General features: G+C 35.5%; 2 protein-coding genes, 2 long non-coding RNA genes and 1 pseudogene across 8 annotated transcripts; 3 read left to right on the forward strand and 2 right to left on the reverse strand.

The window, feature by feature from the left end:
- Positions 1 to 55,060: 55,060 nt before the first annotated feature.
- Positions 55,061 to 106,722, reverse strand: LOC309624978. Its single transcript, XR_014242274.1, has 3 exons — positions 106,528 to 106,722; positions 105,733 to 105,767; positions 55,061 to 58,544 (listed from the first exon to the last, which is right to left on the reverse strand). It is a non-coding gene; the product is annotated as an uncharacterized lncRNA (long non-coding RNA).
- Positions 106,723 to 106,861: 139 nt separating this feature from the next.
- MDGA2 (MAM domain containing glycosylphosphatidylinositol anchor 2) lies at positions 106,862 to 937,227 on the forward strand. 4 transcript variants are annotated; one of them, XM_082383803.1, is made up of 17 exons: positions 106,864 to 108,355; positions 442,719 to 442,858; positions 542,148 to 542,322; positions 619,853 to 620,049; positions 634,970 to 635,102; positions 672,332 to 672,601; positions 710,875 to 711,204; positions 742,191 to 742,484; positions 810,388 to 810,657; positions 836,400 to 836,548; positions 886,335 to 886,512; positions 890,310 to 890,330; positions 893,486 to 893,641; positions 894,115 to 894,273; positions 917,193 to 917,323; positions 927,958 to 928,063; positions 930,748 to 937,227. In XM_082383803.1, exons 1-17 carry the CDS (start codon positions 108,076 to 108,078, stop codon positions 930,834 to 930,836), a joined length of 3,078 nt encoding a protein of 1,025 aa, XP_082239929.1. In that variant the 5' UTR covers positions 106,864 to 108,075; the 3' UTR covers positions 930,837 to 937,227. The 4 variants fall into 4 exon arrangements, 3 of the variants coding, with proteins under 3 accessions (XP_082239930.1, XP_082239931.1, XP_082239929.1); XR_014242273.1 differs by lacking the exon at positions 930,748 to 937,227 and having other exon boundaries at positions 106,862 to 108,355; positions 917,193 to 923,641; positions 927,958 to 927,996; XM_082383804.1 differs by lacking the exon at positions 930,748 to 937,227 and having other exon boundaries at positions 106,862 to 108,355; positions 923,514 to 928,045.
- LOC309624989 lies at positions 319,851 to 610,698 on the reverse strand. Its single transcript, XR_014242284.1, has 2 exons — positions 606,054 to 610,698; positions 319,851 to 320,760 (listed from the first exon to the last, which is right to left on the reverse strand). It is a non-coding gene; the product is annotated as an uncharacterized lncRNA (long non-coding RNA).
- On the forward strand, positions 724,238 to 742,261 carry LOC309626882 (adenosine 5'-monophosphoramidase HINT1 pseudogene; annotated as a pseudogene). The gene is made up of 2 exons: positions 724,238 to 724,257; positions 725,857 to 742,261. The product of its transcript is annotated as an adenosine 5'-monophosphoramidase HINT1 pseudogene (transcript).
- A 152,283-nt stretch (positions 937,228 to 1,089,510) lies between the features above and the next one.
- RPL10L (ribosomal protein L10 like) lies at positions 1,089,511 to 1,100,736 on the forward strand. The gene has a single exon (XM_082383828.1). The coding sequence runs from the start codon at positions 1,096,645 to 1,096,647 to the stop codon at positions 1,097,521 to 1,097,523; it is 879 nt and encodes a 292-aa protein (XP_082239954.1). The 5' UTR covers positions 1,089,511 to 1,096,644; the 3' UTR covers positions 1,097,524 to 1,100,736.
- The last annotated feature ends 52,697 nt before the right edge of the window (positions 1,100,737 to 1,153,433 follow it).

Consider the following 1,153,433-nt stretch of genomic DNA (forward strand, 5'->3'; position numbering starts at 1 on the left):
TAAATTTTATCATTAATAAAATCCACATAGCCTTCCTCCATGACACAAATATAAAAAGGAATCATTGACTTGCTTCTGCAGCTAGCATTTGTGTCTTTGCCTCGGATGGAGGAGGGAAGCTAACATTTAATGTGTGCTTAATATTGGCAAAGTACTAAAGTAATTGTTTAATCCCCGCAACAATCCCAGAAAGCTATTTTAAAATGAAGGAACAAATCTCAGGAGACTGAATGACTTTCTCCAAAGCATAGTAAAAGTCAAGTTTAGTTAAGTCTTTCTACTCTATCACCTTGTCCTCCATCTTAGCCTGTATGCTCAGGGAGTGCTCCAACCTTATCCTTTTAAAATGACACCCTATTGGGGCTTCCCTGGTGGCGCAGTGGTTGAGAATCTGCCTGCCAATGCAGGCCACACGGGGTCGAGCCCTGGTCTGGGAAGATCCCACATGCCGCAGAGCAACTGGGCCCGTGAGCCACAACTGCTGAGCCTGCGCGTCTGGAGCCTGTGCTCCGCAACAACAGAGGCAGCGATAGTGAGAGGCCTGCGCACCGCGATTAAGAGTGGCCCCCGCTTGCCACAACTAGAGAAAGCCCTCGCACAGAAACGAAGACCCAACACAGCCATAAATAAAATAAATAAATAAATTTTAAATGACACCTTATTACTTGTAATAAATATCAGAATTTCTTTCCCCAAAATATCAGAATGATTTTGGAAGTTGTGTTTCAGTGCATCAATTATTATTTTAATGTTCTGCCCCCTGCTAGTCTTAATTATGTGCCCTTCAATGTAATGAGCATGGTGGTTATGGAAAAAAGTGATATATACATACTCCTCCTAAAATATGTTTGGTATAGTCTCTGGATTAACAACATGGATTTTGAAAACAAATAAGCCAAGTTTACTGTGTTTTGCATTTACATGAAAATACTTATTTTCCTTAAGCAGGTAAGGTTAAAAGTTATACTATGATGGAAGAATTTTAAGGATCTTGAGGGTTTCATAATTAGAACCATGGGAAACTCACATTTCTAAAGGCTCATCAGAGCTATCGGTGTGAACTAAATCCATTTAGTTCTTTTTTGACTAGTGTTTTTCAGTATTTTATTCCCTTAAGATTCTGTCTGTAGTCACATTTTCTTTTGAATACCCACAAATTATCTATTCCACTCACATTAGTTTCATTGAAAAGCAGTACTTATATTGTGATAATTTTGAAAGCTATTTATCATCTCACTCAGGCTTTTATCCCTCTCTTACTTCTATCGACATTTCTTCTCACCTTTAAAGAGACAGTTTCAGCCCAACCAGGATATTCATTAGTCCTTGATGTAAACTTGCTTAGTCCACTTGCTCCTGTGGCGATTTATACACTTTCTTCTGCAGTTTTACTTTGCTAATTGGTCCAGTCAGTCTTTCTTCCCACAGCTTCTTTTCCAATTATCTTCCCTTAAATTCCCCACCACAGTGTAATTTTCCATTGTTACAGGATAATCAACAAGTCCTTCCCCTGATTCTGCTGTAGATTCCCCAGTAGTTAAAATATTCTGCGTTATATTCCTAGGCAGAATTCTTATCCTTAAATTTAAAAATAGACTTAGATCCATCTGTGGGGGCAAAAAAGAAAGTAAAAACTTCCTGGCCTGGGTATGGGTACATATCTGGTGTTTATAAGAGTTGAAGACTGCCTTCAAGACCCCTTATTCTCATCATTATCGTGCTCTCTGTTTTCTCATTTTCCTCAATACTTCCAACAATCTCGCAAACCCACCATAGAAATAAAAGTTCCTAATATTAATGCGGGAAAGCTGCATAAAATTGTTTCTTTTTCTCATTCTTATATTGAAAAGCTTTAAGTCTCTGTTTGTATACGTGAACATCATGAGGTCAGATAATTGCTTTTTGTTGATTCTTTATAAAGTTCTTTCACTCAATGAACACTCCATAAATGTTTGATTTTTATTAAGAAATTAATTTGTAGAACAAATACTAGTAAAACTTGAAAATAGCTGCTATTTTCTACCTTAAAAATACATACTTATAAATTGGATGCTGAATGTATGTTTTAGTTTATGTGATGCTGACTGGGGTGAAAGAAGGTGATAGGTAGAAATTGAAGGGAAAAAGGCAATGTCTATGATTTTTAGACATAAGAGGAGAAACTAACTGGAAACAGAATTGACACTGCCTGTTTTGACCATAATACAAAGCAAGTAGCTTGATTAAAAGGGAGAGAGTAAGAAGAAAATCAGATTACTGAACTTATAAATGAAGTATAATATCAAATTCTTTAATAGGAACAAAAAGTCTCATGCATTTAAGATATATAGCAAAAGCAGGTATAAAATTCTGAAAATCAAACTCACATTTATTAAAATCTAATATAAGGAAGTTAAAAGCAAGAATCCAGAAAATATCAAGTTATACACATAGTACAAGAGTAAAATAATCCTTAAAAAAATAAATACCTTAAGTGTAACTCACTTTATATTTGCAAACATGTATATTGGAATACTTTTGTATAATTAGAAATAATGACTGAAAGCAATTTTAAAACATTTTACAGATGGCTGTTCATAAAAAGGGGACCATAGGAAAACAAACATTCCAGTACAGATCCTCCACAAATACACTTTTACTAAATCATTTCCAATCCTTGCATCCAGGGCCCCTGCAGTTTTCATTGGTTTCTATGGAATAGAGAAACCACATGTCTGCCTGTTAAGGTACACCTTATTACAGTGACTACTGCAAAGTAACGTGCTTGAACAAACAAACATACACAATATGCTCAAAATGTTAAATCTCACTACAAAAATAAAACAGAAAAAGATTCAATATCACTAATATAATAATAAAGATCTAAATGTTTAATATCACAAATAAATACATGCACATTAAAACAATGGGATAGCATTTCAGCTTATAAAATCAACATTTAAGATATGAATTAGTTAAATTATTTAAATGATTTATTTATTTTATATGACTCTAAATAATATGTGTTTTCAAATATATGTCATTGAAATAAAAAATTTAACTGTCCATAATATCAGAGTTTTAAAAAAATTGTGTGATCCTACAAAATTGATGCAAGTGAAAATAATAACCCAATGACCAAGGAGCCCATGTGTTCTGGATGATCTCTGAGCGGCTGTGGAGCAGAGCCCTCTGATGATCTATTTTGAACATATATCCTCAGAGAAAATTCAATGTTGTGTTGAGACACTGAAATTCTGAGGAATTACCTATGATTATTCAGACTCCATGAGAGTTTCAGTGCATATGTGGACATGTACCTCTCCAACCAGAAGATCCTGGCCTCTCCTCTCAAAATATATCACTTTCATAAAAGAGCAGGGCTTACTGAGATCACTGATATCTCCAAAGAATAGGGATTAAAGTTAGACATAAATTTAGGGTTTAGATTAAGTTTTAGTATTTATTACTTAATAAATTATCAGGGAGCAACAGCCTAAGAGGTGCATACTTTCTCCCAGTCTGAAGATGACTTATAATATTGAAGAAAAATACAGTTGAGTAGATAGAAAAATAAATTTTAGAGTCAAGGAAATCCTAATTCAAATACGTCTCACCAGTTATTGGCAGTGTGAACATGAACCAGTTATTAAATGTTTTCAACCCCACTTTGCTTGTCTGGAAAATTTGTTCCCAGAGCTGTTATTTGGATTGAATGAAATACAGAACAAAAGCACATGGGACAATATCTGGTGTATAATAAGAACTAGCAGTTATCATACACTCACTAAGTGCTCAATAAAAAAAAGTTAGCATTAACATTACCTTTATATGGTGGAAAGGATCACTTTTTTTCTCCTGCTTTTGTCTATTTTCTTCTCCTCAAAATTCTGAAAGAATATTAATTTTTTCATGTAATTCTAATATATACTTTTGACTCGATTATATTTGTGATTAAATATTTAATTTAATCAAAACTTTACAAAAATTAACCACTATTTAAGTTTTGACCTTAATACAGTGCCTGGCCCATAGCACGATTCAAAAAGCATAGCTTTATAATTATTGTAACAAATTTTACTCACATGCAATTTTAACACATTGAATAAATGGACACAAATCCTCTCTGTCTTTCATCATTCAACATGATCTCAAAATCTCAATCAAGCTAAACACTTACTCTCTGGACTTTAGGGCATAAGGGTAAAACCAAGCAGGAGTGCTTTTTGAGAAATGAGAGGCAGCTGAAGGAATGTTGATTAGTGTGCATTTATGATCTCTAACCATTTTCATGTCTTCCCCAACAAACGTCTCTCCCAGCTTGCTACTGAGCTAATATAAATCCCACTCCTCTTCTGAGACCTGCTTTACAACAAACCAAATGTATCCAACTCACCGTTGTCTTCCTCCTACGCTATTCTCATTTATCACTGAATTTTCAATGTCCCATGTCATGCACTCTCTATGTAACAATCTAGCGCTCCTTTTTTCTACAAAGCTATTTAAATTCTCATATTATTCTAAATGGTTTTATTTTGCTTCCACAAAACTCTCCTCATATTTCAAATGGGCTCCTTGAGAGGAAGAATCGCAAAAGTCGTATTTATTTTTTCTTACTATAAAAGTATGTGATTTCTAGTTGGCAGCATGGTATCTCTTGAAAATCTGTTCTATGTTGGAAGAGTGTAATGTCAAATGATTTTGTCAACAGAATATGGCACCACCCTGGGCTATATTGGATGTTTGTAGTGAGATATAGTTCTGAAACACTCTGGGAAAGCAATCACTTCTGCATTGTCTAGCCTGAGGAACCTGGACTCCACTCCCTCCTGTAGCTCACGGATCTCACCTGCTGGCTGTCATTTTAGGAAGGGCCTTGATTGCAAGTGGCCTTAGCTGCAGGGTAGTTCTGGAGATATATATTTTTCTCTTTTAATCTATTTTGTCTATCTTCCAGTTTTTCTGCTTTTGACTCCTGGGAACAAGAAATATATATATATTTACATTATATTTTGTTAAGAATTTAAAGTATCACGTGTTTATATGATCACCGAGAAAGGTTTTACTTTTTTTCTAATCTCATAAAACCAATGTTCTGTTTTGATTGACCCTCTTCAACTTGAGTTATTTTGCTTCTTTTTAAGTACATTAGAAATCACAAAGCTTTTCGAATCTCTCTTAAGAGAGATCTTAAGAGATCTCTGTTAGTAGAAAACGCACTCAACAACTGCAACTAGGTCAGATAGAAACTCCATGGAGGAATTAGGAAATATATCTATCATTTTCACATGCTTATTACTAGGAACCCATCTGAAATCTTATTAGTGCCGAGTTTGGGGATTTTTTATTTCCCTTTCCCTTTGGCTAATGACTTATTTCCATACTGACTTGTTCCATGAGATTTTTGGGGGAAAAAAAAACAATAAATGAGCACTTGACTGGAGAATAAAACTGTATTCAAAAATATGTTCTTCTTATGAAAATCCTTCTTGTGTTGAATTAATAACTTCGAAATCATCATTGTGTCATGAAATAATCGCTAAATGACATATGGCTCCTTAATCAGCATTGTTCACTGCTGACTGGATCATAGAGTCATTGGACTTGCAAATGCAGGTTTTGACTTATCGTAGCTTAGTGTAATGTATGAAAGTTGGTGATGGGGTGCTTCAAACCAAGAAAATTCAACTCTGATTTTACATGCATGGATAGTACTGGCCTGAGTGGCAAAATGAAATCCATTTCCCATTTTTCTGTTTTCTATCTTGGGGAAGTTTGTTTTGGATTTTTTGAGTGAGATTTTGTATGGAATAAAAGATACACGCTAAACCTTCTCTTAAAAATTCTGTATATTTGAAGATAATGCTGCTAATGATGTAGCTAAGATTATTATAGCGCTGATCCTCAACTATATCCCTCATGTGATTTATGGAAATGCATCTCTCTCCAGAAAATACCAGCTCCCAATATTACTCTGCCATAATGACCAAGGTTTTCATAAATAAAAACAGTTTTGAGTTAAGATATTTTCTCCATAAAATCACATTTTTACCTGGAGACAGTAAATATTAGAATAAATTAAAACAATATCTTTTTCTAATAATTTGGTGCCAAATATAGAGTGCTATAGTTTTGTTTATGGCAACTATATTACCAATATCAATAGATTTTACAAATATACATTACTCATTTAAAAGATATTAAAGATTATATCAAAAAAATAGCATCACATATATATCTATTACAGGTGAATAGAAACTGCCAAGCACAACACATATATATTTTGTTTGCATTACAGATGCAACAAAGTTGCCTAAATTAAATTGCAGTGAAGAAACATTTTTTTGAGATAGCCTGAAAAACTGAACACGTGCCTTCTTTCACCTGTTTATTTTACTTCAATTTTAGTTATAGCACCCTGAGAGAGTTACTTTCTATTTTACAGAAAAATAAACTAAGTCTCACAGAGGTAAAATGACTTTCAGAAGTTCAAACGACTAGTCAATGAAAGAGCTAACGTTATAATTTTTTCTGTCTTCTATTATGGTGCATTTTCCATGAGTCTGTTGCAAATTGAAGAGAGTCAGATCAACCCATAATAAGAATATATGTTAGGTCTATGATAAACGAAGCCTACATTTCCATTATAACCTCTAAGAAAAGTATCTTTGTATAATGAGACAAATTTTGGCTTGCTGGCTTCCTGATTCCTGGATTACTTTGTTGGAATGGATCTCAAAATCTCAATTCATTGCCATGGTTGAGAGTAATATCTGGACACATCTGCCGCTCCCTGGGTTTGTTTCAGGGCTACAGTTCGGCAATCTCAGGTTTAAGAGATTGACCTAAGATTACCTAAGACCTGTAATAAATCAAGAATGCCATTATGGTTAGCCTTGCTCCTAAGCTTAAAGAAAAGGAAGAAATAAGATAAGAAGCCTGTGACCTCTTACCCTTACATTATCATTCTACTTATTTTTAACTAATGATCTCTCAGACACCATAATTCAAAATATTTATCTTATCTCCAGTAGCACTTGTGCACACAAATCACGGAGTCCTTACTGATCATATGCCACTAACAAAACCCTTCTTTTTATGTGTCTTTTATCTCCTCAGTTAGAGCATCTTGATACCAGAGTTATGCCTTTTGTCATTCATAGTACAGCAAGGGAAAGTCTTTACAAACTAAATTTTGAATTATTTCCTAATTTAATTTTTGATTATTTGATTTATTGGGTTTGACTTAACCCATGTAAAGTTTTAAAATGTTACCAACTTTAGAAACATTGTTTTTTTAATGTATGTCCAGATAAAATTGTTTAAATCATAGCACCTATTTTTTCCAATGATAATTCTTTCCATCTGAACTAAACACTGTACTCTAGTTGCTTCTCACAGGTGCATGGGTTAACAAGTCTGAAAAGACTGCATATGTATAGTACCACTAAACAAATAAGTAAATAATGGTGAATGCTGTGAGTTAAGCTTATCACTATCAGAGAGTGAGTCACATGTAAGCAAGGAGAAGGGGGACTAGAATGAAACATGTGGTAATGGATTAGAGTCAGAGACAGCTTTATGAATCCATATTTAGCTTGATAGAGATATATAGATAGATAATTATACATATCTGTGTACATGCAAATTAGTATACATATAGAATTTCCTAGTTGTGTCATTTGAGAGGGCCTGAAAGCAACAATGACAGAAAATTGAGCTTACCTATCTCCCAGATCTTTGTTTATAAAACCATCCTCCAATAAATGGTATCAGGGCTCCTGGGAGAAATGGCTTAATCTAGGGGTGGGGCAGGGAATATATAGAATGAACCTGGAGCATCTTGTAATGCTAGAAAGTAAGGAAATGATTAAAAAAAAAACCAAAAAACCAGAAGGATTGGTGAATGCCAAACAGACACAGGAGCCTAACTGAAAGAGCTCCCAGTGGCCAAAGCTGGGACAATTTGAACAATAAAATAACATAGTATTAAATTATAACACAAAGTATAAAATAAATATCCATAAGTCCATATTAATATAAAAAACTGAATGAATAAATAAATGGTAGTGTATATATGTCCATGCCACTCTCTCACTTCGAGATCAGCTCCGTGCTTTGTGTCCACCTGGAGGGGTGCTATAGGGAGGGTGGGAGGGAGACGCAAGAGGGAGGGGATATGGGGATATATGTATACATATAGCTGATTCACTTTGTTATACAGCAGTAACTAACACAGCATCGTAAAGCAATTATACTCCAATAAAAATGTTAAATAAATAAATAAATAAATGGGAGAGAAGAGATAAATCTACTTTACCTAAGAATTCCAAATAATTTATGTAGCTATTCCTCCTTCAAGGAGGTGGAGCTTAACTTTGCCATACCCCTTTAATGTGCATTGTACCAAATAGTAACTTGCTTTCAAAAAATAGAATACGGAAGAGTAAAGAAGTGCCTTTGTAGTGGAGAAACCTGTCAAACACTACTTTGGCCAGGCGATGAAGGTCAACATCATCAACAATGGCATGTTGCATATGTCTTTGATACAATGTGAAGAAAATGATACTTCACAATCTGAAGCTCTTTTTACACAATCCATTTTCTTTACTGGTATTGGACATACAGTGGCAACATGAAGGCTTTTCTTACATATTCCTGATGACTCTCCCTTTTATTATTCACAGGTGTTACATGAGTAAATATTTTGAGCTTCTATCTCCGTCTTGGGTACATTTTCTGGTGAAATCAAATGACACTACTTTTAATTTAATAATTGATATGTTTGGGTTTAATTCTACTAAAATAGTATTTTCTATTTGCCTGTCTGCTCTCTCTTACTCTGTTCATCTTTTCCTGACATCTCTAGAGTGAATTGATATTTTTAGTATTCCATTTTATCTCCTCCGTTGACTTTTTAGTCATGTCTCTCTGTGTTATTTATTTTGTGCTTTCCCTTATGCATTTTTAATTTATCAAGTCTACCTTCAAAAATAATCTACTGCTTTATAAACAATGCAAGAATCTTACAAAAGTGTACTTCAAATTACCACCCTCGTGTTCTTTGTGTCCTTATCATATATTCAATTCTACATATGCTACAGATCTCACAATCCCTTGTTGTTATTTAAATCAATAGTGTCCAAAAGATATTTAAAGAGATAAAGATATTGGTATATACAAAAACATGGACATAGATGTAGATATTTAGAAATATATTATATTTACTTATATATTTGCTTTTTCTGGTATTCTTCATTCATTTCCTATAGCCTGAAGAACTTCTTTTAGCATTTCTTGTAGTGCAGGTGTGCATCACATGAATTCTTTAAGCTTTTGCTTATCTGAACATATCTTTATTTCACCTTTATTTTAAATATAGAAATCTTTATGCATGACATTTATTTTCCACCACTAAAAGGAGGCCATTCCAACATTTGGGGTAGTAATTTCTGGTAAGAAATCAGCACTACTCTTCATATTGTTCCACTGTATGTAATGTCTTTTTTTCTCTATAGCTGTTTTTACTATTTTCTTCTTTCCTTTGGTTTTCCACAGTTTGACTATGATGCGCCTATATCTAGTTTCATCATACATATTATGCTTAACCTCTGAATTGATATCTTAACAATTTTGCAAAAATTTTTGCTATTATCCCTTTAAATAGTTTTTCTACTAGATTTTTTTTTAACATCTTTATTGGAGTATAATTGCTTTACAATGCAGTGTTAGTTTCTGCTTTATAACAAAGTGAATCAGTTATACATATATATATGTTCCCATATCTCTTCCCTCTTGCGTCTCCCTCCCTCCCACCCTACCTATTCCACCCCTCTAGGTGGTCACAAAGTGCCAAGCTGATCTCCCTGCGCTATGTGGCTCCTTCCCACTAGCTATCTATTTTACGTTTGGTAGTGTGTATATGTCCATGCCACTCTCTCACTTTGTCACAGCTTACCCTTCCCCCTCCCCATATCCTCAAGTCCATTCTCTAGTAGTTCTGTGTCTTTATTCCCGTCTTGCCCCTAGGTTCTTCATGAGCTGCCATACATATGTGTTAGCATACGGTATTTGTTTTTCTCTTTCTGACTTACTTCACTCCGTATGACAGACTCTAGGTCCATCCAACTCACTACAAATAACTCAATTTCGTTTCTTTTTATGGGTGAGTAATATCCATTGTATATATGTGCCACATCTTCTTTATCCATTCATCTGTCGATGGACACTTAGGTTGCTTCCAGTCCTGGCTATTGTAAATAGAGCTGCAATGAACATTGTGGTACATGACTCTTTCTGAATTATGGTTTTCTCAGGGTATATGCTCAGCAGTGGGATTGCTGGGTCGCATGGTAGTTCTATTTTTAGTTTTTTAAGGAACCTCCATACTGTTCTCCATAGTGGCTGTATCAGTTTACATTCCCACCAACAGTGCAAGAGGATTCCCTCTTCTCCACACCCTCTCCAGTGTTTATTGTTTCTAGATTTTTTGATGATGGCCATTCTGACTGGTGTGAGATGATACCTCATTGTAGTTTTGATTTGCATTATCTAATTATTAATGATGTTGAGCATTCCTTCATGTGTTTGTTGGCAATCTGTATATCTTCTATGGACAAATGTCTATTTAGGTCTTCTGCCCATTTTTGGATTGGGGTGGTTTTTTTTTTTTTTTGATATTGAGCTGCATGATCTGCTTGTAAATTTTGGAGATTAAATCTTTGTCAGTTGCTTCATTTGCAAAAATTTTCTCCCATTCTGAGGGTTGTCTTTTGGTCTTATGTATGGTTTCATTTGCTGTGCAAAAGCTTTTAAGTTTCATTAGGTCCCATTTGTTTATTTTTGTTTTTATTTCCATTTCTCTAGGAGGTGGGTCAAAAAGGATCTTGCTGTGATTTATGTCATCGAGTGTTCTGCCTATGTTTTCCTCTACGAGTTTGATAGTGTCTGGCCTTACATATAGGCCTTTAATCCATTTGGAGTTTATTTTTGTGTATGGTGTTAGGGAGTGTTCTAATTTCATACTTTTACATGTACCTGTCCAGTTTTCCCAGCACCACTTATTGAAGAGGCTGTCTTTTCTCCACTGTATAGTCTTGCCTGCTTTATCAAAGATAACGTGACCATATGTGCGTGGGTTTATCTCTGGGCTTTCTATCCTGTTCCATTGATCTATATTTCTGTTTTTGTGCCAGTACCATACTGTCTTGATTACTGCAGCTTTGTACTATAGGCTGAAGTCAGGGAGCCTGATTGCTCCAGCTCCGTTTTTCTCTCTCAAGATTGCTTTGGCTATTCGGGGCCTTTTGCGTTTCCATATAAATTGTGAAATTTTTTGTTCCAGTTCTGTGAAAAATGTCTTAGATAGTTTGATAGAGATTGCATTGAATCTGTAGATTGCTTTGGGTAGTACAGTCATTTTCACAATGTTGATTCTTCCAATCCAAGAACATGGTATATCTCTCCATCTATTTTTATCTTCTTTAATTTCTTTCATCAGTGTCTTATAATTTTCTGCATACAGGTCTTTTGTCTCCTTAGGTAGGTTTATTCCTAGACATTTTATTCTTTTTGCTGCAATGGTAAATGGGAGTGTTTTCTTAATTTCACTTTCAGATTTTTCATCACTAGTGTATAGGAATGCAAGAGATTTCTGTGCATTAATTTTGTATCCTGCAACTTTACCAAATTCACTGATTAGCTCTAACAGTTTTCTGGTAGTGTCTTTAGGATTCTCTATGTATAGTATCATGTCATCTACAAACCGTGACAGCTTTACTTCTTCTTTTCCGATTTGGATTACTTTTATTTCTTTTTCTCCTCTGATTGCTGTGGCTAAAACTTCCAAAACTACCTTAAATAATAGTGGTGAGAGTGGACAACCTTGTCTTGTTCCTGATCTTAGTGGAAATGCTTTCAATTTTTCACCATTGAGAACGATGCTGGCTGTGGGTTTGTCATATATGGCTTTTATTATGTGGAGGAAAATTCCCTCTATGCCTACTTTCTGGAGGGTTTTTTTCATAAATGGGTGTTGAATTTTGTTAAAAGCTTTCTCTGCATCTATTGAGATGATCATATGGTTTTTCTCCTTCAATTTGTTAACATGGTGTATCACGTTGATTAATTTGCATATATTGAAGAAACCTTGCACTCCTGGGATAAACCCCACTTGATCATAGTGTATGATCCTTTTAATGTGCTGTTGGATTCTGTTTGCTAGTAATTTGTTGTGGATTTTTGCATCTATATTCATCAGTGATATTGGCCTGCAGTTTTCTTTCTTTGTGACATCTTTGTCTGGTTTTGGTATCAGAGTGATGGTGGCCTCGTACAATGAGTTTGGGAGTGTTCCTCCCTCTGCAATATTTTGGAAGAATTTGAGAAGGATAGGTGATAACTCTTCTCTAAATGTTTGATAGAATTCACCTGTGAAGCCATCTGGTCCTGGGCTTTTGTTTTTTGGAAGATTTTTGATCACAGTTTCAATTTCAGTGCTTGTGATTGGTCTGTTCATATTTTCTATTTCTTCCTGGTTCAGTCAGTCTCGGAAGGTTGTGCATTTCTAAGAATTTGTCCATTTCTTCCAGGTTGTCCATTTTATTGGCATATAGTTGCTTGTAGTAATCTCTCATGATCCTTTGTATTTCTGCAGTGTCAGCTGTTACTTCTCCTTTTTCATTTCTAATTCTATTGATATCAGTCTTCTCCCTTTTTTTCTTGATAAGTGTGGTTAATGGTTTATCAATTTTGTTTATCTTCTCAATGAACCAGCTTTTAGTTTTATTGATCTTTGCTATACTTTCCTTCATTTCTTTTTCATTTACTTCTGATCTGATCTTTATGATTTCTTTCCTTCTGTTAACTTTGGGGTTTTTTGTTCTTTTTTCTCTAATTGCTTTAGGTGTAGGGTTAGGTTGTTTATTTGAGATGTTTCTTGTTTCTTAAGGTAGGATTGTATTGCTATAAACTTCCCTCTTAGAACTGCTTTTGCTGCATCCCATAGGTTTTGCGTTGTCGTGTTTTCATTGTCATTTGTTTCTAGGTATTTTTTGATTTCCTCTTTGATTTCTTCAGTGATCTCTTGGTTATTAAGTAGTGTATTGTTTAGACTCCATGTGCTTGTATTTTTTACAGATTTTTTCCGTAATTGATATCTATTCTCATAGTGTTGTGGTCGGAAAAGATAGTTGATATGATTTCAATATTCTTTTTTTTTTTTTTTTTTTTTTTAATAAATAGGTATTTTTTATAGTGGGTAATGTGAAGACTTCAGATGAAATAGATTGAGAAACTGATTGGAAATTGAATGCAAACTAAGACCACTTGACTGTTACTGAAATGAATAGCCCAGTTTGCTTTTTTTTTTAAAGAAATTCACGTTCTTTTATTTATTTATTTATGACTGTGTTGAGTCTTCGTTTCTGTGTGAGGGCTTTCTCTAGTTGCGGCAAGTGGGGACCACTCTTCATCGCGGTGCGCGGGCCTCTCACCATCGCGGCCTCTCTTGTTGCGGAGCACAGGCTCCAGACGCGCAGGCTCAGTAATTGTGGCTCACGGGCCCAGTTGCTCTGTGGCATGTGGGATCTTCCCAGACCAGGGCTCGAACCCGTGTCCCCTGCATTGGCAGGCAGATTCTCAACCACTGCGCCACCAGGGAAGCCCTGATTTCAATATTCTTAAATTTACCAAGGCGTGATTTGTGACCCAAGATATGATCTATCCTGGAGAATGTTCCATGAGCACTTGAGAAGAATGTGTATTGTTGTTTTCGGATGGCATGTCCTATAAATATCAATTAAGTCCGTCTTGTTTAATGTACCATTTAAAGCTTCTGTTTCCTTATTTATTTTCATTTTGGATGATCTGTCCATTGGTGAAAGAGGGGTGTTAAAGTGCCCTACTATGATTGTGTTACTGTCAATTTCCCCTTTTATGGCTGTTAACATTTCCCTTATGTATTGACGTGCTTCTATGTTGGGTGCATAAATACTTACAATTGTTATATCTTATTCTTGGATTGATCCCTTGATCATTATATAGTGTCCTTCTTTGTCTCTAGTAATAGTCTTTATTTAAAAGTCCATTTTGTCTGATATGAGAATTGCTACTCCAGCTTTCTTTGATTTCCATTTGCATGGAATATCTTTTTCCATCCCCTCACTTTCAGTCTGTGTGTGTCCCTAGGTCTGAAGTGGGTCTCTTGTAGACAGCATATATATGGGTCTTGTTTTTGTATCCATTCAGCCAGTCTATGTCTTTTGGTTGGAGCATTTAATCCATTTACATTTAAGGTAATTATCGATATGTATGTTCCTATTACCATTTTCTTAATTGTTTTGGGTTTGTTATTGTAGGTCTTTTCCTTCTCTTGTGTTTCCTGCCTAGAGAAGTTTCTTTAGCATTTGTTGTAAAGCTGGTTTTGTGGTGCTGAATTCTCTTAGCTTTTGCTTGTCTGTAAAGATTTTAATTTCTCCATCAAATCTGAATGAGATCCTTGCTGGGTAGAGTGATCTTGGTTGTAGATTTTTCTCTTTCATCACTTTAAATATGTCCTGCCACTCACTTCTGGCTTGTAGAGTTTCTGCTGAAAGATCAGCTGTTAACCTTATGGGGATTCCCTTTGTGTTATTTGTTGTTTTTCCCTTGTTGCTTTTAATATTTTTTCTTTGCATTTAATTTTTGATAGTTTGATTAATATGTGTCTTGGCGTGTTTCTCCTTGGATTTATCCTGTATGGGACTCTCTGTGCTTCCTGGACTTGATTAACTATTTCCTTTCCCATATTAGGGAAGTTTTCAACTATAATCTCTTCAAATGTTTTCTCAGTCCCTTTCTTTTTCTCTTCTTCTTCTGGGACCCCTATAATTCGAATGTTGGTGCATTTCATGTTGTCCCAGAGGTCTCTGAGACTGTCCTCAGTTCTTTTCATTCTTTTTTCTTTATTCTGTTCTGCAGTAGTTATTTCCACTATTTTACCTTCCAGGTCACTTATCCGTTCTTCTGCCTCAATTATTCTGCTATTGATCCCTTCTAGAGAATTTTTAATTTCATTTATTGTGTTGTTCATCATTGTTTGTTTTCTCTTTAGTTCTTCTGGGTCCTTGTTAAACGTTTCCTGTATTTTCTCTATCCTATTTCCAAGATTTTGGATTATCTTTACTATCATTATTCTGAATTCTTTTTCAGGTAGACTGCCTATTTCCTCTTCATTTGTTTGGTCTGGTGGGTTTTTGCCTTGCTCCTTCATCTGCTGTGTGTTTCTCTGTCTTCTCATTTTGCTTAACTTACTGTGTTTGGGGTCTCCTTTTCGCAGGCTGCAGGTTCGTAGTTCCCATTGTTTTTGGTGTCTGTCCCCAGTGGCTAAAGTTGGTTCAGTGGGTTGTGTAGGCTTCCTGGTGGAGGGGACTAGTGCCTGTGTTCTGGTGGATGAGGCTGGATCTTGTCTTTCTGGTGGGCAGGTCCACGTCTGGTGGTGTGTTTTGGGGTGTCTGTGGCCTTATTATGATTTTAGGCAGCCTCTCTGCTAATAGATGGTGTTGTGTTTCCATCTTGCTAGTTGTTTGTCATAGGGCATGCAGCACTGTAGCTTGCTGGTCGTTGAGTGAAGCTGGGTCTTGGCATTGAGATGGAGATCTCTGGGAGATTTTCTCCATTTGATATTACATGGAGCTGGGAGGTCTCTTGTGGACCAGTGTCCTGAAGTTGGCTCTCCCAGCTCAGAGGCACAGCCCTGACGCCTGGCTGGAGCAGCAAGAGCCTTTCATCCACATGGCTCAGAATAAAAGGAAGAAAAAATAGAAAAAAGAAGATAAAATGAAATAAAGTAAAATAAAATAAACTTATTAAAATAAAAAATAATTATTAAGAAAAAAAATTTTTAAGTATAAAAAAAAAATGGACAGAGAGAACCCTAGGACAAATGGTAAAAGCAAAGCCATACAGACAAAATCACACACAGAAGCATACACATACACACTCACGAAAAGAGAAAAAGGGAAAAAATATATATATCTTTGCTCCTGAAGTCCACCTCCTCAATTTGGGATGATTCTTTGTCTATTCAGGTATTCCACAGATGCAGGGTACATCAAGTTGACTGTGGCGATTTAATCCGCTGCTCCTGAGGCTGCTTGGGGAGATTTCCCTTTCTCTTCTTTGTTTGCACAGCTCCAGGCATTCAGTTTTGGATTTGGACCCGCCTCTGCGTGTAGGTCGCCTGAGGGCGTCTGTTCTTCGCTCACACAGGACAGGGTTAAAGGAACAGCTGCTTCAGGGGCTCTGGCTCACTCAGGCCGGGGGGAGGGAGGGGTATGCGGGGGGATCCTGTGGCGGCAGAGGCCAGCGTGACGTTGCACCAGCCTGAGGCGCCGTGCGTTCTCCCGGGGATGTTGTCCCTGGATCATGGGACCCTGGCAGTGGCGGGCTGCACAGGCTCCCGGGAGGAGCGGTGTGGAGAGTGACCTGTGCTCGCACACAGGCTTCTTGGTGGCGGCAGCAGCAGCCTTAGCATCCCATGCCCGTCTCTGGGGTCCACGCTGATAGCTGTGGCTTGCACCCTTCTCTGGAACTCCTTTAAGCGGCGCTCTGAATCCCCTCTCCTCGCGCATGGGGAAACAAGGAGGCAAGAAAAAGTCTCTTGCCTCTTCGGCAGCTCCAGACTTTCTCCCGGACTCCCTCCCGGCTAGCTGTGGTGCGCTAACCCCTTCAGGCTGTGTTCACGCCGCCAACCCCAGTCCTCTCCCTGCGATCCGACTGAAGCCCGAGCCTCAGCTCCCAGTCCCTGCCCGCCCCGTCGGGTGAGCAGACAAGCCTCTCGGGCTGGTGAGTGCTGCTTGGCACCGATCCTCTGTGCGGGAATCTCTCCGCTTTGCCCTCCGCACCCCTGTGGCTGCGCTCTCCTCCATGGCTCCGAAGCTTCCCCCCTCTGCCACCCGCAGTCTCCACCCTCGAAGGGGCTTCCTAATGTGTAGAAACCTTTCCTCCTTCACAGCTCCCTCCCACTGGTGCAGGTCCCATCCCTATTCTTTTGTCTCTGTTTTTTCTTTTTTCTTTTGCCCTACCCAGGTACCTGGGGAGTTTCTTGCCTTTTGGGAGGTCTGAGGTCTTCTGCCAGCGTTCAGTAGGTGTTCTATAGGAGCTGTTCCACATGTAGCTGTATTTCTGATGTATTTGTGGAGAGGAAGGTGACCTCCGTGTCTTACTTTTCCGCCATCTTGAAGCTCCTCCCCCTCTGCTAGATTCTTACTTCTCCTTGGGCTCCAAATATATGTGTTAGACCATTTTATATGGTCCTATAAATCTTGCAGGCTCTGTTCTCTTTTATTCACTCTTTTGACTTTTGCTATTTAAATTTGGAAAGTTTCTTTGACCATTTAAGGACACTGATTTCACTGATTCTTTTCTCTGCTGTGGCCTGTCAGCTGATAAGCTCATAGGAAGACTTTTTCATTTCTGTTACTATATTTTGCATTTCTAGCATTTATATTTGACTATTCTTTTATAATATCTAACCCTCTGATGATACATACCATCTGTTCATTCTTGTTATCTGCATTTTGCCCTAGATCTTTTAACATATTTATCATAGTTACTTTGAAACAGCTGGCCTTTTCCATGAGACCCTTTAAAATTTCTATTTTGGTTATTATTAAATCACTGGTTGATAATTCCAACATCTCCTGACTGCTTCATGGTTGATGATAGATCTCATTTTCTTTCTTCTTTTCTTGTCTAATAAATCTCTCTTAAATGTCAGAAAATTGTAAAAAAAAAAAAAAAAAATAGATACTAATAAATTATATTTATATCTAGAAAAAAGCATGCCCCTTCTTCTGAATCAATCTTGAGTGTAGTTGAGCTTGGTCTAGAATCTGTTATTGCTTTTGTTAGATTTAGTTTACTGAGGTTTCAAATTATTTGAAGGTAAGTTCAGAATCTTTCTTTTAGTAGACTTGGGATCTGAATGCTTACAGCATTTGTTTCCCTGTCCTTAGACTTCAGTAGGTCCCATTCTCATGCACCTTGGAGGGTTTTAATTCATCTCTGTTTCCCACACCCACTCACACATGACTTCTGCCTCATGCTCATTGTAAGACTCAGAGTGTCTGTGGAGATTCTATTCCTTCTTCTGCATGGTTCTCAGCCTTCAGGAATCTCTGTGCACCTGCGTCTGAAGGGTTACTCTCAGCTCTCCTCCAAGCGTAAACAGATGTTGCCCCCTACTCAGTAGAAGGTGTGGAGGGCTGGAGGCTTTCTCTGTTATCCTTCCCCTGCCTTCACGTTTTAGCAGGCCCATCGCACCATCACACAATGAGTACCTGAAGTGCACAGGGGTTTTCTCAGTGCTGCTGTCCTTCCCTCAGACTTCAGCATTCTCTGCATACCTGAATCCCAGGTAGAATCTGTCTCAGGTCTCCTGTGCTGCTCACAGTTTTCTCATGAGTGCTCAACGAAGCTTGTGGAAAAGATTTGGCAGGTGGTTGCAAATTTTCTTTGTCTCTGCCTCCCTGGGATTCTAAACTGTCATACCAGCCCATTATCAGTCTTTAACAACTTATTAAAAGTATCTCTTTTCTCCTTAGTCACAGCTATGATGGCTTCTTCCTCCTCCTGCTGTTTCACCAGATAAAAAAGTAGCCATGGATCACTTCTCTTCTAGGTCAAGTTAATTACTCTGTGGGTTATAATTCAGTAGGTTTCTTTGCATGCTCATATCTCTGATAAGCTTAAGAAACTATGACTTTAAGGTTCTTATTGCTAAGGTGGAGGAACATTCTCTTGCAACTCTTTCTATATCCAAAGTGGAAGCAGAAGTGCTCATCACAAATTTTATTTCTAATGGAGTAGTTCCTTCAATAGCCTCTTTGAACAATGACTAATGAAAGATGTTTTAAATTTTTTTAATATTTGCAATTCATTTCTCTCATTCCTAGAAGTTTTTTACTTTTAATTTCTCTAAAACTATTGAGCTGCCCACCATCAGCATTTCTCAGAAAGATATAAAATTTCTAGGTTCTGGATTTATTAAGCCTCAAGTGATTAATCCAATGTACAGTAGTAGCTGAGGTAGCATACATGGAGAACTGCTTAAGAGAATATTCTGATTCCCACAAGAATTATGAGGAATATTTCCCTACATGTAAAACTAGAACAATATTGCTACAGAACTAAAAGAAGGTTATGAATTTTCAAGTATAACTTTTCAAGTATAACTACGAAAGTCCAGGTGAGATTGATTAAGGTAATTCTGGGGACATAAAAAGTCAAGTTGAATACAAAGATTTATTGCTTAAGCCTAATCCTCAGAGTAATAGAAAACTAGTGCAATTCATTGAAATAATAAAGGGTCCATTTACTGGCCTTTATATAAAGCGCTGTTTGAAGCTTAAGGGAAGCAAAACAATATTCTTGACATAACCTTAATATAAAATATTATCACATTTTAAGATACAATCACCTTGAATACAAGCTTGAAAACTTCAAATTGATTTTTTTTAAAGCACTGATAGGTGGTTTTATCATCAAAATAGATATTCAATAAATTCCAAAATACATATAACCATCCCAATGTAATGAATTGATATTACTGTATTCCAGCAATGCATTTCTAGTTTAAAATATATATAATTGTCCAAATAATCAGGAAAGTTCTGAGTTAGCAAGCAGGAAATTTAGAAATAAAGGGAAGAGAAACAAATACTTTATTAAATATTAGTATAGATAGATAATAAATGTTGAATAAAAACTACATTTGTTATTAAAAATCTCTCATGAATTATCCTTCAATACAAAAGGACTAATTATAACTGCAATATGGGTGAAAGGGAAGTAGAGAAACTGAACTTAAAGTATTTACTATGTGCCTGGCACTGGCACTGTTACATCACAACTTTATTTACGTATCCCAATGTGCATTTCATAGAACTTTTGGCTCAGCAGTCAGTATCCTGGCCTAAAACAAATACTAGTAGGGCTTAGTTTCCAAATCAAACGTGGCTGACTTTTAATTCCATGTTCTGAGAAAAAAAAATTGGAGGTACTATGATCAGAAAGATAGGTAGAGGAGGCCTAACTTCAAAGGTAATAAGTACTCTGTGAAACCACAGAAAGCAGACATCAGAATGGGGAGAGCCATCAAACAACAAAATTCTCTCAGGAACCACTGAATCAATTCTTGGCCACAAAGAAAGGAATACAAAGATTCTGGCAGCTCTCCACTCTGGTTATCTAATAGTGAAACAACTTAGGCAGGGATTTAAAATATTACCAAATCACTCAGGGCTATGGCTGGAAGCATCAATCAAAGGAGGCATAAAAATGCCTCATAGGTGAGCTGAGGGACTCCTTATAAAATAAAGTTTGGTTAAAACATAGCTAGAGATCAGCAAATAGCTTGAATATCCTTCAGCAATGCTCAAGGCAATGAAAGAGTTGACTTGTTCATATACACAGCTCCAAGATATCCAAGCAGTGGTAAGGCTGGCAGTTTAAAGACACAGAGTGATCTTGAAAAGCAAATCAGCTGAAAAAGGAAACAACCCTCTACTTTTCTGAATAATTGTCTTCCTCATGACACTTATTGCCCCCAGAATATTCCTTATGAAATTAATTAAGGATTAACTTTACACATGTTAACTTTCTAAACTCAACCCACTAGTCAAAATCTTCATAATATACAGTAGCTCGAAAGAATGCTCTGCATTTGGATCACAGCATTTATTTATGCCATTTATACACAGCTGTTTGAAAGAGAAAAATTAAGAGCTTTGTATCTGACAAAGGGCATAACTGACTGGAAATAGAATTTTGCATATTAGAATTCAAACACATAATAAATATGCACATACATACATGAAGTCAAGTACAAAATTAAATAGAGATTATCCTATCATGCTGAAAAATATGTAATACAGCTATGAAATATGGAAGTTTAAATACTATCTTGTAAGGAGGATTATTCTCTTTAAAAGCTTTGCCTATGAAAATCAGCAATGTAGGTCAGTAAGTATAATGTTGCTTCAAAATGTATCCCAGCAGAATCAAACCTAATAAGTATTGGCACAGTTCTTTTTCTCACATAGAAAACTTGTTAATACAGACGATACTAATTATCGAAGTCTATGGATATATCTGTGAAGCTTTAATTTTTAATCATGGTGAATGATTTGTCTGCAAGTAACAGAAAAACCAACCAAGAAGCGAGAAAATATTTATTATTTTACCTAATGAGAACCCGAAATTAAGCAGTTACTCTTTCCATTATGTGACTTGAAAATCAAGAATCTGAATCAGCATCAGTGTTAGTTTAATTTTGGATTTAAGGGACAGGAAACCCCAAAATAAAATGCGGGTCAAAAACATGGAAATTTAATTATTTATTACGTAAAAGTTCAAGTACATGGTCTGTGGCCAGAAAGATGCTCCACAGAATTGGAGATCTAGAGTCTATCCTGTTGCACCACTATTGTATCACTTCCATTCCCAATTCACCTTATAGTATAGGATTGCTTTAGCCAGAGCCATCTTATTTTCATTCTAGACAAAAATAGGAGACAAGGGAGAGAAAGAAGCTATCGGAATTTGCATATCTTTGGTCAGAACTTAATGACCTGACAGCAACTACCATCAAGAAAATTTGCTACATGTTAGCTTTATTTCAAGCAGCCATGAACATAGCTAAAATTCAGAAAGCCTGTTATAAAGAAAAGGGTGGAACACCTGTTCCTTCTACAATATTCCTGCAATTTTCTTGTTTTCTCCAAGATATCAATTTTTTTCCCCCAGTACTCCCACAGGAGACCTCCGATTACAACTTATTGAACAGAACTATGTCATGTGCCCACCTGTAATTATAAGGACAGTTGTGAAAGCAAGGATCTGTCCCGGCGAATAAGATTGGTTTGAATGATCAAGACCAATAATAATTAATCTTCTCAGACTAGGAACATTCATGTCAAAACAAAGTTAATTCAGTGGCATGTACATATATACACTACCAAATGTAAAACCAATAGCTAGTGGGAAGCAGTCGCATAGCACAGGGAGATCAGCTTGGTGCTTTGTGACCACCTAGAGGGGTGGGATAGGGAGGGTGGGAGGGAGGGAGACGCAAGAGGGAAGAGATATGGGGATATATGTATATGTATAGCTGATTCACTTTGTTATAAAGCAGAAACTAACACACCATTGTAAAGCAAATATACTCCAATAAAGATGTTAAAAAAAAAAAAGTTAAAGTTTTGTTAGCAAGCAAGACTGGAGTTTAGCTATTGACTGAGTAAGCCACAGCGTTTGTCAATATAGCAATGTTTTGAGTGTGCTGTTAAAAATGCAATGACATAATAAAGCCAAATATAAAAATACAAAACACACACTTTTCAGTTTTGGAAAGTGGTATTAGTGAAATCAGTGGAATTGATAGGGAGGAAGGAAGGAAGAAAGGTAGGAAGGAAGGAAGGAAGGAAGGAAGGAAGGAAGGAAGGAAGGAAGGGAGGGAAAGAGAGGAAGAAGGAAGATAGAAAATCAAAATCGTTTTTGTTTCTAAATATTGTTTTGTTTAAATAGGAAATCTATACATATTATATACTATTAGAATTGACTGAAACTGGGAATAAAACATATAAAATAATATGTGATACAGCTGAAATTTTTCAGAAGAAAATGTCTTAAATGTTTTATGAGAAAATAAGAAAGATTGAAAAATAAATAAACTAAACATTCAATGTTGGAAGTAACAATAACAATATATCAAATCAAAATAAAAGAAATATGCAAAGATGAAAGTGAAAATTATGGGGTAAAATTTGAGAATGTTTTAGAACTAGATATCTATTAACCTATTTTAATATTACATTAAAAGATAAAAATATATTAAAATTTCTTTAGATACTAAAGAGGAATTGGAAACAATAAGTATACATTCTTTTTTTTTTTTTTTTAAATGAATAGCCCAGTTTGCTTTTTTTTTTTTTTTTTAAAGAAATTCACGTTCTTTTATTTATTTATTTATGACTGTGTTGAGTCTTCGTTTCTGTGCGAGGGCTTTCTCTAGTTGCGGCAAGTGGGGACCACTCTTCATCGCGGTGCGCGGGCCTCTCACCATCGCGGCCTCTCTTGTTGCGGAGCACAGGCTCCAGACGCGCAGGCTCAGTAATTGTGGCTCACGGGCCCAGTTGCTCTGTGGCATGTGGGATCTTCCCAGACCAGGGCTCGAACCCGTGTCCCCTGCATTGGCAGGCAGATTCTCAACCACTGCGCCACCAGGGAAGCCCTAAGTATACATTCTTGATTTAAAAAAAATAATAATCATGTGACAAACTAAGACTAGGAGAAATTGCCTTTAATCTATTAAAGACTATCAGGAATCAATAAGAAACTCCTTATTAAGAGTGAACAAAGAAAAAAAGCCCCAAATCATCAATTATTATTCACATTATTCTTCCAATAAATATAGTAATAAAATTAGAGAATCTAGTCATCTGAATAATAGAAAGTTAACACAATGATAATATCACTGTTATTATCATTAATAATAAATAGAAAATATAGGTACGTTAACTAACATAGTAGCTAAACTTATGAGAAAATTCAGCAAGATGCAAGACAAAATACACATAGTCTATACCATATCCTTGCTCTATACCATAGGTCTATAATATTATCAGAAATAGCCAGCTTTTTAAAAAAGTAATGCAAAAGTATTTTATTCACAATACAAATAAAATAAATCAGAATAAAACAAACTCAAAATTAATCAGCAAGGGGCTTCCCTGGTGGCGCAGTGGTTGAGAATCTGCCTGCCAATGCAGGGGACACCGGTTCGAGCCCTGGTCTGGGAGGATCCCACGTGCTGCGGAGCAACTGGGCCCGTGAGCCACAATTACTGAGCCTGCGCGTCTAGAGCCTGTGCTCCGCAACAAGAGAGGCGGCGATAGTGAGAGGCCCGCGCGCCGCGATGAAGAGTGGCCCCCGCTCGCCGGAACTGGAGAAAGCCCTCACACAGACACAAAGACCCAATACAGCCAAAAAATAAATAAATAAATAAAAATTTAAAAAAAAATTAATCAGCAAGACTTTTATGAAGAAATAATAAATCTTTACTTAAGAAATATAAAACATGACCTGAATAAGTAGAGAGAGAGATCACGTTCCTAGAAAAAAGAATCACTGTGTAAAAGAGTTCACTTCTCTTCCAGCCTACATAAATACAGTACAATTAAGTTTCTATCACCCAGTAAAACCTGGATCGATGGCTTTCCCTAGAATATAAACTTTATAGAGTTCCTGAAATTCAAATTGGAAGTGCTGGGAAGACCTCAATAAACAGCTGATCTGAGAATCAACAAAAAACTTTGCAAGACTTCCAATTTCAAAAGATAGGCATGAAAACATCATGGTTAGACAAAATAATCCATGATTTCAATTATCACTCCCCCAACACAGAGCAATGAAAACCACAAGCCCAGTTGGTTCATATTCCCTGTAACAATTTGAGATATAGCTGCTGCTCACAGTAGCTAGCTCTAAGCTGAGAAACCAAGGAACTTATTTTCAATAGTGGCTAATAGTTACACTGAGCCAAGAGAGAGAAACCAAATCAGTGACAGTAAATTTAATGTAATGCCAATAGCAATCCCAAGGTAATTTTTTTAAGTTGAAAAAATGATTCTAAAGTTAATCTGGAAGAGTAAATACATAAATTTTGAAGGAAAATTCTAATGGGTAGTTCTACCAGCTAAACTTTAAAGTGTTCTATAAGGACATTGTAAATAAAAGGGTAAGTCACAGCACAAGACAAAGAAATCATTGGAACAAAACAGAGAGTACAGAAACAAATTCACAAGGAAATGTAGGATTTGATGAAGCAGCGAAGGTTATGATATTTGTTCATAAAACAGTGTTGGGATAACTGAGTATAAATTTGGAGAAATAACATGTTTTATATCTGTTCCTCATGCCATAACCAAAACAAACAATCAAAAGGATTAAAATGATAAGCACTAAGATTTCAGAAACACAAACAAAACACAGGTAAATTTTTAGAAGGTATGCCAAATATTCTGGTGGAAGTTTTCTTCTAAGCATAGGTAATCAGAGACAACAAAGGGAATGCAGTAAACAGATATAAATTACCAGATCCTCAGCACTCTGTAAGAAAGCTCGGGATAAATCCTTGCAGGGGAGACATCTCATCCCTAATTTTTATTTTTCCTGAGCACAATAATTTGAAATCCTTGTCAACCATTTAAAATATACATAAACAAATTCTTTTATAACATTCAGAAATCTTTTACTTTTCTTTTTTTCATCTTGAACTCATATTTCCATTTCACTCCATCATTAAATTGCATGATAACACAATATCATTTTATGCTTAAATCTCTTTTATTAAACACCCCATCTTAATTCTGTCACAAAATATGTATATATAATAAATTTTACATTTTGTTATATAAGGCTTTATTAAATTGTTTTTCTTCTAGATTGACTTGCATTATAACTATTAGTAGTATGTAATTGATCTTAGCACAAACATACCACTAATTTAACAAGTAATTTTAAGATAAAAATAATTTATTCAAAATGCATATCTCAATGAGATTAATAAAGCTATTTTTTAATTACTAAACTTATCCATGGATAAATGTGTTATTGCTGGAATATGACAGTTTATAGTCAACCTACTGACAGTTTTCATTTTATTACTTGAAGCAGTAAAGAAGCTTGTTTATCTGTAAAGCAGATAGGAATGAAAGAGGTTTTATTTTAACATCACTCAATTCTTTGAAATCCTTCAGAATTAAATGCCAAATAACATAAGTCTATTATCAAAAATTATTATTAATTATAAATCAGTTGATTAGGTTATGGTTTAGATTTGTGGAAAGCAAAGAACATGAAGTAACTTGAATTAGAAAATTTTTTAACCCAGTAATTAGCATCATTCATTGTTTTTATTTGAGTGGGGTGTGATACTTAATTTTATGATCAACTTGACTGAGGTAAGGGATGACCAGATAGCTGATAAAACATCATCTCTCAAGTGTGTCCGTGAGAGTATTCCCAGACGAGAATAGCGTTTGAATTAATAGACTGAGTAAAGAAGAGTACCCTGCCCAATGCAGGTGGGCATCATCCAATTTGATGAGGGCCTGAATAGAACAAAAAGGTAGAGGAAAGGTGAATTTGCTCTTTTTACTTGAGCCGAGACATCCAACTTCACCTGCCCTCTGGTATTGCTCTCCTGGTTTTAGGGCATTAAGACTACGATTGGGACTTACACTATTAACTCTCCTGGTTCTTAGGCCTTCAGGCTTGAACTGAATTGCACCACAGGATTTCCTGTTCAACCAGGTTGCAGATGGTGGATCCTGGGCTTCTTGGTCTTCATAATTATGTAAGCCAATTCCCATAATAAACCTTCTTTTATACATATCTATGCATATGCTATTGGTTGTGTTTCTCTGGAGATCCCTAATACATCATTACAATCAACCTAAGTTTAAAATCATCATAAAATGATTATAATTTATGCCATAAAGGCATTTGGTTAAATCCATTAGCCATGCAGATTGGGTGAGTTAGCAGTTGGAGAATAACCAGGAAAACAACATCAACAACCAGAAACAACAACACAAACAAAGCTTCGACTAAACTGTATCAATATGAAACCAATACTCAATGGCATTCTGAACTGTTAAGCGCTAGAGGCATTCCAATTAAAATCTGAAGCATGTTGTCCCTAACATTTTTCAGTTTTCTAATGGAAGTTCCTGCCAATGGAATTTCACAAAAAGGGAGAAGAGGAGACTCACTACTATTGGAAAGAAGCAATCAGAATCATCAATACTAGCATATTATATTACTGCTCACTTACTGATAAACTCAAGACAAAGAAAAACAGGCCTAATAAGCAATTTCAGCTGATTAACAAATGAAGAGATTAGCATTTGACTTGATAGACTGAGTAAAGAAGACTGCCTTCACCAATTCAGGTGGACATCATCCAATCAGTTGAGGGCCTAGATAGAACCAAAAAGTCAGAGAAAGGGCAAATTTGCTCTTTGCTTGAGCTGGACGTGCATCTTTTCCTGCCCTCAAACATCGGGTGTCCTAGTTCTCAGGGCTTCCGACTCAACCTGGGATTTACACCATTGGCTCCCCTCATTCTCAGGCCTTGAGATTTGAAATAGAACTACACCACCAGCTTTCCTGGAACTCCAGCTTGCAGACAGCAGATCAAAAGACTTCTCAGCCTCCATAATCATGTGAACCAATCCCTCGTAAGAAATCTCTTTCTATATATCTATATATACGTATATCCTATAGATTGTTTCTCTGAATATCCTTCATTAATACAGGAGGGATCCCCTAAAATGCTTTATCAAAACTTTGTAAATGATAATTGATTGTACCTGTTATTCTTTCTCTTTGGTGCATCTTGTTTAACTTGATATAATAAGAAAAGACTTCTATTAGATGATAACTTTTATGTGCCCCTCCAAATTCTTCCTCTTTCCTTCTCTTCCCTGCTCTCTGCTCTGGTATGCTGACTTGCATCAAGAAGTCAGTGGGCTTCCAAGCCTTCTAAATTTCTCTCTGGCTTCAGCTAAAGGAAGCCTTAGCAGATTATCTGAAGGAGAGAAGGGAGCAAAATCAGCGTCTTTATTCTCCTGAATCCTTCCGCTTCAAGACTGCCTCAGACCGGCTGTGTCCCTAAACAAAAGGCAGCGCTCATTTCCAAGCAGCCTTGTCTACAAGATTAATTCTCCTTCCAGGGTTCAATAAGCCCTCCCTTCCCTTCCCTTGTCCTTGTGGCTAAGTGGTGGTGACAGCTTCACTGCTGCTTGGCCCTAGTTCTCATTTCACTGCTTGTGGTTCCTCTATAACTCCACCATTCCCCTTTGTAAATAAACTGTCTTCAAAAATTCTAATTTTAGCGTGTCATCTGCTGAATCTTGACAGATATAGAGTTGGAGTTATGAAGATATTTTAATTGTTATAATTTTATTAATGTTTTTAAATGTTCTTAGCTTGAACTTTAAAGATGTATTTGTCAGATATTTTGGAGCTGCAGATTAAGTTCATTCAATTTATGAAAAAAAATGTCCAGAATACAACCAAATTAGCAAAGCCAGTTCTGATTTTCAAGCCAAACATCCAATTCTTTCTCTTTGTCACATAAAGTCCTATTTCATTTATCATTTTGCATAAATATGTGTTTCAAGGAATATTATTAAAAAGATTCAGAAACAAATAGTGACACACATCTTGAAAGACAAATTAGTACATGCTGTGCACTCAAGATTGAAATGTTGTACATTTGACATAATGAGTTTATTTTAAATTATAAAAATTACATAATATATCAATATGCTATTTCCCATTATTTAGTTGTAATACGGCTATGCAATGTGTGTAGCTAGAATTTGTCATTTATGAGGCAAGGAGCATGATAAAATACATAATATTTCTTTGATAAACTTGTGTGGGTACATATATTTTTAGCTTTCAGAATAATTAAGTAATAATCAGAATAAAAATTAGAAATAAGTTCACTTTGTTATACATTGATCATGTTTTCTTACATATTTAATGAAATAAACAATTATCTATTGCTAAAACTAGTATACCTGATAGCCAGAATACAATTTGAAAATTATAGATATAAAAGATTTTAATTTTATGTTTTATATTTTAATTTTATATAATTTCTTCTGCGTGTAAACAAGATGAGTTGACTGTCATTGGAGATATAGCTTTTGATATGATTTAATAAAATAGGATTTAACTTCCTTATTAAATACAGTGAAATTACAGATCAAAAAGAAATCTTTCTCTCTCTCTCTGTCTCACACACACACACACACACACACACACACACACACACACAGGTTTTATATTGAGACCATTTGCCTTGAGAAATTTGCTGTACAACATCCCACATACATTTTTATGTATTTTTATTAATAGCACAGATTTTTCAGTTTGAAAGTGCTTTTGAAGCGGAACAGGGCTCTATGGTCCTTCCTGCCCCCACTTGCTTCAGCCTGCCTTTTGTCTGTGAAAAAAAACTTTAGCCAAACAATAAGTTTCATCAGAGTAGTGAGAAAATGCAGAAACAAAAGAAGACAGTCAAACTTGAGACCAAACAATAGTTTAGTCATTAAGCAAAGTCAAGGACCTTTAGTTCCTCCTCAATGACTATAGATAATATTCTGAGCCCTATCCTGTGAGCTGTCCTACAGATACTGAAACCCCCACCAGGTGGAAGAAGTTAACTACATGATGACCAGGCTGTAGCCGTGACATAAGCCGCCACAATTCCAAGAATTGGCCTCAAGGAAATGGGAACAAACCGACCCTGGAACTAAAGACAACCTGTACCTACAACAATCAAGATGATGCTGATCAGACCACTGCATGACTAATTTCAAGGTGACCATCAGAACTGACAGTGCTGCTTCTACATGTAGCCCCTCCCTCCATCAATAAAAGCTCTTCCCCACTGATTGTCAGGTAGGGAGTCAGCTTTTGGACAGGAGTCCGCCCTCCCCCCACCCAGGTTGCTGGCATCTGAAATAAAGCAAACTTCCCTTTCCACCAACTTGCCTTTTTATTGGTTTTTGCGCAACAAGCAGCTGGACCCCACATTTGGTAAGACTTGCTTTTTTTATTTTTTTAACATCATTATTAGAGTAATTGATTTACAGTGGTCTGTTAGTTTCTGCTGTATAACAAAGTGAATCAGCTATACATATACATATATCCCCATATCTCCTCCCTCGTGCATCTCCCTCCCACCCTCCCTATCCCACCCCTCTAGGTGGTCACAAAGCACTGAGCTCATCTCCCTGTGCTATGCAGCTGCTTCCCACTCACTATCTATTTTACATTTGGTAGTATATATATGTCCATGCCACTCTCTCACTTCGTCCCAGCTTACCTTTCTCCCTCCCTGTGTCTTCAAGTACATTCTCTACATCTGCGTCTTTATTCCTGTCCTGCCCCTAGGTTCTTCAGAACCTTTTTTTTTTTTTTTATGATTCCATATATATGTGTTAGCATACGGTATTTGTTTTTCTCTTTCTGACTAACTTCACTCTGTATGACAGTCTCTAGGTCCATCCACCTCACAGCAAATAACTCAATTTCGTTTCTTTTTCTGGCTGAGCAATATTCCATTGTATATATGTGCCACATCTTCTTTATCCATTCATCTGTCGATGGACACTTAGGTTGCTTCCATGTTCTGGCTATTGTAAATAGTGTTGCAATGAACATTGTGGTATGTGACTCTTTTTGAATTATGGTTTTCTCTGGGTATATGCCCAGTAGTGGGATTGCTGGGTCATATGGTAGTTCTATTTTTAGTTTTTTAAGGAACCTCCATACTGTTTTCCATAGTGGCTGTATCAATTTACATTCCCACCAACAGTGCAAGAGGCTTCCCTTTTCTCCACACCCTCTCCAGCATTTATTGTTTCTAGATTTTTTGATGATGGCCATTCTGACAGGTGTGAGGTGATACCTCATTGTAGTTTTGATTTGCATTTCTCTAATGATTAGGAATGTTGAGCATCCTCTCATGTGTTTGTTGGCAATCTGTACATCTTCTTTGAAGAAATATCTATTTAGGTCTTCTGCCCATTTTTGGATTGGGTTTTTGTTTTTTTGATATTGAGCTGCATGAGCTGCTTGTAAATTTTGGAGATTAATCCTTTGTCAGTTGCGTCATTTGTAAACATTTTCTCCCATTCTGAGGGTTGTCTTTTCATCTTGTTTATGGTTTCCTTTGCTGTGCAAAAGCTTTTAAGTTTCATTAGGTCCCATTTGTTTATTTTTGGGTTTTTTTCTATTTCTCTAGGAGGTGGGTCAAAAAGGATCTTGCTATGATTTATGTCATAGAGTGTTCTGCCTATGTTTTCCTCTAAGACTTTTATAGAATCAGACCTTACATTTAGGTCTTTAATCCATTTGGGGTTTATTTCTCTGTATGGGGTTAAGGAGTGTTTTAATTTCATTCTTTTACATGTAGCTGTCCAGTTTTCCCAGCACCACTTATTGAAGAGGCTGTCTTTTCTCCATTGTATATTCTTGCCTCCTTTATCAAACATAAGGTGACCATATGTGCATGGGTTTATCTCTGGGCTTTCTATCCTGTCCCATTTATCTATATTTCTGTTTTTGTGCCAGTACCATACTGACTTGATTGCTGTAGCTTTGTTGCATAGTGTGAAGTCTGGGAGCCTGATTCCTCCAACTCCTTTTCTCACATGTCTAACAATGTGAAAAGAAAAGGAAAGAAAAAGAAAGAAAAAAAGAAAGAAAGAAAGAAAGGGAGAAAGAAAGGGAGAAAGGGAGAAAGAAAGGGAGAAAGGGAGAAAGAATAAAATAAAATAGTTATTAAAATAAAAAATAAAAAAAATTATTAAAAATAAAAAAAAATTTTTTAAGTAATAAAAAAAAGATGAGAGCAACCAAACCAAAAATTAAATCCACCAATGATAACAAGCGCTAAAAACTATACTAAAAAAACACAAACAAACAAAAAAAACGGACAGACAGAACCCTAGGACAAATAGTAAAAGCAAAGCTATACCGACAAAATCACACAAGGAAGCATACACATACACACTCACAAAAAGAGAAAAAAGAAAATATATATATTAAAAAAAAAAGAGAACAACCAAATCAATGAGCAAATCTACCAGTGATAATAAGCTCTAAATACTAAACTAAAATAAACATAAAACTATAAACAAGTTAGATGCGGAAAGCAAACCCCAAGGCTACAGTTGCTCCTGAAGTCCACTGCCTCAATTTTGGGATGATTCGTTGTCTATTCAGGTATTCCACAGCTGCAGGTACATTAAGTTGATTGTGGAGATTTAATCCACTGCTTCTGAGGCTGCTGGGAGAAATTGCCCTTTATCTTCCTTGTTCACACAGCTCCTGGGGTTCAGCATTGGATTTGTCCCTGCCTCTGCCTGTAGGTCAGCTGAGGGCATCTGTTCTTTGCCCAGACAGGACGGGGTTAAAATAGCAGCTGATTAGGGGGCTCTGGCTCACTCAGGCCGGGGGGAGGGAGGTGTATGGAATGTGGGGCGAGCCTGCGGCGGCAGAGGCCAGCATGACGTTGTAACAGCCTGAGGCGCACCGTGTGTTATCCCGGGGAAGTTGTCCCTGGATCACGGGACCCTGGCGGTGGCAGGCTGCACAGGCTCCTGGGAGGGGAGGTGTGGAGAGTGACCTGTGCTTGCACAACAGCCTCTTGGTTGCTGCAGCAGCAGCCTTAGCGTCTCATGCCCATCTCTGGTGTCCCCGCTGGTAGCCACGGCTCGCACCCGTCTCTGGAGCTCATTTAGGCGGTGCTCTGAATCCCCTCTCCTCGAGCACACTGGAACAATGGTCTCTTGACTCTTAGGCAGTTCCAGACTTTTTCTGGACTCCCTCCCTGCTAGCTGTGGTGCACTAGCCCCCTTCAGGCTGTGTTCACGCCGCCAACCCCAGTCCTCTCCCTGGGATCTGACCTCCGGAGTCCGAGCCTCAGCTCCCAGCCCCCACCCGCCCCGGCGGATGAGCAAACAAGCCTCTCAGGCTGGTGAGTGCTGGTCAGCACCGATCCTCTGTGAGGGAATCTCTCTGCTTTGCCCTCTGCAACCCTGTTGCTGTGCTCTCCTCCGTGGCTCCAAAGCTTCCCCCCCTGCCCATCCCCCTTTTCCACCAGTGAAGGGGCTTCCTAGTGTGTGGAAACCTTTCCTCCTTCACAGTTCCCTCCCAGAGGTGCAGGTTCCATCCCTACTCTTTTGTCTGTGTTTTTTCTTTTTTCTTTTGCCCTACCCAGGTAATGGGGAGTTTCTTGCCTTTTGGGAAGTCTGAGGTCTTCTGCCAGCATTCAGTAGGTGTTCTGTAGTAGTTGTTGCACATGTAGATGTATTTTTGATGTATTTGTGGGGAGGAAGGTGATCTCCATGTCTTACTCTTCTGCCATCTTGCAGGTCGCCCAGTAACACTTTCAATATGAGAAAAAGTACTGAGAAGAGCTTAAAAGAACTGCCTATGTTTAAATACCTGGGGTCAGAGAGGATGGAAGTTGTTGTTAGCATTCAATCATTTCTTCATGTTTTTTCTTGTACTCACGGAACTCTCCCTCAAGTGTGATGCATTATTGCTGGCAGCCAAATGTTGGAAGGATGTCATTAAAAGAAATTTGTCATCATACTTACCACCCCACTGTACCGTATAGCAGATTCATTATATTGTATGAGGTCAAATGCCCCCTTTCAATGACCACATTTTGTATGCTTCACATACTTCACATAAATATGGTAGAAGCAGACATTAAGCCCTGTGGGTTTGGGTGGCTTTAACTAAATCATCAAAAGAAGTTGTTTTTGCTTCATGTCCTGAAATTTGTCAAACAATGCATTTTTGTGGTTAAAGTAGCCACAATATCTAAGTTCAATTTCTTAAAACTATATTGCCAGATTGCATTTGAAAACTGTATAATAAAGTATTTAACCTTACCCAGCTACTGAGCAATGGGAGATGATCTCTAGGACCTTAGGACATCCTCCATGATAAGCGTGTCTTTATTTACATGGAGGTCTTTACCACTGGATGTCTAACAATGTGAATTATGATGAGAACTTTGGGCCATATACCATATACTTTAGATACCCCCACTCTACCTCCAATGAGCTGGAGGCTAAAGGCCAGCCATGTGGAAAGTCAAACATGGAGCCCCAATAATAACTCTGGACACATGCTCAGATGCGCTTCCCTGGTTTCCAGTATTCTGTGAATGTTGTCACATGTTGACGCCAGAAGCATAATGCATCCTAAGGAAAATGAAAGCTTCACTTTTGAAACCCTCCCTGATTCTTCCCTATGTATGTCTCCCCTTGTCTGATTTTAATCTCTATCATTACCCTGTAATAAACCATACTTGAATAATACAGTTTCTGGTAAGTTCTATGGGTCCTTCTAGTGATTTATCAAATCTGAGAGCGATATTGGGAAACCCCAAGCTTGCAATTGGTATTAGAAGTGAGGACAGTCTTACAGACTGTGCTTCCTAACTTCACAGAAAATATCTCACATATCCCCCCTTACAGATACTCCCTTTGATAACATTGCACTAGAGGACGTTAAATGCATGTAAAATCGTGCCTAACATGGATCTTTAATATGAAGTTAAGAAAGTAATCATGAGCTGGCTAGCTACCAAGAGATCATAGGAGGTAAGGAGATTTTCTTAGAACTGTTGTTCCCAAAGATTCCAGTTAGTAGAGGAAAGAGGAAACACTGGATCAGAGAGGATACTGCTGGCAACTACTGCCATAACCTGTGCTGCTGGTGTTTATTAACTGGGACATCCACTGGGAGAATGTCAAGCTGGAAAGACATTACAGACTGGAGGAGCCTGGTGGTTTCCACCATCCCAAGGAGTGAAACAATGAACATCTTGGGAAAAGGCTAAAGATGCCTAGGCTAAAACATTGCTTCACAGAGGAAAACCTGACTCCAGTAAGACTAACTTGCAAAAATTGTAGAAAAGCACTGAAATTTGAGGTTGTAGCCTAGCATTGGGTTTTCAGTAGAAGATTTGGTCTGCTAAAAGGGAATTACAGTGCTATTTTCTAATTGGATTTCATATAAAATTAGAAATGTGTTCATCTGGAACATAATTTCCTCCTAAGAATTACAAGTTACTTAACATCTTATAATTAAGCTAAAGTTAAAATTGTATATGTACACATATATGAATATACGAATGCTTGAAAATAATTCTAATCAATTAATAATAATATTTAAATTACAATAAATATTAACTGTAATTTACATTTGGCAGAGTGGCTTAAAAGTATAAGTAAATCAATATACGTATAACTAAAAAAACAAAACAAAACAAAGTTCCATTTAAATTACCTTGCTTGCTTGACAGAATGTGAACAGGTAGTTCAGTCTTTGGTGGGTCACATTTAACTGTTTTTCCAATGTTCGGTTTTTAGTAAGAAGCAGTTTACTTCAGGCTTAATGGAGGAATCAAAATACTATATCAACAATCAAAGATAGGGCTCTATCACTGTAAGAGAAGTTAAGGAAATAATAGGAAAAACACCTATGAAAATGTGTGGATTTAAAATATATAATATTAACTCAGGCAATGCATACTTAATCAGTTCACTGTTTAAAAATCCTGTGACAGTGAATTTCTGATCATTGTTTCTATATCGTAAGGTACATTTGTGTTCAGCGTTCCCAATAACCTGCAGAAGGGTGGAGGCATCAGGTGAAAATCTTCTCAACTTATTACCCAAGAATCACCAGAGTACCTAGGGTTGGAGGGGGGCAGAAATTAGCCACCAAAGGTACTCAAGGACCTGTCAGGAGGGAAAGAATAAAAATACATTGGTAACATTCAGCAATAATTTATCTCTGATTGTAAGCTAAGCATATTTCTGCTTCACAGGAAAAAAGCTATTGTCAATAATGATATTTGATTAACCTGGTGAATTATATGAAGTACTATTTAGTGGTATAATCTGACTCTTTCTACAACTCTCCAGTGGCAGGAAGGTGGGTGAACAGTTTGTATTTCCAAATTTTGGAGTTTTAGAGAAAATGATCTGTCTTTTGATAAAATTAAGAACTGTATAACTTTGTGTAATGCTAGGGATTGCAGCTATCTCTCTTTGACTTCTGGAAGGTAGCCTATTTTAATTGCAAGGTCAAAACCAGACATAATACATGTTTCTGAATGGGCATAGTAGATTTTCGCAATGTTCTCATACTTAGAGATATAATGCTGTGAATAACAGCAGAATGACAAGGTGGCTAAAGAATAGCTCACCAAAAACATTCAAGGCAAACAACTGGGGGAGAAACGTGACCCAATGTTTCCACTGAGTTCTTAAATCATTGCATTTTGGCAATAGATTAGGGGAAAGGAGGAGAGAAGGAAGAAAAAAATAAGGAAAGAGATAACACAAGGACTGGAAATAATGAAGCTATAGGCATTTCAAGTGATTTAAATAACTCCCTTTTATCAAATTTCACCTGTGTGTGCAAGACAGTGCTGTTCAACATAACAGTTGAGAAGTTACTGTTTATTACTGATGGCTGTTCAGGCTCGTTCAGAGGGAGGAAAAGCTGAGCACTTCTCCAGTGCAGCCTTATCTCCGTGAAGCAGCAGCCTTGAGAACATAGGCGCTCCATCTGTGTTATAGTCTGATCGCAGCAGCTGAGGAACAGCAGGTGATAGACTCCTAACCTCTGGGGAGCTGGAAAAATCAGAGAGCAAAGAAATAAATGCCTGGCACAAATAGCTCATTGTATCACCACTGTTTACCTACCTAGAGCTCTTTGGAAATTATGCATTATCAGTTTCAAATCATACACCTGAAGTTGCCTGATACTTGAAGCTGTTGTAGTATTTGGCTGGTAGCCTGAATTTTATTGGGTTATAGATTCTAGATGTTTTATGAATATTGTGCCTTTGATGCTTGTTTCATTTCATTATAACGGACAACACGTGTTATTTAATGCGTTATATTTTGCACAGTTTGCTCTGAGTAAGCATGTTGTTTGGGTGAATATTTTTGTAAAAGTATTAGGAAGAACTTTGAAAGAATTCTGTTTTAAAATTTTCAGTTGTTGGGACTTCCCTCGTGGTGCAGTGGTTGGGAATCTGCCTGCCAATGCAGGGGACACGGGTTCGATCACTGGTCCTGGAAGATCCCACATGTCGCGGAGCAACTAAACCCAGGCGCCACAACTACTGAGCGTGTGCTCTAGAATGACAACTACTGAAGCCCAAGCGCCTAGAGCCCATGCTCTGCAACAAGAGAAGCCACTGCACCGAGAAGCCTGCGCCCCCCAACAAAGAGTAGCCCCCACTCGCCACAACTTGAGAAAGCCCACGCGCAGCAACAAAGACCCAATGCTGACAAAAAATTAAAAACAAAAAGTTCAGCTGTTATTGTTGCTTTAATGAGCTGTTTTGTTTTTGTCTTGATTTTGCCCATCGTTAGCTCTGCTTAATGGAAAAGGGGAGCAGGAATTTTTTTCTTCACACTTAAATAGCCTGATACAGCATCTAAGCTGTAACAGGGAGTGGATATAGAATCCCTTGGGATCGATCAGGGGTTTGCATAATTCTTCTAGGTACTCATTTTACTGGTGTTTATGTAACATATAAATATATTCAATACTTTTTAAAGGGCTGCAGATGGTTATTATGTGATTTTTAAAGTTCTGCCTTCCAAGTCATGGAAAATTGATGAGTTAATAAGAGAGGGAGAGAGAGAGAATAATTATAAACTATGAGTTGGTGATGGTGAGTAAAAGATTCAGAAGAGTATGTTATAAATGTGATACGTCAAGCCTTTCTCCCAGCTGAGCATGCATATCTCACTGGCTTCCCTTCGTGTACTAGCTGTGTGAACTTGGGCAAGTTCCATAATCTATGTATATCTCCCAGTTTCCTCTTATGAAAAATATGCAAAAGAAGATTAAATAAGACTATTGTAAGGAGTAAATGAGATAACCCATATTAACAGCCTAGAATCATGCCTGGCACATAATAAGTGCTTAGAAAATGCTAGCTATTATCTCTACCCAAATTCCCTTCCCCAAAGTCACCAAATAAAAACCGAACTTATCTAAATTATAAATCCAATAATTAAATTCTAGGGATTTAGTTGCTGGAATATGGTTCAGTAAAGTCTAGTTTTTGTGTTGTTCATAATATTTGCACATAACACCTAACACTCTATACTCCTTCTAGTTTTCAATGACAATCATGCAGGTTGCAGGAAGTATAACATGGCATTCATGAGAGAAGTAAAATTCATACTCAGATTGGGAAACATTTGGCAGATGAAGAGACTTTTGAAGTCTTTTGTAGTGTTGGCATACATTGCTTATTTTGGATTTAATTAAGACTTCAAAAATTTAATTTTCTTAGAAGTAGTCTCCTTAATGTCCACATGCAGATATATTATTTTTGTAAATAAAACTCTTGGCCTTGTAGAATAGCTGAATATGTCATCCCAAAATATGCCATTTTGGCATAAGGATTATTTTGAGCTGAAGGCAGTTGAGAAGAAGCAGGTACAGAAAAGCTCTTTACACTACCCCTATATGCCTAAAAGTAGGACATAAATTTGCAAGGGTGTCTCCCCTCCCATCTCTACCAGGAAGGACAGAAGTTAATTACCAGGGACAACTTTAGACTCCATCAACCTGGAGACTACAACAGTAGAATCTCCATAACAAACCTGGCTAAAACTAGCTCTTATCCACCATTAGTTTTCCCTTTCCGTATATTTGTCTTCCCACAATTTGCCACCCTAGAAGCTCAAAGTCCTTTTCCTTTGTCTTTCTACTTCTCTAGAAATTTTTTGTTCTTTTGTTAAGGTGCTAGTAAGCCCAAGTTCTAACCACCCCTTGGAGTTACTCACCTCTGGGTATTCTCATGTCTATGCATGATGCACATGCTAATAAACTTCTTTTTGTTTTTCTCTTGTTAATCTTTCTTTGGTCAGTATAATTACTGGACCGTAGCAGGAGAACGTAGCGGGGGTAGAAGGGAAAAGAATTTTTTCTCGTTTACAGCCTTGTGGGAAAAGTTATTATGTGTTTTTAGTGTGTTATATTTTAAAAATGGCTTTATGCATAGTTCAAGAAGGGGTAATTGTTACAAAATTTTAAGGGGCTATAGTAAGGCTCCACTTGTTCACCCACTGGTTGATACTTGAGATTTAATATTTAGTGTTTTATTTTAGTTAGCAAAACTTTGATTTTTGTAAAACAGAAACTCTGCAGAATATGTAGAGGACGCTCACTCAGCTGATTTCAGTCTTTTATATTTCAGAGTGAATGAGTTCATTCCACAAATCCCTTGAATGTTTAGAGATGATAAAAAGGAAAAATACCATGAAAAACATGAGTGTCAATGAGTGGGAAAGGTGCATAATTAGGAAGTAAAGTGGTAAAAAATGGAAATCTGAAGTACTACAAAAACATCTTTGCCTACTTTATAATTCCCTAGGATCTGCCCCTCTGTGCTCAAAGTCAGGGTGGGGAAAGGAGACCCCAAAGGCCACTGCAGAGGGACAGTGTTGGGGAAGGAATAAAGTCCAGTAAATCTAGGCCATTATAATATAAGGAAGGGACCACGGAGGTAGATCAGGACTGGGAAAACCCAGAAACCACAAAAAGAATAAAGCTCTTCACCAGCGCCATGGGGAGCCATGTCTGATCCTGAGGCAAAAGGAAAAGTGTGCTCTCCAGTATGCACTTATCCAAAATATCAACAAATCCCATTTGTTGAACCAATGGAAAAAAGTTAATAAAAGCTCTGTAATAAAACACTTATGACTAAAGTCCTACATTGCCCAATTGTTCCTATGCTATTGTCCACCCTCATTAACCCACTTCATGTGATGTGACAGAATTGCAGCCCTGCCTGGAACTCAGGGACTCATTAGAAACAACTATTCCTTTTGCACAGCACAGGGTCTTAAACAAACAATAGTCCGTCTTTATTTATAATTGTGTTCACCATAGTTTTTCTGGCATTAACTTTTAGTTTTAAAATATTGCATTAAAATGTTATTTTCTTACCTGCCAGATTTTTTTGGTGCTCCTTTACATTTTGGGCTGAGGTGAGCACCTCACTTGCCTCACCCTAATCATGGCCCTTCTGCTTATACACAAGTTTCCAGATCAATAGAAGTAAGAGTAACAGAAGAGGACTAAGCAATTATATAACTGTGACAATAATATAAGAATTATATAGAGAGAATTTTATAATGTATGGTTCATGTTTTCTTCCCCATAAAGCCTTTTGTTTTTTGTTCCTTTTTATTATATTTCTACAGAGATTAGGACCTCTATCACCATGTTAATTTGAAGTAGAGACATTCTGTATCTTTGTCATATTTGTGGTATTAAAGGAAATGTTTCTAACATTTCACCATTAGGAGTCATATTACTGTAGTTGTTAGTTATTGTTTATCAGGTTAAGGATTTATCACTGCATTTTCTTCAACTAAGTGATATTTCTCTTTAATCTGTTGTCATAATATTAATAATATTAATTGATTTTCTAATATTACTATCCTACCATTGTTTTGGTTCTCTGCTAATTAGATTTTTCTATATTTTGTTTAGGATTTTCTCTTCTAATAAGTTTGCCATGTTCTTTTATCATATTATTATCTGATATTTATATCAATATTATACTGGATGGTCTCAAAAAGGAGTTGGAAGGCATTCTTTCATTTTTTAGCCACTGGAGTTTTGTATAGAATTTAAATGATTTATTCCTTTACATTCTGGTAGACTTCACCATAAAACCATTGAATCTCTTATTTTCTTTATGGGAAGAGCTTTAAATTCTGCATCTATTACTTAAAGGCATTTCAATTATTCTTTGTAAAATTTGTAAAGTTATATTTGTCTACGTATTCTTTTCATTTTTTCTGCTTTCAGATTTTTTAGCAAAGTTTTTCATGGTTCTATTTCTTCTAATATCTGTTTTGCTAAATTGTGCTCTTCAAGAAATATGTCCTTGTCATTGAAATTTAAATTCTTATTGGGATAAAGTCATTGATAATATCTTCTTATTATACTTTTCACATCTTCAGGATCTACAGTGATGTCCCCTTTCCATTCCTGACATTTTAAATTTGTGCTTTCTGGATTTGTTGATCAGTCTTGCTTGAGGTATATCACTTTGATTAATTATTTCAAAGAAAGAATTTGTTGCTTTGTTGATTCTCACTTTTGCATATTTGTTTTCAGGCTTTTGATGTTGCAGGTCATGATCCCTGGTATGCAGACTACAGTGAAATTTAGCACAGGAGGTTGATTAGGCAGTGTTCTTGGAATTAACTCATGCAGGAGAAGGGAAAGAATTAAAAGACAAAGAAGTTGGGTTCTCTGATTCTTTACAAAAAAGGCTTCAGTCAACCCCACGGAGAGTTCCGGATGGCATTTTAGAGTTCTTCTAAGATGATGTGACTGGACCAGGACTTTATACCCCAGCATCCACAATTGTGTTTCAGGGAAGGGGGAAGAACTGATACTCAGCATCACCCTCCTTATTATGGACTGAATGTTTGTGTCTCCCTAAAATTCATATGTTGAAGCCCTAACCCCAATATGACGGTATTTGGAGGTGGGGCCTTTGGGAGATAATTAAGTTTAGATAAGGTAATGAGGGTAGGGCCTCCATAATGGGATTAGTGTCCTTATAAGAAGAGGAAAAGCAAACAGAGCCCTGTTGTGCTCTCTCTGTCTCCATTAGGTCCTACCTTCATCTTGTGAGGACATAGCAAGAAGACAGCTATCTGCAGACGAGGGGCCTCACCAGGAACTGAATCTGCCAGCACCTTGATCTTGGACTTCCCAGCCTCCAGAACTGTGAGAAATAAATGTTTGTTATTCAAGCCACCCAGTCTATGATATTGCATTATAGCAGCCAAAGCTGAAAGACATTCCTTAACTATTCATTTCCATTCCCTTCAGTCTTAGATAGCGCCTCTGTTGGTCTCTATGACCTAGTTTTGGATGACTCAGACCTTCATTCATGAGACTTCTGTAGTCCTGGTCACTATACCATCTCAAGCATTGATTGCTGTATTATTACATTTATTCTCAACATTGGGCAGTAAGAGACACCCAAGTGGATCACCTAGTGTTAAATACATTCCTCTCTGCTCTCATCTTGTACAAGAGCTCTACCTCTTCCTGAAGTTTAGATCAACTAGTGTCTCCAGTATGGTGACTTCTCGCTTTGCCTTGGAAAAAAATTGCCTGAAGTACTCAGGAAGAAGCCATAGCTTAAGTTCATCCCAGGGCCAATGCATTCTACCATTGTCAGTCAGAACTTCTATACCCATAGAGTCCAGAATTATGGGTCTGGAAAGCTCAAACATCCTAATTAAGTAACTGGGGTGATGTTGAGTTATTCCTATTTTAATATCTTGATTTTCAGACTCATGTATTCTACCTCTTGAGAACATAAAACCATATTAGGTTGTTGAGTTAGAATAATTACAAATCCTAGAAAATGACATGTATGGTCTCATGTCTAAGCACCTCATTGGAAACGTTAAATGGCCATGCCATTGTTCTACCATGTGACTGACTGGTCTCCATGCAGAATGGTGGTATTAGAGGGCTCAGTGATTGTCTCTGTTTGTCTGGACATCATGCAGTGGCAATAGATACACTGGTGTTGGAGAGGGAGTGTATACTACTAAAATCATGCGTAGACTCCCTCACAGCACTGTGGTACCCATTTTCACATGCCCATCATGCCAACATTTTGAGGTTGCTGTCAACTGAGCAAGTCACTCTGTGATCTAAGGGGTTTTTTTTTAGTACTTTAATACTTCTTCCATAGTTAGTGTGCACTGATGAATGTGAACATTTGTAACATCTAATATATGGGTTGGAAGAGTATCCTCAGATGTGGAATATGCCGTCTCCTGTATCCAAAAAGAACTACCTAATATGTGCTTCCTTCCTGTTGATGAGCAGTGCAATAAGTAATCATTTGTCCTTTACCTTGTAGATGTCCCATGATGCCCCAAACCATTGAATGCCTAAGTTTCACTAACTTGGCAGCCCTTATTTTTGTAGTGTAAGAGAGAGATTAATTTTTTTCTTTATTGATATTTAGTTGTTCCAGCACCATTTACCACCACCCCTCTCTTAAAATGCACTGGCAAATTTGATGAACACCAACTGACTACATATTTATGCATACATTGCTGGATTACATTCTGTTCTATTAATTTAAATATTTGTCCTTCTGCCAATACTCTATTCCCTTTATCACTGTCACCTACCATACATCTTAAAATCAGGAACTGTGTGTTCTTCAACATTGCTCTTCATTTTTAAAGTCACTTTGACTATTCTAAGTTGTTTGCAGTCCATAGAAATTTTAGAATCAGCTTGTCAATTTCTACAAAAGTCCTGCTGAGATTTTAATTTATTAAAAATATAGTTTCATTGTTTTCTGGATGATAATGTTTCAGATGAGAAGTGTGCTAATATTCTTGTTTTGACTGCTCAGTAAACGATGTGTCATTTTTCTCTAGTTGCCTTTTTTTTTTGTGTGTCAGGTTAGATTTAGGGTTAGGGTCAGCTTGATACTTTTAAGCTGTTTAGGGTAGTTTTAGAGGATTCTTTACCTAAGGATTACTTTAACTCCTGTACTAAGGCATGACCCCTCTGAATGTTCTGGCTGGTTGGAAAGCAAACATTTCCCAGCCTTGTTTGAGCTCTAAGAATTATTCACCTAAAAGCTCCCAGCTTACTGATTTTCTTCCATGCATGTGCAACTTAGTGTTCAGCAACAGACAAAAGGAGTCCCCAGTGTGTGTTCCTGGAGCTCCTCCTCCAGGTATTTCTTTCTCTTTGGTAATTTGCCTTACACATTCCACACTCCAGGTACCTCAGCCTCCCCTTACTCTGATCTCTGCAACTCAGTGAGATCACGTGAGGGCTCATCCTCCTGTGGCACAGTTTGGAAAATACTTCCAGGCAGATCATGGGGCTCACCTTGTTTGTTTCCTTTTCCCTTGGACTGCAATCCTATGTTGCACACTATCCTATATCTGAAAGCATTTGACTAATACATTTTCCAAGTTTTCTAGATGTTTATAATATTAGGAAAACTCCAGTCCCTGTTATTTATCCTGACTAGAGCAGAGTTCTGTATCTGCTCATTCTTGGTAACATTTTGTAATTTACTGATTTTGTGACCTCGCATATTATTTGCTTAAACATTTTATATATGGTCATTCTACATTCCACTTCCAATCACTCCAATACCTGAAGCCCTTAGGAATCTAAATGAGATATTTGTTGTTTCTGGCATCTCACTCACTGTGGCTTGATTTATTTAATCTCAATCTTTGGGTTTTCTAGGATCAATTTTTCTCCAGGAGGTATATGAAATTATTTCTCTGAGGAGTTTGGTGTTGTAAGAACTGGGACCAGGCTTACTAACATAATGCCTGGTTCCCAAGATCAGCTCCCTCAGGCTTAGTCTTAGAACACAATGCTGATAGCAGCGTTTGTCTCAGACTAGCTCTGTCTACATTTCCCTTTTGTGTCTCGAAGGCAGTTTACTGTTCCTTGACTCTTTCTCAGGATTCAGGTCATTTTTTGCATGTTTACTAGGTTATTTATTCAAGGGGTGCTTAAAGATTCACTTATTTCCCTTTAAGCACAGCAATGCATTGAAATGTAGATTTTTATGAAGAATCTATATAGATTCTTTTTCCTCGTGGGTAATTTATGTTGATTTTAAAGATCTTTTTTATGTATGGTATTACTACAATATATCTATGTGTAATTTTGTTTTATCTCGCTCCAGATTCAGTGTGCTTCTCAAACCTTAGGATTCATACTATTTATCAATTTTAAAAAATTAATAGTTACTATCCTTTCTCCATTGCATCTATCCTATTTTAATTTATCACCTTTTTTCCCATCTTTTTTCTCTCTCAAACTTGCTTTAGTCTACATAAAATCTTCAACTCTTTGTGTTTGTTAATGTTCTCTTGGGAAGTGTCTTACCTGCTTTTTAACCATTGTGTCAGAAACTACAATTTGTTTTCTCAATATCCACATTCTCCTTTGTAGTAACCCAATTTTTAAATGGGTAATTGTCCATCAACCTACCCTTTTCCAAGCTCCACTGCAACTACCTATGGCCAGATCAATGGGATATAAGTAAAATTGACGTGTACAACTTCTGGATCACAGTCTTAAAATGAAAAAAGCAGGCCCTCCTATTCTTCTTTGTCACTCAGGTACAGTGGAGTGCAGATGTGATGGCAGGATGTTGAGTAGCCATGCTGGACACAGATATAAAAGCTCACTGAGAATGTTACAAAAAGAAATCTGGTTTGCTGACAATACGGAAATGCCTTATCAGCCACAGGAGCCCTGAATTGCTTGCATTTAAGAAAGAGGAATAAATATCTATCTTATTTGAACTACTATTTATTTGGGATTTTGTTACAGCCTCCTATATCCTGTTCAGAGAGTATACCTATTAAACCCATATGTTGGAAGGTTTTTCTTTACTTAATATATTTTTCATTTTTATAACTTCTACTTGGCCTCTTTCCAAATATATCTGCTTTTTTTGCCATCTTATCTTTTATAGTAATTGATTTCTTATTTCCTGCTACGTTCAGTTTAAAGCTACTTATTTTATAGTCTCTGTGTCAGTCAGAGTTTGATCTGAGAAGCAGCACTGCCAGATTTGTGTGTAATAGGGGATTTATTTAGGGATTTGTCCTTATATATTTGTGAAAGCTGTTTAAACAATCACTGTGAGGCTACCGTTTCTGTATCTGGTGCCAAGCCTGAAGTTATCAGGACAAGTAGTGAGGAAGAAAAGATGGGTGTGAAACGGGGGAAGCAATGACTACCTCATACCTGTAAGAATAAGCCAGAATCAATCAGGATGGATGGGAATTCAGGTCAGGTTTTCGCTGCTTCCAAGTCCCCAACCTCAAAGGTGGGCTGATCTGCAGAAGGCCTTGATATCAGCTAAAACACACCTCATTCATAAGTCAGAGGCTGAAAGGAGGAATCTGGCAGGAGTGGCGTCCCTGTAGGCCCAGCTACTATCCCACTTCAACTAGGCGAGACAGCAGAGTAACAACAACCTGCATGAGTGGCAATAGCGCCCTGTGCCCAGCACTGACTTTCTGAAGAGAACAAGAACATACTTCTTGCTTCGCTTCACCTTTCCAAATCCATACAAAATCTCTCCCATGGCCCTCACTAACACAGAACTATGCTGGGAGGGCATTCTGGGAAGCATAATTTGAACTTAGTTAATTTAACATAATACAAATCTACCACAGTCTCTGTGGTAGCCAACCTCCGAGATTTCCCCAATAATCATTGCCACCTGGTATTCACACCCTGTGTAATCCCCTCCCACATTTAATAGGACTGACCTGTGTAACCAGTAGGATATTGCAGAAGTGACAGTGTGTGATTTATGAGGTTAGGTCATTAAAGATATAACGGCCTCCTCCTTGGTCTCTTAGCCTGCTCCTTCTGGGACAGCTGGCTACCGCATTGTGAGGACACTCAAGCAGCCCTGTAGAGAAGAAAACATGGAGAAGAGCTGAAGCTTTCTGCCAACAGGAGCATCAACTTGCCAGCTGTGTTAGTCACCTTGAAGGCAGCTCTTGTAGCCCCAATCAAGTTGCTTTGGTCTGAACATTTGTGTCCTCCCCAACCCCATATGTTAAAAACCTAATGCCCGAGGTGATGACTTTGGGAGGTGATTAGGTCATGACAATGAAACCCTCATGAATGGGACTTGTGCCTTTGTAAAAGAAGCCTCACAGAGATCCCTTGCCCCATCCACCATGAGAGGATAGAGGGAGAAGGCGCAGTCGGGGAAATGAGTCCTCGCCAAACACCAAATATGTTGGTACCATGATCTTCAACTTCCTAGCCTCCAGAACTTTAAAAAATAAATTCTTTTGTTTATAAACCACCCAGTATATGGCATTTTTTTGTAGTAGCCAGAACAGACTAAGACATAAGTCTTCAGCCAGTTCCAGCTAGTCAGCCCTCAAGTCTTCCAGCTGATATACCACAAACAACATGGAAGCAGAGACAACCCATCCCATCTGAGCACTGAGTTTGTAACCCAAAGAAACTATAAGATAATGAGATTGGTGTAACTTAAGCCACTAGGCAACAGTTAAAGAATACAGTCTTTAGTTCTTCATACTGCTTTGAAGGGATTATTTCTTCTCATGCTTTGTGATTTAGTATTTCGAACTCATTTTAGAGGGGCTTTATCTGAAATGACACCAGGTGGTTTGGCTTGAAAGTGTTCACCACCAGAGTGTTTGCATTTGTTATTGTCAGGTGCATGCAGGGATTCACTGATCTGAGTATAACTTGGCATTGATACTTGTAGCTTGAGAATTCCCAGATCATATGGGTTATATAAATTTGAACCCCAAATTTACATGTGGTAAAAATTCCATTGTCTTAATTTGTATTTCTCTGAAAGCATTACTTGATACAATGACTTGTGTATACGTGTCATATGTGGGAGTTGATCCCAAGAAGTCAGAATGAGAGAGTAAAGACAGTAAGGCAAGGAAGGATGTAATACAAATAAAGGGTATGCTATTGTGCTATAGTCATATCTGGAGGCAAGTGGGGCTCAAACTTCTTGACGGTCTTCTGAGACACAATGTGGGGTGTTCCTCAGAATCTTACCTTTGAAGGGAGGGAGTTGAGAAATGTTTTTCCTAGTTCCCATCTTCCATTGACCGAGGATTGTTCAACAGGTGCTATGGGCTTCAGAAAAAGCTGGGGTGGAGGGCAGTAACTTGAGATGGGAAGTCTGCTAAATGCATGGAAAGTGTCTACCACCACTGGAGCTGAAATTGAAGATAGTCCTGGAGCATGTGATATATAGAGAGCCTCTGCTCCACATAAGGTTTCAAATTCTAAGGGGGATATTTTTTTACTCTCCATCTAGAGACTAAAAGTCACAATAAAAAAGTTTTTGGATTATCTTACTGTGCCAGTGGGAGGATTGTTTTTAATTCCATCACTTCATTGAAGATTGATCACTTTGTGGATCCCAGCTTTACAGGGAAGACTCAGTTGTAACTCACTACCAACATCCCTACTTTATCTTCTATTCTGATGTGGACACTGGAACCAAGCTACTAAATTAATTTCTTGGTCCCTGCCAGTAAAGCTGCAACATCAGCTCATAAATTTACCACTCAGTGTTCCATCTCGTCATCAATCTGAACCATAGACATTTTCTTTACTGAAAGTTCAGCTCTACATTTATAATATTTGTTTTTCAGTATTTTCATCCAGTAATTTAGGTGTTTTACAATAGGAAGGTATTCAATATATCTAGTCAAACATGTTAGCAAAATGGAAACCCCTGGTCTTCTTGATTGATTGTAGTATGGAAATTGTCTGAGGAAAGAAATGCTAGCCTGTCTGTCATTAAATTCAAATCATTCTCCAATGATGGAGAGGGCATTTGGGATACAAAGATCCTAATAGTATCCCTAAAATATAATTTGGGACATAATGAGTCTAGGGGGAGGATGAAAGGGGTTGGGAATGACATGCAGGACAAGGTCATTTGTTTTGGCTGCAAAAGTTATCCCCTAATGTTTAGCCTAAGATTGAAACCATACTTAATTTCAGGCTAAATGAAGTAGAGCATTGCAGTGATCATCTAAATAATTCATGCCAAAAGAAGACATAAGTGTGTTTCACATATATTACGTAGCTATTTCAGGATACTATTTATTTTTAGAGAATATTGGCACAGGGTTAAAACTGTCTCATCACCCTAAATTTCTACAATTATAGTCTAAATGTATTGTTATATTTTATATCCTTCTATCAGGAGATAAGCGAAAAGAGCATTTACTCTTCTCCACTTCATTTTATACTTGCCCGGGCTTCTTAGCAAGTGTTCATCTTCACCTGTTCCTTCTGTTGCTGAGGAAGCTTAGGTCTCTTTATGATCTCTGACAGGCTATCTTATCTAATTTGTTAATCACAGTTGAGGCTCTCCTTTGAAGAAATGCATCTCCTTGAGCCTATAAATTAATGCAAATCCAGTTATCAAGATTTTTCTAGTTCTTACCCATTGCTTGTAAAGAAGCCCTAATGTTTGAAAATGGCCAGTGGTTCCCAAGACTGGCCATGCATTAAGTATCAGCCCAGGAAGTTTTTTTTTAAAATAAAGATTCCCCATCCCAGACAAAATAAGCATTTACAAGGATGTGGATCAAGTACTGATAATTTTAACAAACCTTTCCAGGTGATACATATAAATTCAGTTTGGTTCTTATCCTCAGATTAGCAGTGAGAATCACTGAATTAGAACAGGTGATCTATTGTCCTCCAGGATTTAGACAAAATCAGGTAAATGATCTAAAGTTACAGATCTTTCTAGGGACTTCATGTATCCTGGTACATTGTATTCTTGAATGAACAAGGGAACTATGGTTTAGAGGAAACAAATCAAAATACTACTGCGAAAAAAGGGTCCAATCACTAAAGAAAATTGTTTAGAAGAAAACAAGGGCATTTTTAGACAGAATAGTTAATTTGCTACTTTATTTATCTCTACAGTGGTGAGACTAAGAAAATGCTTTTATATTAAACAAAAGCATAAGGAAATACTTCCCCAGGGTAAAAGATTCAGTAAAATGTCCAGTCATTTTTGTATGATCAAACTGGTTTTATGTGAGCACATATGCATTTTATTTTGTAATTAAAATGTTTCATATTTTTGTCTGCACTTTTAATTGATGTATAATCAATATATATCAACTGCACATATTTAAACTTTGATGTCTTTTTTAAATTGAGATATATTTACCATACAACATTATGTAAGTTTAATGTGTACAATACATTGATTCAACACATTTATATTGTAATATATTTAATTCCTCAGAGGAAGTTCTAGTAATTGCAAATCTAGAAACCAGGAAATCTCACTTAAACTTGTGCCTTAATAAGTTTGGAAGGGGAACAGTGGAGGAAAAGTATAGTATTAGCACTATCAATGTCTTGGCAGGTATTAATTTAATAGCTGGATAGAAATTTAGGAACATCCATGTTGGATTAATCTATGAGAAAACTCTGGAGAAAGCAAGGCAAGGAAATATGGAAGGGCTGACAGAAATAGATTTTAGAAGGAGATTTGGAAGAACATTATAGTATTTCTAAAGTTTCAGTAAGATTTTTGGTACTGTCTTTCTCTAGTAAAGAGGGAAGGGAAAAATCGAGTAATTCTCAGAAGTTCCTCATGGTCTGCATATTTAAACTATGTTATTCACAAATTTGCACAGACATGTTCAACTCCATGAGTAATCTACAAAGTATTGTAACATTTCCTTACTTCATATGTGGCATAACAAGATTATTTTAGCTAGGACTATTCAAAATTATGAATATGACATTAATTATAGATTCATATAACCACATGATATTATGTTTTAATCTTACATGGACACACTTTAGAAATAGAATATTATTTTTCATTTAAACGAACTCTGAGCTGATTGGTTCATAGGAAAAAAAACTCTTCATCTGCTTATATGATATTCACTACAATTATTTCCTAGTAAATGAAAAGGGAGCTCTATAATGTGATTCATCCATTCTGACTAAACTTTTCATGCAGCAAATATTCAACATATTTCATGCCATTAAATTTAGTCAGTCTCTTATTTTTCTTTACCTGTATATTCCATATAACCATTTCAACTATAATTATTCATTTTCTCCAACATAGTTTTTCTCATTTGAAGTCATAGAAATCCAAATAAGACTGAAAAAAATATAAGAAAGAATGTTAAATATAAAAATATAAGGAATAATGTTAAAACCACCCAAAATATCACAAAACAGAAGCAAAGCTTTTAACAATTTTTCTATATATATATATTCTGTTCAGAGCCAAACTTCTTTTGAATAACTTGGCCTTAGTGCTAAGCCTAGCTAAAAATGTGGATGTCTCCCTTTAGAGTAATTTTCTTCTTAGGGACTCTTGAATTTCCCTGCAATCATGCACTTGTAATTATAGTTCTAAATATCAAATATAATTTAATGTATTTGATCATATACTGGGATGCAAAGGAGTATCTGTTTCCTGGTCCAGAAGTCTTTTGACCTTCGCAGATGCATAGAGACAACGAGGAGTGCCTCCATACTTTACTCAGCAGGACCACAGCCACCTACTCCCACCTACAAAGAGCATGTCTAAACCATGCCCGGGCAGTGGTGAGGAGGAGAACAGTGGGGAGGGCCAGGCACTGGAGGCATTGTCCTCTCCTTCACTGCCCATATCCCTCCAATACTAATAATCTCTGAACCTGAGTCTTGGAAAATCTTTAATGACTTTGAGAGCAAATACATTATAGGTTGCAAATTTGAATATTACATTTAACAAGTATTTTCAAGTATTTAACAAGTATTTTCCTGAAAAACACCACAGTGGAACAATATTCATTTTCTTTTACCATCCTCGAACGATAAATTTGAACATCAAGAGAAAGAAGCTTTCTGTTTTATTCTCTAATTATAACCTGAAAGTCAATTTTCCCTAAGGATGTTTATTTTCTTAGTAAAATAAATTAAAAGGCATCTTCCTCTTTAGGTATATACATAAAATCTGTTATTTAATTTATGTAGAATTTAATGAGGGATTAGGCAATGTGTTATAACACAGTCTGCTGTTAATAGGGAATGGCAATTTTGTTTAACGATTATTAAATAGCTTTATTGCCAAAATGCATCATCAATACACATTATTAAATTGTCATGGAATCTGAAATGCAAACTGCATTAATTGTTTCCTTTCATCCTCCCCGTATTTTCGCTCTGCACCACTGCACACAAGTGACACCTACAGAGATCTTGTTGCAAAGTTACTAACTACTTTGAAGCAGATGTCCACCACAGTTTGATGGGCACAGCATCACTCAGGTTCCTTCACATCTCCTATTCCAGAAATTAATCACAAAGGATGGGAAAGCAGATTATGTGTTTTTTTCTTCCCTGAAAAATTTAAGTTCAAACAGAAAGCCAATGCCAACATTGTGCATTAGCCTCCCAAATAAGAGGGAAGGCTAATAACTAAATATAACTTAGAAAGTGAATTGATTCTGCCCTGCAGCATAACTGCTTTCAAGTTGCAGGAAACTATTTCCAAAATATAAGAATCAGAACAAAATGAGTTGAAATACTAATTTATTTCTTCTACCTATTGCATTATCACTACTCTGTTAGACATCTCAGTATTTTTTCCCCAGGACTGTCATACTTTTATAAAATGAAAGCAAATATGATTCAATCATAATAGAATAAGCACAACCACAGAGGGTAGCAAAAATGATGTATCAGGAGTGACATGGAGATACGATTTAAGAAAAAAAAACTTACTTGTTTTTAAGCAGTCATTGCAGAATGTATTAGCAAATGCTGACAGCTTTCCAATCCTTTTCACAGCTCCCATTATAAACTTGATCTGAGTTCTCCAACACTCTCAGTAGTTCTTTCCAGTTATTGTTACTCAGTAGTTCTTTATTATGGGACAGAGGTTTGAATGTATACCATTCTTTATTTTTTCTAAGATATAAAAGTGCAATGATAAAGTTACCTTATAATTCTTTTAAATAAAATTATAAATATAAAAATTGAGAAATATTTCCTTGGAGGATCTGAATCTGAAATCTTAGGACAAAAAAAGAAGTCTAAAATTGATTGCTGGATAATAGAGAATTATGAGATATTTCTCAGTGTATGTGTGCACGGGGGGGGGTATAAAATTTTTTATAACTTTGCTTTCTTTTCATTTCCATATTTCCGTTAAAATGAAGTAGTATTTTCCCAGAAGACTCTAGCTTGCTAGGAACTCATAAAATTAGAGACTAGAAGAACTAAAAAAGAAATGAAGAGAATCACATTTAGCTCCTCTTTATTGCCTATAACAGCATTACTTAATAGTGATGAAACAGTAGCTCTCATTTTGATCTTTTGAAGTCCTATATGTGTACTGTATCTCAGCTTTAGCAATCAAAGTTGTGTTTGCTAAGGATTCATTAAATTCTTTTGAGTAAATAAATACAATAATTTGACCTAAAATGTTATTTTACTTGTATTCAGCTCTCATTGTCTTCAGTGATATGCTAATGCCAAAATGGGAAGCATCTCTGGGTCAACTGATGCCCAAATGATAGTACAAAAAACATTAGACACATTTGGACAGAGGTATAGCTAGTGATTATTATTGTATTTCAGAGTGTAGTACCCCTTTTGGGCATAAGGCAACTCATAACTTACAAATGTTGTGAATATTTTTATACTTAGGGTAGCTTGATTAATTGCCATTTTAGACCACTGACACACAAAGACACATTTCTATCTAGAAAACTAAAAATTTTCTCCCGAATGATAGCAACTTAGTTCCATAAGGTAATGAAGAAAAACTAAAATATCACTTAAGATTAATAAGATAGGTAAATTAGAAACCTGGGTCTAAATAATTGACCTATGTATTAGATGAACTCTAATCCAATAATCAGATACCTTTTATTTGCTCACTTCTACTTTGTTTCTGATTGGTACCCACAGAGTGAAATCTTGCCTTGACCCCAAGACTAACTACTGTCTTGAAAGCACAATTTCCATGAATGAGTGCCCCAGTGCTTGCTGCATGATCTCTCTCAGTTTAGCACATGCCTTTCTGTTGTCAGCTCCTGCTCTTCTTTTCTCTGTCCATTTTAAGGATATGTTTCTTGTCTACTGATTGATTTGGCCAACACTAACATAGTTAACTATCCTGGAAGTAGTGAGACTGTTCTTTAGTGATTTCTACTCTATACATTTTACTCACTTGCCAATTGAACCTCAATTCTGAAAGAATGTATGTTTGTTTTTTGAACTGTGACTATGCTTGTCATTATAGTATCTTATTTTACAAAGGTGCTTGCCAGAGCAGATCAAGTAATAATGAGTGTGTTAGCCCTGTTGTTCAAAATTATAATTTATTTTGGAAAAAGAGATTTTTGAAGTTATGTTCCTATTGCAGAAACACTTACTATATTGCTATGCTTTGTCTCCATGTTGTACTTCCCCAATTTAAATATAAACACCTTCAAGGAGGAGACCATAAAGGACGAAGACAAAAAAGCACACAGGTTTTGAATGGGGACAAATGGGAAGGTAGATCTCTGCTCACATAAGAAGGTACTTTTTAATAGCCAGAGCTACTCCAAATGGAATGAGATAACTCAAGAACAACTGAGTGAGCTTGAAGATATTAAAATACAGATTAGCCAGTCACTGAATCGTGATGCTGTATGTGAGTCTTAAAATATCAGAGATAGAATGGTTTAGGATATGATCTCTAAGAAAATTCCCAATTCTATGATTTTATAATATTGTACTATGGTAAAAGTGTAACAAAGGTTGTAAACCCAGCTCTTTCCAAATGTCATAGGCCCTTGCACAATTTGCTAAACTTTTCTGATCCTCAATACTCTCATGTGTAAAAATAATAAAGCTTTCTTTCAGGGCTGTGGTGAGGATTAAAGAGAAAGTATATAAACATCTCAGACACTTTATTTGTAGGCAATGTTATAATTTTATTATAACTTATTAAAAGTGTTTGATAAAACTTTAAAGGCCACCTAGTTCAAGTGCTTAAATTTTCTTTACAGCACTATTGCCAGATGATTATGTAATTCAGTACTTGTAAAATTTTAAAATATAGATTTTTTTTCTTTTAATCTTATATAAGCTAGATTCATAAAATATATAAACATGGAGCTGTTTTTATTGAGTTAGAGATGGAGGCCCCTTATCCTAGGAATTTGCCTCCTTAGCCATCTGACATCTTCTGAGCTTGAAATAATAATCACTGATTATTAATATATCTTCACAGCAACATAACTCTCACTCCTTTTTAAGACAGTTCTTTTTTTTTTTTTTTGAATAACTGCCAGTATCAGAAAGCTCTTTCTTACAGTGGAAAAAAAAAATCTGCCTCTCTGGCACTTCCTCTTCATCATGGTGGTTCAACAATTTGAGGCCAGATGGAACAAGTCTACATGTTTCTCCAACAGGTATTCTCAAACATTTGAAAACAAAAGTTTTCCTCCAAGTCTATTGTTCAAAGGTAAAATTCCCCAATCTTAAGGAACATACTTCATACATATTTTCAAATGTCTCTAAATCTATCTACACTCTTTTATCATTTTTTAGTTATCTTAATGTTGTCACTTTAATGCCCCTGGTTACTCTGGGATAAAGCATAATAAGACTATGTCCTCTCTTATTCTCAAAATGTAACATAAATGTGTATTTTTTAGAAACCATATACCGCTATCAACTAATTTTAAGATTTCTGCTAACTAAAATTTCTAAGACTTTTAAAATATACTCTGCTGCTAAAATTTAGCTGTCTCATCTTGAATAGGCAGGTTATTTTTTTTCCATGGACCCAAATTTATTTTATTTTCTCTTGTTAAATCTGTAACTCACATAATAAATATGATAAATTATTAATCCAAATTATTGATTAAAAGTGTTGAACAAGATTGGTGTAAATACAAAGTTCATGGCAGCAACCTCTCTCCAAGTTGACAATGAATGATTCATTAGATGTTTTTGAACACTGTTATTTCAGCCCATCCAAAGCTACCACGAGTATTCAGCTCCTTTTTTTCATCTATGCACAAAGGACATAGGAGGACATATTCACAAGTTGATTAAAAAAATGTTCATGTATTAAACTCGTTGTTCCTCTATCTGTTGGTACTGTGATTGTTGATAATGACAAAAGCAAAAGGTAAACTGAAGTAAAATCTACTAACCATTTGTTATAATTTATGCCTTGGATTAGCACAGAGTCAACATATTTATTATATGAGTAAAAAGTGGGGATGCTGAACTTTTGGCATATATAGAATATGAGGCATGATCACTGAATGATGGTACAAATGTGTACTTCATATTACAGCGCAACATTCAAGTTTAACCATTTATTTTTATAGTAATAGTATGATGAGAAACGGATGCTATTTATCATAGAAGAGAATAATTTTGCAGTTTGTATAACTAATAAAATCTTCATGTGAGACAACTGACTTGTTAAAAAGATGTCTATAAAATATCAAGAATAAAAGTTTTCACCAGCACAAAAGGATTAAAAATTATAAAGATGGTCAATATGGTATACAAACAGCCTACACGTTAACTCTAGCACTGATGAAAATATTGGAAATGTCAGATCTCAATTCTAGAGTAAGATAATAGGTTATGAGGACAATGGTCAACATTTGAATTTAGATAAATAGACTAGTTCTGAAAACATCATGAACACGTAGAATATTTCTACAGAACATCATGCTTCACATTTTGAGTGATAAACATTCATTCTCTTCTTCTGAGTAAAGTTAAGCAAAGTATTTCTAAAGAAAATAGTTGTCAGGATGAAAATATAAGTGTCTGGGCCTATGCAAAAATACATGTCAAAATCCAAGGAGAAAATTGAAGATGTCTGATACCCAAAAGCATATATGCTTTAAAAATCACAAATGAAGCCAATAGAGTTTATTTCCTCTGCATTAATGATGATCTTTATGCATAATTCATTTCACAAGATCAAAATGTCAATCAAGTTTAGTATGTAGAAACCGTCCATTATTTCTAAAATTCAAGATGATAAATCTTTACCGTCTTTGAATCTGTTTTTAAAAAGAATATGTCACAGGTTTTGAATATAATTTCAAAGAAAACATTTTAAATGGTTAGCTCAACATCATTCCACAAATGCAATTATGTATAAATGCATGTATTTAACTTATTGTTTCCTTTTCCAAAAAGGCTTTAAATGCAGAAGCAGCATATTTCGAAGAAGTGAATAGCCTCTCAAATAGACTGATACCTTAAAAAAGTTATTTTTCAATTGTACAAGCTTCTGGAAAGTTTATTTTTAAAAATCATTAGCACTATTTCCCAAAAGTATATTAATAATTTTAAATACAATTTTACAATAGTAAACACCATAAAGAGAAACAATTTTTATGGTTGAATTAATATGCATCCACTCTTTTTTTCTTATATGCATTAATTTATATTGTCAGTAATTTACTTGCTCTTATATTATTATGAAATTTAACAAAGTTTAGTCCACTTAAAAATTGTGGGGCTTCGATAACTGTTTATCTTCCTTTATTTAAATAATTTCTGAAATGGAATTTGTTTTAATGGACATCTGTAAAATTAGCTTTTAATCACCTATCTTTATAACTAAAAGGGTTTTATTTTACATTTTATTTTTTAATAACCCACAAAACAGACAAAAGTTTTAACATAGTAATTATTCATCTGGCATTTCATTATAAATTCCATTTTATAGGAACTAGCCATTTTATTCTGATGGGCTATTAACATTAGGGCAGATAAATTGAGTGTTATTAATAAATGTGTATATCTCCATGAAAATAGAGTAGATTAAGGAAGAAAATGTTATGACTTGAATATCTGATATTTTTATGCAATAGTTCCAAGTAAACTATTTTATAACCAAAGTGTTTTAAACTGCTCTACTTTGTGGTATATTTATTTAACCCTGTAAATTACCACATGGTAGAATGGGACATAGAAAAATATTTGAATATTAAAGTTCACTTGTCTTAAAATCATATATTATTGTGCTGTTTTAATAACAAGATTATATTTTTAATTCATTCGACAAATTTTATCATTATTACTATGTGCCAGGCAATGATTTAGGATCTGGAGCTACCTAGTGAAGAAAACATTTTAAAACATTCCTTTCCTCAATCTTACGTTCTAGTGTGTATGTTTGAATAAATGGGCTGGAAGTGAATGTCAATTCACTTCCCCATAAACCATAAATGTTTTGATGTTGTTTGACAACTCCAACTTCTTGATTTAGTCTCTCTTGGCTCTACTTCTTTGCCAAACTCCTTCAGGTAGTTCTTTTCTACCTACTTGATGTTACTCTCCTTTGCTAGCCCTTCTTTCAGTACTTTAATTATTGGTGTTCCTAAAAATATGTCCTTTGGTTCTTTTGTCCTCGCATACTCTTGCTCTGAATATTTCCACTCACCCCCAAGGTCGTATATAACATCTTTATGTACCTGATATCCAATTCTAATCGATGGTCTAGTCAATGCCTTTGAATTCCTGATTTAACTGCTTCCTGATCATATTCTGCTATGTACTTCAAAGTAAAATTCAAGGCAAAAGCATTGTATAAGGCAAATAAGGTACCTTAATTGATAAATAGTGAGTTTAATAGAAACATTGGTAGCTAGTAACATAGTTTTAAATGTTAAATCCAAGAATTATTATGAATATATACATTTGTTAACAAACCCACAGCAGTAAAGATGGTCTTAAACACATCTCTCAATAGGCTACGTTGATAAATGATCAATACAATTACAAAGCATCTGAATATGATAAATTAATTATAAGATATAGATTTGTCAAGTATTATACTCAAGAGTCAAGTTTTTTCAAGACTATGCAGTGCTTTTAATTAATTTATTTTATTTATTTATGTTTGGCTGCGTTGGGTTTTCGTTGCTGCACAAAGGATTTTTCTAGTTGCAGTGAGCGGGGGCCACTCTTCACTGTGGTGCACGGGCCTCTCATTGTGGTGGCTTCTCTTGTTGCGAAGCACGGGCTCCAGGCACGCGAGCTTCAGCAGTTGTGGCACGCAGGCTCAGTAGTTGTGGCTCGTGGGCTCCAGAGCACAGGTTCAGCAGTTGTGGCACACGGGCCCAGTTGCTCCATGGCACATGGGATCTGGCCGGACCAGGGATTGAACCCATGTGCCCTGCATTGGCAGGCAGATTCCTAACCACTGTGCCACCAGGGAAGTCCCAATATGTAGTGCTTTTACAAAATTTCAAATGTAGAAAGTGTATTCAGGTAAAAATATGGAACTATAACACAACAAAAACAGAAATTATATGTGAAAATTAATAACAAAATTTTATTACTTAAAAATTACAAAAATTACAAAATAACACAATATTCTCCTGAACAATATCAAAATCATGATTAGAAAAACAAAACCATTAATATACAGTTATAAATTGAATACTAGCAAATTTAACTCAACAATAATTTTTTAAATATGAAGATAACATTACTAATTAACATTACTAATTAGAGTTCATTATTAAAGTCAAATACATATATTAATATCATTCATCATTCTTTAGTGAAAATAGAATAATTATATAATTTTTTAAATTCTGAAAATGTTTGACTAAACTTATCATTTATTCCTGATAAAACTCTTGACCAACTTGAAGTAGAAAGATAGTATGATAAAGAATAAAACTTAAGACAAATTATTAACATTATACTTAATGGAAACAATTTTAAGATATTTTCATTAAAATTAAGAGAAAATAGAGCTCCTGAAATTCTACAAGAAAAAAAAAAGACATACAACTAGAAATAGAAATGAAGATCGTTTTTTTTTTCTTTTTCTTTTGCCATTTTTATTGAAGTATAGTTGATTTACAATATTATATTTGTTTCAGGTGTACAATAGTATTTAATATTTTTATAGATAATAGTCCATTTAAAGTTATTACAAAATAATGGCTATATTTCCCTGTGCTATACAATATATCCTTGTTGCTTATCTATTTTAAACATAGTAGTTCCTATCTCTTAATCCCATACCCCTAGCTTGTCCCTCCCCTCTGTCTATATATTTTGGATATTAACCCCTTATCATTAATATCATTTGCAAATATTTTCTCCCATTCAGTAGGTTGTCTTTTCATTTTGATGATGGTTTCCTCTTCTATGCAAAAGCTTTTAAACTTGATTTGTTGATTTTTGTTTTTATTTCTTTTGCCTTGGGAGATAGATTCTTTTGCCTTTTTTTGCCTTTGTCTTTTTTTTCTCTTAGTATGATTGTCTATATGAATCAGACAAAATAATCAATTTAAAAGTATTAAAAATAATTATAGAATTCTATAAAGTATCACTGAAAACATACGTATACAAATATCAACGCTTTCCTTATTACCAGCAAATTTGATAGAAAATTAAGATAAATGATGTACATGTAGTTGTAAATAAAATTTTTAAATACTTAAGAATATGAAAAAATTGAGTAAGAGCTCTTTAAAAATAAAAAATTAAACTTAATATAAAACACATAAAATGAAGATCATGTAACAGGTTTAATAGGTAGAGGTTTTGCTTATCACAGAGAACCACTGCCATTCCCGGAACACATTTAGCTCATATTCACCACAGGGCCTGAGCTCTTCTCTCTGCCTGGGTCACTTCATTCCTATCACATTCAAAAGTTCACCCTGGAAATCAGTGTGGCTTCAATGTTGTCTCCCTAAAGAGGATTTTCCTGACCATCCAATTTAACCTAGAAACTCCAGAGCTCACTCTTACACTAAATTGCCACCTGTCATTCTCTAGTTTTCATAGTAATTATCAATATCTACAACTATTCTGAGTCTAAAGTTTTTTTCTTATGTACAGTTTCATGAATATTATTTTTGTGTTTCACCCAATTGGATCATAAGTTCTAAGAAAGCAGGCACACACAGTCTTGTCTTCTACTGTGTCCTCAGACCTAGGCTAGTGTCCAACCCACAGTAGGTTTGTAATAAAAATCCACTGTGGTAGTTGTTGGTCAATATGTCTAGACACCTTTCATCTCGTAACTGCTTGGTGCAGCCTCCAGGAGCTGATTTGTAGATTCACTAGTTGAAAGGAGATTTTGAATATCCATGGCTGGAAAGAAAACCTAGAGATCGGAGAAGAGCAAGGTCTGTTTTGGATACTCTCCCTGAGCCAGGCATCATTTCTGCTGGAACCTTGAGGAGAGAGAATCTGAAAGGTGAATTGAGGAGAGAGAATCTGAAAGGTGAATCTGAGACCACTTTTTCTTCAAGAGATTCTGAAACAAACTATCAATGCTTCAGTATTATGGTGAAAATGTGTTAAAAGAAGCTCATGGGGTTAAAGAATGAACTTGAAATACCTATCCTGTGGTCTAGTCACACAACATAATTTATCCCAGCTCCATGCCCCCACATACTCATGCCCTGCTCCCACCCCAAAATGTACTTTTTCACTTGTGGCAGAAACAAATTCCACCTCAGTTTGCAAAGGAAGACTGTGTTCCCCAGTCTCTCTTGCAGGAAGGATAGTGGGCACGTGAACACATTCTTGTCAAACTCCTTATATTAGTTTTCAGGGCTGTACATAATCTGAGCATCATCTGTCTCTCTGACTCTGATTTCAACTCCAACTATTTCCTGTTTCGCTTTTTCTGCTCTTTATTATTTCTCAAACCCATCAGCCAAGCTGCCAATTCAGGGCCACTGAATAGGCTACTCCTTGCTGCTAAAAGCTATCCACACGCTCACTTTCTCATTTCATTCGTCTTTTCTTCATCATCACAATAATGCCTCCCTGATTACCTGATATAAATGTGCAACTTTATTTTTCTTCCTCGGTAGTCCTTATACTTCCATCTATGCTTTCTCTTTTTTCATAATGCTGATCAGCTTCTAACCTACAATCTTGTTTGCTTTTTAATTTTTTATTTATTGGTTCTCTCTCCATGAAGTCTGGAATACTTCTTTTTCTATTTGTGTGTTGTTGATGTATCCTCGGTCTATTTTTAAAAGTGTTTTAATATTGAATGAACGAATGAATTATCAAATAGATATGATTTTACCCTATGAATTCTGGTTGTTATTGCCAAGAAACACCTAATATAAATATTTTATATGTATATTTAATATCAGCCTGTGGATCCAGGCCATATGCTCTAAAAATATAAACTTGATGTAGCTATTTTAGAATCAAAATATTTGTCTGATTCAGTCTTACCATGAGTTGAAGACTCTTTATCTGTAAAGTTGGGCCACAACATACTACCATTAGATGAACTTATTTACATGTTTGTTGAAACAAATAATACTAGACTACAATGTACTCTGTTTATGCAAAGCATTTATTCCAATATAAGAAGTAACTATTCTGCTTAAAATTTTAAAGATAATAACTGGATCATCACATATTTTCTATTTTTCATGTATTGGAAAATCCTCATAGAAAAAAGTTCAAGACAGTTTGCTTATAGCAATGAAAACTATCCTTGGGTTTGTTTCTTCTTTATAGATAAGAGAAATGAGACCTAAGTTATCAAAAATAGAAATGCTGTAATGGCAAGTTGAGAACAAAATTGTAATAAATCTGTGGCACAGGGTGGCATTCACCTGAGAGCTCTGAAGTACAAACCTCCCACTCAAAATAATTAATATTAAAGCAATAATTTTCCAGAAGCACTGAAAGTTGTCTAACTTTGTCCTGAATTTTAAAGATGTTTGTGTCTATACAGGGAATTATGGACCAGTAGGACTTATATTAGAATACCCTCCTCCCTCAAAAAAGTCACAATGTAGTTAAAAGAAAAAAATAAATATAGTCATAAAATACATAAATGAGTTTAATTACCCATGAATAAACCACTATGTTTTCTATAAGGGCACAAAAACTGTGGCCTGCATAGGTGAAAACTAGCATGCTAGCCGTCTCAAAACTATAAGATATATTTGAAAGAGGTCAAAATAATAATGCATCAAGGGAGGAAATTTAACCTTTTAAAACTTAAAAGAAATTTTATAATTTCTTAATGAGAAGATGAGAAAATAATTAACCATGGTATTATACAAAAGTCATAGATTGAGTACTACGTGAGAGCTAAAACACAAAACTAAACAATCATCACTCGAACTGAAAAAAAAAAGTAACATTAGGGCAATAGTCTCTATCTTAGGGATTTAAATATGATTTTAACAGCTGTATATCTTTCTACCATGCATATTAGACTTCCTTCAACATATATGGCAACATTTGTTTAAAGACTTACATAACATTATATAAAATCATCTAATTTTCTTTTGTCATAAAATTATTATACAAAGGTGTGAAAATAACAACTTTAAATATTTTTATGTGCTTATTATACAGAGGTATGGTAGGCAGACTTTTAAGATGGCTCCCAAGGATTCTTGCCTCCTGGCATTCACATCCTTCTGTAATCCCTCCCCTTGAGCATAGGCTGGACCCAGTGACAAAAGGAATACAGTAAAGGCAATGGGATCTCACTTCCATGATAGGTTACAAAATATTATGACTTCCATCTTGTTGGCTGACATTCTCTCTGTTGCCTTCTTGGCTTGCACACTTTGATGAAGCAAGATGTTATGTTCAAGAAGCCCATGCAACAAGGAACTGAGGGCAGACTCAGGCCAACAAGCAGCAATGAACAGAGACCTTCAGTCCAACCACCCATGAGGAACTAAATCCTGCCAACAACCACGTAAGTGACACTGGAAGTGGCTCCTTTCCTAGTCAAGCCTTTACATGATTCCTCAGCCCTAGCTGACATTTTGAATGCAGTCTTGTGAGATGAAGCAGAGGACCAAGCTAGGCTGTGCTGAGAAGGCTGACTCACAAAACTGTTGCTTTAAGGCACTAAGTTTTGGTGTAAGTTGTTATCCTCAGTAACTAAGTAATACAACAGGAAATATTTATTTAGCACTTACAGTATGCCAGACATTTTTCTAAGTGTTTAGTTAGTATCTATTAGATTTATCTTTTGACTTGCCTTATGAGATAGATGCAATTATTATCACTAACACACGTGGAAACAAAGACACATAGATGCAACATTCTCGAAGTTAAAGCATCCTCAATTAGCAAGCAGAAGATACAGTCTGACTTTGTTCATAAAAAATATGCTCTTAACTATTTGATACTGTCTTTCACTTAACTCTAACAACAGCTGTCATTTGTATAATTCTTTATGAGAGACAGAATTATCTAGCTTACTTCATTCGATCCTTGAAACAACTGAGTATTCTTTTTAATCCAGTTTAAAGAAAGATGAGGACCTACCCTACCTGATTTCAAAGTTTATTTTAAGCTACAGTAATCAAGATAATTTGGTAATTCTCTAGATAGTAAAATAGATCAATCAGAAATAGAGAGTACAGAAATGAATCTACATGTATACGTTCAATTGATTTTAAAAGGCACCATAGGGGCTTCCCTGGTGGCGCAGTTGTTGAGAATCTGCCTGCCAATGCAGGGGATAGGGGTTCGAGCCCTGGTCTGGGAAGATCCCACATGCCGCAGAGCAACTGGGCCCGTGAGCCACAATTACTGAGCCTGCGCGTCTGGAGCCTGTGCTCCGCAACAAGAGAGGCCGCGATAGTGAGAGGCCCGCGCACCGCGATGAAGAGTGGCCCCCGCTTGCCGCAACTAGAGAAAGCCCTCGCCCAGAAACGAAGACCCAACACAGCCAAAAATATTAATTAATTAATTAATTAATTTTTTAAAAAAAGGCACCATAGGAAGTCAATAGGGAAAGTCTTTTTTAGGAAAAACATACTTGAATATCATTATAGAAAAAATTCTCAATTCCTATCTCACACCATATCTAAATATTAATTGGAAATGGACCACTGACTTAACATATAAATTAAAATTATAAATCTTCTAAGAAAAAAATATTAGAGAATGTTCTCACAACTTGGGTAGTTAATGATTTCCTAGGACACAAAAGTGTTTACCACAAAAATAAAAGGTGGACATATTCAATGTGAAATTTTCTGCTTATCAAAAGATACCATTAAGAAAATATGATACCATTAAGATACCATTAATCTTAATACCAATCTTAATAAGGTACCGTTATATTAATGCCAATGGTATTAATATATCATTAAGTAGTGGAGCCACAGTCTTAGAGAAAAATATTTAGAACACATATATATGACAAGGGACTTGTATCCAGCATATGTAAGAAGCTCCTATAGCCCCTGAATTTTAAACTAGGCAAAAGATTTTAACAGAAACTTTACCATACAAGATATATGAGTGACTAACAAGCACATGAAAAGATGTTCAGCATCATTAATACTCAAGAAAATGTGATATAAAAACCATTAGATACCATATTACTCCTATTAGGTTGGCTAAACTTTGAAAATATTGAAAATACCAAGTGTTTCTGGGGATATATGGCCCCTTGAGTTCTCAAATATTGTTGGTGGGAGTGTATAATGGTATAAAACTTTTACAAAGTGTTTGGCAATTCCTTAGAGACTCAAGCCTACACCTACCCTATGAGCCAGCAATTCTGCTCATAGTTGTATTTTCAAGAAAAATGAGTGCATATGCCTCCCCCCAAAAAACCTGTGTAAGAATATTTGTGGCAGTTTTATACATAATACACCCAAGCTTAGTTAAGAGTATATTTAAGGTCCATGCATTTTTGTGTATGTTAATTATATAAAAAAGCAAAAAAAAAAAAAAAAAAAAGGAAAAGAAAACCTTAATATATGAAAGAATGAAACTCTTATAGATTAAGTAATTTTTCCAGGATCATATCATACTGCTAACACATAGAAATGCTTGGCCTGGACTTCAGGTCTGCTGTTCCTAATTTAATTGACCTTTTCTATTGTGCCAGTTGTTTTCTAATACGTTTTAGAATAAACATTCTTTTTTCAAATAAAGTGTTATTTTAACAGTTTTATAATTTACAATGTTGGAGAGGAAAACACACACTCATGTGTGTGCATTTTTATGTGTGTATGTGAGATATGTAAATTGGTGTGACCTTTTGGAGGGCATATACATAATACCTATCAACGGAAAACATGTATAAGCATATTAACCAGAAATTACACTATTAGAACTCTATTCCACAGAGAACAATGAAAAAGACAAGGTATTGATTGTGCATTCCACATAACAGCCAAAGAGTGGAAGCAGCCTAAGTGTTTATCAATGGGGAATTAGCAAAGAAATTACATAATGTCAGTATAATAGAAATTAAGAAGTTATTTGAAACAAAGTTATAGATTCATATATGTGACATAGGAAGATCTCTGAGACATAATAAGCATAAAAGTGAGTTCCTAAGAATTTGCATGTTATATAACTCTGTTCAACTGGAAATATGAACATACACTTACATATAAGTGCACAGAATACCTCTGAAAGGATACAGAAGTTATTAAGAGAAAAGGACTGTAAGTCAGAAATGGAAGGAAGACTCACTTTTCACTGGATGACTTTTGACCTGTTAATATTTTTTTTAACAGACGTATTTTTTCTTTCACAGCAACAAAAAGAACACACAAAATGTATGCTAACTCACAAATAATGGTTTCTCCTCTGTGAGAGTGCGTTGAGGTGAGTAGAGGCAATGATAGCAAAGAGGTCTGTGACTTTATCCAAATGATTTATTTATTTCAAAAACTAACATGAAAAAATGTTTAAGATCAATTATTCTAAATGATGAGAATATGAGTGATTTGTATTTAACATTTTATTGTTTCACAGATTTTTCTCAACTCAGAAAAAAGAAGAGAAGGAAGAAATAAGAGAAGAAAAAGAGAGAGAACAGAGGGAGGAGAGAGAAAGATAGAAGGAATTAAAGAAGAAAGGAAGGGAGGGTGGGAGAAAGGGAAGAAGAGACACAAGGAGTTATGGAGAGTGTGGGGAAGGGAAGAAGCAAGAGAGAAGTAGGGGAGAAAGAACTCCATACAAAACAGGAGGAATAAGGCTGCTTTTGTGGAAGCTGAAAAAGACCTAGATCCCCAAATGCTTTGCCTGGTTCTATTGCAGCCCCTGAGGCATCTTTAAGAATTTTAACACTCTTCAGGGCATAGCAAATAAGGCCTGTTTTGTACTATAGCAGACTTCTGGGTTTGCAGATATTAATATTCACTCACTGCGTGTGCAAAAATGTACAGCACTGGGCACTATCCAGTGATACTATACATGTAAACAAGTATCAACACTTGTTTGTATACATTTCTGGCCTTGAGAGTGACACCTGGAATCACCTACACTCTGCAGGTACTAAGTTTCCTATTTTTTAATTAATAAATATACACAAAGATGTATACTCACCTCATGATACTGGGGTAGAGAAGGAACAGATTTGGACATAATTTAAAACTATAAATTTCTTAATATGGCATCTATAGGAAAATTCCACAATGGAAAAATTATTGCCTTTAGTTGTGAGGAATATAATTGAGCATTTTTAATCATGTGTAGGATATGAGGGAAACCACAATCAGCTGAATTCCTAAACACTGGATAGTTACAGAAAAGTAAAGAGAAAGAATATTCATCCCAAATAAGTGAGTTAACTGCTGACTTAGCTGAATAATCCTAGAATTCCATCATTTTCAGAAAACTTGTAGAGGAAGCTTTCCTGGAACCCATATAAACTTTCCTTGAACCCATAAACTTTCTAGGATCTGAGAAGTTTACCTGGAAAGAAGTCTTTCTGGAAACACAAAATCAATTTGTACAATATCCTGCAAGGTTAGTAGCTGGCCAGTATTGGGGGTAGGGATGGAGGAATCATTCCTAATAAAGTACCAGTGGTGGCCAGTCAGATCATCATTTGGCCTAACCCTTTGTGTTCTTGCTTGGGTCTTAGGGCAAAAAGGATGCAATAAAAGTACAAGTAAAATTATTTTACTCTGATATTGAGAAAGCAAAATACGTGACAACACTGGATGCGAGCAGCTTCTGTGACAAGAAGTGATAGTACTGGTAGAATTTGTTTTGAAAGGAGTGTGTCTGAAATGACCAGCACATCTAAGCCTCAGTTATGGACAAGCAGCAGGAGGGATGGCAGCACCTCCGAGGGTCTTTGGCAAGAAGTGTTGTTTTCTTGCATCAATAGAAACAGAAAGCATCACTATAGAATGTTGGCATAAGAAAGGAATAAAATGGTAGGTGCTAAAGGGAAATTAAAAGTGCATTATCTGGAAAATTTAAAGAAGTTTTAAGAATCATTCCATGGTGAAGAATTAAAGATACATAGATATAAATATGTCCCCTTACTTTACATAAATAAATGAAAATCAGGGGAAGAATACCATACAATAGACAAAAAATAATGTTAAAGATGAAATGTTTGATAATAATATAAAAGAAATAATAGTTTAGAGGACATAGGAAAGAATTTGTTAAGGACTTGTAAGTAATAAAGCATTAATGAGTGATGGTATTTCATGGATACCCATTATATTTCCCCCAAATAGACAAGCTTTACAGTTAAGGTTAGAATTCCTGAGGCTCTGGCCTCCTCTTTCTGTACACTTCACTCTTTCCATAGGGAAATGCATCCATGTCCCTGCTTCATTTCCCATCTGTGCTACGACTTTAAAATGTATATCTTCATTCCAGACCTCTCCTTTGGACTCCAGACCTATATATCCAAATATCTATATTTTGGATATCTAAAAATTGTCTTAGGATGATGGGTCAAATCATTAAGATGTCCCCTAGTACCTTTCAGTCTGTTGTCATGAGTACCTCTTTAGCCTAAGCTATCATCATCTCTCACCAGGAATCTTTCTCCAGACTCCTAATTCATCTCCCTCTATCTATTTTGGTCTCTCTCACCAATTTGTTTTCCACAAATTATAAGATACAGAATGATATTTTCAAAATGCAGATATAATCATGTCACCCTGGTGTTTGAAACCCATCAACAGCTTCACACCACTTTTAGGATAAAGACCAAAATCCTTTACCTGGCATGCAAGGTCTTACATTTTCTGGCCCCTGTCAAGTGTTCAAGACTTACCATAACTTCCTCGTTATCTTTGTGCTTGAGATACTCTGGCTTTCTTTCAGAGCCTTAGATTCAACACTTTCTATTCACTGCAAGACCTTTGCTCAGGCCTCCTCTGCTGCTTGGAACATTCTTCCCTTCCCCAACCCCACTCTTGTCCCCTCCAATGCCCCTATTCCCAATTAACCCTAACTCCTTTTGGCTTAAGGAAAAATATTCCTGGAGCCTCTCATGTTAAACTAAACACTTTAACATACACTTTCAGAGGACAACATAACTTTCTCCTTGAAAGTTATGCAAGTGTGAATTATATGTTTATCAATGTGATTATCAGTTTAATATGTGCTTTCCCAACAAGACTGTAAGTTCCACAAGGGCAGAGCTGGTGTTTATCTAAGCAATGAATCCCCAGTATTGCCTAAAAATATTAGTATGTAAATTATGGGCAAATATCATAGAAACTACTTTGTATTAGCCCTCACAGCAACTATAATAGTGTACTGGCAGGAAACAGATTCTCTCTTTGAGACAGAGCTACACATATCCATTCCCATAGAAACTGGTGGCTTTCCTTTATTCCTCTCCGTGAAAAAAAAAACCACATCGTTTTCTGTTATGTAGATTTATATATTTCTTGAGCCACTCAAAATGAGATATCCACATAGGGTGATTTGAATGGTGCTCGGCAATTCTTAAAATTTAGGTTAGGCACCACTCTGATGAACAATTCATAAGCAATAGGCAGGTGGCTCTTGATGAGAGCTGTTACTAGATACAACCAGAACAGCTATCATGGCTCCTCAGAAGAGACAAAATTCAGTACTAGCTTCCATGACATTGGACAGCGTACAGCTGTCTTAACTTGGCTCAACTCCCTGATTTGAGAAAAAGAGTGTAGAGAAACCCCTCAGTGCTAACTTTGTCTAGCCACATAGTTGCTCAGATTCAGTCCCCTTATTGCCCACCCTACTGACCATGCAATTCTTCTTGCCTCTTCCCAGGCTGGATGATGCTCATATACTCTCCCTGAGGTCAGTGTTGTCTAGGTCTTATTCTATACTAATTTCCAATCTATCAGATAATTTGACTTCCTTATTTTTAGGGCATTATTTCCTCTAATCAAATTTTTTTTTAATCAAAAGTTTTGACTTTCAGAATAACTGTACTGATCTCTCAGAGCCTAATTTGGAATTCTGAAACAAAATATTGACTGGATCTTTCTCTTCACATTCCTGGCCATAACAATTTTACTCTTCTGCAGATGTTCCGTCTCTGATTGCACAGGGAAAGAAAAGTGCAAACCCAAGTGTTACAGTATATCATCTCAATTCACATGTTAACTAAGCACCTACTCTATGCCAGGGGGATGAGACATGCATCTCAGGAATTCCCTCTCAACTAGTTTGTCCTCCTTCACTCACACAGTCAACAAGGAAATACTTATGTGAATTACTTGAAAAGTAAAAGCAACCAGCCTGCATTTGCCTCTAGTGTCACACTTATAGTATGAATAAATGGAATATATTAAAAGAATATTCCTCCAAAGGGAAATCTAAAGACCATTTAAGTTACCATAAGGAGAAATAAATAACTGTAATCACTAAGAACATTATAATTAGATTATGAGGTACTATGCTTTATGATTTTTTTATATGAGCTTCATTTTAGGTTTCATTTTGTGTTCCTGCCTTTGTTTTTTCATATATTTTCCTGTCTCACCTATTCTTATGTTATTGAATACTTTATATATTATTGTAAATTGTAAATTTCCTTTATGTATTTTTGGAACAAGATAGTGTATAAATAACTAGGCCTTTAATGCATAAATAGGTTAGTTCAGAAAAAGTTAAAGATATCCACACGTGTACTAAGTGGAGTAGCAGATCAGTAGCAAGTCTAATCCAACACATCTTTGGTATATTTTACCCAAGTAATTATTGTCCATGGAGAATCTTTTTGACCTTTCATAAAACGTATTCTCAACCAAAAGTTCTTGGTATGCATTAAAAGCAGGTGTTGACAAATCACATGGGCTGAAAGACATGAAATAAGCTGATAAAGAATGTCTCCACATTGGGAATGTGGCATTACTGCTGCTATGAGTATAACTATTTGGATGGGAGTGTAGGTCATAGAGAAAGTAAAAGAAATACTGATATCAGATAATTAACAAGAGAGACATCAATGTAGGAAATATGTAGGAAAAAATAAAATGAGATTCCCAAATTGCTGGCCAGAAGGATGCACAGAAGGATCAAAATACGTAGAGAAAAAAACAAGAAGAGAGAAAACTAAAATCTCTATTTTTATATATTGAATTAAATGGTGGGAGAGAGAACACAGGGTTAAAAGAAGACAAATTAATAATAATTGAAAATATTACAGCACATATCATAGCTCAGACTGCTATGACAAAATACTATAAAGTGGGTATCTTAAATGACTGACATTTATTTCTCATAGTTCTGGAGGTTGGGAAGTCCAAGATCAAGGTGCTGACAGATTCGCTTCTTGGTGAAGGCCTTCTTCCTGGCTAGCAGAAGGCCACCTTCTCACTGTATCCTCACACGGTGAAGAAAGGAAGCTCTGGTGTCTCTTTCTCTCCTTGTAAGGGCACTAATCCCATGATGGGGCTCTACCTACATCATCTCATCTAAATGGTATTACTTTTCAATGGCCCCACATCCTAATACCATTACATTGTGGGTTGGTGTTTCAACATATTGATTTTGAGGGGACACAAGCATTCAGTCCATAACAGAGTATGTTGCAAGAAAATAGGGAAAAGAGAATGCAGTCAAGGAGAGAAGCCTGTATGACACACACAGAAAAGGGCGTGGGAGAAATGCCAAAACCAGGTAAAATGTTATAGGATACTGAGCATATGTATTCTCATAGGATCATAGGCCTGAGAACACAGTGAAGTGTTTCAGATAGCAAAGAGTTCAAGAACGAGAACAATATTTTTCAACCTAGACTTTGAGAGGGCATCAAAAGCTTACTTCAGCAATAATAAATAACTCCCCTGGAGTGATGCAGGAAGTAGCCAAACTGAACAAAATCTACAACTGTGAAAGAAATTTAGCAACACACAGAAGGAAGATAGAAATGGAGGGAACTACTATTCATTGAGTAACATCTGGATGCCAAATTCTGTGCTAGATACTTTGCTTGTGTTCTCTCATCCAGGGCTGCAAATACTGTAGGAATAATAAGAGGGTAGAATAAAACAAAGGTATTTATAAACTAGGAGACTTCAGGAATGGCACAATCAAGAAATGTTTCAGTCATTTAAAAGAAATTTTCAGACAAACAAGGTTGAGGGCTATTTATAAGCAATTAACTGGACTCTTCAAAAATGCTAAGATTATGAAAGACAAAGATAGACTGAGGAATTTTTCCAAATTAAAGGAGACTAATGACACATGACAGCTAATAGTATCAGAGTGTGAACATGGAAGTTAAATAACAATACTGGTATTTTCTAGATTATGTGATCGTGATGGTATTTTTCAACTTTTTCGTATTTGTAGTTTGTTATGATTTCTTTTTATTTCTAAATAAATATTCAGTCATGCTTATTATTTTGTAATGCCGTATTCTTTTTCTTCCATGGGATTCCTAAAATGTATGTGTTTCAAGCCCCACAAGGTCTTATTCTTCTCCTAGAAAAGAAATAAAAGAAAAGAAAAAAAGAATAGGGGAAAAAGTTTTTATAGAGCAGGCATGTGCTCTAGTACAGTAAAGAAGTCGGGGTGTTCATCTAAAATATGCACTTATCTTCTGACTGAAGTGAGTCCAGACTTTTAGATGGATGCATTTAAGCTCTAATCTTGAAGATCAATACACATTATTTAAATGATCAGTTACTGTGTACAGTGAATGTATACATACAATAAAGACTTAATTACCTATATTATTATAATCAGTAGTACTGATAGGTTTACAGAATGACTGGCATTTTCACTGAAGCAGAATGAATCTTTAGGGCCCTACTGGAATGTTTAAACTGTGACAGAGAAGAACTAATTTAAGGAATGCAGAAGTTAAAAATGAACAACTGTGAAGCTGGATTACCCTAGACAGTTGCATTTAATTTTCTAGGCTCCTTTTTCATCCTGTTCATCTGGTATTAGGCAATTCTGTGATGACAATGTGAGCAACTGTACACACAGGCCCAAGGCAAAGGTTTAGGTACCTAATGTTTAAAAGACTAAAAGTTCCCATTAGTGGGTACAACTATTAGCTTTCCTCTTTTACATAAGTAATCCAAAGAAGACCTGGCTTTCTTCAAATGTCAGCTGTTCTTTAAAAATCAGCACTCTTGGTCTTTACCCATTTTGGTTCTAATATTACTCAGCTACTTTTTGTCCATTTGCATTCTCAAACTGTTTCTTTGTTCTACTGTCCTCAAAACTAGGCACTATTTATTACTCATTGACAGACCACATATTATGTCACCGGCAAAGCCCATTAACTCCCAAGAAATAAAAATAGAATCTGGGTAATAAACTAAAGCCTAACCTTGTTTTTTTTTTCCTTTTATGTCTCGTCTAGTTTCACTTGCTCACAGGAAGCTGTGTGCAGAAGCCTTGCACCCGGCCCTTCAGACCAGAGTTCCCGGTGTGAAACGTTTGTGCCAACACCTCAGCTCTGTGGGCCACGTGCAGAAGCACCCGCATGACGCTGCAATTCAAGATGGCAGCGGCGGGCCACGTGCAGAGTCGCTACACCTGGGACTTCAGGCTGAAATACCAAGATCAACACGACTAGCCCAATCCCGCGAGAACTCCTCCCCGCTGACGAGATCCTATAACGCAGCCCCGTCCACCGCCTGTGCAAGAGAGCCTGTGCTCTAGAGCGAGAGCTTGCAGCTCTCCATTGTTTGATCAAAGAATTAAACTCTCCTTTGTTTCTGAACTCTGTCTTGGCACCAGTGACACCCTGGGCAAAAGGCCCCTTGTTGGGGACGTACTCCAGAGGGTCGGTAAAAACTTTAGGATCTATAAAATAGGTATATACTATATTTTATTCAATTGTATATTTGTATACAGACTTCTGTATCATATACAAGTAAATAAATATTTTGAATTTCAATAGCCATTTCAGTGGTTCAGAATGACATGTAAACTCCCCTCAAAAAAAATTCTCCCCTGATATTGTGTATTAGTCACCTGCAGCAGTGTTCAAAAGATTTGGGTATGGTTTCTTAGTAACAGTCACTCATTATCCTAAATACGTGGTGCTTAACTTTAAACTCATCAGCCACTCCATGAATGTTGTCTTGTTTAAAGAATGTCTTGTTCCTGGTGGTTTGTTCCCCTGAGTAAATAAGGTACCAACAAGGTATTAGTTACACTTATCTGTGACATCAGCCATCAAACTCACCAATAAACTGTGACTGTGAAGCAAGAGATGAGCCTTTAGAAAAGAGCACTGAAAGCCTGTCAAAGTTCCATTAAGTACTGATTCCGCTGGCAGGGTTGCCTTCCTAGCATCCACTCCCTGACATTGATTAGAAACAAGGGATCTAAGGGCAGTTCATTGTTAGTTAGCCCCAAAATTGCACTCTGGAAAGAGATACACAGCATCTGGCTGAATTCTGTCAGAAATTCTTTAAAGCAGGGCCAGAAAAAGACACTCTGTATCTCATTTCTGTGGCCAACACACTGTTAATTTCTAATCTGGTACAAAGACCTGATTAGTCAATGAACATATTTTGTTGATAAAAGTTCCAGAAAACAATTAAAATGCACACTGCTTTGTTTTGGAAACTATTGATGCTGTCTAAAAGACTTGCATCTGGCACCCTAAACATTTCAGCTTTCATCAAATGCTGCATGTCCCAGTTTTTGGCCATCCCAGTTCATGATTATTCTCAAATTTTTGGAAATAACCAAAGGACTAATTAGGTCACTTGTAGCTTGGCTTCAGTACCAGGCCCAGGATCCCAGCTGGAAGTGAAGGCATTTAGGAGAGCAATCACCATGTCTAACGCTGCTGCCTAGCTTTGGGGATGATTGACGTTTCAAGAGCTGAACAAGCTTAACATTGAATGAAATGCATTGAGGCAGAGCTGACACTAGGAAATGAACACATGTGTTCTACAAATATTTGCCAGGCATTTGCTATGTGCTATACATTGGGCTAGATGCTGGAGAGAGAACAGTTAGTCTGAAATTCCCCTGCCCAAAGAAACCATAGCCTATGGATTTAGACAAATATGTTATTTACAATAGAGTATGATAAGTGCCACACTGAGGCAAAAAAAAGGGGGGGAGGGTTACTAGAATATAAAGTAGAAGCATAAAATTTGTTTTAAAAGAAAAAGGAATACTTTGAGGAGGAAGAAATATCATTAGGGGTGGGGGGTGGCTAGGAAAGAATAGCACATGTAAAGAATCATGACAGTAGAAAACATGGCATCTTCTGGGAAATCAAAATATTTAGAGTATGGAGTACAAGCAGTTTACCATGGCCCTTAATATTCTGCATTATTTGCTTCTCACTTTTTTTAGCATCTTTTAGGTGTTCACTATTCTTCAGTTGCTCAGACCTTTGTTCAGATCCTCCAGTACTCCAGGCTTTTTCCTGGCTCAGTGTTTGCCCACATGGTTCTGCCATGATTGGGTCAATCTTATTAATCTCAGTTTAAATATCATCTCCTCAAAGACATATTTAAGTGATAACATCTCCTTTATATTATTCTCCATCAAGGCAACCTACAGAATTCTCATATTAATATGTATTTCATTTTGTAATCACTTCTTCTTGCATTTATTTATTGCCTATTTGTTGAAAATCTCTATCTGAACCTTGACCTCTTTGCTTTCTTTCATGCCTCTAACTTAGTGGTATTTAGATAAATTTTGGAAACTGATTTAATGGTCCCAGATGAAAGCTAGCTAATGTTTTATTAAGTCTGATAAAGATGACATTATTGTTGTAGAGTTTACTTAATATTATGTGCCTTTCATCATTCACTATGACAAAAAATAGTGATAGATTCCCTGAAAGTTTATTAGTTTTTAATATCTAGATAAGCATGAAGAGAAAGTTAAAAGACTCTCAGACACTTGTAATTTCTCCTCCGGAGACTATGTATATACCACTTAAGTGTAATAAATGACCAGAATTTCATAGCAAGTCAGTAGTAGAGCTCAGGTTTGAAAATGTTATACTTATACATAGACTTTGATATAGTCTGAAACCAGGCTTGGTTTCTTTTCATCACTCTTTGCTTAGTATCTCCCAAATTCATCACATGAAGGAAAAATAAATGTCCCTCAAAGCTATCCTTATTCAAAGGTCCTTTTTGCATTGCAGATCTTAAGTTCTTTGTAGGAGCATCTTGTATGAGCTGGTGCCTGATCAAACGGCATTAGAACTATGTATTTATAAATTTCATTGTCTCATAAAAATCCATGAGTCCTCAGACATGATTAGAAAAGAACAGATATTCAAAGAAAGAATACTTAAGTAAATACTAAGAAAAAGTGACATAGCAAGTGACCAACAACAATAACAAAAGAGTAAAAAATTGGACATTCACAAACTAAGATAAAATTGAAAACATCTTTAAGAAGATAATATTCTTAATAGCCTTTAATTGATAGAAATCTGGTAACAAAGGATATTTATTCGCTTATTTATTTGTGCTCATATGATCTATACAATTGGAATCTGCTTTCCTTAAGCTAAAAAGAAAGACATAGGGCATGCTAATGTTATGACTGTGCTTCTTTGATGTCCTATGACCTTAGTAGAATACTCTAATTCTGAAAAGTAGTTTGTTTTTATTTACTTCTATTTTTTAATGCATTAATAGATTTTACTCATCAAGTTCATTGATAGAAATCTTTGCAGGACGGCTGAGTACTACCTAAGGAATACAACCTGAAGTTTATCCTATAGTTCTAACACAGTGCATATACAGAAAAGACTGGCCTTAAATATGTAAATGTCTTTGCCAGGGACAATATATCATGAAACAGTTTTTCCTGGAGACCAGGAAATGATCTACTGAAGCAGTAAGCCAGCCACGTCACAGTTCTTTACAGACAGTCCGTCTATCGTCTATCCAAACATCTATAAGAACAATAACTGGGACTGGGGTTTATGATCTATTTTCTTGTTGCACTTAATTTCTGGCTTTTTATGGTAAAATATAAATTTTTAATTCCACTTAATGGATAATAACTTTCTAACTATTTTTAAGAAAAACATAGTTTGCCAATAATATTAAGCAAGATAGTGGTGTTTATTGGATAATTGTTTTATATGTCTCCTGTAATCTTCAGTTTTTGTTACACCATTGATTATTACATTTCAAAGACATCAGGCAAATCAATGGATAATATGGTTTATTTGGGGGGGGCGTAAATAGTGTTTCTAAAGCCTTTATCATGAATTAATTTTTATGCCACAATAAAATATTGTGGTTGATTCAATACCTACAACTGCTAGTTTGTGGAATCTAAAGGGCTGGAGGGCAACAACTGGCCAAAGGTCTTCTCTGTGGAGTATAAGCTCCACTCTCTCCCCTGTGGGAGAGCCGGACCATAGTGGTGCCTCATTTCTCATACTCTGGGGTTACTTCTTTTCTCAGCTTCTCAGCCAGCAGAGTGCAGTCAAACACATCCATGCTGACAGCACTCTCTGAAAAAGCAACTTACACACTTCCACTGCTTTCACGACTGCTGGATTTAGGCAGTTGAGTGTTTAGAAGGTTTACTGGTGGAATACAAGGGAGCTTTGTTTTTTAACCAAAGGGAGTATTTAATAATATTATTTCTGTATTGCTTAATATGGGCATATTCTCTCTCCTACCATCACCACTAACACACACACACACACACACACACACACACACACACACATTTTGTGGCTCATCGCAGGTCCCATGAATCAAAATTTTAATAGGTTGGGCTGAGGGAATCTGCAGTTTTATCAAGGAAATAAAAGTTTGAAAATCCACTCTTCCTGGATAGTAATAGACAATAAGGCTATCTGCCCATATCACTTTAAGAATTTTAATGATTCTTAAAGGGACACTTACTACCAGACACAGAGTAGAAACATTATCTTACTTCCCTAGTTAAGCTCTGAGAATCTTCTAAATTAATGAATTTAGATTAATGAATAACTACAACAATTTTAGCCATGACAGAACCTAATCTATTATATAACCTTAAGAACAGCACTACATGTATTATTTTTATGAAAGTTTCCCAAAATACTGATTTAATCACATGTTATTTTAAGTTATTAGAAATGTTAATGTTTATATCTGTCCTAGTTACTAACATCTGTCAACTGATAAGTGTATACAGTTTTTTATTTTGCACATTTAAATGTGAACCCATCCTTTTGTCTATTCACTATCCATCATCAATGCAATACTCCTAAATGAGCAACCTTAAATTTTCCTTTTAATGTTTTAACATCACAAAGTTTGTTCTATTTGTAACTAGGTATGTTTGGGGGTAGATATAGAAATAACTGCTAGCAGTGATTCAGAGTTTCATAAAACAAAGAGCAAATGGAAAAAATGGTTTTAAATGTATTTGATTTGACTTGATTTAGATAAATTGGGTAGATTAGAAAATTTTTAAATGACCATTATGTTTCTGTGAATTGGCAGGAGAGGTGAAAGGTAACTGGCCTGTTTAACCTCCTTTCTGAAGCAGACTGATAAAATGCTGTAGTTAAAACTAATACTTGGCAGTAGCAAGAAGCTCATAAACCTGGAGTGACTTGAGCCCTTCATTTAAAAAAGGCAAATGGTAATATAAAAATGGACTCATTTCAGGTTTTAAATTTAGACTATATAAAAGATTAAGAAATGAAAAACACACATTATATAGAAAGAGAGCAAGACATTGCATTCAGAAACAATCTGCCTCAAAGCAAAGAGGGTAATTCCACAAAAAAAGAGCCAGACAATAATTCTTATAAATTGTGGTTAATCAAATAATAACACTTGCATTTTATATTTATATAATGCTATTTTATTATATACATTTCCTATCAGTGAACCTGATTTGTAAAAGAATTGTCACCTAACTATAATTCACCATTGTTCCTTGCTTGTTTTTGTGTTTGTTTGTGCAACAGAGGAAAGTGATTGAGCAAAATTAAGTAATTCAGAAATTCAACAAAGGAACTAAGAATAGAATAGTCCTTACTCTTGAGTTTTTAAAATAAATCCTTAAAGAGAGTCAAAATTTGGAAATTGTGTAATTCAATTAAAGTGTAAAAACCAAATCTTTTTTCTGAATTATAAAATCTTAGGTACGACAAAGAATAGATGTGATGCATGGATTCTCACAAAGTTATGTGCCATAGAAATTTTTGAGAAGCTCTAAATTATAGCAAAAATACCCAGCATGAGAATTATGTTTTGGCTTAAAGGCCCACATACTATGAAGAATTCCAATACAGATTCTCAGTAGTCTGCTTGATCAGCTCACTCTCAGTTTGGGGGATATGTTTCAAGGCCACTAACTTTGATCCCAAGACCTCATCCTCTTGTGAATACAAAATAAATCAGGCTAGCCATTAATCCCACATTTTGTACCTTCATAACTACAGAACTTCAGCCCTCTTCCAAGAGATTCGCCCCACTCCAGAATCTATAGATATAAGCTATTGGATTATATCTCCAATGAGGCACAGAATCATCAAGGACCAAGGCCAGCTCCATACTCTGTGTAGCATAATCTTCTATCTCCTGTTTCCCAGTTAGGTAACTATTCAGAACACCACTCAGGCTAATGCTTATGCTGCTGCTGAATTGCCTCAGACAATGGTGTCATCTCTGTTGTCTGAAGAGAACAATGAAATGTCTTCTTTACCTTTATTCTGCTTCTGTACAGCAGAGCCTCAAATCAATACAGACTTCAGGGATGTGCCTTTTTTCAGAATTTCACGCAATTCTTTACCCCCGCAGCATATACTGCTTCCAGCAAGTCTAGGTCAAGGCTGCCACACGGTACAAGGAGCCTTGGTATCTGTTGTTAAAGCTGCCTCATTGAGTCACACTTCGTCAAGGTAGAATTGTCTCTGAAAATTTACAATCCCACCAGTTGTCTTCATTCTCATATCTCAATGTATTCACCCTGTAAGTCTACATGTGGCGCTCTCCTAGGAGGCATTTCTACTTCCATGTAAATCAGAAGATATAGATCAACTAGTTGTCAGGAAAATGGGGTAAAGCAAAACATTCCCTATTTCTTTTTCCTTTTTTTTAAAAAATTAATTAATTAATTAATTAATTTTTGGCTGTGTTGGGTCTTTGTTTCTGTGCGAGGGCTTTCTCTAGTTACTGCAAGCGGGGGCCACTCTTCATCGCGGTGCGCGGGCCTCTCACTATCGCGGCCTCTCCTGTTGCGGAGCACAGGCTCCAGACGCGCAGGCTCAGTAATTGTGGCTCACGGGCCCAGTTGCTCCGTGGCATGCGGGATCTTCCCAGACCAGGGCTCGAACCCGTGTCCCCTTCCTTGGCAGGTAGACTCTCAACCACTGTGCCACCAGGGAAGCCCAACATTCCCTATTTCTATAAGCCATTTTAGCATTCAGCAACCACAGTAAACTCAGCTGCTACAATGAACAGATAATTACAAACAAATAAGTGATATCAACTTAACAAGGTTGTTCAACTTAGCTTGTTATATACACAATTTTATAATCTCTTATGAAAGAAAATACTTATCTTTCTCAAAAACTCACCTGGAAAATTTCTGTGGTATATTAACATGACCATGATTTTGATCATCCTCTCCAACAACATCAAAAAGAAAAACAAGTTCTTAGGCTTTCCTTACACATTGTTCTTTTCCTCCACGGCACTAACATGTCACATGCATTTCACGTTTGCCAGGATGCTCTCCTTTATTCAATGTTCTATCCCCAGACACTAGGAGCATATCTGGATTAGAGTGGACATTTGTAGTAAATATTTCTTGAATGAATGAATGAATGAATGAATAATTAAATGAATGACTCTATTAGTTTGCTAGGGCTGCCATAACAGAATACCACAGACTGGGACACTTAATCAATAGAAATTAATTTTCTCATAGTTCTGGAAGTCCAAGATCAAGGTGTTAACAGGTTTGGTTTACCCAGAAGCCTCCTCTTCCTTTGGCTTGCAGATGGCCACCTTCTCACTGTGTACTCATATGGTCTCTTCTCTGTGCATGCACCCCCAGTGTTCTTTTTTATGTCCAAATTTACTCTTCTTATGACAACAGATTGGATAAGGGCCCACCCTAATAGCCTCATTTTAACTTAATCACCTCTTAAAAGGCCCTATCTTTAAATACAGTCACATTCTGAGGTACTGAGGTTTAGGGTTTCAACTAAATTCAACAAGAATTTTAGGGGGACACCGTTCAGCCCATAAAATGAACTATGAACATTTACACCACTCATCTAAAATTCAAGATTACAATAAAAGAGACAAATGCTAACTCACTTATGTGTAAAATGTTATTACTATCTATTTAGTCAGTATGTATGCATATCTTACAAGATATCTAAATATTTTATTAACAGAGAAAAAATTCTGTAACTATAATAAATTTTAATGGAAACAATCAAGAAATTAGCTCAAATGTCGATGTTTGTACAAGGAAACTAGTTAATGGTTTGCAGCAATTCTCATAACCTTTTACAAGTATATTAAGTAAGTAATCCTGAGAGAAAGTATGATGAATGAAGAGTAGCAGAGACAAGAGGAAAAGTGAAAACAAAGCTCTAGAGTCTCTATATCCAAGGACAATATTTCTAGTTTATAACTTAATTACATAGATGGGTTGTGTAAAAACTTTTCATAAAAGCATTGTAAAAGAGAAGCAAAACCCTGCAGTGGCTAAAAGCAGAGGCTGGGAGCAAAGCCGACCTGTGCCTGAATCCCTGTCCCGCCACAGCCTGGTTGTGATTTGGACAAGTTATTTCACCTTTCCGAACCTCTTTCTTCTTCTGTAAAACAAGTCATAATTGGAGATTAAAAGATATAAGTAGGGCTTCCGTGGTGGCGCAGTGGTTGAGAATCTGCCTGCCAATGCAGGGGACACGGGTTCGAGCCCTGGTCTGGGAAGATCCCACGTGCCGCGGAGCAACTAGGCCCGTGAGCCACAACTACTGAGCCTGCGCGTCTGGAGCCTGTGCTCCGCAACAAGAGAGGCCACGATAGTGAGAGGCCCGCGCACCGCGATGAAGAGTGGCCCCCACTTGCCGCAACTAGAGAAAGCCCTCGCACAGATACGAAGACCCAACACAGCCAAAAATAAGTAAATAAATAAATTAATTAAGAAAAAAGAAATAAGTAAAGAGCTTTGCACAGTGGATAGAGAACACTAAATATTCAATAAGTGAGAGAAAAAAGGATATAAATTAAACTGAATGCTAAATATTTGATTATCTCACATTAACCTATGATTATGGATATGTGGTTCATTTGGCACATATTTAGTTTCCAGCTCAGAGCAAGAGATATAAGAGATCAAATCATCATCTTCTTCTTCATCATCATTATCCACATTTTAGAATTTATATTTATTAAAGATTTACTCTGTGAGACAAAATATGCTTTAAGTTTTATGTTCATGATCTCATTTAATGTTCCCTCTACACACACACACACACACAGGCACACACACACAGGCACACACACACAGGCACACTTTATGGGGTAGGTACTAACATTACCTACATTTTACAAATGAAGGAAAGCAATTTTCCCATCATATACTTACCTGTACTTAGGCCTTTATGATTCCAGACTGAACTTCGGTGCAGCATAGTTACTGTCAATTGCTAATAATATTCAGATTGAATCCAGAGAAGCCAACTGCAGAAGTATGTTAATGAAATTATTCAAAATGTTCAGGGTTAAATATATATTAAGGTTATCTATTTATTGGAAATCTGAACAAACAAAAAAGTCAAATGTTTTCTCTGTGTCCTATTTTACAATGTAAAAAGGATATAACTGCCAAGTAGACAAGTTGTTTTTGGACATATACTTAAGAAGGTAACTAATCCACAGGATCTTTGACTTAACTGGTGTGGGCCATGGGTTGATCCTCCCAGAGGAAGTGCCTTAGCTATTCACCTTGAAGAGAACCTTTGCACTGACAAGGAGGTAGTTAATTGAAGGGAACCCACACCCTTTCTTCTTGCCTGCCTTGATCACTGATGTGGAAAGACAGGATACTTGAAGCAGCATAAATGATTTTATGACCATGACAGTAAAGCCAAGAGCCTCTCAGAGATGTTGGATTCAACAATTCTGGAACAACAGATATTAGGACTTCTTGCTATAATTCTTGAATTAATTGTCCTTATGTTTAAACCATGTTGAATTGAGCTTTCTCATATGGAGAGCTGAATGTCTCCCTGAATGACCTAAGTTTGCTTCACTGTGCAAAAATACTGAATAATCAAATGTGAATTAACTGTGATAACTCTTTATATTCATCGATTTTCTCTTTAGTTCACATAAAGCTTACTATATTCCTTCCTGGGGAAAAATAGATTATAATTTTAGAATAGAGAATATGGAAAGTTGTTCTTACAGAAAAACTATTTTTATGTGTGGCTAAATTAACATAAATGCCCTGGGCAAAAAATGAAATATCTAGCAAAAATAATTTCACAGATGATGTGAAAATTTTCCATACAGCACTAATTATGATTATATTGCCCATAAAGCAATTGTTCTTTTCTATATTCAGATCAATACCATGCCAAAAAATAAAAAATAAATAGAGAATGTCTCTTGCCATAACTCTAAATGCTAGTTTGGCTAAAAAGAAATTCATTTTGAATGAAGTACATTTTGTCTGTACTGCTTCATCATCAATAATAAAGAATTCATTCTATCTTTCTGCAAAAATTGTTACATGATATATTCTTAGTGCAAATTTTTCAAAATTTGGAGACTTGATTCATGTGAACTGTATGTAATGCTGTTGCTGACACTTTCCCTGGTACTTACTATCCCTGAAATACTTTCTGAACTTTTCAAGTTATCATCACAGAATCACTCAACACTATGGCCTCCAGTCATCTGTACCATCACTGAAATTCCTTTTAAGGGCAATAAAAAGAACAAGAGAAAACATTCAGAAGCCAAAAAGACAGGCCTTTCCCCCAAGAGGTTTATATTACAAGATTCTCAAGCAGAACTGGACATATATACATAAACTAAGAAATGCATCACAGATTTGAAGTATACCTGCACCCACAAGCTAAATAAATAGTTATTTTTAAAATGTAAGCAGTTAATACAGATTAGACACCCGTGGATCTGCATAATTTATTACTTTCAAAAATGGTAGGCTTTCTTCTTTCCTCTCACACCCTTCACAAACTCTGCACAATGTACTGTAATATCCCTGTTCCTACGCTAGGACTGAAAGCGGGTGAACAAAACAACTTTATATTTCCACCTAACAAGACACATTCATACTTCATACAAATAAAGACGTTCTCACTCTCTAAAATAAGGAGACACACAGTCCCAATAGCATTGTATCTATAGTTGTTATATTAATTAATTCTCAAATTCATTCACCGTCCCATTGGATTTACTTTAAAGTAAAAATTGCACCTTTGAGGTCTGCCTGAGCGCAGCCTCTTATATACTGTTTCCACTTGATGACATATTAATTTTGCTCATGCCCAACCTTCAGTTTGATCAAAAAACAACATGACTGAGAGCTCAGACTTCATGGTCACCTGATATCCCATGGTGCATTGTCTTTCCTAATGGCAAGTAGTAAAAGTCAGAAGCTGTTTCTCAAAATAATAATAGTTACCGGCTGAAGAAGGTATGGGTTTTCTCCAAAATTTTTGAGGTTTGTAATACAATTCTCCTATAGGTTCTTACCAGATTCTCCATACAGCATTCTTATTTGCCACAGATAATTTGAATATCATTGGATTTCCTGGATTATGAGGCCCAAGGAGAAAAGCAGGTTGCACTGGAGCCTGAACTTGCTTCAGAGTATTCTTTTGCTCAGGGAATAAAAACTTTTAGGTAATTTGGTATATAGGTTAAAAGAGAACACACAAATGTAGTATATGTTGCTTTTAAATTCCAAACATCATGCCTCATTGTGTTTGTGTGTGATAAGTGGTGTGAAATACAGTAGCTTGTGTTTCATCCTGATGAATATATCTTGTGCTCCAGATTATTCAACCCCTAGAAACTTCATTGAGGTAAGAAATTCTTGAGATTTTGTGCAGTTTATCTGTTACTCTCTGGTTCGCATATATCTTACTAAGGCATTTAAATTATCTACTACCTCCACCTCATCCTACCTAATCAGAATAATATCAATTTATGGAAACAGTGTGGATAATTAAGATATTTGCAGACTATGTTATGGCAGAGAGCAGGAGAGTAGAAATAGCTCTAAAGTATAGCCATGAGGATGTACTATTGCCTGCTAGAAAAGGCAAACATTCTGGTGGTCCCTGCAATTTTTTGTATGGAGAAAAATGGATAGGCCAGATCAGTATTTGCAAACCAAGTCCCAAGGGCTGTTTTGATTTGCTCTGTGCCTGTTTTATTGGCTGCAAACAGAGCCACCAAAGTTATTCTCCAAGATCCATCCAACTTTTGCACAGACCAAATAGTCAAGTTAAATGAGGATGTGATAAGTATAGCTTCTCTGCATCTTTACAATCTTCGATAACAGTAAAAATTTTTGCAATTCCTTCAAGGATGTAATATTGTTTCTGGCTTAATATCTGAATAGGAAGGGAGAAGCTCAGGGACTTTCACCATGGTCTTTACCCATGGGTCACAAAGTTAATGTAGGGATTCTGCCAGTTCCCAAGCATATCTATTTCAATTACATATTCAAGAACTGCTGTGAGTTAAACTTGGGCTGAGACTCCGGCTTTTCCCTAACTAGCATTAGCTTCTGCTTTGACTGGTGAACCATAGTGGCACTTTAGGTGGAAAAGAAATTACCTGGAGAATGCTGGCTTCAGGAGAGCCACCAGGGCTGCTGCTATGGGATGGAGAAATATTTCAGAAAGCATGAACTTCTAATCTATGAAACTTGGTACAGTGGTGAAGAGTACCAGGCCACTTGCATACCAATCCACTGACTGCCATGTTGAACCCAGAACACCCTTAAAGGAAAAGAAGTCCCTTCCTCCTGCTCTGATCTTGCAATGGCCTTTCAGTGCCCTCTATTGGTGAAGTCTAACATCAAGTTACCTAGCAAAGGAGAAATGTCCAGAAAGTCCAGGATCACAAAGCCAGGCAAGGCAAGGCAAGGCAAGATGGATTTGGAGCTCAGAAGTAATAAATAAATAACTAACACAGGTAACAAGATTAACTAAGTGAGAGATGAGTGAGTAGATCTCTCATGATAGATTTTAGAGGGTAAAAACAGTTATATCCTTTGTAAGAAATAACCAAAAGTCTCCCTTGCATTAATAATCAAGTATAGAAAGCAAACTTCTCTGTGGATGTCATTTGACCTCTCTCCCCTGCCAATATGGTATTTTATGAAATTTTAAGTTCTTTTTGTGTGACATATTCAAATGGAATATCTTTTTCAATTCTTTAACTTTTAACCAATTTATGTCTTTGTATGTAAAGTGAGTCACTTGTAGACAATATATACTTGGATGGTTTTTTAAATCCATCTCTGCATTTAATTTGGAGCATTTAACTCATAGATATTTACTATTATTACTGATAAAGAAACAATCCTGCCATTTTGCTACTTGTTTTCTGTAAGCCTTATATTTTTTGTTTCTTTCAGTTCCTCTTTTACAGCTTTCTTTTGACTAAATTGATATCTTCTGGTGTATTGTTTTAATTCCCTGGTCACTTCTCTTACTATTTATTTTTTAGTTATTTTCTTAGTTGTTTTCCTGAGGATTACAATTTATAACAGGGTTACCAGAGAGGAGTGGGTTGGTAGGTAGGGGCAAAATAGGTGAAGGGGATTAAGAAGTACAAACTAGTAGGTATAAAATAAATAAGTTACAAGGATGTAAGGTACAGCACAAGGAATGTAGTTAATATTTTATAATAATTCTGTAGGGAGGGTAACCTATAAAAATATCTAATTACTATGTTGTACACCTGAAACTAATATAATATTGTAAGTCAACTATACTTCAATTAAAAATTTATGACAGAAGGAAATTTTTTAAACTCACAAATATGTGGGAGTCAAACAACAAACTCCTAAAAACCAATGAGTCAAAGAATGAATCAAAAGTGACACTAGAAAATATTTTTATATACTTGAAAACAAAACACAACAAACCAAAACTTATGGGATGCAATGAAAGTACTCAAAGGGAAATTCACAGCAGTAAATACCTTCACTGAAAAAGAAGATTTCAAGTCAATAACCTAAACTTTCCACTTGAAAAGCTAAAATTTAAGGAGGAGCAAACCAAACCCAAAATAAGCAGAAAGAAGAAAATAATAAAGATTAAAGAATTAACATCAATCTTTATCAAATTCTACCCCCCAAAAAAGAAAAGAAGAGAAGTGAATTCTTTCTAACTCATCCTATGAGGCCAGCATTACCCTGATATCAAAACCAGACAGACAATAAAAGAAAAAAGTCCACAGATAAATAACTCCTACGATGATAGTGCAAAAATCATCATTGACACCAAATACAGCAAATCAAAACCATAATGAGATGTCAATTTACCATTAGTAGGATAGCTTTTTTTTTTTTTTTAAGGAAAATAACAAGTGTTGGTCAAGATGTGGAGAAATTGAAACCCCCATATATTGATGACTGGAGTGTAAAATGGTTCGGCTTCTGTGGAAAACAGTTGGAAGAGTTTTGGCAGCTCTTCAAAGAGTTAAACATAGAGTCACAAAAGGACAGAGAAATTCCACACCAAGGTATATACCTAAGAGAACTAGAAACATAAATCTACACACAAAAACATGTACATGGATGTACATAAAGCATCACTGAAAATAGCCCCAAAGTGGGAACAACCCAAATGTCCATCAGTTGATAAATGTATATTAAAAATGTGATATATCTGTATAGTGGAATATTATTCAGCCATTAAAAATGATGTACTGATGCATGCTACCACATGGATAAGCTTTGAAAACATTATGCTAACTGAAAGTGAGACACAAAAGGCCATATATCATATGAGGCAATTCAAATGAAATGTCCAGAATAAGCAAATTAGTAGAGACAAAAAGTATTAGTGATTTCCAGGAACTGGGAAGAAGAAGCAAATGGGGAGTGACTGCTTAATATGTATGAGATTTCTGTTTGGGGTGATGAAAACATTCTGAAATTAGATAGTGATGATGGTTATACAACACTGTGAACATACTAAAAACCACTGAATTGTATGGCAAATTTAAGTTTTATCAATTTTATCTCAATTTTTAAAAGTTTAAAAACTGATGAAGATAGTTTTTGCTATATACACAATTATACCAACTTAATGAAGAAATGTTCTTCTTCATATATGTTTATATCTTTATAAATAGACTTAATTTTTAAAAACAGTTTTATATTTACAGGAAAGTTAAGAAGCTACTTATAGAGAGTTCCTATATGCCCAAACCTAGTTTCTCCTAGTATGAACACTCTATATTAGTGTAGTACATTTGTTACAACTAAAAATGAGATTAATACATTATTATTAAGTCCATACTTTATTCAGATTTCTGTAGTTTTTACCTAAAGTCTTTTTTTTCTATTTTAGGAACCCATTCAGGATACCACATTAGATTTAGTTGTCATGCTTCCTTAGGTTTCTCTTGGCTGTAACAGTTTCACAGATTTTTCTTGTTTTTGATGACCTTGACAGTTTTGAGGAGTACTAGTCAAGTATGTGGTAGGATGCTCCTCTATTAGAATTTGTTGATGTGTTTCTCATGATTAGAGTGGAATAATTTCTGCTATATAAAAATTTCAAGAACTTTCTGTCACTGTGTATGTCACAGGAATTCACTCTATTAGACAAGAGGCTCATCAAGAGACTTTTTTGTCAGCTTTATTATTTATAACTGACAAATAAAATTGTAATATATTTAAAGTGTACAACGTGATGATTTGATATACATATACATTGTGAAAGGATTCCCCCTGGAAATCTTACCTAAATAATCCCTTCTTAATTTTTGCTTCTGCTGATACACCTGAAGGACTTTGCCCTCAAGTTTCCTAGAGGCTACTTAGTTTAATTGAGGGGACTTTTGAGTCATATCGTTAATCTCTCAAAGAGATCTTATGAGGTTCTAAGGGAGGATTTTATGGTCACACCTTCAGCATTTTCTCTAGAGTATTTTCCTGATAGTGAATTTCTGAATTTCAGCATTTTTTGCCATCTGGGTGGACTGACAGTTTCCCAAATCATCAGTTCTGGTTCTTTTTACTTTAATAATTTTTCCCTCAATTCATCTCTCTCCTCTCAAATTTTACTATAAGCAGCAAGAATAAACCAGGCCACATCTTCAACACTAAGCTAGGAAATCTACTCAGCTAAATACCAGACCATAGTATATTTAATCAGTTCCTATTAATGGATATTGGGTTGCATTCTGTTCTTCTACTATTACAAATAGTACTACAATAGATTTTCTTGTACGTATGGCTTTTTATATGTTCTGTCAGTATGTATTTGAAATAGTACTAAAGAAGAACTGCTGGATAAAAGGGAAAAGTGTATATGTAATTTGCCAAATTACCTAATTTCTCTCTTTAGCTTGAGTGATTTTTGTACTATATGAGAATGCCTGTTTCCCAAGTCTTGCTAAGACAGTATTTTCAAAATTCAGTGTCTGGCACTCTGATAGATGAGAAATGGCATTTTAGCACAATTTTATTTTGCATTTTTTATTATTGTAAGAGAACAGTTTTTTCCTAATTTTTTACCTCTTCATTTCATTTTTGAAGACTATTTTCTGGGTATAGAATGTTTAACTTCTTTTAATACTCTGAAGATAGTATTCCATTGTCATATGGCTTCAATTTTGTTTTTCTGTTTGAGGAAACTGGCTTCAGTCCTATCATGACTTCTGTGCAGGTGATTCATCTCTTTTTCCCCAGATGATTTTGTCATTTCTCTGTGTCTTTTTTGTTATCTTTAGCACATTTACCTTGTTATGTATAGATACATCTTCTTCATTTGCTTCTTAATCTGAGGATTTATGTCATCATCAGCTATTTAAATTCTGAGCTATTATATCTTTAAATCTTTAATATTTTTCTTTTTTCCTCTTTGGAATTCAATCATATTTGCATAGACCTTTGTTTTTTTCTTACTCTCTTATCTCATATGTTCTGTTCTGTATTTTTCTACTCTTTTAAATATTCACATTCATTTTTGAAATTTTCTTCTTTTAATCCAGTTCAAAATTCTCTCTTCATCTGTATCAAATATATATATTTTTATATATACATATATATATATACCACATCTTTTTTATCCATTCATTTGTTGATGGACATTAAGGTTGTTTCCATGTCTAAGCTGTTGTAAATAGTGCTGATATGAACACAGGGGTTATGCTTCTAAATATTTTCTTCAAAGATTGATTTAAATGGATAGATTGGACATCTTTGAGGAATGAATTTGGTAAGGACATGAATATATTTTAAATGCTTGATGAATTAGAAAAACAAATGGCAAGTATATGCTATCTGCAGAATAAACAATGTGGATGAAAAAATTTTCAATTCTGCATGCTGGAAGTCACTGTTTCTGAGAGTAAAGTCTTTAGGTAATTTGAAAATTAAGGTCAAAAGAACAGAAACAATAAATTAATTTTCAATAATTTGTCACAACTTTAAGATTCTTGTATGTAATATTACTTTGTACTTAATTTTTTAACAATTGATAAGAAATCAGTATTTGTGCTTACTTTAATGTTTTATTAACTAAATATGATTATGTTAGTATTTGAATTGTCAGAATATATATTTGCTCCATATCATTAAAAGGGGAAAAACATTAAAATTTTATTTTATGCCTAGAATTTCTCAAAGAGTGATGATTAACCAGATATGTTTTATCAATGTCCTACTTACAATTCAATTTTTCTTTTTAAAAAATTATAAACTCAAGATGGAAAATGAACATAAAAGCCAGGCATTATTCTGAAATTCAAATAAGTAGCTTGATGAAGTTCACTATCAGCTCTTTATTTCTGTGCTAACAAGAAGAGGACTACATTTTAGCTGAAAAAATAATACACTGAAACAGACACTGCAATAATTGTCTCCTTCGGGCATTTGTCTGTCAAATAAGGAAGTATCTAATGAATATGGAATTACTCTGCATTGTAGGGAAAGGCTGTTCCAGAAATACATTGCATTATGTCACTGTTAAAATTAATTACTTGGAGTACTTTATAAATTCAAAAATAGTTTTTTAATCAACAGATGTATCCTAATAAAAAAATTATTATTCCAAAATGCCTCTAGTCATCCTAAAATAAAACTTTCAACATAGATTATGACTTAAATCCAAATAAAACAATTACTTGCAAACTGGGTTAAAGTTAGAATATAATGCTACAATAAAGGGATATTATTAATGTAATTGTAGGGTTTCTTAGCAAAATAATCCAGTTCAAGTTGGGAAAGGGTAGCAATTCACAAAAAGTCAGTGTGCCTCTTACATGATCTTTGAACATAGGACATTACCTTCCCACTTAGTCCAAGCCCATATAGTGAAAATATGCCTTTTACTTCCTTACTATACATATCTCTTTGATTCACTAAATCCAGGTTTTAGTTCATTTCTACTTGAGGAGAACATTTTCCAACAAATTTTGGAAAAATTATATGCGTGTTTGTATGTAAAGTATGGTAGAGTTAGGGAGCAGTTTTGCCTTTAGATTAGACTTAATATACAATATAAAGCAGGGTAGATGTAGAGATAAAATGACAGGAAGTCTGTTATTTGCTTAAAAGACTCATGCAAGCTAGAATTTAGAATGGTATTTAATTTTGTTAGTGGAGCAGTAATTGACAAAAAGTGTATGTGTGGCAGGGAGGGAATATGGGGGTGCTGGTATTAAATATTTTATTTATTTTATCTGGATGCTGGTTACATGAGTATGTTCAGTTTGAGAAAATTCATTTTGCTATATATATTTACAATGTGCATTTTCTATGGGTATATTAAAATTCCACGAAGATCTTAAAAAACAAAAAATAAATAAGATAGGATATGTAAAAGTATAGTACATATGGATATTTATTGAAATTCGATGGCAGCTGCAGGATTATTCACAATAGCCAAGATATGGAAACAACCTAACTGTCCATCAAGAGATGACTCGGTATATATAATAGAATATTAATCAGTCTTAAAAAAGAAGTAGATCCTGCCATTTACAACAACCTGGATAGACCCCAGAGGACATTACACTAAGTGAAATAAGACAGACACAGAAAGAAAAAATCTGCATGACTTCACTTATGTGGAATCTAAAAACGTCAAATCCATAGAAGCAGAGAGTAGAACTATGGTTAGCTGAGGCTGGGAGCACGGGCTGGGGAAATAGAGGGATGCTTGTCAAAGAGTACAACGTTGTAGTTATGTAGGATGAATAAGTCTAGAGCTCTAACGTTTCAGCATGATGACTATAGTCAATAATACTGTATCAAATACTGGAAGTTTGCTTAAAAAGTAGATTTTAGGTGCTCTCATCACACAAAAAATTGGTAACTATGTGAGGAGGTGAGATGTTAGTTTGACTGTAGTAATCATTTCACTATGTGTATGTATATCAAATAATCATGTTGTACATGTTAAATATAAGCAATTATTATTTTAAAATAAGTTAAAAGAAAAGAGACTAAAAAAAGAAGTTGGATGACAGAATATGTGGGTTTTTATATTCTACATTTAGAATTCTGAAATATTTAAAAATTTTCAAAATACAAAGATTTTTAAAATGAAGTAAAATGATACAAGGCAGATAGCTGATTCGGCAACCATTGTTGACTTCCTGACATGAAACTTCTACATAGAAAACTAGCATTATTGTTATTGAGTAAAACAGTGGCTTGGAATAAATATTTCGATGAAATGTTTGATTGAATAGAATCATTTTCTAAAAATTACCACTTGCACTGCTTGCATTGATTGATTCCTCCCCCTAATATTTGCTATCATGTATACCCTCTGGGACTTTCCTCCTTTCTTCGAATGGGGTTCCCCCAAAAGCAGAAAGTCAATAAAAGATGCATTAATAAATAGAAATTGCTATGGGCAACTGGAGCTCAGACTTGCTGACTATTTGCTGAGAGAACTTTCCCACCAAGGAATGAGGAAGTCGAGGCATTTATCTCCCAATAAATGTCCCTTACTGTTTGAAGGTTGCTTCTGTGGGCACAACTCTGGCCTGCTCCTTGACTTACTATGTTTCTAAACCTTGAGAATACCCTCACGCTGAAGTGCTTGAGGTGGGAAGCCATTCATTTATTCCATGAATTATTCATTAAAGACACAGGTGGCCTCCAGGGGGAATCAAGAGAGTAAGGCCAGAGCCTTATACAAATGCTACATTTTCCTATATATGGATTTAACAAGTATTTAAAATGAACAAATGCTTAAAAATGAACTAATATTACTACCCATCTAATAACTTGTAATTAATAGTTTGTGCTTTTGATTCCTTTCCTTTCATATGAAGTTGATTATAAACAAAATAGGAATGCATGATCTATAGAGTACAAGGATTTTGTACGCCCTCATGGTTCTGAGTATTCTCTCCAAGATTTTGAAACAAGAATTCTCTTACTTTCAACACTGATGACATGTGTTGAATCCATCTCAGTTTCATTTCTGTTGCTCTAGAGTGAGATTTGTATTATAAAAGATTTTATCTGTGATTCCATCATTCTCTTTACAGGTCTCTTGTAAACAATAAGGACGGCTTAACAGAATTCAAAATAACTTAAAGAATAAAAACCAAGGAAAATTCTTCATAATTACCAAGTAACAATATGAAGAATGATACCACTTATTCTGGGTTGCCTACAGAATGGAAGTAAAGAGAATATCTTAATGTAAAATAGATCTAGAAAATTAAATGTGCTAACACCCATTTAAATGATATGTGGCTAATAGACCACTAATGCAGCCCTCTCTATATGGGAAAAAAAAAGTGGAAAAAGACAAAAACTAAAAGGTAAGTAAAACAGACACATAACCTTAGGCTAGAATCTGGGAGTAATTGACATAATATAAAGAGAAGTAGTTTGAGGGAGGAAAAAAAGAAAGGAAGAAATTTACTCTGGATTTAGTCCTTGACTAAAGTCAAGAGATTAGCTAAGAAAAAAATTAAGGAATATGCTTCGTATATCCCCCAACTAAATGGCGCATTTCAGGTTCCATTTGCAGAGAAAACACCACAATACACACATTCTGGAAAGTATAACTACTACAGCTGAGCACTGGAGAGAGGACAGACATAACAAATCCTGTTGCAGCATGCTGGGAACTATAATCTTTACCTACTATCTTGGTTTGGAACCAGAAAATCAGATTATGCAAGTAGTGGAAAAATACCTTGAAGTAATAGAGAATTGCATGGCCTGTTCCTTGTTAAGGCTACATCAGTCTATCCTCTACTGTGACTCTCAGAAGAGAATTTCACCATTACTTAAGTGGAGAGAGAGCAGGACTTAAGACAATCCATATATTCCGTTAACAAAGATTAAATCCTGATAAATCTAAACTCTCTTTAAAAAGAAAAATAACCAGCATTGGGCTAATAAAAAATTACTGCAGCAACAGAGGAAGGGAATGGCATGGAGAGAGTGCATCTTTGACAATAGTTTATTGCAATATCTAGAAGAAATTACAATTAATTATTTGACACGTCTTGTGGCCCTGAGTGTCGGGGAGGACATAAGAAGAAATAGGATGAGGTAAAGAAAGCAGTGAATGAATTATCAAAGGGCTTCGATGATGATTATAAATTAGTGATAAAGTTAAAATTTCCATTTGACTCTGGTGTGGATATCCACCGCTGTAGGCAATCAAAGCAGTGATATGGACCAGAAGCATGGGAAGCTTTCCAAAAACGTAAAGGAAAATGACAAATTTGAACTAATAAGAGAAAATGAACGCACACACATACTATATATTTTGGATATATGAAGTGACTATATTTATATATATCGAGAGAGAGCAAAGAGTAAAGATAGAGCAAAGAGTAGCTGTTCCTGAAAGAGTATAGCCAGAATAAACAGAGAAGACATAAGTAAGAGAAAACATTTCAAAGGTGAGAAAGGAATTACTGACATTTAAGGTGTAGTTGCTGGGGAAAATCCTTATCTAGATACATCCTGATAAAATATGTGAATCACAGACATGAAGTAAAAACATTGAACGCACCTAGGGAGAAAAAGCAAATATCTATAGTGAATGAAAAGTCAAGCTGGCGTCAGACCTCTCCTTCCGTAATAATATTGACAAGTTACATTGGTGCAACAGACATCAAAATATCATTAAGATATAATGAAGGTAAATAATCTAATCAAGAAGGTTGCTTTTATATATTTATATTTACATATACAACTTTGTATCTTACATTTAAGATTACACTGTGTTTTCAGAATCCATGAAATATTTACCCAGAAAAAACCAGCTAAAAGACCACAGGGAACATTTCAACAAACATAAAAAACTAGAAATTGTATAGTCTACATTTTCTCATTATGCAATAATTGACATGGAAGATAACTAATCGCAGCAAATATTTTTAAAAATCTCCTTGGCAGCTGATTGGTTAACCAATAATTAAAAACTACAGTTATTATAGTCTAAATCCAAACTAACAAGAAAGACAACATATGTCAAAAATACAATGAAACAGGGGGCTTCCCTGGTGGCACAGTGGTTGAGAATCTGCCTGCCAAAGCAGGGGACACGGGTTAGAGCCCTGGTCTGGGAAGATCCCATATGCCGCGGAGCAACTAGGCCCGTGAGCCACAATTACTGAGCCTGCGCGTCTGGAGCCTGTGCTCCGCAACAAGAGAGGCCGCGATAGTGAGAGGCCCGCGCACCGCAATGAAGAGTGGCCCCCGCTCGCCGCAACTAGAGGAAGCCCTCGCACAGAAACGAAGACCCAACACAGCCAAAAATAAATAAATAAATTAATTAATTAATTTAAAAAACAAAAACAAAAACATCACCAGCAAAGCCCGTTAACAATTCCCGGGAAATAAAAATTAAAAAAAAAAAAAAAATACAATGAAACAGCAAATTCTACACTCAGGACAAGAGGCATAAATCTAAATACTTTTATCAGTAACTAGGTAAGAATAAAAATAAATAAATGAATTAATCTAAGAAGCTATAACTGGAATGCCAAAATTATCCCAAGGAAACTAAGATAGTAATAGAGATGAAAACTAATACAAAACTTAATTAGGAAATATGAAATAGTATAACTGACAAGTAAATTTGAAAGCTGGTTGATTGAAGAGACAAAAAAAGATGAAACTTGAAAACTCACAAAACTTATACACTGACACATACACACAAAGAAATTAAAAGTACTAAATTTTGAGAATGAAAAAAGTGATGTAAACGCAGATCTAGAGAAGATGTTTATTAAATTTTAAGACTACACTACTCATAAAACCGTATTTTGTAAATGTTAAGAAATGCACGAATTACTCTGATACCATAAATTGAACAGGAATGCCCTTCAAAAACGTGAATGTCCAGATGACTATCATGGACCTTTCTGTAATAATTTTTATGATATTCTAGAGCTCATAAAAATTACAAGCTTCCCAGTTAACCTAATGATTACAGCACAAAGAAATTTCAGACCAGTTTCAAATAAGAGTATAAATATAAGAAAATACTAAATAAAATTATTAGTAAATCCAGAACTTTATTAAAGCCATAATACATTCTTACAGAAACATACACAAAGATATTTCAACATAATAAGCCCTCTGTGCCTCAGTTTCCTCATCTATAAACTAAATAATGATAGGTTCTACCTCATATGGTGATTTCAAAGATTGAATATATTAATAAGTTTAAATGGCTTAGATATCTTGTTATATAATTTCTCAACAAATATCAACAGCCATTGTAATATTAACAGCAATTAAAATTGATTAAATACATCAAAACCCATCAAAGTAGTTTTGGATCAGATTTGTATTTAAAAGTCTGTGTCTACCAGTGAATTTAACCCTCTCTAACATCTCAGCTTTCCTCAGGTGCATATGCATAATGATAGCTTTCTTCTAGCTTTATTATGATGATTACATGATATAATACTTAGCATGTTGCCTAGTACATTATAAATTTTCATGGTAGTTGTCATTGCCATTTGTGATGGTTAATTTTATGTGTCATTTGACTGGGCTAAGATACTTAGCTAAATCTCTGGTATTTACCTAGATAGCTAGTGAAACATTATTTCTGGGTGTGTCTCTGAGGATGTTTCTGGATGAGATTAGCACTTGAATGGATAGACTTGGTAAAAAAAAAAAAAAGATTGCCCTCCCCAATGCAGGTGGACATCATCCAATCCATTGAGGGCCTGAAGAGAATAAAAATGCAGAGAAAGGGCAAATTTGCTCTCTTTGCTTGAGCTGGGACATCTATCTTCTCCTGCCCTCAGCTATCAGCTTTACTGGTTCTATGGCCTTAGGACTGGGACTGGGATTTATACCATCAACTCCCCTGGTTCTCAGGTGTTCAGACTTGGACTGAATTACACCACTGGCTTTCTTGTTTTCCAGCTTGGAGACAGCAGATCATGGGACTTCTTGCCCTCCATAATCTCACGAGCCAATTCCTATAATAAATCCCTTTTTGTGTACATCTATATATATCTTTTTGGTTCTTTCTCTAGAGAACCCTAATACATCATTACAATAAACCTAGGTTTAAAATAATCACAAAATGATTATAATTTATGCCAAAAAGGCATTTGGTTATATACATCAGCCATGCAGATTGGGTGAGTAGGTGAGAGAAAAACAACATCAACAACCAGAAATAACAACACAGACAAACCTTTCATTAAAATAGCAATTATATATCCATTTGAAATAGACACTCAATGGCATTCTGAACTGTGAAACACTAGAGGCATTCTAATTAAAATCTGAAACATGTTATCACTAACATTTTTCAGTTGTATAATAGAAGTTCCTGTCAATCGAATCTCACAAATAGGGAGAAGTAAAGACTCATTACTACTGGAAAGAAGCAATCAAAATCATCATTATTAAAAAAAAATTTTAAAAATCATCATTATTAGCAGATTATATGATTGTCTTCCTAACTGATAACTCAAGAAATCAAAGAAAAAAGAAAAATAGACCTAAAAAGCAATTTCAGCTGGTTATCAAATGAGTATACAAAAATTAAATAACTCTCCTACATACCAACAATAATCAATTAGAAAATGTAAGTTTTAAAATTTCTCATTCATAGTAATGACATATAATTTTTCAAAAGTGTACAAGGCATACACAAACAAAACTACAAAATATGATTACGAACTTGAAAAAGTCTAAATGAATTAAGAAACAGTCCATGTTCCTGGGTGTATGTAAATTGTTTCTGAACTCTGAAACTGACTGTAAGTTTTATATGGTCAGTACCCAGATAGATTCATTCATAACCATAACCAATATATCTGCTGACTATAGGCTCTTTTCTCTCTTGGGATAGTCTCTGTCTCTGTCTTTCTCTGTCTCTCTCTCATCTCTCTGTCTATTTCTATTTCTCTCTGAGTTGTCTACGGGCTTCCACTTACACTGAGAATACAACCTTCTCTTTACACTGACCCATAGGGTTCTTCATGAGTTGGTCCCTAACTACTTCTCAGAAAGCCTTCTTTCTCTTCCTTCAAGGCATTAATCTCCAAAAACCCTTGTTTTTCCTTTTGTCTGTAGATCTCACCTCTTTATATGGTGGGCGTTTTATTCCTGAGGTCTATCTCATAATCACTTTCCTAATGATACTATCTAATCTAATCCCCAACCCTTTCAGAGTCTAACACAACACTGTTGTTTTTTTTTTTTAAGTACTTTTTGCAATCTGAAATCATCCTTATTGTTTCTTTGGTTGTTTATTGTTCAATATCTGTCTCCTGCCATTAGAATGTAAGCTTTGAAACCAACCAAATGCCCAACATAGGGAGTTTAGCTAATTGATTATATTGCATTCATGCATTGGGATGATATTCAATCATTAAAACTGTTGCTGAAGATGATCACTTACTGCCATGGCAAGATGTCACTCTATACTGAATGGAAAAAAATGGGATACAAAGTAGGTAAAGAAGTATGTCACTCAAAATACATCTTTAACAATTATCTCTCCTCCAAGCCTAACCAAGAGATTTATTGTCTCAGGGCAAGAGAGTTAGGGTGCATGCTCTTTATCTTAAGATAGAGAATTTGCTTTTTTTTAGTAACACTACAGCATGTCAAAAGCCAGGCATTTGCACACGATATGATGCTTGACACATTAAGGGGTTATGGAAAAAATTTAATATAGTCAGACCATACTTTTTAAAAGTAAAATAACATGGAAGAGAATGAAATGGAATGCAATAGAAAGGAACACATCAAAATACATGTGGTAAAGGTAATCACTTTATGAGAAAAAAATGCATTTTGTGTGTGTTTATGTGTGTATGTACACTGAGTCATGATGTTAAATAAATTGTTGTGGGTTCAGGTTTAAAAAGATGGCAAGAAAAGGAAGTTTGAAAACTGCTGCTCTAAGTGAGTTTTATTTAAGGGAAGTAGACAGGAAGAAGAGGCAAATTCCCCTCTTCTGGTCACAGGAAAGTAAGAAAAAGAGAGGAAAGAGAAGGGAGAGATTTCCTCTTTCCAGGCTTTTCCTAAATAGAGGGTACTCATCAGAGAGTTGCAGGGGAACACTAAGGACAGAGACTTGTACTTTGATTAGTCTCTTGGGCATCCCAGGCTCCCCACCTCTTTCTGGGGAGTGCTGCAGCAAAGTTAACTTGGGAATAGGAGTCCTTCAAGCCTAGTTTCCCTGGTCCTCTCTGGCTCCCTGAGAAAGGGCATGATCACCTATGTCTTAATAAACATCATTCCATTTAACTTTCACAACATTTTCCTGAGTGAGTAGTATACTTTACAGATATGGAGAGTCATGTGTTACTGAGGTTATTGGATTTGTCCAAACTAGGAAAGTGTGATTCCATAGTGATTTAGAAGAAAACTTCCTACAGGCAAGGATTTAAGATAGAAGCTCCAGAGGTTTCAACCAAATAGCCTTTGTGTAGACTGTTGCCCAAGAGACAAGTGTGGCTCCACTATTAGTTTTCTAGGGCTGCTGTGACAAAGTACCACAAACTGGATGGTTTATAACAAGAGAAATTTATTCTCTTATACTTTTGGAGGCTAGAAGTATAAAATCAAGGCGTCAGCAGGGCCTCGCTCTCTGTGATGCTGGGGGAGAATTTGTTCCCTGCCTTTCCCTTAGCCCTTTGGCACTCCTTAACTTGCACATGCGTCACTCCAGCCTCTGCCTCTGTTGTCACCTGGTATTCTCCCCTGTGCATGTCAACTTCTGTGCCTTCTCTTTTCTAAGGACATCAGTTTTATTGGATTAAGAGCCCACCCTACTCCACTATGACCTCACCTTAACTAATAACATCTTCTACAACCCTATTTACAAATTAAGTCATGTTCTGAGATTCTGAGGACGTGCTTTAGAGGGACACTACCAACCCAGTACAGCTCCCTGTGCCTCTTCTCTGCCGTCGCCTATTTTATTTCTCGCTTATTAACCCTCATCAGAGGACTTAGCCACATTTTTTTCTTGGCTGCTCTTATTTTCTTTGCCAGTTTGGTGGCACGCCGGGATATTTGTCTCTCCAACCTCCTAACAAACAATTTCCTACCTACAGGTTTTTTCTCCCTTCTTCAAGGAACTTCCCTCTGGAAACTCTCTGGCCCACCCAGCCCTGCATTCCTTTGGATCTGCCCTTGAACTTTGAACTTCCATGTGATATTTTGCCTTCCTGGGTCACCCCAAGTAGGCAAGACCTGGTCCTACCCCCTTAGTAACTTATTTATAGGGGACCAGGCCATGCAGCTATAACTAATGTTTTGAAATATTATCCTATATTCAATTTGTTTCTGACTCCCTGTAATTCTTGCTGCTCTAGGGTAATATATTTATTGAAGTTGGGCATCCCTTCAGGGAAAGGGCAGAAGCCAGGGAAAAAAGAAGTGTCAGACATTTGAGAGAAAAAAGGATTTTTGGGAACTCCTAGACCCAGGCTCTAAATTATTAAGCTCTGGCTTGGAGGATTCAGACCACAGCAGTTTTTCTACAAACCAGAGAGTAGGGAGAATGCCAGGTTGAAATGAAATCCATTTCTCCCTTTAGGAGGAAGGTGAGTAACCCTCTGCCCTGGTGTGAAGCTTGTAGTGGAGGAGAGTGGAGGACCCCAGAGAGAGACTGAGAGAGAGGAAGGAAAAAGAGAGGTAGAGTTGGAGAATAGGGATATGCATGTCCCTGAGGACTTCTCTGTCCTCTTGTGGTTGCACAGGGATTAGTGACCTTCTTATACTTTAAGAATTCCATGGTATAGAAAGCTTGTTTTTTGAATCTTGCCTTAACTCTTGGATGAAAATGCCTCATAGGATGAAAATCAGAATTTCTACAAATGAGTAGAAATGTCAAGATGGTATATTCAGGTAAGGGGAGAATGAAGAATAGTGCCATTTGGTTTCCTAATGTGAGTCATGTGTAGGAGAACCAGACTCTCCCGGTGGCTCCAGAGGAGCATGGGAAGGTGCTTCCATGGCTAGAGGTCTGGGAGAAGCCTGAGCTCGGAATGAGGTGGGAGCTGAGTCCTTATGATTCAAAGCCAACAGGGAAGATGGGAGCACTGGGTGAAGCAGGGTAAGTGGCAGACACCCAATAATCAAGTGGAGGACAGCAAAGCTGGATGGAAGAAGACACCTCTCCCTATTATCGGGACAAAATCTGAAACAACCACTAGTCAGATAAGGACAAGGAGAAGAGCAAATGAGAGAAACCCTAGAGAACGAAGTAATTACATGGGAGACAAAATTTTAAACTGAGAAGAGACTCTGCTTCCTTGAATTTTTCCAATAGCTAGCTGATATGATTAGCTTGTTTGCAGATTGAGTTTAATTACAGAGAATGTTAAATGTTGATATTGTACTATATTATATTATGTCATATTGTATTGTATTGTATATATTTTAGTGTTGTGATGACACATTTTGAATCCACCACCTGATTGTGACTCAGATTTCCTTTCCTTTATTTCCTATTACATGCATATCTGTAAATTGCTCCAAACATAGAATCTTGGGGGAAATTTTTGTTCAACTCTCTCGTAGTCCTTGATATCTTATCTGTGGCTTAATCAAATCACTTCTTTGTCAGAAACAGTGGGTTTCCTTATATTTCCACCACAAATTTTCTAATCCAATGCTGATGTTGATCTTTAATCTGGTCTACTGGTGACCTAGATGTGTAAGCATTGCTTCACACTAATCTGTTTTTGAAAGATAGTAAACCAAGCATAGTGATAAGGAGAAACTTCTCTGCATTAATATTTAAGCTGTTGAGTTTTCCAAGGATACATCCAGGGACGCAGCAGTTTCAAAAATAATCTTGAAGGAGAATTGTACTCTCAAATTTTCAACTTTCCAGCTATACCTAAGTACTGAAATGCCAAATTGTTACAGATAAACTGTGGAAGGACTTCAGAGTTCAATGTGACTGGACAGAAATGGGACAGATGAACTTTGAATAAAAGCAAGTGAAGTAATGCTTTTAGAGAAAAACACTTCATCATCCTTATAAAACTAAAGGTTCCAAGCTGTCAGCTAACCTCAGATGGAGTTCATTCCAGTTATTAGGCCCATATATTAATGCTCTCCAACAACTAACAAATATTAAGAAAAATATTAACAGTAATAACAATAACAATGTATTGCTTAAGTCAAGTGCTGAGCTATGTAACATTCATGTATTACTTTATACAAAACTCTTAGTAACCTCTTGCTCTCTTTTCATTTTATAGGATACAGGAAATGTCAAGGTCACAATGACGTCAGAAATTCAAGCTCAGGGCAATCTGATGTTAAAGCTCAGACATTTACCTACAACGTTACACAGCCCTGCACTGAACATCTGCTCTGGAACAAATCAGCATTAGGTTTGTTCCCAAAATAGTATCAGAATTTTAATAATAGTGGAAAGGAGACATGTCAGAATAAGAATAAATCTAGGGCAGGGCTACTAAAATCACCAAGAGGTGATATGAGGGTATATGAGGGTAGACTTTTAAAAATAATTATGGGTTCAACATACAAACTGTATAGAAAACATGAATGGGTCACAAAATCCCAGAAGTCTGGAACTAGAAACTAGCATGTCTGTCTTGAAAGGAGGGTCTATGAGAGGGAATGCTCTTTACCAAATGAGTAAAAACTCTCAGAAATTTGCTATTTTTAGCTGTTAATAGAGTATCAAGAATATCAAGGCCCTTGGCTCATATTTTCTGCCTCTACTTTCCTCTGTTTGTCAGATACTCTTCATTGGCAGCCACGATATATCTGAGACCTTAGCCCCATCATCTGGTAACAAATTACCTTGGCATCCTCTCAAAACAGTATCCATATAGTCAGCCTCTCCTGGGCACCTCCTTTTTTATTTGGACCCTGTATTTGCTATTTCCAGGGATTATTCTTTGGGTACTTTGTTGCTTCCTCAAGCTATACATCTCTCCTTGACTTCTCTCAGTCCTTACAAAGGGGATTTGATGTGCTTCCTTATTTCTAATATTAGCAGTTACCATTCTCATTGTCCTTTTTGTTCTCACCAAAGCCCTGTCAAGGGACAACACTGTTTCCCAAAATGAAATCCTTGTCTCATATTTAACACCAGTGTCTGGGTTCTGCTTCTTATAAACAATTGCTCCCACCCTACCTCCTGGAAATCACCAGCACCTGGAACCTCCAATGCTATGCTCTGTGTCTCTGATAGGAAATCATATCTGTCATCTGAAACAGCCAATTCTATGTGATGCTGCTTAGACTTCCAAGCTTGCATGCTGGAAGCTATTACTAAGTAGGAGGAAATAAAACCAGGCGAACAGGCATTTGGTTAGAGAAAATTTACCAGAATAGAAGATTCTGTGCCCTACAGAAGTGGTTCCAATTTAGGTTAGTCAAACTTTACTGTAATCTAGGTTAGCTTTAAAGAGATCTGGTCAGAGGTCGAGGGGGTGATGGTTCGTGGTCTCAGGTACATGTCTGGGCCATAGAACAATGAGCTTGCCTTAACTGATTTTGAAATATCAGAAGTATATTTAGTCTCAAGATTAAAGGAGTAGGCCAGGGATACAGACATGTAGCCAACTGCGGTATGATTCAGAGTGGGTTATATTCCTAGTAAGCTGTGATATGAGCCAGGAACCTGTGACCATGAAGAACAGAGCAAGCACAAGGAAGTATGGAACAACAGGTCAGGGTGCACAATTCCCCAGAGATTACTATAAACCACTGATGATCTTTACATTCTTGTTTGGTTGTATAAACTAGAAAGGGAAGAGTATGTATGGGAGTCAGTGTGATTTAAAGGGCCATAAGGGAGTAGCCGTAGTAAATAGTACAGAAGACCTGGTATTTGCTTTGGGGGAGGAGGCTAGCTCTGAAAGAAAGGATGCATTTGCCACTGATAGTCTGATTTTGCCTACTCCGCTGTATCTCCAGAGTTACTAGTTTTTCTCACTTCTGTCCCACTACCTTGGGTGGATTTTGTGCCAAGCTGTGACTCCCTCCATGACATTGCCTCTCTCATGCTACCTAGGTTGGAACATCCTGCTTATACTGCAGGACAGAGATAGAAATTTAAAATGAAACTACAGTCAATAAAACTCTAAGGGGTTATTAAGATAATTAAGGCTGTCAGAGGAGAGCCCCTAAATTTTCCTGGCCTTGTCATCACAAATGATAAAGTGTCCATTGATGTTTCTGTTAGAGACAGAGTAGTACTCTTGAGTGGGCCCTGGCAGTAATGCAATGGAGGATTCCTTTGAGTTCTGTACAATTTCCATATTCCCTCTGCAAAATCCAAGAAGCTGGCAATCCTTAAAGTTACTTACCCTTCCCCCATAGGAAAGTGCACTAATTGGGCCACACAGATTATCCTGGTCCTGATTTCATTACAGCCTTTGGACCTGCCTTCTGGAGCATCTCCCTTTCTCTCTGATAAACCACCTCCCTGCCTGCCCTTAGGACTCAGCTCAGGCTCACCACCTGGAGGCCTTCAATAGTTAGTGCTAAGGTGTGGCTGGATACATCATGCCTATTTGGTCAGGGCAGCCTAAAAAATGTTGACTTTTAAGAAAACAAACAAACAAAACAAAAAACCTTGGTTGATTGAATTGGCCAATTGTTTGTAGAAGTAATCTATCATTTTCATTGGAAGGAAAAAACATATGAGATCCAGTGCAATTTTTATTCTTACTGTCATATAACCTAATTAATGGTTCCATGTAAAATCTGCCACCATGGGACTTTCCTTATATAGCACTTACAGTGTCAATAGAAGTAGTGGTGCATGTGTTGACCAACAAACCCTGTCCACTAGATTGTGTCTTTCTTAAAGGAAGGGATTCTGTCCTGTATATCTTTGAATGTTCAATATCCAGGACAGGACCTGGCCCAGAGTAGATACACCTGGTGGTTTCCTCAACTGAAGTAAATTGTAAAATGACTGGGTTCTCTACAAGCTCCAAATATTTCATTCAGGAATGCTGAGGGCTCCATGGGTGTTTGGTCCTTACCTAGGCAGAGGTGTGCATTACATGGAAAAGAAAGGCCCTGATCTTCTGAAGCTTAAGTCCTAATGTGGCAGGTTAAGAACAGTAATCCCTCTTAGAGATACTGACTTAGTCTGGGTTACTTTGTTAAAGTGATACACTGACTTTTTAGGATAATAAAATGTTTCAGTGTAGAGTCCTGAAATCACTCAAAGAGCCTATGGTTCCATAAATAAAAGTCAAAAAAAGGACAGTACAAATATACAGGTGAAGTACTATCTCAGAACATGAGTGGCCAAAATCTGGAAGTGCCTCATGGACAAGACATATTCTGAGCTGCCATCTGAGAGAGGAGTTGCACTTTACTGCTCCTTGAAGCTGCTGTGCTGCTGTATGCAGGAATTATCTACTTTTAAAAGACAGATTTCCTGAAACATAAGACAATTCCCCTCACAGCTGACCAGTGAGTGAACTTCACTCATTCTCCTTCAAAAATGCCACACATTGAGTTTTGCTTCTACTGTGATACTTAATTCCATCTACTATGTGAAAGTGGCATTTCATAAAGAAGTGGTCCTCAACGCTGAGGCAGCCTTTGGGACCTTCTCAACATTGGTCCTCTTACCTTGCAAACCCAGAGCGTAAGCAGTAGATCACACCCTGTAAAAATAATATGCATAATTCACTTAAGTGAGGAAAAGGACCTTGGTGGAAACAATGGGGACTATTCATTTCCTAGTGCTCGGAGGTAACACACCCCCTCCTGCCCCTCCTAGCCATAGCAGAGGGAAAGGGACCTGCAGTGTGTTATACCAGTCTATTATGGGAGCAGATAAATGAATACTATGCTCCAAATTTTCCATAGCAATTACTTTTTTTAAACACATGTATAAATGCACGTTTTTAGCTATTTTAATCACTTCCCTATCCATATGTTGTTTGAAGAGTGAAGAACATATTCGACAAAGTGGATTGCGTGCAGGAAGCACTAATTTTTGTGGCTACAGAGACAAATCAGAAACCACTACTTATATTACCGGTTTTCCCCTATAAATCTTCGGTGGACTATTTCTACACTAGTTCCAATGTAAATTATAGATGCTTTGCATTTTCTAATCCTTTTGTAACTATGAATTTCTTAAGCTCCTCGAGAGCCTCTGTCACAAAAGAGAAAAGATTTTCAAAGCGGTTAACTTTAGTAGGAGACATTGCGTATTAAATATGCTAAGCTCTGAACTCTTAGTGTTTTCCCCCTAGAGCCTTCACTGCTGTGACGACCGTATTTCCATTTAAAAGGACAGAAATGGGGAAGAAACGATGCTGTTTCCAAGTGCTGTGGCCGGTTCTGCCCTCTAGTCAAGTGGAACGGATCCCGGGAGACCTTGGGCGGAGTGGAGGGGATGGTGTGTCCTGTAATTACCCGGGGTCTAAGGTGGTAGCTGGCCCTTCCGCGTGCAAACGCCAACAGCGGCGTCGGAAACGATAACCGGTGTCCGAGGACGCGCAGCTCCGGGAGGTGGGGGGACGGGGGGCTCGCGGGGAAGGCTGGAGGCCGGATGCCGTCGGCCTCGCGGAGCCTCTCTGCACTGTCCATACTGATGAGCTCCACGGCTGACACAGGAAGGCAGAGTGAGGAGGAGGCGCGGAGGCAGGCGACTGAGCCGCGCACCCGGCTTTGACGTCGCCCGGCTGCGGCTAGAAGCTCGCGCTCTCAGCACGTAGCGCACAACGTGACCACACACAGCCTTCCTCTCCGACAGCCCGGCAGCTCGGCAGCCCCGCAGACCCACTCGCCGCTTCGCCCTCCTCCTCCTTTCCGCCTCCGCGGCGCGCACCCCCGCGCACACCCAGGGATTCCGGCCGGCGTCGAGCCCTCGGCGCTTCGCCGCCCGGCCCGGGCACCTCCGCCGCAGCTGGGGCCCGAACGGCGGCCACGCAGCCGGTGTCCTTCTCAGGCGGCCGCTCCCGCGTTCATCTCCGGATGCCAGCACTACGTTAGCCCAGGCGGGGAACCCCTTCTGCGGCGCCCTCCTCTAAACTCCCGCCTGTCCCGGCCGCCCCCACCCCTCCACCTGGCGGGGGCAGCGCGGAAGCGAAGAGGACGCGCGCGGTGCCGGTGGGCACGCGTAGACGTGTGTGCGATCCGCTCTCTGCTTGGCATTCTCCGTCTCTTGCAAGGGACGGTGCCTGGACTCTGCTTTTGGCTCCCGGAATTGGTGCGGCCGGCCCGAGCCCCCTCTTCGCTGGCGTGGCGCTAAAGGCTATTTTGGAGAACGGTGGAGGTGGCCGCGGCGGCGGCGGCGGCGGCGGCTGAGGCTGGTGCCCGAGAAAGCTCCAGACTCACACTCTGCGCCCTGTCGGTCCCTCTCCTCCTTCTTCCCCCTCCTCCCTTCCCTTCCTCCCCACCCCCGTGCCCCTAGCCCCACTCCTCCTCTTCCTCCTCCTCCTCTTCCTCCTCTCCCCGCTCGGCGATGCGAGCCTGTATCGTGTAACAGGATTGGCGTTGCAATGGCAACTGATGGAATGGGGGAAGGCAAGACAGCAGGGCTGGGGGCTCCGGACTGCGGGCGGGCGGGCCGCTGCCGCCGCTTGACGCTCCTCCGGGGACCTTCGCGAGTTACTTTGTAAAGGCGAACCCAAGCGAGGAAGCCCCTGCTCGGTGCCCCGAGTCAGAGGCCACTTCCTGCTCCCTGGCTGCCCGCGTCAGGCTCGCACCGCTCGGCACACCCGGCCCCTCGCCAGCACCCGCCGCCGGCCCAGCGCGCCGCCGCCGCCGCCGCCGCCGCCGCTGCGGAGACTCCAGCCCGCTCCCCTGAAGAACACTTCGCCTCCCAGCCCCGCTTCCCATCACGCCCCCTGCTCCTCCCCGGCGTCTGCGATTTTCCCAGGCGCCCAGTGTGAGTGAGGCGTGCGTGTGAGTCTGTGTCAGGGTATTGTGTTGTGGGAGTGTGTGTGTGTGTATGTGTGCATGAGTGTGGGGTGTGAGGGGCTCCTGCGCTCCGCTCACGGCCGCCGCCGGGGAAAGACGGACGGACTGCGCTTTCCTCTTCCGCGAGCGGTTCCCGGGCACCTCGGCTCGGCTGGAGAGCGAGCGGAGCGCGCCCGGCTGGCCGCCGGCCTCCAGAAGGTCCCGCTGCGTCCCCCCTGGGCTGGATATGTTCATGTTCACGTGAAGATGGATTTAGTGTACGGTCTCGTGTGGCTGCTGACAGTCCTCCTGGAGGGGATCTCCGGCCAAGGAGTGTACGGTGAGTGGAATCGCGACGCTATTGTGACCTTGTGATTCTTAGGGAAGATGGGCTGGTGAGCGAAAATGCACGACTCGCGCCGTTCCGGGGCCCCTCCCGGCGTGGCTTTTGATTTCCACTTCACGTTATTGGGAGCGATAAGGAGGCGGCGAGCGCGCTGCGAATCGGGCTGCGAACCGCTTTCCCAGCGCCTCGGCTCGGGCTCGGAGTTGGGTCGAGCCGGCAGCCCAGCACTCGTGCGAATAAGTGGCTTTGCACTTGATTTATCCCCCCTGGGGACCCGAGCTCTAGCTGTCTTTGATTTAATAATGATTTGGCTCCTTGCATGCCTTGGTGTCGGTGCCGCGGTTTCCTCCCAAGGGAAGCTTCGAATGTGACCCCAGTGAGCTCCCCATTCTTCTCCGCCCCGTTCCTCAGCCTTCTCTTTTCCTTTTCCTTTTTCTTGGGGGGGGGGGGCGTGGGGAGAGTTGAATGCCTACTTGACTTGATTTTCCGGCTCAGGAAGTGGGTTGACAGTCGAGTTGCGTTCTGCACCAACCGTTGCCATGAGCACTGACTTGGGGAGGGGAAAATAGCAGGCAAGATTCTCGGTGCCAGACACAATTAAGGGACATGTTTATGTGAATGGATGAGCAAATGCATGAATGAACGGACGGCCAAGTCTGCGCGTCTCGGCTCCGGGGCAGGACACTAGCTCACTGCAACAGGAACATAATCTCAGTTCTCCGGAAAACGCAGGTCTGGGAGGGTTAGGACGGAGAGAAGGATGAGCTAGTTAATTCGGATGTTTTTAAGTCCTCAAGAGCCAATCCAGGTTCCTTCGCCTGTCAGCAGTTGGCACCCTTGGTTTTCGGGACTGAAAGATACACACACACACACACACTCTCTCTGGCTCAAATGTGAGTCTTCTCCTGGGATAAGCAGGCGGTGCTACAAAGGAAAAAATAACTTTTGTGTTCTCGAGGTATGGTGGGAAGGTTAGGAGAAGAGCCCTTGAGGGGACAGCAGGCCGAGACTCACCCACAGCTCCCAGGCTGGGGCCGACATCCAGAGAAAGTGTGTGCTGGAAATTTGGCAGCTCGCCCTTGGTCTCCCTCGGGGTTGGGACCCCAGCGCTGCAGTGCTAGGCACCGGCTGCCCCGGGCAAAGGGCGTGAGTGTTTGTGGAAGCGCAGACCCTAGAAGTGACTTGGGAGTGGGCGCGGATGCAGGGGGACCTTGAGCCCTCAAACTGTCTGGGAACGTGGAGTGCGCAGTGGTCAGGTGTTTGGGAACCGAGGCGGGAGGTCCGCCTTTACTCTCTCCGCGGTGTCTTGTCCAGGGCTGAGCGGTGCTGGGGGCTGGTGGGGAGAGGGTCAGGAGCGGCGAGCTCTGGCCTCTGCTTCGCTTCATCGGCCGCTCCCCTTGCCTGTCTTCCTACTTCCCTCCTTGGCTCTGGGCAAGAGATCTTCACTTTCTCCCACCTCTAAGCATCTTAATTTCCCCTCTCTCCTCACTCCCTCTTTCCCGAATGAAAGAGAGCTTTCTTGGTGGTGGTGGTGGTGCTGGTACCGCTGCTGCTGGTGTGTGTAGGAGAGATGCTGAGGTCTTGAACCTCTTGGCTTAAACCGCTTGGCTGATGGCAGGAGGTGAGGCCTTGAGCGGAGCAGGAATTCATTTAGTGCTGTTTTGACTTCTGCTGGACTCTGGTGTCCTGAAGCTGAGAGTGGCTGGGATTCTAGGGATGGAGGAATGCTGCAGGTAAGATGGAACCTTCTCAGCGAGCTGTTCCCTAGTGTGAGTCTGAACTCTGCTTGTCCAAGTCTTTATTTCTCTCCCATTGGTTTAGATTAGCCCAAATAAAAAGTTTTTGGTTTTGTTTTGTTTTTTAAATGTGTGTGTTTGTGTGTGTGTGTAGGAGATAATGAGAAGTGAGAAAAATCGGGGGGGGGGGGCGGGTAGGGGATGTTCTGGAACTGTCTTGATTAGAAAGGGTTCCATTTTTCTGTCACTGTTTGTCATTCAGATTGTTTGTCCTGGCAAGTCTCATGCTGGGTGGTGGAAAAGTGTAAGATGTAGGAGTGGAGACAAGTAGAGAACAATTGCATCAAAACAGTCCTGGGCCATGCTGCTTAACAATAAGGGGGAAGGCATTTCTGCTACTGAGCTGATGGTTGTGAAGGTGGTGGTCTTTTTTTTTTTCTTTTACTATTGATGTGGTTATTAGTCACTTAGCTAGGAGTAGAATTGGCTTTGTTTGAAAATTAGTCAGCATCTCTAGTCGTTATAAATGTCATAGCTATCAGGTGGGTGAAAAAATATATTTATATATTGCTTTTCAAATATGTCTTACAAATCACAGAAGTTAGATTCTCAAGGTGGGAATCCCTAACCTTCAGCATTAGCATCACCTGGGAACTTGTTAGGAATGCAAATTCTCTGACCCCTCCCAGGATTTCTAAATCAGAAATTCAGAGTGTGGGATCCACATTCTGTGTTTTTCACCTCAGGTGATGATTAGGATGCATGCTAAAGTCTGAGAACCACTGATAACACTTCACATTTCATTGCTTTGACTTTGTAAACCATGACCTTTCTTAACCTGAAGTAGTTTTATTTTTTTTTTTGTGGAAGCATTTATGGGGTAGAGAAGATTTTATTTTTATTTAGGTATAAAATATTGATTAACTGTAAGAAGGACGTAGACATAAGAGTTAGTGTAAGATTATAAAGTGTGTTTTGAACATTTTACATGAGTCTGGAAAATGATTAATTTAAAAAAGCAGTGCAATTATAAACAGAGACTTCAAAGACCTAGATAGGAACTTTGCTAGCATAAGTCTGTATCCCTGTCACCCTTTATGTGCCTGTGTTGGCACAGATGTAAAACCATTCGTGCTACACACAAAGTATTATTTCTTAATATTGTTTTCTAGTAGCTAAGTTCAAGAGAAAATAAAATTATTTTATCGGTAATTCAGGCAAAATCACTTCACTGTAGGCTAAAACTAATTACATGATTTAGAAATATATCATTGTAACCTTTCTTCTTTGAAATAGCTAGTCAGCCCTTCATTCTTCTACTGCTAGCCTGGAAAATTCTGAGCATGAAATTCAGATGTTTTTAAGTAATTGAGACTATTTGTTTTAATATATAGATTATATTGTCTTGAGTTACTGTAATCTTCTTCCTATTGTGTTTGATCAGCTTGGTACCGTGTGTACTACTTAAGTATAAAAGTTTCTGCTATAGACCTAGGGACTTACTGTCATTTATCTGGGGATATTGCTTAGCAGACTTACTGCACAGTAGCTAAGATTTGTGTATATGTGGCATTTGGGTAAGGGAGATTATCTTTTGATTTATATCTGCCTGTCTACCCTCCACCAATGATTATGATGTCATTAAAAAACATTTTTTAAAAATGGCATTTTTCCCTGTAGATATCTATATTTGTGTAGTTTTTATTTTTTAATTTTTTTTAATAAATTTTTTTTTGGCCATGCCATGAGGCTTGTGGGATCTTAGTTCCCCAACCAGGGATTGAACCTGGGGCCATGGCAGTGAAAGCGTGGAGTCCTTACCACTGGACCACCAGGGAATTCCCTGTGTAGTTTTTAAAATCAGTTTTCTTAAGTTATATATTCTCCCTTCTTTAATTTAAGAAATTTTTTTGGTATTCAAGCTTTTTCCTCAAAATAATCTTGGAAGTTTAAAGTTTTATTTTAATTTTCTTTTTACTATATTAAACTTCACTGAAAACCAAAAAGTCATTAAAGAACAGTGAACTGGTATCCATTTTTGGCATTGTTAATTTTGTTGCACTAAACCCATTGCATTACGTTTAGGATAACTGATTAAACATAGCATCAAGGGTCACAATGTAAACCCCAGCTAGGTGTATACGACTGCAGTACTTAGAGCTGAGTGATCGAAAGTATTTTTCCTAGTTTTGAAAGTTTTCTTTGTAAGTTATTCTGTGGATGTTTAACTGTGTTTTTTAGAGAACCTGTTGATAATTACATAATTTTGAGAATCATATCTCCTGTAAACTTCACAGTTGTCTTGCTTAAAAAGAAAAAAACTGCTCCGTTGACACACACTGTATTTTTACTTCTGACCTATTATACCCTTAATTTCCAAGGAGGCTAATAAAAGATTATAACTGCATTAGCACAGGACAAATCCCCACTGCAATTGAAAAACAAAATAAAAGTCTATGTCTAAATAGTTTTTAATGGGAGCCAAATCTACCAATGACTTGGTGTCCTAAAATAATTAATGTACTGCCCATAAATAGCTTGCAGGATGTGCTAGAAAGCAATAAATAGAATAAGTTTATCAACACATGTGTATGACAAATTAGCAAGCTATATTCTCTCAATTCAAGTAATATCAATTAGTCTCATAAATTTTAAGAATGACACCCCAGGCAGTAGATGACAGAAAAGACTTGGTGGAGTTGAGAACCAGGGGATAAGGTAGACAGGAAGGATCTGGAAGATCTTTCAGACTGTCAGTGGGTTGAATCTAAATGTACAGATTGACCCAAAGGGATAAGAGTGCTCTGGCAGGTCAGTTGACCATTACATCCAGTCCCAGGATGTTTCCATCCTCACAGCAGAATTATCCCAAGGTGCATTGAATTGTGATTTTTGTCCTGTTACGAGTTTGGAGAAACCCTGTGATCAGATTCTGCTTTTGACTGAACACATATTTAGGGTGTCAGCCTGTGGGAGATGACTTTAATGAGTGTTGCTAAAAAAGGGTAAATCTGAAGCTCTGTCATATGCAGTTAGCTTTAACCTTCTCTCTTCCCACTCCTCACCGCACTGTCCCTATGTGCACGCGAGAACACGCACACACATGCGCGCACCCTGGATCATCACCACTTTGGTCACCATCACAGGAAAAGTGGGCTGTCCTTTGTATCCTGAGATTATTTTTGTACATTCAAGGTTGTCCTTACTGGTCGTGTTACTGAGAATTCGCATGACAAATGAGCAGATTATTTTATACAGTGTTACTTGCTCATGTCCTGTTTGTCCCTGGGAAGCCCCTAAGTGGGCTATTAAGTACTTTAGATTGAGCAGGTTGAACATTAAGCCTAAGGAATCATTTTCTAGAGAACAAATCGGTGAGGGTGAATAGATGTCATAAAAGAAATTCAAGGAAGGCATTTTTCATGATCTTCATTATCTTGGCTTAATTTTATTGTCTCTGATACCAGCTCTTCTTATTGATATTGTAAAATTATTTTCGTTTTTGTTTTGTAAGGCAAACCACCTTAAACCTATTTTGAGAAACAGGTTTTCTGGGAAAAATGTGCTCTGTATTCTTTTAAAATGCTGTTTTAATGTGATTGGGGTAGGGCTCATGGGATGCAACTAATAGCATGAGCCTGTGGGTTCAGTTTATGTCTTAACACAGTGTTAGGAACCGTGATCTTGGATTGCTTTCCACCTGTTGAGATAATTCATCACTCATGTTCTCTGGCCTGGTCCTCATGCTTTGGGAAGAGTCTTGGAAGAGTTGGGCTCAAGGCTGGAAACCCACAAAGTCAAAGGCAAAGAGTCAGTTATACCCGCCTAGTCCTGGAACTGAGCTCTTGGCAGCTGCAGTGAACTAAAGGAATGTGCTATCAGCTCCCAGTTGAATTGGGGGAAGATCTTACTTTCCCTTTTGGCTATTTTGGAAGGACAAGCAAAGTATTATATTGAATGCATTTCAAGTGTGAATAGGGTGAACGTTTTTAGCTTCACTGTAATTGCCATTAACTGAATAGTCCCTCAAAATGAAATTTCATTTCTTTGCTTCAGTGACTGTCAATGTAAATATATTACTTAGAGCAGAATGAAGAAATGATTTCATTTATAGGCCACTGTATCTTATTTTTATTTTCAAATCCAATTAATAAACTTTTGGCCCTGTAAAATCATAAAGTCAGAAGAGACTTTACGATGGCATTAAATCATCTCACTAATTTATGACACAATGGCTTTATATTATGCTAGTCTGATGGTGGTCCTATCCGATTCGTGAGATTTCTTTCACAACTCTTTTTTCCACAATCCAGGCTCATTCACTGGATGGATATTTTTTTGTCACCTTGCTAAAATCCCTCATCTCCATTATTGGATCATGCACTTAGTTATTTCCCATTTTATACCAGTACAATTCCATTTTTTTCTTAACTTATATGACCTTGAACTGATCCCAATTAACCTCGCTTATATTGGTTTCTTACTACTTTTCCAAGATACTAATGCCAAGATACTATTTCCAAGATACTATTTCTATCTTGTGTTTTAAAACACTTATTTCCTTTCCTGTGGATGTAATTGATTGAATTCAGTAAGAAAGATGATTTCCATTTCATAATCTAAATCATACTTTCCCCAGGAGTTCACAGTCATAGAAAAGGATTTCAAATGTTAGGAATATTTTTTTTTGGCTCTTACACATTTACTATAAATTTACCAATTAAAGACATATTATGGTAGGAGCAAAGGTGTTAGAAATTATGACGTAACTTTTCTTTCTGTCTTTTAGTATGCTACCTCTACAACTTTACATAAAAATAGGAGACATCAGTTTCTTGCTGTTCCCTGTCAAAACTATACCAAGGACTATTGTGTGGTTGTCAGATGGGGTCAAATATGTGACATGTTACCATATCCGCAAGCAGCATATTTCTTGTCCTGTTTTGTTGGAATAAGAATGAGAGGGATAAAAATAATGAAGTGATTCTGTGGAAAGGGAAACATATATGTCTGAAAGAGGAAGGGTTGGTTCATAGCTAGGCCTCCCACAGTCTTAAAGGACAGCACAAAGGGCATTGAAATCTCAATGAGGTGAGTAGGAAATCAAATGCTGGCCTGAAAAGGCCATTCGAAAAATATATCTGTCCTATAAGTAATAGCAAAACAGCAAACTATTTTTTTTCTGAAGTAGATAGAACTTTGTTCATGTGTGTCAAACAGAGGAAGAAAAAAAAAATGTCTGCCATTTGACTGAATGACAACCTCAGGGAGATTTTTCTGTTCTCTTGAAAGGGAAAGATGGAAAGATGAGGAATTCTTAAGCAGAGCCTATGGTCCCAGTGGACCAGATTATCCTACCTGCCAATTGATTGTACTTAAGGAGAGATAGGCGCAGATTAAACATTGGGGCATTCTCTCTGTTATTTCTGAGTGGAGCTATGAATTTGGTCCAGGCCTTGCCTCGGGTCCACTTCCTACTGAAGAGGGGGAGGCTCCCACGAGTCTCCTGAGAAGGATATAAAACTCTGAGGAAGATATGCAACTTTTCAGAAATTTTCAGTAGGAATTGTACACAGATTCTGGTCAGATTGTGGGTAAGTTCTGGTAACTTCAGTCAGCAAATTAAGGTATAACTTCTATGGATTAAACATGTAACTAAGTAGTAAGAGCTGTGAACTCAAAGAGTTTACTAGTTAATTAAGAAGATAAAGCCAAATGGAAAAACAAACAAAATAAGACTATGAGAAATATACAAATATTTGTGCAAGACGAGAGAGCATTGATAGCTGCCATGGTTGGAGGAAACTTGAAAAAGCTGGTACGTCATGATTTGAGTCTTGAAAGTAGGTTGATGTAATATAGATAAAGAGGGAGGATAGGCCAGTGCTAAAGCACATATCCCAGCTGCAAGAATAATAGGGCAGAAAGGAAAATAACCCTGCAGTACGTGTCTAGTATTAAGCCTAAGCAATTTCTCCAAAGTTTGTCCCAACTAGAAAGATGTATCCATCATTAACCTATGGTAACTCCCTCTTCCCCGGAGTCTGTAAGTCTGTGAAATAAATTTGACTATGTGATACTCTGGAACTTGCTCAGATATTTATGTTTACCAAGTTCCTAGGTTTGTGTGTGTGCAGTGTGGAGCCACTTGACCTCATCAGGAGTTAAGACAGTTGTCTCTAAAGTTCCTGTAGGATACTGAGCCCTCCTCAATTCTACGCAAACTTGGGAAGCTTTGAACTTACATGGCCGCTCCTTTTGGAGTTAAGGTCAAAGACTTTTCAAAGCCTTTTTAAGAGTCCATGTTGTTCTTTACAAATAGACAGCCACTGAGATGAATGCGTTGCCTTTATGAAAAGAGGTATGTGCTTTCATTATAATTTTTTTTTATTCTTGTGCAAGGCAGCATAATGTGGTTGAAAACTGTTGGGGAACTTGGGCTTTCTTCTTGTTCACCTGCTGCTCTACTCCATGACCAGATGCAAAAAAAAATCTTAGTCTCTTTATCCCTCAGTTTCCATCTCTAATAAACTCTTAGGAAAGTGGGCTGTTATACAGAGAAAATGTAAATAACAGCAAGAATAAAAAAGTCTGGTTGCATTTTTATATCTGGAGTAGAGGGAGACCGCATAGCAAGCATCCTTTATCTTCTTAAAAAAGTACACTCAGGTGGTCCAACAATTGGACCTCCTAGTGGGAGTGCCATTTGGTTCTCAGAACAGAGTAAGGGGCTTGGAAGTAACAGGGAGCAAGTAATTTTTCTCTGGAAAAAATAATTCCCATCTGTCAGTCTATCAGAAAATAACTCAAGTGGTATATTTTTAAACAGCGTATGTAATATTAGTATGTGCATGAAAATGCCATTTGCTATTGCATCTTGTATGCACATGTGGCTGGTATTGCTCCTCAGGCTAGTCTTCTTCTCTCAATCCATATAACCCTGGAGTTTCTCCTTTTGCTCCTTAATGGTGGGGGTGGGGAGCTGGTATCCCCCCTCATTTAAGAGCTCCAGAGACAGTGTCGCCTAAACCTTATGACCATGAGTATATTTATATATGTGTGTGTTCACATATATGTATAAATCTTGCTTTTGTACCAAGGAGCGAGAATAGTCTCAATGTCCTGCCATTTCGAGACTAATCTAAAAATGATACAAATAGGGATATATTTGTGAGACTACAAGTCATTGGTAATTTAAAAATAAAACCAGAGAAAATGAGAATAAATCATTAAGTGGGGCTATCACAAGTTTATTGTGTATTTGGTCCCAAAGTGACCAAAATTACTGTTTCCCACCTAGTCACCTAATCATTAAAAAAAATCTATAAAATTAACTGAAAAGGCTGGGACCTTATTCACCATTACACTGTAACAGCTACATACATAAGAAAGCATTTTTATAGATAATGGATTTTAATTATCCTTGGTAAACACTTATTTTCTATTTTTTGAGGGTGAAAGGTAGTTCACCTCAATAATACCCATTCATATAACTAACTATATGGAAGAAATTCATTAGGCTAGTTTTCTGAGTGTCAGAATATTAGCTAGTTATTGGTTGGGAATATTGGTATATATATTGGGAATATTCTGTAACCAAACCAAAAGGTCATCTTTACTTGAGACTTTAAACAGGCAACAAAATTATTAGTTGAGAATAATTTTCCCCACTACGAGGGATGAACAATATTGGCTTTGCTAAGCATGTCACCTTAAGCATATACACACAGTAGACTCTGTGACATGCACAGATTTAACTGACATGTAGTTTTTGAGTTGTCAGTCTTATCCTGGTAGTATTTCAGAATTAATGAAGTTATTATCAAGAAGTTGTATAGTTATTGTTTTTATCCTGGTTCTGAACTTGTTCATTCTTTTTCATGGCTTATTCTACACCATTATTGCGATTCTCCCCTCATTCTTTTATTTACTTACCTTTTTCATTTGGTTCATGTCTCACACTGGACTATATTACCTGTACCCTTTCTTTGTACAGAGCTGCTGTATTAATATTAAAGTTTTCAGTCTTAGTTCACAATTAATCAAACCTTAATCTTGGGCTAATTTTGTTCTTACTTTGTCATGTGTAGCTTCATCTAAGTGTAATTGCCTAAGGAGGCGCAGCTCTCTTCCATTCTGACCCTGTAATATTGCTAAGATTGGGGTTTAGAAACTTCCCCCTCTTTACCTAAGACAAGAATAATTCTCAGTGGGCCACAGCCATTTTACTCAGAGGCTACTTATCCTCTGATGATTTTCTGTATCTCACTAACAAACATTCCTCTAGTTGCAGCAGCTGGGGTTAAAAGTGGCCTTCTTCCTGCTTCCTGTGATTTCATAATTTACTGTTGAACTCTATTATCATTATATGATTTTAGTTGATATTTCAAAAAGCATTTAAGTTTTTAATTTTCTGTCATCATTGAAAACTCACTCGTTAATGCCTTAATTCTCTAAGCTTACTTATGCAAAGAAGTACTTTGAAACCTTTTAAGTTTAATCACCTCTCCAGTTTCAGAGAAAGTGTAAAGAAGATATCTATCTTTCTACACATAAACTACACATATATATTTGTATATATAATATATGTGTATATACTCTAAAATATATATTCATATATATGAGTGTGTGGATATGTGGGTGTATCTGTGTATTCATGGAGTGGGTCTCATGGAGTAGCGGCTGAACTTTAGACAAGGAATTGGATGGCTTTCTTGCTTCCCTTGCAAAGCTGACTCTGATTCAGTGTTGACAGGAGGGCATGCAATCTCTCATCTAACATTCATTTTGTTTTTAGATATCTTTTGTGATAATTCATGTTTGTATTGTTCACCAATTTCCAACATTACCTTCAGAAACTCTCATTACTTTTTTCCTTCTATATCTTTGCAATTGACAGAAATGTTTCTTAGCTGCATAAGAGCAATACACGTGAAGTTTATTTTACCTGAACTATAGTGATGTATACACTTAAAGCCCAGTGTCACTTGCATACTCAAAAGACCATGCCTCCTGCTCTATTAGCCAGGTCTTTATACTGGTCTTTCCTCTCTTTTAAGTGGGAATTTAGAGCATAAGACATATCTGTCTTCAAGTATGGATTCTAAAATATATCTGTAAACCAAATTCAATTAACTTGGGTTATCTGCTCTCTTTTTCCATCTGTCATTGAAAAATAAACATAGGATATCGTAATTTTTTCATAGAATAATAGCCGTTTTTCAAGTGCCTCCTATATGTCACACCTTCTACTAGGAGTTTTTTATACATTATGTCATACTCTAATCTTTGAATGAAATAGATGAGAAATCTGAAACTCATACAGTTTAAATAACTACCATACAGTTACCAGTGGCTGAATTTGACATCACATATGAAGTGTATATGAAAATAAATATTTGTATATATTCTTATATGTATTATTAAATTATATTCATATATGTGTGTTTATACCCACTATGATGAAGCCATGCAAGTTACCTGGATCATCTTGTGCCATGTATGTGACATCTCAGTCTATATTTGAAATGCCGATTGGGTGATAAATTCTAGCTTTTTGCCTGAGAAATATAAACAGGTAGCTAATGTCAGCACTTTGTATCATAATTTTCTTACTTGGAAAAAGAAGATATGATTTATAATTTTGGTTTTTTTTTTTTTTGTTTTAGAAGCAAAATGCCCATACTGAGGACTCTCTCTGGTATAATTTATTTTTGGACTAGTAGGATATTTTAAGCATATTCATAATTAGTGACCTGTAAAAATGAAGACATGGCTCTACTAGATATTCTGCAGAAGTAGTTATATTCCTCCATGTAAAATAGGAAGCATGTGCTCATAAAAAAAATAAACTGTCAACTGTACTACTTTATTTTCCCCCAGGCTGATTAACAATCACTGGCCTTGGTAAGATTGATAGTTAAGTGTGATATTTGGCCTGATTTTTGCCTTGAGTTCCCTCTGGGTATTGCTTGGGCATTTTTTGCAGAGTTAATTGAGGAGACTATATCAGCGTATCAGCGGGTTTCTATTCTTGAAAATCGTGTTGTGCTCAAGAGGACAGTTGATTGCAAGCTCTGCCCTTCTCTTAGCTGCCAGGGAGTTCCTCAAACCTCAAAGCTTACAAATTAGTGCAGTTTGGTGATTTGTTTTAGGCTTTTAGCTACAGCATTTGCTGCTATAAAAGTAATTTTTTTCCTATGCTTTTTGAATGTAGTTATTGTGTGATATAGTATAACCCTGTACCATTCTGGCTATTGTGTGATTGATACAGAAACTGCTTCGATAGGAAACCATTTCAAGCGAGAACAGGAAAGGTATTATATTCAGCTGTAATGCCATGCATTTCTAAACAGCTGATGTTTTCTTTAACTGATAACCACCCCCCAAATTTTCAGAGGCAGTTGAGGCTTTAGAACTTTAACTCTTAATTCAGTCTGGCTGCAAGAGCAGTGCCCTGAAATTCACTATACATTCACAATGCACAATGCGGAATTCATTAATTCTTAGTATAACTGGGTGCTGTGATTGTTGTGTTTTAAAGTCAGACCTCTTTAAGAATATGGAGAAACATCGATTTTGTGAATTTTTCTCTAAAGAGTGCTTCTTCATACTCAAGCCAGATAGTTGAAACTAGTGGTTTATGACTTTCTGCACACTGAAAATTGTGATAATGTTGTGAAATGGAGTGGGCCATCATATATTTTGCAATCTAAGAATCTCAAATTAAATTGCAAGCCTTTGTAAAGGAATAGAGTAAGAGATGAGTCAAATCAAAGTTCAAAAGAGTTTAATCATAGATTGTATGTTTTTCCTACCTCACATATTTAATGATATATCTGGGAGTACTTACAAAAAATAGTGCACCCTGTTTTTATGTCTTTCTTTACTTCTAATTTTTGTATTTTATGATACCTTGGATGCAATGATCTATTTTGGATGAAGGTGGATAGTGTCTTAATGATTAGGTATAAAATTATGTACCTAAGATGCATCTGTATGTTATGGTTTATCATTTAATTGGATATTATAAATATTAACAATTAATATTAATTCAATTAAATGTCTAAAAGAAGCTGGAATAGAGAGTCTTATGAACTTGAAAATGCTATTTAAATATCTTTAGTCGTGACAAAAGGTAAAGTCTAGATATTTTTAAAGATTATTTTAAAATTGCTCTAAGAATCTTTTCTGGTGGCTTAACTATTGACTGCTTCTCATTCATTGTACATAGCTGTCATCCTTCCAACAATAATTATGACATTGCAGAGGTTTTCTCATTATTAATGAAAAACTCAGCATTTCTACAAATGGGAAGTGTTTGATAAAGCAAATAAATGAAAACCAGTAAAGCAAACTTCCAGTATACTATTGTGTGCTGCTCTGGGGGGATTGGATTTGAAGTTGCATGTGGAGGAACAGGTGAGTTAGTCTGGTCATGGTATTGGCCCCAAAATAGGCAGAATCAGCTGGAATCAATTTATTGCTATTACAGGAAAATAGTTGGGCTCAGGTCATGGGAATTAGTAGGATGGATCAAGGCAGGATGAGGTGTCTGCTTGTCAGAGATTGAGAGGCAGATTAACATGCAGGTGGTTTCGGAGGGAGTGCTCTTGGAACTACCACCTGGAAGAGAGGGAGAGGGCCGGAATTCAGCGGGGGGAGAAGTTGAGCTGCGATTCAGTTACAGCAGAGTCCTAAACTGAGCAAATGGGGTACTGTGAAGTTGGGGTAGACCTTCAGAGATGTCCCAGATAGAGAAAAAATCCTTTTCACCCCCTTTTCCACCCATCACTGGGTGTGGGCTGCCCTTGGGGAGGGGGCAACATATCTCAGGTTCCCTTGGGTTGAAGGCAAATCCTGGGAGGAACTCAACTGTGAGCAGTCAGAAGGTAACACTCTTGGGAGTTGGGGGAATGAATGCCTTCATGCAGAAGGGGTTCTGGACGGTGCATCACATCTTCTAGACATCACCCCTGTGGTGTTCATATTTGCTTGCTTATGAAAGTTCATCCCTTCTGGGAACTGGTCCTCTGAGAGCAGGCCTCGTTTCTTAGGGATACATACAAGAAGAAAGTCTGCGGGGTAAACTTCAGCCCCTGCTGCTGATCTCTGATACTCATCATCCCTTTTTTAACCACCTTTTCTAGATCTCCCTTACCCCCAACGAGCAACTCTAATGGGCTGGTTGGGGAAGTGACCCTGAAGGGCTTGGGATCCTGGTCTCTATGCCCTTTTCAGGCTGCTTCCACAGCTGCTGCATTTGTCCATTTGCTTTCAGAATCGAGAGCACCAACAGATACTTAAGTGGGTCACCTGGGTGCCTGATGTCTTCTTCCCTCCTCACATTGAGTTCATAGCAGTCTTGCCTTCTCTCAACAATCAGGGTTAATTATCCCTGCCTGAAAGGTGACTTTTTCTTGCCTGCTTGTCTTTTGCACAAGGAACCCACAGTGGCTAGGTGGCAACTGTCACAGGAGTTTGAGACGCCTGAAAGGTGACTTTTTCTTGCCTGCTTGTCTTTTGCACAAGGAACCCACAGTGGCTAGGTGGCAACTGTCACAGGAGTTTGAGACTCTTGCTCTTTTCCCTGGGGGATGTGTTACCCCTCTGGAAACCAGGAATCTTAGCCACACAGGGTCTATAATTATGGGGATTGGAAGCACAGATACCCCATGTGGGTTACTAGGAGTGAAGGTAAAGGGACTCTTGGACCTGTGTGTTCTACTTGCTAGGGACACAGTTCCACATAATGCTCATTAATTTAGGGTTATACTACATCCTGGGGGTGGGTACCTGATCCACTCAGGGTATTATCCCCAAGTTGCTCTATTAGATGCTCTTTCTTCTATCATTCTATCAGATCAGCAGCTTTTTTTTTTTTTAATTAATTTATTTATTTACTGCTGTGTTGGGTCTTCGTTTCTGTGCGAGGGCTTTCTCTAGATGCGGCGAGCGGGGGCCACTCTTCATCGCAGTGCGCGGGCCTCTCACTATCGCGGCCTCTCTTGTTGCAGAGCACAGGCTCCAGACGCGCAGCCTCAGTAGTTGTGGCTCACGGGCCCAGCTGCTCCGCGGCATGTGGGATCCTCCCAGGCCAGGGCTCGAACCCATGCCCCCCGCATTGGCAGGCAGACTCTCAACCACTACGCCGCCAGGGAAGCCACCAAGATCAGCAGCTTTTGAGTGGCACATGATGTGATATAACCAGTGGATTGTATGATCACATAGTCATTGCTGTACTTTCTTTTCTCTTCAGGGATCCCTGTGTTCAGTGCAGTGTTATGAGGAATCCTATTTGGGTGGATTACATATTCTGAAAGCCCTTGGATTGAGGTGCTTTCTGAGGCCTTGTAGGCAGTAAATATAAACCCATATCCAGAATATGTGTCAATTCTAGTCAAGATAACTCTCTGCTCCTTCATGTCTGAACGGAGTCCAATGTAGTCAATTACCACTGAATAGCTGGCTAGTTTCCTTGAGGAATGGTATATGTCAGGGTCTCTCTTACTGGTAGGTTGGACATTTAGCATCAGCGGTAGCTGATAAGCCTCTATGAATGGGAGCCTATGCTACTCAATATATGCATAGTGTCCCTACTTTTCACTGTGGCTGCTTTCTCCTTGCACCTATTGAACAACACTGAGGTGACTGATGGCAAGCTGACTGATGTCAACTGGTCAAGTCTTTATGTCTATTTGGCTGTTTATTGCTTTACTCTAATTACTATTGCTCTGTAAAAAGCTATCCAAACTTAGTGGTAGAGAACAGCCACTTTATTATGTTCATGGAGTCTGTGGGCCAGGAATTCATACAAGGGACAGTCAGAATGGCTTATTTTTGCCCCATAGTTTCTGGACCCTTACCTGGGAAGACTTGAAGGCAGAGGGTGACTTGACATCTAGGAACTAGAATCATCTGGAGGCATCTTTATTCTGGCTGACTGACAGTTGAGACCTCATCTGGTTGGCAGGTAGAATGCCTATATGGGGTGTCTCCATGTGGGCTGTCGCATCGTTTGGGCTTCATCACAGCATGGTGGCTGGATTCTAAGAGCATGTATCCCAGGAGGATAGAAGTAGTCTCCTGGGATCTTGCTTGGGAAGCTACGTGCATCAATTCTATATACTCTTGTTTGAGGCAGAGACAAATGTTCACCCAGGTTGAAAGGAAGGGACTATAAATCCCACTAGTTGATGGGAAGAGTGCCAAGTTCACATTGGAGGAAGGATGTGTGTGATTAGAGAAAATTTTGCAGCCTTCCGTAGAAAGTACAGTCTGCAACATGACTCTTTCATGGTGGATGCTCTCTTGGGGGCAATAACATGGTAGACAAAGATCTGTCTACTTTGTGCCCACTCCAGGTATCCAGCCAACCAACCAGCCAAGCTATTCACTGCCAATAAATAAACAAGTAAGTAAGTAAGTATATATTCTTACCTCAACGACTTCTCTTTCCACACAGAATGTATGATCCCTGAAGTTCTGTCCATGTTCTGAGGGTAGATTTCCCCTCACCACTGACTTTGAAGGCACCCCCTAGTGGGGTGCAGTTCCTTTTTAGTTTGTACCACATATCAAGCCAAACCAATCTGTAGACCATTGTTGGACTTGGTGATTATAAGGGACTTCCCATGCAGTCACAGGTAGGAGTTGAGGATAGGGAGCCAGTGCTCATTATTCAGGGTAGTTGTAGGGGTCCGGACCACCTCCTCTGCATGTAGCTCACTGGTGCATTCTCTGTCTACTTGTGCTCAGTCCCAAATATACCATTTTTATCTAATAATGGATTAGTTCTGGGCCTGCTTGATCTTGCATGACTTGGCTGACAGAATCCAGCTGATAATGGACATTTTTGGCTACATGGTCTCTTGATAGCCTGTGGTCGGGCACTGTGCCTCAACAAGGCTCAGTAGTACCTTATAAGCTATTTTCAAATGATTTTTAATTCTCTCTTGCAAATGACATGGGCTTTCTTAAAATCCTTAGGTGTTTATGCTGTAATTCTCTTGCTGCGGCTTGCCATAAATTCTATATGGTATTTTCTCCCACCAGAGATACTTCTAATATCGTGGAGTTTGTGGGATCATATGGCCCAAGCTTCAGGATTTCTTCAGTGAAACCTGTACCTTCTGCAAAGCCTTTGACTTCCCTATGCCCCATTCCAACCCAGCATCCTTCTGTCACACATGGTAAATGGACCAGAGCAGTATTCCTAGCATAGGATGTGTTCCCTCCTGAATTTAAAGAGGCCTGTTAGAGATTTTGCTTCCTTCTTATTGATGAATGATGTGAGATGCAATATTTTGTCCTTTCCTTATGAAGAGTTGTCCTCGCATTACTCAGGTCTTAGAGCCCTAAAACTTTCATTGGTAAGATGTTAATTTTGCATTCTCTGAGCACATGTGTTTTTCCAAGGCTTCTAAAGTACTTGCCAATTTTTGCTTATCTGGCCCACTTAATAGGATGTTATTGATATAATAGACCAATGTACCAATGTAATGTTTCACATAATGTCCAGTAAGTTCATATCCTTATGGACTATATTATGGCAAAGGATGAAAAACTTATAGTCTTGGGTCAGGATGGTAGATGTATACTGCTGTTTGCCCCATGTGAGTGAGAACTGCTTCTGGTTCTTCTTCTTGATAAAGATGGACAAGAATGCATTTGCTAGACCAATTATCAATTACTGTTACTTAAAGTTGTATCAGTTTGCTCTAACAAAGATACCACAACTAGCCACACACCTGTGATTGATGCTTCTACTTGGTTGAATATCTTGTAGTCCACTCTCATCTTCCATCATCCATTTGGTTGTTGTATTGAGCAGACTAGTGAATAAAATTAGGACATAATGTCTCCTTTAGGGTTTTAAGAGTGGCACTAGTATCTTCCATTCCTACTGATAAACAATATTGTTTGTGATTTGCTATCTTGGTTTAGGGTTGGGATAATAGGCATTTTAGTGACTCCCCTCACCCTGGCTGCCACTCTGCTGCTTTTTATGATTAATTGTGCCAACATTGCTACTGATGCTTAAGTGCTTCAAACTGGCCTCTATTATTTAGAGATCCTATCATTCCCACTGCTGTCAGGGAATCCAAGTCTGTAATGACATCTCCTACTGTCAGTCCTGACCTCAGCAATGTCAAAACCCCTCTCACTGGTGCAGACATAGTCAGTTGCTGATTTCTCTGGCTTTAAATAGTATATGTACTCAAGCTTTCCCACTCTCTTAACCTTTTAGAAATATTCTTTGTTTAGTCACTCTGTGATAAGAGTATAGTGTTTGGTCTGGTTAGCCCCATTTTTTGGACAGCCCAGAGATAATGAAACCCCTTTCCCCTTCCCCCCAATAACTAGTAGTCTTGGTAACATTTAAAAATACTCCATTGTCATGCATTGTACTTCTACATCTGACCAATTATACATTTGGTTTCCAAGAGGATTGTTATGGACTAAATTATGTTCCCCAAATTTATATATGTTAAAGCCCTAACCTTCAATGTTACTGTATTTGGAGATTAGGGCTTTAAAAAGGTAATTAAAGACAAATGAGGTCGTAAGAGGGGGACTCCAAGAGGACTGCTGTCCTTGTAAGAAAAGGAAGAGATACTAAGAAAACACTCACACAGAGGTATGAACACAGCAAGAAGGTTGCCACCTGCAAGCCAAGGAGAGAGGCCGCTGGAGGAAACAGTCCTGTCAGCACCTTGAACTTGGACCTCCAGCCTCCAGAACTGTGAGAAGATAACTTTTTGTTGTTTAAGCCACCCAATGTGTGGTTATGGCAACTCTTTTGTTATGGCAGCTCTTGCCAACTAATTCAGGGATCAATAAATAAACTGACTACAATAGCACATACCTATCCCCCTTACTAGGAATAAAACACACTCTGTCTTTTGATCTACTTTTCCATTACATGCCATGTTTCTGTTTCCGGTATTTCTATTTCACCTAGTAAGGGATGTCACTTGCAAGCCAGGTTTGCAAGCCTGTTTTACTAGTATTATTGCACCATTTCCTGGGGTCCTCACTCGGGTGTTAATAAATCCTTTATCACAGGAAGGTACTCCCATGTCAAAAAACTCTCCCTTATCCAGCTTTCTATTCTTTCCCATCTTAATCCAGCACCTTCAGAATCTGTTTGCCTGCGTATTCTTCCAGCTCCTGCTAGTACTTATTGGCTAAATCCACTTCCTTCAGGGCATAGTGTTCTTTCTTCCTTGGCAATTCTAATACCTCCATGGCTGGGTTATGTTTTAATTTAACCCTGGCTATTGGATTGGCTACCAGTGTGGGCTTTAGGGTTAGTTTCTAAGGGAGAAAAGTTTTGTCTTACTGGACAGAGGTCTCTGTATCAATGAACTCTCAGTGATCCAACTTTATGTCCCATTCCCTGTAGACTCAAGCATCTTCATACTCAGCCCTGAAGTTACTCTACAGCTCTGCTGGCAGTGTTGGCGAGGTCCTGTGGCTCTTGTGGGCCATTGTCCCTTTCCTCCCTCTGCAGGCTCAGCGCTTCCCCAGCTAGCTGTGACTTATTCCTAGTTGTGGACCTAGGCAGGAGAGGACACGGTGGCAAATCCTCAGTGAGGCTCATGTCCTCTTGCGGAGAACTGTCATTTGACTTGTCTTCAATCAAGGAGGAAGTAGGAAGCACTAGTCTCTAATGGGGAGGACTGTGCCACTTCTCGAGGCGTACATAGTCCAGGGAACCTGATATCAAGATTGTTGCTTGTGTCAAACCCGATGTTCATTTCCTAAATCTCCAGGGTCCACAGCTTCCCAACTCGGCCCTTTATTTTGAAGTAGCTGACTTTTCAGTTGAATTCATCTGTATCTAGAGCCCTTAACATTATAATTAAATTCTGGACCTGACCCTCAAGAATTTTTTTTACCTTCTATTTGTAAGGAGATGAGATTGTTTCCATTTACTGACAAGAAAACTCTCTGGCTTTCACACTTGATCTTAAATTGATAATTGTATTAGTTTTCTATTGCTGTTTTAACAAATTACCATAAACTTGGTGGTTTAAAGCAATAAAAGTTCTCTTACAGATCTGTAGGTCAGAAGCCTGACATGGGTCTCAGTGGGGTAAAATCAAGGGGTCAGCAGGGCTGTGTTAATTTCTAGAGGCTCTAAGGGAGAATCCATTTCCTGTTCCTTCCCGGCTTCTACAGGCTGCCCATATATCTTGGCCCATAGCCCATTTTTCCATCTGCAAAGCTGGCAATGTTGCATCTCTCTGTGCCCTTTTTCCATAGTCACATCTACCTCTGATTACATTGGACTCTGAAAATCCAGGATGTTCTTTCTATTTTAAGGTAGCTGATAGCAACCTTAATTTCATTTGCAGCCTTAATTCCTTTTTGCCTTGCAACCTATGTGGAAATCTTTGAGGAGGGGGCAGTATTCTGCCAACCACAGTAATAAATTGATGCCAGCCTTCCATTGTTTTTTCTCAAGTGCATGGGTAGTCCCCAGCAATAACCATCTAATTCTGCACTCCTTGTAGTTGCTACTTACCCCAACCTCTTAATACCTGAGGCATTGCATACACCTTCCTCTAGTATATCATCATTTCAGTTCACCTAGGTAAGACAGAGGTAAAACTATGAAAAGCTCAAGCAATCCTCATCACAGATCTCAGCAAATCTCAGCAAAGAACTGTTGCTTCCACAACATTGCTTTGATGAATGAATTCTTTTCTCTGGGGAAATTTGTTACCACTCTCTTGTGTTTCTTGTGGTCTATAGGAAATGAATCTTTTATTTTAAAGGACCTTAACTGTAGCAATGTCAGTTTTTCTTATGTTGAAATTTTTTTCTTGTCCATCTAAGATTCTCACTGTATAATAAGGATCTGCCATACCCACCAGTGTGCCATGAATTGGTTGTTGGAAGTTAGGGGAATGAAAATGGAGATTAGATGGTGTGTCAGAAAGCCGGATCTGGCTCAGAATTCCAACTACCCTCTGTGGTATTTTGGCCTTATGTGCCAACTCTTTAGGGATTTTGAGATCCTGGTTTCAGAGTGTGAGTTATAGTTCTTACTCATTTTTACTTTTTTGAAAAAATTAATATATATTTTGTTCCACTATCCATTATCAGTTATTGGAGAAATATGTGTGTGTGTGTATGATATTGAAAAGATCTTTGCAATTTTAAAAATTATTAAAGAATTATAAGATACTGTTTTCTTACCCAACCTCCATTTTCCTGTTTTGCTGATATTTTACAGGACTTATTTTCCCTCAAGAAGTAATTATATAAACCTGAAGCAATTTTAATGGCATCTTCATAAGTTTTACATTTGTAAATTACAGCCTAATTCTATTTTAAAATGTGTACCTATTATAGATGTTGAATAAATTGATCTTTTCAGATGCAGGAAAATTACCTTGTGAGTTTTCCATCATTGGAGTTAGTCTTGTTTATGCAGAATTTAAGAACATTTGTGTATCACTTGATACTTCTATTGGTTGTTATGTATATATAATGAAAGTTCAGGTTTCTCTGTGAATAATTTATTACGTCTATATAGAACTTTTATTCTCAGAAATAATAGATGAGAGGAATATTGGCCATATTTAAGTTTGCTGTAAATATCCTTCCTTATTCCAAACAATTTGAGATGTTCCAATAGTACTTCATAGTAAAAGAAAATAATAATATTTTCTAACAAAGAAATCTGTTTCATAGATAATGCTTATCTGTATCCTTTGCTAATTCCTCCTCCTCTTAGTCACGAGATATTAGAGATTCTCAGAATTCTGTTCTTGTCGCTCTTTTTCTCCTCACTCTGCACCTTCTTGCCTTAAGACGTTTTACAAACCATCTCCCTCTGATGACCTGCAGACTTATACTCCATACCAGATCTTTGTTCTGAGCTCCAGAGCAACACAGGTAACTGCCTCTTTCACATTTCCACTTTGATTCCTCAAAAGCATCAAAGTTAATATGTCAAAAGCTGGACTCTTGATCTTTGCCTAAATCTTTCTCCTCAGCTTTCCCCTTTTCGTTACAGGTCGCTCTGGTTTACACAATTATACATATCATCCGCCTGGAAGTCATACTTAACACCACCATCTCCTTCATGCCACTTTAACCAGGCCCCAAACAGGTCTCAAATATACTGCTGCCACCACCCTGGTCCATGTCATTTTTATAGTTTGTCTCTATAGATGCAGTTGGTTCTTAACTGTTCTTCCCCCAACCTTTTTGAACAACCTACTTCATACACCTCTGTACAGACATCCATACGTCAAGCCTGCGTGATTTTTGAAAACGTAAGTCGGATTATGTCACTCCTCTACTTTAAAAGTCATTCAGGAATCATTCCCATTCCTCTGAAGATAAATTTGAAACTCTCCTGCCATGCTTACACATCTAAGATGTGGTCCCTGCCCACCTCTGTAGCTTCATTTTGAATTGCTGCTTTCTTTAAACATGGTGGTGGAGACACAGTTGTTTTTGTTTCGTCCCATAAACCTGCTAAGCTCTTTCCTGCTTTAGAGTCATTGTACATGCTTATCCCTTGCTCTGAAATTTTCTGCCTAGTATTAGTCAGGGTTCTCTGGAGAAACAGAACCAACAGGAGATTATCTATCTATCTATCATTTATCGATATAAATATATATGGTCAGAGATTTATTATAAGAAATTGGCTCGTGTGATTATGGAGGCCAACAAGTTCCAAGATCTGTAGTCAGCAAGCTGGAGACATAGGAGAACACATGGTTTATAGTTCCAGTAAAAAGGCCATTAGGCTTGAGACCCTCAACCCAGGAACAGCCAGTGTTTCATTTTGAGTTTGAAAGCAGGGAAAAAACCCTGTGTCCCAGTTCAAAGGCAGTGAAGCAGGAGGAGTTCCTTCTTATTTGGGGAAGGTCAGCCTTTTGTTTTATTTAGGCCTTCAACTGATCAGACGAGGCCCACCAACATTAGGGAGGGCCATCTGCTTTACTCAGTTTATCGGTTTAAATGTTATAAATTCATCCAAAAACATCTTCATAAAACCACATAGAATACTGTTTGACCAAATGTCTGGGCACCCTGTGACCCAGTCAAGTTTACACGTAAAATTAACTGTCACATTCCCCTTACCCTTTACCGGTCCTTTCTGCCTAAGATTTTTCAATTCTCAGATTAAAAATAGAGCAGCCCACCATGACCACTCCGTTGACTTAACTTTAAGTCCACTGTTAAACCTCTCATAGCTTCATACATTTTATCTTTGAGTGCTTATCATGATTTATTATTCTGTATTTACCTGTGAAATAATTTGTTTGACATGTATCTTCCCCACTAAATTGGATGACCCAGAAGAACAAGGACTGCTCTAACTTATTCACCATTTATACGTGGAGCACTTTGCAGTTTGCCTGACACAACAGTTATTTTATTGGGGCTGGAGCATGAATGGATATATTCATAAATGAGCTCTTTAAGTTTGTCACAGAAGTAGAACATTGTGTGATTTTATTTATTTAGTCTTGTTCTATCTAGAAATGCTTTCACTTCCCATTTCTGGTGCCTTGTCTGCCATTGATCCTTCCCTGACTACACCAGTGCACTTACATCACATTCTGTGAAGCTGAGGTTTTCTTGCACTTATATTTCAATGCCTTCTGGTTTAGTACTTAATTGCTCTCTATTTATCTTTGGTTACAATTGTTCATTGAGCAAATCATTATTAGACATTATGTACATAGCATGGTACTTTCTAGACATTCAGGAAAACATTCAAACAATTTTGAGAATGGTCTTTGTCCTCAGATAACATATGCTCCCATTGACAAGACAAGGAAATTCATAATCATACCCATGATACCATCATTTACTGAGAATGAACCTTGTGTTAGAAACTTTATTTCATAAATTCTCAAAATACTCCTTTAATAGTATCTGAATTCAGTGGAAGAAGCTGAGTCTCAGACAGATTGTATAATTTGTGAAAAGTTGTGTAGCTAATAAGCGCCAAAGCCCAGATTAGAAGCCAGAAGTGTCTAACGCCACAATCTGTATTCATGTCACTTAACAATATAAAATAGCACATCATGACATGGGCAGAGAATTGGAGGTTTGGCATGAAACATAGTTTGAAGTTGTGTGTATTTGAATGGATATTTGAGAACACAATTTAAGTGGTAGGCATAGTTTATTGTTGTTTTGTGATCTTTTAAAAATGTGTTTTAATCATGATTACTTTATAGTTGAAGAGAAAATAAAATGATAACAAAGGCACTATATCGCATATAGCTGACTTCATGTTTTATTATATTTCATTTTTAATGTTCTAGAGCTTTTAAAACAGTTATACAGCATATATGTTTGGGACATCTGGATATCAAATATCTATGTTATTTTGTGGTTTCACCCCAATATTACCCTACTGCATGGAATAGTATAAACTAAGTGTCAAAGTAAGTAATATGACTACTTTTGTCCACAAAAGGAGATCATATTTTATGCAGTCTTTCTAGAAGGTTATTTGTTTTTCCAATTAGGTTTTACTCATTCAGGATAAGAAATCATATGATTATCAGTCTCTAAGCCAAATGGTGGAAGTTGAATTACATTTTAAAGGAACTGTGATTTTTCTTTTACCATATTAGCTTGTACCTGATGTTATTATATAGTGTTATAGGGAAAAGTCTTTCCGAAGATGACATTACAAAGATGCATACAGTGCAATAAATAATTCAGTTGAAACAGGCTGTATATGTTACTGTTCCAATATAATACACTGAAATTAATAAGAAAACTTTGAAGCATATTTCATAAGGTGAGGCTTCAGAGTGTATGTACAGGTTCAAAATACTTGAACAATTAAAGTTTTAGAGTATTTTAAATCTTTCCAACTTATGAATGGCATGCATTTTGGCAAATGGATAAAATGTACATAAATTAAAAAAAAAAAAGTACATAAATTCATTTGAGATATTAGAGCACCATATGTGATACTAGAGCTAACGATTAATCCAAGCAATATTTGCTATAGACAGCCAAACTTCCTGTGAGAGGGCATTATGTTTTATTAGTAAACCATCTCATAGATATTCCTGTATATCAGTGTAGTGGAGTATGCCTAAATAGTTGTGTTAAACTTGGTACGATGGAAGCAGAGAATTCAATCATTGTTTGTCAGCTGTGTACATGCTAGAGAATGTGTATTTAAGGACCTAGTAAATGTAAGCTTCAAATTTCAGATTCATGAGCAATTTTATTTTATGTAAAACTCTGTGATGCAGATTCACCCCTAAAACCAAACTGTCACCTAATGTTTGTTGAGCATGTGGCAGATTTTGTGCTAAGGTTTGAATGGCATAAAACAACGCCTAATAATAACATAATAATTGAAATTGCACCCATGGTAGGACAGGTACTTATATGTATTGTCATTTGCACACCATGACAAAGAATGCATTATTGTTATTCTTATTTACTGAGTAGAATGCCAAGCTTGGAGGGACAAATAACATGTTAAGTTCACCCAACTAGTAGGTGGCAGACCAAGGATTCAAACCCAAGCAGAATGACTCAAGCATCATTGTCAATCACTTTGCTACTCCTTCCAGGCTCAGAGTAAAAATTTAAACTGAAAATCTAGAAAGAAGTGAACACACGTTTTAAGAAAACTAGTTTGGTAATCTATCCTAGACACATCTTTAGCATGTGGAAAAAAACCCAACTATTGTTATATTATGTGTATTTATATCTTGATATTTGCATTGGGCATATTTCAGAAATAGAAATTTTTGTGTTGAAGGTGATAAAACTGAGGAAAGTTTTCTTCTTTTATGTTGTATATTAATCTGTCTTGAAACAATTAATGGTTGCATTTTGATTAGATCTTCTTTTGATCAGTTATAGACCTTTTATTAGTTCTGGTACTAGGTTTATGAGAACTTAAAAATTGTGTCATAATAAAACAGACATGTCTAACTTGAATTAAGTCCTTGAAAGCAATTTTTTCCTGTTTAGAATTTTCACTTGCAGGAGAAAAATAAAGATGATCATTCAGAAACTCTTGCAGATAGAAAAGAGGCAAAAGATAGTTCCCTTCAAGAGTGATATAGTAGAGGCTACATTATTTTTGTAAAAGCAGTGCATTTATTTCGTATTACTGCTATAACAAATGACTATAAACTCAGTGGCTTAAAGCAGCTCAAATTTGTTATCCTACAGTTCTGGAGGCCAGAAATGTGAAATGGGTCTTAACGGGGATAAAATCAATGTTTCTGCAGGGCAGCATTCATTCTGGAGGTTCTAGAGGAGTATCTCTTCCCTTGCTTTTTCCAGCTTCAGGAGGCTGCCTACGTTCTTTGGCCCATGGCCTTTCCTCCATTTTCAAAGCAAGCTTAGTAGTATTTTCAAATCTTTCTCCTAGTCTGACACTCCTACCTACATTTTATGAGAACCCTTGTGATTCCATTGGACCCTTCCATCGGAAGGTAATCCAGGATAATCTTCACATCTCAAGATCTTTAAAGTAATCACATATGCAAAGTGCCATTTGCTGTGTAAGGTAACTTAATCACAGGTATCAAGGATTAGGATGTGGACATCTTTGGGGGGCTGTTATTCTGCCTACCACAGTCAGATTCTACAATATAGATTAAATTATTGTTTTCATATAAAAAACATATCTTTATAATTCTTGCTGCATGTGTATATATGCTCTAATAAAATAACTTAAAATTAGCCATGAGAAAACTCACCTGCTTTACACTCTGATCCACTGAATGAACCTTTAATGGCTCATTTCCTCCTTTTCACTATGTAAATTATACGCAACAAGGAGAGTGCTTGGTAATGAGCTTTTAGCAGTTACTGCATTTAAAAACAAAGACTTATTTAATCAGTTTCCCTCACAAAACATTTTTTCTATTTAAATAAAGAAGAGTAGAAAATAATCTAAACCATTCTATTTTTATTTTAGCACTGGTTATCCCCAAGTTTATCTTTGCAGAGAAAATGGAAAAGTAAGAACATTTTTGTTATTCTAGTAAAAAAAGATTCTTATTATTATATAAAGAAACTGCCAGTCAAAGTATGACTTCTTGATATTTTTATGAACACAACAACGCTTTTAAGGAGAGATTAAGAGGTTCCACCAGGTATGTTAACAGTTGGTACCTGCTTGCTTTCCCATATTTTGAATGATTGGTGATAAAAAGATGCAAGGTTTTATTTCAATAACTAGGATGCTATTTCCTTGCATGTTAAACTACTTCTGAGAGATGAGTTTTCAGGAATTATTGGGAAGAAATTGCCATTTCGTATTTAACATCATTAGCCTCCCTACAGCAAACCTGATGGGCTTAGAGAAATCAGTGATTTGCATATGCATCTCCAAAAATGGTGAATGTTAGTGATTTCTACGTCATTTTTATAATGATTGACAAGAAGTACCAGAGATGCTAAAACATTCTGCTCATTAAATATCTTTTCAACTTTTGATAGACATTTTATTAAAATTGCATAATGTAGTACTTTAAAATATTTTCCTTTTTTTCCTTTCCTTCAGGAACATAATTTAAAATAAATGAACATTCACAGAATCCATAATTTTTTTTTTTTTAAAGGAACTCCTTTATTTATTTATTTATGGCTGTATTGGGTCTTCGTTTCTGTGCTAGGGCTTTCTGTAGTTGCAGCAAGCGGGGGCCACTCTTCATCGCGGTGCGCGGGCCTCTCACTATCGCGGCCTCTCTTGTTGCGGAGCACAGGCTCCAGACGCGCAGGCTCAGTAGTTGTGGCTCGCGGGCCTAGTTGCTCCGCGGCATGTGGGATCTTCCCAGACCAGGGCTCGAACCCGTGTCCCCTGCATTGGCAGGCAGATTCTCAACCACTGCGCCACCAGGGAAGCCCAGAATCCATTATTTATTTGGCTATTTCTTTAAGAGTAGAATTTGATTTCTCATCAGCATAGGGAAAGAGTATAGTCATTGTGCTATATCCAGAATAACAATAATAATAATGATAAAGCAAAAGCTTACATAGTGCTTACTATTTGCCAGGTAATAGTCCAGGTGCTTTGCATATATACGTGCGTATATATACGTGTGTGTATATGTATATGTGTGTGTGTGTGTATGTATATATGCACATACATACATTGTTGTTATCCTCATTTTATATATGAGGAAATGACTCAAAAACAGGTTAAATCTGAGTTCCATAACTAGTAAATATCAGCTGGGATTTGAGCCAGTCAATCTGTCTCAACAGTCTGAACTCACAACAAAACAAATCATTACTGTACTTTTAAAATATTGTTAAGCAGTAATCCTGAAGAATATGCAAATAATTCACCCCACATAGAAATCTTCCAGAAGTTAGATTTTCAAAGATAATTTTTTTTAGTTAACAGAGGTTGGAGTATAGAATTCACAATGTTTATGTTTTAATGTAGATATTTAGGGAGTTGTGACCTTAAGGGCTGTAAGGTTTCTATACTAATGAGTTTAGGGACATGGTTTGTTTGAGAAGAAGGAGGTGAAGCTGTGTTTGCCTAGCAATGTGTGTGAGGTTGAGAAAATGTTAATTTTTGATTCATATATATCTGATGGAGAATGAGTGAGAGCTAAAGCTCTGTCCAAGTCCTCCTTTGGAATGGCTGCTGGATATAGGTCCTTGTCTGTTTTCATCTGTTGGAAAGTCATGTTTTTGAGCTCATTTTGTTATGTTAAAATGCGTACATGTTTATTTAGCACACACAGTTATATAGTGCTTATTATGTACCAAACTCTGTTCTAAGTGCCTTGAGAATATCGATTTATTTAATTCTTGTAACAATCCAATGAGATAAGTACCACAATAATCCCCACTTTACTGGTGAGGGGACTGAGTAGGGAGAAATTAACAAACTGCCCAAGGTCACTGAGATAATAAGTGGCAGACCCAGAATTCGAATCTGGGCAGTCTGTCTCCAGAGTCCATTCTCTGTTCATAAAGTAGTCCAAATCTGTGAGAACAAGTTTCTCTTGGGAGACGAGCCTCCCCTCTCCTAATTTTAGCCTAGTGCACACTTTTTCCTACTTTCCTGTCACAGTTGGAATGAGGTAACTAAATACTATGGCACCCTACCCCCTCTCCTTAACCCTTGAGTTCTCATCTACAGATCGTATTAATTCTGTTCTGTTCTCTCCTCTCTTCTCTCCTGTTGTTGCCTCTCCTTCTCTCTCTCAAGTAAGTTGTATAGACTAATGGACTGGTAAGTGAATTTATATACATCTAAAGTGGCATTTTGCGTAAAGTACCTGAGAACCTTAGCTTAAATTATTACCTAGGAATGAAGTATTACAGTAAAACTTTCTGATTATTGCATTTTAGCTTGGAGGGTTATCACAGTATTCAGCCAAAATTGTTTTTGTAAGAGGATTAAATCCTTCCAATGACAAATAGCTTGTTAGAGGATTGCCACTGCTTATCAATCTTTCTGTTGATTTCTTATTGATCGTGGTCTGGACTTTTGAACTCTTAGTCATCATTCAACTCTCTATTCGAATACTACTTCTTTTTGGTATCACTTTCCTCTGCTGGAGTTTCTCTCTCACTTCCCTTTTTCTCTGATACTTGGCCCCTTGTTATAGTGTTTTCATTAGTCTACCTTTTATAGTCACATTTGCATTTAGAATCGAGTAAGTAGAATGGTGAGCCATTTCTAGAAGCATTCATTGAATCAGGGATTACAGCTCCCCAGAGTGAGCAGAGTTGATAACATAAGTGAGAAAACAATTGATTGTGCTTTGGAATCAGACTTGCATATACTTGGCAAAGGGGCATGTTTTATTCTTTAGACCAGGCATGGTAATATAGGCATCAAGGTAGTGATCTGTATCCCTGATTATAATATGAATTTCTTGGCTTGACTCCAGGTATATCAATATTTGATATATTTAATTTGCATTGGATGGATACATATGTGTAGGTGCATGCATATATTTTTGCAGTTTCTTAGTTGAATGAATAAAACAAAAAAGTTGAATACCTATCTGCTATGTTTAATTTACTGGGAATAATGAGATGAATATTTCTTCTTGCCATTGAGGAGTTACTTGAGTAGGAGAGACAGAAGAGTAAAGAAATAATTGCACACTTGTTTCTTCAAGAAGTGTTTGACATGTACTTTCTAGGTGCGGATCATACTAAGCTCTCTACATGTAGTTGTAAACCAGAGAGGTAGTGCTCCTGCCTCTGTTGGACAGGCTGTGATCTTATGTGATATGTACAATAAGAGAAATGCACAGAGAACTTGATGATAGCTCAAGACAGGAAGACTTCTTAGAAGAAATGATGTGTGAGCGAGTCTTCATAAAGCTGTCAGTAGCATTGAGTGAGGGAGAGTGTATTTCAGGTGGAAAGACCAGCATGTGCAATAAGTCAGCCCTTGGAGACTACGAGTGGGACAACTACTGGAAAATAGATGGATGCGGGTGGGTGAGAGCAAGAAAGAGACATGGAAGAGGCTAAAGAAGAGGTGGAGCCCATATCGTTTGGGGCTTTATATGATATGCTAAAAAAAAATATGGATTTTTAAGTACTCTAGAAGGATATAGGAATCCCTCCACAGATTTTCAGCAAATAATATGAGATAGTTAGTTTTACCTTAAAAAACAATAGCAACCACAGCGACATAAAGGCAGCCATGTGGAAGGCTACTAGGATATAACTGGAGGCAAGAAGGACACTTAGTCATTGCAGTAAACCTGTTAAGGAATGACAGGCATTGACATATTTGTGTCAGTGTTAAATGAGGGAGGATTTACTGAAGAGGCAATTAAAAGAAGGAGCCAATAGAAGCTAAAAGCTGGATATACATGGAGGAGTGATTCTCAAATCCTTGGCTTGTGTGAATTTCATTTCTCAAGATGTAGAATATATAAAAAGGGAACAATTTAAAGTTAAACTTAAGGAAGAGGGAAAAAGAAATGGGGAAATATTTGACTTATTTTTGAACATGTTGTGTCTTACATATTCGAAGAACCTCAGAGTCAAGTGAACATACCCTATTAGTAGGTAGAGCTTTGGCTCTGGAAATCTGGGGAGAGGTCTGGCTTAGAGTTGTGCATTGACTTGGGGTCATCATTCATTTAGTATATATTTACTTACCATCCATTTTGTGCCACATACTATGCTTAAAGCTAGTGATTCAGTAATGAGTAGGATATGGCCCTTTTTCTCAAGGAACTCAGAATGGAAGAGCCAATAAGGGTGTTTGGGAGTCAAAGCTGTGTAGATATCTGAGGTCATCCAGGAAGTGTTTCTACAGAGAAAAGACACACCATGGAGTCTTAGGGAACGCTAATATCTTAATAGATTGATGGTGGTGGAGAGGTCCTTGAATGAGACCAAGAAGCAGCAACGGTAGGATGGTAGGAATTGAACCAGGAAAGGCATGGAAAAATAAAACAGTATACAATGTGAACTACAATAAAAGTTTTAAATGGAAGATGAAAAAAAATGACATTTTTATTCAGAATTAAAGAGGTGTTATATGTGACCCTAATGAGAAGAGTCACAATATAGTTGAGTAGAATTCAACTTTGCAGTGGTTCGGGATGAAAATACAAAGTAGACTGGAGCCCATGAATGATTGTGAAAGGAGAGAGAGTTAATTATTTAGATAAAATCTTTAAACAAGTGCATTACTATCTTAGTTGTATTCAAAGGGAAAGGAGGTGGATGTGAGAGAAGGGATTTATCCATGTCTTGGCCAGAGTAGATCAGATAATAAAATACATTGAGGGGATGATGCATGGAGATGACAGCAGTAGTGCTTAATAATATGTTTGTTCATCAAATTTTTAATTGGGTGACATCCTCAAAAGACATGAATGGTTCTCATGGTGCCTACAGTCTAGTGGAGCAAAATAGACAACAAATTTACATCTATATGTGTCTATCTATACACGTACACTTACATAAATATAGATTATATCAGCTGGTAACAGTGCTACAAAGATTATATATTAAGATGAGAAGGTAGGGAACAATGGCAGGAGGTTCCTATTTAAAGTACAGTAACCAGGGAAGACTTCAGGTGGTGACATTTCATCAGAAGCCTAAATTACATGAGGAAGCTAGGACAGAGCATTCCAGGCTGAGGGAACTCTGAGTGCCAAGACCCTGATATAGGAGTGTGCCTCATGTGTTCATGGACTACCAAGGAACTGCACAGAACTGGAGAAAGTGTCACTAATACATCACAGCAAGATTCTTTTTGACCCAGCTCCTGGAGAAATGGAAATAAAAACAAAAATAAACAAATGGGACCTAATGAAACTTAAAAGCTTTTGCACAGCAAAGGAAACCATAAACAAGACCAAAAGACAACCATCAGAATGGGAGAAAATATTTGCAAATGAAGCAACTGACAAAGGATTAATCTCCAAGATTTACAAGCAGCTCATGCAGCTCAATAACAAAAAAACGAACAACCCAATCCAAAAATGGGCAGAAGACCTAAACAGACATTTCTCCAAAGAAGATATACAGATTGCCATCAGACACATGAAAGAATGCTCAACATCATTAATCATTAGAGAAATGCAAATCAAAACTACAATGAAATATCATCTCACACCGGTCAGAATGGCCATCATCAAAAAATCTAGAAACAATAAATGCTGGAGAGGGTGTGGAGGAAAGGGAACCCTCTTGCACTGTTGGTGGGAATGTAAATTGATACAGCCACTATGGAGAACAGTATGGAGGTTCCTTAAAAAACTACAAATAGAACTACCATACGACCCAGCAATCCCACTACTGGGCATATACCCTGAGAAAACCATAGTTCAAAAAGAGTCATGTACCAAAATGTTCATTGCAGCTCTATTTACAATAGCCAGGACATGGAAGCAACCTAAGTGTCCACCATCGGATGAATGGATAAAGAAGATGTGGCACATATATACAATGGAATATTACTCAGCCATAAAAAGAAATGAAATGGAGGTATTTGTAATGAGGTGGATGGAGTTAGAGTCTGTCATACAGAGTGAAGTAAGTCAGAAAGAGAAAAACAAATACAGTATGCTAACGCATATATACGGAATCTAAGGAAAAAAAAAAAAAAGGCCATGAAGAACCTAGTGGCAAGACGGGAATAAAGACACAGACCTACTAGAGAATGGACTTGAGGATATGGGGAGGGGGAGGGGTGAGATGTGACAGGGTGAGAGAGTGGCATGGACATATATACACTACCAAATGTAAAATAGATAGCTAGCGGGAAGCAGCCGCATAGCACAGGGAGATCAGCTGGGTGCTTTGTGACCACCTAGAGGGGTGGGATGGGGAGGGTGGGAGGGAGGGAGATGCAAGAGGGAAGAGATATGGGAACATATTGTATATGTATAACTGATTAACTTTGTTATAAAGCAGAAGCTAACACACCATTGTAAGGCAATTATACTTCAATAAAGATGTTAAAAAAAAAAAAAAAAAAAAAAAAAGGTAAGACCAGAGGGATAACCAGGGACCAATCATGTTAAGCCCTGAACATCATTAAATGCATTAAACGTAACAAAGACTATTAAATACATTAGAATATATTCTGACTGAATGCAGTGGAAACCATGGGGCCTAAATAGAGATGTGAGATTATCTATTATAGTTTTTAAAGGGATCACTCTTGTTGCTGGGTGTATGATAGACTAGAGAGGTTTGAAGTTGGCTGAGAGAGGCCCATTAGAAGGCATTTTCCATAGCTGAGGAGAAAGATGATGTGGTTTGACCAGAATAGGAGATGGTGTGAAGATTCATGATTAGACTTTCTGTTTTGAAAGCAGGGGCTAACAGGATTGGCTACTGAACTGGCTGTGGGTAGGAAAGAGTGGAGGTCAGAACCTCCTTGGGAATTTCAGCTTGAGTAATTGCACAGAATTAGACTGACTAAATCTGAGGGTAAAACTTGGGAGTTCTGCAGTTCCTACTCCTTTACCTAGTATTGGGGATTGTAGGTAGGCATCTGATGAATGTTTCACTTAGTCTCAATTTCATCTTCAAGGAAGCACAGAGGGAAAGTTTTGTTTAAGGTGCTAAGAATCACTCTAGGTACTGTTTTTTGCTAATTTCTTTCATAGCAGAACTGGATTTCTAATTTGTCATTTTCCTGTGAATCATCTCAGTCCCTCACTCCTATCGCTCAAATGAAATTTATTTTGAATGATTTTAACTGCAAAATGGATTTTACGTTCCTATCTAGAAATTATGTGTCTGCACACACATCCATACACTCGGGCGTATTTTGTGGAGGTGCCTAGATTTATTGGCACTAATTTCTTCACTATTGAGTATTTCTGCCTCTGGATGTCAGTTGCTTCATCTAAATTCTTTGTGTTAGGCATCATTAGGCCAGCTTCTTTGACTCTGTTGTAGCTTTGAAGACCATAATCACAGGCTCAAAGTCTGGCAGGATTTGATTGAGAATGACGATGACAAAGGAGACAGTAAGCAAAAGAATCAGAGTTGTGTCATTTCATCTCCTTGGGTAACCGCAAAGACATTTAATCTAAGCTTGTTGCTGTTTGCCTCGCCAAGGGCAGTGTGGGAACAGAACTATGCAATTAGCATGATAGTTCATTCAGGAAGAACAATGATACGAGACCAGCTAGAGTTTAGGATTATATATACCCCATCTGAAATCTGACATTTTGCCCTATTTAAAACTATCTTGCAGTGAAAATTTGGATAGCATTTTCTATGGTGACTTCATACTGGTATATATTTCATATAATATACTACATGAGGACATTTTTGTGCAGCGCTATACATATTTATAATCTACAGAATTTTTATTTCTTAGAAGTAGGAGTGATGTGACCTTTCTTGGGAATTTTTTAACCTTCAAAATTCTTTCCTTAAAGTCTTTGTAGGGTTATTATTCTTAGAAAATTATTTAAAATTATAACTTGTATTAGTTATTTTAAGTGGCCATTTGGCTATGTTATTCTAGAGGGGACTAAACCATTAAAAAGAGTTAATTTTCTCTCAAAATATTTTGATCTTTCCCTCAAATTCATTTTCTTTTATTGACATTTATGCCAGTTAGTTACTTTAAATAATTTACTGCCCAATGCTAAATGGTTTATCCATAAAATTAAAAATTTTGATACCAAATTTTTAACTATGGTCATCTTAAACACAGACATATTCTCATAGTGGATAGAGTTAGAAGTTCTGGATTTATTCTACTTGGATTTGAATCTTGTTTGTATCCCTAGCCAGCTGAGTGATCTTGGGCAAGGCATTCAACTCTGTACACACATCCATATGGATGTTTTATGAGATCTTGTTTCTTCGTGTGTAAAATGAGGATATAATACCGGATTTCATAAACTTGTACATTAAAATGAGAAAAATGCATGTACAATACATCTCATGAGGCTTAGCACATTGTATCAATAAATAAACACTTTTTAATTCCTGGAAGTTGTTGGATTTACACATGTATACATTCATTTACTAATGCTGGTTTCTGGATACTAGCTATCTTCAATTGATGTAGCTATGTCTAGCCCTGCAATAATTTTAGTAGATTTTCCTCTAATGATTGATTCAAACCTAAAAACCAACAAAAGCTGTCTCCTTCATTCATATTCAGTGAAGGCAGATTAGACTGTGTTGTGGTTTCATGTTTTCTTTCCAGTTATTCTTAGAAGTTGTTGCTTTTAATAGTAAGATTAATATTCCATGTTATCTTTTTGCTTAAATTCAAGTTATGCTTTTAGGAGGATATCTTTGTTTAAGGAATTTTTGAGTCTGGGGGGAACAAAGTGCTTGAAAGTACTGTGTTACCATGAAAAGATCAGACGTAGTAATAAGATATCCCTGTTGTAAGAAATTATTGTCCTTTAGTGGCAAGCCTTGTTCCTTCAGCAGCTTTTTGAAAAATGTTCCCATTTATCCTACTTCCTCTTAGTTGCTCTTTGAGAATTTTAAAGTAGGTGACTTTTTGAATGAAGATTTGCTAGGGTGTATATTTTTTGTCAGTGGGTTCAGTGTCTGTCCTTCATTCCCTTAGATTATGTCTTGCATAAAGTTTGTCTGTTTTTACCATTTCTAAATTAATACCTTACAACCATTTTCTTGGATACCTCATACTCTGCTTTGGATGAAACCTATGCTCTCTGGAAGGTAACAACCAGGCATGGTTGCTTTTCTTGACAGAAAATCAGCACTTAAGGGCCTTAGTGTTCCTGAAAGTTTGAGTTGCAGGATTAGCAAAATTAACACTTCTGATTTCAAGGACCATTGAATTTTGGGGATTAATTGTTTTCTGTGAAGATAGATTTAATTAAGATAACGACCATAGTCCTGTCTATCCACACACTGATAATTTTTATATTCTTGTAGGAAGGTGTTTGCACTCTGGCATCATAATACATTTGATAAGTAAGGAATAATGACACCTCATGACATTTGACCTGTTGAGGTTATTTTTTAAATTCATGTCCCCTTGAGAAACTATTTTTTGCACAAGTATACCTACTTTAAAAAATTATTATTATTTGTAACCCATCTGTTCTGTGTCAGATACTGTGCCAGTCCATATAAAATGTAGGAGAGAACACATTGATTGTATCACACTGATTCCTGTTATACGTCTCACGTAATCCTATCTAAAACGTATAATGTAGGTATTCATCCCATTTTGTTAGTGAGGAACCTAATGCTCAGAGAAATAAGTGACCAACCTAAGGTCAACTTTAAGATAAAGAATTTCAGGACTTTCTCTAGGAAAACAAAATGAAATTTATTTCTTTCAATGTACTTTGCAGAGAGTTTTAAATAAGAAAAAAAATGTGTAAAACCTAGCTCTGATTAAAGTTGAGTGATGATTATACTAACATTTATATGCTGTTTTCTATGTGTCTCTTCCTGTTTTAAGTACTTTCCATCTGTAAATATATTTAATGCTCACAACCACTCTATTAAGTAGGCATACTTAATTATTACCCATAATAATTAGATAAGAAGTTTGAAGCACAGAGATGTTAAACACCTTGCCTGAAGTCACACAGCTTAGTATGTGAGGCGCTATGATATGGTTTCAGAGCCTGTTCTTAAATTCAGTTCTTTCACATTAATGGTCTCTTTTAAAATGATTCAGTTAAAGGACTGATACATAATAATGATTCACATGAGAGAATCTAGGAACATTGTGCCTTTTAACCAGCATCCTGCGTATTCTTCATTTGTTACAAATCAAAAAATAAAAATGGTTTTCATGCTATGTAAACTGTGGCTGAGTAACTCACAAAGTCAAATTAACCGGTATTGAAATCTGTTTTTCTAATTCAAGTCCTGTGGTATGGACTTGAGACACAGAAGTAGTCATTTTATTTTACATAGTATGGTCCAAAGCATGGTTTATAAAAGCCCTTCTTTTCTATTGAAGACCAGACTCACAAGCAAATTTTTTTTCCAGAATGATAATATTAATAAACTTATAGGACTGATTTTTTACTTTTGAGGAACTTTAAAAATGAACAGATATTATAACAAATATATATATTTCACAGAATTTATTAAAAAGTGACTTCACAATTATACAACTCTTATAAATTATTGCTTAGCCATGTTCACATCTATTCCTCAACATGAACATGCAGGCAACCTTGGAGATGTAGTGGGTTCAGTCCCAGACCACTGCAATAAAGCAAATATGGCAATAAAGCGAGCCACACAAATTTTTTGGTTTCCCAGTGCAAATAAAAGTTATGCCTACACTATACTGTAGTCTATATTAAACGTGCAGTAACATTATATCTTAAAAAAAACAATGTACATGACTTAATTAAAAAATACTTTATTGCTAAAAATTACTGACCATCATCTGACAACACAGGGTTGCCCCAGACCTTCAATTTCCAAAATCACAATACCTGTGAAGAGCGATAAAGTAAGGTATGCCTGTATCACTTCCATGTAATTGAAGTCAGTATATATAAAATATGCTTTTATTTGATATTATGTAGCAACATAAAAATGCTTATGATATGGTCATAGTTTAATTTTAATTTTAAGGGCTGCATATGATCTGTCATAATACACTAAACTCTTTTCTTGTTTTGAATATAGTTTCTAGTTTTTCCTCTCTATTTTGAGAAATACTACAATAAACCATTGAATTTTGATGCATTTGGGTTTTTTTCTTTTCTTTTTTCAAACATCTTGATGCATTTGGTTTTTTTCTTCTTTCAGAATATTTCTTAAAGTGAATTCCCAGAGGGAGGAGTACTGGGTCAAGCTATACAAGCATTTTCCAAATTACATTCCAGAAGACATGTACCTTATTTTCTTCCTTAAAGGATCCATTTACTGGTTAGGTATACATCACTATGTGTTTCATCCTAGAAAAGGACAAACAATCTGTTTTTCAAACCTTTCGCCTCCACGGTATTTCAAGATATAGAGTTTCTCATCTAAACTTTTACCCTGTTAATAAAGTGGGCACCAACCCTCAGGTTACAAAAGCTCAGGGATCTTATATCTAACCTACAGGATATACTTTTGAAGGTGATTTGGGTAAGAAATAAATCCAGGGACAAAGATCTGCCTTATGTTTAAGGTGGATTACAAACTGAAATTTATAGTGTCTTTATAGCAGCATCAGTAGAATTCTGCGTCTTTCACATGGCATTTGTAAAAGAAGCAAAGTACGCTGTATAGTTCACTGTTGAAATTATTGATATGACACCTGTTTTTCAGAATATATCATAATCCTTCAAATTAAAATTTTGATGTTTCTTTTATATGCCCATTTAACATTTTGTCAAAATTTATCTATGTAATTATTTATACTTTACACTTACTAATATATGTATAACATAAACTAGCATCTCAAATTAAACATAAAATTTAAAGATTATTCCTGAATGGTTTAATTAATACACACATGCACACACGCACATATACACATACACACACTGCTTCATTGCTTCAGGAAGCAGCATGATGCTTTGAGAAGTGCACAGCCTGTGCAATTGGAATGGTTTCTTTTTAATTCTGAAGCCCCTGCTCATTTACGGAACTAATATTTAACTGGTGCTATTATAAGCTTGTCTCTGTGCCAGATGTCAGGAGTTCAATATTAAGTAAAATGGATGTGGTCCTGACCCTTAAAGAGCTTCTGTATAGTGGGAGCTAAAGAAAAAGATAAAACACTTGGTCATTCTATATAATGGGGACAATGGCAGGAGCAGTAGAGGGCATGGTGAGATCACTTAGGATACTGACCAAAAACATTTCTGGGGTCAGTGGAGCCTTCCCAGGAGCATGTGAATAATAATATTTATCGACAATTAATATGTGCCAGGTAGTGTGCCAACCACTTTACAAGCATTATTTCGTTTATATTTTATGTATTCTATGACATGAATATTTCTATTATCCTTATTTTAAAGATGAGTTGACTGTGAATTAGGGAGGTTAAACAACTGTCTTAGGTTCACCCATTAAGAAATGCTAGAATCCCGATTCAAACGTGGCCTGAGCCTGAGGTATGAGCACCTACTGCTGAACTAACACCTGAAAGATGAGTGAAGTGTTATCCAGAAGGGGAGGAAGTCTGGGGCAGGGAAGAAGGGGAAAACAGTTCTAGGCAGAGCAAAGAGCCTGTGCCAAGCTGTGGAAGCCAGAAAAGGCACATGACAAATGGGAGGGACTTTAAGAAGTTCAGTATAGGCGGTTCTTCGAAGGTAAAGGAGAAAAATCACATGAGATGAAGCTAGCAAGGAAAGAAGTGATCAGTTTATGAAGGACCTTTTAAGCTAAGTCCATAAGTTTACATTTTATTCTGAGGGAAATATGGGGCCATTGAAGAGTTTCCTCAAGGAAAGTGACATGATCCAATTTGCCTTTTACAGTGATACCCTAATGGCCATGTGCAGATGATACGGTAGAGGGAACAAAATTAGAAACAGAGGGGACACTTAGGAGTAGTCATCTAGGTAGTAGAGAATGGTCACCAGACTAGGGGAGTGGCAATAGAGGATGTTGTCAAGATGATATGTCTTTGAGAATTAAGAGGACTTAATGATTGGTTTAATGTTTTTGTAGGGGAAGAGAGGCTTCAGGAATGCATGTATGTGTCTGGGATGGGGCTGAATCATGGCACCCTCCATTGCCAAAGGAAAGAAAGCATGATAAGAAAGTTTGTGTGGAAGATTCTGAGTTCATTTTTAGACATACTAAGTTTCCATAGCTTGGAGATGTCTAATTTATAATAGGGTATATAAATCCACAGTTCAAGAGAGATTAAAACAGGGCATCAAGATTGGTGATTTACGTCCCTAATGGTGTTCAAGTGGGATTCATGTCTATGTACTATACAGGGTGCGAGAAGTATTGAATACAAGGAGAAACATAAATATATGAGACAAGAAGCCTGCAGAGTGACTGAGAAGGACCTTCCATATCATAGGAGGAAAGCCCAGAAAAGTGCAGTGTTGCAGAGAAGGAAAGAAATCAATTGAAAAAGGAAAAAAATTAAGGGTCAAATGCTGGCAAGAGTTGTGAGGTATTGGATGAAAAGTGACATTTGTGATTTGGGTAGAGTGGATCTTATTGAATGTTGGGGTAGAAATAAGACGGGACAGGAAGGGGAGAAAATATCACCATCCCTTACGGTTAACTTTGTGAAGAATTTTGGCTGTGATGGATATAGACAGAACAGGCTAAAATGGTTTGTGGTGACAAAGAGGGTTTTGGGGCTTTGTTTTAAAAGATAGGAGAACCATGAGCATTTTAAGTTAGGAATGAGTTGACAAGGAGGGACAAGCTGAAATTACGGAATAAAGAGATGACTGTATATTCAAGAAGGTTCCAGGAAAGGAGGTGGAGGTGGGGGTGGGAGAAGAAGGTGCTGTCCAGCACTTAGGGGGAAAGAATTGGCATTAAGGGTGTGTGTGGGGGGTAGGAATTAGAATGAATAATCTCTGGTGTAAATTGGGGGAAAAGTGAAAATTGGGGGAAAAGAGAATATTTGTTAGAGCTAGGTATCTAGGTTATGGTGGTGACAAGTTGAGGAAGTGCCTATTTGACAGCTTCTACTTTCCTTGTGAAATAAGAAATGAGAAATGAGGTCATCTGTTTAGACGGAGGGGGAGTAGATGAGGACAGAGGTATTCACATGCTCCAGAACGGTGGCTCTCAGCTTTGGTGCACATTAGAATCAACTAAGGAACTTTTACACTCCATATATGAAGACCAAACACCTGGCTGTTTAAGTTAGAATCTCTAAGGGGTGGGATCCAAGAATTAGTCTTGTTAAAAGCTCTTCAGATGATTCCATTGTGTAAATGTGGTTGACAGCTATTAAAAGGATTTACGTATCTTTACAAAGGAAGATAGGAGCTGTCTTGCTCTGTGACCAGGAACATTTGTTTCATTTGTAGAATGGGAATAATAGGACCTACCTGATCTAGTTTGCCTTTAGAAACAGATAAGCAAACAGATAAAGCAACTAGCAAAGTCCCTGGAACACGGTAAATTCTCAGTAAATATCGGTTCTGTTCTTCCTTGTACCCCAATATAAAGAATCTTAGAAATGTGTTTCATTTCTAATATCTGGTTGTTCTGCAGACTCAGGACATTAGGGTAGTTGTACTGACTTCATTGGAATGAAGGGAATAGATGTTCTGGATGTCCCTTTTTCCTTCAGCATTATCGCAATAATTCATTTTCAGACTTGTACAATGCACTTGTGGGTTGTTTTAATGTTTGGCTTTGTTTTTAATATTCAGACACCTGAAAGTATAAATCTCCTTACAGAAAGAAAGTCTCTGTGTTGTTTAGATAATTCCGTAAGCACAGAAAAAGTAAGATTTTTATTAAAGAGACATGAAACAAGAATAGTATGTGAATCAGCTTGTATTATCAAGCATTGTATCACATAAAATTTGACATAAAAGCTTTCATTTGTGTGTGTATGAGACACACACACAGCATAGATATGTAAAGAAATTTCCATCCTTAAAATGTGGTTTTTGCAGTATGAAAATAACCTACTGAAACTATTTATTGTACCATGTAATTCATAATTACAAAACATATAACACTTTGAGGTTTACATTACAGAAATGATTTTCACTTGCTCCCCACAACGACTCATTAAGGTCGACTAGGCTTTTGGTGTACTCATTTTATAAAGTACAATGAAGCGGCTAAGTGACTTTTTTTCATATATACTTGTGTGTGTGTAATTTTTTTTTCCTTCAAAAATGGCATATATCCTTTTTTCCCCCCCCACTGAGCAATATATCAGAGATATTGGCTTAAATCTAGATCACAGTCTATAAGCCCTAGCTACATGTTCTTTTGTGTTTTTTATACCCTTGTTCCTCAGAGTATGGCCCATAGATCGGAAGCATCGGCATCACCTGGGTGCTTGGTAGAAACGCAGACTCTCAGGTCTCATCGCAGACCCCTAAATTTGAATGTGCATTTTAATAAGATTCTTTGGGTGATTTGTGTTCAGAATAAAGTTTGAGAAGCTCAGATGCCTCAAAAGAAACCTGTTCTTTCCTAGTAGACATTTTCTAATGAGCTACAGAGGTAGGAGAATGTATATGCCTTTAGAAAAGGGTAGGTGTTTAATTGAAAACACTTAGCTACACAATATGCATAGTTAAGGTACAAGAGAGAAAGTAATAAGCATTAAATTTTAGCTAGTATGCTGAAAAACAGCTGCCAAAGTCAGCTGGATAATTCCTTTATTCTAATAACAAACATTTATATATTTTTCCTTTTGTATAAGGCCTCCCTTCTTACTCTGAAACTAGTTATATCTTTATCCTACAGCATTTACTGTCTGAACCAATGCTTATAAGGATGAGCTCCCATTTTCTGGAAAGATAAACAGATCATTGTGGTGTTGCACGAAATATGGCATATTTACCCTCCATCATTTCCTCCCTTGACACAGAAATATCTTCAATGATGTACTTGTTCTCTTCAAGCAAATCCAGACCATAATGCTTAATATTAAAAAAAAGAAAGCTGGACAATAATACCAATATATCTGTAAATAGCCACTCAGCTCAAATTAACTAGAATTGCTATTATATATAATGGTATTGAAAGAACCATATGGTATCCTTCTAATAGCTTAAAAAAACCTTTTACTAATAATATATACATCTCCACAACACCAATGTGTCATAAGTTCTTTATCTATCATTTTTATCCACATAAAACGCTAATTTTTCTTCTTGTCACAGAAAGGGTTTGCTGTGAAGCAGACCCTGAGATGGAATATGGCAGTCAGAATGTTCATTAGGGATGGCTCTTGAGATCAATGTCTATAGAAGTGAAGGGAAAAAAGCAGGAGTGGGTAAAGGGAGAAGTTGAAAATGATCCAGTCCCTGGCCAGCCTCTGTGGACCCCAAGGAGAGCTCTGGAAGTGGGATGGCCCTTCAGCATTGTCCCAGGTTGGAGTGAAGGGGCTGGACCTTTGGACACCTGGATGGAGAATGCCTCTGCAAGTAGGTGAGACCTGAAACATAGTGGTTTTCTTCAACTGAGGCAGTCCCCAAAGTGAGCTGACTAGGGTCACTCACTAGTGACTAGTGACTAGATTACTAGGGACGGTAATCTTCCTGCAGCACTCCTACCATCTGGGGGAGTGTCTTCACTTCTCAAAGGGGATCCTTCAGTATGTCTGGATAATCAAAGAAAGGTTAATGCTGTTCAGCATAATTTTTGATTCATCTTTGAAAACTGCCCATTCATTGATCTAATATTTAGTGAGAACCCACTATGGTCAGTTCTGCACTATACAATTATGTGGTGTTACAAAGTCAAATAAAATCATTCCTCAAGAACAAGGATGCTTAGTAAAAGAGGCTTTGAACTCATTCAACAAATATTCCTGAGCCCTACTCTGCACCAGTCACTGGGCCAGGCACTGAGTCTGGAGTGATGAACAAACCTCAAATAGTCTCAGACCTCATGGAACCTACAGAGGATGTAGAGACAGACCTTAAACAAATGGTCATGTAAATAAGTACATAATTATACGTTTTGATACATGCTGTGAAAGAAAAGTAAAATGTGCTATGAGAGGGGATGAGATGTGAGTTTTCCTGAAAATGGGTGGGGGGATGACTCTCTGAGGAAGTGTCATGTAAGATGAGGCCTGGAGATGAGCAAGGGCACAAGTGGGGAGAGAGGCACTTGAGACAAGAGAAGAGTAGATGCTAAAACCGGGAAGGAGTTCAAGTTTTCTCCCCCTGCCCCCAAACTATGGCAGGGGCATAATGGGAAGGAAGAAAAATGTTGCCAGGTAGATAAGGATTTAGGCTTTGGCTGGGCAAGTCAGGTAGCACCGTTGGAGGCTGTTGTCCAGAATTCAGGGGGCAAGTCTGGACTGTTTTTTAATAATAAGATTAGATTTACATTTTTTTTAAAGTAACACCCTAGCTGCTATGCAGAAAATAGATTTAAACATGGATTACTAACTGATAGGATGTGACAGTTTAGAGGATGTGGTGAGGACACACAGGAGAGCATCTAATCAGATTCAAGGGTAAAGTAATGCTTGAGTGAAGCTTTAAGTCTCAGTGAGGTCAGCTGTACCAGCGAAGGGCAGGAAAGGATCCTAGGTAAGGGAACAGGATATTGGAATTTACAGAGATTTGAAACTCTGTCTCCAGTCCTGAGTCCCTGTGATTAGCTTGATAAAGATAGCAGAGGAGCCTGGGGTTAAAGAAAAGGCAGAAGCTAAGTCTTATGAACTTAGAGGTTAAGGTAGGAATTTTCCTTTTATTCTGAAAACTGTGAAGAACTAGTGAAAGCTATAAAGCAGAAAAATGACAGTCTAATGAGCATATTAGAAAGATAACTCTGATGGTCATGTGGAGTAAAGACTGGAGAGTGATAGGGTTAGAAATAGGGAAAAGGTTAGAGAGACATTTCAGTAATCCAGATAATAAGCGAAGGTGGCTTATTTTAAGATATTGAAAGTAAAGAGGAAGGAACAGAACCTAGAAATATTAAGCATGAGTGTATTTATATCTCTTTTCATGACCAATTTTGTTTAATAGCCAAAAGTCATTGAGCAGTTTTGATAGTTGCAAACCACAGTTATTCTATTTAAGACCTGAAAACACAATATGAATTTTGTGTAACATTGCTCTTAGGGTAATATTATAAATATTAGCACTGGTACATGATTAGGAGGTACAATCTAAGTTTTAATATGAGACTACGTAAAACACTGTTATATAAGTCATTTAGTGCAACAAAGAATCTTGCATTCTGAAGTTAAATGAATTTTATTTTTTTTGCTTATACATTATTTAGGATCATCTGTGTTTTTTGTCTCTACTCTTGCTGCAGATATAAGAAGTTTGACCAGATTTTAACAGAGACTACTGTAGTGCTCTAAAATAAACCATTCCAAGATGAATAAAAACCTATGCAGAAACAACTATACTATAACCTGTTGTTGAAAAAGGAGCCATAGATTTCAGGAGATATGGCTTGAAGTTTTTAGCTGTCACTTGCAACAAAATCTTGAGCAAATCATCTAATGTTTAGGACCTAGGAGTTGGTCAAGGCAAATAAATTCACTCACTCTATAGACAAGGAAACCTAAAAAAATAAGAGTTTGCGTGATTTGTTTAATTTCACATGTCAAGGTCATGGTCAAACCAGAAATAAATGAGGGCTCCATTTAATTGTGATTCTAATAGAAATGTCTATACAGGCAAAGGTAAAACCAATCTGTACAGAATCGACTTATCCAGCATTTGAAAATAGTTTTATATGGTGCCAAACATACTATCCCCTTATTTTTATGTGATACAGTCTTTGTTTCATCTGAAAAGCATTTATTTGGTATAAAGAAGATAAGCAGAAGTGTATATTTCCTAGTTTGAAATCAAAGGAACTGAATTGGTTTTGACTTCCACCAGTTCAATGTGACCTCGATTTTAATTTAAAATTAGAAGCACATAGGAAAATTGTTTACCATCTATTTCATAGCCTGGAGCTGTTTTCAGCTGATTGGTTATAAGAATATTCATTTATTTTTCAGGTCCTGGAACCAACCCTTTGGTTCTATTTAGATCCTTATAATTGAATAAGATGTATAATTTTTTTTTTTTTTCCTCAAGGGTGAATAAAAAGATCTCCCAAACTAAAGGAATAAGGACATTCAACCTTACTTGGTTGAAGACACATCCTTTAAAGTTTACAATGATCAGATAAAAGCAATATTTATATCATAAAGGTAGACATTAAAGCAAAAGCAGTGCCTCAAAAAGGAGGATGATAAGGCTGATTAATAACTCCTAAAGATAATTCTCCCTGGAATGACCAGGAGGAGCCAGCCATTGGCCTGTGGTTTGGGAATCACACAAAAGAACTTGTTTGAGATGATGGGTGATTTCAGTATATACTGGGAGTTTGCCACATGGGTAGTCTACTTCTGCTTCTGAGTTTTCTCCATAAATTTCTTAAGAGACACATATCAAAGGAGTAATAAGCTGGATTTTATTATAATCCATCACAAACTCACCTTGGAACCTTAGGCAAGTTTTAAAATTTGCCCAAACCTCAATTGTTTCCAGTTATAAAACGAAGATATTAATACTGGTTTCCCATTACCATACGTTGTAATGTCAATCAAATGTGGTGTTTTCAATGAATGGGAAAACATTTGAACTTAAGGGAAGTGCTTGAAAATAAAGTAATAATAGAGTCTTAGATCACGTAAGTTATTCCTGTGTTCGGTGGTTTACAGAGAGAAGTGTTTGCTGTATCCTGATGATACTTGTAGAGAGCAACTCCATCAGATATTGTATGGAGCCTAAATTTTTTTTTAAAAAATCCATGCTTTGGCTTCATTGAGGCCTCCAGTCCCTTGAAAACCTGTGCTTTTGCCACATCTATCGGTGGAAGCACCCACCCTCCTTTATTTTCCTGACTTAGACATCACATTCCATAGCAGCAGCCACGTCCTTGCCAGTATTCACAATTCCAGTTCCTTGCTGGCTTCAGTGCAAAACCCATCTGGCGTCAGAAGCTACTCTGGCACAAACCACCTGCCTGCTTCCCTGTGAGCATAACCAGTCTGAGTGCCACTGTAAAAAATCACCCCACTCTGATGATCAATGCCACTCTACTGCTATGCTTTCCAATACGCCAGCAATAGTGCCTAGAAAACTATCCCAATCTCTGGTCAGCTTCCTCACTCGTTGTCTGTAATGGCAACATCGGTCCTTATCTAACTTCCTAAAGATCAGCTTTACTCCCTCCACCCCTTTCAGTGACAACAGATAGGTTTTTCTGTTTTCACCTGAAGAAAACTTCCTTGACCCCTTCTACGTGTTTCAAAGTCACTGTGCTTTTCCAAATGGGAGGACGTATAACTGCTAGTTACTTTTCATTATTTCCCCATCTCAGTGAAGGCAAAATTGCCTCATTCACAGTTGCCTCCTTAATGTGTATCACTGTGTCTGACTCACAGTTAATTCTTCAATAAATATTTATTGAATAAAAAGAGTGATGGCATCATTCTTTCTCCCCTCCTCCCTCCAAATCTTATTCTTTGCCCTACTATGGCTTTCTTCAGGTTACCTGTTTGTTACTTTTTCCTTTGACTTTATTTAATACTTATTAGGTACCTGTTACTCTTCGAGGCATATCAAGAATGACTATTTAGAAAACACATAGTTCTGTTCTTTGAAAAATGTGAGAAAATGAAGCAGATACTTGTGGAATGATGCTGACTTGACAGTAGCTCACATGTATTGAATATCTCCTGTGTCACCAGCGCCATTCACATCCTCTCATTTAGTTATCACTATAAACCTATGTAGTATTGTATTAGTTTTCTCTAAGTTATGCTGGGGTGACAGATAATCCCAGAATTTCAGGGGCTTACAGCAGTATATGTTTATTTCTCATATACATGTGAAGTGTGGTTCAGTTGTGATTCTGCCCTATGTCCTCCTCACTTTGGGAACTAAACAGAAGCAGCAGCCCCTATTTGGGACATGCCATTCTTGTGCTCACATTTTATTGGCCAGTGCAAGTCACATAGCCAAGCCTAATGCCCATGTTTTGATGTGTTCTAAATATAAATAAGTGCTGTTTTCTAAGGGTACATGGTCAAGAAAATTAGATAAAAAGAGGCAAGAATTTGTGACTAATAATGAGTGGGCAGGAGTTCCTTTGGTTGGCTGAGTATTGTGAAATGTAAGATGGAAGGAAGAAGAGAGAATAAAAAATCCCTAAGAACTAGATCTTTAATGCATTCAGTGAAGAGTTTGGGGATTTGTGAAAGGAGTAGGGACTTTGAAAACAAAGGACAATAAAGTTCTAATACTTTGAAAAAAAAGGAAAATAAAGTTCTAATAATGCAGGGGTATGAGTAATGGGAAAGGGGGTTGGGAGTTAATGAGAGTGGTCAGTGATGCAAAATGTATGTATTCAGATATAAAGATCATTGCATTGATCAGGTAGTAGGAGGATGACTGGAATTGCAAAGGATTTGCTCTATTTAAGTAATCTTCAACTATTTGTTACATTAAAGTGTTTTAGAGGTAAATGACCGAAACTAATTTTCAGCATTGGGGATGCTCTGTGATTACAGTTGTAATTAGGCTTCAGGTGACAAATAGTGGGCAATTCTGCCTGTATGTGCTTCACATTGTCTTGATTAGAATGATGATGCCTCAGCCAGCCTAACTCAGTCAGAGTGAACACAAATATCCAATCATGTACTGCCAGGGGAAGTGCACATTTGCTGTTCCAAAAGACTGAAAGACATTGCCTTTAATTGTTCCATTCTCTCCTCAAAGCCTTAGCCTGCATGCAAGCCATAACGTGGCAACCAGATTCTTATTTTCTTGTAAGATTGTTTTGGACACTTAGAAGAGTCGAGTGTGTATGCTAATCTTATCATTTAGAGATAAAAATGTGCAAAATTTTTGGGACAAAGTTTATGGCACAATTAGGCAGCAAGTAATTAGGTTCTTCTGCCCTCTCATTAATTGAAGAAGGAGGAAAAGCATTTTAAGCATATAACATATACCTACAATTAAATGAAATGTACTTACACTTAATTGGATTTTTATGATTTAAGAATTTAGAACTCAGATTGAAGAAATTTTAAAAAAAAGTTACTCGTGTAGAATCAGTAATGCTTTCTATTTCTTTTAGGGAAGAAATATACACTGTGTTGATTTGGTATGATATGCTGGGAAACTAAGAACTACATGTGCTATCTTTAAAATTTAGAGACTTTAACTTCATAGGATAATTTAATTTGCATTTGCCAAAGATTTCCCAAAGTAAACAGTTTTCTTATGGTACCTTTATATATGTTAACAACATCACTGTGTAGTCCACTAGGTATCATTTTGTTCCACATGTCCTCGAATAGGCTACAGTATCTTAAGTGCTACTTATTGTTCTAATTCAAGAACTCAGTTATTAGTATTTATCTCTTGTATCAGAAACAGTGATTAATGGCTTGATAAACCATCATATTGATATTAGCTTCTTGATTCATTTATTTCTAAAAGTTGGCATTTATTTGGTGCCTTGGTTTTCTTGATATATGCCCTATTAGATCTAAATTCATTTCATTCTTCAGTATTTAACTAGATCTCAAATATCAGCATTACGCCAAGGATTGTATGTGTATCTAGTCTGGAGCTTCCTGTGAACCTTTTATCGGGGTCTCTGGTGTAGCTAAGATAGGAAGGCAGGTCTGGGCCAGCAGAATCAAGTAGATGGCTGTGTGCTGTGATGAGGACAGCAGCGGATCAATGTGTGGGTCAATCATGCCCCTCTGTTGAGAGTGGAGCAGCTGTGGCTAACAAAATAATAAGTCAAATTGCAATCGCGTTTAAGATCAGTGTTGAAAACCTGTTCAAATATTGACTGTGTGGGGGAAAGGGTCCAATCAGATGACTGTATTTGTCAAAGGAAACAAAACATAAAATCAACAGCCTTTTTAAATGTCAGTACCAGGCTTGAAAAGGGCACTGGAGCTCCTTATGCTCGACCTGTGAGTACAGGGAAGTACCTGTTCATCTGTGAGTTGTGCTGCGTGGTCTCTTGAGAGCCTTCTGGGCTCTTTCGTTCTGAGATTCCATCTCTGCCAACAGAAAGCTTGAGTGGTGTTTCACTGCGCTCTGTATCCACCTCCCCCTACTTGTTCTGACTCAATACACAGTCCTGATTCATGGCTACTTCCACCCTTTATTTGATGTGTGGTTTTAGAGAAGCCTTTGATTTACCTATGAAATTATTGATATCAGCTTTAATGTACTTAAAGCTCTGCTTACTCATTAAAAAAAAATCAATCAGCTAGTCCTCTATTAGCAGCCTACTTCGTGGTATTGACAATGCACCTGACACTATTCCATGAAGGGTACTGTTTTCATTCATGTGACTTCTATTTTGAATATCATTATTAGGCACTAAAGTTATTAGGTACTATTTATGAGTGTCTTCTTAGTGTCTAACATAATGCTAGATGTTTTACTTACATTGTTTCCCGTCAGTGAAAGTATTGCTACATATATTTAAAATTAAGAAACTGAGGCTCAGAAATGCTATTATGTTAATGTATCAAAAGCAGTATAACCCAGAGGTTTCCATTCCAGGGTTGTGTGCCAAGGTCTTGATTCTTTGAGCCTTTGGGCCTGCAAAGAGGGGCCCAGGGAAGCTAGAGCCTGTGAATGGGTCCCACCTGACCACCATGAAAGGATTTGTTTGTTCCTTTTAGTGTACCTTACAGATGTGGTCCTTTTTATGAGTGCCATCAGTAGAAAGTTTGGAAAGCTCTACAGCTTACTAAGTTGTGGTACTGCAATTTCAACTCAAGCCTACCCGAATTCAAAGCTGTATTATTTTGCCTTTTTTTGCGTGACTTTTGTTTTGTTTTGTTTTTAAACTTAAGCTAGCTTTGTTCATGATCTGAGTTTAAGGCCTCTTTTTAATTCTGTGGCGGTGTAAAAGTACTGGAATGGTAATTGTAGCAAAGCAAATGAAAAGAAGAAATCCAAAGTGGTTAAAATAGAATATTGTCCTAGCTAGAGGGCTTATTTTCAACAGACCTAGAACCTTTAACACAGTATGTATTGCAGCAAGAAAGGTACAAATGGAGAGCTTTAGAGAGTCTTAAGAAAGGATGTGTCACTTTCAGGTAGGGAATGATTGGTGGAAACATCCTGATAGATATCCATGCATCCATGGGTGGATGGGTAGGCTTTTGATAGAGAGCAGGATGCAGATGGATATTTGGCAAAAAGGAACAGAACAGCACAAATAGAGGTACTGAGCTGGGAATACTACTGACTTTTGTGGAATTTACTTATCTTGCATTTTGAAGTTTGCATCTGCAAGAGGAAACAAAAACGGTCCCCACTGCTTTCCAGGCATCACAATGATATTTAAGAATTGCTGTGATAATATATATGAGTGGAGCATTTTCACTGATTGGAAGAAACATCTCCATCTAGTACAGTTATGTGTGTTTACCTGTGTGTTTGTCCTTGTCTTCCTTTTGGCTGTAACAATAATAATTAGTATGTTTTGTCATAATTGCTCTGGGTTTAGCCATTTTCACCCCTATTGAAGACTGATCAGGTTTAGTAAGAAATTAAAAACTTCTGAATTCTTAGTTAAATTCAAATGTAAGATTCAGCCTATATTAGAAACTTTTTACATTTAATGTTCTTTGGGCTCTTTCCAAATGCTGGCATTGTTTTGATAAAAATCTTGTACTATTCTCTCTCCCTCTCTCTCTCTCTTTCCTTTCTTTCTTTCTTTCTTTTCTTTCTTTCTTTCTTTCCCGCAGTGCAGCTTATTATAGGATCTCAGTTCCCTGACCAGGGACTGAACCCGGGCCCATGGCTGTGAAAGCCCAGAATCCTAAACACTAGGCCACCAGGGAACTCCCCATTTTTCTTTCTTTCTAACATTTATCTATCTATCTATCCATCTTTCTCTTTCTTTCTTCCTTCCTTCCTTCCTTTCTTTCTTTCTTTTTTTCTCTTTCTTTCTTCTTTTTTTCTTTCTTTCCTTCTCTCTCTCTCTCTATCCATCTCTCTATCTACCCACCTTTCTATCATAAGAAAAAAAAAAAAATCTTGTACTAATCCACTCATTGGTGTACAATGAATATGAAATTACCCGCACCCTCCAATTTCATTGCTCTTCTTCAAGCTGTCTCTATCTCACCTTTTGTCTCTGTATAGTATTTGGTGTGCATGTAGTATGTTGTATGCAAATATAAATAATATACATCTAAACCTAAGAAACAAACAACAACTACTAGTTACTTTGCACCAAGCAACCCAGTAACATTTACATGTTTACAAATCAGCCAAAAAGAAACTGTCTTGGAGAGTGTCAACAAAGACACTAAATAGTTATATAAATATATATTTATAAATTCAGTATATACTTATAAACAAAATATAATAATATATATGTAGTCTTGATGTTTTATGAAGTCTAAGAACTGCAGTGAGCTGGTAGATTTAATGCATAAATAATTTTTTAAGATTGTAGTGATTATTAATAGTAGCATGCAAGTTCACCATTACCTTATTTAAAAAGAACTGATAAAACTTAAATAATCTTAGAAATGCTTTATTATTCACCTAGCTTACCAGATTATATCTACTCTTCACTATATAAAAAGATTAGATCATTTGGAGGCATATGCATTTAACTCAAAGTCTGTCATTTAACAATGAGGTTATTCCAGCAGTGACGCTCTAAAATCAGTGCTGTCCAATAGAACTGACTCTGATGATGGATATATTCTTTATTTGTGCTGTCCAATAGGATAGTTGCTAACAACATTTGGCTTTTGGGCACTTGAAATGAGGCTAGTGCAACTGATGAAGTGACGCTTTAATTTTGTTTAATTTTAATTTAAATAGTTGCATGTAATTAGTGGCTACCTAGTGGATAGTGTAGCTTTAGATGACAGATCAGGTCACATTATTAATGTTTCTGGACAAATACATCTTGTGAACATTCCATATATATGCTCATACAAATGTGGAAATAAACTTACATCAGCAGTCCATTATCTTAAAAATTGCTGTGTTTTATATTATGGTGGCTTAGGTGAAAATTTTAGAAATCAGTGGGGTTTCAGTTATCCTGTTTATGTGACAACCTCCAAAGTAACAAGTCACTGCTTGGCCTGTTATGTTATACTTAAAGCAGACCCAGTAATTAGCAGGAGAAACATAGAGATGGTGTTTGGAAACTCAAACATGCCTCAAGCAAAAGGCTTCTGAGCTAAAGAAGTGCTTGCCTCAAAACTGCCCTGGCAGGTGTAGAAAGAGGAAGCAAGAGTTTAACAGCGTTATAAAATCTAGGCTTTTTTTTCATGTTAGTCCAATATCTAGAACAACAATAAATCACCTGTTATCTCATACATTATACAAGAGTAGCATAAATGGCATAAACAGACACTATTAAAATAAACCCTCTAGCTGGCTAATTCAGAGTTTACTGCCAGAGACAAAGTAATCTGGGAACTTTAGCAGCCGATCAGACAGTGCACAGATACTCACTTTGATTCTTCCGTCAAACTTGACAGTAATGCTCCATCATATTTTCCTGTCTGCTTCAAAACTGGAGTCAAATATATTTTAGTTATAAGATATAACCTTATAGTGCTTATTGATCTTATGCTGAGGTTTCAGTGGTCTTGATCGCTCCTCCTCACTCTCTGTCACTCCTCGCAGGGGAGGTGCCGTGACTTTTCTGCTTGGCGAGATTGGAAGGAGAAACAAGGTCTGTTCTTCAACGTTTTCAGTCCCACTTGGGGTAGTGCCAGGAGCCCTGGACGAGAGGCCGGGGCTCAGATCGTTGAGTGCAGTCACTGTGGAGCTGGTTAGTCCACTCGGTTCTGGGGTCAGTATCAGGATGCCTGTTTGCTCACAGGTATCAGCCACATTTTACAGTTTCAGTTTTGTCAGTTGTCAAGGTGAGATTTGGTTTTATTTCCTAGTTCAGAACTCAGGTTGGGGAGGAGGGTGATATTGATGAGACTCCTTTGAAAATCTAATAGTTCCCACCTGCAATGGGAGGAAGGTGGCTGAGGGTTTGAGATTGTCCACTAGAATCACCAGAATAGCTTTTTCAAAGTGCATTTCTCCTTCTTTCCTCTCTCCAACTGACCTCACTCCACCTCAACCCCTGTGAATTTCCCCCACTGAGAACTGGCCTGGATATTGGAAGACCCACTTATGATTTTGCTTAGCGTAGTTTCGCACACAACCCACATTTCATCCTCTGACTCCTCCAGGCTACTATGCTATGAACGTCCTGTCTGTTGGCTCAGGCTAGAGTCATACACTTTAGGGTTATCTTGGGCAGTCCCTTAATGCTCAGTATAGCCATGGATCTGGATAACTGGAATTATCCTTAAAATGTTCATGAATTTCAAATGCTCCATTAATTTTTAATAAACATACATTATTATAGAATGGTTGAAATAGTTATTTTGGTGGGAATTAAAAGCACCACTAAATCAAATGTTATTTTTATATTCTGAATAGTATCATTTTATATTAATTCAGCATCTATTCCTGAGGAGGTCAAGAGAAATAAAATACATGCCCATGTCTTTCTGATGGCCATAGATGTATGAAAGAGAATCGAAAAAATAAAACAAAACAAAAAACAACAAACCAGGAAGACGGAATTAACCTTGCTATAAGAATTTTTTAGCTTAAATAATCATTTTTCCAAATGAGTGTTTAATAAATACGTTTTTAATCAGCCCACCAACTGGAGAATCCACTTTGTAGCTGCCAAATAATAACAATAATGATAATAATGACAACAAAAAAACTTATGGAATACCTACTGCATACCAGATGTAGAGCTAAATCCTTAATAGATAGAATCTTTTAAAAAAATCTAAACTCCACTTGAAGCAAGTCCTATTATTGGCACCATTTTATAGAAGGAGGGACACAGAAGAACTATGTCACTATTAAGCCTTAGAGACATGGGTCTTATCTTTTGAATGTTCTGAATGAACTAGTTGATGTTTGAGATACATTAAAAAATTACTACCCTTCTTATTTACCCCTTCTTATTTTACACAGTTAAAATGATGAACCACTAGAGATTTAATCTGATCAGGTACCATTTTAGACCTTGCTCTACTGGAGGGTTCTAAACTAGGAAACTTGACAGTTTCACCTGTAGCCATTTCTGAGAATCACTTAATGGTGAACCTTCTAATTAATATGGATTCATTAAAGAATGTTATATTAGAATTAATCTGTAATTACTCCATTGGTTAGCATAATGGCTATGAACATAAATAACATGAATACATACAACAAGGCCAGTAGTTGCCTTAAGTAGGCTTTCTGCTCTATTAAATTGAGTGGAATGTATCTGAGGGAAAACATTGGTTTAAAAAGTGAATAACCTGTTTCTGGACAAATTTAACCAAGGTTTTTTTATGGGGAAAAGAGGTTTTTATAGGTCAAAGTTTATCAACTTTGTTTATATACTTTATAAACCTTGCATGCTTCATAGTATATAAACAAGTTTATATACATTTTATATTGAAATATAGTTAATTTACAATGTTGTGTTAGTTTCAAGTGTACAGCAAAGTGATTTGCTTATGCATACACATATATATATATTCTTTTCCAGATTCTTTTCCTTATAGGTTATTACAAGATTTCGAGTGTAGTTCCTTGTGTTATACAGTAGGTCCTTGTATTTTACCTATTTTACATATAGTAGTGTACATATGTTAACCCCAAACTCCTAATTTATCTCTCCCCTGCCCCTCTATTCCCTTTGGTAACCATAAGTTTGTTTTTTATGTCTGTGAGTCTATTTCTGTCTTGTAAATAAGTTCATTTGTGTCATTTTTTTAGATTGCACATGTAAGTGACATCATATGATATTTGTCTTTCTCTGACTTCACTTAATATGGTAATCTCTAGGTCCATCCATGTTGCTGCAAATGGCATTATTTCATTCTTTTTTATGGCTGAGTAATATTCCATTGTATATATATACCACATCTTCTTTATCCATTCATCTGTTGATGGACAATTAGGTTGTTTCCATGTCTTGGCTAGTGGTGCCATGAACATTGGGGTGGATGTATCTTTTTGAATTAGAGTTTTCTCCAGATATATGCGCAGGAGTGGGATTGCAGGATCATATGATAACTTTATTTTTAGTTTTTTAAGGAACATCCATACTGTTCTCCATAGTAGCTGTACCAATTTACATTCCTGCCAACAGGGTAGGAGGGTTCCTTTTTCTCCACACCCTCTCCAGCATTTTATTTGTAGACTTTTTAATGATGGCCATTCTGACTGGTGTGAGGTGATACCTCATTACATACTTTATATTATATAAGCAAGTTTATATACTTTAAAATAATGTATATGAATTTCTTTCAGAATGGCACAAATTCTGTTCTCAATTCCTCAAATAGGGTTATAGAAGCTATATTTAACACAACTCCAAATATAGCTCCAAATATATATATATATATATATATATATAATTCTAATATATATGTTTTAAATGTGTTCATATCTGATGAAAGAAATTAAAAATATTTCATATAAAAGTACAAGTAAAATATCCTAATAAATACATGAAGTTTCGTTTTTAGTGTGATGTGGGAAGTTAACTATTATGTGAGATTGAGATTTTTCCATAGTAAAGGAAATGATATGGTCATCTTGTGTGGTGAATGTTGACATGACAGATGTGTATTATTCACAAAGGAAATCAGGAGAACTATCTATAAATGTATGTGCAGAAAGCATAAAAGTCCATATCCTAAGCTGTTTGGTTTACATTGGCCCTCACGGTATAAAGTGAATCCCTCTTTCATGATAAGTAATATTGTAGCAAGTTCACAATTTGTTTTTTGGTGTATGTGTGTGTGTGTGTGTTATACATGCAGATATAATAAATTAGGTAACGTTGTCTGCAGAGTGTGAATTCAGAACCTCTCCCTCAAAATACGCGTTCCCATCTCCTGGTGAATGTCTGAAATTGCACCATGCAGCTTGCATATTTCTTTGGTTTAAGACTTCACTAACGGGTTAACATGCAAAAATTATTTTCTTGGGAGATGCTCTGGGCAGTTTGCCATCTAATGGAAAACAGGGCTATTAGGGTCAGACAAAGCCGGGACTGAACCTTGCTGGTAGTTGGCTGAGTGGCCATAGGCAAGTTATTTATACTCTTAAGTTCCTCAATTTTCTCTTCAGGAAAATAAGGTAACAGTAGTTACTTCAGAGTTGGTGTGAAAAAGAAGTGAGAAAATTATAACAATTATCACAGTACTGGCATATGGAAGTACTTAAAACTCAACGTGAACTGTTGTCTGAAATTCTTCCCCAACTTCAGTTTTCAAAGCTAAGTAATAGGGGAAAGAAAACATGGTGTCAGGAGGTCTCCAAAGGACGCTGAGAGAGGGGTGTCAGTGAGGCCCAGGAAGGGGAGATCCTACAGACAAACTTGGTCCACTTTTAGTATGGTCAGACTTAGATTTCAGGAACATACTTGCCTAACAAGTCGTGAACCAGCAGAGTATTTTAAACTGGATATGAAGTTTACTTTGTACTGTTTTACCTGTGGAAATAGAGTATGTTCACTTTATGTGTATAACATGTTTCCTGAGCTAGAAATGTTATTTCGGCACTTTATTTGGGGGAAAAAAAAAACACCCCAATACAGCTAGTACTTTAAGAGCACAAACAGTGGCAAATTACTTGGAGAAGTTTTAAGGGTTTTCAAATACGAGCACATCCAAGTAGCTTTGCATAGCCAACAGTGAAAAATATCAGACGATAAGTGCTGTATAAGACTTAAAGCCAATTCACTTTCAGTGTTAATGAAAGTTAAAATTCACATGCCGGTAGTTATAACCTTAGGCATCTAGAACTTTGAGCAGCTTAAGAAAGTTATAGAGCCTATTTTGTTGTTATTGTTTTAAAGCTTATATTTATAAATGTTTTCATTTTAAAGTATAGTAACATAACAAATAGTTCTTTTACATTGGTGGTCTTTCCATAAGGGTGTGTAACCTCCTAAATTACTTACATGAATTCTACGCAGTAAGTCTTTGTCCTGCACCTACTAGATGTCGCACTCCATTCCAGAGACTGGCATTTGATAAAACCCAGGAAACAGGTACATAAACATATATTTTAAATATAAAATAGAATGTGGTGAGTGCAGTAGAAAAATAGTATTGGGATACAGATTAGGGGAAGCATATTTCTTGGATAAAGTATTTATTTGGAAACTTGGAAAATATTTCCAAATAAGATAGCCAGAGTTTTCCCCTCTAAATGCTACACTCAGGATCCCCAAATAATTGTTTATATTATAGTTCTGTGCTATCTGTGTCTTGCTAAACACATCCTTCCACTCTTGGGAAGTAATGGGCTATAGTGCACCTCTCCTTACTGGGCAAGTACTGCTCACACAGGTGAGTCCCTGCTTGCTCCCCAGAATTGCTGAGAGCTAGCCTTTTTTATGTGCTGTGTTGGATTGTTGGGCAATAATATGCTTGGTCATTGTGCACTAACTATACCGCCAATATCTTGCTATTTCTCTCGGTTCTGCTGTGCTTGGTTTGTCTGGCAATTGGCTTTCCAAGCACCTGAGATTTGGGACATCTCAAAATGAACATCAGAACTGAATGCCTGATTTTTCCTGATTGGACCTCCTCTTCTAGGATTCCTTTCCTTCTTGGTAAATGGCTTCCAGTTGCTCAAAGTAGAAACCTGGACTTTTCTCTCTCTTCCCAAACCAGTCTCCAAACTGTCAGCATAGCTCTACGTTGATGTACATTCAGAATCCAGCCGCTCTCACTGCTACTGCCCTCCCTCGTCCGAGTCATAACGTCATCTCCTATCAACCGGGTCACAGACTAGCTCCCAACGAGTCTCCCGCCTCTGCCCTTGTGCGCCTCGGCCTACTTTCAATACAGCTGCCAGAGTTATTCTTTTAGAAGTTATGTTTGACATCTTTCTCCTGCTGAGAACTTTCCATGACTTCCCACCTCACTCAGGAGGAAAGCCCGACATCCTTACAGTGGCCTACCAGATGCTGACTGATCAGGGCTCTGTTGCCTCTCTGAACTTACCTCTCACAACCCTGGTCCCCCACTGCTCCAGCCACAGGACTTCCTGACCATCGTTCTTCATATATGGACATTCTTTCACCCACTTCACAGCCTTTGTATTTGCTCTTCCCTTTGGAATTCTTTTCTTAGTAGCCCCATTGCTTACTTATTCATGTCTTCAAGTCTGCACGCCAGGGTCTTTCCTGACACCTCTATAAAAGTGCAAGCTCCTCCACTCCCAGCAATGTAACTTTCCCTGTACCTCTTACATTGTTTTATATATCAACATCGGATATATTATACATTAGCCTATTTATTTGTTTCTCTCTGCACCCCCCCCCCCACTCATCTCAGCTCCGTGAGAGCCCATATTTTTTGCATGTTCTGTTCACTGTCTACAGCGCCTAGACTTTCCTCTGGAACATTATATGCTCTCAGTGAATATTTTTTGTAAGAATGTATGGTTTGGTGGGATCTAAACAAAAGTTGATGTATCACTTGTCTTACTGCTGCCCGAGGATCATACTATACAATTAAGCTGATTAATTTCTCACAGTTCTAGTCAGAAGAAGGTAGGGAGGTCTTCCGGAATGAGCTATAATATACCCCAACTCACCAGGAACTGCTAGCACCTATCACCTATTCCTGAGCCAGTGTCTATGAGTGGTGATACGTCTGTGCTCGGTTTAGTGATGCCTTCCCCGCCATGGGGTATAGATATTACTAAATGGACATTAAAATATTTATTTTGTTGGGCTTACATGGAATATCTCAAACCATTACCAGTTGTGTGGTCATAGGATTGCAAAAGGAACTCATGGTGATTTTTGGCAAGTTTTTTAGAGTTTTATATTTTTCACCCGTTGGGGAAAAGCAATCAGCGCAGTAAGTATATCAGGAAAACAACAACAACAGCAAGAACAACCACATGGCAGTGTTGCAGTGCAAAGTCTCTCTTTAGTACTTGATCTTATCACATTATAAACACAATTTTCCCGTGGGGCTGGATTAGGCCGTTTCCTGTATACACAAGAACATTAACCTGTTTTAAGTAATTGAATAGCTATTGACTACTTATTTGAACGTACTGAATTAAGTTTGCTTATTAACCAGTTTTCTAAAATACAAATCCCATATCCCTTCCGGCCTACATGGTGCAGTCAAGACCACTTAGTCTGAATGTAGGACCCTTCCTTCTGTGTCTGTGGGTGTTTACATCCTCACCAGGCTGTCACTTGCAAGGATTCTCACCCTTTATGCCATCTCCATTTGGCTCCTTGATTACTTGTTACTGACCAACACTGCCACCACTGACCCTCGCTGCCCCACCATACAATGATCTGAACCATTTCCTGGCTAGAAATGTTAGACTTAAAATTAAGGGCACAGAAGAGTATGTTAAAATTTTTATTTTGCCTGAGCTAAGTAGTTCCATTGATATACAGCAAGTAAAATAACTTTATGCTTTTCCCACTTAGCTGCAGTAAAACTGACAGTAAAAAATAAACGGTGAACAAAGTTCGTGTATCATTAGTTGTGACATCCCCTTGTTCCATAAGCGACACTGAAATACCTATCTTTATAAAGATAAAGATAAAACACCTATCTTCATGTGCTTTATTTTCTCCCTTTTCCTACTCTAATCTCTATTATAGGAGAGTAAATCTACACAAATTCAGAGGCAACATATATCTGGAGACAAATGTCAAGCAATTGTTTTCTACTGAAGTATGCATTATAATAAAGAAATACGTGTTTATTTTCTTGGGCATGTATTTCTTACAGGAAATCTTAACTTTAAAAATAATTTGACTCTTGGCTATTACCCAAATAATCTTTAGGAAACAGTAACAAAAAATTTTGAAATTCAATTATTCTACAAATCCTGGGCCAATTAAAATTTAGGACAATTTGGTTATACTAGTGTATGCATTTTTTTTTTTTAATTCAAGCTTCCTAGTGTTATAACCTTTTCTAACACATGACATTCTTCCTTAATATTCATTAAACTATTGATAAAACTCTAAAGTTTAAGTGGTAAGGAAAACTGGTGAATTATTTTAAAAAAAACAAAAAAAAACCCCAAAACCAATTCTTTGTGGTTCATGGAGCGAGGCGTTTCAGATTTGCACAAGATGCATGCTTTCTGACTCACTCACAGCAGCTCTTTTTGTCCTACAAACCGTTTCTTCCCAGTGGGAAACGAATCATATCATACATCTTTATAAGCGTACTGTGTGCTGTAGGGAAGGGTGGTGCTTTTTCAAAGTGCTGTGGGTGGATCTGCTGACACAAGGCAAACTTGTACCTTTAGTATTTAGCCTCAGATGTAAGGTCGGAGCTGGAGGCCGTGATTCCGGGCTAGCTCTACACAGTTAGGTCTCAATTACCGCTACTAATGGAGAGTGGCGGGTGTCTCATGCCCTGACATGGTGATTACCAAAGTACATTTTGAACATATAGAATATATATTTAGCTCTTGGATTAAATTAGGTTCCTTTCAGTAGATACCATTTAAAAAGAGTTTCACGACCATATCAAAATTTACCTTTCTTTTCTGAGTCCTGGTTTTGATAGAAAAGGGAAGCGATTCCAAATTGTGTGATGTGGCAGGAAGAAGTTACATGGGATGACTTTTCGCCTGGCGAGGGAGTCAGCTCTGTACTTCCTATCTATGTAGTACATTTGCCCACTCAAACATTATGTTCATATATTCTAGGTGCTAAGGACATAGGCGTGAGCAAGAAAAGGAAGGTAACTGAACTCATAGACTGTATACTTTAGTTGAAGAAAATAAAAAATAAAATAACAGAAACATAAAATAATATCAGTTAGTGATGTGTGATATGTAAAATTTTATAACCCGATTATATGTAAAACATTACCTGGGGGGAGCACCGTAAGGTATAGTGATTGGAGACAACCTCACTGAGACAGCAACACGAAGGAAGAGACTTGGATGTCGGTCAGGAGACAGCCGTGTGCATGGGCTGAGCATATTTGAGAAAAACCAAGACCGCAATAAAGAGGAGAATTGAAGGAAATGAGGAGAGATAGGGAAGGAGCTAGATTACTTAGGGTATTTATTACATTATGAAATACACTTGTACCTTATAATCAAATAGCAATAGCGATTGTTGGAACCTACGCTAAAATCTGTTTTTCTTTTTGTGTGGAATACTTCAACTTGTGAGAAGGAATTTCACAAACCTGCCTCAGAATTCATGTTAAAGTTATTTTGGGGAATTCTGAGTTTCATTTCTCTCATTGTAACCATTGTAAAGCTTATGTATCGGACTGTGGGAACATTGGATATTACCATAATTTTGTTCCCTTGAATATTTGCTGGGCTGATTTGATGTGATTTTCTCCGTTCTTGTAAATGATGTTGTTCCGTCTATAATGTCTTATAGAAAAATATGAGATACAGCAGTTTCTAATTTCCTCTCCATCTACCAGCTGACTCATCCATCCCCCAGCTGACTCATCCATCCCTGTGGGTCCATACGCTCCTCTTGTAGTTAGGACTTCCTTATAGCTATAATCAAAAAATGTGTGTGTGTGCACATGCACACAGACACAAACACGCATGTATTGCCACTTAACTATTTTGCTTCTTATCTGTAAGTAGGAAAGTAATGATTGCCTTCATTCTTGCTCCTTGAGGTTAAATGAATTGATGGGTTTATAGCTAACTGCTGTTACTTACTAAAAAATTATTTACCAAATACAAAAATATGAACCCAAGGAAACGCTTGTTACTAGACAAATGTCAATAGCATTGGTAGCACAAGATATCTTAAATTGTAGAGAAGAAAATAGGAAAAAAAGAGGAACTGAAAACAATGTATTTGTTGTGTATCCCTCCATAACAAACCACTCCCCAGTTTGGTAGCTTAAACACAATTTATTATTCCTAGTGATTTTGTGGCTTTTTCTTCTGCTGGTCTTGCCTGTACACTGTCATGCAGATGCTTCAGCAGGTGGGTCACCTGGGACAGCTGCACCTCTCTCTTCATGTGGCCTTTCAGCCTCGAGGAAGCCAGACCAGGCTTTTCCAGAGTATGATGATCTCAAGGTTGTAAGAGGGTGAGAATGAGGCCTTCTTGGAAATTGTAGGATATCATTGCCATGAAATTCACAAGGCCCACCCAGATTCAAAGGGTGGAGAAATAGGCCCCCTTCCTGATGGAAGGAGCTGCAAAGAAAGTGTGGCTATTTTTAATCTGAGGGAGCTAGAGTGAGATCCAGATTCAGGAGGAAGGAGGAGCAGAGGTGAGAGTGGTGGTGGGTAGGGAGAAAAAAGGGACAAATGAGGTACAAAGGAAGTGAGAAAAGTGACATCTGAAGTATCAAAGTACAAGTATTCCTTTCACATTTTACTCCAATTTGGCTCAAGGACTATCGATCAATTACATGTATGTTCAGCAAAGTTTTCCAAAGGTTTGGAGACAATGGGCATGGAGCAGAGAAGGGAAGAGAGAAAGGAAGGGGGCAGAGAGAGACTGTGAGAGATGAGTGGGGGAACAGGAAATAAATCCACATCTAATTTTAGCTTAGTCTTTGGACAAAATCAAAGCATTTGCTAATCAGCATCTTGCAGAATATAGATCTCTTGTTCCTTCAGAGGAGCAATCTGACACAGGAGCATTTTCAGTGTGACATCAAATAACACCCCTTTTTGAAGAAGTGCTTCTTTGAGCAGTGGTGATTTCATGTCTACTGTACATAATTTGAGGATGTACTCATGCTTTGGACTAATGCATCACTATGTGGAACTAGTACAGACTGATGTATTAGTTTAATAAAGCATTCCAGCGAAATCGGTTAGTTTCATTAATGGCTGGGAAAGGACTGTAAAAGCAAAATCAATTAGTGGTGAGACAAAAAAAATTAGAATCCCTTTATTTAAATCATTGCAGATGGAAAAAGTAAAAATATTGCATGTCTGTGTGTCTTGGCAGACAGACTGTGTTGTTGCTTAGAGAGCCATGATCCTAATTCTTGTTGGGGTAGATTTTATATAGACTCATTAATCTAAACCCCTAAATTGACCAGATGAACTTGTAAGGATAAGCAGGCTCCTGTGGCTTTGTGTGGGCAATAAATGAATGAAAGTCCTGTGTAGGCTCTATTTAATGTATGACTTATGGCCCATGTTGTTTCCTTTTTAACTGATAACCTTAAGCTTTCAGACTAAATACCTCACTTGGACTCCAGTGATATATATCAGAACAAAGTTCAAAAATATGCAGCACTGAACCTAACCTTCTGCGTTCTGGGGCCACTTCTATCTAGTACAACATGTTTCACAGTCCCTGAGCCCTATATAAGGGAAGCATGGGTGTTGAGCTAGTTTTTTCCCCCAAGCTCTATCTTGCATGAAGTTTGCATACTGAGGACAAACTGATAGTTCAATTTTCCTGCCTTTGGAAGCCTCAAGCATAAAATTCAGGTGCTTTGTCACTGTCCCCCCCACCCCTCCCCAAAGAAATTCCTGTTTAAAATCTTCTTTACTGGAAATAGTTTTCCATAGAGACCTAGTAGGAAACTAAACATATGCAAATTTCAACCTAGTAAGAGAGGAAATATAGGTGGTCTCTTTTTCCTGCTGCTTTTAGAGGTTGTAATTGTTTGTATTTTACAGAGCTTCAGAGCTCTGTAAACACCCTCGAAAAATAAAGCGGAGTTATTCTACTGGTTTAATGAGTGATTCAGCTGATCAAAGTTAATGCTGCTCATCCCTCTTGGCACTGTCTGATCTAAAATCAGGTGCTAATTAGTGCTTTTACTGCGCTCACTCTGTGCTGGGCCTCTTGGTCTCGGCTGTCTCTTTGGATTTAGAATAACTGGTATTCAGAGTACACCTTTGTGATTGTGCCTGTCGGTGAGTTGGTTAGTTGTTTACCATGGTCATTTCATAAACACATTAAGTTGCTGGTACAAGATAGAAGCCAAACACGTGCTACTTATTTAAAAAATAATTTCTGTTTAGATTTAAAACAGTAATAGGTTTCCACAGTCCTGACAGGAGCTTTTTTAGATTAAATATGCAGCATCAATTGTGGCATTTCTGTTCTTTCTAAATGAGTGAATTTCCTGCAGTGGTCATGTCTAAAACAGTGGATAGTGACTCCAGGAAAATAAGCCTAAACCAGAACTCCAAAGCTAAAAGAGAGAATATAAGTTTTGTATTTGTATGGATTCATGAGACCTCTTTGCAGTTAAAGCGAGTTCAAGTTTTATTAAAGAATATCTATTAGTACCAGCCCAGATACACACAAGCATGCCTTCATTCCCAGAGCTACATATACACTGGGCTAACACATCCAAGTGCTATTCACTGATGTAGTTGGATCATGACCCTTGGGCTTGTCTCAGATGCCACTGAAACTGGAACAAAAACTCTTTTACCCAAATTCTTAAGAGCAAAATTTGAATTTCATCTCAACTATGCATGTAATTCTGACAGAGTCCTGTCTTTTTTATTTAAAAGGAAGAATTTTTTATAAAACCGTTTAGTTTCAGTATTACATAGTGGAAAAGAAAATGAATAGAGTGGTTTTATCCTAGACTAGTAGACTAGTAATAGAATATAGGTGTATATGTGAGCATCCTTTGTAATTTAAGGGCCATACCTTAAAACTCTTGCTCCCTAACCTTTTATAATCTTCCCCAAAAAAATAACTGCTTTGGATCAATACACTTTTTTTTTTGATTCTATATCCAGGATGCAGAGGACTGTTGGAGAAAGTCACAAGTGTTGATTTCTATCACAATAGACACATGGCCTTTCACCTCAGATGTGTCCTGGATCTTGCTCTGTAACCAAGGCTGTTCCAAACAGTTTCTCCTAGTTACTCTCTGCAGCTCTTACAGACCTTCAGTTTTTCTTCATGCCCTCTGTCTGACTCCTCAGATCTAGCTGATGGTATCAACTAACATTTATTCTGCAGAGTAAAAGGAGTTCCTCAACCTACAACCTAGTTGGTGCTCAAAAATATTTGTTCAATTAAATACCTAGTATTTCTGTTTGTGTTGATATCAAATATTCTGCCAGCTTGTACTATCTTTGGAAATCTTGTGACAACAGACTTGTATTATTACTCTTTATAGCCATACAATATTATAGATGGTAGACATTTTGGGACACATCTCTCTGCATGTTGTAACAAGGTGCTAGTAATAACAGCGTATAATTCTGGTGTCACCAAATTAAAATTTCTTGTTAAAGTTGTCCCTTTAGTCAGGGAAAACTTACCGGCTAACGTGACTTTTCAGTGTTTGAAAATGGCTTTTATTCAGCTGTCAAAAAGACACTTAAAGCTGCCTTTTAGCAACAGTGATGAATTTACACCAATTTAAGTGGGCTCTTTCCAGCTTTTCTTCATGATCTGACATGCAGACACACATCTTTGATGTAGTTTACTAGGACAAGGGTGACTGAGGCTGTGACTATGGACCATAAGCATCCCCACCTGTGGGTTTTGATGCATTTCTTTTGTCCCCAAAGCCTGACACTTTAAGGAATCAAGACTACTGAGAGCCCTTGAGAAGGTATGCACACAATTCTGTTATATCCAAAAGCAACCATGTAGTCATTAATTCAATAAGATTTAGGTAAAGTATTAAACTGTCCTCCTGGGACAACCATGTAGGGTAATAGAGAGGAGAAAACTTACCATAGCCACGTAGCCTATACAGCTGCAAATCAAATATATCTCATTTCCTTGTAAATTTCAATTACAGTTCTTTACTCTGTATGGTATAAACTAGAAACTAAATCATTTCTTATTTTCCTTCTTTGATAGAGCTATTACTGAGGACATCCAGAACATAAATAAGTTATCCACCTAAATCTGTATTAAATCTTTACTTTCATTTATGTATATTTTTTACATTTCAAACAGATTTATGATTCATTTCAAAACACAGTGGGGTGAGGTGATAATGACACCGAATAACTCTTCAGCAGACCTGATGCCCAGCACTGACTCTATCCTTAACCAACTAGGTGATTTTGAGAATATGATTAACCCTCTCCTCACCTGATTTATCTGTGAAGAAAGAGGGTGGGAGCCAACTTATTTTTAAAAATTTGTTTCAATTGTAAATTAATGTAATTTTAGAACACAAGCTTGTAAAGTATATGGAGGAGACATTGTGTTTTCCAGATGGGGAAATTGAGGCAAACAAGATCAGTTACTTCTTCAGAGCCTATTCTTTTGTATGGGGTTAAACTGATTGATGGAGTTAAATGGAAAACTCATGACTCCTACGCTAAGCACATGCCACCTTCTGCTACTTCTTGAAAGAAATATTGAATGCAGCAAAATACTCAGCTGTGTGTCAGCGATTTGAGTTCCGTGTATTGCCTTTTCTTTGTGTGCCTAAGTAGACATCAGTAATTATTGTAATTTGATTTGCTGCCATTTGAATGAAATGGAAAACACCAGCACTTCTTAGTTTCCAACTGACTTCAGTCTTTCCTGCTAGCAGATTTTCTGTCTCTTTATGTTTCAGATGGAATTGACTTGACAGATTCCTTTTAAGTTAAAAATCATTGACTCAGTTATGGAATATCCTTCTTGTGCATAATGATATTGTGAAGCATACTAGAGGAGGACAGACATGACATCTTCCCCAAGTGATCTTATTATCTAGTTTAGGAGGTGAAATAAACTGATGGGAAACAAATAGAGGATGGCACACTATTGGTGTTGCATCCCAGTTTCATGATTCCTTCTACTAAACTATATTCTGTCTAGATATTAAATATAACCCCTTCTTATAATGTATCTAGCAGCAGTTAATTCTCCTAGTTAATTGTTTCTGTGGAGAAATGCGCTGAACTACATTTGGGGGGAAGAGTCTAGAGATAATTGCAACTTTCTTTCCTTTAAATTATTGTAATTGTGGTAAAATATACATAGCATACCATTTATCATTTTAACCATTTGTAAGTGTACAAATTCAATGGCATTACATCCATTCATAATGTTTTGTGACCATCACCACTATGTATACTCAAAATTTATCATGCCCAACATAAATTCTGTACCCATTAAATAATAACTCCCCTTTCTGTTTCTACTTTCTGTCTTTATGAATTTGTCTATTCTAGGTGCTTCTTATAAGTGGAATCATACAATATTTGCACTTCTGTGTCTGGCTTATTTTACTAAGCATGTTTTCAAGATCCATCTATACTATAGCCATGCATCAAAATTTCATTCCTTTTTGTGGCTGAAAAATATTCTGCTGTATGTATGTATCACATTTGGTTTATCCATTCATCTGTTGATTGACACAGGTTGTTACCACCTTTTGGCTCTTGTGAATAACTCTGCTATGAAATTTGGTGTACAAGTATCTGTTTGAGTTCCTACTTTCAGTTATTTTGGATGTATACCTAGGGGTGGAATTTCTGGATCATATAGTGTTTCTATGTTTAACCTTGTGAGAAACCATAAACTGTTTTTCACAGGGGCCGCACCATTTTACATTCCTACCAACAATGTATGAGAATTGCAATTTCTCAACATCCTTGTCAGCACTATTTATTTATTTTATTGTAGGCTTCCTAGTAGATGTGAAGTGATATCTCATTATAGTTTTGATTTACATTTCCCTAATGACTAATGATGTTGAATGCCTTTTCATGTGCTTATCAAAGCTTTCTTTTACAAAATATATGCTAAAGCATACTTTGCATCTATATCTTATAGATACATTACTTGATAAGCTTTATACCTTTGATGTCCTAATAAATCAATATCTGTCATTTCCCAGGGCTTGAAGAATTATATCTGGAGGTGGCAAGTCCAGACTCTGTGTTTTTTTTCTTTTAAATAAATCTTCCATATATGTAACTATCTTTTTGACTGTAATCTACTATATTTTTAAAGAGGAAGCCATTGTAGCAGTTGTTGAACCCAAACAAAGATATGTGAAAGTGCTTTAAAGTTGTTATAGTAATTATGATTAGGGAGAAGGGTGTTGAGCAAAGGTCATTTTGATTCAAACGACTATTAACTTGTCACTTTTACATTTATAAAATATCTCTTTGAAAGGGAAACATAAAGTTATTTTTCAAAATTTTCAATTTCTGAGATGTAAAAATACAAGGTGAAGGATCATAATAAATTCCAAGATCTCCCATGGGCTAGTCATATTATAGTTGGAGTATTTTACTGACATTATTATTTTTAGTTCATTGTTGGAAAAGAGTGTTGGTGAATTTGCTAGGAAAAAGAGAGAAAGTTTCACCTAGGATATTTTCCTTATTGAATTTTACTGCAAAAAATTAAAATATTTTCTTTAAAAAATGGACAGACGGCTACATAGATGTCATTTCTTGATTGTGGAAACAGACAATTTTAGTCAATCTGTGAGAAATAGTCATAGAGAATTTGTTTATTTTGATGATTCCTTTAGCTTTTTCTTAAATGACTACCTATTAAATTTCACCTTAAAGGGAAAATTTTCATGACCTCAGATTCTTAATGAAAAGTCTCTTGATTACTGCAGCACACCCGTCTCTCACAGAATATTTCAGTCTTCTACGGGAAGAAGACCTTGATGGAATTTTGGATGTGTGGCCTCAGTGTGGTAACACAGTGACTCACTAACACATTAGCAGGAATGCTTTATTTGATGTAGCTACCAATTAATGCAGAGTGGGGCTCTTATAGAATGGCCTTAAGCACCAAAGCATATTGGTTATGGATTCAAGCTCTTGATTGAAAGTTGAATCAAGACTCCGTAACCTACTAATTTTTAGAAGTTGGGAAAATTGCCTCATCTCTACAGGACTAGTTTCTTTATCTGTAAAAACGGTTATAGCAAAATACTTCAGAAGGATATTTTGAAGGTTAAATAAATGAATCCAAGTAGCAGAATGTCTGGGAAATACTGTGTTCAGGAAGCATTAGCTGTTGATGATATTGGTAATAATTTTTGGTAGGGATATGAGGCGGAGAGAAACCAGAGGACAGAATGTGTTTCCTGGGAGGAGACAGAGTAGGGAAAGTGATGCTGAAAGTGGAGCTGGTTGGGTGGTCAGAAGCAAACTGCTTAATAATTTTACCATGGACCTGAACATATGAAACATCAAAGAAAAATATAAATAAGAAAATAAGCCACAAAAAAATGACTTTGAAGAATGAGTCAGAAGTGCTTTTGGAAGATGATGAAGAGCTAAGTCCACATGTTTTTAGGTTTCAGTTCTTAGAATGAATCAATTGCATAATTTTAAAAAATTCTCATCAAATTCTACTTCTTGACTCCAGAATTATTAGTACAACACTGGAGACCTTTTGGGTTTTGTTTGTTTTTTTTTTTTACTTTTAAACAAATTTTATTGAGTTATAATTAACATACATTAAAATTCACCCATCTGAAGTGTACAGGTCAACGAGTATTGACAAAATATGTGCACTTGTGTAAATACTCCTATAATCAACATATAGAATACTTTCATTACCTACCTTCCTAAATTATCTGGTTTTCCTTTACAGCCAGTTCCCCCACCTTAGCCTTGGGCAACAACTGGTTAGGTTGGATTTTTGTTGTTGTTCTAGAATTTCCTATAAATGGAATCATATAGGGTATACTTTTTAATATTTGAATTATTTTGTTCAGCAGGGGAGTCTTATAAAGTCAGACTTGTTCTTATAGAAAAGGCATTATACCTCATGCAGACTGTCAATTTCCTTGTTAGGGCTTTGAAAACTACCAAATCATAGAGGAAAAACTGAGTTAAGGGACAGAGATCTCTATATGCCTACCTGCTTCTGCCTAGTGTGGGCACTGCCTTGGTGACTCACTTCAGGTGATGAACATTTGATATGCGTGGCTGAGGATGGCTCCTTCAGAGAGTATAATTAATGCCTCTCACTCTATTAGGCTGTCATGCCCTTGAGTGAATTCTTCACTTGGATTCAACTGAAAATATAGTAGGATGAGTTTGTGTGGGTTGCTCCTTTTTTAAAAATTTCTTCGAGTACATTAGTTTTTATGTGTTCCTTCAGTGCTAGGGATCGGCAAAGAAACATGGTTGAAAATGTCTAAAGGATCTTCTTTTGAACGTCCCAGTTATTTCTTCTTGTTGGTTATGTGCAAAATCATTAAGGCTCTACAGTATGCATAATTTATTGTTAGGCACTTTCAGGGTGTGAGAGAAGCTGAAGTTATGGGTCTTGCTCTAGAAGAGCATGTATATGTGTTGGAGTGGGATTTGTGAAAGAGACTAGGTATTCAGCTAGACCTTGAATTTGGGTAATGTTTTAATTGTGAGGAGCGAGGAGGCATTCTCAGATGAAGGGGGAGAGCACCAACAAAGGCCAAAAGGTTGGAGGATATGGAGGAAATTGTCGAGACAGGTAAATGTGATGTACACCGTATAATCTCTCTTATCCACTGCACTAGAAGCAACTTGAGAACAGAGAGCCTTCCTTGCCCCACTCTATTCTCAGCAGCTAGCACAGTGCTAGGTACACAGTAGTATTCAGTAAATATTGGTTGAAAAAATAAAAAGCATACATGGAACTTCATGGTGAGCACAGAGCCTAGTGGAGAGTGGCTCTGTCTCTACTACACTTGCAGTTAAGAACCAAGACCAAATCCTTGTTTAAGTAACGAGCACAACTGCATCTGACCCCTGAGAATACAAAAACCACTTAGGAGGCTACACTTCCCCCTTAAGCCCTGAGGGACACTGAACCAAAAAGTCTATTTCAAAACAATGACAGAAACCTACTTTTACTCAACCTGAACCTTAATGTTTCCGTTAATTTATGTTTTTTTATTGAAACAACTTTATGGATCCTTCAAAGGAATCTGTAGAAGAACCTATCCTCTTATTGGAATGTTGACTTTATTTACAAGCTCTCAAGACATTTTACTTTCTAACACTTTAAGATAAAAATTAGAGTAAATCAGTCATCAAAGCCAATAAATTATTATAGAGGTATGGGAGAGAATAAAGTAAAAGAGAAGGATATACATATCCACGTTCTTACCAAAGTCCCAACAAACTAGCTCTTTAAAAGTATGAACACTTATTCTAATGTTTATCCTAGACAAAACCATGAATCTCCTGAAAGGGAGCAAGCCTTAATTTAGGAGTTAATTGTACTTTGTACAAGGACTGTATTTCTCAAGCCACACTGAATCTGAATTCCTTACTGAGGCAAAGAGGTGAACTGGTTGATTTTTGAAAAATTTACTTTTCAAATTTTTTTATTTTATAGTTTTTATTTTGAAAAATAAAATTTTATTTCATACTTTTTTATTTTGAAAAATGTATAAGTTTCATTCTAAAAAAACTTTTGGCACTTCTATAATTTCACTAGTGTTTTTAGTTTAATTACATTTTAAATATCATTTAAAACATGCATGTCACTGATGAAATCTCCCCACAAGAAACTGTTTGGAGTAGCAAAGCACAAATAATCAAGCAGGGTCTTAACTAAACTGCTGTCTTTACATGACACTAAGTTTTCATATTGTTTGAATTGGTGCCAAACCTTAACAAATAAGTGTGAGAGCATGAATGGCTGATGTCCAATCTCAGCAGTCAAACCTGGGAATCTTCACATCAGAGATTAGCAATTTTCGTTTGCCATGAGGCAGCAGAGACAAAAATTTTCTTTTGTAAAACTGGTACTAAATTTAATAAGATTCCACAGGGGAGAGTCATTTCTTATGACATATCAGAGTTCTAATATAAAGATGAAATGGCCTCTCCTGTTCCAAAATTAGCCTGTAATTGAGTTAAATTGACACTTTTTCCTAACATTTCATCATTATTTGTTGATTAATCATCAGATTTCAAAAATATTACTTGGTTAAGCTAATGGAAAAATTTCCTTGTCTTATGGGTGTTCAGTGAACATATTACAAAATACCGTTTGGTGCATTATTACTATAATTATCCTAAGATACATACTGCATATGAAAATTTCTTGGTTTAACTGATCTGTATTATCTTCTTGACATTTTAATAACTAAATTCACAATAATGAGGACATACCTTCATTTTTCTCTGTAAAATATTCAGTTATACCTAGTGTTCATAATCATGCCCTATGTCTTTCTCCCTAAATGCCTTTGCTTACACTTTCCTTCTGCCTAGACGGTATCTTACCTTGTCAAAATCCAACTCATCCTTTAAGATCCAGTTTGTATTCTTTTATACCTACCTACTGAGAAATGATAACTACATCTTCTGAAACTTTAGTTATTTGCATCTTTCTTTTGACAATTTTCATATTCTGCTTTTCATTTAAAATATTTATACTGAACATCAGCTGTTTACTGTACCATGAACTAAGCCACTGCCGAGCTTATATTGTAATGGGGAAGACAGATAATTTAAGATAGTATTAAAATAAAGAATGATATCTTCTCTTACCACTCTATTCAACATTAGGGTCTAGCCAGAGCAGTTATGCAAGAAAAATAAATAAAAGGCATCCAGATTGGACATGAATAAATAAAACAATTTCTATTTGCAAACGACATAATTTTGTTTATAGAAACCCCTAAGGAATCCATATGTAAAAACTGTTAGAACTAATAAATGAATTCAGCAAGGTTGTAAGATACAAGATCAACATGTGAAAAGTAATTGCATTTCTATACATTGTCAATGAACAATTTGAAAATGAAAATAAGAAAGCAGTACCACTTACAATACCATCAAGAAGAATAAAGTACTTAGGAATAAATATAACAAAAGAAGTGTAAGACTTGTATACTGAAAACTATAAAGCATTATTGAAATAAATAAAAGACCTAAGTAGATGGGAAAATGTCTTATGTCCATGGATTAGAAGATTTACTATTGTTATCATGATAATATTCCCCAAATTGATCTACAGATTCAATAAAATCCATATCAAAATCCACACCACCTTTTTGCAGAAATTGACAAGCTGATTCAAAAACTCATATGGAAATTCAAAAGACTCAGAATAGCCAAAACAATCTTTGAACAAAGTTGGAGGACTCAAACCAACTGCTATCAAAACTCACTACAAAGCTACAGTAATCGAGGCAATGTGGTATGACCTATTGGCATAAATCAATGTAATAGGGTCTGGTAATAAACACTTGTATTTTGGTAAATTGATTTTTGACAAAGATGCTAAGACAATTCTGTGGGAAAAGAATAGTCTTTTGAACTTATGGTATTTGTACAACTGGATATCCATAGGCGAAAGAATGATGTTGAACCTTTTTTTCATACCATATACAAAAATTAATGCCAAATGAATTATAGGCTTAAATGTAAGAGCTATAACTATAAAACTCTTAAAAAGAACATAGGCCTAAATCTTTGTGATCTTGGGTTAGGCAATGATTTCTTACAAATGACACCAAAAGCACAAGTGGCAAAAAAATAAAAATAAATTGTGGCAGGTAGAATAACATCTCCAGAAAGATGTCTACATTCAAATCCCCCAAACTTGTGGTCACCTTACCTGGCAAAAGGGATTTTGTGGATGTGATTAAGTTAAGGATCTCAACCTGGAGAGATTATCCTGGGTTATCTGGGTGGGTCCAATAGAATCACAAGGGTTTTTTAAGGGGAGAAAAGACACAGGAAAGTCAGAGGAGGAAATGTGAAGACAGAAGCAGAGTTTGGAGTGATGCAAGACCACGAGTATGCAGTTTTAAGAAGCTGTAATAGGCAAGGAAACAGATTCTCCCCTAGAACCTCCAGAAGTAGTGCAGCTCCGCCAACATTTTGATTTTCACCCAGTGATACCCATTTTGGACTATTATATTGCCCAGAACTGCAATATAATAACTTTGTGTTGGTTTAGGCCATTAAGTTTGTGGTTGTTACAGCAACAGTAGAAACCTAATACAAAGATAAATTGGACTTTATTAAAATTAAATCTTTTGTGCTTTAAAGGACAACATCAAATAAGTGAAAAGACAACTTCCAAATGGGAGAAAATATTTGCAAATCACATATCTGATGAGTGGTATCCAGAAAATATGAAGAACTCTTACATTCAACAACAAAAAAAGACAAATAACCCAATTACAAAATGAGCAAAGGATTTGAATAAACATTTCTCCAGAGAATATATAAAGATGGCCAACAAGCACACGATAAGATTCGCAACATTGTTAGTCATTAAGGAAATGCAAAGGAAAACCACAAGGAGATAACACTTCACAACCACTATGATGGCTGTAGTAAAAAAGATGGATAATAACAAGTGTTGGCAAGGATGCAAGATATTGGGACCCTCATACATTGTTGGTGGAAATGTAAAATGAGTCAGCTATTTTGGAAAATAGTTGTTGGTTCCTCAAAATGTTAAGCACAGAATTATCTTATGATCCACCAATTCCGTTTTTGATAATATCCCCAAGAGAATTTGGAACATACTTTTACACAAAAGCTTGTATATGAATGTTCACAATAGCATTATCTATAATACTCTAAAAAGAGAAACAACTCAAATGCCTACCAACTTGTGAAAGGATAAATAAGATGTGGCATATGTATACAATGGAATATTATTCAGTAATAAAAAGAAATGAAGTAATGATACATGCTCAACATAGATGAACCTTTCAAACCTTCTAAATGAAAGAAGCCAGACACAAAAGGACACATATTTTATGATTCCATTTAGAAGACAGTCCAAAATAGATAAATCCATAGAAAGAGAAAGTAGATTAGTGGTGCCAGGTGCGGGGAGTGTTCTGGGGAAATAGAAAGTGACTGTTACTGCATATGGGGTTTTTTTTGGAAATGATGAAAATGTTATACAGTTAATGGTGATGGACACAGAACTCTGTGAATATACTGAAAACTACTGAATTGTAAACAATAAAAGGTGAGGTTTATGGTGTGTGAATTATATCTCAATTCAACTGTTATTAAAAATATGAAAAATTAAATTAGAAAAGACAGTACGTGCTTTGAAAGGAAAAGTGCAAGGTGCTGCCAGAACCTAGGAGGGCCACCCTGGCATGACTCGGAGTGTTATGGAAGGCTTCTTTATAGAAGATATCTAAACTGGAACATAAAGTAATTTGCTTCCTCCTCTTATATTCTGTTGTAGTCTGTGAACTCCCTGAAAACAAGGACTATATTTTTGTGAGGTGCAGTATCAGAGGGGATAGGCAGTTGAAGAGAGTAGAATGACACACAGTCAAGCCAGCAGAGTTAGCTAGATGCCCTTACTACTATAGGAATGTATAGCCTAGATTCAGCTCTATGGCCAAAAGTAAGGAAGCCAAGAATTATAGCTATTTATAGTCAGGATTCACGTACTGAACTCCAAAAGAAAGACAGTGTAGTGTTGACAATGACTGTCCAGGAAGTTGGAATGTGAGTAGGCATCAGGGATAGGACATTCATTAAGAAAGGGTTATTGGATTATAATGGAAAAGGATTTGAAAAAAAAAATACATATATATGTATATATATCTGAATCACTTTGCTGTATATCTGAAACTAACACAATATTGTAAATCAGCTATAGTTTAATTAAAAAAAGAAAGGGCAAAGCAGGCCTCAATCCTAGAAAGTACATGGAAGGCCACTTATAGAAGACTGTGCGATGCCCAGCCCAAGTCCCCTCAGCATTCACCATTCCTACATGGATGTACTCCAGAAAACCTCTGTGACTTTTGCCTTGAAGAGCTTTCTTTCAGCCCTCATAGGGGATGTCTGGAAGCGCTTGAGGAAGGATATACCCTGGAGGTGCCCTCAGCCACTAACAAATGGACATTGGAGGATAAATATTCCAAATGCCTCATTCCTTGGGAGGCACAATTCTGAGAAGTGTCTCAGATGATCTTCCAGAGGTGCCCAGTGGAGTTAAGTCCCTGATGCCTGCAGAAATAACTTGTTTTTTTAAGGCGTGCCATACTGGTTTGCTTCCATTCCTTGCCTTGCTTTCCTATTTCATACTGATGATTCTGAGGATTATCTTACAAAAAATTGTTATACTCAAATCCTTATATTTGGGTGGGTACCTGGGAAAAACATTTTAGACACCACTGAAACAGGGACTATGAGTTAAGATATGAGGGAGCAATAAGAATAATAAACTAAATCTCATGGAGTAACGTAGGTGGTCGGGGTAGAGTGTGAAGACATTGTGTCCTTGGTCAGGGTTGTGGCAAAAGTACGTAGTACTAAGTACAGTCCGATGCCAGTGATTAATGCTGCTCACCACTTCTTTAGGTAGCAGTCAGTTAAAAGGAAAAATCAAAACAAATTTAAATTTAGCTAAGATCAAGTAGAAGATGGAAATATTAAGATGGATAATATTATAGCTATGGTTTTCATCTGTCCAGTAACAGACCTCACCCTCCAGAACTCGGGAGTGAACATGTGACCTAGGCTCTACCAGTCCAAGTAGCCTCTCTTCCCACCTACAGCAATCGGTTCCAGGCTGACTGCCATAGTCCCTTCAGGCTGCTATAATATAATACCCTAAACTGGGGTGGCTTATAAGAAACTAAAGTTTATTTCGCATCATATCGATACGTATCGATATGTATATTCCTATTGCCATTTTCTTAATTGTTTTGGGTTTGGTATTGTAGGTCTTTTCCTTCTCTTGTGTTTTCTGCCTAGAGAAGTTCCTTTAGCATTTGTTGTAAAGCTGGTTTGGTGGTGCTGAATTCTCTTAGCTTTTGTTTGTCTGTAAAGGTTTTAATTTCTCTGTCGAATCTGAATGAGATCCTTGCTGTAGAGTAATCTTGGTTGTAGGTTTTTCCCTTTCATCACTTTAAGTGCGTCCTGCCACTCCCTTCTGGCTTGCAGAGTTTCTGCTGAAAGTTCAGCTGTTAACCTTATGGGGATTCCCTTGTATGTTATTTGTTGTTTTTCCCTTGCTGCTTTTAATATTTTTTCTTTGTATTTAATTTTTGACAGTTTGATTATATATGCGTCTTGGTGTTTTTCTCCTTGGATTTATCCTGTATAGGACTCTCTGTGCTTCCTGGACTTAACTATTTCCTTTCCCATATTAGGGAAGTTTTCTACTATAATCTCTTCAAATATTTTCTCAGTCCCTTTCTTTCTCTCTTCTTCTTCTGGGACCCCTATAATTCGAATGTTGGTGCATTTAATGTTGTCCCTGACGTCTCTGAGACTGTCCTCAATTCTTTTCATTCTTTTTTCCTTATTCTGCTCTGCCTTAGTTATTTCTACTATTTTATCTTCCACGTTACTTATCCGTTCTTCTGCCTCAGTTATTCTGCTGTTGATTCCTTCTAAAGAATTTTTAAATTCATTTATTGTGTTATTCATCATTGTTTGTTTTCTCTTTAGTTCTTCTAGTTTCTTGTTAAACGTTTCCTATATTTTCTCCATTCTATTTCCAAGATTTTGGATCATCTTTACTATCATTACTCTGAATTCTTTTTCAGGTAGACTGCCTATTTCCTCTTCATTTGTTTGGTCTGCTGGGTTTTTACCTTGCTTCTTCATCTGATGTGTGTTTCTCTGTCTTCTCACTTTGCAGACCTTACTGTGTTTGGGGTCTCCTTTTCGCGGGCTCCAGGTTCATAGTTCCCGTTGTTTTTGGTGTCTGCCCCCAGTGGCTAAGGCTGGTTCAGTGGGTTGTGTAGACTTCCTGGTGAACGGGACTGGTGTCTGTGTTCTGGTGGATGAGGCTGGATCTTGTCTTTCTGGTGGGCAGGTCCACGTCCGTTGGTGTGTTTTGGGGTATCTGTGATCTTATTATGATTTTAGGCAGCCTTTCTGCTAGTGGGTGGGGTTGTGTTCCTGTCTTGCTAGTTGTTTGGCATAGGACGTGTAGCACTGTAGCTTGCTGGTCATTGAGTGGAGCTGGGTCTTGGCATTGAGATGGAAATCTCTGAGAGATTTTCGCCATTTGATATTATGTGGAGCTGGGAGGTCTCTGTTGGAGCAATGTCCTGAACTCGGCACTCCCACCTCAGAGGCACAGGCCTGACACCCGGCCAGAGCACCAAGAGCTTGTCATCCACATGGCTGCTAGTGTTTGAGGCTCTCCTGCAGAGGTGGTGGACAGCTATGGCTCACCATGGGGACAAGGGCACTGGCAGCAGAAGTTCTGGGAAGCACTCCTTGGCATGAGCCCTCACAGAGTCCTCCATCAGCCCCACCAGAGAGCCTGTAGCCTCCAGTGCTGGGTTGCCTCAGGCCAAGCAATGCAGTTAACAAGTATTCATTGAACAACCCTCATGTGCCCAGATTAAAGGTTAAGCTATAATAATTAGATGATTATTCACAAGTGTGATCAGGTTTTATATTTTATAAAATGACATTAAAATATCATTGCCAGAAGAGGCCAAATTTGATTACATTTATGTGCTCAATGCCTAGAATTGTCTCTGAAAAATAGAAGGGGCACAATAAATGCTTCTTCAGTAAATGAGAGATGAACAAATATCATGGAATCGGTGGATTAAAAAAAAGCGGAAAGTTTTATTTTAAAAAATGGATGAATTTATTTTTAAAATAAACACCTATGTGTTTCTCAAATAGCTAACCTCTTGTCATCAGGAAGATAACTAGCTAAGATGATTACTTTTTTTTTTTTTTTTTTTTTTTTTTAAATTATTTATTTATTTATTTATTTTAGTTGTGTTGGGTCTTCGTTTCTGTGCAAGGGCTTTCTCTAGTTGTGGCAAGCGGGGGCCACTCTTCATCGCGATGCGCGGGTCTCTCACCATCGCGGCCTCTCTTGTTGCGGAGCACAGGCTCCAGACGCGCAGGCTCAGCAGTTGTGGCTCACGGGCCCACTTGCTCCGTGTCATGTGGGATCTTCCCAGACCAGGGCTCGAGCCCGCGTCCCCTGCATTGGCAGGCAGACTCTCAACCACTGCGCCACCAGGGAAGCCCCAAGATGATTACTTTTTATCCAGACACTTTGAAACCATGAAAATACAGACTACAGGGTAATCAAGAATAAGTAATTTAATTGCCCAGTGCCTCAGTATACTCATTAGCATAGTAGGGATAAGGTTATCTTCCCTCTACATCAATAAGATGTGTTGAGGATTATGTGGGTTTAAAGTAATTAAAAATAAAAGTCTGAATGGACAACTAAGCTCTTCAGAGAAAGGGCTGTTTATACATAAGATAATCATTTCAACTTCTAAAGACAGCTAATAAGGAATTTATCTTAGAAAGTAATCACATATTACCTGGGGATCATATTTTGGCTTGAAGATAGATGCAGTTTTATATTATTTTAATCCAAGATCCAAATACAGGGATTTAAATAAAGAAGAGGTAGTGATTAATAAATAGGTATATTTAAAATCTCCATCATTTCTCCATCCTCCTGAGAGTTAGAGGCAGATGATTTTGTTGCTGAGACCTAAAATTTTCATCAATTTTTCAAGGTAGAGAGAGCTTAATACATGTATTTGATATACATATATATGTATATATTTACACATGTATGTATATATGTATATTTCAATAAAATCTTGGTTATTCAAGACCCCAAAGTCTGGTACCCTAAAGTCTCTGAAAATAAATTAAGAATCAATTACATAGTTTTAAAGAGAATTGTCAAGATGAATCAAAGGCTCTAATTCACATTTAAGCCAGGAATTGTAAAACTCTCTCTAGTTTCACTGCATAGCTGCTTCTTGTCATTTGGAGCTCACCATAAATCCGACCTCCTAAGAGAGACATTTTCCCCAGCCATCCAACTTAATCTGGCTGCCCGGTCTCACATCATTCTGTCTTAAGTCTCTGCATCACACTACATTTATTCATTTATTTACTTGCACATTATCTGTTTCCCCTTAAGCTCTGTGAGGCTATCTTGCTTACATCTTTCTCTCTGGTTCCCAAAACAATGCATTGTGGGTTCTTGATAAGGGTTTATTGCATTAATGAGTAATGAATAAAAACCACAACTTGGATGGATAGTCTTGAGGATGAATATCTGAAGTTTTCACAAGATGATGTTATTTTCCCATCAAATAGAGTGCTCTGGCATGCAATCAGATGCGTATTTGCTCACTTGCCATAGTTAGAAGTTTGTGAAAGTGAGAGCCTGAATTGAACATGACAGAGCAGTTGAAGTGGTGACTAATTCTGAATTAAGAGAAAATGTTTTGAATAATGCTATAATATCAAAGGTTACTGATAAACAAAATATGATTTTATTAAGAGCATAAAATAACTTCAAAGAAAACTGGTTCATCCTTTAATTTGCTGATCTGTTTGGGACAGAACAATGGTCATCTAGCAAAAGCCAAGCAACTATCCTTGCTGCATTCTACTTTTATTTAAACTAAGTAAAGGAGAAGATGCTATGTATATTGTATTTAGGAATGTAAGTTGTAGTGTTTATCCTATAATCAGTACTGGTACCTCAAATTTATATTAAAAATACAGTGTGATAATTACAAAAAATAAATAAGAAGACAAAAATAGAGGGACTACCCTGGCGGCTCAGTGGTTAAGAATCTGCCTGCCAATGCAGGGGACACAGGTTCGAGCCCTGGTCCAGGAAGGTCCCACATGCCGTGGAACAACTAGGCCTGTGTGCCACAACTACTGAGCCTGCGCGTCTGGAGCCCGTGAGCCACAACTACTGAGCCCACGTGCCACAACCACTGAAGCCTGCATGCCTAGAGCCTGAGCGCCGCAACAAAAGAACTTCAATGAGAAGCCCGCGCACCATAATGAAGAGTAGCCCTCCCTCCGCAACTAGAGAAAGCCTGCGTGCAGCAACGAAGACCCAATTCAGCCAAAAATAAATAAATGAATAAATTTATTAAGAAAAAAGAAAACAAATACAGAGTCATGGAAAATGCTTAAAACTTGAAATGCATATACAGAGGAAAGGAGGTTTAGCATGTAATTTAGAAATATTTCCATCAAAATGATTTAAAATAATTTTAGTGTGAAAGAATTCCTATTCAGCCACATGTAAAAGTCATTTATTCTCAGCATCACATTTTTAAAACATGAATTTATTATGATTCCCATTTTGTTGTTGTATTTTTTATGAAAAATTTTGGAGTGTTGAGGTCCATTTTCACTACACTAACATTGAAGACTGGCCGTTGGAAGGTTGCCCCCATCCCTTCCTTCCTTCTACTTTCACTTCCCATTTCCTACCTAGACCTTCGATGGCAGCTTGTGGCATGATACTGTGTCAATAATTAAGACATAAGTAATAAAAAAAATAGTAAAACCATAGCTAACATTTAGTGGATGATTGCTGTATCTGCAGCATAGTACTATGGACTTTAAGTCTCTTATCTTATTTAGTCTTCACAGTAACAATATGAACTAGATACTGTTGTTATGCCAGTTTCACAATTGACTGTGTTTGCAGAAGTTAGCTTACTGGAGGTCTGCGGTATTTCAGAGCTTGCGTGCTTAACTGCCATTGTTTTGCCTAGAGTAATGAATGCAGCTCTAGGCAGAATGAGGGGAATGAATATGGAAAGGAATTATTAAAATACAATGTACATTAGTCAGGTTTATACAATAATCAGCCCTAACAATGTTCAGAGACTTTTAATAGCAAACATTTATTTTCCGTCTTAGGGTCAAGTCACTCCACCTGTTTTCATTTTGGGGCCAGCAACTGCTGGGAATACTTTTCCCATGGAGGAGCAAAAGAGCAGACAAATTTTATACTAACTGTAACCTATGCTTTGAATAGGCAAACTGTCACTTCTGCTCAGATTCCAATGATCAACGCAAGTCATGTGAACGAGCCCAAACTCAGTGAGGTGAGAAAGTGATCTTCTCCCACAGAGTGAGAATTGTGAGTGGGACTATGTCCTGTATGTATTTCATATGGTGGAAACGTCTGTGTTCTTCACATTTATCAGCTAAGTGTATCCCATAGATTTTCTGATTTCTTTTTAAGAGACTGTATTTGAACATATTACCATAAAAACCTGATTGTTCACAATTCCCAATTCTCATATCCTCAAATAATCAAAACAGTAGTCTTCAACCAGGGACTGAGTTATTGGAAACTTGAGGACGGAGGGAAATCAGCGGGCAGAGGTGGTGTGGAAATACCACCTCCACGTCGTACGCTGCCCCCCCCCCCCATCCTGTTGAGAACTGCTTTCCTAAAAATGTTGCTTTCCTCCACTCAGGAAGTAGGCCCCAATGAAGAGAGTAACATAGGATAGGCTGTAGAGAGAATTTTTTTTCCTATATGTCTGTGAAGATAAAGGTTTAGGGCTTTCATTAGCTGGAAAGCTGAATTAAGGGATAAAGACTTTTAAAAGACTATTGCTGAAGAAATGTAAGGCACTGTGATAACTTGTATGTGCTTCTTGATTTCAGATGATTAAAATCTTGCTTTACCCAGTGATTGAGTCCTCATGGCTTTACATTTATTAGCAATCATTTTTCTATTCTAAAACAATATGAGTTGGGGATATCTGCGAAGTCAGGCAACCACTGTTGATGTGCCCCTTTGATGTGTGACCTGTGGAGAGTGGCACTGTCACCAAGTTAACTAAGAGGCAATAGGCAGCATGTTATATAGCAGTAGCATTATTTCTCATAATTGCAAACTGTGAGGTAAGAAAACCAGTGCCTTGTTCTGATTTAAAACCTCAGGAAAATATCGATCCATATTGTTTCAAAGAAAAAAAAATGACTTTCAAGGGATATGCTAGCATTTGTTTCTTTGTGTTCTCAAATATGTAGAAACCACATATATTCTACTCTTTCAGAGATTATTGCAGGTGAATAGTTCTTCTCTACATTCCTCTTCTACAATCTCATATTGTCTCCTCATATGGTTTATAACAGTGGGTTGAGTGGAAGCGTATTTATATGACTACATTTTATGAAAACTAATTCACATGTAAAAGCTCGAGCTTTGGAGAGTAAAATAAACATAAATAAAATAAAATAAATATAAATATAGCTGGGTTCAAATACTTACTCTGCCATTTAATTGTGATGTGAATTTAACAGAGAAAAGCAGTCTCTCTGGATCTGCTTCCTCATCTGTAATATGGGAATTATAATTATAATTTCTCCCTCTTGGACCTACTTTGTCAGTTAAATAATAGTATAATGCCTTGTATATAGTAATAGGTCCCCCATAGTTTTTAGTGATTTCTGTCTCTTTTTCTAAAAACTGTTTTAACTAGAAAATGGACATGCAGAAAAAACTATCTACCCACTATATACCATCAGGGCCCATTGGATCCAATTTCAGATTTTCGTGTTTTCTGAGAGCAATTCTAACTCTTTGTAAGGATTGATATATCATGACTTTTGTTTCTTAGAGGTCTTCCAAAGGACAAAGAGAACATTTACTTGTTTATTTAATTAGAATAAAACTCACCCTATCTTGTAATTATCATAAGGGTCCATTGGGCCCCTTTATAAATCTAAATCATATTATGGGATTTTAGTGATATTATTTTTCCCATATCTTAAAACATTTTGCTATTTCATTATCATATGAATTAGTTCATTTTTCATCTTTTATTCCTAACTATTCTAAAAAAGACTTAAAAAAGAAATAAAATAAATTAAAGGAAGATGTTTCACAATTATTAAATGAATCAGAAGATGAATGAAAAGAGACAGTAGCATTCTAGACTTTCATGATGTTGATGAAATTTATTATGTAAATGAAATCTCTGACCATGAGTCTTCAGATTATGATATTCTAGATGAATTTTCCCCAAATCAAGAATAAGTGGATGAATAATACATTTTTATGGACAAAAATAAATATAGCATTTCACTTCATTAGTCATTCAACTGGAAGGACTTAATCATGTAATACTTTACTACAAAAACCTGATCCATCCCATTTTGATAAAAGTTTATCTTTAATAATATTTGTATACCAAAATTCTCTTTAAAAAAAGAGAATATGTTCAAAATCTTATGACAAATTATAATAAAGTTTTTCACTATCGCTTTACACATCTGTAAATTATTTACAAAGCTTAAAATATATATTAAAATATATTTGTATTTTAAAAATTGAATGAAGATGGAAAATGGTGATGATTATTTTTCCTGGTGTGTTGAGGGTAAACTATTCATATACTTTGACCTAATATTGTACTCCCAGAAATTTGTCCTGAGAAAATATTTCAACCCAAGGAAGAAGAAGTTCATTGTAGCCCCAAAATGGAAACAAGCTAAATGCATAACATATAAAATGCTCTAATAAGTTATGGTGTATCCCCTAACAAGGATAATTGTGAACACCATGGAAATTTAGAAAACTATTTATGATGCTGAGTGAAAACAACAGCATATTAATTGATACATAATGATTATAGATGGATTAAAAGGAAAATCATTAACTATGCTGTCCTTCAATTATAAAAAAGAAAGTAAATTATCAAAATTAGCTAAGCTTAATTCTGCCCTACCTTGGTCCTATATTACTATCATTGCTTGGTTGGGGATCTGAACTCAGATTTTGATAATTTCCAGAGTAAGGTGGAAATTCACCATGCTTTGGGGACATTATGAAGCCATTTTGCTAAAATGGGTTATTTCTATTCTACACTTCCCATCTCTTGTCTCATTTAACTTATTCCTTCCCAGAAATAGGCACAATAGCATGAGTAACTTTCCAGGTTTTCTTCAATAATACTCTGGTTAGGTGAGAAAGTAGAATTTCAAAGACCAAGACATTTGTTCTGCATTTGAGAATCCCCCAAATTTCATTTGATGCTTGATTATATGTTCTGGCCTATTTTTCTTCTTTGTAATTAGATTGTAAGCTTTCTGAAGGCTGGGATTGTTTCCCACTTCACATAGGACCTGTGGTAAAAACAAAAAATATTTCATAGATTGAACTTAAATGCATCTGTGAGAATAAACCTGGTGCAATGAGAACAGTGCATCTTGAGATAAGGGGAAGTGACTGAAGAAAACTGAGACTTCTTAAGGAACTATAACGTGCCAGGCATGTAGATGAAGGTTCTACATCTGTTCTTATGATAATTTTCACTAAAATTTGTAAAATACATATTATTATCCATTTTTTAATAGTTCATGAAATTTAGGCTCAAAAATGTCATATGTTCAAGATCGCGGTGCTGATAAGTTTCTGAGCCAAAATTCCAATACTGGTCTACATGCTCCACACATAGTGGGCATACTGTACACTACTCTGTAGTGTGAAAAAGTAGAGAAACAGAAAAATATTGCTTACTGCATAGGTTAATCTCTGAGATTGGGGACACAGAAAATTATGTTAAGTTGTCTGCCATCTTTTACTAATGACTGAACAGAGAAAATGTGTAAGTAATTATTTGACTAGTCCAAGGTTGTACAATGGTCCACTTGGTAAAGAGAAATGACCTTTGATCAGGTTTTGATTCTCAGTTTTGTATCCTATAAGATAAGATAGTCTTTTTGGTCTTTTTAAACACACACATACACTTTCTAGTATGATGTCTTTACAGTGAACCATCTTGTTATTACTTGAAGCTGCTTGGTTGGATGTAGCAAATCTATGGGCATATGTTACTCAGCGATAAAGTTCAAATAAGTGGGAATGAAAATAGAGCTATAACTAGGTTACTACAACAAATGTTTCAGGGCTTTTTTTCCTTCTATTTTTATTTGGAAAAGGAATAGCAGGTCATGGGTTTGTGCTGGCATTTTTATGGTGTGTACTCCAGAGAAGCTAATCACAAGTTTACAAAAACACTGACCTTGCAGTGGGCATTGGGAGTGCATTTGTGGAATTTAATTTACAAGGAAAGGAAAAACAATTATGACTTGAAACAACTGAAGACTGGGAAATATCATCCTTAAGTTAAGTTAGTGTGCTGGGATTTCTTCCTGACCTTATTAAATCTTATTTCCCTTTTCCCATTGAATTTAATAATGTTTCCCAACCTCCATAGACTTGCCGTGGATGGAGCTGCTGTGGGACAGAATCTCTGTGACGTGAATAACCCTTTTTTTTAAGACTACAAAGCTGAAGTAAAAGTGGAAACATACTGATGGAGAGACCAGAGCTAGCAAACATATCGTGCATTTTTTGGAGTTGGCTATAAGAGGTTATTTAAAGTTAAATGAGTATTTGGCTCATAGTAAGTTATTAATGCTCTTGTTGTTGTCAATACTAACATTTTAGTTTCCCCCACAATATCCAACTAGTATATTTATGCAAGGCTCTGTTCTCACATTTGCTCCTCCTTATTGTTTTCCAATATTTCCAGGTTTACTCTGGTGATTGACACATGGGAAATATGGCTGTTTGATTTTATACTGATTGAAATAATATTTGTACCACCAAGCATAACCTGATTTTGTGGTAAGATATAAATAGGGAGATGAAGAGCCAAAGTTACAAAGAAGAAGGAATTCCTTTATTTTTAGTTGTTCTTAACATCATACCAATTATCCACATTAAGGATGCATTGTATCAGCAGATTTTAAAATATTGATCTGTAAAAAGCAGGGTAAGCTGCTTTTTACATTTATTTATTTATGTTTACAGTACACTTGTTTCATGAAAGCTTTGAGACTGGTTAAAAAATAGGAATCGGTAATGAAATAGTAAAATAGAAATTGAATTAGAAAATCTGTTTCAAATATAAATATTCTATATTATAAGGGTACAAATAATCTCTCTGTGATTGACACTCAAATTTGGCTCTCAGCTTCCAGAAAGCTGGAGTTGAGGTTCAGGAAAAAACATGGTGTAATTATGTAGCTTATAATACTGAACCAGAATATATATACTGGTTCTTCAGAGGAAACGCAGATTTTTTTTAGCATTGAATCCCAAAATGTATCATGTTGGTTTTTATGTGCTGGATATGAATTTATATAATAGAAAGAGCCCTAAATTATAGTTTACATAATATTCTACATTAAATTTCATTTATATTTTATTACACTCAAAAAAACTGTAGGGGACACAATATTAAAATGTCTTTCAGTAAAGTTGATTCTGTGAATGTTAAGACTAATGTAATTCAAATGCATATCCTTGTATAGTAGCTGATTTTGATCTCTACTAAAATTTAAAATACTGAGGAAAGGATGAGATATACGTATTTTCTCTAAACATCACTTCTTGTCCTTGACTGGTAATGGAGGGCAAAACACCCAAAGTTTTCTTTTCTTTCTTTTTTTATCTTTGGCCACGCTGCATGGCTTGCGGGGATCGTAGTTCCCCGACCAGGATTGAACCTGGGCCCCAGCAGTGAAAGTGCCGACTCCTAACCACTGGACCGCCAGGGAATTCCCTCCAAGGTTTTATTTTCTGATGATGACCTGTGATGTTGGCATGATAGAACTCATTTTTGCCTGGAACTATCTTAAGCCCTATACTGATGGTCACCATGTTCAGCCAGTTGATCAGTGGTTCCGAGTGGCATGGTGTACTTTCTCTGTGAGTCTACGTAGTGTTTAATACAGACCAAATGGCTTTAGTTACTTGCCAAAAATAATGTTTTTGCTTTTGATAAAATTAATGTTGAGCTCTCATTCCTTTGACTATTTAGATATTAGGACCAGGATGTTGTTTTTTGCTATTTTATTTGAAAGCAATCCATTATGATGATTAAAATCATGTCAAAAGGGTATTGCTTTTCATGGTGCAAAGTTAGTATATTGACTGCATTTGGTACAGTGGACACAGTGATTAGAAATGATCTTAATCTGCTTACTTCAAAAATAACTTAGAATGGTAAACTCAGAAGCCACTCTTACTGAAATAAATAGCTATGGGTGTTCTAACAATAGAATACTGTTAGTCTTATGCATATAGACACACATACACTCACTCACCTCTGTCCTACAGTGGCACGGCATACACCTACTTCCAGCTACACTACCCCCCCGGTCCCAGCTGCCATTCTAGGAAAGAGGGTGTGGGTAGCCCAGTACCACACAGCAGCTGGAATGGAGTGGTGAAATGCACAGACTCTGGGGCCAGACTTGCTGGGTTCAGTTTCAGCTCCACTTACTGGCTGCATGACTGTGGGCAGGTTGTTTACTCTTCAGCGTCTCAGTTTCCTCATCTGTAAAAGGAGCTATCAATAGCAACTACCTTACGGAATTGGTAGTTTGGAAGTTGGAATTGGTAGTTGGAATTCCCAACTACCTTAGGGAAGTTGGAATTCCCAGCTACCTTAGGGAATTGATGTCCAGATTAAGTATTTTGTATATGTAAACTATTTAAAAGTATTTGATCCATAGTAAGCACTCAATAAATGTTAGCAATTATTTACGTTAGGAGTAGTAGTAATAGTAGCAGTACTAGAAATGAAGGCAAAGAACTTTCCTTATTTTAAGGGGAGAATTTAGATATTACAGTTAAACTGTCATGGCTAGAGTAACTAGAATTGGGTTATAATTCATGCTTAAGAAAATCAGAGTAAATTGTTTAATAAAAAGCATAATTGTAAATTGTAATCTGGTCATCAAAATGGAGTCAGAAATACAGAGTTGGGCTTTGGGATGGATGAAGTAGGCCGAAAGGTCAGAGACAAAGCAAAGTCTGTCGCTGAGCCAAGGACAAGAACCCAGGGGAGCAGAGAGGCACTGACAGTGCTGGCTTATGCATTGGATTTGAACATGGGGATCTTAGCAAGGAACCTGGGAGTGACAATATAAAGGGTTAGGGAAGAGAAGCATCATAATTTAGGCTTATGATCTGGGTAAGGCCACAGATGCCAATCTTCAGCGAGAACAACAGTCCATGAGTCCCCTAATATCTGCTTGTGTTTAATCCGCTCTCTCCTTGGTCTGACTCTAGCTTGCTAAAGATACACAGTGCACAGAACCCATCTTCTCCTCCATAAGAACTTGCCATTGATAAGCTAGTGTCTATGCTTGTACATGTATACATCATATGAGTTTTATCATCAGCAGAACAAAGAGAAAGGAGAACAGTGAAAAAAAGGCAAACAATGTCAGTTTGGGTTCAAAAGCCCTTTTGGTGCAGTCCATGGAATTCAGAGTACTTTCTTCCTATCAGTTTCAAAGCTTTGCCCTATACAGTTTCACCTTTCTGGGATTTTTAAAGACAACAACATTCTACAATGAAATCAATTTTTAATTTTAAAAACAATGTTAACAAATTCATGACTTGTAAAACACTCCTTCCGTGTCATTTCCTCCAATCAGCTCTTCTGATTGCTTTTAGCTGATTTTAGCTGATTTTCTACTGCTTATTAAGAGCAGCTGTGTTTAAGCAGCTGGCACACAAGTTGGCCAGTAAATGCATGATATATAGATATTTAATACCACTTAGTGCTTTATCAGGCTGTACAACCTCTAATTAGTTAAACCACAGAATACCCGAGAACATTAGGTAATTATTACTTTTCCCCCATTTCACAGATAAAGAAACTGAGCATGAGAAAGACGTGTTTTCTACTAGATTCTAATGGTTAAATGAAGACACATGTAAGCCGAATGTTGGGTTTGTTAAAAAATGTGCTATCTGGTAAGGTGGCAAGCCCTCGGGACTCTAGCAATGAGAAATATAATAATATATCTGCCTGCATTATCCAAGGATTATAATGTGATTAATAACATGCTACTTTTCCAGGGCTAGAAATAGTCTATGTCTATTATGCTGGATTCTCTATCCAACAGTTCATGCTTAACTGCTTGGAAAACACTCCCCAAAAGAATAATACTTATTTCTTCAGTGTTGTTATCTTAATCAAATCTCATATTATTTCATATTTTCATTCATAATTTGATGGAATTGATGTCTATTAATGTTTCCAGAGATATAAAGTAGGCAGAGAAGCAAATTCCTTAATGGATATATTCAGTTACAGAATTAAGTGCTAAATTAGAGAAATAATCAGTTGCAGAGGGATTGGTGATTATTTTAAGGGATCTGTTCAAGGAAACACAAAACCATGGCAAATTAATTAAATTGATTCTTAGGATAATTTCTGCCTTTATTGATTTGGACTGAAGAAAATAATCAGGAGGTAAAGAGCATTTGTATCAAAATGCTAATCAAAGTTGAGGAAATTTATTTCTTATATGAAATTTAAATGAGTTTGCTGGTCTACTTGGTTTATAATGCTGAATGATGCTACCAAGGCCAGAATTTTTAGTTCTATTTATATATAGGCTGGTTAATTTACACTGAGAGAAAAAAAACCACAACTTTTCTGCTTCTGTAGTTTGTATCCCCAACCCCAGCTTGTCATTTTCCCAGGAGTTGGGCTGGCTATCTTGAGTGTGGAGGTGGTAAGATCTCCCAACCAAGAGCCTTAAAGAGATTCTATGCTGCCTCTTCTAGGTTTCTGTGGAATTTCCATCTGAAGGATTGACTTGTGATTTGGTCCTTTCTAAGGCAACTCACCAAAAAGCTGAGTATTAACTGAGGAATACTACCAGTTCATCAGGTGAACCTCTTTAGTGACTAAGTCTAATGTTTTAACCAGGTCAGAATTTTTAAAAATTGTCCAGCCAAAACTTGAACCATATTTAAGGGATTGTTATAGTTAATAACATGATCACAAGTATTTCTAAATCAAGTAAGGTATTATATGGCTAGGAATTATGAGGATATCAACGCACAAAATGTGGCTCATGATGTATATAGCTTAAAGTTTATATGAGGATGTTAGAAACATATGAGTGATTTTTGTAAAGTAATACAAATGACATAGAGGTCAGAATTATCGTTAATGGTCATTGTCCATACATGTACCTTGTATTTTGCAGAGAAGAAAACTAGCAAAGCAATGAATCTTAAGTATCAGAGGCAGTGCAGGAATTTGGAGGAGCAAGGGATGGGATGGGGTAGCCTAGGATTCTTTTTGAAACTTCTTCCTAAAGTAGGACAAGAGATGTGCTATTCAGAGGGAATAACGAGAATAAATAGTGGAGGCCAAAAACCAAATCCTGTATTATTGCTCCATTTGCTTTTTTAAATTGGACACATGAGAAAAGTACATATGTGTATGCATAAGAATGTACTGTGCAAGTATGTGTGTGTGTGTGTGTTGATGTGTGCTGTACATTTTTAAGAGAAGATATGACTTCAGTTGAAAATTTGAAATGGAAATACAGAAAGAGACATTTTTGTCCCTTACAGTGTGAGACGTCATTTAATCTTCTAACAGCTCCATTAAAGGGATTTTATTATCTCTGTTTTACACTCAAGTATGCTAAGTTTGAGAGGTTAAGGAACTTTCCTAATGTGAACATGTGTCTAACTCCCAAATCTGTGTTGTTGTGTTGTAAGTATGTGTTGGTATCTATCATTTCCTTCACATAAAAAAAGCTTCCTCATTTTATTTTAATTTTTCCATTAATTCTGGGGCATACTTGAGAAAGAAGACAAGTTTTTTAGGATTAATTTTTTAAAGCAACTTACAACTGGATACTTTCTAATAATATATGTGGATAAAACTGTTCCTTTTTTCATTAAGTTGGATCATATACAAAGTTAAACTTAATTTCATTTTAAACATTTTGCCGTCGTCATCAGTAATGTGGTTTGTTTTGCCTAAACAGTTTATTCAACACTTCATTAAAGTTCTTGCTTTGTGAGTATAACCAAAAATCTTTAAAAGCACTTTCAGTTTCCCATGCTTAAGATGAATCTTTTCTTAGAACTGATCTTTTTGAAATTAAGACATTAGACGTTATTACTTGCACATCAGTGGATACTGGACCTCAAGAGAGGGATCAATATCTGAAATGTACTTAAGTTTGAATTTTCAACTGGATTTTTCTTAAACTATATTTAATCAGTTAGGATACTATGAACTGTAAGTAATGGAAATTCAGACAAAGATAGCCTAAGCAATAGGGTATTTCTTATCTCCAGAATTTGTCAGTGCTCAAGGATTGTTGATTGAACCACATCGCGGGGGCCTTTCTACTTCTTTGCTCTGCCATCTTTGGTGTATTAGTCTTTTCCTCAGGCTCTTTTTCATGGTGATTGCAAGATGGCTGAAATTGTGACCTAGGACTGTGTGTTTTTTGGTTCATATTTAGTGAGAGACAGAATTTATCCCCCAACTATGGATAAATCGTCTCGTTTATCTGACTGGGCCAGACTAATAGCAGTTGCCACGTTAATGCCATACACTGGATAGCTCAGAATAATCAAGATCCATCCTCTAGAGGCAGTGATGGGGTAGATATCTGAACAAAACTGTGGATTGAAAGGAAGAAAACAACGATTAGATTTTGGTCCTAAACTCTGTATGTGTGCATTTTTTAAAAAATCCAGTATCAGTGTTACTCTGATATCCTAGTTTTTCTATAGGATGTCTGATTATGAGAAAGAATTATTTTGTAAAGCAAATAAAGGCATTAACAACAAAAGGAACGCAAAATTGGGTTTTATTATTTATTTCAGTAATCAGCCAAGTTTATAACTAGAATGGCTGAAGTTTCATGCTTAGTTAAATGTGATAGAAGAAACTTATATACCAAAAGGAAATAATAATCTCCAAATAGTGGCTTAGTTCATAAGCACTAAGTTAAAAAAAAGTGTATATTTTATAACCAGCAAAGGCAATGCCATCTAAAATTGATCACATGAAAATTCTGCGTTTAAAAAATTTTTAACTCCAGCAATAATTTCAAATATGCCAGGCTTCCCCTATTATATACTATAAACATTGATAGAAAGATAATTTTACCAGTCTACAAAGACTTCTGAACAGCAATTATCTAAACCTGCTTCATTTTTATTCTCCCCAGAGAAAAGAAGTTGAATCGTTTTGGGGACAATTTCTGTGATATGGGAATTGGAATAAATGACCATATAAATAGACTTTGAGTGGTCTGAATCATCTAACTACCTTTTCTAAAGACATATTTTGAAGTCTTTCTTTACCATGAAGAGAAAATGTTCTTTGTTTTTGGTCCTTTTTTTTCTTTTGCTAAAAATTGGTTATTAATCCATATCCCCTACTGTCATATTTATATTTAGATGTGGTTGTCACAAAAAGGAGTTCACAAATAATTGCATTTTGTTAAATTGGAATGATTCATTCAGTTTTATATTTTATTTTAAAATTTTAAAAACTGACTGATGGTGAATGCTTTAAGTGGACGGCAGTAAGGGAAGCTGAGCAGCCATAACACTCTGACTTGTAATGTAGGAACAGAATTCCCTGGAACGGCAGTTGGTTGATGACTTTAGTCTATATAGACAGGCTGAGGTCCAGAAAATCCACATGTGATTTTAAAACTTTTAACTTTAATGACCTTTCTGTGTCATCACTCAGGCAGGCTGGAACATAATCCATACTGTTAGGGCCCCAGCAGTACTGACCAGTGAAGAAAACAAGGACACTAGGATCCTGTGGAAACACGGGAGTGAGCTGAGGAGAACTGTAAGGCTGGCTCCTTGTTTGGGGGCACTGGTATGGGAGTAGCCAGGAAAGTCCGCAAATAGCATCCAGTTGCTGGGAGCATGCCAGCAAGCAGAGGGACAGGAGGTTTTAGAGAATCTGACAATTAAAAGCAGCATTCCAGCCAGGCCTAGGAGTAAAACAAATAAAATATACCTTACCAACACAAAGGACAAGATTTTGTTTGTTTATATATATATATATATATATATATATATATATATATATATATATATATATATTTATTTATTTATTATATAACATATATAATATATATATTATATATATTCATAATCTATATCTATGTATCTGCATATGCATACACAAAAACCAAACCAAAATAAAAAAGCCAACCAGACATAATGTCAGGTTAAGTGAGCTGCTCTTGCATTAGGGAAGTGGACTCAGAAGCCGTAGGCAAATGGCCTCAAAATGGTATGAGGCACTCAACCCTCCCATTAATGCTAATACCGTGTGAGCACTGGATCTTATAGAACAAGACTTAATTTCACCTTACTCATCTGTGTTTTGTCCATAGAGGACACTCTCTGTAGTGGGTGGAATGGGCTCAGAGAGTGGATGAGATTTAGCTTCTAGATGAAGAGTCCTGCTGCTTGGGCAAGCAAATGTTGAGTGGTTGCTAGAGTTTATATCTCACCATTTGGCATCTCTATAATAATGTATGATGTGTTTGTCCCTTAGTTGATAAGGACCTCATTTTAGCTAGTCATAGGTAAATCTCACCATCTCATTCTATTATAGATCTTGTTTGGGACAGGTTCTATAATAAGAATACATTGCAAATACTTGCATATGATGGATGTTTGAATTGTGTTTTTAAATATTTTAAAATAATACTTTTTTAACCTTTTATCTATTATTTTATTCATTAATATTTTTCAAGTGCTTACTTATTTGAGACATCTGCATAAAAACTTGAACAACTTCATGCAAAACTCTTTTGCAAGACCATATATATAATATACCTATACACACACACACACACACACACACACACACACACACACACACACACATATAAACATATATATCTACATAGGTATATATAATTTTTTTTTTTGATGTGGACCATTTTTAAAGTCTTTATTGAATTTGTTACAATATTGCTTCTGTTTGTGTTTTTGGTTTTTTTTTGGCCGTGAGGCACGTGAGATCTTAGCTCCCTGACCAGGGATCGAACCTGCACCCGCTGCATTGGAAGGCAAAGGCTTAACCACTGGACTGCCAGGGAAGTCCCTGGTATATATAATTTTTAAGAAAATGAAGTAAAATTTACAGATTATAGCTGTCTATTTTACTCCCTTAAGAAGGATAAAATATCTCCATGCAGGAAAATCTTTAATCAGGGTTCTTTGAGAAGTTCTATTATTAAAAACGATCATTTATCAGCACAAATTCACCCCTAGGTTTTATTACAACAGTCTTTATATAATGTATATTCCCTACCTGCCCTAAGGGAAAGAGTTAAATTTATATACACTTTCAAAAGTGCAAGCATATTATCATTGACTGGCAGGCAACACTTATTATAATAGAGTCAGAAAACTCATTAAAACGGACAAAGAAAATGTGCCTATATATGTTCTCCCTGAAGACAGAGGCTATTTATAAAATTCACTACTTAAGGGACTGCTTTCTTTTGTCAATTCACATCATTTATTCCTGAGATCCAGAGATGTTTACTCATTATTTTTGGAATCTTGACAGTTGTTCTTCACTTTGTTTAGGTATAAATAATGTACTCCCCCAGAAAACTGCATGGTGAGTCAGTCATTTTCAGTAAACATTACTTTTCTACTGAAAATATATCTTCCTCCAGATGATGGGTTAAAACCAAAACTGGCATTATACCAGTCTACACCTAAAATTTGAGGATATCAAAGTGGATTTATTTTTTTTCTTACCCCTGCCCACCCCTACCACAGATTTTTTTAAAACCAGGATTGGAAGTTCTTTGAAAAATAATATTATTTTTTAGAAAGCATTATACTTTTATCCATAGGCATAGATGGGAATAGTCAGAGTCTTCATCCAGTGATAAATCTTGTTTTCTAAGGGTGCTGGAATCATGGTCTTATATATTATCAGCCTTCTTTCTGACACTGCTCTCCACTTGCCTTCATCTTCACTGTCAACTATCCCACAGGATTCTATTTTTTAAAAATTCATGACAGCTCATCTGTTTTAGAAATGTGATCATTCAGACTTATATCTGAATTATATAAGTGAAAGAATTTTAATGAAAAATGTGGGAAATCCAAAAATCAATTTATTTGACTTAAAGCTTTGTTTGCAACTTTTTTATATGACAATGTGGAGAGGTGAGTTTTTCATATACAAGCTAACAAAGGGAAGCCAAATCAAAATGTGTTAAAAATTACCCACAAATCAATCACTCACAAGTGCATGCACGCGCACACACACACACACACACACACACACACACACACACACACACACTCCAGTTATAGAACTGACCCAGGGTAGTTATACTGCTTCCTAACAAACAGATCATTTGTTCAACATTATAGCCATAGTGCCTAACATAGAACATGGCACATGATAGGTACGTAGTAAAAGTTCATTGAATAAATGAATAAATTAATAGATGGATTTAGTTGGACACAATGTAAGATTTGTGAAGAATTTTGAAATTTTGAACAATGACTCCAAGCTTCCTAGCTTTGTATCTGCCCTCCCTCCCTCCCTGTCCCACCTCAACCTGCCCAGGTACTGGAAATGTCATCTCTCCTTCTCTGGTTCTTTTTTGTTGTTGCTCTCTAGTCCTTAAGGCCTGTGCGTAGGGGTTTTTTCTCACAATTGATTTGTGAGCCTGGACTATCAAGAAGTTTTATAGACGTAACACTTCAAACGAGGGATGTTAAAACCAAATCAATTGACCTTTTTTTTTTTTAAACAAATTATACACTTAGTGTAAATTTTCCCCAGAGATAAGGTGACAAACCAATATCTGAAATGTCCCTAATCTTATTAGTAGGTTTATAATCAGTTAAATACTAAAATTTGTCCATCCTCAAATTTTTGTGAATTTTGCTTCCATTCTCAGTGATTCTCATTTTCACTGGCTCAGTATTGCTCTGTTTTCTTTTCTAGAAAAAGTGTCTCTTGAAATGTAGAAATAGTACTTAAAAAAAACCTCTTAAACATCACTATGATGGATTCTTACTTATACTCCTACTTATGAGTCTTCCCCTGGAGGATAAAGTGTCAAGTGGCCCTAGCACATACATTGGTCAGAATAAAGATGCTATGTCCTTCCCAGGTTTAGGAGTATATATTCTTAGTTCCATTTGGTGCCTGATTTTGTTAGTCTCCCTTACACACAACTCACAAACTCTTCACCATCCCACACCCCAGTTTTCATGAGCATGCGATCCCAATGACTAATAACGTTGCAGTGCTGAGGAATGAAAAACAATGGAAAGTCAAGGTTTCTGGGTTCTAATTCTAGTGCTAGTGCCAGCTAGCTGTATGACCTTGGTTTAAAATATTAGAGAGAGATTTGCCTTCAGTTTGCCAATTGAAGCCAGAGAAAGCATTGGCGATCCCCTTTTTTTTTTTTTTCTCAGTCAGTCGGTGAGAACGTACATAGTATCAAGCCTATCTCTTGTTGCCACCCTGTACTCTGACAAAGGCAACAGCCCTGTTCTAATAATCTGCTTCCTGTAACATTTATAGGATGTAACTCAGCATTCAGAATGTTGTTTTTGGCTGAGTTGAACTTATTTATTTGTATAGATTTGGCCTTATTCTACAATTCTACCAGGGAAAATTAGAAAAGAGAAATATGAAAAAAAAGAAAAGAGAGGTGAAATAGATAGTGCCATAGCAGCTTGTGGCAAATAACTTTTGCCCTCAGTTTCCACATCAGTGAAAGAAAGGAACTAAAGGAAGTGATTGCTAAGGCCGCTTCCAAATATGAACTTCTAAGATTCTGCATTTGAATATAACCAAAGTATCCTGAGGTAGTGGGTTTGGATAGAAAGAGTCCAATTTCAACCACTGACTCTTAGGTGAAAAGGGAAACTAATATCTTCATCTTTAAAAATCAGAAGATTGGATCAGCTCATGTTAAAGCACTTATTATTTTAAAAATTATTTATCATGAATACAGTCGGGGAACAGAGATTTATTAAAAAGTGCTGGTAGTAAATTTGGCCTGCTCCTTGGAAACTTTCCGAAAGAATCATTATTAATTTTTCAGCCATCCAGTGTACCTGTATGTGCACATCTTCATCTGTCTGGGATAGTTTAGTTCTAATGTTGCTGGGGTGGTTTATGAAGACAAGATGATTTTTCATGTTTTTTTTTTTTGCATTCCTCTGAGCTTCTGTTTCTGTTCTTATATACAAACATACTCAAAAACAAACAAACATACATTTCAAAAAATAGTCTTCAAAGTTATTTTTTCCTAGCAACAAAATTTCCATCCATATCTCTGTTTTCCTGTGAAATAAAATAAACTACTAGGTGTGCAATAGACTCATTATCAGGCAGTCAGATGGCAAATGTAGAGTGTAGCTCAGAGAAAGAAAATCAGCCCAAATCAATAACACCTGTAATGGAACTCCCACTCAAACCCAGGACACAGGCATCCGGGGAATCAAATACCCTTCCTAATGGGGAGTGATTTCAGCAACTGAACACTCATTGAAAGAAAATGGATTTCTTAAATGATAACAGAAGAAAAAAAATAGGGGAAGGGTTAAAACAGCAAGTTTGGACTAAAGTGCATAGAATTGCCATACCCCACACCTGAAAATAAATAGAATGCTTGACTTCATTTTATCTGTGACTTTGCTGTTAGGACAGTATAGGGTATTTGCATATTTTCTTCATAATTAGTAAACAAATATTTATTGAACACCTAATATATAGAAAACAACAGAAAGTTCTAGAGATGCAATAAAGTCTAAGAAAACATATATCCTTATATATTATAAACAACTAAGTTACAATTCTGTGAAGTTTTTGATGAATGATTCTGGGTGAATGCAGATCAATGTGGAATGAGAGCAAAATTGTGTGGGAGATATTGGACTTGAACTGATCCTTCAGATAACTTAAATTTCAATAATATGGGATTGCCTAAATAAATTAATTCATGTGCATTCAATGGACTATAATGACACTATTAAAATATTTTTGACAAATGGTTAATGACTTGATAAAGTATTTAAAATTAAGTATATTTTTCTTTATTATAAATTACATCTTATAGTATTGCTATATGTGTGTATGCATATGTATATATACATGTATATGTATATAGCTACTTGTAAGTATATGTGTATGCATAGGAAAAAAATTAGAAATATTCCAAAATATTGATAATATTGAGACAGAGGTGACAGTTTCTTTTTACCTTTTGGGATTTTCCAAAACTTTTCTAGTGATCACATAATTATTTCAAAAAAGGAGCCATTTAAAAATTTAACAAATAATAAAGGTATCAAACATTTTACATGTTATTTATTTATATCAAATAATGATACAAATTATTGAATACCTAGCAGGGTTCCAAGTGGCTGACGGTAATACACTAGTTGACTTCCAGACATCCCATGCCTCATCACCATAGTTTAAAAATATTAATTAGGCATTTAGTCTGTGTCACTATGTTTCTTGTTACTAGGAAGCGGTGAAAAAAATAGACAAAATCCTTTGCCATGATGGAGATTACATTCTAGTGGGGAGAGTTAGGTAATGATAATGAAAACAGAAAAAAAGTGTAGTATATCAAATGTTAAATGTATAAACAAAATAAAGCAACGAAGTGGCATGAAGAGTGCTGGGGGAGAGGTTAGGGCTGCATTTTAAAATAAGGTGTAAGGCAAGGTCTCACTGAGAGGGTAGTAGTTGAGCAAAGATCTGAATTGTTTGAGGGAACCAGCCAGCCAGCCAGCCTGCCAGCCTGCCAGCAGATATCTGAGGGAGGAGAAATCCACGAATGGAAGGAAAGTAAATGCAAAGATCCTGAGGCAAGAGCTTGCTTAGTGTGTTTGAGGTACAGAAAGGAGCTAAATGCAGGGTGAAAATGGCAAGCTTGAAGTGGTAAGAGATTGTATCATGTTTTGTAAGCCATTGTAAAGAATTTGACTGTTACTCTGAGTAAAAAAATAAGCCATTGGTGGATATGATCTGACTTATTTTTCTTTCTCTTATTTTTTAAAAGGATGTAAAGATAAAGACCAGTTATAAGGCTATTGCAATAGCGTGGTTTTGTGGTGGGGAATGATGGTGGCATGGACCAGTGTAGAAGGGATAGAAATTATGAGATGTGATCAGATTCTGCACATATTTTGACATAACATATAGGAGTTGCTGAAGGAGCGGATACTGTGGTATGAGACAAAGAAAGGAATCAGGGTTTACTCCAATAAATTTGTTGTATTTGGTCTGGACAATAGGAGGCATGTAGTTGCAATTTACTGAGGCTGGTGAGACTGTGGGGAAGTTTTTTTGGTTGAGATATATCATGAACCCAGTTTTAGACATTGATTTGGAAGTGCCTATTTAATATCCAGGTTGAATGAATGAGTAGACAGTTGGATAGTCAAGTCCGAATTTCAGGGGAGAGGTCCCAGCTGGAGAAATACTTTTGGGAATAGTCAGTTGGGATGGTATTTAAGAATCTGGATTTTGGGCTTCCCTGGTGGCGCAGCGGTTGAGAATCTGCCTGCCAATGCAGGGGACACGGGTGCGAGCCCTGGTCTGGGAAGATCCCACATGCCGCGGAGCAACTAGGCCCGTGAGCCACAATTACTGAGCCTGCGCGTCTGGAGCCTGTGCTCCGCAACAAGAGAGGCCGCGATAGTGAGAGGCCGGCGCACCGCGATGAAGAATGGCCCCCGCTTGCCGCAACTGGAGGAAGCCCTCGCACAGAAACGAAGACCCAACACAGCCATAAGTAAATAAAATAAATAAATAAATTAAAAAAAAAAAAAAAAAAGAATCTGGATTTAGATAAGATCTCTGGTGGACTGAGTGCTTATCCAGTAGGATCACGGAAGCACTGTAATATATAGGGTCAGTGAAATGAGACAAAAGGACTAAGCTGGAATGGTGAGGGAGGAAGGAAGAGAACTAGGAGAGCTGAAGTCTCGAAATATTATTTTTACACTAATTTAAAAATAAACTCCAAATGACAATAACTCTTTCAAAAATGAAGTATACCTTCCTATCGGAAAACAGAAAAATAACTTGAGTCCTTTTGTAATTACTATTGTTGATGTTATTTCTACTGCTGCTTCTCCCTTTCCTCTTACACATACAATAATCTCTTCAATAAAGATAGAGTATATTGGGAAAGGACAAATGGGAATTGATTTTTTTTTAATTTTTAAATTTTATTTTTTTTAACATCTTTATTGGAGTATAATTGCTTTACATTGCTGTGTTAGTTTCTGCTGTATAACAAAGTGGATCAGCTTACGTATATGGGAATTGATTTTTTACCTCATGAGTATTTCATAAAAAAGAAGACATTAGTAGACATTTTTAGAAATATGCTTACAACTTCTTTTGATCTTGTTTGTTTTGCTTTCCAGTCTGTCAAGAAATAGTTATGAACATATTGTAATACTAAGGTCTTGGGAGACTTGGCTTTGAGTCTATTTCTATTGCGTTCTATTTTGTGTCTTAATTCTTGGGAGACACTAGATTGTAAAATATAGAAAACATCTAACAATGCAGAAACCCTTCATTGGAGATTAATGCGAGATCAGATTTGGGGGAAATGTTGGGATCATTACAGTAAGATGCCAAAGACACCCTTTATTTAAATAAAATGCCATTAAAGTATTGCACAGAGACTCAGAGGAGCAATATGTACATACTTAGGTGGGTTGTGAAGACTTGAGAACATCACAATATTTATCCTGAACTGCAGCTGCATGCAGTAGAGATGTTTTGATAAACAGAAAAGCATAGAAAGCAAAAATGTTTATCCCCAGGCAAAGAGCAGGCTCAGTGATTTCTGAGCTGGTAATCAGACATCATTCTAATAGGTTAAAGGCTGGTCTGTGATAAAAGGCAAAAGGAAAACCACCACCTAAGCTGTCTGCAGGCAGAATTTAAAGGTATGTATATTTTGAGAATTTTTTGAACCAAAAACAAATGGTCTCCTCTGAATTATATTAAATAACTAATAATTATAGTTTTAGTTTAGTTTGGAAGATGTCATATTGTGCTTAATTTCTTCATAAACTTCTTTTGATTTTCATCTTTACTTAAAATTTAAAATATATTTAATAAATTAATATTGAACATACATGTTTCTCATTTCAACAAATACTTTAGATGATGAAAACACTCCAAAAGCAAAAAAGGATGAGACTCTGTGCTTTGAAAAGACTGGGTTGGTTTTCCTCCTTGTGCTGCATAGGGACCCATGTAGCTGGATGGCCAAGAGTCGGCTTGGAAAGGGTGAGGATTCTGAGATAGACTCTACCATTCTCTCAGTGTGCACCTTGGGCCAATCTCTGGACTTCAAATTCAATGAGGGAGTGTTTTCTTGATGTGTTATCTGGTTATCAAAAATGAGATCACCCTAGGCAGAATAGGATATAACTTGTAACAGAGAAAAACCATTGTCCCTTCTGGCAATGCTCACATAATTCCAGGAATTCTGCCTTGCTGCTAAATGTGAGGACAATGACTGTTTACAAAGACACAGTCTCATGAAGACTATGGTGAGGCAGAAATTTGGTCATATTTATTTGTGAATTAAATAGTGAATTAAAAAGTGAAAAAAAATCAATGAATCATGTTTTGACTTATGTAACATCTAAGGATTACTGTAATTTTGCTTTTTCTTCACCAAATTTTCAGTTTTACTGGTGGGTTGTTTGCAGGTACTATGGATACAGGTTTAATGTCTTGCAATATCAGTGGCTGTGATAGCAATTTTCTATTTATAGAGCATAGCCTTTATATGCTTGATGTTATTGATTCTGAAGAAGGTGATGGAAGTATTAACATATCAAGCTGGCTTGCCAAACACACTGTACTGTATCTTATAGCCACATCCATTAACATGGGTTTATATTCACTATAAACATGTTTATAACATGGGTTTTATATTCACTAAGAAGTCACAAGTAAAGAAAAGAAAATTCTATCTAGGCTTTAATCCCTTGTTTAGAAATGATCACTAAATAGCTTTAGAAAACATTTTATACGATCAACTCTGCTAGGGTATGGGTATGGGTAGCTGGGAGTGGGAATCAATAAAATTTAGAAAGGCAGGGAGAGTTGCTGATTTACAGTTATGAGTTCCAGTTGGAATATGTCGAGATTATGAGGCCAGAAGGGCATCAAGAAAGTGATACCAAGCAATAAGTTAAAAATACATGCTGATAATTTACAAATGGGTTTAAGAGTTGAGAAATAGATTTGGGGGAGAGACTATGAATATAAATTCATCAGGTTGGGTTGCCATAAAAACATACCACAGACATGGTGGCTTATTTTCTCACAGTTCTGGAGGATGGAAGTCTGAGATCAGGGTGCCAATACCATCAGTTTCTGGTGAGAGCTCTCTTCCTACTTGTAGATGGCTGCCTTCTCACCACGTGCTCACATGGCCTTTCCTTGGTACGTATGGGTGGAGAGAGAGAGCTCTCTGGTGTTTCTTCTTATAAGGACACTAATCCTACTGGATCAGAGCCCCACTCTTACATACTCATTTAACCTTGATTATACCCTTACTGGCCCTCTCTCCAGTTACATTGGGAGTTAGGGATTCAACATATAAATTTGATGGGAGGAGACAATTCAGTCCATAACAGTAGCCAAAGGCAGGGAAGAGGTGGAATCACTGATGCTTTAAGTATAAAGAAATGACCCAAAGGAAAGGTCTGGCAGTCAAGAGTAATGAGGACTAAAGAAAACCATTGACTGTAGATATTAAGATGTCATAATGAGAGAAGCACTCCTGGAAGAACAAATAAGGATTTCCAAAAAGTTAGCTGTTCCATTAGAGAAAGAGAGAGATGGCGGGGGCGGTGGGGGGGAAGCAGAAGGGATACTGGTAAGACCTGTCAACCTGAACTTTTTCAGAACTCTGGAAATCAATCAGAGTTGCAGCAATCCAAGGAGTATTTATTCCAGAAAGACCTCTGAATATCATAAGAACAGAGAGCTTAGTGGCACTTTTTTTTTTTACCTTCTCTATATTTATCTCCCTTTCCCTACCTTCACAGTACCTATGAAAATCATCAGCCAAACATGGTAGCTATAAGAACCCATAGCCTATCAACCATTGGAAGGGTAAGACAGTTTTAGAGCCCCTGAAAAGCTTCATCCCTTAAACAATCTACATACTTAATAGAATGACCAAAATCTAAAAGACTGACAACACCAAATACTGTTGGGATGTGGTGCAATGGGAACTCTCATGTATTACTGGTGGGAATGAAAAATGGTACAGCCATTTTGGAAGATAGTTTGGTGGTTTCCTACAAAAGTAAACATACTCTTACCATGTGATCCAGCAGTCATCCTCCTTGGTATTTACTCAAAGGAGTTGAAAAAATATGTCCACAGAAAAAACTGTACATGGATGTTTATAGCAGCTTCATTCATAATTGCCAAGATATGGAAGCACTAAGATGTCCTTCAGTAGGTGTATGGATAAATAAACAGTAGTACATTTTCCAAGACAGTGGAATATTATTCAGTGCTAAAAAGAAATCATTTATCAAGCCATGGAAAGCCAATCTGAAAAGGATATATAATTTATAATTCCAACCAAATGACATTCTGGAAAAGGCAAAACTATGGAGACATTAAAAATATCAGTGTTTTCTAGGCTTTGGGGATAAGGAGAGAGATGAATTGATGGAACACAGATTTTTAGAACGGTAAAAATACTCTTTATTATACTATAATTATGGATACTTCTCATCATACATTTGTCCAAACCCATAGGCTGTACAACACCAAGAATGAATCCTAAGGTAAACTTCAGATTTTTTGTGATTATATGTATCAATGTTGGATCACTAATGTTAACAAATATACCACTTTCGTGGGGGATGTTGATAATATGGGAGGGTATGCATATGCAGGGACAAGGAGTAGAGGAGAAATCTCTGTACCTTCATCTCCATTTTACTGTAAACCTAAAACTGCTCAAAAAAAAAAAGGCTTAAAAAAAAGCTTCATCCCCACTGAATTGTCACTATTTGACCTGTCTGGCAGATCTCTGGAAAAGCCTATCAGTAGGGCCTATCTTAATTTGACCTGAGTCAAGAGGTCATTTAGTGAGGACCAAGGACTTGGTTGAAAAAATTCAGCTGCAGTTGTTAACAATTGAAATGGTGATACCAGTTGGGAAAAACAAGAAGCTGACCAAAATCTTAAAAAGAAAACCTGAGGAATAAGAAGTCCATGGGGGGATGTGAAATTCTCTGCCATATTCCTGGAGATCCAGAAGCCCACAGCCATAAGCATAGCTGTGTGCATGCCCAGGAGGTAATTCAGAAGGTTTTATTTTCTTACCTCTGGCTGAAAGCTTTGCACAAACAGGAAGTGAAGGCTCAGACAGAGTGCATATGGCTAATTCACTTTGTTGTACAACAGAAACTAACAGCATTGTGAAGCAATTATACTCCAATAAAGATGTATAAAAAAAAATGCTGGGGTTTTACAGGCATGTCTCCAAACATACACACACACACACAGAGCTCCTTTTCAAAGGCTTAGAAACGTATTGGTTCAATGCATTTAAGCAAATCTCTGTCCAATCATTGGCTGCTCACTAAACTAAGCAGAAACTTCAATGACTACACATGACAAAGAATACAGACTTTCTAGAATTAGTCTAGAAGATTCATTAAACAAACAGCAGCACCAAAAAACTGTCAGGATGGGGATCTGATTTATTAAATTGTAGTATCAACAACAAAAAGTATGGCCCATATACAGGTTTAAAAAAGTCAAAAGAAACCATCCCTGAGGAAGCTCAGATGATGAACTCCCCCCTCCCCTCCCCCAAAACAACCCTTTAAACCAGCTATTAATAATATATTAATAATATATTCACCAAGCTAAAACTATTATATAAAAACTAAAATGAAAAATTCACTAGTGGGGGGCTTCCCTGGTGGTGCAGTGGTTAAGAATCTGCCTGCCAGGGGACAAGCGTTCGATCCCTGGTCCAGGAAGATCCCACATGCTGTGGAGCAAATAAGCCAGTGCACCAAAACTACTGAGCCTGCACTCTAGAGCCCATGAGCCACAACTACTGAGCCCACATGCTCTAGGGCCTGTGCTCCACAACAAGAGAAGCCACCGCAATGAGAAGCCTGTGCACCGCAACAAAGAGTAGCCCCTGCTCGCCACAACTAGGGAAAGCCCACACGCAGCAATGAAGACTGAATGCAGCCAATAAATAGATAAATAAATAAACTATAGATAAATAGATAAATAAATAAAATAAATAAATAAATAAACTTATTTTTAAAAAATTCACTAGTGGGGCTCAACAGCAGATTTGAGCTGGCAGAAGAAGTGTAAACTCAAAGATAGATAAATTGAGATTATCCAGTCTGAAGAATAGAAAGAAGAAAGAAAAATGAGCAGAGCCTCAGAAACCTGTGAGACACCATCAGGTGTTCTAAGATGTACATAATAGGAATCCTATAAGGAGAAGAGAAAGGGCCAGGAAGAATGTTTGAAGAAGTGATGGCTAAAACTCCCCAAATTTGATGAAAAATGTTAATCTACATACCAATTCCAAGTAGAATAAACTCAAAGAATTCCATACCTACACACATTATAGTTATACTGTCAAAAGCCAAAGACAAAGAGGGAATCTTAAATGTACCAAGAGAAAGCACCTCATAATACATGCAAAGGATTCCCAGTAAGACTTTCAGCTGCCTTGATTAGGAACCATGGAGGCCAGAAGAAAGTGGAATGACATATTCAAAGTACTGAAGGAAACAAATTGTCAACCAAGAATTCTATATCCAGCCAAACTATCCTTTAAAATTGAGGAGAAATTAAGAAATCTCCAGAAAAACAAATTGAGAGAATTTGTCAACAGTAGACATGCTCTGCAAAATAAAGTACAAAGTCCTAACCCAAATCCACATGTAGAAATAAAGAGCACAGAAATACAATAACTGCATACATGCATAAAAAAGACAGGAAGAACATGTTTTTGTTTGTAACTATTCTCCTATTTGACTTAAAAGACAAATGTGTAAAGCAATAGTTTTAAAACTTTGTTGACGGGTTTATAATATATGATGTTGTAACTTGTATGACAGTTTTAGCACAAAGCAGGGGAGGGGCAAACAGAGCTATATTGGAGCAACATTTTTTCATACTTTGAAATTGAGTTGGTATTAGTCCTAACTAGATGGTTTTAAATTAAGATGTTAATTACAAACCCCAAGGCAACTACTGAGAAAATCATTCAAAAAATATAAAGAACATCAAAGGAATTAAAATTGTACACTAGATAATATCTAGTTAACACAAAAGTAGAGAATAATGGAAGAATTGAGGAAGAAAGTGACATAAGGTGTATAAAAACAAAAAACATAATGATAGATGTAAGCTCGATCTTATTGTTAATTACATTGAATGTAAATTGATTACAGATCTCAATCAAAATTAAAAATCAAAAAATAAACCACAAAGGAAATTAGAAAATACTGAGATGAATGAAATGAAGACACCACATACCAAAATGTACTTGATGCTGCTAAAGCAGTACTTATAGCTGTAAATAACTATATTAAAAAAGAAAATATCCTTAAATCAATAACCTTTTACCTTAAGAAACCAGCAAAAAAAAAAGGGCAGACTAAATGGAGAGCAATCAGAAGGAAGGAAAAAATAAAGGTTAGAATAGAAACAAATGAAACAGGGAATGGAAAAACACTAGAGAACATCAACAAAACTAAAAATTGCTTCTTTTAAAAGATCCAAAATTGCCAAACCTATAGCTAGAATGACCAAGGAAAAAAAGAGGAGACTCAAATTACTAAAGCAAGGAATGAAAAAAGGGACATCACTATTGACTTTGTAGAAATTAAAAGGTTTATCAGGAAATACTATTGCATCATATATCTTTGGCTACTGTCTTTATCACAAATTTAGTGCCCAAAACAACACAGACTTATTATTTTATAGTTCTTTAGTTCCAAAGTCTGAAATGACTCTCACTGGGTTAAAAGCAAGGTATCAGCCAGGCTGCATTCCTTTCTGGAGGCTTTAGGGGAGTACCGGTTTCCTTGCTCTTTCTAGCTTCTATAGGGTGCCCACATTTCTTTTTGGCCCTCTTCGTTCTCCTATTCCTGTGATGGAGGTATTCTCATTTCACATCAGTCTGACCTCTTCTTTTGCCTTCCTATTCCATGTTTAAGGACCCTAGTGATTACGTTGGGCCCTCCTGGATAATCCAGAATACTCTCACTATTTTAAGGTCAGCTGGTTAGCAACTTTTATTTCTTCTGCTACCTTAATTTCCCTTTGCCATTCAAGGTAAAATATTCACAGGTTCACAGGTTCGTCGGCATCTTTGGAGGGCTGTTATTCTGCCTACCAAAATGATAAAACTGGATGCCAATGAAGTAGATAACCTAGATGAAATCGAAAAAATCCCTATGAAGATACAAACTACTGAAACTGACTTTAGAAGAAATGGATAAACCTGAATATATATATAACAAGTAAATAGCTTTTTACTTTTGGGAAGAATTTTTAAAATTCCAACAAAGGAAAGCCTAGGTACACATAGCTTCATTGGTGATCTACCAAACTCTTAAATGAGAATTAATAATATTCCTTCACAAATTCTTTTCCTATCCCCCCCCCACAAAAAAAAGAGTAGGAAATACTTTCCAACTTATTTTCTGAGGTCAGTGTTACCTGAAACCAAAACTGGATAGACATCACAATAAAATTAAAGGCCAATACCTCGTATAGATGAAAAAAATCAACAAAATGCTGGCAAACCAAATCAAGAAGCATTTATGAAAGATTATACAGCATGACAAATGGGATTTATCGCAGGAGTTTAAGGTTGATTCAACATCTGAAAATCAATCAATATTAGTAAACAACAAAAAATTACATGATCATTTCAATAAATACATAAAAGTGTTTGACAAAATCCGTAACATTTTAAAATTCAGGTAAACAGAAGGAGAGGGCAGTAAACTTTAAAGGAGTAAAAGAATCATAGATAAGTCCTGTGAGAACTGGAATGAAGGGAAGAAACTGAGAGAGAAATAAAAAATATAAGTAAGGGAGCATAATTTGATCATTTTATTTCATGTGAAAAAATACAACTTTCTTTAAATACAGATACATTGCTTTGAATTGATTGATTGCTGGTATTATCAAATTAAAACTGTATAATTATACAATTTATGTACATAAGTGCTTTTCCTCCTCCAAAGTTTGCATGACATTCTAACCCAAGCCAGATCTGAGTTAGGTCTGTGCTGATTCTGTGATTAGAAAATATCAAAACTGCATATTTTCAGCCTTGACCCTCTCAGTCATGAGAGTTGGCCTGTGCGTGGCTGAAGTGTTCATGGTTTTCTCATTTGTCAGCCCATAGTATTTTCTCAGCCTTTGTTGAATGGTTACAAAATTGTCACAATATTTAAAATATGTGAACTTGATTTGTCTGCTTCAACAATTTGATTGTTGCCTCTAAAACTCATATCTGAGGCTGTTATTTTTTTGTCAGTTCTAGCATAAAATGTTTTGAATATTATCTTATTAGAGAATTTGACTTTTATAGGTTTTGTTCCCTAGTATCTAGAAACCTTAAGCTCCTAGAAATTCAAGAAAATATTACTGAGAGGCTCTTAGCCTTCTTTTCAGTGTATCAAAAGTACTAATAAAAGCCTACATTTACCTATCATAAGGCTACAAAGAATACCTAAGGAATCAAGATCATTCATTTAAAAATATATTCATGCAATGTGGAAATACAATGCTATAGTTAGATCCCCTGAATAGAAGCCCCGACTGTATGTCTACCTGTCTTTCTATTTATATGTTAAAACTGGAAAACTAATGTTGTTTCAAAATCAAATAAGTTGGTAAAAAAAAAAATCTCTTTAAGAAAAATCTCTCTTAAAAAGGCAATATAGAAGTCGTAAACGAAAGGCTTCAGATATTGCAATGCCTACCCCCTTAGGTTGGAGAAGATGTGGAAAAATATATCAATATGTAAATCAAATTTTATGTTTAAAGGAATGATTAGCATCTACTTTAAAAATTGACAAATATTCAGCATTATGGGTTTATTAATTATTTTTAGATTGTCATGGCAAACTTATAAATAGTACATCTCAACTAGTATCTTTTGTTTGCATGTAAAGATTTCCAGGCATGGTGTAGTTTTTGTTTGCCTATGTCCAGTGATAATGAATAATTATCAAAAATGGTTCCCCAAATCTAGAGAGATAAGTTTAAAATAAAAACATTAGGGGTGATGAGAGTTAATGTATGCATGCTAGAAAATATTCTAAGCATTTTTCTTTCCTTGTGGACTCAGGAAGTCATTACAGCCACTCTATTATCAAATGAGATGGGAAGGACCAGAGAGGTAAAGGAGCATGCAGAGGTATGCAGCTAGTAAGTGGCTGAACTGAGATTTGAATCCAGACAAGCAGGCCTTCATTCATAATCATTATAGTACACTGAAATTTTTTCTTTTCTTTCATTTAGACAAAACATCTCTCATTCCTCTTTCCTTTCAACTTTACCAACATCCCCGAAGTAAATGCATTAAAAATAGGTTAAAAATGTATTCTTTTTTTAAATTTATTTATTAATTAATTAATTTATGGCTGTGTTGGGTCTTCGTTTCTGTGCGTGGGCTTTCTCCAGTTGCGGCAAGCGGGGGCCACTCTTCATCACGGTGCGCGGGCCTCTCACTATCGCGGCCTCTCTTGTTGCGGAGCACAGGCCCCAGACGCGCAGGCTCAGTAATTGTGGCTCACGGGCCCAGTCGCTCCGCGGCATGTGGGATCCTCCCAGACCAGGGCTCGAACCCGTGTCCCCTGCATTAGCAGGCAGACTCTCAACCACTGCGCCACCAGGGAAGCCCTAAAAATGTATTCTTTTAGGAAAAGTATATCTAGATTTTATGGCATTAAAATTGTTGGAGGTGATTCACATGCTTCCATTTTTTCCCTGTCTGGTATAACAGACACATAGTTAATGCTTACATTACTCAGATAGATGAGCAAGTTCAGACATTTTTTTAAGAAATATTATGTGAAAGTTGGACTCAAATATAGCAAGACTGATCTCTCATTCTGCACATGAAAATTAACCTCATTATTACCATGGCTGTAGCAGTAACAGATTTTTAAAGGACACCACTGATTATAGCAGTATCTTTACATTTAACTTCTGCAAAGAATTACATTTGACACAATTTTAAAGTATAAAATAATCTCGTTTAAAACTTGTTTAGGGACTTCCCTGGTGGCACAGTGGTTAGGAATCTGCCTGCCAATGCAGGGGACACGGGTTCGATCCCTCGCCCGGGAGGATCCCACATGCTACAGAGAAACTAAGCCCATGCACCAAAACTACTGAGCCTGCACTCTAGAGCCCGTGAGCCACAACTACTGAGCCCGCGTGCTTCAACTACTGAAGCCCGCGTGCCTGGGGCCCATGCTCCACAACAAGAGAAGCCACTGCAATGAGAAGCCCGTGCACTGCAGCGAAGAGTGGCCCCTGCTCGCCGCAACTAGCGAAAGCCTGCCTGTGACAACAAAGACCCAATTCAGCCAAAAATAAATAATAAATAAATAAATTAATTTTAGAAAACTTGTTTAAAAATCACCTTGCTTCTTTGAGACTGAAGACATTATTATTCACGGAAATGAGGTTATATTGTTGGCAATATGTTATTATCCCATTTAAAGGACTATGAATGTGTGTGTGTACTTAATTTAAATAAATTTATTTGGCAATTATTATGGTTAACGGTAAGGTATAAATTCTTTTTGTATTACTACTAAGATTATGAATGTGAAATTCAGCTTTAGAAAATATATACTACTATTAACAGTTTTTATTGTATGTATTCAGAATGGTGATGAAACAATCTTCTACAAAGAATAACCATTCTTTTAGATCTTTAGAGCTATTGATACCATCCACATATGTACCACAAATAAAGAGAATTGAGGTTTTGTTTGCTTTTTTTTTTTTTATATTTTATTTATTTATTTTTGGCTGTGTTGGGTCTTCGTTTCTGTGCGAGGGCTTTCTCTAGTTGTGGCGAGCAGGGGCCACTCTTCATCGTGGTGCACGGGCCTCTCACTACCGTGGCCTCTCTTGTTGCGGAGCACAGGCTCCAGACGCGCAGGCTCAGTAATTGTGGCTCACGGGCCTAGTTGCTCCGCGGCATGTGGGATCTTCCCAGACCAGGGCTCGAACCCGTGTCCCCTGCATTGGCAGGCAGACTCTCAACCACTGCGCCACCAGGGAAGCCCTGCTTGTTTGTTTTTAATCCCAGTGCTTTTGCTCTGCTCACATTTGCTCTATGACAAATAAAAATTTCTGAACTTGGAACTAAGGATGTGGTTTATAACCAAACTTGAACAAAGATTACTGGTCCATCTGATTATTTGACTAGTTTTCTTATCATCATTCTTAAATGAATATATAAACATGTTTTTATTTAAAATATGCCATACGCAAGATATTATAACATGTAAGCTAACTTAATTCTCAGACGTAAATCTTCATTTAAAAAGCACTAAGTTAATGTGTTTTCTCATTTTAAACCACAGTGTGATTGTATATTTGTATTAATGGGCAGTAATAGCAACAGTATGTGATACTCGGTGGTTATTGCCTTCTCTCTTCAGTGCTAAATATTTTGGATTTATCGTATTTAATAATAACAACCATAGGTAAAGTGAGGGATATAATTTATATCCATTTACAAATACTCAACTGATACTTACAGAATTTAACTAATTTGCTCACGGGCATACCAGGAGGAAGCACAGGGCCAGATTTTAAATCGAAGACTTCTTACTCTAGAACCTCTGTATTTAACCTATTTTGAACTTTGAAAGAATTTCAGAAAGCAATAACCAGCTTTCATGCTTTTACGTGGATAAACCTGGGAATGTCAAGTAGTTGTGAAAATACCATTTCTGTATCAGCTACAGCCAGTTCATCTCCTACCATCCCACTTCCTTGGCATCGCTGATTCCCAACTCCTACTCTCCCCTCTTTGTATTCTCTCCAGGCCAAGTCCTGGGGGAAAACTCATGAAAGCACCTGGGAAAAGAAAAGAGGAAAGATGAGGTAGTAGAGGAGAACAAATTCCTAGTCTCCTCATTCAGTCTTTGCTTCTTTTGCGCATCAACAAAGTGATACAAAGTGTAGGTACAAGGATGAAAAGGCAAAGGGCCAGTGTTCAGAGGTTTCACAACCTGTAATTAATGCGGCAATTACTGACTGCAATTCTGTCCATGTTAACTACTGCCTTTTATTGCAGTCCTGCCCGTCTTCTGTCCTGAAATGCCTAAAATATACTGAACCCAGTTTTTCTCTAAGATGTAGCTGAGTCTTAATTCATTCTCTAATGTACAAAAGCCCACTACAAAATTTATCTATTATTTAGCTTTCACTATCTTACAATGAAAAAAATAGGTTAGGACTAAAATGGAGCTGTTTTCTTCTAGAATCCCTTTAAGTAATTTGTGTGAGACACCTTCATTAAAAACTCAAAGGCCTAAGTATTTGCTTCAGGAAAATATACCTTGAAGAGAATTTGTGAAAACACGCGGTGCAGTTCCTTTGTGAGTTACAGAGGGTAATCTTTTTTGAAATAAAAGTGAGAATTTAACATTAATTCATTCAGTTTACTGTGAGCCTAAAACGAACCAGATACTGTTCTAAGCACTAGGTCTCAAAGTGAACAATGTTAAAGGCCTTGGCCTTATGGAGGTTCACTGAAGAAAAGAAAGAGGCTAACCCAGGAACTAGAGGAACCAAGAAACACTTTTGAGGTTTTAAAGTAATCTGAAGCCCCAGACACACAGCCCCAGTTCTGGAGCTCTCCTCCCCCGCTACTCTTCTGGGATATCCAGACCCCTTGTCAAAACCAAAGGGGCTTCCCTCTGTGGCTTTTATGAGTTTCCATTTCTAATGGAGACAGAGGAAAAGTTCTTCATATGTGTGGAATAAATGCTTGACATCCCAACTAAGGGCTTTGAATTTGTCTTCCCATAGAAATGTGATGGTTCTCTTCATAGTCAATGGATATTGCCACCTGCTCCAATAGTATTATGACTTAAGTAGATTCTGTGAGTCAACAGAGATGTGTGTAGGTTTATATATAAACCTACACACACAAAGACACAACCTCAAATAAATGAGTGCAGATATATTCCTATTACTCTTGGAAACATATATTCAGAAGCAAATATTACATAAAATCGGTCCACATTATTAATTGATGAATAATTGCATGTTCTATGCTTCCCCATTGTGACCAGCTGACCTCCTTGAGTGCTTTCTGCCTGGACTCTTCCCATCATACCCAGTTACATGCTGCTCTCAGACTGTGCCTTGTTAGTTTGCATTTCTTGTCTTTGCCAGATTGTCGTCCCTGGTAAGCTCTATCGTTTTCCAAGTTCATATTAAAAGGAACCTCCTATGTAAAATATTTCCCCTCCATTATCTGTAACCTCCCCTCTTGTGAATAATCATAAAATTCTGTTTGCATTTATTTCACGGTACAAATATACCATTTGGAGTAATAGTTGTGTTATTCTCTTAAACCCAGCATGCTCTCCATTTCACCATCATACCAGTTATTTAAAGGCAAGGATTGAGTTTTAAATATCTGACTATTCCTTCAAAGTACCTAGCACAGATCACATACTTCGGTGAACACAGCTGGTTCATAAACTGGGCTACCTTATTCTCAAACATCTCAGTAAACACATGATTCTTAAATTGTTCACAATGCACTTGATGGGCATGGCTTTCGAATCCTTCCCACTATCTTCTTTATTTCTGTTTGTAGCACACTGCTGTATTTGAGACTGCTGCTGGGTTTTCATATTATCATTATTAAATGCTCAGTGTAAGGATTCAAGCAGGTTGTCTTTTTCCCTTTGACTGTGACTGTGACAGTTGTTAAATGTCAATGATTGACACTGCAGATTTGAAATGTATTTAAAGGTAGAAAGCTTTGTTGGCAGAAATTCACCTGTGTAAATAATACATCATAAGTAGCACCCTGCATAGTTTTCCTTGGCTTTTGGTGTGTATGGAGAGACCTTTAATCTATGGCTTTCATTCTTGTTTACAATGTATATCAAATCATGAACATACTCCTTTTTGAAAAATAAAGTGTATCTAGCACATGATCCCTGCCCCTGTTCTAATCTTTTCTAATCTATAAAAACATGAGATGTTTTCAAACCAAATATTGAGTCTATCTGACCACAAAATGGAGATTTCTTTTTTAAATAAAAGTGTGTGTTGATGGGTTTTATGGTACGCAGTTTAAACTGCTTTCCAGCCATTAAATATGGACACTTAAATACATTTCGGGCTTAGCCATCAGCTTTTAGTGGCATCAGAATTTCTTTCTATTTTGTCCTTTTATTTGCACAAATATTATTAAACACAACCAACAGTGACAGAATTAATTCATTGATATGAAACTCATTTGTCACAGAATTTGACAGATTTTTACAATACCAATATGAGACTAGGAGTTTTCATTTCAATACTGAACTTGGTGTTGCATAGATGAATAATAAAAATGATTCTTTTCTGAAAATAAATCATTTTAGTTGGCACAGATCATATAGATCATTATTTTATACCCACTTTTCTTAGTACTGTTCTTTTGGTGAATTAGATCAAATTTAGAAAAGGTTGGTTTACCTGTAAAAATAAATCCAGCCTTAACCTGCTATCTCTGGTAACACAAAGTAGTTATAAGACCAGTTCTTTCATACTGGTCCTGTGTTGTGACTCTCATGGTATCTTTATTTCTCTCTACAGATTTGATCCCCTTAGATAATCTTTGTATTCTCCAGTCAGATTGGCTGTGAGAACTGGTCTGATTAGCTTTGCTAATTAGAATCAATGTAATTGTTTCACATTGTTCTTTTGGGCAATTAAAAACCATGTGCAGGTTAGGAAGCATGTATTTTATTACAGTTGTTAGTCCATGACTACAAGTTTGAAATATACAAATTATACATTTTATATCTGGAAAGCAAGTTAAAGGCCACTCTAACCGGCTAATGGTTTTGTAAAAATCAAAAGTGTTTAAACACTTAGTCTTATAACTGTTTAATCCTGAACACAATTAAATTTTTGATAACTGTTATTGTCTCACTGGTGATATTAACCCCAGCATTTAGTCTATGACATGCTTTCTAATCTTTATATTTCAAATATCTGGACATTATCTTTAGTTCTTTTGAATATGTTTGCTATTAGAACTTTATATGAACTAATCACAAACCTTCAAGATATTCCTGAGGAGTTAGTGAAGAAGTTTGGCCAAATGTTTCACTGGTAAATATAATGGAAAGATACTGGGTTAAAGGAAATTAATCAGGTTTGTTTACCACAAGTGTCCTCAGAGCCTTTATATGTTAATGTACTTTGAGATACATGCAGAGAGGGGTCATAGGCTACCCTCCCCCTTTTTTTCCTTAAAAAATCTCACTGGACTAAGTGCTGTGCCGTATTCACTTTGCTGAATTATATTTTAGTGCTTGATATCTTACACAGCATCTTTCAAACACATCTCCCTTGATGAGTTATAGATTTTTTTGGAGTCTGGTGGCTAGATTAGATGATTTATGACAGTAACTCTAGGAGTGTGCATGAGAAAACTCAAGATATTTTTGAATCATATGAGTAAATACATTTGAAGTGGCAAGAATAAGGATCATTAACTTATTAACCATGTGGAAAAGCTGGAAAACTGATAATGCCACCTGCTCAGAAGTAATATTCCATTCACTGTTTTGGACCATGCCTATGTCCTTAACTCCTTTAGAGTATTAACACTTTAACCAACTTCCCCCTTGTTTCAGGGTTAGTGCTTACTCTCTGCTTGACCGTCTTTAGGCATTAAGGGTTAATAATAATTACCCACGACACAGTGAGCTTTGTGCCTGAGGTGATTTGTTACACTTTCATAATTGAAATTATTAATTATATTATTTTCTACATCTTATGTTTTTCTACTCTCTATTCTTGTTAAAAGTGTGTATGCATTACTTTTTATAACCTGAGAAATGAAACACATTCATAGATCTATTTTCTAATTCAACACAAAGTCTACCACATCTTTGCATTAACCAGGTATCGATATTTAGAAATTAGTTGATAATACAAAATATAAGAGAAATAAATTAGAATTTTTACAACATTTTAGAAATTTAGTGTCAAAATTTTTTAATCTAATTTAATTGATTTGTTTTTATTACAGTTGACTTGTGGATAGTTTTTCTTAAATTTTTTTACCAATACAAATTTACTGTTTTACCTAAATGATGGTATTATGTCCTTGACCTAGGAATGATTTTTAAATGCTATCTCTCTTTAAACTATACTGTAGTCTAAAGGCTAAAGTAAGTATTGACTCTGAATTTACCGGTAAGAACATGAAATATTGCCAAGGTTAAAGGAAAGTTGAAAGAACATCAGCTAGGCTAGTTGTAGTCAATCTCTGACTTCCCTTGTGTGCTAGAAGACTAATCAAATGTGCTTCCTAGAGGTTTTTACAAAACCGATGGAGAGTTTGCTACCCACACATCTTTTCAGAAATAAACATGAGTTTTTAAATGTCTGTTAAGGGCATCATAAAAAGAGATTATCCTTTTCATGAACTATCAGGGAGAAATAAGTACTTTGTTGGAAATAAGTATTTTGTCTATAAAATACGCTGTCCTCTCAATTATTTACTATGACCACGTAGTCACAGAACCATGGAACACACAAGTAGTGCTTTAAGACTATGGAATCCATTCTTTTGCCTCCAAGAGATACTTGGTAACAAAATAATTATTCCTTTCTTAGTCTTCCTCTTCCTCTTCCCTTTCCTCCTCCTCCTCCTCCTCTCTCTCTCTCTCTCTCTCTCTCTCTCTCTCTCTCTCTCTCTCTCTCTCTCGCTTGACCGAGGAAAGTAGATAATAACACATTGAGAGAATAGCTCAGTAAATAAAAATAGTCTATGCTGAAAGGAGGTTATAGTGCCGGAATTTGGCTTCTTTTAGAAGACAAGCCTTGTGTGAGTCTCCCTATTAAGCAGAGATGGATTCAGGCTGCTCAGGGGAAGCGCAGCCAGAGGCCTGGGGGACAGCCCAGGGTATTGGAAAGTGATAGAAAAACTTCAGAAAAAGTGGTGTGTTTTCAAAGGAAACTCAAATACTATGAGAAAATTAGGGGTTGGAGTTGTAGAAATTGATCCAAGTTCTCATAAATATCAAGAGCTAGAGCTATAAATTCAATTCTTTTTTTTTAAAATTCCAAAACAGATGGTCCTTTTGAAAATTTACTATGTGTAGGCAGAAAAGACTGAAAGAATAAAGGACATAAAGAGGACAGAGGGAAGAGATGTCTTTATGGGGGCAAAGTTTATTTGATAAGAGAGATGACTGAAACATTAGGGCTGAGCGTAAGTACCAGAAACATGAATTTAGAAATTAAACATGGAATTTCCGTAGTATAGCAGTGAGGGAAAATCATGTGATTCCTGGCTGCCGTGGCTGCCTTCTGCCTCCAGACATATTTTGTTTGTTTAGCAAAAGTGTTTTGGTTTTATTTTTGGTTTCTTTTTTTTTTTTTTTTTTAATTTTTATTTATTTATTTATGGCTGTGTTGGGTCTTCGTTTCTGGGCGAGGGCTTTCTCTAGTTGCGGCAAGCGGGGGCCACTCTTCATCGTGGTGCGCGGGCCTCTCACTATCGTGGCCTCTCTTGTTGGGAGCACAGGCTCCAGACGCGCAGGCTCAGTAGTTGTGGCTCACGGGCCCAGTTGCTCCGCGGCATGTGGGATCCTCCCAGACCAGGGCTCGAACCCGTGTCCCCTGCATTGGCAGGCAGATTCTCAACCACTGCGCCACCAGGGAAGCCCCTGGTTTCTTTTTGTTCTTAAACTGAATCATTACCTACATTTGCAAACTAGGAGATTATACCCAAAAGTCTTTATTTCCTGCCACTTTTGAAAAGTCTTAAATTGGCAAGGCTTAGTCTTATTCCTGTGTGGCCACAATTTTCAGTAGAGATGATGAACAGCTAACTCCCTTCAGACAGGACGTGCATTCTTCCCTTCATCCAGGCACTCACCGCAGCCTGCTTCAGACACTTACATTTCTTGCTTGGCATATGTAGGCATTTGAATTTTTAAATTTTGAAAGAGTGAATCATGATCTGAGCTTACCTTATAGAATAAAATCATTCCACATGTATTTATTAATTACCAGGCATGCGTCGGGTGCTGATCTGGGACCTAAAATATAGTGCAGTGAAGAAACCAGAAAAGTTCCTCCATGGAGATTCTATTCTAACGTAGATGGCAGGAAATAACTAGTATAATCAGCTAAAATATATAGTGTGTTGGTGATAAGTGCTAAGGAGAAAATAAAGCTGGAAAGGGGACAGAAAGTATCACTGGGTTACTATTTTAGACAGGGTAGTTAGGGAAAGTCTTATTGAGAAGGTGACATTTGTGTAAGAACCTAAAGAAAACAATCCCTGTGACTCTTTGAGGGAAGAGTGTTCCAGGCAGAGAAAAAAAATCAAGGACAGATGCCCTGAATGGATTTGCTAGTGTGTTAAAGGAACATTAAAGAGGCCAGTGTGTGTGTGTGTGTGTGTGTGTGTGTGTGTGTGTGTGTGTGTGTGTGTGCATGGGTGGGGGGTTGCATAGAGTGAACCAATAAGAGCGGTAACAAGGGTTTGGATCTGAAATGCCTTATAAATTGTTAGCAGTCCAACTTTCACTCTGCGTATGAACTGTATGTCCATAAATATTAGGCCCTAAAGGAGTTGCATTTATGCCAAACTTGCTCTAAGCTACAAATATTCCCCAATTCTCTGAAATAAAAGTAATGGTAACCTGTGCTCTTTCCCTAGATACTCCATTGCAATAGATTGCTTGGAAGAAGGGATGCAGGTTGGACCAACAGATAAGAGAATCAGAATGGTTAGATGCTAATCCTGATCCTCTTTTGATTGTTGAGTAATATTCCAGTTATTCATTCATTGCCTCTCAGCTTCACATCCACCCTTCATTACCTGCTCAGCTATAGTGGAGTTAGATCCTTTAAGCAATTTTCCTTTGCAGTAAATGCAAAATTAAACTTTGTCAGTAGAGGGTGCTAAAGCAACATGGCAGAAGGAAGAGTGTTTTCCCCTGCTGGTTCTTGTGTGAATCTGTTTTGCTTCTTGCTTTTAGTGCAAGAATGCTGGTGTAGGAACATACAGTGGTACCCTGCTTCAACCCTACACCCAGAGCGTGCAGTCTGATTCACCATCTTGCTGTAGCTTTCCCAGTGGGATACCGTATATAGTAGCTCTCTTACTGCTCTGCTGGTGAGCAGGCTCTAATACCCTGACTCCTTCAGTATGCCCACCTGCCAGCCTTGACCAGCCTGCACCCCAAAAGATATTTCCTGCTTGCCTAGCAACTGTAGACCAGCTCTGGCCTGGACAACTCAGCGAACTTCTCCAGTTAGACCTAATTCCAGACTTGGAGAGGTCTCCTCACCTATCCAAGCTGTACCTTCTTCAGGTACTCTCCCTCAGCTCTAGAGTTTTCTCTTGAGCTCTCATTACACCTTTATATTGAACTTATACTTAATAATTCTTTGTTATTTAATAATTTAAATATCATTTAATTTGTATTTACTGCTGATCATAATTCTTGGTATTAACTTTTGCCTGTTCAAATCATGGTATGGTTTCTGACCTGATTGGACCCTGAATGATACAGGTGGTAAAGCAGAATATTAATTCTGAAACTTACAGACACGTGTTTATTTTTTCAGTATTCTCAGGGACACATCAAGTTGAAAAAGTCAGCCAAAGCATTACTTGACTTGCAGTTATCAGAGATCTCAAGAGTGAGACTAGCATGACAGGTGGGGTAAGAGAGGCAACTGATAGAGGTGCAAAGCATTCTTGACTAGCAAAGTGAACTTAATAAGGAATAGAAAGATATGGCTTAATTCAGGGACTTGCATATTTATTGAGCAATTTTTGCATGCAAAGCAACTGTGTCACTTTCCCTGAAACTTACAGTGATTTTATTCACTATATATATTTGTTGAGCAACAGTTAAGTGCTGGCACCAGATAACTTATGGGTAATTCCTAGGATAGCCATATAGTGTAGACAGGGAATTTCTACCTTTCAAGTAACTTAGAGTCCTATGTGGAGGGAGGGGTCGGGGGAGAGAGGGAGGGAGGGAGGGAGAGAACATGGGTGGGGAGGGGTAGGGAAGAAACACACACACACACACACACACACACTCAGAGTCACATCATGATGTGATAAGACTTGTGATGGGGGTGATAGAGAAGTAAGAGAAAGGTCAAGTATATCAGTCATGGAGAGGTAGAGATGTTTTCAGTGTGAGCAACCTTTCAGTTAAGGACCCCAGTCTATAGATATTGCATTGTTATCTTTATGTATAACACTAAATCTCCATAAGTTAATTTCTGAGACCACTTAGTCTCATTACAAGACTTAGACACTTTGACCTACCACTTACTGTTCTTGAACAATAATTTACTGAATCACCTGGTAGTCGAATAATGAAGTCAACTTCTTAGATGCTACTCAACACTCATGGAATAATTTGCTGGCCAGATTCTGCTAATTAGAGGAAAATAATTATTTCACAAATTGGGAATACCATGCTAATCACAAACAGTCAAACTTTAATAAAACATTAGGGCAGGAAAAGCACCCAATAATTTTATTTCATCAATAAACCATGTATATCCAGGGCATACATTTACATATGGTTAAAATGTGTTAGCACAGATTCAAAACAGCATACCTTTGTTTAAGTACTGCCTCTTTTAAATAATTAGGACTTAAACCCATCCAACATTGTAATTTAAATTGCAAATAGAAAAACACAGAGGATCTATTTATCTGAATCTGTATGGTCTTAAATATCAGTGCTGGTAACAGTGCTTTTCATTTAACAATATTTTTTTCCTATCATATAAATAATACATGAGGATATAAAACTGCCCACCTGTGCTGTACCTGTTTATTATTCATTATGTTTTCTTGGGAAGTTTGGTTCCGAAATATTTATTAGTATGAACTCATCGAGTTGTTTTATCCTTCAGGAGTACATTGAAATCTTAATCCTGTTCTTTTGAGACGCAGTGAACCCTGGAATTAATATGGTAGCTGAAATAGGGGAAAGTTTAAACCGCACTTCTTTGGCACAGGATCAATGGATCTGTTCCACTGTAAACAAATGTTGGTTCAGTCAAATTAGCCATCTGTCTCTGATGAATTTAAACAGTAATGTGACACATTTTAGTACTGTAACAAGCTTTTGCTTATTTTTAAGTTTTTACAGTGAGAAGGTATCAGTGGATAATAGTAGGCCCCAGGTTTCCTCTTCAGAGGAATTCTTGAATTGCACTGTAGCATCCCTCTTCCATATCAACAGCTGCTGCAATTTGTTACAGCTGCACATTTGAAGGAACTTTCATTTCTAGATTCTACAGTTCTTAAATTCTTCCTTAAATTCTTCTACAGTCACTTGACCTCTTTTCAAAGTCTTTTTTCTTTGTGGGTTAACCAATTTAGTCTGCCATTCTTCCGTGGAGTGGTCTATAAGCTTTAACTATGTGCTTAGAGTTAGTGCCATACTTAACTTTCGAATAGACACAGAAGGTATCTGCTTCTTTTGTTATATGACTAACTTTGGGGCAAGATCATATATTTAGGGGAATTAGATCACTGAAATGCCTTGATGGCCAAGCTATATGGAATATTCATGCTGAGCTGTCAATATTGTTGGTGATGTAAATAAAAGCCTTTTACTTCTTACAAAGAAGTTATTAGTAATTCTAGATTGTCTTGCTGGAAAATTTTCACATTATTACAAACTCTCAATTATGTCTCACAATGGTATGGATATATTCTGGTGTTTATTCTTCACCACTGTTTCAACTGGTATGATTATTGACTAGTGTGATCAACTAGTTAATGGAGTACTTGTGAACTCTCAGTCTGAGTAATAGAACACTTGGAAACTCCCATCTGCTTTAGCAATGTAAAGCTCACAGGAACTTTCATACTTCACGATAGACATAAGACAATTATTACTTTTTTGTATGTGCTAATGTTGACATCACATCTGTACACACAATGCCCAAGGCTATAGATGTGCTCTATAAATATTGGACCAACAGCTGGAGGGGAAACATATATCTTAGTTCATTCAGGCTGCTATGACAAAATACCATTGATTGGGTGAATTAGAAACAAAAGAAATTTATTTCTCATAGTTCTATAGGCTAGGAAGTCCAAGATCAAGGCCCCAGCAGATTTGGTGTCTGGTGAGGACCTGCTTCCTGGTTCATAGACAGCTGTGTTTTGCTGTTTCCTCACATGGTGGAAGGGGCAGGGGAGCTCTCTAGGGTCTCTTTCATAAGGGCACTAATCCCATTCATGACCCTCATGACCTAATCACCTTCAAATACCATGACATTGGGGATTAGGTTTCAACATACGAATTTGGGGGAACATGAACATTCAGTCTATGGAGACATTTAAATTTGTTTTAATAATGCATTTGTACGTATTTTATTTGGTAATTTTTATTTGCTTAACTGTTTTTGTGGTAGGTTAAAGTATGGCCCCTAATTCTTCACCGTGCCCTATGTCCAAGCCTTTGCCCGTTGTCTTGTGTCTTTGTAGTTCTTCCAACTAGAGTTAGAAATCCATTTCTTGATTTGGATTTAGCCAAGTTATATGCTTGGATCAATGGGATGTTAACAGAGATTGGGAGTGGTTTGTTATGCATTATTTTTGTGGCTAAAATTTTGACTGACACCATAGCTTTTATTGTGTATATGCATTGACTTTAGAACTATTGTTTTGGAAGTTAAAGAAGATGAAAAATTTCAGTCGGCATCTATTTCATGTTTACTTGTCCTCTTTTTTTGTCTGTGAGTTATTTATATAGGACATCACCATTCCTAAGACCCATAATTTCCCTCTATTATTTTGTCTGTCACTATTTTACTGAAATCCACTCTTCAACTCAGAGCCACTGCTTCTACCTCCTTTGTAACCCAGAGCTGACTAAACCCTTTCCTATTGTCTGGGTGATAACTGCAAACTCCTCACAATGACTGCCAACTCCCTTACAAAATCTTTCAGAACAGCCCTTTCCCCTGCCTGCTAATGTAAGACAGGACATTACTTCCATTCCAGTTAAACTGTTTGCACTTGACTTAACTTTCCAAAGTCAGGAGTTAACCTTTAGAAACTAATAAGTTCCTGACTTACATCTGCATGCCCAAGAGAGGAAAACAAAATGGCTCCTTCCAGAACAAAGAATCTGCCATAAATAGGATTTTCTGTTTCTATTATTAGAACCACTAAAAACAAATAACCATCCGTTTTAGATATAGAAGTTTTATCTTTATTATTAGTTGTTGTGTACTCTTTTATTGAGTTTGTCAGTCAGGTGTGGCTACAAGAGGAGACTGAGGAGAGGCTCAGGAAAAAGCTAAGTGTGTTATATTCACAGGTGTTAGATATGGGAGGAAGAACACATAGTACAAGGCCATGTGGAAGAACACCAGGGTGGTCAGGAGTCAGAAGACGGGAGCAGGGGAGTGCTTAGGCCAATGGCCTTGTTTGGGGTTTCCCCAGGAAAGGCAAGTCAGGGCAGGGTACACAGTTTAGGATTGGCTAGTTTGAATAATTTTGCTGGGCTTTGGGCTATACAGCTGTTCTCTGGTTGTTGGTACTGGCCCTGGGGTGATTAAGACAAAGAAATACTGTCTCCTGGAGAGAACAGGCCCCATAGAGGAGATGTGTTTGCATATCAAAGGTCTGCTCTTGGCTGGGCCCTTTGCTGTCTCTAAGAAATATCCACCAAAGGAAGGGCAGTCTCTCCCAAGCAGAAAGATTTCAAAAAATCAACTTCATAGTATACAGAAAAATTTTAAAAATACACACACATGCACTCAACAATACACTAGTTGTCAAGTCTTCAGGAATAAGAAGGTCCAGTGTCAGTGCATCCTATTACCTGAAAGAAATTGTGTAAGTGACATAAACGGAATTTATATTACTGCTTTTTAATTTTTTCATTTTGCTAGATAGGAACTAAAATATGGCGTGAATCAATGTCCAACACCTGGCAATCCTAATGATGACAAATAGATTGTGAAGAAACAAAAATGAAAACATGTTGTCATATGAATGTGGTTATCTGGCACATAACTTTTCACAATTCAGTTTCTAATTTTGAGACACAGTTTATGTTTCCCTAGGCTCTACCTGAGTGGCTTTCACAAAAGACTGCAAGAAGCACAGTAGTATTGTGTTCTTTGAGTTCTGTCCAAACAGATCTGTGAGATGTTCAGGCCCTTTAGTTTCTCTCCAGATAGTTGGGGAGTTCCTGGGGAGGCTCTACATTAAATGCTTCACTGTGGTCCTCTCATCTATCACCTGCTGTCTGACATTTTCGACCTTTCCTGCTATTGGTGCCTAATATATTCTCCCAAAGTCCTCAGACCTGGTTCAGTGTTCTTATCAAAACAATCTGTGCCCATGAAGCTACTATATTTGCTGGTGCCAAAGCTGTCAGATTCAAAGCCAGCACTTTTCCTTGTTACTTGCTTTTTTATTGAAGCCACCAGCCTCCCACTCACTGCACCTCCACCCTGGGATTTATGTATGAGGACCTGAAGACTGGACCACAGATCAATCAGAGTGACAGACGTCTTCCTCACCTTAAAGCTCTCTTACCTCTTTAGTACTAGCTCACTGCCCTTGAATCTCTATTGAGCCTCACATCTCATCCGTAAGATTTTCTTTTCCCAGAAGTTTTCTCTAACATGAAGCTCCCTAGGCATATCCAGACCCATTTGAATACTATGGTGAAAAGGTTTAGGCTGCTTAAACTAGGACCTCCTATGAAATATAAGGAATTTCTCCCAGTGATGAATCTGACCACTTCAGTTGTATTTACCATGACTAAAGGAATGTCAAATTGTACTTATTTGCTTTCTGTCTTTATTAATCAAAGAATAGAATAATAATGCTATTTAACAAATAGATATTTGGGACCTACTATGTATCATGTCTTTTGCTGAATTCTGGAGCTCATAAAACGATCAATAACAAGTGATTTATTCTTCTAAATAAGTAAGTCTACAGTCTACTAAGGACATATATATTCATTAATAATACATTCAGGTGATAGGTAGAGGATATCAGGGCATAGGCAGCATAATGAGGTCATAATTCTCAGGTATGCAAATTAGAACATAGGTATGGTAATATATGCTTTCTAAAATTATATTCTAGATATGCAGTTGTGTTTTAAGCATCCTCCCTATGTTTGTAGAGGTGGAAAAAAATGGATGGACGGACACATACCCTTCTATTACTTTATTCCTCCAAGCATTTAACCAGGCCTTAGATAGATGCATTAAACCATTTGATCCAAACATGTATGTCAGGTTGAAATTATTATTGATCAATCAATAAACCCCAACACATGTATTAATAATCAACTTCTGGATTTTCTGCAGTGCTGGATATTGTGGGACTGAGGAGTGAGGACAGGAGGGAAGACGATCTGTGCTTAGAGATTGTCACCTGATGGGCCTGGTTTCAGACATTTTTACTTTCCTTCCCAGCATCTATTTCCCCTTCTCTCCACTCGGTACCCTGATTTTCCTTTGAAGGATTCATCTGCCCCCATTGTAAGCCTTGTGTTGTGGGAAGACTTGAAGCTTCCTCTGACTCAGTAGAGCCATCTCTGATCTCAGTGATTGGTTTAGGGGTGTACATCTGACCTAAATCAGACCAAGAGAGAAGTAAACCCAGGATTTGTGTGGAAGCTGTCAGAAGAGATGTTGTCTTCTGCCCTGGAGAGTGTGATGTGAGGATTGGAGAACTGGAGCTGATGCAGCCATGCTGCTACCATGAGGGAAGGACATGATGCTGTTTCAGTGGCCACAGTATGAAGGCTAAGATGTAACTCCTCCTGTAGAAGGTAGAAGAGGGAAGCACAGTGAAATCCGCAACACTGTTGTAAAGACTTTCTGGGAATTCATTTAATCCTTATATAAGGATTATAAGTTAAAAGTTGGTGTTATTATTATCCACATTTTATAAGCAAGGGACTGAGGCTCAGATAGGTTGTTGCACACCTAATAATATTGTATTTATCTGATGGCTGTCTAAAATAATCCAAACACTTTCCTTTCCCTTTTAATATGGGACTTTGTTAGTACTGGCTTTTGCAGGACAATGTGACATGTGCACATTTTGTGATCATACACCTTGTATCCTCATTTTGAGAGTGATCATATTTGAAGTTCTGCTGAAATAGAGCTACCAGACTCCCAATGTTACATCTTCTACCCTGGAACTCAATGTTAATTTTCCAGGCAAATTTTAACCTCCTTTGGAAAATTAATTTTAGCCTGGAAACCTAATGGAGTGTAGGTTACATGGGTTTAATTAACTTATAATTCAGATAAGGAAACCTTTAAGGTGAATGCTAGAAGAAAATTATTCTTTGTTTTATCTTACCTATCATTTTGAGTGCTGCTCCCTCATGTTTCCAAGTAGCAAAAATTCAAACTAAAGAAAATATGATTCCTGTATGGAAAATGCTTGCAGTTGTGTAAATGTCATAGCCGTACATAGCCTGCAACTCCTTCTGTGCATCTGTACAATTGCCTTGAATGACAGGATTTCCAAAATAGAAAAGTCTCCAGCTGTGACACGCAAAACAACATTTAGTCAAACACGCAGACTTCTTTCTTACCTACTGAAAAAGATTCTCTCTCCAAGTAGAGTTCTAGTTGACCATTCTCAGTGTTTTTCGTGACAGAAAAGAATTCAGAAATTCAGGTCAGGAGTTCAGAATGCTGGAACAGAGCTCTCTGTAAAAGGTCACTAAGAGTGTGGAAATGATGAAAAACGGGAGAAGAATTCTCCATTTTTCCGTTACAAAAATACAGCTTTTTTCTTTTTTATTACTTAGTGAAATATTCTCTATAAAAATGCAAATAATAAATGTTCAGGTAGATATTCCAAGAAACAATGGAACTAATGTGCATCTCTGATTTATAGTTTTTTCAGGATGGTTATACGAAAAGGGGCTCGCTAATACAGTAAAGAGCTGTATTGCAGATGTAGTTTGTTATGAAAAAGTCCTTAAAATCTTTCTCACTGATACTCTGAGATAATGATGTCTGCCCCTTGTCCAGAAAACTTTATGAAACTGTTTCGTGGAATACAGATAGTCTCTACCCAAGAGTGGATGTTCAGATAGATAATTTTCTCTGTATAGTAGATGGATTATCTTACAAAATAAAATCTATTGATAATCCTTATTCATGAGCTTCCCAATTCGATGCAAAAAGACCATTTATTTTAGGCTAAGTAAAATTATAAAAAATTATTTGATCTAGTCAATTCAGTCTAAAAGCTAATACATCTGAAAGAAAATCAGTCTTAACCATCATTTCTATTACACAGATCATTAAAAAAATAACCTGGTTAAATGTAACTTTTAAACATTTGTTATACCGAATTTTGTTGGCATAATGTATCTATAATTTCAGTGAATGTTTATTTTCTAGTCTTATTACCTGAAAATCTGCTGGAAACCTACTCTCAGACAATTATAGAAGAGACCATAATTTCTGTCTTCAGTTGGAAGATAGAAAGTTGCCACAAGTTTCCACGGCCACTGACTGAAGAACTTCCATATTTGAGACCCGTAACAATATGGTTGTTTGATGGGAGCATATATTGTTCTGTAAACAGCTAGAGTATAAGCTCGAGGGGGCAGGAACAGTGTCTGTTTTGTTCACTGCAATATTTGGCTTGCTAAGCTTCCTGCTGTGCCCACAGTGAGCACTGATTAAATATTTATTGAGTGAAAGCTTTGGAAGGCAGAGGTGGAATTTAGCAGTGCTGTGTCTGGGTACAGGAGAAGGAACACTAGCCCACTTGGGCACAAACAGATAAGAAAAGGCCTGGCTTGGCAGCAGTTCTTGTAAAAAAGATGTGTTGGTTTTATTTGGCCTTGAGTTTAATGTGCACCTGCTCTGAAACATGGGTACAAAAAAATGTCTGGGATAATCATATGCTATATCATAACATCCAAGGAAGGGATCTTATTTTGTTAACTTCATGTTCTCCTGCCTGCATTTTCAGTTTCTGCCTTCTGATTGTTTCTTGCCTTTAGTTGCTAAACATACCTAAGTCTCTTTTTTTTTTTTTTTTAACATCTTTATTGGAGTATAATTGCTTTACAATGGTGTGTTAGTTTCTGCTTTATAACAAAGTGAATCCGTTATACAGATACATATATTCCCATATCTCTTCCCTCTTGTGTCTCCCTCCCTCCCACCCTCCCTATCCCACCCCTCTAGGTGGTCACAAAGCACCAAGCTGATCTCCCTGTGCTATGTGGCTGCTTCCCACTAGCTATCTATTTTACATTTGGTAGTGTATATATGTCCATGCCACTCTCTCACTTTGTCCCAGCTTACCCTTCCCCCTCCCCATGTCCTCAAGTCCATTCTCTAGTAGGTCTGTGTCTTTATTCCCATCTTGCCCCTAGGTTCTTCATGACTTTTTTTTTTTTTTTCCTTAGATTCCATATATATGTGTTAGCATACGGTATTTGTTTTTCTCTTTCTGACTTACTTCACTCTGTATGACAGACTCTAGGTCCATCCACCTCGTTACAAATAACTCAGTTTCGTTTCTTTTTACGGCTGAGTAATATTCCATTGTATATATGTGCCACATCTTCTTTATCTCTTGAGTTAAAACTAAATAACTTACCCACTGCTTTATCACTTTTCTTTCTGTCCTCAGCAAAGATCAAGGAGAATAATTGAGCACTGATGTCTTCCATTTCTCCTTTCTCATTTCCTCTTACCTCTGTGAAACCTGGCTTTGCCACCACTTCTTTACTCAAAATATTTCCATTTAAGCCCCCCATGCTGGTATTATGAGGGTCCCATGAAGAGGGTGTTTGTACGAATCTTTGCTACATTTGAGCCTCTGCTCACGTCCTCTTTTTTGAAACTGTTCTTTTGCTCATGGAGAGTCTTCACAGTTTCCTCTTTTCTAACTACCCCAATCTCACTTCTCTCCAGCTTTTATACTTTTGCTTTTTCCAAGGTTCTTACCTCAGTTTTCAGTCCACTGAGTGTCTCATGGGCAAAGGCTTCAAGAATAATCCTTTCCACTGTTAGTACTTTTTACACATCCTATATGCTGATGGCTGCCTTTTTCTTTCTTTCCTATGTCAACTGAAAGCAATGCACACCCTAAAAGTTGAGAGTTATGTTTTATTCGTCAGACTTTTCTGAGGACTTCAAGCCCGGACACAGCATCTCAGATAACACTGAGAAACTGCTCCAAAGAGGCAAGGTGGGGGAAAGGGGAGCCAGGATATATAGGAGTTTTTGCAGTAAAAGACAACGTAGTCGGAACATCAAAAGATTACTGTTAATAAAAGAAAACCAGATATCTCAAGTTAAGGAGTTTAGCGCTTTCCTATGTATGGGAAGATGCAAGAGTCTGGGCTCACTGAAATCATACCTTTGATATGCACCTCAGCTATCTGGGGTCAGTATCCTGTCTTTTCTCATCCTGAGTTTCCTAAGGGTGCACCGTTGGGGGTGGCTGCAGTGGCTGACTGGTAGATGAACTTGGCAGTGGGCAGCCCATTTGTCTCCATCCTGAGTTCCCTCAGGGCTCACCATCTGGGGGGCTGTAATGTGATGGCTTGATGGCTGCAGCATCCTTTGTTTACTGGTATGGCAGGCAATATTTTAGTTTTCACCTACCTCCTACCTTTCCTTTCTCTCTTCCTTCCATCCCTCCTTCTTTTCTTTCTATGCATCTATCTATAAAAGTCGTGATGGATAGACAATAAAACAGTGACTGTCTGCTGGTGGGAATCAAGAGGTAGTTTCTAGTTTATTCTTCATAGTTTTATTCCTTTTCTGATTTTTTTTACAGTGAATGAGAATTACTGTTTTAATCAGAAGTAAAAAAAAAAAATTGTTTCTTATTAGAAACAAACAAATGAACAGCGAATTTGCTCAAGAATAAATGCTTTCTTCAACACGCCCACTATCACCTTACACACTTAACTTTACTCTCTGTGTCAAGTGAAGTTAAGGGTGGGGATCATATCTTAATTATCTTTGTAGAATGTTTAGCACAGTGCTTAGGATTTAGTAAATATTCAACAAACATTTTTGAACTATGATAACCTCACTGCACCCTGCACAATTAAAATCACATATTCAAATCTTGATGACATGGGTGAAAATCCAAAGCAGACAGGACTTGGGCCAACACCCTGGAGAAAAGGGACCACCATGGTGGTCTCAACAGATCATTCTAGTTTTCTGTCACAGAACTTGTCAATTTTCAGCAGAGGGAAGAGAGACCGAGGGAAAGTGTCAGCCAGGAGCTTGCAACAGACTTGCTGGGCTGGAGAGAGAAAATTTAGTATTCAGGGCTACCGAGTAGATCAGGACATGAGGAAGAAACCTCCAAGAACTGAACCAGAAATAATATATGTGATTTCCTCTGAAAGCATTTTCCAATTCTTAAACTATACATGTGCAGGGTGAAACTCCTAGAAATCAAGTAGAAACCTGTTCCCAGGAGACCAAAGAGCTTAGCAAAGATATCAGCAACCTGGTGGTCCTAGTGAGAGAGAAGTTAGAGTTCAGGGCCCAGGAAGGTGGAGTGGCCCTTGTTGATTTCACAGGCTTTCAGTCTTGATCCCAGAGGTACTCTCACCTAGGAATAAGGGCAAACTGGAAAAAAGACCAGCCCTAACAAAATCCAAAACCCACGCTTAACTGAATATGCCAGTATTCTACCTGCCTTCTAGAATTTGGTTTGGAATAACATCAACCAGAGCCTTTGCAACAATATTTTATATATGATGTCTAGTAGTCATTTAAAATTACCTAGCACGCACAAAAACAAGTCCAGATAACTAAAAATAAAAACAAAATTTTATAGACAGAGACCCAGGGGATGATTTAGATATTGGAGTTATCAGATAGGAACCTCTAAATAACTATGATTTATATTTTCAAGAAAATAGAAGAAAAAATGGAGAATTTTCCCAGAGAACTGGAATCTGAAAAAATGCAGTGACTGAAAATTAAGGATCCAGTGGTTAGGTTAATCACAGATTTGACATGTTGGAAGAGAGGATTAGTGAACTGGGAGATAAAATGACTTAAAAATATCTAGATTAAAGCCCAGAGAGGGAGAAGCCTGGAAAATGAGGAAGAGTATAAAAAAAGTGACATATGCCTAACATATATATATAATTTAGAGTTCTAGAAAGTGAGGTGCAAGAGAATGGGACAGAATCAGTGAAAATTTTCAAAAACTGGCAATTAAGCCACAGATCCCAAAATCTTCAGACTCCAAGGAGGAAAATACAATGACAAACCACACCTAGGTGCCTCGCAAACTACTGCAAACAAAAGAGGAAGAGAAAATCTTAAAAGCAGTGAAACTACATTTTAATTTTGTTCATTTCTGAGTTCCACATGTATAGAAGGTGACTGATGAACTAGAGCATATCCAGTGGCAAGTGTCCAGAGATCATAAAACACCTAGAGACTGGACCTAGAGACCAGGAAATAATAAAAAGGTGAAAGAAGTGGGAATGTTGAACCAGAAAAGAGTGAGTGAGACAATTATAGTAGTCTTAAAATTTTGAAGTGTTGTCAGGATAAAAAGGCAACTTACTTGTTCTGTGTTATCCAGGGGACAGAGCTAGGATACAAGTTGAAAGGAAGCAATTTGTGACTCAGCATAGGAAAGTTTAATAAATATGCCTGAATGAAAATGACACAGTGAACTCTGGAACATTGGGAATTTTTAAAAACTGAGATTTCGATGACCAAGTTTCCGAGAGGTAGAAGGTATTTTTTTTTTTTTTTTTTATTTCCATACATATTTCCATACAAATACAAATATAAGATTTTTAGAAATTTCATGTAATGTCTGAAACATTTATATTAACATATTTCCATACATATTTCCATACAAATACAAATATAAGATTTTTAGAAAGGTATTTTTAAACTGAACGTGAGTTTAATGAGCTCTCCTGTAAGACTCCTTGCAACTCTAAGATTAAATAATTCTATAATGTACATTCCAGTGAATGATTGTTGTATTTTCATGACCAGCACTGATTTAAGAAGCTGTCCATTTAATCCTTAACTCAGCAAATGTTAATGAGTACCCACTTCATGTAAGGCCCCATCACAGGCAGAGGAACTACCAGGAGACATAAGACACAGTTTCTGGCATCATCTGGATCGTGTACTTGAGAAAAGCCTATTCTGGAGAGTTTATATCTTATTCAGGCCACTATAACTTAATACAAGGGAAGATAGGACATATATTATTAAAATGGAGCTGAATAGTGTAAAAGAATAATTCATCTCCACTAGATGGGTGTTATATTCCTTTTTACAGAGGGGATTACACACTGTTTGTCAAACTGAACACAACTGCTATAAATATAACCCTTTTCAGGACAGCCAGGTGATCTTAGCATACTGTTGCTTCAAGGCTCTAGAAGGCATGCTTAGTACCTCAATATTGTTAGTTTAAACAATCTTGTATTTCTTCAACGAACCCTAGTTCCAATGATTCCAATTCTCTATCATGAAGTGATCAAATAAGTCTTTTTGTGGTGGTAGGAGAAAGATGTTATTAATAGTAATTTTTAAATGCATTTTCTGTGCCATTAAATCAAAATCCTCTGCAATTATTTTCTACTTCAAACATTTTCTCCTACTTAAATCTAAAGGGATTGAGAATCTTTGATCCCGTCATTTTAATAACCCAGGTTGAGGGGTTGGCTTACACTGTAGTCTATAATGATAATGACACATATCTTCAAAAACATACTTTTCATACCAAATTCTATTTTTAAAACTATATTCATAGTAGAAAAGAGGTTTTACATTTTAAAAGCACCTTTTTAACTGGAGGGAAAAAAAGAAGGAAATACCACATATCTCAGGTCTTTTTTATCTGTCCTTGATTTGCCCTCAAGCATCACAGAAAAATATTGTCAGTTCCACTGCCAGAAGATTGTTTTCTGGGGAAAATAAATGTTTCAACTGTGACATTGTGTTCCCATTTGATACACCTTTCAACTTGTAAGCTGCTGAAGAAAGAAATAGGGATATTTTGTTTCAGTCACAAACTAAGGCAAAAGCAACTTCTAATAAGATGGATAGCAAAATAAAAATGGAGATGTCCCTTCGTTGGGATCCTGTGCTGAAGGCTTAATGAACCTATGTATAGTCGAGCTGTAAGCTCACGTACAGGCAGGCACAGAAGCCTGGAATCTCTGTGGGGCAGGGTGTCTGGAGGTCAGAGCAGAGCACAGGTGCACTTGCCTTTCCATCTCCCTGAATGGTCCTTCCCTGTAGTCATCCCTTCAAGTTTCATGTGAATTTAGGTCCAGAGAATCTGAAGATTTTATGGCCCAATTAGAGATGTAACCTCCCTGTGTTCCACATTTCAGCCTGTCATTTCTTTTTTCCACTTCAAATAGGAGATTATGTTTAAAGTGTACTGATCTAAGGGCCTTCTTTCTCTAAATTGCTTTAAAATTAAAAAAATTAAAATTAAAATAATAGCCAGTAACTTAGGGTCAGTATCCATTAAATTATCTTCAACCCCTACTGTTTGTGTTACCCCCTACTGTACATCCCAGATTATTTTGTTGGTTCTGATTAGTGTAGGTTTTCCGTTAATAAAATTGTATACAAGGGAGTACTTTGTCATTCAAAACTGAATGAGCAAGGTAAATGGACTTGATTGTATATTCATTATTTTTTTGGTCCTCTTTGGCCTTTGCTTAATAGGACGGACAGGCTGTTTCTTATATCAGGGGCATGTCGTTAGTGTTTGATAACTATATGAATTCATACAACAATACCGATGAGCCAGTGAAATTAAGTTTTTCAAAGGGCAGTTTTAATTTGTTGATTTGGAGCTTGAAAATGTGGGTTATTTTGTGATTGAATAACATTCTTGAATGTTTAATGCAGGGCTCCATTTACCTTGATTAGCTCAGCAATTCACTACATATTATTTCCAAAGATGCTAATCAATATTAAATCAAAATAGACTGAATTGCCTCTGAAATTGTGAAGATTGCCTGAAAGTGTCAATCTCTTTGGGAAATTGAAATTCTGGCATCTTAATGAATATAACCTCATTATGGAAGTACTATATAAGAATAATGGGTTTTGGAAATATAAGCTGGGGTTAAATTTCTGAACATAATAGTTACTTTTAAATTAATTTAGCCCTAGAATTATTTAATCAATTTCATTCCAATTGGAGGAAATAACCTGTGGTATTATTGTGGATCTCATTCCTTCCAGTTGATAAAATTTGAAATTTAAAAATACTATCTTATTAGTTATTTATTACCTCATTCATTTCTTCTGGACTGTTCAAACATTACAATTTTAAATATTCTCCCTGATCCGATGGCAATGACACTGCTCAAAACTGCATCTATAAAGTTATTTAAAGCAGAAATAGAAGACAATTTCTTTAGTGAACATACCCAACTGAATATAGCATTTCTAATTATATTTAATTAGTGTATATATGTGTATATATATATATATATATATATATATACACACAAATATATTAATGTATTTTGGATATTCAAATATTGGAATACAACATTACATTGTTTTTATTAACCTATGTAACACATTAAAGGCAGACATTTATACCTCAAGAGAAAATAATTGGCTTGCCTATAGAAAGAAACTGAAATGCAAAGCCTTCTGACCACGGGTTTATATTAGTTCATGTGTTTATTTTAGTTCAATGGAGTATTTAAAATAAGAGGGGAATAGAAAGGGAAAGTATGTTCCCATTGAAGATTCATTGAGGGGCTAAGATATTAAGAAGTAGAAGGAGAGGTTTATTTATCCAAAAAGGAAGTGTAAACATGCATAGGGAGATAAAGTCCCAATATTTTAAAACATGAAGGCATTCTGAAGAGTGGTTCTAGCATTTTGGAGGTTGTAAAATCCCATTTCAAACTTGAGCTCCCTTCATTACTGTCCTTGGTCCTTTAGTTAAATTATTAAACTCTCTGAGCTTTAGTTTTTTCATCTATAAAGTGAGACTAATTACAGCTGCTGTATAGTTTTCTCTTTTTTTGTGTGGGTTTTCTTTTTTTCTTTTTGTAAGAGAAAGGGTAGGGGAAAGATCAAGATGTAAAGAACTTAGCACTGTACCTGGTAGATGCTCTTGTTATAACTGCCCTTAAATGCATGAATTATGAGTCAGGGAACTTTACAGAGTACACTGAGTAAGGCTGAAAAGAAAACATGTAAGAGCATCCAAGAAAATATTCTCCAAATTCAGTTTCTGTTGCCTTATTCAATAATTGAATATTAAGAATGACAGTCATTGAACCAATGATTAAGATCCCCTGGAAGGAGGGAGCAAGTGTTTTCACGGAAAGATTGAGACTGGATTTGAGGGAGGTGGAAAATCAATTTTAGTTTCTGTGTATGTGTGTGTCTACAAAGTGGAAGTTATCTTTGTTAATTGCTATATCGATGACAGGTTTTGCCACCCTTGAGTTTAAATCAATGACAAAGTGTCAATGCTCTTTAATAAGCATTAGAAAAGAAATAAAACTCTGATGTGAGTTGAAATTCATTCTGTATTAAAATTATTTTACAAATTATTTTCCCTTAATTTTGGATGACACAGTTCTTATACTTTAAGAATGGTCAATAATTAGCTGTAATTTGGATTATTCTTTTAACTTAAGAGAAATTTATTTGATACTTTCATGTAATGAATCCAATAGTTGGGAATCATATTTCAAGGAGTGGTTACTGATTCCTGCAGTGTTCTGAAGTGTACATTCATTTCCAACATGTCAGGTGCTTAATTTAAAACACTTACTGATTCTTGATTTTTGCTTGGCTGTGAGCTCATGTATTCTAATGGAGTTGTTAATAAAATGTCAGTTTTCTCCTGTTCTGTGTCAATTTTCTGACTACACTTGCTTGTGATCTGCCATAGGCAAAAAAATGGCTAATATAATTTCTCACGGCTTGCAAACTACTTACGCTTTAATGTCCATCTTATAGATTTTTGCATTAGAAAGTTCACATGGGTTCATAATATGTAGCTTTAATTAGCACTGATATCAGCCTCTTCTGGGAAATTAATCCCGTGAGTTGCTTCTAGTGTGTTAATAGCTGCCACTGTGATTTGGACAATCATTTTCAGTGTTTTAAGATTTTAGACAGTGTTTTTGTTGTTGTTGTTATTCCTATTTTCAGATACCCTTGAGTGCATTGTGTTTAGCTAGTTTCTGAAAGAGCAAATTCATTGAGTTCAAAACATGTGGTGGCTTGAAAAAAGGAAAGGAAAACACCATTAAAAAGAGAATAGTCCGCGGTGAATGCAAATCCTTAGAAAGCTCTTGGTTACTACCAAGAATAAGTGAAGTAGGGTGATTTAATGGTGTGGTGCTTCACAGAGAACATGGCTTAGAGGTCTACACTTCAGAGTACCTGAGATCTGGAATTAGCCTATCTAACAAACCAAATGCATAGACATGGAGCTAGCCTTTGCCAAATCAGAAGTGAATTTTCAAAAATCTGAGTTAGTTCCAGTATGGTTCTCCTTGTTCTCAAGCAGTGAGTTCAGCTGAGTTAGTATCTGGCTTCATGGAGAGAAAGAAGAGTATCAAGAAGAGTAATGGCCTTCCAACTCCGTGCACTAATTTACCTGAGATTAATATTGGAGAGAGGGGGAAAGTTTGTTAGACTCTTGCTTCTCTTTTAATTCCAGAAAAGAGGGGGAAGAGTTCTTACTGAGTTGGAAATCACTGTCTCATAAACTGTAGTTGCTTGGATACTCAAAGGTAAGAATGGCTGTGTACAGTATAAACTCATGATTTGTTTCCAGCTGACAGGATGACTTAGAAGAACATTGAGACAAAAGGACTTGGAAAGTAATCAGGAAGAGTAATGGGAGACAGAATACTTCCATTTCTCGTCTGACAAAAAGAAAAAATCAAATAAAATCTTGGGAGAACTTTTTTGCCATTTTTGTGCTTTCTTTTATTGCCCATTTTTCAAAGAAAACAATCAACCATTTCGACTAAGCATTACGTGTAAGTTCAAATTCTTTCCCTTAAAATGGAGTTGCAATTTAATTGCCCAAATGAGGAGTATTTTTAAAGTCACACATTGTACATAAAGTTTCAATTTTTAAAAAAATTTCATGAGAAAAGAGAAAAATGAAACCCCAAAAACAGGTGGCCAAAAGTATTTCGAGCTTCCATCTGAAGAAAACCTGCGAAGACTGAATCAAAAAACTAAATCAGCTCCTCAAATAAGAACATAGCTGTGAGTAAAATATAAAATAGGTTAAGAACTAAAGATAAAATTGAACAAAATATTTTTAATCGATAGGGATCTTAAAACTACAATACTACTTCTTATTTATTTTCTATGTTTTCGAGCATTCTACATAAAGATGAATATTTTATAAAGATACTCACTAGTACTTGCTAAAATAGGAAGCAAAATAGCACTAAAACATTTAGGTTTAATAGCTTTTTTTTTTTTTTAATAAAAAGAGGACATGTGGCTGCCAAAATAGGCAACAGTTAGAAAGTGAAAGCTGTAAAAATGATGATGACCTAGCACTTACCTGGTTGTGTGTGTCTCCTGAATATATGTGTGACAGCTCCCAGTGTCACCAGACCTTATATAAAGCAGACTGCCGCCATAGATGGCTTAGGGCTCTTGGGTAGCCATTTGTCAAATTCCTGTAAGTGATTTTCACGTTAGTCCTCAGCTTTCCTGTTTTTTAAAAAAAGCTTCTCTATAGGGATACCTAATGTAACAGAATATCAAATAGAAAATTAAAGCAGGAAGCAGGTGTAAAATAACAGTACATTTTCTTGGCAAGTACACTGCTGCAAATTATCTGTTATAGTGTGTGATGTGTACATCAGTGATAGAAAGCCTAAATAGTGTTTTGTTTTGTGCTAAACACTTAGTGTCATATAATAGTTTGCACCAATTTTTATATATATATATATATATATATATATATATATATATATATATACATATATCTATGCATATATATAATTTTAGCAAATATTTCCTCCAGAAATTATGTATTATTATATGTAAATATGTTAAAAATTATATGATTGTTTTCTTTTTATTCAAAGGAAATTTATCAAATCTCTTCTACCTCAATATCTATGAAGTCTATTGACCTCACCACCGCCTGCTCACCCTCTACCCCCACAAATTTAGTATGTTTTCATGGGTAGAATTTTCTGCCTCTAGAATTCTGAAGTATCATTTAGTCAGTTGCTGGGGAAGCATTATTTCTTAACCCACCTTGATAATATGCATATGCATACTCACTTATATCAGCATACAGTATCTCCTTACTCTTTACTGGTCCAGCCACTTCCAAAGTATCTCCTTAGTTCAACTGTGTCACGCCCCCTGACACCCACCAAACACCCCCCCGCCACACACACACACACACACACACACATTCTCTCTCCTCATCGTGGGCATTCATCACCTTAATTTTTTATACTGTTGGATTTAAAAAATAATAATAACTGAAAAGAAAGGAAAAGAAAAAATTGAGGAAACTAAGACATGCAATACGTTGAGGACATCTTTTCTTTATACCAAAAATTTCCAGTTTTCTGGTTGAGAGCTAATAGTTTAGTAAATAGGGAATCAATGAATTCACATAATTAGGTTATTAGGCATTTTTGTAATTTTCATGCATTCAAGTATGTTATTCTTCATGTCTGAATGATATAATGTCTTCAATACCCTTATGTACAAATGTGTGAAATAACTGACAGTCAGAAGGTGTCTATGTACTGCTCAAGTTCATTGAGCTGATTCCACAGCAGAATCTAAATTAGAGTTCATTACCTCTATCTTTCTGGAATGGGCTAATTTTATACTGAATCATCTAATATAGTGTTTTGCGTATAATATAAATTCAACATAATGTAAGTTTTTGTTTCTCTCTGATTTGCATATTGCTTGTTTAAAATGAAAGAGTTAAGAGAAGTTAATATTTTTGAAAGTTATAACCTACTTTGTATATATTTTGCTCTAAATATCCTGTTTTCTTCTCTCTTTTTGTACCCGTGGGAGGAGTGTACAATGGCACACTAGTATCTCTGCATTAACTTTTGCTGGAGGATGTATTTTGACATCATAATTTCCCTTCAGAGCTCTAGGGTGTTTTAAACTTGACTTCTCTCCATTTCAGTCATTGAACGACTCCCACCTGCCGTCTGAATTAAACTGTAAAAGTCAGGTGGAAGCATTTTTGGCAGGCATGATTTTTTTTTCTCATGTACTTGTGAAAAAAAATTCAACCTAAGATGCCTTTTATCTGACTGACATTTTCAGTCCAAAAGGAGGATAAATAGTCATATGTGAAAACATTTGTTGATGTTTGTAAACGATTTGTTACTGTCACAACTACTCTGAGTCTCAATCTGGGATTCCTTCTGAAACAACTTCTGATTGTTTCTCTGCTGAATGTATTGCAGCAGGCAATTTTTTGGTAAATGTAATATCCATTATTTTTGTTCTTACGTGTAAGAATATATTTTCTGATCATTTTCTAGTTTGCTTTTGAATTAGGAATCTTTCACTTGCACATGGTAGAAAACCTAACCCACATTGGCATAAAAAATAAAAAATAATTTGACTTATATATCTACAAAATAAGAGATTTTACTGACTTGAGGCACAGTTTGTACTAAATGTTCATGATGTCATCCAGATTTTGGCTTTTTTCTCTGTAATTCTCTAGCTGTGCACACGCTGTGTGTAGGCATAATATTCAGGTCGGCTTTCCACATGATGGCCACAGAGGGGTCAAGCCTCATAACTTCACACCATGAAGTCTGGAGAAAGAGGAGGCATCTGTTCTGGTAGCTCCCCTAAAAAAGAGGGGGAACTGCTCTCCTGGCAGTCCCAGTAAATACCTCCTTATGGTTCATTGGCTTGATCATCCCTGAACCAAAGTCTGCAGCCCAGAGTATGGAATTTGCTATCTGGTTTAAGCAATGTGGCTTTCTGAACCTGAGGCTCAAGAGGCAGGGAATGAAGTGATGTGGATTAGCTGGAGGAAAGTCTGGGTGCTGTTGAAGAGAGATTAGTGGAGATTAGATACTGAGGAGGCAATCAACAAATGTCTGCTCCAGGTCTATGCATAAAAGACCACTTCCTTTATAAAAAGAAGCATTGATTTGTTTTTAATGTCCTATACACTAATGGTTTTACTTGGTAAAGTGTAATGCAGAGGGAGGATTAGTAATAGGTATGAAGAATTGAAAATGCAAATGGGGGTCCACTGTGGCCATAAGGATCACCTATAAAAAAGCTTTGCATAAATGCAGTCAATGCATAGAAAAGGTACTGAGTCTTTTGAATTGGGGTTAATGATTGAGCTGTGCTTATTTTCCATTATCTCTAGGAATGAAGGGTCTCTATCTGCATTTCAGTAAATCCTCTTTGATTTAGGTTCCTAACAGTTGAATTCAGGCAAATCAGCTTAGTAACTGGTTGTGGTTCTAAAATTTAATTGGTGGTTCAGAACTCAGAATGAACATGTAGATATTGATTCTGTACTATTTTCAAGATGAGAAGACTGAGGTACAGAAAACTGGGCAGATTTGTCCAGGGTCACACAGTTAATAAGTGGCTGAAACAGTGTTTATACCTGTGCAGTCTGTGCTGTTAATCACTGCCTTTCAGACTTTGTATACTTTTCTCCTAAAAAATATTGTGGAACTTGATGATTCACTCATGTTTCCAGACTTGCCCACCATGGCTTATTTATTTCTTCATGCAGCTGAAGCATAATAATCTAAGGCTTGAAATTAACCCCTTCAAATGAGAGATTCCTCTCTGGTCTCTGTCTCAAGTACTTGTTGATGTTTGGCATTCGGCCACTGAATATTCATTCCGTTATCAGTGTTGGGGGGGGATTCCAAAAGAGTCAGGAAGCAACGCCCCACTGATCCCTATGCAAATATAAACAGAAGATATTTCATCTCCCTGTTCTTGGCCTGCAGACATGTCATCACGTGACCCAGACTTGGCCCATCAGTTGTGAACTTTACATCTTTGTGTGTGCAGGGTGTTCACAGGTTATTCACCGTGGTGGTAACCAAACTGAGATTTCGACAGCACTGCTGAAAATTACTGTGATGATGCCAGGGCCGGCATCCTAAATATCCATGCCTGTGGCATCACCTTTCTGTATAATCAATGGTCTAGCCCCTCATCCAGGCCTAATTCTCTTTTTCTATACAAGTTATGAGCCACCCTAAATCCTGAAATAAATTCCTTTCCTGCTCAAGCTATTCACAATCACTTTCTAATTCTGACTGGCAGAACCACTTTTTCTGCTCCCTGTTCTTCAACTAACCTTCTGTTTATTCAGTCAACTTTATAGGAAAATACAAAATGGGCACAGATACAAAGGTAGAACTTTGCATATATGAAGAGATAAAGTATAGTTAATCTTTATTTCAGAGACAACTATGCTTAGATTATCTAGAGAAATTCATCCCAGGAGATGAAATGGACCGCTAGTCTCTTGCTGGTATCATAATAACTAGAGAGGTGAGAAAAAAGGAATAACTTGGGGAGAATTTTTAACATTGTTGTGACGCCCTTGTAATCAAGAGTTTTGGCTGCTAAGGGGTATCTGAAAGTAGCAGAAAAAGAAATGAAGAGGAAAGATGACATAAGAGGAGGGAGGAAAGGATCTCTTAGTCGGGACTGTTATTCATAGGTGGTCATTCAATTATAAGGCAGAATTTACCTTATACAAGTATAAATGAAGTACCACCTGTATAAAATGTACTGCAAGGCATGGAATCTGACAGAAGTATACTGATGATAAAATTACAAGGTATTCTTCAGGACCCAGGACTGATGTTAATAGGTTTGTGGTCTTCTGGAAAAATCTCAAGAGTTTCCAGTGTTCTCATCTGTAAAACAAAGATTAGAGGCAACTATAGATTCCTCCTTCTCCAATCATCCTGGAAGACTCAGAAGAAAGACAGAATTTCAGAAGTTAATTTTAGCCTAGGAGGACTTCTTGATCTAATTTTACTTGCCGCCTAAGCCCATGAGGAGCTCACAAATGAAGGATGGCTTGTACATATCACATTTCTCAGGAACTTGGAAGCATTACCAATCTCTCTTTTTAGACTTTGAAGAAGGAGGAACATTGTCTGAAGGGAAAAAAAACATGTGTTAGGTGCAGTTTTCTCTTAACCTGGAGCAAGTAATTACAACAAGTACCACTCCACCTTTCTGAAAAACAAAACAAACAAGGAGGAATTTAGTAAAAAGTCTGTTAAGGTGCCCTAGCTAAAAATCAGAGCTCCTTGTTAAGTGGGCTGGTGGTTGCTTTGCTGTTAGCTTCTGAGTTGCACCTTCTTCTTCAGTGTCACTACATTCTTCATGGTGTTTTAGCCTAATAGACTATTCCTAGAAATCAACAAGATTTGTTGAGTATTTACTGTATTTCAGATATTACACATTATCTCAATATAACCCAGTATCATCCAAAGGTGCTTAACAAAGAGGGAAGGTACAAAATAAATGAATGTTAGTTGGTTTATGAGTTAGTGACTGTCTTAATTTGGACAAATCATTTCATATTAATTTTTGCAGCATTAGAAATGGAGGTCAATGAGTTTGTAACTCAGGACATACGGGAATGCTAACCTAATGTGCTTTTCAGTTCTTTGAATTTCAGACATTCTGCAGCAATCACTTATGTATGGTTACTAGCCTTAGGCACAATATGCATTAGAACTCACATGCTAGGCAGTGTTTACATTGGAATTGATTCTGCTTTCGATTACTGAATGAAATGCTTATTTACCCATTCAATTTTTAGACCCCCAAATTATCGCTCTATTTCTCTATGTGGGTAGAAGAAAGATCACTAAATATACTAAGTAGGTATATTTAGATTTAATGGTCTAACATTTTTTATGTAAGGAACCCTAGAACAAAAATATTAAATTATCCCATGAGTTTATTATAGTAATTGTTTTAGAAAATATCTTTCATTGTAAGCTCCATTAGCACATAAACTATAATATTACTGTTTTGTTCATTGCTGTATGGGCATGTAGAAAGTTCTCAATATGTATTTGAAGAATTTAAGTGAATACTTCTCTTATATAATTTGTTAAATTTCCTATTTTCAATTAGCCAGCACATTCTCTCATCACGATCTTTACTTAAGTAACACAGCTCTCTAAGGAATATTGTTTTTGTAAAATTCTTGCATTGTTTTAGATTTGTTTGAAGAAAATTCATACTATAAACATTGACTGACTGGATACAATAGAACAAGATAGAACAATTCTTACTAAAATGTACATGAAATAAATTATATAATAATTAACTTTGGGAATACATAATATTATTAAAATTTTTCTTGAATGCCATTTAGTCAAATTTTTATGGCATTGTATAGAAGCATAGCAGAGTTTCAAAATTCAGCTCTGAATTGTGCAATTTAGGAAAGAGGATATGTTACATAACTATGATAACATGGGACATATTTTCTTTGCATTCTTTCATCCAACTCAAAGATGGCTGATACCCTCACAGTGAGAGAAAGCCATGGATTTTGAGTGGCTCTATAGGGAATCTGCTGTATTAGAGACTGACATCAATAATTTCAACATTATGCTGTCATCTCTTAAGAAAATCATTGAACTGTGGATTTAAATGAGCATTTCACAGTTGAAGTACTGTTAAGTATGGACCTTGGTATGGACTATGATAGATTTATGAAGTCAATAGGACAAGGCATCTCTTCATAAGTCATTCAAATCTTTGGCACTTGAAAGGTTGATACCATTTCAGTAAGTAAAGTGGAGAATTTGATTTATGGTTTTATAGTCCTATAATTTTAGGATCTCTTTGAATCTTTATGAGCAATTTTGAACTATAGTTAGATTGAGATCATATTAAATGTTTATATCCAGTGAATTACTATATATGCCAAACATTTTAATGACTTTTTTTTTTATTAATTTATTTTTTTATTTATGGCTGTGTTGGGTCTTCGTTTCTGTGCGAGGGCTTTCTCTAGTTGTGGCAAGCGGGGGCCACTCTTCATCGCGGTGCGCGGGCCTCTCACTGTCGCGGCCTCTCTTGTTGCGGAGCACAGGCTCCAGACGCGCAGGCTCAGTAATTGTGGCTCACGGGCCCAGTTGCTCCGCGGCATGTGGGATCTTCCCAGACCAGGGCTCGAACCTGTGTCCCCTGCATTGGCAGGCAGATTCTCAACCACTGCGCCACCAGGGAAGCCCTTAATGACTTTTCTAATGCAGAAAAATCAGAAGAACAATTTTACAGTGGGTAAATTTACAAGTCAGCCTTTTTTTTTTTTCATCTGACACATTCAATTTTGACTCATTGTTGGAGGTCAAAATCAGATTAAACAGAAAATATTTTTTATACTTTAATATTTTTATGTGTCCAAGTGTGTTACTGAATTTAGAAAGAAAATGAAGTGTTAAAACAATTGATATGCCTGTGTTCCCTGGGCAGTTTTCAGTAGCTCTCATGATGTCCCATGAAACAGTATCACATACCAGCTCTATGACCCTTGGCAAGGACTTCACTGAGCCAGTTTTATTATTTGTGGGTTGTTGTGCTTATGTGTTCAACATGGCTAGAACATTTGGGGTATGTAGACCTGCAGGTGTTCATCATAAAAAAAATCTGTTTCTTTGAGGAGAGACCTGATTATGTCTATTTCTGCAGACTTGGTCATCATTCCTTTTTCACTCTCTTCATGCTCCTCCTGCATACTCAGTACAATGAAGATAGACTTCTAGCTTGAACTGGCTGCTCCATCAGTTGCATTTTATTTCTGGTTTAAAAGTGTGTTTGTGTATTGTGGTCTGTGTAATTTCCTATCTTTCCTCTTTCTTTTCCATGTGTGCAATACTCAACAATTTTAAGAAATAAGTTGGCGGAAAGATTTTTATTCTCAGGAAAATATGTGGCATGTTTATGTCCATTAGAGTTGAAACCATCAAAAAAGGGCAAAAAAAAACACACCCAACACTCTTACATGTTAATTATTTGCACATTAAAGAAATTTTTAAAATATTTAGCCATTTAATAGATGATTTCTATTTTGTAAATGGTTATATTTTTCTGTAAACATAATTGATGTTCACTTTATGGTAGAGTCTTTCAAAATTCAATTCCTTTTCTACCAGTAATGAGATTTCCTTTGGGCACCGTATAAATTGTCTTCATTCAGTCACTAATTCATTTTAATGAGATTTGTGTACTGAGGGCCTTCCTTCTGCTTGGTGTTACTCCAAAATCTGAAGACACACTAGTAAATGAAACATAGCCCTTACCTTCAAGGAGTTAATGTATGTAGGTGTATTGGTAGATGCAAATCAAACCAATAAAAATTAGAGAAGTGTAGATAGTGATATCTGTATAAAAGAATTAAGACTGGGTAATGGAATAGAGACATCCGCTTTAGCTAAGCTAGTTAGGGAAGTCTGTGCCAAGAAGATAACATGTAAGCTGAGATTCAAACTATGAGAACAAAGAACTCACGTTCCAGACTGAGTAAATGGCAAGTGTAAAGTCCCTCAGGCAGGAGTATATTGGAGGATGCCAGGACAGAAAGAAGGCATATGTGATGGAAGGTAAAATGTGATGAAGTCAGAGAGGCATGAACCAGCTCCTTTAAGGACTTATGGGACAACCACAAGGAGTTTAGATTTTACTGCAGTACCAAGGGGAAGTCATTGGAAGGCTTCGCATTTGTCCTTACATCCCTTGGTGACATCAGTCTTTTATCTCACAAAGAAAAGGGGGAGGAGGAATAACTTAAGGAAACATGGTTATTTGAGGCTGTGCTGATTGTCATATTTTTATAAGAGACATTGAATTAGAAAATGAAAATAAATGAAATTGCACAGAAATCTCAAGCTAATATCAGGAAGGCTGAAGACCAAAAATAGGATGAGGTTTATAAAATTGCTAACAAAAAGGACTTTTGGGGGGGTCTTATTTAGAGCAACAAGTTAAACAAGGGGAGCTCTTCCTCTCTGTCTCTTTCTCTGTGTACCTATCTCCCATGATTTATTGCCTCGCCCACTCTTGACATAAAGGGGCTCCCTGAACTTCCCTCTCCTGTGCTTTCACACTACTCTTCTTGAATGAGCTGATCCACTCTTGTGGATCACCACTGTATTTATAATTCCTAAACTGATGTCTTTAACTTGTTCTTTTTAGTTCCAGAATAAATATTCCAAGGGTTTTACTGTGTATATTCACACCCAGCCCCACCCCACCCCATCCCAGCAAAGTCTCTTCTAACATTCTATCTTTTTTGTATGACAGTCTACCCAGTTATTCAATGTCGACTAAATTCTCTCTCATCTAGACATTTCTGTTTTTCTCAGCCCTCCCGTACAAATGGCAACTACTTTTTTACTTTCTCATTTTTTTTGTCTAGCCCTCAATAACTCAACTTTTCTCATAGAAACCTATATATATCTGCAACTATCTCAACTCCTCCCCTGTAGGCCTGTAGGAAGCTGTGTCACATTTTGCCCAGACTATTACTTGTATGTGTGTGTGTGTTTATCTTATTCCCACCTATATTGTGCAAGTCACAATCTCTAAACCATCCACCAGATCTCAAATCCGTATATAAATAACCACCCAAAACAAACAATGAAACAACAACAAAATAAACTTCCTTGCCTCACTCTTGCTTAGAGACTTAGTTTTTATACCAACAATGAACGGAAATATGGGGAAGATCAATATCATCCTTTTTTAGAAAATTCTATTTCTCATGCATAATAAAAACTTGTGAAAAATTACTGGTGGGAAGAGAATTGAGGCAATTGACAAATTAGAAAATACTTGGTTGGTACTAGTTAACTCTACATTACTCAGGTATTTTTAGGGGCATTAGTAAACCATTGGAGATGCATACAATGTATTTATATTTAAAAAGAACAAAAAGTACAGTCCAACAATAATAATACTTACGTTAGATACCAACATTGATTACTATGACTTATTAATTGGATGATTAATAGTACTTACAAAGAAATTCAACACCTGAAGCAGCATATAGGCACTAGGAATAAGGAATGCAACAGGACCTCAGTTTCTTATGTTGTTGTTACTGTTTTGTCTGTTTCTTTGTATTTCTGTTCTAACTAGACTAGAAAAGCTGAAGTCCTTTTTTCAATAATAGTACATATGATATATATTTAGACAGATTACATAAAAAAATGACTTTTTAAATAATTTTGACTAATTTGGAGAAATAATGTCTAGATGATAAAATACATTAAGTTAATCTCATAAATGGCTTGTATGACTACACATGAAATCTTATTAATGAATGTATCAATACATCACCCTAGAAGGAGGCCTCTAGTGGCATTCTACTGGGTTCAGTTTTCAATTTCGTCCTTTTAAAAATTTTTGTTTATTACTTTGAAAGGGAGATGCATAGCATAATGATAAAACCCAAACACAAAGCAGTGATGAATAACCTGGGTATAGGATTGGGATGTACTTATTTTCTCAACAGGTTAGAAGAATAGAATGAATCATTCAAGGTGAAATTGAATAAGAATTAATATAAAATCTTTTACTTAGATAAAAATTTAGCTGCACACATACAGACTAATAGCATATTTTTTAAAGACATGATAATTTTAAATGGCTAACTTTGTTGTGTTGCTATTACTTACTGTTGTACAAAAAGGGCCCATAATAAGTTTTGAAGATAGCAAAATGTTGAACTAGTTTTAGCATAATGGTTTGATCATTATAGATAAGACTGCAGTTCCTGACTATTCTGCACTGATCAAATTCTCTTTAATTTTGTGATCCCTTCTAGATATCTGCAGAATATGGGCATATGAATTCCCAGTATGGTAAAGGTAGTGCAAACAGCTATATCAGAGATGACTTAAGGAACTGGAAGTGGTTAGTTTGGAAAGAAGACTTACAGGAGACATAACAGTTTTTGAATATTTGAATTGTAGTCATGTTGAAAAGGAATTATCTTTATATTGGGAGTCTTCTATAGAGGGTTGAAATGATTATACTACTATATCAGGAAGACTTCTGAACAAATAGAGCCATTCAAAACTTGGATTCTCTTTCACTGATGTCTGGAAGTACGTGGTGATATTTAGATAGAGGTAGGACTTGTCAAGAGAGGTGTAGAGAGATTCAAGCATGGGGATGAGTTGGGCTGCACTGGACTTGCAATCACTGTTTCAGTCACTGCTTCAGTTCTCAGATTCTCTGTTGGAGTGGAGTAAAGAGCAACCTAGGCAATAAACCTAGAGATCTTAAGCCAAAATTTAATTTTATTCAGTTACTGACATAATCTCGGCAGCAAGAAAAATTTTGTATGAATTATTTAGGCAGTTCTGAAAATGAAGATAAGACCCATGTGAGTATTATCTGGAAAGAATCCTTTAAGTATAAAGAAAAACACTAAGAGAATAATGCATTACCTTGATCACTAGGGAAAAGTTAAAATCACTGTTCAAAACCTTTCTTCTTCTTTCTGTCTGATAATCTATAGCTAACATGTTATATCTACTTGAAAGGAACTTAAAATGAAAGGTTTATCAGCTCTGTCTTATTTAGGATCAAATATGGATCTGTGAAATCCTGTCCTCTTCCCTTTTCAGATCTGGCCTGTTTTGTACACTCTTTACATTTGGTGTTATACTGAGCTTATTTTCTCAGCTTATCTTTGAGCAAATGGTTTCTAAACTGAAGTTTCAGTCCTGCTTTCTTGTTAGTTCTTCTTCTAAACTTTTAACTCATCATTGAATATATATTTTTCATAAACTATATTCATAATTCCCTCTTTTAAATCCTTTTCTTTATTCTGTGTTAATAATTTGAAAGAAGCCCAATCTCCATTGTCTCCTAGGCTAATATCACAGCTAGATAATCTTCTATTACAACTACAATTCTGTATTTTCTACAGTTTACCTTTCTGTTCCCTCTTTTACATTCTCATATATGATATTAACTGATTTGATCTTGTCATCTATTCTTACTTCAATCCATTCAATGCACAACTTCCAATAAATTCTTCTCATCAAATTATAATGAAATAACTTGGAAAAGCACCATGGTAAGTGTGAAAAAAAAAAAAGTTAGCTATCTTCTTTTCTCTTCTTCCTTCACCTAATAAAGACCATAAAAACAGAAAAAAGTCTAAACTCATCCTGGCATTCAAAGACATAACATAAAGTCTGAATGTTAAACGTCTAGACTGGCTCTGCTCCAGGAAATCATCTAGGGACCAACCATTCTTCTCATGGCCCCATATTTTAGAGCATTTTCTTCACAAGTGTTCTTGAACCCTATTCAAATGCCAGAAACATTTAGCCCATGAGAACGGGAAAGTGAGAGAAACAAAGAAAATTCAGGGCAAGCAATTTCATCTAAAGCAGAAAAAAGGGATTTGCATTCGTATGCCAAGACAAGAAGTTGGTCACATGGCTACATCTGGCTGCAAGTAAGGTTGAGAAATATAGTTTCTAGATGGGTGGCCAAGGGAAAAATAGATTTTTGAGAGGACAATTAGCTGTGTCCTTCATCAATTCTATTTTTCATATGTCTTTATTCTATATCTTATGCATCAGCCCCCGTTCTGTGCCTTTGCTCTTCCTGGTCAGTCTATTTGGATGTCTTTTCTGACATCCAGACTCCATTTTCCCAAACACCTTATGTTGAGATACTACTTTCCCCCGTAGAGAATATGTTGATCACTCAAGCCAAAGGTAGTCTACTGAACTCCAATAGTTTTTTGTCTGTACTCTCTCTCTTTTTTTTTTCCACCAACCTTGCCTCTTTACTGGCTCTTTTTTTTTAATAGATCTTTATTGGAGTATAATTGCTTCACAATACTGTGTTAGTTTCTGTTGTACAACAAAGTGAATCAGCCATATGCATACATATATCCCCATATACCCTCCCTCTTGAGCCTCCCTCCCACCCTCCCTATCCCACCCCTCTAGGTTGTCGCAAAGCACCAAGCTGATGTCCCTGTGCTATGCTGCTGCTTCCCATTAGCTAACTATTTTACATTTGGTAGTGTATATATGTCGATGCTACTCTCACTTCACCCCAGCTTTCCCCTCCCCCCTGCTATGTGTCCTCAAGTCCATTCTCTATGTCTACGTCTTTATTCCTGCCCAGCCACTAGGTTCATCAGTACCATTTTTTTTTTTAGATTCCATATATATGCATTAGCATACGGTATTTGTTTTTCTCTTTCTGACTTACTTCACTGTGTATGACAGACTCTAGGTCCATCCACCTCACTACAAATAACTCAATTTCGTTTCGTTTTATGGCTGAGTAATATTCCATTGTATATATGTGCCACATCTTCTTTATCCATTCATCTGTCATTGAACATTTAGGTTTTTTCCATGTCTTGGCTATTGTAAATAGTGCTGCAATGAACATTGTGGTACATGTGTCTGTACTCTCTTATCACTGAAACCTACATTTTATTAGTTATTCATGCATGTGCCTATCTCTCCTGCAAGCTACTTGTTCAAAGATAATAGTACCTTTGCCCTATTAATAATTTTCTCTCACTCCACTGAGAAGAGAGTGCTTTGTGTATCATTTCTACTCAATATTCATTCAATGAGTGCATGAGTAATGTGGTTATTGTTTTTCTAAACTTGGGTTCAAAAGAATGAAAAATAAGTAAACAAGACACATAGTGAAAATATATAGAATAAATGAAGGTCTTGGCAGGGATTAAGAATTATTCAATGGATAAATGACTCTGGATTTGAATTTAAATTATATTCCTTTATTAATTTTGTATTAATATCACAAGAGACTGCAATGCAATTTGAAATTTGGAGTTTAATTGAAGATAAAGGCAGGATTAGTCTGCACTTTGCAAATAATGGCAAAAATTCCTGGCAAAAATTCCTAGCACTTTTTTTTACTAATATGGATTATAATAACCTAGATAATTCACTTATATATGAGTTTATTCATTCAACAAACACTTATTGAGTGCTTAATGATGCAACAGGCATTATTCTAGGTCTGTAGATAAACCATGAAGAAAACAGATGCTATCCTTACTCTCCACCTCATCATATTATAACATGATATGAAATATAATGTGATATGATATGATACAATATGATGGAGGATAGAGGAGAGGGGCACTGGAGATATTTATATGTATATCCCCATTTTTGTTGTGAATATTATCAGAACCAGTGAGCAGTAGCAGTTTCCTAGCCTATAATTCAGTACTCAAAAAATAATTTCCATGTCCAAAGAGTAATTTAGGAACTATTAAAAAAAGAATTTTCAAAATGAAAATGTGAAAAAGTGAATCATTAGCCAGTTAAAACACCAGTTTTACAAGAGTTTGTTTACATTTTTTTAAAGAGTAATTTGGTCCTTAGCCTCCCTTAACTTTTAACCTCAGATATATTTGATATTAATTTTATTATAGAATAATCATTTTATATTATGTCACTCAGCTGTATGAAAGAGCATCATAAAGTTGCCTTGTACACTAAGTTATTATGAAGATATTAGGGTTACACATTTTAACATCTTTTTTTTTTTTTTAGTGCTAGGCTCTCTAAAGGATGAAAACCCTTATTTGGAAACAAAACCTAGAACTAAATATTCAAAAACTGGATACAGGCTAACCACATTCCAAAAGAGAGTCCACAGGTAGGTAGTGAAAAAGAAGAAGGTAAATAGGGCATTAAATGTCAGCACCACTCAGCCATTTTCTGGAAAGTGTGTATTGGTATTACCAGCCAGAGAGGAACAAAATAAAAGTATAAGAATCTAGGATAGATTTGAGATAGTAGAGCATAGTGTAGTGGGAGAGTGGTGACAATTAATTTTGCTAATCATGTTTCTTATCTAGGGCTGTTTTTTACTAAGCTGCGCAAATGTGGCTTTAAAAAAAATTATCTAAAGCCTATTTTTCTCTTTGACCCATTAGTTTTTCCTGAAACTAATTTTAGACATAGAACCCATCTGTCTACTATATTGATTATCAATAAATTTTGAAACAGCTTTACACTTCATATATTTAAAAAAGAGTAAACAGTCAACCTCTTCTCACTGTAGCCCATGCTAAAATGTGGAGGAATGTCAGGCGGCTAAGTGTCACTTTGCAGGATGAATTTGAATCTCTATACTTTAAAAGGGGCTTATGTTTTTTGTTTTTTTCCCGCTGAAGCACCCAGGAATGTTCTTAATAAAATAGTATATATTTAGAAGAGTGTCTTTGATATTTAATATTTTATACTGGATTTATAAAGTATTAAAATTTTTGCACAGTATTTGTAAAAACCTTTTTAGAAAGTGAGTTGTTAGAGTGAGCTTATCAATACTATAAAAGGCATGAATTTGGGTATAAATCATCATCATCAAACTAATGAATGGCATTTCTCCTGCTAGATTTTTTGGTTTTGCATTTTGGTTCTATACACAAGTCCAAACGTAGTTCTGGAAGCCAGCCTTAATTTCACCTGTATGTTCATGTTTAATCTCAAACATTGATTTTATGCTTTTATTTTATTCTAAGAAAATCTTTCTTATGGACCTTTTTAATCACACTAAATAAAGCAATATAATATGATTAACCCTATGTACCCATAACTCATCTTTAATAATTATGAATAATTTTCTAATCTTATTTCATGTCTTCTCTCAACATAAAATTTTGCTAGATAATTTTAGTGGAAATCTCACACATCATGCCGTTTCACGTGCAAATACTTCACAATGTATTTCCAACTAATAAAAAAATGTATATGGTGTCTTATTTGCTAGGGCTGCTGTAACAGAGAACTATAGACTGGGTGACTTAAAAAAACAGAAATGTATTGTCTCACAGTTCTGGAAACTAGAAGTCTGAAATCTCTTCTGGCCTGGAGATGGTCATCCTCTCCCTGTGTCTCTTTACATCACATTCTATGTGTGTCAGTCTCAGTGTCCAAATTTTCCCCTTTATGACAGTCAGTCATATTGGATTAGGGCCCACACTAGTGACCTAATTTTAACTTGATTACCTCTGTAAAGACTTTCTCCAAGTAAGTTCACATTCTGCTGTATTGGGGATTAGGGCCCTAACATGTCATTTTGGGGGGACACAATTCAACCATAATAAATGGTAATTTATACTAGCAAAATCGTTAATAGTATCTAATACCCAGTTCCTATTCAGGTTTCCCATCATTAACTCTAAAATATCTTTGTAGAGTTGATCTGTTCAAATCAAGAGCCAAACAATGTCCAAACATTACATTTATTTGTGATGTATTTTTAATATTATAATGGATCCTGTCTGTCCTCTATTTTTGTAAATGTCATTGATTTACCAAGAAAGTGATTCATTTGTCTGGTAGAATGTTACCCATTTTGGATATAATTGACTCATTTCTCATGACGTCTGTAACTTATTCTGCTATCACCTATTACATGTAAACTGGTAGTTATATCCAGAGGATCTTTCATGTTCAAGTTCAGATTTTTTGATATTATATCATGAAGCCCACTTTTAGTGATGCTAAAATTCATCAGTGGTTTCAGGGGTTGTTATCTTTATTTCTGCATTATAAATTCCCCATCAATATTTAATTTAGTAAAATTCACTGATGGTCATTACCTACATCTGTTATTTATTAGGCTTACAAAATAACAATTTTCTAATTCTAAGTACACCTTTCATATTTTTAGCCGGAGTCTTTAATAAAGAACTCTCAATTATGCAGGAAAACATGATAAATGCTATTTTCCTTTTATTTACCAACTTTCATTATAATAAGCTGGTTCTAATAAACTTGAGTTACACTTCATTGGTTCTAGTAACTTTTATTAGTGTCGTTTGAATATATGGATTTTAAAATATTTGATGTGTTTTGATCAATTGTAGTCATGATTCCTTTTGATGATGAAATTAGTCTGTCTTTGACCAGTTGCATCCCTCTGGCTTGACTCTGGCAACTTCCATCCTTCTCAGCACATGTCCCTGGTTCATCTTTTATATATCCTCCCCTCATCTGGAAATCAGCTATTTCTCCAAGAAGGTCTGGTTCCTTTAATGGGCACTAGTATTTGGATAACACAAACTTGGTAGCAGATGTTGAATTTTGATTTTTAATGAAGTCTTATTTCATCTTTTCTGGATCAAATATCTAAGTCAGTATATATTCTCAGCTACCGGTTCTGATCTTCTCTTTTAGTCTTAATTTTCTTATCTCAACAATAGAGTAGCAAAGATTCCTAGTTACAATTGTAATACTATATATAGATACATATACTTATATATATTACATATATATTATGTATACAAAATAATCTCAATTGGGAAGAAATTCCTGTTACTGATTTAGGCCTTTAAATGGTCCTTCAGTCACAGGATTAATTTAACTTTTGTGAAAACTTTTAGAAAAACCAAGGAGTTCAGTCACTAAGAAGATATGAGGAATTTGTGCAACATAGTTTTTGCCCTAAATTCAAAATGGTATGAGCCTCAGACTCATGTGTGGGGATTGCACATGTTTTCGTGTGTATTTTCTGAACATCTGCAAATGATTTTTCAGTGGAAGTAGACTTGCAGATAAGAAAATAAAAAACAAACCTTAAACACTTTTAGTGTTGATATATTTTCCAACAATGTCTACCACTAAATTTCACATTTTCTTTCATTTTCAAGTTAAATATAAACACATATTTCCCAGGGGTTATCTGGGCAAAGATAAATGCTAGGACACAAAACTAGAGAATGCACAGTTTTACTAGACTAAATTAGATCTGATTGAAAAAGAAAATCTATTTGTAAATCCTCAAGCATGGAATTTGCAGTGCCTATGAACTGTCTTTTCTCAGAAGGCAGAGCCTGGCTGTCCTGATTTAGTAAGTAGAAAAACTCTTCAAAAGATAAGTGTAGGTTCTGCTCCTGTTGTACCTTTTATTCCTCTCATTATCTTTGGATTAGCCAGTCTACAGTCATCTCTGCTGCTGGAAGCTATAGATGTATAGGCTGATGGTGGTAGTGAGCTGTAGAAGAACTGCACCGTTAAGATTCTAGCAGTTCACATTAAAATAGATTAATTACCCGCTTACAGTTTGTAAAACACTCTCTTGTTCTAGAAGAATAGGAAGAATAGAGTTTATGTATGTTGTGGCTATAGGTAGAAGGGCATTAATCGGATTGAATAGTTATAATTCTGTGTAAGTAGGAGAAGGGAAGACTATATTTGCCAATGTAATGAAAATAATTTTTCAATGATTTTTCCAACAGTAAGAAATAGATATGCAAGATCTGCATATAAAAGGCAAAGCTCCCCTTGATACCTCCAGTACTCTCGCATTTGCAATGGACCTAAGATATCTCAATCTAGCAAAGACCAATCAGTGGGAAGAGAGCCAGGTACATTTTATGCAACTTTGTTCCATTATATAATGGATCAGCTCCAGCTGGAATGGTAAGGAAGAAATATGCCTAAATAATGAACACACACCTTTGGTTTTAAAAATGGACTAGTATTAGCTGTGCTGGAGAAATATGAACAATTAGCACATGATACAATGAAAAGAAGTCCTACAGAAGAGGAAAAGTGCCAAATTGTTGAGTATTAGAATCGTGGATGACTACTTCCCTGCTACATGATTCATAAACTGTGGTTTCATAAACTAAGAATGGTGGTGCCCTGACAATGATTAAGAAAACTTTCTTCTTTTTTTTAAGTTTTCAGACCAAAATAAGTACTGATACACAGGATGTTTGTATGCCAAAAACTATGCTGAAATCCTTCCTGTTATGACTACATTTTCCCATCTTTCAAGTCTTGACATGTATGTTTCTTGATATTTTTATATTGCCAAGCATTGGGTGTCTTTATTTCATATGCTTTGCTACTGTGGAAATACGAATTCCAGTGCATTTAATAATAATTTAAATAATGCCATTGTTTTATCCTGACTTAAGGGTGTATCTTAAATAGATCCTTTGTGAGTGAATTCCTGAAGAGAAGTTTTGTTATGTTCCTTTTATGAAGTCCCGTTTCTCATGTACCTACCATGGTGGGAAAGGCATTGTGAGTACACATTTACTAACACTAGAGTATAAGGATGAGGATTCCTTCATAATAGCACCAGTGTAACTTTGGAAATCAAGGTTTTCTATGTCTCTATTGTTGCAGTAACAGCTTCGTGGTAAAAAGAATTTGTCCTTTGCTCAGCATTTTATTGTAGGAATATTATCTCAGTTAACAAGTTAGCAGCACGTATAATTAGCGTTGATAAGAAGGGGTAACTGCTTCAGAATACTGCATGGAAATGAAGAGAATTACATGTAGCAAAGCAAGATACATGTAGGAGACGCTGGTATCTGGATATTGATAGGAAAGTCAGAGATTTACAGTTACAGTTGACCCTTAAACAACTCAGGGCATTAATCTGAATATAATTTATAGTCAGACCTCCGTATCCGTGGTTCCTTTGCATCCTTGCATTCAACCAACCATGGACCCTGTAGCACTGTAGTATTTGCTATTGAAAAATACCCACGTATAAATCGACCTGAGCAGTTCAAACCTGCATTGTTCAAGGGTCAACTACTTTATCAGGTTTCCTGGTCAGTGGTCCTGTTTTTCTCTGTGCTCCTTCTGCTGTTTTGTGTCTCCCAAGTGAAGCTTGTTGAATAATTACTTAAATTTTGGAAAGAGCACCCAAAAGAGAACATTATAACTGATTCTTAATTAAAGTAATATTTACCAGAACAGTAATATACAAAATGAATTACTGTGAATTACATTGTATTTTTCTATTAATTTACACCAACTCCAGACATATTTGTCAGCAGTTGTGATTTATCTTGTTTCAGTACACTCTGACCTTGTAACTTTTTATAGCGCCCCCAAATTTGCATACATCAGAAATTAATGGTAACAGATACTTCTTAGATAATCACAATTTGAAGAGAATGTTCTGATTAAGTAATAATAAAAGGAAAAATATTCTAACAACACTAGTCATTTTACAGTAATATCTTTACTGTTAAATTAGAATTTTAATATCCTGTTGTTTTAATTGGAGCATACCCTGTTCATAGAATATAAAGTCATTTTAAACCCGTTATTAAATTGAAGCACAGGTAAATGCAATGAATTATCCAAAATCCCTCACCAAGTCAATGAATGATAGTGAGTGACGTGTTTAACTGAATCTCTGTATTGTAAGACTTGATATTGAGAATCTCAAGATTAGTCAAATCTTCTTTTTAATGAACAATTTTTAGGGTTGCTAGATTTATGAGACAAAAGTGACCTGTGAAAAAAATGATGCAAATTTCAAGCCTTCCATGTTACAGAGATTATTATAATTAATTAAAGATGATATGCCAGTGTATTTAATTTCTAACTAAAATGCAAATCAGTTTTCCTTTTAAAATTACTTACATAAATTTTCTATCTCCATTTTTCCAAAATTAAAGTTAAAATTATGTGAAAAATAAATAAGTTCTAAGGATATATTTGTTCTATTTGTGATACTAAAAATTCCTCTCAGGCATTCATTCATTTATTCATTTGGTTAAAAAAGTTTTGGTCGAGTTATAAAAAAAATGGCAAACAAATTATGAACACATTTAGTAAATAAATACAAAAAGAATCCTAATTAGTAAATGTACCAAGTATGTGAAGAGACGATTTACAAAAAATACAAATATCAAATAAACTTTGAAAAAATATGTAATCACTGATTTTCAAAGAGAATAAAGTTAAAATTACAGTGAAGTAAGTTTTCAATCACCAAATTAACAAATGCTTAAAAAATGAAGTAAGCCAATGATTATGCAAGAACAACAAAATGGTCATTTACGTACGCTGCCACTGAGAATGAAAATTTATCTACCCTCTTTGTAAAGCATCCAGAAATGAGGATCTGAAATGATGATATTTTCTGTGTCTTTCTATTGAATGATCACCATCCTCCTTACATGTACTGTAAGACTATTAAAAATCTACGTTAATCATTTAATCATCACAAATGCCATTCCATGATAGTAGGAATAGTAGTTCTTTTCCATTTTGGAGATTTAAAAAATGAGGCTATGAGAAGTAGATAAAATTTCTCAAAACCATGAAGATGATAAATAGGGGATACATAATTTGAAAATAGGATTGTCTGACTCCACACTTGGTTGATTTGATTTGCCAGGCAGTTATCTGTGGAGGATTTATAGATAAAGTCAAAACAACATGGTATCTAGTTTAACATAACAATATTGCCAAATGTTTTTCTAAAGGTTTTGTTCTGGATCCTCTGAGGGAATGTAGCTTTGGCCATCAGCTACAGTTTCAAAACAGTAGGATAATCACCAAACTATGGTCATTATGGAATGAGTTTCAGGAAAACTAAGTTTATGTAACACCCATTTCACAGATTTATATAAAACTCAATTACGTATGGTACATAGTGATCTGTATCTATACCTTTCTCTTGAATGGTTACTTGGTGCCTTCTTTCCAGAGCCTTGCAGATTATATTTAAAATTTTTAAATCATGTGTTCCATTGGATATATCATATGCATTGGTAATAACAAAAAGAACCAATAACTTAAGTGTTATTATTAATAATCTATGGGATAGGAAAATATTCCAAGGTGGCATGTTAAAAATATTTGAGAGTTACTTTTTGAGATATATAATTAAATAAGCTGATATTTAAAATCTATTTTAGATGATTTTAATATATCAGAGTTCCAGACACATTTTAATGTAAAAATATTTTATATATCTATTAAAATCTTTCTGAGATGGAGAAATAATTGAATGTCATAAGTACTCTATATTTGGTTTCCCATTACCTGAAAACATGGAGGTATTTATATTAAATATTTCATAGATAGTTTAAAATGTAAAATTAACAAATGTAACTAAGTCACATTTATGAGAACTATCACTATATTACCTTGATTCTGGTGATAAAATATTAAAAGTGATACAGTAGTTTCAAAATTTGCATGAAGAATATAAAAAACAATTAAAAGGTAAATGTCTACAGTTTTGGAGAACATGAGAAAGTGAAACACAGTTTCTCTAGATTCTTTTAAAGTAAGTATTCAAGTTTTGGGTTTGATTCTTCTAAGATATAGCTGACTCACCTTGAATCATGAACTAAAAGACTGTTTGCATTGCTTAAGTCTAGTATCATGAAGATAATAATTTTATTATTGCTAATATAATTCTTGGATGTGGTTCAGAACTTTTTTAAAAAGTTTCCTGTATGTTTTCAATAAATTTACTTATAGAAAAAGTTATACTCAATTCTTATTAAAAATAAGCTCAGACAACATGGTCTGAAATTGACTGTATTTTAACTTAACTATAGGGATGACAAATCACTTAGAAGCTAACCTTTATTGAATGACTGAACCCAGCCAGCCATAAATGATCTTTCCTTCCATTGAAGTACCAAAAATTTTCTCTGAATCTCTTTTACCATTTCTGTCCTGAATCATAATTTTGGACATATCTATCATGACTACTCATATTGTAAGCTCACTGAGAGCATATCTCTGTCTGATTAATGTTTATATTGTCTGAAGGACCAAGCTTGAACCCAGAAGTTAATGTGTCCTACAAGACTGCCACCCATGTCAGATGCCATTTGAAAGTCCAGGTTGCTACCTGTACTTCTGACCTACTGGCTATAAATCAGAGATTCCCATGACCTCCTTGAGTTCAATTAATTTTATAGAGCGGCTCAGAACTCAAAGGAACATTTTCTTATTGGATTACTGGTTTATCATAAAAGGGTGTAACTCAGGAACAGCAAGATGGAAGACATGCATAAGGGAAAAGGACGTAGCGGGGGTGGGGTGCAGAGTTTCCATGTTTCCTCTGGGTGTGCCATTCTCTCTGAATCTCCATGTGTTCACCAACCTGGAAGCTCTCCAAACCATGTCCCTTTGGGGTTTTATGGAGGTTTTATTACATAGGCATAATTGATTAAATCATTGCCCATTGGTGATTGATTCAATCTCCAGCCCCTCTCTCCTACCTGGAAATCAGGCACTCTCAGTCTCACCCTTCTGTTCATGTTCTGTTCCCCTGGCAACCAACACCCATCCTTAGATGCTTTCCTAAAGTTACCTCATTAATATAAATCTGGTTATGATGGAAAAGGTCTTGTTATGAATAACAAGACACCCACTTCATCTTTATGTCTCTGAAGCTATTTCAAGTACTAAGGACCAGAGACCAAATATTCTAAGAAAAAAAGTTCTCATTGTTCTTATTGCTCAGGAAATTCCAAGGGTTTTAGAAATTGTGAGCCAGGAACCATGGACAAAGACCAAATATATATTTCTTACAAATAACAATATTGCATAGATAGAGATTTTATACAATTTTTTAAATAGATGAGTGAATGAAGATATGATCTCCTTCTGGTCGTCTCTGTTCTGACTTTGAGACCAGAAACCATAGCAAATTTGATTGGCATCTTGGGTTCATTAGAATAAAATCAACATTATTAATATTTTAATACTGGGAAATTAAAGATTAAATGAAATAAATAAGCGTGCAATTACTTGGACTCACTTGGGGGTTCTTGGCATGAGGAAGCATTGGAAGGAAAGAGGAATTTATATTTGTGGTTCCTGGTTCAAAGAGAACAAATGTTCCTGAATGATCACAGATTGCTGGAGACTCTGTAGACAAACATACATACTTGCTGGTCAAACTCAGCTTCTAAACGATGTCATTGCCATAAATAGAAGAACAATTTATTTGTTTATTGAAAAATGGATATTACCAGGAATGTTTGAAAATACTACCATGATTCTCTGGTCAGATGTGGTAACTTTTGTTAGAGAATTTTTTTAAGAGAGACTACTGTATACTTTGAAAATTAATAATAGCTTTAATATCGTTGTCTTTAAATCAGACTTGTTACATAGCAACTAAGATATACACATAAAATAATAATTGTCCAACAGATATTTATCATCCTGGTAGTATTCCTGGGCTTCTCCCAGGAATCACTGTTAACCATGGCTATACATCCAGGTTACAAGATCAACTTAAAACAAAAACAACTACAGCTTCTTAGGCCCCCATTTTGGTCACCCTATTTGTCATCATTAGGTCTGCTTATTTAGGCTAATCAGCAAGTCTCTTGCATAAGCAGAGATTCTGGGAGATGAAGTGCTAGTCTCTCTGTCCTGTAAGCATCCTTATTCTTCGTGATTGATACATTGGTGCCCTTTTGCACTTAGGTTCATGTAGGAGAGAGTTCCTCTCTCCCTTTCTTCCCAGAGGGGAAAGGGCATCTTTCTCACTGTGAATTCTGCATTCCTCACAAGACCTTCAAAGAAACTCTGGGGAGCAGTTGATGGGTTGGTGTTTGGTGGTAGTAGGGCCGGCTGTGCCTTACTCAGTAAACTCTGTGTGGCATATGGTCCTGACACTTTGAGCTCTTGCACATCTCTTTAGAATGCAGACTAGTTAATGAATTTCATTTTCAGCAATGGACCTTAGCCATAATTCTCAGATAACAGAAAGAATTCCACTCAACATCCTGCTATAATTATTTTCTAAAGATCAACTTATCTTTAGAAAGTGATTACATTTGTTTAGCTACCCACGTATCTATAAATCTACCTATTGTCAGAATACCAAGGGCCAATTCTCCTAGTTCTTCAACAGACAAATAAAACACAGGTAACAAATAGTTTCTTTTTTTTTTTTTCCAGTTCACTTTACTTTCCCAAACTCAAAGTCTTTCCCTAACCCTTTCTCCTTTTTATTGTAGTAAAATGAACATAACACAAAATTCATCATTTTGATCATTTTACAACTCACTGTAACATTCAGTGGAATTTAGTACTGTCACAATGTTGTGCAACTATCACCACTGCCTAGTTGCAAAACATTTTCATCACCCCAAAAGGAAACCTACACCCATTTTAAGCAGTCATTCCCTATTTCCCTCTCTTCCAAACCCCTGGCAACCACTAATGTATAATATTTTCTGTTTCTATGCATTTGCCACTGCTGGACAGGTAACGAATAGTTTCTGAAACAAAAGGACTTTTAACAGGATCCTTGTCACAGATCCTGTGAAACATTCTTCTCACATAGTGCATACATACAGCTTGTCTCTAGACGTGATACCTGCACTGGTCCTAACCATCTAATTCCTATAAGAAGGGGAACCATTCTGTCAGAGTAGGACCTGATCATAGGACCCTTGGAGGGGATTCTCCTGAGTCCACCATAACAAACTGATCATTTTGCTTATTACATCTAATCTAATATTCTTCCTTATCACTTCATTCATGTCTTTAGATTTTCAAGGTTTTCTCCTTTGTACATTTTTATTCCATATTTCCCTTTGCTTAAAATTCTACAATTTAATACTTTCAATATTGCTTCTAATATAGCTTTTTTAGCATCTCTTTTTTATTCCCACAAATATGTATAACATTGTGAAAGTGAGATTCGGCAATTATTAAGTTAATGTGATCTGCGTAGAGGAGACAAACTACACTATCTGATTTGGTTTCAAAATGAGTCTTCATTTTGTCCTCAAAGATGTATTATATGATGCTGTCCATCACCAGTTATCGGAGAACAGCTTATTTTCTTGAAATGTATTCAGAATAAAATTATTTTTCACAACTTTTTCATTTCTTTAGCTTCTAATAGTATTTGCTTTAAATGAAATGTTTTCAAATTACTGAAGATGATTCCTCTGTATATGCTCACTATCGTTAGGGTAGTCAGTAGGGTTCAGCTTTTCTGCAAGTAGGAAAGTGATTTTGTTTAAATAACAACAACAAACAGAAAACTAAAATTCAAAAACATTTCATATGAGCTAACCCCAAGAGTGGCAATTTCTACACAGTGTATGAGCAAAAAGGCTCACTAGTCTCATTGTAGGCGTTTGTTTGGGGAATAGATTTTATCCTGGTGTTGACAATACCATCTCTCATTAAATCAGCCATCACTGTCACATTTTCATTTTCCAAATTAAAAGTAGGTGCACATAGTCATTCTTTGTTAGAATCCCTTTAGAAAACAACCTGCCACAAAAGAGTGTAAGAGTGTGAAAACTGCTGAGTAATTTCTGATCTTGAAAGTTGCATAGTTTTCAGAAAGTAACCCACTGAGTTGTAAAGGAATGCTGAGGATTAGCTTGAGCTATGTAAGAAAGAAAAACCTATCCCATGGAGAAAAAGAGAGCTGGAGACATATTGAAGCTTGATAAGATGTGGAGAGTACCAAATGCTACCTAGCTCTTTCATTGAGCATTTATATGACTTAGGCAGTATTCCATTTGCTGCCTCAGTTTACCCTTTATAAAGAGGAGATGGTAGCTGTTCTGAGTGCTTACAGAATTTTTATTGTATAAATGGCATTAAAAAACTTGAAAATTTAACAATTATCTTATGCAAATTTTATATATGTAAAATGCTGTTTGGATTATCAATATTGTTTGCCTCTCTTGTTCTGATGGTTTAGGCATTTCATAGACCACTGTTACCTTCACCAAATAGATGGGAGCAGAGAGTTAAAATGTTAACCAAAAAAGTAGCCTTTAGGAAATGTCTTGTCTATTCTTGTCAACAATTAGTTAGCTGTCAGTTCTTTGGGTAAGATGTTCAAGGATGAAGCATAAACTGAAAGGCTTGTTCAATTTAGTAAAGAGATGAATCCTTAAAGATACACCAAGAAAAAATTATCATGAATTCAATATTCAAACATTATTTAATGAACTCCATTTATAAATTTGGAAAGAAAAACATTTAAAGATGTGATTTAGTTTTCTAAATGTGAGTTCTTGTTAAGGTTATAATCCTAAAATTTTTTAGCTGTCACGGAAATGCTAGTTTCTCTTTAACCATTTGTAGTTTTAAATCCCATCAGTCCTCAAAATCATTATAGCATAACAAGGAACTTCAATAGTCCACATCTCTAGATATAATTTTAGCTAAATCTACATCAGAATAATTACCAAGAACCACATTTCCTAATTAGATTGTTTGGTCACTTACCAGATCATAACTTTGTCCTATGCTTTATATGAGGGACACCTCTTATTAGCTAAGAGGAGATACTACAAGTCATTTGTCCATTTCAGCTGATTATGATGTGTGTTTCTCATGGCAATTTTTTTCTTTAGTTTTCCTAGTCAACTTGTGTTGTGCAGAAGTGGATTCATAATCATCCTTTATTAATTACGTACTTTCAGTACTGTTCCATGCATTTATTTATTTATTGTTTACTAACTTTCTTATTTGCTTATAAATCTCTAATAATCACTCACTAACCATACTGAAAATGAAAACTGGGACCTTGACCATGACCTACTTTTAGTTATGTGCTTCTCCCTCACCTCATTCCTTTTCTCTGTTCACTTTTCTCTTATTATTTTTCATATATAATATGCCTTAAAAGTCTATTATGTTAATTGTTTTAACCTTATAAAAGGAGTGGCATGTTTTTTCATGATGCATTGTTAGAAAGTCTTTAAATCAGTCACAAAGCACACATGTAAAATAGTAGAACTATAGGAGGCAAAATATTAAGAGCATAATGATTTCCTTGAATTTGATCTATGAACAAAATACACAGGCCAGTTGCTTCATTGGGAGGGGGAACTAGTCAGCTTATTTCTCTTGCTTTGCAAAAGTTGGCTTTGTAAAGAGATTTTCTTACTGAAGTTTTGAAGTTTAAAGGGTTCTATTCCTTCTCTGGCCTAAGTACACTCTGTCTTGGTTTGAAATCTCACATGTCAGCCCATACACCTGACTGATGAGACAGCTCATAAGGTGACTGGATTCTCTAAAATATCCATTTATACTTAGAATGCACAAAGATGTAACCAGGGTAGAGAATTAGTGGCCTGGAGCAGGGAGACAGCCCAGAGAGCCCCCAGGGCTCTATAGAATTAAATTATTCCTACAAGGTGATAGAAGACAGCCTGATTCAAACAGACTTTCCTAACTCACCAATAATTTTACTTTCTTGTTGTAACAATGCTCCATGGATAAGAAAATCCTTGCATGATATATGAAAATAAGTGATCATTTAAAATCTAATTCAGTTTTCAAAATATAGTGCAAATTAGACTTTTATAATGGACATTTTTGAGGTATTGCCAAAACTGAGTGAAAGAGGAAATCTTGGAAATGCTAGGAAGAAAGGTTAATTATCAATCAATCCAGATATATGAAACAGCAAGTGAAGGGTTACATTTTCTATTTATGGTACAGCTTCCAAATTTAGAAATAAGCTACCAAATAAATTTTAAAAGTGACAGTAAGCAATATTGGGCTCAAATAATTATCTGATATTCTTTTCCATTCTTCTATTCTGTGAAGAGGGCATTTAGAAGACATAATAATGGAGCCAGAGTGCTAGGAACATGTGAATATGAACAGCCATGAAGTGATAATAAAAGTTCTCATTTACTGTGAGCCTTCTCCATACTACACTCTTTCACTTACCTTATTTCATTCAACCCATACAACTCTGTCGATTATGTTTTATAATTTTTGTTTCATGGATGAAGAAACGAAGGCTTAGAAATATTTAGTAACCTACTGAAGGTATAAGTTTTGATAATGTACTGCCCATATCCCTTGTTATGGAAAAATGCTATATCTCCTTAAAGTCAGACCTAGATGGTCTAGCCTTGTATCTGACTGAATAAGATCTACTGTATTTGTTTTGGGATCTGTTGCTGTACATAAACATCTGTCAGGGAGATTGAATAAGGCAGTGTTGCATAAGGCACTTACATTCTTTGTTTTGAATAGGGTCTGTGATACTGTTTGCTTTCTCAAGGTTTGGCTTAGGAAGAGATGAGTGAGAAGAAATTAGCAATCATTCAAACTGAGCATTATTTTTCATAGCATATTGTAAGTGTAAAAAGACTTTTGTGTTTCTAATGTTGTGAATTGATGATGAATGCATAAACCTTCTCAAACACATTTACACATAAGAGTAATAAAGGAAAAAAAAAATTCAGTGCTAATTTGACATCCACATGTCAGTTTGAAGAGCTATTTTGGACTGTGGAAATCTCCATAATGTTAACACCAAGCAGGAGAACAAAATTAACGGATAGTGTTGCATCTATTGGCAATTTGAAGAAAACTTTGTTATCAAACCCTCCTTAAAATGAACAAACATCTCTGCAAGTTTTGGACAAATCTGTCATAAAGCATTAATATATGAATTATTTTTTTCTAATTAACCAGGTACCATTAAAAGCTGCTCTGTTTGGGACTTCCCTGGTGGTCCAGTGGTTAAGACTCTGCACTTCCACTGCAGGGCGTGCGGGTTCAATCCCTGATCGGGGAACTAAGATCCCACATGCTAAGCGGTGCAGCTGGGAGGGGGGGAAGCTGCTCTATTTGATAGACTTAAATGTTGCACTTTACTTTGCAACCATATGAAATATTCCCCTATAATTGTATGAAACTGTATAAATTGTATGAAATATGAAAACTTAAAACCAACATTCATTGTGTTTTTGAAAATAAATTCTTTGGAAATATATAAATATATATTTATTTATAATTCCTGGTCCATAATTTCTGTATAATAATTATGATATGGCTTGATATTTCAGCTTGTTTTTTTAGCAAAGCTGAAATTTTGTTAAAAGCAGTCGATAACTCAAAAACTATTGTAAAGCAATAAATCTGTGTAGCCATATAGTCTTCATTTGGAGTTTTCTCCCCCTCACTTCTCCTTGAATTTCTTTTATTAAAATAATTAGACAAAATTTGTTTTGAAAACTGCTGGTTAGAGAAAATTTATATCTCAAGGGTTATGACACCAGTGGACAGGAAAGGTACCTTTGTCACCAATACTGAGCAGTGAAACTAAAAATTGCTGAGGAGTGGGTATACTCAAATGCTTCTAGGGGGCTAGAATATGCTTTTGGCACTTGTCTTTATAATATCACACTGTTTAGAAAACGGAGACTCAAGAACTACTAAAGCATGAAAATAGATGCCAACCACTCACTGCCTGCTGAGATTTGCCAGTGTGAGTGGAAAGTAAAGAGAAGTACTTGTGAGAAAATGAGGTAAATGTGAATATGTTAACAGATGGAAAGCCACTGTTATTTTGACGGCTGTGAGGCACTCATGAGCTCTCAGCTTTGTCTATAACCATCTGTACTTCTCTGTACATACATGGTGGACCTCTATGCTGTGTGAGACCAGATTTAGAGCAGTTCTCTGGGGTAAATGTTTGAAATGTGAGCTCTCAGATAATGAGAATGATTCTTAAAATTGGAACCTCTCAACATTAGAGGTCAGCTTTGGACATGAGAATGACGGGGCCAGAAGAGTGACAAGAAATGAAAAAAGCAGCTGCAGTGATCATAATTATGGTGATTGTGTGTGTCTGTTTGAGGAAGACTCTTGCTCATCAGTGTTTCTGATTGAAAGATTGACAAAGGCAGGCCAGTAGGTGTAAGGGAGGAGGGAGAACAACATGGAACACATAGAATATGTGGTCATTGAAAGTAAATGTAATATGGAATAGCAGTAATATAAGTTAGTACATTTACAAAAAACACTTGAGAGGTGTTTTAGAATTGTGGAAAGCAAAAGATGGGGTCAATAAAAGCACTCAAAATGGTGTTCCCATAGTTATAATTGCCATGATCTGAAAGAAATATAAGTGAAACACTTTATAAAATGTGAATATTTTTTATTTTTGAAAACTTGAAAGTATTCCATGAAGTACCAGTTCAATATTGTAAAATAATAGTCATTGTATTGTAAATTTGGAAAGGAAAAATAAATGTCTTTAAAATAGGAAGAGTTGGGATTGCAGAAAGAGAAATTGCAATAATACTCTTTCTTTTTTCATTATCCCACATCCCATCCTTCAGCAAACCTTCTTGGCTGTACCTTCAGAATATATCTAAAATCTGACTGCTTTCTCACGACCTCTGCTAATAACATCCTGGTACAAGCCCAGAGTATTACTATAGCCTCCTAATAGGTCTCCCAATACCACTTCACTTCCTACAGTCTATCAATATAGAAGTTAGAATGATCATTAGCAGGTAGTCAATAGTATTGAGTGAAAGAATGAATGAATAAAAGGAGAATGAAGAGAAGGATATCATGATATGATATATTTTTCTTGTTTCACAATCTAGAAACTTAGATTCAAATTAAGTTTTGTAAAACAAATTAGCATTATTTTATATTTAAAAATTAGAGATGTTTAAATTTTTCAGAGTTGGAGTGAACTGTAGTCTAGTGCTCTCTGTGCCAAATGAGGAAGCTGAGGTCCAGTGAAAGAGATAGCCAATATGTTCCATGTTATACTTTTATTAAGACCTGGGACTAATTTCCAGTCCAGTTTTCCTTCCAATATACCATACCACTCCCAATATGAAAATGAAAAGTATTGGTAAGGAATTGTTTGGTGTCCTGTATCATTCAAAATGCTGTTTTTTTTTTTTTTTTATAAATTAATTTATTTATTTTTGGCTGCGTTGGGTCTTCGTTGCTGCGCGTGGGCTTTTCTCTAGTTGCGGCGAGCGGGGCCTATGCTTCGCTGCGGTGCGCGGGCTTCTCATTGCGGTGGCTTCTCTCGTTGCGGAGCACGGCCTCCAGGCGCGTGGGCTTCAGTAGTTGTGGCTCCCAGGCTCTAGAGCGCAGGGTCAGTAGTTGTGGCGCACAGGCTTAGTTGCTCCACGGCATGTGCGATCTTCCCGGACCAGGGCTCGAACCCGTGTCCCCTGCATTGGCAGGTGGACTCTCAACCACTGCGCCACCAGGGAAGCCCCAAAATGCTGTTTTATAAAAGTCCTATAGCAGAAACTTTGTAATTCTTCAGAGCCTTTTTTATCTTAGGGAAACTTCCCTCTGTTCCCCTCTTCTTAAACGAGTGTTATTCCTGAGACAATATAATTTTCTTCCATACCTGGAGTCAAAGCTTCCAGAGCTACAGCTTCCCTTTTTTGCTCTTCACCTAGAAATTATAATGCCTCTAAGAGCTACCTGTGGAGCTACACTGCACTCACTATTGTAACCCCATGATAAATTCTAACTGGAAAATCTAAGTTCAACCTACAGAGTCTGTTAATTCACTGCAATATGTTACTAAAAACATGTCAAATAAGGCCTACTCCTATATTATAGTCCTTGTATATCTTTAACATTATGAAAATGTGGGGTAACATATCATTATATGTTTTTAACCGTTCATTTCTAACAGTTTATATAGTTCCTCATACACAGTACACATTAGATATATTCTCTTTTTGTTTTTCAGAAATAATCCATGCTAATTCAAGTGAAATCTCTGAATTCTTTTCTCTGTGGTGTTTTAATTTTCAGCATTGAAGAAAGAACCCTGATGTGATATTTTTATTGAGAAATTACTAAGTCAAATATAATTTCAAACCATAAATGTTTCTCTGTCTTTGAAGGCCTTCTACCTAAGATGGAGAAACTAAGCAAAACATCACTTCTCTTTTATGTGCTTTATCTGATAATAAAAAGGACTTCAGTGATTATGTGACATTGGAATAATTTGATTATTTTTCTCTGTGGGTAAAGACTGGATATTTTTGAAACAGAGATATTTTACACTCAAGGCACAGAGGAAACATTACCCTGAAAGTTCAGGATATTAGTGTCTGTTAGAACTCCTTCCTATTGGCTGTTAATATGGTGGACAAAATACCTTGCATCTATAAACCTTATTTTGCATCATGGGCAACCATATCCTGTAAACTGTTGCATCATGTAAATGTTGTCAAAAAAAATCTGATAGTCTATTCAGTTACATGTTGATTTTAAAGTTTCTAAGTGGAAACTGTTTTCTGCACATTGGAAATAGTACTGGCTCTTTGCCAAGACAGATCTCCTCCTACACTTACCACTTTCTAGGTGGCAAAGGGAGTAAAAGAGTAGGAGGAATAAGGCTAATATCTTTTCCTAGTATCACATTAGCTTAAGCAAAGAATTGGACCTCCTTAACTTATATTTGCAATGGCAGTGCCACTACTTATGTACCTTTTAGAGTGTTAGAAGTGTTAGAATGTTCTTATCTAAAGACTTCTAATATCTCAGGTTTTTTTCCCCCCTTCTTTATCCATTTCTTTTCTCAAACAATATGAGATTGCCATGATAATAGCAAGATAATTATTACTGTTGGAACAATTCTCTAGGGTGCTTCTCCCTATCAGTGTAAAAATGAATCATATAATCATCCTATAGTGTGAGAATTTTTACAATACCACTTTGTCCTAATTACCACAGGGGAATTTACAACATCTCATTCTTCTTAAAGATACCTATTTGGGCAAAAAAACCCCACAATCTTCCCTTTCCTAGTTTGTCTTCAATACTAGGTTTCAGAAGCCACAGTGGTTGTTCAGGTTTAGTGCTGGTGGACTAAGTTTATCTATTCCTTCCTGTTCTGTGAATGATAGTTAAAACCTTAATTGCATCTTTATCATTTTGAAAAAAAGGTGAGAAAACAGTATTTTTTCTTTTTCATAATATAAATGTCATACTAAGCATCCAAACTATATTATTTTGATAAAAAATCTTGGATTATTATTACTTGTTGCTTGAAATGTTAATTCTTATAATCATTTTTACCAAGTAATAAAAGAAATTAGGAACTAAATGTTAGTGCTATTGTCAAATATCATTTTATCATAGATAAATTAAAGGCATCATTTTCTTAGAAATATTGTTTCTTAGATTTAAAAGATGTGTGATGGGGAAAATACATTAGACATATTAAAATAGTCACCCAATATTTAAGCTCAAATATCACTAGAAACAATTTTAGTTCAATTCGTGCAGTTCTTAGCTCAACTGTAAACCCTAATATGTTAGGTCCTTCTCTTTGGAAATGTTTTATTTTGTATGTGTATTTATGCATTAATTTTTTTTTTTCACTTGGCATAATGTCTTCAAGATTCATTCATGTTATATTTATTTATTTATTTATTTATTTATGGCTGTGTTGGATCTTCGTTTCTGTGCGAGGGCTTTCTCTAGTTGCGGTGAGCGGGGGCCACTCTTCATCGCGGTGCGCGGGCCTCTCACTATCGCGGCCTCTCTTGTTGCGGAGCACAGGCTCCAGACGCGCAGGCTCAGTAATTGTGGCCCACGGGTCTAGTTGCTCCGCGGCATGTGGGATCTTCCCAGACCAGGGCTCGCACCCGTGTCCCCTGCATTGGCAGGCAGATTCTCAACCACTGCGCCTCCAGGGAAGCCCCCTGTGCATTAATTTTATATGTGCTAAAGTATGGCTGATTTTTAAAGAGCTGTCCATTAGAAGCTTTTAAGTAAATATTAAGGAGGGAAGGGCATTAGGTATGAGATAATTTCTAAATGATTAAAATTTTATGCTTTTTTATGTAAAGGAACCATGTTTTAAAAATATTTATGCCTAGTTTAGCATAAGCGATTTGAAAGGAATGAACCTGGAGGGAGAGAGAACAGAAAGGATGTTATTGCATAACCTTTGGAAGATAAGATGTGAACCTGAACAATTGGCAAGTAGAGATGGAGCAGATGTGATTTGATTTGAGAGAGATTGTAGGAACTGGAAGCTATAAACTACTGGTGAAAAGATGACTGAGATTTTTGTGTGGTTAGCTGGGGGTGTGGTACATCACTGGGAGAAAGAATATAGGACATGTTATGAATAATTACTATCTGGAATCACTTGTTTCTTGTACTGTGTGAATATTTTTCCTTGTGAGATAGAGTGAATGTTTACTGGCGGTTATTTAGAAGCACATTTCACCAAAGGTAATGTTTACATCATTAAATTTTTATGTCCTATGTACAGGACAATAATTGCTTGTAGGAAATAAGCCTGTAATGAAAATTAGATGCCAAGAGGAGGCATCCTTCAATAGATCGCACGGTTTGCAGCTTTGAGTCTGTAGACAACAGCATGAAAAGTGTTGTCAATGTGTACCTTACCTTACTGTAGGACCTAGATTTTGAATCGATGCAAACCTCATTTGAAAAATAAAGAATTATGTTTAGCATTGCATGTTATTGTTTGAATCGTCATTCTACTCTATATCTCAATAGGGAAGCTGTTAATCGATTTTGAAGTATTTCTGAGTTTATATCAACGTCTAATATTCATCTATTTGACTCATAATTAGGATAATTATTATGCCTATATGCAGTGCAAATTCAGTTTAATTCAGAAAAAATTATCATGTTTATCAGATCGTTACAATAAAGAGGCTATGACTGTTACTCTAAAAAATAATTGTTTTAAAGTGTGCATGATGGATATTTCCTTTTGATGGATCTGCCGAGTACAGGGAACTACAGCCAAATCTGACTTGCCTATAAAGAGCCAAAGGTGACGTTCTCTGGAAATTAGCTGCCATTTCAAAGGCTTTAAGATGTCAAAATATCTAGAACAATTCAAAGCCGTGTCTTTTCCTCATCCATTTAGCATACTCTGTCATCCACTGGTAAAATGTTCTCCACTGAATTCCTAACTCACGAGAGATTTTTCTCAATGCATTCTCTATCAGAGAAGGGTCATTTGAATTCATTGTTGCTAGAGAGGTACTGTCCTTGGATATGAAAACATATGTAAAATGATATTTGTAAATATAATTGCATTTCAGCAAAAGTACCACTGAAAGCATTATTTGATATTGCATGACTATCTTTGTTTTGGCCACCAATGTGTCCATCTAGAATACATGCAATATGTCTGTGTTTTGAAAGACAGAAAGTTCAGCCCTGAAGTTTGGTTGATTTAGCATATAGAAAACAAAATTTCTACCCAGTCAACTGCAACTTTTTAAGCTGAACTGAGTTATATTTTCTTCAGAAAAAATATGTAGGGTTGAGTTTTGCCTTAGGCATCGTGAACTAAAATACCAGAAATGTTGTCCTTTTAAAAAACAAAAGCAATCTGTTTCAGCAGCATTGAGTTTATTTTTAAGTAACTTAAAAGCCACAGGATGTCGTGGGAAGGGCAGTGGCCTGGGAGTATGGAGGCCTGAACTCAGTCCTCTTACTATTTCGCTATTTAACCATGGACAGATATGCCTTGACCTTCAGGGACAAGGTTTTGTCCTCTTTAAAAGAAAAAGATTGTCTGGATGATCTGTCAGGGTTCTTGGTACTACATGTATGTGTATCTGTGGAATATCATGGATGGTTTCTTTTTTTTTTTAACTTTTTATTTTATAGTGGAGTACAGTTGATTAACAATGTTGTGTTAGCTTCAGGTGTACAACAAAGGGATTCAGTTATACGTATACATGTATCTATTCTTTTTCAAATTCTTTTCCCAATTGTGTTGTTACAGAATATTGAGCAGAGTTCCCTGTGCTGTACAGAGAACAAACTTATGGTTACCAGGGGGGATGGGTGAGGGGGAGGGATAGTTAGGGAGTTTGGGACTGACATGTACATACTGCTATATTTGAAATGAATAACCATGGATGGTTTTTGATAGAGCCAGGCAAGATCCTCTTACACGTAGAATCTATGAGGATTGCTCTCTCTTTACTTATAAATGAATGAATATCATTCTCATATCTCAGACAAAGGATTTGTACAGAAAAAAGTTGCTATAGTGGAAGAACATTAGTCAACTATCACATACAATTCGGTATACAAAAATAAAGTCCAAGGTAGAAATCAAAGTTGAGAGCCAATAATTATTTAAATCAGGTAAAGACAAAAGCCTCGTGGAACAAAAAGTCAGAGTTAGGGTCATAAATGAAAACTTGGTTAAGGACCTGAAAAATCAGAAGAATCAGGTATGGACTGTGGTTGAGATATTAATCATAGTAGGAGCACACTTTCCATATTATGCCTTCATTCTTCCTTCCATTGCACAATTTTCACAAAATTTCATTTTGTACTTGATAGTATTTTAGGTTCCAGGGGTATTCAAATTAAAAACATGTTTCCTAACATCCAGAAGCTTAAAGTGCTTTCAAATCAAATGTCAAAAGACTGAACAAATATTTGAGTACTCACCTCATGGCAGTCATTGTATCAAGCACTTTACATGTATTATTTAATTTAATATGTGCGACTTGATAATGTGGATGCCATTATTAGACTTAAAAAACTGAGTGTTAAAGAGACTGATTGTTGGCAGAACTGGCTCTCCATATCTGATTTGACTGGGTCCAAAGGTCATGTTATTACACCTTCTATCAGATTTTCCCCATTACAAAACTATGTGCAGATGTCCACATTTGTTATTGAAAATTTATAAAACATTAATTAGGGAAAAGAAGGTAATTTAAAAATATATAGTCTCATGTTAAATGATAAACTCTGTGTCCTTCAGATCTCTTCTAGGCACAATATAGAATTTACCCATAAAAAAATCAAGTCCTACTGTGTTTGTTTTCTAATTTCTTTTCTTCACCTGAGAATATGTTTATATCTTTATAAATCAATAACTGTTTATAAGATTAGATTCAGTTAATATATATGCTGTTTTATTAAGTAATCCCTTATCAGTAAGCATTAATAATATCTTAAAATTTTTCTAGTACAAAATGTTCTAAGTATATTACCTTTATATTTAAACCTTCATGAATATCTTAATTTTATTGTTTAGGATATTCAAGATTAAGTTTTATAGTTGTTTTCAAGAGCTTTGTTATATTTTGACAAATTGTGCTCCAGGTAATTTTTTAACATTTTATACTCCTAGCAAGTATGATTACCTCTTTCCCCATGTCCGACACTAGATTTTATATACATGTGCATATTTTTTACTTTTGACAATTTGCAAGTTTTTATATTCATGGATATTCATTACTCAGATTAAACACTTTGTCTATGCTTTTTAGCCAAAGTTTTAAAAAATTAATTTTGTCCTTGAAGCTTGTCCATTTTTCTATTGGAATTTTTATTTTATTTTATTTTTTGATGTTGGACTGAATTTTAATGATGAGCTTTTTCTTGTTAATGGAAGAAAAGACATTTCAGGTAGAGAGCAAGTATACAAGGCCTCCATAAGCAGGGAATAAAATTTAAATTTTCTGATAACATACCTGTTCTAGGTTCATCCTTTGCCCTCATTCCTGCCCCAGTTGGAAAGTTGCCTCATATGTTTAATTAGTCACTGTAAATTTGATCTCCCCAATGTCTCCTGAAGCTCTGCCCTCCTCTCTTTTCTACCCTGAGGCCACTGCTTTTAGTTCAGGTCCCCATTCCTTTCTCCTGTGGACTATCACAGTAGCTTTCATGCCTCCAGCCTTGCCTTCCTTCTCCCCTTATTCACACTCTTCTCAAAATGAGTTTCCTGAAACACATATCCAATCCCATCATGGAGTATTCATTTTAGAAATTTACTTTGTAAGTCTTTTTACATATAATGATATTAACCCTTTGACCCTAGGTTACAAATCCCCCTGCAGTTTGTCCTTTGCCTTTTAACTTTCTTCATGATGCTTTTTCACATTTAAAAGAGGTTAATATCAATGTAGTCAAGTCTGTTGGTGCTTTTCTTTTTGATTTCTACCTTTGGTTTCAGACAGCTTTATTTTAAAATATTAAAGTCCTTGCTCTCTCAAAAATTGTTTTGGAGTACATTGATGTTTTCTTTGGGCATTTGTAAGGCCTAAATCTGACATTAAAACAAAATATTGTTTATAAAACAAGAGAGAGTTGTTATATCCATGGCTGATGGTTGGAACCTGTTTTACTCCATGACTTGGTGGAGAGAGACCTCTGGTGCCTTAACTCAAAATGAAGGGAATTGGAAGCACAGCGCTGCCAACTGGCAGGGCTGATTGGGCCTTTGCCCTGTGATTTGTTACTTGCTCTGATCAGTGATTCTCCCTATTTCTAACTGCTTTGTCATTACACCTTGCTTCCAGGTGTCCTTTGTTACAAGTGGCCTTTCTTCCCTTGGGCTGTGTATATGCTTCTCCTCACACTTCCCTAAATGAACCTCCCGGCTTCTCATGTTTGGTTACCCTAGACTTGGCTCAATAAATTGACTGAAGAATACTATCAACAACAAAAATGAACAGTTTTTTTTCCTTTAAATCTAGCACAGAGATGCCAGTAAGCACCCTTCAGGTGCAACTTCACTGAATCTCATAACCATTCAAAAAAGTAGGTATTATTAAAATTATTTCCAGCTGAGGAAATGGAGGCACAGGCTTTTTTTTTTTTTAATTTTTTATTTATTTATTTTATTTTTGGCTGTGTTGGGTCTTCATTTCTGTGTGAGGGCTTTCTCCAGTTGCGGCAAGCGGGGGGCCACTCTTCATCGCGGCGCGCGGGCCTCTCACTATCGCGGCCTCTCTTGTTGCGGAGCACAGGCTCCAGACGCACAGGCTCAGTAGTTGCGGCTCACGGGCCCAGTTGCTCCGCGGCATGTGGGATCCTCCCAGACCAGGGCTCGAACCCGGAGACACAGGCTTTTAAAGTTGCCCAGCTGATGAGATAAGGAGAACCTCCCTCCAGCTCTTCTCCCTATACTCCTCCCGGATGATCAGGTTCCTCAAACCTTGCCTGACCCTTTCTTGCCACCATTTCTAGGCCATGACCTGCTAATGTGCTAAAGCCGCTCTAACCGTCCCATCCTTAACAACCACTGGCATTAACTGAACCTAGCCTGCCTCATCATGGCTGCAGAACTAACAGTCCACTGCCTTACTTTTGTGGAATAAATCACTTATGTGTATTGAGAAGGGTTTTGTCTTACAAAGTATTTTGTCATCCAGTGACTAGTACAGTAAGTCTCACAAAGTAAGCACTTGATAACTGTATGGCAGAAATGACACATATACCATAAGAATTAAGTGTTCTATGTTCTAAAATTTAGCTCTACCTTATATTTTCTGGCAGACATAAGAAATCATTGAAGCTTTATGATTTTAGTATCCCTAAAATTAAGTGGGCCATAGTATAAGCATCAAGAAAAAAGGATGAAAATCTGAGCAACTGACAGACACAAAAATGTGAATGATATTGTGACATAGAGTTACAAATTATCAAGGAATTTCAGTTGCTTTAAGTCATCATTCCACTTTTTAAAAATCTAAGATATTTTAGTTAAAAAGTTATAGGGTAGCTGTTTGATGGAATAATGTGCAACCATTACTAATGGCATTAAAATATGGAAAAGCATATGAGATAATTGTTAAGTGAAAAAAACTGAAAACTAAAATTAGACATATGCTGTTACTATGGCTACATATTTTACAGCTAAAGTATACATATAGGCATAGCTCAAAGCTGAATAAACTATAATAGAATCATTGTGTTAGAATAATGGGATTATATATTTTTTCCTTTTCTGGATTATCATTAGTTTTGATATGTTACTTTTACAAACTTAAAGGAAAAACAATACCGTTTTTTATTTATTTCCTGTTCCCCAATATAACTTACTACATTACCTTGAATAAAAAGCATTTCATTCACTAGTCACTGGAAATATAATAACACCATAAACATTTTATTTGTGGAAGGCTGGTCTTGTAACAGACTAAAAGTTACTTGGAAAGAGATGTAAATGATTTTTCAGCTATCATCTTCTAATTTAGTAAATTATTACTCTAATACAAAATTGGAACTCTCATGGAATCCAAGAATTATTGTACTTGTCAAGCCTTTAATGTTTTCTGCATTCATAGAGTTTATTACTAAGTTAATTCCCAAAGAGTAAATATGCCACTAAAAAGATTGAGGCAATTTTAAAATTTGGAATTATGTGAACATTAACTGAGCAAATTATCTAATGTTAGTTATTTTATTTGAGTTGAATAAATCAATTTAACCAAGATTAAGTGTTTCTAAATGAAAAGGAGAAAGCATTTTGCTAGAGAAGATTAGTTCTAAAAATGGGGAAAAGGCTGCCATGATTGTTTTTTAAATAAATAAGCATTTTGCTGAATTATATTTCTTAGACTTGTTCATACAATAATTTTCCTCTTCATTTTGCTTTAGTTGACTTTAAAATATGTTTAACTAGTTTAATCTAGAGTAGAAATAAGGGGATATATTTTTAAATGTCAAGATAATTTTATAACCTTCTCACTACTAAGTGATTGAGCACAGACTGTGTTAAAATGATAATGTGACAACATCCAGAGTATGTTACTAAAAGAACAAAACCAAAACAAAACAAAAAACCTTCCATTAATGCCATTAGTCACAAGAAATAGAAGAATGCTCAAGAATCTCTCCCCTTCCCCTCTAGTTTCTTTTTTTTTTTTAATTTTTATTTATTTATTTATATTTATTTTTGGCTGTGTTGGGTCTTTGTTTCTGTGCGAGGGCTTTCTCTAGTTGTGGCAAGCGGGGGCCACTCTTCATCGCGGCGCGCGGGCCTCTCACTATCGCGGCCTCTCTTGTTGCGGAGCACAGGCTCCAGACGCGCAGGCTCAGCAGTTGTGGCTCACGGGCCTAGTTGCTCCGCGGCATGTGGGATCCTCCCAGACCACGGCTCAAACCCGCGTCCCCTGCATTGGCAGGCAGACTCCCAACCACTGCGCCACCAGGGAAGCCCTCCCCTCTAGTTTCTATTCTGAGAGGCATCTAGCTTTTACCTGGCAAGATAAAAAAGAAAAACAGAAAACTTACCAATTTTTTGCACTATCAATCCATAATATTTTGGGATACTAAAACAGTGGTAAGAGTGATGTTAGAACCTCCTGCCCAGTACCACCCCGAGTGGAGAAGAACAGTAATTTTCCCTTACCACTCCCCCGCAACCTTGAGATGAGACTTGTAAACAAATCCACCATTGCTGGTAAATCATAACATAGAAACTTACTTCCTAAAACTTTCTATTATAAACTTTAGGGGAAAATGCTGTCTTCTCTGCTGAGTATAAAATCAACCTTGATTCCATGCTTTCATTAACTGCTGCCAATCTGGCACTGGAAATAGCTACTCCTGGGAGAATTTTTCGCTCTTAATCTTGATAGACCTGGTGGGTAACCCTTCAGTGGAAATCCCATTAAACTAGAGAAACCAATCCCATGGGAAGCTTCATAAAATCTGCTGCCTGACACTGTGGTAGAGCTGAACCTTAGTGAGCCTGGCTATAGTGTCACTGGCTGTTTTAATTTCTTTCATACAGAAGGGAGACGAGGAGAGTAGGAGGGAAAACTCTATCTACCTTTATAGACATTAACTTTAGGTTGCCCTTCTAATATAAAAAGAAGATATTAATTTCTTCCCAATTCGAATCCAAACTAATGTTAAATAAGTCTGTTGAGATAGCAATTTTTGAGTATATCATGACATCAGGTAGGTCGTTGTTATGTGACTTTTATATTTCTCTGGAGTATGTTATATATATATAGCAATCAAATAGAATAGAATCATATTTGTTTCCAGAGCCTTCCTCTGGATGTAAAACATGAAAGAAAAATCTTTTTTCAAATTTCCAGTCCTCAGTGTGGAGCAGATTTGACATTTCAAAGGCAATTTTAAGTGATTATTATTTGCATAGTAAATTGTCAAGATTCCCTATATGCTCAGACATTTTGCAGTGAGCTAACGTCATTTGAAAAGCAATGCACCTGGCATTTATATCCAAAAGAGGTGCCAAATTTAACTAAAATATACTTTAAAAAATTTCCCCGTTGGTTTAAGCTAAATTTCAATGCTACTTTAACTCCTTAGTTAAAGGAAAAACACCATGAGAAATTCAATTTATGAAGTCAGGTGAAGCTCTACTGGGCATGGATAAGGACTCCAGTCTACTTTTGTTTCAGCTGATTTATTAAGTATCATTTAGAATTGGATTAATTTTGGCTTCAGCTGCCAACCGTCATCACAATCAGAGTTACTATCCACACAACTCTTTCCTTGAAGAGGCTTTAGAAAGAAAAACTACTTACTCCACTCAGCTGTGATTAAGAGTTTTCTATTGTATGGGGGCCAACAATTGATGTCCAGCTTTTCAACTTAGAAATAAGATGAAGGGCAACAAGACCAACACGAGCGTCCATCAGCTTTGGAGCTGCCATAATTATTGATATATTCAGTTTGTAATTCCCATAAAGAATAAATCTACTCATCTCTTTTCTTTCTTTGAGACATCTTTTGAAGATTATGGATAGGCAAGACCTCAGAAAATTTAAACAAGTCTCATGAAGTTGGTTTGAAGCCATCCCAAGACTGCTTTTGTCACTGTCACCCAGGCAGAAATGCTTGGATTATTGGGCTTTTGCAACACTGTCCTGATTGCCCTCACCCCTCAGCTCTTTTCTCCTGTACCAACCTGATAGCAATGCAAAACCAACGTTGCTTTCACTCTGCCACCTCTGTAAGCTTCTACCCTCCATGGCTCTCCGTTATTACAGGATCAGGTCCAGTTTCCTTAGCCTGATTTCCAATGCTTCTCCCTTTCTGCTCCATCTTTATATAAGCATTTTATTATATGACAGACACTACATTAATAGAGTTTTTACTTTAGCCATGTTTTAAGTATGGAGTTAAAGTTTATTTTATAGGAGTTGTTATAACCAGTTAACAAGGTTAAAATATTAAATAATGTTAAATTATATATATGGTGTTTAATATGAGTTAGGCTCTGTTCTAAATACATACACATACACAAACACTCATTGAGTCATCAGCACAACCTCATTTATCCCTCATTTTACAGATAAGAAAACTGAGGCATAAGGATCTAAATGCCTTCCTCAAGGTCAAAGAGCTGGTAAGTGGGAGGGTGAGAAGGCATCCCCAAGCGGTGTGGCTCTGAGGGGCTGTCCATTTACCCACTACATTATGCTGCCTCTTCAGCTGCTTCAGAATATTAAAAATTATGCCAAACTATCAAAATGATGCCCTTTAAATGATGCCCTCATTCATGCCATTGTAGGGCATATTAATGGAGGGAGGAGGATGAAAGGTGACAGTCTCTTTCCCCAGAGCCCTTATCCAGAACCTTTATTGCATGTCATGCTGCAAGATTCATGTCTCTCCACTCCCAGATTTCCTACTGCATGAAATTTGATTGTGTTTCTTTTGCATTCCTGCAGCACATGTACTTTGTATGCCGTTATTTTGATCACTCAGCTACCAATATAGTCAGCCATGGATACATAATAATGCTTAGTCTTTGAGGAGGATAAAGGAAACCTTTCTTAAACTCCGTTATTTTTTCCCCTCTCTAACTGCCAGCCTTGTTTTGGCTTCTCCTTTTAACGGTTTTGGCAGGCATTTATCATAGATCTTTGTGGCTTTTTGTTGAGAAAGTAGTAATTTACGATTTTGGTGCCATTTTGAAGAATAGAGTTACCTCCTTAGTGGCACCTTCACTATCCCTCTTTAGTCATAATTGCTGCAGTTCACAGTCTCTGAGTTGGTTTGTTCCAAACATTTGGCCTTGTTCCTTCTAGAAGTGATTCAATTGCCCCTTTCCCTTTTCTGCAGTTCCCTAGATTACTTATGTTCTGCACAGGAAAGCACAAGCTTCAGGAAGTGAAATTAAAAATATCTATCGAATGAAAGAATGTATATTGTATATACATAATTTTATGTTATAATATGGTGTTAATATATGGTATTAGAAATATATCATTAATATATCAATGTATCATGTGTATTTGTATGTATACACACACATATTTCAAAGGAAGAGTTTGAAGACTTCACTTTGAAATATCATTTCTCTTGAAAGATACCCTTGGTATTCATATAACAGGAACAGACTTGTTCTAACGTTAGTTGAAAGGTGACAGTGTTATCTCTTTGACATCCAAGTCCTGTAAATGAGGCACAGCCTTGTTGCAGAGACTGAGACTGAAATTGGAAAAGCAAAAAAAGCAGACTTCTCTCTCTACCTCTCAAGGATAATACCAGCGCTCTCTCTCTCTCTCTCTTTCATCTGCTTATCTGTGTCCCATCTCTCTCCATCTTTCTATCTCTGCTAGTCCCAAATGACTATGTAAATCTCAGTCTGAGTTATCTAACAAGACTTACTGTATCACTTAATTCAAATACTTGCAAGAAAGAGAATTGGATTGATGTTTTTCCTAGCCTATGAGTTGTTATCTCTTGGATCTCATATCCACCTCTGGTCCATCTGTGGTCTGCTCAGCTGTGGTTCCTGTCTGCTGGCACAGGCAAAGCAACAAAGGCTGTGTGTGCGTGTATGTTCATAGTAAATTAGAAATGACCTTTAAAACTAAACTACCCAGTTTATCTTGCAGTAATTGTTCTAGGGAGAACTTGTGACTAATGTTATAAAATTCTTAGGTTACGTATGCACATTGGTGATCTGTCCTAAGCAGTCCTCTCAACAAATGTTTGGCCATTAAATTGAACTATCAAGTACAGCATTATACTTTAAGTTATAATCATGATAGACTAAAGGGATGCCATTAAATAAGGAATGATCAGAAAAACCCTAGAATTTCCATTCTATTACAGGAAAGGAGTCAAAACAATAATATGAGAATTAAATGAGATGAAAAGTACTTTGCACAATGTGTCGCATGTAACTGGTGATCGTAAAAGTATAGCTGTTATTTAACAATACTATTTATATGTCTCCAGAAGTTTGCTTGGAGATTAAGAGCTCTTACTTCCAGAGTATCTCCTTTTTGTCTTCTTGCTAAAATGAATTTCCCTATATTTCGAAGTTCACCTCAATCACTATGTGAAGACTTAGCTGATTAGTTAGGCTCAGTTTATAAGTATATAATGTTTATAAATTGTATCACATACAGGTATTTGGACTCCTATATGTTATGGACTGTTACTGTAATTTTAGTTTTGGGATAGCTGTGCCCCATCTTTTTCCACCTAAGTTATAAACATCCTACAAACAGGAGCTAAGACTTATAGTCTGTACAGTATGTACCATTATGTTACATGCTTGGGGGGCAAGCATTCATGTGATTTTTTTTCAGGAGTTTGTACATAAATAATTCTCAAAGGAATTTTTTTTTTTCAGTGAAATGGGATAAGGAAGTATGAAAGTAATTTTAATAGAAATTCAGTTTCAGATTCAAATTTGCTGAAAATTATTATCCATGACATAATGTTTATTTTTTTTCAGTTCTATATTTACCTTTTCAGGAATTGTAGGATTCCTGAATATTCTGTTCTGAACTGAGTATTCCTGTTCTTTTCCATGACTTAGAGTTTAACTTATTTCTTTGATACACACACACACACACACACACACACACACACACACACACAAAGATTTCTTTTCTAAACTTATTAATTTCTTCAAAGTTTTTGTTAGTAAACCACAACTATACATAAATGCTTCAATTTTGCTAGTAAAGTCCAGTTTTAAAACCTTGCTCTATGTTCTCTGAGAATCTGATGTTGATATGTTGCTAATATGTTCAATCATTTTAATATGAGAGGTGGGAAGGGAAGAAGCCAAAATAATTGTTTAGTATTGAAATCGTCTAGGCATAATTAACTTACTTTAGTCCTTTATTTCTATTTTAAAAATCCTCCATTATTGGTATCACTTATTTCCAAAATTACCGTGTTGATAATAATCCCTTGGGGCCCTGAGCATACAGCTTCTTGTTCCTTCTTGGGGGATTATGAGTCAGCGGCTCTTAAATTGAAGTTGTAATTTTAACAGGAATTTGTATTTTTAACCATAACTTCTATTCTGACAGAATTTTATTGTATACTTTTAAAATTACCTCAGGCAGTTCTTAACATCCAGGAAGTTTGGAAAACATCTGAATGAAGTAGTTATCCTTCTTGTCTGCTCGCTTTATTCCTAATTACAAATCCCTGTGGATATCACCTACCACAGTCACTAGTTTTATTGGGAACATCTCTTGTGAGCTGGATTTAAAGGTGGCAAAATGATTAGAGTTTATTAAGTTTCTTTTAATGGCAAAGACCTAAGAGGGCTGTTAGCTGGTGAACTGTCTTCATTGCTTACGAGATATTTCTAATTAGAACAATTTACTGTCCTCAATTAAATACGTAGGGATTCCACAGATTTCAGTTTAGGGACTGTTACTGAAAGCACATTCCTCATCTATGAGTTTCTTTTATTCTTATTGTTTCGGTCCTTTCAAAGTGTTCCTCTTTGAAATAATTTGAAATTGGGTTTCTGGGAAAAGCGAACAGCTTTGAACTTCACTAGTATCGTTCACTTCACATGAAAATAAGAAAACCAAGATCATGTGTTGCTCAAATCTTTTTCAGTAAGTGCCTACCTTTGGTCTTTTTTTTCTTCTCTTTTTTGATGCCTTATTGTGGTTCAGTCTGTAGTCTGCAATCATTACAGGTATTTGTGGGCTGGAATATATTTGAGCTGCTGAGCACAGAGTCTGTGAAGGAGCGAATGCTCACAGTTGGAAGCCACTTTCCTGAGAAATAAATGTACCACAGAAAATTTAAATTGCTTCTACTTTTTTTGGACAGTGCTCTTCTGTTTATAAAACTAAGACACGCTCTTTGTTGTTATTTCCAGGTCTGAATTCCCTCTGTTCTAAGATCTTTACAATGCTCTTTCTTATTTCTACTTTGAGTCAGAAGTTTGACCAAATGTTCTTCCTGGTGCAACTGCCTTGGACCCTGCTGGTTTTGTGCTTCCATCTCACAGTGTGTATATTTTTTAACTTGAGCTGCTGGCAACTATGAAATTACTTAATTTTGACTCTTTCATGGAATAATGAAGACGCTCTGGGGTTATTCCGCTTAGACTCCATGGTTAGCCTCCTCCTACCATCCTCTTAGTTGGTAGGTGGGGCACTGTAGCCATGTGAGCCGGGAGAGTTCTTAAAACGCAGAGTCATAACTGATAAGCAGCTTTACACTTGCATGACCAGAGTGTATTGCCCTCAGATTTGGAAAGCGAGATTGCAGGGTTTTCCTTTTTTTGTTTGTTTTTGAAATCAACTCAGAGGCATTTCCTTTGTAAAATGTGAAGCTGTGTGAAGTGAACATAGTACATCTTTCTTACTTAAATGTTGGTAATTAATGTTATCATTAATGTTAATGGGACTTGCGGACCTCTATAGTTAGCTTGGGACATGTTCCGAGGTGAGCAGATATGGATCAGGAACACTTATTTTATCCTTTGTCCTCGTCTATTTGACTGTCCCTACATAGAACCACAGGCCTCCTGGGTTCTGTTTTCAGAGCACTGTGGAATGCCATTATGTAATACCTCCTCTTCCAAAGAGGGCACACCCTTGGATGAACTGCACTGTGTGTCCGAGATTACCCAAATATGACTGCTGGATAAAATTTTATTTACTGTCTTCCACTACCAAAACACAACTTTCTTTTTTGTCTTTCATTATGAATGTGGCATGAATTTATAACTCTCTCCTCTTTTAGAGTAATTCTTTCCTCTCTCCTCTCTTTGTGTTTTATCTCAATGAACAACTCTAATGTATTAGTCTCCTAGAAATAGACAAAAATACACCAAATTGTAAAAATTGCAATACAGTGCTTGTTTTTTTACATATCTCCTTTTAGTTTTAACACAGTTCCATTGTTCCTATTTTATTTTCAAACTATTTCAAAATCATTTCCTAGCTCCGAATTATTCTTTTTCTTTCTGTTGTGTTCATATTTTCAGGCAGAGCAGAAACGATATTTACTGCATATGATTTAGGATCACATATGGAATCAAAGGTTATAACACCCAAAACAGAAATGAGATGCCCTCAAAACATGTTCTGTGTTAGGCATATCTAAAAAAGAGTATTAAAGATCTCTTACGAGTCAGTTTTAATACTGACTATGGGTGAGAATGAAGAAAATGGTATTACCTTTTTTTTCCATGAAAGATCAGAATCAGATCAAGTGAAAATATTTTATTTTGTAATTTTAAAGTTTAAAATAAGAGATTCAAATTAATGTACACAGCTACTTCTATATTTAAATATCTACTCTAGGTCATACAATAATAAATTACCTGGCTTGGAAATTATGAACATACTTTTCTCCTTTTCCTACCTCTTCCTACCACTCTGAAAATATTTCTGCATCTTAGCATCTTTAACAGACCTTAGCAGAAATACTTACCATAAGAGTTATATTAGTTCCTTTTGGTATTAATTAATTCTCATAAAATTTTTGAGAAGAGCAATAACATTTGAGACACAAAATTATGAAATAATGTACACTTAGATTTCTTGGAATTTTTTTTTCAGTACATCATTTCACTTTAAGGGTTTGATATACCCTTTCTAACAACTTTCTACTATTGAAACACACACACACACACACACACAAAACACAGAAAGCAGAAAAGAAAAAAATATGGGAAAAAAGGAGAGGAAGGTAGACAGGTTAGATAGATATTATAGATAGATAGATAGATAGATAGATAGATAGATAGATAGATAGATAGGTAGATGTATAACAAAATTCTGAAGAACAAAATGAAACTAACCATGAAACAATGCCACAATCTAGGAGGAATTCTTTACCCTGTAAAATGTCACAGCCCAATCACATTTATTCTTGGAGATACATGACCTGTACTGTGGAGAAAACCAGGCCATTGTCTCGCATTCCTAACTCCCACCCTCTGCCAGCTTTCTGTAGGTTTTCTTCTTGGGAAAGTCAGAGCCATTTCCCTTTTACCCCTCATCGGTAAGTCAACAATTCAAAGATATCAAGAAGAGAATATAGAAGAGGGATTGATGGCATTGCATAGCCTTGTTGAAGTAATTTTCCAGCACATAATGTTCTGCATAACAGTAGAAATAGGCTAAGCCATGATGATTTGGAGATTTTTCTGGTCAAAGAATATAGACTGCCTCGGATTCATTAGGACATAAACACTTCTCCTGGTTAAAGAACAGTTGGAGGGTAGAAGAAAATAAACCTCATCCCACAAAACCATACTAGATACATTTCTGGCCATTGCTGAAAATTGAACTGGAAGCTCTGCATATCAACTCTGCCAAAAAGTGGAATATTCTTTCAGTTCCAGAGGACAGTGGGAATGCAAAGATTAATTCACACATACCCTTCTTCTGTCAGAAGACTTTTCTGAATATGTCATTAACTCAGGATATCAGAGCAAGGTAACAAAATTGGAAGGGGGGAGGGTCTTATGGGAAAGATTGAAAATTTTAAAAATTAGCTGCATAAAAATAAGTAATATCTTCTTAACCACTTGGAAGAAGAATGCACTTGTGAGAATAATTTACTATAATAACAGTGAATGATTTTAGAAAATATCTACTATTGTCCTTAAAAAAAAGCAGTAAAATTTAAATGAAAAACAAAATAAAGCAAAAAATGGCCATACAACCTGAGAGTAGGAAGCCATAATAAAAGATCAAAAGTATATTTTAAAAATATAGACTGATTCAAGCTAATATGAAATAAGGAAATAAGCTAAATTTTTTAAGTAGCAAAACAAAAATAAAGCAGCATAACTAACTGCAAATATGAGGCAATGAACTGTAGAGTTAACAGTGCAGAAAATCAAATAAGTAATACCAAGGAATATTGTAAGAAGCTATCTCAGTCTTCTTTGGAAAGCATATATTATCTCCTCCCTCTCCATTTTTTTTCTAAATTATTGTTTACACCATTCCAAAACCATTTATCACATAGCACCTTGAATTGGAATTACTTGTCTTCATGTATTAATTCTCAATTGTATTTTAATATGGAAGGTAATGAGTTTGCATTAGTGTAGTCCTTACTGCATTCATCAAATATTTGCAGAAAGTATGCCTTCTAAAATACATGCTGATTGCTAATATATGATTAATATTTCCTCTTCTGGGAAACCACGTACAAACAAGAAATACTAAATCTGTCTACTCCAGACTGATAATATCATGTTAAGACAGTTACTGTTAGTATGATTTACCTAACTCCACTAAGTAATCCAGTCCTTTTGACTATACACCTCACTGTTAATTCACATGTGCTTTATTAGAATATTCCTTCATTCAACACTCCAACTGTTGGATTCAGCCAATTGTTGCAGTATGTCAGCTTTGGTTCTAAATATCTCATTATACTGACTAATCTAGAACATATTTTTATCCAGAGTCTACAGATAGCATGACATTTTTTAGTATGTTTTAAGTGCTTTTTGTAAGTATACTTGCCCAGTAAGGCCTAGTGCTGTTTTTAACCAGAACACATTCACAAACTGAGAGTCACCATATTTCTATTGCTCTTCTGTAAGACATTAGGGAAAGAATGCCCTTGAAATTTTCAGACATCATATTTCTTTTTTAAAAGAGGTTACTGCCTTTAATCATTTGTATTTATCTTTCACATAGAGTCATTCTAACTTTCCATTTGTTTTCTGATTCATCCCTCACCCTATGGTTTTACATCTCTCTAACTCTTTAAAAATCTACACAACTTTCTTGCTAACACTGACTCGATTATCTATTTTAGTATAAATGTTATAATCTGCCCTTAAAGATTTTTCCATGATCTCTTAACACTCTAAAATGTCCTCCCCTCTAAAGCCTTATAAAAGGCTTCTCCTTCTCCACTCTTCCTTTTAGTTACAACATTTGATACAAATTCATTTAAGCAATTTCGCATTTTATTTTCCACAGCCCATTCTCACTCATATTCTAATATTTAACTGCTATGTTTCTGTGGCTCATATTCAGGATTCTAACTTTGTGCATCAAAGTTCTTTAGTAACCCATATTATTCAATATTTCCTCACATCCTTTTAGATTAATCTGTATAATGTATCCCTCTTTAGGGTACTTCTACTTCTATGCATTCTCAAGTGATAGAGAGTATATATTCATAAACACCTTATATTCATTTTTTGGTTCATTATTTTATACATAGGAGTGTTATAACTTGCTTCATCATTCTCATTTTAACATAATGTCCATGCTCTGTATAACCTAATGTTCATATTTTTTAAAGTTGTTACATGATAGTGTTTTTCTCATCTTTTTAGACTACTAAACAAAGCCAAAAGAGAAGATGTATGTATGCTCTTTTAGTCACATTATTATGTCTGCTTTTCCATTGTCCTTATTAGTGTTCATTTGTCAGTACTATCTCCAACATTCTCCATTGCCAGGTGTTGATGTCTCCTGATTCTACATATTTTATCTTTTGAAGTCATCTTTGCTTGGAGGAGTTTGAAATTATCTTACTCAGAAGAGTGAATTACAAATCTGAGAAGATCCTGAAAGATATTTTTTATCATTCGTTACTTCAGGCAGTCATTCAGCACACTTTCAGGTCCTTTAATTTCAAGCATCATAATAGATGCCTACTAGCAAGCCTCTCAGTTGGAATCTTTTTATGTAGACACCACTACTGAAATTGAGAAATGATTACATAGTTCAGAGAATCTGGTACATATGTAAAAGCTTGTACTTACTGGGTGTGAAATCTATACACAGAGTTAAAAACAACTACAACGGAAGAATGAATAATAATTTTCATTGATCCCTTAAGGACATTAAGTATTATAGAGTTAGCTTTTAGATAGTTTTGGTTCTACATTTTATATATTTAAAGTATTAAAGAAATTTTGAGGTTGTAAATATACCACAGACCAGTCATTCCTCTTTCTAAAAAGCAGAATGTAAAACTTCATGATTTATGGTAAACAATATTGCTTTTTTTCACCCACCTTCCCCTTCATCATAAATAAATGTTGATGCAGTTTGGAGGGGAAAGGAAGTCTCACATGAATTTCATTTGCTCTGTCAGACATCAGAAATTACAGAGTCTGCTGCCTACCACACTCTCCCACCTCCCTGAATGAAATAGAAGCTTCGATCAATCACGTGGATCAGCCATCTGAAGAACAAAGCAGCTACATTTATTAAGCTAAACCTCCCTATTGGGGCCTATTTCACAATTCTAGTAGCATAGGGAGTATGTAGGCTACCCTATGACAAATCAAAGATTTTCAAGTACTGTATGCCGTCATTTTAGCATGGCATGGAACATCTGTTACCTCAGCTTTTTAAGTGTTCATCTGTGTGGCTTGAATTTTCTGTGAGATTAAAAGACTTGCAGAAGCAGAGATAGCCTTTATTGAACCATTAGCTAGTAACACCATTTCATGGAATTCACTGCACCTGATGGGTGTCAACGCTCACCCAAAGGCAGATCTTGTCAGACATTTCCGACTCTTTCCAGCTCTTTAGCTCCTTTCATAAATTGGCTAGGTATTAGTCAGTTATTTAGTGGTTACCAGAGTATTGAAAATGTACTGTCGGTCTATGACTAAAGCAACTTTTATCAAAACGACTGTTCTAAAATTTAGTTAGCCTATATTCTGAAGATCTTTACTCTTTTGGGTTTTCAAACCTTGTGCTTTTCAGATTGGCCCATAGATGAGGGTTAGAATTAGAGCGAGGCCCAATTAGGAGGGAAGAGAATAGTAAGCATAGTGAGAAATTAGTAAAAGACATCTAGAAAGCTCAAGGTTTACTTAGTATTTACCACGTGAGGGACTTATCTTTTGCTCAGTAACAAAACTACCCCCAAATGTTGTACCTTATACAAATTTATTCTTTTTCAGAATTCTGTAACTCAGGTCTTGAATTTGTCAGTGACAAAAGACCTCAAAATAAGTTGAAACTCTATAGCATCCCTTTGTAAGGACGACTTTTATATTTTAAAACAAGAGGACAAAGACAAGGGGATTTAAGACATATGAGAAAGTTGGAATAATTAAAAGCTAAACTCAGGCCCAGTCAACAGTTGATCATACTTGAAGAGCATAGGTAGCCTTTACTTAAAATTACTCTTTTGACGTTTCTTCCATTGCCATCAATGTACCTAGTAATAGAGTGCCCAATAAATTGTAATAATATTATTATATTATTATAGAGCAAGAATGTGTGAAATGCTTTAAACTTTATTAGAGAAAGGGACATTATCATAATTTTTATTACTCAAAGTAGACTAACTTATAACAAATTAACCCTAGAATGTTAGTGACATAACGTAATAGAACTATATTTCTCACTACTGTAACATTTACTATAATGTGCTTGTAAAGTTGGTGGCCTTCCACACTGTGATTCATGGACTTAGATGCCTTTAATTTTATGTCTCTACCATCCCCTACAACACTGATGTTTTTTACCACATTTTTGCCTTTTAGCCAGAAGACAAGAAATAAGAGCATGGTGAAGATATACCGATTTCGTTGCCATTTCATCTTAGAACTGACATACGTCACTTCTGCAAACATTCCATTAGAGAGAATTAGTTATGTGGCCCCATCTAGATGCAGTGGGCCTGGGAAAAACACCCTTGGCTGGGCTGGTGCTTTGTAGCAACAATTATCTTTTTTGGAAGAAGAGCACAGATAGTATGGTGGAAATTCTACATAATTTACAAGCTGTCTAATCTATACAGGTATCTTCCATCTATGGGGTGTGTGTGTTTGTGTGTGTGTGTGTGTGGAGAAACACTGAGAAACTTTTAGCCTTTCTATGCATGAATACCGCACATGATAGCATACTTATTACCACTCAAGACTGCTTTTTCTATTTGTAAAGAATCCTATCAGAAAGGTTTTTCGTTTTTTTTTTTTTAGCAACTAAAAAACATGTCTTCTTGAAGCCCTTGGTTCCCAAATGTGTATGTTATTGAGAAAATCTAATATTTTTCTGTGTTGGCATTCTTCAAATATTCTTCAATCACAAAGAAATTGTATCTCCATGTATTGTCAAACGTATACATAATATACCCCCTGACTTGTCTCATCATTCTCCAAACATTGATGAGTCTTTCCAAGGTCTCCTGCTATCTCTGTATATTTCCATTTGTCTAGTTTCGTGTTGGTGTGAAAATGGCAAATATTTTATTGTGATATATGTTACTGAGTTTTCAGTTACATAGGGGAGGATAAATAAAATCTATTGGCCAGGACCAAAATCTCATTACATGGAACAGCTAGCCATCTAATGTAGCCACAGTCAATTCTATGTAGTTAACAAAAGATAGATGCACAGAGAAATCTGTGACTAAAATTGTCTTTATTACTCTAGATTTTTGGTCCATTATCTGCATCCATTTCTCCATCCTGGTACACTGGTTGACATATATGTTAGCTTCAAAGATTCCTTTAGTTTAGGTTAAGATTAGAAGGAGGTTTAACAGGAAGTTCTATTTTGCCTTTTCCCTGAACCATACCTTGCTATCTCTCTAGCCTTCTAAATAAGGGAAATCCATGTGGACGTGTTCTCAGGCTCCATTTTAATGCCAGGTACATATGATGGAAATTAACAGGTGACCAGAAAATAAAAAGACCAAAAAGCAATATTTGCCCCAGTTCAGATTCATATGATCACTTTATTCCTTCCACAAAACCACTAAAGTTTCTCTCTTTATCACAATGACCCCCTTTGGATATTTTAAAGGATTCCTGATGGACTTGCCCAAGTCAGAGATCTTCCTCCCTGGGTTGGTGAATTTAAGCTTAAGGTTACAAAGTGTGCTGTTTTAGTAAGTCTTTAGAATTTACAGATAGTAAGCCTTATTCCAGTGATTATGGAAGGGGGATTTGGAGGGGTGTCACAGTGGACAGATGTGGTGAAGGGTCTCCTGAGGTACTTTTTCTAGAGTGGCTGCCATTTTAGCATCCCATTGTGGTAAGCTATAGTTACTAACAGATGTGTGTCTCTCTCACATCCCTCTGATGAGTTGGGGAGCAAAAGAACTTGAGAGTACCTGCCATATCCAAATGTTAATTCAGTAGTGCCCCAGCTAACTAAGAATTTTGAATTTGCATTCGTAAGTTCATTTGAAAAGCAAGACTTTCAGTTCTCTATTCCATTAACCTTTATCATGAATTCCAATAGCAACTACTTGAAAAAAATTAAATTATTTACAATGTTTTTGCAACCATTGTGCTTCCCTTCAGCTTGAAAATAAGCAGTCCTTATTCATATTCACTCATGCAACATTTCTTCCATTGTCATAAAGGCTATAAGTAACTGCTCCTTTAGTTTAGATTAAGATTACAGTGTCTTAATTCTAAGACAAAAATGTGTTAATAAGTTCTGGTAGATGAAATAAGAATAATCTCAAATGACAGGTGATAAAAAACCAGATAGCATTATTTGACATTGATTTTTAAAAAATTTTACCTTTACATTTGTTCTGGAGGTTCTCTTCAATTGCTTTAATGTCAACGTGAATATAGCACTGCTGGAAAATATTTCCCAATTTCTGGCCCAGCAGCTCCCCTCCGCAACTTACTTTATGCTGGAAAGAGATGATGCTCCTTTAAGTGATCTGTGAGATGCACCTTTTCTCCAGCTGCCTTGGCTGAGGGGAAGTTAACGTGTGTTTCAAAGGACTTTGCTCAGAGGAAGTGAAAACAGCAAAGTGACAGATCCATACAGCTGTGTTTAAATACATTTGGGATCTAATATTTGCTGCCAAATATTAGGAAGCTTATATCTTAGTAAGGTGGGAGTCAACTTCAAAAGTACAAAGAGCTGTTTATTCTCAGAAAATCTTCACAAGAAGATATGAATTAAGAACATATAAGTTGTCTGTCAATAAGGACTTTAAAAAAAAATACGAAACGATTTTAATTTCAGAAGTCCTATTTAGACTAAGTAAACGCTTTTTTATATTTTTAGGTAGAAATTATTTTTAAGCCACCCATTTTTTTCTCTTTTCTTTCTTTTTTTTTTTTTTTTTTGCGTAAGAAAACCCATGCTTAGAGAAACATTCTTATGGAGTTTGTCAGTGTCCGCCTAGGTAGTTTTATTTTTGCTTTTCAGAGTTGTGTATATTTAGAAATCCTGAAACTTAAATTTCTTTTTCCATCTTCCTTGTTATCTTTTGTGATTGTTAATTACAAAATAATGTTAGTGACCTTTCGACTGTGTTTAACTTTCTCAGCTAAATCTATGTTATTGAAGAAGTTAGCTTCTAAATTCACTTCTATTTCTAAACAAAAGTTATGCTCCTTTAAAAAGACACTCCCACCATGGCCAGTTCTCATTGATCCCTACTATATGAAAAGACTGTGAGGCACAAAAATAAGTTAAAAGCCTGTCGTAAATTAATTTATAATAGGGATGAGTCTGACTGTGTCTCTATAACAAAGCCCTCATTTCTTCCTGCTTAAGACCATATACAAACGGAATTTAAAACATGAAATATACTTTTATGAGTGTAATAGAGTGTTTAAATGGAAATAAACTCTTTCGGACACAGACGGGGCTGGGGTTCCAAACGCAAAGAACAAAGTAAGTGCTCAGTACCCTCCACATTATAAAGAAGGGTGGTGGACCACTGTCTTAGGACTCGCAAATGCGGTGGCAAAATACCAGTTTAGTGAGTCTTAGCTGTTCATCTGCTTCCAAGGTACGTTAAGAAGTTGAAGAATCAAATAGACTTAAGATTCCTCTGGAAAGAATTGGGGAAATGCTTCCTTCTCACCTCAAGTCAAATGAAAGAATTTTTAAGATGTCATTCATAGATTTTGTCATAGGTCACCTGGAGTTGAGAAGAGTTCAAAGATCTGATATCTGTTTCTATCTGAACAATTTAGAGGCAGTAGGCTTTGGCTGGAGCTGCTGGCTTGACTGTCTACCAAAGAGGTTATATGTTGGGAACAAAATCACTTCTACTGATGGTGGGAACAAAACGCCTCATTTCCCATGAACCATAATGAACTACAAGGGAGCGGAGCCAGCCCAGAGTGAATTTAAAGGGACTTTTTCTAGGAGTGCTGCTAGAAGCACAGTCTCTATGCAGTGGGCTGCCATATGCCCTGGTAGAGTGCTGAGGACTGACCTCAGAAATAACCAGCTGGAGAAGAGCATTGCCACAACTCCAGGCACTTTGAGGAATTCCCATGTAACCCACAGAAGCATCCAAAAAGAGAAAGGATTTATACTGAGAAACTACCATACGAGGGAGACCTACAGCCAGGTGGCACCTGAGGCAATCAAGGAAGACCTTTCCTTTCCCTTCCCTTGGTCTTCCTTCCCTGATCTAATTCCCTTAAATGGATTCCAAAATTAGGGCCAGGGGGTAGAGACAGGCAACGGGAATAGGAATGAGAAAAGATTCTGACCTTTCCTCTTGTCTTCACCGAAAAACTTCCCAGGCTGAGCCATACCAAGGTTAGCTGAGGTAGGGAATGGAGGAAAGCATTAAATTCTATGAAGTTAGGAGTTCCCTGGACTGGACATTCTTATTGCTAAAATGGTAATATTTAGTATGTGAGCGCAACATAAAATATTTTATTATTTGGAAGTAATAGGAGAATATCTCATCCATGAGTTAGGGAAGAATGAGTCCATAGATCAAGTTTAAGAGAACAGTGTGGGAAAAAAATAAATTTGTTTTCTGATTACATGCTGTGGAGTTCAGCCCATTCAATATAAAGATGAAAGTCGCTACAAAGATGCATGAAATTCATTCACAGTATGAGAACAGAATTCCAGTCTGCCCCACTTAGGTATACAGTAGAGGGGCATAAAGTGAACATGATGGATATTAGTATGATGTATTCAAATCTGACTTTGCTAAGTGGCTGCTCTTCAATCTGACCTCCCACCACTGATTTCTCTACTTTTTCTTTTGTACACTTGCATACCCTGGCTCAGGCTTCTTAATTTAACTTAATACTGGGACAAAGCTAAGGAGATGCAAAAGAGGAGAATGGATGATCTCATTGACAAGTGGGGAGAAACTATCTTTTTGAACATTATATAAACTTCACCTCAGTCCTTCAAGTCTTTATGAAGTGAAAATGTTATCTTTCTCTTTTTTCCCCATCACCCAACTATACTCCCTACTTTTCTTTTTACAAATAATTATCATTTAGAAGAAACACCAACCAAAATGTTTCTGTTTCTTCTTTCACAATGAGCCACCTCCCAAAAGGAGAGGAAACCAGTAATATGTCCATTTAAGCAGCTTTCTTTTCATGGTTTAAGCCTTGGGGAACCAGTGTAAATTCTGGATCACAAACACATTATGTTTTTGCTAATAGCCACTGACTGCATAAACTTCCACTCAGATTTCTTGCATAATCTGCTCCCACATGATTACTAAGGTGTTTTTGCTTTGTTACAGCAAACCAAGTGCTCATATATATCTTCGTGTAAAATTCTTCTGTTGGCAAGCCATTTTTCTTAAAAATTCCACACTGGGCTAACTCTTTGGTACAATTTTTTTTTTTTTTTTTAAGGCAGTGAGTATAAAATTGTGGACAATTATTTTTATTTATTACTGCTAAAGAAGTTTTTTAAGCCATAAATAATCCCTTCCCCTTCTGTTGGCACATAGAGACAAGCTCTAAGAGGTTGAGGGGGTAGGCTTGTGAGAGTTTCTTGAAAAAAATAACTAAATGACTTTGTAGCCTAAAAATACAAAGCTATGCACTTCACATGAACAAAGTATTGACCCAGATTGCTTTCTGTGTCCTTAAGAGAGTTATGGAAATAAAGTATAGTTTGCTCTATTGTGTTCCTTTCTTTTCTCTTTGTCAGCCATCATAGCCTCTACTACTGTGGTATCAAGAAATTGAATTCCATTTCTGACTCATTGCTTTGCTTTTTCTTTTTGCGCTTATCATTGCCCCAGACCATTTACAAAGGAACCACATGGCAGCCAATGAAGCTGGTGTGCAGTGATTTTGCTCTCTCTACCCTCCCCTTTTCCTGACTCCCCAATATCTTCTTCACTTTCTTAATTTCTCTCTTTCTTATGGCCGTCCCCTCTGGAATTTTTTTTTTTTTTTAATCTCATTATGTCTTGTGATCTCAGTGGTTGAGAAAGAATGGGTAAGAATGCAAACTGAGAAATTAAAGTTTTGGTTTTTTTTTTTTTGGCTTCTCTCTCTCACCATGTGGATGCCTGCATGCCAGCCCTCAGGGTCTCATTCCTGCCTTAAAGATCCCCTCTTTAGGGGCAGCCCTAGTATGTGAAAGGTGTCTTCCCTTGCTGCGGGTACCTTACTGGCATCTCAGGTTTGACCTTGGATTTATTCTTCATTGAAACCTCATTGTACAGTTGATGGTTTCTATAGAATTACCAAACCACGAAATAGTGAAATTCAGAACAATGAATATTTATGTAGCTTACATATATAGAGAGACAACCAGATATACAGAAATGTAATTATTTTCATTTTATGAGCCTGTTAACACGATGATCATTTCTTAATCCATTTTGAGGCTAGACATCTCCTGGTGTTTTATACACAGACATGGTCTCTGCTGGGAAGTGGTGAGACGAGGGTTAGGGCGCATGCTCTGCGTGGCAGTCACTAGGCCCCACTTCTTTAGTGTCTTTAAACTTCTGTTTGCCCAAGTGGAAAATGAGGAATATGATAACAGCTCCTGTGTAGAATCATTGTGAGAATAAATATGTTAATGTGCAGCTCTTGCCTTCACCACTGATCTCCTGGCCACTCTTTTTTTTTTTTTAACATCTTTATTGGAGTATAATTGCTTTACAATGTTGTGTTAGTTTCTGCTGTATAACGAAGTGAATCAGCTATACATATACATATATCCCCATATCTCCTCCCTCTTGCGTCTCCCTCCCACCCTCCCCATCCCACCCCTCTAGGTGGTCACAAAGCACCGAGCCGATCTCCCTGTGCTATGTGGCTGCTTCCCACTAGCTATCTATTTTACATTTGGTAGTGTATATATGTCCATGCCACTCTCTCACTTCGTCCCAGCTCACCCTTCCCCCTCCCCATGTCCTCAAGTCCATTCTATACATCTGTGTCTTTATTCCTGTCCTGCCCCTAGGTTCTTCATAACCATTTTTTTTTTTTAGATTCCATATATGTGTTAGCATACGGTATTTGTTTTTCTCTTTCTTACTCACTTCACTCTGTATGACAGACTCTAGGTCCATCTACCTCACTACAAATAACTCAATTTTGTTTCTTTTATGGCTAATATTCCATTGTATATATGTGCCACACCTTCTTTATACATTCATCTGTTGATGGACACTTAGGTTGCTTCCATGTCCTGGCTATTGTAAATAGAGCTTCAGTGAACATTGTAGTACATGACTCAACCCAATCCAAAAATGGGCAGAAGACCTAAATAGACACTTCTCCAAAGAAGATATACAGATTGCTAACAAACACATGAAAGAATGCTCAACAACATTAATCATTAGAGAAATGCAAATCAAAACTGCAATGAGGTATCACCTCACACCAGTCAGAATGGCCATCATCAAAAAATCTACAAACAGTAAATGCTGGAGAGGGTGTGGAGAAAAGAGAACCCTCTTGCACTGTTGGTGGGAATGTAAATGGATACGGCCACTATGGAGAACAGTATGGAGGTTCCTTAAAAAACTGGCCACTGTTTTTGCTCACACCACCCCTGTGCATCGGCCGCCAGGTCAGGTGTGCCCCTCACTCCTGGCTGTCCCCTACCCTTTCCCCCTGCCAGGGAAGCTGAGCCTCCAGACGGCCACCTGCCTGACTCATTTAGGTCTCTCTCCAAGTCATCAGAGAGGCCAGCTTAGCTAACAATGGACTCATTATCCTCTTATCCTGTTGATTTCACTTTAGTGCTGGAATTAGATTACATTCTTCCTCTATATGTATTTATTGCTGTGTCTCCACCACTAGAAAGTAAGCCCCAGAAGGACAGGAACTTTTGCTGTTTATTCACGGTATGTCTGTAGTATCTGGGACAGTGCCTGGCATGAAATAGAACCACAATAAGCGTAATTTCAATGAATATAGGCATAAGTGAAAAAATGCTTATGAATCCCTTAACAGACTGCTTGTCACATAATAAGAACTCAAATCGTGTTATCCATTACCGTTATTATCAATATGATTATTACAAATTGATGCCAACCTATGATAAATCACACGATGAACAGTGAGTGTAGAACAATTTCTACACCACAGTCCTGTTTATCTTTTCTGCACTATTCTGAGTTTTTCCTCCTAAGTAAAACCTTGAATCAATATATTTGACTGGTTTATCTATTTTCTGAAATCAAATAGGAAAATATTTGTTTTGTTGCACAGAATGTGTGCATCTGACACAGTGATTCTTTTCCAGGATATATTGTGGCAGCTGTTTTCTAGTCATTCTCAGCTTTGTACTCATGATGTTGTGTCTGATTGATAAGTTTCATTCAAACTTTAGGTACTGGTTTGTGTTTCTTTTAGCACTATTCTATCTATTGTCATTATAACCTATATACATCTATATAGTTTATCTACCAATTATTTATTTTGCTACTCTGCTAGTTGTCATTTGTTGTACCTATCATTAACCTGATTTTCACAAAACTGTAAGTTCCATGAGAAAAGGGAGTGTTTCTGGGCATTCCTAGTACTTATATTATAGGTGTTCAATATATGTTTGTTAACAAAATATTTATTTGTGAACTCATCTTGGTAGTTGAAACTAGATTACCCCTTAATTTTCCCAACAAGTCCTTCAATATGGTCAAAAAATGCCTTGCTTCAATCACTTATTTGGCTTTTTAAGAAATTTACATTATCGAGTGATTTTATGGGGTTTATGCAACTTTATTTTCCTTGAGTCTGGATTAGCTCCCCAACTACTGTGGTATTGTTTCTAGTTATAATTTCTCATCAAATTTCAAAATTTAAATTGTCATAATTTATATCTGATTAATTAATCTGTTATATCCAAGAGTTTTCAGTCCAAAAGAATTGTTAATATAAATTACTGATGTTTACTATTCCTCTTTCCTTCATTGTGAGAAACAGTGCTTTAGTCATATGTTTTGTTTTGTTATCCAGTTAGTTTGTGGCTATTGCAAAAGCCTGGGTGAAACTTGCAATGTGTTAAGTGGGCAAAGTGTGCTTTAGCTTCTACTCATCCTCCCCTAAAGAAGTAGTCACTTCATCTTACCTCTCCTCTATCAAAGCCAGCTGTGAATCAAATTATTTTAGAAATCATTCACTTCAATATAAAAATGACAGCTAGCCTAAAATTACACTTCTTTGCAAATTTGAATTTTTAATGACCTAAGATCAGTGGAATTTCAGTCGTAATGAAATCGCCATTGGGTCTTCAGTGCATCCCTGCTACACCCCCAGCCCTATTCCAATCTTGCTTAAACATTTTAAACAATGCTACCTGCATCACGTGCTCATTCTTTCTCTGCTCTCCATATTTGCCTTCCCAACCTGCTGCCCTAGTCTCTGCACATCATAACCTCTCATGTTGTTGTCACCTTGGAAGGTCTTCTCCTGGACTCCACTTGACCAAATCTCTTATATTAAGGATCTCCTCAAGAGCCATCTTGGCCATGCTGCTTTGCCTGGCCACCCAGTTCAAAGTTCATTCACTTTACCTTTCAGCTCCCATAAACCTTTATTCATAGTTCTCTTTGAGGCAAGTATTTTCTTCCCTGCTTTACAGCCTCTGTGCACAGATCTGTCTTTCCGATTACACTGTGATACCAAAGGTAGAGAATGTTTTAGATTGTGAATATGCAGTCCCCAGATGGAATCAGAGCTTGCCACCTATTCAGTCCTTAGCTGTGACCTTGCATTTAATTCTACTTTGGGAAGGGAAAAGGGAGTGAGATAGGAGAAGTGAAAAAATTTCTATGTAATAATGCCTTGGATTCCAAGGAAAACAACCACATCTTTCCCTCATGTATGCATAATGAGGAAGGCAAAGGGCACCCTTAGATTGAGACGAAGGTCATTTTATTTTTTATTTTTTGACACTTCTCTTCCCAGGGAACCTCTTGAAGCCTACAGAAAGGGTAGAATCATGCTGAGTAAGATCATGGGGTTTATATTAGCTTTTCTTTTATGAAATTGGAGCTACCAAGATACAAACTAGAATAGACTTTTTTTTTTCACTCTTCTCTAAAGAGAGGGTATATAAAATTGTCCAGTGATTCACAATTCTGCCAGTTCTAGGTTAACCAGTCACTGGGGCCTAAGGTTGCCCTCTCTCTCCCCAGAGCGGACCCCACGACAAGGTTTCATGAGACAATGGTTTATTAGAAGGTACTCCCAGGAGTGAGGAAATGGCACAGGACAGGACAAGTAAGGATGGAGATAAAACAACGTGCCGTGGAAAGTACATTGGACTCAGTCTCGCAGGGGGCTGTGGTGATGATGAAGATCACACCTCAAGCTGTCCTCTCCAGGCATGATATCTATATGTCCTCATTAAGATCTGCCCCCAAGGGTGCATCTCTTCCTGGATGCAGGCAAAGCCGAGTCCAGAGGCTCGGGGGCAGCCCTCCTCTCGGGAGCCACAGGTGCTTGCTGCTGGGAGTGAGGGCACTTCAGAGCCAGTGCACACGCTGGTGAAGGGATCGGTACATCAGCATGGGTGTCGGGGGGGCAGTGGCATAGCTGCAATCCCAGCCTGCACTCCGCATTGGTTTCTGCTGAGAATCCTGGCCCAAGAGGGAGAGCTGATAGGGGCAGTGCACTGTCTGTTGAGGGTTTACAAACAAAAGTAAAATAAAACTGGCTAAAAGTCAGTCTGCTTTTTATTATCACCAGCAATTCTGAATACTGTCACCGATAAAATACTTCCAACCCCCTTTCCCCTCATCCCGTGTACATTATCTTGGTGTGCTGCCATCCTGGCCCACTCTTAGGTACTTAAGTATATAAAATTTTAATCCCTACCCTGCTTAAAAAATAATACTTGGACAAGATATGTATTTTTTCTAAATGTCAGTCCTTACCCCTATAATTACAAATGATTTGGTGATCTTTTTAAACCACGTGAAAACAAAACAAAAAACAAGAAAAAAATTTTCTGTACCTATGAGGCATAGATGTGTCTTTCTAAAGCTGAATCATCACAGGCATAGAGGGGGTGGAGAAGCGGAGGGGCAGGACCATTTGCCAATGCGGGAATGTTAACCCAGTGTTTTAATTCATCCATTTCACAAACGTTTCTTGAACAGCTGCTGGGTGCTGGGTGCTGATTGCTGTGCACATCTTGTAATAAATGATTATGTAAGTATAAATTATTGTATAAATATGTAGAGGATACACACACATACATAAAATATATCTTACGTATACGCACAGCAACTATGTACATATCTCTCTGAACTGTGGTTCCTTTCCTTATTTGACTTAAGTCACTGCCGTGTCTCTCAATATAGCCTGCTATATTTATCTCCATTATACCAAACTCTTCTAAAGAGAGACATGTCTTGCCTTTGGAATAACTTTTCTTCCTTCTTTATTAACCAGAGCACTGCTGCAGTTCATTTCAGCATCCTGAGCAAGACAGAAAGACCTAATTCACTACAGAAGCCTAATGCATAGTTAAATTCTACAGATTATTTGCTAGTGAGTCAGCCTGTTTACCAAGATAATTCAACTTGCAAATTAGTCATGTAGAAAGATTTAGTTGGCGAGGATTGAGTAGGCACATTTGCCCCTAAAAATAGACACACTATGCTTGTTCCTGAAGCAGTACAGTAGCACCACACATAAGAGACATAGCGAGGCAGCGAGAGACTTTCTTTTTTTTTACTTATCCAAATGATCAATTCCTTTCCCTGATAGAGCTTAGAGCACATTGCCAAGCATTTGTGCCAGCTTTTTTCTACACTGGAAAATAACCCCTGGCCCATGCTAATGAATCAGGCACTAGCAGTACCAATTGGTCTGGTTCTTCTTTTGCTTTTTGCATTGCTGACATTTCCTCCTTCCAGCTTGGGAGTTGCAGCTGCAGAGCTAGAGCTGTAGCATATTTTTGGCTCTTGTCTCTTGAAAATGGCATCATGGAGCTAGAGAAGTGAAGTGCCGTACTGGCTTACATATATGAGGAGTGGAAGGTATTTAGAGCCTGAGTAGGAATATTTGAAATCCTTTGTAGAAATATAATGTGTTGGGCTATGAGGTTGGAACAGTATCCCCCATCAGGTATATCCAGTGATATTTCTTTCAGAGTTGCGAGGTGAATCTAAAGCTTGATGGACGTTTGTACCAACCATTCTTTCTGGAGAGAGACATTTGCTCTTAGTTTGCTCTTGGCTACCCTCCAGTTGCATCACTGCAAAATGTTAGCTTCCTCGTGTCTTGGAGATGAGCTAAAATGTTTTCCCTTTAGATTATTCTACTTTTAGACTTTAAGTTTGCAAATGTACTAAGAAGTTAAATCAATGCACAAATAGCTAATAACAGAGTACAATTAGTAAATGGATTAGTTATATCCAGTCTGTCCACTGGTGTTGCTGAATCACATCCTAATGTCGAACAGAATGTGATAATTCAGTCTAGAGATACTTCAGAATGAGGTGCTGAGAAATACAGAGCCCCCATGTGTATTTGACAGGCTGTTTGTAATGGCAGAAGGTTCTTGACTAAAAGGACTGGTGTTTTATGGGGAAAGACACTGCACATAGACACGACCTTATGCAGCACTCAGGAAGACGTTGCCTTTATTAGAGTATAGCATGACTTCTCAGAATAAACCAGTGCTAGAACTCATTAATGAGGCTTCTTCAGCAAATTACTCCTACTGTGGATATGCTTGCATATTGCTGGACTGAAATACGAAAATTTGCATGTGTTTTTCCAGCTGTGCTTGTTTGTTTAATTTAAAAGATCAGCTGCAAAAGAAATTCTGATCATATTCGTACAGTACAAGAATGGCCCCAGTTTCCTCATCACATTTGAAGACTGATTTGTTTCACACAGTAACTTCCTGTCACTTGTTGCCTCCACTTTACCCAGTATGCCATTTGAAATTTGGAGAACCCATTCTATGTGCAAACTGTGGGTGGATTTGAGTACAAGTCATAAGGAAATACTGTAATTGCTAAAGAAATAGAGGCATAATCATTGTCTTTTAGCAACTTGCCATTTTTCTGTAGTGGCGACATACACTATATATGGTTTGAACAACTGGAAGCCTGTCAAAGCTATGAAATAGAATACAAACAACAGCTAATGTTTATTGAGATTTGCCGTATGCTCTGGAATAGGCTAAGGTTAGGTGCCTTATCACATTTAATCCTCTCAACCCAATTGAGATATTTGAAGCCCAAAGGGGTTCAATATCTTGCTTTAAGATTCCAGGGCCAATAGCCCATATAGTTACCATTATTCAGTATGGTCATGTTTCTATATAACTGCTTTGGAATGAAGAGTAATTCATCTGAGGTTATTTCTCATAGAGGTAAGTTTAGAAGAACTGGAAAAAGGCACACTTCTAGGCACTGAAGATAGAAAAATGACTAAGTAATGTGCCCAAACTTAAGCAGCTTTCCATGGGAGTGGTAAAGACACAAATCAAGCAATGTTACATTCTATAATCAACATTATGCAGAAGAAGTGCCAGGTGGGGGTCTGTGTGCGACTATGATGTACACAGAGGAGCACACAAAACCCAGAGTAGATCCCATTCACCTTCCTGCAGGTGCAGATGCAGTGAGCTTGTGTCAAGAACTCGGATCTGAGCTAGTGCTTTCCCCAAGAAACCAACTGGCTAGAGGACACTTTCTGTGGTTTCCCTGGAAACCTGGGGCATTATAGGGAAATATGTTGGGTTGACCCAGAAAGTATGGAACACTGTAGTAGGTGAATGTGTCCATTTTTCTTTCTTTCTTTTTTCTACGCTATGAACTCCACTTGGGGTCCCCTCTTTATAGATATTATATATACATTTACATAATTAGATATATATTTTATGTATAAATGATGTATAGTATTATACATACTATATAGTATGTATATAATAATAAGTAATATAAATAACATTATATATACTATATTTAGAAGCAAATGCCATTTGCTTTGCTTGTCTGGACTACTATAAATGTAATATGTATGAAATTCAGTTTATACACAAGCATGAAACATATGTCCCTTAATGTTAAACCTATTTCTAATCCCCATTCCACTAGAATGCCTGAAGTATTCATCCAGGACTAAAAACTTCAGCAGTTTTTTGAAACCTGAATCTCATATCAGTTTCCATTTATCTCTGTGAGAAGAGCAACCTCTCAAGTAGTGAAAAGAAAAGGCTTGGGGTATTAGAGATGTATTCATGGATGAGTTTTCTGTGAGCTGGCCCAGTTTGAAGAAAACTATGATCTCTGGCCTTAACTACTGAAATCCTGGGTGCACAGAATGCAGAGTGGAGCTTGAGGAGGCCTTATCTGGCAAGGATAGGCTCTGTGACAAGAAGTGACCAGCTTTAGGAAGAGAGAGAAGAAGGAAAAGAGCCCTAGAATAAGGCTGAAGGATTCAGAGAGGTCAGGCGGGAACACTGTAGATTTTCTAGAAGAAACTGAATTATGTAAATACTGTTCGATAGGTCATGTTCTGCCAAATTCATAAGGCATGAATTTGAGAGGGGCGAGTCCAAAATCAGGAAGTCCAGGGAGGTTTTTTCGGTACCTTGGTCATGAGGGAATGTGGTCCTCCCTCACTGCACTGGCGACAGGGTCATAAAGCCGTGTGCTCCTCAGTACAAGAAAGCCTTGGTGTGAGGACCAGGATGGGCTCCTCTACTCCAAGCCCACTCTCAAGCCCCTAAGACTTGTTCCTATCTCCTGTGTTCAGGACAACTATTTTTTAATAAGCCTTTAAATAGTTCCCAGCGTTACCATGAATGCAAATGGCAATTTATGGTGACCTTAGAAAGTTTTACAAAACAAGTGAGTTATTTTGAAGGCAACCATAGCTATACTTCACAGGTCATAGAAAATGCAAGCCAGGTTATTAAACTGTGAGTAAAGGGTGTTGTGAGTGAAAACAACGGACGTTCAAGACAGCTCATTCCCAGATTGTGCTAAGACATGCTGCCCTGGTCCACGTTTCAGAGCCCAAACTCTTCCTAACATGTGGGTCTAATGAGATGAAGTGTGCATAATTCCACATTCAAAAAATGACGGGAAATTTGGAAAAAATGCACAGCAGACAGAAATACTTGCATCTCAGAAATGCATTCAAGAAATGTCTGGTAAAACACAAAGGAAATCTTGGCTTAGCTAAAAATTAAGGGACTCATATTTTTAGGAAGGTGTGGCCGCTCTTCCTCATGAGTGACACTCCCACTAGAGCTAAGTATAATAACTCACTGCATTGTCCACATAAAATAAAATTTTATATTACAGGATGAATTTTAATAAAAGCATTGTATTCTCTCCCTTACTGGGTCTTGACGTATTGGGGCCCAGAGTGATCAAATGAGAATTTATGTAACCCCCACTCAGACATTACTCTTCAGATACTTATCTGTGTGTCTGCCATCGATAGATAGACAGATTACACATACAGATTTATTTTACCTATAATTTGGGATTATCTTGTCTTCTCCTTACCACCCATAAATAGCTAGTTGTTCTCTCTTTCAGGTGTGGAGAGGATATTTTTATGACTACGCAGTTTCTCTTCCAGTGTTTGGACACTAAATCCTTGTTTTCTCTACTTTTTTCTTTCAAATTATTCCTACATATATAACACATAATTTGTCTGTCTTTATGTATTAAATAAATTTTACCCCCATCCATAGAACCATGAACTAAATTTGAAATTAATCATTTTTCTACTTATTATTGATTAGAAAAATATGGGAAAAAATCAACAGTTTTTAAATCCCTAAGTACTTTGTTTCTGTGAGTCATTTTTCTCCCTTTTCCACACTAATTTATGTACACCCAATACCTATCAGTAACGACTGGGAAACTAATGTTTGCTGAGTACTTGTATACTTGTAAAATATATTCTTCTAGGTCCTTTACATGCAATGTTGATTTCATTTAGTCATCAGAGCAACTTATTTGACAGGTGAGGAAAATGAAGCTCAAAAATTTTAAGTGATTTACCCAAGATCACAGAGCTACTGATTAATTGTCAGAGCTCAGACTTGAACTCAGTGCTTGCTTTCTCTCTCTTTTTCTCAATCTCTGTGCATGTGTGTGTTTGTGTGTGTGTGTGTATCTTTCTCTCTCTCTCTCTCTCTGTTGTTCGACTTCAGTGTGGTGATGAGATGGAAAGCAAAAGTTAAGAATGTTTTCTTATGCATTAAGATGCTTTATTTTCTTACTTACTTAGTTTTTAAAGAATCATGTGGTAGAACTCAATACGTTATACCCTACTGAATTTTTCCAATGACAGAGATTGTTAAACCAAAAGATATGTGTGTATATGTGTGTGTACATACAAGAACAAGAACTAACACACAATTTATCTCCTTTAATCAATTATTTAAATTCTTATTTAATTTTTGAGAGAGTATAACTGAAGTTCAGAGAGATTATTCACTACTCCAAAGATGACCGAGTAAGTAAAGGACATAGGTGGGCATTTGAACAAAAGTCTCTTGAGTTCATTGCTCTTTCTAATACTCCACATCTTCCCATGTGTGTCAGGACTTTATTACCACTTAAACAATCTAATATGTACATTAGAAGTACATCACTCCTAAGCATGTATGATTATGATGGAGGTGATTCCGATTATTACTTAAGCAAATGGTGAAACTCTAAATGTTACATGGACTTTATAAAATTGTATAGTCAATGCAGTGTGGAGCTAGAGGGTCTTACAGCTAGAGGTTCTTAGAGGAACAGTACATATCCTTGTGACTTGGGTAACTGGTCTCTTCATGTTTCTGTTTCCATAAGTTAATTTCATTAACTTTATGATTTTACAGACTAATACAAAAGCTCACATCCTCCACCTGTCTTCCCATCATCTAGTTATCAATAATCCAAAGCAAACAACAACTAATAATCTCATAGATTTAATTTTTGTAATTTTAAAGGAAACATGATGAAAAGATATCTTGTGTTGGGAAGTTGCAGGAGAAGGCAACCTGGAGTGTGGAGAGAGAGGTAGGGTATGAGAATAAAGATAAGAGGATCTGGCAAAGAAGTAGCCCAAGTGTGATGGGAATTGCAGCAGCTCCCAAGGTAGATCTTCAAACAGAAATTCTCATTTAAAGTTATCAGGCAATTTAAATTTAGCTTATCTGATAAACCTCTTAATCCCTTGTGTATTTCCGTAAATTTGCAAAATCCTTGTCCTTGAAAAATATGGTTCAATGTTAATGCCTTACTGGGAGAAGCTGTACCAATATTGACATTTGCATTCCAAACTTCAGACTTGGGGATATCAATTTTTAGTTCGACCTGGCAAAACTGGTTTCTAGTAATAGTGTACATATCCATCTAGACAATAAAATGAAACCAGATAAATAAACCTTCACTTAATATCAGTAGGAAATAAATATAGGAAAAAGTCACCTAAAAGTACAAAATAATAGTATCCATCACCATCAAATCCTGAGAACACATTCTAATGGAAACCATTAAGAATAGTCAATATCATGTCATTAAAATGTCTAGGAGTGGAGGAGCTTCAAGATGGCAGAAGAGTAAGACGTGGGGATCATCTTCCTCCCCACAAATGCATCAGAAATACATCTACATGTGGAACAACTCCTACAGAACACCTACTGAACGCTGGCAGAAGACCTCAGACCTCCCAAAAGGCAAGAAACTCCCCACGTACCTGGGTAGGGCAAAAGAAAAAAGAAAAAAGAGAGACAGAAGAATAGAGATGGGACCTGCACCAGTGGGAGGGAGCTGTGAAGGAGGAAAGGTTTCCACACACTAGGAAGCCCCTTCGCGGGCGGAGACGGCAGGTGGCAGAGGGGGGAAGCTTTGGAGCCATGGAGGAGAGCGCAGCAACAGGGGTGCAGAGGGCAAATCGGAGAGATTCCTGCACAGAGGATCCATGCCGACCAGCACTCACCAGCCTGAGAGGCTTGTCTGCTCACCCGCCAGGGTGGGCGGGGGCTGGGAGCTGAGGCTCGGGCTTCGGAGGTCAGATCCCAGGGAGAGGACTGGGGTTGTGGCGTGAACACAGCCTGAAGGGGGTTAGTGCAGCACGGCTAGCCGGGAGGGAGTCCGGGAAAAGGTCTGGAGCTGCCGAAGAGGCAAGAGACTTTTTCTTGCCTCTTTGTTTCCTGGTGCGCGAGGAAAGGGGATTCAGAGCGCTGCCTAAACGAGCTCCAGAGACGGGCGCGAGCCGCGGCGATCACCGCGGGCCCCAGAGACGGGCATGGGACGCTAAGGCTGCTGCTGCCGCCACCAAGAAGCCTCTGTGCAGGCACAGGTCCCCTCCCGGGAGCCTGTGCAGCCCACCACTGCCAGGCTCCCGTGACCCAGGGACAACTTCCCCGGGAGAACGCACGGCGTGCCTCAGGCTGTTGCAGCATCACGCCTGCCTCTGCCGCCGCAGGCTCGCCCCGCATCCGTATCCCTCCCTCCCCACGGCCTGAGTGAGCCAGAGCCCCCGAATCAGCTGCTCCTTTAACCCCTTCCTGTCTGGGCGGGGAACAGACGCCTTCAGGTAACCTACACGCAGAGGCAGGGCCAAATCCAAAGGTGAAAGCAGGAGCTGTGTGAACAAAGAAGTGAAAGGGAGATTTCTCCCAGCAGCCTCAGGAGCAGCGGATTAAAGCTCCACAAACAATTTGATGTACCTGCATATGTGGAATACCTGAATAGACAACGAATCATCCCAAATTGAGGAGGTCGACTTGGGAGCAACGATATATATATATATATTTTTTCCCTTTTTCTCTTTTTGTGAGTGTGTATGTGTATGCATCTGTGTGTGATTTTGTCTGTATAGCTATGCTTTTACCATTTGTCCTAGGATTCTGTCTGTCCGTTTTTTGTTTTTTGGGGTTTTTTTAGTATAGTTTTTAGTGCTTGTTATCATTGGTGGATTTCTTTTTTGGTTTGGTTGCTCTCTTCTTTCTTTCTTTTCTTTTTTAATTACTTAAGAAAATTTCTTTTAATAATTTTTTTTTTAATAACTTTATTTTATTTTATTTTATTTTATCTTCTTCTTTCTTTCCTTCTCTCTTTCTTTTTGTTCTTGCTTTTATTCTGAGCCATGTGGATGACAGGCTCTTGGTGCTCCAGCCAGGCATCACAGCTGTGCCTCTGAGGTGGGAGAGCCAAGTTCAGGACATTGGTCCACATGAGACCTCCCAGCTCCATGTAATATCAAACGGAGAAAATCTCCCAGAGATCTCCATCTCAACGCCAAGACCCAGCTCCACTCAACGACCAGCAAGCTACAGTGCTGGACACCCTATGCCAAACAACTAGCAAGACAGGAACACAGCCCCATCCATTAGCAGAGAGGCTGCCTAAAATCATAGTAAGGCCACAGACACCCCAAAGCACACCACCAGACGTGGACCTGCCCACCAGAAAGACAAGATCCAGCCTCATCCACCAGAACTCAGGCACTCGTCCCCTCCACCAGGAAGCCTACACAACCCACTGAACCAACCTTAGCCACTGGGGGCAGACACCGAAAACAATGGGAACTATGAAACTACAGGCTGTGAAAAGGAGACCCCAAACACAGTAAGGTCAGCAAAATGAGAAGACAGAGAAACACACAGCACATGAAGGAGCAAGGTAAAAAGCCACCAGACCTAACAGATGAAGAGGAAATAGGCAGTCTACCTGAAAAAGAATTCAGAATAATGATAGTAAAGATGATCCAAAATCGTGGAAATAGAATGGACAAAATAACAAGAAACGTTTAACAAGGACGCAGAAAAACTAAAGAGCAAACAAACAGTGACGAGCAATACAATAAATGAAATTAAAAATTCTCTAGAAGGGATCAATAGCAGAATAACTGAGGCAGAAAACGGATAAGTGACCTGGAAGATAAAATAGTGGAAATAACTACTGCAGAGCAGAATAAAGAAAAAAGAATGAAAAGAATTGAGGACAGCCTCAGACACCTCTGGGACAACATTAAGTGCACCGACATTCGAATTATAGGGGTCCCAGAAGAAGAAGAGAAAAAGAAAGGGACTGAGAAAATATTTGAAGAGATTGTAGTTGAAAACTTCCCTAATATGGGAAAGAAAATAGTCAATCAAGTCCAGGAAGCACAGAGAGGTGCATACAGGATAAATCCAAGGAGAAACACGCCAAGACACATATTAATCAAACTATCAAAAATTAAATACAAAGAAAAAATATTGAAAGCAGCAAGGGAAAAACAACAAATAACACACAAGGGAATCCCCATAAGGTTAACAGCTGATCTTTCAGCAGAAACTCTGCAAGCCAGAAGGGTGTGGCAGGATATATTTAAAGTGATGAAGAGGAAAAACCTACAACCCAGATTACTCTACCCAGCAAGGATCTCATTCAGATTTGACGGAGAAATTAAAATCTTTACAGACAAGCAAAAGCTAAGAGAATTCAGCACCACCAAACCAGCTTTACAACAAATGCTAAAGGAACTTCTCTAGGCAGAAAACACAAGAGAAGGAAAAGACCTACAATAACAAACCCAAAAATTAAGAAAATGATCATAGTAACATACATATCGATAATTACCTTAAATGCAAATGGATTAAATGTTCCAACCAAAAGACATAGACTGGCTGAATGGATACAAAAACAGACCTGTAGATATGCTGTCTACAAGAGACCCACTTCAGACCTAGGACACATACAGACTGAAAGTGAGGGGATGGAAAAAGATATTGCATGCAAATGGAAATCAAAAGAAAGCTGGAGTAGCAATTCTCATATCAGACAAAGTAGACTTTAAAACAAAGACTATTACAGGAGACAAAGAAGGACACTATATAATGATCAAGGGATCAATCCAAGGAGAACAGATAACAATTGTAAATATTTATGCATCCAACATAGGAGCACCTCAATACATAAGGCAAATACTAACAACCATAAAAGGGGAAATTGAGAGTAACACAATCATAGTAGGGGACTTTAACACCCCACTTTCACCAATGGACAGATCATCCAAAATGAAAATAAATAAGGAAACACAAGCTTTAAATCATACATTAAACATGATGGACTTAATTGATATTTATGGGACATTCCATCCAAAAACAACAGAATACACATTCTTCTCAAGTGCTCATGGAACATTCTCCAGGATAGATCATATCTTGGGTCACAAATCAAGCCTTGGTAAATTTAAGAAAATTTAAATCGTATCAAGTATCTTTTCTGACTACAATGCCATGAGACTAGATATCAATTACAGGAAAATATCTGTAAAAAAATACAAACACATGGAGGCTACAGCATAAACTACTAAATAACCAAGAGATCACTGAAGAAATCAAAGAGGAAATCAAAAAATACCTAGAAACAAATGACAATGAAAACACGACAACGCAAAACCTATGGGATGCAGCAAAAGCAGTTCTGAGAGGGAAGTTTATAGCAATACAATCCTACCTCAAGAAACAAGAAACATCTCAACTGAACAACCTAACCTTACACCTAAAGCAATTAGAGAAAGAAGAACAAAAAAACCCCAAAGTTAGCAGAAGGAAAGAAATCATAAAAATCCGATCAGAAATAAATGAAAAAGAAATGAAGGAAACAATAGCAAAGATCAATAAAACTAAAACCTGGTTCTTTGAGAAGATAAACAAAATTGATAAACCATTAGCCAGACTCATCAAGAGAAAAAGGGAGAAGACTCAAATCAATAGAATTAGAAATGAAAAAGAAGAAGTAACAACTGACACTGCAGAAATACAAAGGATCATGAGAGATTACTACAAGCAACTCTATGCCAATAAAATGGACAACCTGGAAGAAATGGACGGATTCTTAGAAATGCACAACCTACCGAGACTGAACCAGGAAGAAATAGAAAATATGAACAGACCAATCACAAGCACTGAAATTGAAACTGTGATTAAAAACCTTCCAACAAACAAAAGCCCAGGACCAGATGGCTTCACAGGCGAATTCTATCAAGCATTTAGAGAAGAGCTAACACCTATCCTTCTGAAACTCTTCCAAAATATTGCAGAGGGAGGAACACTCCCAAACTCATTCTATGAGGCCACCATCACTCTGATACCAAAACCAGACAAAGATGTCACAAAGAAAGAAAACTACAGGCCAATATCACTGATGAACATAGATGCAAAAATCCTCAACAAAATCCTAGCAAACAGAATCCAACAGCACATTAAAAGGATTGTACACCATGATCAAGTGAGTTTTATCCCAGGAATGCAAGGATTCTTCAATATACATAAATCAATCAATGTGATACAGCATATTAACAAATTGAAGGAGAGAAACAATGTGATCATCTCAATAGATACAAAGAAAGCTTTTGACAAAAGTCGACACCCAATTATGATGAAAACCCTCCAGAAAGTAGGCATAGAGGGAACTTAACCTCAACATAATAAAGGCCATATATGACAAACCCACAACCAACATCGTTCTCAATGGTGAAAAACTGAAACCATTTCCACTAAGATCAGGAACAAGACAAGGTTGCCCCCTCTCACCACTATTATTCAACATAGTTTTGGAAGTTTTAGCCAAAGCAAGCAGAGAAGAAAAAGAAATAAAAGGAATCCAAATCCGAAAAGAAGAAGTAAAGCTGTCACTGTTTGCAGATGACATGATACTATACATAGAGAATCCTAAAGATGCTACCAGAAAACTCCTAGAGCTAATCAATGAATTTGGTAAAGTAGCAGGATACAAAAATAATGCACAGAAATCTCTTGCATTCCGATACATTGATGATGAAAAATCTGAAAGTGAAATTAAGAAAACACTCCCATTTACCACTGCAACAAAAAGAATAAAATATCTAGGAATAAACCTACCTAAGGAGACAAAAGACCTGTATGCAGAAAATTATGACACTGATGAAAGGAATTAAAGATGATACAAACAGATGGAGAGATAGCCCATGTCCTTGAATTGGAAGAATAAACATTGTGAAATGACTGTACTACCCAAAGCATTCTACAGATTCAGTGCAATCCCTATCAAACTACCACTGGCATTTTTCACAGAACTCAAACAAATAATTTCACAATTTGTATGGAAATACAAAAGACCCTGAATAGCCAAAGCAAACTTGAGAAAGAGAAACGGAGCTGGAGGTATCAGGCTCCCAGACTTCAGACTATACTATAAAACTACAGTAATCCAGACAGTATGGTACTGGCACAAAAACAGAAATACAGATCAATGGAGCAGGATAGAAAGCCCAGAGATAAACCCACGCACATATGGTCACCTTACCTTTGATAAAGGAGGCAAGAATATACAGTGGAGAAAAGACAGCCTCTTCAATAAGTGGTGCTGGGAAAACTGGACAGCTACATTGAAAGAATGAAATTAGATCACTCCCTAACACCATACACAAAAATAAACTCAAAATGGATAAAAGACCTAAATGTAAGGCCAGACACTATCAAACTCTTAGAGAAAAACATAGGCAGAACACTCTATGACATAAATCATAGCAAGATCCTTTTTGACCCACCTCCTAGAGAAATGGAAATAAAAACACAAATAAACAAATGGGACCTAATGAAACTTCAAAGCTTTTGCACAGCAAAGGAAACCATAAACAAGACGAAAAGACAACCCTCAGAATGGGAGAAAATATATGCAAGTGAAGCAACTGTCAAAGGATTAATCCCCAAAATTTACATGCAGCTCATGCAGCTCAATATCAAAAAAACAAACAACCCAATCCAAAAATGGGCAGAAGACCTAAGTAGACATTTCTCCAAAGAAGATATACAGATTGCCAACAAACACGTGAAAGAATTCTCAACATTATTAATCTTTAGAGAAATGAAAATCAAAACTACAATGAGATATCATCTCACACCTGTCAGAATGGCCATCATCAAAAAATCTACAAACAATAAATGCTGGAGAGGGTGTGGACAAAAGGGAACCTTCTTACACTGTTGGTGGGAATGTAAATTGATACAGCCACTATGGAGAACAGTATGGAGGTTCCTTAAAATGCTAAAAATAGAACTACCATGAGACCCAGCAATCCCACTACTGGGCATATACCCTGAGAAAACCCTAATTCAAAAAGAGTCATGTACCACAATGTTCATTGCAGCTCTATTTACAAAAGCCAGGACATGGAAGCAACCTAAGTGTCCATCATCGGATGAATGGATAAAGAAGATGTGGCACATACATACAATGGAATATTACTCACCCATAAAAAGAAACGAAATTGAGTTATTTGTTGTGAGGTAGATGGACCTAGAGTCTGTCATACAGAGTGAAGTAAGTCAGAAAGAGAAAAACAAATACCGTATGCTAACACATATATATGGAATCTAGAAAACAAACAAAAAAAATGGTCATGAAGAACCTAGGAGCAAGATGGGACTAAAGACACAGACCTACTAGAGAATGGACTTGAGGATACGGGGAGGGGGAAGGGTAAGCTGGGACAAAGTGAGAGAGTGGCATGGACATATATACACTACCAAATGTAAAAGAGAGAGCTAGTGGGAAGCAGCCGCATAGCACAGGGAGATCGACTCGGTGCTTTGTGACCACCTGGAGGGGTGGGATAGGGAGGGTGGGAGGGCGGGAGATGCAAGAGGGAAGATATATGGGGAAATATGTATAAGTATAACTGATTCACTTTGTTATAAAGCAGAAACTAACTCAGCATTGTAAAGCAATTATACTCCAGTAAAGATGTTAAAAAAAAAAATGTCTAGGATTAAAGGAAATACTAAACACACACACAGGCAGACCATAGAGGCTAGACACTTCCAGAAACAGGAAGTAAAGTTATTTTCTGTACAGGAATGTTGAAGGGTGTTAAAATATCTTTCACTAAAGTGTAATTTAAAAGCCCACTTTCCCAGAGAGTTTAAGGGGAAAAAAGTTCATTTTAGTGCAAGTTTGTTATACTATTCTGAGCCACTATGTAAGTATGTGTATCTACCTATCTATCTATCTACTAAAACAAAATGATGTGAACAATCTAGATGTCCAACAATTGGGGATTGACTAAATTATAGTATTTGATGCATGTAACTTTTAAAGTATGATAAAGATTCATATTTACAGAGGAGGAAGGACATTCATAATATACTGCTTGGAGATGAATAGCAGGCTTTGGAATTCTCTACCTATTGTGAGTTTTGTGAGTTATTTTTGTAACCATAGAAAAAATGTCTGGAAGTAAATACACCGAAGTGATAAAAGGTTATGGCTGGTGAATGTCAAGTGCTCTTAAAATTGTGTAATAATTTAAATAAAAATGTTGCTGAATTTGATTACTTTTTGATTGGCAGTATTGAAAGTAACTCAGCTTAGTTTTAATAGATATAAACTTCCCATAAGCTGCTGTCATGCCACCATTGTCAATATAATAAAATGGTCAAAAAAATCATTGCCTTTTTTTTGGATTTTAAAAAAATGTTTCAAATGTGTTCTCTGAAGGCAAAAAACCAAAAACAAAGAACCAAAACCTATTACACCTCCCCTCCCTCCAAAAAAGCCTGAAATTGATGGGGATACAGAGAAAGATTTAAGGAAAATAGAATTTTTGGTTATGGAGCAGCAAGAGAGAACTGAGGGGTGGTAGGTAAAGGGAGAGGAAAGATTATTACGATTTTTTAGATGTTAGGGTTTGTAGATACTATGTTTTCAACATTAAATACTCTTTTAGCACTCACCAATTTGATCAAGGTAATAAGGAAAAAGAAGTCTTTGGATCATGTTCTCTATGTCATTTGGTTATTATTCATCTGAACATAAGTTACAAACACAAGAAGTCTCCTCACGCTCTGAAGTCCTCTCCTTTTTTTGCAACATTCTTAGGGGAAGCAAGACTTAATTGCAATTGAGTATTTGTCACTAAGCTAGGTGCTTGGAGCCAAGAGATGGGAGTTAGAAAAGCAGAACCATTTTTCTCTTTCCTGGGACTTAATGTGATGTCATCTACTTCCTCAAGTGGTGAATTTGTTTCAATTGTCTAGCAATTCTTTCTCTCTCAGAAAGTGCCAGTGAGCGGTGAGTTAGGGGAAGCTTCACATGGTTCTGCTAAACATTTGATTCAGGGCAGGTTCTGTGAGAGATGTGCATCTCATTATTAAGAGATCTATTGCTGGAACATGCCAAGATTAAAATTTATCATGCTGTTAGTCTAGATCTATGGATTAGCTGCACCTAAGAAAGAAATAAACTGGAGCCAAACTCCTAAGAAAGATAAGTTATTCCTTGATTTCACTAAAGCACATTTATTGATCTTGCCAGATTTTTCTTTCCTTTTTTTGAATCGCTATTTTAATTTGATGTTAAGTTCACAGAGTAACTTTTCTGGGGATGAACTGCACTGAAAATATATCATTCTATTTTGTGTGCCACTTCAAACTCAGTACATAATCGGAAACCGAGGGGAAAAAAATTAAAGAGCATTTGTTCTCTCACTTTGTTGTCTGTATTACTTATGAGGAAGGATAATTAATCTGGAGAATACCATATCATTATCATTCAGTCCTTCTCACAGTTACAAAGATGAATGTGCAATCCTAAAGTTTGATTGTGTTTCACTGAAAATGTTGTTTTGAATTGTTTCAAGGTTTCAATGAAGTTAATTTCTCCTTACATTAGAGAAATACAGAAGTTTTCATAATAAGTTATTCAGTCTTACTACCAAATGAGGAAATCCTTGTGAGCCTATATAAAAGACTAATTTTCCGAATCAAGTTTATATTTGATTCTTAATAGTGAGAGTGTACTGCTATTGCAAAATGAAAAAATGTCACCTTAAAAAGAATATAGTTTTCAAGAATCTGCTTCCAAAACTCTCATACATACATGTTTTATATTCCGATACTTAAGTATCATCAGTCAAACCCAAATAATAGACCCTGCTGGGACAGCCTTCACTAAGCCGAGCCTTTCCCTGTTCTATATAGAGAGCTTTATATATGTGGAGCTGTTCTATATATATTATATATGGAGCTTTTCCCTATTATTGTTCTCTCTCTCTCATGCTCACTATATGTGTGTGTGTGTGTGTGTGTGTGTGTATAAACACACACATATATATACATATATAATATATATGCTAAATTCTTGATGACATTTTTATAAAATGCTATATAGAATGATGATTTATACAAAATAATAAAGGCTTTGTTCAGCATAATTCAAACCACAGACTGAGAATAGGACCATCCATATGTTTTTTTACAATAAAATTGAGGAAATCAAGTAACCATAAAATATAAGGATAGATATATGCATATACATATATATTTATATATATCCCTATACATACACATATATACATAACATAAAAATAATAGAGTTTTGATATTCAGTCCCAATTCTTTCTCACTAAGGAAATTATAATCATTCTTTGCAAATATATGTGTTGCATTCTCTGGGTTTCTTGTTTATTTTATTCATGTTCAGCAAGTCTTTTCTATGGCATTCTTATCTCATTCTGTTCTGGGATAGTCTTATACCCATTATAAAGTGTGCATCATCAGCTGCATCTCTGCACTGTGAATTATCAAATGCTCAAAATTCACTTTAGGTACAGTCTTTACAAATTAGTTTATGCAGACTTGCTCTTCTTTGCAATGTGATTAATGCCAGCTTCATTTATTATCCATAATATGATGTATTTATTCATTCATTGTAAGAATTTTTGAGATCATCAATGTCCTAGGAACCATTCTTGGTATTGAAGATAGATCAGTGAACAAGAGAAATAATATTTATATCTGGTTGGAAAGATGGAGCATTAACAAGTAATTTCACATAGCAGTGCATTCTAGGAAGAAAATAAAATAATGTCCTACAATGACCAGATAAGGGAGAAATGAAAACGGTAATATCACAGCATTAGATAGTTTGAGGTCTGAAGATTGATTGAAAATGAGGATTGGATAATAATGACAGTAAAGAGCATTCTAGAGGGAAAAGCAAGTGCAAAGTCCTTGAGGTGGGAAAGTGAGAAGGACAGTGTATCTAGAATGTAGGGAATAAGTAGGAGAGTAAAGTTGAAGTCAGAGAGGTAGGGAGGGTACAGATCCTCTAGTGTCTTGTTGACTCTGCTAAAGAGTTCGTATTTGATTCTAGAAGTATTGAGAATAGTTTTAAGCAAGGCAATGACATGATCTATTTGTAAAATAAATATATTTTGCATATTTGATATATTTGAAAAGACCATTGTACACTGAAGTAGTTAGGAGATTGTTGTAGTAGTTTAGGAGATAATTCAGAGATAGAGGGTGACTCCGAATATATTTGGAAGAAAAGTCATTAAAACATGGTAATTAACTGATCAGCAATCATAAACTAAGAAAGGAATTGAAGATAATTTTTTTTTTTTTTACCTGAGCAAATGAGTAGATAGCAGTGCCACTTACTGAGATGGTGAAGACAGATGATTCAACTTACATTCCTGTCCTTAGCCAGGTAGCTTTCTATGACCAGATTTGTCTTCATCTTGCATATGATCCCTTTGCCATGATCTGTGTTCCTTATGTTAGATTGAAGAAAGTGCATATTTAAGTAATTAGAGTGAGAAGAAACATTTTTATTGGGGTTAGAAATTTTAAATATCTAAATAAGGAAAATTTATTCTCCATGGGGAAAAAAGAAACAGGAGTATCATTATTAGATGGAATCACAATTAAAAATCCTTCTCCAACCTACCCATACTGGAGGAATTCAAAAGTCATTTCTGTTTAAACATATAAGATGCTATACTAAATAAGCACTTCTTCATTGAAGTTTAAAATCTTACTTTCTCAAATGATGCCATCCCATTTATTCAAATGTTGACAGCAAACAAAATGATCAAGTGTGAGATTATCTAAATTCAAGTCCTGGCACCACTATTCTAGCTGTTTGACCTTGGACAAGTTAATTCTGTTTCACTTTCATCAGCTGTAAAGGGTTATTTATCTCATACAGTTGTTTTGAAGGTTGAATGAGTACACACACGTGGAGGACTTAAAATTATTCATAGAGTAGGAACTCATCAAGCATTTTCTGCTATTATTGTTTTTATGTTATTTGTTTTGATATGTAACTGTAAATATATATGTGTGTGTGTATATATGTATGTATATATATATATATATATATATATATATATACATACGTATACATACACACACACACGCTAAGAATGTCTGGTGGGAATAGATAATCATTAAACAGTTAATCAGAGATTGCAAATTCCACTGTAGGCAGTGGCAACTCACTCAGCCTTGGGTCCTGATTCACAATGTAAGTTGTTGTTAACAGACTTTATTTTTTTAGAGTAAATTTTAGGTTCACAGCAAAATTGAGCAGAAAGGACAAAATGTAAATTTTCATCATCTGGTTTAAAGAGGGGGGGAAGTATCAGGTACAGCTGTATAAGTTTAATGATAAAAATTGCTTAAGGGCATTTACATTTATCTTCTCAGTCAAAGGTCCTGAGTAAACGTGGAGTTATGGTACCCATATCACATGAGTATTATGAGAATTTTATGTGGTGGTATATATAAAATGTTAATCTTGGTGCCTAGCACATAGAAAAAACTCATTAAATATTATGTTTTTGATAGTTTTATAATGGGAAATGCATAACACTGGAGGTAGGTTCATGTCATGGCTTTACTATTAATTATCTCCTGAAGAAATTTGATCATATTTCAAATGTTGCTTGGGGTGCAATTTTTTCTCTTCACAGTTGAGGATTTCTGGAGTAATAATATCATTTTATTACAGAAATAAGTTATACTTTACTGCCTACATTTTTGAAGTTTTATGGTGAACAATGAAACTAGGGAAGTTAAAAATAGGCAGAGAATTAGTTACTGAAAAATTGGATTTGTCTACATTCGATTTTTTAAAAAATGGCAGTTTATGATACACATCAGTAAACTAAAGCCTCTGAAAAGTCCTGCAGTAAAGAAACCTCTTTAAATTTGCCTAATACAGCTTTCTACAAACATGTTTGACTAAACTCTATTTCAAATACCCTTGTTAACCCCCTGAGGCATTAAGTACTACTTCAAGGAACAAAGTAAGGGAGATATGAATGTAGGTGGTACATTATTTGTATCAACTTTTTTATTCAGTGAAAACTATCAGCTCTTGAAAGCGAATGTCCATTAAGTCTACATACACTGAATAATTTGGCAAGTCTATGGGTGTTTGTGCACATGCCTATCTCTGACTTTTTAAAAAAGATTTTGCAGGATAATTGGGTTTCATGTAGACATTTTTACTTCATGGTTTTGTGGTTAAAAAAATTATTAAAAAATCTATGACAATATAAAAGTCTGTTTCATCTTCAGAGTTAGATATTCTTGAATTAACTTCCGTTTGTGATGACTGAGGAAATCTCATGCTTTTATGTGAGGTCACAGTTCTGCTCAAATTTTGTCCAGCAGTTGAAATGTCTCATATTATGTTGTCTTACATGTATCTGCCAAATTAGATTAATAAGTCCCTGGAATAAGAATCTGTATATTCACGTTATTTTATATGTACTTTCCGGCTCCTCTCCTAATGCCGTTATAGGTAGAAGGGATTTCTCCATGGTGTTTTTAGCTGAAAATGTATGCCAAAAGAATGATAGGATCTCAGTCTAAATATATTTCTATTCTCACTTATATGAACAAAAGGTCTTACAAACTCCTGCTACTCTCTGTGTCCTTTTGAAAAAAAGAAATGCTGTATCGAGTAAGGAACTGGAAGAGTAAGAAAATGCTAAATGTTAATACTTTGAAAATTGCCCTCTCAGTCTTGATATCACTAATACATGCAACGTAGTTTAAATAAATCACATTCTCAATAACGGATTTTGAAGGAAGACATTTTAGAAGCTCTAGTTTAAAACTATTACCCTTTTTTTTTTTTTTTTGATGAACTAGGTAAATGCAGATAAAAATTTTGAAGATAAATGATTATCATAGAGGTTGTTTGCAGGTCAGGACCCAGGTATTAATATAATTTCATTCATCCATTTCCTCAATATTTATTGAGTACCTACCATGTACCAGAAGCTGTGCCAGACACTGGGATACAGAGATGAAGAGGAATGGCCTGTTCTTCCTGCTCTCAGGGAGCTGCCCTCATGGTCACGTGAGGAAGGCGTGTACCTCCTTCTGTAAACCAGTAATTATAGATATAATTGTCTTTTCAAAAGTAAAAAGGTAGGGTGTAAACAGAGCGTAAGAACTTGTAGATCAAAAGTGTTTGAGGAGAAATTTTAATTCGGGTAATTATAAAGTGGTCACAACCACAATACAAAGTTTTTGTTTAAAACCATTTTGACGCTATTAGCCATCAGAACCTTAGAACCAGCAGAGTTGCCCTTCTGGGAAACAGAGGCGCCTCTTCATGCTACTTGGTTTCTTAGTCAGGACTGTCTTCTGGAAACACTAAGATTAAGAAAGCGAGTGACATTCCACCTGATTTACATTTTTTGAAGAGATTATTCTTTGATTCCCCAAACTAAACTCATAGGAAAATAGAGAAGACAAGAAAACTAAAATAATTTAGAATCACTTTGAAAAATGTTTATACCCTGTAAAATAATCAACATGTCTATTGCCAGTTTTGAAGTAAGTAGCTTGATATCTTAATGGAGATATTCCCTAAAGCTTTATAAAACCTAACTCAGGACTGAAGAGACATTTGGAAAGCTCCTCACTAAAGGAAATTAGAAATTCTGGATTCAGGATGTCAGGGAACTGAAGTGCTGTGGGGCTGATGCTGCCATTTACATTGTTATTCCACGAAAATGGAATAAAGCTGTAGATTTCAACTGTAAGCACACTGAGAAAAATGAAATTATCTTTTTGTTATTCAAGGCAGACAGAACATTCTCTGCTATTTAAGTATCTCATCTAGTTGTGCAGGAAACAGATTCATGTGGTAATTCAGGAATGTGTTGAAGCTTCACAGAGCATAGCCTGAGATAGAGTCAATGAAACAATTATCAGGCATTGCTGAAGTTTTGCATGTGTTTGATAATCATGGTGGGCATACCTGAAATTAGCATACATATCCATAATTATTAGTTTCAAATTAATTTTTTACCATTACTAAATAAAGACAATGTAAGGCAAACATATTTCTTAAAAAGAAACAGAATGACTTTGGTATCTGAAGAGGAATCATGGCATAAAAAAGCCACTTCACTGGCAAAAATCTAGTCCTTTAGTTAGGAGATTACTGTTAAGAGCCTCTAGTTTAGGAAGTAATCATTGAAGAACAACCTGTCAATTATCAAATAGATGACCTTTGTTATTCCTGCCAAAGACTCCATTTTTCTCTGATATTTGCAATTTTAACTAGAGTTCAGCTGTCACAATAGTACTCAGGTACAGACTGTCTTGAAACAGTTGCTTAAATACTGTCCAATAATTTGTCATTTGTAGATGTTTTATGCTATTGGAACTATCAGCATTGCCCTTTAATTTGCTTCAAAAACAGATTATGAACACTGCAATTTATAGAACTGGGATTATTTGTAGCTCCATGAAACTCTGTCCTTTATGAGTTCATAGCTTATTAATGGATTTTTCAGTTAGAAATTTAACACATTGTTTATAGCACAAAGATATATGGGGAATGGATATATCACCATATATATGTTGAATGGGCTGATGCTATTTCAGCCTTCTAGTTCCTTTCCTCGTGTCAATTCTAACGTAGTCCTTGTAAATGTCCTGGTGTATAGAAGAGACATGCATTTTGGCTTTCCTGTTGTTGATGTTTGAAAAAAAGGATCAAATTTATTTTTCATGCAAAACTTTAGCCAAATGTGATTTCTTTTTTAACTTTGTGTTGTAGCCAACTGACTGGATACCTAGGAAAACGAATGGAGTAGAGAGAGAGGGACAGTAAAAAAAAAATTTTTAAAATAAAACAAAACAAAAAAACACATATAGAAGTTATAATGTAAAAAGTTAGAAAACTTCAGACCTAATATTTGAATGAGGGAAACAAAACTCCACTCAACGTATTGAATAAATTATGTCTTTAATTTAAGCTTCTTTTCCACTTGACCCTTGTTTTTCAAAATTCTTAATATGAACTTCAGAAGTATCCTGGCAGTTCTCTCATTCTTTGGGAGGCATGTTGGTTCACTTCATTTTACTTTTGTTAACCTGGAATCTGGAGGTGGGAAGTGGGGGTGGCTAGGAAACAAGAAAAGTCTGCCAGATTGGCCTTGCTAATCAAAACCAAAAGAAAACCCAGGCATCACCAGGAAGAAAGGTAACTGGAAGGTCAGCCTAAGTACTCAGATTTCCCTTTTAGTCTATAGAGACTTTGCTCACAAATGAACTCAGATACTTAATTTATTGCTATTGTAGAGTGCTGAGAATGCTTTACTGAAGGAGAGAGCAGAAAATTTATGAGTATAGAGATAAAAATCAGAAAATGCAAGTCTGGCAAGTTAGTAAACAGAAGAGAGAGGGTGAATGTCTGTGCACATAGAGGGCAAATTTTAGGTTTTAAGAAGAGATTAATATACTGTTTAGTGACACTACAACTTCAGAGAACATTGTTAAAGTTGTAAAATACAAATATTTTTTATTACAGTCACCACACCTCCAAAATTATCAAGTACATGATTTCTTTTAACTTGGAAAAATGAATTTAAAAGTTGACACAATTGGCAATTTAACACCAAAACCAAAGGCACACTCTTAAATATTTGAAAAACTTAAAGATATTTAGGAAATGTAATCTGGTTTTACAGTGGAAGATTTGTCTCATTCTATTAAGACTTTTCTGTTAATAGTAAGTAAACGATTTTAGACATCATGAGAGAGCTATTTCTCTTAAAATTTGGCATTTTTCCTCACAAATATAAATTAATATATATTTGATATACACTAGTAGTTCAATAATATATCAGGGGTACTTACAACTCTACTAATGCACCATTATATAAAGCAAATATTTTCTGTAAATGTCAGTAAAATATGACTGTACTCCTTCTGTCCTGAAAAACAAGAAACTCAAGGATTTTGCTGCCCAGTTGTGCTTTTGTTTTCTTATTGTTCAGCTTGACCACATATTAAGGGATAGAAGTTAATGAAATATGTGCTACTGTCCATCTTTTTCTGAAAACATGAACCATAGTGTTCAAAATTGTTTTGTTTGACTATCCATTAACCAGGGAAGGCAGACTTTTTCTCCACAGTTTGAAGTTTTGTTTTGTTTGGTTTTGTTTCTGACTCTTTAACCTCAGAAGTCACAGCTTTTAATTTCTTCATACTTTTTGAATAACAGAATTTTAAAATGTAAATATTACAAAGGAGCAGACCCAGAATGAAGTTCTCCAGATCTATTACAATGCATCAAACTGACACAGAAGGTGTTACTGAACCTGGACTTGGGTCCACTCGCCTGCACGTAGTAAAGCCAATCTCCTGACACCAGGTTGTGGTGAAGAAACGTGCAGGGTTTACTTCAGGGCACCAAGCAGGGAGAATGCGCAGCTCATGCTCAAAAGAACTGAACTCCCCAATGACTTTCAGGGAAAGGATTTTAAAGGCAGTTTGAGGGAGGGGGCCGCAGGGTGCCGGATCAGTTTGTGCTCAGTTCTCGGATTGATTGGCATCAAGGTGAACTTTCAAGCATCATTAACCTTCTGGTTTCAACTGGTCTGGGTTTTATGTGCTTGTGGTCAGCAGTTTTAATCTGATGGGGATCTGCTTCCTGTAAAAACGATTTAGAAATATGTGTCAAATCTTTATCTATACCCTTCAGGGAATTGGGAGTTCAGTGACTCTACTATGTGGCTGATGTATAGTATAAATTGTTACCAGTTTCCCAACCCAACAGCTATTCTTTGTTTCTCCATCTTCACATTTCCTCATCATTAACTCTTGAGCCAGCCTTTCGAGACTTGGGGGAGGCCTAGAAGACTAAAGCAAAAGCCTTTTATTTCAAAAGACAGGGACACAGGAGCTTGTATACAGTTTCAAAGATAGATGCTCAGATTTGTTAAGTAACAAAATTTCAACCAAGTAAATTTGAAGATATGATTGGCTTTATTGAGCAAGTCATGAATGGGACAGCATCCTGTCTAGCAAGTAGAGAGGAGCTCCAAGGAGCTGTACAACATGGAAGGCTTTTATAGGCAAAAGGGGAAAAGAGCAGATTTTTTTAGGTTTAGGCAATCTATGTAGCAGATTACCTCATTTGTGCTGACCAGAAAATTTTAGACTGACTGGTTAAGACTATATTCCTGGGGGAGGTTGTAATTGAAAGTAGGTTGGGTATTAAGTCTTAATTTGCTTATGTAGGGCTTAGTACAGGTGACTCCATTTTGGATCTGTCCTTTCTTTTTTAGCAGATTGCATTAGGGGTTATTGAATGTCCATGTAAAATGTAACATTTTGCTATAATGTGAACTCTCTCTAGGAAAAACATAGGGGCTCTCTTCCTATCTTGTTCTCCACTCTGCAGTCTATTTGCTTCACCACATTTCTCAGTTAGTTTTATTTTTTTTAGTGGCTATGTTTTCCTTGCACATAAGTGGATGTAAAACAACAGTAATCAAAATGGTCTCCAGAGAAGATGCACCATACATGTTTCTTCTTCCTGATGGAAGAAATAGAGCTTGTGTTATCATGGCTATAAAATATATATGTATATGTTTACATATATACAGACTTTGCTTTTATATCTAAGGAAAATGGAAGTCCTTATAAAATTAGTGCCTGATATTAAAAATAAGGGCCTTTTCATTTCTCAAAATCTGTAGTACTTATGGCTTCATGAAGAAAGAATTACAATGAAAATAGGATTCTTAAAATGGTCAGAGACTTGCATACAACTGAGCCTATCTGGCCAAATGTTTACCTTCTCATTTGCTTTAAATTTTAGTGCCTGTGTTTTACAGCACCAAGAAGAAAATGCCTACATATATTTGGAAGACTCCTTTCCAATTCCCTTCTTTCCTATCTCCTCTCCTCCCCTGCTTTTTTTTCTCACTTTTACTATCCTTAAGGTTAATTTAAAGATCTAAATCACCCTTCGTATTAATTCATTGTGTAATTTTTCCCAAATATAGAATTTATTGGAATCACAATAGATACTGTCATGCTTAAAATAACGTAGAATACTAGGAACTGTCTTAGACCCAGTCTGTTTCTTTTCTTTACATTTGAACTCTATCATCCATATTTATCTTGTTACATGGCCATGTTACTTTACCAGATTTATTTCTGAAAAGATTCATGTGAATTGATGCCTTGTCAATTATCAAACTTGAATTACTCATGTGACTTTCAATTTAAAATAATTATTCTGAAAGTAATTTTTTAAAATTGGTTATAAATTGTTACTATATATGTTACATACAAGTATATGCATATATATGGGCAGAGTTTGGATTATTTGATCATATATCCAGTATCTGTTTTGTTCTTTCTTCCATTCAAACCCCACTCATATAATTTGCCCAGTAATCTTTCTTATATTCAGAGCCCATCATCCTTTTAATAATTTCTTATTTCTAGCATTTATTCACTTATGTCTTATTACCTTTGTATAACTTTGGATTATCCTTCTTCATATATGAATGCTCCATATATAGCCTTAAAAATATCTCAGCTTTTAGTAAGTATGCCTAACCCCAGAGAAAGGTCCCCCTTGTCCCTCAAAAATGATCCTTACAGAAAAATATTTCTTATCCCTTATTCAAATATCAAACCAATTCTATAACTATCAATTTAAATTTGAATATTCAGTACATTTTACTGAATAATAGTCTTGATCTTTCTTGTATATATTGAGAGATATGGTATATTTTATTTACATGATTTAAAAAAAGTTAACTAAATTTACTTGATGCTAAAATTATACTAAGCATATATAAATGAGCAGTGAACCTGTGTAAGGAATATGTCAGGAAGGGTCTTGACTGATAGGAATAAGAATACAAGAGTCCTAAGTCCAGTTAATCAAATTCATTCTTCTGTGCTCAGGTATGTTATTTAAAAGAAGATTACTTTAAGAAATATTTTATACATTTTTTCTTATGATTACTGGAAACATGTTTAAGGATCTTGACTATCTTACTTTCTTTGAGGCATGGCCTTTGACTTCTTATTTGGTCTTTCAATATCTAAATCCTTCATAGGACCAAGAGAAAGCCCCCTTTTGCTAAATTATTCTCTCATGTGAGCAATATTGATAACATGGGGGCAGTGTATTTATTTTCCTGTGCCTTTGCATTTAATACCACTTAAGCCAGGAATCCTCTTTCCCTTGCTGATATCCCTTTGTCAATCCCAATAGTTTTTCTTAACATCTAAGTATCAGCATAAAAACCAATTCCAACACTGGCAGATGAATAACTGATGTACCTATATATAAGTGAATGACTTGCTCAAAGTGACACTTCTTAAAAATAAACTGGAACTATTTACCTATGTGTCTGAATCCCTCTTTAATTTAATTTTCCTTTAACATCTCTTTAATCCTTCTTTAATCTACAATCTCTCTATAGGGCAGGAACTGAATATTATTCCAGTTTCTGTCCCCAGAATTCATAGAGTACTTAGATTATAGTAGCATAATGTTTTTTGGACAAATAAACCCTCCCCAATGAGCTGATTTCCTTGACAGCATTTCAGATCTAATATTCTTCCTGTTCTCTCAGACCTAGGTTCTATTCCTTCATACCAGTTAGATATAATGCTTGGAAAGTGAGGTAAGAAAGCAAATTGCAGTAAGATGTTAATAAGTGATGTCTGCATATGTTTTTCTTACTAAAGCCATGTTTGTTTTACTTTTAATGAGTCAGAAGCTGGGTTATGTAATTACAAGGGAGTAAATCTCTACTGGTGAAATTTTAGGTAGTCTGATAAACTGGCTATGAAGATATTTTGACTAAATGAACCTTTCAACCTGGAAATCCTCTTATTTCCTTCAAATTCAACCATGGTGGTGACTGCTTTACTTTATTTGTGCACAGTACTTTTGGGACTTTTCAATTTGTGAAGGAAAGTCCATTTTGTACAATGCCTTGAGTGTATTCTGTTAAGATTTATACAGTAATTCTTATGGGGTTAGCAGGATTGGCACATTTGCAATGAAAGAAAAGCCTTTCTATATTAGAATAAAACTGGAAAATAAATCTTGAAGAATAAAATACTTTAATTTACTCTATGTTGAGTATGAATATATGTATAAATGTTGATACCTAAATTCTATATAATATGTATATAGAACACATTTTCAACAAGGTAGAATGCCTAAAATTGGTTAAATTATCATATGTATGAGGGTGTTTGCTCTCCATGATTATGAAGCAATGATAGATCTTTGAGTTTGTTACTCAGAAAACAACTTGATTAATCCAGGCTTCTTCTTTATTTGTTAACAACCAAAATCATCCATACACTTAAAGAGTTATTGGTGTGGAGATTGCTCTGCTCTTGGATCCACTTGGGTTTATTAAATAAAGATTTTTCAAAATAGGTTTCGTCATGTCAGAATAGTGACATTAGTTCATTAGTTTTAAGGGGAATGAGTGAACTAAACAAGTGACCCTAATGAAAATACCCAAATTTATATGTAATATATATAAACATTTACATTTTAACTAAAGATTCTCTGAACAAAAATGGATTCTTCTTTTATGTTTTTTTATTTGTCATAGAATTAAATTTGAATCTTTACAGTGTTAGTAAAAATGACGATTGCATTAATCTTAATTATTGCTCTTTTGACTTGCTTTCATCTCTTTTTCAATATCTGTTTTGTTGCATCTAAATTTTTGTTGGGCTCTTGGTTACATGGTATGAATTTAAATCAGGACAGAACTTCATAAATCTTAATAATGGTCAAATGTTCAACATAGTAGTGATGTATACGATGAAATATGAATCAAAGAAAGTAATTTTGAAAACCCCAAGCTACGCAGGTTTTATATCCACAGGTACAGTGTGCATTAGCATTTTTGTAGAGCTCTAGCAATGCTTTTTTTTATTTTTTACTTGAATTAATGAATCAGCAAGTGTTTAATCTGGATCTATTTATTTCCATTTTCTTATGTCTGTGTGTATATATATATAAAGAAATTTATTTCTAAGCACTGATTTGTAATTTAGCAAAGAGTATTAATTCTTGCCATTAGTAGCTAATGTTTATTAAACACATTGGTATATACTAGGGATTTTTAATGAATTATATAATTTAATTCTAAAAACTAATCTATGAACACTAGTGAAGTGTGCATTTTATCATTCTCATACTATGTTGAGGATACTTAGTCTTAGAAACGATGCTATATGGCCAAGGACACAAAACTTGTAAGGGATGCTGTTTGTTTCTAGTCAGTGGTCTTGACTACCATGCACCTGGAGCTTATGGAAATGAGGAAATTTGATTAAGGATAAGGAGATTAATAGTACCCAAGGTCTGTAACTCCATGGCATGCAAAGTCTTTCCACACTACCTTATTCCACTGAAATTTCACACTTCTCTTAATTCCTATAGGAAAATTTATCATTTTCTTTTGGCCTTAAGAAATGCTACTTATCATTTTATAAATGTCATCTTCTGAATAGACTTTCAAGTCCTAGTGAGCATGCATCTATTCCTTTTCTCTCCTTCCTTGGAACTTAAAAAAGTCTGTGACATAGCACTGTGTATTGTGGATGACATTGATGACAGAACTAAAGCTTCCCTTCTCTCTGTTCCCAACACATATCTAAACTTGCCATTGTCACAACTGTTTCACTAACTCTCCACTCTATTCTCTTGCTTGCTTAATGTCCTTTTGCAACTTTTGTTTCTTTGCATATAGAACAGGGCATTTTGGTTTATTATTGCTTGTGATGAAAAGATCATCAAGCAGGCTGGCCAATCTATTACCTTGTGTTTGTGTTTTCCTTGTAAGTGGTTTACTCCCTCCAATTATTTTGTAGACATTTTGTAATCCTTCTCTCATAGAATCATTGAGGACATAGGCAATGGCTTTAGTTATTTTTTCATTTCCCTTTTTCATGTAACTTCCATTGTTACCACTACCCTTCCCCTTAGAAGCAGAAATGAAGTCTTTTCCATCCTTAGACACTCAGTCATTTAATGCAATACATAAAACAAAGTAGGGGCTTAATAAACATTTTATGAGCTTAATTTTGTTAAAGGACATGCTCACAACCTCAAAAATTAGGCAGGCACAGGTTCTAGCCTGCGTGCCAGGAATTTAAGAATGTGCTTTTCTTGATGTCTAATGTTCACTTCCAGTCAAATATTTTGCAATCTAGTGAAAACTTTTGCCATTGGATAGATGTTTAATATTGATAGGCCAAGTTTAATATCGGCCTGAAATATAGTTCAAATTCTCAATCAGCCTCGTAGAATACTATTATTCACATGAAATAAAAAGGTTTTGACACTATACAATTTTCTGGACTAACAAACGGTTTTGAAGAAAATCAAATGAAATTTTGATGAGATGTTGATAGTTTTAGAAAGCACATTAATGAATCTCTGAGAGAGTCCGTTATTTGTAATATATTCAGCTTTCAAAGACCACATGTCTTGTGATAAAGGATGAGGTTGGTTTGCAAACTGGCTCCCATATTCAGAGGGTAAGGATAGACTGAAGGAAGAGGCAGAGCACTCCAGATTGGTAGGTTGCAGGTTTAATGAGCAAGGAAACTTACTTACAAGCTTGTCTTTGGCAGCCGCAAGACCAGTAGATCTCCACACCTGTCCTCCAGAATCTTAAAACTTTATATAGAGGCTTTAATGGGTTTAGTTGCTGTACACAGCCTAGATGGTCTCAGCAACACATTACTCTCTCAAGGCTGTGTCCTTGCAACAGCTCCCACTGTGGGAACAATAGAGTGTGCATTCCAAGGGCAGGGGAGGGGGTGAGGAGCCTCCGATTTCCGTGGTCCAGTTCACAGGTCAACCAGTGGTCAAGTCCTCTCGATTACCTACTCCAACAGTTGAATGCAAAACTGTTTATCTCAAAAGGCCTTTTCCCCAAAGCTCACCTTGAAATTGTATGACCAATGTGTGGTTTGGTTTGTGTGTGTACATCAGTAGTATCTGTAAACCTCAGGGCCTCTTTCCCAGGGAAATTCAGGAGTCTGGAATTGGTGACAGCCTAGAGGACCATTTTCATTCCAGCCTGTCTCTTTCTCAGCAAATCTACTGTCAAAATAATTTATTTTACTGCATTTTGACATTATCAGCCATCTACAACATTTTAAAAGTATTTTTGCCACTTGAAATATTTTCATTTCTATTTTGTTTTTCTTCTAAGTAATTGTTTGTAGAACTTCCTGTCTCATGCTTTTCACTGCCTCACATTATTCATCCCTCTTTCCCATGGAGACTCACAGACACTTTATATCAAACAAACTGAAAACAGTTGTGAGCACTTTGATGGTTGCATTTTCCTTCTTCCTTCCAGAAAATATTACCAAACAAAATGGGAACTGGACTGCATTGGGGCTTTAGGTAAGCTTCTTAACTTAGCTTTGAGTTTCTATAATCTGTAAAATGGTACTATCCCTAATAAGAGTACCTACTTCTTAGGGTCATTGTGAGGAGGAGTTAATACATGTAACAGTGCCTGGTACATAGCACTGCATAGGCAACCTATAGGCAGAATGCATGAATTTGACAAACCAATAGAGCAGATGGCTGTGATCTTCCTGCTTTCCACATAGATTACTGCTGACATTTTTCTTACCTAATCCTTCATGAGCCTGCTACCAATTAACATTTTTCATTTCTGCATGCTTAAGTTTCCTATCTTCTGGCCTTATATGAGTTTTTCAGTTTATAGTTTTTTTTTTGTTGTTTGCTTCCCAATACCGACTGTTAAGGTTCCAGAGATGTAATGAAATTTAAGTGATGGAGATCAAAAGTTTGGATAAACTTGTACTTAATCATTTTAAGGCATATGAGATTTGACTACAATCTCCCTACCTGGACTTACTTAGAAGAAAATGGCCTTAATTCCAAAACATTCTAGAATGTTCCAATCCAACCACACAAACCACTCTTATGCATGCCATAGTTTCCTTTCCCCCAACAGCATTGTATTCTGTAGTGCACTTTCAAGGCTTGCGGGTATTTTTAAATTTTTCTGTCTGATTGTGAACTCCTCCCCCATGGGGGGAAGAAAGAAACTTCTATGTATTTCTATCATAATTATATGGAGATTAATTAATATTATCTTATCTTTCTCTTTGCAACTCACAAATGTCCCTTTTCGGATTACTCCCACTCCCAGAAGAGATTCGCCTTTCCTCCCACATAAACTGTGATCAAATATCTCTTGTGCAAATGATAATAGTTGGTACATCATTTGTTGTCTGAAATCACTTCTTATAAGGTTGTTACAAAGATAAAGGTTAAAAAGAGTGAGGAAGTGAACCTCAAATATATAAAAACAAAAGGAAAACCGGTAAATTCCAGTATCAAATTAGTACAATAGAATTGAAAGAGAAGGACAAATAATCTCTTGGTTTCTTTGAATGACCTTTAACACTTCTGCTCATAAAATTTGCAAAGACTGGAAAGTAGTGATAACTTTCTCACCATTTTTCTTTCTTTTTTTAAATCTTTCATCTTCCTCTTAAGTAAGCTATAGCAAACCAAGGCTTACTCTGGATTAATTATGCTTCTCTGGGTACTAAATTGTTAAAGCTGTTAGTGCTGGAGATTAATTTATAGGTACATCTTCTAACCAGTGGTTAGAGTGCAAAATGGTCCTTGCTCACATCCTGACAAGTTTCCTGTTTGAAGACAGCAAATATAAGTTGGCTTTTGTTCTTGTTAGACTATGGGCAGGGCAGGAAAAAAAAGGTAGTTTATTAAACAGAATCAAACTCATAGTCTGTAATGACTATGCTGCTTATTATTGACCAGAAATCAGTCATTACACGTACTTCATGGCTTTGGAAATTTTTTGCAGCTTACTCCTCAATGATATGTAAATATTCTGCCACTGCCGACTTTTATTGGATTGTTCTAGGCTTTTTCTTTAGAATGCTCCAATCCAAGGATGGAAAAACAGTGAATTAAAATCCAGGAAACAATATTCTATTTGGACTGTCTTTCTACTGGTGATTATACTATTCCTGAGGTTTTTCTTTTTACTGAAAAACAAATCAAAATAATATGAATCTGATTTTCACATCTAGGTGTCATCTAAGTTGTTTGAAATGATATATAGCTTCTGAGAGAAGTGGCCTGGAGGACTTCTGGTATGTCATAAGAGATAACTCTTCTTAGAAGCCTGGATTGTACCTGCAGTACAGGTTAGAAATAGGGCTGGCAGCATGTAGCTTGTTATTAGGCTCACCTGAAAATATGCAGTTGCCTTTCTAAGGGTCCAGCTTGAAGTCTAGCAGGAGAGAAAGAGTAAACAGCTCATTTCAGATCAGTGTAGTATGATAAGTGCTATGAAAATAGCATGAAGTGTTATGATAATTAAGTAAAGCTATCTAGGTGTGTCACAGAAGCTTCCTAGAAAAAGAACCCCTTAACTGTTATATGTAAATTAAAAAAAAATATTTCCAGAAAAGGATCCCTTCTCATCACCTTTATTTTCACTACCTTAATTTAAACCATTACAATCGTTTGTGTGGATAACTGAACAAATTGTGGACCTCTGAACAAATTTCTTGTCTCCAGTTCCTGCTCCCCGAACAGCCTGTTCCCAATACAGCAGCCAGATTGGTCTAGAAACTTTTAAATTAGATCATATCACTCATCCACTCAAAACCTTTCAGTGGATTTCTATTTCGCTCAGAGTACAAGCTCAAGTTTCCAAGGGCTGAGATGGCAGATGTTCCGACCTCATCTCCACCTACCCTGTCCAGCCCCAACTCACTCCACTCCAGCTACACAAGGCTCCTTGCTGTTCCTCAGAGACACCAGGTCTGCATTAGAGTCTTTCCACCAGCAGGTACCTCTGTCAGAAGAGACTTCTCTCATTATGTCAACTTGGCCAACATTCTTACCTCCTTTGTTCAAATCTCACCTTCTTGATGAGGACCAACCTGGCCACCTATTTAATGCTCCATCTGTCCAGTCTCCTCATACAAGCATTCCTGATTTCTCTGACCTTGCATTAATTTTAATTTTTCCTAGACCATTTAATGCCTTCTAATAGATTATCTAATTTACTTATTTATTATGCATTTTGTATTAGTTTTCTATTGTTGTCAGGACAAATTACCACAGACGTAGCAGCTTGCTTCATACAAGACAAATTTATTATCTCACCATTTTGTATGTCAAAAGTCCAGATTGGCTTGCTGGTTTCTCTGCTCTGGATTTCATAAGGCTGAAATCAAAGTGTTCATCACCTGGGCTTTTCTCAGGAGGCTTTGGGAAGAACAGACTTCCAAGCTCATTCAGGGTCTTGGCACAATTCAGTTCCATGTGCTGATGGAACTGAGGTCTCATTGACCTTGCTGGCTGTCAACTGGGGCCACCCTTAGATCCTAGAATCCTTTCTCCAGTTCTTACATGTGGTTCCCTACGTCTCAGAGCCAGCAATTGCTCATAAAATACTTCCAAGATGTGGAATATCTCTGACTTCCCTTTCTGCGTCATCTCTCTTCCACTTACAACTAGAAACAGTTCTTTTTTACAGGCTTATTTAATTAGATGGGTTCTCCAGATAAATCCAGATAAACTCCCTATTATAAGGCCCACAACCCTAATTTTATCTGCAAAGTCCTTTTTGCCACGTAGAGTAACTTAGTCGCAGGTTCTAGGGATTAGGGTACGTACGTCTCTGAGGAGCCATCGTTCTGCCTCACACATGTTTGTTGTCCGTCTCTCCTTACTAGAATTAAGCGAAAACTCATGCAGATAAGAATCCCCATCTATTTTGTTTACTGATGCATTCAAAATGCCTGGAAGGAGGCCTTTCTGCTCATACCTGCTCAGTAAATGTTATTGAATGCATGCTCTCATTTTCACCATGATACTAAATAATTGTGCAATTGATTAGTGGTGAATCAGATTAATGGTGAAAAGGAAATTTTAATTAGCACACAGAGAATCTAACCCTACTTTGTATACATATTTTAAGTTAGAATCTGATTACATAAATGCATTTCCATAACTTTTTCTAAGAATATACAATATATGAAAATCTACTACAAGCCAAAGGACCAGCTGTAAACCATATTTTCAGGGGTGAAAATTGCTTTTGGGGGATAACATTTAAAGATTTCATGGTAATCTATGAAGAGCTCACAAAAATTCCAGTTGAAGAAAAAGGCAACACATATGAATAAACAATCACAGAATAAACACAGCCTGTTTTGTTAATGTTCACTAAGTGCAAAGAAGAGACAGAAATGAAGAAGAAACACCCCAGTTATTATGAGAAATATTTCATAGCTACATCTTATCTATTCTCTTTGATGCATGGAAGAAGAGAAAATATAAATGTAACTGGACATGAAGACTAGAATATGTCATGTTTTCTCTTTGTTCCAAATTTTCCCAGGTAAATTCTGCTCCTCAGACTTTTATTTTTTTGTTTCCATACTTACTGCTCTTTGAGTGGTCACCTAATAAGCCATCCTTAATCGGTACCACAATTAATTACACAGTTACCATACTGTCAATTATTTGCACCGTAGTTGCCCTTGTAATTTCAAAATTTTGTATTGTTTTCATTGCTTTGCTCTTATAAAAGATGCAACAATGAATGACTTAATTTATATATGAGTTTCTGATTATTTCCCAAGAACAAATGTCTGACTTAACAGTGTAAAATGTATCAGGTTTATTGAAAATTATTTTCATATTTCTCCATAATGAATCACTAACTTGCACTGTGAGAATATAACTTTTTTATATAAGTTAATTCTCACAATGAGTATCAACTCAATGAATTTTAGTTTCTATGGACCATTACCCAGGCTTGGAAATTTATACTTTATAGAAAAGTGTTAGTTGTACATTTTGAAGTTTCAAGTTCTTAATTGTTTCTCTTTTATTCAAACATTGACTCTACAGGTGCTACTAATAATGCTGAGTCATGCATGAACATAGATAACTTTCTGGAAAGATTCTTCGTGTAGTTAAATCTGTTGATTGAATTATGTGATTGCCTCATATGTCATTTATACTCTAGCAATTCGAGCACTTTAAATCTCCCTCTTATTGTCTTCATGCTCCAAGTGCTTGGAAGTTTATGCAAAATTATGTGACAAAAGGCACAGACTCTAAAAATAGAATCTGTAACTGTCAAAGTGATTTTGCCGTTCATAATTCAAGAAAAGGTGTTTGGAAAAGACTCTGAGATTGGACAAACTGTTGCACCTTCAAAGTCAAGTGTGTAGCTTTGTTTGGGGATTGATAGTTTCATTTTCTCCACTGGTGAGGATAGTAATACTGCTTAACATTACTACTCCCCTTATCTTTGAAAAACATGCAAAGCATAAAAGACATGTCAGGATAAGGGAAATAAATGATTAATTCTCAGACATTTTTAAAAAAACAGCATGTAACCATCTTTTTTATGGCTTAAGACTTTGTGGAATTTATAGATAAGATGGAATATTACACTCTAGCAGTAATGCATCAGAGTTCATATTCATCAAGAGAGAGCCAAGTGGAAAACACAAGATGAGGCTATGACTTAAATTTTATTTAGGAATTCAGTTAAGAACTGTAAGATGAAGAACACATTACATTTCCTTGATTTAAAAGGCAGTTTAATTAATTACTTTGTATTTTGATAAAGCTGCATCGAGGTACACTTGTTATTAATCATTTTTATATAAATATAAGAATACATGTATGTATCAGAGAAGAAATATATAAGAAAAAATGTTTTGTGAGATCTTGCTTAGAAAGCACTGATTAATTAATGATCGCTATAAACATCATTCATTGCCTCATATTCCAAAATTAGGAATAATGTGTACAGAAACTGAGCTGCAGTTTTTTTCATTATTGCTGTCTTGGGTAAAGGCTTTATTATAGAAACAGATAATCTAAGACTCATTTTGGAGTAAAATAAAGTTTGCTTAAAATCCTTAAAAGATATATGTCATAATCATTTTCATAAAAATTTATAGGAAAGTTAAATAAGCCAACAATCCCATAATAGCTTAAAAATGTGCTTGCTATTTTGAAAAGTTGCATCTCGATTGCCAAATAAAGTTGGAAAGTAATCATTTTATTTGGATCTGCATAGAGAATGAATGAGTGGTTGCTGTCGGGGGTGGTGTTCATAGTGGTAGAGATGGTTGAGAAAAAGAGGCAAGTACTGTTAGCAAATGTATAGTGGTCCACGTGATAGAGAGCAAGGAGCTGAGTTAAGGCGTTGGCAGTGGACATGGAGAGGGCAGATTGGAAATTCAAGAGATTCGTTGGTCGAACGGGTAGTCCCTGGTGTTCAGTTCATAATGGCAGTGGAGAAAGGGAGAGGGAAAACTCCAGGAAGACTGCAATATTGACCATGAATGTGATCAGCTAACATTCGTCTAGACAGCAGAGAAAAGAGAGTTTGCAAAAGAGACTGATAAGGAATGCCCAGAGGGGAAAGGTGAAGAGAGTGGTTTCCAGGTTCTGTAACAGCAAATGAAAAAGAGCTTTAGGGAGGAGGAAGCCGGTGTTAAATGAAGCAGAGATACCAACTTGGATAAGAAATGAAAATGCCCAGTGGAATTTGCAGTAAGGGCGTCTTTGGACTTAGAAAGAGTGCTTTTGTAGAACTGAGAAGGATGGAACGAAGTTGAATATGTTGGAGATGGAGGATGGTGACTGGACATGAATCTCAAAAAGCTAAGAAGGGAGCGTAGCATAGTAGCTGGGGAGAGACAGTGTTGAGAGAACAGCTGTTGTTTTTAACCTGAGAAAAAGTTCAAGAAGGATTTCATGTTGAGGGAGAAAAAGCAGGTCAAGAGGGAAAAGTTATATAGGGAAGGGAGTTAAGTAATGGTGCCAAATAGCTAACGAGATGAAAAGGTGAAGAATGTTCACCCACAGGAATAGAAATTCTTTGTTAATGAGACAGAAGAGAATTTTAAAATTAGCTATCATTCTTAATGGACACTTTTGAGACGTTATTTGTATTCCAATCTACTAATTTGTAATTTCCCTATGACACACTGTTTTAAAGAAACATGAAATGTGTGCACATAATATTTTGTAAACTATGTAATGTTATACAAATGCAAAATACTATTGCTGAAGTAAAACAATTCATATTCTTTCTTATCCTTCTGTTCTTCTTTTTTTCACATTCTCCTCTGCCACTTCCTGTTCCCGTATTGTTCCAGCAACATTACAGAATAAACATGCTTTGTAGGCTAGAAAGAGAACTTCTGTATCATTTATAGAATTGTATTGGAGGGATAATGTACTCCTTGGTGCGATGGAAATGTGGCACCCGAGGACAGGTTTACTCCCTGTTTGTAGCAAATAAAAGGGGTCTGTTAAGGTAGCATTTTTTTTTGTCTGTAGGGTTTTTGTTCTAGCATAAATCAGTCATTTATTTTTGGGTTTGTGAAAACCTAAATCAGATTTGTGGAAACATAGTGACAACAATACCCTTAGTTTGGATTTAACTTTCTTCTATCCTTCCAAATATACTGGAAGCTACTTGAAGTCTGGAACTCTGTCTTTAATGCCTTTTAAAGATGTATTGACTACCTGTGGCAGATCTATGAACATGGGCACAGAAGTAAAATGTTATTTGCTGAACGAGAAATAAACTATGAAAAAGTCTTAAATACTTCTCCTAGACTATATGAAATAGGCACGATAAACTCTACCTGTTTGTGATAACTTTGGACCACAAAATGGAATTTGATGGCCACTGATTTTTCATACCTTTAGGCCATGTCCTAAAGTCAGGTCTTCACTTGTTATGAGGTATTCAAATTTTGCTTACTTACTGTCTCTCACCTGTCACTCCTTGGAGATCTACTGCATTAAGTCGGCTTCACAATAAAGGAACTTTACCTCTCAGCAGACATCATAATGTATTACTTAATTAAATCAGCGAAAGATATGCAATCAGTGGCCCAGCCAGACCTGACGTTGGCTGTCACGGGTTTCCAGAAAAAGGGCTCTCAGGTGATTGTGCTGGAGACGTGGCTAGGGAAGACGGACACAACTTCTGAGTGAATTGATCTGATTGAGCGCATGGCGCTGGCCACATAACAGCTGTAGGTTATAGCCTGGCCTGTCATGTGCTGCCTGGTTGCCTGGTACCAAATTCACAGCTTGATTATATTTAATCATTCAATGTTGACATGTAAACATAGCCAAATTGTATAGGAATTTATTGGTAAAAATTCAAGCATGTTGGTGACTAACCTAATGCTAAGTAAGGTTAGTCAGACCAGTTGTACATAATTATTAGGCTGCATTAGTGCTTTTCTCTGGCAAGCAGAAGAAAACTTACTTTGCTCTCTCCCTCCTTTTAACTCCCATACATCTTATGGCTCTGAATCTTATCTTACAGCACCCTAAGCTTTCAATGTCTGTTTTCATTATACATATTCGTGTCATCTTCCATTCCCTCTTTTACTGTTTCAAAGGCTAGAGTTCCGTTCTGTCTTTTTATCCAGTAGTGCCTACTGGAATAAATGGATATAAGAATTAATGATTAACTAAATAGATGAAAAAAAAAATGAGCAGTTCTTTTGTTACTGTATTCAGTACTTCATTTATTTAACATGTTTTTATTGAGGTATTTTTTTATTAGGCAAGGAAAACACCTAGAACAATACTGGAAACATGGAGGGAAAAATATTTGCCTTGCCATCCACGATTTTAAAACTGATGTGTTGTTTTCCTTCCAACGTTTTGTTCATTGTAGGTGTTACCAGTATAATTTCTACAAAGTGCTTCATATTATCATTGGCTAAATGTCGCTGGTAGATTTTCAGTCAGAGCCAGATATAAATGTACAAATATAGGGAGATAGGAAATCCAAAAGACTATTCTGCATAAAGGACAAGTGGAGAAAGATAAGTTCCAGAAAATAATTTTTAAAAATGATAGTCATGACAAGAAGAGAATTAAACATTGAGTAGTTGAGTATAAGGTTGGGTGAGTTTGCAGGAGAATTCACATTAAATGATATACCTCTGGTAGCTTGGGACTGCAAGCTATGTTGGAAAATAAAGATTTTAACATTAACTTGTGAAGGAAACAGAAACAAAATGTAGTATAGGAATATGAGTGTTTCAAAAGATTTTTTCATGATAAGCATGCATTTCAACTGTTCTAGACTTTGAATTTTTTTCTGTATATGATTGTTCTGTCAACAAGATTATTTTTACCAGAATATTATGCATCCGAACTGACAAAACACTGTCAGGAAAAAAAGGAAGTAAATTGGAGATACATGCTATTCTTGTGCCATGGGTCAGCATTTTAGGTGTCGCTGCTTAATTATATATTCTCAGTACCACAGTAAGAGACTTGGCTGATGACCAGACCCACCTCTTTACAGATGCCTTCGTTGACCACATCAGCTGACCCATGGTGATTTTCCTTTCCTCTGAAATCCTAAAGCTTGCTATTTTATTATTTTTATTTATTTATTTTTGGCTGCGTTGGGTCTTCGTTGCTGCATGCGGGCTTTCTCTAGTTGCAGTGAGCAGGGGCTACTCTTCCCTGCGGTGCGTGGGCTTCTCATTGCGGTGGCTTCTCTTGTTGCAGATCATGGGCTCTAGGCGCATAAGCTTCAGTAGTTGTGGCTCGCAGGCTCTAGAGTGCACTCAGTAGTTGTGGCTCACGGGCTTAGTTGCTCCGCAACTAAGGATGCTCCGTGGGATCTTCCCGGACCAGGGCTCGAACCCGTGTCCCCTGCATTGGCAGGTGGATTCTGAACCACTGTGCCACCAGGGAGGCCCAAGCTTGCTATTTTTATATCCCAGATTTGACAGTTACCATATATTGTTATGTAGCATTGTTTTCCTTTTAAATCAGACATTTTTTGTTTCCTGAACTTTTTATAAACTCTTTGTGGAAGTAAAGAAACAGTTATTGAACATCCTGTCTTTGCTGGGCATTTCTCTATATGTTACATGCTTCATCAATCTGCTCTGGCACCTGTTAATGTGTTAGGTGTGCCCTGTGGGAGAGAAAGGCATTTTCCCTACAGCTGGACACCCTAATCAACAATGATATTCAAAGAGTCAAAGAATCTTATCCAGTCATATGAACAGTTTTCTGAGGTCTCAAAACAGATGGAAATAGGGAATCCCCTGGCGGTCCAGTGGTTAGGACTCTGTGCTTCCACTGCTGGGGGCAGGGGTTTGATCCCTGGTCAGGGAACTAAGATCCCACATGCTGTACGGCACAGCAGGGGAAAAAAAGAAAAAAAGAAAAGAAAACAGATGGAAATAAATCTCTACTTCTAAGATAATAGAGAAGTGGCTACTTATTTTGAGAACAAAGAAGCAAATATTGGACTAGTTATTATTCCTTATTCTCCCTCTTCCTACTATGCAAATAGATATTCCCAACCCCAAGTTTCTTTACCTGCTTTCCCCACTTTGCAATCTCCTGTTGGTCCTTTTTATTCTTATCCCCATGTGACTGTGTACGATAAACTCTGTGTTAGATCCGCTCCTCTTCCTGTCCCTCCTCCTCCTTCCTTTGTTGTGTCCTTTTTTTTTTTTAAACATCTTTATTGGAGTATAATTGCTTTACAATGTTGTATTAGTTTCTGCTGTATAACAAAGTGAATCAGCTATACATATACATATATCCCCATATCCCCTCCCTCTTGCATTTCCCTCCCACCTTCCCTATCCCACCCCTCTAGGTGGTCACAAAGCACAGAGCTGATCTCCCTGTGCTATGCGGTTGCTCCCCACTAGCTATCTATTTTACATTTGGTAGTGTATATATGTCGATGCTACTCTCACTTCACCCCAGCTTTCCCCTCCCCCCAGCTATGTGTCCTCAAGTCTATGTCTATGTCTTTATTCCTGCCCAGCCACTAGGTTCATCAGTACCATTTTTTTTTTTTTTTAGATTCCATATATATGTGTTAGCATATGGTATTTGTTTTTCTCTTTCTGACTTACTTCACTGTGTATGACAGACTCTAGCCCCATCCACCTCACTACAAATAACTCAATTTTGTTTCTTTTTATGGCTGAGTAATATTCCATTGTATATATATGCCACATCTTCTTTATCCATTCATCTGTCAATGGACACTTAGGTTGCTTCCATGTCCTGGCTATTGTAAATAGAGCTGCAATGAACATTGTGGTACATGACTCTTTTTGAATTATGGTTTTCTCAGGGTATATGCCCAGTAGTGGGATTGCTGGGTCATATGGTAAATTCTATTTTTAGTTTTTTAAGGAACCTCCATACTCTTCTCCATAGTGGCTGTATCAATTTACATTCCCACCAACAGTGCAAGAGGGTTCCCTTTTCTCCACACCCTCTCCAGCATTTGCTGTTTGTAGATTTTCTGATGATGCCCATTCTAACGGGTGTGAGGTGATACCTCATTGTAGTTTTGATTTGCATTTCTCTAATAATTGGTGATGTTGAGCAGCTTTTCACGTGCTTCTTGGTCATCTGTATGTCTTCTTTGGAGAAATGTCTATTTAGGTCTTCTGCCCATTTTTTGATTGGGTTGTTGGTTTTTTTAATATTGAGCTGCATGAGCTGTTTATAGATTTTGGAGATTAATCCTTTGTCTGTTGATTCGTTTGCAAATATTTTCTCCCATTCTGAGGGTTGTCTTTTCATCTTGTTTATAGTTTCCTTTGCTGTGCAAAAGCTTTTAAATTTCATTAGGTCCCATTTGTTTATTTTTGTTTTTATTTCCATTACTCTAGGAGATGGGTCAAAAAAGATCTTGCTGTGATTTATGTCAAAGAGTGTTCTTCCTATGTTTTCCTCTATGAGTTTTATAGTGTCTGGCCTTACATTTAGGTCTTTAATCCATTTTGAGTTTATTTTTGTGTATGGTGTTAGGGAGTGTTCTAATTTCATTCTTTTACATGTAGCTGTCCAGTTTTCCCAGCACCACTTATTGAAGAGACTATCTTTTCTCCATTGTATATTTTTGCCTCGTTTGTCACAGATTAGTTGACCATAGGTGCATGGGTTTATCTCTGGGCTTTCTATCCTGTTCCATTGATCTATATTTCTGTTTTTGTGCCAGTACCATATTGTCTTGATTACTGTAGCTTTGTGGTATAGTCTGAAGTCAGGGAGTCTGATTCCTCCAGCTCCATTTTACAGTCTTTGAACATCAATTTTCTCAACTTTAATGGGAATAATAATGATAGTTTAATAATAGTTATCATTGATAAAGTACTTGTTAATGTGCCAGAAAATGTATATACAGTTGCTATTACCTTGATAGCATCCCTTTAAAGAATGCACTTTTCCTGTATAGCATAATATAGTAAAATGAAGCTGAAGAAGGTTAAGCCATTTTCCTAAACTTTCACAGGAAAGAGTCAGTAGAGTTGGACTAGGAGTCAGGTCTGCCTGGCTCGATGCTGCCTCTTACAAGACTGTTGAGAGAACTAATGCATGTGAAATTGTACCTCTAAAAATAATCTTGATTTCTAAATTTCAAGAGTTTCTGAGTTATAAGTAAACTGGATAGACTATATTTAAGCCATAGGTTTTTTTTAAATAGATGTTTATCGGAGTATAATTGCTTCACAATACTGTGTTAGTTTCTGTTGCACAACAAAGTGAATCAGCCATATACATACACATGTCCCCATATCCCCTCCCTCCTGAGCCTCCCTCCCACCCTCCCTATCCCACCCCTCTAGGTTATCGCAAAGCACTGAGCCAATCTCCCTGTGCTATGCTGCTGCTTCCCACCAGCCAACTATTTACATTCAGTAGTGTATAAATGTCGATGCTACTATCACTTTGCCCCAGCTTCCCCCTCCACCTCAAGTCCTCAAGTCCATTTTCTATGTCTACCTCTTTATTCCTGCCCTGCAACTAGGTTCATCGGTACCTTTTTTTTTTTTTTTTGGATTCCATATATATGCGTTAGCATGCAGTATTTGTTTTTCTCTTTCTGACTTACTTCACTCTTTATGACAGTCTCTAGGTCCACCCACCTCACTACAAATAACTCAATTTCATTTCTTTTTATGGCTGAGTAATATTCCATTGTATATATGTGCCACATTTTCTTTATCCATTCATCTGTCGATGGACGTTTAGGTTGGTTCCATGTCCTGACTATTGTAAATGGTAAGCCATAGGTTTTTATCTGGAAAATTTGGGCCTAGACAGTTAATTAAAGGGCATTATGGTGGAGGTCATGGACTCTGGAGCCAAACCACTAATGGCTTTGATTCCTGGATCAGACACTTACAAACGACCTCAGTCATGTCATTAAAATTTATGGTGCCTCAAGTGCTCTTCTGTATGAGGATAATAATAGTCCTGTTCTCAAAGGGGTGCAGTAAGGATAAAATGAGAATATATAAAAGTGCTCAGAACAATGCCTGGTATATAGTAAGTGCTATATTAGTGTTAGTTACTAGATATTGCTAATTGTTGAAGCATCTACATAATTGAGACAGATATGCATAATTGACAATAGGAACTCTACATTTTCTATATTGCAGCTCTCTTAACCTGGGTCTCTTCAACCAGCCCCCAGCACTATCTTGTTGCATTTAGTACTCAGTTATACATGTGTGTGTTTCCATGAATTTATATAAAAGTATCTGTCTATGTTTGTATGTATTTATATATATGTACATATATAATGCATATTTATATGGAGAGAGTATCTATTTATAGAGATATCTATCTATAGTTCTATAGAGAAAAGAAATCCTGTAGATTTGCCTACATTCTATTTTATTTTGAGTCTTGAAAATTATCCAGGTGATTCTCCCATTATAATTCTTTAGGTCTTAGTTTGGTCTCAGAGTGCCTATAAGATTCTATGAGTACAAATGTGACTACAATAGTAAAAGCCATCTGCATTAAATAAAATACTAAGAGAAAAAAAGAAACCCTTAAAAGTTCCTTAACTTTGAAAATATGCTTGTTAGGAAAATTTGTTTATTCACTTAAAGTTATAGGCCATGTGTGTTATTGGAAATTGATTTGTGTATTCCCTTATGAATATTAACACACAGCTTACTACTTCACCTCAATTTCACCCAGCCCAACACTTATGAAATATGTAAATTACCTTACTAGTCAGAAAGTACTCAGACTTTTTGTTTAGTTTTCTTCTCCCCGCTTACTACACACAAAAGTAAATATGGCAACTAGTGGCAGATATTGCTAGTTACCTCCTAGTTAAAAGAAGAAGTCTCTTATTTATTTTCTAACTTAATATACATTTAAACATTCTGATATGTTGGGGAGGAAGAAAATTTCCCTCTGCCCTTCTAGATTTTTCTGGCTGATCTAAGAATTAAATTGACATGAGACAGATTAACAGGAGAAAATCAAATTTAATTTTGTATGTACCAGAATCCCACATATGTGAGAGGTCAGAGACCCTACATACGTGAGAAGTCCAAAGACAGAAAGATAGAATGAGGTATCTATGCCATCCTGAGCTAAGAAATGGGATAGGGGGTTGGCGTTTCCAAGGAGAGGAGGGTCATTCCAGGACAGGTCCATAAGAAGAGCAGATGTTTGATGTTTAGACGTTTGCCTTGCCATTTAGATGGGGTCACTTAGATAAAATTTATCTCTGGTAACATCTCTTTTGCTGGGAAAAATCCCCAGTTTAAATTTTTTCTAGGGAGTTAAGGGAGGAGCAGTAGTTTCTCTTGAAACCACAGGGTCTCAGTTGCCTGTAGCTCAAAGTTAAATGTTACTTTTTAAGTCATTAATACATAACTTTGCATTTATAATTAGTAATGTTTCATTTAAAGACCTTTTATCAATTGTGGTTTTGAGCATAATTCATGATCTTAATATACTTTTGTTCTAATTGGCCATTTTACATTTTCATCATGTGAAGAAAACCCACACATTTTAATAGTTATGTGGTTGTGAAATTCTCAAATTAAACTGTTATAATTTTAAAGAGAACCACTAACTACAAATAGAAAAGCATGCGTGTTGGAATATATGAAGGGAAATATTGTGTACTCTTTACATTCTATGCCAGATGTATACACTCAAATGGCAATGTAGTAGCTTCCCTGGTTTGGGATTAAGACAGTTTTTTAAAATTATAGTCAAATAACTGCTTCTATATGATATGCTTTCTGATTTGGTTAAATTGCTAGCACAGTTTAGATTAACTTTAAGATGGGTTTTGGTTGGTAAATATTTGGTGTCTGGGACATTTTCCAGGGTGTTTCAGATGACCCATTGCTGATCCGTTGAGCTAATTCAAGAAGCTTTGATTCTGGTTCAGTCTCTAACAAACTATTTTCCTTCAGTTGACGACTCAAAACCTTAGTAGCCTAGTTTCCTTAATTTTAAAAACAAGTAAAATATATTGTTTCTACCTTGATGGATTATTTAAAAGTTCAAATGAATGAATAGGTGCAAAAGCAATCAGAAAAAGTAATGTCACATTCTTCCAAATATATAGTGTGTTTGCTACATATAAAGTTTAAGTTTTCTTGTGATGTTACCTTTATGGTGGAAGTTATGAGTTTGCATTTGCATTTTAACGGGGAAAGAGAGGGCCAGAAAAAGGTAGGTTAACAGCAATTTTGTCTTTGGGGAACATGATTAAGCAGGCTTCGTTTTCCTCCTTCTGTTTCCTAAACCACTGTCCAACCCAAAGTTCTAGTGACCAGCTGGCCTGGTTTTAGCACCGAATGTCTCATTTCCCAAGAAAACCTTCAGACCTTGGTAAATGGGTATGACTACATAGTCAGTTTGCAAACATATTTTCTCACTTCCTGTTCAAGCATAAATCACAGGATATTCTCACTACTGAAAGATAGACAAGTAGCTGAGGATCTTACAGAGGTAGAATGTTAATTATGGGTATCACACTCAGATTATATTGGCTCCCAAAGCTTGTACAATTTTGAGGTGGAGGGGGAATTGTTCCCATGGAAATAGCATATAAAATAACAAATCAAAAACTAGAGATAGGGCCTTGTACAAATAAGGGGCCTTAAGATTAAGCTTCATGGGAAATTTGCTTCTGCTGATTATAAATCCACCTTTTTCTTCCTCCTCATTCACCCACAGTTTAAAAGAAATAGCTTTTAGCTGTTGAGTTTTAAGTTTTAAATAGCAAATACACTCATGCATTAAATATGTAATTATATTTCATTTAAAAAATCAAAGAAACACAGTTTATTAAAACTTTAAAAAAAACAAAGTAAATTCTGAAAAAATAAAATAAATAGGGACCTGGTCTGTAGTTTTCAACAGTATTAATTTGACGTTACATTGCTGTAACACATTACACAGATTTTTTTCTCAAGCCTGTCAATGTTTGAGAACAACGATTTTGACACAGCTAGCTCTTTGTACATCTTGCTGCAATTCTTTTTTATTATCTGGTCTATTTAAACTCATATTATTCCCACCCTCCTCCTTGAGCCTCTTCATTTCCCTAAATGTGATCTTTATTTCATTCAGGCAGTAACAGACTTGTGTGCTTTTTGTTTAAATTCAGAAATCTTATTCATCAGATATTTTTTCTTAAATATGCATATTTTTTTGTTTGTCAACAAAATAAATCTACAAAAGTAAATAAATCAACAAAAGTCAATCTACAGAAATAGATCTACAAAAGTAAATAAATCAACAAAAGTAAATCTACCTCTGCACAGCAAGTTGAAGTGGAAATATAGGCTGAGCCAAGTCACCATGCACAGATGCTCTTCCTTTGTTCTCAGGAGATGCTCACAGACATTTGCTCTGGCCCTTCCTGCCTGCCAAGAGGCGTTGCTTGGTTTGTGAAGCTCAGTAAGGCCACTCTGGACTTTTTGCCTATAAATCCACTTGCTTCTTGAAGTCTGGGTCTATATTTATTTTGTTCATCACTATATCTTCCACTCAAAGATATTTGTGGAATGAACAAAATTTTTGCTGAAATTTTGCCTGTACTCAAAGGCCTTTTTGCATGAATCTGTATTACAATGCTGTTGTGGGTCAACATGAGCTATCAGCAAAAATTAGATCTTGCATTATAATGTACTATGAGTATAATTTCCCATCACTTTAATGTTGGAACATTTGCCTAATCAAATGATAACATTTAATGATTTCTAAGCTTCACTTTTTCTTTGCCTTTGACTTTAATAATTAATAGTCTTTTCCTCTCCTCAACCTTACCCTCAACTAGTTATGTATGTATGTATGTATTTGTCTATTTACTTACTTATTTACTTATCCATCATTCATTTACTCATTTACACATACCTTCTATTTGATGATCTCCTCAGGAGATCTCAGGGTTAAAAGACTGGCATTCTGCAAATCTGATAAGATCAAAGAGAACTTAGTTTCAGGTCACTTTCTTATTGGCAATTTGCACACAAACATCCCCCAAGCAATCTTGTTAAACCTTCTAGCCTTTTAGGTGATGCACATGAAAATAAGTAACAAAAAGAGGAGAAGTATTAATCAAAAATAAGGAAATAAACTTTAATTTTTTAATGATGAAAATAGATGCAGAAACTTTGCTTGGAAAAAAATTTAATGGAAAAATAACTTTTATTTAACGCTTCTCAGCTGCTTATATGAGATTTATTTATTTATTTTTTTTCTTATATGAGATTTTTGAGATGCTTTGTTGATGGGGTTTATAGTCCACAACAGCCCACCAAGGAGAAAATTGAATGTCTGACACTAATTATAGATACTTGAGGGTTCCTAGCATTTTCTGATATTGACACTGCAGATTCGGAAAACATTTTCAGATTCATGTACTTTACTGTGGGACTTTTAGAAATAATCAAGGTCAACCTGACATTTTATAATTGACTAAACCAAGATCAGAGAAATGACTTGTCTTGATTAGTAGATTATATTTATATGCAAACTTGTGACTAGAACAAGTGCAATTTAAACAGATGTTCAAAGTGAGGTGAGGTTGGCATATAACCAGGGAAGCCCAACTAGATGGCATCCACAGAGTCCCAAAGGCCACCATTACCTTGGGACTGACCTTCACAGCCTCAAAAATTCAGAAATTCTCTGAATGGATCATCCCTTTTCTTAAAACAGTATCACACTCACCTAATCCCAGAAACTGATTCATAAAAACTATAGCAAAACAATGCCAGCCAATTTAATAATGAGAAATCACTGTCACATGTACAGGAATTCTGGAGCAGACTAGTGCATTTTCTCCCTTCATCAAATCTACACTTTATGCAGTTACAATCAGAAGATTGCGTAACATGAAATCAGAGCAGATTTTGCAGCAAAGGAAATAACTGTTTCTAGAGTCTGGTCAGGAAAAGCTTAACAGAGGAGATCAAACCAGAGGAGGAGGTGACTCCAGCCAGAAAGGACGGCACCTTAAAGGCATAGAATCAAAACAAACATGGTGTGTCTCTAGTAATATTGTTAGGTTGTACAATGTGCAAGGGCTGGCTGGGCGGGGGTTGGTAGAGCTAGGACTGGCAAGGACTCAGTTTGAAAAGGTAGAAGGGGACCAGACCTTGAAAAACCTGGTCAGTCAATGTCAGGAAAGAGAATTCAACCAAGGGCACCAAGAAGGCAGACAGAGAGTCTTACCCGAAAACTGGGTTCACCTCTTGTTGGGTGTTGGGTGTCAAGCCAAAAGACACAACCAAGCCAAATATCAGGAGAAGGAAGGATTTATTATTACTTGCTGCAAATAAGGAGAACACTAGGAATCTTTCCCAAAGCAGTGTCTCTCTGAACAGCAAAACTGGGGAAGTTTTAAGCTAAGGGTACATGCGTATTCATGAAGGGGCTTGGGCAGTCACAGAGTCCAAGCTTTAGTTGATTGAAGTCACAGGGGTCAGAAAAGATCAACATTATCCTCCCTTAGGTTCCAGTTGATCTGATGGTTGAGGCTTCTGGCTGATCTCTACCACTGAAACAGAACTAGGAGTCTTTACAACTGATATACTATCTTTGTATTGTTACTTCCCTTGTCTGAAAACAGGCAATGTTTTGCACTGTTTTGTTCCCTTAAGATCATTAATTGCTGAGACCTGTTCAAGGACGAACATCCTGGCCAGACTTAGATCACAGAATGACTTAGGCCAAAAATGGCTTCTCTTCTGATAAGAAAGCCATGCCTAGTTCTCTTTCTCTGGGACACCCTACGGTATCTGCTTAGGAAGCAGGAGAAAAATACAGGAGAAATTGGTGTCCCAGAAGTTAAGAGCTGGTGTTGGGGCAATATAATTAAAAACAAAATCTTCACCTAACCCAAACAACCTCTGAACTGTTAAAAGATGAACTGAGGCACATTAAATTTTCTAGAGCTTATTTGCGCATACATCCATATGAGTCAGGCAGTACCAGACTGAAAGTCTTTGGGACACTCCACTAACAGGAGCTACGGGAGAGGTTTTTATAGAGAAGATAAGGAAGCAAAGCAAGAATGTTATTTGATTAGCTCTTGCCTAAGCTTGCTTTACTTGGAAAAGCTTCCTTGGCTGTTTGGGATTGGTAGTTCTTAAGTTTCATTTTCCTGGACTCCAGTACTTTGACTCTGGCTTTGGTTTTGGTTGCTACCAAGGCATTAAAGACACCTCAATCTAATGGCCTCGTTGATTAATTACTGTAACATCACAGAGGTAGAAGGGTAAGAAAACAGTTTTAGTATTGAATAAGGGTTATACCAGAAAATGATGTGCATCACAGGTAACCTGCTAAGAGACTGCAAAGACAGAAAGACATCTCATCCTTTCATATAGCCATCACATACATGTTCTCAAGATAAACAATAATTAGTCCTCAGGTAAGAGGACTTGACAACACCATTTGCTGCACATAGTTCTTCCTAAATTCACTCGGTAATTGGGGTGACCTTCTGTGTTAGCTAGTTGGCTTTATCCAAAGGAAAAATACATTTATTTTTCTGACAGAAGGTAGCTTTGGTGCCAGGCACCCACCAAAGTTAAACTTTTACCCACATACCCACCCACAGAGACTAGGAGATAGGGTCCCATTTCCTTGATAATCACATTTCAAAGGGTTGATTCTCTGGTCCTTGAGAGACATGGCTGTATTGCGAAGATGGCAAAAGCTTATCTAGCTTTCAAAAAGAGTTATATTCAGCAAAGTGATTCAGTTATACAACACTGTAAATCAACTATACTTCAATTAAAAAAAAAAGATTTACATACATTTCAAAGAGAGGGAAAGAACTTAAAATACAAGTTTTCTCAAGAAATTGCTCTAAGAAAAAAGAGCGGGGAGAAGTCTCTCCCTTATTTTCAACAGGGAGAATTAAGCCTCTCATTTTTAACTTGTATGTGCCTTTAGTAAGTTTTAGGCTGAGAATAGTTAGTTGATCAACTACCTGAAACACTGAAATTCAAGGATTTTTCAAAAAGGGGAGGGGCAATGGAGAGGGTCTAGAGAAAATATTGGGCTGGCCAAAAAGTTCGTTCAGGTTTTTCCATAACATCCTACGGAAAAACTCAAATGAACTTTTTTGGCCAACCCAATACTATTTCCAGCTCAAAGAGGCCAGTCTTCCAGTCTCAGAGTGTCCTCATTTTTGGAGGAGCATACTGAAGGAGCCAGCCTACATTGTTTTCTCTGTAAGAGTCAGGAAATTGATTACTAAATGGTTAAATGGCCACTTTCTTAGTATCCTTTTAAAGTCAGTTGGCTTAATTCTTAAAAGTTGTTTGCATTTGAGAGAATTATGTTGGAATTCTCTATCCTTAGGCATTTTGAAGTACTTGACTGTGGCAACAGTTTTATTCACAGCTCTCTGAGAAATTCCCCCCTTTTTTACCCTGAGGCCCAAGGACTGAAAAGTAGGGCAGAGCTCTACTTTCTACAGCTGCAGGGGGTGAGTAAGACTGCTTTGCTCTCTTAAGGCTTTTTTTTTTTCCCCTCAAAAGGAAAATTGTCAAGTCCTTTGTAATTGTTCACACGGCATTTTATTTTTCATTTATCCCATTGTCTGAACACATTCCTACATAGCAATTTTTTTAACCTTTATTTTTTACTTTTAAATAGTTTTATATTTCTTTATTTCCCCCTTCCAGTTTTATTGAGCTACAATTGACATACAGCACTATGTAAATTTAAGGTGTGCAGCATACTGATTTGACCTACATATGTGAGTGAAAAATATTGCCTGCTGTATCAGTAAATGAAGGATGTTGCAGCCATCAAGCCATCACATTACAGTCAACCAGATGGTGCACCCTGAGGGAACTCAGGATGAGAAGCACAGGATACTGACCCCAGATAGCTGAGGTGCATATCAAAGGAATGGTATCAGTGAGCTCAGACTCTTGCATCTTCCCATGCATAGAAAAGCGCTAAATTCCTTAACTTGAGATATCTGGTTTTCTTTAATGATCAGTAATCTTTTGGTGTTTCAACTACCTGGTTTTTGTTGCAAAAACTCCTATACATTCTGGCTCCCCCCTTCTTGCCTCCTCAGAGCAGTCTTTCAGAGTTATCTGAGATGCAGTGTCCCGGGCTTAGGACCTCAGTTTTGTCCACCATATAAAACATAACTCTCAACTTTTACGTTGTGCATTTTTTTCAGTCAACACATATGTCATGAAATTATTACCACAATACGTTTAGTGAAAATCCATCATCTCATATAGATACAAAAGAAAAAGAAAAAATTTTTTTTCCTTGTGATGAGAACTTTTAGGATTTGCTCTCTCAACTTTTATATGTAACATACAGCAGTGTTACTTATATTTGTCATGTTGTACATTACACCCCTAGTACTGTTTATCTTATAAATGGAAATTGGTACCTTTTGACTGCCTTCATCCAGTTCTCCTTTCCCCCAACCCCAGCTTATGGTAACCACAAATCTGATCTCTTTTTCTATAACTTCATTGGTTTGCTTTTGAAGTACAATTGACCTACAACACTGTGTTAGTTCCTGGTGCACAACATAGTGATTCAATATTTCTATACATTTCAAGACAGCAGTCTTTTAAAGACTGCATTACAGCATGACCAAAAAAAAAAAAAAAAAAAGAATCTCTATTGGTTGACATAAGTATTTCCATATACCATTTTAAATAACAAAAATTAGTAAGTTCAGCCTACAAAACATAAACAATGCTATTACTGATACTTTTCTAGTCATATGTTAGTTTGGGAACTTTAAAACATTTATTTGCATAATGCCTACTCTATTTCAGGAGTCAACATGCTTATATGTTTATACATATGTTTTCTCTATGCAAAATTTATATAACATTTATGTTTCCACTTCATAGATCAATATGTATACAGTGCTAGTAAAAGCTATTATGAAACACAACTATTTGCTAGCAGCATGTTGTATGTATTGGGAAATAAAAACTAAAGCACTTACAATCTTGTCAGTGAAATGTGACTAACAGACAAAGACAATGCTCATTAGTACAGGCTTTTGTGACTCAAAGCCTCTTTTTTCAACGGGATTTCTGAGACTTAGAAATCAATAAGGAATAATCTTAGAAGACTTCACACAGAAGGTGAAATGTGACCTTTACTTTGAATGATAGTCAGTGTCTTGGTTGAGACGCATGGTTGTAACTAATCGAAATCCACTCAGCCAGCTTAGACAGAAAGCAGCCTGTACTGAGAGGAGCAGACTTGGTCATAGTATGATCAGGAGTTACTCTTAGGCCTCAAGAGCTGAGAACCACAATGGTCTTGTTCTGTCTTTGCCTTTTAATCTGGGCTCAACTATTCCCCTCACTTGGGCTTTTCTATGAACGCCTGCATCACTCTCTTTTTTCCTGGAATCAGCTTTGTTTACTTTTCTGCACATGAGGGAAGATTACAACTCACACTCCAAACTCCTAAGCTTTTGTATCCTCAGTTTAAGTGCCTAGCAAATGCTGACTGGCATCTCAGACTCCTGATTTCAGTAGCCTAAGAAAAAGAGTTTGACTTGGTCAAGCAAGGTCATAGGGCAACCAGGTTGGATGGCTGCCACTAAGCATCTCTTAGAAAAGAAGTAAGGTAGGCAGGAGACAGATTGTTCAGGTGGAGATGGAAGTGGTGGGAATGCAAACAAACAGGAGGGAGTGTTGGTAGATGAGAATGAAAATAGTGTGTTAAATGGGGTGGGTCCTTCTAAGAAGGGTGAGTTTCATTTACAGAAGACTATCTTATTGAAAGGCTGTTGAAACTGACAATGTCTCACATGGGAGAGACAAGTAACAAAGATCCTTAAGGAACAAGGTGGTACAAATCCTTCCTTTATCTCCTCTCTGTGGAGGGCCTCTTAACACTGCCCCCACGTCCTGTCCAATAGCAGGAGATACTGGATTGTGTGGAGCCGAGCCCAGAGGCCAGACCTCTGGGATTAGGGCTCTTCTGAGTGTCAAAACAAAACAGGGTCTAAGTCAGGGTTCCAAGCAGACAAAAAAAGCCTCGAAGATAGAATTGGACTCACTGAATCAGGTCAGTCAGTGTGTGAAAATAATGGATTTCAGGCTACTAGGATCAGTAACCCATATAAAGAGTTTTGTCCATAAAGGAGAAAATCCAGGTCAGGATTAAGCAGCCTCTTAAGTGGTCTCTGTCAAGAGCAGGAGACGATCTTTGGCAAGAATGCATCACTGGCTCATGGTTTTCTGGGCTAGAGAAGGGGTAAAAGGATGAAGAGCAGGATACTTCCTGTCATTTGATAAAGCCTGACCATTCAATAGATTTAAGAGTCAGGAGCATAGAGAAGAGGGTTGACATCATGCAGAGAAATAAAATATGCAATAAGAATGAGGGCATGCAGAGCCAGAGGATAAAGGATCTAGGGCTGGCCTTGAGGAACGTGAATAGTTATAGGGAAAAGAGGACACAAATCTTACAACTGAAAAAGAAGATTTGTCAAAAAGTCAATAGAGAATCAAGATTTGTAAGGCCACAAAAAAAAGGGAGGGGGAAAAACATTTCAAGGAAGGGGGGAATATGTGTTAAATGCAACAGAAAGGTGAAGAAAAATGAGATTGGAGAAAAGGGCCATGGCACGTGGCAATTAAAAGGCTGTTAGTGACCTTTGAGAGAGTAGAATCAGGAGATTGGTTTGGTCAGAAACCAGGTTTCAAGGAGTTAAAATATTGAATGGATGTGAAAAATGAAGGCAGCAAGTATAGATCAGTGGTTTCAGATGCTTGTCTGTGAAAGGAAAGCAATAGGGAGTAATGGGATTTTTTTTGTGGTTACAGGAGGCACATGTTTGAAAGCTGTCTACTTACCTTCACTTTCCATAAGTCTTCATTCTTGTGTATCCTAGAGTTCTCCAATAAACTGTTAGTCTGTTGGGTTCCCCACCCCCTTCGTAATGCTTACTTGTCTGCTGGTCTGTATAACCTCCATTTTTTCATTACTGATAAAACTTCAAAGAGAGAAGTCAAATTACAAACCTATACATTTTACACATTTTTGGGAGGATTTGGAACACAGTTGAAACACTTGATTTAGTGCCAGTAAGAAATTATTTGAGGATTCAATTTAATTTGCTACCCTTAGCATGGAACATGGTGGACAGTATTTAATTTCAGACTAGATTTAGGGAAAAAAATTCTAAGGAATCATTTGCACCACTACTTCTTATTACTTATACCTCCATGTCCAGTATAATTTCAGCTAGCATTCTGGGAATACCTAACATAAGAAAGGTAACAAAAACCCAGAACAAGTAAGAACAACAACAATAGACTCCTCAAAGCATCTAGTGATGAGTTCTCAGGATGAGAGATAGGAAAATATGGAAACAGGGTTTGCTGTCACTTATTCTCAAATTTGTGGTCTCTTGATAACCAGACATTGAGAATAGGGAAAATAAGCAGAGTGAATTTGGTGAATGTGCAAAACTGTGATTCACTGACTAAAAGGCATTTCCATCCACATATTATCATTTTCCCTGATATTGGAGCCTGTACTGTGTCTGAGCCAGCCCTAAATAAAGACTGGTTTGGAAAAAGACAAGGGATCTGCTTACATATAAACATACCCCCAATCTAGAAAGGTAGTGAAATCTATGACTTTTAAAGTTTTCACATCCATTCTACAGAGGGCCTAGAGTGTAACAGATAAGAGTACAGGATGTGTTTATCCTGACACAAAGATATTTAAAGTGCAAGTATGTTAAACAAAATTATGCCCACATGATGACATTTGAACAAAGAAGTGTTCTCTGTTGCAAAAGTGTTTGAAACAATTGAACACTTTGATTGATTTACTAAAATGAACAATTTAGAGCAACTTCTAAAATTTTCTCTGGCTGAAATTATTTACGTCAAGAGTAGGAGAAAGTAACAGAGAGAGAGGTTGGTGAGAATAAGAGGTACCTAGTAGACAGTGATGAGAGATAGAAACAGAGAGCTATTCTGATGTATTAACCATAAAGATCCAAACGCACAATAGAGTCAAACATCTGTAGCTTCCATCTCCAACCTCCGATTTTCCCTCCACATGTAGCATGGGGTGGGGGAAAACAACGGCAAGACTGAAGCAACCCACTTTACTCTGCTTGGTCTTGTTTCAAAGTATCTGTTCATGAATTGAAAAAAGGAAGCCGACTGCAGAATCAGTTGTGCTTACAAAATTTTGAAGTAACTGTTAGAGAAGTCCTTATATTTCCTGAGTTTGTAGAGTAACCAACTCCTAAAAATGTATTCTAAGAATAGTATCAGAAACTACTGTCATTACAGGGTGCCATAGTCATGCCCTTTGAAGATGACTTTGAAGAACAGCGCTCACGCTTGGGGATGAGTATAGTCTGGTCATATTTGTTTTGTTGTTGCACACAGTACACATGCCATATGTACTGTCTTTCATTTACTCCTCATTAAAAATCCAGTGAAGTAGGTATTAATGCCCCCATTTTGCAGATGAGGAAAGTAAGCTTCCAAGATCATACAGCTAGTAAATGGTGGAACAGGATTTAAAGCCAGGCAGTCTCCCTTGTGAATCCATGCTCACAACCACTCCTTTACAAGGAGTCATTCCACAGCTCATATGTAATCTCTGAATGATCAGATGCATAGTTGTGGAAGTGGCTTCTTTTATTATTTGGTTTGACAAATTATCAAAGGCTAACCTCAACAGGTATTGATAGTTTGGTACTTGTCCTTCCATTTGTCTCTTTTCTCTTTGTGTTTGCACTCTCCTTCTGTAGCTAATCAGTACTTTTCAGCAAGGCTAGCATTTTATATTGTCATTGCCTAAGGACTCTTTCACCTTGTAATTGTCACTTTTGTTGCTGTTTTTTCTGAAATGATTACCACGTTCACATCTTTGAGGAATGGTGGCCATTCTACTGTGAAACTAATGGTGATGATTATCTCTTTGTTAACTACATATTATCAATCAATGGTTGCATTTTTTCCTTTGCTAGAATCCACCATAATCAGTTCCTGTGAAATCAGAATCATTGAGAAGATTAAAAATGAATTCTGTACTTTTAAAATTAAAAAAGAAATGACTCTGATGGATATGATGTGGATACCTTTATTTCATTATACTGTTCTGAATGATAATCTGCATTTATTATTTTTTCCTCTTTCATGCATTTAAGGCTTCCAGCCTTGGGGATGAGTAAACAGCTGCCTCAGTTGCTATCATCACTGACTCTTTTGGACACCTTAAGGGATAATTTGTTCATTGTGGTCACATAAAAGCTATCCACCCCTTCTTCAACAGAGAGCAAATATGTGACTTCTCTGCTCGGGGCACATAGAGAGAGACAGTGAGGGCATTGCTAATGGGTGAGTGAGGAGGGAGGGTAGAAGGAGGAGTCTGATGGTCACTTGCCTTGCTTTTGAACTATATAAACCACTAGAAGGCAAAATTAGCTTTTTAATGATCAGTACCCATCTCTTAAATAACCATATTATGACTCCATATTTGAAACAATGGCCTATATATGCACCATTCTTAAAAATATTTCTGATTGTATTTGAATTTTTAATCTAATATGTACTTTCACACACAAAATGCACGTGAGCTAACATCTCTCAGTAATAACTTACACATCACTTATTTAGAAATTCCTTTTTAATTTTTACTAAAAGTATTTTACTGTGTCTTAAGGGAATGAATGTCAATTCTTAATCTTGATAAATGTGACCATTCTTAATTAATTTTGTTTGGATCCAGAAACTACCAGGGGCATCAGAGATATTTATATCCACATAGTTAAAATCTTCAGGCTTTAACATGCAGTTTATTAAAAACATGTATAAAAAACTCTTAGAAATAAAAACTATAATTTTATACTTCTAATTGTTTCACACATATTATTACATGTGCATTATATACATGAGGTGGGTCAGTATTCTCTCCCACTAGGGCTCTACAGAATGTTCAGTTGCTTTGCCCAAGATTAGGCAAGCAGCTAATAGCACAGCTGGGGCTTTAAATCATGTCTGTTCACATCAAGAGCAGTGTTTGCTCTCTTTTAGGAAACCCTAGCAAGACACATTTGAAATAGCTGAAAGCATCAGAAGTACTCATTGTACGGTTCCTCCCTTGTTATGGGCTCAGCTATCCTTGTGATCCCAGGTTGCATAGTTTCCTGATTACCTCTGCAGTGTTCTGTTCATCTGGGTCACTCCACTGTGCTTAACACCCCCATTTGTTCAGTGACTTTCAATTTGTTTTGCAATATTTTCTTCTCTACTGGAGAGTCTGTAAGTGGGTATATCAGGTGGGATGGAGCCACTGAGAGCTGTGTGAAAGCACTGTGGCATCCACCCCAGCAATCAGCAGCAGTGATTTTGATGGCAGTATGTGGTAAAGTTGCCCTTTCAGCCATACTGCAGAACACAAAAATATGAAATATCCTAGATTAGCGAGGAGGGGATGCAAATAATGGTAAACCTAGTAGTAGTTCCAAGTGTAGTCATGTACCAAGGAAAGTCATGTACCACAGAACAGAGAAGGAAAGGAAGAATAATACAGTGTAATAATTCTATGAGAAATGATCCTAGAAAGTTTATTTTGAAGAAAAACAGAGTTTGTACATTTGATTTTTTCCAGGTTTTAAGATTATTATAAAGTTTAAGATCATGATGAGCTTACATTAAATTAATTAAGCAAGTTCAGGGAACTTTCTCAGCCTTGATACAGCCGAACTTTGGAGAACTTCAGAGCTGAACTTTGGAGTTGTCTGGATTCTGGAGTCCCTCTCACGGCTCAGCGGCAACTCTCATAGCGTTCCATTTTCTTGACTCAGTTCCTCTACCTCTATCAGTGCTGCCAAGTATGACATCTCTACTTTCTTCACTGCCTCCTGGACTTTTCTGTTATATCTATATGATTATAAGCTTCTATTTTAGAGTACTTTGTAAATCACTGGATATGTATCTACTATTCAAATGTCTGAGAGAATATTTGACAGGATTAACTAGTCACGAAGCAATACAGAGCACCATTATGCTGCATGTATCTGTCTATGGAACACCATACGTAGAGGCTTTATGCCAGGCTGCCTTTAAGGACTGGACAGTCCATAGATGGCAACATTTTGTCTCAGGCGTGATCACAATCAGCTGATGAAATATTCCTAATTAGAGTGGCTTATGCATGAGAAATTCTTACGAATCTGTGTTCAGAAGAACAATGTGATATGTTTCAATCACTTTCCGCTTAGAACTTTACTGTTTCCTTTAGTAATCACAGATTGCATACAGTGATGAGTTAATACATGGACCTTATTAGACAAGCATTCAGTATGCACCATCAATTAATGTAGTATCTATTTCTTCAACTTCTGAAACCTCTGCTTCAACTGAACCAGTGTGTGATGCCCTGAATTTCAGTTTCCATATTTCTCCTCTGTGCCTTTTTATAGATAATAAATAGCCATCTCTCCCTTCCCTCCACAGAAAACCATAGTTTTTTTTTTGTCAAGTTAACTCATTTTATTACTTCCAAGGCTCACGGCTCTTAACATTTGCCTCATTAAGTCCAAATAAATTAACCTTTTCTTTAAACTATCCATCTCTTTATTTTGTATTCCACCAATACTCTTAAAGAAAAATTATTCATGACACTTATTGAAGACAGTAAGGCAGACTTTATTCAGGGGCCTACTACATGGGGTTTTGTGAGGACAGAGATTGGACTCAACTCAAGACACAATGAGGAAAGGTTGGAATTGATAGCCAAGTTGCAAAGTGGGGGTCAGTGGATGGAAAATTGCTAAGAGGAAATATCACATCACTGGTAAGGGGGAATTCTGACTAAATGACCTAACAGGATTCTTGCTGAAAGGAGGCCAGAGGGATAGACATCACCTGGGGGACTGTGGGGGATGAGGGACTTCATCAGATATTGAGAATGATCAGATACCAAGGTGGGGGATTCTGGTCGGACTGACTTAGCAGGATTCTTGCTAATATTGGACAATGCAGAGAAGAACATGAAAGCTCAAAAGTCAGGGCCTAGTTGAAAGGAGAATTCAGAGGAACCTGACTAAAGTTTGGTCAAGGAGAGATTTTTTTTTTGATCAATTCTTATTGGTACTCTATACTTGTAACATACTGATTTTTTTTCAACTGATTAAAATTAATCTTTAGGAAAGTTCATGTTTGTTTTTTTGCTCTCTCTACCTGAATTGGAAAGTGCCTCAAGACTATGCATTTTAATATTTTCTGCACCCTTCTACAGTGCCTAAGTCAGCCCCCGTGCAAAGGGACTGCTCAATAAACTCTTGCTCTGGAACTCATAACATGGTTTTGCTGGAAAGCTGTGATATGTATGGCATGCCAACATGGACATCTCATGCAAGAGCAATTGCACAAAAACAAAGGGGTCAAAGGAAATCAGCAAGTATTTCCCAAATTTTAATATTCCCTATTGAGGAGAAAATAAATAAATAAATAAATAAATAAATAAATAAAGTCAGAGAAGATAGTATTTTGGAAGTTAGCAGTAAATGGAAATTGTTGTAGAAAATAAATTTGTGCTTGTGAGAAATCTGTGTTTATAATTTTTTTTTAATTGAAAAAGAGAACAAACCTAGGTCTGAGTTTGACCAACAATAGTTGGGTTACACAGCTGTAATTTTTATTTTTTGTTTTTGTTAGATATATGGGCCTTTATGTACAGTTGACATGTCAGTACAGATGATAATGATATTTACCAGGAAAACAAGTGTGGAACGAATATGTGTAAAACATTTGGCCCACTTATAGGAGGTGAGCTCCAGCATCAGTTGCATTTTTTTCTTTTTTTCAGTAACTCTTGCCACTATGCACGTAGGTTTTCAAAAATAAATGGTCAAAACCCCCAAACTAATTCAAATTCAATTAGCATGAAATAAAATTGATGAACATGCTTTGAGATTGAAGCATTGGAATAAATTGCATTTTCTGTTTAAGTGAAATTCTGCAAAATGCCTTTTCATTGTTTTGAAAATATTTGGCAGAAATCTTTTCTGTTTTATAAAGTGAATACAATGGAATTTTATTTTCCTGATGATTCAGAAACATGTGTTTTTGTAAAGATGGATAGAACTCAGTTGGCTGATTGACCTGAAAGGAAACTGACTAAATAGGAGCAAGCCAAGTTTTCCAAATGGTCATAGACTACCCACTGAGCACCAGGTACTTTTTGTGTGTGTGTGTTGTGCTTTTTCCTGAAAAGCACACATAAGACACACAAAAATGAAGAGTAACCCTAGGAAATAACATCAGAACACTGAATAAATATACAAAATTAATTACCTCCTAAACTCTAAGAACTGTCGTTTTAGAGGTTAAAGAAGCGGGGAGACATGACTTCTAGTTAGAATAATTAGGAAAAGTTTTACAAAGTAGGTAAAAATTTAGATCTGGATAATTGTGAGGATTGGGACAAGTAAAATGTCATTATATCGTTTAATGGAAAGGAAAATTATAAAATGTGTATAATCAGGGAAGCAGAGAAAAATAAATTAAAAGTTAATCTTGTTTTTTCTTAAAAAAAAGACTGACATTAGGAAAAAGGCAGATTTAGGGAAAACATGCTATTTCAAATATACATCAGTTTTACTGAAATAGAAGGAAGATGAAGCCAGATTAAGAAGACTCTTAAAGGTCAAGTTAAAGCATTTCGAGTTTATTTGGCAAATGAATACCATAATCTGGCACTGAAGATTTTTGAGGAGTGAAGACCTGAAGTATATTTTAGAAAGGTAAAACAGGCTGTAGTATGTGGCAGAAAGATCAATTGAAGTGATAAGGGGTGTGATTAAGATGGAAATTGCGGGGCCAAAGAAATTTTTAAAAGAATTAACTATTATTGACTCATTTTTTAAAAAGAAGGCACCATATTAGACTTTTTTTTTTTTTTTATTAATGATGACTAGTTTAACCCCCTTGCAGAACTACAAAATAGATACTATCTTCTCCACTTTGTCAGTGAAGAAATAGATTTGGAAAGGTTAAGAAAGTGATCAAGTAAAATCTTAGAAAACAGTTAAGCCAAAATTCAAGATAAGCTCTGTTTGACTTCAAAATTCAAGCTCTTACCATTAAAACACTGGAAAACAAACAAACAAAAAAACTTTGTAATGTTGATAAATGATTAGTTATGGGGATGAGGTCAGGTTAAAAGAAAACTGACTTGAAGATGATTATGGCTGGGAGGGGGAACACTTGGGTGGGTAATAGGTTTTATATTTAATTCACTTGATATCTAATAATATATAGGTATGGGTATATATTTTGGAAGACATACCATTACAAATACCAGATTGGAACAGAAAGGATCACATATTTCTTTTTTTTTTTTAATATCTTTATTGTAGTATAATTGCTTTACAATGTTGTGTTAGTTTCTGCTGTATAACAAAATGAATCAGTTATATATATACATATACCCCCATATCCCCTCCCTCTTGCGTCTTCCTCCCACCCTCCCTATCCCACCCCTCTAGGTGGTCACAAAGCACTGAGCTGATCTCCCTGGGATATTTCTAATTCTAAATAATAACTTTCACCGGGTTAAGGAAGAAATGTGCAGAAAACCATAGAAGCAAATCCAGTCTGTGTTTTTTCCAGCACCTGCAACTTTTCCTTGCTCTTATATAACACCCCTAAATTGATCTGTCACAGATTTAGAAACCATTTTGATGTTTAATTTAAAAATGTAAGTGGCTGAATTCATTGCCAAAAAACCATGTTTGGAAAACCGTAATCTGAAAATAGATATTCATGCAGTAATTGTAATTCCCCATGGAGTAAGAATAGGTCTGAAAATCTTAAAAATTTATCAGACTATCAGGAGCCCTGCCCAGACTGAAAATTAGAGTATTATATCACATTTTCCTTATGTCTGACAAACTTATTTATACAGAACAGAGAGGAGAACTAAAAATTGAGGAAAAAGACATCTGAAGAGTCAAAACTGATCTCACAATATGTAAGCATTTAAGGTCAGGTACATTATTCATGGGAATTCATGCTTTCTCTTAAATGAGATTTATTCTTTTACTCTTATTTAGTTGTATATTTAATGAGATTTACTGTCAAAGAAAATTCGTGAGAAATCTTAGGGGAACTTCTGTTTTAATCCTTATTTATGTTAATATGATATTTAAACTATATTATATCATAATATTAAATATGACATTCATATTATTGGCATACAATTTGCAAGAAAGGTATGCCATATTTTTATTGGACACTGCTGAAAAAGTCAAGTAGGTTTATAACAAAGTTTAGAATTTTTTTCTAACCAAAATAGCTAAAGTTGAAAAGACAGTGTTGACATTTTAAGTGGAAATTTTTAACCAACAGCAAGTTTCACTGATATGGAATACCTTATTCTTGTTTGATGCTAGATTATAAGGTATTTAATTTAATGAGCATAACACTTAAAAATTAATTTTTTAGGAGACATTTTGCATGCTCCAGCAAAAGTCATCCTAGGTTTTATTTTTTTCAGGCTTTTTGAGCTATCGTTCAGATACCATCCAACTCATCCACTTAAAGCGTGCAGTTGAATGTTTTTCAGTATATTCACAGGGTTGTGCAACCATCAGCACAATCTAATTTTAGAATATTTTTGTCCCCATCAAAAGAAACCCTCTACCTGCTAGCAGACATTCATCAGCCTCCTCTTGTCAGTCCCCTCAGCCCTAGCCAACCACTAATCTACTTCCTGTCTCTATAGATGCCTCTTCTAGACAATTCATATATAGGTATGATACACTATGTTTTTTTTGTGACTGGCTTCTTTTACTTAGCATCATGTTTTTAAGGTTCAGCCATGGTGTAGCATGTATCAATACTTAATTTCTTTTTACTATTAATTAATATTCCATTGTATGGATATGTTCCATTTTATTTATCCAGTCATCAAGTTGATGGATATCTGATTGTTTCTACATTTTGGTTGTTATAAATAATGATGCCATAAATATTTGTTTACATATTCTCTTGAATATATTACCTAGGATCACAGATATTTTTGAACTGATATCCTAGGACTTGACTTATACACTTTATCTCTTACCAGTATTAATCATTTTAAATGTCACAATATTTTTCCAAATTAATTAAATGAATTAGTGCTGATATATATAAACAGAAAAAGCAATTAATAATTTCCCCCATCCTTTCTTCTTTTCATCAAACCCTCCAAATAACCAAAGGTAATAGCCTAATGTATGTCATTCCATATCCCATTACTGTTCTCACATGCTAACAAACATAAAATCTACATACAAACTTATACAAATACAAAATTATATATGCACACATATGAGGGTTTGTTGTATGACTTTTTAAAATGGAATAATACTGGTGTTTGCATTTCTCTGCAATGCAAATTGTTTTTCTCATTTAAAAATATACCATGAGTATTCTTCTAGGCCAAAAGATGTATCTCTAACTCATTCTTCTTAATGATGACACAATGTTCCACAAAACTGGTATAACAGAATTTATATAAACATTTCCCTCTCATTGAGTATTCAAATTTAGTTGCTTTGCCTCTTAATTTGTCACAGCTATAAAGAAAGAAAGCCACAGTAATCCATATGCTTTTTATAAATAATATGTTAACTTCTATAGGCTTGCTTCCATGAAACAGAGTTGCTAAGTCAATAGTCATCCTTAATTTTAATATATATTGTTAAATTTATTTTCAAAAACATATATAGCAATTCATGCTCCAAAGTAACAGTTCATGAGAGTAAATGTTTCACAGACTCTCCACCAACACTGGATATAGTCAATCTTCTTAAATTTGCCAATTTTATGTGTCTATTTTGTTGTTGATATAATTTGAATTTCTCTGACTGCAAATGAAAGGGGACATCTTTTCATATGTTGATTAGCAATTTAAATTTCCTCTTCTGTGAACTGCTAATTATTTTCCGTTGCCCTTTTTTCCATCAATTTTGTTTGCTTTCTTCTTACAACTTATTGGAGCTCTCTATATGTTAGGGATATTAATATCTGCTTATCATTTGTGTTGCAAATGTTTTATCATTTGTTTTTTGAATTTGTTTTTGTTGTCTTTTACCATATAAATTTTTTTAATGTATTCATATATGTCTATTCTTTTTTTCTTTCAGTCATTTTAGTTTGCTTAGGAAAGTTTCTTCTACACACTAGTAATAGGAGTATTTTCATACTTTTTTTATTAAATTTATTTCAACTGGTATTATGTTTAAGCAAAAGAACATAATGTTTTTAAGGTATTCAGTAATTAACTGCAGTTAATATATAATATCCAACATTTTCTTCACAGTTCCTTTCTAAATATTGAATGCTTTATACAATCTCAGAATATTTTATAAAATGAAATTATATATATTTTGTCTTTATATGTTTCAAAATGAATAATGAAAAATAGCAGTATATATTATAAATGTTTAATTCAAAAAGCACAGGCTACTTAAAATGCTATCAGATATACAATGTAAAATAATACTAATAGATATTTTTATCCAAAAAGGAGAAATACTGATTTATGTGATGCCATAATATAAAATATCAAGTTGTAGAACTAGAAATTATCTTGGTATATATTATTTTCTGGTACCCTTTCAATGAAAATGAGAATCCATTATTCTTACAGTTGGAAAACAATTAGGCTATGGAAAAATTTTAATTTATATGAAACCTCTTGATTAGTACATTTTTGGGATGAGGGAATTGCAGGAATATTATCATCTAGGAAACAACTTTTTTGCATTATTATCCTCGAGCTATTTATCTGATTCTGTGCTTCTCTTGGTTCTATTCAGAATATAAATATGTTCCTGGGGCTAAATATTATTAATTACTATAATGTTAATATTTTATGAGAAAATATATTAAATCCTATCTTGAATACAGTTTATGGCTGGAGAGAGTCAGTACATTAATTTACAGGACTAAGAGAGATTGATACTTCCAATAGGTAACCTGGGTGTATATTTGAGACTTTATGTAGTGACTTTAGGTTTTACAATTTTATACTAAAATTTAGCAGCTCTTTCTTTCATTGAATTAGGAAGATCAGTATTTGAAAATGGCTCATACATAGTTTTTAAAAGGTCAAAATTGTTACTCTAATAATAAAATCTCTTAAACTAGACTGCCTATGAAAAAAAAATCCCATATTGTACCACTGAATTTTGGCTTATAATTTAGTTTGAGAGAAGAATAAAAGTATCTCCTACTTTTCAGGTTTATTTCAAATTGTAAAATCATTTTATGTGACTCCTTTTTCATCCTCTCTTTTATTCTGGTTTCTTTGACAGACTTTTTCAATTCGAGGTATTTTACAATTCCTTTTGTGCTGTCTACTAGATGTGAGATATATATGCAGCTCTTGATGATTTTTTTATAAAGTTGGAGATATAAAATGTACACTCAAGAAGGTATTAACTAGAGAAACAGGAGACAAATTTTTGTAAATGTTTATTAGGTAGTGTACAATCAACTTAGTAAAATAGAAAAGAATGTACCACTTGAGGTTTGAAAGTCATTAGAAACTTAAAGCAAGTGTTTCATTTGTGTTTAAAAGCGGGTATTACCTGAGCAAAAGGGAAAAAGCAGAAATGAGTAGCTGCTATATGCTTGGAAATATGCTTGGAAGATGTTGGGGTAGGATATCTGACACTAATAATTTACAAAATTATTGATGGACTTTTATGAATTTAGCAACACAGTGAGTATTTCAATGGCTAATCAGTTTGAATAACATACGATATAAACAAAGCTATTTAGGTGAATAGCATAATCTTTCAATTAATTTGAGGATAATATATATTTTTTAATAGATTTATTTATTTATTTTTGGCTGGGTTGGGCCTTCGTTGCTGCGTGCGGGCTTTCTCTAGTTGCGGCAAGGGGGGCCACTCTCCACTGCAGTGCGCGGGCCTCTCATTGTGGTGGCACCCCTTGTTGCAGAGCACAGGCTCCAGGTGCGCAGGCTTCAGTAGTTGTGGCACATGGGCTCAGTAGTTGTGGCTCATGGGCTCTAGAGCGCAGCCTCAGCAGTTGTGGCGCACGGACTTAGTTGCTCCGTGGCATGTAGGATCCTCCCGGACCAGGGCTCGAACCCATGTCCCCTGCATTGGCAGGCGGATTCCCAACCACTGCGCCACCACGGAAGTCCCTTGAGGAGAATATTTAACATAGAATATTATAACTTGTACATCAATTTCTTTCTAGATGTCCAAACACAAAACTTTACTCACATTTATACATACACAAACAATAAACAGACCTACAAAATATTCATTCAAAATCAGATCACTGATCAACTCCCTTTTCCTAGGAGAAGTGTTTTGTCACCTAACTTAAACATCTCCCCTCCATGCACACATATTCAGCCTTCTCTATGTTCTAACTCTGCTTTTGATTTTATCTTCAAACATTTGTCAACAGATGCCATTATATTATATAATTATTTGTTATTTTCTCTTCCCCAGGAATGTAAATTCCATGAGAGCAAAGGCTCTGTTTCACCCCTGGATCCCATCACCCACAACAATACTAAGCTCATGGTATCTTCGTAAATAACTGTTGAGTGCATTATTGAATGATTGAATTCATTATTCCTTGAATGATGTTGAGAAAAAGATTACCATTTAGGAAAAAAACAACAGAAAAGGAATAAGCCTCATACATTACGTCTTATTTCAAAATAAAATGTCAGAATGATTAGAGTTATTATTTTTTAAAAATGACCACAAAATGGAATGAGAAATACTCTTTTAAGCATTAAAACTAGAAACAACATACAGGAAAAATTTTACTTATATGATTACCTAAATGTCTAGAAGCCTGTATACACAAAATTATCGTTAGCCAATTAAAAACAAAGTGGCTAGTTGGTTGAAATATTTCCTACAAATATATAAATGAGATAATATTTTTAATATAAAATGAGTGTACAAATCATGATGAAAAATATTCAGCCTTTCTAAATGAGTCATCTAAAAGCTAGGCAAAATGATTAAAATATTTAAAAGAAATACAAATGACTACTATATTTATGAAAAAAATACCATATCTTGTTTTTAATCAGGTGAAAGTCAAAATAGTGACTAGTGAGCACCATTTTTTATCCATCCTGTGACACCTTTTTTGTGGGGAGAGAGGTGAAAATCCTGAGTTCTCAAACATTATTATAAAGAGGAAATGAGGACTTCCCTGGTGGCACAGTGGTTAAGAACCCACCTGCTGGTGCAGGGGACCCAGGTTCGAGCCCTGGTCCGGGAAGATCCCACATGCCACGGAGCAACTAAGCCCGTGCGCCACAACTACTGAGCCTGTGCTCTAGAGCCCGCGAGCCACAACTACTGAGTCCACATGCCGCAACTACTGAAGCCCGCGTGCCTAGAGCCTTTGCTCTGCAACAAGAGAAGCCACCACAATAAGCCTGCGCACCACAATGAAGAGTAGCCCCTGCTCACTGCAACTAGAGAAAGCCCGCACTCAGCAACGAAGAGCCAACGCAGCCAAAACTGAATAAATAAATAAATAAATTTATTAAAAAAAGAAAGAAAAGAGAGAATGAGACAAGTTACTGCCAGTTGCAGGAAGCAATTCAGAAATGGTTTCAATCTTAAAAACATTCTTACCTTTGACCGTGTACTTCCCCCTCCAGAATCTATTTAAGAGAATTTTCAGAGAGGTGGATAAAAACTTATATACAAAGATTTTCAACGCAGCACTAGTTTTTGATTGTAAGATTACAAATATGTACAAAATTGGGAGAAAAATTAAATAATTGATATAATAAGTAAGTATGCAGTTGTTTAAAATGAAGTTATCAGAGAACTTTTACTATCATTGGAAATATTTTATGTATAATGGTACATGAGAAAAAAACTATAACGAAAATCTACATGCCCAACATGTTTATCTATCTATCTATCTATCACATATCTTGACATAAAACACTGAATTGTATAGTAGTTATTATCGCTGAATAACGTTATTATGGGTTGATTTTTACTTTCATTTTTATAATTTTTGTTCATTTGTTCAGAATTGTCTTAACATTGGGTACATACTATGTTTATAACCTAGAAAAAAGGGAATAAACATTATATAAAATTCAAATAATATATTTGAGTGCATGTATGGCATAAAATGGTGGGAATCACTTGCCAACTTTTTGAGATATAAATTTAGCCTTAATTTATTAAAGTTAGCAGGCAGGATAATGACTTTTTTTAAAGTGTATTATTATATGACTTCTCTATGCACTTTATAATAAAACTTTAATTCGCTAAGTCTGAACTTAATTTTTTACATTAAGGACAGTGTTAACCTTGAATAAATAAAAAATATAATGGTATTCTTCAGAATAGATGGTGTTATTATAGTTACTATTTATGAAAATGAGATAAAATAGCTGGAGTTATATATTTTAGATCCTAAATAGAAAGTGACATGAAATTGCCATTGACCAGCGGTATTTTATGTTTCTTTCCGCAAGTGTATTATTGAGAACACAGATCTAATGAAGAAAATTTTAAATCTCTTTCTTTGTCTTTCAGCCATGCACTTAAAAAACAAAGATCCAGTTGTATTAAACTGCATGATTATTCAATTGTATTTTCCTTTGTATCACTGTCTAACCTCGATTGAAGAAGTATTTAATTTGCGAATGGATCTTGTTAAAGTTAGTGTTTACTCTGTCTATAGCATCATTTATTCATTTCAGTTCCAGATTACTGTGGCATATCTTCCTTTTTATTAAGGAGTGTGGCTAACATAGGGTAATTTACTTTGGTACTTTTAGGGGAAAAATAATAAATTTTATGTTTCAAGAACACTTTGCCTTTGCAAAGATACATATTTACTCTCCCAGATAATAAGAACATCGCCTCAGTAATTGACAAACTTATTTACAGTCACCTAAGTCAAGTTTGGAGAAATGCCAAAAGGAACATTGACCAAGTAAGAGAATTAACTAAAGCAGAGAAAACTGAATTTCAAAAAGGGATTAGAAGATCAAGACGCACATGCTTGTAATTGTTGCTCTTGTTTCAATTAGATTTGTTTTAGCAAACTGTGGAAGAAAAAGAGTAACAATTTTTAAAATAGTTTCCCCATAATAGTCTGGTAGCTAATGGTCTATCATTCTGTAGTTTTACTTTGGGAACATATTGGCCCACAACTAGACAATTGACATTTGGTTACCTGGCAAAGAGTATTTTTGGTAGTACTAGAATCAAATTAATTCTATATGAAAATAGAAAGTAATTACAACTTTAATTTAAAAGTATTTCCTGATAGTGAAAAGAAGAGTTTACTACACTTTATTCCTTTATGAGCATCTTGGTTACCTGACCTCTTGATTTCTTTTTTATGGTACAGCCAAAGAGAAGCATCAAATACAATCAACCTTATCAGCACTCAGAATTAACAGATCAGAAACCATATTACATGAAAACATATCTAGTATCTGTCTTCTATTATTTACTAGAAAATGGTGGATTTCATGAAGATTTTTTATTTTGTTTTGTGCCTTAAACTTAATTCAGAAAATAAGTCTGTTTTTTCAAAGAGAGAAACTTAGAACACTTTTATGCCCCTTCTGAATGTTGATAAGATTTAAGATATTTTAGGACTGTATGTTGGGTAGTAACTGCTGCTATTCAGAAAAGTAAGATAAAAATAATTGCTTCAGTAATTGACATCTGTGTACCTAAATTAAATGAGAGTCAAAGGCAGGTGATTTATTATTTAGATTAAATGGGCTGCAAATTGGGTAATACTGAATACAATATTACTGGCTTTAAGACAGACATTCTTAGAGATATATATCTCTAGGAAAGATTTAAATGATTTTGAAAACTCTAGGGCTTTATCTTACTCTGAAACAAAGATAGATGGGTGTTATTGCAAAGACACAAAACACTGTGAAATTACTCATAAGAGTTAATGGGTGAATTAATACCACTGTGTTTTAACTGCTTACTATAAAGTAAAGAAGAATTAAGATAGCTCAGTTTTATTTGTATTCCTCTGTGCATGTTAACAATAATTAACTAATAAACTCCAGCTCAGTTCTTATTCACAACTGTCAGTCTTTCATTTGATGACAGATGATTAGGCTTTGGAACACATCTATTTATAACAGTTCTAACTGTATAGATCAAAGTTTCTGTTCATTAGTTCTTACTTTTACAGACAAATCAGCTTTTCTTTCTTTTTTTTTTCTTCTGTTAGAAGCAAAACTAATGAACCAAACTGAAATGAATGCATTATGTTTAAATGTTGGTAAAATCACAGTATCACATGTAATGTTTAAGATATTCAAATGTACTTAGATGTAAGTACTGTTATGAATTGAAGTATATATAACATTTTTAAAAGCTTCTGATGAAATAACATAGTCACTTGAGCAAAGGCAAATAAATAATAATAATGATGATGATGATGATAAAATTGAAGAACTCAACCTATACTGATTAATGATAAATGAACTAAAAGGCAAAATTTAAGTAATATGTACTTTAAAAATATATAGTCTTTGTAACAGATGAACATGTTATAGTGACCATTTTATTGGCTGATAAATACAACACTTACTATAACATAACTTCCTGGTAAAAGTAACCAGGATGAAGAGAAAAATTAGGAAGGAACCCCTATTTTGCTGTTATTTTAGCCTTCACTACAAGAGACCATGGGGAATGGATACATCCCAGCTGATCCCAGAAGGGTTAGAAGGAATCACTCTCTCTTCAGAGAAACTCTAGAACAGACTCCTTTGTTCCTGGATGTTTTGCAGACTAATGAAATCAGAACCAGATATCCTTGGGCATTCACATTTTAAAGTTCTGTCTACCCTTCCTGCAGAAAATATACTCTTATGTAAGAGGGATTGTTGCTTGGGACTCTCCAATCCAGTATTCTTCTAATAGTTTTCCTGACTTTTCAATACCCAAAGCCCTAAAGCCCTCAATGGGGGAAGTTTGAGCTACATGAAAGAACCCTTGAATGCTTCTAGTGGTGTAGGGCAAATAGGTCCTGTTGTGAGAATTGCAGTCACTGAAATTATGACTTATAAGAGTGGTTTGGAGCTGGGGATTTTGGCCTCTCCTTTTCTTTTCCCCTTCATGCATGGTTATTGAGATTGCCTATGTGATTGAGTTCTTGGCACCTCAATTCTAAGAAAGATTTAGATAAATTAAAGAGCTTCCGAGAAAAGCCACAAAAATGATGAAAGAGTTGGAAGTACTGATTTATGAAGAAAGATTAAAAGAATGGATATGCTTTGGCCTGGCATCAAATTAGGATGTGGTGGCATACCGTAGCTATAAATATTTGTAGACAGAGGGAGAAGGAAAAATCTTTACAATGGTTCAGTGAAGCAATATGTTATGCAAGAAAGAGAAGGTTAAGTCCGTATTTAATGTCCTTCACTCTGGGTCTCCTCTGTAGGTATTCTGGCTGTTATCTGTACTTTGAAACAGAGTGAGTTACCATTCACTGTTTGAAACAACTGCCTTATACTGCTTAATGTGGGAGAAAAAAGGAGAATAAAAGTGAGGAAATCATTTTTTGAACAAAAATCCTGTGCAGTGTCCCTGGGCTTTCTTGGCCTTTCCCAAGTTTCTGCTCCTGGTACTTACTGGTCATGGCACTAAGCAGCTTAGGAATGGCAGGGGGCTGTGCCGTCAGCAGCAGAGCTGTTGTGAGTCTGCCCATTCGAAGACAATCAGTTCTTTCTGTTCCATGGGGTAAAGAGCTTCACTCATTTATTACAGTCAAAGTTATCTCCGCCTCAACAGCTGTGCATACTGCTGGCTGCAGCTTCCGTGGGTAAACCTGGACAGACAGGAAAGATAGGGGTGGGACACCAAAAGGCACATTTTCCAGCTGTACTCGGAAAGGCATGTCTTCCTTCTAAGCCAGAGGAAAAAAATGAACTCTATCGTAACTCTTTCAGATTATACTATTGAGAAATGGATGGAAGTGATGGAATTGAATTTTATTTGATTTCTATGATAATAGCTTGAGCACCTGTTTAGTTGAGATCCCATTATATAGTGTAGAAATCACTCTACAATTTCCCAAAAGGAACTTTATTCTGCTTACAGATGGGTTTTATTGAAGTTTTCTTAGTTGTTTCTTAGAATTCATGAACATTATATTATGAAAGCAGTATTATACTTGGTGATTCAATTATAGATGAGACCATGAAATTCTGTTTTACCTATAAACTACTCATAATTCCATTTTGACTTTACTAGGCAAGTCTCCTCACACAGTTTATATAAGAAATGAACTCTAAGATCCAACTTAGAATACCAGGAGGACGTTTCTCTGGAGGGTCAGTTCCCCAGTGAAAATTTGTGCACCACAGCTTAGCGTCAGTCACATTTGCTTTAAGGAAGGACCTCATTTGGTTGTCACTCAACAGAAGAACTATACTCTGTCATCTAATATGATTCATGATTAGCAGATTAGTGGATTCAATGTTAAAGAATTACATATTTACCTATTATTTAGAGATAGCATATATATGTATTGTTGAATTAGAATTAATAAAACTCAAAGAAAATCACCACAATGGTTATCTGAAATAAAGATGACAACATCAAACATTTGGGAATGCCCAGATTCTATCTGAGTTTCATCTATAGTCATGTGATTTGGTATAGGTGATCTATCATTTTTTTCCCTTAACTCAAAATTTCTAAGAAATTCATTTTTATTCAGGTAGCTACTGCTTTGAAATATATTAACGCTTTTAGGTATGTGCTCTAAATTTAACAGGTGCAAAGCAAATAAAATATACATGTTAGATATGCATTGAGTATTAAAATGTATACTCACATACTAAATTGGGTTAGCTGTTCTCCAGAAATACTCCTATAGCACATATGTTTTGGCTTCAGATCTCTTTCCCTCTTCCCTCCCTTCCTCCCTTCCTTCCTTCCTTTCTTCCTTCCTTCTCCTCTTCCTCCTCCTTCTCCTTCTTTGTCTCTTCTTCTAGCCCTTGTTTATGAAATAATTTCAATGTTTATCAATTCATTTACCATGCCTTGTGACTTTAGGTTATAATTCAATGAGCAGGAGCTGTTTGAAACTTGGATCTGTCATCAATATTTGGTATAAGCATACAAATTTGAAACAGCCCAGATATTCAAGCATTTTTAATAAACTTGAAAATCTGAAAGTGTATGTAAAAGGTACGAAAGTAAGGTATATACAAGTATAGGAAGACATTCTGCATAGCTTGTCATATTACCAAGATGATAAACACAGATATCTTTATCTTCCACAGAGCTTTTCCTAAGGGAAAGAAAAACATGCTGTTTTATGAGCATATAAAATTGTGCTACTGTGAACAAGCTATTAACTAATTTTAAAAGTTTACTAATTGCTTTTGCATCAGGAATGTATATATAAATTTAAAATGAAAATTATCAGGCAATTTTAGTCCTAAGTGCTCCTATAGAATGAGATTTTACTGACAGTGTTCAGTCCATCAGTACTATAGTCTTTGATGTATTTATTTTGAAGTAATTCAGGATAAGTAAAATAAAATAATACCTAGTGTCAAAACCATTGAGAAAGCTTCAGTTTTGAGTTACATAATAACTAGCAAAATAACAGACTGATAGGAGATAGCAAAATATGAAGAGTTTTATTAAACATGATGACATATTCCTTCAAAAATTTTGGGAAGACCTAGAAGCTGATGACGTTTAGTTTTACCTAATAATTTTATAACCTTATATTGTACATTCAGAGAAATCATTTAGAAAATAAAATAAAATGGAGGGGGAAATCTATGTAAGGTAGAACAAGAAACAAAAGTAAATGCAACCAAGAATATCAATAATTAAATTTTCATTTTTATAGTGTACTTAAATATAGTTGATCCATACCTTGTAAAGACAAAAACCACTAAATAATCACTGGATTAATTAAAAGTGGAATGAATTAATGTGTTACTATATATATATACAACACTCAAAATCATCAAAATTATTTGATTTTCATTATTTTTAAAGATTTATAACTTTACTATGATACATATGTGGAAAGGAGTCCTGCTTGAAGGAAAGGGAAAATAAACTAAGGGTACTTCAAAATCCATGGAGGTGTCAATACTTCCTTTATGAGATTCAGTTAGTGATGCAAATGTGTTTGAATGAGAATGCATAAATCTAAGGCCATTTGGGACAGAAGGCCAAGCCAGGCTCTGGTTCAAGTTTAAGGACTGTTGAATTTAATGGTAGAATGAAATATATGCAGATATATGTGCTCTGTCTGATCTGAGGTTGGAAATTCTACCTTAAAAAACAAAACTCTACAACTATCTCCTTTCAAAAAAAGGACACATTTTATCAACAACAACAAAATTTAAAAATAAAAGGAAGTGTAGTATCTCAGAATAAGAAGAGAGCTTGAAAAACACATTCCAATATCCTTTTTTTTCCCCCCTAATTTCCTGTATTCTGGTGAAAATCTTCTCATAGATAGACTAGATATGCAGATGAGTGATTCAGCCAAACTCCTAATTCTCTAGTTCAAAATCAAAGAATTCAAGAATGGAGACCTGTATAAACAGTCTAAGAGACTCAGTTGGTCCAATCTTTTATTTTTAAAAGTGAGGAAACCATATTCTGAAGTGTTTTAGAAGGCTTTGGATAATAGTTATGCTTATCTGAATACGATGAATCAGATTTATGAGGGACAACAGAATTACAATGTACCTTTTCTTACCTAAAATCAGAGGCAACAATAAGAGTTTTAAATGACCCTGCAACTTCCTCTGCATTTAGGCATGGTGGGTTAGTTTGCTAGGGCTGCCATAACAAAATACCACAGACCAGAGGGCATAACAGAAACTTATTTTCTTAGAGTTCTGAAGACTGTAAGTCCACCATCAAGATGTTGGCAGGGTTGGTTTCTTCTGAGGCCTCTCTTCTTGGCTTGTAGGTGGCCACCCTTTTGCTGCCTCTTCACATGGTTGTCTCTGTGTGTGCCCAAGTCCCTTGTATCTCTTTCTGTGTCCTAATTTCCTCTTCTTATAAGGGTACCAGTCAGATTGGACTAAGACCCACCAAAATGGCTTCATTTTAACTTAATTACCTCTTTAAAGACCTTATCTCCAAATACGATTACATTTTAAAGTACTTGGGGCTAGAACTTCACCATACGAATTTGGCGGGAAAACAATTCAGCCCATCACACATGGTGTATATGACTTTTTGCTAAAGCATTAAGCATTGTAAAATAAAGCATTTTCTGAAAAGGACTTGGAACTATTCACCACAATGTATTAAAGTTTAATGATGAGATAGTGATATTAAAATGTAGGGAGTAATATAGTTACTTTACTAAAAATGCTCATTAATATCTGTTTAGTAATTTATAATTTACAAAGAGCCTTTACATATACTATCTCATCTATTCCTCACAATAATCCTGTGGGATAGGTAAGGTATATTATAATAAATGTAAGAACATGTAACATTTATTTTTTGAACCACTATGTGTCAGGCATTATGGTGGGCATTTTATAAATATTCTCTCAATTAATCTTTATAACTTCTTGTCTCTACTTTACATAAGAAGAAACCAACACTTAGAGGAAATAGGAAAAATTTCTTTCCTTCCTTGACCTCTTCCTTGGATTTGGTGCTGTTGAACATTTCCTTATATTTTAGATTGTATAATATTGCACTTTCCCAATTATATACCTATATGTCAGACCATTCGTTCTCAATCATTTTTGTGGGCTCTTTACTCTGTCCATTCTTTGCATGTTAATGCTATACGGATGTCCTTAACACTCTCTCCTCTGCTTCATATTCTTTCAATGAACTATCAGACTCCCATGACTCATTTCCATGGTATGCTGATGATTCCCAAATCATTATTCCTGCCCAGATCTCTGTCCTGTGCTTCATGTTGAGATACTGTAAGCATCTTAACTTCAAAATGTTGAAATCTGGACACACAATCTTCCAAAAACCCATATTTCCCCTTGTGTTCTCTATTTCAGTGACTGAGAACACCAACCACCTAGAAGTCTAAGCCAGACACCTTGGAATCATTTGTCCATTTGACTCAACCAATTTCCCCATTTCCTAATGCCTGCGCCTGTCACAAGTCAATAAAATGTAAAGTCTTTAATTCTACCATCTAAACATCTATTCCATTTATCACTTTTATCCATTCTTATTACCACTTTTTCTCCCTTTTTCTCTAATATATCCTACCCTTATTACTTACTGGAATTATTGCCACAGTCTACTAAAAAGTGTTCTGATCTCTACTCTTACTGCTTAACTCATTACCCACAATTGCTCTCAGAATGACTTTTTAAAAATGAACTTCTGACTGTGTCACTTATAGGCTTAGAATCCGTTGCTCTTAAAGTCCAAAGTGCTTAATGTGGCTACTGAGCTCTGTTTAAATGGTTTCCTACTTATGTCTGATCACTTCTCATTGCTTTCTCTACATACTTTAGAACCAGACTTTCAGTTCTTCAGGCATACACCCTTGCTCTGACTCTGTGCCTTTTCATGGATTGCTCTCTTTGCTTGTGGTGCATTTCCTCAACCCAGTTCTCCCTCCACTGGCTCATCTTTCTTTTCTCAGAGTAGCCACCAACTTCTTCTCAGCCTTTCTTGAATTCCAAGATATGTTGAACTGCTCCTACTTTGTATACTTCACCATATAAACTTTCAGCTTTATTAATTGCCTGTTTTCCTGTCTTTTATGAATTATATTCTTTAAGGATTATAAGCTTCGTGAGGGTGGTAAGTATGTCAGTACTGTTCATCATTAACTCCCCAGCACTTAGAATGGTGCCAGGCACAATAAATGATTAATAAATATTTCTTGAATGAATCACTAAAAATAAGTGATATTCCATAATAAAACTACAATTAAAAGGAACATTTACTTTAGTTGGAGGATTAATATGCAATTTGTAAAGTGTTTTATATACACTGTAACATGCAATCCTAAAGACAATTCTCTGAATAGAGGGACTGTTGTTTTACACATGAGTATTAAGATGCAAAAAAAAAAAAAAAAAAAAAAAAATACAGTGCCTTGCCTAAAATAAAAAATAAAGGAATGTTTTAAAAAAAATAGAACTAGAGCCCCTGACTTCTGGTTCAACCTTGCTTCTGCTGTATCTCACTGGCTGAAATCTGGAAGTGCTAAAAGTACAAAATTTGCATACTTTGTTCTATTAGACAGTTTTATATAATGCACAAGCTAGTATGGCTAACTGATTAGTACTAACAATAAAACAAGAATAATAGTTACTATTTATTGAATGTTCGCTATGTTACTTACTAGTTGTCCTTTCATTGATGTTAGCTTGGCTATTTGAACAAAGTTACTTTGACCCAACTCACTAAGATACCATACGCAAATGTATTTGTCTTTATAATGAGAAGAAAACAGCACACGCTTCACTTCTACAGAATATAAAACATCTAGGATTTGGGTTAGCTAATTTATGACTATTCTTTGAGCCTCATTGTAATTCATCTGTAGTCTTACAGTGGAAGAATCCTCATGCTGTGGAAATTGCCAGATCTCAATGGTGTTATTGTTTAACCAAACTTCATTTGAGAATTTGGGAGGGGAGGGCACATAAATTTTCAAATTGTAAAGGCACTGTGTAGTTAAGAGTTGTCACCCAGAAATTACTAAAAGTAGGAATTCCAAACCTTTGAGATTTTTTTCCATCTTTTATTCTCTCAGTACTTCACTTAAAAACGGATATATAAACTACTCTTTGGGGAGATATTTGTTTACATAATGAATATTGGTACAGTCCTTAAACTCATTGTTTTATAGAATGAGCTTGTGATTCTTACCTTCCTATTCATAGCTTGTGTGGGAAGTATATTTTATTAGAAAAGGGACAATCTGAAGACCATCTTTGTTTTCTGTTGGGGCATTTCCAGATTGGATGAAATCTAAGAGCCATCTGTTGAATATTTAGTATTCAGAACGGTAGAACTACTCCTGGCATCTGGTTTTGCCAAGTCCTAGCTAAAAATAAATATTAAATGGAACTTGCTTCTTTTTTCATTGGTTTCGAACTCTCCTAGAAGATGTTGTAAATTCCCAAGGGAAAGAAATATAGGAAAAAGAAATTTAGGCATTTAATTTTCATTTTCATTCACAGAATAGTAGGTTGAATTTTAAGATCAAATATGCCAAGACTTTTCTACTTTCATTTCTTTGTCTCGCCTGTTTTTTATAAATTGTTAAGAAATAATGATTACCACGAAAACACACACACACACACTTTTCCACAGTGGTATATTAAGTTGTAATTTTATGGTAAGGTAATAAAAATTTCAAATTATACTATTTTGCTGGCTCTTTGTAAAGTATTTTTTGTATTTAACTTATGGTCATTGGTGCAGTGTCTTAGCTGTCATCTAGCTTAAACAGACCCCCTCAAACATTAAATAGTGCTCTATTAATAAAAGTGTCCCACCAGATTTGAAGTTACATAAAAAAAGAGACAAACGGAATTAAGACGTTTTTATATAGGTTAATAAATATTAATTAAATCATTCTTTATGTCTTATATGATGAAGAAAATGTTAAGAAGTTTCATAGAAATTATCTGCTCTCGAGGAGCCACGGGCCAGTTTGTAAAAAAATGGTAAAGAATCACAACAGATTTCCTTTTGTAGAATCTGCCCAAATACCAGAGTATATATAGTTTATTGTTATTAACCATCATACACCTTGTAAAAAATTCCCTGATACTGACTAGGGCTTTGAAGACACAAAATTGGAAGAGAGAGAGAGTGGCTCACTTTCTTCAGTCATCTTTCTGGGACAGCAAACTAGTGTTTAAGGAAAGAATAAACTAGTTTCATAAATGGCTGTGGTTTTGCCTGGCAAAATATTGCATCAAGACTGTTTGTTCTTGTATTGTTGAGGGAAGGTTCTTCATACAAAAGAATGTCAATAAGCCCCACCCTGGCCAGTCTTTAACAATAGGATGAGAGGCAAAACATTTGTCCTGACAACATGGCATAGTGAACAATATTTGGCTTATACACATGCCAGAACTAAAAATGCTTTCCTCTTTATGAAATAAAGAAATCTCTTATCCCTCTGAAGACATGTTTTTGATAAATGCCAGGGATAAAGAAGGCAGAAGGAAATTGGAAAGAAAATGAGGGAAACAACTGTAGTTGAGCATGATTGTGTGGTAAACAATGATCAGCTATTTGCACTCGGGAGGGGCAACAATGACAGTTGAGTTAATTCTAGATGTACGGAGGTGTATGCTCTTATTTCTTTGAGAGTCAGGGTAAATGAATAAGCTATAAAATGGTGAGTTCCATTATTGAATTGAATACTGAATAACTTTGTTGCATTTTTAGATACATAGGGCTATTTTATTCTGAATTATTGCATATTACCTTAACTGTTTTCTTTTTTAATGCATTTAAAAATGCACACAGGCCATATAATTGTGCAATGCTTGAATACACAGGAGAAAATAAAAGGCACAAAGCACTAGGGAAACCTGTAACAAATCAATTAGCAAAGTAATATGAAATTATCATAACCTAAATGCAAAACTTTTTTTACGAAGAGAAACAACTTTCCTGTTGTGCGTGTGTGTCATTATATTTAGATAATGAGTGAAAATGGCATTTTTGTTCCTTGGGATCTGCCTTCTTTGTTAGAGAAAACATTTTCACTCTTTGGCAGTTAATTATGCCGTATCAATTCAAGATAAAGATAAAAGAAAGCCATCGTGAAAATATTTGGGTGAAAAATGACAGAAAGAAGGAAAGAAAGGGAATGGCAGTACCTAGATGAAACAGATAAGTGAAATTTAGTGATGTTGATGGAAAGTATGGATGTATTTATTTTGGGTTCAAAGTTAGGCTTTTCACTCTGGGTTGTGCCCTCCTTTAAGCTATGGGAACACTCAATTCATCACAGATTCACCATATCTCATTGCTGCTTGTAATTTAGGTGACATTGCCTTCCTGATGTAATGCCCAGGATTCAGTACTATGTCTCAAAAATTAGACCATGTTCCTTTTTTTTTAATGGCTTGAGACCTTATCAGAAAGATCATCAGGAATTAGTCCTTGTCAGAGTAACCTTGGCTATTTCTTGGATCCATCAACAGTGTCTTGAGCATCTGTTCCCCAGGGTGTCACCTCCCTGTTCAGGTGTGAGTCCTTTAGGGACTGTGCCCGGCCTCCTAGTCGTGCTGTCTGCTTTTCCCGCTCTGGCGCTGGCTCCCTCGAGGCAGGGCTCTACCAAAGCTGCCTTTCTCTTGCTCCCGCTACTCTGACTTCAGAGGAAGAGACATGGTTTTCATTCATCTAACCCAAATATGAAATGAGCCCTTCTGGTTTTCTTCAAAGTAGAACCTAACCTTTAAGTCCTTAAGGAAGCTTTCCACGGGTAACAGAAGAGAAGTTCAACATGGAGAAGAACCTATTACTACTACTGTGACTCCTCTCAGGCCACCCAAATCCAGACCCCTTTTCATGAAGTCTCTCATAGGCTGCTGTTTACCCCGCTCGTAGGCCATTTCATGCCTAGGTTTGGGACAGGTTACCTCCCCCAAGGAGAACCCCCTCAGTCAAGTGTTCAGTCTTCAAACTGTGGGCCTTCCTGAGAAAAACACTTCTTCCTTTCCCCTGGTGACACCTTCACAAGACTCCACATATTCTGTCTCAGGATGGAGTTCTTCCTAGTATAATAGATCACTGCATTCTCTGCTTAGAGGAAAGCCCACCACCAACTTCATCCACGGGTTTAAGAAAACAATAATCTGAAAGGAATACATTTCTCTACTTCTGGATTATTCAACGTGAGGCAGTAGGGAATAAGAACTTGGGCTGTGAAGTAAGAGATACCAAGATTTGAATCTCAGCTTCACTGTTCACTAGCTATGAGCATCTGTTTCCTCATCTGTAGAATGGGAATACTTATTATTCATTTCATATAGGAATTGAATAAGATAGACTTTATATATTTATATAAATATATATATATATACATTTCATCTAAGCTGGGCATACATTTTAACTATTAAAAAATATAAATAAATAAAATCTCTATGTGGGAACTCACAGACCAGTTCATGAATCTCTAAATAAACCAGTCTAGATCCTAGTCACAGTCTGTCCCACAGGGTCTTGCCGCCGTTCTCTCCACCTCAGCTGTTCACCTGCAAATAGCTGCCCAAAGAATAGCACAGCTAACTACTCAAGAACAGCCAGTTACTTCTAGGGAAAGGGAAGCAAGTAACACTTTTCCCCAAAGAAACATCAATGTTTACCAAGAGGAACTTTTATAAGACTCTTAAGAGGAGGCTAATTGTCAGGTATATCCTTAGATAATGATAATGTTATTGTATTATCAAACCTAACCTTATTTGCATTGGGGTAACTTCCCTATTTTCAGACTTTCTTGAAGAACTGAGTGTATTAGTTTTATCTTTTCATTAAAACAACAACAACAACAAAACAACTTAGAATTTACCCCAAAGTAAGAAATTGCCTACCAAGGGGCAGATATTCTTACACCTTTAATATGATTTATTTTCCATTTTATGATTATCAGTGTTGAAAAAAAAATCAGCTTTAGTCACTTCACTCTATGACATCTATCACAAAGGTTTATTTGGTCATATACCATTGTATCAATAAGCCCAGAATTTTTGGATTTTTATTATGGAAAGTACTATTAATGTCACTTGTATTTCCTAAAAAATAGTTCCCCAATCTATCCTATTATGTGGAATACTTCTGTTCCTTTGCATATCACTAAACTGCAGTGTGTCTTAAAAGGAAAATTTAGAATAAGATCAGTGTGGGGGAAAGTGCAAGATTATCTGATAGCAGAAGGAACTAAGTGTGGTTAGTACGTGGAAAGCAACAGTAAGTTGCCTCCAAAATTTGAAGATAAGAAATTCATTGAAAATGAAGTTATAGAGTATTAAATATAGAAGGTGAGATCAACCAAACATCTGTATAAGCAACCCACCTGAACCAATATTCTGTAACTGATGGGTCTGAAGTCACAGAAACAACATTATCACAAGCAGGGAGAATTCCATGGCATTGAATCTTGAATGTTTGAATACATAACATGTCTGAAAGTTAATTCTAACTCTGGGATAGCAAATGAATTTCATTTAAAATGACAATTATAATCAACTGATGGTGACTGCAGTGGGCTGCTTGCTGCTCTGAGAAAGAGTGTAAGACTCAGTCCAGATTTATCAGAAAAGAGGGCCATAATTGATATCTCCCATGCTATAGCATCAAGGAATGGCAGCAAATGATTTGCGGATCCTCTTGGTACTCTTTCTTGTAAAGGCTACGTTCACAACTCTAGGAGATCAAGAAAGTTTTCTTTTTTAATTTTTATTTATTTATTATTTATGGCTGTGTTGGGTCTTCGTTTCTGTGCGAGGGCTTTCTCTAGTTGTGGCAAGTGGGGGCCACTCTTCATCGCGGTGCGCGGGCCTCTCACTATCGCGGCCTCTCTTGTTGCGAAGCACAGGCTCCAGACGCGCAGGCTCAGTAGTTGTGGCTCACGGGCCCAGCCGCTCCGCGGCATGTGGGATCTTCCCAGACCAGGGCTCGAACCCGTGTACCCTGCATTAGCAGGCAGACTCTCAACCACTGCGCCACCAGGGAAGCCCGAAAGTTTTTTTTTTTTTTTTAAGGCAATTGGAAATGAATTGTTGGTTTGGTTCTAGTGCTAAAAAGTGAGAGTGCCGTCACTATTAGAAACCCGTCTGGAAGGTATATCCCTGTGATTGAGATGGATTCTATAAGGAGGCATAACTAGATGGTACTAGCTATTGATGTCATCTGTCTAATTACCTTGGGTCCTGAAATCATGATTAAAATCAGTATTCTGGGTATTTTTTATTCCTCATAGTCATTTGCTTGATGGGAAAGACCATGCTGATCAAGTATGTATAAGTATTTAGTTTGTTTAGTACTCATATTTCTCATTATAAATTAACAAGTAGGAAATCTGTTTATAAATTGACTTAGGCACTGATGTCTTTAGAGTTTGGTGAGCCAGAATCCTTCCAATTGAGTATAACCTGCTGTGATCTCTCGTTGTGCAAAATTAAGTGTTTGCCTGTGAAACTGAAGACCCTAAACTAAGAATGTCCAGTCAAAATCAAGGCCTCGCCAAGTGGCCAGCTAGCCTCACTGCTATTACATCTTTATTTTCTCCTAATAAAATTCTAAAATCCAAAGCAATGTGTTACCTGTACATTCATTTTTAGAAGGCACATATTTGATAGATTCTGTTATTTTTTGAGACTATATAAGTTATGGTATTTGTTGACAATTCAGAATACTGGCATTAGTAGGAGAAACACCTACGTGTATACAAACTTTATATATATATATATATATATATATATATATATATATATACACACACACACATACACACACATATGCTTACATAAATATAAATTAGTCTTAGAAATTTTGCTTTCTCAGTTATAAAAATTTTAATATGTACTATAAAGTATACTATTTTCAAACTTTTATAACATGTTCCCTCTTCATGAGAAACATGATATCTCTTTCAATAACTTTATTTAATATCTAGTAAAAAATTACTAAAATTAAATAAAACTAAACAAAAAATAGTGTTTCATTTTTTAACTACTTATGCCAGTTTCCTCATTCTGTTACACTCCCTAAAGATGACTACATACTGGTGCACTTTGAAGACTGAATGATGACAAGATGTTACTGTATAGCCCATTTTAAAGGACTGTCCTTGTAAAAGTTACAAGTTTATTACTAGTGTTTAATTTAAACCAGAATAAAGTAGACATGATTTTTTTTTCCTCCCTGAATACTTAATAGGCTTATAGAAATTCTCAATATGTGCAACTCCTAGTAAAGTTAGTGGCTAATGGCACTCTAGTAATTAAATTAGAAGTTTGTGAGCCAGTGAGAAAGGACTGTACATCATATGAACAACAATACATGCCCTTAATGTTGCTTCACACCAAGTTTCAAGAATGGAAATATTGACTGTTGGGCTTTATATATTTGTAAATGTTTCAGAGTTGAGGAAATAAATCATAGTATCTTATAGATCAAAAACCTGGTGTCTTCTGAATTATAATGCTTCTGTGAAATATCCTTATTTGAGTCAATAAATACCTTTTATTTCTAAGCAAAGAAACTCATAGAATTTTGAGGGATGTATGAACCTACAGCTACACCTCCACAGGATTCTAGACTTTACAGATTGACTAAAACGGCCACTTCTGTTCATCAACTGGTTTGAACAACGTTTTCCTAGAAGTGGTTGTTTGTTTAGGTATTATGCGGACACTGCCTTAGGTTATAATTACAAATATAAGTTATTAATATGCCTTCTTAAGACAGAGACTAATACTTATGGCTTTCAGAAAACAAAGAACTGGGGCTTTGGTACACCACATTACTGTAGAACAAAACTAATCTGGTAATGCTAAGAGGACACATTTTGGTTCTCTGCTTTGAGCGATGAGTCAGTGGACTTTTGAACAATAGCTAGTGCTAGTATCAGAGCCTATTGATTTGCATAAGCCATTTAAGATATAATCAAAACTTTTACTATTGTCTTTTAAAACCAAAGTCTAATAACTATGTCAAATCTATCTCTCTTGCCATGCTTGAAAGCTTTATAAGTTATGAAGCACTTACCAAATTTTATGCTTATTTAATTTCACTGTAAATTTGCATAAATCAGTGAGGATGTGATCATTCTTTTATGCTTAAGATTGAATATCAGGAACACACAAACACACACACACATGTAGGGTGATATTATAGCCCACTTACATGTATGTTACTAGTGAGATATATAGTCTGTTCAGACGCACCTTTTGTCGTTTTAGCAATATGTTCCCTTATCTGATGCCATCTAGCTCCTAATAGAGTTCTTCAGAAGCTACATATTTAATATATCCTATCTAGACAGTAAAATTATTTCCATAAACCTATCCAAACTGTCTATTTAAAGCAGACCATATCAAATGCAATGAAATCTCACTCACTCTAATCCTCATGATATAGTTTGAGGAAATGCTAATTTAAAAGAACAAATACACAATTAGGATAAAACAGCTATTGAAAACCACGCTTGTCTCTCCTAGATTATTTTAAAGAGTAAACATACAGATTATTTTAAGATACTTTCAGAACAAAATTGTTCTGTTGCACCATACAATTGTTTACCCAACTCTCAAAGGAAAAATCAGACTGTAACAGAAACTACAGTGTAGTGTTCTAGTGTATGTGTAATTAAAAAAAAAAAAAATCGTATCATGGAGACTGAAGCATTGTAAACATAATTATTTATAGACTAGCTTATTCCAAACAAAGTGGGGAATGTGGTGACATGTAGTTTTTTTCTTGATATTCCCTATAATATGATCATACAATAATATACAAAATTTGATCATGTACAATTGAATACTATCTAATCCTAAATCTAGAGTATTTAATATAAATAATGAACTTAAGGGGAAAAGTTATTAATGGCACCTAGACACTGGCCATAATCTGAACAACTTATTTCCCCCTCCCTTCTTTTTATGATCTTTTTCTCCTACTTCATCAAAGCTATTTCCAATTTTTCTCAATTTTATTTTTGCAGCTTTTTTCCCAATAAACTCTACTGGGTTATCAGTTGCCAGTATTCATACCTTGAGAAATTTAAAAGTACCTCTGCTCTTTCTCATTCTTTACCTTCTTCCTTTCCTTCCTTCCTTCCTTTCTTTCTTCTTCCTTTCTCTCTTTCTTTCTCTTTCTTTCTTTCTTTCTTTCTTTCTTTCTTTCTTTCTTTCTTTCTTTCTTTCTTTCATCTCTTTTCTCTCTTAATTTTATTGGCATGAAAGCTTAGGTTTTTGTTTGTTTATTTGTTTTGTTTTTTTGACAAATTAGATAGATGGGAGCTTTAATGTATAAGCAGATTTGTGTCAGCATTGATCCCAAAGAAAAGTGGCCAAAAAGACAAACTAGTGCTTACTTTTCTCTTTTCTCCTGAAGTAAGCCTACTTTTTTTTTTTTTTTTTTTTTTTTTTAATCTGTTAGTGGCACCCAAACTACTAGATTTAAAGTCAGGATTAAATCTTAGCTCCATGATGTAACTGAAGACTCTTTAAATTGAAAATATTATAGGTAGAGAATGCAGGCAAGAGAATGCTGAATTGCAAATGAATTGTTTGGAACTAATACGATTCTTCAAGCAGATGCTTCAAGAGTGATATCTGTGAATAATACTTTTTGTGGCTATATGTGTGAAATATATTAAAGTATTATCATTATTGAAGGTCTAGAAAAACGAACTAGTTTGAACAATTAGATTTCCTAATTAAACATATTCTCTATTGACATTTCACATATTTTACCTTTATTTTTCTACTTGATTTCACTGGTTATTTTTTAAGAGAGGCTGAGTGAATAATATAATTTATATGAAAACATTATCACCATAATTTAATGTAATGTCACATCCATAACCAGTATTAGAGTTTGAATTGTAAATGGAATCAGATTTTAGAAGAGAATGAACATTTGTACTTTTGCTTCTGTATAAGAGAAGAATATCCAAGAAGATAGATATATATTTCTTTTCTCTGTATTGGCATGATTATGAAAGGGGTGGATGAAGTAAAGGCAGTTATTTATTTCACGAATATTTATTGAGCATATACTAGTGTGAGCAATGTGTTTGGTACTGTGGAAAAAATTTAGAGCAATTCTGAAAAAATTCCTGAATTCATTTACAATTGGGAAACAAAAAGGAAATGAGTAAATAAGCAAAAAATAGAGAAATAAATGAAATAACTACACATTTTGCTGAGTACTATGAAAGAAATGTACTATACGATGTGGTGGAGATCTTGAGGGGGCCTACTCTTCTTTGAGGAGGTGACATTTCAGCTGAGAACTTAAGCCCCTACCATTTCTAAGCCAGTGCGTTTATATAAAGTCTCTCTTCTTAAACCCTAAGATGGACAAAATGAGAGAGTGGCATGGACATATATACACTACCAAATGTAAAATAGATAGCTAGTGGGAAGCAGCCGCATAGCACAGGGAGATCAGCTCGGTGTTTTGTGACCACCTAGAGGGGTGGGATAGGGAGGGTGGGAGGGAGGGAGATGCAAGAGGGAAGACATATGGGAACATATGTATATGTATAGCTGATTCACTTTGTTATAAAGCAGAAACTAACACACCATTGTAAAGCAATTATACTCCAATAAAGATGTTAAAAAAAAAAAAGAAAAAATAAAACCCTAAGATGCTAAGACCCTAAGTAATTGATCTAAGGCAGTGATTCAAAGTGGCACACTTATTTAAATAAAATAATTTGTGGTTACATACTATTGTAACTTACTAGTCTTGTGGTCTAGGGCAAGTTACTTAAACTTATAAAATAGAAAAAATAATGCCAACTGGAAAGGATTATTCTGAGGATGCAATTATTTCTTCCTCTCAAATATATCCTTTTTTGCCATGTTCTCCTTATGCCATTCTCCACTTTCTACTTCCCTTCTCAGCTAATTCGTGGTGGCTGTGTACGTACTGATGCTAATTTCTCTCCTTTCATCCTTTCTCAAAACTACTGCAGTCAGACTCCATCACTCTCTCCACCAAATTGTGCTACTGAGGTCAATGATGACTTCTGTGTTGTTAAACGTAAAAGTAAGTTCTTAGTCGTCACTTTATCAATCCATGAGAACCACTTAATATCAGAGTCAATCTTTCCCTTCTCCCTTTGGCTCGGTCCACTTGGCCTCCAGAGCCCATGAGTCTGTATTTCTTCATTGCCACTCTTTCTCAGCCTTCTTTAGTAGTTCCTCCTCATTTTCTCAGGACTCAGTCCTTGACCTCCTCCCTCTAATGTCTGTGTTTACTCTAGGCCTAATGTGAGTTGATACATGAATTACACCTAAATATATATCTTCAGCCCAAACTTCTCCCTGAACCCCCAAACCATAGCTCCAGCTACTTACTTGGCATCTCTGTGTGAGGTGCAAGAGACATCTCGTGAATGTTGATATGTACAATTACGGACCTTTTCCCTGGCCCCCAATTTTCCTCTCCCGCACATATTTTTTCTTATGTATTAGTATTAGTGAAAGCTTCATCACTTCATTGCTCAGATAAAAACCTTGCAGTTAGCCTTGAATTCTCTCCAGGACCAGCTTCATGAGAATGTAACCCTGTATGCAGTCACATAGGGCTCCACACTCAGAAAGGCTCTGTGCTTGTGCTTGGTTTAGTGTTTTGCTCTCCCTGTATTAAAGTTCTTAAAATTTTTCAACAAGGGCTTCCCTGGTGGCACAGTGGTTGAGAGTCTGGCTGCCAATGCAGGGGACACGGGTTCGAGCCCTGGTCTGGGAAGATCCCACATGCCGCGGAGCAACTGGGCCCGTGAGCCACAATTACTGAGCCTGCGCGTCTGGAGCCTGTGCTCCGCAACAAGAGAGGCCGCGATAGTGAGAGGCCCGCGCACCGCGATGAAGAGTGGCCCCCACTTGCCACAACTGGAGAAAGCCCTCGCACAGAAACGAAGACCCAACACAGCCATAAATAAATAAATAAATAGAAAAAAAAATTTTTTTTCAACAAGAACCGCACCTTTTCATTTTTCACTGAGCCCTACAAATGTTGTTGCTGTCCTGGTCCTCTCTTACACTCTATGTTCAACTGTCCATACATCCACTGTCGTCCCTTGCTTGAGTTAAATGGACAGCATCCAAACTAGTCTTCCTGCCTCGAATTTTGTCTCCCTTTAGTCTAGGGTCAATACAGCAGCCAGAGTGATCCTGTGTGTGTGTGTGTCTATGTATTACATGTCAGATTATATTCCTCCACAGTTTAAAATCATCTAATGACTCTGATGGCATCCCATCTTGTTCAGCATAAATACAGTTATCAAAAAGGTCCTCCACAATCTGATCTCCTGTAATGGTTGACCTCATTTGCCATTCCTCTCCCCTCAGTCTGCCCCACGCTATGAACAGTCTTCACCTTGGGTCTTTGCTTTGCTGTTTCCGTAGCTTGGAAGGCTCTTCCCCTACTTATCCCAATGGCTGTCTCTCTTATCTACATCAAGACTTGGCTCACATGTCTTCTCTTCAGGGCAGTTTTCCATGACCACTCTATTGAAAACTGCAGCTCCTCAATCTCAGAAATCCTTTTTTCACCTTATTACCTTATATAATTTTTTCTCCATAATATTGACCACCAAATAACATAGCATAATTATTTATTTGTTATCTCTGTCTGTGCTACTACAATGTAGGAGATATGAAAGCAGGATTTTTTTTTTCTGCTTTGTCATTGCTGCACCCCGCATTGTAAAGAGTAAGGGGCTAAAACATAGTAGATATTCATAATAGCTTTGAGTAAATGAAATTAAATGAGGCAATACATAAAGGGCATGCTGTTTGCTTTATAGTAAGCCCCCCCAAAATAATAATTTACTACTAAATGTTAAAAAAAAACCACTCATTTTAAAGCTAGATGAGATCTATCTTAGCAATTATGCAGTCCAGCTCCATAACATTTTAGGTGGGAAAACCAAGTCTCAAAGATTTTAAGTGCTTACTCAACAGATATTGCCCATTCAATGTAAAGACACATCTGGTCTTGACCTCCACCCGAGGGATCCTTCCACCACATCAGACTAACTTTCTGAACACTCACAGGCTCTTGCATTTGATTCTACTTGAATTATCAATCATATTATAGCCTGAGTCCTTCTCACACTTAAAATGTGGCAACACCTGTAAGATGTGCATTTTGCTTGCAGAATTATCAGCAAAATATAAATAATTCAGATAACTTAATGCTTATTTGTCTTTAACCTTGAAATGATGAAAGATATTGAATAATGTATTTAAATAATTTTTAAATATAGCCACTATTTCTCTTATGTTGTTTGAAGTAATTGTCTCATTAATCCTCTTAACAGCCCTATGAGGTATCACTATGCCTCGACTACAGGTGAGGAAACTAACACTTAGGGAGGTACAGTAACTTTCCTGTGATTATACAAGTGGTAAATAAAATCTGAACTTAAAATTATGCTCCCTTACTCTAGAACCTTGCATTTTAAAAATGACAATATACAAAATAGATTTGCTCCACTTAAACATACAGATTTCCTACTAAAAGAGTCACTTACCACAGTGTTCATTGCAGCTCTATTTACAATAGCTAGGACATGGAAGCAACCTAAGTGTCCATTGACAGATGAATGGATAAAGAAGATGTGGCACATATATACAATGGAATATTACTCAGCCATAAAAAGAAACAAAATTGAGTTATTTGTAGTGAGGTGGATGGACCTAGAGTCTGTCATACAGAGTGAAGCAAGTCAGAAAGAGAAAAACAAATACCGTATGCTAACACATATATATGGAATCTAAAAAAAAAAAAAGAAAAAATGGTTATGAAGAACCTAGGGGCAGGACAGGAATAATGACACAGATGTAGAGAATGGACCTGAGGACATGGGGAGGGGGAAGGGTAAGCTGGGACGAAGTGAGAGTGTGGCATGGACCAATATATACTACCAAATGTAAAATAGATAGCTAGTGGGAAGCAGCTGCATAGCACAGGGAGCTCATCTCGGTGCTTTGTGACCACCTAGAGGGGTGGGATAGGGAGGGTGGGAGGGAGGCTCAAGACAGAGGGGATATGGGGATATATGTATATGTATAGCTGATTCACTTTGTTATAAAGCAGAAACTAACACACCATTGTAAAGTAATTATACTCCAATAAAGATGTTTAAAAAATAAAAATAAATTAATAAATTTAAAAAAAAGGATTTTTTAAATGCATGTATATATAATGTGTGTTTCATCATGAAAATGAGTTAAATTCATGTAACCTAAGATTGGAAAACAGGTCTGCTCTATCTCAAATCTAGACAATTTTTTAAAAACTTTTCTCCAGTGAGTCTGTGCTGTAGAGGTCTCCCTCAGAAAACCAGGAAGTTTTTTGCTTCTTTTTTAATGTGTCATTGGAGGATTTCAAACCTTTCTAGCTATCACCTTTCGAGTGTGATGCGTGTGGTGAGTCACAGCTCCGCTCTAGACTTATTTTTAGTTTGTTATTATCATCTCAGTTGAGAGCTGTGATTCCCCCAATGTCTCAGCGTCAACATTGTGCTAGAGGGAATATCTTAACCATAACTTAAAATACATAGGGATCCAGAAATATTACTTGTTTGTCACCTGGAACTGAGAAGTCACTTCAAATACAAATTACTACAACTAATAGTATAAAGTGTATATACATATATTTTATATATATATATATATTTTTTTTTTTTTTTTTTTTTTTTTTTTTTTGCCACATGGCATGGCTTGTGGGATCTTAGTTCCCCACCCAGGGATTGAACCCAGGCCCTAGGCAGTGAAAGCGCCGAGTCTTAACCACTGGACTGCCAGGGAACTCCCTAAAATATATTTTTAAATGTTGGCTCAGGATACTCTTGTTTCTTACTCATTTGTCAGGTCAAAATAGGATTTAATATTAACCAGGTTATTTATTAAAATAGACTTAGAATGACTTTGTGAAATCATATTCTTGTTTTGTTATATAAATGACTTGTTCCATTTGTGCATGTGTGACCATCCAGGTTGAGGGTGGAGACTGGGAGGAATGAGAGAGGAACACTTATTTTTGTTTTCGGGCCTAGCATTGATAGAAGAACTACAATTAAATTCAGTAAGTTTCAAAAATTAATTCCATAAGTGTTATGTTACCAAAACAAGAATTCATATCGTTGAAGCAAAAATTCTTAGATCGCTGGATTATAGTTTTGAAGAAGTGATCATGAAAGTGAAGACGTTTGATATTTGCTATAACTTGGGATAAAGTTATGTACTGTGACTACATATTAGCATGTAACTGAATTCAAAATAGTTAGACAAAAATGAATTCTTTACTGTTGTGATACTTTGTGAAACCTTATTTACTTAAATTGGTTATTCATTTAATTTTGATTTTTAAATCTAAGACTAGCAATGTTTTTTGAAAGATATTTTACACTAATATTGAGCTGGCTTTGTGCTAAGTCTTGAATTCTTTTAAAGGACTTTACAACTTTTTCTTCGGACTTGGTGATAACCAAACTTCCCTCTCAGCTGCATAGGAAGGCACGTGCTGTTATTTTTCCTGACAGGCTTATAGTTTTTTGTATTAACTCAAATTGGCTATTTAAATTCTTTTTGTTGTCATTGTTTTAATATTGTTTGGACTCAACAGCATATCTGAGTTTTGCTAATGGGAGTGCTGACATGCTGTTGCCAACACTGATTGGAGTAAAGCCAGTGTGGTCACTTGGCCAATTTCTGAATGCAAACTAATCACTAATTATCTGAATTTGAGAGCTTACAGGAGATTTCAGAATTGTCTATGCTTCGGTTTTACAGATGAGAAAACTGAGGCTTAATGAAGATGGCCAACTTGTGCAGGATCACACAGAGAGTTAGTGGAGGAGTTGGGACTTGATGCCAGCCATGGGATGAACAGAATGGTCTTGTAGTCAAACTTAATATTGTTATTTTATGTCCGTAGACATGGTCCAAGTCATTTTAAAGATTTTTATTATGGCCAGACATGAGAAAACCTGGATTTTATTTCCTGTAATTCTATTATTCATGTCTCCTCAAATTGTTTGATTTCTTTATGCTGAAATATCCCTATGGTACTAAATGAAAATTGGTTTATTTTTCTTTTAGAAACAAATATCTGTGGTCAATTATTATAAAGAAGAAAGGACTTCTTTTGAAATGTTTGAGATTTAGAAATGAAAGTTCAAATTGGGAGATTGGGATTGACATGTATACACTACTATGTATAAAATAGATAACTAATGAGAACCTACTGTATAGCACAGGGAACTCTACTCAGTGCTCTGTGGTGACCTAAAAGGGAAGGAAATCCAAAAAAGAGGGGATATATGTATATGTATAGCTGATTCACTTTGCTGTACAGCAGAAACTAACACAACACTGTAAAGCAACTATACTCCAGTAAAAATTTAAAAAAAAAAAAAGAAAGTTCACCAATAGAAATAGAAAGTTTACCAATCATTAATGGCAAAGGTGTCACTGGTCTAGTTAAATATGAAGCATATACAAAATAAGGCAGCTGTTCTGTTAATCCTATTCAAATAATCTAATAATCTTATCCTTCCAATAGTCCCAATAGGCTAATTTATTAACAAAAATCAAGCAGTATCAGTAGCTTTCCAGTCAAATATTAAAGTAACTCAGAATAATATCAAGTGATTTGACTGAGAGGAAATATGTTTGTATGAGGTATGGTAGGAGAAAGTGGGAGAGTTTGTAAGGCATTTGTGTCAAGAGGAGCATTTATGTGAAACAGAACTTTTTTCAGATGTCTATGTTTGTAAACTAAACTGAATATGGATAGATTAGGATACTAGTTTCTACAGTATAAATTTTATTTTAGCACATTTTTATTACTTGGCATAATGACATGTAGGGTAATTTTTCTGTTGCTTTTCCTTTCATGCTTCACACCAAACTGCTCAGGGCTAAATACAGAAAATCATGTTTTATTTTTAATCTGAGCATTTGATTGAGGAATTATGTCATCTTACAAGAAGTGTATTTTTTCATGAAAATATGTTCTCTGATCTTAAAAGCAGTGTTGCTTTTCTTGAATTTATATATGCTTATGCAGCTATATATGTTCATCTTTAAGATTAACATAACATTTTTTCATTGATATTTAATGAAATTCTTCATGGATTAGTACTGCAATTCACAAAACTTTCATCGTAAAAAACTTTTTGATTAGTAAACCTATTTTGTGTTAAGAGGAATTGAGTTTTTAAATACTGATAAAAACAAAGTTGGCCCATTTCCCCCACATCCCCAGCCCCTGGCAACTACTATTGTATTCTCGGCTTCTGTGAATTTGACTATTTTAGATAACTCCTATAAGTAGAATCATACAATGTTTTTTCCTTCTATGATTGGTTTATTTTACTTAGCATAATGTCCTTCACATTTATCCATGTTGTTGCAAATGGCAGGATTACCTTCTTTTTTAAGGCTGAATAATATTCCACTGTATGTATCAATATATACCACATTTTCTTTACCCATTCATGGGTTGTTTCCATGTCTCGGCTATTAAGAATAATGCTGCAATGAAAACGAGACTACAAATATTTCTTTGAGATCTTGATCTCAATTCTTTTGGATATATATCCAGAAGTGAGAATGCTGGATCATATGGCAGTGTGAGGGAAATGGAGAGTTGTTATTCAGTGTGCATAAAGTGTCAGTTATTACTACATGCCCAGAGTTCTACCTTACAACGTAGTGACTATAGTTAACAATGCTGTATTGCACACTTCATAATTTTTTACAAGGGGAGGTCAAATGTTAAGTGGTTTTACTACATACGCAAAAGAAACAAATGAACCAAGGAATCTCTGGGAGATGATGGATGTGTTTATTCCCCAGATTGTGGTGATGGTAACATGGATGTTTGCATATGTCCAAAGTCATCGAGCTGTTATACTGTTTAATAAAGCTATTAAAAATAAATAAACTAAAACAAAACAAAGCTAAACTAAAATCAGCCCAGTCTGAAGTCCATTAATAGTGGGTAAATCCTACAGCTCTAAACTACATAAAAATACAGAGAGATTACATAGTCCAGAAATATGTAATTCTCTCATAGAAACTGCCCTTCTATCTTTCTTTACTTTTTGAAGGTATATGGATTTAGATGGGCAAATATATCCAGTAAAACTGTTCAAATGCTTCCTCATTTCACTCATACGTATTTGAAATGTCAGAAAGGAAATATACTCTGTGGTTCTTTGAGAAATCACTTAACATAGATTTTGGGGTGTAAGTATAAAATATTTGATTTTTTTTTTTTTGCTGGTGCCTACAAAGAAGTGTGAATCATTATGATATAACAATATTTACTGTGGTCTGTTACCTTATGTCATGATTGAAATTGAGTTGGGAATTCAGGTTATTCTGGTTATACATTGCAATAGATGAAGAAATACATACTGTACATTTACGCCTCTCTTTTCACAGGCATAACTTAATTTTACTATGAGAGTTCTGCTTTTCCAACTTAAAGTTTACCAAATGTTTATAGATTATTCCTTTTGATGTTGTATTGAATTATGACATATGTCATGTAAATACTGTTTGAAAATATGTCCTCCTTTCTCTGAATTTCTTTGTATATCCCAGTTATTCAAAGCACAAACTATGGCAGCTAATGTCTCAAGTAGAAATTGTATTATAGACTAATGTACCACAAATGTATAGAAGAAGAAGAATTCCGTTTATATCAATTTTAGGTCTAGGTATGTAAAAATAAATCAAATTGACTTATGAAATACTTAATATAAATTAAAAATTTTATTAGGTGACCTGTAACTCATTAAAATGACAGAAATGGAACCCATTTAAAATCGCTATTCATGAAATATACATGTAGATATGGATACATTTATTTTAATATTCTTCCTTTTAAATTGCTATGCCTTAATATTTCTAGCCCAAGTGGTTTCCCAGAAGCTATTTAAAGAAAATAAAATAGAACAATGTCAGTTTGAATATTATTGAAGCATTTGTTCATGAAATTTTTTGCATCTCAGTATCTCATATCTTTGATTTTTTTTCTTTCTCTCTTTATAAATATAGAGGATTTTTTTTTTTCAGTTCTTATTTAGTGTTTTGAACTAAATTTTAAAGTCTCACTCTGACTTCCAAAGAAGTGACTTTGGGTAAATCATTTAATTTTCCTTTGCTTCAGTGTTATTATTATAAAATGATTGCTAGATTACCTAGAGTTCTGAGATTCTTGATTTTATATTTGTTTCTGACTATCCCTTGGTATCAGATTTTACATATCCACTAAAAACAATTAATCTATAATAGTCAACACTTGGCATTTTTACGATGAGGTTTTGAGGCTTTCTGACCCAGTATTTGTTACTTTAGAGTTTTCAAATTTCTTCGAGGTCAGAAGATACAGGAAAAAGAACTTATTAAGTGATCATAAACACCTCTACTTTTGTTTCTATAGGAAAATAAAACACACTTGAATCGTATAGAAAAGTACTGTGTTCATTAGTGGGAGTGAGAACTTTTGAAGACTATCAACCTTGGAAAACTCAGACAGAAGCAGGTATTTTTCTGTTTCAGGAATTAGGAAGGTTCACTTGAGCCTCCCCTAGCCGACTGACACCCTCTCCCATGTTCTTTTTCTTTTCTTTCTTTTCTTTTCTCCTCCCTCCCTCCTCCCCTTCCTCCCTCCTTCCCTTCCTCCCTTCCTCCCTCCCTCCCTTCCTTCCTTCCTTCCCTCCCTCCTTCCTTCCTTCTTTCCTCCCTCCCTCCCTTTCCCTCTTTTTTTTTCTTTCTTGACATATTTAAGAAAATAAATCCCTGTGGCATACAAGTACTGCTTCGGCTTTAGGTAGTTCTTAAACAGAATAAAAAGTACAAGAAATAACGATAACCAAGACTACTTGAATCCAATGACAACAACAAAATCTTGCCTTGTTTATGCTATAAATATATGTGAAAAATGAGTTGATCCAGTTAAATACTTTGTCAATTCAGAGTGAAAACAAAACAAAACAAAACATTTTGGGAGCTTGATGCTGGATGATAATTTGAAACCTAGAAAGTTACTTTAAATCAGCAAAGCAAACAAAATCCTTTCAGAACAACTGATAGAGAAAACAGTTGCATACATAAGAATGATGTCCTTTATCTATAACTGAGGGCACAGTAGTTGGCCTGTGGGCTGTTGCCCACCTGCACATGTGTGTGGCTTGGAGTACAGAATGCTTGCCAGCACAGTGTCTCAAAGATTTTTGCATCAGTTGCCAACACTAAAATGGGGAGGTTTCACACACACACACAAAAAATATGTATACATTTTCCTTTTGTCTTTAAAACAAAGGAGATTTATGAACAATGAGACCACATTCACACCTGGCAACTATCAACTGGAATGGAGTAAGAGCTGGCCCTTCTCCCCCCGTATTTCATACTTCACTGGGCCAATTCTTTCTGGTTCTCAGCAGAACCCACCTCTCTCTCCCTACTGTTTCTAACTTGTGGTCTGTTCCAGATGATATCTGATGTGTCCCCTTAAGCATGTGAAAAATGTTCCCCTAGTTTATAACATACACGCCATTTTAAAATATGGATTGGTTTAATAGGATAACACATATATGGTGTTTATCAAGTAAGCAGTTAAGATCAAAACCAAATCTCAATTAAGAATTTTGTCACACTGCTCTGTTCAGGTTATCCAAAATGTGAGAGTTAACAAATGTTGCCATAATTCTCATCTCATTTCTTTGGGGATGCAGCACCCTCCAAAACACTTGAATTCTCCACAATCCTAGTTGGCCAGATGGGCAGCAGGTTCTAAAAAGAATCCACTACTTATATTTCAAAAACACTGGAGTTATTTGTTTTTATATTTTTTGTCTCATATTTATAACATGAACTAACTTCAGTAAAATATTTTGTGCAAGGCTTCTTCTTTGATGATTGTTACCTATCACATCCCATACCTGGAAGAATAAAAACAAAAATAAATAAAAATCAAAAACACCTGGATACATACAATCAGGGACACAGTTCTTTCAGACAGACCTATGAATTCATGCCTGCCAATTTGTTCCAGGAGTATAGGCAGTGGGAATGCATAGTGTGAACAAGGAGGGCTCTTCCAATAGTGCTTAAAATGTACACATTGTAAAATCAGGCTTGTATTACTTAAAATCTTTAAAATTCAGCATGATATTAGCGTAAATTTTGGTTGTATGCTCTGAAAGAGGAACAATAGATCCTCTAATATGTAGTGTTCGTCTCTGCACATTTCTGTTTGGTACTGCCCTCAGCTGATCATTAAAGTTTCCCTGGGTTGGTGGAAATGGAAGATTTCACAGTGGGTGATGAACACTGTGTGGAGAAAATCTTTCCCTTTATATTTCTTCAGGAATTTGTGTCTAAATCCACATTGTCTTTTAGACAGTGCTTTCATTTGTCCCTCTCTGCTACTGTGGAGTGCTCAGACCAAAAATTTATATATATTTAAAGTGATGCTTAAGTAATCACCTCAATTCCTTTATCATGAAAGAGCTTCTAGACTGAATTTGTTAATGTTATTAGGGGGTAAGCAGTATTTTTATTTGTTTTCCAGGAACAAATGTATGATAGTACATTCCTGTATGTGAATCAGCATTTGTAGGCAGTAAACCTTTGTGATTAAGAGTGTAACGTGGCACTAGATTCCTGTGGTTTGAACCCTAGCTTCCACCTTTTCCTTAATATGTGAACTTTTGTTGTTGACTTACCCTTTTCCAGCTTCAGGACTCTTCTATGCTAAATGAGAATGATACACACTATCCAAGGTTAGTAAATGTTGAGTGAGTAATGTTATGTGAAATACATAACACAGAGCCAGGTATATTAAAAAACATTAAAATATTCACACACACATATATGTATGTGCATATATGTGTGTATGCTATATTTATGTTTTGTGTAGTAATTTACATTTTACATTTTAAATAAACTATGATGGTAAGCAATTCTAAGAGCCATGAGGAGTAAAGAAACATGTTTCTGGAAGATGAGTACACTAATCTGGTCTTGCTCTGCATCAGGATTTATTTGTTGGCAGTAAGGGTTTATACATGTCTCTACCTGCCCAAATCCTTGATTTTGTAGTAGATGAGAGGCAAGACAATTCCAGCAATAAGGCAGTAGAAAATGGAAGCCCAGAAAGCCTCCCTGTTGCTGAATGTCAGATGATATGCTTGTTTCATACATTCAGATAAGCCTTAATTTATAGAATTCCACGTCAAGAACAACACTGTTAAATATAAAGACAGACAAATGTGCTGGCTATTCCCCTATTAACGCTTCCTTATTCACTCTCTACCCTTGTGTACCTTGCTGTGTTCCTTGACAGGGGGCCTGTGTGGGCTGCCTCAGCTGGGTTCCCTAGCCATCCAGGTTCTGATTTGATTAGGACAGTGTGACCACAGGAGACTGACTGGTTCATAGAAGAGGTTGGGGGGGTTATTTCACTAGCTTCCTGTCTTGGGGGGGGCCACAGTTTGTCAGTGGCTCTGTTCTCTGCGTAAGCAGTGGCTCCGTGGGTGGCCCTTCCCATCCATAAATCTGGCCAGATTCAGGCTTCTGGTCCCTTCAGGCCCAGGTGGGGGCGTGGCTTCCCTCTCTCACTGGTCCTGGTGTCTTTCCTTGCTGTTTTCCTTAACTCCACCCACTCCTTGGTAAACAGTCTCTTCATTGATATCTCACCTGGCATGCTTTTTGAGTGTGGCCTCTGATTCCTGACAAGACCTTGACTGATGGAAATGTCTTCAATGAAATAAAATTAATGATTTCTCTGTAGAGAGGAAGGAATAATAGATTCTTCTACTTCAGGGATCAATAGCCCTTAATATCTCTATTTATAAAGCCAAGATGACCGTAACCAATTTGCCTGAATTTTTCTCTCTCTGGAATTAAGAGTTTCTACAACTGTGTGTATGTATATACTATCTTATTCGCCTAAAGGCAGAGTAATGCTGTGGCTTGCATTTTAGACAACGGGTGTGACAGCATCATGGAAAGTGGCTTGAGAAGGGATAATACTAAAGGTAGAAACATTCATTGAGAGACTGTCATGTAGCTGAGGTTAACAGATGAGAGTAACTTTGACCAGATAAATGAGAGGAAAATGTACTGGAGAGGAATAATTTAGAAGTTATCTAGGGGGTATTAGAGCACAATGGTTAGCTTCTTACTGGCTCTGTGACCCTAGGCAAATTATTTCACGTTTCTGAGTCAATTTCTTCATCTGCAAAATGAGGACAATAGTACCTATCTCAGAGTTGTTGTAAGGATTAAATTAATGCATGTAAAGTACATAGTATAGCTCCTGGCACATAGTAAGCATTATATAACATACACTTTAAATATTAGTAGTAGTATCTTTATGGATGTGGAAGGAACATGTATGGTAGAGAGAACGTGTATGAGATGACTTGCAGACATATGATTTGGTGGAGTGTGTGAGTTTTAGTACTGAAGTAGATAATTTAGCAGAAAGTTCAGATCTTCACATTTTTCTATTAATTCCTATTTCTATTAATTGTTTTTTCAGATTTGCACTGCTGCCATCTTAATGTCAGATGCTGTCATTACTATGCTCAAAATATGGCAAAATAAAACCCAAATTCCCTTGAATTCCAGGTGTATTCTGGGTATCTTCCACTATGACTATGTCTTACATTGATCCCTTTATATCCAGTAAAGTCCTCCATATTGGCCTAGTGGATCTTTCTTTCAGTTCTTTTCACCTAAATTGGCCTCTCTATAACTTTATCTGATTTAGTCTTATGTATCCTCAGAAATCTGTGGCTCTTTATGTTTTCAAGTATATGGTCTTAACTCCTTAATCTAGAATTCAATGCCCTTATTAGTTTAGCTCATCTGTTATATTGCTTTATTTTCTCATTGTACTCCATTATCAGATAGTTAAAGACCCTTGAGTGTTTTGATTTATTTTGCCTCTGAGCCTTTGTTATAACTATTCCCTATGACTGATATATATCCTCCTTTCCTATATGTACCCAATAAAGTACCAATCATCCTGCAAAGCTCAATCAATCCCAGTTTCTCCAAGAGATACTCTTCATATTCCCTTTTCCCATTTTAAAGTTCTCTCCCTCCCTCACTTTCCCATGTTATGCTAAGTGAAGATCTATTACAGTATTTTTCAAAGTGTTCTTGTACTAGAAAATAAGTTCTCAGATTTTATAGTGAATGTCATTAATACAGCTTCTTGGGTCACCTGATCCAAAAGTTTCTGATTCATGAGGTATGCATGTTTCAATGCAGATACTTATTGTATGATGATAAATGGTCAAAGAGAAAAGGATTGACACTGCCTGTCACCCAACCCCTCCTCTTGGTATGAAGCCATGACTTTCTCATGACTGAGATATCTGCCCCTGGGATGAGTGGATGGATGCAATCATCCCAACTACACTAGATTCATGACTTGAACATTGCTGAATTCTCAATTTCAGTTCCTTAGTTAAGGATAAGTTGAGAAATCAGGTCAGATCTTGAATGGCCAACCAAAAAATCAGAATATGTCACCTCTCATACACAGACCTTCTATGCTATTTCCTGGTTTCATTTATCACATTCTAGTTCTTTCAGTTCTTTCTTATTTCCTCTCCTGCTTTTGCCAACATTTACTTGCAAAATTGTGCTGCAACACAGTAACCATGTCCTGTTACTGACTTTTGTTATAGCACTGTTCTTCTGCTTTATGTCCAGATACATGTGCCTGTTTTTCCTTCATCCATCTTCCCCAAGTTTGCTCTGTCATATATGTAGCCTACATGTTTTAAATTTAATTACTCCAAGGCTGCCTAATTGCTCACTTTCTCCCTCTCTCTCATAAAATACTGAGCAACAACATTTACAGCACTTATCATCCTTTCCTCTTTTACCAAGTTAAGATAACCATTGACAGAAATCAAGAAAAAAAACCTCACATCTTTAAATTTTCAAACAATTTACAAAAGACGACAATTTAAACATCCTATATTAGAATCTGAAATATGAAGACAAAGGTTCATGGCTGAAAAGAAAATATGAATGAATTTGTTTCCTGTGTATTTCCATCATATTTTTCAAGCAAACTAAAAAGAAAAAAATGAAAAAAAATTCTCCTGATAATTTTGATACAATAATGATTTGACTCAATAGTTCTGAGTTAGAAAGGTCCACAGAGAATTCCAGATTCTGGACTAATTTGCACTGAAGAAAGAAAATATTCTGACCTTCTCTAGATGGAAGGTAACTTTGATATTTTCTAAGTGATTAATGGAATGTGCATTTTTAACATACATCCCCAGTGATTCTGTTATAGCTGGTCCATGGGCAACATTAAAGTATCTGACTCTCCTGATTGTACTTTGGGCTTCTGGGAGAAAGAGAATGTTTTATATACTTTTGTATCACTCACCAATCTTAATACAACATTTGTATAGAGTATCTACTCAATTAAACATTTCCTAAATTGAATTGTATGGAATTATTTGAGATTAGGTTTTTCCTGTATCTCTTATTTTCCAGGCTACTTCATGCTTTCATTTTTATCACATTCCTTTTTAGTTTAAGTTCTTCCCTCTTTTGCTTTTGCCAGCCTCCACTTTCGAAGTTGCATTGCAAATTAATTCTATTTGAGGATGTCATTCCAGTTGAGAATGTTTAGTAAGTCTTTTATAGTTATAGACAGCTTTGTTTTCTCTGTCTTTTTTCTTTGTCTCCTATGTGAGAAAATGAACCATTTATTTTAGCACATCTATTAATCAAGTCTAGCCACAAGTCATTTAGTGAATAACTGTGGTCAAGCCCTTTATTTTGAACCCTTACATGTAGTCAGTCAAAATTGTCATCTGGCACTATATACAGTGTATATGCATGACTTTTTTCCCCTGGGGCTAGAGTTATCTAACACCTCACAAAGTTCACCCCAGGAGACAGTAGATGAAGTTAGTCTCTAAAGGAGGGGAAAAATCTTTTACCATCCCCAAATTTGTCCCTCTGCTTCTATGTCACAGACTTAGGACCCCTTTCTCCTTTATTATTTGTGGCAACTGCAAGCTTTCTGTTAATACTAATCAGCTTGCAGAGGGAGGAAGATGTATATACTTGTGAAGAGTGGGTGGTGGTGTGGAAATCATGGTGGGCGATTGTACATTCCCGGAGTTAATCCAGTGCTAATAAATGTTCCCTGTATTTGCATCATGGCTCATGGTGCTGAAAAAATATTCATGCTTTAGGTAAATAAACAGACTTTAAAAAATAATAACACTTGACTCTTCATAGAACCTAGAATTATTGTGCTATCTCAACCCAAAGGGAGAAACTGAGTACCCACAGATGATAAATACAATCTGAGATGTGAATATGCCATAGAAGTTACTTTCTTTATATGCAGATCATGTTTTCTGGGTGTTGTCTCATTAAAAGTCCTGCCTCTATTCCAGCACTGTTCCTGAAGGATAAAATCAGATTGAATTCTGTTTCTTCAGAAGCTGTATCTCCTTGTCAGTTTGCTTGATTTCATCAAATTTTAGCAGTAAGTTTCATTTTTTAGTCTCTTATTTTCTTGATACAGGGCACTAATATTAAAATATTAATAATAATAATACATAATAAAGGGCTAAACGAATTACATTGCAAACCGACTTCCCAAAACTGCTGTCAGAGGGTAACTTAATTTTGACACTTCAAAACCTGTCAGCAAAATACCTGAGGAAGAGGAAGCATTATGTTACATGTGGGAAACCTTAGCTTCCCTCCCCTTACAACTGGTTACTCTGCTGTTTATGGCAATTCCAGCTGCATAAGTTTTAGAAACCTGTGCTCTGTGACATATGGCTCATGTCTGGTCCGCCAGTGTCTCCAGTGACAGGGAATCAATCCAAATAGAACACTGTGAATGGAAAATGCTTTTCTTTATATAGGATATCTTGGAATCTGTCTCTCTCTCTCTGTCTCTCTCCCTTCACTCAGTTTACTATTACCTTTGAAGTTCGATATTTTGGGATAAAAGCCATTTTTAGCATTTTAATAACAAGTAGCCTAGATATTTCTGCCTAAGTAGAATGCTGCATGCATTTGTAAAGCTATCACTTCCAGAACTGATAGGGGCCTAATTAAAATAAATTATTGCAGAATGCATTATTAAATAATTGCTGTTTCTTTCTTAATATATGTGATCAATAGTTATTAATGGGAGAGATGAAAGTAAGGGTGTGTCAATTTTTCAGACAAAAAGATGGTGAAAGTTTGTTTTGGTAATGCAATATGATTACATCCTTATAAATATCATTGTATCTCATTTTGTAAGCATCTTTGACTTGTACAGCTGAAACTGTCACTTATGAAAAGTGTTGTAATTTTTCTTTTTTCTCTGGTTAAGATAAAACCACAGTAAGTTGAGTGCCACAGAGTAATGGTTGACTGTTAATGAGCTTTAGTAGTTCTTACTAGATCTGTTTGTAGCACAGAAGAAACCACAGAATAGGAAAAGGTAACCTCATTCCTAGGTGGAGACAGCTGGCATTGAACACTTACAAGCCTAGCAGCTGGAGGCTGGGATTCAATTACCAACCTTTAGGGCTACCGATATATATAGCAGCTAGCGGTGGGATATACCCTTTGGTCAAGACATTCCATTTGATAAGTAAAATTTCAGGAATTATTATATGTGATGTTAATAATGCTCTATTGAATACTGGCTGTGTCAAAAAGCAATTCATTGAAAGATAAGTAAAAATACCAACAGACTCTACCCTTACTGCAGTTACCTTGCTTAGGCCTGCCACACAAGAGGGAACCTCAAAAGCAAATGTACAGGGTTACCCAGAACTAACTGGAATGTCACTTTGGTCTGTGTGTGTGTGTGTGTGTGTGTGTGTGTGTGTGTGTGTGTGTTCACTCTCAAGCTAAGAAAGGGTAGCCAACTAATCACTCAGGAGCCACAATCTACTCTGCCTTCTTTCACTTTCAAATTTATCATTCTAGTCACATATATGTTTTTATGTTTTCTGAGAAGGTCCCACACTTACCATAGTATTCCATAGGGTGTCCTTGATATTCCTCAGTCAATGAAGTCCTTGCTTGTGTCCCCTTCGACCACTTCCTCATAAATTTTGGTTCAGCTTTATATGGGTTACAGCGGTCCATGGTAAATGGTATAGATAGCTTTCTCCTAACTTCAGTGCAAATACAGATTCTCAAGACAGTCTTAAATCTCTTTAGTCCAGGCTATTCCCTTCCAGGAAAAATAGAGGGGGATTTATGTTTTTGATAAAAATTTTAGATGTTATAACATCTCCCTTTTTCTCTTACTGAATTTAAGTACAAAATAATGGACTTCTTTGCTCAGAAAACTCCCTTCTTTTTAATGGTATTCTTGGAGTTAGGGACCATGACTTATTCATCGTGTTATCCAAAGGAAGGAAGGAAGGGAGTGAGGGAGGGAAGAGAGAAAAAAATAACAAAGGAAGGAAGGGAGAGTAGAAGAGAGAGAGAGGAAAATAGAAGGGGGCAGGAAGGAAGGAAAGATAGATAGATGTAATGCTATCATTCCTACTCATATCTGTTTTGGTGACTATCATTATATTATCACAGGAAAATGCCAAACTGTAAACATCCCATCCTTCTCACTAATTGTTCAACAGTGTGTTCGTTTCCTAGGGCTGCTGTAACAAAGTGCCACAAACTGGTTGGTTTAAACAACATAAATGGCTAGAAGTCTGAGATCAAGGTATTGGCCGGATTGGTTCCTTTTGTTACTGAACCAGGTCCGTTTTCCCGATGCATAGCAAGCCAAACTCTGAGTTGCAGAGGTTTACGGTTTACAAGCCAGCCAAGCAAGGGGACTGGAGAACAAGTTTCAGAACTGCCTTCCCAAAGGTGAGGGGGTTGGGATATTTATGGAATAAGCGGGGTGGTCTTCGCGGTGGGGAAAGGTGATTGGAAGCAGGAAAGAAGGTGAGGTAATGGGTAACGGTAATCAGTGTTCTGCTCAGGCGCATCTCGTTAGGAGATTCTGCATATTCAACATGGAGGCGCTGAGCGAGATTGGAGGGTGGAGTTTTCCGGCCTCTGACGTCACCAGGCCGGTGTGAGGGCGCCTGCGCAGGCCCAGTTTTGGGGGCGGTGGTTGCAGCCAGCCCCAGCTGGCTCGCGCCGGATGAGAGCTGACTGCAGTCCTGAGAACCGACTGGCTGTGTGAAGCTGGGAAGGTATACAATTAAAGAGAAAACAACAAACAAAAAAACTACAGCGAACTTAGTGAAGGCAGTTTACAAGTGGAGGGGTTTTAACAGGCTGTTCCCTTATTTGTTGGTCTGTAAGAGGAACTCAAGAACTTCTGTTAGTTATCAGCTTCTGGTGACACTGTGTGGCGCAGGTTCACTTCGGAGGGCTCTGAGGAAGAGTCAGTTCTGTGCTTCTCCCCTAGCTTCTGCTGGTTTGCTGGTAAGCTTTGGTGTTTTGTGGTTTGGCTGGCTATCTCATCCCTCATCTCTTCCTTCATGTCCACGTGGGAAAGCTTTCAGGGTTTTCAGAGTTCTGTTAATAGCAATTTTATTTTAAAAGCATTAGGGAGCCACTGAAGGTTCTTAAGAGGTCGATACGGTCATTTTGAAATATCACTAGTGTGCCGTCTGGAGATGCAATTGGAAAGGGGCCATCAGTGAGGCTGCTTTTGCAGTAGTCAGGGAGAGATGGTAGTGGCTTGGGCGGGGTTGTGTGGTGAAGGTGGAGGGAGGGTGCCGATTAAGAGGGTAAAATCAACAACACTTGATAATTAGGGCAGAGGTGAGTTCTAGGTGTCTAGTATAAGCAACTTTTTTGATAGTATTGCCATTTCAATGACATAGGAAATGCTCAAATAAGACTTTTTTTTTTTTTTTTTTTTGAAGGGAGAGTGTTGAGTCATGAGTTCAATTTTGGATATATTGGAATATAAAGATATTCAAGACAAACTGCCAAGTAGATAGCTGGATATATGGGCCTGGAGAGCTTGTCCAAGGTCTGTGTTGGCAATATGAATTTGTGAGCAATGAAAGAGATGGTAGATGGGCCAAGCCACAACTTAATGTACATGTACTATAGAATAAAAATGAATGAGAAGAGGCCTGAGTAGCACAGGAAATAGTCTTGCCATGTTTGACTCTTTTTTTAAAGATAACCAAATTGATATGGGCCAAAGGCCCCACCTCCCAATATAAATGACCAATGGGAAAATGTGATCATTCTAGGAGAGGATTTCTTCAGTTTTGGTAAGCACGATGGGAAGCTTTTCTTGAGAAGTACCATTGAGAGCTTTAGGCAAACTCTTCCAAAAAGTATAAAAGCCCTTATCTCCACAGCACACTGTTAGTTGTCTGTACCTCAGGAATGATAAAAAGTCACATATTTTAACCTGATACATTATATGAAGAAAAAAATTAGAGACAAATGTCATATCAATAAGTAAGATGTTTTTGATTTGAGGTTTTCATGGATATATGCATAAATATATCATGTCAAAGTCTTTGTCCTTATATTTCTCAGGATTAGTTATTTCTTGTTCTAGTTATTTAAAGAGAAAGTTTATTTCCAGAATTGAATTATGTAACCTCTGTACAAAATCCTAAGTAAAAAAGATTTTGAGAACCTGTATAGCTATTTACCATTATATTCTTTTTTTTTTACATTTTTTATCAAATAAAGTAGAAACAGAGATATTCATGTTTCACTGTTATTGTGTTATTGTGGTGCTCTAAGTTTTTGGCTAGAGACTGTAATCTGAATTATTATTGTGTGACGCCATTAATTGCCTGTCATAATTTGATATACTAATGTAGGTCAGTGACAAAACACCGCTTAAAGGTACTGGTAGCTAATAGGAACATACTGACGTGAGAACTTGTCAGAAAGGCCTTTCATTGGAGATTAAGGAACATTTGATATATGTCAAAATAACTCTGGAATTAGACCCTCAGGTCTCTCGTTCTCAGCCCTTAAAACGGAGGCTTCATCTGCATAATAACGTTTTTGGCTTATGTCATTCCTCCATTATTCACTTTAGGTATTGAAACTTCAGTATTGAAAACGTCACTTAATAATTGTTCGTTTGGATATATCTTTGAAATTTCTACAAATGTTGGACTCCTTTTTAGTTTATGGAAAGGAAGCAAATACTACATGATTTGTGCCCTGAGTATTAAAATATTTCTAAGAATGCTGAATATAGTGATTAATTAGAAGCCTATCTGAAATGCTTCTCTGTTGATAAATATACTTGTTATTCATTAGGTGTTTCCTTATTTTTTTTTTATTTAAAAGTGGTTTGTGATATTAAGTAAATAAAATAGTATTTACCTTGTTAAGAAGTTATTTTTCCATGTTTATTTTTGAAAAGCACCAGCTTCAGTTGATATTTTCAGCAATGATTTTTAAAATTTATTTATTTATTTTTGGCAGTGTTGGGTCTTTGTTGCTGCGTGCGGGCTTTCTCTACTTGTGGCGAGCGGGGGCTACTCTTCGTTGCAGTGTGCGGGCTTCTCATTGCAGTGGCTTCTCTTGTTGCAGAGCATGGGCTCTAGGCACAGGGCTTCAGTAGTTGTGGCATGCGGGCTCAGTAGTTGTGGCTCGCGGGCTCTAGAGCGCAGGCTCAGTAGTTGTGGCACATGGGCTTAGTTCCTTTGTGGTATGTGGGATCTTTCCAGAGCAGGGCTCGAACCCGTGTCCCATGCACTGGCAGGCGGAATCTTAACCACTGCGCCACCAGGGAAGCCCCCAGCAAAGATTTTTGTTCATTTACTTAATCAACTGGCCTTAAAAAGATAAGTTTAGATTTGCTGACAAATTTGATCATTTTATTATGTGGGCAATTTACATAAAGTTTATAGTGTCATTTTTTACAAATGTTTTTCATTTCTAGTTTTTTTGTTTCATGTAAGTTACTGGGATGAAAGTTTGTAATGATTTTACTAATCAGCAATAATATTATTCCTCCATTGTTTCTTCCTTACATGGAGATTTCAGACTGCCAACAAAAACTGAATGCTCAGTGCTATGATCCAGGCACTATGGTAAATCCTAGATATGATTATCTAATATGATCGCTACAACAGTGTGAAGTAGAAAGTCATTTCATCCCTACTTTATACATGAGGAAATTGAGATTATTGTAGATTATATTCTAGTGTTTCCAACCCAGGAAATCCAACTCCAAACCCAGTACTTTAAATTAGCAACATTAGAAAGATTCAACTCTTGTTGTTAGATACTTTTTAATTAGAGGAAAAAATATATGTATATATACACACGTATATATGCATATATGTGTGTGTATATATATACACACATGGATATATACAGACATGTATATGTACACATTTGTTCTTTATTTACCAAAAGCATTAAGCAGGTGTGGGAGAAAATTACTATTAAAAGAAAAAAATTCATTTTCCTTTGCTTGAAATTTTGACTGTTTTAGTTATTGCTTTAAATTATGTTGATATTGTAAAATTGTAATGTTGGTGTTTGGGAGATAGATCCCTAGGAGTGTGGGCCAGTAAAAGTGGGGGTTGGTAAGATGATACATGAGTGATGACTTGTTGCAGGGAACCTGGCAAACTGGACAAAGCTAGTGACCTGAACCGTAATGAGCTTGATCGTTCATTGGATAGTCATGTATTGTCTTATTTCCCATACAAATAAATTGAAAAAAGTTAAAATGAAATTGGGAGAATGTAAGAAGTTATTAAGAGTTTCACTAAGGAACTTGGGAGCGGGAAGAGCAGAAGTCTACATTAGCATTTTGGAAGATGAAAAGAAGTACTTGTCATACTTCAGTGATGATACTGGATTTCAATACCAAGGATGCTTACTGAGACTTTGCTAAGACAGTTGCTTAGATTACACAATACGTGAAAAAGTCAACCTTCTTCAAAGTTGCAAACAGAGGTGGTGGTTATACTGCAGACAAAATTGGCAGAGCAAAGAAGAGGGTAGAATTGTTGAAGTCCAGAAACATAATTTAAGAAAATGCAGAGGATTCTAAATCAATAAAAAAAAAAAAATGGCCTGACATTTATGGGGAAAAAACGTGATGGATCCAGATAGACAAGTGTTTCCTTTATCCATTGAGATTAAAAGAATTGTGCAACTGTGAAGTGGAAGTAGAGAAAATATTACAGTCAGAGAGGTAGAGTTTGGCTCCAAATCTTAGAGATGAACTACAAGATCATTTTAGTAGTTCTGGGGGGAAAAAGTGCTTACTGTAAAGATTGGAAATACAGATAACATTAAGAAAAAACAAAGATATCAGAAAACTTACTGCCCCGAGAACCATGATTGTTAGCATTCTGGTCAGCATCCTTCTAGACATGTCTCTAGACACACAGTTGCACCTAGTACATGAACAGGGTCATAACATACATGTTATTCTTAGCAATAATTATGGATTTCTTTCCGTGTCAATAAGCATAGATTGCATCATTTTATACTGGTTGTAGGGTAATCTGTTATTAATCCGGTACTTTATTGTTTGATACTTATGTTGGTTCTATACTTTTTTATTTTTAATTTATTATTTATTTATGGCTGTGTTGGGTCTTCGTTTCTATGCGAGGGCTTTCTCTAGTTGTGGCAAGCGGGGGCCACTCTTCATCGCGGTGCGCGGGCCTCTCACTATCGCGGCCTCTCTTGTTGCGGAGCACAGGCTCCAGACGCGCAGGCTCAGTAACTGTGGCTCACGGGCCCAGCTGCTCTGCGGCATGTGGGATCTTCCCAGACCAGGGCTCGAACCCGTGTCCCCTGCATTGGCAGGCAGACTCTCAACCACTGCGCCACCAGGGAAGCCCGGTTCTATACTTTTATCAGTCATTTAAAAAAATTAAGATTAATGGTTATACTTGATCATATGTTTTCCCTCTTGTGTGATTACCTCTAAATTACCTTTTAGAAAAAAATTCAGAGAACATCTTTATAGAGATCTCCTTATATGTATGTCTAATTTGTACATGTAAAAACTTTACATTTGAATTTGAAAATATTAATGGCTTACACTTGGCTGCCAGCTTTTGATGAGGTGACCATTCTTCTAATAAGCATTATTTTCACATTGTCACTAGATCCTTTGACAGAGGTTTGATTTTTAATCAGTTTTACAGATACCAGAACAGAGGCACAGAAAGATCATTTGCTCAGTGTCACACAGTAAATGTCAGAGTGGGAATTTGAACCTGGGCACCTCAATTCAGAGACCTTGCTTATAACCATAGCACTTTATGTGATCCACATTCTTCTCAAACTTTATTTTTAAAAATCAATGACATCTGGGCTTCCCTGGTGGCGCAGTGGTTGAGAGCCTGCCTGCTAATGCAGGAGACACGGGTTCGAGCCGTGGTCTGGGAAGATCCCACATGCCGCGGAGTGGCTGGGCCCGTGAGCCACAATTACTGAGCCTGCGCGTCTGGAGCCTGTGCTCCGCAACGAGAGGCCGCGATAGTGAGAGGCCTGCGCACCGCGATGAAGAGTGGCCCCCGCTTGTCACAACTAGAGAAAGCCCTCGCACAGAAACGAAGACCCAACACAGCCATAAATAAATAAATAAATTTAAAAAAATTAAAAAAAAAAAAAATCAATGACATCAACATTTTTGTATGTAAATAAATTTATAGCTACATACCCATCTTTAATAGCTTATTAGTTTTCTATATATGCTATTGTTTCTGTGGTTTCCCTTATAAGTATTGTAGTGGAAATATTTGCTTCTGTACCTTTTGGCAATTTGTCTCATTAGTCAGTTCTTTTTAGAGATAGCCCAAATGTTATATATATTTTACATTTGGAATCTAAATTGGCAAACTGCTTCCTCCAAAAAGTGTACTGATTCCCATCTAACAAATATGGGGGTATATATTGCCTCAAGCTTACTCCAACATTAGGTTTCATTTATTTATTTTTTATTTTTATCAATATCTTTGGCAAAAACAAATACTTTAATGGTTTAAATTTCTTTTTTTTTTAAACATTTTTATTGGAGTATAATTGCTTTACAATGGTGTGTTAGTTTCTGCTTTATAACAAAGTGAATCAGTTACACATATACATATGTTCCCATATCTCTTCCCTCTTGCGTCTCCCTCCTTCCCTCCCACCCTCCCTATCCCACCCCTCTAGGTGGTCACAAAGCACCGAGCTGATCTCCCTGTGCTATGTGGCTGCTTCCCACTAGCTATCTATTTTACGTTTGGTAGTGTGTATATGTCCATGCCACTCTCTCACTTTGTCACAGTTTACCTTTCCCCCTCCCCATATCCTCAAGTCCATTCTCTAGTAAGTCTGTGTCTTTATTCCCATCTGGCCCCTAGGTTCTTCATGACCTTTTTTTTTTTTCTTTCCTTAGATTCCATATATATGTGTTAGCATATGGTATTTGTTTTTATCTTTCTGACTTACTTCACTCTGTATGACAGACTCTAGGTCCATCCACCTCACTACAAATAACTCAATTTCGTTTCTTTTTATGGCTGAGTAATATTCCATTGTATATATGTGCCACATCTTCTTTATTCATTCATCTGTTGATGGACACTTAGGTTGCTTCCATGTCCTGGCTATTGTAAATAGAGCTGCAATGAACATTTTGGTACATGACTCTTTTTGAGTTATGGTTTTCTCAGGGTATATGCCCAGTAGTGGGATTGCTGGGTCGTATGGTAGTTCTATTTTTAGTTTTTTAAGGAGCCTCCATACTGTTCACCATAGTGACTGTATCAATTTACATTCCCACCAACAGTGCAAGAGGGTTCCCTTTTCTCTGCACCCTCTCCAGCATTTATTCTTTCTAGATTTTTTGATGACGGCCATTCTGACCGGTGTGAGATGATATCTCATTGTAGTTTTGATTTGCATTTCTCTAATGATTAATGATGTTGAGCATTCTTTCATGTGTTTGTTGGCAATCTGTATATCTTCTTTGGAGAAATGTCTGTTTAGGTCTTCTGCCCATTTTTTTTTTTTAAATTAATTATTTATTCATGGCTGTGTTGGGTCTTCGTTTCTGTGCGAGGGCTTTCTCCAGTTGCGGCAAGCAGGAGCCACTCTTCATCGCGGTGCGCGGGCCTCTCACTATCGTGGCCTCTCTTGTTGCGGAGCACAGGCTCCAGACGCGCAGGCTCAGTAATTGTGGCTCACGGGCCCAGTTGCTCCGCGGCATGTGGGATCTTCCTAAACCAGGGCTCAAACCCATGTCCCCTGCATTGGCAGGCAGATTCTCAACCACTGCGCCACCAGGGAAGCCCCTTTCTGCCCATTTTTGGATTGGGTTGTTTGTTTTTTTGATATTGAGCTACATGAGCTACTTGTAAATTTTGGAGATTAATCCTTTGTCAGTTCCTTCATTTGCAAATATTTTCTCCCATTCTGAGGGTTGTCTTTGGGTCTTGTTTATGGGTTCCTTTGCTGTGCAAAAGCTTTTAAGTTTCATTAGGTCCCATTTGTTTGTTTTGTTTTTATTTCCATTTCTCTAGGCGGTGGGTCAAAAAGGATCTTGCTGTGATTTATGTCATGGAGTGTTCGCCCTATGTTTTCCTCTAGGAGTTTGATAGTGTCTGGCCTTACATTTAGGTCTTTAATCCATTTTGAGTTTATTTTTGTGTATGGTGTTAGGGAGTGTTCTAATTTCATACTTTTACATGTAGCTGTCCAGTTTTCCCAGCACCACTTACTGAAGAGGCTGTCTTTTCTCCACTGTATATTCTTGCCTCCTTTATCAAAGATAAGGTGACCATATGTGTGTGGGTTTATCTCTGGGCTTTCTATCCTGTTCCATTGATCTATATTTCTGTTTTTGTGCCAGTACCATACTGTCTTGTAGCTTTGTAGTATAGTCTGAAGTCAGGGAGCCTGATTCCTACAGCTCCATTTTTCGTTCTCAAGATTGCTTTGGCTATTCAGGGTCTTTTGTGTTTCCATACAAATTGTGAAGTTTTTTGTTCTAGTTCTGTGAAAAATGCCAGTGGTAGTTTGATAGGGATTGCATTAAACCTGTACATTTCTTTGGGTAGTAGAGTCATTTTCACAATGTTGATTCTTCCAATCCAAGGACATGGTCTATCTCTCCATCTGTTTATATCATCTTTAATTTCTTTCATCAGTGTCTTATAATTTTCTGCACACAGGTCTTTTGTCTCCTTAGGTAGGTTTATTCCTAGATATTTTATTCTTTTTGTTGCAGTGGTAAATGGGAATGTTTTCTTAATTTCACTTTCTGATTTTTCATCATTAGTGTATAGGAATGCAAGAGATTTCTGTGCATTAATTTTGTATCCTGCTACTTTACCAAATTCATTGATTAGCTCTAGTAGTTTTCTGGTAGCATCTTTAGGATTCTCTGTGTATAGTATCATGTCATCTGCAAACAGTGACAGCTTTACTTCTTCTTTTCCGATTTGGATTCCTTTTATTTCTTTTTCTTCTCTGAATGACGTGGCTAAAACTTCCAAAACTATGTTGAATAATAGTGGTGAGAGTGGGCAACCTTGTCTTGTTCCTAATCTTAGTGGAAATGGTTTCAGTTTTTCACATTGAGGACGATATTGGCTGTGGGTTTGTCATATATGGCCTTTATTATGTTGAGGAAAGTTCCCTCTGTGCCTACTTTCTGCAGGGTTTTTATCATAAATGGGTGTTGAATTTTGTCGAAAGCTTTCTCTGCATCTATTGAGATGATCATATGGTTTTTCTCCTTCAATTTGTTAATATGGTGTACCACATTGATTGATTTGCATATATTGAAGAATTCTTGCATTCCTGGAATAAACCCCACTTGATCATAATGTGTGATCCTTTTAACGTGCTGTTGGATTCTGTTTGCTAGTATTTTGTTGAGGATTTTTGCCTTTATTTTCATCAGTGATATTGGCCTGTAGTTTTCTTTCTTTGTGACATCTTTGTCTGGTTTTGGTATCAGGGTGATGGTGGCCTCGTAGAATGAGTTTGGGAGTGTTCCTCCCTCTGCAATATTTTGGAAGAGTTTGAGAAGGATAGGTGTTAGCTCTTCTCTAAATGTTTGATAGAATTCGCCTGTGAAGCCATCTGGTCCTGGGCTTTTGTTTGTTCGAGGATTTTTAATCACAGTTTCAATTTCAGTGCTTGTGATTGGTCTGTTCATATTTTCTATTTCTTCCTGGTTCATTCTCGGCAGGTTGCACATTTCTAAGAATTTGTCCATTTCTTCCAGGTTGTCCATTTTATTGGCATAGAGTTGTTTCTAGTAATGTCTCATGATCCTTTGTATTTCTGCAGTGTCAGTTGTTACTTCTCCTTTTTCATTTCTAGTTCTATTGATTTGAGTCTTCTCCCTTTTTTTCTTGATGAGTCTGGCTAATGGTTTATCAATTTTGTTTATCTTCTCAAAGAACCAGCTTTTAGTTTTATTGATCTTTGCTATCGTTTCCTTCATTTCTTTTTCATTTATTTCTGATCGGATTTTTATGATTTCTTTCCTTCTGCTAACTTTGGGGTTTTTTTGTTCTTCTTTCTCTAATTGCTTTAGGTGCAAGGTTAGGTTTTTTATTTGAGATGTTTCCTGTTTCTTAAGGTAGGATTATATTGCTATAAACTTCCCTCTTAGAATTGCTTTCGCTGCATCCCATAGGTTTTGAGTCGTCGTGTCTCCATTGTCATTTGTTTCTAGGTATTTTTTGATTTCCTCTTTGATTTCTTCAGTGATCACTTGGTTATTAAGTAGTGTATTGCTTAGCCTCCATGTGTTTGTATATTTTACAGATCTTTTCCTGTAATTGATATCTAGTCTCATAGCGTTGTGATCGGAAAAGATACTTGATAACGATTTCAATTTTCTTAAATTTACCAAGGCTTGATTTGTGACCCAAGATATGATCTATCCTGGAGAATGTTCCATGAGCACTTGAGAAGAATGTGTATTCTATTGTTTTTTGGTGAAATGTCCTATGAATATCAATTAAGTCCATCTTGTTTAATGTATCATTTAAAGCTTGTGTTTCCTTATTTATTTTCATTTTGGATGATCTGTCCCTTGGTGAAAGTGGGGTGTTAAAGTCCCCTGCTATGATTGTGTTACTGTCAATTTCCCCTTTTATGGCTGTTAGTATTTGCCTTATGTATTGAGGTGCTCCTATGTTGGGTACATAAATATTTACAATTGTTGTATCTTCTTCGGTCAATCCCTTGATCATTATGTAGTATCCTTCTTTGTCTCTTGTAATAGTCTTTATTTTAAAGTCTATTTTGTCTGATATGAGAATTGCTACGTAAGCTTTCTTTTGATTTCCATTTGCATGGAATATCTTTTTCCATCCCCTCACTTTCAGTCTGTATGTGTCCCTAGGTCTGAAGTGGGTTTCTTGTAGACAGCATATATACGGATCTTGTTTTTGTATGCATTCAGCGAGTCTGTGTCTTTTGGTGGGAGCATTTAATCCATTTACATTTAAGGTAATTATCAATATGTATATTCCTATTCCCATTTTCTTAATTGTTTTGGGTTTGTTATTGTAGGTCTTTTCCTTCTCTTGTGTTTCCTGCCTAGAGAAGTTCCTTTAGCATTTGTTGTAAAGCTGGTTTGGTGGTGCTGAACTCTCTCAGCTTTTGCTTGTCTGTAAAGGTTTTTATTTCTCCATCAAATCTGAGTGCGATCCTTGCTGGGTAGAGTAATCTTGGTTGTAGGTTTTTCTCCTTCATCAGTTTTAATATGTCCTGCCACTCCCTTCTGGCTTGCAGAGTTTCTGCTGAAAGATCAGATGTTAACCTTATGGGCATTCTTTGTGTGTTATTTGTTGTTTTTCCCTTGCTGCTTTTAATATGTTTTCTTTGTATTTAATTTTTGATAGTTTCATTAATATGTGTCTTTGCGTGTTTCTCCTTGGGTTTATCCTGTATGGGACTCTCTGCACTTCCTGGACTTGATTGACCTTTTCCTTTCCCATATTAGGGAAGTTTTCAACTATAATCTCAAATATTTTCTCATTCCCTTTTTCCCTTCTTCTTCTGGGACCCCTATAATTTGAATTCAGTGGGTTTAATGTTGTCCCAGAGGTTTCTGAGACTGTCCTCAATCCTTTTCATTCTTTTTTCTTTATTCTGCTCTGCAGTAGTTATTTCCACTATTGTATCTTCTAGGTCACTTATCCTTTCTTCTGCCTCAGTTATTCTGCTATAGATCCCTTCTAGAGAATTTTTAATTTCATTTATTGTGTTGTTCATCATTGTTTGTTTGCTCCTTAGTTCTTCTAGGTCCTTGTTAAACGTTTCTTGTATTTTCTCTATTCTATTTCCAAGATTTTGGATCATGTTTACTATCACTGTTCTGAATTCTTTTTCAGGTAGACTGCCTATTTCCTCTTCATTTATTAGGTCTGGTGGGTTTTTAACTTGCTCCCATCTGCTGTGTGTTTTTCTGTCTTCTCATTTTGCTTAACTTACTGTGTTTGGGGTCTCCTTTTCGCAGGCTGCAGGTTCATAGTTCCCGTTGTTTTTGGTGTCTGTCCCCAGTGGGTAAGGTTGGTTCAGTGGGTTGTGTAGGCTTCCTGGTGGAGGGGACTAGTGCCTGTGTTCTGGTGGATGAGGCTGGATCTTGTCTTTCTGGTGGGCAGGTCCATGTGTGGTAGTGTGCTTTGGGGTGTCTGTGGCCTTATTATGATTTTAGGCAGCCTCTCTGCTAATGGATGGGGCTGTGTTCCTGTCTTGCTAGTTGTTTGTCATAGGGTTTCCAGCACTGTAGCTTGCTGGTCATTGAGTGAAGCTGGGTCTTGGCATTGAGATGGAGATCTCTTGGAGGATTTCGCCATTTGATATTACATGGAGCTGGGAGGTCTCTTGTGGACCAGTGTCCTGAAGTTGGCTCTCTCGTCTCAGAGGCACAGCCCTGATGCCTGGCTGGAGCACCAGGAGTCTTTCATCCACATGGCTCAGAATAAAAGGGAGAAAAAATAGAAAGAAAGAAAGAAGATAAAATAAAATAAAATAAAGTAAAATAAAAGTTATTAAAATAAAAAATGAAAAATAATTATTAAGAAAAAAATTTTTTTAAGTAAAAAAAAAAAACCAAAAAATGGACGGGCAGAACCCTAGGACAAATGGTGAAAACAAAGCTATACAGACAAAATTACACAAAATTACAGAAGCATACACATACACACTCACAAAAAGAAAAGAAGGGGAAAAAATAATATATCTTTGCTCCCAAAGTCCACCTCCTCAATTTGGGATGATTTGTTGTCTATTCAGGTATTCCACAGATGCAGGGTACATCAAGTTGATTGTGAAGATTTAATCCGCTGCTCCTGAGGCTGCTGGGAGAAATTTCCCTTTCTCTTCTTTGTTCGCACAGCTCCCGGGGTTCAGCTTTGGATTTGGACCCGCCTCTGCTTGTAGCTCACCTGAGGGCGTCTGTTCTTTGCTCAGACAGGACGGGGTTAAAGGAGCAGCTGATTCGGGGGCTCTGGCTCACTCTGGCCGGGGGGAGGGAGGGGTACGGATGCTGGGTGAGCCTGCGGCGGCAGAGGTCAGCGGGGCATTGCAGCAGCCTGAGGCACACGCTGTGCGTTCTCCCGGGGAGGTTGTCCCTGGATCACGGGACCCTGGCAGTGGCGGGCTGCACAGGCTCCGGGGAGGGTAGGTGTGGATAGTGACCTATGCTTGCACACAGGCTTGCTGGTGGCTGCAGCGGCAGCCTTAGCATCTCATGCCTGTCTCTGGGGTCCGCGCTGATAGCCATGGCTTGCGCCCTTCTCTGGAGCTTCTTTAAGCGGTGCTCCTAATCCCCTCTTCTCACACACCAGGAAACAAAGAGGGAAGAAAAAGTCTTTTGCCTCTTTGGCAGTTCCAGACCTTTTCCCCGACTCCCTCCCAGCTCGCTGTGGTGCTCTAGCCCCCTTCAGGCTGTGTTCATGCCACCAACCCCCGTCCTCTCCCTGGGTTCTCACCTCCGAAGCCTGAGCCTTAGCTCCCAGCACCTGCCCACCCTGGCGGGTGAGCAGACAAGCCTCTCGGGCTGGTGAGTGCTGGTCGGCACCGATCCTCTGTGCGGGAATCTCTCTGCTTTGCCCTCTGCACCCCCGTTGCTACGCTCTCCTGCACGACTCTGAAGCTCCCTCCTCCACCACCCGCAGTCTCTGCCCGCGAAGGGGCTTCCTAGTGTGTGGAAATCTTTCCTCCTTCACAGCTCCCTCCCACTGGTGCAGGTCCCGTCCCTATTCTTTTGTTTTTTTTACAATTTTCAATTTCTTTTTTCTTTTTTTTTAAATTTTATTTATTTATTTATGGCTTTGTTGGGTCTTCGTTTCTGTGCGACGGCTTTCTCCAGTTGCGGCAAGCGGGGGCCACTCTTCATCGCGGTGCGCAGGCCTCTCACTATCGCGGCCTCTCTTGTTGCAGAGCTCAGGCTCCAGACGCGCAGGCTCAGTAATTGTGGCTCATGGGCCTAGTTGTTCCGCGGCATGTGGGATCTTCCCAGACCAGGGCTCGAACCCGTGTCCCCTGCATTGGCAGGCAGATTCCCAACCACTGCGCCACCAGGGAAGCCCCCTGTCCGTATTCTTTGTCTCTGTTTTTTCTTTTTTCTTTTGCCCTACCCAGGTATGTGGGGAGTTTCTTGCCTTTTTGGCTGTCTGAGGTCTTTTGCCAGTGTTCAGTAGGTGTTCTACAGGAGCAGTTTCACATGTAGATGTATTTCTGATGTATCTGTTGGGAGGAAGGTGATCTCCGCATCTTACTCTTCCGCCATCTTGATGCTCCTCTCGGTTTAAATTTCTTTAAAAATTAGGTAGATTGAACAACATTGAACATGTTTATAGGCCACTTGTCTTTGGAAGTATATTTTGAAAGGCACTGACTCAGCTGTGTTACAACCCGGACACCTTAAAATCTGAATAACTTATTTGGTCTAACATCTAATAGATATGATCTCATCAGTTCTGCAGAGAAAACTGGAAGAATTTCAAGCATAACATTTGAAGTTAGGTGAATGGTGCTGTGAGAATTTAAGCATAACAATTTTGTGTTTAACGTAATGGGCTATGGCTACAAGCAGTTATTTATATATTTTTATATATTTCTTGTTTGCTCAAAAAAATCAAGGAAATACCATTAATTAGAAGTTTGTAATAGAAAAAGGTTAAGGGTAAAAAATTAAATTTAAAAATCTTGTGTACTTGTTAAGCGTTGTGGATCACCCATTTGTTTTGCTACTACTCTGAAGATTTTAAGATTTTGTGACACTGTAGATTTCTCATATTGTTTGTTTTGTTAACAAATCCTAACATTAATAACGATGACAGTTCTTAGAAAGGGTATTTATGAGTTCATTTAGGAGAATGCGGAAATTATTTAAAGTTGAGGACAGAGTCTTGCTCGATGGCAAATGAAGGAGCACAGGTGATTGAGTGGGAGGTCCAGCCCCTGGGACCTGATGGTAGGGGATCTGGGAGATGGCAGGTCTAAGAGCCTTCCTGGGGAATGCCGTGTCACATTGCCACAGAGGTGAACCACTGAGATACAGGGACAATTTCAAAACTTCATCCTCAGACAGATGGAAATTAAATTGTTTGAACAGAAATTTTGGGCAGTTCCTCAGCTCCTGAGTATATTTCTTTGAAATTGTCAAGCCTAAATAAAAAATTAGAGGTTGAGTGATGATATATACCAATAAGTGCTTCTGTTTCACATTTCATGGTTTAGAAAAACGTTTTTACTTTGAATTCTTATGGTACTAAATAATTTAATAAAAATATTCTTTGTCTATGGGACTATAAATGATTGATAATTCTTTTTTTGTATTCTGTTCTTTCCCCCTAAATTCTAAAGACAAAGGAATATCTGTCCTTTTTAAAATGAGGATGCAGCATGGCAAAATGAAAAAAAACTAATATATATAACACAATTTTTTTCTAGAATAAGACAGAACTGTAGATGAAACTAAACTTTGAATATTCACTAACCTTCACTGGGGATGTCTTATTTTTTCAAATGGAAATTAAAAATATACTTTTTATGGTTTTAGATAGAACTAGAGGTTGTCACAAATAACAAGCTGTGCACAGGTTCCCGGTGTTTGCTAAGTTCTTAGTCTATGAGTGTTGCCTGGTGGAGTCCGAATCGTTCTTGCTTTGTGATAATTGCTCTTCTGCCCAGTTCTGAAGGGGACTCTGGGTTTTTGTCATTATCACACTGATTCCTGTATTCTGGGGTTTGAAAGGCATTTTTGTGACATGCTGAAGATCTTGTCCTTCTTGGGGCTAGTCACAAGCAGAAGCAGTGATTTCTCAATGGAGAGAAACAATGGAGAAATTGGCAGGCCAGATCCTCAAAATCCTCTGCCTGCCATTGCCACTCTTGGAGAAGCAAATTGAAGTTTTCATTTTTGGCATATTCTGTAGTAAATCTCATTTGTTTTGTTGATTAGCTAGACTGGAAGAAATAATAGCTGCCTCTAAATACCCAATTTGTGATTAAGGTTGGAGCACAATGATGACACTAATTTCATTTTAGTTAGTATTTGCTGGGGCTTTGTAGTTCTTTCCAAGAAAACTGAGAAGCTCTTAATTCTAGAGAAGGGTGAGTACATTTAGGTATACATTTCAGTCCAGAGGGTTTAAAAATGATGTAATTAGTACCTGTGGGTTCAGGAGTCCTGATCTCATAAGATGCTGTGATAGTTCTTGAGAGTCAGGAAGATTTGGTTCCAAGAACTTTGGAGGGTTCACTGACCACATGATATATAGCTTCAGACATTACTAAGAGGGAAGCCATTTCACAAGTTTGATTTAGAGGGGGAAAACCTAATCAAAGGTTTTAAGGATTAAAGGCTACCCCCTCTTGTAGCATTATAATAGTTTCTGTGCATCCTTTACTCTGCTTCCATCATGACTCAAAGCACATAAAGAATGGTACCATAAAAGAGGCGACTCCCTTGTGTTTATGTCAGGTTTTTTTGTTTTTTTTTTGTACTGACAGTCTATGGCCTAGCTGCCAAAATTTCTGGAGTAGTTTTTTTGTTTGTTTTTTTGTTTTTCCTCCTAAAATTTACTGATTAGATAGAAACATGATTCAACCTTTAGATGGAGACCATTCAGGATGTGGCATTGGATCCAATATAGAGAAAGGAACTTGTGTATAGAATCTCAGGTTTCTACCTACTTGGGGAAAGCACAGTTCACCACAGTATTTAGCTTTAAGTGATAGCACACAGCTTAGTTCAGTCAAATCCTTTGTGAGCAAAATATGAGATCAATGAAATATTTGATAACCTTTCAAATATTGCTTTCATATGTTTCTCCTGGAAAATACTGGGAAGAACATAGCGAAAGGCTTGGGGTAGGAACATCCACGTAGAGATGCAGATGTCTATGTCAGACTTTGGGGCCCATGGTTCCTCTCCAGCACGCGTGTCAGAGGTTGTCAAATGCTGAATTTGAAAAGAATGTTAAGAACCTTAGATTCAGTGAAATTTATATTTTTTTAAATCTATAAAACATACTAGGGTCTTTGAAGTTTTAGCCTTAGGAATTAATAGGTGATGTTTTGAGATGAAAACAAAAAAAAATGATGAAATTTGATGAAAGAAATCTGATGAAATCTGAAGTTGTTAATGTAAAAACCTTAATTTAGTAATATTTTAAAATTTTATAGTTTCATTTAAGAAGCATAGGACACATATATGTCATTTTATGGAAGATAATTCAGATTAATATTTTGCCGTTATGTATTCAGTTTTTTGTAAAGTTAGTACCTTGACTCGAGACTGTTAAAAGATGACATTACAAGGTAATTCTTTTACACAAAAACATTATTGCTTTTATCATTGCTTTTAACTTTAAAATTTAAATTGCACTATGGCTTTTTTTGTTTAACTTTAAAATTTCATGAACACAATTACATTGTTATTTAATGTCATTTTCTTTAGTGACAAACGTTCTTCCATCTTAAATAGTATCTATTGCATATAACAGATAACTTACGTTTAAATTAAAAATTTAAGCAATTTAAGCTCTTTGCTTTAAATTCTTGGCTAACACTAACCTAAAAAATCATATCAACCTCTGTTATTTAGGAAAAATTAATAGCTGCTTTCTAGAACCAGGGGCTTCAGGGTTTAATTTTCTTACCTTACTTTGGGCTTTGCAGAGTCTCTCAGGGCAGCTCAATTAATTTATAACAGTGCTGCTCAACGTGTGCTGAGGAAATAATACAAAATATTCAAAACCTTTCATATTCAGAGCCTTTCACCAAAGTCATACTGAGGTAGATATGATCTTCTTTTGATTAAATACAGAATATCAATATGATCTTAGTACTTTCATTTTATAACTCATCAAATTAAAGATAAAAATGTATTTCCCTCCAGTGGACAGGAGTACAGTATTAACCAAGTATGAGGGATGAGGGGAAAGAGATGGGGAAATAAATTCACATTGATGCTGAAATTGTAGTTAATTCAAAATAACCAGTGGAATCAAACAACTCAAATGAGCTAAAAGCTGATTAAAAATAATCTGTAAATTGTTTGTGTATCAAGATATTGTCCTATTTGGGATTATTTAAATGACAATGACAGAAGGATTTTAACTATTTTTTGAGGAAATTGTTGGAATGGACATATAAATTGAACATTCTGCTATCTGCATGTTTCAATATATGATTATATTCATGATTGTAAGAATAATAGTGGGATGTAATAATATTTTTTTTATTGTTTTGAAGTGTAGAACAAGTGTATAATTTCAAAAGATCCTCATAGTTGCATAGAAATGAAGTCTGGTAAACTAAGACTGAAGGAAATGTAAGAGATCAAAATAATGACAAAAAATTAGCAGTTAAGCAAAGTGGTCTTCTATATTCCTGCCTTATTCTTTTATAAATACAAATGATAGGGCAGATGCCAAACTGCTGTGGCCTGAGGATTGCAAAGCAGGTGCAGAAGTGTGACATAGAGTGGATACCATTATTTCTGTTCACTAGGCTGTGAAGGAAAGGCAAGAGGAGGCCTGCTGATGGGAGGATAAATGTTGTTTTGTCTCCATTCTTTAATATGGGGGAGATTAAGCATATTTATGTTCTGTGAGGATTAACCTTGATTTTTTTTTTTTTTACAGAAGAGATTAGACCGTTTTGAGAGATTTCTGCATATTTGGTACAGAAGTTAGCAGAGTTAAACTTGTAAAAGAGTAAAAGAACAAAAAGATAAGAAGAAAGAAAGTCAGTTTTTAGGGAAAATTAATTTTAAAAGAATGTTGAAGGATAGTAGAAAAATAGTATAGTATTGGTAAAAGTTACAGTTTATGTTGGAAATACAAACATTATGGTTTGTTTCTTATAATGTAAATAATTAGTCTTTGCAATCCTGAGATGGTGGTATAATATTGTTAAAATATTCTGTTTTATACTTATTGTTTTATACTTATCATTTCTTTTTACGTGTGGGTAAACCTCAGGAGCAGTTTTACTTTTTGCCTGAAGCTTGGTTTGACCTGCTAAGACTTTTCTCTTTCTCAAAACTCACCTCCTTCATCTTTTGCCCCTATTGTTCTACAGCCAAATCTCACTTGAAATTCACCAATGCCCTCCTAACTATCATTGGCAATGACCTTTTGTCTATGCTCCTCCTAATTGACAACTCTGTTGTAAGTGACAGTTTTGGACAGTTCACCATTCTTGAGCATCTCTTTGTGTAACTTTTAAAGCAGTACATTTTCTTTGTTTTCCTTCTACCTCTGAGTCTCTTTTCTTGGCCTCTCTGTATTCATAATCTTATGGACACCAATTCTCTATCAAGAATTCACATTCCTTACGGTTCTATCATTATCTTCTTAATTTCTGACTCTACATGCTCTGTTTTAGAGATTTCGTCTATTCTTTTGCTGTCAACCATCGACTACCATTTAAAAGCTCTAAATTTTATATGCAGTAACAACTTTTCAGTTGTTAGACAGCTCAACATCAGCATCTAAATCTAAAATTTTACCTACTCTCCCAAATCTTCATATTCTTCCCTTCCCTATCTGAGTTTTTGATATTAAAATATGTAATATAATGAGCCTAAGGCAAAAGACATTAGGCAAAAGAGTTGTCAACAAGAAGAGAGATAATTATAGACTATACCTGTAGACACAATACTTAATTTAAAAGTCGCATTGGGAGATTATTGTGAAAAAGGGAGGAAGGAGACGACTCATGTAGTATTTTAAATTAGTAACTCAGGTAGGAAAGAGAGAAAATAAGAAGAATGGAAGACACCATGCTTTAGAAGTACTGTTCACATGTGCTACATTGGAATTGTGAAATAAGCAGAAGAGGCCAATTATTGGCAATGTTAATTAGGTAAATGTAAGATGTCATAGAAAACTGATAAATGTTTTATCAAATCAAGTAATCACTTAAACCAATAGAAAAATAGAAGGAAATTTGATTATTGTTTTGTTTGCTTTACAAGCAAAACTGATCCTGCTAAGAGAATGGTGTAAGCAATAGTGTTAGTTCTGTTATCTCTGGCCACATGAGAGTAGAAAGGTGTGAGACATTCTATCTATCTGTCTCTGAGTCTCTGTCTCTGAACAGAATCTAGAGTGTGTGAGAGACGATGGTGCAGGGTGGCTCACTGATGTCTTCACTGGAGCTTCTAACAGAGGTTCCGTGAGCTCCCTCTCTCCACACTAGCTATCCCAGGGGATCTGTGACCTGCACCAAGAACATAAGTTACCTTGACCTAGTGGAGCATAATGGTGAGATTTTACTGGCAACTTGAATTTCCAAAGAATAGTTGGACCAGGGATTTGAAGGATTTACCAAAGTACAATACTCTTGCTTGGGGTTCTTAGAAGAGAGAAAACTCCTAATACCAAACTTACTACTGGCTAATAACAGCATGTCCTTCAGAAAACATGGAAAAAGTTTCTCCCTCAAAAACACTTCACATCTAAGTCCTCACTCTAATAAAGCCCTCCGTAATTTGGGCTCAGAGCCCCTCATCTTAAGTCTCTCCCAACTGTGAATAATGTGGAGTCCATAGTGATCAAGAGAGTATTTTCTATTTAAAAATTTATCTTTCACCTATTTAACCAAAATATAGACTTCACTGTCATCTTAACTCTTGCTCCCTCGCTCCCACATCAGTCAATCCTCAAGTCCTGTCTAACAAGAACTCTCAAGTAGGTTTCTCCCATCATTTCCATTTGCAGGGCTATACAGTCTCATGTCTGGAGACATCATGGCAAATTGAGAGAGTGGCACTGGTGTCAAGGTTTGGAGTATATTACAAACTATGTGGACCACGTGTTCATGTAGTTATTTCCTAAACACTGCAGGCAGTCTCTTATAGACATGCCGTTGAACACACTGTTTCCTTTCTCTCGAATTCTTTTCACCACATGCATCTTTCCAAACCTAAGTTAAATGTCACTGGCTTCGTGAAACCTGTTGGAATCCACCAGGCAGATTTAGTCAGCTTCTGCTTTGTCCTGTTATGGTCTTTTCATATCCTTCTGTTAGAATATCTATTCTGCTCAACGGTAATTGTTTTATTATTTTTGTATTATTTATATATATATTTATATATATAAATAAATATATATGTTTTATATATATACACACACACACACACACACACACATATATATATATATATATATATATATATAAATAAATAAACTGGACAGACCCAATAGGCTATAAACCCATAGAGGGCACAGCTCATAGCATTAATCTTCATATCCTCAGCTCATAGCCTTGTGCCTGATCTACAGCAGTTGCTCAATAAATATATGTTTGAAAATCTGTATATGATATAAAAGACTTAAAAATGCTCTTGCTGTTGCCATTGGAGAATAAGAAAGAATTTGTGTTCTTTCTCCAACAGAATACAGTGAGAATTTGGTTTGACTTTGGATATACTGTAACAAGATAAAAGAATGTCTCTCTTTTGCCCTTTTAGGCTGACCTCTAGAACCCAAAGCCAGTTTATTCAAATTAAGGGAGTTGATATGATTAGTGTTAGAAAGATTTTATGTAATGGGATTTGGTTTACTGCAAGCAAATTTGGATGAATATGAGTCTCTTGCAATATTTTAACATTTTAATTCATTGCTGACTCTACAGGGCAAAGGGGATCATAACCCTTAGTCCAATTTCAGGATGATGAATTGAGGTTTTCTCTAACAAGGCAGAGGATAAAACATGTCTTGTTTCAGATATAGTACTGCAAATTGCATATATATTTAAATTCAGTGCCATAATGGTTAATATTTTTGCTAAAATAGGTTAGAGTCCTTATAGTGATATATGCTTAAAATTATAAATTAATTATTAAATACCTACTCTGTGCTCTGAATTATGTGATGTGGAATAGATGCTGAAAATGATGTTCATCCTTGTAATGAGGTGCTTCCTATCAAGTTAGAGTGTTAAGAAAAAGGAGAATCACTGGGCAATACAGATTTCCTGGAAAATAGAGAAGAGAATCATTGCTAAGTAATCCACGAAAGTTTCAGCAACATTGGTCCAAAGATCAGTGTGGGAATTCTAGATGAGGAAACATCATGATCAAAGACACCTGAATTCTTAGTGCTCTTTATCTTCCCACTGATGTTGGGCTGATGTTACAGAGAAGTGGGATTTTGGGTTGGATAATCAGTATGAGGACCATTTACAGGGCATCTAAATGCCATGTGGGGTGATTTGGACTCTGTGAAATGTCATAGGGAGACATTATAGATTCTTAGGCAGGAATACAACATGATGAAAAAAGAAGTTACAATATATTATTTGGGAAATTTTAAGATTTCATGGATTTGATAGGGACTGGAGACAGGATGGTGAATTGGGACAATGTTACACTGGTTAAGTTTGGAACGATTATACTGTTTATATTGCTGATCTAGTTATGGTGCTTTAACTTCATGAACTGTTTCTCAATCTTTTTTATTTCCCTAGTGTAGTCTAGGTCTAGCTTCCAAAATTTTCACCTTATCATTGAGATTCTAAAGTACTGATCATATATTTTAATGCATACTAGGAAAAATACATCTTTAACATTTATAATTTGGTAGAATATTTCACCCTCCTACAAGGTAGGTGGTAGGTTCATAATGACTACAATATATAGGCAATTACCTTTTCCAAGAATGTGTTAAAATACAGAAGAAAATAGCAGAAAATTTACCCTTGTAGATGAACACAGTGTGCTTACTGTATAATTTAAATGTTTTAAATTAAGTTACTTAATTGCATAATGATGCTTTGGAAAGACATGTCTTAAAAATAACAATACTATTCATTGATTTGAAATTAAAACAAAAGTAAGTATAAATCTGGAAAAGATGTCATGTTACTATATAATTAGATGTATTAATAAACATGTGGGCTATCACTTGTTAGGCTAAATTTGGCAAAGAAATATATTTCAAGGTAATGAATCTCAATTTTTTTACTTAACAATTTTCTATTTATATTTTGCAAGTGTTTATTGATTGTCATCAGTTTGTTCACCTCCATAATATGTATACAGTTGTATGACAGATATTTTAAAATAAGTAGCTTTCCTAGTATTACTTGTCTAAATTGAAGTTTAAATTTGATCACTATAGGAAATGATTTGTAGGAAACCTTGTGTGAAATATATCAGAACACCCAGATAAACACTACAAATGATTTCTAATGTCTTAAAACTAGGCAAATTATTACAGTGTCTAGACAGAGTCCGAAGACATGGTAGAAAATCTTTGATAAATTGGTTTTATAGACAAAAAAATTATTTGGTTTCTTTAAGTTTTTAAACAAACTTAAAAAATCGTTTGGTTTATTTAATTTTTTAAACCAGTGAGAAGATGCATAACATGATGTTTAGTTACTTGAAAAAAATTAAAAGAAAAGGACATTTTATCCCATGGTGTATTTTCCTTTAATAAACAAATATTTATAAGAGCCATTAGAAAATTATCTCTAATGATCTGGTCTGAGTAGCACTGTCATTGTCATCACCTGGGATGTTCTGTAAAAAGGCAGATTCTGGGGCTTTTCTGCAGACATAACAGTCTTTGTGTATACTTCTGACATCTATGTTTTAAACAAGTTCCTGGGGAGTTTATTATGCATACTGAATGTAAGAACTACTTTTCTAAATATATTATTCATTCTTATCCAGCTGCTGGCAGTTTTTTACATGTTGTTTGATACTGGGTATTGGAGAGTGGTATCCTGAATTTGAGGGTTGAAGAACAGTACTCTGCTTGGATATCCAGAAAAAAAATGGAAATAACTTGTTGTTTTATTATCTGCAAGTAGGCTTTTCTGTCTTTCAGTTTGAAATTAAGAACAATGACAAAATATGCCCTTTTCAGTTCTTAAACTCTCTGAGTGTTCTATACATTTTTGTTATGTAAAACAAAGTATTAGATATTGGAAACTATTGTTTTTTTACTTTCACAACACAGATTTTCCCAAAAGAAAGTTTCCTGTAAGTTGGACTTATAATCATTTTATTTCCTCCATAAAATCACCAAATTTATCTGCAAATTTTATAGGATTCATAGTCTTTTAAATGTTAAATAAAAAATTCCAAATATGCCCATATTAATTTTTAAGCAACTGTAGCCTCTGCTGATAATACTGCTGTTTAGGCTGAGATCGCTATCAGGAAATTCTTGAGATCATTGTTCTTACATGTAGATATAGATTTTCCTCTTGCCTTTAATTAAAACAAACTTTTTGCCTCCACTCCAAATGTATTACAAACAAATGCTGAATTCACAAATGGGGATGATCTCCAATTTGAAGCTAGTCACAGTAATCTCCTTGATGACAAGAAGCATATCTTATTATCTAAGTATTTCTCATTACCAAAAGAATTTTTGCATACAGTGGGTTTCCAATGATATGTAAGTCAATGAATGCTAGTCAAGTTTTATAGGCCCATGTGGCACTGAAGTCGGAGAAAATTATATTATGGAATTTGGACAGTTTCATGAGAAGTCTATCTTGAATCAGAATTTTATACTTAGACACCAGTGATTTATGGCCTTCATCAGTGGCTTAATTCAGTGATTATCTTTTGCTCATATTAATACAGGAGTCTATAAATATTGAAAATTAAGTTGGTGTTCAATTCCTGATAACCAAATCTTCCTATTCTTTAGCTCCCTAGTTACACCACAGGACTTAAAAAATTAATAGAAAAATGACAATGTCTTTAATTCACATTCCTTTTTCCTTTCTGATGGTCTTTCTTTTGCACTACCTAGTTTTTGGACAACATCCCTTACTATATTAAATTTTGGATTTCAGAGAGGAAGGGAACTATCACATTTTAACAATCAAGTTTTATCATTGGTCTTGTAATGATGGTGATTTCCTGAATCACCAATTTTTCCCCACTACCCTATTCCCCTTTGCCATTTTCAGACCGTGTTGGTGACTGTAAGGTAAACTTGAAGTTTTCTGTCCGGCAAAATCTTTAATCCCTTGGGGATGTTCAAAGTGTTAAGACTGATGGATCTGACAGTGGTAAAGTCTGATAAGAATTGCTGTAACAACCATGATGATCAGGGGAAGACAGTTTGCTTATCTTTTTATGTATCTTGTCTCTCTTCTTCCTGACTCGACAGCTCCCCCCACGGTTCGTATTGTGCATTCAGGCTTGGCCTGTAACATTGAGGAGGAGCGCTACTCGGAAAGGGTCTACACTATACGGGAAGGAGAAACCCTGGAATTGACCTGTCTGGTCACAGGACATCCACGTCCACAGGTGAGTCCCGAACCGTGATATTGTGGAAAACTCTCTATGACTTTTCTTGGAAGTCAAAAAGTGTATATTTTAGATGATTTAGCTAAAAATGTGTTTGTGTGTGTATGTGTGTGTGTGAAATTCAAGTATGTGTGCAATGCAGGATACGAGTAGTGACTGCTGAACATTCAAGCTTGAAGTATTCATGTGGATAAGACAAAAAAAAGAAATTTTTGTTTTGGTATTGTGAGAAATTTAAAAGACACTTCTAAGGAGGCTGTTAAAGAAGACAACTACAAAAATATCTCAGTCAGATAACAATTCATATGGCAATGAGTTTATTTTAGAATGTGGAACATGATTTCACGATGACATAATTGCAGTGGAGGAAGCATTTGTTCTAAGAATGTGATGAACGAGGTCACATGTACTTTCCTTACTCCTAGTCATTATATTAATAGAAAACCTCGAAAAACAAATATTTGTGGGTGCTGTATGAATTCAGGTTCTCAAGAGTCAGCAGCTACAGCTTTCATAGCTAATTTAGTAGCAGGAGCAGAAATTGAGACTTTCAAAGGACACTAAAATTACAAACAATGAGCAAAGAAAAAGCTTGTAGGAGTGAAAAAAGGGGTTAGATACAAGATAGTATAGTTAGGCTATGTATCTATGATGTAAAAATTTAATTCAGATACAGAATATTCAGGATGTTTTTATTCATTAATTGCCAATTCTTATTGTCATATATTTAACCTGACTGGTTCAAAATATGGATTGGTATTAAACACAAACACTGTGATGGAAAAGAAGTCTCATTTGTTTGATAGACAAAGTTACATATTTTAAGTATTTGTATTACAGAAAAATAAAAAATCCAGCTAACAACGACTATGTATGGGAAAGTAAAGAACAATGTGGAGATTATAAAGTCTCCCATCATTTCTATCTTGTCTTTTGGTCCTGTCATCCTTAACTCTTTAATCCTCAAGGATGTTTTGACTCTACAATTTTGACCCTGAAGAACAAATAAAAATAAGCATATGAACTTCACAGAATGAAGCAATAGATTGATAAGACCATAAATAAACTGAAATGGTGAAATATGTTTTATAAAACTTATGCTGCTGATAAAATGGAAAACAGTAAAAGTAATCTAGAAAAAAATTATTTTAAAATATTGAAAAATATTAAAATCCGTAGTGGCTAAAATTGTAAATTATGACCCTTGCTAAGAACTGAAAATTTATTAAAGAATAAAATTGTCTCAATAAAATTGAGTTACAGAAAATTTGACCCAATATAATTAGACTTAGTAGAAAAAATGATTGCAAAACTAAATATATAAGCACAGAAGCAATAATTGTTAAAATATGATGTAGATGAAGCTGATATGTAAAGCATTTTTATTTTCAGATTTATGCAGAAAACTATATAGTCCAATGAAAATAATTTTACTAAAATTAAAAAATGATAACACTAACTCAAGAATATTATCCCAAAGAAAGTTTAGTGTTGTTATAATTTGATTTTCTTAATTTATATACATAGAATAAAAATTCCAGAGTAAAAAAGTTGGGATCAAAGTAGGAAGGTCCGAGTAAACCTAGAAGAAGCCACAAGAGAAGACTCATTGATGCTCCCATTATTCCCACAATGAATGTACCAAGTTCTGCAGCTTCTGAACTTCAAATTTTACTTAAAAATGCAACTTATCTTTGTTTTTAAGTCATCCCAGCTGTTCCTCTCCCTCTATCTTCATCCTTGCATTCCCTTAATATTAGACATTTCTTATTTTCTCCATACATCTTCCCTTTCGTGATTCAGCAATCTGGATGCAATCTTTGAGCTCTGGCCAATCCAAAAGTAGTTCTGAAAAACAGGAGTAGGTTACTGCCTTATTTATTTTTCCTGAGAAATTCCATTTTTGGAAATATTTCAATGTGTTATGAGCCTATGAAAAATTTATTATTTCGGTATTATTATTTCTTCATTCCTAGAAGTAATTCAGGTGTTTGCAGGTGAATCAGTTTCAGTTTATATTGCATATTTGGAAAATTAACTGGGCCTCTTCTTTGTCAACAAACTGTATAAGGAAGGCTGACAGAACTGCTGGGCCTTTGCATCCTGTCCAAATACTGTTGGCATCTGGTCCTGAGGATAATTTTTCTTGGCTGATACCATGAAGCTGGAATGACTTTCTTGCTCCTATGTCTAATCTGAATATGATAATTCAGTGAAAGAGAGAAGTTCCTCATTCACTCTTCAGAAGATTTCTTAATCTGTTGCCTATTCCTGTGGCAACAAGAGTCATAAAAATTTCCATTTCTACAAGTATTCTAAGGCAGCATTTTTTTCTAGATTCTTTAAAATTTTCTTTAAAATAAAATAAGTGAAGAAGGTCAGTACATAGCAGTGGTTAAGAGCATGGTACTGGGACTGCCTGGATATAATCCAGGGTCCATCATGACTACTAGTGTGACCTTGGGAAAGTTCCTTAACCTCTCTGTTCTCTGTGCCTCAGTTTTCTTATCTATATAATAGCAATGATGCTAACCATCTTATCTATATCATAGACTCCTTTCAAAAGTTAAATGTATGTGTAAATATATATGTACATATATTATGTATATACACATATATACATATATACATGGTACATAGTAAGCATTATATTGGTACATAATAAAATATATATTGGCTTTATATTATTTTTAAGTAATTTATATTTAGACTCCAACGTCGAACATATTTGAAATAAGTAAATTTTAAAAAAAGGTTCTTAGCATTTCAATAGTCTAAATTAAATGCATTTCAATAAATTTCAATATTTTTGTGTTTTAATGCACTGTAGAGCTTTTGCATCTCTGTTAATTAGCTTTTTTTAGCTTGCAAGGACTAGAACTGTGTTCAGACTACCTCATTTAAGGAGGGCTTATTATAAAAGTACGTGGGAAGATACGAAAGAAAGGAGACAAGGGTTTGCCAGTAAATCTACCAACCTAATATTACTTCTGCATATCCATAATTTCAGGATTTTGCTACCTACTCTCTTAATTTTCCTTCTTTTCTTTTTTCTTTCCGTCTTTTCTTTTTTCCTTCCTTCCTTCTTTCATTCCTTCTCTCCCTTCTTCCCTCCTTCCTCTGTTCTTTCTCCCTCAATATTACCACACCAATAACAAATGAATTATGAATATAGTCCTCTTGTAAATGATTTAAACAAAAGGATATTTGACATACTGGACCTGTTTTCTGCATCATGTGAGAGACTCTCCAACTGAAACAACTAATATTTTTTCAATGTATCTTTGGATAGAATATGGGAAAGGGTTTAGGAGAAGTATGCAAAAATTTATTAATCACAAATTTTATATCAATGAGTAACTTCACAGTCCCCTCCCCCCCACACACAGTCTCATCCCCTGGTGACATGCATCTTTATTAAGGTCATGGTTACAAGGGGAAATGTACTCACCATAGCTGTTTAGGAGAAAGCTCTTATAGCCTTTCTGATCATTGATGTCACACCCTCAAATAGTTTTGTTACCATTACTTTTAGTATAGAATATGGAAAGCCTCTTTTGGTTCAACACTTTACTCCAAAACTACTGATACATTTTATTCCCAGTACATCAGCATTAACCAAAGATTTTTTTAAATTTAATAAAAATCCTCATGAATATAAAGGGTCATTTTTGTTCCTTAGGAGATCTGAATCCATTTGCAGTTATTTCAGAGTTCATCATTTGTTTAATTCCATGGACAGTCCTGATGCTTAGAAGAAACATTTATCATACAGTTCCAGATACTTGCAAAAACAACATTAGTCAGTGTACTTAATGAGATAATACATGTTGATCATTTAGCGGAGTACCTAGCAAAAAGTAAATACTTAGTCATCACCATATTTGTGATTCTATTATTGATACAAAATAATAATTTATTCTATAAAGTTAATAATTCTCAGCTATTACTGTCATCACTACACAATTGCAGGTAACCCAGTAGAGTAGGTAGAGTATTTCTTACTCTCCCATTGAAGTTGGTTTTGGTCATATGCCTGGCTTTAACTAATGTATTTTGAGCTAGCTGTAATCTGGGCCAGATGTAGTGTCTGCACTGGAACAAATTGACACACCTCTGATACTGGCTGGTATATAGCTAGTCATCTGATAAATGAATGCTTTTCAGTTCTCAAGAAGAAGCTCTGCTCTGCCCTGGGTCAGGATGAACTTTGTCACTCTCTGTAACATTATGGTGCACAGGGAATTTGATTATCTTCATAATCTACATAACATTATACTAGTCCATTATATTGATTATATCATGTCATTTTGACCTTTTGAACAGGAAGTAGCAAGTACTCTGGATGTCATATAAGATAGACACATGCCAGAGGATGAGAAATACAGTACCAAAATATTAGTAGTCCATCAAATTGGTGAAGATTTTTGGAGTCTGATGGTCTGGGGCATGCTAGGACATTCCATCTCAGGTTATGAAAAAGTTGTTGCTCCTCACAAGCCCACCAGTAAGAAGGAGGTCCAGCATATGGTAAACTTTTTTGAACTTTAGGAGCTGCATATACTACATTTGGAAATACTGCTTCAAGTCACTTTATCAGGCAACTTTAAAGGCTATGATTTTCAAGTAGGACTCAGAGGAAGAGAGGGCTCTGCAGCAAGTCCAGGTTTTAGTGCAAACTGCCTTGCTGCAATATGATCTAGCAGATTTGGTGTTGGACACGGATGCTGTGTGGATCTTTTATTAGGTCCTAAGAATAGAGTCACAGCACAAAACTTTAGATTCTAGAACAAAACTAAACTTTGTACAGCAGAGTACTAATTGCTGTTTGAAAAGCAGCTCTTTGGTCAATAGGGAGTAGGATCCAGTCGATACATGCCCCCTTGGTCAGGCAGTTCTGTAATATATTCTACATGGCTCCTTAGAGGGTCCCAGTAGAATGGAGCCCCAGTCACTCTCAGCAGTGACTAGCATAATAACACTTTGTTGTATTGGTTTTTCTCCTTCTCTGTGTCACTTTTCACAGCCCCCTACTCGGCTTCCCTGGGATTAATTCTGAAAATAAACTATGTACTTGTAATCTCTCATCTCAGATTTTCTTTCCTGAGGCAACTCCAGCATATGACAGTACCTGTCTCCTGGCCTCAAACCTAATGAGGAGTGTGTTATGCACCTAATCAGTCCTAGTCTCTGCCTCCTTGCTGCTGACCTTATGTTGCTTAATTCTGATTCAGAATTATTGTACTTCTGCTTTTCCTGAAGACTTGTAAAGGTAAACCACAAGAAACTAGCCAAGGTAGGATGTTTAATTAAATTTTGCTTTTATTTCTTAAGACTTTTATACAATATAATTAGCATGCGTGTGTAGTATATTGTCCTCATTTACTCTCCTCATCTCTTGAAAAATATGTCTTCTACTCGAATTAAATCTAAGCACTGAAAGTTTGCAAGTTCATTTGCAAGGAATGTCATGTGATGGAGATTTACAATATAAATACAGACTGAGAATTTGTTTGGTTTTGACAGCTTTGCCTCGTGGTCAAAATTGGATCTTCAGAGTGATCAGAAAATGGATATCAAAACAGAGTCAAAATAATTGAATATACAGACCACATGAAAGTTAGAAATTAGATGTCTCCTTTTGAAATCTACATATTTCAATGAAAAATATTATATATAAGAGTGATGAGACCATAACCATTATTTTATTACAGCAGTTGATGTGAAATAAACTTTTTAAAATTACCAGGGCATTTCCAGAAGATAAAAGGAAATCAATATTGCCTATCAATATATAATTGAGAATCTGTTAGTTGTATAGTTAAAATGGATCATTTTACGGTAAATAGTTGCAATTCTTTTAATGTAGAAGTTCTGAATAACTACATAGACATTGATGATTTGGTTTTGTATTTTTATTATTAGAAGGATACTCCCATTAACATATTTTCAGATATGTATTATTTGACATGAGATTATTAAGTGGTAGATATCCTACAATACAGTTTTTTTCCTTAGATTTTTAACCTTTTTTGTAGTAGTTATTGAGCTGTCAACAAAATCTCTAAATGGACTAATCTCAACATAGTCTGAAGTGAATTTTTCATGATGGAATGATAATCAAATTAATTGATCTATTTTTAAGTCTATATTACATATACTTAGATATATGTACACATAAAGATAAATTCATAATAAAGTGTGAGGCATTTGGGCACATTCAACATGTTGTAAATGTTCATTTATAGTTATATGAATCCCTGCTATTTTAAAAAGGTAGCATGAAAACAAATATAGTAGTGGTCTACTTGTAATCCTATTGAATCAAGTTTATCCTCTTCACTTCTAGCTATTACATTAAAGATGACAATTAAGAGAGTTGGATTTACTTGAGTTTTCAAACTCCAATTTAATGAAACACTCCATAGGTTGACTTTAAAACATTGAGGTTTGAAACTTAAGTTTAATGATTTTAATTAAAATTATAGAAAATAATACCTATCCACTTCTATGCTAAAGAATATCCTGTCAGTGGTAATTAATAATCTATACCAGTGCTGGTTGTAAACATGACACATTTATTTCAAATTAGGCTCATCACAGGCATTTCCTGAAATGCTCAGAGATGCTTCAAACAAAATCAGTAAGGAATAAAGCCTTTCCATAATCTGAAAAAGTTAACTTGTGCTACACAAAAAAGTGCTTGTAAAATATGAGTATTTTCAGGACTGAAAAATGAGAAACCGTTATTAATAATGACTCAATTTTTTTTAGGAATTGCTAATATTTTCATTTTCTTTTAGTGCCAAAGTCTTAACAAAAACCTAAAAATAACGTTTATTTTCCTGACAGTTTTATCTGTTTCTACCCGCAAACATTGATTTCTTCCTTTTTCTGCTTTGTGTGGAACATATAGAAACATTATCCCATACAACCCAATCCCTTCTTGTTTACTTACTTGATTTTGGCAAGTATCATTTAATGATGTTTGATAAGCTTGAGCAGAACAAAATCTTTAGTTAATTAGTGTCTTCACTGTTGGGTGTCATAGGAATTCTGTATTTTTTAAGATTAACGTTTAGGCATCCAGCTATGTACAGTATGGTGCTGAATCTAAGCGATCTTTTGCATTGCATTTATAATCAGAACACTTTACCATTTTGAATAACTCTTCACGGTGCCATCAAGAAGATGGATTGTAACCAATCATTTTGGAAAGAGTTTTCTAAAATAACACAAAGCATTATGTGTGTTATTATGTAAAATGCATGTAAACACATTTCATGAGACATATAAATTCTACATCAGCTAATGTCTCATATTAGCCTAAAGAGTTCCCTAATTCCAAAATTGTGCAAGTGCCTGAATTGCATAGTTGTACATTGTATTAGCTTCCTAGGGCTGCTGTAATAAAGTACTATAGACTAGGTGGCTTAAACAACAGAAATGATTCTCTCACAGTTTGGAAGTCTAGAATTCTGAAATCATGGTGTTAGCAGGGCCATAATACTCCCTCTGAGATTCTGCATAGAATCCTTCCTTGCCTTTTCCCAGCTTCTGGTGGTAGCCATCAGTCCCTGGTTTTCCTTGGCTTTCAGCCACATCATTCCAATCTGTGCCTCTGTCGTCACCTGTGTGTGTGTGAGTGTGTGTGTGTGTGTGTGTGTGTGTGTGTGTGTGTGTCTTTTGAATGGCATTTTCTTCTTCCTGTAAGGACACCAGTCATATTGGGTTATAGGCCCGCATACTCCAGTATGACCTCATCTTAGCTAATTACAGTTGCAACAGCCCCATTTACAAATAAGGTCACATTCTGAAGTACTGGGAATTAGGACTTTAACATACCTTTGGGGGCACACAATTCAACTCATAACGTATATTATTTGCTCTTTTAAATTAGATAGTTTATACCTTTGCTGGGCATATTCTGGGGCTGCTTTTAAAGAGCACATTAGACATGTAATGACTGCTGTGCATCATTAATCTTGAAGGAATTTACAGTGCTTTGCCTCCTGATTTAATATATTTGTTGTCTCTTCCACTTGTCTGCACTCCTTTCCCTTGGCCAACTGAGTGAGTGGCTTATTTATCACCTCTTTCATAAAGTCTTGCTTGGTCAAAGAGGCTTGCTTAAGTGCCCTTTCTATGTGATCCCAGAATATCAGGCCATTTCTTACCATAATACATCATAGGGTCCTGCTTTGGGGAGTGAGTGAGAATTTAGACTCTGCAGACAAACTACATAGTTTCACATTTCACCTTCTCTACTTTTTCAGCCCTGTGAATGTGGGTAATATATTTAACCTCCCTTTCACTTGTTTTCCTCATGTACAAAATGACAATAGTATTAGTAAATATAGGTTCTTTAAGGATCAAATAAAATCATACAAGGGAGGACAAAAATCTTGAATAGCGATGATAGAAATAATAAAATAGAATAATCGTATTATTTTTCCATTTCCTGTCTCTCTCACTGAGCTGTAAACTAGAAAGCAAAGGACTGGGTCTTGCATTCCCATTTTCTATCACAGAGTGAACATATGTCATGATTTGCCTGGGACAGTCCTGGTTTATAGCTATTTTTCTGGTACACTTGTTGATGTCATTGTCTCTCAATCCCTCAAAGTAGCCTGCTTTGGAGGATAAACTGTATCGGACCATAAACATAAAAGCTTTCACATAGAGGATCTCATTTATTAAAGGAGTAAATGTGGCAGGCATTATCACTTGGGGTTAATTGTTGAATATTTTAATTAATTCGGTTCCTTTTTAAAAGTACTAAATTGTGTTTGCCTGTGCCTATGTCATTTACCTCTTAGAATTAAGCATTTAAGGAAACCTTAGACTCACTTGTGTAGGCACTGTTGGAAGCCGCGTACCTCAGTGCCTGCAGGGATGCATTAACTGCTCCCTTGGTGGTCTCCATGAGGACTTAATATGTCTTCTTATTTTATTACCCAGCAGGGATTTAAAGACACTTGGGAAATGGGGCTCAATAATATGAAGCTATTAAAGCCCTGCAGTCGGAGAAGAGTCTAACTTTAAACCCTCCATGCCACTTTTGACAATGGTACACATTTTAAATTACAGATAAAACAGGGCAACCTTGGGATCTCAGTGACGGAAACATATTCTTAAGTATCAGACAAAAACCTGGTAATTCATTGCTTGGAATTTGTTGCTTAAAACCAAACTACAAAGTCGTAACCCTATGCCTATCTAAATAATTTAGAAATGATGGAAGCCTGGTTTTCATCAGAAAAGGGAAAAAATTGACATCAACAGAAAGTAGAACAGAGTTTGAAAAAGTGTATGCTAAGACATGTTTGACTTCATATTGTCAACTGGCCCCAGCTAATTTTGCTGGAAGCCTTTGAGGGAGTATAGCCTTAAGGTTGTTCATATGGTGCAAAACAGAAAGCCCGTTCCTTCCTAAGCACAGGGAATTTGGATGCATGATATAGGATGGATGATCCATAGGTACTTTTTCTCACATGTGTTTGGAGCCCCTGCCTGCAGACCCATGCACTCCCTTGGCCAATATTTTAGTTAACAAAACTGGTAAATACTCCCATATTGTGATGACTTCTGTAACATTATGTTTATCAGTCTGAATATTGCCAGTGGTTTGATTTGTTCATAGATGAAATTGAAAACTACATTTACTTTCTTATTAGACGTACGCATAATCTAACTCTACAACTGCCCTCACAACCACTTGTCTACTTGAGATTTTGATTCCTTCTGCTCTTTGATAATCACAATAAGTCACACACTTGGCTTGTGACTATTTAACATGGCTGCTTAGTATAATTTACCAAAAAAATACAAACCAAAATTTTTATTGGTTTATATAATTTTATTATGAGTCTGTGTGTGGGGTGTGTGTGTGTCCATGGGCACATACTTAATACTTCTTGAACAGATGGTGACAGTTACTAGTGAGCTCTTATGTCACATGGTCATCAGTTAGGGTTGGACAAGGAAAACAGAAACCATTCTGATTATTTGAAACTCTTTAAGTTTAGAAAAACAACAAAGATTTACTGTATAGCACAGGGAATTATACCCAATATCTTGTTATAACTTATAATGGAATATAATCTGAAAAACAAAGAATCACCATGCTGTACATCTGAAACTAAAAACAGTACTTAAATTAAAAAAAAAATCCTCTGCGTTTAGAACTGAGAAAATTTAATGAAGGAAATGAATTGCTGGGAATGGAAGTGGCTGAGGAGAGGGAGAAATACATGGCTTTTCCTTTTCTTCTGTCATTCAGTCTTATGCCAGTACCAATCCATTGTTTGAAACCATTGAGAGTCTGGGAAATAGATATAACGTACAAGTGTTTAGCCTCTGCTCAATGATACAGAGCAGAGTAGAGGAAGGTTTAAAAATGGATTTATGAGCAAACTGGCCAAAACCATCCCTCACAGCAGTGGAGAGAGGTACCACCTGGAGAACGCTGGCTGGCTTTCTAGGCAGTCATCCACAGAGGGACTTGTACCTTGGTAAATAAGGCCACTTCAGGTTCTAATACTCATTTTGCAGGTTCATAAGCCTGGTTTTGTTAGTATAATGAAGGCAGATTAGGGATGAGTTTGCATTTTCCAAACTCATAAAGACAGATACACATACAAACAATGCAAAAATCAGGTTAGGCATTTATAATGAGAAATGCAATTGCAGATTACAGCAGACTGTTCCACCTGTAAATCAGTGTAGGTAAGCTGCAGATAAAGCAAAATTTTGATCAAAATGCCAAAATTTTAATGTGCAATGGCAAATTGAATATTGCTCTTGTGTAGCAGGATCACTCTCTCAGCAGGCAAACCAATTGAGAAGCCAAGCAAAAATCATGTTGGTTAGCAAGGAATTTTAATTGGGATAGCTGAAGGCTGTCTAATCTATTATGGGGTAGGAGACCTTAAGGCTTGAGTCCAATAGTAAAGATTTTCTCTCTCTTGGACAGTTCCCAAATAGTTACTACTTGCCAATTTGTCCTCCTAAAAGCTTATTTTTCTGTTCCCAAGGCAGACCAATTTCTGTTTTGATTGGCTCATTCTTTCTTTAGATATATTACCATTAATACATTCAGTCACATTATAGTCAAGTCCCAGAGATGTGTTACTATGGTGCTGACTTTGCATTCTCGCTGTTCTGAATTGTTATGCTTAATTAATTATAACTGCCCTCTCTGAGGACAGTTGTAGTTCCTATATTTCTAATTTCTTTAGGATAGGTGAACCTTATTATTTTTTATAAGAATCCCAATACTCTGGTGAAACTTTGAATATATATTATTCTTTCTTCTGCAATTCATACATGTGCAGACTGAGCCTGGAGAAGTTAAGTGACTAAGTCAAGGCTACTCAGATTGTTAAGCCATAGAGACTAGATGGTGGCTGCCAGCCTGCTGACCTCATACTCCTACTCTACCAACATGTTGTGACCTGAAAATGATTTTACTTGATCACTACTTTGATTGGTTTTTATTATTATTACCAATTATAGGCATAGCCCATTTGATTTAAATTGTGATCCCTGAAACAACAGGATCAACATCATCAGGGAACTTCTTAGAAACACAAATTCTTGGATCCCAATCCAGGCTTTCTGAATCAGAAACTATAGGGGTGGGGTACAGCAACATATGTCTTAATAAGGCTTCTGGATGATTCTGATGCATTTTAGGGTTTGATGTTCATTCATTTCATGGATTTATATAGTGATGCATTCCAGAAAATCCCCAAGATGCTCATATGTAACCCCAGGCATATGTGGGTCCTAGATATTTACTTACCTTATAAGAGGTACTGCATGCATGTTTTTCATTTCCACAGACTTTCCATTCTCTAGCAGGCAGGGACAATTCTTTTATTGTCACTGAGGTCCCCCTACTGATTACACTTACTGATTCTTTGGAGGCAGTTCTCTTTCAGAGTATAGTTAATATAGGGTAATACTAGTAGATTGTTTTAGACTTACTTCCTTAGACAGAGTGGACCATAGTGGTTCACTACAAGCTTTAGGGAAAGAGATTTAGGTTCCACTTTTGACTTTGTCCCTTAAAAGGTTTTTATGAGGATTAAATTTCATAAAGTATGTAAGGAATTTGAGCGCAATGCCTGACAAATGTTAGGCACTAAGGTAGGTGCTAAATCACTACTGCCAGTATTACTATACTACACAGAGCACATACTGCTACCTAAAACTACTGCTGTCTTTGACACCATGTCTGCTTTTCTTTGAATCACAGAGCTCATTTCTTTGTTTCTCATGGCCCCTTTATTTCACATGCACTCTCAAGAACCTATTCTCTTGTATTATGATCTCAATAAAAACATCAACAGTATGGAGGTTCCTTAAAAAACTAAAAATAGAACTACCATATGACCCAGCAATCCCACTCCTGGGTATATACCTGGAGAAAACCATAATTCAAAAACATACATGCACCCCAGTGTTCACTGCAGCACTATTTACAATAGCCAGGACATGGTAGCAACCTAAATGTCCATCAACAGAGGGATGGATAAAGAAGAAGTGGTACATATTTACAATGGGATATTAAAAAAAAGAACAAAAAGAACAAAATAATGCCATTTGCAGCAACATGGATGGACCTAGAGATTGTCATAGTGAGTGAAGTAAATCAGACATTGAAAGACAAATATATGATATTGCTTATATGTGCAATCTAAAAACAGGGTACAAATGAACTTTTTTACAAAACAGAAATAGAGTTACAGATGGTTATGTGACGTATGGTTACCAGGGGGTAAGGGGTGGGGAAGGGATAAATTGGGAGATTGGGACTGACATATGCACTCTACTGTATATAAAATAAATAACTAATAAGGACCTGCTGTATAGCACAGGGAACTCTACTCAATACTCTATAATGGCCTATATGGGAAAAGAATCTTAAAAAAAAAAAGAGTGGATATATGTATAACTGATTCACTTTGCTGTACACCTGAAACTAACACAACATTGTTTTGATAAAACAACTATACTCCAATAAAAATTTTTTGAAAATTCAACAGGATATTTTAAAATTAGGCAGGCTTATTCTAAAATTTATATGGAAACAAATAAATCAAAAATATCTAAACATTTTTGAAAGAGTAGATTAACTTAGGATTTACTCTACCATATTTTAAAACATATTATAAAAAATAATTAAAATAGCATGGTGTTGTTGCATGAATAGACAGACCAACCAACAATTTATAAAGCCCTAGAAAAGAACCATATATACAAACAAACAATGTAAAATAAAGACAGTATTTCAAATCATTAGAAAAATCATATATCATTTAATAGGTCATTTTGGCACAAAATGTTGTCTTTCTAAAAGAAAATACATTTAAATCTTTACCTCACATTTCACACTGTTGAAAAAGACATGGTACATCTATTCAGTGGATCTCTAGGTGTCTGTGAAAGAGATGAGGAAGATCTTCATACACTACAGAGGAATGATCTCTATAGCTGAGATCTATCTATCTGTCTATCTATCTATCATCTCTATTTATCTCTATACAAATATTTTGATATTTTTAGAAATAAATAATGGCAGAAAAAAACTAATGAAAACAGTTACCATTAGGGAGTGAAAGGAACAAGGATGAAGGGACAGAGATTAAACTAGATATCTTTGAATGTATTTTATTCTATATTTTTGATGTTGAAACCATGTATTTTTATATAGTTCCAAAAATTCTAAATTATTTTTAAATTCCTAAAAATTGAAGATAAAGCAAATTAACTAAAGTCAATATCAAGGTGATAGAATCAGCACCCAAGGAAGAATGATCTCAAGTGATTTTAAACCATAGTCTTTTGGTTATATGTTAGTGGGATATATCCTAAATGGGGGCAGGGAGGGAGAACTGCAAAGGAAGACTAAATTGCTTTCAATAGTTGTTTTTTTTGTAGTTATGACATTATTGTTGTTATTTCTGTTGTTGTTGCTTTGAGGCCGAATAATGGCCCCTAAAGATGACCTCATCCTAATCGCTGGAACCTGTGAATGATATGGCACATGAACTTCGCAGATGTGGTTAAGTTAAGGATCTTGAGCTGGGAGATTACCCTGGGGCTCCATGTAAAAGAGAGAAGATGATATGCTGCTGGCTTTGAAGATGGAAGAAAGTAGCAATGATCCAAAGGATGTAGGCAGTTGCAGGAAGCTGGAAAAAGCAAAAACAAACCAAAACAAAAAAACCAAAAAACAATAAACAAACGAACAAGCAAAAAAACCAGTTTCTCTCCTTGAAACCCCAAAAGATGCAGGTTTGGGACCCATTTTTAAACTTTTTTCCACCAAAGCTGTTAAGATAATAAATGTATGTGGTTTTTTAGCCTCTAAGCTTGTGTAATTTTATTGTAGCAGCAATAGGAAACTAACACAATAGGTTAAAGAATATAATAATAGAAAAGATGTAAGTATGCACTTAATTTAAATGAAACTTTGTAATTTTAATTTTAGTTGGAAGAATCCATATGAACTTGTAATTTTCTTTTTCAAAAATATATGCATTTCCTAGCTCAGTCTAATGAAAATTTCTAGAGACAGTATAGCAAAGAGCACTCATAGCACCTGGATTTTGATCTCTAAGTAAAATTTTGCAGTAAATGGGACTAGGTCTCCTTGGAAGAATGGCTGATTCCTGTCCAGGGGCAGGAAATACACAAGGTGAGCGTAGATTTTTATTCCAGCCATAAAACAAAGAAAGGATCAAAGATGACTTAGTGTCATTTCCAAAGGACACAAAAGCCAACTGGAAAGGGTTTCCACTGGTCAAAGAAGAAACAATTTGAATCTCAAAATGACTGTATTAATGTCAAAGACATCAAAATCTGAGTATATAATGATACCAGAAAGCCAAAACAAAAACCAAAACCACAACATTAAAAAATAAACCAACACAAATTTAATGGTCACATTTAGAATTTTCTGACACATACTCATTTTTTTGAAAATTCCTTGCTTTTCTATACAGCTGTATTTCAAAGTAAGCAAACACTTGTTGAAGAAAATGTCTTCTTTAGAGATGAACTTCAGCTAATACATGCTGAAAAAAATACAGAATTTAAACAATCACCATTTTTCAACCTCCCCCCAAATTAATGGATCTAGGCAGGGATCATCAATGACTGCTAAAATTATTAGGTGAAATATGTTGAGGAAATTTAAAGTGATGGATCAGTGTAAGAACACCTGGACCCCCTGATGAGTATTAACCTAACTGACAGTGGGACAACCAGGTATTCTATGCCTCTTGATGATAAGCACTAGGAAGTACACAGTGCTACCCATGAATTATTCTTGCTCTGTTCCCAAATAAATTTAAAAGTGAACCTAAATATAATGAAGCCTATAGAATTAACTAGCAATTTCTAGAAAATATGGAGTTAGAGAGCAGTGTTAAATAGCACCAGGATGCAATCACCTAAATATGGATTGTAGAAAAATGTATAGGACGGATCACCTAGTACATAATATGGGTGGGGAAAAAATGTTATAGATTTAAATACCTAAGTGTCATATCATTCTAATGGATAAGATTTTTTCCAGATTCTGACTGAAAAAAAATATTTAAAAGGACTTTAAGGACAATCGAGGACTATTGAACACAGCCTGGTTTATATTATATTAAGGAATTCTTGTTCGTAGTACAAGATGTAATGAATAGTATTATGGTTAAGTATTTTAAATGGACTATTCAATAGAGATAATGTGAAGTATTTACAGAAGATATGATACAATGTCTGTAATTTGCTTAAGATACTTCAAGAAAACTAAAATAAGTGATTGTTTTAAAAAGATGAGAGGAAGGATAGGGGAACCATGAATGATAAATTATTGTTTGTTGAAGCTTGTGAAGGGTATATATGGGCTAATTAAGCAATTCTATCTACTTTTGTGTAGGTTTAAAATTTTCCAGAATATTATGATAAACATCAAAAGTAACATTGGATTGGGATTTCCCTGGTGGTCCAGTGGTTAAGACTCCACGCTTCTTCCAATGCAAGCGGCACGGGTTTGATCCCTGGATGGGGAACTAAGATCCCACATGCTGCCTGGTGAGGCCAAAACAAAAAAAAATTAACATTGGATTGGCTCTAGCACATAGATGACAAATAATTAAGTCTGCAGAGTCCTGTAACTCAGAGCTGGACAGTGAGAGTTTTAGCCTGGAAAACATTTTAAAGCAGATAAACCAAATATCTAAATACCTAGAAAAATTGTTTAATTGTGATATAATTGACATATAACATTGTGTCAGTTTAAGATCTATAGCATGTTGATTTGACCAGTTTATATATTGCAATATGATTACATTTATAGTGTTAGCTAGCACCTTTATTATGTCACATAATTCTCATTTCTTTTTTGTGGTGAGAATATTCAAGATTTAGTCTCTTAGCAAATTTGAAGTATATAATACAGTATTGTTGACTATAATCACTAAGCTTTGCATTACATCTCCAGAACTTATTCATCATCTAGTTCCATGTTTGTACACTTTAATATCTCCCCAGTTCTGCCACCCCCAGTTTCTGGTAACCACCATTCTCTCTGTTTCTATGAGTTAAGGCTTTTTAGATTCCACATATTAGTGATATCATACAGTTTTTGTCTTTGTCTGTCTGGCTTATCTCACTTAGTGTATTGCCCTCAAGGTCCATCCATGATATAGCAAATAGCAGGATTTCCTTCTTTCTCATGGATGAATAATATTCCATTTCACATATATGCCGCATCTTCTATATCTATTCATCCATTGACAAGACACCTAGGTTTTTCCACGTCTTGGCTATTGTGAATAAAACTGTAATAAACATGGGAGTAAAGATATCTTTAGGTCCTGTTTTAAAAATGTTATTTTAAATCTTAGTAAAAACATTCATAAAAATTTTAACCTTAAATATAATAACTTCCTCTTATATCCATCATAAAATGGATTATATAATATTTAATAAATTACACTTGAGAATTAACTTGCATTTTTATTTTGGTAACTAGATAGATAAATGTCTGAAAATATTCTTTTAAAAAAAGGGTATTGGATTTAGAAATAATTATTCTCTAGTCCTTTTTATTACTAATAATTACACAGACACATTTCATAGTTCTGGCAGATTAGGTCCAAGTGACTTATATACTTTTCCCTAGTTGATATATTCAATTTCCACTAATTAATATTAAGCCCATTATCTGCAATTAAATAGATTTCTTCTCTGAAATCTGTCTCTGGTCAGTATTGCCCAATCAAATGCATAGGAGTTAGTTAATGGGTATATGTGTTCTATATTTGTTGGTTAAATTAATTATTCATAATTGTTCACCCAACACATATTTATGAAGCATCTACTAGTGCAGTGCTAGTCAAAGCAAGGTGATAATGGTCTAAATGTGCAATTAGTTATTTAAGTATGGCTTCCTTGAAAAATATAAATCCATCTTGTTAATTATTTATCCTCACTGCATACCTTTTCATTGTTTATCTTCTATCATAGTATCTTAGATCAAGTTTCCTGGAAGCAGTTCCTGAGATGAGGATTGGTGTATAAGTGATTTGTTAAGGAAGTGTTCATAGGGGAGACTGGTAAAGGAGTTGGGGAAGCAGGGCAGAACAGAAGGAAGCCACAAGACGATGTGATATCAGGCAAAGGCCCTTAGAGGGTGGCTTCAGCCTGATCCTGAAGGGAAGGTCTGCAGTGTAAGTTATAACTCAGAGTTTTCCTAGCCCTCGTAGCTTTCAGTTGGACCTTCTACCCTACACACAGTGACCTAGACCTGATAAATGTATATTTGTTAGATAAAATAAAAGCTAGACATGGTCAGGAATATCAAGGAGCTTAGACTCTAATCATAGGTTAAGACACAGAAGAGTTAACCAAAGCTGTAAGAGCAGTAAAAATAAATCGCTATTGGGTTTAGAGGAAGAACAAATTTTTTTTTTCTTTTCTACCACCTTTTCATAGAATTATAATATTTGAAAAAAATCTTAAGGTATACTTGACAGTCTCTTAGATACAGTTTAGAATCCAGAATAATAACTAGGATATGTAAACTGAAGTTTGCCTCAGGGCCTTCAAATTAGAGGATACAAATCATTTAATTAGTTAAAAGAATATAGATATTTTTAAAATGTTTGCATTACGTGGACCTTCTTTTAGAACGTACACTCCTTTAACTGAGCTTAACCTAGAATAGTGTTACTAATACCCTTTTGAGAACTACATTGTACAGTATAAAACTGGTATGCTGGTGTGCCAAAGTTACTAGGTATGGCTCTGTGGGAATCTCCCCTGTTCTAAACAAACAGGAGGATTTCACATTGCATCATGCTTCCATGCCATTGCTTGCTTTATTACCTTTGCCTAGAATGAGCTTCCACTGTTCTTTTTTTTTTTTCCTGTGCCACTAGTCATGTGAGGCTATTTATTTATTTTTAACATCTTTATTGGAGTATAACTGCTTTACAATGGTGTGTTAGTTTCTGCTTTATAACAAAGTGAATCAGCTATACATATACATATATCCCCATATCTCCTCCCTTTTGCGTCTCCCTCCCACCCTCCCTATCCCACCCCTCTAGGTGGTCACAAAGCACCGAGCCGATCTCCCTGTGCTATGTGGCTGCTTCCCACTAGCTATCTGTTTTCCATTTGGTAGTGTATATATGTCCATGCCACTCTCTCACTTCGTCCCAGCTTACCCTTCCCCCTCCCCGTGTCCTCAAGTCCGTGCAGTCTACGTCTGCGTCTTTATTCCTGTCCTGCCCCTAGGTTCTTCAGAACCATTTTTTTTTTTTTTTAGATTCCATATATATGTGTTAGCATATGGTATTTGTTTTTCTCGTTCTTAATTTGGTTCTTTCTTACTCTTCATTCAAGGCCTAAGCTCAGATGTTTTCTTAGCTATGACACCAAAAGCACAAGCAATAGCAACAACAACAATAAAATGGATAAATTAGACTACATCAAAATTAGAAACATATGTGCTGCAAATAAGACCAAGAAAGTGAAGTGACAACCCACAGAAAGGGAGAAACTATTTGCGAATAATATATCTGATAAGGAACTTGTATACAGAGTATATAAGTAACTCTTATGACTAAATTATAAAAAGATGAAAAAACCAATTAAAAGATGGGCAAAGGATCTGAATAGACATTTCTCCAAAGAAGATATACAAATGGCCAATAAGTACATGAAATAGATGCTCAAATCTTTAGTCATTAAGGAAATGCAAATCAAAACCTCAGCAATATAACACATCATAACCACTAAATTGGCAATAAACAAAAAGAAGGATAATAACGAGTGTTGGTGAGGATGTGGAGAAATTGGAACCCCCTTACATTGCTGGTGGGAATGTAAAATGGCATAGCCACCTTGGAAAACAGTTTGGCAATTTTTCAAAAAATTAAACATAGAGTTACCATATGAGCCAGCAATTTCACTCTTAGGTATATACTTGAGAAATAAAAACCAGTTCACAGGGACTTCCCTGGTGGTGCAGTGGTTAAGAATCCGCCTGCCAATGTAGTGGACACAGGTTCGATCCCTGGTCCGGGAGGATCCCACATGACACTGAAGCCCATGCGCCACAACTGCTGAAGCCTATGCACGTAGAGCCCATGCTCCGCACCAAGAGAAGCCACCGCAATGAGAAGCCTGCGCACCGCAATGAAGAGTAGCCCCCTCTCGCCGCAATTAGAGAAAGCCCGCGCGGCAACAAAGACCCAATGCAGCCAAAAATAAATAATAAAAATAAATTTATAAAAAAAGAAACAAGTTCACAGAAAACTTGTACACACAAATGTTCTTAAAGCATTACTTATAATAGACTCAAAGTGGAAACAACCCAAATATCCATTAATTGATGAATGAATAAATAGAATATAGCACATTCATACGATGGAAAGTTATTCAGCAATAAAAATAAATGAAATAATAGCACATGCTACAACAGGATGAACTTTGAAAACACTATGCTAAGTAAAAAAATCAGTCACAAAAGGTCACATAGTATATACTTCTATTTACATGGAAAGTCCAGAATAGGCAAATCCATAGAGACGTAATGTAGATTAGTGGGTGCTTAGGGCTTGCGGGGGTGAGAGTAGAGGTGGTGGAGGGAGATGATGAGTGACAGCTAATAGCTACCGGGTCTCTTTTAGAGGGGACCAAAATGATCTAAAATTTGATTTTGGTGATGGTTGTACAACCATGCAAATATATTAATCGTTGAATTGTAAACTTTAAATGAATGGATAGTATGGTATGTGAATTATGCCTCAATAATATCTCAGTAAAACTTTTTTTTTTTTTAAAGCCCTGAGTTTAAATGTGGCTTCTAGAAAAATTTTCCTGAAACTTCAGTTGGAGCTCATTTCCCTTTCTTTGTGTTGCTGGTGTATATATTTATATTATCAGACATATTGCATTAAAATTCCTCATGTGGATGTCTTTACCACTAAACTAAAGTTCCTCAAGATCAGAGATAAATAAAAATAATTCTCCTTCTCCTTCTTCTCCTCCCTCTGCTCCCCCTTCTCTTCCCTCCTCCTTCTCCCACCTTCCTCTTTCTCCCCCACCCCCCTTCCTCCTCCTCCTCCTCCTCCTCATCACTATTACTATTATTATTTTGCCAGAGTCTAACATAGATGTATAGGAAGAAACCAACCGAACTTAACTATATTATCCCTTACATTCATACAGCCTTTTGAGCCTGTTTAGAAATTTTATAATATTGAAACCAATTTTGAAATGCTTATGGACAGTAAGTAAGTAATCCTTCCCTAAATGTTACAAAATGCCATATGCAATACTCTTTTTTTTTTTTTAACACCTTTAGTGGAGTATAATTGCTTTACAGTGGTGTGTTAGCTTCTGCTTTATAACAAAGTGAATCAGCTATACATATACATATATCCCCGTATCTCCTCCCTCTTGCGTCTCCCTCCCAACCTCCCTATCCCACCCCTCTAGGTGGTCACAAAGCACCGAGCTGATCTCCCTGTACTTTTTTTAATGGAGGACAGGTTTTGCTTTGAAACTGCAGATGATAAAGACAAGTTTCAAGAGCAGATAATCAAAATTTGCATGCAAAAAGTGACAGAATGCACTGGGCTATTAATGTCATGACTTTATGAAAGATCAGACTCATTTTACTTTTTTCTCACAATATAGACTTTATCAATTTAAAAAACCTTATGATTATTTTATCTTTTTAAAAATACCACAAAGGTTAATTTGCTCTGACTTCTCCTTGCCTCAATATACTTGAGTGAAAGATGGATTGAACCACCAAAAACCTTGTTACTCAAATATTATTTTATGGTTTTACTAAAAGATTTCATTGTCATCTTAATTTCATTAATAACACGAATATAATTTGATCTAATTTTTGAAGACAGCTTTATGTAACTATTACAAATTGGTTTTACATTAAAAGTTATTCTTGAAGAAAATAGAAAGTCCCTTACCTCAGTGATTTTCAACATTTTGTGAAATGAACTCTTTTTCCCAACCAAAATCTCACTCAAAATCCAGTATATAAATCATATAAGAACAAAGTTCGTCTGCTCATTAGGAATTTAAAACGAGGGTCAAGAGACCCAGCCTCTAGCCACAGTAGTCTTCTGGGCCACCTCCAAAGATTGCTTAAGGCTCCTTAGAGTAAAAACCACTGCCTTAGTTAGGTGGAAAGTAGGTCTATGCATCTTCCTGCACCTGGGGAATTACATTTTTTTTAGTAACCAATTACCTTGAAGTAAGCTAAGTTAATGGCATTTTGCTAACTGATTAGCAAACACTGGAAGCTACCTCATATGCATATTGTTTTATATAGACTATTTTTTATAAAAAGGCATTAATAGGTTAACTCAGTGATAATACACTGGGGTGATGAAAACAGCTATGAAATGGATTGCATGTAATTTGTTAGTAGAAATATTTAAAGTGCCAATTTTTGCAAATAGTTCGCTTGAAAAAAAAGAAAATTCAGGGTTATTTTTACAGTAAAATTATTCTATTCCTTTTTTTCCTTCATTAAAAGCACTAATTGGAGAACAGAGAAAAGAGTGGAGTAACAGTTGGCATGGGGGTTGCTTATAACCTGAATGTGACTGTGGGAGTGGGTGAAGAGTGAACAGTATCCATCCACTCCTTATCTTCATCTCCATCTCAATCTCTCTCTTTTTTCTTCTGGATCACATACCTGGACATCTGTCTCAGCTCTGCTGTTCACCCACAGTGGAATCTTCAAATAGACCTTTAACTTTCATTTCAGTTTCCTCATCTAAGCAATAAGGATAATTGTGCTGCCTTCCTCATGGGGTTGTGTGATATCTAAATGATACAGTCCATGTAAAGCACTTAGCAGAATGTCTGGCTTGTAATTAGCGTTCAATGAATATTAATGATTGACCTTTTAATTAGCTGTTTCCTTTCCCTTTTTTCTCCCTTCCTTAAATTTCTTTTTAACATTTACTGTATTTCTTATTTATACTTACTGAAGAAAAGTGCTGAGCATTCTTGTTTGACTTCTCAAGGCTTTAGTTTGGGTGTGCTTTAACGAAATAATAGTTTAAAAGGGGAAAACAAAGCTATGACTATCTAGCTTATAAAAACTGGGGTGCACAAAATAGAGAAATATCAACACTTAAATTAACAAACAATGATTTTCCGTGTATTGTTAGATTAAACAGTTTTTGTATGAGTTGATCACCCTTAATGGAGAAGGAAAATTATTTTAGAAATCCAGGGGCAATAAGGAGCTAATATTTGCTTTGGGGAAATCACTTATAAGCATAATTTTATTAATGATTAAAAGTTATTTATAATTTTAATAACTTTTTAAGAATTATTTTCTAACATTATTGGTGTTGTTGTATATAAAGAGAGTAATAGTCTCATCAGCTTAAGTGATTTATTCAAAATCAAGAGGTGCACAGCCAGCCACAGGGCTTGGGATGGGAACTCTGATGTTACCATTCCTGCTACTCTGTGATACCTCTTTCCAGGCTTCCAGGGTCTTTTTCAATCACAGTCTCTGTATTTTCCCGGGTTCCACTTATACTCATTTCTCATCCTCTTCTATAGAGTGACCCTTTGCAAAAGGGCCTAGAATCACAGTTTAGACTTTTACATTTCATCTGTATTTCTATCTTTAAAAAAAAAAAAAAAAAACTACACATACCTTTGAATAGCAAGCCAGCAAACTTGCTCACATAATTTCCTGCACTTTTGTAGGTACTTTCTTTTTAAAATTGGTAGGAGGAGGGCAGAATTATATTAGTGATTTTAAGTGTGCTTAAAGATTAAAAATAAAAGGAAGGCAGGCATTCAGAGGTAAAGTTCTTGCTAATTATTAGTGGAGTGATGATTGAAAGGGGAGTGGTCAAGGCTTTGGGAGAAGGAGAGAGTAAGTGGTGCAGATATTGAGGTCTGGAACCATTTTAGGTTCCTCTCCCTCATAGTGAGGATCCCAAAACTTGCACTGGCTACTGTCAGAGGATGTTCCTTCATGCCCAAAGTGAGGAATCCCACACAGGAAAGAAAACAGCCAAATGAGACAGAAGAGAAAGAGTAAATTTCTCTGTACCTCAAGGAAGCTTCTAGAGACAGCTTTAATCCTGCCAAATACAGATTTTCTCCATAAAATTATGCTAGAAGAAATCACATGAATAAACAAATTTTATGGTTTTGAAAATCAAATTAAGTAATACATCCTTCCAGCTATTTCTGTTACTTTCGGTATATATTCACACACACACACACACACACACACACACACACATTCACATACACACGTGCAATCTGTCCCAAGCAAAAATAAATATATAATAATTTGTAGTTTTCTTGAAGTGATGATCATCCCTCTATGAACTATTTAAATAGTTTAGTGTTTTTCCACCACTAGATTTTGTCCTAAAAACACTGTGAAAGACTTCATCATATTCCACTTCTCATTCCAGGCCACCTTGTCTTTTGAGTGACACATAAACCAAGAATAGATGTAAAACACTATGATTCCTTTTCCCCATTAACATTAATTTATATTCTCTAAATATATTTGACTATTTTGCATTTTCTAGGCCTGTTAAATTACAGCAGCTGAAACCCTTTTCTCTCTGATTTCCTAAATGACATATGCCCATATTACCAACATGAATATGAATGCTTCTCTTCTTAGTTATACCACTTCAACACGGCTGGAGTTCTCTAGTTTATGTAACCACTTACTCTGTTCTATTAGGCAAAATCCAGATTGCATACACATGGGATAGAAAATTCTGGTACTTTGAAAAGAGTAGAAGAAAAATACATTGCCTTTTTTTAGAGCACAAATAACCTCGATATAGTGTTTAAGTGTCTAATATTGTTTAATGGAAAAATCCATTGTACAGTTCAAACTAAATGACATAATGATGTAAGTTAGGGTGCTCCTTCAAGCAGCATCTTAAGTAGGTACTTATGCACTTCTGAGTTCAACCCACAGCAGCCATGCAGCCTCAGAGCTTGTTATGGAATTTCATATTCCTTTAATGGAAGTGGCTCCATGCTGTGCTTTCCCTTTTCCAACTGTGGCAGTAATAGTTGGTAATCAAGTCGTAATGTAATAATCACAAGTACAGGGAAATGCTGGCTGATGTAATAGGTTGCAAGGGGAAAACATATTGGTGTTTTTCCAGACTTCATTTCATCAGTCTTTTTGTTGTGTGTTGAAAGAATCCAGGCTTATAGGTGAAAACCGCCCCTCAAAAGTGCCTATACAGATAAGACCATATCACTTGCTTACCTGTACTGAATTTTTCTCATCTGGGTACTCGCAAAGAGCCACAAATTTGAGAATTTTATGTTAAAATCTGAAAAAGCAGTGTGCTCTGAGCAGGAGCCCAGAGCATTTCATTCTTAATTCTAAAGTCCCTCACATATGTAACTGATATTTTAATGAAGCATATATCAATAAAACATTTATATTCTGTATCGTGCAACTATCTGACTTCTTTCAAAAACTGATTATAATGTTTCAGGAATTTTCATAACAAAAGCTACTTGCTGCTTAGAAAAAGCTATTACTACTTCTTCTTATTTTATGATCCCCAAAACTGTCTCAGTTAAGGTACAGAGTCCTCTAATTTAGAAATTAAATTATATACTCATTCTGTAAAAACTGTCTGGTCCACTCTTTTCATGTTTTTCTATAGGGAAACTGGTCTCTGGGAAGTTAACTAACTTTCTCTGTTCATGCTTGAAAGAGTGGTATGAATGAATAGAGTTAATGATGATAACGGATCATTTAAAATGGCCTATAGCTTCTCTCTTACAAAAACAAATATATGACATAGCCTAGCTGAAGAAAATGTTTGTGCAAGGGCCCATGAAATACAATTATACAGTACCAGGCAGTGATCTTAAGGGTTAGAGCATATTTTCCTTAATTATATCATTCAGCCAATTCCATCTACTTAATTGCATGAAGTCTTCCTCCCATTGGATGTTTCCTTGATCTAGAAGGACGTCTCTCTTCCTCAGATATTAAGGAAGAGGTTTTAGCTCACAGGGGTGAGCCTTGCTTCAAAGTCCTCTGTGAAAACCATATACAGGTACCCCTCGCTCTCTGAAGGTTCACCTTATGCCATTTTGCTTTTATGAAAGACTTATATTCATACCTGTTTTACGTTAATTGAAAGAAATCCAAAGAGAATTTTCACTTTTACAAAAAAAGCAGTTACCTTACCAATGTAGGTCTTTCATAAAAGCGAAATGGCTTTTATGAAAAAAAAAGAAAAAAAAAAAGCAGGGAAAGCAGGGGAAACCTGTAATCACAACAGTGTTAACATTTTTTTAAATTAGAACTTACTAATTTAAATAAGATTTTGCTATTATTGCCTTTGCCTATGCAGTTTTTATCCCTAAACACTGATTCCTGCCAACCCTGCCATAGCTTATTTACTCCTAAAATTCATGCTTCGTGAGTGCTGAGAATGTTTTGGGTATGGTTTGAAGTAGAATTATGGTAGTATTCTCAGATCATCACAGGGTGGAGATAACTGTGTAACCCAAATCGCGGCCCTGTTTCTAAGGAATAAATAACCATTTAATGTTTTGACACTAAAGAGATCAGGATTGTGTATAGACTTTTGACAAAAAAATAGTTCATGTTTTAAGAGATGGAAGATTTGGAAGCATTTGCCATCTTGCCTTCTCATTCATTCCCACGTTTAAGGATGAAATGTCTCTGAATTCTACTCCTGCAGTCCTGCCTTACTTTAATATCTGAGATATTCCAGATATTCTTGTAGTATTGTTCTTTTTTACTAAATTTTCTAAAATTCCTTCTGTGATGAAAATTCCATTCCTATATATAAAGAGAAAATAAAATATTTTTGAGGACACATGAATAGGTGAAGCCTTGGTCATACTTAGGAAGTACTTAAGCACAAAAACAAAATAATGTTTAAGGAAAATTGAAAGGACGTTGTTCAATACAACCAATAAATATTTCTTAAATAAAGCACATCTTAGGCATAGTGTTGAGCACCTGAAGAGTATACCTTTGGCCTATTAAAGGGCTTTAATTTTTTTTTAAGTGTTTTAAAAATAAACCAAACTATGAGTCATCAGACTTCCCTGGTGGCACAGTGGTTAAGAATCCGCCTGCCAATTCAGGGGACACGGGTTTGAGCCCTGGTCCGGGAAGATCCCACATGCCGCGGAGCAACTAAGCCCGTGTGCCACAACTACTGAGCCTGTGCTCTAGAGCCCATGAGCCACAACTACTGAGCCCATGTGCCGCAACTACTGAAGCCCGAGTGCCTAGAGCCCATGCTTCCCAACAAGAGAAGCCACCACAATGAGAAGCCCATGCACTCACTACAACAAAGAGTATCCCCCACTCACCGCAACTAGAGAAAGCCCTTGTGCAGCAATGAAGACCAAACACAGCCAAAAATAAATAAATAAGCAAAGTTTTAAAAAACCTATATGTCATAAAATAACCTTTTAAAAAAATTTTAAAAATAAACCAAATTATTAGTCATCTATACTACTCATAATAAATAATACTGGTAAACATAATAACACAAAATAAAGCCAACAATGGATAGACTGAACCTTTTAGAATTTGTAAAAGAAGCAAGAGGAGACAGGATGGTGGAGTAGAAGGACATGAGCTCACCTCATCTTACAGTAACAGCAAAACCACAACTAACTGCTGAAAACCATCAACAAAAAAATGCTGGAACCTATGAAAAAAGATACCTTACATCCAAAGACAAAAGAAGCCATAACAAGATGGTAGGAGGGGCACAATCACAATAAAATCAAATCCCATACATGCTGGATGGGTGACCCACAAACTGGAAAATAAGTATACCACAGAAGTTCTCCTACAGGAGTGAAAGTTCTGAGCCCCACGACAGGCTTTCCAGCCTGGTTGTCTGGCAACAGGAGGAGGAGCCCCCAGAGAATCTGGCTTTGAAGGCCAGGAGGGTTTGATCGCAGGAACTCTACAGGATGGGGGGAAACAGAAACTCCACTCTTGGAGGACACACAGAGGGTCTCACGTGCGCCAGGACCTGGGGAAAAATGTGGTGACCTCGTAAGGGACTAAGCCAGACTTATCTGCTAGTATTGGAGGCAGGGGGTGACTGTGGCTCACTGTGGGGACAAGGACACTGGCAGTGTAGTTCTGGGGAGTACTCATTGGCATGAGCCCTCTTGCAGGCTACCATTTTCTCACCAAAACCTGGCCCCACACAACAGCCTGCAGGCTCCACTGCTGGGACGCCTCAGGCCAAACAGCCAACAGGGTGGGAACACAGCCCCCACCCATCAGTAGACAGGCTGCTTAAAGTCTTTCTCTGTACACAGCTGCCCGATAAACACAACCCCTGACAAGGCCCTGCCCACCAGAGAGATAAGACCCAGCTCCACCCACCAGTGGTCAGCTTCCTTCCTCCCACCAGGAAGCCTGCATAAGCCTGTTAGACAGCCTCATCCACCAGAGGGCAGACAGCAGAAGCAAGAAGAACTACAGCCCTGCAGCCTGCAGAACAGAAACTGCAATCACAGAAAGTTAGTCAAAATGAGGGCAGAGGAATATGTCCCAGATGAAGGAACAAGATAAAACCCCAGAAGAACAACTAAGTGAAGTGAAAATAGGCAATCTACCTGACAAAGAATTCAGAGTAATGATAGTAAAGATGATCCGAGATCTTGGAAAAAGAATGGAGGCACAGGTCGAGAAGATACAAGAAATGTTTAACAAAGACCTAGAAGAACTAAAGAACAAACAGAGATGAACAATACAATAATTGAAAAATACATTGGAAGGAATCAATAGCGGGATAACTGAGGCAGAAGAATGGATAAGTGAGCTGGAAAACAGAATGGTGGAAATCACTGCTGTGGAAAAGAATAAAGGAAAAAGAATGAAAAGAAATGAAGACAGTCTAAGAGACCTTTGGACAACATTAAACGCACCAACATTTGCATTATAAGGGTCCCAGAAGGAGAAGAGAGAAAGGACCTGAGAAAATATTTTAAGAGATAATAGCTGAAAACTTCTCTAACATGGGAACGGAAACAGTCACCCAAGTCCAGGAAGTGCAGAGAGTCCCAGGCAGGATAAACCCAAGGAGGAACACGCCGAGACACATAGTAATCAAACTGACAAAAAGACAAAGAAACGATGTGAAAAGCAACAGGGGAAAAGCAACAAATAACATACAAGGGGACTCCCATAAGGTTGTCAGCTGATTTCTCAGCAGAAACTCTGCAGGCCAGAAGGGAGTGGCACGATGTATTTAATGTCATAAAAGGGAAAAGAATACTCTACCCAGCAAGGCTCTCATTCAGATTCAACAGAGAAATCAAAAGCTTTACAGACAAGCAAAAGCTAAGAGAATTCACCACCACCAGACCAGCTTTGCAACAAATGCTAAAGGAATTTCTCTAGGAGGAAAAGAAAAGGCCACAAGTAGAAACAAGAAAATTATGAATTGAAAAGCTCACCAGTAAAGGCAAACATACATTAAAGGTAGGAAATCATCTGCACACAAATATGATATCAAAACCAGTAATTGTGAGAAGAGAGCACAAAAGCAGGATATTGGAAATACTTCTGAAATTAAGACCAGCAATTTAAAACAATCTTGTTTATATATAGACTGCTGTATCAAAACTTCATGGTAACCTCAAACTGAAAATCTACAATAGATGCATACACAAAAAAGAAAAAGGAATCCAAGCACAACATTAAAGTTAGTAATCAAATCTCAAGAGAAGAGCACAAAAGAGGAAGGGAAGAAAAATGACCTACAAAAATAAATCCAAAACAATTTAAAAACTGGCAATAAGACCATACATATCAATATTTAACTTAAACATAAATGGATTAAGTGCTCCGACCAAAAGACATAGACTGGCTGAATGGATACAAAAACAAGACGCGTATATATGCTGTCTACAAGCGATCCACTTCAGATCTGGGGATACATACAGAATGAGAGTGAGGGGGATAGAAAAAGGTATTCCATGAAAATGGAAATCAAAAGAAAGCTGGAGTAGCAATACTCATATCAGACAAAATAGACTTAAAAATAGACGGTTACAAGAGACAAAGAAGGACACTATATAATGATCAAGGGATCAATCCAAGAAGAAGATGTAACAATTGTAAACATATATGCACCCAACATAGGAGCACCTCAATATATAATGCAGATACTAACAGCCATAAAAGGGGAAACCGACAGTAACACAATAATAGTGGGGGACTTTATAACACCCCACTTTCATCAATGGACAGATCATCCAGGCAGAAAATCAATAAGAGAACACAGGCCTTAAATGACACATTAGATCAGATGGACTAAATTGATATTTATAAAGCATTCCATCCAAAAGCAGCAGAATACACATTCTTCTCAAGTGTACATGGAACATTCTCCAGGACTGATCACCTTCTGGGCCACAAAGTGAGCCTCGGTAAATTTAAGAAAATTGAAATCATATCAAGCATCTTTTTCAACCACAACGCTACAAGATTAGAAATCAACTACAAGGAAAAAAAACTGTAAAAAACATAAACTTTGTAAAGGAAAGCATAACTGAGGGAAGATTGTTTTCTATGTGATTTTCAAAATTGTGTGTGCATGTTTTGCATTTAATCTATAAAACACTAATATTGGTCAGATAAGCATAACTTTAAAACATTATCTATAGAAAATAATGGGAAGTAAAATTATCCTGACAAAATTTCTGATTGCCAAATTTAACCTGAGATATTTGGAATCAATAGGCACAATGAACACAAAAAACAATCAATGACAGAAATCACAGTTAAATTTTCATATGGACAAAATCAAATGGGTGAATCAAATTATTTTTATGTAATATTAAAAATGATGGACTGAAATGAAAATATTCAACCAAATGAATGTAAATCATTTAATTTCCTTTTCAAAGAATTAAGTTCCCTTTGTGATCTTAATTTTAAGGTATATTTTCTCACTTAAAATATATTCATGTTGCTATTATTATGACTAAAAGATACGTATTCATCAAAAAGGATCACCTTTGGGGCTGAAAGTGGAGGAGTCATTTTCCCTCCATTTACATTTATACTTGCATATTTAGGTTCTTGCAGAGGACAGTGTGACCAAGTACTTTATATCGTTATCCCCTTTTAATCCTCAGAACAAACTCATCAATTCATTCAACAAATGTTTATTGATCGCCTTTACTATTTAAGCCACCGTTTTCAGGGTTGGGCATACAGAGATAAATAAGACAGACATAGTTCCTGAACTCACAGAATTAACAGGACAATTACAGTACAGTGCGGTAAGTGTTTTAAATGGAGAAGTTGTGGATAGCAGGAAGGCAGGATATCTCACCTAGACTTTGAGAGTCTAAAAAGTTTTCCAGAGAAAGTGACTTTTAAGTTGAGAGTTACATAACCAGAGCAAACCAGGAGCATTGGAGAAGGGTAGGAACAAAAGATAAGCACTTCAGACAGAAGAAAGCACTTGTTCAAAAGCCAGTTGGTGAGAGCTTGGCACTTTCAGAGAATCAGAAGTCAGTCACTATAAAAGGGGAAGCTGCAATGCCAGAGCCTGAAGAGATTACAGGGAGCAAATTGCAAAGAGCTTCGGGAAGTCCTTTTAAGGACTTTGGGCTTAACTTCAGCCCTCACTGAAATATTTTAATTAAGATATTGATACAATCAGACTTTAGTTTTTAGAGACTATTCTAGCTACACACTAAGAAATGATGGAGCATGGGGATGCAGAGTGTAGTAGCAAAATGGAAGGAAAGGAGAGTAAGTAGAAGATTCATACAGATATCCAGGCCAGAGATGATGGTGACCTGTACTGGGGTAGTGGCAGTGGAGATAAACGAATTTTGGACCTATTTTAGAAGTATAACCGATAGTATTTAGTCATTGAGTAAGTGTAAAGGGTGAAGGATTACACAACATTAAAGAAGTCTAGAGTTTCTAGTTTGAACACTGGGTGCATGGTGTACAAGTGAACTAGTTATCATAGGTTTAGTAAACATAGTAAAGAAAGGTCTTGGGAGTTAGCCAGAATTGGGTTTATGTTCCAGCTTTATCCCTAGTATTATTTGGGCTAATTACTTAGTCTAGTTAAACCTTATCTGTTTGCTCACCTGTAAAATGGGGATAGCAGAGGTACCTCCTGCATGTGATTATAAGGATTAAATGAGGTAATAAATGTAACAACTTAGACCAGTGCCTAGCAATAGTGTTTGCCATTAATAGCATTAGTTGTAAAAATATTAGTAAAGGTTTTTGGAGGGTGGAGATTATGATTTCTGTATAACTTGTGCAGAAGGCATTGCAATTTGTGATTTTTCTTTTTAAAAGCCTGGAAGATGCTCGATTAGAAAACACTGAACTTCTGTGTTATTAAGAATTTGGTCTCATTAGTTTGGTCAGTATTAACATGAAGGCCTCTGAGGTGAGAAAAAATTATACTAATGTCACTGGTCCTCACAGTAGACTTGTGATCTCTCTAGTTTTCAGAGATTTGCCCAGCCAGTTAAAAAAATTGTCACATCATAAATCAGCAAGTTTAAAAAGAATGTAATTTATAAAACAAGATGAAACACTGCCTTCCACAGCAATGTCAAGTTTATGCCACTACATTTAGTCTTTCCTCCATGAGTTTTAAAGCAAGGAAGATAGTAGTATACTCCAACTACCATGAGTAGAGAAGTTAGCAACCGATTTAAAAAAAAAATGTGGAATGTATTTAAATAGGATATGGATTTTGCTATCATGAAGATACATATGAATTTAAATCTTGATCAACTGTTATAATGCAGGCAGTGGTGTGCTGGAACCAGCTCTTAAAGATTTGTGAAAAATAATCGTTAAACATGGAGATTATTAAAAATTAAATGATCTTACCATTAAATAAATAACATTAAAACTAAAGGTAATAAATCATCAAAACTAATCACTTTCTAATTATTTTACTGCATCTTATTATTGATGATCTTGAAGTTGTTTATGTCTGTTGTATCTAAATGTTTGAAATGTTATATAATGCTGTATTGTGCATCTCTTAACTCTACAGTCAATGTCACTATACTGGTAATTTGAAATCAGCCCCATTGGAAGTATTTATACCACAGTAATTGGCAAATGTTACAAATCAATACTTTTTGTTTAATTTTGTTTGTTTTTGTTAAGTGAGTTGGTTATTAAACATTTACTAGCACCCCACTGAACAAAGGTGTGAATTAGGGTTCAAACTCTTGCAGCAATTTTAGAATGAAAAACAATTATAAAAATTTAAAGGGAAAGTCTAAAGTATTTTTAAAGCTAGCCTGAAAGGTATTGAGGAGGGGCAAGACAAGGAAAAGCATGAATCACTAAGAAATTTTAAAAAATTCTTTGGAGCTTCCATAGCCAGTAAAACTTGGAATTTAGAAAACTTAGTTTAGTTAAGCCCTGTATTGTTGGTAAGGCTGAGAATGTATTGGACGTATTGTTTTTAAAAGTACCCTCTTTCAGCATTGCCACAGAAGGCAAATTTTATTGTGTTCAAAAACATGCTTTAAAAATGTTGAAAGATGGGGCTTCCCTGGTGGCACAGTGGTTGAGATTCTGCCTGCCAATGCAGGGGACACAGGTTCGAGCCCTGGTCTGGGAGGATCCCACATGCCGCGGAGCAACTAGGCCCGTGAGCCACAATTACTGAGCCTGCGCGTCTGGAGCCTGTGCTCCACAACAAGAGAGGCCGCGATAATGACAGGCCCGCGCACCGCGATGAAGAGTGGCCCCCGCTTGCTGCAACTACAGAAAGCCCTCGTACAGAAACGAAGACGCAACACAGCCATAAATTAATTAATTAATTAATTAAACTTTAAAAAAAAAATGTTGAAAGCTGTAGTTTACCCCAATTTTTTTTTTTTTTTTTTTTGCCTACTTGGAGGAAAGAAGTATGAATTTTAATAATGGCTATTTCATTGGTTTTTGTTCACTACCTTTTAATGGTGATATCTGTAAAGATGTTAATTTGCCAAACATTTGAGAGCAGAAAAACTGGTGAAGAAATTTTCAGCAAGACATGAGTTTTTAGTGAGCACAATAGAAATGAAGCCCAGAGGTACGAATTTAAGAGAGATATTCAGAAACAGGACCTCTCTGCTCCTTGAAAACAACTCAACTTATTAAATTATTCCCCAGGAAAATCTTGACTTAAAGAGCTTGCTTCTTGATTTTTCATGGGTTCAAGGAATAGTAGTAATATAGTACATTTTGTGAAATAGAGAGTGGTTTGAGTATCATCACTTTAGATAAATCTGTTACAAAATGGAATGTGGCTTTGAGAACTCATGCTACTCCACAGAGACAGGCTGGCTTTGTCACAAGTTGGTGCTTGTCAGGGTTTTTGAACTCAGGGATGAATTGTTATTTTCTTTAGGAAAGAGGAAAAAAAAAAAAAAAAACAGACATTGTGGACATGAGAAATCATAAAAATTAGAATAAAGTGAATGAATTCATTGTTGTAAGGAATGACTCAGAACATTGGCTTGTGAGAATATTTGCCAAGGCAAATCACCTTCAGACAACTGTAAAGCAAATGTGAATGTTTTTGCTGTGCAGATGTGATCACTTACAATGACATGAAGTCTGAGAGTTGACCTAAGGGAGTCTAATGGGTACTGTGAATCTGTTGGAGCTTTCTAGCTCCTTTGTCCGTAAAGATAACCACATGTTAATCCCAAAATAAAGAGCATCATCAGTTATTCTATCCTATAAAAGATTTTTAATGAGGACCTCGCTGAAATACTAAAAACCAGTAGTAGATCAGATATCTTTCTAATGCAAATGATGACTTCTTAGCAAGAAAATAGAAATCAATTATTCTGGGGGAGAGGCTTGAAAAATATTGCTTTATACCACTATTTGTGCCTGCGTACTTTTTTTTTTAGCAGTTACCTCGATGAGATCATAAGACTGCAGGGAAAACAAAAGCAAAACAGCTTGTAATTTCAATCCACATACCTAAATAAATCTAGGTTCTATAGATTAAATTTTAAGATTTAATATTATGCAGTACCCGTTCTCTATGACTCAACTTAGAGAAATTTAAAGCCTTAGTATCTGAGTAGCTAGGATGTCACTAGGAAGATGCCGCCAGGCTGGCAGGCAGGCGAAGGCCATACAGGGAGGAATTATCCTGGCGACTATGCCTTTATCCAAGGTCTGCCCCACAGCGTGGTAGGCCCTACAGCTCAAACTTTTCAGTGAACTTGGGAGGCTGACTCACGATGACAAAACCCACAATGATTTTAAGTTTACAAGCAGAATGATTATTTATTTATTTATGTATTCATTTAGAGAAATTCAACTGGTAAGGGTTTCATTCTTTGACTAGAATATTCTTTTCTTGTTAGAAAGCTGTAAGGAAAGACAAATTTTAATCAAGAGAGTTAGGCTTATGGTTCAACGTAAAATGACATTAGGTTTCAAAAATCTGTTCTGTTTGTCTCCATGAGGTGAAGTCCAAGATCCCAAGTCCTGTCAGGGCAAATATTAAAACCTTTGTGTCTTATTTTTCCTGGTCAGTGCTTGAACAGGGACTGCCATCTTTGTCTTTTGACTCTGCTTTATTCAAAACTTCCACATCTTTGTCTTTCTTTGTGTGTGTGTGCTGGGCCTTCAGGAGCCACACTTTATTTTTTTATTTTTGGCTGTGCTGCACAGCATGTGGGATCTTAGCTACCCAACCAGGAATGGAACCCACACCCCCTGCATTAGAAGCGTGGAGTCTTAACCACTGGACCGCCAGGGAAGTCCCCTATCTTTGTCTTTTGACTCCACTTTATTCAAAACTTCTGTTTTTCAGATTGATGGGCTAGGTGGGGTTATGCAAGCAAATTCATGGGGCAAGGGAGGAAAGTATTATCATTTTTATTTGTGCATATTTTCATTATTTTCTATTTTATGTATATTTTACATTGTACATAATATATAATGAGAATATTAAACAGTATATAGTGCAGATTGTGTGTTGGTTACTGTTCTAAGAGCTTTAAATGCATTAGCTCATTTGATGTTTAAAATAGCCTTGTGAGAAAAATACTGGTGAAGCCCAGATTAGTCACATATTTGTCCAGAATAAAGGACCTGAGATTCACACCAGGTTGTCTGGCTCCAGAGTCTACTCTCTTAACCATTACATCATGCCACTTCCCCAAGGTAATTTCTAAGTATAATTAATAGGTGAATGAGTCTACATACATTAATGAACAATATTTATTGATAGGACCATGCAAGTGAATCTATCTGTAAATCTCATCCTGTTCTTTCTGATTTGGGAGAGACTTTCACATGTCTTTGACTATACCCTACTGCTTGTTGTGTGCTTTTGTAGTTGAAATGTCTATGGGTAGCTGTTTATACCCACTACCATGTGTGCTCACATTTTTGAAGTCATTTCCTGGCATCACCTTTAATAATCTCAAGGTCACTCCAGCAAAATTTACTGTCATGAGTTAATGAGTGTTCTTTTCTTAATAACTAATTCAGAGACCAGAGAATTCTTCACTCTGCTTGTCGCAAAAAGTTCTCTGCAAGAGTGTGCAGTATAGCACGTTCCTCTTAGGTTGCCTGTTTAGTTTACTCTCATTTGTCTATATCACACAGGTAGGCTTGTAAGACAAGGGCACCTCATTCAAGGAGAGAGGTTAGTTTCTTTCATCTGAGCATGGCAAGCACCCAGATGCTTAAACATATGCAACAGACCAAGAGTAATTCAGAAAATAGCATCAAGTGTAAGGAGGAAAAACCTTTTTTTGCAGTGAGATTCTTCCTCAAGGTATTTTTGCTGCTGTACTTGGCATCTTGTTAATAAAAATATTACTTTGGCTATTTTAGTTCTAGTACCCGTACTTCTGTGATATAGCACTGTGACTTAGGCCATCTGTTCTAACATCGTATGATATATTGCTCTTTGCTGCTTTTAGCGATTAATCTTTCAAAGGGAAGTTCATGAAACTTGATCCTTTCTTCTTTATTGCATCACCTTTTTCTCTCTTAAAACTGTCTGGATATCTCAGAGCTAACTTTACATTTTACTCTTCACCATGTACTTGAGATGAAACAGGGAACAATAAGATCAAGGCCATGTAGTTGTAAAAGATTTTGGCTAAATTGAAATTTGTCCATTCCAATTTAACTTTTTTGTCTTGTCTTGTTTAAATCCTGAACTTGGAATTTTAAAAAGCTTGAAGAATGTGATAGGGAGCAGGCATCAATAATGTGCTACAAGTTCTAACAGTTACTGATTGATTTGTCTTTTAAACTATGTTTCTCCAAACCCTCTGAACCCTCTCTTAAGCCTACATGGCTTTCACTGTCATTGCTATGTGATATGACATTGAAGTAATTTGCTTTTTCTCAACTTTTATACCATTTTTATCTGTATTATTAACTCAGTGGGCTAGAATGCTAATAACTTTAAATAGCCCATTGGTTGTCATAGTAACTGATATTAAAGCTAAATATAAGTTTCTCTCCTGGATTTCACATTTAAATCATTGCTAGTATTTGCATTCTTTAGGAACTCTAGGGCTGACAATGGACTTTGTATAAAAGGGACCTTGAGAATTTAGGTTGAGGAGTTGATTCAGTGGCATCTATTTTTAGCCCAAGGTTATGATTCGTTCAGACTCAGTCCAATTCCATTAAATGTATGTTCAGAAAACCCAAGAAGGATGTCCATCTAAATATTACAGGGGTTATATGGACAAAGTTTTACTTTTAAAAATTGTGTTTATTCACTGTGGGTATTTACTATGCTGCTTTTCTCTTTTATTTATCTTTGCAATGATTCCTCTAATGCTTCTAAACTGTTTTTAAAATTACATTCTGAGGACTGAAATGAGAGAAGGCGCATTCAAGGAAGCTCTATAAGAGAAGACTCCTAGATACATTCTATCTGCTCTCTGTCTTGGGTGACTTCTGTTCCTCCTCTCTAGGGGCTCAGTAAAGATTTCACCTCTTGCTTAAAGCCTGGCTGTCCCCTTTCATTTCTCTTTTGTCACTCTTTTCCAAAATATGTGCACTGCATTGAGCACGCAAAAATTTTAATTATAGTTCTAGACAGTCTCCAAGAGAAAGCAGAATCTCTCTCTCTCTCACTCTCATATATGTATATATAAATTCTTCCTTATGTCAGATATTAATTCATGTTGCACTAATTTAAAGAACTCTCATCTGGAGTTTTTAATCTTTCTCTCCAGGTAGTTCAGTTTTCCACATAGCATTATATTTTGGACCATGCTATCCTTTTTCCCCCTTAAATCTCCATTTTTCCTCTTAGCACCAATTTAAAGCTGAATGAATTTTCTCCCTTGATCTCTGGAGATGGAAAGTTATTTTCTTTCTAGGCTCCCACCCCCAGCTTCCAGAAGAAAGAACAGTCTATTATCAGCAGCAGCTTATCTGTTGAATATGTATGAAGTATCCTAGATGTTGAACAGTCTTGTCAATCTCTTATATAATAATTTGGTGGTGACACTGTGTCCTCTCCCTTCCCCCATATTTCTTGAACTAGTCCTTTTTCTGTTTTGAATATGCAGTATCCTGCTCAGCTCCTGGATCCCTCTCTACTCTCTCAGATTCCTTAGTTATCAGAATTCACTTTCCTGTGACATCAAGCCCTTATTTTCTAAAGCCAGTTTTCTATTAAAAGAAAGAAAGAAAGAAAGATAGATAGATAATCTCTCCATGCCTCAGTGGCAGCATCTGGTTTTAGTGTTAAACATGTACCAATGGAATATTAGTTTTGTGGGTTGCCAAACAATGAATGTTACAAGGGAAAAAGGTTCTGTGTTCAAATATGATTTAGAAAGTCTGAGTTAAATAAGCAAAACAGGTTTCCTCCCCAGAGAACAATGAATATTGTGAATCTCTTCAAAGGGGAAAAACAAAAGCAGCATTTCTGAAACAGGTTTACCTTGTAAACATGTTAAGACCCTCATTTATGGGGACTTATTTTTAAAAAAATTTAAGCAACAACTTTCAAACAAGGGTCAGTGGGTAGAGGGAGAGTGTTAAGGGAATTACCTTAATATTTTCAACCTCCATGTGTTCACTTTCCTAAAATTGATGTGCTTAATAAAAAGTTGGTGGGATTTAAATTCCTTTTCCCCACCCATGATAATCTCTCTTATCCCTTTCTACAAATAAAAAAAATACATAGTTCACAAGCTTGATCTTATTATTGGTACATTACCTCTGGAGGGTGAAAATAACCTTCAGGGCACCAAACAAATAGAAATAAGTCTTGGCGTTGAAAAAGTGAGTAACTATGTTTGGGTAAGAGATTCTTCTGCAACTAGGGTGGTTTCAAGAAAACTGAAGATGGACCTAATGGAGTTATCAACTGACAAGTTACTGGAAGTAATTTTTGATGATGTAGCAAAGAACTAATGGTATTCTTCCCAAAGCTTGGAAGAATTTCAAAGAATCAAAATTCTCATCTTCTTATTTATATGAACAAGTTTCTCAGTTTTAGGAAAATGAAAAGGGGAAATAAGAATGATGCACAGCCTCATTCTAGCAATAAATGGTGATCATCCAATATATATGAATTAATTGGGGAAAAAATAGACCCACCCATCTGATTAAGAGATGTGTTTCCAATGAATATTTTTTAAAAAAAGTAACATATTTATATTGTTTAGGTCAATTATGTACTAATAGAATTTTAGTGATGACTCAAAGAAGAACTTCAATCTCAGCCTCAAAAAATATACTTATATTTCCCCCACAGATAATATAAAAAATTGATCAGTAAGTGACTTTCAAGTACATAAATGTATATCCACAAGGTAAAATTCTGTGGAGAAAAAGTGGAATGAAAAGTGATTCAGGGAGAAAAAGAAATGCTATAAAATTTCTGACTATTAAAAAAGACCATGTTTTCATATTTTTTCAATAGATGATATGGAGTATGAAATTGTTGTATAACCTACGGATCCATTTAAAAGACTGATGTAATCATTTTATTTTCAAATCTCAGTAGTTACAATGCATCTTTGCAACTACTTAAAAATATGAGAATAATTTTAAACATTAACCTAAAAATATGTGAGGGGTACCTGGTTTTTCAAAGGTCTTTTAGGAGGAATGTGGGCCAAAGAAATGTGTGAAAGCCACAATTCTACCCAACACTTTTTGGGAAGCATTGTTCTAAGACAAGGTTCTTGTTCTGGTTCCCATGTCCTTCCCCTCTTCTCAGGCTAAGTGGCTCTATCTTGGTAGAGCTCTTGAAGCACTATACATATGATTAATTATGCAGTTAGTTTAGATAATTGGTAATATCTTTAGAGTTCAACCATTACAAAAATTTTAGTGAGCAACATATGTGCCAGACACAGTTCTAGGTACCAGACAAACCAGCAGTGAATGAAATGACACAAATCCCTGTCCTCATGGATATTCTAATAAGGGGACACAGACAGTGGACAAATATATAACTAAAATATGAGTAGTCTATGAGGAGAGCTGGAAGAGGTAGTCAGGGACAATTTCGAGTTTCAGTAAATTGTTTGAGAAAGCCTCGATGAGAAGCTGATATTTGAGCAAATATCTGTAGGGAAGTACAGGAGTGAAGCAAACATTTCCAGAAGAGGAAACAGCAAGCACAAGATCCCTGAGGTAAGATCACACTAATTATTAGTGAGGAAAAGAAAATATTCTATTTAAAATCACAAATAAGTAAAATCATTTCCTCCACTAATGAAGTGCTAGAATATTTTTTTCCAGAGAAATGACCTTTTGTTTGGCATATCTTTTTTAAGATATATAAGATGAGCACTTGAGTGCGTGGTTTGGTTGGAAAGAAGGGAGCAAATTGATGAACTGTTCTAGTAGAGAAACGTACTGAAATTTGATGGTAAGGGGAGCCAGAGAAAGGTAGCAGGAGAGGCAGGTGGTGAGACAGAAGGAGAGAGAAAACAGAGACAAGATCACTAATTATCGTGCTTTTGGCAAGTGTCAGCTGCTGATAAACTCCTGATTGGAACGGAGGGAAAGTGGCTGAAAGATTTTTAGAAGCTGCTTAATGGGTATGGAGTTTCAATTTTGCAAGGGGAAAAGTTCTGGAGATCTCTTGTACAACAATGTAAATATGCTTAACACTACTGAACTGTACAGTTAAAAATGGTTAAGATGGTTTAAAAAAGCCATAGGAAAAAACAATTGTTAGTTTTCTTCTTTTATTGAGACATTACTCTCACTTTTCTTTCACCTTACCCCTTTGCTAATTCCTCCCAATCTCTATTAGCAATTGCACCATTGTATAATAATAATATTAATTGCCTCTGCACCTGTTTGTCTTTCCTGAGAGAATGTATGCTCCATGAAGGCAGAATCCAGGTCCTAGTCTCCCTTGCATCTCCATAGCTTGGTCATGAATGACCCGTAACACATGTCTAACACTTGTTGCTGACTATGTGAGTGAATTAAGAATAAAAGCATCGACCATTTCCTATATCACCCAGCAATTTCAACCCAGCCTGAAAAAAAAAAAAAAAGAAAGAAAGAAAAAAGAAAAAGAAAGAAAGAGCTAAATGGGGAACAAGACGCATCACAATCAAACCACCTCGAGGTACTCAGACATCATATTCATTGGGCAGCAGAGCCTGACCATTGCCAAAGTGAGTTTTCCATCCATTAATTGTTTGTAAATAGGAGAGACTTTAATTTTCACGAACATTACTCACAGTTGGCTGAGCTTGAATAGCAAGTTATTTTCTCAATTTCAAAAAGTAAAGAAAGCTGCCAAAGAAGTATTGACTGAGATATTGACCATATGTTAGATTTTTCCTATTTCAGGCATTTCTGTTTTTCATAAGATATTACTGTTAGAAAAGTGTTTTGTTTTTTTTTTTTTTTTGGCTTTCTTGCAAACTTAAAATATGTAACGTGTCACACATAAATGTTATTTTCTTCCTTTTTTTGAGACATCACTCTCACCTTGTCCTTCTCCTCACCTTTTTGCTATCTCTGTCTATATTTTAACATGCGGATATGTTTAGCATTTCCATATGTATTGAGCTTTGAATTCAGGTTGTGACTCCCAAACAGTGCTCCTGTTAACGCTCATGTTTTTATCACCAAAATGGAATAATAGTGTTATGTCTCAGTTTGCAGGAAAAACACAATATGTTAACAGAATAAATTTTTTTAATTCTACACATTTCTTCCATAAATAATTTTAAATCTTTAGTGCTATCACTAGCCCACTAGATTATGAATGATGAATAGCTAACCCATATTAATAGAAATGTACAAAATTGTGATTAAATATTTTTCTTGTTATTTTTTGAGATGGGATCTGTGTATGTGTATTATCATTGTATTTTATGTGGAAACATTGATGCCTTCCAGAGTTAAATGTATCACAACCCTCTTCTGAAAGTGGCCTACCTGAATAAGCTTGACAATTTACTTGTTGTTCATTATAAGAATAGCTTATTTTTCACAACGTTTCTATGCTTCATGAGATTCTTATATTTAAAATTCTAGATTTTCTAAACTTTGTCTCTCCTTTTCATCAAAGTATGTTCCCTCTCCTCTTTACATGTAAAAGGGCCTCTTAGTGTGTAAAAAATGACACCATCTTCCCATCTTACATATTTAGATTAAGAATGAGGTCATGTGAGTCACGGTGGTAGAGGAAGAAGGAAGAATAGCTAAGGAAAGGAACGGAAGTGACAGGGCTAAGGCGTGGCTCTGGGTGGGGGCTATAGGTGTTTCTCTTATTTCCAGTAGCCCCCTCACTCTCAACCAACATGGAATAAAATAATAATAATAATAACAACAACAACAGCAACAAAGGAAACCACTCTGCTCTAGGAGTCAGGTACTGTTATTTTCCCTAGTTTTTAGGTGGAACTAACTCAAAGAGAGGTTAAGGTGCTTGGTCAAGCACCTCTACTAACAAATGAAGAGAGCTAAAATTAAACCCATGTAGTTTTTTCTTTATGCTGATTGTGGTTTTTAGCCTGAAGTTTTTTTTTTTTTCTTAATAAGTAGATGTCCTTTTGCCTTGATTTACTTCCAAACATCTTCAAGCTGATTTCTATGCAATTGTGGAAGTCTTAGAGGTTCATGAGGAACCTAGACATCTTGGTGTGCTTTCTGTCTTGGTGTGCAACAATGAACAAGTGATGTTTACTTGTAGTAACCATACTAAATTTTACTGACGGAAAATAACAATGTAAGACTCATGTGATAGTTTATTCATCTTCAGTAGAACAACGCCCAAGATATGGCATATGCGCTTCAGGGCTAGTGAGTCAGAGTTGGCAAAGTCCTATATTCCTTTCACTCATGTAATAAATATTATTGAGTACCTACATATGCGATGGGAGTGTTCTAACCTTTGGGAATGCAAAAGTGCACAAGACAGAAGCTTACATCGTAGTGGAGGAGACAGTGAATAATGAACAAATACAAACAATGGCATAAGTTCTAGTGGTGGCCAGTGTGGTGAGTAAAAAAGCAAGGCCAATGAGATAGAGAGAGACTGAGTAGGGGACAGCAGTACTGCTCTAGAAGGGCTGGTCAAAGAAGGCTTTCAGGGATAGCAATATCTAGCTGAGATCAAAATGATGAGAAAGAGCAAAGTGTGTGATAATCTCAGTGGGTATATGAGGCAAGAGACTGAGGGGAAACTTTCCAGGTGTATAAATATATATATTTATACTTAACTATATAAATATATTAACTCTTCTGAAAGATGGAGATAGTGCCTCCATCTGGAATAACAGGAAGGCATGCTTACTATCCAGAATAAAAAATCTGGCTTCCCTAAGCTCAAGTTTCCCTTCCCGTGACACATGTGCAGGGTTCACCTGGGCCCTGTTTGAATAGAGACTCAGGGAACTGGGGCCAGTGCTGGCACTCTGGTGACTGCTAATGCTGTAATAGCAATATTGTAAAAGAAATTACTTTGTCTTTCACCCAAGAATAATAAAGTCTTTCGTTTCTAACCCAGGAGGCTCTTGTCTTCTGCCAGCGTTCTTTTACCTGTGGCAGGCTACTAAAGCTTGTTAGTTTGCAAGTAGGGTAACAATGACAGCCCCTTCTGAGATCTTGACAGCCATTAATAATATTGAAAAGTTTTCTCTACAGTAGAGAGTAAGGAAACCTAGGTTCAGGAAAGGCACTCTTGAGAGATAGTGTTCAAACTGAGACATAAAGGATGAGGATTATAAGAATGATTTTACCAAAAGGATCTTGGTGGCATAGTGGTTTCAGGCAGAGTAAAGAGCTCATAGGACAGCATAGAGTACAGAGAGCAAGCTCGGCATAACAGAGGACCTGAAAACATTCAGTAGGACATATTCTGGACCATTTGTTTTTCCTGTCTTCTAAGTTATGTTATTTTATCTTATAATATGTTTTTTAATTAATTAATTAATTATTTATTTATTTACTTTTGTCTGCTTTGGGTCTTCATTGCTGCGCTCAGGCTTTCTCTAGTTGTGGCGAGCAGGGGCTACCCTTCGTTGCGGTGCATGGGCTTCTCATTGCAGTGGCTTCTTTTGTTGCGGAGCAGGGGCTCTAGGTGTGCAAGCTTCAGTAGCTGTGGCTCACAGGCTCAGTAGTTGTGGCTCGTGGGCTCTAGAGCTCAGGCTCAGTAGTTGTGGTGCACGGGCTTAGTTGCTCCACAGCATGTGGAATCTTGGACCAGGGCTCGAACCCGTGTCCCCTGCATTGGCAGGTGAATTCTTAACCACTGCACCACCAGGGAAGTCCTATCCTAAAATATTTTATGTGTCTACATTTAGTGTATCTTTTGTGTGTTCCTATTATTTATCATACAACAAACCTCAAAATTAGTAGCTTAACATAATCATTTTATTATAGCTTATTTTTTTGTGAGTCAGGAATTTTGTTAGGGCTCAAGTGAATGATTCTTCTGGTTTTTTTAGGGTTTTTTTGTTTTTTGGGTTTTTTTTTTGGTGTGTGTATGTGTGTGATTTTTACCCAAAGTTACTTGGTGGCATTTAGTTAGCAGGTAGGCTGTTCGAGATGATTCAGTAAGGCTTCACTGATATGTGTGTTGCCTTGTCAGAAATGGCTGAAAGACTGAGCACAGCTGGGAAAGAAAACCACAGTCCCTACATATGGACTCACTAGTGTGATGGCCACAGGGGAGTTTTACATCCTACAGGGTGGCTTGGGCTCCAAGAATGGTGTTTCAGAAGATAAGGTAGGAGCTGATGGCCTTTTATGACCTTGCCTTGAAGTCACATGTCATCACTTTTGCCCTTTTGCTATTATTCAAAGCAATCACAAGTCTGCCCACATTCAAATGATAAGGACATAGATCCCAGCTTTCATTGGGAGGAGGACCAAGGATTTATGGCTGTGTTTTCAAATTACCACAGTATCTTAAATTCTGTTTTATGCAATATACATATATGGTGTGAAGGGTGTATTAATTTAATAAATGATAGATAAGAAGACAAATAAGTAACAAAACTTAAAAATACAGTGCTGTCTAGAATTCATCAATGGCAATCCTGCTCCCAGAATCCAGCATGGCCTGCCCCTCATCATCTGTTGCAGACTTTGAGTATCCTGCCCCCTAAAAGTCCAGAGAATTGTCTGGCTTCAGCAATTAAGCATTCCCATGAAAAGATCCATGTTAGTGTTGTATTCTTTGCCACAGTCTAAGGGTAGGAATACATTGACTCAGTGTCTAATCTAATGTAAAGCATTGTGATACAACAGATACAACTGTAACGGAGACATTTCCCTTCTACCCCAGAATTTTCCTTCATAGCCCTGTGTCTCTAACACTGCTTCCTGAGACTTTTTAAAGCATTCCTTAGTTCCTCTGGATATGACCGTAATACACTGTGGGTGTTCTCTTAGAGCTTCTTCCACAGTGTGAAGGTCCATTTCCTTGCCATAGAAGTACCAGGTTACAGGTGCAAGGTTTCCCATTATGTTCTCTCGTTATCAATTTTTCAGGAACAAGATTTGTTACATAAAGGAAAATACAAAGAACAGACTTTTAAAAGCTTTTTCAGCTCTTGAGCTCATTTCTGTCCTACTTTTTATAGGAGTATCTAAATCTGTTTCTCTTAAAAAAAAAAAAAAAAGGTAGCCTATGATTAATTCCTGTCTTATCTTAACAACAAATTCTGAAGAAGGTAGATTGACCGTAAGGATTTTGGTAGAAAAGATGAATTGAAACATAAATTTAACTTCTGGGTTTTAGACAATGGTATTAACATCAAATACACTAATTTTTTCCTAAGTTCTTATAGCAGTGTTGAAATGGTTTTACCAGCATTAATTGAAATTACTTACTTTGACAAGCCTAATACTGTGTTGTTCTTATACAAACTATTTTGTTTTAGAGCCACTAATAAGATTTATAATTATTCTGATGCTCAGGAATTATATATTTTTCCAAAAAGGAAAGCACAACAAAAATAACAAAACCAAGACACTATAGTTTGACTGATGCCAACAATCTGCCAATTTTAAGGCTCATTTTATTTCTATAAAACTGTATAACTTTAACAAGACATTAGGAATTTGTCATATATATTTTTTAATATAATTTTCTTTTTGGCTCTGAATACTATCGTCTGAATCACTTTCTTGTGGCTACTGTCTAGCTATGCTTTTCTGCAAATTCATGGAGAAAATTATCTTCTCTCATTATCTTCCTAACCTTTTTTTAACATGACATTTCCTGTGTCACTTCTGTGAAAATTATGTAAGATATGGAAAGGGGTATGCTCTTTACATTATGTTTCATTATTGCTATTATCCATCTTATGACTCTCATGTTTTTTAAGAAGGATTCATCAGTATCTTCTCTCCTACTCTTTGCATAGTACATATTTATTCTTTCATGTACTTATTTATACTTTCATGTATTTAACAAATTATATTGACTCTATCAATATGACACTATACTAGGCACTGTGGAATATACACATGTTTAATTCTGTCCCCCCGCCCTTCCTGAGAAGCTCTACATCTGGCTCCTTTGATTAAAAGCTACCCTTCTCCTTCAGGTCTAAGGTATAGGGACTCAGAGCCTCTTGTCCTGCAAGGCTTTCATTTTCTTTGTGACCAAGGTGGTCCTGGCACCAACAAACCAGTTAAGATAATAGCCTAAAGAATAGTCTCAACATGAAAAATACAAAGTACTTTTAGTTAATAGGAAATGCATCAACAAAAACTCTGTACTGTGTATCCGTTAACTAAGGATCCCACAAAGTAGCAGTAACCTCTGCTAGTATTGCTCTCTGGCATCGGATAGAAGTCCTGTCTCCCAAACCCAGGACTGAGGCCCTGCCCTCTGCCAAGTATTACACTTTCAGGGATCCTTTGGCACTTTTTTTTTGGTATATTCAAGTGTTTTTTGTTTGTTTGCTTTTTTTCTTTATCATCTACCCCCAGAATTCACGAGTTTCTGATTCTTTCCTGTTGCCTTTCTTTTTGTTTCTCTTAGAAACCCTACTACACCTTGAAATTTAAAAAAGAAAAGAAAAGGGAGATGTCCTGTTTGTGCATTTTGCTAACCATATTATTAGACCTCATTCCTGGAGAAAGTGTTGTTCTTTCTAGGGCCACAGATATTGAGTAAGTGACTCATTCTACAATTATTTAGGAGTTATCTAGCTCAACTTTGCATACCTGTCAGCAGTTCCTGATATGTAGGTATATATACAGTATCTGTTCTAACATGTGAGCATCTTGAGTTGCATGAAGGGAGTATGGGAAATGGTGGCCTCCTGGAATGTGTTGAGATAGGTTGTCTCTATATTTCTGAGTGGCGTTTGAATGCCTCTATTTTTCTGCTAATGATGATGGTGTTAGAAATAAGTGTGAAATGACCGGATCAGGACCTTGAGGAGGACTGATAAATTTGGGGCTGGCTGTTAAGAGGAGCAGACTGAAAAACTGGACTCATCAATTAACTGGAAGCAGAGATTATCAAGCAGTGCTTTGCACATAATTGGTGCTCAATGTATATTTGTAAAGTAAATGGGCACAAGGTAAATATCAAATCGTATTGCCAGTGAGCATGATCATCAAGTTAGGGTTTTGAATGGGCTGTGGAGGTAAGAGCATGGAGCAGTGCAGTGTAGTAGGTGGGCCTGGATAGACCTGGCCTGTGAACTGAAGTGCCCCGGGTTTAAGCCCCACTCCACTGATCACTAGCTCTGTATGACCTTGAGCAAGGCGCTTGATCTCTCCTTACCTCAGTTTTATCATCTGCAAAATAGGAGTAATAATGGCAACTACTTCGTAGTGTTTTTATGAGTATTAAATGAGTTAATGTTTATAAAGCTCTTTAAAAAACACTCCTGGAGTTAGGCAGTATAAGTGATTGCTATTATTATTCTCTTTAAACAAATGGTTGCAAATAAGGGCAGGTTGTTAAAATATTTGATAGGGAGGGGGCAAGATGGCGGAAGAGTAAGACGCGGAGATCACCTTCCTTCCCACAGATACAGCAGAAATACATCTACACGTGGAACTGCTCCTACAGAACACCCACTGAACGCTGGCAGAAGACGTCAGACCTCCCAAAAGGCAAGAAAATCCCCACGTACTTGGGTAGGGTAAAAGAAAAAAGAAATAACAGAGACAAAAGAATAGGGACGGGACCTGCGCCAGTGGGAGGGAGCCGTGAAGGAGGAAAGGTTTCCAGGCACTAGGAAGCCCCTTTGCGGGCAGAGACTGCAGGTGGCAGAGGGGGGAAGCTTCGGAGCCGCGGAGGAGAGCGCAGCCACAGGGGTGCGGAGGGCAAAGTGGAGAGACTCCCGCACAGAGGCTTGGCGCCAACCAGCACTCACCAGCCTGAGAGGCTTGTCTGCTCACTCGCCGGGGCGGGCGGGGTCTGGGAGCTGAGGCTCGGGCTTTGGTGCTAGCCGGGAGGGAGTCCGGGAAAAAGTCTGCAGCTGCCGAAGAGGCAAGAGACTTTTTCTTGCCTCTTTGTTTCGCGGCGCACAAGGAGAGGGGATTCAGAGCGCAGCCTAAACGAAATCCAGAGACGGGTGCGAGCCGCGCGGCTATCAGCGCGGATCCCACAGCAACAGGGGAGCAGAGGGAAAAACGGAGAGACTCCCGCACAGAGGCTCAGCGCCGAGCAGCGCTCACCAGCCCGAGAGGCTTGTCTGCTCACCCGCTGGGGCAGGCGGGGCTGGGAGCTGAGGTGCGGGCTTCGGTTGGATCACAGGGAGAGGACTGGGGTTGGCGGCGTGAACACAGCCTGAAGGGGTTGGCGTGCCGCGGCGAACCGGGAGGGAGCCGGAGAGGAGGTCTGCAGCTGCCGAAGAGGCAAGAGACTTTTTCTTGCCTCTTTGTTTCGCGGCGCGCAATGAGAGGGGATTCAGAGAGCCGCCTCGACGAACTCCAGAGGCAGGCGCGAGCCGCGGCTAACAGCGCAGACCCCAGAGACTGGTAGGAAACGCTAAGGCTGCTGCTGCCGCCACCAAGAAGCCTGTGTGCGAGCCCAGGTCACTCTCCACACCGCCCCTCCCGGGAGCCGGTGCAGCTCGCCACTGCCAGGCTCCCGTGATCCAGGGAGAACTTCCCCGGGAGAACACACGGCACGCCTCAGGCTGCTGCAACGTCACGACGCCCCTGACGCAGCAGGCTCGCCCCGCCTCCTCCGTACCACTCCCTCCCCCGGCCTGAGTGAGCCAGAGCCCCCGAAGCAGCTGCTCCTTTAACCCTGTTCTGTCTGGGCGGGGAACGGACGCCCTCAGGCGACGTACACACAGAGGCGGGTCCAAATCCAAAGCTGAACGCTGGGAGCTGTACGAACAAAGAAGAGAAAGGGAAATCTCCCCCAGCAGCCTCAGAAGCAGCGGATTAAAGCTCCACAAACAACTTGATGTGCCTGCATCTGTTGAATACCTGAATAGACAACGAATCATCCCAAATTCAAAAGGTGGACTTTAGGAGCAGGATATATTAATTTCCCCTTTTCCTTTTTTTGTGAGTGTATACGTGTATGCTTCTGGGTGAGATTTTGTCTGTATAGCTTTGCTTTCACCATCAGTCCTAGGGTTAGGTCCGTCCTTTTTTTTTTTTTTTTTTTTTACTTAAATTTTTTTTTCCTAATACATGCTTTCTTAATAATTTTTTCCGTATTTTCTATTTTAGAAATTAAAAAATTTTTTAATAAGTTTTTTCATATTTTTTATTTTAAAAATTAAAAAAATTTTTTTTTAATAAATTTTTTTCTTAAAAATCTTTTTCTTATTTTTTACTATAAAAAAATTAATAAATCTATTTTTAAAAATTAAAATTTTTTTTCTGAATACATTTACTCTTAATAATTTTTTTCTTATTTTTTATCATAATAGCTTTATTTTATTTTATTTTATCCTCTTTTTATCTTTTTATTTTTTTCTCCCTTATATTCTGAGCTGTGTGGATGAAAGGCTCTTGGTGCTCCAGCCAGGCATCAGGGCTGTGCCTCTGAGGTGGGAGAGCCAACCTCAGGACACTGGTCCACATGAGACCTACCAGCTCCACGTAACACCAAACGGCAAAAATCTCTCAGAGATCTCCATCTCAACATCAAGACCCAGCTTCACTCAACGACCAGCAAGCTACAGGGCTGGACACCCTATGCCAAACAACTAGCAAGACAGGAACACAGCCCCATCCATTAGCAGGGAGGCTGCCTAAAATCGTAAGGCCACAGACACCCCAAAACACACCACCAGAAGTGGACGTGCCCACCAGAAAGACAAGATTCAACCTCATCCACCAGAACACAGGCAATAGTCCCCTCCACCAGGAAGCCTACACAACCCACTGAACCAACCTTACCCACTGGGGACAGATACTAAAAACAACGGAAACTACGAACCTGCAGCCTGTGAAAAGGAGACCCCAAACACAGTAAGATAAGCAAAATGAGACGACAGAAAAACACACAGCAGATGAAGGAGCAGGGTCAAAACACACCAGACCTAACAAATGAAGAGGAAATAGGTAGTCTACCTGAAAAAGAATTCAGAATAATGATAGTAAGGATGATCCAAAATCTTGGAAATAGAATAGACAAAATGCAAGAAACATTTAACAAGGACGTAGAAGAACTAAAGAGGAACCAAGCAACGATGAAAAACACAATAAATGAAATTAAAAATACTCTAGATGGGATCAATAGCAGAATAACTGAGGCAGAAGAAAGGATAAGTGACCTGGAAGATAAAATGGTGGAAATAACTACTGCAGAGCAGGATAAAGAAAAAAGAATGAAAAGAACTGAGGACAGTCTCAGAGACCTCTGGGACAACATTAAACGCACCAACATTCGAATTATAGGGGTCCCAGAAGAAGAAGAGAAAAAGAAAGGGACTGAGAAAATATTTGAAGAGATTATAGTTGAAAACTTCCCTAATATGGGAAAGGAAATAGTTAATCAAGTCCAGGAAGCACAGAGAGTCCCATACAGGATAAACCCAAGGAGAAACATGCCAAGACACATATTAATCAAACTGTCAAAAATTAAATATAAAGAAAACATATTAAAAGCAGCAAGGGAAAAACAACAAATAACACACAAGGGAATCCCCATAAGGTTAACATCTGATCTTTCAGCAGAAACTCTGCAAGCCAGAAGGGAGTGGCAGGATATACTTAAAGTGATGAAGGAGAAAAACCTACAACCAAGGTTACTCTACCCAGCAAGGATCTCATTCAGATTTGATGGAGAAATTAAAACCTTTACAGACAAGCAAAAGCTGAGAGAGTTCAGCACCACCAAACCAGCTTTACAACAAATGCTAAAGGAACTTCTCTAGGCAAGAAACACAAGAGAAGGAAAACACCTACAATAACAAACCCAAAACATTTAAGAAAATGGGAATGGGAACATACATATCGATAATTACCTTGAATGTAAATGGATTAAATGCTCCCACCAAAAGACACAGGCTGGCTGAATGGATACAAAAACAAGACCCATATATATGCTGTCTACAAGAGACCCACTTCAGACCTAGAGACACATACAGACTGAAAGTGAGGGGATGGAAAAAGATATTCCATGCAAATGGAAATCAAAAGAAAGCTGGAGTAGCAATTCTCATATCAGACAAAATAGACTTTAAAATAAAGAATATTATAAGAGACAAAGAAGGACACTATATAATGATCAAGGGATCGATCCAAGAGGAAGGTATAACAATTGTAAATATTTATGCACCCAACATAGGAGCACCTCAATACATAAGGCAAATACTAACAGCCATAAAAGGGGAAATTGACAGCAACACAATCATAGTAGGGGACTTTAACACCCCACTTTCATCAATGGACAGATCATCCAAAATGAAAATAAATAAGGAAACACAAGCTTTAAATGATACATTAAACAAGATGGACTTAATTGATATTTATAGGACATTCCACCCAAAAACAACAGAATACACATTTTTCTCAAGTGCGCATGGAACATTCTCCAGGATAGATCATATCTTGGGTCACAAATCAAGCCTTGGTAAATTTAAGAAAATTGAAATCGTATCAAGTATCTTTTCCGACCACAACGCTATGAGACTAGATATCAATTACAGGAAAAGATCTGTAAAAAATACAAACACATGGAGGCTACACAATACACTACTTAATAATGAAGTGATCACTGAAGAAATCAAAGGGGAAATCAAAAAATACCTAGAAACAAATGACAATGGAGATACGACGACCCAAAACCTATTGGACGCAGCAAAAGCAGTGCTAAGAGGGAAGTTTATAGCAATACAAGCCTACCTCAAGAAACAGGAAACATCTCGAATAAACAACGTAACCTTGCACCTAAAGCAATTAGAGAAAGAAGAACAAAAAAACCCCAAAGCTAGCAGAAGGAAAGAAATCATAAAGATCAGGTCAGAAATAAATGAAAAAGAAATGAAGGAAACAATAGCAAAAATCAATAAAACTAAAAGCTGGTTCTTTGAGAAGATAAACAAAATTGATAAACCATTAGCCAGACTCATCAAGAGAAAAAGGGAGAAGACTCAAATCAATAGAATTAGAAATGAAAAAGGAGAAGTAACCACTGACACTGCAGAAATACAAAAGATCATGAGAGATTACTACAAGCAACTCTACGCCAATAAAATGGACAACCTGGAAGAAATGGACAGATTCTTAGAAATGCACAAACTGCCGAGACTGAAGCAGGAAGAAATAGAAAATATGAACAGACCAATCACAAGCACTGAAATTGAAACTGTGATTAAAAACCTTCCAACAAACAAAAGCCCAGGACCAGATGGCTTCACAGGTGAATTCTATCAAACATTTAGAGAAGAGCTAACACCTATCCTTCTCAAACTCTTCCAAAATATTGCAGAGGGAGGAACACTCCCAAACTCATTCTACGAGGCCACCATCACCCTGATACCAAAACCAGACAAAGATGTCACAAAGAAAGAAAACTACAGGCCAATATCACTGATGAACATAGATGCAAAAATCCTCAACAAAATACTAGCAAACAGAATCCAACAGCACATTAAAAGGATCATACACCCTGATCAAGTGGGGTTTATCCCAGGAATGCAAGGATTCTTCAATATACGTAAATCAATCAATGTGATACACCATATTAACAAATTGAAGGAGAAAAACCATATGATCATCTCAATAGATGCAGAGAAAGCTTTCGACAAAATTCAACACCCATTTATGATAAAAGTCCTGCAGAAAGTAGGCATAGAGGGAACTTTCCTCAACATAATAAAGGCCATATATGACAAACCCACAGCCAACATTGTCCTCAATGGTGAAAAACTGAAACCATTTCCACTAAGATCAGGAACAAGACAAGGTTGCCCACTCTCACCACTATTATTCAACATAGTTTTGGAAGTGTTAGCCACAGCAATCAGAGAAGACAAAGAAATAAAAGGAATCCAAATCGGAAAAGAAGAAGTAAAGCTGTCACTGTTTGCAGATGACATGATACTATACATAGAGAATCCTAAAGATGCTACCAGAAAACTCCTAGAGCTAATCAATGAATTTGGTAAAGTAGCAGGATACAAAATTAATGCACAGAAATCTCTTGCATTTCTATACACTAATGATGAAAAATCTGAAAGTGAAATTAAGAAAACACTCCCGTTTACCATTGCAACAAAAAGAATAAAATATCTAGGAATAAACCTACCTAAGGAGACAAAAGACCTGTATGCAGAAAATTATAAGACACTGATGAAAGAAATTAAAGATGATACAAATAGATGGAAAGATATACCATGTTCCTGGATTGGAAGAATCAACATTGTGAAAATGACTCTACTACCCAAAGCAATCTACAGATTCAATGCAATACCTATCAAACTACCACTGGCATTTTTCACAGAAGTAGAACAAAAAATTTCACAATTTGTATGGAAACACAAAAGACCCCGAATAGCCAAAGCAATCTTGAGAACAAAAAATGGAGCTGGGGGAATCAGGCTCCCTGACTTCAGACTATATTACAAAGCTACAGTAATCAAGATAGTTTGGTACTGGCACAAAAACAGAAATATAGATCAATGGAACAGGATAGAAAGCCCAGAGATAAACCCACACACATATGGTCACCTTATCTTTGATAAAGGAGGCAAGCATATACAGTGGAGAAAAGACAGCCTCTTCAATAAGTGGTGCTGGGAAAATTGGACAGATACATGTAAAAGTATGAAATTAGAACACTCCCTGACACCATGCACAAAAATAAACTCAAAATGGATTAAAGACCTAAGTGTAAGACCAGACACTATCAAACTCTTAGAGGAAAACATAGGCAGAACATTCTATGACATACATCACAGCAAGATTCTTTTTGACCCAGCTCCCAGAGAAATGGAAATAAGAACACACATAAACAAATGGGACCCAATGAAACTTAAAAGCTTTTGCACAGCAAAGGAAACCATAAACAAGACCAAAGACAACCATCAGAATGGGAGAAAATATTTGCAAATGAAGCAACTGACAAAGGATTAATCTCCAAGATTTACAAGCAGCTCATGCAGCTCAATAACAAAAAAACGAACAACCCAATCCAAAAATGGGCAGAAGACCTAAATAGACATTTCTCCAAAGAAGATATACAGATGGCCAACAGACACATGAAAGAATGCTCAACATCATTAATCATTAGAGAAATGCAAATCAAAACTACAATGAGATATCATCTCACACCGGTCAGAATGGCCATCATCAAAAAATCTAGAAACAATAAATGCTGGAGAGGGTGTGGAGGAAAGGGAACTCTCTTGCACTGGTGGTGGGAATGTAAATTGATACAGCCACTATGGAGAACAGTATGGAGGTTCCTTAAAAAACTACAAATAGAACTACCGTACGATCCAGCAATCCCACTACTGGGCGTATACCCTGAGAAAACCATAGGTCAAAAAGAGTCTTGTACCAAAATGTTCATTGCAGCTCTATTTACAATAGCCAGGACATGGAAGCAACCTAAATGTCCATCGACAGATGAATGGATAAAGAAGATGTGGCACATATATACAATGGAATATTACTCAGCCATAAAAAGAAATGAAATGGAGGTATTTGTAATGAGGTGGGTGGAGTTAGAGTCTGTCATACAGAGTGAAGTAAGTCAGAAAGAGAAAAACAAATACAGTATGCTAACACATATATACGGAATCTAAGGGAAAAAAAAGGCCATGAAGAACCTAGTGGCAAGACGGGAATAAAGACACAGACCTACTCGAGAATGGACTTGAGGATATGGGGAGGGGGTGGGGTGAGATGTGACAGGGTGAGAGAGTGTCATGGACATATATACACTACCAAATGTAGAATAGGTAGCTAGTGGGAAGCAGCCGCATAGCACAGGGAGATCAGCTCGGTGCTTTGTGACCACCTAGAGGGGTGGGATGGGGAGGGTGGGAGGGAGGGAGATGCAAGAGGGAAGAGATATGGGAACATATTGTATATGTATAACTGATTCACTTTGTTATAAAGCAGAAGGTAACACACCATTGTAAGGCAATTATACTTCAATAAAGATGTTTAAAAAAAAAATATTTGATAAACTTTTAACTAGGTAATGAACTATTTTAATGTTTTATAGAAGTATTTTCTTTTATATTGGAAATAAGAATAAATTTAAAATTTTATATATTTACAAAAAATATGACCACTCTGTACCTAAAGTTTTACAACTTGCTTTTTTCACTTAAAATATATTTTGGACATTTTTCCATGTCAGGATATATAAAATTTTCTCTGCTTTCATAGTTGTTTAGAGTTAGGAAGGAACTTTGAAATCATATATTCCACCCTTCTTCCTCCATATTATGGATCGATTGTACTTTTTGGGAGAACTGCAGTTTTTCAGCTTCCTTCATACAATATGCAGTTTGCAATTCTATACAATGTGTCATATTTAGTACTTGGTTCTTTTGTTGTTGTTGTTTAGAGTGACTTCTCCCTCACCCCCCACAAAGAGAAAATAGCTCTTGCTATTAATAAAACCTTGAGTTCTTTATAGTGGACAAAGTGTAAACCTGTGTAATCACCTGAAATATTGCACACAGAGCAGTGGCAAAAGTAAATGTGGAGTAACATAATCTTTTAAAACCTAGTTAAAATAATGGATTGAACACATGCTTTAAGACTGTTTTGTTATAAAGTTGTAAAAATGACAATTAGAATGGAGAAGCAGACTTTAGCAAAAAATCATTGGAATGAAAACAGCAGCTGGTCAGCAGAAAAGGGAAAATAAAGCTGAATCCTAAGCCAGCATTGTTAAAACAGAGAAAAAATGTAATTTACATCACAGGATCCTTCCTTTCCAACATCAAAGCCTTATAAACTTGTAGTATCAGGTACCTGTAGAAGTGGAGGAGATGGCAAGAGTGAAAAATTGGGAGAATTGGCTGAAAATCTGTTTAAAAAGCAATTAGACCCTGATCCTCTCTCCTCGACTCTGCATGGTTGAATGGTCCTTCCTCTCACACTCTGACAAAAGATGAAGGTTTTAGATACTGGAAAGGGCAAATGAGAGGATCTCTGCTTGGGGAAATGAGAGGGGCACTAAATTATAACAGCGTGAGCAAGTGAGCATTGAGGGATAAAGTTGAGATGCCCAGGCCCTAGCTTCCTGTCACCTCACACCCAGGACTCTGGAAACATGGCGTACATCCTGCAGGTATGCAAATGGAAGCTACTTGTACAGTAGTCTGACGTGGGTGGTCAGAGAATCCTGAAAATACCGACTGATATCACAGGTCCCCAAGCAAATGGCCCAGAAGATCATCATATTAAGAAAACCACAGTTAACAAAACCCACCCACGGGCATGGAATTTCCAATCAACTTTTTAATATTCTACTTTAATATGAGCAGAGAGCTATGGACCACTACGTATTTATGGAAGACATATGAGACAAAAGATGGAGGTTAAAAAAAAAAAAAAAAAAAGGAAAACCTTATGGATAGAAAGATGCTAACCAGGGAGTGAGGGTATCTTCAAAATTGTTTATTAGTAATCTTAGAGTGATAAAACATACTATTACATCCATGAAACAAGAATAGCTTGTTATTTGAAATAGTTATCAAACATAAATGAGCTATTGGAAATTAAAGATAAGAGAGTTGTGAGGGAAATCTCAATAGGAGGTTTGGAAATTAAGAAATATCAGAAAGTAAAACACAATGAAGTTGAAATTATGAGACAAAAAAAAAAAAAAAAAGGGAGACTTATTCCAGGAGGTCCATCATTTGAAAAATACAACTCCCAGAAAAAAAGTGAAGAATGAAAATGGAGAAAAAGTAATTATCAAAGAACTAAGACAAGAAACTTCCTCAGAACATAGAGACCACAGGAGAGAAGCAAGTTAAAGATGACAATGGTGAAGGGATATTCTCAGATTAGAGCTGCTGGAGAAATTGAGATGGCAACATATCCAAACTGGAAAGGTAGAAGCTCTTGGCAGGGACTTCTTTAATAAGAGGAAGTGAATGAAGTAGTTAATGTATTTGTATATACTGAGATAGATAAGCACTTCATTGAGAGTTGAGAGTGAATTAATAATAACTATTAAAAAGGGATCAGACAAACAATTATTTACTTCAAGGAAAACCAAAAGTGTAAGAAAGGAAAAATTACATAGTATCCTCTATGGTTCAGCAGTGAATAGCATTCATACAGTCATGGTACTATACACATTGAGTAATGATTAAACTAAAACTAATGGTAGAGTCTATCATACAGAGTGAAGCAAGTCAGAAAGAGAAAAACAAATGCTGTATGCTAACATATATATGGAATCTAAAAAAAAGAAAAGAAAAAAAAAGTGGTTTTGAAGAACCTAGGGGCAGGACAGGAATAAAGACGCAGATGTAGAGGATGGACTTGAGGACATGGGGAGGGGGAAGGGTAAGCTGGGACGAAGTGAGAGAGCGTCATGGACATATACACACTACCAAATGTAAAATAGATAGCTAGTGGGAAGCAGCCGCATGGCACAGGGAGATCAGCTCGGTGCTTTGTGACCACCTAGAGGAGTGGGATAGAAAGGGTGGGAGGGAGATGCAAGAGGGAGGAGATATGGGGATATATGTATATGTATAGCTGATTCACTTTGTTATACAGCTGAAACTAACACACCATTGTAAAGCAATTATACTCCAATAAAGATATTTAAAATAAATAAATAAAACTAATGGTATAACTATATTTGGGAATATAGGGTGATAAGAAGTGTGTTGTGTGTCTGTGCATCTGTGTGTCTTTGTGGTGGGGGTAGGTGAGGTGGGCAATGGAGGAGAACTAAATCCCCATTTTCTACAATGGAAAGCCAATACAGAGTGCTCTAATCAGAAAGATAGAAGAAACAATATAAATGTTTTTTAGATATGTGGAAGTATCATAAAATATGCTAGAAGAGTTGAAAGTTATCCCCTCTGGTGAGCAGGAAATGAGTTCACAGGGTTTTGGGTAGCATTTGTGTTTTAAAGACAAATTTCTTAAAATCATTTGATGCTAAATTATATATAGAATTTTGTTAAATTATAGGGAGAAATTAGATGATTTTCTACACCTTTATAATACTTGCAGATTCCTCATAACTAGATTTTAAGAACAAAATCATTGGAAGAAAATCCTTCAAAAATCCCTTTTACTTGTGAAAAAAGGGCCTTTGTTTTTTGCTGTTTTATTCAGGAATTTGAAGAAATGCCACAAGAAAAGTTATAAAAATGCTGTATTATCTCCTTTACCACTGTTTGTCCCAGAACTAATTTCTTTAGGAAGTGAGGGTGAGAAATTCAAATATCATTTTATAATGAGTAGGAGAACACCTGGCACCAGTGTGGGAGTAGTTTACCTGTCAACATATCTTTAAATCTGAGACTGCCAACCGCAAATCTCCATGTAAAAGTTAGCTGCAAAATACCTATCCATATCTTGCAGTCATTTTTTTCTCCGTTCCCTAGCCTTACCTCAGTGATGAGGAAACCATGCTTATTCTGTTTTTATCATTATACAGTATTTCTTACAAGAGACTAAGGGAACCAGAGACTGTTTTGGGTAGTGTACATAAAAATATACAGACACAAACCCCACATTTCAATTGCCTTTTCACTAGATAGCATCTTCTATCCCTTTAATCAAGATGTCGTGCCACTGAAAAACGCTGCCTGGTCTGTGTGCTACAAACTAGACAACACGTTTTCCATGAAGGCTTGACTCTATTTTACAGAAGCTTTGAAAAGCAGTGTTGACATAGGTGCAAGAATCACATTGAAAGGATAGAAGGAAGATGATTTTAAGGAATTAAGACAATTATATTTATAAAGGTGTAAATATGATTCTTTTAATGAACATTTATTGAGTATCAGAATATATGTGACCAAAAAATATGTAGACACTGGAGGCCAGGGAGAGGCCTTCAAAGAGCTAAGAAAGTGTAGCAGAAAAGATTGATATACAAATAAAAAAATTGCAAGAGTATAAAATTGCATACAAAGAGTCTTATTTAATTCTGGAGGGTGCATGACTTCTACTGAAAGTACATTGCTTTAGGGCAAATAGAAGATATATCACATTAAAATTAAACTTGTATTATCTTTTCTACTTCAATATGTTAGGCATTTGCTCATTCATTAAACTAATTCACTGTAATTCCACGGGTAGTTTTTAAAAGCCTGCTATGTGTCAGGCATTCTGCTAGCTGATGAGGATAAAATAATTAAAGAGAGAGCTAAATTTTTGTCCTCAAAGGCAGGATGTTAGGGGAGAGACAGATAGAAGCAACTATCAAAGTGTGGTAAATGCCATCAAGGGAAAGTCAGCAGGACAGGAATGAGTAGAATTATAAAATTATAAAAGTAGAAAGAACTGCTTGGTCATCTAATTTTCTATAGACCAGTAAATTGAAACTGAGTAAAAATAACAGTGTAACTAAAGACAGAGGCAAAACATATGCATGTTCTGATGCCACTGGGGCATGGCTTCCAGTTACCACTTGAAATGGTTGGAGTGTTTGGCTCCACAAGGATTTAATATCCTCTATGCAAGGCAATATTTCATCAAGCTATTCAATAATCATGTAATTATTGAAAAATAGAAAATTGCAAGTGTGTGTGGTAGAGAGGGTATAGTTTAAATTAAAAATTATTCTAAATGACATATTAGCAATTGTTATAGGTTATTGGAATAAAACATTGGAGTAGGTTTTACTGGGTTTATTGCCAGGGAAGCAGTAAAGATACTAAAGTGAATAAAAACATTCTCTGTCCTCATTTATCAGAACTTATCTCATTTTTTCTTCACAATGGACCTGTGAGTTGAGTATAATTGTTTCTAATATACTGGAGAGGAATGTGAAGTTCTAGGAAAAAAGAGTAACTTTACCAGAGTTGAAGTTAAACAAATAGACTGCCAGTTATTTCTCCAGCAAAAATGGGTTTATTTGGGATCAGCAAAGAATTGCAATCCAGGGTCTGCAATCATGGTGAGCCACGTGCAAAAAGGAGAGGAAAACTCCTATACTATGGGGAAAAGGAAGTTGGGAGGGCTATAGTAAATGAAGAGTCCATTGGAGGAATTGAGAGTTCGAAGTATAGTGACTTTTCATTGGCTGAGTTTTAACAGTCTCTCATTGGCTGAGCTCTCACCAGGCAAGAAGGGGAAGTCCTTTTTCTTCCTGTTGAGCTGGACTAACTTCCTAGGGAGTGAGAGCTCTCTTTTCTGGCCTCCTGCCTCTTTTAATTTCTGTTCATTAATGTTTACACCAAGATCACAAAGCGATTTTGGGGTATAAAAGGGATCTCAATCTAGCATGCTATATAAGCAACGTTTTACTGTTCCCTTGCCTAAAAAAATTCTTGGTAGGTAAACATCACTTTGTTCATTTGGATATTAAGCATTATTTTTACCCCAGTGGAAAAATTTTAGAATGTAATATACTAGAGTTTTATGGTACAATGAAATATTCTGGAAAGCAGGACAATTAATCAGATAAAAAGGTTGGAGAATCCAGGAGTTATGGGAATCCGTTATACTCTTTCCCCATAGGAATTCATACAAATATTTTAGGCCACAAGTAATTCACAGGAGACCTTATCCTTTGGTTCAAGGATGATCTTTAAATAAAGGAAACCCCCTTGCTAAGACAAACAACTAAGACCTACATCATTTATCAGTATTAATACTTTAAAAAAAGAAACTTTTTTTTCCTTTTGACTCCAGAAGGCATTGACATTTTAATGGAAAAGATAAGATGTTTCTGGAGCTGGGTGGGAGTGTCCCTGTGAAGACAGACTGAGGCAATATGAGGATGTGTGGATGTGTATCAAAAAGAGATAGGAACCTAAGTGAGACTACTAGTGGTTTCAACATTTTGCCTGTTGTAAGTCCAGCTTTAAAGCAAACACTTGACTTTTGTTATAATTACTTAATACACTATTCCTCCCTCAAGTCATGGTAAGATTCCTACAAGTTGAGTTACACCTGTTTTAGGGAAGCATTAAAGTAGCTTTTTAAATGCTCAACCTTGAAGCATCAAGTGAATCTGAATCCTCATCTCCTGGTTTGGGCATCTAGTCATAAGAGTTAGGTGAATAGAATTTGAAAACCCAATAATTTCAGCAAATATATCTATGCCAGGCTTCTTCCACATAACCCATTTTCCAAAATCACACACACATAACCCTTTTCATACTCTCTATATGTATAGCATTTCCTAAATTCAGCTGAGTCAGCTGAATGTTATGAAAAAAAAAGCATCTGATTAAAGTAATTGCAATAAGTATGAATAATTAACTGAGACCACCCTCCCTAGAGGTGCTTTCAAGAGGATAGGCTAAGTGCTCACTAACTGTTAGATTGGGAGAGCAGCAGCAATGTCGCTTGCTGTTCCCCTTCCACACCTTCCTTTCTGGGTAATGTATTTTTTATCTAAAACCTCTCAGTTGTGTATATTCTAAAACATCTGCTACCTCTATAGCAATAATCATTAATTCATTTCTGTCCATTATTTCCATTATTTCTTTACAAATACTTTTTTTCTCTCTCCACTACCACACTATGCTCCTTTTCATTTTCAATTTGTACCTTCTCATGTGTGGGATATCCACAGAGACAGGCACATTTGATGGTCCCTTCCTTGACATTGATGATGCACTATACTTCTTAAATCCTTCTAATTATCTAGTTACCCTTTATTATTATGATGGTTATTATATATATATATATATATATATATATATATATATATATATATATATATATATAAAACTGAAAACACTCCTACAACCCAATTCAAGAAACAGAACATTGCCAGCACAATATTATTCCTCTTGAAAAATGTTTCTTACCAAGAAGAGTGTCTATCCTCATTATTTTTGATAAGATCACCTTGTTTTATCAGATACTTGAGTGAGGAGGTTAGAATAACTGAATGTACCCAAGATGTTTCAAGGAGTGAAATGTTTAGAGAGAAAGATTGCCGCTATACTTCAGTAAAACATATACATACACCATAGAAAAGGTGATATAAAATTTTGATATAAAGTTTATTGTTTCAAAAAGTGAGAATGCCATAGCAAATGTGTAAGCAGAGGACAAAAAAAAAACTAATAAAATGTTAATTAAAATAGTGACTTTTTAAACATAATTGAATTTATAGTGATCTCATTTGTCAAGCATTGAAGACATTGTTTCTAAGGAAGATACATTATTATTTTATTGCAAAGGTAATAATAAAATAACCATTTGACTTACAGCTCCTTTTGGTACATGTTCCCTTGAAATGTTAAAAATTAACAAAAATCCTCCTCAATTAAAATTGAATGTCTAGTATCTTTTTGAGATGGAAGAAGACTTTTATGTTTCATATTAAATTGATCAAAGCATATTGCTTGCCTTTTTCTAGGCAAAAACATCTTTTTGAGGAGGCTGATTTGCTTATCTGTAAGAAAGTTTATAAATCATTTTATATAATGTATAGTAATTTACATTAGACATGTTAAGGTAGAAGCCTATACTGAAGGACTTATGATTAAAATAATGATACTTTTCCTCAACTCAGTGATACTAGTCCATGAAAATAATGCTGTATGGCAGAATTTGTCTATAACTTAATTGAGCACTTACAGCAATTTTCTTATAAATTTGGTTTTCCTTATAGATTGTGGTCTTCAGGATCACACAGAATATGCTTTGTTTCCCCAAGTCAGTGTAAATCTCATATTAGACGTTCAGTAAAACTTCAAGTGATGGCAATAGTCAATAGCACTCAAATTTGTGGAAGATAATTCTTTGATAGTACTCCAGGAATAGTCCAACCCTGCTATATAAATGCTGATTATGGGAATCTTCGGTGAAGAATAAACAGATAATTGAAGAACTGAGCACAGATGACTTACATCAATTTAAAAATTCTTTCCTGTTTTGGATTTTCTACCTCTTAGCTCAATTTTACTTTCCATTAATTGAAAAATATTCCTCTATATTCCTCTGTATTATTTGGGGTCCTCTGGATTAGCCATATTTTACTAAAAAAAATCAGGGTTTTTGTTTTTGTTAAGTTGTATTTTGTTTTTACATCGTTAGGTATAGAGAAGTTTCTGAAATATATTTCCTTTTTTGTTACTGAGTTTTCACTTTTTTTCTTCCTAAAACTGCTGAGCTTTAAAGTCTTTTCATAAAAATTCTGTGAATAAAATGCCCTTCTGGGAACACGGTGTTTTCACATTTATTTGGAGAGGTCTATAGTTAACTTAAAGCACAAACATTTTAATTAATGATGTTGATGTTTTTATTATTGCTGAATGGGTAACCTGTTTTTTGTGAGCATATAAGAAATTGAGTCTCTTAAATAGAGTTCAGTTCTTCCTCAGAATTACATGGGGTGTTAATGAGGTCCTTTATACTTTCTAATGACTACCCAAGGAGTTGTAAAAAAGGCAGCTGGATGCCATATGTTAGGAAGTGAGCAATAAGCACCTACGAAGTGTGAGGCACTCTTTTGGTGCTGGGATACAGACCTCCCAAATCCCAGCCCTCATGGAACTTATATTTTTTAGGGGAAAACAGGTCATAAACAAATAAGCATATATTCTGATTTCTGATATTAAGTGTCCTGAGGAAAACTAAACTAGAAAAGGTGATTGAGAATAACAGAAACCACTATTTTATATAGGATGCTCAGGGAAAGCTACAATCGTGAAATGACATTTAAGCAGAGTCTCAAGTGAAGTTAAGAGAAAGGAGGACAACAAAGTCGCAGGCCCTGAAGCAGGAAGAATATTGGTGTGTTTGAGGAGGGAGGTCAGTATGGCTGGAGGCCACTGACTGAGGGATGATTCACAGAGATGAAGAAGAATAGAGGGCCTGATGAAAAGGAGTTGGATTCTATCCTACTTAAAAGGAGAGACCAAAGGAGGGTTTAAGCAGAAGATGATACAATGTGACTTGTGTTTTAACAGGATGGCTTTGGCTACAACTTGGGGAATAAATTAGAAGGTTTGAGAGAGGAAGCTGGTGCTTTGTTCAGGGAGAGATGATGGTGACATTGGCAAGGAGGTTAATGTTTGGAGGTGGTGAAAAAGAGTAGATCAAATATATTTTGGGTGAAACTTTTGTTGATGGATTTTTTTTAAATGCAGAGGGACTGCTTTTTTTTTTTTTTTTTTTTTGCAAAGCTCTCCTTTTTATGCACCAGATTCTCTGGCATTCTGAATTAATAATAAGTGTGTCTAAATTAGATTTAGGTTGTAGGAAAAGGAAAACTTGCCCTACTCTAGGGAGGCAATAGCTATTTTTATAGGAACCTGAATATTGTACGTACTGCATATTCAGGGTGTTTGCACTAGTAAGTTATATTAAGAGGTAACTCAATAACAAATTTCTAAGAACTGGGTCAAAGAGAAATATTAAGTTGGTACCTTGTAAGTTTTTCTAACAACCTGGCTTATTTTGCAAGCAAAGTTAAAGAGTGAATTTTCATGGGGACTCTCCTTTATATTGTATGGCCTGGCTCAGGAAAAAAGGAAAAAGTTTCTGAAATATTAGCTTTTTTTTTTTTTTTTCTTAAAGCTGATATTGCCTGTGAACTTGTTTTAAATATTTCAAACAAGTTGATTATTGGGTATTTTAACACTTTGCTAATGTAGAAAAAGTCACCATAAACTTTATCTCCTCCCTGAAGGCATTGAAGAGGTTATTCATTTATTTAACCATCATTGATCATGTCCTGTAAGGTGCCAATAATCATTGCATCATCAATCCTTACCCAGCATCTAGGGGAGCATTTGGGAAAACATCACTATCCAAGTTAGTATTCATTGTGTTTTTATAAAGCTGTGGGAAAGAACATCTTGCCTACTTAAAATTCCTTCATCCCAGAAATAGTATGTGACTCTCAATCTACTTCCATCAATATTATCCATTTATGACTTTCCTCAACCACTATCTGCTCCTAAACATTTCCTACTAAAGTTAATTGTATCCTTCAGCTTTGTTCTTTGGAACACTTATCTTGTAATAAAATTGTTGTCTTCCCACAGTGGAGTCTTCTCCTGTAACCCCATTTTCTCTGACATTGATTCTTCACTCTCTTTTTTCTTGACTCTTGAACCTAGGCTTTGGCATTGGTAAAGTCCTTGATTCCCAGGACCATTTCTGGGTGTTCAGATATAGCTTTTTGAGTAGCCACTGGGACCAGGTGGGAGAGTCAGTTCTTCTTGGCATGAAACTAGACAAATAGGAAGCAGGAGACAGGGGGAGATAAGACTGATAAATTCTCTTTCATCCCTCATAGAACTGCAATGAAAGTATGTTTCCCATTTGAAAATCTGAATAATCCTGCATGCAGAAACAGGCACATCAGGAGCAACATATCCTTTGCATTGCCCTTCATCTTTCTTTGCCTCAGTCACACCTCTCACTTTCTTTCCCTCTTCATATCCCTAGGATTGCGTTTCCCAAAGAAACTGTCAGCACTGTAATTCTTGATTTGGGCTCTGCTCTTTTTAAAGGATCTGGATTAAGTTAGATGGTATTATTATTCTATTCATTTAGCAAAGATTGTGGAAAATAGAAAGGTTTATAAAATCCCCTTCTGCCTACACTCTGAGTTTCTATCAGTTGTTCATATTATTCTTTCTATTATTAGTTCTGAAACAAAACAAAACAAAAACTCATCTTTCAGAAGACATAAAACCTCTTTTTCTATGATCATTCCAGGAATTAAAAAAAAATTTATCCCTGGTCAAAACTTCCAAGTAATAAATGCATAATAAATGAATACATTGAATGAGTGAATCAAGGAATGGTGAGATTTCACTATTAGGCATTTTGGCACATCATAGTATGTAATAATGCAAAAGTATATTCTGTGGCCTGATATGGATATGTAAGATTTATGACACTGTCTTCTCTTTATTTCCCTCTAATATCTAAAAATAGTTAACTTTGGAAAGTCAGCAATTTGAAAGACAGTATCATTAAGTGATGTTTGAAACTTTTCTCTTTCAGGTACTTAATAAATATCATGCACTCTTTTAAAACCAATAAGATAATGAAGATTTTGATCATTTCAGTATATCCTGTAATTGTATAATTAGATATCATAATTACATGTTCAAATGATTATACATGTGAACACTAATTTCTTAATTATAGACAATTATGTTAACTATGTAAATATACAGTAATTGACTGAAGTGACAAAAATGAAATAAGTACTTTCATCAAAAAAATGTCAGTGAAAAATAAAAATACGTATTTATTGAAAATACCTTTCAATGGACTCTAGCATTTTCTGTTTATTGGAAGTTTTATGTGAACTGTATTAATTATGTAGTGAGACGTAACAAGATTGCATCTTACCTGAAGTAGTGAATGTATAAATTTATTAGAGGAGGCAATTATCCTTTCCATGAAGTGTTATGATAGCATCTTAGGATGTATGTTACCTCCTGTCATCTGATAAGTTCAACATATATTTATCTACTTTTGGTTTTGTATGCTCAACATGTGCCATTGCCAAAAAGTATTGACTATTTGAATATATTTGAAATCTTGGGGCTTCTTGGTATCAGGCATAGAAGTAGCATTGGTAGATGTACATTTGGAATAATGAGATCTTAGATACTTATAATTTTCTTTACTTAAGGAATACATATATGAAAACCACTGATGATAAAACTAATGTGTCCAAACCTTAATTAATAGTTGAGAAATGGTGTCTACACATCATGTTATTTTGTATCTTTTTACTATTATATAGATGACTTATGATTGTAATTTCATATAATTGCCTATATTGCCTATATATAACATAAATGTAAATGTGAATTTACATAAAATATATAAAATATAAACATTTATAAATTGAATATATACTTATATCATATATACATATTTATATACGTATATATTATTGGGGCATTATCCAGAATTATGAGAGGTGGGTTATTGTATCTCTGTCACTTGCTATGTGATTTTGGTCTGGGTATCTAAATGTATGCAATAAAGTTAGTAAAAAAAAACCATGATGTTTATATAAGATATTTTATAGTGCTATGTATACTGGTTTTATTATGAACCAACAAGGTAGATAAAAACATTTTAGGGGTTACTCTTTATTAGCTCAGGGGGCAATAAGCTGAACTAGTTAAATCTGTTTCACTTATTTTCCTAAAGGACCTGACTTCAAAGTATGGGGCTGTTGGTGAAATCCATTGGTAGGGGCCCTACTTCATGATTTTAAAAAGGTTTAAATTCCCTTCATCTCTAGGGGTGAGAGTGAAATGTTCTCAGAAGTTTCTTAATGTGAGTCTCAACTGAAAGTCATGTATTCTGATAAGTCAGTAGTCTGACTTTTAGATAAGGAACATTATATGGCTCTTTTAATGTGCTTTAAAAAAATGTACTTTTCCTGTGGTTTGTATAAGATATTCTAGAGCAGCCTCTCACTGTTTGTACTATGTGGCCAGCAGGCCCTCCTTTGTTTTCTCTGTCTGCCATCCTTTCTTTAATGCCCCACCTCATATCCTACACCTCAGATGAACTCATATCACATATCACATGAAGAGTATTGAAACTGTGAGATAAACTTAACAAATTGAGGACTAAAAGTGCAAAGTCTGACTTTTTTCTTTAAAATTAATGACAATACACTGATACAAATTGAATATATTTCCTCACATTTTCTGGCTTGAAAACTAAGTTGGGGAGGGCGAACAAACTTACTGTAATCATTGTATCTTTGACATACATTGTGATATATCCATTTTGTAATAAGTATTTCATTTATTTTTTTACCCAAAATATAGTTTAGTTTTTCATATGCAGTTGATTCTAAATATTGTGAAATAAATCTTCATATAGGTCAGGATGAAACTAAATATTCATGACTTTTTGTGTAGATACTGGTGTTAACTTTACATGGATAAATGAACTTGTAACATAATTTACTATCAAACAGCAAGCATTTATTTTAAAACTTCATAAAATAATTTACTGAAATGTAAATACATTGATATTCTATATACTGATGATGTAGCTCTTTTATAACAGTGCTTACCTTCAGTTGAAGACACACTAAAGTCTTTATGAATCATGCGGAGTAGCTTGTGCATATTTCATGCAGCTCCGTGCATATTTCATGCAGCTCTTAATAATGTTTCTGTTAAGCAGAATATGACACCTGATTGTTTACACTCTGTTGAAGGTGCCACTTCTCTCTTTAGTTACCAGTGCTGACCTATTCTCCATCATTCCTTTTCCTCATTAAAATTATAAGATTGAAAAACATCATTTAAACTTGCATGTTGATAATACTAGGCAGCCAAGAGTTTCTGTCAATATAGTAATCCCACTGGGCAGTTGGATTTCATGGTACTCATTTATATTTGTGGAATAAATTGTGTAGTCTCCAGAAAATACTAACATAGGTAATTCCAAGGAGATGAGCATGCTTTTGGAGGACGGAGGCCCCTGAGGTGACACAGTAGTGCTGACATGACTCTGCTAGGCCTTGCTTTGAAGGTGAACCTGATTGAGGGCAGGTGAGAGTGAGGAGAAAAACGGTGTATCAGTCAAGGTTCAGTTGAAGATAAGAGAATCTATTCTAGCTAGTTTAAGCATAAATGGATTAATCGAGGTAGTTAATTCCTTACAAAAACTAATTTTAAGGGCTGCAAGAGGCCCTAAGGCTGCTTCTACAGGAATGACTTCAGAATAAGACCCCAACATTTGCCCACCATCGAACTGTTTCCTCTATTAGAATCACAAAGTAACTCTCCTAGCTAGTAGATTAAAAAAAAAAAAAAAATGTACCTTAGTTATGATTGATTCCTCACAAAATACCTCTCTTCCCACTTAATTTATTTCTGAATTGTCATGGATAAATCTGAAATTCTGTCTGCAACCTTAGTGTAAAGGAGTCTAGTAAATGTTTTTATCTTTCTGGCTTCTGAATTATAAGAAGGCATCCTAGTCAAAAGTTAGAAGAGATGGTAAGCAACCAATGAACTGTATCTTGTGGTCCTAGGGGAGAATTATATTGGATGATTTCCCATTCACCTATCCCCATAAACAATTTGGTCTTCACTATCTTTGGACAAAAGTCAAAATCTCTAACTTGCTATTGAAGCCTTAATTCTTGAAGTTACCAACATGTTGAAGATTATATTCTAACAATTTCCTGTTGTTTGTGGAAACCACTCTGTCTTAGGACAGGCTTTTCTGTAGACCTTTCTCTTTTAATTTTAAAATTCCTCATTTTTCTCTCTTTTTTTTGCCCAGCATACAGATTCAAGTTCCTTTTCTTACTTCTTTCCTGTCCCAGGAATATTCAGTCCCCAGAATCACAGGGTAATTTTGTGCTTTATTCTTCATTTCCATTTCAATTGGAAAAAAAGTCTGGTAGAAATATAAATATGTGCAAGAAATGTTAGAGTGGGTCAGTAAAGGTGAATGATATGTTCTCTCTTTACTAAGAGTTAAGGCGCCATCCATTTTCATCTGTTCTTAGAGAAAGGTTCTTCGATCTACTTGCATTAAAGCCACTAGAATGAGTTTCTATTAGGAACACCAGAGCAAGACTAAAACCAGACTGATTTCAGATAGAGTGGAACCATCCTAGCTTCCCCATATACTCATTGTAGGACCTTGGACAATTCATTTTACTGTCTTCAGCATCAGTTTCTCATCTGTAAAATGGGGCTATAGTACCTAATTGATATGATTGTGAGGATTAAATGACATCATAATAAAGCATTTACCAGAGTAAACCTTTAATAAATTATTGATTTTTTTTTAGTAGAAATTCAGAGTCATACAGATGCTTGTTAAAATCCTGGAACCACTAGTTACTGATTGTATGGTCATTGTATGGGATTGTATGGTCTTGGAAAAGTTAGTTAACCTTTCTGAATCTCAATTTAGTCATCTGCAAATTAAGAATAATAGCATTTACTTGTAGGATTTTTATGAAGACTATTATGCAAAAGTGCATAGTATAGAATCTAACACAATATTAGTTCCCATATCTTCCCTTTCTAAGCTTTATCCAAAATTGAAACAAGTTAAATATAAATTCTTGCAATATTTTACCACAACACTAATCTAGTGGGCTGAAATGTTTCAAATATGTTCGAAATGAACATACCATTAATACTCTCTGATTTGTAACTCCTGGAATTGGGCCATTTGCATGAACATTTAAAATGGTCCTCTTTCATTTATATTATTTTTGATGCCTCAGTTTAGTTTTGCATGTCTTCTTGCGAGAGCTTTCAGTCACCTGGGTGTTGCTTCGAGTTTAACTTCCAAGTCAACAGCTGTGAGTAAAGATCATTTGCACCTCTGAGTGTTGCAAGGTGCCGATAAAATGTCTTATTGTTCTTATTCTTGTTTTTCTAAAAGTTGCTCAAATATTTAGGGGAAAAGTGTGTGACAAAGATTTTTCCATAGATTGAAAATGTACCCATAGGAATTGGAGATGTTAATTTCTCTTTCTAGTTTCAGGTGCCCAGAAAAGTACAGAGGGACAGATAATTTACTCTCAGATATTTTCTTAGGCCAGTTTAATATAACTTTCTTTTGGTATTTTAGATGAATTATTAGAAAACGTGGAATAGAATTGTACTTTATTATTTATTTGGCACAATCTGGCTAAATTTATTTATTTGGAGAAGATTAGAATACCATAATTACAAACATCTCTTGTCAAGCCTACATACCAGAAGACATTCTCATTTTTCTGTAAGTGTGCTGGTGTTTTTTTCAGTATCTTGAATGGCAAAAGTTCATTTGGTTATCTTATGAATAAATTTAAATACGGCTTTAGTAGAATGCTATCTTGGAGTGAGTGAAGCAGAGCAAGTTATTTTTTATTACATTTCTAATACTCTGCAGTGTCCGAAATGCTGTTAATTTAGATTATATTCTATTAAAAAAATCATTAAAGAAATTACTGCTTTGCTTTCAACAAGATTAAGAATGATGGTGAAAAAAGTCCCATAAGAAATCCATAGGGGACTTCCCTGGTGGCGCAGTGGTTAGGAATCCGCCTGCCAATGCAGGGGACACGGGTTTGAGCCCTGGTGTGGGAAGATCCCATATGCCACAGAGCAACTAAGCCCGTGCACCACAACTACTGAGCCTGCTCTCTAGAGCCTGCGAGCCACAACCACTGAGCCCTTGTGCCACAACTACTGAAGCCCCCTTGCCTAGAGCCCATGCTCTGCAACAAGAGAAGCCACTGCAATGAGAAGCCCATGCACTGCAAAGAAGAGTAGCCCCCGCTTGCTGCAACTAGAGAAAGCCCGTGCAGAGCAATAAAGACCCAATGGAGGCAAAAATAAATAATAAAATAAGTAAATGAATTTATTTAAAAAAAAAAAAGAAACCTATAGGGAAGAAGATGGAAAGCTAGCTGTTCAGTAGCAACACTTAAAAATCCTTAATTGTTAAAATTTGTGGTTAAATAAATATTGATTGTTAAGTATAAAAGTGCTAAATTTAAATCAGGGAAAACTTTTATTAAAGTTCTGGAAGAAACACTATAGTGAAATTAGACTACCCTCCTGTATTTATTCTCAAGTTGTCAAAAAAAATGTGTTTGGAATACATTGTATGCCATTACAGAACCTTCCCCTCCATAAAAATGACATACCAATGATTAAGTTGTAAAGCCTCAGTTTAATGATTTATTTATTTTTTAACCAATGGTTTATTCTCTCTCTCATGAGCTGGCACTCAGCTCTTTTAGATGCTTTAAATATAGCATTTCCAATGCATACAGTTTATTTCTTTGAGTACTTTTAGTTGCTTCTTCAAGGGTATTATTTTTATCATTTTGCATTTGGAAAAACAGAGCAGATCTTTTATTTATAGGGTCTGCAAATGTTAAAAATGTATTTCTTATTTTTATTTAATTTTTTTATGACAAGTTGTGTTTGGCTGCTAATTACCGAATGCAGAAATAATAGTAACTTAAACAAGATAAGTATCAATTCTATCTAGAAAATAAATCTAGATGTCAAAAATATTGAAGTGGTGTGATCCCTTCACAGTGTCACGAGGGATCCATCCTTAGCACATGACTTCTGCCTTGGAGTTGACCCACAATATAAGATGGGTCCTGGAGCCCCAGCTATCACAGATGAATTTCAGGCAGCAAGGAAGAAAAGGGAAAAAGATAAATGGGTCCATGCCCTTCTCTTTTAAGGAGCTTCTTCAGAGGGCCCACACAACACTTCTGCTACAAGGTATACATATGTGCAGAAAGAGTAAACCTAGCAGGTCTGAGAATACCATGCTTAGAAAGGCCTGCTTGAAAGGTTGGTCCTTGGTTGGCATCTGGAAATTTGGATTTCAGGAAGGGTCACTCCACTCCCTCTGATTAGAGTGGTTCATTTTGCCTAAATTGTTTCTGCAAACCATATGATTGACATGGAACACTTGCTTTACTTTTGCAGAATGAATTTTGGTATATCCAAGGCAGATGGTGCCTATGTGACCAGACCCCAGTAAAAGTGGAATCTCTAGTAAGCTTCCCTGATAGAACATTTCATAAGTGTTGTCATAATTTAATGCTGGGGGAATTAAGTGCCTCCTTTGTGACAACATGGGGAGGGGATTCTTGGAAGCTTGTTCCTGTTTTCCTTCAAACATCTTTCCCTTTTGTTACTCTTGCTTTGTATCCTTTCTCTGTAATATGTCATAGTCATGAGTATGACTATATCATGAGTCCTGTAAGTCTTTTGTGAGTCATCAAACCTAGATGTGGTCTAGGGGACCACCCCCAAAAAACATGAAAATTCAGTAGATGACTGTGTTACTACTTCTCAAGTTATAAAACACATTTTAAGGTCTAGCACAGATGTGGTACTTTTGGGCACTAATGTTAATAGTTTTATTGGCCTTCTCTTTTCATCAGAGTGACTGCAAAGTTTTGGGTCTGAATGACTGAAAGGATGAAGTTGTCATTAACTGAAATGGGAAAGATGGTGAGAGCTGGTTTGGAGGGGAGATCAAGAGTTCATATCTTAATCAATTTCGGATGTGTTACATTGGAGATGGAGGGTAGATGGTGGTACCAGAAGACTGGGACTAGGGGAGAGGCCTTAACTACAAATCCTAAATTAGGAGTTATCGTCATGTAAATGGTATTTAAAGTACTTGAGGGGACGACCAAGGAAATGAGTGTAGATGGAAAGGACCAAACTTTAAGGCACTCCGTCATTCAGGGGTCAGGGAGATGAGTAGGAACCACCAAAAACCAGGAAGGACTGGACAGTGAGGAAGCAGCTAAACAGATCTCTTTCCCGTCACCTTGTGGAAAACTTGGAGAACATCTTTTACATTTTTTCCTATTTTTCTGTAGCCTATATGGAATGTTATACTCCTTAAACATTTCAGTTATGATAAAAAATGAAGCCAAATCTTTACATATCAATCATATTTGAGTATATTTAGCACAGTGTTTGATATTTGCAATGTTGATTCATTTAGCAGCCTATATTCTAAAACTTGGTTGGTTTTCTGATAAACCAATTCATAACTCACATCATGTATCCTTCTGTTTTTATTTTTATATTATTTTTCTCCAATATTACTAGCTCTCTTGAATGAATATATCTTTATAAATTTACTTTTTCCCATTTATCAAATTTTATTCTTGTCCTGTGTAATACTGCTAATTGCTAATTCAATAACAATTTAAAATGTGACAGTAGAGAAGTATCATTTGATACTTTCCTCTAACTTCAGCCATCCATATTCAGAGTATAATCCTATGCTTATAAAAATGAATGGGAAAATATTTAGATATATTAATATAAATTTATAAAAAATTATAGAATTTAAATAAAAATCCCTCTGTGTATATTCCAGAATGAAAGCAGATGAGTAGACTCAGCTTTCATTTGAGGAAATAAATATTTATTAAAAGATGAGCACCTCAATTAACTGAAACTCATTATACTGTGGATGCCTTGTAGAGTGGATATTTCTGTAATTTATGTTTCATTGTCAGCAGAATTATACTGCTAGGAATCCATTCAAGCAACAGTGATTTTGTTAATCGCTACTATATCCTAGGATCAGTGCTTTGGACTGGAGACACCAAGATCAAGAACAGTCCTTGCTGTAATGGCTTATAGTTTATTAAAAGGCAAAAAAGTTATGTCTTAGGTCTGGTTCTTTAGAAGTAGAACTTGAGAATTCAAGTGTAAGTCATTTGTCAGGGAAATGCTCTTAGGAGAAACTGCTAATGGAGTAAGAAAGCAGAACAGGAAACGGAAGAAGCCAGGCAAGAGTGATTTTAGGAGATTAGCTTCCACCTTATTCTGCAAAGGAGCTCTGGAGTATAAATTATGCTTCAGAATCTGTGCCAAGGGTGGCAAGGGAGCTGGGCTTTCATATCCACTAAAAAGCTGCTGGGTAGAGAGGAAACTCTCAAGCATTTCCCAGACTCTGCCTCTGAGAGCAAAGTGGCTCCACAGCCCCAAGACCTTTTTCCAAGAGAAAGAGGGCGTCCTAGGGAGGTACACATGAGAAGCACAAAGGGACTCTGAGAGAATCAGGTGGAATAAATAGATAATTTATATAGCATGTGATGAGTACTCTCGCAGAGGGAATTGCAAGGTGCTGTGGCAACAAAGAGGACAGGGTGAGATAGAGCTTTATGAGAGAGGGAAGGCTTTCTCATATACTTCTGGAGGATCAGAGGGGGTTAACTAGCTAGTAAGTGAAGGAAAAAAGGAGAACTTTCAGGTCAGAAGGAGCCCAGTGTACAAAGGCAGAGTCACATGGTCATGGAAGAACTGGAGCTGTAAAATGGGGAGAAAAAAATTTCCTACCTTTCAAGCCTGTCATGGTATTCAAATCAGCCAATAAGATAAAAAAGCTTTTTGTGAACTTTTAAAGAAGTAAAATCCTGTTACTGGTTGTTTGGAGTACTTGATTAATAAATATCTTGGTTATGCTACAAAAGAAAACCCTTCAAGAAGGCAACCTACAGTAACCCCCAACATTTTGTATTTATAAGCATTTGCACCAAGATGTACCCTCTACTGTCACCTTTGGTTTGAAATAATGCTAGCAGGCCCTATTGTAGTTCTCCATATACATGTAGGAAGCCTGACGTTCTTAAAGATAAGCACAAAATTTATTTAGATTCTTTCACTGCTTATTCTCACAAGAGATGAATAAAGTCTTCAAAGTTTAAGTTCAAAAGAAAAGCCACAGCCAAAACAAAGATGAGAAAACCTAAAGTCTTCTCTGCTTTAAGGCATATGTCATGTTCAGAAATACCCAGGTCCTCACCTCACGATTTTCCCTTTTTTCCAATGCATTTACCATGATGATTCCCTCTCCTTCCCCATTCTGTTTTCTGGCTGGTGAGAAGACCCCTGGTTGATGTTCAGACTCTCTTTTCTTTATTGCTTCCCTGAACTTCTTATTTGCACTGCATACTCTAAGAAATTCTTCCTTATCACACTGTGGGCATATTAACAGATAGTAACTCTAACTTGTAGAAATCTTTTAAAGCTGTAAATTATATTCATAGTAGTAGTAGTCATATTAGTAATAGTAGTAGTAGTTGTCTCCAATATTGGGGGCATACTAGAAAAATATGTTTCATGCATAGAGTATAGAAGTTTTCAGGTTAAAAATTTGTTGCTTTGCCAGACAATTTTTTTAATAAAACTATATTTAGAAGCAAGTGTGACATTTTGCTATAATTTATGGTAGACTGATACAGTTTATTAAAAATTGGAACCTGTGTGATCTGAAGTCCTGTGCCACTCAGAATTCTATTTTTTGTATTAAGTAACTCAAAGAAAACATATTTTCTCTGTAATTTTCCCTGATATTAGTGCAGGATAAGAGGATAACCTTTATTTTTAAAACTGTAAAGAGCACTGTTTACTCATTATCATGCCTTTATGCTTTTTCAGGCTGTCACTCCAAAAGCAACAAGAGCTGTGACTGGCTTTGTGTAGCTCCCAAAGGCTCTGGTGGCAAATCACCCCAATAATTATAGCAGATCAGATGATGTTTATCTTTCTTTTTCTCTGGCTTTCTTTTACAGATAAGGGATCTTCTTTTAGAATATGAACAAGGCTGGGACAAAGCTCAGATTTGTCTCCACAGATTGACCTGAGTATATAAAGCCTAACTCCTTGGCAACTGATAGAAAGTATCTTTAATTCACAAATCCTCATTAACTAGACATTAATTAAAGGGGAGAACCTAGAAGTCTGAGCATTGTCAAGGGCTGAGTACTTATTGAGTTTGTAACATCTATGCAATATACTCTTTTGGATTCAGCTAGGTCCATCTGTGGTCTGCACTTGAGGTTTTTAACATTTTCTTAAGTTATCTCAGTCAACACTGATTTTATTTGACTACATAAAAGCAATGATGTTTCCGAAATATCATTATTTACAGAAAGAAAAGTAGAAAATTTTCTGTTGGGAGTTGGGTCACTCTAAGCTAAGTGTTATGATCTGCAACCTAGGAGTATCTCTGAGTTGTTTTTTTAGATTATATAGTTACAATAAAAAAAAAGTATCTCCTAAAGTCTAGTATCTTTCTTTTTTTGTTCGTGTTATTTTTTATGGAAATTGTTGTTTAATATTGTAACAGGATTTAAACACAATCATATTTGATAATGCAGCATATCTGAATATTGGATATATTTTATTCCCACTGTGGGACTAGCAGTTGTCCCAAATATCCCCTCTTCTCTTTTTCCTGGGAGGGAGGAGCTGTTTATGGTAAAGAGTAGGTTTCCCAGCCTTTCTTGTAGCTAGGGGTGGAACTGTAACTGTATGAGCTGAACCAGTGTCCCAAGGCAGCATCCTAGAGCCTTCTGTAAAAGGTAACTAGTGGGCGCTTTTTGTCTTGTCTTCTTTCCTTCTGCTAAGAGTGGGATGCGAAAACTAGATTTGTAGCTGCTATTGTGGGCCTTGAGCTCAAGCAGCACATGGTAGGGAAGGCACCTCCAAAGAGCCTGAGTCCCTGAGCAGTGCCATTAAATTCGCACTGGTCTGCCTTACTCCAGATTTTTTTTTTTTTTTTGACATGAGAGAATCTAACTTTGATATGGTATAAATCACTGTTAATATGTCTATCTTACAGCTGAGTCTAATCCTCACCATTATATCCGCCAGCACCTCAAGTTTCAACTCAAGTCCTATATTTTCATTCAACAGATACATGTAAATTATCCACTGAACTAATTGCTAGGTTCCAGAGTTGAATTATCCATAAAGTCTTCCTATGGTACTTCTTGTCTATTTTATTGTTTCCCTATGACATTCTTCATACATATGCCAGGCTAGCCCAGGGTAGTCTCCAGAAAAAATTAAAAATGAAGATGGATTGGTTCTACTTGTACTGATTAACAAACAGTAGTTTAGGGTAGAGACCAGCAACCTACATTAAATTAAAATGAATTAAATAAGTACTTTATTTATTTATTTATTCATTCATTCCTTAATATAGAAGGTATTCATTCCTTAATATAGAAGGTATTGATGCTTAGGGTTTATATTTTCCTCTTTGTACTCCTTTCACTGTATGCATAGATTATATATGAAATGGTTTTCTATTCATTGACTTTTAGATAGTTAGCAATTGTCCTTTTTTCTCTTTGAACCATGTATTTTTCATCTTTTGATTATTTATTTATAACTATATTGAATTAAAGTCCAGAGATAGCCTGTACTATCTCTGCTTTTTTAGTTAATTGAGGGTTTAAGGGTGGTTGTTGTTGTTTTTTTGCTTCTAACTACATGATCATTTTTGTAAATGTTTAAATGGACATAAGAAAAAAATAAGAAATAAGAAAAAATAAGAAAAAAATCCAGTATTCTATGGATGGAAGATTTTCTGTATTTTTGTTAGTCATAGACGTTAGTTATATTTTTTGATTCCTCCTTGTCTAACTTTCTAACTTAATAGAAAAAAAACTATTATCTAGAACTGCCTAGTTCTCAGAGATGTATTGGAATTTCCCACTGCAACTGCTGCATGTTTCTCAAATTCTGTTCCTAATTTTTTTTTGTTTTATAATTTTAGCTGCTCCGTATTCATACAGAGCAGTGGATAAGGGAGCAGGACCAGGGATTGCATACCAATTCATAACAATATACTTTTGCTGTCAGTTGTAACTTTTAACATTACATAAAGTAATGACATTCTTTCCCTCTTGGTGTTGTAAATGGTAAATTTCTTCTCAATAATTGAATTGTATTTTCACTTCTGATCATTTACATATTCCTGTTATCACTCTGTCCATGCCTCTTTTCCAATCTTAGCTTACAATCTTATTGATACCTTGTTTTAATATACATGCTATACTATATATATGTGTGTATATATATATAATATGTAATAAGTTATATATATTTGATAAACAGCATATAAACTTGTTACTTTTAAATGTGGTTACTGTACCCATATACTATATAATATATAAATTCTATAACATAAATTCTATATCTTTATAACTATATGTTATATTATTATATAACTATATATATGTATATATATTTGGTAAACAGCATATAAACTTGTTGTTACTTTTAAATCCAGTCTAACAGACTCTTGAAATGGGCAAATTCAATCTATTCCCATTTAGTCTATGACTGATACAACTGTTTCCATCTTACTCCATATAATTTTATTTATTTAAAATTATATATTTCTCTTTTCCCTTTGCTCTATTTTTGCTAATTTTATCAAATTTCTATTCTTTCCACTCTTTACGCTTTATCTCATTTTCCCTCCCATTACTGGAATTATACATTTTTCTATTATTTTAAGCGGACTTTTATACTATTGTTATTTGTAAATAAAATACCTACTGTTTCTCCCATAGAGACATACTCTTCACCCTTCCAAGGCGCCAAAGTTGAAGATTTTAGATAACTTACTTCTCTCCTTCCCTTTCCTTTACTGAGCCATTAAGAGTTTTACCTCCTCTTTGTGTCCTACACCTCCTCCAAACTCCTAGGGTTTGCAATGATATTACAAATCACCTTATTCTATGTCCTTTCAGTTTTCATAACTTTATTTAGTGATTAAATTCTGTTTTACCCAGGTGAACCATACCCTTAAATGCAAGTATATTAATATTCACTGCTCACCACCACCTGGTTTTCTAGATCTTCTCCAAATCCAAGGCCTTAGATCTAGTTTATTTGTTGGGTAGTTGGAATATTATCTCAAGTATTTTTTTTAATATTTATTTATTTATTTGGTTGCGTGGGGTCTTAGTTGCAGCAGGTGGGCTCCTGAGTTGTAGCACGTGGGCTTCTTAGTTGTGGCAGGTGGGCTCCTTAGTTGAGGCTCCAGGGTTCCTTAGTTGCAGCTTGCCATCTCCTTAGTTTTGGCTCCTTAGTTGTGGCATGTGAACTCTTAGTTGCAGCATGCACGTGGGATCTACTTCCCTGACCAGGGATTGAACCCAGGCCCCCTGCATTGGGAGCGTGGAGTCTTATCCACTGTGCCACCAGGAAAGTCCCCTATCTCAAGTATTTTTGTCAGGTAGGGTTATGTTATTTGAACCCTGAGGTTACTGAAGTTTTGTATATCACTTTATATATTTTTTCAAACTAAGATGAATCAGATCTTGGCTGTTGGGTATTGGGATATAGGCCCTCCTCCCACCTTTTTCAGTAAATGCAGATGCTGTTCTACTGTTTTCAAACTTCCAGTGTTGGAGATGAGAATCCTGAAGACAAGCTGTCCTTCCATACCACCCCAGGCTTATCAATTAGAATAAAGTTTGGCTGTTAGTCATAGAATACCACCCCCCCAAAATTATGACATAAGATAGAATTTTATTTTTCTCCCGTAAAGAAGCCCAGAAGCTATAAACAGTTCAGGTTAGGGAGGTACAACTCCGTGTCAGAGATTTAGATTCTTCTGTTTTATTGCTTCTCTGTGCTTGACTTTCATTCCATATCAGCTCATGGTCCAAGACAAGAGCCAGAAGAAATATGCTGAAATGACTGAAATATGGAATGCTGCTTCCCTATAAGGACATTTCTACTTGAAACACACTTGCAAGAACATAGCTGAATGGATAGCAGGGAAATGTCTTTGTTTTGGGCAGGCTTGTGCCTGATGAATAATGTGGGATTCAGTTACTGTGGAAGAAGGAGAGAGTCAACATCAGGGAATGAGCAGGTTCTGACACGTTGTAGCAGTTTGTTCCTTCTGCCTGGAAGCCTATACAGTTTTCTTTGTAGACTTTGAGGTCACAGCTTCTATCAGAGTATGTCTGGGGTTTCTTTTCTCATCAGTTAGACATATAATTTGATAAGCTTCCTCAGTGAGTAAACTTACGTCTTTCCAAAGCTCAGGAATATTTCCTTTCAGTATTTATTATTTATTTATTTATTTTTAACTTTTATTTTGTTTTTTTAATTTATTTTTATACCTCAACAGCCAAAGTAGTCTTGATATTTCAGCTCATCTTTTTTTTTTCTTTTTTTTTAGTATATATTTTTTAAAAGTAGAGAACAAAAACCCTTTCCATAAGTGATAATTTTTGCTTCTTTCTATTCTTTTCTAGTTCTTCTATTTCTTATGTTTCACTACTGAATTGTATTTTTTCTTTTAAATTTATTTATAATAAATACAATATTTGCTCATAGTAAAATAAACTGTAAATAAGAATTTTAAATAAGAAATTTTTAAAAAGAATGTTTTCACTATTCTTTTGCCAGTCCCACTCATAGAGTTAATCAATGTTAAATTTTGTGTGTATTCCATGTATTCCATGTATAAACATATTAACATATAAGAATACACACATGTACACAAACATATACTCTTTTTACACAGATGAGAATATTCTCTTTGGTTTCTTTTTTTTAACTGAATAATACATTTTGTATTTTAATTCTTTCAATGACTGCATTCAATTCAACTTTAGAGTCAATCAATTTATCACCATTAACCTATCATTTGACATTGTATTGTTTCCAGTGTTATACTATTATACATACATTCTTCTGCATTCTTGTGCAAATGTTAGTTATATTAACTAGATAATTGCTAAGTCGAAGTCTGAATGTGTTGCCATTTTTTGACATAATTTACCAGGTTCTCCTCCAAAAAGGAAGGCTCTACCAGTCTACCCTTCCAATCCCAACTATGAAAGCTCAACAATATAAGATATTATCAGTGTTGGTGGCTATTTGATACATGAAATTTGATTTCTCATGCTTTATTTATAGTTTAAAAAGAAAGAAGTTGAACATCTTTTTATTTATATAATGCCAATTTGTAGTTCTATTTTTTCCCCTCGATTTTCTGTTCTTATACCTTAGCTTATTCATCATTCAGTGTACTATATTATAAATATATACATTATGGAAACTAACCCTGAATTCTGACATTGTTAATAGTAAATTGTCTTATATAATTTTAAAAAATGAGTGACATATTAATCAAGATTTTCTTATAATATTTTTTAGTGTTTGTATTAAAAGCCTTGCTCACTTGAATATTGTAGCAGATTACTCCATGTTTTATTATAGAACTGTTATGATTTCAATTTTCTATATTTAAATCTCTATTGTATCTGGAATTTATTTTGATATGAAGGGTGGGTTAGAAAGTCAGCTTTTGATAGCCTCATCCACCAGAGGGCAGACAGCAGAAGCAAGAAGAACTACAATCCTGCAGCCTGTGGAACAAAAACCACATTCACAGAAAGATAGACAAGATGAAAAGGCACAGAGCTATATACCAGATGAAGGAACAAGATGAAACCCCAGAAAAACAACTAAATGAAGTGGAGATACAAAACCTTCCAGAAAAAGAATTCAGAATAATGATACTGAAGATGATCCAGGACCTTGGAAAAAAGATGGAGGCAAAGATCGAGAAGATGGAAGAAATGTTTAATAAAGTTCTAGAAGAATTAAAGAACAAACAAACAGAGGTGAACAACACAATAACTGAAATGAAAACTACACTAGAAGGAATCAATAGCAGAATAACTGAGGCAGAAGAACGGTAAGTGACCTGGAAGACAGAATGGTGGAATTCACTGCTGCAGAACAGAATAAAGAAAAAAGAATGAATAGAAATGAAGACAGCCTACAAGACCTCTGGGACAACATTAAACACAACAACATTTGCATTATAGGGGTCCCAGAGGAAAACAGAGAGAGAAAGGACCTGAGAAAATATGTGAAGAGATTATAGTCGAATATTTCCCTAACATGGGAAAGGAAAGAGCCACCCAAGTCCAGGAAGTGCAGCGAGTCCCAGGCAGGATAAACCCAAGGAGAAACACACCGAGACACATAGTAATCAAATTGGCAAAAATTAAAGACAAAGAAAAATTATTGAAAGCAGCAAGGGAAAAATGACAAATAACATACAAGGGAACTCCCATAAGGTTAATAGCTGATTTCTCAGCAGAAACTCTACAAGCCAGAAGGAAGTGGCATGATATACTTAAAGTGATGAAAGGGAAGAACCTACAACCAAGATTACTCTACCCGGCAAGGATCTCATTCAGATTCGATGGAGAAATCAAAAGCTTTACAGACAAGCAAAAGCTAAGAGAATTCAGCACAACCAAACCAGCCCCTCAACAAATGCTAAAGGAACTTCTCTAAGTGGGAAACCCAACAGAAGAAAAGGACCTAAAAAAACCCAAAACAATTAAGAAAATGGTCATTGGAACATACATATCGATAATTACCTTAAACGTGAATGGATTAAATGCTCCAACCAAAAGACACAGGCTTGCTGAATGGGTACAAAAACAAGACCCATATATATGCTGTCTACAAGAGACCCACTTCAGACCTAGGGACACATTCAGACTGAAAGTGGGGAGATGGAAAAAGATATTCCATGCAAATGGAAATCAAAAGAAAGCCGGAGTAGCAATACTGATATCAGGTAGAATAGACTTTAAAATAATGTTACAAGAGACGAAGGACACTACATAATGATCAAGGGATCAATCCAAGAAGAAGATATAACAATTATAAATATATATGCACCCAACATAGAGCACCTCAATACATAAGGCAACTGCTAACAGCTGTAAAAGAGGAAATCGACAGTAACACAGTAATAGTGGGGGACTTTAACACCTCGCTTACACCAATGGACAGATCATCCAGACAGAAAATTAATAAGGAAACACAAGCTTTAAATGACAAAGCAGAGGAGATAGATTTAATTGATATTTATGACATTCCATCCAAAAACAGCACATTACACTTTCTTCTCAAGTGTGCATGGAACATTCTCCAGGATAGATCACATCTTGGGTCACAAATCAAACCTCAGTGAATGCAAGAAAATTGAAATCATATCAAGCATCTTTACAGACCACAACGCTATGAGGTTAGAAATGAATTACAGGGGAAAAAACCGTAAAAAACACAAACACATGGAGGCTAAACAATACGTTACTAAATAACCAAGAGATTACTGAAGAAATCAAAGAGGAAATCAAAGAGGGAATCAAAAAATACCAAGAGACAAATGATAATGAAAACATGGCGATCCAAAACCTGAGGGATTCAGCAAAAGCAGTTCTAATAGGGAAATTTATAGCTATACAAGCCTACCTCTAGAAACAAGAAAAATCTCAAATAAACTACCTAACCTTACACCTAAAGGAACTAGAGACTGAAGAACAAAGCCCAAAGTGAGCAGAAGGAAAGAAATCATAAAGATCAGAGCAGAAATAAATGAAATAGAAACAGAAAACAATAGCAAAGATCAATAAGACTAAAAGCTGGTTCTTGGAGAAGATAAACAAAATTGATAAACCATTAACCAGACTCATCAAGAAAAAGAGGGAGCGGACTCAAATCAATAAAATTAGAAATGAAAAAGGAGAAGTTACAACAGTCACTGCAGAAATACAAAGCATCCTAAGAGATTACTACAAGCAACTCTGTGCCAATAAAATGGACAACCTGGAAGAAATGGATAAATTCTTAGAAAGGTATAAACTTCCAAGACTAAACCAGGAAGAAATAGAAAATATGAACAGACCAATCACAAGTAATGAAATTGAAACTGTGATTAAAAATCTTCTAACAAACAAAAGTCCAGGACCAGATGGCTTCACAGTTGAATTCTATCAAACATTTAGAGAAGAGCTAACACCCATCCTTCTCAAACTCTTCCAAAATATAGCAGAGGGAGGAACACTCCCCAACTCATTCTATGAGGCCACCATCACCCTGATACCAAAACCAGACAAAGATACTACAAGAAAAGAAAATTACAGACCAATATCACTGATAAATATAGATACAAAAATCCTCAACAAAATACTAGCAAACAGAATCCAACAACACATTAAAAGGATCATACACCAGTATCAAGTGGGATTTACCCAGGGATGCAAGGATTCTTCAATATACGCAAATCAATCAATGTGATACACCATATTAACAAACTGAAGAATAAAAACCATATGATCATCTCAATAGATGCAGAAAAAGCTTTCAACAAAATTCAACACCCATTTATGATAAAAACTCTCCAGAAAGTGGGCGTAGAGGCAACCTACCTCAACATACTAAAGGCCATATACAACAAACCCACAGCAAACATCATTCTCAATGGTGAAAAACTAAAAACATTTCCTCTAAGATCAGGAACAAGACAAGGGTGTCCACTCATGTCACTCTTAGTTCAACATAGTTTTCGAAGTCCTAGCCACATCAGTCAGAGAAGAAAAAGAAATAAAAAGAATCCAAATTGGAAAAGAAGAAGTAAAACTGTCACTGTTTCCAGATTACATGATACTATACATAGAGACTCCTAAAGATGCCACCAGAAAACTACTAGAGCCAATCAATGAATTTGGTAAAGTTGTGGGATACAAAACTAATGCACAGAAATCACTTGCATTCCTATACACTAATGATGAAAAATGTGAAAGAGAAATTAAGGAAACACTCCCATTTACCATTGCAACAAAAAGAATAAAATACTTAGGAATAAACATACCTAGGGAGACAAAAGACCTGTATGCAGAAAACTGTAAGACACTGTTGAAAGAAATTAAAGATGATACCAACAGAGGGAGAGATATACCATGTTCTTGGATTGGAAGCACAATATTGTGAAAATGACTATACTGCCCAAAGCAATCTACAGATTCAATGCAATCCCTATCATTCTACCAATGGCATTTTTTACAGAACTAGAACAAAAAATCTTAAAATCTGTATGTAGACACAAAAGACCCTGAATAGCCAAAGCAGTCTTGAGGGAGAAAAACGGAGCTGGAGGAATCAGACTCCCTGACTTCAGACTTTACTGCAAAGCTACAGTAATCAAGACAATATGGTACTGGCACAAAAACAGAAATATAGATCAATGGAACAGGATAGAAAGCCCAGAGATAAACCCACACACCTATGGTCAACTGATCTATGACAAAGGAGGCAAGGATATACAATGGAGAAAAGACAGCCTCTTCAATAAGTGGTGCTGGGAAAACTGGACAGCTACATGTAAAAGAATGAAATTAGAACACTCCCTAACACTGTACACAAAATAAACTCAAAATGAATTAAAGACCTAAGTGTAAGGCCAGACACTATAAATCTCTTGGAGGAAAACATAGGCAGAATACTTTTTGACATAAATCACAGCAAGATCTTTTTTGACCCACCTCCTAGAGTAATGAAGATAAAAACAAAAATAAACAGATGGGACCCAATGGAACTTAAAAGCTTTTGCACAGCAAAGGAAACCATAAACAAGACGAAAAGACAACCCTCAGAATGGGAGAAAATACTTGCTAACAAATCAGCAGACAAAGGATTAATCTCCAAAATGTATAAGCAGCTCATGCAGCTCAATATTAAAAAAAAACCCGCAATTAAAAAATGGGCAGAAGACCTAAATAGACATTTCTCCAAAGAAGACATACAGATGGCCAAGAAGCACATGAAAAGCTGCTCAACATCACTAATCATTAGAGAAATGCAAATCAAAACTACAATGAGGTATCACTTCACACCAGTTAGAATGGGCATCATCAGACAACCTACAAGCAACAAATGCTGGAGAGGGTGTGTCGAAAAGGGAACCCTCTTGCACTGTTGGTGGGAATGTAAATTGATACAGCCACTATGGAGAACAGTATGGAGATTCCTTAAGAAACTAAAAATAGAATTACCATATGACCCAGCAATCCCACTACTGGGCATATACCCAGAGAAAACCGTAATTCAAAAAGACACATGCACCCCAATGTTCATTGCAGCACTATTTACAATAGCCAGGTCATGGAAGAAACCTAAATGCCCATTGACAGACGAATGGATAAAGAAGATGTGGTACATATAAACAATGGAATATTACTCAGCCATGAAAAGGAGCGAAATTGGGTCATTTATAGAGATGTGAATGAATCTAGAGACTCATGCAGAGTGAAGTAAGTCAGAAAGAGAAAAACAAATACTGCATATTATTGCATATATGTGGATCCTAGAAAAATGGTACATATGAACCGGTTTGCAGGGCAGAAGTTGAGACACAGATGTAGAGAACAAACGTATGGACACCAAGGGGGGAAAGCGGTGGGGGGGGTGGTGTGATAAATTGGGAGATTGCGATTGACATGTATACACTGATGTGTATAAAATGGATGACTAATAAGAACCTGCTGTATAAAAAAATAAATAAAATTCAAAAAAAAGTCAGTTTTTTTTTTAAATTATGGATATATAGTCAGTTGCCCTAACACCACTTACTGAACAATTTTCCTTTCCCCTTTTCATTCATTTAAAATACCTCCTATATGAAATCCTAAATTATATATATAGTATATATATATCTTTTTGTACTCTTAACACTGTTCCCCTGTGTGGTGCGTAGATCTCTATGGGGACTGTGTGGTCTTTACAGGGAATTTATGAAGTAAAATGTTGTTTCTCACTGTGCTGCATTTGCAAAGATGGTGTAAAGTAGTGGAAAATAAAACAGGAGGTACCTTAGCACAAAACAAAGCTGAGGCATCAAATTGTATCAGCAGTCTTTGTATTCTTCACTAATTCACTTCCATGTACTCACAGCAAAAAAAAAAAAAAAAAAATCGATGTCACTAAGAATATTTTTGATAAATCAGTAAAAATCAATACTAATTTTTAACATCTTGAAAATTGATTACTCTATTTTTAATATTCTAAGTGAAAAAATGGAAAATTCCTATAAAACATTTCTGATGCTTATGAAAGAACAGTGGTTGTCTCAAGGTAAAGGACTTGTATGGTTGAGTTTTGTGGTGTATTAGCCACTTTTTTTTATAACATCTTTATTGGAGTATAATTGCTTTACAATGTTGTGTTGCTGCTGTATAACAAAGTGAATCAGTTATATGTATACATATATCCCCATATCCCCTCCCTCTTGAACCTCCCTCCCACCCTCCCTATCCCACCCCTCTAGGTGGTCACAAAGCACAGAGCTTTTCTCCCTGTGCTATGAAGCTGCTTCCCACTAGCTATCTATTTTACATTTGGTAGTGTATATATGTCAGTGCTACTCTCTCACTTCATCCCAGCTTACCCTTCCCCCTCCCATGTCCTCAAGTCCATTCTCTAGGTCTGTGTCTTTATTCCTGTCCTGCCCGTAGGTTCATCAGAACCAGGTTTTTTTTTTTTAGATTCCATATATATGTGTTAGCGTATGGTATTTGTTTTTCTGTTTCTGACTTACTTCACTCTGTTTGACAGACACTAGGTCCATCCACCTCACTACAAATAACTCAATTTCGTTCCTTTTATGGCTGAGTAATATTCCATTGTATATATGTGCCACATCTTCTTTATCCATTCATCTGTCGATGGAGACGTAGGTGGCTTCCATATCCTGGCTATTGTAAATAGTGCTGCAATGAATATTGTGGTACATGACTCTTTTTGAATTATGGTTTTCTCAGGGAATATGCCCATTAGTGGGATTGCTGGATCATATGGTAGTTCTATTTTTAGATTCTTAAGGAACCTCCATACTGTTCTCCATAGTGGCTGTATCAATTTACATTCCCACCAACAGTGCAAGAGGGTTCCCTTTTCGACACACCCTCTCCAGCATTTGTTGTTTGTAGATTTTTTGATGATGGCCATTCTGACTGGTGTGAAGTGATACCAAATTGCGGTTTTGATTTGCATATCTATAATAATTAGTGACGTTGAGCATCTTTTCATATGCCTCTTGGCCATCTCTATGTCTTCTTTGGAGAAATGTCTACTTAGGTCTTGTTCCAATTTTTTTTTTAACACCTTTTTTAGAGTATAATTGCTTTACAATGGTGTGTTAGTTTCTGCTCTGTAATAAAGTGAATCAGCTATATGTGTACATATATCCCCATATCTCCTCCCTCTTGTGTCTCCCTCCAATCCTCCCTATCCCACTCCTCTAGGTGGTCAAAAAACACCAAGCTGATCTCCCTGTGCTATGTGGATGTTCCCACTAGCAATCTAGTTTACATTTGGTAGTATATATAATAAGTCCATGCCACTCTCGCACATCGTCCCAGCCTATCCTTCCCCCCTCCCTGTGTCCTCAAGTCCATTCTCTAGGTCTGGGTCTTTATTCCTGTCCTGCCCCTAGGTTCATCAGAACCATTTTTTTTTTTTTAGATTCCATATATGTGTGTTAGCATATGGTATTTGTTTTTCTCTTTCTGACTTCACTCTGTATGACAGACCCTAGGTCCATCCACCTCACTACCAATAACTCAATTGCATTTCTTTTTATGGCTCAGCAATATTCCATTGTATATATATGACACATCTTCTTTAACCATTCATCTGTCGATGGTCACTTAGGTTGATTCCATGTCCTGACTATTGTAAATAGAGCTGCAGTGAACATTGTGGTACATGACTCTTTTTGAATTATGGTTTTCTCAGGGTATATGCCCAGTAGTGGGATTGCTGGGTCATATGGTAGATCTATTTTTAGTTTTGAGGAACCTCCATACTCTTCTCCATAGTGGCTGTATCAAGTTACATTCCCACCAACAGTGCAAGAAGGTTCCATTTTCTCCACACCCTCCCCAGCATTTATTGTTTGTGGAGATTTTTTAATAATGGCCATTTTGACTGGTGTGAGGTGATACCTCATTGTAGTTTTGATTTGCATTTCTCTATGGTCAGTGATGTTGAGCATCCTTTCATGCGTTTGTTGGCAATCTGTATATCTTCTTTGGAGAAATGTCTATTTAGGTCTTCTGCCCATTTTTGGATTGGGTTGTTTGTTTTTTTGATATTGACCTGCATGAACTGCTTGTAAATTTTGGAGATTAATCCTTTGTCAGTTGCTTCACTTGCAAATATTTTCTCCCATTCTGAGGGTTGTCCTTTCGTCTTGTTTATGGTTTCCTTTGCTTTGCAAAAGTTTTTAAGTTATATTTGGTCCCATTTGTTTATTTTTGTTTTTATTTCAATCTCTCTAATACGGGGTCAAAAAGGATCTTGCTGTGATTTATGTCATAGAGTGTTCTGCCTGTGTGTTCCTTTAAGAGTTTTATAGTGTCCAATCTTACATTTAGGTCTTTAATCCATTTTGAGTTTATTTTTGTTTATGGTGTTAGAAACTGTTCTACTTTCATTCTTTTACATGTAGCTGTCCAGTTTTCCCAGCACCACTTATTGAAGAGGCTGTCTTCTCTCCATTGTATATTCTTGCCTCCTTTATCAAAGATAAGGTGACCATATGTGCATGGGTTTATCTTTGGCCTTTGTATCCTGTACCATTGACCTATATGTCTGTTTTTGTGCCAGTACCATGCTGTCTTGATTACTGTCGTTTTGTAGTGTACTCTGAAGTCAGGGAGCCTGATTCCTCCAGCTCCATTTTTCTTTCTCAAGATTGCTTTGGCTATTCGAGGTCTTTTGAGTTTCCATACAAATTGTGAAATTTTTCTTTCTAGTTCTGTGAAAAATGCCATTGGTAGTTTGATAGGGATTGCACTGAATCTGTAGATTACTTTGCATAGTATAGTCATTTTCACAATGTTGATTCTTCCAATCCAAGAACATGGTATATCTCTCCATCTGTTTGTATCATCTTTAATTTCTTTCATCAGTGTCTTATAGTTTTCTGCATACAGGTCTTTTGTCTCCTTAGGTAGGTTTATTCCTATGTAATTTTATTCTTTTTGTTTCAATGGTAAATGAAAATGTTTCCTTAATTTCTCTTTTAGATTTTTCATTGTTAGTGTTTAGGAATGCAAGATATTTCTGTGCATTAATTTTGTATCCTGCTACTTTACCAAATTCATTGATTAGCTCTAGTAGTTTTCTGGTTGCATCTTTAGGATTCTTTATATATAGTATCATGTCATCTGCAAACAGTGACAATTTAACTTCTTCTTTTCCAATTTGGATTCCTTTTATTTCTTTTTCTTCTCTGATTTACATGGTTGAAACGTCCAAAACTATGTTGAATAATAGTGCTGAGAATGGGCAACCATGTCATGTTCCTGATCTTAGAGGAAATGTTTTCAGTTTTTCACCATTGAGAATGATGTTGGCTGTGGGCTTGTCATATATGGCCTTTATTATGTTGAGGTAGGTTCCCTCTATGCCTACTTTCTGGAGAATTTTTATCATAAATGGGTGTTTAATTTTGTAGAAAGATTTTTCTGCAGCTGTTGAGATGATCGTATGGCTTTTATCCTTCAGTTTGTTAATATGGTGTATCACAATTATAGATTTGCATATATTGAAGAATCCTTGCAGTCGTGGGAAAAACCCCACTTGATCATGGTGTATGATCCTTTTAATGTGCTGTTGGATTCTGTTTGCTAGTATTTTGTTGAGGATTTTTGTACTGTGTTGATCAGTGATATGTCTTGTAGTTATCTTTTTTTGTGACAGCTTTGTCTGGTTTTTGTATCAGGGTGGTAGTGGCCTCATAGAATGAGTTTGGGAGTTTTCCTCCCTCTGCTATATTTTAGAAGTGTTTGAGAAGGATAGGTGTTAGCACTTCTTTAAATGTCTGTTAGAATTCACCTGTGAAGCCATCTGGCCCTGGGCTTTTGTGTGTTGGAAGATTTTTAATCACAGTTTCAAGTTCAGTGCTTGTGATTGTTCTGTTCATATTTTCTGTTGCTTTCTGGCTCAGTCTTGGAAGGTTGTACTCTTCTAAGAATTTGTCCATTTCCTCCAGGTTGTCCATTTTACTGGCATATAGTTGCTTATTGTAATCTCTCATGATCCTTTGTATTTCTTCAGTGTCAGTTGTTACTTCCACTTTTTCATTTCTCGTTCCGTTAGTTTGAGCCTTCTCCCTTTTTTTCTTGTTAAGTCTGGCAAATGGTTTATCAATTTTTTTATCTTATCAAAGAACCAGCTTTTAGTTTTGTTAATCTTTGCTGTTGTTTTCTTCATTTTTTTTTTCATTTATTTCTGACCTGATCTTTATGATTTCTTTCCTTCTGCTCACTATGGGTTTTTTTGTTCTTCTTTGTCTAATTGCTTTATGTGTAGGATTAGGTTGTTTATTTGAGGTTTTTCTTGTTTCTTGAGGTAACCTTGCATTGGTATAAATTTCCCTTTTAGAACTGCTTTTGCTGCATCCCATATTTTGGATTGTTGTGTTTTCATTGTCATTTGTTTCTAGGTATTTTTTGATTTCCTCTTTGATTTCTTCATTGATCTCTTGCTTCTTTAGTAACGTATTGTTTAGCCTCCATGTGTTTGTATTTTATACAGTTTTTTTTTCCTGTAATTGATATCAAGTCTCATAGCGTTGTGGTCAGAAAAGATACTTGATGAAACTTCAATTTTCTTAGATTTACCGAGGCTTGATTAGTGACCCAATTTCTGATATATCCTGGAGAATACTTCATGAGCACTTGAGAAGAAAGTGTATTCTGTTGTTTTTGGATGGAACATCCTATAAATATCAATTAAGTCCATCTGGAGTAATGTCTCATTCGAAGTTTGTGTTTCCTTATTTATTTTCATTTTGGATGATCTGTCCAGTGGTAAAATTCGGGTGTTAAAGTCCCCTACTATTATTGTGTTACTTGCTTTTCCCTTTTATGGTTATTAGAATTTGCCTTGGGTATTGAGGTGCTCCTATGTTGGGTGCATAAATATTTATAATTGTTATATTTTCTTCTTGGATTGATCCCTTGATCATTATGTACTGTCCTTCTTTGTCTCTTGTAACAGTTTTATTTTAAAGTCTATTTTGTCTGATATGAGTATTGCTACTCCTGCTTTCTTTTGATTTCCATTTGTGTGGAATATTTTTTCTATCCCCTTACTTTCAGTCTGTATGTGTCCCGAAGTTTGAAGTGGGTCTCTAGTAGACAGCATATATATAGGTCTTGTTTTTGTATCCATTCAGCCAGTCTGTGTCTTTTGATTGGAGCATTTAATCCATTTACATTTAAGGTAATTATCGATAACTATGTTCCTCTTACCATTTTCTTAATTGTTTGGGTTTGTTTTTTTAAGTCTTTTTCTTCTCTTGTGTTTCCTGCCTAGAGAAGTTCCTTTAGCATTTACTGTAAAGCTGGTTTGGTGGTGCTGAATTCTCTTAGCTTTTGCTTGTCTGTAAGTCTTTTAATTTCTCTGTCAAATCTGAATAGATCCTTGCTGGCCAGAGTAATCTTGATTGTAGGTTTTTCCCTTTCATCACTTTAAATATGTCCTACCACTCTCTTCCAGCTTGCAGCGTTTCTCCTGAAAGATCAGCTGTTAACCTTATGGGGATTCCCTTGTATGTTATTTGTTGCTTTTCCCTTGCTGCTTTTAATATTTTTTGTTTTGTATTTAATTTTTGCTAGTTTGATTATTATGTGTCTTGACGTGTTTCTCTTTGGATTTATCCTGTATGGGACTCTCTGTGCCTCTTGGACTTGATTGACTATTTCCTTTCCCATGTTAGGGAAGTTTTTCACTATAATCTCTTCAAGTATTTTCTCAGACCCTTTCTTTTTCTGTTGTTTTTCTGGGACCCCTCTAATTCGAACGTTGGTGTGTTTAATGTCCCAGAGGTCTCAGACTGTCCTCAATTCTTTTCATTCTTTTTTTCTTTATTCCACTCTGTGTTAGTTATTTCCAGTCTTTTATCTTCCAGATCAGTTATCCATTCTTCTACCTCAGTTATTCTGCTATTGATTCCTTCTAGAGAATTTTTAATGTCATGTATTGTGTTGTTCTTCATTGTTTGTTTGCTCTTCAGTTCTTCTAGGTCTCTGTTAAATGTTTCTTGTATTTTCTCCATTTTGTTTCCAAGATTTTGGATCACCTTAATATCATTACTGTGAATTATTTTTCAGTCAGACTGCCTATTTCCTTTTCATTTGTTTTGTCTGGTTGTTTTTTACCTTTCTCCTTCATCTGCTGCATATTTCTCTGTCTTCTCATTTTGTTTAACTTACTGTGCTTGGGGTCTCGTTTTCACAGCCTGCAGTTTTGTAGTTCCCATTGTTTTTGGTCTCTGCCCTCAGTGGGTGAGGTTGGTGTGACTTTTGTAGCCTTATTGATGGAGGAGACTGACACCCACCTGTGGGTGGGGCTTGATCTTGTCCTTCTGGTGGGCAGGGCCACGTCCGGTGGTGTGTTTTGGCATGTCTGTGAACTTAGTATGAGATTAGGCCACCTCTCTGCTAATGGGTGGGGTTGTGTTCCTGTCTTGCTAGTTGTTTGGCCTGGGGTGTCCACCACTGGAGTTTGCTGGCCACTGGGTGGAATTAATTCTTAGTGTTGATACGGAGATCTCTGGGAGAGCTCTTGCTAATTGATATTACGTGGGGCCAGGAAATCTCTTGTGGTCCAGTGACCTGGACTTGGCTCTCCCACCTCAGAGGCTCAGGCCTGACATCTGGCCAGAGCACCAAGACCCTGCCAGCCTCATGGCTTAGAAGAAAAGGAAGAAAAAAAAGGAAAAAAAACAAAATAATGAACAGTCAGAGCCACAGGACAAATTGTAAAAGTAAAAATAAACAGGGAAAATCACACAAAGAAACATACACTCATAAAAGGAAAACAAACAAACAAAACGAACAGTCAGAACCCTAGGACAAATAGTAAAAGTAAACCTAAACAGACAAAATCATACAAAGAGACATACACATACACACTCACAAAAAGAGAAAAAAGGAAAACAATTTTTTTAATTAAAAAAATAAAAAATAAAAAGAAGAGAGCAACCAAACCAATAAGGAAATCCACCAATCATAACAAGCACTAAAAACTAAACTAAGATAAACGTGAAAAGCAGAAAAAAATCAGGTGTGGAAAGCGAACCCCAAGTCTACAGTTGCTCCCAAAGTCCACCGCCTCAATTTTGGGAATATTCGTTGTCTATTCAGGTATTCCACAAATGCAGGGTTCATCAAGTTGATTGTGGGGATTTAATCCACTGCTCCTGAGTTTGCATGGAGAAACTTCCCTTTCTCTTCTTTGTTCGCACAGCTCCTGGGGTTCAGCTTTGGTTTTCGCCCTGCCTCTGCGTGTAGGCTGCCCTCAGGGTCTCTTCCCTGCCCAGACAGGAGGGGGTTAAAACAGTGACCAATTAGGGCTCTCTTGCTCACTCATGCCAGGGATAGTGAGGGGTGTGGTAGTCATAATTGGAATGCAGGGTGAGCCTGTGGTGGCAGAGGCCAGCATGACATTGTAGCAGCCTGAGGTGCACCATGTGTTCTCCCAAGGAAGTTGTCTCTAGATCTCAGGACCCTGGCAGTGGTGTGCTGAACAGGCTCCTGAGGGGGTGTGGGTAGTGACCTATGCTTGCACACAGGATTCTTGGTGGCAGCAGTGGCACTGTTAGTGTTTCATGCCCATCTCTGGGGTCCAAGCTGACTGCTGCAGTTCGCGCCTAGCTCTGGAGCTCGCTTAGGCAGTGCTCTGCCTTCTGTGGGTACACGGAGCAGAAATCCCCTCTCCTCGCACATGCAGAAACAATGGTCTCTTGCCTCTCAGGCAGCTCCGGACTTTTTCCTGGACTCCCTCCTGGCTAGGTGTGGCTCACTAGCCCCCTTCAGGCTGTGTTCACACAGCCAATCCCAGTCCTCTCCCTGGAATCTGACCTCCGTAGTCTGAGCCTCAGCTCCCAGCCCCCACCTGCCCTGGTGGGTGAGCAGACAAGCCTCTCGGGCTGGTGAGTGTTGGTCGGCACCGATCCTCTGTGCAGGAATCTCTCCGCTTTGCCCTCTGCACCCCTGTTGCTGCGCTGTCCTCCATGGCTCCGAAGCTTCCCCCCTCCGCCACACCCCGTCTCCACCAGTGAAGGGGCTTCCTAGTGTGTGGAAACCTTTCCTCCTTCACAGCTCCCTCCCAGTGGTGCAGGTCCCATCCCTATTCTTTTGTCTCTGTTTTTTCTTTTTTCTTTTGCCCTACCCAGGTACGTGGGGAGTTTCTTGCCTTTTGAGAAGTTTGAGGTCTTCTGCCAGCGTTCAGTAGGTGTTCTGTAGCAGTTGTTCCACATGTAGATGTATTTCTGATGTATTTGTGGGGAGGAAGGTGATCTCCACGTCTTACTTGTTCACTGTCTTGAAGGTCTCCGCCACTTTTTTTCATAGAATAATGTTTTTACTTAAGAGGATGATTGTTATGCAAATAATGGTTATTCAGACTTGGGTATTTGGCAAATATTTTCTCAAAAATGATTGAAGTGAATTTGCCGTCCCAAATAAAATACCTAGTTATATTTATTACTAATGATAAATTTTACATTTTCAAGAGAAAAATTAGAAGTTTGGAAAATCTGCCAACATAAGTATCACTGCTTCCCAACACTTAAAGACTCTTCTGTAAAGTTTGATGATATTAATATATGTGACTTGTATTATATAATGAAATATGTCAACATCTGGAAGACCTGCATAACTCAGTGAATTCATATTTTCCAGATGACTAATGTATGATGCTACAAAATCATGTATGAGTAAACAATCCATTAAAAGTGCAAGATAGACCAATGGATTTTAGTGTCACAGAGTGCCAAAAGGGCATTTATATGGTTTTTGATTCTACTTTGCCATCAAATGTTAGGAAACTAACACTTGTGGGGTTTTAGTTTAGTATTAAGGAAGGCTATCCACAATTATCTGAAAAGGCTATTGAAACACTCCTGCCTTTATTACCAGATATCAGCGTGAGGCGAGATTTTCTTCACATATTTCAAACAAAACAATATGTTGCCACAGATTGCATGCAGAAGGTGATATAATTATCGAGACAGCTCTTTTCCACTAAAGCAGGTATTAAAGAGATTTGCAAAGCTATAAAGCAATTCCATTCATTTTACTCAATTATTTTTGTTTTGAAAAATATAATTTTGTGATTAAAAATGTTCCTTGTGTTGTCTTCAGTTTATTAATATGATTTAAAATGAGTTAATACATAATTTAACATTGTCTCAGTTTTAATTTGTACTACAATGATTATGAAAAGATATAATTCCAATAAACAAAAGCTATTTGGGGTCCTTAATAATTTTTAATAGTGTAAAGGTGTTCTAAGACCAAAAAGTTTGATAACTGCTAGTCTATATCATAATTTCTTCTCTCACGCTTTCTTTTCTCTTTCACACACACACACACTCACTCTTGTTCTTTCCCCCACCTCCAATTCCTGTACAATTCCCAATACTGTAACAGTATTCTATAACTAAATTATTGTATTTATATTATATTTTTAATACCTGAAACTGCTAGGCCATTTCCATAACTCTTTTTATCCTGAACTTTTTATGTTCTGAAATATTTATTTTTAAAAATCAATTTTGGTACTATATTGTGATACTCAAAGAAAACTTGGTATTTTAATTGGTAATTGGTACTTATTATATCTTAGGTTATATCTTAGAAATATCTATTATTTTAGAGAGAACATATCTCTATACAAGAACAAAATTATGTAATTTGCTTATTTATTTCAATTTTCTTTATTTGGTTACCTATAAATTTTGAAATTTAAATTAAAATAGAATCCTAGATTTCCCCATGGAAATAGTACTTATCAAACCAGTGCCCATGTTACCCTTCATCTTTTTATGAGCGTATTAATAATCAGCTTATAAACTGCTTGAAATCAGGAATCATTCCATTTATTTATTTATTTATTTATTTATTTATGGCTGTGTTGGGTCTTCATTTCTGTGCGAGGGCTTTCTCTAGTTGCGGCAGGTGGGGGCCACTCTTCATCGCGGTGCGTGGGCCTCTCACTATCGCAGCCTCTCTTGTTGCGGAGCACAGGCTGCAGACGTGCAGGCTCAGTAGTTGTGGCTCACGGGCCTAGTTGCTCCGCAGCATGTGGGATCTTCCCAAACCAGGGCTTGAACCGTGTCCCCTGCATTGGCAGGCAGATTCTCAACCACTGTGCCACCAGGCAAGCCCATTCCATTTATTTTTGTGTATATTTTCTGCACAAAATGTTGGATAAACATTTGATATTTATTTTTATGAATTACCTAATTTTTATTAATCTCTAGGTAACATTTTCATTTCATTCACAATTAAGGGCAAGCACGAATATATTTATACTGATATTGTAATGATTTGGAGAACTTTTTAAAGATAATATCATTAGATCATAAATTTTAATTAACATTGTGTGAAAATAGCATAAATAATAGCAGTATTAAAAGATTTCAGTTTTGATGACCCACTCCTTAGTTGCATTTTTCTATGTTTCTTCATTTGTGTTTGACCAGAGGATTTCTATCAGCAGTTTTTCAACCTAAACATAATAATAAAATATATATATATATATATATATATATGTATATTATACAGCACGGACAAGGAGAGAAATAAACTGAATCTTTTTTACATCCTGTTTTATATCACTTTACAGTACTATCATGTGACTTTTGTTCAGGTTTTATAAGCTAAAATACACAAAATTTGAGTTGAATGCCAGTCTTTATTTCTAGTAAAATCTAAGACTGTTGTGCACAGCTGTGTTTAAAAGAATGGTATTGTTTATAATGGAATGTTTTAGACATTCAAAGCTCTTGGCAGTTTAATAGAAATGTTCTCTTTGGAAAAGTTTACACATTTTTTGAAAATAATTATTGATGTAAAGTGAATTCTAATTATCAAAACAGACAAGTCATTTGTGGGCTTATTAAAGCAAAAACATAATAAAAAAAAAACCATTTTTAACAACCAGGTGTATAAAATTATACATAATTTCAATAAGCTATTATGGTAATATGCTTAAATTATCCAAATCAAATAGAAAATTTTGAATAAAATACTGAAGCATGTCCAGAAAGAAAGTGAGAACCTACCTGTAGTACCTGTACTAAATAAATAAAAAGTGCCTTACAGGGTTTTGAAAATATGAGTGAGAATTTTATAGGCTCAACAAAAGAAACTAATCCATATTTTCAGTGCACTACTTATATTTAACTTCCTTTGTATTATATTTATATTGCCCTTCACACTGATTAAACTATCGATGAACTCTATGCAATTGAATTAGAATTATACACACTATACAGTGATGACATTGCATTTTAAACTTTTATAGTTGAATTACGTGTATAAACTTTTCTTCTTAATTTCCAATAACTTGCCAAAAATGGCACTGTAGCAGTTCTGAAAGCCAACTCTTCAAATGAGTAATTGCTATTTAATTTTTCAGTGAGAAAACCAACCTAAAGTAACAATCTTTGTTGATTCTTGCTCAGATCAGGTGGACCAAAACAGCAGGAAGTGCCTCTGACAGATTCCAAGACTCAAGTGTCTTCAACGAGACTTTGAGGATTACAAATATTCAGCGACACCAAGGAGGCCGGTATTACTGTAAAGCAGAGAATGGCCTGGGGTCCCCAGCGATAAAGTCAATCAGAGTGGATGTGTACTGTAAGTAAATTTCCCAGAAATCTATACTTAAGTCTACTACACGTTTCTTCTGTCCTACAACTTAAGGTCTATTTTTTTTTATCGTTACATCTATTGAGAAAAACTAGGGTCTGTTCCAAAAAACAGAGTTCTATTTAGTTGAGAATGACAAGTGTATACGGTTGTAATAGCTCATTTAACGTATTTCCGGAAGAAAGAACCTCCATTAGAAATGTTCATAGTTTTTATAATTAAATAATACATATTCATTACAGAACATTTAAGAACCAAATTAATAAGACAATAAATATCACTGAAAATCCCACCAATGACTGTTAGTGTTGAATGTATATACTTCTTATCTTTATATATAAGTATGTAAATGCATATTTATATTTGTATAAAAAAATCATGCTGTACATACTGTAATTGGTTTTGTTAACTTTACCTATGTGTAATTTCTGTTATTCTTATTTTATTTTATTTTTTTTAAGATTGATTGATTGATTGATTGATTGCTATGTTGGGTCTTCATTTCTGTGCTAGGGCTTTCTCTAGTTGCGGCAAGTGGGGGCCACTCTTCATCGCGGTGCGTGGGCCTCTCACTATCGTGGCCTCTCTTGTTGCAGAGCACAGGCTCCAGACGCGCAGGCTCAGTAGTTGTGGCTCACGGGCCTAGTTGCTCCGCAGCATGTGGGATCTTCCCAGACCAGGGCTCGAACCCGTGTCCCCTGCATTAGCAGGCACATTCTCAACCACTGCGCCACCAGGGAAGCCCGTGTTATTCTTATTTTTTAAAACGCACATCATGAGCAAAGCTATTTGAATTGACTCGTGAAAGACCAAAATCTCAGTGTAGAGTCTGTTTTTGATCCAATTCTGTTGAAACTAATCAGTACCTAGGGCAATGCTGTGCCACCTGGAAGTTGTTTGTTGATTTATTTTTGTTCTTGGTCTCAGTTTTCTACTTTTTGCTGTTAGCAAATATATTTAAAGTCCTCTTGGTCTCCTTACTTTCTTCCCCACCAAGACAAATTAAGGACCTATATTCAGTTTGGTCTTTTGCATAGGTTTCTATCGTTCCATTGTCTTTTTACAAGAACTTGCATTTTTTTTTGGTTAACTCTCTAGTGTTAGAATAAAAGGATTTTTTTAGTGATTCAGACATAAGTAACAAGTGAGGAGTTCCTGTTTTTCTACCCATCTTTCATTCTTTCCTTTTTTCTTTTCTTTCAATTCAGGGTAAGTGTTGCATAGTTGGGAAAGTGATGGGAATTATATGTGATTTATCAGATCCTGTGCTGTATCTCATGTAATTATTCAGGTGACTGAGAAGTGGGTGACAAGGCTGCATTTGTGATTCACCTTCCACATTCAGGTGCTTGCACCATTCCTGAAAAGGATGAGAGAGAAGAAGCCCATGTCCAATCTTTCTAGCATTTCCTAGTCCCTTAGGCATCCCCTGGCATAACTAGGGCATCTGTAGCCCATGTGCTGCTCTCTCCCTGTCCTTACGGGCCTTCAGGTTAGCCTTACCCTTATGCTTCCCAACAGTATAGCCTCTGGACCCCCCTCCCCTGATCAAATATTTATAGTAACATATACTTTAAAAAAGTACTATGTTTACTGTTTTTCACATATAATTTTAAATGACACTAAATTTAATTTAAATGAATTAAACACTTTTATAATATAACTTTTTAAAGTACACATCTGTGTCTTTTGTTAGAGTTTTGGTCATGAAGTTTTAAAATACACAACTTCAGTACCTTAGACACAATTCTAAAATCTAAAACGTTTTGCAGATTGAATGGGTGTGTTTTGTTTAATTTTATTGGTAACTTTTTTCAGCAAAACCTGATGTGAACTAGTTTGGTGGCAACATCTAACCTGAAATGACTTGAATACAAAAATAGAAAAGACTTTCTGGTCTTTATTTACCCTACTTTGTCTGAATAATCATATGTTTTGCTCTGGAAATAATGTATTTGATTACACAGTGTTGCCACAGAGCCTGCTGGCTGTGTTATATAATACATGGTATATGTACTTTATTATCTTCCTAAAATCTGAAATATTCTGAAAAACATTCCCCTAAGGCTTTGAATGAGATTGTGACTTGCATTGCCACTCCAATGAGTTTGATAAAAACAATAAAATTGTATTGCTGTGTTAAAAATCTAATACAAGAGGGAAATGACATTTTTTTTTTAATTTTTATTTATTTATTTTTGGCTATGTTGGGTCTTCGTTTCTGTGCGAGGGCTTTCTCTAGTTGTGGCGAGCGGGGGCCACTCTTCATTGCGGTGCGCGGGCCTCTCACTATCGCGGCCTCTCTTGTTGCAGAGCACAAGCTCCAGACGCGCGGGCTCAGTAGTTGTGGCTCACGGGCCTAGTTGCTCCACGGCATGTGGGATCTTCCCAGACCAGGGCTTGAACCCGTGTCCCCTGCATTAGCAGGCAGATTCTCAACCACTGCGCCACCAGGGAAGCCCAGGAAATGACATTTTTAAAGACTTTTAAAAAGAGGCTTCTCTTCTTACTGCAAAGCCTTTTCAGTACTATTCTGCATTATACCCACTCTTTTCTGTTTGTTCATATCCCTTGCTGTCCAGACTCAGTTGTGCCTCAGGATCTTAGTTCACATTGCACACTTGGGTGGAACTGACAGCACGACTCCCTCCAGTTTTCCCAAGCCCTGTTAGTCTTTTAAGGCCTGTGTTGCCTTCCAAGCAGCCATGCTTGAAGGCACTAGCTCTATTCCCTTCTTTTTATGCCTCCTTTGGGATTTTTCCCACACAACCTAAACTTGACAAACATCTTGTTCTATGTTGTTTAAGTTAAATGTCATGGTGATGCATACCATAGTGAAGTACTAGTTTCAGTAAGTTTCTGGTGACAAGGATTTATTAGAAAGCTGTCTAAAATTATATTATTTGAGAGAATAACATGTATTCAATTATGGACTCTATAAACAAATGTGACATCTCAGTAATATAAATTTTCCTGGGAATACCTTTACCTTCAGCTCCAGAGAAGATTTTTTTTTTTTTTTTTGGCCACGGCTGCGCAGCATGTGGCATCTTAGTTCCCTGACCAGGGATAGAACCCACGCCCCCTGAAGTTGAAGCGTGGAGTTTTAACCACTGGACCACCAGGGAAGTCCCAGAGAAGATCTTTCTTATGGGGATCTAGACATGTGTTTTAAGTAGTTATGTCCATTTTGAAAGTTTAAATAAATAAATTCCTTCACACAGTAATTTTTCAAACATGTTTTGACTGATAAGAATACTGTACAGCTGAGACAATTAGGCCTTTTTGGGAATCCATGTTGTCCAAATATAACCTTGATTGAAAATCACAGTTTTTAAGTAACACAGTTTTTAGGCTCAAGTATGTTTTCTCTACATGAATATTTATACTTTAAAACCTGTCCTATCATTGTCAGTAGGAACATGACTGGCATATCAGTGCTGAGTTTAAACTTGGCAACCTTGACATCTAAAATTGGATTATAGTCTTAAGATTCATCTGGTACTTGGATTTTGATTTGATGTTGGACTGGTCAATTGAATAGAAATTCATTTTTATAAACCGTAATCAAGTGAGCAACTTTATTTCAGGTGCTGTTGCCATAACTATTTTTGGAAATGCTAAAACAATAGGATTAATTATTATTATTTTTTTTTATGCTTGAAGTCATGGTTTTAGAATCATCAACTACACTGTAGATTTCTATTTCTTTTTCTAAACTAATTCGTCAACACTGGTAGAACTTGGAACAGAGTATAGGCATAGAATACAAAATACAAAATAATCTGCAGGTAAGGATTATATTTGCAACAACAAGCTGAGGCAGACTATGGCTTAGATTTAACAAAAATTCTAATAAATGATATTAGAATTTATCCTTGAATCCCTTGTTATAGGTTGTCTTTTAAAAATCTTCCATAAAATATTAAGTTTATAGCCATCCTGGAGAGATTTCATGATAGTAAAATATGTATCTCTCATTAAACCCCATGTTCTGATCATAAGTTTCTAGACTTTAGAGCTAATACCTACCTAAAATAAAATTTAGTGCTAACTCCTCATTATTTTGATAAGGAAATTTATTTTCAGAAGAGGAACCTGCTGCAATGCTGATTGATATAAAATGAGGTGATTTTATTAGATAGATATTTTGAAATATTTGTGACACTATATTAATATTTTGATCAATTTGGGAAGATTTATTAATTTAAATTAACAATTTCTTCCCACATAATTTTCTAAAATTTATTATAGCAGAAAAATTGGACCATGTAGGTTTTATAAAGCAACTACCAAATGTATTTTTTTTTGTTTTCTCTGTGTTACTATTTTGAGAAGATATAGCTCTGTTTCTCAGTTTATCATGACCTATCATTTTGTTTCTTAAGAATTCTAAAAACATTCCAAAGTGAAGTATAATTCCTTTAAAAGTATATTTATAAACAAGCAGATTTCATAACCACATAACTTATTTTTTTGTAAAATCTGACCTAGTCATTTATACAAATATTTCCAATCAAAAGCTCATCAATTACAATTCTTCTTTTGCTGGGAAATAGCTTCTGAGGGTCTGAAAACTAACAGCTATATGTTTAAGAAAAACATGTAGGATTAATTCTACTTAAACCTGCTGTTTTCAAACATATTCATTCTTCACATCTTCTCCCTAAAACTATGCTAAAACAATAATAAAGGAATAAAACAACAACAGTAACAACAACAAAACACATATCAACAGTGATAGAGGGAATGGGAGAGGAGATGACAGAAAAACAATTTTGAAGGAAAAGAATCAGATCAGGGAATGGCCACTGCTCAGCATACTAAAGAAAACTTGATTCAAAGCTGTCAGTATGTAGGAGGACAGAACTAGGCATACTGAAGTGTTACAGAATTCTTAAATAACTCAGGAATTGGAGACACCATTTAGCTCTTAGAGTGTAATTCAGTCTAAAAACAGAAGAAGTGGTTGAAGGTCTATATAAGAAGAGTTAAATACTCAGATCTCCTTTCACATTTCACACAATTCAGTGCCCAACTACCTCCCTTCTCCCACCAACTTCCTAGTCAAATCCCTGCAGAAGGCTAGAAATTGATTTTTGTGAGATGTTGAACCAGAGAAACTTTGAACTAAGAAACATGGAATCATTGAAAACAAAGGCAACGTAGTCTTAAATCTGGGTTATTAAGTGAAAGTTTACATACTCAACACAATCCCTTTTGACACTTGGTTCTGAGAATTCCTTTCTGGTGGAATATTGGAGAATTCCTTTCTAGGAAAATTGATGATCTCTGGAGAAAAGGCTACAGATCCTGACAAAAGGGTCCTTGTCGAAACAACCTCAGTAATACACTCACAGTGAAGCCTACTGTTGATCAACAGAGCTACCAATAAGCTCTTTTATAACTGAGTCTAGATGTGAGTATACCAGATAACCAAACATTTGAGACAATCTTCTAAAAAATAAAAGAGAGAAACCAAGAAAAATAAATGGGAAAAAGAATTCAGGAAACAAGGATACTTCAGGGAGCCCAACTACAAAATAAAACACAATTATTGATATTTTTAATTAGTATTCTCAGAAAAAAGGGGAAATGTTGCATTCACATAACAAGAATAGGAAAAGAGAAACAAGGAATTTTCAGAGAACATCATTGAACTCTTAGAATATTAAAAACGTTTACTGGTTTTTTAGATGTTTGTTTACTGGTGTTTTAGATGAAACATTTACAAAGTAAATTTTTACCCTTCTTCATGCCACAAATATTTGAGAGGCTATTCAAAATATAGTTGCATTAAATTTTATGAGGCTAAGAAGGAATTTATTACATAATTTGTACATTCATTGAGTTTGAACTACTTAAAGAGACAACATGAAATATATAATTTATTTAAATGGGACACAAATGTTAAGCAAGAAAGTAAACAACATAAATGATGCCACACAACATGAATGATGTGTCAAATGGCACAGAAAATGGAAGAGTGAGATGGTACTGTGGCCTCTTATCATTAAAGAAGTAGGATTGACATTGTAGTTTGAAGGATGAAATTTGACATGCATCCAAAAACTTTTGGCAGTTTTTTGTCCTGAACTCTTTTTCCAGGATGTTTGTGTAGCAAACAGCCTTAGATATTAGAGTCAGTATCTGCCTCCAGAGCAGAAGGAAGATTTGCTTCCTGACCAGGATAATAAAGGTAATGTCTCCCTCAGGGACAAAGATTAGGTAGGTTTGCTAGTAGGACCTTTTAAGATCAGAAGTTTCTTAAACTCTGGATTCCTTAGCTGTGTCACAAACTGTGTACAACATTCACTTGGACTGCTCCCACATTGCTCCTTTGGAAATTGAAGGAGGAGAACCTATGACGACATGAGGCTCATCTGAGACTTGGGTGATAAAGTCCTTTGCTTCTGACCCAGGAGTCTCATGTCTCTGTGAGCTTCCATGAAGCTGTGGCAAGCTAACTTGTTAGCTAGTAAATAGGGAAAATACCCGACTCTTCAGAGTTCTTACACAGTAGGTTTAAATAAACAGAAGGGAAAGCCAAATGTATTCCATAATGAGTGAGTAGTTTGAAGACGCAGAAGAGAGATTAAGTGAACTGTGTTTGGGGAATAGTGACTCAAATGGTGGGTTTAGAGGAAGAATGAAAGCTTAATTTGAAAAGTGGGCTGTCATATTGTGTTGAGATTTTACTGCTAATGTTTTTAGACCATATGAATGATTATCTGCTATTTATGTGAAATATAAAATGAAGAAATTATAATTTTAGGACTTCAGAATTACTGATGAGAATCAGCATTCTCCTAATACTAATACTGCTTCATTTGACCTACGAAACAATGGCCACTCATAAGGAACTCCAATATCTGTCTTTGGAGGAAGAGAGTATATTCTACAATATGTAAAAAAAAAAAAGTAGGTTCACAGAATTTTGAAGTCCTCGTACTAAAATATATTTGTTACCTTGAGATTCTTCAGGGCATTTAAACAATTTTTTGAGAATGTGTTTCCATAATTCTTTCACTTATTCTCAGCCATGACTGTATTGCTCACAGGGTAATAGAGGTCATACAACTTTAAAGGTTAGGGTTTGATTAAAACTTATTCTTAATTCAAAAAGAAATTAGATTCAGAGATGTTAGCTGAATAAGTTTTCATCTGTGCAGACACTGTTCACACATGAGACAAATCTTTTCCAATATCCATTAAACATTTTGTAAGCCTTCTTATTTCTGAAACATACTCCCCACTTTAGTTTCACTTAGGTAGATTGTTGCATTTCATTATATTCAGAACAAGCAGTGAAATTTTTTGTCCTTGTCTGTTAGATTTTTTATTACATCTTCACCTGAGAAATTAATGGGAGATTAGGATGACATGTTATCAATTTATTCTTCAGATATAATTTACCTGTGTTAGAATTATAAACGTCACAGTTAAAAAATATTGGCAGTGAGTTGTTTGAGTTTATTTTTATTAGACCCATCAACATGACTTCTGGACAACAAAGTTTAGGAAAAATGTCTACAACGACTAATGGAAATTCTGGTAGCAAGACTACTGCCTTAAGTCAATCTCATGAAACATAATTTTCTCACCACCACCCCTCCTCCCTTGGGTTGGAAGGTCTTAATGATGCTTGATATGGTAATTACGATGCTTATTAAAAATGGGTTGCTGTCATGGTAATTATCCTGTTAATAAATTTCAAGACAGAATTTTGCAATTTTGTGTATCTGCAGATGAAGAATGCTTGCTTATCAGAGTTATTTACTCACGGGACACATGACCAATCTAATTCCCGAATAGTGTTAGCATTACTAATAAAAGAACTTAGTAACACATAAAAAAACCCTTTAGTGAAAACTACAGTGAGTATATAGAGACTCCTACTGGGTCAAAGACCATGTCAGCGTCATGCTAAGAATGCTTAAATTCCTGTAATCTTAGACATGAATAGGCAGATAAAGATGTATATTACATTCCTTTTAAACCCATCTAATTTCTTCTCCTCAGAGTCTTACATAAAGTGTACTTAGCTTCTGTAATATATTTTCAGCTTACAAGTCCTTTACTATTCTTTTTCTTGTTCAATTTTTTGTGCAACATTTGTAAATTTTTAAAAATTATGTTGCCTTTCCTAGGACTTTAAGTATGCAAACATATGTCTACTCTTTCTTTCGCGTGACCATTTTGTATATATGAACAAAGGCAATCTGACTCTCTGCACCTTTTTTTTACTGATTCATTACTCCTATGTAATTTATTATTGTTTGTATGAGACAGTTTCCAAACATTTTACCTTCTAGTGGACTCTCCTACCATGCTTAAGTTTGTCAGTATTTCCCAAAAAAATGTTAGTATAGATATCAGGTGATCCACACAGTCTAAATTGGAAGTATTATCCTTATAATCAAGAAATTTGTGTTCTTGCTAATAAAATTATTTATTTTGGATTCTTTAAAAATTCAAGCAATAATATTTTTACTGTGTTGATTTGAATTGGCTTGTGGTAAGAATGTTCTTCACATAGACATTTGAAAATTTACATTCTGTTAACATTTTTTGTGCAGTTGATTATATTGTAACCTGAAGGCAGAATCTTATATTTATTCCTGTTTAATTTTGTCTTATTTTTATCTGTGCGTAAGTATTTTAAGATTTTAAAATATTTTTGTTGTAGAATTATATTTCCTATTTATTCATTTTATATTTTTCTATTTTGTTTAAAATATTATTTGTTTCCTAAATTTCATCAAATTCATTGCTAAAATATATCCTAGGGGCAAGACCAAGATCAACCCACTTTAATATGCTGTACTAAACCACACCTCCAAATTTTAGGCTATCAATTATGACCTGCGATAGACACTTTCCAGATGTTTACCAAACCGGTGTTAATTTCCTTAATACACAGATGAACTCTGTTTCCCAGTCTGTTTGTCTAGTGGGGTCATGAGACAAGTTTGGCCAGTGGAGTGTGAGAGGAAGTGACATGTGCCATACTCAGGTTGAGTGTCTGAAACATCTCACACAGTTCTGTACAGAGTGTCTTGATTTATCTATCTCTCCATACAGAGGCTCCTGTAAAGTGTCTGAGGACCCATTGGTTTTTGGAGCCACACAATGGAAAGATTGTGAATAACAAAAATCACCATTTATTTATTTATTTATTGGCCATGCCACGGAGCATGCGAGATCTTAGTTCCCTGACCAGGGATCGAACCCATGCCCCCTGCAGTGGAAGCGTGGACTCCTAACTACTGGACCTTCAGTGAATTCCCCAGAGTCACCATTTAGAGGAAAGCTACCCAGGAGACCTATAAGAGTAGGAGAAATTGCATTGCAATTTTCATGAAAGGAAGATTTTTTTGTTGTTTTTTAAGCCACTGAGGTTTTAGGGATATTTTTTATACTTATTCTAATCACTATTTTCTTGATTACTACTTCCATCTATTCTCCATTTCTACAGTGTATTTATGAAATTATAGAGAGTCTTCAAAAATGTTGGTCATTTTGTTCTTTTTAGCACATTTTAAGGGTCAGAAGTAAATACACTTTAAGAAAAACAACCACATGAAAGAAAAGAAATCCATTTATTGATTATGTGTACTAAATGGATAAAGTAGGAAAATTACTAATTTCTCAGATTCCAATTTTACAATCCCTGCCCACAGTGTAGGAAATACTCCTGGTCTAAGACTTCTCTCCCTTGGAACTCTACATTAATATCTTCAGCAGCTGAACCATTTTCTAGTTTGTCATTTTTCCCATTCTTTCATGAAACAAGAAGGGTAGGACTGTGTCTCAATGGAAGAATATAATGCCAATATGTCAACTTCATTCTATGACTTATTCTTAGTTTTTATAATGTTTCAAATTCTATTCATCAGAAAAGGATCCAATTTTTATTTGTCTAAAGTTGCAACAACTGAAGTATGAAGAAGTAGTTGCTATTTACTTAAGCAGACCAGTTTAATAAATTGGGTTAATCCAGTTTTACATCTTGACCTGCAGTATGTTTTAGACAAACAAGATTTAGTTTCTAAAGCTAAATATTAGTATAGATTGTTTTAATAACAAAAGAATATTCATCTGTGAAGGATGGTTCCTATAGCAAAACTGAAATCTGATTACCATTTTTATTCTAACCCCATGATTAATCACAGAGATAATATTTAAAAAGAGTTCCTGCATGTGTAAAAGTGGAGAATGTAAAAAAAAAAAAAAAGATTTCTCTCAGTCATGATGTACCCAAAATACAGAATTTCCCTGATCAACTATTGCAGTAGAAAATGTATTGGTGACCTCTGATACCTTCTTCTCATTCTTTATTTCTGGGTACACTGGAGTGACTTCCAAATGCATGTACCTGAAAATTCTTTTCCTAGAGATTTTTTTGGTTTCCAGAGTCTACTCTACCCATATTCTCAGCAGGCAGAAGTTTTGAGAAATTAATGCTCACCCCCATATCTTTGAAAAATTTACTAGTGGGAGTTGGTGTACAAATACCTCAGCTACCATGGTCCTTGGATGGGATGACTCAGAGAGACTGTTTCTCTGTTTCCCAGAGTTCCTTGGGAAAATTAAATTCTAATTCTTCACAATTGTCACCAGTTTAATAATGCATCCTTTATATACATATATATATATATATTTTTTTTTTTTTCTTTCCCCACACACTTTCCCAATACCTTATGGGTGTTTCTGGGAACACTTTTCAAATACCCATTTTGCATTTGAGTCTTTGTCATAGAGATTGCTTCTGGGGGAACTCAAAAAGACACATGTTGGTAAAGGGAAATATGATGATAAATTATTCTAGAATGTTAACAGTTTGATTTTAGCTTCAGGAGCAAGCTACACATCTGACTCATTTGTATTTTCATAACCTTTATCAAAAGTTATTTTGTACATAGTGAGTGTTAAAATATTGATTAGCACATATTTTGACTCATCTAATTTGCAATATAATTTTCATGTAATTACCCAGTATCTTTTTTAATAATAAGTTCAGGATTTTGTCCAGCATCAATTTCAAGGTATAATTTTTTTATTTCATCTCTAGAGAAGAGGAAATCTTGAATACTCTTTTATTCTTTTCTATTGGTGAGTTTCATTTACAGTTGTCAAATTTAGTGGAACAGATTCTGAAACATATCCCTGGGTCTATAGAAGACTTAGCTCTTCTTAATTCCCCATAAACATTGCCTATTTCATACCTGTTCACTGCTTCTTATTCAGAGAACATAATGTAAGTGTTTCTTTGAAACCAGTTTAGCCCTATCTTTCTCAAGCTGATTGTTTCTCATTCATTACTGATCAAACACACCCTCCTAAGAGCTATTCACAGAGCACCGACTGGAATCCTTTCCTGATTCCACAGGCACACAACCAGAGTAGCTACCAACAGCTTTCTCTCAGTTGCTCTGCACCTGTTCCAACTGCCTTTAGGTCCTTGTGCTCATTCAACCTGATTCTGAAAATCCCAGGCATTCAGAGCCTTCTGGACTGGAGGTCCCCAAAGGCTACTTCCAATTATAGTCAGTCAGTTTACAATGTTATTTGAGGACCCACTATATGTAAAACATTCTAACTAGAAGGTATGGTGAGAGATAAAACAAAAACTCAAGGCCTTTGCCCTAAAGAAGTTTACAATTAGTTGGAGATTTGAAAAATAGACATAGAAAGGAACTTGTTTGAAAAATAGGCTGGTGAATAAAATGTGTATGTGTATTAAAAGTACTAAGGGAAAAGTGATATGAAATATGACATCAATTAGAAAGTCTTTCCACTAAGTATATTAAAGAATTCAAGAAAACAGGTATAATTATTACATCAATGTGCACTTAATTGCTAGGTTGTTAGGTAAAAACTATCAATTCTTGAACAAACTTATTTACTGAAAAGTAGCAATGTTTTTCACAAAAGTTGGTGACTATTCTAATGGGCAGCTATGTTGATATTTTTATGTTTATTTTTACCAACAAGTTGAAACAAAATGTTTGTGTCTAAATTCAGTAAAGGTTCTTTCTCATATCTAAAAAATTATTTAAAAGTTTTATCTGTCATTTTAAAATGGTAAATTCATTGATTAAACCAAGTAAAAGGACCTTTAGAAAACAGACCATTGGCTATGTGAGATTCCTTAGCCTAAAGTTAAATGACAGGCAGATGTTCCTGCTGAGTCAACCAGAGACTCAAGATTGGTATTCAGTGTTTTGATTTACAGTTCATGGACCCTCTGAGTCTAGTTTTCTCCCTGAGGATAAAGTCTACTACTATCAAATCTATATTGCATACATATTTCATTTAAAAAAGTTAGAAGCAATATAATTTGTACAGATAAAGTAGCAAATAAAATGATTTGAATCTGAAAAATATGTATGAGGATGTTTAATTCGATTTATTTCACATGTTTTTAAATCTAGCAAATTCTGAGTCTCACTGAGAGGATAAAGTAAAAGTTTGAGTAGTAAAGTATTACACTTGAGGCTATTGATGTGATTAATACTTTATCTGAATTTATTCAGAATGTATTACAGTCTCAAATTTATAACAGTCCCAAGACAACCTAGTAAGCTTTGCTCTGCAGCTCTGTCTATACCATGAATCAGATGAAATAATTTGGAATATTAATTCTTGGCTAACTTTATAAGACAAGATGGAAAGATACTCATAGAGGGTAAAAAAGCAATTAGATTTATACAAGATAAGAAGCTCTTTAAAATTAAAATGACTTCTACCTCCAAATTTAAATTAAGGCAAGATTTAAAAAAAGTTTTTTTTCCTTTGGCAATTAAAGAAAATGGTTCTTGTCAGCCTGACCAAGGATATGACATGTGACCTTGTTTTGATACTTCATATTTCGAAAAACTTAGCTCTCTTCTCTTGATAGAGGGAGAAATTAACAGTTTTTAGCATCTGTCCCATACTAGTATGGCTGAACACCATATATTAAAGTATCTGAAAAGTACGCCTACTTTCAAGCTCTTAAATTGAAAATGAAATGAAAGCATTTAAACTCTGCTAGAGTGCAGCAGTTTTGTTTGTTTTGTTTTGTTTTTGTTTTTAATTCATGGTCACTTGGGTTTGACACTAGGCTTAGAATATAAAAATTCATGTTTTTTTATGAGGTAACTATGAGGCATATATGTATTCAAGACATCCAGATGGCTGTGAATAAAGTCAATTTCAGCCATTTTCAGGTGTCCATCCCTAAGAGTTATATTCAAAATGTGGCGTGAACACATAAAGAAAGGCTTTTAGAAATCTTTTCCAATGTTCAGAATGAGCTAAATTAGAGAAAGGGTAACAGATGCTGTTTTGTAATCCCACCTCCAGCTGTTTTATTCCAGTCCCTCAGTGGAACGCCACACCTGCTTCCTGCAGACCTCTCCTACAACAGTAGTGCTCCTCTTGAATTTATCTGCATGTCATTGCCAGATCAATCTCTCTTAATTCAGGGCTCATCGTAATACTTGTCACTAAAAATTCTACATTCATTCTGTACTTTTTTACTAATAAAACTCCACATTCCTTGTGCTTGTTTTTTTTTTCCTACTTTTGACATGTAATCCTTCATCCTCCCAAACCGATGTCCTCCTCACCTCGCCTCTCCTCTTTCTCTTGCTCTCCGTATTCTAGCTGACCTTGGCCCTCTCCTGCTGCTGAAGGACCTGGGCTTACTTCTGTCTACACACTGTGTTCCTGTTGTGTCTTCTGCATCCTCATCTCCTCTGTTTTGACCAATTTCCCAACCTTGCTTACCCTTCAAGCTTCCTTGCTGACTTCTTGAATTCTTTTCTTCATCTCTTCTCCTGGGAATTATAACTTGGTTTTTTTAACTTTATACCTCAAATATTTCATGTAATTACCTGCCTCTTTATGTTACATGTACAATATGCTTTGTGACTCCTCCAGGACATGTTAAGATTCAGTTTTTAAGATTTTTAGAAAGGTTGTGGTGAACATACAGTATTTTTTGTAACATCACCAGTGACTCCATGATGAAAAATATTAATATTCTCTAGCCCTCTCTATACCCTGAGTTATATCAAACATGAAGTGGGAGAAATGAACTTTATAAATAGCCTCAAATCATTTGAAGGCAATGTTTGTCATCACAAGAGCTCAGGCCATGTCAGATTTTGTTTTCAAATGGGTTATGGAAAATCTTTCCTTTTTGAGAGCTTCTTGTTCTTTAGAATTGTGTGGGAGAATTTGTTTAATTGTACATAAGGCACAAGGTCAATCTGTATCAATAGTCGTTTTGTATGTTGACAGGTATTATATAATGATTCATGCCTATAAATTTTGTTTTTCTAAAGGCCTTGTAAACTCCTAGAGAGCAAGGATCACCTTATGTCATTATTTAGTATACTCCTGTCCAAATGACCAGCTCAATGATGAACTTGCAGTAGGGTATAAGAAACAGGTGTTTGTGGAGGGAAAGATTAATTTCTGAGGTGCACCTAGAAGTAAAATCAAACTACTTGACCTAATCTCTTTCAGAATGTGTATTTGAATGTTTATCTTTCTTTAGACGTGTGGCCCTTCTTTTATGACCTCCAAATTCTTAGAAATAGCCTATATAACTTAAATTCTGATTCCCCATTTCCTGTCATAACATTGCCAAATAATAGTAATAATATTTAAACTCTTTATGGTTTTCTACTGCTTAAAAATTATGTTCTGATATATTTCCTGAGTCAAGATCCAGGCAAAGAAATGATGGCATGTGTCCATATGTCCATTGGGAACAGATAGCAAATGGCTTGTGATTTTAATGGCAGTTCACTGAGAGAAGACAGTATGCTGTAGTTGGAAAACTCAGTTTCTTTCCTTTATTTTCTCTGTGAGTATGAAACAACGTTTTCAATGAGAGGGTGACATCTGGAAAAAAATGCCTTCGAATAGTGTGCTTTGTGGGAGTGAAATCCTACTTCATATGGTATTATATATAGTGGCCCATTCAGTATTCATTCAACAAGCAATTCTTAAGTGATGTCTGTGTGGCAGATTCTATATGACTCTGTGTTGGTGTTTTACAAAGTCAACACAGTTCATATCATCAGAGAGAATATGATCCAGAAGAGATAGTTAAGATACTTGCTGTAGTAGCTGAAATGCTGAGCTAAGATTGAGAAATCATGGTTCCATGTTTTCTTATGCTGGCCGTGAGACTTGCTAAATTATGAATTCAATAAAGAGACAACTTTCCTGGCTTTCATTATTTTTTTTCTTTCTAAATGAACAGATTGGACTGAAATATCTTTAATCGCCACCAAAATTTTAAATTCCTTCATTCTGAACTTTTTATAGAAAAGATGCTTCAAATTAAACAAAACATCTAGAATGAAGATTTTGAGTGTGTGCTGGGGCATGGAAGAGATTAAAGCTCCAATAAATAAAAATTTACTTTTTTTCCCTAAGAACAGTTCTGAATAATTATAATGATATTTCAGTAAACATTTTTTGGGTACCTATTAGCCTTGGGGATATTAAAATGTATAAAGCATACTATCTGCCCACTAATAAGTTACAGCCTCTTTTGAAAGTATGAATAGATGTAAGCTCATAAACACAAAGATGTATTACAGAAGTCAGGGAAAGAAATAGTCACTAAATATTGGCATGATTAAAAGAAAGGCTTGAAAGAAAGTTACAAAGAAAGATAAGACTTAGATCAGTTGAGATGGAGAAGGGAGACTATTTCTGATTGGGAGAATGGGACTGGCCAAGGGTGGATATGAAATTATGTATGACATTCTTAGGAGAGCTTGACTGTATTACATTGGTGGGAGAGAATGATTTGGGTAAAGGTTACAGGCCAAATATTTTCTGAATATTCAGGCAGTGGCCTGGAATGTAAACTTAAATAGTTCGTTTATCGTCTTGTGGGGAGTGAGGAGCCATATATGAATTGCTGAGCAAGGATATGTGTATAGTTTGTAATGTGAAAAAAAAAATTGCTGGTAGAAGTATGAAGGATGAAGAGAGAAAGCAAGAAAAGCCTCATTTCCTACACCTGTGACTTGGGTCACTCAATTTAAATAGCTTGTTCTAGTCTTCACAGCATGTTCATGTTGGTGGCAGGAATTAGAAAGTAAATCTTTTAACTATGTGATTGGTATCATGGTGAAATTGTCTTAGGATGAAATAATATCGGTAATAAAGAAACTCTGGTAAGTTTTCCTCTTTAGCATGTTATTTTTCACCAACTCAGCAAAACACTGTGAGCCTGAGCTGTTTAAAACTATTGTCAATGAGCTAATTTATTTAGTGAGCACACATTTTTGAGTTTCTACTCTTTATAAAACAATACTAAGTGTGGAGAAGGTGTTACAACTAATAGGAACTTAAAAAAGAATGAGAGAGTGTATTTTTTTAAAGAACTGAAAATATAGTCTCTGTACTCTAGTTTGGAAGAGAATGGAAAATCTACCTGAAATGAGGTAACAGATTATTATATGGTTTGTCAATTAATACATTAGAAGATTTAGTTTTTCTTTTGTATTTCATGATTTCCTTTCCCACTGAATTTGTTTTATTTTATTTGAAGCACATGTAGACACAGAACACATATCCTCCGCATAATTTTATAATTTTATAAGGTCATTTTTAATGGATTGTTGATACTGAATTTTCTCACTCACCATAGTAAGTTCATAACCATTCAGTTCTGTCTTTTATATAGTCTCTTCTTGCAAGGTAAACATGCAGTGTTGTGTTAAAACAGGAATGAATCACTATAATTGGTCATTTTCACTGCACTTGATAGAAGATAATGAGGTGGAATGAATCCGTTCAATATGCATAAAAAGTTATTAATTAGTCAGCCTTTCAATAAAGATTGTATAGCCTTTTCAAAATGTTCACTATGTATGAGTTCATTTCTAATTGCGGGGTTTTTTTAGTATATCTTCATACTTTTCTTTTCCAGATATTATACTGTGCCAACTCTAATTTTTCCTGTTGACACCTCTCAGAACTCAACCATCCCTCTAACCTGGCCAAAATGCCCCACGTGTATTCATTTGCTTCGTTGCAACCAGAGTGTGTCCTCAGGAAGTGTTGCTGCAGATGCTTCTTTCTTTCTCACAGCCCTGAAGCCACATTGTGCTTCTTATCTCTGGTTATATATCTTGATCTCTTGTGAACCTTTAAAAAAATTACAGATCCTTAGTCAATCTCCGGTTTCAAAAGTAGGTATCTGCCTCAAAGTTATGCCCTTTTCACACTCTGTCAAAATCCAAAGCTCTCCCTCAAGGTTTTTGAAAGTTGCCCTGGTTTGTAGAGCTTTCTGCCTCCTGGGCTTCCGCTTCTCTGTCTCTGTCACCATGCACTCCTATTTTGCCCAGTCAGGAAGCATGGTCCATTTGATTTCACACAAAACTCCACAACCACCAAGCCTCCATGAACACAGTAAACTTTATTAAAACTTGCAAGCTATGATGGAGGCAGATTTGCATCCCACAATACAAACAACTTTACCTGGACCTGGTGGAATTATTGATCTTCTTGTGTTCTCTTGGTGTGTTCAGATGCTCTATGTCTTCCTGGTGCCTTTCTCTTTCTTTCAGGAACAGTACAATAATCTACCCCCATCTGCCACCAACTCCTCCCTCATGAAAAGCAATATAGCCTTCCTCTGAAGCCTAATAGGCTGTCCCTCCAGCCCTTCCAGTTTCACTTTCATCTTGAACACTTATAATTGTATTTTCAAAAGAGTGATCTCCTTGGGGGACTTAGTGTGAGATAGTAGATTATAAAATTCCTCCACCTCATTAGAGTTACATAAAGAGTATCTAGATCTTTGTAACTGCATAGTGCCTAGGCAATATCTATGATTGACTCTACTTGCTTATACTTTTTATTAATATGTGTAGGTATATGTTAAGACCATAAAGGCAAACCTTTACCTTCAAGTCAAACATGACAATTGATAACTCTTTTCAAGTGTTTTAAGCACCAGAACTGGAAAGAAAAGAGTTATTTTCCAGTATTTCAAAGATTTCTCTTAACATTGTATTTAGTTGATTATTGTTATAATAATTTTGTAGCAAGCATTTGTTCAACAATGCACTGAGAATCAATTATGTGCCACTAATCTGGGCACCACGGTCAGTAGAGTGTCATTCTTATGAGTACAGACATTGAACAAAGCTGCTGGGTTCCAATCCTGGATCTACCATTGTCAATTCTGTAATTTGTGTAACCATATAATCCATACATTTTCACTCTCTGAACATCATGCAACTAATTCTGCTCATTATTATACCAGATATATATGGTTGTTGTAAGGAGAAAATTATTTAGGACATTTAAAGTTCCTAGATCCATGGCTGACACAAAGTCAAAGCTCAGGAATGTCATCTCTTAGTTGCTATTAACAAGTGGCATGCTAGCAGTATAGAAGACTACAGAGTAGTTTCAAGAAGGGTGGTCATCACTGTCACCATTTTAAACTTAATATGAATTGATGCTTCTAAAGAGGCACTTCAGTAAATTAGTGGACCACTTCCAAGGGTAGGAATTGTTCAGCGAGTTAATCTAATCACAAGAGACCATCTCCACAATTACTAGCTTTATGACCTTGGACAAATTGCTTAACCCCTTATTAAAGGGCAATAATGATATCTAGTCCATATAGCTGTTATTACCTAATTATTACAACTGCATTTACTAACATTAATCAAGTGCCTACTATTTGCTTGGCAAAGTGCTGAGCCCATTTTAAGGATTTTGCCATTTAATTCTTACAACTATAACGGTTTAGTATGGTGACTGACATGGTAAGAACTCATTAAAGGATATCTAGAAGAAAAATTGTAGGAATGAAAAGAAGAGGCAGTGGGATGTATCATATTGATTTTGTTTGTTTATGCATAGGTACAAGAGACTTAAGCATATAAAATCATTATATCACTATTAATACTATTACTACTCAATAACAAAGATAACATTTCATAGCATTTAGTATGAAGGTACACTCTGTCAAGTTCATCACGTGTTATTAATTCATTAAATATACACACTTTTCATTTTACAGATAATGAAATTGAGTGTAAAGAAAGATAAATGATATAAGACAGCAGGGGTATTTGATGGGAGTGAGATTCTGGAGGGAATAGAATAAAAAACTCAGATAGGTAACTTGAAGAATATCTAACTTTCTTGCTTTGTGATAACAAGGCAGGCAAGAAGGAAATAGAAAAGATACAGATAAAGTAGGCTGGTAGTGGCTGGGAAGGTGAAGAAGTTTTGGTCTACTAAAATAAAAGGTAAGTCATTTGATGAGAATGTGGGCAGAGGCTGGGTTAGAGGTCTGAAGAAAATTCTGCATATTTGGAGCATTTGTGAGGCATGGAAATGCCATTTATTTCGAGGAGGGTGGCTTGTGAAACATCATGAAAGGCTCAGTTAGTTTGGCCTGTAGGTACACCAGGCAAGACAGAGGGAAAGAATAGGGGCCCCATGTAAGGAAAGGAACAATCTGTGTTTACAAATGCAGGGATAGACTGTCTTTTTGTATATCTCAAAGTCCAGGTAATAATCTTGTTAGAGCATGGCTAAGGTGGAATGAAAGTTACCATCCTTTTGGTAGAGGGTAGATAAGGAGTTTAGAGTTAGGACTCATGCAGCACTGATGTGGATATTGAAATCACTGAGTTTGATGGCAGGAAACATGGTAGAGGAAGAGGTTGTAAACTAGGTATAAAAGAGTTCCTTAAGTTGATGGAATGGATAGGTTAGCAGATGATGCAATATGAATAGGAAAAGAGAAGCTGCATATATATAGTTCCCTGTGCTACACAGTAGAACCTTGTTGTTTAACCATTCTATATATAACAGTTTACATCTGCTATTCCCAAACTCCCAATCCCTCCCTCCCCGACCCTCCCTGATTTTTCTATTTGTATAGATTTTAACTTTATTTTAAATGCAGTTTTTAATTCATTATTTTCCTTTACTAGGCATAGTTTCTGGATGACTGTCTTTAGCTATTTGCTATAGGTCTCTGGCATTTTAGATATCCACAAATTGAAGAGAATATACAATTTACTTATAAGTTCCTTAGCTGTCTTCCTAACTTCCAACTGTCAGTTACGGACTGAAGCAAACTTTGAATTATTGTTACAATAATATTTTAAGGTTCTATCCAAGAACTTTGGAAAACTAGATATGTCTGTATTAATCATTTTCACGTGGCCCAATAAAACCAGTTCATTTAAACACACCCCGCAGTGAGATATAGTACAAATTTTGGTCCTTAATGTCTTCACATTTTGATAATAGGTGTTTTCAGAGACTGAAATTTTAAATTAATGTAAGGATTTAAAAGTGCTCCTAGGGGACATAAGAATATTTCCTCAGTTCCCTAGTTAAATTGCAGTATTATTATCCTTGGACTGTTAAGCCACAATTTTGTTGAAAAGAGGATGCTTTTTGTGGTGGTTCAATAAATGTAAAAACTATTGCCAACATTGATGGAAATTTGAAGAATTAAATACAGTCATCGAATATCAAAACATAAGTAATGTGTACATGGAAAGAATACAATTTGAAGTTGAAAGAATGAACATTTTCACCCCACTGGTTTTAAATACAATATGTACTACCTTTATTTAACCATTATACTAAGGTTTGCACTAAAATACAGGGATTGTACTTTAATGCACAGGAGAGAAGATGTGAGAGTTTGTGTCTTATATCAAACACATTCATATCACAATCATTCCAGAACACATGAAATAAATAAGAAAGTGATATGATATAATAGGAAACATGAGCAATGCATTTGATCCTGTCTCTATTTTAATAGTAAATGGCTATGGGAAGGTAATAAATTGTCTTTAAAGTCAGGTTTTCTGTTGCTAGAAAAGGAACAGTGGTAATAACCTTTGCAAAGCTGTTTTGAAGGGGGGGCGGGGAGAGGGAGAGAGATTGATTGATTCATCTAATTACCTAATTGCAATACTAGGGTAACTTAAACCATCTTTACCTGTGTGCTATCCCTTTATCTGAATCTTCAGTTCAATACTATAGTTTTGTTGTGGTTTTCTAGTTTCTTATGAGCTGATTGCTTTACTTCATCAGACCCAAGTGTAATTTTGAAACTGTGCTTCCTAGAGAGGGCCCAAGGGGCCAGTTAACCTAGTCGAACAAGAACACTTTAATAATCACTCTTAGACAAAGGAATGATCTCAAGATAAGTATTTTTAAAAGGAACAAGAACTTCTGTGTCTGAATACTATAAAAGGGTAAAAATACATCAAAACGGGCAAATTAACTGAAATTTCATATCAAGAACCAACTGATGATTAAACTGATGATGCAATAATATATAGAAAGTAAAGCTACTTTGAACACTTTCTGTAAAATTATTGGTTATTCAGCAAAAAAATGGAATATTAATGATCTACATTCTTCTGAATAAACTTGAGCCTGGATCTGCTGAATCTGTTGTTATTTTATTAAATTAGCATTTCACATCAAATATTTAAAAACATTGCTATGTGTGGAGATTCTTTCAATTAAATTTCAACTCTATTAACAAAATATAATTTTGTTGTCCAGGATACAGTATAATATAATGCAAATACAAATATGATACGAGTTAAAAAAATATATTCTGCTCCTTATATTAGTGGTTAATGAGCAAAATATTGCATCTAAGTCTAATTAAAATGACCATTTGATAAATATACTCTAAGACTAAATTAATGGAAGTCTACTATTTAGAAGTTCATCTTTTTACTATTGTCTTCTATTTTTATAGTATGTTTAAAGTAATTTTAGGCTGAAGGTGGTAAAGAGGTACAAAGTTCCACTTCTAAAATAAATAAGTCGTGGGGATGTAGTGTACAACATGGTGACTACAGTCAATAATATTGTATTGTGGGAGAGGAGTCAAGATGGCAGACTAGGAGGATGTGGAATTTGTCGCTCCTCATGAGTACATCAAGAATACATCTACAAATGGAACAATTCTCATAGAGCACCTGCTGAACATTAGCAGAAGACTTCGAACACCTAAAAGGACAAGAAAAATCCCCTCACAACTGGGTAGGATGAAAGAAAGAATAAAAAAAGAACACAGGAATCAAAAAAGGGGCCAGCAACCCCAGCAGGAAGCTGAAGGTGAGGGAAGTCCCTGCACTCAGAAAAGCTCCCTCACAGTGGGGAAATCAGGCTGGGACAGAAAAGGACCTTCTTGGGATCAAAGGAGAATGCAGCAGATGGTCTGTGGAAGGCAAGACAAAGTAAGAATGACACGCATGGTTTACACCGCAGCTCTGCACATTCCAGCCTAGGTCCTGAGTCACCTGTTGCAAAGGGGGGCTGTGTGCTGGAAAGTGGGGTTTGGAGCACAGACCCAGGGAGGGGACAGCTGTTGGCTGTGAAAATACAGCCTGAAGGGACAGGATGAAGGAGCTCCACAACCGGGAAAGTCTGCGGAAAAAGCCTGGGACACCATAGAAGCAAGGCATCATTGTTGAGTGGTGTGCAAGGGGCGGAGCCACCATTACAACCCCTTTCCCACCCACTGGCTTCTTCAGTTTCCACGGGCACTGGGAGAGGCTCCCATTGGAGTGGACCCACCTGCCTCTCGGGCCAGGGTCTCCTCAGCCCTCGTGGGCTCCAGAGTCTGAGCACTGCCCATCCCAAAGCCTACTTGGGAATCAACCCTGGGTGGCCCTGCCTGGGGTGACAGTCCGCTGATGCTGGCTGGGGCTGAGTGCTAAAGCATGGGGATGGGAGAACATATCCAGGGAGAGGAGCACTGTTGGCTGCCTGGATACAACAGAGGGGGAAGGATTGAGGGGGTGCGTAGCCGGGAATGCCCCTAGAGGAAGTGTGGTCTCCCTGGAAAGCGAGGTGCCATTGTTGAGAGGCAGGTGGGGGGCAGGGCCACCACCGCCCCCACACGCCAGTTCCTCCTTTGTGGGCAGTTGGAGGGACTCCCACCAGAGCAAGCGTGCCAGTGTGTTGCAACTGCCTGCAGGTCCCCACCACTGCAGGCAACTTGCACGCACCCACATTTGTGGCCACCGTACCCCTCCCCAGCCTGAGTAAGTGTGCCCCAAGCAGCCACTGCTTTCTCTCCCTCTCGCCTGGGCAAGGAACAGATGCCTGAAGATGGTACACACGAAGAGGTGAGGTCAAAGCCAATGCTGAGCCCCAGGGGTGGTGCAGATAGGGAAGAGGAATGGAAATCTTTCCATGCAGCTACACAAGCCTCACATTAAACCCCCGAGATCGGCTTGGTAAATCCTGCGTCTGTGGAATACCTGAATAGACAGTGAGTATTCCCGCAATTGAGACTGGTCTACCCTTCACAGCAGTGGACTTTGGGGGCAAGTACACAGGGGAGTCGGGACAGGTCAGAGTCTGAGCTGGGCCCACAGTGCCCACAGCAGGTCCAGAGATCTACTTAGAGGTATTGGAAGGCTTCCTGGGGAGGCAGGGATTGGCTCTACTCATTGCAGGAGCAAGGACACTGATAGAGGAGACCCCAGGAAAATATTCTTATTACCATCATTATTTTTTTGTTTCTTTCATTTTGTTCAGTTGTTGGTGTTGTTGCTTTTACTATTTTTTATCCTCTATTTTTAATTTTAATTAAAAAAATTTTTTTAATATATGTATTTTTATATTTCTATGTTCACTTTTTGTTGTTTTGTCAGGTTTTCTTGTTTTTGTTTTTTCTTTCTTTTTTTGATTGTTTTTATATGTATATTTTATGTTTTCTTCACTTTTTTTATTGTTCATTTGCTTTCTATTTTTATGTTTCATTTTTGATTTTTGTTAGTTTAGTCCTTATTGACTGTTCTCATTTTTGAATTCTTTGTTCTCTTGTTTTTTTTCCTCTCTTCTTTTTTCTGTGTATGTGTGTTGTGTTGTTGTTGCTGCTGTTTGTTGTTGTTTTTGCTATTTGTCTTGGGTTTTGTTTGTTTTCTTTTCTTTTTTTTTCTTTTCTTTCTTTTTTCTCTGGCCACACTGTGTGGCTTGTGGGCTCATGGTTCCATGGCCAGAGGTTGGGCCAGGGCTTCTGGGGTGGGAGCACCAAGTCCATGATGCTGGACCTCCAGAGACTTCCCAGTCCCAGGGAATATTAATTGGTGTGTGTGCTCATGGAGGTATGCATAGCATATCAACACCAGGGCCTGGCCCCACAACTGCCTGCAGGCTCCGGTGCTGGACACCTCACGCCAAACAACCAGAAAGAGAGGAACACAGTCCCACCCATCAGCAGACAGGCTGCCTAAAGTCATACTAAGCTCACAGACACCCCAAAACACACCACCGGACGCTTCCCTGCCATTCAGAGGGAAAAGACTCAGCTCCACCCACCAGCACACATGCACCAGTCCCTCCCACCAGGAAACCTACATAAGACCCTGGACCAACCTTACTCACCAGGAGGCAGACAACAGAAGCAAGAGGGACTACGACCCTGCCGCCTGTGAAAAGGAGACCATAAACACAGTGGGTTAGACAAAATGAGAGGCCAGAGAAATATGTTGCAGATGAAAGAGTGAGGTAAAATCCCACAAGACCAAATAAATGAAGAGGAAATAGGCAATCTACCTGAAAAAGAATTCAGAGTAATGATAGTAAAGAAGATCCAAGATCTCAGAAGTAGAATGGAGGCACAGATCGAGAAGATACAAGAAACGCTTAACAAGTACCTATAAGAAGTAAAGAATGAACAATCAGTGATGAACAACACAATAACTGAAATGAAAAATACACTAGACAGAATTGATAGCAGAATAACTGAGACAGAAGAACATAAGTGAGCTGGAAGACAGAATGGTGGAAATAACTGCCGAGGACCAGAATAAAGAAAAAAGAATGAAAAGAAATGAGGACAGTCACAGAGACCTCTGGGACAATATTAAACACACTAACATTCGAACTATAGGGGTCCTAGAAGAAGAAGAGAAAGAGAAAGGGCCTGAGAAAATATTTGAAGAGATTATAGTCAAAAACTTCCCTAACATGGGAAAGGAAATAGTCAATCAAGTCCAGGAAGCACAGAGAGTCCCATACAGGATAAAGCCAAGGAGAAACATACAGAGACACATATTAATCAAGCTAACAAAAATTAAATACAAAGAAAAATGATTAAAAACAGCAAGGGAAAATGAACAAATAACCTACAAGGGAATCCCCATAAGGTTATCAGCTGATTTTTCAGCCGAAACTCTCCAGGCCAGATGGGAGTGACAGGACATGTTTAAAGTGATGAAAGGGCAAAACCCTACAACCAGGATTACTCTACCCAGCAAGAATCTCATTCAGATTCAACGGAGAAATCAAAAGCTTTACAGACAATCAAAAGCTAAGAGAATTCAGCACCACCAAACCAGCTTTACAACAAATGCTAAAGGAACTTCTCTAGGCCGGAAACACAAGAGAAGAAAAAGACTTCCAAGAACAAATGCAAAACAATTAAGAAAGTGGTAATAGGAACATCGATAATCATCTTAAATGTAAATGGATTAAATGCTCCAGCCAAAAGACACAGACTAGCTGAATGGATACAAAAACAAGACCTGTATGTATGCTGTCTACAAGAGACCCACTTCAGATCTAGGGACACATACAGACTGCAAGTGTGGGGATGGAAAAATATATTCCATGCAAATGGGAATCAAAATAAAGCTGGAGTAGCAATAGTCATGTCAGACAAAATAGACTTTAAAATAAAGACTATTACAAGAGACAAAGAAGGACATTACATAATGATCAAGAGATTAATCCAAGAAGAAGATGTAACAGTTGTAAATATATATGTACCCAAAATAAGAGCACCTCAATACATAAGGCAAATACTAACAGCCATAAAAGGGGAAATCGACAGGAACACAGTAATAGTGGGGGTTTTAACATCCCCACTTACACCAATGGGCAGATCATCCAGACAGAAGATCAATAAGGAAACACAAGCTTTAAATGACAGAAGACACCAAATAGACTTAATTGATATTTATAGGACATTCCACTGAAAAGCAGCAGAATACACTTTCTTCTCAAGTGCTAATGGAACATTATCTGGGGTAGATCACATCTTGGGTTACAAATCAAGCCTCGGTAAATTTAAGAAAATTGAAATCATACCAAGCATCTTTTCCGACCACAACGCTATGAGATTTCAATTACAGGAAAAAAACTGCAAAAAAATACAAATACATGGAGGCTAAACAGTACACTACTAAATAACCAAGAGATCGCTGAAGAAATCAAAGAGGAAATCAAAAAGTACCTAGAAACAAATGACAATGAAAATATGATGGCCCAAAACCTATGGGATGCAGCAAAGGCAGTTCTAAGAGGGAAGTTTATAGCAATAAAATCCTACCTCAAGAAACAGTAATAATCTCAAATAAACAACCTAACCTTACCCCTAAAGCAGCTAGAGAAAGAAGAACAAACAAAACCCAAAGTTAGTAAAAGGAAAGAAATCATAAAAATCAGAGCAGAAATAAATGAAATACAAACAAAGAAAACAATAACAAAGATCAATAAAACTAAAAGCTGGTTCTTTGAGAAGATAAACAAAATTGATAAACCTTTAGTCACACTCATCAAGAAAAAAAGGGAGAGCACTCAAATCAATAAAATTAGAAATGAAAAAGAAGTTATAGCTGACACCACAGAAATACAAAAGATCATAAGAGACTACTACAAGCAACACTATGCCAATAAAATGAACAACCTGAAAGAAATGGACAAATTCTTAGAAAAGCACAACCTTCTGAGACTGAACCAGGAAGAAATAAAACATAAGCAGAACGATCACAAGTACTGAAATTGAAACTGTGATTAAAAATCTTCCAACAAACAAAAGTCCAGGACCAGATGGCTTCACAGGCAAATTCTATCAAACATTCAGAGAAGAGCTAACATACATCCTTCTCAAACTCTTCCAAAAAATTGCAGAGGGAGGAATACACCCAAACTCATTCTTCAAGGCCACCATCACCCTGATACCAAAAACAGACAAAGATATCACAAAAAAAGAAAATTACAGACCAGTATCACTGATGAACATAGACACCAAAATCCTCAACAAAATACTAGCAAACCGAATCCAACAACACATTAAAAGGATCATCCACGATCAAGTGAGATTTATCCCAGGGATGCAAGGATTCTTTAATATATGCAAATCAATCAATGTAATATGCCATATTAACAAACTGAAGTATAAAAACCATATGATCATCTCAATAGATGCAGAAAAAGCTTTTGACAAAATTCAACACCCATTTATGATAAAAACTCTCCAGAAAGTGGGCATAGAGGGAACCTACCTCAACATAATAAAGGCCGTATATGACAAACCCACAACAAACATCATTCTCAATGGTGAAAAACTGAAAGCATTTCCTCTAAGATCAGGAACAAGACAAGGGTGTCCACTCTTGCCACTATTATTTAACGTAGTTTTGGAAGTCCTAGCCACAGCAATCAGAGAAGAAAAAGACATAAAAGGAATACAAATTGGAAAAGAAGAAGTTAAACTGTCACTGTTCGCAGATGACATGATTCTATACATAGAAAATCCTAAAGATGCCACCAGAAAACTACTAGAGCTAATCAATGAATTTAGTAAAGTCGCAGGATACGAAAATTAATACACAGTAATCTCTTGCATTCCTATACATTAACAATGAAAGATCAGAAAGAGAAATTAAGGAAACAATCCCATTTACCTTTGCAACAAAAAGAATACCTAGTAATAAACCTACCTAAGGAGGTCAATGACCTGTACTCAGAAAACTATAAGACACTGATGAAAGAAATCAAAGACGGCACAAACAGATGACGAGATACACCGTGTTCTTGGATTGGAAGAATCAATATTGTGAAAATGACTGTACTACCCAAAGCAATCTACAGATTCAATGCAATCCCTATCAAATTACCAGTGGCGTTTTTCACAGAATTAGAACAAAAATTTACAATTTGTATGGAAACACAAAAGATCCTGAATAGCCAAAGCAATCTTGAGAAAGAAAAACGGAGCTGGAGGAATCAGGCTCCTTGACTTCAGACTATAATACAAATCTACAGTAATCAAGACAATATGGTACTGGCACAAAAACAGAAATATAGATCAGTGGAACAGGATAGAAAGCCCAGAGATAAACCAACGCACCTATGGTCACCTAATCTATGACAAGTGAGGCAAAAATAGACAATGGAGAAAGACAGCCTGTTCAATAAGTGGTGCTGGGAAAACTGGACAGCTAAATGTAAAAGAATGAAATTAGAACACTCCCTAACACTGTACACAAAGCTAACTCAAAATGGATTAAAGACCTAAGTGTAAGGCCAGACACTATAAATCTCTTGGAGGAAAACATAGGCAGAATACTTTTTGACATAAATCACAGCAAGATCTTTTTTGACCCACCTCCTAGAGTAATGAAAATAAAAACAAAAATAAACAAATGAGACCTAATGAAACTTAAAAGCTTTTGCACAGCAAAGGAAACGGTAAGACGAAAAGACACCCTCAGAATGGGAGAAAATATTTGTAAACAAAGCAACTGACAAGGGGTTAATCTCCAATATATACAAGCAGCTCATGCAGCTCAGTATCCATAAAACAAACAACCCAAGCCAAAAATGGGCAGAAGACCTAAATAGACATTTCACCAAAGAAGACGTACAGATGGCCAAGAGGCACATGAAAAGATGCTCAACCTCACTATTTATTAGAGAAATGCAAACTCCTATATATCCTGGCTCCCCCCTTGTCTCTTTAGAGCAATCCCTCAGAGTTTTCTGAGATGCTGTGTCCTGGGCTGAAATCCTCAGTTTTGTCTGCCAAATCATAACTCTCAACTTTTAGTTTGTGCATTTTTTTCAGTCAACACCATCTTATTACAACACGTAGCACACCGAAGTGGAAATGAACAGTGTTAAGGCAGAATTCTGAAAGAGCAGGCTGACTTTGCTTCTTCAGGGGATCTATCTAGACTGTATCTAGATAGGCTGATTCCTCAAAGGTTATCTTGAGATTTCATGAAGATGACAAAAAACTTACTGATAGTTACAAAATGTGTTATATGGACTTTGGAAGGTAATGATGTGTCTGTGGGTTCAACATCACTAATTATTAGAGAAATGCCAATCAAAAGTACAATGAGGTGTCACCTCACACCAGTCAGAATGGCCATCACCAAAAAATCTACAAACAATAAATGCTGGAGAGGGTGTGGAGAAAAGGGAATCCTCTTACACTGTTGGTGGGAATGTAAATTGATACAGCCACTATGGAAAACAGTATGGATGTTCCTTAAAAAACTAAAAATAGAACTACCATATGACCCAGCAATCCCACTCCTGGGCATATACCCAGAGAAAACCATAATTCAAAAACACACATTCACCCCAGTGTTCATAGCAGCACTATTTACAATAGCCAGGACATGGAAGCAACCTAAATGTCCATCAACAGAGGAATGTATAAAGAAGATGTGGTACATATATACAATGGAATATTACTTAGCCATAAAAAGGAACAATATTGGGTCATTTGTAGAGATGTGGATGGACCTAGAGAGTGTCATAGAGAGTGAAGTAAGTCAGAAAGAGAAAAATATCACATATTAACACATATATGTGGAATCTAGAAAAATGGTATAGATGATCTTATTCACAAAGCAGAAATAGAGACACAGATGTAGAGAACAAATGTATGGATACCAAGGGGGAAAGGGGAGGGGTGGGAGTAATTGGGAGATTGAGATTGACATATATACACTGTTGATACTATGTATAAAATAGATGACTAATGAGAACATACTGTATAGCACAGGGAACTCTACTTAATGCACTGTGGTAACCTAAATGGGAAGGAAATCCAAAAAAGGGGATATATGTATATGTATAGCTGATTCATTTTGCTGTACAGTAGAAACTAACACAACATTGTAAAGCAACTATACTCCAATAAAAATTAATTTTAAAATATTGTATTGCATTTTTAAAAGTTGCTAAGAAATTAAATCTTAAAAGTTCTAATCACAAGAAAAAAATTGTAACTTTGTATGGTGACAGATGGTAGATAGACTTACTGTGGTGATCATTTCACAGTATACATAAGTAATGAATAATTATATTGTATACCTGTAACTATTATAATGTTATATGTCAATTGTACCTGAATAAAAAAGTGATTTTTAAAAAAATAACAAGTGACAAGATACTACAATGCCATTTTCAGGGCAGGAGCCACCAAGATGCACTCAAAGAAAGACAGGCACAAATTTCTCTTAGTCTATCTCACACTCTGCACTGGAATTGTCACTGCCTCCCATTATTATTAACTACTAATTGCAAAAAGTTCTCAATGTCTGTCTTCTTGCACAGGTCAGATTTTAAATGAATAGACCTCATTTATTGCACAGCTAAGGTGGTTGCTTTCTCCAATATGCTCAGTAAGATACAGGCGGTTACTCATTATCTGATATGGCTTTTTCATTTACATAAACTGTGGCACTCTGCACCTTTGATTAACATCTAGGTTTCTCTGCCTCCTACTCACGCACTGTGTTCTCCACAGGTGGGTCCATTTTACTGTGTTTTGGCTTTGAGAAGGAAAGCTAAAATGGGTGTGTGACATTATTAAGTATTTTCTGACTGCAGTGCATTAGATTTACCATTTAACCTCTGAGCAGCAGAGGTAAAAACAAGTAGACAATTACCAACAAATCATTAGTGGGAAAATTTGGAAAGCAGTATTATTCTTAGTTTGGTAACCTGGTGTTCTCATGGACATAGAGTCCTTTTCTAGTAAAGAGTTTTGGATGAAATTGAAGCAGTTAATTGACACCTTAATCAAATGAAGATGTTAACTATAGATGTGAGAATCGAAACTTTTGAAAAGGTAAAATGGCCATAAGATAGCCTTTTCTAATAATGGATACCATAATTAAGAATTGATGGTAAAGTTTCTAGCATTTTCGTAATTGTTTTTAGGGATCACAAATCAATGGCTTTATTTCATTCTTGAAATAAGTGGTACTAGTTTATTTAAGGGGAGGTCTGTAAATGATGCTTTTAAATACTTTCATAAAAGGAAGAACATTATGGCAGGTTTCTAGGGTTTTCATATTATTTTCTAATTTCTGAAGGCTTAATATAAATAGATTTCTAGTCCTAGGGAAATAAAAACATACACACATACACAGATAGATATGTGTGTGTGTATATATATAAATACATAGACATATATAATGTATATATAATATATATGAAATATAAAATGCATGTGTATATATAAATATATATGGGACACTAGCTAAATTCATACTAAGAATATTTTTTAAACTTTTGAAAATAATTTTTTAACATTTCAGCTGAAAAATTATCCACCTTCCCTAAATCTAATATCACGGATTGTAGGGCAAATCTCAACCTGATTTTGAAACAGTTAAGTGAATGAGTGCCTCCTGAAAAACCCGGGGAAAAAACTACATTAACTCACCGCTACCTATATTGTTTCAAACAAGGTACTATAGTAAGATTGAAAACTCCAGTGTACATAGAATTCTCCTACATTGGATTTTCTGCTGTATTACTCCAGCAAGTCATAAGCTGTATTCTACTGTGGATGTGAAGAGAAAATTGATTTAGATAGTTCTGTACTGAGCCATTTTTTTCCACCACTGGAAAGATTTCTGTTGATAAAGTTCATTTCTTTAAGGGGGAAAAGGAAAGAAAAATACTCCATGGTTTATATGCCATCATGATCTTCTGAACATTATGAGACTAAATGTTACATAATGTCATAACAGATATGGCAGTCTTGTAGAGATGCATTTATTTTTCTTTCATAGCCAAAGATAATATTTTAAGGATTGTGTCATGTCTGAGAACTTTGACCTTACATTCAAGTTGATCTGTGAAGCATTTTATTGAATTTGCTGATGTTTATATATTTCCACCAGAGATTATGAGAAAAATTCCAAAGGACATCTGCCTTGAAAGCAGATGTGTTAATATAGTACAACATGTCTTGACTGCCTAATATTTCAGCCCAGAGGACAAGCAGGCCTTCCCACCCACATAATTGATTTTGACCTTGCTTGCTGTCCCGGGAAGCTGTGTATATTGCAGTCAGTGAGACTTGTTACACATTCATGCTATTTTACCACAGCAGCATTGCAAAGGGTCATTAGGTTCCAACTCCTAGATCAGCAAAGTAGCCATTTCCAGGCCCTACATGGAAACAGAAAGAAGATGCTGTGCATTTCAGTTTGCTCAGATCAACTCTAACCTCATTTGGATGTTATGGCAGGTCAAACTGATTTGAATTTATCATGGCCTGTTTGTTTAGTAAAGCCAGAAGCCTGAGCACTTCTGTAAGATGTTGCCACTACCATACAGTGAAAGCTACAGATAAATGAGAGAAAGAGTTGGACTTGGTAGACAAGTGAAACTCTGGAGAAGTAATCGAAGGAGTGACATTTTACTAGGCTGTTAGAGCACAACCTCATTATTTTTTTTTATTGCTACGCTGAGGTGCTTTTTAGGTGTTAATTATCACCATATCAATGAGAAAGAGCACCAAATATGATTTCAAACCTATTAAATCCATCTCCTACCTGACATGGTGATTGAAGGTTTAAATCCATCCTCTTTGAAAACAGTGTATCTGAGCTGTGCCTCTCAGAATCAGGGTTTAAATATAAATTGAAATTCAGTAGCTGTTTTTATGATTTAGGAAACAAGTTTGGGCTTAAAATTAAATGATGCTTGTTTGCGTAATGGCACAGGGGTGTTTTCTTCAGTCATCATTAAACTTGCAAATCAATGATGACATTTTTATTTAAGAGGTGATTGGGTGGAGGAAAAGTGGATGAGTTCAGACTATCTCCATGTTATACTAGTAAGAATAGAAATGACAGCTGACTCAATATCAGCAGCTGTGGTTGCCAGGAATAATGTTTTTTACCTATATCTAGTGATTTTGGTGAGTCTTAAAAAGAGGTAGTTGAGTCAACTATATTCCGTGGCTCTGAGGCAATAATTCCCATGCTTTCTTGTCAAGTCACTCTGGCAAGAACATTTTTCACAAAGGAGCGACAAGATGGCTTCAAACTGCTCTTGCACCTTGGGGAGTGACAGTAGCAGCAACTGACAATCAATTATTGCTAAGCTTTAGTGTGTATTTGTGAATATGTGTGTGTGTGTGTGAGAGAGAGAGACAGAGACAGACAGAGACAGAGACAAACAGAGAATATGCATGCCACAGGAGGATAGGGTTACAAACTCAGGATGTCAGAGCTGTCGGCTCTCCTGTTCACTTGCCTATAAGTGAAAACATCTCAATCAAGTGAGCTATCTTTGGCGGCAGCAGCAGCAGAACTTCTCATTTCTAAGGCTTGCTTAGACTATGATGAAGACGGAGCCTGGTTGGGGTAGAGGAGTAGCCACAAGCATAGATACCACAGATTTGTGCTATTCTTACCTGAAGTTCAGTAATTTTGTGAGTAAATGTTTCTCAGTAGGTTGTATGTCCTAAGTCAATTTCCGGAGTGTTGGAATGTTTGTTTTCTTCTTTGGGAGAGGATTTGTTGCTCTCCTTGCTCTGTCATGCTAGAAATTAATCTCCTCTAATTATCTTTTAGAATATATCAAGAATACTTCAATTTTATTCTCTTTAACTTTACTGCTAGAAATATTTTTACATTCCCATGGTCCAGTTTATTTTCCTTTCCCAAGAATAGAGTGTTTATTTATTATTGCGTAATAAATTACTCCAAACTTAGTGGCTTAAAGTAACAAACATTTATTATCTCACAGCTTATGTGTATCAGGAATTTCATCATGGCTTAGGTAGGTCTTTGGGCTCAGAATCTGTCACAAGGCTGTAATCAGGTTGTCAGCCAGGAGGACTGTAGCCATCTCAAGGTTTGACTGGGGGAAGATTCACTTTCAAGCTTAAATCATATGATTGTTGGCAGGCTTCATGTCCCCACCAGCTATTCCCCAGAGATAAAAGTCCCCTGCCACATGGCAGCTCACAACGTGATAACCAGTTTCCCATAGACCAAGCAAGAAAAAGAGCAGGAGTGGACACCCAAGAAGAAAACCGCTGTCCTTGTAATTTAATCTTTGAGGTAAAATCCTGTTACCTTTGCTATATTCTGTTTATTAGAAGTGACCCACACTCAAAGGGAGAAGCTTACACAGGTCATACATACCAGAAAGAGGGGTCTTTGGGGTGCATTTTAGGAGCTACTTACCACAAATGGTAACTAGTAACCAATGGCTTTAGTGAAAAAAATGACAGTTTACTTAGTCATTTTTACAAAATCTCAAATGGGAAATCTATTTTACCTTTATATTTTCACCTAAAGGGATTAACTTTATGTAATTTGATAGAGTATTTGGGAACATAAAAAATGTAGAGATAATAGAACAAACAACTACATATCTACATCCTACTTTAGTAACAGCAAGGCCAATGTATCTAAAATCCCCTATGTACCCCTGCTTTCTTAAGGATAATTGCTGGCCTGCCTTCAGTGTTCTTTTCAATATACATTTTTATAATTTTATAATATATATGCATTATTTAACAATATATTATTGTTTCGCTTGTTTAAAATCCTCATATAAATGCTCCCCTTATTTTATCTATTCATATGCTCCCAAGAATATATGTTAAAGGTTGCTGGAAAGAGCATTAATCATAACAGAACAAGGAAAAAAAAGGGAGACTACATATTCATTAACAGTAGAATGGGGGTGAAAACTGTGGTATATTCATAAAACTAAATATTATACACAGTGAAAATGAATAAACTGGAATCACATATTAATATGAATTCATCTCACAAGCCTTTAATCAAATATAGAATATCCTAAATAATACATATTTTCACTCAACTAATTTTTAAGTGATTTAGTGTTATTCTTAGTTACTTGTTTAAAATATGTATAAAGAACTTTTTTATTAAATAACTAAAGGCATTATGTTATCTAATACTCTGTTGTTCTTCAGGTCACCAACTGGTTATGTGAGGTAATCAAACAGAATATTTCTGAAAATCCCAGGCAAGTGTAAACTTTAAATGACTAATTTCAAACCTGTCTTATGATTATGCTCATTGTATATGTTAGGTGTTGATAGGATCTGTATGAGTCCATTCAGTTTGAAGTTGGTTGCCCTGGAAACAAATCATTCTTTCTTGGTCTTTTTTCATATATTATTCTAAATGCTTAGACAGTTGATAGATGATGTATTTGTGCCCTCATCTCCTCACCTCATTTTTCTCTCTAACAGTTGGGAAAATTGCAGCAGCTGTGGCTAACTATTTACATTGAAAATAATGACATGCGTAAATAGGATCTTTCTAACTCTTCATTACTGGCAGCAGAAATAAGTGGGAATATTGGCCTTGCCTCATCATAGAAACAGAGCCACATCCAGAATGAGATAAAACAAATGATTATAAACTCAGAGCTAAACAAGAGAACAAATTAACAAAAGAAGGTGGTAATAATGTAATCAACAATACATGATCATCCCAGAAAAATCAAAGTGATCCAGTAAATATATTTCTTTAGAGAAGATTGAGCTCCATCTGTTGATTTACAAATTCTAAGTAATTTGAGAAGGATTGAGTGACTGTTGGTCTCAATAACAGTCAAAAGTCAACTTGTGTTTAAGGCACATCGAGATTCAGTAGAGTATTTGGTTAATAGCATGAGCTAGACCCTACTATTCAAATCCATGTCTGGATTTGAAAATCATCTCAGTCACTTAAAAGTTATGCAATCATGAGAAGTTTGCTAAATGCTCCAGGACTGTTCCCTTACTTGTAATCCTCATAACCCTATAGGATTTCTGTTAGTATTAAGTGAGTTAGTGTTTATAAAGCTTGTAGAACAGAAACTAATCTATAAGCATTATATAAATATTAGCTTTTATTATAGTTAGATATACAGATTGTGTGATTTTCCAATTATTTGAAAATGGTTAATATATTACTTTTAATAAAAATAATTATATTTCTGTAATACTCTATGCTCTACCCATATTGGATATCTATATCTATATATCTATAATATCTAGTAATACTAGAATTAACTTTCTAATTAATTATAATTACTAAACAATTTCATCAAAATGTATTGCATTGGACTCACAGTACTGCATAGAATATGAAACAAAAATTTGTCATTCTTATCCAAGTTTTGACTGTTAGCATTTGTTATATGTTTTTGTATGCATAAATCATATATAGTATTTTTTGTGTTTCAGTAGTTACAGAAATATTGTGAAATGATATGCATTCTTTTGCAACTTAATTTTTTTATTCCACATGAATTATTTTGGAGCTATCTAAGTTAATACATGAAGATTTAGCTCACTTATTAAACTATAATACAATATTCTGAGTGGATAGTGATACTAAAACTTTTCTCTAAGTTTCTGCTAGGAACTAATTGAATATATGTGTAAATGTCTCTGTGTGCACATCTGTAATATTTTTTCAATGTATATATCAAGAAGTGGAATTACTTGGTCTGAGAGTGCATCTTCAACTTTACTCAGTATTGTAAAAATTTGTATCCATATGTTGGCTGCTGTGAATAAGGCTGCAGTGACCTTGGAGGGCTAATATCTCTTTGATATACTGATTTCAATTTTTTTAGATAAATATCCACAAGTTGGATTGCTGGATCATATGGTAGTTCTATATTTAATATTTTGAGGAATCTCCATACTGTTTCCCATAGTGGTTGCACTATTTGGTATTTCCACCGATAGTTTACAAGGGTTTCCATTTCTCTATATCCTCAGGAATACTGTTTTCCTTTGTTGTTTTGATAATAACCATCCTAACAGGTGTGAGGCAATACCTCATTGTGATTTGCATTTCCCTGATGATTAGTTATATTGAGCATCTTGTCATATGCCTTTTGGCCATTTTTATGTATTCTTTGGACAAAAGTCTATTCAACTTGTTAGTCCATTTCTTAATAGAGTTTAGTTTCTTTGCTATTGAGTTGTATGAGTTCCTTACATATTTTGGAAATTCACTCCTTATCTAATATATAGTTTGCAAATATTATCTCCCATTTCATAGGTTGCTTTTTCACTTTGTTCTTTGTTTCCTTTAGTGCAGATTTTTAGTTTGATATAGTCACACTCGTTTATTTTTCCTTTTGTTGCCTGTGCTTTTGAGTCATATCAATGAAATAATTGCCAAGGCCAATATCCAGAAGCATTTTCCCCATGTTTTCTTCCAGGATCTTTATAGTTTCAGGTTTTATATTGAAGCCTTTGATCCATTTTTAGTTGATTTTTCTGTATGGTGTAAGTTAAGGATCCAATTTCATTTATTTGCATGTGGCTATACAGTTTTCTCAGCATCATTTGTTTAAGAGACTATCCCTTCCTTGTTGTGTATTCTTGGTACTCTTGTTGATCAATTGACCATGTATTCATGGATTGATTTCTGGTCCCTCTGTTTTGTGTCATCCATCTATTTGTCTGTCTTTATGGCAGTAAAATACTGTTTTAATTACTATAGCTTTGAAATATATTTTTGAAATCAAGAATGTGATGCTGCCAGCTTTGTTTTTCTTTCTAAAGATTGTTTTGGCTTTTCATAGTCTTTTGTGATTCCATATTTGTTTTAGAATTATTTTTCTGTTTCTGTAAAAAAATGCCATTGGGATTTTGATAGGAGTTGTATTGAATGTGTATATCATTTGGGGTTGTATAGATATTTAACAATATTAATTATTCCAATCTGTGAACATTGGATATTTTTCCATTGTTTTGTGTCTTTTAAAATTTCTTCCAGTAATATTTTGTAGTTTTCAGTGTACAGTCTTTCATCTACTTAATTTATTTCTAAGTACTTTATTCTTCTTGGTACTACTGTGAATGAGATTATTGTTTTCCTAATTTCCTTTTCAGATAGCTTGTTTTTTAGTGTATAGAAATGCAACTGATTTCTGTATGTTGATTTTGTTTGCTGTAGCTTCATTGAATTTTGTTATTGGTTCTAAAAGTTTTTTCAATAAGTCTTTAGGGTTTCCTATATATTATGATCATGTAATCTGTAAAGAGGGACAGTTTTACTCTTTCTTTCTGAATTGTATGTCTTTAATTTCTTTTTCTTGCCTAATTGCTCTGCCTGGGACTTCCAGTACTATGCTGAATAAAAGTTTTGAGAGAGTGCATCCTTGTCTTGTTCCTGATCTTAGAGGAAAAGCTTCAGTTTTTGACCATTGCATATGATGTTAGCTGTGGGTTTTTTATATATATATAGAGAGAGAGAGAGAGAGATTTTTTAAATTGAACTAGAGTTGATTTCCAATGTTTCAGGTGTACAGCAAAGTGGTTCAGTCATATATATATATGTGTATATATATATACACACACACACATATATACATATATGTATATATTATTTTTCAGATTCTACAAGATATTGAATATAGTTCCTTGTGCTATACAGTAGTTCCTTGTGCTACAGTAGGTTCCTTGTTTATCTATTTTATATATAGTAGTATGTATCTGTTAATCCCAATTTCCCAATTTATTCCCCACCCCTTCCCCTTTGGTAACCATAAGTTTGTTTTCTATGAGTCTATTTCTGTTTTGTAAATAAATTCATTTGTATCATTTTTTTAGATTCCACATATAAGTGATATCATATGATATTTGTCTTTCTCTTTCTGACTTCACTGAGTATGATAATCTCTAGGTCCATCCATGTTGCTGCAAATGGCATTATTTCATTCATTTTTATGGCTGAGTAATATTCCATTATATATATATAATATATATCTCACATCTTCTTTATCTGTTCATCTGTTAAGGGACACTTACTTAGATTGCTTCCATATCTTGGCTATTATAAATAGTACTGCTATGCACATTTGGATGCATGTATCTTTTCAAATTAGAGTTTTCATCTTTTCTGGTTATATGCCCAAGAGTGGGATTGCTGGATCATATGGTAACTCTATTTTTAGTTTTTTAAGGAACTTCCATACTGTTCTCCATAGTGGCTATACCAGTTTACATTCCCACCAATAGTGTAGGAGGGTTCCCTTTCTTCACACCTGAGAGGGAGTGTTTTGTGGATTAGGATAATACATGTAAAATGTTTAAGAACACTAGCATATAAATCTTTATTGTTTCTCTGAAAAATTATTCAGAATTATAAAATAATAACACACTTTATCACTATCAATGATTTTGCCTTATTTTATTCATATTAATAATGCTGCCATAATATTATTCTGGTTAGTATTTGTCCTTTCTCATCCACCCTTTTTTATTAAAATATTTTATAACATTATGTTAACATTGTGTTTAGGTATGTCTTCTGTAAAGAGCATATCATTAGATTTTTTAAAAGCAAATTCTTGTCTTTTATTATCAACTTACATTAGTATTAGTAACATATTTGGCATATTTCTAGCATGTTATTCATTAGTTTCATTTTATATGGTTTTTTGCTTTATTTTATTTCCTTTATACATTTTATTTGTTCAAGTTTTACTTATTCTTTTAATGTATTTTAAAATTGCACATTCTATTTTTATATTTTAATAGATAAACTTAACTTTTGGTATGCATTTTCAACCTTCTAAGTGAAACATTAATCCGTATCTCTGTTCCTTTCATAATGCATGTGTCTTAGTTATCTTTAACTCTGCAGCTCAGTCTTCTTTGTGCTACAGCTCACAATTTAAACTGTACAGGATGTAGTTTTTAAAACTACATATATAGTGTTGTTAGTACTGAGAATTAAACAACAAATACCGTATTCTAGTTTTCATAAAACATGTCTTTTACCTCGAGTATTATCTAATTAATGGTATTTTCAAAGGAGGGGGAGGATAGAATGACATTTATACTACAATGCTCAAATTGATATTAATTAGCTAAACTTCCTTAGAAACTGCAAATTTTGCTAGTTTTATCTGTTAGAAAATATTGCAGCAACTTTGGAAGGAGGAAAAGAGGAAATGATAGAGAAATTGAGAGAGAGACTGAATAGAGAGCTGCATCTGGACCACATGGCTATTTAATAAAATAATCCAAATTTATACCAGTATCAATTTGTAAAATTTGTCATTATATGGGTTGATTTTTAATTAACTACGTGGACAAAAAATGTTCTAAAATATCTCAATAGAGGTCTAATTTGCAGCTGTTTGATTGTTTTTTCCCTACTATTATCTGCAAAGCAATTATGCATGAATAAAGACTGCTTGACTAGCTTTCAAGGAAATATTGACCGCTAATACATTTTAATTAAGGAATATTGAAGTAGAGAATTTAAATCAACAAAATAAACAATGTTAAATGTGGGTGAAACTTCAACAGTAAGCAATTTTAATACCTACGAATAAATGTTTCTGTTTCACGTTCAAAATAAGTATATACATAGACCATCTATTTATTTAGATACACACACATATATACAAACACATGTATGTATATGCATATCATTTAAAATTAATTTATATATGCTATATAATGAATGTATGAGAAATATAGTGTCTTTGCCCTAAATCAAATAGGGAGATTTAAGCCATTATTTGAGGGGAAGGGTCATTATCATAGTAGGTGTGTTCATAGAATTGATATCTGACACCTTAAATATCAAATAAGAATTAGAGATGCAAAAAGGGGATGGATACCCTGAGAAAACCATAATTCAAAAAGATACATGTACCACAGTGTTCATTGAAGCACTATTGACAATAGCCAGGACATGGAAGCAACCTAAATGTCCATCAACAGATGAATGGATAAAGATGTGACACATATATACAATGGAATATTACTCAGCCATAAAAAGGAACAAAATTCAGTTATTTGTAATGAGGTGGATGGACCTAGGGTCTGTCATACAGAGTGAAGTAAGTCAGAAGGAGAAAAACAAATACCATATGCTAATGCATATATATGGAATCTAAGAAAATGATACTGATGAACCTAGTGGCAGGGCGGGAATGAAGACGCAGATGTAGAAAACAGACTTCAGGACACAGGTGGGGAAAGAGAAGCTGGGACAAAGTGCGAGAGTAGCATTGACATATATACACTACCAAATGTAAAATGGATGGCTAGTGGGAAGCTGCTGCCTAGCACAGGGAGATCAGCTTGGTGCTTTGTGACCACCTAGAGGGGTGGGATAGGGAGGGTGGGAGGGAGGCTCAAGAAGGAGGGGATATGGGGATATATGTATACATATAGCTGATTCGCATTGTTGTACAGCAGAAATTAACACAACACTGTAAAGCAATTAGAGTCCAATAAAGATGTAAAAAAAATTTTTTTTATAAAAGGGGAGGATGGAGATTTCCAGGTAGGGGGAACCATATAAGGCACAGAGGCAAAAGAATGCATGGGAGTCAGCATAGCCTCATACGTTTTGGTTTCCAGAAGACTTGGATTTGAATTCTGATGCTGAGGTATTTTGTAGAGGTCATTTAATTTCTAAAATTCTGGTGAATTCCAATGATAATATTATTTATATCAAAATTAGGTTTTGGAGGTTTGATATGTTTATGTGTATATGTGTTTTGTATAGTTATTAGCCCAAAGTAAGTGACTGATAAATATGCTGTATTATTATTATTATTATTATCTTTGCTGTAATCATTGTTGCCCATTTAAGAATCTGTAGTTATTTCAGCATAACTTGAGCACATCTAAAAATTGAGTAGCAAGAGTTAGGGTAACAGAAAGAGGTCATCTAGGGCAAATTATGACCCCCTTTATAATCCTCACCAAAACATATGAACATTATTTTGTGGCATTTGGTAGTTATTGAAGTAGGTGTCTAGTTTGGAATATAGAAAACTCTCTTTCGCTATACTGTGAAGAATGGATGTAGGAGCAGGAGGAGTGAAACTGGAGGGAGAAATACTCATAATGTAAGCTAGAGATGGTGTGTGCCTAAATTGTGGTAGATGCAGTAGAGATTGACATGATAGAATTTAAGATGTACTTTGAGGATAGACCTTACTGGCTTAGAGATTTATTAAATTCAGCAGTTGAATCAAGGTTGATGAAGATATCTTGACCAGGGTAAATTAGGTATATGATGACTCTATTCCCTGGAAGGATAAACACAAAAGGATGGAAAGGGAAGATGATGAGTCCAATTTTACACATGTATAGATAACAAATGGTTAGAAAACAACAAAAAGTATATGTCTAGCAAGTGTTTTGCTAAACTGGATTTTAGTTCAGGAGATATGTCAGCTGAAGATAAAGAATTAGAAATTATCAACATGTAGATTAAAATTAAGTCATACTTGGGCGGCCATGGCACAATACCACAGACTGGGTGGCTTAAACAACAGAAATTTTTTTTTTGAATTTTTGAATTTTATTTTATTTATTTTTTATACAGCAGATTCTTATTAGTTATCTATTTTATACATATTAGTGTATATATGTCAATCCCAATCTCCCAATTCATCCCACCAACACCACCCACCCCGCCAGTTTCCCCCCTAGGTGTCCATACGTTTGTTCCTACATCTGTGTCTCTATTTCTGCACTGCAAACCAGTTCATCTGTACCATTTTTCTAAGTTCCACATATATGCGTTAATATACGATATTTGTTTTTCTCTTTCTAACTTACTTTACTCTGTATGACAGTCTCTAGATCCATCCACGTCTCTACAAATGACCCAATTTTGTTCCTTTCTATGGCTGAGTAATATTACATTGTATATATGTACCACATCTTCTTTATCCATTCGTCTGTCGATGGGCATTTAGGTTGCTTTCATGACCTGGCTATTGTAAATAGAGCTGCAATGAACATTGGGGTGCATGTGTCTTTTTGAATTATGGTTTTCTCTGGGTATATGCCCAGGAGTGGGATTGCTGGGTCATATGGTAATTCTATTTTTACTTTTTTAAGGAAACTCCATACTCTTCTCCATAGTGGCTGTATCAATTTCCATTCCCACCAACAGTGCAAGAGGGTTCACTTTTCTCCACACCCTCTCCATCATTGTTGTTTGTAGATTTTCTGAAGATGCCCATTCTAACTGGTGTGAGGTGATACCTCATGGTAGTTTTGATTTGCATTTCTCTAATAATTACTGATGTTGAGCAGGTTTTCATGTGCTTCTTGGCCATCTGTATGTTTTCTTTGGAGAAATGTCTATTTAGATCTTCTGCCCATTTTTGGATTAGGTTGTTTGTTTTTTGATATTGAGCTGCATGAGCTGCTTGTATATTTTGGAGATTAATCCTTTGTCAGTTCCTTCATTTGCAAATATTTTCTCCCATTCTGAGGGTTGTCTTTTCATCTTGATTATGGTTTCCTTTGCTGTGCAAAAGCTTTTAAGTTTCATTAGGTCCCATTTGTTTACTTTTGTTTTTATTTCCATTTCTCTAGGAGGTAGGTCAAAAAGAATCTTGCTGTGATTTATGTCATAGAGTGTTCTGCCTATGTTTTCCTCTAAGAGATTTATAGTGTCTGGCCTTACATTTAGGTCTTTAATCCATTTTGATTATTTTTGTGTATGGTGTTAGGGAGTGTTCTATTTTCATTCTTTTACATGTAGCTGTCCAGTTATCCCAGCACCACTTATTGAAGAGGCTGTCTTTTCTCCATTGTATATGCTTGCCTCCTTTATCAAAAATAAGGTGACCATAAGTGCGTGGGTTTATCTCTGGGCTTTCTATCCTGTTCCATTGATCTATATTTCTGTTTTTGTGCCAGTACCATACTTTCTTGATTACTCTGGCTTTGTAACACAGTCTGAAGTCAGGAACCCTGATTCCTCCAGCTCCGTTTTTCTTTCTCAAGATTGCTTTGGCTATTTGGGGTCTTTTGTGTCTCCATACAAATTTTAAGATTTTTTGTTCTAGTTCTGTGAAAAATGCCACTGGTAATTTCATAGGGATTGCATTAAATCTGTAGATTGCTTTCGGTAGTATAGTAATTTTCACAATATTGATTCTTCCAATCCAAGAACATGGTATATCTCTCCATCTGTGTCATCTTTGATTTCTTTCCTCAGTGTCTTATAGTCTTCTGAGTACAGGTCTTTGACCTCCTTAGGTAGCTTTATTCCTAGGTATTTTGTTCTTTTTGTTGCAGTGGTGAATGGGATTGTTTCCTTAATTTCTCTTTCTGATCTTTCGTTGTTAGTGTATAGGAATGCAAGAGATTGCTGTGCATTAATTTTGTATCCTGCAGCTTTACCGGATTCATTGCTTAGCTCTAGTAGTTTTCTGGTGGCATCTTTAGGATTCTCTATGTATAAAATCATGTCAGCTGCAAACAGTGACAGCTTTACTTCTTCTTTTCTGATTTGGATTCCTTTTATTTCTTTTTCTTCTCTGATTGCCATGGCTAGGATTTCCAAAACTATGTTGAATAAGAGTGGCGAGCGTGGGCACCTTTGTCTTGTTCCTGATCTTAGAGGAAATATTTTCAGTTTTCACCATTGAGAATGATGTTTGCTGTGGGTTTGTCATATATGGCCTTTATTATGTTGAGGTAGGTTCCCTCTATGCCCACTTTCTGGAGAGTTTTTATCATAAACGGGTGTTGAATTTTGTCAAAAGCTTTTTCTGCATCTATTGAGATGATCATATGGTTTTTATCCTTCAATTTGTTAGTATGGTGTATCACATTGATTGATTTGCATATATTGAAGAATCCTTGCATACCTGAGATAAATCCCACTTGATCATGGTGTATGATCCTTTTAATGTGTTGTTGGATTCTGTTTGCTAGTATCTTGTTGAAGATTTTTTGCATCTCTATTCATCAGTGATATTGGCGTGTAATTTTCTTTTTTGTAGTATCTTTGGTTTTGGTATCAGGGTGATGGTGGCCTCATAGAATTTGAGGCACCAATTTTGGGAGTGTTCCTTCCTCTCCAATTTTTTGGAAGAGCTTGAGAAGGATGGGTGTTAGCTCTTCTCTAAATGTTTGATAGAATTCACCTGTGAAGCCATCTGGTCCTGGACTTTTGTTTGTTAGAAGATTTTTAATCACAGTTTCAATTTCATTACTTGTGATTGGTCTGTTCATATTTTCTATTTCTTCCTGGTTCAGTCTTGGAAGTTTATACCTTTCTAAGAATTTGTCCATTTCTTCCAGGTTGTCCATTTTTGGCATAGAGTTGCTTGTAGTAGTCTCTTAGGATGCTTTGTATTTCTGCCGTGTCTCTTGTAGGTTCTCCTTTTTCATTTCTAGTTTTATTGATTTGAGTCCTCTCCTTCTTTTTCTTGATGAGTCTGGCTAGAGGTTTATCAGTTTTGTTTATCTTCTCAAAGAACCAGCTTTTAGTTTTATTGATCTTTGCTATTGTTTTCTTTGTTTCTATTTCATTTATATCTGCTCTGATCTTTATGATTTCTTTCCTTCTACTAACTTTGGGTTTTCTTCTTCTTCTTTCTCTAGTTCCTTTAGGTGTAAGGGTAGACTGTTTATTTGAGATTTTTCTTGTTTCTTGAGGTAGGCTTGTATTGCTATAAACTTCCCTCTTAGAACTGTTTATGCTGCATCCCATAGGTTTTGGATCATCGTGTTTTCATTGTAATTTCTTTCTAGGTATTTTTTGACTTCCTCTTTGATTTCTTCAGTGATGTCTTGGTTATTTAGTAATGTATTGATTAGCCTCCATGTGTTTGTGTTTTTTACGTTTTTTCCCTGTAATTGATTTCTAATCTCATAGCGTTGTGGTCAGAAAAGATGCTTGATATGGTTTCAATTTTCTTAACTTTACCGAGGCTTGGTTTGTGATCCAAGATGTGATCTATCCTGGAGAATGTTGCATGTGCACTTGAGAAGAAAGTGTAATCTGCTGTTTTAGGTTGGAATGTCCTGTAATTATCAATTAAATCTATCTCGTCTATTGTGTCATTTAAAGCTTGTGTTTCCTTATTAATTTTCTGTCTGGATGATCTGTCCATTGGTGTAAGTGAGGCGTTAAAGTCCCCCACTCTTATTGTATTACTGTCAATTTCCTCTTTAATAGATGTTAGCAGTTGCCTTATGAATTTAGGTGCTCCTATGTTGGGTGCATATATATTTATAATTGTTATATCTTCTTCTTGGATTGATCCCTTGATCATTATGTAGTGTCCTTCCTTGTCTCTTGTGGCATTCTTTATTTTAAGGTCTATTTTATCTGATATGAGAATTGCTACTCCAGCTTTCTTTTGATTTCCATTTGCCTGGAATATATATTTCCATCCCCTCATTTTCAGTCTGTGTGTGTCCCTAGGTCTGAAGTGGGTCTCTTGTAGACAGCATATATTTGGGTCTTGTTTTTGTATCCAGTCAGCGAGCCTGTCTTTTGGTTGGAGCATTTAATCCATTCACATTTAAGGTAATTATCAATATGTATGTTCCTATTACCATTTGCTTAATTGTTATGGGTTTGTTTTTGTAGGTCCTTTTCTTCTGTTGTGTTTCCCACTCAGAGAAGTTCCTTTAACATTTGTTGTAGAACTGGTTTGGTGGTGCTGAATTCTCTTAGCTTTTGCTTGTCTGTAAAGCTTTTGATTTCTCGGTCGAATCTGAATGAGATCCTTGCTGGGTAGAGTAATCTTGGTTGTAGTTTCTTCCCTTTCATCACTTTAAATATATCGTGCCACTCCCTTCTGGCTTGTAGAGTTTCTGTTGAGAAATCAGCTGTTAACCTTTTGGGAGTTCCCTTATATGTTATTTGTCATTTTTCTCTTGTTGCTTTCCATAATTTTTCTTTGTCTTTCATTTTTGTTTATTTTTTTTATTTTTTATTTTTTTTAATAAATTTATTTATTTATTTATTTATTTCTGGCTGTGTTGGGTCCCCGCCTCCGTGCGAGGGCCCCCCCCCCAGTTGCGGCGAGTGGGGGCCACTCTTCATCACGGTGCGCGGGCCTCTCACCATCGCGGCCCCTCCTGTGGAGCACAGGCTCTAGACGCGCAGGCCCAGCAGCCGCGGCTCATGGGCCCAGCCGCTCCGCGGCATGCGGGATCCTCCCAGACCAGGGCCCGAACTCCTGCCCCCCGCATCGGCAGGCAGACTCCCAACCACCGCGCCACCAGGGAAGCCCCATTTTTGTTTATTTTATTACTGTATGTCTCAGTGTGTTTATCCTTGGGTTTATCCTGCCTGGGACTCTCTGCACTTCCTGAACTTAGGTGGCTATTTCCTTTCGCATGTTAGGGAAGTTTTCAACTATAATCTCTTCACATATTTTCTCAGGTCCTTTGCCTCTCTCTTCTTCTTCTGGGACCCCTATAATGCGAATGTTGCGTTTAATGTTGTCCCAGTGGTCTCTTAGGCTGTCTTCATTTCTTTTCATTCTTTTTTCTTTATTCTGTTCTGCGGCAATGAATTCCAGCATTCTCTCTTCTTGGTCACATACCTGTTCTTCTGCCTCAGTTATTCTGCTGTTGATTCCTTCTAGTGTATTTTTCGTTTCAGTTATTGTATTGTTCATCTCTGTTTGTTTGTTCTTTAATTCTTCTAGGTGTTTGTGAAACATTTTTTGCGTGTTCTTGATCTTTGCCTCCATTCTTTTTCTGAGGTCCTGGATCATCTTCACTATCAGTATTCTGAATTCTTTTTCTGGAAGGTTGCCTATCTCCACTTCATTTAGTTGTTTTTCTGGGGTTTTATCTTTTTTCTTCTTCTGGGACAAAGTCCTCTGCCTTTTCATCTTGTCTATCTTTCTGTGAATGTGGTTTTCCTTCCACAGGCTGCAGAATTGTAGTTCTTCTTGCTTCTGCTGTCTGCCCTCTGGTGGATGAGGCTATCTAAGAGGCATGTGCAAGTTTCCTGATGGGAGGGACTGGTGGTGGCTAGAGCTGGGTGTTGCTCTGGTGGGCAGAGCTCAGTTAAACTTTAATCTGCTTGTCTGCTGATGGGTGGGGCTGGGTTACCTCCCTATTGGTTGGTTTGGCCTGAGGCGACCCAGCACTGGAGCCTACCTGGCTCTTTGGTGGTGCTAATGGTGGACTCTGCGAGGGCTCACGCCAAGGAGTACTTCCCAGAACTTCTGCTGCCAGTGTCCTTGTCCCCATGGTGAGCCATAACCACCCCCCATCTCTGCAGGAGACCTTCCAACACTAGCAGGTAGGTCTGATTCAGTCTCCTGTGGGGTCACTGCTCCTTCCCCTGGGTCCCAGTGTGCACACTACTTTGTGTGTGCCCTCCAGGAGTGGAGTCTCTATTTCCCCGAGTCCTGTCGATGTCCTGCAATCAATTCCCACTAGCCTTCAAAGTCTGATTCTCTAGGAACTCCTCCTCCCGTTTCCAGACCCCCAAGTTGGAAAGCCTGACGTGGGGCCCAGAACCTTCACTCCAGTGGGTGGACTTCTGTGGTATAAGTGTTCTCTAGTTTGTGAGTCACCCCCCAGCCGTTATGGGATTTGATTTTTTTGTGATTGCGCCCCTCCTACCGTCTTATTGCAGCTTCTCATTTGTCTTTGGACAAAGTTTTTGGTGAGTTCCAGTGTCTTCCTGTTGATGATTGTTCGGCAGTTAGTTGTGATTCCGGTGCTCTAGCAAGAGGGAGTGAGTGCACATCCTTTTACTCCACCATCTCGAACTAATCTGCCAGTCACTTTCTATGCTCATTAATTTGTCTTACTTTTCTTCATTGTGTGTGTGTATAGAATATTATTTATTGTCCATCTTTCTGCACTAGAAAATAAGCTTTATGAGAGTAGAAACTTCATTCACTACAGTTGTTCGGAGTGCCCCACTGTCTGCCACCTCCTCCCAGCTCTCCAACAACGGAAATTTATTATCTCACAGTTTTGGAGGCTGGAATTCTAAACCAAGGTGTTGGTTTCTGGTGAAGCTTCTCTTCTTGGCTTGCAGATGGTTGCCTTCTCACTTTGTCCTCAACACAGCCTTTCCTCTACACATGCACTCATGATGTCTCTTCCTCTTTTTATAAGGACACCAGTCCATTTGGATTAGGGCCCCACTCTTATGACTTCATTTAACCTTAGTTAACTCCTTAAAGGTCCTGTCTCCAAATAGAGTCACATTGGGGGATTAGGGCTTCAACATACATACTTTCTGGCAAACTAAATTTAGTCCATAATAGTTACAGTATCATAATGAGGTAAAAATTCTGATAAGCTATGTGATGAAAACTGCCTCAATCAAAAAAAATTAATCATAAGAAAATATCCTTTAAGAGAGCTCTATTTGAAGAGATAAAATAATGTGCAATACTATCCTCATGTCACAGTTAAACAAGAATCAAAATATTATGGGGAGTGCCCCCCACCCTGGCCCCAAAATGTACTTGGTACAATTCCTGGCATAGACTAAGATGTTGAATTATTAAGTTTTGAATTAATGTTGAATGAAAAAGTGGCTGATTGGTTCACCAAAAAATAAATGTAGACAATTAGAGGTTTATATTAGGGAACTGAAAAATCAGTTACTTTCAACTTCTTAGTATAAATATGATGAAATTAAAATTCAGACAGGCTAAATGCCTTTTACAATGTCACACTCTTAATTAATAGAAAAAGTGGGTCTGGAATTAGTCTTTCTGATTTTATTTCACCCACACTATTTAATGATTTATGATGATGGATGTAATGTGATTTGCAAAGCAGAGTATAAAAATAGAAGATAAGAGAGAAAAGGAAGAGAAAAAGGAAGAAAAGGCAAGTGATATTCACTTATTAAATAGGAAAGAAAATTAAATCATTGAAAACAGAAAATTTAAATTGTCTCAACTAAAATGGACTGCTACTTATGAATGTAAAATGATAAGCAGTAAGCTACAGTTATCTTATTAAGCTCACCAGTCAAGATTATCTTAATACATTTATGATTAAATAGAAAGCAAAATAAATAAATTAAAAGAATGAAGAATAGAGTAATACAGTCACATTATGGATGAAAACAGAGGACTAATTCATTAGAATATAGTAAAACATTAATTTAACTGATTAAGGTGTGTCTGTTATTCCCAAGATAGTCAGTAAGAAGATATTGTCAAATTTAGGAAATATCCAAATTAAATTATTAAAAAAGATGCTCTTCTGGTTAAGATAGAATAAAAATAGAATAATTCATTACCTTGAATTTGTGTGTAGCTACTAGAATATTTTGATGGGAAGAATTTATGAGTTTAAAATATTGATGTTTAACAATTAAATATTTTTCATAACTGTACATTTAAAATGCTTTCCCTCCCTTTGTGTTCCCATAGAACCTACAGTGCTGTGCTTTATTTGCTTTTTATATTAAAAATTCTATATATAAGCAATAGTCTATTAGAATATATAATAAAAAATGTCTGATTTTATAAAGAAAACTCCAGGTCTTTAATGATAGGTAAATGGACTTGAATTGATGTGGATCTGTATTATAAACATGGTTTAGGAGTCTGAATAGCATGGAGATGGTCCAATAGTTTGTTTGGAATAATAAACAGATTAAAAAAACAAAGAAAATGTTATTAAAAAATGAGGCTATTTGCCCTTAAATGTTGTTAAGCTACAGTAAAGAACTATGTAATACATATGTAAATAGAGGAAAAACAGTAAAAGTTTAAAGTGACAATAAGCCATAAAATGAAACCATAAATGAAAATATTGATTTTTAAAATTAGACATTTAAACTTTATGAGTCTTGTTGATTTGGTTCCTCCACATAACATTGTATACTTGTAATCATTGCTTACTTATAATTATTTGTTTAATATTCATCTTCACGAGGACAGTCACTGTTCTATGGTCACAATTATTTCTCCATGACCTAGCAAAAAGCCACAGTAGATTCTCAATTAAAATTGCTTATCAAGCAAGTTAACATTCTAATATATAGACTTGTTTTCATCATCTACCAAAAGTTTCTGAAGACCTTCATTGCTTGAAAGAATACTCATATGTACTGCTCTAACAACTTTGAACTCCTTTCAGTTTCCGGAGTATACCATGCTCTCTTATACCTCCAAGTGCTTGCTCATTCCTTTTCCAGGAAAAGGTTAGCCTCTATTCACTTTTTTAACCTCAGCTCAAGTGTCCTTCTCTATATTCCCTCTCCCGGCAGAATGTTTTGCTATTTCTGCCTGGATCCCTATAAAAATTTGGCTAGGTTGTGTAATCACATATCTATAATATAGCTGTCTCCAATCATTCCCATAGCACCTTCCCCATGAGGATGTTTATTTTTCTGTATTTTCTGCCTCACTGAGTTGAGAGATCTTCCCAGGTATAAATTTTCTTAGTTACTTTTATATTTCTGTACTAGCTCAATGCCTGGTACACAAATGGTAGACATGAAACACTTTTATAGAGCAAATGAATTAACTGACCAATGCATTTTGTAAAATTTCTTAAAGAATAGACTAGGAAGAAGATATTTTAAGTATCTCTAAGATACCTAAGTTAGAAACAAATAAAAGAATAGTCAAAGGTTTACTGGCATAGTACCAGGTTTAAATATCCACTATGTACAGTGAAAAAAAGTCGAAGTCATCCTGGTGGCTTTTGACCAAGCAGAGATGCTTTTGAATGCTCTTTACTTATGAAAGGAAATAATAGCTCTAAAGAAGGCCTGGAATTCAAAGACTTGCCACATGTGCATTTTCTTTGTTAAAGCAGAAAATGACAATATGGCAGTTACTTTGAAATGCCATAGTGGTTTTGTAATGAATTTTAATAGTATTTAATGCTTTTTTAAAAGTTCCTTTTAAGGAAAATGGAGCTATTCTGGACTATGTTTTTGGATTACAGAGTCTTCAACACCTACTCCCCTCAACGTGTGCTTTATAAGTCATGTATCTCTGGGATGCATTCAAAGCGGAATCTTTTTTTACACTGTTAGCCATAGAGCAGAATTGGTTATGATGAAATTTTAGTATGTGTAGTTATAGTTAATCTGCTAAGCATTTCTATTAACCTTTGTCCTTAAACAATTCACAAATGGAAAATTAGTAAAGAATGTTTTAAAAAATATATGCATATATATCATAAATTGACATAAAATTTGACATAGATTCTGAAATGATTACAGCACCTGTCTAAAATGGATATTGTCACTGATGAAATTATCTCCCTTTGAACAGTAAGAAATCACCTACTTTGCTTAGTATCATTTGTCAATAAGAAACAATAGAGGAGAATTCTAGAAAAGTAGTACCATTTTGCATGTAATCTGACCTTTGCCCCAGGCCAAGAACATAAGAGAAATGCTTAATTTTTCTTCCAGTTAAACATAAGGATTTCCTCAGTTATTTCAATGAAAATAATATGTTATTTGATATATTTTATTATTTTCATTTTTTCCCTAGTATATGAAATTAAAAGGATTCATAACATTCATTAAGCTTTGGGCCATAGTATTATTAAAGTAAAGGAAACTGTCAGTCTTTTCAAATACCATTTCTTATTGCTGTTGCTGTCATTTTTCTTCTCTTTTACTTTTGGTTAACTGAGAATTTAGTAATTAAACCAGGAAGCAATTTATTATTGTATCTAAAAGCGTGGATTGGAGGCCAAAGAAAAGTGCTGGGCCCTATCAGTAAAGAGCGTGGACATCTTTTTGTTCGTTCAGAAGCCCTTTGTGTTTATGTGTAAGTGCTAGGATTGGTTCTGGTGGTTGCTGATATAGATAAATTAAGTCAGGATAATTGAACTATTATTCTATTTATCTACCATTTGATATTTATTTAATAATACACTGTACTGCTTTGGCCTGACTGGAACAGTGTGAATGTGGAAAAGGGGGGAGGGAGTTTCTGTAACAATACATTTAAATTTTCAATTTCTGGATTACTTATTTAATGTATTTGCATTATAATAATTAATGTTTTCTGAAAAATCATCATTCATAAGTTGTATAATCAAGAGAGAATCTACTTAAAGTTGAAGGGCAAAACTATGGAAATTTTTGGTTTTAATAAACTATAGAAAACCTTGTCTATCATAATTAATGCCATTTTATCGTAACTGTCAAGTAGAAAGACATTATGTTTTATCAGTAAATATAAAATGTCAGTATTTTAAAAAATTATGTTTACTGTTTTTTCTAATTAGATCCATAGGCTTATATCTTAGTAACAAACTTTTTGTTCATATATTTAAGTAATAACTTATTATTTGGAAATTCTTAGCAAAAATTGTTGGTTATCAATAAATATGAATCTTTTTATTTGTATTTATAGGTAGTTGAAGGCAGCAGAATAAATTTTAAAAACTGTAGATACATTTTGATTGTAGCTATATAAATATCTGTGGGCATTTTAAGAGCAAAGAATGGAAGAAAATATTCTGAAAAGAAACTAGTTGTCATATGTTATTCTTGTCATATTGTTGAACTCATTAGCTGAATTTCAATATGCTCAGCATGCCTGTTTTGAAATATGCAAATAAAGCAAAGTAGCTTTTGAGTTGTTTCTTATCACCCTACTCTGCCCATTTGGAAGGGCAATTTTTTTCTTTTTTTTAACCCAGGCCCTCGGCAGTGAGCGAACTGAGTCCTAACCACTGGATCACCAGGGAATTCCCTGGAAGGGGAATTTTAATGCCCAGGAAAGACTGACTAAAACACATAACATGAATTAATTAATCTTCCTTTAATGTGACTTTGAATGAGCCAAAATTAGACCAATTAGTTTTATAACTAATGAGACAATAAAAGACTAGTGTTTAAGTCTCATAGAACTTATATCCATAAACATCAGTCAGGTCTAAATGTTGCTAAGGTTTAACAAATTATATACTTTAGGTGAATCAGTTCTCAGTCAAAGGGGAACTGTGCTGAGGTACATGTAACTTTCATTGAATTAGTGTCTTGAAGGCAGAATTTCTTCCATTAGCTTTATTAGCATTTTATTACTTTGCTGTGAAATTCCAGCTTCTTAGATTTAATGTATAAATATAACTTAAGGTGAATTAATTTGAGTTTGAGGCAGTTCCTTAATATTGAACTTGGTTGATAGCTCAATATCAGACTATAAAATTCACACACATTTATTAAACTTATCTCCTTTTATAGAACTCAGTTCATGCTGTTTAGTAGCATTATATTCTGAACTATGTAATATGTTATTTTAAAAATACTTTTTTGTATAGTTTCAATTAATATTTAGTATGGAGAGATCCCAGCCCAATTTACTAATTTATCGATCATTTTGATTGACAGCCTCTAGTTCTGCGGAAACAATAAATCTGACCAAAATCAATTATTTGATTCCTTGTGGTCACAAATCTGAGATTCTTTTATCATTCTCAACAGCAGAACACTAGTCCCTGACTTCCTTTTCTTATATTTTGACAGATAAAAGAAGGGAATGGCGTGAGGCATTGTAAGTCAGTTCTGCTACTCTTGCCTCCTTTCTGCTCCTTTGGCCTCTGCTGCTTTGTCTTGTGAGAAGAATGCTCACCAATGCTGATTTTCTCCTCTTGGTTAATCTCCAGTGCTCTCTTCCCTCTCTACTCAATCAGAAAGTCCTTTTTGCTTTTCACGTCAGCTGGCTCCGAGGTGCTTCCCTTGGCAGAGCCTATATAAAGAGAAAACATGGGAGCAGAGAGAGGTTAAGTAAATTGCCTTAGACTGCAATATTAGTAAAGAGTAGAGCAGAGATCTTGGAGATTACCCAGTTCTCCTTGTAACCAGAAAGTTAAATTGATTCCTATTCAACTTTAATTAGAATTAGTTTCATGTAGTTACTTTTTAAATAGGTATCAACTTCAGTAATAAGGGTGGGTGGATTCTCACAAGTGGAGCATGACAGTGGCGACTAGTCAAAGTCTACATTGGCAGTATTGCTAATTTCCTCCAATTTTCGGAGAGCTAAATCCAGACCATTAGGAGATAGCAGCTGAAAGCAGAATCCTATACTCTGCATACTGGGCTAGACTGCCTGATATATTTTAGCTGACACAAATTGTCTTGTCTGCCTGTGTGGAGTCCCTGTTGATTAGTTTTTAAATTAGAATGAGAAGCATTTGGTAATCAGTAGTGGGTACAAAGTCAGTTATTTTCTTTGTACCATCAGGCCAGCACTGGAGTTGTATGTAAAACACTCTATCTCAGGTGAGGTTTTCGTTGAGCTGATAAACATATTTGCTTTTTTTTTTATTTTACTTTTTATTTTAATAATCATCGGTTTCCAGTTTTGTTCCTTCAGGCTTTGTAGTCTAGACCTAAGGTTGTGTCTCATTTTGAGGTATCTTTATTCTATTCTAAAGACCCATTCTTACACAATGTGCTACGAAAAATACCTTGCCAAATACCAGAAAGATGCTGAAGCATGTATTATGGATGAGATAACCAATGTTGTTAAAAGCACGAAGATACATCTTGCATTTCTATTGAGAAGATAGAAAAAATAATTATATAGAAATATATATTTTTGGATTGATGAAATAGTATATATGTATTAGCTATTATATCTTTTTTAAAAGTTTCTAAGGATGAATTAAAGATTAAAGTAGTAAACAGGGCTACTTGTAAAACTGAAGAAATCAAAACTTCAGAAAGTGTATATTGACCTACAAAAATTGAACTGTCTTAATAATTAGCCACCAGTGCTACTCTTAGGTATGAAATAAAGTAGGAAGTAGGACAAAAGTGTGTCTTTATCTTGCCTATCAATAAATAAGGGATTGGGTTTAGGAAAAAGGCTTATCAGAAGGCAAAAAAGCTCTATGTGTCAGGGCTCATAGTTGCAAGAGTAGCAGAATACTTTGCCTTGAGTCTCTTTGTATGTCAGTTTTGGCAGAGACTGGAAGGCTGAGATCAATTTAGAAGTTGCCAAATACCTCTCGCAAAGTGAGCTGCTAGACCATCTATGCTGGCATTGGAGACACGCCACTTCAGTTTTATAAGCAATTTAGATTGGGGCCTGGGGCTAGAAGACAAGGAATTCTTTGTTGAGAGTGCTTCATTGAACACTCTCAGGTGGATTAAGATGGTAATGCTTCCTCCAGCCAAGTGAGAGGGATTTCAAGAGTTCCACCTTAAGATCTGCAGACTTTTTCATCTACAAAAGACAGGGCTCCGTAGTTCCTACCTCTCCTTCCTCAATCATTATCTCTACAGTCCTGAAGGGGCTAACCCCTACGGCTAGTGAGAGTAGGAACGAAGAGTCAAAGAACAAAAATAGGCAAAGGGAGAAAAAGACACTAAGTAAAGCCCCCTCACTCTCCATTTGTTCCCCTCAGACTTTCAGGATATCAAGCTTACATTAGTATACAGCTGGAGGCAATGGAGAAAGTCTAAATTAAAAGGTTTACAAGTTTTTTTTTAATTATTGAACTGGACATTTTAATTACAAAAAGGGGACTGTGCCTGTGACTGACTACAGGGAACTGGGAAAGCTGTGAAATATGCCCCAAATTTTATCCAATAGCAGGAAAAGAAATAGCCTGTCCAATGACAAGTGGCAGAAGGAATAAAGTTAATTTATTCCTTCTGCCACTAATACTAATATTTATTAGTACTTACTGCTAATTCAGTAAACCATTGCATACAAGCAGGAGACTTCAACTCTGGCAGATTTAAACTAACTGAATGAATGAACTTAATTTTTTTAGACTGGATTTCAGGCTTCAGAATGAAGTTTAGAAAACAATCAGGGATAAATGAGGCTAAACAACATGGGGGAGCACACACCCAATCCTTCCACAAACCAGTGAGGTCAGGGCTACCACTTCTGCAGGCACAGTACATTGAATTTCCCAAAGTGCCCTGCTGTGGCATGTATCAAACGCTGGCTGCTGTCACTAGCACAGTTCACCCTGCTTACCAGAAAACTCAATATTATTGCTGCTACCTCCACCACATGCCACTGGAATGGATTCTTCCATTCTGTCAATAGCTCTTTATTCAAAGTTTATGGTGGATGCATCCAGTTGGATGGCCTTGTGTCATGTGCCCACACTCTGGTTACAAAAGGAGGCTGGGAAAGAAAGTATTTATCATCTTCATCATTTTTGGTGGGAGGTGGGTAATACTCAAAATATAGGGATGGAGTTCAAATGTTAGTCCTCGTACTTGATGAGAGCCAGACATTTACCTATTTTTTCCCCAAATCTTTACAGATCCCAAATATGAGAACCGTAATATAAGAAGTCCAATTTCCAAGACATTCTTTGACTCCTTCAAACTGTGTACTCTTCTAGTTAGCCTCATCTCAGCCCTCTTGACTGTCAGGATTTACATATTTGTCATTTGTAGAGCCTTTCTTTTCATGTTGATCACCACAAAGAATAAAGTCGAACTGTATTAGACCATATAGTTAAAACAACTGTCTCTTGATTTGATGATTTATATTATGAAATCAACTTCAAAATGTTCTTTGTGCATGATGAACTCAATGTAATTGCTTCTGCAAAATTTTGGACTTATTTTACAATTTCATTGTGTTTACAATAATACTGTGGGTTATTATATAGCCGTTTGAAAACAACTACTCCATTTCTATTAGCACCATTCTAGTCCCTTGGACACTTGTAACAGTCATACGAACTGGTCTCCTCATATTCATTGTTGTCGCTTGCTTTTCAGTATCTTCTTGGCACTGCAGCTCGAGCAACTTTTTTTTTTTTTAATTTTTATTGGAGTATAGTTGCTTTACAATGTTGTGTTAGTTTCTGCTGTACAGCAAAGTGAATCAGCCACACGTATACATATATCCCTGCTTTTTTGGATTTCCTTCCCATTTAGGTCACCACAGAGCATTGAGTAGAGTTCCCTGTGCTATACAGTAGGTTCGCATTAGTTACCTATTTTATACATAGTAGTATAAAATACATCATACATCTCCCAACTTTTATAAGTCAAATTTGCTTATGTAACACCCTTCTTAAAACTCTTCAAAAGCTTCCCACTGCCTAATATGCTATATGACCTGGTTCCACTGAGCCCTGCCTACCTCTCAAGCTTCACCCCAGGTTTCCTTCCATTTCTCTGCCTTTGCTTCAGCCATGCCACTTTTGTTTCAGTTCCTGGAATTCACAAAGCTGCCCATTCCAGGGGCTCTGAATAATCCACTCTTTGCCTGAAATTCTCCTCAACCAGCTCTTACCAAATCCTCCCCTGATGCTACAGACTTATGTGTTCCCCTTTTACATGTTCTCATAGCATCCTATACCTTCCTCCTAGCCCTTATCATAATTTATAATTCAGTAATTTTTACAAATTATTTATTTAAGTAATTATTTAGTGCTTTGGACTTCCTTTCCTTTCCTCCCTCTCTCCCTTCCTCCTTTCTCTCTCTCTCTCTTTCTCTCCCTTCCTTCCTTCCTTCTTTCCTCCCTCCCTCTCTCCCTCCCTCCCTCTCTCTCTCCCTATTCCTTCCTTCCTTCCTTTCTTTCCCTTTCTTTCTTTCCCTCCCTCCCTCCCTCTCTCTCTCTCTTTCTTTCTCTCTCTCTCTCTCTTTCTTTCCTATTGAAAACTCAGTATGTAGACTACTGCCGGGAAAATGAGAGTAGGAGAGATACAGTGAATGTTTATGAAAAATATATGATGTCATAATACACATGATATAAGCAAGAAATATAATATTTAAAATGATATTCAATCTGGTTTTGGGACTGGGAGACATATACCCAAATTACATTTTCATCTAGATTATGGGTTGGTTTTTTTTTTTAACATCCTTCCCTGTACTTTTCCATGTTTTCCTATTATTTTGCTAGATAGCTGTTAAGGAACAAAAAACATGTTTAAGGGAATAGTTAATAATATCTCATAAATGTTCATTATTACTTGAAAATAATTTTTTTACCAAAAAGTACACAACTTTGACTTGGATACACTGCCCCCTTTATCTACAGTGGGTAAATTGAGACATTTCTTCATTGATATTGCTTATAAATATATATCTCTGGGAACAAGAATGCTATCTGCCCTCTTTATTTTGTTGTTAATTTATGCAATGTGTATGGTCATATAGAAGGTACTTTTATAAAGCTTTTACTACACAGTTCACTATAATTAAAATTTTAATTCATTATTGAAATGTATATTTTCAAACTCAACTCTTGAAGTAACTAAATAATGGAGAAAAAGAAGAGTTACATAATGCTATACATTGTAATTTTGTTTTCTGTAGACATTAGGCTTATATTAGGAATAATGATTTTGTTAGCATAGATAATACACCTTGTTGAAAAGCATGCTTAGAACACAAAGCCATATTTATTAAGTAGAGATATTTTCTTATGTTCATGAAATTAAATTAGATATTCACTGCAGATGTAAGAATGATGAACACAAGGGAGAATTATACATGAATTTTTATGGCAATGAATACAAAAAATTTAAGTAAAATTTAGCAAATTAATTAACCAATAGAATAAACGTGCAATAAATATTACCAAAAAAACCCTACTCAAGGAATACAATAGATTCCTCACTATATGAAAATGTATACACACATCACCAATAGGTGTTTAAAAAGCATTTAATACAATTTTGCAGCCATCTTAATTTTAAAACAGATCTCTAAATAAATTAGAAGTAGAAAAAAAAGAACTTAAATCAAGAATATTCAATTTAGAAATCCTAAATGACAAAAAGAGAAAACTAAAATAATTTCCGGTAACATTAGGATCCAGATATGAATGCTTGTTTGCACTATTAGTTTTTATATTGTCTTAGGTTTCTAGCAAATGTTCTAAGAAAGGAACATAAAATTATTGATGTAAATTTTTTAAAAATTAGATTTTGCTTATAAATTATAAGAACAATTTTATATATAAATATATTTTAAAAATATATATAACATGAATATAAAATACATATTTATGTATAAAAACACAAAAGACTAACAAAAAGTTCTTGGATGTTTGAAAGACTATGAAAGTAATCAAATATGAGTTAAGTATACAAAAATTAATAGTCCTATTTTAATAATGAATAATGGCAATAAAAATATTTCATTATTTCAAAAATTATGAAATATTTAGAAAAATTTTTCAAAAATGACATAGAACCTAAATGAAGAAAGTGTTACTTCATATCTAAGAATATATGTTCTGAATTACTGAGAAGACATACCATGTTTTTGAATGAGTACAGCTAACAGACATAAAATATTCCAAATTAATAAATGAGTTTAATGAAATCCCAAATCATTCCCAGAGTTTTGTGTTTATATAATTTTTAAGTTTGAGTGAAATAAAATAATATAGACATTAACCAGAAGACAGAAGCCTAGTAATAACCTAGAAAGGTGAAATAGAATAGCAGTGAGGGACTGGGACAGAATAAAGTTGTCTTAATAGAATTCAGAAGATAAAAACTACTGTATCATGCTAATATGATTTTGCACAGGAATAGACAAAGTCATAGATCCTATTACACTTGAGAATTTAATATATGATAAAGCTGATGTTCAATTCATTGTGAGATAATAAAATATTAAATGGTGCTGCTGATACTGTACCTACATCAGAAAGAAAATAAAACTAGACCTCTAAATTGCATGATATTCAAAATTCATTTCTTGATGGAGTAAAGACTTCATGTGCAATCGAGGAGAAAATGAGGCATACTTTACCACACGTTACCAACCAAAGCTATACAAAAAAGATAAATGTACTTCATTACATTCATCTGTTGATGGACACTTAAGTTGCTTCCATATCTTAGCTGTTGTAAATAATGCTGCTATACAGTAGGGCATATGTATCTTTTCAAATTAATGCTTTCCTTTTCTTTGGATATAAACCCAGGAGTGGAATTGCTGGATAACATGGTAGCTCTATTTTTAGTTTTTTGAGGAACCTCCATACTGTTGTCCACAATTGCTGTACCAATTTACGTTCTCACCTACAGTGTATAAGGACTCCCTTTTCTCCACATCCTCATCAACATTTGTTTGTCTTTTAGATGATAGCCATTCTGACAGGTGTGAGGTGATATCTCATAGTGGTTTTGATTTGCATTTCCCCTGATAATTAGCGATGTCGAGCAACTTTTCATGTGCCTATTGGCCATCTGTATGCCTTCTTTGGAAAAATGTCTATTCAGGTCTTCCACCAAGTTTTTAATGGGGTTGTTTGGTTTTTGATATTGTTATGTGAGCTGTTAATATATTTTGGATATTAACCCCATATTGGACATAGCATTTGCACATATTTTCTCCCATTCAGTAGGTTATCTTTTTGTCTTGTCAATAATTTCCTTTGCTGTTCAAAAGCTTTTAAGTTTAATTTGGCCCCATTTAAAACATGGGGTTACATTTTTTTAATTATTGAAAATACGGTGTATTCTACCCAGTGTAAGTACATGAGTAAGAACAAAATTTCAAATAAGAATGAGTCTAAATCTTACAGATAGCTTCACTCTTATAAATGTCACATGTTAAGAATTTGGCTGTAAGTACTCATTGTGTCTGTTTTCTTTTATGGGTTATCAAATACAATTAGTCATTGTTTACAAATCACTATGCAGGAAAATATATAAAACATTTCTTGTTTTCAAACTTGCACAAAATTTCTCATTGATTTATCTAAAAACACAGTGCTTTTGTATTGGTATCTGCAGAAAGTACTACAAATCATTGACACAGAAGCTTTGTTTACAATAAGGTACCTTATTCTTGGTTATTGATATATCTAACAATGATTTAATTAGTTTCTCTTGTATAACTTCAAGGTAACTTAATTTTATTCAATTTAGTTACTCAGCATTATCTATATTTATGTACATCCATTTCATAGTTATAATAGTAACATAAATTTTTACCCATAAAATGAAAAAGTAGTATACTTTACTAATTTAGTGCCTCCAAGTATATTGAGTGGTTATTTTCCTTAAGAAAACACATTTGGATTTCTTTTGCATATGATTTTTAAGATTTCTGGAACTTCCCAGAGGGAAAGACTACATCCAGTACAGTATTTAGTGTGTCTTTGCCATCTGGGTTTTTAGATTCATTTGGTTTAATTCAAAGATTAAAGAAAGAAAAATTGGACCAAATGGTGGAATAAACCCCTGTGGAAAACATGCTTCTGCTGTGGTTATATTTGAGATTAATTGATTCATTAACTTGTAACTACACCCATGACTTCAGCTGAAGTTAATAACTGATTAACCATAAGCACAGAGATTAATTATGCTGGGAGATGAGTTAGCTCTTCATGTCACTAGAGTATCCCAGTTTAAGTGCAGAGTAGACTAAACAAATGCTAGCTTCCATGACTTAGTGAACCTTTACTCAAACAGGTATCTAATGTATAAGAACTAATTTTGGATTTTTTTTTTTTTTAACTTTTGGGTTTATTTATTTTATTTTTATGGCTGTGTTGGGTCTTCGTTTCTGTGTGAGGGCTTTCTCTAGTTGTGGCAAGTGGGGGCCACTCTTCATGGCGGTGCACGGGACTCTCATTATCGCGGCCTCTCTTGTTGCGGAGCACAGGCTCCAGAAGCGCAGGCTCAGTAATTGTGGCTCACGGGCCTAGTTGCTCCACGGCATGTGGGATCTTCCCAGACCAGGGCTCGAACCCATGTCCCCTGCATTGGCAGGCAGATTCTCAACCACTGCGCCACCAGGGAACCCCGGATTTTTTTTTTTTAAGGTGAACTATCTTGCCTAGATAAAAAGATAGGGAAGGATTAAAATAATTCCAAGTTTTCTAGCCTAAAAGACTGGAAGCTTGGAAGAAAACCCCTAAAATAGGGCAATACTACTGATAAAGGAAATCTTAAAGAATGTTGAGTTGTAAAAGTTCATATCATAATTATACCATTAAAATGATTATTTATTAAAATAGCTAGTTCAGGAGGAGCTTCAAGATAGCAGAGGAGTGAAATGTGGAGATCACCTTCCTCCCCACAGATACATCAGAAATACATCTACATGTGGAACAACTCCTACAGAACACCTACTGAACACTGGAGGAAGACCTCAGACTTCCCAAAAGGGTCTTGGTAATCCAGCCAGGTAGCAGGCCTGTGCCTCTGAGGTGGGAGAGCTGAGTTCAGGACATTGGTCCAACAGAGACCTCCCAGCTTCATGTAATATCAAATGGCGAAAGCTCTCCCAGAGATCTCCATCTCAATGTTAAGACCCAGCTCCACTCAATGACCAGCAAGCTACAGTGCTGGACACCCTAGGCCAAACACCTGGCAAGACAGGAACACGAACCCACCAATTAGCAGAGGGCCTACTTAAAATCATAATAAGGTCACAGACACCCCCAAACACACCACTGGAGGTGGTCCTGCTCACCAGAAAGAGAAGATCCAGCCTCATCCACCAGAACACAGGCACTAGTCCCCTCCACCAGGAAGCCTAAACAACCCACTGAACCAACCTTAGCCACTGGGCGAGATGCCAGAAACAATGGGAACTATGAACCTGCAGCCTGCAAAAGGAGACCCAAACACAGTAAGTTAAGCAAAATGAGAAGACAGAGAAACACACAGCACATGAAGGAGCAAGGTAAAAGCCCACCAGACCAAACAAATGAAGAGGAAATAGGCAGTCTACCTGAAAAATGAATTCACAGTAATGATAGTAAAGAGGATCCAAAATCTTGGAAATAGAATGGAGAAAATATAAGAAACGTTTAACAAGGACCTAGAAGAACTAAAGAGCAAACAAACAATGATAAACAACAAAATAAATGAAATTATACATTCTCTAGAAGGAATCAATAGCAAAATAACAGAGGCAGAAGTACAGATAAGTGACCTGGAAGATAATATAGTGGAAGTAACTACCACAGAGCAGAATAAAGAAAAAAGAATGAAAAGAATTGAGGACAGTCTCAGAGATCTTGGGAAAACATTAAACGCACCAACATTCAAATTATAGGGCTCCTAGAAGAAGAAGAGAAAAAGAAAGGGACTGAGAAAATATTTGAAGAGGTTATAGTTGAAAACTTCCCTAATATGGGAAAGGAAATAGTCAAATTCAGGAGGTGCAGAGAGTCCCATACAGGATAAATCCAAGTAGAAACACGCCAAGACACATATTAATTGAACTATCAAAAATTAAATACAAAGAAAAATATTAAAAGCAGCAAGGGAAAAACAACAAATAACATACGAGGGAATTCTCATAAGGTTAACAGCTGAAACTTTGCAAGGCAGAACAGAGTGGCAAGACATATTTAAAGTGATGAAAAGGAAAAACCTACAACCAAGATTACTCTACCCAGCAAAGATCTCATTCAGATTCGACGAAGAAATTAAAACCTTTACAGACAAGCAAAAGCTAAGAGAATTCAGCAACACCAAACTAGCTTTACAAGAAATGCTAAAGGAACTTCTCTAGGCAGGAAACACAAGAAAAGGAAAAGACCTACAATAACAAACCCAACACAATTAAAAAAATGGTAATAAGAACATACATATCAATAACTATTTTAAATGTAAATGGATTAAATGCTCCAACCAAAGACACAGACTTGCTGTATGGGTACAAAAACAAGACCCATATATATGCTGTCTACTAGAGACCCACTTCAGACCTAGGGACACATACAGACTGAATGTGAGGGGATGGAAAAAGATATTCCATGCAAATGGAAATCAAAAGAAAGCTGGAGTAGCAATTCTCATATCAGACAAAATAGACTTTAAAATAAAGACTATTACAAGAGACAAAGAAGGACATTACATAATGATCAAGGGATTAATGCAAGAAGATATAACAATTGTAAATATTTATGCACCCAACATAGGAGCACCTCAATACATAAGGCAAATGCTAACAGCCATAAAAGGGAAATCTACAGTAACACAATAATAGTAGGGGACTTTAACACCCCACTTTCACTAATGCACAGATCATCCAAAATGAAAATAAATAAGGAAACACAAGCTTTAAATGATACATTAAACAAGATGGACTTAATTGATATTTATAGGACATTCCATCCAAAAACAACAGAATACACTTTCTTCTCAAGTGCTCATGGAACATTCTCCAGGGTAGATCATATCTTGGGTCACAAATCAAGCCCTGGTAAATTTAAGAAAATTGAAATCGTATCAAGTATCTTTTCCAGCCACAACACTATGAGACTAGGTATCAATTACAAGAAAAAAACCTGTAAAAAATACAAATACATGGAGACTAAACGATACACTACTTAATAACCAAGAGATCACTGAAGAAATCAAAGAGAAATCGAAAACTACCTAGAAACAAATGACAATGAAAACAGGATGACCCAAAACCTATGGGATGCAGCAAAAGCAGTTCTGAGAGGAAAGTTTATAGCAATACAATCCTACCTCAAGAAACAAGAAACATCTCAAACAATCTAACCTTACACCTAAAGCAATTAGAGAACGAAGAATAAAAAAAACTCTAGAGTTAGCAGAAGGAAAGAAATCATGAAGATCAGATCAGAAATAAATGAAAAAGAAATGAAGGAAACAGAAGCAAAGATCAATAAAACTAAAAGCTGGTTCTTTGAGAAGATAAAATTGATAAACGATTAGCTAGACTCATCAAGAAAAAAAGAGAGAAGAATCAAATCAATAGAATTAGAAATGAAAAAGGAGAAGTAGCAACTGACACTGCAGAAATACAAAGGATCATGAGAGATTACTACAAGTAACTATATGCCAATAAAATGGACAACCTGGAAGAAATTGACACATTCTTAGAAAACCACAACCTTCCGAGACTGAACAAGGAAGAAATAGAAAATATAAACAGACCAATCACAAACACTAAAATTGAGACTGTGATTAAAAATCTTCCAACAAACAAAAGCCCAGGACCAGATGGCTTCACAGGTGAATTCTATCAAACATTTAGAGAAGAGCTAACACCTATCCTTCTCAAACTCTTCCAAAATATAGCAGAGGGAGGAGCACTCCCAAACTCATTCTACAAGACCACCATCACCCTGATACCAAACCAGACAAAGATGTCACAAAGAAAGAAAGCTACAGGCCAATATCACTGATGAACTTAGATGCAAAAATCCTCAACAAAATACTAACAAACAGAATCCAACAGCACATTAAAAGTATCATACACCATGGTCAAGTGGGGTTTATCCCAGGAATGCAAGAATTCTTCAATATACGAAAATCAATCTATGTGATACACCATATTAAAAAACTGAAGGTTAAAAACCATATGATCATCTCAATAGATGCAGAAAAAGCTTTCGACAAAATCCAACACTGCTTTATGATAAAAACCCTCCAGAAAGTAGGCGTAGAGAGAACTTACCTCAACATAATAAAGGCCATATATGACAAAACCACAGCCAACATTGTTCTCAATGGTGAAAAACTGAAACCATTTCCACTAAGATCAGGAACAAGACAAGGTTGCCCACTCTTACCACTATTATTCAACATATTTTGGAAGTTTTAGCCACAGCGATCAGAGAAGAAAAACAAATAAAAGGAATCCAAATTGGAAAAGAAGAAGTAAAGCTGTCACTGGTTGCAGATGACATGATACTATATATAGAGAATCCTAAAGATGCTACCAGAAAACTACTAGAGCTAATCAATGAATTAATGCACAGAAATCTCTTGCATTCTTATACACTAATGATGAAAAATCTGAAAGAGAAATTAATGAAACACTCCCATTTACCATTGCAATAAAAAGAATAAAATACCTAGGAATAAACCTACCTAAGGAGACAAAAGACCTGTATACAGAAAATTATAAGACACTGATGAAGGAAATTAAAGATGATACCAACAGATGGAGAGATATACCATGTTCTTGGATTGGAAGAATCAACATTGTGAAAATGACTATACTACCCAAAGCAATCTACAGATTCAGTGCAATCCCTCTCAAACTACTAATGGCATTTTTCACAGAACTAGAACAAAAAATTTCACAATTTGTATGGAAACTCAAAAGACCCCGAATAACCAAAGCAATCTTGAGAAAGAAAAGCAGAGCTGGAGGAATTACACTCCCTGACTTCAGACTATGCTACAAAGCTACAGTAATCAAGACAGTATGGTACTGGCACAAAAACAGAAATATAGATCAATGGAACAGGATAGAAAGCCCAGAGATAAACCTACACACATATAGTCACCTTATTTTTGATAAAGGAGGCAAGAATATACAATGGAGAAAAGACAACCTCTTCAATAAGTGGTGCTGGGAAAAGTGGACAGCTACATGTAAAAGAATGAAATTAGAACACTCCCTAACACCATACACAAAAGTAAACTCAAAATGGATTAAAGACCTAAATGTAAGACCAGACACTATAAAACTCTTAGAGGAAAACAGAGGCAGAACACTCTATGACATAAATCACAGTAAGATCCTTTTTGACCCACCTCCTAGAGAAATGGAAATAAAAACAAAAAGAATCAAATGGGATCTAATGAAACTTAAAAGCTTTTGCACAGCAAAGGAAACCATAAACAAGATGAAAAGACAACCCTCAGAATGGGAGAAAATATGTGCAAATGAAGCAACTGACAAAGGCTTAATCTCCAAAATTTACAAGCAGCTCATGCAGCTCAATATCAAAAAAGCAAACGACCCAATCCAAAAATGGGCAGAAGACCTAAATAGACATTTTTCCAAAGAAGATATACATATAGCCAACAAACACATGAAAGAATGTTCAACATCACTAATCATTAGAGAAATGCAAATCAAAACTACAATGAGGTATCACCTCACACCAGTCAGAATGGCCATCATCAAAAAATCTCCAAACAGTAAATGCTGGAGAGGGTGTGGAGAAAAGTGAACCCTCTTGCACTGTTGGTGGGAATGTATATTGATACAGCCACTATAGAGAACAGAATGGAGCTTCCTTAAAAAACTAAAAATAGAACTACCATACAACCCAGTAATCCCACTACTGGGCATATACCCTGAGAAAACCATAATTCAAAAAAAGTCATTTACCACAATGTACATTGCAGCTCTCTGTACAATAGCCAGGGCATGGAAGCAACCTAGGTGTCCATCGACAGATGAATGGATAAAGAAGATGTGGCACATATATACAATGGAATATTACTCAGCCATAAAAAGAAACAAAATTGAGTTATTTGTAGTGAGGTGGATGGACCTAGAGTCTGTCATACAGAGTGAAGTAAGTCAGAAAGAGAAAAACAAATACCAAGTGGTAACACATATATATGGAATCTAAAAAAAAAAAAAAAAAAGTTATGAAGAACCTAGGGGCTGGACAGGAATAAAGATGCAGATGTAGAGAATGGACTTGAGGACACGGGGAGGGGGAAGGGTAAGCTGGGACAAAGTGAGAGAGTGGCATGGACATATATACACTACCAAATGTAAAATAGATAGCTAGTGGGAAGCAGCCACATAGCACAGGGAGATCAGCTCAGTGCTTTGTGACCACCTAGAGGGGTGGGATGGGGAGGGTGGGAGGCAGATGCAAGAGCGAGCAGATATGGGGATATATGTATATATATATAGCTGATTCACTTTGTTATAAAGCAGAAACTAACACCATTGTAAAGCAATTGTACTTCCATAAAGATGTTAAAAAAAATTAACTAGTTCAAGCATCTACCATTCTCCTAGAGCTCCCTATTATTTTATTTTTTTCCTTATAAACTCCTTGCTCTTCCCTATTTGGATTTAAATATGTATCTCTCAAGTTAGAGGAAAACAAAACAGTGAAAACAAAGCAAGACTCCTATGATCACATTTTGTCCTCCAGCTACTTCCCTAACTCTTTCTTGTCAGAACCAAGTCTCTTGAAAGGATTATATCCATTAATTATTCCGTGTTTTCATCTTTTACCTCTTAAGGTGTAGAAAAATGACTACTGGTTCCATGACTCCACTGGCACAGCTCTGATGAAGCTCACCAGTAACATATTTCTTGCCAAATGTAAAGTCCTTTTCCAGTTCTGTTTTTACCTTGATTTCTTTTCACCATTTATTCTGCTCTCCAACCCCTCCAAGGGCGTGGAATTACTTTTAAAATTTATTTTTTTTCCCACTAATTTGTTTTGTCTCCACTTCTCTCATCACTTTTCCCTCAGTCTTTTTCAGGTATTTCCCTTCTTTTTTGCCTCCACTTGATGTTGACCAGGGCTCTCTCCTTGGTCCTTTCCTCTTTTCATTCTACACACCTCTTGAGTGGTTTCATTCCCTCAGAGAATACTGATGTCTCCTGATCCACATCTGTAGCCCAGACTTCTCATTCTGGTTCCAGCTTATAAATATTGTGATTAAGAGAGCAACAGGTGCTTGACACTGAGCACGGTTCAAACAAAAATAACTCCTTTCCCTTTCACATTTTCCTTCACCCACTCCCATGGCCAGGTATAGGTCTCACTCTACATTTCCTATTTCAGTTAGTGCGTTGTCTACCCAACTGCCAAGCCAGGTCCTTCCTAAACTCCCACCTTTTCCTCAGCCCTATATCTAATCAGTTACCCAGTTCAGTTCATGTAAGTTTCTAGGGTTAAGAAAGGTAGCTTACATCATTTTATATATATAAATGACTTTAATTTGTCTGTTTATGGCATATTTAATCAGCCAAAGAAAAAGTTTACAGAAAATTATTTCAGTTAGAAAGGGGTAGGTAGCTATTGCGTTTATGGGGAAAAAATGAATTTTCCTTAGCCTTATTATTGTAGTATGTATAGATAACCTTGTTGAAAATTGACATTGAACATATTAGTTACAGATTAATCTTCCTTTATATTAATTTATTAGATCATTATTGACTACTTTTGCCCCTATGTCCAGTTCTAGGAATACAACAAGACTAAGATATAGATCTTATCCACATAGGGGTATATTTTATAGAAAATCATTTTAGTTTTGTTATTTAAAAATATATAAAGCAGATATTCAGGTATCAAATAATATATTCAATGATTTACATTATCATATAAATAGGAGTTTTGGCCTCCATTAAATTATAAAAATCAGTCTCTGTTTAAAGTAACATTTTGCATTTGCCAGTGAATATCATCTCTAGGTGTTTGAATTTTACATACTTAGCCTATAAAACTGAAAGAAATTTATTTTAAAAGAAGAAATAAATGCAGATAAAATGTCAGCAATACGAAGACCCAACATAGCAATCAATCAATCAATAAATAAATCTTTAAAAAAAAAAAATGTCAGCAATAACATAAAATATCCCAGTGTTGTTTTGTAATAGTATCTAAGCCACTTAGTGTGAAAATTGATGATTGAATAAATATAAGAAGTTATCTTATGGTCCCTGAACTGTAAATAAAGACTGAAGAAAATTAGAAATGAACTTCAAAGCCCTCAGATGGAACAGCATAGCAAGTATTCTGTCTATATCCTGGGAGTGTTGGAAGATATTGACTCTCAAGTGAATCCCTCTCATGAAATTACCTTCAGCTGGAAGGAGGCGCCTAACCCAAGTCCAAGCCTCCTCCTCACCAGGCCTAATCCAGTGACTGATCATTGTCTTTCGTAGGATGACTCTGAAAGACCATCTCCACTCTAGAGCTCCTTCTGGATCATATGGAGACTTTGTAGTGATGCATTCCAGTTTAATTCCCCTCACTACCTAATCCTGCCTCCTTTTTTTTTTTTTTTTTTTTTGTCTGCACACCATCACAAGAATTGATCCTGAGAACACTCCCCAGTAAATTTCCTGAATGCATCTCTTCATCAGAGAATCATATTTTCAAGGAAACATTCTAGATGGTTTGAGGAAGTAGAGTCTAAATAGAATGTTAGATCACCCATCAGTGCACTAACTGGCTGGCAATGAGGACCCCATAGATGGTGGTAGGTGGACTATGGATAGCCCTTGAATGCTATAGTGGTAAAATTGTTAAAACCTTCACAGATGGTGAACAAGGATAGGTACCAACAGAAGGTAATGCTCTGTGAATTCAATATCTCAGGCTTTTGAGGAATTCAATGGAAAGTAATAATTATAAGAACAATGGAATCAGTTTCTGCTGAGTGCTATTTATACAATGGAGAGAAAGAATAAAAGACTGAGCGTGATTAATCATGAGTTTAAGGTAATGTGTGAGGATAGAAAGCCTCTGTAGCAGAATATAAAGAAAGTCTTATATTCTTTAGCCAGAGGTTATAAAAGCTGATAATAAGGCTTAGAATTTATTTAAAAGTATAGCAGAGTTCCAGAGCGTCTTGAATCCTCAGTCCCAGCGTATCAGCCAAGCCAAGATCTGAACCCCAGCTGGGAATAAGTAGAACCCTGACTTGGGGAGGTGGGGTATATCTGGGTTTGTGATCTTAAAAACCTTGAAAACCTAGATATTCCTAAACCTTCTGGGCCTACAGAAGTGGACCATTTCTTCCATTTAGGGGCTTCACTTCTATCTTGCTTAAATATGATGCAGAATCTTCTTCCTTTTGTGGTAGTACATACCCCTCTTAGGATATACCCTTACCTCCATTTCTTGCCACCAGATTAGTATATAGGGTCAATAGATGACATGATTTGACCGTAGAAATGCTTTTTCTCTAAGGGAGGAAATAACCTATGCTATGCTTCAAATGAGCTGCAGACCCTAGCCAATATTTACTGGTAGGAGTCAGGAGAGTATGTAGGGAGTAGGATCCTGAGGCTGCTGGATCAAGTGGGATTGACAATAAGATTGAATAAGATTGGAGATGGAGAATAAGATCAAATGGAGATAAAGAATAAGGGTTTATTGATATGGGAGCATTCTCCCATGATGTATGATCCAGACCCTGGCCAGGATAGCAGGACATAGTTGCTGCTGTTAGGATGGTTCTTAGAAGCTTGAGGAAAGCAGGGGTCCCATAAAAAGAAGTATACATGCCACAACTGCTGTGCAGATAGTAGAAAAAGGGATCAAAAGGCTCAGATATGTAAATTTACCGGTTACAGCCACAAAAGTCATCAACTCAGTATATTCTGTGTAAAGGCTTAGAAGACACCACATTTATTAAAGCAATAGGAATGTGCTGACGACTGAGATACAGGCATCGTTGATTCTCAGAGGTGACTGTTCTCTGTAGGCAAATGTTCATAGCAGGAGATGCTATTACAGAATTGATCTTCCTGATAACGATGGGATGGTAGGATCTCAAAGTAATAGAGGCTAGGTGGCAGTACGTAGTTGTCACAAGCAAGATGGACACAGCTGTCTTAATGAGCAGCTAGTTCAAATGCATCCAGTGCTCTAGACTCACAGAGAGCTATGGAGATGGTTAATAGAACACAGCATCCCTTGAGGCAAAATAAGAGGACAGTCAACAAGTGTATTGCCCCATATACACAGTTAAAGAAATCATGGCATAGATGATCTTATTTGCAAAGCAGAAATAGAGACGTAGACATAGAGAACAAACATATGGACACCAAGGGGAGAAAGGGAGTGGGGTGGGATGATTTGGGAGATTGGGACTGACATATATACACTATTGATACTATGCATAAAATAGACAACTAATGAGAACCTACTGTATAGCTTAGGGAACTCTACTCAATGCTCTGTGGTGACCTAAATGGGAAGGAAATCCAAAAAAAGAGGGGATATATGTACACGTACAGCTGATTCACTTTGCTGTACAGTAGAAACTAACACAACATTGTAAAGCAACTACAATAAAAATTAATTGTTTAAAAAAGAAATCAGATGGATGATCAGGAGGCTGAATATGGTCATATAATAAAAAGTCAGGACTCCTTGTTCAATTGTTGAACCTGGTAATTTTCAGACCACGTGGCCTGAAGTGCCAATCATGCATTGGGTTTTGTCATATCTACCAACACTCTGTTATAAAATAGGGCAGACCTATCAGTGGTCCATCATAAGATGGAAGTGGTACATCTAAGATGACGCATGACCAGGGCCAAAGCACCTAAGTAAAATGTACAAGCAAGTGCCCAGACCCCTATGGCATCTATCAGTGTTTTACCAGTGTCTCTATCTGAGTTCATACCTGGTCACATAGAGGGTCTCTTTTGAGCTAATGGTGGAGAAAAAAGGCTAAGCTTCTTTCATAATGCGTCAGCCCAGTACATGCATGCAAGCCCAAAATTGGACTGCTGCTTCACTAGAACCCCACTCTGTGATGTCCTTGATAGACAGGAATAAGGGGAAAATCTTCCCAGTGGACAGAACTTTGACTTGGGTGGTGTACCTGGTCAACCACTTTGTGTGGAAAGGGGAGATCTGTTCAAGTATTTGGATGGAACTGTGGGCATGGCATGAAGTGTGATAATATTTGTATTGCATGTTAATGAGCACCAATAAGTATCTACCACAGAAGCAGCACAAAACATGAAATAGACAGAGTAATGCAGACAGTTGATATCAACCAACTTCTGTCATCGGCTACCCATAGCTGGGATAACAGGCTCGTGAAAAGAATAGCTATAATGGTAGGGATAGAGGCTATGCATAAGTATGGGTTACCATTCATGAAGGTTAGTCTGTCTACTGCCACTACTGAGTATCTAACCTGGCAGCAACAGACACCAACAGTTGACTCTTTATAAAGCATTATCCTTCAAGAATACCAACCAGTCCCTTGGTAGCTAGTTAATTATATTAGAACTTTTTTTACCCTGAAAGTGACAGTGCATCGTTTTGATTAAATTTGACATGTATTCTGAATATGGACTTTTCTGCTGACCTCAGCTAGCATCAGCCCTATCCAAAAGCTTTCAGAATGTTTTATTCTTAATACATGATCCTACCTAATCACTCATGGGACCAGAAGCACATTTTATAGCAGTGAAGATATAGCAGTGGGAGCATTGCCATGGTAATCTCTAGTCATATCATATTCTATGCCACCTAAAAAAATTAACTTACTAGAGTGATAGAATGGCCTTTGGAGGAGGCAGCTGAGTCTTGGAGAGATAATATCCAGTAAGGAGGGAGTGCCATCTTCTGTGATGCAGGATACATCCTAAATCAATGACCATTATTATATGATGCTTTTGTTCTTTTCTTTCCTTCTTTCTTTTTCTTTTTTTCTTTCTTCTTTTTTTCTTTTTTTTTTGGAGAATACATAGGTTCAAGAATCAAGTAGAGACCCTACTTACTACCATCACATTCAGTGATCCACTTGGGGAATCTATGTTTCCCTCCCCACAACTCTGGTCTCTCTGCCAGTTTAGAAGTTCTAGTTCTCGAAAAGGGAAAAGCTTTTATTAAGTGACACAGCAAGAGTCCCATTAATCTTCAAGACATGGCTGCTACTCTGTTACCTTAGGCTTCCTGTGTCAGAAAATAGCAGAAAAGAGGAGTCACCATCCTGGCAGGAGTAACTGTCCCATATAGTCAGCTTGAAGGTAGGATTGTCATTAACAGTGAGGCAGCAAGAATATATTCCATACCCAGTTGATCCACTGAGTCATTTCTTGCTATTCTGTTGTCCAGTTTTGGTGGTAAACTGACAAACGCATCAGTAATAGCTTGAGAAGAGCACAGTTACCAGGGGCTCAAAATCCTCAGTGACAAAGATCTGGTAGCCTCACTAGGTAAGCTACTTATACGAAAAGATGTACTAGCCCAGGATGAGAGCAATCTAGAATGGTAATAGTAGGAGATGATGACTATCATCCCACCACAGTTTCTTGTGAAAGATTTCCTAGGAAAGATGACTACCCAAAATCCTGGAGTAGCTTTTCCGAGATAGAGTGAATTTTCATACCTCACAGGTGGATCTGGGTGGATGCTGTAATACACCCCCAGATCCCTTCCTCAGGGCTGAAGCACTTATTCCTCCAGCCACTGGAACTTTTAGCAGCTGATGGCTATCAGCTAATTCCTTCTCTAGAAATTGCCATAAGCCAAAGAGAGCTGCCCCTCCCAAGGTCAAGGCCCCTGGTGGGGAGCAGCACACTTGCCAGGACTGGTTGATGGGAGAGAGGGTTGTAGTATAAAGGCTTCGCTTCCTTGTCTTACGGCAGGACAGCTCTGAGGGGACCTCAGGGCTCCAAAACTTCTCTAGAGTTAGAGACCTCAGTTGCAACTGCACTGTAGTTCAGCTGTCCTCCTTAACAAATCTATTTCCTTCACTCCCCCACGAGTCTTGAAGGTACTTTCCAATACACTTCCTGCACACATCTCTCTGTCTTAGAGTCTCTTTTCCAAGAAACCTGACCTAAGGCAAATACATATATTCAGTAATATATAGAGTATATATTAAACATATCTTTTAAATGATATATTTCTATATATCACTTAAACTATATATCATGTATGTATATATGTATGTGTACACACAAACACAAACATATAATCTCACTTAAAATATATTTTTTAGCCATTCCATTATTTGACTTGTCTAAAAGAAATCTTGTTTTTGGCTTGTTTGGTTTTTGTTTGTTTCACTTTTAAATGTGTTTTTAATCTTTTAAAATAGTAATAAAAATAACAAATATTTTATACTGTACAGAAAGGTAACCACCAACGGCATATTTGTTTTTAAGTGTGAAAAAGATATCATTTGGGAGTTTTATGAAATGGAAATTCCAAAACATGGGTGAGTCTAACAGATAATTCTGCCAATACAGTGTTCAGTAAGCCATTGTCACAGGATTAGATCCTCAGAAGGCCAGTGACTCGAAACTCATCTAAGTCAGGGAAGAGCTTGTTTAAAGGATTGTTTGGGTTTGGTCTATTCCTGACTGTGCCTATCAACACCACCACCTAACATGAAAAGAGCTAGGGATACATCAATAAATGGTTTGAAAAATGCAATATTAATAGCTATTTGGAACCCAAAGAATGTCACCACTGTTACAATGTTTCCCATCCAAATCTGTTTTCTTCTGAAAGTTTCTGGCTTGAGAATTTTGTTTTTACAATATAACACAGCTTATATTTCTAAAAAGGAAGCTGTGACTAAAAGAAATTATGTTTTGAACAAGAGAAAATAAGTTGTTTACTACTGACTCACAGTACCTTTTTTTCAAGCCACTAAGATGGAGTTCAGCTAATCAATCGCCTGTAGGATTTGATTTATATGTAAAAGCCTAATCATCAAATAAGAGACTGTTTCATTTGATGGATTTTAAAGACCTTTAAACATTTCATGATAATAATGCTGGTATCCCTAAGTACTCCAACTTATTAAAACCAGGCATATATCCCTGCAGAGCTAATAGAATGAATTTAAGCTGAAAGTTCCTACAACTTTACCGAAAAAGCAGCAGTTGTTCTGTAAATTGTCACTACTAAAATTAGAGGCCATTGAGATAGCTGTGAAAAGATTCTAATGTTGGAAAAAAAAAAGAAAACTCAGAATGTTGCAAAGCTAGACATCTAAGTAGGACTGTCAAGCAATTCACATTGGAAAAAAGCTTTTTTAAAACTGGGGAAATTTGGGATACTGTTCTTCACTTTGATTCCTTAGGGAAGCTATTACTTCACTAATTTAGTTGCCTTTTTATTATTTTAACACATCTTTATAAAATATTTATTTGTATTTATTTTTTTATTGAGGTATAATTGACACATAACATTAGTTTTAGGTATACAAAATAATGATTCAATATTTGTATACATTGCAAAGTGATCGCCATAATAACTCTAGTTGCCATCGGTCACCATACAAAGTTACAAATTTGTTTTTCTTGTAATAAGAACTTTTAAGATTTACTCTCTTAGAAAGTTTCAAATACACAGTACAGTTGTTTTAAAGCAAATACACTCCTTAATTTCTTTTTCTCTTAAGAAAAGAACTTGGGATATGGTATATAGGGGTTGGCAATCTATGGCAGACTATGGCCCATGAGCCAAATCTGGCTGGGGCACCTGCATTTGTAAATAAAGTTTAATTGGAACTCAGCAACCCTCATCTTTCATTCATTTTACCTATTGTCTTTGGATGCTTTCACACTACAATGGTAGAGTTGAGTAGTTGAGACAAAGACTGTGTGAACCACAAAGCCCAAGATATTCATGAATTGTTTCTTTCCAGAAAATGTTTGTTAAACCCTGTAGTAAATATCCCTTCTTTAGAATGTATGTAAAATGGCAAAAATTTAGTTCCAGTATTCAATAATAGAAATATTAATGCCTTTTAATAGTACCTTCTGTTAGCACATTTTTAACTAGCAAATATGATCTGGGATATAAAGTATGAGATGAAGGAAAAATGTAACCCAGTACAAGATATTTTCTTACTACAAAGATTATAATAATTTATAAACATAAGTTATTTTTAAAATACATGTTATAAACAATTGGAAAAAGTAGTATGTTAAAGTTAAGAGCTAGTTGAGCTACTTGATATTTTTATGACTATGGTTCTTCCTTTTGACTAACCTCTTAAGTTTTCTGATCTCTCTCATGGAGCTCTGTTTTATGTGGCTGTTGGCGATGTGTTGGAAATATGTAGTCATCTGTACTATGTCAGCAAATAGAGATCTTAAGAAGTAACTATTATTTAGCTTTACCTTCTATCACTGGAAATTTCTCTGCAAGTGAGTTCAATAAACTCAATGAAAAAGAGTCTAGTTAAAAATAATACATTCAATTAGGAAAATTCACCTTTGGTTAGGTTTTATATGTACAGTACTTTAAAATCCATGTAACTCATAACACTGTTTTTATGTTTTCTAGATTTGGATGATCCAGTAGTAACTGTTCACCAAAGTATAGGTGAAGCTAAAGAACAATTTTACTATGAGAGAACAGTGTTCCTCCGGTGTGTTGCCAATTCCAATCCACCTGTTCGGTACAGCTGGAGACGTGGCCAGGAGGTGTTACTACAAGGGTCTGATAAAGGAGTTGAGATTTATGAACCCTTCTTTACCCAGGTAGGAATTGAGGTATAGTATTTCCACCCCACTCTGCTGGTTACCTTTCTAATTCAGGCAGCATGCAATACTACATCAATTTGAAAAGATAATTTCTCCCAGTCTGACCTTTGAAAAAATAACATGTGCTTGAAAGATCAGAGGACTCAAATAATGAAGAACAATTTGTTTATTTTTCATGTGGTAGTTAAATTGATAATGTTAACTCTTGAAAACAATTTAATGTATCCTAACATATTTCTTTGTCTATAGGTTTGCCTAGGTTTCACTCTAAAGTACGTAATTATACACTTGCTGCCTGCTTTGTTTTTTGTGGGAAATATTTCTTAAAGAAGAGATTTTGATTTCCCCATTTGCAATGGTAAATACATTTTAAAAGAATGAAGAAATCTACTTGAAATTTATTTGGTTTTGGTTTTAGGGAAAAAAATCTGTCTAATTTTTTTTGTTCATTTTCAGTTTTGGTTTAGTTTAAGTATAGAACTGTAATTATGTAAAAGCTAAAATATCTGAGTCATTAAAAACTTATTTAATAAAAAGAAAATTTGAATTAATTTTATATAGAGTGAATGTAATATGGAACATTCTTCTGTAATGTATTTTTTTAAATTTTATTGAAGTATAGTTAATGAATTAATAATTCTTGAGGAGGACATTGAAGTTGTAGGAATATTTAAATGATGTTATTATAAAGATTTTTTGATGACCAGAAAGGAACACAAACCTAACTAACAAAGAAGAAGTTTTAAATAAAAAAATGTACTTGGAAAAATTTTCAAAATAATTGTGACCATGAATTTTTTTAAAAAAATTATATGGGTAATTAGATAAACAGGAATTTGACTACATTGTTAAAGTTTGGAACATCATATATCCTTAACTAGGGAAGTATATAATCAAATTTAAAATGTAAATATTCTACTTCAGAATGTTAAAGATTATTAAAAGTTTCACATCTCAACTCTCTAATAATATAAGATTATCCTGAGTTTTTAAATTTCCCAGCATCCCATTTTTTGTCATTAAATACAGCATTAAATAAATATGGCAATTCATTCTTTAATTTTGACTAAAATCCATTTTTTTTTTATTGAGCAAAATAACTTAAAAAATTTGTCAACAGTATTTAGTTGCTTGGATGTCTCTAACGTTTAGAAATCCGAATAAATGATCACCTATCATTTATTTGATTCTTTTATTGTCAATTTCTTTTAAAATATAGACATTGTTAAAATTTAGAAAACGTAATTTTCTGTTTCACATGATGTTTACCATACCAAGGCAATTCTAAACACATATTCACTAGGTACATAATCACTGTAGGCAGTTTCTTACCTGCAGAAGGGTCTTATCACTTAGAAATGAACACATGGCCCTTGTCCAAATTGGGGGAAAATTTCTATACTTTCAAAATAATTAAGAACTTGTTTTAAAGTTATTAAATAAGCACAATCAAATTTTTCATTAATTTTGAATTTGTTGCTGTTTCTGTGTTAGCAACTCTTAAAAAATCTGTCTTACAAGAACTCTAAACTAGTAGCTATTGATTCTACCTTTTAAAGGTAACTTTTATTTTCTCTTCCTTCTTTTTCTTCCCCCATTCTTTTGTGAGAAAAACAACTTTTTAATTTGAACATTTCAATACTGATACTTTCTTTGTTATGAATATTAGCTTATACTATGCTGCATAACACACACTTTTTCTTTTGCTATACTCGGAACTCTGCTGCTTGGACCCTCTGAATTAATTCTCTTAAAAAGTATTTAAGAAACAAACTTTTCTTGAAATTCTGTGCTCTGGATTCACCTGCTGTAGCTGATAATTGCCAGTAACATGTAGTTATAGCTCCTATTTAAAAATGTCTTTCCTGCCTTTGGTTACTTGATTATGTTGTTTATCTCTCCTTCTGAAATGGCTATGTATTTGGGGTTTTTTTTTGTTTTTTTTTGTTTTTGTTTTCTATATTTATTTATTTTTAACTTTTTCTTTTATACTGGAGTATAGTTGATTAACAATGTTGTGATAGTTTCAGGTGTGCAAGAAAATGATTCAGTTATACATATACATGTATCTATTCTTTTTCAAAATCTTTTCCCGTTTAGGTTGTTACATAAGATTGAGCAGAGTAGGTCCTTGTTGGTTGTCCGGTTTAAATATAGCAGTGTGTACATGTCAATCCCACACTTCCTAATGGTTATATATTTATATCTGTCCTAAAAATTATGTAGAAATAATACTTCAATACTTTTATGTTATATATGTACTTAATTTGTTAACATTAAACATATTTTGTAGGCTGGATTGATAAAACTCTCAAAGAGCAACACATGGGAAGTTTAGTTCTTATAACCACAGAGAATGTTGGATTTCTCACAGACAAAATGCTGTCAGTGGTTTTTCTTCATACCATGTGTGTTGACATACTGAACATGGGCCTGATATACACAAGTCCAACCATATCACATGACTTCTATTATCTCTCCATGGAATATAGCAATAGGTTCCTAACTGGCTGTCATGTTTTATTACAGAAACCTCCAGTCATCTGAGTGATCATTTTAAAATATAAATATTTTTCCTGCTTTAATCTCTCCAGTGGCTTCCCAACGTTTACAATAAATCCAAATACGTATCGTGACCTACAGGGCCATGTTTGACCTTGGTCTGCCTTGTTCTCTCTTGCCTTCTGTACCTTATTCACTGTTTTGGTCACACTCGCCCTAGACATGTCTAGGGTGTGAATGTTCTCAATTCCTCCAAGTAGAATGTTATTTATTAGATAATATGGCAGGGATCTACTTAACACCAAGCACTCATCACCTGAGAAAGGCTTTCCCTGACAGATCTATCTGAGGTAACATCTTTTCCCTTCCACAGTTACTCTTTTCTAATACCCAGTTTTTCGTTGTTGTTGTTTGTTTGTTTTTATTTGTTTTGTTTTTCCCTACAGCACTGAAATTATCAAATTATCTTATTTGTGTATTTGGACATAAACTCAATAATTATAGTGACTTTGTCTTTTCAACAGCTCAAATGGTGCCTGACACATGAAAGATTCTCAATAAATATATTGAGCCAATATTCCCATGGAGATGTCTGGATTTGTAACTAAGGAATAGTTAAAATTATTAGTAACTCCTGAATCACTCTCTGTAACTCCATTCCTCTTTACCCACTAAAGAAAGCTTAGTGAAATGTGAATGAGAATGATATTATAATTAAATCAATTTTAAAGTATTTAAATTCCAAACTGTTGATGATTTTCTTATTATAATTTTTAACTGATTTCTAGTCTAATTTCACTGGGTCAGAAAGCCTGCTCTCAACATTTTCAGTCTTTAGAAATTGAGACTTGCATGGTGTACTTGCCTGTGATGTACCTCCATGAATGATCCATGTGCACCCACAAAATGTGCATTCTAAAATTGTTGAGTTTCAGATAGGTCACATTTGTTAATTTTGTTGTTCAGATATTCTATGTATTTCCTGATTTTTGTGTCTGCTGTCCTAAAAGCTATTAAGAGAAGTTAGTTAATGTCTATGACTATGGCTGTGGATTTGTCTCTTTCTTCTTTATTTTTATCAATTTTGCTTTATATATTTTGAAGGTATATTATTAGCACATACAGAATTAGGATTTTTATATCTTCCTAGTGGATTATCTGAGTGTATTATCTTCCTGGTAAGTTATCATTCAGAAATACCCTTCTATACCACTGGCACTGTTTCTTGCCTTAAATCTGTTTTGTCTGTCATTAATTTAACTATACAAGCTTTCCTTTGGTTAGTGGGGTTCTTTAGTGGGTGGGGGAGAGTGATAAATATTCCTCTCTTTTACTTTCCAACTTTATATTTACAACATGTCACTTGTAACCAGAATATAGATTTTTGTTGTTGTTTTAATCCAGTGGGACTATCTTAATTTTTAGTACATTTAATCCAATGACTAATATCAATTTTTTACCATATGACCCATTTGTTTTATTTTACTTCTCTGTTTTCTTGCCTTCTGGATTTATCAGATGATAAATTATTATCATTGGATGATAAATTATTCCATTTTATCATCTATTTAACCAAGAGGTTTAAATTATCTTGGTAGCTTTTGGCACTTAAATTGAAAATCAATTGGCCCTATGTATTAGGGTCTATTTCTGAACTATTTATTCTGTCTCATTGATTTATTTGTCTGTCTTTATGCCAATACCACACTGTGTTAATTACTGTAGCTTTATAACGAGTCTTAAAATCAGAAAGAATAAGTCCCTTAACCATGTTCATCTTTTTCAAAATTGTTTTAGATGTTTTCATTTCTTTGTATTTCCATATAAATTTTAGGATCATCTTGTTGACTTCTACAGAGAGTCTGATAAGGTTTTGAGTAAAGTTTTGTTGAATCTATAGCTCAATTTGAGAAGACTGATATTAAAGTTATAGAACTGAGGATGATTGATATTGGCAATGTATTATAATCAAGCAAAGAAAAACCTGATCTCCTTCATTTTGACTTTACCTCTTTGTCATGCATAGTATTGCTCTATGAACAATTTGACAGCATATGTAAGATTTTCCAATACCAGTTTTATTTAGGTTTATCAACCTTTAAGATACTGCTTTGAGTATTTTCATATATAAATGTGTATTTATCATAAATGCACAGGAAGCTAGTCATTTACTTAAGAAATTCTCGAGGGTTTCTTATAAACAAATTACCTCTTGGGGCAAGGCAGCTAGGTGTATATATCCACCTGAAAATCCAACAGTTTTCTTTTTCAGTGGGCCATAGGAGGTTTACTTTTATGCAGGAAACACAAATGCAGATGCCTACTGAAACTATCTGGTAACATAAATATGTGATCTGTTGGAGGGGGTTATGTAGTATGAAAATAAGAACTGGTAAGGCTTGCTGTGCATGCCCACTTTTTATAAAACAATATACCACCTGTTGCTGCCAGAGTTCTATATTTGACCCTCTGGGCTGCCATTTTGAAACTCTGCTTGAGTCCACAGTTTCTTCAGGAGGGGGTGGTACATATGATAACATTATTACTTTTGTATAATTTCAAATATAGGGAATTACAGAATAAGCAGGATTTCTCTAAAAATTCTGTTGAATGAAAAAATTAGAATTAATAGATTGAGAATTCCAGGACTGATTCCAGCCTCCAGGGCACATTTTTATAATACAGACAAATATGATGTAAAGGACATTTTTACCCACGAATCTACTTGATAACAAACTACGTCCTCTTTAGTAGCTTCTAGCTGCATTGGAAATTTGGAAGGACAGTGAATTGTGGTTGTCCAGCAGTAGAAAGCAACACAATGTATTTAGCGTGTGGTCTTTATTTTTACAATGAAAAAGCATAATTTTTATGTAGATTCCAATTTACAAAGTTATCATATCTAGTTGTTTTTCTCTACATTAAAAGGTAACCCAAACATTTGTAAGTAACTATTCAGAATTATGCTATTGAAATAAAGGCATTAATTATTTGGTCTACATATCATATTTGCTTTAGATTTAAAATTAACTTTTTTTTTGTATCCTTGAAATGCTTCCCAAGATAGTCTTTGTTTTGTTTTGTTTTGTTTTGCCTTCCTGTAATGGCTTTGCCATTTATAATGAGATAGGAATGGTGTTCACTTTTCCTTTTGCTTATCAGGTTAGTGTGTATGTATATGTATTCTTAGGTGTTATTGATTTCTTGGACTATTGTTTCCCATCAACTGCCATGGATCTTTATGAAGAAAAAACTTTCCATTTTAGCTTTGTTTGTATTGGAGTACTTCAATAATAATTTATTTTCATAGATCTATCACCTCTGTGGCTTCATAGTGTAAATAAGATCCAGTTAAAATGACTGAGATCTGTTTTGTGCAAGATATGGGCAACTCTCTATCAGAGATATAGAGGCTACTAGGCAAGGCTCCTCCTCTAACTTTGATAAACATGGGTAGAAGTCAAAGTAAACAGTGATTATGATACAAAGTAGAAATTATTGTCAAAAAGAGGCACACAATAGTGCTATGGAGAGAACATTTCAGGATGGAGAGCAATAGCATGTGTAATATACAGAAGGAAGACAAAATCTTCAGAGACTGGCCATGTCTCTGGATGGCTGGAATAATAATTGGTATATGTGGGGAACAGTGGACTGTAAAGCTGGGAAGGTATACTGGGACTATATCATGGAAGGATTCAAATGACAGATCATAAGTCTGCTTATTTTTAATATTAGAAAATTAAATTTCTTTTAAAGATATTATGTTTTGCTATTCAATAACAATGTCTTGTTTTAAATAAAACAGAATTTCAAAGATAATGAGATATATCTACCCCACATGCACATTCATACTAAGTTAATACCTATATCAATTTGAAGTGAATATTTATTTCACCATCCTGTAGAAATACAAAATCTTGATTATGCCTTTTTATAGATCATGTTTCCAGAAGGAAATTGGTATGTGTTCCTGAGGCTGATATGAATTAAAAAGCATATACGTCTAAGAGGAATAATTATCCTTTTCATACTTCCACTCATTTAATACAGAAGATGTCGGCTAGCATATACTGTTATTTATTTAGAAGTTTATTATAAATTAGTCATTAGAGCTACAAAAAATGAGTGTAAATTGGAATGTTTGTTTTTTTTTTCTTTTTACCGATATCTGAAAGTAAATATTAAAAGAAAGTTTCAATTCCTTTTCTAAGTAAAATAGAAATACTGCTTCAGGCTATGGGCATTATTTCACTAGACAGTGTCACCATTGGTAAGGGCCACTGACTAATGCATAGAATGCCTTCCCTTTATTTATTTTATTTAAAAAGTAGTTTTAAAAATTTAAATACAGGAGTTTCAAATAATTTTGTGAATGTTAAAGAAATGTGTACTTAAATTTTACAAACTATATGTACTCTTGCTATTTCTCAAGAACTTTTGTAAAGATGTTCATGACATCATCTTGTGTATTGTAATTACACCATCTAATTACAAGACTGAACATATTTACATCAATTATGTAATTAGTTATAATTAGGCTAATTAGACTAATTATACAATTAGACAATAATCAACTGAAAATTCCTTTTTACAAATCATGGAAATTCACATGAAAAAAGACTTCCAGTATCACAGAATATTAAATTTATATGTTCAACAAAATAAATTAATATTATGCAATAAAACAGTTATAAGTAGTAAAGTCTAAATCATTATAAATATACTCATATGTATATGTACATGCCATTTGATAGCATATGTATATGCACATACATGTTTTATATATTCTCTATTTTGTTATACATTATGATATATTTTTTAAAAATATTCTGAGCTTTGGGAGTTGTTTATTGAGAGGAAGAGAGTCAGCCTGAATGCTTTCCTCATTTCCTGAATGTGGTGAATTAATTGAGTGGGGTTCAAATTCTTCCTTAACTCTGCCTGTTTGTAACTCTGAATGTAACTCTACATTCCTTTTACAGATTTTGTCTGTATTAGCCCCTCTCCCTCTTTGACATACTACATAGAGGAATCTTACATATTAACCTAGATGGCTGTCTCATAAGCTCAGACACCTTGGTAACTTGTTTCCTGACTGCAAGATGTAAATCATCTTAGTTCACCCAAAACGATTCTCCAGTCAAATGAGAGCTGAACTATGGGCAATTGTGGACCTAGAATTCACAGTAAAAGTTATTCCTCCATTTTGTCTGTCCTTCTCATGTGTCCACTTTGCTGCTCTGATCTGCATAAGAATTAACTAGGATATGCTGTGCACAAACCGTTATATTTATTGGACTATATTTTTTGGTCTTTAAAGAGTGGGAGTCATCTCAACAGTAAGGCCGTTTAAGCCTTAAAATCTCAATTACTACCCAATTTGTAGTCTTTACTTTTGGATAACATAAACAGTAGCAGCATTCCTAATCACAAGAGCTTAGGTATATAAAATATTTCCAGAATGCATTTACTACAAAAATGACCTCTGTATTTTAATGGCCATAGCTTCATTGCTGTTGGTTCAAATGTACTTGATTGTTTTATCAGTCCCTTGGGGCTTACTTCCCATTTACATGCTCTTGCTAATAATTGACTGTTCAATTCTTCTGTGGATGGCCCCTAGCTCAGCTTCTTAAATCTGTCTTTCAGCTTACCCTAATATAAAGATTTTTTTTTATTGTTATTACTACTGTTAGAGTCAATGTGGCTCAAAAAGGTTTACTGAAAACATTATGTGCAGGACAGTGAGTTGGCTCTGTTCTTTTCTTGTCAGCAATCTTGACTAAGTTGATAGCATGCAAAGCACTGCACAAATGGCAGGAATGGAATTTAAAGTGGCCTTATCTTATACAATGGAAAAGGCAGTATTAATATAAATATATAATGTAAATGACAGAAAACATATATAAACATATAAACAAATACAACTGGTACAGACAAAACATTAACTCAGAAAATAGAAAGAATGTAGGAAAAATACTTTTAGAGACTGTCTCAAGGGTAAGAGCTTTTAGTTTGAAAACTCTTCCTTGAAATAATGGCTGTATGGAAATATTCAAAATAACTGTAGGGGCATTTGTGTTTAATGGGTATACAGCTATGATGAGTGGAAATCATGTTTAAAATATTTTCCAACAAGAGAGGGCAGGTTTTGAAAAAAAATAATAATCAGGTAGACAAGTGGCATTCAACACCAAATAAGTAGTATTAGAATAAATTAAAACCTACTCTCACAGCCCATCTAGTCTGGCCTCTTCCAGGCTCTGAAATTTAATGTCAATCAATTGTCTTCATTTCTCTATATTCCAGCCACATTGATTTTCTATCTAACCCTCCAGCAGGGCAACCTTACTGCTGTGTTAGGTCTCCTCAGTTTTGGTTCCTACTATCTTTATCATACTATATGTGATAACTCATCTTTCAAACATCCTTCTAGTCATTCAAGTTTCAGCTCAAAAGCCTTAGAGATACCTCTCAGAATGTCCTATCCAGAATAGCTTACCACATCTCCATCTCTCTATCACATACCTTGTTTGATTTACTTGACAGCATTTAATACTTGTAAAAATCATTCTCTGTCTTTGTTTACATATTTATTGTTTCAAACGTAAAGTTTAATGTATTTTTCACTGTGTTCCCAGCATTTGGAAAGTACTTAGAGTAAGGCTATAGTTAGTTTTGTCTAAACATTTTTTCATTGAAATATTACATATATATAGAAAAGTACCTGAAACATAAGTGTATAGCATGATGCATTTTTTCACAGAGATCAGATTTCGCTTCGTAACGTGAATATCAAGAAACAGAACTTTCGAGCACCTCCTCTATGGTTGTAGTTAATTTAAGTCAAGAAACTGATGATCTCATAAAATTTGATAGACAGGAAGTGTGGCATAACATTTGAAAGAATTTGAAAGGATTGACTTTCTGTGACACAATTTTTATTTTTTTACAAAGAATAGGGAGAAGCAAGAGAATTGATGGTGTATTTATTCTAGTAGTGCAAGTAAAAATATTTAATTGTAGAAAAATTACAGAGAAAGAATCAGACAGTTTCCAATTGATTATTAATGTGGCAAGTATTATAGAAAGGGCAGAGAAATTACAAAATAATAAGAATGATACAAGAAATATAGCATCATACACATAGGACAGAATGCATAGTGGGAAAAATGAAGTCTAATTTTTATAGATTTTATATTTTTGTACCTTTTATTTTTAAAAGTCATTATGATTATATATTATAACTACATTACTTCTTGCAGAATATTATGAGTGGGAAGACCAATTTTAAGTATATCCTGTCAACCAACAAATATTTATTAAGCAATGGATATAAAAGGCTCCCTATTAGGTGTTATTAGAGATATAAGATAACTCTGCCCCTAAGGGCCTCATGATTCAGTTAAAGAACATAAGTCAACACATTGAATGATAATTTCATAACCAAATACTCAATAGTGAGTTATAAATAGATATTTTGGTATAAAAATGAAATAGAAGTTCCAAAGGAAGAGAATTTACTTCTAACTGAGAAGGTCAGAAAAGAGTTACAGAGTAGATACAGATTTTTTTGAACTGCACTTCGGTTTAGATGGGAACAGAAAAAGATTCATATCAAGGGATAGTTTTATTAAAAAAACAGTTGAAATCATAAAAAGACATCTTAAAATAGGGATTAAACTAATTTGATGGGGATAAATATTAAATAAAAATAATAAATTAATACATAATAAATAAACTAATTTGTGTGAGGAATAAGAAAAAAGTAAATTTGCTTAGACTGGCGTAGAGTTTCAAATGACACACTAAAGGTTTTTGAAATAACCTTTCAGAGTAGGAGAGCTATTTAGGGTTTTCTAGCATGAAAATGACATGATGAAGGCAAGTATTGTGGCAGCATGCAGAGAGATTAGAATAAAGGAGAGCAACAGTTCTCGATACTAGGCAGTACATTACCTTAGCCGAAATAAGCTCTCAAGCCGTATTCATTAAATCAGTGGTTGATGAGGGACTACAGCAAATATCATGCCTGTAGATTGAAAAGCAAAGGTCATTCGTGAAAGAAAAACTAATGAATAATCTAAGGCACTTGATGCCATTGAATGTGGGGGAATGAGAAACAGTGAAGAGTGAATGATGACATGAGTCTTGAGTCTGGATTAGAGGAGAATGATAAGGTGATCATTAAAAAGTAGCACAACATCAGAAGAGAAAATTTATATGAGGTGATGCAGTGAGTGTAAGTGGAATGGAATGGTGAACTCATTGAGTTTGATATGACATTGTATGTCTTACTGATGAAAATCTTCGTCAGTCAGTTATCGAAGAACTTAGGTTAGAGGTCAGAGGTATAGATAGAGGTGGTGGAAGAGGACATGCATAGAGAGGTCAAGGGGAATCCAAGAGAGAAAAAATTCAATCTAGAAACAGAAGAGACAAGTCTAACTTGTTTGTTGGCAAAGTATGTAGTGGCTTTTTTGGGGGTAAGGGCTCTGTAATGCAAGAAGAAGTCGATAAATGTAAACAACAACAAAAATAATGGTCAAAAAGAATTAGAAAACCAGGATAGATTATCTTAAGAGATCCAGATGGGGTGGGGAGAAACTCAAGTGCAAGAGTGTAATGGCTAGCAAACATTGCAACTAAAAGGACAGGAAAAGTTTTGAAAAGCAGGATTTCATTAATTACAATACTATTGGTGATGGTTTTTAAGTGTGATATATTTTTTTTTTTTGCTTAGAAATTTGTCAGGTATCTATATATAAATGCTAATTGAAACCATGATAATGCATCAGATTGCTCTAGGAATATAGTATAGTAGAAGATTGCAGACTAAAATTTGTATAGTAGATAGAAAATGAAATAGAATACAACCAAAAGGTGTCTAAATTATTATATTTCTAATTTTTTACCTACACACAAGGAACTGTCAAAATTGCAAAGGTAATCTAAAGTGTTAGAAGTAAGCAGAGAAGTACAGAAGCATAAAAAAGAAATAAAGATTTATTGAATTTTAACAAAAGAGCATTATTAATGACATTAGAAGATACAGTTTCAGCAAAGTGTTGAAATAGTATCCAGAAAATATGGATTAAAAAATAATTTGTCAGTGGAAACAGAAACAAGAAATACTGGCAGAATATGATTAATTCTATGTGAATAAAGAGACTTTATCATTAAATACGCATCTAAATGACACTGTTCATCCTCTGCATATATTTGAGAATTGTTATCACTGCATGATTCCTTTTAGAATGTTGACTATGTATATTAACATCTGTTGAGTTCATATCAGGTACCAAGCAGGTAATAAATTCTGGATAAATAAATATGCATAAAGCAAAACCCTGAGTGGTGAACGATAAGTAGTCATAGTACTTTTAATTGCAAAAGTATTCATTTAAAAAGCGTCTCTCTACGCTAAGTCCTGTACTAGGTGCTTAGAACATAGTGCTGAGAACAAGACAGACATAATCTCTGCCCTCTAGATACTTACTGGCAAGGGGAGGAGTATGGCAGAAAATAAATCTATTACCAAAATAAGTGGAAAAATGAGACTGTGTTATAAAAAGATATAAGCAGAACTCATAAAAATGAATTTCTCCTTTTCCAGAAAGTAAGGAAAGACTTACCTGTGGAAGTGAGGAGTGTTGGGATTTAAGAATGAGATGAAATTGATTAGGCATAGAGAGGTGAGGAACCAGGCATATGCAAAGGGTCTGTGGCCAAAGGAAGCTGAATGTGTGTAAGGCATTACAAAAATGAGAGGAGACTGGGGAGGCAAGGAGAATGCAGGTCATATAGGGTTGACAGTCATGTTAACAACTGTTACGTTTATGTTAAGGACAATACCATTGTTATTCCTGTGATTTAAGCAGAGAAATGGCATGATCAGATTTCCATGTTAAAAAAAAGTCCTGATTCTAGATTAGAGGATCATGCTTGCTTGGATTCTTAAACTATACCAAGCACAATCAGAAATTTCTCAGCTGAATGTTGTGTTTAGAGCATTACTTTTAAAAATAAATAAAAGAATGTTCAGAATTGAACATGTTGAAAGGTCAATAAAATCTGAGATAAAGATACTGAATATATGAATAAGATGTAATAATTGAAAGCCTAAGATTCCTGTTAACTAAAGAATAAAGAGTAGATTTAGACTTGAAGTCCATTTTTGCATATGTTGAGTTTTAGGTACCTATGAGACATCAAAATGGACATATTGAGGTAAAAAATTGGCATATACGTCTAAAACTTGAGGGAGAATTTTGGAATAGGGATAAAGACTTGAGGGGAGCCAGGAATAAATTCATCAGGCTTGTAGTATAAATTCATCAGCAAGGATAAAATCATTTAAGGGAATTTTATAAAGTGTGATTAACTGTAGAACAAATAGAATTCCAGAGAATACCAAAAGTTAATTAAGTGTTGAGAGGAGAAAGAAAAGTGAAGAAATCTAAGCAACAACAGTCAAAGAGGTAGGAGGAGTAAGATGTATTATCTCATTCAAAAAACTATCTGAGTCAGCAGGTTCTAGTATAACATTCTTTCAACTATGCTTTGTAACTAAGCACACTTTTATATGCACTGTATATAGTTAATATAAATGAGAACTCTGTAATACTTTGAGAGCATGTTTTAAAATTTGGGCTGGCCAAAAAGTTCGTTCGGATTTTTCCATAAGCTATTATGGAAAAACTCGAACGAACTTTTTGGCCAACCCAATATAAATTCTAGAACCATACACTCTGACTCTGTGTATATTCCTGTGGGGTGTATTTGCGTCTGTTTATACAGAAAAAAGGCAATGTCTTTCCTAAAGAAAAATTGAAAGATAGAAGATTATTATTTATCCCACTGAGGAAAATGCTCAAGGTGTGACTGTTTTAAGACTGAATTTTGACAATGAATGAAAGGAATTATGGCCAAATACCCATGCACACTGAAGGAAAGACTCATTTGACATTTGGAAAACTCTGTGTGCCTGCATATGTGTGGGCAAGCTTTTTTTTCTGCAACTGAACAGGCAGTGTCTTTATGTATTAAATCACTAAATATTCTGATTCTTCTGAATAGTGTATCAAAGTATTGCAATTTTTAGGACTTGAATGATGTTACTTAAGTAAAATAAAAGAAACACATGGTTCTGTACAGATGTTATCTGGAAAAAATTAACATTTTAAAAATGCTCTACCAAATATGATGTCATTGGGAGACTTTTTACCATCTCCATAATTAAGTTACTTGTGAAAGGAACTATTTTGAGAGATGCATTAATAACTTTAGATGGTAAAGAAATCCCAGGAGACCTTATTTGAATTGGGCAGGTTTTTTCCTCTTCTTCTTCTTGTTTGTTCTTTTTATCTTTTGAACAATTTCAGTGTTTTTGCATGGTCTTTTTTGGCTCATCAAGAGTGTGTAAGATTTTTTTTTTTTAATTTTATTTATTTATTATTTATTTATGGCTGTGTTGGGTCTTCGTTTCTGTGCGAGGGCTTTCTCTAGTTGTGGCAAGTGGGGGCCACTCTTCATCGCGGTGCGCGGGCCTCTCACTATCACAGCCTCTCTTGTTGCGGAGCACAGGCTCCAGACACGCAGGCTCAGCAATTGTGGCTCACGGGGCCAGTTGCTCTGCGGCATGTGGGATCCTCCCAAACCAGGGCTCGAACCCGTGTCCCCTGCATTGGCAGGCAGATTCTCAACCACTGCGCCACCAGGGAAGCCCTGTAAGATGTTTTTGACCACTTGCCTGATTTGAGTCTATCTGCAATTTTGCAGATTTACCCAGGAGACTTAAACCTTGAATTCCTGAACATAAAGTAACACAAATAATAATAATATAGAAACACTCATGAATACTTTTTTTTTATGAATACTTTTTAAATGCAGTTTAAGATTTATCATCTGTCATTGCTCCATATACACAAAATATTTATGTATGTTTAATTTAATTATCTATCATTAGATTGACCTCATTAACTTTGTTTTACCAACAGCGTTTCATTTATTGGCTCTTCAGAATCCTTTTCTTTCATAACATTTCATGTTGAAGCCTGCATAGGTTACAGTGTTTGTTGAATAAACTCCATTATTAAGTACACTGTTCTGATCTTTGCATAATAATTTGCATAACTACCACCAGAAATAGATTTCCCCCCTTAGGAAGCTAGTTTGCAAAAAAAAAAAAAAAAAAGCTATGAATTTTCATTGTAGTCAGTTTTTATCTCCATGCACATTACAGTTTGATTTTTAAATGTGATAGTTTTTGTTTTAATTTAGGGTATTTTCCTTAAAAAATGGCAATCTGCCATATTTTGATAATATAATTTTAAATACAGTGCCATGATTCATCCATTTATTAATTTTGGTTACCATTGACTTTTTCTAATGACTTTTTCTACATTTTCAGGGTGAAACAAAGATATTAAAACTAAAGAATCTTCGACCTCAGGACTATGCTAATTATAGCTGCATTGCTTCAGTGAGGAATGTATGTAATATTCCTGATAAGATGGTGTCATTTAGACTTTCCAATAAAACAGGTACGGAACTACCTCTGAATGTTTTATTTCTGTTATCCACAACAAATGTTTAAAAAGTCTCTTTAACTTTTTTATACACCAAATGATTTCTATAGTATATGTAAGGAACAAGGCATCTTTTCTTTCCAGAAAATTCTGTAGTATATAAAAAACTTTTAAGTGGACACTATAAAATTTAATTGCAATATGCTCCCATGTAATATGTTTGTTTATACAGCAAGCAAAATTACAGTTCCTTAAAATAATGTATTCATAAATGTCACAAGCCAGCCTATATTCTGTTCAAAGAAATTGCTGAGAAATATTAGATTTTTCATATGAAAATTTGTGCTCTAAATTGCTAAAAGTGTTTTGTGATTCCAAAACTGAGTAAAAGAACCTTTTTCTTACTCTGTTTCATGTCAAGAAAGCTAATTGGTAATTTCAGGTAGGTGTTTTTAGGAAAGTATTTTTGTAGAAAATGTCAAAACATTAGCAAGACTGCAACTTATGTTAGCCTGTGTTTAGTAATATAGACCTCAGAATAATTGCAAACATATTAATAAGAAATGTCTAAGTGAAAGAGCAAAGAGAGCATGTGAATGAACTATCTTTTGTAAGGTTGTATATAAAGAAGCACTTAAAAATTAGAATTTGAACAGGTTTTGAGAAATTTTCATTGGCAATTAATATGAATTTTTACTCTTAAATCATTATATTAAAATATAGAGTTTTAAAGGTACTTTTCCCATTAACAAAAACCTTGAAAAGTGTGGGCTTTGGTGTTCCTTGGTTTGGGTCCCAGTTCTGTCACTTATTAGCTCTTGGATCTTGTTGAGCAAGTCACTTCACTCTTCTTTGCCTCAGTTTCCTCATAAACTCATAAACTTATAGGAAGGAATTACTGAGTTGATGTATATAAAGCATGTGGAACATACTTTATTTATTCCTCTGACAATGAGCTAGTAGTTAGCAACCCCATCCAGCTCATTTGGTGGAAAGATTAAACCTAGGACTTTCTGCAAAGATGAAATCTTGTGTGCTCATACGTTGATTCATCAACATGTGTTCCACTGAGTTGTTCAAATTTTGAAAGGTCGTTCTTTTATTTATTCATTCATTTATTCATGCATTTATTCATCAGAAACTTACTGTGTTCCTATTATGGGTCAGCAGTGATAGGCATAGGGCTATTGGCTAAGATGTAAATCGCCTTAAACTAGAGAAATCCTCATTAAGCACTGGATAAAAGTATTAGAGGAAATTAAAAGAAGAATGTGGCAGACAAAAACTTTATCAAGAAAGATGAGAAGGACTTGATGAAAACTGTGTTGCAGGAAAAAATAGAATTATAAAATCTTGCTGGCCCTAAGACTTATAAAAGTTAATAATTTCATTTCACTTAAAAGAACAAATAGGATATTGAGAAATAAAAATCAGTTATTAATGTAAGAACTTGGTGTGATTACATTATTCTTCTTGGCATGAACTATTTTGTGAATTATTATAACTGATTTTGTTTTTCTTAGTTTCTTTAATGTATTTTTAGAATACACATGATTCAGAGAGAAAAATTAAAAATTAAATGGAAGTAGGTCCTATGGGATGGGTAAAGGCATTGCAGTGTGTCAATGGAGATAGTCCATAAACAGTCTATAATAGGAATATAAAAGAGTTTTATTTGAGCCAAAATGAGGACTATAGCCCAGGAGACACAGATTCAGGAAGCACCTGAATTGTGTTCCACCAGGCTGCAAAATGGGGGATGCTTATAAAGGCAAAATTACGTAAGTTGTTTGTCAAGAATTAGAATTGGAGCTGGCAAGAAGTAAGGGTGCTTGTTAAGCAAGTATTGGTTGGGGTCTGAAATGGTTGCACAGTTATAAGGGAAGACCTTGAGACCATAAGGTTGCAGCTCGCTGCTGCTTGCAGATGTCATTTTGAGAACAATTGATGGTGTGCTTGAGTCTGATACAGTTCATAAAATTCAAGTTCCCAATGATGCAGGAATGTGTCTGAAACCACATCCACAATGGCCATCTGGCTCCATCCTGGATGCCTGAAACACAGTTACTCCATTTTGATTTTTAAATTCATTCTTTTCTTTAATGGTTAAAGCAGACATACAATGCATGTTGACAGGCCATAAGGTAGGCTGTTCTAGTCCAAGCCAAATCATGTATAAGCCAGACTGACTTCCCCATACCTCAATGTGTGTGAAAATTTCTTCCATCCAGTGGAATGAAAAATAACATAATAGTGGTATATTATTACTTATGTTACAACCTTTCACTTGAGAAATACTTTATTAATTTTAAGAGTACTTCATGTTTATTAGTTTAGTTTATCTTTATAACTACTGGGATGTAAACAGGTGGATTTTTTTTTTTTTTTTTGCCATGTGTTTTCCTATCACCTGACACGTAATAAACTGGCCTGTAGCAATTGAAGTATCTTCATTGGGACCTACTGTATAGCACAGGGAACTCTGCTCAATACTCCGTAGTAACCTAAATGGGAAAAGAACTTGAAAAAGAATAGATACATGTATATGTATAACTGAATCACTCTGCTGTACACCTGAAACTAACACAACATTGTTAATCAACTATACTCCAATATAAAATTAAAATTTTAAAAAATAAAAAAAAGTATCCTTATTAGGTTATTTTGAGGATGAACTGAATTAACACAAACAAAAAGTCTTTAAAGACCAAGGTACAATGAAATTATATTTAATATTTTTATGTTGAACAAATGTGTGATTTTATTATTTTCTAATTCCCCACAGCTAGTAACCAAGGGGAGGGGACAAGATTGATCCCAGTGTTTGAAGGGTTATTTTAAAATAGGAGACTGACTAGCTACTCAAAATTTTTGTGGAGCTGAGAAAATGATCTTAAATCTCAGCCATAGTGTTTTAGTAGGAGTAAATAAGGACTTCTTAAAGTGGAAAGGAGAAAATTATCAGAAGAGGTGACAGACTTTCCAACTCCTGACATCTTGTAAAGCAGCTGGGTGACTATTTCTAAGATGATTTTTAACAATTATCAGCTCAGAAAACAGAGATTTGACTTCTTGTCCTATGAAGAGCACAAGATCACTTTCAGTTTTCTGGTCCATTATTTTTTAAGCAAAAATATTATATATCTAGACTGAGCAAACAAAATAAACTCTTTTATAAACTCACAAAATTTTAGATTGACAGTCATTACAAAATGAGCTTCAGAGTTATGGTAAATAATTGGGTTTAAAAATATAAGCTAGTACCTTGTTTGACTCTTCAATAACTATAATCAGGTATGTCATGTGCTTGGTGCTTTACATATTCAAACCAGGTTTGCTTCAGCACTTTTCCCATCTGGCTGTGCACAAAATAGGGAGAGTTTGTGCATTTCAAATAGGTGAAATCATTGAGGTAGCTCTCAAAGTACACCAGGAATAAATTAAGCTTTCATCATCTCCATGCAAACAGGTCTATAAACTAACAAATAAGTTCATTGCTTTTCTAACATCAGAAGAAGATCCTAAGTCACCATTGCCATAACCAACATGAGAGTCAGGTGCTCTTTAAGTTTTCCCTCTTGTGAATCTCTAAATGAGAGAGATAAAGTTCCCATATTTTTAACTCATGGTTTGCACAATGTCAAGGAAAATGTGTAACTTATTGAGGAGGAGAATATTCTACAATATTATAAATACTGTAATATGTTTGATTAATCTCTGTTAATATACTTAGGAAAGTGTAACTTTGGAAATAATTTTTGGAATAGAGATCAAATAATTGACTAAAAAATGTATTTTTGGTACAGACAAAATTTCACTTTAACATCTCTATAGTCAAATAAACTTTTAAATTTCAGTCAGTCTATTGACCTGATTTGCACAATGCCCAAATGACACAGCATATGAAGACAGAAACAATGTCTGCTGTAGATAAGGATTTCTAAAAGTTTTTTGCAGCAGAACAGTTGTATCATGGAGTACAGATTCCTGGACCCATTCCATATCTACTGAATTAGACTTTCTGGGGAATGACCTGGCAATGTATATATTTAAACAAGTGTAAATAATTGCTTTGGAAAACAAATGTCTTTGTTATCAGTCATGTTTTCCATGACCCCATTACATTTTGTGAATAGGAATTTTTGTTAATAAAAATCAATTTCCTAGAACTGCTTATTAAAAAAGCAATGTCTAGGCATCATTTTAAAAGTCAGTGTCATCTATAGATTTACCAATAATGTGTTTTCTTAACTTTCTTACTCTTAATTGACATCATAGTGGAGCTTATAACTGTATATCTGTCATGGAGTGTCCAATCATTTGTTGGCCCCTGTTGATTACTTGCCATGCTATGAAAAATCTTCTGTTACATAAATGTCATTATTTATCATACTAATCTAATTATCTTAGACCTTATCAAGAACAATTCACAGAATTTTATAAAACATAAAATGTTATGTTTATTTATTTCTTGTCATGCACACCCCCTGACCAGTTGGCATAATTTTGTAGCAGGGTCTAAAAGTTGTTTTGATTGTTTTTCTACTCCCATTTGGAAGAAAATGAATATTGGCTCTTAATTGGTAAATTCTTAATTTAGTTGTATTTTTCATAGTTTATTAAAATAAACCTATTAAAATTTGTAAATTTAGAAAATTTTAAAATACAGGTATATTTTAAATTATCATAATTATGGTAACTATAAACTATTTGAAATTTCTCAGATTATGTGTATTTCTAACATGAGGGCACCTACAAATTATGATTTTAAAAAATTAATTTATTTTAATATATTTCAGGCAGTTATATGTTGATGACTCATGATTTCAAAGGCAAATAAGAATTAATTATGTTATTTATATTAGGATGAAATACAAACTTTGTACCTGCTTGAGAGGTTATGATGAATTCTATAAAGAAATGGGGCAGGTGGGGCTAATTTTACTTAATTATATAGGTCCTTTGATTCAGTCTGCTCAAATTTAGCATTTATAAAATTATCCAGTTAGGATGCTTTCCATAAATGTGCATTACATCTAGGAACCAAGTCATTGAAATGTATTACTGGCTATAGAAATACGGAAACCTATACTCCCTTCTTCTTTTCCTCCCGCTCTCCTTTCTTTCTTTCTTTCTTTCTCTCTTTTTTTCCCCTCCAATCTGTCTCAGTAAATTTTACCACGGAAAGAGATAGAGGTTAGGAAGCATCTCTGTTCCCTTTGTTAGACAACTATTATCTGTTCTTATTATTTTATATAACCTGTAGGGAAGTTGTTAATGTAAATGTTCAGCAATTGCTGTGAGACTCAATATAAAACTTTTTGTATGCTGTGATCTATTCATGGTAGTTCTCTTCTATGTTTAGAGGTATTTAAATTATCTGAGTGTTATGAAAAATAAAATAATGTTTCAGTTATAGGAATTTCATAGAAATAATTGTCTGTAATAAGGATAGTGTGGACATAAACACCTCCTCTTGTAAAATAGTATGTCCATTGTCATAGATAGCCCATTTAAGGGCAAAAGGAAATGGCAGGAGAAACTTTGCTGTCATCATACCTGAGTACTAACTTCATGCATCTTTCTTAGCCATGTGGATATTTGAACTTCTTTCCTTCAAGCAAGCTCCACAGCATCTAGACAAACAGTAGCACCAATTATTAGACTCTACGTGTATTTTTTTCACCAACAATTACAGCTTTAAAGAAAGGCTATGTTTGTGAGAGATACTTAGTGTAAATACAATGACTTCCTGTATTAGTCTGCTTGGCTGCCATAACAGAATACCACAGACTGAGTGGCTTAAACAACAGAAATGTATTTTCTCACAGTTTGGAAGCCAGAAGTTCATGATTAAGGTGCAGTCAGGGTTGATTTTTGGTGAGGCCTCCCTTTCCTGGCCTGTAGTTGTCACCTTCTGATTGTGGCCTTTCCTCTGTGGTTCTTGGAGCGAGAGAGTAAGGAGCTCTGATGTTTCTTCTGACTCTAACAAGGACACCAGCTCTAGCAGATTAAAGTTCCACCTTTATCACCTCATTTAAATTTACTTAACCACCCTAAAGGCCCTGTCTTCAAATACAGTCACATTGAAGGTTAGGGCTTCAAAATACAAATTTGAGGGGGGCCACAATTCAGTTCGTAACACTTTAAAATGACTGAAAATGGCCTCTGCATTTAGGATTCCTTTTCTTTTAAAATTTCAGATATAAGTTCATAATATATGTTACATCAAAGGAAGAAAATGAATCAGCCATTTAAAGGAAAGAGTCTACTCTTCAGTAGATTCTCAACCTAAAGAGGGAACTCTACTGAGAGTATGTGTGGTCCTGAATTCTTAGCTTTGGGGAAATAGGAAGGAATAAACTGTAAAGGAAGAAGGTAAAATGAAACTTTAGTGAGGGACAAAGATCACTTTTGTAATAGTATCATAATAAAATTTTAAAAGACTGGACAAAGTATTAAAATATGGATACAAATGATGTGTCAGTGAATCTGCACTTTTTTTTTCTAATTTTCTTTTTTATGATGGAGAAGTTAGTATGTGAAGCAGAAGAAAGAAACAGGAGGAAGAAAAGGGAAAAGAAACAGAAAAAATGTTTTATCTTTTCATGTACTAAAACATTGGGAATATGAATGCCTTAGTAGATTTTTTTTATCATAGGTAATGCAGATTTTCTAAACAATAGTATTTATAACTACAGATACCAACAGAATACAAAGAATAGTATTAGAATATTGTTGATAGGCCATATTGTTAGAGAATGAGATGTTTCCTATAACTCTCTTGCAAGAATTTTGACATTCAAAAACCTAAGGTTCGGGGCTTCCCTGGTGGCGCAGTGGTTGAGAATCTGCCTGCCAATGCAGGGGACACGGGTTCGAGCCCTGGTCTGGGAAGATCCCACATGCCGCAGAGCAACTGGGCCCGTGAGCCACAACTGCTGAGCCTGCGCGTCTGGAGCCTGTGCTCCGCAACAACAGAGGCAGCGATAGTGAGAGGCCTGCGCACCGCGATTAAGAGTGGCCCCCGCTCACTGCAACTAGAGAAAGCCCTCGCACAGAAACAAAGACCCAACACAGCCAAAAATAAGTAAATAAATAAATAAATTTATTTAAAAAAAACAAAAAACCTAAGATTCAAATTTTGTTTTTCTCAAATTGGAGTTGTAATTTAGCGTCTCTAAACTTACTTTTCCCCTCCCCAAAATAGGGATAACACAGAGATCCATATTATTTGGTTTTATAGGCTGTAAATGCTATTAAATGGAAAACTTTTAGAAGAGATTCCAACACCTAACAAATACAATAAATAGTAGTCATCATTGGGTTGTTAACCTTGATAATGGAAAGAAAGAATAAAATTGGTATCATCAGTAATCATGGAGAGATGATGGCAAGAACCTTAGACTTTTGCTAGGATATGGTGTATAGCTGCAACCATTGATGACTAATCTTAAAATGAGTTCTCCATCCTTTTTAAATTATTTTCATCAGTGAGTAAATTAAATATTAATATTTTCCAGAAAAATATATAGAAATGAATACATATTCTGGCATATGTCTATCTAAACTATGATTGGCAGAAATGTGTAACATAAATATAAAATATTATTCTGTGAAATTAATAAGGGTACATAAGGAAAATTAAAGAAATTTGCAATTTTGTTGATATGTAATAGATTCTTCATCTGAGTGCTCTGTCATTTCCTACAGTAATTGAACGTATATATGCCCTATCCTCACTAATGTAGCTTCATAAATATGAAAATATAGGTGATGAATACACAGTGAATATGGGGACAGAAGCAATGGTTATTATGGGGCTTCAGCTTTGGTCTTCCTGATACTATTTTCAGAGAAACAAGTTAGCCCAGATTTTTCAAAATTCTATTACCATAGTAACGGGAAGTATGCATGTTTCTGGGATCTCTCTACGCCTATGCATTTTATTGTCCTAGCAATGAATTTTTCAGGTTCACTATATCCAAATTTATTCTTAGAGCATGAGCTCTTATATAAAATATCCCCCATAAACTATTAACTTGCCCAGAAGACATCATAACCCAGATACAGTAGATAGCTAAGCAAAGAAGATTAAAAAAACTGTTAAACAAATGAAAGGCAATGCTATCATATTTATTAAAAAGGGTGTAAATTATTGAAATGCTATCTCACAACTTAACCAAATACTTTGGAGCATGTCAAATAGTCTGTGTTTTAGCAAACATCTAGAATAATTTATTGATCAGATTTTCCCAGCTTTACGTAGTTATTTTTCAAATGCTATATTAGACTATAATTATAATTAAACAATTTAAAAGTTATTCGTAAGAATAAAAAAGTTCAAATCATGTGATATTTCTTTCAGTGAGTTGAGTGAGAATATGTTAAAATAAAGCAATAGAATTTTTATACACCTTAGAACACTTAATTTTTAATTTTAAACTGCTTCTGATTGCAAATTTGTAGACCTTGGCTTAGTACTTGATAAGGTTCTATTGTTCTAGTGAAACTGCTGAGAATTGTGTTATTATAGACAATTCAGTTACTAGAAATGCATTTTAGACTTTTTGTATGTTTTTTTGAGCTTGCCACTTAGAACTTGTGATTTAGAATATCTTTATGATCATTCACTGACATTTGATTTTATACGTTACTGGATCTCATGATGAAGATACAATAATTTCCATAAGTGCATGTAGCTAATCCCATAATTTATTTACCCAAACTCCTAGAATAGATTATATCAAGGGATGGTCTTTAGGGTTCCCAACCATCCCAGTGTGTCCTGGACTCAGTGAAAGTCTCACATCCTATAATCTCAGGCAAACCAGTATAATTGGTCACTTAATGATCTAATCCACCATGCAGCCTACCCTCATATGGAATAGTCTTAATGTCAGTTGTTAATGCTGGTACATGTGCAGCCTTAAGCAGCTCTACGTAAAGAAGCATTTGTAAAAAAAACCAGGGTGTAGATCCTGACTCTCCCCAAGTGGTGGTGTGACTAAGTCCTTCAACTCTTTGAACCTGCTTTTTTTGCTAATTCATGTTGATAATGGGTTCTAGGTGGGCCACCAGTTGATAGAAAATATTTACTCTCAGATTTCATTTTTATTTACCAAGTTAACATTAACAACAACAAAAACTTAGATTAAGTGAGACGGCTGCAAAGAAGTAGATGCAGCCTCTATGTACACAGCTACTCGTGAGGCCCCGGGATTCATGCAAGCAAGTTTCAGGCTTGCAGAATTTGACAAGATTAATACCTCATTGTGCTGTTGTCCTTTTATACGTAAGACTTACATTACTATCTACTCAAGAAAAAGATTTAGCAAATGAATAACCTCTGGACCTGATGCACCTATTTGAAGAAATCTTTGCACATCTTGGACTCTCAATATTTCTTTTACAAAAAGTCACTGTCAGGGAGGTTTTCATCTCATTCAAGAGAAGATGCATCGCTGGCCACTGTCCTGCCTCCAGCTGTAAGACATTTAAGAGTACAAATTACCCCATAGAACTTTACCTCATTGCACATACTGTGAAGATATTAAATGAGATCGTATTTAAATTGCCTGGCAAATGTTGGGCTCTTAGTTTTATGGTATTGTGATTGTTAGATTAAAAAAAAATTACCTTTGTGAAGAAACTAATGAGGATTTCCAAAATCTCATTTAGCCCTTTGGTTGTCCTTTTTTATTTACTGAAAGTATCAGTGATACAATATAGTACTCTGTACTTTTCAGCAGAAATACTAAATCACAGCTAAATTCCAATTTGTTTCAATGGTTACAGAAGTAAGTGAATATCAAATATTGTATACTCATTAAATATAAATTATCATATTACTAGTATGTACATTAGTAATGAGTAGATGTTTACATTAGGTCTGTAAGATTTTTATAAAACCTTTTTGTAATACACTTACTTCCATAATGAAGAAATAGATACAATTTATGTTCTTACCCTTTCTTAAAATCAAGTATACTAATCAGTACCAGGTAAATGTGCATTTAAAAAAATTTTTAGGAAAATAGGAATTGATTATTATCTCATCAAAGAACACTTATAGAATACATTTTCTAGTTTAAAGAACAGGAAAAATGCAAACAGTTTTTTGGGGGGGGAGGGGTGAGCCATAAATATCTGCTTTTATCTCTGACATTCTAATATGATGAAATGCATGTATTATTGTTAAAACTTCATGCTAAAATATTTGTGTTTTCAAGGAGTCCTCTGACTTTAGCCACACTGCTCATAGGATTTAACATCCTGTGTTGTGGCTAAGATTAGCCCTGTGGTCACTGTTAATATAGATTCATAGAGTCATTTGAGTCACAACTAGACATAACTTAAAAGATCCACATTGGTTCATGATGGCTTTGAATTAAATTTAAAAATTAAGGAAGTCCTTGTAGTAGTCCATACAGTGGGAGTAGGGTATCTCATGTATTCTTACAGGGACTGAAAGGAGAGAGGTGAGAGGTAGACTGGAGCATAATGGACAGGCAGAGTATCAGAAATGCATTAACATCAACCTTTTGACTATAAGTCCAGATGCAGCATGTACTTTTGGTTTGCTGTTGTGGCAGTTATTTCCAAAGCATCACAAAGATTTTGGCTTTTCCCTCAATTTTCATTTTCTGCAACATCTTTTCTGAGACATTTTTTTTCTGATAACAACATACTCTTCTTGATTTACTTGCTACTGTTCTATTGCTATAGAAAATAGGTTTGCCCAATTGTTTAGTAATATGGTTTAGTTTATGTTTTGAACAGCATTTCTTTCTGTCAGCTCCTTTCAGTCACTCTGCTTTAGTTGCTATATTGTACTACTTGAGCATTTTATTGATTGCATCCTTCAATCACATACCATCCAGTGAATGTGCTGTAAAGTCAACAGTATTGATTTCTGATAGACATACTGTGTAATAGAAATTTATTGATGGCAACCTTGTCCTTTTGTTCTATTAATGGTACCTATTTCCCTGCTTTGGCAAAAATGGAAATTATCGAGAAACCAGGAATAAAATTTTTGGCATAAATAGGTGTGACAATTATATGAAGCTACTCGTTAAGTTTCACTTTGATTTGGCACTGCAGCCCTGTGCACAACCGAGCAAGAGGCAGAATTTTTAGTCAGTCAAGTATAAAACATTACCACGTGGTGTTCTGCCTCTTTAGCAGCATCTGGCAACACCAGTTTGTTTTACTGAAAAGAGTTTATAGTTCTAAAAGGGTAAAATAGGGGCTTCCCTGGTGGCGCAGTGGTTGAGAATCTGCCTGCCAATGCAGGGGACACGGGTTCGAGCCCTGGTCTGGGAAGATCCCACATGCCGCGGAGCAGCTGGGCCCGTGAGCCACAACTACTGAGCCTGAGCGTCTGGAGCCTGTGCTCCGCAACAACAGAGGCAGCGATAGTGAGAGGCCTGCGCACCGCGATTAAGAGTGGCCCCCGCTCACTGCAACTGGAGAAAGCCCTCACACAGAAATGAAAACCCAACACAGCCAAAAATAAAAATAATAAATAAATAATAAATAATAAATTTAAAAAAATAAAATAAAATGGTAAAATATTGGCAATTTCATATAGTTTGACTTAACAGGTAACAATAGATAAGAAATTTCTTCAAAATGATTATCACGTATTGAGTGCAAATTAAAATATATATTTTCAAAGTGAAGAGAGAAAAAGACACAACAGGAAATAAATAAACAAAGCTATTGGAAAAACAAGCCATATAATATGGGTTCTTATAAATTTCCTGGGATTGAATCCACTAAGACAATTGCCTGGGAGGAACAAAATAGGGGAAAAGAAGCAAAACTCCTTCTATTCTTACCATATCTTTCTAATTCTCTTGGTTTTGATCATGAATACTTAATAACTAAAGTCCTGCCTCATTGCATTTTGTCTTTCAGCTTTAAAATTAGCTCAATCTGAAAAAATTGTAAAGTTTATGTCTTTCTCATTTTGGAACCATAAGCAAAAAGCAGTCAGATGTGATGTCCATATAGAGTTATGACACTATGGACTATACAAAAATATGATACTACATTTCAAAGACCCTGAAAATTCAGTGACTATGCAATGGTTTGCATACTAAACATTGTTTTGTGTGTTTAAGTAAAATGTTAAATATGAATACGGGTTTAGAAAAGCATTACTATAATGTATACAGATCTACAGTCAAAGAATATGTAATATGGATTTAATTCTTAAGTCACTGGAGAGTTAAATAGGCAATTCAATACATACCAATATTAAAAACTTGAAGAAAAACAAAAAATAATTCAACATTTCAAACAAATGGTATTTGTTTCCTCTGCAAAGATATTTCATCAGTTCATATTAATCATGTAGAATGGGAAATATGGGTTTAACAAAATCTATATGGAAAACATCAGAACTAGAGTAGGAAAGTTATATTTTCAGTAGCTTTGTGAAATAAAATATTGGCAGGACACTTTTTGTACATGCAGTTTCTCATGTGTAGAGAGGAATTGAATTTGAAGGTGATTCAGTCAGTGTTTTATCTTTCATATTAAAATAGTATTAAAAAGGTTTTATTGACTTTTAATCTTTCCTTAAGCAACATTCCATTTTGTGCAGCTTTTTAGTTCCTTCACGTATGTTACACTACAGTATTATCTTACTCAAAAAGGAAACACCTCCCTTATCATATAGCAGCATTGTCCTAGAATATGGCAACAATACATTTAAACATACTCTGAATGTCTGAAATCCCAAGATAAGAAATGTAGCTAGTTTAATAGTTAGGCTTCAATTGACTTGCGTTAGAATTAGATCTGTAATAACATTCTTAAACAGCAGTTAGTATTTACAGTATGTCAACCTGATACTGTACTGAAACCTACTACAAGGTCTATAGTTTAAAACTGTCGTTTTCTACGGTGCAAACCACAATTTTATTGTTTTGTAATTTAGTCCAATATATTGGCTCCTAACCACACACAAAACTTGGAATCAAATCCCTCTGCTTTGTCATATTTATTTTTAACAAATTATGCTCTGATTCTGCCTCTCTTTTTCTTTCTTTTTCATTTAATTAGCCATGGGGAAGGAATATCAATGTAAGCCTAAAAGTAAATAATAGTTAATATATCTGTACTTGAAAGGAGAACACCTCCTGAAAATATATTTAGCCCTTTATAAAACAAAGTCTACACATTTCTCAGGTTTCCCAGGGCAGGCCTTAATTTGTTGAGGCACCCCTCACCTCCTAGAATTAGACTCCTCATTCCAGCACTTTCAGATGCACATGTCAGTTGGAGGCTAGAGCAGAAATCCCAGCTAGGAGATTGGTAACAGATACTTGGCAAGGGCTGAGGTACTCATGACACTGCACTTGTCTGGGTTGTGACCCAATTCAGCGATCAAGGTATGATATTCTTAATTTTACGAAACTACTTCTAGAATCCAATGTAAATAATCATTATAATGCTTAAATGTGTTAAGTATGAATGTATGTATGATTTGTATGCTTTGATTTCTTTAATTTGACCTTTGGTCCAGTATTGTATTTAGCAAAATATGACTACTTTTGTCCTTTGCGAAGTAGTATTTTATAGTAAACTTTAGAAGCACCAGCAAAAGTCTCTCTCTCTTTTCCCCCATCCCATGATTAATAACTAAATATATGGATATATTACTTCTTTTCTTGCTTTTTAAAATTGTATCTGCCTAATCTGATATTTGGGGTTGGCAGTTGAAATGTCAATAAATGAAGACTTGGTTAATAGTTTATGACCATGCTTACTATTCCATCTAATAATACACTTGTTTTTCTTACTCTTTTCTTAGTGGTATATTGTCAACTGCCACTGTTGTTCTCCACTGTTCTGTCTCAGGAAGCCTTTCCTTGTTTAAATTTCTCCTCCTTACCTTGTGAAGTCTGAGAACTTAAATAACTGAGCCCATTATAGTTTTGTATGAGTTAGGAGTGAAAACACTGTGAGCAATGGCCTAAGAGCCTCTTCCACAGTCACTTCAGAATTTAGGCTTTTAAATTATGCCTTAGGGGGTTCACAAGTCCTTTTTGCCTTCTATTCTAAATGGTAGAGATTTCTGGAAGCCTGACTAGCAAACCATGTTTATTTTTGCCTTCCCTAGGCTTTTATCATAATAGATGTTATTAATGTTATCCCTTTTTTCTATTAGAGCAGCAGCATTAATTCTTTCTCTGGCATAAATATCATCAGGAATTTAATTAGAGCTTGAAAATTATCAACTTTATTTCACTCTGGAGTTTATCTACAATGCTTTAATTCCATCTCAAGTCAGACTGCCTAGATTAGAATCTCAGCTCCACCATTCACTATGTACGTGACCTTGGGAAAGTTATCTAAACTGTCTCTCAGATTGGTAATAATAGTAGCTATCTCATAAAATTACATGAGAAATATATGAAAAACTTTTTGAAGTGTGCCTGGAACGTATTAAGGGCTATAGTTGTCTCCATCTAATTACAAACACCTCGAGGGTAGGATTTTTGTCTGTTTTGTTCTATTATCTCCAAGGCCTAGAACAGAGTCTGACACACAGTTGGCACTTAATAAATATATGTTGAATTAACAGTTTTTCTTTAAATAAAACATAGGTTATTCCTTTGTTTGCTGTCAGTTTATTTTGTTGCTATCAATGACCTGGCTAATTAAGCTCCTGATCTGATTTCTAATCTTTGCTATATCTTGGAACCAATTCAGATATTTGAGTAACCTGAGTATAGATATGTCACAAGATTAGGAGACTATATGCCAAGGTGTTTTCCTAATCAAGGTAGACATTTGGCCTGGGCAGTCCTTTGGAAACTAATGGAATTCCCTTGGAGAGGCAAACAGAGGCCCAGCAGAGTTAAATCTGTTCAACATTACTCTTTAAGATTAGCTATGAACCACCTTAGCAATATTACTATAAAATGAAATTGTAGAATCATAAAAAGTTTCAAAATATAACATTATAATACAGTGTCACCAGGATGGGTAATAAAAAGAAAAAAAAAAACACACCTAATTTTTACCAGACCAATAAGACAGAGTAAGAGAGTAACTAATAAGAGAGTACCTTTTTGCACCATCCCTCTATGTTGCAAATACTGGTTGTAGAAATACCAGCTGCCTCCATTTCAGCAGCTCTGATGGCCAGAGCAGAATTATTGTTTTGTTTTCTTTGCTACTCTAGTGAGGCCTCAAGAAGTATAGCTGGGAGATAAACACCAGATGGTCTTGGAGGTGATGTCTTTATCTGTCCTCCTACTGCTATATCACTCTTACAGAAGAGCCTTAAATCTTGACTGATCTTTTTAATTCTATATTGAATTACCCACATACTGGTCCTCTTATGACAAAGGCCATATGCCTTTAGTTTTGGTTTCAGGGATATAATTTGGTTTAATCAAATGGTTTATTGATAGTAATGTATGTGCTATAACTGAGCAAAGAAGTACAAAGAAGTGTAAATAATATGCTGTAATTATTTTATGTGAGTGGTGCACTAAATTTTGAAAGAGAAATTCTTTGCTATCACCTTGTTAGCGATATAAAGCATGGTTAAGTTTAGATGGGTTGAACAATGAGAGAACAGAAAGGTCTTCATAGCTAGTGTTTTTCAATGAATGGTTCATGAAATCCTGAGTTTTTCATGGTTTTTTTTTTTTGGTTAAGTTTATGACAAATAGGTCTTATGTGGAGTTTCCGTTCTCTAGTCTTTAAATTCAACATTCTTTTATTCAATAAGACTTTATTAAGCACATAATTCTTTGCCAAATCCTTTTCTGAGTGCTGTTGGTACAAATATGAAAAACATCACCCTTTTCACAGATAATTCAATTCTTAAATATCGCACAGTGAAAGGCGAAGGTAAATGTTCTAATGGTGGCTAAGGTATGTGAGGAGGGGTGTGTGTGGGAAGCTATAATAAGCTGCTATGCTTATACAAAAGAGGAAGGAATTCAATTGCCTTGTACAAAAACTAAGAATTTGGTAAAAAACTGATATTGACATTTGACCGTTGTAAAGTGGTTTACCGGGTGAATAAGCACTGGAAGAGAATCCCAGGCAGCAGGAATAGCAAGTTCATGCCTTCTTGATTTTGTGAGGAGGACATTTTTGCAAACTGGCACTATTCCTAAAAACCTGGTATCTTCCATGAAGAACAGGAAAATTCCACAGACAGCAAGTTCCTTGGTTGGAAGTACTTAGCTTGGATTTTCTCTCCATGAATGATGGGATTCTGCTGCCGCTGTAGATAATGCTCAGTTTCTGGTAAACTTGAATGAGACCTTGCTTTGCCAAGATTTCACCTGTTGGAAGGAACATTAAGGGATTGTTGGCCAAGGGAGGGAGATGTAAGTGGTGATAAAGTTCTTCTTCGTCATGTTTCAACAATATGTATGAAGACTTTTTAGGCCATTAAGTATTAGTACCCCAACTATTGGCATAACTTATTGACTGAAATAAGCTTTTGACTTTATCTTTTGCTCACCTTAGAACACAAGTTCCAGCTCTAGTTTTTCTGTTTATCTTGTTTAATGACTAGATTCAAATGTAAATAACACTCATTATAATTTGTAAAGTCTGATTTCATTGAAGAATATCTTTTGGGAAATTTTTTTTTTTAATATTATTTATTTGGCTGCACCGGATCTTAGTTGCGGCATGCGGGATCTTTTTTTTTTTTTTTTTTTAGTGGCAGCATGTGGAATCTTTAGTTACGGCATGTGGGATCTAGTTCCCTGACCAGGGATCAAACCTGGGCCCCCTGCATTGGGAGCGTGAAGTCTTAGCTACTGGACCACCAGGGAAGTCCCCAGATTTCTTTACTCATTATGCTGTGATGACATAAATATCCTGGTTAGGGATCATAAATGCACATGACTTCAGAGAACAGGGAGGTGATGTAAATATGTGAAGTCACCCAAGACAATGGGAGTCATGGGGAGAAGGCTGGTTCTCATCCTATTAAGATGTAAGATTCTGAGTGCAGGAATTCTTGGGCTGTTTTGTTCACCATTATATCCCAAGTACCTATCACAGGCCTTGATACATAATAGGTGCTCAGTAAATACTTATTAAATGAATATGTTGAAATGTGTTATACTAGGGAGACCAAACAATACCTAAAGACATTTATTCCTAATAATGATAACAACAAACAATAAATAATATTGTGCCAATCAAACAAAACCCATCTAGGGAAGCCCTTTTTGGAACTCATGGCATTATGCCATGAGTATACCATTTCCTAGTAGGTCTCTTCTAGGAAACTTTTATGCAATTTTCCATGAAGGAACATATTTACTCTGCCTTCTCAATCATTTGCAGAACTATCTGTCCTTTGAACATTAAAAAAATGAAAAATGCTTGTTAGCTTCAGTATCTATAGGAAAGGCTCTCTCTTGCATTAGAAACTATTTATGAATACTATTTCAAATATTGCCATATCCTGAAACATTGTTTTAAATAGAATTTCCTAATATTATATCATTCCTGGGCTTCATGAGAATCAATCAATTTGTCAATAATTATAATATTTGAATAATAACTTCAACTATATGTGTGGATTATTTTGAATTTTCAAATCAACTTCTAATATATTCTCTCATTTTTAGCATGTGAAATGTCCATTGCTACCTGTATTTCAATGAAACGTCTGTTGAAAATGAATTCCAATGAAATGCACGAAAATACAGTGATTCTTGTATCTTAGTGAAATGACTTCTTTTTGCAAGAGAAACTTTTTTCTGTTCTTTGAATCTGTAAACATAGCATGTCTCTCCATATAGAAGCTGGACTTGGTTTGTCTATCATGTGTATATTTTAGTTTAAAAAATGTACGGCCATGGAAAAGAAGCAGAAAGTTAATTGTATGTATTTTTACTTCCTCTTCCTTTTATTCATGCTGTGCTCTTACTCATTTTATTTTGTGCTTATATCCTGATGGGTAAAGGTGCCCCTACTCACCACTGATTTCTTCCTTATTCTTTCTTTAGCCTTTTCACGTTATCTCCATGTGGCCAACTACTGATCATTGAATTTACATGGGAAGGGTGTCCTAGCAAACACTGTGAGTGCCCTGCTTTCTCCTCTTAGTCTGTTCTGGAGGTTATTGTAGTTTCTTTTGACAGATTCGATTCAATATCCTTCTGTTTGAAAACTTTCGCTGGACTCAGCAATGTGTTCAGCCAATGCAGAAGGCTGGTAAGTTAAGACCCATAGAATAATCCTTAACTAATGAAGGACACGAGTTGGTAGGTAAATACCCCAGCCAGCCTCCTCACTTTTCAGAGGGAGAGTTCTGAGATGTGTTCTATCTAGTTTCCCAAAGGGTCCCCAGCAGCAGGGAGTTAAGTTTCTCACAGTGACAACTGCTCATTAGTGCTCCATTACTGGGTTTTCTCCCTTTCTTTGTCTCTTCTCTTCTCCTTCAGTATTCTTCCTGCGATCTCCACCCAGATGAACTATTTTCTTATATTAGGACCTGCTTTTGGGAGGATTCAAAATAAGACTAATACCATCCTAGCTGAGGATTTTTTATTGGAGTTCATTCTGGTGGGGGTTTTTTTGTTGTTGTTTTATTGGTTTTGGGGGGAGTTGTTTGTTTTTTCATGTTCTTCCTTCCTTGTGATTTTTCTCTGTGACTCAGTATTCAAGTTCCTTCCAATCAAAGAATCATATGTCTCAGATTATCTCTAACTCAAGGCAACCGGCAACTTTTACCGTAGTTAACTATTTCATATGAATTTAATCGAAGCGTCGCGGGTGAAAAACTAAGTTCCTTTTTAAAAATTAAAAGGCCCAGATCCATGGAGAGCCAAATCTCTAAAAATATAAAGATGATTAGCACTGCATTGTTTTCAATTTTTTTAAACCATGTTTATCTTCAGCTAGCTGTTATGATAGGTAGTAGCCAAAACAAACCCACCAATACAGTAGTATTTTCTTCCTACAGAATGTATTCTTAATTAACCCCAACCTAAATCTTTGTATTACAATCCAGAAGATCTCACGAGGAACTGACTCTAAAATTAATGGTCATGAATCCCAGTCTACAAACTCAGGTTTGAAAGAAATATATCTTTATTATTCTATAATTCAACTTCATTTTTATTTCAACCACCTATTCTGCCATAATTTCAGAAATTGTATCTCAGTCAACGTGGAGTTCCCATTTCCACCAGATTTTATTTAAATTCTAGGGGTTGCTATATTATACTAAGGTGTGGGACATGAGATCTGGATCTTTTGACAGGCACGTATCGTCTAAGATCTCCCTCATTCCTACTGTCTTGCCACATTCAGTTCTGGCCCGTCTCTCTGCTTCTTCCATTCCATTGTGTGGGGCTGGGGCTGTTCCCCTGAGGCGTGGAGCCTTTCCCATGAGACTCACTATGGCCTGTCTGTGTAGCCAGTCATACTTAGTGACCTCAAAGCAGGAAGGGACACACGCATCCCCTCTGCTCTTGAATGTGCAGGTGTTCAGGATTTGGTGTGGGAGTCAAGAAGCCAATCCTCTCTGTCTCAGACCAACTGAAGTAACTGTTGCTTAGCCCAAGAAAACTTTTCTTTTTGTTGGCCAGGAGAGGAGGAACTGAAGGGAACATGGGAAGAATTCTCTTCCTCAGAGATATTTCCTAAAATATACTTTACGTGTTGCAGTTATTGAAGGGTTTAGGATTTTGGAAAATAAAAACCACAGACTGTTTGGTCTCTCCTCTCTTTCGTTTCCCTTCCCTTCTTTTCCCTTTCTTTCTCTTTCTTTTTCTGTCATTCTACTTCATCACATCCCTCCCAGGACGAATAATTTATAGATCGATCTATCTATCTATCTATCTATCTATCTATCTATCTATCTATCTATCTATCTATCTATCTCTCTCTCTCTCTCTCGTATTTCCACCACAGGGAACATCAAGCATGCTAGAATGTTGACATACTGATCTTAAATGAGTCAAGTCTCCAAGGCAACTGTGGTGACCCATGCCTTCCATCATTGAGTGCTGGCAAGATTCTCATTCGGATAGTCTGATGAGCACTTTTTTATGAGCACTGTATACATAGAGAATGTTTATAGCTGGTGGTGTATGTCTGTGCGTGTGTCGTATTAAACACAGACTTAGTTGGAATAATTTTTATGTAATTTGAGCCATGTTTTGGCAATAACTATAAAACATGTTTACAATAATCTATGATTTTTTAAATATACTATAGATGCTTCACTTAACTTGATAGATTTCCTTTTTTATTTTATGTATTTCACCTTTTTCTACTTTTTACTTTGGTTTGATGAACATCCCAAATAAAAATTAACATACTGCCCACTCAGTGTTTCTCTTGTCCCTTTTCAACTTCTCTGTTTCATTTCTTTATTACTTAAAATGAGCTTCAAATAGTAATCTGTCTCTGATATGTTGCTGTGAAGAATGACTGAGTATCTAGATTTCTGCAGTATGTTTTAGAACAATGCTCTTGTCTCATGGTTATAAGGAAGCTGATGATCTCGATGGCTTTACATGTTTATTCTTACATAGTGATGGGATAATTCAACCAAAACATGCAATAGATATTTAATGAACACTCAACCACATACATGATTCAGTGCAACGAGATTAATCTTTCTTAATTTCCTGATTACCTATATAAGAGCAGAAAAAGAAACATAATGCATGGACTCGAGGTGGTGTTGGAGAATTTAAGAGCACTATAAAAAACTAGCATTCACTTGCACTTCACTTTTGCCTATGAGCTTTTTTTTTTTTGTCTTTCTGTGTCTGACTTATCTATTTTTTTTTTAACACCTTTATTGGAGTATAATTGCTTTGCAATGGTGTGTTAGTTTCTGCTTTATAACAAAGTGAGTCAGCTATATGTATACATATATCCCCATATCTATTCCCTCTTGCGTCTCCCTCCCACCCTCCCTATCCCACCCCTCTAGGTGGTCACAAAGCACCAAGCTGATCTCCCTGTGCTATGCGGCTGCTTGCCACTAGCTATCGATTTTACATTTGGTAGTGTATATCTGTCCATGCCACTCTCTCACTTTGTCCCAGCTTACCCTTCCCCCTCCCCGTGTCCTCAAGTCCATTCTCTAGTAGGTCTGCGTCTATATTCCTGTACTGCCCCTAGGTTCCTCATGACCTTTTTTTTTTTTTAGATACCATATATATTTGTTAGCATACAGTTTTTGCTTTTCTCTTTCTGATTTACTTCACTCTATATGACAAACTCTAGGTCCATCCACCTCACTACAAATAACTCCATTTCCTTTCTTTTTATGGCTGAGTAATATACCACTGTATACATGTGCCACATCTTCTTTATCCATTCATCTATTGTTAGCCATTTAGGTTGCTTCCATGTCCTGGCTATTGTAAATAGAGCTGCAATGAACATTGTGGTACATGACTCTTTTTGAACTATGGTTTTCTCAGGGTATATGCCCAACAATGGGATTGCTGGGTCATATGGTAGTTCTATTTTTAGTTTTTTAATCAATTTACATTCCCACCAACAGTGCAAGAGTGTTCCCTTTTCCCACACCCTCTCCAGCATTTATTGTTTGGAGATATTTTGATGATGGCCATTCTGACTGGTGTGAGGTGATACCTCATTGTAGTTTTGATTTGCATTTCTCTAATGATTAATGATGTTTAGCATTCCTTCATGTGTTTGTTGGCAATCTGTGTATCTTCTTTGGAGAAATGTCTATTTAGGTCTTCTGCCCATTTTTGGATTGGGTCGTTTGTTTTTTTTGATATTGAGCTGCATGAGCTGCTTGTAAATTTTGGAGATTAATCCTTTGTCAGTTGCTTCATCTGCACATATTTTCTCCCATTCTGAGGGTTGTCTTTTCGTCTTGTTTATGGTTTCCTTTGCTGTGCAGAAGCTTTTGAGTTTAGTTAGGTCCCATTTGTTTATTTTTGTTTTGATTTCCATTTCTCTAGGAGGTGGGTCAAAAAGGATCTTGCTGTGATTTATGTCATAGAGTGTTCTGCCTATGTTTTCCTCTAAGAGTTTTATAGTGTCTGGTCTTACATTTAGGTCTTTAATCCATTTTGAGTTTATTTTTGTGTATGGTGTTAGGGAGTGTTCTAATTTCATTCTTTTACATGTAGCTGTCCACTTTTCCCAGCACCACTTATTGAAGAGGCTGTCTTTTCTCCATTGTATATTCTTGCCTCCTTTATCAAAAATAAGGTGACCATATGTGCGTGGGTTTATCTCTGGGCTTTCTATCCTGTTCCATTGATCTATATTTCTGTTTTTGTGCCAGTACCATACTGTCTTGATTACTGTAGTTTTGTAGTATAGTTTTGTGGTATAGTCTGAGGTCAGGGAGCCTGATTCCTCCAGCTCCGTGTTTCTTTCTCAAGATTGCTTTGGCTATACGGGGTCTTTTGTGTTTCCGTACAAATTGTGAAATTTTTTGTTCTAGTTCTGTGAAAAATGTCAGTCGTAGTTTAATAGGGATTACATTGAATCTGTAGATTGCTTCGAGTAGCATAGTCATTTTCACCGTGTTGATTCTTCCGATCCAAGAACATGGTATATCTCTCCATCTGTTTGTATCATGTTTAATTTCTTTCATCAGTTTAATTTCTTTCATCAGTGTCTTATAGTTTTCTGCATACAGTTCTTTTGTCTCTGTAGGTAGTTTTATTCCTAAGTATTTTATTCTTTTTGTTGTAATGGTAAATGGGAGTGTTTCCTTCATTTCTCTTTCAGATTTTTCATCATTAGTGTATAGGAATGCAGGAGATTTCTGTGCATTAATTTTGTATCCTGCTACTTTACCAAATTCATTGATTAGCTCTAGTAGTTTTCTGGTAGCATCTTTGGGACTCTCTATGTATAGTATCATGTCATCTGCAAAGAGTGACAGCTTTACTTCTTTTCTGATTTGGATTCCTTTTATTTCTCTTTCTTCTCTTATTGCTGTGGCTAAAACTTTCAAAACAATGTTGAATAATAGTGGTGAGAGTGGGCAACCTTGTCTTATTCCTGATCTTAGTGGAAATGGTTTCAGTTTTTCACGTTGAGGACGATGTTGGCTGTGGGTTTGTCATATATGACCTTTATTATGTTGAGGTAAGTTCTCTCTATGCCTGCTTTCTGGAGGGGTTTTATCGTAAATGGGTATTGAATTTTGTCGAAAGCTTTTTCTGTGTCTATTGAGATGATTATATGGTTTTTCTCCTTCAATTTGTTAATATGGTGTATCACATTGATTAATTTGCATATACTGAAGAATCCTTGCATTCCTGGGATAAACCCCACTTGATCATGGTGTATGATCCTTTTAATGTGCTGTTGGATTCTGTTTGCTAGTATTTTGTTGAGGATTTTTGCCTTTATTTTCATCAGTGATATTGGCCTGTAGTTTTCTTTCTTTGTGACATCTTTGTTTGGTTTTGGTATCAGGGTGATTGTGGTCTCATATAATGAGTTTGGAGGTGTTTCTCCCTCTGCTATATTTTTTTTTGGAAGAGTTTGAGAAGGATAGGTGTTAGCTCTTCTCTAAATGTTTGATAGAATTCGCCTGTGAAGCCATCTGGTCCTGGGCTTTTGTTTGTTGGAAGATTTAAAATCACAGTCTCAATTTCAGTGCTTGTGATTGGTCTGTTTATATTTTTTGTTTCTTCCTGGTTCAGTCTCAGAAGGTTGTGCTTTTCTAAGAATTTGTCCATTTCTTCTAGGTTGTCCATTTTACTGCCATATAGTTGGTTGTAATAATCTCTCATGAACCTTTGTATTTCTGCAGTGTCAGTTGTCAATTCTCCTTTTTCATTTCTAATTCTATTGATTTGAGTCTTCCTCCTTTTTTCTTGATGAGTCTGGCTAATGGATTATCAATTTTGTTTATCTTCTCAAAGAACCAGCTTTTAGTTTTATTGATCTTTGCTCTTGTTTCCTTCATTTCTTTCTCATTTATTTCTGATCTGATCTTTATGATTTCGTTCCTTCTGCTAACTTTGGGGTTTTTTGGTTCTTCTTTCTCTAATTGCTTTAGGTGTAAGTTTAGGTTGTTTATTTGAGATATTCCTTGTTTCTTGAGGTAAGATTGTATTGCTATATACTTTCCTCTTGGAACTGCTTTTGCTGCATCTGATAGGTTTTGGGTTATCATGTTTTCATTGTCATTTGTTTCTAGGTATTTTTTTGATTTCCTCTTTGATTTCTTCAGTTATCTCCTGGTTATAAATTAGTGTATTGTTTAGTCCCCCTGTGTTTGTATTTTTTATAGATTTTTTCCTGTAATTGATATCTAGTCTCAGAGCATTGTGGTCAGAAAAGATATTTGATATGATTTCAATTTTCTTAAATTTACCAAGGCTTGACTTGTGGCCCAAGATATGATTTATCCTGGAGAATGTTCCATGAGCACTTGAGAAGAAAGTGTATTCTGTTTTTGGATGGAATGTCCTGTAAATATCAATTAAGTCCATCTTGTTTAATGTATCATTTAAAGCTTGTGTTTCCTTATTTATGTTCATTTTGGATGATCTGTCCATTGGTGAAAGTGGGGTGTTAACGTCCCCTACTATGATTGTGTTCCTGTCGATTTCCCCTTTTATGGCTGTTAGCATTTGCCTTATGTATTGTTTGGTCTGGTGGGTTTTTACCTTGCTCCTTCATCTGCTATGTGTTTCTCTGTCTTCTCATTTTGCTTAACTTACTGTGTTTGAGGTCTCCTTTTCACAGGCTGTGGTTTCATAGTTCCCGTTGTTTTTGGTGTCTGCCCCCAGTGGCTAAGCTTGGTTCAGTTCATTGTGTAGGTTTCCTGATGGAGGGGACTAGCGCCTGTGTTCTGGTGGATGAGGCTGGATCTTTTCTTGCTGGTGGGCAGGTCTGCGTCCGATGGTTTGTTTTGGGGTGTCTGTGACCTTATTATTATTTTAGGCAGCCTTTCTGCTAGTGGGTCGGGTTTTGTTCCGGTCCTGCTAGTTGTTTGGCATCGGGTGTCCAGCACTGTAGCTTGCTGGTCGTTGAGTGGAGCTGCATTTTGGCGTTGAGATGGAGATCTCTGGGAGATTTTCCCCATTTGATATTATGTGGAGCTGGGAGGTCTCTGGTGGACCAATGTTCTGAATTTGGCTGTCCCACCTCAGAGGCACAGGACTGACACCCAGCCAGAGCACCAAGACCCTGTCATCCACACAGCTCAGAATAAAAGGGAGAAAAAAAGAAAGAAAGAAAGAAAAAATAAATAAATAAAATAAAATAAAGTTATTAAAATAAAAATAAAAAATAATTATTAAAAATAAAGAAAGTTAAAAAGTAATTTAAAAAAAAGAAAGAAAGAAGAGAGCAACCAAACCAAAAAACAAATCCACCAGTGATAACAAGCGCTAAAAACTATACTTAAAAAAAAAAAAAAGGGACAGTCAGAACCCTAGGACAAATGGTAAAAGCAAAGGTATACAGACAAAATCACACACAGAAGCATACACATACACACTCACAAAAAGAGAAAAAGGAAAAATATATATATATTGTTGCTCCCAATGTCACCGCCTCAATTTGGGATGATTCGTTGTCTATTCACGTGTTCCACAGATGCAGGGTACATGAAGTTGATTGTGGAGATTTAATCCACTGCTGCTGAGATTGCTGGGAGAGATTTCCCTTTCTCTTCTCTGTTCGCACAGCTCCTGGGATTCAGCTTTGGATTTGGCCCCGCCTCTGCTCATAGGTCTCCTGAGGGCATCTGTTCCCCACCCAGACAGGACGGGGTTAAAGGAGCAGCTGATGAGGGGGCTCTGGCTCACTCAGGCCAGCGGGAGGGAGGGGTACGGAATGCGGGGCGAGCCTGCGGCGGCAGAGGCCGGCGTGATGTTGCAACAACCTGAGGCGCGCCCTGTCTTCTCCCGGGGAAGTTGTCCCTGGATCACGGGACCCTGGCAGTGGTGGGCTGCACAGGCTCCAGGGAGGGGGAGGTGTGGATAGTGACCTGTGCCTGCACACAGGCTTCTTGGTGGCTACAGCAGCAGCCTTAGCGTTTCATGCCTGTCTCTGGGATCTGCACTGATAGCCGCGGCTGGCACCCATCTCTGGACCTCATTTAGGCTGTGCTCTGAATCCCCTCTCGTCGTGCACCCTGAAACAATGGTCCCTTGCCTCTTAGGCAGGTCCAGGCCTTTTCCCGGACTCACTCCCGGCTAGCTGTGATACACTAACCCCCTCAGGCTGTGTTCACGCAGCCAACCCCAGTCCTTTCCCTGGGATCTGACCTCCGAAACCCGAGCCTCAGCTCCCAGCCTCAACCCATCCCAGCGTGAGCAGACAAGCCTCTCAGGATGGTGAGTGCTGGTCGGCACTGATCCTCTGTGCAAGCATCTCTCTGCTTTGCCCTCTGCACCCCTGTTGCTGCACTCTCCTCTGTGGCCCCGAAACTTAACCCCTGCCACCCGCCGTCTCTGCCAGTGAAGGGGCTTCCTGGTGTGAGGAAACTTTTCCTCCTTCACAGCTCCCTCCCAGAGGTGCAGGTCCCATCCCTATTCTTTTGTCTCTGTTTTTTCTTTTTTCTTTTGCCCTACCCAGGTACGTGGGGAGTTTCTTGCCTTTTGGGAGGTTGGAGGTCTTCTGCCAGAATTCAGTAGGTGTTCTGTAGGGGTTGTTCCACATGTAGATGTATTTCTGATGTATTCGTGGGGAGGAAGTTGATCCCCACATCTTTCTCTTGTGCCATCTTGAAGGTCTCCCTGCCTATGAGCTTTTAAAGGCACTACGAAAATTAATCTTGAAAAACAATAGTTTCAACTTACAAATTACAAGATATCAATAAAACAAAATTAATAGATGTTTTATTATGTGTCCTCAAAATGTATGGGTATATTTAAATTTGTTTTTTGTGATATGGCATAGGACCTCCAAAAGTTAAAATGGTTTTAAAATATCTCTGTCAAATGCATCAGAGTCAAATATAAAAATTATATCATTTAGTGACTACATTTTTTACACTAGTCATTCATTTATTCATTTGCCCACTTATTGATTTGCCTTACCAATATTTATTAAGCACAGTAACTGTACAAGCACAGGACCAGGCTATGGGGGTGGTAATGAAAATAATGACAAAATAAAATGCTTTTTCAGTGCATGTTTTGTACTAGGTACTATTGTAAGCACTTAACACGTGTTAAATCATCTCACCTCTGTAAGACAGGTAATTATTTTCCTCCATTTCAACAGTGGAAAACTGAGGCACTCAGGAGTAGAAGAACTAGCCCAAGTGCACACAGTTATTAAATAATAGCAGAGTCAAGAACCCAGGTATTGTTCTCCAGAATTTGTGCTCTTACCTTTCAACTATCAGGCCATATTTCAGAGAACGCAGTCATGATGCTTCTGTCTGAAGAGCCATAGTGGAAGCCTGGCTAATGTTATAAGATGTGATATGAAAGGGAAAATAAGGGGGCTATGGAAGCTTATAGCAAGGGACTTAACTAGCCCAGGATGAAATCTCTTCTTAAAATATTTTTAATAATACACAAAAATATTTTTTTATGTTTTTCCTACTTTAATTTTTTTTCTCTATGGCATGATTTACACTTAAGCTTGATGAATCCAATGACCCTATGGTTCTTAAGCATAGCCTCATAGTTTAAAAAAGCTGATATTTATAGAACGAAACATAACACGCTAGAACAAAATGATAACAATTTCACCTTTATCTCTTTAGAATTTAAAGCTATAAAATTTTGTTACTAAAATATGAGCATTCTTAAAGTCTTGAAAGCATTAGCCCATTTTGGGGTCTTTGTGGGATATTTTTTTTTTTTTTAAACATCTTTATTGAAGTATAATTGCCTTACAATGGTGTGTTAGCTTCTGCTTTATAACAAAGTGAATCAGTTATACATATACAATATGTTCCCATTTCTCTTCCTTCTTGCATTTCCCTCCCTCCCACCCTCCCCATCCCACCCCTCTAGGTGGTCACAAAGCACCGAGCTGATCTTCCTGTGCTATGCGGCTGCTTCCCACTAGCTATCTATTTTACATTTGGTAGTGTATGTATGTCCATGACACTCTCTTACCCTGTCACATCTCACCCCACCCCCTCCCCATATCCTCAAGTCCATTCTCTAGTAGGTCTGTGTCTTTATTTCCGTCTTGCCACTAGGTTCTTCATGGCCTTTTTTTTTTTTTTTCCTTAGATTCCGTATATATGTGTTAGCATACTGTATTTGTTTTTCTCTTTCTGACTTACTTCACTCTGTATGACAGACTCTAACTCCATCCACCTCATTACAAATACCTCCATTTCATTTCTTTTTATGGCTGAGTAATATTCCATTGTATATATGTGCCACATCTTCTTTATCCATTCATTTGTCGATGGACATTTAGGTTGCTTCCATGTCCTGGCTATTGTAAATAGAGCTGCAATGAACATTGTGGTACATGACACTTTTTGACCTATGGTTTTCTCAGGGTATATGCCCAGTAGTGGGATTGCTGGGTCGTATGGTACTTCTATTTGTAGTTTTTTAAGGAACCTCCATACTGTTCTCCATAGTGGGTGTATCAATTTACATTCCCACCAACAGTGCAAGAGTGTTCCCTTTCCTCCACACCCTCTCCAGCATTTATTGTTTCTAGATTTTTTGATGATGGCCATTCTGACCGGTGTGAGATGATATCTCATTGTAGTTTTGATTTGCATTTCTCTAATGATTAATGATGTTGAGCATTCTTTCATGCGTCTGTAGGCCATCTGTATATCTTCTTTGGAGAAATGTCTATTTAGGTCTTCTGCCCATTTTTGGATTGGGTTGTTCGTTTTTTTGTTATTGAGCTGCATGAGCTGCTTGTAAATCTTGGAGATTAATCCTTTGTCAGTTGCTTCATTTGCAAATATTTTCTCCCATTCTGAGGGTTGTCTTTTGGTCTTGTTTATGGTTTCCTTTGCTGTGCAAAAGCTTTTAAGTTTCATTAGGTCCCATTTGTTTATTTGTGTTCTTATTTCCATTTCTCTGGGAGCTGGGTCAAAAAGAATCTTGCTGTGATGTATGTCATAGAGTGTTCTGCCTATGTTTTCCTCTAAGAGTTTGATAGTGTCTGGCCTTACACTTAGGTCTTTAATCCATTTTGAGTTTATTTTTGTGCATGGTGTCAGGGAGTGTTCTAATTTCATACTTTTACATGTACCTGTCCAATTTTCCCAGCACCACTTATTGAAGAGCCTGTCTTTTCTCCACTGTATATGCTTGCCTCCTTTATCAAAGATAAGGTGACCATATGTGTGTGGGTTTATCTCTGGGCTTTCTATTCTGTTCCATTGATCTATATTTCTGTTTTTGTGCCAGTACCAAACTGTCTTGATTACTGAAGCTTTGTAATATAGTCTGAAGTCAGGGAGCCTGATTCCCCCAGCTCTATTTTTCGTTCTCAAGATTGCTTTGGCTATTCGGGGTCTTTTGTGTTTCCATACAAATTGTGAAATTTTTTGTTCTAGTTCTGTGAAAAATGCCAGTGGTAGTTTGATAGGGATTGCATTGAATCTGTAGATTGCTTTGGGTAGTAGAGTCATTTTCACAATGTTGATTCTTCCAATCCAGGAACATGGTATATCTCTCCATCTGTTTGTATCATCTTTAATTTCTTTCATCAGTGTCTTATAATTTTCTGCGTACAGGTCTTTTGTCTCCTTAGGTAGGTTTATTCCTAGATATTTTATTCTTTTTGTTGCAGTGGTAAATGGGAGTGTTTTCTTAATTTCACTTTCAGATTTTTCGTCATTAGTGTATAGAAATGCAAGAGATTTCTGTGCATTAATTTTGTATCCTGCTACTTTACCAAATTCATTGATTAGCTCTAGGAGTTTTCTGGTAGCATCTTTAGGATTCTCTATGTATAGTATCATGTCATCTGCAAATAGTGACAGCTTTACTTCTTCTTTTCCGATTTGGATTCCTTTTATCTCTTTGTCTTCTCTGATTGCTGTGGCTAACACTTCCAAAACTATGTTGAATAATAGTGGTGAGAGTGGGCAACCTTGTCTTGTTCCTGATCTTAGTGGAAATGGTTTCAGTTTTTCACCATTGAGGACAATGTTGGCTGTGGGTTTGTCATATATGGCCTTTATTATGTTGAGGAAAGTTCCCTCTATGCCTACTTTCTGCAGAGCTTGTATCATAAATGGGTGTTGAATTTTGTCGAAAGCTTTCTCTGCATCTATTGAGATGATCATATGGTTTTTCTCCTTCAATTTGTTAATATGGTGTATCACATTGATTGATTTGCGTATATTGAAGAATCCTTGCATTCCTGGGATAAACCCCACTTGATCATGGTGTATGATCCTTTTAATGTGCTGTTGGATTCTGTTTGCTAGTATTTTGTTGAGGATTTTTGCCTTTATTTTCATCAGTGATATTGGCCTGTAGTTTTCTTTCTTTGTGACATCTTTGTCTGGTTTTGGTATCAGGGTGATGGTGGCCTCGTAGAATGAGTTTGGGAGTGTTCCTCCCTCTGCAATATTTTGGAAGAGTTTGAGAAGGATAGGTGTTAACTCTTCTCTAAATGTTTGATAGAATTCACCTGTGAAGCCATCTGGTCCTGGGCTTTTGTTTGTTGGAAGGTTTTTAATCACAGTTTCAATTTCAGTGCTTGTGATTGGTCTGTTCATATTTTCTATTTCTTCCTGGTTCAGTCTCAGCAGTTTGTGCATTTCTAAGAATCTGTCCATTTCTTCCAGGTTGTCCATTTTATTGGCGTAGAGTTGCTTGTAGTAATCTCTCATGATCTTTTGTATTTCTGCAGTGTCAGTGGTTACTTCCTCCCTTTTCATTTCTAATTCTATTGATCTGAGTCTTCTCCCTTTTTCTCTTGATGAGTCTGGCTAATGGTTTATCAATTTTGTTTATCTTCTCAAAGAACCAGGTTTTAGTTTCATTGATTTTTGCTATTGTTTCCTTCATTTCTTTTTCATTTATTTCTGACCTGATCTTTATAATTTCTTTCCTTCTGCTGGCTTTGGGATTTTTTTGTTCTTCTTTCTCTAATTGCTTTAGGTGCAAGGTTAGGTTGTTTATTCGAGATGTTTCCTGTTTCTTGAGGTAGGCTTGTATTGCTATAAACTTCCCTCTTAGCACTGCTTTTGCTACGTCCCATAGGTTTTGGGTCGTCGTATCTCCATTGTCATTTGTTTCTAGGTATTTTTTGATTTCCCCTTTGATTTCTTCAGTGATCACTTCGTTATTAAGTAGTGTATTGTGTAGCCTCCATGTGTTTGTATTTTTTACAGATGTTTTCCTGTAATTGATATCTAGTCTCATAGCGTTGTGGTCGGAAAAGATACTTGATACAATTTCAATTTTCTTAAATTTACCAAGGCTTGATTTGTGACCAAGATATGATCTATCCTGGAGAATGTTCCATGAGCACTTGAGAAAAATGTGTGTTCTGTTGTTTTTGGGTGGAATGTCCTATAAATATCAATTAAGTCCATCTTGTTTAATGTATCATTTAAAGCTTGTGTTTCCTTATTTATGTTCATTTTGGATGATCTGTCCATTGGTGAAATTGGGGTGTTAAAGTCCCCTACTATGATTGTGTTGCTGTCGATTTCCCCTTTTATGGCTGTTAGTACTTGCCTTATGTATTGAGGTGCTCCTATGTTGGGTGCATAAATATTTACAATTGTTATACCTTCCTCTTGGATCGATCCCTTGATCATTATATAGTGTCCTTCTTTGTCTCTTGTAATAGTCTTTATTTTAAAGTCTATTTTGTCTGATATGAGAATTGCTACTCCAGCTTTCTTTTGATTTCCATTTGCATGGAATATCTTTTTCCATCCCCTCACTTTCAGTCTGTATGTGTCTCTAGGTCTGAAGTGGGTCTCTTGTAGACAGCATATATATGGGTCTTGTTTTTGTATCCATTCAGCCAGCCTGTGTCTTTTGGTGGGAGCATTTAATCCATTTACATTCAAGGTAATTATCGATATGTATGTTCCTATTCCCATTTTCTTAAATGTTTTGGGTTTGTTATTGTAGGTGTTTTCCTTCTCTTGTGTTTCTTGCCTAGAGAAGTTCCTTTAGCATTTGTTGTAAAGCTGGTTTGGTGGTGCTGAACTCTCTCAGCTTTTGCTTGTCTGTAAAGGTTTTAATTTCTCCATCACATATGAATGAGATCCTTGCTGGGTAGAGTAATCTAGGTTGTAGGTTCTTCTCCTTCATCACTTTAAGTATATCCTGCCACTCCCTTCTGGCTTGCAGAGTTTCTGCTGAAAGATCAGATGTTAACCTTATGGGGATTCCCTTGTGTGTTATTTGTTTTTTTTCCCTTGCTGCCTTTAATATGTTTTCCTTATATTTAATTTTTGACAGTTTGATTAATATGTGTCTTGGCGTGTTTCTCCTTGGGTTTATCCTGTATGGGACTCTCTGTGCTTCCAGTACTTGATTAACTATTTCCTTTCCCATATTAGGGAAGTTTTCAACTATAATCTCTTCAAATATTTTCTCAGTCCCTTTCTTTTTCTCTTCTTCTTCTGGGACCCCTATAATTCGAATGTTGGTGCATTTAATGTTGTCCCAGAGGTCTCTGAGACTGTCCTCAGTTCTTTTCATTCTTTTTTCTTTATCCTGCTCTGCAGTAGTTATTTCCACCATTTTATCTTCCAGGTCACTTATCCTTTCTTCTGCCTCAGTTATTCTGCTATTGATCCCATCTAGAGTATTTTTAATTTCATTTATTGTGTTTTTCATCATTGCTTGGTTCCTCTTTAGTTCTTCTACGTCCTTGTTAAATGTTTCTTGCATTTTGTCTATTCTATTTCCAAGATTTTGGATCATCCTTACTATCATTATTCTGAATTCTTTTTCAGGTAGACTACCTATTTCCTCTTCATTTGTTAAGTCTAGTGTGTTTTGACCCTGCTCCTTCATCTGCTGTGTGTTTTTCTGTCGTCTCATTTTGCTTATCTTACTGTGTTTGGGGTCTCCTTATCACAGGTTGCAGGTTCGTAGTTCCCGTTGTTTTTGGTATCTGTCCCCAGTGGCTAAGGTTGGTTCAGTGGGTTGTGTAGGCTTCCTGGTGGAGGGAACTAGTGCCTGAGCTCTGGTGGATGAGGCTGGATCTTGTCTTTCTGGTGGGCACGTCCACGTCTGGTGGTGTATTTTGGGGTGTCTGTGGCCTTATTATGATTTTAGGCAGCCTCTCTGCTAATGGATGGGGCTGTGTTCCTGTCTTGCTAGTTGTTTGGCATAGGGTGTTCAGCCCTGTAGCTTGCTGGTCATTGAGTGATGCTGGGTCTTGATGTTGAGATGGAGATCTCTGAGAGATTTTTGCCGTTTGGTATTACGTGGAGCTGGGAGGTCTCTTGTGGACCAGTGTCCTGAAGTTGGCTCTCCCACCTCCGAGGTACGGCCCTGATGCCTGGCTGAAGCACCAAGAGCCTTTCGTCCACACGGCTCAGAGTAAAAGGGAGAAAAAATAGAAAGAAAGAAAGAAAGAAAGAAAGAGGCTATAATATAGTGAAGTAAAATAAAGCTATTATAAAGCAAAGCTATACAGACAAAATCTCCCCCAGAAGCATATACATATACACTCACAAAAAAAAAGGAAAAGGGGAAAAATTAATATATCCTGCTCCCAAAGTCCACCTCCTGAATTTGGGATGATTCGTTGTCTATTCAGGTATTCAACAGATGGAAGCACATCAAGTTGTTTGTGGAGTTTTAATCCGCTGCTTCTGAGGCTGCTGGGAGAGATTTCCCCTCCTCGTCTCTGTTCGCACAGCTCCTGGCGATCAGCTTTGGATTTGGACCCGCCTCTTCGTGTAGGTCGCCTGAGGGCGTCTGTTCCCCGCCCAGACAGGACGGGGTTAAAGGAGCAGCTGCTTCGGGGGCTCTGGCTCACCCAGGCCGCGGGGAGGGAGGGGTACGGAGGAGGCGGGGCGAGCCTGCGGCGTCAGAGGCCGGCGTGACGTCGCAGCAGCCCGAGGCGCGCCATGTGTTCTCCCGGGGAACTTGTCCCCGGATCACGGAACAGTGGCAGTGGCGGGCTGCACGGGCTCCCGGGAGGGGCGGTGTGGAGAGCGACCTTTGCTCACACACAGGCTTTTTGGAGGCAGCAGCAGCCCCAGCGTCTCACGCCCGTCTCTGGGGTCCGCGCTGATAGCCGCGGCTCGCGCCTGTCTCTGAAGTTCGTTTAGGCGGCGCTCTGAATCCCCTCTCCTCGCGCACCAGGAAACAGGGAAGAAAAAGTCTCTTGCCTCTTCGGCAGCTGCAGACTTTTTCCCGGACTCCCTCCCGGCTAGCTGTGGTGCACTAACCCCTTCAGGCTGTGTTCACGCCGCCAACCCCAGTCCTCTCCCTGCCATCTGACCAAAGCCCGAGCCTCAGCTCCCAGCCCCGCCCGCCCCAGCGGCTGAGCAGACAAGCCTCTCGGGCTGGTGAGTGCTGGTCAGCGCCGAGCCTCCGTGCGGGAAGTGCGGGAATCTCTCCGCTTTGCCCTCCACACCCCTGTGGCTGCACTCTCCTCCGTGGCTCCGAAGCTTCCCCCCTCTGCCACCCGCAGTCTCTGCCCGCGAAGGGGCTTCCTAGTGCGTGGAAATCTTTCCTCCTTCACAGCTCCCTCCCACTGGTGCAGGTGCCGTCCCTATTCTTTTGTCTCTGTTATTTCTTTTTTCTTTTGCCCTACCCAAGTACGGGGGGAGTTTCTTGCCTTTTGGGAGGTCTGACGTTTTCTGCCAGCGTTCAGTGGGTGTTCTGTAGGAGCAGTTCCACGTGTAGATGTATTTCTACTGTATCTGTGGGAAGGAAGGTGATCTCCGCGTCTTACTCTTCCGCCATCTTCTCTCCTCTCTCCTGTGGGATATTTTTAACATCAGGGATTATCAGAGAAAATAATGCCATCTTTAATAAAACTAAGTTGGACTGTGCACTGTTTTCAATTTAGATTTGGAAAAGAGAAATTTCAATATGATTGTGAATACACTTCTGCAATGCACTATAGGTAAAACAGTGGTCTCTTGTTATTTATATATTATTTTATGAGCTTTGAAATTCTCTTGAACCTTTTTCTTTAAATATTGTCTATCTAATAGAAAAACAACTCATCCTTATACAAGTCAATTTCAGGGGCAAATATTTCTTAATGTCACCATTGTGTGTTTCCATAATCTAAACATACGCTATTAATGGCCCTTAGGCCTTGGGACTTTTCATTTTAGTAAAACATGATGTAAAACAAATGAGTTTTACTAATATAATATAACTGTTGGACTGTCTACAATTGTATTTTAACTAAATAGCTTTGTAAGATTATATTATTTACCTCAAACTAAGCTATAGGGATTTCTTTTACTTTTTCATAATGCTATGTCAATAATTAAGTATATCTATTTTAAAAATATTTAATTAGTAGTTTCTTTTTTATCAGTTTAACAATATTAAATAACTCTTTGAGGTGCTTTCTTTTCTACCAAATTGCAATGCCTTTTGCCTCTTATTTTCATTTTGTGAATTCCCCAACAGGTTTATCATAGATATTTATAATTTCAAGTCAACATCTCACAAGGGCAATTAAGATACTTTGGAAACTTCTGTGTTCCTTAAGATGATGTTAGAAGGGCCAGCATGCAACAATGATGTTTAAAAAGGTCCTCCAGGCATTCCATACCTATTCCACAGAACCATAATTATAATATGGAGTTGTCTTCTTGCTCTCCTCTGGCGTCTTTTCAAATTAATTTTTTATTGAGGCAACATTGACTAATAATATTATATAAGTTTCATGTGTACAACATTATATTTCTACTTCTTTGTACCATACATCATGGTCACCATCAAAAATCTAGTTTTCATCAGTCACCATACAGTTAATCCGCTTTACTCATTTCACCCTCCCCCTGCTCCTTTCCCTCTGGTAACCACTACTCTGTTCTCTGTATCTACATGTTTATTTTTGTTTCGTTTGGTTTGTACATATATTTTGGGTTTTTGTTTTTTATATTCCAAGTATGAGTGAGATCATATGGTATTTGTCTTTCTGACTTATCTCACTTAGCATAATACTCTCAAGGTCCATCCATGTCCCAAAAGGCAAGTTTTCATCTTTTTTATGCTTGAGTAGTATTCCATTGTATTCAAACAAGGCAGACAATATTGAATCACACAAGGAGTTTACCTTGTATTCTGAGAAAAGCACTGTCCAACTCTAAGCTGAAATTAATATCTAAAAAAATTACACAGTACAATTGAACACTTTGTGTTCCCAGTATGGATAGATTTCAGTTTTAACTTTGGCATCAAATATTTCTGAATGTGTGAACTCAAACATTGGCCTAATGCATTCCCCCTGTTTTTATTTAGGAATGCATTATATAGGGTGGCACTGTGGTATAAGCAGAAAAAAAAGTTCTGTATGTGAACAGAGTTTTTGTGCAGTTTCTACTTTGAGTGTTTGATGAAAAGTCTGTAATACAGCATTTTTTATTGAATGGATATTTATCTACAATTTTTTTTACCTGAAAAGTTGCAAACAACTTATTTTCACTGGGGAGATTATTATAACCCAGACATTGGAGTGGTGGCTGTCATAGTTTGGTGACTATGTTTGAACAGTGGTTTATTTGTTTCTAAGTTTTAAAGCAGTGATTATGAAAACTCATTGCCTAAACTTTCTGAACAGAGAGGTTAGAGAGGAAATATGGGGGCTGCTTTAAATTACATGATTTTGTTATTCCTTTCAAGATGAAAAACCAGGCCCACTGCTTAGTAAAAACCTCCAGTGATCTTTTATCTTACTTGGTTGTGTTCAGGTTGCAAAATATGTATCATTTCACCTCAGAATGATCCAAAAATTAAATAAATGACAATCTTCACCATGAAAATACAAGGACTAAACAACTGCAATATTTATACCTGGAAGGACAAAAGAGATTGTCAACATTAAAAGAGAAAGGGATTTTTGTTTTAAAACTTTAATTCCTCTTGTCATTCTAATTTTGGAACAATAATCCAAGAATAAATAAATTTTAATTCCCTTCTCCATGTGTAAGATCTTAAAACAATTCCATGGGTTTATAACATGTAATTAAAATGAGTAACCATTCTACATGATTTAAACTTGATTAATACAGTAAGATTTTGGCACAAGAGAACAATATTTAATTTTAATTTTTTGAGGAAATATAAAGCATACTGTTACTCTAGTTGTAGTAGATCTAAATAGGTGCATGTTCTTTTGTTTATGTCTTTTAGCATCTCCGTCAATTAAACTCTTGGTGGATGACCCTATAGTTGTAAATCCTGGAGAGGCCATAACATTAGTATGTGTTACGACAGGAGGAGAGCCTGTACCCTCTCTCACCTGGGTCAGGTCCTTTGGGACTCTGCCTGAAAAGACTGTTTTGAATGGAGGAACTTTAACCATTCCTGCCATCACCTCAGAAGATGCTGGTACTTACAGCTGCATCGCCAATAATAATGTGGGAAACCCTGCAAAAAAGTCTACCAACATCATTGTGAGAGGTAAGTTTGCATAGAGAATGTTACAGCATAAATTTCTATATTTGCATTGAATAGTTTTCATAACATATTTTTAGTGATACTATGGAATAGTTTTATAATATGTTCTTAGTAAAAAAAATGATTAAAATCCAAATGTGGCATAGAGCATTATGCATTGTAATACAGATTGTGTATTAGTTTAAGGATTTAACAAACGCACCAATTTAATGTTTAATAAACATTTATTGAAACCCTATTACATGCAGAGCTTTAAATTGTGGGATTACATAGAGATCTATAAAACATTATCTTGTACTCAAGGATTCTACTCTCAGATAGTGAAAAAATATATATATCAATTTATAGCCATATGATGCAGTGTTTGGCAAGCATGAGTAAAAGCTATAAACATAAAAATTACAGTAGTTTCTGGCTGAAGTTATTAGGGACTATCTAATGACATTTGCATCAGGTCTTGTAGGCTGGGTAGAGTTTTAACAGACTGAGATTAGCTAAGGTCATGGAAAAGTCAGAGTTAGTAAAAGGTAAAGTTTATTTGAGGAATTTATGTAAAAGGTGGTTCACTAAGTCAACAGCAGTGATGTTCTAGCTAGTGTGCTGGTGCTGCCTGTGGAAGAGATGCTAACCTTCCATTTTGGAGAAGGTGAAGTCACTGTGCAAGGAAAGCATATGCATCTTCATGTCTCACTTTACCTGGTGTGGTCCTGGGCTGGGGATGGAGGATGGTCACCAAGGCCTCTAAAGTTAAAATAGACATCCATATGCCCAAGAGGACTCTTCCAGCAGACGAATGAAAATTTATCATTAATGAAGGATTATAATGGAAGCAAAACATAATTGAGTATATTGAGATAAACGCTTGTGATTTTGTGAACATAGACTGTGGTGGTTTTAGTGACCATAGTTATCTGTTACCACCCAAACTATCAGAAATATGCTACTTGGCCAAAAATATACTCTAATCAAAATATTGTAAGATGTTACAGTGTAAATCAAGACACTGTGGATTTCATAGCTACTAGTTTCATGTCTACTGCAAAGCCAAGGAGAAGGGGAGGAGAATAGAGTAAGTTAAAATGCCAGAAAGCTTTCTGTTCTTACCTAGTTTTAGCTGTTTTTCTTAAATAAATCCTTCTCGAATTTTATCAAGGCTTCGGTTAATTTCCAGAATTCTGAAAAAGTTGATTTTGACATTTTTGCCTGTGTGTTTGTTGCTTGTATGGAGGACCAGATTTTCAGAGACCTTTATTACGCCATTCTGGAAGTGCTTCTATCTGTATTCGTTTTTTCACAAAAGGAAGGGATAAACCACGGGCTAATAAAAACATTATTGGGGAGTAATCCACAAACCATTTTGGATATATATTATAGGGTAGAACAAATGCACAAATATATATTGCTTTTATTGAGAACCAGGGTTCCCACTGTGGGAGAAGGAAGATACAAATATAGAAGGACAGAGATCTAGTGGTATTTGTTGAATTTGAATTGGTGGTATTAGGATTTTTTCAAATGTATATGTTTTTCAAGAGTTCATGATTTTTGCTCTGTCAACTGAAAGAGCTTAGAAGCAATGATACTCTAGTAGCAATGAACATATCTGACACCCAGTTCTTGGTTCTAAACACTATGCCCCCTTGAAAAAAAAAAAAGGAACATTTGGAGAAATAGATGATTCCAGGGCAGGGGCTGGGAAAATAGAAGGTGAGCCTGGGATGTATTTTGTGCCAGAAAGCAAAGAAGACTAAGAAGGCTAAAAAAAGGGTGGGGGAGGAAAGAAATAAGTGAGAGAGACTAAGAAGTACAAACTTCCAGTTGCAAAGTAAATGAGTCATGGGTATGAGATGTACAGTGTGGGGAAGGTGGTCAATAACTATGAAAAGTAAAAATAAAAATAATAAAGTATCTTTTTTTAAAAAAAAGAAGACTAAAGAAAGCTCAAAGACTAAGGGAAATGTCAAAAGGACATAGGAGACAGCTTAAAGTGACTCCCGTTGGCCAAATTAGTGGCAATTTGAGTATTGAAATGCGTTAACGATGATAATGGTTTATAATATGTTAAATTAAAATTTCATTATTCCATAGTAATAGTAAAATGAAAAAGAAAAATAGAAATGAAAAGCTCTTCTTTACAGAAGGATCCCAGGTAAAAATCATAGAAGGAATGGTAGAATAAAAGAAAACAACCATTCTGCAATCCCCAGTGTAATAGTTGGTTCCAGCAAGGATTATCAATGGATGCTGAATTATTGGGTAAAATATTTGGAGGCAATAGAATATTCACAAGATCTCCAAGTATCACCCCAAACTACAAGCTACCCCTTTGTAGTTTTTACTAACTACAAAGCAGGAAAGGTAGCTTTTCAGTTGAGAGATTCAGCAGTCTCCACTCTAACCAAATGATCAGACTTAGGGACCACCAAAAGGGACAGTTTGACAGGAAGAGCCTCCTGATGAGATTTACTAAAGAGCCACAATATCACCTATGTAGGTTTCTCACCAAAAAAATGTCAAACCTGAACCTAATCATAAGTAAACAATCAGATAAATCTGAACAAGGGTTTCTCAACCTTGGCACTACTGACATTTTAGGATGGTAATTCTTTCTTGTGGGAACTGCTCTGTGCATTGTAGGATGTTTAGATGCATCCCTGGCCTCTACCCACTACATTCCAATAGCACCTTGCTATAGATTGAATGTTCGTATCCCCCGCTGCAAAGTTCATATGTTTATATCCTAATCCCCAAGGTGATAGTATTAGGAGGTTGGACCTTTGGGAGGTGATTAGGTTGTGAGCGTAGAGCCCTCATGAATGGAATTAGTATCCTTATAAAAGAGGCCCAACCCAGGTTCAATCCCTGGTCAGGGAACTAAAATCCCACAAGCCGCATGGATTTAAAAAAAAAAAAAAGAAGCCCAAGAAATCGCCCTTTCTCCTTTCACCATTTGAGATTATAGCAAAAAAAAAGTCTGTGAACCAGGAAGTGGGCCTTCACCAGACACTGAACCTGCTGGCACCTTGATCTTGGACTTCCCAGCCTCTAGAATTGTGATAAATAAATTGCTGTTGTTTATAAAAATTAAAAAAAAAAAAAAAAGACGCTGTGGATACTGCACTATCTGCTACAAAATTCTAAGCCATACAATATTTAGTAATTGCAAGATATACCATTATTTTATGTATCATTATAAAATAAAACATCATGCCAATTGAGCTACCACAGTGTTTTCCTATGAGATCAAATGTTATTGAAAGAAGTCTTTCAGATTTGTTATACTTAGGTTTTCTTTTAAACCATGTATCACCCATTAGCATACATAAAAAGGAAAATAAAATAAAAATCAATTGATTAAATTATTCCTAAAACTTCACAATCAGAACCAACCCAACTTCTAAATCAGTTTTCATCCCAGTCTTTGATGACTATGGTTTTCTAAATCTAGTTTGATTGTAGGATCATCTGAAACTATATTGAATCCCGGTACAACTGGCAAAATGTCTAGCATAAAATGTTGGTGTTGCTCAGGTACCCTCCATAAAGAACTAACTCAATTCACAGCAATAGATGCTCCCAGAATGATTTGCTCCTCCCCATCTCATCTAGAATTTTTCATCTGTGTTCTTACAAAAGACAGTTTTCAGTTTTGACATGAATGACCTAAAATAAATAGAGCCTTAAAAATGTACTTCTCCAATTTGTAATTTCTTTTTTATGCCTTAAATTTATCTGAAGTGTACATTTGCATAGTCATATTATATTACCAGTAGAACTTCTCAGCAGTGGCATTTACATAATTCATAAAATTGAGTTTGTATGTAATCTTACTGAACATAGAAGTAGCCTTGGTTAACGGGTCCTAGGTTCAACTGTGGGGAGAAAAACTACTACAATAATATGAGGCATTTGATTTCTGCCACAAAGGCCAAGAAATTCAGTTAAAGAAAAACGGTTTTCTTCTTATTATATCAAAGAAATTATTTTCAAATCTTCTGAATTTGTAGACCTCTGCAGTGTCTTAGATTAACTGTGTCATGGATACAGGAAAAACAGAACTCTAGGTTCATTTTCCCCCCATTCCCTTCTGTCATTAAATCAAGATCCACAGACCAGGTTTTCTGAACAATCACGACAGTATCCTGTGCATAGAATTCCCACTGCCATTTGAGAATATCCACGAACAAAATAAGATTGTAGGATGCAGACAGGAATAAAACTCTAGAAACATTTCTGGAGTGCACTTGACTTTAAAAAAAAAAAAAAAAGAGAACACTTTAAATAATGTAGATAATCCTCCATGTAGATAACAAGCTCCAAAACTGAAGAAGAATCTCGTATGTTTTAAAATTTTGTTAGGCATTCATAAATATAGCAGCAGTGCCTTTTCTTATGATCCTTTAAGAAGCTGCTGTGATTGAGCCACATTTCTCTCAAGTCAGGAGAGAAGCAGTTGCTTAATACATTAGATAAGAAAATTATGTTGATTTCCTAGGTGCATGTGGGGTGGCCTGAGGTCAGTGCTTTCCAAACTTTCCCACCTAAAGTTCTCTGTTGTTGTGAGTCACTGTATTTAGAAATGCCCACATTTCTCTTCCGTCATGAATTGAATGAGCCACTATCTTGAGCAAACATGGTTCATAATATGACCAAGACATTACTGTATCTTAGTGTCCTGTGGTCTTTTAAAACTTTATTCAGTGGCTTAATCTTCCCCTGCTTCAGAAGAAAAGTCAGCAGACCCCATAACTCTTTTGTTCGTTATTAGAAATAGAGAGGCCTACAGTGCATTCAGGTCACAATCATGCATTTAGTTCAGTGTTTTGGATACACGTTCCAAAATAGTAATGAAACTCCAAACCTGATTTAATGTAAAATTTTCTCCCCTGCCCAGCTTGGGTCCACTTTGGGCTGGAGACTTGCAGTGGGAAAGGGGACAGGGGCTGGTGTGGCTGGCTTCTTCCTGTTTGTTTGTCTGTTCTCTACCCTCCTCTCCACCACCCCATCCCTGACCTGATAGCCAGATTCTGACCTGATAGCCAGATTCTGACCTTCCTGGCTTGGGGCGGGGTAGGAAGGTCTTCTCTATATAAAACATTTTTTTTTCTTCCTTGGCACATTAATGGACTCTTGAGAGATTCCTCTACCTAGAAGAGATGCACATCTGTGTGCACCAAGGAGAACTCTCTAGTCACGGATTCTCCCAAGACCACTGATGTGCCACATTCCCTGAGCATCTCATGCCCTACCTCTACCGCCTTTCTGCTGAGAGCTTCTCTCTCTCCTCCAGGTAGCCAACTCAACAGAGCCCAAGACAAGAAGCCCGTACTGCCTCTCCTTCCGTGTGTGACTCACAGCTGTAAGCAGAAGCTCTTACCAATAAATTCTGTGAGAGCACACAGATTCCAATGTAGCCACCTCTATCCTGTTGTCACACAGGTTTTGGTTTCCTCAGATATGTCAGGCATCATTTCAGGGAAAATATTTTAGAGCTTTGGCTGGTCCCATGAAAAGCCCCTCACTAGGACTGAGATGAAATAGACAGGCTCTCTTGCTGCCTTGGGCCTGGAAGAAGCTTCATCTCACAGTTTTATCCAAAGATATCCTTCCAAACAAATTTGGTCTCTGCCACTTTTTATGTGCTTAATTTCTATAAAATCCAAGAATCAAAGAATGGAGTTTCTTTGAAAATTCTGCATAAGAAGGAGATTTGTCTTACACTCATTGTGGAATTCTGTGGATTTTGTTCTCAGTCAAAAGTGAATCAGGAAAAGTCTATTCTATTATCTGGTTTCACAAGAGTATTGAAGGATTACAAGAATTTTCAAAACTTCTAGCTGATATTCTTAAATGTGATTATCAGTAAGTCCTTCTGGTTCTATCTTCAAACTATACTCTGAATCTGACCATATCTTACCAAGTTCACTGTTACCACCCTTGTGTAAACTATCAGTATATTTCCCCTAGTTGATTAAAATAGTCTTTTCATTAATCTTCTTTCCAGTCCAGCCCCTCTTTTAGAAGGGGCTGTTTAGACACTGTATTAGATAAGGTAGACTTGACTGAGTTAACAAATAGACCCATACCTGTAATTACTCAAAACAAAATTACTTTAGCTTTTTTTCATGAAAAAGTTTAGGGTGTTTCCTAGTTGATTATGCTGGCAGTGGTGTTGTCTGTGATTGGTGTTGTGGGGGGCGGGGGCGGGTGTTGGGGGCGGGGGCGGGTGTAGGAGTAAGAGAGTCTACTCCATGCAGTCATTAGGCACCTAGGGAGATGATGTTTCTGCCATCTTCAAACTGTGGCTGCTAAGGTTGTTCTGAGTATTACCTCCATCCCTGTCAGCTGGAAGTGGGAAGGAGCTTGAATGATCACATATGGGAGACTTTTATGGGCCAGAAGCGTGTTAGTTCCAGTCACATTCTGTTGGCTAGACCTTAGGTACATAATCACACCATTGTGTGCCAGGTATATGAGGGCTTGGATTTTTGGTCAACAGCTAGCCATCTCTGTTACATTCATACAAGAGCCCGAGTGATTGAAATCATCTCATTCCCCTGATCAGATTCCTCCCATGGCTTCCCATCTCGCCTAAAATGGAATTCACATTCCTCATTGTCATCTCATGTCACTTTCCTCTTTACTCACTCTGCTCTAGACACATTATTCTTCTTGTTCTTGTTCACAACTCAGGACTTAAACATTTGCTGTTCTTTCAGACTGGGGTGTTAATTTTCAAAAACCATCTTCTGGGAAATATCTTCCCTGACTACCCTATCTTAGATAATCAACCCCTAATCCCTTGAATGATCTATTGTTTTTTCTTATCACATAACTATCTGGAGTTCTTTTATACATTTTAAAAATTTATTGCCTGTCTCTTTCATGACACTGTATATAGTGACAAAGAATTTATCCGTTTGTTTTGTTTCTCAGTGACATCCCTGGAGTTTAAAAAATTACTCAGCATATAGTAGATTCTCAATAAATATATGTTGAGTGAATGAATCACTTTTTATAAAAGTTTACTGGCTTACATTAGATATTTCTTTTGGACATCTATCACCCTTTGATACCCTGTGTATAATAAATGATATCAAGCAAAATTAGGAAATTCTATACACATGTTAAATCATATTAAACATTTGTGTGATGTGACTAGCTCACGTGAAAGGCCACATTGTTCTAATCATTCATTGCTGTGTAACAAGCCACCCCAAAACAGTAGCTTAACATGATAGCATTTATTTATTTTACTCACAAATCTGGGGCTTGAGAGACTCAGCTAAAAAATCCAGGGTCTCATATAATTGCACTCAGAAGATGGCAGGGCTGGAATCATCTTCAAAGCTTTTCCAATCAAATTTCTGGTTTCTGGACTAAAAAGTTCAAACAGCTGGGCTCCTTAGGTCAGTCTCTCTCTGTCTCTGCCTATCTGCCTCTCATTCTCTCATTCATTCTCAATAGCCTCTTTATATGGTTTCTCTGCATGGCATCCTCAAGGTAGCCAGACTTGTTACAGGCTCCCAGAACCAGGGTCCCAAGAGCTGCATGAGTTCTAGCCTTTGAAGTCATGCAGTGTCATTACTGATATTGTCTATTCATCAAGGCAGTGCCAGAGGTTGGCCTGGTTACAAGAGGAGATCAAGTATCTTCACCTTTTGAAGGGGTGAGTGTCAGATCATCTGCAGATGTGTTTTAAAGCCACCACAATGCGCAGTGTACTCCACAAGCCATATTCTTCACATCATACCTCCCATGCTGCCTCAATGCACATTTATGCCCCTATTTTTTCCACTTCCCTCCTTAATTTCATCAGCCCCTATCTTGAACCCATAGCCTCTGCAAAAGTGATGTCCTAAACATATTTCCTCTTTGAATTCTAGAATTTCTCCAGCTTATCTTTGTTGGCTATGATCTCAGATTCCTAATATGGAGAAAAAACACTTGTCAGTATTGAAATAGATTTAACCTTTATGGAAGAAGTCAATATGTATTCAGTGAACCATGAATATACACTTTCCTAACTGTACAAAAATATATACTGTAACCTCCAGGAATATCATAACCCTCTGTTCTGAAAAGTGTTGATTTGCCTAACTCTAGTATATCCACGTGAAAGGACTGAGATCTTTAAAAACCTGAATTTTTATATTAAACATATTTGTTCAGAACTCATTTAATGGAAATATATCAAATATTAGCACTGCTAACATTTCAAAATGATCTTTAGGCTTATTACCAAAAAAAATCTTGTAATTCAAAAATTCTATGAAAAAAAATTTCAAACCTTTGAGTATGCCAGTTCTGTTTAGGTAATAGTAATAGTTATTATCGAGTTGAGCACTTACCATGTACTGGGCTACCTGGCACACCATGTACATGAACTTTTTAATCATTCCCAGATATTTATGAGGTAAAAAATATTATTGTTCCTATTTTAAAGAATAGTAAAACTGAAGAGGGAGCAAGTTAAGTAACTTCCCCCAAATGTAAGCCTTATTTAAGCAGCAAAGCTGGGATTCAAAACCCACACAGTATGGTTCCAGGGCCACTGTCTTAATCAAGTTACCATAGTGCCTTTCAAAATTTAGCCAAGTTTTTAAAAATATATAACTCCTCCTCCTCCTCTCCAAATTGAACCGACTAATGTCCTTTTCTATTTCCTCTACCCTTGCCTTGCCAAAAACTTACTAAGGATTCTTTCTGGGTTGTAAATTGAATACATTTTTATGTTTATTAAAAAAAATCCCCAACACTATACAGTCCTTCCCAATTACACCATTTCCCTCCCAACTATACAATCATTTTTGATTGGAGGAAATTCTGTGTTTTTGCTAATCAGTACTTTTTTCTCCAGTAATGGTGGGCATACTTTAATTTCAAGTTCTAACCAACATACTGTTTGTAGTTTATGATTTTCTAAATAATATTATATTTGAAGGACTGAGCATGACTCTGTTACTTTTACTGGCAGTCTTACAGATTATTGTACAAAAATTTTAAAGAATTTCTGTTAATCATAAGAGATCAGGGACTTCCCTGGTGGTCCAGTGGTTGGGACTTTGGCTTCCAATGCAGGGGGTGCAGGTTGGATCCCTGGTTGGGGAGCTAAGATCCCATGTGCCTCTCAGCCAAAAAAAAGAACCAAAACATAAAACAGAAGCAATGTTGTAACAAATTCAATAAAGACTTTAACAATGGTCCACATCAAAAAAAAATTTTTTAAAAAGAGATCAATTGAATTATGAATGACAAAGATACAAAATAACTGCACAAATAAGACAACTAGTATAAACAAGGAACAAAACAAGGCCTATAAAGTGTGTTCATTGTTTTTGCTGAAAAGTATATACCTTCAGGCTATTGGTCAGAAAGTCAGTCAGAGTTAATTGTCAATTTTCCAGGAAGAATTGATCATATTTAGCTTACAGTGCATTCTAAATGTAAATTATTTGTGAATTTCCAACTACAGGGTTGGTGCAGTTCCTCCCAAGCATTTAATCAAATTAAATTTCCAGTCATCAAAAGTTTTCTTCCATGACCTTTCATTAGTAAAAACTATAATGATAATAGCTGAAATTGTAGAAAACTAATCCTTTAACATTCTCCAAGAGCAAAACTGTCTGCTGTGTGCAGGTGTCCCGATTACACATGTAGATTAAGTGTTCTATTTCTATTTTCCCAATTTAATATTCTGTATAATTACATCTCCCCAAAACACCAGAGAGAATTTTAGTATATTATGTTTTTTAGCTCTGAAACTGTTTCATTATTATCTTTTTAAAAATTAATCAGGGCTGTACAAAATCTAAAAATTACCAATTCGGTAGTTCTCATCTGAATACAGATAACTCACTTTTCTCTTACAAATGAGATAAACCTAACATCTTTGTTCAGTGAAATAACATATGAGGAATTTTAAGATACAATTTCAAGTAAAAAAGTTTATCTAGATATTATATAATCTTATAATTACTTTTATATAACTGTATACATACAGCTTAGTCATACATTTTATTTTATTAAAACTTAGGTTGTCCCGCTTGGTAGTTGGAATTTCTGTCATATTTACTCTAGTCAAAAGGAGATGTACCACTTGGTAGTAGTGCTTTAAAAGTCAATACCTGTTAACATCCAGAAAAGAAGAATCTTACTCAGTAACATTATTTTTAAATTTCTTTCATCAGTTTCTTTGAAGGCATTTTATAGGTTTTTTCACGGGGGGTGGGGGGGTGGTTTAGTTTTTAGATACCCTACAGTTGTAAAACACGGCCAAAACAATGATAACTAATTTGAAAACTCCTGATTCAGATTTTTTATCCTGTTATGGCAGGCACCTATTTCCCAAGCCTACTGGCTCACCACACTTAGTTTGTGTGGGTTAAACAGTCTGTAGGCAGTAAGGTATAGGGAAAGAGATCTATGATATGGTTCTGGCTTCCTTTAAATTAGCTACCAGATCACAAGTATGTAAAGAGGCCTCTGCTTACTTTACTCTACACTAAGAAATTGGAGTGCATAATTTCTAAGATATTTTTGCTCTAACCATCTATGATTCTATACTATCAAAATGTACCTTGACCTATGCCCCTTTCTGGACTTAATCACTCTTTATTTTTGCTTACAAATTTACTCATACAAATACATGAGTACAAATACATGGCAGTATAGATATGATTACTAAAAAACACTGAACTTTCAAACAAAATTCTTTTTTAAAAAATTATTGTTTACTTACCTTAGGATATTAAACCAGGAAGATAAATGTAAATGGTACTTTCAGTAGGTATTTAGAAAATTTCTATTCCACACTAGATCTGTGTCAGTTGCTGTAAGGGACAGAAAAGGAATGAGTACAATCCCCGAGCCCATGGAGTTCTTACACTTACAGGGAGAAAATCATCGGGGCAACTCCCTCCATAGATCGTAAGAAAGATCATAACTTCACAATAGAAGCATAGACAATATGCTGTTGGAAGCTCAGATGAAGAAACAATTAATTCTGATTAGGGAGATAGAGGAAAATTCCAAAGAAGGTGGCATTTGAGATGGTCTTTGAAAAATGAGAATCCTTATATATTTAGAAATGAAGTGTCTCTTTCCTGTGCTGTCCAGAATGGTGGCATTAACTAGCTTTTTGAACTTTCTCCCTTTTCTTATTTATTGAAATATTAGAAACTATTGATAGCCTTTAAAAGAAAAACCTGTGTTCAACTTCCATATTTTATAGTAAATATTTTCAGAAACTAAGTAATTTATACATTTTATTTTGTGATTTTGAAATAATGCTTAAAGGTTAATATTTTGCAGTCTTGAGTTGCATAAGATTTTATATAAAATTTTTAATTGAATTAGTCAACCTGCCAAATTTTCTGTTTACTGTGTTTTCTGTTTCCATTTGAATTCTGTCCAGTGTTCTTCCAACATCAGTGCTTTTTCTAAATGCTTCAGGAAATTTCTAGAGACCATCAACCTAATTCTTAAATTATTCCTCATCTAGACTCCGTAAGATGATTTCTTAATTTTAGCATTCAAAGAATGTTTTCTCTTTTTCTCTTTTTTTTTAACCTTATTGTCTCAGCAAATATATTTATCTGAAAAGTATGTGTGCCTGGAAATCATCAACCCAGTCATTCAAATCCATCTTAATGAAAATGTACCTGTTAAAATCAATCAAGTATGAATGACTGGTAAGAGAAAATTTATCCATGGAAAGTCCATAAATTCATTCCAAAACTAACTAATTAATTTCCAAAATCCAAAAATTAGGAAAATACTTTTTAAACTTACTAAAAAAAATCAGTTATTTTTTTCTAATTAGAGAAGTTTTTTTTAGTCATGCAAACATTAGGATTGGTCTTTCCATGGTTCTTTCTATAATTTATGCCCCACATAACCTTATTTAGTTAACATGCACGGGGATAATAAAATTCACATTCAAGTGTCAGCCATCATTGAGTAGATGATGGGAACCCATTGCAAACAAAAGAGGTAGAAGAGAGAGGTGGCATTTTATTTATCTGCTTAGGTCAGTGGTCCTCAATTGGGGGCAGTGTTTCCTTTTAGAGGACATTTGGCAGTGTATTGAGACATTTTTGATTGTCATGACTGGGGGTGCTGGTGTGCCACTGGCATCTAAAGGATGGAGGCCAAGGATGCTGCTAAACACCCTACGATACACTGGACAGCCTGCGCACAAAAAACAACCTGGTCCAAAATGTAAATAGCGCTGCTGTTGAGAAACTCTGGCCTAGGTAAAGGCTTCCCCTATAGCCAAATTGAAAGATGCATAAAACTACACACTCATGCGTGCGCACACGCACACACACACAATTCCAAAAAACACTGTACATTTTGATACAATATTGATGTTAGATTATAATCATTCTTGACATATTTCTTAGAGTTTCAGATGTCAGTAGTTCTTAACCTGACATGCATCTTTCTCTGTATCTTGGGAAAAGTCTGTCATCTGGCCCTTCTTGGGAAGTACTTCTTAGAAACTTAGAGCAATGCCTCTTTTCTGTGGTCCGTATTTATGAGCTCTTGTCTCCTGGGTTGTAATGATCTCTCTCTGTGAATCTCAGTTGTTCACCTAGTCAATATCTTAGACTCATTCCTGTGAACCTCCGTACTCCTTTTGATAGCAAAGCTCACTTTGTTTATTGAAGTTTTTCAACGTGCTTCCTAATTTTGAAATGTAATATTCACTCCAATAGTAAGAGCTCTTTTTTAGGCTTCTAAGATGTGCTCCCTCCCCCAAGTCATCCACTGAGCCTATGGAGTCAATGAACACAGTCAGATGAGCACAATTTTTTCATGTATGGCCCTCTTGATTCCTATTCAATCTCCATGTTCCCAGTAGCTCTAGAAGATACCCTGTCAGGTTGTCCAAGACATGAAACCAGGATGATGGAGAATGAAAAAATAGATATTTATGTTGCTGTTATCAATCTTCCTAAACTTTCTCCTAATTATCCTGTGTGTGTGTGTGTGTGTGTGTGTGTGTGTGTGTGTGTGGTCTAAAGAGCTTATAAAATGTCATATTATAGCTTCTTCTTGCACTATGGGTTAAATGCTGACTTTCTTTATAGAAACTTACTTTGAAGGACTGTTTCTAGCATGGCACATTTCATTTCATTTCATACTGACTATTAATTTATTCTGAGAGAAGTAGGAAAACCTAAAAAGGGAGGCATGTAACTGATTGCAGTTGGCCTATTAATTTAGAAGTTTATTTGGTGTGAGAGCCCAGAGAAATAAATGATGTTCACTAGGATACAAAGTTTCTGGTTCAGTAATTTTTTCCTCTCACAGTAATGGAAGTCTAGACTTGGTGACCCTGTGCATTTATTATTAGTTTTAATACATTATTGTCATACAGTACCCTCCTGCTTGCTGATTATATAATCTGGGTATATTAAAGCACTATCTTAAAAAATATAGTGTAAGATATGACTTTATTTTAACTTATTAAAGTGTAACAGAAATTGTAGACTTTATAAGTATATACCTTAATGAACTTTTACAGAGCGGACACATCTGTGCCAGCAGCACCCAGATTGAGAAGCAGAGAATTTAGAGCTCTCAGGAAGCTTCTCTCTGCCCCTCTTTCACAGCCTCACTAAAATGTGACCTCTATTCTGACTTTAAACATCCTAGATTAGTTTTGTCAGTCACCTCTTCAAGTCTTTGGCCTATTTCCCCCTTTTTGGGTTGTATCTTTCTTCTTTATGCATAGAGTTCCTTATATATTTTATATGTCACTTATTGAATATATTTATTAAAAATATTTTCTTCTACTTTGTGGCTTGCCTTCTCACAATCTTAATGCTATACTATAATGAATAAAAGTCCTCCATTTTGATCCAGTCTGAACTATCAAAAATTTTTTAAGGAATTTAAGAAATCTTTTTTAATTCTATTTAAGAAATAGAATATTTCTTTTTCTATTTAAGAAAAATTTTCCTAACCCTAGATAATAAAAAATATACTCTTATGTTTTCTGCTAAAGTTTCATTGTGTTACCTAAATATCTGATTGGAATTCATTTGGAATTGACTTTTGTATGTGGCTTGAGGTAAGACTAAAGGTTTTTTTTTTTAATTTGAATATCTGGTTAAATCATTAACACCTATAGAATTGACCATTATTTCTCATTATACTGCCTTGTCACCTTTGTCATAAATCAAAGGATCAAATACACGTGGGTCTGTCTCTCGACCCATTTCTTTTCTATTTATCTTTGTTTATCCCTATGCTAATACTATTATGTCTTAATTACTATAAAATTGTATTAAATCTGGTAATGCAAGGATTCTGGCTCTTCTTTTTCAAGATTGCCTTGGTTAGTCTTGGCCCCATGTGTTTCTATATATATTTTATAAGCAGTTTATCAATTTCTACTTCACCCCTTTCCCCTAAAAAAAACAAAAAACAAAAAAACCTGAAATTTTTATTTGGACTGAATTGAATCTGCAAATCTTCCAATTATTGACATTTTTTATCCCTCCATTTATTTGTCTTCGTTAATTTCTTTCACTACAGTTTGTGTTTTTCAAAGGAGGGATCTTAAACATCTTTTGTTAGATTCATTCTGAGTAGTTGAGAATTTTGTTGTTCTTTTTCTTGGCATTGTAAACAGTATCATTTTAAAAGTTTTATTTCCTATTTATTTTGTGCTGATGTATGGCAATGCATATGATTTTGTATATCAACCTTGTATTACTTAACCTTGCTAAATTCACTTATTGATTATAATAATTTGTCTTAGAGTCTTTTGAATTTTCTATGTACACAATCATGTTGGCTTCAAATAATGAAAAATATAGTTTTTTTTTACATATTTTATATCTGCTTCTTGATTTGTTTTATTGCCAAAGATGTCCAAATTACATGTTTAATAGATGTAGAATATCTTGTATCCTTCTCCTTTTTCCAATCCCAAAGGGAAAGTTTTAAGTATTATACCATTAAAAACAATGCTTACTGCTGGCATTTTAATGATACTCTTCTTTCATAACTAGCTAAGAACTGTTAATGAGTGCTAAATGCCATAACATAATGGAATTATGCTTTAAAATGCAAGAAAAGAAGAATAGGGGAACAAGGACATGTGGAACATATAGAAATTAAACCTTAAGCAGGAGAAAGAAAATAATGAAAGAGAGCATATGTCAATGAAATATACAAAAACAACAGAGAGACTTAATCCGAAAATGCGTTCTTTGATAACATTAACAAAGTTGATGAATTCCTAAAAGGACTGATTTAAAAAAAGCAATAGATAAAATACAAAATACTAACATCAGGAATGAAAGAAGTATCATTACTACAGAATTTACAAACTTAAAAGGACAGTGAAGGGGTTTTATGAGCAACTTCATGCAAATATATTTAATGAGTAAAATGGACACATTTATTGAAAAACACAATTCATCAAAACTAACATAAGAAAAAACTTTAAAGATGAATGCCTTAATATTCATTAAAGAAATTGAATTCATCATTTCAAAATTTCCAAAAAAGACAACATGTTCAGATGACTTCACTAGTGAACTCTGTCAAACCTATAGGAATAAACAGTGACAATCCTACACACACAAGCAAAATTCATAAAATCAAAGAGAAGCAGAAACTCCAATTCGTATTACAAAGTCACCATAACCTTAGTAGTAAAAGAAGATGATAATATATTACAAGAAATGAAAATTTAATACCAATATCCTTCATAATCTTAGACACAAAAATCCTAACAAATGTTATCAAATCAATTCCACTAATATTTAAAGAGGATAATATAAAATTATCAAGTGGACTGTATCCAAAAAATGTGTTGGTTTAACACTCAAATAGCAATTAATGTAATCACTGCATTACCAGATTAAAAGAAAAATAATATTAATATTTCAATTAATACAGAGAAAAAAATAGTTAAAATTTAACATCACTTTTAGAAATAGAAGGGAATAGTCAATCTGATAAAACACAACTACAAAAAACCTACAGCTAAGATAATACTTAATAGTAAAATATTGAATGCTTTCCTTCCTAAGACTGGCAATAAGAGAATGATGTCCTTTCTCACCACATCTATTCAGCATTATACCTCCTGCAGTTTTCACCAGTGAAATAAGACAGGAAAAAGAAAACCCTGTGGATTATAAAGGAAGAAGTAAACCTCTAATTATTCTCTGATGACATATTCTTAATGAATCTATGAAAAACAAAACTTGCCATAAAATATGGATAAATTGAATTTTATAAAAATTAAAAACTTTTGTCCATCAAAAGAAACTATTAAGAAAATAGGCCAGAGATGGGAAGAAAATACCCTCATCACATATATATATGATAAATAGCTTATATCCTGATTATATCAGTAACTCTTGCAACTCAGTAATAAAACAATAAACAAACCAATTTTTTAAAATAGGGAAAAGATTTATACAGACACTGATAAACGAATGGCTAATAAGCACAGAGAAAAATGCTCAACATCATTGTTCATCAGGAAAATGCAAATTAAAACCACAATTAAGTACCACAAGACTCCACTAGAATGGATTCATGAAAATGATTTACTTCACCAAAAGTTGTAGGGGATGTGGGGCACCTGGCACTCATAAACTGCCAGTGGGAGCATAAAGGAGTCAATCCTTCTTGAATACTGTCTAGCAGTTTTTAGCAAGTTAAACATAATTTACCTTATGACCAAGGAATTCTTTTCCTAGGTATTTTTCAAAGAGAAATTTAAATTATATACCCAAAAATCCTTGTATAATACTGTATAACATCTTTTTCATATTAGCGAAAACATGGAAGCAGTCCCATCACCTTTAAAACAGATAGAAAATAATCTGTGATATATTCATATGGTTGAATACAATTCAGCAATAAAATCGAACAAGTACAGTAATGATACTTGAAACAATAGAATGAATCATAACAACTATACGCTTAGTGAAATAAATCAGATGTACAAAAGTACATACTGTATGATTTCATGTATATGAAGTCTAGATTAGACAAAAATATTCTTTATTAATGGAAATTATATCAGTGGTTGCTTCTTGGGAAGGACTCATTCACTAAGATGGGACTTGGAAGAACTTTATGCGATGATAAAAATTTCCTGCATCATAGAGATGTGGGTTTCACAATGGTCTAGATCTGTTCAAACTGATCAAATGATACATTTAAGATATTAGTATTTTTGCCACAGAGCAGCTAAGCCTATGTGCCACAACTACTGAGCCTGCACTCTAGAGCCCGCGTGCCACAACTACTGAAGCCCACGTGCCTAGAGCCCGTGCTCCGCAACAAGAGAAGCCACCGCAATGAGAAGCCCACTCACTGCAACAAAGAATAGCCCCCGCTTGCCACAACTAGAGAAAAGCCCGTACACAGCAACGAAGACCCAATGCAGCCAAAACTAAATTAATTAATTAATTAATTAATTGTTTTAAAAAAAGATATTAGTGTTTTGCCGTATGTAAATTATACTTCACTACCAAAAAAAGGTAATAAAAAAACCAAATCCATAAACATTTCTTCTTTTTCGCTATCTTAAGTTTATGTAAAAGTATTGTAACTTTAATTGTTTAGAAAAGAATTTTCAGGAGAAGCCACCATCTGGGATTATAGATTGCTTTGTACAAAGATTTTCAGTTATAGAGTGAATTTCTTTAATAAATACAGAACTATTAAAATTTCTATCTCTTCTTCAATTTTTGTTTTGTTTTTCTAGGAATCGAATATGTTGTTTAAATTGTTGAGTTTATTGGTATAAAATTGTTATAATTACTGTAGTTATCTTTTTAATATTTTTTTGGTCCAATGATGTGCTGGTAAACCAGTTTTCTGGGAAAAAAAAAAAACAACCACTTGATTTATAGTGTTTGCCAATTCCACAGTGTATATCACCAGACCATAGCCAATTTCAAGTTGTATAGTTGGAAGATATGCACATAGTTTGTTATCTTGAGCAGGTATGAAGTAGTTCCAACATACCACTTTTGTAATCTGTAGTGAAACCATGATGATATTGGTAACTTATGTCTTCTTTACTTGGTTTTATTGGTTAGTTTTTCTGGAGGTCATTCAATGTTATTAGTTATTGTAAAGAATTAACTCTGAACCTTTGTGGTTTTTTAAAATTTTCCTCTGTTGTACATATGTTTTGTATTATAATAATTTTTACCCTTATTTCCTTTCTGCTATATCTGTAGAATTAAAAAGCCAGTTATTAAAAAAATGCCAATTATTTTTCCAAGATCTTAAAGCATTGATTGGATTATTGATTTTAAACTTTTAAAATGTTTGCTATATAAGCTTTTATAAATCTCCTTCTAAATATAATATTAACTTTCTCACAAGTTTTGATATGTAATATTTTTATTATCATTCAGTTTGAAATACTCTCTAATTTCCACTGTGTTTTTTTTCCTTTGACCCAAGGGTTACTTAGAATTATATTGCTCAAGTACAAAATAAATGAGATTTTTAAATTATATTTTTGTTATTGATTCCAACTTAATTCCATTATGATCAGAGTTCATATAATGAATTACTCTTATTTTTATTTTATGACATTGTGTTGGATTTATTTTGCTCTTCTTTTTTTGAATTCTTGTAGTGGGGGCTTAGATAATTTACTTGAGACTTTTCATCATTTCTGTTGTATGCATTCAATGTTATAAATTTTCCTCTCAGCACTTCTTTAGCTGTGTCCCACAAATTTTGATATGCTCTATTTTTATTTTCATCCTGTTCAGTGTGATTTTTTTATTTCCTCGGGGACTTCCTCCTTGACCCATGGATTATTTAGAACTATGTTTTTCAGTTTCCAAAAAGAGTTTGGAAATTTTTCTGTTATCCTTCTGTTATTGGTTTCTAGTTTGATTCTATTATGGTTGGAGAACTCATTCTGGATGACTTCATTTCTCTTAAAAATATTGAAGTTTGTTTTATAAGCAGGATATGTCTAGCTTGGTATGTTCCATGGGTACTTGAGAAGAATGTGCACTCTGCTATTTGGTATAGTGTTCTACAAATGTCAGTTAGTTCCTTTTGGTTGATGGAGTTCTTCAGTATCTTTACTGATTTGCTGTCTAGTAGTTCTATCAATTTTAAGGGAGGGGTGTCAAAGTCTCTAAATATAATTGTGAATTTGTCCATTTGTGCTTTCAGTTCTGTCAGTTTTTGCTTCACATATCTTGCTGCTTGTTTTTTGTTTATTTTTAGTGTATACACATTTAGAACTGCAATGTCTTTTTGGTATCTTGACCCATTGTCAATATATAATGTCCCTCTCTGAATCTGGCAGTTTTCAGTTTCTTTGCTGTGAAGTCTATTTTATGTGATATTAATATAGCTCCTCTTTCTTACCTTTGATTGAAGTTTACATGATAAAGTTTTTTGTTTTTTTTTTTTTACTTTTACTCTACCTATATCATATTTGAAGTGAGTTTCTTGTAGACAATGTATAGTTGAGTCATGGTTTCTTTTTTAATTCACTCTGCCAATCTATGTTTTAATTGATGTATTTTTATACCATTTACACTGAATGCAGTGATTGAAATGTTAGAGATTAAGTATGCCACTTATCTTTTGTTTTCTGTTTGTTCTCTGTTTTTTTATTTTTCTGTTTTCTTTCATCTGTCTTCCTGTGGATTATTTGAACATGAGGAACTTCTATGTCCTGGAGTATGGAGTAGATGTACTTTTCCCTCTTTGTCCCACTAAATACAACTAAATTTTTAAAGATTCCATTTTGATTTATCTGTAGTGTTTTTGAGTATGTCTCTTTATGTAGTTCCCCAGACCCACCCCATGGCTGCTTTCTAGCAGTCTTTTTTTTTTTTATTATTAATTTTAGATATCTTAATAGTTTTCCTAATATGTGCTTTGATGGGATTTTCTTTGTGTTTATCCTATTTGAGTTTTTCTGAGCTTTTTAAATCTATGGATTTTAGTCTGTTTTCTTTGTTCCACTTCTTTTTCCTCTTCATTGATTCCATTTATACTTATATTAGACTTTTCACTGTTTCATGTGTCTTTTATGCTCTTTCCTATCTTTTCCTCCTTTTTCTCCTCCATCTGTGCTTCAGTATTTCTTATTGCCCCATCTTCTAGTTCACCAATGCTGTATTTTATTGCTTCTAATCTATAGTAGAACACTTTTACTGAGTTCTCAATTTCATTTATTGTATTTTTCCATTGTAAAATTTGTTTGATTTATGGATTCCAGTTATTTGGTGAAACTTGCCATCTTTTCATTTCACTTTCCCCAGTGTTTTATCTTATTTTGTTGAATGTTTCAATCATAACTATTTTAGTGTTTTTATCTGAGAACTCCAGTGTCTTGATCACCTGTGATTTGTTGTTATTCTTCTGTTTTACCTTGTCCTGTCTCTTGACAAGCCTTATTTTCTTATTGAATGCATATTATTCTGTATTAAAAATTGGCTCAGGATTATGTTATGTTTCTTCAGAATATTTCTTTCTTTTCTTTTCAATTTTTTTCTAGGCAGAGAGAGTGTAGTTTTATTGTCTCAGTTCAGTCAGAGATTGAGCAGATTCAAGGCTGGGTTGGTAATGCTATGTCTCCTATTTGCCCCACTCCTAGGGCGTGGCTCTTCACAGCTTCCAGCTGAGTATCCTGGGCTATTCACTGGAGCTTTTTGCTTGGATCTTCAGCCTCCTGCTACAGGCAAATGACTTGAAAGAAAAGTGGCTGCAGTATGTTAGCTCACCTTTTTGTTTTTCCCTTCTCTGGGATTTTGACCCCTCAAGTTCAGGTTGCCTGAACTGATGTTTGATGCTTTCAAAAAGGACTTTTAATAATTTTTATTGGATTTTCTAATTTTTCTCCATGGGAGTGACGGTCAGCTGCAAGTGACCCTAGTAAAGTCAGAAATAGAAATCTGATTCAGTATACTTTTAACAGTAATGTATTTGTAGCAATAGAGACTAAATTTGTATTTGAAGAGCAATGATGATAGAACACAGAAAACTCAGACATCATGAGCAAGTAAAATAGAAAATAACCAAGTAGTTTAGGTTTGTTCATTTTTCCACCATAAATGTGATGCTTTTTAAGTTCCTACGGTTAATTGAAGCTTTTGTTATGTCTTCATTTTTGAGGAGCAAAAAATGTAATAGAATATGATAGGATTTGCAATTTGATGTATTTACATGGTAAAGGTGCTAACAGTAGCATAATTTCACAATATAATGATCATCAGCACAGAAACAATAATTGGCAAATGGCTTAATTAGCAAATAATGAAAAATTTAAATTGAGCAATAAATTCACAGTTCTTTCTTCCCTAATTGGAAATGTCTTAATTGTAGGCACTGTGCAATGAAAATAATATGTTAATGGATATGTATTTTTCCGGTGATAATTTAGGAACTGTTCATAGTTACTAGTCAATATGATATAGCAATTTGTGTAATTCAACCATTTTATTTAAGGAACACATCATTTCCAAAAATAAGCTCACTATGATATTCCCTTGCCAAATAAACTCTAGTGTCTTTTCTTCAAAAACACTTTGCATCCAAATTTCCTGCCTGATTTTCCTGACCATATAGAAAAAGCCCAAATGCACAAATGATATGTAAGCTTAGAGACTGCATTAATGTATGAGTAATATATTCTTTTGTTAACAAAAGTAAAATTGTTTTTGTTAAATAATATTTAAAATATTACTTGACTTAGAAATATTTCATTTTTATGGTTTTGATACTTACGTCTTTTCAGTAAGTTGTTCTGTTCTTCTGTTTCAATATCTATAGCTTAAAGGCAATATAGTACACATGACCTAGACATGAACCTTTGGAAATGTATACATGTAAGGGATACAACAATTTTTAAAAATTGAGAAAGAGTTGTTTGCAAGGTAAAATGAGAAGCAGAGACGTATGCTGTTCCAGAGGCAAAAAAAGAAAAGCAGATTTCACAAATGAAGGTAGGGTCAACAGCATCTAAGTGCAAAATGCCCAAAAGAGTTAAGGTAGACAAGGACTGAAACTTGAAAATGATGCCACTGGAGTACTGTGACACTAGAAAAGTAGATCAGAAGCCAGATATCAGCAGATTATGGGAGTAACTGGGGTTTGAGGAATAAAGATATATATTCAGTAAGGCTGGGAGAAAATAAATAATATAAAAGTAAGCCATATATCTCTCAAGATTTATAGAAAAATTATTTTTAAACCGATAGTCAAAAATTGTTTTCTCATTGAAGTAAAACTCATTCAAAGCCTTTGTGGAAGGAAATTAATCTGATCCTGTGTCCCAAATAAACCGGTGACTATATAAATAGAACAGACATCTCTTCAACCAGAAATCATTGAATTAAACATAAGCGCAATATAAATTATTTTTACTACTGTTAGTTTCTAGCACATTCAGCTTTGTTTTAGAATCATATTTTCTTCTGCATATGTGATGACAGAGAACAGGACCCTCCAATGCCTGAATTATGTAACTGATATGCAGTAAGTATCTGTTTAATTTAATTATACAGAGTGTTAACCTTCACCTACCTATAGCTCCTTTCTATTTTATTCAGTCAGGTGGATTGCAAATAGAAATTAGGAGTAAAACCACAACTGACCCAAATAACATAGTACATTGGTAGCATTTTTTTGTCAACACTGCCTAAAACTACTTATTATCAGCATTAATACTGACATTTGAATTCAGTAAATATTTTCTATAGTAAAACTGAGGGACAGATAATTTGGCTGTCCTTATCACTAAGCTTTATTATCAAATTTAAAATACTGCTACCATAAATTATCTATATTTTTCATATTTGATTTGCCTGCATTCCAATATTATTTTGTGCCAGTTTCTACCTCAAGTAATGTTCAGAATGAAGGTATACTTAATAAAAACATAATTCCATGCTGAGCTTCTCTGCTTTCTAAAAGGTTGCGGTAATGAAATTTCATTATTGCTTAAATTTTTCTCTATATAGCAAACAGAAACATTATAATCAAGGCGAGAATTAAATGTGGCTTAGTTCTTTGGAGCAATTAGTAGTTTGTGCATCTCTCAATCTATTAATGACACATTATCAACACGATTTTTCCATCATGTATTATCCTAATTAGTACCCTCCTTCAATGGCTAAAAAATCACCCAAACAATGTACAAATTATAGAGAGTCCTTCATTAAGGAAGATTTATGTCAAGTCAAGATTAAGTAACTGTGTTGAAGTTCGGAAATGTCTCTTCACGCGTGCCAAATGCTGATCAAATATTAGTGACTGCCCATAGTACAATGTCCTGAATGATTTTGATATGTTATGCAGCCTGGATAGGAAGGACTAATGTATGATAGGAAGGATTAATGTATGATAATGGCTACAGACCTATGAAGAAGTAGGAAAGCAAATGTCACATATTTGACATGCCGAGTAGTCAACATAATTTTTTTCAAAAATTTACTTTTAAAAGATAATCTCCGTCATGAAAAATATGTGAGAGAAGTCATCTAAGGTTTTCTCTTAATAATTTCCCCTCAAATTTGAGAAGGAACAAACAGTTATATAGGTTGGGCTGTACTAACATCTAAATTGGATTTATATTTTAAACATTTGATACAGATGTTTTATTTCATATGTTGTTATTCTAAGGAGTTTATGTCATCAAGACTCTGAGCTAATTTAGGGTAAGCTTCTACTTAGCAGTGATTTTTAAGCTCCACAGTTTTTATGGGAGGCTGTCTTGGCTTAGCTGATTGTTGAAGCATCTGGCTCTGTAGTTGACTGTCAGTATAGACTGGTTGCCCTGTGGTTACTTGTCAGGGATTATGACCACAAATTTATTGCTTCTCAGTATCTTTCAGAATCTTGATTAAGAATATCAAATATATGGAGGAGTTCAGGTAGGCTGTTTTTCAACTCTTCCTTTAGGTCAGTAGTTTTCATCTCGATGCATGAATCAGAATCCGTGGTGTAGCCTACAAATGCAGATCCCCAAACTCTACCCTAAAGTAGCTTACTTGGAATCACTGGGGTATGTGACTCAGACATTGTGATTCTGATGCTTACTTTTAGTTAAGAACCCACTGGCTCAGTGCTCTAAAATCAGTCCCTAAATTGACATATCATAGAGTATTGCCACAACCCACACATATTAGAATCCTCCTTGCTGAATTCCCCTTGGTTTGATGTTTTAAGCCTATACTGAGCAATTTTTTAAAAAGAAATAGCCTTCCAAAGTTGTTCCCTATTTGTCATAAGAAACTGTTCAAAGATATTGTTCATTACTCTATCCTGTACTCTTTTTCTGAGGAGCATAGGAATGGTTGTACTTCTCTTGTACAACTGTTTTGTTTTTATTCTAAAGATACTGTCAGTTTTATAATTGGCTCTGTTTTCCTCATTATTTTGGCTGCTATAATGTTTAGTATATAATCTCTGTCTTGCTGTGATTAAGTAACTACATAGAGGTTTACTGTATTTTTTTTTCATATCAACTTCACTCTGGCTCTGTCTTATTTTCCTAACTTGATTTAATCATTGCTTCCTTGTTTCTTGTTGTTTTTACTGCAAGATGCAGTATATTAACAATAAATGTTGTAAGTCCCTTAGATCCTTCTTAGAATATGGCAAGGTATAAATAAGTAAGCAGCAACCTCTAAATTATGTTAAGTCCCACTATGTAGAGAGTGCAAAGTGATAATTACACATATACAGCAACCATACCAACTCAAAAGAACACAACTAAGAATTGAGATACAACAAAAGAAAACCCCAAAATAACAGAAAATATAACTATGGAAAGAAAGAGCACAACTGCATGCGATAAACCTCACATATATCTTTGGTAAAAGAGATGAAGTAACAAATTAGGAGAGGAATAAAAGTTGTTGCACTAACGTTTCTATGCTGATAGTGGAAATAAGAGTTGATAGTCATCAATAAAGAAAATAAGAGACCAAAAAGAAACTGACACAGACTAAAAATACGTACCTGTCTGTAGCCTTTAGTAAAGAAAAAAAGTAATTCTGTCATAATTAGTAGTACTTAGTGTCTAACTATGAGTTAAGTAAAGTAAATTGCTGATGATAGCCCTCAAATTTTCAAGAAAATGCAAAATTATGTTTCAGCTCCTTTCCTAAAAAAAGCAGGGATGTATGTAATATATTTTAGAGTAAATGCTTTTAAAAAGCTTAATGTTTTAAAGTTGTGGCCCTAAGATGATGTATTTTCAACAGAAAAACCTTTTTGTAAATCCAAAATGTTTTCTCTGAGTTTCCAACTGGATGAGTTTTAAGTTTGCTGTAAGAAAATGTTTATTTTTAAAAAAGGAAAGAAAAAAGAAAGTAGAATTGTGCAGGATGTTCAGGTAAGGAAATATTTTCCAGATCAGCTAAATTCAAATTAATCCTTTATTTTGTTATCATGTAATGAAACAAAACATATGAGGCTAATGTATTGCTCCATCACCTAGGTCAAAGGAGTGGATTCAGGAGAATAAATTTTGAGAGAATCTTTAGAATAACAGCTTCATAAAATTCTCATTGATTTGTTCCCAAATTTTATGTGGACCTCCAAATAAAGGTTCCTGGTCCATATAGTATGATCTCAAATATGTATTTCTCTTAATAGATTAAAAAGGGGAGTCACACAGATATTCCTTAAAGTGGTGATAAAAGAAGTTTTAATTGAGGCCCATGGACTCTGAAGTGCTGCATCACCTAGAAAGCTAGCAGGTGTTTGGAAATAAGCAAGTATAACTCAGTGAGGTGGGTGCAGAGGGTTTTACTAAGGTGGCATCTGTGCTGAGACAGAAACTATGGATGGAAAAGCAAGTTGTGAAGTGATAGTGTCTACAGAGAAGAGAAAAGAGGAGCACAGATTCAGGACAAAGGAAACGGAAATAGAGTCCGTCTGACTAGCTAGAAACAAATGGTCAACCGTTAAAAGTTGTGCTACTGGTGGGAATCAAATCTAATTGGAAGAGGTTAAAGGTGAGTGGTTTATATCTTAATGTTTTGACAGTGAGAAAACAAAAGAGAGTGAATAAGAAGTAACTCCCATGAGATAAAGAAGTTGAAGACAGGTTCTCTGCATTATTAGTTGTTGTTGCTTTGTTTTGTTGTAATTAATGAGGGGATTCTGATCATGTTTATAGATACAAGGGAAGGTGAGGGAGAATTTAAGAGAAAAAGAGAGGAGAAAATTGAAGGTGTGCGATATTCCATACAGAGCTGGGGCTGAGATCAGGAGCACAGTTTAAGACATTAGCCCTGAAAGGAGGACCAAACTTGTATCCTCAGAGACCAGAGGAGAATGGATGTGAATGGCTGAAATCACAGAGAAATACAATTTGTGGAATCATGAGAGGATTTGCTAGAGTTAGAGAAAGCTGAACTAGACCCAATTATTGGTACAGTAAAATTCTTTCTGAAATGACCTCTCAGCATCTTCAATCCCCTGTATTCCCTTTCCTCCCGAATTCTCAGGCTTTCCCTGCCTCCTTCATGTTAACTAACTTTTTTTTTTTAAGTGTTCCCTTCCATAATACCTAGTACAGTGAATCTTTGTCTTTATTGCTCTGTATATAAAATTATTTATTTCTATGCTTTTCTCCACCACTAGCCTCTTCATCTTTGCACTGTTTTGGCAGCAAGCAGAGCAATAGATGTGTTGTGAGTGCTCAGGTGACACTGAATAGAAAGCAGCTGACATCTACCATTTGCTTACTCAGTGGCGGTATCAGCATACTCAGAGCTTCATGGATTAATTTTATTATCATCTCCATTTTACAGATTTGGGAGACTGAGTAAATTACACAAGGTCACACAGCTAATAAAAGATGAAATCATGTTGAAACCTAGACAGTCTGACCTCAGAGTACTTACTCTTCACTGTTACCTACATTGACTCTCTGAGAAGCCATTGACTCTCAGAAGAAAGTTGGCAGGCTATCAATCTCTCAGTCACAAATTATGAACATAATCATTTTTTAGATATTCCTACATGATATTTGGTTACATTCTTAATACTTCAAGAGTTACAATTTCTTAGGTAAAGAAGAGGAAGGTACTTTATATTGGCCACTGTTAACATCTTTGTCATTTTGTGAAGAAACCTAAAAATAATAAGTGCTTTTGTGAACCTTTCCTCAGGCTTTGGCTATGTGGAAAGGACGTAGTTACATGTTAAGCTGTGTGAGGTCAATTTAGACCTTGTTGTTATTGATACTTGCAGGAGCTGTTCCTTAATAATATTTCACATGTCATAATCAGGGTAAACAATTTCTTGAGGGCCTTATAAAGAAAAAAGATATGCTGTGGCCACTTTTAGCATGCACTTTAATAACTCAGTAATCCTCTGGATGAGCTGATGACATGTCTCCTTCTCTTCTGTCTCTGCATTTCTGGAGAATGGATGGACAGTTGTTTTCTTTGGGCGCACCACATGTCTTGCAGGATCTTAGTTCCCCGACCAGAGATTGAACCCAGGGCCCTGGCAGTGAAAGTGCCGTGTCCTAACCACTGGACTGACGGGGAACTCCCAAGGATAATTGTTTTCTAAGACAGTGGTTCTCAAACTTGAGAGTACATCGGAATCACCCAGTGAACCCTTTAGATGTGGATGGCTGGGTCCTACCCCAAGAAGTATAGTTTTGCTGTGGAGGGGCACCCAACAGACCAGCTGTTGCTATTGGTCTAGGATCCACACTTCAAATACTAATGCTCTAAACTATAGATGTCATAGTTTTAGTTTCAAATAGTAGGCATACCTTTAATATATTACTAGCCTTATTATCTAGTCATTTCCTTGAAGAATGAGTTAAGAGCAATTCTTCCAACACAGAAGTCATTGTTTCTGGTAAATGTGTTCTAACACTGAACTGGCTTATATCCAACAATTCTCTAAGTAATGCAAACAGTTGATTTGATCTGGGAGATATATTGTGAAACCATTTTTTTCTTAAAGTACTCAGCATTTTTTACGTCTTAAAGTTGTATTTTCATTGGATTTCAGTACCATGTGGACCTTTGTCTTGTTCCTGTCCGTAGGTATCCCACTATCCATCTCTTTACAGAACTTGCATCCTAGTTTGGCTTTTCTCCTTTCTAAGAGTATGTGAATCTTACATCTATGTCAGTTAACACTTAAAACAGATATTTCCATATAACCCTCAATATATAACATCTGCAATACCACCCTCCCACCATGACCACCAATGATAACCTCCCTGGGTCATTCTCATAGACTATAAACCTGTATTCGCTACTGCTTAATACTCACTGAAACACTATCTTTCGATTTATCTTTGAATTGAGCCTGAACACCTGTGCACCTGGACCATACTCCTTTGTTCCAGTATAAATTGATGTAATTAACAATCCTGTAATTGAGGGACAGATTGACAACTAGTTCTGTAAATTACATTGTGATGATCATCATAAGGATGTGGTTAAAATGCTGCTTGTTGTGTGTCTCATTTATGCAGGTTCAGGAGATAAATTCTACTCAGATCTCTGGACCAAGAATATTTTTTGTCTGTTGCTTGTTTGTTAGGAGTTGGGATATTTTGAACTCACAGATACTATGAAACATGAAATTAGTATTTCCCTCTTTTTTATTCCTGTAAAGATCAGAGCCAATTTATGGCCCAGCTACCAATTTTACAGGATATAAAAACATTTCTATACCACCGTCATTTTGACCCTATCTCATCTGCTTATTTGCCAGAATTTTCTCATTAAAAAGAGAAAAGGAAAACTATAACATATATTTCTAAAATCTGCTTTAAAGACTTCTAGAGCAATGTAGGGTGTTCTTTTTAAAAGGGAAATATTACACATTTCTCTTTATAATATACATATTAAAGGTATTTAGTTTTAGAGTCAGTCTCTTCACACTTCATTTTAGCAGTCCTGTCATCTTTTGGTTAACCCACAAACCCAGAGTCTTGTCCTGTGGCCTATTATCAGAAATTCTAGACCCACAGGGCATTAAAGATTAAATAGGGCTTACCACATTGGAGGAAACATAGCTTTATAAAGGGATTAAATTAACCTCCTTAACTCTCAAATACACTTGTACTCATGCAACATTTCATCTTTGAACAACATACTGCAACGTGTGTGTGTGTGGTGTGACCGTAAGCGTTATTTTCTTTAGTATTTGAAACTTTGTAGCAGTGAATTTCCTAGAGTTATTCAGTTTTCATCTATTTCAATAATGCACAAGACTATAATGTAAAAGACCATAATGATGTAAAAGAAAAATTACATCAGACACGTGATAAAACAGCAAAGAAGACTGTATTCAAGACTGTTGCAAAAGGAGTCACGACTCTTGCACTAGAGGAGAGAGATTAAATGTAACTCTGCTGAAACAAAAGACGGAGAATTTTTAAATACTAGGATGAGCTAATGGAAAAGTACTAGAAGACATTAGGGGAGGTTGGTGAATGTGATTAAGCTGTCTGTGCTTGCTAAGTGGTCTTTTCAAACTTAGGGTCCTACCCTCCTATAGAAACTGGGATTAGAAGTACTATCTCTTCTGATGATTACAGGCATACCTCATTTTATTGCACTTCACTCTATTTTGCTTCGCAGATATTGTGTTTTTTTTAACAAATTGAAGGTTTGCGGCAATGCTGCATTAAACAAGTCTATTGGGGCCATTTTTTCAACAGCATTTGCTCACTTTGTGTCTCTGTATCACATTTTTGTAATTCTCATAATATTTCAAACTTTTTCATTATTGTTATATTTGTTATGGTCATCCGTGACGTTACCATTGCATGGACTTGCTGAATGTTAGGACTTGCTGAAGGCTCGGATGATGATTAGCATTTTTTAGCAATGAAGTATTCTTTAATTAAGGTATGTACATTGCTTTTTTTAGACATAATGCTAAATTGTGCACTTAATAGACTACAGTATAGTGTAAACATAACTTTTATATGCACTGAGAAACTAAAAAATTTGTGTCAGTTTATTTGAATATTTGCTTTATTGCGGTGATATGAAACTGAACCCGCAGTATCTCTGAGGTATGCCAGTACATTTTAGACGGATGGCTCCTGGGTCCTTAAGAAAACCATTTCTGGCTTGTAAAAGATTTACATCTCAAAGAGGCAGAGAAGGCATCTACAATTGAAAATTTTCTAAAGTTAAATGCTCTAAGAAAAGGGAGACCAGGGGCCTAGAGTCAGGAAGAAACCTGTCTAATGTTTAGTCACACTGACGGGAATGTTTAGTTGGTTTTTGTCATTGGTATTGACACTTGAGCTCCTCTCAAAATATAATAAGATAGTTAAGATAATTTTTATAAATTCCTAGTGAGTACAGATATTTTTCATTTGGTTGTTCAACATACCTAGGTTATTTTCCTTGCTCTTTAATATTAAAAATGAAATAATATATTCAAATGATTAAATCATTATTTTAATTTAAATTGAATATGTTGCAATCTTTTGTGTGTCAAGAAACAAAACAAACAATGATCACATGTCCCTAAACATGCGCAGCAAATTGGGAGGTAGACGATTATATAAAAACTCTGTGATCTGCAATTATGACAAAATAATTTATAAAAATCCTTTCTTTCTCAACAAAGACTGACTTTACAACTACTGTTTGAATGATGAAATTCAAATGAAGTAGGGAACTAGGAAGTGTGTCATGACAATTGTGATGCAAATGTGCAAAGTCAAACTAATTTATTTCCTTAAATATTACATTTTCCTAGTCATAGAAGTCTGTAGAAAGAATTTTCAAGAAGGAAGAAAGAATCAGTAATGGAAAGTGATATGAAGTGCAAAATGCAAGTGATATAAACATGGAGAAGAACTGGAAAATATCTTTGTGTTAACTGAGTAAGAGGTTATTGCTAACCTTTGAGACTTCAGTGTCAGAATAGCACCAGTGAAAACCAAGGTGTGAACTGTCAAATTGGATGAGTGCATAGTGACACAAGGAGGCAATTGGTGTTTCACTATTTTTTTTAAGAAAAATGCTACAAATAATTTGCAGGATTATTAAGGTTAAGGAATGTCTTCTAAGTTTAGATGTGACCTAAACAACTTTCTACTCTGAAATTAAATAGCATATGAAAGAGAAAATATTGAAACTTCAAAAGAAAGTGGATAACCAAAAGAATGCATGGCATCAGGGTACAGGGAGAGAGGTTGGCAGATGGGCAGGATCATTTTGGAAAGGAGAAAGTCCACAGCTTTTGAGACAGAAAATAAGGAAAGCAAAAAAAGTAAAGAACAATTTTTAGTTTGTTAGTCTCATTATTTTCATCCAGTTTTCACTACTACATGATCAATTCCATAAATATTAAGGATGTACTATTTTCAAAAAGACTTCAGAAGAACTATGTTTAGCACAGGCTTTTCTAAGCTGCAGTTCATGTTATAGCTGTTTCTAGTCCTAAGTCTTTAAAAACTAATAAAAAATATAACTCATCCTGGACTCGTTCTTCTTCTCATAGTGAAGGGATATATTTAATTTGATAGAAAAGGTGAGCTCAAAATACCTACTGATTTTTAATGACATAGGATGCGTAAATTGTGCTGATTAATATTCTCCTATTCAAGTAACTAGTGCTAAGAAATACTATGTCAAATACCATTTACATAGTAGCCATACTATGAAAATGTTTGTTTCTATTTATGACATTATATGGACACTTAGATAATTTATAGCTAATATATATTTACTCCTTACTTAAGATAGGGCTGAAATAAGAATGGTAAAATAATAATGATGATAGTAATAATATGAATTTAGTCTACTTTTTCATCTCTCAAGGAAGGGCTTACATCAAAAAGCAAAATTTATGCCCCCCTAGAAGATTTTTTCTTCCTTTCATTTCTACTCAAAATACTTACCTGCGGTTATTCTATTGAGCAAGGACATTAAAAGACAAAAATTCAACCATACTTTGCTTGAACATTTTGAATGATTAACTGCAGTAATTAGCTTTGAGTAAATTCACAAAATAAATAGAGCCTTGATACTTGACAGTTAAACAGAACCCCAACTTCCTTTCAGCATTTAATTGTGCATTCAAAATATCAGGGGTGCTATTTTAAACTACTTTTAGGAAATGGGTGTAATGAGTTTTTGGTTCTTGCATTATTAATGAACTTTCATTCAGACTATAGGTTGGCGATTGGTGTTGTTAGATAAAGGGAAGTGAGTATAAGAATGCTGAACAGTATATAAGAAAAAAAAAGAACTTCCTCCTCCTATCCATCTTCTAGAAGTTTTAATACTTCTCATAATAACACTTTAAATACTTTTTTATAACAACATAAAATATAAATAAATAAATATTATTATTATTTCCTCAAGCAACTGAGCTAGATTAAGTCTTTCTAACTTATATCAATAATTGCAAATTATACAGATGCTAATACATTTAATTCCTTTTTCATGCTATTTGCATATTTCAAAATGTGCATTTCCAAGATGGGAACAAACTGTTAATTCAGTTTTAAGAAATCCTGGTTGTTTGGGAAAGGAAGGAGCCACACTGCTGTTAGTGCCGATAACTTTATTAGATGGCTCTGAAGTATGTTTTATAAATTCATTGTGCCATTAGACATTTCCCCTGTCCTTTAGTTTTTTTAATTATAAATTTTATTTTCACAAGAGAGTTGTATCTTGTCTATCATTTTGTGATGCTCATAATGGAAATGACTAAAACATCAAGAATGGAGTCTAATTTTAAAGTCATTTCAATGATTTTCATCAACTAATAGATTCTCTTACTTTATTCTGTGAGATGCTAGTCCCGAAAGATGTTCCACAAATAAAGGGTTTTTTGTTAAGTATTATCAGCCCCTCTAGGAATGTTGCAATGTGCATATTAGCATGTTCAAAGCTCTGAAAAGTTCTGCAGAAAAGCGAACTTTTACTTACATTACACAGTCAATCCTCAAACTGTGTTCGTTCTGCTTTCTTTTAACATGATTCCTATTAACATTTTTCTGAAACAGGTTTTGGCAAATGCTATTTTAGATAATATAACTATGTTTAGATATCAGTTTTCTTCCTTCTTCCATATTTCCTTAGAAATAATTATCAACTGAGCTCTAAAGCATGCAAACAAGCCCTTTTGCATGAAATTCAGTCTCCTTTATAAAGCAGGGATGAATAACTGATATCTTGTTTGATAGCTGATGTCCCTGGCACATTATATAACAGGGACACAAAGCTAGCTAGTCACTAGGTATGATGGAATGATGTCTCCTGAGTTTTTCTGTACAGAATTCCCTTCCTCACATACATCCCTATGTTAATACTGTTAGTTCATCAAATATATTTTGCTCCCAAAACAAAACCCTTAAATCCTTGAAGACATCATTTTTTTTTCTTTTTTCTCTATCCTGTTTCCCTCCATGCATCTCAGAACATAAGACTACCAAACAGAAACAGAGTTAACATAGACATATCAGACTGAATGGAAACAATTAGAATCTGTAAAGTTAATGCTTTGTCAAGTTTAATTGATTTTAAAGAAAACCATTGAATACCAACTATAACAAGGAACCGGGTTCAGGATTAGGGACAAAAAAGAGAGTAAGGCATGGGCCCACTCTCCAGGTGTTCACAGTCCCCTTGAGGAGAAAGATAGGCATCTAATTATAATAGGACAGGTTATATCTATATACTATCATTTACTACCTCAAGTTGCTTTGCTGATGTAATATATTTCCAGCTCTTTATTCAGTTGGCACCCAGTACGACTAGCAAATACTTTTTTCACTCAGATATTTTTATTGTCTTTAACAGAGAATACATGAATAGAAAATCAATTTTTATTTCTCTGATTACACTATTAATTATTTCTAGATTCATTCTTCTTAGCAACATTTTGCCAGTGTTTCATGTTGACCAGAATCCTACTGAGATTGTAAGAAGTGATGTATTTGGAGATTTTTAACTAATTTATCTACTTGGAATGGTGGTCAATGGTCAGTCTGTGTCTCATCATCCTTCTGAAACAAATTCTTAGCAGAGTTTCAGAAGCTGACACCTGATATTTCTTCTCTCCAAAGAGATGCTTTGTCATTAAAATTTAAAACATTTAAAAAATGTCATTTAATTTAATGTTATTTTTGTTCCATCTACAAATTTTATTTTAATACGGACTATTATGTGCTGTATAATTCATGGAACATCTGACAGACAATCGGTGCATTTTATCATTTTAAATCTATAGCTATAGGAAAGATACAATCTCACAGCCTCCTCTTTGTCTTTATCTGCATATTGTATTCCTGGAAGCCATGAGCCTAGACTTCTCCAAAGCCAGTGGTCTTTAGCTCAAGGATAAACTCAAGAAGTAATCTAATTTTAAATGATTGAAGTGTGCCTTAGAACTTTAGTCATTCATAGGCAAAAATCCACTTTTCTGTCTAGGGAAAGGTCCGCAGCAAGCCCTACCCAGATCTTTGCAGTGGCCTTACATTTATATACTAGTTTCATTCTATTCACAGAACACCTTTGTACATCTCAAAGTAGGAGGGACTTTAGTGAGTGCAATTAGAATGTCCTGGCAAGTAACCTCTCAAAAGTGAATGTGAGCCAATTGCATTCAGTTCTCACAATATTATGAAAGGAGGCTATGGGTTATATTGTAGTGTTTCTAAGCTGATTATCCAGAACAGAGGCTCAGCTTGATGCCAGTTCTTTACATGCATTGCCGGACTAAACAAGTACCTTTTGAGGTTCATCCATCACAATTTATGATACATTAAGCTAAATCTAATGTTATCTCAGGCTGGTGTTACAGGATTTTCTATATTCAGGCTAAGAAATTGCATTTGGGGAAAGGGATTTCTCCTCTCTTTTTCCATAGAATTTCTTTAGTTCTATAGAGTCTTGCTATGCCTGTTGGACCCCCGTTATACCCTGGTACTAATTGCAGATTGATTTTAAGTATTTGAAATCTTAACTGGTAGCAGGAAATGACTTTAACATTGCATGAACTACTATAAATTGTTCACTGAAAAGAGTGTTTAATTATAAACGAAGAAACCTGCTTCCCCATTGATTAACTATATTAAACACTTCATATTTTCAAACCTCTACACTATTGTTAATAAGCTATTTCTCACAATGGGTCTCAGAGGGAGCGTAATACTATCACCTCCTATTTTTATAAATGATGCACTTGACCCATAAAAATTAAATTGCCCATATCGGACCACATAGAAATGAAAAACTAGAATTGGGTTTCAAGTTCTTAATTCACCTGTGCCTAGTTAACAGAGCTATGCTCTTAGTTTTCTGAGCAGCCAAAATAAATTAGAAAATTAAGTAAATTTAACTGTCAGATGGCTACACACACACACACACAGACACACAGACACACACACACTTTTTTTTTTCCTTAGAACATTTCTGTTCAGTATGCAAAACCAGATATTTTGTTATGGAGTAACATAAAAGAAACTCAAAGAGATGGCTCTCCAGTCAGTTGATCCATGCTACTTATTCTGATATTCCCTACCTTTAGCTCACTTGCCAGACAGACTTGTCCCTCTCTTCCTTTTCAGAATATGTCATTTGAAAGACTAATATGATTGACTTTGGCCAAATCATAGAATTGTCTGATACTGAGATCAACAAATATTTGTGTCAATGAGTTCGTTCTTAAAAGCCCACTTGCTTATATTGCCGTCTATCAAAAATATAGTTACATATCATATTTAATTTTATTTCTGAATTTATTATTAGATTTATAATATTTAAAATATTTTTACTTTGGATTTTAAAAGTTATTTCTCATGAATAAAACAGTCCATGATATGTAACATAGATATTGATCTCTTGTTTTTTTATCAGTGGCTTTTGGATTGTTTATTAGTTTAAATCTAATTTGCCTGATGAACTTGCAGTTCTCTCAACATCAGTATCACTTTAATATGTCACTGTACAGAGAACAAAGCTAGAAAACAATACCTGCCTAGTCAATAAATTTTAATCACTGAAACATCAGAGTTTTTTGTCATATTTGTATATGACAACCAACATATAACTTAGGAGTGGAATTTATCCTAAATGTACCCCCATATGAAACTATTACACATATATATATAAAATTTTTATCTTTGAAAAGTATGACTCGTCTGTTTAACTTTTTTTTAGCTTTATTATTTCTCTATAGAAACAGGATAAGGAAAATTCTTACCAAATGAAAGGAAACTTTCATTTAAATGTTATGAATGCTAACAAAAGTAAATGCTCCTTGACATACTGTTTTTTTAGGTCTGTTAAAAAAAGTAAAGGACATTCTATGATCTTATAATTTGCTTTGTGCTACAGAAATTTAGTTGCATTTGAATTATATGTGCACAGTATATTATACTAAATATATAGCCAGATATGGACATTTTCAGCACATTTCCTTTTTTAGATATAAAGTCATATATTTCAGCACCCTATTAAAATATAAATATATGACTCTACATAATAGAATGCCATAATTTCTCCTGTTTTCACCCTAAAGTCATGTACTGATAAAATTATGGTTGGGAATAAATAAGTTTCATAAGTTGCATTTGGAAGATGTAACAAACAACAATATAAGAATGTGATTTAAATATTTGTCTTTCGGTATTTTCATTAAGACTGAAGCTTTGTGCATTTTCTAAACAATATTTTGGAGGATTCTCCTCTGAGATTCAGACTTCTTCAAACTTATAAAACATTTCATATCTTTTTTTAGACATAGGTATCATATGCATTGGGTAGATAAACTGGACTATAAGTTATGAGTATACAATTTGCCATACATGAGGGTCAAGTTTATGTCTGTTTTGTTCATCTCATGTTATAAGGTCCTTGCCTAGTGCCTAGTCCTGAACAGGAGCCCTATAAATATTTCTTGAATAAAAAGAAAGATATAAACGTTTCTTTTGATATTCATTTCTCTCTCCTTATTAAGATGCAAACAAGAAAGCAGATGAAAATATTTGAGGCTGAAAAGTAAAGAAAATTAAAATAATTTTTTTAAGATTTAAAAATGTATTAATCTCTAGTGCATTCTTAAATAGTTCTACAGATTTCCGTGGTATTTCCTGGCCTTTATTGGACTGAGGAAAATCAAGTTAAATTCAGGAAAGTTTACCCAGAATGCAGTTAGAAGGCCTCCAATATCTGCAGGTCTTCTAAATTCACGTCACTTTTGCCAGTGTCATCATATATTTAGGTTTAATTGTAAAAGTGAATGAACAATATTTTATTCTGATAATTATGTTTCACTGCATATGCTACATTTCATCATATAGGGATGGTGATGTTAAAGGAGAGGGACATGAGTAGGATGTTGGAAAAGAGAAAGATGTGTATATAAGTATAACTGCCATAAAAAGGAACAAACTCTATTCCAAATTGAGTACACAGTATCATTCAGAGTTCAGAACTGGAGCCCTTAAGAAGCCAATAGATGCTCCCCCAGCAGCTTCTGGTAGGTATCATTACTGACACAGGTTGTGAGAACAGCACTGACCTTAGACTCAGAAAGCACTGCTGTTAGGATACAAACACAGCATGTTTTCCAAGCCATCTGCCAAGAGGTTCTTTTGGCCATCTGCATGAAATAGCCAGCAAACAGTTTCTACTGGAGACATCTATGAATGGTGGAATAGAGCCATCATAGCAAATTTTTTGAAAAAAATGTTTCTTTCAATTCAGGTTATTTCACTACTATTGAAAATACCTCATGAATATGAACTGACTGAATTTTTACCAAACTAGTTTTGGTCAGCATGTAGATACAACCTTAGAAGAATTTTCTTTAATATGAAATTTGTTCAATATTTGAGTTATTTGGGAAATTGTGCCATAATTAAAGTATGACATGGGTAAGGATTGGGCTTAATGATCCGTATAATTATTTTTAACTCTAATACCTAATGACTTTATATAAGCATGTTTCATCATTTGTTCAAAATTCAATGGCAACAATGTTTAAGTATCATATATAGATTTAAAGCATTTTTTATATTACTGGAAAATATTATCCAATTTATAAAAATCAGTTTTAGAGTGTCTAAGTGACTTAGGTCTTTAGATTATTTCTAAATTACCTAAATGAGGTTTATTAATATGCACACTACTTGGAAACTGAAGAAACATATGTACATTTTACTTTATTTTGTTTTACTTTATTTCAGCCCAGAGATGACTACCTAGAGTGAATGCATCCCTAACATTATGAAAGTAACACTAATAACTTATGAAATTTTTATGTTTTAGCATTAAAAAAAGGACGATTTTGGATCACACCAGATCCTTATCACAAAGATGACAACATCCAGATTGGGCGTGAGGTGAAAATATCTTGCCAAGTAGAAGCTGTTCCTTCTGAGGAGTTAACATTTAGTTGGTTTAAAAATGGTCGTCCATTAAGAAGTTCTGAACGGATGGTTATTACGCAGACTGATCCGGATGTCTCCCCGGGAACGACAAACTTGGACATCATTGATTTAAAATTCACGGATTTTGGGACATACACATGTGTAGCATCTCTGAAGGGAGGAGGAATATCTGATATCAGTATTGATGTTAATATATCCAGCAGCACAGGTAAGAAGCATATTTATGATTCAAAAGACGTTCACATTGAGAATAATTTTCTTTTTTTACGTAAAACAAAATAGTCTTCAGCCAAGCTAAGAACATTCTAATTTTCAAAAAGCTTCCTGAAACCAAAATCCTAACATTCTGAATGCCCAATAAATATCATGTTAAGAGACTTTGATTTTGATTAGATTTAGATTTACATTAGGTTTTGATTTAGACTTCGATTTGATTTAGATTTACATGAGGTTTTACAGAAATAGTGCAAATAAAGTTAATAGTGTTGTCTATGATAGGTATAGGCTTCTGGGTTAAATGGTACCAGTTTTTAAATTATTAACTAGGAACTCTGTAAAGCCTAAAATTATGTTAATTAATAATGTTAAACACCAAATGGCTAAAGAATTAGGACAATTTTCAGAAGTGTGAAGCAAGCAGAAGCTATTTAGTCCATAGAAGAAAATACCGAGAGATAATTTGAGTATTCAAATATAAGGAATATAAGAAATGTATTTTCCACCAACAAAAACCAATGATAAACATGTTAGTAATCAGATGTGACTCTTTCAAGACCTTATGATAGAATCTCTTCACAATGAGAATGGCTAAATATAAAAATAGACTGGAGTGAAATTTCTTCTATTAAGGTTAAAACCAAAAATATGTTATCAATTTTCTCTCAATTAAATGAATGTCTATGGATAAGGAAAATTACAGGGTAATTTTGGTATGGGAGGACATATTAGCTTAATTCTTAGGATGTTTTAAAGCCCTGTGATTCTATGAACTGCAATCAGTATGCATCTGGAGAACTCCAACGTTGCTTTATTTGTTTTGCCAGCTTGTTACTAGATTGAATTTTAATTTAGGATTTTTATATAATCCTAGGGTGAACAATGTGTGTTGAAAACATAGAGCACAAATGTAGATAGCAGACATACTTTGTTTGTTTGTTTTTTTTAATTGGAGTATATTTGCTTTACAATGTTGTGTTAGTTTCTGCTGTACAATGAAGTGAATCAGCTCTATGTATACATATATCCCCTCCCTCTTGGACTTCCCTCCCACCCCCATCCCACCCATCTAGGTCATCACAGAGCTTTGAGGGAATTTAAATGGTTGGCTTCTCCTTTCCAGTCAGACAGTATTTTGACTCTTGTATGTTAACACATTGACCTGAGATTTTGTGTCGTTTCATGATTCCAAATTGCAGTGCACACTGGATTGATTTTACTCCTTAAGGGATATAGTCCATACCTCAGGCTGACCAAATGTGCTTACTTTTCACCATTCTGCATTATTTCTAAAAGATATTCCATTCTAGGGTGATGAAAGGTACTTGTGTTTGGAAATATGTCCTTTTCTAGGTAACAAACAAACAAAACCACAATAACTATTTTTTATCTAACTTGTGTTCAAAATTAGTGCCATCCCTAGATGGACTCATTTGAGGATATCTAAGGAAAGCTGTTGATATGCTCAGTCAGTCATCATTCATTTATGTATTTATTCAATCAACAGATGTCCATTGAATGCCTGCATCAACATGCTAAGGACACCCATATATGATATTTCCCATAAGAGTAAGAACAATTTTGTAAAATCCATGATCATTTTTCCTTATTTGTGAGAGACAATTTTCCAGATGGTCTACACTGAATTATGACCATTGCTTTGTTTGTTTGGTTGTTTGCCTGGTTTTGTTTGCTTGTTTCTTTTTTGAAACCAATGACAAAAACTTATATGTAAAGAATCAGTGCTTCTATCTAAACAGACTTGTCTGATGGGAGTGTAGATCATATACCATTAAACTTAGACAAAAGAGGGAGCAGAGAATGGAGAGGAGAAAGGAGCATTATGTAATTGTTCACAAAATGAGTCCTAACATTTATTTTTATATACACTAGTTAGTTACCTATTTGGAACTGTATTGTAAATGACCAGCATTGATTCATGAAATTTCCAAAAATCTTAAAAGGAAAATTCCAAAAGATGATCAGAAAAGCAGAAAATCCTCAAGAAATTCCTCTTATTAATAAAAGCTTAGTTGTAATAATTAACGTTTTTTAACCATTATTATTTGTCTGGTTACCAAAGGTGACAGTGCTCGAGATGAAGGAGATATATTAAATCCAAAACACTCCCCATTTCTGTTCCCTACCCACCACAGACAGACCTGGTTGTGGTCTGTCTCCTCCCTAGAGTGGAAGCTCCATGAAGGCTGGGACTTTCTCTGTATTGTTCATTGTTGTAATATCAGCGTCTGGAACAATACATGGCACTCAGAAGATACTCAATAAATTATAATTAAATCAAAAAAATGAGCTAATTTGTGCATGTAGCTTTCCTTTTAGGTTTCTTTCCTCCTCCTATTATTACCTCTGCAAGGCAGACATTTGGTGTCTCTATTCTTGATCTTGTAATTCCCTGCAGACTTTAAGAAAATCATTCATAGACCAATTTATACTAGTATTTAATATGTTATCACTCTCAGGGGCAGGACTGGCTCCATAATTTGTGGCATCCAGTGAAAATTTTTAAAAATGTGTCCCTTGTTCAGAACTTGATAAGGATTTCATGATGGCAATATCAGAGCATTAAACAAAGTGTGGGACCCTTCTAAGCATGGCTGCACAGGTGACATGCTTGTGGGACTGGCCTGTGCACGGGATTGTATTTTGATAGAGAGGTCTGCAGAAGGTGGTGTTTAACCCAAAGGATAAGTCACGAATGTGATTACATATTCTATTTTCATGCTGAAACTGGATTTGATGTTTCATTTTGCTTACAGTAGAGTTGAATACCAGAGTGCAGTATAAAGATCTGTACATCAGAGATTGTGTGATTCAGTTGGTATCAATAAAAATTATTTTTATCCCCACAGAGTAGGAGACTACACTTAAAGCAGTGCTTTAATCTGAAATATAGAGATATTACTGGGGATAGAGTTTGAACAAGCTATAGCGTGGAGGAAAATCTTAAACTATATTAATTCTATGAACCATATAGAATTCAGAGGAAATTCCCACAAATTCAGCAAAGTTAAAAAGAAGGAAACTACTGTTAAGACATAAGTAAATATGTGGGGCCCTTTTAGATTTTGGGTTTTGCTAGTTATTACTATTTTAAGGAATTTAGAATTGACCAAGTGGTCAGTGGTTTTCTTATGTGTTAAGCATTGTGATTATGTTAAATGTAAGCAATTTTAGGATGACATTTTAAACTTAAAAAAAAATCTGAACCTTTTGTTTTTCATACAAAATCTTACATTGAATCTTAGTTGTTACTGTGTTTTAAGAGACATATATGAAACTTATTAAGATGAGAATGAGGTACCATAAGGCACTTCTGCCTAATAGTTTGAAAACTGTTTCTTTAAATGACAGAACTGCATCTCTAGATATGTTTTTGAGGACTTTAAAATTGAAATATAAAATATCTCAGGAAGGTAAATCCTAGTTTACAGAATTATTCATATTTTTAAAAGGCAGTGATTTGATTTAAAAAAAAAACTTTGAAGAGAGAGGCTGCATGCATTTTGGAGTTTTCCTCATGCATCTGACTGAATAATAAAAACTATGATATATGTGATAATAGATTATGTCTTCTTTTCACATTAATTCAACATTAGAAATATTTTTTTTCCTCCTGGTTCTGCAAACATGCAAACTGTTTTATTGTGAGTATTTGTTGTTCTGTCAAGTTAAAATCATGTCCCTTGCAGGTTCTTTTACTGTGTTACTGCTCTGTATCTAGCTGTATGTCTCATGGTGACAGACAGTGGGCCTTGCCCTTAGGGAGCTTACAATCTAAGTTGTCAAATTACTTAGTTGTCAGATGATTTAAAAATTAGGCACGATATATAGTGGAATGGATGCTGTACTTAAAGTTTTATCAGACTTCTCTAGGAATCATGAATGTTTTTGTCAATGTGGGCACAGGAAAATTCCACAGAAAAACAATATTTAAGTTAAATCTTGCTGGAAGGAGCATTATGACAGTGACAGTGAAGGGAGAAAACATTTGGCAAAATATACAGGATGAAGAAAGTCCCAGAAATATTATGTGATTCTTGCTTTTTACTGTAGAATTAATATTAACTGATATTAATACAAGCAAGTTTTATTGGTTTATTTCAATTTTATTATTATCCTTATGAAGCTATATTTTATGTGGCTAGACTGCAGGTAACTTGCATTGTAGTAATTGTAAAGTTCTCAATTTAAAAATTAAATATACTGAAATATTAATTGTTGCAGTTAATCTTGTAAAATGAAAATCCTTCACATACTTGCTGGAAAATGCATGTAAATTTTAGCCTAAAATTTTGGCAACAGTTAAAATCAACCCTTAAAATATTGTTTCTTGTTCGTTTACATAAGTATAATTGTTACAGTAGATTTTTAATTTTCAGAGGGTTGCTGAAAAATATCCCATTGCTTCCTCCAGTATTGTTATGCATAAAGTCCTTTGGTGCTCTTCAGCTTGCATGTATTCCTTTGCATGACCTGGAAACTCGTAGGTTTATAGTAAACTCTGAAGCATCTGCATCATGCCTAGAAAATATAAACAGTGAGCCTGGTGATCTGTGGAATTCCGTGGTGAGACATCTGGTAGGCACATATAGCAGAATACTCAGTACAAATTTGATGACTTTTTTTTTTCTCCCCTGTTTGAGTACAGGGACATTTTATATAGCAGAAAATGGAGCAAGATTTAGAGGATTAAACCGGAGGCAGCAATGTAAGCATAGGTACACAAAGAAGGTAACAAATTGAGAAAATTAGTTGGAAATTTTATCTTTGCTGCTGACTACCTGGCTAGTTACTATAATTATGATAGTTAATTGTACAAGTGTTCACACCTGTGAAATAAAAGTTCTTGATAATAGAGGACTATGGTACACAACTAATAAGAATAGTTGATGAGCATGAGAGCAAAAGACAAATGATTGTCTTCTTAATTGGATTTGCTTCTTTGCCCTTTTCAAGTTAAGGAGGAGTAGAAACTCATGAAATTTTGCTGATCAGAACTGAAGTTTTATAGAATGACTATAGTGGGTGACAGGTTGTTTTACGTAAGAGGAAGTCATAAGTAAGACTAACACATGTAAGACCTGACAATGATTTGATCAGAGGAAGCTTCCATGTAGTCAAAAGTTATGTAATTGGTTCCTGAGTTACTGGACAAAGAAAAATTCATTTTCTTTCTTGACTCCAAAATTGTGAGGTTCAACCATGACATCCAAATTAATGATGGAGAACAGAGGTCAGCAATTTTTTTCTGTAAAGAGTCTGATAGTAAATATTTTAGTTTTTCAGGCTATATGGTTTCTGTTGCAGCTGTTCTTCTCTGCTAATGTAGTAGGAAAGCTGCCACAGACAATAAAATGAATGGGTACCGCTTTGTTCCAATGAAACTTTATTTACAAAAACAAGTGGTGGACCATATTTTGCCCATAGGCCATAGTGTGCTAACCTCTAACCTAGACTTCTGAAACCCTGTTAATTAAGAAATAAAATCATAACAAAGCTGAACTCTGTGAACTTACTAGGAAATTAAGTTAAATCCACATATAACTTATTAGTCTGTACAAACATCAATATATTTTCTAATGATTGAGGCAAAAATCTCAGTTATTCCTTATTCCTTATTTATGTGTATACAGTTGACCCTTGAACAACATGGGGGTTAGGGGCACCGACACCTGAGCTGTGAAAAATCCGAGTATATTATAGTCAGGCCCTCCATATTTGAGGTTCCACATCCTCATATTCAACCAACCCGGGATCATGTAGTGCTATAGTACGTGTTTATTGAAAATCCACTCAGTTCAAACCCATGTGGTTTAAGTGTCAACTATATTTTACTGGGCTCCTTGTTAAACTTATTGTTCTCTGCTAGGGTGCCCAAGTTCTAGAATTATGCTGCAAGGATTCCTGAGATTACTTTGCAATTGCTCGTCTCATTCCTAGCATATAAGATTTTCTGCTACTGTCTCTATTCTGTTTGTGAACTCTTTCACCTATCTTTTTATCTGTTTCTATATACATATATTTAAATTTTGAATGGCTGAGGAAACAATGAAAAAAACCCACAATTTTAAAACAATGAGATTTACTCTGAACTTTAGACTCTTCCTGGATATGGAGACAGTTTCCTCATTTCTGAATGGATGGCTGCTTTTCACACTGGCCTTAGGCAGGACTAATTTCATACAGATTGAATTTACTCTTTAGGTGTTAAAAATTTCTCTCTCTCAGTTGACTCTTGTGTTTATTGGAAGGGGTATTATAACTGTCCCTGATAAGGGCCAGAAAGAATAGTGTTTTAATCAGCGTGTCAGTAGGGAAACTATCCCCCTAAAAAACATTGAATTATCTCTTCTACAGCCTTTCCCACTTTCTTTTCATAGGCATTGAAAATGCCTCTTCACCTATAGCATTGGAACTGGAACTAAACGTGGCTAGCTGATATCTTTACTGTGGCTCTTAGACCCTTAAATTGCTATTGTGTTTAATGAACTTACCAGAGAAAAAATGAACTGCATAATATTGTTTTTATTGACCATGTACACAGAACATTCCTCAGGAAATATTGGGCTTACAGCATACTTGTAGAGATACCTAATTCATTAATTTGTGCTTTTTCAGTAAAGGATGGTATTAATGTCAGCCTACATGGCAGGCGTAGTTATAAAATTCATATTTAGGTATATAGAATTTACCAAGAAGAATATTTTATGGTTAATATTGCCTATTAGAAAATAGGTTTTACTTCTTATATTAAATGTTTTATAAAAATTTATTCAATAATTTGGAATTGTTTCTTCTGCTCACTTATGTTAGTCTTACATTGTTCTGTGGCTGATGCAGGTTATCTACATAGGAGACATGTAAACACAACAATCTGGAAGTCTTGGGAGTGGTTAGGGAGCTTGTCTGGAAACTGTTGGAATGAGTAATACAGTTTTTTTTTTAACATCTTTATTGGAGTATAATTGCTTTACAATGGTGTGTTAGTTTCTGCTTTATAACAAAGTGAATCAGCTATACATATACATATATCCCCATATCTCCTCCCTCGTACGTCTCCCTCCCACCTTCCCTATCCCCCCCCTCTAGGTGGTCACAGAGCACCAAGCTGATCTCTCTGTGCTATGTGGCTGCTTCCCACTAGCTATCTATTTTACATTTGGTAGTGTATATTTGTCCGTGACACTCTCTCACTTCATCCCAGCTTACCCTTTCCACCCCCCATGTCCTCAAGTCCATTCTCTACTTCAGCATCTTTATTCGTGTCCTGCCCCTAGGTTCTTCAGAACCATTTTTTTTTTACAGTTTTTATTCAGATTATATATTTAAAATAATGAAAGAAGGAGGGCAGACAGCAGAAGCAAGAAGAACTACAATCCTGCAGCCTGTGGAACAAAAACCACATTCACAGAAAGATAGACAAGATGAAAAGACAGAGGGCTATGTACCAGATGAAGGAACGAGATAAAACCCCAGGAAAACAACTAAATAAAGTGCAGATAGGCAACCTTCCAAAAAAGAATTCAGAAGAATGATAGTGAAGATGATCCAGGACCTCGGAAAAAGAATGGAGGCAAAGATCGAGAAGATGCAAGAAATGTTTAACAAAGACCTAGAAGAATTAAAGAACAAACAAACAGAGATGAACAATACAATAACTGAAATGAAAACTACACTAGAAGGAATCAATAGCAGAATAACTGAGGGAGAAGAACAGATAAGTGACCTGGAAGACAGAATGGTGGAATTCACTGCTGCAGAACAGAATAAAGAAAAAAGAATGAAAAGAAATGAAGACAGCCTACGAGACCTCTGGGGTAACATTAAACGCAACAACATTCGCATTATAGGAGTGCCAGGAGGAGAAGAGAGAGAGAAAGGACCAGAGAAAATATTTGCAGAGATTATAGTCAAAAACTTCCCTAACATGGGAAAGGAAATAGCCACCCAAGTCCAGGAAGCGCAGTGAGTACCATACAGGATAAACCCAAGGAGAAACACACCGAGACACATAGTAATCAAATTGGCAAAAATTAAAGACAAAGAAAAATTATTGAAAGCAGCAAGGGAAAAATGACAAATAACACACAAGGGAACTCCCATAAGGTTAACAGCTGATTTCTCAGCAGAAACTCTACAAGCCAGAAGGGAGTGGCATGATACACTTAAAGTGATGAAAGGGAAGAACCTACAACCAAGATTACTCTACCTGGCAAGGATCTCATTCAGATTTGATGGAGAAATCAAAAGCTTTACAGACAGGCAAAAGTTAAGAGAATTCAGCACCACCAAACCAGCTCTACAACAAATGCTAGAGAAACTTCTCTAAGTGGGAAACACAAGAGAAGAAAAGGACCTACAAAAACAAGCCCAAAACAAATAAGAAAATGGTCATAGGAACATACATATCGATAATTACCTTAAACGGGAATGGATTAAATGCTCCAACCAAAAGACACAGGCTTGCTGAATGGATACGAAAACAAGACCCATGTATATGCTGTCTACAAGAGACCCACTTCAGACCTAGGGACACATACAGACTGAAAGTGAGGGGATGGAAAAAGATATTCCATGCAAATGGAAATCAAAAGAAAGCTGGAGTAGCAATACTCATATCAGACAAAATAGACTTTAAAACAAAGAATGTTACAAGAGACAAGGAAGGACACTACATAATGATCAAGGGATCAATCCAAGAAGAAGCTATAACAATTATAAATATATATGCACCCAACATAGGAGCACCTCAATACATAAGGCAACTGCTAACAGCTGTAAAAGAGGAAATCGACAGTAACACAATAATAGTGGGGGACTTTAACACCTCACTTACACCAATGGACAGATCATCCAAAATGAAAATAAGGAAACAGAAGCTATAAATGACACAATAGACCAGATAGATATCATTGATATTTATAGGACATTCCATCCAAAAACAGCAGATTAAACTTTCTTCTCAAGTGTGCACGGAACATTCTGCAGGATAGATCATATCTTGGCTCACAGATCAAGCCTCAGTAAATTTAAGAAAATTGAAATCATATCAAGCATCTTTTCTGAACGCAATGCTATGAGATTAGAAATGAATTACAGGGGAAAAAACGTAAAAAACACAAACACATGGAGGCTAAACACTACGTTACTAAATAACCAAGAGATCACTGAAGAAATCAAAGAGGAAATCAAAAAATACCTAGACAAATGACAATGCAAACATGACAATCCAAAACCTATGGGATGCAGCAAAAGCAGTTCTAAGATGGAAGTTTATAGCTATACAAGCCTACCTCAAGAAACAAGAAAAATCTCAAATAAACAATCTAACCTTACACCTAGAGAAACAAGAACAAACAAAACCCAAAATTAGCAGAAGGAAAGAAATCATAAAGATCAGAGCAGATATAAATGAAATAGAAACAAAGCAGTAGCAAAGATCAATAAAACTAAAAGCTGGTTCTTTGAGAAGGTAAACAAAATTGATAAACCATTAGCAAGACTCATCAAGAAAAAGAGGGAGAGGACCCCAATCAATAACGTTAGAAATGAAAAAGGGGAGGTTACAACAGACACCGCAGAAATACAAAGCATCCTAAGAGACTACTCCCAGCAACTCTATGCCAACAAAATGGACAACCTGGAAGAAATGGACAAATTCTTAGATAGGTACAACCTTCCAAGACTGAACCAGGAAGAAATAGAAAATATGAACAGACCAAGCACAAGTAATGAAATTGAAACTGTGATGAAAAATCGTCCAACAAACAAAAGTCCAGGACCAGATGGATTCACAGGTGAATTCTATCAAACATTTAGAGAAGAGCTAACACCCATCCTTCTCAAACTCTTCCAAAAATTGTGGAGGAAGGAACACTCCCAAACTCATTCTATGAGGCCACCATCACCCTGATACCAAAACCAGACAAAGATACTACAAAAAAAAAGAAAATTACAGACCAATATCACTGATGAATAGAGATGCAAAAATCCTCAACAAAATACTAGCAAACAGAATCCAACAACATATTAAAAGGATCATACACCATGATCAAGTGGGATTTATACCAGGGATGCAAGGATTCTTCAATATATGCAAATCAATCAGTGTGATACACCATATTAATAAATTGAAGAATAAAAACCATAAGATCATCTCAATAGATGCAGAAAAAGCTTCTGACAAAATTCAACACCCATTTATGATAAAAACTCTCCAGAAAGTGGGCATAGAGGGAACCTACCTCAACATAATAAAGGCCATATAGAACAAACCCACAGCAAACATCATTCTCAATGGTGAAAAACTGAAAGCATTTCCTCTAAGATCAGGAACAAGACAAGGATGTCCACTCTCACTGCTGTTATTCAACATACTTTTGGAAGTCCTAGCCATGGCAATCAGAAAAGAAAAAGAAATAAAAGGAACACAGATTGGAAAAGAAGAAGTAAAACTGTCACTGTTTGCAGATAACATGATACTATTCATAGAGAATCCTAAAGATGCCACCAGAAAACTACTAGAGCTAATCAATGAATTTGGTAAAGTAGCAGGATACAAAATTAATGCACAGAAATCTCTTGCATTCCTATATACTCATGATGAAAAATCTGAAACAGAAATTAAGGAAACACTCCCATTTACCATTGCAACAAAAAGAATAAAATACCTAGGAATAAACCTTCCTAGGGAGACAAAAGACCTGTATGCAGAAAACTATAAGACACTGATGAAAGAAATTAAAGATGATACAAATAGATGGAGAGATATACCATGCTCTTGGATTGGAAATCAATATTGTGAAAATGACTATACTACCCAAAGCAATCTACAGATTCAATGCAATCCCTATCAAATTACCAATGGCATTTTTTACAGAACTAGAACAAAAAATCTTAAAATTTGTATGGAGACATAAAAGACCCCGAATAGCCAAAGCAGTCTTGAGGGAAAAAAACGGAGCTGGAGGAATCAGACTCCCTGACTTCAGACTATACTACAAAGCTACAGTAATCAAGACAATATGGTACTGGCACAAAAACAGAAACATAGATCAATGGAACAAGATAGAAAGCCCAGAGGTAAACCCACACACCTATGGTCAACTAATCTATGACAAAGGAGGCAAGGATATACAATGGGGAAAAGACAGTCTCTTCAACAAGTGGTGCTGGGAAAACTGGACAGCTACATGTAAAAGAATGAAATTAGAACACTTCCTAACACCATACACAAAAATAAACTCAAAATGGATTAGAGACCTAAATGTAAGACCAGACACTATAAAACTCTTACAGGAAAGCATAAGGAGAACACTCTTTGACATAAATCACAGCAAGATCTTTTTTGATCCACCTCCTAGAGTAATGGAAATAAAAACAAAAGTAAACAAATGGGACCTAATGAAACTTAAAAGCTTTTGCATAGCAAAGGAAACCATAAAGAAGACCAAAAGACAACCCTCAGGATGGGAGAAAATATTTGCAAATGAAGCAACTGACAAAGATTTAATCTCCAAAATTTACAAGTAGCTCATGCAGCTCAATATCAAAAAGCAACCCAATCCAGAAATGGGCAGAAGGCCTAAATAGACATTTCTCCAAAGAAGACATACACATGGCCAAGAAGCACATGAAAAGCTGCTCAACATCACTAATTATTAGAGAAATGTAAATCAAAACTACAATGAGGTATCACCTCACACCAGTTAGAATGGGCTTCATCAGAAAATCTACAAACAACAAATGCTGGAGAGGGTGTGGAGAAAAGGGAACCCTCTTGCACTGTTGGTGGGAATGTAAACTGATACAGCCACTATGGAGAACAGTAATGAGGTTCCTTAAAAGATAAAAATAGAATTACCATATGATCTAGCAATCCCACTACTGGGCATATACCCAGAGAAAACCACAATTAAAAAAGACACATGCACACCAATGTTCATTGCAGCACTCTTTACAATAGCCAGGTCATGAAAGCAACCTAAATGCCCATCGACAGATGAATGGATAAAGAAGATGTGGTACATATATACAATGGAATAGTACTCAGCCATAAAAAGGAACGAAATTGGGTCATTTGTTGAGACGTGGATGGATTTATAGACTGTCATACAGAGTGAAGTAAGTCAGAAAGAGAAAAACAAATATCATGTATTAACGCATATACGTGGAACCTAGAAAAACGGTACAGATGAACCGGTTTGCAGGGCAGAAATTGAGACACAGATGTAGAGAACAAATGTATGGACACCAAGGAGGGAAGCCCCGGGGGGGTGGAGGTGGTGGTGTGATGAATTGGGTGATTGGGATTGACATGTATACACTGATGTGTATCAAATTGATGCCTAATAAGAACCTGCTGTATAAAAAAATAAAATAAAATTCAAAAATTAAAAAAAACAGATGAGAAGCCAAAAAAAATATATTATGAAAGAAAAGTAGCAAAGTTTTCTAAAAATGGTTATACTCACACTAAATTAAGTTTGAGAAAATGTCAGTTGTCCACATCAGATATTATTGTTTGTATTATTATTGTTTTTATCATTTAGCCTCAGGTAGCATTGATGAAGACTGTTTGGAGCTAAAGTCTAGTGCCCTATTGATATCAATCATTCAAATAGTCAAAAATCCATGCTTGAATATTTTCAGAGTAAAGATACCTCCAGAAGGCTTACCAAATGCCCCATTAGAATATACTAAATGACCTAGGAGAGAAATTGCTAAAATTACACAAAATAAAGGTATGTTAAATCAAATGAGAGCAGTTTACAGAGACTTCCTAAAACCTCTGAGGTTTTCTTAATAAAAATAGGAAACCTACCACAAGAGATGAACACAGTATTTACAGCTTACGTCACTGGTATTTTTTTCCTTCCATTTGGTATATCTGACCTTTATTTCACAAGCCCTCAGCCTTAAATAATCTGTTCTTAGCGGAGGAAGATTGCGGTTGAAAATTTAAATTTGAGAGGCAAGGTTAACTGACAATTCAAGTAGGAATAATGCCAAGTGTTCCAATATGGTAAAGAGAAATTAGGTAGAGCTGTCATCCACAATTCTGGGATTAACTGATGAAATTTAGTGCACATTCAACCCCCCAAAATATTTATTAAACAACCACTATAGGAAAGGGACTATAGGAAGAAATAAAAATGTATAAGGTCTAGTTCATGGATTTTATATCCCATACACTTGAAAATTTTTATTAACAGATAAAGTCAAGTATTTGCTTTATAAACTATCAGAGTGATATAGAAGCATACAGGATGAAATTATTGAATCTATTCAGCAGGAGTTCCATAGAGCAGGCGGCATCTGAGCTGGATTAAGAATGGGGATTATTTGGCACTAGATCTTAGGAGGAAATGAATTAATTAGATCTCCTTCACACAGTCAAGAACGACCACAGAATTTTATCAAGGTAGCAGCATAATCAGATTGGTGTCAGGAGGGCCTATTCTTTGGATGAATCTGCAGTGTTCCAAAAAGAGACAGAGGAAAGACGGTGGAGAAATAGAAGAGAGTTTCAGAAGACATTTCAGAAGCTTCGCAATCAGTCAGTTGGGCAAAGAAAACTTTTCCTCTGTTTTCCCAACATTGTAGACTACCTTTGCATTGTGAGGAGGTGTTCAGTGAGTCAGTTAGTGATAATGTGAGAGAGGAGGCAGAAAATTTTTATTAGGAAGTAAATTAAGGCAGTGGAGATATGTATTACTTTATGGATGTGTCAGGTGAGAGAGGGAAAGATACAGAAGGCTTAGCTGGTAGAAGAAGCATGAGACTCGCTCATAAACTACATCTGAGAAGTCAGGTAACCTCTTTACATCTTAGTTCCTTTTCTCTCCACCACGGCTTTAGGATACTTTTAAGAAAGAGTTTGAGGAAATAGAGTGGAAAAAAAGGAATATAAGAAAAAAAGAGTCTGCCCATTCGAGTGTGTGTGTGGTGGTCAGGTTGGGGGGGAGACTATTTATTCAGCTGAAGAGGTTGATAGGAATCAGATGAGGTGCTGAGGGACACTCACAACCTCGTTAAGGGGCAGTTAAGTCAGTGACCAGTGCTCTCAAGTCAATTGGGAGAGTGCCTGATTGACATCAGGCAGTTTAGTGTGTGCAGAGCCCTGGACTTGGGTCCAGGCCCAAATTTACCACTTAATAGCATTGCAACCTTATGTCTGGCTGGACCCCAAAGCTTTCCATCTGTAGAATAAAGGGATCAGCTAGGTAACTGATTTCTACATGGTGTTCCAATGGCAACTAGAGATTTTTAAAAACTATTCTCAGGGTCTACTGAACTGCGAGGGGAAGGGAAGTAACCAGATGAGAATTTTACCCTTTTTTATTTCCCTTGCCATTTCACATAGAACAAAATATATCTCTCTTTTATATATAGAACTTCTATCTACGATTAAATTTGGACAGGGGATTCTGACTTAAGTTCACAAACACATACATGTGCACACAGTATTCAAAACATACAGTTGAAAGCCATTTGCTTAGATGAGTTCTTCCTCCCCTCCCAAAGTGTGTTACGCTTCTATGATTCCAAAATGTTATACTTCAGTTCAGAATATGGTAATGCCACATTCTGAGGAATGTTAGGTCTGAATGAGGGGCTGAAGGAAAGGTTTGAGAGGACAGATTGGTTTGGGATTAGGTGTACTTGAAAGGTTGGTAAGACATTCTCAAGTTTCTGGTGACCAATTAGAAAGTAGCGTTTGGGCTAAGGCTCAGGCAGCCTGGCCTGGTGGTGACACGATTTTTGGGAAGATCATTCACAAGGAAATTCCAGCCAAAATCATTTATGAGGATGACCACTGTCTCGCTTTCCATGACATTTCCCCTCAAGCACCAACACATTTTCTGGTGATACCCAAGAAACATATATCCCAGATTTCTGCAGCAGAAGATAATAGTGAAAGTCTTCTTGGACATTTAATGATTGTTGGCAAGAAATGTGCTGCTGATCTGGGCCTGAAGAAGGGTTATCAAATGGTGGTGAATGAAGGTTCAGATGGGGGACAGTCTGTCTCTCGTGTTCATCTCCATGTTCTTGGAGGTCGGCAGATGAATTGGCCTCCTGGTTAAGCGTGTTGTAGGGATAATTTTCCCTTCTCTATTCAGTGATCAAGTTTGCACGTTCCAATATGCTAAACAATACTTTTATTTTTTGCCTGTGTATGGAGAGATTGCAGAAATAATTTAAAAAACCCATACATAATAAAAGATTGTTGTATGGTCCAAAAAAAAAAAAAAGGGTTTAATAATCGAGAGAAAGGTCAGAAGTAGAACATGGACTTCACAAGCAGTTGCCTTAATTAGAAGTGGATGAGCTTATCCAAGAAGAGAGTGTGGAGCAAAAACAAACAAACAAAATGTCCAAGGACATGGTGGGAAAAGCAGAAACCATGAAGAAAATGGAAAAAAAGAGTGGTCAGTGGAAACCAAATGAAAGCGGGGAATATCCAGTGGAAAACTTCCTGTATTTACAGCATCTTTAGAGCCTTCAATACCTTTTCATCAGCATGTGAAGATTATATTTGTTTCAGGTACTTTAATATTGATGCATGGAATTTGATAGTGGAAGTGAGCTCTTATATTTCTTCAAGTGAAAGGATTGGGAATTGAAGGAGGGAAGGTGGGTAGGAAGGAGAGAGAAAATAAGAGAGAGAGAATGAGAGAAAGATTTACAGACGGTAACAATTACACTAATTCTCTTTTCAATTAGATCATTTACAAAAGTGAGAAGGATATTTGAAACATTTTTAGTTGGCCTTGTCAGGAAGTTATAAGTTGTTTTGAGAAGCGTAAATTATATCAGTATTTATACTGCTTATTTTTGGGGAGAGCATAAATGCAAAGATTGGCTGCATTAAATTAACTCTATTTTCTGTAGTAGTTGAATAAACATTAATCATGTTTTTATATTGAATTTTCTCATAAAACTGAATCTATCTAATTATGAAAATAACATCGGATTTACGATTTTCCTCCAATTATCATCTTAAAATATCCAGCACTTTCTTCCCCAAATATCAGAACCAAGATTCTACCTTACAAGCCATAGTTTAACAGTGGTTAATTAGCTGTTGTCTAATTACTGTGTCATGTGTTGAGGATTTCCTTCACTTGGCAGAATTAAACACTTTTTGAAATTCCCAGATTACATTGAGATAAGAGCAGGTCAATGAGAAATAGGAAAGAATGCCCAATTTATGTTTCCTATACCCTTCATCCACTTATAAATGCAAGCAATGGGGACGTGGAAACTATTTGAATTTTAAATGACTGAATAGAGATGCTTCTAATCCAGAGGACTGAACACAATTAGTTAGTTCCATAATTTGTACTTAATATTATAATAACTAGCAATAACTTACACAAATTAAAGAAAGAATTATGAAAATTATATTCATTAACTGATGAAGAATAAACGTCTCCATCAAACTTATAGTTGAGAATGGATGTAAATCAGGGTATATTATTTAAAGCTACATTACCAGGACTCACTCTGCATCTCTTGACAAGAGGAGAAGATAGAGATGTGGTGAGTGGTATTAGATTCACTACTGATATGATTATGATAACACTTGGAATTTTTATGTCATTTTTAGATGACACTACCAAGCTACCATTATCAATTGAACAACAGAGAAATAAATAGAAGTAGCCGTAGAGACTAGATCCATAGACTAACAGTTTGATCGCCGTTTTGGTCTATGTGATAGCAAAAGATCTAGAATCCTAGATTTCTGGCATTAGATAGAACAATTATTATAGTGATATAATTTGTTTGTAGTGACTAAGTTTCATTTTACAGTTTGGAATGTCTTAAAGCTATTTCTTACAATAGCTCCAAAATAGAAGTTAGAACTACCATTAATGCAAAGGACTTTCCCCTGAAAATCTGCTTACAAATGAATTCATTTTAATATATAAAAAGGGCCTCATTCGTTTTTACAGTCTTAATTTTTCATCCTTCATTGTGGGATATCAGTGAGCTTAGCAAAGAGATTAAATAAATTTAGAAAATCATTACAATTAGGATTTTGGTGGCACAATTTGAGGATATTTATGAATTCTGAATATCTATTTTTAAATAAAAATAAAAGATTATTGGAGCAGGTCCCCATATACCTATTTTGTAAAACATTTTACAAAGATTTCTAAATGTCTCAGTTATTGGCATCGTTTTTAAATACTGAGGACGTTTATAGATTACCTAGTGCCTTCCATTTATAGAGAGGGAAATGGGATCCCAAAGCTTAGGTACTTGTTCACTTCCTATAACCATAACCTGATTCAAGTTTACAGTCTCAGATTCCAAATTCAGTATAAGCTTGCAGCATCTTACGTTACATGGGTATGTCCCTTTACTATCGCAGGTGATTCTGATATTCAGTTATGGCCTTTGACAAGGGCCTTGCATCAAAAGATCACTGTAGGCAGGTATTAAAATATTCTAAAAGGAATTCAGGTAATATTCTAGTTGGTTCATGTGACCATATGTTGGGTTGATAGTGGGGCACAACACTCTCCCCTACTCTGAACACCACTTCAAAGAGTGTTAGGATGTCAGGTCCCATTTGCCCATCTCATATTCCTCTCACTAAAATGGGGCATGGCCTTACCCTATTCTAACCTAGGTGCATAGATTGAGCAATATTCATTTCACCAAAGGAGACCACTTTCAGCGTTATGCTAGGTTAAAAATTCTCTAGGGCAACTCAACATGATGATACTTGTCTTCTTCTAGCTTCCTGAGAAGAGTGGACCCAGGGTTTGTGTCTTTAAAATGCTGCCTAACCACATCTAGGGATGTGTACTCCTGAGTGGCATGAATTCCATATTAAAGTAACCCTAGTCTATACATTAAAACTTGCAGCACGCAAGTGTAGATCACATTGTCTATGGTGAAGAATTTTTTTTTTAACTTTTATAGCATCGTAACAAAAACATAGAAAAATGCATGAATTGTAAGCATGAAGCTCGAATAGTTTACACACATATATAACCACGCCGAATTTGAGAAGCAAAGCATTAGCATATGCTGATGCATTTCAAAGTGTTGAACATAGGTCAATTCTGACTGCAAAACCCAGGTTCTTTACACAAAACACACAGCTTCTCAACGGAGCAAGCACACGTAATGAGATTTCAGACTCCAGGGATAAGCTGTGAGAAATGTAAATATTTTTGTTAAGTGAATCCATTTCAGGAAACCCAAATCATGGCATGTTTGCCTTCTTACCTCTCTGACTAAAGAATTGGAGCCTGGGTGGTCCTGTTGGGTGAAAGTCAGCCTAAGAGACAGCCTAGGCTCAGAACTGAAAGCTTTAGATAAGGAGACAAGACAATAGTTTGCAGGGGAAGGGAAGAACTGAGGGCACCAGATTCCTCTGAGTACATAAATAAATCAGGTAAATACATCAGAATTTCCCAAATTTTAGGGATGTTCTACCATAATAATGATGAGATTTAAAAAGATGTGAAATTAAAAGCATATCATTGCACTTTAAAAAAAGGTTCTATGCACAGTATGAAATATATTGGTAATTTAAATACGTGAAGTAGAAATAATAAAATGACAAGGAGTTCAAATGTCTGCACTCTAAAATGCATTTAGTATGAATTACAGTTCACTATAAATGAAACATAAGTAGTCCACTTTCACCAAGACTATCTAAATAATACTTGTAAACAGAATGTATTTAGTTGACATTTAAATGGAAATATCCTTGCTTAGGAATAAAATGGAATGTGAAACTATATTAATAAAATGGTACTAAACTCTATTCACACACTTATTAGCTTAGAATGAGTTATATATCATTCCAATCAATGACGTTATATGAGTTTTTATGTGGTTTTAAAATTAGGCCCATATTTTTACTGTAGCATTCTATACTTCTACAGACTGGCAGAATGGATCATAAAATACAGTCATGCATTTGTAGAATATTTGTTAATAAAGTGTCCATGTGTTATAAGAAAACCCTTCTCCTATGTTTTAACTGACCAGTTCTCTGCTAATGGATCTGTTAATTAAACCTCATTTGCTCTAAAGAACATGTGGTCCTGATCTGTTGATGGAACATTGTGTTCACTGGTTATTTCACTTTGCTCTTGACAAAGCATGAAAGAGCCAGCTTCATTTTATGTCAAAATGTTTATTAAAATGGTGATAGTGTCTATTTCCACAGGATAAGGCATATTCAGTAGTACATAATCAGTGATTTAATTAGGGAATTTGTAAACCACAGGCATTGTTCAGAGTTATCATGTATAAGAGGCCAAACAACGTCAGATGGATTCTACAAGGAGACAAATGGCCTTTTTATTATAGAAGTAAATTGATTTTTCTAGCCATTAGGCATTGAAGAGTTTATCACTGTGAGCAACAGTTGCTCTAGATCAGCGGTCCCCAACCTTTTTGGCACCAGGGACAGGTTTCGTGGAAGACAATTACTCCACAGACTGATCGTGGTAGGGGGAGGAGGGGGCCGGATGGTTCAGGCGGTAATGCTAGAGATGGGGAGCGGCCGATGAAGCTTCGCTCTCTCGCACGCCCGCTGCTCACCTCCTGCTGTGCGGCCCGGTTCCCCAACAGGCCACGGACCAGTACCGGTCCACGACCCAGGGATTGGGGCCCCCTCCTATAGAAAATAAAATAAATTGTGGATTGCTTTAAAGCATCTTTCTTTTGCTATGCTTTCATTGCACTTTTGATATATAATTTATAGCTTATCCTTTTAATTTAGAATTCCTTCACCCACAGGAAAGCAATCACATAATTAACATGATCAGACAGTTCCTTTTTACTTATTGGTTCCCAGTTTTCATGGCAACACCCTGACCTTTGTGAAAATGTACAGCAATGACATTTTGTCATCTTCATAAGAGAGAGAGAGATGTATTGAGGAATGTCCAAACCTCATTACTTCACAGGAATAGAATGGGCACTAGGATATCTGTATTATGTGCCATTTTATAATACAGTCCAAACACACAGTTCAAATTATTATAACTAATGGCAGAAATCTGCACCTTCTTTCCTTGGATGGCTTTGGGGGATGCCTCTGACTACTCAGACTAAAAAGGTTCACTCCTGTCCTTTCCAAAATGTTATCTTCTTCAAATAGTGTCCTCATCTGAAATGAATGCATATTTCCAAGACAGCTGTCAATGGTAATGATATATATATATATCAAATTTATAAAATATTTTGTTGACCCTATGTGTACCCATGTTCAGTACTTGAGACATCACAGGTATGAATAAAACAAAATATTTGCCCTCAATATAGAAATATATGCAGAACAATAAAATACAGTCATTGATATCACCATAATAAAAGACATTGAGGAGAAAATATAATAACTAACATATATTGAGTGTTTACTATATGAGACCTTGTGTTCAAGATTTTATGTGTATTATACTGCTTAATTCTAAAAAAAGAAAATTGAAGTAGGTAATATTATATTCACTTTACTAAAACTGAGAGATACTGGCTAGATAGCTTTCCTGAGGTCATGCAGCTAATAGGTGGTAGAGCTAAGATCTGAATCTAGGCTGCCAGACCTGAGTCTTGCTCTTTACAAGTATATTACACAACTTGAAATACTTTACACTTCAGAGGATGCTCTAATGTGCATTATGCCATTTTATCTTTAAATTCTCATTAAATTCTCCTTTTCCTCAGCCTTATTTGCTGATGAGAAAACAGATTAAGACAATCCAAGATTGCACAGCTAGTAAGTGGTTAGGCCCTGTGTCCAAGTCAAATTTCTAATCTTGTACACTTACAACTCTTCCAGACTATACATGTCAATTAAAAAAGGCCTTCTGATTTAAAAATGATTGTGAGCAGTTATCAGTTACTGAGAATTCTCCCTATTTATCAGCTTCCATAACGCATACTGAAAGTTTTAAAGGTAGTTAAAGGTCTAATTTATCTCTCTTGCCCCCAGTCTTAAGCATATTTACCTATTTGAGGGGCTCAAAAATGTGTATTAAAATGAATGGGTAATAGCTCCAGCCTAGGGCATAAGTTTTCATACATGCAGTTCTGCTTTTGTTTCTCCCATAATGTTAATTTAAGGGATAGTGCATTTATACACACATTTAAATATATTTGGATAAATCATGGCACCATTTTCAAGAGTGAGTAGGCAAGAACACAAATGTGTAATGGAATATCAGGATTCCAGGAATTTGGGAATCTCTGAGCTAACTTTTAAGCTATAGGACTCTTTCCTGTTTGTTACCTTTAGTTTGTATAATGCATGTATAGAATGTGGTATTCAACTTTTCAACTTTAAATTCTTAATCAATTGTTTATACCCAATTAACTATAGTTTTCCACCTTTACTCTGCATTATTGAAAAAAATATATACCAAACATGAAATGGAACTTGATTAACAGTAGAGAGTTAAGTTGAGGAATTGGTCCCCTATTTCCCAGAAATGATTATAGATTGATTATCTTTTCATCAAATGACCTGGTCATATCTTAGTAATTAAAGATCTTAGCACTTTGAGGTTTTGACTATTATAGTATCTCCTTTCTTATTACAGAAAAAAGCAAGGTCTTCTCAGTCTAGTTCAGATTCCTAGCTTGCTAAAATGTTAACATAATTCGAGTCACTAGCAAGTAGAATTATCTTGGTCCTGTTTTTTTATTTAGTTGTCTCAAAGAAAACAAGTTTTTCACATGTGAGACTTTACATAATTAGTCAGTGACCGTCGTTCATTTCTGTACTTCAGTACATGAGAAACACATACAATAAGTCAGGAAAAGGAGGTTAAACTCAGAAAAAAGGTATGCTTTCACATCTTTTCCCAAAAATGTCAGTAAAAAATTGTCTTGTTGATATAGATTTACATTAATGATTCTAGAAAATATTTTACTGTAAGCTCAAGTTAGCAAACCAAATTATGTGAAGATCATAGCAATTCAAGATCCTTGAAAACTAAACTTAAGCAAATGCTACATAAGCAACCCCAGCTTAAGGTCCCCTTCATTTATCTGTTTATGAGGCAGCAAGAATAGAACCTGTATTTATTTGCAACTGGCCTTGTAGCTTGTGTAGCAGAGAAAATATGAATGCGACTCAAAGAATGATTTTCTCTTTTGCTCTTTCATCTTACACTTTATGTTCCACTGAATCCCTCAGAGGCTATTCTTGTGCCATAGCAACACCTGCTGGGAGAGGGAAATTGGAACAGCCATAACTGTTGCCTGCCAAACCTGTTTTCCTGATTGAATGGCACTGCCTGTCCTCCATCTTCTAATACTAAACTCTCCAGAGTTGCTACGCTTCAGGATCCTGCCTCTCCCCATATGTTTCAAATAACTAACAATACCATTGTAATAAGATTTTCTATAACTCTTTAAAAAATAAGGGTTGTGCATGTGTGTATGTATGGGTGTGTGTGTATGTGTGCATGCACGTTTCCCCTAAGAATTTCAAAATGCAAACCGTGCTATTTTAACCTCATGTTTGTTTTTAATACATGCTTTCTTCTTTCTCTGTAGCTAGATTTGTAAAACATTGTCAATCCTGTTTTATTAGCATCTCCTCATTTATTATAGGTGAGTCAATAAAAAAAAGTGTGTATGTCAGTGCAGAAAAGGCAGTTTTTATTTATAGAGTATGATAAGAGATGTATTTATGCTTATTCATATTATGGACAAAAACAGTAGGCTTACCATATGGTATGATGGCATGTTGAAAAATAAGTGCCTATTTCATATATGATTTACCCACAAGACTGTAAGTAATACAAGTCTTAGAATATGGGTCCAAATGGTCTGTTGTAGCGCTAACTAGCCTTTTTTTTAAATTGATGATAGAGGAAAGCCATAGCATGGACAAATTACTCAATACTACCAAATACTTACAATATTTTACCTCCCTGTTTCATTATTATGCCCAAATTAAAATCTAGTATACATGCTAACTTTATGAAAACCTATTGTTTTTGTGTTTTTTTAAACTAAAAATAGAAAGAGTTGATGTGTGAAAATGATCTTGAAATTTATATACTTTATAATTAAGCCTTTGATAATCAAGAGGTGATTATTCATTAATAGTTTTCTTACTTTGGTTGCTTAGTAACCTTGATTGGTGCTCCATCAATCAATCATGAATTTATTAAGCACCTCTAAAATACTTTAAAATATCACATGTTGTGGGAGCTATTTTCTGAGGAAATAGATAAAGCCTAGTACTGACCTCAGAATGTTTTGGCTACATATGTAAAAGAGTAGACATTTTGTCATGACATAGATAGAATAAATCAGATACACTATAATTCAGAGACATGGAGGATGAATAAAAGTTACAGAGATCAGGAGACTTAAGAGAACAGGAAGTTTCAGTTGGGTCTTAGAAGAATGGGAAATCATTGGATGGGTATTATGACGGGAAAGTCATTCCTGGAGTGAAGGAAGGAAAGCAAGCAGTAAGGAAGGAAGGCAAGGAGTAGGGAATGAGCCAAGTGTTAAGCAGACCAAGAGACCTATCAAAACTGAATAACAAGCTTTTCACAGAAGCACTATGGCTTAATAAGGGTTGGCAGGTAAAACGGAAAATAAACAGTGGGATTTAGACGTTCTAGAAAATGGGGAGCTACTAAAGCTATTTGAATGGTAGAATAATAGGATTTTTAAGAAAGATTAATTCAGAAATGGTAAGATTTTTTTAGGAGGAGGAAGAAGCATTTGTCAATTAGATTTTAGTGATTCATTTATACGGGGGAAGGTAATTCAGAAGGAAGTGCAGCAATGCAATATATTATTATATTAACCTTTGGCTCAGGGAAGTTCTGCATATTTTAAAACGACAACAATTGCAAAAATACTCTATGTGCTGCATATCATATAAATCACCATATTGTCTGTGTGTTTTTACAAAACAGGAAGTATCCATTGGCAACCTTCATTCCTTTCATGAGAAATGAGCTCTAGAGTGTCTCTGTCTTTCATCAAATATTGTTACCCGTCATGGTCTCTAAAAGAAAGCAAATATGAGCAAATCCATTAGTAAATGAGGAGTCTTTAGCATGTTGGATTTGTTTTGTCACCTTGAATATTTTTCAAGCACATCTAACTATACATTTTAATTGACATATAATTATTAAGAAAATGGGTCAAGCTTATTAGTTTAGAAAGTATTTTGGAGATTTGGATTAGAATTATTTTTAAGTTGAAGGGAATTCTCAAATTTACCTTATATCATCATATGAATATTTCTCAATGATCACTTATTCTTAAAAATTCCATGTATTAAGGCAGTTATTCCAAATCTTAGTGTGTGCTCATCAAATCAGCTATGAGGTGCATGAGAATTAGAATAGTTCCACTATTAGTGTATGGAGGTTTTAAAATACAGATTACAGTATTGATATTTTTCTCACTTACATTGAAGATACTTAATTGAATGGAAGAGAATGGAGTGGAGTTACAAGATGCTGACAATTTCACTTAACCAAAGGCTTATCTTACTTATCCCATAGTCCATTATCAGAAGGTATTACTGATGTGCCATTGATAGTGGTTGCAATTGCAAACTATTCAGTTCTTTACTTCCATGTAAAATTATTTTGTGATTTTTCAAAACCTCAAAATCTGACTATATCCATGTGCAAGTCTCATGCTTACAAAGCTAATCTGTAATGTGTTGGAAAAAAAAAATTGAGAACTGCTGACTCGGACACTGAGAAAGCACTCAAGTGTGATAGAGGTATCTTTCCTTTAAAACTATGTGGTCTGCAATAAGGATATAGCTAACCTTGGAGTTTCAATCAGTAGATCACCAAGGATGAAACTCACGTCAAGTCTATCATAATTTTTTTTACCTCACCTGTTGTTTTTGAAGGTTAAATAATACAATAAATTTGGTTCATTTGGATTAGTTGAGTCTACAAATTCACTATTTACTTGAGTCATAACTTTTTTACGTGTGTTTATATATACCTAGTCAGCGTGAGAATTCTTGATTTCTGATTTCTGGGGTTCACTTTCATAAACACAATATTTTTGGTCTTATTTACTTATGCTTTAAATATAGATTATACACTCTACTCTAGAACATACATATGTGCTATAAAATACTTCTCCCCCTAAATTCAAATATGATTAAATTAGTGCCATACTTATTTTAAGATTCTTGAAAATATGAGTCTGGTTGTCCTTCTGGAGACAATTCTACTTATTACTTAGCTTATTATAAAAAATTATAATGTATTAAAAGAAGTATATCTTTTGTTTAAACATCTACTATTAAAGTGTACTATGCATATTTACATATTTAAACCAATAAGTTCATAATAAGCATATTCTTATGTCTTTGTTTCAAACAGCATGATATTTTCTCATGTAGTTGAGATGAACTAACCTTCCCTTGTATTCTTCTGAGTAAGGAAAAATAAGCCAGCCATTTTATGAGTAAAAACTGAAGATTAAATTTCCTCACCTTCTTTCCCAATGAAGAAATGGAAGCATTTATATTTTCTATACTTACTTTATTTTACAGTCTGTGATACAGTGGAAAAGTTGACAGAGAACCAGTTTGTTCATATTACTTGTCTATTTTTTTAATGTTTGGAATGAGAAGTTTTGGTGCCATACCATGTTTTTTAAGTTTCTCTGATTATAGCATCTCCTACAGTAGCATTTCAGGTAAGAAAAATCAAAGCAAGGACAGTGTATAGACTATACGTCAAAGAATGTATCTTTGTGTTTTTATTCGGAGGGACTTTTTTCTAGCAAGTGCATTATGAATAAATCTCACAAGGTGCAGACATTTCAAATTTTTCTACTTAATTTAACGTTTTCATTGTGAGACTATTTTAAGAAAAAATAATTTAGTTGATTAGAGAAGAGCATTAAAACATCATGACAAAATTAAATGCCATGTCCTCAAATTGGCTCTTTTGTTTGTTTTCTGTTCGTTTGTTTTTTTAAATTTACAACTTATCTATCCAAATCTTAAATGAAAGGAGAAAGAAAAGGAAAACTATACGAATCCTTTTTTTACTCTCTTATCTCTCACACACCTTCACAAATTTGAAGATCTACTGCATCTGAAATCTATACTAACAATATATTTTAGAGGAGATTCTGCTAGTTGTATGGATTACTAATTATATAGAATTATTACGTTTCATTGTTATTTATTACTTTTTTTAAATGTTCATGATTTTTATCTTATTACATTTATTTCTTTTATATTCACAGATTTTAATCTTTTTCCCTTCTTACCCTCTTGCCCTCTCTCCCCCTCTTCCTTCCTCAATTATTTCATGACTTCCTGGTCTGTGCCATCCAGGAAAGCAGGGCATCAGGCTTTAGAGATAGAGTTAGACACTCTGTGCCTTCAAGGAGCTATCTGGTCAGGGATATAGACATGGAAGAAGATACAGGGTGAAGCTTCGAGTACAGGTTAAATGGGTATATAACATAATATATGGTCAAGAAGAGTGAGCAACAAACTCAGCCTAGGGGTAGGCAAAGTATCATCACATAAGTGGTAACTTTGAACTGAATCTCAACACACGGGGCAGGTAGGGGGTGCTAGAAGACAAGGGCCTGACTTGCCAAATACAGGAAAGAACTGCAAGGGCACTGAGGTTCACTAGTCAGTGAAACTGTAAGTGATGAGTGTTGTAGGAGTGAGTGATTCTAGAGGAGCATTTCTAAGACTATGTTTCTAAAATACCGTGTCCGGAGTGATACACTTGTTGTTATTAAAAAGTGGAGTTTTCATCAGATGAGCTTTGGATAATAGATTGCATTAACATTTTAATTTTCTCTGGGCTTCTTGAAGACTATAATATGCTAATATTCATAGCACATATTGTACAAGAATGAAAAATGAACAATATACAAAAAAAAAAAGTTTACCAATAATCCCACACTCAGAGAGAACCACTGTTAGTGTTTTGGTATAGTTCCTTCTGGGCTTTCTTTTCCTCTACATTTTTCCCCATGTAAATCTTGTTCTCTTCCATAAATCAGTGCTCAACTGCCTCACTGTCTTAATTTGTACATTTGGTATAAACATTTTTACTGAGTTCCTATTATGTGTGAAATAGAGTGTGGGATGCTGCAAGTATAAAGATGAATCATGTATATTCTCCCTTTAAGAAACTCTCTGTTATCAGTCATTAGCATACGTCTTTTTTTATATAAAAATGTGATACTGTACATACTGCTCAGTAACATGTTTTACTCACTATTTAATAGTGGTTGTAGCTATTCATGCTATTCACTAGCATGTTTTTCTTGCTTAACAATATAAATATCTTTGTCAATAAATGTGGGTCTATTACATCATCATTTAAAAAGGCTGCATCATAATCTATTATGTGACTGTACCACGATTTTTTTAGTTAATCTGTCAGGCTGTTTTCAGTTATTATTTTTTTTAATTAAAGCAGTATTATGATGAGCACACTCATTGAGGATTGAAGTTTTTCATAGTTACAGGAACATAATTTTATTTATGATGATAAAGTTTATGACACAGAAGCAGGAGGCCTGGAAGAATTAAACTGGCAGCAGAAAGACCACTTAGGACACTGTCACAAGAAGAGATAAGGATGACTTATACTAAGAAAGCTACCTATAGCCATGAAAAGAAATAGGCTGATATGAGAGATTTTTTTGATAGAGAAACCAAAGCTGCTGATTGGAAGTGGTGAGTTAGAAGATGGTGAAACAAAGAAAAGTCTATTGTTTTTAATTAGCAGATCAAGTGGTCTGATAATTAACTAACAACTAAGTCAAGAAATAAATAGTCCTTAGGTTTGGGGATTTGCAAGACTTTTGGAAAATAGTAGTAGGCTGCAATCACTGACTGGAAGAACCTTGGGGTAAAGTTACAATTCACATTATAAACATGCAAAACAGAGAGATATTCATGAGAACAAACAAAATCTCCTGACAGAAAAATTATGATAATAATTTAGAGCATTCTAGAGAATGGAAAATTTAATGTGGAGAGAGAGAGAGAGAGAAGTCTATAAAACCTATGACAAGTTTTAAGACCTTCTTGTCCAAGAAAGTTGCAAAGAAAGGGTTAACTCTGAAATCAAGATTTTAAAAGCCTCATGGAAAAGATGGAAAATAAACTTTATTTTAATTAGGCTTTGGTGTTTATTTTAAAATGAGCAAATTTATTAAAAAATCAACTTGTAACTTACCTAGATTGAAACTGAGGTTTACATTTCTATAATTTTGATTACATAGGGAGAAAAGTTTATCTAACAAATGAATAACATACATTAACAAGGGAGTTTTTGAACTATCTAGCATGATAAACTTAAAAATATATAGCTAGTCAAGGATCTATTTTTGTTAGACTGGCCTAATGTAATAAGATCTTTGAATATTCATCTTGTTAAGTTAGAAAATAGATACTTATTATTAACCCCGCTTCTATCTTTAACTTTTTACTGTTTGTTCCTATAGTCAGAACACTAATAACCTTGGAGCTGGTAAAGTATAAATTCTTAGTTTCAAAAATGAAGAAATTCATACTCAGAGTGCTTAAGCTTGGCCAAGGTCATGTGGTTTGTTTTTGGAAGATATGAAATCTTCCGATTTCAAATAATAACATTCCATTAAATAATCTTTTAATGTATAATTTCTTTTCATTTATTTCACATAAATGTATCATAATTTGCATACTTATTTGGAGTGGTATATCTTATAAGAAGTTTTGACTTGTATACGGGAATTATTCTCATACAGGTAGATACAGATATTTAAAATAGACATATAAGATGTAAGACAGATAGATAAGGTAATTTGCAACATATGTGTTATTTACTCCCTCGCATTTCTACCTTGACTCTTTTTTATTGTCCCTGAGACAGTAACCAAGAGATGGGCAGGTAAAACTGGTCCAGTTTGTCCATAAGAACAGACTAATTATGAGCAAGAGGAGTCCGGTACTAACTCAGGTTATTCATTCCAGACACCATACTTTACTGGAGCCTGCTTCAGGGTTCATATCTCTGCACTGGCCACCTGCTATAAATTGGCCTCAATTTGAGTTCTGTTCAAAGTATTTATCCGCTCATTCTCAGTGTTCTCATTTGTTAAATTTTAATATTAAATATTTGATCCTAGGATTGTCATGAGAATTAATGAAAATGTAAAATCCCTAACTATGCCTGGCACACAATAGGAGCATAATTAATGTTAAATGCTGAGCTTATTGCTGTTATTCTGTGTCCTTTCTCATGGAGGGAGAATAAATACTGCAGCTTCTTTCAATCCTATTGTTACTAGATGATGCTTATTTAGAATTGCATCATTCCCTGGTGGTTCACTTCAAAAAGAACAAATTATTTAACTAAATTATTTAGTTGTTTATATTTACAAGAGTAAATTATCTAATCATGTAGGTTTTAAAAATGCAACCATTTTTAAACATGTTTTTTGTTAATGCCAATTCCTAGAATATATATATATCTGCTTCAAGAAGGTAGTGGTTAGCGTTTCATATTTTCTGATTTCTAAGATGCTAGCATTATTTACGTTTTTTTTTTTTAATTAGAAGTAAATGAAGGAATTAAAAAGACATGAAGATATTTAAATAGCAAGATAACTAATTCTCATATCACTTTGTACTTAAATTTATTTTTCTCTGTGTAATAAAGAGGAACAACATTTCAACATTAGTTGAAAAATACTTTAAAAATTAATTATATTTGTTTTTTTTCCTGGGCACTGGAGCACAGTAATGCTAGAAGGGAGAATAAAACCTTTGCCTTTTTGTCCATATTCAGTAATAACTCCAAAGAGGGGAAGCATATGACATTTATCACAAGGATAGAATTATTCATATATTTCTGGTTATTCTTATTCTGCCGTTCTAATTTAGCCCATGCTTTTTTGATAGATGTCCTATTCCATAAATACTTTTTAATTCATACACATTTGTATGAGAAGTAAAAGTCTTCCAGTGGAACAGGTGATATTGTTTGTAGGAAAATCCATTGAGTAGTACATGCCTCTTATTAGTTCGTTTTTCACCAAACCCTAACATAAATATATTCCAGCACAGTAAGGTAAGTTCCTGTAAAATCAATCTAATTTTCTCATAAATATCTTCAGTAAAATCAGAAATTAGCTTTACTTGAGAAAATTAAATTCTTAGATTATTGAAATATATTTTTGAAAACTCACTTAAAATTAATTTTACAGAAATAGTGGCAGCATCATGACAGACTATTTACAGTGATCTCAAAATCTTAAAGTGAAATCATTTGAAATTAAAATGTCAAAAAATACTAAAAGTCAAAAAGAACAATACACTGGATTGTCAGAGTGTGGCATTGTAGTCAGTTGTTCCATTTCACTTCCTCGAGGGAGAGAACGAATCCTAAACCTTAGCAGTTTGGCAGCAGTTTCTAAACCAAATTTAGAACTTCTGGTTTTATATCAGAGGTTCTTCTTTTTCTCTTTCCTATTGCATTTACTGTGCCTGCTAAGTCTATAATGTCTCTTATCCCTTTCTTATAGCATCCTTGGATAAGAGATAACAGCATAGGAAGCAGAAGACTGAAAAGCTAAATCTTACCTCAGCAAGTAGGATCACTCTTCTGTGAAATGCAGATCTTAAAGACCCAGTTAATGGCTGATAATGACAAGTCATTGAGTAGATTGTTCTTATGTTGACCATTTGCATTGCAATGTAATGCTTTATTTATTTTGCTAATGTTTGAAGACCTCATTTGAGAAAGTTCTACGAAAACAATATAGAATTATTTTAAGTGAGGGTAAGTGCCACTTATCCCCAAGGTCTCTGTAATTTTTGTCATCTGAATTGTCACACATCTTCAACCAGCAGAAGTTGTTTCCTTATGATTTTCTGTGTTTGAATATGCTTTACCAGTACATACTAACCTTGAAAAATTTTCTTTTTCCCATTTCAAGTTCCACCCAATCTGACTGTTCCACAGGAAAAATCACCTTTGGTCACCAGAGAAGGAGACACAATAGAACTGCAGTGTCAAGTAACTGGAAAACCTAAACCCATCATCCTTTGGTCTAGAGCGGATAAAGAAGTTGCAATGCCTGATGGGTCAATGCAAATGGAGAGTTATGATGGAACACTGAGGATTGTGAATGTATCTAGGGAAATGTCAGGAATGTACCGATGTCAGACCAGCCAGTACAATGGATTTAATGTGAAACCAAGAGAAGCCTTGGTGCAGCTCATCGTGCAGTGTAAGTACATTTTTTTTCTATGTATTTCGAGACTGGGGGGACAAGGGAAGAAAATGACGTGATTTTTGGAATTGGATTAGTAAACAATATTTCTACATTATTGCTACCCAATTTAAACTATAATTTCCCTAAGTCTGCCTATTACTTGAACTAATACACACTAATGGAAAAGAATTGTATTAGTGTGTGTGTGATGATTATGATGGTGTTATGTCATTGGTTAATGCCAAAGAATCAACAAGCCTAATGGTTAAATACTGGCCATGTACAATGAAGCAAAATGGAGATTGGAAGTAATTGCTAATTCAGATTATAATACTCTTTTGTTTTCATAGTTTATGTTTCTGCTTCAGCAATTGCGTGTCCTTTGCCCAAATTATCCACCTATTTCAAGGCATACCTTTGCTTAAATTGTGGAGACCTAATCATTGCAATGCTGTGTGCAATCTGAAGTTGTAAGAGTAGATTACATAATTATCTGGTAATATATAGATAATTCAGGAAGATATTAGGAGCTAAAGTTTTGCTTGACTTTCTCCACAGATAATTGTTTAACTGTGAGAGCTGAATATGATAGATTTTTAACTATTTTCAATGAAATCACTGTTAGAATTCTAACAAAAAAAAATGCAGACATACTGTGCTTTGTATTTGCTTTTAGTATTAAAAATACCTAAATTCATGATATTAAGAAGTTTAACAATGTCACTGGTGTTAGGTTATTAGAGGATGATGCCCTGGTATTTTGGATAGCAGGTAGTGTGGATATTGTTAAAGACAAGAAGCACACTAAACACAATCTGTTCAAACTCCAGGAGTGTTGCTGTACATTTTAGTTGATGTATTATTTGTTAACTACATGGTGGAAAAGTCTTCAAGAAAAAGAATGAAGTAGATGAAACTATACACTTCAATAAACAATGATGTTGTTTTCTTTCTGTGGTTCTTCTGTAACTTGGAAAATAGCAATTAGTCCAAAATGTCTATTTTTATATAAGACTTAAGGATGCTGGCAGATTAGATTATGACTTTAAATTTGGAAGGTTAACTGAGATACGGAAGGATTACGTTTGGGGCAGGTAACAACACACGCGCTTTTGTATGAGGAGTATGAGTGGTGAGAGGAGCAATGTTCTGGGTGCTGCTGAACCATTCCCTGTCCCTGTTCTTTAGAAACTCAGATTTCAGTCTGCTGTGTATCCTGTAAATATGCAAACTCATATTTGTCAAATATCTTGGCTGATTTCCAATTGATTACTAGTTTTATCTCTAAAGAATGCAGCTTTTAGGTGGCAAGTTCCATTCCACAGTTTAATATTACATTTTTTCCTCACTGGCCTTTATACTCATGATAATAAGCTCATGGTAGGAGGTTTACGTGAAAACAGGTTTCAGAAAGAAAAAAAAATTTTTTTTTTAAGGAAACCTCTCCTTAATTCTCCAAAAAATAAGAGACACGCTCAGGTAACCACAGAGGAAACTGATACAGTTTGGAGCACCTCATTCGTATTGGTAATCACAGGATTGTGTGCTTCCTCCGGAGTTATGCACCAAGCTTCAGTGTTCCTACAGCCACAGGGCAATTCGTTGTCACCCTGCTCACACTCTCTGGGGAAGCTGTGAAACCCACTGGCTCTAGGGAATTTTAAATTAAAGGTTCAAGGACCAGGATCTCTTATCTCCATAGAATATACTAACTTCCAGGATTCTATTGACAACTTAAATTTCCTTTTTTTTTTTTTTTTTGCTTCCTAATAAATTTCATAGATAATATTAATAAGTTCAGCACAAGATCTTAAAATTCAATCCTATAATAGCACATGAAGATAAATACTGACACAGTTGTCTCTTTCCAAAAGCTTCATTTCATGGATTCCCAACTCTTCTGAAGAATCTAGTTATGTGTCTAAGCATTTGCCAGGTACGAAAACTAGTAAAAGCTCCAGAATATTTCTGAGTCAAGCATTCATTTTCCAGGCACATAATCCCTGCTAGCAGGTCCAGCTTGCAAGCCTACCTAAGCATTATTCCTGCAAAACTAGCCATGTAGGAATCCTGATACATTTTTAAAATCATAAATATTTTAACTTTTATGGTGACTTCTTAAAAGTATGAAAATAATATGGTATTTGTGCTTAACTGGGATAGCCATGCTACAAGTGAGAATTCATATAGAATATAAAATACTAAGTTATTTTCATACACACATGCACACAAATATACATATATATGTGCATGTGTTTATGTCATCCTCAGCAATTAGTTACATCGTTGCAGCTAACAAGCTATGCTTTGTATATTTTGTATTCCCAGCATAATATATTTTACATTATAGCTATTCAGAAAATGTGTTGAGTAAATATGTTATGATAACAAATGTAATAAGAATATATATATATACACACATACACACACACATCTTGCTTCTTGCATAACTAGTCCTTATTATTTAGGTTTCAGGGTTATCTGAGGACTTGTTGCATAACAGTTGTTTTTTATTTTTTAATCTTTACTGGAGTATAATCGCTTTAAAATGGTGTGTTAGTTTCTGCTTTATAACAAAGTGTCAGCTATACATATACATATACACCCATATCTCCTCCCTCTTGCGTCTCCCTCCCACCTTCCCTACCCCACCCCTATAGGTGGTCACAAAGCACTGAGCTGATCTCCCTATACTATGCGGCTGCTTCCTGCTAGCTGTCTATTTTATATTTGGTAGTATATAATAAAGTCCATGCAACCCTCTCACTTTGTCCCAGCTTACCCTTCCCCCTCCGCATGTCCTCAAGTCCATTCTTTACGTCTGCGTCTCTATTCCTGTCCTGCCCCTAGATTCTTCAGAACCTTTTTTTTTTTTTTTAGATTCCACATATATGTGTTAACATATAGTATTTGTTTTTCTCTTTCTGACTTACTTCACTCTGTATGACAGACTCTAGGTCCATCCACCTCACTACATATAACTCAATTTTTTTCTTTTTATGGCTGAGTAATATTCCATTGTATATATGTGCCACATCTTCTTTATCCATTCATCTGTCGATGAACACTTAGGTTGCTTCCATGTCCTGGCTATTCTAAATAGAGCTGCAATGAACATTATGCTACATGACTCTTTTTGAATTATGATTTTCCCAGGGTATATGCACAGTAGTGGGATTGCTGGGTTGCATGGTAGTTCTATTCTTAGTTTTTTAAGGAACCTCCATACTGTTCTCCATAGTGGCTGTATCAATTTACATTCCCACTAACAGTGAAAGAGGGTTCCCTTTTCTCCACACACTCTCCAGCATTGATTATTTGGAGATTTTTTGATGATGGCTCTTCTGACTGGTGTGAGGTGACATGTCATTGTATTTTGATTTGCATTTCTCTAATGATTAGTGATGTTGAGCATTCTTTCACGTGTTTGTGGGCAATCATTTTTGGATACGTTTTTTTATTTTTATATTGAGCTGCATGAGCTGTTTATATATTTTGGAGATTAATCCTTTGTCCATTGATTCGTTTGCAAATATTTTCTCCCATCCTGAGGGTTGTCTTTCGTCTTGTTTATGGTTTCCTTTGCTGTGCAAAAGCTTTTAAGTTTCATTAGGTCCCATTTGTTTATTTTTGTTTTTATTTCCATTTCTCTAGGAGGTGGGTCAAAAAGGCTCTTGCTGTGATTTATGTCATAGTGTGTTCTGCCTGTTTTCCTCTAAGAGTTTTATAGTGTCTGGCCTTTATTTAGCTCTTTAATTGATTTTGAGTTTATTTTTGTGTATGGTGTTAGAGAGTGTTCTAATTTCATTCTTTTACATGTAGGTGTCCAGTTTTCCCAGCACCACTTATTGAAGAGGCTGTTTTTTCTCCATTGTATAGTCTCACCTCCTTTATCAAAAATAAGGTGACCATAGGTTTGTGGGTTTATCTCTGGGCTTTCTATCCTGTTCCATTGATCTATATGTCTGTGTTTGTGCCAGTACCATACTGTCTTGATTACTGTAGCTTCGTAGTATAGTCTGAAGTCCGGGAGCCTGATTCCTCCAGCTCTGTTTTTCTTTCTCAAGATTTCTTTGACTATTCAGGGTCTTTTGTGTTTCCATACAAATTGTGAAATTTTTGTTCTAGTTCTATGAAAAATGCCATTGGTAGTTTGATAGGGATTGCATTGAATCTGTAGATTGCTTTGGGTAGTATAGTCATTTTCACAATGTTGATCCTTCCAATCCAAGAACATGGTATATCTCTCCATCTATTTGTATCATCTTTAATTTCTTTCATCAATGTCTTATAGTTTTCTGCATACAGGTCTTTTGTCTCCCTCGGTAGGTTTATTCCTAGGTATTTTATTCCTTTTGTTGCAGTGGTAAATGGGAGTGTTTCCTTAATTTCTCTTTCAGATTTTTCATCATTAGTATATAGGAATGCAAGAGATTTCTGTGCATTAATTTTGTATCCTGCTACTTTACCAAATTCATTGATTAGCTCTAGTAGTTTTCAGGTAGAGTCTTTAGGATTCTCTATGTATAGTATCATGTCATCTGCAAACAGTGACAGCTTTACTTCTTCTTTTCCCATCTGGATTCCTTTTATTATTTTTCTTCTCTGATTGCTGTGGCTAAAACTACCAAAACTATGTTGAATAATAGTGGTGAGAGTGGGCAACCTTGTCTTGTTCCTGATCTTGCTGGAAATGGTTTCAGTTTTTTACCATTGAGAACGATGTTGGCCATGGGCATGTCATATATGGCCTTTATTATGTTGAGGTAAATTCCCTCTATGCATACTTTCTGGAGGGTTTTTATCATAAATGGGTGTTGAATTTTGTCAAAAGCTTTTTCTGCATCTATTGAGATTATCATATGGTTTCTTTCCTTCAGTTTGATAATATGGTGTATCACATTGATTAATTTGCGTATATTGAAGAATTCTTGCATCTGTGGGATAAACCCCACTTGATCATGGTGTATGATCCTTTTAATGTGCTGTTGAATTCTCTTTGCTAGTATTTTGTTGAGGATTTTTGCACCTATGTTCATCAGTGATATTGACCTGTAGTTTTCTTTCTTTGTGACATCTTTGTCTGGTTTTGGTATCAGGGTGATGGTGGCCTCTTAGAATGAGTTTGGGAGTGTTCCTCCCTCTGCTATATTTTGGAAGAGTTTGAAAAGGATAGGTGTTAGCTCTTCTCTAAATGTTTGATAGAATTCAACTGTGAAGCCATCTGGTCCTGGGCTTTTGTTTGTTGGAAGATTTTTAATCACAGTTTCAATTTCAGTGCTTGTGATTGGTCTGTTTATATTTTCTATTTCTTCCTGTTTCAGTCTCGGAAGATTGTGGTTTTTTAAGAATTTGTCCATTTCTTCCAGGTTGTCTGTTTTTTTGGCATATAGTTGCTTGTAGTAATCTCTTATGATCCTTTGTATTTCTTCAGTGTCAGTTGTTACTTCTCTTTTTTCATTTCTAATTCTGTTGATTTGAGTCTTCTCCCTTGTTTTCTTGATGAGTCTGGCTAATGGTTTATCAATTTCCTTTATCTTATTAAAGAACCAGCTTTTGGTTTTATTGATCTTTGCTATTGTTTCCTTCATTTCTTTTTCATTTATTTCTGATCTGATCTTCATGATTTCTTTCCTTCTGCTAACTTTGGGGTTTTTTGGTTCTTCTTTCTCTAATTGCTTTAGGTGTAAGGTTAGGTTGTTTATTTGAGACGTTTCTTGTTTCTTGAGGTAGGATTGTATTGCTATAAACTTCTGTCTTAGAACTGCTTTTGCTGCATCCCATAGGTTTTGGGTCATCGTTTTTTCATTGTCATTTGTTTCTAGGTATTTTTTGATTTCCTCTTTGATTTCTTCAGTGATATCTTGGTCATTAAGTAGTGTATTGTTTATCCTCCATGTGTTTGTATTTTTTATAGAATTTTTCCTTTAATTGATATCTAGTCTCGTAGCATTGTGGTCAGAAAAGACACTTGATATGATTTCAATTTTCTTAAATTTACCAAAGCTTCATTTGTGACCCAAGATATGATCTATCCTGGAGAATGTTCCATGAGCACTTGAGAAGAAAGTGTATTCTGTTGTTTTTGGATGGAATGTCCTATAAATATCAATTAAGTCCATCTTGTTTAATGTATCATTTAAAGCTTGTGTTTCCTTATTTATTTTCATTTTGGATGATCTGTCCATGGTGAAAGTGGGGTGTTAACGTCCCCTACTATGATTGTGTTACTGTTGATTTCCCCTTTTATGGCTGTTAACATTTGCCTTATGTATTGAGGTGCTCCTATGTGGGTGCATAAATATTTACAGTTCTTATATCTTCTTCTTGGATTGATCCCTTGATCATTAGGTAGTTTCCCTCTTTGTCTCTTTGTAATAGTCTTTATTTTAAAGTCTGTTTTATCTGATATGAGATTTGCTACTCCAGCTCTCTTTTGATATCCATTTGCATGGAATATCTTTTTCCATCCCCTCACTTTCAGTCTGTATGTGTCTCTAGTTCTGAAGTGGGTCTCTTGTAGACAGCATATATATAGGTCTTGTTTTTGTATCCATTCAGCCTGTCTGTGTCTTTTGGCTGGGGCATTTAATCCATTTATATTTAAGGTAATTATCGATATGTATGTTCCTGTTACCATTTTCTTAATTGTTTTGGGTTTGCTATTATAGGTCTTTTCCTTCTCTTGTGTTTCCTGCCTAGAGAAGTTTCTTTAGCATTTGTTGTAAAGCTGGTTTTATGGTGCTGAATTCTCTTAGCTTTTGCTTGTCTGTAAAGGTTTTAATTTCTCCATCAAATCTGAATGAGATCCTTGCTGGGTAGAGTAATCTTGGTTGTAGGTTTTTCCCTTTCATCACTTTAAACATGTCCTGCCACTCCCTTCTGGCTTGCAGAGTTTGTGCTGAAAGATCAGCTGTTAACTTTATGGGGATTCCTGTGTATGTTTTTTGTTGTTTTTCCCTTGCTTCTTTTAATATTTTTTCTTTGTGTTTAATTTTTGATAGTTTGATTAATATGTGTTTTGGAGTGTTTCTCCTTGGATTTATCCTGTATGGGACTCTCTGTGCTTCCTGGACTTGATTAACTATTTCCTCTCCCATATTAGGGAAGTTTTCAACTATAATCTCTTCAAATATTTTCTCAGTCCCTTTCTTTTTCTCTTCTTCTTCTGGGGCCCCTATAATTTGAATGTTGGTGCGTTTAATGTTGCCCCAGATGCCTCTGAGACTGTCCTCAATTCTTTTCATTCTTTTTATTCTGCTCTGCAGTAATTATTTCCACTATTTTATCTTCCAGTTCACTTATCCATTCTTTTGCTTCAGTTATTCTGCTATTGATTCCTTCTAGAAAATTTTTAATTTCTTTTATTGCGCTGTTCATCCTTGTTTGTTTGCTCTTTAGTTCTTCTAGGTCTTTCTTAAACGTTTCTTCTATATTCTCCATTCTATTTCCAAGATTTTGGATCATCTCTACTATCATTAGTCTGAATTCTTTTTCAGGTAGACTGCCTATTTCCTCTTCATTTGTTTGGTCTGGTGGGTTTTTACCTTGCTCCTTCATTTGCTGTGTGTTTCTCTGTCTTCTCATTTTGCTTAACTTACTGTGTTTGGGGTCTCCTTTTCGCAGGCTGCAGGTTCATAGCTCCCGTTTTTTTTGGTGTCTGCCCCCAGTCGCTAAGGTTGGTTCAGTGGGTTGTGTAGGCTTCCTGGTGGAGGTTGCCTGTGTTCTGGAGGATGAGGCTGGATCTTTTCTTTCTGGTGAGAAGGACCGCATCCGGTGTTGTGTTTTGGGGTTTCTGTGACCTTATTATGATTTTAGGCAGCCTCTCTGCTAATGGGTGGGGTTGTGTTTCTGTCTTGCTAGTTGTTTGGCATAGAGTGTCCAGCACCGTAGGTTGCTGGTCGTTGAGTGCAGCTGGGTCTTAGCGTTGAGATGGAGATCTCTTTGAGAGCTTTTGCTGTTTGATATTACGTGGAGCCGGGAGGTCTCTAGTGGACCAATGTCCTGAACTCGAATCTCCCACCTCGGAGGCACAGGCCTGACACCCAGCCGGAGCACCAATACCCTGTCAGCCACATGGCTCAGAAGCAAAGTGAGAAAGAGAAAGAAAGAAAGAAAAAAGAGAGCAACCAAACCGAAAAACAAATCCACCAATGATAACAAGTGCTAAAAATTATACTTAAGAAAATAATAATAAAATAAAAATAACGGACAGACAGAACCCTAGGACAAATGGTAAAAGCAAAGCTATACAGACAAAATCACACACAGAAGTATACACATAACACTCACAAAAAAAGAAAAAGGAAAAAAATACATATATCATTGCTCCCAGAGTCCAGTGCCTCAATTTTGGGATGATTCGTTTTCTATTCAGGTATTCCACAGATACAGGGTACATCAAGTTGATTGTGGAGATTTAATCTGCTGCTCCTGAGGCTGCTGGGAGAGATTTCCCTTATCTTCTTTGTTTGCACAGTTCCTGGGGTTCAGCTTTGGATTTGCCCCACCTCTGCGTGTAGGTCGCCTGAGGGCATCTGTTCCCCACCCAGACAGGACAGGGTTAAAGGAGCAGCTGATTTGGCGGCTCTGGCTCACTCAGGCCGGGGGGAGGGAGGGGTACGGAGTGCGGGGTGAGCCTGTGGCGGCAGAGGCCAGCATGACGTTGCAACAGCCTGAGGCCCGGTGTGTTCTCCTGGGGAAGTTGTCCCTGGATCACGGGACCCTGGCAGCGGCAGGCTGCACAGGCTCCCGGGAGGGGAAGTGTGGATAGTGACCTGTGCTTGCACACGGGCTTCTTGGTGGCTGCAGCATCAGCCTTAGCATTTCATGCCTGTCTCTGGAGTCCACACTGATAGCTGCGGCTTGTGCCTATCTCTGGAGCTGGTTTAGGCGGCGCTCTGAATCCCCTCTCCTCGTGCACCCTGAAACAATGGTCTCTTGCCTCTTAGGCAGTTCCAGACCTTTTCCTGGACTCCCTCCCAGCTAGCTGTGGTGCACTAGCCCCCTTCAGGCTGTGTTCACGCAGCCAGCCCCAGTCCTCTCCATGGCATCTGACCTCCGAAGCCCGAGCCTCAGCTCCCAGCCCCCACTTGTCCCGGCGGGTGAGCAGACAAGCCTCTCTGGCTGGTGAGTGCTGGTCAGCACCGATTCTCTGTGCAGGAATCTCTCTGCTTTGCCCTCTGCAACCCTGTTGCTGCACTGTCCTCTGTGGCTCTGAAGCTGTCCCCCCACCACCTGCTGTCTCCGCCAGTGAAGGGGCTTTCTAGTGTGTGGAATCTTTTCCTCCTTCACAGCTCCCTCCCAGTGGTGCAGGTCTCCTCCCTATTCTTTTGTCTTTGTTTTTTCTTTTGCCCTACCCAGGTTCGTGGGGAGTTTCTTGCCTTTTGGAAAGTCTGAGGTCTTCTGCCAGCGTTCAGTAGGTGTTCTGTAGGAGCTGTCCCACATGTAGATGTATTTCTGATGTATTTGTGGGGAGGAAGGTGATCTCCACGTCTTACTCTTCTGCCATCTTGAAGGTCTCTTGCATAATAGTTTGATAGCTGAAAACATCCAAGTGTATGAAGGGAGAAGATGTCAATTATTCTAACCCTTACAAGACACTTTTCAGCACTTGAACTCTATCTACACTTTAGTTTATTAAGATCTCCTTTCTTAAAATGGTTATTACACTGGCAAATTGTAGGACAGTCTATTCTAGGACAAAATATGTATATATATGCACACACAATATGTATACATAAACACATATATATTTATATATAATTAACCAGTTTTGAAATATAAAAGAATGAAACAGAGATGGTCATAATAAATAAGAAACAAAAACAAATGTGTCTCTAAGGCATTTTTTTTTCTCATTAAGTTTTAGTTGTGTCCAATTAAACAATAACCAATCAAAAGGATTAAAGGACCAAAGAAGAAATTGTATTAGGCCTTTGATGAGCGTAGGTTTAAGGACCTAAATATAAATAGTATAAATGCTTTCATATTACCTAAAAATGTTGAACAGTACATTTAATTTAATGTTCTGAATCTTCAAATGAGATTTATTCTTAGCCCATGTGTTAAAATAATAGAGCAGTTCTTTTATTAAAACTTTTTCAATTATTTACTATCTCCAATTAATTTTCTTCTTAAAATGTGTGGATAAAGATTTAACAAGTGACAGAAGCCTAGAGGTATTTTACAGCATTTTATATCTTATTAAGAGTAGCTTAATCACCATAATGAAATGGTTTAAATTATTAAATTTTTGTGCACATTGCTCATTCCTTGAAAGCTGAAGGTTTATTTTATAATATTTTTAATTTCTACGATTGCCTATTACTACAAATGATATAGACCAGAATAGGAAGTTGCAAATATAAGATTTTGAAAAATAGTGGTTTAAAATTTATCTATATTTTTTTAAAATGCTAGATGAAATTGCAACGTATATTGTAGAGTTTTTAACAGACCTTTGAATATTCAGCCACTATTTAATTTAATTTCATTTACATGTTTTTGAAAATGTATAACAGTTCTTTTAACTTTCTTGCTTATATTTATGTGAAGCAGTATTAGGATAGAATCATTGAAAATAAAAATGTTGGATAAGTTAATTGATTAATATCATTTAAAAATTATAGTATGTATAGAGCTTATTGAACAAAACTAGAACAATTTCCTAAACAAAATAGCAGTAGTAAAAGCTATTTTTAAACATCAGTAGAATACTGATCATTTGAATATTGATTAAATAAAAATGCCATTGGAAGAATATATTCAAATATTAAATGAAGAAACTAAGATATGCCTATTGTCTTCCTAAAAGAAATTATTGCTCTTTCTTATATTTGTGTTATAGATGTATACATATTGCATACTGTGATTTTAATTTCATAAACTGTTACATTTTATTTTTAATAAAAGCTATACTTTAAATGATTTTATCTCAAAGCACTAGTAAAATCTTTTAGAGAAGTGAGTGTATTTTGAAGTACATTTCCTTGAAAATCAGGTGAAGAAGATAAATACTGTATTGGATATTAGTTTTATATTAAAAGCTTTATTATCTATAGACACATTTATTGTACCTACAAGTAAAGATATTTCTGTCATAAAATATAAAATACGCACTAAAAACCAAAAACTGACAATAATGTTAAAATGTATTAACCATCTTTCAGCTGCCTTCAAATGAGATTTCATGTACCCTTTACTTACAATTTCTATTTACCAAATGAAGAAAAATTATGAAAGAAAATAATCAGAGCTATTGAAAGACCCCATGTTCCTCACCTATTTCCAAAGTAAGACCGAATTTTGTGAAGAGGAGGGAGCCATAGATCAGAGCTTTATTGCTTACTCTTTTTCTCAAGTAATTTAGTGAAGTGTGTATGATTATTACTTTCAATCAAAATGAATATTCAACCAAAGCAGAACACCATGGACCTTATAAACAAAAAGAAAATTAAAGATAGATTGGAATGTAATGTAACAGATATGCTCACTATTGTTAGATGAATTACTGAGTAATTTTCTGTAGTGTTGAGATATACAGAATGACTGTGTTGAGCAAGTATAACTACTTTTTGGATTTTTTCAAAAGCAAAATTGCTCTGCAAATATTGTGACTAGAGATTGATCTAAAGCTAATATAAGAGACTAATATAAGCTAATAATATAAGAGGTAAATATTGATTAAAGAGGAAACAAGGAAGCAGTTTGCCATATTCACACAGGAAGATGTTAAAGGCTATCCAAAGGAATTTATAAGTGAATGGATAAGAATTTTAACTTAAAAGAACAATAAAATGCCTTCTAGCATAGCCTAGAATGCTTTACTTATTCAGATGTGTTCCTTTTTTTTTTTGTATTAATTCAGCCCATCTCTTCTTAGCCTCATAGACATGGTAATTTGGTGTTGCCTCTGTAGTAGATTCCTATTCCTCCCTTCTCCTGTTCCCACCAACTCTTCAATTCTTTTTCATCATTTAAGTCTTGCCTTAGTCCTCCCTCTTTAGGAAGCCTCTTGCTGACTGAGAGGAGGGCCCTCCTTGATAGCCCTGTGGACACTGGCATTTAGTCTGCACAAGTTAGAACTTCAAAGCAAAACTTCATTTTGAACATATATATTAGATGATAAACTTCTTTCAAAATCATTGGTTATTATTTCACTGTTGCCTTCATCAAAACTCTCTTTACTATTGCTTATAGAATTAGTTTGAGTGTTAATTTAATACTATATATATGGCCCTTGTCCAATATCTTAATTTCTCTGAGCTTTAGTTTTCTATTTCCAAGAAAAGAAAAATGTTTTCCATTTTCAATTAACATTTATTTGAAATAATTTTGCAAAGCAACTAGAACATTGCTCACCATGCAGCACAAAATGGAAATTATGATTATCATTTTAATATATCATTTCTGGTATATTTTAATGTAAAGAATCCATTTTCTTACTTGTAATTATTGCTCCTATACCCCATTTTACTGTTTATTATTTTCTTTATTTTCTTTTTTCTAAAGACTGTTGATCCATTCCTACTATAACTTAAGCGCTTTGTGGGCCTAAGCAACTCTTATATTTCTAGCACCACAGCAGTTGTAAAATTGGTAGATTCTTGATTAACTGATCCATTTCCAGGGTCTCTGTACTTGGGAAAAGTTTAAAGCTAAACCTCTGCTCATAAGAAATTTTAAATTTTATCTTCTCAACTGAATGTAGGTTGGGGAAAGCTTTTACGTTTACTAAGAAAATACTTAATATTTTAAGCATTCATTTTTCATATTTTAACATTAATAATTATTAAATAGAACTCAGCGTTTATTACACACTGTTCCTTTATTTGGATTAAGTGGTCATGTTTGTTCTTCTGATGTTTGCAGCAGTTATTAGAAACATTAATCGACTGAACCTTGAGGCAGTGTTAATATTTTGAAAACATTAATATTTGTGCTATTTTCTCCCATCCTACCTTCCCCACCCCCAGGTAGTTAAGATCTTTTCTTTAAAAAGAAGAAACAATAGCCGTATACGATGGTGTATACTTTAAACTGTATAAAATAAACTCTAAAATTTTTATTTAAAGTCAATATGTCATATAAATATACTCCACCTCATTTCCCAGCGGATTTAGTGAGAAATTATAATGGAGCTGCATTGAAAACAGATTTGTTGAAATATTTTATTTTTATGTTCCTCTTGAATATTTGAAATTTGAACTTCCCAAGTGAATATGATATTTTGCAGAGTCTTTATGATGAATATACTTTAGCTGAACTGCTCCTGCCTTCCTGGGCTATCCCCTTTCTCCCTGTTTCTCACTCTTTCAGAGAATACAGCAGGGTATTTAATCTAAGGAAATTGTCAAAGACAATAGAAACTCCCATTCTAAAGAGCTTCCCAATGTAGAGCACAGACACGATGTCATTACTGAGCCATGGATCACAGATTACCTGGAAAGAGGATCGGTTTGTCAACTATATGCATCTTGTAAAGAAAATACACGCATAATTTTTCCCCTGGTTCCATCTCTGCTTCTGTCTTAATGTAGATACAACCATAGTTTAATATTTAGAAAAAAACCCTTTCATTAATAGTTTTATTTTCAGCATCTATGCAAAGAAGTGAGATAGGGACCAGCCAGCTTAAACAAAATGATTAAAAGTATTGACAGCTTAACTCAGACAGGTTTTTGTTTATTGATGTTGTCAGCTGAGTACTTCTGCCCACCCCTGTTGTGCAGAAATGAATTTAAGATGATTGTAGTATTTCCATGATACTGAAAAGATCATTTTCTCCCTTGAAAGCCTCCAGATATGTGATTAGATTAAATGTATTTTGAATGAAGAAGGTTTATGTTGCCTATTTCCCTGGGTCTTCTCTCCTTCCCCCTTCCTCACTTTATGGAAATATATTCTCTAAGAGAGGTGAACATAAACACGTTTGTAAATATATATGTGAAACTATAAAAACCTGTGCCTTTTTAATCTTTCTTAGTTAAAAAAGGATTTATCTCTCCTCCAAAAATAAATGTATTCTTCCCAAATATAGAATTTATTGTCTATAAATTGTCGAAACACTGTGCTTTTCTTCCATGAAAATAAAAAGGTAATAATAATAAACCATTAAAATAAATCACACATAGAAGTTTACAATAATATATCCCATGAATGTGCTTGTGACTTGATCAATTTATTTTATAAATATACCCCCCTATGAAATGTTTAGTGCAGAGGAAAACATAAGGTATGCAAGAGACATGACTCTCCTGTTAGGAAAAAAAGCACAAGCACTTCAGAAGTTAGGTAACAATGTAAGAAATTGAATGGCAAAAAGGCACTTCAGTCAGTGCATGATAAAATCATCAGGAAGTGAGAAATCAAAGGCCAGTATTGTCAAAGGAAGACATGACTTCCTATCTCTCCAACAAGAGAGACACAGTTACCAAAGTTTAATCCATTTACAGACATTGTTCATATAGAATTTTAGCTTACATGTTGTTGTTAGCAATTTTATCTTTATTCATTATCAATTGTTTGATGCAATATCATATTTTAATATTTAATACCAGCCAAAGATTTTTGCATATATTATATTATTTGGGGTTATATTATATTATACTATATTATGTTATGTTAATAACTCTTAACCTAGTAGTGAACTCCTCTATTACATAACCTACCAGAGGGTCTTCTTGGTTCAACTACATTCAAACTCGTGGCATTATTGTAGACACATATGGAATCAAATTCACTTTGCAGATATAAGACAGGAACCACAGCTTGCCATCATGTCCTCCCATCCCTACTTCTGGGGATGCTTGAAAATTCTGAAAACATTTTTGATTGTCATAATTGGGGAAGGAGGGATACCACTGGCGTCTGCTGCGTAGAGGCCAGAGGTGCTGCTAAATGTCTCAAACGCATAAAACTCCCAACAGGGAATTATTCTGCCCAAAATGGAATTTTCTGTTGTGTGTGGGGGCTATCTTGTTAACGTTAGGATCTTGGGAGGTGTCCCTGGCCTCTAATCTTGAGATGCCAGTAGCACGCCCCTCCCTCATGTCATGACAATAAAGAATATCTCCAGATGTTGCTAAGAGTTTCTGATGGGCAAAATTATCCCAAGTTGGGAACCTCTGCCTAGACGATGGCTCATATATAAGGAGACAATATCTATGTAACTTGGGGATTGGAACTCTGGCAGAACCCTCTGCCCCACAGGAACCAGCGTCTCTATGTCTCTTGTAACAAACCTATAGGTATAACTTCCAGAGTCCCTGAAGCTACAAGAGTCACTAACTACACTAAGCTTGAAGTTAATGTCTTTCTATCCAATATTAACATTCCTCTCAATCCAGAAGCAATTTAATACAGAAATGTTGCCTAAAATCATAGCTGACATTCTTCCCTTTTCACGGAGAGCACAGCTAGAACTTTAAAAGGTCAGATTCTCATGCAGGAGGGAATTTTTTTTTTCATTTTTTCAAATTCATCTACTCTCTTCATCTGCCATGTTAAACTTTCTTAGTAATTCTTTTGCTCTAGTATTTTTCTTCATTTGGTTGTAATAATTACAGTTATGTATATTATGCAAGTATGTTTCTAATATACCTTACTTTTTTTCTCTTAACTTGATTTTTGTCTCATTTTCTGTGTACTGCTGTGCTTATGTTCTCTCTTTGTTGGTCTTTCGGCTTTGTATCTGGGTTTGGGAGGAAGTAGCTGTATTTTATTCATGGATCATTTTGATCATCTTTTGAATTCCTTTCTTCTGGCAAACGCGTGTTTCCTTGAAGCCCTAAAGATTCTAGTAGGCAAAAGCAAAAGTTCTTCAAAAGGAAGCTTTGAAACTTACGCTGACCACGCACTGTGAATTTGAAAGAAATTCTCCATTGATTTCACACTTATTAGACTTATTTTAAATGTGGAAATTACTTTCTTCTTAATTACAAACTATTTCCAAAGAGAAAAAAGTCAAATAATGTTCTTGAAAATTAGTGAATACATGGACTTTGTTCTTTAATATTGTTTCTCAATGAATTAAAATTATTGTTTTTCTTGAGAAGAAAATTATGTAGCTTGAGTATCTTTCTTAAATTTAAGAGGGATTTAAACATACAAAATTAATAAGGGAAAGAAAATGTTCAAAATTAAGCAGGAAGTTGAAAAATATTTAAGAAAAATGAGACACAATTTCTTAGCATTTAAATTATTTGCATTGAAATGTATGGATGAAATGGCAGAAGTAATCTGACATTTCTTCAGTTGTTCTTAGTTTCTTTCTGCTTGTCAGTGTCAGTATTTTCCCTGGTGATCCTAGTGTTTGAAATATATGTTCTTAAACATAAACTAGCTGCTTTGTGTACAATATAAGATGATAAATATAGCACTTTTTTATTCAGTTAAAAATATAAGTAATCTGAGTATATGAAGTTTTTGCTTTAAGTGCTGACTTCAAACCCTAAGGTACAAATGTATCAATCAATCATACGTATAAATAGATATAGATGCATATTATGCAAATATGTAGAGAGAGATAAATACATATGATGCATATCTATCTAACTCAATGTTGGCTCCTTGAAGAGAGCATGTTTATTGAGTGAACACTCATTACTGTTGAGGCATTCTTCTTCTTTGTCTTTTATGATGCCGTACGTGCTAGTTTTGTTTTTACCTTCCAGTCTTGTCTTTATTGCTGTTTATCCTTCCTTTCTCCAAATCAGGCTTTGGTCCTATTGTTTTCTTACTTTGCACTCTCTCACTTGGCAATATAATGACTTAAGCCATCACTGTTGTGCAGATCTTCCCCACATTTATATATGAGACATTCAGCCAGCTTCTGTGAAATTCCCACTTAGTTTCCTGATGAATTCTAAAATCTAATGTGACTGAAATTAAACTTTATAATTATTCCCCTTAATTATTTTTCTCCTCTTGAATTCCCTGTCCCACCTTAAAGGATCTCTCTCCTCTCTGTTACCAATATTAGAGTCACTATTCTATCTTCCCTTTTTCCCCATATGCATTTAAAAATTAGAATATTGGATTCTGAAATTAGACATGTGGTTTAAATTCCAGCTTGGCTACTTTAACCATAATTTCTCTCAATATTTGTTTTTTATATCTGTCATAACGGAGATTTATTTTCATTGTATCATAGATTTATCTGAGGATAAAATTAGATGATGCCTGAGACGTCTTTAGCCCAGTGTTTGACACATAGATAGTACTTCCTAAATATTAGCTGTTATTTCTCAAAACATTCTCTGAATTCATTCCTGCCTCTCTAGTCGAACTGTCATTTTCAAAGGGAGGCCCTTTTATCTCCTGCAAGAAATTCCTACTATTTTTCCCCACCTCTGATCTTCCCTTTCCTCTCAGAACATTGATGTTGGATGAATGTTTCTTTATGAGCAGGAACACTGTCAGATGAAAGTGACAGAAAATTCTTGTCTTTTATGGGCAAGAAAGTATAGTGGGTTTCAGGAGCTTAAATGTTGCCTTCTTCTCAACCATTAGCACCATTCTCTGTTTGCTTTATTTAGTGGTTCTTATTATTTCCAGCTACACCTGAAACAAACAAACAAACTTGCCCTCTTTTGCCTCTCATCAAGGATTAACTCCAATGGGACATGATTTGCTTGGCTTGGATAACCAAGCCAAATTCATGCAAAAGCATGAATGCAAGCATTGATTGTTCTCTCTCTGTTCAAAGACTCTATATGACTACTCATTACCTGTGATTCAATGTTCAGACTCCTAAACTGGAAAACAAGATCCTTCACTCTTCTCTGAGATCATATACCATATTCCAGTCAAGGTGAACAGTTCATTATCCTATGCACTTTTGAACTTGGTGCTTTTTGTAATTTCATTTCCTCTGTCATAAATATCCTTAGAGTCACCTCTGTGAGCTCACTCTTTACCACCTTCAAAGCAACAGTCAAATGCCTTTTCTCTAATGGTATCCTCCAAAACCTCCAGCTATGTGTAATCTTTTTATCCTGTAAATCTGACCCTTTTTCTGTTCTTAGTAATGTCAACCTTCCAACTACTAATTGATATAGGTATAAATATAGATATAGATATAGATTTTATCTGTATCTATCTATTATATCTATACATGCATGTCTCTGTTCTCTCTCCCTTTTTTTCTGTCTCTTTCTCATTAGAGTATAAGCTCTTCCCTTTATGAATCATAATTACTTCTTCCAAAAGAGCCTAGATCAGTAAATGCATTAGTTAATGAATATTTGAAATACATACTCCTGACTTTAGCCATGTTTTTCAGTTAAAGTTTTGTTAATGAAAATATAACACTACACATAGTTTTTACCATAACTATGAATATGGGTTCTCTCTGGAATAGGGGAGAAATAGGAGACTATAAGTTGTAGGATAGATTCTAAATCTGGCACTGGGTTCTAATTCTAGCAGTGACATTTTTAATTGTGTGACTTGTCTCAGTCTCTACCACCAGTTTCTTTATGCAAATGAAGAACTTAGTAAGATGTTCTCTTAGTATTCTTGAAGTTTCAAATTGTTACCAACAAACCATTACAGTAGTATTCTTGAAGTTTCAAATTGTTACCAACAAACCATTACAGTTTATGCATATATCACAGAAAACACATACTCTAGTAACCATTTCAGGAATCTCCTAGAAACTACATACTTGAATTAAAAAGATACATGGATTAAAACATTTCATCACATAAATACCCAGGATTAAAATAATTCAGATGTCTATTCTAAGTGAAAGACGAGAGTAAAAAATTTTAAAAAAAGATAACTTGGAGACTAGAGGCACCTATAATTATATGTGCTTGGCTGTTTTGCATCTCTTGCATCTAGAGAGTACAATGTGTTTGAAATCTTACTGAAAAAGCATTCGTGGTACATATAATTACAAGATTTCAGTGCCTGATAAATTAAAATTTAAAAAGTTTATTAAAGATGTTGCCTTGTGAATTTTACCTGAACCTTTCCCCTTTTTTTATAAACTATGATTAACTTCATTTTATAATAGCAATGATCACTAGGTACAGTACTGGATGCATATACTAGTCCAAACATCGTGCATACAAATATGTGTTATTTTACAATTACTTATGTTTACAGACTTTGGATCTACTGTCTGGTTCCTTCTTGAAAAAAATAACACCAGAATACTTGGTAAATCAAATTAAATCATTTTATTTTTGTGTGTATGTCTGTTTCTATGTAGATATCCTTTGCAGCTTATCTGTAAAGAAGATAAATAAAGCAATGAAAAGATATGGTAGCTTGAAAATTACTACTTCTCTCTCAAAAGTGATTTTATGTCAAGTGCCAAATTTTAAAATTGGATTACCTGTTGGCTTTAGCAAGTGTATTTTTTTTTTTTTTTTGAGAAGTTCCCAAGTCTTTTTTAATAGAACAATCTGTTAAAAAGAAGTTCTGCTTCCAGTATTTTAAATATATGACTTCATTTGGGTTAAAAAAAGGAAAAAACAAATTTCTTCAGCATACACATTGTATTTGTCTGGATTTGAAAAATATTTTAATTGAAATAGTCATTTTGACCTTGGGCTACACCCAAAGTAGCATGTAATAAATCATGTGCCAACACTACAAGAGGTGTGTCAAGTTTCCTCCAATAGTCTTGGGAAAACATGATTATTTTCTTAGGTAGCTTTGGAAGAGTCTTACCTTCAGAAAGTCTGTCTGTTTGTCTGTCTTTTCCTCCCCCACCCCTTGTCATCTTCTCTCCCCTCCCCATATGTATATACACACACGTACATACATACATATTTACTTTTAGGTGATTATAATTTGAGCCTATTGCTCCTTGTTTGAAGTTGGAACATATATTGCCACTCTCTGTTTTAAATAATCAGACTGGTTTTCTCTAGAATTCTACATGAAAAATTCTTGATCTTTTCCTTTCTTCATACTCCTGAAGATGAGCACGAAGCCATCCCATGTTATGGAATACACATGGTCCCAATTTGTAGCTTGGCCATAATTCTTGGGTTTTCACATTGATGACTAAATAAACCAGTGTTTCTTAAGAATCATATTTGATCTTATAACCCCCAACTATAGGCTCCAATAATTTAATATTTCATATTTTAATTAGGTCATCTACAGAATTACTTAACACTGATGTGTTTATTCATGTGATTGTTAGATAGATTCTCCTAAATGAAAAAAAAATAGATTTGATTATCTGAATATGCATACTGTTTGTTCACACTTGATATCAAAATATCAGTGCCTTGAATTTTCAGCTTTAATGTTGAATATGGGCCTGAAAAGTTGGGGTTAATCTGTCTATAAAATTCAAATAAAGATTCTGTATTCACCCGAATATACTAAAACTAATAGGAATGGAAGTGTATATTCTCTCCCTTTTAGCAATAGTAATGCTACATAAATTCAGTGTAGATAAGTTGCTAGTTTTTGGAAGTGTTTCATCTCTTTTGCCATATAAAATATTCATTGTTCCAAATCCCTTTATACATTGTTAAAACAAAAATTAAAAGATAACAATAACAATGAACTGACATAAAAAAATAAAGCCAAATTACAGAACATTTACTTGTAGTGTATCTTTTATGCCTCACCATGACTTTTGTATACTTCCTTTTTCCTCTGTTTTGCTCAAAACAATGACTATTCTTCCTACATTATAAACTCAAACATTGGCATTGTTTTGACTCCTGGCTTATATATGTTTATTACTAAATGCTTCATTCTTTTCCAAGGTAATGAAACTGTTTCTATTTTCCTTGTTTTCACTTTAATCGGTATTCAAATGGGGAAGCTTTAATCCAATTCAGTCAATAAATATTTACTGATAACCTATCAATTTTTGTGCTAGACTAAGGGAAGTTTTCAGATAAGAAAAAAAAGTAGTCTGTATGCCAAGTAAGATAATAATGTAATGTAGAACCAGACAAAAACGTTTAACGTAAGTTATATAACAGGTACCATATGAGCACAGAAGAGGAGGTGGTTTTAGCTAATTATGCTTTGTCCTGACAGCCATATATGTTCAGTATATATTTTTACATTTGAATTCACCAATATCAATAGATATAAATATGAATGTATAAAAGTTTTATTTCAATTCTCTCACTTCATTTTTATTCTCTCAACATAAACTTTATAAAATGATTTGAGCCCTACAATGAATTATGGGATGTTTCCTAGCCTGCCTCCCTAATATTTCTAAGAATTTTGGGGGTTCTTAATTCTGTGAATCTCTCACTCTGAATTCCTCCTGTGTTCTCAGCATTCCCTTCACCATCATCCCTCCCTTAGCAAATCATAATTTTCCCCTCACATAATTTAATTTATTGGACATAATCCCTCTTCCTAATTTCCCTCAAACAGTATTAATCTAACGTTGAGAGGCAGAACAGATTACTGAAGCTTTCCGGGACTGGGGGACAGAGTAGAATGAATTATCAGAGTTCCCAGATAATCATCATCAGCATTTCCCTCTGTAAGCAGTCACTCTCTGGTTGGTGTTTCCTTAATTCCCTCCTGGGTGACATCTTTACTTCCTACCCGTGAGCCACTAATAAAAGGCACAATTCACATATATCTTACTTATAATGTATAGAAATTTAGTTTTTTTTCATGGTGGTGCCCTCCTATTTAGACTGTTCTGTTTAGACTAGTAAAGATATTTCTTTAAAAAAGAAAAGAGAGCCAATTACCCCAGAAAAAAAAAAAAAAAAAGACATTTCCACAGAGTATAAGTCATTTGGGGCTTTAAAACAGTACATTTTTTACTTTCCTTCTCTGTGTGGTGTGTGACTGTATGTTTCTGTGTGTACTGGTGTGTTTGCATATGTGTGTGCATGTGTGTGTGAGTGTGAGTCTGTATCTGCAGAGCACATATCAAAGAGCAGGTAGTGTACACTGGGAAAAGAACAGAGTAATAAATACCACAAGAATTGAAATGAAAATTCAACAAAGTGACAAAAAGGGATAATACCAAAGCAAATGTCCACATTTTGCTTGGGGGTCCTCTCTAACAGCTTGACAGCATATACGTCCTACTTCATGCATTTTGTCTTAAAAATCATTATGAACAATATTGAAATTTAAAGTATTTGTTTATTATTTATGGCTGTGTTGGGTCTTCGTTTCTGTGCGAGGGCTTTCTCTAGTTGTGGCAAGCGGGGGCCACTCTTCATCGCGGTGCGCGGGCCTCTCACTATTGTGGCCTCTCTTGTTGCGGAGCACAGGCTCCAGACGCGCAGGCTCAGTAATTGTGGCTCACGGGCCCAGCTGCTCCGCGGCACGTGGGATCCTCCCAGACCAGGCCTCGAACCCGCGTCCCCTGCATTGGCAGGCAGACTCCCAACCACTGCGCCACCAGGGAAGCCCAACAATATTGAAATTTAAAGGAACACAAGATGGTAGTGTTAATCCATTTATGTAGAATCTTTCCCTTAAAATTTGAGAACATATATTTCCCACATATCAGAACATGAAAGTAGGGATTGTCTCTCTATTAAATGAAAATAAAATTAAAACATTTTAATAATTATGTTTTTCAGCTTTATGTGGAATTTTAAAACTATTTTCTTAAGAAATCATGTTAGGGTTTTCTTGTCCCTTCTTTTGTCAAGATTCACCATTTCATATCCTCTGATTCCATTTTAGATTGAAATCCTTTTACACGTTTTTCCCCCTAAATGTTGAAGATTGCATGTGTGTATATAAATGCTAGAGCTGTCAATTTAGGGTTTGGTTAAATCCTGAGACTCTGTCACATTTCTTTCTCTGGTCTTTGCAGTTCTCTCTTTTTGTTTTTGTATCTCTTTCGCAGCTGGACATAATATAGAATTAGAATGCATTTTACTTCTTATTATATATTTTCCTACTTGATTTAAAATATTGATTAATGGAGTATTTTATATTTATCACTCAAAAACTTTGCAAAAAAATAAAAACTAGATTTGAATTTTATTTCTTTTCTTTATATGAGCTTAGATTAATTCTTTTTGACCCTTTGGGTGGTGGCTTTTAATGGAACTAGGTTTTCCTAACTCAGTCTAAAATAAAACCTGTCTCTATGGGCAGCAAGGGAACATGAAGTCAGGAAAATGTTTTCCTTGAGAAGCTTGAAAAGTCAATTTCAAGGATAAAGTACCTTGATAAAAGTGAATCAGACTAGATAAACACAAATGGAAACCAGGGGAAATAGAGACATAAATAGGTACATAATATCTCGTTTTCCTAAATAAGAAAGGTGGTAACACATAAAATGCTGGTACTTTGCAACATGGAAACGTTTTGTAAAAAAAGAAAATAGAAAAAAGGATAGAATATGGAAGAAAATAATAAAAACTACCAAGAATGAGAGATACGAAAATATTTTAAGTAAGTGTTTTAGAAGCATTTGTCTGTGAGTTATGTAAAATTTAAATACTTTCCTGTTAATTTTGAACTTATCCTAGATGTATTAACAAATATATCAGAAATTTAGATTCATACGTTCATATTTACAAAAAAATAATGATAAAGCTTCACTTAAAAAGTACTCATTTTAGCAATATTCACTATGAATTTGCTTGGTAAGACAGTTTTCCCAGCTCCAAGGTACATCATTGCAGATTCCAAATTAATGGAGTAATAATGAGAGTTTCAGGCTCTTTTCCTTTTCCCAATGGAAATTTTAAAATATATTCTGGGTAATCATTGAAATACATATACTGACATCTCCAGTATGTTTATTTTCTAATTTCATGTAAACTGATAAATCTATGTTCACTATACAAAGTGAAATGTAAAGAATAAATTTTGAATAACAGAGAAATTATCTAGCCGAGTGTGCTATGTAAACCTTGAAAATCTAACAGATTTAAGGAAGTTATAGAATGATGATTATTTGAGAAAATAATATTTTAGGTATTAGTAATAATATACTTTTGATTGTATAAAAAAGTAATTGTAATTACTCACCGGATTAAATTGTCATCATTAAAACTAGTAATTGTTATTATCTATGTTTGGTTTTATTTTTTCTTGTTTTCCTTCACAAAAATAAGAGTTATATACATGTTTATACTCCTTGCTCTTCTTCAGAGCTCACAATGTAGGTTGTTATAATTGTTATACAGTATTAGAACTTTCAGTCCCACCCTAGACCTCTGGGGAGGGGAGAGAAGCTGGAGATGGAGGTTTAGTCACCAATAGTCAATGATTTAATCAATCATACCCATATAATTAAGCTTCCACAAAAACCCAAAAGGATGGGGTTCAGAGCGCTTTCATGTTGGTGAATCTGTGGAGGTGCGGGGAGAATGGCTCACCTGGAAGGGGCATGGCAGCTCCCTGCCCTTTCTCCATACCATACATTGTCCTGTACGTCTCTTCCATCTGATAGCTCTATTCCCAGAACAGGCCTTTTATCTAAATTCTTTTAAATAGTTAAGGGAGAGGTAACAAGAAAAACTTCCTGAACCTTCTTTTTCTAAAAAAGATAATCAGCCTGTATTAATCCTCATGTCAAAAAGAGATATTTTGTGGTGGTAAATTTCACTCCCCTAGAAGTGGTATGTACATTCTTAAGGCAGACCACAGATACATGTAATGTTCATTTCAAAACACCACGCTTAATTAACACAATATTTAGTTGGTTAAAAAAAGGAAGTTGGACATTCTAAGCACTGAGTGAATTAAGTGAAGACATTTCTATGCAGTCTTTACATTAAATGACTAGAATCATTGACTGCTCATCCCCACCTAATATTCCAAGTACTGTAGGAGGCAAAACAGGGTTTTGAAGATACAGTTATGAATTGAGGTAATCAGTTCCATAATATGCAGATTTTTAGAAAATTGATTTATTTATTGAGATATGTCAGAAAGGTGAATTCTACCCTTATTTTAAACAAGTATGTGCCTCAATATTCAACCTCAGAGTGTATACATTCAGCTTTAATGTCCTGGAAATTTCGATTTTTTTTTAATCTAATTTACATTTCTTTTTAAGAAGATCTCAAAAGCTTCTCTGATTAGCTCTAAACTATTTTTTCAGATAAGTTCAAAGAACATATATTGAGCATCTGCATGTCAGCAGTTGGACTAAGTACTGAGAGCACAAGGGTTATGAAGGTCTAATTCCTATCCTTAAGAATTTCCAGTGTGGCTGACTAGTCAGAATAGCCATGGATCATTTCTGTGCTAGTCATAAAGGGAAAGATTCTTCAGGGACTTGATAGTCAATGGAGAACATCAATAAATGGAGATGCAGTGTTGTCTAGTAGAAGGGGGAATCAGAAATCTTTCTTAAGGTGTTGTCTAAGCTAGGATTTGAAGGATGATCAGGACTTAGTTGGTTGGGAAGAGTGTATGGAGCACAGAAACCAGCATGAGCAAAGGCTCAGAGGCCTAGAAATAGCATGTTGTTTATGGTGACAAGAGGAAGTCAGTATTGCTAGAGTGAAAATTGAAGACAAAAAAAGGCACAGCTATGGCTAGAGAGGTGTGAGGGGCTGGAGTCATGGTATGCTCCCTCTTGTGGCTGGCTGCAGAGTTGACTGTCTCTTACTACTGCTGTCCTCTTTCCCTGAGAGACTGAGTTCAAAATTCTTACCTGCACTTAACAGGATTTAGTAAGTATGTCCAGCAGGGGAAATTAAATGCACTATCTTACCAGGAAAGATGGAATCACAATTTAATGTACAAATAGTGCTCACTCATTATATCACATTGATCATAGCAAAATAATTCTGAAGTCCTAGTCACTATAAGTCTGATTATTTTTTCTTTAACGTTGTATTTCTCCCATCCAAGTACTAACCAGGCCCGACCCTGCTTAGCTTCCGAGATCAGACGAGATCGGGCGCGTTCAGAGTGGTATGGCCGTAGACTAACGTTGTATTTCTGACAGAACTTAAAACATTTGCTATGTGCTAAAGAAAAGTGGATATTGATCAGGTTTTAAAGATTAGGAAGCAGAGGGCCAGAGAGGCCAGTTAACATGTCAAGATTCCATAATTATCAAAGGAGGTAGAAAAGGGTCAGGTGATCTGATCCGTAAGGCACACGTTTAAAGAGTGGTCAAATTGAAGTCACCTGTATTTACGGTTTTTTTCCCTCATAATAGTGACCTTAAGAAAAACCACAGTATATTAAAATAGCCAACTTCATTAGGACATCTAATCATTTTATTTGAACATTTCCATAGTACATTATTGCCCTGTGCTTATTCCAGAAAAAGAATATTCTTATACATAAGGAAAAAAAATTGTTATGCATCAACTTGATTAATGTGGGTAATGCAAACTAATCTGTAGGACTGTTTGAGTGCCATACTATACTATTTTATTGTTCTATGAAATAAATATTGCATTAAATTGTATTGCCTGATTAAACAAAGTTAACCTGGTGATATTTGCTAGGAAGTTTAATTTTGAGTTGGGTAATGGAAATATTTTCATGTAGTTCCATGTTATTAGGTTAAAAATAGAAAGAAATAGACATTAGCGTCATTTGCTGAATAACATTTAATGATTAAACAGCTAAGATGTGCTCAGGGAGAAATAAACATTTGAATGAATTCTTAATAAGGATCTTAGATATTTTTAAATAACAGGAATATTATTACAAAAAGAATAAAGACACTTTATTGAAGGGACTGTGAGATCTGATAGAATGATCTACAATTATAATTATGCAATATTTTAATTTTTAAAAACTCCTTTAAGAACATTTTATTTCATCTTTACTTCCAGAGAAGATATTTTATAGATAACGACATTGTAACTTAAGAGGTTAAGTGACTTAACTAACTCATACACCTGATTAGTGGCAGATCTGGGGCCAGAATTTGTAGTCCAGTGTTATTTTTCACTTCATTACTGCCAAATTCTGTAAAATATTTAAGTCTGTGCTGGGCAGAAACATAAAATACACCATGCTTTTTAACTGCAGAGCTCAAAGGATATGATAGAATTAGTTCACTCAGATCAGTCCTAGGAATTGGAGACTGATTAGCAAGGTGGCCCAGGGAATATTTGTATTCAAAGACTTACTTCCACATTCCAGATACAGATGGGAGTTATCACTGTTTAGCTGCTTGCATGAGCCAACTACAAGAACAATAACAATTAGACATTAGCTAATTTCTCCAACACTGTCTGTTAGGAATCTTTTGATCTACCTTTAGCTTTGAAATTTTTATTTAAACTTTCTGTTTTTGTTTTTTTCATAATCCTTCTTCATTTTTATCCAGAGGAGCTCTGAATTGTTTTTTTTCCTCTAATGCACGTATGTCCAAAACTTACATCCTGCCCTCATAAAGTACATATAGAATGATACTTCAGTACATATATACACTATGGAATATTTAAAGGTGTGATTATACAGTAGTTGTTTCACATTTGCCATTTTATAATAAATAAACTTGAAATTTGAATTGTAGACACAAATAAAGGTCCCAAATAAAACACATTTGGAAATTGGATGCTTTCCAAAATAATTTTCATCATGGTAAAATTCACCCTGTGCTTATTTTATTTCCCTAAATCATAATTGGAAATGAATATAATTGAATATTTTAAAAATTTGCTTCATCTAAACTTAATTCCAGCAGAGAAAGCAACCCACAGCATGAAAATGAGCATGATTTACACAATAGACAAAACAATCTAGTACTTATTTATATCAGTAAAAGTTCTACCCAATCAGCATAATTGGGGAACAAGAGTAAAGATCTAGAGATCATTGAAAAATATCAGTGCTTTTAAACTGTATTACATTTCCCTACTTGTCTTCTTTCATTTTCTAATCATAGAGGAGAAACAGACTTTCTACCGTCAAGATGGTAACATTCTGAACAGTCTATGTAAAGTTCCTTAATTCTCAGTGTAGCTGTGTTGTTCACTGTAAATACCTCTAGTAAGTGGTCCACAGTGCCCTCACAACTAACAGGATACCATGTAATCTTAATGTTGACTAAAATAGCCTTTATGTTTATGTGTAAGTATATGCTAAGCTCTTTCCAACTACCAAACTAATTTCTCTCACCTTCACTCACCAGACTCATCAAATCCTATAGCAAATACATCATAACACAGAGGAAATACAACATAAAATCTCAACCTTCGATTAATTAATTAGAATTGATCTGAAAAATTATAGGGCAGCAATAATTTTGACTGGATTTTTTTCCTAAAGCATCTGTGTTAGATGTGTATAATTCTGCTTGATGAATATATGTTGCTCTGCATCATCAGACACCTCTGTGAATTACTCCATCCTCTTTATAAATGTCTTGACTCAGGAGTTGAGTTTCACTCACAAGACCAGAATTTCTATTTTCATATGATACAAATCCTATAGGAACTCCTCACTGGTCTTTCAACCTGTTTTCTTTAATAAAGTATCAGTTATCCAAAATGCTGAACTTTGTATAGAAAATGTTCCTTCCTGAAAATTTCTTGTATCTATATAAATTTGAAGAAAAATGGTTGCATTGAGAAAGAACATTGTCTAAATTACCCCCCAGAAAGCTTATCTAAGTCTCCAGCCTGCTCCAGGCCAAATAAGTCTGCTAGGCTATTCTCCCAGAAAAATGCATACTTTCCTCCTTTACATCTACATAGCTGAAAGGAGCCACCCAGGTGATTATTTTCAGACATAGGAACTCTGCTTAAAGATGAGTTTGAATCTCCCTTTTTAAAGAAAGAAAAAAAATGGCAAATTTTAGATGGCAGTCTTCTAGCTTAAAAAAATAACAGAAAAAAAAAATTTCCATTCCCAGGTCATCATTAGGTGATGACCAAGCAAGTCATTTCTGGGAAGGAGCAAAATATTAGACATCATCAGCTTCCCTGACAATGGAATAATAAAAACATTTCATTTTCCTTTTCTAAAGGAAAGAGTTTTTTTTATAAAATATTATTTAAATTTTCTCATGTGATAAACAGTTGATTGAGTACTCACAAATTCACATTTTATATTCAAACTGAAGTGATGGTCACTCTGTATATTTAATGATGTTCTATATTTTAAGCACATATATCATTATCTTTTATATATCAATATTATAATAAACCATTCTTACACCATCATTCTATTTTTTGTGAAATGAGGATTGGAGATTATTTCACGTTTAGTTATTGTAAATTTATTAAAAATCTTGAAAATAACTTGGCTTGAAATGAATTGTATCCTGATAGCTGAAACAAACCTGAGGTTTACTGACCAGAATAGTCCTTGCATTGCATGCTCAACCCTTAGGAATATAATGGTTATTAATAAAATAATATTTTTTGAAAACAGTTACTAATCTACATTTCAACTTGATAAACATAAGTGAAAATTTTGAATTTACTGTTAATCCCCAGAAACAATCATACTTACTGATGACCACTTTAAAGGACTCAGAATAATTCGGTGATTCTCAGAAAACATGTTGAAAAATATGGTTCCCTAGTAATCAATGTAAAGTGCTGACAATATCCATTTATTTAATTACAGAATATAATTTTAGAGACTTTTTAAGTCCCTCATAGCATTTATAAAACACACAATCAATGCATAAACATATGAAAAATAGAAACAAATCACCTGAATTCCTAACACCCATCAATTAGTATCAATATCTTTAGATTGATATTAATGTATTATGTATTAGGAGATGAAAAGAGATAAATATATGTTCATAAATATTTAAATCAAAATTAGATCATATTTGCAAATATTTTCTCCCTTTCAGTAGGTTGTCTTTTTGTTTTTTCAGTGGTTTCCTTTGCTGTGCAAAAACTTTTAAGTTTAATTAAGTCCCACTTGTTTATTTTTTTGCTTTTGTTTCCTTGGCCTTAGGAGACGGGTCCAAAAAAATGTTGCTAGATTTGTCAAACAGTGTTCTGCCTATGTTCTCTTCTAGGAGTTTTATGGTTTTTGGTCTTATATTTAGGTTTTTAATCCACATTGAGTTTATTTTTGTATATGGTTTTAGAGAATTTCATTCTTTTACCTGTAGCTCTCAAGTTTTCCCAGAACCCCTTACTGAAGAGACTGTCTTTTCCCCATTGAGTAGTCTTGCCTCCTTTGTCATAGATTAATTGACCATAAGGTGTGGGTTTATTTCTGCGCTCTCTATTCTGTTCCATTGATCTATGTGTCTGTTTTTGTACCAGTACCATACTGTTTTGATTACTTAGCTTTGTAGTGTAATCTTAAGTCAGGGAGCATGATACCTCCAGCTTTGTTCTTTTTTCTCAAGATTGCTTTGACAATTCAGGGTCTTTTGTGTTTCCATACTAATTGTAGAGATATTTGTTCTAGTTATGTGAAAAATGCCATTGATATTTTGATAGGGATTGCATTGAATCTGTGGGATGCCTTGGGTACTGTGATTATTTTAACAATATTAATTCTTCCAATCCATAAACATGATGTATCTTTCCATCTGTTTGTGTCGTTTTCAATTTCTTTCATCACTGTCTAATAGTTTTCCAAGTACAGGTCTTTTATTTCCTTAGTTAGATTTATTCCTAGGTGTTTTATTATTTTTGATGTGATGGTAAATATTATTTTTTCATTTCTCTTTCTGTTAATTTGTTGTTAGTGTATAGAAATGCAACAGATTTCTGTAAGACACATAAGGGATAATATCCAAAATATATAAACACCTCATATAACTTAAACGACCCAATTAAAAAATGGGCAGAAGACCTGAATAGACATTTTTCCAAAAAAGACATACGGATGGCCAACAGGCACATGAAAAGATGCTCAACATTGCTAATCATCAGAGATATGCAGATCAAAACCACAATGAACTATCACCTCACATCTGTCAGAATGGCTATCATCAAAAAGACCACAAAAAACAAATACTGGTGAGGATGTGGAGAACAAGGAACATTTATATACTGTTGGTGGGAATCTAAATTGCTGCAACCACTGTGGAAAACAGTATGAAGGTTTCTCAAAAAACTAAAAATAGAACTATAATACCATATAGTCCAGCAATTCCACTTGTGGATTTATATCCAAAGAAAACAAAAACACTAATTTGAAAAGATAAATGCACCCTAGTGTTCATAGCAGCATTATTTACAATTGTCAAGATATGAAAGCAACCTGTATCTATCCACTGATGAATGGATAAAGAAGATGTGGTGTATATATGTGGGTGAGTGTGTGTGTGTATATATATATATATATACACATACATATATTGTATATATACACACACATATACACACACACACACACACAATGGAATACTACTCAGCCATAAAAAGGCTAAAATTTTGCCATTTGCAACAACATGGAACGACCTGGGGGGTATTATGCTTGGTTAAATAAGTCAGACAAAGAAAGACAAATGCTGTATGTTTTCAGTTATATGTGGAATCTAAGAAATAAAACAAACAAATGACTATAACAAAACAAAAACAGACACAGATATAGAGAACAAACTAGTGGTTATCAGTGTGAGAGGGAAGTGGGGAGGGGCATGATAGGGGTAGACAATTAAGAGGTACAAACTACTATGTATAAATTAAATAAGCTACAAGGATATATTGTACAGCACAGGGAATATAGCCAATATTTTATAGAAATTTAAATGGAGTATAATCTATAAAAATTTTGAATCACTAACTTGTACACCTGAAACTCATATAATATTGTAAATCAACTAAACCTCAATAAAAAATTAGATCATGTTATACACAAGTTCTTTCAGAAAACTTAAAAGTAAGGGAATTATTTCCAAGTCATTTTACAATACCAGTATCACTCTGATACAGAAAACAGACTATATTTATTGTTTGTAGATTTTTTGATGATGGCCATTCTGACTGGTGTGAGGTGATACCTCATTGTAGTTTTTTTTTTTTTTAATTTGACTATTATTGCTTATATTTCCAATGTACACACCCATTTACTCCTAGACACTGCATCTTCTACTGGCTTTTTTTTTTTTTTTTTAAAGCAAGTGATTTTGTAAATTTATTTATTTTATTTATTTATTTTTGGCTGTGTTGGGTCTTCGTTTCTGTGCGAGGGCTTTTTCTAGTTGCGGCTAGCGGGGGCCACTCTTTATCGCGGTGCGTGGGCCTTTCACTGCTGCGGCCTCTCTTGTTGCTGGGCACAACCTCCAGACGCGCAGGCTCAGCAGTTGTGGCTCACGGGCCTAGTTGCTCCGCGGCATGTGGAATCTTCCCAGACCAGGGCTCGATCCCACGTCCCCTGCATTGGCAGGCACATTCTCAACCACTGCGCCACCAGGGAAGCCCCCTCATTGTAGTTTTGATTTGCATTTCTCTAATAAGTAGTGATGTTGAGCACCTTTTCATGTGCCTCTTAGCTATCTGTATGTCTTCTTTGGTGAAATGTCTATTTAGGTCTTATGCCCATTTTTTAACTAGGTTGTTTTTTTTTTTTTTTGATATTGAGCTCCATGAGCTGTTTATATATTTTTTGAGATTAATCCTTTGTCCATTGCTTCATTTGCAAATATTTTCTCCCATTCTGAGGGTTGTCTTTTCATCTTGTTTATGGTTTCCTTTGCTGTACAAAAGCTTTTAAGTTTCGTTAGGTCCCGTTTGTCTTTTTCTTTTTCTTCTCATTACTCTAGGAGGTGGGTCAAAAAAGATCTTGCTATGGTTTATGTCAAAGAGTGTTTTTCTTGTTTTCCTCTAAGAGTTTTATAGTGTCTGGTCTTACATTTAGGTCTTTAATCCATTTTGAGTTTATTTTTGTGTATGGTGTTAGGTAGTGTTCTAATTTCATTCTTTTACATGTAGCTGTCAGGTTTTCCCAGCACCACTTACCGAAGAGGCTGTCTTTTCTCCATTGTATGTTCTTGCCTCCTTTGTCATAAATTAGGTGACCATATGTGCATGGGTTTATCTCTAGGCTTTCTATCCTGTCCCATTGATCTATATTTCTGTTTTTGTGCCACTACCATACTGTCTTGATTACTGTAGCTTTGTAGTATAGTTTGAAGTTGGGGAGCCTGATTCCTCCAGTTCTGTTTTTCTTTCTCAAGATTGCTTTGGCTATTCAGGGTCTTTTGCATTTCCATAAAAATTGTGAAATTTTTTGTTCTAATTCTGTGAAGAATGCCATTGGTAGTTTGATAGGGATTGCATTGAATCTGTAGATTGCTTTGGGTAGTGTAGTCATTTTCACAATACTGATTCTTCCAGTCCAAGAACATGGTATATTTCTCCATCTGTTTATGTCATCTTTAATTTCTTTCATCAGTTTTTTATAGTTTTCTGAGTACAAATCTTTTGCCTCCTTAGGTAGGTTTATTCCTAGGTATTTTATTCTTTTTATTGTGGTGGTAAATAAATATAAACTCTTATTGTTACATTAAAACCATTTTATGACAGTTTCCTTATAGTTATCCTTGCATTATTTTAAAATATGTGAAGAAATAAATTTTCACACTCATACAATTATATTAAAGATGTTTCTGCTGAAAAAACTCTAATTTAAATATTGTCAAAAGACGCTTTAAAACATTCAGAACAACTAGCAAGAGTTTTTTCTGATAATGAATTCAGCAAAAGATACTGTCAAACAAAGCAATTGTCATAGAAATAATTTAAACACATACATTACCTGACAAAAATCACAAAAACTATGTAAACAATCATAGTTAATTAAATGGTACAATGCTGAAAATTTTAACTCCTAGAATGCAATTAAATTCCATAAACATTTATTTAGTGCAAAGCAATGTGCTAGGTCCAGTCTTCAAGAAACTTTATTTAGTTGATCAGTAGTCCTTAAATTTTGATATTCAAGAGAATCATTTATAGAGCTTGTTAAAATATAGAAACCTGGGATCCTACCCAATCTGCCAATTCAGAATATCTTGGGTTAGGATCTGGGAACCAAAAACTCACCAGTGGTTCTAAGGGACACTGATTTGATCAAAGTCACTGCAGTAGATGATAATGCAAGAGAATATCAATGGAAACAGAGTAAATAGAATTTTTTTTGTTTTACTTTACTTTAAAATTCCAATTTTAATTCATCTGTTTTAATGCTGTCTCATACTTTTCATAAAATGATATTCATAACCATTTAATGGTATACCTTCTCTTTCTGATTAGAGAAATATCATTCTACTCTGATCAAGTTTCAGAAATATTGTTTTGTTCTGCACTATATGAGCTAAATTTGGAATTAAGAATTACAAATACTTCATTTTAATGTTGGTGTTGATAAATGTGGATGCATCTACAAGAATAATATTGTAATGAGGCAAGGTCTGAAAATGATGTCTTCAGAGAACTGATTAAAGAAACTATCCTTTGTGTTTTAAAAACATGAAAAGATTATAAGGAGTTACATTTAATTGCATTTTCTACTTTGCTATGTATTATTTCCTTTGCATCAGGACATGAAATTGATGCCTTAATGCTTTCCATTATAAAGGCTTTATATTTAAAGGTTTTGCTCTTATATTTAAGATTGTTTTGCATGAACACTTGAATTAACTATTAAAATCTATTTATAGTGTAAGAGGCATGAGAGCAAACATACATGGCACTGACAGTACGTTACTGAAATATATTTGTTGATCTATAGTTTGTTATGATGTTCATTTTTATGTTGAGACTGAGTTTCTGTGTGGTGTTTTCCAGTGGGGTGTGTGTGTGTGTGTGTGTGTGTGTTTACCTTTTAGTTAATGTGTCATCTAAACACTTCTGCCTGGGCGTTAACCAAACTGCAAAGTTTGAGGACACAGTTCTCTGCAGACGGCCCTTACTTCTGACACCGACTGCAAGGATTAGTTCAAGGGGTCTCCTAAACCACCCATAGATTCCATAGTTTGCTAGGAGGACTCATAGAATTCATTGAAAGCTATGTATTCAAAGTAACAGTTTATTACAAGCAAAGGAGACAGATTAAATAGGAAGACAGAGAAGACACGCAGAGGGTTCCAAATGTGAAGGTTCCTCTGTCTTCCCCAAGAAGCCAGTATGTGTTACCCTCCCAGCACTGATGTTACAATATACACAGAGTATTGCCAACCAGGGAAATTTATCCAAGCTTCAGTGTTTAGAGATTTTATGTACCAAGCATGATTGATTGATTGATTGCCCACAGGGTTGAATTCAGTCTCCAGGTCACCTAATACTGCATGATCCAAAGCTCCCACCCTAAATTACATGGCCTTTCTGGTGTGACAAACCCAAGACTGTCTGGTGTGGCCAGCTGCCGCCCTGAACAAAGACATCTCTGTCAGTTATGATATAGATATCTCCTAGAAACTGAGAGTGAAAGCCAGACCACTCTTTGGGCAAGGCTAAATTCTTTACTTTTACTACACAGCTTTTTAAAGCGGAAAGATAAAAAGCTTGAATGAGTTAAATAGAGATAGTCAACATGGACCCTAGTATAAAAGAACAACATAGGAAAAAAAGTGATATTTGTGTGAAATTCATTATAAACACTATTTATTAACAGTGATTTAAATGCACAGGATTTGGAATTGATGATTCAGTATGAGGTATCTTAGGATGAGAACCTAACTAGGGAGTGAAGGAACCTTCTGGAAATAAAATGTTGATAGAGGGAATAAATAGTCTTTAGGTGTTTTTTGAATAATTTATATCAATTTATGGATAACTGGGATACAATTTGAAAAATATGCTTAATAAACAGTGCTATTTTATTTTAAAATGCTTCACATCATCATATTGCCAGGAAAATAATTTTTTTAATTTTTTCCTAATAACCTGTTAACATCTTTTTTATCAGGGGTGACTCTCACAATTTCATGAGAAATTGTGTGTGTATAGATAGATACATATATTTATATTATATATGTATTTCCACACTAAATAACTAAAGAGACAAGTAAAGCTCAAGGTATAGTAATTGAGTTATTGGGGAAAGAGGTATACAATTTTGGGACATTTGGTTGAAAATGTTTTCATATCACTCATTTTCTTTTGTCAGTATTAAATATGTAAGTGATTAGGTTAGTCAAGGCATATTGCTGTGTCATTAATCAACTTGCATGGCTCAGGAATCATCAGGACAATTCTGGAAACTATTTTTGTCTCAAAATTCATTTCTTAGAGCTGAGCTCAAAATTTAATTCCTCTGACATATCAGAAGTGACACAATTTACATAGGTATGCTTATTACATAGACGCTTTTAGCAAAGTACAAATAAGTATACGATTGCTGGAAAACTCAGGTGTCTGTCTAGCTACTATGAAAAATGTATCAATAAATGATAAGAATGATATGACAGAATATTCTCTTCTAGAGTGAAAACTTGTACAAATGAAAATAACTACACTAACATTTGTAGTGTGTAATAAATTTGAGCATTAATTTTTGTCACAAGCTACTGTAGTATATAAGTTTTTAGTAAATTGTTCTGTAGCACTTAATTATAACAAACATGGAATTGTAAGCAGTTATCCCCTCATAGGAAGAAAACAACTGTAAGATTTTTAAAATATTGTTTAAAATTCTAAGCTAATTGCTTAATTTTTGTAGAATTTGTCTATCATTTATCTATTTCTTTTGAATAAAAGTATGGATTTAGCTTCACAGTAGATATTTTAACTCCAATTACTTCCAAATATGAAATTCCAAGTTAGAGTTACCATTAAGCTATTCTCCTTTCCTTTCTTTGCTTATGCCCACACCAAGGATTTGAACTGTGCAAGAATTTCTTAATCATTGTTACTGGAAGTAGTTTTGTTGTCAAGGTGTATACCTCAACTGCTGATAGCAACTGTTAGTTCTACTCTTTGACAAAAAGATTATAGTTAAAACTAGCTTTTCTCGCCAAATCATGGAATCTGAGTTGGAAGCAATTATTTTCCTCCTATTTAGATCACACAATTATGCATTTTTCTGAGTCCATGACAAAAAGCCAACATACAACAAGGCTCTTTTTGTATTTCAACCTTTGAATGGGATCCAAGAGAGTCTTATACTAAGCTCTATGGTATGATGGATCGTGATCTAGCAAAGTTCCAGGATTTTGAATGAACAAAGATATTAGAAAGTTTACTTTTAATTTTAGGAATTTATTATGAAACAGAGTTGCATTAACTATTTCTTTTTTCTTGCAGTCATAGGGGAAAATAACTGCCTTTTAGTTTCAGTGGATAAATGTTCTCTTAGAAACATTAAAGCCTGAGAGGAGAAAAACTGATTAACTGTTGATAGAAGTTATATGTTTGGAAATGTCCTCACAGGCATCATTAATTTTTTCATGAAAAGTATTGTATTTTCATTTAGTGGGTATAAAATTGCTGAATAATTTAAATATTAAAGCAATCGATGACTAAACTTTCCTGCTTCAAATCTTAGGACATAAATTTAAAAAGAAAGGAGGCATTAGGAACTATTAAGGTAAATTATTGAGCGATGGCTAGTATTGCTATTGACAAGTGCTCTGTGTGATCAATAGTCTGGACAACTCAATACTTAAGAAAATAATGTGTTCTAAATACTGAGATGAGGATACTGTTCCTTTTCTTTCTGAAACCTATAAGATTTTCTTTACATTTCATGAAGGATTTAAATAATCCTCAGGAGATGACCTTTCTAAAGAAGAGGATGTCTTCCTTATTATTCTGTATCTTAAAGTTTCTTTTAAGTGTATGACATTTCCACAGAACTTTAAATAGAAATATTAAAGGGCAGAACAGGAAGTACATTCATTGTAATAAAAAGTATCTGGCTATATGACCCCAATAAGACAAGTTAAATATATTAACACTACTTATTCCATATTGAAGGGCCAGATGGTAGCCAGAAAAAAATCACTGAGCATAAAGCCTAATTCAGTGTGTGCTCTGACACTTAACAGCCATTATCCCATAATACTCTATGGAAGTGATCAACAACCACTTGCTCCTGTATTTCCTGGCTCTGTCTTATGCATGTGCATAATTGATTCCATATATGAAGAGAAGTCAATAACTAGAAGCTTGATTTTTATACCTTTTCTAGCACTTAAATTATTAAGCATATTACTATATATAACAATGTAAAATTTGATATATTTTACAAATAAAATTTATATTTTATTATATATCCATACCTAGTATCCTTACTAGAAATTATTTTAAATCTTTGATCTTATTTTTTTTTAATACAATATTTCAAAGACACCATTTTCCAATGTGCATTGCATACAACTCTAAACATTAGCAGAAACTCAAAAATAAAAGGAGTAGTTAACATTTTTGGAAACTGCTTAACAAATGTCAGCAGGTTTTGTTACCTGTACCTGTTTATAGTACTTCTCAACACCTTTTATTTGTTAAAGTATATCATGGATTCCCAAGAGAAGAATAGAACCTGCAGCATTTTCCAAACTAATTTTACTTTAAAACTTTGTATCTTTTAATTTATTCAGGAGATGTTTGATGACTGTGTGAATCACCGTAGTAAACAAACCTGAACAAGTCCCTACTCTCATGGAGCTTATGTTCTAATAAACTAGTCTCATAGGACTAGTGTGCTACAGAGCCTTTACAGTAGCTATCAAACTGGGAGCAAGGAACTACATTAAATGCTTCATATATATTATCTCATTTCATCTTCAGAACAAACCTGTGAGTTAAGCACTATTATCATTCTCATTTTACAGATGTGAAAACTGAAGCCTAAGAGAAATTTAGTTCACATATTTCAAGGTCATATGTCTAGCAAGTGATAAAGTCTGGGTTCAAACCTGAGAGCTCTTAACTACCCTATGTTATATAAAAGACTGATCCTTTATAATAGTCTGCCCTGCATAAGACATGACAAGGCAAATATTTTGTCATATTTATTAAATTTGAGGCTGTAATTTTAGTTTCATAAGATGAGTAAACTGAATGGTAGAAAGTAGTAGCAGGAATTTGGGCACTAATGGGCTGTTGAACTTCTAACTTTTAATTTTTCTTCCAATGCTGAGAATTCTGTGATTTTATGAAATATTCATAATCCGTGTGATGAGTCACTCTTTGTGATTCCTGCCACCTTTCTCCTCTGCCAACTAGTGTGGTCCTATGTAGCTAATCATATAAAGCATGCATAGTTGCTTGTATGTAGTTCTATCTCTGATAAAATGCAATCTAAATGGAACCTATCTTAAAAGAAAAAGCAATCCATTATTTATATTATCTCTATCTTTTGCTCTCCTATTGGTACAGTCACTCAGGAGTTAACTGGATGTGTTTTGTGTAGCTCTTGCCAATAGACTATTTAAGCTGATGTTATATTTAGTCTCTCCCCTCATAGTACTAATATTATGTAATTCAGGCGATTTTGAAAAAGATTACTCACGTACTGTCAACTGCCAAAATTAAAAAATATAAGCTTGCCACCTTGTGTTTTTATTTACCTTTAGTTCATTTTCCAGTAAGAATTTTCTCCAGACATGTCTATTTTATTGTCTTTACATGTGTGCTTTTATTTCACTGTCCCAATATTTTAGGGAAGTTCCATTTCCCCATCAATTTCCTGTAAATATTTCTAACCCATACAGATGTAAAAGACCACTAAGAGCTGCTAGTGAAATTAGGGCAAACAGAACACAGAAGGCACAGAACACAGAAGTTTGTAATGACATTGGAATTTGGAGAATTTACTGCACAGATACAAAGAAAAGTGAACTGGGCAGAGAATTATAGGTGCATGTGATGAGTAATTCCCTATTAGTATAAGGAACTAAAATTTGTGACTTGCTTTTTAAATATAAATTAAAAGAAATTAGAGCAAATCTCAGGTTATGCCTTGGATATGCTTTCTTTAAAATGAAGGGTGGAAGTAATGCTAGCATTCCAGGAATTGCATATATCATTTAGTGTTTTAACAATCCTTGCCCCTAATCTGAGACTACATGGGATCGTATTGTGCCTGACAACACATTATCCGGGTGTCATGGTAGAGAAACAGTTGAAAATCACTCTTCTAAAGGGATCTGTTTTGCAATGCGTCTCATTCCCACTGGCAAAATCATAGAACATGAATTTCAGTTCTGCTGAGAAGAGACAGGTAAATCAGATCTTCCTGAGATTTCTTTCTTAAAGCTCTGCTCCATACATCCCTCTTTCCAGCTTACATATGGCATCCTTGCTAGCATATATGAAGGCTGTACCTGTTCATTCTCTTTATTAGCATTTACTTTTCTATGAGTGCTTCTACCACTGTTTAGCTTCTTCATGTGCATAATATTCTTATCCTAGTATCAAACTGCTACACTGGGTCTCTTGAGAGCGGAGACACTGCTGTCACCACACACAGCATCAGCAGCCTTTCTATCAGCCAACCTGTCAGAATCTAACCTTTGCTTCCCTGGTGTCTCAGGTTCTATTAAGTTGTTTATGTCCAAATTTGACTTTGTGGCAGAAGCTCTCTGAGTTGTGGACTCAGAATTATGCTAATTTACTTGATTTTTTCCATCAACTCCTCCTTCCTAGCCACTCCATAAGGTATATATAAATCCTCAATTATTCTGTGTATTTTTTTATTTGACCCTACTTTTTTATTCCTATTCTTTACGATTTATGGAATACTCAGCACAATTCTCCCATTGTGAATCTGAGGACACAATAATCAACCCTACGGAAGGAGGACAAAAGACAACCCTTCTCCCTCACTCCTATATGGCATTGCTAATTAGTACCATCTTAAAAAGCTATCTTCACTATGATAGTAGTGAGAATATGTCCTAAAAATCTGAAATGTACTCTTTCTTGAAGAGAGTTAGTAAGTATCATTTAGGACCCCAGTTCTTACTGAGAGTGACGACCTCTTTAGATGGTCCTGCTGCGTATTCCTCCCTGTCCTTCTGTTTTCATGATTATGTTCAGAGGAAGGGAGAGGAAAGAGAAAACCAGTGTTTACAGTAAGTGATGCCAAAGACAGGAGAACGGGAGTGTTCAAATGAATGAGCTTATTGATTGGAGGTACTGGGATACTCAACTTGCATCCTTTGAATGCTTATATCCCTTTGATGCCAATTTATGCTATAATTCTTATTTTAGAACTTTGAATATTCTATTTTTCCTTTCAAAATTAGTTTTGGGCACATATAATTTGTCTTTATTTGTGGTTATCATAACCTCTTCACTTTTGTATTTTTAACTCTTGATAATTATCTTCTTATTGGCTATAATGTCGTGTTGACGATATTTTGCTTTTCTCTGAAGGGCTATGAAATGTATTCTTGAATAGGCTTTTCCAGAGAGCTGATTGGAATGTTATGCAATGGCTTATTGAACAGATTCAGTCAGATTTCTACTTTTAAAGTGGAGACCTTCATCTTAGGCTTCTTCTCTTATCCATCTCCATCTCCATGACTTACCCTCAGCTCCCACATAACAGCAGAATTAAAACTTTCCAGTTTCTCTCTACTCTGGTCTCTACCTTTTTCTTTTTCAATGATGGATTCTACTCTCTATGACTTTTTAATAATATATAAAATAATTATGTTTTTAATAATTTTAATTTTTAACTTTTTAATATATAAAATAATTATGTTAATGATATTAATTTCAGCACTTTTATATTTCCTATCACCATCACATACTATAATCTCCACCCTAAATAACTGTAGCATACTTCTACAGTAAATTATTACACACACACCAGAGTATTCTAAATCAGCATCCTTTTCCATACATATTTCCCTTACCTTATATAAGACGTAATAATTTATCAGTAAAGAAGTCCTTTTTTGAGGCCCTAATGGTATATACTATATTTTGACTTCATTTAATCCAGGTTAAAATGCCTAACATGTAGTAGGAACTTAGTAAATGTCACTAGCGTTCATTTGCCTTGATTATCAAAGCAGTATTCTAATATTTTTGTGAATCTTATGCATATTTAGGAGATTAATTAAACAAACATTTTTATATACACTAGTGTTGCTCCTTAAAGTGATTTTCTGTTTTCAGCTCATCAAGATAAGTTTCTTCTGAATTTATCAATATGGTGAGTATCATGTTGCTTCTTCTGTACGCTGGAACACTCAGAACATAGGCCTTATGCCCATCTGCATAGAAGAGAGACTCTCTTAAACTGCTCCATGGTTCCTGAGAAAGAATAGGTCTTGTGGATATTATGAATAAGTGGTGGATAATGACTTTTTTTTCCTTGGACATTTTAATGTCAAGTTCTCTTAGCAGGGCAGATCACAAAAATATTTTGTGACATTGTCTCAGTATTAATGAGGAGAATGACTCATCACATGGACTAACATATTAGCAATGAGAAATTCAGTCCTGTTTGCTCGGCCAGCCTTTTATCCAGAATTCACCTTGATCATATTAGTACTTTAATCATTTACTTGAGAGAACTGTCATTTTGAGAATGATAGTTCAGATAATGTTTGTGTGAATAAATTTCTTAAAATAAATAAGTTGAGGTAAATGCAGATTCTATGTCAGTTATCTTAGTGTTTTACTATCATGAATTACTAAAAGATAGATGACAGACTAGATAGATAGATAAGTAGATAGGTAGGTAGATAGAAAGGTAGATACATAGGTAGGTAGATAGGTTGGTAGATGGCAGACAGACTGGGACAGAGTTGTAAGCATCACTGTAATAGCTTGAAATCAAACCAAGGCCACTTTGGGTAAATGTGAGAAGTTGCATTTAAGAGTCATAAAGTTCTTCCCCCAGAATGGTCCTGAAAATCAATATGCATTCTTAACCAAGGTTTCTAAGTAATTTCTGATAGAAAATCAGACACTCTTGACAGGCTATGCTAAGAAGTGTAGAACAAGTTAGTTCTACTGACTTCAATAATTAAGTCAGTCCTAGGCAATCAAATATAGCTCACTGCCGATGCTTAGGGACAAACAACGTGCCAGTGTATTGGTAAGAAAACTAAGCATGCTAAACAGCTAGTTGTGCCTTTTGGGTAGATGATTTCTGTTAAACCTTTAATTTTCTTAAGAAGTTTCTCTTTTGGATATTTCCTCAATAGCCTGTTTCCTCAATAGTATCCCACAAAGTTAAACCTGAATTTAATCAGCCTGTAGATGAGAATCAGAAAGAAAATCTCACATCAGTATTTTCAGGGAAGGTGGTTGGGATATTCTGGGATCAGTGTTGGCAGATGCTCAGGTTGTCAGCCTTCAATATTGTTCTTCCATTTTATGTGGTCATTAGTGTTGAGCAAAGCACCCCAGGGTTTTATAATTAAAGGGAGTAGCTTACCTCAGAAAGAATCCCTGAAGAGGTTTTGTTGGTACAAATAATAAAGGCACAGATGTGGAGGTAGCTGATAAAACTTCTGTACAAAGGGCTTCTGTATCCATTTGTGCATAATTGAGTTCTGTATATGACGCTGTTCTTGAATGGAAAACAATTGATATCTCTGTGCCATCTGTTATCTTGTGTCTGTGCCAAGTGCTAGCACCATAAGGTAAAAACAGTGGTTTGTGAGCACTGCAGTGTTCTAACACTCACTTGGAACCTGATATTCCAGGAAGGGTTCCTCAGGCTGTCAAAGCTAACAAAATACAGTGATGCTTTTAAGTAGACAAAGGTAGTACTCAGTGTTACCTTTTGGTGAATCACATTTATGGTGCAATCAGTAAAACCCGAGAAAGCTTAATTCTTTTTTTTTTCCTGGAAAAATGTCTCAGTTGCAGATAGCTAATGGTGATTTGATAAGGTGGAGGACACCAGTGTTGATGCTGTAGGATAAATTGATGAGATCTGTGATTCTTCTGTCAAATGTCTCCCTTTTCACTTGAATACCTGATTATTGAAATAATGCAGGATTTATGGAGGTGTTCCTTGACTCTGTTATTTCATGATCAATGTATGATACCACCCCAGATCCAGTGCTGGCCAACTCTTTGTTAGCTCCAGGGTAAAACATTCAAGTAAAGGTTTGCTTAGTTGTAGGAGAGATGCCATATTTCACTGCTTGACACTGAGAGTGGATTTTCCCACTGTGGTCTGATTTTCTTTATAAGTGCATAGTATCTTGTTGCCAGAGCATGCTATTTTGAGTAGCAGTACATCAGGGAGGGGATGAGTGTGCCTTCAAGAAAACTGACCTTTCTCTAAAACATTATCTGTCCTAACCATACTATAAATCACCAGCATTACAAAGAACTGAAACATTAGTAGGAACTTTAATAGGGTAAAGCAAGGTACTGACTTATCGATTTAGCATCCCGTGGCATCTAAATACTTACATGTATAATTACATATAAATGCATACTCCTCTAGGGTCAGTTCAATCTTTGTCAATGTTTTTTCTAGGAGAAACACTTGTTTTCAAGAAACTGTACTGGCTTTCTCAAACAAATCAAATAAATTAGTAGAAAATAATGTTAATAAATTATTGCCTGCCATTGTATTATCTTACATTTTTTATTACCTCTTTTTTTCAGTTTTCAAATAAAAATTTATTCTTTATTAAAACAGCTAAATTTGAATAATACAACTGAATTAACAGGAAAAATTAAACTTTTATTGAACTACTGTTATACGTATGGACCTGAGGTAGATGCTCACTGCAATTTATTTATTATTTTTTAAATTTAAAAAATTTTTTATTGGAGTATAGTTGATTTACAATGCTGTGTTAGTTTCAGATGCACAGCAAAGTTAATCTGTTATACATATACATATATCCACTCCTTTTTAGATTCTTTTCTCATATAGGCCGTTACAGAGCATTGAGTAGAGTTCCCTGTGCTATACTGTAGGTTCTTATTAGTTATCTATTTTATATATAGTAGTGTGTATATGTCAATCCCAATCTTCCAATTTATCCCTTCCTGCTTACCTGTGGGTAACCATAAGTTTATTTTCTACTACTGTAACCCTATTTCTCTTTTGTAGATAAGTTAATCTGTACCCTATTTTTTAGATTCCACATATAGGCGATACCATATGGTATTTGTCTTTCTCTGTTTCCCTGCAATTTAAAGATAAACTAATAATACCTTTTTGGGTTAATATTGAATGATAACTATTACTAAACAAGGAAGAGAATGTGGTAAATACTAATTTTGCACAGTAACAATGGTCATCATTTGTTGAACATTTATTATGTCAACAATATCGAAGGTCAGAAAATATCTAAATATTGGCTCTAATGCTTCCAACCAGTGATCTCTGTAGTTTTTTTATTGAGTGTTTCTATCTATAAAATGTTTCTGAGTATGCATCTCCCATATGTGCTCATCTGTAGAGTATGTATATGCTTTTATTTTTTATTACTTCTTTTTAACCACTTTCACATCTGTTTCATTCAGTCTTCATGAGAACTCATCGACAAAGATGAGTCTATACTTAAAATTCACAAAATAAAGACTAGAAAATTGAATCTGATCAAAAGTATGTGGCTGGGTCCCAGTCACCTAGACCATCAGCTTCAGTAACAGGAACAGACTTCTGGTTCCTTGTCTATAGCTCTTTGTACTTTATTCTTTCCTTATTTCTTTGTAATAATCTTCAGAAGGCCCCAAAGGAGAAAATGAATGAAAAAAGAAAGAAAATACACTACTGAATATTGAAGAACAATTCCTATTTAAAATAAAATTGGGGAGGGAAATTCAGCAAATGCCTACTTAGAGATTTCAGTACTAACTATAATTTAGAACGACTGTTACTAAGTTTATTGCTAAAGTTTTCCTGGTGACTTGGGTATTAGAGATGAAAGAGCAAAATAGAAACTTCAGTTGTATGTACATGTCGTATTTCTGTTAACAGAAAATTAGAACATGAAAATAACTTCTACTTCTTTTGCATGTTGGCAATTGCAACCATTTCTCTATTGCAGTATTTTGATATGGTTGCCAGAGCAGATACAGTTCAATAGGTAAGGAGAAACCGTCGTGTCGTAAATCAGCTGTGTAAGATTTTAACTGGTGAATGGATGGACTGTGTAAATATTCTTGACAAATGTGATGGAGATCACTGGATACAAGTATCCACTGGAAATCATTGTCCTGATTTGGACATAATGGCACTGATTTGCTGATTATAGATGTGTGAGCAGGAATCATTTATTTTCTATGAGGGAATTTTATGATTTTATTGATTATATTTTGCATATTTGTATAATAAATAAACTTTTACTCAACATTCTTAAAGAATAGAATACATGTGGAAAAGGGAGGAAAATTAGTAGAAGTTATATCTCATGTTGCATCTACAAACCTTCATTGAGGCCTTTCCTTGTAGGATAATCCAGAACCCAGGCCAAAGTTATTTTTGGAAGATTATAGTTAGATGAAGGTGAGCAAAGGATCTTGAGGATACCATATAAAATTATTTATAAAAATTCATTAAAACTAGAAAATACTTATACATTAAAAATGGAAATAGGATCATTAACTTCCATAGAGACTACAATTCCTGATTAATTTCCCTACTACAGTTTGACGACTCAGAAATGCATGTCAGGTACTCTTTTGAAATACCAGGAAAATTAAGTAGTGGGTATAGTTTGTTGTTTGGTAAGATAAATAAAGAAACAAGGCTCAGGATGTAAATGCTAGTAGCTATGTCTGGAAGTTTAGAAGTCAAGGATCTAAGTTAAGATGTTCATTAGAACCATGCAAAATATTTTTGTGTATCCTTATTAGAATAATATATCTATATTGTTACTATTATGCTTATAGTCATATTTATACTAATATTAGTGATTTATTAATTCTACATTAATAATAAATTAATATTCAAACTAATTTCATTGAGCACCCAGTAGGTATTATGAGGTCGTATTTTGTTGGATGAAGAAGAGAATTAGTCAAAACTCTCTTCTCTGTTTTTTTTCAACTTTTATTGAAATATAATTGATTTCTCACAGTGCTTGACAAACTGATTTGCATTTGGTAGTATTATGAAGTATATGTAACTTATATTTTTTATTTCTTATCTACTAGTTCAGACTCAGAGTTTCTTAAAGGTAGAAAAAATGTCTTGCGTGGTGCTTCACATGATTCCTCATCTCAGTATATTTATTTACTGACTTAAATGTGTACAATTTTCCAAGGAAAAATAATAAAGATACTTTAAAATCAGGGATGGTCAGAACTTTTCAAAATTTTAAACATAGACATTTTTATGAAGTCGAATACTAACCCAACTGTGTTTATGTTTCAGTCAATGCATCTATATAGGGAAAGTCTAGGAAAGGGCCTATTTTGCAAACTCAGTATTTAATATAAATGTACAGTTTCCAAAATACATCCTATAATGTTTGAATGGAGATACAAATATCATCTTGCATCTCTGAATCACTCTTCAGGAAAGATATAGCACTTTTTAGTAGGGCTTCTGTAATATTTTCCCAATGTTGCAAATGTAGCAACTATGATTTGGCAGAGGCAATGAAAGCATTTCTTCCTCTGTTACCAACAATGACTCCCAGAAGCTGCAATTTCAGATTTATAGTTACATGATATACAAGAATTTACAGCAGATTAATAAGTGCTTTGCTTCTTCTGTCATTACCACTAAGTGAAACATAGTGAAACGGTAGGTGGGGTTTTTTTTCATAGTTGTTGTCTGTTTTGAGGTATATCCTGAAAGCTCCACTATACGGCCCTATAATTAATGTAAATAGCATAACACATGGCTATCTAAATCACTACCTATATCCCTCATTTCTACACAAACGTATTTAATGTACTTCTTGACTACTAGCATGTATGCTAAATGTTTTTGTTAAATTATGATAGATGGAGAAGCCATTTTTGATACCTAAATTAGCATAATATATTAATTGAAATATTTTCTCCATATGAGTGGTTCATAACAGTCTTTTTCATCAGACTGTTTATCTTTGTTATAAGTCAAACAAGTAAAATAAAACAATGTGATCACTATATTTGATGATACAATTTTGCAGCCACTGGTATTATAATCATTTCGGTTTTGTTTTCTTGCTTTGTTTTTTTTGTTGTTTTTATTGAAAATATCTTATGTATAAACAAATAGTACATGAAGAGTCTTTAACCTTTAAAGAAAATAAGGTAACTAAAGCATCCACTAAATACAAAAAAAAAATACTTTGAAGGAAATCATAAGCCAGGAGCAAAAACTAAAAAACCATACAACTTCTACTTTATAATATTTTTGGTGATGGAGTTCATTTTTTATAGCTCCTTGCTGCCAAGACTAAAGCAACACATCATCCACTATGATTGACATAAGATTAGACTTCACAATTTCATAACAAGATTTTCAAGGATAATACTTTTGCTGAGTTCCCCTCTTCTGAAAATTTCTACATCTACTAAGTTTACTATTGTGTCAATGATCCATAGTATCTAGATATACGATTTGTAAAAGATGAATGAATTAATATTTCATTTGTCAAAGTAGGAATCTATTTTCTTAAATATATTCCTTTGACTTAGAGCAAACATGTAAAATGGCTATATATAACAGGCGTCTATATATAAAATGCAACATTTAAAATATATTTTTGGCAGATCTACATGGTTTCATGTGTTACCTAATTGGGGCTATTATCAAATAACCATTTCATATTTGGATGTAGAAATATGGGCTGAGATAAAATAAATGGATTTTCTAATTTTGAGTTTTTACTTTGAACATAGAAAATGAGCAGTCTCTCTGTTTTTTATTATTAATATTTGTCTATCCGTGTGAAAGGAAGAAAGTATTAAAAATTTAACTCATTCTCATTTCAACCACTTTCATTTAACGTTTTCAAAGATACTTTACATTATCGTTCAAGAAAAAAATGAGGGTCTTGGACTCTAAGCTGACTACTGAAAGTAAGCCATAAAAAGGATTTCTGCGGATGGAATTTGAAAATTGACATTGTTTTTCAAATATAAAAGTTCTAGAATTAATTTTCACTCTTTTTGAGCTTGATGATAAACATGGCATGTGATCATGTTAATCCTAATATTCTACCTTATTAAATATAATTTATATAACACAGAATTGAGAATTTGGTCCCCTTGTCCTTAGTAGCATAATTTGGATTGAATTTCTCTCATCTTCTATCCTAAATTCCAAGGGAATGATGAAGTTTGAAAGATATAAAGCAATAGTTTGTGCATATTCTAAGACCTAAATTTATTAAAATTACAATCAATCTCGAACTAGCTACACATTAGCTTCAGTAATGACACATATAATCTTAAAGAGCAGATGAGTAAGAAAAGTATATTTCCTTCCTAACTGTGAAGTTATTTGCCAGCATCTGCCATTGTAGAGACTTTTGGGGACCAACCTTGCTTATATTGTCAAAGAATTATTTGTAAATTTGTTTACATGTATTGCAGATTATATACATAAAGCAAACTTCTGCCTGGCCCTCTAACCAAATGTTAAGCTGCTTTTCTTACTCTCTGATTCAAATTATAAAGACACATCAAATGCAACCATTGGTTCCAGAGGAGCCAACTAAGTGACTGTTCTGTATTTGTGGGTGAAAAAAAACTTTGATGTAATCTTTGTTCAGTTTCCACAGTGGTGGTACATTGGTATTCTTAATCGACCCTATTCTCTTTTTTCCATACTCAAGGAAAATATTAGTCTCTCTTTACTGTGCCACATACCTTTCCTTCCTTAAAAATGCAGGATGTCTACTCTACTGAAACCTTAATTTTCTTGTTACCTTTATCTTTGCCAAAATACATTTTCATAAAACTTGTTCTCTTACTTTGCCTTTTGCTTACTTCACATTCCTATTTCCAATGTCTCATCTTTTTTTCTAAACATCTCCAATAGGAATTGCATTTGCTAGAGGAATCCCTGAGTCACACCTATAAATTCATGTTTCTTATTCCTATATCTTATTTGCATATTGGAACCACAATATTCAACAATCCTTTTTTAACTTATTCAAAATTGAATTTTCTATGTCAAAACTACTTTTTTATAGACCTCTCAATTCCTCTTTAATTCCATCAGAAACTAAATTTTCTTGGGAATGCTTTTTCATGAAACAATTAACTTATCACTTCCTAAACTTAAAACTTAATATAAAATGTAAAATTTCTTGTCCCAAATTTTCAAGAATTGGTTCTATGATCATTGGTAAGCTACTGCATCTTCTAAATGCAGATTCTTCTGTGTTATAGATTCATCTTTCATTATATAAAAGGCTGAACTAGATGATTACCACAGTTTGTTAAGTCCTAAACCTGTTCTAAGGTGATAGGTTAATGAGTCAATTCTATTTATTTTCAGTTTTATTTTAAATTGAACTAATTTTTAAACTGGAATTGTATAGCATGTATCAATTTCCAAAACTCAAGGACAGTTACATGACATCATAGTCTATAGACCAAATTCAAAATTTACTGTAAAATCTAGTATGTTATTTTTCATTTACTGTGTGTTGTAAAATCAAACATGAGCACAAATAGAGGCTATTGAAATTTCATTTTCTGAGAAGGTTATTCTGCTTAATTGAACTTCTTGGTTGACTTAGAGTTAAGTAAAAGGCCAGTTTTATTGAAATGATCCTTACTGCTTATGATTCTGAAACATTCCTTGCATTGATGAATACAAAGATAGAAAAGGTTGAGGTTTTGAAGATTTAGTTTCTTCTGGTTCTTCTGCTTCTTCACTAAGGACTCCATCTCAGATATTGTTTGAATTTGTTGCTAACAAGTCAGTTTTCCAGCTTTCATCTAAGCCTTTATTTTAGCTTTGATACCAGCTTGTTGAGTTGTGTGGACACACAAGTAAGCTCTAAGAGGCTTTAAAGGGACTGGATTTTTTTAGCTGATTTCATCAATAAAAATATATTGCATAACTGCTCTTACCAACCTCCTAAATTTCCCACTCAGATCATCAGCTGACTTTAATAATGTGCTGTGATGTAATTAGTTTACATTTTGGTACAACCTCCTTATCTTGTCACAGGCATGTAACAGTTTTTGAACCAGACCTGGACCTTAGACTATACATTAAATTGTGCAACACTAGATAATTGACCTTAAAATATTTTCTGAATAATAATATTGTGAATATATTTTCTTTCTTTTCGCATTGCCCTTTTTTCTCATAAAACAAAGGGAGGATCTAGTTAGTTGAAGATTTCTATAATGTCCATGTTAAATGTGCACTTCCCCCAAATTAACAAAGAACTAAAGCATAAAAAGTTATCCAGAAAGAATAGGTATTATATTACATATATTAAAAATTCCTTTTACATTGAAATTATTACCAAATCTATGTTGCCAGGAGTTCCTTGGCATTATTTTAAATATATTTTTAATTGATATATAAATGACATATAACATTTTATTAGTTTCAGGTGTACAGCATAATGATTAGATATTTGTAGATATTGTGAGATGATCACCATAATAAGTCTAGTTAACATCCATCACCACACACAGTTACAATTTTTTAATAAAAAAGTAAGACTATTTCAAAGTAATCATCATTTCAAATGTAGGCACATATGTAAATAATTTTGAAGTAGAAATAGCTATTTTAAATACTCAGTCCTATGTTTCATTGCCTAATATTAGAAAAAAGCACAAAGACTCTTTCTTTGGATACACTATTATAGTCTAGTTAGGCTTGTGCCCACTTTTAAAGAGTGATATTACAGTAGAATTTTCTTTTTTGTATTTGCCTTTTTGACTAAAAGAGCTATATGTTTAATTAAAAAATCAGGAAAACAATCTAATATAGTGTTCTCTTCTGACTCAACATTTTTTTCTTGTGTGTTCAAGAAAGAACACACAAGCAAGAGAATTTTATTAACTAAAACTTGAGGTAGTGTTGGAGACAGGGAAGCAGTTGCACTGATTCTCCTGAGCAAAGCAATGGAAAGGGTAAAGAATGCTGCTTCCCAGGGAAGCCATACATAATGAAAATGTTATATGTTGGGGACATTTGGTCACAATAAGAAGAATGTAGAGAATAGAGTAGCAGAAGCTAATGTGTACAATATTGATGGAAGAAAGAAAAAGAAGTTTTTATAGTTTGAGGAAATTTAGAAGAGAAACAAGGTTTTGACAAGATGAGCTGCTTAAGATGCAACTCCTCAATTATTTTTGGTTGTTTAGTTTGTTTCTGTAAGTCATTACTTAGTAAAGATTTAGCGAATTCTTTAGACAGATGACTGAATGTGAGATTTAGCGAATTCTTTAGACAGATGACTGAATGTGAAATCATGACGCTACTGACCCTATGGGTGATTTAATTATGTATGAATTGTATTCATTTATACTGTTTCACCCTCATTAGATTTTTAAACAAAAGATCAAGTCTGAAACTCTGCAAATTCATGAACAGATATAAATTTTTGTCATTTATGAATCTTTAGGAGAAAGCTTCAGAGATTTGCTGTGATGAATGCTCAAAACAGAAGGTGTTCCAGTCAAATCAGTGATTATAATCATAACTCTTGATCACTAGTGTAACAAGTTTAATATTTTACAATTTTATCATACTACTCCACTAAAATATCTCTTACACATACCCATGTGCATGTATGTAAACTAAATAACTACAAGAGACTGTTTTTTTTTTTTTGGAATGTCTCATTTTTTTGTTAGTAAGACATATTGCTCATACATTTTAAAAAAATGTATAACTATTAGCAACCATTTTTCTCAAGCATATAGCATATAACAACTTAATTGCACCACCTTGCACAAAGTTGACCATTATAACCATTTAAACAACAAGAAAAATATAAATAAGACAATGAGGAGGGAACAGGAACAAAGGACAGGAAATATATTTTTTCAGCTTTATTTGGGTATCATTGACAAATAAAATTATGATATTTAAGGTGTAACATGATGATTTGATATATGTATACATTGTGAAAAGATTCTCCCCATCGAGAATTAACACATCCATCACTTCAGATATTTGCCTTCTTTGTGTGTGTATGTATGTGTGTGTGTGAAAACATTTAAGTTGTTCTTTCTTAGGAAATTTCAATTATACAGTACAGCATCATCTACTATAGCCACGATGTTATATATTAGTTCCTCAGACCTTATTCATCTTATAGCTGAAAGTTTTTACCCTTTTACCAACTTCTCCTTATTTCCTCTATCCCCCAGGCCCTGGCAACCACTTTTCTGCTCTGTTTTTATGAGTTTGACCTTTTAAATTACAGATGCAGGTATAGATATAGGTATACTCCATCTATAAGTGATTCCATGCAATATTTGTCTTTCTCTTTCTGACTTATTTCCCTTAGCATAATGCCCTCAAGATCCACCCATGTTGTTGAAAATGGGAGGATTTCCTTTTTTTCTCATGGCTGAATAATACAGCTCATATGTTTTGAATATTAGCCTCTCATCAGATATGTGGTTTGTGAATATTTTCTCCCATTCCACGGATTGCCTTTTCAGTTTGTTGGTGGTATTTTCTGTTTGTTTGGTTTTTTTTTTTTTAATTGTTTTTTTGCTGTGCAGAAGCTTCTTAGTTGATGTAATTCCACTTGTTTATTTTAGCTTTTGGTTTCTTTGCTTTTGTGTCAAATCCAAAAATAGCACTGCCAAAACCAGTGTCAAGGAGCTTACCCCCTAAATTTTCTTCTAAGAGTTTTATGGTTTCAGATCTTACGTTTAAGTCTTTAATCCATTTTGAGTTGATTTTTCTTCTATCAAGTAAAGTTGTGGGACACAAAATCAATATATAAAAATAGTTGTGTTTCTATACACTAATGAGCTATCAGAATAAAAAAGAAATTAAGAAAACAATCCAATTTACAATAGCATTAAAAAGAATAAAATACTTGGGAATAAATTTATCCAAGGAGTTGAAAGATCTATATACTGAAAACTATGAGACATTGATGAAAGAAATCAAAGAAGACACAAATAAACAGAAAGATATTTCTTGCTCATGGATCTGAAGAACAAATATTGTTAAAATATCTGTATTGCCCAAAACAATCTACAGATTTAATGAAATCCTGATCAAAATTTCAGTGGCATTTTTTACAGAAATAGGTAAAACAATCGTAAAATTTTATGGAACCAAAAAGACTCCAAATAGCCAAAGCAATCTTGAGAAAGAAGAACAAAGCTGGGGTCATTATGCTTCCTGATTTCAAACTATATTACAAAGCTATAGTAATCGAAAGGATATGGTATTGACATAAAAACAGACACATAGTGTTACCAAACCAAACTGGACTACTCACTGGACTACTCACTCGACTAACACATGTGTCAAAGCCAATCTACTGACAATGGGTTGTGGTGAAGGAAAGTACAGTGTTTACTGCAGAGCACCAAGCAAGAGCGTGGATAGCCAGGGCTCAAGAGACCCGAACTCCCCAATAGCTTTTACGGAAGGGTTTTTAAAGACGTGTGAGGGAGAAGGTTGCTGGGTGCCTGATAAGCTCATGTACAATTCTCTATTGGTTGATGGTGAGGTAACAGGGTGGTATTTTAGGAATCTCAGTTATCAGTTATCTGGCTCCAACCAGTCTGCAGTCTACTTGCTGGTGGTCAGCATGCAGTTAACTTCTTTTACCGGGTGGAGGTTTCAGTATCTTCAAAACAGCTCAAAGATACATCTCAGGATATTATCTACAGCCCCTGAGGAGGAACTAAAGGTCTTTGACTTTGTTTTATGGATAAACTGTTATTATTTTGTCTTGGTTGACTGCTTTCCTTTGTTTCTGTATTTTCTTTTAAAAACCAATTTTTTCTGATTTAAAATATAACTTCTCTGATTGAATTTGCTCTTTGGAACTTGGGGAAGGCCTAGGAGGGTAAAGTTTTTCTACAAACAAGAGGCAGGGGACTCAGTTTCAGTAGTCCAGTGGAACAGAATAGAGAGTCCAGAAATAAACCCAAGCTAATATGGTCAACTAATCTTTGATAAGGGCACCAAGAATATACAATGGAGAAAGGATAGTCTTTTCAATAATGGTGTTGGTAAAACTGGACAGCCACATGCAAAACAATGAAACTGGGACCTTATACCATACACAAAAATAAACTCAAAATGGAAATATATTTCTGTACTGGTTTAGGATACCTTTATCATCATAGTGAGTAATATTGTTTCTAGATCTATTTATACATATATCAAGAATCTAGTTGAGTGAGTTAGAAGCAAAACATTTTAAGTTCCATTTAGATTCTCTCTATGGATACTGCCTATAATGGAGAGGTGCTAATTAAAACAATTTTATTCATATTAATAGCCTAGAAAAATTCAAATAATTAAATCAATTGTTTTATTATAAACGCCTTGAATTATTTAGAGTTGTTTTATTCTTCACTTTCTTTTAGACCTAGGAACAGTATAACTAAGTAATAAATAGTATCTAATAATCATACAAAGCAAAGCTTCTATAAACAGATTAAGAGTACTGAGAATACTATCATTTTTGTTATGAGGAAGAAATTGCAATGGTTCTGTACGTTATCCATCATGTGCCTAACTTGAACAATACAAATGTACCAATATTTTCAGTCACATAGCAATAATTCTACACTGTAACTCCAAAATTCTGTCCTGTTGAGAATAGTATTAGAGATATAAAGTAACAATTATTAACAATCTCAAAATGTTTGTGGAGAGAGGTGAATACTAATTTTGTAAAGTGTATCACCAGATCTTTGGGGTTGCTTTCCTGCTAATTATTTACAAATGCTATAGACTATTTTATTTTTAAACTACATTTCCCAATATTGCCAGTTTCCAAGTTAGGCTAACATTATGTTAGGGACTAATTTACAATTTGCTTTTGGCACTACTTCCTCAATCTGTTGTGTTGGAAAGAACATGGACTTTGAAGTCATGTTGTTTTAGGTCTGAAGTCTGTCACCTGGGCTGTGTGGGATGCTTGAGAATGTAACTTCTCAGATTTAGTTTCTTTATATGTAAAATGGAGATACACACTTTACAAGGTTGTTGTAAGAATTGAATGAGGTAATAAGTATGTGAAATGTGCTAGCACAGTCATACAGAGTATATTAATCCTAAAAATGTTAGCTATTTCAATCCCCGTCTCTTCTAGATACATTAGCCAGACCCTACAAACTTCTCAGTATCTTTTTCCAAGTCCATCCTTTTTCGTATCTTTCCCTATTGAATAAATTAGGCTTATTTTAAGACTTGATTAGCAATTATATTGTTCTTTCTGACACCAAATAAGTGGTGTGTCTTCTAACACCAGTTCTCTGATTCTCTGACATCATCTGGATGTCCAAAATTCAATTCACTTCTGACACTAACTGCCTGGCATTAGTGCAGATCCTACAAGTTAAAGGGCTCAGTGCCACGAGACCGCCTCCACTTCAGACACCAGTCACAATTCCCAGTTGCCATCCATACTTCTAACAAACCAACTATAAATTCGGGGGTTCCCATGACTTGGTAGTTCCTCCCCTACCAAGTTTGGTAATTTGCTAAAATGACTCATAGAACTTAGGAAAACACTTTTCCTTGAGTTTACCAGTTTATTATAAAGGATACAACTCAGAAACAGCGAAATAAAAGAGATGCATAGGGCAAGGTATGGGGTGGAGGAGGGATGCCGTGTCAAGATTTCATACCTTCCTCAAGTGCACCACCCTCCCAGCACTTCAGTGTGTTCACCAACCTGGAAGCTCCCCAAACCCCATCACTGAGGTGTTTTTATGGAGGTTTCATTACATAGGCAAAATTGATTAAATCACTGGCATTGGCGTTTGAACTCAGTTTTCAACCTCCAGCCTCTCTCTCCTCCCTGAAAGTCAGGGGTGGGACTAAAAGTTCCAGTCTTCCAACCATGGCTTGGTCTCTCTGGAGACCAGCCCATATCCTGAAGCTATCTAGGGGCCAGCAAAGATTCACCTTCTTAGCATAAATTCAGGTATGGTTGAAAAGGGCTTGTTATAAATAAGAAAAGGTGCTTCTTTCACTCAGGAAATTCCAAGAGTTTAGGAGATCTGTTCCAGGAATGAAAAACACAGATCATATATATATAACATATAATTTATATATATATGTGTATTTCCTATCATACTACAGCAATTAATTAATTATTGCCTTCTAAGGATTCATATATCGTTTGTATTAAATTGTGCATACTCACATCTGTTAAGATGTTATCTTTACACTGATACTGTAAATTATATGTTAATAGGAGCCTTTTTATTCATTTTTGTTTAATCTCTTAATATATCATCGTGTACCCAACATTATCTAAGAATTTTCTAAGTATTTATGTACTTGATTGATACTAATAAAATAGGGATATTTTGAACCTATATCTGTATGGTAACAAAATGCTTCAAGATATCACATGGTCAAATCTAAATGGCTAACATCTTGAAGATAAATTAGCCTAGGTTCAAATATGTTTAGTGTCCCTCGATGGCCATAAACAGGTTACTCTCACTCATCTCTTTGAAGTTCAGTTTCCTTACCACTGAGAAAAGATTTGAGAGAAAGACACACACACAGAAACAGAGGAATAGAGGTTGTCATACACTAAAGGTAATAATTTCACTATTTTTGTTGGAAAAAGGAAGGATTTAATTTGCTGACTTAACACTCCAACTCCTCGATTTTCTCATCTCAGTTCTAGACTTTTTTATTTTTAAGGGCACAATTTTCCTAGATCTCCTTAAACAAAAAAACAGCAAAGAGCAGACAGGTGTTATATTAGGCAGGCATTTGACTTGAGAAGAAATGACCGTATTGTGTGCATGTTTATCAGTCCCCTCTAAGGGTTCAGTAATTAAGATCATTCTTACCCTGAAGTTCTCCAAGCAGGTGAGCATTCTCCTCTTAAGCTGTTAATAATTTTTCATCTATAGTCTCACACTCCCTTAAAGACTTTAAAATGGGTTTTTATTAATAATCTTTAAGATAGCTTTGGAAGGTTTTTACTTATTCAAATGTATTTTTTTTAAATCAAAGGCATGGATTTGCTCACAGTCCTGGTTCTCATTAGAATCTGGCTATTGTTTTTAAGAAATAGAGGCAAATTTTTATTCATACACAATGTTAAAAGAACTCATGAACTTGTCTCTGATCCCCTTATTGAGAAACAAACATTAATCACATTTCCCTATAGTCTGGTGTTTTCATTCATTACTCTTTCCAGATAAGTTAGACATTTGTATGTGAATTTAAACATTAGAACCATTCCCCATTTGTAACACTTGGAACCAGTAGGTGCAAGAACAGAAAATGCTAAAATCTTAATTAATTTTGTGCACTTTTTACTTAATTCCTATCAAAATCCTTAATAACTTTAAAAGATTACATGTTTGCCTCCAGATAGCTAATCTACAGGCACTCATCATGTATATTAATACATGGATAATACAGAAATTCATTTACATGAAGTACATTGCTATATAAACTGCAATTTGAATCTGGTTTGAAATCCATCGTTAGCAACATTTTTCTTTAACATAGCAATTTTGTTGCAATACTTTTATGCTTTCCACAAAACATGTTTCCCATGTTGACTTATGAAAGTTTGTGAATTCTAAATACTGGTGTGAATAGGCCAACATCTACTTCAATTGATAACTTTAATAGGGCAAAATTTTCAAAATCCTCTGAGGAAGAGAGCAAAATCATGAAACATTGGTAATATTAGTAATTGGAAAGAATGAAGCATAGGTTGTTGTTAAGAGTGTACATTCTGAATCAGATTACCTTGTTTGAATCCTTATTCTGCTACTTTTTACCTGTTTGGCTTTCCTTAACTGCTTTGTGCCTCAGTGTCTTCCATAAAATGACTTATTTTATAAAAAGATAAACTGTGTGAAGATTTTAACACAATACCTAGCACTTAGTAAATATTCAGTATCGACAAATATAATTATTATTTTTATTACCATCATCCTTCAGTATATTTGTAGGGAGATATTTTGACAAACTTTTCAACCAGAGATTTTTAACGTAAGTGAATCCATTCAGTATAATGTAATGATGTATTTTTAGAATCATTTTATTTAATTGAACAAAACTCTGGCACCTATTTATTTCTCCTAAGCAGTCCTACTTTTAAGCATTTCATATCTAAGTGGACTTTTTTCTCACGATATTTTATTTAATTTAGTTTCTTAAGATTATTTCATAATAGAACGTACTGAATAACTCTTACGCCATGAAAAACTGGTTCTGTCAGAATAGTGAACTTTAACTTTTTTGACACCTGAAGCTTTCTTTCATCATATTCAAAGACTTCATACTACACCATTTAATCATAACTGCACAGGTTATCCTCACTGGATATTCCAAAGAATGAGATGCTGAGCTCATTAATAGCCAGTGAGCTTAAAGTAAACCCTATTATCACAGAAGTTTTCCATAGGCAGACCTGATTAACTATAATGAATATTCTCAGTTTTACATTCTCTAGCTTTTTTGTGGTTAAGGAACCACCTTGGAATCCAAGTAGTTTGGGCAGTATTTTAAATTGCAGTAACGATTACCTTCATTTAGGAATGCTTTCCAATTCAGACTCTATTGAAGGTATGAAAACACACTGTGCTTGAAAAGTTTTAACCCAGCACTGTCAGATGTCTTTACAGGGCTAAATCTTCTAGGTTTGGATGAATGACACATTCATATATAATGAGGGTCTAAAAAATCCATTACTTGAAATAACCTAATAGGTGATATACATTCAAAGAATTCTCATAGAAAATCATTCATAGAAAAAGTAAGTATGTATTTTAAGATATATCCCTGTTAGGTATAATTAATTACATTTATATTATTTGCCATTTAAAAAGAAATTAATAAGAAGGGAGATAAGCAGTTGCAAATACTTTGTTTTGCTAGACAAATGCAAATATAATTTGAAAGTAATTGTATATTCTCTTAATTTATTTTCATTTGACTCTAGTATCATTCATCTCTACTCCACTTTAGCATTTTATTTCAATGGCCATATCTCTGATCTTGTAATCACACTAAATTTCTCTATCACTGAAATATTAAATTGCGACAAAATTCTATTTATTGACTACAAGGTTTTTGCTTCCTGACTCCATTGTTTTCAGGGTATTTGCTTTTCAAGTTTTCCAGTTGTCCTAGTAATCCAACCCATTGATTATCTTCCCCCATTAGTTTCCTTCTAAGCTAATTCCTCTCCAGAGCCAGTTTGGATCCCATGGTCTGTTGCTTACACTGTGTCTCCTTAACTGCCGTGTCTCCTCAACTGCCCTGTCCCCTTGTCCTTATGCCTCACTCTGCTGAGTCTTCACACAAAATATCAAACTGCTGGATTTTCAAGGCTAGAAGGCATCTGTGTTAAGTTATCTGTTACTGTGTTAAAAACTGCTGTATTACCTAGGAGCTCAAAAAATATCACATCTTACTAAATCTAGTTATCTAATCTCTAGTGAGTCAGTAACTTGAAGAAGCTATTCTTTTGCTTCATATGGATTGTGGTATTATCTGGATCACTTGGTGGTACTTTGTGGGTGGCTGGTCTGGTCTGGAAGGTCCAAGATAGCTTCACATGCCTGAAACCTTGGTAGGGATGGCTGGAAGCCTGGGCTTAACTCTGCCCTCTCCTTTATGTAATTGCAGGGCCCCTTCACCTCATCTCTTTAGCAATGTAGTTGGACTTATTACATGGGTCAGGACTCTCAGAGTGAGTATTTCAAAAGATAGGAAGTGAAATTCCTTGTCTTCTGTGGCCTGGGCCCAGAAATCAGCACAGCATCACTTCTACTATATGCTATTGGTCAAAGTAATCACAGAGCCCATCCCTATTTAACAAAGTGAACATAGAATCCAGGTCTTGATGTGGAGAATATTGAAGATACTATGGACATCTTTACTCTTTTACATCATCCATTCATTCATTTCAGCATTCATTTATTCAATCAATAATGATTTGTCACTAACTATAATACTAGGTACTTGATGGATACAGAGGGTGATGCAATGACTAGGAAGTTGTAAGTTTCTTTATAATGGAGCTTACACAGGAGACAAATACAATGGTAACTAACATTATATTATTAACAGTAGGAGAGATACTTCACTTACTGGTAGTCAAGAGTGGGCTTTCTGAAGTTAAAATCTAAAAGATGAGAATCACAGAGCCGTGGATAAAGTAAAGGAAAGACAAAACAAAATCAGAGGTCCATTGTCCGGAAAGGGTTTATCATGCAGAAGCAGGAAGAAAACCTATGTTTCTGAAACATAATATTCAAGATGAGAATAGTTGGGTATACAACCAGAGCCAAAACTTTCAGGACCTTGTAGGCCTGGTTAACAAGCAGGGGTGAGTCAATAAAGTGTTCTAAACAGGACAATAAAAGAGCTGATTCTCTGGTAAAAGAACATCTGGCCAGTCTCAGAAGGTTGAGAGAAGGTCAAAAGAGGAAGCATGTTGGCCTGCTAGAAGGCTATCACAGGACGTTTGTAGTAGTCCATGTGAGAGGTAATAGTGGTGATAGTGGAGACTGAGAGAAATGTATAAACTCCCAATATATTTTGAAGGTAGAATCAATAGAAATAACCATCTTTTCTAATCACAGACAATATTGTTGAACAAATAGTTGTCATTACTGATCTCTACTATTTAACCATCCTTTCATATGCCAAAAATCTGTAACCCAGGTTATAAATACTTCACAGAAAATGCTTTCACTGTAATCATTAATAATATTAAACTTGTCAAAAACAGTAGATATTTTAAGTATTAACTTCTGCCTTGCTAACATTTGGCACATTGTATTACTTCCTGTTCTTTGAAGCATACAACTCCTTTAATTTTTGTAACACAACTTTCTGGATCCACATATCTCTCTGCTAATTTATGTTTATTTTCCTTTAGGAGCTTTTATGTTCCTCCAACCCCGTAAGTGATTATATATTCAAGAGTAAATTCAAATTTGACATTTTATATGGCTTTGTTTATACTTCCTCTGAGATATCTCAACAGAACTGTAGCCTGCAGTCAGCCTTCCGTTCTGAGCTTTAGATCCATATTTCTGCTTGGCAATCAGAGACATGCATTTCTGGGCATAAAATAGATAAAATATTCCACAAAACCCTTTCAATGCAAACAACTGAAAATGCGGGAAAATATTCTTAAAATATTATAAAAGCATTAACGTATTTATTTAAAAATTCCAGGCCAAATTTATACAAAAATAGTACAGTGAGCCTACTTTTGCCCTTGGGGGCATTTGCTGACATGGGCAAATTTGAGCTTCAGTTTTTGATGGCATCTCTGGGCAAGGGATGCAGAACTCCAAACCCATGGTGTTCCCTGGGAAAGTGTCTACCAATAGAAGTTGGAACTCAAAGGACTGTACCCACAGGGTAAGAGTAGAGCAGAATTAAACCCAGTCTACACATTCCTACTCTCAAGGGAGTGCAAAGAGCCTTGCCTTTGACGTGAGAAGGGTGGAGGTGACGTAGGAACCATTCTTGAAGTTATAATCACAAACCAGCTCTTATATGGATTTTTAACTCAAATTCATGTCACCCAGATGATTAAAATAAAACCTCAAGCAAGGAACTTGGATTAATGTGATCCTAGACATTGATGCCAAGAGTTGCCTATGGACACAAATCTCTAGAGGAGGAAGCCATCATCTGAGGCATGAAGTATCCTCATAAATATTTTTTAAAGGACAATGAGTAGCACAGAGTTAAAATTAACCAAGAATACACAGGAACAAGGTACCCTGGGAGAAAACCAACAGAAAAGCCCTCTCAACACTATAATTGGAAATATCAGACGGCATAAAACCTTTGCAGGTTAAAGACACTTTGCAGGTAATGGGAAAGTATTAAAACGGTGGTATAAAAGGTAAACCAAAGAACTACACAGAGCATTTATAAATGAAAACTACATTATTGTAAATAACACAATGCAGATTAAGCAGAGCTAAAGAAAGAATTAATGAACTGAATTAGCTCAGAGAATTTATTCATGCAAAAACCTCAAGAAATGGAAAAGTTGGAAGAGAGGTTAAAAGACATGGAAAAGGGAATAAAAAGGATTCTCAATTGAGAATAGAAAGAGAACAATACAGGTTTATTTGAAGAGCTAATGATGAGAATTTTCCAAAAATTTCCTAAATGACGGACACCAAACTTAAATCAAGAGATTTAAGAAGCCCAGCAAATTCCAAACTATAAGTAAAAAGAAATCTATACCTAGAAACATTATATTGAAGCTGTAGAACATCAAAGCAAAAAGATTTTGAAAGTAGCTGGAGGAAAAAAAGATGTTCACTTCAAAGTATGAGACTTTGAGCTTACTTTTCTACAGCAATAATGGCCATCTGAAGACAATGGAATTATATCCTGTTGTGCTGAAAGAAAATAACTGCTAACCTATAATCCTATGTACAAGGAAAATATCTTTTAAGAATGAGGTTAAAAGCCCAGAGATAAACCCATGCACATATGGTCACCTTGTCTTTGATAAAGGAGGCAAGAATATACAGTGGAGAAAATACAGCCTCTTCAATAAGTGGTGCTGGGAAAACTGCACAGCTACATGTAAAAGAATGAAATTAGAACACTCCCTAACACCATACACAAAAATAAACTCAAAATGGATTAGAGACCTAAATATAAGGCCAGACACTATCAAACTCTTAGAGGAAAACATAGGCAGAACACTCTATGACATAAATCACAGCAAGAGCCTTTTTGACCCACCTCCTAGAGAAATGGAAATAAGAACACAAATAAACAAATGGGACCTAATGAAACTTCAAAGCTTTTGCACAGCAAAGGAAACCATAAACAAGACCAAAAGCCAACCATCAGAATGGGAGAAAATATGTGCAAATGAAGCAACTGACAAAGATTTAATCTCCAAAATTTACAAGCAGCTCATGCAGCTCAATATCAAAAAAACAAACAACTCAATCCAAAAATGGGCAGAAGACCTAAATAGACATTTCTCCAAAGAAGATATACAGATTGCCAACAAACACATGAAAGAATGCTCAACATCATTAATCATTAGAGAAATGCAAATCAAAACTACAATGAGATATCATCTCACACCGGTCAGAATGGCCATCATCAAAAACTCTAGAAACAATAAATGCTGGAGAGGGTGTGGAGAAAAGGGAACCCTCTTGCACTGTTGGTGGGAATGTAAATTGATACAGCCACTATGGAGAGCAGTATGGAGGTTCCTTAAAAAACTAAAAACAGAACTACCATACGGCCCAGCAGTCCCACTACTGGGCATATACCCTGACAAAACCATAATTCAAAAAGAGTCATGTACCACAATGTTCATTGCAGTTCTACTTACAATAGCCAGGACATGGAAGCAACCGAAGTGTCCATCAACAGATGAATGGATAAAGAAGATGTGGCACATACATACAATGGAATATTACTCAGCCATTAAAAAAAAAGAAATTGAGTTATTTGTAGTGAGGTGGATGGACCGAGAGTCTGTCATACAGGATGAAGTCAGTCGGAAAAAGAAATACCGTATGCTAACTCATATATATGGAATCTTAAAAAAAAAAAAAAAATGGTCATGAAGAACCTAGGGGCAAGACGGCAATAAAGACACAGACCTACTAGAGAATGGACTTGAGGATACGGGGAGGGGGAAGGGGAAGCTGGGACAAAGTGAGAGAGTGGCATGAACATATATACACTACCAAACGTAAAATAGATAGTTCCTGGGAAGCAGCCGCATAGCACAGGGAGATCAGCTCGGTGCTTTGTGACCACCTAGAGGAGTGGGATAGGAGGGTGGGAGGGAGGGAGACACAAGAGGGAAGAGATATGGGAACGTATGTATATGTATATAACTGATTCACTTTGTTATAAAGCAGACACTAACACACTGTTGTAAAGCAATTATACTCCAATAAAGATGTTAAAAAAAAAATAATGAGGTAAAATATATATTTTTTGAAATTCAACATCAGAAAGTCTACTAAAGATAATTCAATATGATATATTTCAGGCAAAAGGAAAGTGATCACAGATTTGGAAGGTCTGTGATGAAAGAAGGAATTAAGGGCAAATAAGCTAACATATATCTGGGTAATTTAAAAAATGTGCAAGTATAAAGTATGATAATGTCCAATAAATTTTAAAAAAACGAGGGAATTAAAGTTCATGACTCAGTAACATATGTCAGAACAGGAATAAAAGGAACAAAGTGTTCTAAGATTCTTATTTTGTCTAAAAGGATGGTAAAGGTATTAATTGATGTTTTTGGATAACTTAAGTATGCATGTTGCATGCTTTAAGACAATCAATAAAATAATAGAAACAGAGCAGTTAAGTTCCCAACTAGTAGCAGGAAAAAGGTTAGAATAATGATATAATCCATTAATACAAAGAAAACAAAGAAAGAAAGAACACAAAACAAACAGAAGGAATAAAACAACAGGAAACAGGTACCCAAATATATCAGTATATTAAACTGAAATGAATAAAGTGTTAAGTACTCTGGGTAAAAGAAAATTGTCTGACTTTTTTGAAAAAATAGAATATAACAACGTGCTGTTTAAAAGAGATACTAGTAAAATATAAGGTTACTGAAAGTATAAAAGGATGGAAAAGACATAACATGTAAATATTAACTAAATGAAAGCCAAGGTAACTATATTAATATGAGACAAAATAGAGTTTTAAATAATAAAACATTAATAGAGATAAAGGAGATATTTCACAAAGATAAAAGTTTCAGATCAATAACATAAAGCTGATTTAAATTTGTATGTAATGAATAGCATTGCCTCAAGATATGTAAAGCAAAAAGGAGACAGAACTACAAGAAGAAAATTTTTAAAAGCTACTACCCTTTTAGAAGAGTACAACACTTTCTTCTAAGTTAATCCAAGTAGAATAAATGCGGCAAAAAAAAAAAACCCTATCAACTATATAAATGATATGGACAACACAGTTATCAGACTTAACCCAATAGATCCACATCACATCCCAAAACTACAGACTACTCCTACTTTGCAAGCACAAACAGGATAAAAATCGATCATATTCTGGGAGATAAAACAAGTTTTAACAAATTTCAGATGATTGAATATATATGAACTGTTTTCTCTGAATATGATTCAGTTAAGCACAAAATCAAAACAAAGAGAAAATAAAACATAACCATATGTTTGGAAATAAAGAAGCGCTTGGGTACACAAATTCAACATGTCCACCAAACTCCAAACTACCCCTCCTTTCTTCCCTGTCTTCATCACTCATCCCCCTCTTGTCTAAGGCATCATTTATGGTCCCATGACATTGCCTTAGTTCAAGCCTTCTCTTTGAGTTTCCTCTCTTTGAGGTTCATGCTCCTCCTATCTGCCACACTATGCCTTCTAAAAGATTGGTTTAATCATATAAAGCCTTTATTTAAAAATTTTTAAAAGACCCTCAGTACCAACAGGATAAAATTCAAACTCCATAACATGACATTCAAGGATCCTTGATAGAGCCTCTGCTTTTCTTTTCATCTTTATTTCTTCCCAAGCCTTCGTGCACCTTTTATGCATCAGTTATGCTATTTACTTATACTTCCCTAAACACCCTGTTCTCCCTGTCTCCTCCTTACCTTTGCACCTACTTACCCCTCTACCGGGAATGTCCTCTCTTACTATTCACCCACCTGACCATTTCCTATATATCCTGGGAGATAGAGTTCAAGTATCACATTCCTTGCCTGGTCAATCCTCATAGTGTTATTCACTTCTTCACTTTCTACCCTAGAATTGTTTTTGGTACTTCAGTTTTTTAAATTAGCTATTTAAATGTCTGCCTATTGTGTTAGACCATAAACTACATGCAGATAGGATTTTTTTCTTGTTCATTTCTTTTTCTATTCTTAGCACTTATATAAGGAGGGCTCAAAAATTGAATTTATGAATAAAATTAAAATTCTTATGGTAGCTTAAACATATTTGTTGAAAGAAGCAAGAAGGGTCAGTCAATATGTTGGCTATGAGAAAGGAGAGCAATATTATAAAAAGTAGATGGAATGACATGTAAAGAATATCAGATGGCACATTTGGTGTGGTAGTCCTAAAACCTTTTAGCATCCTGAAGGAAGGGCTTCCAGGTAGAGTTGTACAGCTTTTATACTGCACAACTCAAGAGGGTGCCATACACATCTAGTCAAGGATGGGATATTGTTGCCCAGAGCAGTCCTGAGTGCAAAAAATCCTGAGTGGTCCCACACAATTTCCTTGATCAAATGAACCATGTCATTAGAGCCCAGGAAATAATTGTTATTTATTATGACAGTTGGGAGTCATCATTAAGAAAAGGCCTGTATTTTGCATACCCTAATGAGAGAAATGTGTAACACCTTTTGGAAATCTTCCCATCAAAACCAAAAAGGTTAGGTACCTAACGTAGCAAGTTTTGATTGTATGGGAAAAACCGTCACAATTAAGCCAAATAAATGAGCCATTGCAGGGGGTTGAAATCCATATCCACCTGTGGTGTAATTTGCAAAGTTTGCTTAAGGTTTACGCATGAATATTATGACTTGCAGTCAAATTCTTTCTGACCAAATAATTTAGAAAATAAATTTATATACTTGCGTTACCCATTTTATTAAATAATTGGTATCCAGAAGCCCAAGGACTGAGCCTCATATGGGATAATTAGAATTCACTGACTTGAACCAATGGCTTCATCTGCTTCAGAATTTCATGCTAGTGTGGATACTCTGCTTTTATACCCAGAACATCATTTGCTTGCTAACAGTATAAACCAAACATACTTATGATATTTTTTTCTGGGAAGCAACTAGAAAGAAAAAATAAACTCTGCTTAGTTTCACCTGCAAATGCTTTTTTAAAGCTATGAGTCTTATTCATTGCCCACACTCAGGAATCACATTTCCCTACCCAAGCTGAAATTCCCAGGCCTAAATATGTTCTCCACCCACCTCTTAATATTCCTTCCCTGTTGCTAGATGTATTCTTGAAAATAGCTTCTCACAGTAAGAGTAGCCACTGGCTTATTGCAAACCACGTATTTTATCTGTTTTAATATCTCTTTTCTACAGATCCTCCTGCTGTGGAACCAGCATTTCTGGAAATCCGGCAAGGACAAGACCGCAGTGTCACTATGAGCTGCAGGGTCCTGAGAGCCTATCCAATACGGGTGCTGACCTATGAGTGGCGCTTGGGAAACAAATTATTACGGATGGGTCAATTTGACTCTCAAGAATACACAGAGTACCCCGTGAAGAGTCTTTCCAACGAAAACTATGGGGTTTATAATTGTAGCATCATAAATGAAGCTGGAGCAGGGAGATGCAGCTTTCTTGTTACAGGTAAGATGCTGAATATTTTGCTTTTTTTTTTTTTTTTTTTAGATCATGGGAGCTTAGGCTTATGTCAGTATAAGAATGAAAGCATTTTGCAGATCCATGGAGCATACCATGAACAGCTTGACTGTTCATATTTAGAGTTTCTACTCATTTATTTTCAAGGCAAGTCTATTTTAGTAGTTAAGATAGTTTATGTGCCTATAAAATTAGAAGTTTATGTGAATTCAAATAGAGTTGGTGACGAGGTTGGTTATGTTGAGTGTTTCAGTAATAAAGTGACAAATCTTAACTAGCTTTATTTAGATCAAATTGCAAATATTAATACATGTTTTCTTTTGCAAGTTTAAAATCCCTTGCAATACAATACCTGCTCTGGTTTTAATAGTAGAGAGTGCTTTCTTTCTTTTTCTTGTTTATTTATTTATTACCTCTTAATGTATTGTGAATCTTCATTTTGTCCCTGGCTTACCATAGGACCACAGATATTCAAAGGGAAATCAATATAGTTGTATCTGGTATACAATGAATTAGAGAGAATTATCATTTTTGATATCATTATCTTTTAATGTATTTAAGGAAATATTAAATCTGTATTAAATCATACATGTTTATTTAAATTATTTTGGTAATCTAAAGTAAATCTGTGTAATTTTTGAGCTAGGGTTTAGGCATACATTAAAAGGATATACTCCTTTTCATTATTATTTTGTTCTAGATTAGTTGAAACGGTTATAGTGTTTATGCTACTAAAAGAAGAAACTGGACATTGTATGTTATCTGGAAAGCAATCATAAAAATCATGATTAAAATGTTTCAGAATTAATTAAATCTTGTTCATTGGTAATATAAATTATTATTAATAAGTTCTTACTCATAAGAGAACTCTCTAATATGGATTGCCTTGAGACATTTTTGCTTCCTGAAATGGGATATTAGGTGGATAAAATACAATTGACTAACCAAAGAATGTGAAGACATCCTCTCTGCTGGATCTTGCCACCTCTTGGTTTTGCAATCTCTTTTATTAACATTCAGTTGAACTTAAGGTTTTTCTACTTTGATACTTAAAGTGAACTATTAAAACGAAATAAAAAATCCCTAGGACAATTACTTACATGGTGATCTAATTTTTCTACCTAGGAATATTTACAAGGGTAAGAGAATGTAATCTGTTACTCTATGGGGTAATTTAAAAGGCATGATATACTTTCATTCCTTATTTATATGTTATTATCCCAAACAATAAGAATCCTTCAAAGGCAATTGTTTTTCACATATTGGTACAAATGGAGCACTCTACTTTCTTTCATTAACCCTCCAAAATAAAAATACTCCATAAAATTAACTAAACCCCTTTCTTCAATCCTTTTGGCTTTATACACATTCTGATTTTCTCTGGTGACACTGTTTTCTAACTTTGACTGGTTTAGACAATGCTGCCTCTGCAAGATTTTCATTTGTTCTCTATTGTATGATCCAAATCCTATTTTTTGAGCTAGAAGACAAGCTGAGACCAGAATAAACACTAGCTCCATTCTCCCATTCCAGATCCATGGGGTGCAGTAAGTAGATTTCAGTAGTTGAAGAAAGGAATAAACCTGTTGTGGATTGCCCCATAGAGGGAGAGGAAACAGCCCCGTGCATTAATTTGTTTCCAGTGTGCATTTTTCAGTCTCCAAGTCAACCTCATTGTTTCAAGATCTCCACATAAAATCTAATAAAGTTTTGAAGAAGAGAAAAAGAAATGATTGAATTCCAAATACAGTATAATTCAGGAAAATATATAAAGAAATCAATGATTCCATAGAATCAGACATCTGGAAGAAACTTTGAAAGGCTATTTACTTTTCTACTAAAACATACCAGAATTAGTAGTAATCCTTATCAATTTCCCATAATTCAAAACTCTTTGAAGCTATGCAGAAGAGAACTAGAGAATATAATATATGCAAGGATTCATATATTTATTATGCATATGTTCTTTACCCACAAAACAGATCTTTGAAGACAATTCTTTGAAGACAATTCTTTTTCCTTGAGGCCCAAATTAACTAAGAAACATTTAAATTTTCATAGTTATAACTATTGTACCAAATTTAAGAATTTAAACTCTTCCACTTGCTTGTCCTAAATGTCCTGAAAGTGGACTTGATCTGACTGCACATCAAAACGTACAGAATTGAACTGAAAGGCAATGGCAGCCCTCATGTCTATATGTATTCTAGCTCCCGGGAAAGCTCAAAAGTTCGGATGTGTTTTCTTCATTTATATCATGAGTATGCAATGTGTGTGGGTGTTTGGGGGTAGGAGAGTGGGGTTGTGTTTACCAAGAAGTCAGAGGGGTTGTGAGAATATTTTCCTGGAAAGGAAAAGAAGATAGTAAGCAAAGGTATTTTGGGAAGAGTGACCAACCTAGCTTGTTGTGCACTGTCCATATTAGAGAATATTAGCTATAATACTACAAAATACTGTGTACTTTCATTTATTTTATTTACTAGTATTGTTATAGTGAAGTTAAGCCTAGTTTTTTTTGTGTTTTAAGCCTTTGTGAACTATGGCAGGAACCCGAACACCATTTATCATATTTTTCTGTGGGAGAATTTTTACAAGTTCTATAAATAAATGTGACATATTAATTTATTATAAGTCCACTTGTAAATGTGCAATTCCAAGTATATATGTATAAATACATAGACATAAGTATTTCTATATTAATAAATAGTTCTGTACTATTTAGCAGATCACTCAACTGGAGCATGGATTTCACTTTATCACAGGTTCAAATGCTCCAAATTAACATTTGGAAAAAATGTTTTTAAAGACTTCAAAACGTCTAGGCACATTCATTACATTACAGATACGAGTGAATAACATGCTAGGTTAGATCCTAGCGCACAGCTTGATCCAGAAAAGAAAACCAGTAAATCTGGGATGATGGAATAGATAGAGGGATGGCTAAGAGTGAATGATTAAATGGAAGGAATCTTACTGAAAATTATTTTTTAATGGGAAAAGAATGAGGGTGAAAGAGTAGTTCAAGTTGAAAATACGTAGTGGGCTGAATAGTGTCCCCCAAGAAGGTAAATCCATGTCCTAATCCCCAAACCCTGTGAATATCACTTTATGTGGCAATACATGATTAAGTTAAGGATTTTGAGAGAAGGAGCTTATCCTGGATCATGTAAGGTTAGTGAAAGATTTAATGTCCTTAGTTGCATGATAGAGGGCCCTAGCATTTTGCTGGTTTTGGGCTGAAGGCCACTCTCATGTCTTAGAATATTTCTGCAGGTCCTAGAGACCACCTGTAATTCCTTGTCACATGTGCTTTTCCAACGTGTCTGCTTAATTCATCAAGCCATGAGGAAGAATCTCTAGCTCTAGTCTGTTAAGATGGAATCTTATATAACATAACCTAATTACTGAAGGAACATCTCATCACAGTTTTTTCCCACCCTCCATGGGAGAGAATTATACACAAAGACATTAATAACAGAGGTAGAAATCACTGGAGTCACCTTAGGTTCAGTCTGCCACATGTATCAACATTACCTGCTGCTAGGAGTACTTTTAAATACAACCTACATATGAAACTGTTTTATCTATGGCAATAGTTAAAGAAATTCCTCATAGTTTAATCCCTTTCAATAAACATGGCAAATAGGGTTTTACAAACAAAAATTTGCCTGTGACGGTTGCTTTCACCTCTAATTTGGAAGTATTTGTACTGGGATTGTGCATCCTCTACTTTTCTTTTGATATATTACAATATTCAGATGGACATTTTGGAACTACTCTTTTCTCCATATTCAGCACCAGCAGGTCAGACACCTAACCAAAATTAGACATATCCTAGAGAACAAATAAAGCAAGAGTGAGACATTTTTATGAAAGGGAGCACATGCTATCACCCAGTGAATGTAAAGAAATTCAGGGTGACTGAGAACTGTGATATGCTTAAGACAGGCTGTTGGATTACTCTAGCATTACTTAGTTCTAAAGAATGAAAAGGATGAAATAACAACCAAGTCAAATTTGACTCCAAATCAAAATGTTTTATTCTTGTTTTCTAAAGTCAGATTGAGTTATGTAGTAACCAGATAGAAAATGTATTTTATTCTCTGGCAATGCATATGTTTGTGCTATTCAGCTGGATACTTGTTTGTTATGAATGTCTAAACATGAACAGCATAACACTGTAGAAAAATCATTAGAACTATCAGAAGTAAGAGCAAATGAACTAATGGAAAAATATCTAATAAAATTCCCTGTGATAACTCTAAAAGGCAAAAAACTTCAATGTCAAATATTTTTCAGAGCCAAAATTCTGTTAAATTTATTAGAATTTCACTTATGATGATAACAGATAGACTAACAGGATCCCAGTGTTTCAGCCAGCCTTATGAATTACAGTTATGTTAAAACTATAGAGCAGAAAATGCATTATATGTCCTAACAACTCTTAATGTATTCTACGGTGTACAAAGTGATTCCACTTGTATTCTTTTCATTCAAACAATTCTGCTCTGTGTGTAGAAGAAGCGATATCACCCTTGTATGATAGGTAAGCTGATAGAGGCTAAGGAAACCAAAAGTAAAATGTGTATCTTCTGACTGTAAATTCAAGCTCTTTTTGACACACCTCAGTAACTCTTTTATTAGTGGTTCTAAAGGAATTTTTGGATAATTAAGCTAGGTAAAATGTAGATGAGTCCATGCTGAATCTAAAAAAGTAGAAATAAAAATGTAAATATTAATTAAGGAAGTTAATACTATCACTTAGCAAAAATTTTACCGAAATATTTACTTTAATATTGAATCTAATTTATACAATATTTTAGAGACTGGAGCAGAAAGCGCTGATTAGAGGAAGGCTTATAGGAGTTTGTGTTGATTCCATCCTAGTCCTTTCCTGAGGATTGGGATGCATAGATAAGGTGAAACTGTTGAGGCTTAGCACACTCTTCTATATCAGGTTCAGAGCAGAAAAGTGACAGTAGAGTTCAAGCAGTGATGGAGAAAGCTAGAATTTTCAGCTTAGCAAAATAGGATATACCTTCTTAAAATTCTGAACATCCTGCTGAGATATCAGAATGATTAAGCCTTAGGAGTCAGGGCCTTGCTTGAGAATAAAGGCTTATTCTAGATACTCCCAAACAAAGGCTAACACCAAGCCCCGATAAGATTCATGGGGAGGTAGAATTTGGAAGTAGAGTTCCACCAATTTGTAAGAGCAAGTCTCTACGTTCTCCATACATCTCACCCTAATAAAATGTAAAAAGGCAGAATACAAAAGTTTGAGGTGGTTAGCAGGTAGCTGAATTACCTACTAGAATAAACGTCGACACTCTTTAGAGGAAGAGAGCATAGTCCAGTTATCTATAATATATTATATAATATGTATTATACATTACAATGTAATAATGTAGTGGTAATTACTAACAATGCTCAATAAATAATAAAAATTACCTGACATGCAAGGAAAATAGGAAAATATTACCCTTAGTCAAGAATAACAGTGGTCATGGGACTTCCTGGTGGCGCAGTGGTTAAGAATCCTCCTGCCAATGCAGGGGACATGGGTTCGAGCCCTGGTCTGGGAAGATCCCACATGCCACAGAGCAGCTAAGCCCATGCGCCACAACTACTGAGCCTGTGCTCTAGAGCCCACGAGCCACAACTACTGAGCTCGTGTGCCACAACTACTGAAGCCCATATGCCTAGAGCCCATGTTCCGCAACAAGAGAAGCCACCGAAATGAGAAGCCCATGCACCGCAACGAAGAGTAGCCCCTGCTCGCCGCAACTAGAGAAAGCCCATGTGCAGCAAAAAAGACCCAATGCAACCAAAAATAAATACATAAATTTAAAAAATAAACTAAAATAAAAAAGAATAACAGTGGTCTTTTAAAAACTAACCCTGAGACGGCCCAGATGTTGGATATAGCAAAGCCTAGCTATTATAATAATTTCAAAGTATTAAAGGAAAATATGTTCAAAGATTTAAAGATAAATGCAGTATTTATGAGCAAATGCATAAGAAATTTCAGCAGATGGAAAAAATCCTTTAAAAAATAACCAAATGCAAATACTATAACTAAAACGGTATAATAATTGGAATGAAAAAATTACCTAGATGGAATGAACAACATATTGGAAAAGGTAGAAGGATCAGTGAAATTGAAGACAAATTGAAAGAGCTGAGACAATCTGCTAGATAGAAAAAAGATTGAAGACTAAAGAAAAGAGACCTAAGGACCTGGAAGATAATGAAAAATGGCCTAAAATAATTGCAATTGAAGTTCCAGATGTTCTAGAAAAGAATGAGAATGGGACCAAAAAAAAAAAAAATTTTTTTTCAAACCCACAGATCCAATCATATCATGGAACACAAACCAAGAAAAAATACGAATAAAATCACACCTAGACACATCATAATCCAATTGCAGAAAACCAAAGACAGAAAGTTTTCAAAGCAGCCAGAATAAAAATGATATTGTGATGATATGCATGACAGTTACCTTCTCATTAGAAGCAATGTGAGCTAGAAGACAATGACACATCTTTAAATCTTTAAACATCTTGAAAATACTGTCAGTTAGTAATTTTATTTCCAGTGAAAATGTGCTTTAAAATAGGGTCAAACAAATATATTTTTCTGGAAAATGAAAACTGGAGAATTAGTAGTCAGTAAAGCTGTACCACAAAATATGCCAAAAGATATTCTTCATATTAAAGGGAAAAGTTATCAGTGGAAACCAGGATCTACAAAAAGAAATAAAGAATCTTTTCTCCTATGTTTTCTTCTGTGAGTTTTATGTTTTTAGATCTTATGTTCAAATCTTTAACCCATTATGAGTTAAATTTTGTGTATGGTGAAAGACATGGGTCCAATTTCATTCTCTTTAATGTGGATATTTAGTTTTTTCAACATCATGTTTTAAAGAGACTGTCCTTTCTCCGTTGTGTATTCTCGGTACCTTTGAAGAAGATCAGTTGACCATATATGAGTGAGTTTATTTCTGGGCTCTTAACATATACACCTACACACCCACACATGAACACAAGGAAGCTTTTGGAGGTGATGGATATATTTATTACCTAGATTGTGGTGATAGTAACAGGAGGTATACATATGTCTACATTTACCAAATTGTATTATATTAATTATATGCACTTTTTTTGTATACCAATTATACCTCAATAAACATGGGGAAAAAATGGAATGAAGATGATCAGATCCAGTAAATAGGTGGGTAAAGATAAAATTTTTTGTAATTTCCCTAATAAACAGCTGTACAAACAATGGTCAGCAAATTACAGCTTGGGGACCAGCCAACAGTTTTTATAGATAAAGGTTAATTGCAGCATAGCTTTCTTCACTTGCTTACATATTGTCTATGGCTCCATTCATGCTACAACAGGAGAGGTGAGTAGTTGTAACAGCGACCATATGGCTCATAAACCTAAAATATTCGGTCGGCCCAAAAGTTCATTCAGATTTTTCCGTAAGATGTTACTGAAAAACCCAAACAAACTTTTGGGCCAACCCAATATTTACATCTAGCCCTTTGAGGAAAAGTCTGTCAATCCTTGGTTTGAAGCAAAAATAATAACATTATAAGTTAGGGTTTATAACATATCACGAACCAAAATGTTACAGCAATAGCACAAATGATGGGATTAATTTGAGTTGTATTGTTCTAAATTTATAACATTTGTGAAGTAGGAACTGAGAAGCAAATAAAGACCTCAGAGAAGCATGAAATGTGAAGTGTAATATAATAAGTGATACAATATTGACTCTAAATAGAATCAGTAAGTTAAAGTTGCATAGTTTTTGCCATACAAAAACTTCTAAAAAGTTTTTTAAAAAGTGGTGCATTGCTGCAATGAACATTGTGGTACATGTCTCTTTTTGAATTATGGTTTTCTCAGGGTATATGCCCAGTAGTGGGATTGCTGGGTCATATGGTAGTTCTATTTTTAGTTTTTTAAGGAACCTCCATACTGTTCTCCATAGTGGCTGTATCAATTTACATTCCCACCAACAGTGCAAGAGGATTCCCTCTTCTCCACACCCTCTCCAGCATTTATTGTTTGTGGATTTTTGGATGATGGCAGCACTATTTACAATCGCCAGGACATGGAAGCAGCCTAAGTGTCCATTTACAGATGAATGGATAAAGAAGATGTGGCACATATATACAATGGAATATTACTCAGCCATAAAAAGAAACGAAATTGAGTTATTTGTAGTGAGGTGGATGGACCTAGAGTCTGTCATACAGAGTGAAATAAGTCAGAAAGAGAAAAACAAATACCGTATCCTAACACATATATATGGAATCTAAAAAAAAAAAAAAAAAACTGGTTATGAAGAACCTAGGGGCAGGACGGGAATGATGACACAGACCTACTAGAGAATGGACTTATGGACACGGGGAGGGGGAAGGGTAAGCTGGGACAAAGTGAGAGAGTGACATGGACTTATATATACTACCAAATGTAAAATAGATAGCTAGTGGGAAGCAGCCGCATAGCACAGGGAGATCAGCTCGGTGCTCTGTGACCACCTAGAGGGGTGGGATATGGAGGGTGGGAGGGAGGAAGACACAAGAGGGAAGAGATATGGGGATATCTGTATATGTATAGCTGATTCACTTTGTTATAAAGCAGAAACTAACACACCACTGTAAAGCAATTATACTCCAATAAAGATGTTTAAATAAATAAATATCAAAAAAGAGTGGTGCATTGAAGAAACTAAAATACATTCAAATTTACTCAAAATATCAGAGGAATAGATAACAGGTGAACAACAACAACAAAAACACTGAAGGGACAATGAAAACAATGAGCAAGATGATAGACTTTAACCCAATTGTATTAATAATGACATGAAATGTAAATGAACTTAACACTTCAGTTGTCAGAAATCATTAGACTGGATTTTTAAAAAAACAACAAAAAAGCAAGCTGTCTACAAGATAAACACTGCTATCTACAAGACACACATGTTAAATACAAAGACACAAAGAATCTGAAAGGACAGGATGGAGGAATACATAACATGCAAAGAGCACATAAGAAAGCTGACATGGCTATATTATTACTAGACAAATAGACTTCAAGACAGAAAATTTTAAGAGTTAAAGAGGGACATTTAATAATAGTAAAAGAGGAATTTATAGGGAAGATTTTACAGATATAAATATGTGTGCACCTAATAATAGAGCTTCAAAATTCATAAATAAAGAAGTGCCAGGAGGAATAATCTACTCATAATTACACTAAGGGTTTTAACATCCATCTATGAATAATTTATAGAATATGTACCCAGAAAATCACTAATGTTTTAGATGATCTGAACCATACTACAAGCAAACTAAATTGATATTTGTAGATTATCATGCCCAAAGTTGTAAACTACACATCATTACATGTGCACATGGAATACCAAGATAGATAAAACGCTGATCAAACATTTTCCTTCTAAACTTGGGAGCAAAACAAAAATACCCACTCTCATTAGTCACAAATATTGTACTGCAGGTCCTTACCACTACAATAACACAAGGAAAGTAAATAACATGCATAAAAATCAGGAAAGTAGAAGCAAAGTTACTTCTAGTCACAGATTATGTGGTTGTTTTTGAAGACAATGCTAAAGTATCTATGAGAAAATCTATTTGAATTAAGATAATTTAGCAAGAGCATAGGGTATGAAATTAGTATGTAAAATCAATCATATTTCTGTATAATAGCTACAAAAATTTGAAACTGAAGGGTAAAAAATACCATTTCCAGTGACATCAAAGTGTAAATAAATTTAATAAAATATGCACAAGACATACACTGAAAAATATTTTAAAATTGCTGAGGGAAATGAACCTAAATAAATGGAGAAATATACCAAGTTAGTATTTTGGAAGAATCAATATTGTTTTCATACTTATTGTCTCCGAATTGATCTACAGATTCACTGCAATCCCAACAAAATACCCAGCATGGTTGTTTTTGTTTTTGTTTCTATAGAAATTGAAGAGCTGACTCTAGATTTTATTTGGAAAGCTAAGGCTTAACAATAGCTAGACTTATGTGGAAGGGGAAAAAGAACAAAGTTGGAGGACTCACACTACCCTGTTCCAAGTCTTACTGTAAAGTCACAGTAATCAAGATAGTGTGGTTTTTGTATAAACACATGGTTCATTGAAACAGGATAAAGGATCCAAGAATAGACCTCTAAGGTCACAGAGATGATACACATATGGTCAAATGAGTTTTTCAAAGTCATCAGCATAATCCATTAGGAAATGATAGTCTTCTGAATAAATTGTGCTAGAACAACTGGATATTCATATTAAAAAAATAAACCTTAAACAATACCTCACATTACACACAAGATTAAAATTGATTTTAGATGTAAATATAAAAAAACTAAAATTGTAAAATTCTAGGAGAAAACTCAGGAGAAAATCTAGGCAAATTTGGAATAGAAAGTAAACCGAAAAAATCACCAGTCATTTAAAAATAATACAAATAATAATAATACAAGCATAATTAAAACTGCAGTCTTCCTACTCTTCAAAAGACCTCATTAAAAAAGGAAAAAGCTTCCACATATAAGCAATATCATATGACATTTGTCTTTCTCTGTCTGACTTACTTCACTCAGTATGACAGTCTCTAGGTCCATCCATGTTGCTGCAGATAGCATTATTTTGTCCTTTTGTATGGCTGAGTAATATTCCACTGTATATATATACTACTATATAGCACAGGGAACTCTATTCAATACTCTTTAATGACCTATGTGGGAAAAGAATCTTAAACAGAGTGGATATATGTATGTGTATAACTGATTCACTTTGCTGTACACCTGAAACTAATACAACATTGTAAATCAACTACACTCCAATAAAAAATTTTTAAAAAAAAATTATTGGTCTAAAGAAAAAAAAAGGGAAAAAGCAAAAAGCAAGCCACAGTCTGGAAAAAAAATTTGAAATACATGTTGTGACAAAGTGTTTGTATCCAGAGTATATAATTCTTAAAATTCAATAATAAGACAAACGGTCCAAGTAAAATTGGCAAGAGACTTGAATATACATTGCACAAAATAGCATACAATTGACCAGTATTTGTATTAAAACTGGTAGCCATCATTTGTTATCAGAGAAATGAAATTTAAAACACAATGAGTTAGAACTACACACACATTATAATGACAAAAGTTAAAAAGACTGACAACAGCAAATGTAGGTGAGGATATATAGTCACTGAAATTATCACACATTCTTGCTTGGAGTGTAGAATGGGATTTCTGTTTTGAAAATGGCTTGTAAGTCTCTCAAAAACTTAAATATTTACTTACCAAGTAATCCAGCAATTCCACTCCTAGATGATTACTCAACAGAAATGAAAATGTATGTCTATACAGAGATTTATACACAAACTTTAATAGCAGCTTAATTTGTAATAGTGTCTGACTAGAAACAACCCAAATATTCATCAACAGGTAGCTGGATAAACAACTTGTGATCTAATCTACTCATGCAGTGGAATTTTACTCAGTCATAAAAGTGGAGAGAACTGATACAATACATGAACGGATGGATTTCAAAAACAATTATACTGAATAAACATAACTAGCCACAGAAAGTACATACTTTATGATTCCATTTATATGAATTTCCTGAACATGCAAAACTAATCTTTAGTAATAGAAATTATATTCTTCGGCTGGGGCTGAGGGTGGAGTTGATTGATTACAAAGGAGTAGAAGGTAACTTTCTGCAGTGATGGAAATCTCCTATATCTTGATTGGCGATTACATAGTAATATATATTTTTCTAGACTCAGTGAAATCTGCACTTAAAATGTGTGCATTTTATTGTATGTAAATTGTACCTCAAGTATTACTGAAAAGTGAATGATATTTCCCAAATAAGATAGGGTTGGGAATAGGAGGTGTTTCATAATATGAATGGCATTGTTTGATTTACTATTGTCATGTATATACTTTTTCTAATCCATATTGTGTTAATTTTTTAAACATTTGGTTGTTCCTCAAGAATCGTTTGTTCCTTTTTCCTCCCCTAACCTCTAAATTACTTTCCTTTAGGAGGAGACAGTAAACTGGTTATCTTCACAGTAGTTCTCCTCCCCAAAATAACCACTACCATCTTTGCCCAACTGTATCTGTTACTTTAAGAGATAGTGACTGTTACATTAAGAATATTGAATGACCCAATATATTGGTAACAAAGGTCATGTATACAAGTGAAATCAGAAAGATATGAATCAGGTTTTGGAGAATTACTAATTTGTAAGCAAGACCGTCACTGCTGGGTAGAATAAAGGGAAGACAGAGATATCAGCATAACAGGGTAGGACACAGTATTCCAAAACTATTGCTCACAGCTTCCTTATATTATTTTGGGCAGGCATTAGATCCAGTTTGTAGAGGATAAGAAATGGTTCGAAACCACAGTTTCTCCTGAGAGAAAAGAATTTTTATAGTATTCTCTGACACCAGAAAAGAATAAAGCAAAGAAACCCACATGTAGAAATCCACACATATGTATGTGAATATTATATGTTTAGTATTTCTATTCTTAAGAGTCTGTTTAGCACTTAGTACAGTTGGATTTTTTCAGTAGATATTGGGTGGTAATAAAATTAATCTGTGAAAGAATCAAAGGACTTTTTAGTTCAGTGGAATCAAAGCCGTATCCCAAACCTCCAAGTGTCTATTTAAGCACTTGGCCTTTGTCCATCACCCTGAAGGGATGATTAATGGATGAGAACAGTGCAAAACTTATTCCAGAGACATGCCAGAAACCAGACTTAAGATGGTCAGGTGAGAGATTCCACAGATAATTGCCCACAACTTGATACGTTGTCTTTTCTCAAGGGATATTTTGTGACATAGCAGTAAGTTGAGAAAGTCGATAGAGGTTTTCTTTTTATAAATTCTTTTTGAATTTCAGACCAGAGGATATAACCAAGGTCTTATAATTTTACATTACTTATGTAAGCGTTACTTAAGAAATCACCTTCTTTCATCGTTCTAATGAACTTTGTCTATTTCTAAAGCACTGATCAAAATGACAGTTGCTAGTAGCCTCAGGATCTAACTGCAGGCAGATACTTGCTTTGCAGTCAGATCCAGACCAGTGCTTCTTAGCAATACGATAAGAACAGTTATTTGTGCTTCAATCTTTTTCTTGCTCTAAGAGTCGTATTCACAGATCTTTTGGTTATTCTTAGAGAGTCACAGTTATTCAGTTTCAGTGACTGGTTTCCTTTATTCACATCTAAATCCACTTTGTTAATTCAAGTTATATGTTTTGGAGAAAATAAATGTTCCTAGAAGATAAACAGCATACCTTCGGGGCTCCTCTCCAACTCACTTGAACACGTCTTACTCCCTGCCTCAATGATATTCCGCACATTCATATTCGGCGGTGGACCACCCACATGTGTGGCAGCGGTGCTTGCCAGAAAGTTAATGTGCTTCGTAAGTGCACCACTGAACAGTCAGTCCTCTCAGCCTGAGCGCTGCTGGGTCAGTTCAGCCATCCGTTCCCCCTCCGTGCACACCCCCCAACCAGTGGTCCTTTAAAGGAACCCAAGACTTTTAGACACTTTGGAACTTTTCAGTTTTTAGGGAACGTAAAGCTTTAGGAAAGACCGAATTATTTGCAGCTTATTATATATTCATTATTTCTGAGTTAAATGCTTAACAACTACATGTAGTTCTCATTCTAGAGATTTAGTCAATCCTTATCTTTATAAATTCCTGACTTGATAATACTTTCAGATAACGATATAATATGTCACATCTGGTTGAGTCCCAAGGGTAAATTGTGGTTTAAGTTTCCATACTCACAATGGGCAGAGTAGGGAAGTAGGGATCCTTGTTAGATTACTGGGAGTAGCATCTTATCAGGAAATCCACCAGCCTGTACAGTCTTTGTGTGTGAATTAGGAAAAAGGTGCCCCTTTCTTCAAGCAGTTGTAACTCCCATACCAGGGCACAAGTGGTTGCAACAGAAACAGAGCCTGGATTTCAGCCCTTCTCACCCCTTCAGCCAGTCATGCATGGTAGAGAGCAAAGACGTTGGGTGTTAGAATAAAAAGGGCTTCGGATGTGGATTCAGAATGCAGCTTTGTTACTCCACAGTTGCTTACTATAGGGCAATTTGTTTAAGATCGCTAATCTTCACTTTCACCTTTCACAAAAGGAAAATGGTAAGAATATTCTCATCCTGCAGGGGATTGTGAATATTAAGAAACACAAGGTATACAAGTGGTTAGCATGGTGCCTGGCAAATAACAAAAATTAACCACATAAGTGCCTTTAATAATCTTATTTTTGTCTAGGAGAGATCAAGCATCAATTCTTCTTTACGCCAAAAAGAACTGTTTTATTCCATAGATTAAGCTTTCTCCTAATGTCACAATTAGAATATTTTCTGTGTACAGGTGAAACACTGCAAGCAGGCTTACAAAGAGGAAGACCCCAGAGGAAAGCATTTCATGAGAATTTTATGAGAAGTTGTATATCTACAGACATATACATGCTATATGAAAAGAAAAATCCAAACTGAACAAAAATAAATTGAATCTCTAATATTGCATTGTCTGTGGGATTTTTCCCTTATTTGGGCATATTCTGTTTCAAATTTGAACACTGGTATGTTTTTCACATACTGTTTCTCTTACTTGATTCAGATTTACATAAAATTTCCCCACACTGTACACAACCTCAAGGGAGAATTTCTCTGACTGTCCCTTTAATGGAAGCTGGAATGAGAAAGAAAGGGCAGGAAAGCCTAAAGTGACTGGCTTTTGAATTATATGTGAGACGTCTTTTGAGGATTCCTAGAAAAAGGAAAGGAAAAGTTTTGAAGTCTTATAAAAATGTGGGCCCTAGTAAATAAGCAGAGATTTTGGTTATTCCATATCTTGACTCATAAGTATCCATGTATATTTGAGGGGAATGCATATAGCATTTCTGTTTCCTTTCTGGGCCATATAAGAATTAGCAATTGAGTTTATGAATAAATGGTTGCTAGCTACTTCAGTGATTTGATTTTCTAGCAGCATTTCTTAGGCGTGGGATGTATAGGATGGGCGAAGGGAAATGGTCAGAGAACAGGGATGCACTCACTATTTTTATAAAACAGTGCACTTGCTACAAAATAGGAGATCTGTGCTTAGCCCAGGAAGTGGATACCATGTATATTTAATCATTTTCTGTTTCTGAATCTGCTTCTGTTTTGTGAAATTTAATGATCTATAGAATTTCTTCTGCAACCTCAATTGTCTGTGCTTCCCATGCCAGCACATACATACATATTATAGAGTTGGCTCATTAACAAGCATAGTTGTGATATATGAAAGAAATGGCATAACTCTTGAAAGGATAGCAAAAGAGCATCACAAAATCAGCCTAGAGCCATGATTGTGACGTAGCCAAATGTGGTACTCCAGATAGCTACTCCGACCTTGGCTTCCCTCACCAATGACAAGAAAGTTTGGTGTGTGCTTGCCTCACCCACTGACAGTTGACATGTACCATGTATTAATGAAATGTTTTTCTAAAATATAAAATGAAGCAAAATAGTTTTGTATTCTGCCTTGGGAGTATTTGCTGCAATATTTCTGAAAAGAGAGATTTCTAATAATTTCATTTTATCCTAACATTCCTGAAATAAAATACATTGAGGAAGGTAGGGATGATCAGACCCTCTCAGTCTGAAAGCCAACTTCCTTTGCATATTTAGGTGAATGGTGTAACCTCTCTTCCTTCTCACAAAATACTCATTCGGATCTTTTTGAGGGATGATCTGCAGACCAGACAAGGACAGTAGTCTGCATTATTTCATTAATTATGATATTCATATTAACTTTCCAGATTTGCAGTTCAAGCCAAGTAATATCCCTCTGCATATTTGCCCTTCCAACTTCTGTGAAGACTAAAATAAGTTAATATTTGTAGAAGTACTTTTTAACTGTAAATTCCTATATAAATTTGAGATACAGTTTTCATCTCTCAAGATGTTTCTTGCTTCATGAGTCCATGGTTGTAGTGGTAAATTATAATAGAATAACTTTTAACAGCAATCCTAGACATATAATTCTGGTAGGTATCTCAAATACTTGACAGAATAGTAGTGAGCAAAGGCCCTTGGGCCAACTCTATTTTGTACAAGGGGATAATTGAAGTACAGAGTTTAAGAGCTGCCTTTTCTTCTTTCGCTCAAGTCAACCATCTTTATTCCCAGAGGAGCTCTCCAGATTATTTTTCTTTAGAACGTTTGGTTTTCAATACACATAACACTTACTTAGATATTTCCAAGTAAAATATCAATGGATTTATAATTTTTATTTCTAAACTTTCTTTAAACCCTTAGCAGTTTCCTATTTACATGCCTAATGTGAAAGTTAATTGTTTCATCAAATCCAAATCATCTTTTGAATTTTTTGGACCAGATCCTAATCTAAGCCTATTTTGGAAAAAAAAAAAACCCTCATATTATTCATATTTAACATCATTTTTGGCAAAGTACATTCAGGGCTTTAGAGTAAAAGGGTTATTCATTTAAGTTAAAATGTTATCTGGTAAGTGCATGCATTTATTTTATATTACCCAAGACAACCATATATATTTGGTGTGTAAGCCAGTAACTACTTTGCATAAATATTTTGTTTTCTAGGCTGATGCCTAAAAGGGGTCAGAGGTGACTCAATTGTGTTGAAATAGTGCTTCATTGAAGTTTTAAAAAAAAAATAAGAACTCATTTAAATTTGTCTAGTTTAGTTTTTAAATTGCTTCAAGTTCCTGTGCTTTTAAACAGTAACAATGGAACCAAACTATGGAACTCTTCCTAGAGAATTTTATTTTACATTTTTTTCTTTTTTTTTTTTCTTTATGGGAGAGGGTACAGAGTGAGATTAATGTTTATTAAATACTTATTATTTCCCCAGTGCTATCATAGGTATTTTATATAGACTATGTCAAATAATTTAAATAGAATAAATTTTATATTTTCATCCATTGGGATCTCCAGAGATATCTTTTTAACCTAACTACTTCATAAAATAATTATTATTTTTGAGAGCCAAAAAACCTAATAGAGTCCTTACCAGGAACAAATGAATCTATCATTATTTGCTGACTATACTATATTCATTAATTCTTTATTCTATTAAATAATCTTGACTTTATATGGTAGAACCCTACTCAAATAAAATCATGCACCCTTCTGAGAAGTATCTTAAATTGGGGGAGAATTTTTACAGTGGGAAACATATCACATTAGCTTCCAACTGAGATGGATATACATGGCTTGAGCATTTAGTGATTTGTTAAAATGAATCCTTTTTTTGCAAGAATTACCAAGCCATATTACTTCTGAAAATCCTACCTGATTGCCTACCTATTGCAATCTGAGTGATTTGTTTCCTAATAACCAAGGGCAGGATTCTTGGTAAGTTATACAGTCTTTGCGCCTGATCATCATTTTCAGTTTCTACTTCCTAGCAAATACACCTGGAGACCATATTCTTTGGTCTTATTTTAATGGCCTCTGCCTTCCTAGAGATTAAGGAAAAGGCTAAATTATTAATATATGAAGATGATTTTAGGAGAGTGTATAAAATTGGATCATGTGTTCATTCCATGTTTCAAGAAATGAGGTAAAAATGATATTTTAATTTAGACAATTTGAACTCATTATAGTTAAATAATTTTCCAAGTAGATATTTCTATAAACATATTTACTCTAAATATCTAATTATTTAGGAAGTATCTGTAAAGGAAAATTGAATTATATGATAGGATATTATATTCAAGTGAACTTATTGAAGCAAACTGTGGAAAGACTAAGTTAGTTTTGCACACAAGTCTTAAGTATCTTCTTTTAATGTTTTGTTGTTAATTAGGAAAAAAGCATTGGTATCTATGTAATTTTAATTACTTAATAACTCTTACACTTCATGCTAACACATTTTAATAAATAGTATGAATTTTATGAAGATGTTTCATGAGAATCTTGCTATATGGCATTTTCTCTGAATGCATTTTATAAGGTTATGTTAATAATAACTAATCAACTTCGTACCTATGTGGATCAAGCAAGAATAACTGAGATTTGTCAACTTCTAAGTAATATACAAACACATTATTCCATTTTGCTCTACGTCAGTTTTTGTTATTCCAATAATATACTTTATTGATCTATTGATTATTCCAGCAAATTTTGTTTATTTAAATAAAACTTTAAAGGAAATTTGTGTAAAGGCTTTCACTGCAACAAAACTGACAACATCATCTTATTTATCCTAAAAAAGACCCTAAAAATAAATTGAAAGGAATTGGGCTAAAATACTCCTTTCTACATTACAACTGGAAAATAATGAAATAGTCTTTCAAGGTCCTACTGAAATTGGTTATACATATTTGAGTGTTCTGTTCTGGGGAGATATTTTCATTAATAATATTAACAAGTTTAAAAATCTTTTCCCAATCATCAAAATTTTAGTCAATGTACTTGTGATGACAACTCTGTAAGCATAAGTACCTGAATTACTCCTCACTCCACCCCAAAAAATACAGATGCAAATGACCATTTACATGAAAAATTTCAGTAGAGTTTTTTTTTTTTTTTTAAATAGGCCTTTATGAGTAATGATACCTGGCAACCATATGCAGTATATATATATATTTTTTAAATTTATTATTTATTTATTTATTTATTTTTGGCTGTGTTGGGTCTTTGTTTCTGTGCGAGGGCTTTCTCTAGTTGTGGCAAGTGGGGGCCACTCTTCATCGCGGTGCGCGGGCCTGTCATTATCGCGGCCTCTCTTGTTGCGGAGCACAGGCTCCAGACGTGCAGGCTCAGTAGCTGTGGCTCACAGGCCCAGTTGCTCCGCGGCATGTGGGATCTTCCCAGACCAGGGCTCGAACCCGTGTCCCCTGCATTGGCAGGCAGATTCTCAACCACTGCGCCACCAGGGAAGCCCCAGTAGAGATATTTTTTGAGTTCAGTTGGTTATCTTCGTATCCTCAGCTGAGGGGACAGTATATAAAAAAATGTATCTGCCATCAAAGTGTTTATAATCTATTAAATAAAAGATAAATTAACATAACCATAGAAAGGGGGCAAATATTATAATTCGGGCAGTGCATGGAGTTAGTACAGCATGTTAACAGCCACCACTGTATCAAAACGATGCAAGATGTAAGAATAAGGATTTTATGAATAATTCTGAATCCTATTTTTTATTTGTCATTAAACAGGATCTTATATAGAATAATTTAAGCATGAGAAATGAGTGCTTTATTTTAGTCAACGTTTTCTTTTAAAGGTTTTAAAATTTGTGATGTTTTAAATACCTCATTAAATCTCTATTCTAAATATTATTTTTATTTACAATTTTTTTTTTGTTTAAAGATGTTGATATATCAGAGAATAACACATTGAATACCAAAAGGCTATGATATAGTAGTCGACCATTTTGGGGGGTGAATACATTAATGATATAGTAAATCTATTTCAATTTGCTCTAGAGAATTTTTTTTAAGTATTGCTTGTATACATCTGCGAACTATAATTGGTTCTTTTAATCAAATGTCTATGAGAGATAAACTAAATTCTCTTAAAATTTATTAAATTCTTTGTCAACATGTAGCTACTACATGTGAGAATATTGAACTTCTAAGTCTTTACATTTTGGGCACTTTTTTTAATTCCTTGGGTTGTTTGAATACTTATGAAAGATATAGATTTTCAGCTGTGAGTACGTACAATTGGAGAGACATGGCCAATTCTGAAAATCATAAAATTTGGAATATTATTAACTTGTGAACTCATTGGATAAGTAGAAGAATTTTGAATTTGTATTATATTACCCTCTCAAATTATATCATCTTGAACTTACATGAATTAGTAGTATCTATAATATCATAGTTGAATAGTTGTGACAGATATCTTATGATCACAATTTAAAGCCTTAGAATACTTACTATCTGACCCTTTACACAAAAAGTTTGCTGAAGCCTGGTTTAGAAGGTGGTCTGGTAGAGTCACAATTACCTTAGGCATCCTTAAGGAGAAAGGGAGCAAGTTACAGAGTTTCTTAACTTTTTCTTCCCTGGCATATCAATATTTATGTAACATATCCTTATCAAAGCTCTCAAAATAATATTTTAAACTACAATCATAAATAAAAACATGTAAATGCTCTATCAATTTTACAGTAATTATCCCATTTTATTTTCTCTTTGCAAAAATCATCCTAAATATCATATTGATGGATTAATATTAAAAACATAGGCATGCCTAGGGAAGGTTGTTCTTGGTCAGTAGCATTAAATTTATTTAATGGCTATAATTAAATTAAAACTGGCTTTATTTAGAGATATTATCTATTATACCACAATTCTGTTTTTTTTTTTAAATGTATGTGTGTGAAAATTGAAACATCAATATTATTCTAAAACAACAAGGCAGTAGTTGCTTTATATTGTTCAGTCCACTCTATTGGCCCCAATTACATTATGTCTAAATCTGGGAAAGGGCCTCTAATCAGAAAAATAAAAATGATCATACAGAAAATATTTTCAGGAGTACAGATATATAGGTGTAGTATTACAATGTGTTTTCCTAATAAACGTTAAGTATGGTAGGATAAATATTTATCATTGAAGAAAGAGTAATTAAAGAAAGGAAGGATAGTTGTGATTTGGGTACCAAAAGGTAAGAATTGATAAGCAGGTAGAAATTACACCAAGAAAGCATTTCAGTTTAAGGAGTCAAAATGTGTGAGGATAAAACTAGAGTTTTAGGAACTTTCAGTCACTGGCAAGCTGAGTCACTAGAATGTAGGCAAGCGAAACGCAATATGGAGAAAAGTTTACTGACTCATTTATACAGTACTGAGATTGCTGTTTTTACTGATCTTGCTGTTATGTGGTACCTCATTTCTAACATCTCATCTTAATTGGCCCATTAACCTCATCTCCTATGGGCTTAAAATTCCAGCTCCCAAGGATACAAACACCAGCAACACTCCTTTTCTCCCTAAGCTCCTATTCAGTGTCTGATTTTCAGTTCTTTGTTTTTTGACCTCTAAGAAACAATTCACTTTCTGCTTGCAAGCTTAGGAATGCATGTAAGAAAGATTTTTGTTATACTTTAATCTAACATTTTTAGACTAGGAAAGTGACGTGTCATATATTCTTAATATATCTTTTACTTTGAGGGTTATGCATAAAATAATATTTTGAAAACTCAATTTACTCACTTTTGAGAAGCTATTTGCAAAATGGAATAAATGTACTTTTATATAAATTTTAAAATTTGAACAATTAAATTTTTCTCTATATCTATTTTAAGAATATTTTAAAATCCAAAATCTGTAGATAATCATACATATCTAAAAATTATCTGCTAATTTAGATAATGAACATAGTTCTAGGTCAGTTAGTTTAAAATGATTTAAATTCGAACAATGTTGCATAAAAATAAAAGTAGACTATAAAAGAGAATGAAAAAATTTTTTGGCGTGCTTGCTAGAAGGACAAAAAAAATGCCTGAAGGATAAAAAAGAAGAAAAATTATGAATTCTTTCCCTGTTGAACCAGCAGATGTCATGTTTCGTTGTTACAGCCTAAGATTATTATAAGGGCATTTCCTTAATATTACTATGTGTACTATGTGCTTCTTACAAAACGAGTGTATAAATATTAAATATGATTGGCTCTGAAATCAGAGAACAAATTTGTGGGGTTTTTTTTTTTTTTTTTTACTTTTAAGATAGATTTCTCAAACAAAGTCAGAAAGCATTTTTCCTTTATCAAGTTTATCCAAAAGAAGTTTAGTACAAAGTATGCTCTGAGATGTAGCAAGCATATTTATATTTAACTATAGCTACACAAAATCATTTTTTATCAGTAATTATTTGTTACTAATCAATATTATTTATGCACCAGCTAAAAAAGCTTTTTTCATCTTTAATTCTAAGGTGGTACAATTATTCAACTAAAATAAAACTTTATATCAACATCCATATATCATCACCATATCTATTCTGTCCCAAAATTTATCTGTCATATGAGACACTGGAACTGGTCATCTCTATTTCTTTTTCCAATCGAATATTTCATGAAAAAATATTACATATGATGTCACTCATATGTAATGCAGACATGTCAATGCAAATAAAATTAAGTATTTTCAAAAAATACATTGAAAAGCCTTCGTAACAATCTGTAATTAAAAATAAAGATGAAGATAGAATTTTATAGTAAAATTGGATCTATTTAGAATATTCAAATGAGGGTTAAATTGTAGCTTAATTTTTCACAACCTTGAAAATAGATTTTGATAAACAAATTCATGTTATTCCCAAGGTCATGAGAATTTTTTTTTTAACTTCAGTGTCAAACTGCTTCAATAACCTGAAAAGTATTTATTTAGATAAACAATCAGTTCTAGTATTATGACAATTTGCATTTATGACATGCAGCTAGTTTACCCTTCTGGCAGTCAACAAAAAGCAGGATTAGAGTATAGATAATAGAAACATTCAATGGAATTTATAAATAAGTGTGCTTAAAACAATTGAAATAATACAAGAAACAGTAGGCAAATGTTTCATAGCACCCTAGAGATTTGAGACTGTGCCTTACCTTAATGGCCATTTTGTGGACAGTCACTCACCCATCTCGACCCTGCTAAATGGCAGTTAGGTATTGACTAAATACCTCTAGTGAAGGGAAAATCATCCGTATTCAGAGAGGATTGCTAGAACATTTCTAAGTCAAAATATGTATCCTTTAATAGCCACTCACTGGCATTCATCTTATTTCATAGATCTGTTCAAATTTAGCCTGTGATGGAGTTTCAACTCTCAGAAAACTTCATTTGCCAGTTTTTGAGAGATTTTTTTTTTCCTTTTCCATGCTAAATAGACTTTATTCTCTTCTCATTTCTATTTGAATGTATGATTCATTTTATGAAAAAAGTGATGCTTAGAACTAAATCTTATACCCCTTGTATTTTCCTCTTGGCTGAAAAACAAAAGCAAGCCCCTCTTCTCCCTGTGCCCCTCAAAAAAAAAAAAAAAATACAATAAGCAAAATGAAAAACCAACCACTGAGACTCTTACCTCCTCAATTCAATCTAGACACTAATGTCTAATGAAAACACTCTAAGTTGACATTTCTCACTTAAAAAGCTCATTACTTCATTTATAGGTTTTGGATGCTTATTTTTAATCAAAACCCCTGGCTCTTTATCTAGGCTACTACTAAATGTACCTCCTCAATAACAGTTTGGGAAATTTGGTCTCAAATACAGGTTGTCAATGATGTTTTGGATATTGATTCCTTCATTCAGTATATTGTGTTCCTCTCATCTAGATTTTGCTAAGTGTTGTGAACATGAATCTGTGCTATCATTTAGTTAGTAATAAGTAAAAATATCATACAAGATACAGAAGAAATAAAATGAATGTGATGACTCTTTTCCAGAGACCTCCTTCTATGCAAGATTGTATAGAGTTGATAATCCATTTTCAATAAAACTGAATGAATATTCATAGAACATTTTTTAATGCACACAGTGTTGATGTAGGAGACTTTTCCAAATGTTACTAAAGTTCAGATATTTAATTCAACGTATTTAATTTTACTAGTAAATTTGTCAAAAATTAAATTCAGTTCATCTGACATTTTTTCCTGGTGAGCCTCACCAGGGTAATAGAGACCATCACTTTCATTCTTAGTGTTCAACATTCATACTTTAACTATCCGTTATAAATTCTTATGAATCAACTCTTCTGCAATCCCTAGATGATAGATGACTAATGATGAAGAAAAAGAAAAAAACAGGTAAGATATATTCCTGCATACAGGAACCCAGGAAGAAAACCCCAGGAGGACATTTAATATTTAATCTAATTAAAAAAAAATCTGTTGAATAATGTACAACTTATTAAATCATAATCCAGTAAAAGCTGCAAAGCTATTTGAAAAGTTGGAGAAAATGTAAGCAATTTCCAGGAAAACAGAGGCCATACCTCCTCGTTCATTGCCTAGAACACTACTTGGCAGTCAATAAGCTCTAACTAAATATTGATGTAATAAATAAATATATTATTGGTAAAAAATAGATGGTGTGAAAAAAATCTATATTTCAGAATATCAAAAAGTTGGGGGACTTCCCTGGTGGCGCAGTGGTTAAGAATCTGCCTGCCAGTGCAGGGGACACAGGATCAATTCCCTGGTCCAGGAAGATCCCACATGCCTGGGAGCAACTAAGCCCGTGCGCCACAACTACTGAGCTTGTGTTCTAGAGCCCGAGAGCCACAACTACTGAGCCCACGCACCACAACTACTGAAGCCTGCATGCTTAGAGCCCGTGATCGGCAACAACAGAAGCCACCACAATGAGAAGCCCGCACACCACCATGAATAGTAGCCCTTGCTCACCGCAACTAGAGAAAGCCCGCACGCAACAATGAAGACCCAATGCAGCCAAAAATAAATGAATTAATTAATTTAAAAAAAAAAGTTGGACATATAATTCCCATGGTCTGTGCATTTTTCTATTTGGCAATTAAAAGACAAAAACTGAGATGGTTTATGTATGTTACATATAATCTGTATACCTCACATATCCTTAAAATCTAAATAAAAGCCTTTTTTGTTATTGACCAAAGTTCTTGTGTTGTTAAGTTTTTGTTTGGTTAATTTCAATTTAGTGACCAAAGACATGGATAATATAAACACAAATTGTCATCTTCACTGATTTTTTTTTTGACAGAGTTGATCATTTACTTGCTGATATACTTCTTTTTTATTTATTTATTTTTTTTCTGGAAGTATAGTTGATTTACAATACTATATTAGCCTCAGGTGTACAACATAATGATTCAATATTTTTATAGATTATATTCCATTTAAAGTTATTATAAAATGATGGTATATTTCCCTGTGCTGTACAGTATATCCTTTTTGCTTATTTTATACATAGTAGTTTGTGTCTCTTAATCCCATACCCCTATCTCACTGATATACTTCTTTTGATTTCTAGGATGCCACATTTTAAATTTTCCTCCTGTTCACTGGTTGTTCTGTCTCAGGCCTTTGTGGGGTTTGTTATCTCCTCCCATATCTCTTAACCTTGAATTGCCCCAGTGGTCAGACCTTAGCCTTTCTCTCTATCCACACACACTCCCTTGGTGATCTCATCAGTCTCAGGGCTTAAATTTAAACTCTTATCTATACACCTATGGTTAGCAAGATTGTATCTCCAACCCTGGCCTCTCCTGAATTCTAGTCAAGTGTATCCCACTTAATGGCTCCATTTAGATCATTCAAATTGTTCAAAAATAATTTCATGATCTTCTCCCCCCAGATTTGATCCTCCCATAGCTTTACATATCAGTTGATGGAAACTTCATTCTTCTGGTTGCTTAGACCAAAAAACTTGCAGTCATCCTTGATTCTTCTCTTCCTCTTGCACTGCTTATACAACCAACCAGGAAATCTTCTTGCATCTCTTCTCAAATTCTCCAGAAATTGATTAGATTTTAATCACGTGACTTTTTAAATACAAGAATTACTTATGGAACATGAAGTAGAAAGTAATAAAAGGGCGTAAAGAATAAGTAAGTATGTTTAACTGTAACATGTCATTTAAATTTAAGGACTCTTTCTGTTTTTAGGAAAGGCCTATGCTCCAGAATTCTATTACGATACCTACAATCCTGTGTGGCAGAACAGACACCGTGTTTACTCCTACAGTCTACAGTGGACTCAAATGAATCCTGATGCAGTAGATCGGATCGTTGCATACCGGTTAGGTATTAGGCAGGTGAGGAATTTAATTGTCTTCTTTTGTGTGTGTGTGTGATCCTCTGTGAAGACCTTATTACTATGATGTGTTGCTATAAAGTTTTAATCAATTTGCATGAATTCCAGAATATATTTTTCTATATCAAAGATAATATTACCTTACCCAGAACTGTTCCAAATTATTTACAAATCTTTGAAATTAATTTATGCATTTTTCACTATGACAGGAGACATATTAAAGTGAGCTTTCTGAAATCCTTCATCATTACATGTTCTATAGAAATTTCTGTGAAAGAAACTTATTTAAGATGTTCTCACACTTACCTATACTGCATAATTCTTTGTCTTGTTTCCTAAGCTAGAAAATCTACATATTTTTATTCTAAGAGGTTCAAACTATATATAGGATTTTTAAAAGCTAATTTAATGTGTCTGTAGAATAGAAATGTTTTGGTAAAATGAGAAGAAACAATGAAATATGATGTTTTCCTAAGGTAGCTGAAGATTATAGATTGTGTAAAAATATCATAGCTTTTTCAAATGAACCACTGTTAAACTCAGTTATCCTTCGTTGGTATAAATGATATTTTTGAAATTTAAATGTAGGTCTTTACATTATTTCCTGTTACATAGTAGGTTATCTGGAGTGACTATTTCAGCATAACAAAACGTTTTTGAAGATTTATTTGATTACCACATAAGCTATTAGCTCTCTTTCACATCTTTGTATTATCTATAGATTTGTAAAATGTGTTTTCCACTTCCTTAGCTAAATCACACAATAGCATTTTGAGTTAGGATAGTAGAAAGGACAGAATTTGCTTGGAGAAAGATTGGTCGACCATCAGCAATCCACTCAGTGTTACTATCGTAAGACCAATGATTTTTTAATCTTGTTAACAAAGTTATAATAAAAGACTATGTAAGATACATCATTAAAATTAAGATACATTGTAAGTTGAATATTCTTATCCTTCTTGTCTAAGTATTCACAGGTCACAGACATGGTAGACAGGAGTGGGTCATTCGGAAACTTTCTTTATTACTCTCATTTACTTTGGTCCCTAAGTAAATCTGAATAAATCCCAAATCCATATCAAAATTGTTTGTTGTACTCATTCTAATTTAATGATAATTTTTCTTGATAGAGAAGATAGAAAAAAGAAAGATCAGCAGTCTCCCTCGGTTTATGGGCTTATCCCTTTCTTTTTCTTTTCTCAACACAGTTAATATTTTTAGATCTTTTATATTTGGAGCATCTTAGCACATTCTTGACTTTAAACACCTCACATTCATTTCCAAGTCCTTACTACATGATTTGGTCATTCACATTCATCTTTTATTACCTATGTTTTCAAAAAACTAAGAACCTAATACCAAATTCCTATTTGTAAAATTGAATCATTTTATTTAGGTGTCTTTTCCTTTTTTCTGGTGATAGGTTTTTTTGCAACAATAGAGTCAGAATTTCATCTTTAGTTTCTCACTTTCTTCCTCAGCTATATTTTTTTGGAGTGTCTGGGTAACTGCCCTTTGCTTCCTGTATGCTGAAGGGCTGCCTGTTTTAATCTGCCGAATTAATTTACCCAACCCTACTCATCATTCCTTTCTTTTACGCTAACAGTCTTCTAAACCTTTGTTCCCAAAGTCTCCATTATGTATGCAAGTCACCTTCTCCATAAGTCTAATTTAACAGAATGATTACCATCTCTGTCCTCCCCCTCAACTGGAGCGATTTTAGCAGAATTAGACTTCCTCCTAAGAGGCATCCACCTAATTAAAGCCCTTCCTTCTCATCCATATCTTGTACTAGTTATTAATACACTACCTTCTATAATTTCTTTTGCTAGGATTGCTATGCTATTTTCCAATGACAGTTTCTCCTCTTAGATTTTCCTTTCCTGATATGAGCATCTCTGCTAAATTCCTGTCTTTATGTTTCCTGATCATAAAACTAGTATATAACTACCTGATATGCAGTGACACACATTTCCCAGTCTGTGTTCATCCTTGTGAACAAATTAGTTAGGTAATTTCCCCCTACTCTGCTACTTTAGAATACATTATATATGCATGCATATATGTGTATAAATTTCCCCTTACTGTGTTTTGCGAAAATTATGAATTCCTGACACATCTGGCTTCCGATTCTAGCCGATCTAGCCTTATCATTTTAAGCTATATAACCTTGAACAGGTTTCTGAACATACCAAACCTAGGCTCCTACCTGGGAAGTTGAAGATAATGATACCTGTCAGGCAATCGAAGTGTGGAGTGGGATACGCCCCCCACTTATCCCACAGGCCAGGTTCCCTTGTGCAGGGCACTCTCTGCACAAACATCTGTGGCAGTTCTTGCACTCATCTGCCTGGGTTGTGTAACAGTTTTTTTAAGTGCATCTTAAGAGCTTAACATATCTACTAGTTTTATTTCAGTTTTATTTAGTACACTGTATAACCTGGGCCTAAGTATTATTCCAAGCCATGATTTTCACAAAATAATTTTTAGACATTTTTTTCACTATGTCTTATTTTTATTTCAAACCTGCTGTCCTCCATAATATCCATTTTACTGATTCACATTTTTCTCTTCCACTTTGAGTCTTACTTTAAAGCCTTCCTGATCAGATCAATAAGTCTGCTGCTAACACTATTCTTCCCAAGTTTGTGAGGTTCATGCTATGCACTAGAGGACAACATATTTCTAGTGTTATAAACCATAGTCCAGAAAACAATCCTTTCTCTTACACAGTTTCTGAAGCTAACTCTTTACTTGCCTTAGCATTATTTATTTTACTAGAATTTTCTTTTATATTTAGAAACAAGTATTATTTTTTCCTGGCGTGCTTTTTTTGTAATACTCTATTTATTGATAATTTTACTCAGATACTACATCTTACCATGGAAGAGAAACTTTGATATATCTTTTGTGGGTGTCTCAATAAAGAGTAATGGCCTTCTGCTGTTCTGCCAATATGAATGGAAAGGAAGTGTTCGTAGATATGGTGTAGGAACAGAAGGATCATGTATAAACACTACTCTTTTCCCCACTCCCATATTCTCTACACTTAACCCTTACATGAAAAATCTTAACATGCAAAATGGCCTCAATAGACATCATTTCTTTTGAAGGTCCCCTTGCATACCAAAATTGAGGATGATAGGGCAGAAGCATTCTAGATACAATGAAATTGATATAATTCTTTAAGAATATTCCCTGTTTAATAATAGGACACAAAGTCATTAAGTAAAATAAGGTTATTTTTCTATATTAACTTAGAAAATTTAGATTCCTTCTTCCTCAGGTATGTACATTTGGTTATCAACATTGTTTTAACACACAACCAGACACCAGCATTTAAAATAATCACTCTTGAATTCTGATCTGATGATCATTGTAATGAAGATTTTATATGACATGCATATGGCCTTTTTCATGTCCCAGGCTTAGAATCTTGAATCTATGAGCTTTTGAATGTAACCAACATAACTTGGATGATGTTTAAATAAACTATGTTAGGAATATAACCTAAACAACATAAATTTTAAAAATGGATTTTCTTCTCTAATAATTAGTATTTATGTCTTTGACTATGAGACTAAGTTTTCTTCAAGGGATTATTAATTTAGGTTACATATGTTATGATTTTAAAATCGTTATTTTACCCTATATTTTTATTTTGAGCCTACATATCTAATTTCTTCTATCCATAAATTATCTAGATTATCTAATGAAAAGTACTTCCCCTTTTAATATCAAACATGGCCTAAAGTATACAACCCATGTCTGATCCGATGAAGTCTGAGAAGCAAATTTGATCCTTTAAGACTCATGGCAAATTCAACTGTAAAGCGCCCGACTTTGTTTTTAATCCACAAACTGTTAGAAACTTTATTACTTATTCTTAAATTAAGTAAGATTATAAAACCACTAGTATATTATTAAATCCCTGGCTGGATGGGGTTGGTAAACTGAACCCAGCATTCCCCCACCATTCTGGTAAAATTAGCTGATCCTTTTGGTTAAACTGTAGGGTCTTTATTTAAATATAATGAGGAAAATTGTCTCAGAATTTGAGTATTGGCTTATACACTTTTCTTAAAAGTTGCTGCAGTCGATCTATAAAAAAGCACTGTAATTCTGGAATCACTGCTTTAAAAAACTTAAAAAGAGAACAGATATTTCATGTGAAGTTAAAAAATTAGTGTGGAAAAAACTTTTCTCAAAAATCTTAACGTCCTTATGTTGTACTTTTTAGGCTCAGCTAAGCAGTTGTTTAATCTCCTTAGACAGCTACTAGCCTCCCAATTGTTTGCTTCATTTGTTGCTTAACAGGAAAGAGAAAAAGGTTATTTGAATGTCTGCTTTCCTTAGTATCAAAGGAATTAAGAAACAAGCAAAACTATTTCTAAATTATCTGAATATACCAAACAACACAAACATCATTTGACTCCATTTAACATACACACTATAGGTTCTGATAATAAAGGATTTTAGACTTTTATACAGTTTCCTTTTTATACTCCGCCTAAGACATGCACAATGAATGTGACTTTTTGACTGTCATCTTTGGAAAGTGGGATATTTTATTGAATAAAATATTTTAATTCACCGTGTTCCTGTCTTCTTAACTCTTGATATATTAAAATGCTTAGAATTATCATACCCACATGCTTACCCAGTCAACAAAACTTTTAGTAAATTAATCATCTAGTGAATACCAGGATTTTAAGAAAGTATTGTCCTCAATGTCCTGTTAACAAAAGTGCTATAATAGGAGCATGTCCAAAATTTCATAGGAACATGAATGGGAGCAGTTAGTACTGTGACATAGTGGTTAAGTGACATGATCAGCAAAGTAGAGACTTGTTAGTTTCTATAGGTTTATCTTCATAAATAGTTATTGTTAATAATGACTAGGAAATCACTAATCACAAATACACTTTTTGGTAAAATTGATTACTGGATGAATTTATTATAAATTTTATTTTGGTCTTCATACGTGCTACTATAATGATTGAGCTAGAGTTTATTTCTCCTTCCACTTAAAACATTTTTATTTTATTAAATAATTCATTGCTTATTATTGTTTATTAAAGGGTTAATGTTTTAATAGATCATAGTAATTAAAATTTTATAAATTTATTGTATACATAAATGACCATATGCATTGTAACTATGGTTATTAATACAGCTAATACCTAATTTAATGCATTGATAGAAGAAGCAGAAAAACTTGAAGAGATGGCTTTTTATGCTTTAGCATCTTGTATGAAATATTAGTTTCTATGGCACAGTCTACAGATGCTGAAGGAAAATGGTAGAATAAGATAGAAGTGAATAGAATAGAATATTCTATTATTATGAATAATAATTATTATATTATTAGATAATATAATAATATTAGAATATAATAATAATATTAGAATTATGTAAATTAGAATAATATACATAATTGACTTAAGCCCATTGGACAGATTTTATTGAGAGAAGTGTTTGGCGAACCATTTGACAGAGAGCGTTTAATGCCAAGTCCAGGGAAATCTGTGGAGAATTGACAGATCATCTGAATTGATTTTATAGTCTTAAATCATGAGTAAAATGACATCTATAGATAGATTAATCTGATCATATCATACATAGTACATTGAATGATATTACAATAGAGGCAAGGCCACAGTTAGGCATGTTTGAAGTAAGTTTGAGTAAGATTTAAATTAGAGTAGTGAAGGGGGAGAGAAAGAAAAAATGAATTAAGAAAATTTTGAAATGGACAGAACTTGAATATTGATTTAATTTTGAGAAACAGTTTTTAAGAGTATAGTGAACTTATGTTCTCTTCTGTTTACTTCAATTTCTTTAGTGAATGCTCAAGAAATTATCAAATATATAGATGAAGAAGAGAGTAAGGGATATAGAGAAATGTAGAGAAGCCATTTTGTAAATGGTCTTTTTGGCTTCAGAAAAGGAATAAGCCATAAGCCAGTTGGTAAAAAATGACATTGTCTCGATATTCCAAGTGAAGGACACTGCACATATTCCCTTTATTCCTATAAATACTAACATCGCAATGTATCTACTAGGAGGAATTAGCACAGTAAATTTGAAAGACCTGGATGACCTACAGACCTTTGATATAGAAGGCTTTGTGAAATAAGGGTATTTTGTCTTGGAAAATTCCAAGTACTTTCTGAGTTTTTCTGAGTCTGTGGCCTTTTGTACAGATTTCATTGTATGTAGTAATACTGCTAAGGAAAATTAATTAGAATTTTCTTTTTTCTTGACCCTGAATGTAGTGAAAAATGAGCAACCTCAAAGAGACTTTTGGAGTGAAAAAGTATTAAATTATTGCCAGAAATAAGATATTGAATCAAAGTTTGCAAATATACTCATGTTTTCAAATTGGTCTTGTTAAATTTGAGTTGACAGAGGAACATAAAACAAAAGTTACCGTAGTTAGAAACATGTTACTAGAATTTGAGTGAACACTTCCCCTTGAATGTGTAAATTTATAGGTCAGAAGGATTAGACATGAGAACCGAAGCTAGCAAAAATGTAGACATAAATGTACTGTATGAAGACAGTAATGATAGAAGTTCCAGTGAAAAAGAAAGAACTGAGAGGTAGAAAAATCTGCCAATGTCATGGAAACTAAGGGAAGAATATGTGAGTGTGTGTGTGTGTGTGTGTGTGTGTGTGTGTGTGTTGGTGGTGGAGGTATTTGTACCTGTAAACAAAATTTTTAAAGATTAAAAAGCCCTAAAATTTTAAAATACCAGATACTGACAAATCAGTGTTGCTTTTTTAAGAGGGAAATAGGAAGAAAAAAAAGATTGTATATAGGTTTAATATTATTCCAAGGTCAACTGATTACAAATTTAATTAAATTTACCTAAGCCTATCCTGGCTGTCCACTTGAATCAATATTTTATAAAGAAGAGAAGGCTGACTGATATATTTCCTTGGATGAAAAAACAATTTTTAAATGTCTAAACTGTATCTTTTACAACCTATAAACCTATAAATACATGGTTATTATGGATTCCAAGACTTTATCCAGTCAAAGAAACTATCCAATAGACCAATATATATATTCAGTGTCTTAAATGACTGGGAATGTAGAGTTCAATGGAAAACAGTCACTTTTGGGGTTTTTATGGTTTTTTTTTTTTTTTTTTTTTTTTTGGCTGCGTTGGGTCTTCATTGCTGTGCGCGGGCTTTCTCTAGTTGCGGTGAGTGGGGTCTACTCTTCGTTGCGGTGCACGGGCTTCTCATTGCAGTGGCTTCTCTTGTTGTGGAGCACAGGCCTTAGGCACGCGGGCTTCAGTAGCTGTGGCTCGCGGGCTCTAGAGCGCAGGCTCAGTAGTTGTGGCGCACGGGCTTAGTTGCTCCATGGAATGTGGGATCTTCCCAGACCAGGGCTCGAACCCGTGTCCCCTGCATTGGCAGGCGGATTCTTAACCACTGCGTCACCAGGGAAGCCCGAAAATAGTCACTCTTTCAACTACTTTTCAGGAAAAAAATGATCAAAACTTGAAATGAAAAATGGAGTTGGGATTAACAGTCATTTTCTTTTTTTAGGCTTTAACACCATGCAAGTTGCTTGTTTGAGTACAAATTTGTATATGGATTTATGATCTATTTATGTTCTGTATCTATTAATAAACTTAACACAGTTTTCTTTGTCTTATATCAGTGGTTCTCAAATTTGAGTGAGCATCATAATCATCCATAGGGCTTGTTAAAACAGTTGCTGTGACCGACCCCAAGAGTCTGGTATAGTGGGTCTGGGGTGTGGCCCAAGAATTTGTATTTTTAACAACTTCCTGTGTGATGTTGGTTTGGGACCACACTTTGAGAACCACTGTTTTATATTTTCAGACTATAATGAAGAGACTAAGATCAGATTCCATTTTCATCTTTTGGCTTTTCCTTTTTCTAACATTCCTATATGATCTCAATGTGAAAAACAGTATTATAATTACTGATTTAAGAACAGAGCTTGGCATATGGTGCTCAATACCATTTGTGGAATGAATGGATTTGAAATTTACTGTTATAATAGGTAACCATTAAGTTCCAACTGGAGGTGCATCCTCTAGTTATGCCTGGATTGATGCATTTCCAAAACCAGTGATTATTGAAATATTGTTCTCAGTCCACTGTTGAGTTTCAAGATTTATACCATGGACTGAGAACTAACCCAACTGCACATATTTTCTTTAGTTCTCCTGGGCAAGATATACACAGTTCCTTAGGCTTACATTTGTATATATTTCTAAGGGCTTTTTTTTAATAAGAAACCTATTAATGAGATATTAAAAGTTACTTAATTGTGGTATGTATAAACTAAAACTTGCATTTGGTAATTCTGATGGCTAATTCAATGCTTTACAAAGGAGCATGACTACCTTAAAACACAACTCCTCAGTGGACATTCCCTCAGATTTCAAGAATGAATGTCAGAGTTGTCTTGAATTGATAACTATTTCCTATTGCTTCTTTTCATTTCTAAATATAAATTACAATTTGTTTAGCTTTATCATTTTCAGTTGTATTTCTTTAAGTTTCTTAAGTTTTTTTAAAATATGGAGTCATACTTATTTTTACACTATTTCTATACCAAAAACCTGACTACTTTTCAGCAGTTAAAATATTTTAACTAAAATAGCTGGAACAATATTTACCTTTGAATAATAAATGTTGAACATGACAGATTTCAATAAAATGTTAATAAAGTTACATACAATAACTACTGCTGTATGATAGCTTGATTATAGATTGCTGGCTTTTCCAAGTTTCTATTCTGTTTTAAAAAGTTCAAACAAGAAATGCAAAATATCACAAAGCGCTTAAGTTGCTTTAGCGTACTTCAAATTAAGGAAACCATTTCTGAAAAGATGGAAGCAAGAAGTTGAGTAGAAATGTAAAAGTAATAGTTTGAATGTCATAGGCATTACCTATTTTTAATAGCTAAGTTGTCCTTGATGTGTGTGTGTGTGTGTGTGTATATATATATCACAATACCATACAGTCTGACACTATTCTAGGTGCTTTACGTATATCATCATGTTTAACTCTTAAAACAACACAATGAGGTAGATACTATTGTTATTTCTATCTTAAGGCTAAAGAAACCATGGGGTTAAGTAACTCATCCAAGATCATAGAATTAAATGAAAGACTAAGCTGGATTTGAACTCAAGTCATCTGGCTTAGAGTCTGGCAAGTGTAATTCAGCTGAATACCATCTGAGCCATGTGCCTTTATCTTTATATTTTTCTTCTGTTTCCTCCTTCTCCCCCCTCCTCCTCCTCCTCCTTCTTCTGATAGACTCTACCTTTTTTCCTAATTTCTCTTGTAGTAATTTTCTGTTGAAATTTTCTATCTCTTTTTGTATTAACTTCAGTTGCCATTCATATTTTAATTAAATTATACACTTCTATATTTATAAACTTATGTCAACATATTTGAATATTATATTTTTATTCCTTTAATCTCTTCTATATTTGAGAATATATCTGCTTTTCCACCAACAATGCATGTATATATTTTATACAAGGCTTTTCTGTTTCTGGATATCTTTTCCTCAACTTTTAATTTTATAAATTTTATAAACTGTTCAATTATGGTATGATATTAATATCTTTTTAAAATTTTTTAATGATGAATGAAAAAATAAAATAATTGGTTTCAGAAAAAAATGTAAATTAGGAAAATATTCAAGTATAATATTAAATATCAAAAAATTCTGTAAAATTGGTATTATCACTGTTGTTTAGATGCAGAAATAATCTTACAGAATTTAAGCTGTATAACCATACTCTACAGAGAGAGAGAGGTCACTGGGGAACTAGATTATTAACCTTTTTTGTCTAATTCTAAAAGCTCTCTTAACTTTTATACTTTACTGCTATAAAACTAGATGTAATTCTATGAATTATTAGAATATAAAGAGAGATGGGGTTTTTTTGGAGATGAGATTGGATAGGCGGCACAGGGCTCTATCATGAAGGGCTGTAATGTCTACTCACCTCTTGCTGCTCCCTCTCCAGACAAATAAAATAAGTTTATAAATTATAAATGCCAATACAAGAATAGGGATTTGCTTTGCCTTAAATAAATGAGATTAGACAAAATGGGATTAGGCTTTATTTTAAAACAATACTTAAATCTATATTCTATATTTCATGTCAATTTATAAATAAGTCATTAATAAGAAAGAAGAATTATTTCATGTAATCAACAAAATATGTACTAAGTTCAGATTAAAGATGAAAGACTATGTCAAGCATTTGAGTTGCCAGAAGAGTGAGAATGGGAGGGTGAGAGGATAGTTCTTGTCTTCAGAGAGTTTAAAACAAACAAGGAGATAGGCAACCAAGCAGATATCAAACTACAATATAGTTTGATAAGTATTATAATAAGTGTGGATATAAGGTATTATATGAAAACATTGGAGGGGAACCTAAGATGACTTTGGGAGGTGAGGAATGCTGATGGAAGAAGTATTAGCAAACTGATACCAGAGGGGTGAAGAGAAGTTACCCAGATCAAGGGACTTGGATGAAATTAACAAGTGCCTGGATACAAAGCCAGCTTGATAACATTTGGAGAACTGAAAATAATGCAGTATATCTGGACCTTTCCTGAATCATAGTTCAGGAGAGAAGGAAGAGATCAAAGTGGAGATACGAGGGACTGAGATCATGAAGGACCATGTGAACTAGTCCAAAGAAATTGGACTTTACCTTGAGAGAAGTGGGAAGACACATACAGAGCCAAAACAGAGGAATCAAATAATCACTATCATGGTACAAAATAAGGGACAGCATAGAGTAAAAGCTGTTGTTTTATTTCAAGTGAAATATAATGATCTGAATCAGTGCTGCTACACTGGTAATTGGAGACAAATTTATGTGGCAAAATCAGAAGGATTTGATGATTAAGTGTAGGTTGGGGAAAAAAGGGAGCAAGAAGGCAGAGATGAAGAAAATGTTCACTGCTTAAGTGCTTGTTGTCTTTACAAGATCTTATGTCAAAACATGTTAATATTGGTTTTCTCATTTTTATATGTTAATAAAATATTCTTGAATATTATTGTTTATATTGAGAGAAAAATGAAGTTACTGAGATGAATATTAGGCACATATTTAATGGAATATTTTCAAAGAAATATAAAATGATGAAATTTTAAAACATAAAATGTGAAGGAATCTTCTGTTATAATGTAAAGTAACTTTAATGTATCAATATATCTATGCAACATTTTTTAATGTTCTAAAGACACTAAGCTGAAATTTATTCTCAAAGATCCATGTCTTAACAAAATGACACAGTAAAAAATTCATAGGAAGTTTTCTTATATTTAATTAGCAGCTTCTTAAAGAATCTAATTTGAACATATATGTTTTTATAAGGTGCTGCAATAAAAGGTCCTAAATGTAACAAACAAATTCTAGAAGAATTTTTGATAAGAATAGTTTCACTTAACATATAATTTTTTTCCCTTTATACTGTCTCCTCTATATTTTTTGTATTATCCTTTCCTTAGGTGTCCTAGTGTCCCACAAATATTGGTTTACTAGGTTAAGTACTACTGTATATCGATACAAAACAATCGTTACAATATCAATTGTTTTTTGGAAGGGACCATGTTGAAACATGCACCAGCTTTTAAAATCCTCCTCCTGGAAGGAGCACATGTCACTTCTGTTCATATTTCCTTGTCCAAAGTAAGCCCTATGACATGATCTGAGGTTAAACAGGGCAAACAAGTGTTATCCTTATGTACTGCAAGGAATAAAAGAACCAAATATTTATGAAGAGCTCAAATTACTACCCAGATCTGCCTTTCTGGCCAGCAGTATTTGATTGAATATATTAATAATACCATTTGATTTTATACTGAAAATATAACCTCAGAAAGATCTACTTCTTAAGTTTACTTATAAAATACTAAAAAAAAAGGTAAAGATTTTTTTATGAAGTTGTACCATTTATTTCAAATAATGAAAGTATAAAGAACTCAAAGGGGCTTGTGTGTTTTGAGTGCCTGAGTCAATAAATAAAGAATGAAATAAATGCCCTTGCATACATATGATCTATGTAAAAGAACACTAAAATCTGACACATGCTCCTCTAAGTAATTCATCAAAGCCTTAACATTAATTCTTATTTTGTAATTAAATGTTACATACTGTTATATGTACATGGAATATGAAGCAAACAGGACAGAAAAAGGCCATGGTCTCATGGACCTTGTATTCTGGTAGAGAGCAGACCAAAAAATAAAAATAAAATAATATAATATAATAATAGTAAAATAAATGAATAAAATATTATCAGAAATGATTAATGCTATGCAACACATAAAGCAGAGATAAAGGAAAACTGGTATCTTTAAAATTCATTCTGTACTCAGAGAATCTCATGATAACTTGAGAAGTAACAGAGGCTTATCTACTTTTTCCACATGTTCATCATTTTGAGACAGTTATCAAACCATGTTCGTAAGAAGTGGACTTATAGTTCAGTCTGGGAGAAAGAAGGAATATAATTTGGAATAATCAAGTACATTAGCTAAAATAAAAAAATAATAAACTTCTCCTGCATTCAGTTGCCATTTTAGTTATTCTTAAAAACTAAATGAAATAAAGTAAATGACCCAAAAATTCAGTGACTACATTCATAATCCTTAATTATGTTCAGGAATAAGAGAATAAATCTGAGTTGGAATACAGTTTAAATCTATATATTTTGAGAACATATTTTGACTGGTCAATGTGTAAAAACCCATTGACAATTTGCAAGACAGATCACCTGCATAGGAACAAATTAACAACTAAGAGGAACATAATGAGGTTATAAGAGGCATTACTGTGGGGACAAGAAGTCCTACTTTCAAAAGCGTTGAGACTCCTAATGCTTTAATCATAACTGTATTTCCTTACTTATTTAAATAATTAGTTTGTATTCCGAAAATCACAGTTATTTAATTGGTATAAAATGAGCCTAAATAGCTCCGCCACCAAAAAAAAAAAAAAAAGATACAGGGTTAGAGTATCAAGATGCTAAGAGACAGGTGACAAAAGATAAAATTGAGAAGGAAAGAGCTGCCCAAGGCAGCACACATGATACCAAGAAATCAAGAACTAGAATCTTAGCTATTCCCCCCTTCAAGACAGCTCTATCCATGGCAAATGGAATATATTTTGGTAACCTTTAGTTTCTGAAATTCTGGATGAGGTTTATGTACTCTGAATTTTTACCTTATATTTTATAATAAGCACCAGGAATAGAAATGTTAAGGATCATTTTGGTTTTATCACCAATAAACGGTTAGGTGATATGTGTGCTTTATTAGTATCTGGTTTTATTGCTAACAGTGGTATGATGATATGTGTAGGGGTTGTTTGTAGGACATTATATCAAGGAAGTTGTCTGAAACTCCTCCTGTTGCCTTTTAAGTTGGGACCACAGCTGAGGACAGAGATGTGCCTCCCACTCTGAGCTAATGAGAAGACAGAAACATCCCTAACAATATACTCAGGAAAAACTCCTTACCTTATGAAACTTTCCTTTTGATTTAGGAAGAAATCCTTTCCACAAATAAACAGCTATTATGATTTTGGATAGTAAAAAAATGTTTGGAATAAAATGAAGCAAGATCATGGAGTAAAGAATGAAATCGATACCATATGAAATAGTGTGGTCAGGGACCCCTTTCTTAGGAGTTGATGTTGAGTAGAAACATGAATGAAGTCAAGAAATATGAGCCAGGGGCTTCCCTGGTGGTGCAGTGGTTAAGAATCCGCCTGCCAATGCAGGGGACACAGGTTCAGTCCCTGGTCGGGGAAGATCCCACATGCCACAGAGCAATTAAGCCCATGCGCCACAACTACTGAGCCTGTGCTCTAGAGCCTGTGAGCCACAAGTGCTGAGCCTGGGTGCCACAACTACTGAAGCCTGCATACCTAGAGCCCGTGCTCTGCAACAAGAGAAGCCACCTCAGTTAGAAGCCCGCAAACAAAAACGAAGAGTAGCCCCCACTTGCTGCAACTAGAGAAAGCCCGCGCACAATGAAGACCCAACTCAGCCAAAAATAAATAATAAATTAATTAATTAATTAAGGAAAAATAAAAGAAATATGAGCCAGAAAATTATTGAGCTTAGAGATAAAAGCAACACATATGTATATCAGAGGAAATTAAATGCATATGTAAACTGTATATTTTTTATATTTAGTTTTGCAGGCATTATATCTTCAAATGTCTATTGGAAAAATAGAGTAGTTCTATTACAAGAAATAGTGGACTCAATACATAAGGCAAATGCTAACAGCCATAAAAGGGAAAATCGACAGTAACACAATCATAGTAGGGGACTTTAACACCCCACTTTCACCAATGGACAGATCATCCAAAATGAAAATAAATAAGGAAATGCAAGCTTTAACTGATACATTAAACAAGATGGCCTTAATTGATATTTATAGGACATTCCACCCCAAAACAACAGAATACACATTTTTCTCAAGTGCTCATGGAACATTCTCCAGGATAAATCATATCTTGGGTCACAAATCAAGCCTTGGTAAATGTAAGAAAATTGAAATCGTATCAAGTATCTTTTCCGACCACAATGCTATGAGACTAGATATCAATTACAGGGAAAGATCTGTAAAAAATACAAACACATGGAGGCTACACAATACACTACTTAATAACGAAGTGATCACTGAAGAAATCAAAGGGGAAATCAAAAAATACCTAGAAACAAATGACAATGGAGACACGACGACCCAAAACCTATGGGATGCAGCAAAAGCAGTTCTAAGAGGGAAGTTTATAGCAATACAACCCTACCTCAAGAAACAGGAAACATCTTGAATAAACAACCTAACCTTGCACCTAAAGCAATTAGAGAAAGAAGAACAAAAAAACCCCAAGGTTGGAAGAAGGAAAGAAATCATAAAGATCAGATCAGAAATAAATGAAAAAGAAATGAAGGAAACAATAGCAAAGATCAACCAAACTAAAAGCTGATTCTTTGAGAAGATAAACAAAATTGATAAACCATTAGCCGGACTCATCAAGAAAAAAAGGGAGAAGACTCAAATCAATAGAATTAGAAATGAAAAAGGAGAACTAACACCTATCCTTCTGAAACTCTTCCAAAATATAGCAGAGGGAGGAACACTCCCAAACTCATTCTACGAGGCCATCATCACCCTGATACCAAAACCAGACAAAGATGTCACAAAGAAAGAAAACTACAGGCCAATATCCCTAATGAACATAGATGCAAAAATCCTCAACAAAATACTAGCAAACAGAATCCAACAGCACATTAAAAGGATCATACACCATGATCAAGTGGAATTTATCCCAGGGATGCAAGGATTCTTCAATATACGCAAATCAATCAATGTGATACACCATATTAACAAATTGAAGGATAAAAACCATATGATCATCTCAATAGATGCAGAAAAAGCTTTTGACAGAATTCAACACCCACTTATGATAAAAACCCTCCAGAAAGTAGGCATAGAGGGAACTTTCCTCAACATAATAAAGGCCATATATGGCACACCCACAGCCAACATCATTCTCAGTGGTGAAAAACTGAAACCATTTCCACTAAGATCAGGAACAAGACAAGGTTGCCCACTCTTACCACTATCATTCAACATATTTTGGAAGTTTTAGCCACAGCGATCAGAGAAGAAAAAGAAATAAAAGGAATCCAAATCGGAAAAGAAGAAGTAAAGCTGTCACTGTTTGCAGATGACATGATACTATACATAGAGAATCCTGAAGACGCTACCAGAAAACTACTAGAGCTAATCAATGAATTTGGTAAAGTTGCAGGATACAAAATTAATGCACAGAAATCTCTTACATTCCTATAAACTAATGATGAAAAATCTGAAAGAGAAATTAAGGGAACACTCCCATTTACCATTGCAACAAAAAGAATAAAATACCTAGGAATAAACCTGCTTAAGGAGACAAAAGACAAAAAACAAAAGTTTTCTGTATGCAGAAAACTATGACACTGATGAAAGAAATTAAAGATGATACAGACAGATGGAGCGATATACCATGTTCTTGGATTGGAAGGATCAACATTGTGAAAATGACTGTACTACCCAAAGCAATCTACAGATTCAATGCAATCCCTATCAAAGTACCAATGGCATTTTTCACAGAACTAGAACAAAAAATTTCACAATTTATATGGAAATACAAAAGACCCTGAATAGCCAAAGCACTCTTGAGAAAGAAAAACGGAGCTGGAGGAATCAGGCTCCCGGACTTCAGACTATACTACAAAGGTAGAATAATCAAAACAGTATGGTACTGACACAAAAACAGAAAGGTAGATCAAGGGAACAGGATAGAAAGCCCAGAGATAAACCCATGCACATATGGTCACCTTATCTTTGATAAAGGAGGCAAGAATATACAATGGAGAAAAGACAACCTCTTCAATAAGTGGTGCTGGGGAAACTGGACAGCTACATGTAAAAGAATGAAATTAGAACACTCCCTAACACCATACACAAAAATAAACTCAAAATGGATTAAAGACCTAAATGTAATGCCCAACACTATAAAACTCTTAGATGAAAACATAGGCAGAACACTCTATGACATAAATCACAGCAAGATCCTTTTTGACGTACCTCCTAGAGAAATGGAAATAAAAACAAAAATAAACAAATGGAACCTAATGAAACTTAAAAGCTTTTGCCCAGCAAAGGAAACTGTAAACAAGACCCAGAGACAACCCTCAGAATGGGAGAAAATATTTGCAAAGGAAGCAACTGACAAAGGATTAATCTCCAAAACTTACAAGCAGCTCATGCAGCTCAATATCAAAAAAGCAAACAACCCAATCCAAAAATGGGCAGAAGACCTCAATAGACATTTCTTCAAAGAAGACATACAGATAGCCAACAAACACATGAAAGAATGTTCAACTTCACGAATCATTAGAGAAATGCAAGTCAAAACTACAGTGAGGTATCACCTCACACCAGTCAGAATGGCCATCATTAAAAAATCTACAAACAATAAATGCTGGAGAGGGTGTGGAGAAAAGGGAACCCTCTTGCACTGTTGATGGGAATGTAAATTGATACAGCCACTATGGAGAACAGTATGGAGGTTCCTTAAAAACCAAAAATAGAACTACCATACAACCCAGCAATTCCACTACTGGGCATATACCCTGAGAAAACCATAATTCAAAAAGAGTCATGTACCACAATGTTCATTACAGCTCTATTTAGAATAGCCAGGACATGGAAGCAACCTAAGTGTCCATTGACACATGAATGGATAAAGAAGATGTGGCACATATATACAATGGAATATTACTCAAGCATAAAAAGAAATGAAATTGAGTTATTTAGTGAGGTGGATGGACCTAGAGTCTCTGATACAGAGTGAAATAAGTCAGAAAGAGAAAAACAAATACCATATGCTAACACATATATATGGAATCTAAAAAAAAAAAAAATTGTTCTGAAGAACCTAGGGGCAGGACAGGAATAAAGACGCAGCCGCAGAGAATGGACTTGAGGACACGGGGATGGGGAAGGGTAAGCTGGGACGAAGTGAGAGAGTGGCATGGACTTATATGTACTACCAAATGTAAAATAGATAGCTAGTGGGAAGCAGCCATATAGCACAAGGAGATCAGCTCTGTGCTTTGTGCCCACCTAGAGAGGTGGGATAGGGAGGGTGGGAGGGAGACACAAGAGGGAGGAGATATGGGGATAAATGTATATGTAAATCTGATTCACTTTGTTATAAAGCAGAAAGTAACACACCATTGTAAAGCAATTATACTTCAATAAAGATGTTAAAAAAAAAAGAAATATTGGAAGTCCAAATAAAAAATTTTAGTGTGAATCTGATTATTATAATAATAAAAAGGCCAGCAGAAGAGAATAAGGCATTTTGCTAATTAGAAATGTGATTAGCAGATGTTTTCATAGTGTTAGTATGAGAGGACTGATAGGACACATTATGTGGGAGATGAAAATGCAGAGTCCACAGCTGATTTGCTAGAAATTAAGACAAGCAAAGAATGAAACTTTGTTTTAATTGGGATTGCCTAATGAGAGACAGTTGGTAATGAATTTTGGTGTTGGCCTTGATTTTTTATTAGCTCTCTGTCAGTAAATGTAAGTAATGGCACAACATTTTGTCGGGATGGGCAAAATGCCTTTTTTGCTGATCCAGAAAGTGAGATCCCTCTTTCTACTGAGTAACTGACTCAGTAATGCTTATACATCAATTCAATAAATACTTGTCTAGACTGTGGGAACGTTACAGTGAACCCCCCTCCGCCCCCCCCCAAAAAATTCCTTCACTATGTGGAGCTCCATTATAGAGGATAAATTAACCCATTGTCAGACAGTTATAAAGGGCAATGAGTTCTAGCAATAAATCAAACTTCATGCTTATGAGTGCTTCATTTTTTTCTGTCACTAGCTGATCAGTCATACTGCTGTTAAAAGCAACTGGCTGACATGTACACACTGCTATATTTAAAATATGTAACCAACAAGGACCTACTGTATAGCACAGGGAACTCTGCTCAATATTCTTTAACAACCTAAGGGACAAAGAATTTGAGAAAGAATAGATATATGTATATGTATAACTGAATCGCTTTGCTATACACCTGAAATTAACACAACATTGTTAATCAACTATACTCCAATATAAAATTTTAAAAATTTAAAAAAATAAAAATTAAAAAAATATTCTGTGATAAACCATAATGGAAAAGAATATGAAAAATAATTTGTGTATATATATGTATAACTGAATCACTTTGCTGTACAGCAGAATTAACACAACACTGTAAATCAACTATACTTGTATAAAATAAATTAGAAAAAAGCAACTGGCAATAAAGTAGTTGTAGTTTACTATATTTTAGTACCATTTTGTATAACCAGATAATAACTTGATAAATTTTAATGTTTCAGAAGTATCGTGCACTCCTCTGCTTTGATTTCCTTACATTTGCTTCTATTTCCAGTTTGTGTGTGGTTTAGTGTGCCTATGCATAATGACGCAAACTGGTATCAGTAATTACATATGAGATAGTTTGCATGCAATCTCAAAAGAATATAAATAAAAGTGTAAAATGGAATTTGAAAAATAATGAGTACTTTTGCCAAGTGAGAAAATGAGACATGGTTTTATATGTGTTCATGCAAAGGTTACTACTTAGTATTTTGACAGAGATTTCAAGAAGTCCCACATGCTCAAAAATAGCTTTCCCAATCTTGAGACTGCACCACTGGGAATTGCTTTGAACGTCTGAAATCTTTTCTATCTTTATTTGTCTTCTTGTGTGAAGTGAGTACTACAGATAAGATGAAATCCTGGACTTTTCATCTAGTTAGCAACTTATCTCAGAATAACTTAATAGACAATGGTCTTGTGAGAATGAAATGAGATGAAAGATGATCATCTAGGCATAGAGAAGAGTCTTCTGGGAGATTGAAATTTTTTTCTGATTATCTGTTTTGCATAGGGTTGTCCCCGCATGTTCCATTAATTTTGTTTTAATAGAGCTGTGACTTCTCCATGCCTTCTCACAGCTGCAGAAATTCACATTTACTTCCAGTGATCCTACATAGTCTGGATACCACTTAAGAGACTAGGATATAGACTTCCAAGAACGCAAGTGTGAATTGTCTAAAAAGCAAGGATGTTGAGACCCTGAAGTTGGATGTATTGAAGGAGAACTCACTTGAGTGCAGTTTTTAGTCAAGTTTCATCTTATGAGTTTATGGATGTTTTAAGAATGATATATGCTATTCATTATTTGTGGACCCCTAATTCTTTAAAAGAAAACTTGCTAATGTGAACACTGAAACATATTAACTTGCATATTAGAGACATCAAAAAAGATTTGATAAAAATAAATAGCTCAGGTATGAATTTTCTCAACTATTCTTAATATGTTTGAACACTCCATAATAATTCTATTTTGGGTAGCTCATCTGAGAATTGTATTAGCCTCAGAAAAATACTTAGTCTGCCTCACTGACATGCTCTGGATGTCTATATATTATTTTATGTATTATAATGTTTAAAATTATCAATTTTATTATTAATGCCAGTGTTAATAATAGCAATGCTGTGATATGTAACAAAATATTTCAAAGAAAATTTAAAATCTCTTATAAATTTTTCTTTTTATAAAACTTTTTATAAAGGTTTCTTTTTTTAACAAATGTATATTTTGAAACCACCTTTGTTTACAAAGTGATGCTAATTGACTCAAAATCGTCTAAAATCTTATTATTTTTAGTTAATATAAAATTATTTTATAATGTGTTCTAGATTTGACAGTTCTAATTAGATGAATGCAAAACAACAGTAGTCAAAAAATTGCTATATACAAAGGTATTTAATATCATTTCAACTTCAAAAAACTGTTCCTTGTAAACCAAACTATCATAATAAATAATTAAATAATGCTTAATTGGCAAAACCACAACCCAAGATAGAGTAGGAACTTTTAGTGGTAGAGTGGGAAGAGCATTTCATTATGCCATATAGTACAAATAACGTGACAGGCACATATATTAGACTAACAATAAGTTCAACTAGGTCTCCTTGGAAAATAAGTAAATTATATTGGCTATCTGACACAGTGGCTCTATAATGGAAGTGAAGAAGGAAAATACTTTCTTGGACTGGAAACATAATAAAGTTCCCCCAAGTCAACTATAGAATTGGACATTTTGGTCAAGATTAGAAAATAAAACTTTTGAAGCATCAAAATAAAATTTATTGTTTTGAGATAGTAAAAAGTCAAAGCACATAACGAACCATCAATTTTATCTATAAATGCTACACTAGGCTAACTCTCCCCTAACACTAAAATTAAATGAATATATTTCTTGACATTAAAAAAAAACATAATTTTATTTTCTAGTGAAATCTATTAAAAATGGGAAATTAGGTTATACTGAAAAGAGAAGCACTGATTAATCTGTGTATTTAACTAGATCTGTGGATTCTCAGTGCCTTAGAGAACGCAGCAAATGAAGTATTGCCATACATAGTAGTGTAAATCTTCAGAAAATGCATGTTTTCTCCACTTTAAAATGCTACCTTCAACATAAAGCAGATTCTTAGTCATTATTAGTTGATAGCATGAGGATATTATGCCCATATATGAAGCAATAAAGGTAGACAAATAGTGGGAAGAAACTCTTGTTGTAACTCTTGTATTATACACATTCTACATTAACACAATGCCAGGCCCACTTAGGTGCAATTGCTTAGAGAAAAAAAAAAAAACTCAGTTGTATAAAAATTATTTTTAACATAGCAAAAAAGTTGGTATTTTAGAAGAAAATAGTTTTTTCTCTTTCAAGCAACGTAAGTTCTATGTATTCAAATATATGTTGAAAAAGTATGAAACCATATTTAGGAAAAGATAAAAAAGCACATCCTATGTATAGTCCCTCCATGCGATGAGAGAAAAGAAAATGTATCAGGAAAGAGGTGGATTGTGGGGTTCCATTAATCTGTAAAATTTTATCTCTTTTTAAAAGACATCTAAGCAAAATATGATAAAATATTGAGTTCATTTTATTAATAAATACAACATGGTTAATTGTTTATATAGTCTCTGTATGCTTCTGCATTTTAACCTTTTTCATAGCTTCAAAATTGTTTTAAAATTAAAATGCTTCCATAGTTGAGATGGTTGGTTTTTTTGGTCACACAGTCTAATAATCTTCAAGCACTTATAGCAAATATTCAGCCAGCTCATTTATTAGTAGAAAGGAAAAATAGTGGATTATGATAGTGTTAATAGTGCATCTCATCTACAGAATTAGATATTACATAATGTTCAAATATTCATCAATTTCAGTGCTACAGTAGATTTTAAAGACCACCTTATATTACTACTGAGGAAACTGCAGCCCTCAAATTTCCTGATGGGCCCAAATATAAACAGCTAATAGTTATGAAAATAGAAATAAAAACCAAGTAACCAGACTTACGTATTCCATCCTTAATCATCCTGGACCCTTTTGCTTTTAAGACATTTCAACTCAATTATATGCCTTTTCTCTTCGAAATCTGTTTAATGAATCTTGTTAGGTAGCGTCCTTGTGTTTTTATAATAAAATTTTAGTAATACGCAAGCCACATTATAGCTATCATTTTTAAATAAAGATATAAAAGGACAAATACAATATAAAGTCCCACTTGAAATAGAAGAAAAACCATAAAAAAGCACTTCATATCCCCACAAGTCTGGGAAGGTTCACATGGGGTCATAAGTATACTCTAGTTTTGCAAAATCCAGATTAGGGACTAAGGAATTGTATTTTAAATAATGTGGAATTTTTCTTTTAACCATAATTTTTGTGAGATCCTTTGTTCATTATCCAACCTTCCTGATTTGTCTCATCACACTTATTACTCTCTGACATATTATGTATTTAATTTTTATTATTGTTTAGTGTTGTTTCCCACAACTGAAATGATAGTTTTGAGAAAGCTGGGTATTTTTCTTTTATTATGATTATTATCATTATTGTTGTTGTTAATTTTTTTTACTATGAATTCCTAGTATGTAGATAATGGAATACTGTATATCTCTTAGTCTGGTTAAGGGCCTGACATATAGAAGGCACTCATTAAATCTTTTTTGATATATTAATGATGATGTATTTTAAAAATCTACTAATTATCATTTATGTGGATAATGAGAAGTAAAAACAAATAGTAAGAACAATTCAAATGTTAAAACTCTTTCAAAATCGAGATCTTGGTTACATTGTTGAAAATATGAACTAATTTAAAAAATAGAAACATTTATTTAACTGAAGACATTATACTATTTCTACACTTGTATATGGTCTACATAAAACCCTTTCTTGTAAAACAAGGAAGGGAAAAGTGAGAGCAAATAATAAGTCATGCTTATATGTCCCATGAAGAGGGGAAGTGGAAAGAAGGAGGTTCATCATTGACTCTGGATTTAGACCGTAGTAGCATCTGTATATTTGCCTTATGAAGTTACTGCTGAAAACTCCTCCACAAGCCCAAGCAACATTGTCCGTGGTGGTGAATGATTAAGTTCCCAACACAAGCCACAGTTATCTCTTTTTAGGTTTACTCCCAGGGTTAGCCATAGTTCTTTAGTTAAGATTGCCATGCCAAGATGGTCCAGAGAAAGCTCCAGCCTTGGCCACCTGCTCGGCTCACCATTTTTAAGCTCTAGCAATGAGCCTAGGACAGTAGGGAAAGGAAAGGTGTAAGCATGGCTTTCCAAACTGGTTGGGAAAACTAGAGACAATCACAGGTTGGTGAAACAACATCTACAATGGCATAGAGGCATGGAATAAGATATTTGGGTCTGTTTAATTCATTGTATCATTCATTGTGTTTGGCACGTAGCTGCAGTGCAGTAAATATTTGCTGAATAAATGAATGAGTATACATGTGATAATTTAGCTGGACATTAGTACTAGGTTTGATTTTCTTTTCCTTTACAGTTTGAAAATATTGCTCCATTGTCTTTCTTTATGCACTGATGCTATTGAGAAGCATATTGTCAATCTGATTTTCCAGCTTCCAATATTTTCTTTTTTATATATTCTTAAATTTTACTATAACAAGTTAAAGTGTGTTTGCGTGTATGGCTTTTCCTCACCATTATGTATATCCTTTAGTGCTTTAAAAGACTTTTCATTATGAAGTCATTTAAAATTTTTTAAAAACTTCTATTTTGAAATAATTATAGATTCGTGAGAGGTTACAAAGAATTGTACAGGGAAGTTCCATGAACCCCTTCTCCAGCCCATTTCCAAGCCAAAATCCCACACAGAGTATATTATCAAAAGCAAGAAATTGATATTCATATATTCCATAGAGTTTAATGAGAATTCTGTAGTTGTACAGGCACTCATTTGCCTCTCAGGGAAACTTCTTTTTCTCCTGTGCTAGAAATGCTGTATCTTGTAGTCATTTCCTCCAGGAAAAATTTCTTTTCTTCCCACTTTTCTCCAGGAAAGAAGAGTGAGGAGGAAAGAAAATACTCAGGTTATTAATCTGCCTACAGCTAGTATATCCACTTCCCAGCCTTTTATCTGGTATGATTAAATTTTGGCTTCTCAGCAGGAAAAGCCTGAGCAGAGATCAACTCATAACAATGATGTGGGGCAGGTGAGAAAAAAAATTATGTGCCAACCTGTCTCCTCTTTGTGACATGGCCTTTTCCCATTAGGGTTGCAATTTACCCCCCTCCCCAGGTTCATTAATCTCCCTGTTGCTTTCATGGTGTCTCCAGGGTTAGGTCTGGAGAGGAGCAAAAATCCTGTTAATTTCCTTTTTATTGAGAACTGCACTGACTATTAAATACTACATTTGCTTAATCTGTGCTAAAATTTATATTGTTTTCCAATATTTTTATTGATGCTATCTGTCTAATTAAAGTGATTGACACCCTTTGTCTTAATTACTTGACTGACCTTAATATATTATTTCCTTCCTGAAGTATTTGCTTTTAACCTTTCTTTTCAAACTTTCATTTTCTTTTTCTTTAAAGGAGCCACTGAACAATATGTGATTGCCATTAACTTACATTATTTGTCAAGTACCAAAGGCCATGTCCATGAATTATGTCCTCAAAGTTTTAGTGTTACCTCCCTAGACCTACCCACTTGATAAATCTGTACTTGGATGCCTCATTGCCTCTCAAATGTAAACATGTCTAACTGCTAACTTATTCTATTTCAAGCCCAGTCTTCCTCCAGTGTCCCCATTACACTGAATAGTCCTATCATGCATCCCATTGTTCAAGCCAGAGATAAACTGGAAATAATTCTTGACACTTCTGTTCATTCTTCCTCTCCAGTTCATCACCAATTTCTGCCAGTTTTTTTTCTTGAATATCCTCAAATCTTTTCACCTTTATCCATCTCTACCACAATCACCAAATCCAATTTCTTGCCAGAGAAATTACCAGAGCCTCATGCTGAATACTCTTGCCTCCTTCAAATTGTTTTCCATAGTTATCCATTTTATTTTTAATTGCTAATATTTTTATTTTTGATTATACAAGCTCTTCTGTATATATTAAGAATTCTGTCATAAAGTTTGGAAATATTCTTTCATGCACTTATCCTTTCATTTATGTTATTTTTATTGTGCATATTTTTAAAAAATTTTATGCAATTGAATTTTTCCATCTTATGATTTCTGAATTTTAAGTCTTGGAAAAGCCTAGCACACTCAAAGATCTAAACAAAATCGCAAACGTTTACTTCTAATAATTTTACGGATTCATTTATCTACTTTAAAATTAGAATCTAGCTGTAATTTATTTCAATAAATTTTCCTTTTTTTAAAAATTAATTTATTTATTTTTTGGCTTCGTTGCTGAGCATGGGCTTTTTCTAGTTGGGGCGAGCAGGGGCTACTCTTCGTTGCAGTGCGCGGGCTTCTCATTGTGGTGACTTCTCTTTGTTGCAGAGCATGGGCTCTAGGCACTTGGGCTTCAGTAGTTGTGGCATGCAGGCTCAGTAGTTGTGGCGCACAGGCTTAGTCGCTCTGTGGCATGTGGGATCTTCCCGGACCAGGGCTCGAACCCGTGTCCCCTGCATTGGCAGGCAGATTCTTAACCACTGAACCACCAAGGAAGTCCTAAATTGTCTAATTAAAGAAAATGGGTAAAAATGATTACAATCCCCCAAACTAGGTCAGATCCCCATGTTAATCATGTTATAATTCCCAGCTTATGATTATATATTTTTGAGTGATAATTAAGTTAATCTCTCTCTAACTGCACTCTTTTTACTTACATACCAATTGCCTATCAGTAATAATAATACTAGTCTTAGGACTAGCAGATGTAATTATTGTTGTATTAGCTAACACTTATGTAATGCTTGCTTTGTGTTACGCATTGTTTTGAGTGTTTTACATGTATTAAGTCTTTTAATTCCCACAGTATCTCAGAGGCAGTTGCTAGGTTAGATTTTTAAGCTCTATGAAGAACAAAGATTCTGTTTAATTTGTTTAAGTAATAGGCTGTCAGTATATGGTTTTGAATGAATTAATCAACCAATGATATTGTGCAACATTTTCCATTAAAATAAGGTATAATTGACTTTTGTTATTGAAAAAGCAAATGACCGTAGTATATACCTTTGTATAACATTGCTTGCTTCTCTGATCATTTTCAAAAGCAATATTCTAAGAATACTTGAATGATTATGACATTTTTCTGGAAAATGACAGGAATACAGGATATAGGTATGAGGATAATATCAAGTTAAAATAATATTTAAGCATAGGTATATTTCATTAGAGTGATGTTAGATTATATGCTTAATAATACATGTAAATATGTTAATAAAGAGTAATAACCTAAATATGGGTTTCACATATGGATATATATAGATATCACATTATGAGTTTTCTGAAAAACATTTAAATATGTTATTCTATAATAAGACATTGATTGCTTCAATTATCAATTTATTTTTTGCCATTTTGGGGGAAGGGGCTCACATATATCATTTCTTTAAACAAAAGACTGTTGATATATAACTGTTTCAGTATTTACTAATGAAAATTTGTAGAATGATTTCAGTAATTACCTCTTCCCTAAAACTGGAATTAGTTTCATGTTATAGAAAAGAGCTATAACTAGCTAAGCATTTATAGTCGATGACATTTTTTAGATAAGGTAAATGTTAGCTTCTAAAAATATTGCTTTTAATTGTCATATATGAAAAGGAGTATGAAAATGCAATTATATGACAGTATGATACATCTTGGAGCTTAAAGCTCCAAGAACTTATATATTTAAAATTTTCCCTTTAATAAGAAAACTTTGCTGTTGGAAATGTGTGATACACTCAAAGTTCTAATACCACATTATAGAATATTAGATTGTTGTTCATCTAAAATTTATTTCTCCCCAATTATGATCTTCATGGAAAGAATGTATCCTGTATCCACAGATATTGGGCTTGGGCATGTGATTTCCTTTTGTCATTATGGAGTATGTACAGAAATGTTAGATGCTAGTTGTAAGCCTAGGCATTAAGAGGCCTTGCATGATTTCTGCTCACCCTCAAGGACCATCTGACCTCATCAATGAGACAAACGGTAGGTTGGTGGTCCAAGAAGAATAAGAGACATAGAGTTGACTTGAATTTGATCCATGACTAGTGACAAGTAGAATCAAGCGTAGCTTAAATAAGCCGAAACTGAACCAACCTGCAGGTGCACAAGCGAGAAACAGATGCTTATTGTTTTATGCCATTAAGATTTTCTGGTTATTTGTAAAACAGCATTGTTATGCAACAGCTAAATGAAACAAGCATACTATTATTTTTTCCTTGATATCTTATATTTCAATTTTGCAAAGTGAGTCTTTAATAGAAGACAACATTAACGCAACCATAATCCGATCTGTTAAAAAAGTCTGGAAAAATTTATTTTACAATTTTACATTGAGTAAACTCAACAGTCTGTTTTTTTAAGATATATAGGAAAAGAAACAAATTATTAGTATCTATAATAATTAAGATTGTGTATAGTTTCTTGTAACTGAAAAGAACAAAATAATAAGGGCTTAAATGAGATAGATGTTTATTTCTCTTTCACATAGAACCACTTCAGACATCAGCAATCCAGTGTTGACATGTGCTCCATAGTATCGTCAGAGACCTAAGGCTATAGCTTTCATTTTCACTGTCGGTAGGCATGTGTTTCATGCCCAGGTTACCTGAGGATCTAAGATAGCTGCTAGAACTTGAGCCATCACAAATTAATCACAGGCCAGGATCAAAAGTAAAGGCAAAGCATTAAAAAAATAAAATCCTTAAAAAACAAAAAACAAATAAAAACCCTTACTGGCTGATTAGACTGTCTGCCCCAGCCTTCCCAGAATCACCATGCAGCAACTCTACTCACCTCTCATTGGCCAGAATTAAATCACATGACCACATCTTGTTTAAAGGGAGACTCAGAAATGTAGCACAGCTAAAAATTGGGTTTTCTTGCTAAAGAGCAAGGGGACTGGGAATGAGTTAGGAAGCAGTAGTTTCAGTGACAATGCTCTATTTATTTACTAAGAAAAGTTATTGTATCTCATTGGCCGTAAACTCACTAAAAGATAAAGGCTTTATATCTCAGGAAACTTTTAAATCTAAGTTTCCTAAAACTCTAAAAAAATGTACACAGAGTTTGAAATTATCTTTGAAACGTGTTTGAATATGTTTTGTATAACATTCCCATCATCTTGTTCTCTCACCCTTCCATTTTCAGTTTAGCAGATATAAAAAGAGCTTACTCTGCATGGTTTCTCCTTTTTTTTGTTTTTTAATGCCAATCTAGTTAGGTGATCTTTTAATAAATGAATAAATGTATCAGTCAATGTTGCTGTGCAGTGTTTATTATGAAAAGAGAATATTGTTGATTTTCTTCCCCAAATGCAGTAAGAGATTCTAATCTCTATTTACACATTTGGGTAAGCATTGTTTTTTTCTTCTAAGCCTATAATTTGAAAGCAGTTGGATGATTAAGACTTTTTATCATTGTCAATAATTGATAGTATCGGTATATCAATACATTTAAATTGTTATATGATTAGTTTCTATTATATAAAGTTTATGAAAATATATTAACCTGAGGCTTCTCCCTATGAGTGTCAAATTGATTGCCCAAATGGATAACTATTTAAGTGGTATCAACATATTCTAATGAAGCTTAGAAAATATTCAAGGTGATATTGTAGATTTCAACTAAGTTTAATTGAATAATTCATCAAAGTACCTAGTGAGTGTTCAGTAATGTTAGCTGTTATTATAAATAATACTACAAAAGCATTACACTCAGGTAATTGGAGCAGGAAAATAAGATTAAATTACTTTGGTGGCAATATATAAGATGGGTAAGAATCAAAATTCACTAGTAGTAAAGAGTTCAATTAAAAGATTAGAGAAAGTTATTGATGAGACATGGTGGGGTCAGGTGGCATTTGTAGGATGAAAATACAAAGCTATTAGTAATAAATCCAGAACCTAGGTGTAGTAAAATATCTTAGAGATGGAAAGCAGTACACTGGGTTGTTCATAAAAGGAAAGATGTGATTATGATCCCCTTTATATCGGAGAAATACCAAGATGAAATGCCAAAATCAAAACCCTAAAAGTTGATCTATTTAACATCCTGAAAAAGCTAACTTATGAAAAACGATGCAGCCTGAACTGCTTAATTCCAATTTATTAGGGTTGAAATCTGTAATGAATTAATCTTTAGGCTGAGGTGTCCTTTCACCTGCTGATCCAAGCATGGCAAGAAAATAATTAGACTGTTATTTCCAAACTTGATAGGAAACCAGTTTTTCTTCTATAGTGATTTATCACTACCTGCTAAAGAATGATTATTTTTACTGTTTTACATGGTCTCTTGAGTGGTTTCAATGTTGTTGTTTTAACAGATGAAAGTAATAAATACATGGTTGAGGGGATACACCAGTAACACAGGTGAGTTCTTTCCTGAGGCAATATAAAATACCATGTCATTTAATGATTTATGTAACAGTTATGAGCACAGAACTTAGCCCAACCAGAGCATACATTCACTGGAGTCCCAGAGTAAACTTCAAAAGCAGAATCTGAATTCTCTTAAACTGTCAGGACTCACAGAGTCAAAAGCCTTTTGTAGGGCTTCCCTGGTGGCGCAGTGGTTGGGAATCTGCCTGCCAATGCAGGGAACACGGGTTCGAGCCCTGGTCTGGGAGGATCCCACATGCCGCGGAGCAACTAGGCCCGTGAGCCACAATTACTGAGCCTGCGCGTCTGGAGCCTGTGCTCCGCAACAAGAGAGGCCGCGATGGTGAGAGGCCCGCGCACCGCGATGAGGAGTGGCCCCCGCTTGCCACAGCTGGAGAGGGCCCTCGCACAGAAACGAAGACCCAACACAGCCATAAATAAATAAATGAATAAATAAATAAACCCAAAGTTTAAAAAAAAAAAAAAGCCTTTTGTATGACTAACCCTCATCCAAAATGTAGATCCAGATCCATTAGCTTAGTCTATCACCCATTGCTTTGTAATTCAGTTCAACATAATTAGGCCTTCCCTAGTGTAAGAATTCTTTATCACTTTTCAAAGGGGATGTGAATAAAGTGCACATAGGTTTGAAAAACTTGTGAAGGCAACACATTTAATATAAAAAATAGGACATAAAGAATAGTGATTAAGAGGGTAGCCTTGAAATTGGGCAATATTGGGTTCCTATATCATCTCTTGCTTCTTATCAGCCATGTGACCTAGAAAAGTTTAACAGTTCTTTTTTTTTTTTTAAACTTCATCTCCTCAATAAGGTGCTGCCTTTTTTTTTTTAATTTTTATTAATTAATTAATTAATTTATGGCTACTGTGTTTGGATATTTGTTTCTGTGCGAGGGCTCTCTCTAGTTGCGGCAAGTGGGGGCCACTCTTCATCACGGTGCGCAGGCCTCTCATGTATCGCGGCCTCTCTTGTTGCGGAGCACAGGCTCCAGACGTGCAGGCTCAGCAGTTGTGGCTCACGGGCCCAGCCGCTCCGTGGCATGTGGGATCTTCCCAGACCAGGGCTCGAACCCGTGTCCCCTGCATTGACAGGCAGACTCTCAACCACTGCACCACCAGGGAAGCCCAGTTTATCAGTTCTTTAAGTCTCAGTTTCCTTGACTGGGGAAATAAATATAATAATTCTAACCTCATTGGAGTTTTATAAAAATTAAATGAAAAGTAGTATATAAAATCCTTAGTACAAAGCTTGGCAATAGTGAGTCCCCAAAAAGTTGGTAGCTATTATTTTTTACTTCTCTTAGTAGACAAAAATACTTAAATAATTTAGTTGAGTATTACCAGCTGTCATCCCAAACTGCAGTTCCATAAACTGTGGAAGATGAGCCAAACATACTTTTAAAGGATCAGCCTTTCTTGTGTCTGGTGGTTGAATTAAAAGGCATAATATACAGGAGTCATCATTTATGCAGCCTGTTCCCTGCGGTCACAATGGATTGAAGGGATCCTGATTTACTACTATTTATGCTCAAAGAGAATATATACTTAAAGAGAATCTTTAAGTAAGCTCAGTCTTTTTGATTAATTTCTTAATTCCTATGTAAAGAACACTGTAGTTGTCAAATTTATTCCTAGAAAATTAAATATAGCATTGAAATATGAATGTAGTATATCTACATTTTTATATTTAAAAATGAGTGTTATATTATATTCCTTAAAAGAAACTTATACTTCATTTTTAACATAGTTGTCATATGTATCTTTAGAATTCATGTTTCTCATAATGGGACCATTTCCCCACAGGTAGAGATATGTTAGCCTGACCATGACCAAAATGACAGTTTTTCTGAGCTAGAACCACCCATATTCACTTCTACTACACATTAACACATGTTTAAGTTTAGATAGGAACTTTTTCATATGTTCAAATTTTGTTTTATTTTTAAATCTTAAAATGTTTTATTGTAATCATAGTATAAAATGAATTGTTATCAAAAATGTCCATAATCAGGGAGTGCTTTGGGTGATGAATTGTAGTTATTAGAATTTTATATTCTAACCTTTAGACAAAAATAAACTATTCTTTATAAACTGAGAAAAAGATAACTTTAGTATCAAATCAAAAGATTTCCTTATGCTCTGTTAAATACTAGATGTTTTAAATTCTACCAAATTGTGAGTTTAAACTATATTTTTCAATATAGTTTACAATTATGCCTACAATTCATCATTAAAGTTATTATTAAGTAACTTCATAAAACAGGAAAAAAAATTTATCTCATATAACAAGATAAACGTGTTCTACAGAGTTAAAAGAAAAAAATGTGGCTTCCCTGGTGGCGCAGTGGTTGAGAATCTGCCTGCCAATGCAGGGGACACGGGTTCAGGCCTTGGTCTGCGAAGATCCCACATGCCGCGAAACAAATAGGCCCGTGAGCCACAATTACTGAGCCTGCGCGTCTGGAGCCTGTGCTCCGCAACAAGAGAGGCCACGATAGCGAGAGGCCCACGCACCGCGATGAAGAGTGGCCCCCACTTGCTGCAATTAGAGAAAGCCCTCGCACAGAAACGACGACCCAACACAGCCATAAATAAATAAACAAATAAAATAAAAAATTAAAAAAAAAAAAGAAAGAAAGAAATGTTTCCTAGAGCATTCCGTAAGCTAAGTGTTAGCAGCTACCTTTCAAATGCCATGTATGTTACAAAGGATCTAAAATGTTCATGCAAGGGGCAGGAAAAGAAGATTAGCAAGATTCATTTGAACGCTCAATTTGTTCTGTATGTCTTCTGAGGTACCATATTTACTCTTTTTCTCTTTACTTTTATTATTTTACTTTTATCAGATGTTTTTATCTTTGGAAACAATAATTGTACACATTATAATAGAATAGGTGGAAATATAATAATACAAGCTAAAGTTAATTTAGCTACCACATTGAATTGTTTGTGCTTAAATTAAATAATAACTAAAATACTTAGAACATCCTAGTATATATTGAATTGGCCAAAAAGGTCCTTAATTTTTTTTCTAAAAGATGGCTCTAGTAGCTCTTAGTTTCTTTAACTTCATTTGAAACAATTTTGTTAGACTGTATTGTGACAGCTGTCATATCAGAGTGCATTTTAAAAAAGACTTATAAAAATGGGTGAATTTTTGTGTAGCCATTTTAATATTGAAGATGGAAGATAAAAGCAACATTTTCAGCATATTATGCTTTATTATTTCAAGAAAGGTAAAAACGCAACCGAAACGCAAAAAAAGATTTGTGCAGTGTATGGAGAAGGTGCCTTGACTGGTCAAACGTGTCGAAAATGGTTTGCGAAGTTTCGTGCTGGAGATTTCTCTCTGGACAATGCTCCACGGTCGGGTAGACCACCTGAAGTTGATAACGATCAAATCAAGACATTAATTGAGAACAATCAACGTTGCACCTACATAGAAGAGATAGCCCACATACTCAAAATATCCAAATCAAGCGTTGAAAATCATTTGCACCTGTAACCAAAAGTGGGCTCCGGCTGCTCGCCGTTTAAAAGGCAATAAAGAGGCCAGGGTAGTAGAAAGGAAAGTTTGTTTTATTTTGGATGCTGGCAACCAGTGGGGAGGGCGGATGCCTGTCCAAAGGCTGACTCTCCCCACTGACATTCAGTGGGCAAGAGCTTTTATAGACAGAGGGTTGGTGCTACACGCAGAAACAGCACAGTCAGCTCTGACAGTCATCTTGAAATTGGTCATCCGTGGTCTGACCAGCATCATCTTGATTGTTTTAACTACAGTTAATCTTCAGTTCCAGGGTCAGTTTATTCCCATTTCCTTGAGGCCAGTTCTTGGAATTGTGGCAGCTTATGTCATGGCTACAGTCTGGTCATCATGTAGTTAACTTCTTCCACCTGGTGGGGGTTTCAGTATCTGTAGGACAGCTCACAGGATAGGGCTCAGAATATTATCTATAGTCCTTGAGGAGGAACTAAAGGTCCTTGACTATGCTTAATGACTAAACTATTATTATTTGGTCTCCTTTGTTTTCCTTTCTGTCTGCATATTCTCACTTCTCTGATTAAACTTATTCCTTGGCTAAAGTTTTTCCACAGACAAAAGGCAAGCAGAGAAGAAAATACAACCCTCAGAATGGGAGAAAATATTTGCAAAGGAAGCAACTGACAAAGGATTAATCTCCAAAATTTACAAGCAGCCCATGCAGCTCAATATCAAAAAAACAAACAACCCAATCCAAAAATGGGCAGAAGACCTAAATAGACATTTCTCCAAAGAAGATATACAGATTGCCAACAAACACATGAAAGAATGCTCAACATCATTAATCATTAGAGAAATGCAAATCAAAACTACAATGAGATATCATCTCACATGTGTCAGAATGGCCATCATCAAAAAATCTACAAACAGTAAATGCTGGAGAGGGTGTGGAAAAAAGGGAACCCTCGTGCACTGTTGGTGGGAATGTAAATTGATACAGCCACTATGGAGAACAGTATGGAGGTTCCTTCAAAAACTAAAAATAGAACTACCATACAACCCAGCAATCCCACTACTGGGCATATATCCTGAGAAAACCATAATTCAAAAAGAGTCATGTACCACAATGTTCATTGCAGCTCTATTTAGAATAGCCAGGACATGGAAGCAACTGAAGTGTCCATTGACAGATGAATGGATAAAGAAGATGTGGCACATATATACAATGGAATATTACTCAGCCATAGAAAGAAACAAAATTGAGTTATTTGTAGTGAGGTGGATGGACCTAGAGTCTGTCATACAGAGTGAAGTAAGTCAGAAAGAGAAAAACAAATATGCTAACACATATATATGGAATATAAAAAAAAAATGGTCATGAAGAACCTAGGGGCAAGACAGGAATAAAGACACAGACCTACTAGAGAATGGACTTGAGGACAGGGAGAGGAGGAAGGGTAAGCTGGGACAGAGTGAGAGAGTGGCATGGACATATATACACTACCAAACGTAAAATAGATAGCTAGTGGGAAGCAGCCGCATAGCACAGGGAGATCAGCTCGGTGCTCTGTGACCACCTAGAGGGGTGGGATAGGGAGGGCGGCAGGGAGGGAGGCACAAGAGGGAAGAGATATGGGGATATATGTATATGTATAACTGATTCACTTTGTTATAAAGCAGAAACTAACACATCATTGTAAAGCAATTATACTCCAATAAAGATGTTAAAAAAAAAAAAGGCAGGCAGAGGACCTGGTGGGGAAGGACCATAGGGTCCTGCTCCATTTCACACCAGCTTGGTTACATTAATTGCTTTGATGTTTGGGTCCCACATAAGTTAAGCAAAAAAAACCTTCTTGACTGTATTTCTGCCTGCAATTCTCTACTTAAACGTAACAAAAACGTTCCATTTTTAAAACAAATTGTGACGGGTGATGAAAAGTGGATACTGTACAATAATGTGGAATGGAAGAGATAGTGGGGCAAGCAAAATGAACCACCGCCAACCACACCAAAGGCCAGTGTTCATTCAAAGAAAGTTATACTGTGTATATGGTGGGATTGGAAGGGAGTCCTCTATTATGAGCTCCTTCTGGAAAACCAAATGATTAATTCCAACCAGTTGGCCCAATTAGGCCAACTGAAAGCAGCACTTGATGAAAAGTATCCAGAATTAGTCAACAGAAAACACATAATCTTCCATCAGGATAACGCAAAACCGCACATTTCTTTGATGACCAGGCAAAAACTGTTACAGCTTGGTTGGGAAGTTCTGATTCATCCACTGTATTCACCAGACATTGCACCTTCGGATTTCCATATATTTCAGTCTTTACAAAATTCTCTTAATGGAAAAAATTTCAATTCCCTGGAAGACTGTAAAAGGCATCTGGAACAGTTCTTTGCTCAAAAAGATAAAAAGTTTTAGGAAGATGGAATTATGAAGTTGCCTGAAAAATGGAGGAAGGTAGTGGAACAAAAGGGTGAATACATAGTTCAATAAAGTTCTAGGTGAAAATGAAAAATGTGTCTTTTATTTTTACTAAAAACTGAAGGCACTTTTTGGCCAACCCAATAGTCACTCAATAAACATTAACTATAAAACTATAAAACTATTTAAAATATTCTCATGTAACTCTTCTAATATATTATAAACAATACCATTGGGAATGTAAAGTTAAGTCACATTAAAGAATATGAACTAAACACTTAAGACTATATAAAATGCTAGTCTTTACTAAATGTTTAGCTACTGCAGAAACATTAATTTTTTTAGGGTACTAAAGAACCTCCTTTCATCCAAAGTTCTGTTCTAGTATTTGTCTTCATTATTCTGGAACTGCATTTTTAACTTTAAGCCACGGCACACAATATATTTAGGAAGTTTTAGACTCTAATTTTCTTCTACTTCTTGTATTTCTTCCATTTCTATGATCACTGAGCAAGCGTATTTCATTTGGTTGTCACTGAAGACTGTTCTATGTGCCTAATGTTTAGTTCTCACTTTTTAAATTCTTGAAATGTATTTGCAAGGTCTTTCATTTATATACCAGTGATGTTTACCAGAGACTCTGCCTGCATATCCACTTTTCATCCCTCCAGACAGCAGTGGCCCACCAAGGTAGGCAAGGATGGAAAACTTCAAAACTGCATGAAAGACTGAGAGATTCACTGAAGCTGTGGACCCACTCGATGCTGTCTTTACCTGAGGGTTGTTGTATTCTTTTGTTTTGTTTTTTAATCAGGTAACTATTATGATAAGGAATATAAATTAGAAAAACTATAGGGAATGACAATCAAGACATTCAAAGCTAAATGCAGATTGACATTCATATACTATGTAAGTTAAAATGTTGATTACAAAGGACAGTTGGGAATTTGAAATATTAACAAATGCATTTTTTTATCCTTGTAATTCTCTTTTATCAGCTACTTTCTCATTATTTAAAATCACAACAAAGGAAGCTGAGGTTTATGGTCCAAGAACATGAATACAATCCCACAAACACACAGGTACAAAATTAAAAAGATAGCAAATGAGCTTTGAACAGATTTTATAAAACCTAAGGACAAACGATAGCCTTGAAAGCCTAGACTTTAAATCAAACAAGAGTTCATAGAAGTGGGCAGGAGGTCGTTAAAGGAGAAAAGGTGTTGAGTTTCAGAATAAAAATATAGAAAGATATTCCAATGCAAATACACAGAGTCCCCAGGTATCAGGAATATTTTAGTAAAAGTGAAAGAAGAACAGTAGCGTAATTCCTAGAAATTCCTTGAGAAAGGTACCTACAACCCACTTGAGTAGGAAAGAAATGGCCCACTTCCCCACCGGTAGATCAGGAAGACTACAGAACATGCCTTGAAGCTCTGGGTCCTGCCTGAGGGGGCCCTTGAGTATCACAATAGCATAGACTGAGTCTAATTTTCAGGAACTGGGGCCTGGCAAGTCTTGCTTCACTGTGTTACAGGAGAAACAGGATTCTTCAAACCTCTAAAAAAGGGCAGAGATGGAGCTTTTAGACCAAAAGAACCTGTGATTTGCCTGAGAAAGATGCAGACTGAGTAGAAATATTGACCATCGGCCAAGGCAGTTCCAAAAGCAATGCAAAAGATGCTAGTACAGGACAAGAGAGACCCGATGAAGTTGACTAAATCCAAGAGAATATCAGTAGGAAACAGGATAAACCAAGCGACAGTTATCCCCTCCACCACCGCCAGGAGCACTTCAGCTGGGGAATGGGCTTCCTCTGCCCCTGCCCCACCTACGTACTTCCCTAGGTGGTGCCCAGTACACAGAGTGATTGGGTTAAATTTATCAAGTTCAAATCTTAAACGTATCAAGTTTAACCTGGATTGGCAAGAATTAGTATTTCATCAGCAGAAATGAGGTAAGTAGAATTCAGTTTTAGAAGAATAAAGAATATCCGATTTTTAAGAGAAGCACATTGGTGCTTATAAAATCCATACTTTCTCCAATTGCTATTGAATATAGCTTTCTAATACTCCTCCATGTCATGCTGTAAAACTGTTCTGAGCCTCACTCTCTAGAAGTCAGGATTTCCAGATATTGTGTGTTTCAAGTTACAGATCTTAGCATTCAGAAAAATTATGGCTCATTTCTTCTTCAAATAGTGAAAATAGTCTTCTAAATTATATGAAAGCAACATATCTCCTAAGAACAGAAAAAGTTACATGAAAATTTTTTACAAATAGAAATGATAAATACTTTTTCATATCAACATGCTTACCAGGTATGTTCTGGAACTGTCATCTGTAGTTATGTTTTAGGTCCACTTTCTCTGAGGGTTTTGTGGTATTACCTCCAAACAGTGGACTAATATTGTATTTTCTTTTGTGTATGTGCAAACATTGCATTTAGTTTTCCATTTTTACATTTTGCACAGCTCACTGAGATACAATATGAAGTGCTTAATTGCTTATTCCTCAACTACTGAAGTATATACTTTCATTATAGCTTTTTTTTTTTTTAACATCTTTATTGAAGTATAATTGCCTTACAATAGTGTGTTAGCTTCTGCTTTATAACAAAGTGAATCAGTTATACATATACAATATGTTCCCATTTCTCTTCCCTCTTGCATCTCCCTCCCTCCCACCCTCCCCATCCCACCCCTCTAGGTGGTCACAAAGCACCGAGCTGATCTCCCTGTGCTATGCGGCTGCTTCCCACTAGCTATCTATTTTACATTTGGTAGTGTATATATGTCCATGACACTCTCTTACCCTGTCACATCTCACCCCACCCCCTCCCCATATCCTCAAGTCCATTCTCTAGTAGGTCTGTGTCTTTATTCCCGTCTTGCCACTAGGTTCTTCATGGCCTTTTTTTTTTTTTTTCCTTAGATTCCGTATATATGTGTTAGCATACTGTATTTGTTTTTCTCTTTCTGACTTACTTCACTCTGTATGACAGACTCTAACTCCATCCACCTCATTACAAATACCTCCATTTCATTTCTTTTTATGGCTGAGTAATATTCCATTGTATATATGTGCCACATCTTCTTTATCCATTCGTCTGTCGATGGACATTTAGGTTGCTTCCAGGTCCTGGCTATTGTAAATAGAGCTGCAATGAACATTGTGGTACATGACACTTTTTGACCTATGGTTTTCTCAGGGTATATGCCCAGTAGTGGGATTGCTGGGTCGTATGGTAGTTCTATTTGTAGTTTTTTAAGGAACCTCCATACTGTTCTCCATAGTGGCTGTATCAATTTACATTCCCACCAACAGTGCAAGAGTGTTCCCTTTCCTCCACACCCTCTCCAGCATTTATTGTTTCTAGATTTTTTGATGATGGCCATTCTGACCGGTGTGAGATGATATCTCATTGTAGTTTTGATTTGCATTTCTCTAATGATTAATGATGTTGAGCATTCTTTCATGTGTCTGTAGGCCATCTGTATATCTTCTTTGGAGAAATGTCTATTTAGGTCTTCTGCCCATTTTTGGATTGGGTTGTTCGTTTTTTTGTTATTGAGCTGCATGAGCTGCTTGTAAATCTTGGAGATTAATCCTTTGTCAGTTGCTTCGTTTGCCAATATTTTCTCCCATTCTAAGGGTTGTCTTTTGGTCTTGTTTATGGTTTCCTTTGCTGTGCAAAAGCTTTTAAGTTTCATTAGGTCCCATTTGTTTATTTGTGTTCTTATTTCCATTTCTCTGGGAGCTGGGTCAAAAAGAATCTTGCTGTGATGTATGTCATAGAGTGTTCTGCCTATGTTTTCCTCTAAGAGTTTGATAGTGTCTGGCCTTACACTTAGGTCTTTAATCCATTTGGAGTTTATTTTTGTGCATGGTGTCAGGGAGTGTTCTAATTTCATACTTTTACATGTACCTGTCCAATTTTCCCAGCACCACTTATTGAAGAGGCTGTCTTTTCTCCACTGTATATGCTTGCCTCCTTTATCAAAGATAAGGTGACCATATGTGTGTGGGTTTATCTCTGGGCTTTCTATCCTGTTCCATTGATCTATATTTCTGTTTTTGTGCCAGTACCAAACTGTCTTGATTACTGAAGCTTTGTAGTATAGTCTGAAGTCAGGGAGCCTGATTCCCCCAGCTCCATTTTTCGTTCTCAAGATTGCTTTGGCTATTCGGGGTCTTTTGTGTTTCCATACAAATTGTGAAATTTTTTGTTCTAGTTCTGTGAAAAATGCCAGTGGTAGTTTGATAGGGATTGCATTGAATCTGTAAATTGCTTTGGGTAGTAGAGTCATTTTCACAATGTTGATTCTTCCAATCCAGGAACATGGTATATCTCTCCATCTATTTGTATCATCTTTAATTTCTTTCATCAGTGTCTTATAATTTTCTGCATACAGGTCTTTTGTCTCCTTAGGTAGGTTTATTCCTAGATATCTTATTCTTTTTGTTGCAATGGTAAACGGGAGTGTTTTCTTAATTTCACTTTCAGATTTTTCGTCATTAGTGTATAGAAATGCAAGCGATTTCTGTGCATTAATTTTGTATCCTGCTACTTTACCAAATTCATTGATTAGCTCTAGGAGTTTTCTGGTAGCCTCTTTAGGATTCTCTATGTATAGTATCATGTCATCTGCAAATAGTGACAGCTTTACTTCTTCTTTTCCGATTTGGATTCCTTTTATTTCTTTCTCTTCTCTGATTGCTGTGGCTAACACTTCCAAAACTATGTTGAATAATAGTGGTGAGAGTGGGCAACCTTGTCTTGTTCCTGATCTTAGTGGAAATGGTTTCAGTTTTTCACCATTGAGGACAATGTTGGCTGTGGGTTTGTCATATATGGCCTTTATTATGTTGAGGAAGGTTCCCTCTATGCCCACTTTCTGCAGGGCTTTTATCATAAATGGGTGTTGAATTTTGTCGAAAGCTTTCTCTGCATCTATTGAGATGATCATATGGTTTTTCTCCTTCAATTTGTTAATATGGTGTATCACATTGATTGATTTGCGTATATTGAAGAATCCTTGCATTCCTGGGATAAACCCCACTTGATCATGGTGTATGATCCTTTTAATGTGCTGTTGGATTCTGTTTGCGAGTATTTTGTTGAGGATTTTTGCATCTATGTTCATCAGTGATATTGGCCTGTAGTTTTCTTTCTTTGTGACATCTTTGTCTGGTTTTGGTATCAGGGTGATGGTGGCCTCGTAGAATGAGTTTGGGAGTGTTCCTCCCTCTGCAATATTTTGGAAGAGTTTGAGAAGGATAGGTGTTAGCTCTTCTCTAAATGTTTGATAGAATTCACCTGTGAAGCCATCTGGTCCTGGGCTTTTGTTTGTTGGAAGGCTTTTAATCACAGTTTCAATTTCAGTGCTTGTGATTGGTCTGTTCATATTTTCTATTTCTGCCTGGTTCAGTCTCGGCAGTTTGTGCATTTCTAAGAATCTGTCCATTTCTTCCAGGTTGTCCATTTTATTGGCATAGAGTTGCTTGTAGTAATCTCTCATGATCTTTTGTATTTCTGCAGTGTCAGTGGTTACTTCTCCTTTTTCATTTCTAATTCTATTGATCTGAGTCTTCTCCCTTTTTCTCTTGATGAGTCTGGCTAATGGTTTATCAATTTTGTTTATCTTCTCAAAGAACCAGCTTTTAGTTTTATTGATTTTTGCTATTGTTTCCTTCATTTCTTTTTCATTTATTTCTGACCTGATCTTTATAATTTCTTTCCTTCTGCTGGCTTTGGGGTTTTTTTGTTCTTCTTTCTCTAATTGCTTTAGGTGCAAGGTTAGGTTGTTTATTCGAGATGTTTCCTGTTTCTTGAGGTAGGCTTGTATTGCTATAAACTTCCCTCTTAGCACTGCTTTTGCTGCGTCCCATAGGTTTTGGGTCGTCGTATCTCCATTGTCGTTTATTTCTAGGTATTTTTTGATTTCCCCTTTGATTTCTTCAGTAATCACTTCATTATTAAGTAATGTATTGTGTAGCCTCCATGTGTTTGTATTTTTTACAGATCTTTTCCTGTAATTGATATCTAGTCTCATAGCGTTGTGGTCAGAAAAGATACTTGATACGATTTCAATTTTCTTAAATTTACCAAGGTTTGATTTGTGACCCAAGATATGATCTATCCTGGAGAATGTTCCATGAGCACTTGAGAAAAATGTGTATTCTGTTGTTTTTGGGTGGAATGTCCTATAAATATCAATTAAGTCCATCTTGTTTAATGTATCATTTAAAGCTTGTGTTTCCTTATTTATTTTCATTTTGGATGATCTGTCCATTGGTGAAAGTGGGGTGTTAAAGTCCCCTACTATGATTGTGTTGCTGTCGATTTCCCCTTTTATGGCTGTTAGTACTTGCCTTATGTATTGAGGTGCTCCTATGTTGGGTGCATAAATATTTACAATTGTTATACCTTCCTCTTGGATCGATCCCTTGATCATTATATAGTGTCCTTCTTTGTCTCTTGTAATAGTCTTTATTTTAAAGTCTATTTTGTCTGATATGAGAATTGCTACTCCAGCTTTCTTTTGATTTCCATTTGCATGGAATATCTTTTTCCATCCCCTTACTTTCAGTCTGTATGTGTCTCTAGGTCTGAAGTGGGTCTCTTGTAGACAGCATATATATGGGTCTTGTTTTTGTATCCATTCAGCCAGCCTGTGTCTTTTGGTGGGAGCATTTAATCCATTTACATTCAAGGTAATTATCGATATGTATGTTCCTATTCCCATTTTCTTAAATGTTTTGGGTTTGTTATTGTAGGTGTTTTCCTTCTCTTGTGTTTCTTGCCTAGAGAAGTTCCTTTAGCATTTGTTGTAAAGCTGGTTTGGTAGTGCTGAACTCTCTCAGCTTTTGCTTGTCTGTAAAGGTTTTAATTTCTCCATCACATTTGAATGAGATCCTTGCTGGGTAGAGTAATCTTGGTTGTAGATTCTTCTCCTTCATGACTTTAAGTATATCCTGCCACTCCCTTCTGGCTTGCAGAGTTTCTGCTGAAAGATCAGATGTTAACCTTATGGGGATTCCCTTGTGTGTTATTTGTTTTTTTTCCCTTGCTGCCTTTAATATGTTTTCCTTATATTTAATTTTTGACAGTTTGATTAATATGTGTCTTGGCGTGTTTCTCCTTGGGTTTATCCTGTATGGGACTCTCTGTGCTTCCAGGACTTGATTAACTATTTCCTTTCCCATATTAGGGAAGTTTTCAACTATAATCTCTTCAAATATTTTCTCAGTCCCTTTCTTTTTCTCTTCTTCTTCTGGGACCCCTATAATTCGAATGTTGGTGCGTTTAATGCTGTCCCAGAGGTCTCTGAGACTGTCCTCAGTTCTTTTCATTCTTTTTTCTTTATCCTGCTCTGCAGTAGTTATTTCCACCATTTTATCTTCCAGGTCACTTATCCTTTCTTCTGCCTCAGTTATTCTGCTATTGATCCCATCTAGAGTATTTTTAATTTCATTTATTGTGTTTTTCATCATTGCTTGATTCCTCTTTAGTTCTTCTACGTCCTTGTTAAATGCTTCTTGCATTTTGTCTATTCTATTTCCAAGATTTTGGATCATCCTTACTATCATTATTCTGAATTCTTTTTCAGGTAGACTACCTATTTCCTCTTCATTTGTTAAGTCTAGTGTGTTTTGACCCTGCTCCTTCATCTGCTGTGTGTTTTTCTGTCTTCTCATTTTGCTTATCTTACTGTGTTTGGGGTCTCCTTATCACAGGTTGCAGGTTTGTAGTTCCCGTTGTTTTTGGTATCTGTCCCCAGTGGCTAAGGTTGGTTCAGTGGGTTGTGTAGGCTTCCTGGTGGAGGGAACTAGTGCCTGAGCTCTGGTGGATGAGGCTGGATCTTGTCTTTCTGGTGGGCACGTCCACGTCTGGTGGTGTATTTTGGGGTGTCTGTGGCCTTATTATGATTTTAGGCAGCCTCTCTGCTAATGGATGAGGCTGTGTTCCTGTCTTGCTAGTTGTTTGGCATAGGGTGTTCAGCACTGTAGCTTGTTGGTCATTGAGTGATGCTGGGTCTTGATGTTGAGATGGAGATCTCTGAGAGATTTTTGCCGTTTGGTATTACGTGGAGCTGGGAGGTCTCTTGTGGACCAGTGTCCTGAAGTTGGCTCTCCCACCTCCGAGGTACGGCCCTGATGCCTGGCTGAAGCACCAAGAGCCTTTCGTCCACACGGCTCAGAGTAAAAGGGAGAAAAAATAGAAAGAAAGAAACAAAGAAAGAAAGAAAGGTAGGAAGGAAGGAAGGAGGAAGGAAGGAAGGAAGGAAGGAAAGAAAGAAAGAAAGAAAGAAAGGAAAGAAAGAAGCTATAATATAGTGAAGTAAAATAAAGCTATTGTAAAGCAAAGCTATACAGACAAAATCTCCCCCAGAAGCATATACATATACACTCACAAAAAAAAAAGGAAAAGGGGAAAAATTAATATATCCTGCTCCCAAAGTCCACCTCCTGAATTTGGGATGATTCGTTGTCTATTCAGGTATTCAACAGATGTAGGCACATCAAGTTGTTTGTGGAGTTTTAATCCGCTTCTTCTGAGGCTGCTGGGACAGATTTCCCCTCCTCTTCTCTGTTCGCACAGCTCCTGGGGATCAGCTTTGGATTTGGACCCGCCTCTGCGTGTAGGTCGCCTGAGGGCATCTGTTCCCCGCCCAGACAGGACAGGGTTAAAGGAGCAGCTGCTTCGGGGACTCTGGCTCACCCAGGCCGGGGGGAGGGAGGGGTACAGAGGAGGCGGGGCGAGCCTGCGGCGTCAGAGGCCGGCGTGTCGTTGCAGCAGCCTGAGGCGCGCAGTGCGTTCTCCCGGGGGATGTTGTCCCTGGATCACGGGACCCTGGCAGTGGCGGGCTGCACGGGCTCCCGGGAGGGGCGGTGTGGAGAGTGACCTGTGCTCGCACACAGGCTTCTTGGAGGCGGCAGCAGCAGCCCCAGCGTCTCACGCCCGTCTCTGGGGTCCGCGCTGATAGCCGCGGCTCGCGCCAGTTTCTGGAGTTCGTTTAGGCGGCGCTCTGAATCCCCTCTCCTTGCGCGCCGCGAAACAAAGAGGCAAGAAAAAGTCTCTTGCCTCTTTGGCAGCTGCAGACCTCCTCTCCGGCTCCCTCCCGGTTCGCCGCGGCACGCCAACCCCTTCAGGCTGTGTTCACGCCGCCAACCCCAGTCCTCTCCCTGTGATCCAACCGAAGCCCGCACCTCAGCTCCCAGCCCCGCCTGCCCCAGCGGGTGAGCAGACAAGCCTCTCGGGCTGGTGAGCGCTGCTCGGCGCTGAGCCTCTGTGCGGGAATCTCTCCGTTTTTCCCTCTGCTCCCCTGTTGCTGTGGGATCCGCGCTGATAGCCGCGCGGCTCGCACCCGTCTCTGGATTTCGTTTAGGCTGCGCTCTGAATCCCCTCTCCTTGTGCGCCGCGAAACAAAGAGGCAAGAAAAAGTCTCTTGCCTCTTCGGCAGCTGCAGACTTTTTCCCGGACTCCCTCCCGGCTAGCTGTGGTGCACTAACCCCTTCAGGCTGTGTTCACGCCGCCAACCCCAGTCCTCTCCCTGCGACCGAAGCCCGAGCCTCAGCTCCCAGCCCCGCCCGCCCCGGCGGCTGAGCAGACAAGCCTCTCGGGCTGGTGAGTGCTGGTCAGCGCCGAGCCTCCGTGCGGGAAGTGCGGGAATCTCTCCGCTTTGCCCTCCGCACCTCTGTGGCTGCGCTCTCCTCCGTGGCTCCGAAGCTTCCCCCCTCTGCCACCCGCAGTCTCTGCCCGCGAAGGGGCTCCTAGTGCGTGGAAATCTTTCCTCCTTCACAGCTCCCTCCCACTGGTGCAGGTGCCGTCCCTATTCTTTTGTCTCTGTTATTTCTTTTTTCTTTTGCCCTACCCAAGTACGGGGGGAGTTTCTTGCCTTTTGGGAGGTCTGACGTTTTCTGCCAGCGTTCAGTGGGTGTTCTGTAGGAGCAGTTCCACGTGTAGATGTATTTCTACTGTATCTGTGGGAAGGAAGGTGATCTCCGCGTCTTACTCTTCCGCCATCTTCTCTCCTCCCCCCCCCATTATAGCTTTAAGTTAAATATTTAGAATCAAAGTTATTGCTTTTTTAATACACATATGAAGTTATCTACTCCAGAGTTTGTAATAAGTAACAAGATCAATGTACATGCCAACTAAAATTACTTGAGTAAAGCATCTCATTTTAACGACAGAATACCAGTCTCTCCTTGGGATGTACTATAAATACTGAGTGGTATTAAACTTATATTTAACATCCAGAAAAGTATACCTTGATTAAACTTGTATGTCTTTAGATAATAGTATAATGTCAAATTATTATGTATATATTCTTGTGGGTTTTTATCTTCTGAAATAACAGTAGTTTGCCTTTAGTTCATATATAATAATTTAAAAATCTAAAGACACTGAAAGAATTGACATTTGGATTATATTATTTTATAGAATGTTTAGTCTCCAAAACTGATAGAAACTTTGTAGTGTCTAGTATCAGCTATGCATGAGTAAAGTACTTTCTGTCAAATTAGGTTTTAGGTCCATTTTTACTAGTGTTTGTAAATTCAGTGACTGTATGCAGTTATCACTAAGTTAGATTTTCTGCTGCACTCATTGGGTCAGTTAAATATACACTGTGTGCTGGAATTTAATCTTGTCACATCTTTACCTAGTTAATGACCAGACACTATAGGTAAAAAAATTAATAAGAAATTGTTCCTGATTTATAATCTATGTGCCAAAAAAGTACTTTTAAGTGTATTATAACTAAATATATAGAGACACTGGTTAAAACAATTAAGGGAGCAATTAATTCTGGGGAAGCAAAGGAAGAAATGATGCCAGATAGACTCATTCTGGGTGTAACCAAATTTTGCAGCTGCTACTCTCTAGACAACCTTAGGAGAGTTACAGTAACTTGCTTCTTCCTCAGTTTCCTCAGTTTGTATAATAGGGCTAGTATTAGTTCCTACCTACTAAGGGTTGTGGTAGATTAAATATAGTAGGTATAATACAGTTAACATGGTGCCTGAGTGGCACATCGTAAGGATTAATAGATATGGCAGGAGTAATCAGCGTAGAGATGGGGAAGAAACCACTAGCATTAATGCTGTGGGACTAGCAAGGCTGAGCTGTGCCTCAACAAATACAGACTCTGGGGCACCTGCTTCCAAATTACCCTGTAAAGGAGGAGATGTTTTAAAAAAAAAAAATGTATTTCTAAGCTCACTGAAAAATTATATCTGTAGACTTCATTGAAGCAGAAATACTGGTGGTTAAGACTTGGAATTTTGGTTTTTAACAAGATTGTCCTGTGACTTTCATGCTTGCCTAAAAGTGAGAACCACTAACACAGTGTATTAAAAACACCAAATATAAAACTCCAGAGACTATCAACATTTAGAACTCAGGAAAAGGAAAAGCAGCCCGGCAAGCAGGTGAGTTGTCACAGATGTAGATGGAGGAAGCAATCAATACAAGAGCGCAATCTTTTTTTTTTTTTTTTTAAAGATTTATTGATTGATTGATTGACTGATTGCTATGTTGGGTCTTCGTTTCTGTGCGAGGGCTTTCTCTAGTTGCGGCAAGCGGGAGCCACTCTTCATCGCGATGCGCGGGCCTCTCACTATCGTGGCCTCTCTTGTTGCGGAGCACAGGCTCCAGACGCGCAGGCTCAGTAGTTGTGGCCCACGGGCCCAGTTGCTCCGCGGCATGTGGGATCCTCCCAGACCAGGACTCGAACCCGTGTCCCCTGCACTAGCAGGCAGACTCTCAACCACTGCACCACCAGGGAAGCCCAAGAGCGCAATCTTAACATTCAAGGGAGAAAGCGTTTTAAGAAAACTCACGGTTGCCTGTCTCTTATTCTTCAATTCTCTCTTTGAAAAACAAAGAGAAATATTTCAGGCATAGCCAAAAATAATATAAGTATTTTTATATACCTGCTACCAAAAACTAAAAATCACCAAAGTTAAGTCCTTTGTTATCTCCTCACAATTGCATCTTCTCCTCTTGACGCTCTTCTAATCCACGTGACCAGTATGTTAAACATAGCATTTACTATTTTCTGCATTTCTGTATACTTTAATACATATCTATGCATCCCTTATCAAAATGCATATTTTGAACTTAAATTTTATAATATGTCTGCTTTAAAATTAATTTTAGCTCAATATTTTGTGAAATCCATCCATGGTGATGTATTATGGCTTAGGTTCATTTTTCATGCTATATTTTAAATTATATTTTATGAAGAGTATACAATTTGATAATTCTATCTCTTACTGATGTTTAGATCATTCTCTGTGTTTTCTATGCCATGAATATTCCTGTTTCCTGTGTACACGAGTTTATCTGTTCTCATTGTAATATTGTTTTTATTGCCAAATGCTCTCCATACTTACACCAATTTACATACTCATAAAGACTATATTTTTAGAAGACAGTTTTCTGTAGGTCTCTTGCTTTTTTGCATAACATATGTGCAGAGGCACTGTCTTTTTATTCCAGCCTATCTTTTCAAGGTTATTTGCATAGCAAACATCCTTAGAATATAGAGACCTCCCCTGGAACAGAGGTAAAGCCCATTTAATATCTAGTATAATAAATATAATGTCTCCCTCTTGGGCAATGGTTAGACAGGCTTGGGTACTGTCAGTTATAAAACACTAAGGTCTCTTAAGCTCAGGGTCCTACAGATGTGATACAAACAGAAGGCATGTGCAAAATCCAATTGGGCACTTCTGCATCACCCTGTGGGAATTGGGAGGCAAAGGGAACCAGTTTGAAAGTAAAGCTTGTACCGTCTGCTGTGTCATGAATCCTTTTCTCTGACTCAGTAGTCTGGATTCTTCTGCTTGTGCCCATGAACTGTTGCAGGCTAACTTGTTAGCTTGGAAGTAGACTAAAATCTTACCCATCCACCCTCTGCTGCTGCAGGTTCTTGACAGGTATAAAGATTCTCATTGTTTTATATTTGCAACAAACCTTAATGCGGTTATCTTTATAAGCTTTTATCTGGGAAATAACATTGTGGCTTTAATTTTCACTTCCTTGATTCACCGTGAGGCTGAGACTTTTCTCTAATTAGTTATTTGGGCTTTCTCATTTATGAAATACCTGTTCCTATTAGGCTCATTTTGCTATTGAATTATTTTTCTTATTTAGTTATAGGAGTTTTTAGTATATTCTGATTAACTGTATTTGTTCTAAATATCTTTTTTCAAGCCTCGGCCTTTATTTCACCTGTTTAATGAGGAGCACTGTTGAGAAGAAATTTTTATGCTAAAATTTTAAATTTAATATTAATTTCAAATTTAAGATTGGCTAATTTATCAATCTTTTCCTTTACTAATTGTGCTTTTCTATTCTGTTTAAGAAAGTAACACCTTACCTGAGGTCATAATGACATTCTTCTGTGTTTTTTCTAAATGATTTAACTTTTGCCTTTTAAATTTAAGTATTTAAAAAAAAAAAAAATTTAAGTATGTGATCCTCCTGAGACTGCCTTTTCTTTTTTCTTTTCGTTATAAGATATGCAATAGGGATTACATTTATGTATTTTTTTATATACATAACCAATTGAGTAGTATATATTTTCATGTCTTCTATTGAACAACCCCACAAATCTATATATGGGCTTTCTGTTCCATTTCATTATTTTGTTTGTCATTTGTCTAATGCTGTGCTAATAGCACATACTTGAGATTTTCATTTCCAGAAATATAGCAGGCTAGGCTATATAATTAGGATTAACCCACCCTCAGAAAACAAGCAAATATATAAATATATGAATATGTATATATATACACATTAACATATATAGAGTGTGTGTGTGTGTGTGTGTGTGTATATATATATGGTGCAGGCACACACACGCACACACACACATCCCTTAGGTAAAAATCTAAGGGACAATGGAAAATCAAAGTAATAAATGGGATTTCCCACCCAAATTGCTTTTGTCCTCAGCTATTAACCAATCCAGACAAACTTGAACTTTCTTATAGTTTGGCAGTGGTGAGGCAGACAGGATTGAAAACCCAAGGCCTGCCCAAAGCAAGGGATCATCTCCACTTTAATCTGTGACACCAAAGGGCTTCATATTCAAAGTAAAAGTGAATCATACTATTGATGCCCCTAGGAGCATATCAGAAACAAAGGTACATCTCTAACGGAATATAACTTTGTCCTAGGCCCCAAAGAATCCCCAGCAGTAGTATTTTTAGCCACATGACCAACACACAGTTAAAAATACCAGGAACATTATTATATAATTCTTTTAATTTCAGGCTGGACAGCAGCGATGGTGGGAACAGGAGATTAAAATAAATGGGAATATTCAAAAGGGAGAATTAATTACATATAACTTGACTGAGCTAATTAAACCAGAGGCTTATGAAGTCCGACTGACTCCTCTCACCAAATTTGGAGAAGGAGATTCAACAATTCGTGTCATCAAATATAGTGGTAAGTAGCTTTTCATTTAAAAGTATTTATTTGCATGCTAAACTCTCTAGAAGGTTGTAACTATCTACCAAATTTAGACACAAAATAAAACTTAGCATATTGACTTTCTGGGTCATTAACCAAGTGAAAAAAAATCCCACAATACTTAATCATCATAAATTGTAATATTTGGTTATAAGTAGAGATATAGAAAAATGCTTAATTAACATTGAACCTAGGTGATAATGTCACAGTGTCTTTTTGTTTTCTATCCCATAGTTATGAAGCAGTATGTATACTTTTTTTTTCAAATTCTTGATGATTTTAAAATTAATATCATTAAGAAATTAGGAAATGTGATTGAATTTTAAGTTTTTTTTCATTTTTTAGAGCAGTTTTAAGTTTACAGAAAATTGAGTAGGAAGTGCAGGGTGTTCCCATATATGCCTTCTCCCCCTGTCACAGTTTCTCCTATTATTAACATCCTACATTAATGTGGCACATTTCTTACAACTGATTAACAAATATTGATACATTATTAAAGTCAGTAGTTTACACTGGGGGGTCATTATTTGTGTTGTACAGTTATATGGATTTTGACAACTGTGTAATGTTATTTATCCACCCTTACAGTATCATACAGAATATTTTCACTGCTCTAAAATTCCTCTGTGCTCCACCTATTTATCCTTCCATCCCTCCTCCAACCCTGACAACCACAGATCTTATATCTATAGTTTTGCCTTTTCCAGAACACTGTGTATTTGGAATCATACAACATATAACCTTTCCAAACTGGTTTATTGTACTTAGCAATACACATTTAAAGCTTTTCCATATCTTTTTGTGGCTAGGTAGCTCATTTCTTTCTATTGTTGAATAATATCCCGTTGTGTAGATGTACCACAGTTTGTTTATCCATTCACCTATTGAATGACATCTTAGTTGATTTTTTTTGGTCATTTTTTTCTTTTAGATCACTAATATTAATGTGTATATGTTAGTTATAGTTTGCATTTATAAACAATATGCATTTAATATTTCTTTACTATTTAAATGTCCTACTTAAAAGTAGAAAATAGTATAAACCTGTGAAAAAAAGTTGGTAAAAAACTTTCTAATAGTTCAAATAGAAATAATGGTGATTAGATATGATATTATTTTTAACATATACCTGACAGATTAATATTTTATCAGTTGAGATTTATGTACATCTTTTCGGTTTAAATTTATAATATTCAAAGACTAGCTCTAAAATCATCAATGTATTTTTCAAGGTTGAATAAGTCACTGGCAAAATATTTCATATGTGTTTCATTACTTCAGTGGAATATTATTCTTTTTATTATTGATTGTTAAGGTTTGAGTTAAAAAAAGATAATAGAATGAGGTTTTTTGCAGCTGAAGTTCTCCATTCTGTTTAGCATTAAGTATTTTTTCCTACTTAAGAGGGAAACAGTGAATACTGTCAGAAGTAAAAAAATAAAGTGAAATTATTAAAAACTCATTAGAGTTGTGAAGTCACTTTTCTTCACTCTCATCAGTCAGAGTACACATTGGGCATTATATATTCAATTTTCATTAAAAAATTGAAATATATAATGTATAGTGGAATATTCATACAAGATCAAGGAATGTAAAAGCATTAGAATCACTGTGTATATTTTCTTGAATATGATTCTTTTAAAAATGTACATTTTCTTGTTAGTGATATAAATATTATTGCAGAAGAGCAATTGTTATTCTGTAATCACCTTCATGATTCCATTGAGCAAACAACTAGATAACATCCCAGTATATTTTTCTAAATTTTTAGTGTCATATGTTTTTATAAAATATGAATTATCTCCTCCTAACTAGTATTTATGCTCCCTGCCCCTAAGTTGTAAAACTGTAAACTATGTAATATGGAGGGGCATTGGAAACCATGCATTACTATCCATTCCTTTAAAAGATGAAGATATTAAGACCCAGAAAGTTTGTGTCCTGTATAGTTAAACAACTATGAAATGACTAACTCTGACTAAAACTAGGGCTCACTCCTCCATGACAGAAATCTTTACTTATTTGCTAAGTTTAGAAATTATTAGAACTTGTCTTACAGAGATATAGAAAAAAATCTTCATAAACTCAGTAGCTCTTATTGAAAACTCTGAGGTAACAAATAAAATGAAAAATAAATCTGGAAAATAGATATTATGTTTAGTTCCAACTTTCTTTAATTATCTTTATATCTTAGGCATGCTTATTAAAATCTTAAACATTTTAATTAAAAATTACTTCTATATACTATGGACTTGGGTAAAGTATACTTTAGTGTATATAAGCATATAATGTATATAGGCATCTATAAGAAATTTGACATGCTAGTTGGAAAAAAGAAAAATAGACTCACTGCAATATTTCAAATTTAGAATTGCAAATTTTCACAAGGTTAATTGTGATATTTATAGTGAATTTGGTGACTAAAATATTGTAGGAGAAGTCTCAAAATTCAGTCTGGTCAGAGGTTACATGTAGCTGTGACATTTCTTAGAACTAAGTTATAATTTAAAGATGCTTACTTCTTTCAAAGACAATATATAAAAATTGTAACTTCATATTATTCTAATTATGAAATAATTTTAATTTTTAACAATTAATTTTCAAATTAAAATATACCAATACCTTGCAAGAAAGGGAATTATTTTTTCTCCCCGTCAGTGGAACTAATAAATGTATAGTCCCTTCTCTGTGTTATTCATTTCATAATTTACAATGGGGAATGAACAATTAGAACAATTAAAATAATGGGAATAGTCTGTCTTCTCAATGTAGAGATAGTAAAAAGTAATTTATTGAGAAACTAATCACTTTGTTAAAATTGATCTCAGTGTACTAAATTTAACAATTATATATGAACTTACTTCATGCATGTGTGTGTATTTTTGACTATCATACTTTACTAGTATGTCCAAGTTTAACAAAAGTGGTTAATGGCAAATACTAGGAATTTACAACAAAGTAGACAACCTTCTGGAGATTAGATTAACTGTCCATTGTAATTTTGGGAGACTGCAATAATGCTTTCTTTTATCCAGAATGGAATTTTCTCTCAGAGTGATAAATGCCTAATTGATATATACAGCTACCATTTTGTCTCTTAGGTTAGACATATATTTGATGCTGTTTCAGTAATATTTAAAGTATTCATTCCTCTTCAGGTAGAAGTCACTTGGCATTGTATTGCAAACACAATTAGTTTTTTGAGATAAATATTTATTCTGGTACACGAAAATACATATGCATTGCTTAGCATTTGAAGACTGTGTGTGTGTGTGTGTGTATGTGAATGTAATTAAAGCAGCATCAAAGTAGCTATTTGTTTTGGGACACACATAATGACATGATATGAAGATTGCTTTAGTTTCACCAGAAGTAGATAACAGCAAAAAAAAAACTAAAGTGTAATCTCTGTTGGATAATTGCATTCATTGTTAAAACATCTAGATTATAGGTTGTCAGCCTCAGTTTTGATTTCTCGGTTTTGTTTAGCACTGGTTAAGATATAAAAGATCAGCAACTCCATTCCTTGGAAAATGAACAAATCCCACAGCTATTTAGCATTGATCTTTTGGGTACTTTGAGGCTGTTACTGCTGAGCTCCAAAGTAGATTCTATTCAATCCTCTAGAACAAAATGGATTACAGATATAATTCTCCATGGCCACAGTGGGCAAGATCATTAAGTTTTGGTTAGGCACTATGAGACACTGATTAGACTTTGATTTATAAAAGACATTCAAGCCATGCTAACATTATTTTTTGCTTTTCTTGTAGCTCCTGTTAATCCTCATTTGAGTAAGTATATTTTCACTTTAAAAATGGCACTGTATTTGACAATTAAGAAAAATAGAAAATGCATAAACATACAAAGATTATTTAGCAACTGTTCATATTTGGTTTAAAATAGAATGGCTTAGAAACAGTAAAACTGACATAATTGTAAATTTTAAATTTCAAAGGATATGGGTGTAAAGACAAATAATTTAATATTGATAATTGACTTTTGCTAAATCTTATTTGTGTAACTGTAGTTTACACAAATAACAAATGTTATTTGTGTAAATTACAAATAATAAACTGTTGTTTCTTTTGTGGCATTGCATATTATTTGTATTGCTATTATTTGTTTCTTTAATTTTCATTCTTTGATTTCTACATTCTACTCATGAAATATTATATTTGAAAGTTAGTATTTGAATGGTTTAAGCAAGATTTTTCATGGATCATTATTCTATATCCCAATCTTATATGGAGAAGAAGATAATCTGAGCACCATCCTCTTGATAATATTTCATTTTAAAATTAAGAATTGATTTTTGTCTTCTATTTTGTGTCTAGCAATATATTGTTCTTGTCTAACAAAAGAGAGAAGAGCCAGCTTTATACTCTTACGCATATCCATTCAACATTCTCAGTTTCCTATACTTAGTGAAGAAAATGTCCAAGTCTTTTTTCTCATTTTACTGTATTCTCTTTTCTGCAATAGCCTTTAACTGATTATATAACAAAGACCAAATTCTGTAACCTCTGTTCTTGCTGTATTTCTTACCAAAGATCCTCTTTTACTCTGCTTTTGCATATCCAAATACTAATACTGAATATTTTTATAGATCTTCATTGTTCACATCTTGCTTCAGTGCGTAAAAGTTCATTTAGTCATCACAATGACCCTTTAATGTAGATATTATTATCAACTCTTTGAGGTTCATTTTTCTTATAATGTTTAGCACAAATACTTCTTCCTCCATTAATTATTCCCTCGTTTTGATTTTCCATAACAATTTATCTTCATCTATGTGGAAGCTATTTTTGGTTTTCTCATATCCTCCAGTAGACTGTAAGATACTTAAGAACTAAATCTGTTTCTAATTTCTCTCTACATCTCACTATCTTTGTGTCTATCACAGCATCTCATATTTAGCAGGTGTTCAATGATCATTTGCTAAAAGAACAAATACATGACAGTTTCAAGATGAATTAATGGCATAAATCAGGTTCTCCCTGGCTTCTACCCAGGGTACTATTGCTAATTAGTTACTATATTGATTATAATTCTTTTGAAGGTAAGTTCTCTGACTGCACTTCCAGTAGAAATGTTTAAAAGCAGTTGTCATGAGAAGATTAAAAGTAAATACAGTCCATTAATGGACACTTAGGTTGTTTCTATTTCTTGTATATTGCAAATAATACTGCATTGAACATGTGAGTGCACATATCTCTTTCAGATACTCATTTCATTTCCTTTGGTTATATATTCTTAAGAGGTATTGCTGGATAATATGGTAGTTCTGTATTTAGGTTTTTTTAGGAACCTTCATACTGTTTTCCATAATAGCTGTACCAATTTACATTGCCAGCAATAGTATAAAACTACTATACTCTTTTGATTACTGTAGCTTTGCAATATATTTTAAAATCAGTAAGTGTGACGTTTCCAGCATTGTTCTTCCTCCTTCTAATTGTGTTGGCAATTTGGAGTCTTTTGTGGTTCGATAAGAATTTTAGGAATATTTTCTATTTCTATTTAAAAAAAAAAAAACGCCACTGGCATTGTCATGGGGATTGCATTGAATATATAGACCACTTTGGGTAGTATAGAGATTTTAACAGTATTAATTCTTCCAATCCAAGAACACGAGACATCTTTCCATTTATTTGTGTCTTCTTTAATTTCTTTCATCAATGTTTCATAGTTTTCAGTGTACAAGTCTTTCATCTCTTTGGCTAAGTTTATTCCTAAGTATTTTATTCTTTTTGATGCTACTGAAAATGAGATCGTTTTCTTAATTCCCCTTTCTGATAGTTCATTGTTAGTGTATAGAAACACACAGATTAATTCAAGGGCATGATCCCAACTTCAAGGGCTCCGCTCCCAGGAATATCTGATAAATCTAACCCATTGCAGGGGGAAAAAAATGGGAGTTTTTATTATTTAGGTGTTTATATCTTTATGAATTACAGGGAATCTGTACTCAGTTTTGACTTCATTATTTACTAGCTGGAATTAGCCAAAGCTTTCTCCTACATGAGCCTCATGAGTTAACATTTCTGTATTTTCATAGAGTTCTTATAAGTTTGAATGAAATAATATAAACTATGTTTAGTTTTTTTCAGTTAAGGATAATTTTAATTTTGTTTCTATTGGAGATTATAAACTCCATTATTTACCCCCCTGTTTCAAGCAGGGTCCATCCCAGTAAGAAAACCTTTTGATACCTAGAAACATTACTACCACCCTCATTTCAGGGACACTTAAGGAAAGCTCTCAGTGAACTTGTTGTTGGGCCTTAACTCAGCATGTGGCTGGCACCCAAGAAATCCCAGTCCTTCCACAGGGTCTTCATAAAGTTCTTTTCATTACTTTATTTCTAGTGAATTTCAAGCACCTGGCAAATCCACATTCAAATAAAGCATGAAAGATAACTACTTTTAAAAATAATTTGCCATTATCTTCCCCTAAGTAAACTTCATTTGTGCAAATGGGTATACGTGAAAGCATCTCGAGACATGGAGTGAAAAATTGTAACCTCAAGGTATACAGCTTTAAAGTGCTGTTGGGTAAATTAATAAAGATCTTTTTCTAATTGACAGTTTTGTTTGGATTGTACCTATACTTGAACAATGAAAGTTGGGGAAATTCTTCAGCCATAATTCAAGCATGCATTGTATTCTTTAATTTCAATTATCTGTATATTTCAGAGGAAAATGGTTTGGGTTTAAATTATTAAATAAGAGACTGATTTACATATCAAGATTATTTTTCATTTTCATTAAAATTGAAATAGTTTTAAGTTTAGTCATCATCTTGTGCATTATTTTGGCTATGGTGCCATTATTGCAATCTTGCATTATTATTGCTGTATAATGTTTTAAATTTTTCTTGTAAGAATGTTGCAATATTTGTATTCATTTAATTTATTTTAATTATTTTAATTAAAATTTGTCAACAGGAGAATTTCACTGTGGATTTGAAGATGGTAACATTTGTTTGTTTACCCAAGATGATACAGACAATTTTGACTGGACAAAGCAAAGTACTGCAACAAGAAATACAAAATATACTCCAAACACTGGACCTAACGCTGATCGTAGTGGCTCCAAAGAAGGTATGAGGGTATGAAATGTTGTGTTCATAACAATCATACTCCAGCCTTGGACTTTTTAGAAATGCTGTTAATACAAAATGCAAGATAATGTTTAGCAATAGATTTGAAGATTTTGGAATAAAACATGAAATTTTTATGTACCATACAAATAATTCAGATATTTCCAAAGTTTGTAATCATTAATTTTCACTCAGAACTCACTGACATATATAGAGAGTTTAGGAATTTTTTTTTGATAATTCAAGTCTAAAATTCCAATTTTGTCTCAAGTTTTTATACATTTTAAACAATTTTATCTTTATATAGATTATTTATTCTTTATATTATGTTTGTATATATAGATTTTATAAATGAGATGCAGACTCTCCTATCAATCTTTACTTTGTGTGAAAACTCTAAAACTTCTCAGTGATTTTAAATTTCATGTTGCCTAATAATAATTTGCTTAAACATTTTATTTTGTCTTTTTAAAGGTTTTTATATGTACATTGAGACATCTAGACCCAGATTGGAAGGAGAAAAGGCTCGACTTCTCAGCCCTGTTTTCAGCATAGCTCCCAAAAACCCTTATGGACCCACGAACACTGCATATTGTTTCAGCTTCTTTTATCACATGTATGGACAACATATAGGTGAGATGGAAAGAATTACTATGTTTATTCTAAAGTAAATCGTAACTCAGAAGAAAAAGGTTCACAAACACATAGCATGAAATCAATTTTAGTCAAAGAGTATCATCATTGACTTTTAAACGGCTTACTGGCAAATTGCAAAATAAGATGCTAAGAATGTTCCCCCATCATGTCCTAATTTCCCAAATTTATATTAAAATTCGAAATTTGGGTGCATTACCTACCTCCTCTAGAATCCTAATTCAGGCAGACCATCAATAGGTTAAGTTCTTTATGAGATCTTCTTGGGAATTAATACCGGTATAATTTACTCTGTTACTTTCCAGAGAAATTTGCTTGAATAATGACTCAGTGTATATTAATGACCGTGAAAAGAAGCATTGCCATACTTGGAAGACAAGTGCTTTTAGCACTATCTACACTTTTGGAATATTGGTGATAGTTTCTTGTTTATAAAGTATGCCTAACACACCTAGTAGGATTTAAGAACATCCTTGATCCTGAAAAACATACAAATATGAAGACACACTCCCTGCCCTTAGAGACCTTAAGAGTAACAAAGGCTAAGATGAGTAAATACGCAATCATGCTAGACAGAATACCACATAACCTTGAGAATGAACCTAACAAACCTGGTAAGGGCCAGGGATGGAAGGAATTCATACAGATCTACAATTCTTGATGTGCAATTCTAAAATCAAAACAACTGAACACAAAATTGTTTTAAACGTAATTATCTGCCAACACATGCTAACCTGATCTACATGTGTTAGAATATCTGGCCTGAAGTGATATGAACATATGTATAGTCTTTATTTATCCAAATGAGTGTGAACATATGTACTATTTACAGCAAAAATATTACTATGTTTAATTATGGGATTCTGTTTCAGTTCTTTCCTGGGGATGTCACATAATATACAAGACATACACTCTTTTAGCTTTCTAAAATAAGACAAAATTCTGAATGGTGAAGCATATCTAGCTCCACAGAGGTTGGCAAGGGATTGTGGATCTCTGTCTATTTGGAGGATAAGGCAATGCTTTGGGACAAAGGGAAATGTTTCTCTATGAAAGAAGTGTACATTTTCAATAGACAGAGATAAGCATAAGGAAGATTAAAGCACTGGTAATGGGGAAGTAAAATGCAAGATGTGAGGATAACATTGTCTTAAGATAAATTTAACAAAACTAAAAATGTAAATATTCTCATATAAAGTAACAAAATTGTGCACATGATATACACCAGCTACTAGACTTATTTAAGTGAAGTAATCCTTTTAATAAATTTATAAAAATGAGCATCATTATCCATCTTTCACAGTTGAGAAAACTGAACCTCAGTGAGTTTGTATGAATTACAAGTAACTGGTTATGCTGGTGTTCAGATTTATAGCCAACATTATTACCAGTATTCTTCACAGTGGAGCAATAGGTGACAAGCCCAGAAAGGAAAACTCTTATGCAGTAAAAAGTGCCCTCAACATGAAGTTAGGAAACCTGGGTGGGAATTTGGTTGTAGCAGTCAGTCGCTGTAAGAATTTACAGAAGTCACTTAAAATGTCTGGATCTTGGTCTCCTCATCTGTAAAATAGGAATAATAATTCCTATTTAGTTCAAGTTAAATGAGATAACATATATAAAATCTTCTATCAGATAGTAGACACTCATAATCTTAGGTTACTTTGAATTTCAAAGAGCAGCAATATTAGCAATAATAAAGTAATAGCTAATATTTATGAAGTACTCATAATGGACCAGGACACTATTCCTAACACGTGATGGATTATTTCTCTTAATGTTCACAGTAAACATTTGCACTCATTAAAATTGTTATCCTGTTTTTTATAGATAAGGAAACTAAAATATAGGGAATTTTAATTACCATGCCCATCATATCATAACTGATAAGTAGTGAAGCCAAAATACTAATCTGGGAAGCTGGACACATAGTTTGCCTGCTTCGCCACTGTTCAGGGAGACCTTTGCAATGTTGTGAAAGCTTAGCTATTTAGTAGTCAGGGCGGAGTTATTACGGATTTTGTGCAGACAACAAGCATAGTGAGATCTATGATTTGGAAAAATAAATCTTATAAGCGTGGGTACTATTATTGAGAAACAGAATATAGACTGGAAAAGCAATTAGAAAACTATGAGAATAGTCATGGGTTCACTACGGCCTAAACTATGAAGGAAATAAATCTCCACACAATTACCAAACCATCTTACTTATTGTGAGATTACTCTCATTACAAAGATAGAATTAGCTCAACTCTAATTCTTCCCTTTAGTTGATGAGGTATGATTTTACTTACTCTCTATTTCGAATATATTTCATGGACGTTTTTTTCTCCCGATTTACCTTGGAACAGGCATATTTAAAATGGTTTTTAAATAAATAATTCCAAGATCAATATTTTGAATTACTTTAATGAGTAAACTATGTATTTACCTTATTTTTGAGGCTGGCTACCTTAGAGCTCCCTCTCAAACTTTCTGCATATTTAGGCTGAATCCCAAGATAATTTCAATATACTTTTAACTTCACAGTTGTTATTCTTAGGCTCTTTATTGTCAGTGAATGCCTGCTTGTTCTGCTAGTTTTGTTCTGCTTATTTCAAAGAGAAGGCAGTTCTCCATTTCTTCCATGTTCTCAAACATTTACCACTTTGATACCTGTGCCATTTCTCTGCTTCCTCAGATGGTTGAAGGTTGCAGGTATTAGGTCTGTCACTTGGGTCCCCTCTCAGCAGGACACAATCATGCTGCTTACTAAAATCTAGGCAAAAATATCTGTTCCAGACATGACTAATCAGTGATGGCTAGGTGAACTACCTCATTAGAGAGATGCTGCCTGTATCTAAAACCCTTCCTCTTTGCAAATATTATTCTAAGACACTCATTCATCTGTTAAACTGGGGTGCATTTATAGTCACTAGTTTTTACAAACTACAGTCTTAGTTTTATTCCTTCTTTTGGAAATCCAGATTCAAAAATGATTTGTCCTGGATTTCTAATAGCCTACTTGCAGTTATTACTTCTTGATCAACCATAAATAATCATTGCTCTTTTAACTGGGACTAACGGACAATATATCACTGAGAAGAGTCACAATTTTTTTAATAATACAAAAAAGGGTGATCAGTTATTCATTATTTAGAAAAGAGTTTCCTCTTTGAAATAAAGTCAGATATGTTATATTACTTATCTATTGCTGCATGATAAATTTCTCCCACATTTTGTACCTTAAAACACAATCATTTATGATCTCACATTTTCTGTGGGTCAGGAGTATGGGTATGGCTTATCTTGAGTGTCTGTAGCTCTAGGTCTCTCATGAGGTTGCAGATAAGCTGTCAGGTAGGACTGCAGCCTAGTTTGAAGACCTCATTTGGGGACGATACCCTTCTAAGCCCACTCACTAGGTTTTTGGCAGGTCTCAGTTTTTTGCCATGTGATGTCTCTATAGGACTGTCTCATGGCAGCAGGCCTCCTCCTCCAGAGCAAGTGATCTATGAAGAGAGAGCAAATACATGCCCAAGACTTTTTAATAACCTGATCATTGGAGTGATATCCCATAACTTATTCTATTTATTATAACTGATTGATCGTTCCAGCTCACATTCAGGGGGAGGAAATGACACAAGAGTGTTAATCCTAGGAGGTTGAAATCATTGGGTAGCATCTTAGAGGTTATCTGCCACAGTGGTACAATTTCTTGTTAAGTTTTCATCAAAATTGATTTAAGAAAAAATAAATGAGAGCTCTAATGTGTCACCCTTTAACTGTTGATTTATATGTACATGATATAATACAATGTACATGATCTGGCTATTGACAATAATATAAGACTATTTCAGCAATCCTATGACCACTAGTAGGCATTTTGATTGATTAATCAGCTAAATTTCTAATTTTCTTACAAAGAAATTGAACCTCATATGAGGTCACTGGATATGACAAGAGCTTATTGAAAATCAGTAAAATATGTACTTCATTTATTTCTAGAAATGAGAATGTGAAATATAAGCATCATAACATACCAGGAAATTAAATATAAAAATACAAAAGACACTTATGAATATATTCATTGAACTTGATAACAATGGTTCAAATACAGTTGTGCCTCTAGAAAGCTAATTTCACTGTGGAACAAATGGGAAGCAAGGAAAAGGAGTTCATTAATGACATCTATTCTCATGAATCTTGAGGGTGAGGAAGAAGTGATAAAGTAGAGAGACATGGGATTGTAGAAGGACTTAAAAAAGAGAAAAAAGAGTTAAAAGAAAGGGTAAGTTTAGAGATACACAAATCAGAGGGAAGCAAGTTTCTTGAAGAGATGAAAATTTAGAGGTCTGGTGGGGGATTAGCCTTGAAGAGGATACTAATGTCTCTTCTACTGAGATGGGATGAAAACAATTAAGAATGTGGCTTCTGATTCATTCTTAGATGCAAGAACAGCAAGCAGATGTGAAATTCGTCTTCCGAACAGTTTCTATTTTCTCTTTAAAATAAATGCAAAGGTTTCATTTTCAAAGAGTAAACCATTTTAGGAAAGTGGTAAAAGGAAATCGATACTGATCAGGGATATAGAGAGAGTTGGAGAGGTTGGAGATCAGGACATCAATTCTCAGCGTTTTGAAATGTATTTTAGGATATAATGCTCAGTTCGACTCTCCATCCCTTCTTGTGTATTGTACTGAATTAGTCTGCTAACTGCCTTCCTTGCTGTCTCTTTGACCCTAGTTTCTGGGGATAAAGATCATTCTCTAAAACTAGTAATGTTAGGGCCTCAAGGATACATGCTTTTCTGACATCTCCTTGGGGCAGCTCCATGGTTTATTCCAGTTATACCTGAAGTTCTCCAAATCAATCTGTGTTGTATCTGGGGCTTCTTTACAGACTCTGTTTTTTGTCCTGCTTGAACTGTATGCTTGGGAAGAGCAGAAACAATGATTCTTCCCATCACATGGTACCCTGCAAATGTAAATGTTTATTTGACCACTCCATAAATATTTATTAAGTAAATGAATATTTTTTTTTAAACATATGGTAGAAGTAGTACTTTTTCTCCTCTCTAATCATCTAGGTTACTCATATTCTTCCTTCAAAATCCAACTCAAAGACATCTGCTAAAATTCCTCCCCATCCTCCCTGCTCCTTCTGTTCTCATAACACCTGGTGCACATCTTTGTCATAATGTTTGTCACCCTGACCCCGGTTAGACTGTAAGCTCCTTGAGAGCAATAGCATGATTTATTTATATTTGATCCTCTGGAAAAAACAAATGCTCAATAGATTTTTAAAAAATCATCCAAAAATAGATACTTTAGCTTCTGAGTGTGCTAGAAGAATGACAACATGAGGGAAATGAAAGTATGAGTTTAGATTGAAACCAGAAGGTAGTTTCACCAAGACCTTATAGGATAGGTTGGAAAAAAAATAGAAGTTAATCACTGACTTAACTTGAATTTGAATTTAAGTTATCTGGCAGCTAAAGTGTAGAGGGAAACAAAAGTGTCACATATTTCTTAATTAATTAAAGGGAAATTTATCTTTATGAAAGTACTTAGTATTTTGTAAAAGTACTCAGTATCTATAAGCAATATAGATATTGCTATACTATATAGATATTGCTATACTCTTAGCAATATCTTCGTGTAGTATTTTTAGAAAAAACATAAAACATGTACAAATAAAAATTGTATATACTGAAAGGCCATAATACATTAAAGAATAAAATTTGGGTTTTCAGCTGAAATATTATGATCCAGATATGTTACCTTATGATGATCTAACAAAATGTAGAAATAAAATTTAATGAATCTGAAATTAACCTCAATTAAGTTTCTCTTCATAAGATATCTCAGGTTATCCTATAGCAAGAGCTGGATTAAAGCTTTCTCAGTGCTGACATTCAAAGATTTTTAAAAGGGGACTTAAATGTTTTTATACAAAGTGTAGAGAAAGTAAAGGTGACAATCTTTTGCATGATTTTAGGAGTCTGATTTTTATTCTTATTTTAGTCAAAGATCATATTTCTTCTGATTAGTATTTTTTTAAATCAACATTTTTGCTTATATCTCAGATATATTTGTAAAACAGAAAATCTACTCATATATTTTTTCCCCTTGGCATTAAATACCACGTGAGAGTCGATTTGAGCCTGAAAAAAAATATTAAGGTGCCATTATTTTAGAGTCTTAATTACATTGACTGTAGAAGAATCTCAGCAAAATAAATATGTAATTTTGAGATACTTAAATCTTGATAATTTCTCGGAATTAAGGTCCTTGAAAAAGACAATTCCCTGGTGGCTGAGAGAATAGATAAGGTTATTTAGTATTCTACATTTAAATTAGAGAATAGCTACCGACAGTGGGCTGTTTGTTAATGATTGATATTAAGCCACTCTTTCTGTTAAGAATTATATAATGCTTTCAGTGAAGTCTTGTTTGTCGTTAATACTGATAATGCCAATGTCATCAGTGTGAAAACAATGCAATAGAAAGAAGGCATTCATTCAGTAAACTGCTTTGATAAATTAAGATGTATTTTTTTTAAGGGGGTGGTAGATAGACTTTAACCATGATTTATTACCACTTATAATCAAAATATTATTACAGATCCTTGTCACAGACTCCCTAATAAGACCATATGTAATATGTAGTACATTTACCTTTTAAGTCTCTGGTTATGAACCACCAACTATCCCTAAGTTTATTTTCTTCCTATTTAATTATTCATTGATGTTGGTCCTGTTGAGGAGGAAGAAGTTTTCCTCTACTTTTCTGGGTTCTGGCTGGTCTAAGAATTAAATTGACGTGAGATAAATTAACAGGAGAAAATCAAACAAAGTTTAGTAACATGTATACATGGGAGAGACCCAGAAAAACTGAGTAACTCATCAAAATGGCCAAAGTCCTCACCTGGAATACCCTCCTCAGCTAAAGATAAAAGAGGATGTTGAGGGTGGGGAGAGTCAGCTATGGGAGGTTACCAGGAAAAGCGCAGTAACCGGGTGATTGTGATGCAGATTTAAGTCATTGCCTTCTCTATTGATAAGAGTTTCAAGAGACCTGGTTGTCCTCATGTATACATGTGTCCAGGTATAAGAGGGAGACACACTTACAAATGGAGATTTCCCTTATAAATGTACATGTTTCTTACAAAGGGGCAACTCCTACTTGGTTTTCAGAGTCTTTCCCACTTCTGCTGTTTCTCAGAAAATAACAAGCTTAAAACAATTAATATGCCAAAGAAACATATTTTAGGGTGGCAAATCCTGATCCCCTACATTCCCTCAGACAATGTATAGTAGAAGCTAGGATGCTTAAACAAAATTAATAATGTGACTGAGAAAGTCTCATGTTTCAAATATACATCTCGTTTTCAGTGTAATTAATAAACAGTATTATTTCATCAATCGAATTAATGGTAAGCAAATAAGTTAAATGCTTTTGTTTCTCATCCAGTGTACCAACCTTTTTAAACTAACTTCATTGGAAGTGTAGGTTTATTATGATGAGTACTTTTACCCTTAGGTCTTAGATTCACTCATTTCTGTTCAATAGGATGAATTGCACATGCTATGTGCCTAGTGGTGTTTAGGGAACTATAAAGGATAAAAGAGAATTAGGATAAAAGGTTCTTATCCATCAAATAGTTTATCATTTATTTAGGGTAATAAATTACTGAATAAAAGCCAAAAAGTAATATACACCAAAAATGCATGACAGGCCCATGCCATGGGTGAACAAGGAGAGAACACCTAGAATAGCAGAGTTAAAATAAAGTTTCTAAGGAAGAAAAGAAATGTAAACCATCCTCTAAAAGAGGTAAGTGTTGCTGAACGCAAGTTAGTGTGCCCTATGCACAGTGAGGCCAAACAAACCCAAGTGTCAGAGTTTCTATCAGGGAAAGGTTTATTGCAAAAGCCAAGCAAGGAGAATACACAGGTCAAGCTACAAAGCCCAAACTTCCTGATGGTTTTCAGGGAAGCATTTTTATAGGCAAAATTTGGGGTGAGGGATGCAGGGTATAAGACTTTCTTCTGATTGGTTGGTGCTGAGGTAACAGGGCAGTGCTCCAGGAATCTTGTGCTCAGCCGTATGTTACCATCCTCCACCTAAGGTGGGGGCCTTAGTTCGTGCAGAAGAATTCGAAGATGTTGTTATGTATACTTCTTCAGGAGGAACCAGGACCCTGCCCCATCATTGCACTATTGTTTCTTGACTGTTCCTCCTTTGTTTCTGCATTCCTTCACTTTTCTGGTTAGCACCTGTTTGAATTTGCCCTTTGGTAGTCCTGAAAGGTCTAGGAAACTGAAGCCTTGTTCCTATAAGCAAGAAATGGAGGGCTTGGAAAGGATTTGTACCTGGGAGGGCCCCACAGGGTCCTGCTCGGCTTTAGAACCAAATAATGACAAGATCTATATAAGGTCTCTGCATATATCAGAGAAATAGAAAGCCTGATGAAAGCTATGTTTTAGTAAATTTATTGGACACTAATGTAGAGATTCAGCTGGATACAAGAAGGCATGGTAATGACTGGAGAAAGTGAACAGACACTTTTTATTTAAGATATCATTGCAATTATATATTTTAGAAAATAATAACAATGAATGCATACAGCTGTTTCTATTCAAGCAGAAAAGAATGATTTTATAATTTCCCATTTTGTCTGTGTGTATAATACAAATGATGTTACCAATTACCTATCAATAGACATTGCTCTTCCCTGGAGCTAGGTGATTTTGGCACATCTTGAAACTCAAATTAATGAGTCTGTATTACTGATTAGAATAAAAATGTGATTTATATTCAAGTGATTCCCCAGGCTTTGGAGTAAAGCAAATTACAGATTAATTTATATGAACTTGGTAATTTCAAGTATCTATTAAAAAGAAAAGTATACACATTTTAGGACATATATTTAAATTATTTATCTAAAACATATAAAATACATATTTATAGTAAAATAATTAAAAGTAAGTTTATGCTAAGGACTTAATGAAAGAAGAGAACTTGGTAACAGTAATTATAAATAATATTTAAGTAAATTATATTTTATACTGCAATTTATATGAAATAATATTAAAACAAGAATTGTGTTATTGAATAACGCCATGAATAACCCCAAAACTTAGGTCACTGCGCATGAGATAATACAGCATTTTGTTCATTTAGCCTTTCTGACTGTAATCCCTAAGCATGAGATGAACAAAGTTATCTCTAACTCTGGCACCTAACTCTTAAAGACTGGTGACCGAAAGATAAGAATTAGGAAACCCAGAAGAAAAAGATAGTTAAGTTTTGCTTACCAACTTCAAACTTGTATCATGGCACTACATAACATTTGAAAATCCTTGGGGATGATTAAATTCATACCTATTGGTATCTGGTGCTTACCAAAGCATAAACACACTGCCTCTGAGGATTTAAAGTTACTTTTAAAGGGTATTAACACAATCCATCATATTCACTTTGGAATTTTCTTACTGTAATACTATAATAATGGGTTGAATCAGCTTTGCTGAATCTAACTTCTCTTGAATAGCTTTATTCTGTTTTGCAAGTTCTAATTTTGTTGACCAAGATGACCTGGACATAAGTTTAAGTAAGTTTTGGTACTTAATTCTCTTTTATAACTTAAAAGCTGGAAACATGCTATAAAAAAATGTTCCAAAATCATTTGTCTGTTAATAGCATTTTTGTCATCAGCTCTAAAATAGACCAGTGAATCAATAATTTGTATTCATCGATTTGGAAAATGGAATATAATTAATATTATGTACATAAGAATAAGACATTTAAATTATAATATATTTGAACTTATTTCAATCAGTTATATTTCTAGTGTCTTTTTGTTATAAAACAAGTAATACTTGCCTTTTTAAGTAAAATCTAGCTATATAATCTATTCAAAAACTAACTCAAAATCTGGGATAATTTAGACCTGGCCTCTTTAGACCTAAGAAAAATATTTTTCACATAGTACACATTCAATAAATATAAACAGTAATAATTCAAGTTTGAAATTATATAATATCTGTAAAAAGAAAATGTTATTTAAGAAAAAGTAAACATGATCACAGCAAAGCATATTCTCTGATATAAAACACAGTCAATATAGATATAATAATCTATCATTATTGATACAGTAATGGTAAGTCATTTATATTAATATGTGTTTTATTTCAAAGGTATGTATTACTTTAAGTAAATTCTGAAAGACATATAGTAAACACTGCTGTTAGCCTAATTAAAATGAATAAGTCTAAAAAGTATATAATCATTTTATTAACATTTAAAAGAAATTTCCATGTATTAATTTGATGACAGAATTGATTCCTGTCACTTTAATCAAAATAACAGGCCATGCTACCCAAGAGAAATAAGACTTCCATATAAAATGGTAATTCATTCACTGCCATCTATTTACATTAGCACCTCACATTTACTGAAGTATCCATTGATAATTTTTTAATGTATGGAACAACTTGAACTGCATTGGTAGCTTAGAGGGAGCAGGCTTCATTTTTTTACATGCAAGCTATTGAAGGACTTCTACTAGGTTAAGAAGCTAAGGTGATACATTTAAGAAATACAAAAAATAAAATAAAAATAAAAAGATAACTGATACTTTCCTTTCTGAAAAAGCAATACAGTTTAAATAGAAATCAGTAGAAATTATTACAGCTCAACTCAATCAGTTACCACTGATACAGCTAGAGGCTATAGTAGAGGTAGGCCATGGAATAGGCAAGCAGTCCTTTCCTATTTAATTCCCACACAGGCTATTTCTTCAAATAATTTCTGAAAGGTATATGCTACATAATGCTTTGTTAATCCAATGACAACAGGTTCAAAAAAGTATTATCACTTTATTTAATGTTTAATGCCATTTATTTTTATTTGGGCTTGATTTCCTTGGGACCCCTCCCTATTGTGGATTAATGTTTTAAAGTATAATGCAATGACATCACACAGAAATATGTGCTGTGGTGATTTTTCCTTCTGGCACAAAATTGCCTTTCTGAAGCACAAGAGACCAACACCAGCAAGCAAGAAAAACTGAGCCCCATTGAGTGTCCAAAATAGAAAATAGAAAGATGGATTCAGAAAGCTACTCCCTGCCATAGTGGTTCACTGAGCACAGAGGGAAAACCCCAGAAAGTTCAGCTCTTAAAAGGCTCAAGGTACAAATGCTTTTCCACTAGTCTCAGATTGTTAAATCTTTATCTAGTAGTGAAACCTCACATTCACCTGGCCTCCAGCTTTAGATCTTAGAGGAGGAGCTAACAAAATCCACACCCATCCTGTGCATATAAAAGAAGCCTCATTAGTAGTTTTGGGAAAAATGCCACAAGATTACTAAGTACTATTTAAGATGAATAAAGAGGAAGAAAATAAAAGAGAGAAAATCAGGCTTGAATAAAGATTCCACAGTATAAAAAGAGGCTAACATGCACACAGTAAAAGAAGCACATATTGTTGAAGAAGAATTACTGACAGTTCAGGGGAAGGCAAATTTGTACATTATATGCTTTATATTTTCAATAAAATTGGAATATGAACTTTATGAGACAAATAAAGATAAGAATGTTACAACAGTGGACCAAGAAAAGAAGGAACTGGATAAAACACTAAAATAAAGGGGAGCTTGATGAGATCAGAGAAGAATGTAACATCATAAATAATACAGCTGGATAAAGAGGACATTAGAAACAGGCAAACAGAATCTACACTATGGAAAATAAATCAGTACCAAGGAGGTACTGATTTTATTTCTTACACTGAAGGGGAAAAAGATAGACAATAATAGATTCTGAAGCAAAAAGTCATCTTGCAAAGTGGAAAGATAAAACAAGAAAGCTGGATAAAGTTATATATACATGCATTATTTCTAAATACAATATATATGCATTATTTCTAAATATAATACTAGCAAATTGAATCAACAATAATAAGAAAATAGTAGTCCTATACCAAGTAAAATTATTCCTGTAGTATAGTCATAGTTCAACATCATGAAGTGTACTAATGTAATCTATTGCACTGAGAGAGAAATAGAGAAATATTATTTGAATATCTTGATAGATAGTAAAATATAGTGAAGATAATGTTTGAGACATAATTTATGGTTTACATACTTTAACTCATTTTAATTTTCGCAAAAAAACTTATGCTAGTTACTATTATCATTATCACTCACCTGATGAGGAAATAGAGGCAGAGAGATTAGGAGATCAAGTCAAGGTCATCCAGCTAGAAAGTGACAGCTATGATGTGAAGAATGCAGATTTTTTTGTTTAAAAATTGGGTATTCATATTTATACATTTGTGTATAATATGAATATATGTGGTCTTATGTATAATTAGACAAAATTGCTCTAAAATTCTGAAGGATAAACTACTTTACACCATACAATTGTACATATGTAGATATACGTTAAAAAAAAAAACTGAAGCAACATACAGCAAAATACTAAGGAAGCTACTTCTGATTGATCAATTTAATGATGATTTTGATATTGTCTTTTCTGCTTTTCAGTATTTATGTACAATATTCGCATAAACAAAAACATAAAATATGCAAGATATCTGATACATATGCATGTGTATCTTAACCATTAACATGATTATCTGTAAAAGTTATCAAAATGAGAGTATCCTGAAGCCATGCAATAGTAACTGGTTCCAGAGAAGTCCTGCTGCCATAAACAACTATTAAAATATCTTTTATATTAGGTAACTGTTTTCAGAAAATAGAAAAGAGGCAGGGCAAGACTGAAATCTATGAAAATATGGAAAAAAGAGAAACTAATAAGGTGATCTCCATAAGAGTCCAATTCTCTGACTGAGGACAATCTCCTGACACTGGCACAAAGCCCTGAAATTCAAGTGGAATGTGGAGGTCCCACTGAGTTCAGGAGGCAGAGATCAGAGTACTGGGCAGCTGGAACAGAATCTGTAGTCAGGGTAACAGAAAGAAGGGATGCATTCAGGGTTGACTTTAAAGGACTGTAGAGGGTTTTCCATGTGTCTTTGCCTGAAGGCTAGGCTGTACTTGTGCAAGACTAGAAAACCCCAAGGCTTACAATAGGGCAGTATAGCAGTTTTGTGGAGTTAACAACAAAACACAAATGGGGAAGTCAAGGAGTCCTGGGAGAAGAACAGTAGGAAATATTGAAGCTTAAACCATTTTTGAGTGAAAAGAGCTCATAAAAGCTCCTGGCAGCACAAAGAAAACGAGGCAGGTTCTTCCTTAGTAGTTAGAATTATGCCCTGAAGAAATATCTTCTCTAGACCTTTCCTTAAAGAGCCTAAATCTAAGCTGCAACAAGAGTCGCAGTAAAGACAGATTTGGAGGTTAGTTCCCACAAAGTCAGAGTCTAGGGCAACAATTTGGGTTTTTCGCAGATCTGCACTGTTAGTGTAAAACTAAGCCTATACAAGTTCAATATAATCTATCAGTAACTGAATAGTCTGTTAAAACAAAGCTGCTTTCTGAGAAAGATTACAGATCTAAAGTCTCTAAAATATAATATCTCCAATGGCCATTATTCAGTAAAAATCACTAGTGGACAGAGAAATAGGAAATGTGATACATAATCAATGAAAACTAAAAATTAGTCCATAGAAAGTAAATCAAAGAAAGTTAAACATTGAACTTAGCAGATAAAGACTTTAAAGGAGTATATATATATATATATATAAAACAGAAATGATGCTGAGTAGGCAGACACACAAAAAAGTACTTACTGCATAATTGCATTAATATGATATTCTTGAAAAGGCAATAATCATCAGTAAATGAAGGAAGTCAGATCAGTAATTGTCTGGCATAGGAACAGAGGTTGTGAAGATTAACTATAAAGGAAAGTGAGGGAGCTTTCTGGTGAGATGGAAATGTTCTATATCTTGACTGAGTTCATACTTACACTATAATATATATTGATCAAATGTTATTGACTTGTACATTTAAAATGAGAGAATTTTATTGCATGTAAATTATACCTCAATAAAGTTGACTTTTTATAACGTATTTATTAAAATAATGATTGCCTAGCATTAAGGTACGAGATTTTAAAACTCACTGGGTTCAAATTCTGCCTCTGCTATTTTCTAAGTGTATGGCATAAGGCAAATTACTGAATCACTCTAAGTTTTCTTATCTATAACATGGGGATAATAATATTAAATACTTCAAAAGATTGTTGAGAGGATTCATTTATCTGGAGTAAGTGTTCAACATATTGTATTATTATTATCATCATTACTATTAGCACTATGTGCAGGACATGAAACTGTTGAGGTATATAAAATCATGAGACAAAGCTATTCATTTTATCTTCCAATAATTCTTTAAGAAAAAAAATGAGATTTGGATGAAAAGTAGACTGAAAACGAGATGCTAACTGATGATGAAACAATTCAAGTCGAGCTTTGAGCAAGACAGTCAGTAAATGATTGCATGCTATATTAGTTTTCTGTTGCCACTCTAACAAAAATTACCACACATTTTGTGGCTAAAAACAACCACATTTATTATCTTAAAGTTCTAGAGGACAGAAATTCAAAATGAATATAATGGGGCTAAAATCAAGACGTTAGCAGGGAGGAAGTCAAAGCTCTGCTCTGAGACTGACGTGGCCGACTGCAGGGAGCTCAATGACCCCGCAGTGACTGAGCCGCCCCCCTCGAATATATACATCTGCAGGGAGTCGAAGGGCAGGGCCTACAGGTCCAGGTCGCCCTTGTAGAGCTTGGGCAGCACATAGCTGTGGATGGACATCTGAGACTTGTCAACATGGCTGTCTTCACACTGAAGAAAAATAGAGGAGTCAAGACGGTGGAATAGGAGGATGTGGAATTTGTCACTTCTACAAGTACATCAAGAATACATCTACAAATGGAACAGTTCTCATAGAGCACCTGCTGAACATCAGCTGAAGACTTTGGACACCTAAAGGACAAGAAAAATCCCCTCACAACCAGATAGGAGGAAAGAAAGAAAAAGGAAAAGAGGCCAGCAACTCTGGCGGGAAGCTGAAGGTGAGGGGAGTTCCCCACACTCAGGAAAAACTCCCTCATAATGGGGAAGTCATCTGGGACAGAAAAGGACCTTCGAGAGATCAAAGGAGAACACAGAATGGTCTGTGGAAGGCAGGACAAAGTAAGAACTGCACACATGGTCTACACCACAGCTCTGCACATTCCGGCCTGGGTCTTGAGCCACCTGTTGCGAAGGGGGCTGGGTGCTGGAAAGTGGGTTTTGGAGTGTGAACCCAGGGAAGGGACAGCTGTTGGCTGTGAAAAGACAGCCTGAAGGGGCAGGAGTAAGGAGCTCCACAACCAGGAAAGTCTGCGGAAAAAGCCTGGGACATCATAGAAGCAAGGGGTCATTGTTGAGTGGTGGGCAAGGGAGTGAAGCTGCCATTATAACCCCTTTCCCCACCTGCCAGCTTCTTCAGCCTCTGTGGGCACTGGGAGGGGCTTCCATCTGAACAGGCCCGCCCACCCCTCGGGCCAGGGTCTCCTCCACCCATGTGGGCTCCGGTGACCTGAGTGCTGCCCATCCCAAAGCCTCCTTGGGAATCAGCCCTGGGTGCCCTTGCCTGGGTCAAGAGTCCACCAATGCTGGCTGTGGCTGAGTGCTAAAGTATGGAGTTGGAAGAACAGATCTGGGGAGAGGAGGGCTGTTGGCTGCATGGATAGAGCAGAGGGGATGGGAGTGAGGGGATGCATGGCTGGGAATGCCCCTAGAGGAAGCGTGATCTGCCTGGAAAACAAGGAACCATCATTGAGAGGCACGAGGGGGGTGGGGGACAGGCACCCCCACCCACCAGCTCCTGCCTCCGTGGGCACTGGGAGGGGCTCCCACCAGAGCGAGCATGCCATAGTCTGTTGCAACTGCCTGCCAGACCCCACCGTGACTGGCAGCTAGCATACACCCCAATTGTGGCCGCCATATGCCTCCCCAGCTGGAGTGAGTGAGTGTGCCCCAAGCAGCTGCTGCTTTCACTCCCTCTCGCCTGGGCAAGGAACAGATGCCTGAGGGTGACACACATGCAGAGGTGTCAAAACCAAAGGTGAGTCCTAGGGGTGGTGCAACTAAGGAAGAGGAATGGAGATTTTTCTGTGCAGCTGCACAAGCCTCACATTAAATCCCAGAGATCGGCTTGGTAAATCCTGCATCTGTGGAATACCTGAATAGACAACCAGTGTTCCCACAATTGAAACCAGTCTAGCCTTCTCAGCAGTGGACTTTGGGGGCAAGTACATATGGGAGTCGGGCCAGGTCAGAGTCTGAGCTGGCCCCACAGTGCCCACAGCAGGTCCACAGACTTACCTAGAGGTATTAGAAGGCCTCCTGGGGAGGTGGGGATTGGCTCTGGCTCACTGTGGGAGCCAGGACACTGACAGAGGAGGCCCCAGGAAAATATTCTTATTACTATTATTCTTTTTGTGTTGGTTTCGTTTTGTTTGGTTCTTGGTGTTGTTGCTTTTATTATTTTATATCTTTTATTTAAAATTTTTATTTTTATTTATTTTTATTTTTTAATATATATCTTTTTATTTTTCTATTTTTATTTTACCTTTTTATTGTTTCGTGGGTTTTTTCTTGTTCTTTGTTTTTATCTTTATTTATTTTTTAATTGTTTTTATGCATATATTTTTCCTTCACTTTTTTTGTTTGCTTTCTGTTTTTGTTTTAGTTTTCGTATTTTCTTTTGTTAGTTTAGTCGTTATTGACTGTTCTCATTTTTGAATTATTTTGTTGTCTTGAATTTTTTTTAATTTTTCTTTTTTTCTTTTTTCTGTGTGTTTGTTGCTGTTTGTTTGCTGTTGTTTTGGTATTTGTCTTGGGTTTTGTTTGTCTGTTTGTTTGGTTTTAGTTTTGGTTTTTTTCTTTTTTCTCTGGTTGCACTGTGCAGCTTGAGGGCTCTTGTTTCTCCAGCCAGAGGTCAGGCCTAGGCCTCTAGAGTGGGAGCACTGAGTCGAAGATGCTGGACCTCCAGAGACTTCCTGGTCCCAGGGAATATTAATCAGTGTGTGTGCTCCTGGAGGTATGCATATAAACACCAGGACCTGGCCCCGCACAACTGCCTGTAGGCTCCAGTGCTGGACACCTCATGCCAAACAACCAGCAAGACAGGAACAAAGACCCACTCATCAGCAGATAGGCTGCCTAAAGTCTTACTAAGCTCACAGACACCCCAAAACACACCAACTGATGCATCCCTGCCCTTCAGAGGGGAAAGACTCAGCTCACCCACCAGAGCACAGTCCCTCCCACCAGGAAACCTACATGAGCCCCTGGACCAACCTCACTCACCAAGGGGCAGATGACAGAAACGAGGAATTTCGACCCTGCAGCCTGCAAAAAGGAGACCATAAATGCAGTAGGTTAGACAAAATGAGATGACACAGAAATATGTTGCAGATGAAGGAGTGAGGTAAAATCCCACAAGACCAAATAAATGAAGAGGAAATAGGCAATCTACCTGAAAAAGAATTCAGAGTAATGATAGCAAAGATGATCCAAGATCTTGGAAATAGAATGGAGGCACAGATGGAGAAGATACAAGAAGTGTTTAACAAGGACCTAGAAGAACTAAAGAACAAACAATCAGTGATGAACAACACAGTAACTGAAATGAAAACTAAACTAGACGGAATCGAATAACTGAGGCAGAAGAACAGGTAAGTGAGCTGGTAGATAGAATGGTGGAAATAACTGCCAAAGAGCAGAATAAAGAATAAAGAATGAAAAGAAATGAGGACAGTCTCAGAGACCTCTGGGACAACATTAAACACACCAACATTCAAATTATATGCATCTCAGAAGAAGAAGAGAAAGGGAAAGGGCCTGAGAAATATTTGAACAGATTATAGTCGAAAATTTCCCTAACATGGGAAAGTAAATAGTCAATCAAGTCCAGGAAGCGCAGAGAGTCCCATACAGGAAAAATCCAAGAAGAAACACACCAAGACACATATTAATCAAACTATAAAAAATTAAATACGAAGAAAAAATATTAAAAGCAAGCGAAAAGCAACAAATAACATACAAGGGAATCCCCATAAGGTTAACAGCTGATCTTTCAGCAGAAACTTTACAAGCCAGAGGGAGTGGCAGAACATATTTAAAGTGATGAAAGGGAAAAACCTACAACCAAGATTACTCTACCCAGCAAGGGTCTCATTGAGATATGACAGAGAAATTAAAACCTCTACAGACAAGCAAACGTTAAGAGAATTCAGCACCACCAATCCAGCTTTACAAAAAATGCTAAAGGAACTTCTCTAGGCAGGAAACACAAGAAAAGGAAAAAACCTACCAAAAAACCCCAAAACAATTAAGAAAATGGTAATAGGAACATACATATTGATAATTACCTAAACGGTAAGTGGATTAAATGCTCCAACCAAAAGACACAGACAGGCTGAATGGGTACAAAAATAAGAACTATATATATGCTGTCTACAAGAGACCCACTTCAGACCTAAGGACACATAGAGCTGAAAGTGAGGGATGGAAAAAGATATTCCATGCAGATGGAAATCAAAAGAAAGCTAGAGTAGCAATACGCATATCAGATAAGACAGACTTTAAAGACTATTACAAGAGACAAGGAAGAACACTACATAATGATCAAGGGATCAGTCCAAAAAGAAGATATAACAATTATAAATACTTATTCACCCAACATAGGAACACCTCAATACGTAAGGCAAATGCTAACAGCCATAAAAGGGGAAATTGACAGTAACACAATAATAGGGGGAACTTTAACACACCACTTACACAAATCGACAGATTAACCAGACAGAAAATAAATAAGGAAACACAAGTTTTAAATGACACAGTAGACTAAATAAACTTGATTGATAGTTATAGGACATTCCACCCAAAAGTGGCAGAATACACTTTCTTCTCAACTGCTCACAGAACATTCTCCAGGATAGATCACATCTTGGGTCACAAACCAAGCCTTGGTAAATTTAAGAAAACAAATCATATCAGGCATCTTTTCCGACCACAACACTATGAGATTAGAAATCAATTACAGGAAAAAAAAACTGTAAAAAATACAAACACATGGAGGCTAAACAGTACACAACTAAATAACCAAGAAATCACTAACGAAATCAAAGAGGAAATCAAAAAATACCTAGAAATAAATGACAATGAAAACATGACGACCCAAAACCTATGGGATGCAGCAAAAGCAGTTCTAAGAAGGAAGTTTATGACAATAAAATCCTACCTCAAGAAACAAGAAAAATCTCAAATAAACAACCTAACATTACACCTAACGCAACTGGAGAAAGAAGAACAAACAAAACACAAAGTCAGTAGAAGGAAAGAAATCATAAAAAGCAGAGCAGAAATAAATGAAATAGAAACAAAGAAAACAATAGCAAAGATCAATAAAACTAATAGCTGGTTCTCTGAGCAGATAAATAAAATTGAAAAACCTTTAGCCAGACTCATTAAGAAAAAAAGGGAGAGGACTGAAATCAATAAAATTAGAAATGAAAAAGGAGAAGTTACAACTGACACCACAGAAATACAAAGGATCATAAGTGACTACTACAAGTAGTTATATGCCAATAAAATGGACAACCTGGAAGAAATGGACAAATTCTTAGAAAAGTACAAACTTCCAAGACTGAACCAGGAAGAAATAGAAAATTTGAAAAAACCAATCACAAGTAATGAAATTGAAACTGTGACTAAAAATCTTCCAGCAAACAAAAGTCCAGGACCAGATGGCTTCACAGGCGAATTCTATCAAACATTTAGAGAAGAGCTGACACCTATCCTTCTCAAACTCTTCCAAAAAATTACAGAGGGAGGAACACTCACAAATTCGTCCTACAAGACCACCATCACCCTGAAGCCAAAACCAGACAAAGATATTACAAAAAAAGAAAACTACAGGCCAATATCACTGATGAACATACACACAAAAAATTCTCAACAAAATACTATCAAACTGAATCCAACAACACATTGAAAGGATCATATACCATGATCAAGTGGAATTTATCCCAGGGTTGCAAGGATTCTTCAATATATGCAAATCAATCAATGTGATACACCATATTAACAAACTGAAGAATAAAAACCATAAGATCATCTCAATAGATGCAGAAAAAGCTTTTGACAAATTTCAGCATCCATTGATGATAAAAACTCTCCAAAAAGTGGGCAAAGAGGAAACCTACCTCAACATAATAAAAGCCATATATGACAAATGCATAGCAAACATTCTCAATGGTGAAAAACTGAAAGCGTTTCCTCTAAGATCAGGAAGAAGACAAGGGTGTCCACTCTCGCCACTATTATTCAATATAGTTTTGGAAGTCTTAGGCATGGCAATCAGAGAAGAAAAAGAAATAAAAGGAATCCAAATTGGAAAAGAAGAAGTAAAACTGTCACTGTTTGCAGATGACATGATACTATACATAGAGAATCCCAAAGATGCTACCAGAAAACTACTAAAACTAATCAGTGAATTTGGTAAGGTTGCAGGATATGAAATTAATGCACAGAAATCTCTTTCATTCCTATACTAACAATGAAAGATCAGAAAGAGAAATTAAGGAAACAGTCCCATTTACCATTGCAACAAAAAGAATAAAATACCTAGGAATAAACCTACCTAGAGGAGACAAAAGACCTGTATGCAGAAAACTATAAGATACTGATGAAAGAAATCAAAGACAACACAACCAGATGGAGAAATATACCATGTTCTTGGATTGGAAGAATCAATATTGTGAAAACGACTCTACTACCCAAAGCAATCTATAGATTCAATGCAATCCCTGTCAAATTACCGGTGGCATTTTTCACAGAACTAGAACAAAAAATTTTACAATTTGTATGGAAACACAAAAGACCCCAAATAGCCAAAGCAGTCTTGAGAAAGAAAAATAAAGCTTGAGGAATCAGGCTCCCTGACTTCACACTATAGTACAAAGCTACAGTAATCAAGATAGTATGACATTGGCACAAAAACAGAGATATAGATCAATGGTACAGGATAGAAAGCCCAGAGGTAAACCCATGCACATATGGTCACCTTATTTTTGATAAAGGAGGCAAGAATATAGAATGGAGAAAAGACAGCCTCTTCAATAAGTGGTGCTGGGAAAACTGGACAGCTACATGTAAAAGAATGAAATTAGAACACTTCCTAACACCATACACAAAAATAAACTCAAAATGGATTAAAGACCTAAATGTAGGGCCATACACTATAAAACTCTTAGAGGAAAACATAGGCAGAACGCTCTGTGACATAAATCACAGCAAGATCCTTTTTGACCCACCTCCTAGAGAAATGGAAATAAAAGCAAAAATAAACAAATGGGACCTAATGAAACTTACAAGCTTTTGCACAGCAAAGGAAACCATAAATGAGACGAAAAGACAACCCTCAGAATGGGAGATCTTCTGCCCATTTTTGGTTTGGGCTGTTTGTTTTTTTGATATTGAGCTGCATGAGCTGCTTGCAAATTTTGGAGATTAATCCTTTGTCAGTTGCTTCATTTGCAAATACTTTCTTCCATTCTCGGGGTTGAGTACTCAGAAGACTTTTGCCTCAGTCTTCTGAGGGAACCCTCATGCACTGTTGTTGGGAATGTAAATTGATACAGCCACTATGGAAAACAGTATGGAAGTTCCTTACGAATCAAAAAATAGAACTACCATATGACCCAGCAATCCCACTCCTGGGCATATACCCAGAGAAAACCATAATTTGAAAAGACACATACACCCCAGTGTTCATAGCAGCACTATTTACAATAGCCAGGACATGGAAGCAACCTAAATGTCTATTGACAGAGGAATGGATAAAGAAGATGTGGTACATATATACAATGGTCTATTACTGAGCCATAAGAAGAAACAAAATTGTGTCATTTGTAGAGACGTGGATGGACCTAGAGAGTGTCATACAGAGTGAAGTAAGTCAGAAAGAGAAAAACAAATATATATTAACTCATATATGTGGAATCAAGAAATATGGTATAGATGATCTTATTTGCAAAGCAGAAATAGAGAACAGATGAATGGATACCAAGGGGGAAATGGGGGTGGGTGGGAGGAATTAGTAGATTGGCATTGACATGTATACACTATTGATACTATGTATAAAATAGACAACTAATGAGAACATACTGTATAGCACAGGGAACTCTACTTAGTGTACTGTGGTGACCTAAATGGGAAGGAAATCCCAAAAAAAGGGAATATATGTATATGTATAGCTGATTCATTTTGCTGTACAGTAGAAACTTACACAACATTGTAAAGCAACTATACTCCAATAAAAATTAATTAAAAAACAAAACAAAAACAAAGATGTCAGCAGGGCTGCTCCCTTATGAAGGCTCTAGGGGAGAATCTGTCTACTTGTCTTTTCTAGCTTCTAGAGACTAACTGTATTCAGCTTGTGGCTCCTCACTTCATTTTCAAAACCAGCAACGTTGCACCTTATCTGTCTTTCACATGACCTTCTCTCCTGTATCAAATCTCCTTCTCCCTCCATCTTAGAAAGAAAGATATATATGATAATATTTAGGACCCACTCAGGTTATTTGGAATAATCTTCCCATCTCAAAATTCTTAATTTAATCACATCTGTTAACTCTCTTTTGCCATATAAGATAACATTCACAGGTTCTAGGGATTAAGATGTGATCATTTCTGGAGACCTGCCACATATGCCAAGTGTCCTAAGAGCAAGATTGGAAATGAGAGGGGAAGAGAAGAGGAGACACTGGAGTGTTCTGTGAAATTTCATTTTTAATAATTTACAAGTGTTCAGTCAAGAAGAAACAAACATGAAGCCAAAGCAAATATACAAAATAAAATTTCATTGTTATTTTTAGGTGTTTTAAATGTTTATCTACGTTTGAAAGGGCAGACAACGATAGAGAATCCACTGTGGTCTTCAAGTGGGAATAAAGGACAACGATGGAATGAGGCACATGTTAATATATATCCAATTACTTCATTTCAGGTAAGAAAAGAACAATCATGTCTGCGGATATATTTTTGCACTTGAGCATAATGTTAAAGGCAGATCTTGAGCAAAATTAGAATGCGTATGCAAAAAATCTGACATGAGCATCACAAAAATCACATGATTAAGTTTCCCTTTAGTTCTAAAAGTTGTTTTATAAAGAGAAAATGTCCTTTTCTTGTATTAATTAACATCTATCAAGTAATATGTTTGAATAATTGTCTATCCGAATTCAAGTGATTTGCCTGGAGAAAACGTAATTCGTTTCTATAAAATCATATGTGTGTATTTTTTTCCTTGAAGACAAACAACATAGATTCTTATAATAAAGGAAGCTGGATAATCAATTCTCAATTAATCTGTTTGAATTTTACTTGATGGAATTTTGTATACTTTAGCAAAATGTGTCTCTTTGAGGTAATGTCATTTTAGTAATTTATTACTTTGATTATCAAAGTTAGAGAACTTTAAACAAGTTACTTTTATTTGTTTTTATATAGAAAAGAAGAAAGGCTTAGATAGGATTAAGAGAATTAGCTGCAAATGTATAACAAGAATTTTAATGATTATAGCAATGGTCATCATGGCTAGAAAAAATTTTTCATAAACTATTTTAGTGGAGAAAATAATGTAGTTTTAGTGATTTTAGTAACTTTATATATGTATTTTATATACTCAGGCTGAGTATGTTTTTCTACTGGGGATTTCTTAATTTCATTTCATGGCATTTAGTAAGGGTATAGAAATTCAGAGAGCTTCAATTATGCCAATTTTCAATTGGTGGAATGCTCTCTTCTTGTAACTTAATCTATAAAATTCTAATGACTGATTTAGAAATTACACTTCTAAAACTAACCAGGATGATAAAAATGCATTCAGTTGTTCACTCTGGTAAAGAATAACAGAGTAAGTCCTAGCTGATTATCTACAAACACATAAAAGCAACTCAATTCACAGATCCTAGTAATTATTTTGTTTCTATGAAGAATAAAATAGTTGAAGAAAAAAAAATAAAATAAGTTGAATAGAGAATAAAAAAGAATAAGAAGAGAGAATAAAGAAGTTGAATCTACAGCAACATATCATTAAACCAAATTAAACTGAGAAGACAGAATTCCAAAGCATTACTGATAAAAGTAACCTTAATATTAAAATGTACATACCTCTATAGGCAGCAAAGAACCTTTCTTTCTAAAAAAATGATGTTCTTCTAGACATATTTTTGCTTCCTATGTCACTGCCTTACCAACACAAAATTTTTAAGCCAAAAACATATAAAGTAAGTATTTAAGGGACTAGTTATATTAATGTTTCCTTCAGGATAATCCTTTATTGCCATAGGCATCAATTCAGTAAATGTTTATTGAGTACCTTCAAGACAATCATTTATTGTCACAGACAACAGTACAATAAATACTTATTGAGCTACTACTGTGTGCCAGGCACATTGCTAGACATGAAGATTTCATAGTGATTGTTTACCTCAGATTGATGGAAATACACATCTAAACACATATATCACATACTGTAATAATTGCAGTAATAGAAATATGCACAAGTTTCTATGAGCACACCTAATCAACAAGAAGAGTATGGAGGAGAGTCAAGAGAAGCCTGTTACATGGGGTGAAACCTGAAGAGAGGGATTGCAAAGTAGTAAAAGGTCTAATATTAATATTGCAGCAGAGTTCAGAGTAAACCAAGACATGGAGGTCATACATCACAGGATTTGTCAGAGAAACAGAGAGACGTTTATCTGGAATTTGGTACACAAAAATAGATCAAAGACTGATGTGAGATGAGGTTAAGGAACCTCAAGAGCATAGGCACTGGGGAGTTATGGAAAGATTTTACTCAGGGGATGACATGGTGCATCACTTAGGTTGTTGTATGGAAGATGATTCAAGGAGATAAAATCGGGCCAGCAAACCAGTTAGGACACTCATAAAATCCACATAAAGGATATTGAAAGGAAAAACTAGGGAAGTGGTATAAAGAAAAGAGGATGGTTTCAAGATATTTAGGTATAAAAACTAGCAGAACATTTTTATGTTGGGAATTTGGGAAGTAGCCATGAATGACCAAGAAGCTTCTAACTGGGGTGTCTTGAGTAATGTCTGTTACTTTATCCATTACCTTAAATAACAAAAAGAGGAAAAGAGACAGGCTTCAGGGATGATTATGGTTACTTCTATTTTGGACATGTTAATATAAAATGCCTGTGGAATATCCTCTTAAAGATGTGCAGAAGGTTATTGCGTATGTTTTCCTGAAGCTTTGGGGACAAACATTTTTGTAGGTCATTAGGCTGTATGTGCTGCGTAAAACTCTGGGAGTGGTTGATATTTCCAAGGAAAAGTGTACATATGTGAACAGTGATTAAAGGCAGTGGAACCACACAGAACACTAACCAATCATTAACATGAACTGTGGAAGAGGAGCTTGATCCTAAGTAGTATTTTTTAGAGTTATAAGGAAGGAGATGGAGGAAAGTTTGGTTCTCGCAGAATTTAAAGACTGTGATTCTCAAATTGGAAAGCAGGTCAAGTCCAGTAGACTCGTCGTTACAGAGAGTGCCCACTCTTAAGAAATTTGCATAAGGTGGTAAGGAAATTGCAAAAACCACCATCTTATCTAAAATTATTTCACTGTTCACAGTTAATAGAATAACCTACTGTCTTCACATTCACTAATCATTTCTTTTGCAATGTCTAATGTGCTTTCAGCCCTACTCAGTGTATTCTTCATCTCAGCCATTATACTTTCCATCTCTGTAAGTTCAATTTGTCTTTTTTAAAAATACATTTCATGTCTTAAGTTAATGTTTTGAACCTATTAAATCCAATTATAATAACTGTCTAATGTCATTGTCTGCTAACGATATCATCTGTGCCAGTTCTTGGTTGGTTTTGATTGACTGATGTTTTCTCATCTTTACAAGTCATTATTTTCCTGCTCCTTTACATGTCTGGTAGTCTGACTGGGTGTCAGACATTGTAAATTTTACCTTCATAGTTGCTGGGTACTTTTGTGTTTCTTTATTCTTGAGCTCATTTGTGGATGTAGTTTAGTTACTTGGAAACAGTTTGATAATTTTTATTCCTGCTTTCAAGATTTGTTACATGAGACTAGAATGGTGTTTGATATCAGGCTGATTATTTCTCAATACTGAGGCAAAAGTCTTCTGAGTACTCTACCCAATGCCTCATGAATTATGAGGTTTCCCAAGTTCTGTGTTAGCTGGGCACTGTTACATTAAATGCGTCCCCCTGGGTCTTTCCCAGGTCTTAGGCAGTTTCCTCACATTCAAGGCCTGATCAGGACTTTGCTGAATACTTGAGGGGTACCCTCTGCAGATGTCTCTTTCTCTGCAATTCTTTCTTGGCTGCTATTCTACCCTGCATATTCTAGCTGCCTTGGATTCCTTGGACTCTCAGCTCTATCTCCTCAACCCAGATTTTCTACCAGGCTCTACCTTTGTTCTGCTTTCACCATAGTCTATAAATTCTGTATAGGGCAGTCATAGGGCAAACCTTGTTTGATTTCTATCACTCAGGGTTCACTGTTCTTCATTACCTGATGTCTAGTGTCCTGAATACCATTCTTTCATATACTTTGTCTGGTTATTTGGTTGTTTCAGTTGGGAAGATAAATCTGGTTTCTGTTACTCTAACCTGGCTGGAAGCCAATCAAAAAATGAAGATTTTGAATCAATGAATTTCTAAACTATTTAAATTACCAATGGGAAATGAAGATAAATAAAACCATATTTTTATCCTGGATCTCTAGGTTCTTATTTCTCTGAGATATTTCTAGGTCCATTGGCTAAGGACTTTCATTTCATAAATCTTGATTGTTCAAGGAAATGCAACTGCACCATCCTACCCCATTTTTTAAATTTAATTTTGTTTTCAAGTTTCTTGTTGTTTTCAACTTTTTTCAGACAAAGTATTTTTTTCCTCAAAAGTCATTTATAAACTATCAAGCTTTTCAAAAATCTTGCTTTGGTGTGTGATGCCTACCAGAAAAGCATGGCAAAGAAAAGTATGGAATATATTACTGTACAGATTAAGCTGTGAGAAGTTTTAACATTATTCAGATGTAGATTTGTGGCATCCTAGAATGTCTTTAATTCAAGTGGAAAGGTTATCTCTTACCTCTTGGAATTTTAAATGAAATATAAGTGATTTTGAGACTCTGTTACATTGATACATTTTATGTTTTGTTTGGAGTTGTATGCCTTCAAATTAGTTTGATCCATAAACCCTTTAAAAAAACAACCACTTGCAAAGTTCTTTGTCTAAGTGTGTCCAATTAGTTTGCTTAGCTGAAAATCAAATTATTGTGTAGTACTTTTTCAGGCAAATAGAAGTTTTCTCCTACTGAAATGTCTTTTGGGGCTCTTTTTCTAGAATTAATTTAGCATGATCGGTGCTTGTGAGGAAAATATATTTAGCTGGATTCAGAAGGATTTTTGGAAAAAATTTCCAAAAAAGTAAAATTAATATAGTGTTAGTCTTAGAATGTCACTTTTATTTTATATCCTACACCAAGGAAAATATTTAACTATCCTTTTAAATGCTTTACTTCTTTCACAGTACATTTCAAATGTTTTGTGAGGGAAAAGTATAGAGACATTATAACACCATCTCTACATTTTCTTAGGTATAGGTGAAAAGAATTCTGTAGATCTTCTTATATCCTCATTTAAAGATTTGAAAGTACGTTTTGAGACAATTTATCTTAAATCACACAAATCCTTAACATTAAATAGGGATTGGAAAAGAGATTATAATGCTCTCATTACATCATGCTGCCTTTATATATTTCTATGAATAATAATAATCCAAAAAATATCGTCCTCCTTAGTAGACATTACATGCTCGTATAGATACATATCTGACATTCTAAGCCAAATTCCGGAGCAATTATAGACATGATGATGGCTCCTGAAGTAACTATTGAAAATATTTTCTAATTGCAATTCACAATGCGATCTAGTTCTGTTTTTGCCAACAGTCAAAATCTCATGTTATTATTTCAGATTAGAAGCTTTGACAACCAGCTGACATTTATCCAGCAAGCTGAACTGGCAGTCTTGTGAAGTTAAACTCACTGTTAATATTTATATAGTTTCTCCAGAGAAAAGCTTAGGCAACTCACCTGGTTTATTATGTTACCTCTCTTCAAATCTCTTCTGTACTGGTTAAGGATAGTTCTGCTCTTTGCTGGTAAGAGGGAAAAAAAAAAAAAAAAAAAGATAGTTTAATTATTTGCTGAACCTGTAATAAAATAAAGGTAAAATTGTTAACGTTAATAGCTATTTTCAAATTTATTCACATCCTAAAGTTTTTCCAAGTGATGTACACTGTCAGTTTTCAAACTGCATTCCAAGGCTTTGGCTTTGCCTTAGCAGTAATGATCAGAAGCGATGTCTCTCGTCAGAAAGAAAACAATTGCAGAGGCACCATTAATGTTGAAGTCATCATCAGAAGTGCGTTGTAGTCTTTGACTCCCCATTTACTTTTACTCATTAGTGCTACATGTAGCTCTTCCTCCCTTTCTGAGGAATTATATTTGAACATAAGCTTTTACAGCATCATCTGTATCTCCCTATATATTGACATCTATATCTACATGCTTTAAAGCATTATAAATAAATGTAAGAAACTGTCAATCGATGAATTGAAATAATTTTGTGTAGTGTAATTCTAATACAGAAATTCACATACATTTTTTAAACTCCCACTTGCATTTACCCACCAGGAATTAATTTTCTGATCATGCAGTATTTCTTGCATATTAAGTTTGCTGAATTGCAGGTACACACTGTGAAAACGTTACAATTTTAAACTTGTTTCAGTTAAGGGAAACCATTTTAAGTAAGATCAGTGTGATTATGTGTGAAGAACAGGTTTTGCATAATTTGAACCCTCTTTTTAGGAGACCTAAATGTCAACATTTTCTCCCAGAGAATCTAGATGCCATTAATTCTGTCTTCAAGGCAATTAAGCCAAATGCATTTCAGAAGTTTTGAAGAGGAAAAGAACATAGTCTTATCCTTGTAATGTAATAGTAGTCAGAATCATGATGGTACTTCATTAAAATATGACATATTTAACCTATTAAACTAGAGAGCATTTCTTCTCTGAGTGAATGTAATTCAGACTTTTTTCATTGCATACAGATCACATCTTCCAAGTTGAGATACATCATATTATAATGGACTGTTATAGTTTCTCATCTTTGTATGTGAGAAAAAAGATGTTTGTCACCAAGGATTTATTTTTAAAAGCACTTGAAAGTTTGGCCAAGGTACATTATTTAAATTTAATACCTATGCATTTTATTTCTGTTATCTATCTCATAGTCAATAACAATATAAGGAGAAAATACCCCTCTAGGTCTTCATCTCGAAGCCGTTTATAAGTCTATTAGAATCTATAAAATCGTGTTATAATAATTCTAGTTGGAGTTCAGAGCATAAACAGAACAATGCAATAAATATTTCTTTGTGATAGTCAAATGAGTTAAAAAACAATCTATATCTTCCCAATAACAAAGCTGCTATGGAAATTAAAAGGAAACAAACCAACAACTACAGAGTACCTTTTTCTTTCTTCATGTTCAAATAGGACCCTGAGGAAGACTACGGTATTTCTCTAGCCTATTGGATTGGATTCCCTATCATCACAAGATTTCAAATACATATTAAAAGTACCAATTATATAACTGTACCAAGAGTTTGATTGTCAAAAGTTATTTTTATCATCCCAGTAATAACTACTACTAATTCTCTGATTTATTTCCACACAATAAGTAAAACACTGCTACACTTGGAAAGTAATCAAATTGCTTTATTCAGTGACAAACTGTATTATCTATAGTTGTGTAGATAAATGTAAATAATAGATTTACAAATCAGTCAGCTTTTATTACTGTAACACTTCATCAGGATCACCGAGGGATGAAGTATTCATATAAAAGAATGTTCTAGATAGAGGCAGCCCTCTGTACATATGACAGTTCAACTTTTGTTGATTTGTATTTCTGCTGTTCAGCTAACTACACATTTGCGGTCAACATATTGCCAGTAGGCAGGCAGCACACATATTAAATTCCATCAGTCAATCTACTCTCTGATGTTTACCACCAAAGTCTCCCCAGCACTCCCTCTCAATCTGACCACAAAAGAAGGGTGACAGCATCCTTCACAACCTCGCTGCTTCAAGACTTTTGTTTTTAGCACAAGCCTAGGTTCAGCCTTGGGTTTTTGATCAAGCTGCACAGCGAGGCAGAAAGAAGGAAAGAAAAAGAAAATTAGTAGGAAAAGTAGGAGTGTTTAATACTTTAAAGTCAGTAACAGAAGTTTTGAAATGCTTTGAGCAATGGCAAGATCATTCCAGGGAAAGAAGCTTTGAAAAGTTCAGGAATGATTTTGAAGATTTAGACATTTTAATTTTTATTTTTAAAATAATGCCATTATTTTATATTGACACTTATCTCCAGGTAACAGCAACTTATTAAGTGAAAATAATTGTGTACTTTAAATAAGAAAAACTGTGGATCATTTTATTGTCTACTCGCCTCTACATACCTAAGATGGAAAAATCCATGTCTCTCAAGCGTGTTCCTCCAGCATCCTTCCCAATGCAAGGATTATGACTTAAGCTTCATCTGTTTAGATTTCAAGTGTGAGCAGGTGCAGAACATTCTAACCTACCCGTATTAGCCTTTTCACCAACATCTCACTTCCCACACAAATCATACTGGAATGCCATCCTCTTATCTTTGCCATGGCCACATTACAAATCCTGTATTCTGTTCTACAAGCAGTGTTTACTCCCTTTCTCTTTCTACTCCACCTCTTAAAATTAAAACTCTTGGTGATTGAGGCAGTTTCCTCTTCACCATACCAAATTTTTCTGACTAATACATTCTTATTCCTGCTTCCCTCCAGAATTAAACTTGACCGGGAGGAAGAAATCTACCATTTTATTCCATTCAATCCTTTAAAAGACCTGCATAAAAGAAAAATTTGTGATGACAGCCCTCCACTTTCATTCAGTAAAGTATTAGTCTTGGGGGCAAAGTGGAAAATATTTGTTTTTGTGGAATCAGACACTTATAGCATGAATCTTTGAGTTCTGACTTTCTCCAAGATAACATTCCATTCATGTTGTTATCTTCAGGAGAGAAGACTCAGCATCACATGACTGAAACTAAGAAGGGGGTGGGAATACTATTGATTTACTCTTAGCATTGATTCTCTACCAGGTAAGCAGCACATATCAAAAACAGGAAAAAAAAAACCCAAATACTTAAAAACCCATGGTTAGGAAAAAGGCAATGCCTTCTCACAGATAGACTGCTGATAGGGGCAATTTATAATGACCCTAAAGAACCATATAATAATTGTGTATAATAATCATATGAAATTCAGCCTTGTTCATCTCAGCCTTGTTCAGAATAACTGAAAATAATTTTAATGTCTAACAATAACAATACATGCTGGTTAAATAAATTTTGTTGCATCCATAACATGGACTATTCTGCAGCCATTAAAATGACTTCTCCTTTTCCAAATTCAGTGCTCTTGAATTTTTTTTTTTTTTAAGTGAGAATTTAATGTATTTTGTGCCTGATTTCTTTTTTTTTTAATTTTTATTTATTTATTTATTTTTGGCTCTGTTGGGTCTTCGTTTCTGTGCGAGGGCTTTCTCTAGCTATGGCAAGCGGGGGCCACTCTTCATCACGGTGCGTGGGCCTCTCACCATCGCGGCCTCTCTTGTTGCGGAGCACAGGCTCCAGATGCGCAGGCTCAGTAGTTTTGGCTCACGGGCCTAGTTGCTCCGCGGCATGTGGGATCTTCCCAGACCAGGGCTCGAACCCATGTACCCTGCATTAGCAGGCAGATTCTCAACCACTGCGCCACCAGGGAAGCCCCAGTGCTCTTGAATTTTTATACCATTCATTTTTTTCTTTAATCTTCTCTCTTGCAATTTAAATAGTCCTCTGAGGGCTCTGTAGCCACTATCCAGATACCTTCCAAAACACCACACTAGCTCAAATGCAAGTTATCATTTCCAGGCAGCCAAATTAATGCTTCATTCCTGATTCTATCTGAGGATGGAGAATTCATATACTGCCAATTTAGTTCTAAATATTTTAACTCTGGTCTGCCATTTTATTTTGGCTTCAGTGACAAGACTAATTGGATGCCTTTCAAAGAAATGGTTTTGAACACTTTATTAACATACTTATCTCAACATAGGTAAGCAGGAAACCCTCTCTACACAAATTAAATATAATAATAATATAATAATAAAAACTTCCCAAATCTTTTTCTCTTATCAAATTTTTCCCTATCGTGCAAATTATTCTTATTCTTAAAGACCATATTTAAGTGGGGGAAAGGACTCAATACAAAAGGTGATAACTAATGCCTCTACTCTCCTACTTAGAGATTTCGATTGATAAAATTATGATAGCATATCAGAGAACAATGGTAGCCTTCACAAAAGTAGTGTAAGTTCTCTTAAATTCATCACAAATTTGCCTTTAAGGAGTCATATTAAGGTACTTTGAAAAACAAAAATTTTGGCATTGATAAAAACAGACTTTTACTCCAATTTGTTGCAATGAAATAAGGCTAGAAATTGTATTAAAATACACACATTAGTTTGATGTTGAAAACAGTTATTAGGCTAATTTTTCTTCGGAAAGAACAAAGTAGATATTTCATTTTGGTATGTAGAAATTTTTCTGGGAATATAATCACTACATGCATAGGTTATTTTTTAGTATCAAAAGAATTAAAAGGTTTTACTGGAAGCAAGGAGTAATTGTGAGATAAGACAAAATTTTAGAAGACTCTTATTTCTATAAAAATGAAATAAAAATTTGCTAATTGTCCTTATATTGACCTTGTATCTAGAATTTAGTAATAAATGGAGACTGATTTCATTCATCTATTCTTTCAACACTAATGTCTTACCTCAGTGCCAGCCGCTGTTCTAGATACCGGAAATTCAAAGGTCTGCCGCTAAACACTCAACATAAGTAAACCCATAAATATCTTCAAGGGTTTAAAAACAAAGCATATGGGGAATATGATGAATTTATTCACTGTATTTGCAAGACATCAAACAGTTTTACAGAGATGGTAAACCCTTGCTCTGTGCTTCATTAAACATAATACTGTCGCAGTGAACCCGGAACTCATTCATCATAAAATATTTCTAGAAAACCAGTGTTATGGGATATGTTTAGAAAACATTGGAGGGAATCTATTTCAGAGAAATATTTCAGAGAAAAACTTTTCTTTACCTCTGAAAACAAAAAGTGATAGGATTTGTAATAGCTGCTTTTATTCTGTTATTCAATTAAGTTTAGTTTTGTTTTAAAATTGACACAGAGCTTGTAATATGGAAAATTGTGCTATACAAGGAAGATCCTATTGGTTTTGTTGAGAAAGTTTATGCTTTTTGCAAGTAAGAATTCTGAAGACCATCAATAATAAATGATGCCAGGATTGTTGTCAATTTTAGGTTTGTCTCCTCGATTTCTCAATAAAAATTCATCTGCAAATCAAAGCCCTACATTTAGGTTTGTTTCATTCATATTTGTAGCTCATTTTTGAAGGTATTCGAGGTCCTGGCATAGAAGGTGACATTGCCATTGATGATGTATCAATTGCAGAAGGAGAATGTGCAAAACAAGACTTAACGACTAAGAGTAAGTGTCTCTTCTTGGATCATTTGGTGTGATGTTAAAGTAATGTAATGACTATTAAACTAATGTGGTCTAATTGTTAAAACTAATTTATTTTTAGTTTATTTAAAAATTTCCTGTGCATGAGACCCTAAAATTTTAATTATATTTTAAAATCAAAGTATGAAATCCGATGGTAGGCATTTGAACTCAGTTATTCGACCTAAAATGAAAGTAATTTTGATTTAGGTCTATGTAAGGCAAGCACACTTTGGTTTTTAATTAAGATTTTTAAATATTCTTAATTTATATTATTAATTTCAGAGGATTTTTTTCACTTTTATTAAAATATTTGGCTAATCTATATACTCAGCACACATTTATATAGCCATGGCTGTTTTTATTCCTCCGAGTTTATGAATGTATTTTGTAGGTCCAACTTTTGCCAACCATTTTAACAGATTCAATATTGTGAAGAGCCTTAGTATATATATTAAGTAATGGAGCAGCCTAATTCTTTTCTGGTATAATTAATCTCCTTATACCTGCATCACAATCTTGTTTAGTAATTTGGTTTCACTTTTTATTCTAGTTTGAATATTATGGTATAATGATATCTTCAAATTGTATGTTTTTCACCAAAAATCCATTTTTAGTAAAAGAGCTATAAATAAAAAATTATAACTAATGCAAAAACCATCAGAATTATGTGTTGGGCTGTTTCTTAAAATCCTCATTGTATTATTCATGTGAAGGTGAGAAATCTAAAATTATACTTATGAAAAATTCCTCTAGTTGAAGGATTTTCATAGGCCCACCTAGAATCTTTAATTTTGTGGTCATTTAAAGAGGTATCAATCAAACTAAATATATACAAATAACTCAATTATTTAGTACTTACAAAAAGAGCATGAAAATCCACTTTGTATAAGTCTAGAGCAAATCAGAGTCTTTGTTAATTGAGTATTTTTAGTGAGAAATTATATCAGTCTGGATGTTGAAAGTCAAATTTGTACAACTACCCAGTGATTGCTCATATGAACTGAATTGACTCCATTTTTAAACATTGTTAGGAGACAAAAACTAAGACTGTACATAACAATGAGCCATTTTGCCCATAGTTTTCACCTTCTTGTCATTACACTTAGCATTTCAAGTGGCAGTTTTAGTAAAAGTTTCTCCCTGTGTCTGGCTAATTTTTCTTTAGAAAACCAGTAGCTATATCCAAATGAAGTAGGTTTGTCAAATGCACAGAAAAGCAAGCATTCTTCTCAGAGGAAAAAGGGATTTCTTTTGAATTTCACAACATGAATCAGTGATAGTAACATATACTATATTAACTGAAGATAGCTACCATCTGATACAGAAATCTTACATTTTGATAATTAAATAACTGAAAATTAGTATAAATAGAATTAAACTTTCCAAATGAGGAAAGCAAGAGAACATAATTTACTCCCCAAAAAGGAGAAAGCAGAAATGTAGCCACAGTGAAATGACTCTGAAAACCCATAGGCACTTTATTGTTATACAATAGAACATTTTCATAATCAGTTTTCTTCTCTTAAACTACTAAATCCAGGAAAAAGTGTGACTATTTCAAGTAAGAAATATCTATGCTTATTGGAGGTATTTTTATTTAGCCTCTGTAAATCAGAGGAAACAATTCTAATTGAACAAAAACATTTTCTTTGGTATGAGAAAATACTCTGCTACATTTGTATCTCTTTAACTATAACTTATTAAGTTCATTTTGATGAATAGCGTTTGTGGAATCTTAAATTAATGTTAAATTCTAAGTACAAACCAGCTTGGAGGCCAAAGGACTCTTCCTAAACTGCTCAGGCTTCCAACCCCTCTCCGGTAGTAAATGTAGTACTATGGCCACACTATCAAAAGCTGAGATTGTCTCTTATTTTCAAAACCCAGCTCGCTCCTAGGTGGGAGCCATTGTGTAATTTAAGGCAGGTTAATGAATTGTTGGGTTTGCCTATGTTAGTCCTCCTAGGTAAGCTATACATTCTAAGAGGTATCATCTGTACATGAATTTTACTTGAAATACCAGCTACAGTAGGAATCTCAAAGCAGATTGGTGAAAGAGCTCTTTTAGTTAGAATGGACTTCATAGCACTTTTAAAAATTACACTAAGGAGAAAATTATTTACCCAATTTATAGATAATAGACTGATCCTGATATGTATAATCCACTGTTTGCAGTAGTTAATTTCTCTACCCATAACAATCCCTACCTGGTTTTCATAAAGAGTAGTTTTTCTTTCAGTGGTCTTTAAGCTTAAACATTTCTGAAAGCTTAAAAAGCAAAAAAAATGAAGCTGCCCTTTTAGATTTTTGAGAATTTTCTATGTGTGCATGCCTTCATGTGGCTAGCAGAACTCTGAGGTTGAGCTTAGCCACAAACTCACATAAATATCTTCTGAACAGGTTTTCGTAGCATAGCATATCAATTTAAAATCTGAAAATATTTTAATTTTATCAAACGCCTCACCATGTATTCAAGTTATTTTCCTTTTCACTTGTCTTGGAAGTGAAGCTGATAAATAAAACAAACCAAAAAACAAGTGTTTTCCAAAAATATCTTCCATATACTAAAATTGTTTTATTTGTTCACCGAAGTTGTATTGGTAGGTACATGGAATACTTACTCTCCTTTTTAATGATTTCTTGGCATTTACTTCCCTTGTCTTTAGATTCCGTTGATGGTGCTGTTGGAATTTTAGTACATATATGGCTTTTTCCAGTTATCGTCCTCATCTCTATCTTAAGTCCTCGAAGGTGACCTTACCCTGGCAGAGGCTATAAAAGATTCACCAGGCACTGGCATGAAGAAAGAGTCTTTGTAAATGGACATTGAAAAAACAAACTACCAAAGATTCCTCCACTGACTACTGACTCAAAATAAAATAATAAAAACAAATTTTTTAAGCACTGGGGATAAAAAGACATCATGGAAATATAACTTATTCCGCACTACAAATAAAAGAAAATCTTGACCTGAGTAGAGAAGAGACCTTCAGGTGCTTTCGTGGCTAAAAAGATTACAGCGTCATCTGGTCATCTGGTTGAACTCGAAAAAAAAAAAAAAAAAAAGAGCTATAGAAATCCTTGTCAAAGCACAAAGTCATGGCTGGTTTTGTTTCAAATGAATAGTTTGCTTGTTACCATGGAAACCTAATGGCCTGCCAACAAAAACCTCACTGTAAACAGGGTACGTGAAGAGCTGGCATTTATTTTCCTTTTGAGAAGGTTTTGCATAGAGAATTAAATAAATGTAGGCCCTTTTACCTTTGGTTGTTACCATTCCTTGAAAATAACCCGAACTCAGAATTATTTACAACATTCTTCTTCCTCCCCACCTTATCCCCATCCCACCTTTATTATTATTATTTGTTTTCCTCCCATGGCTAAGCTAGATAACTGTATGCTGTCTCTTTTTGCATGCACTACTATCCAGGATGGTAAACCTGGGCTTACATATTACACAGGCTTATCGGAGTTTGCTTGCGGCCACTTGAACACCCAAACTAAGTCATCTGTTCCAACGAAGAAACCAAACCATCACCTTTTATAAATTGCCATGGAAACCAAGTGCCTTCAATGAAACAAGCCTGAATAATTTTCAACTCAGAAGTTTGCACTGCTAAGAGTGGTTTGTGTAAAACTGTTTTATAAACAAACTACAGAGCCTAAATGTGCAAATTACAGGCAAGACAACAAAGCCGCTTCTGAAGAAGAAAGGACCGAAGCTGCTGCGTAAGCCCATGCAGACAAGATATTTGTTGTTTGACCTCCTAGACAGCCATGGCCTTTCGGCTTATTGTCCATTAGAAAATAACTTCCATTGAGACCAGACATGGGAGCAACACTTTTTTCTTCCAGGTTATTAAATGGGTCAACCAGAGCAAAAGGTTGTTAAGATAATACTTAGCGCAGAAGGTGGTGAAACAGGAGTGATTTTTTACTCTAACCTCCATTTGAAATGAAATTGGCCCTAGCTTTAGAGGGAACAAGAAAATGTTTGTGATTGCAGTACATACAAACTCTACAGTGGAACTGGGCCTGAAAAAATCTGGCTTTATTCTAGACACTGAGGGTAATATGCCTCTGCCCTTTAGTCAGACTCTGTGAAAATTGTGAAATATTATTTTATTATTTTACCGAGATTAAAAAACACTTTTACAAAAAAACAAAAACCTGTAAAAATGATTTTGAGGACAAATCATACCTTTAACCAGCCAGTTTTCCAATGCATTGTAAATTTCACTTAAACCTGTTGGTTATGAAAATTTGAAGATCTTTTTCCTTAAATTATATCAGCTTTTAACTTCATTTAAAAAGACTTTTGTCTAAAGAAGAATATTATTATTATTATATGTTCTTTCAACACCCCAGGATTAAAAAAAAAACTGATTATGCAAGTAATTGGGATATAAGTATTAAATTATAACATTTGCAAATATTAATATAAAAAGCACAACAAAATGTAGTGGAAAAATGACAAAGCTTGATTTTTTTTAAAAAAAATTCTGTAGAAATGTTTGTGCAAATTCAGTAATCCAACTTAAAAGATAATTTTACAGCTATGTTCAATAAAGCCTCTTTCCAGGTAAGGTATGAAAAGCAGTATGTGTGTTTGTTGCACGATGTTCACTTATCACCAAAATGAGACTAGTTATACAATTTACTGGTTACGTCTCCATGGGATAAATCTTCAGTGCTTCATATACTTTAATGTCTGCAGGAAGAAATTTTGATAGGAAATCTCTGATGCACTCTCCCTTATTTGTAATAGTTGTAAAAAAAAGTCAAACTTTTGAAAGTAAAATATGAAACAAATATGAACTTGGAATTTAATGTGTATTTTCATAGTTAAAGAGGGAACCAGTCTGAATATCCATGTAATGGTAGAATTGAGCTAAGCCATGTTCTTTAAATTAAGCAGAATAAATAAATGAATTTTATAACATATTTGAACAAATCAGACATATTGAAAGAATTTCAAAATTATAGTCACCCATCTATTTTATCAAACCAAAGAGATTAAAGTAAAAATATTCAAGGCACTTAGCTTAATATTTACTAAATCTCCCTTCACCTTGACTTCCATTTTATGTGGCAACTAACCAATTCTCTCCACTATCCCATATTAGCGGATCATATTTTGAAATTGATTTTCTGCGTACTCATTTCTGATAATATCAATGAAAATGTTCTAGATCAAAAGAGAGGCTTAACTCATTGCCGCCTTCTTTCCCTGATCTTTGAGTGAGGCTTTTGCAAAAAACAAAAAAAAAATCTGCATTCAGAATATTTGGATATACATGTGTCCTTTCCAGGAAAATAATCAAGTCTTTTCTCCTAAGTAACCCTGCACAAAGAAACTGCTGTAAGCAAAAGATTCAGTTCTCCTACTAAACATTCATAAAATACGAAAGTCTTTCCATAACCTTTCACACAGTAAGAATACACAAGGCTTCAGAAGTTCATGAGAACCGGCTGGTACTTCAAAAAGTAATTTTGATTAAATGTTTGAGAAATTGCAGATGAGTGCCAAGAACAAAGGGGTAATCAGAAGAACTGCAAAGCAATCAACTTTACTGATGTGGTAATAAGTTAAAATATATAACTTAAATGGGTTCTGGATCACTTATATAAACGAACAAACTTAGAATCAATGTTTTTCACTCCAGAGCAAATGTTTAGTTGCTGTAATTGAAAGGCAATGGATAAAAATGCAAAAATTTTTTAAAGGTCAGCATATGTGAAATGTAAATTAAGTATTCCCTTCTTTAATATTAGTTATAATAATGACAACTTTAAAGCACTTACATGTTTACCAACTGCCTTCCTTTTCCTAATACTTTTTTGTATATGAGTTGAAATCTCCAATGTATTCCCCCTTTTCCTTTTTGATGACACATTTTAAGTGTAATTGATGGCAATATTTTGTTGTTGTTGTTGTTGTTTTTCTTTCGTAGGAAGGCATTAGGCAATGGAGCTTTTAATTTCCTGGGAGAAAGATTATATCATGTAATCTCCTACTGCCAGTAGTTGATCCCAATTAATTAGAAGCATTACTTTTTTTCATCAGTTCAGAGATGATTGTTTCTCCACATTTTAACATCTCTGCAATCAGGCTATTTTAATTATAATTAGCAGCATTTCTGTGTAGTGATATATAAAATAATAGTGCATCCTAAAAACATGGCATCTTAGGTACTGAAATTCACCAATGTTTCCAGAAGTGTCAAATCATGCCCAATGTTATTACTTTTCAGTAGTAATAATAGCCCCTTCGTATTTGTAGGACTATATTAAATACTCATTGAATACACATTATTTAAAAATAACATAACTTTTATTTTGTGCTTTTTTAAAATCTGAGTCTTCTCTTACATGCATTTTATACATACCTAGCCCTGCTTTCTGTCTTTTTCTTTTTTTCCTGCTACCTGTTTTTTAGTTCTATTATGAATTACAATATGCCATGTATCCCTGGATTAAAATGTTTTCTGGTTTTATGTGCTTCATAGCACTTAGTAGGTTGGTTAGAAGTTTGGACTGCCATTAAATTTTCTTTAAGAGATTTGAAAAATGCCTGGTGCATCACAATGTCATGTAATAGGCTAAACTAATGGTACTTCATTTCACCTACATCACAGCATCAACTTTGGCATAGCAATGAATTGTGATAATTACAATAACGAGAATTACAAACCATCTGGTCAGTTATATCATGTTACAAATGGTAAAAAATAATGCCATTCTTTACTTTTATAGTTTAAAATATGACAAAATATGAATGACAGCTATACTGACTTTTCACCAAACATGCATTTTTATTTTAAAGACTTTATAATAAACCTATCTGTCAAAATGTGTAATTTGAAGAACAGTTAATTTAGTTCTATACTTAAGACTGTATGAAACTGGCTGTGGTGTTTGTCATGATCTATTTTTGTTTGTTTTGATTAGTGATTTGAAAGATACTGATAGACTACATAACCTGAGTTTGATAGAATGCCTTCAAAGGATTCTATTGAATGCATGTTCTTTATCAAAAAACTTTTTTTTAAATGTGCCTTTCAAAGATAAGAGCCTCTCAACAGACATTTAAACTGGAAAAATTTTATTCCAAATTCATTTTCCTCTTGAGTGATGACTACTTCTTACTAATTGCTTCGTCTGCATCTCAACAAAGCAGAAGGTATACTCTTCTTGCAACTGGGTAGTTGATGTCAATGAGGAGTTATTGCATTTTCTGTGAAAACAATAAAATCATAGGGTTCAATCCCAAGCTATTTCCTTTCCGACAACGTTCCCTTTGTGGTTAACTAGCTTACTTAGTTTTCTTAGTGCTTATTTTTAAAAAGCAATGTCTCTGGCATTTTCTACTTCTACTTAGAAAAGCTACCACAGAATGATCAGAACTTTTTTTCACATCCGGTATAAAAAGTTCTCTGCTGAGTATCCATAATATTTATAAGTAAATATATATGTTATTACATAGAAAAAGTAAGACCTAAAAACTTGAAATTTTAATGTGAAATATGCCAGTTCAGAATCCATCTATCATATGTTTATGTCTGTTTGGAAACAGAAGTGAAAGTTAGGGAGAGATAAATATTCCATATATTTGTATATGGGCTACTTTATTGACACTATTAATATAAAGCTTAATAAATTATGATTGGTGATTTCATTACCGTGAACCTACATTGAGTATATTGGAATTAAGGAATTGGAATTCAAAATTTGAATAGGGCAGGGGTTAAACTCTGGGTAGAAACTGAAATAGTTTTCTTAAAGGAATATTTACAACTGATTGAATTTAATTTCAATTGTACTAATTTTCCATAAGTTGAGCTAAAATGTATTCTTATTTTTCAATAAAATGATGGGAAATTTTATGAAATAGGGATTAGCGTATTAGTTTCAGTTTGTTTTCGTATGGCTTTTAATTGTTGTCCTGGATTTCCAGGATATCATTTTTATTTCTTGAGACATCAGTATATTTAAATGTATACGTTTAATCAAATATACATTGTGTTAAATTCATATCGAATATTAGTTACATTTTAGATCTCCAAGTTTAGATTTAACTTACTTTTCCTTTTGATATTTTCCTTCTGCAGATAGCTGTATGTTATTTTCCCTTGGATTTTCTTTCAATAAATGAAATTATGTTAAATACTCTGTTAGTGTTTTGGGGAAATTTCTGCTGTCAATAAGCACTGAAGTTAGAAACAAAAAAATATTTAGAATAGCAATTATATTTGCAAATTAAGATGAACATGCCATCATTTCTCTCACTATTAAAAAGCTTTTATAGACTTAACACTGCAGTGGAGCACAATTAGCCCGTTAAAGATATGTGTTGATTTTTACATCCTTTGTGAGGGATGATTTATAAGATTGTGTTAAACAGGTAGGCACTAAAATCTTCCTGAATGAACTGTGATTTAAGAATGATGGTTCAATTTAGTAACTGTGGGCTTCTGTATGGTATGTGAATAACTGACTGCAGATTAACAGTACTGCTGTTTTCCAGGATGAAAGTTTTAATCACATATTTCACAGGGACACTGTAGCCTAAATGCGGGCCTTCCGAGGGAAATAAATAATACTGCTTGACAACGATTTGAGTGAACCAAATTATAAATGGAATCCTAAAACTTGCTTATTATTGTTTCCCTACTGCCTATTTAGCTTAGTTTTTTCTTCATCTTTGTTACTATATCTCTAAATATATCCATGAAATTTTGGAAATACAGATACAATTAACATTAACAGACCTATTAACCATCCTTAGAAATCAACTCCCTAACTGCTCCCTAAGTGCATATTAAAGTACTGTTTATTCTTCATAAGCTGTTTTGCTTAATAGTCAAATTAGGGACTTTGTCCATATTTGATTCCTACAGTATTTATATTCCATTAAATTATTCTTTAGTAGTCTGCATATCTGCTTCCCAGCTGAAGTTGTAACCTCCTCCATGGCAAGGACTATGTCTTTTTACAAATTTAAGAGCTTCCAACTTACCTAGGTTCTATAGAGATTATTGAATTAATGATTACTGGATTAATCCATGATTTAGACCTACATTTAGAATGGAACTTATTCAATGAATGTAGGAAATAAGCAGCAATATCACCTTTCAGTTATAAAATCAATGACATTTCACGGACAGAAGACATCTCCTATGTGCTGAGAAAAATGAGGAGTCGAGGAAAATGAAAGGTCAGTTTAAGCATTTCCAACACAATTTTCTGGCACTTCTTAGTTTAACAGAAAATGATTGTATTTCTTAATAAAAGGGCAAACGTTGTTAATGTTTCTGCAAACAAAATCATTATATGGTTAAACTAAGGAAAAGGAGACTAATTCTGCATGTTTTGTGTTAGATGCCATCCTTATACATGAGAATAATATGACATAGAATCTCTTCTTTTAACCAAAATGTATTAATTATAGAATATTATGCTTAATTTTACATTAGGGAGATCACGTGAACTAAATTCAAAGTCTTAGCTCCTTTGTAGAGTTTGTTGCAGTATATATGTGTTGGGATCCAGTCATCCACTAAATATGATATGAAGTATATTTTAATATGCAAATATTTTAAAGGGTTGTATAATAATTTGAATTATAAAACACAATTATAAAAATAAGAAGATATTTATTTAGTTCTTGGTAATATTTTAGGTGCGAAAACTAGATTCGTACATATGGGACAAAATAATGAGAAAGAAATTAATTTTCAAAATTGGTAATGGTGTTGAACAGAAACGACTATAATTTTATTATTTTATTTTGTTTCGGCTTTGAATTATATGTCTCAATTTCCAAAATTGACACAATTCAGCAGGCTAATGAGCCCAAAATAAAAGATGGTACAGTGCTAGTATGTGGCAAATAGACAATAATTAATAGTTAATTAATTTACAAAAATAAGTAGTACACTGTTATAATTTTTTAATGAAATAAACATGCATCTTTTCTTTTTCATTTAGTTTTTGGCAATATCATGTACAAAAGTGGGATTTTATGTGTACTCAAAAGGCCTTTGCAGTGCAGGAGTATCTGAGGGTACTGGAAGGGTATCCATTCTGAATCAACATCCCACACCAGGCATGAGATTCCTCACTCAGCAGTCCCTTCCTTCATGCCTGGTGTTGCTTTCTCCATTTAGTCTTCTTTCAAACTATAAATATTCCCATCAGGAAAACATATTAGTCCCTAATATTTGGGGGTAACATTTTATCAGCTCACAGTCTTCAAATATCTAGCAAAATTGACAGAAAACCCTGGACCTACTGGAATGGGCTAAGGAACAGGAAGGAGATGCATGCAGAGAGGAGAGGTACAGGATTTCAAAGACCATTCATTTCACAGTTTTCCTGAGGACAGGTCCAGATTACATATCCAGTCTATAAAACAGAGATAGAATGAGAGGAATGTCAGGCTGTCAGACCCAGGCAAAGGCTCAAAGAACAGAGTGAGAGAGCTTCTAGGACAGAAACATAAACAATGAAGTCACAGAGAGGGGACAATGTGAATAGATGTGGATGATGCATTTAAAAAATGAAACTGATCAAACTAGATTTTTCACGCTAGTAGAAAGGAGAGAAAAGGAAAATTACATAACTAGATGCATTCTGTAGAGGGACATAATCTAAAAAATGAAAATAAAATGTTTAGATCAAGTAAGTTTGAAAAGGAACTACAATAAATATATATACAAATATTCACCACATGCTCCTGCTTTCTCTTCTTTCCTTTGCAGTGACTATGGTTACAACATGGCTTCTCTGTCCACTTTCTCCTTCCTGGTTATGTGGACTCACAGTACGTAGGTTACTTCTCTGTAAATTTTCCTTTGAGATGTACTTCAGCAGGCGAGTTCCTGTTTCAGACTGCCTCTGTTCATACTCTCTCTCCACCCCTTTTTCATTATACAATTTTAGTTAACTTATTCAATGTCCATAACAACTCAGTTTCCTCCCCTGTAAAATAGGGATAATATCATCAGTAATAATATAGTATTTCATAGGATTGCAGGGAGGCTCAAATGACATAAACTACATAAGACACTTAATTTCCTAGAACATAGTAAGAATTAATGAGCACTTTTTACTGATATTCATGCTATTCTTAGAGAAGGAAGAAAAGAAAGTTGAGAATCATGACATCTGTTACCTTCCACATATGCCAAGTTTGGAAATGAGCATTTTCAAATTATTTTCACTCTCTCTAATAATCTTACCTCGAGCCCATGCATATGCACACATTCATACAAACATGTCATTAATATAATGATTTATCATTTTCCAAGTGCTTTCACACACATTGTTTCATCTGTTCTAACCCAAAATGATTGGTGACTTCCCCGTGGTGGGTGTGAATTGAGGTATGATGGATGTCGTCCTGTCCTCTTTCCATCACCCTGCCTCTCACAGCATGTAGGTGGGCACCTGTTCACAGTGACCCAGGACTGAAAAGAACAGTGTTTAATAAGCAATGTCTTTTGTTTTTTCTTATCCAGGGAGCCTCCATACTATATGAAATCTAAAACAACATTATTTTGTGTACCACTAAGAAGAAAAAGACCACATTTTTACTGTGATTGTAAGACACCATAAGTTATAACAGGCAGTCCTATTTCAGAGATGTCAAATTGTGAAAAAATTGAATCTTAAGATTAATGAAATATGACATCATTTTTAATGTACTAGATATTTCATTTGAAACTTACAGAAACCTGCTTTGTGTATTATAATGCAGTTGGACTCTGTCTTTAATGTGAATCAAAAGCTTCTAGAATGGTTGTTGAAAATACAGATTCCAGAGTCTTGGCACCAGACGTTTTGATTCAGTAGAGCTAGAGGGAGAAGACAGGGGTTTTTTAACAAGCCACTTAAATAATTCTGGCATTTGTGATAAAAGGAGCCACAATTTGATAAAGATTGGTGTAGTGGAAAGAATATAAGTTCAAATCCTGATTTTTACCACTAGTAGCTGTGTGACCTTGAGCAGATGTTTTTAAAGCCTTGAGCCTTAGTGCTCTCGGAGACAGCATAGAGCGGTCTGGAGTCAGACTGCCAGGTTCTTCATTACGTAATCTCCCTCAGTTCCCTTATCTATAAAGTGGGGTTATCGAATTAATGAGCTAATATATGTAAAACATGTAGAACATTGCTGGTCTATAGCAAGCACCACATAATATCTTGCTCATCTGCAAAAATGGGACAGTAATAACAGTACTCGCCTCAACGCCATGACGAGTAAATGAGGCAACACATCTCAAGTATTTGGTAAAGAGAAAAGTGTTTTGTTTTGTTTTGTTTTGTTAGATATTGGCTTAATAAAGTAAGATCTTTCAAAATAAATTCTTTAAAACTTCTTTTCATGGCTAATCCTTATTTCCTTTTCCTTGTTTTCTTGAAGATGGACATCTTGAAGATGGACAAGGAAAAATTTTCTATAGTATTTGAATGTTCTTATTTATCTGGCATGAAGTATACTAGCCCTCCAAATGAAGTAGGCCCTATGGCATTACTTTATAATGTAAATGGTTTTTTGAATAATCATGCTTATTTTAGGATATAAAAAATTGTTAGAAAAAGTAGACAATTGTTAGTAAATAAGCACAAGTTTGACATTCTTCAAAAGTTACCATTGATATTTGCATATATGTTGATGTTCTAGACAGAAATGCTGCTCATTTTTTTAAAATAAACTTTTATTTTGAGATAATTATAGATTCATTGTAGTTGTAAGAGATCATATAGAGAGATACTGTTTCCCCAGTGATAACATCATGTATGTGTATGTGTGTGTGTGTGTGTGTGTGTATTTAGTTCTGTGTATTCTTTAAAATTAGTTTATTTATTTATTTATGTTTTGGCTGCATTGGGTCTTCATTGCTGTGCGCAGGCTTTCTCTAGTTGCGGCGAGCGAGGGCTACTCTTCGTTGAGGTGTGCGGGCTTCTCATTGCGGTGGTTTCTCTTTGTTGTGGAGCACAGGCTCTAGGCACGCAGGCTGCAGTAGTTGTGGCACACGGGCTCAGTAGTTGTGGCTCATGGGCTCTAGAGCGCAGGCTCAGTAGTTGTGGCACACGGGCTTAGTTGCTCCGCGGCATGTGGGATCTTCCTGGACCAGGGCTCTAACCTGTGTCCCCTGCATTGGCAGGCAGATTCTTAACCACTGCACCACCAGGGAAGTCCCTAGTTCTGTGTATTTTTATCACATCTGTAGGTTCATGTATTCACCACCACATACAAGGTACACAGTTCAGTCACCACAGGAGCCCCTGTAGTGTTGCCTTTTTATAACCATATCCACTTCCCTTCTGCCTCCCCTCCTCCAACCCATCCTATAATCCTGGCAACAACTAATCGGTTCTTCATTTCTACAATTTTGTCCTTTCAAGAATGTTATATAAATGCTATCAAACACTCTATAAATTTGGAGGATTGGCTTTTTGCATTCAGCATAATTCCCTGGAGAATTATCCATGTTGTGGCATGTATCATTAGCTTGTGCCTTTATATTGCAGAGTAGTATTGCATAGTATGAATGTACCAGTTTGTGTAACCATTCACCCATTGAAGGGCATCTGGGTTGTTTCCAGTGTTCGGTTATTACAAATAAAGCTGCTATGAACATTCATGTACACATTGTTTTGTGAACATAAGTTTCCATTCCCAAGAAAAATGTTCAGGAGTGCAACTGCTGGCTGGTATGGTAATTGTATGTTTAGTTTTATAATTGTTTTCCAGAGTGGGTGCACCATTTTCCATTCCCACTGGCAATGTATAAGTAATCCGATTTCTATGCATTCTCACCAAATTTGGTGGTGTCACCACTTTTTTTACTTCAGTATTCTGATTGGGGTGTCATGATATCACACTGAGGTTTTGCATTTTCTTAACAGCTAATGAAGTTGAACACCTTTTCATTTGCCATCTGAATATCCTCTTCTGTGAAGTGTTTAGCTATGTCCTTTGCCTTTTTCCTAATTACATTTTTTTTTAATTGTTGAGTTTTGAGAGCTCTTTTTATATTCTACATGTAAGTCATTTGCGGGATATGTGGTTTTAAAGTAGTTCCTCCTAATTTATACCTTGTCTTGTCATCCTCTTCACGTGGTATTTTGCAGAGCAAAAGTTTTTAGTTTTGATGAGGTCTAATTTATTTTTCCCTTTTTTGGATTATGCTTGTGGTGTCATCTAAGAACTCTTTGCCTAGCCCTAGATACTAAATATTTTCTCTCTGTTGTTCTTTTAAAAACAATGGTGTCTTTATCCTAAGATGGAAAACTGGACAAATTTTAAGTCCTGTTTTAATGTTAGGTACATTTATTTTAGTTTAAAAATATAATATTTTCTCGTAGCAATGATGAAAGATGTTTAAACAGAGCAATAAATGAGGTTAACAAATTTAGGTATTTTAGATATTAAATCAAAATTTTGAATGTTACATTTAAAGTTATATGATATGATAATATAACCATATAAAGAGAAGAAAGTTGCATCTCTTCATCTCAAAGCATACCCAAAGATTACTGCTTTTATTTTTTCAAATTCTCCCTTAATTTCACTTATAGAAACTGTGTAATGAAAATCAGACAGCCATGCAAATAGTCATGTATTAGGTATTGTGTCCACTTATAATAGTGAGAAAACTAGAAACAATATAAATGTCCATCAGTAAGGGAATGATTAAATAAAGCATGGTTGTGCACTCCCATATGGACTCCAGCTTTCACACAGCAGTACAGCCTGAAGACTGCCAATTTTGTGAGAGATTTTTTCAATGCCTACACGTGCACTATAGTTCAAAAGTGCCAGGAATTAACATCACCACAACCAGCCCTTCCATCACTCAGCACCAGCAGTCCTCACCCAATGCATAATGCCCTAGCTTTCTAGCCCTGAGGGAGAATAACTCCAAAATGCCTGTTCTACAGACTCCCAGAGTTCCCCATGGGACCAAGTTCATTATCCACGGTGGTCCTTGGATTAAGAGAAATTTTTTATTGGTTGCCTTTCCTTCCCTTTATCACTTCCTCATATCCCTATTAGAATTTCCTTGAATCATCTTCCAGAAAAAATATTGCACTGAAACCTTGTCTTGAAGACTGCTTCTGAGACAACCAAACTAAGACAATTATTTATAGGAGAGAGAAGGAGGAATCTTTTTAAAATGGGCTTGAACTTCATATAACACATAAATATGTTTACTATATATTGTTGGGTTAAAAACATACATAACATTACATGTAGTCTGATATATTTATAAAAATACATATGTCTTAAACTCGTAACATTCTTCCTGTCTGGTAGGTTTTGTTTAGCAAAGTTTGATTTTCTATTTCATTCCTGAATTCTTAATTTTTTGGATATTAAACATATGTTAATTTTGTAGTCTCAAAAAACATAACAAAAAATCCTAGGGAGAGGAAAGGAAGAAAATGGCTCAGTGTAGGGAAAGATTTTGGGGTTTATTTTCCTTGTTCAAAAGTGGATCTTTTCTAGATTTAGCTGGCCTAAAAAATATAGCTTTAGGCATTCTACATGGAGGCATAAGACAGTGAGGAGAAACACCATGTCCACCTAGTGAGGTCTTAGGGATGTGCTGGCGTAGTGAAAACAGGATAATTACAAGGGCAAAATATCACTGAATGTTGCTGCACACTGGCAGAGGAAATTGGGTAACATTGTAGAGTCCAAATATGCTCTGCTTAATGCAGCATACTTAATTCAAAGTTTAAATTGGGAAATATTAATTGAAAAAAAGTGAAAATCTTGTTTGTAAGTCAATGAAAACAATAATGTGCATTAATTATGAATAACAATAAAAAGTTTGCATGGCAGAAGAAATATGCAAAATTCCTGTTTTAGAATATAATATACATGTTCCTCAAGACTATTTTTCTACTTTTATCGCTTCCCTCCTGTACACTAATTATTTGTTGATCTCAATTATAGTCTCTCAACTGTATTTATCTGTTCTGGAAAATAGTACACTGCACATGAAAGTAATCTTCGTCACAAAGAGTGCATTTCTTTTTATCTTTCTGGCCTGGTTAGCTCTGTTGTTTGGGGCATGTGCTGATGAGGCCGGTCCTGTATATTCAAAAAACCCATCCTAATTAGCTGTGCATAGAGAGATGAACTCTGTGGATGCACGCTGATAGTCTCAGTCAAACCAATGCTTTTAATTGGTCAGAAATGTGACTATGATTGTGTGGCTAAATTGATGGTTTTCATTATCACAATAGAATAAAAATTTCAAAACCTTGTTTTACCTTGGTGTATTAATAGCCACCACTTCTCCAGTATTCCTTATGCCTAGTATAGCACTAACAGTCATTATAATGTGAGCCAGAAACCTGGGAATCATCCTTGTTGCCTCCTTATTCTTCATCCCTGTATCCAACCCATCAACATGTCTTGATTTTGCCTCCTAAATATATTTTGAATCTGTCTTCTTGCCACCATTTCTGATGTCTCTGCCCTAGACAAAGTTACTATGAACTCTCGCTAGGATACTGCATTAGCCTCTCATCGTAGATTTCTGCATCTTACACTGGCACCCTCACTCATTCTTCACCTTGTAGCTTAGGTATATATACATCTTAAAATATAATACAAATATAAGTTCACTCTCCTTCTTGTAACCTTTTAATGGATTCCCATTTCTTGCCAAATAAAAACTGAATTCCTTAAAGTAGCATAAGAAAACCTGCATGATCTGGCTTCTTTTCACCAATCTCGCCTCACCTTAAACTGGGTACTGGTGCTTCCCAGTACCTATCATATTATGCAATCTATCACTGGCACTCATCAAATTAAGATGAAGGAATGAATGATTAACCTACCACTCTCATGCTTGCTCACGTTGCTGCAGACACAGATTTTCTTCAGTTTGACCAATGCTGCTTCCATACTCAGGGCCTTTTGCCTGCTTTTCCTATGTTTCAGATACTCTAAGCCCTCTTTCCCCTTTGCCCAGTTTGTTCTTCATCTCAGCTTATACAAGAGTTCTTCTGGGAATCCTTTCTTCATCATTTAGACCAAATCAGTTTCTTCTATTATATATTCCCACTATCTTGTCTTAAAGCATTTCTCAAATGTTTAATTGAATATTTGTGTATTGATTATTATGAATTCCCTTACTTTACTGTGAACTCTATGAAGCCAGAGGAAACATGCTTATTTTGCTTACCATCTTTTTAAAATTCAGAATAGGATATCAAATATTTTGTAAAGCAATGATGAATGACTATATTCCCCCCCCCCCCCACTTTGATCTTTCAGAAGCCAAGTCCAAAGACTTACCCCCAAGTTTATTCTCTTTAGTTACTTTTTGATAAATTATTTTTGATAAATGTTCATCACACTTCTTTGAAATTACCAACTTTTTAAAATTACCAACATTGGTATATGTTATAGTATTTGCTGGCTTTTCCTCATTGGTTTGGATACTATCTATTGCCTGCATGCCACATATTCCTTCTTCCATCTTTAACTGTAAATATTTTCCAATGGTCTAAATTTGTTTTTGTTGGTCCCATCCCATCCACTACCAGAAAAACCCTTCAATGGACGATGTTCAAATTGACCTCGCTCTCCAGGCCTGCATCTTTTATATAGATTCAAGATTTATGCTGAATTCTACTCCCTATAGTCCAAATCAGTAATCCCTAAAAGCATTTTAACCCCTAAAAAACAAATTCTTCTCCTGAATTCTCAAATTCTTCTTCTGAATTCTCTGTCTCATTAATTTGACCACCATTGGTGGTCAAATGCTACCATTTTCCAGTGAACTATGTTTAACTATGCTCAAAACCTGTAGAATCACCTTTGCCTCCATTTCCCTTGTATCCTAAATTTAATCAGCAGTGCTTCCTCATTTCTGTCATCTTGAACTCTTTTTAAATTCCATTCTGCTTTTCACCAAAAATGACTGTCCAGACAGTGTAAGAGCATCCTAACTCACGTCATTGCCCTTATGTCCCCTGTTCCCAAATTCATCATCATAACTATGTCAAATTGGTCTTCCTAAATAGAGTCCCACTGCTTTACAAGAAAGTGGAGTCTCAACATATTGGTCCCCTTCTCAGGAATTCTTAGTGTCAACTGTTTATATACTGACTAAGGTACAAATGCCTAAGCGTATACCCACAAATTTTCTTAAATGTTTCTGATACATCTTGCCAGATCACTATACACTGAAATTTTACCGGAAAGCATACCTTTCCTAGAACATATTCACCCTTTCTAAATTCTTTGAGTTTTATCTTACTATTCCACTTGACTGAAGTGACTTCTAGCTTATGGTCTTGGGAGTTGGGAGTGGGGAGGGGCGGAGAGGGGAAAGTCCTACCCATTCTTGAACATTCATGTCAAATGCTACTTTTTTACCTGATACCCTTCTTGAAATTCATAACATCTTTTGGCATCTCTTTTATGGAATAGATATTTTGCTTTATATTATAACTTTTGGGCCCTTGTCTTATTTCCTTAATAGAGACTGTAAGCTCCTTAAGAGCAGGAATTATTTTTTATTCATTTTATGTTCCCTGCAATGCCAGTTTCATGAATCGACATATACTAGGTGCTCAATTAATATATTTTTGTTGAATTAAACTAAATATGTAGGAAAACAAACTAACAAAAATGTATATATATATATATATATATATAAAATATTCAAGAAATGACTGAAATTTGTACATCAGAATGTATATAATAAAGAATTTATTGTTCCTGCTGTATCATTTGTTTTATTACAGAATTTAATAATATTATTTATGTTTATAGGATTTAATTGTCTTCAGTTTTTTTAACAAAACATTAATGTGATGTTCCCAAATGTTCTGTGAGATAGAACAAATAATAGCATGCTCAGTCTATAGACAAGGAAACCATAGCACAGGGATTTTATACCTAATCTACGTAAGGTAGCATGATTGATAACAAAGCCAGAACTAAAATCAGGGTCTTTTGACATTTGTCACCATAACATACTGTCTCCTAATCACAGTATTATTTGTTTGCAGATGTAAAGTGAATTAATATATAAATGGAATGTGATGGTTTAAGTTCTGTTTTATTTAAGGTTATAATATATGTAGAATATATTCTGCTGGATATTCTGAAAGATGACAGGAATATTGGAAAAACTCTTTAATATAAAGAGAATGCCAATAATTAGAATGTATCAGTTATTCACAGTTATGTATACATGCACACACAATTGGTTGTGTATATATGTGTATATCAGCATGTATACATATATAACATCTGACTGAAAATTCTAGTCATATAATTATCTCTCCCAACCTTTTTGTGATTTTAGAAGAAGGGTTTTAGTGACTCTCTCAGAGGCCGTACTCATCTCTTGATAATAAATCATTAATCCCTATATCATATAGTACCTCAAAGGAGACAAATGGAGAAAGATTTACATTCTCATCAAAATATAATCATGTTCATTTTAGTTTGAAATTATCTGTAGCATATCAGCATAAAATAACGCTCATATAATTGCAACCAGTTCAATTATTCTAGTGTTGTTTGTACACAGCTGCCTGCACATGAATAAACCAGATTCAGATTCTTTGTGACACGTTGCAATTTGGACCTAGAGTCACATTGGAAATTATACGAGGAAGATATGGTGTTTAAACTTCAATAGTCATCTTCATTCATCCTTAGCATTGAATGCAAGCTCAAAAGAAGAACTGAAAATGCCATGGCGGTAACATGAAATGTTCTGATACTAAAAAATATACAAAAGATTTTTTTCTGACACACTCACACTGAGAACCTGGTGTGACTAAGAGGTTTAAATGCATACAAGTGAACTAATGTTGCCAAAGCAATGGCATGATTTAGCTGGAAAGAAAATTTATTTTTCTAATTTCTCCTCCAAAAAAGTTTGTTGAGAAGTACTATGACTACTTCCATCTGGCTATAAATATCAAAAGGTATTTCTAGAATGTTAATTATGTGTTGAAATTGATAGAGGTAAGTTTTATGAGGTAGGGGAGACTGTTTATAATGTTTATAATTATAATGACTAAGAAGAATGTCATGCTTCTTTATAAAAGATTTCCTAATATTGCTACAACTATTTCTTTTTTTTTTTTTAATTTATTTATTATTTTTTTATATTTATTTTTGGCTGCGTTGGGTCTTTGTTGCTGCGCGGGGGCTTTCTCTAGTTGCGGTGAGTGGGGGCGACTCTTCGTTGTGGTCCGCAGGCTTCTCATTGCGGTGGCTTCTCTTGTTGCGGAGCACGGGCTCTAGGCATGCGGGCTTCAGTAGTTGTGGCGTACAGGCTCAGTAGTTGTGGCTCGCGGGCTCCAGAGCACAGGCTCAGTAGTTTGGCACACAGGCTTAGTTGCTCTGCGGTATGTGGGATCTTCCCGGACCAGGGCTCGAACCCGTGTCTCCTGCATTGGCAAGCGAATTCTTAACCACTGCGCCACCAGGGAAGTCCACTACAACTATTTCTTTAAATGAATTTATTTTCTATCTTTTAGATTAGAAAAGTATTGATTTTGAAACTTGATAGGATAAGACCAGTGCTTTATATGAAATGTAATCTCTTTGGTTAGAAGGGAAAATTCTATTCTAAAAATTGTTTGCTGACAAGGGGAACATTTCAGTCTTTTAAAATAGTTTTAATAGTACGATTTGGTTTGTCAAATGTCTAAGAATTTTTTTTTAACCTTTGGATTCCTTTTCTTTATAATTGTGATTTGGTTCAGTCTATAGCGTTGAGGGGAAAGCAGGTGGATTGCCTATATTAACTAGAGTGTAGGCTTTATAACTCAATGTCGTTGAATTTATAACTGTTCTTCTGCTTCCTTTTCACTTCTGGATTCATTCCTTCAAGTATGCATTATTTTAACAGATCTATGTAACATGCTATTATGAGCCAGGCAAGGTGCTAAGAACCAGGAATGCATTGTGAATAAGATGGAAAACACTGCCTATTCTCAAGTTAATATCATCAATTTAAATGGGCTTTTGCTTTTTTATTTTTAAGGTAATCTAGTCTCAATCTTCTTGGTGGAAAACAGACAGTAATAAACCTTGAGTAAAAGATTTATATGCATGCCTTGCAGAAACTCTATTCAATCTTCAGTAAATATACTTTAAATATACCCCACCCTAGTGTTTCTGCATGTTGATTCCACTCTTGTTTTGCATGACAAAACTTATAAGGATCATATTGATAATAGTGTAACACTCTATTTCCACAGACCATTCTTAGAAAGTCTCAGAGGACTTAGCTCATTAACCCAGCATGCTTTATCATGTGAAGCTGTTGTAGTAGCCAAAATGGGGTGATCACAAGTGGAAGGAAGGAATCTTCAGATCACAAATCTAAAGAAAGGATGCTGAGAGGCTCTGTGAAGGTCACTTGCTCAAAGAGTCCTCTCTTCTCTTAGCCCTGATATTTTGCATATTTATTAGTAAAACATAAAACAAATGTATTAAAAATTCTGAAGATGTAACATAAGCAAACTATCTTTTTGTGAGGTTAGCTCTGAACTGCAACTTAAATTTATTTTTTAAAAAAGTAATATACTTACCAGGAGCTTAATGAAATCTATGATGCTGTGCAGTCAATTGAGAAAGAAGCTATATTGAAAGAGTCGTCGGTTAAATATGCCTGTTTCTGAAGAAGCTATTACAAGCCTGACTTTCCTTATCCTTAAGTAAAGCGATACCTATCTGATTAGCTATTGCAATCAAACCTTCCAGAACTGAGCTGTAACTATAAAGGAAGAGTAACCTAGAAATAAAATCATGGGATTTAGAGGACAACCTATATTTTACTTCAACTCTATTCTGTCCCCAAACTGTAAAAACTGCTGTCAGATTCAATAACTTTGTGAGTGACAGCTCTCATAGTGACATTATAGTCAAAGTTGTTTAACTTTTATTTAATCAATTACTAACTTGTAATAAAACGTTTCTATTTACAACTAATGCGAGGGGCATCTTTAAGTTGATGGATGCATGCATGCATCTGTCCATCTACCCATCTATCCATCCATTCACTTAACAATACGAATGAGTGATTTCTATGAGCTTGACACTGCTCCATGTACTAATAACACAACAATGTAAACAAACAAAAATACCTACTCTTATAGAGCTTATATTCTAGTGGAAGTAGAAATACAAACATCACCCCTGCCAACACAAACAGCAAGGAACATAACAACAATAAAATAATTAAATTGCATTATGTGTTAAACAGTGACAGTGCTATGGAAAAAAAAAAAAAACCAGCATGGAGGAAAGAAGTGTTGGAATTGTATGATGTTGTGATATCATTTGCCCTTAATAAGTTGGAGAACAATTTAGGAAGTAAATTGATAACAATTCATGATAAAGCACTAAAGAGAAAAAAGCATTCATTATCAAATTACCAAACAATAAAAATTACCTGAAAATTCATCTTTTCTCTTTTTCCCATAATGGGGGGATGAGGCAGAAAAAAATGAAAACCAAGAACTACACATTATCTAGAACTTATTAGAAACTAAAAAGCTCTCAAATGATTAAAGCTAGTATTTTTATTAAATAGAAAATATAAAATCTTGATATTAAAATTCATATTTCAAATATAAATCTTGATATTGAAAATCATATGTGCACCCATGATTATTGTACATATCTTCCTTCTGCCATGTCACAATTTTTCTTTTTAGAGGATAGATGAAAATGGCCATTTTTAGATAAGCTCTCACTTTTTGGCCATAGAAAATTGAGAGTTACATTTAAGCCATCTAAAACTTCCAATGTTTCAAATACATTCAGAAAGAAGAAAATCTGAAAGATAAAATCAAATTACTGCTTACTTATGAAAATAGTTTAAACATTGAATTTAATATTTATATTGTTAGCTTACATTTAGAAGGTCTGGATCGTGACAAACCTGCACTGGTTACCTGCACATATATCTCAATTATTTGCCTTAAATACATATTGTATACCAAGTTACAGCTGGGTGTCTAATGACTTTAAACTGTCCTATAATCAGCAGGACACATATCACAATTTGGCATATGGGTAGAAATGAAATATACATTTAAGTATGTGATACTTTTTACAATCTGTATGCAAATATGTGTAAACATTTAAATATAGTAATCATGTTTAAAATTAGACTTCATTCAGGACAATCTTTTGTACAGAGGGTAATTTAACAAATATTTTTGATAAATAAGAACATGTATTAAAGGAACATCTTGCAAGCAATGAATATTTTGCATACTTTACCTTATTTGATATGTAGGATAACACTATGAATTAAGTATTACTACTATGCACTATTTAAAATAAATTTGTTATGTTAAGTAAGGTCAAATAGCCTGGGTATGAGTCTTAGCTCCACTATTTACTAGCTATTGATCCTATTTATTTACTCTTCTATATGTCTCAATTTCCCCATCTGTAAAATGGGGATAATTATAGTATGTGTCTCACAGACTAATATGAGAATTAAATGAATTAAAACATGTACATTTCTCAGAACAATGTGTTCACATACTTATCACCTAGTATTTGTTAACTACTATGATGGTAGTAGTGTCATAGATAAAGATCTAAAGCTTAAAGAAGCAAATATAATGTAACTAGAAATCAGTTGAGTCTCTTACCTTCAAATCATCTATCTTTCCAAAATTCTAGGTGACCTATTACAGCTTGGATGGCTGAAAAGTTGAGTTTCTTCAGATGTAGAAAAAAAAAATCATAGGTGTGGGTATATCATCAGGAATCTCTGTCTAAATTAAAACTCTATTTCAAAATGTAATTTTACTTGGAATTTTTTTCACTTTTGATTTTTAAATTTTGAAATGATTATTTGAAACTTCATCAGTTTTAGATATCTGTGCCTTTATTATATTATTGTGCAATTACCTTTATTTAAGAGAATGGATTCAAGGATGTAATATTTTGATAGAAAAAATTAACAAATTAAAAACAGCACTATATATATTGAATTAGTCTTATATATTTTTTTCATTTGTATAAATTAGAAATGAACCTTGAGTCCTAGAACTGGCTTGACATTAGTATAATATATACTTTCTTTTGCTACTTCTCTTTGATATCATTTTTGGTGCTAGTTTGTGGTAGGGCATATACAAAAAGAAGCCATTAGCAAGGACTCATCATTACTGACAGGCTTTCCTACCTTCAAAGGGTGTGACTGCAGTAAAGAAATAGAAGAGCAACACATAACTCTTATTTCCACTTTTCCATCATTCTCTTCCACAGACTTACAACCTGACAATCAGCTCAGATTCCTTCTTAGTTCATCTTCCTGATCATTTTTATTGATTTTGACTTTACTGAGTTCTGGTTCACAAAAGTAAATGACATATAATAATTCTGGAAAAACAGTGGTCTAAATGTATAGGGTCCATCCTAGGAACGAAGGTGAACTTCTGAAGACTTTTGTATTTTTTAATGTATAACTCTTCTCTGTTGATATCTGAAAGATGCCTAGCTGGAGCAGTCAGGTAAGGCTATTCCAGATTCTTACAAATTTATTTGATAGGTAACAAAGGCTTCTACCTGTGACCTCTTAAATGTGTAAAGTTTCAGCTCTCTTAGTCCCTTGCTCTCATGAGGCTGATTTTTATTATACAGAAGAAATAGCATTCCATTAAAATCTGGATTGTGAACTGTGATTTAAAAGCCATCATTTGAAGATTTTATTGACATCTTCAAATATAAATTATACCATATTATTTATTTAGTTTGATCAGTTTCTTTTTTTTTTTAAATCTTGCCTCTCTCTCAGAGTTACAAGGATGTGAGAAAGAAGGGTCATAACTTTGACTATTTGACTTCTAAATATATATATATCTTGCCTTTATATTTAAACTTTTCTCCAATCTGTATCTCCAAGTAAAACATTCAAAATTTTGGATAAATTTCAACTCTTTTCTTTGCCTCATTGTATTCCTAGAATCTAATCAGTCAGCAGATTCTACCAACTTGTTCTTCTCACCTGTTTTGTATTACTGATTTTTATACCCTTTGCTCTCCTATGTGATTTTGCTCGTCATTTCTCTTTTCAAGATACCTTCTTTTCTTTCTGCAGAAAACGGTCCATGCATAATTTTACTTCAAAGTTTGTCTCAAATATCAGTTTTTCAAGGAGCTGTCCTTCACTAACTATTGCCCACTAAAATCCCATTTTTATTTCATTTCACTTAGGTGTGTTTCTCATCATTCACTAGTGTAGTTTATATTGTTTTGTCTTGTTCTGATTCAGTATTGCTTTTTATTGATTTGAATCTTGGCAAGTGCTGGATATGCTGTGGCTTAGCTTACTATGATGGGAAAACGAAGGCCTAGAATTCTACACATTCTCGATGAGTGGGCACTGGGGAAGGCTGATATTCTTGCAGGGGTCAAAATCTAATTTTGTAACTCAAAATTTAGTCACTCTTTAAGACTTGATTTATGTTTCCCTCTTCCATGATACATCTCTTCAGTTGAGTTAGTTTCAACTTTCCCAAAGTTGAAACTTTGTGATCCCCAAATATAATGAATATCCACCTAAATTGTTTTATATGAATTGCTTTAGACATCTTTCTCTCCTCTTGATTGTGGACTCCGTTTTCAAATTTGCCCCTAAAGCTTAAACAGAGTCAGGCACATAATGTTTAACGATTCATTGGTTGTCGAATTAAATTTCATTGAAGTAAAGCACAAATAAAGCGCCAAGTGGCAATAATGTTAACTTGATGACAAGCCCCAAAATCCTGAGTCAGGATCTTCTCAGTGAGGTCTTTGCCTGTCTTCTGATTGATTCTTTAAACCACAAAATAGGTGAGACATGGCCACGATGAAAAGGACCACCGCTTCACTACCTTCAACGTGTGGCTGCTCGCATTATGATTCAAGGAATTAGCTAAATTGTCATATACATTCAAAGTCAGAAAGTCTCCTTTCCCTCTTTCTTTTCCTTATCCTATCTCCTGGGAGTAAAGACAGAGAAAAGAGAAGGTTGAAAGAAGCAGACCAAGTTCACCCACCCCCATAATGCAAGCTACTGGGGCCTCACTGAGCCTGCAGTGGGGGCGGGAAGAACATTAAGTCAACCATGAGCCTCTGTTTTAAAACATGTAGAACAGAATTTCAATAACTGAACAGAACAGTTTTAATAACCTAAGGTGAATGACAACCTGTAGAATCAGATAAGAGGTCGAAAAGTAATCTTGATGCCCAGCAAAAATGGTGGCTACAGAACAAAATGGGTAACAATTATAAATAAAACAATTTTATGTTTATACCTGAGATGCAGCTCTTTACAGAGCATGGCAAAACATTTACAAAAGCATAGCATAAATGAAGTAATTTCATGATCAGGCTTAAAAAACTGACTCATGATCCGTAAAGACTACCTTTAATTAATGACACCAATATGATAGATAGACACCTTATCTCTAAGGATAACAGCAATTTCCAAGCAATTCTAAGCCACCAATTAAACTCAGTCTTGACATCAATTCCCCTTAGGATTATAGAGCCCAGTTTACCTCTCACTGACTAATTAAGAAGTGAATACCAGGAAATAAGGATACTTAAAAACACATGCTGAGTTTTGCTGAGCTTTTAGAATTCGAACTTGGAGGGTGAATTAGATCTCCTGTAATATTTGCCTATGCTTGGGAAAATGCATATCTTAAAGATGCTTTTTCTCGGATTGTTACATTGACAAAGGTGAGTCACACTGTATTGAGAGATAATGGGTGGCCTTAAATGAGCCATAAAGCCAATCTATTGGCTGAAACTAATTACTTGGCACCAGTGGTTGCCTATGATAATAGAGCACTCATTTAGTACAACATAGAAAATTAGAATTATGTGATTATGCCTTCAGTGTAGGTAAAAAACTAACTATTGTTTTTCTATTAAAAAATTTGATGCCTACTTTGACATTGTAGATTGAATAATAACTCATTAGCCCCTTGCCAACCAAAATTGTTAAATTCTTTACTGTGCCATTGCTGGAGGAGACTACAGGATGTTTTTCAAATGGTAATTTGGTTAAATATGAGAATAAAATGAAAGTAAAGCACTGAAATACTAGAGTATATGTATGTGGTTTTTCTTATTGCGGGGAGGAATAAACTTTGCATTTTGAGTAGAAACAAAATCTTTGGCCACATCTTGTGAAATATCTTTTATTTAGTATTGGATGACAAAGGGGTTTATCATAAATTTAAGAGGGTCTATATAATTCTAACAGCTAACCATGTAATACTTTGGGTACACATTCTTTTGTCATAATTATTGCTATGAGAATCTGAAAGCAAATGTACCACCATCACTGGCAATTACCAATGCCGAATTATTACGTACATTAATGATTTTAAGCTATTGGAGTTCCACTTAATGCACTGGAGTAGCAATTTACTAAATAGACTCAAGTGGCCAGAAAGGTCTAATGCACCCCACAAAGATAAGCGCTCAGTCACTTTATTTCCATTTGGATCATCTGTATATTTAAGAAGAGCAGAATTAGGGGAGTTAAAAATGATCGTTGAGAAACAAAAAAGACAAAAATACACCATAACATAAGCAATTTGGGAATTGCATTTTCTTGAAAAGTCAGAGATTTTAAAAGGCATATTTTTAGAATATTAAATTCATTAAGTTTGATGTGACAAACTATAGTCAACAAAGTCAGGCTTTTTAGAAAAATAAAAATTCCAAGGTAGAACTATATTGATAAACAGTGGAATGTGAAGCTCCTCAAAAGAAACAGAAAAAGAAAAAGAAGCCACTCATGAATAGAGAAGTAAACATTCAAGGTCATTCAATTAACAAGCAAAAAATACCTTTGACCTTATAAACCTAATGTTAATTTATGTAAGGATACACAGAATGCAAGAGTATAAATATAGTATATGTATTGAATATTTAAAAGCATTTGGATTAACTTGGTTTGTTTTAATTTCGTATTTCAACTCAGGCTTCAAAGAGAACACCACATATAATCTCCCCTGAGTTTGCCTTTCTAACTGAAAATAAGTTTATCCTAAGAATTATTGATACAGATTCTTGCAACTAGCTATCTTTATGCAAATCTATTTTGAAATGTGGTTATAATTGATGAATATCAATGAATATATTTAATAAAGTCACTTGCATGAATATTTCTCAGTTATAGTTTTATAAGTTCATCATATATTAAGTGTGATCCAAAATTCTTTTGAAGTGGATTTTATAAATACTTAATTTCATAGTCTAGGAAATTTCCTTATGTTTTTGCTAAATAAAGTTGATCACAGGAAATAAAGACCCACACAGGATATTTCTGGTAGTGAAGAGTATTATTAAGGACACACATGGGTATGAGAGACACTGAATGTCACAAGAGGAATTTTATGTGGCTGGGGGCTAGAATTCTTTCTGGATCCAAGGCTTTGGTAAGCACCTGGGCAGCAGGCCTTCAAAGATGTGCATGACAGTGGCTCGACTGTTCTCTGTGTGTCTGTCTTTATCTGCACAGCTGTAACTGTGACGTTTCCTCCAGACCACTGAACATGATAGGGACACCCTTTAATTATGTTTAACAACTGTACTATATCCTAGTAGAATCTATCTTCTACTCTGAACCATCTCAAATTATATTTGATAATGTTATCAAACCAAGTTCTTTAGAGAGGACTACAGAAGGTACTAAACAATAGAAAACTGGAAATGTAAACTGCTCCCCAATTGACCCTTGAACAACATAAGGGTTAGGGGTGCCAACCCCCTGTGCAGTCAAAAATTCATGTATAACTTTTGACTCCCCCAAAATGTAACTACAAATTGTAATAAATGTAGCTACTGTTGACCACTTTACCAATAACATAAATAATTAACACATATTTTGTATGTTATATTTATTATGTACTGTATTCTTACACTAATGTAAGCTGGAGAAAAGAAAATGTTATTAAGAAAATCGCAAGGAAGAGAAAATGCATTTACAGTACTGCAGTGTATCAATACCGTAAGTTTACATTGTCTGTTTATAAGATAAATTGTCTGCCAGTACTTGCATCAATATTGTCTTATATGATACAAAATACCACAGGTGTTATACATATTACTAACACTAGACATCAAAAATGAAAATATAATGTGAAAAAGGAATTCATATTTATTTACAATATAGTGATTCATGCATTGATAACAAAGAAACAGTAATATGATTTCTTTATGGTGGCCTACCCTGTACACTAATGAAGAAACTGTTATAAAATGTTTATAGTATACAGTATTACAGTCATATTCATAATATATTATTGGAAACATTGTTATACTTTTAAAAAACCACTTATCTGTGATAGACTGATACGCAGTTCTCCAATTTTGAGAGAGGCCTACTGTACGGTATTGTAATTCTTCAATGTTTTCTAACAGTGTTATAAAACAGTAAGAAAACCAACACATTAATTTTATGTTAAATATCACTCACCTTATGCTTATGTAATGATAGGCTATCCACTTATACAAGTCTTACATACGATGTTCTACCCAATGAATGCTTAGGTAATAATGATAATGATGACACAAAAACGTCTCATACCATACAGTTCTCACCATAGTTAGTAGATTTTTCACACGAAGACACACACACAACAGATAAGTTTATTAACGGTACATCATGATGATTATGTACTATGCATTAAGTGGAAGTGGATCATCATAAAAGTCTTCACCCTCGTCATCTTCACGTTGAGTAGGCTGAGGAGGAGGAGGAGGAGGAGGAAGAGGAGGGGATAGCCATGATGTTTTAAGGGTGGCAGAGGCAGAAGAGGTGGAAGGCAAGAAGGCAGGCACACTTGGTGTAATTTTATAGCAATACACTGTAATTTCTGTCTGATGTTTTGCTTTTTCATTTTTGTAAAACCATTTCTATATAGTACAAACCCTCCCACCTTTTGCTTTAGTTTCAGTGCCCATATCATAGAAGTGTCCATGTTGCAAAAGAAGTCAAAAGCATTCCTGAATAATGGGAACTATTCTGCTAGACTGTTGAATGTCAATTTGGTTTTTGGCACTGCTTCGTCTATGTCTTCTTCCTCATCGTCTGGCCCTGGTTTGGAAGTGTTCATCTCCATCAAGTCATCTTCTGTTCATTCCTCTGATATGATATTAGCTCTTGAATTTCTCCAAGATCTATATCTTCAAAGCTTTCATCCCGCCACCTTTTTTTTTTTTTTTTTTGTCAATATTCACAATCTCTTTCATGATTTCCTGGATTAGATTTGTTGTAAATCCTATCAAGTCATGCACAACATCTGAACACAGTTTTCTCCAGCAGGAATTTATTGTTTTGGGCTTGATGGCTTCATGAAGTTTTCTATAACAATGGTTTCTTCAATGGTGCCAGACTTTCATAATATTCTTTCTAATGGGGTTCTCTTCGATAGCATTGACAACCCTTTCAACAAAGTACTGCATGTAATGGGCCTTAAAGGCCCTTCATGACCCCCTGATCTAGAGGCTGAATTAGAGACATTGTGTTTGGGTGCAAGTAGACCCTTCAACGCTTTTGGCATTGAACTTATGGGGTTCTGGGTGGCCAGGGGCATCATCAATATCAAAAGAACTTTAAAAGGCAGTCCCTTACTGGCAAGGTACTTCCAGACTTCAGGGACAAAACATTGATGGAACTAATCCAGACAAAGCATTTTTGTTGTCTAAAAGACTGGCAGCTGGTGTCTATCTTTTCCTTTCAAGTCTCAGGGGTTAATAGCTTTATATTTCATAAGGGCGGTCCTGATCACAAACCCAACCGCATTTGCACAAAAAGTAGAGTTAGCTCTTCCATCCTGCCTTAAATCCTGGTGCTTGCTTCTCTTCCCTTGTGGCATTTTCTTCCAGAATAGGGCACTTTCATCTGCATTAAAAACCTGTTCTGGCAGATATCCTTTCTCCTCAATGATTTTCTTAATGGCATCTGGGAACTCACCTGCTACCTCTTAGTCAGCAGAAGCTGCTTCTCCTGTTATCTTGACATTTTTTAAGCCAAACCTCTTTCTAAAATTATCAAACCATCATTTGCTGGCATTAAATTCTCTAGCTTTAGGTCCTTCACCTTCCTTTTGCTTTAAGTTGTTATATAACAGCTTTGCTTTTTCTCAAGTCATATTATGCAGACCTCAATCTACAGGACATATCAAGCAATTCAACTTCTTCTTATAATGTCATGACTTGGCTTCTTGCGAGCACTTCCAGCATCACTAGTGGCACTTTGTATGGGTCCTCTGGTGTTATTCATGTGTGTTTGTGTGCACTAAACACAATGAAAAATACACAAGAACTACGAGAGATCATTTTTACTGCAATATACAATTTAGACCAACTGCTCAGACAGAGATGATTATCATCACACGATGTTTTAAGCAGATACAGGCATCACTTGAGCTCACCTCAATAGCAACAAGAGGTGGATACAAATTATTACAGAAGTACAGTATGTATTACAGTTAATTTTATGCAGTTATGATTTAATACAGCATCTCTATATTTGCTTACATTTCTCACAACTGTGAATGGTGCCATGTATGGTCTGTAAGTGTGTGCATAAGTTTTGATAAATTTTAACATTTTTATAACAGATTTGTGTATATTTTATGGTAGAAAATGATAAAATAGACTAGGATCTACATATATTTTATGCATTCATGACATCCCTAGGCTTTCCTTAATTTTTTGATATACCTAGGCTACACCGTTTGTGAGTTTTTTCAAATTGTCACAAATCTCCAAAAATTTTTCTAGTATATTTATTGAAAAAAATCTGCTTATAAGTGGACCCACAGAGTTCAAACCCATGTTCAAGGGTTAATTGTATATGCCTTTCTTTTAACAGCTATTAACATTTCAACAACTTGCTTGGAAAGAAATATTATCATTACCAGGCATTTGTAAAGTCATTTTCTTTTGTCTGTTTTCTTCTCAATCCTCTGAAATAGCAGACAAGAAGAATGGAATTTCACAGATGCCTAGTTAGAACCTAAGTTTTGTTTTGTTTTGTTGTTTGTTATCTTTTCCCCAGTGGCCGAAGAATGAGACAACTTTCATGAAAACTGATGTCCCTTTAACATCTCCCAAGCTAGAACTATCTAATCTTAAATTATCTGATGCATTTCAACATTTCAGATTTCCAATGAGAAAACAGGACACATAAGAATATTTTATCAATCTAGCATTCGCAACTTTAAAATATCACAACGAAGTATGCAACAGTCCATACCACTTATCACTTCACAACAATATGTAAATGTAAATTATTTCACTAATAGTAATTTTATTATTAATAGTAAATATCTAATTAATTATTAGTTATCTGGAAGATGGAAAAAAATAAACTCTTCCGAAAGACTCAAACTAGCAAAAATAAGTTAAACTAAGCAAACTAAAGTCATATGTATTTTAAAATACCACTTTAGAATAATTTTGGAAGTTCACCTGTTCCATATGTATGAATAAAATAGTCAACACACATTTAAGGAATTGAGTCAGCTCTGTTTTAGGAAACACTGGATTTTTTTCTTTTTGTGTTGCCTCCAAAAATTGATAGGACTTCAATCTGTAAAGACAAGCACATTATTCAAACTTTTTCTTATTTATGACACTATAATATAATAAAAACTTCTTTCCTAGTAATTATCATATATAATAAACAACTTTAACCACGTTTTTTTATCCATGCCTGAGGTACAATAAAAAATACATGTTTGGTCTTTGTCCCTGGCGCAAAACCTCTGGAATCTCTTGAAAAAGACAACAGTGCTTTTGGTGTGCTAATAAGATGACTCTTGGCTGGGGAACTCCTAGACAGTTTCGGGATGGACCCTGTTTATCAGAAAGATCAAGCCTTGATTAAAAGCTTGGAAGTTCAGTCTCATCACCAACCACCAGGGAGGGGACAAAGGCTAGAGATTGAGGCAATCACCAGTGTTCATTGATTTAATCAATCATGCCTACATAATGCAATCCCCATAAAAGTCTCTAACCAAAGGGGTTCAGGGCACTACAGCGGTAGTGAAAGCTTCCATGCACCAGAAGGGTAGTGCACCCCAACTCCATGGGGACAGAAGCTCCTGTGTTTGGGACTCTTCCAGATATCACTCTATGTACCTCTTCATTTGTACCCTTTATAATAAACCAGTGATAGTAAGTAAAGTGTTTCCCTGAGTTCTGGAGCCATTCTAGCCAATTATCAAATCTAAAAGGGTTGGGGACTGTGAGTGGGAACTTGTAGTCAAGTTAGACAAAAGAGTATATGCCTTGGAACTCAATTCTATGGACAGTCTTGTGGGACTGAATCCTTAAACTTGTAGAGTCTGGACAATAACTACTTGTAGTTGGTGCCAGAATTGAATTGAATTGTAGGACACCCAGTTTGGTGACTAGGAGTTGGAGAGTTGACTGTAGGTGTGGAAGAAGGCCACATATTTGGTTCAGAAGTGTTATGATCAAAAACAGATCATAACACCACAGAATATGTTATAAAAAATTAATAATTTTATTATAATTGTATTATTGTCAATCATATGTAATTACATTAAATATAGTTGTATTAATATTAATGCAAATCATAATTTTTATTCAATAAGTGTTTATTGAAGATTTACTATGTTCCAGCCTTAATATAAGCACTGTGTAAAAAATGGAAAACAAGTCACCTTGAAATTCTGTGGGAATATATTTATCAAATGAGAAAAAAACAAATATATATATACATATATATTGTCTCTTGGAAAGTCTGAGAATTTTCAACCATATAAAACTCCTGATTATTCATATGTAATAGTCCCTCTATCATTTATATCTTTCTTCTCACATTTTACTCTAAGCAGCACGATATCACCCAGGCTGCATGCATCACTTAGGCTGGAAATATCCTTAGCTAGATCATTAGGTATATTTTCCACTTGCATATTGTTCTTTCCCATTAAATTACAAGTATCCACTTTCCTCTGATTTTCGATAGAATTTTTCTCACTTTCCTTTAAGCCTTCACCCATGGCTTCCTCAAATGGTACTTCTACAAACAGCTTCTTCCAGGCTTTTCCAGCTTTTATAAACACTCTCAAATTTTCCGAGTTTCTTCCCACTGCCCAGTTTTAAAGCCACTCCTACCTTATAGGATTATTTTATGCTAGCTCCTCGCTTTCAGGTACCAAAATATGTATTAGTCATACCATATTACTACTAAAATCAAGTAGCTTAAAACAATAAATATTATATTATAGTTTCTGTGGGACAGGGATTCAGAAGAAGCTAATTGTTTTGAATCAGGATGTTTCATGTGATTATAGTCATTTGCTGGCTAGGGCTGCTGTCACCTGAAAGCTTGGCTGGGTTAAAGAATTTGCTTCAAGGATGACTTACTCCTCTGGTTGATGACAGGAGGCCTCAGTTTCTTGATTGTTGTTGGCAGAAGGCTTTAGTTTCTCTCCACATGGGCTTCTTGCAGCAGTTAACTTCCCTGAGAGGGTGACTGAACCAGAAGCTACAGGACCTTTATGACCTGATCTCCAGAGACACTCCATTGTTGCCATTTTATTCTATCCATTAGAAGCAAGTTATTAAGTCCATCCCACATTCAAGTGGATGGAGATTAGGCTACATCTCTTATAGGAGGAATAGCAAAGAATTTGTGGGCATATTTTAAAACCACTCCTCCTTCGGGAATTTCAATTACTTCAATTACATACATATTTGGCACTTGAATGTGTCCCTTAGCTAAATGATAACCTGTTCATTTGTTTTCCTATCATTTTTTTTCTGTATGTTTTATTTTGGATAGTTTCTATCGCTATATCTTTAAATTCATTACTCTTTTTTTCTGTAATATTTAATCTTCTATCAATCCTATCAAGTGTAACTTCATCTCAGACATTGTAGTTTCATTTCTAGAAATTAAATTGTCTTTTTGATTCCTCTATGTTTCTACTTAATATGTTCAATCTTCCTCTATATTCTTGAATATATGGGATACAGTGACAGACATTAAGCTAATGTCCTTTTCTATTCAATTGATCATCATTTTATTAATTCGCCATTTCAGAATCAGTACATTTGATCAATATTTTTTTTAATTATGTGTAGTATTTTCTTGCTTCTTTTCATGCCTAGTAATGTCTTATTGAACTCCAGGTATTGTGAATTTTCCTCTGTTCTTTGCCTGGATTTAGTTAAGACACTTGGAAACATTTTGAAACTTGCAGATTAAGTTTTAACCTGTATTGTATGGGACCAGAGCAATGGAATTACAGGGACAATTTGCACAACTCCTGAGACAAAATACTTCTGAGCACTTTACTCAACACCCTGGGCTGATGATGGCTGGTGGGACTAGGCACTTAGACTCACCCTGTGGGAGCACTGGGGATTGTTCCTTTAATTCTTTCAGGAGTTCCTTCCCTTGCCTCAAGTTCCCTCACATGTAAATGTTATTATTACTTAGCTGAATTCTGGAGGAATACTGTCTGCAAATGACCAGAGCTCATCCCATGAACAGCTCTTTTCTTTCTATTATTCTGCCCTAAGCGCTTTACTTTCTTTACCTTCCTGAACACCGAGCTCTACCTCATCAACTCATTTAGTCTGTTGATGTTTCCCTTGGCCTCACCAGTTGCTCTTTGGCTTGAAATATTTCTACAGGTAGTAAGCTGGGGTTACCCTAGTGTTCACCTTATTTGACTCCCATCTCCCAAGAATCAATGTCCTTGGTTGCCTGATGTCCAATGTCTTGAGAAACATTATTTCCTATATTCTGCCAATGTTTCACTCGTTTGAAGAAAAAGGGTAAATTCTGTCATCGTTGGCCAGAAGTAGATATCCTCAGAAGACTATTTTGTAGAATATATCTTGAATTTCAAAATTTTATTTTGTAAATGTTTTAGCAATTATATATGGGTCAGTCTTAATAGCCAAATAAATCCTATTGCTAATAAAAATGGTTAACATGGGCTTCCCTGGTGGCGCAGTGGTTAAGAATCCGCCTGCCAATGCAGGAAACACGGGTTCAAGCCCTGGTCCGGGAAGATCCCACATGCCGCAGAGCAACTAAGCCCGTGTGAGACGACTACCGAGCCCGCGTGCCACAACTACTGAAGCCCGTGAGCCTAGAGCCCATGCTCCGCAACAAGAGAAGCCACCACAATAAGCATGCGCACTGCAACGAAGAGTACCCCCCACTCTCCACAGCTAGAGAAGACCCACGCACACCAATGAAGACTCAACGCAGCCAAAAATAAATAAATTATTTTTAAAAAAATGGTTAACATATGTTTGCCTATTAACATAATTTGTTGTCACATAATAAGATATATGTCTTTACTTCTCATATAGATATATGTATATAATTTTATTTGGAATTTTTAGTAAAGTATACCAAACAAAGCTTTAATTTTTAGTGAAAACATTCAATCAAGCAGTAATTTGCTAACATACATTCTAAAAGATAAATATAATTTTTTTCATATTTTATAGACACATCAAATATAAGGCCCAGCCCCACTTAAAAAAAAAAAGAAAGAAAGAAAAACATGCATCTGGCCCTATATTTATAAGATCAAGCCTCTAGTTTCTCTTTTATTAATTCCAAGTAGCAAATTTGATTTTACCTTTGTGTAGGACAAGCTCAAAATATCTTTCAGTCATGTAGTACTAACTAATCCCTATGAATTGCTTTCTGAGTTGTTTTTATCAATGATTTCCTTTTGGAGCATATTGATTGCTGTGGAAATGAATTAAAACTGTCAGCACTGGTTTATTTAGCTGACTTCACATGTTTGAATAAATTGAAGTCATAAATTTTGATGCTATGAAAGTAAAAAATTTAATTTTAACACAAAATTGAGGAAAATGACCAAAAAAACAATGATTTCTCAGAAGATGAAATGATGGAATTATTCTCTTCCATACTGGGAGCTATTCCAAAAATAATAATGGTTTGTAAAGTGGTCCTCTCTGTATTGCTCATGAGAAAGTGCTGATAAAAGTGAGCACTACATTAGCGTTCTTCACTATCCTTCTATCCAAATTGTCATTCATGCACAATAGGACAAATGGAACTCAGCACAGACCAAACCTTCTGACTCTATGACACCATGTCTTAACAAACCATGAAGGAATATTTTTTCTCTTAGCAGTAAATTAGAGCTAAAGAAAGAAAAACAAAAGGGTTTTTGAAAGAAGATTCAGCTTGAAGTAACTACAAATTAAAACTATACTTTGGAGATAAGGCTACTATGACACTGGAAAATGGCTAGAATGTCCCTAGAAAGCCTGAAACAGAGTCTTGAGACAGTCATTCTTATTATCATTTTATTAACAGCCTTCTGGAAAGAAGGTTAGCATCCTTTAAAGGAAAAAAATTAATTCCAGACCCTAAGCAACATAGGATTGACAGTGTATAGCATATAATTTAAAAATCACAGAAAATGTGAAGATACAGGAAAATGTGACCCATAACCAAGAGAACCTCCCAACCACTCCTCAAAAAAAAAAAAAAAAAAAAAAAAAGAGAGAAAACAGAGAGAAAAGAAACAAAAGAATAGATTCAGAGTTATTATATAGTTTGAAATTAGTTGACAAGGAATTTAAAACCACAACTGTAAATGAGGTCAGTGATACAAAGGAAACAATGGATATAATAAATAAAAAGATGGAAAATGAAAGAATATAAAAAAGAAGAAACTGAAAATCATTCAATGAAAAATACTATATATGAAATGAAAAATGTATTGAATGTGCTTAAAAACAGATTAGGCACTGCAGAAGAAAAGATAAGTAAAAAATATCATAATTAAAACAGAGAGAGTCTGTGTGTAGAAATTTACTTAGTCATGTTAAATTATCCTAAACTTACTTAGGTTTCATGTTTAATTTATTTTTTTCATGATTCATTATTTGCTCATATACAATGAGAATGAAAACTGTTGCCTGTCATATCAGTAAACAAAGGATGTTGCAGCCACCAAACCATCACATTACAGCTCCTCCCCCTGCCCCCAGTGGTGAGCCATGAGAGAACTCAGGATGGAAGCAGGAGGCCTGCCATCAAGCCATCAGCCACTGCAGCCATCCCCCAATGGTGCACCCTGAGGAGACTCAGGATGGGAAAACACAGGATACTGGCCCCAGATAGCTGAAGTACATATCAAATGAATGTTTTCAATGAGCCCAGATTTTTGTATCTTCCCTTACATAGAAGAGCTAAGTTCATTAACTTGAGATGTCTGGTTTTCTTTAATTAACAATAATCTTTTGACGTTCTGCCTGATGTTTGCTGCAAAAACTCCTACATATCCTGGCTCCTCCCTTACTTCTTCAGAGCAGTCCCTTAGAGCTATCTGAGAGGTTGTCTCCCAAGCTTGAAGTCCTCAGAATGTCTGCTGAATAAAATATAATTCTCAACTTTTAGGTTGTGCAATATTTTTTCAGTCGACAATATATATAGGAAAGGGAAACAAGAGATTATATTAAAGAGTCTAAGAGATCTTCAATGGAAGGGAAGAACATTAAAGAAGATAAAAATTGAGATGGAAAAAATATTTGAAGAAATAATATACTGATATAAATTTTTACAAAACTTTTAACTCATAAATCCAAGGATCTCAGAAAACTTCAAACGTGATAAACCTCCCCAAAATTACACCTAGATACTTAACAGTCAAATGTTGAAAATCAAAATAAAGGAAAAAAATCTTTAAATCAGCCAAAGAAGAGACATCATAAATAAAAATGGACAAAAAGTCAAATTTTTGTTTTATCACCAGCAATGATAAAATCCACATAAATATGAAAAGATATCTGTCAGATGTTGAAAGAGAAAACAAAAAGATCTGTCAACATAAAATTCTGTACCCAGCAAAAATATCAGTAGTGAAGCTGATTATTCCATTTCTGTTTAGGATGTTGAAAACCCCAAGAAAATGTTATTACTTCACTAACAATGAGAAAAGAGCTGAACAATATACAAAATTGTGTTATCTATTTTAAGTTCATTAGAGATATGAGGTCACACAGCAATAAGGATTCTGAATTCCAAAGAGTGACAAGTTTCCCTGGGAAGAGATGAAACACAGGAACTGTTTTACTTTGGAAAAAGCACTAGAAGAAAAAGTGGATATCATAAAAGCAGTTAAGAAAAAAACCAGCTAAAATTTTAAAACATTCTTGAAGAGTAAATAGAAGATAGCAAGACAGTTTAGATAACTATGAGTCCCCTGCAACTCTGTGATTTCATATAGACTGTCAAGATCTCTTCCATTGGTCATCACCAGGTGCTTTTAAGAAAGACCAGGAGCAGAGCAAGAGTCAGAAGAGGGACTCCACACAGTTTCCCAGACCCTTCTCTCCCATGAAGCAAAATATAAGCCACTGGAAGAGAGGCAGAAAACTCTCATAGTCCTAGGGCCATGCAAAATCCATCACCCAAGAAAATTCCTTTAACTTTTCTTATCGTGTAGATCTACTTATGGTAAATTCTCTCAATATTTGTTTATTTAAAAAGACTTCTCTTGGGCGTCCCTGGTGGCGCAGTAGTTAAGAATCCACCTGCCAATGCAGGGGACATGGGTTCGAGCCCTGGTCCGGGAAGATCTCACATGCCGCAGAGCAGCTAAGCCCGTGCGCCACAACTACTGAGCCTGCGCTCTAGAACCCGCGAGCCACAACGACTGAAGCTTGTGTGCCTAGAGCCCGTGCTCCGCAACAAGAGAAGCCACCTCAGTGAGAAGCCCGCACACCACAATAAAGAGTAGCCCCTGCTCGCCACAAGTAGAGGAAGCCCACGTGCAGCAACAAAGACCCAATGCAGCCAAAAATAAACAAATAAATTAATTAATTAAAAAAAAAAAAGACTTTTCTTAAAAACATTGTTTAAAAAAATTTTCAAATGTGGAACAAAATTGAAAGAATTATACAGTAACCACCTGTATACTTACTATCCATATTCCATCAGTAACATTTTATCATATGTGCTTAAGCACGCAGGTATCCATACATCCATCTCTCAAGATTCTATTTTGAAGGTAGAGCCAATAGGATTTTTCTTGCTTGATAATTTTCACAAATGATGGTTTAAAGCAAAATCTTAACAATATCTTATTTAGTTTATAACACAGAGAAAAAATGTTACAATAATAGCACAAAGTATAAGAGGGGGTAAAAGGAAGTATATTATTGTAAAGTTCTTACATTATATTTAAAGTGGTATATTAATTCAAGGGGGGTTATGAGACATTAATGATACATATTGTGGTTACTAAAATGATATTTCCAAAAAATAGTTATAACTAATAAACCAAATCCTAAGACTCTAGAAAAAGAAGAAAAAAAACCCCCAAAATAAGTAGAAGGAATAGAATAATATACATGTGTGAATAAATCAAAGGAGTAGACAAAAGGAACTAGAGAACTGAAACAAAGTTGAATTTTTGAAGAGTTAAATAAAATTGAAAAATTCAGATCATGGAAAAAAGAGAGAAAACACTCTTACCAAATCAGAAATGAGAGGACACGGCTGCACATTTTATGAACACTAGAAAACTAACAAGTCAATGAAAGTCTATGTCAATAAATTTGACACGTTATATGAGATGTAAACATATCTAGAAAGAAAAAAAAAATAACAAAGCAGACAAAAGGTAGAAAAATCTGAACAGCATTTTGTTTTTTTAAAAAAAGGATTTTATGATTAAAAACTTTCTCAGAAACTAAACCCCAAGCACAGAAGTCTTCATTGCTAAATCTTACCAAACATTATCAAGAAATAATACCAAACTCACACATACTCTTGCACAGAATAAAAGAAGAGGGAACACTGTCCAACCCCACACAAAGAAATTACAAGAAATAAAATTACTAAGCAGTATCTTTCACAACCACAGATACAAAAATCCTAAACAAAATATTAGCAAATTGCATCTAGTTATAGATGCAATAAAAAGGATAATCATGACTGTGATGGATTTTAAACATATCCACAAATATTTTCACTGTCTCACAACAAGGCTACTTACTTTTCCCTTGAATATGGGCTGACTTAGTTACTTGCTTTTAATGTATAGGAGGCAGTACAGTTGATGCTTCATGCCAGATTTTTTTTTTTTTTTTTTACTTGGGGTATAGTTGCTTTACAATGTTGTGTTAGTTTCTGCTGTTCATCAAAGTGAATTAGCTATATGTATATATATATCCCCTCTGTTTTGGATTTCCTTCCCATTTAGGTCACCACAGAGCACTGAGTAGAGTTCCCTGTGCTATACAGCAGGTTCTCATTAGTTATCTGTTTTATACATAGCAGTGGCTATATGTCAATCCCAATCTCCCAATTCACCCCACCCCCTCTTTCCCCCCTTGGTGTCCATACTTCTGTTCTCTACCTCTGTGCCTCTATTTCTGCATTGCAAATAGGTTCATCTGTACCATTTTTCTAGATTCCCAGATTATAAAGAGCAAAGCAGCTCCTGTCCAGTTCTCTCTCAAGACTAGTGTCCTTGGAATCCAGTCATTAGAGTGGGAAGCCCAGACCACATGCAGAAATTTCCAGTAGGTATTCCAGTTTGCAGCTTCTGGTAAAGTCACACCCTACAGCTAGCATCAACCACCTTACATGTTGATGAGGAAGACTGAGGGGACTCCAGCTCGACTGCAACCTTATGAGAGGCTGTGAGCAAAAAACATCCACCTGCACTGTCAAACATAAATAAATCATTTTTGCTATTACAGCAACCCTAAGTTTAGGACAGTTGACTATGCAATAGATAACTGGAAAACTAACCTAATGTGTTTTATTCCAGGAATGTATGTTGGTTTAACATTTGGAAATCAATTAATTCTATTCACCACATTAATAGAATAAAGGAATAAACTCATAAGATCATTTGAATAAACAAAGTAGTCCAGAATACAAACTTGTAACTAAAGCCAGAGAAAGAAGCTTATTTCCATGGTTTTTGTTCAGTGGTGTCTGGGAGAAAAGAGATCTTTTATCACTGATCACAAAGTTGTGAGTACATGATCCTAGAGTTAGAAAAGTTAATGCTAGTTATTTTGAGAAATACAGTTAGAGAGAATAAAGCCAGAATACAGAGAACGTAGAAACAAGAATTGGAGAGAGATCCCTGAATGCATTTTAATTGGAAGTCGTGCTCTCCAATGTATTTCCCTTAATGCTCTTATGCATACCAATAAACTATCTCCTTAACGTTTTTTCATCAAAGATAGCTCAGGTTAAGCCTTTGCACTTGCAAAGAAACTTCATTCTTTCCTATAATCCTCTTCTAAATTAAATCTCCTGTTTTAATAACAAATATATTGAAAATAAAAACAGAGTAAGAGACTGGAAAAAATGACTACAATTGATTGTGATAATGTAAATTAATATTACAGAAGAAAAAGGTAATATTAGAGGCTTGTATAAATTTTACACAGAGCAAAAGACATAAAACCTGAAGCTATTCTCCTTTTCTTTTGTTTTTGTTTTTGTTTTTTTGTTTCTGACTTGAAGAAGTGAAGAAAGCAAGCTAGAGAAAATGCTGGGCCCTGAAAAGATAAAATATTTTAAATTGCTTGATTGCTCTTCTTGAAGCTAAAAAACAAACAAACAAAAAAACCTATGTAAGAATTTTATGTATATTAGGGCAAATTCCTAGAATAAGCATAACATTTTTCCCCACAAATCAGCAAACACAGATTAAAGTATAATAATTCTGTAAAAACAATAAAGAAGGAAAAGGGATGATGAAGGAAACACACAAGAAACAGAGGAAGAAATGGTGCCAAGGCTTTAAGATACCCACAAACATGCTCTAGTGAAAGACAGTAAAAGGTACAAAACAGGTGAAGAAGCCAGAGACCTCAAATGGGCACAGAATTTATAGTCTAGAGGCAGGAAGACTTGAGGAAGGCAATCATAAGTCTGAGGGAATCCAAGAGTCACTTGCTGTATATTGAAACACGGATTTCATACTTGTTTTTGCTCCTTGCAGTTTTTCTGAAATTTCAGTTGTCTGAGTACTGCCTTCCCTACTTTTTTTACATGATGCTTGATGTTTTTCTTGAAATAGACTCATTCTTTTTTTTAACTTCAGTGAATCTATTTTTAAAACAACGTTTTAAAATAACACCCCCAGTGAAAAGTTGAACAGTTTTTTTTTACTTACTCACACCTTTATCTTTTACTTGTCATATTGCCTTGTGTCTCATTCTACTATATCTGACTGAGCTGCGTATGAACCAGAACTTTACCTCCTTCTCTCTCTCTTTTTAAAAAATCTTTGCAACTTCAGTACCTGTTGCTACTAGAACTTGATACGTGCTTAATAACTATCAAAGAGTAGCTCAGAAACTATTAAAAGGCTGAAGACTCAACTTACTCTGCCAGAAAATGGGCAAAGGCGATGGCCTGGTCTTCTGACAATGGAGAGTTAGGTGTTGTATTGTAGACCTTTCTGGTGATTATCTGACAATAAGAATGTGAAACGTTCACTTTTTTAAATTGAAGTATAATTGACATACAGTATTATATTCTTTCATTATTTTTGACTAGTGTATTTAATTTCTGGGGGATAAAACAACTTAGGTTGTAGGAAAGTGATGGCAAGGCAAAAGCTTATTGTATATAATAATGCAGACATATCATGTCCAATAGAGAATACATATATATAAGTATATATGTATCATATATATGTCAAATTTTAATTTGAATTCATATGGTTCCCTCAATAATTAAGGAAACAAAATATTCGAAATGCATTAATTTTTAGAGTCATGCTTTTATCTTTTTGAAAATTATACTTTATCAACTCATATACGTAAGTGGGGACAGCCTTCATAAAGGTTGTAACTCTAAATAAAAGCAAGGTGAGGTTTATTAAGGGAAAGCTCAAAATATTTCACAAGAAAAAGTGATTGCTCTTTTTAGTCAAGTTTATGGTTGACAGAATTGCTGGCTGCAGGTGAATGCTATGTTTGCTGATTGGTGACCTATCAAGTGTCATAGGGTGATTTATCTGTATGTACTCTGTAGCAAAATCAAACCAGAAGAGTGAGCCAAACCAAGATGGAGAACAGTAGCGTGGTCAAATACCTTCCTCTTAACTCTTTCTAATATGAGTTCTTATAATGTAACTCTCCTGTCATCACGGAAAACTGCTGTGGGAGCAAAGATTGTAGTTAGAACAACTGAAATTTTGAAATTTCAGCATAAACAATATAGAAAGATAAGTAATTAAGTAAGGACTTATCCTTTTGCATTAGTTATAAGGAGCTTGGAAATCCAGAGGATAGTCAGCATTTGTATTTTCAGGCAAGATTTCATGCAAAAGATAGAGCTTAATTGAATCTACAAAAATGGGGTAGGCAAAAGACAGGAGGTGGCACTTTATGAAAAGAAACGTTAGCAGGGCACTACAACAACAAAGGATGAAGCTGGTCTGGAATAGCAGAGAGTGAAGCTCAGAACCTGAGTATTCTTATCAGACTTTTTGGGATGAAGGAAAAACCCCGAGGGGTTGAAAATAGGTAGTTGCATATATAAAGAAATGGAAAGTAGCTAAGAATGTGGGTATCAGGCAAGAAGAAAAAGAGATAGTGGGGAAAGCAGCCTGGCTGATGGCTGGAAGGATAGGAGTTAGAAAGCCCAGGGTTCCCTGTTGGGAGCAAAGCAGAGATTTCTGTGTGTGTGTGAAAAATCTCTGAGGACAGATAAAAGTAGAAAAATAAACTGTCTGATACACATAGTAGAAAGGAATGAGAAACAGTTTGCTAAAAATGATCTGAGAACAAGAAGTTATTTTTTTCTTATTATTTGAAATACAGAATGAGCTTTTGAGAACAGGAATAATATTTTGTTAACAGGCTTAGGGTTTTGAATCTCATAGCACTTATTATTCAGAGACATGGTAATATCTGTGAATAAATTTTCAAGTTTAAATTAAATCCAGTTTCTTTAAAAAAAATTTCAAGATGATTATAAAGGTGACATGTTACTTTTTAATTGAATTACATTATTCATGTTGATGCAATTGTTTCTATTAAATTCTTTACTTTGTGAAGTGTTTGTATATGATTCTTTCTCATTGAAAAATCAGAATAATATTGTATATTTATCTTCTATGTTTTGACATGTATACATGTATCTAGAGTAATAGAATGTATTTATCTGAAATGAAATAGTCCAAGAAACAGGCAGGAAAAGCAAATATTTCTTAAATTAATATCTGGGTGAGAAAATGCTGGCTTCAAAGGTTTCTTTGATGTCCAAATATTATATTTGCATCAATGAACACGAGCCAGGGCTTCCACAGGTTGTTAGCTGAGTCCCCCTGCTTGTGATTGCTTCTCTCTATTTCTCATTAAAATACCCATGAAAGTGTCATAAAACAAAAATAATAAATAGATGAACAAACAAACTGTGGCCTTTTTCTCAAATAAAGACACCTGTTAAGATATAATTCTACAAATGTGCACTGAAAGAAAGCACTTGAAGAGCCATGTCACTTGTCCTGCAGGTCTGCTCTCTAGATGAGATAACTCTTCCTTTAGGTGAGCTGATGAAAGGCATCATTAGTATCAGAACAAAATGGATACCATCAGTTATTAATTGAACGATAATGTAAATTGCATGAATGAATGGTTGAAGATCACAAAATATGGAGTTAAAGAATCAGGATTTAAAATTAAGGTCTTCCATTGGCTAAAACACCAGCCTGGGAAATTTACTTAAAATATATAATCCTCAGTTTCAACTGAAAGGTGGGTATCATGATACCAATTTTATAGAGTTCTTTTGACATTGTAATAAAATAATGTATGTAGATTACTCAGCATTGGTATTCACTGTTTTACTACATATAATTTCCAGTGATTAGCAAGGTAATTGCAAGCTAACATTAGCAAGGTGAGAAATATAAATTTATGGGCTCTGATGAAAATACCTACAATATTTTTAAAAACTAAAGAAAAAAATGCAGAAAAATCTCAGCCCTTGAGCAAAACTCCCACGGAATATGCATGAATATGTTTTTAAAAAAAGAACTTTTGTTTATTCACTTGCAAATATAGGAAAGTATCAATCATGATTTTTTTTAAATGTTAAATTTTGCTGTAAAGCAATTAGAATAATCAGTGAAACAAATAAATACAAGAACTGAAGCTGCATAAAATTTGATTTATGAAGCACCCGATTTTCAGAATGTGGAAGGCATTAGCAAAGTGATGAAAATCAGCTAGAATATGACACATTGAAAGCATGTAAGACAAAGTGAGGAGGTATACATAGTGAACAATAGAAGTGCTTTAAAGAAATATCTAAACAAACAAAACAGAATGTTCAGTCAGGGAATAACTGACGTGTCTATAGACACTAAGGAACTGAGACTAGAATTAGAAAGGGCTAATTATCTTGAGTAAAGTTATTATGAGAAAATAATACTGAGATACCATCTAGATAAAATTCAATTCAAGTTAGCAAACATCTATTAAGCACTAACTACATGGAAGATATTGTCAATCTTTCTTCTGCCCAGAACATCAGAAATGAGGGCAGTTTCAAATGGGTCAGTTTTGTGCTCCAATCATATATGCATTTATGGATTTTTTTTTTCAAGTTATAAGCAGTTTTATTGCAAAGGTCCCCATATACATTTATAGCAATTCTAAGACATTTTTGGTCACCCCACAAGTCACTTCCTTATAGAAGCAGGTGTAATGAAGGAAACTTCACTACTCCTGTGTGTTAGCAACTTTCAGTCCCCCAAAACACTACATCTGTTAAAGTCACTCTTTTAAATTCATCCTGAATAAAAGATGGAATTATTAAGTAAAAATGCTATATATTATAAAAACCATTCCTTACAAAATAGTCCGAGTTAAAAATCAATTTTTTTAAATAAGATTGACTGCAAAACACCACTAGGACCACGTCCTGTTATGGATAGCTTTGTTCCTATAAAAGAGCTTCTATTTAAAACCCTGCATGTTGAGTACTTGCTCTAATTGTCCTCATACTTCTTTTGGTGAGTAAATTAGAAATCAGAATCAGTGCTAAAAACAAAAACTATGCTTTATGTATACATTATCTGTGGCCATTCTAGGGACAAGTTTCAATAACATTTGCAGAATTTTGTTTAATCATGAATGTTTAAAAATATGCTATTTGTCTCAAAATAATTCTAAAGCGTAAAAGGAAACTGTATATTTCCTATAGCAAAAGTCAATATACAAAACAGATAAAAGAAAAAGGTTAAATAGTAGATCTTTGAATTGTCCTTGTAGGGGCTTTATACCTTGAACATAAGATTGCAAAAAAAAAAAAAAAAAAAGATACATGCTGATAACTAAATTTGTAAGATTTTCTTAATGAGAGAAAGGGAATTAGTTTACAAATAGATTAGGTAAGTACCATTTTCTGGATTTAGATGTCTACAAAGTAAGGGCAAGGCAAAAGAAGAAATAGCCCACATTATTCTTATTCTTACTGTGGCAAATTCCCTCCAAGTGTAGAAACCTCTGAGGTGGCGAAATGATTGGGTGACAGATCTTTTTTCAAGAGTGGTAGTTGCTCAATCTTTGCTTTTAGCTATATTGAGTAACCAATATTGTTGGCAAATCAACCACTATTAATAATTTAATAATAAATGAAATTTATTAATTTTATGAGCATAATAATAGGTTGATATAATAGATTATATGTGATATTTGACATATAACTCTGAGTTAAAAACAGAGAAACTGTTAAATCTTTTTCTAATGTTAATGTGTTTTTCTCAGTTCTTACATCTATAAAAATAAATACAATTGATGATGTTTTCTCATTTGCTCAATTACAATTTTTAAAACATAAAATCATGACTCTCAAATACAAAATGAAGACCTGTCAAGGATTTTTCTAACTCACTAATTAATGAGGACCTCGGTAACACAGTTCATGTGAGAATTTGATTTAAGATTTACACTCTTTACCAGATAAAAGTCTTTTTCATTGCTATGAATGGGAATTGTTTGGATTGCAATGTCTTCTATAATTTTTACTTTTGACACTACAAGTTAGTTATAAAATAGCCTAGTTAATAGAAAGCTCTGCAAATCTGCCCACCACTATAGAATCAGATGATCTGTGGATTTCCACTGAAATTACGCCTGGTAATCTGTTTTGCTCAGTTACAAGTCTTGAGAAATTTCTAATAATGGTACTAGCAGCAAGTAATATTATATCAACATAATGAATTATTTGAGAAAACAACAGTCTCATTCATTTTATTAAAACATGCATTTCAAGTGACATTGTAGTTTTTTATGTTTAATAATTATTTTTCAAACAATTTAATATGCTTATGTTGTTTGGATCATTATTTATGTAACTGCAATGCTAAAATAATCCAGAAAAAAATATGTGACTCCTAGAGCCATACCGTCATAAGAAATAAATGTTTTTCAAAATTTATGGCAGAGATATGTAATAAAATAAACAGTTAAAGACATTCAGGCATAAAAATATATTTAAGTAAAGTACTATGGGGAAATGAAATTGAAATACAAGTTCAAGTACAAAAAGAAAATCATGTAAAATTCCAATTATTAGAAGTACCTTTTCATGATTTTGAAACATAGATGATACATAAAATTGCTATTGTATTAAGATTGCATTGAATACATTTAAAAGTGAGGTAACAGTTTGATTTAAAAGTTTAATGTTAACAATATTCTGTGTTCCAATAAACTATTTACAACAGGTCCTAGGGTTCTAGTTTGCAGATCCCTATTTTAATCCAAAATGTTTGGGTTTGATTTCTGAGACAACAATAGGTCATTGAAACATCCCTTTATATGAGAAAAGGGTAGCTTCTCCAGAAGCACCTTTCTAAAAGTAAAAGCGCTTTTACTTTTTATTCAGAACAGTCCCATGGTCAGGATTTACTGCAAAGAAGCCAGTGTTCCGTTATCCAACCTTTAGAGTCAAAGAAAGCAAGGGAGAAAGAGGTTGGGATTAGATAACAACTAAACCTACTTTAACTGTGTAACACAATGTTCTCGCTGTGTTCGAGTTTTGCCCTTCTCTACATTGGGGAATTCTGAGGGAAGAGTGAGTTACTACATTATTCCTTTCCTCTGCCAAACACCACATGGTGCTGAGAATTACTAAATTTCTTTTTGTGAGTAATGAAAACAAAAAGTGTCAACTGAATTCCAAATGCAAAACAAATCTGTTAAAAATGATTATAAGATATTGTTTGCCTAATCATCTTCAAAAGTGTATTCCAGGTCTGTGATCACGTACCTCTATTACCTGTGAAGAAATTCATTTTTAAAAAGATAGGCTTATACTAATAAAACCTCACTTAAGAAAAAAACTGGCATTCCTTTATTCTAATTAATATAGAAAGCTAAACATTATTTAATTTACTCATTGCAGTTGTAAAGATGACAATGTCAGTTTACATTATAATCCAAAGAACCATTCACTAATTAATAACCTAAAATAAGTCATGTTAATGAAGGCCAAATTCATATTTGCTATTAAATATCAATTGCCCTTGAAATAACATTTCGGTCTTCTCCAAAGCTGACTAGCCAGTACTTCAATGCCCTTGAAGACCACAAATTCAGTCACTCTATATTAAGATAGAAGAAGCTTGTATTTATTTAGAAATGAATTAACCCTCAAATTCTAAGCACTTATTTGTGAATAAATAATAAAAACATATTTATATGCCTGAGGTGAACAATCACCAAATAATTTAGACAAATAGAATTTCATTTGAAGCACAAGAAAAATACATTTATAATTTTGTATAAAACTAAATTTGTAAGAGTTAACTGCTTTAACTGTTCCTCATATGCTATACTGACTAAAGTTATTTTATATCAGTCAAAGAATAAAAAATTAAAACCGTAGCTCTAGACGGCATACCACCTCTGCAATGGTCCCTTTTTCTGCCACCACCTCAATACCATTGAGGTATTGAGTGTATAAGGTGTATAAATTAAAAAATTTGTACACCTGTGTAATCCAGAAGCCCATCAAGATACAGAACTTTATCATAACACCAGAAAATTCCCTCCGACCCTTCCCAGTAGAACCTTACCCTACTATCCCATGAAACAACCGTTGTTTTTATTTTTTTCACCATTTATTTTTCTTTTGCTATAAATCTTGATATAAAGGATATCATACCATATATGTATGTGTACTTGTCTGGCTCAGCAGATAGATAAATAGATAGATGATAGATAGACAGATAGATACATAGACACATAAACACGTAGATACATAGATAGATACAGAGGTTGTTGCATGTACCATTAATTCATTCCTTTCCATTGCCGAGTAGCAGTACTTTCTTATATGGATGAAGTACCATAACTTGTTTATTCATTCTCTTATTGATGGGGAACTGGCCTGTTTCCAGTTTTTGCCTGTTGTGAATAAGGCTGCTATGGATATTGTTTTATAAGTTTTTTAGAACTGTTTGTTTCCTTTTTTTTTGGGTAAATACCTATGAATAAAATTGCTGAGCTAAAGGGCAAATATGTGCTGGAGGGTGTGTAGTGGTATCTCATTGCTGTACATTTTACATAATATATGCTCAAATTTAAAACCTTATAAAATACAGGTCTAGAGAAAAAATAAAATTATATGTAACAGTGATAACCACTATTAACATTTTGACATATGTCTCTCAGAATTTCTTCTCTAAGTATATATGAACACTGATAACTTGGATTAAATTTTTAAATTAGAAATCATCCAAAATATTATTAAGAACCAGTTACATTCAGGTATACAGTAGAGACAAAACACAATTTATATGGGGCTTACAATGAAGAATAAAAATAATTAACTCATGCATATGGGTGTCAAGCATTTGCTTGATGTGGTTTTGCTTGAATTAGCTCATTTGATCTCCACGTCAGCCCCATGAGTTAAAAATAACTTGCCTAAGTTTACCCAACTCAGACACGGACACAGGGGATAGAGCCAGAGCCAGAGCCCTTGCCCTCAACCCTGTACTGTAGATGTGCACCAGGACAACATTCACATTGTATTGTATATGAATGGTGCTTCTGGGATTGTGCAAAGTGGTGACTCAGTGCCTATCCTACTAAAAATACTGTGGATATGTGTACTCTGCTTTCCTCTAATAATATAAAATAGATATAATCCTGCATCACTTTTGATAATTTTAAAGTATTTCACTTTAATATAATTTATTTTTTAAATTACCTCTAAATAAATAATTCCCTCTGTTTGGAACCATGCTGACTCTAAATATTTGAACATATATCTTTGTACTCACGTTCTATTGCTTCCTTAGGATACATTTTTGTAAGTAGATTTGTTGGATGGAAGGATATTCATATGGAAAAATTTTACACATATTTTTGGGTTTTCCCCTAAAAAAGATGTCAATTATACATTAGTTAGTAGACTATGAGTACCATTTTCCAAAACCCCTTATGTATACTGAATATTGTAAGATCCTTTAATCTTTGTCAAATGTTTGAAATTTAATTTTACTTAATGAACATTTCTTAAATTTCATACATTTACTGGAACGTTAATGTCTACTTTTGTAAGGAAAGTGTTTGTATGCTGGGCCCATTTTTAAAGGCAAGTATATATACATGATTGTCATTACTCAGTAAGTTACAAGCATGAAACAATAATTTTAACACTTTGCTCACACATTCCCATCAAACTTTTTAAAGATTTTTTTTATTGATGAAATTTAAATTAAATTTAAATTTAAATTAAATTAAAATTAAATTTCTGATTTAAAATATTTGTATTATCTTTTTAATGTCTATAGAATTTGTAGGAATGACTCCATTCTGGTACTATGTTTATACTGGTTATTAACAGACAAATCATTTTAATAACAGCTAATTCTGTCCTCCATTGGCATCAGATACACAGAAACTTTGACCTACACCATACCAGTCTGAGAATTGAGAAAGGGAAAGTAAAAAATTGAGTCATCATAAACTGTTCTAACTTTTGTTTATTAGACTCATTTGCTCATTTATATTTATTGAAAGCTACTAAGAACCAGTCACATTGCTTTCAGTGCTGGGCATAAATCAACTAAAAAGAAAAAAAGTAAAAATTCCCTGTCCACAGGAGCTGACACTTTAGTGGGAGAAGATGGAGATTAAAGATGTTAAATAAATAAATTATATAGTAGCTTATACGGTGATAAGCTCTCCAGAAAAAAAAAAAGAAAAAAAAAGAATAAGAAGAATAAGGAATTCTGATGGGAGATGGAATGGTGGTAGGGTTACAATTTTAAGTTGCGAAGGTGAGGGAAGTACTAAGAATAATTTTCTAGCAAAATTTGAAGGAAGTACATTATAGGATATGTTTACCAAGTAGCAGTTTGGTTTGTTAATCTACCTGTCTGGGTCTTTGTTATCTCTTGGTGTTCAGGTGGGAGACAGATGTGTCTCTGTCTAATAAACGTTGTCTGATGTGACAACACTTACCAAGATTGTGTTTTTCTTTCAAACTCTGCAGTGCAATACCTTTTAAATTCTCTAAGATTTACAGATGGACAAAACAAATATATAACTATGGATAATATGCTATAAAAATGGTGTAATTATAATAAAAACTCCCAAACTTTTCCATTTATTTTAAGATACAAAATTTATAGAACAAGTATTTTTTCCCTGTTTCAGTGAAAACTTTTGTTTTCTGTGAAACTCTGTTACGGAAATCTCAGTGGAAATCTGTTTTTCGTTTAAAATGTGTTCACGGTAACATTCTAAGAAGATATCTGTTATGAATTCCCCTTTTCAACCTGAGCAATAGTGAGTACTACTAGCAAATGCATCATGCTCCATGACATACATTAAACTACTTAGCAACTCAAGTGGTAATTTTAAAGGAAATATATATTATTAAAAACATTCCACTATTTGCCCAGCATTTTAGAAACTCTGTAACAATAGTGCATTTTTTTCCTTCCGTGTTTGTGGTTTTAGTTATTAAAGGTAATTATAAATAAAACTTGAAGAGGCATTCAAATTTTTGCATGAATTTTTACTCCTTTGGAGTTCTGCTAATGAAAATTGGCATTAAAAATCTAGTTGGAATGAAACATTATCCTCACGTGTGCATCTCTGTAAAATTCTATGGGCTCATTTATAATACACTGAGTATTCTGAAATAAAATACTACATAATTTCAATACACTTGAAAAGAGAGTTACTGACTGTAATTTTGCTTGAAACTACAAACTGAAATTAGTTTACATAAATGCAACATGCTGTTTGTTTTTCTCATGCTACTGTGCTTAAAGGAATGACAATGCCTTTGAAAAGGTAGCCTTTGCAAGGTTTCTTAGACAATTAAAGATGTGGAAAATAACTCATCTTCCATTCCCAAAAGTTAGAAAGCTTTCAACTAACTGAATATTAATTACATTTTTCACTTTATTCAAGTAAAAACACAAATTTGATTCAACATGACATCATGTGCTACTTGATAGAAGAACACAAACACTGCCTGTGAAGTAATCTTGCCAAAACACCAATTTATAGAAAATATAGAGACAGGGAAATCTATTGAATAATGCCACAGAGGATGCAATCAACAGAATACACACTGTGAAAAAGACACTGGACAAAAACTGGGTTTCGTTATCAAATAATTTGCAAGAAAAAAAGAAAGAGATGGGGAAATTATAGTTTAAAGAAAGATTCTGTGTGCTTTATATTGATCAATATTCAAATGAACACACTGTAAATAAGATGACATTTGTGAGATATTTGGAAATTTGAACACTAGCAGGATATTTGATGAAATTATTAACCTCGATAGCTGTGAGAAAGATATTAAAATTATGTCATTTTTTTTAGCATTTGGAAATACATATTAAAATATTTACAGGTACAATTGTATGAAGTCTGAGGAAATAGATCAGGTTATACAATAAATCAGACTGGCATGAGTTAATTGCTGAAGCTAGGTGATTTGTTCATGGAATTTATTGTTATTATTTTTCTTTGTTATATGTTTAATATTTTTTATAAGAATTTTAATGTGAATTAATTAATGGCTTCATATGAACAAATAACACCATGTGGTTAAAATTTGATGAACTCACACAAGAATTGTGACTCTGTGTCATACATCCCGTTAACAAACAAACAACAAAAGTCATTCAGGAGTAAATGCATATTTAATATATACTTATTGAACATTATTGGCCAAATAGAATTTCTCTTCAGGAGATTATCTGTAGGAAACTGCATCTTAGAAACCACTATTATTGTATAATAAGCTTTCTAACAAATTATTTTTGAATGTAATTTTGGATTGGTTAGAAGCAGTTGTTTACAACAATATACTGTTAAGTGTTATAGAATGAAAACAATTTTTATTCATTACTTACGTGGTTTGTATGCCATGTTTCATTCTCTAATTATTAACAGAATACAAAAAAGGGTTCAGTTCTATGGGTACAGTGTGATTATAATTATATCAAAATAACTGGATTAGTTATCTGTTGATGTGTAACAATATAACCATAAACGTCATGGTTTAAAACAACACATATTTGTTAGTTCACAATTTCTGGGCCCTGTTAAGTTAATCTGTCTGCAAGATTGAAGTCAAAGATGTCAGCCTGGGCCGCAGTATCATCTGATGCTTGACTAGAGAAGAATCTGTTTCCTTATTCATGTGTTTATTTGCAGTCTTTAGTAACTTGCAAATTGTCTGACTGAGTTCTACCTACATTTAAGAGGAGAGGATTATCCTAGGGTGTAAATGCCAGGAGGTGGTGGTCATGGGGGCCATCTACTAACCAAATCAGTAATATTTATAAAATAGAACAATTTATAAAATAGAACATCAGTAATATTTATAAAATATTTATAAATACATAAATATTTATAAAATCAGTAATATTTATAAAATAATATTTATTATTATATAATAGAGTATAGAACTCTTTTTTTTTTTTTGCTTATTAGATTCAGTTACCCAAACTTTTCATGTGAAACTGATTTTTAAAATAATTTCATATTTTTATATGTCACAAACATTTTGGGGAGCATTCTTTAGTCTTTTTCTCTTTGATTTTATTTATTAATAATGGAGATGGTTTTTACATAACTTGTTTCTTGTTTGCCAACAAAATTATTATATTTTTAAAAGTAAATAATTTTTATTTAGATTTTTTATCTACCTGCAATCATGACCATGAATTCTCAGTCACATTCAGAGAATACCACTCAGTATTAATCCTAGATCTTTAAGGATGATCTTTAATATTCTTATTCACTATATCTAAAAATAGTTGTAAAGCTCTATGGAAAACACATATAGTATTTAAAAACACATATAGTCTTTAAAAAATTAAAACACATATATAGTATTTAAAAGAGAATAGCCATCAAATACAGTCAAATTTCCTTGGAGGGCCTGAAATAACCTATCCAATGTTTCATTTCTTTCTTTTTGTGAGATGAAAAATGTCACTCTATTGTGCACTGATATAAAGCCTCAAGTCATTTTCCTATGAGAGAAATTTGGGATAACATGGGCCTATCCTGAAAAGTTAAACAATGGGAAAAAGGTATCAAAATACAACAGGACATTTGAATTTTTAACAAGTCAACAAATCAACAAAATCAACAAATCCAGTCTAGCTAGTTTTATCAAAAAGTATGTAGTATGGAAAAATAGGTGCTTAAACCATTGTTTAAAGACCTGGAGAAGTCTCTAGACTAAGCCCCCAAGAATCACTACCAGCAGTAAGAACCACTTTGCCTCTGCCACAATTGAGGAAGTTACAAAAGCTGATGAATGGGAAGCTAACTGCTGAAAAGGAAATCATTGCTATAGCCTCTGGTTCCAGAACCACCACCTCACTTGGAAATTTGCCCTATAATCTACTTTTTTTCCCCATCTGACTCAGTTCTATATCAAAATCTCTCACAGATGCACCTAATTTTCAGACTAGGACCACGACTGTAAAAGGGCATGGAAGAAATGTAATTTTTTAGTTTTCCAGCTAACAGGGTCTCCATTCTAGAATGGAATATTGAGTAAACCAGTTTATATAACAATGTATAGCAATATCTATGTCTATACCTATATATCTATGGACTAATTCAATAGTAAGAAAATAAACACTAGGTATATCTTGCATTCTAATTTCAAATAACCTCACTATCTTCAATGACAAAATCTTGAAAGAATGAATTTAAGGAGTTAGTCTTGTTGAAAACTTTTGGGGATTATTTCAAAATAACAATAATTATTCGTATCATACTATCGTATATGTTACCTTATCATTTTAAAGTGACTTTACATAATTATAACCTGTGTGTATCACTATACATTTATAAAAGTTGGAATAGTCACTATAAAATCTATGTATGGGGACAAAGAGGCATCAAAACACTTAAAGTAACTTGCCTAATCTATCTGTAACCTAGTAGATCTAGGATAAAAAACCACTGAAACAGTACTCTTTGTCCTAAAATGTATTCACTGTTATATGAGGGAAAAGCATTTTTACTGAAATCTTATTGTCCAAGCTGACTTTTTTTCAACCAGGATTTCAGAATATGAAGTTGAGCCCATACGGACAAACTAATTTGAAAAATAAAAACTGAAATAAATAAAAGGAAAGCAAGCAAATAATGCTACTTTGAAAAATCTTTATAAATGAAGCAAATATGAGTATAATATGATTAAAATTGTATATAATTACAGTGAGTATAAAGTTTACAATACACATCTAAGGAGAGCAGGTGTAACTTTCTTAATTTGTCTATAACTGAACTCCCTTTGTTCATGAGGCCCTATTTCTGCCAATTGAAAGAAAACTGAATTTTGGACTTTAAGTAAGCTCAGCAATTTGAAGTTTATAATTTAGTCAATTTTCATTAAGTATTCAGTTAAAAGTTTCTTGCCCTTCCCCTCTCATTACCCAAGCATGAAGGCAAGGACATTATTTTCCACCATGTTCCTATGAGCCAAGACATTGTTCCTTATATGCTCACTGGCCTAAGCTCTGGGGTTGCTCTATTTCAGCTTGCTGGTATCAACACATGCGTTGTGATGGAAGAGCAAATAAGAGGGGCAAGTAATTCTCAGACTCAGCTAACCATTAACAGGAATTTGCCAGATCTTTTGATATTTCAAGAGAGCAGAAACAATGTATTTCTTTGTAATATTATTATTTTCAAATGTTGGTTCACTATTTTTTTTAAATAAGGATGCACACAGAACATGTAAAACCATCACAGAGATTGCTGTTGGTGTACAGGATGCTTGTTCATCACATTGGACATTTTATTGCATTTCCAGATATTTGTATCTTATTTTTAAAGTTAATAAAATGCTGCGGTATTTTTCAAATTTAACACTGAAAGATTAGTGTCTTTATGATAATGCTAATATTATAATTCTTCTTACAAGCTGTGGAGTACGTTCCTTGAATTTTAGTCATTGGTTTCACTAGCAGTCTTCTTTTACAGTTATCTTAATAGATTTAAATCCACGGGCATATCTCTGTTCCTTCTAAAAATCATTACAGGAACAGCAAAAGGATAATTTATTTTAAAGTTATTAATCTACAACCACAAAGAGAACAGAATAGTAGACAAGAACAAGAGATTTCAACATATTTTTTGGAAAATGGAAAGCAGTGGGAAGACATAACGATTGACACAGCAGAGCAAAGAACAGTGAAGGGCCAATGAATAGCCAGCTTCTCTTTCAGAGAAGAAGCCAATGAATAGCCAGCTGCCTCATCCTATAGAAACTTTGACTCAGAAATTGTTGCAAAAAGAGTGAAAGTAAGTGGGTGTGAGCATGGGCCTAAAAATAGATGATCGTTTAAGACATTATAAGAAACAGTTAAACTTCCATTTTGTCTGCAACTCTGGGCAGAGGGAAACCACCAATCTCCCACGTCTACAGGACAAATTGAGGCTGAGACTCAGCAGCATGAGATGTTGAGGTACTTTGCTGCAAATAATTGTAGCAAATGAAAGGCAATATATACTGAATGTTGACATCCTCTCTCTCTCTCTCACACAGACTCTCACACACACACTCATCTATTTCAATCTTTTTCAGACTCTCACTCTAAATATGAAAGTCAAGTAACATACAGATATTAAAAGAAAGCACCAATACAGAAGACAACTTAAAATGAGAAGAGACAAACAACAATGAAAGAAGCAGACAAAAATCTCAATACTATCATCAGTATTTTTAGGGAGATAAAATAATGCCTGCTATGAGAAAAGAAAACATTCAGAGACTAGGAATCAGCCTTTGAGAGTTAAGTGCATAAAAGTCAGAAAACAGACCATGGAAAGGTAAGAGAAAGTCAATAAAATTTCTTCCAAAAAAAAAAAATTAAACATTGAAAAGAACAAAAAGACAATTAGAGCCCCGCCTAGGAGGCCAGCTATCCAATGATAGGGTTCCCAGAAGTGGGAAACAAAGGAAATGAATGGAGATACATTATAGAAGTAAAAAATGGAAGAATGTTTGTCAGAATCCAGATCGAAAGAACTATGATTCAGGAAAATGAATTAAAATAGAACTAAATCGAGAACACACTATGAAATTTTAGATAACCATAAAAAGAGAGAAGTGAAATCCCATACATTTGCAGATTTAACAATTATCAGCCAATCACAAATCTGTTTCATCTATACCTCCAATCACTTCTTGCCACCCTATATTATTTTACTTTTAATTTATAAACAACTTTATTAAGACAGTTTATGTACTGTAAAATTCACTTGCTGTGAATGTATGATTCAATAAATTTTAGTAAATTTACAGAGTTATGCAACTATACCACATTCCAGTTTAAGAACATCTCCACTGCCCTCAAAAATCCTTCATGTCCATTTGCAGTAATTCTACTCCCACTCTCAACCCTAGGCAACCACTGACTTGCTTTCTCTCTATGTTTGCCTTCTCTGGATATATGATATAAAAGGAAGAAAACAAGTACTTATTTTTGCATTTGGCTTCTTTCATTTAGCATGTTTTTGAGGTTAATTCATGTAGTATTATGTATCAGTACTTCATCTTTTTATCGCTGAATAGTGTTCCATTTTATGGACATACCACATTTTCTTTATCCATTTGCCAGTTGTGAACATTTGGCTATTATAAATAATGTGTCTATGAAATCCACATACATCTTTTTGTATGGAAATGTGTTTTCATTTGTCTCAGGTATATTCCCAGGAGTGGAACTGCTGAATTGTATGCTCTATTTATGCTTAACTTTATAAGAATCTGACAATTATTTTAAAGTGGCTGTAACATTTTACATCCCTCAGCAATGTATGAGAGTTCCAGTTTCTACGTGTTCTTGCCATCACTTGGTATTCCTGCCGTTTTGATTATAACCATTCTGCTGGATGTATAGTGGTATCTTATTGAGATTTTAATTTGTATTTCCTTAGTGTTAAGTATCTTTATACAGGCTTATTAGCCATTCACACGTCTTCTTTGGTGGAATATCTTTTCTGATATTTGCCTACATTTTAATTGTTTGTCCTTACATAATTAGCAAAAAAATTCTCCGAAGTATTTTCTTAATGCAATTTAAAATTTCAAGTACAATTTAAAAACTGGTGAAATCCAATTTGTAATTTTTTCTCTCTTATGGGTTGTGCCTTTTTGTCATATCTAAGAACTCTTTTCCTAACCCAAAGTCATGGAGACTTCCTCCTATGTTTCCTTCAGGAAGTCTTATATTTTAGCTATTGCATTTAGGGCTTATTATCCATTTTTAATTTCTGCTGGAATTTTTATAGGAATTTCAAGAATGTAGAGATAAATTGGGGGAGAATTGCTATTTTGACAATATATATAATTTTTTAATTCTTTTTTTTAACATCTTTATTGGAGTATAATTGCTTTACACTGGCATGTTAGTTTCCGCTTTCTAACAAAGTGAATCAGCTATACATATATCCCCATATCTCCTCCCTCTTGCATCTCCCTCCCACCCTCCGTATCCCACCCCTCTAGGTGGTCGCAAAGCACCGAGCTTATCTCCTTGTGTTATGCGACTACTCCACACTAGCTATCTAGTTTACATTGGTAGTGTATATATGTCCATGCCACACTCTCACCTCCTCCCAGCTTACCCTTCCCCCTCCCTGTGTCCTCAAGTCCATTCTCTATGTCTGCATCTTTATTCCTGTACTGCCCCTAGGTTTTTCAGAACCTTTTTTTTTTTTTTAGATTCCATATATATGTTTTAGCATACGGTATTTGATTTTCTGTTTCTGACTTACTTCACTCTGAATGACAGACAATAGGTCAATCCACCTCACTACAACTAACTCAATTTCGTTTCTTTTTACAGCTGAGTAATATTCCATTGTATATATGTGCCACATCTTCTTTATCAATTCATCTGAAGATGAACACTTAGGTTGCTTCCATGTCCTGGCTATTGTAAACAGAGCTGCAATGAGCACTGTGGTACATGACCCTGTTTGAATTATGGTTTTCTCAGGGTATATGCCCAGTAGTGGGATTGCTGGGTCGTATGGTAGTTCTATTTTTAGTTTTTTAAGGAACATCCATACTGTTCTCCATAGTGGCTGTATCAGTTTACATTCCCACCAACAGTGAAAGAGGGTTCCCTTTTCTCCACACCCTTTCCAGCATTTATTGTATATGGATTTTTTGATGATGGCCATTCTGACTGGTGTGAGATGATACCTCATTGTAGTTTTGATTTGCATTCCTCTAATGATTAGTGATGTGAGCATCCTTTCATGTGTTTGTTGGCAATCTGTATATCTTCTTTGGAGAAATGTCTATTTAGGTCTTCTGCCCATTTTTGGATTGAATTGTTTCTTTTTTTGATATTGAGCTTCATGAGCTGCTTGTAAATTTTAGAGATTAATTCTTTGTCAGTTGCTTCATTTGCACATATTTTCTCCCATTCTGAGGGTTGTATTTTCATCTTGTTTATGGTTTCCTTTGTTGTGCAAAATCTTTTAAGTTTCATTAGGTACCATTTGTTTATTTTTGTTTTCATTTCCATTTCTCTAGGAGGTGGATCAAAAAGGATCTTGCTGTGATTTATGTCATAGAGTGTTCTGCCTTTGTTTTCCTCTAAGAGTTTTATAGTGTCTGGCCTTACATTTAGGTCTTTAATCCATTTTGAGTTTATTTTTGTGTATGGTGTTAGGGAGTGTTCTAATTTCATTCTTTTACATGTAGCTGTCCAGTTTCCCCAGCACCACTTATTGAAGAGGCTGTCTTTTCTCCATGGTATATTCTTGCCTCCTTTATCAAAGATAAGGTGACCATATGTGCATGGGTTTATCTCTGGGCTTTCTATCCTGTTCCATTGATTTATATTTCTGTTTTTGTGCCAGTATCATACTGTCTTGATTACTGTAGCTTTGTAGTACAGTCTGAAGGACAGGAGCCTGATTCCTCCAGCTCCTCTGTAGATTGCTTTGTGTAGTATAGTCATTTTCACAATGATGATTCTTCCAATCCAAGAACATGGTATATCTCTCCATCTGTTTATATCATCTTTAATTTCTTCCATAAGTGTCTTATAGCTTTCTGCATACAGGTCTTTTGTCTCCTTAAGTAGATTTATTCCTAGGTATTTTATTCTTTTTGATGCAATGGTAAATGGAAGTGTTTCCTTAATTTCTCTTTCAGAATTTTCATCATTAGTGTACAGGAATGCAAGATTTCTGTGCATTAATTTTGTATCCTGCTACTTTACCAAATTCATTGATTAGCTCTAGTAGTTTTCTGGAACAGTCTTTCGGATTCTCTCTGTATAGTATCATGTCATCTGCAAACAGTGAGAGCTTTACTTCTTCTTTTCTGATTTGGATTCCTTTTATTTCTTTTTCTTCTGATTGCTGTGGCTGAAACTTCCAAAACTATGTTGAATAGTGGTGGTGAGAGAGGACAACCTTGTCTTGTTCCTGATCTTAGAGGAAATGATTTCAGTTTTTCACCACTGAGAACGGTGTTGGCTGTGGGTTTGTCATATATGGCCTTTATTATATTCAGGTAAGTTCCCTCTATGCCTGCTTTCTGGAGGGTTTATATCATATATCGGTGTTGAATTTTGTCAAAAGCTTTTTCTGCTTATATTGAGATGATCATATGGTTTTTATCCTTCAATTTAATATGGTGCATCACACTGATTGATTTGTGTATATTGAAGAATCCTTGAATCCCTGGGATAAACCCCACTTGATCATGGTGTATGATCCCTTTAATGTGCTGTTGGATTCTGTTGGCTAGTATTTTGTTGAGGATTTTTGCCTCTATGTTCATTAGTGATATTGGCCTGTAGTTTTTGGTCTTTGTGACATCTTTGTCTGGTTTTGGTATCAGAGTGATGATGGCCTTGTAGAATGAGTTTGGGAGTGTTCCTCCTTCTGCTGTATTTTGGAAGAGTTTGAGAAGGATAGGCATTAGCTCTTCTCTAAATGTTTGATAGAATTCACCTGTGAAGCCATCTGGTCCTGGGCTTTTGTTTGTTGGAAGATTTTAAATTACAGTTTCAATTTCAGTGCTTGTGATTGGTCTGTTAATATTTTCTATTTCTTCCTGGTTCAGTGTTGGAAGGTTGTACTTTTCTAAGAATTTGTCCATTTCTTCCAGGTTGTCCACTTTATTGGCATATAGTTGCTTGCAGTAATCTCTCATGATCCTTTGTGTTTCTGCAATGTCAGTTGTTACTTCTCCTTTCTCATTTTTAATTCTATTGATTTGAGTCTCCTCCCTTTTTTTCTTGATGAGTCTGGCTAATGATTTATCAATTTTTTTTATCTTCTCAAAGAACCAGCTTTTAGTTTTATTGATCTTTGCTATTGTTTCCTTCATTTCTTTTTCATTTATTTCTGATCTTCATGATTTCTTTCCTTCTCTTAACTCTAGGGTTTTTTTCTACATCGTTGTCTAATTGCTTTAGGTATCAGGTTAGGTAGTTTGAGATGTTTCTTGTTTCTTGAGGTAGGATTGTATTGCTATAAACTTCCCTCTTAGAACTGCTTTTGCTACATCCCATAGGTTTTGGGTCGTCCTGTTTTCATTGTCATTTGTTTAAAGGTATTTTTTGATTTCCTCTTTGATTTCTTCAGTGATCTCTTGGTTATTAAGTAGTGTATTGTTTAGTATCCATGTATTTGTATTTTTTACAGATTTTTTCTTGTAATTGATATCTACTCTCATAGCATTGTGGTCGGAAAAGATACTTGATACAACTTCAATTTTCTTAAATTTAGCAAGGCTTGATTTGTGACCCAAGATATGATCTATCCTGGAGAATGTTCCATGAGCACTTGAGAAGAAACTGTATTCTGTTGTTTTTGGATGGAGTGTCTTATAAATATCAATTAAGTCCATCTTCTTTAATGTATCATTTAAAGCTTGTGTTTCCTTATTTATTTTCATTTTGGATGATCTGTGCATTAGTGAAAGTGGGGTGTTAACGTCCCCTACTATGATTGTGTTACTGTCGATTTCCCCTTTTATAGCTGTTAGCATTTGCCTTATGTATTGAGGTGCTCCTATGTTGGGTGCATAAATATTTACAATTGTTATATCTTCTTCTTGGAGTGATCCCTTGATCATTATGGAGTGTCCTTCGTTGTCTATGGTAATAGTCTTTATTTTAAAGTCTACTTTGTCTGATATGAGAATTGCTACTCCAGCTTTCTTTTGATTTCCATTTGCATGGAATATCTTTTCCATCTCCCCTCACTTTCAGTCTGTATGTGTAGCTAGGTCTGAAGTGGGTCTCAGGTAGACAGCATATGTACAGGTCTTTCTGTATCCATTCAGCCCGTCTATGTATTTTAGTTGGAGCATTTAATCCATTTACATTTAAGGTAATTATCGATATGTATTTTCCTATTACCATTTTCATAATTAGTTTGGGTTTGTTATTGTAGGTCTTTTCCTTCTCTTGTGTTTCCTGCCTAGAGAAGTTCCTTTAGCATTTGTTATAAAGCTGACTTGGTGGTGCTGAATTTTCCTAGCTTTTGCTTGTCTGTAAAGGTTTTAATTTCTCCATCAAATCTGAATGAGATCCTTGCTGGGTAGAGTAATCTTGGTTGTAGTTTTTTCCCTTTCATCACTTTAAATATGTCCTGCCACTCCCTTCTGGCTTCCCTTCTCAGCTGTTAACCTTATGGGGATTCCCTTGTATGTCATTTGTTGTTTTTCCCTTGCTGCTTTTAATATTTTTTCTTTGTATGTAATTTTTGATACTTTGATTAATATGTCTTGGCATGCTTCTCCCTGGATTTATCCTGTATGGGACTCTCTGCACTTCCTGTACTTGATTGACTATTTCCTTTCCCATGTTAAGGAAGTTTTCAACTATAATCTCTTCAAATATTTTCTCAGTCCTTCTTTTTCTCTTCTTCTTCTGGGACCCCTATAATTCGAATGTTGGTGCGTTTAAAGTGGTCTCAGAGATCTCTGAGACTGTCCTCAATTCTTTTCATTCTTTTTTCTTTATTCTGCTCTGTGGTAGTTATTTCCACTATTTTGTCTTCCAGGTCACTTATCCGTTCTTCTGCCTCAGTTATTCTGCTATTCATTCCTTCTAGAGAATTTTTAATTTCATTTATTTTGATGTTCATCATTGTTTGCTCTTTAGTTCTTCTAGGTCCTTGTTAAACGTTTCTTGTATTTTCTCCATTCTATTTCCAAGATTCTGGATCACCTTTACTATCATTACTCTGAATTCTTTTTCAGGTAGACTGCCTATTTCCTCTTCACTTGTTTGGTCTGGTGGGTTTTTACCTTGCTCCTCCATCTGCTGTGTGTTTCTCTGTCTTCTCATTTTGCTTAACTTACTGTGTTTGGGGTCCCCTTTTTGCAGGCTGCAGGTTCGTAGTTGCCATTGTTTTTGGTGTCTGCCCCCATTGGTTAAGATTGGTGCAGTGGGTTGTGTCAGCTTCCTGGTGGAGGGGACTTGTGCCTTTGTTCTGGTGGATGAGGCTGGATCTTGTCTTTCTGGTGGGCAGGACCACGTCCAGTGTGTTTTGGGGTGTCTGTGACCTTATTATGATTTTAGGCAGCCTCTCTGCTAATGGGTGGGTCTGTCTTCCTGTCTTGCTAGTTGTTTGACCTAGGGTGTCCAGCATTGTAGCTTGGTGTTTGTTGAATGGAGCTGTGTCTTAGCCTTGAGATCTAGCTCTCTGAGAGAGCTTTTTCCATTTGACATTATGAGGAGCCAGGAGGTCTCTGTAGACCAATGTCCTGAACTTGGCTCTCCCACCTCAGAGGCACAGGCTTGACACCTGGCCAGAGCACCAAGACCGTGTCAGCCACATGGCTCTGAAGAAAAGGGAGATAAAAAGAAAGAAAGAAAGAAAGAAAAAAATAAAGTTATTAAAATAATTTTTTTAATTATTAAAAATTAAAAAGTAATAAAAAAAGAAAAGAAGAAGAAAAGAAAGAAAGAAGAGATCAACCAAACCATAAAACATATCCACCAATGATAACACACGCTAAAAACTACACCAAAATAAAACAAACAAAAAAAACGGACAGACAGAACCCTAGGACAAATGGTAAAAGCAAAGCTATACAAAGTCACACAAAGAAGCATACACATGCACACTCACAAAAAGAGGAAAAGGAAAATATCTATATATATTAAAAAAAGAAAAAAAGAAAAGAGAGCAACCAAATCAGTAAACAAATCTACCAATGATAATAAATTCTAAATACTAAAGTAAGATAAACATAAAACTAGAAACAAATTAGATTCAGAAAGCAAACTCCACGTCTACAGTTGCTCCCAAAGTCCACTGCCTCAATGTTGGGATGATTCGTTGTCTATTCAGGTATTCCAGAGATGCATGGTACATCAAGTTGATTGTGGAGGTTTAATCCACTGCTCCTGAGGCTGCTGGGAGAAATTTCCCTTTCTCTTCTTTGTTCGTATAGCTCCTGGGGCTCAGCTTTAGATTTGGCCCTGCCTCTGTGTGTAGGTCACCTGAGGGCGACTGTTCTTCGCTCAGACAGGACAGGGTTAAAGTAGCAGCTGATATGGGGGCTCTGGCTCACTCAGGCCAGGGGAAGGGAGGGGTACAGAATGCAGGACGAGCCTGCAGTGGCAGAGGCCAGCATGACGTTGCAACAGCCTGAGTTGTGGCGTGTGTTCTCCTTGGGAAGTTGTCCCTGGATCACAGGACTCTTGCAGTGGCAGGCTGCACAGGCTCCTGGGAAGGGAGGTGTGCATAGTGACCTGTGCTTGCACACAGGCTTCTTGGTGGCTGCAGCAGCAGGAGCCTTAGCATTTCATGCCCATCTCTGGTGTCCGTGCTGATAGCCGTGGCTCATGCCCCTCTCTGGAGCTTGTTTAGGCGGTGGTCTGCCTTCTGTGCACAGATAGGGAAGGAATCCCCTCTCCTCATGCACCCCAAAACAATGGTCTCTTGATTCTTAGGCAGTTCCAGACTTTTTCCTGGACTTCCTCCCGGCTAGCTGTGGCGCACTAGCCCCCTTCAGGCTGTGTTCATGCAGCCAACCTCAGTCCCCTCCCTGGGATCTGACCTCCGAAGCCCAAGCCTTAGCTCCCAGCCCCCACCTGCCCCTGTGGGTGAGCAGACAAGCCTCTCAGTCTGTTGAACGCTGGTCGGCACCGATCCTCTCTGCAGGAATTGCTCCGCTTTGCCCTCTGCACCCCTGTTGCTGCTCTCTCCTCTGTGGCTCCGAAGCTTCCCCCCGCCCACCCCCCATCTCCGCCAGTGAAGGGGCTTCTTAGTGTGTGGAAACTTTTCCTCCTTCACAGCTCCCTCCCAGAGGTCCCGTCCCTATTCTTTTGTCTCTGTTTTTTCCTTTTTCTTTTGCCCTACCCAGGTATGTAGGGAGTTTCTTGCCTTTTGGGAAGTCTGAGGTCTTCTGCCAGCATTCAGTAGGTGTTCTGTAGGAATTGTTCCATATGTAGATGTATTTCTGATGTATTTGTGGGGAGGAAGGTGATCTCCACATCTTACTCCTCCGCCATCTTGAAGGTCTTCTCTCTATTTTGACAATATTGAAGCTTTGAATCATAAATCTTAAAATTATTTTTTTGTTGATTTGATTTCTATGTAGTTTATTCTTTATGATACTATCATAAATGAAATTGCTTTAATTTCATTGATAGATTTTTTGTTGCTAATACATAAAAATTCAATTGATATTTGTATATTGATCTTGTGTCAAAAAATCTTGCTAAATTTCTTATTGATTTTGAGGGATTCCTTGGGATTATCAGCATACCAAATCATGTCATCTGAAAATAAAGACAATTTTACTTCTTTTCTAATGTGGACATGGTAATTTTGTTTATTTGTTTTGCCTTATTGCACCAGCTAGAAACTCTAGTACATGGTTGAATAGAAGTGATGAGGATACAGCATTCAGTCTTCAACAAGTATCATGTTAGCTCTGGGTTTTATTGTGGATGTTCTTTTTCAGTTTGAGGAAATTCCTTTGTACTCCTCGTTTACTAAGAGTTTTTATCATGAATGGGTGTGATATTTTTTCAAGTGCTTTTTCTGAATTAATTGAGCTAATATTCTGTGCTATTTATGAAAGTGATATTGTATCAGAATACATAATTTTTAATGATGTTTTACTAATAGCATATTTTGGTTTACCTACATATTATAAATTCTTAGAGGGAAGGAATAATGTCTCAATGCTTTTCTATCTTCCTAATTATAATCAAAGTGTTATTCATGAAGTAGTGATCAGCTGTAGGAAAAGAAAATTATAGACCAATGTGCTTGATGAAAATAGATGCAAATTTCAACAAAATATTTGCAAACTGAATTCAATACATTAAAAGGATCTAACAATCATGATCAAGTGGGATTTATTGTTTAGATGCAAGAATGGTTCAGCATATGCAAATCAATAAATATGATATACCACATTAACAGAATAAAGTATCAATATAAAAATCATTTTTTATATGATCATTAATATGATCATTTCAGCAAATACAGAAAAAGCATTTGACAAAATTCAACATCCTTTCATTAGGGAAATTAGGTATAGAGAGAATGTACCTCAACATAATAAAGATAATATATGACAAGCCCACAGCTAACATCATACTTAAAAGCAAAAAGCTGAATCTTTTCCTCTAAGATCAGGAGCAAGACAAAGATGCCCACTCTCACCACTTTTATTCAACATAGTACTAGAAATTAGGCAAGAAAAAGAAATAAAAAGCATACATATCAGAAAGGAGGCAGTAAAATTTTCTCTATTTGCAGATGACCTAATCTTATATATTGAAAGCCCTCAGTACTCCATCAAAAAAATGTTAGAACTAATCAACAAATTCAGAAAAGTTGTAAGATATAAAATCAATGTAGAAGATGTAGTTGCATTTCTATATACTAACAATGAACTATCAGAAAGAGAAATTAAAAAAACAATCCCATTTACAATATCATTAAAAAGAATAAAATACTTAGGAATAAATTTAACCAAGGAGGTGGAAAATCTGTACACTGAAAACTATATGATACTGATGGAAGAAATTGAAGAAGACACACAAAAATCAAAGATATTCTGTTTTCAGAGATTGGAAAAATTATTTTAAAATATCCGTATTATCCAAAGTGATTTATAGATTCAGTGTAATGCCTATAGAAATAAGGATTACTGTGGAATTGCTATGGAATCAATAGTTTAGATTTGAAGGAGAATTTAAAGATCACCTGGTTCAAGGCCATAAGTATCTTAAGACAATTAAAGTACAATTTTTTACAACTTTTTTATCTTAAAGTTACTATGAGAACTCAGATCTCATTGATTAATATCCATTAATATTTCTACCCCAAGTGTCTCAAATTAGGGCTGTGAGGTTGCAGTAAGATATCTCAATGGACTTAATTCAGAATATTTAGATTAGGTCCTAAAAATTCGCTAGCAAATAATGTAATACGGGTTCACTTGAAAGCAGAATCAAGTGGCATTTTTTTTCATTTTTCTTTTTATGTATTTCAGCCTTGTTTGAATTTGATACAAAGAATCTGAAATATTTTTGGAGTTTGAATAAGTTTTTTTTTTTTAAGGGAGTTGAGAAAAAGATGAGGTGCTATATTTACTTAGCTGTGTTTTGTTTTGAAAAGCTACTGCAGTGTGATTCAAAGACCTTCTCATTGGTTTGAACTCTTAAAGAATTTGGAAGTCTGGCTCTGAGTATAAAAACTGGTCAAACCAATAAATAGGCTTTAACGTTGCTTGATACTGACTCTTCAAATAACTTGACCTTTCTTTTCCCCCAAGTGTTTTGAAGTGAACATGTAGATTCAGTTTGGATAAGTAACACATATATAAAATATTATCATATTTCTTTCATTAATTTTTGTACATTAGAAAAAAATGTTTTAAGAAATTATGTTTTATAAATATCAATTAAATCTATCTGGTTTACTGTGTTATTTAAAGCTTGCATTTCCTTATTTATTTTCTGTTTGGATGATCTGTCCACTAGTGTAAGTAGGGTGTTAAAGTCCCCTACTATTACTGTGTTACTGTAGATTTCCCCTTTTATGGTTGTTAGCATTTGCCTTATCTACTGAGGTCCTCCTATGCTGGGTGCATAAGTATTTATAATTGTTATGTTTTCTTCTTGGATTGATCCCTTAATCATTACGTAGTGTCCTTCCTTATCTCTTGTAACAGTCTTTATTTTAAAGTCTATTTTATCGGATCTGAGTATCGCTACTCCAGCTTTCTTTTGATTTCCATTTGCATGGAATATCTTCTTCCATCCCTTCACTTCCAGTCTGTATGTGTCCCTAGGTCTGAAGTGGGTCTCTTGTGGACAGCATATATCTGGGTTTTGTTTTTGTATCCATTCGGCCAGTCTGTGTCTTTTGGTTGGGGCATTTATCCATTTACATTCAAGGTGATTATCGATATGTATGTTCTTATTACCATTTTCTTAACTGTTTTGGGTTTGTCTTTGTGGGTCTTTTTCTTCTCTTGTGTTTCCCACCTAGAGAAGTTTCTTTAGCATTTGTTGTAAAGCTGGTTTGGTGGTGCTGAGTTCTCTTAGCTTTTGCTTGTCTGAAAAACTTTTGATTCCTCCATCGAATCTGAATGAGATCCTTTCTGGGTAGAGAAATATTGGTTGTAGGTTTTTCTCTTTCATCACTTTAAGTATAGCCTGTCACTCCAAAATATACAAACAGCTCATAGAGCTCAATATCAAAAAAACAAACAATTCAATTAAAAAAGAGACATTTCACCAAAGAAGACATACAGATGGCCAAGAGGCACATGAAAAGATGCTCAACATCACTAATTATTAGAGAAATGCAAATCAAAACTACAATGAGGTATCATCTCACATGGGTCAGAATGGCCATTATCAAAAAATCTAGAAACAATAAATGCTGGAAAGGGTGTGGTGAAAAGGGAACCCTCCTGCACTGTTGGTGGGAATGTAAACTGATACAACAACTATGAAGAACAGTATGGAGGTTCCTTAAAAAACTAAAAATAGAACTACCATATGACCCGGCAATCCCACTACTCAGCATATACCCTGAGAAAACCATAATTCAAAAAGACACATGTACCCCAATGTTCGTTGCAGCACTATTTACAGTAGCCAGGACATGGAACCAACCTAAATGTCCATCGAGAGATGAATGGATAAAGAAGATGTGGCACATATATACAATGGAATATTACTCAGCCAGAAAAAGAAACGAAATTGAGTTATTTGTAGTGAGGTGGATGGACATAGAATCTGTCAGAGTGAAATAAGTCAGAAAGAGAAAAACAAATACCATATGCTAGCACATATATATGGAATCTAAAAAAAAAAAAAAAAAAGGTACTGATGAACCTAGTGGCAGTACAGGAATAAAGACATAGACATAGAGAATGGACTTGAGGACACGGAGTGGGGATGGGGGAAGCTGGGGCGAAGTGAGAGTAACATCAACATATATACACTACTGAATGTAAAATAACTAGTGGGAAGCAGCAGCATAGCACAGGGAGATCAGCTCAGTGCTTTGCGATGACCTAGAGAGGTGGGATGGAGAGGGTGGGAGGGAGGCTCTAGAGGGAGGGAATATGAGGATATATATATATGCTTATGGCTGATTCACTTTGTTGTACAAGAGAAACTAACACAGTATTGTGAAGCAATTATACTCCAATAAAATCTATTTAAAAAAAGAAATTGTTTGTTTCATTTATTATTTGTGTATTTATGAATGCATTAGTGGATAACATTGACAGATCTCCAATTCTTAATGGTTTTATCAAATAGTACCCATCAACTTGTTTAGTAAAAATATGTCATCCAAAGAATATCTAGAAATAACACAATGATAAGTAAGTTATCACCACTGTCCCCTATATTTTCATATCTGTACACGAGTCTAATCTATTGGTTTCAGAACTGATTTTGGAACCAGGTGTATAGCAAAGTTGAAGGAAATTTTTCATTGGGACTTGAAATAACATGGTGCTGTCTGGAATTGTTTCTGTTGTATGAAGGAAAATATTTGAGATAGTGGTTATATTTAAACAAAATTACTACCAGTTTTTTAAAATGTAGGGAATCAGAATGATAAAGCAGCTCATTCATTGCAAAGGCCCATACAGGCTTGCAAAGAGCAGGAATGCTGAAAGCAGGAGTTTCTAACAGATTAATAACTGATATGTATGTGACATGATTTTGTTTCTTTGGACACAAAATAGGGGGAACTAACTTCAATTTAAAGGGGAAAATCATATACACTTAAATCCACCTAAATTTTCTGTATTTTCCTGAGCAAACTTTTATTGTGTAGAATTATTTAGATAATTATTGGACCTCTTCATCCTCATGTAGCAATTGAAATGATCAGGGCTTTCCAAAAGTATTACAAATATAACAAAGTTTTCAATTCCTGCCATTGATTCCAGATTGGTCATTTTTTCAAGGTGCATTTTGATAGTTTTAGATCAGCATGAACATGTTAAAATATTTAACACAATGGTTTTCATGTAATGCAATTATGAGGTAGTAGATTGGCTGCTGAATGAATCAATAATCTTATTTTATGTGAATACTTACATTTGAAGTCTTTTTTTCCCCAAGAGACGTGACACATATTCAAAAGAGACACTGTAGCATAAAAATAGTTAAAATTGTACTGTAGCTCTTAAAGTAGTTGACTCTGTATATAAATCTCAGAAAATCCATTAGTCTTTTCTACATTGGTTAGATAGATGGTAATAAAATCCCACAGGATATAAATACAGTACTAACAGTGTTTTTTGATGATTTTGGTTGATATCCTAGAAAAGAGTGACATTTTATACTGAAAGTGGTTTTATTTCCTAAAGGAATGAAAACATAATTTCTATTCTGTATTCAATTTGATCTATGCTAAATAAGAATCATTTAGTAGATGCCAGATAGGGCGTTAACTTGTAGTGATAAGAGAAAATGGGTACAATCCCCATGGACACTTTTTAAATTATAACTTCTCATACCATGAAAATATGGCACTTTTAAATTTTAAAGCATTTATAAAAGTAACACACATGTTCAGCAGAAATACAATATGAGGAGGGCACATACCCTAACTCCATGGGGACAGAAGCCACAGAAATTGAGACCCTTCTGGACCTTGCCTTATGTACCTCTTCATCTGGCTATTCATTTGTATTCTTTATAATATCCTCTACAATAAACCAGTAAACAAAAGGGATGTGTTTCCCTGAGTTCTGTGAGCTGTTATAACAAATTATTGAGCCTGAGGAATGGAATATGGAAACTCTCAATTCATAACTGGTTGGTCAGAAATACAGATGACAACCTGAGACTTGTAACTTGCATCTGAAGTGGGAGCAAGCTTGTCCGACTGAGCCCTTAATCTGTGGGGTTGGTGTTAACTCTGGGTAATTACTGTCAGAATTAAATTGTAGGATACCCATTTGGTGTCAGGAAACTTGGAGAATTGGTTGTTAGTATGAAAAAAACCCACACACATTTGGTGCCAGATGTGTTCTATGTGTAGAGAAACATTTTTCCTTTACTGTGTAAAAATATGCATTTGGAGTCAGTGGACTTTTGAGCTAATGGGCCTCAGCCTGCTTTGAAGAAATAAACAAACTAAGGGCCAAAACGCAGTGACCATCTTTGGTTCATTTATAGAACAGGTTGTGTGACCTGTGAGGGAAGGTACCATTTCTGCTTTTACTCACTCTTTCCCTCCTTTGGGTGGTATATGGTGGAAGCACAGTAATATACAGAATGGTTGAATTATGTAAGATCACTTTTTAAAAAATATTAGAACGTTCCAGGTTATGTTACCATCTGCTTTTATCAATTTGTGACCATTTTGGCTGATTTGAAACTTGTATTAGTTTCTTCAGCGGCAAGATACGACAAGGCCTGCTCTGTTCTGAATGTTTGTGTGCCCCACAATTATTTGGAAAACTTAAGGCTAAACGCTTAATGATGGCATTAGGAAGTAGGGCCAATGGGAGACCATTAGGTCATACAGAATGAATGGGATTGTACCCTTATAAAAGGGACCCCAGAGAGCTAGCTCCTCCCTTTTACCATGTGAGGATACAAACAAATATGCAGCTGGGAAGAGGGTTGTCATCTGACCATACTGGCACCTGGATCTTAGACTTCCAGCCTCCAGACTGTAAGAAATAAATTTCTGTTTTTAAGCCACCCAGTCCGAGGTATTTTGGTATAGCGGCCCAAATCGACTAAGACAGAAAATTGGTGCTGCAGTAACAAATAAAAATGTGAAAGCAGTTTGGGAACTGGATAATAGGTAGAGGTTGGAAGGGTTTGGCGGTGCATGCTAGAAAACAGCCTACATGGCTGTGAACAGATCATTAAAAGCATTTTGTTGTGGGCTCAGAAGGAGAAGGGGAGAGCTGTAGTGAAAGCCTTAATCTTAGAGAATACCTAAGTTATTGTGAACAGAATGTTGGTAGAAATGTGGAGGGTAAAGGCCATTCTGATGAAGTCTCAGACAGAAATGGGAAACATATTGTTGGAAATGGGAGGAAAGGCGATTCTTGCTGTAAAGTGGCAAAGAGCTCGACTGCACTGTGTTCACGTTCAAGCATTTTGTAGAAAGTAGAACTTCTGAACAATGAAATTGGATATTTGGCTGAGGAAATATCTAAGCAAAGTGTTGAAGGGGCAGCCCACTTCCTCCTTCCTTCCTTCCTCCTGACGTTATAGTAAGATTTGAGAAGAGAGAAATAAAGACAGAATTATTAATTAAAAAGGAAGCAGAACTTTAAATTTTGAAAAATTCTCCAACTACCCATATTGAAAGAAATGAAAAAGCTTGTTTGGGAGAGAATGTGAAGAGTGCGGCCAAATCTGATATGAATATTAGTATTGATTAGCCATTTCAACAAGAAGCTAGGAGCTATTCATCAAGAAAATGGAAAAACGACCCCAAAGGCATTCTGGAGATCTTCAGAGCTGCCCTTCCCATCACAGGCAGAGTGCAAGGGCCTACAGAGCCTGGCCACCTCACACTGTGGGCTCCAATCCGAATTCCAGTGCCAGGCTCTTGGACCATTCCAGTGGTCCCTGGTGCAGCTTCTGTGGCATCCAGCAAAGCACCAGCAGCCTAGCTGCCTCCACCTAGATTTTGAAGGATGGGGCAACCTGGAGCCAAGGGCATGCAATCTGGGCAGAAGACCACTCCAGGAGCGGCCACCATAGAGCTCTCATCAGGGCAACATCCAGCAGAACCGTGGGAGCGGGGCCTTTCCTGCAACCCATACAGGTAGTCCCACCTGAATGCAACAGAGTGCAATTCTAGCTGGGAAAACTCGAAGCATGGGCTGTGCCAGCAAAGCCATGCAGGTGGGGCACCTAGAGCTTTGGGGGCCCAATCCTTACCTCAGTGTGTCCAGAAGGCGTGAATGCAGCTCCAGTGGGTCTGGAAAATGGGGCATACAGCTAATAAAGACTGTTCTCAAGCCTTGGGGTTTAGTGCTGTTTGCCCCATAAGGCGTTGAACATACCTTGGACCTGTTTCTCCTTTTTTCTTTTCTATTTATCCCTTTTGGAATGAAAATATCTATCCTACGCCTGTCCCACCATTATGTTTTGGAAGCACATGACATGTTTTATTTCATAGGTTCACAACTAGAGTCTCATCTGTATCTGATTTAGATGATATTTAGATGAGACATTCGACTTAGATTTTCTTTTAAATTGGAGTATAATTGCTTTACAATGTTGTGTTACCTTCTGCTGTACAGTGAAGTGAATCAGCTATATGTATACATATATCCCCGCCCTCTTGGACCTCCCTCCCCTCCCCATCCCACCCATCTAGGCCATCACAGAGCACCGAGCTGAGCTCCCTGTGCTATACAGCAGGTTCCCACTAGCTATCTATTTTACACATGGTAGTATATTTATGTCAAACCTAATCTCCCAATTCATCCTACTCTCCCTTTCCCCCTCTCTGTCCACATGTCCGTTCTCTACATCTGCCTTTCTATTCCTGCCCTGCAAATAGGTTCATCTGTACCATTTTTCTAGATTCCACATATATGCATTAATACACGATATTGATTTTTCTCTTTCTGACTTACTTCACTCTGTATGACAGAATCTAAGTCCACCCACCTCTCTACAGATAACTCAATTTTGTTTCTTTCTATGACTGAGTAATATTCCATTATATATATGTACCATATCTTCTTTATCCATTCATCTGTTGATGGACATTTAGGTTGTTTCCATGTCCTGGCTATTTAAATAGTGCTGCAATGAACATTGGGGAACATGTGTCTCTTGAATTCTGGTTTTCTCAGGGTATATGCCCAGTAGTGTGATTGCTGGGTCATATGGTAGTTCTATTTTTAGTTTTTTAAGGAACCTCCATACTGTTCTCCACAGTGGCTGCATCAATTTACATTCCCACCAACAGTGCAAGAGGGTTCCATTTTCTCCGCACCCTCTCCAGCATTTATTGTTTGTAGAGTTTCTGATGATGGCTGTTCTGACCAGTGTGAGGTGATACCTCATTGTAGTTTTGATTTGCATTTCTCTAATAATTAGTGCTGTTGAACATCTTTTCATGTGCCTCTTGGCCATCTGTGTGTCTTCCTTGCTGAAATGTCTATTTAGGTCTCCTGCCCATTTTTGGATTGGGTTGTTTGTTTTTTTGATATTGAGCTGCATGAGCTGCTTGTAAATTTTGGAGATTAATCCTTTGTCAGTTGCTTCATTTGCAAATATTTTCTCCCATTCTGAGGGTTGTCTTTTCGTCTTGTTTGTGGTTTCCTTTGCTGTGCAAAAGCTTTTAAGTTTCATTAGGTCCCACTTGTTTATTTTTGGGTTTTTTTCCATTTCTCTAGGAGGTGGGTCAAAAAGGCTCTTGCTGTGATTTATGTCATAGAGTGTTCTGCCTATGTTTTCTCTAAGAGTTTTATAGTGTCTGGTCCTACATTTAGGTCCTTAATCCATTTTCAGTTTATTTTTGTGTATGGCATTAGGGAGTGTTCTAATTTCATTCTTTTACATGTAGCTGTCCAGTTTTCCCAGCACCACTTATTGAAGAGGCTGTCTTTTCTCCATTGTATATTCTTGCCTCCTTTTTAGTGATGTTGAGCATCCTTTCATGTGTTTGTTGGCAATCTGTATATCTTCTTTGGAGAAATGTCTGTTTAGGTCTTCTGCCCATTTTTTAATTGGGTTGTTTGTTTTTTTGACAGTGAGCTGCATGAGCTGTTTGCATATTTTGGAGATTAATCCTTTGTCCATTATTTCATTTGCAAATATTTTCTCCCATTCTGTGGGTTGTTTTTATATCTTGTTTACGGTTTCCTTTGTTGTGCAAAACTTTTAAGTTTAATTAGGTCCCATACTCTTATTTTGTTTTTATTTTCAATACTCTAGGAGGTGGGTCATAAAAGATCTTGCTGTGATTTATGTAATAGAGTGTTTTTCATATGTTTTCCTCTAAGAGTTTTATAGAGTCCGGTCTTAGGTTTAGGTCTTTAATCCATTTTGAGTTTATTTTTGTGTATGGTGTTAAGTAGTGTTCTAATTTCATGCTTTTACATGTAGTTGTCCAGTTTTCCCAGCACCATTTATGAAGACGCTGTCTTGTCTCCATTGTATATTCTTACCTCCTTTGTCATAGATTAGGTGACCACAGGTATGTGGGTTTATCTCTGGCCTTTCTATCCTGTACCATTGATCTGTATTTCTGTTTTTGTGCCAGTATCATACTGTCTTGATTACTCTAGCTTTGTAGTGTAGTATGAAGTTGGGGAGCCTGATTCCTCCAGCTCTGTTTTTCTTTCTCAAGATTGCTTTGGCCATCCGGAGTCTTTTGTGTTTCTAGACAAATTGTATAATTTTTTGTTCTAATTCTGTGAAAAATGACATTGGCAATTTGATAGGTGTTGCATTGAACCTGTAGATTGCTTTGGGTAGTATAGTCATTTTCACAATATTGAATCTTCCAAGGAGCATGGTATATTTCTCCATCTGTTTGTGTCATCTCTGATTTCTTTCATCAGTGTTTTATAGTTTTCTGAGTACAGATTTTTGCCTCCTTAGGTAGGTTAATTCCTAGGTGTTTTATTCTTTTTGTTGCAATGGCAAATAGGAGTGTTTCCTTAATTTATCTTCCTGGTCTTGTGTTGTTAGTGTATAGGAATGCAAGAGATTTCTGTGCATTAATTTCGTATCTGCAACCTTACCAAATTCATTGATTAGTTGTAGTAGTTTTCTGGTGGCATAATTAGGATTTTCTATGTATAGTATCATATCATCTGCAAATAGTGACACTTTTACTTCTTCTTTTCCAATTTGCATTCCTTTTATTTCTTTTTCTTCTCTGATTGCCGTGACTAGGACTTTCAACACTATGTTGAATAACAGTGGCAAGAGTGGACATCCTTGTCTTGTTCCTGATCTTAGAGGAAATGCTTTCAGTTTCTTACCATTGAGAATGAAGTTTGCTGTGGGTTTGTTGTATATGGCCTTTATTATGTTGAGGTAGGTTCCCTCTATGCCCACTTTCTGGAGAGTTTTTATCATAAATGGGTGTTGAATTTTGTCAAAAGCTCTTTCTGCATCTATTGAGATGATCGTATGGTTTTTATTCTTTAATTTGTTAATATGGTGTATCACATTGATTAATTTGCATATATTGAAGAATCCTTGCATCCCTGGGATAAATCCCACTTGATCACGGTGTACAATCTTTATAATGTGTTGCTGGATTCTGTTTGCTAGTATTTTGTTGAGGACTTTTGCATCTATGTTCATCAGTGATATTGGTCTGTAATTTTTTTTGTGATATCTTTGTCTGGTTTTGGTATCAGGGTGATGGTGCCTTGTAGAATGAGTTTGGGAGTGTTCCTCCCTCTGCAATTTTTTGGAAGAATTTGAGAAGGATAGGTATTAACTCTTCGCTAAATGTTTGATAGAATTCGCCTGTGAGGCCATCTGGTCCTGGACTTTTGTTTGCTGGAAGATTTTTAATCACAGTTTCAATTTCATTACTTGTGATTGGTCTGTTTATATTTTCTAATTCTTCTTTTTTCAGTCTTGGAAAGTTGTACCTTTCCAAGAATTTGTCCATTTCTTCCAGGTTGTCCATTTTATTGGCGTATAGTTGCTTGTAGTAGTCTCTTATGATCCTTTGAATTTCTGTGGTGTCAATTGTAATCTCTCCTTTTTTATTTCTAATTTTATTAGAGTCCTCTCCCTTTTTTTCTTGATGAGTCTGGCTAAAGGCTTATCAATTTTGTTTATCTTCTCAAAGAACCAACTTTTAGTTTTATTGATCTTTGTTATTGTTTTCTTTGTTTCTATTTCATTTATTTCTGCTCTGATCTTTATGATTTCTTTCCTTCTACTAACTTTGGGTTTTCTTTGTTCTTCTTTTTCTAGTTGCTTTAGGCATAAGGTTAGATTGTTTGAGATTTTTCTTGTTTCTTGATGTGAGCTTGAATTGCTATAAACTTCCCTCTTAGGACTGCTTTTGCTGTGTCCCATAGGTTTTGGATCATCGTGTTTTCATTGTCTTTTGTTTCTAGGTATTTTAAAATTTCTTCTTTGGTATCTTCAATGATCTCTTGGTTACTTAGCAGTGCACTATTTAGCCTCCATGTATTTGTGTTTTTTACAGTTTTCTTCCTGTAATTGATTTCTAATCTCATAGCATTGTGGTTGGAAAAGATGCTTGATATGATTTCAGTTTCCTTAAATTTTCCAAGGCTTGATTTGTGACCCAAGATGTGATCTATTCTGGAGAATGTTCCGTGTGCACTGAAGAAGAAAGTGTATTCTTCCACTTTCAGGTGGAATGTCCTATAAATATCAATTAAGTCTATCTGGCCTATTGTGTCATTTAAAGCTTGTGTTTCCTTATTTATTTTCTGTCTGCATGATCTGTCTATTGGTGTAAGTGGGGTTTTAAAGTCCCCCACTATTATTGTGTTACTATTTTTCCTTTTATGGCTGTTAGCATTTGCCTTATGTATTGAGGTGCTCCTATGTTGAGTGCATGAATATTTATAATTGTTATGATTTCTTCTTGGATTGATCCCTTGGTCATTATGTAGTGTCCTTCCTTATCTCTTGTAACAGTCTTTATTTTAAAGTCTATTTTATCTGATATGAGTATTGCTACTCCAGCTTTCTTGTGTTTTCCATTTGCATGGAATATCATTTTTCATCCCCTCACTTTCAGTCTCTATGTGTCCCTAGGTCTGAAATGGGTATCTTGTAGGCAGCATATATATGGGTCTTGTTTTTGTATCCATTCAGCCAGTCTGTGTCTTTTGGTTGGAGCATTTAATCCATTTACATTCAAGATGATTATCGATATGCATATTCCTATTACCATTTTCTTAATTGATTTGAGTTTGTTTTTGTGGGTCTTTTTCTTCTCTTGTGTTTCCCACTTAGAGAAGTTCCTTTAGCATTTTTTGTAAAGCTGGTTTGGTGGTGCTAAATTCTCTTAGCTTTTGCTTGTCTGAGAAGCTTTTGATTTCTCCATTGAATCTGAATGAGATCCTTGTTGGGTAGAGTAATCTTGGTTGTAGGTTTTTCTCCTTCATCAGTTTAAATATATCCTGCCACTCCCTTCTGGCTTGCAGAGTTTCTGCTGAGAAATCAGCTGATAACCTTAAGGGGATTCCCTTTTATATTATTTGTTGCTTTTCCCTTGCTGATTTTTATACTTTTTCTTTGAATTTAATTTTTGTTAGTTTGATTAATATGTATCTTGGTGTGTTTCTCCCAGGGTTTGCCCTGTATGGGACTCTCTGCGCTTCCTGGACTTGGGTGGTTATTTCCTTTCCCATATTAGGGAAGTTTTTGACTATAATCTCTTTAAATATTTTCTCAGACCTTTTCTCTTTCTCTTCTTTTTCTGGGACCCCTTTAATGAGAATGTTGGTGCATTTAATGTTGTCCAAGAGGTCTCTGAGACTGTCCTCAATTCTTTTCATTCTTTTTTCTTTATTCTGCTCCTCGGCAGTTATTTCCACCGTTCTATCTTCCAGCTCACTTATTCGCTCTTCTGCCTCAGTTATTCTACTATTGAGTCCTTCTAGTGTATTTCTCTTTTCAGTTATTTGTGGTTCATCACTGTTTGTTTGTTCTTTAGGTCTTCTAGGTCTTTGTTAAACATTTCTTGTATTTTCTCTATCTATTCTATTCCTCCATTCTATTTCTCAGATTTTGGATCATCTTTACTATCATTACTCTGAATTCTTTTTAAGGTAGGCTGCCTATTTCCTCTTCATTTATTTGGTCTTGCAGGGTTTTACCTTGCTCCTTCTTCTGTAACATATTTTTTTTGTCATCTCATTTTTTTTTTGATGGGTGGGACTGTATTTCTGTCTTACTGGTTGTTTGGCCTGAGGTGTCCAGCACTGGAGTTTGCAGGCAGTTTGGTAGTTCTGGGTCTTAGTGCTGAGATGAGGACCTCCAGAAGGCCTCACTCCAATTAATATTCCCTGGGATCTGAGGTTCTCTGTTAGTCCAGTGGTTTGGGCTTGGCGCTCCCACAACAGGAGCTCAGGCCCGACCCTCTGCCTGGGAACCAAGATTCCGCAAGCCACATGGTGTGGCAAAAGAGAAGAAAAAAAAAGGAGCACTACAATAACAAAGAATAAAAAATAAAATACAAGTAGAAAGATAAAAAATATATTAGTTAAAATAAAAATATAATTGAAACAACTACAACAAGGTAAAACAGAACCACAACAGAAAAAAGAATTTAAAAAAAGGGAACAAGCCAAAAGGAGCAGAACAATAGCAAAGTATAAAGAATAAATAAAATTAAAATAATAAGAAATTTATTAGAAAAAATAAAAGCATAAATGAATTAACAACAACTAGGTAAAACAGAACTGCAACCTAAAAGAAAAAAAAAATACAAGGCTGGAAAAGGCCTTGGCTGTGTGGGGTGGAGCTTAGGCGGGGGTGGAACTTAGGCTGGGGTGGGGTTTAGGGTCGGGGGCAGGGCCTAGGTGTCTGTGGTCCCCCACCAGTGCTTTGTAGGTGTCCTAGTCATGCAGACACACGAACTCCATGTCCTCCTGGTTTGCCATCTTGACTCTGCCCCCCTTGACCTAGATCTTTGAGTTGCTGACATGAGAAGGACATGAATTTGGGGGACCAGGGGCAGAATCCTGTGGTCTGAGTTTGTGTCCCCCAATTCATATATTGAAGATCTATTGTCTGAGGTGACAATGCATTACGTAGTACTGAGTAAGCAGTAGATCAGAGACTCCCACTTGTTCTGTGAGGAGAAAAGGTCTTTCTTTTCCCAAAGGCGCTATCTTCAGGAAAAGCAATGCTGTCATTCCCACCAGTATGGATGAAGAAATGTTGCTGCTACTGGCAGCTGCCTCTGCTGGACAAGACAAAAGAAAGCATGTCACCTTGGCAGTTAGCCTTGTACATGACCTCCTCCTTTTGAGGTGTGCCAACCTAATTTTCTTAATGATACTCTATGTACTATTTTTCAGTTATCTGTTTACATCTATCCTTTCTCCTAGACAATAAGCTACCTGAGATGAGGACATGTCTTAGTCATTTCTGCATACCTGGCATCCAGTTTCCTGATATGTTTCTGAATGAATGAATAAATGAATGAATGAAGTCTGCCAGTTGAGGCTTCAAGATTAACTGATCAGTTTCTCTAGGACAAGACAAATGTTTGTAGCATTATTTAGTGACCCTTGACCATAGAATAAATAACATAGGTTAATATCTCATATATATCGATGGTAAGAGATAAAATTTCTAGCCTAAAAGCATTATGATGTAGTATAAGACTGGCAACAACTCTGCAGTCATCAATCACATTTGAATTATGCCCTTGCCAGAATTCCTTCCCTCATCCTGCTAAGCTTCAATGCCATAGCTACTACAAATGCATAGCAGTTTCTTCTAGGATAAGAATTTATTTCTCACCTGTAGTCATATAAAGGTTACTAAAGTTGAATGAGACTTGAGCTTTAGTTCAGATTATCAGTAGTTTATTTCAAGCTAAGACAGTAGCTTCATCTGTAAAAAAGAGTGGCTCAAATGCACTGTGTATAAATTTACAGCTCAATGATTATATAATTCTAGGTAGATATCTTTCATTAATACAAAATCTACTTACCTGACTATGTTTCTTAGAGAATGAAACTTAGAAATATTCTCATCTATAGTGCATGTACAATAATATCATAATGTATTTAAAATTTTTCTTACAACAAAATACTAAAGACATGGGCATGACTCTTAGAAATTCACAAATATATGATAAATTTTGTGCCTGACCAAAAAAAAAAAAAGAATGAAAGAAAAAAGTAGTACTTTTACTGCTTAATAAAATCATCTGGAGTTTAAAAAAAGATATGAAATGGTAAATTAACAGCACATTAGCACATGAAAATTAAAGGGAAAACTCACAGATTTTCTTGGTGATGCATTGCTATGTTTTTATTACTAGTTAAATTTTCTTACACTTCTCAGGAGACAGTGGAAACATTTATACAATAAGATACATAATCAATAAGCTCCATTCTTAAGCAATTTTATATTTCTGACAAAGTGACAGCTATGTTAAAAATTGCAGCAAGTGTTAAGCATATGGACTGCATGTCTCAAAAAAACACTTTTTTCATTAGAGTATTTATTTCAAATTTAAACATTTGGGTATTCAGATATCATTGAAACATTACTTAAAACCATATCCTATGGCTGATAGACACACATATTTCTGTGTCACCAAGATGATAAGAATATGCATTGTAGCAAAATAAGTGTATAAATTCGAATTGGAAAATGAAAGAATTCTTGATATCATTGTAGTTCAAAAAATATATGTCACTGAGTTTTGCAAAACCATTCCATTTAAAATGGATATTTTAAGATTGACAAGAAGAACCCCACCTTAAGTGAAAGCACATACTGGTAGAACCTTGTCTAAAACAGATTATCTCCTAACTTTTCCCAAAGAATTTTATTTTCATAATTTTACATTATCTCTTGATACCTAAAATAGTTTGACTCAGTACCATGTTTCCTCCATTTGTTTAATATCAGTCTAGATAATGTTTGAATTCCCAGCTTCTAGTCTCCAGTTAGGAAGCTATCCCTGAAACTTTTTGGCTATTTTTTTGTTTTGATGCATTGGGAAAACTACATCCACTAAAATGACCTTTATGAGGTCAAGGGTTTTGAATATTTGTTTACTGCTCTATAACCAGCACCAAGAACACAGTCTTACACATAATAATTATTCAATAAATATTTAGTAAATACATTTTCTGAATGAATTCTTTTCTGATGAAGCAAAGATTTGGAACTCTTTCCATTGCTGTAGCACTAGCCCAAATTAACTTAAGCTAATAAGACATAGGAATGTGAAGATATATATTATTGGGAAGTCCGAAGATGAAGCAACTTTTCAGCACAGTTGGAGCCAGTTGAAACAAGATTATCCAGGTTTGCTTTCAGTCTCTGTGGTTCTTCTTCCCTGGATACATTAGCAAGTCCATGTGGCCCCCTAGGATGTGCACTGCCTAGTTTTAGAAGATACAGTTCACCTGGGCTATGATGTGAATGTTCATCCCTAAAGTTGTGAAGTACACAACCTGCAAAAGCATACAAGGTCGTCTAGGATTCTAGACTCATTCTTTCTTTCATTTAGCCAGGGAAAATGACTGCTATTATTGGTGTTAAGTAACATTAGTCAATATCCGTAGAAAACTTTTTTTTCTGTGTGTATGCATACACACGCATGTGTTTGCATGTCTACATGTGTGGTGTATCTCAAGATAAGATTCTGATTATTCTTGACAATACCCTGTGCTGTCTCCAGAGGAATGGAATAACAAGTTATTTTTTCACTCCTGTGGATGGTGGATAGAGTGTACTTCCAAAATAAGGGGAATGGGAGAAAAGTGAGAGACAATCACAGATGATTGCTGAAACCAGGGGGAAAGTACTGTCTCGTTTTACAAAAGATATCTGCTTCTGACTTTTAGAGATTGAAAACAATCAGCAAAAGCCCTCCAGTGCAGATCCTTAGGAATGAAACTGCCAAATAAATAGACTGAGTCTAAAATAGACTGAGTCTAACATATCCTAGGCTGCTAGAAATATCATGCTAAATACAAAGTCAATACAATTGACTGTCTATATAGAATTGATGAATAACATTTGCAATACATATATATGTGTGTGTGTGTGTGTGTGTGTGTCTGTGTGTATTTTCATTGAGTACAATTCTAGTTATCAAAAAGGTATAGTGATTATAAGTATTATTGTCATCTTAATTACAAATAACTGGTGGGGCAATAAGACAAATTATGGATCTAAAGAGGACTAATATAACCCTTCTCTCTCCTGTTTTCTTACTATTTCCTCCAATTTTTCTCTCTCTTGTGTTGCTTTTGATTCCTTTTCTTCTCTAACACCATAAATATTCTCTATTCTATTCTATTCTATTCTTTCCATTCTCAACTCTCAAAGCCTATCCTACATCCTTTCCTCACACTACATGTTCTTCCTTATCCTATGAACTTATGTTTATTTAACTACACCATGTATGCTGAGAATCCCCAAACATATATTACTTAACTCCAATTCCTATCTGATTCTACCTCCAATAGGTTGCTAAGATCCTTCTCATACCATTAGTTGTATTCTAGATCCTCATCATTTCTTGCTTTGAATATTGAAATGATTTTTAAATAATTATGGCTTTGTTCCCTGCCTTCAAATTCACATTTCTCCTATCTCTGTTTTCACAGATCAGATCATGTTATTCCTTGCTCACTAGGCTGGTTCCCTAATGCCTGAAGAGTCTATACCCAATTCTTAAACGTGAAATTTAAGGATTTTTGCAGTTTAGGTTCAACCGGCCTATTTAACTTCTCCTCCCACCTTTCATTTGGCCTCTACTCTGGCACACTAGATTACTAGTCATTCCCTGAGTACAACATGCCCCCAGCCCACCCCCGGCAGCCCCTTTGATGAGATTTGAAACGACCCAGTGCTAGCATATGGCACAATTTGTGTTCATAGAAAACACTCTGGAGATGCAGACTACACTTGGTTTGTTTTCAAAGCAGCTATAGAGTCTGCCTATCTCCCTTTAAGTTGGAATCAGACCTTCATTCTATGAGTCTGCTAAGCTCAAAGAAAGCATAGCAGGCTATTCAATGGTCTCTTTAAAGTCCCTCTCTTGGGACTCCCCTGGCGGGACAGTGGTTAAGACACAGCGTTTCCACTGCAGGGGGTATGGGGTCAAGCCCTGGTCGGGGAGCAGGGAACTAAGATCCTGCATGCCACGTGGCCAAATAAATAAATAAATAAAGTCCGTCTCTCAAAAGAGGTGAAAAGAAAACTAACACGCTCCTCTGAGTAGCTGGGAGTGGAGGGAATGGGGAAGGGTGGTTGCAACCAGGCAGATCTGCCTAACTATTCTCTTCACAAGTCCTGCATTACCATATATCATTGAATCTGAGAAGCTGTAAGATTCTCTAGTCATTTACATTCTGCTAATGAAGACAGGCTGCAAAAAAAGTATGATGTGCTATTGATTTTAAGATAATTCTTGATTTCAGAGATGTCAAAAATAAAAAACAAAACCACCCACTCTTCTTCTTTGAGACATGGAAGTTAAGGGTAAGACTCACAGTACGCTTTTCTGGAATTCACTTCCATAACTTTCATTTAATCTTGACTTATCATACCCTGGATGGAGCTACAGTCACCTAATGGCCTTTTCTGGTCACCTATTTTTGCTTTAGCCAAAATTTTAATTATAACATTATGCAACATGTGTCATTTTATACAATAATTCCTTCTTCATCTTTAAAGACTCAGATAAAATATAACATTTTCTAAAAAGCTTTCTCTGATTCCTATCTACTAAACTCCTTCTCACTCTCAGGAAGAATGAATCACTTTTTTTCTTTTAATTTCACTGTTTTTTGTTAATACTATTTATAATTCTTTTTTGACAAGGGAGTCAAGAACTCGCAATGGGAGAAGGATAGCCTTTTCAACAAATGGTGTTAGGAAAACTGGATAACCACAGGTAGCAAAATGAAATTGGATCCCTATCTTACACTACTCACAAAAATTAACTAGAAATGAATTACAAACTTAAACATAAGACCTGATATCATAAAACACTTAGAAGTGGACGTAGGAAGAAGCTCCTTAAGATTTGTCTTGGCAATAATTTTTTTGGATGTGACACAGAGCACTAGCAACAAAAGCAAAAATCAACAAGTGCGACTACATAAAATGAAAGCTTTGCTTTTCTGCACAGCAAAAGAAACCATCAACAAAATGAAAAGGCAACCTATGGACTGGGAGAAAATATTTGCAAACCATATATCTGATAAAGGGTTAATATCCAAAATAGAAAAGAATTCATACAACTCAATACCAAAATAACAAATAATCCAATTAAAAAATGGGCAGAGGAACTAAATAGACATTTTTGCCAAGAAGACATAGAAATGGCCAAAAGGTACTGGAAGAGATGCTCAATGTCATTAATTATCAAGAGAATGCAAATCAAAACCATAATATCACCTCATACCTGTTAAAATGGCTGTCATCAAGAAGACAAGAGATAACCAGTGTTGGCAAGGATGTGTAGAAAAGGGAACTTCTGTTCATTAATGGTGAAATATAAATTGGTACAGCCACTGTGGAAAACAGCATGGAGGTTCCTCAAAAAATTAAAAGTAGAACTACCATATAATCCAGCAATCCCACTTCTGGGTATATGTACAAAGGAAATGAAAAAAGTATATCGAAGAGATATCTGCACTCCCATGTTTATTCAAAATAGCTAAGATATGGAAACAACCTAAGTATCTGTCAACAGATGAATGGATAAAGATGTGGTAGATATATAAATATGAATATTATTCAGCCATGAGAAAGAAAGAAATCCTGCCATTTGCAACAGCATGAAATGACCTTGATGACATTATGCTAAGTGAGATAAGTGAGACAAAAAAGGCATGTATGATATCACTTATATGTAGAGTCTAAAAAAACAAACTTCTGGAAACAGAGACTAGAATGGTGGTTACCAGGGGTTGGTGGGTGGGAAAATTGGGGACAAATTCAAGGGTACAAAATTGCAACTAGTAGATAAATAAGTCCTGGAGATCTAATGTACAGCATAATGATTATAGTAAAAAATACTGTATTATAAACTACAAAGTTGCTAAGAGACTAGATCTTAATTGTTCTCACCACAAAAAAGAAACAATAATTATGTGATGTGATAGAACTGATAACTAATGCTATGGTGGTAATCATTTTGCAATATATAAGTGTATCAAATCAACACATTATACACCTTAAACTTACACAATGTAAATTTACATAATGTTATATGTCAACTATGTCCCAATTAAAACAAATACCTATTGTAAAACACTTTACTAACTGTGGTTGTGTTCATGTCTGCTAGTCTGCTTTTGTGTTTTTAGTGTCTAGACTACCACGTGGAATATAGCTCTATAGTTGCTGAAAGAATGAATGCATCAAAAGTTATAAAATAGAAAGTCATTTTGGTATTTCAGACATGATCTAACAAGGTTTTAGTACTTTCATGTGACCCTTACACATCTCATATCTAGTCTTTAAACATTCATATTGATTTTATTAATTCGTCTTGAAGTAACTGGGCTTTGTGACAACAGACATGATAAATTAAATCCTGAAAGACTGATTTTCATTCTAAAAATATGGTAGTTTACCCTGGTGAGTATAACTGTCAAATGTACAAAAACTTTAAATAACGTTGTCAGATTACTCCTTCACTCTTACGGGTCTTTATAAAGGAGATAAAATTATGACCCAAAGTTGTTTGCCAAGCATGAGTATCATGAAGAATTATAACCAAGGTTTTAATGATAGGTTATCATATTAGAAGCCTGATAAACTCCGGTTAAATTTACCAAAAGGATAAAAATCTTTGTAAGTTGGATAAGGTGCTTTCTACCTCGAATCTTGCTGGAGAAATAATAACACCTCTAACTAACTAGATTTTTCTTATGAAGATTAGTAGTCCTTTGCTTTGTGAAAATAACAATTACCTAATTTATGTGGTCATCAGTTCTGTTGATTACAGTGTTTTCAGAAACCCCCAGATTCAATAGAAGTGACAAAACACTCTCATTAAGAATCAATTTCAAGTTTGTCTCTTAGAATATAATAATGCTGCAGATCTTGAGTATACTTCTTTATGTGTTGATTTTTATTGTTTTCAGTTTTAGAGGGCAAACTTTACCTTGATATTTTTATCCCAATTGGAAAGCTACCTAAGAATTGCAATGCATGATAACTTAAAATTATGCTATATAAAGAGGAAAGAAAATGACTTACACTGTTAAAACCGTGTTGCAATATAATTAAGTACTATGGGATAAAATGACTAAGCAATATTGAGTACATACTTCTATTTAAGTAACAGAATATATTTCTTCACTAAGAAATGTATTGGATCATAGAATAATTTCTATTGAGAATTTCTATGGAAAAAAATAAGTATATTTGTAGTACTGATTTTCTTTCCACCTAAGCAAGTGACTCATTGAATTCTACATTATGAAAGAAGTAATCCAAGAAAAGCTGTGATAAATCTAAAATTTGATTGCATCTATTTTAAGAGTAAAATGATTCACTAGGTAAACTATAATAAAAATTTCTGGCCTACTTTAGTTACATACATTCCAGTTTTTACCCAACCAACCAACCAGATAGCCATTTCTATACCAAGGTAGTGAGTTTTGCATTTGTTTTCTTATGAATATACTCATTCTGATTTCAAAAGAATATGCCTCAAGCATAAATTTTACCAATAGACTTCCTCAGATGTTTGAGTTGGAATAATTATGTTGTTGTTGTTGGTTTGTTTTGATATTTTAATACATAAGCCAAATCATCAAATTAAGTTGTGATATTCTCACCAAAAGACAGCTACAGTGTAACACATGACCTCTTCTCTCCCAGATAAAAAGGAAGCAATTTTTCTTTTAGTTTTATAATATATGTGCGTTATTCTATATTTTAGATACACATTACTTGTAAAAACTAGTCTGAAAATAAAATGAGATTACTGCTGAGGTTTTAGAGAGGGGAGCTATTTTATGTATGTTCTAGTTACAACTAACCATCTGCTTCCAGCTAGAAAAGTCCTGTGGTCACAGCTAGACCTAATCCACTGGGTTATGTTTGCTATGTGGAAAGTGAAATATCTACTGATATCCTCTGCATGAAAACTCTCTACTATTCTCATATGAGATTTTTTTTTTTCTTAACTGACACTAAATAAATAGAATTTTTTAAAAAGCAAGTTTCTGCCATTTTGCTTTAAATGAAATTTCAGGAGAAAAGATAGCATTGAAAAATGGTAGACTGTATATGAACAAACCGCCATAACCTTAACATCTCTTTCTTTTCCCCCGAATGTTTTCATTTTAAAATATCACTGTTCTTACTCCACAGTGAAAAAGTAATTTCTTCCACAAATATTGTTTTTGTTTTCCAAACATGTATTATTTTTAAAGATAAAAGGAATAAATGATGAAAGATTCTCTCTGTAATCTTGTTGGTGGAAATATGTATATATTGATGGGATTCAGAGTAGGTGTCCTCAGAATGTGTCACATTGGCATGCAGACTATTCTGAGCTGAAGGTGATTGAGTCCTAAAAGACTCAGGTAGAGCCTTTACCTCCCCCTTAACTGCCTAAAAGATTTAGATAGAGGACCTGGTCCAGGAAGAGAGTTATCACCAAAGAACTGCAAAGAGTGTGGGCTAGATGTGGTAAGCTGGGGAGGGGCAGAGGTGGAGGCGTGGGGGAGCTCAGCAGGGCCTGTTTCAAATTTCTCTCGGTCTTCCATTGTCTCTGCATGGCATGGCAATCATTTATTTACCAAACATTTTTTCTTTCTGTCTTCCTGTAAATGGTCTTCCTCTCCTTTGCAGTACTAGATCCCTATCCCCTTCTTAGCTCTGAATGGCATATAAGCCTCAATTGCCTGACTGCCTAAGGGTTTCACATTCTATGGGACCCCCATATGTACTTAATTAAATGTGTTTTTCTCCTGTTAATCTGTCTCATGCCAATTTAATTATTAGATCACCCAGAAGAACCCAGAAGGGTAGAGGAAAAAATTTTCCACCTCTAAAATTACATATACATTTCTCTCATATAGGTTCCATTATTGAGTTTGGGTGTTTGTTTGTTTGTTTTTATTGTGATTCAAATATTTTTAAACCATTTTTTTTCTTTCCATCGTTAGAATCACTATTTATAAAGAAAATGGCCATTAGTCACTACATTTTACTATGACTACATGGGCTTTTTTTCTTCATAAACTTCACATCTTCTTGAAGGTCAACAACTGATCTAACACAATATACCACTGACATTCTTGGTCAGTTCAAAAGAAATATATCCAATCCCCAAATGTGACACCATGTTAAAATAGATAGCTTTTAATGTATTTAAACATCTGTCTCTGCTCTATAAATAAAACTATTTAGTGGTCGGATTTATAGTATAGAAAAATAATTTTAAGGTTACTTTTAGTTTTAAGAGATCTCAGTTAATTTAGTTCATTTTTGTATTTTTATTCTCCTACTTTAAAAACACCTTTTGCCCATATTGTTGTTACAAGAGGTAGAAAACTCTCAATTATAGACTTTTAAAATATGCAAGAAAACGTTGATTAAAAAGCATTGGGATTTCTCAAATTTCTATTATGTTAGACAGCTGTTGCTGAGATAAAAACAAAGCATAGACCTCAAAACCTAAAGTTGTTATTTAAAAGTGTTTAATGCGTAAAGATTTTAAAGTAAGGTGCAGGAAGAAAAGGTTAAGTAGAACATTTGGAAATCATGAATAAGAAAAAAAAGTTGAGTTCAACTTTTAAAACATAAGTATACATTTGGTCAGAGATCTTATGTATATTGACACATAAAGTTATCTCTCAAGTTTGTTAATCATAAGTCTGAGTAGGTTTAGATTTAGCATCAAAAAGATCACCATTATTACTTTGATCCTAAAGGATATACACTTGTTTCCTAATATTTGTTTCAGTACTTGGAGAAATTTCTATAAAAGATAAATGCTATGCCCCAAATCTCATGCTCTGTGTCTTTCTGAGAAGTAATGCTATTGGTAGACAGTGGCATCTTATTCAAACACTTGAATTTTCTGTTTTACATTGTTTGATTATTTGGGACAGCAATGTAGGATAATGGCAAAATAAAACAAGGAAGTTTTATGTCTACTTGAAAATAACTTTTAACTTCATTATAATAGCTAAACTATAGGTTTTGAAAATTGTTTAATTTTTAAGATTATTTTCTAAACACACCAAATGGCTATCTTACAGAGGGCAGTCAAAAATGTTTGAATGTGGGCTTCCCTGGTGGCGCAGTGGTTGAGAATCTGCCTGCCAATGCAGGGGACACGGGTTCGAGCCCTGGTCTGGGAGGATCCCACGTGCTGCGGAGCAACTGGGCCCGTGAGCCACAACTACTGAGCCTGCGCGTCTGGAGCCTGTGCTCCGCAACAAGAGAGGCCGCGACAGTGAGAGGCCCGCGCATCGCGATGAAGAGCGGCCCCCGCTTGCCACAACTAGAGAAAGCCCTCACACAGAAATGAAGACCCCACACAGCCAAAAATAAATAAATAAATAAATAAATAATTTTAAAAAAATGTTTGAATGAATGAGTAGAAATTCTATCTATGATTTTGTAACACTAGTGTATGGTATTATGTTGGGAATCTGCAAGACCACCTCCAAGTTCAGTGATTCACTCAGAAGACTCATAGGACTTGGCATGGAGTGGTACTCATGGCTATGATTTATCACAGTGAAAGCATTCAAAGGTAAATCAGCAAAGGGAAAAGGTGCATGGGGTGAAGTCCAGAGGAAACCACGCACAAGCTTATAAGAGTCTTTTTCCAGTGGAGTCACACAGGATGAGCTTAACTCCTCCAGTAGTCAATTGTAACAACACATGTGAAGTATGGTCTATAAGGGAAGCTCTTTTTTTTTTAAGGGAAGCTCTTTTGAGCCTAGCAGTCCAGGAATTTTTTTCGGGTTGGTCACATGATTGACTATAAGCACTGAAATTCCACACTTTCAAAGGAAAGCAGATGCTCAGCATAAACCTCATTATACAGGTCCTCATCATGCCTAACCTGTATAATTAGGTTTATCATCACTCTTATCATTAAGCAAAATTTTATGCCACTGTGAGAAACTGTTTCCCAACCAAGTTTCCAGACTACAGCCAAGGGCCAAACTGACAAGCAGGCCTTTCTAAGGATAGCAGTCTCAGGCTTGCTATATTGTTTTCTGCACTTGGATGAATAAGAAAAAGCAGATGTCAGCATCTATATTAAACATTTTATAAGAAATATTGATAGATTTTCTTATCAAAAAAGAAAATTGGAAGTCAAATACTGTGTTTAGTGCTTAGATAGTAGGTATACTAGATGTCTTCCACTTTCTTCTCCAGATTCATCCTCCACTTTGTGTCTCAGAGGCATTGATGAACCGCATCAACTAGCTCTCTACCACACGATTTCCACTTGGGTTTGGCAATTGGGAGGCACAGCAGAAGACTGAATGGTAGGAGGAGAGTGAGTTCTTGAAATTTATTAATACTGCATCAAGTCCACAGGATTTCTGCCAGGGCCCCGACTGATACAGAAGAAGATTTTGGAGGGTTCTTTAAGAAGCACATTGATAGCCTCCTTTCAGATGGGTAATGGTCTGTTTGTGAGATCATTATTACTCAGGTTATCACTGGTGGTGCATGAGATGGCATACAGATAGAGGCAAAAGTATTGAGAGATAAAGTAGCTATGGCAGTTAGTCACTATGGTGACAAACATGACTGTACATATTATATATTTCTCTGATGGCCCTAAGAACATACAGAGGGAGAAAGAGATATTAAAAGTTGTCAATATCCAACACAGAACACACACGGAAAAGCAGAAAACTGAAAAGTAGCTTTAAAGAAGTACCCATCTCCTATTGCAATAGGGCATATATGACTGAAGACTGCACCCACGCCTTGACTGTGAGAGTTGCAGAGTTGCAGCACTAATTAAATGCTCAACTCTTCCAGGATTTTAAGCTAAGGTAGGGGAACTAGAAGTAAAGAGTAGGGCCTTATGATGCATGTTTGATTGGGAACATGCTCTGGAGGCATGAAAGAGGTTGGAAACTTTGTATCCTCAAACCACCCTGAATCTCTCCAGCTAGTAGAAACAGCTGCTATCCATACAAGCCTTCTTCATATAAGAAGCCTTTGAATAACTGCACGTGTGTAATTTACCATGTATGGAGATCTACACTCACTGTTGCACAATGTCTTCTGTTCCTTCCTTTCAGTGGACAGGCATGACTAATCATGTTATCTCATTCCACCCTGTTTGCAGGAAATAGTCCTTTTATCAAACTCAAATTTCAGAATAAGATTTTTCTATAACCAGACACAAAAAAGGAGCCATTAGAGATTTTTTTTTTCTTTTGGCAGAGGAATGGGTATAAACACAAGGCCTTTGTATAAGGTATAAAATGCATCTCTTGAGCTTCACTTGTTTATGCTTTTAGTTTCATAGAATTCATGCAGGAGGTAGCTTTCTCTTCCCAGGCACTCTGAAAATGGCTTCTCTCAGTGACTTATTTCCTGGAAATGTTGTGTAGTAGGCTAGCATTTGGGGATTCTGTTCTCTGTCTCTCTGAGACATGTTTGTGCCCCTGGCCAGCTTCTTGTGTGTTCAGACGGAGCTACATTATATCTCAATTCCTTTCGAGAGAAAGATTAAATTCCACATTGGGTCCAACCTCTACAGAATCCTCCCATGGTACAGAAGCATGAATGCCATGTTATTTTCTACGTAACACCATTAAACATCCCTTGAATTGTAGCAACCTGCGATTTGGCCCTTTAATCACTGTCTTATTTATTTATTTATTTTTTATGTTGGGTAAATGTTTCCTTTTTAGACTTCACAACTCCCTGAAGGTAACAGAGTATAAAAGAATATCTACTTGTTTCTTCCCTTACTCTGACATGTGTTGAAGTTAGTTTATTCTAGGTATAAGGGGGCCATCTTCCCTTTAGAATAGTGCTTATAAAATTTTAACATGTATCAGAATCACCTGGGGGATGCTTATTAAAACACAGATTTCTAGGCCCACTACCAGAGATTCTGGTTCAGTAAGTGTGTGTTGGGGCCTGAGAATTTGGACTTCTAACAAGTTCTCTGATGATGCTTATTTTTCTGGTTGGGGGTCTCACTTAGAGAACGATGTCTCACTTTGGTTTGAATAGTATTATTAGAATCCATTATGCCTGGTAAAAGTGAGTTTCAAAATTAAAAGAGGGCTCTGCCATCTTGACACAGAGGTATAGGTCACATTGTGTTCAATCTTATTCAAATTCTGAAAATTGGTCATGGGGGTGCTATCATGCTATCAGTGCTCTCATGAGGGATACTAGTTATGAGGATGAAATGTCTTTGATATATTGAAGAATTTTTATTCTCTGTAATCATTCAGGGACTCCTGTTTCTCAGTGAGAAATAGTCTCAAAGTGATTAAAGTGCTTTTTCAATTCAATAGAAGCTTGTAAAAAGCATACTCAAGGTTAGATATGGTGGCAATTGTGACACAAGCTGTTGAAAGTTCAGCAGTGTAATGCTTAGAGCAAGAAAGAAAAGAACATTTGCCTTTTGTTGATGTGGTTGTTTTGAGTGGGAAAAAAATTATAGCTTCAAATAATATATGAGAACAGAGACTATAGATATATTCAGGATATATAACCATGGGTATTTGGAAATGGCGGGATGCAAAGATCTCTCTCTTCCTCTGTCTCTCAAGAAGAGGTTGAAAAAAATAGTCAAGAAAATATAGACAGAATCAGACATTGCATTAAGTTTAAAACAACTTTTACCTGGACCATTCTTTCTGTAAAACTGTGTTTTTATATATTTTATTCCATGGAATATGAAGCAAAGAAAACATCTTTTTTTTTCACCTGCAAGTGAGAGAAGATATTCTGAGGTGTTAATGGGATATTATGAATCATCGGTTAGACAAGTGGTTCTCAAACTGCTGTGGGCTAAAGTAAAGAGGAATAGTTGGGAAAAGAAAATGCCCAGGATGCACCTCAGATCAATCAAATCTGAATCTCCATGGATGGGATCCAGATACATAATTTTTAAATTAATCTCCCCAGGTGATTCTACTTTACAGCCAAGATTAAGAATAATTGGAAGAGAACCTTAGCATAACTGACTGAATTTGCAGAAATTAGTCTGTGCCAAAGGGAGGAACAACACTTGCATGGTCTGTTTTTTCATGGAATTTGCTTTCAAGCAGTTGGGATATTCATAGTAAAATAAAGAACTTAAAGAAGCAAAGATATTTATATAGCAATCCATTCTTAAGTAGGAAAGTTAAAGATAGGGCTAAAATGATTCATTCTGGGACTTCTATTCAAATATTCCTTCCCTCGCTTTTTCTTGAAGTATTTGCTCAAATCAGCTTTTAATCCCTCAATAAAATGATCTAGTTCTATCAGCCTGGAGTTGGTATCTTTATTTTGGATATAATTGGCTTTTCAAGAGATTGAAAGCTGACATTTGAAAACACTTAACTGGCCAATTGGTCCTAAGTATCAGGTGCCTGCATAACTCTTTTACAAGCAATTTCTAGCATCGTATTTTTTTCCTTAATGTATTTTTACAATGAAAAATCCCAGTTCAATAATTGAAAAATATATGTATTTTTCAGCAAATCATATATGTACATTCAATTTTTTTTCAACCATTTGTAAAATTTACTCTGTTCTTCCGGTAGTGATGAGAAAGTGACACACATGTTGATACATGCTTTTGGAAATCATTGAAGCTGACTATCTAACCCCAAAATATTTTTTCTGCTACTACAAACCATGGAATGGGTCATTTCTTTTATATATTGTGTAACAAATATTTATTGAATATCTACTCCGTGTAAGGCATCATGCCAAGCATTATAAAATATTTAAAAATGAGCCAGACACATTGTCCTCTGTTCAGTTAGAGAAAGATGTACAGGAAAATGGTTTTTAACTACAAAACTCTGTAGAATTGAAAGAAATTATTTTCTACCTGGCTCTGCGCAGTCATTTACCAGGGATATTAAAAATTGTTTTTGCTGACTATTTATTAGGAACAAGACTGGGATTTAGAATGTATATTTTAAAGTAATTATAGTTTTAAAAACATTGTACAAAAAGATTGATATTTATCTACCTAGGCAAAATCATCTCCAAATAACCGGTAGCATCCTCCCTGGCTCAAAAATTCTGAGTAAACAATCCACTTTTATAAGGACTTATAAAACTCACAACATAACATGCCTTTAAAGATATGAATGGCAAATGGAATGGGAATAGGACAATAGGGAGTGGTGGGGACTGTGGCAACTAAAGCCACATGTTGCTATGTGAGAACATATATCCTATGTGTCTTCTAATTTTTATAAATAAGTAATAATATGGACATCCCACAGGAAATTTACTTATCTTAAAAACACTTTATAGCCCAAACAATAGTCATTAAAGGGCCACATTTAATGAGTCTCTTTAAGAAAATAAGGGTTATTTAATTATTATTTCTTTACAAATAAGAAAACTAGCAGGTTATTACAGGCTTCTGAGGTGACTCTAGTTTTATAACTAATCTGTATATAGCTAACATTTGCCTAGTCTTTGAAGCATACTAGGCACTAAGTGTTCATTAAGTGATGGATTGATTGATTTAACAAATATATGTTTTCCTCTAATGGAGAAAAAAATAAACTCCACTTTGTAAACTTTATGTACCAGAGCATGAGTGTTCTGGCAGTGCACTGATTGCTTCCCTTGAAGAAAGAGACACAACACTGACCTTCTACTATCCTTCCACTTTGTCCTTCCTCACTGTAGGAAAGAGAGACATTTTCATTGAAAGGACTATGTCAACTTCCATAGTTGCCTCAAATACCTATAATAAGCAGTGAGTCCTTCGGTTCAAACTGTCAGCATTTGGGAAAATCTCTTTGTAAACTAAGAATACAATAAAAACAGTTTTAGCATAACAAAAAAAGTTATCTGAAGCAAACGGTCAACTTTAAACTTCATGTTGAAACTTTAGAGTCATTTCTGTAAAAATTAAGACAACAGAAAATAATGTTCACTAATGGTATTTAATATTGTTCTGGAAATATTAGCCTATCAGTGACACAATAAAAGAAATCAGAGTAGTCAGTATCAGAAGAATGATCCAAATTCTTAAAATGTACTTAAGATACAATTATGTACCTGTAAACCCCACGAAAATTAAGTACAAAACTGTTCAAATTAATAAGAATTTATTATACCAGCAATAACTAGTTGAGAAATTTAACAGAAAACTATTTCATTTATAAAATAATAAGTACCACATAATATGCTTCGCAAGAAAGAAAAATGCTACATTTTAGTGAGAAGCCTAAAACAAATCTCATAAAAATGCATCCCACTTTTATATATGGAAAATCATAAATTCAATATAGAATCAATATCAAAAGTCATATATTCTTCTCAAATGAATCCATATATTTAATATCATCCCAGGCAAAACTGCAATGAGTTGGGAGGGGTGCTTAACAAATTATTCAGAAATTTGAGGGAAAATATGCAAAATACCTTATAAAATTTTGAAAGGAAGACTTAAAGAGTCTTTTCCTCTCAGATACCAATGTTCGATGAGCACATTTTTATGACTAATCTGCCTTAAGCACTGGCAGAGTACACACTATAGACACAGCTCCTATCCCCATAGAGCTTAAAATCTAAAATGACTACAAGGGAGTAGGAAAATACAAAGTTACAATGCAGTGGGGGTAGGTAATATGATAGAATGAATAGAATGCTGCATGAGAGCACATTGGAAGAACTACATTAGGAAAAACAATACTGGATTTGATGCAGAAGCAAGCCAGTGAAACAGAAAGCCCAGAATCAATAAGTATGAACAATTTAACTCAAGACAAATTGGCATTTTATACTCCCGCCAACAGTGTAGAAAACAGTATGGTGTTTCTTCAAAAAATTAGAAATAGAACTACCGTTTGAAGCCACAATCGTACTACTGGGTATGTATTTGAAGGAAATGAAATCAGTATCTCTAAGAGATAGCTGCACCCCCATGTTCACTGCAGCTTTATTCACATTAGCCAAGGTATGGAAACAAGCTAAGTGTCCACAGGATAGATGGATAAAGAAAATATCAAATATCTATCTATCTATCCATTTTCTATCTATATCTTTTAGAATTTTTTTCTTATTACATTTCCATGAAAGAATAAATCATAAAAGAGATGAGTATGCTAAATCATGAGAGCAGAATCATCAATTAAGAAGTAGCATGATTTAAGAGATGGAAATGGAAAAGTGGCACTAGTGATGCTGTTTATAACCATAAATAATATGTAATTTATGTTTCTAAGTGTTTGATGTTCATCTTCAAGGAACACTGGCACAGAGTTTGAATTTAATATTCAATGGGTCTCTTTTAGTAAGATTATATCCTTTTCAGCGTGCCTTACCATTTATTTCAAAAGAATATACATCAGTTAATTTTTTGTGCCATAGAAGCCACTGAAAAATTAACTGTATAACCAATCATCTCATATCTAAATAAATTGATTTTTATAAATGCTTTGTTTCTATTTCTCTTATTAATATGAACTAACTTAAACCACTCATATAATTTTGAGATCTTACACTTAGAAATATATTCGTTCTTATTTGTTATTCTCTTGTATTACTCAAGAATATACATAAATTAAATATTTACATTATGTAATATCTCAGATACTAACAATGCATTAATAGTATTTATGACTTTCAGGTACAGGGTCTGATTATATCAAATGAAGTAAGGAATATTCTACTAGGTTTTAAATTGAATATGTGATACATGGTTTTAGAAAATAAAGAACTACAAGGTATCCTTTTTCTCATTTACTTCCTAAAGTATTATGCTTAGTAAGCTGTATCACACAGTGTGCATGTGTGTGAACTACAAATAATATTATTAACAGCTATTCCAGGAAGTAGGAAATTGTCTATGCCTCATCTTAGGCATCCAGTTTTAGGAATCTGTCACGTTCAGTAACTGGTTATGTGGTAATAGAAAAAGTGAAAATATTGGCAGATGTTGTTTGAGGCATCAAATTGATGTTGCCTAAATTTCTCTAGAGTTTGGATGAATTATTCTCCACATAATTTCTAAAACTATTCATCATAAACAAGAGGCCAAATTTGATATTTCCAATTTTAATCTCATCGTCCGCCTCTGCTATTGCTAGATGATAACTTTGGTTATACTCATTCTAGCGTCAAACTGACCTGTTTTAACAAGATCATTTTGGTCACTATGGCTTTTCTTTTGAGTCCCTTAAAAAAAAATTTTTTTTGTCAATGCAATAATTTAGTTTTACATTTGTGGCCATGCCTTATATAAGATATATATAATGTTTATCTAAACTTCATAAAACAAAACAAAACATACTTTTAAGTATGTTCAGCATTCTTTCACTTATAAAAAAATTACTGGTTTAACAAATAGCTATATTTTAGTATATACACACTAGGAATATAAAACTGTGTTCTGCAAACTCATTAATAAAATATTAAACCTGCATCTCTGGGATACTAAAATCCCCCATATGTTATTTAGAACACTGTTATAGCTTATTGGGACTAAAATTTGTTTAACTTTTAGGAGCAATTTGACATCATTTTATAGATATTTTTAGCTAATTGATCTCATAATGATTTATACTGAATTTAGTAACAATATATTTGCTATCATAAAATGACATTTAAAAAATATTAAGTGCTCTTAAATGTGACTTCTAAAAATATCAATTTGCATATCCACACAGAAATCTTGTTGTAAATAAATGTGTAATATTGTGCTGTGTTATTAAATACTGTAAGTCACCATAATTGCTGTGGGAAATATACAAATTGGGTAGTTAGTCCATAATTTTAATTTATAAAGTACTATATATCTCACTACTTATTTGAAAACCACTCTGCTGACCCCAAAGCATTTTAGCATGAAATAAATTACCAAAATAATGAATATTTGGGGGACCTCAAGAACTTCAAGCAGTAATATACTATATTCATATGTGTATTTAACTTGCTTTGATTTTATTTCCTTCTCTAGGCTTTTACAAGCATTACAAACTTTTCTCCACTGTTCACATTTTTAAAGTCATGCAACTTTGTATCAAAAGAGTGGACAACTTTATATTTTTAAGGTAAAAATATCAAGCAGTTGGTGAAATGTTGCTGAAAAAACGCAAGCTATATGCAGAAGATAGGAAGAATGGACTGCCCTGGGTGCAGGCCAGGAAATCTAAAAAATAGTGCATAAGATTAAAAGGTATTTCAGATCCAGATTCTGTGGTCTTTAAAGCCCCAGTGAGGGGCCCATACCTTACTAGCCTATAAAGCTTGAGTTAAAAACAGTTGTGTTTGTTGTGTATATGTGTGTGTGCATGTGCGTGTGTGTGTGTGTGTGTGTGTATTTGGATGAGAGTGACTTCATCAAAACATTTATTATAGCAACAGTGTTGAGACTTGATAATATCAGTGTGTGGGGAGAGGTTGTTAATAATGACTAAACAAGTAAGAACATTACTGAAGGATTTTAAATGTGTGGTGAAAAGTTTCTGAGCTGAAATAGATACAAGAAGTATTAAGAAGCAGTAACAGAGAGAAATAACAAAATGGAGATTTTAAAGAACTGAGTGAAAAAATTCATATGGGGAATTAAAAAGGAAGAATTGAAATACGTTTGACATGTACATAATAAAATCTTAAAAATACGTTGAATGATTGAATAAATTAATAGATGTCATAAGTGAAGGAAAGAGATATTTTTTAATGAATTTTTATTTTGAACCAAAAGCTATTTTCATTCATTTTTTTGGTGTATCAAAACATTATTTAACATTTTATTTTGAACAATTTTAAATTTACAGAAGTTACAAAGATAGTAGAGTCCTGTATACCCTTCTCCCAGCTTCACTTACATTAACATCTTACATGACCATTGTATATTTACCAAATCTAAGGAATAAATATTGTTACAATACTATTAACTAAACTTCTGTCTTTATTTAGATTTTATCTGTTTTCCTACTAATGTCCTTTATTCCAGGATCCAACGTAGGAGACCACATTGCATTTAGCCATAGGTTTCCTTAGGCAACTCCAAGTTTTACTGTTTCCACTACCATTTTTTTTTTCTTTTGTCTTTATGAACTTGTCATTTTGAAAACTATTGGTCAGGTGATTTGTAGAATATCCCTCCATGTGGGTTTGTCTAATGTTTTTTTTAATGACCAGACCAAAATTATGGATTTGAGGGATGAGTACCACAAAGATGAAGTGACCTCATCAAAGCATTATATAAAGGGTAAATAACACAAAACATAATTACTGATGATGTCAATCTTGGTCACTTGGTTAAGGTGGTGTCTGCCAGGTTTCTCCACATAAAGTTACCATTTTTCCCTTTCCTTAAGTTTTGGTTAGAATTGAGTCCAGCTCAAAATCAAAGAAAGGGGAATTAAGCTCCCCTTTCTATTAGGGATAGTATCTACATACATTATTTGGAATTCGGTAAAATGGATAATCCTGTCTCCCTCATTTATTAATTTGCCCAATCATTGATTTTTATCAGCATGGACTCACAGATATTTATTTTATATTTGGGGTTATAATTCAACACTACCATTATTTTGTTCCTGACTTGACCATTAGGAGCTCTTATTTTTGATACTTTTAAAAAGTGTGTTTTAAAATAAAGCCAAATTGAAAAAACATGCTTAGAAACCACATGGCTTTGTGAAGGAGCATAAGGTAAACATCCTTGTAAACATCACTGAGAACATAAAATAGAATGCTGTCAGCTGCTCCAGAACTCCCTCCTTGATCCCTGTCCCAATCACAGCTCCTTTTTTCCCTCTGAACTTTGACAGCAATCCCTTCTCTGAATTTTTTAATAGTCTATCACCAAAATATGTATCTCTAGACACTATAGTTTAGTCTTTCCCATGGTTTTCCATTTAACTTGATATGTCCTTTAAACCTCTTTTTGTAGGCCCCCACGAACTTTCCCTTTCATTTAATTTTACCTATTAAAGAGTCCAGGACATTAACCTATAGAGTTTCTCAAAATCTGGGCTTTGCTGATGTCATACTCATGGTGTAGCTCTGCATGTTGGTTGGTCCTCTGTATTTCCAGTAAGTTGGCAACAGGATTCGGAGGCTTCATTAGAGTCATATTCATTCCCTTTTGCAACAATATAAACTGTTATGCTTTTCTATCGCTGTACACATACTGTCTGATTTCTCTCTTTTTGTAATGTTACCAGTCTTTAATGTTCATTGCCCAGATCCATTAATTCACTGGGGCTTGTAAGACTTTGATATTCTAATCCTTTCATATTATTTTCACTTATTATCTGGAATAATTTTATCAGGAAAGATTTAAAATGTGGTTGATTCCTTCATTTTATTTACACAGTTTTCAAGATAGTAAATTGGTTTTCTGTCATCCACAGAAGTTAACCTATCTGAGGGTTTTAAATATCAGTATGACCTGAAAATTATATTTGATAGGTATCAATCCATTGTACTTCATATACCAACTAAACTGCAAATTGTCCCATCTTTGACCATTAGGAGCCTCTTCAAGTTGGCTTCGGAGTCCTATTAACATAACCATAGTGATCTTGCGTAACTTCCTTGAGATCTTGTTCGTCAGATCTTGTAAAATTCCTACCCCCTATTATACAATTCCTGCTCCAGGCCAGATATTAGCATTATCCCAAGAAGCCTTTGTTTCTTTTATAGGAAGTTATATTTTAAGACTGCAATCTGGGTGCTTGGAATATTGGGCCAGTCATGTTTCTAGACCTTTAAGTTATGTGTAAAAATATATGCGTGAATAACATATATGTATAAATATAAAATACCTGTGAATTCATACTAATATTTCCAACTCAAATCCAAGGCTACAGGTTTTTACCTAGCTTCTTCATCATATTTGTACCTCCTTTATTCCACACCAAGAATTCTAATTCTTAAGGACACCGATTTTGGTAGAATTAAAATAGCCCATAATTAATTATCTGCTTTATCTTATTTTATATATAATTTTATTTTAGTTTTGCTAACTAGATGCTACTTCGTAAATTTATTTTTAACGTGGAGACTTGAGAAGATTCAAGACCCTATATTGTAACTCAGAAAGAGGAGTTAAGAGCTCAGAAAGAGGAGTTATCTTAGTGTTGAAGAGGTGCTCTTCACTTATCACTTGTATGACCTTGTGGGAGTCAGTCTGCCTCCATCATGTCTCATTTTCCCCATCTATAAACTGGGAATTATGTTGGTATCTAGATCAGGGTATGGTTGTGAAGATTTAATAAGTTAATAAAGGTAAAGCTCATAGAATACTAAATAAGAGTGATGATGATGATATGTACTGCACTAGGTCCCAGAGAGACTACAGAGAAAAAGACAGAGGAAAGGACAGATACGGTTTCTTTTTTCATATACTGGTCTAGTAGAGTAAAAAATCAAGTCCTATATATTATAGAGAAAGTACTTAATATTGAAGATGCACCAGAAAAGTAAGATGACTTTATTGAGGCTCTTGCAGTAGGGAGAGTGTTCACGACTGAGAAACAAAGAAAAGGAAGAGGGTGTGAGGTTTTAACAGAGGCAAGTAAACAAGGAAATACTTGAAGGGTGGCGGTAGGACTTATCTCAGAATATGGCAGGGTGTATTCTTTGCAGATAGACATTTCTCTGAATGTAAAGAGCTGGGGGATTTCTCAACCATCTCTGCATTCTGTGATTATAGAGTTCATGCAAATTTCAACATTGTCCATAATGTCACAATACCAAATGCAGTGATTGATCTAATCTAAATTTAGGAGTCAGGAAAAGCCCTTCAGAGGACATGACATGTGAAATTTTAAGGGCGAGTAGTAACTGACCAGATGAAGGAGGTGGAGGTGGAGGGAACTTTTAAAATTCTGGAGGCTAGAGATCATGGAGAGTTGGACAAATTACAGGTTAGTATAGCTAGAGCATGGTGGAGGTAGGAAGGATGAGGTAGATGATCCTGGGGTGATAAGCATAAGTGAGAATGTTTAGGGATTTATTGGACATTTTAAGAAAGATAAAATTTATTTGTAAGATAATAAATCACTTCTCAAATATTTAGAAAAATTGAATAATTAGATATGTGGTTCATATTCCCCAATCCCTGGGAAAAGCAGCCAACTTTTCTCTCTTCACAGAGCCAGCTGAATTTTTCCAGGGAAAATCCAATATTTAATTAGACTTTCAGGCATTACCAGGGTGTCTAGATTTCACATTCTGAGTTGACAGTTGAGATGGTTTTGTCTGATATGATTGTTCTCTCTAATTGCTATGAGATAGTGATATTGATTAAAAATGTTCCTCTGCACATTTCAGCTAGTCATCTTCCCAAGCTCTTACAGAAAAATGCTTATGACTCCACATCCAGATACCTCAATGTCAGTGACTTCATTGTGATGGAGGGTCTACAAACATGTGTGGACCCTCTCCAGGTTGGGGATTTGCCCAATTTCATCAGGATCTGGGATAAAAATCTAATCGGGAGTGAAACCTGATGTAACCACTTGGGTGGTGTATGATGGTGGAGTTTTTCTTGGACCCATATTTGGAGACATGTTCATTACTGTCAGCCAGAACACTCAGACGGTTGTTGTGTGAAGGAATGACATACCAGCTCATCGCTCAGGTTCCTGTTCTTTCCAGTACCTCCAAGGGTGAACTCCCCAAGTTTATTCTGTGTGGTATTTCCTTGATGGTGACATTGACCTACCAGTTTATATTCCCAGAACTAGTTTGTTTGGTGACTCTTAAGTCTTGCAGGTTACAATTAACAAAATGAGTTGCAAAGTTATTTTCTAAAACCAAACAAATGTGATCTGTCAGACCTGCTACCGGCTGAAGTGCGTTGGACCTTGATGTTGGTGAGACCCTCTGGTCTTGCCATCAGTGACAGTGGAGAAGGTCTCTTCCTTAGCGTGGAACCTAGACTGGATGTTGTGGAGCCTCTCAAAACTGCATAAATAGGTAATGTGGGGAGGACCCCACACTGCATCTGACCCTTTGAAGATAGCATTCTTGCTGATATACAGGAATCTAGTCCTGCTGTGTAATAAATTCCACGTTCACTATGAAGAAAGGAAGAAGGTGGAGGGAAGGCAGGCAGGCAGGGAGGATCATTCTGGTGGCAAGATGGGGAATGAATTGAATGACTAAAATTAGAGACTTAGACCAGAGAGAACATTGTTGTACATTCATATGAGAAATGATGAGAAACATAAAAGAGAAACAGGTTTCAGGTCTAAGTTTAATTTTGAATTTTTTGGTTTTGAATGTCTTAGATAGTCACGTGAAGAAAATCAGTAAGTAAGTAATTGAGTACATAAGATATGAACCTAAGAAGAGAAATCTAGACTGGATATAGAAATTTGGTTACTGTCAGCAAATGAAGGAAGGCTGTGTCTTCCTTCATTTTCAGTCTCTTCCAAACACATGCACACACACTCACCCACATCTACAACCTTCTCTAGGACTTCTCACCTACTCACCTAATCAAGACTCATTGAGAAAAAATTCTTACAGCTTCTTTCTCACTTGGCATCCAAATCCAAAAGATGAGTCATAAAAACTAGTATAACTTGTCTATTTACCATAAGTACTCATTTAATTTTGATGTTAATACAAAATAGTATAATCAGATGCATATGCCATGTTAACATGTTCTTAAAACTGTGTAAAAAGAAAAAAAGTGTTGTAGGATTTTATTTTCATCTTTGCTTTTCCTAGCTGTCTTCTAGGTACTGAGAATTTTGGTTTGTTTACTTCTTATGTGACAGAGAATATGATTTTAGTCTTATGTGCTTATAAATTCATTTTATCTTTTTCTTGTAGTTAAACTGCATAAACCCTAAGAAAAGCTATTTCCATTATAAAAAAATATATATTTAGTTTTAAATGGTACTCGGGACTCTGGGAGGAAATTCCTGGAATAAATGAACCAGAGTTGAAAGAAAGGCACACAGGATGATAGATAGCAAGAAAAGGATGGAAAAGGGGGAGGGAAAGGTGGGGAAAAAAATAAAACTAAAATTGTTGAGACATTTCTGTTTCTGCTCCTCAATGTGTACTCTATCACAAAAGAAGACATGGGGTTTGTTGGCAAAAAGGGAAGAGGCTGTGGATATGAACTTATCTTCCTCAAAAAAGAAAGGAGAAAATTATAATTTCCAATAGGTATAGCTGACTAGTAAGCTGGTAGAATTTAAGGAGGATAAAAGTTAAGTGAAGGAGAGAATAAGAATATATGGGTCTGAATTGTGAGGAGAGCATCGAAAGAAGACATACCTTCATGTAACCACCACCTAAGTCAAGAAATAGAACACTGCCAGAACCCTAGATACCCACCATGTGCCCCTCCTCAGTTGCAATGTCCTCATTTGCCCCTGGAATTGTTATTCTGAATGTTATAATTTCCTTGCTTGTCTTTGTAGTTTTAATATCTTTGTATATATCTCTAGAAAATATAGTTTAGTTTTGTCCTTTTGTATATATATTTTTTATAAATTGAAACATACTATATTTATTTTCAGTGCCTTGCTTCATTAACATTACATTTTTGAGAGTCATCCAGGTTATTTGAATGTAACTATGGTTTGTTCCTTTCCACTGCTATTTATCTACCATTGAAGACATTGGGTTGTTTACTGGATTAACGTTTGGTAAAATATTCTGTGTGTATTTTGTATGTGTAAGCTCTAAAAATACTTTAAAAGTCTCAATAGTTCCAAAACATCAAAAGAGGCAGCAAGAACTGTATCCTTTTGATTCAGATAAGAACAAAATGAGAAAGATAATCTAAGCAGTGTTATTAACACCTTACAAGTTGCCCAAAGCATTAAATTTAATAGTTACAAATCAATATTTCTCTAACCTCATCACTACTGGTGTTTGAAAGGGCCTAATAAATAGCTCTTCTTCCTATCTTAAATGTGGAAGCAATTGAGAAGACGTATGGGAGCTCAAAATATATTTTTATTACTGATAAAGCTGATACTGAAGAAACTGGCTTTTAGACGCATGGAAACAAGAAGCTTCTTAGTACTGAACCCCAGAATTAAGAAGAACTACTCAGCCTGACAACAGCAGTGCCAGTAGACCATGGGCCTCCTCTTGTAGGGACTGTCTTTGTGAAACATTTGGTGTGAAGGACAGAACTGAATATGACTTTTAAAGGAGACAGATTACAAAGAGAAGGGGACGGAAAGAAGAGACTGGGCTTCCTTTCTTTGTTTAATTGTTCATCTACCTCACTAATAGAATTCATTCTCCTCCACTCCCCTACACCACCCCCTTCACCTATATCTGATGAACCCCTAGGCAGGATGAGGAGAAAGGTAAAGAAAGGCCAAATATGTCATTAATTGATGTTCCTCACACAGAAATGTAGAACAAGGGGAAAGGAAATTTCTCCTCCTCAAACCTCTATAGGAACAGTAGAGCCCCTTAGATTATTGTGAGACAAACCTAAGAGGAGTAGCTGACGAAAAATTTATGTCTGTTTTTCTAATTGTCTTAGTTACCTCAGAGAATCCATATTTTTATTCCCTCTCTAGGAGGTTTCTTGGTCTCTCAGGTGAATAAACAATAGATGCTTAGCCGACTTAGCCCAGTAATTCTTCAGACATCCTCGGACATGCCTGAATACTAGAGTGCACACACCTTCACCTCAAGCTGGGTGCTCTGACAGGAGAATTTATAGAGCAAACTCACCTTCCTGGCTCTGTTTTGGCTCATGCTTTTCATTCAATGTGATGTATCCTCTCCTCAGTTAAAGATTTCTATATCCTACTTGTCCTTCCATATGAATCACACAACTTCCTCTAAGATTTTTTTTAATCACACAGCTGAAGATCTTACAAAATAACAACCCAGGGTCGTCGAGTTCAAACACATTTCTGACGTTCAAAGCTTCCTTATGATAATATGACCAAATAGTTATCCTGTTTCTTTTCAAAATAATTTCCTTCTTCTTGAATTAGTCCATTTGTCTTTTGGATGGTTTTAGAAAGTAATTTCTTATTTTGAGTTAAAGTATGTGCTGAGATCTGAATGTTTGGGTCCCCCAAAAAGTCATATGTTGAAATCTTAATGCCCAATTTGATGGTATTAGGATGTGAAGTTTTGGAGAGGTGTTTAGGTCACGAAGGTGGAGCTTTTTTGAATGGGATTACTGTTCTTATCAAAGAAACCCCACAGAGCTCCCTTCCACCATGAGAGGATACAACAAGAAGTCTGTGATCTGGAAGAGGGCCCTCACCCAACCATGCTGGTACCCGGACCCTCCAGAACTGTGAGAAATAAATTTCTGTTGTTTATAAACTACCCAGTCTGTGGTATTTTGTTATAGCAGCCTAAATGGACTAAGACAGTATGACTTCCTGTAGTTTACATGTATTGGTCCTAATTGTCTTTGTAATTAAAGAGAACAATTTCCTGCAACTTCCAAATGACATTTCCTCAAACGTTGAAATATAGTTACCATAGCTCCCTTTACGAATTAAATATTCTTAGTTCCTTTCATTTTTGCCTCATTTGATTTTTTTTTTAAATTTCTATAACAATTCTAATTTCTTTTAACTGAATGTGATTCCTAGGACTAAGATGTAAACACTCTGGCTGTGAGATGACAAGTGCAAGGCAATTCTTTTGAACTTCCATAACATTTCTCCTGTACCTGTAATAATGCTTAATAACGTCTGAATTATCTCTCCTTTCTATTCCATAAACTTCTTAATATAAAATCCAGGTCCTTTTCAACTTTGTATCACCTAAAACATCAGTGCATTTAGAAAAACTGATGCTGAATAGATATCAGAAAACAAAGGTGTGGTAGGTTGCATAACATTCCCCAAAGATGTTCACATCCTGATCCTTGGAACTCATGAAATGTTACCTTACTTTGCAAAAGGGACTTTTTAGATGCGAGTAAGTTAAGCATCTTGAAATGAGCAGATTATTCTGGATTATCTGGGCAGGCCCAGTAAAATGACAAAAGAGAGAAGGCAGTATGAAAATCGAAGCAGAGGCCAGAGTTCCTCAGGGCCACAAGCCAAAAAGTGCAGGCAGCCTCTAGAAACTAGAAAAGCTAAGGAAATGGTTTCTCCCCTGAAGAAACACAGCCCTGTGACCTATTTCAGACTTCTGACCTCCAGAACTATAAAATTATAAATCTGTGTTGTTTTAAGCCACTAAATTTGTGGTAATTTGTTACAATAGCAATAGGAAACTAAAATAGAATGGATGATAAGTAATTTACTTAAATCTACCAAGTTGAATATTGTTCCAAAATAATATTTTTAGAAAGCAGATATTCCTTCTGTGGGTTAATAAAATACACATTAATTAAGATGACCTTTAGAATACACACATGTTATTTGTGTATGTAATTTTGTTTATGTAACATTAAACTGGAAACAAAGATTTTAAAATAACCAAGATTATTTAAATGTCCCCTTAGGTGGCATTTTCTTTTCTGTTTTTAGAGGACCATTTTACCAGGAATATTTTCAATTTGTGGTAAGAAATATAAAGAGTAGTACTGAAACTCTAGGGTTCATCACTCCAATCTGTTAATTGAAAAATAACTGCAATCAAACTGAAACTAAAATCACCAAGATTTTATCTTTAAAATAATTACAATAACAGATTATTATAATTCCAGCAAGCTTTTCACTAATTACTTTCTCTGGAGAGACAGACAGAAAGCGGTGTGTGATGTTCTGAAAACTCATCAAGTTGCTCCTGGAGTAATAATTTCTCATTTGTAGTCTGAGTGCTTCATTCAGTGCACCATTTGTCAAATCTGACATAAGGGTACAAAATCTAACAGCTTTCTGAAAGGAGCTGAAAGGCAAGAGGAAACTTCATTCACCAACAGTCTGTTATGGAGCCGAAGTCTATAAAATTCCTTTAATTTGCTCCTATTCACACTTGAATTACAATGGGAAATCGATTAAGATTTTATTTTCTAATTTATAGTTTGCATTTTTTGCCATATGTTATTTAACCAGTTCCTTACTCTATGAGACAATATTCACAAAAGATTTTATAGTAATATAAGGAATCAATTTCAAAGTATGTAATATGTAAACAGTGAAAGGCAAGAATTTACCAGTGATTATCAATGTGTATGTTTATGCCTGGTTGTGCTTTAACTTAGCAGTCAGTTCAGGACTTTCATCATACATTAAGCAGAAAGGGAAAATGAAGAAATTATCTGGATAATCCGTAATATATAAAATTGTATTGGTGATTAGTAAGTCAAAACATATTCTCAATTCTTAAAAGATTTCTGTAGCCTGAATTATACTTTGTGACTGAAATGGATCAAGTTCACATGAGAAATATTTGTACCAAATATTACAGTGGAGTAAAGTTAAAGACTGGAACTATACAACGGACCATGTGATCACATCCAAATAATAAGTGAGGCAAATTTTAGACAAGTAAAGAGCAGTATTTAATTCGAACTGTTCAGATATCTAAAATTACCAAGAGCATCAGAGTCAAAGAGATGTGGGTTTAACCATTTTGTAATTGTGTGCGTCTGGGTAAATTATTTAGCCTCGTGGCTATCATTTAATCATTTGCAGTATACAGGGTAATAACAACTACTTCATCTTGTATGATGTCTAGATAAAACACAGACCTCATAAAAGCAGGCTTTTGTCTATGTTGTTCATATCTCCACCACAGTGCCTAGCACAGTGCAAATAGTAATCCTCATTTTAATAGTGTTGAATAAATGAGTGACTAGCATATAGAACACTCAATAAATGTAGATGTTAATATTAGGTATATAAATTCACTTCTCTACTTCGTTAAGTTTTATTCTGCAATCAGAGACATGAAATATCAGACAAAAGCACTTAAATCACCATATTTGCTCCTATTTCCTATATTGCTTTGCATGTGATTATAAGGATGTGTATATGCTAATGTGTATTAATTAAAGTAACACTAAGTGCTGCAATCTGTTAACCCTAAAATCTCAGAGTTGTAACACAATGAAAATTCAATTTGTTCTCTTGTAAAGTCTAATCAGAGTGTGTGTGGGGAGGTATTGGGGGAGATTCTGGGGGCAGTCTGGGTGGCGGTAGAAGAAAGCTGTCCTTCACAGTCATCTAGGACCCATGTTCCTTCCCCCTTGTGAGTCAGCCCTTTCACACACCCTCACAGTCTTCTCCATTTGCCTAGTGGTTGGAGCAGTGATATATGTCAGTTCTATCTATTTTCCATGTTTATAATTTAGTTTATGGTGACACCAAACTCCCAGAGAAGATAGGAAAAGGAGCATGCCTCTCTACCAGAAGGAAGAGGAGCCGGGTTTGGTGAACAACTTGAATGACCAGCTGTTCTCTATCGCAGTCTGCCCTTGGGATCACCAATTATCTATTCATTTCTCCTTCCACACAAAGAGACACGAAATTCACTTCTTCAGCAAGTAAAACAACCCCAAGCCCCATCCAGTCACTGTATCAAGCAAAAATCCAGGATCTATCACTGGAAGATATGCTATTCTCTCTATCTGGCCGTGAGATCTGGATGTACTTCTTTAAGGCCTAATGATTTATTAACTAAAAGATATGTTGTCTCTCTCCCCAGTGCCCGATATGGAATGGTGGAACAGGAATAGGAAAACTGAAATAAAATCTTGCACTTGGAAAGGAGGTGAAGGGGAAAAGGAAAATAGTCACTGTTCCCCATCAATTCTGATATTCTGCTGGGCAGGCATTTGACAGGTCCCCTTCCCTGGGACTAGTGCGTGTTCCTTGATTATACTCAAAATCTATCTCCGGGAGGCTCTTCCTGGCCCATTATCTTCCATGGACATATGAGAAGTCAGTATTGGGGAACATAGCTTCCTGAGAGTACCCCAGGATTCACAGCTGGTTTCCTATTTAAATGATTTTGGGGGATTGAGAGTTATAGTGAATTTCAAACAATCCAAGATGTCTTATCTGGGTTTGTGTGCTATGGTCTGAATGTTTGTGTTACCCCAAGTTCATATGTTGAAATCTTAATGCCCAATGTGATGGTATTAGGAGGTAGAGCCTTTGGAAAGTGCTTAAGTCATGAGGGTAGAGTCGTAATGATGAAATTAGTGCTCTTGTGAAAGAAACCCCAGAGAACTCCCTAGCACCTTCTGCCACGTGGAGACACAATAAGAAGCCTGCAACCTGGAATAGGGTCCTCACCCTGATCTCAGACTTCCAGCCTCCAGAGCCATGAGAAATACATTTCTGTTGTTTATAAGCTACCCATTCTGTGGTCTTCTGTTGTACCAGCCCGAATGGTTTAAGATAGATAATTGGTACTGAGAAGTGGGAGTGCTGCTCTAACAAATACCTGTCCCAGTGTGTCTGGAAGGTGGGATACCCCACCCCAGTCGGTTTTAAGGTTTTGGACTTGTTTGGGACCTGTTACCCTTTTCTTCTTTCATATTTCTCTCCTTTGGAATGGCAGTGTTTATCCTATGCATTGTATTTTGGAAGCACATAACATGTTGGATTTCACAGATTCACAGCTGGAGAACAATTTGCCTCAGGATGAATCATCTACCCATATTTGATTTAGGTGATTAGATGAGACTTTGGACTAAGACTTTTAAGTTGGTGGTAGAATGAATTAAGACTTTTGGGGTTGTTGGGATGGAATGAATGTATTCTGCATGTGAGAAGTACATGAATTTTGAGGGTCCAAGGGCAGAATACTATGGTCTAAATGATTATGTCTCCCTAAACTTAATATGTTGAAATCCTAATGCCCAATGTGATGACACTAGGAGGTAGAACCTTTGGGAGGTGCTTAGGTCATAAGCGTGGAGTCCTCATGAATAGGATTAGTGCTACTATAAAGGAGACCTCGCAATAAAGAGGATGCGGTGTATGTATATATATATATACACACACAAAATGGATGTTACTCAGCCATAAAAAGAATGAAGTAATACCATTTGCAGCTACATGGATGGACCTAAAGATTATCATGCTAAGCAAAGTCAGAAAGAGAAAGACAAATACCATATGATATCACTTACATGTGGAATCTAAAATAAGACACAAATGAACTTAACTATGAAACAGAAACAGACTCACAGACATAGAGAACAGACTTGTGGTTGCCAAGGGGAAGGCAACGCAGGGGAGGGATGGATTGGGAGTTTGGGATTAGCAGATGCAAACTATTATATATATGATGGATAAACAACAAGGTACTATTGCAGAGCACAGGGAACGATATTCAATATCCTGTAATAAACCACAATGGAAAAGAAAAAAGATAAAATATAATAGTTCATTTGGGGAAAAAAGAAACCTCACAGAGCTCCCTAGCCCCTTCCACCATGTTACAATACAAGAATTCTGTGACTCAGAAGAAGGCCCTTCACCCAACAAAATGCTGGCACCCTGATCTTGGAATTCCAGGCTTCTGAACTACGAGAAATACATTTTTATCATTTACAAACTACCTAGTCTGTGGTATTTTTCACCCACTTTTTCCTTGGCATAATTGTCTTTGCTTTCTTTGATTCCTTACTTAGACGTCTTCTCTTTCAACTTAATGAGTTAATTTGAGGTCATCTGGAGTAGTACTTGAGGGGAACGTAATGCCCGTAAGCTGATCTTTGCTTTGTTGCAGAATCTCTTTTTTCTGTTGAAAAGTCTTACTGTGACAGTGTGGCTGAAACCCTTTTTCATCTTATATTTTTACTACTTAGGTTCCCAGTGGCAGCTGGCTTCTCCAAGCCTGCAAGGCCCATGTTCTCTCAACTCTTACTAATATCTTTGTTCTCTGAAAACAGGCAATTTTAACCTAAGCTTATCCCTTTCATGAAATCTATTGCTAAAAGTAGAAAGTAAAAGCCACACATGATACTCCTTGAGTATTTCCAACCACTGTCCCTAGAGTTACAGGGTCAGTATGCTAGGTTTAGCCAACTAAATGTTTGGCACTGCCTAACGTGGGTCTCCCTCTTTACTATTTACAGCAGTTTCTTTATGGCTTGAATTTATAAATCTGTATTAGTCAAGGTAGTACAAGATAACTAGAAAATCTCAGTGACTTAACACAACAGAAGTTTATTTCTTGATCATATGAAGTCTAATCAGTAGGAGGGGGTGTGAGCAGTGCTCCGCTCAGAGACTTTGACTTCTTTCCTACTATAAAGCTGTTCCCTTTTATATTTTTGGAGTTCTCTAGAGCCAGCAAAATAAGTGTGGGAGGAGACAGAAGGGAGGTAATCATGAGTCAACCCGGAAATACACTACCTGCTCCCACATTCCAATGTTCAAAGACCACCTAGATACAACTAACTGCAAAGTAAGCTGGGCTATTTGTCCAGATGTGTGTTCAAAAGAAAATAGAAACTGGATTGATGAACAATTAGCTATTCTCCACCACCACAGTGTGTATGTAACATGCATTTCTTAACTACTTAAGCTATTTAAAGTCTGACAAGAAGGGGCACTGTGATAAGTTGTGAGCATAGGACTCTCAGTCTAAACAACTTTTCTAAGTCTGTAGAATGAAAAGACAGCCACTATGAGAGTAAAGAAAAACAGTTAAGTGATAAAATTTCAATTCTAAATCCTAACCAGCAAATGGAATAGAAAAAAATTAGCATATTCTTACCTAGTTTTAAATTTCACTCTGAAATAATTTATTACTGTTATTCTAGTAATTGAATGAATACCAATCTATAAAAGTAAAGGAGAAGAAAAGTATCCACTGTTGTACTGTTCGCTTAATTTGTGTTAAATTGATCCAGGCACTTCTTTATGAAACATTTGGTATGTTGGCTAATTTTGGCAAGGAAGAATACCCTGGCATCAGTGACACTAACATTTTCCAACGTCAGATAGAAAGTGTGCCTGCCACCCAGTAAATCAATTTATTCTGCAACGTCACAATGTGGTTATCCAGTTCCAATTCATGCTCAAAGCTCTTTAATATCATTTCTATTGAAATTCAAACAATCAACAGTGTCCTAGAGATTTTCTTCTTTGAACAACAGGTACTTTGGTAAAATCAAATCTTAAAATTTCTTAAGCCCCAATGCATAAGTTCCACAATGTGGGATTCAAACAACTGATTTCATATACTAGTTCATGTATCTGAAAGGATAATCCTGTTTTTGAAATAAAGTATTTACTTTATTGATGTCAGATTGTATTAGGTATGAAGGAAAAAACGAGTAAGATTTCATATTTTCAAAACAAAGATGTCAAATCTCCAATATGTCTGACAAAAATTTAGATTTCTTATATGCAGTTACAAAAATTGTTTCCTGCTTTCACTTATTAAGGAGCAAGTGGGACTATACTTTTTCTCTCACTGCAAACAATTATAAAAGTAAAGAAACATGAAAAAACAGTTTTTGCATATTGGACAACAGTCAGTGTACAACTATGATCCATGAGAGAAGGGAACACATAAGAGAAACCCTACAAATACTACCAAGATGAAATATCTTATTCTGGTAGGGAGGGAGGATCCAAAGAGCCTGGAAGTCTTGATGAGGTGAAAATATAGATCAGAGTTTAGGAAGGCAAAGGAAGCCAGAATTTGCAAGGCAGAGTATGAGACAAGGGAACTATACTGAGAAAAAGCTTCAGAAATTTGCAAGAGACCCCTTGTGAGTCTTCCATTAAATACTAATCTGCACATAGATAGGGGAAAATTCCACGAGGCCAAGAAAATAGCAATTGTCAGGAAGCTATAAATTAAACAATTGTCTGAGCCTACAGCCTAGGAACAATTCAGATATTCACCAAAGAGAGTTATGCTGAATACTTGGGGCAATCAGTAAAAACCCAAGAATATCATGCTTTAGGAGAAGGCAGGAATTAGATCTAAAGTAAAAGCAATTTTGACCCATCCAAACAAGCTTATCCCCAAGTAACTACCTGCAAAACAAACACTCTTTAAAAGAAACAGATAATGTGACCTATAGTCAACCAGTAAAAACAGACATAGACATGACAGAGATGATGGCCAGGAAACTTTGTTAAATGGTTATACCTAAGTTTAAGGAGTATTTGTGTTGGTTCATTTGCTAGAAATGCTTCATATAACTATCTTTCTCATTTCAGTTTTAATTGGTAATTGGCTCTTATAAAATTTAATATTTTATGTTATAATAAACCAAATTAAATCAGTTTTAATGTTTAAGGTATATACTATAATAAAATATAAAATAAGATTTTATCCAGATACACATCTCAGAAGATAATTAAGTGTGAAAATAATGTTCTTACAAAATCTTTTTTCTTATCAATAGGGTGACACTAGGCTCTGGCATAGGAATCCTGAGTTTCATCTTTCATAATCACAAATTTAAGTCTGATTAGAAAATACATATAAACATTAATTTCCTCTGAGAAAAAGGCTAAAATTTTTAAGCCATGTGAAAAAATTCTCTTAACAACAAAAAAATAAAAACAATGTAAAATTCTCCCTACTGTCATTTAAAAAATATTGACTTCTAAGTTCTGAATGTTTTAAATTTAATTTCAGTTAATTAATAAATTTTAATGGAGGTGATTTTCCATTATTGAAAATGAGTATTGTGGGTAGCAGAACATACTGAATTCAGATAGCTATAGATTATTGCTACTAATTTATCATTTGAGGAAATGGGTATAAATTAGCTAATAATCCATACAAGTTCTACTATTTACAATAGTGTACTAGATATCAGTGAACTTATCTAAGGGATTAGTTTCTTAATATCAGCATTTCTAGCACTGTTAAGAAGGGACTTTTAGACAGTGAACTATAATTTCCGTATGTAGTCTTGTATCAGTGTAATTATATATGCTGTTTTGACAGTTGGCTTATGTCCATGCATTAATGTTACTAAGTTACTTCATTTTTATAAATCCAAATTTAGGAATAATTGCTCCTAAATAATTATTGCTCCTGATAAATGCATAAACAACCCACTGATGTATTTGCTAGGATTAATGACTATATTCAGGTTTACTTCTCAACTCATGATTAATTAAAAGTATGATACTGAAAAGGAACAGGATCAGTTGAAAAATTATTATTAGGATTTCATGTAAAGTTTTCACTTATCACAAAAGCACAGAGTACTGGAACATTGCTGTAATTTGTACACAGTAGACGCCATTCATAGACACACACCCTCTCTTACGTACTAGGAAAGATACCAGAATCAACTCTTGCTCTACAATTGGATTTCACATTAATTCAAGTATCACTTATCACTTTCCAGATGAAATCAGGTAATTTTATGCCATGTGTAATAGGGTATATAATTTTCTTGAAGGGACTATTTTCAAGAGCTTTATTAACACATTTTTTTCTTAACAACATTTTAAAGTATTATAGGTCAAAATCTATTTCAAAAAGTAACACTCTACCAAAAATTTCTAGGTGAAAATGTTTTTAAGCCTTAATAATGGTCTACTTTCCAAGGAACATAACAGCAAGCATGAGGAGAAAATTCTTAAAACCTTAAACTTTGTTGCAGTAGGATTTAATTTTCACTATTTGTTACTAATAATAAGACCGCATTTGCAGTTGTCCAGGCGCTTTCCAGTTCTAGAGGAATGTGAAAAAAAATTACCAAAATAAAGTCTTGTGAAAGACTAGACATTTTTTCGTTTACGAGTTGTTTCCTACTTTTTGTTGCTGATCTTATTATTTATTGACAAGACCACGATAATAGATAGTAATTTTTTAATAACCTTATTTAGGAAAATATAAACGTTAATCTTATAAAAACTTTAATCCTTACCCCTTCTAAAATACTTTATTGATTCATAGTATCACAGAGAGCTGGTATACAATGAAGACAGAAGATATGGATTGGAAGAGGGAGAATAACGTCAGGACGATAATTTATACAAAAGTTTTAAAAGGCTAACTCTAAGGTAGCCATGGTAAAATTGTAGAGGAAGAGATATGTGAGGCATATAAAGTTTAATTTAGTGGACAATTCAAACTATAAAGAGAATGGCTGATTAATCACAGAACTGATTTACTTTAGAACCAGATGACACCATGGAGTTCACTTTATCCAACCTCTTACATATTCACAGATGAGAAAAATGAGGAACAACTTAGCTAGAGAAACTTGCACAATATGATTTAGCTCCTTAGAATCAGAAGTGAAGTACTAATGAAGAGAAATGGCTGGTGAGAGTTCTAGACCTGCCTCCTTGGGAATCTCAATATCAAATTTAAGTTTTTGTTTACTTGAAAATTTACTCACTTGAAAACATATTTTTTAGTTTTTATCCGTAATTTTTTTAGACAGCACAGAGCATTACAGGAAAAATGCAAGACTAATAAGGATTTTTGGTTCCTACTCAGCTATTAGCCAATTGAGTGACCTTAACACAACCTAGTAAGAGTCCATCTTTTTTCATATGAAAAATGAATTTAATGGATTTAAAAGTCCATAAATTACATGGAAGTCTAAAATTCAATGCACATATTTAACAAAATTGTACAAATAAAAGCATCTGTTATATAAATGCCCACTGTGCACTTTCTTCACAAGAACATAACTTTCCAGAAGGCAGTTTATTTTTCTAATAATCAATGCTCTCCCAAGTGTTAGTACCAGTAAATGATACATCTGAGATAATGAATTTTAATTGTATTAAGATAAAAATGACCTACAATAGAAAAATCAATATTTGTGTCATAATCTTTACATATAAGTAAATATTTTACCTTCTTTAAAGAAACTAAATTTTACAAAAACAAGCAAATTGTTTTCTGAAAACTAAACAAAAGCAGAATAATCTTCATCTGATAAATGTTAAAATGACATGGGCAATGAAGGAATAAAACAAATTTTTATATTTTCTTTATTGCTCAAGGTAAAATGACAGAGATAATTTCAATCATTATTTCGAAAGTATCAAACTGGCATGCATTTTCCAATATCTGGAGTTTACGACTTTACCATTCCTTGAAAGATTAATATGCAACTGCTTTATGAGTCCTATAAAAACAACCAAAGACAAAAACTGCTTAAAGAAAGAAGGAGGAAAACTTAAAACATAGAAATTATTTCCTTTTTCCTGTAGAGTTTGATTCAGTCACATGATACGTACCCTTAGAAGAGGTAAAAACTCCCTTTGGATATGGTGGAATTGCTTATTCAAAAATGCTAATGATAAAACCTAAGCTATGGCATCCTTTACAGCCAGAAGAAAAATGCCATTTTCTGCATGCAATTTTATTCCTAATATTTTAATGATTTCCAGGAAAACAAACATAAAAGGTGAAAAGGATAAGGCAACACATCATCATGTTGACAACAATGGCATGCTTTTTATTTTATTCATTTTTTATTGGAGAAGCTAAATGTCTGTTCTACATCTCCTCCGAAATCATATGAGAAATCAAAAAGAATCTTCTGCTTTAAGAAATGGAGGCCACATGGTCTAGTGAGAGGCAGTAACCTACGATCCCAGTTCGGTGTTTGGAGCTCAGGCTTTGGTATCAGATGGGCTTAGGTTCAAAAACCAGTTCCTTCATTTACTTCTGTGTGACTTTAAGGAATTAATCTATCTATAAATATCCTCATGTACAAAATGAGAAAACTGCTGCTGGGAAGACTAAGTGAGATTATGTGGAGAGCTTTGCACAGCATATGTGCTTAATAAGTCCTTGATATTATTATTATTATTAAGAATAATATTGATACAAGTACCCATCCAGTAAGGAAAATCACCTTGAGGCTGGGAAGGCAGGTGCAAATAAGGTTAAAATTTATGCTTTTGTGTAAGGAGTACCATTTTTCCTCTGTTTATTCAGGTATAACTTTCACAAGAGAAACCTAAAATCAAACTGAAAGAATAAAAATAGCTGACAAACTTTGTCATTTTTACATGCAGGAACTATCTGGTATTATTAGAATTTGTATGTGATGGGGGAAATGCCATGATGGGGAAATAAAAAATCCTTTGATCAATACACCATCATTTGAATGTAACATTGATATGTCCAAAAACTTTTTACAAATAGCTTCAGAGGCACTGGACTTAGGCTGTGCCACCGCTGGGTGGTTTGCAGCTTGGTCAGCAATATTTAAAACTGCAGTCTTTCTGGAAGGATTGGTGCTAAAAGGAAAGGGCAGGCCTGGTTGTGTGTCAAAATTTAAGGTTCTGTGGCACACAAGGGAACCAGTGACTTGGGAATCTGGGAGGCTGGTTATCTGAGGTGGTATTAGATATGAATAGGGAAGAGGATGTCTGAGGCACATAACAGTTCTAAGATTTGCCTGCTCAATAACTGAACACCAATCTCCTTACCCTGGCCTGTATTCAGGGCTCCCTGTAATCCTGGTCTTTCATATCCTTTCAGTGTTTGCTTTCTCTACTTTACTTATATTCCAGCCAACTGAGCTAATTTTATTCTCTAAACACGCATCTTTGTTTATGCCCTCTCTGCCACCAGAAATTGCCTTCTTCCAATGCTGTATGTTCAGATCCTACCTAAGATTGTAGATCTATGATCTTTATCGCTGCCTACTGTCTTTCTCCTTGTCCCCACAGTGACCCAGAACTTATCTGGCAGGAGAAATTTATGCCTTCCTTTAATTCCATAGCATTTCACCTACTTTTCCTGAGGTACTTAACACCTTTTTTTTCTGTTCTCTCCTTGAAGTTCATTTTTGATACAGATAAATTAATCAGTTGATAGATGAGAAAGGAACAGTGATTCGACTTCAGGAAATCATAAAAGCTCCATGGAGGAGTGGTGTTTTGACCTAGGCCTTGAAGAATGAGTACAATTTGGACTAACGGAAATGAGAGAGAAGCTCGGTTCAGGTTAATGAACAGAGTAAGCAAAGCAAATAGGAAAGACCAATTGGTTAAAATAACATGGAGTATTGACTGGAGAGCCATGAGATATACACTGAAATAAAAATTTAGGGCTAGATTTTGCTTTTTAATAACAGCTATATATTTTGTCTAACCTTGGTTGCCCAGTACTCTGCAGACTGTTAACTAGTGTCTCTTTTCTGCTCTCTCAGCATCCACTTTCCTGTAGTTCTTCCCATTTTAGATCCATCCATGATCCATCTGAGAATGAGTGATTTTCTAAAACACAAATCTGATTATACCTTTCTCCTAAATAAAACTGTTTATTCTTTGTTTAAAGTTTCATTGTACAATTTAAATCCAAACTCCTAAGCAAGACTCACATTAAAATTAGTTTATGCATAATTTTCCAGTTTACTCAAAGGAGCACCTGGGGACATCTTGTCAATTCCAGTCACCTTCCAAATCTGGAAGGGATTTCTTCTGATGGGTATCTACATGTCCTTCTTTAATGTACCCCTCAGATTATGTAGTGATTTCCACAGGGTCATGCCCCATATGGGAATATCTTCATTATGTCAGGTTTCCTTTGCCCTTCTGCCTGATCAGATAGATGGCCAGGCTACTGGCCACTGCCCATGAGTCAGTAAAAACCCAAACATAGGGGCTTTTACCCCTGTTCAACTGTTTCATTACTGCTAGTAAAACTGCATGAAGTTCAGCACACCCTGCTGATCTGTTTTTACCTTCTTTGATCAGAGTGGCAGGCTTTCAAAGAGGATCTTGTCCATTCATTTTGGAATAGCCATCCATAAACCAGCTCATTGATGTTCAGTCGGGAGCTGTTCACGGGGCACTGCTCACATGGCAATCAGTTCCAGCAGCTCCTCAGGCAGCTCCAAAGTCAGTCCTAGTGGAAAAGTCTCCCTGCTTGTGAGTACTCTCCTTGCATTCTCCAGGCATAAGGATCCTGTATAAATCATTTCCATTTTATTATGAAACTCTTCCAGCACTGCCATCCCCAGTAGAGTGAAATTCTGATATCAAGATCACTTTATGCCCTTCAGTCATTGGGGGAGCTTCAATTAATATCCAATAGCAATGTAGTAAATACCCCTCAAATGGAAATTCTCTGGTTCAAAGTACCAGTAGTTGTCACTGGGAGGTGCTCACAGGCTCTTAACATAAGCCTGTCTCTGCTCCACACAGGGCTATTGCACAGAGAATTTGTCTCTACCAGGAGTCCAGCTTCTATTGTACATTGTTCAGACTCAAGAAATCTTACTGGTTCCCATTTAGAAGGTATGATTAATATTGCTTGAAGGGCAGATTTACATGCCTTCTTTTTTACAGTACTAGGTAAGGGACATGTTCCTCACTCACAGTGTCCATTCCCAAAATACAATCAGGTAGAAGAGATGCAACTTTTTTACATCATATCTGCTTAAACATTCCCAATTTCATGATCCTATTCATAACCCATTACCAAACATTTCCTTTTCCATCACTGTGTGAACTGCCTTCCTTTTCTTTCAAGTCCCAAACACTACCCTCAACATCCTCTTTTGTCTTTAGCTGAAGATGATATTTAAGGTGAAGATTTTAGTCATTTTGGTGAATTGCTCAGTTTTCCTGAGTCTCTACCATGTATGCATATTATTAAACTTTTGTTTGACTTCCTCTTATTGATTTGTCTTACATCAATTTCATTCTTAGACCAACCAGAAGAACCTAGAAGGGTAAAGGAAAATTTCTTCCTTCCGACACTTGGGTAACAGCCATTTTCACAGGTGAACATCCAGTTGTCGATCATCATAAAGCCAACCCCACTTGGCTTGCATAGGAAGCATATCTGCTGCTTCATCTGGGGTGTTTTATTTGGCATTTATAGGGGGATTTGGGAAGTTCCCCTTCTCAGGATAAACATACTTTGTATGGCTTTTATCTAGTCCACCAGGCTGGCTGTTCCCTTGGGAATAACTTCCTGTGTTTCTGGATAATGTATAGCCACCTGTGATTGTTCCATAGTGAGCTATGGGTTCTGTATCAACCCAAATATGCTCTTCCACTCTGCAGCATTTAAAACCAAAAACACAGCCCCCCAAGTTATTGCATGTATATTCCAGTCTGATGTTCAAATGAAATATAGGCTTCATGACAGATCCAAGAACTGGCTTTTGAATTGGGTATAACCAAGGTAGCAACTGATAACATTACCACAGTCTGTTCACTGAGTCAATACAGAATATTTGAAAACACATCACTGCTATTTTCCCAGATATTTAAGAGGATTTTCTAAGTGTGAACTAGAAGGATGTTAGACAATGTGCTATTTGCTCTCACTCAAATGGGGTTTAATTGGCCAAACATACCTCCATTGGGATTTTGGAATAGCTACTACCAGAAAATGGTGCATTACTGGTTTTTACAGCTCACTTTAATTCAATAAACTAGTATCTTCTAAAATTGATGATGGGGATAAAACAATAAATAAAACATGTTCTATGGGAGTTTAAACTTGAGAGAACATAATGTTGGTATAATACAGTAAACAAAAAATGCAGCTAATTTTCTGGTTTAATCAGCTAAAGCATAAAATGGATTTCCATTGAAACTATTAAAATAAGGCTTAAAATTATACTTACACTTTATTTAAAACAATGGACTACTGGAAGAGATAAAGGATATATCTTTAGAAATATCAAGAAAAAAATCAAAGTCAAGTAGGCTTTTCATGTGTGCTTTTTCAAGACTCATAGAATTACATCTGATTGCTATTTGACTACATTTACGATTGAGTGAAAGGAAAATCACAATGGAGTCAGTATTGCTATGAGAGAGCTCTCTAAAATGGAGCCTGGAGGTCATTAAGGAAGTGGGGCTTATGCACATCTCAGTCCAGATGCAATCTGAGCCTTCATCACTAAATAAATCATGACAGCCTGTCCCTCAAAGGCAAATATATCCTTTTTGCAACAGAGTCAATTGTTATTCTTGCAAAACAACTTTAACAACCTTGTTGCTTTTGCCTTAGTAAGTCCCTGTTTCTCTTCCCTGGAACACTCTTTCAGTTTTACCCAAATCTGTGTTTCCTGAATTGCAATTCCTAGGACCTCAAATAAAGCTCTTTGTTCTTTGCAGCCTCAATACTAATTATTATTCAACAATTGTAATAATGATCATCATCTGGATAATAGAAAAGGAAACAAAAAAATTTAAAAACTTGGGCTCATGTAGAGAGGTTCACAATTGAGTGCTATAATGTAAGCACTTATTCTGTGTGGACAGCCTGTAATATTTTCTTTTTCTCCTAGTCCCAGAGCACTACTATGAATCTCAAACGAAATGTATGGAGGAAAAAAAACACAAACATTGTATTATTTTTGTTCTTATGGTTGTTCCATGATTCCTGCACTTTCAAGGATTCCTTTAAAATTTATCAGTTACTTTACCCATGCCCATTCTTCCTTGCTCTGCCATGAACTCAGGGAAGGAACTCTTCTTCAGCCTTAGAGAACAAGCCTTGATTAATCACTAATCATGGTTGTCTCACTTCCATTTTTAAATCATTGGTCGTCTCACTCCCATTGTTAAATCACTGGTTTAGTTATGTTATGTCACATAATTCTGGCCAAAAGGCTATGAAGGTAGGTCTGTTAGAGAGCTTCTTGTAGGCTTTCCTTGCACTTAAAAGGGATTCAGTATAAGACAATTCCTTTCTAACTCTGGACATTGTGATAAGGTGATGTTTGGAATTATGGAAGCTGTCTATGAAGGGGCCAATTGAAGAGGAAAAGTCCATTCACTGTGGCAGGTAGGATGAAATGATAGGCATCATCTGGTTTGACAAAAATCACTGTTCTACTGAATGCTTTAACTGAGCTTCTTCCAGATTCCTTGTTATGAAAAATAATAAATCCCTGTGTCTAAGCCGATTTTAATGAATCTATGTTGTTTGCAGTTGAAAGCATCCTAAATCATACTGAATGATAATTTTTCTAATCATTGATAAACTATTCCCAACATCTAGGTCTCTCATCTTTCTAGTTCTGAAATTAACTCTGTATCAGCCTGTTTTTTTGCATTAACTTTTTTGATTAGTCATGCACTTTATATTTGAGAAAACTTGATACAGAATATAACTAAACTGTTTTCATATAGTATGGAAATTCTTTCATGAATATCAGCATTACTATTCACTTATAACATCACCTGAGTCATTGCAGAATTATACTCCCTTAATTTTAGAACAGATCTATATTTAAATAAACCATATCTTATCCATGTAGCTATCTGTAGTAACTTAACTTTAGAAATGATTGTTAAAATTTGATAATCTACTCCCATCCTAAATAAGACATGCTGTAAGACAAACTAAAACTCCCCCAAAATCCTTTTTTATATTTAACAAAAGTCCCTTAACTTAAACATGCACTTTTTTTTTCTTGTTATAATTTCAGAGTAGGTGCATATCTGACCATCATATTATAGACTTGCATATTGAAAATTAAAATTGAATTACTTTTCTGTTTAAATTACTGAGTTATAAACCAGTACAAAATAAATTATTACTATGATTCCCTGTGTATGATTGGTACTTTAAAAAATTGAGTTCCAAATATGTACAGAATATATCAAAATTCCTATAGAATCAAAAACTAGGAAATCACTCTCCTGAATGCCTATGTACCCTCAATACACAGATGGCATCACCCCTACTTTATCAAAATATCAACAGAAGAAGGGGGAAATCCTTTTAATTTGGAAATTTTTGCTGTGAAATTTCTGATAAATGGATACTTATAAATTCATATTTGCATTGCTTTGTATTTTATCCCTATTTTTTTTTTAATTTTATTTATTTATTTATTTATTTTTATTTATTTATGGCTGTGTTGGGTCTTCGTTTCTGTGCGAGGGCTTTCTCTAATTGCGGCAAGCGGGGGCCACTCCTCATCGTGGTGCGTGGGCCTCTCACTATCGTGGCCTCTCTTGTTGCGGAGCACAGGCTCCAGACGCGCAGGCTCAGTAATTATGGCTCACGGGCCCAGCTGCTCCGCGGCATGTGGGATCTTCCCAGACCAGGGCTCGAACCCGTGTCCCCTGCATTGGCAGGCAGATTCTCAACCACTGCACCACTAGGGAAGCCCTATCCCTATATTAAAAATACACCACAAAAGATATTCAACAACTGAAAAATATCTCTAAGCAAAAATTCTAATATTACTAGGCCATCAGTACTTTATTATTATTACATTTACTGTAAGTGAACAATTATATTGGTCATTATAAAACAATCGAAAAAAAAAAATCATTGTCTCACAACCAGTTTCATTACAGTTCCTATGGAGAAATGCAATTTTATTTTTAATAAATTTATTTATTTATTTATTTATTTTATTTATTTATGTGGTTGTGTTGGGTCTTCGTTGCTGCACCCGGGCTTTCTCTAGTTGTGGTGAGCGGGGGCTACTCTTCGTTGTGGTGTGCGGGCTTCTCATCACGGTGGCTTCTCTTGTTGCAGAGCACAGGCTCTAGGCGCACAAGCTTCAGTAGTTGTGGCACACGGGCTCAGTAGTTGTGGCTCGTGGGCTCTAGAGCACAGGCTCAGTAGTTGTGGTGCACGGGCTTAGTTTCTCCGCGGCATGTGGGATCTTCCCGGACCAGCGCTCGAACCCGTGTCCCCTGCACTGGCAGGTGGATTTTTCACCACTGCACCACCAGAGAAGTCCGAGAAATGCAATTTTAATTCAGACTTTTATATCCACATACAAAATATTTTCCCTAGTCTTCTCGTAGAAATATTTTTAATCAAAAATTATGTTTACTGACTAACCTTACACATTTTTCTACTTTTAATTTACACTTCAAAAACTCAATTTGTCTGAATTGGAGTTTTTTTGGGCTAACTATTCAATTACAATTTTTTATTTAATTTGCCATTTTAGATTTAAAATTTGGAGGATGATTATGCTTTATTATACAGAATATACTATACTATTTCTTAGTAAAAAACTATTTTCTTAATAAAAATCCATGCTCCCATCCTGTTGAATTTTTTTTGCAAAAGTAATTTTCTGTCTTTAGTCACATATTATTCTCTGATGTGCATAAATGTCTTTATATTTTCAAGGAGCAAATTATTTTCAAAAACCTACATAATTCAAAGTTTGTTAAATAGTTTCTCTGCTGCTGAAGTACCAGAGAAGTTACTAAAATTCCCAATCATTATTTTTCTCTAGTACCTTTTAAGTAAATATACTGAAAATGTATTTGATATGGAACTTGCTTTTAGTTTGGTGAGTAAATTAACATTTAGAAAAAAAATACTCAGCAGTAAAAGGCTGAGATGCAAGACTTTGCTTCAAGATAAAAATTGTGAGGTTCATGGAGAATTTTTACAGATAAGTTAGACAAAAATTAAGACAAGGAATCATATTTTAGATATGAAATATAATTATTTAGATTTTATATGGGTGACTAATTTCCAGTGAGTATGTTTTCAGTTACAAAATGATTGCAAAGTGGCCTAAAGTCCACCTATTACATAATTGGAATATGTATGGCTGGTGCTATCCAAATGTACAGTCTCTGACTGAGGTCTCTACAAAACATCTAGGTTAGAAATAAATGGGTGAACTGGGTCTCCTTTCTGTTTTATTTAAATAATTAATGTGATATAAAAAAAAAAGATGTTATCTATGTCTTGAAAGTTTATTTTTTCAACTTTGATCATATATTGTTCAACCTGTGGCTCTATGTCCTTGCTTATTTCATTTCCCTCCCTGGATAGACCCTTACGAGATCAGAATTGATCTGAAAGTAGAGGGAATTCCATCAAAATATTATAACTTCTCCACATTACTGAGGAACCTTGAATAACTGAGAACAATCAAATGGGTTAAACTATCTTGATCTCCCAGGTAATTTGCTGTTCAGATAAAACATAAAACATTAAATTCATGGTTAAAATAATACATCTTCATTCAAAAGCACTATCTAATGTTTTGGAAGAACACAAAAGCCTCTAAAATTTTTGAGTAGCATGATAACACAGTTAAAATAGGACCAAATAGAATTCAGTTGTTAATACTGATGAATGGTTTTATAATTTTTCTTTTATTCAAGAGAGGCATTAAGACTAATTCAAATGGCACCTATATTTTTAAAGATAGAATAAATAAATATATTTCCTTGCTAACATCATGCCAACTGCATCGACTTTAATTATGGTTATAACATCTATTTTCTTTATCTAGAAAACATGTATTTTCTGTATCTGGACACAGTTGAATTTTGAATATCATTTCTCTATTTAAAAATTCTTAATAGTGCTGTCTATGCAAAATGAAATTTGGATATAATTATCCAAATATGTGAAATCTTCCTGACACTTTCTTTCAATTATGTTCATGTATCAGGGACTCATTCTTGGAGGCTTAACCTGGGAACTTCAATTCCACACTTCTCTGTGAGTAGATGTTCATTCATTCAGTAAGTAATAATTGATCTCCTGCTCTGTGCCAGGGGATGAAATAGGCACTATTACAGTGGGGGAAAAAATGCCCTCTGCTCAGGATTACCTCCCAGTCAAAAAGGTATACGTGTTAGCAGATAAGTCACAACAGAATGAAGTAAATTTTTTGAACAGTAAACAATAAAGTGCACAAGATCTGCCTGGAGGAATCATAGATTCCTTTATTCAAGAGGTAACATTTGATGTGACAGATGTAAAGGAATTTGCCAGGTGGAGAGAGAGTCAGAGCCTGCTAGACTGAAGAAATAGTATCTTGTAATGACAAAGTGTAGATCCTCTTTGGCAGGCTCCAGGCCTTTGTATTTTTGCACAAGATGTGCCTTTCTTCAGCTAACCTGCCTGTCATTTTTCTCCTACTATTTTAAAGTCTGCCTCTATGAAATCACTCTTGGGCTGCTACCTCACCCTCCATGACTTCAGCTGCATCATAAAACTTGTTTGACAGCCTTATTACAGCTCTTATCACACTATGCTGTAACTGGTGTTTGGGTATATCCCCACACTATAATATTTGTCTCTATTACTCAAGCACCTAAGTTAGAGCCTGAGTATAGCAGAAACTCAGTTTCTAGGTGTAAATGGATGAATGAATGAATGATATTAGACCCTAGAGAAAGGAGGGGAAATGGGGTCACCTGGGTAGACAGTATAAACTTGTAAGAGAAAGATAGATCTTTCTCTAAAGGAAGCTTGAAAAATTCAGTAACCATTCATTTTAAATAAGAAAGAAAATAGTACCAAAAGTCTCACACACATGGCTGTTTTTTTGTTAATTAGAAGGCATATTCATTGCCTTAATGTAAAAGGGGCAGAAGCTGAGGCAATTGAATAATGAATGGCAAAGTGAGAATTGCTGAGCAGAAACTCATCTTTCACTCAAGTTGGAAACATCAATTAGCTGTAGTACTATGGTTGGATATTTTATTCCATTAATGCCTGATAATCAATTCACTCAAATATGTTAATGAAGCTTATCAAGTTAACAAAATATTTTATAGAGTATATTAGTTATATATTACATAAATATTAAACAAAATCTTGTTGCCTTAAAACAACAAACACTCAATCTTCCACAGTTTCTATGGGGTTGGGAAGTGGGACTGGCCTAGTTGAGTGATCCTGGCTCAGGCTCCCTCATGTTTGGACTGGACAAATCATTTCCAAGGTGGTTCACCTATGTGGCTTTGCCAAGAGGCCTCAGGTCCTCACCACCTGTGCCTCTCTCCACAGGCAGACTAAGTATTCTCATGACATGGCAACTCATTACCTCAAAGTGGGTTATGAGAGAGACAGGCAGAGACAGAGAGAGAGAGAGAGAAAGCAGGAAGCTTCAGTTCCTTTTATGATCGGACCTAATAAGTCACACACAATCATTTCCATTAAAAAAAAAAATTGTTAGAACCAAGTTATTAAATCCAGTTAACACTCAAAAGTAAGGGAATTAGCTCCACTTTTGGAAGCAATGTGACAATTTTGTGGGCGTATTTTTAATCACTACATGGAATTATAATGGTGAGCAAGGCAGATAAAGCTTTGCCCTTATAGAGATCATATTCTACTTCAGTAAGGTGAAAAATCAACAAATAAAATCTATAAGCAAGATAATTTCAGATTGTTTTAAGTTTTGGGAAAGCAATGAATAGGTGTCTATGTTACTGGGGACCTAGGAGCCAAGAGTATTAAACAGACTGAACCTAAGTCCCCATAAAGCCAAGTTCCTCTGCAGAGTTTATGATTAACCTCTCTAGCGAAAACGTTATTCCCTTTCTTGTCCAACACCTGTTCTGCTCTGCTTGGCCCTGCAATAAACCTTTCTCTGCTCTAAACTCCGATGTTTCGGTTTGTTTGGCCTCACCGTGGGTCAGGCACACGAACTTGCATTCAGTAACAAAACTAGTCAGGGGAGACTGCTCTGTGAAGGTTAAGTATGACGAAGAGCTGAGGAGAGAGAGAAGCTATATGAAGAGCCTGTGAAAGAACTTTCCAGGGAGAGGAACCTATCCAAGGAAATAGCAAGGGCCTGTGGCAAAAGTGAGCTAGGTAGTTTGAGGAACAGAACAAAAGCCATACTAAATAGGTAAGTGATTCCAGTTGGAACAGAAGAGGTAGGAAAAGACAAGATAATACAGATCTTTCTTTGCTGCCCTAAGAAGGGAATCTCGATTTGATTATGCAATGAGAAGACACTGAAGAATTTGTATAGGAGAATAAAATGATTGACTAATATTTAAAATCCAAAGTAGGAGTAACAATCATATAAACATATAAAACTCCATTTAGAATAAAATGAAAATATTTCTATAGAATTACATGCAAAATACAGAGTATGCATCATCTCACTCTTCCTTCATCTCCATCACAAACAATGACAACATGTGTTTTAGCTTGAGAAAAAGAAGAGTGGTCAAGGAGGACATAACAATACTTGCAAATATACTGAATAATCAAAAAGCATTGGGTGGTTATTTGTCATGCATGTACTTTTAATGTGAATCGTATTTAAATCAAATTTGTTCAATAAAACTCTCACATTTATCTTCTTGGATACTTAATCATGTATCTAACTCTGTAACTTTCTAATTTGATATATTATGTTCACATCCAATAAGCATATCTAAAATTATACCAGCCATAACAATTGTCATCTTCTTACATGTACAGAATTACATACTGAGTCTTAGGAACACTTAAAACTCACATACCCACATCCTGAAAAATCTCAGAAAGCACTTTCCAAGGACAAATTTGACACCTTTAGAAATATCAAGTGTTATGTGTTAATTCTGGAATTCACAGCTGCATGCAGATGATAAAAGCAAACACATGAAAAAACATTTAAAGTGTAAAAACACAACATACATAAGCAACTTAAAAAAAATATTTTGAAATAGCAATTGAGCCATGGCTCACTATCAACTTGGAAATGCTCTTTCCTTTTTTTTCCTTCTTTCTTTTCTTTCTCCCTCTTTCCCTCCCTACCTTCCTTCTTTCCCACCTTTTCATCATCTTCTTCTTCTTTTTGCTCATTTTCTCACCCTTTCATTCTTTCTTTTGTTGTTTCTTCTCCATCTTATTCCAAAATGCATTTAAGGTGGATTTAAAAAATTCACTTAAAATATTAAAATATTTCAAAAGAAGTAATTTCAATACTCAACAAATATTTATTTGGGGCCTACCTTATTCTAGGTATTTTGCTAGTTCATTGGTGCTAATATAATGAACAGAATCAAATGGATTCCTTATGAACATTTCAGGCTAGAGAGAGAACAAAAGTTAGTTAATCTATTTTACATTTGGTAGATTAACTTTTGTTCTCTCTCTAGCCTGCAGTGTTCACAGGGAGATCAGCTCAGTGCTTTGTGACCACCTAGAGGGGTGGGATAGGGAGGGTGGGAGGGAGATGCAAGAGGGAGGAGATATGGGGATATATGTATATGTATAGCTGATTCACTTTGTTATAAAGCAGAAACTAACACACCATTGTAAAGCAATTATACTCCAATAAATATGTTTAAAAAAAAAGTTAATCATTCTAATTAATGTCTAATATCACATAGATATAATGGTTCTTAAGGCAAGGTACCTTGTGTGTGAGAGTATGTAAGAAAGGAATCTGACCAGACTCACAGGTTACTGACTTTATTTCAGAAGAAATACTTAAGCTGAAGATTTGTAAAAGAGTAGGATTTAAGTAGGTGAAGAGAGATGGGAACAGTATCCTGATCACTGATACAGGCCCTGTGCTGCTGGAGAAGATGAGTAGGGAGTTGAGGGAAGGATTGCAAGGGAGAAACAAAATGCATTTGAGGAATTAAAAAATACTGCAGGCAGATTAGAGAGAAAGATATACCATTTTATGGGACACTTCTGAAGTGGCTAACACCAAACACACCTTTTGGGGTCCTTTTGAGGTTCCTGCCGATATGCTCATCATACTCCTTTATTCAAAAATGCTAAAACAATTTAGAAACATGCACACAAGTATATTAAAGCTTCACTTTGTTGCTAAATGAGCAATTAGAGAATACAGCTTGACCCAGCTTTCTACTTGTTACAAGTTAAATTGTGCTATCTGAAAAGATCTGCTGAAGTCCTAACCCTGGTACCTCAGAATATGAATCTATTTGGAAATAGGATTATTGCAGATGTAGTTTGTTAAAATGAGGTCATACAGGAGTAGGGTGGGCCCTAATCCAATATGACTGGAATCCTTATTTTAAAAGAAACAGAGACACAGAGGAGAAAATGCCATATGAAGAAACAGAGACACAGAGATAATATCATGTGACTATAGAGACAAAGATTGGAGTGATGTAGCTGCAAACCACAGAACTCCAAGGATCAACGACCATTAACAGAAGTTAGAAAGAAGCAAGGAAAAATTCTCCTCTACAGGAGCATCGCTTTGCCAACACCTCGATTCCAGACTTCTAGCCTCCAGAACTTTGAGGCGATACATTTCTGTTGTTTTAAGCTACACATATTGTGGTTCTTTGCTACAGCAGCCTTAAGAAACTAATATACTACTCTTGCCTATCAAGTTTCCACCTTTGGATTTATCAGTGAAAAAAAAATTGTTGCCTGCCATTTCAGTAAACTAAGGATGTTGTAGCCATCAAGCCATCACATTACAGCCACCCCGAGGGAACTCAGTATGGAAGCAGAATGCCCACCATCTAGCAGTCAGCCACTGAAACCACCTGCCCCCCGCCATGGTGCACCCTGAGGAGACTCAGGATGAGAAGGCACAGGATACTGTCCCCAGATAGCTGAGGTGTATATTAAAGGAATGATTTCAATAAGCTCTGATTTTTGCAACTTCCCATACATAGAAAAGTGCTAAATTCCTTAACTTGAGATATCTGGTTTTCTTTAATTGACAGTAATCTTTTGATGGTCTGACTCCCTGTTCTTTGTTGCAAAAACTCCTACATATCCTGGCTCCTCCCTTACCTCTTCAGAGCAGTCTCTCCGAGTTATCTGAGATGCTGTGTCCCAGGCTTATGTCCTCAGTTTTGTCTGCCGAATAAAACATAATTCTCAACTTTTAGGTTGTTCATTTTTTTCAGTCGACAGATTCCCCTTGAGGGGAGACTTACATTTATTTGTGGGACAAAGAAAGAGTGCAGAAGATGTGAAATATGTATTCCCAGTCTCTTTTCCCATCTCCCCAACCAGATAAATATGTCCTTGGTGAAGAGCAGGGAAGGAGATTGAAGGAAGGGTAGAAACCACCTTCTCATCTTCTAAGAGGTTGGAAGTTTCTCTTTCAGGATCTTGGCTAGTAATGAAGAGAGGCTGGAAATAGTTTCCCTTTGGCCTTGTAATCCTGAAGGATTTGGGGTTTTTTTTACAGGGCAATTAGAAAAATTTGAAGAATTTTGTGTGTGTCTCATTTTGCTTTGACAGAAGTTATGGTGCAGAAGCACACAATTAAATTTTTATTTTGAAAAGATTATTTGCCTGCAGTGAGCAGAATGGATTAGACAGGACCCAGAGGGAACATGGATAACTCTCATAGCTTTAAAAAGAGATGCTAGGAACCTGTCCTAAGAGGATTCACTGGAAATGAAGTAGTTTAAGAGCGATTTAAATGTAAAAACCTTCACAATTTGATGACAGATTGAATATGAGAGTAGGGTGGAGGTGTGAGGCATGATAAATTAATAAGGAAATGTCAGCAAAAGTAAGTGTGGTTAAAAACAAGAAAAAACAATAAAAATGGGAAACAGAGTGAGATTAATTACACATACATTGCATGGTCCATGACTTTTGCTAGGTTTGGGCTATATTATTACCTCTGAGGTTTCTAGAAAACTACACAAAGAAGGAACCACATAATTTCTTATAGGTTAAAGTGAATCATTTGTTTAAAATAAGCATAAAAATTCCTGATATCAAGACCCAAGGGACATTATCACCATGGTTTTCTATAAAAAGAATGCTTTATATTTCAGTGAATAACATCCTCACCAAAACCTTAGCAATAACTACATCAGCAAGAAGTTTATGCCCAGTTCAAACAAAGGGTAAAATACTCAACTATTTCAAAGTGTAAATTTTTTGGTAATGTTTTGTCAGTCCTACGTAAGCATTTACTCTCTCAGTGAAGTGTTAAGCTACTGTGGGTTGGTGATAGTTCTCGTAGGAGAATGGAATATAACTCTCCCGTGTGGTTAAGTGACTCAGCAGACAGCTGAGCTGGATGTAACACTGGCATTTGCTTATGAAAACTGCGATGTGTAACGAGAGCATGCACTGAGATGTATAATAAGAACAGTGTTTAGATAGAAGGATGTCCTATCACTGCTCAGAAAGTTTCTAAGATAACATCCTTGTCTAGGGGATAAATGCTTACTTAAATAAGATAAAAATTTTAAAAAAACGGTGATTCTTCCAGACATAAATAAACAGAAAATGATAATGATGGAGGCCCTCTGGTTCTGTGAATGATAAAACTTGTAGCCCAAAAATAAAGGCAACTTTTGTATAAAAGAAAACGAAAGTAATTATCAGGGAAAGTAGCTGACAATGTAGTCACAACTTCCTTGAAAAAGTAAACACTTAGACACATATGACCAATATTTTTGATAGTTTGAATTATTAACCAAATCTAGATCTATAATTATTTTCAAAGAAGAATCTGATTTTCTGGTAAGGGAAATGTGAAACTGAATAATTTGCTGTACATACAGATGACTCCTATTTCATATAGTAATCAGTTGAATGGATGTGGTTTGTTTTATTCTAATGTTTATTATAAGTTTACATTATTATAAGTAGACAAATATATTTTCAAAACTACCTGTATAAGAAATTTGAATGTGTCACATAGGTTTCTTTCAGTCGTAACTGAAGACCCAAGTAAAAGTAGGTTAAATAGTAGCCCTTTGTTTTTACATAATGAAGTCCAGAGGAAAGGTCATTCCAGGGTAAGTTAATTCAGGGCTCAACGGTGTCCCAGCACTTTCTCATCTTTCTTTCTTGCCATACTCAGCCAGTGATGCCAGTGATGTCTCACTTTATTAATGGATGATGATTTCCACAATTCCAGGAATCACATGTGAAACAACATCATCTGAGGTTGTACTGGGCTTTTTATTTACTTTTCTCATCTATGTCTTTTGTCTAGCAAGGAAAAACTTTCTAAGAAGTAAGATTTCTATCTCATCTCATTGCTTATGATTGTGACACATATCTGTACTTAAACCAATCAATAGCTGGAGTAATAACACTTTTATGATTGGCTTAGACCATTCATCATTCACGCCAGGGCCTCAAGGTAAGTAAGGGCTATAACCATATCTTCTGAGACCTTGACTGCATGTCAGAAGATTACCCAAACAAAATTAATGTCTTCCCAGTGAGGAAGAATAATGGCAGATGGTGTGCCTATTGGATGGGCAACCAGAGTGGCTGCCACAATGGATGAAAGCATTCATTATAAGAAATGAGACAATGACAATTGAGGGTTTCATATATGTTTTATTTTGTTTCTGTTGTAGGGAAAAAATTTATCCACGATTGCTGACTTGAAGAGATAGAGGAAGAGACTGAATGCAAAGGAGGGAATAAATGGATTAACTATTACTCTAGGAGAGTAGCCAGGCCTTTGAAAAAACTAAACAAGCTCTTTGGTGATTGCTATTGTTTTGTTGTTGTTTTGCAGTAAGGAGATAGGTTTCTTGCTGGTGGGAGTTCAAACCCTAACGTGAACGGGCAGAATGCACTCTCTGTGTTTCGAGGAGTTGTTAGAAGTTGCCAAAACCCTAAAATGAATCCTGGAAGTTCATGAAAAAGGACACGGTTGGCAGATTTCATTAAAGTTTTATTTCTGAGATGAGATCTTAAGTTCTTCTCCAGGATGTAAAAACCTTAAAGAGAAATGGTCCCAGTCTAACCTGTTTTACATTAAATTATTTATTTTCATAGTAATTCACTCAAAATTAGAGTTACTGCATAATACAATTTGCCTAGCTATGTCCTGGCCTGGTGTAATTATCAATAGCTCATATTTTTTTTCTCTTAAAATTGTCCTTATTTGGATAATAAGTTATATATTCACCTAATCAAAACAAGGAAGATGTTCAGATGCCTGACAACTAAAACCGTGACAAATATCCACTATGCTGTCAGTTAAAATTTTAACTTAGGTCAAAACAAACTCTGTACCCTAACAAAAGATTGAACAAGAGTTAAGAGTATCTTGCAGTCTGCCCCACTGGACAGAAGGGAAGTTGAATGTACACCATCATCATCTTTTTCCTTCGATAATGTCACTGCCTGTGGATTAGACCAGGATACTGACCATCAGTGCCTCTCATGGACCACGTCCTTCCTTTTATCTCTTAGAAGTAGAATGTCCTCCAGCATCTTTCATATTCCACTCTCTTGACAATCTCATCAAACTCTGATCTCTAGCTCTAATCTATGGTAATCTGATTTATGTATTGAATAAAATTTCTCTGTTGAGCTTCAACCTGGATAACAACCAAAGGCTATGGAATCTAAATATCCAACTTACTACTGGATATCTCAACCTGGATATCTTTTACTAAATCATTTATTCTAATCGTTAGAAGAATTCAATTTCTTGCAATTGTACCACAGTGGTCCCCATTTTCTTGCTGCCACCATCTTTTAGAATATGGACATAGTTGTATTTTTCTCCTTTGAAAGATCATTCTAGTGGCAATTTGGAATTTAGATCACTAGGTAGTTACAATATGATAGAACCTTTCTTCTTTGAAATATAAGAGTTACCTGCCAATGGGTGAATAAGGGTAAGAGTTGGTTAGAAGGCTTAAGGAAAGTGGCATGTGTTTGAAAGAACTGGTGACAAGAGTGGGAGAGTGAATTGATCAAAAGTGAGTAAAAGAATTTCAGAGGATAATTGGTGCTATCATTAATTTGCAGTGACAATAAACTACCTATTTTGCAGATACATTTTTGCTAGCAACACTATCCAGCCTGGAGAAGAAGCAATCCAGATAGATCCTGAGATAGATTTAAAGTGAGTTGTTTTCAAGTAAATATGATGAAATCAAGAAGAAGAGACTTGCTGAGAGTTAGTGGAGACAGAATATTAAGTGGTTAATAGTATTGGGCTCTGGAGAAGGGCGCTTGCTCAAAAAGGGGACTAAATGTGAAAATGTGGAGGGATCAAGGGACTTAGGTGCTCTAGAATAAGTTGATGGGGATGAGAAAATTGGACTGAGAGGAGATTGTTGTTGGTTACTGGAATATGGACATGAAAAAATAGAAAAGTAACAGATCTAAGAAAATCTCAATTTGTCTAAAGAAAAGTAGGCATGTACCACTGAAGATAGTGGGGGTAAACTTTACCACTACTTGCTGTGTTGACAGAACTAAGATTGTTCTTAAACTTTGGTTCTTACTTGGATAGACTTTAGGATGCACATTTTTCTGGGGGGAGTTCATAGCTATCATCAGGTTTTCAAAGGCTTTGGAAGCCCCAAAATGTTAAGGCCAAATTAGATTATTAGATAAATCTACATTTAATGAAAATGTTATTTCCATATTCTTTGTGGTTTTCTACATATATGGGCTGTAATTTCCTGCCTGTTACTTATTACCTGCTCTAGCTTATTAGTCCTCCGTGATAAGTTTCAGAAAGTAATTTTGAGCAGGGTCCAGAACATGTTTGCCTTGCTCTTTTATCTTCAATAGTCAATTTTATTTTTCTAGAAACATGTCACTAGACTTAGAGAAAAAAAATCAAGTTCCTTTGAAACATTAAATTTAATGGGACACACAATAAGTTTACTTATGTGAGTATACTTAATCATAAACTACCAAAATATATCTTACTGAAAATGGATCTGAATTTTAAAATTACTATTATTCTTTAATTATTTAAATTAATTGCTCAAAAAGTTAATTCTGAAATGTTAGACGTTTACAATAAGACGATACAGGAAGAAATAGATTAATTAGAATTTTCGTAGAGATGTATCCTCTTAGTTTGATTCTAGTAACATTAAAGGCATTTCCTTTAAGTCTCAAAAGATGATTTTATTATTACTAATTCACTGGAATAATAGAGGAATATAGAGTTACTTGAAAATACTCGAGATATATCTTATTGTGTATCTTTGCAGATGAAGAAATTTAGGATGAATTTGGATTTTATAAGCTGTTTTATAATGAGAAGGAAATGATTCTCATGAAAGGGAAAGAAGTGATCATTTGTAAGCTGGAAATGAAACATTTAGAAAGCTTACCTTTTGTAATGAAAATGTAATACTAAAATTGACAGTTGATAGATTTTACAAATACCTCAGTGTATGAAAATCCATCAGGAAAATGACAAAATGATAAAGAGAATGTTGCACAGGAATATTAGTAAAGATTGAAACTTGCGCTAAAAAAGCCATCCTACCACTGGGAACATCATTAGAGCTATTAACCAACCAGTATGCAATGCCAAACCCACATACTTGTACTGATTGATTAGAAAGTAACTGAATTTATACTTTGTGCACTGGGCCAAAAGAACAGAAACAATATAAACTTGCTGTAAGTTACCAAGTTTTTTTTTTTTTCTTGTATCAAGGAAGCTTGCATATTTAATGCAATAAAAAGTGAAATATCTTTCCAAAAAACGGTCACCAAGATTTATAAGGAAGAGGAAATAAAGTAAAAAATAAATAGGAATAGGGACCCATGGTATAGAGGAAGGACATGAGCACCTTACCTATTTTATTACCTATCACTACCTTCATTATAATACCTAAAATTACTAGTTACCATTTGAAACAGTGTATATATATTAATCATCACCACAACTGCAGAAGTATTGTTGGTTTGCTTATTTTACAAATAAGGAGGGACTTCCCTGGTGGCACAGTGGTTAAGAATCCACCTGCCAATGCAGGGGACATGGGTTCGAGCCCTGGTCCGGGAAGATCCCACATGCCACAGAGCAACTAAGCCTGTGCGCTACAACTACTGAGCCTGCGCTCTACAGCCCGTGAGCCACAACTACTGAGCCCATGCGCCTACAGCCCATGCTCCGCAATGAGAAGCCACCACAATGAGAAGCCCTCGCACCGCAATGAAGAGTAGCCCCTGCTCTCTGCACCTAGAGAATGCCCATGCGCAGCAACGAAGACACAATGCAGCTAAAAATAAATAAATAAATTTATAAAAAAATAAAAAAATAAGGAATCAGAGGCAAAGAGCAGATAATTAACTCTCTCAATGGCAGATGGTCAGTAAATGAACAAGGATGTGACACCAATCTAATTGCAGGACAGATGTTCTTTACCACTCTACAATGATGGGCCTGATCACTGCCCATACAAAATAGAATCTTACTCTAAAATTACTCTCTCCTAATCTAAGAAATTGAGGAAGGGAACATGAGTACAAGATGTACATTACTGACAGTTTTTGGGTGGTGTTTTTGTATGACAGCCTTTCAAAGGATATAGAAAAAAGTGTAGAAATACAAAATTTTTTATAAAATATTAAATTCTTGTAAAGAGTTTTGAACATAAGAATAAAGTAGTATGATCTTTACAAAGAAGCAAGAGGAGAATTTCATGGTTATACTAAGTAATCCAAGCCTAGGTCCTGAATTAAACCTACTGAAATCCCAACTTTGCCACTTAAAAGCTGTGTGAACTTAGATGAGCACTTAGCTTCAATAATCTTATCTATTAAATTGGAACAATAAATTAATCTATTTAACATGGTTGATGATTGCATGAATTAATGTGTGTTAAATGCTTAGCAAAATACCCAACAAATAATAAGTAAATAAAGCAACCACCACAATTAATAATAAACAATAAAATAGATGGTTATTTTATTTGTTCCATTTTAGTCAAACATGGAAATGCAAGTAATTAGAGGTTCATTTATGAGGCAAAAATGTGTTTTAAAATAATATACTACTTTCATTGAATTTTTAATCATTTATCTCTTTTAACATTAAAATTCAGTCATATAAGTATCATGAAATGTCAAAAGGGAAAGGGCTCTAGACTGTTAAAGTATTACTGATATCCATAAAACACACAAAAAATCAGTTTATTATCTTAGTCTTGAGAATATTTTTGTACTAAAGAAGATTTTTTTTGTACCAGATAGGAAATTTTAACTTTTAATTGAATGCATAGCTCCATTCACAACATCGGAAAGCAGACCTTACCACATTATTCTACAAATTGTTCTACAATGAATACTTTAATAAAAAGACTTGATTGGCAGTTAATATTTCCCCAAGCTGAGCTTTACCTTTATGCTCTATATGCTTATTTTAAGAATATTTCAACTTGTACCTATTGACAAAAATGACATTGAGTAGGTCAATTCAATAGCGTATTTTTTACTTTGCTCTGAACATTTGTCTTTGAGTTCCGCTAAAATAAAATATTTAAAATTTTATCAAATATTAGCTTGAAAAAACTTTGTATAAAAATGCCCTATAGGGGCTTCCCTGGTGGTGCAGTGGTTAAGAATCTGCCTGCCAATGCAGGGGACACGGGTTCAAGCCCTGGTCTGGCAGGATCCCACATGCCGCGGAGCAGCTGGGTCCGTGAGCCACAACTACTGAGCCTGTGCGTCTGGAGCCTGTGCTCCGCAACAAGAGAGGCCGCGACAGTGAGAGGCCCGCGCACGGCGATGAAGAGTGGCCCCCGCTTGCCACAACTAGAGAAAGCCCTTGCACAGAAACGAAGACCCAACACAGCCAAAAATATAAATAAATAAATAAATAATTTTAAAAAATGCCCTATATAGGAAATGTCTTGTAGTGTATATTTTAAAATATTTGCTTCAAACTTTTTGCCTTTTAGTTCCATTAGTGAAACACCAGATCAAATTTCACATATAAACCAGTACATAAAATCCCACGTTTACACTATAATAATTTATTCTTAATAATAAACCCTGCTTAATCTCTGTTGTGCACAAGGAGATTCATTGATTCTATTTTATATTTTCACTTTCTTGATACACAAAGTGGAAGTGCTCCAAAATCAGTTTGTGCTTAGTGCTAAAGTTTAGACTAAATCTTTGTGATAATGATTTGGACTTTCAGCAAATAATATGAATCTACACATGACAGAGAATTCCTAAGCATTATCTTATGACTTATGTTTCTTAAACACAATTTTGCCCTATACAATTATTCAGTAGTGCTATAGATACAACTTTAAATTTCACTTGACCAAATAGAATATAGTGCAAGTATCACAGTGGCGAAGGTGATAAATTTTATTTGGCAGTTAATCATTTTTTTCGGTTCCATAATCAAAATACCAAAATGTATAGTTATATTTTTCTACAAAAATGTTCAAAAACTGTCTAGTTGATCTGGTATGTTTATAGTATAGATTTAATGCATTTGAAAGTGTGGCTTACAACGAACCTGTGTTTTCCTGCTATTTCCTAGTTTTAGAGTAGAATAAAATAAATAGTAGAACTATATACAATTTTAGTAAATAAAAAATCCTGCTGAATTTTTGTTCAACTTAGAATTAAATGGAGTGAACAGCATACTAATGCTTAATAAGGTAAAATCACCAATCCATGACATTAATGAATAACACAGTTGAAATGTATGTTTTTTAATTTATCTTTTAGTTCATTAACTTAATGAGTGAAATCAAATTTTGAGCAAGATGTCTAATTTTTATAACAAAAACTACTCCTAATTATTAGGGAGTAAGTAGAGAATTTTACAAGCAAATAATATGTTAATAAATCACTGTCTTTCAAAATAAAAAAAATTAATGGGGACTGCCTAAGTAATCTGTAGTTCTATTCTTTAACATTTGTGTTCTTTTCAAAATATATATTCAGTGTTGACATTCCTTATGTGAACTTATGCTGCTCTAATGAATATGCCTTCACCATGATATGAAGACATTGATACACATATTCTTTTACATTATTTTAATAGACCTCAGTTGTTTTAAATGGGTTAGTTCTTTTTAAAAGCAATTACGAAAAACAGCAGTCAAGATGACAGAAGGGGTCTTCTAGCAAGAAAAGAAATGAATAAATCATTCTCACTGTGGGCTAAACTGACATGCTACAGGAAAGCCAGGAGGCTTGGGTTTCTCTTCCTTTTATGACAGATCCCCATCATTTCCTTTATTTTTGCCTGCTCCAGTTGCTCACTACAGGTCCACTGAGGAATTCACCTTCAGCCCATATCCTGCCAAGTTCCAGAATAGAAAGGGCAATCCTTCTGGAAGAAGGCAGTATATGAACTGCAAACATCCTCTCTTCCCCATCTGAAGTGTATCTTTCCTCAGCCTAGGACTCAGTGTACCCAGGAGGCCCAGTGCACTGCCTTACGGGTCCACAAATCTTCCTTCTACAAATAACACGTCCTCAAAAATAAATCATATAACACTGACAAGTATAAATATCACTTCTAACCATACTGCGCAGAGAAGCACTGTTAACATTTTGGTGTCCATTTCTATTGCCTTATACACATACACACACACATACACACAAGTATCCTAAAAGGTGTGCCATTTTAAACTCCCATCAACAGAACAATTAAAATGCCTGCTTACACACATCTTTCCATTGCTATGTTTTATCAACTTTTCTAAGGTTTGCTTGCTTTTCCCTTATAAATCTGTACTATTCATTATGTTGAAGAGCCAATCAACCATTTACTCTTTTACCACATTATCTATGAGGATGTGAGGTCTGCCTTCTGTACAAACCCTGAAGAAACTCTGGTGTCTTCTTTGATGAGTTCCATAAAATTCAAAGAACATAAGTCCGTAGTTCTGGCACAGTGTTTTCCTCTATAATTTGAAAAGGTACTGCCATTCTTTCTCTAAATGGACTTATCCAAGGAAAACATTAGTGTTTGGTTTTGCCAGCTGGTCTCTCTTGCTGAACCCTGAAGTGCCTTCAAAAGTTTTAATTCAAAGTGCCCAGGCTTTCCCATGTTGCTGAAGCACAGATGTCATGTCATCCTCAGGTAGATGATCCCCAAAATACATTTGTTGTTTTCAGTCATATGCTTTTTAAACAAGAACACTTTTTAAATTTAAAACTCAATGCAGAATGTTTGTGTTTTCCTAGTCACTGATAAAAATTTTGCTTTCAGATTTTATTCATGGGTATGATGCAGAAACATTTCTAATTTCCAAGTGTAATAATAAGCCATTGGTCACTGAAATATCTGTGAATAGCATCCAAACAATAGTTATCTACTTAAAAAAGTTTAAACTCTAACACACTCCTAAGCTTTAAGAGTTTTCAGCTGTTTTAAAGAGAATCTGTTTTCTTGACATGTCCAGGTAGAAAGCCTCTGAATTAAGAAGAAGCACTGTAACACTATATTTAGCTGGAAATATGTTTAGTAACTATGCTATACACCCTAGGAACTATTTTATTAATCTGGGTTGCAGAATCCAAAATATCCTGTGACAATGAGGAAGTTTTCTATCAAAATACTTGATTACTATTCATTTAAAAAGTCATACATTCTATTAAACTGGTGTGACCTTTAATATCACTAAAATTAAGTAACCCTAACCCTTACCCTAACCCCTAACCCTAACCCTAACCCTTTCACTAAAATTAAGTAGACCTAGTTAAGTGCCCTTAGAGATTAGTTCCTACTTGTGGCTCTTCTCTGGCTTTTGTAGCTGGGTTAGGTACTATAGTCAGGCAGTTATCTTAAAGCATCAACTGAGTTAATTAACACATAGTTTAAAAGTTCTACAATCCAACAAGGTAATATACCACTTCTTATATATATATGCATCCATTTCAGTCAGCTAACACAGTCTCTGTGCAAAATAAGCCCTAAATTAAAAAGTCAGGGTTCCATTACATAACTTAGCTCAAATAGGTGCCTCTCCTATCTTTTCTTTTTCTTTTTTTCATTTTAGTTCTCTAAGTTCAGTATCTGAAGCTTCTGCATGTAAGTTAAATTTTTTAATTGACTTCTCTTTCTCCTGTATAAGAACTCTTTGAAGCCATTCTCACTCTACAACAGCTGAATGACAGAATAAACACTGCCCACTCCAGGGTGGAAGTACTTGACTTTATCAGAAATAGATAACTAACACCACTAAGAAAAAGTCTCACTCTGTCTAGTAGTGAGGTCTAAATAACCTGCAGAGTCCTTTCCTGACCCTGCTCTTGGCTCTAACTAAAAAGGAAACTTTGTCAAATATGCCACTCCACCTGTCATTCTACCTTCCTTTAATAGGGATGACCTATCACCCCTCTGCTGTTAGCCAGATACCACATTCCTCCTCCTTCTCCAGCATGTCCACTGGAGAAAAATGTTTTTCTTAAAATTCTGTGTATGATTATCTAAACTGGGTTGAACTAAAAGACATAAATTTGACACAAGTGTCAACCTGTGTGTGGGAGATCTTTCCTCTATTAACTATATTGCTGTTTTTATTCCCTTTGTAAAACAGCTTAGATAATTGTGTTCTAAATAGATATTATGGATAAGAAACAATCAATATTAGTTAACACAATCTGGCTAGGATAATATTCTGATTGTGTTCTGCCTTCTTTTAGCTATCATAACCTTGTCCCTCTACATCACACACATACACACACAGGCTGAGAAGTCCCAAGATCTGAAGTTGGCAAGCTGGAGACCCAGGATGGCTAATGGTGTAGTTCCAGTCTGAGACCAAAGGCCTGAGAACCAGAAGAGCTGACGATGTAAGTTCCAGTCTGAAAGCTGGCAGTCTTGAGACATCAGAAGAGCCAATGTTCCAGGTCTATTGTGAAGGCAGGGAAAGACTGGTGTTCTAGCTCACACAACCAGGGAGGAGGAGCTCCTTGTTTTCTATTCTTAGGAGGTTCGGCCTTTTTTTTTTTCTATTCAGGCCATCAACTGATTGGGTAAGGGTCACCCACATTAGGGAGGGCAATCCTACTTTTACTCAGTCTGTTGATTCAAATGTTAATCTCATCCAAAAACACCCTCACAGACACACCCAGAATAATGTTTGACCAAATATCTTGGCTCTCTGTGTCCCAGCCAAGTTGACACATAAAATGAATTATCACACCATATCTCATCTGACCTGAATGAAAAATCCAACAGAAAATAAAGACTTTACTCTCAATGTAATAGCACGTGGAAGCCAGGGTCTATGACAACTTCACTGTAATGTAAAGGACAAGAGCTGGCGGTGGGCAGGGTGGGGGGGGGCAGAGGGAGGAGGACAAAGGGAAGAGGGAGCACTAACAAAACTCGGATCCGGGTTACAGAACGTAGCTGCTGAGACCCAACTTGACCTCTCAGGGTGTCCATGATGAAAAACAACAGCCATAACGATAACAGCCTGGAAGCAAAATACAGTCACTTTCTGGTCCATTTGGGGTTACAAATATACACTGCTAGCCAGATCTACTTTGAGAAAAATGACCTAGTATTTAAGGATATCCTACCTGAGTACTATGAGTGGAGAAGCATCAAAGTCATTACTGTATTTCTCATTTGTCTACCTCACCCTCAACACAGAATGATGATGCTTTCTCCGTATTAGTGTATAATGCTGAACAGGTGCATGAAGCACAGCTGTGGGCTCGGGAGAACCGAGAGGCAGAAACCATCCTGCTGCACTGCCTCATCTCCCAGGCTTGAGAGCACCCTACAAAACCATTCACTTCAGGCAGATGCAGCACAGAGGTGACTTTCCTTTTAAACCGACTGATTTCTTAATTTAAAAAGAAAACCTTTTTATTTAAATATAATATTCACATAAAAGTACACATCTAGTAAATATAAAAATGAATTTACAACAACTAAGCACAGTCCTGTAAGTACACACAGATCAAGAAAACAGAACGTTACCAGCCTCCAGAAGTACCCCTTATGCCTGCCAATCACTAACTTTCCCTGTCAAGGGTAACTGTTATCCTGACTTCTAAGCTGATGGGTCAGTCTTGCCTACTTTTGTACCTAATTTAAATGGAAAATATACTAATTAATTAAAAACACTTTTTAAGAGCAGTATTAAAAAATGAAATATATTTTGAACTCACACTATATCACAGATTTTAAACAAGGTCCTCAGCCCAGGGTATTACTCTTGCTTTTACATAGCACCCTCCTTTGTCTGGATTAAGGTCTCTTTTACTCTATATTGTGTCTTATTTTGACTACTTCCTTGTCACTTACCTGAGAACCCAGCATCTTAATTCTGATATGTTTCTTTCTTTTGTTACTTGCCTGTTGCAAGCCTTGTACTCCTCTCCTATTTGCCAAATGCCCAATTGAATTGCCCCAGTCAGTAAAACTTATCCTACTAACAAGGTTAAAAATGAATTTTCTCCTGATTTGATTTTAAGTCTTACTGATAAATTTATTAGTTGCCCAGCACTAAGTTGAGGCAACCTTGTTCCCTTACCCCTTTCACCTAATCTGAGTGACATGAGCCTAAATGACACAGAGAACCTTGTTAGCCTCAAATAAAACATGAATCATTCCTTCTATGCTTGATTAGGGTATACAGGATATATTTAGCAGATATTAATAATGATCACTAAAATCACTATGAGTTGTTAATAACACACTGATGTGACAAAATAACAAATAATAATAATTTAGTGTGATATTTATCCAATCTATTCCCCCTCAGAAAGACCTGAATTGAGCATAATGCCAAACTTCTTGAAGGTGTAAATTATGTTGGGCAGGACCAAGGGCAACAAGTAGAAGTTTACAATCCTCCATCAAGAGGTGATGTGCTGAAATGAAAAAATATTAGCATGGGCTGCAGACCTTCATGCCGGTCAAACAAAGAAATTAATATTTATCTAGCTAAGGTAGTTCCAGAAACTATAGAAAATATATGTCATAAAAGACATATATTTGCTCTCTAAGAGCAAATAAACTACAAGAAAAGCTGACTTCCACTTTTCTTCCTATCACAGCTGGGCCTTGTTGAATGTCCCCAACCTGAGGTTCCAAAAACTAAATGGATAAAAATGAGTATATGTGTGCGCCTGAACAATTGTTCAGTATTCAGTATGCTGCAAATCTAATTTTTGTGCCTCACTGGTGATTATATCAAGACTTTTGTCTAAAGCACTTGTAGCATAAAAAAGGGTCTCATTCATTCCAGCAGATTGTAGGGTACTGCCAATGGTAGGGAAAGAAAAAAGGAAGGGAGACTCTGGAAATACAGAAGATTTAAAAATAAGTTACCTGTCAGATACTACTCAGAAGTGTCATCTTTGAATAAACAGAGGACTCATTTGGATTCGTGACGGGAAACTCTTCTCTAAGAGACTTTTCATCGTCTAATTTTAAGAAACTATTACTTCCATCCAATTTTTTATAGCTCTAATTGTGCATACTACATGGTACCAACTATATTGTAATCATCGTGGTGTGATTTGAGTTTTTAGTTATCTGTCATGTGCACACTTCTTATCTTCCAAATTAGATTTCCCACATCTATTCTTATCATGTTCTCCCACACATCTGGCACAGAGTAGAGAAGAACTGAACACTTGGCACTCAACAGATCTTTACTGATTAACCGACTGGATCATTTTAATTCTATATAAAAAACTTTTACTGATTTTAATTTGATCCAGACAAAGTCAACTGAAATTTAAAAAATGTATTTGCAAACAGATGTTATGAAAATACTTTTGTTGTGAGAACACATCTGCAGTATTAATTTTGTAACACTGGTCTTCTGCTCTTTCAGAAAATTTCAGAACTATTCTGCCTGCTGGCTAGCTAAATTAGGTAAAAAGCATGCAATTCACAATCTAGGTTTTACCTTAGTTTAAATCTTAATTAAAATTGGAGACTTTAAGAAATAGAGAAAGAAATGCCATTCCAAGCACTGAGATTTAACAAGTTTGGGGCTGCCAGATACATGCAGCTGTACTCAAGAGAAAGAATTTGATTCACTGTGCCACCGACTGAGTGAGGTACTGCCACTGTTATAATTAGGAGAGAATGTGTGAATCTTGATGTGCCAGACAGTGAAATTCTTTCTATTTTTTAAGAGGGCGAAATTATCCATCACACAGTAAAGATAAGTTGGGACTGCAACATAGGATCAATGGTGAGAATGAAAAGTTACCCTACAATATTTACGCCCATATAGATTTTAACTCTAAATATTTATGCTGTTCATCTGAAGAAACCAATTAACTGTTTTATAACAATTAAATATGTTGGTTGATTACATCAGTGACGGAATTTGTACAAAATCTAAATGCTGCAACATCTAAAATATCAAGAATTGTATCTTCTAATAATGATGTTTTGTGGAAAACAAAACAAAACAGGTCCTGGGACTTCCCTGGCAGTCCAGTGGTTAGGACTTCGCCTTCCAATGTAGGGGGTGCGGGTTCAATCCCTGGTTGGGGAGCTAAGATCCCACATGCCTCACAGCTGAAAAACCAAAACATAAAACAGAAGCAATATTGTAACAAATTCAATAAAGAATTTAAAAATGGCCCACATCAAAAAAAAAAAAAAAAAAAACTAAAAAAAAAGACCAAAATAAAAACAACAAAAACAACCCAAAACAAGTCCTGAAATGCTTGGTTGGATTGTTTTCAAAGTTAGTAAGAGCTGCATTAGCAAATTAGTAAGAGTCGCTTAAGAGTATTACTGCACACTAACCTAAATAGGTCATTAATAGTGTATTTCCTTAATATTTTATACTTTTCTAAAACATTATTCTTAGATTTAATTCTATCCACATTTTACTATTAGCGTTTATTTGTAGGAAGAATTGAGCCTGAACACAATATGCATCATACAGAGTTCTTCAAAATACTGTTTTTTCTTTATTTAAATATATGTATTTTATTTGTTTTAAATATATCAAAGCAGAAAGGAGAGGCAAAGTATCCAGGCTAGCTCATATTGCAATATGTTATTAATGAGAACACTCTGTACATCTCATAAATTATTTCAACCTGCATAAAAGCAATTGTTAGAATTGTTCCAATGTACATTTTGACACATTCCAATTATGCTATAATTTGGCTTAAGTCATTAAAAAAATTTTTTGAGGGCACACTACAGTTAAATCTTACATAAAATTAGCCAGCATATGCTAATCAGTGTGAATAGATATATGTTAAAAAATATCTTCTCCCATTCTACAGGTTGTCTTTTCACTTTCATGAAGATATCCTGAAGCATAAACTTTTAAAAATGGATGAAGTCCAATGTATCCAGTTTTTCCTTATCACTTATGCTTTTGTTACCACATTAAAAAACCCTGATGTTTTACTCCTTTGCTAAGTGTCTTATATTTTTTGGTCTCACATTTAGGTCTATAATCCATTTTGAGTTAATTTTTTTATGTGGTTTGAAGGGGTCCAACTTTATTCTTTTGCATGTTGTCCTAGAACCATTTGTTGAAAAGACTGTTTATTCCCTCATTAAATTTTCTTGACACTTTTGTCATAATTCAGTAGCCCATAAATATAAGGGCTTTTGGGGGGGTTCTCAATTATATTCTATTTATCTATGTGTTTATCCTTATGTTTATACCATATTATTTTGATTACTATAGCTTTACAGTAAGTTATGAAATTGGGAAATGTGAGTCCTACAACTTTTATCTTTTTCTAGACTGTAATGGCTAGTTTGAATCCCTTGCATTTCTGTATGAATTTTAGGATCAGCTTAACAATTTCTGCAAAAAAATCAGCCAGGATTTTGATAGCAATAGCATTGGTTTTTTAGATCAACTTGGGGAGTACTGCCATCTTAACAATATTAAGTCTTCTAATCCATGTACATGGGTGTCTTTCTGTTTATTTAGATCTTTAATTTTTTCAACAAGGTTTTGTAATTTTCAGTATACAAGGCTTCAACTTTTTTTGTTAAATTTATTCCTATTTTTTTCTTTTTAATGCTATGGAATGTTTAATGCTAATGTAATATTTTTCTTAATTTGGGGGTTTTCATTGCTAGTGTAAAGAAACACAATTGATTTTTATATATTGATCTTGTATCTTGCAACCTTACTAAATACATGTATTAGTTCTACTATTTTCTCTTCTTTTGAATTCCTTATGATTTTCTATAAAGAAGATAACTGCAAATAAGGATAGTTTTCCTTCTTCTTTTCCAATGTGTGACTTTATTTTATTTTTGCCTATTGCTCTGGATAGAATCTCCACCACAATGTTGAGTAGAAGTGTGAGAGAAAAACATCCTTGTCTTGTTCCTGATCTTTGGGGGAATGATTTATTCTTTCTCTGTTAGGTATGATGTTACCTACAGACTTTCATAGACACCCTTTTTCAGGTTGAGGAAGTCCCCCTTTGACTCCTAGTTTGTTTAATGTTTTTGTTATGAAAGGGCATTGGATTTCATCAAATGTTTTTTCTATGTCTATTGGGATCATCAAGTGTCTTTTATCTTTTATTTTATTAATATATGTTGTATTGAATTAAACCAATTTTGCATTCTTGGGACAAATCTCATTTGGTTATAGCATATAATAATATATTTGGTTATAGCATATAATAATTGTTATATTTTCCTGGATTTAGTTTGTTAAGGTTTTGTTGAGGATTTTACATCTACATTTATAATGAATATTGATCTGTAGCTTTCATTTCTTGTGATTTCTATGTCTGATTTTGGTATCAAGGTAAATACTGGCCTCAAAATGAGCTGGTGAGTATTTCTACCCCTTCTACTTTTTGGAATAGTGTGTAAGAAACTGGCATTAAGTTTTCTTTGGGGAAATGCACTATTTTTTTTTTTTTTGGCCACATGGCATGTGGTATCTTAGTTCCCCGATCAGGGATCAAACCTGTGCCCCCTGCAATGGAAGTGCAGAGTCTTGACCACTGGACCACCAGAGAAGTCCACGATAAGTCTTCTTTGAATGTTTGGTAGAATTCGTTATCTATGCCTAGGTTTCACAGAACCCTAAAACATATTTAAAGGAATTGTATCACTAGAAACACCACCACATTGGACTCAAGGAGACAGAGATGGTACAAAATGAAAATGCCTTTAGACACCTGAATTCAATGGGCATGAAGCAGATTTAGAATTCTATTCAGCCTTTGATTTTACTTCTCTTGTGTTAATATGTAGGAGCGCAATGCCTCGTCACAGGGCAGGTGAATATTTAAAATTTTTACAAACTGCCAAATTGTGTTCTAACGTGGCTCTACCATATGTTTCACCCAGCACTGAATAAAAGTTCCATGTGAATAAGAGTTAAGAGTTCTTCCATGTGTTCACCAGCAACTGCTACGATGTGTTTTTAATGTTTGCCATTCTAATAGGCGTGTAGTAGTAGAATCCCATTGTGGTTTTTACCTTGAATTTCTCTAATAACTCATAGTTTCGAGCATTTTTTATGTGTTTATTTGCCACCCATATACCTTCTTTGGTGAAATGTCCATTCATATCTTTTGCCTTCTGTTAAAATGAATATTGGTTAATATTTCTATTCTCATTAACAGGAATACATTGAAACAACCCAAGAAAAAAAAATTGCAGTCTCTTCTGCACTCCCGCTTCCCTTCCTTCACACTTTCCCTGAGGCCAAACAGCATTGGAATGGCTTTTGCAATCTGGGGGTCTGGCTAAAAGGAAGTTACTAGAGGATGCATTTAGTATGGGCTTAGTAGGTACATTTATGTGGTTGGAAGTCACATCAACATATAGATAAGTTGTTAGTGGTTCTGGTGTTGTAATTGCTTCTAAGAGTATTCTGATTACTCCGTATGCTGACTCATCTAGCATTGTGATATGAAGACATACGGTCAAAGAGGCATTTATTTAAACAACTGACACAGTTGAAAATACACCATTTTTGCTGCAATTTGGAACGACATTTTGGGACATCTAGCTTGGTACAAGTGAAAACCATAGACTTCATTTTGCATTACTTTCAAGTTTACTTATCAAATAACTGACAAAAATTGGTAAAAACTGATGGACTATAAAACAGATGTAATAGAAAGATTTCTGTAATCAAGAATTGAATTGTTGCAAAACAAATTTCAGATCCGATCAATAGCTTTAATTAATTTTAAAAAATTGTAATTGAAGTTACAAATAGGCCCTTGGATTGCTTCCTAATGCAATCAATGGAGAATAATAAATTGTCTGAACTTATGAGAAAAAGATTTAAATTTCCAACTGACCTGACATGAAGTGCTAATCCCAGTGAAGGAAACATATAACTTGGGAGAAGGTATTAACAATGGTGTGCTGGTACTTGTTTAATAACTAGCTCTCTGGAAAAAAAAAATAAACAAAAGGGCTGATTTGTAGTTTTTGCCAACAGTGTAAATACTCCCACCACAGCCAATTAAACCTACCAATATGATATCACTGAGCCCAAAGTTGGAAGGAGGTGAACACAATCAGCTCTTAGGAGGAGAGATGGGATTAGTGGTTTCCAGCCTTCCCAACACTGTATTGCAAGGAATATATCAACTGTAAATTGGTTCACAGGTTTATCCATTAAAATTTGAGAATGGTCATGGCCCAAAGAAAACTGAAGTTCTTTGAAATATTACAGTTCATATGTGAAAGAGAAAGGTTTCTCTCAATTTGACAACAATTCTAAAGCTGTACATAGCATTAGTGATATTACTTATGAGGCTGAAAGAAACTTTTATATCTTATCAATACAAATGTCAACAATCCTACTGGAGGAGAATGAATTGACTTTTTATTATTCATAAAAATGTTAGAAAACAATGGTCAAATGGAGAAAAGACCAAAGAGTATGTAGCCAGAAAATATAAGGAAGGAAGGTTTTAAAGGTGGATCAAGCAATTAATGAAAATATACTATTTTTAAAATGTTGTGCTTTAAGTTTTAATAGCTATATATAATTTGCAATTTAATTTTCTCATTCTAAATCTTTGCTTTGTCTTTAATTTTATATTAGTAATCTACATTCTTTTTCTTAAAGAGGACCCTCAGAATTGTATCAGTTTCAGACCCCACAGACCCTGGATGTGTCCCACAATTGATTTATAATTCATCCTAGAGCCAGCTTAACTTTCAGATGCTAAGTGATAGTCTCCTACAGTTTTGCTGACCTTCAATGGCAAATTTTAAAGAAGAAAAAGTTTTACAAAAAGTGCTCACAAATGAGTTGAGTTTTCTTCTAGATCTACCCACTTACCAAATTTTATTTTTGGGGGAGTACTTAATGTTTCTGAGTATCATTTCTTCATTTTGAAAATCAGGTTAACTTGTTTTTCTATGCCTTCCAAAATAATTACTTTGGGGAAGTGATGTATGGGAAAATATTTTTATAGAGTAAAGAAATAAATGTCATCCCTGAGTCTGTCTAGCTTTACTCTTATATACATGAATTATGTTATGGTATTTTGGTGAATTTCAACAAAATGATCCTCAAGACTTACTAACTTTCCAGAAACAACTTGGCAAAATAATTTAATTATGTTAAAATGACCTAGTCAAATGAATTTGTTAAAACACAAGTTTTTTATTATTAAAATGCATGTGGAGACCTTCACGGTGGTGGACGAGTAAGACACGGAGATCACCTTCCTCCCCACAAATACATCAGAAATACATCTACATGTGGAACAACTCCTACAGAACACATACTGAATGCTGGAAGAAGACCTCAGACTTCCCAAAAGGCAAGAAACTCCATACATACCTGGGTAGGACAAAAGAAAAAAGAAAAAACAGAGACAAAAGAATAGGGACGGGACCTGCACCTCGGGAAGGAAGCTGTGAAGGAGGAAAAGTTTCCACACACTAGGAGCCCCTTCACTGGCAGAGACGGTTGGGGGGAAGCTTCAGAGCCATGGAGGAGAGCACAGCAACAGGGGTGCAGAGGGCAAAGCGGAGAGATTCCCGCACAGAGGATGGCTGCCGACCAGCACTCACCAGCCTGAGAGGCTTGTCTGCTCACCCGCCGGGGTGGGTGGGGGCTGCAAGCTGAGGCTCTGGCTTCAGAGGTCAGATCCCAGGGAAAGGACTGGGGTTGGTTGCGTGAACACAGCCTGAAGGGGGCTAGTGCGCCACAGCTAGCCGGGAGGGAGTCCGGGAAAAAGTCTGGAAATGACTACGAGGCAAGAGACCATTGTTTCAGGGTGCACAAAGAGAGGGGATTCAGAGCACCACCTAAACCAGCTCCAAAGACAGGCATGAGCCGCGGCTATCAGCGCGGACACCAGAGACGGGCATGAAATGCTAAGGCTGCTGCTCCAGCCGCCAAGAAGCCTGTGTGCAAGCACCAGTCACTATCCACACCTCCCCTGACGGGAGCCTGTGCAGCCCGCCACTGCCAGGGTCCCGTGATCCAGGGACAACCTCCCCGGGAGAACACACGGCGCGCCTCAGGCTGGTGCAATGTCCCGCTGGCCTCTGCCGCCGCAGGTTCACTCCGAATTCCGTACCCCTCCCTCCCTGTGGCCTGAGTGAGCCAGAGCCCCCTAATCAGCTGCTACTTTAACCCCATCCTGTCTGAGCAAAGAACAGACGCCCTCAGGTGACCTACATGCAGAGGCAGGGCCAATCCAAAGCTGAACTCCAGGAGCTGTGCGAACAAAGAAGAGAAAGGGAAATCTCTCCCAGCAGCCTCAGGAACAGCGGATTAAATCTCCACAATCAACTTGATGTACCCTGCATCTGTGGAATACCTGAATAGACAACAAATCATCCCAAAATTGAGGCAGTAGACTTTGGGAGCAACTGTACACTTGGGGTTTGTTTTCTGAATCAATTTGTTCCTGGTTTATGTTTATCTTAGCTTAGTATTTAGAGTTTATTATCATTGGTAGATTTGTTTCTTGATTTGGTTGCCCTCTTCCTCTTTTTTTTTTTTTAAATATATATATATTTTTTTATCCTTTTTCTTTTTCTGTGAGTGTGTATGTGTATGCTTCTTTGTGTGATTTTGTCTATATAACTTTGCTTTTACCATTTGTCCTAGGGTTCTGTCTGTCCTTTTTCTTTTTAGTATACTTTTTAGCACTTGTTATCATTGGTGGAATTGCTTTTTGGTTTAGCTGCTCTCTTCTTTCTTTCTTTTTTCTTTTTTTAAATTACTTTTAAATTTTTTTATTTTTAATAATTAAAAAAATTTTCTTACTTTAATAACTTTATTTCTTTATATTTTATTTTTCTTTTTCTTTCTTTCTTTTTTCTCCCTTTTCAACGGAGCCATGTGGCAGATAGGGTCTTGGTGCTCTGGTGTGGTATCAGGCCTGTACCTCTGAGGTGGGAGAGCCGATTTCAGGACATTGGTCCATCAGAGACCTCCCAGCTCCATGTAATAACAAACGGTGAAAGCTCTCCCAGAGATCTCCATCTCAATGCTAAGACCCAGCTCCACTCAACAACCAGCAAGCTACAGTGCTGGACACCCTATGACAAACAACTAGCAAGACGGAAACACAACCCCACCCATTAGCAGACAGGCTGCCTAAAATCATAATAAGGTCACAGACACCCCAGAACACACCACCGGACAGAGTCCTCCCCACCACAAAGACAAGATCTAGCCTCATCCACCAGAACACAGGCACTAGTCCCCTCCACCAGGAAGCCTACACAACCCACTAAACCAACCTTAGCCACTGGGGGCAGACACCAAAAACAATGGGAACTACGAACCTGCAGCCTGCGAAAAGGAGATCCCAAACACAGTAAGTTAAGCAAAATGAGAAGACAGAGAAACACACAGCAGATGAAGGAGCAAGGCAAAAACCCACCAGACCTAACAAATGAAGAGGAAATAGGCAGTCTACCTGAAAAAGAATTCAGAATAATGATAATAAAAATGATCCAAAATCTTGGAAATAGAATGGAGAAAATAAAAGAAACATTTAACAAGGACCTAGAAGAACGAAAGAGCAAACAAACAATGATGAACAACACAATAAATGAAATTAAAAATTCTCTAGAAGGAATCAATACCAGAATAACTGAGGCAGAAGAACAGATAAGTGACCTGGAAGATAAAATAGTGGAAATAACTACTGCACAGCAAAATAAAGAAAAAAGAAAGAAAAGAATTGAAGACAGTCTTAGACACCTCTGGGACAACATTAAATGCACCAAAATTCGAATTACAGGGGTTCCAGAAGAAGAAGAGAAAAAGAAAGGGACTGAGAAAATATTTGAAGAGATTATAGTTGAAAACTTCCCTAACATGGGAAAGGAAATAATCAAACAAGTCCAGGAAGCACAGAGAGTCCCATACAGGATAAACCCAAGGAGAAACACGCCAAGACACATATTAATCAAAATATCAAAAATTAAATAAAAAGAAAAAATATTAAAAGCAGCAAGGGAAAAACAACAAATAACATACAAGGGAATCCCCACAAGTTTAACAGCCGATCTTTCAGCAGAAACTCTGCAAGCCAGCGGGAGTGCAAGACATATTTAAAGTGATGAAAGGGAAAAGCCTACAACCAAGATTACTCTACCCGGCAAGGATCTAATTCAGATTTGACGGAGAAATTAAAACCTTTACAGACAAGCAAAAGCTAAGAGAATTCAGCATCACCAAACCAGCTCTACAACAAATGATAAAGCAACTTCTCTAGGCAGCAAACACAAGAGAAGGAAAAGACCTGCAATAACAAACCCAAAACAATTAAGAAAATGGTAATAGGAACATACATATCGATAATTACCTTAAATATAAATGGATTAAATGCTCCCACCAAAAGACACAGACTGGCTGAATGGATACAAAAACAAGACCTGTATATATGCTGTCTACAAGAGATTCACTTCAGACCTAGGGACACAAACAGACTGAAAGGGAGGGGATGGAAAAAGATATTCCATGCAAATGGAATTCAAAGGAAAGCTGGAGTAGCAATTCTCATATCAGACAAAACAAACTTTAAACTAAAGACTATTACAAGAGACAAAGAAGGACACTACATAATGATCAAGGGATCAATCCAAGAAGAAGATAAAACTATTGTAAATATTTATGTACCCAATATAGGAGCACCTCAATACATAAGGCAAAAGCTAACAGCCATAAAAGGGGAAATCGACAGTAACACAATCATAGTAGGGGACTTTAACACCCCACTTTCACCAATGGACACATCATCCAAAATGAAAATAAATAAGGAAACACAAGCTTTAAACGATCCATTAAACAAGATAGACTTAATTGATATTTATAGGATTTTGATTCCATCCAATATCAACGGAATACACTTTCTTCTCAAGTGCTCATGGAACATTCTCCAGGATAGATCATATCTTGGGTCACAAATTAAGCCTTGCTAAATTTAAGAAAATTGAAATCGTATCAAGTATCTTTTCCGACCACAATGCTATGAGACTAGATATGAATTACAGGAAAAAATCTGTACAAAATACAAACACATGGAGGCTAAACAATACACTACTTAATAACCAAGAGATCACTGAAGAAATCAAAAAGGAAATGAAAAAATACCTAGAAACAAATGACAATGAAAACACGATGACCCAAAACCTATGGGATGCAGCAAAAGCAGTTCTAAGACAGAAGTTTATAGCAGTACAATCCTACCTCAAGAAACAAGAAACATCTCAAATAAACAACCTAACCTTACACCTAAAGCAATTAGAGAAAGAAGAACAAAAAACCCCAAAGTTAGCAGAAGGAAAGAATTCATAAAGATCAGATCAGAAATAAATGAAAAAGAAATGAAGGAAATGATAGCAAAGATCAATAAAACTAAAAGCTGGTTCTTCGAGAAGATAAACAAAATTGACAAACCATTAGCCAGACTCTTCGAGAAAAAATGGGAGAAGACTCAAATCAATAGAAGTAGAAACGAAAATGGAGAAGTAACAACTGACACTGCAGAAATACAAAGGATCATGAGAGATTACTACAAGCAACTATATGCCAATAAAATGGACAACCTGGAAGAAATGGACAAATTCTTAGAAAAGCACAACCTTCTGAGACTGAACCAGGAAGAAACAGAATATATAAACAGACCAAGCACAAGCACTGAAATTGAAACTGTGGTTAGAAATCTTCCAACAAACACAAGCCCAGGACCAGATGGCTTCACAGGCGAATTCTGTCAAACATTTAGAGAAGAGCTAACACCTATCCTTCTCAAACTCTTCCAAAAGATAGCAGAAGTAGGAACCCTCCCAAATTCATTCTACAAGGCCATCATCACCCTGATACCAAAACCAGACAAAGATGTCACAAACAAAGAAAACTACAGGCCAATATCACTGATGAACATAGAGGCAAAAATCCTCAACAAAATACCAGCAAACAGAATCCAACAGCACATTAAAAGATCATACACCATGATCAAGTGGAGTTTCTCCCAGGAATGCAAGGATTCTTCAATATATGCAAATCAATCAATGTGATACACCATAGTAACAAACTGAAGGAGAAAAACCATATGATCGTCTCAATAGATGCAAAAAAAGCTTTCAACAAAATTCAACACCCATTTATGATAAAAGCCCTCCAGAAAGTAGGCATAGAGGGAACACTGATGAAAGAAATTAAAGATGATACAAACAGTTGGAGAGATATACCATGTTTTTGGATTGGAAGGATCAACATTGTGAAAATGACTATACTACCCAAAGCAATCTACAGATTCAGTGCAATCCCTATCTAACTACCAATGGCATTTTTCACAGAACTAAAACAAAAAATTTCACAATTTGTATGGAAACACAAAAGACCCCAAATAGCCAAAGCAATCTTGAGAAAGAAACACAGAGCTGGAGGAATCAGGCTGCCAGACTTCAGACTATACTACAAAGCTACAGTAATCAAGACAGTATGGTGCTGGTACAAAAAGAGAAATATAAATCAATGGAACAGGATAGAAAACAGAGAGATAAACCCACGCACATACAGTCACCTTATTTTTGATAAAGGAGGCCAGAATATACAATGGAGAAAAGACAGCCTCTTCAAAGAGTGGTGCTGGGAAAACTGGACAGCTACATGTAAAAGAATGAAATTAGAACACTCCCTAACTCCATACACAAAAATAAACTCAAAATGGATTAAAGACCTAAATGTAAGGCCAGACACTATAAAACTCTTAGAGGAAAACAGCAAGATCCTTTTTGACCCACCTCCAAGAGAAATGGAAATAAAAACAAAAATAAACAAATGGGACCTAATGAAAGGTAAAAGCATTTGCACAGCAAAGGAAACCATAAACAAGATGAAAAGACAGCCCTCAGAATGGGAGAAAATATTTGCAAATGAAGCAACTGACAAAGGATTAATCTCCAAATTAACAAGCAGCTCATGCAGCTCAGTATCAAAAAAACAAACAACCCAGTCCAAAAATGGGCAGAAGACTCAAATAGACATTTCTCCAAAGAAGATATACAGATTGCCAACAAACACATGAAAGGATGCTCAACATCATTAGTCATTAGAGAAATGCAAATCAAAACTACAATGAGGTATCACCTCACACTGTCAGAATGGCCATTATCAAAAAATCTACAAACAATAAATGCTGGAGAGGGTGTGGAGAAAAGGGAACCCACTTGCATTGTTGGTAGGAATGGAAATTGATAGAGCCACTATGGAGAACAGTATGGAGGTTCCTTAAAAAACTAAAAATAGAACTACCATACAACCCAGCAATCCCACTACTGGACATATACCCTGAGAAAACCATAATTCAAAAAGAGTCATGTACCACTTTGTTCACTGCAGCTCCATTTACAATAGCCAGGACATGGAAGCAACCTAAGTGTCCATCGACAGATGAATGGATAAAGAAGATGTGGCACATATATACAATGGAATATTACTCAGCCATAAAAAGAAACGAAACTGAGTTATTTGTAGTGAGGTAGATGGACCTAGAGATTGTCATACAGAGTGAAGTAAGTCAGAAAGAGAAAAATAAATGCCTTATGCTAACATATACATATGGAGCCTAAAAAAGTGGTACTGAAGAACCTAGGGGCAGGACAGGAATAAAGACGCAGACATAGAGAATGGGCTTGAGGACACGGGGAGGGGGAAGGGTAAGCTGGGTCGAAGTGAGAGAGTGGCATGGACTTATATATACTAACAAATGTAAAACAGATAGCTAGTGGGAAGCAGCGGCATAGCACAGGGAGATAAGTTTGGTGCTTTGTGACCACCTAGAGTGGTGGGATAGGGAGGGTGGGAGGGAGAAGCAAGAGGGAGGAGATATAGGGATATATGTATATGTATAGCTGATTCACTTTGTTATAAAGTAGAAACTAACACACCATTGTAAAGCAATTATACTCCAAGAAGGATGTTAAAAAAAAATGCATGCAAATATAATCTACCTCATTCCATAAAGGCTATAAGGTGGCTTTCAAATAAAATGGTGAGAAAACAAAGCTTTACGATATGCTCTGCTCCTGAATGCCTTTAAATTGTCTTAGAACAACTTTAAAATAATATTTTATGCAATCTGAAAGACATAAGAAACAACTATCTTCCAGATTTAGTCAGAATTTTACAAACCCTCTTACTGTCCGGTAAAGTATTAAGAATTCTTATTTCTTTGAAATCAAGACTTTTACCAAAACCTGGCAGGCAGTCATGGACTTATTTTGCTCGTTTTCATTTATGTTGTTGCCCGCATCATATTTTTTTTATGCTGGTCACTAGCATTATTTGTGGCTAATCTATGCTTTGTTGTTTGTGAGCAGTGACTCATGAGATGCCTCATTCTAAAGATTATTTTGTCAGAAGTAGCAAGCTTTTATCTATGCCTAATTAGCTCCTGGATGTTGACCTCAAGTTATATCAGTAAATAAGCTGAAGCTACCTTTTACATAGTTCTATGGTACTAGCTCTTGAATATATGAATAGAACAATGAAATGGACAACCAGGAAGTAAATCTATCTATATATGGATCTATAACTAAGCATATGATAAAATGTATTTTGCCATTATTAAAAGAATGTGAAGAACATTAAATCTTACAGAAAAGGCTTAAGAAAAGAAAAATCAGGATACAAAAATGGCACATATAAACTTATTGCAAGAAAACATGCCCAAATCTTGCCTACATCTTTACATTTTTGTCATGCATATATACTAATTCTTCAATAAATATGTATTATATTTTTAAGCAGGAAAAACCGTGACTTTTTAAGCTTATTATATTTTAACTCTACTAGACACTATAAACTAGATTTCCAGTCTCCTCTATGTTTCAGTGCCCCACCATTTATACATGGTTTATTAGATGTGTGGGGGTGAGGAACAGAAATAACAGAGCTCCTGAGCCAACTACAAAGTTAGAACTTTGTTAGTTAGAACAAGACTGTCCTCACTTCTGACACAAACTGCAAGTTTGGGGAATTTCCCAAATCATCTTCTGATTTGATAGTTCACTATAAGAATTCACAGAACTCACCGAAGGCAATTATGCTCATGGTTACGGTTTGCTGCTGGGAAGGAGACAGACTAAAATCAGCCGAGGGAAGAAGCACATAGGGTAGAGTCCCATAGAAGTACCCAACGTGGAGTTTCCATTTTCCTCTCCTCATTGAGTCAGGATGCATTACTCTTCTAGCACTGATTTGTGACAGTAAGTATGGAGTTTTGCCAACTGGAAAAACTTGCCCAAGCCCCAGAGTTTTTATTGAGACTCCATTACGCAGCCATGATTGATTGACTGATTGCAAATATGGTTGAGTCTCTAGGTCAGCTGATACCTACATCACATTATTGGTCTTTCTGGTTCGGTCAGCCCTCACTCTAAATCACATTGTTAGGCTAGTGAATATGACCAAAGTCCTTAGGCAAAGAAAAGACACTAGAGATTACCTCCCCGAAGCTTTGGGCAAGGCCAAATTCTTTACTCAGGGATTAAGCAGGTCAATAATGTATTGGTTTACCATGTGTATCAAACAGCATGGTAACTTATCTCTCATCTAGTCCTCAATGTTTGCTGCCATAGGGAAAACCCAAAATGTGAATGGATTAAAATATTTGACAGGTGAGGCAAAGCTTTTTAAAAAGCCTTCCAAAGTCAGTACTTTATCAACTGGAATACTTATTTCATAATTAAAGAATGCTTACATCTAATTACTAAGGATGCTTGTTCACTTTCATAAAGAAAAAGTTCTGTTCAGTGGATGAAGAGGTCATCCATCACACATACAAGATTCATTTAACCTGAAATACTATTGGGCTCATGTTATGATATAAATGATTATGAAACCTTAATATTTAACTAAACATTTGCTTCATGCATGTCTGTAAACCTAGTAAACCACATAAAACTTCATACTATTGGCAAGCAACTTGGGCAGCAGGGGAAAAATAACATTGCCCTCAACATTTTGCCTTTTAAATAAATGAACAGGGACTTGGATCTAAAGGACATGCACTCAATATGTGGGAGGACAAGCTTCATACACAACACCCTGACCCCAGATCAGTGTTTCTGAAATTTTCAGACTGAACTAAGGCCTTTTAATGTAACAGAGCAGGACCCTGTGGGGCCTTCCCAGGACAGAACCCTCCCCCCATATCCTCTCTGCTTTAGCTCCTCTCTGAAGTACATAGATAGTAGTGTCTGATGCACATTTCCTGAGTTGTTTTACAGATGCTAAAACCCCCACCAAGTGAAAGACATTAACTACTTGATGACCATGAGCACATGGCCCCTAGGCCTACTGAAATCTAAGGATTGATAATGTTAACCCTTGTGACACCACCCTGTTACCTCACCAACAACCAATCAGAGAATTGTGTAAGAGCTGATCACAGTACCCTGGGACTCCCCTCCCTCACCTTGCCCTAAAAATGCTTTGCTAAAACCCATCAGGGAGTTTCGGATGTTTGAGCATTAGCAGTCCCAGACTCCTTGTATGGTGCCTTACATTAAACACTGAACTTTCCTTCACCACAGCCTGGTGTCAGTAGATGGGCTTTACTGTGCGCGGGCAAGCAGACCCAAGTTTTGCTTTGGTAGCATTAAAAGAGAAGGACTTTTAAATATATAAGTAGATTCTTTGTGTTGATTCAAGTCATCTTTAGTATAGCATTTTTATTATTATGCTTTACTATAACATCTTTATTATTTATTATAATTATAAATTACATCTGTTATAGCATTACTTATTTACAATTATAAAACTACACATTAATTACTTATCACATAAAACTGATTAATGGCTTATAAATTTTGTACAAGTATGAAACATGAACAAGTAAAAATTAACAAACTAAAATCAATCAAATTCTAATGAGCATATTTATGCACTACTTCTTCCTGATTTAATCCTCACCTATTTTTTTTTCCAATTTTCTGGAACAATGTAAAAAAAAAAATCACTCATTGGAGAACTCATCCTATACCACCAAAGCACAAAGGTTAAGTATATATACTCAGTTCCTAGATCCAAAATAAAAAAGATTCTGAAAAGGAGAAAAATCAAAATGTATAAAATATCAGTCAAAATATAAAATGCATTAGGCTCCTGGGACTAAACTGTTAAAATCATCTGACTATATTTCTATTCAGAAAATGTACATTTGTCAAATAGTTAAGAGGACCATTGTGAATCAGCTGCTTGAGAGACAGGCAGCGGGACCACCCCTTAGCCATGACAATAGACAAAATTGGCTAACTTTAAAGAAAAGGCCAGCCATAACCATCACTCTTTTACATTCACTACTCACCTCTAGGAAAATATAGTCAAGTTGCTCATCTAGACTCTCAAAAATATTTAGATTACAGCTCCCAGGGTGAAGTTACTAAAAAACACAGATGAAAATGACTGTTCATCATCAGTGGAGGCTTCACACTTCATTGAGAGCCCAAGTGGGAACATGATCTCTGAATCACAGTATACTGTCAAACATCAAGTGATGGAATGCTACTTAATGACTCTGTGATCAACAATGCAGGTGGTTCCAGCAGCAGGAGAGAGCATCCAGGGAGCACGTCAGTCAATATATTAGACTCAGTGCATATTTTTCTTTGAGAACAAAATCAGGTTTAGCTCTTCGTGAAATGTTTGAAATGCGATATCAAAGAAGGAAAGAAAGTGCTGCATTGAATTGATACACAGAACTGTTCTTTTCCAGGCTTTGCATGAAGGCAGAGGATACTGGGAATTTGATTGTATTTCTTATACCGTGCTAATTCTAAGTACTTAAAGGCTGCCTTGATGAATACATAATCAATCAGTACAGAATAGTGCAGACTTCTTACACAGGGGTTGTGGAACAGGAGTGTGAAACTACAGAGGAAAGTGCTTCACAGTCAAAGCTGAATCATCAACTCTAAACATGTTTACCTGACTGCTTTTTAAGGGCTCCAAAAAAATGATCTCTCCCTACCCATGCCAAAATGTATTATTCTAGGTTATGATTATTAGCTTTAGTCAAATTTGTTTTTTTTTAAATTTTTTCTTGGGTATACACAGCAAATGGTAAAGTGCTACAGCCAGCTAACACTGGCTCACAAGAGCTGATTGTGTACATCTCTCCCCATCTTCATGTTCATTAGTATCACACTAGTGGCTGAAATTGATGATGGAGTATCTACACCAGAGAAGTCAACAAACACTACAAATGGGGGGTCCCCCACCCCACTCCCCAAGGAGCAGGTTGTTAAACATTTACCAACACACTATTGCCCCTCAGTATTGTGTACTCATTCAAATATTGTGCTATGGGTCACACAATTGGTCGAAAACAGGGAACAAAACCAATGACCTGAAGAGACATAGTTCTTATTCTCCTAGATCTTACCAGTCTTATGTAGTTGCCATGCCCCTTTCTTACCTTATTCCTTACCTTCACTTTCATATGTCCTACTCATTCCTTAAGCCATCTCTATTTTATATGACACTAGTGTCTCCCTTTGCTAAACTTTTATTGCAGTTATCAAAGTAATACATTTTGTAAATAAGATCTAAATTTTTTCCCATGTATGATCTTCTTGACTGTATTTCATGTTACTTCAAAGCAGACAAGTTTTAAACTTTGTCGCAAGGTTTGCTTAGCATGAAGCACATTGTGGGTGGCAGGAGCTGGGAGATAGGGGAACACTCAAACTTTTGGAATTGATTGAGGGGAATGCTTTTCTTTTAACATTTAAATAGAATGGTGTGGCTCACACATTTTCCACAGGCTCCCCTCTAATATTTGTAGGACTAGGGAAAGGAGTATAAACAGAGAATCCCAGCCTGGCTCTCCCCTTCTCTTCCCACCCTCTGACTCTAGCCTACAACTGTGAGGGGCCCAATGCTTAAGTGTGGTAGGATGATCAACCCCCTCATTTTGCCTGGGACTGAGGGGTTTTGGGGGATGCAGGACTTCAATGCTAAAACTGGTCACAGGCAAACTGTGATAGGTCATCTTTTGGATTAAGGAAAGAGGATTATGCAAGCAGGTCCAGATAGCAACAAAACATCTGCTGGTCAGAGATTTCTAGGGTTTTGGAAACACAAAGCATGGCCTGGACAGGTGGTGGTGAGTGCGTGATAGCACACGAACTGTGGTTGGGTATCTTCCTTTTACCTCACACACTCATCTCTCCCAGAACTATGACATATTCTGGGCATGTAGTAGTAGAAAGAGATACAAACATGTTTTTAAAGTAAAACATATTAAAAGCATGTTCAGGTTACACTCATTTCTTTTCTTCAGTGTTGCAAAGCCTTCCTTTCTGACCTCCCTGCATCCATTTTTTGGCCCCTTCCAGTCTACTGACCATATTGTATATATCGAGTGATAAAACCTATGTAAATCTCTTTAGTGTGTTCCAATAAAAGAGCAGGACCACTAACTTGATAAAATGGCCCACTGTGATACGAAAGGCCCCCCCCCAATCCCACTGGACTCACATTATGCCATTCAACCCCTGTGCCACTCATAGGCACACTGGCCTTACTCTGGTTCCTTCCTTCAACGGTCCATCATCTTGCCTGCTTCAGGGCCTTTGCATATGCCAGGCCCCATGTGCCACTGTCACTATGTGAAAGCTCTTTCCTGATAAAGTTTTCCCTGTCCAATCCTCAGTCTAGATCAGGGTTTCATCCCAGGCTTTCAGACCTCATCTTGCTTTTCCTTTTTGCCACATTTTGTACTTTGTAATATGATGACGTGTTATTTGAATAACATATAACTTCTCCTCTAGACTTGTAAACTCAGCAAGGGCAGCATAATGTTACTTGTTGTTTTATCTCCATATACAGACTATAGAGTAAACAGGCACTATTTGAGGAAAACAGAAAGGGAGAAATGAAGGAAGGAAGGGGAATTAAGCAAGCTTCTACATAATGTGGTAAAGTTCACTACACAAGGAGTTTTAATATTTCTACTCTAATATGGGTATTTTATAAAACCTCACTCATTTTAAAAGCAGGAGTTATTTTGTCACAACTTATGTTTCCCTGTTAAAGAGAAAGCATTAGCAACAGAATATATTCACATTGGAAGGATTTTGTTCCATTATGTCATGGATTTGTGAAACAGCACCAAGGAATCAAAAAGCTAGAAAAATCCAAGGAGGGATTATATACTATTTGTAAATTCTCTTTCTCTCTTTCATTTCCCTCCTTCCTCACACTCTGATCCTGATCATAATATTTTCACAAAATCTAATATCAGAAGAAAAAAACTATTAAGCTCATTCTCAGTAATGTGCAAAAGATTAATAAAGTATAAATTGTTACTTTTTTTTTTTTCCCCACCTCGCGGCTAGTGGGATCTTAGCTCCCAGACCAGGGATAGAGGGCAGGCCCCGCAGTGAAAGTGCCAAGTCCTAACCACTAGACTGCCAGGGAATTCCCAATAGTTACTCTTTTATACAGTTCCCAGAAGCTGTAACATTTGAAAATGCAAATAGCCTAAAGTTAAAAAATTCAGTTGGTATGCCAATTATGTGGATGCCATTTTGACAATAAAATCATTCCATATGGCCGAATAAATAAAACAACCAAAGTTTCATGTTTCTAAAGCAACTATCAAGCAACATGCACAACAGATATCTTCTATCCCCGTCTCCCCTCTACTCTCATTTCTTCCTGAGCCTTACCAGCGAGCTCATGCCAAGAAACCACTTTAACCATGGAAGGTGACCACATACCCTTTGAGAAATAGCAACTGATCCACAAATGCTGACAGGAGATATGAGCTCCGGCAAATGGATTATTTAGACAAACCAGACACAAAGTACGACTAGCTGGAGAGACATTACTCATTCAAATTCTAGGAAAATACAACTTTTATAGTTAAGACAAACCTTAGGGCAGAAGTTCTATGCCCGAGAGGGAAAGCCGGAGAGAAACGACATCCTGCGCTGCTGCAGCAAGGTCCAATTCTCTACTTGGATGCCCGCAGGCCAATATACCCACCCGCCTTTCCATCCTGCGCATGTTCCAAATCCCCCAAACGCATGCGTAGAGTGTCACTGCATCTATGGTGGGGACATTGTGAAAGAGTGTCCTCAAGTCCTCTATGGTTCCCGCGCGGGAAGATGGGCAATGTATATAAGGCGCGTGCGCAGGCGTGGAAACAACCGCTTTTTTTCTCTTCGACGTGCGTTAGAGATACCTGGTGTCGCCATGGGACGCCGCCCCGCTCGTTGTTACCGGTATTGCAAGAATAAGCCGTATCCAAAGTCTCGCTTTTGCCGAGGTGTCCCTGATGCCAAGATCCGTATCTTTGACCTGGGTCGGAAGAAGGCAAAAGTGGATGAGTTCCCACTCTGTGGACACATGGTGTCTGATGAGTATGAGCAGCTCTCTTCTGAAGCCCTGGAGGCTGCCCGAATTTGCGCCAACAAGTACATGGTGAAAAGTTGTGGCAAAGATGGCTTTCACATCCGAGTGCGACTCCATCCATTACATGTTATCCGCATCAACAAGATGTTGTCCTGTGCTGGGGCTGACAGACTCCAGACAGGTATGCGAGGTGCCTTTGGAAAACCCCAGGGTACAGTGGCCAGAGTCCGCATTGGTCAAGTCATCATGTCCATCCGCACCAAGCTTCAGAACAAGGAACATGTGATTGAAGCCTTACACAGGGCCAAGTTCAAGTTCCCTGGGCGCCAGAAGATTCATATCTCCAAGAAATGGGGCTTTACCAAGTTTAATGCTGATGAATTTGAAGACAAAGTGGCTAAGAAGTGCCTCATCCCAGATGGTTGTGGAGTCAAATACATCCCCAGCCGTGGCCCTCTGGATAAGTGGCGAGCTCTGCACTCGTGAGGTCTTTGACCGCACTGGCAATTTTGACCATGCTGGTCTGACTTTTGTGAACCAATAAATTTTATTTATGGCAAAAAAAAAAAAAAAATTTCTTAATTTTTTTATACTTTAAAAATATCTAATTTTTAGAATATAGACTAATAGAGAAATAATTTTTGTGTTAAAATTACCAGAGTTTTAATGACAAATGATAATTTCATTTCAAGTGAGAGTGAAACAATTTGTATGCCATTTATAGAGAAAGCTGTTGCAATTCTAACCCACACTTTTAACTTAGAGAGTCTAGGGAAATATGTCAAAAGTTTTGTTTGTAGAGAAGTCATAAGTTATACAGCTGTCATTACCTTGAATAAAAAATAGCTAGAGAAAAATCTGAGATTTACAGAAAAAATTCTTATTTTTTATAGAAAATAAACAATTGGGATGAAAATAATGGTAGGCATTAGTCATTTCAATTACAATCTCTTTGAAACTAAAAAGTCTATTCTTAAACTTGTTGCTTATGTTTTCCTTATACATTTCTGCACATTGTTTTTAGAATTACCTGTCACCTCCAATTATCAGCCTTAGGACAATTCGGGATCACTGCAAAAGGTTTCCCCAGACAAGCCTTACATTATCTTACAATCAAGGAACGACAATCCAATCTTTTCTTCATCACAGAAAGGTCATAGGTTGACAACCAAGTTCATATTTCTTGATCTGAGTCCAAGTAGAACCAACAGAAAAGAGAAAATGAAACTAAATCTGCTGTCTGTCCTCTAAAAGGATCCTAGAGAGAGTTTGCAGTCATAGGTGTTTGCCCTACATTAGAGTTATGCTGATCATACAGGTGTTTTTCTGCTTTGTTTTATTTTAGAAATTACATAAGCTAAAGTTTCTGGGTCTCTTCTACATTCTAAAATTCTGGTTATTTAGTTGTTTAGTTATTTGTTATTTAGTCTTCTAAATCTCAATCCTGCAAACAGTGCCCTCAGTTTTCTTTAGCTACTCATTTTCAGAGTCAACATATTAAATGACAAAAGGAATACTAAATAAACAGTATTGAAACATATGCTTTTAAAATTATTTTCATTTATTTAAAAAAATTTCTATGTCAATCTTAAAATTTTGCATCTGACTTGATACTTCTTTCAGGCTCTTACTGTGTCTCCTACTTGTGTATTTTAAGCTAAATTGCTGTTTTAAGCAATAATATTTATTATATCTAAACAAGAAGGATAACAGGTACTAAATAATATATGAATGTATAGAAAGGGCTTTTCAATTTCAGTAGCACTTTCTTTGACATGTTTTACTTGATGCTCTAAAACTCTTGAAGTTTTCTAGGAAATTAAGTCCTATGCAGTTTGCAAATGAGGGTGTACTTGAGCCAGATCTTCTGACTCCTGTCCAATCCTGTTTACTTTTTACCGCACCATTTTTCAAAAAAAAAAAAAAAAACCCTCAACTTCAAAAAAATCAAAATGGCAAACAAAACAGTTCCTTGGTCATGTGTTAATACAACTGTGATGCAGCTTTGAAAATATTTTCCGTCTTCATTATTCATCCTTATCTTTGGTCTCAAACTTTTCAAACATCTTAACCTTCAAACTTGGAAATCTGTACTCACTCACTAAATACAGGCAGGCAGCCAAGCATAAGCCCATGAATGTCCTTGCCCTAAGAGATTGGTAACTATGATTGTTTATGCGTATAGATAGGTGGGTGAAAAGGAAAAGAAAGATTAAAAATTATTACATTAAACAACTAGTAGGAAGCTGTCATCAAGGTTTATTATTTGAGTTTTCCCTACAGTTTTCTATTATAAGCTATTATATATAAATTTTATTTCCTTTAATGTTAATAGAAGAACACTCTCACTTGTTTTTCTTAACAAAAGTCCTGCTAACATGTTCTTGAAGCCATGATTTTGTTTTTTCAGCATTTTCCTTTGTTCTGGTCATTCTAGTTGTTAAAAAATTGATAAGACAGTTGAACTGAAATATAATTAAATTATATATTGCAGAGCTCCTCATTATTTCTAAATTTCTATTCAAAATGGAAAACTTAATTTGGGAACATATGTATTCAGAATTTCATGCACTACTGCAATGAAACAGAACTATCTGCTCATTCAAAATAAAAATACAAGTACAGTTAACTAAATTCAAGCAAGTACTGCCAGATAAATCTCTTTGATTTAGTTGATGGAGTTCTTCAGGTTTTATGGAAAATACTGACTGAATCAGTTAGAAAATGGACCATGTACCATATATCAGCTTAGTTTTGAAAGGCACATTCCACCAATCATCATTGCATAATCCACCATTTCTCCCCCCCCCCCCAAAATATGGAATTATTTTAAGTGTATTTAGCCTGGAATCCTTAATTTTTATAAAAATATACACCAGCTCTGACGTGAATTGGTTGTCAGTAACACTGGGAGGCATTTTATTTCCACATTAGCAGCTTTGTACTGCCTGCCCTGACATAATTCAAGTAAGGCTTTCTGGTTCTTAGAGTGTCACTATTGACCTAAGGATTGAGATGAGAGATCATTTAGCCCCAGTCATCTCCTACCTTTATATTAATGACATAGGCTTTTTTTTAGCGTAATGACTTCATTGTTTTCCTAAGAATATCTACATATTCTTTTTTTTCAAGGTAAGTAATGTAAAAAGTAATGAGTAAAGTCAAAAGTATATTAAATTACACCATCAATAATAATTCAAAGTGAGATCATTATCATGCTCAACAGTGGATAATATGGGAAGATCTGATATCAGGATGGCTGGCTTTGAATCTGTTTCTTCACTTACACAGGTAAATTACTTAGTATAGACATTCCTTAATTTTCAACTATAAGATGGCATTAGGACACTATGAATATAAGGTTCTTTTTTGTATTAAATGAGATAATTCATTGAGAAAATGAATAGGATTGTGCTTTGCACATAGTAAGAACACAAAATTAGTGTTAACTTATAACAGTTAATTTGATGTTACTGTTACTACATTTGCACCTGCCTCCCTGCTTCTAATTATTGTTGCTTGTAGTATTAATTTTTTCAAGAGTTATAACCTTAATATTCTGTTTTGCAACCATAATTCCCTCCAGTTGTATAATTCGAGTTCTAGTTTTAATTGGATTCAATATTCTGATTCGAGTTTTTGTTTTTTTATGTTTAGTTTTATAAATTTCTATTTTCACATTTTTCTATTTTGTCATCTATTTTTGGAGCTCCTTTTGAAAAATGTAATTATGCTTTACCAATTATCCTCTACGTATGACTCACTCTGGAGATTTGTTTTATTTCCTACTTTTTCTTCCAAACTGGATATTTTATCTACCTTACCTACCTTTTTCATTCAATATTTGCTTCTTTTCTTCCCTTCTCCTCCTTTTTCTCAAAAGAATGATTATATAGCTGTCATGCCATTATTCTCATACTATGTATGTGTGATTTATACTGTTCTACCCAGACCTTCTATTTAATCTGAAAGATTGTTGGTGAAACTTCTCTAGTCACCCTTTCATAAAGTTTTTGGGTTTTTTTGTTCATTTAGTCTTCTCTTCGGGTGGCATTGTTTGAGGACTGGGTGTTGCTATCTATCTACTTTTCCATAGCCTCAGGATGAGAGGATAGGGATAGGAGAGAACTTGAAGGATTAAGTACAGCCTTTGATTGATGATTCCTCTTCTGAAATCCCATTAAATATCCTACATCACAGCCCACGCCTCTCTTTCGGGTGTGCAGTTTACTCCTCTATCTGTGATGTATTTCTTATCCCTCCCTTGCTTCTATTCAGTGCAGAACCCTAGAAAATGGCAGACCCAAATGCTGAGGATCTTTGGTGTTGTTTGGAGCTACACCTGTCAATGGATTTTCCTACAGTTTTCCTTTATGTAACTACTTATATGCTCAGTACATTTCTCTCCATATTAGGGCATTAGTGAGACAATTAAAAATTTCATGTTTTTTCAGGAATGCTTCTAAGAGTTTGGAGAGTTTTGGAGAGGTACATTTCATAAATCATCATTATATAATCCATTATTTCTCCCCACCCCTCAAAATATGGAATTACACTAATTATACTAACATTATTTAGTCAGAAAATTTTAATTAAAAAAAAACAGCTGTAGGAGAATACTGTTTTCATTTTATGTCTTCTTCTCTCCTAAATTTATGACATGCACATGACATGACCCTTTCCTTGGTGGCTTTTAGGTGTATTTCTTTTATTATATCATTCACTTCATTAGATACTGGGGAAGGAGATTCTTTGATCCTGTTTTACTTCAGTTTATTCACCCAGAAGTTCTCTTAATATCATACTAAAAAATTATCTACTTCTGGAAATTTTCACTTTAAAACAATTCAAGTAAAAATATGCTTCCACATGTTTGTAGCAACTTTAGTTATCTTTTATTGGTGTGGATCTCAAATAATTGTAGCTAAAATTACTATGACTATCAAAATGAAGAAATTTTTATATAAGTTCTAGAAATATAAATTTTGTGTATGTGTCCATACAGAATCGTAACAACTTTTATTATGTTGTAAATAATTACCTAATCAATTAATTCTGCAATTTAATTGTATAAGTTAAATAGGCATCTAAGTGTTATTTATATTTTTGTGCTCCAAATATTTAAAGAATAGGACTATATTTGCAGTAGATGCTATTGTATTTTCAGAATCATATTATCAAACTCTTCAAGGGTCCTATTTATTAAACTCCCTGTTGTCCCAAATTGACTGGTCACTGATGAAGAGAAATATTAGAGGTTGTGGGGGAGGATAGCATCTTCTGGACAAATGCAGAGTTCTTAAAGGAACAACGATTCCTACCCCTCTCTGGATGAGTGGAGAGGGGGAAAGGACATTGAATTGTTAGGAAATGGTGATTTTCTTTTTTCTTTTTTTTTTTTGGCCGCACCGTGTGGCTTGCAGGATCTTAATTCCCCAACCAGGGATTGAAGCTGTGTCCTTGGCAGTGAAAGCATGGAGTCCTAACCACTGGACCACCAGAGAATTCCCAATGGTGATCTTCTTTTGTCTGAATATTGTGAGTCATTGAGCACCACCACCACCAGCACCACCACCAACAACAAAAATATGATGCTGGTGGTTGGGACAGAAAAGAGATGGCAGAACTGAGAGAGAGAGAGAGAGTGTCAGGGGAGAGTCCTCAACATCAGTCTCTGGCATAGTAAGGATAAGACTTAAATATCCCATGATGTGGGACCATCCTGGTTCTTTATGTAACATTGCTGATTCTATGCCCACTTTCCCAAGAGCATGCTTACTGGGAGGGAACCCTAGCAGCAAGAGACTGTCTGGAGGACTTCCTTTGTGGTGGCAGCTAAAGGCAGGGAATGAACCATGCTTTAGCCAGATTTCCCTTGAGGGGATTGAATAGGGAGAGGAACTCCAGTCTCATCTAAAGAACCTACAAAAAGACCCCATAAGAGTGAGCATTTGGACACCAATCCATGGAGAACCAGGAGGCAGTCAGCACTATAAAATCACCAGCAATACTGAAAAGGAACTTGTTTCCTATGACTTGGAGTCTTCATTTAACACAGTGAATATTGTCTATGCTCACATTCCGTTGTCAATAATCTATATCAAGGAATGATGGAGGGTGTTAGGGGGATAAGAACAGGCAATTTCCTCTTTCCTGCTCTAAGAAGCTGAAACTACTAGTCTAGGTTACACTGAAGTAACAGATGGGAATTCTGAATAGGAATTGAAAGTGATTGAAAAGTTACAGATGAGGCTTAGATGTTATTAAGGAAACGTGCTAATGTAAAAGCGATAGGGCTTCACTGGAGCACAGTTGGTAGTTTTTCCAGGAAAATAAAAATTGCAAGGTCACTTCAGTGTTTCTCCTGTAAAGCCAGTTATATAACCATTTTGATTAAAAACATTCCACAAACCATGCCAGTAAATGCCTGAATTACTACAACTTAGAAGACATTGAAATTTCACCAAACTAAAATAAAGCCTCATTCAACATAAAGAAACTTCCATACCACTTCCAAACAACTTCTCTACCATTTAACTGTGGTCTGTCTACTTCTCTACCATATATGAGCACCATAAGTATGAGCATGCTTTAAATTCCCATCACTGAAGCCTATATTCACGTGGCTCTAGTCAAATTACCTATAAACAATGTCTGTTAATTTTATCTTCTGTCTAGTCAGTAGGGATTTGATTTATATACAATGGACTGCTTCAATTTATGGACTGCTTGCTCTGCAACTGCAAGCCCTGTTTTAGAGACAAAACTGGATTGTTGATAAAAATGCCATTTTCACAGTTTTACACATTTTTCAAAATATTATAAAATAATTGAAAATCATCTAAATATAACAGTATATAAGGTCCAAACCTAGTTTATCTAAAAAGCAAAGTTGAGGTTTTGGAAATTTGATTCTTAATGACACAGCTAATGACATATTTGTGGCAAATACCACCAGTACATATTGACTGAATTAATGAATTTGAGGTCTATAGACCCTCTAACTTCAGAAAATAATTTGAAATTACATAATAAATTTGAAGAGGCTTTTGCCCTAAGACCAAGAAATACGACTTTTAGATATCTATCCTAGAGAAACCTGATCAGGAATCAGGAGACATATGCAAGAGCTTTTATATCACTGTTCATAATAGCAAAAAAGTGAAGAAAAACAAAAACTAATTCCTCAATCCTAATTCCTAAAATAAATTCATGAATATATCTATTGGGGTATATTCACAATGGGAGACACTATAAAGAGTGAAAATAAATGAACTACAGATACAGCCATAGATAAATCTCAGAAATAAAATGTTGAGTGAAAAGAAGAAAATAAGACTCTAAATAGTGTAATGCCTTTTTTTTTTTTAAAATTATTTATGGCTGTGTTGGGTCTTCGTTTCTGTGCGAGGGCTTTCTCTAGTTGCGGCAAGTGGGGGCCACTCTTCATCGCGGTGCGCGGGCCTCTCACTATCGCGGCCTCTCTTGTTGTGGGGCACAGGCTCCAGACACGCAGGCTCAGCAATTGTGGCCCACGGGCCCAGTTGCTCCGCGGCATGTGGGATCTTCCCAGACCAGGGCTCGAACCCGTGTCCCCTGCATCGGCAGGCAGACTCTCAAACACTGCGCCACCAGGGAAGCCCTGCCTTTTTTTAAGGCTAAAAACAAGGAAAGCTAGAGGAAATATTATCTATAAAGTAAAATATGATAAATCTAGTTTTTAAAGGGATTCTAAAGCACAAAGATTTAGGCTAATGCTAAGTTGGGTGGGACATAGTATGGCAGGGGAGGAATAGAGATGGTCTATGGAGGGTTTATATTTTGGAATATGAGTTCCAGGATATTTATTTCATTATTCCATTTCAGAATGTACAAACTTGTGGCAGACAGACTTTAAGATGACTCTCTTGATTCCTACCTCCAGATATTTCATGCCCATGTATAATCTCCTCCCCTTGAGTGTGGGTAGGACCTGTGACTTGTTTCCAACAAATAAAGTATAACAAAAGTGATGAAATGTCACTCCCAGGACTATGATATGAAATATAAAACTCCATTTTCCTACCAAACTTGCTCTAGATTCTTGTTCTCCTTGCTGGTTTTGAAGAAGCAAGCTGCCATGAGCCCTAGAGCTACAAACAAATAAATTGTGCCAACAAACTGAATGAATCTCTAAGCTGACCCTTCCCCAGTCCAGCCTCTGGGTGAAAACTCAGCCCTAGCCAACACTTTGATTACAACCTTGCAGAGGACTCAGATAAGCTCTGCCCAGACTCCTGACTCACAGAAACTGGTAATATAAATGTGTGTGATTTTAAGACACAAAATCTGTGATGATCTGTTATGTAGTAACAGGTAACTAACATAGCTTGCATTACATATATTAATTGTAATGCAGTAGAATTTATCAATCTTTTCTTTAGTTGCTAGTATTTTTTTGTGTGTTAAGAAATTATCTCTATCCTGAGATTGAAACATAGAACCCTGATTTATTTAAAAAGATTAAATTTTACTACTCAAATTTAATTTTTAACTTGTGGAAATTTGTTGTTTTGTATACTTTACCAAGACATCGTTATTTCTCTCCTATATGTTTAGCTAATTATGATAGCCTTATAATAAATATTTTCTCTTTTAAAGCAAGTTCTTACAGCTCATTATCTTCATTATGTCAGGGCTATTCTTGGAACTTTCCCCTTCCAGATAAATTTAATAAACAGCTTGTCAAATTACCGCACTTAACTGTCCTAAAATTCTTTATATGATGTTTACTGAATTTATATTAACTCTTGAGTAATCTGAGAATTGACATCTCTATGAAAATGAGTCTTCCTCTCTCCACAGTGTACCTCTACATTTATTAGGTCGCCTTTAATGTTTTTCAATATGTTTTTATAATTTTTTCCATTATTGTTTTATACATCTTTTGTTAGATTTGCTCTTATAGGTGTCTTATGTTTATTGTTGGTATTGAAAAGGTCATCTTATTCATTACATTTTAAGTGTGCTCTTTTACTAACTCTAATAAACTTTCTGTTGATTCTCTTGCATATTTCACATAGACATCATATCATCTGCTAATATTAATCATTTTGCCACTGGCTTTCAAATATTTATATTTTAATACATTTCTTATTCTTACCATTACTAAAATCTTCAATATGATTTGAATAGAAATAGTAGGAATGAAAAATATTCTTACATTAATCCTGAATTTTAAAAAATTGCCTCTAACTTCTCACCTTTGAGGATGATATTCCCTGTGTCTTTGTGACAGATACTCTTTATGGAATGACAAAAGTTTCACCAATTTTCTATTTTGGCAAAAGTTACTTTCTTTTATTTGTTTTCTTCTTTCTTTCAAATCTGAGAGTTGAATATATTAAATATTTTTGTGCATCTGTTGGGATGACATTAAGTTTTTCTACAGTAATATCTAAATGATGTAGATTGCTTTAATATATTTTTGACATGGTAAACAACCCTTGCATTCCTGGAATAAATCTTATTTGGCTGTGTAATGTTTAAATATTCTGCTTAAATACGTTTTGATATTTTACTATTATTATATATTGGTTTCAAAGATACTCTTGTCTCATATACTGAGTTAGAATGTATCATTCTCTCTTTTCTATCTTAGAAGAGACTTATAATACTGGAATAATTTTCCCTGGAAACTTTGTTAGAACTCCCTTTTAAGCATTTGATCCTGGTGCTTTTTGTTTGTGTGTGAGTGTGTGTGTTTGTGTATGTGTGTTGGGGGAAGATAACTATTAATTTAACTTCTTTAGTGATTAGAAAATATTCTGACTTTTTATATTTTTGTGGTGATATATATATGCATATGTATATTGTATAAGAATATATATATGTGTATATATATATATATATATATATTTTTTTTTTTTTTTAGAAAAAACCATTTGGTTACCCTATTTTAGAGCACTGAAGAAACCACGTGGCAACATGACCCAGACAACAGGGGCACTGAGCCTCTAGTCATGCTGCAAAGTAATTAGGCAGAAAGGAATTGCAGAAGCAATTGATGATTGGAAGGAAAAAAAATATCTAAGGAAATATGACTGAAATTTTTCCATTTACAATAACCAGAGGGTAAGAGGTCCCCAATATGATATAAAAATCCCAAATAAAAGCTTTCTGCTGAGGCAGGTTTCTGAGCTTGAATTTATACCACAGGAGGGTCAGAACTGTATCACAGTCAGCCCAGGCTGACCCTGGGCTACTCTCACTAACTCCAGCATGGGAAGTGTTCTGAACCTCCTGGAACAAAGATAAAATTGAGGGCCTGCCGTTAGCCCCTGCAACATTCTTTTTTTTAAATAAATTTATTTATTTATTTATTTTTTGGCTGTGTTGGGTCTTTGTTGCTGCAGGTTGGCTTTTCTCTAGTTGTGGCGAGTGGGGGCTACTCTTCGTTGCAGTGCGTGGGCTTCTCATTGTGGTGGCTTCTTTTATTGCGGAGCACGGGCTCTAGGCACGCGGGCTTCAGTAGTTGTGGTACGTGGGCTCAGTAGTTATGGCTCATGGGCTCTAGAGCACAGGCTCAGTAGTTGTGGTTCATGGGCTTAGTTGCTCCGTGGCATGTGGGATCTTCCCGGACCAGGGCTTGAACCCATATCCCCAGCATTGGCAGGCGGATTCTCAACCACTGTGCCACCAGAGAAGCCCCCTGCAGCATTTAGATGCCACAAATCTACCATGAAAGACATCCGTGGGCCATCCTCCACTGACGCTTCGTGGAATGCAACGTGCAGGAAAGAATCATGGAAGAGGAGGCAGTGTCCTTCTGCCCAACAGCAGGGCTCTCCTCCCACCACTAGCTCAGAGTCCCTGGAGTTTTCAGGCCTAAATGGTATTGGATGCAGATGTTGGTGAATCCCTATTGGTCCCTAGTAGTGGGTTATCACAGTCCCAGGGCCCTAGCTATCCTATCTCTGTCTGTCTATCTATGTATCTATGTATCTATCTATCTGTCTATCACCTACCTTTTTTTTTTAAACTTTCTCTTTGTTATATAATACTGGTTGCTGTAAACTATTCTTTTTTTACACCTATGATTGTGGAGATTCTGCACTTTTTCCAGATCTGAAAATCTCTCATCTATTATTTCTGAAGATATTACTGTTCTTTTAATTTCTCTTTTCATTTTCTGGAATTCAGATTAAACATATGTTAGAACTCATTGTATCCCCCATGTCTCTTGACATTTCTTTCATGTTTCCATCTCTTTGTTTCCTTGCATGTAATTTGAATAACTTCTGCATATCCTATTTTCCTGTTCATTGTTTCTTTAGCTGACTTTGTTGTTTAATCCATCCATGGAGATTTTAATTTCTGGAATTGCATTTTTTATTTCAGAAGCTGTACTTAGTTTTTTCTTAAGATAGCAACTTTTTCACTACTTTTTTTCTTTTTTCTTTTCATATTTATTTCTTCATGCTTTTTTATACATTATTGCTTTATGTTTTATAATTAATAATTTCAGTATCTGAGATTATAGAGGATTCAAATTTATTATTTGTTGCTTTTGCTTTCATTCCTACTTCATAGTGGTTTGTTTTCTTTTTTCTTTTAACCTTATTTTTTATTGTTGAATATATTTTGCTTAGGTTATTCTCTGGCATACGAAGGCCTATTATGGGTACTTTTTCCACCAGAAAGGATTTGTAGTGGATTTTGCCTGTTCCCTGGGATGCTACCATCCTGGAACCAATTTCTTTTGTCATGAGGGATCAAGAATGTGGAGTTCTCAGGCTGAGCTTTCTGACTTTGCTACACACTTAGGTTCTCTAAGGATTATATATTGTTGTGTATCTCTAGAAAATATACCCCCCCCCCACTTTGAATGTGCTAACCATTCACAACTTTCTGCTTTAATTTCAACTTGCTGTTGTTTGTTTACTTCTATTTTTAGGTCTTTTGAGATTTCTTTATTTTCTAGGGAACCTAGAAATGTAATTAAAGGTAAGATTATAGGCAGAATCTAGTTATATGTTAGTGGGAAGGTCACTTAAAGTACATAGTCTTCCTTACTAAGTGGAAATCTTGTGATATTTTAAAATCTGGTGTATGTACCTGGAAAAATGCCATGGTAACTTTACCCTACTGTATACGTTCAGATTTCATAAATATTATAGAGTTTTTAGTTGCATTGCCTACTTCCAAAATTTAGATCTAAAATACTGTGTGCAATGCGATGGCTTTTTACTGTTATCTTACATAAGCTGGAAATATGTTTCCCAGAATTCTCTCCTTAGCATGCTTGATCACAACAGAAATTTGCATGAGATTTGAAAGGCAAAAGGGAAGCAACAATTGTACTCATAAAGTTGGTGCAGAGCCTCAGGCACCACTGTAGTTCATGAATGTTGTGGTTGATATGCTGGCTCACCTCATTGAGGGATGGCAACAACCTAACTTCAGTTCTTATAGCCCCTGCTAGATTTCTCCCTTTATTTTCTTTGAGACTCAGGCCAAGCATGTGTGCAGCTGTGCTGAAGGGCACAGACTTGTGTTTAGTCACCCTGTTAGAGTTTGATGCACTGACACACTTGGATTCCAGATTGTCCTTGTGGTGTTCAGTTTGTACTCATGGATTTCATTTGCCTGTGGGATCAAGGTTACCCATATTTCTCTTCACTTTGCATTTAGATATTTTTTTCCCCAATTGCCTGTCTTTCTGATTTGTAAGGATTTCAGGCCCATTGCAAGGAGAGAGTCAATAACGTCCAGTAGACTTCTTTACAGTCCCTGGTTGGTGACTTTTATCTAATCACCCACTATCCTCTTCAGAATTATTTTCCCAGCTGTTCTCATTATTCTGCAAAGTTTAATTCCCAAAAGACATTTCTTATTCCATATTACTCTTAGTATACCCTAAGCAAACTCTAGCTGATATAGAAATGATCATTAAAATCAGGAAAATTTTGAAAATCAGTCTGGTGAAGCTATTGAAAAAGTAAAATGTTTTGGAATACATAGCCTTTTGTTTGGATTCTGGCTCTGCCCTCTACTTTCCCTTTCACTTTGAGCAATTTATTGAAATTTTCAGAGGCTTAGTTAGTTGTCTAAAATTAAAATGAAGATTATTGTGACAGTTATGAGAATATGCATTTAACACAGTTTCTGGTACATAATATACCCTGAATGAATGTTGCTTATTATCATTGTTTATTATTAAATGATTAGAAGTTTAAAGGAGTTCACTGTGTATAGCTATGCTTATTAATATAATTACTCTGGCCATGAAGTGAAATCTAAAATATATCTACTTCTAATTGCAGAATCTCAAAGTCTTTTGATGTTATTTTTAAAATTCATATTTAAAGTATACATTGTACCTATTTTTTCTGTGTAAGCTCAGCAGTGATGAAGTATTTGAATACAAGTGTGAAAATGTTTAATAGCCATCATACTCAGTATTCCCTGGTAGATTAATTCTGCTTTTCTACTGAAGACATATAAAATTTCTGTGAAATAGTTACTGCAGCTTGTGCAATTTGGCCATATTTTAACCTTTTACTTCTGGTTAATATATTTTTCAAAGCATTTAGATATAATTTGAATTATGTAAATAATTATTTGTATGGAATATTAAAAAGTAATTATTTTAAAGCAGTGTAAACGATTTAAAAATTTACTATTTTCAACTTATAAGTTACAGGAGCATATTGGTGTATATTATTACAGATTTAATGAACCATGAAAAGTTATGATTAAGTTAGAGAAAGCCTTTTTATTTATCATCATGCATTTTAAGAGGTATATTAAAATGTAGTAATGGACTGCACAAATTAAAGCCATAAAAAAGTATAGATTCCAATCATAAGATCATAAAGAATGCTAGCCTCGGCATTGTCTTTCATTTTGGACTTAACCTCACCAATGCAACCAACTCATACGTAATTACAATAAGTTTTCATGCTAGATTCTGATTTGGAAACCTCTCTCTCTCTGTCTCTGTGTGTGAGGATATATATGCATACACACACATGTATATTTGAGATTGTCAGTAAGTCAGTACTCTAGCAAACTCAATAGTTGCATATTCTATCCAATTTAATCACATGCCAATCAACTAAAAGAGGAAAAAAGAAAGAATCACTTCTTCTGGGACAAAAACTTTTACATATGAATCATTTGCCTAAAAATTTGTAATGTTTAACAAATCAAGCATTATGTTTTGACACTTGAGAAGAGAATAAGATTTGCAATACAATAAATGTTACCATATAATAAGAAAGAATTAAAATTTATTTATAGAAGACCTGGTTAAGCTTACTCCTAACTGATTACAGTAATGTCCCCGAGGAGTCTTATAACAAAATATAGTATGAATAATATAATGAGGCTCATTATTACCAACAAAAACTAATGCATTGTTCATGAAAATATGAAGTATCTATGTGAAAGGTAAATAGTAGCCTGTTAAGATGGATGTGCTATTAGATCAAATATGTTCCATTTATTAGGTAAGGTAAACCTACATATGTTGAACACCTGCAGTGGGATATGGCAGACCAAGACAGAGTGAAACCTGGAAATATAATCACTGGAATGGGGTTCCAGTTCCATCTGAGACTAGAATACTTTTAGAGAATAGAGTATATGGAGACAGGTAAGACTTGGTAAGCAGTCAATGGAATTGACACAATTTCAAGAAAGTTCTAGGCATCTTTATAGGCTAGTGGAGAAAGGCTATGGGAATTCCAAAACTAATGAGGTTTAGTAATCTCAGTGAAAGGTTTGTCAACAGGTATTAGGACATAAGTTCTGATAATTAGAGTAAGCCACAGGATTTCAGCTCCTGATAGAAGTATTATCAAGACTAAGAAAAGACCCTCAGGTCTGAAAAAAAGGGTATTAGACTGGTTATCAATATAGAGATTGATCAACTCAGAACTGGTATAAATGATCAGAATGGGGTTCATGATTTGGGGGTGTATTCCTGCCTTTAAACTTGGGTAAAAAGAGGGTCTTGCCCTAGTCCACGTGCTTTACATGATACCAAAGCTGAAACCAGCATCTGTACCCTGACACCAAATTGAATCTTGGAGACAGAGTTTTGGGTGAAGTAGAAAAGAATAGCTTTATTGCTTTGCCAGGCAAAGGAGGCCACAGCAGGCTAATGCCCTCAAAACTGTGTGTCCCAATCCAGGGGGTTTTGTGAGGAGTTTTATAGTCAAGGGGTGGGGCTGCTGATTAGGATCAGGGTGCTTACGGGGCCCACACACCCTTCATCTGGCATCAGGAGATGATGGGCAAGCTGTGACCTTCTCTGTAATGAAAAGTTCTTCATCAAGTAGTTAACATCTTCCATTTGGTGGGGGTTTCAGTTCTGCAGAAGAGCTCAAAGGTATTGCTATGTGTATACCTTGAGAGGGAACGAGGACCCTGCTCCAAGGTTGCACTGTTGTTTCTTGGCTGCTCCTCCCTTGTTTCTGCATCCCCTTCCTTCCCTGATCAGCAACTGTTTGAACCTGCCCTTTGGAACTTAGGGAAGGGGACACAGAAAGGATTTTGTGCCCAGGAGCCCCACAGGGTCCTGCTTGGTTTCAATACCACATATTGCACAGATTTCCTGGTGTACAAGTGCAAGAATACTTCTAGAGAAAATATCCAGGAATAGAATTGTAGGGAATAGGTTGGTTCAACTTTACCAGATAATGCTAAATACTTTTCCAAAAAGACTTCAATGTATACTTCCACTAGCAATGTATGAGAGTTCCCATGCTGAAATGTTCATCATCATTTCTTGACTTTTTAAACTTTTAGACCATCTCTTAACTTTGAAATAATATTTAATTGTAAGTTTAATGTGCATTTCTCTGAGGAACTTTTATGTCTTTTCAAATGCTTTTTGGCCACCCATTTTTCTTCTGTGAAATGGCATATATCTCCTTTGTCAGGGTTCTGCAAGGCTGTTTGTATTTCACGTTTGGACTTAGAATTTTTCTGAATACAAGACCCTTATCTATTTTATGTGTTGCTTTTATTTCATGATTATCTGTAACTTATCTTTCCAATCTCTTTATGGTATTTTTGATGAATTAAAATAAAGTGTAGTGCATTTGGATTTATCAGTCATTTCCTCTATTGTCCTTACTTTTCATATATTCTTCAAGAAGTATTTTTCTATTTCTTGCTTATAAACATATTCTATTTTTTCTTCTAATGTTTTTATAAGTTTTCTTTCATTTTTAAAGTATGCAATCTGTAATCAACTTTTGTGTGTGATATGAGAAGAATCTAATTTTGTTTTTCAAATTATGAATTACCAATTGTCCTATACCCTTGACTGAATAGTGCATAATTTTCCATAAATTTTTGGATCCAATTCTGGTTTTCTTTCTTCTGGTCCATCAGACTATCTTTCTTACCATGACTTTGTAATAAATCTTGGCATTGTAGGGCTATTCCCTTTGTAAGCAGATAGGGTAAGGAGTCCCAGAAGAAAGAGGACCAGGCTTGGCTTTCTTGACAGAAGAGAAGCCATTTTGGCCTAACCCATTTTATGATCTAAGCCTGACCACAATGCTTGCCCTTGAACAGGTCTCAGTAATTAATGATATTAAGGGAACAAAAAAATGCAGAAACAATCAACTGTTATCAGGCAAGAGAAGTAACAATAGCAAAGATAACAAATCAGTTGTAAAGACTCCCAGTTCTATTTCAGTGGTGAAGACTAGGCTGAAGCACTGTCTTTAGCGGTTTTGCAGAATTTAAATCCCCCCTCAGGTGTTCAGCCACCAGATAACTGGAATCTGGGATGATGATGTTGACCTTTCCTGACCCTCATGACTTCATGGCTTCAATCAAGTAAAGCTTGGACTATGTCAACCACCCAAGCCCCAATGAATATGCATGTACCCTTAGCTTAAAACTCCCCCAATTTTTCTTTTCAGGGAGACTCTGGTTTGGGAAAAATCTCCATTGTTCTCCTTACTTGCTGCAAGTAGTAAATCCTTCCTTCTCCCCATCTTTTTTTTAAAGATTTATTGATTGACTGATTGATTGCTATGTTGGGTCTTCGTTTCTGTGCGAGGGCTTTCTCTAGTTGTGGCGAGCGGGGGCCACTCTTCATCGCAGTGCGCGGGCCTCTCACTATCGCGGCCTCTCCTGTTGCGGAGCACAGGCTCCAGACGCGCAGGCTCAGTAGTTGTGGCTCACGGGCCTAGCTGCTCCGCGGCATGTGGGATCTTCCCAGACCAGGACTCGAACCCGTGTCCCCTGCATTAGCAGGCAGATTCTCAACCACTGCGCCACCAGGGAAGCCCTCTCCCCATCTTTGATTTGGTTGTGTCTTATGGCTCAACAACCACCAAGACGAACCCAGTTTTTCAGGTAAAACTTCATATTTTTATGTTTCTTCAATAGCCTTGTACTTCCATGTTAAATTGAGTATCCACTAGTCAGTTTTGAAGGGAACATGTGGGATTTTGATCTGAATTGCATTGAATCCATAGACCAAGATGAACAAGTATGCATGATGTTGTACTTCCTTTTTCATAAATATGCTATATCTATTTATTTTGATTTTCTTAAAGTCATCAATAAAATTTTATAATTTTTCTATTAAGAAAATGTATCAGATTTATTCCAAGAAAAAATGTTTTCATTGCTATTATAAGCTGTATAGTTCACGTTTTCTAATCTTTCATTACTGGTATGGAGAAACAACTGAATTTTATATATTAATCTTTTAACTGATAACATTGTTAAACTCTTCTGTTTATCCAAATGATTTATCCTTTTGATTCTTTTCTATTTTGTATTTTGTACATAGGCAGTCATAACTTCTGCAAATTATGATAACTTTTTAAACAATCCAATCTTTATATACTTTTCTATTCTTAGTGTGCTTACTAAGGCCTCCAATATTATGTTAAGTAGAAGTGGAGAGAGGAGGAATTTTAGCTCAGGTCCTTCAGAAAGTAGAGCATGAGACGATACTGATGCTGAAAACTTGGCCTGTGTGCACTAGTGCTGAATCAAATCTCGGAAACAGAGTTTTAGGTGAAGTAGAAAAGAATAGCTTTATTGTTCTGCTAGCCAAAATGGACACAGTGGTGCCCCTCATAAACTATGTGTCCTAACCCGGGAGGGTTTGGTGAGGAGTTTTATAAACGGTTCAAGGGTGGGGTTGCTGATGAGATTAGGGAGTGTGCAGGGCCCACACTCCTTTAATCTGGCCTCAGGTAGTCTCTGGATAACCTTCTCCAGTTCTTGAGGCTATCAAACAGTGACCTTCTCTCTGGAAGGAGGATTGCTTCATCTTCCATTTATTGGGGGTTTTAGTTCTATAATGAGCTCAAAAGATATTGTTATGGTATCCCTTGAGGTGGAACCAGGACCCTGCCCCAAGGCTGTGCTATTATTTCTTGGCTGCTCCTACCTTGTCTCTGAATTCCTGATTAGCAAATGTTTGAACCTGCTCCTTGGAACCCAGGGAAGGTCATGGAGGCTGAACAGAAAGGCTCCCATGCCCAGGAGCCCCAGAAGGTCCTGCTCGGTTTCAGTACTACTTTTGTGAGGTACAAGCAAGCCCACGGTGGTAACAATGGCAAGTAAAAGGAAGCTAAGCAAGGAAAGATGCAAAACAACAAAATACAATAAATACAGTGTGTTACAATGAGCCACAAAGAGACCTAGCAGATTGGTGTGTTAGCTTGGCATGTGGGACTTTTCCAGAGAAGGAGAACTACATGCCAGAATCTTCTCCAGAAGAGAGAGAGAGGGAGAATTTATCTAGCCCTCTCCTGTTCCTCACTGTTCATTGGCAAGGTCTATCCATGACAGAACTTCTGATTTATGTTATCTGGTGGCTGGTCTGGAAGTCAGACCCCATGTCCTATGCTGTGCAGTATTTTGTTTAAGTCTGCAAATGGAGGGGTGCTAACCAAGAGGGAAGAAGAGGGTCAAGGGAATTTGAGAAGCCCCACAAGGCTTCTAACCCAATAGAGCAAGCACCTTTGTTCTACTCTTAATTTTATGGATTGATTTTAACATTTACCTTTGGCTTTTTATTTGCTGTATGATTCAGTAGATACATCATATCAGATTAAGGAAGTTCCTTTTATTCCAAGGTAGAGTTTTTATCAAGAATAAATGTTACAGAAGATGTACAGATGCCAAATAAGTATATGAAAAGATATTCCACATCATTTGTCATCAGGGAAATGCAAATTAAAGCAACAATGAGATACCACTACTTCATTTATTTATTTTTTAAATTTCTGAATACCATTCCATGGTAAGGATATATCACATTTTGTTTATTCATTTATGAGTTTCAATTTCTGGCTGTTATAAATATGCTGCAATGAATATTTGCATAAAAGTTTATGTGTGGACATATATTTTTATTTCTCTTAGATATATAACTAGGAGTAGAATTGCTGGGTCATATGATAAGTCTATGTATAACCTTTTAAATTTTATTAAAAATTTTTGACGTACAAAAAACTGTGTATAACTAATATATACAACTTGATGAATGTGGAGATAAATATACTCCCATGAAACTATCTTCACAATGTAGACCATATAACTATTCATCACTTCCAAATGTTTCCATCCACTCTTTTATTTATTGTTATTATCTTTTTGTAATAAGAACACAACATAAGATCTACATCTTAGGAAGTTTTTAAATATACAACACATATTTTATGTTAAATGGGAAGGGGAAGATAAAATAAGGTTGCAGATAGAATAATACTGCTAATATTTGAATTTAAGGTTAGGACTCTTCCTGGATTATCCAGGATGCTTATATGGTCCATAGATGAGAAAGAAGGAGGTAGGAAAGTCAGAACCAGAGAGATGACTCTTCCATGAGAAAGATTCAACTGGCCATTGCTAACTTTGAAGAAATAAGGTGACCTCCAGAAAATGGGAAGATCAAGAAAGGGATTATCTCCAGAGATTCCAGAGAGGAACGAGGTTGCCAACACCCTGATTTTAGCCTGGTGAGACCCAGTTTGGATTTCAGACCTCCAGAACTAGGATAAAAAGTTTGGTTGTTTTAAGCCACTAAGTGTGCACTAGCTTATTATAGTAGCAGTAGGAAATGAATACAGAGATGGCTTGGAGTAGAATAGGGGAAGGGGCATAAAGAGGAATGAAGAGTGCGGGGAGATATTTTGGAGCTAGTTTCTATAAAACATGATGGTGGGTTAGATAGCATGGGGGTGAGAGAAAAAGATATAAAACAAAATTTTCTTGAGGAAACTTGGTGCTATTAGCTGAGATGGAAAATACTGGAACAGGAGGAATTATCAAGATTTCTGTTTTGGGCCTATTATATTTGGGCTCATTGACATTCTTGGAGACAAGAAGCATCTTCCAATAATAAACCTTTAGGAAAACTCTGAACTTACCATAAAATTACTGTGCTTAAAAAAATCCAAATATTTAGTATGACATAGACCAGAGGTTGGCAAACTTTTCTATAAAGGGCCTGATAGTAAATATTCTAAGTTTTGTGGGCCAAATGGTCTTTGCTACGACCACTCAACACTATCATGCAGTAGGAAAGCAGCCAGAGACAATATGAAAACAAATGGGCATCTCTGTGTCAAATAAAACTTGATTTACACAATCAGGCTGCAAGCCAGATTTGGCCCATGGTGTGTAGTTTCCCAACTTCTGATGTAGACTATCAGAGCATTTTTTTGAAAAATGTATATCACTTCATAGAGATGGCACTAATATCACAAAAGGAGGGAAAAAACCTTCTTTATGAAAGACATTGCAAGCTAAACAAATGGATTGTAGATATGATTTATTATTATTATTGTTAGGAGTAGTAATAGTGCTAGTTAACATTTGTTGCCCACTTACTCTACTAAGAATTTTTCAGGTACTATGTTATTTAAGCTTCTTTAAAAATCCAATAAGTTACATATTACCAATATCCCTAAATTTACAAATGAGGTAACTGAGGGTTAGGGGATTAGTAAATAACCAAGGTTTATAAAGTGTATCTATTCTTTGTTAAACAATCCTTTATCAATTATTAAATCATCATTTTTATAGCCAATGAGTGGCAGAGCTGTGAATTCAATCCAAATCTGCCAAATCTAAGCATATCACTTCACCATTGCACTGCAGTGTGTGTCAATATTATGAGGTCATGTGGTCAGTTATCTCTAAGAATTATATGAGTGTTTATAAGAATGTAGAATATATAAATTTTGGAATACTCATAGAAGGTCCTGTTAAAAATTTAATAAGATCAGTTTTTAAAATCACTAATGCTGGACTTACGAAAACCTCTCATCTGAATCAGGTATATTTTAAAATAGACCTGATTAGAATATATTAATATATGTAGTTACTTCCATTCTGTATAAAGAATTAAAACACATTTACTTTCATTCTGTGTAAAAGACTTGCAGGTCTAGGAAGTATATTAAAATCCTAGACAGTGATTAACTGTCAGGAAAAAAAAAGGAACATATCTCAGCCTGTGTTACCATTTAGTACCCTCAGAAATTACTTCTTCATCTATTTTAAGAGCTATTTTTGCTTTAAAACATTTCCCTGCTTACCTCTTTTATTTAAAAAGAAAGACATTCATGTATTTTTTAACTAAGTGTTTCAAGTGCCTCTCTGAGAAATCAATAGCGTGACCCAAACACACTACTATCACGCTTCTTTTTAAAAAGTGAAACTTATAATTAAAAAGGCTGATTTTAGATTAAAGGACAATATTAACCAAACTCTGTCCAAATATATTTACTTGTAGGCAAAATGTATCAGTGGAGTTGATTCTTCTCTACTCATTTCTTGGAATACAATTGAAAGGATAATGCAATATAAGCATACAAAGTTTTTAGATGAGCAGGATTGTGATTTCTAATATTAAAGTAGCAACAAGAGAGATTGCTGCCTGGTGAGTGGCTATAGACATTTATAGAGATCTTCTGGTTTACAGATTTTACCTACACTATTCAACACAAAATACACTTTATATTGGGAAAAAGTCTGTGAAAGAGGAAATCTAAAGTTCAGTATTTGTGGTTAGTGATGTCAAAGCAATTACATAGTTGCATCTAATGGAGTTTTTCTATTTGCAAACTCTTAAACCCAAAGGCTTTATTATCTTAGTTATTTTATCGAACATGGAAAATCCTGCATCTGTCTCTTTTGACAGAACAAATTCCATTATGTTTGATAAATGTAAATAAGTACCAGAAATACCATGCACAGAGTTTTTTTTCCCCCCTCTGTTAATACCAAAGCTGTTATCTCTGCAAGTGTTTGAGATCGCTAGCATAGTAAAGAGCTTTTGATAGAACAAAATAACACTTTTTTCCCTTAAGATCCCCTTACTACTTTTAAGATGCCACTTGCTTTGAAGGCAACTGCGACTTCTGTCTATAATGTATTTTACCTAAAAACTTTAAGTCATATTTTCCCTCCACAGTATAAGGTCGACTGTGCAAGTATTACATAAAAACAAGGGAATGAACGTAGAAAAAGTCAAAAGTGAAAATAGGTGAGAAGCCTTCATTTTGCAGTTAATCTGAGGGTTAAAACCAAAAACAGAAAACCAGCCTATATTCCTGCAACTGGAGGGCCTGGAAGGATGAAGTATGATGAAAAATGGTAGACAGTGAAAAGTGGGTTTGAGGGGTAAGTGAGATTTTAGTTCTCAAAAAATCTAGATCAGGGTTATTGTGAAAGTAACTAAGTGAGAAATAGACAAAGAGTATTTGCCTAGAGATAGTTAATATGGAAAGAGCAAAACCGCGAGATAAGCAGAGGAGGAAAAAACCTTGTCTGCTCACAGTAATGGCTCAGCAGCTTTGTAGCACACTAAAACTAGCTGTAATCACACATTTTCGTTTGCTACTCTCTATCACCCTGATGGCCAATTTATCCACAGTAGCATATTTACAGGCCTGTTTACGAAATTGAAATTCTTCACCAGAGCTGATGCTACATTGCCTCCGAGCACTATAGGCTTTAATTGAACTAGCATGAAAGAACTGATGAATGGCTTTGCTTGCAGTGAAGAAAGTGACGCAGGTCCGAATTTCAATGGAAGATTTTAGCCAATACTTAGTGGCTGGGATACAAAACTGCCGACTACTGAAGTGTTATCTTCTGTCTTTCTCTCTGAGCTTACATGTGCCTAATTATTATTTTCTTTGCCACATCCTCTTTTTTTCTTTCCATTTATGTGTGCTGTGACATCCACCCTCAGCTCAAATCTGTGTGGCAGGGACAAATCAGATGGGATTGGAAACCTCAGTCTCTTTACTTTACTATGCCTCATTAAAATATCCCAAAGGAATAGCGTTTTCAGATTTCTACCATTCATGGAGTTATTGAGATGGAGCGTTGTAAACCGGATGTAACCAAATTATGTGTACCTTATATATACTTTGCCTTTGCACTGCACAATCAGTACATAATACATTTGTGTCCTGTTGCATTTTTTAAGCGTATTTCTTTCACCTGTTTGTTTAAGTCCTTTATTCTCCTCTTTAGGTGGTTTTCTGTATTAAATATTTACTATTCCATTGAACTTTTCCCTCTTTACCCATTCTTATGGTAAAAATCCCCTTTCCTATCTTGATATTGTTGCTTTTGCCTTGCTTCTCTGTGGTGATATGTATTAAATATCTCATAAAAAAAACCAAAATTATACAAATATTTCTTGAAAATCAACAATTTCCCAAATATCTGTTTCTAGTCTTGAGGTTTCAAAGTTTGGTCATCTTCTTGTTCTTCCATTATACTTTTCTCTCTCTCTTATTGAGTGGAATTGTTTTCATTTTATTTCTCTTGTTCCCATGTAATAAAAGTTAACCAGGAGTTATGTTTATTTTCTTTCTGTTTCTTTAATATTCTAATACCACCTGTTGCTTTTAACCTTGCCTTCTCAGATTTACCTGAATGTCAAAAAGTGGTTAATAGAAATGATATCCCTCACTTCATTTTGTGAGATACAAAACTAATCCATATTTATTTGTTTTCTCTACCATCTTACTACAAGTGGAAATAATCTGTCATTTGTATTTTTTTTCCTCTTCCACTGGATATCATTTTTCCACTCTACCTTTATGCTTCCATCTTTTTTGTCTTTTCCTATTCCCCACACTTCAATGATAAAATTAAATTTTGCTTTGATTTATTGCTTCCTGGCTTTGCTTTAGTCTTTTCTTTGATTTTTCACTCCATTCCACCTTAATTACCCTCTGTTTTGAACATGGCTTCAAATTTGTCCTAATTAAACACTGATCTTTCTATGTATTTGTCTTTACCTCTACCTCTATTTCTTCCTTTTCTGAATGTTTCTTGGTCAGTTATGATTTGCTTCAACCCCTTGACCTTTGTACTTGTCTCCTACCAGTTATGTCTTCTGGTTTCTCTGCTTTTTCATTTACCTGTCGAACTCAGACTCCACAAATTACTACCCTAATTTTATCCTGCAGTTTTTATGCCTCTTTTGTTCACATGGTACTTTTCACTTTAGGACACAAATGTTCAGTCAAGATATAATTACTACTGAAAATGTCGTCTAGTCATTTACATGGCTCAATGGAACCATATGGCCATTTCCTCTTACACATTAATAAAGATATCCATCTACTAATTTGGTCAACTCTAGGAGTAGAAGTAAGAATGATAAAAATAACAAGTAATGCAAAATGTCCTTTCTCTTGGTGTGGATATTATCAAAATTACTTTTGAAGATTGTTTTATCTAATGTTCAAAAACTCACTTTGTACATAATCTTGGGATTTGTTCTTCAATTAGCTGATTTCTTTGCTGTACACTTGATTTATAACCTCCCTACAGTTTCTTCTACCTCTTTTTCTTTTCTTTTCTTCTTTTTTAATATTTATTTATTTATTTTATTTAGTTGTGCTGGGACTTAGTTGCGGCAGGCGAGCTCCTTAGTTGCAGCATGTGGGCTCCTTAGTTGTGACATGCATGTGGGATCTAGTTCCCCGGCCAGAGATCGAACCCAGGCCCCCTGCATTGGGAGCACAGAGTCTTAACCACTGTGCCACTAGGGAAGTCCCCTCTTTTTCTTTTTTCTAGGAAAGAACCAGACTATGAAGGATGCAAAGCATCAGTTTAAGCAGAGTTGACATCCTTCTTTTCTTTTTTTTGAGAAATATTCACGTCCTGATAAGAAAGAGAAAAAGTAAAGTCTACTTGTAACCAAGCAAGGAAATATTAAAGACCACAGAGGCAAAACATGAGCAAAATAGACAAAGATTCCAATACGGAAAAAAGAGGAGTAATGCTTGGTGATTGAATACGGAACAACACTTTCTTTTGATTACTACTCTGCTACTCAAACTTGCTTGTTTTTCTTGGAATTTATTTTTATTTCTTGCTTTCCTTCTAAGTTAAATTAAGAATCAGTACACATTTCTCCTGAATCTTATTACTAGCTACTAAGAACACTAAGTTTTATATGTTAAATATCCAGCCAGGAAAATAGGATAGTCGGTATCTGTGAGATAATAGGCTTTCCTGGCACAGAACTCCTAGAACATTTATACATTCCTCATTGATAAGAGTGCTAGGGAGCATCTCTTTTTCTAATATTTGGTCTTTGATCCAGTCCCTGACACAGGGTTCTTAAACCTTTGTAAATTCCTAATTAATTAGAGGACTAGGAGCATGTTTTGTTCTAATGAGGTGACTTTGGGTCAGCTCCTTAATGGCTCCTGGATGGGGGCTGATTGCCAGGAGGACCAAGCCATGATTTAAAGCTTGGAATTTTCAGTCCATCACCCATCCTCCAAAGAAGGGAGTGGGGCTGGAAATGGAATTAATAACTGATTATGCCCACTTGAGGAAGCCTGCACAAAATCCCAATAGAACGGGGTTTAGAGGGCTTTCAGATTATTGAACACATCCACATACTAGGACAGTGACACCCCCCCCCCCAACTCCATGGGGACAGAAATTGTTGTCCTCAGCACCCTCCCAGGCTTTGCTCCATGTATCTCTTCATCTGGCTGTTCATCTGTATCCTAAATCATATCCTTTAAAAAACTGGTAAACATAAGTGTTCCCTTGAGTTCTGTGAGCTGCTCTAACAAGTTAATCAAATCTGAGAAGAAAGTCGAAGGAATCTCTGATTTACAGCCAACTGGTCAAAAGCACAGGTGGTAACTTGGGCTTGCGACTGGCATTTGAAGGAAGTGTGTGTGTGTGTGTGTGTCTGTGTCTGTGTCTGTGTGTCTGAGTGTGATGTAAGGACAGTCTTAGTGTTATGGGATTGAGCCTTCAACCTGTGGGATCTGATGCTATCTCTGGGTATCAGAATTGAGTTAAATTGTAGCACACCCAACTGGTGTCCAAGAATTACTTGTTGGTAAGGGGGAAAATTTCCACACATTTGGTGACTAGAAGTGTCAGAAGTGAAGTGTTCTTCTCTGTGACGATAAAGAAGACACACAGGATAAAGAAATGTACAGTAAGGAAGAACTGGGTTTTTCCCTATGTAGTAAGGAGAAGGTTTTGCTTTACAATACCACAATAACAGAAGTATAAAATGGACTAGTCTTAACTTCCAAGTCCTATAGTAGTGTGTGTGTGTTTGTGTGTGTGTGTGTGTGTGTGTGTGTGAAGGGATGAGAAAGGGATGGCAAAGAAGGACCAAAGAGAGCTTTTTGAATGACAGATGAAGCTCCCATGGAAATTTTGGGAATAAAAGGAAAATACAAACAAGTTCAGAGAGGTTTGGGGGTGGGTACCTGAAGTAAAGGATGTGAAGCAGATTTCATTACATAGAATGAATGAGTTCAGGGAGAAAACAGTGAGTAGACCCAAGAAAGACTGTCTAAGGTATAGTGAGAGAGGTAAGTCACCTTTAAGTGAAGTTAACATGGGTGAGAAGAAACTATTACAGGTACTGTGCTAGTTAGGACATTTCATGTGTCATTAAATAATTCAACTCAACAAACATTCCATGAGTGCCTATTAGGAACTGTACTGAGCAAAAATGCAAGCATAAATGAAGCATGTTTCCTATGCTTCAGGAATTTATAGCTAACTATGGCAAACTAAGACATATATGAAGATAGTGAATACATGACATAATCTGACAAATTCTATATTTCAAATAAAGTGCAGAGAATAGATTGTTGTTGTTGTTTCCTGCTGAGATAAAGAGGGAAATCCTAAAGCATGAAGTTAAATGTGAGTTAGATCTTAAAGGATGGGTTAAATTTTGGTGTTGGAGATGAAAGGAAGAGCATTCCAAATGAAAGATATGTGGCCAGGACCTAAGTCGTCAGGACCTAAATGGATAAAGTACAGTGTTTACATGTGTAAATGTTAGTGAAGAGTTTATTGTAATTATGCAGACATGATAAGAGGTGATTGGGACTAGACTGTTATGTGTTACACATTTATTCTGTTGGCCATAAAAAACTAAGAAAATCTCTGACTCAGGGTATGACTGATCATAGTTTTGCATTAAAAAATTGTTAGCTATAGAGGGGATGATAAATTATATGTGGAAGGAGATTAATGATAAGTTGATACAAGAGTTCAAAAGATAATAGGAACAATATTATTTTTAAAAAGGAAAGAATTGACTTTTAAAGAATGCAGAATTGATTGAGAATTGAATGTATGCATAAGGAGTAAGAGAAAGAGAAATTGACTCAACGTGTCCAAGTTTGAATGGCTGAAAGATGTAGTCCTCACTCTTAGACATTGATTGTTTCAATTTAATATTTTAGTTACCTGTATATAAATATGGTTGTGTGGTTCCTAGTAATAATGTAATTTCAAATTCTTGTGGGAGAATACCCTGCATAGTATTTTAATATAATTTGTGTATACTTTACATAAACTTTATGTAAGATAGTAAGTACAGGAATTTTCTTGAAAGGAGATGAATATATTTTAAACTTTAATAGAGGTTTACTTAGAAAATCAGAGATGTGTTGGGACTCCCTTCAAATTATGAAATGACATGAGATTTTCTCTTAACGATCAGAAGAAAATCTGAAAAATCTTTGAGCATTTCTCAACCCAACTGTACATGCCAAGTGATGTGGCAAATTGAAATACTTAAAGACTTCATATATTTTTGCTTGGAATGTATGTGATTGAGAAGAAACATCTGCAATAGGTTTTGGGTAGAATTTTCTCACATTTTAATTTCATGTCTTTTATGCTGTTCTCTGCATAAAGCAAAATACTTTCTTGTGGTTAAGCAGGATAGTACTGTTTGGAGAATATCTATCTCATCAAGATCTAGCCATGAAAGGGAGAACAAGAGGGGGCAACGCCTTGAATAGAATAACTCCCAACAGATAGATATTGATTACTAGAGAGCCAAAGAACAATAGGCCAAGCAACAAAAACAGCTCTGTTACAGCTGTGCTATATGCATGGCTGGAATACAAAATCCCGAACTGGAGCTGTTTCAAACCAGTGGAGCCTGAGTGTAGGCAGAAGACACTTTTACTAGAGTGCTATCATTGGCCATGTTAGAACACAGAAGCTGAAAACCAGTCTTGGCATTGGCATATGACAAGGACTAAGACAAAATCTCTGTTGTGTGTGGAAACTATCAAGATAAGTAGACTTCTTACTTATGAGTGAGTCTGCTTTATGCTGGCCTGTGCTTTGAAGTCCTGGAGGTCATCTGAATATACAAAAATAACTCCAGGTGGTGCAGGCACAAGGGCATGGGGGTGAAACTCAACCAAACCCTCTCCTTTTTCAATCAGAGAAACTCCAGTTAATGCCTTTTCTGTATTTGGTTTCTCTAAAGATTTTGTTTGAAGAAAGTCTTCAGAGGCTAGTTTTTCTTGTTGTTTTGTTTTGTTTTGTTTGAGAGCACTGGTTTAGACAGCATAATGCTGGGAAAACTAATCAAAATGTTAAAATGTAAAGAGGTAATATTTTCTAATCTCTACATTCTACATAAATGAGATTGTGAATTCTTTGAAGAGACAAATTAAGGAGACCCAAGGGGTGAGTCATTCCCGATATCCTTGCACTGTATTGTGCTTTTTAAATGTTTACAATTTTGTACAAAAGAAGACAAAGTTTTTAACTTGCAGAGTTTTTTCTCCTGAAAGTAGGAAATGATATTCAGAATTACAAAAGTATACTTGAGGCATTCGATATTTGTTTCTTTGCTCAAAAGTAAGCAGCAGAATCTTGTCAGTTTTTATCCCATGAACACTTTCCAGCTCCTCTTTGTCAACTACAGTTTTTACAGGGAGACACACACAAGCACACACAGACACAAACACGCACACAGGCACAGACATTTGCATGCAGGGAAGGAGAATGAAGAAGGGAGGGGAGGACAGAGAGACAGAGAGAGACAGATGGGGTTTAAAGCCAGTCTTGTGAAAAAAAATTACATTTTTCATTTATCTGTTTTGTTTTCTTTCTTCTCAAAGGCGTACTTCTGCAGATCTGTGGCAGAGTACCAGGGAAAGATAAAGCCAGAAAAATATTGGGTTGGCCAAAAAGTTCGTTTGGTTAATGAATAAGTTGTTCAGTAAAGTTCTTGGTGAAAATGAAGAATGTGTCTTTTATTTTTACTTAAAACCAGACGAACTTTTTGGCCATCCCAATATTTGGTGTCATTGACTAATAATTTAAGACAGATTTGTAAACATGAAGCATAAAACTTTTAGACAACATACAATGTCACAATATATTCCCCATTATCCATTTCATTCACTAGGAAAAGCTACTCTCGTAGTTTGATCTTAAATGTAGGGGAAAGAGTGGAAACGTAGAACGAGTCTTTGGGATGGCATGCATTTGTTCTAAGTCCATGTGCAAGAGGGGTTGCACAAGGAGGACACAAACAACCCTAGAGGGAAACACCAAGTAGATGAGGTTTCTGTTGTAATCTCTGTAATCCCACTACTCCAGTGCCTCAATAGCTACCCTCCAGACCCATCTTTCTGCTAAAGTTTCCTCGGTTTGGTAAAATCTATTGTTATTAAGATACAAATAGAGGAGATCATGGGCCTTTTCTAAAAATAAGTAGTTGTTGAATGCATATTCAAACATCGGGGTCTTCCCTGGTGGCGCAATGGTTAAGAATCCACCTGCCAACGCAGGGGATATGGGTTCGAGCCCTGGTCCAGGAAGATCCCACATGCCACAGAGCAACTAAGCCCATGCACCGAAACTACTGAGCCTGCGCTCCAGAGCCTGTGAGCCACAACTACTGAGCCCTTGTGCCACTACTGAAGCCCGTGCACCTAGAGCCTGTGCTCCGCAGCAAGAGAAGCCACCGCAATGAGAAACCCGTGCACTGCAACGAAGAGTAGCTCCCGCTCGCCGCAACTAGAGAAAGCCCGCGCACAGCAATGAAGACCCAATGCAGCCATAAATAAATAAATAAATAGATAGATAGATAGATAGATAGATAGATAGATAGATACAACATTAAAGAAATAAAAATGTTTTTTTAAAAAAATCTGCAAACATCGGTGAGAAAAGGAACAGAAAAGAACATCTATTCTACACCTATTCTGTGTCAGATACTTCTCAACTCAATCATCTCAGCTAATCTTCACAGTAGTCCTATGAACCAGTGTTATAGTCTGCATTTTACAGATTCAGACATGCAATGTCAGAGAAGTCTCTTGCCTAGTGCCACACAGTGCAGAAGAAGCAGAACCCAGATTTGAGCCCAGAACTTGCTGAATAGAAGGTTCATGTTTTACATGGACTCCCAGTGCCAACCAAAAATAAAAGTCAACTAAGAATAATTCTAATAATAGGTGATTTAGACACTGCTGGTGGTTGGTTTTCACATTTTGTGTTGGGGTGTCCCTCTAACCATGCTGTACACATTTTCATCTCCCCACATCACATACCATATCACTCTGAGGCAGATATGTGTTCACAGAACTAGAAATGGGGTGTACTCCCTAGATAGAACCATCAACCAACATTTTGTAAAGTCTCAGGACAGATAAAAATTAAAATGACATATTGTTCATGTTGTTGATTTATTTTTAATTAAGCTTGTACATGATTGGTGGGTGAAAAATAGAAAAAAAAAAGATTTTAGGCTTCTACCAGGACATGATCATCTAGAGCTTAGTGGTTCTCTCCTCTGGTGCAAAACTGAGCTGACATACTTTCATTAAATATAATAATTTCCTTAAATTAAAAAAAAAAGTCTTATGCAGTTCCAAATTGCTTTCCTGGGTGTTTTCATCTTGAGAACAGCAGGTGAATATGAACAAGTTCAAACCTATTTTTATTTTCCAGTAAATCCCAAATGCCTTAGCTTTGCAAGCTAATAGCATCCAAAAAACATGCTGATCTTGGCAGGAAGGAGAGTCCTGAGAGAGACCAGGCTGAGTGAAGGAACACAGCTCTGGGTTTTTGTGAGAAAATTTAAAAGCAATCAACATAAATATGAAAACTTTAAGGCTTATCTCTTCCTAATTCCAAAATTTGAAAGAATATGTACTAAATGAATTAACTTGAATTTCTTGTTAACCTAGATTAAAATGTGTTTCAGACTAAAAGACGTTGAAGTGATACAACAAATATCGGGTACACACAGTACCATGAAGAAATAAATAAAATATGGTCATCCAAATCAATATATACATTTTTAAATGAAAGTAGCCAAGACTAACTGTGAAACTGTGGAAATAATACAAAGCCATTTCCTACTATGATGCTCACAGTCTAATTTCTAGAGTCACACCACTTTGCTGAGAATGTGTCGTTTGAATTTTGTGACTCTGAGAAAAACTTATCTTCCAAAAAAATGAAGATTTTATTTATTTTGTGCTCCTTCTGTTTTATGTTTCTAAAAGTAACTGTCATCATGATTGAACACCTTTTCCTCAGTTTGATGTTTGTTTGTTCAATTATTTGGGTGGAAGAAAATTTCTTGTGATTACAATATGAATAATAGATATTTTAATGAAACAAACTTCCCATTGGATGACTGATGAATCATTGATATTGCTGATTTTTGCCTCATATGTAGCCTGGAGTATTGAAATTCCTTGCTGTACTAGGAATAACTCCTCTATTAAAAATAACACATTACTCTTATATGGCAGGGGAAGTATACATTTTACATATTTTTGAATGCAGAGTGGGGAACCATTCAAAGGAAACTCCTTTACCTTTTGACAAAGATGACAATGATGATAATAAAAATGAATTTTCTCTTTGGAAGAGCCATATGGGCTCTTAGAAAGGGATATGTCTTTAATAAAATCTACAAAGTTAGAGTAAGTAAAATTTAAAATGTCCATAAGGGTAATGTTAAAGCAAATTCTACAACAAAGGGCAGACACAGCATAAGGATATTTCAAATGAAACAATGGAATCTCTTCTTCAACTTCCATTTCAGGCATATTTCGAGGTTGTAAAGAAAGATGGGGAACCATTCAGCTCATAGCTAATGTTTCAGAAGTTGGAGCCCCAGTTCCATTGGTAGATGACTCGAGGACTTACCTTACAGACAGATGACCTGGGAATGAGCCATGACCTTAGCAGAGAAGCCAGGGAGATATAAGAGCTCATGATGCTGCTCCAAACAGAAATTTCAATTTTATTATTGTCATAGGTTTGTCAAAAATAAATGAATCTCCTTTTGTATAGTTCCTTGGTACACACTCAAAAATATGCTAAATATATACTGTCCCTGCCTTCTATGAGTAATATATTAATGTTTATAAGGAATTATTCACAGCACAGCAAAGGGAAATTATTTCAATGCACCAAGCTACATATAAAGTAAAAATAACCAACAGCAATAGGAATTTACTCTAAAATTATTATTTAGGCTATCCCTTCAAGAGAATTACTTGGAGACGTTGCAGAAGAAATTTATTGCACCCAAATAACTGCACAAGCAATGAGTCTGTAGGTACATATAAAGATCAAAAAAGGTATGTAATACTTGATTTCTGGATTTATGCCTTTTAGGTCTCTGGTACATTCAGGTTGATATTTGCAAATGGTTGTAGATATTCAGTTATAGAACTCAAGATTCTGTTCAACGATCAGTTAACAAACATAACTGAATGTCAGAAGTGTGCCTGGAATGCTGAAAGACACTGTGATACACTGGTGAGTTGAACAGACTTGGAACCCTGTAGAGCTTATATGCTAATGGTAAAGACAGGATAGTGACCATATAATTTTAGAAAAGGACTACAATTTTTAAAAATCATTATAAATTGTAAAAATTCTGGCAGAATTATGAGGCCCACTTCATTTGGGAAATTTGAAAAGGCATCTCTGAGGCTCTGACATTGATGGTGGGACCAGAAAGAGAGAAATGTGGACTAGTAGTGTTTATATGTGTGTTAAATGAGGCCTCAAGCACAGATGGGATTGCCCAGTAATAATGTTCCGAATGAGGAAAAAGAAAGGGCTAAAAACAGAGTCCTTGACTAATGCCAATATTGCATGTAGGAAAGAAAGTGAGTGTAGAACTAAGATGTCATAATGTAGGAGGAACAGTCAGAGATAAATAAATCCCCCACATACGAACGAGTTATGTTCTAAGAGTGCATTCGGAAGTCCAATTTGTTCATAAGTCCAACAAAGTTAGCCTAGGTACCTGACTAACACAATCAGCTATATACAGGTAGTACTGTACTGTAATAGGTTTATCAAACGTTTCACACAAATAATACATGAAAAACAAACCAACACAAAAAATAAAGAAAACATTTTTAATCTTATAGTACAGTACCTTGAAAAGTACAACAGCTGGCATATAGGGGCTGGTAGCAATACCAACTACATCATTGCTGCTTTTACACTTGCTTCCGGACAACCTGGGCTTGAAATAAAGATACTGTACTACTGTACTCTATACATTACTGTACAGTAAAGTACACAAAAGCACAACCACTTGTAGAGGATGCACGCACGTGACAATGTATGCCAGACACATGAACTAACTTACGTGATTGGACATGCGAATGCACATTCACATCTTTGAAAGTTCGCAACTTGAAGTTTCATATGTAGGGGACTTACTGTAATAGTAAGGGAAGAAGAAAAAGATGACAAAATTTTATTATATTCATTAGCATATAACAAACCCTTTCAAGTAATTTACATGCTTTAATTTATTTAATCCTCAGAGATGTCGTTTGTTTACACATGAGGAAATTAAGGCATAGAAAGTTCAAGTAATTTTCCCAAAGATCATAAAGCTAGTAAATGGAAGACCAGGAATTTGATCCAGGCAGTCTGAATCCAGAGCTTATGTTCTTAACCTCTATGCCAGTAAAGAAAGAAATGCATGGATTAGTAGTTTGTTGAATACATACTATGCTAAACACTTTACATATAATATCTCAATTAATATTCAAAAGAATCCTATTTTGGAGGTGAAGTTAATATTCCCACTTTAGAGACAAAGAAACTAAAGCTTAGAAAAATTAGATAAGTAAGTATAGAAGTCATATTCAGGTCCGTCTAATTTCTTACCACTCCTCCTCCCTGTGTCTTCAAACTCCACTCCAACTTGTCTTTGGCATATGAACAAGCTCAAGTATTTCTCATATTTAAACACACCTCCCACACACTATCTCACAATGTTTGTTTTCTTTAGCTTAATGCTTACTGTTCATCTTTCCTAAGCTTTGGTTTCCTTGCCTCTCGTGAATTGCTGTGCGAGTACAAATCATGATTTTCTGAAGGGACATTAAGTCTCTTAGTACCCTCATATATCAATCACTCCTGGAAACTACAAAAACCATTACAGATATGTAATAGTTATCATATTATCAAATATGCAAATGTAATCCAACATAAGTGATGCAATGGGTATGGTGGGTGAGCATGTAACATTTCTGAGCATACTACCATGAGGTATTACCTAGTACATTATTTTCAATTGGGTGATAATAAAATTTTAGAGAATTTTCCTCCTGCCTTGTAATTTTGAAATTAAACATAATAAGTAGGGAAATGTGAGATAAGACTCTGATTTATATGGAATTTGATTTTTTTAAACATCTTTATTGGAGTATAATTGCTTTACAATGGTGTGTTAGTTTCTGCTTTATAACAAAATGAATCAGCTATACATATACATATATCCCCATATCTCCTCTCTCTTGCATCTCCCTCCCACCCTCCTTATCCCAGCCCTCTAGGTGGTCACAAAGCACAGAGCTGATCTCCCTGTGCTATGCGGCTGCTTCCCACTAGCTATCTGTTTTACATTTGGTAGTGTATGTATGTCCATGTCACTCTCTCACTTCGTCCCAGGTTACCCTTCCCCCTCCCCGTGTCCTCAAGTCCATTCTCCACGTCTGCGTCTTTATTCCTGTCCTGCCCCTAGGTTCTTCAGAACCCTTTTTTTCCCCCTAGATTCCATATATATGTGTTAGCATACAGTATTTGTTTTTCTCTTTCTGACTTACTTCACTCTGTATGACAGACTCTAGGTCCATCCACCTCACTACAAATAACTCAATTTTGTTTCATTTTATGGCGGAGTAATATTCCATTGTATATATGTGCCACATCTCTTTTATCCATTCATTGATTTTGTTTTAATGGATGAACCTTTTAGTCATTGAAAAAATCCCCTGAAAAATTGATCAAAGCCCTAAATTCAGTGTTATCATCTAAATAATTTGCTTTGATATTAAATTATTACTAGACTTTTTAGATAACCTATAAGTAAGGTTCTATCTCTACACAGATAACAAGAGAGATAATATAGTATATTTGTGAAGCAAATATGCATATGATGCTAGTAATAGTTAATTTTTCAGATGAGCAGTTTAATAATATCATTGATTTCAGGTCAATTAAATTGGCATTCTTTATGAGGACATTTGGATAAATACTTAAGCATAGAAATTATATTACTGAGCATAAGGTATACATTTCTCCTAGAGGTTTTATTTATTTATAGTTATGGGAGAGGAGAGGCTACAAATACATGCTCCAAGAACTCCTGAGATCCCAGGCTTGTTAAGCAAATGTTCATTTTTGGTTCATTCCAGTTATTAATCTGCAACTCAACTATAACACATAAATTCATTACAAGGAACAAGGTGAATGTTGTGGAATACTTAACTTTTGTTTTTCAGATGAGCAAGGTGAAACAGTACAGAGAGTCACGTTGGACAATGTTGCTGAGTGGTGAGCTAGACAAGATGACCTTTCCAATCAAAGCACATTAAAATTCTATGAGAGCCAATTGTTTGTAATGGAAATGGAACAGGCTTTGTCTTTGATATTTGCAAGCTGTACACTTTCAGCTAGAAAACTTTCTGAACCCCCGTTTCCTCACCAGTGAAATGGGGTAGCAATAACAGGACTGTTGTAAGATTTATAAATTTTGGTAAAAACTTATAATGGGTTTTGAATATTAAATGTTCAAGGGTAGCTACTATTGTGTTTTCGCCTAGTAGTTTAATAATTTTAATATTACAATTTTTCATTTATACATACATATTTAATGTAATCTCATACTATGACATAGCAACTTTAGAATCCATTTTTAACCACTGTTTAAGATTTTGAATTGACTTTTTTAAAATAACCTCTTATTTGAAAGTGTAAGACTTCCAAGAAATTGTAAAAATAATACAGAGTTCTCATATACCCTCCAATCAGCTTCCCCAATGTAGTATTTTACATAACCATAGTAACATTTTTATAACCAGGATATTGATGTTGGTACAATATTATTAACTCAGGCACAGACATCTAAATTGACTTTGAGCATGTATCAGTTTCTGTATTACTCTGCACTAATATGATAATGCCAAATGCATCATCAACTGTTTGTCAGGTTATCAGCCATATTGAAATATTTAAAGCAATTATAACCAAGATGCAGCATGTATTACGCCTAGGGTTTGGAGGAATCATCTAACTAGATCAAATTATTTTTCAGCCATGAGCCAAAAATTGTATGCATTTTAACATTATTTTGGTATTTCCATTCCAACATATAATGCTTGGTATCAAATATCAACACTGTATTTACCAACTATGTAAAGTTGAGTAGGTATCTTAATTTCCCTTTGCCTTAGTTTCCTTATCTATAAAAAAGAGATCATGATAGAATGCTGTCATATTGTGTTGGTAAAATGAGTTAATGTGTGAGTTCTGGTAATTTACCTATTGTTTTTCTGCTCCAAGCTTACTATTCTATCTTCTGTTCTGTGACGCTGATACAAGAACTCTGCAAAGTACATTTCTTGAACTTTCACACCAAAAGAAGACCAAACATACACACATGACTCCTTAGGTTCCACCAATGGAAGGTTCACAAAGGAGATTGTAAAGTGGAAAGATGGCACTACCTTTTTTCTTTTTTTTGATATTTTATTTTATTATTTTTTATTAATTTTTATTGGGGTATAGTTGCTTTACAGTGTTGTGTTATTTTCTGCTGCACAGCAAAGTGAATCAGCTATACATATACATATATCTCCTATTTTTTGGATTTCCTTCCCATTTAGGTCACCAGAGAACACTAAGTAGAGTGCCCTGTGCTATACAGTAGGTTCTTATTAGTTATCTATTTTATGCATAGTAGTGCATATATGTCAATCCCGATGGCACTACTTCTAAGGAAGACACTACCTTCCTGTCTTCAAGTCCTATCAGTATCATTTCATCAGGCAGCTTATAGCAGTCTTATCTTTCATTGTACCCCTTTGTTAATCAGAGTGCAATTTTGCTCATGCCTTTTCTCCCAGAGTCTGACACAGCCTCACAACAAGCATCTGATGGGTCAGATCTGCTTCTCCAATGTCTGAGCATCAGCTGCGCAGTTTCCCCTAGAGGGCCAAGCACCATCCCTGCAGGACACACTGAGTTCCAGGTTCTGGTCATGTGGCTTCTTTTGTGTTCTTCTGGTGGTAGATGTTTCATGCAGTACTCTACATGAATTCAGCATCCCTTTTGCTCTTTCAGCAAAAGCTTCCTAACACTTCTATAACCAATTCTATACATGAAATCTCCTATTTTTGAGATACCTAGTGGGCTTTGCTTTCCTAACTGGACATTAAATACTATAGTATGTGGTACAAAGAGTATTCCAGGGCTAATATTGATTTGCTTATGCCTTTGACCTTGAAACAAAGGTCAGTTTTGGCTGAGTTCTTTGCCAATGGAAAATAGGATTCTGGTAATCTCTTACATGCAGTGTCATTGCAGAAATTAAATTATCACCACAAGTAGTTTGGGATATCTATTAGAATCAAGTCTTTGGAAAAGCAAGTAGTCCCTGAACTCAACTATTATGGTAGGAATTCTGATGGTAATGACTGGGAGTTTTGATGGCTGTCTCTAACTATACTAGAGAGTTTTAAAAAAGAAAATGAGAAAACTGAGGGGTTTAAACTCTTTTAATGTCATGTCAGAGAACCAGAATTCTATGACAGCCTTAAATTAATCTCTAATTTTTTGTAGCCACAGTAAATAGTTAAAAGTCAGACCTATATTTTAATGTACATTTTTCAAAAATTAAATGTTAAGTCTCTTTTATGCATATTGGGGCATTGATTAGGAGTAATGGAATCCTGAGACCCAGAATAGTAATATATACTTGTACTAGAATAAAACTGATAATCTTGAATTGCTAAGCCTTCCTGACCCTCCCTTTCCCACAGAAGCATCCCAGCCCTTTCTCACCTGAATGTAGATACCAATCTTCCTTTGCTTGAAGATCTTTATAATAACTGAATCTAAAGTAGTTGTCCTGCAAGGGTAAGACATTTCCCCAAGACATATCCCCATTATCTTTCACTGCCTTTACATGCATAACTAGCTTTGGATCCCAGAATGTTCCAGGAAAGACAAGTGCAAAGTCTAATTTGGAAGGAAATACACTTCAGAAGAATTGTAGAACTTTGTAATTTCTTATATGCAGAATCCTGAAGAATACATGTGGGAATGTTAGGTCAAGCAGGAATGAACATACCTTTGATTCATTCAATTTATAGATTTAAGGACACATGAACAGAAATTTTGGATTAAATGTATTAGTTTGAGCAGTTTGCTTGAATGTTTGACTGAAGCCCGGAGTCAAAGGGGTCTAATATTAATATAAAAAGGTTAACATGCCAAAACTTCCCTGGCATAATATAAAGGAAATAATCCAAAAGCTTAAAAAAATGAGAATGTAGAGATGGATTTTATCATATGCATTCTGCATATTCCCTCTGTACTACATTCTCTGAGGGAAAACAGAAACTTTCTCTTCAGTAAAACAGTAGGAAATGAGAGGGCATCAGCATCCTTAAAAAGCTTTGAGGTGGTTGTTCTCTGTAAGCTGAGGATAATGGTGAGAGTTGCTACCATTGAGATAATCTAACTTCAACCAGGATGATGGGACACCAACTGATACAGTATACAAAACATCTAGTAGAACACCTGTCATAAAGCAAATGATATATAAATGTTAACTAACATTAATCTTATATTCTTTGTCCCCTGATTAAAGACTATCACCTTATATTATGCTTGCATGAATGCTATTGTGGTCCAGTAGTATTACCAATAATAAAGATATTCCAGTGGATATATAACGTACTTTATATAAGTTAAATTATGCATCTATATATTCTTAGGATTCCCAGTTGAAAAATAAGAAACATTTTTGCCAATCTTAGGTAAAAGAACTGAGTATTCAACTAGATGTTTTCTTTTCTATGTTTTGTCAAAGTAATGGATATTTAATAAACAATTGGCAATCACAAAATGCACAAAAATAAAATATCAAAACCAACCAACCAAACACACAAAAACAAAATAGAACAACAATACTTCAGTCTATCCTTGACATTTGTCTTACTCTCATAATCCAATGTTAAGATGCTATTAACTCTACCTGAAAAATATATTCAAAATATTGGGTTGGCCAAAAAGTTCATTCAGGTTTTTCCATAAGACGTTACTGCAAAACCCGAACGAACTTTTTGGCCAACCCAATACATACAGATTCCAACCACTTCTCATCACCTCCACTCTACTTTGGTTCAAGAGTCTCTCTCTCTCCCCCTCTCTTTCCTAAATGATTACAATAAGCGTCTAACTGGTATCCTTGCTTCTTCCCTTGTCTCTGAATGTTTATTTCCAATAGCAATGACCCTTTAAAAACATGTTAGATCATTACCTGCTCCTGCTCAAAATCTTCCAGTGGCTCCCTTTTTCTCTAGCTCGGAATAAAAGCAGAAGTCCTTAAAATGGTCTACGAGGCCCTATGTCATTAGCTATGTGGCCTCTGTGAGTCCTTACTGTATTCCTCAACTTTGTCACTTCACTATGACTCACTGGCCACCTTGCAATTCCTCATCAACACCTAAGGGCTTTTGAATTGACTGTTCTTTCTGTCTGAAAGTCTCCTTTATTATAATAAAGATCCCACCTTATTTTTCCCCCCACAGCACATACTTAGGTTTCTCAGAGCAAAATTTCCACTGAGCAAGGTTAAATAGGTAAGAAAGACTTTTATTCAAGGTATTGCAATAGGGGAGAGAGACCAAAACGCAGTCAGAATTCAATTCTGCTGAAGCATAAGGGTGGAGAGTTTTTAAGGACTGGTCTGGAAAGGATGTATTTGCTAATTGACTTTACTCCAAGGAAAGGTAAATTTTCTTGTATCTTCATAACAGGAGGTAGTTTTACAACTTAGGCTCCTACCCTCTCTGACACAGGGAGATAGGGGAATTATCTACCCTTCAAAGTGTTGGCTCCCAGGTCCTTGAGAAGGACAATCCCTGGTTGTAAAACTGGCAAGGGGCTTTTAAAAGATTTACATCTCAAAAAGGAAGAGAAAGAATTTACAAGTTTTCTAAGTAAATGTTGTAAGAAAAGGGAGGAGAGGGACCTCATTAGGTCATCTGGATTCTGTAAGGGTCTGAATGACAAAATCAGGGATCTAGAGGCAGAAAGAAGCCTGTCTAAAGCTTAGTTAAGCTAAGGGAAACATTAGGGCTGTCTTGGTCAGGTTGATATTATCTATTTTTTCACCTATAATGTACATTCTGTAAGGGCAGGAGTTTGTTTTGTACACCTCTGTTAAAAAAAAAAAAAATTCCAGAGAAATGATTTCTGCTGGATGGAATTAAGGTAATGATATAATCTTTTCATTTTAATATGTACAACACTTAAAGCAAAGAAAGAATTTGGCCATAAAAAGATATTAAGTTGAAAGACTAATGGGAACTTCCCTGGTGGTCCAGTGTTTAAGACTCCACACTGCCATTGCAGGTGGCATGGGTTCGATACCAACCCACCCCCCAAAAAAGAAAGACTAATGGATAAAGTTAGGTTAATTTATACTGGTTGAAGACTAGACATGTGTAAAGACTAGTAAACACTAGTATGCATATTTTTCTTAAAATTCTTTTCAATCTGTTTGTTCATCTGTTTCTTTGACTTTCATTTATTTCCCATCATACTGGGATCTCAAAATGAGTTTAAAAGATGTGTAATTTTTTTTTTTGCTTATTCCTTACACTTTTTCTCTTTACAGTGACTGATCATCTGAGCACAGTGATATAGTGATAGAAATGCTTTTACGTATGCTAGAAGATTTTATTAGTGCAACTGATATAAACAAATCTAAATATTGTAGTCTTACCCTAGAGCTGGGCCCTTTTTATGAGCTGTGAAGAATAATGCAGTGATAAGAGAAAGAGAGCAGTTATCGTGAAGTTGATATATAAACTCTGACTTAAATTTGTCTTTAGAAAAGGCCAGCTGTAAATATTAGAGAAATTACATATACCCTCAAAAGATTCTTTTATTAGCAAATGAAAAAAATATATCTAAATCAAATAAGCTACATTCAATTCAAAGGAAATTCAATTATTATCATGAAATAAGGTATCATGTAGCCCAGCTATTTTAGATTTTCTTTTGTAATCTTGGTATTTAGATTTGCTTAGATTTTCTTTTGCCATGTTGGTATTATCATAATATGTAGATATAAACAAATAGGATGAAAATACTCAATAATTTATTAAAGTATGTATGTTCCAATTGTTTTATTGATGAGTTACAAGGGTTTATTGCAAATATTTATATTTTGACAAGCTCCAACTGTCCTATGATAATTTGAGCATGGCATATGTGGAAAACATTCATATTAACAATACTGTACATTTAATATGATATTTTAGAGATTAAGTACTGGTAGGAAAACATCACATGCGCTATACTTTTGAAACAAATGATACTATTAAACCTGAATAATCTTCTTGGTGAAAGTTCTTGGTATTTTATAAGAAAGAAAAATGAGGCTCCCAAAAGTCATATAGTTTGCTCAAAGTCACATAACTAGCTAAATGGGAAAAGGGACTAGAATAAAGGTTTTCCAATATGGTGCTGAGGTAGTTGTTGCAGAGAGCTCTTAGTAAGTGCTGGAGTACATACTCATATGACTCAAGAAAGCTTATGCCAGTACTGACTTTTCATTTTGTGTTCCTTATCACTTTTAAAACCTCTCTTCTGGTCCTCAAAGGAAGAGCATACTTTGTTGGGAGAAATTCATATTACCACTGTCATCTAATATTATCTTCATGAAACAAAGCCATCCCCATTATTCAAATCCTCAGATGCTTATATTCAGAATAGGCACATTCCAGTTATACCTGCAAATGGTTGAACTTACAGATTCTTTTTTTAATTGGATTTCTTAATTGATGAGCTATAAATACTCAAATGAGCTTTTAAATGAGAACTACACTTATTTCTGCCTAAGAAAAGAAGGATTACAACATAATCTGACATGCTATGAAATATTCATCAGTAAAGTAGCCTCTTTGCTACTAAAAACAAAAGAACTAAGGCTTGAATTCCATAGTTTAGCTACAAAAATGAATTTCAAACACATTTTGAAATGTTTAATTTTAACCATTTCTTCATTCTCTGAAACCCTTTAGAGAAAACCCTTTGTGAGTTTTGAAGAAAAGACTATTAAAATCACAAAATTGATCTGAAGTTCAGCAGCCAAAAAGACCTTTGCCTGATGCTTTCTGATTGTGCAAACTACTTGAACCCACCACATTTTAAAAGGACAGACATATGGAATACTTGGGAAATCTATATATTTTTTCTATAAAAATTATTTTAGGAGTGATTTTTATTCTTTGTATTTTGAGAAACAAAGTGATACCTAATAGGTGGTAAGACATATGGAGACAAATTAAATAAAATCACTGGAATTGAATGAACTTTTTATTAGATGTATAAATCTTCTGTTCTTTTATTAAGTCCTGAAAAAATTTATTAAATTTTGCTTGATTTGAGAAATACTGCTGAATTGTAATAAAAAAGATGGATGGATTTTAATCCAGTTTTCATAATGATCCAATGGGTTGATTGTAGCATTTTGATGTAGGGAATGTGAAGATATTTTAAAAGAAGATTTATTTTTAAGTTACAATTTTTGAAAGTTATAATAGCTTCTTCAGTACATTCAATTGTCTTTAGCCACTGGGTTTTCTCCCTGAAGTCTTTCTATCAATGATCAATTTTTAATTCAGATGAATTATAAGGGACACGTTTTTTAAAAAATTCATCAAAAAACTTTCAAAAATTAAGTCACTTGGAAACATTGTATTCTTGATGTATATACAATCATAAATAAATAAATATTGCTTTGTTTACTGTAATTATATTTTTGAGGCTGTTCTTCATTATACTACATAATATTCTTTTTATTTGATCTCAGAGAAAAACATTTTATCCATTTTCAAGCCAAAATTAATTGTGCTTTTCATACAGCTCTTATTTCTTTTTTCACATCAACACTGTATATTGTGTGTGTCTGTGTCCCTGAAAAACTTAGTCACATTTATAACTCTATCCTAGAAACAATAAAAGTTTATAATATACACCACTGGGGGACAGGGCATTGCTCTGCTCACATTGTTTTCCATTGATTACCCAACTCACTCATGTTCCAGATTCCACTTAGAAGAATTTCCTCTCTTCCCTAATAGCTCACTAATTCAATGATATGGACCGAACTGTAACTGTCATCTTCTTTCATCCATCTCCTTTAGTTCATTCAACAAATATAAGCTGTGACACTTCTACCTGTCAAGCCCCCTTGGAGGTCTTCCAGCTACAGAAATAAACAAAGCAGAATATCCCTTCCCTTCGTAAAGCTTACATATTAGAGAGAGAAGAAAGACAGTAAACAAACAAATAAATATATATGTCAAGTAGTAATAAGTGCAATGACATTTACTAAAGAGGTTAAAAGAATATGGAAGGTTGTTACACATGGTATTCAAAAAAGGCTTCTCTGATCATGCAACGTGTGGACATGTATAAGAAGTGAAGGCTTGAACTATGTAAATATCTGGGGGAATATGCTTGGCTTATTCAAGGAAAACAAGGAGGTCAGTGTTGATAGAATGAAGTGAAGTAGGGACAGGAATAGAATAAAAATAATCAGATTATGTATGTTTTTATAGACCATTATGAAGACTGGCTTTTCCTCCGAGTAGTTTAGTAAACTGTTGGAATGTGAACAGTAGAGTGTTAGTTTGATTCACGTTTCTAAGGATCATTCTCAGTGCGATGTGGAGAACAGATTTTAGGAGGGCAAGAGTGAAGAATGGAGACCAGTTAGGATACTACTAGAACTATTCAGGCTGTAGAAATAAAGGTAGTAAGATATGGTTGAATCTTGAGTATATTTTGAAACTTTGTTGATTGATTAATGGGATGTACTGTAAAAGACAGAAAGATGTCTCAAAAAAGGAAAATTTCTCAAGGGTCATCTCAGTTTTGGAGCCTGAACAACTGGAGAAATGGAGTTGCCGTAAATCGAGGTGGGGGAGACTGTGGAAAGGGCAGGTTTGGGAAGGGTACTGAGAGTTTTGCTTTGGACTTCCTAACTTTGAGATGCTTACTAGACTGCCAAGTGATCTCAAATAGGCATTTGGGTAAAAAGTCTAAAGTACAAGCAAAAATTCCCCATTGGAAATGTAAATTTGCAATCACCAGAGTCCAAAGGATTTTTAAAGACATGAGACTACATGAAATCATTCAGGCAGTCAATATAAAGATAGAAGACATGAAAACCACATTAAAGTTTAGAGTTGGTGAATAAAGGGGAATAAGCAGTTTTTGTCTTTGTTTTTCCAGTTGTGGTCATGACTAGGAGAAGAACTAAGAGAAAACTAATTTCCTGGATAAAATAGTTGATCAAGTGATAGGCATTTTTGTTTGGGTTCCCTTGAAAGCAGAGCCTGAAGTAAGAATTAGGTAAGGCTAGTTTATTTGGGAGATAATCATGAAGCCAGAGTGTGGGAGTGGCAAGAATCAGGGGAAGATCTACATAAAGGGGCATTATTAATCTGGCTACCACTGTGGGAAACTAGGGCTTCTAAGAATTAACCAATGATAGCTAGAGCACTTACTCATCAGTTTGCATTCTCTGTTGATGGAGGACTGTTCTCTGGGACATTAACTCTCCTATCTTATGAGGCTGCATATGTGTATGGCTCCTATGACTTCATGGAATGTCCTGAGAATGAAAGCAGAAAATAAAATCTGGATTTTACTCAAGGAGGGATAGTTCCAAAATAAGTCTAAACTTGCATGGAACTGTCTACTGCTATCACAGATGAAATCAGAAGTGACCAAGGGAATTGGACACAGGCATAGGAAATGGCCAAAAGAAATTGCCAAAGCATCTGACCCAAAGTAGCCAACATGAGTATTTTACCCACACAGTCACAGTTATGGCTTTATGATTGGGTATATGACCCAACTTGAATCTGAGTCTTTCTCTAATTTTGTTTTAATTTAGCTCGTAGGGAAACCTCCTTTGCTTTCTGTTTGTGGATTTTTGAGGATGTAGACCATTGGCCAGCTAAAGCCATTCTGCTAACATATGAGAAGGACTATTGCAGTAGAAAAAAAAATCAATAAAAAAAGAAACAACTATGAGTGACAAGGTAGTCCTTAAAGTATTTTTGTCCCATGATCTGTTAGCTGAAGATTTCAGAGCTGCCCTTATCCTGATGCCTCATAATGCTGGTTTTCTTTAATCTCTGACCTACTCTAGTGTTCATAATAACTCTCATTTATGATCAGCTTAGCTTGAGCTGTGTTTCTGTGATCAACAATTAAGAGAGTTCTTAATTATACAAAGACTTCTGTGATGCATTACACTTAAAACTTTTTTCTACTTTCATTTTTACCCTTATCCCAATTTCCTTAGCTACTCATTCTTATTTAGTACTAATTTATATTTTGAGAATTTGCATAAGCCACTTTATTTGCTAAATAATTTAGATTATAAATAAATGATTAAAAATCAACTGTTTCCTTCATGATAATAACTTTAAAAATAAAGCACCACAATATAAAACTCACATGTCGTATTAGCTATAGCTTTATACTGAATCTATGAAAAAATAATTGTTTCATTTATAGGTAATATTTTATTTTAAACATTATATAAATTTATCATTATATAGATCATAAGGTAGGTCTCTTCTTGAATGCACACAAATGAGTTAATTTAGTGGTTGGGTAGTAAAAAAAAAAAACTCAAAAAATTTATAATGCAGTCCCACAGACTGGACCTGAAAACTGCATGATGTTGAAGCTTTAAATACTGGAGAAACAAGTATGGCAAAGGAGGCTTGATCCTGCAATGAGAAAAAAAATCCCCACCCCCGCCCCCCCGCCCACCATGGATAATTTGTTTGTGTAGTTAGATAAGCAAATTATTTCAAGATAATGACCATTTATTCTTTTCCCTGACTAGCCAAATCAGAGTTACATTATATACAGTTTTAATCTTAATTCAGATAAGTTAATTTTATTTATTATTTCTTTTACTTGGGGGTACTTATTTACCCCAGGTGACTTATGATGAATTTAAATAATATGCCAGCTACTGGATGGTATTGACGTAGGGGCCCTGGAGCACAGCTGGTAAGAGTAAAGTTTCTGGCATCAGACTGCCTGGGTTGGTAGTCTGGTTCCCCAATTTACTAGTTGTTTTCTTAGGGCAAGCTCCTTACCCTCAACAGTACTCACTTTACAGGAATGTGTGTGTATTTAATGAGTTAACATATATAAAACAGTGTCTTTAATAAAGTAAGTAGACAATAAATGTTTGCCATTATGTGCTAATGATAATGGTAATGGTGATCAAGAACATCTTAATTATTCTATATCACACTGGGCTCTGGGACTTTTTATTCACTAGATTTCTGCAAAGATTCACTATTTCCTAAGTTCTATCCTTTTCTCTCTCTTGATTTACTCTTATTATATGCTGCATATCTTCCAGTAACTTACTCAGATGTATGTGTGGTAAATCTTTTTGAGAGTTGATATCTCTAAAATGAGATTAATCTGTTCTCTCACTTGAGTGGTTGTTTGCTGGTTGTAAATCCCTCTATCTGTGTGTTTTTCTGATGTATTCGAATCCCTGTATCAGGGTCCTGCTCTGTTCCATGAGATTGTTCACTCAGGTTCCTATATATCTCCCTTGTTACCAACTTTTCTGGTGAGAATAAAGTTGGCCAATGTCCAGACTTCACGTGTCGCTGTTCAGAACCTAGATCAGAGAAAGAAAAACATGGAGGTATATTCAATAACCCAATCTCCCAGCTCCTACACCACAACTAACACATGGCATAGAAACAGTGTTTAAATGAAGTGGCTTATGCCTTTGCTACAGTCTGTATACATCCCAGACTTTGTACCTGGGAGTTTCTGATGAATGCTTTAAAATTCTCTTCCTCAGTTTCTTGCAATACTGAAATGTACCTGAGAAAGGGAAGCTGTGTCTTGACTCATAGTCTACCATTCTGGGGGGATCAAATTAGGTTATTTCTGCAGAATTTACAGACTGAAGATTACACTTGTTCTAAGTATAACATAGATGGAGTAAACCTCTCTATTCCTGTTTAGGATACCCCTTTATATATAAATACTTCTCATTTTTAAAGAGAATCTGGGCTCTTCTAGATGTGAATCTAATGAAATGCTGATATAAGTTGGGGTTTATTTATTTGAAAAGTGCCTCAGTCTCCTGCTCAGGGAGGGAATATTTCCATTGCTATTGTGTATTCCATGTATTAGCTCATTTCTATGACATTTTTCTCAATATGGGCAGACTCCAGGGATGGTGGGGTTATTTTTTTAAAGTAAAGTAAGAAGAAGGAGCAGTTCCTCAGTCTTTCAAAAATGTCTTTGACATTTGTTGATCATCTACTACAGCAAAGTCTGCAAGGCAACCCACAGAAATATTTGAGGAATATCTGTATGTTGGTTAAAGAGTTTCAGCAGTTCTGGAAGTTTCAAGACTACTTTTGTTCAAATTCCTTAGAAAAGAAAAGAGTAATGATCAGTAAAATTTAATGTAGTTCAGAATATGTGCAATAGTACCACTAGGAGAAAATGTTGTAATGATAATCTTGGGAAAAGTTGGTTTTTGTTGTTGTTGTTTTATTTTTAATAAGATATAATTAACATGTAACACTGTGTAAGTTTAAGGTGTACAACATGTTGATTTGATACATTTATATATTGCAGTATGATTATCACTATAGCTTTAGCTAACACCTCTATTGCATCACTTAATTATCATTTCTTTTTTGTGGTGAGAACATTTAAGGTCTAGTCTCTTGGCAACTCTGAAATAAGACAGTATTAGTGATTATAATCATTATGCTGTGAGCTAAATATCTAGAACTTTTTCATCTTCCAGTTGCAAGTTTGTGCCCTTTAACATCGCCCCAATTCCCCCACTCCCCTGGTCTGGTAACCAACATTCTACTCTTTGTTTTTACGAGTTCAGCTTTTTTAGATTTCACATATAAGTGATATGATACAACATTTGTCTTTCTCTCTCTAGTTTATCTCACTAACCCTAATGACCTCAAGGCCCACCTATGTTGTTGCAAATGGCAGGATTTCCTTCTTTCTCATGGCAGAATACATTCCATTGTATAAATGTGCCACATCATTTTTATCTATTCATCCCTAGACAGACACTTAGGTTGTTTCCATATCTTGGATATTGTGAATAATGATGCAGGAAACACGAGAAAGCACATAACTTTTCAATATCCTGTTTCATTTTCTTTGGATATATACCCAGAAGTGGGATTGCTGGATCGTATGGCAATTGTTTTTTAATTTTTTAAGGAACCTCCACATTGTTTTCATAGTGGGTAAGCCAACTTACATTCCTACCAACGGTGTACAAGAGTACCCTTATCATGCATATATTAAGAAAATAGAAAGATCTTAAATAAACAACCTAAGCTTATACCACAAAGAACTAGAAAAAGAAGTACAAACTAAGCCCAAAGTTAGCAGAAGAAAGGAAATAACAAAGATTAGAGCAGAAATAAGTTCAAGAACATATTAAAAGGTTCATACACTGTGACCAAGTGGGATTTATCTGTGGGATGCAAGGATGGTTCAGTATACACAAACCAATAAGTGTGATACACCACATTAATAGAATGAATGAATAGAATTAATAGAATAAATAAATCATAAAAAATAATATAATCATCTCAATAGATGTAGAAAGAACATTTGATAAAATACAAATCAGTTCACAATAAAAATTCTCAACAAACTGAATATAGAGGGAACATTCCTCAACATAATGAATGCTGTTTATCATAAGCCCACAGCTAACATTATACTCAACGGTGAAAAGCTGAAAGCATTTTCTCTAACATCAGGAACAATACAAGAGTGCTCACTCTCACAACTCTTAATTAACATAATACTGGAAGACATAACTAAAGCAATTAGACAAGACAAAGAAATAAAATGCATCCAAGTCAGAAAAGAAGAAATAAAATCTTTATTATTTGCAGATGATATGATGTTATGTATAGAAAATCTGAAAGACTCAACCAGGAAACTGTTGGAACTAATCAATGAATTCAATGAAGTTGCAGGATATAAAATCAACATAAAGAAATCAGTTGTGTTTCTATACACTAATAATGAAATATCTGAAAAAGAAATAAAGAAAATGATCCCATATACAATAGCATCAAAAATAATAAATTAATTAGTCATAAATTTAACCAAAGAAATGAAAAATCTGTACAATAAAAACTACCAAACTCTGATGAAAGAAATTGAAGAAGACACAAGGAAATGTAAAGATACCTTATGTTCATGCATGAGAAGAACTGATATTGTTAAAATGTCCATACTACCCAAAACCATCTATAGATTCAATGTGATCACTATAAAAATTTCAATGACATTTTCAAAGAAATAAAAAAGTGATAACCCTAAAATGTGTATGGAGATATGTTTTGAGAGTCCTTTGGCAGAGGAGCTTAAGTCAAAACTAGAAATTAATGAGGAGTCATTAAAAACTTTTGAATATAAGTGTTGTGAGGTGAAAATAAGATTAATTAATACAATTAAACATAATAATGAAGACAATGTGGAATAGATCTCATACTCTATGTCATATATTGAATAAATAAATGTTTTTATGTTTAATCAAAAAATTTTATAGCAGGTAAATGAAGATACATATATTTTTATTAAATCATGAGAAGGATGGTTATACATTATAATATTCTAGTACAAAAGACATACAATAAAACATAATGGAAATAAATGTTAAAAGGAAAGCAAGAAAATGAAAATATTTTACAAACATAACAGAGAATTGCCATTATCCAAATGTAAAAAATGTATCCAAATATGTTAGTGTAATCGTGAAATTATATTTAAAAATCAGAAAAAGAAATGTTCAGTTGGAATGTACTGGTTATTGTTAGATATTTGCATACCTGATTATACAAATATTTTGTAAGCTTCCTGACTCAGAATTTATATCATATTGGTATTTTCATCCTCAAACAATTAACAGAATGTTGTGTCACACTAGGTGCACAAAATAACTAGTTGAATTGAGTAAATAAAATGATAAGTTCAAAGTATAAAGTAAACTCCTATCCTCATTAGCAATCATAAATAAATAAATAAATAGATAGATAAATAAATAAATCTCTGTATAAAATTAGGTAATTTTCTTTCAAACAATAGAAAGCTACTGACAAATTTAAGTAAATAAAGGAGTGTTACTTGTATATTCAGAGAAATACTTGTATATTCAAAGGAAAAGCTACTGACACAGGCTCAGGAAAGAGAGTATAATGCTGCTCTGGGGATCTGGATGTCCAAATTAAACACAATCCTACCAGAGTGTGCATCCATCAGGATGAATCAATTGCTGTCACTTTTAGTCTTTAGGTCAATGTTTAATGTTTAGGGAAAACCATGTGTACTTAGAGTAGGTGATTGATTCTGCAAAACACCTGACTATTACCAGAACAATGAGTACACTCGACAGCTCAAAGCAATACAGGTCAAGTACAGATACCATTACTCACCAATTAAAATAATAAAAGTAAATTATATATAATTCAGTGTTGTGAGAGAATGGATACACTTATATGTTGATAGTAAATTGCCTCAGTATTTTAGAAGAGCAAATTTGTTATTTGTAATGTGAACTATACAGTCACTCATGTATTTCACCAGTAAAGTGTTACTTGGGAAGTGTACTCCAAGGAATTTATCCCCCACTTTCCTACTCTGTCCCTTGTTTTATTGAAACATTCTTAGAAGTGATATTTATCACTCTAAATTTTTTAAAAGTACTCAAATGGCCAATAATAGGACATGGTTAAGCAAACTATTTATATTCTGCATAACATGAAATGATACCCATGTGAACAATGAAAGCCCTTCAAAAGAAGTGACTATATATTTGTTATTTTTTTATATGCAATTAATTTTTTTCAATTATATGGGTAATACAAGGTAGTCTCACTTCTAGTATGACCTAGTAAGCTTCTAACAGGTCAATCCTTCCTTAGATAACAACTATAAACACTGGATAAATTTTAAAAAGCAACTACTGGAAGACATTAGAAAGTAAAACCCAAAAAAAGTAGATACTGAGAAGAATTTACTCTTGGATAAAGGGTATGAAAGAAATTGAGTACCCTGCTTTTATAACTTTTATTCTGAGGTTAGTTCCCAGTCTATACCATATGGGTTATCTAAAACTCCAATGAAAAAAACCTGTGGTCTTATTGGCTTAAAGAACCAGAAGACAGGATTTGAAAAAAACATAACTACTGAGTGTAAGGGAGAAAACAGAAGGCGATAGCCAGAGAGAAGGAGCACCAAATCCTGTGTATAAACTCTACCTCAATATCTGGCTAACCATATTTATCAGCTTCCAAGTCCTTCTTATACAAATCACCACACAATGAGCGGTTTAAAACAACACAAACATTGTCTTACAGTCACAGATGTTACAGGTTTGAAAAGTGTCTGTCTCATTGGGCTAAAATCAAGGTGTTGGCAAGGTTCTGGAGGAGAATCTACTTTCTTGCCTGTTCTACCTCCTAGAGGCTGTGCACATTCCTTGGCTTTTGGCCCTCTTTCTCCATCTTCACAGTCAGCAATACCACATCTCTCTGACCATTTTTCGATAGTCACATCTCTCTCTGACTCTGATCTCAGCTGGGAAAGATTCTCTGCTTTAAGGCTGCATGTGATTAGGCTGGGCACACCTGGATACCCCGGAAACGATTCCCATCCCAAGATCCTTAATTAATTCACCTCTTGAACATCTCTTTTTTAATGTAAGTTATCATATCCACAGGTTCCAAGGATTTAAACCTGGGTATTTTGGGAGGCCATTATTCTGCCTACAATACCAAGCACCTAGCTAAGACTAAAAGAAATACCCTGGAATTTGAGCTTCTGGCTACCCCAGGGGAGATTGGGTTTTTTTTTTAAACAATTTCCGCCATTCCTTTTCTACGCATAATAGGTTCTTTTTTTTTTTTTTTAATTTATTTATTTATTTATTTTTGGCTGTGTTGGGTCTTCGTTTCTGTGCGAGGGCTTTCTCTAGTTGTGGCAAGTGGGGGCCACTCTTCATCGCGGTGCGCGAGCCTCTCACTATCGCGGCCTCTCTTGTTGCGGAGCACAGGCTCCAGATGGGCAGGCTCAGTAATTGTGGCTCACGGGCCTAGTTGCTCCACGGCATGTGGGATCTTCCCAGACCAGGGCTCGAACCCGTGTCCCCTGCATTAGCAGGCAGATTCTCAACCACTGTGCCACCAGGGAAGCCCGAGATTGAGTTTTATAGGCTGAATTCAGCCAAGTTAGCTGCCTGCTTACAAGAGAAAACACATATACACAATACTCACTAAGGTTCAAGATAATATCCAATATTACTTGAATTACAAAGGAACTAGAAAACATGATCTATTCTGAAGAGAAACAATCAATGGAGCAAAATGTTGGGATTAACAGATAAGGATTTTAAAGCAGTTCTTATAACAAGGAAAGATATGCTCACAAAGAATGACAACATATGAAATAGCAGAGATATAGAAATTATACAACAGAACCAAATACAAATTCTAGAACTGAGACATAGAAATAATACGTGTTCCTTTTTTGGTATTCAAAATGGCAATTTGTACCCTCTTCACTCCCCTAGTCTCATGAAATGACAAAAAAATTTTTAAAAATTCTTTTAAAATTCTGTTCTGCTTCTGAAATCAGGACCAGGGCTTTCAGAGAGTTCTGTACAATTTCTGTAATATATGAAGCAGAAGGACTCAAGTTGAAGGAAAAGACCATTAATGCTGAAATACCAAAGATGTCATGTCAGAAGAGGATTGACTCCCAGAGAAATATGTATATAATTTCTCCCCAGTATATCCCAAGCTAAGGGCAGAAGTTGTTGAGAGTAGGGTTTTGGGTGGGGAACTGTGTGAAAATTGGGAGGGGACAAACTGAAGAATATTGGGTGAGCTCAGCAAATGTACCTCATGGGCTACTCATCCTCAGATTTTGCTGATTCACTCAAAAGACAAAGCAAGAAATTAGATATTACAGGATTCTGATACTGTTAGTATGAAAATGAGAGGGGGTAGAATCTCTAACTAATTTCATATTGTTAAAACACCCACGAGTGAAGCCACTAAGGTGACCACTTTTAGTAGAGCCCTATTTCCCCTGATAACTATATCTCTTGCTGAATGCAGTCACTAAGAAACCAAAGCAGAGGCTACAAGGTGCAAGCAGGTGGGGGTGTAATCAGTAGAGAGAAAACTGAATGACATTAGGAAATTCCTCAGAACCTGGCCACCAGAGAGCCTGGCTGCAGCATTTTATTTCCAGTTATACTTCTTAAGGAAAAGACATTGAATGAATTGAGCTTTAATACTAAACAAGTCTCCCTGAAGATAGATGAGATAGTCTTGAGACCCACAAAGGAAAATCAATGAAATAGTGATTTATACAATTGCTGGGAGCGTCCAAAGAAGCTATCAGTAAGTCAACGTGACCTAGTTTTCCTTAGTCAGAGGTATGCATGATAATGCCCTGAGCAGCTTTCTCAAAATATACTGGATCACAGGCCTCTCTGGGTTTTCTGATTCTTATTTAAGATATACCAGTTGTATCCAGGCACATGTATTTTTAGAAAAAAAATCTCAGGACATGATTATGAAGCACAGTGTATTTTGAAAACTACTGATATAGATTATCATTTGCAAATAGAAGCAGATAATGAAAAATCAGCAGGCTCATGAGGAAAAATGAGGATTCAAAAGAGAAAAATTAAACTTAGCTAGTATAGAGGTTGTGGTCCCCAGAGAAATAGAGACAATACAGAATGCAGAATATAATTTTAATAGTTTATGTATTCTTGTGTGGGTCAAGATGTTACTAACTTAAATAATCCAGTATAGGGTATAGTGAAAAACTCTGGTACAATAGTTCAAAGCCAGAGCAATAGAGAAAAACTGAAAGAGATAGGGAAAAGTTATAGGAAAAAATTGTCAATTCAGGAAAAAAATTAGAAGAGAAAATATGAAGCAAGAAAGCAAAACAAATACAAAACATTGGAAATGATATATGAAATAATACCAAACAAATATGTAATTACAACAAATGTGCACAGGTTAAAATTGTATTTTTTTAAAGTGATTCATATTGCATAAAGAGAGAAACATAAAGAAAAGATTTTTAAAAAGAGATAATCAAAGATATGAATTCATCCAACATAATTCGATGAGTGTTGAAACTTGCTTTTGTTTTTTATTCTTGCAAAATTCTATCAATAGTTGATAGATTAAATAGTAAATGAAGTAAATAATTACTAACAGAATACTACACAGCTTTTACTAAGGTCAGATTATAACTACATATACAGGCATGGAAAGATATCCATGACATACTGTTGATTTTAATACTGATTATATAGCAGTAGGCATAGTATGATTGAATTTGAAGGTATAAAATCAAAATAATGTTATTTCTTGTTGATGCAGAACACGTGGAAGAACCTTTGATGTTCTTTTACATACACATCTGATTGTTTTAATTTTTGTGATAAGCATGTACCATTTTTAATCATCATTAAACACATGAATATTTTAATCATAAAAAGAAATAACTAGAATGAAAAAACCTCATAAATTATGAAGAATAAATGCAGAAAAGTTGAACAAAAGAAAAATGATTCATGATTCCTCTAAAAATATAAGCACTACTAACATTTCAGTGGACCATATTTTATTAATCTCTGTGTTACTAGACCTAACACAAAGTCTGATACATGGTAGGTATGCAATGCATTGGTTAAATGGAACTGAACTAAGCTGATACTGAAACAACTATATAAAATGTTATGTTAAATTAAAAAGTTCTACATAATGCAATCAGTAAAAATATTGTAAGAAGTATGTAGCTGGTATAAATATGTATTTTCTGTTAAGTCAATAGGGAATGGGAGAGAATCAGGAGTAATGGGAATATTTGGAATGTTGTACTATTCTAATAAAAAACATTATTTTCCATCTGCTGGTGGTGGTAGTAGTAAACAAGACAGCCAACTTCCTGCCTTCTTGGATCCTGCAATCTAAAAGGGAGACATACAACAAACAGATAAAGAAAAAATGGAGGAGATAATTATATATTGATGTAAATTCCATAACAAATAACTGAGAAAGGCCATTATAGGGCATATATGCTGAGTCAGGAATTTAGAGGAATCAAGTGCAAAGTCTCAGAGGCTGTAAAAGTGGTGACATATTCAAGGAAAATTCACTAGTAATAAATAGAATGGATATCAGTGCTTTAGAGGGGAGTAAAAGGAGCTAAAGTTAGAGAAATGGGCAGAGACCAGGTAATCCAGAAACTTGCAGCCACAACAGAATGTTTGGATTTTATTCAATGTGTAATTGGAGATCACTGAAGGATTAAGCAAGGAGTGACAGGGTTAGATTTACATTTAACCAAGGTCAGTCTGGCTGCCCTATGGGGTTTCAAAGGTTGAGGGGTGGAGGAAAAAGTGG

This window comes from Balaenoptera borealis (assembly GCF_965194805.1).
Source record: "Balaenoptera borealis genome assembly, chromosome: 3".
Lineage (NCBI taxonomy): Eukaryota > Metazoa > Chordata > Mammalia > Artiodactyla > Balaenopteridae > Balaenoptera > Balaenoptera borealis.

What these genes read in the sequence shown, in the direction of transcription:
- MDGA2 (XM_082383803.1), top strand. Translation starts at nt 108,076, where the DNA reads ATGAGTGTGGGGTGTGAGGGGCTCCTGCGCTCCGCTCACGGCCGCCGC. An exon ending in TACCAACATCATTGTGAGAG is followed by an intron (nt 672,602 to 710,874) that starts GTAAGTTTGCAT and finishes TTTATGTTTTAG; the next exon opens with CATTAAAAAAAGGACGATTT. An exon ending in GGTGCAGCTCATCGTGCAGT is followed by an intron (nt 742,485 to 810,387) that starts GTAAGTACATTT and finishes TCTTTTCTACAG; the next exon opens with ATCCTCCTGCTGTGGAACCA.
- RPL10L (XM_082383828.1), top strand. Translation starts at nt 1,096,645, where the DNA reads ATGCCCGCAGGCCAATATACCCACCCGCCTTTCCATCCTGCGCATGTT.